The sequence below is a fragment of the Macaca mulatta genome, chromosome 16 (assembly GCF_049350105.2).
Source record: "Macaca mulatta isolate MMU2019108-1 chromosome 16, T2T-MMU8v2.0, whole genome shotgun sequence".
NCBI lineage: Eukaryota > Metazoa > Chordata > Mammalia > Primates > Cercopithecidae > Macaca > Macaca mulatta.
The window spans coordinates 82,255,728-83,372,257 of NC_133421.1; the positions used below are offsets into that span (position 1 = coordinate 82,255,728).

General features: G+C 48.4%; 9 protein-coding genes, 4 long non-coding RNA genes, 1 other non-coding gene and 1 pseudogene across 35 annotated transcripts in view; 6 read left to right on the forward strand and 9 right to left on the reverse strand.

Moving 5' to 3' along the window:
- Positions 1-25,116, reverse strand: part of LOC114673187 (uncharacterized) — a 42,687-nt gene extending 17,571 nt beyond the window's left edge. The window contains exons 1-4 of one of the 2 annotated variants that reach the window (XM_077972625.1): positions 24,921-25,116; positions 23,016-23,119; positions 6,519-6,652; positions 1,644-1,893 (exon numbers count right to left, since the gene is read on the reverse strand). In XM_077972625.1, coding sequence (XP_077828751.1) covers positions 1,664-1,893; positions 6,519-6,652; positions 23,016-23,119; positions 24,921-24,974 — 522 coding nt within the window. In that variant the 5' untranslated portion in view covers positions 24,975-25,116 and the 3' untranslated portion in view covers positions 1,644-1,663. The other variant, XM_077972624.1, reaches the window with a different exon arrangement.
- A 5,204-nt stretch (positions 25,117-30,320) lies between these two features.
- SLC39A11 (solute carrier family 39 member 11) lies at positions 30,321-595,293 on the reverse strand. 4 transcript variants are annotated; one of them, XM_077972623.1, is made up of 10 exons: positions 595,124-595,293; positions 488,511-488,629; positions 484,011-484,049; positions 429,232-429,390; positions 342,388-342,511; positions 231,633-231,803; positions 118,670-118,739; positions 33,558-33,656; positions 33,185-33,343; positions 30,321-32,035 (listed from the first exon to the last, which is right to left on the reverse strand). In XM_077972623.1, the coding sequence occupies exons 2-10, from the start codon at positions 488,616-488,618 to the stop codon at positions 31,957-31,959; spliced, it is 1,008 nt and encodes a 335-aa protein (XP_077828749.1). In that variant the 5' UTR covers positions 488,619-488,629; positions 595,124-595,293; the 3' UTR covers positions 30,321-31,956. The 4 variants fall into 4 exon arrangements, with proteins under 4 accessions (XP_077828749.1, XP_077828748.1, XP_001085226.2 ...); XM_077972622.1 differs by having other exon boundaries at positions 342,367-342,511; XM_001085226.4 differs by lacking the exon at positions 595,124-595,293 and adding an exon at positions 492,434-492,511.
- LOC114673306 (small Cajal body-specific RNA 24) lies at positions 200,789-200,925 on the reverse strand. Its single transcript, XR_003724025.1, has one exon.
- LOC697782 (DNA-directed RNA polymerase III subunit RPC10 pseudogene) lies at positions 563,416-595,248 on the reverse strand (annotated as a pseudogene). The gene is made up of 2 exons (XR_013407156.1): positions 595,124-595,248; positions 563,416-563,886 (listed from the first exon to the last, which is right to left on the reverse strand). The product of XR_013407156.1 is annotated as a DNA-directed RNA polymerase III subunit RPC10 pseudogene (transcript).
- Positions 565,591-572,254, forward strand: SSTR2 (somatostatin receptor 2). Its single transcript, XM_001085574.5, has 2 exons — positions 565,591-565,870; positions 570,141-572,254. The coding sequence occupies exon 2, from the start codon at positions 570,233-570,235 to the stop codon at positions 571,340-571,342; it is 1,110 nt and encodes a 369-aa protein (XP_001085574.3). The 5' UTR covers positions 565,591-565,870; positions 570,141-570,232; the 3' UTR covers positions 571,343-572,254.
- Positions 594,682-632,660, forward strand: COG1 (component of oligomeric golgi complex 1). 2 transcript variants are annotated; one of them, NM_001266362.1, is given in 16 exon segments: positions 594,682-595,012; positions 597,774-598,018; positions 598,167-598,348; positions 598,488-598,658; positions 601,520-601,676; positions 602,217-602,427; positions 602,760-603,551; positions 604,355-604,501; positions 605,003-605,164; positions 606,915-607,042; positions 607,528-607,636; positions 608,086-608,195; positions 608,565-608,640; positions 609,694-611,148; positions 627,321-627,419; positions 632,522-632,660. In NM_001266362.1, coding segments are annotated over 14 exon segments (2,943 nt in total). In that variant the 5' UTR covers positions 594,682-594,697; the 3' UTR covers positions 609,832-611,148; positions 627,321-627,419; positions 632,522-632,660.
- On the reverse strand, positions 604,322-606,050 carry LOC106994124 (uncharacterized). The gene is made up of 2 exons (XR_003723871.2): positions 605,348-606,050; positions 604,322-604,534 (listed from the first exon to the last, which is right to left on the reverse strand). It is a non-coding gene; the product is annotated as an uncharacterized LOC106994124 (long non-coding RNA).
- VCF1 (VCP nuclear cofactor family member 1) lies at positions 608,625-632,825 on the reverse strand. 3 transcript variants are annotated; one of them, NM_001193796.3, is given in 4 exon segments: positions 608,625-611,148; positions 614,208-614,270; positions 627,321-627,420; positions 632,523-632,825. In NM_001193796.3, coding segments are annotated over 4 exon segments (624 nt in total). In that variant the 5' UTR covers positions 632,744-632,825; the 3' UTR covers positions 608,625-610,908.
- Positions 632,803-650,072, forward strand: MTNAP1 (mitochondrial nucleoid associated protein 1). 7 transcript variants are annotated; one of them, XR_013407154.1, is made up of 6 exons: positions 633,137-633,179; positions 633,641-633,746; positions 635,832-637,354; positions 642,900-643,006; positions 643,551-643,658; positions 648,154-650,072. XR_013407154.1 is itself a non-coding variant. In XM_002800584.4 (5 exons), exons 3-5 carry the CDS (start codon positions 635,839-635,841, stop codon positions 648,252-648,254), a joined length of 1,725 nt encoding a protein of 574 aa, XP_002800630.3. In that variant the 5' UTR covers positions 632,803-632,926; positions 633,641-633,746; positions 635,832-635,838; the 3' UTR covers positions 648,255-650,072. The 7 variants fall into 7 exon arrangements, 5 of the variants coding, with proteins under 5 accessions (XP_002800630.3, XP_014975712.3, XP_001087438.4 ...); XR_013407155.1 differs by lacking the exon at positions 648,154-650,072 and adding an exon at positions 645,810-645,984; XM_002800584.4 differs by lacking the exons at positions 633,137-633,179; positions 642,900-643,006 and adding an exon at positions 632,803-632,926.
- CPSF4L (cleavage and polyadenylation specific factor 4 like) lies at positions 642,885-664,145 on the reverse strand. Of its 3 annotated transcripts, XM_028836742.2 has the most exons (7): positions 662,412-664,145; positions 661,635-661,685; positions 658,635-658,787; positions 655,139-655,234; positions 653,839-653,932; positions 645,788-645,855; positions 642,885-643,087 (listed from the first exon to the last, which is right to left on the reverse strand). In XM_028836742.2, exons 1-7 carry the CDS (start codon positions 662,578-662,580, stop codon positions 643,077-643,079), a joined length of 642 nt encoding a protein of 213 aa, XP_028692575.2. In that variant the 5' UTR covers positions 662,581-664,145; the 3' UTR covers positions 642,885-643,076. The 3 variants fall into 3 exon arrangements, with proteins under 3 accessions (XP_028692575.2, XP_028692579.2, XP_077828752.1); XM_028836746.2 differs by lacking the exon at positions 655,139-655,234; XM_077972626.1 differs by lacking the exons at positions 645,788-645,855; positions 655,139-655,234.
- Positions 664,146-680,501: 16,356 nt separating this feature from the next.
- Positions 680,502-709,081, reverse strand: CDC42EP4 (CDC42 effector protein 4). 5 transcript variants are annotated; one of them, XM_015120216.3, is made up of 2 exons: positions 708,976-709,078; positions 680,502-683,407 (listed from the first exon to the last, which is right to left on the reverse strand). In XM_015120216.3, exon 2 carries the CDS (start codon positions 683,332-683,334, stop codon positions 682,264-682,266), a length of 1,071 nt encoding a protein of 356 aa, XP_014975702.2. In that variant the 5' UTR covers positions 683,335-683,407; positions 708,976-709,078; the 3' UTR covers positions 680,502-682,263.
- A 26,827-nt stretch (positions 709,082-735,908) lies between these two features.
- On the reverse strand, positions 735,909-1,050,580 carry SDK2 (sidekick cell adhesion molecule 2). 2 transcript variants are annotated; one of them, XM_015120232.3, is made up of 45 exons: positions 1,049,362-1,050,580; positions 912,771-912,930; positions 878,185-878,291; positions 861,710-861,857; positions 852,720-852,853; positions 845,318-845,429; positions 842,470-842,660; positions 842,246-842,329; positions 839,986-840,180; positions 838,278-838,394; positions 836,116-836,283; positions 835,111-835,213; positions 828,473-828,649; positions 827,946-828,082; positions 826,851-826,998; positions 823,263-823,403; positions 819,744-819,925; positions 818,569-818,684; positions 804,283-804,478; positions 803,997-804,095; positions 803,372-803,563; positions 801,521-801,642; positions 800,706-800,815; positions 800,421-800,571; positions 797,492-797,729; positions 796,546-796,661; positions 795,706-795,895; positions 793,265-793,363; positions 792,091-792,285; positions 789,658-789,859; positions 788,262-788,365; positions 787,661-787,731; positions 785,701-785,836; positions 782,679-782,735; positions 781,233-781,334; positions 780,962-781,077; positions 771,486-771,672; positions 768,343-768,480; positions 764,412-764,573; positions 760,574-760,699; positions 754,815-754,979; positions 753,015-753,155; positions 752,613-752,751; positions 751,004-751,130; positions 735,909-740,502 (listed from the first exon to the last, which is right to left on the reverse strand). In XM_015120232.3, the coding sequence occupies exons 1-45, from the start codon at positions 1,049,423-1,049,425 to the stop codon at positions 740,149-740,151; spliced, it is 6,519 nt and encodes a 2,172-aa protein (XP_014975718.3). In that variant the 5' UTR covers positions 1,049,426-1,050,580; the 3' UTR covers positions 735,909-740,148. The 2 variants fall into 2 exon arrangements, with proteins under 2 accessions (XP_014975718.3, XP_014975719.3); XM_015120233.3 differs by lacking the exon at positions 782,679-782,735.
- LOC144335909 (uncharacterized) lies at positions 792,445-808,412 on the forward strand. The gene is made up of 3 exons (XR_013407157.1): positions 792,445-792,580; positions 807,172-807,281; positions 808,280-808,412. It is a non-coding gene; the product is annotated as an uncharacterized LOC144335909 (long non-coding RNA).
- LOC144335910 (uncharacterized) lies at positions 829,702-831,879 on the forward strand. Its single transcript, XR_013407158.1, has 3 exons — positions 829,702-829,838; positions 829,938-830,046; positions 831,744-831,879. It is a non-coding gene; the product is annotated as an uncharacterized LOC144335910 (long non-coding RNA).
- Positions 918,927-924,007, forward strand: LOC106994126 (uncharacterized). Its single transcript, XR_001440576.3, has 2 exons — positions 918,927-919,034; positions 921,821-924,007. It is a non-coding gene; the product is annotated as an uncharacterized LOC106994126 (long non-coding RNA).
- Positions 1,050,581-1,116,530: the final 65,950 nt, after the last annotated feature.

Sequence of the window (1,116,530 nt, forward strand, 5' to 3'; positions counted from 1 at the left end):
AGCATTCCCTAGTCCCCGTCTGATCATTGAACAGACTTGAGGGGGCGCAGCACCTTTTACCTGGTCTTAGAATTTCGGCCAGCCTTGGCATGTTGGGGGCTTGGGAAGCTGCATTTTGCGTTTTGTTTTATGGCTTACTCTGGACCTCAATTTAATCAAGTCAGTGAGAGTAGGGACAGACCCCAGTCACCACCTCAGGACCATGGCAAAATTTAATGAGCTTTTTCAGGAATTTAAAGTACTCACAGAAGGGCCTTCTGCCAAAATGAAGCATGGCCCAATGAGTGTAGCCCAGCGCAGTGAGGGTGGACAACTTCAAGGCCATTGTTTTTCGGGGGGCTGTGGCAGCTAAGAGTTGCTGGGCCCCGCACAACCCTCAAAGTACTCCCAGGAATGCCACTGGTCTTTCCACAGCTGTCCAGGGGTAGAGAATCCACTGAGGGTCAATGACTCTGTTACAGTCATGCCAGTACCTTAAAGGTTTGTGGTGGGGGGTGCTGTGGAGGAGTTGGGGAGGGATTATATCTGTAGTGTGTGCACGTATGTGATGTGCATGTGCATGTATGTAATGTGTGTGTGGATGTGTGTGATGTGCAATGTTTGTGCATATGTGTGTGCTTGTACCTGTATGTGATGTGTATGCATGGCATGTATGCATATATATAATCTGTGTTTATGTGTGTGCCTGTGTGTATGGCACACCAACTGATCAATGCCAGAACAAGAAGACCAAGGAAGATCCAGAGATAAGACTGTCCTACCTCTGATTGATGGGCATCTTTGAAGAGGTAGGCTAGCATCTAGAGGTTTCAAGAGGAAGCTCTGCAATTTCAATGCTACTCTCTACTACTTCTCTGCTACTTCGGAGCTACGTTACCTTGGGCAAGATGTGTAACTTCTGGAGGACCCAGTTTTTTCATCTCTGTAGGGGGGCAATAAAAGGACCTACCTGTGGGTTTCAGGAATTAGTGAATTCATGGAAAGCACCTAGCACTGGGCACAGAGCAAGCACTCAGATGTTGGCTGTTCCAATTATCACTGCTTTGGGAGACAGTTCTTCCTGGAGTCTAACCTAAGGCTTCCTGCCTCCTTTCCTGCCTCCGGGGGACTCCATTCCCCTGATCACCATCTCTGTGTGAGACAGTCCTCTTGACTTTAGCTGCTTCTCTTTGGGAATGTCAGACGTCAACACTCCAGCTGTCCCCGGTTCATGAAGCCCAGCCAGGAAGGAACCGGGGGAGCAGATCACCAACTCTCAGCCTCACACATGCCTCGGGGACCCCAAATCCTTCTCTGGTGGCCCGGCAGACTGAAAAAGTCTGGCTGGGGTTTTCCCCGCTTCTGCCTGCAGCCAATGCCCGCCGAGGCTTTCCCTCCTAATTCCCCAGATGCCTGACGGCGTTATTGCCACAATAAAGCAATGACAGTCCCCTATCAGCTCTCAATCAGCCTAGCCTGCCCTTCGCAACCGGTTTGTCAGACCGCCCCTCCCTTCCTCGTTGTTAGCTCTCTGCTTGCTTATCTGCTGCTGGAGACAGAAGTCTCTGGTTTAATTGTGGCAAATTAATGATTGAACTCCACAGCCAGCTCCTCCCCAAGTGCACGACAATCCCTCCCATTCAAGGCGCCAAGAAGGAACTCACTGTCATCGCCGAGACCAGAGTCAGCGGGTGAAGGCAGCGACCAGTTCTGGAACCACATTCAGTCCCACACCCAAGCAGCTGAGCAAAGCTCTTCCTCCTCCATGAGGTCTCTCCCAGCCCTTCCGTTCATGACGCCTGGGTGAGACAGGTCCGTGTAGCAACACGGCTGCACTGAAGCTTCCTTTGTAGATCGATCGATGGTGCTGTGCCACATAACTCACCAGCTTACTTCGCCTGGGCATGTGAGCACCTGTGTCCGATGAGAGCAGATACATAATCAGTGTTGAGTTAATGAAGGAGCACAGATGAGTCTCCTCTCCCAACTCAATCAATTGTATTGTATAATGGTGGCTGTGTATTTAATAACATGTAACTCACAGGCACGGTTTCAAGCACTTCCTCCTAATAACTCTACGAGGTAGGTACTGTTGCCATCAACACCTATTTTACAGACGAGGCAACTGAGGCACTGAGAGGTGAAGTTGCATGTGTAAGACTCCAGTGAGTGGGAAACTAGGATTCAGATTCAGCGTCCACACACCTAAGCATCACAGGACACCCCACCCATGAGGATGCTGCCCTTATATAAAATGGTAAAGTGAAAACCTGGAATCTACCACTCAACTGAAGATCTAGAAGATGAATCCATGCCTCTCTCTGACTTTCTTTTTGTTTTTTTGAGACGGAGTCTTGCTCAGTCACCCAGGCTGGAGTGCAGTGGCACCATCTTGGCTCACTGCAAGCTCCGCCTCCCGGGTTCAAGCAATTCTCCTGCCTCAGCCTCCCGAGTAGCTGAGACTACAGGCGCGTGCCACCGTGCCTGGCTTTTTTATTTTTTAGTAGAGATGGGCCAGGCTGGTCTCAAACTCCTGACCTCAGTGCTGGGATTATAGCTGTGAGCCACCACGCCCGGCCTCAGTTGCCCTTCTCTCTTCTCCCCAGAACAACGAACACGCTGAATTTTGTTTATTACTTCCTTTATTTTCACTGTGGTTTTAATATATATTGACATGTCCCCAAATAACATGCTTGGCTTTTTGAACTTCATAAAAATATCTTTATGTTATATGGAGTCTGTAACTTCCCTACCCTGAAGTCATGAACATGTTTTTCTATATTTTCCTGCCTACTCCTCCGATGTTCTCTGTCTACCTCAGTACTCCTAGGTATAACCTAAGCTATTTTAATTTGTATTTAAGGATATGTTCTTTGCCAAATGTTATCGAGTTTACAAAATAGCTCCTCATCCATCTCTTTCAGCACACAATGCCCACTCCTTTCTTTTTCTAACCATCTAGAAGCCTCTACAATGATGGTACCCATGTTTGACAAAGGGTTTCTGGGCACTTCCGGACAGCCTGGGAATGTATTAATAGTTGGGAACTGAGATCAATATGTCTTAGATGTTTCATGGCCTAAGGGACAACGGCACAGCATTGCAATGAGGCTAAGAATGGGCTTTGGAGTCAGGCGTTCCTAGAGTTGAATCCCTTGCGTCAATCAGCTGTTGACATAAGAGTGTTGCAAACAAATGACTTGAACACTCAGTGGCTTCAAACAAGGGACATTTCATCCTGCATTTGCAGTCCTACAAGGCTGACTGTGGTTCTGTGGTCTACAATGGACTCAATGTGCAGCTTAGCGTGAGTATGCCTGTTGACTGAGCTTGGATCCCAAGCTATGGGTTGGTATCAGTTATCTACTGCTGTATAACTACCCCAAAACTTAGTACCTTAAAACAACAATTATGATTTCTTTCTCATGATTCTTTGGGTTGCCTGGGCTGATCTGCTGATGTTGCCTGGGTTCACTCATGTGGGTAGGGTCCAAGACAACCTCACCTGTGCAGCAGTTGGTGCTGGTTACCCACTGGGGCTCTTCCATTCTCTTCCATGTGGCTCCTTCTCAACCAAGCTAGACAGACTTCCTCACAATATGGTGGGCCCAGGGTTCCAAAAGGGTGGGAGGCCAACATGCAAGGTCTCTCAAGGGCTAGGCTCCAGAACCCACACCCTTCACTTCTGCCACATTCTATTGGCCAAAGCAAGTCACAAGGCAGCCCCCAGGTGTGGGATGAGAGAGAAACAGACTCCTGCTCTTGATGACACAAGTGGCAACTTCACACTGTAAAGGCCCATGAGTTGAGGGTGGTGTGATTCCTTAGTTGGTGGATGGCAACGCAGGGAGGTGATGAACACAGCCTAGCACATCCGGGCCCTAGTCAACTCATGTTTTTTTCTCAAGCCAAGACTGAAGGGCCAGTTGTAACCTGGGACACACACTTCTTCAGGTGACCACAGGAGCCCAAATCAAGCCAAACTGTACAAGTACCTGGCAGCTACTACTCCTGGTATGGTTGCTAACATTCCATCAGCCAAAGCACATCACATAGCCAAGGCCAACATCACGGTGCGGGGATAGCAGGGAAGGGTGTGTGTGTATAAAACTAAACAACAATCCAAGCTATCATAGCCCCACTGTAAATTCTCATTCTTAGTTGACCCATCAAATACATGGGTTGTTTTAAGGCAAAGCGACCAATTCATCCCTATTTGCTTGGGACTTTGTTGGATTTAGTACTGAAAGTCTCATATCCCAAGAAACCTCTCAAACCTGTGCAAATGGGATGGTTTATCTTCCCTATTCTGAGGACTAAAGGAGACCCTCCCAATGGCTGCCAGCCAGATATCATCATTATGACTAGCCCCATTCTGTGGAAGAGAAAAGCAACTTTTCAGTGGCCATAGAGACAGTAGGTGGAGTAGCCAATATTCAAACCTGACCCTATTGAAGCAGCTCTCTCTTATCATACATTTCCCATACCTGTTGCCTCCACAGTCCTTCTCATTTGAGGTCTTCCTGGTCTTTATTTTTTTTATATTAAAACAATTTTTTTTTTTTTAAGACTGGGTGTCGATCTGTTACCCAGGCTGGAGTGCAGTGGCGCAATCTCAGCTCACTTGCAACCTCCACCTCTTGGCCTCCAGTGATCCTCCAACTTCAGCCTCCTGACTAGCTGGGACTCCAGGTGTGTTCTACCATGCCTGGCTAATCTTTTGTATTTTTAGTAGAGATGGGGTTTTGCTACGACGCCCAGGCTGGTCTCAAACTCCTGGACTCGAGCAATCTATCCACCTTCGCCTCCCAAAGTGCTGGGATTATAGGCATGAGCCACCATGCCCAGCTCAAAACGAAATGTTTTAATTGGCAAACAATAATTGTACATATTCCTGGGGCCCATGGTGATGTTTCCACACATATAATGTATAGTGATCAGATCAGGGTAATTAGTGTATCCATCATCTTAAACATTGATCATTTCTTTGTGTCAGGAATATTCACTAGCCTTCTAGCTATTTGAAACCATGTATTATGGACATTCTACGGTGCCATAGAAGACTAGAACATATTCCTTCTATCTAGCTGTCATTTTGTATGGATTTCAACAAACCTCTATAAAGGGGAATGAGTTTCTCTCTGTAAAGGGAGAAACCAAGTCCCAGGGACATCTGCCAATGAGGAATATGGAGTACTGGGGCCAGCCTGGAACAGAGGCTAGTCACAGGAAACAGAGGGGCTAACCCATAACCAGGAGGAGGCCCTGAGAGACAGGGAGGAGGATGCCGCCTGGGCTTGGGCTGGGCTTGGCTGAGAATGGCTGAACCTCAGCACTATGCCTCTCCAATCTCCCATGACTTTAAGCTTTGGGAAATGGCCCATGAGGTCTGACCCGCTAGAGTTGGATTTCAATCCTGCCCTGGGCTCTAACTCACTCACTGTGTGACCCGGGGCAAGCTGTTCAACCTCCCTGGGCCTCCATTTCTCTGTTTATGGATGACCTGCCTGTCTTCCCAAGAATCACTGGGAAATGGAGCCTTGGAGTTCCCTAGAGAAAGGAGGTGTTATGGTAGGCTATCTGGCCACCAGAAGGTGAACCCCAAAAGAGTGGCTTGGTAGTTTTTTTCTCAGAGAAATTCCACAAAGAGGAGGCATGTTACAATGGAAGAATATTGGATTTGGAATCAGAATACCAGGTTCCAGTCCTGATTTGCTATTTAAAAGTCACCGATTGTCTCAAAGCTATGGTCTTGCTTGAGTGTGAATCACAATTCTTGCCTTGTACGGGGAGGATCAAATCAGGTAGGAATGCAGCCACATCAGTCACCTGGAAGGAACATAGGCATCCGCAGAGGAGGGCTGAGGTGTGGAGTCTTTGCCCCAACATCAGTTAAGTGGTGAGTGAATTGACTTGAATGAAACTGATGAGGATGGTGGTAACGATGCTCTAAAGCACCCGAGATTTCCCCCGGTTCCCTCAGGGAAGCCCCACTCTGAGACCTGAGACCACCACTCCCAAATCCCTGTCCCAGATTCTTTCCTTTTCCGAGGGCATTTAGAGGACAAGCACCTTCTGATCGGAATGTTTTCCAAATACTCAACATCTGGAAGGAGCTGTTACAAAGGCCCCCTTTGTGCAGCCGGGAAATGGGCTGGCAATAAAACAGGGCCAGACCCCGCCGAGCTGGGAATGGCAGTGGGGAGAGGGTGGGTGAGAGGAGCAGCGCAGAGCAGCCTGGGAGGAGGACCTGTGAGAGCAAGGTCGCTGAGAGGGGTGTCCGGGCAGCATGGGACAATGGAGAGTGGCCATTGCATATCCAGCGCTTTCTATGCGCTTTCTCTATAGTGTCTTATTTATGTAAAAGAAAGTTTCGGCAGTGGTCACAGTGAGGGGGGAAGATGTATCTGAAGCATGGTGGGAAAGATGGGAGAATTCACTCAACAGTGTAACATTTTTCAGGTCTTGACCGAGAAGGCAGAAAAACCTTCCCTGCTGGAGTGTTAAAAGGTGACAATGCCCCCAACCCTGTTTCTAACCTGCATCATTCCTCCACTTCCTTAGAGCCATGTGCTCAGAAAGCAGGTCCAGGTCCCCTTGCAGGAGCCTCCTGTCCCTTTGGTCCAGCAGGTGTCTGTAAGTCTGTGTGCAGGCCCTCGGGGGTTTATGGGACCTATAAGAACAGAAGATGCAGTGCCATGGTTCTTCCCATCTATTCTACCGCAACCAAGCAATGCTCTGCCCTTTCTTGTATGTCCCCTGGCCCCAAAGCAGTCTGAAAACACAAGGGAGTTCTCTTGATGGAAACTTCTTGGGAGACTGCAGGACTGCTATGCAAAAGCCGCTTCCCAAAAGCCAGAAAGCCGTCTGCTGTTTCCTTCCAAAAGTATCTGGAAATCAATTCAGGCAGCTCTTGCAGAATCTCAGAATCTCGGGGCTGGAACGAATCTCAGGAATCCGATTGCAAATGGGCAGTGGATGGACCACCTGCTTGAGACTCCACGAGGGGGCTTGTTAAACATGCAGAGTCCCAGGCTGGGCCCTGGAACCACCTGGTGAGGGGGGATGGGGAGTTGGAACCCAGAAATTTACATTTGTTAAACTCTATGAGTGATTTTTCATTCAAGTGTGAGCAGTATTGATCCAAATCCTGACCCAGCCTCCAGGACAGCAGCACTTGCTAAGGTAAGACACACAGCTGTTTTTTTCCATTCTTAAACTTAAATAAGGCTGCATGCATTTCCCTCAGCATTCAGAAAGGCTTTCCCAACTTTCTTTTTTTATATCTAATCTTAGCTTTCTGATCATCCTCCTGGCATAATTTATTGAGCACAGACTATCTACTGGACGAGTTCATTGCATATTGCCTTTTTACTATTCATGACATCCTTTGAGCCACATACAGTTGGAGGCAGCTGGAGAAGCAGGGGAAAATAAGAAGAAAGGAGGTCGTGGGAAAAGAAGGGAAAGGCAGAGAAGAGGAAGACATTCCCTTATCCCCTGCCTTTGGGAACAATAAACTGACTTCTTGGTGTGTCCTGGTCATTTTTACAACTGGAGCAGATAGAGTGTTATTAAAACTCAGAACTGCCACATTTGTAAAAACTAAATTCTACTTTTGTTTTTCCAGATTTCCCAGGCCATATTACATCTTTCTGACCAGTTGGATGTTATAGGAAGTCAGCTCAGATGCTTCTAGGAAACCTTAAGCTTTTGTGAGAAAAAGAAGGCATGCAGCTGGTACTAGCCTCCCCCTCTTCTCCCAGCATTGGACAGTGCATTCATTTTCTAGGGCTGCCATAACAAATTACCACCCTCTGGTGGCTTAAAGCAACAGGATCTTATTATCTCAGAGTTCTGGAGGCTTAGAAGTTTAAAACCAAGGTGTCGGCGGAGCCATTCTCCCTCCAAAGCCTCTAGGAGAAAATTTTCCTTGCCTCTTCCAGCTCCTGGTGGTTCTTGGCTGATATGGCTTGGCTTTGTCCCCACTCAAATCTCATCTTGAATTATAGCTCCCATAATTCCCACGTGTTGTGAGAGGGACCAAGTGGGAGGTAACTGAATCACAGGAACAGGTTTTTTCTGTGCTGGTCTTGTGATAGTGAATCTGTCTCATGAGATCTGATGGTTTTATAAAGGGGAGTGCCCCTGTACTTGCTCTCCTGCCACTGCCATGTAAGATGTGACTTTGCTCCTCAATCACCTTCTGCCATGACTGTGAGGACTCCCCAGACATGTGGAACTGTGAGTTGTTTCAACTTCTTTCCTTTATAAATTACCCAGTCTCAGGTATATCTTTATTAGCAGTGTTAAGAACAGACTAATACACTGGCATTCCCTGGCTTGTGACAACGTCATTCCAATCTCTGCTTCTGTCTTCATACGGCCTTTTCCTCCCTGTCTTTGTGTGTCCTTCTCTGTCTCTTATTATAAGGACACAATTACTGAAGCTCACTCTAATCCCATATGATCTCATCTCAATCCTTAACTACATCTGAAAAGATTCTATAAGGTCACATTCTGAGGTTCCACGTAGACATGGATTTTGGAGGGGGACAGTATCCAACCCACCCACAGATAGGGACATTGTACTAGTCCATTCTTACGCTGCTATAAGGACATACCTGAGACTGGGTAATTTATAAAGGAAATAGGTTTAATTGATTCATAGTTCTGCAGGGCTGGAAACTTGCGATCACCGCAGAAGGGGAAGCAAACACGTCTTTCTTCACATGGTGGCAGGAGAGAGAAGAATGAGTATGAGCAAAGGGGAAGCCCCTTATAAAACCATCAAATCTCATGAGAACTCACTCACTGTTACGAGAACATCATGGGGGAAACAGCCTCCATGATTCAATTACTTCCTACCAGGTCCCTCCCATGACACGTGGGGATTATGGGAACTACAATTCAAGATGAGACTTGGGTGGGGTCAAGCCAAACCATATCAGACATGATTTACAGGGCCACAGCAGCCTGAGGGGCAGCGTGAGGACAAAAATAAGCTAAGAAAGGAGGCAGAGACATCAAAGGCTACATGTGAAGACTCTGAGCTGAGTCATGAGCTGTCAGGTCTGGAAAGAGTCAGTGCAATAAAAAGCAGCATGGTTCACATTGGCTGTGGAGTCACCCAGACCTGAGTTTAAATTCCAGACCACCGTCACTTTTAAGGGGAAACTCAGAAGAGTTTTCTCATGGCTTTAAACTTATCTAACCTCTTTGAAAACTTTATTTGAGGAATACACAAGATAATGCACTCCATAATTCACTCACACTCCTTGTTCTTTACCTAAGAGCAGCAACTTTGCCTTACTTATTTTTATATCTCCTGCATATGACACATAAGATACAATAATTAATATTTGTGGACCCAGAGTAATCAACCAAATATTTGTTATGTGTCAGTAGCTACTTAAATATTACAAGGCTTCAGTTTCTACCTGTGAAATATAGGGATTTGTTGGGCCTGGGTTACTGGAGTGTTACTGGAATAACAGGTAATTAAAGATCAGGAAGGCTTCCAGTTCAACATGGTAGATGAAGTATGCATGTGTGCCCCCCACTCCAATCTCATATTAAATTGTAATTCCCCAGTGTCGAGGGTGGGGCCTGGTGGGAAGTGATTGAATCATGGGGGTGGATTTCTCATGAATGGTCTAGCACTCTCTCCCTTGGTACTGTCCTCATGATAGTGAGTGAGTTCTCATGAGATCTGGTCGTTTAAGTGCAGCATCCCCCCGACCCGCGCTCTCTTGCTCCTGCTCTGGCCATGTGATGTGACTGCTCCCCTTATCCTTCTGCCACGATTGTAAACTTCCTGAGGCCTCCCCAGAAGCCGAGTAAATGCCAGCATCACACTTCATGTACAGCTTGCAGAACCGTGAGCCAATTAAATCTCTTTTTTTTTTTCTTCATTTTTTTTTTTCTTTTCTTGAGACAGAGTCTCACTCTGTTGCCCAGGCTGGAGTGCAGTGGCACGATCTCGGCTCACTGCAAGTTCTGCCTCCCGGGTTCACGCCATTCTCCTGCCCCAGCCTCCCAAGTAGCTGGGACTACAGGCGCCTGCCATTGCGCCTGGCTAATTTTTTTGTATTTTTAGTAGAGATGGGGTTTCACCGGGTTAGCCAGGATGGTCTTGATCTCCTGACCTCGTGATCCACCCGCCTCGGCCTCCCAAAGTGCTGGGATTACAGGCGTGAGCCACCGCGCCCGGCCCGACTCTTTTCTTTATAAATTACACAATCTCAGATATTTCCTTATAGCAACATTTGAATGGCCTAATACAACATGATTCTTTCCACTCCTTCCCTAGGCCCCTGAAATGATACTAAACAAAATTAAAAGATAAAAAAAGTCAGAAAGACAAAGAGAATGAGAGAAGAGAGGACATGAGAGGGTTTTGAAAGTCAGCAGCTCTCTCTTCCTCGGCGCTGCCTACAGAGGTGGCAGCCGTCTCCTACTCGGCGTCGTGGCCCCCTCAGACCCCTCCTGAAGCCCAGGGTCATCAAAAACAGAACCAAGAAGTTCATTTGGCACCAGTCAGATCCATATGTCAAAATTAAGTGTAAATGGCAGAAACCCAGAGGTACTGACAACAGGGTTCATAGATAGTTCAAGGAGTTAGAAGTGCTGCCAATGTGCAAAAAATCTTACTGTGCTGAGGTGGCTCACAATGTTTCCTCCAAAAATGGCAAAGCCATCATGGAAAGAGCAGCCCAGCTGCTCTCAGAGCCACCAGCCCCAGTGCCAGACTGCACAGCGAGGAACATGAATAGACAGCTCACGTGCGTATCTTATTTGTGTTTAAATAAAACCATAAAAACTGCCTGAAAAAAAAAAAAGAAAAAGAAAAAGAAAAAAGTCAGCAACTGATTTAGCTGATTAAAAAAAGTCGAAGCACAACTGACTACAGAGGAAGAGGCCATGCAAGGTAGCCCACCCACACCTTGACACACCAGGAGGTAAGGAATTGGATGGAGTCACCTGTTGTCTCCCAAGGCAGTGTGTGCAATGGGGCAGGGAACAGCAGGCTTCCTTGAGAGACTGTACCAAGCTACCGGAGCTCCCGGATCCCCAGCACACCCCTGCCCTATGCACCAGGCAATTCCTCCTCTGCCACAACAGGAGACAAAACAGAACCAGGGAGGCTCCAGATGTGGGGACTGCATAGGGCAGGGGCAGCACAAGGACCAGAAGACAGGCGTACTAAAGAAATGTCAACATGCCCCTTCACCTAGTTTGCTCTCCAAATGTTAGAGACCAACTTACAGTCCACCCATGAGCACATGAGCATCGTCTGGATTCCTCTGTGGTAAGATAGATCATCCCAAGAGAAAGCCCTAAAGATAGTGATATTTAAGAGTCTCCAGTGAAAAGTGGAGTCTCTCTCTGGCTAAGTGCCCTACAGCGAGATTTACCAGCTGTCTGGTCCCATCTCCCTCCACCCCTACATCCAGAGCATTCAATGAGGCAAGCATCATCAGGCAGTTGGAGAAAATTCCCAGTAGGAAAGACAGAGACTAAAATAAGAAAATAGTGTGGGGTGGGGTGGGGGTGGGGGGTGGTGGGAGCAGGGGAGGAGAAAGAAACCTGGAGAAAATAGGGAGCAAAAGAAAACAAAAACAAAAATGATGACCTCCTTTCATTATTATCCCTGGATAGATAGAAGAAAGCATTGCATTCAAGAAATAAGAACAGAAGGCCACAAGATGGAATTTTATGGCAACTAGAGCTTTTAAAAATTACTAAGTTTCTCTTATTCCTCACTAAAAGAAACAATAAGACAGAATGATGAAAAAGAAGATCAAACCAGGGATTCCAAGATCCAACAAATAAGAATTCCAAAAGAAGAACAGAGAACAATTGAGGAAAGGAAATTTGAAATAAGAAAGTGAAGATGAGTTTCCATATTGAAATGGATGATCAGGGGCCCAGTTCAATGAATGAAAATAGACCCATACCAAGACCCTGTGTCATGAAATTTCAGCACATTAGACAAAAAATAACCTTCAAAGGAGAGAAGTAGGAGGTGAGGAAAGGAGAGGGAAGGAGAGAGAGAGAAATTTCATATACAAAAGAAAAGGAATCTGAAGAGTACTGAACAATTTAATAGCAACACATAAGATGAGAAGGTAGGCCAGGCGCAGTGGCTCACGCCTGTAATCCCAGCACTTTGGGAGGCCAAGGCGGGCGGATCACGAGGTCAGGAGATCAAGACCATCCTGGCTAACACAGTGAAACCCTGTCTCTACTAAAAACTTCAAAAAATTAGCCGGGTGCAGTGGTGAGTGCTTGTAGTCCCAGCTACTCGGAGGCTGAGGCAGGAGAATGGCATGAACCTGGGAGGTGGAGCTTGCAGTGAGCTGAGATCGTGCCACTGCACTCCAACCTGGGAGACAGAGTGAGATTCCGTCTCAAAAAAAAAAAAAAAAAAAAAAAAAAAGATGAAAAGGTAATGGAGCAATAATATAAAATTTCTAAGATAAAGTGATTTTCCACCTAGACTTCTATAGCAAACAAACTGTCAATCAAGTGTGACAGAAACATTTGAGGATATGCAAGTTCTCAAAAAAATTCCTTCCCCAGAAAGCTATGGAAGGATGTGCTCCATCAGAATGAGGGAGTAAATCAAAAAAAAGGAAGATTTGGGAGAGCCTGGTAGCAGAGTATTTCATTCAGGGATTGCCTAGGGTGGCATAAAACAGATTCGTAAGCAAAGAGACATTTATTGTGCTCAAATACAAAAGTCCAGTGGGAGCAGTCATGATACAACAGTTCCGTGATGTCCTAATGTGCCCAGTGCTGACTGTCTGTCTTGTCTTACCAGAGCTGGTGTACAGATTCCACCCTCATGCTTGCCTCATGGTGCTATGGTGGCTGTCCCATCTCTAGCTTTTCATCTGTATTCCAGGCAGGAAGAAGAATGCAGCAAATGAGAAAAGAATAGCATCTACCTCAGAAAAAACAAAACTTTCTTAGAAAGATTGTCAGCAGCCTACTGCTTTTGTCTCATTGTCCAGAATTGTGCCACGCTCTAGCTGCAATGGGCTGGGAAATATAGTTTTTAGGTTGGTGCATTAGTTTCCTATTGGTGTTGTAATAAAAAACCATGAAGAGTGGTTTAAAACAAAGCAAATGTATTATCTTACAGTTTTGGAGGTCAGAAGTCTGAAGTGGATCTCACTGGGCTAAAATCAAGGTGTCCTTGGCAATGCCAAGTGCTTTTCTGGAGGTTCCGGGGAGAATTTGTTTTTTCATCTCTTCCAGCTTCTAGAGACCATCTATTTTCCTTGACTCATGGCTCCTTCCTCTGTCTTCAAAGCTTACAATGGCCAGTTGAGTCTTTCACACCTTGTATGACTCTGACACTCTTCTGCCATCTTTGTCCATTTACAAGGATACTTGTGATTACATCTGTCCATTGGGAAGATCCTGGGTCACCTCTCCATCTCAAGATCAGCTGGTAAGCAACCTTAATTCCATTTGCAAACTTGAATCCCTTTTGCCATGTAACATAAGACAATCACAGGTTTTGAGGATTAGGACACAGATATCTTTTTTATTTTTATTTTTAATAGAGATGGGGTCTCGCTCTGTCACCCAGGCTGGAATGCAGTAATGCAATCGTAGCTCAGCTGCTGCCTTAAACTCCTGGTCTCAAGCAATCCTCCCACTTTGGCCTCCTAAAGTGCTGCTGGGATTACAAGGATGAAGAATCATATCTGCCCGGGACATAGACATTTTTAGGAGACCCTTATTCTGCCTACTATCTACTATACTGGGCATAGTAGACATAGTTGCAGCATTGTATAAAATCTGGGTCATTTTACTTTTTTTATTTGAGACAAAATCTGGCTCTATTGCCCAGGCTGGAGTGCAGTGGTGCCATCTTGACTCATTGCAACCTCTGCCTTCTGGGCTTGAGACATCCTCCCACCTCAGTCTCCCAAGTAGCTGGGACTACAGGCACCCACCACCAGGCCCCACTAATTTTTGTATTTTTTTGTAGAGATGGGGGTTCGGTGCCCAGGCTAATCTTGAACTTGTGAGTTCAAGCAATCCACCTGTCTTAGCCTCCCAAAATGCTGGGATTATAGGCAATGAGCCACAGCCCCTGATCTGGGTCATTTTATTTAGTGTGAAGGGAAGTGTGAACTTAGGCAGGCACACGTGCTAAGGATTATGGAGTAGAAAGATGGGAGGAGGCAGGGGTCCCCAGTGGTACCACAGAGTCATTTCTCCAAACCCAGACTGAACCTCTGCTGTACTTCAAGTTACACGAGAGAAACCTACCCTTATGTGGTTAAGCCGCTTTAGCGAGGCTTGAGTTCCATGAAGCCCAATGTAAGCCTAAGGAAACTTCCACGTTTTAAGGTAAGAATTCAATAGATAATGTTTAAAACCAAAACAAGGAGAAATTCCAGGACGAGTATGGTATTGGGAAGTAGGAGGTAAATATCAAGAGAAACATCTAAATCAGAATTTAAAGAGGTGCCCCCGGGGAGCAGATTCAGAGTTGGGGACGTAGAGGACAGAGCATGGCTGACTTCCTTCAAAAATGGTTTTCATGCCATTTGACTTACTAAGCTTCATTCATCTGTTATTATGCTGAATGAAAATCAATGTTTAATTCAAAAGTGATGATAATAGTTTGGAGCACCTATAGCAATAAACTAGGAGGTGCAAGAAAATTATCCACCCATGCAATTCCCCCGACTGGGCTGCGTCAGGCTGGAAGGGTCATGAAATGGTTTCTGCAGGGGCCACCATGGAGCACAAAAAGGAGATGACCGCACAGCCTTGGCACAACAGTGGTCCTCATTTACCTTCCCCAGCGAGGGTGCCCAGCATCCTGCCAGCCCTCCTGAGCTACAAAGGACAGGCAGTTGGGGCAGAATCATTTTCTTTCCCTAACAAGATCTCATTTTAGGACCAGAGCTCAGAAGAGCAAACCGAGAAAAGAAAAGTCAGGGGCTGGTTTCAGGGAGAAGAGTGACCACGGGCCATTCCTTGGGCCATGTCTGCTTCTCTAAGCCTGGCCCTGGGGAACAAAACTTAGATCTTGATCATCCAGCATAGCTCTGGCATGCTGAGCGTGTGATACACCTGTCTCCACCGTCAGGCAAATGAGTGGGTTCGCAGGCAGAGGCCTGCCCTGCCAAACAATGCTCCCCTTTGTCCCCGCCCAGGGCTCAGGAGCCACAAGGAAGCCAAATCCATCAGCACTTGTCAGGGCCCTTGATGCACACAATGCAAGTTATGATCCACACTCCCCGGCAAAGCCCCAGGCTTCCAGCAGGCAGCATTAACTGACACGCAATGTGTCAGTCAGCCTTCTAAAAGCCGGGGTGGGGACCCGTGCAAGGGGGCGACTGAGCTCTCATTCCCAGAAGCCAACCAGAGCCAGGAAAGGGGTTGCTGAGACTCCAACACATCATTTTCATAAAAACAACCCCAGGACAGCCTTGCATTAGGAAAAATCATTTCCCGTATTGGGAACGGGCTCTTCTGATGGTGGCTTTAGTAAACACCATGCACACCAGACCTGTGCAGTGCACGCCCTTGGCTCACGTGCCCGACAGCTTACGGGACGGGCCAGGGATGAGGGAGACTGGAAGTATGAATTCCCAAATCAGACGTCGCCTGGAAAGCGTCGCCCCCTCCTTCGTAGCCAGCAAGGTGGCAGGCTTTACAGAAGCTAGGGGATTTTGTGACCAAAAAGAACCTGGAAGAGGCCTCCGTGGAGGCTGCCCATGTTACTGTGTGCAGTTCTTGGTGCATCCTGCAAACCACACTGGTCTGTCCTTTTCTGTTGGGTCACCCCCTCCCTGCCTCCGCCCTCCCACCACGTGACTGCCAGTCACCAGGCCAGGAATATCACAAGTGTCTTCCTCGGGCAAACAGCCGTTCCTCTGCAGGCACCTGGACTGACCCTGGCACTCGACACAGAGGGAGGCGACGGAAGACGAGTGTGTGTTCAAAGTCTGCAGTCCCCTGGGGGGGGTCACTGGCACCATCTGTCTCGGCTACTGGGGCAAGGCAAGTTCAGAGCTACAATTAGTGCTGATTCAGCCATGCTCCCTCAGTCTCATTCCCTAGGCTTCCTCACAAGCCTAGTTATGGGCATGAAATGAGCTAGGGAATGAGTTTTCAGAAAAGCACACATGTTTCCTTAGAAATACAAGATACTTGAGCCAAATAATATCAAGTAAGATTCTGTTGTTTTTGGCCAAAGGTCACTGTTTAACTTAAAGGAAAGCAATAAAATACATGCAATATATAAATTCTATAAATTATAGTTATAGAGTAAATTATAGTAAATTTATACAGTAAATTATAGTTACATAGTAAATTATATAGTGTCACTTTTTTTGGAGTGATAATGGTACTGGAGTCACATAAAAAAGAATGCCATTCCTTCTCAAGATACATACTAACCTGTTTATGAATAAAATGACAAGATGTCTGTTTATTTGTTTTAATTTCTGGGGGAGATGGAGTCTCGTTTTGTCGCCCAGGCTGGAGTACAGTAGCACTATCTCAGCTCACTGCAACCTCTGCCTCCCAGGTTCAAGCGATTATCCTGCCTCAGCCTCCTGAGTAGCTGGGATTACAGGCCTGTGCCACCACACCCGGCTAATTTTTGTATTTTTAGTAGAGAGGGGGTTTCACCATGTTGGCCAGGCTGGTTTTGAACTCCTGACATCAAGTGATCTGCCCGCCTCGGCCTCTCAAAGTGCTGGGATTACAGCTGTGAGCCACCGCACCCAGCCTGTTTGTTTGTTTTTAATAACAAGGAGGAGGAGGCAGGTGAAGAGGGCAGGACTGGCCAAGGGTTGACGGTTATTGGACTATGTGATGGGGACATGAGGGCTCATGACACCATTCTGTTTGCTTGAGCATAGGTTTGAAATTCTCCATGATGTAAGGTTGAACAAAAGCACATTTTAAAGATCAAGACAGAATAAAGAATAAATCAGGAAGTGAACAAACTTATGCATGCCTTGCAAAACAAATGATCAGATCTGGCCTCGCTTTGAAATTATAGTGGCTAGAACAGATTTGGTTTTGCTTTTCGTAACCAGACAGTAAGAAGGTGAGGAGGCTCCTGTGGGTGTCAGACAATAAACCACTCGCTGGTTTTTGGTTCTTGTTTTTGAGATGGGGTCTCACTCTGTTGCCCAGGCTGGCCCTCACCGTTTTATTAGGATTCCAGAGCAAAACCTAGTGACAATTACTCTCAAAATATATCTGCTGTAGTATCAGACATGTCTAACAAAGTTAGTGATCAGACGGGAGGCTGACTATCCCTAAACATAGCTCAGTGTCTCTTGCCTGTAATCCCAGCGCTTTGGGAGGCCGAGGTGGGCGGATTACCTGAGGTCGGGAGTTTGAGACCAGTCTGGCCAACATGGCGAAACCCCGTCTTTACTAAAAACACAAAAATTAGCCAGGCATGGTGGTGCGCACCTGTAGTCTCACCTACTTGGGAGGCTGAGGCAGGAGAATCGCTTGAACCTCAGAGGCTGAGGTTGCTATGAGCCAAAAATCACGCCACTGCACTCCAGCCTGGGTGACAAAGCAAGACTCTGTCTCAAAAAAATAAAAAATAAAAACAAAAGGACAAACTGGTCAGGTATAATGGCTGGCAACAATCTCTTTTAATCACCTGGTACCCTAAGGTAAAGCATCCCCAAAAACTTCAAGGATATTTTTATTACTTTTGTATGCTACTTGAGAGAGCCGTAATTCCATTTTTAGCTGGTGCATTGTTCAAGCTAATGTTATCTACTTAATCTTTTCCTCTGGCTATTTTGGTTCTTAGCAGGTTGTGTTGCTTGAGATTAAGATTAGAGAGGTAATATCAAAACCACCAGTTCAATACCTGAATTGTAACAGACACATCCACCTGCAGAGATGTTCTTTCCTTCTGATTGGCAAGATTGTAACCTACTTCTCAACTGATTTCAGCATCGAACACCCCGGGCTGGCTCAATTCCTTTCTACACCTGCCAAGAAAATCTAAGTGGGTAATGATGGTGACCAATCTACAGGCCATGGGCAACACAGGAAGTCAGTGGGCCCGCAAAAAGCTGGGCACCAGGTGCTACGGGTAATATTCTCAGGGCCCAAAATGGGTGGCACCAGCCTCCCTGACCAGTCAAAGGAGGCAGGAAATGGAAGCTGAGCTCACGGTGGGAGGAAGCTGGGTGTGGGTGATGGTGGCAGCCCTGGGCAGAGAAGGGTGTGTTTCTGAGGGCGCCTTGTGCCCTACCTGTTTGCTGCACCTTTCCAAACCACAAAGCCCTGCCTGCAGCTCCCTGCCAAGGCTGATCACAATCTGCACGCTATCGGCATTGTCATCTCTTATGCAGATGCACACTGAGTTCCCCGAATTCTCAGGACGCACCCCTGAGGAATCTTGCCTTTTCCCTGCGCCATGCCGCTTGCCCATTCAGGCACGTGGCAGCACACCACCACAGGGATGCCCAGGGTGCCAAGCTGCATGCCCGCTACCTCCCCTCCCTCCTGCTTCCTCAGCCCGCCTCTTCTACCTTAACCCTGAGCCTCAGAAGGAGGCTGAACCATCTCCCTGTTTTCATTCTTGTCTTTTGCAGTTGGGAAATGAATCTTCAGTGACAGAGCCCACAGAGGAAGACACCCAAACCTGACCCTCCTTTTAACCTTGCGAGCACTATCACCCAGCCAGATACCACCACTGTTTCCCGAGGACTAAGAGGGATGGCCCTTTGCCTGGTGGAGCTGTGAGGACGATGATGGGAAATGGGCATGCTGGCATTGGAGTTTTTCTGGATTGGAAAAAGAGGATTTTACTTTTCAGCACCTGCCAGCATGATAGGTTTGCCAAGAATTCCACACTAAACAAACACACACTCCTACATCACCCCTCCTCCCAAGCAGGCATAACCCACTGGGGAAGGAAACAGCTTAGGAAGGCGGATGACAGGGGTTCGTGAACCTTGCTAGTTTCCAGGGCACAATCCATTTTAATCTCTACCAGAGGATTTAAAAGTCTATTCTGTCAATATCGCCCTTATTAGTAAAGTTTGGGTCCCAAAGCAAGAAAACTAAGGCTTAATTTTGACTTAGAAGATTGTTGTTGTTGTTTTACTGTAAGTTTTGAATAGGTAGTATGTGTGTGTATTTATACATATACATGAATAACATTTATTCATGTATATGTATAAACAATTAATATATTTTATATTTTAACATATAATACATATTATATAATATACAATATATAATTATAATATATGTAATTATATATAATATAGTATATAAAATATAAATTTATAATGTAATATATAAATATATAATATAAATATAATATATAAACATATAATATAAATATAATATATATAATTATATATTAAAATATATTATATAATTATACATATATTTCAATATATAAAGTATATGTATAATTATATAATTATATATTAAATGTATGATATAATTATAATATATAATTTATATATATTATATATAATATAATATATAATTTATATATATTTATAATTTATATAATTTATATATATTTATATATATTATAATATATAATTTATATATATTATAATTATATATTTTATATAATTATAATTATATTTATATAATTATTATATGATTATATAATATATAATATATAATATATAATTATATATTATAATATATAATATATAATTATATGTATAAAGTATATGTATAATTATATATTTTTAATATAGAAAGTATATATTATATATAATGTATATGTAATGTATATGTACAATTATATATTTTATATTTTTAATATATACATATAATGTATATATGTATAATTATATATTTTTAATATAGAGCATATTTTAATGTATATATAAATTATACACATGTATATACAATGATATGTACACACATACAAATGTATATGTCAGTATTTATGTATATATTTAGATTTGAAAGCCTTGGGGGACATGTAGGTCCATATCCTCTAGTAGACATCGTAGTGGGACCCTGGCTTTTGGTTACTGTTTCCCCCGTGTCTCCTATTCCCTTTCCGTCCCATATTTTCTTGCAAAGAACAAGCAATGACTGAGGCTTTCATAGCCATTGTCACAGAATAGGTCCTGTGGGGAGTTGATTTGTAAAAAGTTCCTGAACCAAAATAAAGGTAGTGACCAAAATGAAGGCATCTCTGCCACCTCTCAATTGGTATCGATGTGGAAACGGTAAGTTGATCTGAAGCTTCTTTGTGCCCAGCCCCACTGTGCTGACGAGAGCAGACAGGGTGGGAGAGAGAAGGGCACACAGAGTGGACCTGCGGATGCCATTCCTCAGGCCCTTGAAGGAACCAAGAGTTGGCTGCAGCCCTGACCCATAGTTCTGGGAGATGGGTCCGTGGTAACCCCTCAGGGAAGAAGAGGGCAAAAAGGCCAGGATTCCCAGGGCTCATCCAGAACAGCCCATCTGTCCAGACGGGTATCCTTGATTCCAGTACCTTCCCTGCTCACACATCTCTTTCATCCATTCATTGTACCACTTTGAAGTGTAGAAATATGTAAAAGAGAGAATAAAATCACATCACTGCATGTAGTTTGCTGTGTCATGCTTACCCTAGTGGATGAAAAAGAGGCCCATGCACCTATGGAAGCCACTCTTGAGCCAACAGACTATGGCAGAAGTGATGGGATGTCATGCCCATGCTTACGCTATATTACATAAGACCCTCACTTGCTAGCTGACTCAGTCGAGGGGCTCTCCTTGCTGGTTTGATCAGTAAGCAGCCATGCTGGGAAAAACCCATGTCCCTAGGAGCTGAAGGAAGCCTCCAGCTGGCAGCCAGCAAGAAGCAGGGTCCCTAGTCCCAAACCTGCCAGAACTGAATACTGCCAGCAACGGGAGTGAGTTTGGGAGCAGATGCCTCCCCACTCGAGCCACTGGAGGAGACTATAGTTAGGCCAACACCTTGATTACAGCTTGTGAGACCCTGAACAGAGGCCCAGTTAAAACTGTGTCCAGATTTCTAACTGAGAGAAACTGAAATACTCACGTGTTGTTTTAATCTGCTGAATTCGTGGTGGTTTGTCACACACAAATAGAAAATGAATACAACGACCATCTCCCACCAAGTTACCAAATATGATCAATGTTCACATGGAAGAAATGTACAGACTCATACATTATCTATTCAAGAGCAGTCCTTTGTTTTTTAACCTGTGTTACAGGCTTGTTAGGAACTGCAAAAATTTACATTTTTTTATTTTTTATATTTTTTTGAGACAGAGTCTTGCTGTGTTGTCCAGGCTGGAGTACTCTGGTGTAATCTTGGCTTATTGCAACCTCTGCCTCCCGGGTTCAAGCGATTCTCCTGCCTCCCACTCTGGCCTCCCAAGCAGCTGGGACTACAGGTGCGCAACACCACACCCGGCTGATTTTTTGTGTTTTTAGTAGAGACGGGGGTTCACCATGTTGGCCAGGCTGGTCAGGAACTCCTGGCTTCATGAGATCCACCCGCCTTGGCCTTCCAAAATGCTGGGATTATAGGCGTGAGCCACCACTCCTGGCCAAAAACTTTACATTTCTATAATTTCACATAATAAGTTCGGTAAGTATTTTCACTGAAACAGCAGAAAGGGAGCTGGTTCTAGCTGAAGACAAACTTTGAACAAGTTTAAATTTTACTAATCTTAAATCAGTTCAGCCGGGCGCGGTGGCTCACGCCTGTAATCCCAGCACTTCGGGAGGCTGAGGTGGGCGGATCACGAGGTCAGGAGATTGAGACCATCCTGGCTAACATGGTGAAACCACGTCTCTACTAAAAATACAAAAAATTAGCCAGGTGTGTTGGCGGGTGCCTGTAGTCCCAGCTACTCGGGAGGCTGAGGCAGGAGAATGGTGTGAACCCGGGAGGCGGAGTTTGCAGTAAGCCGAGATTGCACCACTGCACTCTAGCCTGGATGACAGAGCAAGGCTCTGTCTCAAAAAAAAATCAGTTCACTATTGTTTTCCATGGGACACACTCCAGGGCATGGTGGGGACAAAGGCAGTCTGCAAACTCAAGTGCACATTGAACCCGACCCTAAAAGGCAAAGGTCAGAGAAAGGGTACACCTCCGACCTCCTTCCTGCACAACCACAAAGTAGAACCCAAGATTTGGCTACGGGCCTCCCCTCTTTGCATGTTCCCCAGGCTTGCCCCACGTTTCCACTTTTCCCTGATGCATCCTGGGCTTCTTGGAGGTCATGGTGAGAGACAGGACTAGCTGGATTTCCTAGGCCAACTAAGAATTCCTAAGCCTAGCTGGGGAAGGTGACCACACCCACCTTTAAACACGGGGCTTGTAACTCAGGTCACACCCGACCAATCAGGTAGTAAAGAGGGCTCACTAAAATACAAATTAGGCTAAAAGCAGGGTAAAGAAATAGTCAAATCATATTTCGCCTGAGAGCACAGTGGGAGGGACAATGATCGGGATACAAACCCAGGCATTCGAGCAGGGAGTGGCAACCCCCTTTGGGTCCCCTCCCATTGTATGGGAGCTCTGTTTTCATGCTATTAAATCTTGCAACTGCACACTCTTCTGGTCTGTGTTTCTTACGGTTCGAGCTGAGCTTTCACTTGCTGTCCTCCATTGCTGTTTGCCAGCCGTCTGCTGACTTCTACCCCTCCGGATCTGGCAGGGTGTCCACTATGCTTCTGATCCAGTGAGGCACCCATCGCCACTCCCGTCCGGGCTAGAGGCTCGCCATTGTTCCTGTGTGGCTAAGTGCCCAGGTTCGTCCTAATCAAGCTGAACACTGGTCACTGGGTTCCATGGTTCTCTTCCATGACCCCACGGCTTCTAATAGAGCTATAACACTCACCGCATGGCCCAAGTTTCCATTCCTTGGAATCAGTGAGGCCAAGAACCTCAGGTCAGAGAACAAAAGGCTTGCCACCATCTTGGGAGCTGCCCACCCCATCATGGGAGTGGTTCGCTACCATCTTGGGAGTGGCTCGCCACCATTTTGGGAGCTTTAAGAACAAAGACCCACCTGTAACAATGGCTCTTGTAATCAGTGAAGGGAGATGCCAGCTTGGCCTTAAACCCCAGGGCTGGGTCCTCACCACGTCCAAACAGGCTGGATCTGCTTACTCCCTGCCAGGAGGAGGGAGGCCAGTGAGAAATGTATTATTGTGGTTCATCGTGCACCAGAGAGTGGAGACTATATCAGAAAAGGCCCCGCATGATTTCCAAACTGATCTTTTAATTTGGGGGAGGACCACAGGCGGTGAGGATGCTGGGATACAGGTCCAGAGGTTCACCCTCTGCAACCAATCACACACCTTTCCTTGGGCCCACACAAACCAGTTGCTCCTCTGTTACAGGAAAAGGGTCCTAATCCAGACCCCAGAGAGCGTTCTTGGATCTTGCACAAGAAAGAATTCAAGGCAAGTCCGCAGTGCAAAGTGAAAGCAAGTTTATTAAGAAAGCAAAGGAATAAAAGAATGGCTACTCCACAGAGCAGCCCCGAGGGCTGCTGGTCACCTATTTTTATGGTTATTTCTTGATGATATGCTAAACAAGGGGTGGATTATTCACGCCTTCCATTTTAGACCATATAGGGTAACTTCCTGACGTTGCCATGGCATTTGTAAACTGTCATGGCGCTGGTGGGAGTGTAGCAGTGACAACAACCAGAGGCCACTCTCGTCACTATTTTAGTTTTGGTGGATTTTGGCTGGCTCCTTTACTGCAAACAGTCTTTATGACCTATATTGTGTGCTGACCTCGTATCTCATCCTGTGACTTAGAATGCCTTAACTGTCTGGATATGCAGTCCAGTAAGTTTCAGCCTCGTTTTACCCAGCTCCTATTTAAGATGGAGTTGCTCTTGTTCACATGCCTCTGACACTTCCAGCTCTTCCACTCAGGCACATCTTCCCTGTCTTGGGGCAGAGGGCAGTAGCCCTGAGGATTCTCAAAGGTCCGGGGTCCCCTGAGCAGCTCCATCAGAAGCCCCATCGGGGCTCTCTGACGTCTCTCTGAGGACAGATGATGGCTCCCCAGGACCCTTTCCCTTTTAAGCCGCCGGCAGAGTCCAGGCACTTTCACGGGGTTGAGAGTTAGAAGGTCAGAGCGCGGGAGAGAATCCAGAGGTAGGTTCAGGGTTACTGTTTTGCTCAGCCCTGGATGGCCAGGCCCAGTCCCCAGCATCCTGCTGGAAGACGGACAGCGACGGTTTAGTTCTTCCCAGGGCAGGAGAGAGAAGCACAATTGTGGGCTGGGTTCCTTCTGCCTCTGAACACACCGCCACCCCTTCTCCCCGTTGCTGGGCTGGGGTGTGTGGGAAGATGAAGGAAAAGTGAATTAACTAAATGGGGTTCCTGCAGCGTCTGGGAAGCCTCTAAACCCCCAAGCACCTCAGGCCTCCCTGCCCTGATTCAGAGGTGAGGTTACCTAAAAGCCAAGGAAGTCTGGGCTTCGGGGACCCTCACTCACAGGCCCCCTTCCAAAAAAAGCCCTGCACCTAAGTTTGTGTTGGGACTTCTGTATTATTTTTCCCAAAGGGTGCTCCCCACGTTGGATACACCTCCGGCCCCCAAAATCTGGATCCACCCTGGAAAGGGACAAACTGGGGGCCGCCGACCCACAGACGGCCAGCGGGGAGTCCGACTGGCCTTGGTATCTCCAAGAGAGGTAACAGCGGTCGCCCCTTGCGTCCCTCCCGCTCCGGGGCGCATCGTCCCCTGCGTGCAAAGCCCAGCACCGCCGCGAGTCTCACCTCCGCCCCGCGCAGGTAAACAGCCACCAGCCGCCCGCCGCCCGCCCTGCAGGGCAGCCTGGGGACCTGTTCCCGGCGCCACGCCCGGCGCCCCGGGGAGGTCCAGCCCACAGGCCCCGCCGACTGGGCGCCGCGCCTCGGGAACATGCACCGGCGCAGGCAGCCCGGCCTCACCTGGCCCCAGCGCGGATCCGGATCACACCTGCCTGCTGGGTGATCCGAGGGCATTCGCAGAAGGGGGGGGACAAGACCTGGGAAGGGACGCCTGTGGCTCAGAAAGACCCTCAGGCAGGACCGGGTGGGGGGTGCGCTGATAAAAATTCCTGGAGCTGTATAATTCACATCGCAGATTTGTCCCTTTGCCTCAATCTAAAAGGAATGGGAAAGAACAGCCGCTGGGCTCTCATTTGCTTCCAACTTGCACAGATTCAACCACCAATTATCCGAGAGGAGAGGCGTGCAGGGCGTTGGGCCACGAAACTGAAAGCTACAGGCAAGTCGCGCGGGGGAGGTCGATTTCTGCGTCCCTGCTGCCTCCACGCCCAACGAGAACCCACCCCGCCATTGCGTTCCCGTCCTCACAGATAAAGACAGGATAATAATATCTGCCTCACCGGGGATTCAAGGTAGTGGTGAGAGTGTAAAACCCCCGGTCTGGTAGAGTGAATACCTGAGCAAAGGCCTTCCGGTCCCGTCTTCAGCACAGCACGACGGAAATGTCTTCTGTTATGACCCCAGAGAAGATCCAGACGCTGACACCTGCCCCCACTTCTCTACTTCTCATCATACCAGTCACCTGGAAGAAGGGTCCATTCAAAGCAAAGCCTAGAGCCAATGAGTTGTTTCTGCCATCAAACAGTCCATGAAGCCCAACAGGCAGTCCTGTTTTTTTTTTTTTCTCTTTATTTTGTGACAGAGTCTCACTCTGTCGCCAGGCTGGAGTGCAGTGGCACAATCTCAGCTCACTGCAACCTCCACCTCCTGGGTTCAAGTGATTCTCCTGCCTCAGCCTCCCGAGTAGCTGGGATTACAGGTGCACGTCACCATGCCAGCTAACTTTTGTATTTTTGGTACAAACGGGGTTCCACCATGTTGGACAGGATAGTCTCGATCCCCTGACCTTGTGATCCGCCCACGTCGGCCTCCCAAAGTGCTGGGATTACAGGCTGAGGCAGGAGAATGGTGTGAACCCGGGAGCTTGCAGTGAGCCGAGATCACGCCACTGTACTCCAGCCTGGGCAACAGAGCATGACTCCTTCTCAAAAAAAAAAAAAAAAAAAAAAAAAAAAAAGAAGACACTGGCAAGCTCAAGTCCGAAGTTATCAGCTGAAGGAAGAGACTTAAACCAAGCCAAGGGCTTCCTATGACAGTTCTGAAATATCCTCTTCCCTCTTGAGTCCATATAACTGAGAAAACATAACGGCCAGGCATCGTGGCTCATGCCTGTAATTCTAGCACTTTGGGAGGCAGAGGCAGGCAGATCACTTGAGTCTAGGACTTTGAGACCAGCCTGGCCAACATGGTAAAAGTCCGTCCCTACTAAAAATACAAAAGTTAGCCAGGTATAGTGGCGCATGCCTGTAGTCCCAGCTACTGGGGAGGCTGAGGCACAAGAATTGCTTGAACCTGGGAGGCGGAGGTTGCAGTGAGCTGAGATCGTGCCACTTGCACTCCATCCTGGGTGACAAAACGAGACTCTGTCTCAAAAAGAAAAAAACAACAACAAAAAGAGAAAACCAAAGGTAAAATGTGATCCAGAGGACTGGCCAAATTTCTACACTGGTAAAATCATGGCCTTGCTAAAGAAATTTGGAGTATTGATCAGGAAGGGGTAAGACCCAGAGAACCGAAATGGAGACAAATGAGAGGATTTGGAAAACCTGAAGTTCTCTGAATCACCAATCCTCAAAGAGCCTCCTTTGTCAGTGGAAACCCTCTTCTCCAGTCTTCTGAAGCCCTTCCTAACGACACTACCATTTCTTTGCCTCCTTTGCAGTCTCACTGCAAGAGCAAGCCAGTTCTCCTTATGCATTACCCTCGACTGTCTCCAGAATGGACAGTTAGATCTCAACACTTCAGAATGAAGGAAAATGGCAAGCTCAAACCAGCGAGGATAAGGATTAGAAACCAATGTGATTTCAGATTTTCCTAACTGAAGGTGCTTAATAAATGGGTGGAAGAATATCATTTTACACTGGTCTGATGTTGTTGATATACGTTGCAGAGATTCGGGATTGACTGTGTTGGCATGAGAAGCTGGGAGTAACTTCTGAACTGGACTGACTACTGGACACCAAGTGATTATCCCTAATGTATTACATGTCATTTGCAACCCAAGTTGTCCATCATGTACTGAGTCATCTGACACACTCATAAAATCCCATTACCAACTGGAAATGGCTTATGTGGGAATAGCCCATAACCAGGTACTGAAGGCATAAGTGCATTATATGCATAGGTGGTTCATTCCCTGTGTGCCTCCCCCTCACCCCTTTATCAATCTAACACTGGCCTTAAGGGGGGTTTCCCAAGAGCCAGTGACTAAGAGAGGAAAAACCGCTGAGCCTCATTTACAGATAGCTTCACACCACATGGTCACCTACCTTCTTTTTTTTTTTTTTTTTTTTTTTTTTTTTTTTTTTTTTTGAGACGGAGTCTCACTCTGTCACCGAGGCTAGAGTGCAGTGGCATGATCTCAGCTCACTGCAACCTCCGCCTCCCGGGTTCCAGCAATTCTCCTGCCTCAGTCCCACGCAGCTGGGACTACAGGTGCATGCCACCATGCCCAGCTAATTTTTTGTATTTTTAATAGAGAGGGGTTTCACCGTGTTAGCCAGGATGGTCTCTATCTCCTGACCTCGTGATCCGCCTGCCTCGGCCTCTCAAAGTGCTGGGATTACAGGCGTGAGCCACCGCGCCCGGGGCCCTACCTTCTAAATAGGTGACTGTAATGTTATAGTTCAGTGAGGATAGCAGGTGAGAGGGAGAACCTCCTGGGGAGGAGAATTTGAAGCACATAACTCTGTCCACTTTGCTTGGAAGGAAAGAAAGTTTGATGCAAGAAGCTACACCAACTTCTGAGCAGTGTAGATGGGGGGTTCTGTTCAACTGGTCACAAACTTGAAAGAAGAATGACTGGAGGTTTAATGACAGAGGAGAGGCGCGGGAAGTCATACAAGGCTTCACTTCTCAGAATGGGCCAAATTTGAAAATGTTTGTTTTTTGAGTAAACCATCATCCAAAATACCCATATGGCAAAAGCTAATAATAATTAGTTGAACCAGGCCATCTGCTTATGTGTGATGATTTCTTTTTCCAGGCACATCATTGCTTCCTCAACTGATTCATGAGCAGAAGAGTCCGTGCTGGCAACACACAGGAACTGTGATGGATTCAACCACTTAGGCTTTCCATGATCAGGGCAGACCTGGCCCCTGTGTGCACAGGGTTTATCAGTGACCACCCCTGAACCCCGCAACTGACCAGACTCCAGGGACACCATGGGCCACGTCGTTGCAGACTGATGACTTTGGACCTCTTCCATTACGGAAAGGGCAGTGATTTCTTCTCACTAAAACGGGCTCATGTCTGACTTTGGAATTGACCTCTTGCCTGTAGATCATCATGGCATGCTCTATAAAATTGCTTCTGATCACAGAATTCACTTTACGGTGAAAGAGGGAAAGCAATGGGTGATACCCTCGTCAATGGATCCTGTCACCCAGAAGCAGTCATCTGTATTCAGCTGTGACATGATTTATTGAAGATTTCATTTCAGGACTGAGAGACGATCATACCTAAGGAGACTGAACTATCATCCTTTAAGAGGCCTGTTTGTTCTGAAGTAGGGAACATCACATGGTGCTATTTCTCCCACAGCCAGACTAAACAGGTCTGGAGGAAGGGGAAGTAGGGACGGTGCAACTTCCATCTTACTTAATGGCTCTCACTCTTCAACTTTTTCTTCCACCAATTAGCGATTTTAGTACCCAGGAAAGAAAGGTTGCACCATTGAGGCAGCTGGCCACTGGGGTGGCTCCCTTTGGAAAGGGGATATAAAGTGTTTGTATGAGTAATTGTTCCATTAAAGCAGACATTTTTTAAAAAGGTGAAATTTGGGGAATTAGAGTGAATATAGATGCTGAACAGAAAAAGAGTAATATAGCAATAGTCTGGACACGTGGGCTGGCCACTTAGAATTTCACATGCCATTAGGTAAAAAAAAGTGGGTTGACAAGGCTGGTTGCAGTGCCTAGTCCTGGGAAAATGCTGCTGTACCATGGGGGACAGGCCAGGGTGGCGGCTATGAATGAAACTCAAGCGGTCCTCTCAGGAGCTGCGTCCTCCTCCTCCTCCAAGGGTGGGAGTTAAAGGAAGACTGTTGCCATCATGCATATAGGCAGGGCCACCTTGGTCTCTATGCCCTTAGGAAGGAGGAATAGGGTCATGGCTAGTAGGTCACACCCCAGTCATCTGAGGTACTGGCTGAAGACAGAGCATGGACTTGGAATGGAAACTGGAAGAGGGAAACCTAAACATCATCCAGGATCTCTTCTCTAGGGCAGAAAATGAGAGCTGTAGCCTCTGCTTGTACTTCCTGTGTTGTGTGTAGCCTGAAATATTTTAACTCATTGCCTCTCTTTCCTCTCTCTTTATTCATTTTATTGTATATGGGGTGCACGGTTATGGTTATGTAACTTCAGCTCAAAGATACAGAATAATGCGACGGACTTGTTAACCCACGGAGGAGGGGTATCCATTACTCAGAGACCCTGAGTACAGGAGTTGAAAGACATTGGGGTAACCCTGTTGGAAAGGGATGAAAGAAGTTTATTGTATGAGGAATAGCTATATATTTTAAGCAACAGTTTTTTCTTTAAGTAAAGCTAGAAGAATTGGAGTATATGTTGATATCAAACAGCAAAAGAGTAAGGCTTTAATGAACTTAATAAACCCTTTTTTTTTTTTTTTTCTATTTTGGCTCTGCACCATATGAACTCATTCCCAAATTTGGAAAATCCACTATTATGCGAGTCTTGGGAAGGGGCAAGATCAACTAGTTCACGGGCACAGGATCTAAGCCCTGGCAGCTGGATGTTCTGATCTAGAACTTCGAATGTGGAGCCAGGACACAAAGAATCCAGCTCAGTGGAGTTTGTTCTTGTGGCGGCAGTGGTGGTGGCATCAAGGTACAGCAGTTTCACTGGTGTTGTCCAGGATCTAGGGACCAGCTCTGGGGGCCGTGGCATCTAAACCAAGCTGTTCTCCAGGCATGACTGGGTCATGGCCCCAGACCTGTGGCTTTCTTGGATCCAACCCCTTTTCAAGCCCGATTCTCCGAAACAGCTTGTGAGTTCCCTGATAGCCTTCCATTCATTCCCTTTTCTGTTTAAGTAAGCTGCTGTTGGATGCTGTTGTTGCAACCAGTAATCTGACTAGCCTCTTCCCATCTGAGCTCTTTCCTTCGCCTCTCCTACTGTTGGGTCAGGGAGGTGTTAGTTCCAACTTTAGTTAGCTCTTTTATGATCATCCTTGCCAAGAAGCAGCTTTAAGAAGTACTGAATGCAACACGGGTCATCCACAACATCCCCTTTATTGATATTAATCACAGTTATGAGGTCTTGTCCATCAGTAAGCACAATTTGCATTATGTAGAACTACATACAAAGACATAAAAATAAAACATACATACACCAACCACCACACCAGTTAATCTCAACCAATCAAACCTCTGAATTTGTCTTCAATTTTGATCATCAGTGCTTTGGAAGAACATACATAGACCCAGCCCAAGGTTGGCCTTTGGGGTCTGAGAGCATTCACAGAGCAGGAGATTCAGCCTTGGAAGCAACTGAATGTGTAAACTCTGAGAGCAGACACTGACAATGCAATGCCTGCATACCTGGCTCCTGGGCTGCCTGCCTTCTCAGCAGAGCCCACTCAAAGTCTCACGTGTTCCTCTAACCAATGAGGACGGCAGGCCTTATCTGTGTTTGAAGTGGACAGGTCAGTGTTACCCCTGTTGGAGAAGCTATGTAAGAAGGAGTAGGCTGGCTTTTGGTCTAGTTTGACTCATTCTTTATAGGGACATTTCAGAATGATGAGTTGGCTAAAATTTACTTTAGGGGGGAAATGTAAAATTACCTCTTCTTTTCCCATCCCCTTCTTCCTTTCCCATCCTGAGCCCTCTGGCAAGGCCTGTTGCAGCTCAAGAGGTTCTGGTCAGATTACAAGTTACCAAATGGTCAACAGGGAAGGACCCACTGCAGATTCCAAAAGTCTTTCATTCACTTGAGTTAACTGAAATGGCTCCTTCTTTGAGTAATTGAAGAGTTTGAGTTCTAGCAGTTTGCTGGTGTCTCCAAGTCTCTTAGAAAAATGATGGCTATAAACTTATCAAAATAAATGCCTAAGAAATTTGGAAAGCGCGACAAATGGCCTTGCTCCTGGAATCCATTGACGGCAGAGGCTTCCGATCAAACCCACACTCTGTCTGTCTTCTTTCCACAAGGCTCACTGTGAGTTCACAGTTGTCCTCATCCCCTTTCCTTCAAGAATGTCAATCTTTGCCAAAAAAAAAAAAAAAAAAAAAAAAAAAAAGCCAGACTAGCCAGTTTCCTTCGCTTTGTCTGTGTCTCCCTCCCACGTAGTATCTCCTTGGGGGGAGGTAGAGGAAGGTGTGTTCCTCTCTGGGCTGGCTCAGCCTTGGAAGGTAGCTTGCTATCTTTATGATGCTCCAGTTCCAGCATTCTAGATGGGTAAAGGCTCAGCAGTGATGAAGCAGGAGGGGCGGATGAGAGGTGTGCTGGCCACTGTGCCCTGAGTCACTAGGCCACCAAAATGCTTAGGAGATAGAAGGTAGCTCGCTTCTATAGGTGACCTTGAGGAGTTGGGAGGGAGATAGAAGTTCCCAAAGCAGAGATTTCCCTGATCTGGAGTTCCTTGATAATCCCACTGAAGAGAGAGTCCATTCAGTGGCCAAAACAAAGAATCTGTATTTCCATGCCACCTTAAAATTCCCCATTAAATCAAAAATCTCCCTCAAAGCAAAGTAAAAATGGTTCTATTATAATCAGAGTCAATCAGGATAATGAGATGAAGAAGACAGGAAAATAAGTTTTAATGTGAAGAAAGAGGCTTGTGGTACCATAGAAGCCAACCACTGCTGTTTCCTCGTATGGCCTTTCCTGGGGTCTGAAGCGTCTCAGCCCTAGCCCAGGCCGACGTCCAGTGACATCATCACTACAAATCCCAGGATGGAGGCCCAGGATGCCAGTTTCCCATTACCACTGGAAGAGAAGGACAGGGAGAAAAGTCAGACCTTAATGCTCCCTGAGACCACAGCTAGGCTGAAGGCATCCTCTGCAATGTCCAATTCCAAGAGAAATCACACTACCATTAATAATGGTAACATTTACTGGGGCTTACTATGTGCCAGGCAAACTAATGAACTCATGGAACCCCAAACAGTAACCTCATGAGGTGTCATAATTATCCTCATTTTACTGGTGGGGAAACTGAGTCAAAGAGGAGTCACTTGCCCAAGGTCACCTATGATGGTTCTGTGGTCCATGTGTGAGTGTTAGAGGGGTGATAACTTCTTAAACATATTATTTAATCTGGCCTTGTAAACTAGCCTCAAAATTATTCTTCTATAAAAAACAAAATAGGCTGGGAGCAGTGGCTCAAGTCTGTAATCCCAGCACTTTGAGAGGTCGAGGCAGGCAGATCACCTGAGGTCAGGAGTTTGAGACCAGTCCGGCCAACATGGTGAAACCCTGTCTCTACTAAAAATACAAAAATTAGCTGGGTGTGGTGGTGGTTGCCTGTCGTCCCAGCTACTTGGGAGGCTGAGGCAGGAGAATCATTTGAACCTGGCAGGCAGAGGTTGCAGTGAGCCGAGATCACGCCACTGCACTCCAGCCTGGGTGACAGAGAAAGACTCCGCCTAAGAAAAAAAAAAAAGAAAAAGAAAAGAAAGAAAAACAAAACAAAACAAAACGACAACAAAAAAAAAGAAACAAAGCAAACCCTTACTCCCGCCTCCTGACACCTGGTCTATAGCTAGCCAGTGAAGACATGCATGTATCACCTTGAACGACATTTTAGAGCTCACCTCTCCCCTCATTCCAGCCCCAGAGAATCGAGAGAGAGGATGCGAGAGAATATATAAAAATCATAGTCTACTGAATCAAGGGACAGGGGGCAGGTGCATATGCCACTGCCTGGTGTCACCTCATTTCTTGACCCACCTGCCCTTTGCTTCTTTTCTTTTAGTTTCAGAGAGCACAGTTGAGGAGGGAGTGGGGACGATCTTGAGAAGGCAGAAAGGGGAGGGAATAAGGAAAGGAAAGGCAAATGAAGAAAGAGCATATTCCAAGGGTGGGGTCCCAGCCGGGACTGGGACAGGGACAGACAGGAAGGGAAAGTTCTCCAACCTGATCTGGGCTTCGGGGATGATGTCGTCCATGACCACGTAGACCATGGCACCGGCAGCAAAGGCCAGAGCATAGGGCAGGATGGGCTCAGCCAGCACCACGGCAAAGGCACCAAAGACCCCGGCAAGGGGCTCCACCATGCCGCTCAGCTGCCCGTACCTAAGGAGAGAACAGAGACATTTACCACTGCAGGGGAAGGCAAGCAGATGCTCCACGTGCCCAGGTTGTTGGCGCAACCCTAGCACACGGATGCATGTCATTCTATGTCATATCTGAGCACGGCAGTGCAAAAGCACATCACTGTTTTGTTGAAAGAAGCCCACATGGAGATTGCTGAGGACCTGATATCAGACATGACCTTGCCCTCACTCACCAGAAAGCTCTCCAGGTGGAGAAGCCTGCCCCTCGCAAGGGAAGACTGACAGCCAGGCCCTCGGGGAAATTCTGGATCCCGATTCCAATGGCCAAATTCCTGAAAAACCAAGAAAGCACGTGAAGGCTGTTGTCTGGAACATATGCCCATACAATGGGAGTCCCTGGCCGAGGCCCAGACCTCCTTGGGTGCTAGGAAGCCAGCAGGAGACCTGTGACCTGCAGTAGGAGAGGAAGGAGAAAAGTCAGGACGTGTGTGTAGGTAAAGAGCAGGGGCCACAGGAGGGAGTGACGTGAGCCCTCTACCCATCATGCTGTCCTGGATCCTGGGCAGGTTCTGTCCTTACAGTGCTTTGCTACGGCACAGAATACACTGGCTGGCTCTCGGGGTGCCCTGAGTTCTGCCACATGGCTGTATAACTTTGCACTTTTCATTTTACTTTCTACACCTCTGTTTCTTTTTTCTTTCTTTTTTTTTTTTTTTTGAGATGGAGTCTCACTCTGGAGACTCCAGGCTGGAGTGCAGTGGCATGATCTTGGCTCACTGCAACCTCCACCTCCCGGGTTCAAGTGATTTCCAGCTAGTTTTTGTATTTGTAGTACAGATGGGGTTTTACCATGCCGGCCGGGCTGGTCTCGAACTCCTGACCTCAAGTGATCTTCCTGCCTTGGCCTCCCAAAGTGCTGGGATTATGGGCGTGAGCCACGGCACCCAGCCTACACCTCTGTTTCTTATATTCAATTTGGGGACAACAATATCTACCATAAAGGATTGCTGAGTGACCCAATGACCCAATAATGCCTACCACATCCTAGCATAGAGAGGTGCTCAACACATTTTGGTTTCTGTTCCATTACAGCATGGAAATGGGTATATCACATTTTATCCAGAAGCAACTTCAGAAATGAGACAAGGAAGTGCAGCTGCCGACGCTGATGGTGCCGCAGATCTGGCTCTGGGCTCAGGTTCTCCATGGGCTCTGCAGGTCTGGCACCATCGCTGCATTTCTCTGGGGCCCCAGTGGTGCTCACAGTGATCTTCTCACCTCCTGCCTCTGCAGGACAGTGAGGAGCTGTACCAACAGATGTCTGTCTCTGAGAACCTGCTTTCTGCACAAACCAGGCATTGGAGTGTGAAAGGACGAAGAAGCAAAATGGGATGCGTACAAATGCAATCTGTGACCGCATGCCTGGCCTCAGGGGGCTTAGTATTTAGCCATGGAGACAGCACAGCCATGGACATGAAGAACCCTCATTGTGGATGCTGCAAACTACAGCAAATCAGCCAAAAATCAACTTGCACAGGAAGCAGAGGCATGATCGGAGGGAAATGGGGTCAGTCTGAGTGCCTTAGGAAGGCCCTTTTGCACATGAGACTCTACCCTGGTCGGACAGGTCCAAGGAGCAGCCCTGCCATGAAGGGCCATCTGATCCACAAAGATCTAAAGGGCATGAGAATGCCCTTGGCAAGCAATGCTGGTGTGTGGCCCGAGGGAGTTGTGGGTAGGTTAGACAGAGAAGGGAAACTCCACCATCACTGACTTTCAGGTCAACTGGCTCATGTCCATCCATCTTGCTGCCAACAGGAATCCACCCATTGCTGCAAGGGAGTGTTGTAGACTGGAAGCTGGGCCCCCTGCCTATGGCCTGCCCAGGCTCCCAGGACTGGGACACACTCGTGGCCCTGAAGATCCTGTTGGGCCTGATCCGGCTGTCGCCTGAGTTCTAGCCTCCAGCAAAGAACACCAAGGCGAATCCCCACTTTAGCATCCGACCTCCACTTTGTTTCAGGGCTTGGCCTTCACCCCGTTTTTACCTTTATCCCCCCAACTCCTGCACATGTTTCATCAAGGTTCGTAGTTCCAGATACCTCAGGAAGAAGCAGCCCGCACCTCGAGTCTGCCAGTCAAGTAGACTCTTAGGAACTAAGAGCTGCCCTAACACAGTCTCACACCTGTCACCACTTAGCTCACATGTGGTTCATAGAATTAATGCCCGTCCCATCACTTTTTGACCAGATTACAATGAGCCCCTCAGCATCTACCCATCAGCTTAAAATCTGCCCCCCGTGCGTAACAGCGTTGAGAGTCACTGGCCTAAGCCGACATCAGAGGAGGTGAGGATGAGGAAAGCAGTCCAGCCCACCTCCCTCCCAGGAACCCTGTCCCTACTATCCCAATTCCCAACACAGACTGGGAGCCGAGGACACCTGTGGCCACTACTGAATACATCAGGAGCCTGTAGCCACGGTGCTTACTGTATACAAGATCTGATTTCGAGAGCTCTGGAGGAGATCCGGAGCAACAGAGGACAGGAGTAGCCAAACAGGTGGTATTCAGGGATGCGGATACGTAACAGAAGTGATGGAGAATAGTGAGCACCCCGTGGCAGGGATGGTCCCCCTCGGGTGGGGTGGGGGGAATGAGCCCTGAGCTGATGTAGGAGCCACGGGGCCTAGACTGGCTTGGGTGTGGAAAACTGTGAAGAGGGACAAATGCAGCATCCCCAGGGGGCATCTGAAAAGTGATGGCATCTTAAAAATGATCAGTTCCTTAATTAAGGAAATATTACGGTCTCTTGGGGCTGTCAGAGCCCTTGAAACTGTGTCTCCAACCTGCAGTCAGGACTGTTCATGAAGTGGAGTGGATAGACAAGAAGACACCCAACCACACCAGCCCAGGACATGTCCACAAAAGCTGCGTCACTCAGCGTTTCCCACGAGCCTACCCAAATCCCTGTCCATGTCACCCAAGTCTGTGCTCTCCTTTGACTCCTTAGAGAAGGGCTCAGACATGCTCCAACTTCATCCCTTGATCTAGCGGGCAGCAAACTCTTTCTGTCATGGGCCAGATAGTAAATATTTTAGGTTTTGCAGTCCACTGAGTCTCTGTTGCAACCACTCAACTCTGCCATTGCAGGTGCAAAAGCGGCTACGGACAATATATAAACCATTGAGTATGGCTGTGTTCCAATAAAACTTTATCTATACAAACAAGTGGGGGGCCAGATTTGGCCCATGGGCTGTAGTCTGCTGACCCCTGCCCTGATAGCTCAGTGGCTGCAGAAAGATCTGACAAGATGAAACCACAGACCCTGGGCACTGCAGACCCTATCTCTTCTTACGTTGTCATGGCCATGCATGTGGTAGTTGAAGTTTGGGCTTTGCCGTCTGACTTCTTCTGTCCAAATCCCGGGTCTGTGCTTTGTTAGCTATGCTACTTTCCATTTCTCCAAATGTAGAATTTGAAGAACAATAATACCCACCCTCACTTCACAGCATTGCTGATATGATTACCTGGGATGGTCCCTCTCAAGCCCTTAGCACATGGGAGCTGGTATGCAGCAAGCACCTAATCAATGCCTGTCCTGGGGTGGGGGTGAGTGTTATCACTGAGGTTGCAGTGTGAAATGACAGAGACAGGGACTTAAGGCTTTTCCAAGAACTCATGGGTCCTCTTTCCAAGAGAGACTAAGATTTTCCACCCTGAAGCCAAAACTCATTCCTCTGAAAAGCTCTGCTTCAAAGAGACCTGGGCTTGGCTGTTTTGCTTATGGCTCATCTGGGCTTGAATTCCCACCGGCACTCATTCATTTGATCTTGTTGACACGTCTGTGAGATTTTTACATCACTTGTAAGATTTTGGCGAGAACCACTGTGCAACCTGAAGGCATTTCAGATACTGTGTTCCTGTATACTGGCTGGTCTGTTTGGGTTGTACAGAAACTCCCAGGAGATGTGGACTCTTGCTTCTCCTGGGCTGGCATCCTTCCTCCTATCACCTCCAGATGCCCCTGAGCCCCAGTAGATGCCTGGAGGCCTGGAGGCTGGACGCTTACCTGGACACAGAGCAGGGGAGAGCTGCTGGAAGGGAGTAGGGGGCATTCTGATGAGCCTGGGCTTGACTCCTCTGTTGTGTGCTTTTTTTGAGATGGAGTCTCGCTCTGTCATCTAGGCTGGAGTGCACTGGCACGACCTCAGCTCATTGCAGCCTCCATCTCTGGGGTTCAAGCGATTCTCCTGCTTCAGTCTCCTGAGTAGCTGGGATTATAGGCATGCACCACCACACCCCCCTAAATTTTTTTTGTATTTTTAGTAGAGACAGGGTGTCAGAATGTTGGCCAGGCTGGTTTCAAACTCCTGACCTCAGATGATCCACCTGCCTCAGCCTTGAAAAGTGCCGGGATTACAGGTATGAGCCACGGCACCCGTTTTTTTGTTTTTTTGTTTTTGTTTTTCTTTTCCCTTTTTTTTTTTTTTTTTTTTTTTTGAGATGGAGTCTGGCTGTGTCGTCCAGGCTGGAGTACAGTGGCATGATCTCAGCTCACTGCAACCTCCGCCTCCTGGGTTCAAGTGATTCTCCTGCCTCAGCCTCCCGAGTAGCTGGGATTACAGGCGCCCACCACCACTCCCAGCTAATTTTTGTATTTTTAGTAGAGATGGGGTTTCACCATGTCAGCCAGGCTGCTCTCCAACTCCTGACCTCAGGTGATTTGCTCCACTCGGCCTCCCAAAGTGCAGGATTACAGGTGTGAGTCACCTCACCCGGCCTGCTGCACTTTTAAGTATGGAAAGCTCCATTGGATAATTGAGCCCTGGGGGTCACCTTTGAAGATTTTGTCCTGGGCAGCTGGGGGCAGTTTTACACTTCCCTGAGAAGTGCTTCTAGGAGGTGAGGCCCTGGGCAGGAAGTCAACTGTAGCTTACATATCCTCCACATAGTCTTGATCTGCCCTAGTTCAACAGGAGAGAAGGATTTGGAGAAATTAGACAGGATGAAAAAGGAAATCTAGCTAGAGATGTTTAGGAAAAAGGTGTTATTCTGGTCCCTTGTGTTTACAATGTGTGTGTGTGGGGAAGGGTGGGGCGTAGGGAGTGAGCGGGTGGCCCTGCTTAGCCACCTTGCTGTTCCTCATTTTCTCAGTCCCTAACATGTCTTCCTAGCTAGTCTATGGGGGAGGATGAAAGGGTCAGGAGTTCTCTTCCTCTCCGTGAAAGGTCCTAGGCTCCCCTCTTCTGCTGCTCTGCCAGGGAGGGTGATGGGTGCCGCTTCTGGTATTGGGTACAGGATCAGAGTTAATGGCTTCACTTCTTCCCTCTGGGACCCTGGGCCTAGGACTCGAAAGCTAGCTTTGGAAGACACTGTTGAGCCCTGCTTCAGTTACAGGATACTGACAAGCATGTTCTAACCAGCCCTGGGCAGAAATACGGCCTGTTCGCGCGGCTTCTGCTACCAGTTTCATGTGCAAGCTGACCCTGAGCTCCTACCCCAGAAGTCGGGGGCATGCAAAGGTATTTCTGTTGAGGACAAATTCTTTTTTTTTTTTTTTTTTGAGACGGAGTCTCGCTGTGTCTCCCAGGCTGGAGTGCAGTGGCGTGATCTCGGCTCACTGCAAGCTCCGCCTCCCGGGTTCATGCCATTCTCCCGCCTCAGCCTCCCGAGTAGCTGAGACTACAGGCGCCCGCCACCATGCCCGGCTAGTTTTTTGTATTTTTTAGTAGAGACGGGGTTTCACCGTGTTAGCCAGGATAGTCTCGATCTCCTGACCTCGTGATCCGCCCGCCTCGGCCTCCCAAAGTGCTGGGATTACAGGCTTGAGCCACCGCGCCCGGCCGAGGACAAATTCTTAAGGACAAATTCTTGCCAATGTTTCATAAGCCCCTGCCCCGCCTTCCCAGACAGACCCTCGCAGGGGGGCCCCTTCCCTGCAACTTTGTACATATGTCCTTGCAGCCCTCAAAATGGTTGAGCGAATACAACCAGCTTCCTTGACCTTTTGCAAAGCCTCAAGTGCAAGGTTTCTTTCCAATGAGGAAGGCCAAGGTTTCTGTTTTCTTGGCCCTTGCTGGGCACTTGGTGACTGGCTGTCAGTCCACTGCCATTGCCTGCACCTCATATTCACAGGCAGGCACACGAATGTAGCCACAGAGTGGCAAGCCCAATGTCACTGGCAAGTCAGAGGTGGGGCTCCCCGTCCAAAGTCCTCACCGTGACACAGCGCTGACTACAGTCATCGCCTGGCGGGCTATGGAGAGCCTCCTCCACATCCTGTCTGGGAGCCACCGTCCTGATAAGCAGCACAGAAACCCCATTCTTCCATCCCTGGCAAACCTCGTTACCTCTGCCTTGCCCCAGCCCTGGCACGGGGCTGCCAGCCCAAATAGCTGCCACGCCCTCTGGATCCTGCCAAGCCTTTCTCAGCAGGGCATTGCGTTGCTGGGCAGTCACGGAGTCCCTCCTGACACTCCTGGGCTCCTTTGCTGCCCAGCAGGGACTGGCACCACAGCCTCTCTGCCTTTCCTACCTGTCATGCATAATACTGTTTAATTGGGCTCTCCTCCACACACACACGTATACGCACAGGCCCATCCATGTTCCCTCGCCCCGCTGCATGTTGGGCATCTGTCAGAGGCCCACTGGTGGGGGTGACCCAGTGGAGGGCACAGTCCCTTCCAGCCCTCTCCTCTTCTTCAATCACCTGCATCAGCTCCAGAATGGGATATGAATCCACAGCTCTCAGACCTGAAGACACATGTCAGTTACGGGGAGCACCGGCAAATGCTGATGCCTGGGACCCGCCCTGGAGATCTCGGTTTATTGCTGTGGTGTTGAGCCCCGTGTGTGCAAATTTTAAGAGTGTGCAATGGTGTTGAGAGCCACTGGCCTAAGCAGGTGTCAGAGGAGATGAGAATGAGGATGGAGGCCAAGCCCACCTCCCTCCCAGGAGCCCCTTCCCTGCTATCCCAATTCCCAACACAGTCTGGGAGCCGAGGACACCTGTGGCCACTACTGAATGGATCAGGAGCCTGCAACCGGGGTGCCTACTATATACAAGATCTGATCTGGGGAGCTCTGGAGGAGATCTGGAGCAACCGAGGGCAGCAGTAGCAAAGCAGGTAGTATTTAGGGATATGGATGCGTAACAGAAGTGACGGAGAATAATGAGGACCCCGTGGCAGGGATGGTCTCTCGGTGGTAGGGGGTGAGACCTGAGCTGACTTAGGAGCCATAGGGCCTAGACTGGCTGGGGGGTGGGAAACTGTGAAGAGGAACAAGGGCAACCTCCCAGGGGGAGCTGGGGGCGTGGAGGATGCCCCAGGTTCACCAGCTCCCCTCCTGCAGCCCTGCTGTGCATTCCTGCAAAGCCTCCAGTCTAACTAAACACTCTGCACTGACCATCCTGGGCAGGTGGGGTTGGTGGGCCATTCCCTCCCTCCTTTAAGCTCTGGGAAGGGAAAGCCCAGATGAGAGGTTTCCTTTCCGGGATGGGCCATGAAAATTCAAAGCAGCATTCAAAAGCAACGGGGAAAATACCAACCCATGCCCTTCTGAAGACAGCAAAGCTGCTGTCTTTTGGGTTCTGTCCCCCCCAGCAGTGGCACAAAGATGCCATTACTAGCCTGGGCCACGACACATTAATGGGAAGGAGAGGGAAGTGGAGACGAAGGGCTCTTTTAGAAAAAGAGACTGCAGGCTGTCCCCTGACAAGGTCCCTTGTCCCTTCCGTGACAAGCCAAGTCCCATGGCAACCTGTCACCGGAGCCTGACTGACAGCAACAAGGCAGAGGCCTCTCGAGAAGGGCCAGGAGAGGGCCATCTGTGTGGAGAGTGGGACAGGAGAGGAGAGAGGGAGCGTGGAAAGGGAAGGAGAGGGAGAAGGCGGGCAGGGAGGGTCGACAGGGCAGGGTGTCATTGGGGAGGAGGGGGGCGGATGACTCCTGGGGTTGGACTGTGCCAGCAAGGACAAGAGCAGCCCCGACAGGCCTCTCCCAGGGAGGAACCCAGGGTCTGTCTGCGGGGGCTGCCTCACGAGGCAGGGTTTGCCTCGGAGCGTCCAGAGTTCTCTTTTCCTTAGGAATCAGAATTTGCTAGGAAGGGGCAGAACCAGAGAAGCACCAGGAAGGGGGGTCCCATCCAGCATTGGGGGAATCAGGGTTTATTTTAAAAGTTCATTTCCTATTATATTTTTATTTTTATTTTTTTTAAAACATCGAAGGCCAGGCTTGGTGGCTCACACCTGTAATCCCAGCACTTTGGGAGGCTGAGGCAGGAGGATTGCTTGAGGCCAAGAGTTTGACCAGCCTGGGCAATATAGCAAGACCCTATCTGTATATAATAAATAAAAAGAAAAAAGAAAAAAAAAAGAAAAAAGAAGAACAACGAAGAACAGAATTATCAGGCGTATTTCAAAATCATTCCTGAAAAAAATAAATAAATAGGCCAGGCACGGCGGCTCACGCCTGTAATCCCAACACTTTGGGAGGCAGAGCCAGGCAGATCATGAGGTCAGGAGTTCGAGACCAGCCTGGTCAACACGGTGAAACTCTGTCTTTACTAAAGATACAAAAATTAGCCAGGCATGGTAATGGGTGCCTGTAATCCTAGCTACTAGGGAGGCTGAGGCATGAGAATCACTTGAACCCGGGAGGCAGAGGTTACAGTGAGCCGAGACTGTGCCACCGCACTCTAGCCTGGGCAACAGAGTGAGATTCCACCTCAAAACAAACAAACAAACAAAAAATAAATAAAAATAAACATCAAGGAGGGGCAGAGATGGAAGAGAGAATGGCGAGAAGGAAGACAACAGAAGATCACTTCTCTGACTTTGGGCAGGAGGGAGTAGCAATGCTTTACCTCATTAGAGTGTGCAGGCCAATATGTTAAGAGGTCAGAATTCCCTGAATACAGTGTCCCTTTTGGGACAGGAACTAGTGTGCCCAACCATTCCGGTTCACCAGGGACTCCGGGGTTTCCCAGGATGCAGGACTTTCGGGGCTAAACGTGGGACAGTCCCTGGATAACTGATGTGAGTTGGTCACCCTCAGAAGTACTCACAAACAGGGTAGGTGGCAGGGGCAAGCTAGGGTAAGAATTTTAATTTTCCACAGGGGATATATACAGAATCTTAGAAGCTAAGCAGATGTTTGAAAAAGTAAAAAGCCCCACCTAGCACTTGCAATGGTCTAATGCAAATTTTGACCACTTTTAGCTGGTTGGATCGACTTCCCTCTAGAGAGCCAGCTTCCCTGAAACCCTCACCAGCCCCACTGATGCTGGGTTGGTCCTTGTGGGTGCTGTCTCCAGCCCAGCCCTGAGTGACATCCAGGAGCTGGGCGGGCACGGCAGAAGCAGAAGAGATGGCCTCCCTGCATGGACAGCAGCAGACACTTTGCTTTCTTGGGTAGGGACATAAAGAAGCAATTCAGGCTGCTTAGGAAACCCCCAGAGGTGACCTGCGAGGAAGTGGGGAAGGCCCTGGGCCCGTGCACAAATAATGACTCCTAGAAGATGGAGGGGGCTGGGCCCACAAGGGGTGCCAAGGAGGTGCAGGCGGGGGAAAGGTGCCCATTCGTGGGCTTGGCATCTCCATGGGCTGGATGCAGGGGCAGAGGTGGACAGCCTGAGGTACTTTTCCAGAGGTCTCTCTCATCCCTTGCTCTTCCAACCTGGTAGAGGCTGATGGCTGATGGCCAGGGTCCCATCAGGGTGCTAGGTAAGAAGGGCCTCCCTCCTCCTATCTTCAGAGACCACTAATCCCAGTGGGCAACAGGAAGAAAGGCATCCCCGGCAGGCAGTTGTTTCTGCTTTTTCTTAGAGGCCTGACCCTGATTCGCCCCAGGGGCTGCGTCTCATCTCCTGCATCCTCCTCCTACTCAGTGACCCCCTACCCATCACACATGTTAAAAGTTAGGGCCCTTGGAGGTCGCCTGGCTCAGTGCATGGAATGTTAAGCTTGTTAAGGTAGAAAAAGGAAATGTAGACAAGTTCAATGCCTTTGGAGGCCCTGTGATGTGTAGTGCCAGTCAAACATACCAGTCAAACACATCTGGGTGGGACCCCAGGTGCACAGGTAGGACCCCGTGCAAGCTCCAGATCACTCAGCCTTTCCTTTAACTGAAAAATGGGCGTAGAATTCTCCCCACTGACAGGGCTCTTGTGTGGACGGCAAATGATCACTGTGAAGTGCCAGGCTCATCTCGGAGACCAGAGTGATGCTCTTTAAATAGCAGCCACTGTTAAAACTGCCCGAGGCTGCTGAATGAGGTGGTGATGAGCTGGGCACTGAAGCCTCCTATTCCCCCCAGCCTGGTGACCTCCTAGCCTCACACCAATTTCTTCTACAATAGGTGCGCCTCGGCCTTCTCAATTATATGTCCTCCTGGGCAGAACCATGTCCTGCAGTGGCAACTTGGCCACCTGGGAGCCTCTTCTCAGGAGTCACTCCAGAATCAACCGCTAAGCCCTGGCCATTTGCAAGAGCTCATGCCACATATGAAGAAAGATGTTTGGAAGGGCCCCGTCTTCAAGGAACTTACAATATGATGCAGGGCAAAAGATGTGCCTGCAAATGACTCCAACACAGCACGGGACTTGCTAAAGGCCATAAGAGTAGCACAGAGCATTAGTGGGGAGGATGACTTTGGCAGAGACAGATGATCCAGGAAACCTTGGTGAAGAAAGCAACATCCAAGATGGACTGTGAAGGATGCGGACAATTTTAATAGATAAAGATGGGGAAATGTATTTCATTCAGAAAGAAGGAACAGAGTAAGCAAAGATGTGAGATGATGTGGCGGGGTGAGCCAGGTCTTCCTTTCTCTCCCCTTCTCCAAGTCCAAGCCAACATACAAACAAAAATAAAACATGCATTCAAGCCAAGGCCTCTCTCTCTTACACATGTGTCCTCTGTGACTCTTTTTTTTTTTTCTCGGAGACAGAGACTTGCTCTCTTGCTCAGGTTGAAGTGCAGTGGCGCGATCTCGGCTCACTGCAACCTCTGCCTCCTGGGTTCAAGCGATTCTCCTGCCTCAGCCTCCCAAATAGCTGGGATTACAGGCACCTACCACCATGCCTGGCTAATTATTTTTGTATTTTTAGTAGAGACAGGGTTTCACCATGTTGGCCAGGCTGGTCTCGAACTCCTGACCTTAGGCAATCTGCCTGGCTCGGGCTCCCAAAGTGTTGGGATTACAGGCGTGAGTCACCGCGCCTGGCCCTCTGTGACTCTTTCTTAGCTGAACCTGCTGGATTTTTAGGGAAAATCTGAGTGTTAAACACCCCAGCCATTCCTCAGATGTTTCCCAAGGCCAGAGTGCGAAGTACTGTCCCAGGGGTCCCTATCCCATCTTTGGGAGGCAGATGCCTGGGCTGAGTGAGTTACTCAGGGGCCTTGAATTTCATTTATTAGCCATCTCCACTCAAACCTCTGACTTAAGAATGTCTCAGGCCTTGAGCTTGGGAAATGCTTCCAGCTCATGTCAGCAGCAGCACAGAGCATGTGTCAGGAGCTGTGCACAGCACTGGAGACCCCACTGCAACCTCCTGTGGTTGAAACCAGCTCAAGTCTTTCATTACCGCACCGATCCGAGGCAGCCCGAGGTCCTCTGGCTAGAATAAAAATGACGATAACCACTGCTGTTATTTATTGAGTATTACTATGTGCTGGGCGTGCTTGTAAGCATATTACATGTAACAACATGCCTTGTCCCCTCAACCACCTCATGAGCAGCTTTCACCATTATTCCCATTTTACAGATGGAGAAACTGATGCTCAAGGAGTTAAATAACTGGCCCTGAAGGTTACGGAGCTGGGAGGTGACAGAGCAGGACCTCCTAACTGCTACTGTGTACACACACTGGGTTTTCTGGGCCTCATGCAGACCCATCAAACCACAGGGAGACAGGCGCAGACGCTGCCTGACACCCACTTGACTAGTGAGCTGAGGTTCTGGCCTGTTCTGGTCAACAGGGAGGGCAGGCCAGACTCAGGGGGTTTCGAGCCAGAGACCTCCAGGGTTTAATGGAGTGGAACGTGTCATCCCCAGCAGGATTTCTCAACCTCACCACTACTGACATTTCACACCGTGAGTTCCTTGTGGTGGGGGCCTGGTTCTGTGCACTGTAGGATGCTTAGCCGCATCCTCGGCTCCTATCTACTAGATTCCAGCAGCAACCTCTCAGTTGTGACAACGAAAATGTCTCCAGACATGGCCAAATGTCTCCGGGGAGGGGGAGGGGACCACCCCTGGTTGAGACCCACTGACCTGGAGTAAACAGGTTAGATGAACTTGCTTCCTTAGCAAATAGGTGGACGACAAAAACTGCTCAGACTGAGTGTGGAGAGCACCTAATCTCATGCATCTCGTTTGAGAATTTCTAGCCTCAGTGGAGTGCAGGCTTCTAGGGAACTTAGCTATGGCACGACAGATTTGGGGCTCAGCAACCACCTTTGAGAGCCACCAGGCCTCAGCTCCCTTAGTACAAAGTCAGTGGTCACTCTCAAAGCTCACTGTTGCACAATTCCGGGGGACTCTTCACCTTGTGTTCTCTGAGCATGGCGCCCCCTGGAGTTGTGCAGTGGGACGCTCCTGCTTGAGCGCAGATTGCTGCTCAGCCTGGGGTGTAGCTGTGGGGTTCGAGGTGCATGCCCTCAGGAGAGGTGGTGGAGAGAGTCATGGTTTCTCTGAGAATTGGCGTGCGATGGGACGACAACCTGCTCTCCTTGCTCTCCAGGCTATATTCCCTGGCCGGCTGATTATGAAAGGAGAATGGCATATCCCTGACAAGCCCTGCTTCACCCCGGCATTCGGATCCTCCCATGTGCGATGAGCGTGTGTGTTCTTGCGTGGCAGGCTCTTACATACTGTTTTGATTGTTATCGTCTTGCTGTGAAAGGCCTGATTGTTCAGGCCTGGAGATGACATCACTGGCTTTCCACATGGGCAGCCTGTCGAGGTGTTTGATGAGCCTGCAGGTGAGAAGGGGCTGGGTGCTCCCCGCAGGGCTGCCCGGCCCTACCTGCTCAGAGGAGCTGGCTTAGCACGCAAGGGATCTTCCCCCACCCTCTTGGTGCAGTTCTCGGAACCTTCTTGGTGCAGGCTGGCGAGATGAGATGGCCCATCCAGTCTGCCGCCTTCCTTCAAGGGGGTGAGGAAGCGCCCAAGGAAGTCAGCTGGAAGGCAGGGTGGTGGCTGAGGGTGATTCGGGCCACCACTGTGCACTTCTCCTTGCAGAAGTGTAGAGAAACCACCCAGATTTCTATGGGATCTCTGACTCCCAGAGGAATGCTCTGAAGATCTTCACCTGCTAAGTGTCCCAGCAAAGCAAACCAGTCCTATGCACTGGCCAAGTATGAGGCTGCCTCATACAGTGTGGTGAGCGCACATACCTGAGAGCAATGTGCCTCTGTAGCCATCAAAAGACACACCCTAAACTGGGCACAGTGGTTCGCACCTGTAATCCCAGCAACTTAGGAGATGGGTGGGAGGACTGCCTGAGTCCAGGAGGTTGACGCTGTAGTACTATGAGGGAGCCGCGGCACTCCAGCCTGGGCTGGCCAACAGAGGGAGGCCTTTTTTAAGAAAGAAAAGAAAGGAAAGAAAGGGAGAAAGAAAAGAGGAAAGAAAAAAAGAAAGAAAGAAAGAAAGAAAGAAAGAAAGAAAGAAAGAAAGAAAGAAAGAAAGAAAGAAAGAAAGAAAGAAAGAAAGAAAGAAAAAGAAAGAAAGAAAGAAAGAAAGAGAGGGAGGGAAGGAGGGAGGGAGGGAGTAGGGGAGGGAAAAGAAAAGAAAAGGAAAAGAAAGGAAGGAAAGGAAAAGAAAGAAAAGGAAGGAAGGAGGGAAGAAAGAGAGAAAGAGAGAAAGAAAGAAAGAGAAAGAAAGAAAAAGAGAGAGAGAGGGAGGGAGGGAGGGAAAAGAAAAGAAAAAGGAAAGAAAGGAACAAAAAGAAAAGGAAGGAAGGAGGGAAGAAAGAAGAAAGAACGAAAGAGAAAGAAAAAAGAAAGAAAGGGAAAGAAAGAAAGGAAGGAAGAAAGGAAGGGAAAGAAAGAAAGAAAGAAAGGAAAAGAAAGGGAAAGAAAGAAAAAGGAAGGAAGGAAGAAAGAAAGACACACACATCCTAGGAGTGCTGTTATTCAAGGCAGTGCTATCAATAATAGTCATAAACTGAAACCATGCAAGTGTCCCTCTACAACAGAATGAGTAAAATAAACTCATTTTATTCATCGTGTTCTATTCACACAACGGAATACTGTGTCCCAATGAGAATGAAAGGTTTATACCTCTGTGCAGGTCTGGAGCCATGTCACAGACAAAATTTTGAGTGAAAAAAAATAGACACAAAATAGTAAGTGTTGTTCAGTCCTATTTACACAAAGTCCCCAAACAGACACAACCAAACTATGCCTTCTTAGCTACTAATTTCATGACCACTAGCCCATTAGCAGTTTTGTTTGTTAATTCTCCTTAACGTATTTGAAATTTTAAAAACAACACGTTTCAGCAGAAACCGACAACTCTCTAAAGGTAGGATTTCAGTTCCTAGGGAGGAGTCATACTTTTGGGAAAAGAATATCTTCCCATTACCTTTTTAAAAAGATAGTTTACTGCAGTTGAATCTATGTGCAGGAAAGAGCAGATATGCATGCGTTCTACATGATAAAGTTTCAGAAACTAAACAAACCCATGAAACCCACATCCCGATCAAGAAACAACCTCACCAGCACCCTGAGACCCCCTCAACCCTGGGCTCCTGCTCCTCATGGGCCTCTCCTGAAGGAGAATCACTATCCTCACTTCTAATAGCAGAGCCTAGGTGTGTGTGATTTTGAACTTCGAATAGATAGTTGAGGTAGCAGTGCAGGACCCCAGAAGAGGATTGCCTGGGGGTCTGAATGATGAGGGCCTCAGTCTCATTTCCTGCGGGCCTGGCATGTGGACAGTTTCCTTAGATCATGGGTTTGGACTTCTGTATGGGGTATTTCCTCAGGATACGAAAGTCTGTACTGCGAAGCATCTCTCACTCCAGTTTCTTATTCAGTGCTTCAGCCTCTCCATCTGCAGCAAACACGTTAGGGGAGGAGGTGCAACCAAAACATTTAGTTCTCCAGCTCTCAAAATACTGTTGCAAATCACTAACCATGTGTCCACAATTTTAGTGCTTTCTTCTAAGGAGATTTAAGTGCCTTTATAAACAGTTATTATTTCTTTGACAGAGGAGGTCCATTTTCCATTTTGTAGTTGTAGTAACCAAGGTCTACGAAGGGTAAGCCATGGACTGAAGGACACGGTGTGGTTTCCTGCAGTGAGGGAAATGATGCTGGGCGCCAAGCCCTCTTCCATATTTCAGTGCTCCACGTAAAGCCACGGAAGGCAGGGAGGGAAAGTGGTCAGTGCCAGCTTCGGGGAAGAGGAGACCATAAACCGTGGTGCCATTCTTGGCTACTCTCTGTCACACCTTACATGCAATTTACCAGGGAAACCTGAGGCGGGGATCTACCTTTAGATCTGATGAGAATCCAGCCACTTCTCCCCTCTTCCATGGCTATACTAAGGTGCAAGCCTCCATCATGTCCTTCCTGGGCTACAGTAACAGCCTCCGAATCAGTCTCCCTGCTTGCACCTTTGCCCCCATAAACCCTATTCTCTGCATATTTACTAAGTCTGATTATGCGGCTCCTGTGTCCAAGACACTGCAGTGGCTCCCCACTCCACTCAGGGCCAGGGCCCACATCCCCCGCTGGCCTGCAATGACTTACACGTTCATGCCCTTCGTTCTCTTCTTCTCTTCCGATTTATCTTCTCTCCATTCTCTCTTCTCTCTGTTCTCTTCTCCCTTCGTTCTCTTCTTCTATTCTGATTTCTTCTTCTATTGCTCTCTTCCTAGTTCCAACTACTCCAGCCATCTGATCTCCTCGCTGTTCCTCCAGAATGCCTGCTTACTTCTCAATGAAATCTACTTCTCTAAAACTTTCTTTTTCTTTCTCTCTTCCTTCCTTCCCTTTCTTTCTTCTCTTTCTCTTTTCCTTTTGATAGCATTTATTGTCTCCTAACTCACTATATATAAGGTATTAATTTTTAATGTTTAATGTTTATTATCTGTTCTTTCTCCCATACCTGACCTCACACTCAAAGAAGCTAGGATTCTCTGTTCACCAACCTAACCCAAGCACATAGACAAATGCCAGGTGCATACAGCAACAAAACAGACATGTGTGCAGATGCACATCTAAGAGCTCTAGCAGGTCTGATGTCTGCTCCCAGCTGCGTGTAATCAATCAGCAGGGAGCATGTCACAATTCTCTGGGCCTCGATGTCTTCAGCTGTAAAATAAGGAGGTTAAATTGGGCAACCCGCAAGTTCTTTTCCAGATCCTACGCTTTGTGATTCCTAAACAACGAGGGCATTGTGGGTCCTCTAGATTCCAGGGGTTGGGTTGCTGAGACAGGCCTCCGCCTTTGCCAAAGCTCATTTTCCTGTCCATTTTCCATGCACATCTGGAAAGCCAAAAAGCAAAACCATCGCATTGTGCACATCTGGACAGCATAAACCGATCACTCCAAGAGGAAACTCCAAAACGGCTGCTCAGCAAAATGGCAGTGGAGGCCAAATGAGAAAGGTTGAAAGGCTCCTTTCTTTTCCAACCGCAAAACAATCTTCTGGGCACAATCTTAGGAGCTGAATGCTTTGCTGCTGAATAACATACGCTCTCAATAGCCTTCGACTGCAGTCTCCGTCACTTTGCTCTCTCTGCCTGGCTCCTGGCCAATGCAAAACATACAGAAGGGGACTTTCTCCCGCACTACCCCCTTGTTTAGACGGATCTATACCTTCACTTATCCTTGGGGCATGTGGCCCGAGTTCAAAGCTGAACACCAACACCACCTGCTCCTCCTCCTCTTCCTTAAGGGAAAGTGATTGAACTGCACGCCTAATGCAAACTAAAGGGGGAGCTTTCAGGGCTCGTGAGAAATCCTTGGCTATTTGCATGCAGTTTGAACGTGCTCCCTTCCCTCCGTGGCTGAGAAGAGAAAGCCGCCTGGCAGTATGTAGTCTTGTTGTTTGACAACCAGCTTGGGCTTCCAAAACAAACAGGAATGATTATTCCTATTCCTTTGCAACTGATATGAGTTTCAGGGGCATTGAATGTAAGCAGTGCAGGGAGGGGGAGAGGCATGTCCTGAAATGTGGGATGCTTTCCATTTGCACCTTCAGAGCTGATAATGTCCAGGGCTCGCTGGGGAGGACACTTTGGAGCACAGGACAGTTTGAGCGGCAATAGGGAGCCTTTGAGTCAATGTCTTGTGAATAGCAGGGGATGCTTGCAAGGGGAGAATAAAGGTGAATGGAGATCTTGGGGTTAGGGTCATTCTCTGGACCTCCCTGAAGGGTGTAGGTGAAGAGACAGGAGCAAGATGCAGGAAGTTAACAGCCCTGAAGTCTAGCCCTGGACCCTCACCCTCAAACAGCGGCATCTCCGTATGACTCAGGACGCTCTATGAGGTGAAACCCCTGCTGTTACCCTGAAGCCTAACCATATGGAAAGCACATGGCCTGCTGACTCTGGGTGCAGGGGGGCCTTGAGAAAACCAGGCGAGAAGCTGGCAAGAAAACGAACAAAAGAGAAATCTTTTCCTTCCTCATGCCGTGTATTTTTGGACTTGCTTTCTAGCTAGCCAGGGACTCAGCGCTTTGCCATTGGGAAACAACTGTGTTTTCTTGGCTTCCCAGTATGGATGGCCGAGGGTGAGTGCAGGGTGCGTGGCCAGAACGCCAGTGCCAGTCGGGTGGGTGGGGCATCATTGGCTGGGAGGCTCAGCGCCTGCTGCTTTGCATATGCTACCAATGCTATGAAGATGGTGGGCAAAGCAAGGGCCCTCACCAGAACCACTTCTTCCAGGAATGCCTGGTGCAGACTGCAGAGGCGCCAGGCCAACAGCAACCATGGCAGGAACACCAGCACTGCTTACTAAGCCCTTGCCCTGCACCAGGCCAAATGCTAAGCACTATTCATGCATCTTCTCATTTTTCTCTGGCATTTGCTCTATGCAGAAAATATGATCAACCCATTTTAGAGATGAAGCAACTGAGGCTTACAGAAGTTAAGTACTCTCTTCCAAGTTCACCAGCCTGTAAGCAGCCCAGCTGAAATTTCAGTTCAGGTCTGCTGACTCCAGAACTCAAGGGCTTCCCCTGTGTGGCCATGCTGCCTCCCACACTTCTGCAGAAACAGGGCAGAGTGAGGGTGGATCTTGCTGTAATCTTGGTTTAGGGTAGCCTGCGATTGTTAACAATACTTCATATCATGAAATCATGTATTGCCAACTTTCCACTGTGGGGCGGAATCTGACACAGACAATGTGAAAGATTTCTATAAATATTAATGCTGTTTGCTATACATGTTGTTATTATTGATTTGGGGGAATGTGAAACACTTCTATAAAAAAGAATTGGAGTTATTCAAGAAGGGAAACTTGGCCGGGCACAGTGGCTCACACCTGTAATCCAGCACTTTGGGAGGCTGAGGTGGGCGGATCACTTGAGGTTAGGAAAGACTTCAAGATCAGCCTGGCTAACATAGTAAAACACTGTCTCTACTAAAAATACAAAAACTAGCCAGGCATGGTGGCATGGGCCTGTAATCCCACCTACTTGGGAGGCTGAGGCAGGAGAATTGCTTGAACCTGGGAGGAGGAGGCTGCAGTGAGCCGAGATCGCGCCATTGCAATCCAGCCTGGGCAATGAAGCAAGACTCTGTCTTAAAAAAAAAAAAAAGAGATAAATTTGTATAGACAAGTGTCACTTCCTCCTCACCCCTTGTTCCCCACCCCTACTCCCTCCTTTCCTCCATTGCCACATACACTCTGTAGGTAATCTGTCTTCTTAGGTCCTGTTTTATCCTTCCAAGTATCTTTTGCACAAGTAAGTGGATATGTGTGTATTTTCTTATATCTCCTTCTTTTTTACATCAGTGACAGTATACTATAGATACTCGTTTGTATTTTGCTTTTTTCATTTAATAGTATATCCTGAAAATCCCTCTAAATGAGTTCACAGAGATCTTCCCACTCTTGTTGATGGCTATATGCTAATCCACGGTGTGGCTATCCTATAGCTTACTCCTCCACTCTCCCACTTATGAGCATTTAGGTTGCCTCCAATATTTTGCACTTACAATGTTGTAATGAATAACCTTGTGTGTCTATGTAGCTTCATATTCTTGGAGGTGTATCTTTAGGGTAGATTCTTAGGAGTGGGTTTGCTGGATCAAAAGGGAAATGCATATGTACTTTTGTTAGATATTGCCGAATTTCTCTCCAGAAGGGTTGTACCAATTTGCATGCCCACCAGCAAGGTACCAGACAGCCATTTCTCCATAGCCTCATCACAGAGTATACTGTCATATTTTTACATTTTCCCCACTGATAAGTCAAAAATGGTATCCCAGAGTTGTTATAATTAGCGTTTTTGTAATGGGGAGGTGAGTTTCAACGTTTTTCTCATCTGCTTGAGGACTATTTTTAAAACCTGTTTTGGTGCATTGTCTGGTCACATCTTTCCCCCGATTTTTCTATCAAAATGTCCTTACTCTTAAAAGATGCAGCTGAAATATACATAGATGGGAAGGATCCTGAAGTGTCAAATCGTTCATTGGAAAAAAAGTGTGTGTGTGTGTGTGTGTGTGTGTGTGTGTGTGTGTGTGTGTGTGAGAGAGAGAGAGAGAGAGAGAGAGAGAGAGAGAGAGAGAGAGAGTTTATCCATCTATCTGAGAGAAAAACTGCCCCCAACTTCCATACGCAAAAAGAGCTAGTTGTCAACAGGCTACTATGTTCCCTTCCATAGTGCTATAGTCTAATGTGTGTGTGCCCCCAAATTTCATATTGTGAAACCTAATCACGATTGTGATGGTATTAGGAGCTGGGGCCTTTGGGAGGTCACTAGATCATGAGGGCTCTACCTTCATGGATGAGATCAGTGCCTGTATAAAAGAAACCCCAGTGAGCCAGCTAGTTCTTCCCACTATGTGAGCACACAGCAGGGAAAACCATTTACGAACCAGCAAGTGGGTCCTCACAGGCACTGAATCTGCTGAGACCTTGTTCTTGGACTTACCAGCCTCCAGAACTGTCAGAAATAAATTTCTGTTGTGTGTAAGCTACCCAGTTTATGGTATTTTGTTTTGGCAGCCCAAATGGACTAAGACATGTAGCAACAGTCAACATAATCTCCCAACCTCCCCTTCCTTTGCCTTTGTGGCTTCCCTATGACAAGATACTCTTGAAAGACCTTAGCTGCCAACAGCCCTAGGAGTCCCAGCAAACTGGCTGAGAACTTGGGTCTCTAGTCGTTGCTCTGTGAGTGCTGTCAGGGTGTGATGGCCAGCGTCAGATGTCCCAATTTTGTGTGTGTGTGTGTGTGTGTGTGTGTGTGTGTGTGTGAGATGGTGTTTCATTCTTGTTGCCCAGGCAGGAGTGCTATAGTGCAATCTTGGCTCACTGCAACCTCTGCCTCCTGGGTTCAAGTGATTCTCCTGCGCCAGCCTCCCAAGTAGCTAGGATTACAAGCATGTGCCACCATGCCCGGCTAATTTTGTATTTTTAGTAGAGACGGGGTTTCACCATGCTGGTCAGGCTGGTCTCAAACTCCTGAGCTCAGGTGATCCGCCTGCCTCAGCCTCCCAAAGTGCTGGGATGACAGGCGTGAGCCACCGCGCCTGGCCCAGATGTCCCAATTTACTTGAGGATCCTGCCCAGCCAAAGTCCTAAAGGAGGGTTACCAGCCCTTGTCACTCTCCTTCAACTCACAGTGTTTCACACACACACACACACACACACAATCACTTTCTTTTTTTTTCAAATTTGTTTTCAACAAAATGGCAATATTGCTATAAAGAAACACCTGCCTTATTTGCCCAAAACAGGAAATAATTATAAAAGCAAACATGTCGAAAGCAAAATAGAAACAGAGGGCTGGTTGTGATGGAAATCTACACACTGGGGGATGTCCAGGGAGGGACCCCAGCCCCTTGATACCTTCTGAAGTAAAAATCCCAGAAGGCTGCCTTCAATAGAAATCTTACGTAATTTTTTTTGGAGGCAGACGTAGAGAGGGCGGTTCCAAGAGCAAATGGGATCTGTAACCCCGATGATCACAACATTTCAATATGGTACCTGGGAAGCAGATGACATTAGCACATCGAAAGAGCTGGTACACAGTAGATGCTCAATAAATGCTGCTGCTAGGCTTCTTATCATCGTCATCATGATGAGCAGCAGCGTGCAGAAAAGAGTAAACACAGCAGGCATGAGACTACTGTCCTTAGAAACGTCTGCTTGCAAAGTTGGCCCTTAGCCAGTGCCTGGGAACTGGAATGGTAAACAGTTCCCTACACAGATATAAAACATTCCCTAAATAAGAAGAGAGGCGGCCAGGCGCGGTGGCTCAAGCCTGTAATCCCAGCACTTTGGGAGGCCGAGGCGGGTGGATCACGAGGTCAGGAGTTCGAGACTATCCTGGCTAACATGGTGAAACCCCGTCTCTACTAAAAATACAAAAAACTAGCCGGGCGTGGTGGCGGGCACCTGTAGTCTCAGCTACTTGGGAGGCTGAGGCGGGAGAATGGCGTGAACCCGGGAGGCGGAGCTTGCAGTGAGCCGAGATCACGCCACTGCACTCCAGCCTGGGAGACACAGCGAGACTCCGTCTCAAAAAAAAAAAAAAATAAAATAGGAAGAGAGGCTCACTGTGCCTAAACTGTTTGTGCAAATAATATTGTTGATGCCAAATGCTCGCTTTACTTCTGGGAGTCTGGACTTTTGGTATATGTTAGACAGAGGGTGCCTATGTGACCAGCACCCTCAATAAAATCTCAGGCACTGATTGTCGAATGAGCTTCTCTGGTCGATAGTACTGTGCGTGTGCCGACTCACCTCACTGTTGGAGGAGTGAAGCCTATCTGGTGTACCTCCTCTGGAAGAAGATTCTTAGAAACTTGTGCTGGTGTCTTCTGGACTTTGCCCTGGGCGCCTTTTTTCTTTGCTGATTTTGCTTTGTAGCTTCACACTAGAATGAATTTCTCAGCTGTGAGTATGACTATGTGCTGAGTCTTGTGAGTCCTTGTAAAATCACCAAACCTGGGTGTCTTGGGTAGCTGCTGCACAAGTTGCAGCAGCAGTGGCTGATGGTGGTGTCAGGTGGCTGGACCTAAGGGAAGCCTCTCACAGAACCCATCACATCCTAGCACTGTGGATATAAAGCAGCCAGCATTCCTGACCCTAGTGGGGTGGGAGTTGCGGGGCTAGGAGTTGCAAGAGGCTAAGTATATAAAATTCAGGGCCAAAGTTGACAGTGGGAACACAGGGACCAGCGACAGAGGTACATGAGAGGCCATGGTCAACACCAGCCGGACCCTGCTACATCATAGCAGATGCTGCAAGGAGAAAGGATAACATCTGGTCAGATGTCACTCCTTTCGGGTCAGGAGATGGGATATTCTGAGAACCCAGATCTCCTTTAGGAAAAAAGAGAAGAGGGAGGGAGAATCTCAAATTGAATGCATCTGTAACCTGAACTGAGCAAATTTAAAGCCAGAAGTGACGCGGCCATCTTTAAATGGCATGTTTTTAACATCGGGGCAAATGAGGGTTTGTGAATGAGGTTCACCAAGAGCAGTGGTTCTCAAACCCGAGTGTGCATCTGAATCACCCGGAGGGTTTGTTAAAGCACAGACGGCGCGACCCTCCCCGGCAGGTGTAGCATCCAGGAAGACTTTGGGTATTGGGAAAATGAAGCTAGAAAGACTCCCTTGATTTCAGAACAGTCTTTAGTCCTCCTCCCTAGAGAATTACTAGAACACAGCAGAGTAGAGTGCCAGGAATTGCAAGCAGGCCAGAAATTGCAAGTAGAGAACTGCAAGTAAAGAAAATGTGGTACATTTACACAATGCAGGAGGGAGCGAGAGAAAGCTACCGATGGCCTTTCCCCTGATACTCAAGGTCATCTTGGAAACAACATTGCCACCTACAAGCCCATCCAGTGCTCCTGTGTTCTCCTCTTAGTTTGAATACCAAACTTAACCTGGCAGAAGTGCCCTCTCCCTTGAGGATCTCAGAAGATGGTCAAATGCATTCGTCAACTAACATCCCACAAACAGAAGCAGAGGGTCCACGTTTCAATGGCATTTTTGGCATACGAAAAATTTATAACTTTTCTGAGCTCACGGCAGTTTCCCATAAAGGGCTGCCATAAATAGCAGCTTGGATGCCCGTTCCGCTCACAAAAGCCCATTTAACTCAAGCATGCACAGTTTATAAGCATTTAAGTACTTTGTGGGTTATGTAAAGCTTGTGGGGGAGTTCAGGAACTGAATCACCATTTACAACGTGTTTTTTCTTCCCCACTGTGGGAAAATACCTTCCCTGTGAACAGTGAGAAGCGAACAGGAGGGTACTAAAGAAATGTGTAGGAGATGGAAATGTGGAGGCTGGAGGGATGTTCACCTTGCTTTGAAACTCTAAGAACGTGACCAGGCACAGTGGCTCAGACCTGTAATCCTAGCACTTTGGGAGGCCAAGGCAGGCAGATCATGAGGTCAGGAGTTTAAGACTAGCCTGGCCAACATGGTGAAACTCTGTCTCTACTAAAAATACAAAAATTAGCCCAGCATGGTGGCATGCGCCTGTAATCCCAGCCACTCAGGAGGCTGAGGCAGGAGAATTGCTTGAACCCAGGAGGCAAAGGTTGTAGTGAGCCGAGATTGTGCCACTGCACTCCAGCCTGGACAAAAAAAAAAAAAAAGAGAGAGAGAGAGAGAAACTCCAAGAGCATGCCTCATGCCCTTAGGGTAATGATCATGAAGCAGTTTAGGGATTCATCAATTCACAAATGATTTCTGAGCTCCAGATCTCTCAGAGACGACATCCAGGGTGCAACTAAGAACAGTGCTTGAGGCTGTTCACAAGAGACAAGATAGGAAGTCAACTTGTGTCCATCAAGAGAAAAATGGATAAAGAAAATGTGGTACATTTACATAATGGAATACTATTCAGCCATAAAAAGAGATCATGTCATCTGCAGCAACATGGATGGAACTGGGGGCCATTATGTTAAGTGCAACAGGCCAGGCACAGAAAGACAATGTTTGCACATTCTCACTCATAGGGGCGAGCTACAAAAGTTGATCTCATGCCAGTAGAGTAGAATGGTGGCTACCAGACGCTGGGGAGGGAAGAGAGGAGGAGAGTGATCAAGAGGTTGGTTAAGGGATACAGTAAGAATACAGTAAGATGGATCACATTCTAGTATTTGATAGTATAGTAGGGAAATTATAGTTAACAGTAATTTATTGTATGCTTCAAAACAGTTAGAAGAGAAGAACTGTAATGTTCCCAATACAAAGTAAAGTTAAATGTTTGCTGTGATGGATATCACAGTTATTCTGATTTGATCATTACACAATGTCTACAGGTATGCTAAAAATATAGACAACAATTACCTATCAATTAAAAATAAAAGAATAGTGCTTGAATCCCTGTCCTCTGGTTGCTCAGCGTCTGAGATGCGCAGACACAGAGAAAGGCACTAACCCCCCAGGGAACCCGTTCTGCAGGAGGAGGGCAGCAGCTATTGGAACTTGAATGGAGACAGCTGCGCCCACCTGAGGCTTCTTCAAGGGCTCCTGGAGGAAGCTGGCCAGGTAAGGAGTTGAAGACCACTGGAAGCAAAGGGGCCAACGTGTGTAGAGATATGTTGCAGGAGGTATTGATCTTGATTGGGCTGGGAAGCAGGTGAAGGATGGCCTGGTGGGAGGTGGGCTTAGAGGACACATTAAGGATTTGTTAAAGAATTGTGGTAAAATTGGCCAGGTGCAGTGGCTCATGCCTGTATTCCCAGCTGGGGTGGGAAGATCACGAGGCCAAGAGATCAAGACCATCCTGGCCAACATGGTGAAACCCTGTCTCTACTAAAAATACGAAAATTAGCTGGGCGTGGTGGCGCACGCCTGTAGTCCCAGTTACTCGGGAGGCTGAGGCAGAAAAATCACTTGAACCCGGGAGGCAGAGGTTGCAGTGAGCCAAGATCACGCTGCTGCACTCCAATCTGGGCAACAGAGTGAGACTCTATCTCAAAAAAAAAAAAATTGTGGTAAAATTAATATAACATAGAACTCAGCATTTTAACAATTTATGAGGTATACATTTCAGTGGTGTTTAGCGTATATTCACAGTGTCGTGCAACCATCACCACAATCTAGTTCCAGAACATTTTTGTCACCCAAAAGCAAATGCTATGCCCATTAGTGGTCACTCCCCACCCCTACTGCCCTCAGCTCCTGGCAACCATGACTCTGCTTCCATCTCTATGGATCTGCCCACTCAGAACAGCACATGAATGATATGATTTGGCTGTGTCTCCACCCAAATCTCATCTCGAATTGTAGCCCCCATAATTCCAATATGTCATCGGAGGGACCTGGTGGGAAGTAACTGAATCATGGGGGCGGGTCTTTCCCATGCTGTTCTCACGATAGTGAGTAAGTCTCATGAGATCCGGTGGTTTTATAAAGGGCAGTTCCCCCACGCACACCCTCTTGCTGCTGCCATGTAAGACGTGACTTTGCTCCTCATTCACCTTCCGCCAAGACTGTGAGGCCTCCCCAGTCACGTGGAACTGTGAGTCCATTAAACCTCTTTCCTCTATAAATTACCCAATGTTGGGTATGTCTATATTAGTAGTGTGAGGACAGACTAATACAATAAATAAAACCACACAGCATGTGGCCTTCCGTGTTGGCTGTTTCCACTTGGCATAATGTTTCAAGGTTCATCCATATTGAATCATGTATTAGCACTTCGTTCCTTTTCACAGCTGAACCACAATCCACTGTATGGGTATGTCTCATTTTGCTTATCCATTCATCCACTGATGGACATTTGGGTTGTTTCCACTCTCTGGCTATTGTAAATAATGCTGCTGTGAACAGTGGTGTACATATTTTTGGTTTCTTTTTGTTTGGTTTTTTGAGACGGAGTCTCAAAAAGCGATTTTCCTGCCTCAGCTTCACGAGTAGCTGGGATTACAGGCACACAACACCACGCCCAGGTAATTTTTTGGGGTTTCACCATGTTGACCAGTCTGGTCTTGGACTCCCGACCTCAGGTGACCTGCCAACCTCGGCCTCCCAAAGTGCTGGGATTACAGGTGTGAGCCACATCACCTGGCCTACATGTTTTTGTTTGAATGCCTGTTTTCAGTGATGTTGGGCCTACTCTGAGGAGTGGAACTGCTGAGTCACAGGCTAAGGATTCCATCCTTAGGAGCATCATAGGAGCAGCTAGAGGCCATGTAAGTGAGGAGCTGCATGATTAGAACTGCGTTTCTAAGCATTGGCCATAGCTGCTGTGGGTGGAAAATTGGAGGGAGGCAGGAGTGGCCAGAGGTGACGTTAGTCCAGGCGAGAGACCAGTGGAGGGTGGTGGCAGGGGGAAGGAGAGAAGTCACGAATTCCATTCTCCTCATCTCTTTTGCTCCTGCTCTTCTCCCTATCACAGCCGCAGATATCTAGCTACAAGCGAGAAAGAACCATTTTCCCTGCAGACATTTTCACATTCTGAAACAACGATGGGTTGAGCAACAACCCTTGAGCAACAGAGGTTTTAGCTGTGCAGGTCCACTTACATGTGGATTTTCTTCTGTCTCTGCAACCCCAGAGACAGCAAGACCAATACCTCCTCTTCCTACTCCTCCACAGCCAATTCAATGTGAAGATGATTCACTTCCACTTATTGACTAGGAAATACATCTTCTCTTCCTTAGGATTTTCTTAATAATATTTTCTTTTTTCTCATTTACTTTATGGTAAGAATACAGCATATAACAGGGGTCCCTGGCCCCTTGGCCACAGACCTGTACTGGCCCATGGTTTGTTAGGAACTGGGGCCGCACAGCAGAAGATGAGCGGCGGGCAAGTGAACAAAGCTTCATCTGCATTGTCATCTGCATTGACAGCTGCTCCCCATCACTCACATTACCGCCTGAACTCCACCTCCCATCAGATCAGCGGCAGCATTCGGCTCTCAGAGGAGCATGAACCCTATCGTGAACCGCACATGCGAGGGATCTAGGCTGTATGTTCCTTATGAGACTCTAATGCCTGATGATCTGTCACTGTCTCCCATCACCCCCAGACGGGACGGCCTAGTTGCAGGAAAACAAGATCCTCTACATTATGGGGAATTGTATAATTATTTCGTTACATATTACAACGTGATAGTAATAAAAATAAAATACACAATAGATGTCATGTGCTTGAATCATCCTGAAACCATCCCTCCCCCCACCCCAGTCCATGGAAAAATTGTCTTCCCACGAAACCGGTCCCTGGTGCCAAAAAGGTTGGAGACTGCTGGTATATAATATGGATACAAAATATGTGTTAATCGACTGTTTATACTATTGGTAAGGCTTCTGGTCAACGGTAGGCTACCAGCAGTTAATTTTTCGGGGAGTCCAAAGTTATACGTGTAATTAACTAAATGGAACTGACTGTGTGGGGAGGGGGCCAGTGACCCTAAGCCCCACATTATCCAAGGGTCAATGTAGTGAGTTGGTAAGCACAGTTGATTGTGGGCAAGACAGGTGGTTTTGAACTTCTTCCCAGCTGGACTATGAGAAACTCACTGACACCCCCAAAAAAACTTTTCATGGTATCTTTTAGCTCCAAGCCCCCATGATTTCTGTGGGAACCTGTCCTGTAACCATTAGCTCTTTGCCTCCAATCATGAGGTGGTTTCCACCCTAAAGGAAGCTGCTGATTCACTTGGAGACTCCACTATCTTCTTATCAGTCCTTTTATTTGTATAACTGTCTGACTTATGAGTCAATCTCTAGGACAGGGTAAAAGTTCCCATCTTCTCCCATCTTGAATAATCTAAGACCTAGAGCATTATCTTGAGGCACCCATTTTGTCAATAAACAAAGAACAAAAATGCCAGCAAACCAAAGAAAAATGGAAACTGTCCACCTGCACCTCTTTTGAGTCCCCCTGCAAACTGGCATCTACAAGAGGAACTGTCACTCGCAGCAGCTTTACTGTCATGTGGCAAGGCATCAGTGGCTTCTGAAGGTGCTGCCTCATGCAGAATGTTTTGGGTGCCCCCTACATTCTAATTTACTATAGGTAACTGTTGGTGAAAGGCCGACTCAGACTTTCCCAAGTAGCTGCTTCTCAGTAGATCCTCTATGGAAGGAAAGAAGGAAGGATGAACAGAAAAATGGATAAAGTATACATTGCATATCGAGGCCCATTGATGGGCAGGATCTTTGTGTGTTCAAGAAACTTGAAGTCCTGTGTGTCTGGAGTCTAGTAAGTGATGGGGAGAGTGAACTTGAACTTTGCTTCAAACACAATGAGCCCCAAGAGGATTCATCTCAGGAACGTGACAAAGGTCAGTTTTCATCATGGGCTTGTACCAGCCCCCCTCATACTTTGTCTTTGGCTTCCCCATGGAAGAAGGAAGGAATAGATCCAATGTCATGATTTGCATGGGTTTTGCTGCCCCATTTCCTTGAGACTAATTTTTTTTCTTCTTTTTTTTGATACAGGGTCTCACCATTTCCTATAGGCTAGAGTGCAGTGGCACAATCACGGCTATCTGCAGCCTCGACATCCTGTGCTCAAGGGATCCTCCCACCTCAACCCCTAGGGTGGCTGGGACTACGTGCACACACCACCACACCTGGCTAATTTTTAAATTCTTTGTAGTGACAGGGGTCTCACTATGTTGCCCAGGCTGGTCTCGAACCCCTAGGCTCAAGTGATCCTCCCGCCTCTGCTTCCCAAAATGCTGGTGTGAGCCACTACCCCTGGCCTGAGGCTGATTCTGGTAGTGGTGAGGTCAACAGGGGATTACACACACAGCACTTGTGCCATAAAAGTGCCAACCAAGAGTCAAAGGGTTTATCTGGTAGAAAACTCTTTAGCTAAAGACAGAGCCAAAAAACCAAAGTGCAGCTCAAAGTCAGAGGTGTTCTTAGACAACAGGTCCCCCGAGAGAGCCGGGAATCCTGGGACTCCATCACTTCCATTTTCCTGGAGAAGTCTAAGCCCCAGGGTTCCTTTGAAGGTCTGGCAGCTTGGGGCTCTTCCCAGGCTGTTTTTGAAAGGGGGGAATTATGCTGCCTGACCCTTTTTCAACACTACCCATCTGACTACTGCTAGTAGAGGGGCTCTTTAAGTCCCAGGGGAAGGGCTATCCAAGTGCTTAGAAGGTTTTGCAATCAAACTTTCAAGGGTAAATATTTGCAGTGACTCACCAGAGAGGTTTCTCTGCTCTCATTCTGGCTCCTGGGGAGCCACAGGGCTCTTTCCCCAGGTCTGTTAGCAGTTTACGATGATTATCCGTAGGCTCCCTGGACAGCTCATGAGTCAAGACACTCGGTTCCTGTAACCCACTCCCTTGCCCGGAGGCACCTGGGCTCACCATACCAGAGGTCAGCAGTACATTTATGGCACCATAGCCTAGCAAAGTCAATGGTACAAGTGTCCAGCTTGTGGCCTGGAGGCTTTGCCTAGGCTCGTGGGACGGGCAGACAATTTACAAGGTAAGTAACACATCATAAAAGTGAGCAGCAAACACTAATGAGCCTACAAGCCAGGACAGAGGACCTTTCTCTCTGACCAGGGAAGCTGACAGAGCCACTGTCCCAGGTTTGGGCAGGCGTGCCCTGCTAGCACCGACCACAATGACCAAGGATAACTCATAGTGCTTTCCTCTAGACCCCAAGCAGCAACTGTAAACCTTGGGAGGCTTTCAAGAGACTCCCCAGATCAAGGGACCCTAACACTGTCCCTAAACTCTATTTGGCAGCTGGTTTTTTCACAGCCACTGCTATCATCCACCCCTATGATGATGACTTTGGTGAGTCTCCCTCCTGCTTCAAGTCACAGATGTGGTCCCCAACTGAGGCTCATTCTGTTTGCAGAAGGGGACTACGGTGTCATCAGAGAGCTGGAGAGTGGAGGGGTGAGCTTCCTCAGAGTGTAGCTAGAAGAGAAAGCATTTTGTCTCTGCATTTATTGATGCTCTGTGTGGGTGCCCAATGGCTTGAAGTTGTCAGCATGTCTGGGCAGACAAGTTTGTCTCAGGCCCCCCGGGGGTTCTGATGACACATTAAGCTCATGGGCCATGTGGCAATCATCCTGCAGAACTTTTGATTCCCTCTGATCCCAGCTGAACCAATTCAGAATGGGCCAGACACAAGATATAAATGGTGCTGAGCAGGGAAATGATCATTGATTCAACTCCATTGAGTGGATTTTCCTTCATTTAGTCGATAACAATTCATTAAGCATTCCTACGTGCCAAGGCCCAAGTTGGGTGCCGGGGACATAGGGGTGAATGAGACAGGGCCCAGGCTCTTACGAAGTTTGGGAGCAGACACGTGATGTGCAAAGAGATAACCCCACGCTGGACACTGCTCCCATGCTAGGAAGGAGGCCACCTTTGGGAGCTGATGGAGAATTTCAGGGGAGGACCTTGTTTAGGAAGGGTGTTTAGAGGCGGACTCTTTGAAGAGGTGCAATTGCAATTGAAACTGAGATCTGAAGAATTAAAGGGGGAGGGGCGGTTGAGGGCAAAAGAACTTTTTGTGCAGAGGAAAGAATAAGAACGAGGCCCATTGATGGGCAGGATCTTTGTGTGTTCAAGAAACTTGAAGTCCTGTGTGTCTGGAGTCTAGTAAGTGATGGGGAGAGTGAACTCGAACTTTGCTTCAAACACAATGAGCCCCAAGAGGATTCATCTCAGGAACGTGACAAAGGTCAGTTTTCATCACGGGCTTGTACCAGGCCTCCCTCATACTTTTTCTTTGGCTTTCCATGCAACACACAGATGCAACATGGTCATCTAGGATTAGGGAATGATATAGGAATACAGGGACATTTTCTGATTTCGAAACAGCCCAATTTCCAACCTCTGCATCAGATCTATCCATAGGTGGGCTGGGCATGGTGGTTCACGCCTATAATCCCAACACTTGGGAGGCTGAGGTGGGAGGATCACTTGAGGTCAGGAGTTCAAGACCAGCCTGGGCAACATGAAACCCTGTCTCTACCAAAAAGACAAAAATCAGCCAGGCGTGGTGGTATGTCCCAGCTCCTCGGGAGGCTGAGGCAGAAGAATTGCTTGAACCCAGGAGATGGAGATTGCAGTGAGCTGAGATCCTACCACTGCACTCCAGCTTGGGTGACTAAGTGAGACTCTGTCAAAGAAAAAAAAAAAAATCTATTGACAGGTGACCTCCTTGACCTTTGACCTCCACCTGCAGGCTTGGTCTTGTCCCTAGGACCAATCTGGACTTATCACAAGGTATACTTAAGGGTTTTCCTCAACCCATAATGTGACACTCAACATCTGTTCTTTGTTGTTCTGCCAACAGTATATCTATCTGCCTTTTTCCTAGACATGGACGAGTCTCTGTCCCCCAGCTCTGTTGCTGGCATGCTTCCAGCCAGATGCTGCGCTTTCCTAGCATTGGAGCCTCATCCCCACTTCCGAGCCATCGTCCAGCGTCGGGAGTCTTGCTATGTGGCCACAGACCTTCCAGAAGCTGACTGGGGTCTGTCTGTACTTTCAAACACTGCCTGATTCGGGATCCCGCTGCTGTCCTGCTCCACCTGTCTCCTTACCCAGCATGACTCTTGGTTGGTTCTTGATAGTGAAGACCCAGGCACCACACCCTGCCTGGGCCCTTCCCTCCAGACCCCCCCTCTGCTTGTCCGGTGGAGCTCCCTCTCAACATCTAAAACTACGTGCTTCTGTCCAGTGAGGGGGTTGAGTCTCAGGGCCAGGCCTCTGCCCGTCTCTTCCCCAACCTGCTGCCGTGCATGCCCAGCTGTGGCCCAATGAGATGCTAACCTCAGCGTGTGCCGCACAGGCAGGAATCAGGGCATGTGTTCAAGTTTATAAGGGGCCTATGAAAAAAGAGACTACCAGCAGATTCCCTATTAAATGGGCTTCCCTTGCAATTAAAGATTTAAATTAGAGCATCTTCTAATCAGGGGCATAATGGGATCACCACAGGTCATTTAATCCATCCCTCCGCCACTTGCCATTAAAGGAAGAACATGCTTGTATCACCTGCCAGGCATCTCCCAGACATGCTACAGAAATATATAGACTCCTAAGAGGCTTCTGAATAGCTGTTTTCCAAATTAATCAGGAGGAGAATTCTTTTCTTCAAATAAAGTCTTTTTTTTTTTTTTTTTTAAATAAGTGTTTTACTTTTGTTGTTGTTGTTGAGACAGGGTCATGCTCTGTCACCCAGGCTGGATTCTGATGGCACAATCACAGCCACTATAACCTCAAACTCCTAGGCTCAAGCCATCTTCCCACCTCAGTCTCCCAAGTAGCTGGGACTACAGGCGTATGCCACCATGCCTGGCTAGTTTTTAAAAACCTTTTTTGTAGACACAGGGTCTTACTACATTGCCCAGGCTGGCAAAGCCTTGGGTAGGAGCATAATTTTTTTTTTTTTTTTTTTTGAGACAGTCTTGCTCTGTTGATCAGGCAGGAGTGCGATGATGCGATCTCGGCTCACTCACTGCAACCTCTGCCTCCTGGCTCCTGCTAAGCCTCACGAGTAGCTGGGACTACAGGCACGTGCCAACACGTCCGGCTAATTTTATGTATTTTTAGTAGAGACGGGGTTTCACCATGTTAGCCAGGATGGTCTCGATCTCCTGACCTCGTGATCCACCCGCCTCAACCTCCCAAAGTGCTGGGATTACAGGCGTGAGCCACCGCACCCAGGCAGGAGCACAATATTGACAACAGATGAGAGCAAAGCTTTGCTCCTCACACCCACCATAAAGCTGTAAAACTCTGTGGGAGGCTGTTTGAAAACCATTGCTGAAAATACAGAGATCCTGAGCCGTGGGGCAAACAGACTCCTGTGAGGAGGAGGCATGGGGTGGGGAAGGTCTATCATGCTCATAGTGTTGAAGCTGACGAAATCCTGGCAGCAGCCGCCTTTGACCAAGCAAGCATATGCCAAGACCCGGCTGGATGCTCTATAGTTTCTATTGTTGAACCTGCAAAATCTTTGCCAAGTAGGTGTAATTATTCCAATTTTTCGCATGCAGAAACTGAGGCTCTGTGATGCTCCGTGACATCTCCAAGGCCACACACCTCCTGGAGAGCCATAATTTGAACCTCGGAGTGCCCCACTGACAGCCAACGACACCACAGGGTCCCTTGGTATGTAAGGATTGCATGACTCCAGTTGAATGACCCAAGTCAGGGACAAACAGGGAAGAACCCAGCAGCTCTGGAGGCCACTTGAGCTGACTGTCGAATGCTCTGGGCTGATTGACTACTGTGAACTTCAGGGAAGACAAGTGTGCTTTGACGCCTCAGAGCTATCCTGGGCCTGTTCAGGCCCGTTTCTGCTCTGAATGAGGAAGCTGTGCTTTGCAGGCACCCGGCAGAACAAGAATAGGGCCTAAGATACCTGAATGAAGGGCACAGAGGAAGTACAAAATACAGTCATTGTTGGAGCCAGAAGCTGGTGCCAGGCTAGGAGGGGGCCCAGTGGCCAAGCATTATGGCAGGTGAGAGATGTGAATGTTTTCCAGCCTCTCTACCTGGAAACTCTGCTGCTGTGTCATGCTGGACAACCCCCTCAGTCCACGCCAGGCCAATTGGCGGCTGCCAGACCATAACATGTGTGCCCACAGCTGCCCTCCACTGGGGACAAATGCCACTTCTGAGAGATCCTCTTCAGGAAGTGGAGGATGTAGTGGCTGCTCCCCATGTGTCCCCCGTGGCTCCCCAAGTTTAACAGGACTTCGGGTGGCAATGGGAGATCTTAGGGCATGAGCACTTCGCAGATACTTTTCACAGTAGCTCTGGTAGTCAAATTACTTCACATAGGGTAAGGGATAGTTCCAGGCAAACTTAATGTAGCAGCAGGATCTCAGGGGAAAGGATGGCTTCCGTGGGCATCAATTGGTCTTTGCAAATCCTTAGAACCAAGTTGCTGTCTCTGATGTAGAGGGGTCCAAGAAGAGGTGAGAAGAGCCAGGTTCCCCCTGGTGGGTAGACTCTGGGGACTCCAGAAATAGGGCCGCAGCTACTCCATCTCTGACTTTGTTCAACAGACGCAAATACCAAGGTGATACGCGACATCTGTCTATTCACACCCTGCAGGCTCTGGGTACCTCTACCCTCCAAGACAACTGGTATTCTGTTTCCCTCCAGACTGCCCAGGGCCCCTCTTGGAGCACGTACCTGAGGTGGGCCAGCCAGTCATCCCTGTCCTGTCTCCTGTGCCATGGACCCCTCCCGAGCCCCTCGCCAATCAAAAATCCAGTACATATTTGGGGTCCTCTGCATAGTGACAGCTTTGTAGGTTGCTGGCCAGATACTCGACTGTACTCAGTTTCATGCTAAAGTGTTAATAAGTGGTTCCAAATGCAGTTGAGAAGATAAAATCTCACCTCCTCTCTCTCTCCCAAGATAGGGAGGAGGATTTGCCTTTTCTAAGAAATTAACCAGCACCTTGAAAGTAATTGTTTGAAAGCTTTCAGCTGGGTCTATGTGTAGCTACAGAGGTCACGGAAGGCCTGATGGGGCACAGTTTTGAAAAGTGGGGAGAAGAGACACAGAATTACCATATAAGTCAGCAATTCCACTCCTGGGTATACACCCTAAAGAACTGGAAATAGAGACTTAAATACGTACTTGCACACACCTGTTCACGTCAGCATTATTCACAATTGCCGAAAGGCAGAAACAACCCAAATGTCCATAAGTCTATGGAGGGTCAACACAACGTGGTGGGCCTGTACGGGAATATCACTCAGCCATGAAAGTGAATGAAGTGTTGATCTATGCCGCAATGCGGATGAACCTCAGAAACAGCCATGCTAAGTGAAAGAAGCCAGACACGAAAGGCCACATATTGTATGATTCCACTGACATGACATGTCCCAAATAGGCAAATCCGTAGCAACGGTAGGTGGATTTGTGGTTGCCAGAGGCTGTGGGGGGAGGGAGAAGGCAGGGTGGCTGCTTACGGGTGTGGACTTTCCTTCTGGGGTGATGAAAACGTTTTGGAAGATAGAGGCGGCAGTTGTACAACATTGAAAGTACTAAATGCCAATAAATGGTTCACTTCCAAACGGCTAAGTTTACATTACGAAAATTTCAAAAGTAGGGGATGTTCAAAGACAGCCCTCTCTCCACCAAGCTCTGTGTGAGGGGATCATACACCCCACTGAGAGGGGGCCTTGCAAGCTGCAGGGAAACCAGGAAACACTGTCCTTCCTTCTTCTGGGGAGCGTGTGTGATTCAGGAGTAACGCGCTGGGGCAAGCGAGGCCTGTCTGTACCCAGGCTGGTGGCGGGGCTCAAGAACCCAGGTGAGACTGTCCCACGGGATAGGGGTACCAAAGCTGCCACAGCAGGACTTCCTGAAACTTTGAAGGCATGTACCTGTGTTGGTGTTGGGATCTGATAGCTGGGAAGAGGGGATGAAACCAAACCTTCTCCCAGGGGAAGTCCTGGTGAGGTTTCCTAAAAGCAAATGGGGAGTCAGAGGATACACATAGGAGAATTCCCCAAGGGGCTTCTGGCTCTCGGAAGAAGGGAGAATACTGAGGAGCTGGGGGTACTCACATGGGGCCCCTTTGGAGGATTAGCTTCTCGGGTACTTTTCCCTTGGAATATGGAAAAGGGAAACTGAAACAGATAAACACATACTTCTACACACATGCGCATGGCAGCATTATTCACATCACCAGAAGGTGGAAACCACCCAAATGTCCATCAGCTTATGAACGGATCAACACGATGAGATGGACATTTAGGACAGTATTTTGTGAACAGTTCTATAACCTCCTTCTTTCTTGCGTTATAATGCCCTTTTGGTTCCCCCAAATCCTTCAGTGACATCAGAGACACCAGAAGCACCCTGTGGTGGTGGGATGGAAGGAGAGAGAGGTGGAGTCTCAGGGAAGGGAGGCCCACCCTACAGACTCCACTCCACCCTCTCTCATAAGACCATCAAGCATTTGTGACGGTCACAGAAGGGCTCCTGGTGTGTCCAAGACCAACAAGACCAGGTCCAGTGCAGGACTGGGAGGGGAGATGAGAACACAGTCCCAAGGAGCAGCAGTCACCTGGAAACTGCTACAGCAGATAAGCCAGACCAGATTTCCCAAATCCGTACAAGGGAGGAAGTGGCCACACTGGGAAGGGGAAAGTCTCAGACGGGCCACACCATTTTATAGCAGGGTTCTCAAGGCCTTAGCTCCAAGGAATGATTCTATACATGGAGTCTATACAGGTGAGGGCAGGCTAGGAGTGGGGGACCACCTGGGAGCTTTCTCCAAACACAGATGCTGACTCTGGGGGTGAGGCCTACTGAACAACCCCGAGGGTGATTCAGAAGTGCAATCCTCACAGAAGAATGTGCAGGGAGAAGAGACTTAGAGTAACCTTGAGCTCACTCCTGACTCAGACAATTCCTAGAGGTGACTTTGGGTGATTTATTCTTTCCTCCAAATTCTCTGCACCTGTTTCTTTCCAAGTCAAGTGTAGACCCGGCCTGACCCTTGGTCCAGCCCCTCTGAGATGTATTATATATTTAAAAAATGGCTAGCCAGTGTAATCACCTGAAAACTAATGGTCCCTTCAGCAGACAGATTCATCTATTCACTTGACAGTTACTTATTGAACACCTACTTTGTGCCAGAAATGTAAGAGCTGAAGGTTTTGTCCTCATTCACTGTTTCCACTAACATTCTGGTGGCTGGATCAAAAGGTATTTTCAGTGAAAAACAGTACACTAAATAATTTCAGCTGTTTGAGATGAATTCCACTAACATGGAAATTGTGAACCTGTGGCATTTTGGAGAATTATTCATAAGTGGAAACTAAATAAAAATACAGCTTGTGCGTGTTCTTGACTCACACTGGAGTCATTCCCATGCGTAGACAACTTTCACTTGGGAATGTTGTCGCTAAAACATTCACAGAACCTTGCATACATAAAGATTTCCGGACCAGATCTTTCTCTGCCAGCTACGACACTGTCCAAATTTGGTCAACAGTGCCAAATAGGAGGTTTAGCACTATATAGGACATGTAACCTCTGTCCTTGGGGAATCCGGAGACAGGAAATGGGACTCACCTGCTGAACCTGGAAGCCTATGCCTGAACAGGGGATTATAATCCCTCCCCCACCCACCTCAAAGTAGTGCTTTTTTTTTGAGGTGGAGTCTCACTCTGTCGCCCAGGCTGGAGTGTAGTGGCGCGATCTTGGTTCACTGCAAGCTCCACCCCCTGGGTTCGTGCCATTCTTCTGCCTCAGCCTCCTGAGTAGCTGGGACTACAGGCGCTGCCACCATGCCCAGCTAATTCTTTGTATTTTTAGTAGAGACAGGGTTTCACTGCATTAGCCAGGATGGTCTCAGTCTCCTGACCTCATGATCCACCCGCCTTGGCCTCCCAAAGTGCTGGGATTACAGGCGTGAGTCACTGCACCCGGCCAAAGTAGTGCATTTTTATTAAACTGTTCAAATCCTAAAGTGATGAGGTGGTGTATTAGTCTGTTTTCACGCTGCTAATAAAGCAGACTGGAAAGAAAGAGAGGTTTCATTGGACTTACAGTTCCACACAGCTGGGGAGGCCTCAGAATCATGGGGGAAGGCAAAAGGCACTTCTTACATGGCGGCGGCAAGAGAAAATGAGGAAGAGGCAAAAGTGGAAACCCCTGATAAACCCATCAGATCTCGTGAGACTAATTCACTATCACAAGAATAGCACAGGAAAGACCAGGTGCTATGATTCAATTACCTCCCCCTGGATCCCTCCCACAACATGTGGGAATTCTGGGAGATACAATTCAGGCTGAGATTTGAATGGGGACACAGCCAAACCCTATCAGATGGGGTGGGGATGAGAACAGAGACGTAAAGAAAGATGTTCACGTATTCACATCAATGTCCATGAGATATCTGTACACACAGGACAACTGGGGGCTGGAAAAAAGAAGGGGCAGAGAGCATGGAGCCGAAACCTCATGGCTGGATCTCAGCGCACCTCATCAAAGCACTCACTCTCATCTGGACAGGGCTCACACCTAACCAGGGTCTGCTTTCTTAGACACGACCTGTTTGCCAAGAAGTGCTAATATTATACACAATTTGGATACACCCTGCACTAAAAGGATATTAAATACTGTCAGCATTCTAGGGGTTTTATCGGATGCCAAATATCTTCTTATAAACCAAACATCTGGATCGATTTGAAATTAAGAGTCCCAAGACAAAAATAGAAGGCAAAGGGGAAAATAATGAATCTCAAATTTGAAGGCAGCCTCCAATCTAGGTCAAAAGGCTGAGCCCTCAGGAAGACATGCCCTTTGGTACCCCCTCCCCTGGGCGCACCCACTCTCCCACTGTCCTCTTGCCCCAGGAAGCTGTGTGAGAACATGCTCCTCAGGTGCCCCCATTTCTCCAAAGCTGCAGGGAACACGAACACTGACCAGCCAGCAAGCTCATGGTCTGGGGAACTTCCTTCCCTCTCTCCTCCCCATCTTTAATCGAAACAGATGTTCAGACTGGCAGTGCTGCCCTCTCTTTAGAATGTTTTAAACAGGCAGCTGCCTCGATGCAGGGTAGGTCTGGGCCAGGAGAGAGCTCAAAAGCCTTTAAACATTATTAAAATGTTTTACTTAAAAATGAGATCAATAAACCGTCCATTCCTTGGGTGGTCACACAGCAGTAAGCATCTTGCTTTCCAAGCACGGCAGATCTTGTGAAAGTCGCGGCACGCTCAGCCGCACAGAATCCAACAGCGCCTGAGACCCACGGCCAAGGAAACAGCTGCCACAAGCAACTTCATGGAGGACAAACGGCCATGCCATTCCTCTGCTCAAAAATATTCCATAGCTCCCCACCGTTTATATCAGAGGTTGGTAAACTCCAGCCGGAGGGCCAACTCTCACCTGTCATGGTTTGTAAATAAGAGTTTTCCTGGAGCCCGGCCACACCCGTCCATGTCCGTATTGTTTATGGCTGCTCTCGGCTACAAGGGCAGAGCTGAGTAGTTGCCACAGAGACCACGTGGCTGGCCAAGCTTGCTGTCTGGCTTTTTTTTTTTTTTTTTTTTGAGACAGTCTCGCTCTGTTGCCCAGGCTAGAGTACAATGGCGCAATCTCGGCTCACTCCAGCCTCTGCCTCCCAGGTTCAAGCGATTCTCCTGCCTCAGCCTCCCAAGTAGCTGGGATTACAGGCTCCCGCCACCACGCCTGGCTAATTTTTTGTATTTTTAGTACAGATGGGGTTTCACTATGTTGGCCAGGCTGGTCTCGAACTCCTGACCTCGTGATCCACCTGCCTTGGTCTCCCAAAGTGCTGGGATTACAGGGGTGAGCCACTGAGCCCAGTCCCCAGCTCTTTATAGAAAAAGATGGTAGACCTGTGGCACCCACCTCCCTGCCCTGACTCTCCCGAGGGGACAGAGTCCTCTCCTTGCTCAGTTTGGGGCTGGACTGAGGGAGTCCCAGAGGAAGAAGAGGAGAAAGATAGAGGAGGTTGTGCTGGGCTTCCCAGCTTGCAGCGTGGCTGGCAGACACAGTCTCGGGGAAGTGGAGCTGGCGGGGGGTGAGGCAGGGTGGCCCGAGGCCTCTCTCCTCCTGGCTCTGCTGAGGATGGGAACTCCTGAGAAGGGGGTCTTACAACATCCACTGTGAGGTTGCCACTGTGCTGTGGAACACATAAATGAAAACCAAAGGTGGTGCTTCATTCTGAGCTCATGTGATTTTCTTACTTATTTAAACTTCAGGAAGGAAAGCTGGAATTGGCTCCTTAGATATCTTCCCGAGCCCTGGTACCCATTGTGGCTTCCTGCTCTGGCTCCCATTTAAGGGACTTTGGAAGAACTGTCTCCTCGGTCTCAGACATCACGATACGCAGACCGCAGTTTCTCACTGCTGTGTGGCTGTCTGCAGGGCAGCTCTGTGGGGCTCCCCTCCATGGCCCTAAACACTGTGGGATTTCTGGTTTTGCAGTGGGGCTGGCTTTGAAATTCCTTTTTGGTCACCTCCAGTGGTTCCACAGCAGGCTAAGGAATGGTGGCCAGAAGATGATAGACAAAACATGAATACGAAGGTGAAGGAACCTTGTGGGCAGGGTGGGGTGGTCCCCTCAGGGTCCGTCTACCACAATCCAAAATAGCATTTTCCCTTTGACAAACCCTGGGCCTCCCGAGAGAAGAGCTGGGGCTGGGGTCTGCTGACTGTCGTCCCAGGCTACCTTGCCTTGCAGATGCTCTTATCCTGGCTCTGTGACCTGGAGGTGCTGGTGGCCTCCATGGACATGCATTATGACATCCATTTCCTCCCTGGGAGAGTCTCTGCCTCTCACTCCATCCTTCTGGACCAAGGCCAGGCAGGTGCTGTGGCCATGGCTGCCCTCAGTTGAGCGTAGATCTTCCCTTGACCCTTCCCTTGTGGTCTCCTCCCTTTAAGAAGCAGCTGGCCCCTTCCTTTCCGCTGGTATGCAGTTCTTTGGTTCTCTTTGGAAATCAAGAGAATGGGGTACACAGAGGCCGTAAATACCAAGAAAGGTGGAAACAGGAAGTCCGCTTTGAGTTACTCTGATCTCATCTCCTAGAGGCCTCTGTCCCTCCCTTGGTTGGGTCCCTGCCTCAGTGTCTCCTCCTCAAACAGAACCCTCTCCACCCCCACTCCTCCCTATCATGTTCTCAGGACTTTTGAGCCATTCCTGGCTTGAGTTTTTCCTCCTGGCACGTACTGTCCACAGCCTGACATGTCCACATGCACCTGCTCATCCAGGGGATAAGCTCCATGGCGGGAGGAGCTGCCTGGGCTGCAGCCCGCTGTATTCTGTGCCTAAAACAGGGCGCTGCACCCCCTGGGTGCTTCCTGGCAAGCCATTATTGCTGAACAATTCTCCCATCCAAGTACTAACTGGGTCTGACCCTGGCTGGCGTCTAAGACCAGATGGGATCAGGCCTATTCAGGGTAATATGACCATAGACTGAAAACTTCTTTCCTCTGGGAGAAACCTCACACAAAAGAGGGTGCCGAGGGTTGCACGGTGGTCCCCAAAAGATAGCCGTGTCCTGGAACCTAAGAATATGATCTTATTTGCAAAAAAGGGTCTTTGTGGGTGTAATTAAGTTCAGGAGGTAGAGATAAGATCATTCTAGATTATCTCGGTGGGCCCTAAATCCAATGACAAGCGTCCTTAGAAGAGACAACCAGAGGAGAGACTCACAGAGGAGAGGAAGAGGAAGGCTGTGTGACGTGAAGGCAAAGGCAGAGACGGGAATGATGTGGCCACTGGCCAAAGGATGCCTGCAGCCACCAGGAGCTGGAAAGCAGCAAGGAAGGGTCCTCCTCCCAGAGCCTGCAGAGAGCGCAGCTATCTACTGGCACCTTGATATCCACATTCTGTCCTTGGGAAGTGTGAGAGAATCCGTTTCTGCTGTTCTAAGCCACCCAGTTTGTGGTAATTTGTTAGGCAGCCACAGGAGACTAATGCAGGGGCAGGCACCACCACACCTGGATGCTGGGCGTGGCGAAACAGACCCCGCTATGGGGCAAAGAGTCTGCAAGGAGAGACAGACAATAATTAAGTGAGGAAAAAAGTGGATGTAATTACAGCTTGCGAAGATCGCGGAAGGAAACAGGTGGGATCGGGAGTCATGGGGCAGGGGGAGGGGAAGGCAGGAGTTGGCATTTCCGCTGTGGTCCAAGGTGGGGATCGGAAAGCGTGGCAGAGCCTGAGTCCGCACCTGGCGCCTCACCCCGGCCTCTGAGTCTATGAATCTACTTGCTCCTTCCCCTGTCCTCCACCCCACGCAAGGGATGATCTTTCTAAGCACAAGTAATAGCAGTTGCCATTTACAAGGTGCCTACCAGGACAGCTGCAAGAGGGGACGTGGCTAATACTAATCCCCATTCTAAGATCAAAGAAGCCAGGTTCAGGGAGGGTATGTGACTCTTCCATGTTTAAACCGAGATCTGATCCCGGAGTCTGTTCCTGTTCCGCTGGGCTTAATGGACTTTCCTCACCATTCCCATCTCGCTCAAAAGCGCCCAGGTGTTGTCTGCTGTCTGACATAGCAGACCCACGCTCCTTAGAGAAGCATTCAGAACCCCCCATCTCTCTGATTTCCTTATAAATTTTCTTCCAATCTACTGCCACACCCCACCAGGGAACTTCCAATGTATCCACACAGACCTATTCACCTCTTTTTAGCACCTTTATGAACCTGCTTTGAATAACTATGTTATAAAGCGTATTATAAATAATATTATACAAAATAATATGATTGTGATATTGTTACTGCCTACCATTTTTTTTTTTTTTTTTTTTTTTTTTTGAGACGGAGTCTCACTCTGTCGCCCAGGCTGGAGTGCAGTGGCCGGATCTCAGCTCACTGCAAGCTCCGCCTCCCGGGTTCACGCCATTCTCCTGCCTCAGCCTCCCCAGTAGCTGGGACTACAGGCGCCCGCCACCTCGCCCGGCTAATTTTTTGTATTTTTTAGTAGAAACGGGGTTTCACCGTGTTAGCCAGCACGGTCTCGATCTCCTGACCTCGGGATCCGCCCGTCTCGGCCTCCCAAAGTGCCGGGACCACAGGCTTGAGCCACCGCGCCCGGCCTGCCTACCATTTTTGAGCCCTGCTATGTGTCCTGCTCTGTGCTAGAGGCTTGGCCTGTATGATCAGCTTGTGGTTACAAGCGCCTCATGAAATACGCTTCAGCAGCTGCATTTTATAGACAGAACTTAGGACCCTGGTCTGAGACTGGTGATTACGTGTCTGGGTGTGACGTGTTCTACTACCTTCTGCCCGTGGTATTCTTGTTTCTTTCTGCTAATAGCCACACCACCAGACGTTTCACTTTCATGGCTTTGCAAAATACTTTTACATATGTCTTATTCTTATTCTTTTCCTTTTTCTTTTTTTTTTTTTCTGAGACAGGATCTCACTTGTCACCCAGGCTGGAGTGCAGCGGTCCGATCACAGCCCTCTGCAACCTTGAACACTAGGGCTCAGGTGATCCTCCCACATCAGCCTCCTGAGTAGTTGGGACTACAAGTGCACGCCACCACTTCCGGCTCATTTTTGTAGAGATGGGGTTTCGCCATGTTGCCCAGGCTGGTCTCGAACTCCTGAACTCAAGTGATCTGCCCACCTTGGCCTCCCAAAGTGCTGGGATTAAAGATGTGAGCCACCAAGCCCCTGGCACATATTTCATTTTATTGCAAAAACTTTCCTGATTATCCCCAGATGAAGGTGTCTATCTTCAATTTGCTCCCAGTAAGATCAGGGACAGAGGATGGCTGGGTGGAGGCTTTGGGAAGAGGCTCTGGCCCACCCAATCTCCCACAATCTCTATCAGTGCCATCACCACCACACCATCTCAACAAAGCCAAAAATCCAAGTGTTCCAAACATTGAGCTCGCTATACCACGGTGCAAATCCCTGGGTTGCTCTGAAGATCAGATCACCAGTGGCAGCTAAGTCCTCCCTCTGAGAAATGCTGAGTCATACTCCCTGGCAGGAACCATGACCTCTGCTCCTTTCTGTCCCCCTCAGAGCAGAACCCCCCACCCCCACCCCCATGATCCCAGGGGCTCCATAAATTCTCTTATGTCTGATTTGATTGATACACTCGCCATTCAGATGGGCTCAGGAAGGATGAGATACCGCACAGCACTCCTGCCAAGGCCCCCTGGCTGTAACCCCAGGGCTGGGCAATTTATGAAGTAGACAGGAGCCACACAAGCTCCGTTATCACAGTAACAGCCTTGTCCAGGAACAATGTTGCCTTTCAAATTGTTTTCCGCCTTGGACAGCAGATTTATAAACTGAACTGGTGGCTAGGAACAGAAGCCCATCAGCAAAGACTAAACGCCCTGTTCTACGCGGGCCTGGTTTAGTATTATCCTGATAAGATAAACACAGATCATAGCTGGCTGGAGGTTGGGTACTTTTCTATATGTGTCTCCAGGTCTACTGTTACTTACAAACAGGCTGAAATTGGGGAGCTGCTTTGCAAGTTAAAGGGAGAAGAAAAAGCCATTTTTCTGGCTCTTTTTCCAGAAAGGAAGTTGAATGAAATTACAAGATGTGAGGTTTGTCTCTAAATAGCTTCTAAACTGATGTGGTTACTCCCCAAAACCGTTTATTGCATGTTCAGTGTGGTAAAGCTGGTTTGCTATTGTTGATAGTTGTTGAAGATGAATAACGCATATATGGGGTTTATTACAGTATTCTCCTACTTTTATGTATGTTTGCAAGTCTCCATAATAAAAACCGGAAAAAAAAAAAAGGCAGTTGGGGGTGAATAAATGCTGTGGCTGTGTGATGAGCATATGGGGTTTTATTATTGTAGTATTCTCCTTTCTGGGTGTTTGCTTAAAATGTGACATGGTTTAAAAAAGAAAAGAAAAAGAAAAGTACTTTGGTGGAACAACAGTGACTTAAAGCCACTTTTATTTATTCATTCAACAAATACTTATTTGCGCCATATATTCTTCTAGCTACTGAGAAAACAGAAGACCCAGCCCTGATGGAACTGGCATTATCCCCACGGTACAAACGTTCCTCCCCCTCCACACCTGCAGGGGCTTTCACAGCAGTGAAACGGTAGCTCTGGGATGTGGAGGTTGGTTCTTTTTTTTTTTTTTTTTTGAGACGGAGTCTTGCTCTGTCCACCAGGCTGGAGTGCAGTGGTGTGATCTCAGCTCACTGCAAGCTCCGCCTCCCGGGTTCACACCATTCTCCTGCCTCAGCCTCCTGAGTAGCTGGGACTATAGGCGCCCGCCACCAAGCCCGGCTAATTTTTGTATTTTTAGTAGAGACGGGGTTTCACCGTGTTAGCCAGGATGGTCTCGATCTCCTGACCTCGTGATCTGCCCACCTCGGCCTCCCAAAGTGCTGGGATTCCAGGCGTGAGCCACCACGCCCGGCCAGAGGTTGGTTCTTTGGGAGGGGACTGAAATCACTCTAGACCATGGGTGTCCCATCTTTGGGCTTCCCTGAACCACACTGGAAGAAAAAGAATTGTCTTGGGCCACACATAAAATACAGTAACACTAAGACAGCTGATGAGCTAAAATTAAAAAATTTTGCAAAGAAATCTCATAATGTTTGAATGAAGTTTATGAATGTGTGTTAGGCTGCATTCGAAGCCATCCTGGGCTGCACGCGACCTGCGGGCCATGGGTCGGACAAACTTGTTGTAGACTTTGCTGGGAGCTAGGGGCAAAGAGGAGCGGCCCTGGCCTGGCCTGGGAATCTATCCAGTCCGTTACTCTTAAGTAGCCTGGAGCAGCTCTGATGGAGGGAGAGGAGCTTCAGGAAGCCCCTGCAATGTGTGCTGGTCTATCCCTTCATTCATTAATAACAGCTGCCTCCTTGTCCCTCCTCTAAGGCTGAAAGGTATTTCTAGAAAGAGTCTAATCCACTCCTTGTCTTGGGGCCGTGCTGTAAACACTTGGGATAGATGCCTGCCTATCCCATATTTAAAGATCTCTGGGGACAGAGCAACCCTGAGACAGAGCTGGCAAGGGCGGCCAGGGTTGTGGATGTTGTCAGCCAGGGACCAGGGGACAAAGCCTTCTGTGTTGCTCTGTGCTATTAACTCCACCACATGTGATTCATCTTACTTGGCAGGGGACAGGTAGCTGAAATCCTGAAATCACTAGCTTTCGGGTTTGCTACCTACATTCACCCCTCTGGAGGCCCTTTGCAGAATCTGGGGTTTGGTAGAAACCCACACCAAAAAAATCAGTCCACGAAAAACCTCAACACGGGAGCTGGCCTGCTCCAGAGCGGTACTTCTGATACCTGACTTACGGCAAGATAGATGAGGGGTTTCTGCAAGAACGGAAGCTCTTGGGAGAAGAAGGTTAAACATGTAATCTTGGTTGATAGTCAGCCTGCCACCGTGCCCCTGGGGTGAAGGGACATGATGCTGCTGGCTTCTTTGGCAGGAGATGGGCAAGGTTTGGGTCAGCATCTTTGTTAAAGTCCATATTTCACATCCTGTGCTTGTTCTATTGCATTCTATCAGGACAAAGAACTTGACTGCAATTTTATTTTTTAATAGTTTTCCATCAACGGCTGGGGTGGAGCGGTCATTTTAAATCTCAGAATCATAAAGTTATTTCTATCTAATCTCTGGGCAGTAAGTATAGCTGCCTCTGAATCACATACAGTTTGAAGGAAACCTAAAATGCCAGGGGGACATTTAACTATTTTTATATATAGCAGCCAACATCTGGATGTGTTCAGTGGTTTCTGTATCTCCAAGTGTATCTCCAAGATACACTGCCAGGAAAGGCGGGGTTGGGGACCGCCAGGGAAGGGACACAGAAGTCAGAATGCACAGCCCTGCCCCCAGGGTCCCCAGGCCTTAATGGAGAAGACAGAACAAGCAATCTGAGGCAGGGGCAAGAAAGGGGCAAGACAGAGGTGGGGCTGTGTATTAGTCCATTTTCACACTGCTCATAAAGACATACCCAAGACTGGGCAATTTATAAAAGAAAGAGATTTAATGGACTCACAGTTCCACATGGCTGGGGAGGCCTCACAATCATGGCAGAAGGTGAAAGGCACATCTTACATGGCGGCAGACAAGAGAAGAGTGACAGCCAAGCGAAACAGGTTTCCCCTTATAAAACTATCAGATCTCCTGAGACGTATTCACTACCATGAGAACAGCATAGGGGAAACCGCCCCCATGGTTCAGTCATCTCCCACTGGGCGCCTCCTACAACATGAGGGAATTAGGGGAGCTACAATTCAAGATGAGATTTGGGTGGGGACATAGCCAAGCCACATCAGGCTGACACACGTGGTATACATGGGCCCTGCAGAACCTGCAGCCTGAAGCTCCACCAAGTTCAGATGGAATGACATGCTTGGGGGCCACATTCACCTTCCATCACATCCCATCCCAGTGGCAGAGCTGGGAAACTTTGGAAGAACTGGTCTCGTTTTGCAGTTCTCACCCAGATGTTTGGCATGGTTTTGGCATTGCCAATAATGCCTTCCAGGAGGTTAAAGACCTGGAATTTTGCCTGAAGAGAGGGAGGTGTGAAAGAAGCTGGTCAAGCCTTGGAAGTGGGGATCTATGGGGGATGAAAACTAGCTGCTCTCTCCACTGAGGAGGGCACACAAGGACGTGGTGTTGAGGGACCATCTCCTTGTGTGGCGATGCTAAGTAGGAAGGCTGTGGGACTAGAAAGAGCTCTCTCAAGAGATAATGAGTGATACACTTTAAAGAACAGAGACCTGGCCAGGCACGGTGGCTCATGCCTGTAATCCCAGCACTTTGGGAGGCCGAGGTGGACAGACATCTGAGGTCAGGAGTTCGAGACCAGCCTAGCCAACATGGTGAAACCCTGTCTCTACTAAAAATACAAAAATTAGCCAGGTGTGGTGGTTGCATGCCTATAGACCCAGCTACTGGGGAGGCTGAAGCACAATAATCGTTTGAACCCAGGAGGCAGAGGTTGCAGGGAGCCAAGGTTGTACCACTGTACTCCAGCCTGGGAGACAGAGGGAGACTCTGTCAGAAAGGGAAGGGGAGGGGAGGGGAGGGGAGGGGAGGGAAAAGGAAAGGAAAGGAAAGGAAAGGAAAGGAAGGAGGGAAGGAAGGAAGGAAGGAAGGAAGGAAGGAAGGAAGGAAGGAAGGAAGGAAGGAAAGGAAAGAAAAAAGAAAAAAAAAAGAACGTAGACACACAGAGTGTGATGGCTCACACCTGTAATCTCACCACTTTGGGAAGCTGAGGTGGAAGGACAGTTTGAGCCCAGAAGTTTGAGACCAGCCTGGGTGGCACAAAGAGACCCCATCTCTACAGAATATTTAAGAATTAGCCAGCTGTGGTAGTGCGTGCCTGGAGTGCCGGCTACTCAGGAGGCTGAGGTGGGAAGATCGCCTGAACCTAGGAGATGGAGGCTGCAGTGAGCTGTGATCACACCACTGCACTCCAGCCTGGGTAACAGAGTTAGACTCTGTCTCCGTAAAACAAAATAAAAAAGAACATAGACATTTCTCAGGGTGGACAGATCACTAACCCCAGATATACCAATCCATGCGCTTTCATAAATTTGCAAGCTAACTCTATCTCCTTGTGTTCTACTGAGTCCGAAGATAGGAAGCTACTGTTTTTTTCTTTAGGCAGCACCAGCACAGTGGCTGGCATACAGTAGGCCTTCAAATGTTTGAAGAATGTGCTGCCTAGGGTGGTGGTCTCAACCAGGGCAATTTGGATCCCTAGGGAATATTGGGCAATGTCTACAGACATTTTTGGTTGTCACAATTATGGGGAAGGCATCTAGTGGGAACAGGCTAATGCACATGGCACCCCCCACCCCCAACCCCACGACAAAGAATTATCCACCAGATGATCAACAGTGCCAAGTTCTAGACACCTACAGTCTTCCTCTCTACCAAATGAGTTATCAAAGGACACAACAGTGCCAAGTTCTAGCAATCGCTTTTAGACAAAAGCAGGAAGGGTCCATGGGAGAATATGGGAATTCCTCTTTTCCAGGGAATTTTAAGAGTGTATTCCGGCAGGTCATGGTGGCTCACAAATGTAATCCCAACACTTTGGGAGGCTGAGGCGGGTGGATCACTTGAGGTCAGGAGTTCGAGACCAGCCTGGCCAACACGGTGAAACCCCGTCTCTACTAAAAACACAAAAATTAGCTAGGTGTGGTGGCGCATGCCTGTAATTCCAGCTACTTGGGAGGCTGAGGCAGGAGAATCGCTTGAAATCTGAAGATGGAGGTTGCAGTGAGCCGAGATCACGCCACTGCACTCCAGCCTGGGTGACAGAGTGAGACTCTATCTCGCCAAAAAAAAAAAAAAAAAAAAAAAAAAAAGAAAAAGAAAAGAAAAGAAAAAAGAAAAAAAAGAATAGATTCCCTCTGTCTTTGTGGGTTTGGGAGTCTGAAAGAAAGAAGACATAAATGGGCTGCCTGCTCTCCTGAGCTCCCTTACCACCCCATCACCAGACACCAGAGCCGTCGGTCGGCGGGTCTTCATCTGTCTGCCTCTTCCTCCCACTTGGGTTTATTTCATGGGCTTTTCCTGAGATATTAGGGGGTTTCCATCAGGAGTGGATCCCTTCCAAACCACAAGGCAATGAAAAGTCCTGCGTGTGGGACTGATGTGCTGGTGTGTATGTGCTTTAGGAGGGAGAAAGACAGCAACATAAACCCTGTGCATCAAAGCCAAATCCCTCTACACTCAAGTTCCAACTTGCAGAAACTTTTACAGCCGAGTAATGATATGCGAAGCTGATGGCCTTTTAATTATAGCAGTTCTGTGTGGGGAGAAATAGGAGAACTATTATAATAAGGAGACACAGTAAGCCAAAGAACACCTTTGAATGGGCATTTTCTTGCTGGGATAAAGGTAACATGGTGGGTCAGAGGGGAGATACCCCACAGGGTTCCAAGCATGTCACCCACATTCTTTGTGTTGACAATATGCCCGTGAAACACACAGTAAGGTTTCCTGTCCCCGCTTTTCTGATGATCTGTTTCTCCATGACCAAACTGAAGTTCAGACAGATTCAGTCCTTAAATCCATTTTGGAAAACTGTTAACATCCATGGCCAACCAAGATCAACTCAGAGTTTTCAGAAACCAAGAACCTGAATGAATATAGGAGAGGTTTAGCTATTTTCTATCTCGGTGTCTCTTTGGGAGAGGCTTAGGACTTAATTTCTTTGTTTGATGATCCCTAAACAGAGGAACCCACCTCATCATAAGAAAAACTATTGGCTGGGTGCTGTGGCTCATGCCTGTAATCCCAGCACTTTGGGAGGCTGAAGCGGGTGAATCCCTTGATGTCAGGAGTTCAAGACCAGCGTGGCCAAGATGGTGAAACCCTGTCTCTACTAAAAATACAAAAATTAGCTGGGCATGGTGGTGTGCGCCTATAGTCTCAGCTACTTGGGAGGCTGAGGCATGACAACCACTTGAACCTGGGAGGTTGCAGTGAGCCACGATCATGCCACTGCACTCTAGCATGGACAATGGAGCAAGACTCTTTCCAAACCAACAACAACAACTACTACTACTATTATTTTTACCAGAGGGTACCTGCTATTTGCCCAAACACTGTATTGAGTATTTTAGACATATTAACTTGCTAATTCATTTAATCTTCTTATGGGAGATAAACTATTATCATCCCTCACTGACAGATGAGGAAACCAAGGTACAGAGATCTCGAGTCACTTGTTCAAGACTATACAGCTAGTAAATCGTGGCACCTTGATTCGGACCTAGGAAGTCTGGCTTCAGGGTTCTTGCTCTAACACGGTGTGAGGTTCTCTTTCTGCAGAACAGCTCCCCAGTTCTCCTGTCATTTAGATTAAAGAAGTCAAAGACACAGCTAGATTCACCAGTCCTTAGGAATAACAGTCAAGATGAGGACATATGTTGACAAATCCCTTTTCTTTGATATACTTTTTAGTGGGTCCTGCGAGGCCCCGAATTTTATGGTAGACTCTGTGCAAAAGTGATACTGTCCCTCAAAAAAGTCAAAGTGCCATCTGTGTGCATTTTATCCAGAAACCAATGGAATCAACCATGAAGGACCAGGGGTATGAAGGTCCCCTCTCATACCTTAGCATGACCTGGCAGTTCCCTGGGGGGTCCTCCTCCCCTCTCAGTCCATGTGGTTCATCTGGGGCTCCAGTCCAAGCTCTAGGGACTAGACTGTGACCCTACTCTGAACAATGGGTGCAACTCCATCTCTCTAGCCACAGCAATTGGTCCAAGGGGGAGTAAGTGGCCCAAGTTGGTCTATTAGGATTCCAAGGGAGCTATTGAGAGGAGACGGTCTATTTTGATTGGACTTGAACCTAGGAGGATATAGGGCTGGAGTCATTAGCAGGAAGCCATCAACACAATTAGAAATGGGGAATAATGCCTATGCTGAAGAGAGCAGAGCTGAGAGAGAAAAATTAAGCAGAGACCTGATGATATAATTTGAGCCTCTGGACCAAACGATGCCTGAAACCAGCATCCCAGACTCTTCAGGTCCGTGAACCAGTAAATTCTCTTTTTGGTTTAGGACAATAGGAATTGTGTTTCTGTGTCTTGCAAATGATATAAATGAAAACTAGAAACATGTCATTAAAGGAGATGCAAAAGTACACTATAATGATACTTTCATAGTGAAGACAGTGGGAAAAAGGCAGTTATCAAGGTCCTGCTCCCTCTCCCCCAACCTTTATCTTAAAGGAGAATGTAAACTTTTGTAGAACATGGGCAATGTGGTTGAATTTACATGTTCCATATCAATAAGTACAGCTGGTTGCAACTATTATCAGTAAATTCATAGAACTGGTTCCTGTGTGAGTTATTCACTTCACCCAACTGCATCAATCCTCTCATCCACAGCCACAACGTACCCTTGACATCAGCTGGCCATTTGTAATGATGGGATCTGGGTGATAGGTTGGATTAAGGGTGGATAGGTTGGCCCATCTCTTCCATCTGAAGGTCAACATCAAAGGTGTGGCACCCTAGCAGACAGAGGGCTACCTAACTCAATGGCAGAGGTTGGATTTTGGAACCAACCATGAAGGACCAAGAGTATGAAGGTCCCTGCTCTTATCTTAATGTGACCCAGCAGTTCCCTGGGGGAACCCTCTTCACCTCTCAGTCAGTCTGGTTCAGCTGGGGCTCCATTCGGAGCTCCAGGGATCAGACTGTGAGTCTACTGTCGACAATGGGTACAATTCCATCTCTTTGTAGTGAATGTGCTACATTCACGACAGCAAAAATCTTTTGCCTAGACCAGCTACTTACTTTATTAATCCTGGATCGAGAGAGTAAAGATCAAGGAAGCACCTTTCTTCCTCCCAGTGATTCTATTCTCTGTACATTTTTTATTCCAAGGCCCCCAGAAAAATTTCAGCTATTTTCTGGTCCCCAAGACACATGACTGCCAGCTCTCTGCCATCCCTGGGAAGTTCAACTGAAGTGTGAGGGACCAACTGGCCAGATGGAGCCTCAGGTGCTTGTGAGCTGCTGGAGCTGGCAAACAGCTGCCTGCTGACACCTTGGGTTTCAGATGTGGGGTGTCATCGTGTTTGTTTTCCTGCTGATTGAATTATTCATGCCTCATTTGTGCACTTCTCTGAAACAATCTCTTCTGGATGCATTTAGAAACTTGAGTCTCTGTGGTGTGTTTGGACTGGTTTCTATTTGACAAGAAGGGGAGTTTGCTTGTCTAAGGCAAAGAAAAATGGGTTGTACACAAGTCACAGTATCTTTGATTTTCTGTCTCATATACTTCTTTAGTTCTCTCCAGGAATCAGGATTCCTGATGGAATGCCTTCACTCCCTTTGGAAGCTCCCAATGGAGCACAGGGGCCAGTCTTGCCAACTCTGTAGTGTTCCTAAAGAATTCTCAATTCTCAAAGAACACTCTGGCAAAGAAAGAATGGGAAACACATTGCAAGCTTAAAGGGCAGTGGCAAAAAATTACTGAGCCTGTTGGTAAACAGACCCAAGGAGACAAGTGAATTTAGCTTGTTCACTCTTGCCTTGCAGACAGAATTTAATACCATCCTGTTTCTGTTTTTCTTCCCCTCATGACCCAAGTTAGAGCTTGCTTAATTTCTGTTTACAATGTAAGTCTCATGGGGAAGAAGGGGGAGAGGTCTGGCCAGAGTGGGGAAAAGGTTCTACCTTCTCAGGGAGAGCTCCCTACAGAAGAGTGGTTCTCATCTGGCCACAGCTACCTGAAGAGCCCGGGTCCCAGCCCAACCCAATTCAATCAGAATCACTGAGCGACAGGGCCTAGGCATCAGCATTTGAAAGTTCTCCACTTGATTCCAATGTGTAGTCAAGGTTTAGAACCACCGCCCTAGGCTGGGTATGGTGGCTCACGCGTGTAATCCCAGCACTTTGGGAGGCCGAGCGGGCGGATCACGAGGTCAGGAGATCGAGACCATCCTGGCTAACACGGTGAAACCCTGTCTCTACTAAAAAAACAAACACAAAAAATTAGCCGGGCGAGGTGGCGGGCGCTTGTAGTCCCAGCTACTTGGGAGGCTGAGGCAGGAGAATGGTTTGAACCTGGGAGGCGGAGTTTGCAGTGAGCCAAGATCGCGCCACTGCACTCCAGCCTGAGAGCAAGATTCCGTCTAAAAAAAACAAAACAAAAACAAAAACCACCGCCCTAGGGCCGGGCTCTATCCAACAGGGCAGCAAGGGGGTTATGTGTGGCCGTTGAGCACCTGAAATATGGTGAATCCAAATTGAGATGTGCTGTAAATGTAAATATACACTGGATTTATGAGAATTAGTATGAAAAAGAAAATGTAAACTATCTTATTAGCAATTTTGTTAGACCAGGCATCATGGCTCACGTGTATAATCCCAGCATTTTGAGAGGCTGAAGCAGGAGGACTGCTTGAGCCCAGGAGTTAGAGACCAACCTGGGCAACATAGGAAGACCCCCACTGCTACAAAAAAATTTTTCTTTAAGTAGATGGGGGTAGGGCCCACACCTGTAATCCCAGCTACTTTGGAGGCTGAAGTTAGAGGATCATATGAGCCCAGGAGTTGGAGGTTGCAGTGAGCTATGATCGTGCCACTGCATTCTACCCTAGATGACAGAGCAAGACAGAAAGAGATCCCGAATAACAGATGTCTCAACAACAACAACGAAAACAAGTTTTGCTGTATTGATTACAACTGAAACAAAGTGGACCTGTCCCAAGTGAGAATATGTATACTTGTATAGGCTGGGACACACTGGTGGTACTGGAGGGCAGACAGGAAAGCAAACAAGGATCACTTAGAGAGGAGAAAGATTGAAGAACTCCTGTGCCATTGAGCAACTATGAACACATTATCATCTCCACATTTATGAGTTGCACAAAGTCCCGATCATTCCCTTTGGCACCCCCACATCCACACAGGTACACATGCTTGTTCTGTTATATTATTGTCAGGGTTCATCTTGTTTCCACCAAAGAGAAAATGGTTAGGAGGGCAAAGGGTATGGCATAGAATAATAATTGCCAAGCAAAAGCCAAAGCTCAACCTTGAAGCCTCTTTTTATCCATTCTTCTCAAGCATGGCAAAAATAGCCTCAAAGGACAATCAGTTTAAATGATAAGGGTTTTATCAATAAGAGGCAAGTCAATAGAATTTAAAGATAAACACATAATCCATTCTAATTTCTGCAGAACAATAAGTACACTATAATAATTTCGTACCAGACACAGTAGTCAATCTGCCTGCCAAGCCCAGTGTATGGGACCAGACTGCTCCACTCCAGTTCTGAGGTTCTCCTAGACTCTGGACATTGGCCACTTGCCCTGTATCCTGCTTGAGCAGACTCAGCAATTCTAATGTGTCAACTTGACTGGGTCAGGAGGTGCCCAGATATTTGATTACATTTTCTGGGTGTTTTTGTGAGGGCTTTTTGATGAGATGAGCATTTTAATTGGTACAGTAGGCCAGACTGCCCTCCTGAATCTAAGTGGGCCTCATCCAAGTAAGCTGAAGACTTGAATAGAACAAAAAGACTGATCCACCACCAAGTAGGAAAAGGAAAAATTTTCTCCAGCAGACTGCCTTTGAACTAGAACCACATCATCAACTCTTCTGGGTCTCAAATCTGCCAGCCCACTGTGTGAATCTGGACTTGCTGGCCCCCCTAACTACAGGAGCAAAATCTTCATAACAAATCTCTTTCTATATATACATATCCTATTGGTTCTGTCTCTCCAGAGAACCTTGACTGGTACAGCATGTCATTCTTGCCTATAGCCTGTTACCTCATCTCCTAACATCAGGGATGGTCTCAGGGACCCCCAAGCCCAGGAAGACCCATGGCCACGGCATTGCTTGTCCATTCTTCTACAATCTCTCTGCCCTTTCCAATGAGAGTCCACTCAGCAGTTCCATTCAGTCTCCTTGAAGATATTCTTCCCAACCCATGACTGAGCATCAAGGTTGACTTGTTTTGAGAAGCTGTAGCTAGCTCAATGATGTGCCTTGGATTTGCTTTCTTGCCTTCCTGTGTTGTTCACTTCCTTTTCACTTTTGCTTCTGCGGCAGCACACCTCCTCACAAGTCATAGTGCCTGAACTTTGCCTTTGGCTCTGTTTTCTGAGAAACCTAGGCAAAGCCTTTTTCTTTTTAAATTCACTTGCCCAATGAGGAAATAGCTGAGCACTTTTTTATTGTCAAGACAGTGTCTCACTATGTTGCTCAGGCTCAAGTGATCCTCCCACCTCAGCCTCCCAAAGTGCTGGGAATACAAGTGCATGTCCCCAGGCCTGGCTTGAGCTCTTTTTTGCTAGATGTGCTCACCAGTGGGCCCAGGTACGGACACCTGCCTCAAGATGATGTGATGTATAGGCTGGTCTTTCACCTATAGCTTGAGGGTCTCTCCCTGAACAGAGATGAGCTGAGCCAAATATCTTCCTTCTCACTTAATTAAACCTTGATAAAGAAAAATGTGTTCAATGGACAATGGCTGTTGGGCAAAGAAATTATGAAGGAAGTATGAGTATGTGTGTGTGTGTGTGTGTGTGTGTGTGTGTGTGTGTGCATGTAAGTGTATGAGAGAGAGAGAGAGCTTTCCAGATTCAATTTCACTTCATGAAGCTCAAGATTTTCTTGCCCCTGTTTCCTATATCCTTTCAATGAATGTCCCTTTCCACTTGAACTAATTTCTGATCAACCTGAACTTAACTATTTTATAAGTAACCTGCTTTTCCTATCTGGATGGTTTTGTGATATTTTTATGTATCTGCAACTCAAAAGTTTTCCCAGGATATGTCACATTGCAATTTTCTTTTCATTAAATTCAACTAAAATGTGGTTGAGTTCTTTTGAGCTGCATCCTCAGATTATTTTCCCCTCAGGTTCCAGAAGTTTCATTTTCAATTATAACTTTGATTGTTGCTCCTGTTCAAATTGATCTGGTTGCTCTTTGGGGAACGTGCAGAAGGTCTCTGGGTCATCTGTTCTGCCAACCACACCTATTGCTTCCTCTGTCTCTCTTAATTTCCCTCTTCATCCTTTGCTTACAGGGAGAATATATCATTTTTCTTTCATACAGCTAGCATGCTTTTCTACAATGCCAGTGCTGTTCTTATCTCCTGCCAGTGACTTTCTACTCTGGCACCACGATTTCAGTTCCCCTGTGGTTCTCAGTTTTTTAATCCACCCACCTTTGTTTTCACCTTGATTTGTTTTCTTTGAATCATATCCTGTTATTCTTTCATCTCTGCTTTGGCTTGAATGTATATGTCCCTCCAAAATTCATATGTTGAAACTAAAGACCCAGTGCAGTAGTGTTAAGAGGTGGGGCCTTTGGGGAAGTGATTAAGTCATGAGGGCTCCACCTTCATGCATGGGATTAGTGCTCTTATAAAAGAGGCTGAAGGGAACACCCAAGTCTTTTCTGCCCTGGGGTCCCCCTTGCCATATGAGGACACAACCAGGTGCCATTTATGGAGCAGAGAGCAAGCCCTTCACCAAACACAGAATCTTCTGGTGCCTTGATCTTGGACTTTCCAGCCTCTAGAACTGTGAGAAATAAATTTCAACTATTCATAAATTACCTTATTTTGTTGTAGCAGCATGAATGAACTAAGATAATCTCCACCTTATAAGTCTTATAAATTGTTGATTTTATTTCCAAGAAACCACATAGTGTCTTCCTAGATTATTTCAGTTGAATGAGAATTTGATTTTTCTTCATCCAACTCCACCACTGGTTTTAAAATTAGGGGAAATTCTGCCCAGATGTTGCTGTCTTTATTTTTAGCATTGTTGAGCAAGTTTTCATCATTTTAATGTCTTCACACAGGGCTTCTAGCAAGATGCTATTTTAAACCAAATGGCTCAAAGTGATGCTCCTAGAATACAATTCCAATCACATCCTCCCTCCCCCTTTTAAAGCCCTTTAGTGTCTGCTTTGCTCTTGAGACAGAATTACACAACCCTCATACAGTATGCAAGGCCTCTGATGATGTGGGTCCTGCCTACCTTTGCAGCCTCACCCTTTCCTCCTTCCCCACCTGCCTGCCTAATTCTTATGCAATCCTCAGGACTCAGCGTGGTTGCCTAAGGCAGGCTCTACTCATTATTCCCTTATCCATTTCTCAATAAGAAAAGAATCCCTGATCCTTGGCTGGACACATGGGTTGCATGGTATAAAGACAGCCTCGTTGCAGCTAGCTGAGATCATGTAACTAAGTTTCTGGTCAAAAAAATGTGGAGGGGAAAAGATGGGTGTAACTTCTGGAAGTTGGTAGGTAGGCAGGTAAGTCCAGGGCGGGAAACCAAGGTCAAGACCCCGGAGATGAGGGGCAATGGAAGTCAGTGCCAATAAGGAAGGATGGATTAGCAGCTCAAGATTCAAGCAGACAAGACAGTCCTAAGAGTCCAGGTACAGGGGAAGGAAAACAGGAAGAAGCACGTTTGAGCAGGCAAGACATGGCATTGAAGCCTGGGGTGATAAGGTCCTTAAAGGGAAGAAGTGTACTTCTTCTTTACTCCCTCTGCCTCCATTCCACTATTTGGGATGCGGAAATAATGGTTGAGTACCACTTTGGACCAAGGAGCTAGAGATGGTAAAGTAGAAATCTAGACACAATCTAAGTCACAGATGACCATGGTGTCATGCTACTTAACTCTAGGTGAGAGAGAAATCAACTTCTTATTTATACCATTATAAATTTAGATTCTGTTACAAAGAGCAAATGCATATTCTAAATACTACAGAACTGGCACTGTAAGTGGAGTACTGCAAGTAACAAGACCTAACCGTGGGGCAATAGCTTCCCGGAAGCCCTTGAGTGCAGGCGGTGGGGACAGAGGAACATTCAGGCTGCAAAGCTGGAGATTCCCATCAGGTTGAGCAACACCGTGAGTGACATCTCCCCTGGCTGCCCCTCGATGGTCACAGCTCTGGGGAGAAATGGTAGGAAAAATTCAGATGCGTGGCCTGTGCTCAATTTTAGAAAATTCCAATGAAAGACATGAACAGCCAGAAGTAGAAAGGAATAGACTTGTGCAAGAAAGGAAGCTTTCTCCGTCTCCTGCTTTCTAAACGGATGGGAAGGCCCTTAAATTGAGAAGATGCTGCTGTACCTTGAACAGAAGCAGTTAAAATGAAGGCTGCAAAGCACAGGGTTTAGTAAGGGATTAGACTGATGTCCTGTCCTACGAGGTCTGCTGGCAGAGGTGGGACAAAGAGTGCTGCCTCCCCATGCAAGCACATTCGTTTCAGGAGCCTCAAAGTTGTTGCCATTAAGTTGAGAGGGAGCAGATGGGCTGAGCCAGAAACCTATAGAGAAAGGACTGGGGTGTTCAAGAAGGCAGACAGACAGGGAACAGGCTCCAAAGACATGTGAAATATGTGGACTTCTTCTACCTGTTGTCATCTGCCTGTGGCAGGGCCTGCCTGCCTATCTGAGCTGGCCTGCCAGGGGTAACTCAGCCAACCTCGCTGGGCAGCGTAAGGTCTTTACCAAATGCTAGAGGCCAGTTCTCACTCCATCTTGAAATACCAAAGACAAAATAATAACAAAGGTCAACCCTTCCTTCATTTTTTTGAAAGCTTCTACTGAGTTTCAGTTAATAGAGTTTTTGTGTTTTAATAGAAGGTGATCTAAAAGGCAATATGGAGAGAACATTTGCAGGATGTCTTGGATCCAGCTAAAATTTTGGATGGCCTTACCAGAAAGTAGTGTTTGTGAGTTTTGATGTTTGAATTTTCAGTGTGCTTTGAAAGGTTTCCAGTGCTTCGCCAGGTGACATGAGGAACTTTCCACAAAGCTTGAAGGTGACCCTCCCCTGGAAAGCTGCGGTACTTCCTTGCTTCTCCACCCACAAAGACCCTTACTCAAAGGATACACGTTCATGTATTTTACTAGACCACAGAGTGAAACATTTTTTTAAAAAATGTTTACCTTGAAAAATCTATATTGTGGGTCAGAGTGGAGTATGATCAGTAGCAGGGTGAGACAGGCCAAGGAATCCAGATCCACAATAGGGACAGATAAGACATGACACAGCGGCACAGGGAGAGGTGAAGTCAGTCGGTGTCAGGAAGGCAGGTAAGTCCAGGGCGGGAAACCAAGGTCAAGACCCTGGAGATGAGGGGGCGATGGAAGTCAGTGCCAATAAGGAAGGATGGATTAGCAGCTCAAGATTCAAGCAGACAAGACAGTCCTAAGAGTCCAGGTACAGGGGAAGGAAAACAGGAAGAAGCACGTTCGAGCAGGCAAGACATGGCATTGAAGCCTGAGGTGATAAGACTTAGCCCGTGGAGTTTGTGGTGGAGACTTCTGGATCCACAGACCAGGTTTGTAACGGAGTGAGAATCTAGGCTGAAAGATTAGGAGCCACAGTCCTAAAGCCTGAGTCAGAAACTGGGTAACGAGGTGGGAACCAAGCACAGGTGAGCGGCAGCATCTCCCTGTTTCTCCATCCACAAAGATCACTGGTGACCTTGATAGTGGGCTTGCATCTTACAAAGCAGCAGCTTCTCCTGCACTCCCAGCCAGGGCGCAGACGGGAGACTTTCCAGGGGGAGGCAGCAGCCCCACACCACTGTCCTAGACAAAGTGGGGGTCATGAACCACACTACCCTTAATACAGATTAGTGATTGCCAGGTCAACAGAGGGAGGCCCAAAGGGTTCTCATACATTGCCCTTAACTCAGTCATCAAACTCCTCTTCCTCCTCCTCCTCCTCCTCTGGATCCCAATCTCTGTGAAAAGTATTAATAGCCAACTAGCTGTACCCATAAAAAAACTGGGACGGGTTTCTAGCTATTCTCAACCTCAATATCGAATTGGACCCCAAGTCCAGTTGATTTTATTATACTTATGAAATGGTGAAACCAAATCCTTCCCCTGCAATGTTCTTCCATCACCTCCCTGCCATCATCTGAGGGTGATAATAACAGCTATAACTTCTTTCATTCCAGGGCTGTGCTAGATGCTTTGCAAGTGCCCTCTCACTGAATCCCCCAACACTGTGATCCGGGAGTCATTCATAGGCCCATTATACAGATTTTAAAAAAGCAAACTGAGGCCCAGAGAAGTTAAATGACATTTCAAAGCTCACCCAGCTGGTAAATAATAATGTCAGGGACCTCAAATTTAGATCTACAGTCCACCACAAAGGTGTGCATAGATATTAGGTTGGCTGCAAAAGTGTGGTTTTTGGCCAGGTGTGGTGGCTCAGGCTGGGTACTGTTGCTCACGCCTGTAATCCCAGCACTTTGGGAGGCTGAGGCAGGTGGATGACCTGAGGTCAGGAGTTCAAGACCAGCCTGGCCAACATGGCGAAACCCTATCTCTACTAAAAACACAAAACTTAGCTGGGTGTAGTGGCGCGCACCTGTACTCCCAGCTAGTTGGGAGGCTGAGGCGGAAGGATAGCTTGAACCTGGGAGGTGGAGGTTGCAGTGAGCTGAGATCATGCCACTGCACTCCAGCCTGGGTAACAGAGTAAGACTCTGTCTCAAAAAAACAATAATAATAATAATACTAATTGCGGGTTTTGCCAATGAAAGTAATGGCCAAAACCACAATTTTGCTTTGCACCAGCCTAATACTGTTCAATAATGGGCTACCAAAAAAGGAAGGAAGCAGGTAAGAAGCACAGCAGCCAAGTCTGCAACCCTGCTGCTGACAGTGTCAACATCCACCTCCTGCTGAGTGCTTGCTATGCAACCAGCACCACCCAAGGGCTTTCCTTCCACTTTCATTTACCCCTTCAGGAAATCCCATTTACAGATGAGGAAACTGAGCCTTAACAAGGACAAAGAGCTTGAGTGTGCACACCGTGTCTGTGTTGGGCCTCCTTGGTAAAGACCAGAGACCACCACCTTTTTGTGATTATGGGGCTGTCCCCAAACCTTTCAGGAAGGTGGATGACACAGTCTGCAGCTGTTCACCTCCTGCGGACTGCCTGGTTTCAGATGTGGGTTCGTGGAGCGTTTCACCTGCCTTGCTGAAGAAGGAACGTGGCCGTACTTGTGAGGTTAACAGTGAGAGGTTCATTTGGTTAAACAGCAATTGCTGGGAAAGCATGGAATCACGGATCTTTACATGTACACATTCTAAACCACTTCACCTCACATCCTGCATCCACGTAGCCCTTTCATGCTCACAATATTTCCTCTCGTGATTTCTACTCTCTCTCACTCAGGGCCAGCTCCACGGGTGTGTGACCAGTGCAGCATCCCAGGGTCTGCACTCAAGAGGAGGTCAGGATTGGCTGCATGCATTCCATGCACCCAGCCACGAAAGGGGCCCCGGGAGCCCGCGAGAGGCTCGCTCCTCCAGGAAGTACCCCTTTGCCCAAGGGCACAGTGTTAAATGGCAGATAAGATGTGCCATGACTAAGTTCTTCAAAAGCTTAAAAATCAAAGTACCATAGGATTTAGCAATGCCGCCTTCTGGTCATATACCCCAAAGAACTTCAAGTGGTCTTGAAGAGATATTGGTACATTCATGTTCACAAGCAGCATTATTCACAAGAGCTAAAAGGTGAAACAGCCCAAGTGTTCATGGGCAGATGAATGGACAAACAAAATGGGGCATCTGTGCAACAGAATATTGTTCAGCCTTCGAAGGAAGGAAATTATGACCCATGTAACAACATCATGACCCCTGAGGACATGATGCTAAGTGAAATAGGCCGGACACAAAAGGACAAACACTGTGTGATGCCACTTATGAGGTCCCTAGAAGAGTCACATTCATAGAGACAGAAAGAGAATGGCAGCTGCCAGGGGCTGGGGGAAGATAGGGAACGGGGAATTAGTGTTTAATGATTAATGTATACATAACATACAATGTACCATCTTTTTTTTTTTTTTTTTGAGACGGAGTCTTGCTCTGTCACCCAGGCTGGAGTGCAGTGGCGCAATCTCAGCTCACAGCAACGTCCACCTCCCGAGTTCACGCCATCCTCCTGCCTCAGCCTCCCGAGTAGCTGGGACCACAGGTGCCCACCACCACGCCCGGCTAATTTTTTGTATTTTTAACAGAGATGGAGTTTCACTGTGCTAGCCAGGATGATCTCGATCTCCTGACCTCGCGATCCACCCACCTCGGCCTCCCAAAGTGTTAGGATTACAGACGTGAGCCACTGCGCCTGGCCCATTTTTATTTTTTATTTTGGGGGGAGTCTCACTCTGTCACCCAGGCTGGAGTACAGTGCTGTGATCTTGGCTCCCTGCAGCCTCCGCCTCCCGGGTTCAAACGATTCTCATGCCTCAGCCTCCTGAGTAGCTGGGATTACAGGCATGTGCCACCACACCCGACTACTCTTTGTATTTTTAGTAGAGACGGGGTTTTACCATGTTGGCCAGGTCAGCCTTGAACTCTTGACTTCAAGTGATCCACCCGCCTTGGCCTCCCAAAGTGTTGGTATTACAGATGTGAGCCACCATGCCTGGCCAAAATGTACCATCTTGATCATTTTTTTAAGTGCACAGGCAGGTAATGGTGAGTGTGAAAAAATACCTAACCCCCACCCTCGTTCTCCTCACACCCTCCCTGACCCGCCCCAAAAAGGCTCAAGGGAGCCCCAGGGTTCCCAACCTGCAGGCATGAGGTCATGCAAGCAGGGTGTTGGGCGGAGGCCCCTCGCAGATGGCAGGGTAGGGCCCCCAGCATTCAGTTCTGGACAGACTGAAAACCTGACGACCTATCTGATGGAATTACACGGAAGAAAGGAAATTCGTCTTTTAAGAACAAGCGGGAGGCGGATGACTGAAGTCCCAAAGAATGCTGTGGTTGAACCTTTTTTTTTTCGTTGTTCGTTTTCTGGCACAATCTGTCTCTGTGACTGAGCTGAGTGCCGTCTTTCCCGTGACAAAGGCCTCTTTCTTACGACAGTTTAATAGCTCCAATACGGGGGACAGCCCTGACTCTCCCATGGGCCAGCGTCTGAAGGCGGCCACAGAAAAAAGGAGAGAAAGCCGCCGCTCTTCTCCAAGTTGGTCCAGACTGAACTGAGAGAGGCTTAAGGAAAACAAAACAAAACCAAACAAAATCGGAAACTTTAACCCACTCCTGAAATAAAAAATAGAAGTTACCAAAGGGATGGGGAACACAGATGCAGAGGCACAGAGAGTGGCCCCAGAGCCGGGTGTGGTGGCTCATGCCTGTAATCCCAGTACATTGGGAGACCGAGGCGGGCAGATCACTTGAGGCCAGGAGTTTGAGACCAGCCTGGCCGACATGGTAAAACCCCATCTCTACTAAAAATACAAAAATTAGCTGGGTGTGGTGGCGGGCGCCTGTAATCCCAGCTACTCGGGAGGCTGAGGCATGAAAATTGCTTGAACCCAGGGGGTGGAGGTTGCAGTGAGCTGAGATGGTGGCACTGCACTCCAGCCTGGGCAACAGAGAGAGACCCTGTCTCAAAATAAATAAATAAATCTGTGTATAAAAAATTTTTTTTTTAATTTAAAAAGAGGGGGAAAAAAGTGGCCTTGGGGCTTTGTGTCCACTGTGAGAGGAAGTGGAGAAAGCTAAGAGAGGACCTCAGGGACAGAGAAGACGCCGATCGAGGTGGGGAGACTCGATGCCCTGGTTTCTTAACAGCTGCCGTGATGAAGTACTACAGGGAATTATTCTCACAGCCCTGGAGGCCAGAAGTCCAAAATCAAGGTGTCCACAGGCCTACGTTCCCCCGAAGGCTCTAGGTAGGGGAGGATCCTCCCTCGGCTCTTCCAGCTTCTGGTGGCCCTGGCACTCGGTGGCATTCCCCAGCTTCCAGACACAGGACTCTAGTCTCTGCCTCCACTGTCACAAGGCCATCTTCCCTCCACGTGTCCCTGTGTGGCCACGGGGCACTGTCCTCTCTGCGTGCGTCTTCCCTCCTTGTTTTACAAGGGTAGCCAGTCGTATTGGACTTAGGCCCACCCTAATTCAGCACGAGCTGATCTGAACATCTGCAAAGACCCTACCACCAAATAAGGTTACAGTCAGAGGTCCTGGGGATTAGGACTTCCATAACTTTCTGGGGTGCATGACTTCAGCATCGCTCCTTATTCTGGAACTTAAAGCACAGGTCACACTTGCTCTGTAGCTCTCCCCTGCAGTGACCCTGCATGTCGGCTGTCCACGAGGTGAGGCTGGAGAAGTGAGTCATAACTCACCTCAGTACCACCTGTCTGGAGTTTTCCTTTCTTTCTCCCTTCCCTGGTATCTCGCTGTCATGAGGCACCACCAAGGGTTGTCTCTCTTACCAAAGTAACACTCATCTGGAGTAAGGCTCAAAACCATCTTTCACAGAAACATTTGCTTCCAGTTAACATTGAATACAAAATCTCGATCTGTCCCTCACTGTGGATTCTTTACCTAGGCTTGCATTTCCTAATGAGCCAAATGAGATGTGATTTTAAAGAAGCATCTGGCTGGGGGCAGTGGCTCATGCCTGTAATCTCAGCATTTGGGGAGGCTGAGGCGGACCAATCTTTTGAGGTCAGGAGTTTGAGATCAGCCTGGCCAACACGGTGAAACCCCGTCTCTACTAAAAATAGAAAGAAAAAAAAATTAGCTGGCCATGGTGGCAGTCGCCTGTAATCCCAGCTACTCATGAGGCTGAGGCAGAAGAATCGCTTGAACCTGGGAGGTGGAGGTGGCAGTGAGCCGAGATCATGCCACTGCACTCCAGCCTGGGCAACAGAGTGAGACCCCATCTCAGGGGGAAAAAAAAAAGTGTCTGACAAATTGGAATTACTATAGTCAATGTTCAAAGGATTCATCATAGGAGATTAGACATTTTTCACAACTGAGTTGACCCCATTTCTCACATGACTTTGGGGGAGAGTTTTAAGCCCTTGGGGTCACAGGCAGGTACATCACTTAACAGCAGCGTGATAGTTAAGAGCACGGGCTCTGGAGCTGGGCACCTGGGTTCAAATCCTAGAGGAGTCAAATTCATAGGGACAGAAAGTAGAATGGCAGCTGCTCCTCACTTGCTGTGTGCTCTTGGACACAGCCTGCTTCTGTAAAATGGGATGACAGTTCCAGCTTTCTTGATTGTTCCATGATTGCTAGAGGCTGGCAGAGGTTTATTCGTAGGTTTCTGAATCAGATGGAAGCAAGTCTTGAACTCCTGGCCTCACGTGATCCTCCTGCCTCAGCCTCCCAAGTAGCCGAGATTACAAGCATGAGCCACCATGCCTGGCTAGACAGAAGTCAGTCAAATCCTGAATGTGCCAGGTGCAGTGGCTCATGCCTATAATCCTAGCACTTTGGGAGGCTGAGGCAGGCAGATCACCTGAGCTCAGGAGTTGAAGACAGGCTTTGGCAACATGGCAAAAACCCGAATCTACTAAAAATACAAATTAAAAAAAAAAAAATAGCCGGGTGTGATGGTGCACGCCTGTAGTCCCAGCTATTTGGGAGGCCGAGGCATGAGAATCACTTGCACCTGGGAGGGGGAGGTTGCAGTGGGCCAAGATCACGCCACTGCACTCCAGCCTGGGCAACAGAGACTCTGTCTCAAAAAAAGCAATCCTGAATCTGCCTCTTACCAGAAGAATGACCTCTGGGCGCTTCCTCTGCCTCCCATGTCCATACTGGGATGGCAGTGAGGACTGAGCAACGCAGGTAAACAGAACCAAGTGCCACATGTCCCCGCGAGCGCCACACAGGCACCAGTGCTCCTGAGCTGCCTTAGTGTACCAAGCAGAATGTTTTAAAATGAAGACCCCGCCCCCCAGAACTAAACCACACCCACAGCTCCCTCTGTAGTGGCCTGACCTTCCTCAGCGGGCTGCCCTGGAAGACAGAATTCCTTTCTTCCCTAAGTCGCTTGTAACAAGCTGTTGGGGAGGATGGACAGGGAAGCAGCGGGAACGGAGAAGAGAAAAGAAGCGTGCGTCATCTCCAGTGTCCGGGAAAGCCTCAAGGAAACCACACTGCCATTTTCAGAGAGCTTGGCGGGGCCCTCCCTCCCCCGAGGCTGCTCCAGACTAACAGAGTGTACGTTGTGCAGAGATAGCTTCCTGTGCCAAGATGTCCAATCCCTGTCGCCAGGGACTTGGGTGGGGGTGGCTGGGGGCAGTGGCGGAGGAGGAAGGGGCCGCAGCATAAAGGCCGCTTGTGCTGCTCATGGAGGAGACACTGCTGCCCGGCGGATGGGGGAGGGGGCAGCACTGTCATCTCCCTTCTTGCTCTGAGAAGGTGACTTGTGTGGTTACATGGAAGGGGCCTCCAGATGAGTCCAGGAAACTGTGGAGCAAAAAGGAAGCAGCTCGTGTGCTTGTGTGGTCTGGAGGGGCCGACCCTTATGAAATCATCTGAAGGATTCCAGGGAGGCCATCACCACCCCTAGCGTAGAGCTGACCACACATTGCCTGGTTCTGGGTCCCATGTAGAGCATAAAAGAGGTGACCCAGGCTCTGCTCCCAGGGAGGACACAGGAGAGAGAAAAACACCACACAACGAAGGCTGAGGACATGGGCCAGGCAGTACCAGGGCCAGGGCTCATGAGCGTGCAGAGTCCATGCTGTGACAAGATGACGAAGTCAGCCTGGAGGGGCCTCGGGGGAAAGACAGTGAAGGATGTGAAGGCCCCATATCCAGCACGCAGCCCTAGCAACAGGACTAAAAGCAATGGGAGGGCAGAACAGCCAGGCACACTCAGAGACCCCGCTCCTGGACCTGAGCCCCGAGGCTTGAGTGTCAGCTCCCTGCAGACAGTGGAAGCTACTTCTGAGACAGTTCTTCTCCTGGGTGGGCAGGGAGTGGGGAGCGCTTGTCCTGGAACCTGAGTGGAAACAGAAACGGGCTGGCCATCTAGCTGTAGGATGTGTCATGGCTGTGCCAGGAAGCAAGAACAGTAGCTTCACACAGACAGCGCTACCCTCTGCCAGGCTCTACTCAGGATGCTTTTCCTAGAGAAACTCGGTTCATGGCCAGAACAATCCACTGAGGTAGATACTGTTATTCTCATTTTGCAGATTAGGAAACTGAGGCATGTAAGAAAAGCAATGCATCAAGGTCATAGACCCAGTTGATGAAAGAGCCAGGATTTGAACCCAGGGAGTCAAGCCCCAGAATCCATGGTCTTAAATAGCGTCAATACTTCCTACTTCATCTCCCCAACACATACAATGAGGTATGAGGGGGTCTGCAGTAAGTTAAACTCAATAGGAAGCAAGGCCCACCCACTCCCCCAGGCTCTCCCACTTAGCTTCTCCTCCTGCCTGGCCAGGTCGCCTCATAGCCTAGAACGCCCCAAAAGAGGTAGGCTCTGGGGTCAGAGACTAGGCACAGACTTGACTGCTGACCCCTCGCCCTTTTTGTTGTTGTTGTTGTTAATTTTTGAGACAAAGTCTTGCTCTGTCACCCAGGCTGAAGCGCAGTGGCGTGATCTCGGCTCACTGCAGCCTCCGCCTGCTGGGTTCAAGCGATTCTCCTGCCTCAGCCTCCTGAGTAGCTGGGATTACAGACGCGTGCCACCATGTCCGACTAATTTTTGTTTTTTTACTAGAGACAGGGTTTCCCCATGTTGGCCAGGGTGGTCTCGAACTCCTGACCTCAGATGATCTGCCTGCCTCAGCTTCCTAAAGTGTTGAGATTACAGGCAAGAACCACCACATCCGGTCTTGACTGCTGCCCTTACTAGCTATGGGGCTGTGGACAAGGTGCCTCTCAGTGCCTCAATTTTCTGGGTCTGTAAAATGGGGCTCCTCTTGGGTCCATGTGTGATGATTCAAGAGAATGAAGGAAAAAGACAGCACAGGACAGCCGGGCGCGGTGGCTCAAGCCTGTAATCCCAGCACTTTGGGAGGCTGAGACGGGCGGATCACAAGGTCAGGAGATCGAGACCATCCTGGCTAACATGGTGAAACCCCGTCTCTACTAAAAAATACAAAAAACTAGCCGGGCAAGGTGGCGGGCGCCTGTGGTCCCAGCTACTCCAGAGGCTGAGGCAGGAGAATGGCGTAAACCCGGGAGGCGGAGCTTGCAGTGAGCTGAGATCCCGCCACTGCACTCCAGCCTGGGCGACAGAGCCAGACTCAGTCTCAAAAAAAAAAAAAAAAGACAGCACAGGACTGGGCACACAGCAAGCACTCAGCAGAGCTCCCCTACATAACACTGGTCATTACTGTGATTCGAGGACCAAGATGCAGGATATGGTCCCAAGAAAGGCCCTTGTCATGATGATGCTTCTGTGTTTGAGAAACAGAACTTTAAAGTTTAAAATTGGCCAGGGGTGTAGCTGATGCCTGTAATCGCAGCACTTTGGGAGGCTGAGGTGGGTGGATCACCTGAGTTCAGGAGTTCGAGACCAGCCTGGCTAACATGGCGAAACCCCATCTCTACTAAAAATACAAAAATTAGCTGGGTGTGGTGATGCATACCTGTAATCCCAGCTACTTAGGAGACTGAGGCAGGAGAATCGCTTGAACCTGGGAGGCAGAGGCTGCAGTGAGCAGAGATGGCGCCACTACACTCCAGCCTGGGCAACAGAGTGAGCCTCCATCACAAAAAAAATAAAAATAAAAATAAATAAATAAATTAATTAATTAATTTAAAAAAAGGCCGGGCGTGGTGGCTCACACTTGTAATCCCAGCACTTTGGGAGGCCAAGGCGGGCAGATCACGAGGTCAGGAGATCAAGACCATCCTGGCTAATGGGGTGAAACCCCATCTCTACTAAAAATACAAAAACTTAGCTGGGCGTGGTGGCGGGCACCTGTAGCCCCAGCTACTCGGGAGGCTGAGGCAGGAGAATGGCGTGAATCTGGGAGGCGGAGCTTGCAGTGAGCCGAGAACGCGCCACTGCACTCCAGCTGGGCGACAGAGCGAGACTCCGTCTCAAACAAACAAACAAAAAAAGTATACCCTGTAACTCAGCTGTGCATTAAAAAAATTATCTTTTTCCCTTTTCCCTCGGATATTATTCTGTCCCAGGGCCCCCATTTCCATGAAGTAGCCAAAGAAAAAAAAAATTGGTCAATCCAAAGAAATTCAGTATCTTCCAGTATCAATTTCTTTTCCATGCTAATGATTCTCTTTTTGGGTAACACTTAGGAATTCAAGAATGAAGATCCCTCCTAGGGCTGTGACTTCCTTCTCTCAAAAAGACTCCCCTTCCCTCCTTGCCCTCCTCTCCTCGGTGGCTTCTGCACACAGGCAAAGACGACGGAAGCAGAAGTCAAGGGAATACGTTTTAAAAATACACCATCCAACTTTGAGAAATTAGATTTTCAACAGACGAGAACAGTAGCAGAATAAATTGCAGAGTCCAGATCATCTTGTTGCATTGCCCAATGGAGTTCAAACGGATTAATTGGTATCAAGAGCACAATTACAAACCAGGTATTATCATGCAAGGTTTTCATATTGTTTTATGGAATTTGAACCGGGGTGGGGTGCAGGAGAGAAGAAGTAAGGTTTTTGGAAGGTCGTTGGTCTTTCTATCTGGAAGGCAGAAAGGACTTTGTTTTATCCTGACTTCATGAACTAATTTTTGGTGGTAAATAACACTTTTTTTTTTTTTTTTTGAGACAGACTCTCACTCTGTTGCCCAGGTTGGAGTGCAATGGTGCGATCTCAGCTCACCGCAACCTCCGCCTCCTGGGTTCAAGTGATTCTCCTGCCTCAGCCTCCCGAATAGCTAGGATTGCAGGTGCCCGCCACCACACCTGGCTAATGTTTGTATTTTTTAGTAGAAACAGGGTTTTACCATGTTTGCCAAGCTGGTCTCGATCTCCCGTCCTTAAGAGATCCGCCAGCCTTGACCTCCCAAAGTGCCAGGATTACAGGCATGAGCCACTGCACCCGGCTGCACTTTCTAGAAGGGTGATCTCTCATAAAAGAATTCACTGACCATGGCAGTCTATGATCGCATCTTTCCTTCAATGCCTTCACTTTGAAAAATATAAAAGGTGGCCGTCCTTTGTCACTCTTTACATATTTGGGGGATGTCTTCATTGTCCAACAAAGCCCAACAGTCTCATAGCCATGGATACAATCTGCCTCTTTCACATGATGGACGTAGAAACTGAGGCACACACAGTGAGGGCCAAGTGCTCAGTCAGGTTGTCTGGTGCTTGTCAGGCGAAGTCCCAGATGCTTCATGGAGAGATGTCACCAGGAGGACAGAGTGCTGAAATGAGCACAAGTCTTAATATCTCTCCCGGGATTTTCTTTGTCTTTGTAGGAGTGAGAGAGAGAGAGAGAGAGAGAGAGAGAGAGAGTGTGTGTGTGTGTGTGTGTGTGTGTGTGGCCTAGCTGTCAGGAGGTCTGGATTACAGAATTTCTCCATCCTTCAAAGGAAAACCATCTTTCAGAGTAAGTAGTAGCAGGAAGAGATGGATGACAGTGACTGGATTTGTAACACCAGTGAGGCCAACCCCAAACACACACAACCATCACCCTACACGTGGATTGTCTGTGCCAGGAGAAGAAAGTACAGGCATGAAGAGTGCTAACTTCAGAACACCCCAAGATCAACTAGATTTTTCTAGTTGGAGGACAGAGTGCTGAAATGAGCACGAGTCTTAATACCACTCCTGGGATTTTCTTTTTCTTTGTAGGAGTGTAAGAGAGAGAGAGAGTGTGCATTTGTGTGTGTGTGTGTTTGCAGCCTAGCTGTCAGGAGGTCTGGATTAGAGAATTTCTCCATCCTTCAAAAGAAAACCATCTTTCAGAGTAAGTAGTAGCAGGAAGAGATGGATGACAATAACTGGATTTGTAACACCAGTGAGGCCAACCCCAAACACACACAACCATCACCCTACACGTGGACTGTCTGTGCTAGGAGAAGAAAGTACAGGCGTGAGGAGTGCTAACTTCAGAACACCCCAAGATCAACTAGGTTTTTCTAGTTGGAGGACAGAGTGCTGAAATGAGCACGAGTCTTAATACCACTCCTGGGATTTTCTTTTTCTTTGTAGGACTGTGAGAGAGAGAGAGAGAGAGAGAGAGAGAGAGAGTGTATGTATGTATGTATGTATGTATGTATGTATGTGTGTGTGTGTGTGTATGTGTGTGTGTTTGCAGCCTAGCTGTCAGGAGGTCTGGATTAGAGAATTTCTCCATCCTTCAAAAGAAAACCATCTTTCAGAGTAAGTAGTAGCAGGAAGAGACGGATTACAGTAACTGGATTTGTAACACCAGTGAGGCCAACCCCAAAAACACACAACCATCACCCTACACGTGGACTGTCTGTGCTAGGAGAAGAAGGTACAGGTGTGAAGAGTGCTAACTTCAGAACACCCCAAGATCAACTAGATTTTTCTTTTTGCCATTGTTGAAGTGATACATTTACTTTTCAAATGACTTCTGTTGAATAATGTTATATGTTCCATCAGTCCTGGCGAGTGAAGACAGTGGGTCATAAAAGTCTGCCAGACACAGATGAAGCCAAACTAAGATGGAACCTTGTGGACAATCTCAGGTTAGCAGGTATTCAGATCATTCACTCATCTGTCCATCTGTTTATCCATTCAACCCAGAGATTCACAAGCATCAGGCTCCATGATGGAATATTTTATAAGCAAATGGCTATTAAGTTCTTGATTCTCCTCCACACGTTCTGGAAAATCACCAGGTTTCCAGGTAACAATGGGATTGTATTTGTCAGCACAGAGCTGGAGATGTGGAGAACGAAGTCTCCAAGGGGTAGCTCTTCTCTCCTGGTAGGATTAGTCAAAAAAAAAATTTTAGATGTGCAACTATGGGGAGATCAGTGGTGCTAACACAGGAACACACATCTTACTGGCAAAACACTGTCTTTTTTTTTTTTTTTCTCTGTAAAACGTTGCTCTTATTTGGGAGCTTGAAAAGCATTATTATAAAAAGCCATGGGAAGGGAGAAAGGGAGAGGAAAGAGAGGGGCAGAGGGAGATAAGAATTACCCAGGTTTGGACAGGGACTCTGGTGATGAGGCCCAAGACGATTCATTTCTCCCTGTTCGCTTCCCAGCCTTCAATCCCATCTGGCTCCTTTAATTTGAGTTTTCTATTGCAATGCACAAAACAGATAGTTTTCCAAAAGCTTGCTCAAAAGCTTCAAGGTGGTCCAAGAATGGGAGGGGCACTTCTTGAAGTTCAAATGGGACAAGAGAAAAAATATCAAGAAAGCGGTGCGGGGAGTGAGCCTCAGAGGGGAAGCTGAGACAATGAGGAAAGCAGACCTTCTGAGACATCCTGGAAGTTCCCTCCACCCTCTGAAATGGAAACATGACCAGCTACAGACAGATCAGCTCTTAGAGGGGAGGAAAGAGCCTCAGGGTTCAGGAACCAGGAGCTCTGACTTCAGTCATCCCTGATGACCTCCTTTTCCACCCTGAGACTTCAGTTTCTTCACTTACAACATTAGAGACTTGGGTTAGATCAGGGGTTTTCTGCCAAGTGCACAGGGGGAACTTTGGGGGAAAGGGTGGTATCTATTCCATGCAGAGTGTGCACCTAGGAACTTGTTCCAAAAGCTTCAACTGCTAAAAAAAAAAAAAAGTACTTAAGAGGCAAGACAATCTTTCAAAATCACGTTCAGCCCACCAATCCTACGAATTCAAGCTTGTTTTCCCAGTTGCAATGGATGAAATAACTATCCTAAGTTACCTTTCTTCAAAAGGATTAATCCTGTGCTCAGTGAATCTCTGTGGATTGAAGGGACGGATGGATGGGGACAGACTGATAAACGACTTGATGGCAAATGACATAAGATGGTGAGAACCTGTTTGATCCTGGTCTGGCTTTGCCCATGCATCCAGTGGACCTCGTTGGCCTGGCTCACTTTCTTCACTTCCCAGAATGCATGCAATAAATAACATTACGTTTTTTAAGTCACTAGAAAAGTGAATGTCACCCTGTCCCCTTGAAATGGCAAAAAGAAACACTGAACTGATTTTTTGGGTGTTTGGAAGTGAGGACATTTTGCATCTCTATGCTCCTCTGCTAGGGTAGACCATCAAAGGCTCGGAGTAGCTTCTCACACTTTAATTGGCCCATTTCACATTTCTACCCCTCTACATAGGGTCACATAAAAGCTCTACTTTTATTTCCGACATGGGAAAATAAGACAATAAGGAGCTTTATAAGTGCCAAATTCAATGGGGGGTGAAACATCAGGGTACAACAGCCAGAATATAAGGATGTTACTATTTTGAAAAACGTCCCAAGCGAAGTTGGACATGTCCAAAGTTACATGTAACTTACATATATGGTCCTTAGCCTTTTGCAGGTACACCCTCTGTACAAGCCGAACATGGATCCGGAGAGCTACACACTCGTCTCAGCTGCCTTTCCTGGTCAAACTTTTTCCTTCTGGTGCTGTCTAGCGACCTATGACGCCAAGCTACCGTGTGGTGGCGCTGTCTGTCCACTGCTGCCCGCCGGCACTTTCCAAGACCACTGTGGCTTTGTAATTTAAGGTGAGGCTATGCAGTGTGGGAGGATGAGCCAGGAAAATTGAAGAGAAGGAGCTGCCAATAGATCACTCTAGAATTCCAGACAGGGTAGTGTGATAGGTTCAAGAGAAGAGCTTGCCTGCATGAAATAAAATTGAGAGCACCCTGTGCGACTGCAGATAAAGAATAGAACAGGATAGTGCTGAAGTGACTGAAGGGTGGGAGGGGCATTTCTCTGCTGTGAAAGGGTGGGAACAGTGGGATCAAGGTGTCAACGTATTTTCTCCCGAGGCACCTTACTGTCCTCAGGCTGGGGCTCCACTTCTCAGGCTAAAGGCTACTCTCCAGGGAGACCAGGCTGGGAATGCTGAGACCCAAGTTGCTAGGCAGGGAGGAGGTCAAGATCAGCAACTGTGAGGAAGGAAGGGTCTCCCTGGGATGCTCCACGAGTCTGGGAGACTGAGTGCTGCCCGGGGCAGGTCTAGGCATTGCGAGAGCAGCTGCGTGGAGGCTTGGAGGGAGCCAGTGAAGGCAGCTTGCTTGTTCAAAGATGTTAGAGTGAACTATAATTAAAATGTTTCCATGTGAGTTCCCTGAGACTCCTCCCTGCCACAACAATGAACTCTCCTTTGTAACTTCTCTACGTGTAACCTGCAAGCATGCTTTCAGTAACCTGCAGGATGCACACCCAGAGTCTCAGCTACTTGGGAGGCTGAGGAGGGAGGATTATTTGAGCCCAGGAGGTCAAGGCTGCAGCAAGCTATGATTGTGCCACGGCACTGCAGCCTGAGCAACAGAGCAAGATCCTGTCTACACACACACACACACACACACACACACACACACACGCAATCTACTGGAGCAAAACTAGAGTGGCTGCTTGGACAGGCAGACACACATGTAATATGTTTACACATAAAGACATGCTCATCTACTGGCTAATGTTTTTTTTTTGTTTTTTTTTTGAGACGGAGTCTCGCTCTGCTGCCCAGGCTGGAGTGCAGTGGCCGGATCTCTGCTCACTGCAAGCTCCGCCTCCCGGGTTCATGCCATTCTCCTGCCTCAGCCTCCCGAGTAGTTGGGACTACAGGCGCCCGCCACCGCGCCCGGCTAGTTTTTTGTATTTTTTAGTAGAGACGGGGTTTCACCGTGTTAACCAGGATGGTCTCGATCTCCTGACCTCGTGATCCGCCCGTCTCGGCCTCCCAAAGTGCTGGGATTACAGGCTTGAGCCACCGCGCCCGGCCTACTGGCTAATGTTGATGAATGACCAGGAAAATATGTCAATTGCCATTTTTCTTTCTAAATAAAGGGTTGTTTTGTTAACGAATGGCTGCTGTCTTAAATAACTGTTAATATCTCAACATATATATTTATAAGCCGGGGAAAGGATTTATCTGACTTATGATCTTTACTCTTTGATCGGAGAGGCAAACATATATCTTAAAATTGGTTTTGATGCCTCCATGTGTAATTGAATGAGCTATGTTACGTCCAAATGTAGACTAATCAACCATGCATCCTTTACCAAGTGTCTGGGTGCTGATTAGCATTAGCTGGTCTGGTCGTATCTTGGGGATGTGTTTTGTGGACTATTCACGGCACACTAAAGTTCGCAGCCAGCCTCCTCTGCTGTGCACAGCCTGCTCTGGGATGGCCGCTGCACCTGTAGGTCAAGGCGGGTCCATGGACTACAAACGTCTCTTGACACGTGCTTAGTCAAAGCTTAAAACAGGAAGTGGTATGTGAAGCTGAGTGTTTAAGTATAGACAGCCTTGCTTTCCCTGCTGGTTTGAATGATGCCTGCCACTGAGTTAAGTGGGAGCTGAGGGTGTATCTCCTCTCCAGAGAACACGTTCTTCGAAGTGACGATACTTCAGAAAGGAAAACCACTTAAGCATGCAATTCCCCAAATGCATATGGTCTGAAGAATTCCTTTGTGGTTGAAGCAGAAAGAAACTGCTATGGGACCAGAACAGAAAGAAGCAAGCTGGGGCCAGGCACACTGGCTCACACCTGTAATCCCAGCACTTTGGGAGGCCGAGGCGGGTGGATCACGAGGTCAGGAGATCGAGACCATCCTGGCTAACACGGTGAAACCCCGTCTCTACTAAAAATACAAAAAATTAGCCAGGCATGGTGGCGGGCGCCTGTAGTCCCAGCTACTTGGGAGGCAGAGGCAGGAGAATGGTGTGAACCCAGGAGGCAGAGCTTGCAGTGAGCTGAGATCGTGCCACTACACTCCAGCCTGGGGGACACAGTGAGACTCCGTCTCAAAAAAAGAAAAAGAAAGAAGCAAGCTGTGTTTCCCTCGAACTACAGGCCTCCCTCTGCTGGCTGAGAGTCTTCCTAATTCAGGAGACAATGACGTCTGAATGAATACCTTGGTGCAAGCTGACATGGCCAGGTAGGGAGGTGGACAGAGGTGAAGGAGCTGGGCAGGTCTCCAGGAAGCTGAGGAAGTAACAGCCTCTGTACACCAGATGGCAGCAGCCACACACACACATGATAGGCGAGGTGCCTGCCTGTCTTCCCAGGTCAGAAACCCCTTACCTGGGAACTGAAGACAGCCTTCTCGGAATAGTTCCTTTTCTCGTGGGTGGCTATGATGCCATAGGCAATATCTACATGAAGCCTCTTGCTTCACTAAACAGGGCACAAGCAGGAGGTCATAAGAAAGACAGTTGGCCTCAAGAGTATTGAATGATGAATCTGGGCTAAAAACAGGAATTGTGTCCACTAAATTAGGGGTCTACACGCTTTCTGAAAAGGGTCAGATAGCCAGGCACGGTGGCTCACGCCTGTAATCCCAGCACTTTGGGAGGCTGAGGCAGGCAGATCACTTGAGCTTAGGAGTTCGAGCCCAGCCTGGACAAAGTCAATCTCTACCAAAAAAATACAAAAATTAGCCGGGTGTGGTGGCATGTGCCTGTCGTCCCAGCTGCTTGGGAGGGAGGCTGAGGTGGGAGGATCACTTGAGCCCAGGCCCAGGGGGTCGAGGGTGCAGTGAGCCATGATTTGCACCACTGCACTACAGCCTGGGTGACAGAGTGAGACAACGTCTCAAAAAAAGAAAGAAAAGAAAAGAGAAGAGAAAAAAGGAGAGGGGAGGTCAGATAGTAAATATTTTCAGCTTTGCAGATAGTAAGTATTTCCAGCTTTTCAGCCTTAAGATTTCTCTGGCCATTATGCAGATCGGCCACTGTAGCACATATGGAACCACAGACAATATGGAAACAAATGGGTGTGTCTGTGCTCCAATAAAGCCTCCTTTCCAGAAACGGGTGTTGGGCCAAATTTGGCCCACAGACCATAGTTTGCCAACCCCTCCACTAAAGGAGTCAAAAACGATCCGGTTTAGTTAGCTTGGTGCACATGTACCCTGGGCCTGTACTGGGTAGCGCTTTCCCCAGTCTATGTAAATGCAGTCCTGCTCCCCTCTCAGTCCACTCCACAGCATGAGATCAACCTACATTTCCTTGTCACCTGGACTCAAATTCTCCCTTCTCCCTTCCACGCAACAACAAAATCAGCTGGCAAATGCTGTCTGTGGGTTCTGTACATAACAGCTCTTCCTGGGATCAGTCCTTATTCTCACGGTCATCACAACATCCGGTATCTTCTTCATTGCTGCTAAGACACACAGCAGTGGGGGGGGGGATGTTCTGTAAATATTCTTTTTCAATTGCTGCATTCTTCATACTGGCCTATCTCCCCCACCCGCTCTCCCAAATTATTTCATCTTAGCCAGACGCATGTTTGAGTTACCTCTTGGGTGATGTCTTTTGTTTGTATCAGAACCCACCACAGATGCCAATTTTTTGCTGAGTAATGCACCTGTTTTTTCCTGCCTCAATCCAATGCTTTATTCATTCATTTATTTATTTATTTATTTATTTATTTATTTATTTATTTTGAGGCACAGTCTCTCTATTGCCCAGGCTGGAGCGCAGTGGCACGATCATGGCTTACTACAGCCTCAACCTCCCTAGGCTCAAGTGGTCCTCCCACCTCAGGCTCCAGAGTACCTGGGACTACAGGTGCATGCCATCCCCCCTGGCTAATTTTTTTGTATTTTTTTGTAGAGACAGGGTTTCACCATGTTGCCCAGGCTGGTCTTGAACTCCTGGGCTCAAGCAACCCGCCTATCTCAGCCTCCCAAAGTGCTGGGATTATAGGGATGAGCCACTGTAACCAGCCAATCCAATCCTTTAGACATACCTTCTCTAAAGCACCAGCGAATTCTATCTCGGTCATATCGGTTTGTCCACCAGCCCTGAAAGAACCTTGGCACCTACCTTGGCATTTGCTCAAAGTACTACCTGCCCTTATCATCCCCTCATCCACGCAGACCACCCCTACGCTCCTGATGAAATGTAGCCCACTCTATGAAGAGCCCTTGAGAGGAGCGAAACGCTTGCCTGTCTTCTGCTGGTTTCTCGGTCTGGCTTGGATCAAGCCCTGTGGAGTTTGGACTGTGTTAATCTTATGCTGTCTATGGGCTTAACCGCCCACTAATAAATTACTATGGGTATCTTTTCTGCTATTGACTTTCAATTACATCACATTGAAGTCAAGACAATGTGGTCTGAATGGTATTGATGTTGGGGTATGTATTCTGACTCTCTCTGTGGCACAGCACTCTAATCCATTTTACAAACCCTCTTGTGGCTTGAAATGAAAGTAAGCTTTCTAATGGCTGGGCTGGAGTTTATATATGTCCACTGTATGCATTTTGTTAACTTAATATCTGCGTCATCTACAAGTATCAGACAGGGACATTAAAATCCCCCACCATGATTGTGTTTCTCCTTGCAATTCTGATGATTTTTCCTTTAAACAGTTCGAGGCTTATGCTGCTAGGTGCCTACAAACGCAGCATCATGACATCATCCTGGTACATTACTTCCCCTTTCCTTAAGTACTGACCTTTAGCCCTTATCTGGCTTTCTGCCTTCAGGTCTGCTTTGTCTAAGACAAAAAAGGTAATACCCGCTTTCTTTTGATTAGCATTTGCCTTGTATCTTTCTTCCTTTCTTTTCAACTTTATCAGGTAGTATTTTAGGTGTGCCACTTGCTAATCACTTAGAACTGAAAATTTAAAAAGCAAAACCTCTTTGAAGAGATGAATTCCACCATCTGATGGCTGAATTATTTCACTTTGGTTTTCCATCTCTCTTCCCAGTGTTTATTCGTTCATGCATTCTCACTTCCCTCCTCCATCCTATACCTCTCTCTCTCATTAGTAATTGTCCTTTTAGATTCACTAGCATATTTGTTTTTTGAGACAAGGTCTTGCTCTGTCACCCAGGCTGCAGTGCAGTGGTACAATCACAGCTCACTGTAGCCTTGACCTCTCAGGCTCAAGTGATCCTCTTGCCTCAGCCCCCTGAGTAGCTGGGACCACAGGTGCACACCATGATGCCTCGCTGATTTTTTCATTTTTTATAGAGATGGGGTCTCCCTATGTGGCCCTGGCTGGCCTTGATTTCTGGGACACAAGCGATCCTCCTGCGTCAGCCTCCCAAAGTGTTAGAATTACAGGTGTGAGCCACCACGCCAGACCTAGCATAATTTACTAATGTCTTCTTTTCCCTTTTGCCCTGATGTACCTTCTAGGCATATCCTGTAACAATGGGTAATAAGTAGTAGACTTGGCAGTCTGTATTTGTGCTCAGTAAAAAATTCAACTTGGCAATAGACAAGGGGTAGGCAAACTCAACCCAAAGGCCCACCACCTATTTCTGTAAATAAACTTGGATTGGGGCACAGCCACGCCCATTTCTTCTTCTTCTTTTTTTTCTTTTTTTCTTTTTTTGAGACAGAGTTTCACTCTTGTCCCCAGGCTGGAGTGCAACAGCACGATCTTGTCTCACCGCAAACACCACCTCCTGGGTTCAAGCAATTCTGCCTCAGTCTCCCAAGTAATTAGAACTATAGGTGTGTGCCACCACACCTGGTGAATTTTTTGTATTTTTAGTAAAGACAGGTTTTCACTCTGTTAGTCGGGCTGGTCTTGAACTCCTGACCTCAGGTGATCTGCCCGCCTCGGCCTCCCAGTGCTGGGATTACAGGCGTGAGCCACTGTGCCTGGCAAGCCACACCCATTTCTTTACGTATTATTTAGGGCTACCTTGGCACTTCCACGACAGTCAGTCAAGTAGTTGTGACAGAGATCATATGGCCCACAGGCCATCTGGAACTTTAAGAGAAAGTTTGGCAGCTTCTACTCTAGAACGGCAGCTACTTTTTCTTGGCACTTTGAAGACAGCATTCGCTTGTCTTCAATTAGAGCTCAGGAATCTTCTGTGAGTTGAACTGTCGTTTCTGTGTAGAGAATCTGTCTCCGCCTCTGGTATCTCCAGATTCTGTCGCAGTCCCTGGTGGATACGGTCTGGGTCTGCGTCTCCACCCAAATCGCATGTGGAATTGTAATCCCCAATGCTGGGGGTAGGACGTGGTGGGAGGTGATTTGATCATGGGGGCGGCTTTCCTCCTTGGTGTCTTTTGTAAAACTATTGTATTATTATAAATCTATCCCTTATTAAGCATTAAACAGTGCTTTCATTTGTGCAGCCTTATGCAGTTTTTTTTTTAAATTTTAAATAAACCTTTCATTTTAGATTAGCTTTAGGTCTACAGAAAAGCTCAAAGATAGTACAGACAGTTCCTGTATACCCTGCCCTCAGTTTCCCCTATCGTTAGCATCTCACTTTGGATGGAACATTTGTTGCAACTAAGGAACCCATATTGGTGCATTCCTTTGTTTGCTTGCTCGTCTGAGACGCAGACTTGCTCTGTTGTCCAGGCTGGAATGCAATGGCGTGATCTTGGCACACTGCAACCTCTGCCTCCAGGTTCAAGAGATTCTCCTGCCTCAGCCTCCTGAGTAAGCTGGTGCCCACCACCATGCCTGGCTAGTTTTTTGTATTTTTAGTAGAGATGGGGTTTCACCATGTTGGTCAGCCTGGTCTCAAACTCCTGATCTCAGGTGATCCACCCGCCTCGGCCTCCCAAAGGGCTGAGATTACAGGTCCTTTTCTTTTCTTTTTTTGAGACAGAGTCTCGCTCTGTTGCCCAGGCTGGCGGCCAGTGGTGAGATCTCAGCTCACTGTAACCTCTGCCTCCCGAGTTCAAGCGCTCCTGCCTCAGCCTCCTAAGTAGCTGGGATCAAAGGCACCCACTACCACACCCAGCTAATTTGTGTACTTTTAGTAGGGATGGGGTTTCAGAAGTATGTAGGCCAGGCTGGTCTTGAATTCCTGACCTCAAGGGATCTGCCTGCCTCAGCCTTTCAAAGTGCTGGGATTATAGGTGTGAGCCACCGCACCTGGCCATGTGCATTACTTTTAACTACACTACACAGTGTACTCAGATTTCACTAGTTCTTCCCTAATGTCTCTTTTCTGTACAAAGATCCCATCTTACATTTAGTCTCCTTCATCTACTCTGGACGGTTTTTTAGACTTCCCTTGTTTTGGGACCATCCTGGCAGTTTTGAGGAGGGCTGGTCAGGTATTTTGTGCCTCATTTCGGGTCTGTCTGATGCATTTCTCCTGTAGTTTTCTTATTTCTAGTTTTGTGAGCGCTATCTTTCCTGCGCAGCATGTTTCCCTATGTGGTTTGCTTCTATTTTATTTTCTATTTGAGAGTAAGTGTAACTGTACTTGAGTCCTCTTCCTTGCCCCAGGCATCTGCTGTGGCTGGTTAGTGGAAGAGTTAGGGCTTTGTGTAGGTGAGGACTTTATGTTTGTTCCTGCTAGAGCCTAAAATATTTCTATTATCCTAGGCCAGTATTTATGTTCTTTATTTGAGGTTTCTGGTACAAGACACAGTGCAAAGGTTTGTACCGTACACCCTCGTGTGATGCAGGTCTAGGGTTTTCCTATCCTGCACATCGTTTACTATGCCTTATACCCTGTCTCTCTGTCCAAGATTCTGGAGAGAGGACAAGCTGCACAGGCAAGTTCCTGGACCAGTGGGTGGAGTTTTATAGCCCCTTTTACAGAAAGCAATACCTGTAAGTCCTGGCCTTTAGGCTTGGCTGTTTCAGTTCCATGATATCCAAGGGCAAGGCCACGGCTCCATCTGCTCCATGGGCATGAGGTCTAACCCTCAGTCCTTTGAACCTCTATAAGGATCTGAAACCACCTTCCATGGTGCCTTTGATTTTTCCCTTTATTTCTAGCATCTGGCATTTCTTTCTCCTTAGTTCTTGGCTGTGTAGTAAAAACCATGTTTACTTGTGTGTGTGTTTGCAGTGGGACATCCACGTCAGCTGAGCTCACCACGTTACTGGAAGTACTAGTGACAAATGTTCAGCTTTTTGGAAGATTTCTGTCATACGAATTGTGTTTTCTGCAGTGACTAGCATAATGTGGGACACATACCAGTACTCACTAAAGAACGGATGCATGAATGAATGAGCGGAGACCAGGACTGCTCAGAAGATAGCTAAGCATTTGCAGCCTCAGTGGAGGCTGAACTGGTTGAGTCTGGGAGATTCTGGGCAGGCAGGGGCTGGTACACAGTCCCTCTGCCTGGCACTCTGTGTCACAGTGGTCCTGGCCTCATGTGGCTTTATTCAATGCTGAGGACTACATGATTTTACCAATGGCTCATCCAACAGGGTGGTCTGTTCACTCTACTTTCATCGTCTTACAGTGTCAGTACCTTTTCTTTTCCTTCTTGAAAGAGGGAACTGGCCGGGCGCAGTGGCTCATGCCTGTAATTCCAGCACTTTGCTGAGGCAGGCAGATCACGAAGTTAGGAGATCGAGACCATCCTGGCTAACACAGTGAAACCCCGTCTCTACTAAAAATGCAAAAAAAATTAGCTGGGCGTGATGGCGGGCGCCTGTAGTCCTAGCTACTCGGGAGGCTGAGGCAGGAGAATGGCGTGAACCCGGGAGGCGGAGCTTGCAGTGAGCTGAGATTGCACCACCGCACTCCAGCCTGGGCGACAGAGCAAGACTCCGTCTCAAAAAAAAAAGACGGAACCGAGAGTGTGGGTGGATTTAGTGCAATCGATCAAGCCAAAGTCTCATCCTGGATTGCAGGTGGTAATCTAAGGCAAGATACTGCCTTGGTGTATGAACACCATAGCAGCCTGTTTCTGCAGGGCTGGCTTCTCTGGACTCTACACACAAGCACAGATGCTGGTTTGAAAGCCCCAGCATTATGAGACAACTGGAAGCTGCAGCCCTTGACGTCCTTGTATCAACAGGCACAACACTGGCCCCAACCTGTTATTGGTTGAGCAATTCTACAGCCTTGCAGGGAGGCAGGCTCTGCCTGTCCAGGCTATACTTCAGCACGCACCTTTCCCTCGTGGCTACTCAAGTGGAAAGTCCTTACTCTCCACTACACTCTAGTCCCTATCCTCCTATGAAATCCTATGTGTAGTGTGAACTAAAGGCAGAGAAAGCTAACAAGCCTTGGCCTGGGGGCTGTTCTACATCTTGCCACCCAAGAAGAAGAGGGCAGACATTTAGGAAGGAGGGAATCACAAACTCGATGTGTTTTTCAAAGTGGGGAGAATGGGCTGAAGGGTCTGCTTGAGGGAATGTTCTTCCCCCATTGCTTCTCTCCAGCCTGCATTGCAGGGCCCCCCGCCCTCATTACTCTGTGGACACAGTGGCGATGACAGCAGAGCTCCGTCATTACTGCCCCGCAGGCCGTGATGATAACGGGTCAGGAGTGGGGGCATATAGACCCTCCAGTGATGCTTGTATAGCAGAGGGTCTCGTGAGGCTGAAGACACTGAGGCCCGCTGCACTGACTCCACCCCAGTTAGAGGATCTGGTTGAGGGCTTTTATAACTCAGAGAGAATCTGTTTGGTCCAGGGAAGGGAGGAGCTGAGTTGGAAATATTTTTGCTCCACTTTCTTCCGAAATACTTACAAAGATTGGCAGAAAGTGCAGGTGATAGAACAGAGGAACATTGGAGTTGACATGATGATGTCGCGGGGGACGTGGTGCCACCAGACAGAGAGCCTGGCCTGTGAGTTCCATGCCTGGGGCACAGCTGTCACTTGCTGGGCACAGATCTTCTGCAGCCTGTGTGGTTTCCTGTGCTCCGGGAGGACCTGGCCTTTGAATGTTTATAAGGTCAGACCCTCTGGGCTCTTCGGCCCCGTGGATATTGCTTGACTCTGAAGTCTCTTGTGGTCTAGTGGAGTCAGGATCAAAACTGCTGTGCCAGGGCCAGAAGAGCTACATGCCCCCACCCCAGGCCCCGCGCTTAGAAGAGCAGTCTGCAGGATGTGACGAGTCATTATTAGCCCTTGTTTTGGGTGACATTTCTTCCATTCTAAAGGCTCTGCCCTCGTCTACCATCTCATGTGATTTTCACCATGGGCATTATTTTAATGAATGACTTGGGAGTCTGAGAGGCAGGAATATGAAGTTGAGAACACGAAACGTTTTGCCCTAGAACATTCTTGTCCATGCACATATTTGAGGCTTCATGGAGCAGGCACGCCTCTTAACATACAGCCTTAGAATTCAGTGACCAGCAATGACTACATGTAACACACAGGGGCTCCACTTCAGCTGGGGAAATAGATGCAAGGAAGTGGTCTGAACATAGTCCTCAGGGTGCATAAACAGGCCCCATGCAGGCTTGGTAACCGGGGAAGGATGGAAAAGGGGTTATGTGAGAAATTCGTTTTTGACAGTCACGATCAACGGGTGCAGGAGGGAGTGCTATTTCCTGGGGGGAGTCAGGGAGAATATTTTGGGACTGCATCAGTCTGAAGACAGTGAATGAGCTACAGGAGTGATAAACCAGTCGCCCCTGAGTCACTGCACTGAGTTATGTTTTAAAATAATTGTGAATTCAACTACCTTTAGATAGTGCGCATGCTGTTTAAAGTTTGCCTCAGTCCTCATGGTTCCCAACTGTCTTCAGCTGACTGTCTCCACCCATTTTGATGATCTTTTAGTCCCCTGAAGCCACTTGAGTTTGCTGCCTTCAGATAGAAGGTTCCATCCTGCAGAGTGTGGCATTTATGGCTTTGTGGGTCTGGGTGGACCATAGAGACCTCACCTGCACCACGTCTAGAGAACGGCATGTGATCCCAAGGCTGTGACCTTACCCACGCCCTGTTTATTTCCAGGCAGGTAGAAGAGCAAAGAATGTACAAGGCCCGGTGCTCGAGTATGGAAGGTGAGGGAAAATGTGACATTGAGAGTGACGGCAAGGTTGGCTCGGTCAGTGGGGTACAGCAGTGACAGGGAATCCTGGAGGAAGGGCAGGTTCTACATGACAACAGATGGAGAAATATAAGAACACGTATTCAGGACAAAAGACTCGGCTGGAGCTCGACTTGGGTATCACCAGCAAACACATGGAAAATAAAGTCACAAGAATGGAGAAGGTTGTCCAGGGATGGCGCGTTCAGTGAAAAGGAAGGATGTTCTAGATATAGGTCCCCGGGAACATCACCTCTTAAGAACAGGCCATAGGATGAGAAGCCCACCACCAAAGGGACTTTCCAGGAGCAGGTGGAAAGAGAGAGGGAAACCAGGAGAGCCCAGCGTCAAGAAAGACAAAGGGAGGGCTTCGAAAAGGAAAGGCCTGAAGAGTGTCAGTGGCTGCCTTTGTTTTTTGTCATCAGTCTTCACACCTTTGAAGTGCTTAGAGTACAGCTTGCGATTCTGTCCATGTTTTGTTTTCAAAATGATCATCACCCACTTAATAGCTCATTTGAAAGACTCCTTTCTCAGGGATGGCCTTCACCGGACCCCATGCGGCCTCCATCAGTGGGGCTGGGGTGCTGAATGATAATGCACAGACAGCCCACCCAGGTGACACGCACACCCGGAGCACCCCTGGGTGCAGAACCATGCTCTGGGGTACCAGGGTGCTGGCTTACCTGGCACTCTCAAAGGTAGCAGATGCCGTCTTTTCTATAGCCCCGAATCCAACTCCAACAGCGAGACCCTCTGAAATAGACGTAAGAAAAACAAGAGGGGTTAGGAATATTTCCCAATAAGGAACATCACCATCACTGTCACCGTGTCAAGTAGGACTGCATGAGGCTGCCAGTCACAGGAAATCATACTAACAGCAGCTTAAACCCAGGGAAACTAAGGCATGGGGTCCAAATGGCTGCTGCCTGCAACCTAGGAATGATTTTTGTATTTTTTAAGTAACTGAAAAAACAAAGACTACTTCATGACACATGAAAATTATATAAAATTTGGCCAGGCACGGTGGCTCATGCCTGTAATGCCACCACTCTGGGAGGCCGAGGCAGGCAGATCACCTGAGGTCAGGAGTTCGAGACCAGCCTGGTCAACATGGTGAAATCCCATCTCTACTAAAAATACGAAAGTTAGCAGGGCATGGTGGTGCACGCCTGTAATCTCAGCTACTCGAGAGGCTGAGGCAGGAGAATCACTTGAACACAGGAGGCAGAGGTTGCAGGAAGCCAAGAGTGTGCCACTGCCCTCCAGTCTGGGTAACAAAGTGAGACTCTGTCTCAAAAAAAAAAAAAAAAAAAGAAAAAGAAAAAAGAAAATTATATAAAATTCAAATTTGAGTGTCTGTAAATGAAGTTGTATTGGCACACAGCCATGCTTATTGGCTGACGAATTGTTTATGGCTGGTTTCATGTATATTAGCACAGTGGAGTAGTTGGGACAGAAACCGTATGGCCTGAAACCCAAAATATTTACTATCTGGACTTTTCATAACCCCTGGCCTAAACACACAGGGCTTTATTTATTAGCTCATGCAACAGAAAGTCCAAGGTTGATACGGCAGCCCGATGATGTCACTGTAGACACAAGCGTCTTTTGTTTTCGTTTTTTTTTTTCTTCATCCTCACCACTAGGTCCTCATAGTTGCAAAGTGACTGTGCTACTTCCAGGCATCTCAACTACATCCTAGGCAAGAAGAAAGTAGAAAGGTAGAAACCTTTCTTTATCAAGTCTTTGGCTCATTACTCTGGAATGAACGCCTTTCCCGGCATCCCTCATACCTCTTTGGCCAGAACAGGAGCAAATGCCCATCCCTGGTTCCATCACAGCCTCAGGCCCCAAATCCTGAGACTCCGGGACTGATTGAGGCCAGTCTCCATCCCTCTCTGGGGCCGGGAAAGAGCCTACCCTGCCCATGCTCCCTGAAATCAAGGGAGCCGCCATCCGAATAAACTGGGGTCTTGTCAGCAGGAAAGGAGGAGGGGTGGCACGATCACCACCACCAGCATGCATTTTTATTTTTATTTATTTTTATTTTTTATTGAGACAGAGTCTTGCTCTGTCGCCCAGGCTGGAGTGCGGTGGTGCCATCTCGGCTCACTGCAAGCTCCGCCTCCCGAGTTCATGTCATTCTCCTGCCTCAGCCTCCTGAGTAGCTGAGACTGCAGGTGCCCACCACCACGCCCAGCTAATGTTTTATATTTTTAGTAGAGACGGGCTTTCACCGTGTTAGCCAGGATGGTCTCGATCTCCCGACCTTGTGTTCCGCTTGCCTCAGCCTCCCAAAGTGCTGGGATTACAGGCATGAGCCACTGTGCCCACCCAAGCATACATTTTTATACGAATGCTCTTTGAAGAACATTCCAGCTTTCAAAGGAACCACCCTCAAACGGTGCAGACAGATGCGGTCTACACTGAGGGGGTGGCTAGAGTCGAGCTTGCAGCATTGGGCTAGACGAGATGGGTTTTCAGGTCCTTTCCTGTGGTTCACGGGCTTGCCAAGTTCACCAGCCACTCGCCTAGGGATCAGATGTGGGAGGATGACGCTGGTCTGCGTGTATCTGATGGAGTAGTGAGGGTCATGGAAGGAAATGGACCTGACCCAGTGGCCGTGGACCAAAGGGGTGGAAGCACAGCGTCAGGGCGCTTCTGACATCTGTGAAGAGGGCAATGATTCCCGTCGATCCAAACACGAAGGAGAACTACTGAATTACCACCACTGTTCAGCAGCAAGGCCAAGGGCTTTGCGGGGGTCAAATTAGAACTTTTTTTTTAAGAAGAGGGAAGATATAAAAATCTACTGAGTGAGAGGAACTGATTTTCTCCCTTTAACAGCTCTGAGGCTGAAGGTGGTTGGCTGGAGTCAGCACTACCAGGGCAACCAGACTTGAAAATCGATATGCATTTTTAAAAATTATTTTTTAGTTACAATTGACAACCTTGAACAATGCAGGGATTAGGGGCACCAATCCCCTGCACAGTCGAAAACCCACATGTAACTTTTGACTCCCCCAGAAACGTTCCTAACAGTCTAATACCGACCAAAAGCCTTACCAAGAACATAAAGTCAATTGACACATATTTTGTGTGCTATATATATTATATATGGTATTCTTACAAGAAAGTAAGCTAGATAACACTTCTTATATTCTTACAGTAAAGCAAGCTACATAGAAGTTCTTAATGTTAAGAAAATCATAAGGAAGAGAAAATACATTTCCAGTGCTGTACTGTATTTATCAAGACCATATGTTTACACTGTCTGTTCATAAAGAGGCGTTGTCTGTCTGAAACGGCAGGCACCCACAGCTGCAGACCTCAAACTATGGTACATATGAAGCAAGTTAATTTTTTCTTGTAATGTCATGACTTTTCTTTGCTTCTTGGGAGCACCTCCAGTATCTCTAATGGCACTCAGTATGGGTCCTGTGGTGTTATTCAAGGTTTACGGTATTGCACTAAACATGATGAAAAATACGTCAGAACTGAGAGAGATCACTTTTTACGGTAACATGCAATTCACTGCAGAGGTGAACTGCTCACGAGGAGATGCTTAGTGTCACAAGGCCTTTTTTATTTTTTTTGAACTTGAGACGGAGTTTCACTCTTGTTGCCCAGACTGGAGTGCAATGGTGCGATCTCGGCTCACCACAACCTCTGCCTCCCGTGTTCAAGTGATTCTCCTGCATCAGCCTCCCGAGTAGCTGGGATTATAGGCATGTGTCACCATGCCCAGCTAATTTTACATTTTTAGTAGAGACAGGGTTTCTCCATGTTGGTCAGGCTGGTCTCGAACTCCTGACCTCAGGTGATCCGCCCGCCTCGGCCTCCCAAAGTGTTGGGATTACAGGCGTGAGCCACCAAGCCGAGCCCGACAAGGCCTTTTACGCAGACACCTGCAGCACCTGAGCCCACTGCAACAGCAACAGGAGGTGGCTACAAAATGGTTGCAGTAGTACAGTGGGCTGTAGTTAATTCTATGTAGTTATGACTTAATATTACATCATGTTTTAAATGTTTTAATTTTTTAAAAAGTTTTTCATAGAGATGGTCTCACTAAGTTGTCCAGGCTGATCTTGAACTCCTAGCCTCAAGGGATCCTCCTGCCTCAGCCTCTCAAAGTGCTGAGATTAGAGGCTTAACACTGCATCTTTATGTTTGCTTATATTTCTCTTCATTGCGAGTGGCACCATATATGACCTGTGTTGAAGGGTATAATTTTTGATAAATTTTAACTTTTTATAATAGATTTATGTATTTTTACAGTAATCAATGATAGACTAGACTAGTATCGACACATACATTTCACTGTAGGTATAAGGCGTATAGTCCAGTGTCTAGCATAGAAAGGGCCACCAGTGCCCCATTTCCCAAGGCAAAGAATCACAGAGAGATTAGGATCTTGAAGACAAGGCCTAATTTGCAGCCTTCAGGCCTAATGTGGAACACTATCATTTGCATTAAAATGGCTAATTCAAACATAGCTTGGGACTGTCACCTCCAGTCCACAGATCAGAGAGGGAAGGTGATGGGAGCTGGTCTGAGAGACACAGGTAGGTTCTGAGTCCGAGGCCCAGGGTGTAGGTCCTTCATCACTCCATGAGTAGATACGATGAAAGCCACTACTCAAGTATCAGAAAGGGGTGTGGATCCATGTTCAATATTTTAAGGTTCGCCTGATGGATGTGACACCATCCAAAAGAGGTAGGCAAGAAGGAGTACCCAGCCGGGCGCGGTGGCTCCCGTGCCTGTAATCCCAGCATTTTAGGAGGCTGAGGTGGGCGAATTGCTTGAGATCAGGAGCTCAAGACCAGCCTGGCCAACATGGTGAAACCTCGTCTCTACTAAAAATACAAAACAATACCTGGGCGTGCTGGCTCACGCCTTTAATCCCAGCTACTAGGGAGGCTGAGGCAGGAGAATCGCTTGAACTCGGGAGGCAGAGGTTGCAGTGAGCCGAGATGGCGCCACTGCACTCCAGTCTGGGTGACGGTGTGAGACTCCATCTCAAAAAAAAGAGTATCCTAGGTGAGGTGCCTGACGTTGGCGAGAGCTGAATTTCAGGGCAGGCTGCGATGGGTATGCCTAAGGGTTTCTGACATCCTTTCCATTAGGGAGGAGGCAGCCTTGCTTGTGCAGGCCGAGTCGTGGGAGCTGCCCGTGTCCATGGTCACGAGAATATGAACTTCGAGAACATGTGACCTGCTGCCACCTGGCCACTGTCCTGCCTTTGAGGAGTCCAGTATTTACAAGCCTGCTATTCTCAACCTTGTTTTGCACTCACACACCTGAGACCATCCATCGGTAACGGTGGGTCTGCAAGGCACAGATCTTCACCAGGGACCCTTGGGGAGAAATCAAGGGAACTACTTCCTGACACTAGACAGGCATATCCCTCCCTTGGAGAAAATTCACTTTCTAAAACCATAAACAACAGCTGGTTGACTCTTTTGTTAAAAATTTTCTTCTAATTAGTCATTTTAATGCAAATAATAGTGCATGCTAATTAGCAAAACAATCGCTTCGAGTAGTTTAGCTCGGAGTTCAGCAGCCTCAGCTCGATGACTTATATAAATGCTCACAACAGCTTTGGGAGGTTGGGGAAGGGAGCACCCAGTGAGCAGATGAGGAAAAGGGCCTGCCCTAGGTGACCCAGCTGGGGAGGCTAGAGCTGGGTCGTGATCCACAGTCTCTCATTCTATTCCCCACCCCCAAGTGTCCTCTGCTGCCCAGTTTGCTCACAGCTTTCCTCCAGCTATGACATGGCCCCACGGGTAGTGAACACTGGCATCTGAGTCTCCGTACCCTGAAGAGGTTTGGAGCAAAGGGAATGCATTTTCCCTCCGGCCCATCCTGGACCTCGGGCCAGGCCAGTAGCAGGGACAAAAGTTCACAAATGAGCATTCCGTGATGGTTTGCAGATAAGCACATCTTTCCTCTCAGTTCTCCAGTGGCCCTGGCGGGAGGGAACCACAGCTCCACGCTGCCTTAGGAGGCTTCAGTCCACTTTCCCCCCGGATCTAGAAAGTGAAACAGGAAGAAGAGGTCCTGGGGAAACACGGTGTATTTGTTACCACGTCTGGAAACAGAGGTGAGCCCTGAGAGTCAAGCTCATGAGAAGGCAGGACATGTTAGTTATGTATGCAGAAAGAACACCACAACGAGAATTCAGGCCGACACTGAAGATCAACAGACGGTAGAAAGAACTCACTGGGTGGAAAAGGAAAGGAGGAAAAATGCCCACTGGTGCTCACGCCCTGGTGTCCCACCCCGAGTGCAAACAGAAGAAACCCAACTCATACTGTGAATAAGTTCTTGCCCCTTTACAAAGCTATTGCCATTAGCTCAGGGAAACTGAACTGCCAAGCCTGGGTTAGGAAGTCCGACTGAAGGCAGGGTGAGGCAGAGTCTGGAGGACAAACTTGAACATAAGCACCAAAGCGGAAGCAGCTCACTCCAACCTCCGCCTGGGGCTGGAAGGCGGCTGTGCCTGCCTCTCTCCACCTCCCCGTTGCCCTTGCAACTCCATCCCTCCATGCCCTCCTCTGTGGAAAACAGTAACAAAAACGGTTGAGATAAACCTGGGCTCAAATCTTAGTATATTATTTAAGGTACTTGCAAAAGTGAAAGGGGAATAACACTGCTTTGCTTACAGGATGGTTGTGTTCAATGAAATGTACCTGGCCGAGCGCGGTGGCTCACGCCTGTAATCCCAGCACTTTGGGAGGCCGAGGAGGGCGGATCACGAGGTCAGGAGATCGAGACCACCCTGGCTAACATGGTGAAACTCCATCTCTACTAAAAATACAAAAAATTAGCCGGGCGTGGTGGCGGGTGCCTGTAGTCCCAGCTACTCGGGAGGCTGAGGCAGGAGAATGGCGTGAACCCGGGAGGCGGAGCTTGCAGTGAGCAGAGATCACGCCACTGCACTTCAGCCCGGGCGACAGAGCGAGACTCCATCTCAAAAAAAATAATGAAAAAAAAAAAAACGAAATGTACCTGACAGGCCTGTTCAGGGTTCCTCACTATTGACATCTGGTTGTGGGGGACTATTCTGGCCACTGTAGGGCGTTTTGCAGCATCCCTGGCCTCTACCCACTAGACGCCAGGAGCACCTCCTGTCCCAGTTATAACAAAGATGTCTTCAGAGATTGCCAAATGTTACTTTTCTTCTCTCCCGATGAGGGACACTTACAGAAAACAAAAAAAAAATTAAACTATTATATTAATAGAACACGGTTAGAGTTTAAGTCAGTGGTAGGAAAGCAAACAATGAAAAGTGTTTTCTCTTTCAATGGACCTATAAGCAGCTCTTAGTTTTAAGGGCATGGGGTGGAGTTTGCATTCTTCTCGCCCAGTTCTGGAGGCTGAGAAGTCTGAGATCAAGGTGCCCGCAGAGTTGGTGTCTGGTGAGGGCCAGCGTCCTGGTTCACAGATGGGGGGTTCCTTGCTGTGTCTTCATATGATGGGAAGGGTGAGGGGGCCTCTCTCTCGGGCCTCTTTTATATGGGCATTAATGCCACTCACGAGGGCTCCAACCTCAAGACCTAATCACCTCCCCAGAGTCTCGCTCCCTGACACCATCGCATTGGTGGTTAGAATCTCAGCATACGCATCTTTTCTTTTCTTTTTCTTTCTTTCTTCTTTTTTTGAGACACAGTCTTGCTCAGTCACCCAGGCTGGAGTACAGTGGCACAATCTCAGCTCACTGCAACCTCCACCTCCCCGGTTCAAGCGATTCTCCTGCCTCAACCTCCTGAGTAGCACCTGGCCTCACACATTTTTAAGAAACACAAATATTCAGACCATAGCACCTGACATTTATGGGCGTTGGTAATGAGTGGATGGGAGGGGACACCTGTACAGGGTAGCTTGAGAAGTACAATTACCTTGGTTCGGCAGAGCCCGCTGCTGGGACAGAAATGGCCCACTCAGAGATGCTATGGGGACATTCTTCTCTTCCTGCCAGACTATGCTCCCTGGGATGTTGGCCCAGCTCAGATCATCTCAGCATGAGAGGGGCTTCTAAACAGGATACAGCTGTTTCAGGGTGGTCAGACCAGGGGTAGGAAGTAGAGGGCTGTCATTCCCCTTGTTCTGGACTTGACCCAGACCTCACGGCAGCTCATGAACACACTCCTCTTGGGTGGCTTTCTCACGGGAGATTCCTCCTGGGCTCACAGCTAACTAAACGCGCAATCTTTCCCTGTATGCTGTTGTGAAGCCACCGTTCTCCATCCTGTGCCTGTACCATTCATTCTTTGTCTCTTAGGGCATTATGTGGATGTCACTAAACCTCTTTGTTCCACGCCATTTGTTCTCCAGCTGGGCCTCTGGTTTAAGCACTCATAGTATCAGTTCCAGAAGTTATAGCCAGAAGAAGCCTAGAAAATGTCAATGCAAAGGCCACACACGAAATAAGGGGTGATGCCACGACTTTTCCTCCTTGATTTAAAAAAGTGTTTAAATTAAGATAAGCAGATAAGAGCCTGTGGAGGCTTAATAAATATTATACACAGCCACCACCACCACCACTACTACCACCAACAAACCCCAAGGGTGGAGAAATGACAAGTTATGGGATGGCTTATTCATTTCCATCTCCCCTAAAGACAGAGTAAGAGAAAAATGACTTAAATTACAGCTAGATGGATTTAGGCAAGAGGCAAAAATTTGCTGGAGAGAGGAGGGCTTTGAAACATATGATAAAGAAGCTGAAGGAAGGTCAAGGGTATCCTTCTCTGCATGAGGAGTGCCCTCTGAAGCTGGGAGCTACTCCTCAGTCAGGGATGACTGGGATGAGGAGAGAAGGTGGGTTAGGAAGAACAGGGCAGGTAGCCTCATAACATCCCTCAGGCCAGGTGACACTTCACCAGTAAATACGGACTCAGCTCTAGAAGCAAGGCTGAACATCCACATGTACATTCTCAGGTCCCAAAAGGCACTCATTAAAAGCCAGAAAAATAACCACGTTGAGGGGCCAGGTGTGGTGGCTCACTCCTGTAATCCCAGCAATTTGGGAGGCCGAGGCAGGAAGATCTCTTGAGCCCAGTTCAAGACCAGCCTAGGCAACATAGCAAGACCCCATCTCTACAAAAAAATTAAAAAATTGGCTGGGCACGGTGGCTCATGCCTATAATCCCAGCACTTTGGGAGGCCGAGGCGGGTGGATCACAAGGTCAGGAGATCGAGACCATGGTGAAACCCCATCTCTATTAAAAATACAAAAAGTTAGCCAGGTGTGGTGGCGGGGGCCTGTAGTCCCAGCTACTCGGGAGGCTGAGGCAGGAGAATAGTGTGAACCCGGGAGGTGGAGCTTGCAGTGAGCCGAGATCACACCACTGCACTCCAGCCTGAGCAACAGAGTGAGACTCCATCTCAAAAAAAAAAAAAAAAAAAAAAAAAAAAAAAAAAAAATTAGCTGGGTATGGTGGTGTGTACCTGTAGTCCCAGCTACTAGGGAGGATGCAATGGGAGTATCACTTGAGGCCAAGAGTTTGAGATCAGCCAGGACAACATAGTGAGACCCTATATCTACCACACACACAAAAATTGGCTGGGTGTGGTGGCATGAACCTGTAGTACTAGCTACTCAGGAGGCTGAGGAGAGAGGATCGTTTGAGCCCAGGAAGTCAAGGCTGCAGTGAGCTATGATCACACTACTGCACTTCAGTCTGGGTGACAGAGCGAGACCCTGTCTCTAATTTAATAAACAAAACTAAAAACAAAATATGTTGAAACATCTATTGCTGGAGTGGACAATGGGGGCCTTGAGGACAGGGCGTGCCCACCTCCAGCTGCATCAGGAGCCTCTGAGGTGCTAGACAAGCTCAGATTTATTGAATGTTTCCTTTGAGACAGAGCCTCACTCTGTCACCCAGGCTGGAGTGGAGTGGTGCGATCTCAGTTCACTGCAACTTCCACCTCCCAAGTAGCTGGGACTACAGGTGCACACCACTGCACCTGGCTAATTTTTGTATTTTTAGTAGAGACGGGGTTTCGTCAGGTTGGCCAGACTGGTCTTGAACTCCTGACCTCAGGTGATCTGCCCACCTCGGCCTCCCAAAGTGCTGGAATTACAGGCGCGAGCCACCGCCCTGGCCAAGGACGAGCTCAGCTTTGATTCCCCGTCTGTCCCAACCTGTCTGGTAACTGTCACTAAACTGTGAGAGGACAACACACCAGGGAAGGGAGCAATGTCACATTAACACTGCAGCAGGGATTTCTCAGTCACAGTCTATCAGGAGAGCCGATGCGCAGGCTTAGACACACCACGGGGCAGGGCTGCTGTCTTCATTCTCACTCTGAGCCCCAAAACTTAGCTGAGCCTTCTGGGGAGACTGGCTGGCTGGCAATGTGCTGATAACCCTGCCTGGCCTGTCTTTGGTTGCAAAAGTCTGGCAGGAAGCAAAATCAAGAAGGCAGGAACTCTGATCGTATTACACAATTATTAAACCAAATGTTGGTAGAACCAGCCAGGTATTATCACCAAGGAATCCCTGTGGAGTCTGTTAGAGGCTGTATAAAGGATGGAAATTTACCAACTTATTTTCTTGAAAAAGTAGTTTGATGCAGTTTTCTAGAGTGGATTACTAATCCTGCTATTTATATTAGAAGAAGATACACGTGGGGAAAGATGAAAAATAGAGGTGTTCTAGAAACGTTGACTTTAAATCAAATTTTTATCAATAAGGCCGGGTGCAGTGGCTCACGCCTGTAACCCCAGCACTTTGGGAGGCCAAGACAGGTGGATCACCTGAGGTCAGGAGTTCAAGACTAGCCTGGCCAACATGGGGAAACCTCGTCTCTCCTGAAAATACAAAAATTAGCTAGGCGTGGTGGCGGGAGCCTGTAGTCCCAGTTAATCGGGAGGCTTAAGCAGGAGAATCGCTTGAACACAGGAGGCAGAGGTTGCAGTGAGCCGAGATCGTGCCACTGCACTCCAGCCTGGGCAACAGAGGGCGGCTCCATCTCAAAAAAAAAAAAAAATTGTTATCAATAAAGTCATATCCTACTGTTTATGAAGCAATATTGACAATTGAAGATACTCTAACATGAATCCCCCTTGTAACTAAAATAATTACTTCCTAATTAATGTTGACAAGTGTGCTTTTTCAGCATCTCCAACTGTTTCACATTGGGATCCCCCGAAACAGTGAGAGACCCAGAAAATGCTATTCTCCAGTCATGGCTGCCGACTTAGAATTAAGCCTGACTCCAGCAGACTGCGGAGACACAGGCAGCGCCGCGTTTGTATGACTGAAGACAGACAGCCACATCTTCAAACAACAGGTGAAGGCATCTTGTTAAACATCCACATCTCGGAGTCAATTTCAATTTGCTTTAGTTCTCAATAACCAGACAAAGATCAGATCTCTGTGTTCCCTCAGAGAAAAAGGGAGAGAATGCCTAGGCTGGCATGGAAGACTCCGAGCTGTTCCAACCAACGAGCTCCGTGTCACGCCCAGATGCACGCCTCTAGCCAACTTCCCCTGACCTTGCACCACGGTCGTCCACACCTGGGTTTGTCCTGAATCTGAAGAAGTATCTCTGCAGACTCAAGGACAGACCAGGTGTAGGAGAGGGACCAGAAAAGGCACCACGGTCTACTCTCCCAGCCTCTTTCTGCCAAGCTGAGCATACTCTGTTGTTGGGTTTCGTTTATTTATTTAATGAGTAATTGCTCATAACCAAGGGAGTTGTTAGTTTTGAGGTCAAGGGACTGAGCAGAAGCAAAAAGGCAGGTCAGGTAGCTTCTGACTCAGTGGGCGGACCTGCTGTCAGAAGAGCTGCCATCTTGGAAGTCACAAAAACTCAAGATACCCCCTGCCTTGCCCAACAGGGAATGATCATGAAATCCCTGTGCCCTCTGAGTGGGGAGTGCTGCTGTCTGTTGCTCCCAAAGACTCTGTTCCACCAGTGAAGCTGTGGTGTAGAAAAGCTTGCAACCCTGTAGCAAAGTTCCTTGACTCCAAAGTCAGAGCCTCCTCAATCACCCGGCCACTGGGTTTCTTCCCTCCACGTCCAAAGTCCACGGCAGGCAGGGAAGTGTCTGGATCTGACAGATTCACCGTATGCAAGTGAACGGGGTTATGTTCTGGGGAACCTTGTATGTTCACAACAAATTCCTCTGGGAGGCTTAGAAAGCAGGGACAACCCAAGAAGCTCTGTCAATGTGAGGACACAGGACAGTGGGAGCATGAGGCAATGAGTAGTGTGGTCAGAAGGGAATTATTTTTCCTAAGACAAGCCTATCATGTGATAAGTGGGCAGCAGAGGTGGGCAGGCTCTCTGGTCCCCTTGGGAAACTGGGGCTGCAGATGGAGGCTTTGCTAAGTGCCACCCCACCCTAGTCAGTGGGAGCAGTCCCCAGCCCCACACCTGCACACTGAAGGCAGGAGGTCCCTAAGCACTGGTCACAGGGATCTTTCTGCCTGATCCTAGGAAAATACTGCCTCTGAGGTGGCTGGACCATTCTAAGAGAAAGAGGGGAAAGCATGTCTGAAAGCACCTCTATGACTCCAGACTCAGATTCGTAAGACACTAGATGGAAGTCGTACCAGGAACTCAGCCACACATCCCTCCCGGCTGGGAAGACCTGCAGCTGAGAGCACACGCACAAAGAGACACAGGCTCCACTGGCCCAGCCTCTCACCTGGCTCATGAAAAGATCAATGCCGGGAGTTCTCCACAAAGAGACTGGGAATTCCTGGGGCAAGGCACAAGCCAGATGGTCGGGGAATCAGGTGTAACTCTGCAGTGGAGGGGGGTGGCGTCCATTCTGTGCCGCTTGGGAGCCAAGAGAGTCACTCTGGGGATTATCCCACAAGAAGGTCTCACATCCCCAGGAGGAGGATGGCCACTGATCCCTGCTATTCCTCCCCTGATTTCACATGAACGGGTAGTGCAGTCTGGTTCCCAGGTCGGACCCGACTGCCTTGTCAAAGGGAAAGGCAGCCTAGGGCCAGATGCCTCGGAACCACAACGACATCGCCTGTGATTGGAGCCTCACCCCACCCCACAGGCCGTACATGGGCATCAGAACCACAACAACGACATCGCCTGTGATTGGAGCCTCACCCCACCCCACAGGCCGTACATGGGCATCAGAACCACAACAACGACATCGCCTGTGATTGGAGCCTCACCCCAACCCACAGGCCGTACATGGGCATCGTGAACTCCGCACACGCTTGACTGTGGAATAGCTCTGGATGTGGGGTGGGGGGTGGGGAGGACTTATTTACGTTTTTGTAATTTGTATGTTCTTGAGGGCCTCAAAACCTGGAGGAAAGGAATTTTTTTTTTTTTAATTCCCTTCGAGGACTTCTGAACAAAATTAGACTCTGGCAATTCCTTCAGGATGATAAATAACCTAAGATACAGGTTCATTTATCACTCCCCATATGTGATTCCCACCAAAGGATTTCTAAAAGCCAGGCAAGAAAAAGATTCTGAAGTCTCAGATCACTAGTGTGTTTTACCACATGGAGGGCAGGCATCACACCACAGCGTATGTATCCAAGGGAGGGAGGGGCATGTTTTCAAGCAGCAGTATTTCAATCGTTAATGGAGGAAAAAAAATAACTGCCTCACACATCCCAGTTCAGCAATTGCCAGGTTTCAGGTGTCAGACGGCAGACTGTCGGCACCTTGGGGTGGGCCCTGTGTGGTCACGGCCTTATTGGTCATGCCAAGATGATGTCTGAGAAATTGGCATTATGGCTTAGCTCAAAGAGAAGGCTGGAGGCTGTGCATGGTGGCTCACGCCTATAATCCCAGAACTTTGGGAGGCTGAGGTGGGAGGATCACCTGAGGTCAGGAGTTCGAGACCAGTCTGGCCGACATGGCAAAAACCCCGCCTCTACTAAAAATACAAAAATGAGACAGGCGTGGTGGTGGGCGCCTGTAATCCCAGCTACTTGGGAGGCTAAGGAATGAGAATCACTTGAGCCCAGAAGGTAGAGGTTGCAGTGAGCCAAGATCATGCCACTGTACTCCAGCCTAGGTGACAGAGTGAGACTCTGTCTCAAAACAAAAAAGTGAGTGTACAATATTGGAGTGCTAACATATGATTCTCTTTAATATCAGGTTGCTATATGAAGGTAAGGAAAAACAGTCCTAAGGCTTCAAACTCTTCCCATTTGAAGAAGACGGTTGTAAGAATCGTGGCCCCTATCCTCTCGTCGTCTAGGTTTTAATTAGGTTCTTTCCGTCCTTCCTCCCTTTCTTATTACCATTTTTAATTGTGATAAAATATGAATTAATAACATGTAATTGAGCATCTTCCTCATTTTTAAGTGTACATTCAGTGGCATTAAGTGCAATCACAGTGTTGTACAGCCATCACCACCACCCATCTCCAGAGCTCTTTTTTTTTTTTTTTTTTTGAGACAGAATCTTGCTCTGTCGCCCATGCTGGAGTGCAATGGCATGATGTCAGCTCACTGCAATCTTTGCCTCCTGGGTTCAAGCGATTCTTGTGCCTCAGCGACCCCAGTAGCTGGGAGTACAGTCTGCATCACTACGCCTGGCTAATTTTGTATTTTTGGTAGAGACAGGGTTTTGTTATGTTGGCCAGGTTGGTCTCGAACTCCTGGTCTCAAGTGATCTGCCTGCCTTGGCCTCCCAGAGTGCTGGGATTACAGGTATGAGACACTGCACCTGACTCCAGAGCTCTTTACATCTTGCATAATTGCAACTATCTACCCACTGAACGCGGATCCCCATTCCTCCTCCTCCCTCCCACAGCCCCTGGCAAACATCCTTCTACTTCCTGCTTCTGTGGCGCTGACTCCTCAGGTGTCTCATGGAAAAAGACTCACAGCATCTGTAATGCCCTCTTTCTTAGGTCATATTATCCCCTTGTGTCCCTTCTTCATTTTGTCAGGGGGCCTCCTTAACCTCCTACGGGATGTGTGGGTGATCAACTTCTGAACCCTTACCTAGAAAAGAAAATTTTTGATTTTTCTCTGTGACTTTATAGCTTGACTTGAAAATGCTATATTCCAAATTACCTCTCCTTAATATCTTTTTTTTCTTTCTTTCTTAAAACAGTCTTGCTCTGTCACCCAGAGCAAGGCTCACTGCGGCCTCTGCCTCCCGGGTTCTAGCAATTCTCCTGCCTCAGCCTCCCGGGTAGCTGGGATTACAGGCACGCACCACCACACCTGGCTAATTTTGTATTTTCAGTAGAGATGGGGTTTCACCGTGTTGGCCAGGCTGGTCTCGAACTCCTGACCTCAAGTGATCTGCCTGTCTCGGCCTCCCAAAGTGCTAGAATTACAGGCATGAGCCACCATGCCCGGGCCTTAATATCTTTTTTCTTTTTATTTGTTTTTAAGACAGGGTTTCACTCTATTGCCTTAGCTGGTCTCTAACTCCTGGGCTCAAGTGATCCTTCCACCCTGGTCTCCCAAAGTGCTGGGATTACAGGCATGAGCTATGGTGCTTGGTCTGCTCAATGTCTTGAGGGTATTGTTCCATCATCTTCCAGTATCTGATGCTGCTGCTGAAAAGTCTGATGCTAATTTCATTCTCATTTCCTTCTATTTAAGAAGACTTTGCTCTCTGGAAGTTAGTGGTGTTGTCGTTTTGATTTTTGAGACAGGTCTCACTCTGTGGCCTGGGCTGGAGTGCAGTGGTGCCATCATGGCTCACTGGAGCTTTGACCTCCTGGGCCCGACCAATCTTCCCACCTCAGCCTCTTGAGCAGCTGGGACCACAGATGCATGCCACCATGCTCAGCTAATTTATTTTTAGTTTTTGTAAAGACCATGTCTCCCTATGTTGCCCAGGCTGGTCTTGAACTCCTGGACTCAAGTGACCCTCCAACCTCGGTCTCCCAAAGTGCTGGGATTACAGCCATGAGCCACTGCTTGTTTTCAGAGTTTTGAGATTCATCAAGCTATGTCTGAGTGGGGTCTTTTCTCCGTCCCCAGTATTCAGCATTAGGTAGGTCCTTTAAATCTACAAGGTTGTGCTTTTTTTCAGCTCAGGAAAAATTTTCCTGCATGCCTGCCCTCATACCTTACATCTTTGACTTTGTATCTGGGAACTGGAGAACTGTTTCCTACTTAACCTTCCAGATAACCAGTTTGGCCATTTATTCAGAATGTTCTAATGAATATATCCATTTAACTTTCTAAAAGAATTCTGGCAATTATATGACATGATTAATTTTCAAGAACTCTTTCTTATTCTCTGATTATTCATTTTTATCACAGTCGGTTCTTGTTTTATGAGCATAATAAATATGCTCTTGAATCTCCAGCTGAACATACCACTTTGAATTTTTATATTCTTCTGTCTCCTGGGCTCTCAGGGTAGGTTGTCCTACTTACTTCAGTCCCTTTTTTTCATTCTCTGGGTTTTTCTCAGGTGTCTTGGGATCTGTTACCTTCAGAGCACATCCAGGGAGGCGGGCTGACGTTGACGACAGTTGGAAAGGGCATTCTCTAGGATTGTATAAGTCTGTTTCCCTAACAGGCCTCCCTGACAGCTCTGAAATTTCATTTCAAAGTATTTCTTTAAAGAACTATAAGTAGAACTACCATTGGATCCAGCAATCTCACTACTGGATATCTACCAAGAGGAAAAAAAAAAAAAAAAAAAAAAAAAAAGAACTTGCACACACATTTATAGCAGCACAATTCACAATCGCAAAAATGTGGAACCAGCCCAAATGCCCATCAATCGAGTGGATAAACTGTGATATGTATATATGTATATATGTATGTATATATATGTGTGTGTATATATACACACATATATATACACACACGCATATATACATACACACACACACACACAGAGTAGAATACTACTCAGCCATAAAAAGGAATGAATTAATGGCATTTGCAGCAACCTGGATGGGATTGGAGACTACTATTCTAAGTGAAGTAACTCAGGAATGGAAAACCAAACATCATATGTTCTCACTCATAAGCGGGAGCTAAGCTATGAGGATGCAAAGGCATAAGAACGATACAGTGGACTTTGGGGACTTAGGAAAGGGTAGGAAGGGGGTGAGGGATAAAAGACTAAAAATTGGGTTCAGTGTGTTCTGCTCGGGTAGTGGGTGCCCAAAAAGCTCACAAATCACCCCTAAAGAACTTACTCATGTAACCAAACACCGTCGCTTCCCCAAAAACCTATGGAAATTAAAAAAAAAATTAATTGAAAGCTAAAAAAGATTATACCTTCAACTTAGCGTTGGGCTACAGAGAATGAAGAAGTATGAAAGACTACAGGGAAAGAATGTGGGAATCATAAAGGTAGGTGCTGTGGGTGTTTAGATTCCACCACTATAGCACTGGAATGATGGGGCAGTGGATTCCTTATGTGGCTCCCTCCTAAGCAGAAACACCAGAGGTGCTGGGCAGCAGGGAGGGTGACACATGCCAGGAGCAAGTGGCAGGAAGTACAGAGCCAACCTTGGGAGCAGACCAATGCTCACACATGCAGGGTGCAGTGATGGCGCAGAGAAAAGGAGTGCGTGCAGGTGTGGTTTCAGACATGTGCAGGAATACAGTGATGGTGTGAGCAAAAGGGAGTGTACACATGTGAGTGTGCCCGTGTGAGTGTGCATGCACATACACAAATTCCCACACAAGCATCCATAGAAAGAGACTTGGAGATGGCCTTCTAAACACACAAAAACAAAAGTCTAAATCAGTCTCATCAGTCCTGAAACACCAGACCATCCTTCCACGAAACCCGCCTTTTTGTATCCACCTTTTGTATCTAGAGGCAAAGGCCATATAGCAATGAAGGCAGTAAGGTGGAGCAAGTTAGAGCTAAGTCTGTCAGGAGTGAGAAATAGTGCCTTTAAAACCCACAAACAAAAGCAGGAAACGCCAATGTCAGGGGAGTTGGGAGGATGACCATGGGTCTCCATAGACACCGGCAACAGGTCAATGACAGCTGACAATCAAGGTACCACCCAGCAAGGGTGCAGGCAAGATGATCTCATAAATCAGTGCGAAACACTTGGTAAATTTAAAGTCGGGAGCAAATGCCAAATATAGATAAAATATTCAACTCAGGCGGCAAGGTGCTCTAAGCCCACAGGCCTTCTTTTAATTAATGTCAGATTGGATCCAAGACATTCCCAGGATAGATGGGCAGGCAGGTGCTCAGAGAATCCTGCCCTGTGGGACTGGCCTCCTCCCTGACAAGCTTCACCACCAGGCCCCAAAATTCAGGACACAGGATGCTTCTCTCCTCAGCTGCCACCACGTGGAATCTGCTCTCCCCGCCGCTAGGTGCAACCCTGTGATTCCTGGGAGGGAGATGCCAAGTCGAACTGGGGTAGCTCTGGAGAGTCAGGAGCTAAGAGTTGGCTGATAGTGGAGGGGAATGAGCCAGACAAAGGTTGACGCTGTTCCAATCCCAATATGGGTCAACGTTTGAAAATGGAGGTTAGCACCTCACACCCATGAGGATGGCTACTCCTGAGAAATCAAAAACATAACAAGTGTTGGCAACGATGTGGAGACACTGGAACCCTTGAGCACTGTTGCTAGGAATGAAAAATGGCACAGCCAGTGTGGAAAACAGTTTGGTGGCTCCTCAAAAAATTAAAAATAGAATTACCATATGGCGATAGCAGTTATGACGTCCCTGAGGTTCTGTTTTCTGTCTCTGCCAAATATTTCTGTTATGGGAAGTCCTGATTCACAAGGAGGTGGCAATTCTACTTCTGGATACACACCTCAAAGCACTGAAAGCAGGGTCTCAAAGACATACTTGCCTACCTATGTTTACAGCAGCACTATTCACAGTAGCTCAAACCTGGAAGTAACCCAAGTGTCTGTGGATGGATGAACAGGTAAGCGAAATGTGGTATACCCACACAATGGAATATTATACTGCCTTAAAAAGGAAGGAAATGCTGACACATGCTATAACATGTCTGAACCTTGAGAATATTATGCTAAGTGAAATAAGCCAATCACAAAAAGAAGAATACTATCTGATTCCACTTACCTGAAGTACTTAGTCAAATTCATAAAGGCAGAAGAGTAGAATGGTGGTGACCAGAAGCTGGGGGAAGAGAGGCATGTGGATACTGTTTAATGGGTACGGAGTTTCCATTTTACAAGATGGAAAGAATTCTGGAGGTGGATGGTGGTGATGGTTGCACAACATTATAAATGTATTTAATACTCCGAAACCACAGCCTTACAAATGGTTGAGATGGTAATTTTGTTATGAGTATTTTACCACAATTAAAACATTTGGGGAGAAAAAAACTAAAATGAAGGCTAAGGTTTAAAAGTGGTTCAATGGCCAGGCGCAGTGGCTCACGCATGTAATCTCAGCACTTTGGGAGGCTGAGGCGGGCAGATCACGAGGTCAGGAGTTTGAGAGCGGCCCGGCCGACATGGTGAAACCCCGTCTCTATTGAAAAAACAAAAACAAACAAACAAAAAAACACACAAAAATTAGCTGGGCATGGTGGCAGGCGCCTGTAATCCCAGCTACTCAGGAGGCTGAGGCAGGAGAATCGCTTGAAACCAGAAGGCAGAGGTTGCAGTGAGCCGAGATCATGCCACTGCACTCCAGCCTGGGTGACAGAGCAAAACTCCATCTCAATAAATAAGTAAGTAAATAAATAAATTAAATAAATAAATAAATAAACAAACAAAAGAAAAAGAAAACAGTGGTTCAAGGTTCAAGGCCTGAAGTGGGAGGTCCCACTAAACTCTCAGGGATAAGACCAGGTAAGACCCGATTCAAGCGAAGACAGGAATCACATGAGCCAGGACATGAATTTGACTCAATGACCCTGAAGATGGCAGCCCCCTAGTATGCTGTGATGAGTTGGTTGAGTTTCTCCTTCAGAGCTGCTCCCAGTTATTTCCTGGTGCTGGGGAAGGTGGGCGCTGAATCTCCCCCATCCTCTCCTAGAGCATCACTGTTGAGTAAGGATGGTCCAGGGGCTGGGGCTGCTTACGGTTGAGAGGACAGTCTGGGTCGTGGGATGGCTTTTTGTCCCCCAGGGCAATCGAACCTGCCTTATGCCACCGTTAGTGGCAGGTACCCCCACCATGGGGCCTTTGCCCATGCCATCACTCTATTCTCTGTCTGGCATATATATGTATTTTTTAATCCCTTCCTGCCTACTTTTCTTCCCCTGGTCACTGGCTCCTCATGCTTCGTTTCTCAGTCTGGAAGTCCTCTCCTCCAGGCAGCCATCGCTGGCTCCCTAGTCTAGGTTAGGATTTCTGTCAGATATTCTCACCTTACTGTATGTTTACTGTGTGTGTCCCCACCATGCTGTGCCCTGGATCTAGACCAGGCCCGGGGACCTAGGAGGTGCTCAGTTAGCATTTTTTTTTTTTTTTTTTTTTTGAGATAGAGTCTTACTCTGTCACCCAGGCTGGAGTGCAGTGGCATGATTTCGGCTCACTGCAACCTCCACCTCCTGGGTTCAACTGATTCTCCTGCCTCAGCCTCCCCAGTGGCTGGTACAGCAGGTGTGCACCACCATGCCTGGCTAATTTTTGTATTTTTAGTAGAGGCGGGGTGTTGCCATGTTGGCCAGGCTGGTCTGGAACTCCTGACCTCAGGTGATCCACTCGCCTCAGCCTCCCAAAGTGCTGGGATTATAAGCATGAGCCACCGCGCCCAGCCTTCAGTTAGTATTTATTGAATAAGTAAAGTTAATCGTGGATTGGATCAATCAGTCAATCAAAGATAATGATTATAAGAAAGGTCTGGAAGACATGGTCAAGAAGGAGTTTAATAAAAATGTGACAAGACAATACTTGGTTACTTTTTTTTCTTTTTTGAGACAGAGTCTCGCTCTGTCGCCCAGGATGGAGTGCAGTGGCCGGATCTCAGCTCACTGCAAGCTCCGCCTCCCGGGTTCACACCATTCTCCTGCCTCAGCCTCTCAAGTAGCTGGGACTACAGGCGCCCGCCACCTCACCCGGCTAGTTTTTTGTATTTTTTTTAGTAGAGACGGGGTTTCACCGTGTTAGCCAGGATGGTCTTGATCTCCTGACCTCGTGATCCGCCCGTCTCAGCTTCCCAAAGTGCTGGGATTACAGGCTTGAGCCACCGCGCCCGGCCAATACTTGGTTACTTTAATTGCAATCTCTAGCTACATGTGGCATGCACTGGCAGTTCCCCTATTCAATCAACATTCCCTCCCCTTTCTAACAGAATTCTCATTTTGTTCAGCATTGAAATGTGGCTGGCTAAAAATATTCAGTTCCCCCATCTTTCTTGTGGCAGGAGGTAGCCCACTGTCATGGTTCAGGCCAGTGATACCGCAGTTAAAGGTTTCCTGGAAAGTGTTTGCTTCCCTAATACAGACTCCAACCCATCCTGAAGAAAGGTTAAAAAAGGGAGATCCTTTTCTTTTTCTTGCCTGGAACACATGTGGGATGCTTGGAACCATGAACTACTGGGAAGGACAGGAGATAAAAAAAATCCCAAAGGCTTCTGCACTTGGTCACTTGAGCAGCCCAGAACTGACAGCCACCCGGACTTCACACTGTGTGAGACACGGAAATCCCCACCTGCGTAAGCCACAGCTGCCCAGATCGGTTGATACTTGCAGCGAGAGTGTTCCTAACCTGTATACGCCAACCAGAACATTTTACACAGGACTGAAATGACCCATGGATGACAGCAATGATAAATAATCTTGGAGACAGCCTGGCTAACGTGGCAAAACCCTGTCTCTACTAAACCCACAAAAATTAGCTGGGCGTGGTGCATGCCTGTAATCCCAGCTACCCAGGAGGCTGAGGCAGGAGAATCACTTGAACCCGGGAGGCGGAGGTTGCAGTGAGCCGAGATTGCACCACTGCACTCCAGCCTGGGTGACAGAGTGAGATTTCATCTAATGATAATAATAAATAATCTTGGAAGAAATTACAGAAAATAATACAGATACCAGATAGCAGAAAATGGCTGGATTTTCAATATGCAGAAAAGATGATGGACTATATAAACCAAATAAATTGTTTTTTTGTGGAGCCAAAAAAAAAAATCAAGGAGAGGTCACTAAAAGTCTGGCTCATGAATTTCTAAAACAGACAAATAAGCCAAGGAACAGAAGTGGTGATCCAGAGAAAGCAGGGTGGATTCATTAATAATAACTCACTTCAAACTAACTACAAAATTCTTTTGATTGAATTTTAACTAGTAGAGCAGGAGAATACAAAGGATTCTTAAAAATCATGTGTCTGGATTTCCTTAAAGCTTTTGATTCTCATGACAGGATGTGAAAAAGCTCTTTAAAAGCAGCAATGTCATGGTTCAGCTAACTGAATTCATAACTGGTTGAGTGGCTACTCAGTGGGTATAAATCAATGAATTTATGCAATCTTAGGAGGAGATAAGCCAAATGCTTGGCCTTTGCTATTGTCCATTCCATCTTCACATCAACACCTCTAGAGGAGACACAAAATAAAAAATTCATGAGAAAGTACAAAGCTGAAAACAAAGGTAATATACTTGATATAAACAAGACACAGAATTCTCAAAGGGTGGAAAATGAGCTAAAACATTTAGCTTAGATCTAGTATTCAAGAAAAATGTAAGATTCTGAAAGTAGGTATAAAGAACTAACCAAGAGAAGAGAGGTGGGCAGCTCTGGGCTCCAAACAAGAAAGTGCTCTCTCATAATTAGTTATCTGGTTAGTTACCTGTGTGGAGCCACCAGCCTTGTGATACCCAGAGAAGTATTGCACATGCAGATGTCCAAATGTCTTTGGTCATGGAATCCTGTTTGTTTGTTTTTTCTTCACAGGTCTCATGATATATAGATTTTGTGGAGCTTATTTTTTTGACACAGGGTCTCACTCTGTCACCAAAGCTGGAGTGCAGTGGTGCAATCTCAGCTCATGGCAACCTCTGCCTCACAAGTTCAAGTGATTCTCGTGCCTCAGCCTCCCGAGTAGCTGGGATTACAGGCGCATGCCACCATGCCTGGCTAATTTTTGTATTTTTTTAGTAGAGAAGGGGTTTCACCATGTTGGTCAGGCTAGTCTCGAACTCCTGGCCTCAGGCAATCCACCCACCTTGGCCTCCCAAAGTGCTGGGGCTACAGGCATAAGCCACCATGCCCAGCATTGTGGAGCATATTTTAGCACAGGCTATTTAGAAAAGACATCCAGGAAAACCATCTGCTTCCTGTAGAGAGCCAGTATGAGCCATCTGAGCCTTTTGCTCCCTTCTGTTGATGAGGCTGGACCCTGGGCTCTGAAACACAGAGGTGGTGTTGGTTTCCATGTGGGACACTGAACAATCCCACGGCCACTGAGCCAAGCCAATCTCCAACCCACACCACCTACACACCCCATGTCCTACCCTCAGGAATGCTGAGAACATGTGGGTGACTCAGCACAGACCTCCCCTAACACTGGGAAACCATTTAAAGGACACCTTGGTGTATCAATGGGGTTGACATGGTAAACACAGAAGGCATTCTTTTCATTTTTATTAAGAACAGATATTCCTGACCAAGGAAGTCAGCCACCCCACAGCCATCTCAGAACCAGCTCGGCAGGCAACTCAAATCACTGTTCTCCATGGAAGGCTGTGTACTCATGCCACCTCTAATGTCACCGGGTTACTGCCTGATCTGCCTTCCAGCCACCCCACTGGGCAACGCTTGGAGTGAAATCCTCTGGCCAAGGCAGCTGCGCAACTTCCTATTTGCCTGTTCTTTCTGCTAGAATCCCCTTTTGGGCCCTACTGCCCCTTTAACCCCACAGCCAATCAACCAACAGCCATTTCATCACCTGTTCCCCAGGACTCTGACCGCATCTATGGAACAATGTAAACAGTAGAGTGCATGACCCAGCTAAATTTAGCAAAATAAAACATGTTAGTCAAATTCCACCCCAGGCCTTCCAATTTGTGTTTTGTTTTGTTTTGAGATGGAGTCTCGCTCTGATGCCCAGACTGAAGTGCAGTGGCACGATCTCGGTTCACTGCAGCCTCCGCCTCCTGGGTTCAAGCGATCTTCCTGCCTAAGCCTCCCGAGTAGCTGGGACTACAGGCTCCCACCACCATGCGCAGCTAATTTTTGTATATTTAGTAGAGATGGAGTTTCACCATGTTGGCAAAGCTGGTCTCAAACTCCTGACCTCAGGTGATCCGTCCGCGTTGGTCTCCCAAAGTGCTGGGATGACAAGCGTGAGCCACACGACCAGCCCAGGCCTCCCAGTTTTTAAGCAAGAGCTCAAACAAAATGCCAAACATCAGCAGTAATGAAAGGGGAAGGTGATGTCTTTTGAGCACTTGTTATTTTTTAGCTATTTTATTTCACATTTTCAAACATAATCCTTCCAGCCACCACGGGGTGGAGATACAATCAATGTCTGCATTTGAAAGATAAGAAAGCTTGATCCCTGAGAGGCTAAGCAACCTGGGTCACACAATGTTTTGAACCGTGTCTGTCAAGCCCTAACTTTTTGCTTTTTTCACTTGTCTAAGATCAAGTGTGGGTTTGGCCCAGGTGTCCCATCACTGTTCATCCCCCGAGAAAGAGATTTCTATTTCTGGGCCAGTTGCAATGTCCTAATGAGCAATATGCAATGCTCAGATCAACAGGCATCAAAGAGCAAAGAGAAAGTGAGAGAAAGGCATACAGGGTCATGTTATTCCCAAAAAGAGAATGAAAGAATACAGGGAATCTACTGCTGATCAGGGACCAGAGCTCCATTCTGGGGTCAATTATGAGCAGAGAGGGACAGCAAGTATAGACAGAGTTTTAGGCGAGTCTAGAGTGCACGACAGATAATGAGTTGGTGAAGCCTGACCTTCTGATAAGGACCCAGGAGTCTGGATGTGCTGCTGTCAGTGTCAGAGGCGTTCGAACCAGAGCAACTCCATCTTGAATAGGGGCTGGGTAAAATGAGGCTGAGACCTACTGGGCTGCACTCCCAGAAGGTTAAGGCATTCTAAGACACAGGATGAGACAGGAGGTTGGCACAAGATACAGGTCATAAAGGCCTTGCTGACAAAACAGGTTGCAGTAAAGAAGCCAGTCAAAACCCACCAAAACCAAGATGGTGAGGAGAGTGACCTCTGGTCGTCCTCACTGCTTATTATACGCTAATTATAATGCATTAGCATGCTAAGAGACACTCCCAGCAGCACCATGACAGTTTACAAATGCCATGGCAACACCAGGAAGTTACCCTGGTGTTATATATGGTCTAAAAAGCAGAGGAACCCTCAGCTCTGGGAATTGCCCACCCCTCTCGTGGAAAATTCATGAATAATCCACCCCTTGTTTAGCATATAATCAAGAAGTAACCATAAAAATGGTCAACCAGCAGCCCTCGGGGCTGCTCTGCCTGTGGAGTAGCCATTCTTTTATTCCTTTACTTTCTTATTACATTTGCTTTCACTTGACTCTACGGACTCGCCCTGAATTCTTTCTTGCACAAGATCTAAGAACCCTCTCTTGAGGTCTGGATCAGGACCCCTTTCCGGTAATATCAGGGTCCCGCCATGGGATTATTGTGTACCTCCTTAACCTTGTTTCCTCAGACCCATGGCAGACCTTCCCATTCTATTCCTACACAAACAGAACTCTTTCTCAGCTCCAGGCAGACAAGCAGAATGCCCAGGCAGTCCCACTCTCACCCCTGTCTGTGCTTATTCATGTTCATTACTGCTTGCTGTGACTCTCCTTTTGAGACCCACCTGGACTGTTTGGGATGAGGAAATAGGCCTTGATGTCCAGCACGTGAACACTGGTCCTTTTTGGAGTTCTCTCTCTAAATTGTGGTTTTCAAATGGCTGCCATGGGGTGGAGGCAGAGAGAACTATGCCTGAAGCTTCAAGGAGATAATTTCCTGAAGACTGCCTGCCCACAACCTTATAGCACATCAGACTCTCCCAGGACAGGAGAAGCTCCCAATGGGATTTAGATTCTCATCCACGAACCCTCCACGTTCCTCCCCTTCTCCCTCTTTGCCTCCAAAACGAAACCAACGTTCTAGAGATCAAAATTGAGCTCCATGGAACATCAGTAACATTTAAAAGAGTTCCACAGTTAAATATTAGGTTAAACCATACAAAATTGCTGCTGTTTAACCATTTTTTAAAAACTGCAAAACAGGAATTTCCTATGAGTTTTAGAAATCCTAAATACTCTGCAAGACTCAGAACTGACATCACATTTTATAGGTTTGAAGAATTCCCTGCAGCAAAGAAACCTGTATAATTTTGTTTTCCTAATGTATCTGACAACGGAACCCTTTTATTAGATGACACCTGTTAACATCTTACAGAACCTGTATTTTATATTTTAGAAAATACTGCCTGAAAGAATTCAAAATAAGTAAGAGCTGTTCACAAACTCATCCTCCCCCATCTCTTAACTATATCTGAATAAAATAAAATTCACCCATCCAGGTAGGTTACCCATTTATTCCATCCACAAGTACTTATTGAGCACCTCCTCTGTACCAGGCATTTGCTTAGAATTGGGGACAACTGAAACCCAAGTGTTCTGACAAAGGAAACAGGGCCCTTTAAGATGGAGTGACCAGCTTCACTTGAAGAAGCCAGAAAGGGCTTCATGGAAACACTGAGTTTTGACCTGAGGCTTAAAGGAATTTTCCAGCACAGTAAGCTAACGGTCAGTGCCTACTCCATCCAGACGAACCCAGCTCACCTGCTCACATCCAGTTCCATTTTCAGCACCTACCTCCCAGGATCTCTGTCTCTATGGCTTCCACGGTCTCTGCTTGACTTGTCTTCTCCTGAGCACCCGAATAAAGCGTGGTTTATCCAACTGCTTTTGGATCTGGTGCCTGATTTCCTGTGGGCTGGTGCTATTTTGCCATGCACTCTGAAGTTAGAGTCCAGCGGGAAGGCCCAGGGTCACTAACCACAGGCCTCTTTCATGCAAGTCTTCCCAGCCTGTCTCTCCTTAGGCCTCACTCCGTATCTGGCTCAGGAAGTTCCCTGTGGCCAAGGGAGGAGCTATCATGGTAGACCTTTGGGGAGGTGGGAGATAGCCTGGGGGCTCAGGGAGCTGTGTGCTGCTCTGTCCCTTCGATTTCAAATCCTGGGCCTTCCTAGCGGTTCAGCTGTGGTGGGGACAAGGCAAAGTTGTTCTGTGCTTGGCAAGGGCTCAGGGGTATTAATACAGCTTGATGTTTCCCCACCCCTAATTTCCCTTGGCTCACCCAGAATAATAACTGAAGTGGTTCCCCATGGTGGGTAATTATAGGATTGGTTAGAGGCACTGGGTCCTTAGGGAGATGACAGTTTTCCTCCTACAGTTCCAGGCTTTGTGTACCCCTTCAGTGACCCTCTTTCTGACTCATGCAACAAGAAAAACCTACATGGCATAGTCAATGAGACAGCCCAATTATGGCTGTGGCTGCACAGGGTGAGGGCTGGGGCAGACTGAAACTCAGACACACCACAGGCCATGTTACTGAAGTCCTGTGCTCCGAGCTCAGGAGGTTAGGTGATTCTATACCTTATGGAAGCTATATGATACATCTGCAATTTGCAGCCCAGCAACAGGAGAGAAAAATGAGTATCGATGCTGGTGGGCAGTTTAGGCACAACATTTCCAAAAACCAACCACAAAGAGTCATCCGTCCAGTGACGGCGGAGTCAGACCATTCGGAAACCGCCTTTGCAAGTCATCTAACCAACCTCCATTTTTCCTACAACCTCCAAACTGCCCTTAGTCATTCTTGGGCTTGGGCCAAGGTAACTTTGGGAGTTAGTTTATAGTGTAAATGATAATAGCTCTTCCCCCAAACCGAAATGCCTTGGTAAAGCTAATGAAGGACCATCAAATTGGGAGGATGATAGGAGCCTGAATTCTGCCAAGTGTAGACATAAAATTATTACCGGATATCTTTCCAGAGGTCAAAAGATATGCGACTTCCCCAATTTCTCCGGCAGATAACCTAAGATTGGCCTTTTGAGGTGTCTTTTCTGGTTTTGACATTTATTTCCTCATGACTCAATCGGTTCTGAAGCCCCCACCTAGCAGCAGACTCAGCATGCAAGGACCATTATCCACACCCCAATGACTGCATTCACAACCAATGAGCAGCACCCATTCCCTTGCCTGTCAAACTATCCTTGAAAAACTCTAGCCTCCGAATTATTGGAAAGGCTGAATTAAGGAATAATGAAAACTTCAGCCTTCCGTTCCACCGGCTCTGCATGAATTAAACTCTTTCTCAATCGTAATTCCCTCATCTTGATAAATTGGCTTTATCTGGGCAGCAGGCAAAATGAACCCATTGGTTCATCGATGGCTAAAAGTCTGCCTGGGGGTACTCTCCTTCAGCATGCAGAGAACTGGTTCAGGGAGCTGGGCTGGACAGTGCTGGGCACTTTCCTTTCAAAGAAAATCACCAGCAATATTCCCCTGCAGCCACAACTTTTTAAAATCAGGTCAATGGTGAGGTGGCTATTTTTCAAGCTGGTAACAACATGTTTTGTCAGTTTCATCTTTGTGTTCTAATGTGGCCCTAAAGAGAGATATCTTTTCCCCCTATTCAGAAAGGACCGTCTGACTTATAACTTGGCCCAATGCTGGCTGCAAGATAATGGGAAATTTTACAACAACCTCAAGAGCCCAGACAGCTCTCAGCATGGCCAGGCTCCTCCAGGGGCCAGATGAGTAATAATCTACAGTCAGCAGATAGAGCTGGGGCAGGAGTCGCTGAGCTGCTAGCAGCTCCTGTTGGCAAAAGTGGTCACAGGAGCTTATGGTGGAATGTGGGATGTGAATTTCAGAGTAAGAATGATGCCAAGGATCATTCATCAGCTGAATGTCTGTCCCTCTATGAATCACTCATTGCCGCAGGTTCCCAGCTGTAGACCAGGGAGGGTGACAATGACACCTACCCCACAAGGTGGTGGTGAGGATGGAGTGAGATGGTACAGGGGAGAGGTTTCCCCAATCACACAGCACTGTGTGATGCTGGCTGTCACTGTCATCCCTTGTTAAGTTGCGCTACGGGTGGAAAGACAATTAGTCTGAAAGAAACCATCACCCAAAGGGGTATATACTTAGAAGAGGGATTGCTGGGTCAACAGGACCTTTAAAAACATAGATCTCAGCACCTCTCTTCTCTGCTTAAAACCTTCCAGTGGTTTTCCTATACTAAGCAGGAAGTTAAAGTGTTCACACCACCTCAAGGCCTTGTACCATCTGGCCCTGCCTATCCTTCTCCTGGCTTGTAGCCACCTGGACTTTCCAAATAGTCCTTCTCCCTCCAGCCTCAGGGCCCTTCTTATCACTGCTTCTTCTGCTAGTGGCTCTTTCACTCTCCTTGCTGCCTGCGTAGCTAACATCTACTTGTCTCTCAGATCGCAGTTTTCAATGTAACTTACTCAGAGAAACCTTTCCTGGCCTCTAAACTGGGTCAGATACTCTACTTGTTATTTGCTTTCCACCCTCTTTTACTAGTGACAGAGCAGGTGCATTGCCATTTTAGATAAGCACCAACATTTTTTAAAGTTCACCTTGACCAGAAGCTGCCTAAATTCAAAGGGCATCAGCCTAATGGCGAAGGTCGGCATGACCATAAACCACAAATAACATCTCTGACCAGAGACATTCTAGCCCCGAGATAACCTCCCCTCCAGCTGGAGAGATGTCACTCTCAAGATAACCTCCCCTCTGACCAGAGACACTCCAACCCTACTTCTCCCCCACACAGAAATATTCCAAGCCTGTAATAAGCTCTCTCACCAATAAATATTCTTTGTCTGTAAGTGAGAGGGCTCCTGACCGAAATCGGCCAGAAGCCCCTCTCAGGTTTATTCTCCAAAATAAACCTTTGACTGTTATGCTGCTTTTTGTGTTTCTTTCCTCATTCTTTAACTCTTACAACTAGTCCTTCATTACTGTTGGAAATGCACGTTTATTGTAGTATTTTGTTTTGCTGATTTTCTCAGTATTTACTCAGCACCTACAGGGGGCCAGAGATCATTCTAGGTGCTAGAAAGACAGCATTCAGAGAACTGGTCCCAGAAGTTCCAGGGAGCTGGGCTGGACAGTGCTGGGTACCTTCTTTCAAAGGAAAAGGTGAGGGCTGTACAGGGTGAGGGCTGGGGCAGACTGCAATAAGTAAAGCAGAGCCTGCCCTTTAGGAGCCTATTTGCTTGTATGGGAGACAGAGTAGACAAAATCAATGGAGACAGAATTTAATGTCAGGTGGTACTAAGTGCCATGAAGAAAAATACTGCAGAGCTGGAAGACAGCTCCACAGAGAGCAACCTTCCATGAGCTGGTCAGCAGAGCTTCACGCAGGAGGTGACTGGGTAGAGCCTGTGTCATGCCCACTAGACTGTGAGCTGTGGTTAAGGAATGCCTGTGTATGTTCCCTTCATAACCTTACAAATCTCCAGCACCAAGTGAATGCTTAGCACACAAAGGGATAAATGGGCAGATGAAACGACCTTGCCTTCAAGGATCCCAGTGATCATGCTGTAACCGCCCAGGGGTTACAAAGAAAGACCTGCTGTACAAAGAAAGACCAAAGCATTGGAGTAAGAAAGAGTTTAATAGACACGAGGCTGGCCACACCACGTGGGAGACAGAGTTAGTACTCAAATCAATCTCAACCAAGCTCCCAGGTTAGGGGTTTTTTTCAAAGGCAGTTTGGGTGAAGGGGTGGGGGTGGCTAGTCTTGCAGCTGATTGGTTGGGGCAGAGATGAAATCACAGAGAGTCGAGTCTGTCCTCTTAAGCTGAGTTGCTCCCTGGTGGGGGCCACAGGAGCCATCAGGTCCAGGTGGAGCCATGGGTTTCAGACATGCAAAAAACCTGAAAAGATATCTCAAAGGGCCAATCTACAACAGTGGTGTTATCTGCAGGAATGGCTGGCAACCTATGTATACACTTTAGCAGAATTCAGATTCTTCTTCCCCAGCCTGATGGCCTTTCAATAGCCTCACAAGGCAGTTGAGTTTTGGAGAAGGGCTATTATCATTTAAACCGTAACCTAAATGTCTTCTGAAGTTAGCTCAGGCCAAAAGCCCAGGAATAGTTAAGGAAAAGGCAAGATAGTGATGTGGATTAGATCAGATCTCTTTCACTGCCATAATTTTCTCATTGTTATCATTTTTGCAAAGGCAGTTTCAATAGCACAGGGCACCAGGCAGCCTTGAAGAGCCCCAGAGGCAGAAGGTAGCCTCCCAAAAGCTGACCCAAGCAACCATCCCATGAGGGACTGTGTGTACAACTGAGGCAGGAACTGAGACCTGCTTTCTCCACCTCTCCTACCACTGGACCCGGCAACTCCACCCTCTGGGCCCCACATTATTTCATTAAGGCTGGCATATGGCACAGTCCTTGCTGTGGTTGAATCTAGCCAAGTCTCCAAGAGATAACCAGGTGCGAATGAGCAAGGTTACTTCTTGGTTTCTATTTATTTATTTACTTTGATTATTATTATTTTTTGAGACAGAGTCTCGCTCTGTCACCCAGGCCAGAGTGCAGTGGTGTGATCTCAGCTCACTGCAACCTCTGCCTCCTAGGTTCCAGCGATTCTCCTGCCTCAGCCTCCTGAGTTGCTGGGACTACAGGCACGCCGCCACGCCCAGCTAATTTTTTGTATTTTTAGTAGAGATGGGGTTTCACTGTGTTAGCCAGGATGGTCTCGATCTCCTGACCTCATGATCCACCCACTTCGGCCTCCCAAAGTGCTGGGATTACAGGCGTGAGCCACTGCACCCAGCCAACTTCTTGGCTTTTAGATCACATTTAACAAACGACTTCCCCTTCTTTGCTCATCACCCTGTCACAATGGCCTGGAGTTCACTCTCTTAGCCAGTGGCTCCATCTGACTCAAGAAAATGCCTTAATCCTAGCTGGGGTGATCCCAGAGTCCATGACAGTCAACAGCTCTTTGCCCTTCCACAGTACTCATCTTTCTTTCCAATGCGTCACTCATACACAGTGTTGTCACTCATCTACCAAGTGGAGGTTAACAAGCTTTAAAAACCCATGCATTACATACAACAGAACATTATTCAACCTTAAAAAGGAAGGAAATTCTGAAACATGCTACAACATGGATGAACCTTGTGAAAGGAAACGATCTTGGGCCCCCAAATCATTAAGGAAAACTCAAGCTGGAAACTGCTTAAGGCAAACCTGCCTCCCAATCTATTCAAAGTTACCCCTCTGCTCACTGAGATACATCATCTTTTTTTTTTTTTTTTTGAGCTGGAGTCTCGCTCTGTTGCCAGGCCGGAGTGGAGTGGCCCGATGTCGGCTCACCGCAACCTCTGCCTCCTGGGTTCAAGTGATCCTCCTGTCTCAGCCTCCCGAGTAGCTGGGACTACAGGTGCATGCCACCACACCCAGCTAATTTTTGTAGTTTTAGTAGAGACAGGGTTTCACCATGTTGGCCAGGATGGTCTCAATCTCTTGACCTTGTGGTCTGCCCGCCTCGGCCTCCCAAAGTGCTGGGATTACAGATGTGAGCCACTGATCCTGGCCAATAGAGGCATATCTGATTGCCTCCTTTGGAAAGGTCAATCAGAAACTCAAAAGAATGCAACTGTTTGTATCTCACCTATTTGTGACCTGGAAGCTTCCCCTGGCTTCCAGTCTCCCTGCCTTTGCTTCAAGTTGTCCCGCCTCTCCAGACTGAACCAATGTACCTCCTACATATACTGATTGGTGTCTCATGTCTCCCCAAAATGTATAAAACCAAACTGTGCCCTGACCACCTTGAGCATGTCATCAGGACCTCCTGAGGCTGTGTCACGGGCATGTCCTCAACCTTGGGAAAATAAACTTTCTAAATTAACTGAGACCTGTCTCAGAGTTTCTGTGTTCATAACCTTGAGGACATTATGCTAAGTGAAACGAGCCAGACACAAAAGGACAAATACTGTATTATCCACTTATGTGAGGCTCCTAGAGTAGTCAATTCATAAGACAGGAAGTAGAATGGTGGTTGCTAGGGGGCTAAGAAGGTGGAAATTAAGTTAGTGTCTCATGGAGACAGAGTTTCAGTTTGGGAAGATAAAAAAGTTCTGGAGGGCCGGGCGCGGTGACTCATGCCTGTAATCCCAGTACTTTGGGAGGCCAACGCAGGCGGATCACCTGAGGTCGGGAGTTCGAGAACAGCCTGATCAGCATGGTGAAACCCCATCTCTACAAAAAATACAAAAAAATTAGCCTGGCGTGGTGGCAGGCGCCTGTAATCCCAGCTCCTTGGGAGGATGAGGCACAAGAATTGCTTGAACCTGGGAGGCAGAGGTGGCAGCGAGCCGAGATCTCGCCACTGCATTCCAGCCTAGGCGACAGAACAAGACTCGGTCTCAAAAAAAAAAAAAAAAAAAAGTTCTAAAGCCAGATAGTGATGATGGTTGTAGGCCCATTGCAGTGGGATGTGGCACTCCTTTTAGAGGACATTTTTGGCTCATGGACCTCCCTTCAGCCTGACCTAATGTTCTTAGAACGGTGCTGTGATTGGCGGCTCTTCCTCCCAGGCCTCCTTTCTTCCCCCTCTCCTTTCATGGGTGTCAGGCCTGCATAAGTCTGCCGGCTCCTGCTCCTTCCCCTTGGTCCTTTTCAGGTCTTTCTCCCAGTCAATCTCATCTCATGCAGGTCTAATCCCTTCTTGGAATCTGCTTCTCAGAGGACCTGGGCTGATAACATCACCACATTGGCCAAAAGAACAACATGCCCAGTAAATGGACTGCAAAGCAACAAGCACGTTTAGAACCAGCACTATGCATTTGGAAGCACAGCGACAAATACCTTCGAATTTGTCAGGGCTTACAGTTGACAGCCCACATTAGTCATTCAATACATGTGTAATAAGCTCCTGCTGATGGTGAACACATGTGCACCCTGCACTTCTGAGGCAGGCAGGCAGGCATTCTCATCCACATTCTGCACATGAGTAAACTGTAGGAGGTTATTCTAGTATACAGTTTGGTTATAATGAATCTTAATGATGTTAAAAAGTAATAGGCAACATCATTTAGCATTTACGACATGTCAGGTACCATTCTATAGTTTTTTTATGTGTGTGTTGCTCATTTAAAAAAAAATCCTGGCCAGGTGCAGTGGCTCAAGCCTGTAATCCTAGCACTTTGGGAGGCTGAGGCAGGCAGATCACTTGAGGTCAGGTGCTCAAGACCAGCCTGGCCAACATGGCAAAACCCCATCTCTACTAAAAATACCAAACTAGCTGCGAGTGGCGGCAATGCCTGTAATCCCAGCTACTTGGGTGGCTGAGGTTGCAGTGAGCCGAGATCATGCCACTGCACTCCAGGCTGAGCTGGGCAACAGAGTGAGACCCTGTCTAAAAAAAAAAAAATCCTTAGCCCCGTATTTTAGGGAATGATGAGGAATCATAAGCAGAGGTGTGCCCTGAGAGTTACTTGGTGCGCTGTGTTCTACAGGAGCTGACCCAGAGGAGGAAATGGGGGGTTGTAGCACACCTGGCCCTCCAGGCTCACCTTGCAGGAGGAGAACCTGCAGCTGAGAAGTTCCATGGTTGGATGGATTATCGTTAAAGTTTCCTGAGGTCATCGCTGGTTACACAGCAGGGAGAAGACAGGACAACGGGTAATAAAGTGCACAGGCTCAGATTCCTAATAAAACAAGACTGTGTGGTAATGTGCTCATCAGCCACGCTGAGGCCAACTGCAATTGAGAATTTATAAGAAAAATCGATGTGTGATTTACAGAGAAACGATTTTTATCTTTTAGATGTCAAACAATCAAGGAAAATGCAATGTCTCACATCATGCTGATTTCAAAAATAATGCAACATGGACGCAGCTGGAAACCATCATTCTCAGCAAACTATCGCAAGAACAGAAAACCAAACACCGCATGTTCTCACTCATAGGTGGGAACTGAACAATGAGATCACTTGGACTCGGGAAGGGGAACATCACACACTGAGGCCTGTCATGGAGAGGGGGGAGGGGGGAGGGATTGCACTGGGAGTTATACCTGATGTAAATGACGAGTTGATGGGTGCTGACGAGTTGATGGGTACAGCACACCAACATGGCACAAGTATACATATGTAACAAACCTGCACGTTATGCACATGTACCCTAGAACTTAAAGTATAATAATAATAAAAAAAAAGATTAAAAAAATAAATACTTCTCATATCATTAAAAAAAAGAAAGAAAGAAATGGAGATGGTGTTAAAGACTTGGGGTGGGGCAGGAGGGGCAAAGCACAGAGCATGCCCTCCCTCTTCTCTCCAAGAGGGGAGCCTCTTTCCACCACCCACCCTCCTTTTACTGTAGGGGGTGCGGCTTTCTTCCTTCTCAACCTGTCACTTCTGCTGCCTCCCTTCCATCACTGAAATAACAAATCCAGACACTCCTCATTCTTCTGACCTGGTGATATCCTTGGGGCTCTCCCTCCTTCCCGGAGTCCTTCCCCGGCCTGGACAACAGGAGGGGCTGGCCCAACAATCCTCTGCTACAGGACTAATCTTCAGGAAGGCTGAGCAATGCTCTCCACCCCAGGAAGGGCAGTCTTTGGGATTCCCACCTTCACACTACAATTGTGACTTCTTCTTCATACCTGAGCATTCTGTGCCACTGCTGGCACGTCCAACCTGCTCAAGGCCTTTGAGACTCTCCAGCCCACCAGTAACTCCAAGCTTAGCATAGTGGCGCACATCTGCACCCTTTATTTATCTTGATGTTCTAGATGCATGACTCCCTTTCCTCTACCAAGTCACTAAACTACTTGGAGTTGGGGCCCATGGGCCTGCCTTGGGCATCTTCTATCTGTCCGTTCATCTGGAAGCCACATAGTGAGTGCTCAGGCCCATGAGCAGAATAACTGACCCCACTCAAGAAAATGCTGCCTGTCTCCCACCTGGCAGGAAGGAGTCAGCCAAGGGGAGGGACAGAAAGAGAAGGTAAGTGTGGAGGAGATGCAGACTTCCTGTGGGCGGGTTCCTGTTGCATTGCTACACACCTGCTACCCAGCTAAGAGCCTGGCTCACACACAGCAGGTGTGTGATAAATAAATGCTGAACAAATAAAGAAATGAATGAGTGAAATGAATAGAAGGAAGGATCCAAAGATTAGAGAAGGGAAAGATGAAAGGGAGAAATCACAGGCTGAGCGCGGTGGCTCACACCTATAATCCCAGCACTTTGGGAGGCTGAGGCACGTGGATCACCTGAGGTCAGGAGCTCGAGATCAGCCTGGCCAACATGGTGAAACGCCGTCTCTACTAAAAAAATACAAAAATTAGCTGGGCATGGTGGCGGGTGCCCGTAATCCCAGCTACTTGGGAGGCTAAGGCAGGAGAATCACTTGAAGCCAGGAGGTGGAGGTTGCAGTGAACTGAGATCATGCCACTGCACTCTAGCTTGGGCAACAAGAGCGAAACTCTGTCTCAAAAGAAAAGAAAAGAAAAGAAAAAGAAATGCATAGATATTCTTTGATCTGGAAGAGTTGGTTAGACATGCTATGCCTTGACACAACTGAATTGTCCTGAAATTCACTTGCAGAGAGGCATGGTTTAGCCATAGCCTGGCTCACCACTCTGAAATGTATCTTCTATAGACAGGGGTGATACGGTCTGGCTGTGTCCCCACCCAAATCTCATCTTGCACTGTAGCTCCCATAGTTCCCACGTGTTATGGGAACGACCTGGTGGAAGATAATTGAGTCATGGGGGTGGTTTCCCCCATCCTGTTCTCATGGTAGTGAATAAGTCTCACGAGAGCTGATGGTTTTATAAGGGGAAACCCCTTTTTGTTGGTTCTCATTCTTCTCCTTACTGCCACCATGTAAGACGTGTCTTTCACCTTCCACCACGATTGTGAGGCCTCCCCAGCCACATGGAACTGTGAGTCCATTAAACCTCTTCTACTCAGTCTCAGGTGTGTCTTTATCAGCAGCATGAAAACAAACTAATATGGGGGGACCATCTTACACACACATACACACACACACACAGTATATACAGGATGTCAGTGTCATTACAGTACTTCCAAAAGCACAGGTTGGCATCAGGCTGACTACAACTCTTGACCACTTCTATGACCATTAAAATACAACATAAATAACTTGACCTTCACTGACCTGTGGACCTAGAAAAAAAAATATTCAGGCTTAGCCACGGACAAGGAGGAACAGGGGCTGAGGCGTGAAACCCCAACCGTCTGCAGAGTTCCTGAACCGGTGGGAGCAGCCTGTCCCACAGATGAGCCTGGACTGGGAAGCATCTACGTTTCCTCTGACACCAAAGAGCAAGACATGGCATTAACAAAGCCAGACGTGCTAATGGGGGCAACTTTGAGGCCAAAGCTGCTTGGGCTTCCAACTAACTGCTCTGGGCCTCTGTGTCTCTGTTTGCAAAATGGCATTGAATCGCTCCTGATTTCTCTAGATAAGTAGCTGTGCTTACATTGGTGATGTGGTCCATGGAAATGTACATGGATAATGGTGTGCTGGTCTAACAGACAGCCAGAGCCAGAAGCAGGGAGGAAGGCAGGAAGCAGACAGGCTCATGGCCCTTGTAGGGACTCAAGGTGTCTCTAATGGGACAGTGACCACCAAACTCTCTATCTTCTGGCTGCACTGATTTATGTCTTGCTCCTGAGAAATTAATGGCTTGGGAGGGTTTGTGGCAGCTCACCTTGCCTCCCTAGAAGGGCTTAGTGACAACTTTGGGGAATAAAAGCACTAGTTTCCAAGCAACCAAATAACAGGTCTTCAGTTACAAACCCGCGCTTTATTTTACAAAACAGTAGCTCCAGAGCTGTATCTAATTAAATTGGCCAAGGCCCTGGATAACCTGAGCCCAACAGGACCCTGCTAACACCATTTTTCACCAAATAAAGGTAAACAGACTCGTCTGCAGTCATGACTGGAGGGGGACTCTGATCTTGCATTAATTGGGCATGTCAGTTGGGCCTTAAGAATTCAATCAGCCAGGCAGTGACCCAATCTACTGCTGACAAATGGGCCCCATTTGCTATTCCAAAAAATGGAAAAACTTGTTGGAAAAGGAAACAGTGGCTTCTAGTTTGAGCACCTCTCATCTGTTGGGATCTAGCTGTACACATTTGCCATTTTGCTAGATTGCTTTACTCTTCTTTCTAAGTCAAGGTCAGGGATACACCCCCTTCAGTCTAGGATGACTTGGAGCTCAGAGAATACCAGCTCCTTATTCTCTTCTCCCTGGCTTCATCTTCTGATTCATGGCTGTCTAACTTTCAGGCACCCATTGTCAAGGGAATCATGGTGTCTGGCTACAAAGGGAAAAAAAAAAAAAAACGCTCGTGGCACGCGCTTCACCAGCAGGAACTCTCTGATTTGGTGGGCTGGCTAATGTTGTGAGCACCCGTTCCCCCAACACCTGGCCCTTTTCTTGTTTTTCTTGCTTTCAGCAGCTCCATTTCTAGCCCCAAGACCTCCCACTGTGATGCTCAGCTAAACTATCACCTTATTCTCTTTAACAGTATCTGTGGTCCCAAGCCTAGAGCACCACTAAGGACCCCCAACTCCCTTGCATCCCAGTTTCCAGGCTGCTGAGATACCCCACTGGCCACTGGCCTGGGGTCCAGCCTTCGGGCTGGCAGCTGCATCTGCATCATCTGTGACCCTCCTCAAAACACACACCTGGATTCAGAGAAACACAATAGGGACAGGGATGTTGTATTATTTATAACAAGTAGGACGGGTTGATTCTAGCGCTGCCTCCTGGAGGCACTGGGGAGTCAGATGCAGGGCACAACCAGACAAGGTGACTGAACTGCAAGGTAGAAAGTAGACAGCTGAGCTAACAAATGGTGCAACTCAATGAGAAGATCTACACCCTCTCCTAAAGGATTGCATCCTGTGAGACAATCTTGGGGGCACTGTAGCAACCAGATTACTCAGGGGCAGCTGCAGAAAGCCAGGCTACAAGGTACCAGCTAATCTCCATGGGTGACTCTCAAGCTTCAACACACAAGAATCACCCAAGGCTATGCTCAAGGCCGGCCTCTGCCATAAGATACATTTTCTGTTCTACCTGGAAGGACCAACCAGATTCCCTTCTCTGGGGTCCAGTGATCGAAGAACCTGCCACAGAGCTGGGCTGGAAATCAGGGATAAGATTTTAGCTCTTACTCTTCTGCTGCTGAGAACTTGGCCCTGGCCTGCTTCGTATCTGCACGTATTTCTGAACGATTGCAGATACTCACAGAGAACTACCCCACCAGCTCCTCTTCAGGTCCCTCTGCAGCCCTGAGTTATTTACGAAAACCTGTTTTCCAAGCGGATCCCATAGAGCCTGCCACATGTTCCCTCTCCCTGGATCAGGCTGGTCCAGGAAGAACTGGGGAATACAGATGGGCAGACCCCCTGCTTGGGGGAGATGCAATTACAAACAGCAGGCCTGGGACTCTGCTTGCAAGTGCCAGATGGCGGAGTGGAGGTGCCACCCTAGAAGTCTGCTCTGTGCTCACCCCAGACAGACATTTAAGATTCTGCAGGGACTCGCAGGTCGTTGCCTCCATTCTTTCCCCATCCCATGACAGCACTCAATGCTTCCCAAATATAAACCATCCAGGATCATGCAGGGCAAGCACTGAACAAAATCAGAAGACAGGCTGTTGGGAATCCAGCTACTAGACAGAGGAAGAGAGAGACTAGCGCTTACTTGGACATTTCCAGCGGCATTATATACCCGTGGTCTGGTCTGATTTCATCCTCATAACAGCATTCCAAGGATGTTATCCACTCCATTTTACGGGGAGAAAAATAGTGGTTTGGAGAGCTGAAGTCATCTGCCAAAAGTAGCAGCTGGTCGACGGCAAATCGAATCCCCGCCCCTCACCAAGTCCCCACCTTCCTTAACCAGAGCAGTCATTGAGGGCCCTGGCTTTGAAGCTGACTTTTGCAGTTTGTGGCTAAATGACCTCTCTCAACTTCACTTTTTTCATCTCATAAGAGGGAGCCATCTGATCTGTCTATGTTCCTGGGGGGGCCGTGAGGATTGGCTGAGGTCAACAGTGGGCCTGCACTGTTATCACTGGGACCTGGGACAGAGCCTGAACAAACGCATTTACACTCAGGCTTCGGTGTTTAATAAGATTTGAAACAACAAAACAAACCCCTATGGAACTATGTGCCTTTTAATAGGGGACAAAGCTCTAAACCAAAAAGGGGGCGTTACGGTCATGGCTTCATGTCTCATTTAGCTTGCCAGGTCAAAGGGGACTGGGGCAGGAAGGGAGTATCCTACTTAATAGAAATCCTTCTCAGAAAATTGTAAATTATGCCAGGGAATAGTATACTGGGCTGAATAGTGTCCCCCCAAAATCCATGTCTACTAGAACCTCAGAACGTGACCTTATTTGGAAATAAGGTCTTTACAGATGTAAGTAGTCAAGATGAGGTCATGCTGGATTAGGGTGGGTTCTCAATCCAATGACGAGTGTCCCTATAAAAAGATAAAACAGAAACACAGAGATATACAAATACAGACGGACAGATGGGAGAAGGACATGGGTAGATGGAGGCGGCATGGGAACGATGCGTCTACAAGCCAAGTAACACCAAGAATTATTGGCAACTGTAGGAAACTAGGAGAGGCAAAGAAAGGTCCTCCCTAGAGCCTTCAGGAGAAGCATGACCCCATGGACACCTTGACTTCAGGCTTCTAGATTATTCCTAATCTGTGAGAGAATAAATTTCTGTTGCAATTTAAGTCATGCAGTTTGTGGTACTTTGTTATAGCAGCCCCAAGAAATGAGCAAACACAGTAATGAAAGATTCTGAGACAGGCACTATGCTTTACGTACACTGTATGTATGTATATATGTACGTACGTACGTATGTATGTATGTATTTAAGACAGAGTCTTGCTCTGTTGTCCAGGCTGGAGTGCAGTGGCACAATGTCAGCTCACTGCAACCTCCGCCTGCCAAGCTCAAGTGATCCTTCTGTCTGTAGCTGGGATTACAGGTGCCCGCCACCATGCCTGGCTAATTTTTCTATTTTTAGTGGAGGTGGGGTTTCACCATATTGGCCAGGCTGGTCTCGAACTCCCGGCCTCAGGTGATCCACCCGCCTCGGCCTCCCAAAGTGCTGGGATTACAGGTGTGAGTCACTACGCCTGGCCCATTGTCTCATTTATCCCACGGGAGAAATAGTATTAGAACCATCGTTTCACAGAGAAGACCACAGAGGCTCAGCTCTGCAGAGGCAGCAGCAGGATTCATGCTCTGATCAGGAGGCCCCGGTCTCAGCCTCCAGACCACACTGCCATGCAGGGCTACCTCTGCCCTCTCCTGTTCGGCCGGCACAATCAGTGCACCTCAGGGGAGCCAGCTAAAGTTGAGTGGCTTTTTCCTACTGTGAAGGGTTCGCCCTTAAGCACTGATATTCTCCTTCATTTTCAAAGAAGTTGTTTTTAAAGGCAATACTCATTTTCCTGCTTCCTTAATTTAATTTCTGTAGTGATGACTCAGAAGCATTTCAGAAACATTAATTACTGTGTGACAACACGAAACGATGATGGCCCGAGACATCTTGGGCTAGGAGGGGATGTCAGGCCTCTCATTAGAGCCACCACCAGCTGCTCTGTCCACGGTAGTGGCGTCTCTATGGATGACATATGGTCATTGATTTTATGTCTGATTCACTGTCATCACGGCGTCTGCTTTGCTATCTCCCAGTTGTCTCCGTGCTGAGCAAGACCTTTTCCCTTCCACATTACATTTGGTTTTTCTCCCCTAATCTAATAAAGGTTGGGGAAGTAGATAACCAAATTTCTCAGAATTGGGCAGAGACTCTGAATAAATAGTATTCTGGACCGTGAGGAGTCCTTTCATGGATCCAGCCCATGTGCTACAGGGCATTGAGTTTTCTGGTTTCTCTTTTCCCCTACTTTCCTGTTAACCCAGTTGCATTCACAACACAAGAGCTTTTACCATCCCGCCCTGATCCTGCTGAACCTAATGAACACCCATTTTCTGGGGCAAGGAATACGTTGGATGAGGCTCCAGCAGAAGAAACAGATTTTTGTTTAGTGTCCATCCATGTTTTCTCCAGTTGGCAGGATAGCCTTCAAAGGGCATCTGGGGCTGGACGCGGTGGCTCATGCCGGTAATCCTAGTACTTTGGGAGGCTGAAGCCGGCAGATCACTTGAGGTCAGGAATTCGAGACCAGCCTGGCCAACATGGTGAAACTCTGTCTCTACTAAAAAATACAAAAATGAGCTGGATGTGGTGGCACATGACTGTCATCCCGGCTGCTTGGGAGGCTGAGGCAGGAGAATCACTTGAACCCGGGAGGCAGAGGTTGCAGTGAGCCGAGATTGGGCCATTGCACTGCAGCCTGGGTGACAGAGTGAGACTCTGTCTTTAATTTAAATTACTTTAAATTTAAAATTTTAATTTTTAATTTATAAGGTCTTTAATTAAAAAATAAATAAAATAAAATAAAATAATAAACAACATTGGGGGGGCTGGCTTTAGGGGACCTCCCAGACATCCTGGGACATGAGAGGTGTAGGATAAATCCTTTCCTGGCTTCTGCTTCCCCAGCACAAGTGCTGTTCATCTGACTGTGCTAACCCATCGCTCTCTTTGTTACAGCTGCTGGGGCGAGGGAATGCTATCAACAACCTCCACCTTCACCCACTCAACATTTTCATGGCAGCATCTCAAGTTGACGGGGAAATTCATACCTTCTGGTCTCTATTCTCACCTAGCTCGCTTCTGCTGCAACTTGTGATCCCCAGACTTCTCAGCTGTGCCTATATCTGTGGAGAGGAACATCTGAATCCAGAACTGCCTTTAGACTGGGGCCACCAGGCTTGCTCTTAGGCCTGCCCTTATGAGGGCTCCTTTCTTGGTCTCTTCTGGCAACTCCCTTTTCAATAGGCAAGGAGTCTGTGGGGCCCATGAGGAACCCCTACCTGTAATCCATACCCCCTTCTACTCCCAAGGTCTTGGCATCCGGGGATTCTTTTCCCAATGACTGGAGGCTCCATACAAGGCCTGTGTGGACCCCATAACTGTTGGTCAAGCGTTGACCATCCCCTTGGTCAGTGTACTCAAGGATCACCAAGTGGCCAATGCAAAGATGAGCTAAACCCTGCTGTTTCTATTCCAACTCAGGCACTTTGTGGACTAAGCATGCTGGGAAAAGAACATGATTAAGAGCTCCAAGTGGGTCAGCACTGTCCAGAGAAAGCAGTGAGGAGAAACCGAGCTAGCTGAAGGGCAAGGCCTTCTCTGAAAATACCTCCCAAGGGAGAGCTGGTATAAACACCCTGGCCTCTCTTCTTGGTTTGGGGGCTGATTTTCATGTCTCTGGGCTGATCATAACTACATCCTGGGGAAATACATCCTTCCTGAGGGGCCCAGAAGCACTCGTCAATGTCAATGTTGATTTCGGAGCTGACAGTCGGGATGAAAGAGGCAGTAATCAATTTGAGGGTATTAATTCCATGTCTGCTACATGTGCCGCACAGTGCTAGGGGCCCTGAAGATGGGGGGTGGGGGCACAGCTGTGTATCTGCTTTGTTATCTTGAACTTGCTCTGTGTCAGAGCAATTCTGGGACTTGACAAGTTCATCGTTCCATGTAGACCATAACTGCCCTTTCACTTTGCTCTCCACTCTCTATTAGGTCAACATTCATTTTCTTTTCTTTAAAACATTTCCCAAATCATGCTGGGCACGGTGGCTCATGCTTGTAATCCCAGCACTTTGAGAGGCCAGGGCAGGCAGATCACCTGAGGTCGGGAGTTTGAGACCAGCCTGACCAACATGGAGAAACCCCGTCCCTACTAAAAATACAAAATTAGCCGGGTGTGGTGGCACATGCCTGTAATCCCAGCTACTTAGGCGGCTGAGGCAGGAGAATCGCTTGAATCCGGGAGGCAGAGGTTGCGGTGAGCCGAGATCACGCCATTGTACTCCAGCCTGGGCAACAAGAGTGAAACTCCGTCTCAAAAATAAATAAATAAATAAATAAATAAATAATTCCCAAATCAGCATATTTCTTTTTTTTTTTTTTTTTTTTTTTTTTTGAGACAGAGTCTTGCTCTGTCGCCCAGGCTGGGGTGCAGTGGCCGGATCTCAGCTCACTGCAAGCTCCGCCTCCCGGGTTTAGACCATTCTCCTGCCTCAGCCTCCCGAGTAGCTGGGACTACAGGCACCTGCCACCTCGCCCGGCTAGTTTTTTGTATTTTTTAGTAGAGACGGGGTTTCACCGTGTTAGCCAGGATGGTCTCGATCTCCCGACCTCGTGATCCGCCCGTCTCGGCCTCCCAAAGTGCTGGGATTACAGGCTTGAGCCACCGCGCCCGGCCATCAGCATATTTCTTTACAGACCACACTCATCATCTCAGCCTGAGCTCTAATCCCCAAACTGTCTGGCACCATCAGTCTCTCTCCTCTTTCCTGGGCTTCACTTATTTTACCATCACCAAAGTGAACATTTTAAAATAAAGTCGTATTTATAAGTTCCATGAGAAAACCTGGGAAACTCAATAGGTGTTTCTCATGGTCACGGTGCCCCATGAATCGACGATCGTCTCAAACTCTCCTTCTGCTCTGTTCCTTCCATGTTAAGAAAACTGGCTTCGGAGAACTCCTCCGAGGAACTTTGGGGAGACAGATAATTTCTTTTACTAAAACCTGTCCTTCACTTCCATCTCTTTGGAAATGCTTTGACATTTCCATCATTTTGTCTTATTTTGTTTCTTTTCTTTTCTTTTTTTTTTTTTTGAGACGGAGTCTCACTCCGTCGCCCAGGCTGGAGTCAGTGGTGCGATCTCGGCTCACTGCAAGCTCTGCCTCCCAGGTTCACGCCATTCTCCTGCCTCAGCCTCCCGAGTAGCTGGGACTACAGGCGCCCGCCACCGCGCCCGGCTAGTTTTTATATTTTTAATAGAGATGGGGTTTCACCATGTTAGCCAGGTCTTGATCTTCTGACCTCATGATCTGCCCGCCTCGGCCTCCCAAAGTGTTGGGATTACAGGAGTGAGCCACTGTACCCGGCCCTTATTTTGTTTCTAATACAAGCTTGTGTTGGGGTAAGGAAGGGCAGAGGAATGGCTATTACTAACATTCTTGAAAAAGAGCGGATGCAAGACACTTTAGTTTTTAAAAAAGACTCTCGGTACATTTCATCCTGAGAAAATACTTCACTTTCCATCCATCACCACCCCCCCAAAAAAATTCTATTTATAAAAGGACTCCTCTGCACTGCAGTGGGTTGAACAGTACTTCCCTGCTTCCTGCATATATATATATTTTTATATATATATTTTCAAGTCCCAATCCCCTATACCTGTGAATATGACCTTGTTTGGAAAAGGGCTCCTGGCAGATATAACTAAGGTAAGGATCTTGAGGAGAGATCATCCTGGATCAGGATGGACCTTAAATCCAATGATGAGTCCTTCTAAGAAGAAAAGAAGAGGAAGCAGACGTAGAGACACCCAGAGGAGAAGACAATCTGAGGGCAGAGGCAGAGACTGGAGTGATGCAGCCACGAGCCAAGGAATGCCAAGGCTTGCCGCAGCCCCCAGAAGCTGGGAGGGGGCATGGAAAGGATTCTCCCTCCACTGAGAGTCTCCAGGAGGAACCAGCCCTGCAGACACCTTGCTGTGGGGTCTTTCAACTTCAGAACTGTGAGACGATGCATCTCTGCTGTTTTAAGCCTCCCAGTTTGTAGTACTGTGTTACAGGAGCTGCGGGAAACTGATTCACTGGCCAAGTCCCTTGGTACACACTTTCGAGGGACAGACTCTGAAGTCTGAGACCAGCCTGGCTAACAGGGCAAAATCCTGTCACTACTGAAAATACAAAAATTAGCCGGGTGTGGTGGTGCATGCTTATAATCCAGGCTACTTGGGAGGCTGAGGCTGGAGAACTGTTTGAACCGGGAGATGGAGGTTGTTATGAGCTGAGGTCGCATCCCTGCACTCCAGTCTGGGCGACACAGCCAGACTCCATCTCAAAAAAAAAAAAAAAAAAAAAAAAAAAAAAACAGAAAGAAAGCAAGCAGACTGGGCACAGTGGCTCATGCCTGTAATCTCAGCACTTTGGGAGGCCAAGGCGGGTGGATCACCTGAGGTCAGGAGTTTGAGACCAGCCTGGCCTCAAACATGGCAAAACCTCATCTCTACTAAAAATACAAAAATTAGTCGGGCAAGGTGGTGCACACTTGTAATCCTAGCTACTTGGGAGGCTGAGGCAGGAGACTTGCTTGAACCCGGGAGGCGGAGGTTGCAGTGAGCCATGATCACGCTACTGCACTCCAGCCTGGGTGACAGCATAAGACTTGTCTCAACAACAACAACAACAACAACAACAACAAAAAGAAAAGCGAAGCAGATTCTCACCAGAAAGCAGATGATTCTCATCAGAAAGCAGATTCTCACCAGACACTGAATCTGAACCTGCTGGTACCTTGACCTTGGAGTTTCCAGCCTCTAGAACTGTGAGAAATAAATGTCTACTGTCTAGAAGCCACCCAATATACTGTACTTTGTTATAGCCGCTGAAACAGACTGAGACAACCAGGCAGAGAGCAGAGCCAGGGCTGTGCTGGAAAAGGCCTCCCATGGTTGTGGTCATGCCCGCCCCTTCCTATCACCAGCCAGGACCTCCCTTCTGAGGCCTAAGGCTGACATATCAGGTTTAAGAGCTGGACACCTTCCCCCAGAGGAAGCAACAGGAAGCTCCGAGTCAACATATCCCTCCCAGAAGGCCTCGTCTTTTCTCTCAGGCTCTGTCCTTCTCACATGCGTTCTGTCTCTCCTGAAGGCAACACCGTGTGGTCAGAGCCAGAAAAGGGGACCGTTTTTCATTATCTCGTCTCTCCTATCTCCCATACCAATCGGCTGCCAAGTTTAGTTCCCTGTGCGTTGAATCGACCTCAGACAGATATCCCTAATATCACTACCCTGTAAGACACTGGGTCAGTCTGTCCCCTAAATCCATTCTCTCCTCCTTCCCTAGTAAGAGAGTTTTAGTGGACACAGACCTGGCAAGGCAGAGGCTTTATTCCAGCCCCCCTTACAGCTGGAGTAAGGCATGTAAACTTACAAGATGCAAATACGGGCCAGGTGCGGTGGCTCATGCCTGTAATCCCAGCACTTTGGGAGGCTGAGGTCAGGCGACTGAGACCCTCCTGGTCAACATGGTGAAACCCCGTCTCTACTAAAAATACAAAAATTATCAGGGTGTGGTGGTGCGTGCCTGTAATCCCAGCTACTCAGGAGGCTGAGGCTGGAGAAGTGCTTGAACCAGGGAGTCAGAGGTTGCAGTGAGCCAAGATTGTACCACTCACTCCAGCCTGGCGACAGAGCAAGACTCTGTCTCAAAAAAAAAAAAAAAAGAAAAGAAAAGAAACGAAAGATGCAAATACACCTCTATCTTACATAGGGGTATATTATGGCTGCTTAACCAGTACCCTGCATAACATGGGCACTGATGTACACTTGCTTGGATGGTTGCAACAGCCTCCCAGCTAGCCTCTGTACCTCTACTTTATCTCTTTGAAATCTGCATCTGAGCAGTTTAAATTGTATGTTTGGCTGACATCCACAGCTACACATAGAGATCCTATGGAACTGAACATGACCTGGCCCTCCCGTCCTACCTCCTATCACACTGTCCCTCAGCAAGCTCAAACTGCCTTACCCTGGCAGGACAGGCATTTAAGAGGTATAATGAAGGGGGTCTGAGTATCAGGGAGATATTATACAGGAGAGAAAAGAGATCAAGGACAACACGTTTCTTTCTCAGGGAAATGAGCTGCCTTCATACTAATGGAAATTGAGATTACAGCAAATAATGCAGGTTCAAAGTCTGAACATGCTGAGTTTGGAGCCTGTAGAACATTCAGATGAATGTACCTCAGCCAGATGGCTGGAGGGCAGCAAGCGAAATGACCCAGAACAGAGGAGAGAAGCTTGAATCACAGCTATTGATCCAGAAGTTATCAGCGTATGGATGGTGTGAAGCCATGGGGGCAGGTAAGAACGCCCAGGATGAGAAAACAGGTCTAGAGGAAAACCATAGATCAAATCTACGTCAGCTTCTAAATGCAGGCAGGAGTCTGACCGGCAAAGGTGAGGGAGCAGGAATAGTCAGAGTTAACAGGTGCCCACGTCACAATGGATGGATTGAAGAATTAAGAGGAACTGAGAAAGCTGACACTTCCAAGGAGCTGGGGGGTCTCCATCTCCATGCCCCCTAGCATGCCCTCAGCCGGGAATTTTCAGGAGCCAGGGCAGCCAGCCCCAAGGGCATGGCTGCCCCATGGTCATAGGGTGGGGTGAAAAGTAGAAGCAGAGTGGAGAGGGAACTGGAGGATGTGGGGGTAACTGTGGGTAGGGGTACAAGCAAAGAAAGTATGAATGAAGCCTTGAAAGGACTTGGAAAGGCCTGGCACGGTGGCTCACGCCTGTAATCCCAGCACTTTGGGAGGATGAGACAGGAAGTTCACTTGAAGGTCAGGAGTTCGAGACCAGCCTGGCCAACATGGTGAAACCCCGTCTCCACTAAAAATATAAAAATTAGCTGGATGTGGTGGTGCATGCCTGTAATCCCAGTTACTCCGGAGGCTGAAGCAGGAGAATCACTTGAACCCGGGAGGCAGAGGTTGCAGTGAGTGGAGATGGCGCCGCTATACGCCAGCCCCGGCAACAGAGAGAGACTCTGTCTCTAAAACAAAAAAAAACGGGGGGGGGGGGGTGGGCTAGCCGTTTGGAAGATAACACAGAGCAAAGATGTCTAAGAAGACAGGGGGTTTGTCACCAGAATGTCAACGTAGGCAGCATTACTGCAGGGAGCATTTTCTAGAGCCTCAAACTGCTTTGGAAAACTTTGGTGATATAGTTTGGATATTTGACCCTGCTCAAATCTCATGTTGAATTGTAATGCCCAGTGCTGGAGGTGGGCCCTGGCAGGAGGTGTCTGGATCCTGGGGGTGGATTCCTAATGGCTTGGTGCTGTGGTGACAGTGAGTTCTCACGAGAGCTAGCTGTTTAAAAGTGTGTGGAACCTCCCCTCCCCTCTTTCTCACTCTTGCTTTTGCCATGTGATATGCCTGCTCCCCCTTCACCTTCTGCCATGATTATAAACTTCCTGAGACCCCCCAGAGGCTGAGCAGATATCAGCACCATGTTTCCTGTAAAGCCTGCAGAACTGTGGGTCAACTAAACCTCTTTTTTTTTTTTTTTTTTTTTGAGATGGAATCTTGCTCTGTCACCCAGGCTGGAGTGGAGGGGCGCAATCTTGGCTGACTGCAACCTCCGCCTCCCGGGTTCAAGCGATTCTCCTGCCTCAGCCTCCCTAGTAGCTGGGATTACAGGTGCGCGCCACCGCGCCTGGCTAATTTTTGTATTTTTAGTAGAGACGGGGTTTCACCATATTGGTCAGGCTGGTCTTGAACTCTTGACCTCATGATCCGCCCGCATCAGCCTCCCAAAGTGCCGGGATTACAGGCCTAAACCTCTTTTCTTCATAAATTACCCAGTCTCAGGTATTTCTTTATAGCAATCCAAGAACAGCCTGATACATTTGGAGATGAAAAGAAGCAAGGAAATAGGATGAGGTCTTGAAGGGAAATTACCATTAAGGAGGTTTTCTCTCCTCTCTCATTCCTTCCTCTTCCTTCTCTCCCAATCTCTCTCTCCTCCACGGCTAGATGTTTGTAGGCTGAAGGGAAGAACCTGGAGAAACAGTCGAGAGAATGACGAAACTTCAAAGAGAGAGAGGGAAGAAGATATTGAGGAAAGGTGGTGAGGGAGCTCAGGAGCACGTGGAGGCACTAGCCCTGCAGGCTCCTCATTCCGAAGGGGAGAGAAGGCTGAAAGATGGTTCATGACGTCACTTGAGCTCAAAGGCAGACAGCGGAGAGTGGAGATGCTTCTACCAGATGCCCTCAAAGCTTTCAGAGAAGCCAGGGCACTATCATCAGAGAGGATGTAGGAAGGGAAGGTGGAAGGGCTTTAGTGGTGGCTTCAAATGGCCGCCACCAGGAGGGTGGAAAAGAGCTCAGGAGAAACAATGAGGGAAATGCTGGATACATTGTTTTCTTTATTCCACCTGTTTTTCTCATCCTGCCCATTGGATTTGCAGAGCTTGAAGAGTAAGTTAAGTATGTATCTCAATCCTCCTGGTCTTTCTTGTCACTCAGAGATGCTAAATGCATTTCACATACAGGTATGCAAAAATACCTCAGACCAGGAAAATATGTTAGCTTGGCTAGAAACGATCATGTATGCTTTAAAAAAAATTAAATGTGATTGGCCAAAGCCCACTCTTCAGGCTGCTGAGTATTCATTTTCTTCACCTTGACAGATGAAATTCCCTCCTCGACATCTATGGATCACAATGGGCCAAATTATCAGAAACCAACAGGGAGGCTAGCGACACCTTTACAGTGCAGCAAGCATATGCTAAGGCCTTATGGCATAACCTCGGGCTTTAGCAATTGACTGCATGGGAAACCAGGAGTCAGGGCCTGGGCACCCAGCTGGAATCTGATGGAATCAGCACCCTCCCCATCCACAAACATATGGAAAGCTTCTGTGAAGAATTTGAGTGTGCCAGAATAGTTGATGGGGAAGTTCTATTCTTAGTTAATACTGTAACTACAGATGTCTTCGATGCTGGCACTTCTAGACAATTAACCCACGGCCTATGCCAACACAATTTTACACTTATCTTCCTGTCTTACTGTAAACAACCCAATTTCAAAGGCAAATGTGCTATATACCCTCCCACAGACATGTCTTATTTTATACGCCCCATCTTGCCTTTCCATCAAGATAGGAAAGTAGTCCTAGATACCAAAATAAGCCCCCCTTGCCATGCCCCCAAATGTTCAGCTTGTGACAAAAGCAGAAGATCTCCGGATGGCTGATGGATCCTGGGGTGTTTTTCTGGACCGAAGGACACTCAGGCTATTTCTCAATGACAGGAAGTTCACACAGCAGCTTCTAGATCTGTCTTAGACTTCTTGCTTCTGTATGGGCAGGAAGTGGGATGCACATCTAGATGGGTAATGAGATTAAGGGATTCCTGGAATGTCCTGGGGACAGTGATATGTGAGAGATGCTGAGAACTGGGGTCCTATAGGTAGACTCTAGGCAGAGAGGCCATCCCATATCTTAATTTTTTTTTTTTTTTTTTTTGAGATGGAGTTTCACTTTTGTCACCCAGGCTGGAGCGCAATGGCATGATCTTGGCTCATTGCAACCTCTGCCTCCTGGGTTCAAATGATTCTCCTGCCTCAGCCTCCCAGGTAGCTGGGATTACAGGCGCCCGCAGACACACCCAGATAATTTTTGTATTTTTAATAGAGACGGGGTTTCACCATGTTGGTCAGCCTCCCCGACCTCCTGACCTCAGGTGATTCGCCCGCCTCAGCCTCCCAAAGTGCTGGGATTACAGGTGTGAGCCACCATGCCCGGCCGCAATCCCATATCTTTAAGATGCCGTACAGTAGACCTGATATCAGCTTATTCGGATGAATGCATCTTAAGAGGCTCTGAAATAGTATGCCACCAGCCTTTACCATTTGTCACTTTCACTGCCATAACCCATGGCTTTCAAGGGAATTTTCCTCTCTTAAATTACTGGGTTCTACAGTTGTTCCTCCCTCTCTTCCACTTTTTCTTTCTAACTATTCAGTCCATCATATACTCTGCCAACAAATGTCTATAGAATCTTGGAGGTAAACATCATTTTTAAGGTAGCAAAAACCAAGTACACAGAAAATCTGACTTTGTCTAGCTAAACTCACCTTTGTAGCCACATTTCTGCTGACCCCAAAGCCTCATCCTGATACATTCTGTTTCCTCCTGGGATGCACACTCACCCCAGCTGGCTCTCCCCGTCCTTCCCTGGGCTCCCTTACTGGGATTATCCAGTTATTTTGAGCTCTCATAGCACCAAGGCCCTCTCTGTTGTAGGTAGATTTATCAGGGTTAAAGATTTGCATTTACTTGTATAACTCTTTCACGAATGTCCTTCTCCTCACTGGACTGTAAATCCCCAAGAAGGCAGAGCCAACGTGTTTTGTTAACCACTGATGCTCAAATGAGCTTCGATGCTGGCACTTCCAGACAATTAACCCACGGCCTATGCCAACAAAATTCTACACTTATCTTCCTGTCTTACTGTAAACAACCCAATTTCAAAGGTAAATGTGCTATATACCCTCCCACATACATGTCTTATTTTATACACCCCATTGAATCCTCAACACTTCAAGCAGGCACAGTTCAAGTAACCTTTTATTGATTAATCATTGCTTCCCAGAATTTAATAAGTCAGGTAATTTCATCCCCTGGGTCCTAAGCCAATCCTTTCCCCACTGGTTAGGCCCAGGTATTTACTCCGTACATCCTGGACCCCCCAGAAATTTCTTCATCTGGCCTCTCTGCTATGCATCCATGCTCGATCCAGCTCTCCCAACAGCCCTCTGCCACTACCTGTCCCAGCTGGGTTCAACCTTTCCCCTTGTTTCCATGCATTATGTTTTCTCTAATGATCTCGCTCATCTGAGAATGATGTGACATTAGCATCTAGAAGGTCCCTAAAGATTAAGCTGTGTTTAATCATTTCTTAGATAGAGAATAGGGAAACAAAGGTCAAGGGAGTTGGCCCATGTCACACAACCAGGCAGCAGTCCCAGGCTGGACTTTCTTTCAATCTTCCAACTGTCCTTGCTGTATTGCTTCCTCAAAACTCACCTTTTGGTTAGGCATGATCAATAACTTGTCTCCAGAAAAGGGATTATAAGAATAATACACATATTAATTTTGGGAGGCAGGAGGGCCCCTCGGTACAATGGCCAAACACCGGGGCTCCATCCAAAAACTGATGGAGATGACATGAGCCAATGGTACACATTTAAGAGGTGACGCTCTCCCAACTAAACATAAGTCCTGGACAATACCAGAGGCAGAGGTGTCCCAACCCCAAAGGCTGGGATCAGATGCTGTGTATTAAGACTGGTCAGTGGGGAGTATGAGGCATGGCTGGAGTAAAATAAGATGACTATCAGAAACCACGTAACTGAAGCGTGACCACAGGTGACATGTATTGTGACAAGGCCAGTGGTTTCATTATAGCATATTTTCTTTTGTCTGCATGAATGTTATGTTATGACCCTCATTTGAGCATCCAATTCTTAGAGGTCGGCCTTCATTTTTCTTCCAGTCACCAGAGGGGACAAAGGCTTTTTTGTTTGTTTGTTTGTTTGTTTTAAGACGGAGTCTCACTCTGTCACCCAGGCTGGAGTGCAGTGGTGCAGCCTTGGCTCACTGCAACCTTTGCCTCCCTGGTTCAAGCGATTCCTCTGCGTCAACCTCCAGAGTAGCTGTGACTATAGGCGTGCGCCACTGTGCCCAGCTAATTTTTGTATTTTTAGTACAGGCGGGGTTTCAACATGTTGGCCAGGTTGGTCTCAAACTCCTGACCTCATGATCTGTCCTCCTAGGCCTCCCAAAGACTCTGACTGCAGTGTAGTATTTACCCTGTGGCCAAACAATCTCGATATATTTGTTAACTTAGCACATGCACTGTGACGTGGTGTCACGGAGAACAACAATGGAGGCCACCTCAAAATTCAAGTCAAAGAAGTACTTGTTAGGGCAAAGGGCACAAGAAATGAAGGATGGTTTTGTAATTGGCTGTGAAAGCAGGTTAACTGTCACCCAGGTAAGAACCATCCCTGGGAACAGGCCTAAAACTCGGAAGATAATAGCCATAGCTCTGGTTCCACCCTTCAGTTCACATCAGCAAACACTTATTGGTCACCCACTGTGCAGGGCAGACTGATATTTGGAAACATAGAACAACAACTTGATTAAAGGCCACACTTCCTCTGAAGCCTCTGAATTAGTTATAAGAAAGAACCTTTTCATTATAAGGGTTATTTATTATATAGAACCTCATTCCCTGGGGTGGATGAAATCCAGGCATCAATATCCAGGCCGAGAGTCAGGCCTTACTGAAGAATGGGGAAAGATCTGTGGGTATGTATGGGCCTCCTGCCGTCTGAATGAATAATTCAGGAACATGGCCAAATTTCACCTTCCGTGTCTGGTCTGGCAAACGTGGAGATGCTTGGGCAGGGAATTTAACTGGGTTTTTCTGACTTCTTCTGGAGTGCCAAAGATTGAGCTGAGGGAAATCAGGGATGCCAGAATCCTATGAAAGCTCAAATCCATTCACCTCCCCCCGCAAAATTCAAAGACATAAAGTAGCAGCACTGCATGCAAGGGAGCTACTTATCTGCTGCCACCTTATAGGGGAGCTGAGGATAACAAGCCAAGTGGGCAGATTATCCATTTATTTTTGTCTTCCAAAAGTCTAGGGGGCATCATTTAGTGTCCAATTTCCTGTGTCCCCAGGAGAGCACACTGGTGCATCCCCCCAGCCAGGCTAGGGGGTCATCCCAGGGGGTTTCTGGCTGTGAGAAAGAATTCATCCCGGTTGCCCACGAACAAACATGTGAAATACAAACCATGTGACCTGGATAAACAGAATACGGTGAGGAATTAGGCAGTGCTGGTCTGGAACAACAGAACTGCACCCTCCTGGAATACAAAGACACCAGATGGTGGTTTTCTCTGGCCAGGATATTCTTCACGCCATGGACAGACCTGAAGCTGCTTCTCCAAGGAATGAGAAGATAAGACAATCCATCTTTCTTTTTTTTTTTTTTTTTTTTTTGAGACGGAGTCTCACGTTGTTGCCCAGGCTAGAGTGCAGTGGCGCGATCTCGGCTCACTGCAAGCTCCGCCTCCCGGGTTCCCGCCATTCTCCTGCCTCAGCCTCCTGAGTAGCTGGGACTACAGGCGCCCGCCACCGCGCCCGGCTAATTTTTTGTATTTTTAGTAGAGACGGGGTTTCACTGTGGTCTCGATCTCCTGACCTTGTGATCCGCCCGCCTCGGCCTCCCAAAGTGCTGGGATTACAGGCTTGAGCCACCGCGCCCGGCCTGACAATCCATCTTTCAACAAAAACAATAATTTCTCTCTTTTTTTTTTTTTTTTTGAGACAGAGCCTTGCTTTATCTCCCAGGATGGAGTGCAGTGGTGGGATCTTGGCTTACTGCAACCTCTGCCTCCTGGGTTCAAGCGATTCTCCTGCCTCAGCCTCCATGAGTAGCTGGGATTACAGGCATGTGCCACCACACCCAGCTAATTTTTGTATTTTTTAGTAGAGACGGGGTTTCACCATGTTGGCCAGGCTGGTCTCGAACTCTTGACCTCAAGTGATCTGCTGCCTTGGCCTCCGAAAGTGCTGGGATTACAGGTGTGAGCCACCATGCCCAGCCAAAAACAATGAATTTCTTGAATTTGTATGACAATTACACGCACAGTTAGTGGGACCCTGAGCAGAAGGAAGAAGGAAAGCTTCAAGGCAAATGATGAGACCAATCCATGTGGTAACGTAGCCATGTTGAGGACAAATCCCCAGCTCCCTCACCTGCAGATTTACACGAATCCAGTGGTTCTCAAAGTGGAGTCCTCAGACCAACAGCATTGGCATTGCCTAGGGACTTAGAAATACTAATTCTCAGGTCCCATTTCAGACCTACTAAATTAGACATTCTCGGGGTGGGACACAGCAAAGCTCTCCAGGTGATTCTGAAGCATGTTAAGTTTGAGAACTTGGCTGGGTGCAGTGGCTCATGCCTGGATTCCCAGCACTTTGGGAGGCCAAAGTGGGCGGATCGCTTGAGGTTGGGAGTTTGAGACTAGCCTGGCTAACATGGTGAAACCCTGTCTCCACAAAAATACAAAAATTAGCCAAGCGTGGTGGTACATACCATTTCCCAGCTACTCGGGAGGCTGAGGCAGGAGAATCGCTTGAACCTCGGCAGCAGAGATTGCAGTGAGCTGAGATGGTGTCATTGCACTCCAGACTAGGTGACAGAGACAAACTCCATCTCAAAACAAACAAAGAAAAAAGTTTGAGAGCCACTGCACTAAGACAAAAATAGCAAATTACAATGGCAAATGCTTCCACAGTGCTTCCTGTGTGTAGGCACTATTTTAAGTCTTTATAGACATTATTTCATTCAATGCTCATGGCAAACCTGTGATATAGGTACTGATATAGTGTGGCTCTGTGTCCCCACCCAAATCTCATCTTGAATTGTAATCCAAATTGTAATGCCCATGTGTTGAGGGAGGGAGCTCATGAGAGATGATTAGATCACGGGGACAGTCCCCCCATGCTGTTCTCATGATAGCAAGTGAGTTCTCACAAGATCTGATGGTTTTTATAAGGGGCTTTTCCCCCTTTTGCTAGGCACTTCTCTCTCCTGCTGCCATGTGAAGAAGGATGTGTTGGCTTCCCCTTCTGCCAGGATTGTAAGTTTCCTGAGGCCTCCCCAGCCCTGCGGATCTGTGAGTCAATTAAACCTCTTTCCTCTATAAATTACCCAATCTTGGGCAGTTCTTTATAGTAGCATGAGAATGGACTAACACAGGTAGTATGATAACTTCTCATTTCTCAGAGAAGAAAATCGAGGCACAGAGGGTTAGGTCATTTTCACAAGTTGTTCTGACCCCCTTTAGTCACTACAGTGGTGAGGGAAGGATCCCCCACCTTAAATAGTATGAAAATAGTGTGACATAGCTGAACATATGACAAGCAACGCTGCACGGACTAGTGACATAACTCAGAAGATGAGAACATCGCAGGCTATGTGGGGCCACTCAAAGGTTGCACACAGTGAATTAGAAGGGGCTGTGCAAGGCAGGTTCTGCAGTGACAAAAGGATGAGGTGACCCTTGGTTCCCGTGGGAGGATGTGACTGGCTTGTCTGAAGAATTCTGCTGGTGGGCAGGGAGGTAGAACCCAGAAAGTTAAGGACTGGGCTGGGTGCAGTTGGTCTGGCTGATGCAGAACTACCTAGGTGGGGAGCCTTTTCTACTGGGTGGGAAGAAATCTAGCCAGAGCCAGGGAACTCACAGCTAAGTCTTTGAGGTTTTATGAGGCTCAAAGGTGTCAAGGAAGCACACGAAATGTCAGTCCTTAAAAAGTATGAGAGAGAAGGTGATAGAGCCAGCATTTGAACCCAAGCTCCTGTGCTCCAGGGTCCATGCTCTAGTTTTAAGACACAATTCTATCCCGTCTCCCACTGTCTTTAATCAAGGCACACTGCACACTTCTGTAAGAATTGCCATGATCCCTCCTGGGTCAATATGCACCTGGAAAAGCAGCAGGCCAGGTCACGGAGGCTGTGGGAGGTTAAGGTCAGAGGTCTTCCTCTACCGACTTAAATGCTCCTTTATATGGCGGTTGCATCTCATCTTCACCAGCACCTCCACACACCCCAGTGGAAATTAATAAGGACACAAACACTGCCCAGTGTGCAGAGCACGCACAAACAAATCCATTCACTAGCAAATGGCACTGACTCTTTTTTCAGAGACTGTGTTAGGACCAGACACACAAAGATAACATCAAAACAAGGCTCAGGATGCTCCCCACTGCAGGTGGGGTGGGGGCTAGGGACAAAAATACAAACAGAGCATTTCGGGCAAATTACAAAAGGCTTTATATTCATTTCCAAGGTGTTTGGACTGCATCCTGGAAGCTCTGGTGAGTCGACAGAGGCCTGTAAGTCAGGGAGTGAGGAGCAGATTTGCCATTTTAGGAAGGTAATTCTGGGGGACAGTGTGGGAAAAGCTAGAATGAGGATGGGCTTATGGCAAAGCACCAGACAAAGGCTACTGTACAGCCTGAGACAGAAAAGCAAGATGATCAAAGAAGAAATGCAGGGTCACAGATCCCCATGGTGCCACTAAACAAGGGTGACAGAAGGTTTTGGCTGACACATCTTAAGTCCTGTAGTTGGGAAAACATTCTCCAGTTAGCCACAGACCCCACCCCTCCCTGTTGTCTTTTATTGGCCGACTTGCTGTGTTTACATGAATTTCCTGGTACCCTGAGGTGTTTATGTTTGAAAGGCAGAGCTTTTCTTTCTTTCATACAATGTATAACACGTGATGGCAGATACGATTATGTGGAATAGAGAGACAGGGAGGAAAAGGATTAAGGGTGCTAGATTTCTAGACTTTAAGAGGAAAATGCCTCTTTTTTTATTATTTTAAAATAAAGATGGGGGCCGAGTGTGGTGGCTCACGCCTGTAATCCCAGCACTTTGGGAGGCTGAGACAGGTGGATCACGAGGTCAGGAGATCGAGACCATCCTGGCTAACACGGTGAAACCCTGTCTCTACTAAAAATACAAAAAATTAGCCAGGGCATGGTGGCAGGTGCCTGTAGTCTCAGCTACTCGTGAGGGTGAGGCAGGAGAATGGCATGAACCTGGGAGGCAGAGCTTGCAGTGAGCCGAGATCGCGCCACTACACTCCAGCCTGGGTGACAGGGCAAGACTCTGTCTCAATAAAATAAAATAAAAAATAAAAAAGTAGAGGTGGGGTCCCGCTGTGTTACCCAGGCTGGTCTCAAACTCCTGGCTTCAAGCAGTACTCCTGTCTCAGTCTCCCAAAGTGCTGGGATTACAGGCGTGAGCTGCCACACCCATTCTGGAAAACGCCTCTTGATGTGCACCTCGCTCTACCTGAATTAATGGAATACAGCGCCCAGAAAGGAAATGAACAACAATGATGAACAAATTCTGCTTCTCTGAGATTAACGGGGGTGTACCTTGGCAGTTGCAGAACCTGACTCCTGTATCCTTTCTCCCCCTTCACAGCAAGGCTGGGTTACAAAAGACACAGCTGATACCACACCGGCCAGTACACAGAGAAGGACAAACTGTCTTCAGGCTGAAAGAAAGCTTGAGGGACCCACAGTCCTACCTCTAACTGTAATAACAGCCTTCAAAATCTAGGTCATTGTTAGCATCAGACTGTGCCTGAGGTTTGTGGCATTCTCCTGAGAGAAGCTTTACCCATCCTGAGAAAATGAGATTTTACACCTTGGAGCTGATGGGAACACCTGGGAACAGTCACTGTACACAGCTCACGATGGGCCCCAGCACCTGCTCTCACCTAGAAAGGAAATTCAGAAGCTCCACATGGTCCGTGAGTACAAATCACCCATCGTAAGAAACGAGCTCGCTAGAGAAAAGGCAGCAAAGCCTTGGAGAACACAGCAGAGGCAACCAGCCCCCACCAAGCCAGCGAGCATGGTGAGGACTCACACTGACTCCATAATCCTTCTGTTGGGTCCCAGGCAATCATTTTTCTAATTGAGAAAAGTTGATGATATTGTTTCCCTGACTGAAGCCTTCGTTTCATTTCATCACTCTTAAGATGAAGTGCAAAGTGCTTATCATGATCCCCAAGGTCCCAGTGTCCTGTCCTCTGCCTACATCCCCAGCTGTGTCCAAGCCACTCCCTGATCCCTCCTTCTCTACACTCAAGCTGTCCAGTCCTCCCTTCTTTTCCTGCATCTCATCAGCACCTTCCTGGTGCAGGGCTTTGTGTGTGCCGTGCCCTTGGCCTGGCACACTCGCTTCCCTCTTCCCATCTCTTCACCTGGCCAATTTCTTCTCTTCCTTCAGGTCTCAGGGTGAATTTCATTTCCTCCAGCAAGTGCCTCCTCTCCACCCCTCTGAATTAGTTATATATTGCTGAGTGACAAGGCATCCAACATTTAGCAGCTGAAAACAACACACATTGACTATCTCATACTGTTTCTGTGGGTCAGGGACGGGGAAAGAAAGGCACAAGACCTGTCAACATCCACAACATTAGCATCCACAATGGATACGAGGGATGAATGCCACCAGAATTCTAAGGGGAGAGAACCTCCGACTGTGAAAGAGCATTCTATCCACAGTCAAGTTATCAGCCCAAAATGAAGTTACAATAATGACATTTTCAGGTAAGCAGAGTATCAAAGAATTTATCTCCCTCATGCCCTGTATTAACAATCTACTGCTGTATAACATCTTCCCTGCAAATTTGGTGGCTCATACCAATAATCCTGTATGGTCTCAGTCTCTGAGGCTCAGAATCCAGGAGGGGCTTAGCTGGGTGGTCCTCGCCTGGAGTTTCTCATGAGGCTACAGTCATGACAGTAGTCTGGGCTGCAGTCATCAGAAGGCTCGAGTGGGGCTGGAGGATCCACTTCTGAGCTCACTTGTGTGGTGCTGGCTTGGAGTTCCAGTCCTTTGCCTTAAAGACACAGGGCTGCTGATAACATGGCAGCTGGTTTCCCACAAAGCAAGGCATCAGAGAGAGAGAGAGAGAGAGAGAGAGAGAGAGAGAGAGAGCAAGAGAGCAAGAGAGAGCAAGAGAGTGATAGCACAACAGAGCAACCAAAATGGAGGCCACAGAGACTTCACTTGACCTCAACTCTAAGGTCGCACACCATCACTTTTGCTTTTTCCTATTTGTTACAAGTGAACCACTGAGAAGTCTAGCACACACAGGAGAAGGAGAATTAGGCTCTATTTCTTGAAGGGAGGATATTAAGGGATTTCTGGACATATTATAAAACCACCCCATCCTCCCAATAGAAGAGTTCAAAATTCCCTGCAAGGTGGCTCAGTGGTCATAGCACACCATGCCTTGGCTTCTTACTATTTGTCACAGTTGCAATTAACCAATTATGTGCATAATCTGCAGGGTACTATCAGTCTCTCTTTCTAAAGCCAAGGTTTCAGGAAGGCAAGGACTATTATAAGCTATATCCCTGGTGAAGAGCACATCATTTGGTATGGAACAGGGGCTGAAGAGATATTTATTGGATGACTAATGACAAATGAAAGAGGAAAGAATATTGGGGGGAAAGAAATAGTATATAGAAAATGACTATAACAAAGAGGTCAAAACTGCAACAATTTTTATACAGTGCAATGCTAAGATCATGAAATACGTATTCACAGCAGCACGCCAACCAGCCTCCATTTGCTAGGACTGCAGCTCACATACTCTGAGTTATGAGGATGAAGCCCTGGGTGCAGCCTTAGGCAGCAGGAAACTCCTTAGACTGGCTCAGCAGGCCACTGATAAAACAGAAAACCTATTTTCCAATACATGAGACAGAAGAGCTGGGAAGTCACATTTCCTTTATCAAAGTGAGGCTTCCCTCATCGTCCTCTTGGTAGCGACAGGCTTCGAATCCACACACTCCCATCGACAGCACCCACGCAAGCCAGCCAGTAGGTCTGCCCTGCCTTCTGCTGGTGAGGTCACTCTACATGCATGAGAAGGAGGGCTTTTTGCTGCCCTCCTATTCCCGAGACCACTACTACAGATTCTTGGAAATACACCCTCCCTGTGGAGCTGGGCTTCCAGGATCAACCACACAGCAGTCTGAGCTTGGCCCCTGCAGGCACAGCCAGGTGAGGAGAAGAGCAGGTGGCAAAGGAGAACAGAGGGAAAAGGGAAGACAGGATCATGAGCGGAAAGCACGTTTCAACAGGCAGCTGAGAAAATGAGACGCAGGCCCTGGAGGGGACACACTGTGCCCACAGCAAACCACACACACAAATCCAGCAGCATCACCACCTAAAACTCAGTGCTGACTTAGCACTGACCACATGCTGATACTGTAAAGTGCTAAGTATGCAAGAAGACGTGACAACCCAGTCATGATTTTCCAAGATACCTGTGGGCATAACACACAGACAAAACGATGACCGAGAATGTAATACAAGGTGGCAGGTGCCAAAGAAGTGATGTGTACAGCATGTGTCAGAAAGGACCTGCCCCTAGGATAGGGCCATCCATGAACTTTCCTGAGGGAGTCAGAGTTTGAACTTCATGATTCCTGCAACAGTGCTGTAGCTTGAAAGGGCCTGTGTGTGAGCAGCGTGTATCTCACACATTGTTCCATGTTCAATGTGCCTAATACAAAACAAGAATTTACCTACAAGGGGTTTATCATCTTGCTGAGGATGTAAGACTCGTGCACAAATACCTGCCACCCAAAGCAGCTCAAGAGGCTATGCTAGTGTTAATAATAATAAATAATAGTAGCCATGTCCCTGAGGAATGCCATCCCATCTGGTTGGCATAGTGAAAAATCAACTACTACTGCTGGAGGCAATATGGAGCCTCTGCAGGGCTCAGTGTCCACATCTGTGAAATGGGGTTGTAGGAACACTGACTAAGGAATAAAATAACTTCTGGCAGGTAAAACGCACTTGAGTGTCTCTCCTTCCTCCTCCTTCCATCTTCCATCAAGATGATCAGGTAAGAAGAAGGTAGCATTAGGTAAGGGCACCACATCTGGCCCTGCATCCTGTTTCTGAACACTGGACCTAATGCTCTTAAATCCTAAGACAAGAAGAATTACTATATAGTTAATTCATTTATTTTTTCAAGATAATTTATTGAGCATGATTTATCCACCAAGCAATGGGCCAAGCATTGAGGATAAAATATGAAAACTCAATCTAGGGGAATAAGGGCACTTGACATGCCCTGCCTGGTCTAATACCCCACTAACTCACGGGACGCACACCATCGTGGCCCGGCTCTACAGAAGACGGAGCTGAAGCTTAGGGATATCAAGTGTCCAATCTAAGTTTGCAGGTGGCACAGCCAGAACCTGGACCCAGGTCCTTTATTCTGACGTGCTCATAACCACTTCCTAATGCTACCTCTGGAGGGCGCTTCGTACTGGGGTGCACCGACCCATGAGGCTGAGGCTGAAGGGGAAGCCTAGAAGAAGCAGTTTGCATCTAGCATCTGGCAGCCTAGGAGTATATTTTCTATCACCCAGGGAGGCTATGTCTTGCTCTTGGTTTCTCTCTCATGCACTCATGGGAGTGACGAGAAAAGGAGAAAGGACAGACGTGACCACAGACTTAGGGAGTGCAAATGTTGGAAGGAGAGGACTGGAATGGTGCTGAGCCTTCCCATTTGGGCATGGGGAGATGGGTGTATCACTAAGAGAAGTAGGGTTACTGGTGGGGAGGAGAGAAGGCAACTTAGGTTATGTGTGTTGAGTGTTGGGGGAGGGGGTCACTGGATACCTTCAGTAAAATCATTTTCTTTAAATGGCAGGGGACTAGAGGTTGTGGGTAAACTAAGGAAGGAGAGAGGCAGAGGCCGATGGCTCAAAAGGCAGCAGGGTGGGGCATTCGCAAATAGACAATTGAGAGGGAGAAAACAGAGTTCAAGGAAAGGGAAAATGTTCCACGTCAGTTCTGTTAGTGAGATGGACTGCTTAGAATTTAAAGGTAATGAAAAAGGTAGAAAAGTGAGGTACCATAATCATTAGTATATTTCTATCATGTCATTCAAATATACTTAAAACTAATGTGCCATGCAATGGAATATTTATTGGCAACAAAAAGGGATGAAGTACTGATACATGCTACAATACAGGCACGCCTTGATAACACTGGGCTAACTGGAAGAAGCCAGACACAAAAGCCCACAGAGGACATGATTTTATTTATATAAAATGTCCAGAAGAGGCAGATCTAGAGAGACAGAAAGTAGATTAGTGGCTGCCTAGGCCGTAAGAGGGAATGGGGTTGGGGGATGCTGGCTAAGGGGTGCAGGATTTGCTTTGGAGGCAATGAAATATTCTTCTTTTCTTTTTTTTTGAGACGGAGTCTCATTCTGTCATCCATGCTGGAGTGCAGGGGCACGATCTCGGCTCACTGCAACCTCTGCCTCCTGGGTTCAAGCAACTCTCCTGCCTCAGCCTCCTGAGTATTCGGGACTATGGGCATGTGCCATGACGCCTGGCTAACTTTTGTATTTTTTGTTTTAGTAGAGCCAGGGTTTCATCAGGTTGGCCAGGCTGGTCTTGAATTCCTGACCTCAAGTGATCTGCCCGCCTCGGCCACCCAAATTTCTGGGATTACAGGCGTGAGCCACTGTACCCAGCCAGGCAATGAATTATTCTTAAATTGACTGTGGTGATGGCTGCACAATTTTACATATATTAAAAGTCATAGAATTGTACATTGTAAATGGTTGAATTGTATGGTATGTGAATTAAATCAACAACGCTGTTTAAAAATTTACTATGTATATTGTCTTCAGGATGGCATTTTAAAAAAGAAAAATTTACTATGTGTATCTATGAGTAACAAGTGATCTTTTGGGGTGATAAAAGCTCTATAATTGGATTATGGAAATATCTGCACAACTATAAATTTACTAAAAATCATAAAATTGTACATAAAAACTGGTAGATTTTATGGTATGTCAATTATGCCTCAATAAAGTTGTTTAAAACAATAAAAAGAATGTTTAAACTTTATGACAAAGATAAAACACTCTATAATAGGGATGCAGTACATTTAGACTAAAACAACTCAAAAATATACCAAGTCACCTGTCAAATGAGAGTAACAGTTCTGTAGAATCGCTGTGAGGATGGCACGAGGTAAGATATCCCCTGGCCTACAGAAGGTTCGATGCGGTGCAGCTCTGATTAAGGGAACAAATCCCACCATCTCTGAATCTGGCTTGCCTGTGTGATATCTCCAGGATACGGCAAAGTCTGGGTGGGATGTGCACCCAGACACGTTTCTTGGCAATGAAATATCCCACAGCCCAGGAAGGAGGTAAGGGCACATTGATTCCACTTTCTGTGGCCCAAGAGAAGTCCTGCAGGTCCTAGGGATGAACCTTGTCTTGAAAATCATATGGGTGGCCAGACATGGGGGTTCACACCTGTAATCCCAACACTTTGGGAGGCTGAGGCAGGTGGATCACCTAAGGTCAGGAGTTTGAGACCAGCCTGACCAACGTGGTGAAACCCCATCTCTACTAAAAACACAAAAATTAGCTGGGCATGGTGGCAGGCGCCTGTAATCCCAGCTACTTGGGAGGCTGAGGCAGGAGAATCCCTTGAATCCAGGAGGCAGAGGTTGCAGTGAGCCGAGATTGTACCATTGCACTCCAGCCTGGACCACAAGAGTGAAACTCCATCTCAAAAAAAAAGAAAAAAGAAAAAAGAAAAAAGAAAAGAAAATCACACAGGTTAATTTGAGTGGGGAAGGGAAGGGAGGGAATGCAATACTAAGGGAGGAATGTGTATGGGGCGTGGTGGGGAATAGGGGCTGGAAAAGCCATATGTAGTTGCTGGGCACTAGAGAGCCACTCACTGTAAACCAGCAGGTCTTTGTAGGTGCCCTCGAGGAAGCCAGAAGACAAAAAGAGGCTGTCCCTATGTCAGCTGGCTGTATTTGCAGAGCCCAGGGAATGTGTCAGAAGTATGGAAAGTCCCCGTCACAGACAACTGGGAGCCACCCTCAGGCTGGAAACGTCCATGGAGCCCCTCTAACTGCTGGGGACAAGCTGGCTAGCTAGCCTGTCCTATTGGACCTTCAAGGGCAAGCATGCAGCCTTGTGATTCTTGGCCCTGTTAAAGCCACCGCCCTTTCTATCAAACAAAAACAGAATGTCCTGCTTTCTTGTTTGTAGAATACAAAGGCGGGATTTGGTTTCCCAAATAGAAGGTTAAATCTCAATCCTCAGTGCACTGCTTTAAACCCCATGGATGTGCACCTCTGAGGCATCTGGGCTCCCCTCGCTTCCTGCCCTTGCTGTGAGACTCCATTGCAGTCCCATCCCTCTGGTGCTGCCAGGAGATGCTTACCGACTGCTGGGCCCGTGGTGCTGCCATAGGGCCACACACTTCATCCAGCCTGCAGCCAGCCAGGGGCTTGGTAAATGACCCCAACGGCAGACTCTGTCGGCTGTGTCCCTGTCTCTACATAAACAACTCACAAACACAAACCTTTCCCAGAATCTGTACCACCTGCTTTAGGCATGAAATGCCATACTCAGGAGGTACAAAGGAGTTGCCCAAACAGGTTACTCTGGGGAAAGTGGGGGAAGGCTGTGTGGACCATTGAGCTCTATGTAGTTATAGTGTGCCTCCTCCCTCATGGTGTGAAGGACTTAAAGCCCCCAAAGAGACGCTCCTTCCAGGGTTCTCCTCTCAACCACTTGAAAATAGTCCCACTGAGAGATGACTCCGCTCCAGCCAGGTTCTCAGCTCCTGGAAGGCAGATCACATTTGCTTTCTCTGACTTGCATCTCACATGTGGCACAGAGAAGACCCCCTTGATCCGTATTCGGCAGAATAAAGGACTAATCTCCCTTCATCCCCTACGCCTAACTCTCCCTCGATGGCCTTGAAGGGAAGCAGGTACATCCAAGTGAGGGTAGAATTCAGGTATCCTTGCTTTCAGGTCAGATGCTTTCCTACTAGCCCTCATCAGTCATATTCCATTCTTACCAACTTTCCACACAAGACAAACTCTTACACATGAATACCTTATAGAAGATTAAATCTCAATCCTCAGTGCACTGCTTTAAACCCCATGGATGTGCACTTCTGAGGCATCTGGGCTCCCCTCACTCAGATTTGTAAAGTGGGCACATTAGGGTAAACTAAATAATCTCCTGGCTAGCTGGGCGCAGTGGCTCAAGCCTGTAATCCCAGCACTTTGGGAGGCCGAGACGGGCGGATCACGAGGTCAGGAGATCGAGACCATTCTGGCTAACACGGTGAAACCCCGTCTCTACTAAAAATACAAAAAACTAGCCGGGCAAGGTGGCGGGCGCCTGTAATCCCAGCTACTCGGGAGGCTGAGGCAGGAGAATGGCATAAACTTGGGAGGCGGAGCTTGCAGTGAGCTGAGATCCGGCCACTGCACTGCAGCCTGGGCAACAGAGCCAGACTCCGTCTCAAAAAAAAAAAAAAAAAAAAATCTCCCGGCTGCACGTGGTGACTCACGCCTGTAATCCCAGCACTCTGGGAGGCTGAGGCGGGCGGATCACGAGGTCAGGGGATCAAGACCATCCTGGCTAACATGGTGAAACCCGTCTCTACTAAAAATACAAAAATTAGCCAGGTGTGGTGGCAGGCACCTATTTAATCCCACTAGGGAGGCTGAGGCAGGAGAATCACTTGAACTGGGGAGGCGGAGGTTGCAGTGAGCCAAGATCACACCACTGCACTCCAGCCTGGCAACAGAGCAACACTCCGTCTCACAAATAATAATAATAATCATCATCATCATCATCATTATCATCATCACCCAAGTCCCCTTCATCACTGAACATGACTATTCTATGACACATGGATGAAAAATTGTAAGGATGAATAAATACCAAGTCTGTTCTTATACCTCCCTCCTGTGTGTGTAAATATTTTGGTACTATTTAAAGAGGCACGTGGGTTGGTGGGGGTGGGGGCTCTGGATCTCTACCTTCTTCTTTTGGTGTTAGCATCCTGCTTTTCCTTGAGAAACCCCCAACCTCCATCCTATGTAGTCCTGATGGAATTGTTGAACAAGCCTCCAGCCTCCCACCTCCAGGCAGAAGGAACAGTAACTCAAGCTTGCCTACTCTCAACAACTGCCCCTGCCTGGAAGGCATCCCAGGGCTCTCGGGAGGCTAAGCGTGAGGGAGATTGATGGGTGAACCTGGGTGGCAGGAGTCACCACTTGTTCATTCAGCAGACTCTGCACTTAGCATGTGGAACTGGCCACCTACAGTGCCCGATCTTCTGTGGCCAGATGTGCTGTCAAGGCAGATTTATACTCAGCAGTGCGGGAGGCCTGGTGGCGCTCCTTCCCACCCTGGATCACTGAGACACAGCCTCAAGTTTCTGCTTCCTTCCGTCCATGGGCTTGGATTTGTATATTATCTAATCAATTCTCATCAGGAATGTCAGACCAGCTGTGAGGTCCTCCTGAGTGCAAACAGTGACAGCCAGGAGATGTGGCTCAGAGTCAATTTTTTCTTTTTCTTTTTCATTTTTTTTTGAGATGGAGTCTTGCTCTGTTACCCAGGCTGGAGTATACTGGGGCGATCCTGGCTCACGGCAACCTCCGCCTCCCGGGTTCAAGCGATTATCCTGCCTCAGTCTCCTGAGTACCTGGGACTATTTTTTTTTTTTTTTGAGACGGAGTCTCGCTCTGTCACCCAGGCTGGAGTGCAGTGGCCGGATCTCAGCTCACTGCAAGCTCCGCCTCCCAGGTTTACGCCATTCTCCTGCCTCAGCCTCCCGAGTAGCTGGGACTACAGGCGCCCACCACCTCGCCCAGCTAGTTTTTTGTATTTTTTAGTAGAGACGGGGTTTCACCGTGTTAGCCAGGATGGTCTCGATCTCCTGACCTCGTGATCCGCCTGTCTTGGCCTCCCAAAGTGCTGGGATTACAGGCTTGGGCCACCGCGCCCGGACTTTTTTTTTGTATTGTAGTAGAGATGGGATTTTGCCAGGTTGACCAGGCTGGTCTCAAACTCCTGACCTCAAGCGATCCTCCTGCCTTGGCCTCCTAAAATTACTGGGATTACAGGTGTGAGCCACCGCACCTGGTCGCTTAGAGTTAATTTGCAACCAACCTGCCTTTAAAGCTGGGAAACGAAGAGAGACCTGTTCCAGTTCTAATTAGAGATCCTTTTGGACTAGTGAAGGCAGAAGGGTGTTTACAGGATCTCGTTATCTTCTTTCTTGGCTTATCCTGGCCGCCCCCTCAGCCCCTACTTTTCCTAGCCAATCTTCAACTGCTTCCTAAGGAAGGGTACAAGTCTGAAAACATCTTTAGTCTATGAGTCATCATTGAGTGAATGTGAGTATAGAAAATTCTAGGTTTAATACTATTTTTCCTCAGAACTTTGAAAGCTTGAAATTTGGGAACTTAAAAGCCTTGTTGTATTGCTGGAGAGACATTTGAAGCACTTCTGCCAAACTACTTCCCCCCTTCTGGAAGCTCTAAGGATGGTGTTCGAAAATTTCATGCTGATACATCTTGGCAACAGTACTTTTTTAATATAGCAGGCTGGCACTCAGAGGGCCATTCCAGTCTTGAAAATTCAGGTACTTCAGTTTGGGAAAGTTTTTATTGTTACCACTTTTGCACTTTTTTATGAGACCGAGTCCCTCTCTGTCGCCCAGACTGGAGTGGAGTGGCATGATCTCGGCTCACAGCAACCTCCACCTCCCAGGTTCAAGTGATTCTCCTGGCTCAGCCTCCTGAGTAGCTGTGATTACAGGCACCCAACACCATGCCAGGCTAATTTCTGTATTTTTAGTAGAGACGAGGTTGTGCCATGTTGGCCAGGCTGGTCTCGAACTCCTGACCTCAGGTGATCCGCCCACCTTGGCCTCCCAAAGTGCTGGGATTACAGGGGTGAGCCACTGTGCCCAGTCTCACTTTTGTGCTTTTTAAGCTCCATTTTCTCTTTCTTTCTGGAATGCCGACCAGTCAGCAGTAGATCCTATTGGATTCATATTCTCAGTTCCTTACCTTCTTTTCTCACATTTTGCATCTACATGTCTTTTATTCTATTTTTAAGAGATTTCCTCAACTTCATCTTTTCATCCTACTGTTTTATTCTAGCTATCTTGTTTTTGATTTCCAAGAGCTCCTTCTTAATCTGATTGTGCCTTTTCATTATTGATAGCATCCTCTTCTTCTCCCTCTGAGGATATTCATCATTTTCATTGTTGCTTTTGTTTTATGTTTCCTTGTGATCTCTGCATTGTTTCTGTTATCTCCAAATTAGTTTTTTGGTCTTTATCTTTCATAACGAAGGCATGCCTCAAAAGTCAAAGGAATTAGAGCTATCCAATTGTGGCATAATACAAAACATATTTTGTCTTTGTGTCTGGCGGCACAGAGCTTCCCAAACTCCTGGAATTAACTAAGGAATAGGAGTATCTTTGTTTATTCACAATGAGCCCCGTTTGTTCACACCTGAGTTTATGCTAATAAGGTGCCTTAAGGGGGCCCCCTAGATAGTCTCAGGGTGGGCTGGTCACCAGAAAGACTAAGTGATTAGAAGGCTAGAACTATCGACCCCACCCACTGACCTCCTGGAGGGGACTGGAAGGAGACTGGATATTAAGCCGTCTAAAAACTCAACAAGAAGACCTGATGAGTTTCCAGGTTGGTGAACACACAGAGGTGCTTGGAAGGGCAGTGTGCCTGAAGAGGAAATGGAAGTTCTGTGCCTCTTTCCCTATAACGGCCCAATGCATCTCTTCCATCTGGCTGTTCCTGAGTTGTATCCTTTTATGATAAACTGGTAATTTTGCAAGTAGATGGTTTTCCTGAGTTCTGTGAGCCATTCCAACAAATAACTGAACCCGACGAGGGTCGTGGGAAACCCTGATGTACAGCCAGATGGTCAGAAGCCTAGTTGACAACCTAGACTGGTGTTTAGCATGTGAAGTAGGGGATCTGAGCCCTTAACCTGTGGGATCTGACATGATTTCCAGGTGGACACTGTCAGAATTGAGTTAAATTGTAGGGCACCAAATTGGTGCTCTCAGAAAACTGGAGAATTGGTTGTTGTAGGAAAAAAAATACCCACATCTTTGCTGGCCATAAGTTCTGTGTGTGAGTGGAGGGAAAACAGGAGTTTCTCCTACTCACTGGTCATATTTAATTGAAAAGTATTAAGAAATGGACCAGAAGTTCATATGCATAGAAGGGGCCTGTTGGGTGGTGAACTACCATCTAGGGGGACTGGGCCTCAAGTCATCTTTTTGGTAGGTGGACCTCCAAATATCAATGTTTTGAAAATGCCTTTGCAAAGAATATAACAGCAAGAGAAGCTTGACATGGCAGACTCCATCTTGGCTTCTAGCCCCACAGGTGGGCTGCCCTCACTCATTCTTGGGTGTACGCAAGGAATTTAGTTTATAGTTTAACTTTAAAGCAAGGATGATAATAGTCCCTCCCTAAAACTGATCCCCTTCCTGTTCAGGGACTGAAACTGGCTCCGTAAGACTAAGTGGAGGCCACAAGATTAGGATTATGGGAGGGGCCTGAATTCTGCTAAAATGTCTTTTTTTTTTTTTTTCCTTTTTGTGGAGAACGGGGTCTCACTATATTACCCAGGCAGGTCTCGAACTCCTGGGCTCAAGCTATCCTCCCGCCTCTGCCTCCCTGAGAGCTGGGATTACAGGCGTGAGCCACCGCGCCCGGCTATTCTGCTAAAATGTAGGTATAGCCAAATGACAGCCAGCGAATGTCCACTAGCTTGTTTTTCTATAATCCCTTACTGCTCAGGAGTCGTGTGGCCAGAGGTCACAAGATTTGTGATTTCTGCAATTGCTCCTATAGATAACACTATACATCACTATTGTAGAACCTAAGATTGGTCTTTTGAGATGTTTTTCAGACTTTTTGCATTCTGGCAACTGACGGACCCCTCTGGACCTGTGATTCACAAGTCATCCCGTCTGTGGCTCCCACCCAGAGTCGGATGCAGCACATGAGGACTCTTTTCCGTACCTCTATGATTTCATCCCCAACCAATCAGCAGCACGCATTCCCAAGCCCCCTGCCCACCAAAGTATCCATAAAAACCCTAGCCTTTGAGTTCTCAGGGAGGCTGATTTGAGTAATCAACTGTCCTCTCTTTCCACTTGGCTGGTCTTGTGTTAATTAAACTCTTTCTCTACAGAAACAACATTATCTCAGTGGACTGGGTTTATCTGTGCAGTGGGTGAGAAGAACCTGTTGGGTGATTACAGTTTGGAGATTATTTCTCTAAGATCCTACAGCAAAGTCCAGCAATCTTTTCCTCTCTTCCCTGGAGGATATACTCTTGGTTTCACTATTTCCAATTTCAGCTTAGATCATCTTCTTTCTTTCTGCCCACTCAGGCCCACCTTCTCCTGGGATTCACTTTCTCCAGATACCTCTCTTGGTTCATTTATCTGGATAACAAACTTTTCTCCTGCCATGGTACAGCAGCGGCAATTGCTACTTGGGAGGCTGAGGCAGGAGAATCGCTTGAACCCAGGAGGCAGAGGTTGCAATGAGCCAAGATTGTGCCACTGCACTACAGCCTGGGTGAAAGAGTGAGACTCTGTCTCAAAAGCAAACAAACAAAGAAAATGAAGAAAACACTAGTAATAATAATACTTGAATACCTTAAGAAAATACCTTTCTCCAATTCTCAAATAGTACTGGTTAACCTATTAAAGCTAAACACATGCCTATCCTATGACCCATCAATTCTACCCCTAGGTACATATACAAGAAAAATGAGTGTGTGTCCATCAAAACACAAATACAAAACACTCATTGTGGTTTTCCTCCTAATAGCCCAAACTGGAAACAACCAAGCATCCATTCACAGAAGAATGGACAAACAGTAGCATATAAATACAACAGAATACTACATAGTAAAAAACATGTAATCAACTATTGCAATGCACACAGATGAATGTCACAGATGTCACATTATGCAAAAGAAGCTGGCTACAGAACAGAATGTGCAGTACGATTCCATTTAAATGATATTCCAGAGCAGGTAGAACCTATCTATGGTAAAAAGAATTAGAATACTAATTATCTCTTAGAGGAAATTACTGCTTAGGAAGAGCTATCAGGAAGGCTTCTGAGTTGCTAGCGTGTTTTGTATCATGATCTCAATAGTGGTTATATGGGTATATACATATGTAAAATTTTTTTTTTTTTTTTTAAAGATGGAGTCTCACTCTGTTGCCCAGGCTGGAGTGCAGTGGCATGATCTTGGCTCGCTACAATCTCTACCTCACAGTTTCAAGTGATTCTCCTGCCTCAGCCTCCTGAGTAGCTGGGATTACAGGTGCACACCACTACATCCAGCTAATTTTTGTGTTTTTAGTAGAGACAGAGTTTCACCATGTTGGCCACGGCTTGGTTTGAAACCAGCCAGGTCTTGACCTCAGGTGATCTGCCTGCCTTGGCCTCCCAAAGTGCTGGGATTACAGGCATGAGCCGCCATGCCTGGCCAGTAAAAATTCTTTAAGTTATATATTTAAGATTTGTGTTACTGTATATATGTTAAAACTTGATTTGAATAAAAGCAAAAAAAGGAAAAAAAACCCACAAAACATTGTTTAGACAGCTATAACCAAATACCTGAGCAGCTTATAAACAACAATTGTTTGTTTCTCACAGTTCTTGAGGCTGGGAAATCCAAAATCATGGCACCAGCAGATTCACTGTCTGGGAGGGTCCATTTTCTGAGCGGCAGACTGCCGACTTCTTGCTGTACCCTCACATGGTAGAAAGGGTCAGGCAATTATATGGGGCCTTTCTTTTAAGGGCACTAATCCAGTCTCTAGGGCCCCACCATTATGACCTAATTACCTCCTGATAGTCCCACCTCCTAACCATCACATTGGAAACTGGGTATTTTGGGGGCACAAACATTCAGGCCATGGTAATCACTGATTATAATTTTAAAGTTTTGTGGAAAAATATTTTTCTGGGGTAAAAATACTACCTAATCAGAAATCCACCTGGATCTCAGAAGGTATCTTTGCCTGTCAGCGATGCAGTAACTGAGACACTATACCTAAAATGCATAGCTTAGTCCTCCTTTCTCTCCCGGTTCTGCTATGAGTGGTGTGATCTTTGAGGAGTCACACTTTCTGTGAGCTTCAATTTCCTCTTACAACAAAGAGGTGAACTGTATTATCTTTCAGGTTCATCCAAATTCTAAAATTCTTTGTCCACTTGGGAAACGTTTGTTGGTTTTGTTTTTTATTTAACAAAAATATTCTCTTTCCTCCCTTTCAACCAGACACATGATTTCTTTGCTCTTAATCCTCCCACTACTGACCAGATGGTAAGAAGACCACATCACCTGTCTTTTATACTCAACTAGCTCACTGCAATGAATATAACAGATGCTATTAGATGAGAATGTAACTTTGCCATAAAAAGAGTGAATCTAAAGCAAAGCCTTATATTTATAAAGTGATGAAATTGCATCCACAATAAAAATTCTATCAGCAAAGCTGTGTAACAATACAAGGCTTTGGAGAGAGTTATTTCTACCAACCAACTTAGTAAATCACTAAATAAACTGTCTTTTTGTCTTCCCCCAAAAAACTTGGCCTTAGTATAAACGATATTATATTTCCTTTGGCCAGAAAAATAAGAAAAAATAAAATACTATTATGTTTGGAGAGAAAGCTGCTCCCCAATGTCATGTTAGTGTAACCAGAGATCCTTTCAGAGGGAAGACAAGCATCTGGGCAGCCAACCTGATGGGCTGGCAAACTTTGTCCTTTAGTAGATTTTCTCCCAGGGTCAGGTTTAAGAATCATCACTGCTGTATCCTAGACATTTTGGTTTCTATGTGAAATCAGAGCAACAATAAAAATTAAGGTACATTTGAATTATTTAGAATCTAGAGTCTAGGGTTGGACACAATGTATAGCAAAGATGTCTAAGCAATTTAATTGCATCATTCAGATTGCAAAAGAAATGGTTAGCCACACAAGAAGATAATATGCCTTTAAGCAACTTAAAAGTAATTCTTGGCCGGGCGCGGGGACTCAAGCCTGTAATCCCAGCACTTTGGGAGGCCGAGACGGGCGGATCATGAGGTCAGGAGATCGAGACCATCCTGGCTAACATGGTGAAACCCCGTCTCTACTAAAAAATACAAAAAACTAGCCAGGCGAGGTGGCGGGTGCCTGTAGTCCCAGCTACTCGGGAGGCTGAGGCAGGAGAATGGCAGGAACCCGGGAGGCGGAGCTTGCAGTGAGCTGAGATCCGGCCACTGCACTCCAGCCTGGGCGACAGAGCGAGACTCCGTCCCCCCCCCAAAAAAAAAAGTAATTCTTGATGAGCAAGGCAGAATGGAATAGCAATGCAGCCTCATATCACAGTCAAAACATCTGCTTCTGGTCCCATCTCTGCTATTACCCAGCCTTGGACAAGACATCCAGTTTCTTGATTTAAAAAGTGCACATATTACGGTAAACTGAATAATTTCCAAAGTCATCTTTTTTTTTTTTTTTTTTTTTTTTTTTTTGAGACAGAGTCTCGCTTAGTCGCCCAGGCTGGAGTGCAGTGGCGCGATCTCGGATCACTGCAAGCTCCGCCTTCCGGGTTCACGCCATTCTCCTGCCTCAGCCTCCCGAGTAGCTGGGACTACAGGCGCCCGCCGCCTCGCCCGGCTAATTTTTTGCATTTTTAGTAGAGACGGGGTTTCACAGTGTTAGCCAGGATGGTCTCGATCTCCTGACCTTGTGATCCGCCCGCCTCGGCCTCCCAAAGTGCTGGGATTACAGGCATGAGCCACCGCGCCCGGCCTCCAAAGTCATCTTTTTACGGTGAACTTTAACATTCTATGATACATGGATGAAAACTACAATGACAAATAAATAGCAAATTTGTTCTTGTAAGTCCCTCTTGTGTGTAAATATCTCGACGTTATTTAAGAAGGCATTGTGCTTGGGGAGACTTAGTTTTCATACGCTCAGCATCCTTACTGCTTCTTTTAGTGATAGCATCCCACTTTTCTTTGAGAAATTCCCTACCTCCATCCTATGCAGCCCAATGGGACTTTGAACAAGCTCCTCCCCAACCCCTACTGTTGGCCTCTACAACCTGACCTGGATTCTCCCAATCCGATTTTCTCTTCCAAAATTGAAAGCTGAGCTGAATGACACAGGGGCAGAAAATGGTTGTTCCTGAGTCAAGTTCTGACATGAGCTCTTTGAAAAGACTGCCCATAGCTCCCATCTATTATTATTATTATTATGTTTATTTATTTTAATTTTTTTGAGACAGAGTCTTGCACTGTCACCCAGGCTGGAGTGCAGTGCCACGATCTCAGCTCACTGCAAGCTCCGCCTCCTGGGTTCACACCATTCTCCTGCCTCAGCCTCCCAAGCAGCTGGGACTACAGGTGCCCGCCACCATGCCCGGCTAATTTTCTTTTTTTCTTTTTTTTTTTTGTATTTTTAGTAGAGATGGGCTTTCACTGTGTTAGCCAGGATGGTCTCAATCTCCTGACCTCGTGATCCGCCTGCCTCAGCCTCCCAAAGTGCTGGGATTATAGGCTTGAGCCACTGCGCCCGGCCAGCTCCCATCTATTATTGCAGGTTTTGGGATGCCTTGCTGTTGGTCTTTCAAAGACTAGCTTTTCCTTAGATTCTTTGAGTTACTCCTTATACTTTTGAAAAATTTCTTCATATGCTTTAGCTGGCCAGAGATGACATCTGTTGCTCACAACCAACGAACCCTAATGGATGGAGAATTCTTTTCTGGTCCCCATTGTCAGACTTTAATTTGTATTTTTAAGTAATAAAACCGAATTTGTTTAAAGTGCTCTAAAAGTTTCGATATTTTTGTCTAATTAAGACATCCATTTTCTCTAATTAGAATAAGCAGAGCTACTGCACATTCTAAAGCATAATATTAATGTCCTGCTACCTTAGACTGTACTTGATTAACCTGGTAAAACAGCATGGTTCTTTATAAAGCTGAGCCTGAACTAAGGGCAAATGCATTCATGGCTCAGACCCTGGAACTAGTTCTCTCCTCCTCTGTAATCATGGATGTCATCAGAATGCTGTGGAACCCTTGGCAGCATCCAATCTACCAAGTGTTCTCCGGAGAGAAAAGCAGAAGTTGATCACTCTGCCTCTCAGCCAAAAGCCCATCATAGCACTGCCAGGGGCACTTCTGCCAGGAAAGCAATGAGCTTTTTAGCAGGTGGTCAAAAAGTATGCCAGGAGCTAAGACTTCAAATGTTACCCTCAAAAGAGTAAAATGCCTTTGGTTAAGGCAGAATGGGGCAGAGGGAAGCTGCAAAGAAGGACCTACATATCCCACTAGTGAGGGCTAAAGTCTACCTCCAAAAGAGTGCTTTTGTGAAGCAACATTTAAAACGTGACACTGACAGTGCTACTTATGGATGGGTTAGGAGGCCATGAGAGCAACTTCTTGAGAGAGCTGAGCAAGACATATAATGGGGCTTATCTGGTCTCAGAACTGTTGCTGAGAAAAATTGCTGACATTACCCTCTCGTTCTACATTCTAGAACAACACGGCATGTCTAATACAGTAGCCACATGTGGCTTTTTACGCTTAAATTAGTTAAACAAGATTACACACTAGTTCCTCAGTCATAGCAGCCATGTTTCTTTTTTTTTTTTTTTTTGAGACGGAGTCTCGCTCTGTTGCCCAGGCTGGAGTGCAGTGGCCGGATCTCAGCTCACTGCAAGCTCCGCCTCCCGGGTTTACGCCATTCTCCTGCCTCAGCCTCCCAAGTAGCTGGGACTACAGGCGCCCGCCACCTCGCCCGGCTAGTTTTTTTGTATTTTTTAGTAGAGACGGGGTTTCACTGTGTTAGCCAGGATGGTCTCGATCTCCTGACCTCGTGATCCGCCCGTCTCGGCCTCCCAAAGTGCTGGGATTACAGGTTTGAGCCACCGCGCCCGGCCTATCAGCCATCTTTCAAGTGCTCAAAAGCCCCAGGGATTCATGGCTACCATACTGGCCCAGGCAGATATTGAGTATTTCCATCACTGCAGAAAGTTCTACAGGACAGTGTGGCTCTATTGAGAAGTACTTGACCCTCTTGCAGAACTGGATAAGGAGTAGTTCCTCCCAAATGGTGCCCCCCGCCCTCAATGGTCCCATGGAAGGCAGAGAGACAAGAAGGACGACCACAACAAGAATGGCCCGGGAGAGTTGTCAGAGCTCACCCTGAGGATGGAGGAGTTTCTCTATACTCAGGCCAAATGAGGGCCACTGCAAGAGACATGCTTGCAGAGTTTGGCATGCTCCTCTGGAGAACTGGTCTCTGAACACATCATGGAATAGTCCCAAGGTGAGAAGGTGCCTGAGAGAACTCCAGTGGCCATCAGAGAAGAGGGGGCTGCCCTGGAAGCAGCCTGCATTTCCAGAGGCAAAGAGCCAAGGTGACATTTTGGAAGGTGACTAGATACAAACAAGCTATAAAGGTTCACCCCTGAGAGATCAGCCTGCAAGGACAAACTGATTCTAATAGAATCTGTGCAGAGAGGATCAGCTGGGGCTGGGGGGATCCCAAGAGGTCATCCACAGTGTACCCTGCCCATCCCTGTGTATATTTCCATGAAGAGGCTCTAAAGAGCCCTCACAATTAGGACCCCAGGAGAACAACGGTCCACACTTGAGAATCTGCTACTTCAAGGACACCAACACTGTAACCTTTAGGGAAGGCCTTTTGTCACTCACCACCCAAACATATTCCTTCACTTCTTTCTTCCTTCAATCCTAAGGAATTGGCAAGGCAAGCAGGGTAGGGGGTAAAAAAAACAAGGGAGGGGCAACCACCCACATCTTGCACACTGCAGGCTGCCAAGGCTAAAGCAGCCCAGGAGCTATTGGCAGAAGGAAAGAATGCTCTACTCAAGGAGATGCTGAAGTTCTATTAAGACTGGTCCATTGGGATTGCATATGACAGTGAATCTGCTCATCAATACCTAAAACTTACAGGAAAATGTAGCTATCTGTCCATGGAATCACCCAGGGGCAGGGAAGGGAGAGCCAACAAAACAGGTTAGGAAGACACTGATGTGAGAAAATCAAGCTGTTATGATTTCACCCTACAGACTTGGAAAGCTCCAGAAAGAAGGCACGACAGGCCCAGGCGCAGTGGCTCATGCCTGTAATCTCAGCACTTTGGGAGGCCGAGGTGGGTAGATCACGAGGTCAGGGGTTCGAGACCAGCTTGTCCAACATGGAGAAACCCCATCTCTACTAAAAATACAAAATTAGCCGGGCGTGGTGGCACATGCCTGTAATCCCAGCTACTCGGGAGGCTGAGGCAGGAGAATTGCTTGAACCTGGGAGGAGGAGATTACAGTGAGCCGAGATCGTGCCACTGCACTCCAGCCTGGGTGACAGAGCAAGACTGTCTCAAAATAAATAAATAAAAAAGAATGCATGAGAAAAGTGCCACCCAGGTAGGGCAATGGGGCGCAAAAACAGGTGAAGGGGCAATGACAAAAGCACATGAACAATGAAGTGGGTGTCCTGCGGCTTTTGAGATGTAGATGATGAACCATAGGAATGTCATGCAGCAGGGACAACGAGCTACAGTTTACACAGAGGAAATGGAGGCTCAGAGAAAATGTAACTTGCCTAAAAACACTAGTGGGTGGCCCACCATACACCACTTCTGAAGGAAGTAGTTTTGAACGGGGGTCCCCTCCCAAGAGGTCGTTTGGGCATCACTGGTTCTGATACACTGTAATCGACCACCCACTGTGTGGGGCAGAGGCTGCTGTCAACTTCCCATATCCATTCTGTCCCTTTCGTTAATAAAACAGCACTGCACTAGAAATTTCTAGAAGACAAAGCAACGGTTTGAAGTTATCCTCCTTGGTACTACTCTCTGAAGGAAGAATTGATGGCTGCAGCTCCAAGGGCAATCTTGAACTATAAGGTAACCTTAAAGATCAAAGTGATCTGGAAAACTGAAAAAGACTTATGTCCGGCTAGGCGCGGTGGCTCACGCCCGTAATCCCAGCACTTTGGGAGGCTGAGGTGGGTTGATCACCTGAGGTCAGGAGTTCGAGACCAGCCTGGCCGACGTGGTGAAAATCCATCTCTACTAAAAATACAAAAGTTAGCCGGTCATAGTAGCAGGCGCCTGTAATCCCAGCTACTCGGGAGGCTGAGACAGGAGAGTCACTTGAACCCAGGAGGTGGAGGTTGCAATGAGCCAAGATCGTGCCACTGCACTCCAGCCTGGGCAACAAGAGCAAAACTCTGTCTCAAAAAAAAAAAAAAAAAAAAAAGATTTACATCCTAGGGCCAGGTGTGGTGGCTCACACCCATAATCCCAGCACTTTGGAGGCCAAGGCAGGCAGATCACTTGAGGTCAGGAGTTTGAGACCAGTCTGGCCAACGTGGCTAAACCCTGCCTCTACTGAAAATACAAAAATTAGCCAGATGTGGTGGCGGGCACCTGTAGTCCCAGCTACTTGGGAGGCTGAGGCAGGAGAATCGCTTGAAACTGGGAGGTGGAGGTTGCAGTGAGCCGAGATTGGGCCACTGCCCTCCAGCCTGAGCAACAGAGTAAAACTGTGTCTCAAAAAAAGACTGATGTCCCTAAAAGTGTTTTGTTGTTGTTGTACCTGTGCTGGAATGCCTGTCTCTAGCTTTCCTTTAAATGAGAAAAGATACCATTGTTTTAGATGTTCTGTACATGCAGCCAATCCCTTATCCTAACTCAGAAGCCAGAATCCATTATGGAGAGTTGAACTTGGTCTTCAAAGTCCTATGTGCTTCATTCTAAATCATCTATCCTTATTTCTGTAGGCTGAGGAAAGTTCCTGAAGGTAGTTGCCCAGTTGGAGAGTGTCCTTTCAGCTCCATGACTATATTCTTCAGACGGGACTTGAACTCAGGAATCCCTACATGTTGGGGAGAACAGGATGCTGTCACAGCAATCAACTTCCAGACACAGCTTTGATCATTGGTGAATCAGAGAGTTTTGCTGTTGTTGTTTTTCTAATTTCTTTGCTGTTTCTTTTGCTCTTTCTTCCCACTCCCATTCCCCTGCCAGGGAAAAAAAAAATTAGCCAGGCAAGAGTACATCCAATTCCCTTTCTTAATTAGAAGCAAAACATTTGGAAAGCTGTGGCACAACTGCTTGACGAACATTTGCAAGTTATCTCCAAGCACAAAGCCAACATATTAAGGAAAGCAACAGGGGTCACAGAACACATTCCAGGCTAACGGAGAAGGTGATCCAGATTTGCAGAGGTGTCTGTCAACCACGGCTGGAGGCTCCTAATCCCCTCACTCAGAGCTGGCCATGCATAGAGAAAGGCTCATGTGAAACAAAATAAACCCAAATTCTCCCAGGTGTCCACAGCCCACCTATGAAATCTATCATCCCAAACTAACACTGCAGAGCACCTAATGGGTTTTAAGGAAGCATTCAAATAAATAATCATTTCCTGGTATTGGAGATTGGATTTCATACACCACAGCCCAGACCCAAGCTTAATGGGAGACAGATGAAGAACAGAGTTCTTTTTCCAAAAGTAAAATTGACTTCTAATCCACTAATACATATGCAAATAGTTTCTTCCGGACTCTGTGATCTGGGAAAGAAAGTAGCCAGCTTGATCATAATTATTTTCTGACTTCCAGAGTGCTTGATATTAGATGTAGTAATGGTTGGCTATGGCAAATCCTAGGGACTCTTTCCCTAGAAAGTGTTAAATAAGAACAGGTTGTGTCTGAGTCCATTTGTGTTGATATAAAGGAATATCCAAGGCTGAGTAACTTATAAAGAAAATATATTTATTTGGCCAATGGTTCTGAAGCCTGTACAAGAAGCATGGTGTCAACATGTGCTTCTGATGAGGGCCTCGGGAAGCTTCCACTCATGATGGAAGGCAAAGGGGAACTGGCATGTGCAGAGGTCAATGGCAAGAGAGGAAGCATGAGAGAGGAAGGAAGGAAGGAAGGAAGGAAGGAAGGAAGGAAGGAAGGAAGGAAGGAAGGAAGGAAGGAAGGAAGGAAGGAAAGAAGGAAGGAAGAAAGGGAGGGAGGGAGGGAGGGAGGGAGGGAGGGAGGGAGAGAGGGAAAGGAGGAGGAGGAGGAGGAAGAGGAGGAGGTGGTGGTGGTGTAAGGTCTTTTCAACAACTAATTCTTGCTGGAACTAAGAGTGAGAACTTGCTCCCAGGAGAATGGCACCAAGGCATTCATGAGGGATCCATCCTCATGACCCAAACACCTCCCACCAGGCCCTAGCTCCAACAGTGAAATTTGGGAATCAAACTTCAATGAGATTTGGCAAGGCCAAACAACCCACATCCAAACCATAGCAGGTACACCCATGGGAAGTGCTCAATGGATGATGGCTATAACAACATTACTAACTCCCAAGACGAACCAAGTATTTCATCTTTACACAGTTCTAATTGTAAAAAATGTATTCCTTAGACTGTGTTAGCATCTGTTTCCCTGTACCTTCCACTCCTGAGTCCTATTTCCAGCCTGGCAGTAAACATAGGATAAACCCAAAGTCTTGTCCCCATGGTGCTCTGTATTATTCCATTCTCATGCAGCTAATAAAGACATATCCAAGACTGGCTAATTTATTTTAAAAAGAGGTTTAATTGACACACAGTTTCACGCAGCGGGGGAGGTCTCAGGAAACTTACAATCACGGCAGAAGGTAAAAAAACATGTCCTGCTTCATATGGTGGCAGGAGGGAGACATGCCGAGCAAATAGGGAAAAGTCCCATATAAAACTATCAGATCTCATGAGAACTCACATACTATTATGAGAACAGCAGAATGAAGGTAATTGCCCCCATGATTCAACTGTCTCCCACCGAGTCCCTCCCATGACACGTGAGGATTATGGGAACTACAGTTCAAGATGAGATTTGGGTGGTGACACAGCCGAACTATATCAGTGGTCCTTCCAAGACATAAAGCAGTTTATATCACCTGTGTCTTCTTTTGTCCAGCCTGAAAGGTTCAATCATCTTGACCTAAAAGGTCAAGCCACTGCTCCCATGGCTTAATTTCCACTCCAGTCTGCCAAGATTCTTGTCTGAAAGCCCCAGGGTGTGGCAGTCTCTTCTATCTTGTAGCCCCTGGGATACCTGGGAGATATCTGAAGAGTGCACTCCTCCAGGTGTGGACAAGCACCTGCAGATGAAGTAGCTTGTTCCAAAAGGAATGGCTTCACAAGGATGGCTTAGACTTGCAAGCTACCTCGCACCTTGCAGAGGAGGTAGGAGGTAAACAGTGACTATTTCTTGAATCAATATATGACTGAAAGATTAAGCCTATTGATTTAAAACCCACACTCTTTTTCCCACGTCTGAATATACTTTTATCATTTCTTTGGGGGACCTCATTTCTGGACTCTACTTAGGTCCCTATTTCTACTCATTTCATCTTGTTTGAGCTAACAGGAATTCTAGTCTGTTGAGATCCTTTGATTTAGTGACTCAATCATTCCAGAAATGACCTGTCCCTCCCAGGCTCATATCAACTACAGATTGTCATCTGACCAGTATACTCCTCTGAACAACGAATTAGATTATATTTGGCTTATAATCACATTACAAGTTTTTTTTTAATGTCAGTAGTAGAATGATCCATCCTTTTTATTTGTAAAGTGTGAACAGAAAGCTACTACATTCTACATGACTTTATGACATTTACAAAGAGTTATCTTCACCTTGAGAAGAAACTGGATAAAAATAAATGTCTGCCCTATTATAAGGTGTTTTTTTTTTTTTTTTAAAGCAGGTAAAATATCCTCTGCCTAGTCTTCTCTGGATGGAGAGTGTCATAAATTGTATTGTCTCTCCTCCAAATTAATATGTGGATGTCCCAACTCACACTAACTCAGAATTTGAGCTTATTTGGAAATTGGGTGGTTTGCAGATACAATTAGCTCAGTTAGAATGAGATCATAATGGAGTAGGGTGGGCCCCTAATCCAATATTAAAAGTATCCTTATAAAAACGGGAAATTTGAACACAGACTCAGACATACATAAAGAGACGACGACGTCAAGAGACAGAGGGAGAAGAAGCCATCTGCAAACCAAGGAGACAGTCCTGGAACAGATCCTTCCCTCAGAGCCCTCAGAAGGAACCAGCCCTGTGGCCACCTTGATTTGAGACTCCTGGCCTCCAGAACTGTGTGAGAATCAACTTCTGTTCTTTGGGCCACCCAGTTTGTGGCCATTTGTTCCAAAAGTCCTAAGAAATATGAAAGGAAATGGGGCAGATGGCCAATCCCACCTCTCTGCTCAGCAGGGAACCATGCAGACTCCTTCTCTATTTCAGGCAGGAACACTCGCTAAGAGCGAGTGAAGGTGAGCCACTCTCTGCAAAGTCCCTCTTGGATTTTGAGCATCTAGAAGCCCAAAGAACAGCCTATGACAATAACAACCATATGAACAATTCAACAGTACACTGAATGCATTTTAGGCTTTTCCAATGGCCTCTTGGTAGATCCCAACCCATCTTGGGAAGTAGGTGGCACCGAAGTTATTATTTCTGTTTTGCAGAGGAAAAATTATACTCAAATCAGAAACTGGCGCAAGGAAATGAAGCTAGACAGTGGTCAGCTCCAAAGGAGAGCCCAGAGACAATGACTTCCTCTCTGTGTTAACAGGCTCACACCACACGTGCTCCTCTATGCTGTGCTGTCCTCAAACTCAAGCCCGTAAATTCACGCTAGGCCCTGTGTTCCCTTTGGGTCTCTCTCTACACATTCTTAAGGGGGCAGGACTCTAGGGAAGGCAGGTGAGACATCAGTACAGGTACACAGGCTTCATTCGGATTGACAACGAGCATGTCAAAGCCAGAAAACAACAGACTTCTGTGACCTCCCTCAGTTTACACTAAGAAGGAAGGTCATTGACAATTGTCTTGGGTGATGTGACCTATGGACAATCATAATAAAAGTCATATGACTGCCCGCTAGAAAAAGTAGGTATGGGAGAAATTGCCCATGGAAAATGATCTTTGACTATTTTCTCCTCCGGATGTTGAAGCTGTCTTCCAAATAACTGAATTTTGTTGTACTCCCACGGTCACTTGGAACCCTGGTTTAAGTTCTTGGGATGACCCATCCTCATGAATACGTTTGTAGCTGTCTTAAGCAAAGTGAAACAAGAGCATCTTTAAGGCCTTCCCAGTCCCTCCCTAATTTTCGTTGTGCCTCTCCTCTCTCCTTTGCTGAGCCTTTGCAGCTCAGGGCACCCTCACAACCTCCCTTCAACAGAAGCACCCTCTCTCTCCTGCAACCGTGGATCTCTTACGTGGCACATCCTACACTGGGATTGCAGAGCTCAGCAAGACTCTGCCCCCAAAGAGCCCATGCTCTTGTCAGGGAAAAGTCATTATGGAACAGGGTTGGGGGTACAGTGCTGGGGGAGCCAGAGTGCTGGGGACGCAAGGAAAGGCGAACGATGGACGCTATGCAGGCATGGAGTGGGATGACAGATGTTCCCCATAAAGATGCCCTGGAGCTGGGTGCTAATGGGCAGGCAGAAGCCGGCCAGGTGAAAAGAATGGGGCAGAAACCGGGGGACAGAGGAGAAAAGGGAGGAGGGACATGTGGGTTGGGTGGGGCTGCCTCCCGGGCAAGTCAGAGCACAGGGTCCCCCCTGAGCACTTCCTGGGTTACTAGGGTGACAGTAGGTGAATGACAGAATAGCAGGATCTTGGAGGGGAGGAGGAAGACTTTAGGACATTTACAAAGAGTTATCTTCATGTTGATAAGAAACTGGATAAAAATAAATGTCTGCTGTATTATAAGGTGTTTTTGTTTTGTTTTGTTTCTATAAAGCAGGTAAAATATCCTCTGCCTAGTCTTCCCTGGATGGAGGGTGTTGCAGATTGAACTGTCTCTCCTCCAAATATGTGGATGTCCCAACTCCCAATAACTCAGAATGTGAGCTTTTTGGAAATTGGCTGGTTTGCAGGTATAATTAGTTATGTTAGAATGAAATCATCATGGAGTAGGGTGGGTTCCTAATCCAGTATTACCAATGTCCTTATAAAAAGGGAAATTTGGGCCAGGCACAGTGGCTCATGCCTGTAATCTCAGCACCTTGGGAGGCTGAGGAGGGTGGATCACCTGAGGGCAGGAGTTCGAGACCAGCTTGGTCAACATGGTGAAACTCCATCTCTATTAAAAATACAAAAAAAAATTAGCTGGGCGTGGTGACACACACCTGTAGTCCCAGCTACTCAGGAGTCTGAAGCATAAGACTCGATTGAACTCAGGAGGCGGAGGTTGCAGTGAGCTAAGATCGTACCACTGCACTCCAGCCTGGGTGACAGAGTGAGACTCCATCTCAAAAAAAAAAAAAAGAAAAAGAAATGGAATGGGAGGATTTGAACAGATTTTTTGTGGAAAAAAAAATCTGAAAAGACATACATACAGCACAGTGTTAGAGGTCAAAACAATATAATGTATAGGGATATCCATGTTTTAGCTAAGGACAACTCAGAAGAATGGATTTAAAAGATCAAGTTCAACTGAAGAAGGACAGTCCTGGTGATGTTTCCACCTGAGAAACTCAGTATCTCCCTCAGACGGAGGCAAAAGGGACTCCGAGGCCAGGCCTCACAGATGGGCCCCTTCTCACGAGGCAAGGATCACAGGCTATGGGATGTGACCACACTCTGGATACCCAGCACTCTGGAATTCTCCATCCAGAGTAGTAGAATTCCCACTCCACTGACAGGGCCTGCATAGGCCTCTTCCCTGCGTCCACCCACTCCCCTGTGGGGAACCAAGGCATTGGTGTACACTGAGGGTCCAAGCAGGTCCACCTTCTGGCAAGCAGGTCCCCTGATGTGCAAGTTGCAGCTGGAGACAGGAAGAGAATGAGACTGGCTGGGGCCATTTCTCCCTGGGCCGCCACATCCAACAAAACTCCAGGGAGGCTGAAAATTTGAACCTGGTTTCCCAGGTCCCTATGAAGATGTCTTTGTCAGAACAGGAGACAATATGAAAAAGAATACTCATACATGTACTACATATTATATGCACACATACTACACACATACTATACACACATTCCTCTCTTTCTATGTGTGTGTGTATATATATATATTTATAGATCTATCTATCTAAATGCAATCTGTTAATTTGATTAATGACTTAAAATTTTTTAGACATATGTCATGGAAGACTCCATTTGTACTTAGGCTCCCGGCTCTGCAAATATTAGGGGCGGGTCCGGAGGGCTTATGCCTTTAGCTTCATGTGGCCAGTGCACAACAACTGAAATAGGGGTCAGTTCTCAGAGTAACTTGTTTCCTGGAAACTGTTCCTCACCACACTCTATGCCCCTGGTCAGGCATCCTCACCAGGGAGAAAAGGGTGATTCGAGGTTGAAACAGGGAAAGGGGACAGGAGACAAAGGAAATAAGGGGCAAACATTTCCAACCCTAAACTTTTTTTTTTTTTTTGCTCTGTCACCCAGGCTGGAGTGCAGTGGTGCGATCACAGCTCACTGCAGCTCCAACCTCCTGGGCTCAAGAAATCCTCTCACCTCAGCCTCCCAAGTAGCTGGGACCACAGGCACACACCACCATGCCCAGCTAATTTTTTTATTTTTTGTTGAGGCAAGGTCTTGCCCTGTTTTTGTAGAGGCAAGGTCTGTTGCCCTGGCTGGTCTCCAACTCCTGAGCTCAAGCAATCCTCTTACCTTAGCCTCCCAAAGTGCTGGGAGTATAGGCATGAGCCACTGTGCCTGGTCCTAAACTTTCACATGCCTGAAACACATACAAAGGAAAAGCTGGAGAAAGGCAGGAAGAGGTGAGTCCAAAAGCATGAACTCAGTGCCCTAAGGCGAAATGGAAGAAAAAATCAACAAATACCATGAAAACTCTCTCTGTGGAAGAAAACTACCTTCATTGCAATCAGGGTTAAAGAGAAGTCCTTCTAGGTCACCCAACTTTAACCTTGAGGCATAAGTCTTCTTAATCTCATCTCTCTCACCCAGAGTGCCAAGAGCCAGATTTTAGGGTAAATATCCAGGTAGCAGGCTCTGAAGTAAACTGTCTCAGTAGCCTGTTTCTTCCATCTCCTTCAGTGGGTTTTCCAGACATTGGTTCTGTGCATCAGTCTCTCTAAACTCATCTGGCAACAGCAGCCAGGCACAAACCCTGCAGTCTTTAAAGTGGCACAAATTCACAGACCGAGAGATGTTCCCACGCTGCATATGTTCCTAAAACAACCCCATCCAAGCCATCCATCCACCCGCCTCCCTCTGAGCTACAAAGTAGTTTCATGAGCTCCATTTCAGTTCTGAGAGAACCAATACCTTATATCACTACTCAGAGTCATTGGCTGGAGAACAGACATCTTTTCTTTCCCATTAAACATTGCTCAGTAATCCCAAATGGGGGGCACTGCAGAGCTGAAGCTTAGAGGTGAATGGTAAATTCTAATAAGAAAGTGTAGAAACATTCAGGATCATTAATGCTGCATTAGCTCCACTTCTTGCCACACTGGCACTATGTTTTGTCTTTCTGGACTGACCACTGATAATTTTCTAGCACTTTGAAAAATACAGTGCTGTTCCTTGCAGCTAAATGGAAACCTGCAGAGAGCAACCAAATGGAGGTCCTTGAACTTGGTAATGAATAGATGGGATTCTAGGTAAGAAAGAAAGAGGAGAGAAAAACACCAAGTCTCCATATTCAGAAAATTTTTTTCAATGCCAAAGTTGCATTCAATTTAAAATAAAAGCACCAAAGAAACACAAAATTCCCTTTTATACATAAGCCAGTGGTATGGTTTGGATGTGGGACCCCAACCAAATCTCAAGTCAAACTATAATACCCATTGTTGGAGGAGGGGCCTGGTGGGAGGTGACTGGATCACAGAGTGGACTTGCCCCTTGCTGTTGTCATGATAGTGAACATGTTCTCATGAAATGTGGTTAAGTGTGATGCACCTTCCCCTTCACTCCTTCACTCTCTCTCTCTCCTGCTCCATCACGTGAAGACATGCCTACTTCCCCTTTTGCCCTCTGCCGTGACTGAAGGTTTCCTGAGGCCTCCCCAGCCATCCTACCTATACAGCCTGCAGAACTGTGAGCCAATTAAATCTCTTTTCTTTATAATTACCCAGTCTCAGGTAGTTCTTTATAGTAATGTGAGAATGAACTAATACAGTAAATTGGTACTGAGAGTGGGGACATTGCTATAAAGATACCTGAAAATGTGGACGTGACCTTGGAACTGTGTAACAGGCAGAGGCTGGAACAGTTTGGAGGGCTCAAAGGAAGACAGGAAGATGAGGGAGAGCTGGGCACTTCCTAGAGACTTTTTAAATTGTTGTGACCAAAATGCTTATAGTGATATGGACAATGAAGTCCAGGCTGAAGTGGTCTTAGATGGAGGAACTTTGTGGGAACTGGAGTAAAGGTCACTTGCTATACCTGAGCAAAGAGACTGGTGACATTGGGCCCCTGCTCTAGTGACCTGTGGAACTGTGAACTTGAGAGTGATAAATTAGGGTATCTGGCAGAAGAAATTTCTAAGCAGCAAGGCATTAAAGATGTGGCCTGGCTGCTTCCAACAGCATATGGTCATATGTGTGAGCAAAACAATGATCTGAAACTAGAACTTATATTTAAAAGGGAAGCAGAGCATAAAAGTTTAGAAATTTTGCAGCCTGACCACGCAGTAGAAAAGAGAAACCCATTTTCTAGTGAAAAAATTCAAGCCAGCTGCAGACATATGCATAAGTAAAGAGGGGCTGAATGTTAATAGCCAAGACAATACGGAAAATGCCTCAGAGGCATTTCAGAGACCTTTGTGGAAGCCCCTTCCATCATAGGCCTGGACGCCTAGGAGGGAAGAATGGTTTTGCAGGCCAGACTCAGGGCCCTGTTGCCCTGCACAACATTGGGACACTGCTCCCTGCATCCCAGTCACTCCAGCTCCAGGTATGGCTAAAAGGGCCCCAGATACATCTCAGGACACTACTCCAGAGGGTGCAAGCCATAAGCCTTGGTGGCTTCCCTGTGGTAGTAAGCTTGTGGGTGTTCAGAAGGCAAAAGTTGAAGCTTGGGAGCCTCAACCTAGATTCCAGAGGATGCATGGAAATGCCTGGATGTCCAGGCAGAAGTCTGCTGTAGGGGTGGAGCCCTAATGGAGACCCTCAACTAGGGCAGCACAGAGGACAGTGTGGGGTTTGAGCCCCCACACAGAGTTCCCACTAGGGCACTGCCTAGTTGACCTGTGAGAAGAAGGCCACTGTCCTTCCAATCCCAGAATGGTAGATCCACTGAAAACTTGTACCATGTGCCTGGAAAGCCATAGGCACTCAACATGAGCCTGGAAAAGCAACCATGAGGCTGTACCCTGCAGAGCCAAAGGGGTGGAGATGTCCAAGGCCTTGGGAGTCCACCCCTTTGCATCAGTGTAGCCTGGATGTGAGGCATGGAGTTAGAGATTATTTTGGAGCTTTAAGATTTAATGACTGCCCTGCTGGGTTTTGGATCTGTCCCTTTGTTTTGGCTGATTTCTCCCTTTTGGAATGGGAATATTTAACTAATGACTGTACCACCACTGTATCTTAGAAGTAACTGACGGGGTTTGAATTTACAGGCTCATAGGTGGAAGTGACTTGCCTTGTCTCAGATGAGATTTTGTACTATGGACTTTCAAGTTAAAGTTGGAATGAGTTAAGACTTTGGGGACTGTTGGGAAGGCATGATTGTATTTTGAAATGTGAGAAGGACATGAGATTTGGGAGGGGTCAGGGATGGAATGATATGGTTTGGATTTGTATTCCCACCCAAACCTCATGTCAAACTGTAATCCCCAATGTTGGAGGAGGGGCCTGGTAGGAGGTGACTGGCTTATGATGGTGGACTTCCCCCTTGCTGTTATCATGATAGTGAATATGTTCTCATGAGATCTACTTGTTTAAAAGTGTGTAGCATCTCCCCCTTCACTCTCTTTTTCCTTCTCCAGGCATATAAGATGTGCCTCCTTCCTCTTCACCTTCTGCCATGATTTTAAGTTTTCTGAGGGTTCCTCAGCCATGATTCCTGTATAGCCTGTGGAACTGTAAGCCAATTAAACCTCTTTTCCTTATAAATCACCCAGTCTCAGGTAGTTCTTATAGCAGGTAGTTCTTTATAGCAATGTGAGAATGGACTAATACAGTAGAATTTCCTTTAGGGAAGGGTTTGTTAAAATCTGATTCTTTCTAATTTAATTGGAACTACACTTTCTTTCAGAACAAGGGAGACCCTTTAGAAAAGGGTTAAAATTAGGAGTCCATAGATTCAGGCAGTTTATAAACTTCCTGAAATTTTATATAATGTATCATAATTATGTGTATCATAGGAATTTAGAGAAAGAATCCTTAAGCTTGATTGGATATACATGGCAATTGTAATCCCCAAAGTAAGAACTGCTATTGTGGACACTTAAAACAAGATGTGATAAACATGTGAAAATTGCTCACTGCTATTCGTCATCAGGGAAATGCAAATCAAAACCACAAAGAACTACCACTTACAACCACTAGGATGGCTATAATAAGAAATGCAGATAATAACAAGTGTTGGTGAAGACGTGGAGAAACAGAACCCTCCTACAATGCTGATAGGAATGAAAAATGGCACATCACTTTGGAAAACAGTCTCACATTTCCTCAAAAGGGCAAATATGGAGTTACCAAATGATCCAGCAATTCCACTCCTAAGTTTAGACCCAAGATAAATGAAAATGCAGTTATACAAAAACTTGTATATGAAAGTACAGAGCAGCACTATTCATAATAGTCCAACAGTGGATACAACCCAAATGCTCATTAACCGATGAATGATGAACAAAATGTGGCATAGACACATAATGGAATATTATTTGACAACAAAAAGAAATGAAGTGCTGATATACAGATGAATCTTAAAAACACTACGCTAATTAAAAGCAGTCAGATACAACAGGCCACGTACTGTATGATTTCATTTATACGAAATGTTCGGAATAGCCAAATTCATATGGAAAAAAGTAGATGAGTGGCTGCCTAGGGTTTGTGGGGGAGGAGCTGGGGGGAAATGGAGGATAACTGCTAATGGGTAGGAGTTTCTTTTGGGGTAATGAAAATGTTCCAAAATTTATGGTGGTGGTTTCACAATTTTGTGAATATTCTAAAAATCATTAAATTGCACATTTCAAATGGGTGAATTGTAAGCTATGTGAGTTATATTTCGATAAAGCTGTTATTAAAAGAAAAGAGTATATGAGCCTATTCTCCATCTAAGTGGCCCATTCCTCTACCCCAGGTCAGGGGATATTGGGAAGGCTTTGGGAAGGGACCAACAGGGGTGCATGGAAAACATGAGTTTGATCTGAAAGAAAAATGCTATTGCCTTCAGCCATCTCATTCTCACCCTCGGATACAGATCCCTCAACCAGGGAAGGCACAACTGTCTTTAAATGCACTGAAGAGGAGGTTCCCATGGAGACTGGGGAAGTTAGCATAAGACTATCTTCCATGATGATGAGGAAAGATTATGGAATACACTGTAGCACAGGCACTCGCAGACAGACCCCTGGCCAGGTTACTGTGGGACAGGTGCCCAAGTCCATAGAAGAGAGAACTGTAATAAAGCAAGAGGGAAATAGAGTTTCTTTTCCAATTAGGAAGACCCAAGGCAACACTGCTTTGAGGCTTCACGTGGGCAAGGAAGACACACTGGGCAGTGATACATGGATTTCTGCTAGCTGCTAAAGTGGCCCCATCCACTCAGGTCTCTGATAGTGGTCCTCTGGCCACAACTGTGCAAAAATAAAATAATACATACTGTGGTAGGAAATTAATGACCTCCTAAAATGTCTATGTCCTAATCTCGAGAATCTGAATATGCTATGTGGCATGGCAGGGAAAACTGAGGTTGCAGAAGGCATTAAAGGGGCTAACCAGCAGACCTTGAGATGGGATTATCCTGGATTATCTGGAGGAGTCCACTGTAATCATACGGGTCCTTAAAATGAAAAGCAAAGTAGGAGAGTTCGCAATACAGTAATGCAATGTGAGTAAGACTCAACTGGTCATTGCAGGGGAAAAGGAGGCCATGAGCCAGGAAATGCAGGTAGCCATGGGAAGTTGGAAAAGGCAAAGAAATGGATTCTCTCCTAGAGTTTCCAGAAAGCAATGCAGTCCTGCTGACACCTTGACCTTCACTTTGGGCTACTGACCTCTAGAACTACAAGATAATACATCTGTGTTGTTTTAAGCCACTAAGTTTGTGGTCATTTGTTACAGCAGCAAAAGGAGACTCGTACACATCCTTGAACTCATTCTTTTGTCATTCAGTCCACAGTGACGTGAGCTGCAGAGTATCTTGGGAGGATTTTCTATTAGGGATCTGTAGGTTCTATGATGTTTCAGCTCCAAAGTCCTTTAATATATCACCTGTGATTCTCTGGCTGTGATAGACACTGTTTCCCATTTTATAGCCTATAATAAACGTGAGGATTGGGACTGGACTATGGTCTCGTCCCTTCTGTTAGAATATCAGGCAGTTGGCCCTAATACTGGAGAATTAATGGACTCAGTAGGAGTGAAATGGAGACATAGAGAGGAGCACTTGTCTCAAGCACACGGCTATTACGTGGAGAAGCCACTGGGATTTGAACCTAGTTCAGTAGACCCCAGAGCCTGTGTGCTTAACTAATGACCCTACAAAGACTATTCCAGCCCAGTGAGCTGAGTTCCTGTTTGAGAGGAGTCTCCGCAGCCTGAGTCGCGGTTTTCTCCCCCATAGGCCATGGGTCCCCCCGGAGAGGTGGACATGCTGCAAGGAGGAGAATGTGCGCCCCGTTTCCAGGACAACACATGGCCCCACTCTGGTCCAGGTGCTGCTGGAGCAGGACCTGCACTGTCGCTGCTCTCTGACACCAGCTCCACTGTCTCCTCCAAAGGCTCCCACCCTGGTGGGCTCTGCACCCACAGATTTGATGCAACTCACAGGAGTCAAGCATCAGAGAGTAGTGAGTGGGGGTTGCGTATGGGGAGATTAAAGACACTTGCAATTTTCTTTCTCGTGTAAGATGAAGACTGGCGTGAAAGCAAATTTCTATTTTCAAAAGTTAGGTTTGGTGACAGAGTGTAGAGCAGATGGATGAGGAGAGAAGGAAGCAACAGAAAATGGGCCTCAGCCGGGTGCGGCGGCTCACACCTATAATCCTAGCACTTTGAGAGGCTGAGGTTGGAGGATCACTTGAGCACAGGTGTTTCAGACCAGCATGGGCAACATGGCGAAACCCTGTCTCCACACAAAAAAATAAATGAAATGGTTTTCCGGGGACACCTGTGGTCCCAGCTACTCAGGAGGCGGAGGCAGCAGGAGGATCACTTGGGTCCAGGAGGTGGAGGTTGCAGTGAGCCGTGATTGCCTCACTACACAGAGTGAGACTCTGTCTCAAAAGAAAGGCCCCCTCACAAAGCAGTGGGGCTGGAAAAGGAAGACAGGAAATAGAGGTGGGTGAGATGGGAGCTGGTGATCAATGGGATTCGGTGACCAACTGGCTATGGAGAATCAGGGACAGGGAAGAGCTAAGACAACTACGGGGCTTCCAGCTCAAGGGTAGCTGGGCAGAAGGTCAGGACTTTAACCTAGAGAGAGGCAGAGGGAGAGGGAGGATGCTGAGAAGAAAACAAACATGCCGAATTAGGGCAGACACGCTCAGGGTGCCAACCAAAGTACATGTCTGGGCTTCCGGACAGATCCGGGTCCCTCTTCTCTTCCCCCTTTCCATCCATTAAAATCCCTTGTCTCTTCTACTGTCTAATCCACCCATCCTCGTGGGCCCCCATGGCACTCACACCCCTATCCAGTTAAAGTCCCCTCCTCTCTGCTCCTGACGCAGTTTTTTCCACATCACTAGTGTAGCAGCCTTGTTCCCTTCAAAGGTGTGTTTTGAGCCCACCATTCAGCTGAAACGCCCCTGGACTCAGTAAAGGAACAGAACTGAGTGTGTTCAGGGAGGTGACCCAGGGGAGCAGGGGATCTGTGCAGAGTCAGGGAATGGGGAAGAGAAACAGGTCAGAGGGCTTCAGAAAACCTGTGATGCAACTCATGATGGATGTACAGACAGGAAGGAGAGAGGAGACAGACTAACAGAAGGTATGAGGCCACGGAGGCTACGAGGAAACGCACACATGCACACACATGCGCACGCACACACACATGTGCACACACATGCACATGTATGCACACACGTGTGCACACACATGTGCACAAACATGCATACACACACAGAGACATGTGTGATCCCTCAAGCTCCCAGCAGGCTTCCAGCATCAGGAGCTAAAACTGCTACCACTGATCAACGAAAAACTTAAACTCCCCGCTGGGGGGAGCATTTCGAGTACCATTCCTGGATATCGCCCCCTCCAATTCTTCTGTCCACTGATACGCTAGCATAGAGCAGATGTGATCATCTGAAGCTTCAACAAAGAATCCCTCGAGGATGACTTGTAAAGGATTTTTTTTTTTTTTTTTTGCTGAATCAGGAACACCAGAATCAAGAGGAAGGTAGCCATGCAAAACTCAACACCGTTTGTCAACGTGGCTACTATCTCGGCTCTGTCTTGGATAACACATCAATTTGGTAAAAACATACACAGAAAAGAAAAAACTTTCTTCCAACTGTCAGAGCAAAAATCCTTTACTCTTCTGTCCAGCAACCTGAACAAAAACAAGGGAATTTGTGGCTTGGTTTCCTTGACAACATTATCTTCACTCCAGGCACCATCCCCTGTCTCTAAGCAACAGCGCATACTTTGGAACTACCAGGAGGCAAAACCCAGTGCTTATCCTGAGTCTTTTAGGACTAAACAAATCAGGGCAGAGCAACTGGTCCCTCGCAAGGTAGAGCCCAAGGAGCCCATGGGAAGGTATGTGGCCCCAAAAATCTTCATCAAACCCCACGCACACCCTGGCACTCCTCTGATTTCCTTATTGCCTGAAATTCCACCTCTCCACACTCGACCCATTGGCTTATTCCCCTGTCCGCTCCATGGGGACACTGACTCAGTCCATCAGGTGACTTCTCCCACATCCCCACTCCCAGCAGGAAAGCCCTACGTAGCTCTAGTGTGAAGACTCAAGACCAGGGCACAGAGAAGGAAATCTAGAATGTCACTGGGACTTAGTGATTTTTGTAAAAAAAAAAAAAAACAAACAAACAAACAAAAATGAGGAACCTGGAGAAAAGTGTTTGATTAAAAGAGAATGAGGGAAAATGCCTGTATTGCTATGTTGACATTTAAGAAGACTGTTTGCACCTGCAAACAGGATTCAGAGTTTTTTTTTTTTTTTTTCTCCCATTAGCATGCCCCAACCTCTTCCCTAACATCTCTGAGACAGAAAGAATGTCTGAGAATATGGAGAAAAGAAATAAACGAACCAACTATCTGGGAATGACAGCTCTGAACTTTAATCAGAGGGAGAGAAGAGAGCTGATAAGTGCGAGGCTCTGCAGCTGAAAGGAAATGGAATTTGGAAGTAGAAGGAGCTGACAAATAGTGCTTATAACTGCTGCATCCAATAATCAGGATAACTGCAATTTATCTGGTACCTTTATTTCTCAAGCAGGCTCGTGTCCATGACCTTATTTTATCCTCATATCACCTGTGAAGCATAGGGTGGAGCTGGAATTATTTATCTCTTGGTGAAGCCAGTGATATCACAACATGGAGAAGTCGTTCTTACAATCACCTAGTTGGTGATTTTCAAAATAAGATAGGAACTATAGATTCTGACTCCCAATGCTTACTTACCATTGATTATGGAAAATGTGGATGGTCTAAACTGCTACAGTAAAAATGTGATTTCCAAAACTTTATTTCACCCATGAGCTTTGAGATCATTTCTAATTAAATGTTTTCAGTAGCCCATCCACAAAACAGATCAGTTTCAGATTCTTCTCCTTGTTCATTCGCTCTTAAAGAGAATTATTAAGAAGAAGCACCTGAATTCATTTTTGAGCCCTCATTTGATTTCCATTTATAATCTCTGTGTTGTCAAAGCTGCGGAAGCAAGTCTCCAGGGCTGACAGTAGAGCTTAAGCCACGCAGATGGGCTGCAAAGATTAATTCTCAGACTTAAAGATGCCGCTAGAACTATGAAAAATAAGTAGTAATAGTAGTAGTAGGAAGAAAAGGAGGAGAAGGAGGTTGGAGAATAGGGGAAGTTACCATGCTCTAGTAAACTGCAAGATGTTGGCGTATGACAAACATTGGTACAAGATTCAAGACAAAATGAAATGGGATCAAGCGTATAATCCCTGCGGCTACTAACTACTGCATGAGTAGTAGACAAAGCAGCAATTAGGATGAGACCTGAATGAGGACCTAGTGCTGCCCCTCAGGGCAGGTAACACCCAAAACAGCCATAGGCTTGTCTATTCTCCAAAGAGCTGAACCACTGAAGAAATGGTGGTCTGAAATGGCCTGGAAATCTAGGTGTTATTGGGAGCTTGGATTCATCACAAGCCCCCCTACAGGCTTCACACACATTGATTTTGCAGACTTCTACCCCCTTGAATATTCTGTGGAGAACAACCTATTTTTTTCTCTCCTCTCCCAAACCCCCATGCTGAGCTCATCGCCTCTGAATTTATCTCCACATCAAGGAGAAGATGACAGCCAAAAGCAATACAATTTGTTTAATTCAAGTCATGACACATCTATGCCAAATGGAGAACTCAGCTGGCAATTACCACCCTGAAAAGTGGGACAAACAACAGAGCAAGGAATAGACCTAGAAGTACATTTAGGTGTCATTTCGCCCACTGTATTTAATCAGAGAAAGAAAAAAGAAAATGGAATTCTGATTTCAGAATCCAACCCTTGGTTAATGGTTTTTTGCAGAAAACTAGTAACATTTTAATTATTTTCAACTCCATACCATAACAGCTATCAAGGGAATGGAGACAAAACAAACAGGGACTTATTAAATCCATAATTAATATGCATTAAAATTCACATATATGAATATGAATAAGCTGGGACCATTATAAGGTAGGCAACGCAAACGTGAACAATTAATTAAACCTGTTATTGGCTGGGGCTTTGGGGAAAATGGGGCCACCTCAACAGAGGAGGGAGACTCATCAGCACATGAGTTGGTTCCTTGGTGGTCCATCCTGCTTGCAATGGAGCCAGGTATTGTAAGAAACCAAACTCTTAGAAAAACTACAATTTTCTTTACAGTGAAGCAAAAATAAATCAAGCCCTTGTCAATCAAGACCTTAATCGAGACCACTGTCAAGCTATAACTAGATTACTTTATTCCCTCTCACCTGGTCTCCAGTCTCCATTATCATCAAACAAAAACACTTTTCAGGCAGTGTATCTGGATTAGAAATAGTCTGTGGCCAGGAAACAAAATGAAGAAAACTGGCAACACAGGAATGAAATCACTTGTGGTGATTCATTAATAACCCTCCTCTTTTGAAATGGACGAAAGTGCAGTACAACAATAGGTTATAACATGGAAGAAGAATTCAGATATTCAGATATTCAGACCTTGAGAATGCACTCCATCCTTATCACAAAGCAGCAAATGAAATGCTGTGTTTCCTGGCAGACAAAGAATAAAAAAATGTCTACACAATCAACGTCTGTCATTCCCACAGAAAGGCAAAGCTTTTCCAGGCAGTGTATTCTAAAAGTTTTATCTAGGGGCATTGGGGGATGAACAGGACAATGACTCTAGCAGAAAGTTGACAATAAAGGCTCCGGTGATTTTCATCTGACGGTTAACATCCTTTCTTTCAAATCTGAGTTAAGTCACAGGAGGCTGTTCTGTGAGAGGGGCTAAGCTGACACAGACCAATGATGCCGGCTTGGGCTGGGGTGAGAAGAGGGTGTCTACTGGCAGATAATACATAAGACCACAGGAAAGGATGATGAGCTAGTACTTTAGCCCTTGTGCAGCTCCTTCCATCCCTTGACATCAGACATCACGATGCTCTCAAGCCTGCTACACAAGTCCCAGCACAACTCGCAACCCACTTCAGTACCCCACTCAGGAAATAAGAAAAAACTCAGAACCAACAGGAGCAAGAGAATGGTATCACAGGATGACTCTGCAGCATCCTTTATTTATCAGAAACAATGCAAAAAGGCTGACATTCAAATTATTTTATTCACAATATATTTAGGACATACCCCATCTCAGCTGACTGAGAACAGCTCTCTTACACTCTAACTCCTCCCAAGGCAAGCCTGGGCAGACACTACACAATCAACAATTTGTGAAGTTACTTTTTTTGCTAAGGGTCTAGTGCGGTGTTACCCAGAACTTCCTGTGATCATGGAAGCGTTCTACGTCTTGTGTTGTCGAACACAGTAGCCACTAGATACAAGTATTTGACATGTGGCTAAGTCACGCTAAGGAGCTAAAGTCTGCATTATATTCCAGTTTAACTCATTTAAATTTAGAGAACTGCAGGTGGCCAGGGACTATGGAATTGGACAGAGCAAGTCTAAAAGATCTTAATAGGCTGGGCACGGTGCCTCATGCCTATAATCCCAGCTCTTTGGGAAGCTGAGGCGGGTGGATCACCTGAAGTCATGAGTTTGAGACCAGCCTGGCAAACATGGTGAAACCCTATCTCTACTAAAAATATGAAAATTAGCTGGGCATGGTGACACAGTCCTGTAATTCCAGCTATTGAGGAGGCTAAGGCAGGAGAATCGCTTGAACCTGGGAGGCAGAGGTTACAGTGAGCTGAGATTGTGCCACTGCACTCCAGCCTGGGCCACAGAGTGAGACTCCATCTCCAAAAACAAAACAATAAAATAAAATCAAAGATTGTATTAAACCATGTTCTAGCCAATACCTGGTCAAGGGAGAAAGACAACTGAAAGTTACTGGAAACTTTGATTCCTAATACAAAAATGTATTCAAGTTCTCTTGCTTTAGTTTTCTCTTTAATTTACATAATAGGTAGGAGGATGGCATAATACAATCAACGTGGAAATGAGTCTTGATTTTAACCCTAATCCTGGCGCAGCATTAGACTTTGACTCTGGCTGTAGCTTCCTTGATCTGAAGGTCAGAAAGTAGGGCTCAGGCATCTGCGTGTCTGTTGCCTGTGCAGGAGATGACAGAACATCTAAAAGTTTCCCTGCCGCTTTTATTTGGGATCACGGAGGATTCCCAGAGTTGCGATTTTGCCCTCTGGGCACTGGTGCCAACTCTCATGCTCAAATCCAACAGCGTCATTCAGAAGTGTGCCACCGGCTTCTGCTTCAGTGCACACCAGGAACATGGTATGTTGAGCAAAATGTCATCCCATGTAGAAGCCTGTGCTAATTATAATGTCAGGCTTCCCACTGAGATACTGATAATTAAAGGAGAATATTACAATGTTTTCAAACTCCAGCAGTAAATGAGAAGCATCTTCAAATGTAACCTGTTGGAGACGAAAATCAAATCCATCTGAGACGTCCCCATTTAAGACCTCCACAACCAGAACCAGACAATTCTTGAGGATCAAAGCAAGGTGAAGGCAAAGCAAGTGGGTGGTACAGCTCAGGGGAAGAGGAGGAGGTGGAGGGGAATTAATGTTTTCCAGGTCCTGCTGTGTTCTAGGAACCATAATACTCTTTATTTTTTTTATTGAGACAAGTCTGGTTCTGTCACCTAGGCTGGAGGGCAGTGGCACAAGCACGTCTCACTGCAGCCTCTACCTACTGGGCTCAAGCTATTCTCCTGCCTCAGCCTCCTGAGTAGCTGGGACTACAGGCGTGTGCCACCACGCCCAGCTAATTTTTGTATTTTTTGTAGAGACGGGTTCTGCCATGTTGCCCAGGCTGGTCTCAAACTCCTGGGTTCCAGTGATCTGTCTGCCTCTGCCTCCCAATGATACTCTGAATAGCAGATAACACAGTGGGTGGCCCTGCTTGTTGCTACTGCTGTCATCTCAATAATGAACTGCCAAGTAGCTCTTATCTGCATTTTACAGCTGGGAAAGCTAAGACTCCCATGATCTCACCTAAGGTTACAAACCTACCTAGTAAAGCATTTGGTGGCTCCAGGATCCAAGTCTTGGCCTTTCTGCTCTAAAGGTTGTGCTTGTCCTATCCCTGTGGGCGACCATCTGCCTGGGTCCTGAAGCATCGGTGGTGGTGACGGGTGTGCGGGGGCCTCACAGGCATTCATTTTACATGTCTCCTAGAGTGCCCACAGTGGTGGGCCCTGAGGACAGAGGAGGCTTCCTGCCCAGGTTTCCCTGCCCAAGTCTCCTTGCTGAACTGAGCCCAATGCATCTGGAGTGAGAATCACGCCAACATGGTGCTGCAGACATTAACATTTAATGTGGCAAGCTTAAAAACAGCAAGAAGCATTTCCTGAACTTCTCTGTAACTGTCTCTGAAAAACAGTGTGATCCACGGGAAGACAAGAAACACAGGCCTCACCAGAGCCAGACGCAACATACAGAGACAGCGTGGGATTCAAGCTGTACCCATTACTGCTTGTGTGGCCTCAGCTTTATTTTTTTATTTTTTATTTTTGAGACAGGGTCTTGCTCTGTTACCCAGGCTGGAGTGCAGCAGCACAATCTCAGCTTTCTGCAGCCTCCACATCCCAGGCTCAAGCGATTCTCCTGCCTCAGCCTCCCGAGTAGCTGTGCCAGCAATCACACACCACCATACCCGGCTAATTTTTGTATTTTTTTTGTGGAGACGGGGTTTCCCCACATTGCCCAGGCTGGTCTTCAAATCCCAGGTTCAAGCAATCCACCCGCTTCAGCCTCCCAAAGTGCTGAAATTACAGGTGTGAGCCACCACGCCCAGCCTTGGGCTTGATCTTCAAACTTTCTAGGTCTCAGTTTCTAAAATGTAAAACAGGGATGCAAGTATCTAAATCATGTATGTGATGCACTTTATACAGTGTCTGGAACTTTGAAAGGCCCCCGTAAGTGGCAGCCTTTAGTATTATCGGTATATTTTATTACGGTCAATGACGCGTGCCTTTTGTGTGGCATTCTGCTTCCTCATTAACTGAGCCTGGGTCGCTGGCGACTGAGAAGACCCTTCAGTTTCCAGAAGCAGATCAATGTGAAGTAGAAGCTGTTGCATCGTGGTTTCTCCTGGAAAGGTCTGTATCTAATAGTAGAATTTTCTGCTCAGTCTTTACCCCAGGAAAATGACAAATCAATATGTTCTTTCTCATGGCCAGTAGCTCCTTCTTGCAAGTCGGGGCCCTGGTCTCACTGTGCTGCCCCTCCAAGCCACCCCGGCGGCACGGGGAGACTGTACTAGGGCAAGCTGAAGGTCCAGGCTCACATCACCAATGTCAGCAGCAGCAGCCTCCCCGGCCACCTGCAGCTGTCCGCTGACTTTTCAGCACCCCAGTAGGTCCTCCATATTCCACACAAAATCAAAATCCAACTGCAACTGACACTTTGTTGGAAAGCAGGGCTCAAAAAATAACTTTATTTTTTTCCTATCTGTCTACTGACTTGGAAGAAAATTCACTAGATTAAAAAAAATGTATTATAAAAATGTATATTGCTCAAAAAAAAAAAAAAAGCAGGGCTCATAGACACCCCCAAGCAAGTGCCATGGTAGGTGGGGCAGAGGCTACTCCTCTGTCTCAAAGGACTCTGCTGGAGTATGGAATGAATGGGAAGGAGCTTAACGGAAAGAACTAGCTTCAAAGAGTTCAAAGGTTTCCATATGACCCAGCAATTCTACTCCAAGGTATGTACCCAGGAGAACATAGGTCCATACAAAGACATAAACACACATAGCAGCATTACTCACAACACCCGAAAAAGTAAAAACAACTCAAATGTCCATCAATTGATGAAAGGGTAAACAAAACATGGTGTATCCATAGAATAGAAGATTATCTGGCCATAAAAAGAAAGACTTGCTGATACATGCTACAACATCAATGAAACTTGGAAGCATCATGCCAAGTGAAAGAAACCAGACACGAAAACATATATATTACATGATACCATTTAAATGAAAGTCAGTCCTGGTGAGTGAAATTATAGAGACAAAGTGGATTAGTGCAGGGGCTGGAGCAAGGGGGGAATGGGAAGTGAGTGCTAATGAGCATTCCGGTTTTTTTTTTCTCAGAGGCACTGTTCAAAGAGCGTGGGGTTTCTTTACAGGGTGATGACAGTGTTTTGGAATAGTGGTAGGTTGGGTATGGTGGCTTACACCTATAATCTCGGCACTGTGGGAGGCTGAAGCAGGAGGTTCTCTTGAGGCCAGGAGTTCAAAGCCACCCTGGCCAGCACAGCAACACCCTGTCTCTACTGAAAGCACAAAATTAAAATTAAAAATTAAAAAGATAGTGATGGTGGTTGCACAAACTTTTGGGTATACTAAAACCATTGAATTGTGAAATTTATTTTTCTTTTTTTGTTTTTTGAGACAAAGTCTTGCTCTGTCATCTTGGCTAGAGTGCAGTGGCACAGCCACAGCTCACTGAAGCCTCGACCTCCAGGGTTCAAGCAATCCTCCCAGGTAGCTGGGACCACAAGCATGCACCACCATACCTGGCTAGTTTTTAAATTTTTTGTAGAGATGGGGGTCTCGTCATGTTGCCCAGGATGGTCTCCAACTTCTGGGCTGAAGCGATCTGCCCACCTCAGTCTCCCAAAGTGCTGGGATTACAGGCGTGAGCCACTGTGCCTGGCCTTGAATTGTGAACTTTAAAAGGGTGAATTTTATGGTATGCGAATTATATCTCATTCTTTTTAAAAAAGATAACAAGGACTGTTTCCTCAGGGTGGAAGTGTAATTGGCAGACCTCCTAATTACCAGCGAGCTTGGGGATGAGAAAATGCCACACAATAAAGTTGCTTGAGAAAGAGAGAGACTGAGCGACAGATCATGTGTGAGATGGAGTAGGGTCAGTAACCATTTAAATACGACATTGACCTTGAGAAAAAAGAATGTCAGTTATAATCACAAGCCACAAATGTCTGTCACTGTGAATTGGCTCATCACGAAGAACTGAAGGATAACATGGAGTTAAGACAGCAGTGGAGGCAGGCAAGGGAAAGGGACCCATGAGATATGGACAGCAGCACTTCCCCCAATTCCCTGCCATCCCCACTGCACACGTATAAGCTAAGTAAATATTACGTCATCTTTCACTAACACCCTAAAACTCTCATTTGATGAAGGACCAGGGGAATAAGTTGCTGAATGGGCTCATTAAGACTGAGGAATTCTTCAGAGGCTCAAACACAGACAGCCAGTGATGGGAAATGAGGACGACACAGCTGACAGCCCATGGGAGTCCCAGGGTGAGACTAAGACTCCATAAGAGCCAGGCTTAGACTTATAAAGGAATGCTGGCTGCTGAAGACATTTCAGAACTCAAGCTAAGAATCTCTGGTCTGCATTCAGAAGATACCTTTGGTCTCTGTGGTTGGCCAAATACTGACTCCAAATATATCCAGGTCCTCATTCCTGGAACCTGTGAATGTTACCTTTCATGATAAAGGAGATTTTTCAGATGTGATTACCCTGGATGATCTGGGTGGGCCCTAAATGCAACCACAAGAATCTTTATAAAAAGGCAGAGGGAGATTTGGCACGGAAGAGAAACCAATGATCACAGAGGTACTGATTGGAGTGATGTGGCCACAAGCTAAGGAACGCCGGCAGCCTGCAGAAGCTGGAAGAGGCAGGAATGGATTATCCCCTAGAGTCCCTAGCAAGAACACGGCCCTGCTAACCCCTTGACTTTATCACAGTGAAACTGATGTCAGACTTCTGGCCTCCAGAACTGCAGGAGAATAAATCTGGATTGTTTTAAGCCACTAAGTTTGTGGTAATTGGTTACATCAGCCATAGGAAACCAAGGCAGTCCTTCATTCTGCTTCTAACCTGTCTAAATACTAAGACAACCCCAGTAAGATGATCTCTGGCATAAAGGAATAACATCTCTCTACTTCTATGCATGTGTTGAGGGTTGGCATGTTGAGGTGGTTAGGTGATGGTAACTCCTTGATGAACTGAGCCTGATGCATCTGGAGTGAGAACCACGCCAACGTGGTGCTGCAGACATTAACGTTTAATATGGCAAGCTTAAAAAAAGCAAGAATTTCACCTTTCCAAAAAAGCATTTTTATCTGATTGCAAGTCACAAATATTTACTACAGGAAAGCTTAGTTATAAATCTCACAAAAACAGGAAGAAAATAAAAATCATCTGCAATCCTATCACCCAGGAATAACCAACCACTGTGAACATTTTCATGTCTAAATTTGTGTTCTTGTTACCTGAAACAAAAAATCACTTTGGATTCAAATCTCAAGCATTTCTTTGAAAGCCATTATCAGGAGCTGGCAATGAGGACAGGCCACATGACCAAAACCAACTGTCGGGCTGTTCTAGTGACACAAACACTGGTCCCCAGGACTCTATGTCATAGCGACAACCAGCAAAACAAACTTGGTTCTTGACACTATTGACAGGAAAATAAAAAGCATGCAATTCATCTGCCCTCTTCTTCTGTGGAACTTTATAAATAACTTCAAATACGAAAGAGAGCAAGAGTCTGCCAATGTATCATCAGGACCCACATGAGTCAATGTCCTCCCTTGGCCCACCTGGACAATGTAGAAAGAAAATTAGGCAGCTGGGCGCGGTGGCTCACGCCTGTAATCCCAGCAGTTAGGGAGGCCAAGGCGGGCGGATCACCTGAGGTCAGGAGTTCGAGACCAGCCTGGCCAACATGGCAAAAACCCTGTCTCTACTAAAAGTACAAAAATCAGCCAGGCATGGTGTCGGGCGCCTGTAATCCCAGCTACTCAGGAGGCTGAGACAGGAGAAGCTTGAACCCAGGAGGCGGAGGTTGCAGTGGGCCAAGATCGCGTCACTGCACTCCACCCTGGGCGACAAGAGCGAGACTCCGTCTCAAAAAGAAAGAAAATTAGGAACACCTAACTCTCAAACAGCCCCTCCTCTCTTAGAATGGAGGCCAGGTATCCAAAGTACCAGTTCTTCTATGTGCTCAACTATGTAATTCATATTGAATATATCAAAGCTTCGGTATGTGTTATAACATTGGGTCCCCCAAAAAGAAAGCAGTATAGAACTTCTTGCAAGAAGCTCTGTCTATTAGGGGCAAATACACATGTTTAAATACAGGTAATTGCAGCCATCAAGAGTCGAATGAATAAAGAAAATATGGTACATACCCACAATGGCGTATTATTCAGCCATATAAATGAATGAGATCCTGTCATTTGCAACAACATGGATGGAACTGGAGGTTATTATGTTAAGTGAACTAAGCTAGGCACAGAAAGACAAACTTCTTATGTTCTCACGTATTTGTGGGAGCTAATAATTAAAACAATTGAACTCATGGAAATAGAGAGTAGAAGGATGGTTAACAGAGGCTGGGAAGGGCAGTCAGGGAGTGGGTGGGGAAGATAGAGATGGTTAATAGTGTACAAAAAAAAAAATAGATGAATCAGACCTAGTAGTTGATAGCACAACAGGGTTACTATAGTCAATAATGTAATAACTGTACATTTTAAAATAACTAAGGGTATAACTGGATTGTTGGTAACACAGAGGATAAATACTTTAGTTGATGGGTTATCATTACATACCTCTATCAAAATATTTCATGCAGGCCAGGCGAGGTGGTGCACACCTGTAATCCTAGCACTTTGGGAGGCTAAGGCAGGAGAATCTATTGAGCCCAGGAGTTCGAGACTAGCCTAGGCAACATGGCAAAACCCTGTCTCTACAAAAAATACAAAAAAAAAAAAAATTAGCTGGGTGTGGTGGCATGCACCTGTAGTCCCAGCTACTCAGGAGGCTGAGGTAGGAGGATCAACTGAGCCCAGAAGGTTGAGGCTGCAGTGAGCCATGATCACACCACTGCACTCCAGCCTGAGTGACAGAGTGAGATCCTGTCTCAAAAAACTATGTGTGTGTGCATGCACGCACATATATTTCATGTGCCCCATAAATCTATACACCTGCTATGTTACTGACAAAAATTAAAAATAAATAAATAAATAAAACAAACAGGTAATTGTAAGAGTGATAACTATTGTACAGAATATAAAGGATACAGCAAGGCATCACAAAGGAAGGAGTGATTAACTTTGTTAAATAAATGTAATTAATAATTACTATTTCTATGATTCTTCACAGAATCATCCAATGCTAAAGCTAGAAGGAGCCATAATGATAATTTACCAAAACCCCCTAAAATTTCAAATGAATGAGTGTTTGAATGAGATAACCCCTAGAATCCTTTAAGCTTCCAATTTAACTTTCTCCCATACAAAACAATGGTGTAGTTCACTGTTGAGATCATAAGCTACTCATGATAAGAGATTAGTAGGGACTCAATTGCTAGGTGATTTTTAATTCCATTCGAAAACAGAAGGGCCAGGAATCTTTGGAAGGCTCAGAGCCCTTCAATCTGTATGATACTGCATGAAAAGCACCTCAAGAGATAGTATGCTCAAAAGGCTGCAATCATGGGTTGGTTTTCTAGAAAACATTTTTGTTTCCTCGGGGTGGCCTTCTCCAGCAGATGCAAACGCCCTAGACCACCCCGACAGATGCACCCAAGCAGAGGCCAGGGAAGTAGCTTAGAAGAAGGCGGGTGCGTCTGAACTCTGTTTAAGGAGGCGTCTGCCTGTTAGTGTTGTTTTTACTGCACCTGCCAGCATCTGCTGGCCTCCCTCAGTCATTACCATTTCTTCCTAAGGCATTTAATTTGCACAAGTATACTTTTCTTTGTCCTCTAAAGGGGAGGGGTCCTTTTTTTTTTTTTTTTTTTTTTTTTTTTTGAGATGGAATCTTGCTCTGTCTCCAGGCTGGAATGCAGTGGCACAATCTTGACTCACTGCAACCTCTGTCTCCTGGGTTCAAGCAATTCTCCTGCCTCAGCCTCCTGAGTAGCTGGGATTACAGGCACGTGCCACCACACCCAACTAACTTTTGTATTTTTAGTAGAGATGGGGTTTCACCACATTGGCCAGGATGGTCTTGATCTCCCGACCTCGTGATCTGTCCACCTCGGCCTCCCAAAGTGCTGGGATTACAGGCCGGGAGCCACTGCACCCGGCCTGGGGAGGGGTTCTTTCCTGTTCTAGGGTTGTGAATAGACTCCATAAAGTCTAAACACCCAGAATTGTCTGCAAAATATTGTGTGTGGCTGTGGTCTCAAGGTTTATGTCTCCCCAAAATTCGTATTTTGAAACCTAATCCCCAACGGTATTGGAATTAGGATAGTGGGGACTTGGGGAATGGATGGTATTAGGAGGTGGGGACTCAGGGAAGTGATTAGGTCGTGAGATGGAGCCCTTATGAATGGGATCAACAACCTTATGAAAACAGACTCCAGAGAGTGCCCTCTTTCCACCATGTGAGGATACGAGAAGACAGTTATCCACAACCCGGAGAAGGGCCCTCACCAGAACCTGACCATTACCATGCTGGCAGCCCGATCTCAGGCTTCCAGCTCCCAGAACTGGGAGAAATAAATTTCTGTAGTTTCTAACCTACCCATTCTATGGCATTTTGTAATGGCAGCTTGAACAGACTAAGACATGTGTACAACATTCTCTTGTGAGATGGTGCATAACTCATCAGATTCACAGGACAACTGTGAACCACAGAAGCTTAAGAAGTATTTGACCTTGCACATGTGTATTAAATATTAACCCAAGAGCCCCAGACGTGTGCATATGCCTACGGGTGTGTCCTTACACCCCGGATATCTCGGGGAGATAGGCTACTATTAACAAGCCTTCCATTTTCCTTCCACATTTAAAAAAAAAATTTTTTAAACAAAATGTCATCCTCAGGACATACAAAACTGAAATAGCAAAGACAAAATACTTCAAAAAAAAAAAAAAATCAATTCTCCATTTAGTCATTGTGAAAAGTCTGTCTTAAAAACCCAGAGTCTCAGGGAATCTCAAAGCTCTAGTTAAATTTTTAATACGCTATAAAGGATAGTGTTAAAGAAGAGACCTTTTCAAAGGTAAGCTGGCTCCAAACAGGCTCTTAAAATGGTCCTCATCAAAGACATGAAGCTGCTTGACAGTAATGGTGAGGGAGTTCACTTCTCATTAGACAGGAGTAGGAGCTGGAGACTCGAGGAATGAGCCACAGTGGGTCTTTGAAGACACATCTATTTGTAGTTAGACCCTTGGTGGCCTCATCCAGTGTCAGGGATTTAAGGAACATTCATGTGCCAAGGGGCCAGGCGCAGTGGCTCACGCCTGTAATCCCAGCACTGTGGGAGGCCAAGGCAGGTGGATCACTTGAGACCAGGAGTTCAAGACCAGCCTGGCCAATATGGTGAAACCCCGCCTCAACTAAAAATACAAAAAGTAGCCGGTTGTCGTGGCACGTGCCTGTAGTCCTAACCAGTCGAGGGGCTCAGGCAGAAGAACCTCTTGAACACAGGAGGCGGAGGTTGCAGTGAGTCGAAATTGTACCACTGCACTCCAGCCTGGGCGTCAGAACAGACTGTCTCAAAAACAAAAAACAAAAAAACAAAAACCATTCATGTGCCAATGATTCACAAATCTATAACTCTTAGCTAGACTTTGCAATCCAACTCCAAACTCCATCCATCCAGCTGCCTAGTCAGTATCTCCATTTGAATGTCTAATGGCAATCAAACCTCAAGATCAAAAAACGAATTCTTGATAGTCCCCCTAAAGCTCCTCCAGCTGCAGCCTTCCTCGTCTCAGTTGATGGCAATTCCATCCTTGCAGCTGGGCAGCCCTGAAACCTCCAGGTCTCCCCTGGCTCCTCGCTTTCTCTCACATCCCACATCCGATCCATCGGCAAATCCCATTGCCTCCACCTTCAATCAGGACCCTGGAAGGGATCCCTTCTCATCACTTCCAGCACTACCACCTTCATCTGTACCACTGTCATCTTTGATCTGGATTCTGCAGTGGCCTCCACACAGGCCTCCCTGCTTCCATCCTTACCCCTCCTAAGTCCCATCTCAATTCAACACCTAAAGAGAAACCAACTTTCAAAGCTCAAGTCAAGTCATACGCACCCTCTTCAAAACCCTGCAATGGCTCATCACACACAGAGCAAACACAAACATTTTTATGCCTCCAAGTTCCATCTAAAGGCGGAGCTGACATCCCTGCCCTCACCTTGTATTTCTCTCCCTGCTGCTCACCCTGCTGTGGACTCTTGGCTACTCCTTGTGGGCGCTAGACATGCTCCTGCCTCAGGGCCTTTGCACTGGCTATTCCCTCTGCCTAAAACACTCACTCTTTACCAGAGATCTGCACGACTGACTCAAATGCAAGGCCATCTCAAGGAGCCCCTCCCTACCTACTCTATTTAAAATGACAATTTCTTCCTTTAACACTGTACCATCTCTTCTCCCCTGAACTTTTTCTTTTTTTTAATCACTAACCACCTTCTAACACAATATAAAATTCATTTATTCTGATGATGTTCATCAACTATCTCACCTTGCTATAATATTGGTTATAGAAGGCCAGAGATCTTGGCCTGTTTTAGTACTGATATAACCCAAGTACATGGAATACAATACTCAAATATAATAAATAAAATACAAGACTGGGAAAGAAATGTCCCTTCAAACCTCTCCATCCAGGCAAGCCAGCTGTCCTCCAATTTACTGAAACCAGTGACTATTAACACCATGCTTCTGGTGAAATCTAACTCAGTTGAGATTCCTAGAAGGCACTCAATCCTCATTTCAATTTATTTTTTATTTTATTATTTTTTTGAGACAGAGTCTTGCTCTGTCACCCAGGCTGGAGTGCAGTGGTGCAATCTCAGCTCACTGCAACCTCTACCTGCTGGGTTCAAGTGATTCTCCTGCCTCAGCTTCCCGAGTAGCTGGGATCACAGGCATGCGCCACCACTCCCAGCTAATTTTTGTATTTTTAGTAGAGACGGGGTTTCGCCATGTTGGCCAGGCTGGTCACAAACTCCTGGCCTCAAGTGATCTGCCTACCTTGGCCTCCCAAAGTGCTGGGATTACAGGCATGAGCCACTGTGCCCGGCCTCAATCCTTCTTTCAAAAGATACTTTTGCATCACCATAAAAGTGACAAAGGCTGAACTTAGAAACTCGAAAGACACAGAAGAGGGTCTCCTGTCAAGGAAGAAGTAAGATTTTAATTTATGCTCATTTAGGATCAAGAAATATTGCTGTCATTCCACACATCTGCCTACTGTTTCTGGCTTTATTCCAAGTTGTCACTGTAGTCAACAAACATTTGAGAAAGTAAACTCTGAACCAGCCTGGCCTTCTATCGAAATGAGGCAGGAAATGATTCCAGCTGAGCATAATGAATCACCCAAGTACAGTGGCAGGTGTGGTAGAGAAAAGGGTCCATTAGAGGGAAGTTGGGTACTCAGTCCATTGCTATAAAGTCTGGACCTGAGACTACATTTTTGTTCTTCAGAGAAATAGTCATCATAATTTACACCTCAGTGTAGTTACCTTATTTAACACTAAACCCACTGGGCAGATCTTTACTCTTGCTCAGTTGGTTAAAGAAGGGGTCATAAATGGCAGAAAGACAGCTACTATTATGAATGAAAAACAAGTAACCTTTCCTCTCTAACTATTAGCACTTAACAGGCTAAAAGTGGCCGTCACGGCTCTTAAGCAGTCCTCTGCAGGGGACCAAGGGGTCTTCCAATGAGCTCTTTAAGATACTGGGTGTGCGTGAGCAGGGTCTTCCACCAAGGCTAACCCACTTTGGGCATCTCTGTGCAGTGAGTTCCATAGAAGACCCCATCGTTATCTCAAGGCATACTGAGTACCGAGATCTAGAAAACCAACAGGGTCCGATGCTGTGGCTCACACCCATAATTCCAGCACTTTGAGAGGCTGAGGTGGGCTAATCACTTGAGGCCGGGAGTTCAAGACCAGCCTGGCCAACATGGTGAAACCCCATCTCTTCGAAAAATACAAAAATTAGCTGGGCATGATGGCACACATCTTTAATCCCAGCTACTTGGGAGGCCGGGACAGGAGAATCGCTTGAACTGGGAAGCGGAGATTATAGTGAGCTGAGATCGCACCACTGCACTCCAGCCTGGGCAACAGAGCGAGGCTCTGTCTCATTAAAAAATAAATAAATAAATAAATAAATAAATAAATAAATAAATAAAAATAAAAATTGGAAAACTAACTAAAAAAAGTTTGTTCATCACTAAAAGACAAGGGTCAAGAGGGGAATGAGGGAGACACATATACTGATGAAAATATTGGGAAAACGGGCCTTCCTATGATCATATGGTACAAATGCCTAAGGTTACAATAGAAATAACAGAGGAATGTGCTTCTTATCTAGAGAAATATCTGAGCTTAAAAAGTAATTAAACACATAGTGCTTTAGGCAGATTTAATATATACTAGAATATATAATATATATTAGAATTTTCACTCTTTAAAGATGACCAAAAAAAGAGTCTTCATTGTGCAAGCAAAACAACATCAAGTTATACAGAGGAATAGACTCAGTGTGGCCGTGCTTTTTGCTTCTGCAATACTAAAGCCAGAAGACAATGGGTCAACATCTGCAGAAGGTTTGAAGAGAAAAAAATGTCATGACTAGAAAATGTCTGCCCAGCCAAGTTCTTGCTTGTGTATTAGAGTAACAGATTGACACCATGAACTCTGCAAGGACTCAGAAAATGTACCACCCAAGGATGTTCCCTGGGGAAGATTATTGCTCAAGCTTGAGTTCCCAAACAACAAAAGGTGAATCGGCATGTTTAAGATCTCGAGATCAAGGAAATCATGGCTGAGGAGGCAGCAGGAGTATCACTGATGCCAACAATGGCTCCCATTTTTCAAGTGCTCATATGTCCCAAGCACTGTACTGAAAGTTGTGTGTACCTTTAGCATCTCATTTAATTCTCAGAATAAGCCACTTGTGGCATTATCCCCATTTCTTAGATGAGAACACCAACGTTCAGGGAGTTCAAGCAATTTGTCAAGATAACCTCGTTAGGAAGTGAGAGAGTTGGAATTTCAAAATGCATCTCAAATTGCTCAGGTTCCCTCAATTTATTTATTTTTAAAAATATCTATCATTTCCTATGCTTAATCATGTTTTCTAGTTGCTCTAAAAGAAGCATTCATTATTTCTGAAATAAGGCATTAATATGTCCTTTGTTTCCAATTAAAATACATCTAAAGACATAAAACAGGCCAGCGTGGTAGCTCACGCCTGTAGTCCCAGCACTTTGCAGGGCCGAGGCAGGTGGATGACCTGAGGTCAGGAGTTCAAGACCAGCCTGGCCAGCATGGTGAAGCCCCATCTCTACTAAAAATACAAAAAATTAGCCGGGCATGGTGGTGTACACCTGTAATCCCAGCTACTCGAGAGGCTGGGGCAGGAGAATCGCTTGAACCCAAGAGGCAGAGGTTGCAGTGAGCCAAGATTGCTCCACTGCACTCCAGCCTGGGGGACAGAGCAAGACTCTGTCTTTAAAAAAAAAAAAAAAAAAAGACATAAAAGAAATTACTCTAAAATGCTAAATAGGAAAGGATTGGTAAGAACATTGCAGAAAGATGCCTACATAAAGAAGGCAGGTAAGGCAATTATCACTGCCAAATTATACGGAACTCAATAGAGTTCACCCTTGAACAATGAAGACGTCAGGAACGCTGATTCCTGTGCAGCAGAAAATCTGCATAGAGTTTTTGGCTTCCCCAGAACTTAACTATGAATAACCTGCTGTTGACCAGAAGTCTTACCAATAACATTGTCAATTAATACATATTTTGTATGTTATATGTATTATAAACTGTACTCTTACAATATAGCAATCTCAAGAAAAAAATGTTATTAAGGAATTCATAAGAAAGATAACATATATTTACTATTCATTAAGTGGAAGGGAGTCATCATAAAGGTCTCATCCTCCTCATCTTCACACTGAGTCGGCTGAGGAAGAGGAGAAAGAGGAGAGGTTGGTGTTCCTCTCTCAGGGGGGCAGAGGTGGAAGAAAATCTGAGTGTAAGTGAACTCACGTAGTTCAGATCTGTGTTGTTCAAAGGTCAACTATATTTTCAAATAGCATTAAGCAGAACCAGAGATATCCAGTATTTATAAAAGACACCCTCCACAGCAATCATGTAACAGTTATGAATTTATGCTCCAAATAACCTGGTAACTCATATGTCAAAAAAGGAAGTAAAAGTTGTTTAAATGAACTGGAATGGGAAGTTTTCACATATGATGATCAAGCTCTGATGATCAAAAAATAAAGTCAAGAAGGATTTGTACTGCCACCTTCACTCCCCTCCAAGAAGGACCCATGTCACAACTGCCCATTCCCCTTTTCCAGCCAGACAATTGTGCTGACAAATGACTTTACCTTCAGGCAGTGGCTGGCGCGCTCACGGACAAGACCTCACCTGGAACGTTGTGTATAGTGATGGCCAAGATGAGCAGCGCGATCCTCCTCCAGCTGCTGCCACTGGGCTGTGCCAGGTTCCCTCGAGAAGGCACGGGGACAGCAGGACCCTCTGGAAGGCCAGTGGCTGCCGCTTTCTTTCTCTGATACGCCTCACCATTTTCACTCTTGTCTGAGCAAAAAAAAAAAAAAAAAAAAGAGAAAGAGAGATGGGGAAAGAGAGCGCTTTGAACATGGGCACATTAACTCTCCAGCAAGCTACAGCAGGAAGAAGCTTCTACCCCCGAACTTCCTGTAGGCTATGCAAGGTTCTGTGTGTTCTCTCATTCACTCAGGCATCCATTCATTCAGCGAACAATTCGTTGACTAGGCCGAGTATGGTGGCTCACTCCTGAAATCCCAACACTTTAGGAGGCTGAGGCAGGCAGATGGCTTGAGCCCAGGAGTTCGAGACCAGCCTGGGCAACATGGCGTGATCCCATCTCTACAAAAAATAAAAATAAAGAATTAGCTGGGCATGGTGGTATGCACCTGTAGTCCCAGCTACTTGGGAGGCTGAGATGGGAGGATGGCTTGAGCCCCGAAAGTTGAGGCTGCAGCGAGTTGTGATCGCACCATTGCACCCCAGCCTGGGTGACAGAGTAAGACCCTGTTTCAAAAAAGAAAAAGAAAAAGAAAAAAAAAAAATCACTGAATAGGCATTGAGCGCCCAATGCATAGGTACCAAGAAGGATAAAAAAGATGAAGATGTGGTATCCTAGCAATGCCTGTTTAAGACAAGCAATGTTGAGTCACGATTAGAAACACAGATTCCAGAACCATGCTGCCTGCTTCCCTTCCTGACTCAGCCACTGGTCAGCTGTGTAGCGCCAAACAAGTTATTTCACCTCCCTGTGCTGTGGCTTCCTGATTCGTAAAACTAGAATAATAGGATTACCTATGTCATAAGGGTTTTGTGAGGATTAAATGTAACAATGTCTGAAAGTGCTTAGAATGTACTAAGTACTGATTGTATCGATGGTTATTGTTACTATCATGTTCCCTCTCCCATGGCCCTGCAGAATTACATAATATGTGACCCTGCTCTCCTGGTCATACTGATTTATAGGAACCAATTCAGATGCCTGGTTCAGCCAATCAGAATCCCTCCCCAGGGAGACTTGGCGACTCCAACGTGCAAGCTGAATCTGAAAAATCACATGATGTGCGCGCAGCTCTGCCACAGCGGAATGAGGGAAGCGGCTGGAGAGACAATCAGAAAGAATCAGATATACATCAACAAGCAGAGATGGGAAACCAGGCAGCCCGAGGGAAGGAGAGAGAAGGGCAGAACTGCAGCCCACGTGCCATAGACATTCATAGGCCACCCATAGCACCCAGCCCTTGGGTTTCCTGAGCAAACCCTCCTTTTAAAAATGCCTTTACAAATTGGCTTATATTGGAAGAATGTCATTCTTACAACCAGCTTGTCCTAAATATCCATGGTCCCCTGGGCTATTTGTTTATTCATAATAGAGGCAAATTGCGTGGATCTGAAATTGCGAGGACAAGAGTGGGAGAGAGCATCCAGCCTTCAGTTCACAGCATGGGATGGATTTGTGGGGAAGCCTTTCTAGAGGAAATGGGTCTTGAGTGAATCTTAAACATGCGATGGCACAGAGAGAAAGAAGGGTCCCTCTATTGGGAGAGAAAATAACCCAGCAAACATAACTCACACGTCTGTTAAATTAAATAAGCAGGAGACTATTGGTCTGAGGCTGTACTTTGAGTTGCTTCATAGTGAACTACAGCCTAACTTAGTATGTATACAAATGAAAATCTCATTAGGAGTATATATTTTTTGTAATAGGATAGCTAGATCTCAGCCAATCACAAGCAGCCGAGCTTCAACCAATCACAGGTAGCCAAACTTCAGCCAACCACAGGCAGCCAACTGATTAGACTATGTCCAAATAAGGTAAATGCCTAACTGTAACCAATTAAGCTATTTCTATACTTTATTTCCTGCTGGAACTTCAAAAAAGGCAGAGCTCTCTGAATGTCTTCTAGTTTTGAATGCTGCCTAATTCATGAAGCCTTTAATGCTTAAATAAATTTAAAAAACATTAAAAGAAAAAACTTCTTTTGAAAATCATTTTGTGGCCGGGCGCAGTGGCTCACACCTGTAATCCCAGCACTTTGGGAGGCCGAGGCGGGCAGATCACAAGGTCAGGAGATCGAGGCCATCCTGGCTAACACAGCGAAACCCTGCCTCTACTAAAAATACAAAAAATTAGCCGGGCGTGGTGGTGGGTGCCTGTAGTCCCAGCTACTCCGACAGCTGAGTAGTGTGAACCTGGTAGGCGGAGCTTGCAGCGAGCCGAGATCGGGCCACTGGACTCCAGCCTGGGCAACAGAGCAAGACTCCGTCTCAAAAAAAAAAAAAAGAAAAAGAAAAAAGAAAAGAAAAGAAAAAAAGAAAATCATTTTGTATTTATTTACTCAAATCATACAAGTACAGATTGGAAAGTAAGAAAGTACAAGGCAAGTAGACGCACTCCTCCCCAGCTCCCAATCATTTCTCTCTTATTAACAGCTGGATCTCAGTTCCATTAGGAAAAGCGAGGTCTTTGATCCTCCACAATGAAAGGATGCCAGTCCTCCATTGGTCAGTAGCCCTGACTCACAACACCAGCCTGTGGAGAATTCAGCTGTCTCAATTGGATAGCAACTCCTCCCAGACAGTGTTTACACGAGGCGAAGCTCCACACTCATTGTGTGGTATCCACATGTGTATGCATGTATGTGTGTGTGTGCATGTGTGTATGTGTATGTGCGTGTGGGTGCATACAACTGCTACTCAGTGACATCCTGAGATATTAGATCTCCTTTGTGTATGTATGCATTTATCTAGTAAGACGTTCTCAGTCTGAGGTTCTTGAATCCATAAAGACCCAACAATTATTTCAAAAGTGTGTATTTTTTGCTGGATTGTAACTTTCGCTGTACTTTCAAAGGCGGTTGCTGATCCCAAATGGTGCACACAAGCGGGGAGGGGTGTTCATACATTTCGAGTAGACAATATGTAGATGACTCAGGCTGCACATGCTGGTCGAGAAATTGAACTAAACATCTGGGATTTCAAGCTCACAGACACTAAAGACATGAGCAAAGCAGTCCCCGAGAGCTGTCCATGAACTAACCTGGGTCATGGTGGAGGGTCCTCAGCTTTCTCCTAGGTCAGTCAGCAAAGATTCCTGATTTCCTGTGTCTGGTCTGAACACACAGGCCTGTGCTAGATGCTCTCCAGTGAGAGTTGATAGAGGCCAAAAGAAAAATCTCTTCTCTTGGAGACTTTTGATTGATTGATTGACTGATTGAGCAGGGTCTCACTCTGTTGCCCAGGCTGGAGTGCAGTGGTACAATCTCAGCTTACTTCAGCCTCCACCTCCCAGGCTCAAGCAATCCTCCCACCTTGGCCTCCTGAGTAGCTAGAACTACAGGTGCACGCCACCATGCCCAGCTAACCTCTGTATTTTTTTTTTTTTTTTTTTGAGACAGAGTCTGGCTCTGTCACCCACGCTGGAGCACAGTGGTGCGATCTCGGCTCACTGCAAGCTCCGCCTCCCAGGTTCCGCCATTCTCCTGCCTCAGCCTCCCAAGTAGCTGGGACTACAGGTGCCCGCCACCCCGCCCGGATAATTTTTTGCATTTTTAGTAGAGACGGGATTTCATCATGGTCTCGATCTCCTGACCTCGTGATTCACCCGTGTCAGCCTCCCAAAGTGCTGGGATTACAGGCATGAGCCACCGCGCCCAGCCTTCTGTATTTTTTTTTTTTCAGTAGAGATGGGGTTTTGCCCCATTGACCATTCTGGTCTCAAATTCCTGGACTCAAGCAATCCACCTGCCTTGGCTTCCGAAAGTGCTAGGATTACAGGCATGAGCCACTGCACCTGGCCCCTTGGGGATTTTATAATTTAAGAGAGGGTAGACAGGGAAGACACACATAAATTCCCTCCAATCTAAGGGGCAAAACACACACTGTAACAATCACCAACGGTTGCACTTGTTTTTGTCAATGTCACAAAAGGATCCTACTCTCAATCTCCTCCAGATGCTACACAGAGAACAACAGACCTCAAAGGCACCACGAGCAAATTCTAGCGCTATGCTTGTGTTTCATAGGAACATCAAGGAGCATAAAGAGTTCTTCCTCAAAATTAAAACGCACGCCTGGCCCCGGGCTTCCAGTGTGTGAAAACTGACGTCAATGCCTTCCCTAGTAGGAAACAGGAGGGTGGAAATGCCTCACGTCCTTGTGAAAGTTAAATAAGCCACCATTTGGTGACAGCCACTAATGAGTCTGCAACAAGGAAGATTAGTCCAAATAAATCATTACAGAGTATGATGCATCATGAGCAATGAATTTTCTTGCCTCTCCTGGTAAGGCTAGTTCAACCATCACACCCATCAAGTAAAATGCTAGCGCGTGGGAAAAGGATGATCCGTTAGCGGAGGCAATTGCCAAGCACACTGTGGGATGTGAGGGTGTGCCAGAGTGACAAGAACCTCGTGAGGTTTCTTGAAATGGGAAAGGTTTGGGCACTTTTGAAGTGGGATTTGGGAAGGAGGAATAGAAGGGGGACTATTTCATTTAGGGATGAAATAGCCAATGTCAAACGCAGAAGCAAAACAACATCAGAGACACTGGTTCACAGGTAATATTGGGAACTTATCTTCAATGAGTCCTCAATCCTTACAAAAGCCCCATGAAATAGAGATTAATCCCCTTTAACGAATGAGTAAATTGAAGAACAGAGAGGCAGAGTAACTGGTCCCAGGTCACACAGCCAGTCTGCAGTGGACTCAGGAGTTGACTCAGCATCTTGGCCTCCAGAAGCCCCTCTTTTAACTAGGGCCTCATGGTTGACTGCGGATGAAGGGGGTGGGAGGAGCAAAGGCTGAACTGCTCATGGCTTACCAAAAAAGGTAGTGGGAGCAGTTGCTGCAGTGAGAAAGAGTCTGGTGAGCTCTCATTGCCTGTGACCAGAGTGGGGAAAGACTCAGAGGAAATCTCGTATCTATAATCATTCTTACTTGCAGACAAACCTGAAACATTTTGTAATAGTAGTATTTCTTTTTTTTTCTTTTTTTTTTTTTTTGAGACGGAGTCTTGCTCTGTCGCCCGGGCTGGAGTGCAGTGGCCGGATCTCAGCTCACTGCAAGCTCCGCCTCCCAGGTTTACACCATTCTCCTGCCTCAGCCTCCCGTGTAGCTGGGACTACAGGTGCCCGCCACCTCGCCCAGCTAGTTTTTTGTATTTTTTAGTAGAGACGGGGTTTCACCGTGTTAGCCAGGATGGTCTCGATCTCCTGACCTCGTGATCGCCCGTCTCAGCCTCCCAAAGTGCTGGGATTACAGGCTTGAGCCACCACGCCCAGCCAATAGTAGTATTTCTTAACCCATTAGACCAACTATTTCTAAGCATAAAGTAGCTGCAAGCAGAAAATATTTACCCATGCTAAACCCGCAGCATGGGCTTATACTTCTTTTGGGAAGGAGAATGAAAAGATTCTTTGTTGTTAGGAAAAAAAGTTGCCCATCATTACAATTTTATTTTTTAATTTGTAATTAAGCATCTAAGAATTCACACAAAGAAAGGACCCACTGCCGGGGCTCAGCCTCTCATCCTTCCCACTCCATCTTTCCTGGAAAGGAACCACAGTGCTACATGTAAGGGTGAGGATGACAATGAAACAGACAGAAAAGTCCCAGGCTCACTTTTCCCACAGAATCACCAGGTGACATTTTCTGATGCATCCGCTTCCCTGATTTCCTCTTCCCCAAAACAGAGGACATGATTATGGTCACAAAACACCATAGGATGGAGAAAAGCAGACACAGGTCTTACAGGCACAAGCCCAGGGGCCATGAGCAAACCCTGCTGCCCAGGTAAGCCTCTGCCCTTCGAGGTCTGGCTTCCTCCCTGCAGAGCAGAAATCTCTGAAGTCCTCTAGTGAATGACCCCAAACCATCTTGGATCAGCAACCACCTTTGAAAGTACAGCGAAGGTTACAATCCAGCAAAAACTACACAGACCATTTTGAAATAATTGTTGGGTCCTTATGGATTCAAGAACCTCAGACTGAGAACATCTTGCTAGATAAATGCCAAGTTAACCTCCGTTTTCATAGCCCATGGGCCCAATCACACCAGCAACACAGAATGTACATGGTCCCTGAGATGGTGTAACCGGCTAAATCTAATGGACCCAGTGATGGAATCGCAGGCCTCCGATGAATACGGCAATGCTAATTAACAGAGCACTCGCCAAGAGAGAGCTTTCACAACATTCCCACGATATCATTGGAGATGATTTGGCTGGATCAGCACAAATGGCAAATCGTCATTTGTTAAGTGCAGAAAGCATCAAATCCCTGGAAAAACTCTTTCTAAACCCCTGTTACAAAACAAAATGAAGAGTGGCCGGCAACATATATTCACTAAGTAACATGTATACACAAACAAAACCAAAGGCCAATCAAAAGCAGAACAGAAGGGGATCAACTTATATTGTCCCTGCCTTCTTGTTTCCCAAAGAATCAGTATAGTTTCAGGTAACACAAATTATTATTTACATTCTCACATCATTGGACTTTTCAGCTATTTCTAGACTCTTTTTCTTATAAATATCATTGTAAAACTTTTAATTATACAAACAATTAGAATTTGGACAAAGTTCCCAGAAGTTCAACTGCTGATCAAAGGGCCATGATACAATTGCCTAATAAATCTCTAGGAAGGCTGTGTCACTTACCCACGAACAGTGTGCAATTTCCATTATGCCACTTCTTAGCCCTGGTATTTCTCATTTTGAAATAAATGTATTTATTTATGGGGGAAATGACATTTCGCTTAATGTGTATTTCTTTGACTACAACAAGTGAGGTGGAACATTTTTCAGAGTTTCAGGCATATTTCTTTCCTCTTTTGTAAGATGCCCACTGTCCAATTGAGGCCTCTTTAAATAACAGTAATATGATTAGCTAATTCTTTACAGACACCGGTATTTTCCTGTGATCCATTTAGGTTTGTCAGTAAGACCTAGCTGAGAGTAACAGGTATTAATACATCAGACAGACGTATCCACTTGACCAAGTTGGAGTTTTAGCCTCAAATTTTAAAATTCCTTTTTGAGATTCCTCAAGACGTTATAAGGCCTTTAAAAATATATATATCTTACCTGCTTTTCTTAAGGAACTATATAGTATGGTCCTGAAAGCTAATTTTCTCAGGTAATTGTCTCTTTCAATATTAAAACTTTTTTTTTTTTTAAAGATAGATTCTCACTCTGTCACCCAGGCTGGAATGCAGTGGCGCAATCTTAGTTCACCGTAACCTCTGCCTCCCAGGTTCAAGCAATTCTCCTGCTTCGGCCTCCAGAGTAGCTGGGACTACAGACACGCACCACCACACCCGACTAATTTTTGTATTTTTAGTAGAGATGGGGTTTCACCATGTTGGCCAGGCTGGTCTCGGACTCCTGACCTCAGGTGATCCACCTGCCTCGGCCTCCCAAAGTGCTGGGATTACAGGCATGAGACACCACATTCGTTTTTTTTTTAAAAAAAAACAAAAACAAAAAAAACAACTTTTATTTTAGGTTCAGGGCTACATGTGCAGGTTTGTTCTATAGGTGAACTAATGTCACGGGGGTTTGTTGTACAGATTATTTTGTCACCTAGGTACTAAGCCTAGTACCCAATAGTTACTTTCTCTGATCCTCTCCCTCCTCCCACCCTCCACCCTCAAGCAGGCCCCAGTGTTTGTTGTTCCCTTCTTTGTGTCCACAAGTTCTCATCATCTAACTTCCACTTGTAAGTGAGAACAACTGGCATTTGGTTTTCTGTTCCTGTGTTAGTTTGCTAAGGATAATAGCCTCGAACTCCATCTGTGTTCCCACAAAAGACATGATCTCATTCTTTTTTTATGGCTGCATAGTATTCCATGGTTTATAAATACCACATTTTCTTTATCCAACCTGTCACTGATGGGCATTTAGGTTGATTCCATGTCTTTGCTATTGTGAATAGTGCTGCAATGAACGTTGATGTGCATGTGTCTTTACGGTGGAATGCTTTCTATTCCTTTGTGTATAAACCCAGTAACGGGATTGCTGGGTTGAATGGTAGTTCTGTTTTTAGCACTTTGAGGAACTGCCACACTGCTTTCCATGATGGTTGAACTAATTTACACTTCCACCAACAGTGTATATATTCCTTTTTTCTGCAACCTCATCAGCATCTGTTATTCTTTGACTTTTTAATAATAGCCATTCTGACTGGTGTGAGATGGTATCTCATTGTGGTTTTGATTTGCATGTCTCTAATGATCAGTGGTGTTGGTATTTTTTTTCATATGCTTGTTGGCCACATCTATGTCTTCTTTCGAAAAGTGTCCATGTCCTCTGCTCACTCTTTAATGGGGTTGTTTCTTTCCTGTAATGTGTTTAAGTTCCTTATAGATGGTGGATATTATACCTGTCAAATGCATAGTTTGCAAAAATTTTCTCCCATTCTGTAGGTTGTCTGTTTACTCTGTTGATAGTTTCTTTTGCTGTGTAGAAGCTCTTAAGCTTAACTAGATCCCATATGTCAATTTTTGCTTTTGTTGCAATTGCTTTTGGGATCTTTATCATGAAATCTTTCCCTGTTCCTAGGTCCAGAATGGTATTTCCTAGGATGTCTACCAGGGTTTTTTATAGTTTTGGGTTTTAGATTTAAGTCTTGAATCCTTCTTGAGTTGATTTTTGTATATGATGTAAGGAAGGGATCCAGTTTAATTTCTATATATATGGCTAGCCAGTTATGTAAGCACTATTTATTGAATAGGAAGTCCTTTCCCAATTGCTTATTTTTGTCAGCTTTGTCGAAGATCAGATGGTTGTAGATGTTCAGCCTTATATCTGGGCTTTCCATTCTGTTCCATTAGTCTATGTGTTTGTTTTTATACCAGTACCATGCTGTTTTGGTTACTGTAGTCCTATAGTATAGTTTGAAGTTGAGTAATGTGATGTCTTCAGCTTTGTTCTTTTTGCTTAGGATTGCCTTGGCTATTTGGGCTCCTTTTTGGTTTCATATGAATTTTAAAATAGTTTTTTTCTAGTCTGTGAAGAATGTCATTGGTAGTTTGATAGGAATAGCATTGAATCTATAAATTGCTTTGCGGCAGTATGGGCATTTTAATAATATTCATTCTTCCTATCCACAAGCATGGAATGTTTTTCCATTTGTTTGTATCATCTCTGATTTCTTTGAGCAGTGTTTTGTAATTCTCCTTGTAGAGATCCTTCACCTCCCTGGTTAGCTGTATTCCTAGGTATTATATTCCTTTGGGGTCAATTGTAAATGGTATTGCATTCCTCGTTTGGTTCTCGGCTTGGCTGGCTATTGTTGGCATATAGAAATGCTAGTGATTTTTGTACAGTGATTTTGTATACTGACACTTTGCATATTCTGACACTTTGCTGAAGTTGTTTATCAGCTAAAGAAGCTTTTAGGCCAAGACTATAGAGTTTTCTAGATATAGAATCATGCCATCTGCAAACAGGAATAGTTTGATTTCCTGTCTTCCTATTTGGATGCCCTGTATTTCTTTCTCTTGCCTGATTGCTCAGACCAGGACTTCCATTACTATGCTGAATAGGAGTGGTGAGAGAGGGCAGTCTTGCCTTGTGCCGGTTTCCAAGGGAATAGCTTCCAGCTTTTCCCCTTTGTTTTTTTTTTTTTTTTTGAGACGGAGTCTCGCTCCGTCGCCCAGGCTGGAGTGCGGTGGCCGGATCTCAGCTCACTGCAAGCTCCGCCTCCCGGGTTTACACCATTCTCCTGCCTCAGCCTAGCTTTTCCCCTTTCAGTATGAGAAACATCACTCTTTTCAAAAGAAGATGATGTACAAGAGCTTCTCTAGTCTTCTTTCCCCCATAGCACGGGAATTCTTGTAAACAACACAGGAGTTTTGTAATCAGGGCACACAAGTACAAAGCATCTACTGTGGACAGGCTCCTTGCTAGGGTTGCCAGATTTAGCAAGTAAAGACAGGATGCCCAGTTATGTTTAAATTTTAGATAAAACCAAAATTGTTTTAGTGTAAGTATGTCCCACATGGGATCTACTTGTGCTACAAGGTATATTCATTGTTTATTTGAAGTTCAAATTTAGCAAGGTAACCTGCATTTGAATTGACTCTACCTGAGCCCCTGAGGGGCTCAAGGGGTGCTTCATCTCTTGGAGATGCAGATCCCACTTGGGAACCTAGGCAGGGACAAGGGAGACCAGGACTTCCTGCTCCACAGACCCAATTCAAGGCCCAAGTTCTATGCAGTTGGGCAAGCTGACTGCACTCTACCCTGAGAGCAGCCACACACTCATGTCCATGTAAAATCTATGCAGGATGTACGACATGGGCCATGTGCAGCACAGGGCAGGAGAAGATTCCACTGGAGACCAAGAAAACTTCATAGAAAGATAACTAAAATATTTATTATGAGCCAAGGCAGGCGGATCACAAGGTCAGGAGATCGAGACCATCCTGGCTAATACGGTGAAACCCTGTCTCTACTAAAACTACAAAAAATTAGCTGGGCATGGTGGCACACGCCTAGAGTCCCAGCTTCTCGGGAGGCTGAGGCAGGAGAATCGCTTGAACCCCAGAGGCAGAGGTTGCAGTGAGCCGAGATCATGCCACTGCACTCCAGCCTGGGTGATAGAGCGAGACTCCCTCTCAAAAATAAAATATATATATATATATATATATATAAAATGTTTAGTTCCTAACCTTTAGGCAGACAAGCATCTGAAGTTTAGGTGATGTGATCACAAACTTATTTATATGCTTTTTAACTATAATAGATATTTCCATTTATCACGCTGATAATCACAAGCCACGTGATTACCAGAAGGTCAAACACTGCCTGTGTAAGGAGGCTGACTCTGTTGTAGTCAGTACATGTTTTCCCAGGCATGGAACGTCATCTACGTCTTACCACTGATGCTTATGAATAAGCAATTGCTTAGTGACAACACAGATACAAATAGATCTGCATAATTGGTGAAAATTAAATGCACATCAGAAGAGAAACTGGGTTCACTGTTTGCTAAAGGTATCTCATCCATGAAGCAGACCACCCACTACAGTGTTCCTTGTTCCAAGTATCTAAGTAAGATAATTTCTACTCTTAGGTGACAGAGCCAAAATGTCCAATAATATTAAAAGTCCACCTACCAGGTGAGCTCTTCTACTTCATAAGGGTACAAACTACCATTTCATGAGCATGAGCTCACTCCCGATTAATTAATTTTGGTCTAAAAACAAATCCCACATGGGCTCCAGAGCCACCTCTCCACTTCTCAGCCTGCCCTGAACTCGCACGGTCAGTGCAAATGCCCCGTGGGGGGGAGGCCATTATAGCTTCCGCAGGGTCCACCAGCAAAGGACATTTACTTTAAAAAAAAAAAAAAAAAAAAAAGTCCCAGCATGCTTACTGGAGAAAGCACATTTTGGAGAACATCAATACTTACAAGAGCTTTGCAGTGGACTCCCAAACTCCCCAAGGTAGCCCCTTGCTCAACTTACATGGTTGTCAATTACCAGGTCAAGGAGGAGGTGGACAAGAGAATAGTACCTACTTCAGGGCTCATGTTCAACTGATAATATTAACTTAATTGTCACATGGCTCACTTTGCCCTTGAGGTACTGCTGCTCCGTCATCTTCTCCAGTTCTAAGAATAACGGCGAACAGCCTTGACTGTTGCATCTCAAAGTGTTGGGTGAAGACCACCTGGCGTCATGTCATAGTGGTAGCTCCCAAAACGCCGACTCCTGGACCCACCCTGAAGCTACTAGAGTCTTTTGGAGACAGACTCAGGAATCTGCATTGTTCAAGCCATATCCTTCCCAATCCACACTCAACCCATGATGATTCTAATACAAACCACATTTTGAACATCAATGTTTCAGACTGCCCAACTACAAGTTAGTCCAGGTACCTCCTCCGAACCTAAATAGACTTCAGTCCAACTATTACTGTCAGGTGTCTCAGGGTAATGAACAGGGATACACTTGATTCTTAGTTATATTATTTATACCTGGGCACCGAAGGATACATGTGCTTCTGTTTCAAAGATACAGAGGGGACGGGGACAGCAAAGGAATGTTAAGACTACAAGGTGGAAAGGAATTGAATTGCCCTGATAGAAACCATTTTCTTATATCAAATAAAAATCTTTTCTCTCTCTCTCTCTCTCTTTTTTTTTTTTTAAAGAGAATATAGGTTATCACAAGTGAGATAGACAAGCAAATGCAACCACAGCAGAGGAGGTGACAGAAAAAGAAATTCCCCCAAACCAAGGAATTCTTGCATCTTCCCCAAGGCTCTGCCTCAAACACATCTCTCTAGTTATATATAATTTCCCACTTCCTCTCTTGTCCTAGGAGTTGGTGGCCAGAAATCAAAACATGACAATATCCACGAAAACTGTTAGTTGCTACAATCGAGATAGTATACACATTGCCAGTATTTGCAAATAGTATTCTGTTCTGTAAATTACACTAAAAATGAGAATCTTTCATCAAAGGTCACATAAGTGAAGGGAAGATGTGGAACTAAAATGGCTTAAATCGCACTAAAATTCCATAGACATTTCTTGATGTCTGGGTTTTCTGGCTTTTCAGGATATAAAAAACTGGTGCCAAACACAGGATCATCACTGCAGAGGACAACGGAAAAAGAGAAAGACGAGCACATGCCTGGAAATGTAGGTTTTGCTTCTTGTCTTTATTACAAGAAGGCCAGGAAGGCTGAGGTTTTACCTGGGCGAGTTTAGCAGCTACTCATTCATCACAAGGGTCCTGAGGAACTCAAGGGGCACTTGCCCTCTTGGAGCTGCAGATTCCAGAACCCAGGCAGGGACAAGGCAGACCAGGACTTCTTGCTCTACAGACAAAATGCCACGACAACAGCCTTGGGGCAGCGCCTCTGTCCCTGGTGCTGGACATCAAATGCCTCAGCTTCAGTTGTTGACACAATGCTGGCCCCCTGCTGGCAGCCCCATCTGTTATTAAGTCACTCTGACTGGCCAAGCCAAGGTCACCTGTAGCTGCAAGAGGACCCAAGAAAGGGAATGTCTGAATTCCAACTTTGGTGGGGTTTTTTTTTGGTGTGTATTTTGTTTTGTTTTGTTTTTGTTTTTTGTTTTGTTTTGTTTTGTTTTTTGAGACAGTCTCACTATGTTACCCAGGCTGGAGTGCAGTAATCTTGGCTCACAGCAACCTCTGCCTCCCGGGTTCAAATGATTCTCCTGCCTTAGCCTCCTGAGTAGCTGGGATGACAGGTGCGCACCACCACGCCTGGCTAATTTTTGTGTTTTTAGTAGAGACGGGGTTTTGGCATGTTGGCCAGGCTGGTCTCAAACTCCTGACCTCAGATGATACACCCACCTTGGCCTCCTAAAGTGCTGAGATTACAAGTGTGAGCCACCACACCCAGCCTGAAATCCAACTTCTATCCTGAAAGGCAGGTCTGCCTTCTACCAAGACCCACGAGGTGGGGAGAAGAGATTCCCCCACACAGCCACAGGATATGGTGCTCAGCAGCCAGAGGAGGAAAAGGGAAGGGAGAAGGAAGGGAGGAGCAGGGGAAAGGCTACCCTTGGGAAGCCTCATTCATGTCCTTCGCCATTTATTCCTTCAGTATTCTAGACTCCATCAAATTTACCCCAGCTCTTCCTCTGCCTTTAGAAAGACACAGATGAATGGAATCCACTGCATAGAATCCATGGGCCAATTCTATCTCCAGTTTTCTGTGTGAACCCCTAGCAATGGTTGCAACCCCTAAAGGTCTTAGCTGCTTCCATCCGTAAAGGAGCCAAATTAGACTTCAAGGCCCTTTCTAGCATAAGCACTCTCCCTTTTCAGGGCAGCAACAGCCTCTGACTCAGCTCGCCTAAATGACCACTCATCCCCTGTGAGTTGGAGAGAACAGCTATTTCCAGTGCCAGTGCTTCCAGAATTCTGTTCCAGCCCAAGAAATTCCCCAAGATGAGCTTCAGGGACAGCACATTCCAACTGCTCACAGAATAAGAATGTCCACTAAATGAGGAGCAAATGCATTTGCCCAGAAGAACTGGTGTCTCACTGTGCCCGAAATTTCCTCTTAAGGTTTATTAAAATATTTTGTTAATACAGAAATTCCCATACATTGGAGAAAATTTAGAAAATAAGCACAATAAAGGACTAAAAATCATTCATCAGCCAGAGGTGACAACCTTAAAAAAATTCTTAATCTTGACCAGGTGCGGTGGCTCATATCTGTAATCCCAGCACTTTGGGAGGCCAAGGCGGGTGGATCACCTGAGGTCGGGAGTTTGACACCAGCCTGACCAACATGGTGAAACCCTGTCTCTACTGAAAATACAAAATGAGCCATGTGTGGTGGCGGGCACCTGCCATCCCAGCTACTCGGGAGGCTGAGGCAGGAGAATCACTTGAACCTGGGAGGCAGAGGTTGCAGTAAGCTGAGATCACGCCATTGCACTCCAGCCTGGGCAACAAGAGCAAAACTCCATCTCAAAAAAAACCTTAATATTTTTATATTTATACTGAATATGCCCACATAGAGATGAACACATATACATCCATACACATACACATTTTTTCAGCTGAATTTTGAAGCATAATTTTCCATAGCATTAAAACATGAACATATTGCATATCATTAAATATTCTCCTGTATCAGTGGTTCTCAACCACATTTCCTTTACCTATTAGAGGTCAAGATGGGCAAAGCGTAGAATTTCAGTAGTCAAACAGAGAACTAAGAATATGTACTCAAGGTTTGTTTTTGTTTGTTTTGTTTTCTGTTTTTCTGTTAGAAAAAAAGATGTGGTTGGGCATAGTGGCTCACACTTGTAATCCCAGTACTTTGGGAGGCCTAGGCGGGCAGATCACTAGGTCAGGAGTTCAAGACCAGCCTGGCCAACGTGGCGAAACTCCATCTCTACCAAAAATGCAAAAATTGGCCAGGTGTGGTAACGCATGCCTGTAATCCCAGCTACTTGGAAGGCTGAGGCAGGGGAATCATTTGAACCTGGGAGGTGGAGATTGCAGTGAACCGAGATTGCACCACTATACCCCAGCCTGGGCAACTCCGTCTCAAAAAAAAGACCAAAAAAACCAGGTGTGTGCGTTGTTCAAATTACTTCAAAGTCGGGCACATCTAGTTATGTTCCAGGCCTCTAGTAAGCTTTGGTGCTTAGGATAATAAAAGTGAGCGGGACAGGAATTATAAATCACCACTTAAAAAATTGGCAGAATGTTAGTTGAACTTCAAAGGGCCAATGCATCCTACTCTGAGACATCTGTGGTATAAATGTTATCTTCATGAGTGGTCTCTGATTATTTCTTCAAGCTCAACTTAAATAATATAGCAGCTGAAATAATATAGCAGAAAGAACACGGGTATGAAGTGGGAAGCTATCTTTAAGCAGCCTGATTTTCCATCATATTTTACCATTTTCAAGTACATTATTTATCTATCATCTGCTGCTAGGCCCACCACCTCTCATGTCCATAAACTGCATGAAGAAGCACCTGGGCCTGTGTTGCTCACAACCACAGCTACAGTATCTACACAGTGCCTGGCACATAGCAGGATACTGTAATTCATTGGAAATGAATTAGGAAAACCAACGGATATTCTTTTCTGAAAAAAAAAAGTCCAGGCACACCCACACAGAACATTTTGCACATCTTTAAAGAGCTCATGAAGTTCTTTAAGGCTAAGAACCTCACTCCACAATATCCTATCTTATTGATCGACCAATATTTATTTACCCAAAGGCCTGTTTTACAAACATAGAGATCAAGGGCTGGCAAACTCTCTTGGTAAGGGTCCAGATAGGAAATACGTTAGATTTTGTGGGTCAGTTTTGTTGCAACTACTCAACTCTGCCATTGTCACCCAAAGCAGCCTCAAACAATGTGTCAATGAGTTGGTATGTCTGTATTCCAATAAAACTTTATTTATTAACACAAAATCAGGCAGCAAGCCAGATGTGGTCTGCAAATTATACTTTGCTGATCCCGGATATAGACTAATAAAAGCAGGACTTTTAAGATCCTTTAAGACTCAGATCTTTTGGTGATCAATGATCCACAGAGAATTAATCTAGAGCCTTTCTGTTTCCCGAAGAACTGAATTGCCTAGGCCCACCCAAGGACCAGCCTTCCACATGGAGGATCAGAGACAACCCTTTTCTGGAGGAGAGAGTGAAGGTCAAGGTCATTACGAAATATACTCTGTCACAGACAACCCTCAGTGGACAGATGCACCTGTATTCTTTAAGGGAGAAAATAATCCCTGTGTTAGTGTTATCTACAAGCCTAGGAAAGTGAAGCCATATCAAGGCTCAGAGGACCATTCACAGATTGGGTGGGGCTCATTTGTAATCAGCACGAACTCTTAAAGAGTAATTAGCAAATCGTTGAGATGCACATAATTTACACATTATGTAAATGCGGCTAAATGATTTTCTCGAAAAGTTTGTTTTCTTAATCAGCTAACTATTTCCCCAACAATATTTTCATGCTATTAATCCACTCAAGAAACAACTCAGCACAAAGGTAAACTTCCCACAGTTAAGAAAAAAATAAAAAATTTAAAAAAAAAAACTACAAGAAGGGGGTCCCAACTAAAGAAGAATGACAATTCTCTGAACCTGGGTTTTCTCCATGAAAAACAACACAATCACCCGGGCACAGTGGTTCACGCCTGTAATCCCAGCACTTTGGGAGGCTGAGGCCGGCGGATCACGAGGTCAGGAGACTGAGACCATCCTGGCTAACATGGTGAAACCTTGTCTCTACTAAAAATACAAAAAATTAGCTGGGCATGGTGGCGGGCGCCTGTAGTCCCAGCTGCTTGGGAGGCTGAAGCAGGAGAATAGTGTGAACCCGGGAGGCGGAGCTTGCAGTGAGCGGAGACCGCGCACCTGCACTCTGGCCTGGGTGACAGAGCGAGACTCCAAAAAAGGAAGGAAGGAAGGAAGGGAGGAAGGGAGGAAAGGAGGGAGGGAGGGAGGGAGGGAGGGAGGGAGGAAGGAAGGAAGGAAGGAAGGAAGGAAGGAAGGAAGGAAGGAAGGAAGGAAGGAAGGAAGGAAGGAAGGAAGGAAGGGAGGAAGGGAGGGAGGAAGGGAGGAAGGGAGGAAAGGAGGGAGGGAGGGAGGGAAGGAGGAAGGGAGGGAGGGAGGGAGGGAGGGACGGAGGGAGGGAGGAAGGAAGGAAGGAAGGAAGGAAGGAAGGAAGGAAGGAAGGAAGGAAGGAAGGAAGGAAGGAAGGAAGGGAGGGAGGAAGGGAGAACACAAGCCAAATGGGATCGTGGCAAACTTTTGCCAGAGTTTGAGTTGAGGGTGGGTAGTGAAGCATGGAAAGAAAAACACAGGCAGCACTACGACAGAGTAGTCCTGCACAATAGTGGGTGCTCCTGGCAGATCATGCTTGCATCTTGCTAGTTTGCTAGTCTTGCCACCATCTTCCCGTTCACAGGATCAGCAAAAGTGATTCAGACATGGGATCCACCATTTTCCTCACCAGGAGTACCAGGGTAGAAAGCCACAATGGCTGTGAGTCCCAGAAGTTTCCCCTTACTCATCTCTTCTGAACGTTCATTCTGTGTGTGTATGTGTGTGAGACAGAATATACACATGTATGTGCCCACATGCAGATTAAAAGTTGGGCACAGTTTATGAGTCTGTCATTTTCTCCAGTTCCTCTTCTGGTGATTGGCAATCAAATCAAAGGATGGTGGGTGCAGGCAAGTGGGGGCACAGGTGGGGACAGCCTAAGTTACTGGCATGCTGGCCAAAGGCATCCAGTCCTCCCAGCAGGCACAGATCAGGGAAACAAGCAAAAAACCCATAGCAGGCTTGCTGCACGTTCCACTTTTCTTACTTCTTCAGGCTTTTCTCTTTTCCTTCTTCTCTGAGGTATTGACAAGGAGGACTATCAGCGTCATTGCAAAGAAAGCAGGAACAATGATTCTGGGGGACTGAGAACCTGGGCCACCTGCATTCACTCACTGTAAAGCAGCGGTTTCTCTGCCCATACATGTTCATGCACCAGGGCGACCATTTCCTGGTTATGCATCTTTGGGGATGCTCATTGATACCCTCTGTGCCTCAGTTTACACACTTGCCAAACGAGGGTGACAGTATCACCCACTCTACAGGATTGTGGTGGAGAGTGGGTAAGAGTAGGTATAGGACCCATCTAGCACATTACACGTACAACACAAACCACATTCTGTAGTTTCTACCACGAACTAGCATTGCACTTAAAAAAAGATAACAGAAAGAGTAATGGCATCTAGTACACCTAATCCATTTTAACTTAAATCCAAAAGGGCAAGAGGCCCACGGTGGAGGAGAAAAAAAATTAGATTATGATAAGATTTGGTGCAGAATTTTCAAATACCATCAAATGCCAATTCTCCATGTCAGCAGAGTGGAAGCGTGCCTTGGCGATAATAGCAACACTTTTTACAATTCCACGTTCATGCTGACATTTTCAACTTTCAGAAAGGATCACCTACTGCTCAAGATGATAGAGACTTTCCATCGATAAAAGGAGGGGGCTGGTACCCTTCAAGATAGTCTATACTGCTTTGGAATATGAAGCCACTTTGTCTTTTTTATTTTTAAACACTGGATGCACTCCTCTAATGTCGTTTACTTAGGCTAACACTGATACCAGTTTGCACTTCCTAAAAAATGCTGCAGCCAGGAAGATGGGAATAAAGTAGGTTACTAGCATCTTAAAGCATGCTGGCTGGCTGGTTATCCGGAGTAGACTATGCTTGATAGACAGATTGACAGATAGACAGATGGATAAGATATATACCGACAGATACATGCATAAATACATGCACCATCTATATATAACACATTATACGTATAAAATATATATTGCATATATATAGGATATATATACACACACACATTGGAGATATATATATATACACACACATATTGGAGATATATATATATATCTCCAATGCTATTTCATTAAGCCATTATATTTCTATTTTCAGGCTGATTTTTGTTCAAAAATTGTATATATACATGACTTTTAGAAATTCACCTGAGACACTGAAACTTAATGAAATAGCATGAGAAAGCTAATTGCCAGGAAGAGAAAGCTAATTGCCAGGAAGAGCAAGCGCCACTCTGTGGTCTGTGGATTTGTCCATAAGAAATGAATGATAAGAAAGGAAATGGTCAGGAGGAAAATTGGTTCCTGAAAAAAACCAAAAACCAGAACCATGAATCAACTCAAATGCAGCTCCCAGCAAGGGAAATACATCTCCTTCTCTGCCATTTTTTTATTGAGTCAGGGGCCATTGCATGTTCAAAAGATGGCTGTCTTCTTTTAATGAATCCAATCAGTGCTGTGCCAAGATGCCCAAGAGACTTAAGGTTCAACACAGACTCCCAGCGCAGGGAGGCTAAATTCTTGAAGCCTCTGCTTTCTGAGATGGAAGTGTTGGATCAGAAGGGAGGCTGGCAGGCAAAGGCTGACCTGGGGTTACGTGGAGCTAACACAGCCAAGAAAAAAATTGGTTCTTAGACAGGAGGAATAAAATAAATTAGAAATCAAACAGCGCGGGACTTAGTGAAATCAATATGGGGACAAAGGAGGCTGCCCTGATGTTCAAGAATGGACCCTGCTTGGTGAACCTTAAGAATTAATGGGGCAGAGCAGAAACGTTTGCCAGGCTGGGAGCATCCTGTCCCATCCTGTTCCTACTTAGACGGGGACCACAGGGACACACGAAGAATGGCTTAGTTCCTAATGGAAAACAAATGCCATTCAGCACAGGTTTCGAGAAGGAGCAAGGTGGCTGCTAAGAGCTTTGTACTCTTTTCATTTCAGCTGCGGGCAGACATGTCTTGCTGAAAAATGAAGGCTTGAGAAATACAGATTTTCCTAGTGTTCAGATAAGTACTGTCCACTAAGGTTAAAAAAAAAAAAAAAGGGGGGGAGGGAGGGGGCACAGGGCTGGAAGATGAAGAGGCAGTTATCCTCAACTCACCCTGTGGCTCCTATTATACAAAGAGAGGTGGGAAGCTGAGGTCACATGTGCATGCGGGGGGCAGACGGTGAGTAGCTGTATGGTAGAAGACTGGAACTGAGCCCAGCCCGAGTTAAGGATCTTTTAGAGTGGTTCTCGAACTTGAGCATGCAAACAAACAAACAAAAGGACAACAAGAAAACCCCACAAAAGAACTTGGGGAGCTTGAGCAAAGTGCAGATTCTGGGACTCCACGGTAGACCCAGGCAGGGCTTAGAAGTCTCCAGGTCTGATTGCTACTCCAAGTAACATAATTCAGAGCAGGAAGATAGATCCAGGGGAAAACACAAAGGAAACCCATTAAAAATAAACTCCCAAGCTGGGCTCCCAAGAGCCCGGACCTCTTGCTAACTGTTTAGTGGGGATCTTCACTTGGGCATTATACTCTCATTTTATGCACCTTGTCCCAAACGGAGCAAATTACCTTTTGCCAAGAACATGTTCCTCTTCTTGCAATCTCTTTTAGGATGACAGATTCCACAATCTCCCCCATTTACCAAGCCAGGGGCAACACAAGAGCAAGTGGCAGCATATGCTACTCACTCTGACCAACTCTGTTCTGGGAGGACCCAAGGGAAATCCAAGGAGGGACTCAGACCCTAGACATTGGGAGAGTGAGTGTGGAATAACCTGTGATGGTTCTGCTCATAAGGCTCCCAAATCCAGTCCAAACTATGTGAGCAGGAACCCAACAAACCACCCAGACACAGCCGCCTGTCATGTTTTCTTGAAGTTATTAGAGTATACCCCATAAACCACCTCAAGAGGCAAGTTCTGACCTCCTTTCTGATACCTGTCCCTTATTTTGCCACTGCAGCCCGGAGTCTGCAGAGAGTCAGGTCCTGGCTCAGCCGGGCTTGCAGAATAGCCCATGCCAGAGGCAGGTGGTGGGCGCGTGGGTTGCCATGGCAACCCAGAAGCAACCAGGGATGAGGAAGAAGGTGCTTTACTTAATTGAAATCCAGGCAACGTCTTAACACAAAGCTCAAGGAAGTTAATGCTCAATTAGATTTTCTCCTGCCTCCTTTTCCCCCTTTCCACTCACGTCACCAAATGACTTTAACCATCCCTCTCTGCCACCAAAACAGAAAAACAGGGGAAAACCCATAAAACATCTCTAAAGTTGAGTCACTGTATAAGCCACTGAGACGGAACCCTCTCCTCACACCATACTCAAGCACAAAGCAACCTAAGACCCCTAGGTTCTCTCTGTTAGTTGCCAATCCATCTCAAAAGAAATTGTCTGTCCAACGGATTCTTAAAACAGCATTGGCTTTGCCAACACCACCTCACCAGGGCCACCTTTTCTCACACTATGAATACAAATTACCTGGGGATTAAAAATGCATATTCCTTGCCTTTGCATGTATGGATAAAATGCAGATTCCCTGGCCTCATCCACCAGAGAGTTGGTTTAGGCAAATCAGACACAGAATATAAGCATCTGCTGTTTTGTTTTTTTTTTTTTTCTAGCACCCCGGGGAATTCTGATCATGACTACAGCCAGATCCACCCTATGAGAAATGCGGACCAACAGATTTGGGCTTGACCTGTAGATCTGTCCTTCACAGGACAGGCTGAGCCCAGCTAAAGGTGGACATCTAATGGCCTCACCAAATAAGCCATGGCTGTGAAAGGGTTAAACGGAGTTCCCTGTTACAGCAGTGGTGAGTCCCCTAACAATTCTGAACACCATACAGACACATAGAAAACCTGTCCTGGGGTCCATCCTAGCCACTGCTTCTCCATGTTGCAAGGTGGAACAGGAAAATAAACATGCTCATAATCCAAAAATATCTGCTGATGAATTCACCACTTATAAAATTAGTCCTCCCACTCAAAAATTCCCTCCCTGCCTAAGAGCCCGACAGAAGTCCTAACCCGCTGCTCACTGTCAGTCTGGGTGATTGTGAACATTTGTTTGTATTTTCATTTTACTGTGGAATTTATGGAAATGTCAAGTTACAAGTCTTGAGAAAGATACAAGAAGCTCCAGGACATGATGCAGAAGAAAGGCTGTTCCCTGGCCGAGCCCAGAACACGAAGGACCCAGCTAGGGAGTAAAGATAAAAGCATGGCTGTTCTGCCATCTATCTGATTCCAGCAAGATGCAGGATAAAGATAAGCCAAAATCTCCCTCTACAAACACCTAGAAATGATGGGTGAGATGAACAACAACCACCAAAAAAAATGTTTTAAATGTAGATACAAGCTTGCAACAAAGGAAGGAAATCATTAATGATGAGAAACTAGAAAGTAGAGCCTTAAACACCAAAACCAGTTCAGAAGTTGCCTTGGGGTGAATATGGGTCCCAGGAACAGGGGCCTGGGTGTTACTGTCCATTCGGAGGTAAAGGAGAGGCCCTGGAACACACACACCAGGGGGTGAAATTTTACAAACGCAAGATTCATAAAATTCTGCCCCTATGCAGATAGGTGAAACAGAGGGAAAAACTATGCAGCAACGCAGAAAGACAAAAAAGATGCTCATATGTTTCTGTGCGGTCTCTGAAGAAAACAACTGCTCAAAACAACAACAATAACAACTTTGGGCCTACACCTTGCAAAGGTCAGGGTATGAGTTTCTCCTTTCTACATTGGCTAGAAAAACCCCAACATAAACATCAACATAAAAGCTGGTTCCAGGATAACAAGACTCTCAAAGGATGTTACAGAAACAAATGCGAACCTACTCTAAAAAAATGTGCTCCCATGATCCAGGACCCTGAAGACCTTCAAGGAAAAATGCAGCCACCAGAGAAGGACTGATGCTAAAAAGCTGAAAGGTCTAAGAGAAAGCAGCACTCTATGCATGAGAGTCAGCAGGCACCACAGACAGACAGAAACAGAATCTTTGTGTAGTAGCTCTATTTTAAAATAATATAAAACAGCCTAACCTTATTCAAGACTTAAAAGAAGAAATTAAAACCAAAATAACCACATATAACAAAGAAAAAACAGACAAATCCACTTGAACAACTACGAAATAAAAACTATAGTCATTTCTATTGAAAACTCAGCAGACAAATTAGATAGTTGGATATTGGCTCAATGACTAACCAATGAGCTGGAGAATAAATCTAAATCAGAGAGAGGAAGAGATGGACAATATCAAGAACAGTTTAAAGCAGGAATCCCCAATACCTGGGTCATGAACCAGTACTGGTCCATGGCCTATTAGGAACCAGGCTATACAGCAGGGGGTGAGCAGTGGGTGAGCAATTGAAGCTTCATCTGTATTGACAGCCACTCTCCGTCGTTCGCATTACCACCTGAGCTCCACCTCCTGGCAGATCAGCGGCGGCATCAGATTCTCATAGGAGCAGGAACCCTATTGTGAACTGCACGTGTGAGGGATCTAGGCTGCATGCTCCTTATAAGAATCTAATGCCTGATGATCTGTCACTGTTGCGCATTACCCACAGATGGGACCGTCTAGTTGCAGGAAAACAAGTTGGGGGCTCCCACTGATTCTATGTTATGGTGAGTTATATAAATATTTCATTATTTATTACAGTGCAATAATAATAGAAATAAAGTACACAATAAATGTAATGTGTGTGAATCATCCCGAAACAATTCCCCCCAACTCCCAGGTCTCTGAAAAATTTGTTTTTCACGAGACAAGTGTTCACTTTAAAGGAGTATGCCAAATCTTAAGCAAAACAATACATAGACACACATACAAACACACACACAATCACATCATATTGAAACTGAAAACCACCAAAGACAAATGAAAAAAATGTATACACAACCAGAGAGAAAGACAAAAACTTGAAATGAAGCTGCTGCTGCGTGCATTTTTGTAATGGTTATGGAGAATGCAATGCAAAGCATGAATCTTCAGATGGATGAATGCCATCTAACTAGAATAATAAGTGCCAAAGGAAATGGACATTTCTATTAACCTAGATATTTAAATGCAATTTGATTTTTCTTTCAAAAGTCAGAGCTAAATAAAGAGTTTATTTAGCTAACTAACTAAATCCCATCACAGATCCTAAAACCCCCCATAGATTCCAAGTGAAGAGATATTATAAGAGAGATCGAAGGCAATCAATTTCTCTTTCCCAAAGAGTGTGACACAAGAAGCAATGGTGAGCAAAGATATTAGCAAAAATGTTGGAAAATGGAAGCAACCATTGCTTGTAAAATACAAACGAACAAAAACAATAACAATACTAGCAACTCATTTGGGAGGTATCAAACAAAGGTAGGGAGGAGGGGAGAGATGCAGATTAATTTTAAACATCATTATTAGGTTAACTAGGCATGTTTAAAGAAAGTAAAAGGAAGCCGGGAGTGGTGGCTCACAGCTGTAATCCCAGCACTTTAGGAGGCCAAGGAAGGCAGCTCATGTGAGGTCAGGAGCTCAAGGCCAGCCTGGCCAACATGGTGAAACCCTGTCTCTACTAAAAATACAAAAATTACCCGGGCATGGTGGCGTGCACCTGTAATCCCAGCTACTCGGGAGGCTGAGGCAGGAGAATTGCTTGAACCCAGGAGGCAGAGATTGCAGTGAGCTGAGATCGTGCCACTGCACTCTAGCCTGGGTGACCGCCATGAGCCTCCATCTCGATAAATAAATAAATAAATAAATAAATAAATAAATAAATAAAGGAAAGGGAGACACAGACAAGAAACTGAACTGAAAATTTCCAAATTAGTAAAAGGTAAGGGGGAAAAAAGAGGAAGATAAAAATCAATCCATCCACTAAAGTACAAAAAAAAGGAAAAAGAAAATGCATGGTGAATAAAACATGAGGAAGGAGTATAAATCTTGAGCCAGGCCATACCCACATGCAAGAAAGGGCTGTTCCTCAAGACAGCCCCTAGTGTGCTGAAGGAAGTGCACACACACACACACACACACACACACACCCCTATGCACAAACACACTAGACCTAGATGGTATCAATAGTGTTTAAAAAAATTAACTGAAACACCATTAGGCTGAAACGACCCTAGTGCCTTGGGATCCTACATAAGCAAACCAAAACCCAACTCACTGTAAACGGTAAAACAAAATTGAAGCTCAGCCAATCAGAAACTGCCAACTAACCGCTAACTAGAGGTTTTCCACTTTAACCAATCAGATATTTTCTTAGTCTTGCTTCCTGGAACACCATATAGAAGTTTTCCTACTCACGCAACCTGGGCCAAGCCCTGATCACTTGTGGTTTGGTACTGGCCAATTCATGAGTCGCTGTCTGCTCAAATAAACTCTTGAAAGTTTTGATGTGCCTAAATTTAACTTTTAACATTGGTAAAGACCATCATGTTATAGAGGAACAAATAATCCCCATTCCATGCTAACTATCCCAGAGAATAAACAGAAAAATAAGGAAGAGAGAAAGAAAAATAAGTAAAACTCCTCAGCTCTGCATGACCTGGATGAGGTTGGTATAATCTTAACCTTGATATTCAAACCAGAGGGAAATAATAATAAAAGCAATAATATTCAAACCAGAGGAATATAACATAAGAAATAAGTTTTCGGCCATGCTAACTTAAGAACATAAATACAAACTGCTAGGAATAAAAAGAATAGTATCTATCAAAATATATCTATCAAAAATCTTTAGTAAGGCTGGGCACAGTGGCTCACACGTATAATCCTAGCACTTTGAGAGGCCAAGGCAGAAGGATGGCTTGAGACCAGTAGTTCAAGACCAGCCTCAGCAATATAGTGAGACCCTGTCTCTACAAAAAAAAAAAAAAAGAAAAAGAAAATAATAAATTTAAAAAAAGAAAAGAAAAGATTAGCCAGGTGGGGTGGCACATGCCACAGGCCCAGCTACTTGGGAGGCTGAGGTGGGAGGATAGTTTGAGCCCAGAAGGTCAAGGCTGCAGTGAGCCATAATCACACCACTGCACTGCAACCTGGGTGACAGAATGAAACCCTGTCCCAAAAACAAAACAAAACAAAACAAACTTCAATAAGTATCATAGTAATGGTAAAAATGTAGAAAGATTCTCTTGAGAGTTCCACAGGTAGACAGAATTCTAAAGATGGCACCCAACATTTGCCCCTCTCCCTGCCTAGAGTACACACTTTGCATAATCCCCATGGATAGGATGAATTTCACTGCTGTGATTAGGTTCAGCTGCCTTTCAGATAGGGAGGTTAGCCAGGTAGGCCTGACCTAATCCCATGAGGTCTTTAAAAGAGAGAGCTTTCTCCAGCTGATCTCCGAAAGGAAGTCAGAGGTTCTTCCGGGGATAAGGCTCAGGCATGGGCCTTTGAAATGGGCATCCTCTAATAAATGAGCCCCCCAGGTTGTCCTTCCTAAGTGGCACAAGTGAAAGTAACAAGAAGACCAGAGAACATCTGCTGACTGAGGAGGCCCTAGCCTTTGACAAGGTGTCCATCTGGAAGCATCTGGGACAGAGTCAGCTTCTCAAACATTGTTATGCATGTTAAATACAGAACCATGGCCTCCTTCCCCAGAGAATCTGGTACTACGAATAAGTGCAAAATGCGTTTTTATTTATTTATTTATTTATTTATTTATTTTTTTATTTTTTATTTTTTTGAGACAGTCTCGCTCTGTGGCCCAGGCTGGAGTGCAGTGGCCGGATCTCAGCTCACTGCAAGCTCCGCCTCCCGGGTTTACGTCATTCTCCTGCCTCAGCCTCCCGAGTAGCTGGGACTACAGGCGCCCGCCACCTCGCCCGGCTAGTTTTTTGTATTTTTTAGTAGAGACGGGGTTTCACCGGATTAGCCAAGATGGTCTCGATCTCCTGACCTTGTGATCCGCCCGTCTCAGCCTCCCAAAGTGCTGGGATTACAGGCTTGAGCCACCGCGCCCGGCCTATTTTTATTTTTAAGATGGAGTTTAGCTCTTGTTGCCTAGGCTGGAGTGCCATGGTGCAGTCTTGGCTCACTGCAACCTCTGCCTCCCAGGTTCAGGCAATCCTCCTGCCTCAGCCTCCCAAGCAGCTAGGATTACAGGCACCCACCACCATGCCCAGCAAATTTTTGTATTTTTAGTAGAGGCCATGTTGACCAGGCTGATCTCGAACTCCTGACCTCAGGTGATCTGCCTACCTCGGCCTCCCAAAGTGCTGGGATTACAGACGTAAACCACCACGCCCGGTGGGTGAATTTTTAAAAATTGATTTTCATAATACAAAAAGCACATAAAGAAAAGAAAATGGTATGTAATCCCAATGCCCGGATAATCCCTGCTGACATTTGAAAGCACAGAAGTAACACATGTTCGTGTTTAAAATGCAAATGAACAGAAAAGGTTGAAATAAAAACCAGAACTGTCTTTCTCCCATCCCCAAGAATTTCTTCCCACAAATAACTGATCACAGATTCTAATGTATTCTTCCAGAAAATAATATAATACCAGGGCATATGTCCTTCTCAACATTTCTACCTCAAAGGATTTAGATTGTATCCAGTTTTGTAGCTTGCTTTTTTTTTCTTTTTCTTTTTTTTTTTTTTTTAGCATAACCTGTAAATTTTTCTACATCTGCATTTTAAAAAACTACCTCGTTCATTTAACTAGGCTTAAGGCAGGGAAGGAATCCCATTTTTAATCAGTGCTTAAGATGAGTCTAACGTGCGAGGTCAGCAGACCATGCTGAGAAACCCTGACCTGAGACAGGTGTATGCATGTGGAAGTCTTTCTGGTTTCTGTGTCAATCCATGCTAAGGTCTTGGGAATGTCCTCTTCCTCTCCCTAACAAGCAGAGGCCCAGATTACCTCTGAACATCCCGGATTTAGGTACTGCTGTCCCAATACAAATGGAGAAATATTCCTCTCCAGACTGTGTTTATCCACCTGCAAGGGTCTCATGATAACTGCCAGGGGTCAGGTAGCATGAGACAGGAAAATGATTCCTGGCTTCACCGCTGAAAATGGGTGCCCTGCGGCAATGCATCTTCACTAGACTCCCAAATCGCCACTCATCCACTTTCAATCTTCGGTCATTGCCCAAGCAAAGCAAGCAGCCAAGACCTGGTGTTGGTCTCACATAGCCCCAGATGCTCTCCAGATGCAGAGACCCCTCTCCCCATTCCTCTACTGGCCACGCTCTCCTGCAGATTTGTGACCAACTGGTAAGTAGCTCTAAGATAATGTTGCTCCAGATTCGCCTGAGGCATCCTTTTGCAGTCTTACTTATCTTTTAACTGGAAAAGGTTTGCCTGCTAATGAGCCTATGTTATCCTTCATCTAATTATCTCTGGCAATCCCCTCTTCCCTGGCTGCCGCGATGTTGAGGGCCATCAGTCAGAGATTGCAGGTGGAAAGGTATGATACTGTGACAGAATAAGAATTACACATTTTGGTCTTCATCTTGATTCCTGACACAGAGCTCTTAACATTCTTGTACATTTCCTAAGTGACAGGAACAATAAAGGAGAGTTTTTTGGTATTCATAACAAGCCCTTTTCTCAGTGTTTTGTTTTGTTGTTTTTTTTGTTGTTGTTGTTTTTCGGAAACAGTCTCTCTCTGTCACCCTGGCTGGAGTGCAGTGGCGCGATCCAGGCTCACTGCATCTTCTGCCTCCCAGGTTCAAGTGATTCTCCCGCCTCAGCCTCCCGAGTAGCTGGGACTACAACGCCCAGCTAATTTTTTTTGTATCTTAGTAGAGACAGGGTTTTACTATATGCCCAGGCTGGTCTTGAACTCCTAGGCTCAGGCAATCCACCCGCCTCAGCCTCCCAAAGTGCTAGGATTACAGGCATGAGCCACTGCACCTGGCCCATAACAAGCCCCTTTCAATCACACCTGAGTTTATGTGTATGCGGTGCCTTTTGGAAAGCCCTTAAGGATGGGGGCGCTGTTCGTCAGGGGAAACAATCATGAGATTAGAGGGTTGGATTTGGGCCCCACACCCAGACCTGGCCTCTGGGGAGGAGGAGAGGGCCTGCAGGTTGAGTTGATCACCACTGGCCAATGAGTTAATCCATCATGCCTGCATAATGACCCCTCCATAAAACCCCACAAGGATGGGGTTCAAAGTTTCCTGGCTGGACATGTGGGGTGCTGGAAGGGTGGCATGTGCCCCATCCTCCAGGCCTTGTCCTGTGTGTTTCTTCTACCTGGCTGTTCCTGAGTTGGGTCCTTTTATTATAAACGGATGACCTGTAGTAAATTGTTTTCCTGAGTCCTGTAAACCATCCTAGCAAATGATCAAACTTGAGGACGGGGTTGTGGGGACCTCTGATTTACCCTCCAGTTGGATGGGTGACGGCCTGGATCTGAAATTGTTGTTTGAAGTGGGGGCAGTCTTGTGGGATGTGGCCCTTCATCTGTGGGACCTGATGCTGTCTCCACATACACAGTGTCAGAATGGAATTGAATTGTAGGACACTCAGCTGGTGTCCTTACAGAACTGGAGAATTGCTTGGTATGGAACACTGCACACATTTGGTCACAGAAATGTTCTGTGTTGAGTGACAGTATAGAGAGAAGGCATTGATTTTTCCTGTACAAGAGGGAAAGAGAGTAATGTCTATGATGGCGTCTGCTCCTGTCCCAGTGCCTGGGGAAGGTAGGTGATTCCAACCCAGCAAAGTTGCAGGAGTGGAGGGAGTTGGAAGCCAAGACCCACATCCCTGGATTTACAGACCCTCTGGGGTACGTCCCCAGCTTGCCACCCACAGCCCATCCACATCCTCACACATGAGAAAACCTAGGATACAGCTGAGCTCCACTCTGATCCCCAGTGGGGTTGGAAGGTCATCATGACCAGACAGGTACAAGCCACCCAACTCTGCCAGATTCTCAGATTCGACAGACAGGTACAACCCCCCCAACTGTGCCAGATTCCCAGATTTGACAAATGGGTACAACCCACCCAACTCTGCCAGATTCTCAGACTCAACTGGTCTCTTGAAATAAGGATGCAGCAACGTGGGGGCAGTGGAGTAGATCCTAACTGGCAATGGCATCGAGAAGCTGATGAAACTGCCTTTGCAAAAATACGACAGTGATAGAAATTTGACATAGCTGACTCCATCTTGCTTCTAACCTCATAAGCTCTCATCCCTGGACATAGGCCAAGCTAGCCACAGGAGGAAGTTAGTTTATAGCGTAACTTTAAAACAAAGATGATAATAGTCCCTTGCCAAAACCAACCACCCCCTCTGCTGTGGGGACTGAAACTGTCTTTGTAAAACTAACCAATTGGCCACCGGGTTAGAATTATGGTTCAGGACGCATGTAGCTGGAGGTCACAAGATCTATAACCTCTCCAGTTGCTCCTATTGATAACATTGCTATTGTAAAACCTAAGAATGATGTTTGAGGTGTTTTTCAGACCTTGCATTCTGATGGACCAGCTGGCACCACCTGGACAGGAAACCTATACCAAGAAACTGACTCAGCTGGGTCCTGTGACCTCTGACCAGAAATTGACTAAGCACAAGAAGATAGCTTCAACCCTCTGTGATTTCATCCCTGAGCCAACCAATCACCTTATCCATTCCCTAGCCCTCTGCCTGCTAAACTATCCTTGAAAAACTGTAGCCTCCAAATATGTGAGGAGGAGAAGGATTTAAGAAACATCTCCCATCCTTCCACTTGGCTGGCCCTATAATTATTATTATTATTAGTTATTTTTGAGATGGAGTCTTGCTCTGTGGCCCAGACTGGAGTGCAGTGGCATGATCTTGGCTCACTGCAAGCTCCGCTTCCCAGGTTCACGCCATTCTCCTGCCTCACCCTCCCAAGTAGCTGTGACTACAGGTGCCTGCCACCACGCCCGGCTAATTTTTTTGTATTTTCAGTAGAGATGGGATTTCACCGTGTTAGCCAGGATGGTCTCAATCTCCTGACCTCGTGATCTGCCTGCTTCGGCCTCTCAAAGTGCTGGGATTACAGGCGTGAGCCACCATGCCTGGCCGGCTGGCCCTATAGTTATTAAACTCTTTCTCTTCTGCAACTCTTGCCATTCAGTGTTTGGCTTTTCTAGGCAGCAGGCAAGAAGAACCCATCAGTCAACTGCACTAAGAAAGCAGGTTTCAGAATGAAGAGAGCTGATGGAAAACAGAAAGAAGAGACCCAAAGAGGGAGGCAAAGGAGAATACATGAACACATGCCCTCAATTTCCCACCCCCTGATTCTAGCACCCCATGAGACCCAACTTAGCACACTGCCCTTGGATTGTTTCCTTGGAAAATATTCTGCCTTCCTCCTTTAGCTGTTCTGAACTGCGTTTCTCTCCCTGAAATGGTTTGGCTCTGTGTCCCCCTCAAATCTCACTTTGCATTGTAATAATCCCCATGTGTCAAGGGTGGGACCAGGTGGAGATAACTGAATCACGGGGGAAGTTTCCCCCAGGCTATTCTCATGATTACTTCTCACAAGATCTGATGGTTTTATAAGGCGCTCCCCCACCTTGCTTGGCTCTCATTCTCTCTTGTGCTGTCTGTGAAGAGATGCCTTCCACCATGACTGTAAGTTTCCTGAGGCCTCCCCAGTTACGCTGAACTGTGAGGCCATTAAACCTGTTTCCTTTACAAACTACCCAGTCTTGGGTATGTCTTTACTATCAGCGTGAGAACGGACTAATATACTCCCTTCCAACCACAGGCACCCTTCCCTTGATGAAGACAAAACCACAGTTGCAATAAAGTCTTAATGGTTGACAGTATAATAGGAGACGAGGTAGGAAATAATCACTTAAATGTTTGCCGAGGGAAAGTAATCACCTGGGACTGGTGAGCATAAATGATTTTTGCTCCAAAGCAAAGAGAAAAATCCAGAGTCCACTCTGGGTTTCCTGCCCGATGTGGAACTGTTTCTGTTCCTTCTCTCCCACCCCAGACAAACAGTTCCGTCTCATGATTTTGTGGGAAAGCTCCATCCTCAGCAAGGATGGATGCTCTGTGGACAAGCAGCTGAGGTGTCCATCTGCAAGGCTGTCTTAGGGATGCAGAGCAGAGCTGAGACCAGGAGGGAGGGGAAACCCCCGCTGCTGGTAATTCAAGGTCCTATAATCTTCTCCCATTTTGCAGATGAACAGCCTGGTATAGGAGCCTGAAGTTATCGGTCCAGAAAGAAAATGCAGGTTCCTGTCTCCTATCACCTTCAAAACCTTGCTTCCAAAGAAATCATCAGGGAACACCCTGAGAAGAAAGAGTGACCCCTGGAAAATGAGCAGAAGTTTCCCTGATGGAGAGGACAAAGTGATAGCAATTTGGGGTTTTGTCTGTATTGGCCATAGCCAGCAAGAGCCCCATTCCCCTGTCCCTCTCCAAGAAGAAAGCATAGCCAGGGCCTCCAACCCAACTGTGGGAAAAGGAAATAAGACAAAGATTGTAGAGTTTGGGACACAGTCATTCCTAGTTCTGTCCCCATGAAAACAGGGTGGAATAAGTTTTATACCCAAAATGAAGCTAAAGAGTATTACAGTGGCTGCAGATTGAATAAACTGGGGAGAAGGAGGGAGAGACCAGAACCAAAAACACTCAGATGGGCAAATATATCTCAAACACAGCACAAGAGAAACACAGGGAGTAAATCACAGCAAAGAGAGAAAAAGAGGAGACAGGGTTATTTTGGGAAGAAAAAAACTGGTACAATTAGACGCAGAAATAACATTTTCGAAGGGGAGGAAGTCACAAGGAATGTAAGGAAGTGAGTTGTGTACATTATTTTAAATCCTGTTCACATTAACACTGTAAATATTCCAGGTCATTCATCATTATTGAATTTGCCAGCAAGGCTACAGGGTAAAACTTCAGCCCAAAGTTTAATTATACGCAGGCAGAGTGGAGCATTTTTCATGCCCCCAAGAACTGCCAATGGAGAAAGATGAAGCTTTCATAATGGCCAGGGTGACAGCCACCTTTCTGAATACAGCTGTCACCTACCTAAGGACTTCCTAGGAGGCCAGCAGGATTCTGGAATCCCCTGAGGTTGTCCAGCTAATTTGCAAAGTGAGACAGAGTTTTATGGAAAAGCTATTCAAACCCAGTGATGCCAAATGCTCCAGCAATCTGTCCACCCTTCCCTTCCTCATCTCCCACAAAGGCACACATGGCTGTGCATGTTTATGCGTGTGTCTGTCATCCTACATTCATGTGGCTCTGGTTGATTTCCTGGTTTGCATGTATTTACTTATTAATGATGATCTAATTTGGAGTCATTGTTTCTTTTCTAACGTGTTTTTTTCTTTTTCCTTAGAGCACTTTCAATGCTTACTGTGTTAGACCCTCCTTCTGAGGAAGGAGGTGGGACTTGATTCCAAAGGTGGGACTCAGTTACTGGACCAAACTGAGGACTAGCTAAAACAGGGGCAGGGTGAAAGCAGCTTTCCATTAGATATGTCCACCAGTGTGCCGTATCAGTTTACCACCGCCATGGCAACATCCTGGAGCTACCACCCCTTTCCATGGCGATGGCCCAATGACCCAAAAGCTGCCACCCTTTTCCTAAGATTTTCTGTATATAGTGCCCCTTAGTCTAAATGTAATTAAAAGTAGGTTATAAATATAACTGAAAAACTTCCCTGAGCTGCTACTCTCAGCACACTGCCTATAGGGTAGCCCTGCTCTGTGGGGCCAGTCGTGGGAGTGTCAAAGTTAAACCTGGAATGTTTCCTTCTTGTGGTCTTGGGACATCACCATGCTCTGCCATGCCCAAGAGCCTCCAGATCACTGGGTGGAAATAAAAATTGGATTATGGTGGTCAAATAAAAAAAAATAAAGAGCTATTGTAGAATACTTATGGGAGAAATGGGCAGTGGCCAAATGCTTCATATCCCCTGGCCCCAAAGCCAAAGTCAAGTACAAAGAAGCCAAGGAAGCATGTTGTTAAGTTCCAAAAGTTTGTCTCTGCTTGTTAGAACATAGTGCTAGCAAGGCCACAATCACAGGAACTTATGAAACTGGCCCAATTGTTGCATGAAACTGATATTTATGGTTTCTTTTGAATAAACACAGAAATTGACCCTCCCAGACTTAAAACCTGAGAAAGTTACATTCATCTTATCTGAGTTCCTTTCTCAAGAAACCAACCACCAGGCCTCCTAGATAGTATCAAGGAACTGAAACTTACCAATCACTGCATCTGGACAATGAAACCCCTCACCTGTCATGATTGCCTCACTGACCATGTGCTTCCTACTGACGAGCTCCTCTACCCCTCCCTAATTCATGTTTCCCCACACATGGTTACATTTCTTCCCTGCTATATAAACCCCCTAATTTTAGTCAGTTGAAGAGAAGGATTTGAGACTGACCTCCTATCTCCTCAGCTGCAGCACCTGATTAAGGCCTTTCCTGGCAATACCTGCTGTTTCAGTGATTGGCTTTCTGTACAGCAAGCAGCAGGACCTAGACCAAACCCCTGGTGTTTCAGTAACACTTAGAGCCTATAGAAACCATTCCAATTTCCCTGTGTCCACAACCACAAAATAAGCTCCCAGGCCCTAGCCAGGCACCCAGCAAATGCAGGTCCTTGGCTATAAGGTAAGCTAAGAAAAAATGCATAATGTAGGTTAGTGTCCCACTGGGTTAGATAAAATCCTAAGTAAACATCATCTTATCAAAAGAGCCAAAAGAATCATCGTCTCTATAAAGAAAGGCAGCAACACACACATACACTCCCTTTTCTTTAGATCATTGTAAGCCTCAAGTTATAAAAAATGCTGGTGTGTCAGGGGTGTGCTTTGGAGAGAAAATGCCAGAAAGGGCTTTGTGATCAATCGTTCATGCCTTTCTAATATAACTGCCTTTCTCTCTCACCTTTTCTTTGCTTCGAGAACACTCATGACACTGGGTCTCTGAATAGTAATTCACAAGGCAAAATTATTGGCGGCTTTATATTACAACCCATTTTCCTGACTCCTTTGAAGAGTGGGCAATTAGAACCTCAAACACAATTTTTTCACTCTGGCCCGTGCCAGGTTAAAATGGGCAAAAGTGGGGGGAAATGACCCGAACCTTTCTTTTGCAGTCAGTTCATGATGCTTGATTGAAACCTACCAATTACTTTTCCCCAAATTATTCATAAGAGGTATTCAAGGTGGAAGAAAAATCTAAAGCTAGGAGAGACAGAGAAATTGCAGGTAATTTTCCCAGTGAAAGGGCTTTCTGTAGCTGCCTGATTCTGATGTCCCTATTAGGAGCTGGCTGAACATGATCCATGGTCTCATGACAGATTTGGAGAGACCCAGGACAGCATGCTTTATTCTGGTGCTTTGGTGGGCTCACACTTCCAGATCCAGAGCAAGTGATGGCACTGGCCTTCATTTCATTTTTAAAATGGCACAAGGGGATCTCTCCTTTCCAGAACCAGGGCAGTCCCTAGAGGCATCTTGACTTTGTCAGCCTACACTATCACCTGCTGCTACCATCATGGAAAGGGTATCTCGATGTTTCACTTCTCTTGGGGATTTCCAGAAAAAGACAGTCCATTAGAGTATTGTCTTCATGTATTTTAGGAAAATAAACAAGGTCCCCAGCCCCGGGGGCCTTCTTGCTGTGAACATACCAAGCTTGTTCCAACCACTGGGCTTCTGTTCCTGTTTTTCTCTCTTGGCCTGGTATTGTCTTCCTCTAGACAGTCTCATCATGATGGCTTTTGGCCAACATCCTTCAGACCTTACTCATGTGCCATCTTCTCAGTCAACAATCTCAATATCCCATTTAAAACATCAACATCCCCTACACCCCCTTTCCTGCTCTACTTTTCTCCATACCTGTACTATATATAGGAATAAAACCCCAAAACATGTTTCCCTACTCTCATACAAAAATCAACACAGAATACTTCTATGACTTCTGGTCACCAAAATGTATGGGGATTTCTCCCCACCAACATGGAGTGGGGGTAATTCAATTCAATCCTGACACTATCTACCGGGAGGTAGCATCAGATCCCACAGGCGAAGGCTCTGTCCCAAAAGACTTCCCATACCTCAGGTCAATTGCAAGTAGTGGGTTGTCACCTATGCTTCTGACTGATCCACTATAAATTGGGGTTCCCACTAGACCTTCCCTGGGTTCGATTAATTTACTAGGATGGCTCACAGAACACAAGGAAACACTTCACTTATGTTCACCATTTATTACAAAGAATATTTTAAAGGATACAGATGAACAGCCAAATGGAAGCAATGCATAGGGAGGTTATACGGGAAGGGGACATGGAGCTTCCATGCTCTTTCCAGGCACACCTCCCTCCAGGAACCTCCAAGTGTTCAGCTATCAGGAACTCAACCAAACCTTGCCCTTGGGTTTTTTATGGAGACTTCATGATTTAAGCCTGAATCGTTAAATCATTGGCCCAGAGGTCAGGAGGTGAGATTGAAAGTCCCAACCTTCTAATCATGCTCTGGTCTTTCCCTTCACCAGCCTCCATCCTGAAGCTATCTAGGGGCTCCCAGCCACCAGCCATTTCGTTTCCATACAAAAGATAATCTTATCACTCATACAAAAGATTCTCTTATCACTCCAGAGATTCCATGGGTTTTAGGAACTATATGCTAGAATGCTGGAGGAAAACCAAATATGTATTTCACAATATCACAGTATCACTCGCTGCTATCTAGTTTCTCCATGCTCTTTTTACTTCATTATGATTTCTGCTGCCCAAAGCTAACACGAGCTCTGTGAGGACTGGGGTTTTGTCTATTTTTGCCTTAGTGTTACTAAAACCACCCTCACAGGGTGAACAAGAATGACAAACCAGGCTTTAGACAGGATTATAATTAGGCATGACCAGGGTGTCCTGGTGCACTTCAACTCACTTCCCTGTAGCTGCTAACTGAGAGACAGGTAGCATGCTGACCACCTGCTCCCCCGTTGTTCCTATAGATAAACCTCTCACCCTTGACCTTTTTATGCAAGAATTGCTTCAGGAATTCAGCAATTCCAGTGAAAATGGCAAATGCCAACTGGTCTGAAGATCCCTGCCAAGGAACTGACTCAGCACAACAATGTGGCTTCTTCATCTCCCTGTCCCATAACTTCATCCTTCACTTTTTGACCAATCAGTGACCCCCACACTTTACCCCATTATTTGTCCAGACTCCTTAAAAACCCCATCCTCAAACCTCTTGGGGAGGCTGATTTGAGGTTTCCTCCCATCTTCTCATTCAGCTGCCCTGAGATGATTAAAATCTTTCTCTGCTGCAACTCCTGCTGTTTCAGTGTGTTGGTCTGTTACTGCACAACGGGTCATCCTAAGAGCATCCTAAGAGCTCCCTACTCCTCACACACTGCCTGGCACATAGCAGGGGCTCCATCATCTGTCATCCATCATCCGTCATGATGTGGGGAATGACAGAGGACAGCAAAGTATGCCCCACTCTTCATGGGGTGTACGAAGAAGAAAAGAATGTGGTGCTGGGCACAGTGGCTCATGCCTGTAATCCCAACACTTTGGGAGGTTGAAGTAGATGGATTGCTTGAGCCCAGGAGTCTGAGACCAGCCTGGGCAACATAGTGAAACCCTGTCTCTACCCCCTCCCATGCAAAAAATAAAAAAGTGTTGGGCATGATAGTGCATGCTTGTGGTCCCAGTTACTCGGGAGACTGATGTGCGAGGATCCCTTGAGCTCTGAGAGGCAGAGGTTGCAATGAGCTGAGATCTCTCAACTGCACTCCAGCCCTGTATCAAAAAACGGAAAAGAAAAGAAAAGAACTTGGTATTGCAGGGAGGAGACAAGTAAATGCATGGGAAAAATTGGGAGAGGGACTCCCTCTTGGTTCTTAAAACAGAGACACCCAAGTTCAGATAGGTGGCGTTTTTAACTGAACTTGTGAATCCTGAAAACAATTCTTCGCAGGCATGGAACCCAATGAGCTCTCAGGGCTGCCTAGGATTTTTGTCAGCCTGAATCTCCCAGCATTCCTGATCTCCAGGCATTGGTGGCATTTGGGATAAGGGACGCTGGCAGGAGCTGCAGAGTTCCTGCTAAGTTCCAGCCACACTGCCCACAAGGAGGCACAATTTCATCTGCAGTTTTTTACAGAGGACTTGGACCACTAAGCCCAGCCCTGCTAGAGCTCTTGACCCAATCTGTCGCCCCCACACTTAGATGATCAGTAGATTTTTGATAAGGGTACCAAAACAATTCAATGGGGAAAGGAAAATCTTGATCTCTCACCCTCACACCACACACACAAGTTAATTCAAGATGTCTCACAGAGCTAAATGTGAGGCTAAAACTATACAGCATCTAGAAGAAAACATACAACAATCTCTTCACAACTTGAGAGCAGGCAAAGATTTCTTAGTCAAAACACAAAAGGAACAACTTGATAAATTAAGCTTTATCAAGATTAAAAGTTTTCCTCATCAAAAGACACCATTAAACGGTGGCCGGGCACAGTGTATCATGCCTGTAATCCCAGCACTTTGGGAGGCCAAGGTGGGTGGATCACGAGGTCAGGAGATCGAGATCATCCTGGCCAAAACAGTAAAACCCCACCTCTACTAAAAACACAAAAACTAGCCAGGCGTGGCGGCACACACCTGTAGTCCCAGCTACTGAGACAGGAGTCTGAGACAGGAGAATCGCTTGAACCTGGAAGGCGGAGGTTGCAGTAAGCCAAGATCACACCACTGCACTCCAGTCTGGTGACCAGTCTGGTGGCAGAGCAAGACTGTCTCAAAAAAAAAAAAAAAAAAAATGAAATGGGAAGACACAGATTGGTTTTAAAAAAAATTCATGGCCAGGTGCAATGACTCATGCCTGTAACCTCAGCACTTTGGGAGGCTGAGGAGGGCGGATCACTTGAGGTCAGGAGTTTGAGACCAGCCTGGCCTATCTCTACTAAAAATATAAACATTAGCTGGCAGTGGTGGTGCATGCCTGTAGTCCTAGCTACCTGGGAGGCTGAGGCAGGAGAATCGCTTGAACCCAGGAGGCAGAGGTTGCAGTGAGCCGAGATCATGCCACTGCACTCCAGCCTGGGCAACAGAGCAAGACTCCGTCTCAAAACAAACAAACAAACAAACAAACAAAAATTCTCAATACATATATCCGACACAGGACTTGTATCCAGAATATATCAAGAATATCTACAAATCAATAAGACAAACGACCTACTAAAAAAGGGGAAAAGACTTGGACAGACAGTAGATATATACAAATGGCCAATAAGAACAACTAAATGTGCTGAACATCTCAGTCCTCAGGAAAATACAAACGAAAACTACAAGATACCATTTTTTACACGCTGCAATATACAATGGCTAACATGAACAAGACTGGCAACACCCAATGTTGGCAAGGATGTGAAACAAATGGAACGCTCACACGCTGCTGGTAGAAGTGTCAAATGGCACAAACACTTTGGAAGACTGTTTGGCAGTTTCTTATAAAATATAAGAATCCTGCATCTGAGGATTCAGCAATTCTACTCTAAGGTATTTTCTAAAAACAAGTGAAAACATATGTTCCCCCCAAAACCTTATAAACAAATGTCCACAGCAGCTTTATTCTTAAATAGTCCTACGCTAGGCATGCAAGAACGCAGTAGGGCTACGTGATCAATCCACTCATCCAGGGAGTGGTTCAACAGAGCCTGATGAACAGAGAAACCTTCATAGCAGAAGCCGTGGTCACCAATGAGTGCATTTCTACAGGGCTAAACAGGCAGACGAAGACACAAATATTATGAATCCCGAGCGAACAGAATGAATACCAATACATAATCTGGAGCTGGAGGAAAGGGGGCAGGAAAAAGTGTATTTTTGCAGGGAGGACTCATTCCATAACACAGTTGACCCTCGGACAACACGGGTCTTAACTGTGGGTGGGAGGTCCACTTACACATGGATTTTCTTCTGCATCTACCATCCCTGAGATAGCAAGAGCAGCCCCTTCTCCTCCTCAGCCTACTCAATGAGAAGATGGGCCAGGAGTGGTGGCTCACGCCTGTAATCCTAACACTTATGGAGGCCGAGGCCAGCAGATCACCTGAGGTCAGGAGTTTGAGACCGGCCTGGCCAGTATAGTAAAACCCCGTCTCTTACTAAAAATACAAAAATTAGCTAGGCGTGGTGACACGCACCTGTAATCCCAGCTACTCAGGAGGCTGAGGCAGGAGAATCGCTTGGATCCGAGAGGGAGAGGTTGCAGTGAGCCAAGACGGCGCCACTGCACTCTAGCCTAAGCAACAGAGCGAGACTCTGTCTCAAACAAAACAAAACAAAGCAAAAAAAAGAAAGCAAGTTCTTTATCTAGTTTAAAAAAAAAAATTGGCCAGGCGCAGTGGCTCACGCCCGTAATCCCAGCACTTTGGAAGGTTGAGGCGGGCAGATCATGAGGTCAGGAGATCGAGACCATCCTGGCTAACACGATGAAACTCCGTCTCTACTAAAAATACAAAAATTAGCCGGGCATGGTGGCAGGCACCTGTAGTCCCAGCTACTCCGGAGGCTGAGGCAGGAGAATGGTGTGAACCCAGGAAGGCAGAGCCTGCAGTGAGCCAAGATCCGCCATTGCACTCCAGCCTGGGCGACAGAGTGAGACTCTGTCTCAAAACAAACAAACAAACAAACAAGATTGACCCTCTCTCTCTTTTTGAGATAGACCCAAAATGGCAGGATATTCTCTGAATTCAAAGACTGAACTTAAAGAACCCCACAGGGCTTCATCTGTAGATCTTGTACCAGGAGACCCTGAGGGCAGCAGTGCTGTCACCTGATGCCTTCATACGCCTAGAGAAATGGGATACATTTTAGCTTAATGAGCTGCTGCTTCCAACAGTTTTATGTAGATAAATGAGAGAATGACTCACAGATCTTGATTTTTTCCAAAAACTGGCTCCTAAACAGTGCATGAGGCTATCATGATGGTTCGATTGCTTGATCACAAGAATATTCCTCCAAAGCCCATGGAAATAATACTGACTTGAGAGTTGCAAACAAACCGGGATATAGCATCAGTGGAATTTCAAGGTAATATAAGGTTGCAGGGTTGGGGTGAGGGATATCTCTGCTGTTCTTCCTGACTTTAGTGATTCTTTTTTTTTTTTTTTTGAGACAGAGTCTCGCTCTGTCACTCAGGCTGGAGTGGAATGGTGCAATCTCGGCTCACTGCAAGCTCCGCCTCCCGGGTTCACGCCGTTCTCCTGCCTCAGTCTCCTGCGTAGCTGGGACTAGAGGCGCCTGCTACCATGCCCAGCTAATATTTTGTATTTTTAGTAGAGGCAGGGTTTCATCGTGTTAGCCAGGATGGTCTTGATCTCCTGACCTCGTGATCTTCCCGCCTCGGCCTCCCAAAGTGCTGGGATTACAGGTGTGGGCCACTGCGCCCGGCCTACTGATTCTTATTACTTCTTACTTCAAACCCTCTCTGCAATCGTTAATCCTCCATTCCCCTCTGCAAACAGGGTTACAGTCATTTCTACTCTTCTTGAATAATGAATTTGTTCTAAACATTCTTAGCATCTTAAGTGGTCTGTACTGCTGCTCCTTAAATTTCTATTTGGAAGATAAATGGAGAACGCTAAATGTCAGCGTCTAAGTGGTTCTTTCATCTATCATAGCAAGAAGTGATGGTCCTGGGATTTAACAAAGAAGAAATTCCTATTTCATGTATCAAGGGTTTCTGCTTTGGTTTTGGGTCTGTTAGTCTGACTCTTTGAAGCCTGGGAGCTGTTCCTATCTCTAAAATGGATCTTGAAAAGACGGGGACTAGTTTTTCATGACCCTGTGGGAGATCTGAGATTGGAGGAGAGCTCCTAAGAAATATTAACTCTAATGAAACCATCCAATAGTGGCATCACTACTTCTGTGTTTACACCCTTGGTTCTGTCCATGTGGTTAATTGAGGCACTAAAGTAGCAAGTAATGCTTGACTTTTGCTATGGAGGTCAAAGACATCTTAAGAAAGGCTGCCTGAACCAACTTAAAAGGTCGAGGATTCTCTAGACAGAGGGAATATTCATGATTAATAGGCAAGAAAATGTTTTTGAAATGAGGCATTCTTTACGGAACCACAAGTAGCCCCCTGTGACTGGAATGCAGGGTGTGTAGGGGGAAAACTTTGAAAAGATGGAGTTACAAAGACAGGCATGGGACAGATAATATAAGCTTTTCAGGTCATGTTAAGGACTTTGGGCTGTATCCTACAACTGCTGGGATTTTGAACCTCTAAATAGAAAAATTACCATGTTGACTCTGCAATTTTAGAAAGTTCACATTCATAGCAGTATGATGCTGCACTAGAGATAAAAAGTACATTAATCCTGAAATCCAATGGCATATGCTTTGGAGCCTTCAATGCAACCAGCATAAAGGTAAATTGGATATTTCTAGAATGATATTCACCACTAAGGATCAGTATTACGGAGAGAGATTCATTAAGAACATGTATGACGTTCTCTCTTCACTTTCAAAATGTCAAAGATGACATCTGCCTCAACGCCAAACCTATTATTTGAAGATAAAACATACATATCACATACATTTCACATAATGAAAATGCAGGGTGTAGTACTAGGGCTATCATTCCAATCAGTCTGGTATACGTTAATTGAAATCATAGGGCCCTCTGACTATGTGATTATAACCTCATCTTCACCAATCTGTGTTCCATAAAATTTCTGTGAGATAAAAACAGATGAGAAAAACTGATTTCCATAAACAAGAATGTTTAGAAGCTTCTGTTTACAGCAAAGATGTAGCAACAGAGACTGGGTTTACCCTCCCACCTAAAACAACACAGACAGAATATGCATACAGAAATAACCATTTCAAGGCAGTGGGTGACAGGCAATAAGAGACAGTGCTCTCTGAGAGACAGAAAACAAATGAGGTAAGCCCTGTGATTGTCCCAGCTTGCTGCCTTCAGACAGTTTCCAGGTTGCAGAGCAAGGACAGGGGCATCAGGTGGAGCCCAGCAGACTTCCTGAGTGGAGGGGACAGAGCTGAAGGTCAGGGAGAGCAAGGCAGTCAGGGTATACAAGACAAAGTCAGAGAGGACAGTATTGCACAGAGAGAGAGAAAGCCAGTTATGCAGAGGGCACCCCTCAAGGATCCAACAGAGTACTTAGTGCACACATGGGGGAAATCTCCCTGAGGTTGGAGGAAAACAGTTTGAAAGGATTCGAGGAAACAGGTGCAAGAACAGTGCCTATTCCTACCAGTCTGACATTGGTTAGAGGACCCAGAAGGGTCCTGCTTAAGTAGAGGGGATTAATCCGCCATAGACTCACCACAGCTGAAACTCCACCTAATCAATCTCAAAAGCAACCCAATGGGATCAAATTATTTCTAAGTAACTTAACTGTGTTGCAGAACAACACATAGTGAGAAGAAGCAATCAAAACCAACTCAGAACTGACAGATGTGAGAACTGGAAGACAGCATCGTGAAAGCAATTATTACAACGGCATTCCCCATGTTCAAAATATTAGATACAGGAGTTACAAAAACGAATCACATTGATGCCCTAGATATAAAAAAGGACACTCTGATATTTTAAAAGCGCACTAGAAAGTATGAATGGAAAACTATATATTGCAGAAGAAATGATCAGAGGACTTGAAAACACAGCAATAGACACTATCCCAAGTGAAACACAGAGAAAATAATTTTAAAAAATGAACAAAGCATCAGTGACTTGTGGGACAACTTCAAGCAGCTTAATGCATATGTATATGGAGTCAGAACAGTAGAAAACATATTTGAAAGAATGGCCAAATGTTTCCAAATATGATGGAACTATTAAACTCACAGATCCATGATGCTGAATAAACCCTAAGCACAGGAAACAGGAAACTTACCCAAGGTGCACCATAATCAAATTGTTTGAAGCCAGTGATCAAGAGAAAATACTAAAAGTAGCCAGAGACAGAATAGATACATTCCATCCATACATACATTCCTTATGTACACAGGAAGAGAAATAAGGACTACAGCATATGAAAAGATGTTCAACATCATTAGTCATTGGGGAAATGTAAATTAAAACTAAATGGCTGTGGCTCATGCCTGTAATCTCAGGGCTTTGGAAGGCTGAGGCAGGAGGATTGTTTGAGGCCAGAAGTTCAAGAGTGTCCTGGGCAACATAGCAAGATCTCAACTCTACATAAAATAAAAAATTAGCTGGATGTGGTGGTGCCCACCTGAAGTCCCAGCTACTTGGAAGGTTAAGGTGGGAAGATGGCCTGAGCCTGGGAGGTTGAGGGTGCAGTAAGCTGTGATTGTGCTACCGCACTCAGCCTGGGCAACAGAGTGAAATTCTGTCTCAAAAAAAAAAAAAACTAGCCAGGTATGGTGGTGCATGCCTGTAGTCCCACCTACTCGCAAGGCTAAGGCGAGCAGATGGCTTGAGCTTGGGAGTTTCAGGCTGCAGTGAGCTATGATCACACCCCTGCTCTCCAGCCTAGGTGACAGAGGAAGACCCTGTCTCTTAAATAACAAAACAAACAAACAAAAACCATACACATACATAGAAGGAAATACCATTATACACCCATTAAGATAATTTTTCTTTCTTTTTTTGAGACAGAGTTTCACTCTGTCTCACCCAGGCTAAAGTGCAGTGGCACAATCTCGGCTCACTGCAGCCTCTACCTCCTGGGTTCAAGTAATTCTCCTGTCTCAGCCTCACGAGTAGCTGGGTCTACAGGTATGTGTCACCACACCGGTTCATTTTGTATTTTTAGTAGAGACGGGGTTTCACCACGTTGGCCAGGCTGGTCTTGAACTCCTGACCTCAGGTGATCCATCCGCCTCAGCCTCCCAAAGTGCTGAGATTACAGGCGTGAGCCTCTGCACCTGGCCAAAGATAGAATTATAAAGACTGACCATACTAAGTGTTGGGGAGGATATGGAAGAGATGGAACTCTCAGATGCTGCTAGTAGCAATATAAAATGGCAAAAGCACTTCGGAAGACAGTCTGGTAGTTACTTAAAAAGTTAAGACATACACCCACCATGTGGTCCATTTCACTCCTTGGTATTTATCCCGAAAAATGACATATGTCCACACAAAGACTTGTACACAAATATTTATTGCAGCTTTATTTGTAATACCCTCAAACTGAAAACAACCAAAATGTCTGTTCAGCAAGTGAATGGATAAACCAATTTGGTATATCCATACAACAAAATACAGCTTAGCAACAACAAAAAAATTAATTTGATTGTGCTGATGGTTTCCCAGGTATGCACATATGTCAAAATTTATCAAAACTGTACCATTTAAATGTGTGCACTTTTTGTACGTCAATCATACCTCAGTAAAACTATTTAAAATGTTTGAAAAATTCTGGGTTAAATAATTTTAAGTAAGTTTCTTTTCTACAGGATTTCCAGAGCCTCTAAATGTTAAATGGGTATTATTACTCTGCCAAAAGAGAATATGATATATGTCATTTCCCAAACTTATTCTTCCACGGAGCCTTTTAAAATTTTTTATTTCTTTTTTACTAAGCATTTCAGAGAGGTGGCATCCTATGGAACACGTTAGAAAATATGACAAAATCTGTTCTTGATTTGGAAATTTCTAAGTGGCAAATGACAAGAAGACACCTGTAAATTGTCTTCAAAACAAGAGAGTTCCTCATTTTATAAAATCTGCTCTAATACATGTGAAAACATCCCAGTTGCCTGAATAAATGTGTGTGTTTGCCTCACAGGCTGCAGAATTTCTTTAGCTTTTCTTCGGCAGCCACAGATTGGGCTTGTTTCCTTTCTTCAGTTTCTACTAAATATGAAGGTGCTGGCTAGGATTTATTGGTCTGTTTTATTTCTCCATCCCATGACATCTGCTATAAGTGGTTGTTACTGTTAATAATACTACTACTAAATTACTTGAGCACTCCAGAATATGACATTCTGGGGAACCAATTAAAACAGATGCTCTTTCGGCCAGCAGGCGTGGTGGCTCATGCCTGTAATCCCAGCACTTTGGAAGGCCGAGGTGGGTGGATCACCTGAGGTCAGGAGTTCAAGACCAGCCTGGCCAACATGTTGAAACCTCATCTCTACTAAAAATACAAAAAATTTTAGCCAGGCATGGTGGTGCATGCCTGTAGTCCCAGCTACTTGGGAGGCTGAGCCAGAAGAATCGCTTGAACCCAAGATGTGGAGGTTGCAGTGAGCCAAGATCGTGCCACTATACTCCAGCCTAGATATCGGAGTGTACATACTCCTACATCTAAAAAAACAAAAAAAAATGCTCTTTCAACTTACTTTAGGAGACACACCACACGCATGCACAATCCAAGACACGGAGAAGAGAAATGCTCAGAAAATCCAAGTACGATGATGAGGAAGCTTTTTCTGAACTCAGCAACTATCACAGGACACTGTTAACTTCCCGCTCTCTGCAGATTTTCGTTGACTACTTCAGGACCGACTCCGAGAGTTGCAGCCCTACACAGATTGTCTTTAAACCACAGAACTCAGCTGGCCTGCTCTGCTACTTTATTCATTCAAGCCACTCTATGCAACTGTTTGACCTAGTAGTCTTGAGTTTCATCTGGAGCTCTAATCACTGGCAAGGGAAGTAACACCTGACTTCAGCAGTATTGGGTCAACTGCTTTTCTCAATTGAACTCTCACAACACGCTTGAGCAAGAGAATGCTTTTGTTTGTTTGTTTGGTTTGTTTTTCTGAGATGGAGTCTCACTCTAGCTTCCGGGCTGGAGTGCAATGGCGCCATCTCATCCCACTGCAACCTCTGTCTCGCAGGTTCAAGCGATTCTCCTACCTCAGCCTCCCCAGTAGCTGGGATTACAGGCGTGTGCCATGACACCTGGCTAATTTTTGTATTTTTATTTTTATTTTTATTTTATTTTATTTATTTATTTATTTATTTTTTTTTTTTGAGACGGAGTCTCGCTCTGTCGCCCAGGCTGGAGTGCAGTGGCGCGATCTCGGCTCACTGCAAGCTCCGCCTCCCGGGTTCACGCCATTCTCCTGCCTCAGCCTCCCGAGTAGCTGGGACTACAGGCGCCCGCCACCGCGCCCGGCTAATTTTTTGTATTTTTAGTAGAGACGGGGTTTCACCGTGGTCTCGATCTCCTGACCTTGTGATCCGCCCGCCTCGGCCTCCCAAAGTGCTGGGATTACAGGCGTGAGCCACCGCGCCCGGCTTTTGTATTTTTAGTAGAGATGGGGTTTCATCGTGTTAGCCAGGCTGGTCTCGAATTCCTGGCCTCAAATGATCCGCCCACCTCGGCCTCCCAGTGTGCTTGGATTACAGGCTGAGCCACCATGCCAGGCTGAGAAAATGCTTTCAAGTGGAATTATCACGAGGGTTCATCACGCAGTCCTGCATCCTTAAGGCGTACTGGCTTAACATAAGCATGGGCACATGTGAGTGGAAAGTGCATAAAACACGGCCAAGTCCGTATTCTATGCAGAGCAGGCCTCCTACTGTTAACACATGTGCACTGGAGTCTACCTACCCTCGCAGGCCTGGATGTTACTATAGCTCTGTTTTCTCAGTATGTTTCCTGTTCAGATCCTCTGTAACCACAGATGGCTGCTGCCAAAAACCTGGATGAAATTCACAGAGATGACCCAGTGCGGCGCCATCTTTACGACTGAACCAATTGAGGTACCTTCTGGGTAGTATTTACATGGCGCAAAACATGCTCAAGCATCGCCAATACTGAAGCTTTCAAGGTTTCATGGCGGCAGAAGCTAGCCAGTTAATTACAGGGAATCTGGGAAGGCAAGTTCTAGTCTCTGTTCTCCCGGTGGATTGTGACTGATTCAGGGGGAGGTGACTACAATTTCTGAGGCTTGACTGATAAACGACCGAGGAATCCCATTCATTGGTAAGGGAGAAACAGTCAATAAAAATGTGTTCTTGCCTCATCAAAAAAACTTGGTCCAGTGAAACGCCATGAAGATGGCCATTATACACACCCCCATCCCTCCTTATTGTGGAGGGAAGGGGATGCAATCTATATAATATCATAGTTTGAAAACTGAAGTTGGGCCCAAGTAGGGACTGGTCTTTAATCCAATTCTGCCCATAGAAAGGAGAATCTGGGCTGGGTGCAGTAGCTCAAGCCTGTAATCCTAGCACTTTGGGAGGCTGAGACAGGTGGACTGCTTGAGCTCAGGAGTTCGAGACCAGCCTGGACAACATGGCAAAACCCTGTCTCTACAAAAAATACAAAAATTAGCCAGGCATAGTGGCGTGCACTTGTGGTCCCAGCTACTTGGAAGGCTGAAGTGGGAGGATTTCTTGAGCTGAGAGGTCAAAGCTGCAGTGAGCTGTGACTGCACCAGCCTGGGTGACAGAGTTAGGCTCTGCCTCTCTAAAAAAAAAAAAAAAAAAAAAAAAAAGAATGCTTATAAAGGACCACAGTGCCCCTAGGCCTGCTAGGCTGCCCACAGCTTGGCTCACAAAAGCAGCATGTCACTATGGATGGCCTCAAGCCATGTTGGTCTTTGCCCTGTTGCCCAGCCACTTGCAGGAGCAGTGCACTATTCTAAATTTCATTTCAGACAATGAATCCTCAGAACGTTCATCCCTTCCATTCTGTCCTTTATCTACTGCAGTGCAAGGCTGTGGCTCAGAAAGTCTTTAGTTTGGAAGATATCTAGCCCCATTAAAACTGCAGCAATTATGACTACCTGGAGGTGAATAATCTCCTCTTGGCTTTATTTAATGTGCAATACAAAGGAACAGTCACCCCATTAAATTTACCTGTGCTGTGTCTCACTTTGGATTTTTCAGGTAGTAATTGGTTCTAAACTATCATGTTCAGTATCTTAATGACCAGACTATATTGCTATGGTGAGACAGACTGGCAGGAAAGCTCTGGGATCTATCTTGAACATTAGAGTTTAATAAAAAGGAAGGCATGAGATAAACTGAAAAATATAAAATAGGAAATCACTGAGGCAGCATTCTGCATTCTTGAATAGAAAGACTGGAAACCTTAAAGCTACTAAGTCTTTTCAAATGGACAGCTCTAATGTAATTCCACTTAAAATCACAACAGAATTTTAAACCTGGACAAGGGGACTCTAAAGCTCATCTGAACAAAGAAAATGCATAATGAGAAGAACTCATCATTACATATACAATAGTAATAATTAAATGAGTCTTTCTTGCAGTAGGATACTTAACTTTCTTCAGATTTATCATCACCTTCAAAGGCCTGTTTTGACAAAGGGGCTAGAGCACTTGAATGATTTGTGTTTATGTTTGTAGAGTACCATCAAAACACAGTAATTCTTATCTACTTGTGTCAAGGACTTCTGATGATACTTGGAGGTTATCAAAATGGAAGATTTCCTGTGGACTAGGATTTGGATTCTAAAATCAGCTTATCGGTTTTCCCTGCAGCTCCAGACAGCTACTCCTCAGTTTCTGCCTCCTCTCTATACTCGAATTAAACAGCTTGCTATGAAGCTTGGAACGTCAATGCTTTCTGCATACTCAACTCCAGTTTCACATTTTTGCATATCAAGCATTGGTTCTGTGCAGCTGTGAGTCTATTCCAAAGCCAGCAATAATTTGATTAGTAATTTTTTACAACTCTCTAATCCTGTAGGCTACGGGCTCACCTCTTGCAATCACCTAGTTCCCACCTAGACCCATCCTGCATTCACTGAAGATTCCAGCAGCATTATTCAGGTGCCACTACTCATGCAGATAAGTATGATCTGCCTCAGCTCCAGTGAACCTGTCCTGCACACCATCTCAACCAACTAATCCCAAGGGCACTTCTTACAACAGATCTACCTCTAAAATCTCAATGGCAGGCGTTCCAGGTGTTGAACCACCTGCCTGCTATACTTATTTCCAGCTCCTTCCTTGTGAGTGCTGGATCCAGTTCTTCTTTGGTACCGCTGGCACCTCTGTGCCATTGGCCCAGCCACTTTTTACTTTAACCTCCCACCTATGTCCACTCTTACCCCCTCATCAGGCAGTGGCCCTCGCTAGAGCCACCCTCTAGCAAATACCTACACATATGCCTACTTAATGCCAACTCTCCATCTATTCTGCACTTGTCTCAAAGAGTTGAATGTAATTGGAGAGAAACCTACTGCCATGATGCATCTCCACCATTCTACTGAGACTGCTCTTGTCAGGGTCACCACTGGTGCCCATGTGGCCCAATCCGGTGCTCCCATCTCAGATCTCATCTTGCTCATCCTCTCAGCATTTCTTTCACATGTCTAGTAAGTTCCCCTCTTTTTGAACATCCCTTGTTTGGCTTCCAAGAAACCTTTCTCCCTCAGAATTCCTGTATCCTCACTGGCCACACCTCCGCTCAGTTCCCTCTGCTGGATTCTGTTCCACTTCCCGGTTTCTAAATGGAGGACCCTGGTGCTCGGTCCTCAGTGCTCTTCGCTCTCCTGCCTACACACACTCCCCTAGGCCATCTCAACCCACCTCATGACTTTCATCATTCCCAAACTTACATATCCCACCCCAGTGTCTTCCATGAACTCCAAAGTCATGAATCCATCCACATACTTGACATTACCACTTGAGTATTCAGAGGCATCTCAGACACAGAACTTTTGTGCTTCCAACCCAAACTTGTTTTTCTCCAGCCATTCCCTGTAAATCACTCAATTCCAAAGCCTAAGAATCCTCCTCCTCCTTTCTCCTTCTCTTATAGTCCTTACCTATCGGCAAATCCCATCAGCTCAACATTCAACTCCGCCACTCTTCTGCAGCTTAAGCTATCCTCCCCCACTATAAACGCATCCTCCAAACTGCTGATATGGATTCCACCCTTGTCCATCAGCTCCCAGAACCTCTTCTCCACATAGCCACCCAAACAATACTTTAGAGCTTGGGTCAGCTCATGGAGCTCCCCTGAATAAAGCCTCCTGATGGCTTCCTGTCATACTCAAATTGAAATCTGAAAAGTCCTAGTAGTCACTGCCCACTGGGACACTTGCTAGACACCAGCCTCTTGACTGTCCCTCACATACACCAAACACCTACAAGCTCCAGGGCCTTCTCACGGATGCTCCCTATGACCCAGATGCTCGTCTCTGACTGGAGTGCTCCCTCCTAGGGTGCTCCCTCTGACCAGGATACTCTCTTCACAGACACTCTTGGCATTTTCTCTTTCACATTTTTCAGGTCTTTTCTCAAAACCCACCTTCTCAGAGGGGTCTTCCCTGACTGCCTGATCTAAAGAAACAGCCCAGTCACACTTTCATCCCAGCACCCTGCTTTTCTTTTTCCCTGTAGAGCCAGATAACATTACATTATATATCTTTGTCTATTATCTCTCTCCTCCACTGGGCTATAAAGTCCTGTGAGGGCAGGAGCTTTGTCTTTTTGGGTACACTGATGTCATCCCAGAGTTCAGGATAGCACGAAACACCCACCATCAGGGGAGGGAGTGAATGAATAAATGGATCAGTTAATGAATGAATGAATGGATCAACTAGCCATCAACTTCAGTGGAAAGCTGGACCCCTGGAAAAGGCTACCTCCTCCAGTCTGTATCAGGAAGGGGCTATGCAACAGGGCAGAGAAAGTGCATCGAAACTCTGTTTTCAAGCCAATGGGCTCAACCACACTAAGGAAACAGCCGCAAAGACGAGGAGCACTTCTCCCGAGGGCTCTGTCTTCTTCCTCTTTCATCTGCATCATCTTTCTTTAGCCTGTGTATGCAGTAGGTGGCTTTGAAAGGCAGAGAAAAATGTCAGAATGCAACACTGCACAGTTCTTACTGCTTTCAACAGTTTCCCATCTTCCGTCATGACGAGAACAGTCGCTGCCACAGCTATAATTTTCTGTTTAGGTAACATCTTATTTGCATGCTGAAACCATGTCCTTTTTCCTATTACTGATGTAAAAGATTGCTTATTTCTAATTAGATTGCAGGCACTCAGGAAATTCAAAGAGCAGAAAATATGTCAGGAACAATTTACAAATTGTGGCTATTTGTGTACATGCTTGCCTGGACTCCAGCAAATTTAGAAACGAAAAAGAAATTGCTTATTAAAAGTGCCATCTCTCCTCAGCAGATCTCTGCTTCTATTTGTTCTCCCAGTCCTAACTAAATACAAACCTAAACCCTACGTGTGAATGTGCTTGTGAAAAAAAGTACTTTTCCCCATCTCTCAACTGTTTTCAGTGGGAATTTAGAAGTGAAATTTTCCCCACGGCTCCCATCCTGCCTTGGAAACTCTATTTCTCTCACACTCAAGTCATTATTTCTAAAAACAAAACAACAAAAAGAAACACACATTTTTCTGTTTTTGTGAACTGAGATGTCTCAAGAGCTAGAAAATTCTTCCCAGAGTTGTATGAGTCAGGACTGGATAATTATTCCACGGATATTAGGACGAAGATATCGTGCATGAGGTGGAGAACCTTTATACTCAAAATAAAACCCTGAGTCTAAACTTATTTTGTTCCACATTTAAAGCTCGATTAAATTATAAGAAGCCTAAAGATCTAAAATATGCCTTCTATTTCTTTGTATCTTGCCACAGTGCTGAGGAAAGAACAAACATACAGAACTTTCAATGGATTAATTTTCAATCCAGGAACCTTCACAGATCTGAACAAAGCCACTCAAAAGAGCCCAAACACATGGCTCTACCTGTTCCCAACAGATGGGGTTAGTGGTTGATTGTCAACAGTTGCCTGCATTTATCTCCCAAAAGGCCTTCTAGAACCTCTTCCCTAACCTAAATAGAGATGCTTCTAAACATTTTATAAGGCATAATCTTTTCAGAGTCCCATGCAACAATATCATTTCACCTACTCGATCAGCTCTAAGCTTATTTCATCCAAGGTAAGTGTTGAAGCCGGGTGTCGTGGTTCACAACTGTAATTGCAGCACTTTGAGGTAGGAGGATCACTTGAGGCCAGGAGTTCAAGATCAGCCTGGGCAACATAGCAAGACTCCATCTCTATAAGAAATGAAAAAATTAGCCAGGCATGGTAACGTGCACCTGTAGTCTCAGCTACCTGGGAGGCTGAGGAGAGAGGATGGCTTAAGACCACGAGTTTGAGGCTGCAGTGAGCTATGATTGTGGCAGTACACTCCAGCTTGTATGACACAGCAAGACCCTGTCGAAGGGAAGGGAAGGGAAGGGAAGGGAGGGGAGGGGAGGGGAGGGGAGGGGAGGGGAGGGGAGGGGAGGGGGAGGGGAGGGAAGGGAAGGGAAGGGGGAAAGAAAGGAAAGGAAAGGAAAGGAAAGGAAAGGAAAGGAAAGGAAAGGAAAGGAAGGGTAGAGTAGGAGTAACTAGGTACAGTTGCAGAGACATGGTGTACAGAGGTCAAACATATTCATAAAGAGACCTCAGAGTCAAGCAAAATTCTATTGCCCAAGTAAACTCTGACTCTCAATACAGGGCAAATCTCTATTTGCCCATTTGAAAAGGGAGACTCGACCAATGTGAATTTATAAACGTTTAGAGTTGCAGATATGGGTATCAAATATCTATTAGCCATACTGAAATCATTAATTTAGTTACGGATGTGTATTTAAAATAAAATATTATATAAAATATATTACATGGCCAGACGCAGTGGCTCATGCCCGTAATCCCAGCACTTTGGGAGGCCAAGGCAGGTGGATCACCTGAGGTCAGGAGTTTGACACCAGCCTAGCCAACATGGTGAAACCCCATCCCCACTAAAAATACAAAAATTAACTGGGCATGGTGGTGGGCACCTGTAATTCCAGCTACTCAGGAGGCTGAGACAGGAGAATTGCTTGAACCTGGGAGGTGGAGGTTGCAGTGAGCTGAGATCATGCCACTGCACTCCAGCCTGGACGACAGAGGGAGACTCCATCTCAAATAATAATAACAATAATCATACATTAAATAACAAATACTGCTTTTACACATTCTCACATTTCACAAAAAAATTTGATTCAATCTCTGCTTCTTTGATGCTAGTGTTGTTGCATTCATAAGAGATGCTTCTTGACTTACCAATTTTCAACAGCACATAATTTTTACTTCCATCTAAATTAAGATTTGGCTGTTTCATAATCTGCATGATATTGTCACTCGTAATTTTATCCTGAGCCACAAAGACTCACTTTCATGGCAATAGTTTTTCATTTTGTTTGGATTCATCCTATAGGAGTATTAGTGATTTGTACTAGGAAACCACATGCTGTACTGTGTAGCATGGCTTGAGTATCGTGTAAGGAACAATGGATTCTGACCCAGTGAAGGGCTGGAAGCAAGAAAATGCACGGAGTTAGGTGGGTGAGAGATGGCACAAAACCAGAGGCACGGCAGTGTGCGGGTGGCTCACAACTGTAATCCCAGCACTTTGGGAGGCCGAGGCGGGCAGATCATTGAGATCAGTAGTTCAAAACTAGCCTGGCCAACATGGTGAAACCCAGTCTCCACTAAAAATACAAAAAAATTGGCTGGGCATGGTGGCAGGTGCTTGTAATCCCAGCTACTCGGGAGGCTGAGGCAGGAGAATCGCTTGAACCCAGGAGGTGGAGGTTACAGTGAGCCGAGATCACACCACTGCACTCCAGCCTGAGTGACAGAGCGAGACTCCGTCTCAAAAAAAAAAAAAAAAAAAAAAAAAAAAAACTAAACAAACAAACAAAAAAACACCAGAGGCAGAGGAATGCAAAAGGAGGCTGCTGGTACAGTCCCAGCAAGTTATAACTAGGGATTCAACTAGAACAGTCATAGAAGGAAGGGATTCAAGAAATATTTATGAAGCAAAATCAGCAGGGCTTGGTAACTAAGTGGATTTGGGGGATTAGAGAAAAGGAAGAGAGAGAAATGATGCTGAGGTTCCTGGCTTGAGTGGCTGAGTAGATTTGGTTCCATTAAATTCTTCTGGGTATGAGTAATACAGGAGACAGAGAAAGCTGAACTTGGAGAAAAAAGCTATCAGGTAATGTATTCTGTTTCAGACCCACTGAATACAAGTGGCTGTTGGACAGATAAGTAAAGCTATCTGGCAAGAGCAGGGGGATTTGATTCTCACGTTTAGGAAAGAAAGCTTGGCTGGAGAATCAATTTGGGAGCCTGAGCCCCTAAATTCTAAGTAGAACTGTGAGTCTGGGTGAGATTCCAAGAAAGAATGCCAGGAAAAAGCGGACTGCTGATGAAATACAGGGGGACAGGAAACTAATGTAATGGATAGGCAAAGAAAGCGAAGCCCAAAGGGGGACTGGTAAGATGTCACCAGAAACGAAGGACGAGAATGGTTAACCACTGCAAATGTACTGAGAATTTCAGCAAAATCATGAGTCATGATTTTCCGCTGGATTTGATGTTTAGTGGGTCGCCGATCAGGAGGGAGTGGAAAGTGAAGAAATGCAAACAGTTCCCGTGTACCTCTATTTTCCAAAGCTTTGTTGAAAATGTAAGAAAAGAAAATGGGTATCAGGTAGAGGGGGGTGGCAGGGCTGAGGGAAGACTTTTCCAGATAAAAGACATATGAGGCCGGGTGCAGTGGCTCACACCTGTAATCCCAGCACTTTGGGAGGCCAAGGTGGGTGGATCACCTGAGGTCAGGAGTTCAAGACCAGCCTGACCAACATGGCGAAACCCCGTCTCTACTACAAATACAAAATTAGCCGGCCGTGGTGGCACATGACTGTAATCCCAGCTCCTCAGGAGGCTGAGGCACGAGAATCGCTTGAACCCGGGAGGTGATTTGGACTCTTGCTCTCCTGCCTGGATTCCCCCGCCCAACCTTCTCCACCCTCCCCCCGCCCCAAAAAAAGAGAAAATAAACACTTGGAAGAACCTGAAGAAAATTCCTCAGATCACCCTGCTTCCCAGCTGCCTTACAACCTCCCACCCTCGTAGCCTCCCACTTGCTGCTCCTCAGTCTGGAAGATTCTATCCTCACTCTCTTCCCTCAGTTCATGATTCAAGTCCCTGCTCAATGCCTTTTTTGAACATCCTATCAAAAACATTCCCTGGTCACTCTCTCTCCGGCCATTACCTTGCTTTTACTTTCCTCTTTGGTTTTAAACCTACTTGGCATTATTAAACATATAGATATAGATATATATTAACACACACAGATACATATATATAAGTGCATATATAATATATAACCAATAGAAATGATTTTCTTACTAGTGTCACATTTTAATTTTTATTATTTTAAAATTTAAAAAACTCTCCTCCACTAACCATGAGCCTGGGGCATTACTGTTCTGTGCTATGCACTTTTGCAGCCTCAGGGCCTAGCACAGTGTCCAGCATACAGTAGGTGCTCAATAAAGATGTGCCGAATGAATGCTATGAAGTGCCAATGTAGAGATAAGACTATTTTTCCCCCCCAAGGACTGCACAAGATGAAATGAACTTCCCTAGCAATATAAGGGAAAACATTAATAATTTCTTTTCTAATTATAAAAAGTTATTAAAGGCCGGACGCAGTGGCTCACGCCTGTAATCTGGGAGGCCGAGGTGGGCAGATCATCTAAAGTCAGGAGTTCAAGACCAGCCAGGCCAACATGGTGAAACCCTGTCTCTACTAAAAATAAAAAAATTAGTCAGGCGTGGTGGTGCATACTTGTAATCCCAGCTATTCGAGAGTCTGAGGTAGGAGAATTGCTTGAACTCAGGAGGCGGAGGATACAGTGAGCTGAGATCGCACCACTGCACTGCAGCCTGGGCAACAGAGTGAGACTCCATCTCAAAAAAACAAAAACAAAAAACAAAAGGCAAAATTTATTAGAGCCCAGAATAGATGTCAAAGAAAAACACAGAATCTCCTCTTGAGCATCTTAGAAAAAAAAAAAAGATAATTACCTTTCTGGGGTAGAAAAAGAATAAAGTGAAATAGATTAAATAATATTGTATAGATTGTTCCAAATTGAAGAGTCTATTTCCCCACTGATTTGAGGTTATTTTTTGCCTGTCTTTTCTAAATGAGCAGGAGACTAAATTGAATCTCTTGGTTCCAGGGCTAAAAGATGCTATAAATTTCTGTCGATTCTAGGTGAGATAACACAACGCAGAAACAATTGATCCACAATCCATCCAGTAAGCTGGATAATACATGATTTCTGAAGTTGTTTAGAAAGAGAGCGGTGAGACACTGTTCAGATTTGACGGTCATTTCCCGCATAACTCCTTCCTCCAACTGACTTGTTGGATCCAAAAGACAAACTGGAGAGAGTGAGGGAAAGGAATGAATGTAGCTCGTCACTCATTGCCAGCATCGATGTATTTTCCAGGGTAGGTTCTCCAACAGGCAATTATGTTAAATCAATCATCAGGAAATGAGGTCTTCGTAATGATAGCTATGACTTTGATTTCAAATACGGTGCCAATCAGAATGAGGGCTTTTGTTCCCTTGTCAAAAGGATCATTCATACTAAGTTCTAACTAAACAATACCCCCTACCCATTTCCCCCAAAAAGAAGAGAAAAGAAAAAGGAAAATGAAGCCCAATACTATCGAATGAAAACATATGGACCAGAGGCCAGGGGCAGTGGTTCATGCCTGTAATCCCAGCACTTTGGGAGGCTGAGGCAGGCAGATTATGAGGTCAAGAGTTCGAGACCAGCCTGGCCAAAATGGTGAAACCCTGTCTCTGCTAAAAATACAAAAATTAGCCAGGCATGGTGGTGCGTGCCTATAATCCCAGCTACTTGGGAGGCTGAGGCAGGAGAATTGTTTGAACCCAGGGGGTGGAGGTTGCAGTGACCCAAGATTGCACTGCTGCACTCCAGCCTGGGCGACACAGCAAGACTCCATCTCAGGGTAAAAAAAAAAAAAAAACCACAGACCACAGAAGCTCAATATAACAGTAAGTTCCTTAGGTACCTACACTGTACAATTTGTTCTTTAAATCTCATTCCTGCTAAATCACCTGAGAATCCTATGTTAGAAAACCTATGCTCTTTCCAAGTCTGCAGGCCAAATTTAGGGTTTTAAAAAAATGGGGGGTTGGGGAGGGCCTTAATTTGCTATCAAAACCCAAAACACACAACAACAGAAAAATAAAGGTTAGAACAAGTTTAAAAGAAGATCTGGTTGTAGACCATGATAATGTCACTATTCTAATAGGGTCCTAGGAAGAAGAGGCCTAAAGACACCAAGGAGGCTGGATAAGTCCCATTGTTGGAGAGAAAGTGAGTGAGTTCTCTTAGGCTACTAAGGCGCTTACCACCCCAATAAAAATACTGTTTTCCTTTTAGATATTTCCTCGATGTCTGCCATATACCAGGCACTGTTTGTACCAGGTGCTAGGGATATACTGACAGGTGCTATATGGCATCTGAACTTGAAGAACCAAGCTGTGAGTATGATCAGTATGTAAACTGATAAAGTACAATGCAAAATAACCAATGCTCATGATAAATAGATGGGAAAAAATTACAGAGGGGGCCGGGCATGGTGGCTCACACCTGTAATCCCAGGACTCTGGGAGGCTAAAGTGGGTGAATCACTTGAGGTCAGGAGTTCAAGACCAGCCTGACCAACATTGTGAAACCCCCGTCTCTACTAAAAACACAAACGTCAGCTGTGTGTGGTGGCACATGTCTGTAATTCCAGCTACTCTGTAGTCTGAGGCACGAGAATTGCTTGAGCCCAGGAGGCAGAGGTTGCAGTGAGCCAAGATCGTACCACTGCACTCCAGCCTGGGCAACAGAGTGAGACTCTGTCTCAAAAAAAAAAAAAAAAGAAAGAAAGAAAAAGCCAGGCGCGGTGGCTCCTGCCTGTAATTGCAGCACTTTGGGAGGCTGAGGTGGGCAGATCACAAGGTCAGGAGATCGAGATCATCCTGGCTAACATGGTGAAACCCCATCTCTACTAAAAAAAAAAAAAAAAAATACAAAAAATTAGGCAAGTGTGGTGGCGCACGCCTGTATTTCCAGCTACTCGGGAGGCTGAGGCAGGAGAATCAATTGAACCCGCGAGGCAGAGGTTGCAGTGAGCTGAGATCATGCCACTGCACTACAGCCTGAGTGACAGAGCGAGAATCTGTCTCGGAAAAAAAAAAAAAAGAGTCAGAAACATTTAAGCTAAGTATTGAATAAGACCTGGGAGGCTGCCAGGCAATGGAAGAAACACCTCCAGTGGAGTGGCCAGTTTCAGCGTGGGCCTGGAGAGATGGTGCTGTGGAAGATGCATCCAGGGGTGGGGGGCTGAAGGTGGGTTGGGAAGCCACCTTTCTATGTGATCCTATAAGCAGCAGGAACTGACCAGGGTAGTGCTGTGAAGGTGGGGCAGCATTCATCCTCCTCTCCACTGTTTCCTCAGAATCTAATGCAGAGACTGATTTGCTTCACTGATTAACTTAAAACAGAAGAATGTTTCTTTGGCTATTTCAAGATAGATATTGCTAGTCACACTGGTGGGTGCTAGTTGCACTGATAGGGATGAGATGGGATGTGACAGAACAGGCAGGGGGCAGGGAAGGCTGGGAGGCAGTGGGGGTGGTGCGACGGGAGAAGCCAGCTTGGAAAATCATTCCTGAGATGTCAGTGCACAGGAAGAAGAAAACAGCCCTATCCTGCTTCGAAAACCCAATAAATGGCCAGGTGTGGTGGCTCACACCTGTAATCCCAGCAATTTGGGAGGCCAAGGCAGGCGGATCACCTGAGGTCAAGAGTTTGAGACCAGCCTGGCCAACATGGTGAAACCTCGTCTCTACTGAAAAAAAATCAGCTGGGCGTGCGGGTGTGTGCCTGTAATCACAGCTACTTGGGAGGCTGAGGCAGGAGAATTGCTTGAACCCGGGAGGCGGAGGTTGCAGTGAGCTGAGATAGTGCCATTGCACTCCAGCCTGGGCAACAGGAGCAAACACTCTGTCTCAAAAAAAATAAATAAATAAATAAAAAATAAATAAATAAATAAATAAAATTAAAAACCCAATAAATGGAATGAAGACCCTTCTAAACAGGTTGTTTATATCAAGAAGAGCCTCTGCCACCCTTACCCTAAGAGGAAGCAAACATCTGAGCTGCCAGTTCTCCACCATCCACAGTGACTTCTCTATCTCTATTTTCCTCTTTTTCCAATTTCAATTTTCTATTCTTTAAGTTCAAGGAAAGAAAATTCCATTACTTTCGGCAAAACCCTAGTTGAGAATATTCGATAAACTCCTTCTCCATGAAGAATAGTTGGAAAGGGGTATTTTATTTAACCAAATACTGTAGTTAAATGAAAACTGCTAATACTGATCATACACAAATGGCCAATTTTGAAAGAATTACTGCTTAATAAAGTACACGTAATCTCAAGGCCCTATTAAAGATTATTTTGAATCTTTTTTTTTTTGGTGTGCATATGTATGATTCAGTATCTCAAACTCAATAGTCTTCAGGGAATTTAAGTTATTTTATGTTACTATGAAAACAGCATTCTGGTTATGTGATTTTTTTTAATAGATAGGATTTTTACAACAAATTTTCAAAAGTGTATAATGTAATCTAAAACCAAAAGGAGAACATTTGGGGATTGTTCACATTAATCCTTTTTTTTTTTTTTTTTTTGAGACAGTCTTGCTCTGTCACCCAGGCTGGAGTCCAATGGTGCAATCTTGGCTCACTGCAACCTCCGCCTCCCAGGTTCAAGCGATTCTCGTGCCTCAACCTCCCAAGTAACTGGGATTACAGACGCCTGCCACCACCCCCAGTAAGTTTTGTATTTTTAACTAGAGACGGGGTTTCACCATGTTGGCCGGGCTGGTCTTGAACTCCTGACCTCAAGCGATCTGCCCACCTCGGCCTCTGAAAGTGCTGGGATTACCAGCATGAGCCACCGCACCCGGCCTACATTAATCCTTTATTCACTCAGTAAACATTTGTTAGTACTGTGCTCCAACAGCTTCCTGAAACATGAGGAAAGACCAAGACTGTTCTTCCTTGAAGAGTTCACAGAGGGGGACGCGCATCTATTTTTAATCATATTTATAACACATTTGTTCACTGTAACAACAGAAGTAGGAGGAGAAACACAGATGAGAAAATGCTCAGTTCTGCCTGTTCCAGGGAGTGCGGGAAAGGGATGTGGGAAATGACGCTTCAGAAAAGTCCTCACGGCCAGGCACGGTGGCTCACACCTGTCATCCCAGCACCTAGGGAGGCCGAGGCGGGCGGATCACCTGAGGTCTCAGGAGTTCAAGACCAGCCCAGCCAACATGGTGAAACCCCGTCTCTACTAAAACTACAAAAATTAGCTGGGTGTGGTGGTGGGCACCTGTAATCCCAGCTACCTGGGAGGCTGAGGCAGGAGAATCACATGAATCCGGGAAGTGGAGTTTGCAGTGAGCCAAGATCGTGCCACTGCACTCCAGCCTGGGTGACACAGTGAGACTCTGTCTAAAAAAAATAAATAAATAAATAAAACCAAAAAACAAACAAACAAAAAAAAACAGAAAAGTCCTCAAGGGTGAGTTGGAGCACTCCAACAACATACATTTAGAAAGGACTAGGAAGCATGGAAACCAACTTGGGAGCTCCCACGGTAATTCATGGGAGAGATGATGAAGGCTTACATTGAAAGGGCCTTCAATGGGGACAGACAGTGACCTGCTGGACATCGGAGGTGGGAAAAGGAAGCCATCTGCACTGTGCTGTCTAATATGAGAACCACAAGCCACATGCAGCCATCTAATATAACCTCATTAAAACTCAATAAAATTGAAATGAACTCAGTTGCACTAGCCCCACTTCGAGGGCCTGATAGCCACGGGAAGCTAGCGGCATCCGTACTGGATGGTACAAACAGAACTTTTCTATTACCACAGAAACTTCTACTGTACAGAAGAGCCAAGTGTTTGGGGCTTGAGATAAATAGTTGAACGTTGGTACCCCTAATTCAGAAGAAATGCCAGAGAGGCAATGGGTTTAGGAGGAGCTGACGTGTTGAGTTTGGGACGTGCTGAGGTTGAAGAAAGTCTAGTATCCTGGTGATGTCAACAGGCTGACCCAGAGTTGGGAGTCAGTGCTATACAGAGGGTAAAGAATCTGGCAGAGAAAAGATTACCCAAGAGAAGAGGGGTGGAGGGTGAAACCGGAAGAAAGGGGTAAAAGCAACAGGTACAGGACGACTGGGGGAACAGGATCCACAGAAGCATAGGAGAGTCTGCAAAATCCCAGTCAGAGAGAAACAGGAACACAGTGGTACCGGTAAAGCCCAGGACGAAGAGAAGGGGGAAGAGCCAAGCGAATTGAATGCAGCAGGACCTAATAAGGCACCAAAAAGTATCTGGTGCATCTGGCAATTTGGGGGCCACCTTAGTAAGACCAGTTCCAGTGGACGGATGGTGGAAAGATGCCTGCGCACATAGCAAGGTGGAAGGAAATGCTTGTTTTTCAACTGGCTGCCCCCAAAAAGACATAAGGATACACTGGGAGTTCCTCCAGGGGCTGGAGCATCCAAGCTCATGAGCAACACAGAGAACTGATCAGGACACTTCAGGCCTCCCGGCCTATCCACTCAGCTATACCACTGCTACTGGGGAGAAAATGTATTGTTGACCATGTTAGCACTTTAGAACAGTCCCCAGCTGGTCCCCAAAGGAGGGAAGGCATGAATTTCTGGGCTTCTCCCCTGAACAGGACCAGACCCAAGAATCTTAGTGAAACAAACAGTGAAAACCTTCTGCTGTGACATAGAGGCAAGGATTCTGATTTCACTGAAAACTCTTCAGCTTGTCAGAGAAAAAAAGACACACACACAGTCATATACACGTGCAAGCACATGCATATATGCACAGTGCATACATGGGCATGCACACATATATGCATGCACACACATGTATACATGCACATTGTGTATATACACTCACATAGACACTCATATATTCATTCATTATGCAAAATGTACACACATGTGCACATACATGCACATACATAACACCACCCTGGTTCTCCTTTCTTTTCTGCGGCAGCAGAACCAGGTCAAGAACCCATGTCTCCTGACTTCAGACCCCTCACTGTTTCCCCTGCAGCAGCTGCTCAGGGAGGCGACTGCCAAGAGGAAGCAGATGCTCTTGCTGGAGCAGGAGGTGACCCTTCAGGGATTATGCAAGACTCAACCTGAAGTGGGTGCCGAGTGTTCAGAACTGTTTAAGTAAAAGCCACTTGACTGACCCCCATCAGCCCAAGTAATTGGGCTGCACTCTCCTAAGCTTTATGCAGGAACGCCAGTGGCTCTTAATCAACCCAAATAGGAACAAAAGAAAATGTGATGACTTTCAGAGGTGGACATTAGCTGTGCCGTGCTACAGAGTGCCTGGGGATAGGTCCTGCCCGGGTCTCCAGGCTTGGTAAAAGGGCAGCTCCATTTCCCCAGCAGCACCCCCCACCCCAAGCCCCTGCTCTATCCCACCTTTCCCCTCCCCTGCCACCACTCTTGCTGCAGTGGAAATAGAGGGTGAGAAAAAAGGCCCTATGGAGTCCACCGCCCAAACCCAAGCTACAGACTGAAGCCCACTTTAACTTCCCCATCCTGAAACCAACAATCATCATTATTTACATTGGTTTTTTTTTACCCTCCGAAGTCTCATTTTCTTTGTGTTTCATCATAATTTGAGGAGAGGACGAAGGAATCTTATGGAGAGGCAAGGGTCTGATAGACTTGATGACCTCTCTCATTTCCCCTCATTACTTTAATACCACAATCCTTCTTCAGCCACATTCGCCACTTATAAAGTGCTATTCTCATCATCAGGATTACAGCGACAGGCAAACCAACGAACTGGGGAAAGGAGACAGCAACAAGGAAAAACTCATGTAGCAGAATGCTGAGGGAGAGAAAGACAGCAGGGGCCAGGCATGGTGGCTCACGCCTGTAATCCCAGCACTTTGGGAGGCTGAAGTGGGCGGATCACTTGAGGTCAGGAGTTCGAGACGAGCCTGGCCAACATGGTGAAACCCCGTCTCTCCTAAAAATACAAAAGTTAGCCGGGCGTGGTGGCAGGTGCGTGTAATCCCAGTTACCTGGGAGGCTGAGGCAGGAGGTAAAGGTTGCAGTGAGCTGAGATCACACCACTGTACTCCAGCCTGGGCAACAGAGCCAGACTCTGTCTCAATAAAGAAAGAAAAGAAACGAAAAGACAAAAGAAAAAAGAAAAGAAAAGAAAAGAAAAGAAAAGAAAAGAAAAGAAAGAAGGAAGGAAGGAAGGAAGGAAGGAAGGAAGGGAGGGAGGGAGGGAGGAAGGAAGGAAGGAGGAAGGAAAGAAAAGAAAGAAAGAAAGAAAGAAAGAAAGAAAGAAAGAAAGAAAGAAAGAAAGAAAGAAAGAAAGAAAGAAAGAAAGGAAGGAAGGAAGGAAGGAAGGAAGGAAGGAAAAAAGAAAGGAAGGAAGGGAGGAAGGAAGGAAGGAAGGGAGGAAGGAAGGAAGGAGGAAAGAAAGAAAAGAAAGAAAGAAAGAAAGAAAGAAAGAAAGAAAGAAAGAAAGAAAGAAAGAAAAGAAAGAAAGAAAGAAAGAAAGAAAGAAAGAAAGAAAGAAAGAAAGAAAGAAAGAAAAGAAAGAAAGAAAGAAAGAAAGGGAGGGAGGGAGGGAGGGAGGGAGGGAGGGAGGAAAGAAAGAAAGAAAGAAAGAAAGAAAGAAAGAAAGAAAGAAAGGAAGGAAGGAAGGAAGGAAGGAAGGAAGGAAGAAAAAGAAAGAAAGAAAGAAAGAAAGAAAGAAAGAAAGAAAGAAAGAAAGAAAGAAAGAAAGAAAGAAAAAAAGGAAGGAAGGAAGGAAGGAAGGAGGAAGGAAAGAAAAGAAAGAAAGAAAGAAAGAAAGAAAGAAAGAAAGAAAGAAAGAAAGAAAGAAAGAAAGAAAGAAAAAAGAAAGGAAGGAAGGAAGGAAGGAAGGAAGGAAGGAAGGAAGGAAGGACGGACAGACAGCAGGGCAAGGAGATGGAGAGTGGCCTTTGGGAGAAGGAGACATACCATTTAAGCAAGGATGTCAACAAAGGAGGAACAAGCCGTGGGGATACCTGGAGGGAAGGAAGGGTAGACATAAGGTTCTGATTATGAGGATGTATGAAGACCTTCAAGGAGGCCAGTGAGGAAGAGAAACAGTAATGAAGGAGGCGGGCCAGGGGTGACAGTAAATGAGGCCAGAGGGGCAGCCAGGACCCTGATCCTGGAAGTCTATAGTTAGGTCCTTGGACTTGGCTCTGACACCATCTGATTTGCACTTCTACAGTCACTCTGACTGCTGGGTGGAGACCTCACTACAACAGGGAAAGAGTGGGGACAAAGGGGTTTGTGAGGGGGCAGGCGCGGCCCTCCAGGGCAGAGAAAATAGCGGTAAGTAACTAGGAACAATTAATGGGTGAGCACCTCATCAGCATCTGCGGTTATTAATGTAACAACAACAAACAACGGCATCCGTGCTGCAGGTGTCTCCGAGTCACTGTGCTGGGAAAGCAGACACTAATCACGGAATGGCAGCAGTTACAGAGTTCAGCGTCTCACAAGCGACAGCACAGTGAGGGCCCTTGTTTTTAGCATCTTCCTTTTCTTAAACAAAATCCAAGCTTCAAATGGTCACCTGCATGCCTGTGCCTATTAGAGGGAAAAAAACAAACAAGAAAAAAACAAACAAACACGATGCTGTCCTCCAGAAGGATGATGCTGCAGGAGGTCGCAATGCTGAGGAAATCCATCAGATTTTCAGCAATGCTGATGAACTGAAAAACTGGGTCCAAGTGAAGTCAGAGAGAAATATTTCTCCTAGTAGACTGATGAAAACGAATGCCGAAAGGCAATGAGGTGCTCTCGGCAGCTGGAATTCCAATGCAGGGGCCTGAACTGCGGGAGCTGGACCACATGGGAAATGACGGACATCTCCACTCCAAGAAAAGGGCTTTGCTCATTGACCCCCAGGCCCCTGCTGAGGTGAAGGCCCACTGCATCCTGGAGATAGTCAGTGTGTGGCTCAGCATTAAATCCTAAGACAAACAGCGTTAAATTCCGTGGGTTGTGGGCAGAAGGCAGGGACTGGCGACAGAGCCCTGCCCTCTTGAGCTCTGAGCAAAGATACAAAATCAGGTGTGTCCTGTCTCTGAACATAAGAACTGGAGATATGGGTATGGTACAGATAAAAACACCCACCCAGATGAGAGGGCCGGGAAGGCAGACCAAGGAGAGAGGCTCAGGTCTGGACTGCCACTGGATATTTGTGTGACGACTTCACCACTGTCTTCCCCGCCAGACTGCAAGTTCTAGGAAGGCAGGGCCACGTCTGCCAGTGCACACCAGTATTAAATATATTCCCAGCAGACAGCACAATGCCTAACACCCATTAAGCTTTTGCATAAACACCAGCGGCAGTGAGTTGAATAGGGTCCCCTCCAAGATTCTGAATTCTGCTCATCAACACTCCTAAGACTTTTCACAGGGCTGGTTATGGGAACAGATGCTGGTGGCTCACCCAACATATGTTGGCACTGTGCTGCATGCATAGAACCCTGAGATAAAGACACAGCTAGGGCCTCCTTGGGGAGCAGGAAACAGGGTTATTGTAGAGGTCATAAAAATAAGGCCATCTTGGATTGGGGTGGGCCTCAAAGCCAGTAATGGTGTCCTTGTAAGAAGAGAGGCCGGGCACAGTAGCTCATGCCTGGAATCTCAGCACTTTGAAAGATCGAGGCGGGTGGATCACCTGAAGTCGAGAGTTCAAGACCAGCCTGGCCAACACGGTGAACCCCCGTCTCTACTAAAAATACTAAATTAGCCAGGCGTGGTGGCACATGCCTGTAATCCCAGCTACTCCGGAGCCTGAGGCAGGATAATCGCTTAAACCTGGGAGGTAGAGTATGCAGTGATCTGAGATCGCATTGTACTCCAGCCTGGGCAATAAGAGTGAAACTCCATCTCATACACAGAGGCCAGGTGACATCAGAAGCAGAAGCATCACTGGAGTGATGCGGCTACAAGCCAAGGAATGCTAAAAATAGCTGGGAGCCACCAGACACTAGGAAGAGGCAAGTAAGGATTCTCTGCTTGAGCCTTCAGAGGGAGCATGGGTGGCCCTACCGACACCCTGATTTCAGACTGATGGTCTCCCTAACTGAGAAAATAAATCTCTATGGTTTTAAGTCTTCCAAGTTTGTAGTAATTTGTTAGCAGCAAACTACTCCACAGGAAATGAATGCAGTTGCTAAGCAAAGAATAAATGAATAAACAAATGAACAAAGAGAAGGCTGGTTCATACAAGCATGCCAAGAGCGAGTATCTATAGATAGAATAACCGGACATACTTTGAAAATCAGCAAGGGAAACAATAGGCTTAACATGCAGCTGGTGGAGGTAAACCAGGTGTACAATTAGCTTAACAACCATTTTCTTCCAGTGGGCACCCCTTTGCTCAGGAGGAACACTCAGTCCCAAGGCCTTTTCCCAGCAGTGATCCCCTCACCCATTATAGAGCCATTACAGGGTGGGTCTTGCCTTACAAATAGGGAAAACTCAGAATTATTTTGGTTTATTTTCTTCTGAGTCAAAGATGATAAATTGTAGTTAGAAAAAAATGTCATTAAGAAATTCCACAGAAATAGGCCGGGCTCGGTAGCTCACGTCTGTAATCCCAGCACTTTGGGAGGCCAAGGTAAGTGGATCACCTGAGGTCAGGAGTTGAGACCAGCCTGACCAACATGATGAAACCCCATCTCTACTAAAAATACAAAAAATTAGCTGGGCGTGGTGGCGGGAACCTGTAAGCCCAGCTACTTGGGAAACTGAAGCAGGAGAATCGCTTGAACCTCGGAGGCAGAGGTTGCAGTGATCCAAGATCAGGCCACTGCACTCCAGCCTGGGCAACAGAGCAAGACACTGTCTCAAAAAAAAAAAAAAAAAAAAAAAAAAGAAATTCCATCAAAATAAACAAGAAAGGGCCAAAGGAAAAACAAGTTCTTCTTGGATGGATCTTCGACAACAAAAGGCGGTTGCAGCCCCTCATGCTGGGTCTCTCTGAGCTACAACTCCGTCTATAATACTTGCTAGTTTCTAAGACACCCCTATTCAGACATTAGAAAAATAATCAAAGTTGCTCATGCTCTGTAATGACCCCTTGCAATAGCTCCAGCCACTGTGACTCTCTCAAAGGTTTCTTTACTGGACTGTGGCTGTAGAGGCCCCAGCCAGCCCTATAGCACAGAGGGGCAGTCAAGCCCCCAGGTAATGAGCAGACACAAGGTCTCACAGCCCATGAGCACCAGGTCATTTATCTTCCTATTTTTGTTCATTAAATTTGAAGGGGAAGGCGGAGAGAGAAGATAATGGAGGAAACCAATGTGAATTTTTCAAAGTAATTGGGCTTGATTGGTCTTTTTATTTGTCTAGGAAGGTCTGTCTGCCTAGAGGATTGGGAGACAAAATATCCCGAGGTCTCAATAACCAGCCTCCTCCCAGAACCGGAAAACTCGGCTGCCCTCGCCCTAAAACCATGCCGCACCTCCCTCTCACCCCTGCTATATGCATAACAGGAGCCAATGAGCTCCTGGGCAGGAAAAATACTCTGCACCCTCTGCTAAAACTCTAACAGTGCTGATCGCTCACTCCACATAGGCCAGGCACTGTGCTGTGTATATGGGACCCCAAGATGAAAACACAGCTAGGGCTTCCCTCCTCAGTAGTCATTACTGCTAGGGAGAGGAAGATGACACAGAAGGTGCAGTGACAGAGGACACTCCCTCAAAAGAGGTGAGCCCAAGCCGGGCGTGGTGGCACACACCCGCAGTCCCAGCTACTCGGGAGGCTGAGGAAGGAGGAACACGTGAGGCCAGGAGTTGGAGACCAGCCTGAACAACACAGTGAGACTCTGTCTCTTAAAAAAAAAAAAAAATGAGCCCAGTGTTGGAAGCCTGGAGATGATGTTCCAGGAATAAAGGGAAAGGGCATTTCAGGCAAGGGAACCCAACACATTCAGTCTCCATTGAACTTTCCCCATACAGTGTCCAGAATAAGGAAGAGCGGTCACAGACATCCTTTGGTGGTGACAAAGCAAATCCTATCAGCTTCACTCTGGTCCTCACGGCAAGAGTCTATCTGTCACCCAGAGACAGTCACTCTGAGCAGGTGCAGGGCCGCTCTGAGGAATCTGGTGAAGGGAGGACTCGCCTCGCAGCAACAAGGAAGATCCCAGAGCACCCCAGGCCTTTGCCACTGAAGGAGTCCTGAGATGGCCTGAGGAACCCTCTGGGCTCTAACTGGGCCTCAGTTTCTTTCTTTCATTCTCAGGTGGCACTGATGGGCCAAGGGATGCAGGATCTCAGAGTGAGAATTATTTCATAGGCATGAAAAGCCTTGTGATATAAGTAATTCTCTCACAAATGTGGACCCTGAAGGTGGGCAAGAGGGCATGGCTGCATTACAGAACCTTTCCCCCTCCTGGAAAAGCTTACCAGTCCCATCAGCCAGGATTTCATTACTCAAGAAAGGACAGCACAGACCACGATTCCCCGGGAGAATGAGTATGACTAGGGAATACCAGTACAAAAATACCAGTGCTTTGTGGCTGGATTGATTCTGTTTCTGTTTCATTCATTCATTCATTTATTTTTATTTTTTTAAGATAGCGTCTAGGCCAGGCGCAGTGGCTCACACCTGTAATCCCAGCACTTTGGGAGTCCGAGGCCGGCAGATAACCTCAAGTCAGGAGTTCCAGACCCACCTGGCCAACATGGTAAAACCCCGTCTCTACTAAATACACAAAAAATTAGCCAGGTGTGGTGGCACATGCCTGTAATCCCAGCACTTTGGGAGGCTGAGGCAGAAGAACTGCTTGAACCTGGGAGACAGAGGCTGCAGTAAGCTGAGATTGCACCACTGCACTCCAGCCTGGGTGACAGAGGAAGACTCTGTCTCAAAAAAAAAAAGAAGAAGAAGAAGAAGACAGGGGTCTCTCTTGGTCACCCAGGTTGGAGTGCAGTGGCACAATCTCAGCTCACTGCAGCCTTAACCTTGTGGGTTTTACCCAACATCAAGTGTCAACCCTGACCCCTGCAACTGCCATTCTTGGCATGAACAAGAACTCCACTCTTTTTTTTTTATTTTTCAGGTGGAGTCTCACTCTGTTGCCCAGGCTACAGTGCAGTGGTGCGATCTCAGCTCACTGCAAGCTCCGCCTCCCGGGTTCATGCCATTCTCCTGCCTCAGCCTCCTAAGTAGCTGGGACTACCGGCACCCGCCACGACGCCCAGCTAACTTTTTGTATTTTTAGTAGAGACGGGGTTTCACCACGTCAGCCAGGATGGTCTTGATCTTCTGACTTCCTGATCCCCCCGCCTCGGCCTCCCAAAGTGCTGGGATTACAAGCGTGAGCCACTGTGACCGGCCGAAGAGGACCAACTCTTGATGCTCTTTTAGGTTCACAACAAGCTAGAGTAGAGCAAAAGGGCCAGAATGAGGAGTCTGGTTAGACAACACCTAAAAAGTTCCTACAAGTCGCATGGGAGACATCCAAGGGGGTCCACGATGGCAAAGGAAAGCAGATGAGAAACTGGCTGCGGTCAGGTGACCAGACCCCATTCAGGAGTCCACGGGAGAAAAGAAGGAAGTCAGCCAGAGGTCTGAGCCACAAATGGCCAGGAAGTCAGGCCAAGGAGTCTAAAATAGTCAGGATTGAGGGACGTGGGCACCGCGGGTGAGAAGGACACCTGTGCCTTTACAGGCAGCATTTCCTCCTGGGCTTCCCTCCTACCCAAAACCAGAATGGGGCTCCAGGCTTGGCTAGGTCTATGTACACAGTTGGAAAAAGTGGACAAGTGGCACAGAGCTGGGGAAGTGGATGCAGGCAGCTCCTGGCCCAGCAGCTGGAATGATGCCGCCGCCAAGGGTATCTCAGCTGGCCTGCTGTGCTGCGGGAGATACACACTGAACCCTCCTGACTCCAGCTGATGACAGAAGGCAACTCATCTGAAACAGACCTTGTTTAATGAAACAGGGTTTTAATGGACAATCAGCATAACATCCACGGGCAGAATTTCCTCAAACAAATCCCATTAAAGGCCCAAAATCAAAAGCCACTAAGGTTTCAGATAATGCTTCCCCTGGACAGCAAACCTTATAGATCACTACGATGTGTCTTATCTTCCACCCGCTTACACTCGCTTGGAAACCTGCCTTGTTAAAGTGTATGAGTACATGGAGACCACCCTTCAAGTCACAAATCCTCCCAGCAATGCCCCTGGGCCAGCTCTTGCGCCGGAGATCAGGGCTGCCTAATCAAAGCACCTGTTCCTGCCTGGAAGGCTCTGACAGCCAATTCCACTAAAGCATAAGGTACTGACCATCCAAGAAGAAGGAAGATGAGCTGATTAAAGTCCCACAATCACCAGAGGAGAGAAGTGGGAAGAGAGAGCTGGCATTTAGGAGGCAGTGAGATACTTCGCATGTTCTCAGGCAGCAAGTCCCTCCTGCTCATCTCTCTTCCTATCCTGCTGGGGAGCACAAGGAAAATGCTGTCAGAAATGAGTGAGTCAGGCGCTGGGCTCAGCGGCTCACAACTGTAACCTCTGCACTTTGGGAGGCCGAGGCGGGTGCATCATTTGAGTTCAGGAGTTCGAGACCAGCCTGGCCAACATGATGAAACCCTGTCTCTACTAAAAATACAAAAATTAGCCAGGCACAGTGGCACGTGCCTGTAATCCCAGCTACTCGGGAGGCTGAGACATGAGAATTGCTTGAACCCCTGAGGTGGAGGTTGCAGTGAGCCGAGATCACGCCACGGCACTCCAGCCTGGGGGACAGAGCGAGACTCCATCTCAAACACACAAATAAAAAGAAATGAGTGAGTCAGGAAGATGGCATGAGACCTCCTGCCCACGTGGAGCCGACAGAACTGAAGTGGGAACCTGAAAGATCTTCCTGCCTCAGGAAAGTTCTGAAATAGCCATCCTTTCTCCCTTTCCTCCCCAGAAACAACAAACAGAGCCAACTGCTCCTTACCCCAGCCCACCTCCATCCCACTCCACTCAGGTGCTCCAGTTCTGTTCCCCTGAAATGGGTCCAGGCAGAACTTCCTACGGTGGATAAAGCCACAAACCACGTGACACATGGAACCCACAGAACTCTGCAGGGAACAGTCTGCACCCATGTCCCACGCCAGAGACTGAGGCATACAGCACGGGGCAGTCACCAAAGCGGGGCGTAGGGGAGACGTGGAAGGAAGAGACAGGTCATTCCTAGACATGGGAAGGGGTAGAGTGTGTTGAGGTCAGTGGTGGCAGGGCACAGGCGTGGCAGCACAGAGGAGAGGAGATAAATCGTTTATTTACAGCTTGGCTCTTGTCTTCTCATGGCAGCACTTGAAGCCTTCTATGACGTGGGCCTTAGTTCCTCTTTCTCCCTGAATGTCCCTTTATCCTGCATGTGCCACAGGTGAGACATCAGGCTATGTTCTGGCATCCAGGGCCCATCCCTTCAGTGGCTGTCCTCATTGAAACCCAAGGCTTCCTTAGCCAGTGTCCAGGCCAGGTGCTCGCTGCCTCCTGGGATATTAACCAGCCAACCTAACAAATCCACAGGTGTGAATGGGATGAGCCTGGGGGCCTCCACTGTTTCTCAGATAAAGAATATTTTATCAGTATTCTTTTGGTGGCAGGGAGCAATCCTGGGAGAGAGATTCTGGGGGTAGGTAAAGTCTTACAGCCTCCTTCAAATCACTGTTGCAACCTGCTAGCCACACACACAGGACCAGGCTGGCCAATTCGGGGCCAAAACAACACAGCTGCATCTGACCAAGACACTATGTGATTCATGATGGGACACTACCGTGCCATCTCTGCCAAGGGCGGGAGAGTTGTCCAGAGACCCTCGGCTTGCCAGGCTGGTTCTCCATGAAAACAGGTCATGCAGGCCATCAAGGTGGATGGGTCTCTTTAGGATTCTGAGGCAGCGTCCACAGCCCATGAGTCGGTAAGAGAGGAGATGGGCATGCTATGGGGGTGATGATAGGTGCATGCCAAATACCAGAGGGCAAAGGACCCCAGCATGGTGGCATTATATGGGTGAGGTCTTTACCCCAAGCTGCCAGGGTGGCAAATCCCAATTGGATGGGTAGAGATTACCTTTATCTGCCCCACACTGACCCATGACTGTATCTCCCCAGCCAAACAAGGATGCTGGCCAGAGAAGGTTCCAGATCTTACACTATGACCAGGGATGTTTCCATTCCCTCCAAGGCATGGGAGCCAAGCCTGGTCATCTCACAGGATATAAAGATTAACCAACAACATCCACATTCAAATGGAACTCCAAAGCTAAACAGAGGTATCTCAAAACCATACCTCTCAGACAATAGAAATAATCTCAAAGAACCATTTCCTAAGAGCAGGTTGCCTCGGAGTGCATTCTGGAAAAATCTTTTGGTTTTATTTTGTTTTTTGGGAGTCAGGGTCTTGTTCTGTCACCCAGGCTGGAGTGCAGTGGGGCAGTCATGGCTCACTGCGGCCTCAACCTCCTGGGCTCAAGCTATCCTCCCACCTTGGCCTCCCGAAGTGTTGGGATTACAGGCATCAGCCATTGCACCCCACCCATTCTGGAAAATTCTAACTGGTCCAGTAGGTATGAAGAATGCTATTCTGGGGAGAGTCACATTGTCTGTTAGCAAATTAACCTTAGAGGGGTCTTGCACTTCAGAAACACAATGACTTGAATCCCATTTTCCAAGCTAACTTGACTACTCATTATTAGCACCCATCAGAAGGGTCTCCATGCAACACGCTCTGGGGAAAGCAAATTGGAAAATTACAAAGGAAGAACCGGCCCAGGGGTTCTTAAGGTGGGCTTCAGACATTCAGGAACTGTCCAAAATCCTAAGGAAAAAAAGACCTGTCTATTTGTGTACTTTTGTTAGGGAAGAGGATCCTCAGCTTCCACAGGTTCCCAGGAGGGCTGTATCTGCCAAGGTGAAGAATCATTGATTTATGTCAAAGTCCTCACTCACCAATCAGGAAACAGAGGCTCACAGAGCCAGTTTGCTTATCTCTCTCTTTTTTTTTTTTTTTTTGAGACGGAGTCTCGCTCTGTCACCCAGGCTGGAGTGCAGTGGCGCGATCTTGGCTCACTGCAAGCTCCAACCCCGGGGTTCACGCCATTCTCCTGCCTCAGCCTCCCGAGTAGCTGGGACTACAGGCACCTGCCACTATGCCCAGTTAATTTTTTTGTGTATTTTTTTAGTAGAGACAGGGTTTCACCATGTTAGCCTGGATGGTCTTGATCTCCTGACCTTGTGATCTGCCCGCCTCGGCCTCCCAAAGTGCTGGGATCATAGGCATGAGCCATCGTGCCCGGCCTGCTCAACTTTCTATAGCAGTTACAGCAGGAGGTTGGACTGGAACCCAGATCTCCTCATTTCTATCACAACATTTTTAAAAATAAAACTTATTTTTAGTCATAAGTTATTTGCCAAAGTTGATATTAGAGAGGAAGCAGGGAGCGGGGAAGGGCTGAGAAACTACCTGTTGGGTACCATGCTCCCTATCTGGGTGCTGGGGTCATTCACACCCCTCAGTGAGTATCACATGATACACTCATATAACAAACATGCATATGCACCTCCTGAATCTAAACTAAACGTTGAAATTATTTTTTAAAAAAAAGAAAAAGAAACCGGGTGCGGTGGCTCAAACTTTTTGAGGTCAGAAGTTTGAGACCAGCCTGGCCAACACTGTGAAACTCCATCTCTACTAAAAATACAAAAATTAGCCAGGCGTGGTGGTGGCATGTGCCTGTAATCCCAGGTATTCAGGAGGCTGAGGCATGAGAATTGCTTAAACCTGGGAGACGGAGGTTGCAGTGAGCAGAGATCATGCCACTGCACTCCATCCTGGGCAACAGAGCAAGATGCTGTCTCAAAAAAAAAAAAACAAAAACCAAAAACAAAAAAACAAGGCTTGGCATAGTGGCTCATGGTTGTAATCCCAATACTTTGGGAGGCCAAGGCAAGCAGATCACTTCAGACCAGGAGTTCAAGACCATCCTGGCCAACATGGTGAAATCCCATCTCTACTAAAAATATAAAAAAATTAGCCGGGCATGATGGCGGGCCCCTATAATCCCAGCGACTCTGGAGGCTGAGGCAGGAGAGTCACTTGAATCCAGAAGGCAGAGGTTGCAGTGAGCCAAGATCACGCCACTGCACTCCAGCCTGGGCAACACAGCAAGACTCCATTTCAAAGAAAAACAAAGAGTGTTCTTTGCATCAGAACAACACCAACCACTTTGCCTAGAACCTCCGTGGGACTTCTACTCACAAGTCAACACAGGCTCTTTTTTCTTGCTTAATACATATTAAAACCCACTTATAAAACAAGTAACAGAGAAATCACACCTTTATAAACAGAGCTTCCCTGTACACACAAAATAAAATAATATCGCTGCCTCTACCACACAGCTTCAGAGATGAACCAGTTTTTTAAACCTTTACGCAAAAACGTTCTCTTTTGACACACCTCGTGCTCTCCCTCACACCTGCATCTCTGGAGTTTGCTGGGTCCTGTCTGGAGTGCCCTCACCCTCCTGACCTCCCTTTTCCCATCAGCCTCCTTGTTCCCCTTCCACTCGCCCAGGCAACCTTCTGTCCTTCCCAAGAAAGGCGGTCTGATTCTGATTCTTCTGTGAAGACCACCCTGAGCACATCAAACACAACCAAACTCCACCTCGACCATTCTGAGCCCAGGCCGGAGTACAATGGTGTGATCTCAGCTCCCTGCAAGCTCTGCCTCCTGGGTTCAAGCAATTCTACCACCTCAGCCTCCCGAGTAGCTGGGATTACAGGCACACACCACCATGCCCGGTTAATTGTTGTATTTTTAGCAGAGACGGGGTTTCACCATGTTGGCCAGGCTGGTCCTGAACTTCCGACCTCAGGTGATCTGCCCGCCTTGGCCTCCCAAAGTGCTGGGATTACAGGCGTGAGCCACCGCAGCCTGGCCCAGTTTGGAAATTTCTAACACGCAGTTGAAAACGCAGAGCTGGTGCTCAAGAAGGCATTCTGAGCGACGTGATGGGATTTGGGATGCAAAAGCACACTCCTGGTGGGCATTGGTGCTGCAGGCATGGAAGATGTTACCCAAGGAGCGTGCCAACACCAAGGAAAAGGAGGAGGTTTGAAGAGAGCCAGACCTGAGTTTAACCTCTGATTTTTCTAGCTAATAAATGAGCAGCTAAGGAAGCCTCTGTGAGCCCCAGTCGCCTCGTCTCTAGCCAGTCCAACCCTATGATATGGACCCTGCAGGAGCCTGGAGAGCTGGAACTTCACCATGTCTACAGAGGACCTAGTGCAGTCCCCCGCAAGCAGGAAGCCACACACAGAAGACCTCAAAGCAACAGGGGAATCTGGAGAAGGTGGTGCCCAAAGTCAGAAGAGAAAGTGGCTATTAACACTGTTTACATTCCTAAGGCAGTATCTTTTATTTACTTATTTATTTTTTAAGAGATGGGGGTCTTGCTCTGCTACCCAGGCTGGAGTGCAGTGGCATGATCACGGCTTACTGAAGCCCTGAATTCCTGGGCTCAAGTGATTTTCCCACCTCAGCCTCCCAAATAGCTGGGACTACAGGAGACTGCCACCACACCCAGCTCAAGGTCATTACAGGTGCAAGGCAGGATCCTTAACGGGGGCAACTTCAGTAGGCTGACGGAGGACAACCTGAGGGCACCGGGGTGAGGAGGAAACATTGGGCCAAAAGCATTGGCCAGAGGAGAGCATCTCACTTGGTCCTGCCTGTGCCAAGGACAAGCTGACATGGAGAAGGCAGAAGATGGAATCAAGATGTCAGCAATTGGCATGATCTTACACCCCAGCCCTACTTGCTCATCTCCTTGCCCAGATCCTGAGCTGTGTCCACCTTCTCTGACCTTCTCCGACCTTCTCCCCATCCCTCTTGCTCCACTGGCAATTGGCTCAAGAGTGTTGACTCGTGAGACAGCTGACCCCCAAGAGCTTCCCCGAGATGTGGTGTCAGGATGGTAGCAAAACATATAGCATTTCTGCTTTTTTTATCTTCTTGGATATTAAAGTAGGAATAAAGCCATCCTGATGTTTCCAGCAATTTCTAAAAAGTCCTGATTTATACTTTCAATGCCAAATGTCCAGGATATAATATGCCATATTATATACTGGCATAGACTAGAGAAAGTTAGATAAGAGGTAAGAGGGCAGCAGGAAAGAATTTGGAGGGTGTAGGGGCAAAAAAAAAAAAAAAAAATCCTTTTTTTTTTTTTTTTAATGGGAAGCCTTAGGTATCTTTACAAGCTGAATGAAAGAAGTTGACACAGCAGACACTGTCACAAGTTGAACAAAGGATGAAGCTAATCATGGAGGCAAGCTCCCTGGAGAGACAGGGACAGGATCAAGAATGAGCTGGAGAAATTAATCCTGGAGAAAGGGAGGGACCTGACTTCCTTGAAGGCAGGCAGGCAGGAAGTAAAGAGGAAGGAAAAGTCAAGATACATTTTTGGCAAGGGGGCAAGAAGTGGATGGAGTCTCCTCCTGGGATGCCCAGTTTGCTCAGTGAAATAAGAGATGACATCATCTGTTGAGAAGGAACGGCCTAAAGGATAAGGATGAAGTAGGGGGCGGGGGGAGAGAGGTAGAGATTTGGACTAATCACCATGGGAAACAAATGAGAGCACAGCGGGGTGTATGTTAGAGGTCTGAGGACTCGCCCAAGGCTCCTCTGAGGTCGGGGACCATGAACTTGACATGAAGACCCTCTGTAGCATGGTAGAGTTATCTGCTAGTTCTCCAGAAATCAAGATACTTCTTTTATCAGAGAACCAGGGTATCCGATAGACTCTGGTTTCTCAGTCTGCATGCAACAGAATAATCTTCTGTTCTATATTCTTCAAACATCTCCAGTTCCCAATGACAACGGTAATTTTTAAATGTCACAACTTCTGAATATCAGCATCAGAAAGTTAAAATATGCAGTTGCTGAAGAAAAAGAAATCCACATACAGTTGGCCCTCTGAGTCGGAACCCACAGATTCAACCTACCATGGATTTAAAATAATTGAAAAAAAAAAAAAAAAGCCAGGCGCGGTGACGCGCGGTGGCTCACGGCTGTAATCCCAGCACTTTGGGAGGCGGAGGCAGGCAGATCACGAGGTCAAGAGATCAAGACCATCCTGGCTAATACGGTGAAACCCCGTCTCTACTAAACATACAAAAAATTACCCGGGTGTGATGGCAAGCGCATGTAGTCCCAGCTACTCGGGAGGCTGAAGCAGGAGAATGGCATGAACCCAGGAGGCAGAGCTTGCAGTGAGCCGAGATCATGCCACTGCACTCCAGCCTGGGCGACAGAGCGAGACTCCATCTTGGGGAAGAAAAAAAAAGAAAAAAAAATACAAAACAACATTACAATAACAAAAATTACACAAATAAACAATATAACTACTTATATAGCAGTGATATAGTATTAGGTATGATAAGTAATCTAGAGTTGACTGAAAGAATATGGGAGGATGTGCATATAGGTTATATGTAAATACATGCCATTTTATCTCAAGAACCGGTGCATATGGAGATTTCAGTATCCACAGGGTCCTGGAACCAATTCCGCATGGGTACTGAGGAACAATTGTATAAAACATTGAATAGGCCGGGGCACGGTGGCTCACGTCTGTATTCCCAGCACTTTGGGAGGGGTGGGCGGATCACCTGAGGTCAGGAGTTCAAGACAAGGCTGGCCAACATGGCTACTACAAATACAAAAATTAGCCAGACGTGGTGGCAGGCTCCTGTAATCCTGGTTACTCGGAAGGCTGAGGCAGGAGAATCACCTGAACTTGGGAGGCGGAGGTTGCAGTGAGCCGAGATCGCACCACTGCACTCCAGTCTGGGCAACAGAGCCAGACTCTGTCTCATAAATGAATAAATAAATAAATATGAATATCTGTGCCTTTTGTTTGTGATGGTTTTTGGTTTTGATTTTGGTTTTTGCCAATTAAGTCATTCCCCTGTTTCTGCTTAGTGGCACAGGCTGGGGTCACTTGTTTTTCATTGGGAAAAAATGGATTTTCTTTTTATTCATGGATGTTTGCTATCCTGACCTGAGCCTCCCGGGTATCTCAGTTGTACCCAACCTTGAGAACCTGTTGTCATCCCCACCTCATGTATTAATCATGTTACAGACCCAGGGGCAGACTGCCTGTCCCAGGGCTAGGTAACTCCACAAGACAGGAAACAGCTTATTCTGAAGATACCTCTCCGATGCTAGCCAAGCACCTCCTTATCAAATGCTCACACCGGGACACTATTTCTCTTGCCCACCATCAACCCAGGCCCAGGTACCAGTCAACCAGGGACACTCCTCTAGCCCACCAGAATTATTCAAACTAGCTCATTTGAATGCTTTACCTAATCGTTACCCTGCCCTGCCTCGCTTTTCCTGAGAAAATCCCAAGAAAGGCTCTGGTCTCAGCTTTCTCCTCACTCTTCTGTTTCCTGGTGCTTTCATGTGGCCTGTGTGGCATGGCGTGGGCATAGCATGGTATGGCAGTGTGCCCCCTTCTCTTGGGAAATGCAACTAAATACATCCTCACCTCCACAAAATAGAATCATGTGGATACAAATGAGACATCCCACTCCCATGCCAACCGCGCTGGCCTTTCTCCAGCCTTTCTCCAGCCTTTCCCCTGCTACCTGCCATCGGGTGTTTAGCTCATATGCTAGCACCTTGGGAATCCTGGCAGTGGGCGAAAGCTGGGCCAGTCTGACAATAACCACAACCCCGGGGCCCAGATGGTCCCACGCCTCATCAGCCTGGAGCAGCTCACACCCAGTAGCTTCTACATTCACACCTTTGTGACTGCTATGAAGTGAAATGTCCCGGAATCCATTTTTTCAAAAGTCTGCTAAGTAGACATTTTTAGGGAACCTTCGCTTTCTTTTTGTGTAAATATAAGCCAGCCACCTACACCCACAGAACCATATGCCAAAGTCTGGTGCTATCTACTGAAACACACATCCACACGTCTGGCCGTGCCCAGTAATACTCAAGTACACAAAGGGGATCTGGCCTTTTGTTTTTCAAGAAGGGATTGTGTGTGGAGCTGCTCTATCTTTTGGAACAAAGAGACCTTCTGCTCAATTAATGAGCAAATGCTCGAGTTCACTGCATTTGGGCACTCCATTAATCTCAGTAGTACATTCATCTCCAAGACACGACGTTGTGAGCTGCCCTCGCAGCAGCGAAATGCGCACACACAGGCACATTACACATGCACACACATACACCTGTACACACAAACACGCAAACTTGAAATCTTCTGTCAAGAGGGAAAAAAAGAGACCTTAAACCACTATTTGATCACGTTAAGCATAAATGGAACCATACATCCCTAACTCTTGCCACACTGGCTCAGGCAGGCTCTTACAGGGTCCCTCCTATGAGCACAGCTGGGAGTCCTCAGGGCCAGCCCCAGGAGTTCATCGAAGTCCACTGCACGCAGTTCCTTCCATGTCTGTTATGGTCCTCCTCTGAATGGGAGGCAGCCACACCCAGCTGTTACCACGGCAGCAGCTGGGCACTGCTGCCACTTTTCCAGGATGTCACTGTAGGACCACCAGGACTACATCCTCCTTCTGTTTCACAAACCTTCTCTCCGCTTCCCCCACCTACCCAACCACCCTACCCTTAGTATTTGGGCAGGAACCCAACAGTCAAAACTGAACCAGTGGCCAAGTTCAAAGGATACATCCCGGCCTTCCTCTGGCCACTGAAGCCACCTTCCTGGATCCAGATAGACCCGATTCCTCTTTACCAGGCAAGGACTCTCCCAAAAGCCTCCCCCACCTCCCTCCACGCCTCAATTCATGGCAAGCCCACCCAACTGATTGACCAAACACGCCCAGACAGGGCTGAATCCCTCTAGCCGACTCGAGCTCAAGCTAGGAATACCCACATGCTCCACACACATAGGGAGACTTTAATTAAGGCTGTGATGCAATTGATACACTTCTGAAAACATTTGCAAATTAAAAGGAAGTTGGAAAGGGTAAGAGAACGGAAGGGACCAGTACAAATGTCCTGATTTACTGTGGGCTGACCACTCTATCTTCAGTGACCAGATAGGAAGTGGTCCAACCCCTGGTAAAAGGACATCCAAAGGGGGAAGAATAAGTCCACATTCCACTGAGATGCCAATGCCGGTTCATAACAAACACAGCTGTTTCCCATCACCTGCCAACTCAAGATGCACACACGTGGTTAAGACACGCTCTTCTCCACTTCAAGGGTTGGCCCCTCAAATCATTCTGCTTTCCCAGCATTTGCTGAGCATCTGTCAGGCGCCAAGCACTGTGTCTGGGCTGTGGATCCAAAGGCAAGGAAGGTTGGATCCCTGCTCTCTGGGATTTATCTCACAGCAAAATGCTTCTACCTAAATGGAGTTGGGAGGAAACTGCAAGTTGGGGAAGATGACTAGAGGGAAGAAGTGAGGGGGAATTTGGGAACACCTGGAGCACGTGAGGGACAAAGAGCATGACCACTTCTCAACAGAGCAGCTAACAGTGGAGATGAACACAGCCAGCAAGCAGCATGCAGGACACTGAAATGTCTAGAAATGGAAAAAGATGGACAAGAGGAGGGAGGAGACATTCCAAGAAAAAATTTCATTTGCCTAACAATTTAACTAGGGCCCTTGTGGCATGTGGGCATCATGGAAATCCACTGGCTGCTCTTTATTGGGCTGGGTACAAAATAAAAGTGTGCAGGAACCACTGTGATGTAAATATCTAACATGCTAAGTGTCCAACTGAGTTATCATCAGTAGGCTGAGATTAATGAGTGAAGGAGCTGTGTTGTTTTCTCCAGAGACATTCTTGAGCTGATCCATCCGAACAGACCCCATCTCCTCTGTGACCACCACCTACCTACAGCAGGAAGGTTTCTGATGAGCATGAGGGCTTAGGTGCTATAGGTGGCCAAGGAACAGAATGAAACTAATGGGATCCACAGACTTCAGTGGATCAGCCAAGGAACAGAATGAAACTAATGGGATCCACTCATCAGCGCTGCTACCTGCCAGGGCAGAACAAAAAGACCAAGGTGCAACCTAACAAGCTGAACTTACAAGATTCTTGGGCCACCTGGTGCTTATTATTTCTCCTCTACAGGACTCAGTGTCCTTACCTGTAACGTAAGGGCACTGACCCTGCTGGGTGCGGTGTCTCACGCCTGTAATCCCAGCACTTTGGGAGGCCGAGGCAGGTGGATCGCCTGAGGTCAGGAGTTCAAGACCAGCCAGGCCAACATGGTGAAACCCTGTCTCTACCAAAAATATATAAATAAGCCAGGCGAGGCGGTGCATGCCTGTAATCCGAACTACTCAGGAGGCTGAGGCAGGAAAATTGCTTGAACCTCGGAGGTGGAGGTTGCAGTGACCCAAGATCGCACCACCACACTCCAGCCTGGAAAACAAGAGTGAAACTCTGTCTCCAAAAAAAAAAAAAAAAAAAGAGCACTCAACTAGACGATGATTTCCAAGGTCCACTTAAACTCCTAATGTCCCTGATTCATACCTTGCATGCACCCAGTCTCAGCCAGAGCTCTGGCGTGAGACAGTGCTCTCAGGAAATGTTGGGAGGAAAGTGAGTCTATGACAACTGGCATCAGAAGAAGGGTAAAATGAAGGAAATGTCCCTCTCAGCTAGCCCCAGCTTTCCCAAACCTCTGCCTTTGGTTTGTGCTAAACAGATGGCAAATAACTGTTATCAAGCACACTTTTATAATCCAGCAACAGTCAGCCTGCCGAGCACCTCGAACTCAAAGGAAGAAGGGCACCCGGCCAGCCATATAAATCACGCTTAAGGCCAGGCACGGTGGCTCACTCCTGTAATCCCAGCACTTTGGGGGTCGAGGTGGGCAGATCACTTGAGGTCAGGAGTTTGAGACCAGCCTGGCCAACATGGTAAAACCCGTCTCTACTAAAAGTACAAAATTATCTTGGTGTGGTGGTATGTACCTATAATCCCAACTACTCAGGAGGCTGAGGCAGGAGAACTGCTTGAACAGGGGAGGCTAAGGTTGCAGTGAGCCAAGACCGCACTACTGCACTCCAGCCTGGGTGACCCAGCGAGACTCTGTCTCAAAAACTAAACTAAAATAAAAATAAATCATGCTCGAATTCATGCCTCCAAATCTGGTTTAATAACATCTGCCACTCCACACGATTCATTCTAGAGCACAGTTATCCATTTCTCAATTTGCCACAGCATGCTCTTGAACAGTTGGGGCCGAGAAGAGTGTGCTGAAAGACAGTCTCCGCCCACTCTTGCTGATAAAAATAATAACAAAGCTATAGAATAGGAAATGGGTAAGTCATTTGGGGAAAGAAAAAAAAAAACAGAAATAACCAAGCAAACCACTTTACTGTGATCATAAAGATGAAGAAAGAGACAGGGAAGAGAAAGGGAGAGAACTTGGACCACAGCAACAACGGTGAATAGCGTGGAGGGGCTTTTGATGATACCTAGCAGGCGGGGAGCTGAGAAGTCGATCTCCTTCCCAGAAGTAAAGAGAAGGTGAGGAATTGAAAACCCAACGGAAGAGAAGCCAGAGCCCTCTGCCTGTGATGACCCCATGTAGGGTGGAGGCAGAGCTGCCAGGGTGGTCGGGCAGCACAGCCACCACAGCTGCATCTCTGATGCTCTGGTTAACCCCAGCGCCCTGCTGGGACCACAGGCTCTGGCTGGAATTCACTTTCAGAGAGTCTGGTGGACAAGTACAAATGTGGTCACTATGAATTTCAAGGACTTCTTCGAATGCCTCTATTACTGCAGAAATTCATTGTCCTGAACGATGTTTGAGAGCAATGGACCCGCCAGCTAGAGCTTGGGTTGCTTTCTATTTTGGGAGAAATTGCAGTTTCAATAGATTTGGCTGGTATGGCCGTTTCCACAAGGGCTCCTCTTTTTGTGCTTTCGCTAAACATTTAATAAATTTATGATTTCTCTGTCCACCAAACACGGCCAGAACCACTTTAGACATAAGTGGAAATACAACAGGGGGATAAAGGAAAATGTTCTCCCTGCTACAATCTATCCCAACACAACAGCCAGGGTGATCCTCTTTAAACTGAAGTCAGATCATGTTCAAACGGGAAGCCTCGGCACAAAAACTAGGATCTTACTAGGACTTCTGAAGGCTTATGCAAGCTGGCTACCATTTTATTTACCCCCTTCCTCTCCTACCATTCTCTCCTCGGGTAACCCCTCTTTCTGGCTCTTCTTGAACATGCCAGCTCTGCCCTCACCTCCAGGCAGTGTCACCTGCTGTGCCTTCTACCTGGAATACTCTTCTCCCCAAATATCTGCCTGATTTGGTCCTTCACCTGCTTCAAGTCCTTATAGAAATGCTACCTTCTCAGGTGTTCCCTAACCATGCTCTCTAAATTTACAACACTTACATCCCATACACACATGCACACTTCCCACCCCCTCTACAACACTAACACCCCATACACACACACACACACACACACACACTTCCAACCCCCTCTACAACTACACCCCATACACACACGCACACCTCCAACCCCCTTACAACATGTACACCCCTACGCACACACATACTTCCCATCCCCTTATAATACCTACACCCCATACACACACACACACTTCCCACCCCTTCTACAACTACACCCCATACACACACGTACACTTCCTACCCCCCATCTGCTGTTTCTTTCTCCTTAGCAGTCAACACCATCTAACACATTATGTATTTTGCTCATTTAGAACTCATTCTCTGTCTCCTCTATGAGAGGGGACTTCTATTTCTTGTTCTTATTCTCGGGTTTGGTTGGTTGGTTGGTTGGTTGATAGGCTGGCTACTACAGTAATGTGCAGTGCCTAGAATGTGCCAGGAAGCACTTAAGAATTTGGTAACTGCATGAAACGAATGAAAAAGTAAGAACACAAGCCAAGCATCCTGCTCCTTCTCACTGCCTGGCTTAACAAACCACAGGACTATGCTTCACGAGAACCTATTGCTGATGCTGACTTAGGGTCAGGATTTGGAGAGTGTGACACTGAACGTGAGAGTTCTTCTATGGGGGGATGAACTGGTGATACTGAATCAGAAGACAGTGAGGGCAAGGAAAGTGAACGGGACTAGTAGGGTGAACACTTGTCAAAGAAAGACTATTGTATTTCCTAAAAAATGAAAACAGTTACAACTTAAAACATGCCTCAGTGAGCAGATCAGAGTGGAGACGAGAAAAAGAAAAATAAAAGCAAAGAATAATTATAGTATGAAGAATGCATGACATCTGCGCCTTCTCCCAAGAGACTGGGCCAAAGGAAGAGCCCGAGGACATTCTATGAAATGCTGAAATCATATGCAGAATTTTGCAGGAATATGCATATTGCTGGAATGAAGATCCATAACTTTCACCAGCTTCTCAAAATAACCCTTGATCAAAATGGTAGAGGAATGCTAACTTATACAAGAAAGTCCTCTGTAATTCCTTTTATTTCCACTTATACCCATTTATTAAGTGCCTATTACCATATCTCACCAAAATCTAAGACATCAACAATTCCAAGACACAGCCTTATTTTCTGCAGCATGTCAATTCCACTATGACATGCCATTGAATGTAAGGCAAATACTAATTTCAGAGATGCTAAAAATGCAAAACAATGTGAGGCTTAGAAGCTACAAATCACAGTATATGTCAAGCTCTGTTGCTAGTCCCGTTACATATGTTATCTGAGTCCTAGTGTGAAAAATGTTATTATTCAATTATAATTACAAATGAAGACATAGCCAGAATTCCAAGATGAGTTCAAACCTAGGTCTGTCTGAAAGCCCCCACACCAGCACACCACCTCCCAGCAAAGATATGGCTCCCACATCTGCAGACCTTATAACCAAGTGCAGGACAAGAACCTCTAAACAATCTAGCTACAGACAGGTAATGAGAGTTGGGTATCAAATGATTGCAGAAGGAAGCACCCAGCTTGTATCTGGAGCAATCCTTCAAACAAACTTCCAAATGCCCCGAGGAGAGTTTCACATTTATTATGCTAAGGAGCCTCTGCTCTTTCATCTACTTTATAGCTCTCTCTCTCACTTCAATAAACAATGACTTAAGTGGAATTTAATGATCCAGAACATATAGTGCTCTGTGCTGAGAGGAGAACTTAGGAACAAAAGGTGCATGATTCCTTGTCAATGTTAAAACACATCCCTATTATCAAAGGGTTGACGAAAGCACGTCCCGGAAGGTTGGGGTGAGATGTGTGCATAAGCACATGTGTGTACACGCTACAGGGTGAGAAGAAAGAGGCCTTGAGGAGCAAAAACAACCATTTCACTTGATGTCTTCATAAACAGGATATGCTGTCACTTCCCTAAGGAGCTTTTAAGGAGCTCAATGAGTAGAACTACTGCCAGGAGAGAACCAGAAAGAAATCACTCCAAGAAAACACTAAACCCTGGTCGGGCATGGTGGCTCATGCCTATTATCCCAGCACTTTGGGTGGCTGAGGTGGCCAGATTACTTGAGGTCAGGAGTTTGAGACCAGCTTGGCCAACATTGCGAGACCCCATCTCTACTAAAACTACAAAAATTAGCCAGGTGTGTTGGCACACACCTGTAGTCCCAGCTACTTGGGAGGCTGAGGCACAAGAATTGCTTGAACCCAGGAGGCCGAAGTGGCAGTGAGCCAAGATCGTGCCACTGCACTCCAGCCTGGGTGACAGAGCGGGACTCCATCTCAAAAAAAGAAAAGAAAAGAAAAGAAAAGAAAAGAAAAGAAAAGAAAAGAAAAGACTAAACCCTCTCCCCCGACTCTCCCCAATTTTGCTTTGCACGGTGATTTGGGTGTGATTTTATCTCATTAGTCAGCTCTTTCCTGTCATTTTCTATCTAACACTGAACAAGCCCAGTGGTAGACTGTAATCGCTGTTTACAATTACTCAATCCTCCCCTTTGCTGTAAGAATTACACATCCCTGCACAATGTCATACACTGTGTGGGGCTATGGACCACCCTGCCCTATGATCAGGGTTGGACACGTGAGTTGCATGGGCCAATAGGACCCAGTGGATGTGAAGCTCGCTACATCCAAGCAGGAGTTTCAAGAAGTATCATGAACAGGTATGGCCCATGTGGGCTGGCCGTGAGTCTCAGAATTACAATGCATATGAAGCAGAACCATAGCCTGCAGCCTGCATATACAAAGAGCCACTGAGATGCGGGGGTGCAGGCTGCTCCACCAAAGCTGATAACACAAAAAAAGTAGTATCAGAAGTGGGATATGCCATAACAGATAAAATATGAGGCATAAGCTTTGGAGCTGGGCAGTGAAAGGTATGGAAGTGTCACTACAGGATTGAGAAATATTGACCCCTCTTATACAGCAGTAACACATTTGGTAACACTGCCCCTGTGATCACTTCGAAGGCAGGTGTTGCAATGAATCAACGTATAGCTCTAGGTCACAAGGTCGCAAAACAGAACATTGCTAGTGGGATTTGGTTACTATTAGGTGCATTTGACAAAGTACTACAATAAAGAGATGAGCTCAGAAAAGAGTTAGCTGGTTTTGCAATAGGATTGAGGTGGGAAAAAAAGAAAATTAGGAAATTTGGGACTTAACAATTACAAGATACAATGATTTCTCATCTCCTATAAATAAAGAAAAAAAAATAGGCCAGATGCAGTGGCTCACACCTATCATCCCAACACTTTGGGAGGCTGAGGCGGCCTGATCTTTTGAGCCCAGGAGGTCGAGACCAGCCTAAACAATATGGCGAAGCCTTGTCTCTACAACAAATTTTAAAAAATTAGTCAGGCACAGTGGCACGTGCCTATAATCCCAGCTACTAGGGAAGCTGAGGTGGGAGGATCACTTGAGCCTGGGCTGCGAAGGCCGCAGTGAGCTGAGATGGCACCACTGCACTCCAGCATGGGTAACACAGTGAGACCCCGTCTCAAAAACAAAAAAAAAATTTTTTTTAAGGAAAGATGATTAAGACCTACCCTCAGGACACAGACAAAACTAAGGGCACATTAAATCTCTAAATGAATTAAGACATCCGCACCTTGCCCTACCCTAACCCTAGTAAATCCTTTTAGTTGAGCAAAATTGCTACAGGAAAAGTGATTAGTGGCATGGTCTCACAGAAACCTGATAAGCTCACAGTGGCCTGTAATTAAATGCAGGAGGAGAGATATGTCTGGTAAATAGTTACCTCAAAAGAGGTGTGGGTGTGGCTACTGGCCCAGGGAGTAACTAAAATCAAATAGAAATAAAAATTGATCATTGTTTAGCATGAATGACATCCCCAAAAGAGACACCAGCCTGGTCTAAAAGAGACTGTGACCGTAGGGGACTTAAAACAACTTTTGGTGCCCCAAATTTCCATAGGCAGGAAGTAGCCTGAGAAAGCTGCCAAGTGCCCAGTAAAGGTATATTCTCTAATACTTCTCCAGGTGTGTTCAAAGAGGATGATCAAAAAGGAAAAATCTCCCAGAGGGAGAAGTCAAGAGCCATAGAGAGGCTGGGTGCGGTGGCTCATGCCTGTAATCCCAGCACCCTGGGAGGCCGAGGTAGGCGGTTCACAAGGTCAGGAGTTCGAGACCAGCCTGGCCAATATGGTGAAACTCCGTCTCTACTAAAAATACAAAAATTAGCCAGGTGTGACAGTGTGTGCCTGTAGTCCCAGCTGCTCGGGAGGCTGAGGCAGGAGAATCGCTTGAACCCGGGAGTTGGAGGTTGCAGTGAGTCAAGATTATGCCACTGCACTCCAGCCTGGGTGACAGAGCGAGACTCCATCTCAAAAAAACAAAAAAAAAAACAACAACAACAAAAAGCCACAGAGAACAATGGATTTGAGAGCTTCCCATTCGAGGAGCATTCCCTATCCCAGGGCAGGTGAGCCTCTCACGTTGTCCAGTGGAATTTCACGATGGCCATATGGCTGCCCTTCTTTCTCTTTCAAAATACAAATGCTCACTGGGGTTGGCCTGTTCATGTTCTTCCACGATGGACATGTGGACCAGGTCACTTGTTTTGGTTCACAGCTCTCTAGATCAATAGCAACTAAATCCAGACCTGCTGATAGAATCTCATGAGATCCTGAAATTCACACCTGATTCCATGATTACATGAGAATTTTTAGGTATCTTCCATGAGTCAGAAATGAATTTATGTTGTATATAAATATACATAGTGATATATAAGACGATTATTTATGACCAGGAGGGAAGACTGTAGCAGACTGTATTATACAGTCGTCCCTTGGTATCCATAGGGATATCCCCTCCCTCCCACAGATACCAAGATCTGCTGATCAAGTCCCTTGAGCCACCTCTTCATACCTGTGTGTTCCTCCCCACCGACGCAGAAGGCCTACTCTATTCACAGTTATTCACGTCTCCCTTCCCTTAGTGGATGTTTATGTCCCTGCCTGGAATTGCAGTGCCTCCCTATTGGCCAAGCGTACTTCCCTGCACAACGTCAGATTTTGCCATATGATTTGTTAAGCAACAGAATGTGAATGGATGCGAACACTCCACATCCAAGCAGAATTCTTCAAGGACATCACGAGTTTCCACCAACTCTCTAATTCCCCCCCTCCACCATGACATGGCACATGGCCGTCGGCACTGCTGTTTCAGCCTGGAACCCAGAAGGAGAAAGCAATGCAACAGAGATACAGCCAACCTGCAGCCTGCATGTTATTTGGAGGCAAAATAAACCTTCATGATGGTAAATCACTGAGATTTGAGGTTGCCTTGCTGTGAGGCAAAGCTGACTTAAATAGCCTGTTCCACCCAGACAAATGAAGTCCAATGCTTAAACTCCTAGAAGTACACGATCTAACGCAAGGAATATGCCTGGGGTCCCATGTGAGCCCTCAGGCTTTTAAGTCCTCATCTTTCCTGGGAAGGAGACGTAGAGCTCAACTGGTTCCATATAAATGCTTCTTCAACGTTTGAGTAAATTCCATCATCTTTGTGAGTCATCTAACAGTGAAAGTTAGTAACAACGAAATTTAAAAAATCAAATCATAATCTCCTTTTAACCAGCCATGCTTCGAAAGACAAATATATAGAGAGTGAGTTTGTTCTCATCTCTCTTCTCACTGCATTCTTACTGTAGCCTCTCACCTAACCTTATTGGCTCCAGAGACCAAAAGAAAGTCAGCTAAAGCCACAAAGGCCAAATGTACATGAGAAAATGTCCGAAAATGCAGCATCAGGGATCGTGTTTGCCTTGTGAAGTCCTTTTTGCCCCTCAGGGAAAAATGACTGGAGGCTCCTCTGACTTTGGACTAATTGCTCTGAATGTTTTGGGGGAAGAAATTTGTTCTGGGGATGTTGTGTTGCGAAAAGGATGTCCATCCAGAAAAATGTAAGCTTGCCTTTGTTTTTAAACTTGATGGTAAATCAGCCCTGAGAAGCCTTCTAAGAGACCTTCATAAGTCTTTTGAATAATGCCATCATTCCAAGTTGACCCTTTCCAGGGAGCCCAATCTCGTTTGCCAGATGAGTTCTGCCGTGTTTGTTCACGTATCAGCTTTCTGATGTTTTAACCGGTTGTTATCTTTGACCCCAAAAAGGGATTCCTGAGCACCTCAGCATGGCAGTCCCACGAATTTCAGAAACACTGATACTGCTTTAAAACAAAAAACTCCTGGTGATTATAAGGCTTACCTGGAGTATCTCAAATATTTTATTAAAGAGAACGTTCAAAGACAAGGACCAGCAGGAATGCCAATTCCATGTTGTAATCACGCTTCCCCACCCACAAACATGTTATTAGTGTATGCTTCCAGTGCACATCTACCCTTCATTTTCCTATAGGATTTCAGGAAAAAAAGAGCACAGGGCTCAGAAGGTCTGTGAAATCAATAGATGAGTTTATCTCTTACGTGAAAAAGTAATCAGTTCTCTTGAGAAGGAATACACACACACACATACACACACACACCACACCCCCCCCACACACACCCCCCACACACACACCACACACCACACACACACACACCACACACACACATACACACACACCACACACACACATACACACACACAACACACACACTACACACACACAACACACACACTACACACACAACACACACACACACACCACACACACACATACCACACACACACCACACACACACACCACACACACACACATACACACACATACCACACACACACACCACACACACCACACACACACATACACACACACAACACACACACTACACACACACTACACACACACTACACACACACAACACACACACTACACACACACTACACACACACAACACACACACACATACACACACACAACACACACACTACACACACACAACACACACACAACACACACACTACACATACACACACCACACACACACACCACACACACACCACACACACACATACCACACACACACCACACACACACACCACACACACACACCACACACACACGACACACACAGGAAATATCCATGAAAAGGGAACATTTGTAGTGTCATCCTGAGCCATATACCACACTCCAAAGTACATGTGTTAATAAAGGAAGAAACCATCTCATTGTCAATGAGGCTGAATTTGATGTGCTCAAGTCATACTCATTACTCCAGAAAAATAATAAAATTCCCACAAAGAGGAGGATCCCAGGCCCAATGATTGGGTTCTTTTCTAGACAACTGTAACCACCCTCTGGAGACGATAAAAGAAACCAAGTATCAAAATAGCAGGATGACTATTTGTAATTACTGTGTAATTGTTGGTTTTACATGTCTGTCTCTTCCTGGGCTTAGTGAAGGCAGAGACCAAGTTCACTAATCAGATTCAGCCAAGAAGAGTGTTGGCTCCATGAAGTATGAATGAACAAACGAACTAACGAAAAAAAGAACATGAAAGTTCTGTACTAAAGAAAGAGGAAAGAAAATCATGAATCCTGGTGGCACCAAGCCTGATTCTATCCCACCTGCCAGCAAACAAGAAAACACAAGAACCATCGGGAATTCCTCATTTAGTCCAAGCTCTGAGAAGAGAAAATAATTCCAAAATGTCATATTAGAAGGTAAGGAAGACATGAGAATTTGAAGGGAAGAAAACACAGCAGTGGGTGGGAAAAAGTGGAGACTGAAATCTTACAACCAGGAAGTGTGGGCTGTGGTTTTGAAGGGGAAAAAAAAAATTGAATTTCCAGGTTCCCAGGGCCCTGATAGTTGATTCTCTCCCTCGCTCTCCTGCTTTGAGTCTGTGCCAATAGAATCTCACAGCCTGAACCTCCCTGGCCGTACCTCAAGCATTAGCACAAGATTGAAAAGGCTTCTAGATAGAGGTGATACAAACAAAGGGAAGTGCGTGCCTCTGGGAACCGAGCCAGAGTTCATCACCAAGGATCTTTGCCCCCTGGCAGAACCACAGGTAGGCTTCATTCATTTCACTCAGTCAACAGACATGCCCTGACCACCTGCTGCGTGCCAGGCACTGCACTGGGCCAGTCCAGAAGCACTAGGAAGTCGAATGTTAAATGCCTGTGAACCCACATAGGTGGGCTTTGCTGGGGAGAGTCTCCAGCAGCAGTCTGTAGCCAGGGGTGATGGCCGGGCACAGAGCGAACCCACAGAGCCTCCCAGTGCACACGGCAAAGGTACCCCTTCCTCTACACAGACCCAGCCTGGCCCCAGGCTGTCTACTCCACAGCAGAATCTCACTGGAATTCAAACTCTTTGGGTCCAGTGTCCTTGTGAGAGACCCATCCTGCCCTACCCTATCTGCTCCCTGTGGACAGCCCTCTAGCGACCCATGCACACATTGACGAGGGGGTACTGCAGGCACTTGGGGGCTGCGGACCAGCAGTGCTAAGCGTGCTGCAATATACGAGACATGGCTACCCCAAAAAGAACTGGCCCGCCCCGAATGCCAATAACCCAAGAGTGTGTGGTTTCTATCAGGTGCGCAGGTAGTCTCCTTTCCACAAAACAGTCAAGGTCAGTGTGCTAAGGATGACAGGCCAGGGGTCATCATGGTGAGAGCCCAAAATAAGGAAGGAGTGAGCAGTCACTTCAGGGAGTCTAGATAGACATCACTGCAACCTTGGAAGATCTGCCACCCAATTGTTAGCCAACAATTCCATTTAATTAAAAAATTCCCAAACATTGAAACTTCACATTTTAAGATTAAGGCTGCATCTTTTTTTTCTTAGAGGGAGAAAAATAGGAATCAAGGCCCTTTGATAGTCACAGCAGATGACTCCCTTCCCCTCCAGACCTCTCCAGTGGTGCCCTGGGGGTCTGGCTGCCCTTGGAAATTGTGGACTTAACTTTTGGTAAGCACTCTATAGTATAAAGAAAAGAACTGCCCATTGGTTCAAAGAAGACACTGAGCTGAGAAAATCGGACACATCGCTGTGTTTAATGTATGGTACTGAAGAGTTTCCTCCAGGGAGAGACAATGTGTGTGTCTGCCTCAACATACCCAGGGAAAAGCAACACTGAAATGTCCCTGACTTTGCAAGGATATTAAGTGGGAATCCAAAGTGGAGGCAGGAAAAACAGAGCTTCTGCAGGTAGCCCTTTCCTAGAAATCTCCTGACTTTTCAAATACAGGTTCTGAGTTGAAATGTCCTGTTCTGCAGGTTGAAATATATGATCAAAACCTGCTTTGTGCAGCCCTCTGCATACAGTATTTTAGACAAGCTTCTGGAGCCCCATTACTCCCTAACGGCAGGCCAGCAGAGACGCCGGGACAGCTCATTGGTGCTGGGAGAGCCGTTTCAATTACATTCCAGTTGAGGCCCTTCCTGTTCCCTTGCTTTGCTGTTAAACGTTCCACCTGCAAATGCTTTCCTCCGCTGGTCCAGTCCTGTAAATTGGCTGAGCTACAGGGGCTGCTTAATCCCATAACTAGCAAAGGCGGGCTCTGAAGTCTTGGTCAAATAGGATCCTGTCAGATAGCAGTAGAGAGTCTCTACCTTCATCTTACTGTTCCTGTCCAGCCTCAGACAGGTCTATGGCAGCAAAGGGAAGAGCAGCATCATTAAGAATCCTCAAGTTGAGCAGGACTGGAACATAAGGTCCTGAGGAAAAGAAAATTAAGATGGCAAATCTTCTCTATTCCCTGGCTGAGACAAACAGAAGAAGCAACTACAGTTTGACACTAAGTGGTTAATAACTCTAATCCAGCAGGCTGGATGAAGGGCTGAAGGGCTGTCACAGAGGCACTGAGAAGGGTGACGTCAAGGAGAAGCTTGTGCTCCATAATAAATCTCATGGAAGCGTCTAGACTGGGGTCGCTTCCATCCTGACTGTATGGTGGGGCCCTAACAGACCAGTGTCTGAGTTTATTTAACACCGTAGGCTCATGGGCTTCCACTGTGCAAAGCCAACCTAAACCAAGCCTAGAGGAGAACTTCACCCAGATCTCATTTTCCAAAGAGAGGGAAGGACCCCAGGTGGAATCTACCCACACAGGTCTCCATACAGAGAAAGAAGACAGGGCCCCAGAAGAGCTCTTCCAACTCCTAGTACCAACCACCCAGGAAATGCTGCACTGGGGCTGCACATAGCAGCCTTGGGCCCAAGACAGCCTGAGAGAATTCTCCAAGGAGCTGCTCATGCTTAGAAGTGAGAGAGAGACTGGGGGACTTCACTCCAGCCTCGGATAGAATGGAAGACGGGCAGATCACCTGAAATAAAAGACAGAGAGGAGTGCAGGCCAAAAAAAGAGGTACAGAGAGAGCTGCAAAGGAGTGAGGGAGAGAGACCAAGAGAAACGGAGGGAGCAAGAAAAAAGACAAGATGAGATGAAACCAAACAGGAAGAGATGCCTTGTTAACCAAGTCGAGAAGTACTGGTGGCCTGCAGAAAAGAGAGGAAAAGGTTACCATGGCAACACCTTGCAGAAAGCGTAGGCTGTGTAGCTGAGTGAGCCCAGCGAAGACAGCCACAGCTGCCGATGGCCTCACCTGCTGCTGCATCTGTCCACCTGTGGGACTGTGCCTCGACGGCTATGCCCAAGCTCCCACTCCCCATCTCCAAGATCTCAGCCCAGAACCCACTCTCTGTTCATCGGCTGCCCCAGACTTTAGTGTGACATGATCCCTTCCCAAATGCGTCAGATAGACAGAGGAAAGCTGGGGAGCCATGGGCTCAGCTGCACGGCCCCCTCCCCAGGTGTCCTTGTTCTTGGCTCAAGGCTGAGGAATCTTGGAGCGTGACGAGAGTCTTAGCACGTTACTTGACCCAAACTTTCACACTGCACAACAAGCCTCTCTATAACTTCCCTGACCACTGGTCACCACAACTCTGCTCGAATCCTTTCACTGACAGGGAGCTCAGCCCACTGCATGACTCAAATGCTTACGACTTCAGCTTTCATCCTCTGATCTAAGATCTTGCTCTATCAACTCAGTAGAGGCAAGGGGGAAGATGAACAAAGTCCACTGTGACTAGTGAGCCATCAGCCATGCTCCTACCATATGCTGCGACTCAACCCCCAACCCCACGCCCTGCTCTCGCGACAGACATGCACATCTTCTACACCTCTCACTGCAATTCTCTATAATTTATCACATCGATTTTATAGTATATTTTTCCTTAACCTCACATTTGTGCCTATTTCTCTCGGGATTTATCTTTCCTCTTCTACCTGAGGAACAACCTGTTCTATTATTATTATTATTATTATTATTATTATTATGATACATTAAGTTCTGGGTTACATTTGCAGAACGTGCAGTTTTGTTACATGGGTATACACGTGCCATGGTGGTTTGCTGCACCCATCCACCCGTCACCTACATTAGGTATTTCTCCTAATGTTATCCCTCCCCTAGCCACCACCCCCCGCAGGCCCCAGTGTGTGATGTTCCCCTCCCTGTTTCCCTGTTTCCTGTTCCAAAGAAACAACCTGTTCTTTTGGCATGGATTCCTCCATATCCCTGATTCAGAGAGTGTTCGGACCCAAATGTGCTCAATGACTCAATGAGAATCCACACCTGAACCCAAACCTTCTCCAAAGTTTTTAATATGGGCATCAAAATCTCCACGATCTGGGCCAAAAACTTCCTACACATCCAGGCTCCATGAGCTCTTCGGCTATTTTTACTGTTGTCCAGGCAGAATAACAACTAACATTCATTGAGAGCACACAATACACTAGGCACTATTCTAAGCATTTCACATGTATTCACTTAGCCTATCTTCCCCAAAACTCCAACGTCTAGCAGCCGCTAAGGAGTCGAGTCAGAATTCAAACCCAGTAAGTCTGACTCCAGAACCTGTTCTCTGAACTCCAAATCTATACCATTTCTATATTGTGACATCTTTCGTGTCACTGGTGGCTTTTCAAATATGCACACCTTTCATCTACCGAAAACCTACAGATAACATCATACTCAGTATGAAACACTCAATGATTTTCCCCTAACATCAGAAATAAGACAAGACTGCTCTTACTCCTCCCTTCAACATTACACTACAAGTCTTAGCCAGTGCAATCAGGTAAGAAAATGAAATTAATAGTATACAGATTGAAAGGAGGACATACAACTGTCACTATGCACAGACATGACATAGAAAATTCCAAGGAATCTACCAAAAAATTCTTAGAACCAATGAATGAGTTTAGTGAGGTTGGAGGATACAGGGCTAGCACAGACAAAGTCAATTATATTTCTATATACTAGCAATGAGCAATTAGAAATTTAAAATACAGTATCATTTACAATAGTACCATAAAATACTTAGAGGTATAAATCTAACTAAACGTGTACAGCATGTACAATGAAGACCACAAAACACTGATAAAGGAAATCAAAGACGACTTTGGAGAATATACCATGTTCATAAAATGGAAAACTCTATATTTATTAAGAAGTCAATTTTCTCCATATTGGTTTATGGATTCAGTGCAACCCCAGTCAAAACCCCACTGGGATTTGTTTTTTTGAGATGGAGTCTTGCTTTGTCGCCCAAGCTAGAGTGCAGTGGTTCGATCTCTGCTCACTGCAACCTCCGCCTCCCGGGTTCAAGCAATTATCTAGCCTCAGTCTCCTAAGTAGCTGGGATTACAGGCGTGCACCACCACACCCGGCTAAGTTTTGTATTTTTAGTAAAGATGGGGTTTCACCATGTTGACCAGGATGGTCTTGAACCCCTGACCTCAAGCAATCCACCTGCCTCGGCCTCCCAAAGTGCTGGGATTACAGGTGTGAGCCACGGTGCCTGGTGCCATTAGGATTTTTTTGTAGATATTGGCAAGCTGATTCTAAAATGTGAAAGGAGAAAGGATAGGCACAAAAACCAATGAATCAGAATGAAGAGTCCAAAAACAGAATCAAACAAATATGGCTGATGAACTTTTTACAAAAGCAAAAAGAAAACACAGTCTTTTCAATAAATGCTGCTGGGAAAATTTAACATCCATATGAAAAAAACTCAACCTTGAACTCTACCTGACACCATATTTTTTAAAAACCTCAAATAGATAGTAGACTTAAATGTAAAATGTAAAACTTTTAGAAAAAAAAACATGGGAGAAAACCTTTGCAAACTTGGGTTATGCAAAAAAAATCTTAGATACAGCACCAAAAGCACAATTCATAAAACAAAAAAAAAAAAGAAAAACTGATAAATTGACAGTTCATCAGAATTAAAAACTTTCGATCTCCAAAGGCACTGTTGAGTAAGGGAAAGACAAGCCAGGGACTGAGAAAAAGAAATGCAAATCACATATCTGACAAAGGTCCTCCATGAAGAATACAGAAAAAGAACTCTAGGGGCCAGGCGCAGTGGCTTACACCTGAAATTCCAACACATTGGGAGGTTAAGGCAGGTGGATCACCCGAGGTCAGGGGTTCGAGACCAGCCTGACCAATATGGTGAAACCCCTGTCTCTATAAGAAATACAAAAATTAGCCAGGCATGGTGGCGTGTGCCTGTAGTCCCAGCTACTCGGGAGGCTGAGGCAGGAGAATTGCTTGAACCCGAGAGGTGGAGGCTGCTGTGAGCCAAGATTACACCACTGCACTCCAGCCTAGGCGACAGAGCAACACTCCATCTCAAAAAAAAAAAAAAAAAAAAAAACAAAAAAAAAAACTTCTCAAAACTCTCAAAACTCTACCATAATTAAACAAATGGATTAAAAAATAAGCAAAAGATTTTGACACCAAAGAAGATGTACAGATGGCAAGTGAGCATATGAAAAGATGCTCAACATCATTAGTCATTAGGGAAATACAAATGAAAGTCACGAGACCACTACTACACTCATTAGAACGGCTCCAATTTTCAAAACAAAACAAAACAAAAACCTGACGAGGCCAAGGGCTAGTGAGGATGCAGAGCAACTACAACTCTGCTGGGGCTGAAGAATAACATATCCACTTTAGAAAATGGTTTGGAGGCTTCCTATCACATGACCCAGCCATCTCACTCCCAGGTATTTACCCAGGAGAAATGTAAACATATGTTTACATAAAAGCCTGTATGCAAATATTGATAGATGTTGCATTCATAATTGCTGAAAAACCAGGAAACAACACAAATGTCCTTCAACTGGTGAAAGTAAACAAATTGTGGTGTATCCACACGATGGAATACTACTCAGCCTTAAAAAGGAACACACTATCGATACTTGCAACATAATGAAGTACTCTGAAATGCATGATGCCAAGTGAGATGACATTCTGGAAGAGGCAAAAACGTAGGGGCAGAGAACAGCTCAGAAGTTGCCAGAGGTTAAACAAAAGGGAAACAGGGATGGGTTGGGGGTAGGGTTTGACTACAAGGGGCCAAGAGGCAGCTCAAGGGAATTTGGGGAGGTGATGGAACTTTCCTATGGTGATGCTTACACAAATCTGTGCATTTCTTAAAAATTCATGGAACTGTACACTCCAAAAGAATGAGCTTTAAAATACAGTAATTTTAAAAAAATAAATTTTAAAAAATATTTATGCCCTTCATCACCTGAACAATTCTTGAAATAGCCACAAAGGCTGGGCATGGTGGCTCACACCTGTAATCCCAGCATTTTGGGAGGCCAAGGCAGGTGGATTGTTTGAACTAAGGAGTTTGAGACCAGCCTGGCCAACATGGCGAAACCCCGTCTCTACTAAAAAATACAAAAATCAGCCAGGCATGGTGGTACTAGCCTGTAATCCCAGCTACACAGGGGACTGAGGCACAAAAATCATTTGAACCCAGGAGACAGAGGTTGTGATGGGCCGAGATCACACCACTGCATTCCACCCTGGGCGACAGAGCAAGACGCTGTCTCCAAAACAAACAAACAAAAAAGAAATGGCCATGAAGCTTGGACTGTCACAATTTGTATATCATAGGGTTTTTGAGACAAAGTTGCACATTTTCCAAGATGATCCCAATGTGGTGTGTGGCTTATTACTAACGAACTAATGAATCCTGGCATCCTTGTTTTGGAGAGACCACAAGGTATAGCTACAGGTTTTGGCAGTATCTCATTTGAAAAAAAGGAAAAAAAAAAAAAAAAGAAAAAAGAAAAAAAAAAAAATTGCCCCTGGCAATTACCCTGGGAACAAACAGGAGATCCTAGGAAAGGCAATGGAAATTTGGAAGGCAAGTCTTGGCCTGGGCCTCACTTTCTTTATCCAAGGTGGTGGAGATGGCCTCTCTCTGGGGCAGGCAGGTCTGAAGACCTGAGAAAAACCAGACCTTGAACTCTACCTCTAAAGATGTGGAACTAAGTAAGAACCCAGCCCTGAAGCCAGACAGGGACTCTCCCTGGAAAACAGCAGTCCCCAGCCTTTTTGGCACCAGGGAGTCATTTTGTGGAAGATAATTTTTCTACAGATAGGAGGTGAGGGGTAGGGGATGGTTTCAGGATGAAACTGCTCCATCTCCGATCATCAGGCATTAGATTCTCATAAGGAGGGCGCAACCTAGATACCTCGTGTGTGTAGTTCACTACAGGGTTCGTGCTCCTGTGAGAATCTAATGCTGCTGTTGATCCGGCCAGACTCAGAGCTCAGACAGTAATGCTCACTTGCTCACCACTCACCTCCCGCTGCATAGCCCAGTTCCTAACAGGCCACAAACCCATACAGGTTTGCTGCCCAGGGGTGGGGACCCCTGCTGTAGAGGGTCCTAAGAGGTCAGCAAGCGCCAGTGGGCTCTAAGGGCTGCCTTTGCCATGGCCAACTGATATCCTATTCTCTTTGTTATTTACTATATTTACTCATCCTCATGCCTTAAATAAAATCTCACTGGCAGTCGGGCACTTTGGTTCACGCCTGTAATCCCAGCACTTTGGGAGGCTGAGGCGGGTGGATCGCCTGAGGTCAGGAGTTCAAGACCAGCCTGACCAACACGGTGAAACCACCCCCCTCCCTGGTCTCTACTAAAAAAACACAAAAATTAGCCGGGCATGGTGGTGCGCGCCTGTAATCCAGGCTACTTCGGAGACTGAGGCAGGAGAATCGCTTGAACCTGGGAGGCGGAAGTTGCAGTGAGCCAAGATCGCGCCAGTGCACTCCAGCCTGGGCAACAGAGCAAGAGTCTGTCTAAATAAATAAATAAAAATCTCACTGGCCAGCTGGCCTCAGAAGGGCTGTAAGGCAGTAAAGGCATGCTTTGCACTACAGAGGAGTTAGGAGAGCTGACCCACTAAGGCCAGCATGGTGCTGGGACCCACTTACATGATTATTAGTGGTTTATGCAGCTTTCATGCTGAACCATACAAAATGGCCCATATTTGTTTCCCCAGGAGATCCAAATCGCCTTAAAGGCACGTGTCTCCTGGTTTTATGTGTACAACAGGGTCTTCCCTATGGGAAAGGGCACAACCAACTCACTAAGATTGAGTTGAGCAAACCTCACCAAGGTCTGCTAAGGGTCAGTGTGGAGAAACCGCTAGGTGAGCCTGGTGTCCTGGGGAAAAGAGCAGAGACCTTCTGGCTCACCACATCTAAGAGCTGTAAGAGACCATCTCATGCACTTCCGGCCCCTGCCACCCTCCCGGAATGCCTCTGCCTCCCAGCAAGCTCAGGGTGAGTTTGTGTAATCAAGAAGGTGGCAGTCAGAGAGAGTGAGTTCTGTTTCAGAGACCTAAGCTGGGAGTTGCTGGCAAATCCCTGAACGTCCAGCTCCAAAATGTCATGACCCTCAAAATCATATTTCAACTCTGAAAATCATGTTTCCTTGAGACAACTGACTTCGTTTTCAGACATGCAGAGCTATTTTCTTTCTCTGGACCCAGGAGGGAAAATACACCAGAGAGATGAACGCAGATCAGAATGCTAGAATACATGCAACCCAGAGAGGAGACGGAGGGTTGAACAGGAAAAAGCAAACTCAGGTCGAGTGGAGCATATCACTGACTCCTTTCTTTAGGGAAGAGTTGCATGGGCCCCATCCCAAAGGTTAGGGCTGTTCTGTACTTCACACAGGTTCAAAGCCCAGTTCCACATCTTCCTCCTAACCCTTTCCTTCTCGAAGGCTGACTATTCCAGTAACTGCTGTCAATTTCCTCCCAGCTTCACAGGCTCAAATCCAGCCTTCTGTTCCTTATTAGGCACTTTTAGTAACGGGCAAGAGGTTGACAAGGGAGTGAATAAATGGAAAGGACTCTTAAAGATCTCAAAGTGCTCAAAACCAACGTGCCACCCTGTTGCGTCCCCAGAAGGAGCTTCTGCAAAAATAACTTCTGCAAAACAGAGTAAAAGAATAATATGAAAAGCGCCCAGGCTGTGTGACTTCAGACATAGACTCTTAAATCTTCGACTAATAAAAGCCTGGCAGGAATATCCTCATGAAGGCTGGTGCTACCCAAGCCACTCGTCCGTTCTGTTTCCCTAAAGCACATTAAAAACACATTTTCCAGTTTAATAGACTTACGAGCTGAAATGAATGTGTCAGAACGCTTATAAATATGATAGAACCTGCTAACCAAGCAAATGTTAAATTTTGCATAAGGAGACTGTATCCCTAACTCCTCAGTAGACAATGAATATTTCAAACGAAGCACCCGGCAGCTGCTCTAAGGGCTCCAGATGAATTAAGTGGGCTTTTATTACTGCCAGGAGTCGTCCTCTTGCTTCCTCTCATTTTATCCATCTTCCTCCTTTGTACAAGACAAACATGGCCCTTCAGACGAACCAAGTTCCTGAAGTCTGGTCATGGAGCGATCAGAGTATGGGGTTGGTCAAAGTACAGTGTTGAATATTGTCCCCCGCCAAAATTCATGTCCAGCCAGAACCTCAGAATATGACCTTACCTAGGCAGGGCACGGTGGCTCACGTCTATAATCCCAGCACTTTGGGAGGCCGAGGCGGGTGGATCACCTGAGGTCACGAGTTTGAAACCAGCCTGGCCAACATGGTGAAACCCCATCTCTACTAAAAATACAAAAATTAGCTGGGCGTGGTGGCGTACACTTGTTTCCAGCTACTCCAGAGGCGGAGGCGGGAGAATCGCTTGAACCCGGGAGGCAGAGGTTGCAGTGAGCTGAGATCGCGCCACTGCCCTCCAGCCTGGTGACAGAGTGAGGTACTGTCTCAAAAAAAAAAAAAAAAGAATATGACCTTACCTAGAAATTGGGTATTTGCAGATGTGGTTACTTAAGAAGCTGTCATGCAGGATTAAGTGAGACCTAAATCCAATGACCGGTGTTTTTATGAGACAAAGGATAGGGAGTTTTGGACACAGACACACTTCACAGACACACACAGATACGAAGGCCATATCACAACGTGGGCAGAGATTGAACTGATGCAGCTACAAGCCAAGAAATGCTGAGAGCCAAAAGAAGTTACAGAATTTCTCTAGAATTTTCAGTGAGAGTGTGGCTCTGCTGATACTTTGATTTCAGACTTCCGGCCTCCAAAACTGTAAAGGAATATATTTCTGCTGTTTTAAGCTACTCTGTATAGTACAAGATAATCATCTCTTCTCTGAAGGGACCAGAGTGTTTCAGATTTTTCAGATTTTGGAATATGTGCATGATTTTACCAGCATTATTTACCAGTTAAGCATCCCAAATCTGAAAATCTGAAATCCGAAATGTTTCAATGAGCATCATGTCAGCACTCAAAAGATTTTGGATTTGGGAGCACTTCAGATCTTGGATTTTCGGATTTGAGATGCTCAATTTGTACTTCATTGACAGCAACAGGAAACTTACACAGTCAGGAGAGAACTTCTACACATTCAGATGTGTATTGCAATTATTTCCCCAAAAGTTACCTAAGCCAACCGTTTCAGGTGACAGTGGAAGCGGTCATCCCTTTAACAGTGCCATCCCTTTAACTTCATGATAGCATAGATGTACACCTGCCACCAGTCTTAAAAGATGAGACTTAGAGCCATCTGACTTATTATTATTATTTTTTTTTTGAGACGGAGTTTCGCTCTTATCACCCAGGCTGGAGTACAATGGCACGGTCTTGGCTCACTGCAACCTCTATCTCCCAGGTTCAAGCGATTCTCCTGCCTCAGCCTCCCATGTAGCTGGGATTACAGGCATATGCCAACACACCTGGCTAATGTTTGTATGTTTAGTAGAGATGGGTTTTCACCATGTTACCGAGGCTGATCTCAAACTCCTGACCTCATGATCCACCCGTCTCGGCCTCCCAAACTGCTGGGAACACAGGAGTGAGCCACCGCGCCCGGCCCTGACTTTCTTTCTCGCTACTCTCTTTGAGTAACGTTTCAACTTCATTCTACTATTTTTTTATCCTGCATATTCTGCGTTCCCAGCCCATGCAGGTATGAGGCTAATGTAAGGAGGCAGCCATGCAGGGAGAGAATCTACAAAACAGAAACAAAGAGAACTCCTTTCTCCTGCCACCTGGAATTCCTTGAAGCTGAGTACTATCCACGGAAGACAACTTCTCAAAAAATTGTTCAGCGTGGTTATGGCCTGAATCATGTTCCCCCGCCTTCAAATTTCTATGTTGAAGTCCTAACGCCCCGTACCTAAGCATGTAACTGTAAGGGAGATAGGATCTTTAATAGGTTAATAAGGTTAAAATGAGGTCATTAGAGTGGGTCCTAATCCAATATGACTGGTGTCCTTATAAGAAAAGGAGATCGGGACACCGACAGGCACAGAGGAAAGACCGCACTTTGGGAGGCCCAGGTGGGTGGATAGCTTGAGCCCTGGAGTTCAAGACCAGCCTGGGCAATATGGCAAAATGCCATCTCTACAAAAAATACAAAAATCAGCCAGGCACGGTGGCGCGCTCCTGTAGTCCCAACTACCCAGGGGGCTGAGGTGAGAGGATAGCTTGAGCCTAGGAGGTTGAGGTTACAGTGAGCCATGATCGCACCACTGCACTCCAGCCCGGGTGAGACAGTGAGACCTTGTCTCGATAAAAAGACAGACCAGTGAAGCCACAGGGAGATGACGGCCATCTACCAGCCAAGGAGAAAGGCCTCAGAAGAAACCGACCAATCTTGCCAACTATTAGGCTTGGACTTCCAGCCTCCAGAACTGTGAGAAAAATAAGTTTCTGCAGTTTAAGCCACCGGTTTGTTGTATTTTGGCTACGGCAGCCCTAGCAAACACACACAAGTGCCAAATTGCCTCTAGCCTCAAGTCACATGAAAGTTTGCTCTGAAATTACTGCCTGGCTTAGAAAATCAGGACTGTGTTTTTTTTTAAAAGGCAGAAGCAGATAAAGTGCTATCTGAGTGCTCCATATTAGGCCAAATAGAACCCTCTTCAGAAGCAGAAGACTCTAGAAATTGTACCCACCCTGATAACGTTCCCACGAGCTAGGACACTAACAGTCTCATGCCGTCTGCACAGAGCCCTGTCCAACAAGGTATTTCTGCATTGTTTATTTTATTTAATGTCCAGATGCGAAAAACCTCCTGGCAGTTATTATTATTGAGCCCTTTGCCCTCCTGCAAAATATTTTTGTGCAGCACATTTTAACTGCTGGTTTGCTTCATTCTCACTATTTATTTATTTGCGTATTTATTTATTTATTTATTGAGACAGAGTCTCACTCTGTTGCCCGGGCTGGAGTGCAGTGGCACCATCTCAGCTCACTGTAGCCTCTGCCTCCTGGGATTGAGTGATTCTCCTCCTACCTCAGCCTCCCAAGTAGCTGGGATTACAGGCATGTGCCACCATGCCCAGCTAATTTTTTTTTTTTTTTAAGTAGAGACAGGGGTTTCACCATGTTGGCCAGGCTGGTCTCAAACTCCTGACCTCAGGTGATCCACCCGCCTCAGCCTCCCAAAGTGCTGGGATTACAGGTGCATTCTCACACTTTAAATGAAGAAACCCAGGTTACAGGCCCAGAAAGGAGGTAGCAGCCAGGGCCTGCCTATTTTTCAGTTCCTAGATAACTCTTCTCAATTGGGCCAAGACAAGATTTTAAACTCTCCCCTAACCAAACAGGTACAGGGGAAAAAAATAAATTTAAAAAACTCTAATTGCCAAAACTACATGCCAAGAAATTATATCTTCATGAACTACTGTGAAAATATTCTTTCATTTTTAAAGATCTTAGCAATAAAAAGTCAAAATTAATAACATCTCAGAGACTTCCCTAAACACATTATTTTGGAAACCTAGTTATAAACACTCAGAGTTTTTCCTAGGAGTGACACCTCACTCTCAATCAAATTTAAGATCACTAAATTTGACTGGAAATATCAGTGACAAAAGGAACACGTCCTTCAGGAAGACACGGAAAGTTAGAAGATACAGAAAAAGAAAGGTAATAGGAACCATTAAGCTTTTTAAATAAGTCCTCTTTGCTTCCCTAGGCTTAGGCTACTCCAAGCAGTTTTAGTGCCAAGGAAAATCGGGAGTGGAACGTATGTGGCTGAGCTTATAGCGAGAACCAGCTGCTTCAGAGAAGACATTGCATCCCACACAGCCTGGCAACCCTCCCTAAGCCTCAATCGTTATGTCTAAAAATGCAATCCTCCAGAGGCCAGCCAGTGTGAAAACCCACCTATTGGGTTCACTGCTGAACTACAGAAACCGTTCCCAGTCAACAGACAAACTCATAAGCAGTAGTAAAACATGAAGTCAATGGCCAATACCTCCCTGTTCTTTAGTTCATCAAATCTTTTTCCAGAGGCACCTAAGGGAGGATGTTTAACAGGGAAAATGAGAGAAAGGGATGATGCCAAATACAAGATTAAAAGAGGACACTGAGACACCTGGAGAAGAGAGAGTGTCTTGAGGAGGAAGACAGGGATCAAAGAGCACCTGAACTCCATCGTGTTCCCGAACAGGACAAGCCCTGGGGTTGCTGATCTGGGGATGGGCACTTGGGAAGCTTAAGCTAGAAAGGAAAATCATCTCCTGCAAGACCATGTCCACAGGAAGAGTGCCATGCAGCAAATCAGACGCAGAACCAATAAGGAATTCAAGATTTTAGAGTAGAAAACAAAGACACTTAGCTAATGGCTGGCGACAGCAGTTCTATCATCTATAATCCACTTGACATCAGCTTGGCATCAGTTTCATTTTGCAAAACATGGCTTCAATAATTGCATCAGATCTGCAAGGCTCTGTAGGTAGAATTCGTATTGCCAAGTGAATTTTCCTATAAGAATAGGACATTAAGAGAAAAATCTGTTTCTTACCTGAGTGTTGTACGGCTTACGCTTCCCTGACTCGAGTACCCATTCACTTTTTCCCCCAACACTTCGGAAAGATTTACAGAAAATGCACAGATGGCACCTCACAACTGAATAATCTCCTAAAGTAAATCCACCTCTTGCTCTACCAGAAAATAATGCCTTCTCCTGGTCTTTCCACAGACACACAAAATGATAGGCAATTCCTGTATGCTAATAGACCAATGAAATGCACCAATAATGATAGTGATGACAAAGTTCACTAGTGAAGAATATCTATAACTGCATCAGACCAATCTGGTTCAACTTTTATGTCACAAAGCTGTAAGCTGCTTTTCAGTTGCCATGGACCCTCAGGTCATGTAACCTCAGCATGCCCAGATGAACCAAGTGTAAAACCGCAGGGGGAACCTAAGTGCTGGGACAGAGGAGTGGGACTAAATTAAGAAGCGGACACCACATGACCAGATCCAGGATCCAATCAGATTGAACTCTGGCATCACCCCATGGCAGGATCCAATCAGATAATGCCTCCTAACATCACCTCATTGCAAGATCCAATCAGATCACACCTCATTACTTATGTTTATAAAACCCAACCCAACTCCTAGCTGAGGGAGAGAGATTTGGGCATTCCCTCCTGTCTCCCTGCCAGTTGACTTGACTCCCAATAAAGCTGTTCTTCTTTCAAAAGCCAGTGCCATGGTATTGGCCTCTGTGTGCGTCGGGCAGCAAGCCCATTGATGTTTGGTAACATTTCAACTTCCTCCCCCAGAACATACTGCATATTTAAATGAGGCAATTAACAATTAGTAAGAGAATCAACTGATTCACTTTTAACTACCTTCTCTTTAGCCTACATAGGATGCTACGAAGAAAAGAAAAAAAGCTCAACTTGACAGCTGAGTGGGGACAACTGAGACAGAGAAGCCCAAGATCTTGAACAACACTGGGGGTATGGAGCCATCTGGGGTGTGATGAAATATAACCTATAGTCCCCTTGCCTTTCAAACACACACACACATACACACACACATATACACACACACACACACACACACATTGCATAAAATGTCAAGAGGCTCGTGAGCCCTTTGGTACTCATGCATGGAGCCCAGATATAAAGAACTCCTGGCCTGATTTCTAGAATTTACTCAACAATATAACTGTCCACACAGATGTAGATAATAAAATGCTCTATGCCACATTCTTTGTAATAGCAAAGCATCAGAATTAACCTCATGGGCATCCAGAGGGGGCTAATTAGGTAGCATCATGGCCAACAACAAGAATGGGATGGATCTATGAGAGCCACAGGAGACAAATACCCTAGGGTGCAAAAACACAATACAGAACAATGGGTCAGGTGTGATTATATAAACATAATAATTCTGAAAGGATGCACAAGAAACGAGAAACGATGCTTGTGTCTGAGATGGGGGGACTGGACCATAAGGGATTTGAAGGTGGAAGGAAAATTACTTTTAACCCATGTCATTATATTTTTAATTAAAAGAAAGCTAACTGGAGATGGATGGATGGATGGATGGATGAACGGACGGGAGAGAGAATGAAAGAAAGAGAGACTGATAGATTTAAAGGAACTTCTTCTGGTCTACCTAAGTCCCAAAATATCCCCAGCCTTGAGAATAGCTGATATCAGAAAACATTGCACACTAAGACATAAATGGGAAAGTATCTCATAAATGCTTTTCCCAGCTCAGGCTGCCGTCACTGCTGCCGCTCCTCAGAGCAGCTGAACTCCTCTCCCAGAGTGTGGCCTTTCTAGCTCTTCCTCTGGCCGAACCAATTATGGGGCATTACAACAGCAGCACCAATATTATGTTTTAAAGGCTAATGTTATTCACTAAATACCCATTAAACCAATCTCCTTGCTCCATTTACAGCAAGCTTAAGGGCAAATCCAGATGGTACAAATAATGCATATTCAGGCTCCATCTGCATGAAGCCAGTCATCAAATAGCCATTATCAGTGTTGGAGTCCTCAGCTGCCTGACACCCACAGGTGTGTCCAAGTGAGAAGAACAGCAACCTTTCAAGAGATGGCTGGGAGATCATCTCTGTGCTTCCCCAAGAGCCTGCATATGCCTTTGTAGCTGAACAGCTAGCAACGGTTACAAGGGTTGCTTGGTAACCTGGTAACAGGCTGTGCCTAGTGCCTAGTGTTCTGGAGCAGGGGACAGGATTACATCTCCCTCCCACACACCTCACTCCCCCACCATATAACTCTGGGTTGGCCAAGACCCAGGAGTCCCCAGAGGCTGTTCTGCAGAGCCAACTCCCCTGACCCTGTCCCTGGCTGTGGCTCCACTGGAAAATGTCCATCCAAGGGTTTGCCAATTTTTACCTTTTTTTATTGACAGGCACTGAATTCACTGCACCACCTTCCCCCGACCCCACCAGCCCATGGCCCTGAAGATAAAAATATCGGATAAAGTCTGGCCAACTTTTATATCCTAAAGAAGGCTCAGAATCAGGATTGTAAGGTCTTCAAAGGGGCACCCAGGAGCCCAGCGCAGTCGTGTTAGTGAAAATAGACAGAAAAGGCCTGTGGCCTTGTGTTCAGGACTCAGCATGAAAAATGACAAGTTTTACTTGAATACAGTGCTCTACTGTGTCACCAGACAGTCCTTGACTATGTTCCAGTAAAAAGAGAAGATGACACCTAAGGCGTTCTGATGAGTAAAAGTGACAAGTGTGATTGGAGGCAGGAGGAAGATTTGTCGTTCTAACCCTCTATCATTCAAGCTCACATTGGATGAAATTTTTGCTTCCTGGTTCCATCCCACATAGGAAGTTGTGAGAGGCAGTGAGGATTAACCCAAGTGGAGAAGACATTTGAGTTCTCCATGAATAATTCATGCAGGACATAATCTGAACACAGATATCGGAGCCCTGGTTGCAGCATAGCTGTAACTTTTGTACATTTGCTCTCCCTAAGGGCTAGAGATCATCTTAGCATAGAGATGGCAAAAAGATCCAATTAAAATGCCAGCACGGAAATGGGAAAGGACTGTTCTCCCTGTAATCACTCCTGTGAACGCAGTGACCGGTCACCAATTTGTTTTTCCTTAATTCACTCAGGAGAGCGCTCCACATAAGTGAGGAGGGGCCCATTCTCCACAGCATCTTGGCGTGGTTTTCGTCCCCAGGGTCTTGCAGGATTAAATGAGGGAACTTCTTACATAAATCCAAAGGGGAAAAAAAGGCATCCAACTCTCCTCATGCTCCTTGGCCCTTAAACTAGCCAAGTGCCCTTAGTAAACAATGAGGGGCAAGAAGGAGAGGGTCTGACCGTGAGGTTGGAAAACAATCTATTGCATTCCTTCTTCAACGACTTCTCAAAGGGCAACAGTCCACTCTGCCTCTCTCCCGACTGAGCTTCAGTAATTGCTATCTGATTCCTCTTGAGGGACGCGTTCCCTCTAACTCTGAGAAAAGGCATGACTATGCTCTCAGCATCTTTAGCTTTTCTGGCTCCAAATTGAATCAGTGAGATAAACATCCACAGTTGGCCGGGTGCGGTGGCTCATGCCTGTAATTCCAGCACTTCGGGAAGCCAAGGCGGCCAGATCTCCTGAAGTCAGGAGTTCAAGACCAGCCTGGCCAAATTGGTAAAACAGCATCTCTACTAAAAGTACAAAAAATTAGCCATGCGTGGACCTGTAGTCCCAGCTACTTGGGAAGTGGAGGCAGGAGAATCCCTTGAACCTGAAAGGTGGAGGTTGCAGTGAGCCGAGATCGCGCCACTGCACTCCAACCTGAGCGACAGAGCAAGACTCCCTCTCGAAAAAGAAAAAAAAAAAAATCCACAGCAGTCTCCCCGGGTAAATCAAAAAGATGTAAATTACAACACAAATGAAAAGGAGTATTCAGAGTTCAAGCCCCATCCCCATCATCACAGGTGACCCCTCTGTCCACCTGTGCAAGTTGAAAACATGATCAAAAGGTACCGTTACCTCCTGTAGACTAAGCATGTGGTTTGGACAACAAATGAGAAATGAAGGTTCTGGGCCAGATGCCAGTTTAGCTCCAGGCAGTCGTAGGGTGAGTGATTCAGAGGGACAGGACAGTGCCTGGCATTTCTCTCACTATTCATCCTACCACCAGCCCCCACGTCCATATTGCCTGACTCAGCTCAGCGTCTGCAGCAAAGAGCTTGCCTGAAAGAAGCCCAGCTCTACCTATCCGGATGGAAAGTTCACTCTCAGGGAAGAGCAGCGCGGGACCCTCAGGATCAGACTTCTTCTTCATCAACGTAGCGCCGAAGTTCAGGGCCAGGGCCGTCTGGGGGTCTTCTGCTGCACCCTGAAACAAGAAGCGGTCACATCACTATAGCACCACTACTATGTGAATTCCCCACATGCTCCTGGCTCACGGGCACCGAGGCAACTTGCCGATCTCTACCAAGACCACCACAGCTGAGCCAGTCCTCCGGCCAACCCAGTGGCCAGGCCAAGCTGTGTCTTCGGGAAGATGACAAACTTTCTAGGTATAGGACTTCAGTGGTTACAAAAAAAGAAAAAACAACACGATCTAAAAAGTCAGTGCTGATCCTAAAAATGGGGAAAATATACACCAGGAAAGACGGGGGCTCAAACACCAAAACCCCACTGCAAGCATCACTGCCGCACACACACAAAACCCCACTGCAAGCGTCGTCACCGCCAGGCAAATGAGCAAAGAAGTTGGTTCCTGATCTATCAAAAGAAGTCCGTGTGGCAGGTTCACATGAATGGCAGCCTCAGTAGAGGAACCACGGTCAACTTACTTAGGAATTCACCATCTCCACATCTTCACGTGTCTTATGAGATCAAAAGAGGAGATCCAAACAAAAGCATCTCAAAGGGCCGGGCGCGGCGGCTCATGCCTGTAATCCCAGCACTTTGGGAGGCCGAGGCGGGTGGATCACGAGGTGGGGAGATCGAGACCATCCTGGCTAACGTGGTGAAATCCCGTCTCTACTAAAAATACAAAAAATTAGCCGGGCGAGGTGGCGGGCGCCTGTAGTCCCAGCTACTCGGAGGCTGAGGCAGGAGAATGGCGTGAACCCGGGAGGCGGAGCTTGCAGTGAGCCGAGATCGCGCCACTGCACTCCAGCCTGGGCGACAGAGCGAGACTCCGTCTCAAAAAAAAAAAAAAAAAAAAAAAAAAAAACATCTCAAAGGAAGGAAGCAGTGCGAGTTGCAGAGAATGCACACATATTTAGAGTGAATCCAGAGGACCGTAAAACAATCATGTCATTCTTCTGCTTTATCCTAACTAGTTAAGCACTGATCAGTTTGATCGTTTCTCATTAACCAGGCAAAATCATCCACTTGATCCTCACATTAATTTGACAAATATTAATTAACTGCCAACTCTGTGGCTATTTAGTGAACGAGACACAATCTCTTCTGAAGCTTGTGTTCTGCTTAGGAGTAAATAAATGAACCCATAATGGGGTGGTAAGCTTCTCTTCCAAAGGCATCTTCTGGAAGCCCCAAGCCCGCTGACCACTCACAGATGCACAGGATCTCAACAGGAACAACGAGGCAGAGGACAGACTCAACCAACTACACAAGCACCTCCACTTTCACCCAAACGCCTCAAAGCTAAGGGAAGGGAGGCAGAATCATCTCAATCGGCAAAAACTAGTAGATATTTCTTGAAAACTAGGTGTCTCTGTCCGTTCAGGCTGCCATAAAATAAAATATTATCAACTGGGCAGCTTGTTTTTTTTTTTTCTGTTTTTGACAGAGTTTTACTCTGTCACCCAGGCTGGAGTGCAGTGGTGCGATCTCAGCTCACAGCAACCTCCGCCCCACCGTGTTCAAGCGATTCTCCTGCATCAGCCTCCTGAGTAGCTGGGGTTACAGGTGCTCACCACCACTCCCGGCTAATTTTTGTGTTTTTAGTGGAGATAGGGTTTCACCATGTTGGCCGGGCTAGTCTCGAACTCCTGACCTCAAGTGATCCACCTGCCTCGACCTCCCAAAGTGCTGGGATTACAGGCGTGAGCCACTGATCCCAGCCAGCTTTTAAACAACAGAAATGTACCACAGTTACTGGAGGCAGGAAATTCCAATCAAGGTACCAGCAGAGTCAGTGACTGGTGAGAGCCTGCTTCTTGCTTCACGACGGCACAGGCTAACTATGGAAGGGGCAACGGGTCTCTTTCACGCGTCTTTTATTACGGCATTAATCCCACACATGAGGGTTCTATCCCCTTAATCCAATGATCACCCAAAGGTCCCGCCTCCTAATACAATCACTGTAGCGGTTAGGATTTCAACATAGGCATCCTGAGGGGACGCAAACGTTTTCAGGCCACAGCACCAAGCAAAAATAGGTCCAAACAAACAGAAGTTTTCATTTAAAATATGTGTCTCTGATACAGGAGAGGAGAGAGCTTATAATCTAATCACATAAATGCATCCATTTATTTAAAAAAAATACTAAAACAATTTTCTTGGATTAGTTCCTTTCATGAAGGAATCTCACAAAAGGGATACCAGGCTGCTGTGACTGACACACACACACACACACACACACACACACACATCTTTTTTCATTGTCATGATCAGAGTTAAGAAAGAGAACCTAATGATTCAGAACTTTTATTTCATTATCCGCTTCCAACCAAATGTTGAAAATGAACACACAAGCCCTTCCTCCCATCTGTTCTCATTTGTCTAGACATCACTATTGTCATCATTTATTTGTGATGTCCTCTATGAACGTCCTTTAAGGTGCCAACACCCCCATTTAACTTTGTTTAAACGAAAGCCCCAAAAAAGCCTCCTGCCCCTCTTTGAGCTACCCTTGTACAAGTTTTCAGGCCCCTTTGGGTATCCACCTCTTCTGTCACATAGAGGCAGCTGCCCTGCAGTATCACGGTCAAGGTAGACCTACAGATGGCCAGAATCCTGGGAACAGAGAGGCTTTGGGAAGGCCAGTCTCTGCCTCTTCAGAAACCCCCCTCCCTAACCCTGCTGACACCTGGTGTCTGTGTGATATGCCACAGGCCATGGAGTCACAGCTCTGTTTGTTTATATGCTTTAGTTATTTCTAATTCTACATCTCCTGCTGACATCCGAGGAATCATTGCAGCAATAAAAGATATGCTTCACTATAGTATGTCAGCTGATTTTCCTTCCTTTGTCTTCTTTCTTTTTATAATGTGATTGATGCGTAACTGGGGGAAGGAATAGAAGGAGAACCATTTCATTACAGCAGAAATGCCACGGCATTAATACGCTTTAAGCTGCAACTGTGTATTTGATTGAAGCCCGTCTGGTAAGGTGCAGCTTGCAGAGACCCTGGTTTTCATTTAGAACATTTGTTTTCGATTATGTGATTTTTGTTCCCTGCAACCCAGAGGACATTGAGCACTGGGCATTTTGGAATGTCATAACTGGGGGGCTGAGGATGCTGCTGGTATCTCTAGTGGGTAGAGACCATGGATGCTATGAAACATCCAACAATGCATAGGACAGCCCCCACAACAGAGAATGAGCCAGGGCCAGGCACAGTGGCTCATGCCTATAATCCCAGCACTTCTGGAGGCCAAGGCAGGAGGATCACTTGAGCCCAGGAGTTCGAGACCAGCCTGGGCAACATAGTGAGGCCCCATTTCTTAAAAAAAAAAAAAAAATTAGCTAGGTATGATGGCACATGCCTGTAGTCCCAAGCTACCTGGGAGGCTGCAGCAGGAGGACTGCTTAAGCCCAGGAAGGCGAGGCTGCAGTGGGCCAAGACTGCGCTACTGCACTCCAGACTGGGCAACACAGAGTGACCCTGTCGGAAAAAAAAAAAAAAAAAAAGCCAGCAAAACGTCTACAGTGCTGAGCTTAAGATACCTGCTTTAGAAATAATTCGGATGATCAATCAGGACGCCACAGCTCCCTGTAATGCTGGAAACTCACATACCCTCTTTTTACTGTAAAGAGAAGACTTTTGCTAGTTTCTCTAGGAAGACTCCCTGCCCACCTTCATGCATTCCATAAATTTCTATTAAGCGTCAACTCTGTATCAGAGCTGCTTTGGGTACTGGCAATTCAAAAAAGCCATGTCTCCTATCCTCAGGAATCCTACATTCTCCTCCAAGAGACAGATAATAAACCCATCATAATAAACTAAAAAATAAGAGCTCCAGGTAGTGATAATGCCAAAAGAAAAATAAGCCATATCTGTAATTGACAGCCATCCTAGAACATTGCCTGGCACAAACCAGAACCCAGCCCATAAAATACAGGCTGGGTTCTGGTTTGTGCCAGGCAATGTTCCAAGCATTTTACATGTACTAGCCCATTATTAACTGTAAAGATGGAGCGTTCCTTTAGGGAAGATGCTGAGAGAGGTCTTTGTGGGAAGATGGTATTTGTTCTTCCCTTATTTTCAGGTCTTTGCCCAAACACTGACTCCCTCTTCCCCTCCAACTCTTTTCGCCTTTCTATCAATCTTTGCCCTGTGGGTTGCAGTGTTTTAGGGGCAGGGAGAAGGGCACTAAGAAAATCCCATCCTAACTTCACTTAGAAGCTGCCCTTTTAAAAGCTAGACAGAGATCCAGTGTCTCCACCTGTACCCCCTCCCACCTGTACCCCCTCCTTCCCCGATGTGCTCCATCCAACATTTAGCCTTCAGAACAACCAGGGTCAGCTATGCGGCGTGGGAGCCGCAGAGAGTATCTCCGGAGTAACGCCAAGGACAGCTCCTTCGCTATCTCCACACCTGGCAACACCTCCACACGCCTCTGATCCCAGGCACTGGCCTCCCAGGGCTCTTTTTAGACACCTTTCCAGGATTCTCAACACTCCCCCAGCTCTCAATTATTGATAGGGAAGAGGAATACATCCCTCTGAATTTCAAAAAACAGCGTGGAGGGAGATGCCAAGCTCTGCTTTGCTAGCTTTATCATCGTGTCCCTGGTGTGGGGGGAGACTCAGAAGTCCCACTGTGGCAAAGTGGCTCCCAACCTGCTGGGCTGACACGCCATCGCCTCCCCCCACCCCCCCATGCAGCCCCATCTGCTCACTGGGCATGGGGACTGCAGGCGGGGGGAACTGGAGCTCTTTACCAGGAAGCCTTAAATAAATACAGCCTTGGCCTGTGCAGGAGGAACCACGGTCCTCAGGGAGAAATTCCTTCTCTACGTCCCTCTCTTCTTTACTTGATACTGTTCTTTACATTTCTGGTTTGGTTTGGTTTGATTTGGTTTTCATCTCTGCAATGCCTTTCTATCCACGTTACCTCACTCAATCCTTGTAGCCCCGCAAGGTTGGCAAAGTGCAAGCGTGATCCTTCTTAGGGCAAACACGTGACCATTGCAAGCTGTTCTTGACTTTCCACAGCAGCCCCGACAGTCTGCTCTGCTGCCCATCAGAGGGTCAGTGAGTCACTCTTTCCGGTCTCCACAACACACAGTGCTTCAGGGAGGCCTCCAGGGCTTTGAATAGTTCAAGTGTGCTATGTCACCTTGCAGCTCCCAAATGTCAAGTGTCAAATACGAGGGCTCTTTCTCCAGCTGCAAGGTCACCCCCTCTTCTTCTCCACTGTTTCCTCTCCTGAGTCCCTTTCCCTGTCCTTCTTCCCGCATCCCCATCCACTCCAAATCCAGCTCAGTACCGAAAGCAGGGCGTGGGCCAATGGTGGCACAAGGTACCACCCACCCACCACCCAGGACTACGGAACTTGAGACTCCCGTCCTCTTAGGATGGAATTATTATCATAATGATTCTTCTTCTTGGTGTGGGGCCAATCCCTGGCTCAGAAAAAACAGCACAACTTCCACCCACTTTGGAAAGGCCATGCAGAAAGGCAGGAGCTGGAGAAGAAGGATAGCACTTTCCAGAAAAAAAAAAAAAAAAAGAGAGGAAGTAGAGAGAAAGGAAAAGAAAGATGATGAAATAATGTGAAGGAGGAGAGGCGGGCAGGAGGTAGGGAAGCAGCCCTGCAATATGCCTTACATTAAACAAAAAAGGCTTCACAAAACAATACATACATCTCCTTCGAGAAATAAAATCCTGGGGCTGTGCAGTGTCGCCTGCTGTCCCAGGCAGGAGAGCAACTGCTGGTGGCTGATGGCTCCAGATTCCCCCAAAAGAAACAAGTCACCTGAGAAACAGGCCACAGCATCACTGAAGGGACACAGCTGTCTGCATATTAAGTCTACCAGGGTGAACTAAGGCCCCCCTCTGCAAAGCACATTGGGTGTCCTAGCACTACAGACCCTGCAGCCTTCAAAACTTGCTGCAAGCGGCTTGGTGCATCTGCTCCAAGTCCCAGGACCAACCTTCAGTAGGTCTTAAGTCCCATCACCTCCTCTCTGGCTCTTCCTCTCTGGGGTGAGTCATTGCTACTAACAACTGTATCCGAGGATGGCAAAGCAGAGCAACGTGTGATGCTTGCCAGCATCTGGGAGGCAAACCTGACCTCCGCCAAACCCGCACACACCCTCTATCACATGGATTCAGGATCAGGGAGCTCTGCTCATTTTTTTTCTGAAGCTTCATTCAACAAGGGCTGTGATGGCCCTGTACTTCGCTGGCCCATGGAGGGCAGTCTCTTCATTTTTTGAAATTCTGCATTTGTTATTTTTATTTTTGAGAGACGGAGTCTCACTCTGTTGCCCAGGCTAGAGTGCAGTGGTGTGATCTTGGCTCACTGCAACCTCTGCCTCCCTAATTAAAGTGATTCTCCTGTCTCAGCCTCCCAGGTAGCTGGGATTACAGGTACCCACCACCATGCCTGACTAATATTTGTATTCTTAGTAGAGACGGGGTTTCACCATGTTAGCCAGGCTGGTCTCAAACTCCTGACCTCAACTGATCTGAGGGAGGCAGTCTCTTTAATTGAAGCTTGTCAACAAGTCAGAGCTCCCTGAGGAAGGGCCAGGGGCAAGGTCAGGGGATTAACTGGTGCCCCCTGCCAGCCACAGCTACATGGAGGCCAAGAGTTACACGCCAGTGGAGAAGGGTACAGGGATCTCAAGAGGAACCACCCTAGGGACTCGGGACATGTGGCTGCCAGGGAAGGGGCTGGTGGGTGGCCTGCCTGGGGCCCAGCATAGGCGCTGCCTCCTCCCATTCCCCAGCCTCTGCCTCCTGCCATCCTCACTTCACCCCAGACACACAAGGCAACATTCAATAATTGATGCTGTTTTTATTACTGAGAAGTTGCCATAATAATGACACTCGTAACACAATCTTTTAAATTATTCCACATAATGGAAAAAAAATTAAATGTCGCCCCTGATCAACAGTCAGAATATGGATGGTGCTTACATAACAGATGACCTTCTCTCCTTGGGAGCCCGGCAGTAGACGGCTGCCCAGGGCCAGGCTGGCTCCCGGTGATGAGCAGCAGCTAAGAAGCAAACAGGGACACGGAGTGGCACAGACACTGGGGCAGAGGGTACAGTCCTGCCTCGGGTATCAGGCAGGTCACTGTTGTCTTCTTTGCCCTGGTTAACCTATATATTCAGGGATCACGGGTCACAGTCAGAATCCCTAAAGACGAGGAGGATCACAGCTTAAGTACTTGGGCCCTCCTGGTTTTTTAATGCAATTCTTGCCTTGTCCAAAGCACTAGGATTATACCTCTAACTCGGCTTCAGTTCATTCCTCTTACAGCAATAATGCTACATCCAATCAGTGGACAGCAAGGCAGGTTTTCAAGCTTTGAATTATTCTATACTCGAGGTTTTTAAATCTTGGCCAAAGAAGCCTGAGCTCCCTCCTCCAGGAAGCCTTCCTAGATTTACCCAACCTAGTATGGATCAAATGCACTCCCTTCCATTCTCCCCTGGCACCTGAATGAATAGGCTTTAACTTTTCAGTTCTCTCTCTTTTTTTTTTTTTTTTTTGAGACAGTCTTGTTCTGTCGCCCAAGATGGAGTGTAGTGGTGCAATCTCGGCTCACTGCAACCTCTGTCTCACAGGTTCAGGCAATTCTCCTGCCTCAGCCTCTCGAGTAGTTGAGACTACAAGTGTGCAACACCATGTCTGGCTAATTTTTTTTTTTTTTAAAGTAGAGATGAGGTTTCACCATGTTGGCCAGGCTGGCCTAACACTCCTGACCTCAAGTGATCCATTCTCCGCAGCCTCCCAAAGTGCTGGGATTACAGGTGTGAGCCACTGCATCCAGCTAACTTTTCAGTTTTCTTAACTATCGCAAAGCCATGAGGCTCAAAATGGCAGCTGTGTCTCACAGCCCTACTGTCAGCGCCCAGCACATGGTCTGTGTTCAATAATTCAACTAATTTACCTGAATGAACTAAATGACAGAGGCTCCAAAATAAGTGCAAAACGTTGCATAATACAGAACATACCAATCTAGGGTAACCACAAGTGGTTAGGCCCTGAGAAAAGAGAGGATTGGTGCAGAGAGGGGAAGAAAAGGCTTAAAAGAATTAAAGATGTTCTAGCTAATGCCAAAAAGCGTGAGGTTCCATCCACCCCTGCTGTCTATCCTCTTGATGATTAAGATAATCAATATCAGCCCTGCGACCACATGAGGATGGGTAGATATCTATCCTGTGACTCTCCACTGAAAGCTTCCATCTCCATCCCCCTTTCTGGCAGAAATAAGAGTGGGACAGCCTAGCTCATTCCCTTTTAAGGTAAGATCTTTCCACCCTGAAGCCCATGATCCCTCCAACGCCATATCTTCCAGCTTCCTCCCCATCTCCTTCATGACCTTACCATGAAGCTTCACTAATGGTGGAAGTTAATTACGAACTTCTAGCTATATTTAAGCTACATAAGTACGCCATTACTCAAACTATCTTGTAAGAGACAAAACCTTTTCCAAGTCCCGATGCCAAAGTTCTATTCATAATCAAGCGTATTTACCCACATAAAAACAGATTTTAAAGCATTACACAGCTCTGCAGACATACAGTTCTATGAGAATCTGCAGAGAGCCCTCCAGTAGCCATTCCAGGTAATCAGCCCTGAGCTTGTATTCCAAAGAGCTAGGGCTCCTACTAGCACAGCTGACAGAGAGATAGGGCTTGGCAGAGTTTTCCAAAGTATTATGCTTTTTCTTTTAGCTCAAAAATATCATTGTCCTTAAAACAGTAATAGAAATCTGAAGGAACACAAGTAACTGAAGTATAACGAAGTATTTCTTTTCTAATCCTCGATGATGATCCAACACTCTTAATCTAATCCTAGACTTAGTCCTAGAGTTTATTAAAATGCACCCATATAATCCACTCTGAGCTTTTTCTGGCTTCTCAACAGACTAAGAACCTCCAGCTGGTGTTTCTCAATAAAGTTTTTCTGACCTATGTTATCCATTAGGAGGATATTAGATGCCTTCAAAAATCCATCAAGGCCGGGCGCGGTGGCTCAAGCCTGTAATCCCAGCACTTTGGGAGGCCGAGGCGGGTGGATCACGAGGTCAGGAGATCGAGACTATCCTGGCTAACATGGTGAAACCCCGTCTCTACTAAAAATACAAAAAACTAGCCGGGCGTGGTGGCAGGCGCCTGTAGTCTCAGCTACTTGGGAGGCTGAGGCGGGAGAATAGCGTGAACCCGGGAGGCGGAGCTTGCAGTGAGCCGAGATCACGCCACTGCACTCCAGCCTGGGAGACACAGCGAGACTCCCTCTCAAAAAAAAAAAAAAAAAAAAAAAAAAATCCATCAAAAGCTACAATTTCTCTTTCCTAAAAATGTGTATGTATCATGCAACTATTGCTAGGTAGCAAAATACTCCAAACCTTGGTGGTTTAAAAAAACTGCCAGTTATTATTGTTCTGTGGTCAACTGGGCATGGCTGCTCACCCACCTGGGCTCACTGGTGCATCGGAGGTCAGCTGGTGGCTCATCCAGGGGCTGGGTGGTCTAAGATGGCACATGCACCTGGCAGCCAGCAGGCAGTTGGCCAGGAGTGGACTGGAAAACACTGATTCTTCTTGGTGGGGCCTGTCATCTTCCAGCAGACTAGATGGAGCTCATTCGTAGGCTAACCTCAGCACCCAATGCTAAGTGCTTTTCAAGTCTCTGCATCACAGAGGCCAAAGCATCATCCCACTGGCCAAATCAAGTCAATGAGTATCCACATTGAAGGGGTGGATGACTCAATGGTACTTTTTGTTGGGAGGACCTGCAATGTCACATTGTCAGGTCTGGATGCCGACGGGGGAAATTTGTGACTGTTTTGCCATTTATTGCAGTACATATGCACAAACATATAAAATGTTGTGTGTAATATGAGGAACCCCAGGAATTCCCTGTAGCTGTCCATGGATCCAGACTAGAAACAATTGCTTCAGCTTAAACCCACACACTCAATCTCAATCATCTAAAATAGGGTTTCTCCAATGGGGACCCAAAGATACATTCTTAGAGGTCTGAAAGTTTTATACAGACTTTTTTAAATTTCAGCCAGGCGCCGTGCCTCATGCCTGTAATCCCAGCACTTTGGGAGGCCAAGGCGGATAGATCGCCTCAGGTCAGAAGTTCGAGAACAGTCTGGCCAACAAGGAAAAAACCCCATCTCTACTAAAAACATAAAAGTTAGCCAGGCATGGTAGTGCACACCTGTAGTTCCAGCTACTTGGGAGGCTGAGGCAGGAGAATCGCTTGAACCCAGGAGACAGAGGTTGCAGTGAGCCAAGATGGTGCCACAGCACTCCAGCCTGGGCAACAAAGCAAGACCCTGTCTCAAAAAAAACAAAAAAATTAGCCAGGCATGGTGTCTTGCACCTATAACCCCAGCTACTCTGGAGGCTAAGGCAGGAGAATTGCTTGAACCCAGTGGGGTGCAGAGGTTGCAGCGAGCTGAGATTACACCACTTCACTCCAGCCTGGGCGAAAGAGCAAAACTCCGTCCCAACAACAACAATAACAACAAAAATAGACACATAGACCAATGGAACAGAATAGAAAACCCAGAAATAAACCCAAATACTTAAAGCCAACTGGTCTTCAACAAAGCCAACAAAAACATAAAGTGGGGAAAGGACACCCTTTTCAACAAATGGTGCTGGGATAATTGGCTAACCACATATAGGAGAATGAAACTAGATCCTCATCTCCCACCTTATACAAAAAACAAATCAAGATGGATTAAGCACTTAAATCTAAGATGTGAAACTATACAAATTTTAGAAGATAAAATTGGAAAAACTCTTCCAGACATTGGTTTAGGCAAGGATTTCAAGACCAAGAACCCAAAAGCAAATGCAATAAAAAATGAAGATAAATAGCTGGGACTTAAAGAGTTTTTGCATGGCAAAAGGAACAGTCAGCAGAGTAAAGAGACAACCCACAGAGTGGGAGAAAATCTTCACAATCTATACATCTGACAAAGGACCAATACCCAGAATCTACAATGAACTCAAATCAGTAAGAAAAAAAACAAACAATCCCATCAAAAAGTGAGCTAAGGACATGAATGGACAATTCTCAAAAGAAGATGGCCCGGCACAGTGGCTCACACCTGCAACCCCAGCACTTTGGGAGGCCAAGGCAGGCATATCACCTGAGATCAGGAATTCGAGACCAGCCTGGCCAACATGGCGAAACTTCGTCTCTACTAAAAACACAAAAATTAGAAGGGCATGGTGGCATGCACCTGTAATCTCAGCTACTCAGGAGGCTGAGGCACAAGAATTGCTTGAACCTGGGAGGCGGAGGTTGCAGTGAGCCGAGATTGTGCCGCTGCACTCCAGCCTGGACAGAGCGAGACTCTGTCTTAAAAAAAAAAAGAAAGAAAGAAAGAAAAAGAAGATATACAAATGGCCAACAAACATATGAAAAAAGGCTCAGCATCACCAATGATCAGGAAAATGCAAATCAAAACCACAATGCAATAGCACCTGAATCCTGCAAGAATGACCATAATAAAAATAAAATAAAAGAACAGTAGATGTTTGCACAGATGTGGTGATCAGAGAACACTTCTACAATGCTGCTGGAAATGCAAACTAGTACAACCACTATGGAAAATAGTGTGGGGATTCCTTAAAGAATTAAAAGTACAACTACCATTGGATCCAGCAATCCCACTACTGGGTATCTACCCAGAGGAAAAGGCGTCATCACATGAAAAAGATACTTGCACATGCGTGTTTGTAGCAGCACAATTTACAGCTGCAAATGTCCATGAATCAATGAGTGGACAAAGAAACTGTGGTGTGTATATATATATATATATATACGATCGAATACTACTCAGTCATAAGAAGGATTGAATTAACAGCATTTGCAGTGATCTGGATGAGATTGGTGACTATTACTCTAAGTGAAGTAACTCAAGAATGGAAAACCAAACATCGTATGTTCTCACTGATATGTGGGAGCTAAGCTATGAGGACACAAAGGCATAAGGATGATACAATGGACTTTGGGAACTTGGGGGGAAGGGTGGCAGAAGAAGGAGGGATAAAAGACTACAAACAGGGTGCAGTGTATACTGCTCAGGTGATGGGTGCACCAAAGTCTCACAAACCACCACTAAAGAACTTACTCATGTAACCAAATACCAGCTGTACACCAATAACCTACGGAAATTTTTTTAAATATATACTAATATTGAGAATCTAACAATGATTCTTCTAAGTTCAAAAATAACAAAAACTATTTAAGTCACCACTCTCTGTGCCTCCAGTGGTTTAAGTAGGAGCCAAGAGTCCATGCATGCCTCTGTACACGGACAAAATCTCCTTAATGCCTCATTCTGTCTTAAACCACAATTTCCCAGAGTTCCCTGCTTCGTGAGATGCTCCAAACGAAAGATTCTGCAGACAAACATGTTTGGTGAGGTCTATTTCATAAGCAGATAAAGATTCTGAGAAATCCCGCAGTAAAGAACAAGGTTTTGTTTAATCCTATATTTCCCATACTTATTTGGCCACATATAAAGCCTATTCATACTCGGCAGATGATTTTTTAGGGAACAGTGTTCAATGCAACTCTATTCTGTATTCAATGAGCAGAATACTCAGCAAAATATTTCTCCTCACACAGGAGCATGATCATATTTATCCAGGGGAAAAGGCACTGGAACCCTTGGCCTCAAAATGTCTATCACTTTCACAAATAAATGTCTGTGTTTACCATCCTTAAAAAATGATTCAGTAGCATTTATCATAGAAAGATGGATAAATAGATAAAAATGATTCAGTAGCATTTATCATAGAAAGATGGATAAACAGATAAAAATGATTCAGTAGCATTTATCATAGATAGATGAATGGATAGGTAGCCTCTTATATAGATAGGTAGGTAGGTAGGTAGGTAGGTAGATAGACAGACAGACAGATACATAGCCTCTTGTAGTCATAGCGGCTAGAGATTATAAAAACCATAAGGTAATTATTCTATAAAACCCAGCCCTCAGGCTGGATATGGTGGTTCACACCTGTAATCCCAGCACTTTGGGAGGCTGAGGCAGGAGAATCCCTTGACTCCAGGAGTTTGAGACCAACCTGAACAACATGGTGAGACCCCGTCTCTACAAAAATAAAATAAAGAATTAAATTAAATTAAAAAGCGGGTATAGTGGCACATATCTGTGGTCCCAGCTACTAGGGAAGCAGGAGGATCACTTGGGCCCAACAGCTCAAGGCTGCAGTGAGCCATGATCGCACCACTGTCCTCCTGCCAAGCAACATAGTGAGACTCTGTCTCAAAAAAACAAACAAACAACAAAAAGCCCTTCCTTTTTCTTTACCACAATTTATAAAAATAAAAATAAGTACACCAGCCCTTCTATTACCAATCCTGGAAAAGGGATCTTTATCTCAGCACTGCTGAGGAAAAAAGGTTAAAGTATGGCTTATCAACATTTTTCATAGCTCTGGCAACCATAAAATGATTTTTCCTGACCCCAGGAACAAGAGCGAGAGAGTGTGTGCACAGAAGAGCCAGCATGAAAGAGCAAGCCGAAGACAGTCACAAGCCACCGGAGTGGACTGATGGCTTGGGAGGCCTGTTCTCATCACCTTCTGGTGAGGACTCCCAGTATTAGGACAATGGATAAGGCTGGAAAGACATATGCTTGATATTCTCACATTTTTGCTTAGAAATTTTTGCTTAGAAAAGCAATCATTAAAAGTCAGGAAACAACAGATGCTGGAGAGGATATGGAGAAATAGGAATGCTTTTACACTGTTGGTGGGAGTGTAAATTAGTTCAACCATTGTGGAAGACAGTGTGGTGATTTCTCAAGGATCTAGAGCCAGAAATACCATTTGATCCAGCTATCCCATTACTGGGTATATATCCAAAGGATTATAAATCAATCTGCTATAAAGACACATGCACACGTATGTTTATTGTAGCACTGTTCGCAATAGTAAAGACTCAGAACCAACCCAAATCAATGATAGACTGGATAAAGAAAATGTGGCACATATACACCATGGAATACTATGCAGCCATAAAAAATGATGATTTCAGTTCCTTTGCAGGGACTGGGATGAAGCTGGAAACCATCATTCTCAGCAAACTAACACAAGAACAGAAAACCAAATACTGCATGTTCTCACTTATAAGTGTAAGTTGAACAATGAGAACACATGGACACAGGGAGGGGAACGTCACACACTGAGGCCTGTCGGGGGGTGGAGCTAGGGAAGGAATAGCATTAGGAGAAATACCTAATGTAGATGACAGGTTGATGCTGCAGCAAACCACCATGGCACGTGTATATCTACGCAACAAACCTGCACATTCTGCACATGTATCCCAGAACTTAAAGTACAATTAAAAAAAAAGAAAGAAAGAAATATGCTTGGTATTAACCCCAAAGTGATAGAAAACAACTCTGCACAAACCCTCTGGTCTGAATACGCTGAGATTTATGCCTTCTCCTGTGACTGTATTTGTTCCTCAATATCTTGCAGTGATGGAAACAGACAGGTAGCATCCCAGGGGCTGAGCCATGTCCCCGGCCACCAAAGTTTGCACGTCCTAACTCCCACAACCTCAGAATGTAGCTGTATTTGGAGACAGTGTCTTCAAAGAGGTAATTAAGTTAAAATGAGGTCACTGGGGGCCCTAATCCAATATGACCAGTGTCCTTATAAGGAGGAGAAATAAGGAGGCTGAGGTGGGAAAATCGATTGAGCCTGTGAAGTGGAGGCTGCAGTGAGCTGTGATTGAGCCAATACACTCCAGCCTGGGTGACAGGGCGAGACCCTGTCTCAGCAAGAAAAGTGCCGGGCAGGGGGTAGGATTTAAACACAGAGACACAGATAGACGGAAGATGGTGAAGACACAAGGAGAAGATGGCCGTCTACAAGCCAGAGAGGCCTGGCCCAGATCCCTCCCTCCGAAACCTCTAAAGGAGCCCACGCTGCTGGCACCTTGATTTCAGACTTCCAGCCTCCAGAACTGAGACAATAAATGTCTGCTGTTTAAGCCACCCAGTCTATGGTACTTTGTTACGACAGTCCCAGCAAACTAAAACAGTTGCCATTTTACATGGGTAGAAACTAAGTCACAGAAGCTAATAAGTTACTTCACTTCACACCATCAGTCAGAGGTACAAGCAGGATTTGGACCCAGAACTTCTGATTTCAAATCCCACCACTTCTCTGGCCCCATGCTGCTCCCAGTGGTCAACCAGCAATGAACTGCAACAATTGAGGCTTCAAGAAGTGACACCCTAATGATGGACACAAGGGGTGTGTGTGCACATGTGCGCACACCAGGTGCTAGGTTATGAGCCACTGCATTCAGCGGAGGAGACTGTTTGACATTTCAGGGCAATCGGGGCTCCTCTTGGTGTGGCCTGTCTCTGTGGTCCCAGCACAATCCCAGAAAATGGAACCATGAATCCCAACCTCTTCTCATCCTATACATGACTGCCCATGCAAACCTCACTTCCCTGGTGCAGAGAGATGGAAAGTAAACCAAGATTCTGTGGGGCGATGTCTCAACTTAAACCCGACCTCCACGCTGCAAGAGAAAAACTGGCAAATGCACTGTTGTTAAAGATGGCCTCCAGTGAAAAACATGACAGAGTTTGGTCCTCAGCAGGGACAGAGATGCCCTCTGGAGGCATTAAACCTCTAACCACCCATCAAGGAAATCAGCATCGAGTGACTCAAAGACAAGCATTAGCTACACGACACCAGGAGAGAAAGATCAGCCTTAAAAAAAGTCAAGAGGGCTGGGCACCGTGGCTCACGCCTGTAATCCCAGCACTTTGAGAGGCCGATGCGTGCGGATCACGAGGTCAGGAGATCAAGACCATCCTGGGCAACATGGTGAAACCCCGTCTCTACTAAAATACAAAAACTTAGCTGGGCATGGTGGCGGGTGCCTGTAGTCCCAGCCACTTGGGAGGCTGAGGCAGGAGAATAGCTTGAACCTGGGAGGCGGAGGTTGCAGTGAGCTGAGATCGTGCCACCACACTCCAGCCTGGCGACAAGAGTGAGAGTCTGTCTCAAAAAAAAAAAAAAAAAATCAAGAGAGCTTCAGCGTTCACGTCCTAAACCATGTCAAGCAAAACATGATGTTGCTGGCCCAAAGGATGGGAAGCCTTGGCCAGGTGCAGTAGCTCACACCTATCAGCCAAGTACTTTGGCAGGCTGAGGCAGAAGGATTGCTTGAGCCCAGGAGTTTGAGATCACCTGGGCAACATAGCAAGACTCTGTCTCTACAAAAAAAAAAAAATAATAATTAAAAATAAGGGCTGGGAGCAAAAATAAATAAATAAATAAATAAGGGCCAGGCGCGGTAGCTCACACCTGTAATCCCAGCACTTTGGGAGGCCAAGGCGGGTGGATTGCTTGAGCCCATAAGTTTGAGACCAGCCTGAACAACATGGCAAAACTCTGTCTCTACAAAAAATACAAAAATTAGCTGGATGTGGCCGGGCGCGGTGGCTCAAGCCTGTAATCCCAGCACTTTGGGAGGCCGAGACGGGCGGATCACGAGGTCGGGAGATCGAGACCATCCTGGCTAACACGGTGAAACCCCGTCTCTACTAAAAAAATACAAAAAACTAGCCGGGCGAGGTGGCGGGCGCCTGTAGTCCCAGCTACTCGGGAGGCTGTGGCAGGAGAATGGCGTGAACCCGGGAGGCGGAGCTTGCAGTGAGCTGAGATCCGGCCACTGCACTCCAGCCTGGGTGACAGAGCGAGACTCCATCTAAAAAAAAAAAAAAAAAAAATTAGCTGGATGTGGTGGTGTGCACCTGTAGTCCCAGCTACTCAGGAGAATGTGTTGGGAGGATCATTTGAGCCCAGGAGGCATGCAGTGAGCTAAGATTGTGCCACTGTACTCCAGCCTGGTGACAGAGCGAGACTCTGTCTCTCAATAAATAAATAAGCCGGGCACAGTGGCATGTACCTGTAGTTCAGCTGAGGCCAGGCTGAACCCAGGAGTTGTGACTGTGTTACTGCACTCCAGTGTGGGCAACAGAGTGAGACCCTGTCTCTAAAAATAATTAAATAGGTAAATAAACAAATAAATAAATAAAATATTTTAAAAGGATGGGGAGCTGGGAGCAGGGCACTGGTGGAGCACTAGTATATGAGGAGGCCCGCATGCCACTGGAACTCCCCACCTCACCCTCAACCCCTCAGCCTTTGGCCACTCCTCACAGCCTGCAGCCTTCTCAGCAGTATCCAGTCCCCCATGGGGCCTTGAGCACCAGGGTCTGAAACCTCAAACTGTTTCTGAAAATAGCATTTGTGTCTCCTGATAATTGCTACCTCCAAAGCTGGTACAGCTTCCTAAAAGGGATGTGGACCAGGGTATTCTGTCCAAACCAAGCCCACCGGAATAGGTGGAATTGGGTGCAACCATCAGTGATGCCAAGGAGAGTGGGGACAGTAGGGGAGAGGTAAAGTGGTGAGTGGGGAAGTCCCTGCACATTTTTATGCTAAAGAAATAGTGTGCAACACGTATGTTTACTGCGGCACTATTCACAATAGCAAAGACTTGGAACCAACCCAAATGTCCATCAGTGATAGACTGGATTAAGAAAATGTGGCACATATACACCATGGAATACTGTGCAGCCATAAAAAAGGATGAGTTCATGTCCTTTGCAGTGACACGGATGAAGCTGGAAACCATCATTCTCAGCAAACTATCACAAGGACAGAAAGCCAAACACCGCATGTTCTCACTCATAGGTGGGAATTGAACAATGAGACCACTTGGACACAGGGCGGGGAACGTCACACACCGGGGCCTATCAGGGGGTGGGAGGCTGGGGGAGGGATAACATTAGGAGAAATACCTAATGTAAATGATGAATTGATGGGTGCAGCAAACCAACAGGGCACATGTATACCTATGTTTCAAACCTGCACGTTGTGCACACGTACCCTAGATCTTAAAGTATAATAAAAAAGAAAGAAAGAAAGAAAGAAAGAAAGAAAGAAAGAAAGAAAGAAAGAAAGAAAGAAAGAAAGAAAAGAAAAGAAAGAAAGAAAGAGTGTGCAAATGGCACCTGAATTACTTCAAAAGAAAAGATGTGGCTTTGAAGAACATGTTCAATGTTTCTTTAACGTGGCTTTATACACAGCATCACTCAGCTTGGAGCAGAATTCATTATTAAACGTATTTGGGCTTGATGAGAACTTGACAGCTGAGAAGGCATGGAAGCAGCTTGCTTCTAAAGGAAACGTTTCTCTGCTTCCTGCTGTGAGTACATAAGAGACTGGCATCTTCCCTTCTCTCTCTTTTCTAAGCCTAAATTCCAAAGCAAATAACCAAATTGAGACATACACCATGCCTGGATAAGATTGCCCTTGCTGCATAAGGAATTATCACAAATCCAGAGGCCTCAAACAACACTCCATTCTCACCACTGTTTCCATGGGCCAGAGTCCAGGGACAGGTGCAGCTGGGTCCTCTGCTCAGAGTCCCACAGGCTGAAATCAAGACGGTGGCTAGGGCTGTGATCTCTTCTGACGCTCAGGGTCCTCTTCCAAGCATATTGGCTGTTGTAAGAATTAAGTTTCTTGCAACTAAGAAGGACCGAGGTCCCTATTTTCTTACTGGCTTCAGGCTGGTGACACCTCTCTGCTCCTAGAGGCTTCCCTTAGGTTTGGGGGATTTTTTGCTAATTTTTTTTTTCTGAGATGGAGTCTTGCTGTGTTGCCCAGGCTGGAGTACAGTGGCCCAACCTTGGCTCACTGCAACCTCTGCCTCCAGAGTTCATGCAATTCTCCTGTCTCAGCTTCCCAAGTAGCTGGGACGACAGGCACACACCACCACACCTGGCTAATTTTTGTATTTTTAGTAGAGATGGGGTTTCATCATATTGGTGAGACTGGTCTCGAACTCCTGACCTCAGGTGATCCACCCACCTCGGCCTCTCAAAGTGCTGGGATTACAGGCATGAGTCATCGCGCCCGGCCAGCCTTTAGGTGCTTGATACGTGTCCGCCTCCACGGGGAGTCAGCTCCATAAAGAGCTGGCTATATGACTACAAGCTAGCACAGCTGTTAGCTTCTGCAAGACCAACAGGAGACTTCTCTCTCACTTCAAGTCCCTCTGACCTCAAGGAAGGCCCAGTCTCTCTTTTAAGAGCTCATCTCACTATGCCAGGCCCACCCAGGATAATCTCCCTTTCCCTGGACTCAAAGTCAACTGATTGATAACTTGATCAGTAACTTAATGGGAGTTAAATCCCATCACAGGGAGGGGCTTCTAGGGCACCCACACTATGGGGTATAATTCTTAAGGGCCGTCTCAGATCTCCACCCACCACACACATGCCTGTCATAGAAAAAACTCTCTCCCTGACATTTCTAGCACGTTGACATTTCTAGGGTCTCGATGTTCCCTTAGGACACTCATTCTGGAGCCATGTGTTATGAATAAGATGTAGCACTCCACCAATTTTTTGATGGCACAAACTTATAATCAAAGCTCCAAACTCACAGAACGAATCCCATTTCTTCTGATACATCAATAAATGACAACAAGGAATTATAATCGAGGTTCTGCCAGGCAGAGGCTTCAGCTCAGCCATCTGGGGAAGATATCTGCGTTGGCCTCAAGGCCAAGAAAACCATTAGGCACAGGAGATACGATGCCCAGCAGCCCACCTTTAGAGATCCACGAACATGTTTTCATTTCTTCTCAAATCAGAAGAAAAAATAACTACATAATAATGAATCCAGCCTAGATGATATTCATCCTTATACCAACACAGCTGCAAAATACAACTTTTAGTCTTTTTTTTGTGGAGAAAGGAGCCACAAAAGCTGCTAGGACCCCCAAAAGTACAAAGGTGGTTCTGCTAGTGGTGCCCCGCTGAGGTACACACACGAGTTCTCCTCCTACGACGCAAGCGCCGTGGCTATTCCAAAAGGCACCTGAGCCAGTCTCAGAAAGAGACTTTAGTGAAGACTCTGATCCTCCAGTGCTGACCTCTGGGCTAAGCAACAAATGAAGATCGTTTCCAGGCTACTGCAGGACAGAATTAATATGCTAATTTGCTTAATGAGAACAAATTAACCTAAAGTTACAAACACGGGGCTAATGAGGCCACACGTGGTCCCTGGATGAGCTGAGTAGTTTTGGAACCGTGGTTACCTTGGCCCCCTGGTCAGCCACATAACAGCTGTAAGCTGACGGCCTCCAGGGGGATGTAAGGGTATAAATGAAGCAATTAAAATCCTCCTCAAATGCCAGAAAACAGACATAAAACTATTACCAGCAATATCAATAGGATTCTCGTCCTGTTTAAAAGCAAAGGAAGAAGGAAAAGGAAGAAATTGAAGTAAAAGACTGTAAATTGGGAATGGGCATGACACTCAAGGTTCTGAGGTAAGTACTAGTGTGAGATACTTGGCCATGAGTATGAAACTGGGTACAGAAATGCCAACAAGAGCTGGAGGAAATAAGGGATTAGAAAAACGCTGAGATAGATAAAAGTGTGCATGATCCCTGGTTTCTGGCGTTGCAACCTTTTTTTGACTTTACAATGGTGCCAAAGTGATATGCATTCAATAGAAACTGCACTTCGAATACCTACACGACCATTCTGCTTCTCACTTTCGGTACAATATTCCATAAGTTTCATGAGGCATTCAACACTTTATTATAAACTAGGCTTTGTGTTAGATGGCTTTGCCCAACTGCAGGCTAATGTAGGTGTTCTGAGCACGTTTAAGGTAGCTGGGCTAAGCTCAGCAGGTTCAGTGTATTAAATGCATTTTTGACTTACAGTATTTTCAACTATGATAGGTTTATTGAGATGTAATCCCACTGTAAGTCAAGGAGTATCTCCAAAAGGAAGAGGGTGAGGCTTAATGTGTGGAAAAGATACCAGGATGGAAGACCAGAAAATCATGCAGGGAGATGCAAGGTGCCACACCATGCCAGGAGCTGAGAAACCCAAACACAGAGGAAGTTCTGCTGCTAAGATACCTGAACTTGTCACTTCAATTTCTTGTTCACAAAACTAGGGAATTCAGACTGAATAGTCCCTGAGGCCTGTTCTATACCAAACCATCCATAAACCTACAAATTTCTAGAAAAATAGATATCAACTCCCATTCCATGGAAGAGACAATGGCTCCGACCACTCCCCATAACTTTCCAAGCCCACTGGCATAAGACGTAGCACACCTTGAGGAAAAGAGCCCTTGGCTGCAAGGCAGGTCTTCATTCTGCTGAACCAGGGAGACAGGCCCAGCTGAGAGCAACGCAGCCCCTCAAACCCCACAGGGCATCCAAGGGAGGCGCAGGCTGGCACCCCTGCTGGCCTGGGTAGTGCTGCCTTTCTCAGTTACAGGTTCCCTGTGCAAACATCACATCCAGTGGGTTCCAGAGAGGAAGAACTCCCAGCAAAGGCGAAGGTTTAAACGCAGGAAACTGTGGCATCCACGCAAGCCGGCCCAGGCTCTTTCAGGTGGCAGCATTCCTCCTACGAAGATTATCTGCTGAGAATTAGTAGCTCCCCCACAGAGGGAGGCTTAGCACGTATACTCAGGTGAAAGATAGGAATGTTCTGGAAGTGACAGTAGTTTCAGAAACTAACGGATCTGCTAGAGCAGAGGTCCCCAACCCCAAGTCACAAACTGGGCTGCACACCAGGAGGTGAGCAGCAGGTGGTTGAGGAAAGGAAGCTTCATGTGTATTTATAGCCACTCCCCATTGCTGGAATTACTGCCTGAGCTCCACCTCCTGTCAGATCAGCAGCGGCATTAGATTCTCATAGGAGCGTGAGCCCTATTGTGAACTGCGCATGCAAAGGAGCTAGGTTGCACGTTCCTTATGAGAATCTAATGCCTGATGATCTGTCACTGTCTCTCATCACCCCTAGACAGGACCATCTAGTTGCAGGAAAATGAGCTCAGGGCTCCCACTGATTCTGCATTATGGTGAGTTATACAATCATTTCATTGTAGATTACAATGTAATAATAATAGAAATAAAGGGCACAGTAAGTGTAATATGCTTGAATCATCCCACAACCATCCATCCCCCAGTCCACAGAAAAACTGCCTTCCATGAAACTGGTCCCTGGTGCCAAAAAGGCTGGGGACCACTGTGCTACAGTGAGATATTATACCTTTTTATTATTAAAAAAAACACTCTCATGAGAAGAAAATGCTATATAAGCATACTGAGAGAGAGAGAGAGAGAGAGAGAGAGAGTGAGAGAGTGTGTGTGTGTTTTCCTTTTATCTGGAAGACCAGCTCCTAAGCATATCCGGGGAGGCCTCCTAAAACTGGCCTCCACACCAGAGTGCCCACCCAGGAAGCAGGTAAAAGACGGTGGCATGTCCGCAGGTCCCTGGAGGATTGGGCTAACTTAAGCTAGGAAAATCACAAGCATCTCTTCCCAAGCAGAAAAATAATCTGTGACAAAAAGCTCCAACAGCCAGAGGAGAGAGTGCTTTGCAAGAAACACAAACCCATCAGAGGCAAAAGGTACCGATTGCTTTTCTCTGACATGTACCCTCAGATGGAGCAAAGAACAAAGCATTCTCACTGTGCACCTTCAGAGTGGATGCTCCAGGCCAGCAAATCAGCCTGGGATTAATGTTAAGAGCCGCTGGAAAGCTCATCACTGCCAGGACATGTGGAATCAACTAGGGAGGTTAATAACTGTGGCCCAGCCCCTTAACTGCAGAGCTAATGAAAGCACTTTTCTCTCTGCAGTCTCAGTTCTTTTCCACCCTCAGTTGTTACAATTGTCTACACGTGGGGAACTAATAGCATTCACCATCCCCTCTCCTCCCCTCCAGCCTCCCCCCTCCCCCTCCCCCTCCCCCTCCCCCTCCCGGCAGCATCAGCCCCCATCCAACCTGTAACATCATCCTGCAACCCGGCCTGGGAGCAACAAGGAGATAAGATTGTGTTCCCTTGTGGGCCTGGAAAGCAATGTTTGGTTTTGGTTTTAGGAGCCGATGCATGTCCAGAAAATTAGCTGTTGCCCAAGAAACCCCATGAGCTAAGCGGGAAAGCAGGAAGGGAAGATATCAGTTCTAGAATTTAAAGGGAAGGCATCTGTGAAGGTAAATATGGAGAGCCCAAGGCTCAGTCCAGAGAAGAGAGAAGAGTTTGCCCAGGTTCCACCAGTGCCGAGGCCAACTCACAGCAGAGTAGCTGCATGATGATCTCTCTCTCTCTTTTCTTTTTTTCTCCATTCCTAAGACCAGGACAGTTGTATGGAGGGAACTCGTTGGGAATCTGAAGGGCTACAGGTCATGCATAAGGTCACATAGAAGGCAGTAACTAATGGTCTTTCAGTTTCCCCAGCCCAGTCAGACCACTGCCCCTCTGCTTCTGCCCAAGGTGGGAACTAGCCTGATGTGCAGGTGGTGGACGGAGCGACAAGGGACAGAGTGACCACAGAGGCCTCGCTCTTCACACACACCTGTGCGTTTGGTCAGACTCCTCCCCGACCGCCCATAAGCACCTACAGGCTACAGAACTCTACACAAAGAGTTACAGGCTACAGAACTCTACACAAAGAGTTACAGGCTACAGAACTCTACACAAAGAGTTACAGGCTACAGAACTCTACACAAAGGACAGAGGAAAAAAGTGTGGTGTTGACTCCTATGTAAGAAAAATGCAGGCACCACAGAATTCGCAAAGAGCAAGACATGCTCCTTCTCGGCCAAGGAAGGTTCTACACACGTGCAGAGGACACAATCCCTGGGCCTCCCAAAGAGTTCACTGAAAGGAAAGAATTTCTTTTACTCTTTTTTTCTTTTGGCTGATTTTCCAAGCCAATGTCATTGTGCCCTGCCCCCACACCGTCCCTGCTTGAGTGGGAGATTAGAGTCCACGGTCCTCTGGCTCCCCCATCTCTGATGCACACGCTCGGATCTACCACGGGAAGCCAGTGCCACCAAAGGATGGGCCACGATGTCCCATGTTCTGGGGGCACAGAGCTCTCCGTGGCTTTTCCCATGTGTGGGACACATACCCTCAACGTAAGGAGCCACGCTGCCCTCGGGGAACATACTGCAGGAAGGCCATGGGGTTTGACATTTTCACTGGAGCTTAAACATGATGGCCCTGGCCTGGGGTAAGGATGGGAAAACCAGCTGGTTCCAGGGAGAACCAAACAAAGCCATCTTCAGGGGCAGCAGCTAGACACCGAGTGCCCACCAGAGGACTTTCCAGGCAGGGCTGTAACGTGTGGAGGGAGGGCAGGGTCTTACAGAAGAGGACAGCCAGATTCAGGGGAGAGAGGACAGAGGGAAAAGGGGGCGGGACCAACAGAAGATAGACAGGATCCATTTCAATTCTCCACTAAAACAAGCCTCTAGGGATAAAAACTAAGGCATCTCCAGAGTTCAAAACCACTTCTGTGTCACGCCTTATGGACAACAACCAGGAACCTTGAGATGCCAACAATATGCCACTCATGTTCCCTCTTGTTCCCTCCTCTCTCGCATCCTCTTCCCCTGACTCCCTTCCCCTTCTCCCCTTTTCCCCATCTTTCTCTCTCACTCACACACCTCTACATTTCCTCTACATTATGTATATAAATTTTCAAAACGTATGTATATAAATACACAGCAGACAATCCAGAAGGAAACACACCCAACTCATCTCCCTGGTTACTAGGGAAACGGATGGAAACACTAAAATAGATGGGTGGCATTGAGCAGGCTGGTTTTCTCTTCAATATTTAAAAAAAAAATTATGACACAGGCCACAATGTGGGGGGTTCATCCCAGAATATAATGTCCTCTAAAATATTCGGCCCAAGCCTGTCAGGCCAGCCCCTGGCACAGAGATTCCTCCTCCTAAAATGAAATCTTCCTGCAGTGATGCTGGTGTGGGGACCAGTGCCCAGAGAAACAGAGACCAATGGTAGTCCCGGCACCAGCTCCACATACCTGAGCAAGAGGCTTCCCAGCATCCATGGAGCACTTACCTTTTGTTCCAAAAAAAAATGTTAATAGTCCCCAAACCATTTCGACTTTCATCTTTCAACTGTTAAAAGGCCAGTCTTTCCAAAATAAGTCTGGAAAAAATCATCAATAAGCAGGCCACGGTCATTTGGTGGAGTTAGAGAAAAGATATCAGCAGAGTCTGCACACACTCTCTGCCTCCCTCCAGAAATAAATTCGTTTTTTTGCTCTGAACTGGGAACCAGGTTCCTAGCTTCGAACTTTCTGCTTCTCGTGGTCACAACTTTTCACACCTTCACATTTGCAATACTATTTATGTGAGCCGGGAAGCAAGAGCTTAGTACAAGTAACAAGCCCTCAGACGCAGCAGCGCTCCACAAGCAGCCACATCACACCAACACGGGTTTCCCTTTTATGTCTGAAACAAAGAGAATTCTGAGCAAATGTGTTGCTGAATTGCCAGAGAGGCAGGGAAGCAAAGCTGCTAGTAAGAGAAAATATATAATAAGGCCCATCAGCTTAAAGCTCACACACACACAAAATCAAGCTTTTGACATCTTGCTGGGGGTAAACTCACTGATGAGAATTAAGTCAGCTGTAATGTACCAGGATTTGCCCAGAAGACGGACATTTTTATTTTTAAAAAGTGGCTGGAGGATTGGCTAAGAAAATGGCAATCCAGGAGTGCCCAGGTCAAAGGGTCAGTGGATCCTGGGGTCACCTTGGGTTTCTAACAGCCCCCCAAGGGGGTGAGAAGAAGCCTCCCTACCAAAAGCAAAGTGGAGAAACAGTGGAAAATTCATTTCTCCTTAGACAGCTCCTTCGAGCTGGCCACACGGGCCCTGTGTCCTCAGAGCCTGGCTCATGGGCTCCCTGCCTTGTCTTCCCCTTGCATGGCACCTCCGCTTGGTGTCTGGGGCCCTAGGTGTCCCCACCACTCCTCCAGTGTCCACAAACAGGCTGATCGCAGCAGCACCTTCGTTATGCGGCCGGATGTTACATCGGAGAGGCTGACTGTCCTGCCTCCGAATCACCCAGACCTCTCGTTTCTGGAATTCCCTGCTTTTTGATCAGTCTCTGCTGACCACAGGAGTGACACAGAAGGAAGACGATAAAATGCAAATAACCACTCACTTACTATGACCATCTCTGATGACAGATTTGGGAATGGTTGAGAACTTGAACTAAAATGAGATTTCTGGTAGCCGGTTACCTCTAGAATCTGCTTACAGAAATAATCATGGTTTGTATGCACCATTGCTCACCCCCTACACACACACACACACACACACACACACACACACACACACACATACACTCTCTCTCTCATTTTCTCCCTGTCTCTCTCTGTCTCTCTCTCTTTCTGAAAAATCAGTTTATTTCTCAGGTGCCAAGAAAGCAGCTCTGGGCGCACTGCTCAGCTTCCCCTCCCACAGGAAATGGCACAGCGCCCCGATTTTAATGAACATCTCAGCCCTTTATTTCCAAAACCCTCTGGACTGGGAATGCATTTTCTCCCATTTCCCATCCAGATGGAGAGCAAACATAAAATCCACATGAGAGAGACTGCCATCAGCACTTGCGATCAACAGCATTTCTAGGAAGCTCGACTCCCGCGTGAGCAGAGCACCAATGTGAAGGCGGGTCTCAGCAGCTCCTGGCTGTCCCAGCTGGGGCGGGGCCGCCCCCTAGGAGGACTACCGAACTGTATCCCTTGTTACTAGCATATGCACCCAGGATGCCACCTCCACACTCTACCTGTACAAATGGGCTTACAACACCAAAACTGGTTTGTAGTGTGTTTAAAAAGGAGAAGACGGCCAGGCACGGTGGCTTAAACCTGTAATCCCAGCACTTTGGGAGGCCGAGACAGGCGAATCACGAGGTCAGGAGATCGAGACCATCCTGGCTAAGCTGGTGAAACCCCGTCTCTACTAAAAAATACAAAAAACTAGCCGGGCGAGGTGGCGGGTGCCTGTAGTCCCAGCTACTCGGGAGGCTGAGGCAGGAGAATGGCGTGAACCCGGGAGGCGGAGCTTGCAGTGAGCTGAGATCCGGCCACTGCACTCCAGTCTGGGCGACAGAGCGAGACTCCATCTCGAAAAAAAGGAGAAGACACGGGGGCTAGAGGGGGTGCAGGATTCCAAATGAGCCACTGGGGAGACAAGGTTTTATCTACAAAGCACCTACGGTTTGCAGACTCAAGTTCTGCTTACAACCTGTTGGGACCCGAACTTCTCTCTAGAAGGAGAATAAAGACAGTGTGTGTGAAGTTTAGCAGGACACCTAGCATGTAATAAGCCCTCAATTAATATGAACTGTGATCATCATCAGAATCATTATTATTAAACCAAATACTATCCTGGAACTATCTTAGCAGTGGAAGGAACAGGGAAGGAGAAAGAAAAACGGTCTCAATGTCGCTGTAACAAAATCACAGCCACTCAAATCTAAATAAGTGTATAAAAGCATATCCCACAGAATAGAAAAGGACACTTTACAGTTACTGGTGTTACCGCTTTCTCTCTTCCCCATGGATGACAGCCATCGCGGCCCATCATGTCCGGAGAGCCAAGGGTGCAAATCAGTGGGTAGGAGGTGAGATGAAGTGTTCAGAGCCCAGCTGGGTGAGGGCATTGCAATACAGATCACTGCCCCACCCTTCCATTTCATAGATGTGTTCTGTGGTCTCCCGATCCAATCGTAAACCTAATATTTACCCAGTGAAAGCGGTATTTGTGTGCGTTGCCATCTAAAATCCAATAAGTATGGAGACAGAAAAGAGGCTGTCTGCTTATGAGGCATGAGGGCAAACACAGCGAGCTCTTTAAAGAACCATTGAGCTAATCAATACCCTCTCCCATTTCCATTCAAGGGCCCTGGGCCAATGGAGACTTAATAATTATTTTCCATCATTACAACCCTCCGAGAAGCTTACAAAGAAAAGGTCACTGTGTCTAAGTTTGTTCTTCTCTATTTGCCAAACACAGATTATTTCCTAGGGTTCATGAGGATCTCTTCCCAGACTGTAGCAACCAAAGACAGCCCTCACTAGACCTCTTGGAGCCGGCTTTAGAAACAGGATATTGCTCTGCCCGTGGAAGTCACTGTGGTCATCACATTTAGTTATCTGGCCGCCTGCCCTGACCTTCCCTGCCAAGGTCAAGTTATGGCCAAAACTCCTGTTGGATGTTCTTTTTAATTTGTCCAGGTCTCAAAAATAAATACCAAACTCTGTGGTAGGTCAGGCAGGAAGGAAAAGGATGCTGTGGGTTGCTGGACACCATGACTAGCTCCTTCAACTGAGCTCCTGGGACAGCGACCACACAGGCTTCAGCTGAGCCTTTGTGCCCACATGGACACCACGACGCCCACCACGAATACCCCAAGCTGCCTTCTGCTTGTCCTTTTCTTAGGAAATGTGAACAAACAAGAACATAGAAACATTATGGAAACCATCTTTTCCTTGCACAAAAGTTGGCTCAAATAACTAGTTAAGATGAGGTTTGACTAGAAGAAAGAGAAAACCCTACTGCAGTGACTTACACAGGAAAGGTTGATTTGTCTGGGTCAGCAGAAGGACGAGGGTTAGCCGTCCAGCGGGTACAGTGGCCCCAGCACTGCCAGGGGGGCACCAGGCTACTCTGTCATCTGAGTGATGGCTGCTGCCCCCCAGGGGCCACCCTGCTGTTCCCAGGAGAAGGAAGGGCAAATGGAAGACGAGAAGGGATGGCCGGGCGCGGTGGCTCACGCCTGTAATCTCAGCACTTTGGGAGGCCGAGGCAGGTGGATCACGAGGTCAGGAGATCGAGACCATCCTGGCCAACACAGTGAAACCCTGTCTCTACTAAAAATACAAAAAATTAGCCAAGCGTGGTGGCGGGCGCCTGTAGTCCCAGCTACTCAGGAGGCTGAGGCAGGAGAACGCCATGAACCTAGGAGGCGGAGCTTGCAGTGAGCCAAGATCGTGTCACTACACTCCAGCCTGGGCTACAGAGCGAGACTCTGTCTTAAAAAAAAAAAAAAAAAAGAGGAGAAGGCGCAGTGGCTGACACCTGTAATCCTCACTATCTGGGAGGCCAAGGCAGGTGGATCACCTAAGGTCAGGAGTTTGAGACCAGCCTGGCCAACATGGTGAAACCCTGTCCCTACTAAATACAATAAAATTAGCTGGGTGTGGTGGTGCATGCCTATAATCCCAGCTACTTGGGAGGCTGAGGTAGAAGAATTACTTGAACCCTGGAAGCAGAGGTTTCAGTGAACCAAGATTGTGCCATTGCACTCCAGCCTGGGCAACAAAAGTGAAAACTTCATCTCAAAAAATAAAATACATTAAATAAATTAACTAAATTTTAAAAATAAAGAGGTATTAGAGAGCTGCCTCGCCCCTTCCACCATGTGAGGACACAGCGAGAAGGTGCCCTCTATGAACCAGAAAGTGAGCTCTTCACAGACACAAATCTGCTGGTGCCTTGACTTCGGACTTCCCAGCCTCCAGATTTGTGAGAAATAAATGTCTGTTGTGTATAAGCTACCCACTTTATACTATTTTGTTATAGCAGCCCAAATGGACTAAGACAGTAGGGTATCAGTTTGGCTGCTGTAACAAGGATAGAAAGTGAACAACGACTAAAGTATGATAGACCGTTATTTCTTAGCCAGTATTATTTCTTAGGTAAAAGTCCTGGTAGTGAGTCTGCAGCAGGTATGGTGTACAGGGCAAGTATCAAGAAGGACTGAGGTTTCGAGAAAACGAGAATGAAAATGGCAAACAGGCCGGGCGCGGTGGCTCACACCTGTAATCCCAGCACTTTGGGAGGCTGGGGCAGGCGGATCACGAGGTCAGGAGATCAAGACTATCCTGGCTAACACGGTGAAACCCCGTCTCTACTAAAACTACAAAAAATTAGCCAGGCAGGCGTGGTGGCGCGCACCTGTAGTCCCAGCTACTCAGGAGGCTGAGGCAGGAGAATCACTTGAACCCGGGAGGCGGAGGTTGCGGTGAGCCAAGATTGTACCACTGCACTCCAGCCTGAGCGACAGAGCGAGACTGTCTCAAAAAAAAAAAAAATAAAAATAAAGGCAAATAATGTCTTAGTATTCTTATAAAAATTAATTAGTATTTGAATTTTTAAATTATTATCATTCTTTTAACCTCTCAGCTCCCTTGAAAGGATCTTGAGGAACCTCTAGGGGGTCCCCCAAACACACTTTGAGAACTACCACTTTAAGATCACACCTCTTTAATAAATAAACCAAAGGATAAAGACATTGCAAATAACAACTCAGTGCCTAGGTCTCACACTCACCCTCCATTCCAATTTTCCACTTAAAAAGAAAAAGAGTAATAACTGACATGTTAGAGAAAATATGAGTCATCAATGGGCAACAACCACTGCTGGGAAAACAACACCGAGGGGAAAAATCCTCATTTGCAGAAAGGCACAGAAATGTCTCTGTTGGCTGGGCGCGGTGGGTCACGCCTGTAATCCCAACACTTTGGGAGGCCGAGGCGGGCGGATCACAAGGTCAGGAGATCGAGACCATCCTGGCCAACATGGTGAAACCCCGTCTCTACTAAAAGTACAAAAATTAGCCTGGTGTGGTGGCATGTGCCTACAATCCCAGCTACTCAGGAGGCTGAGGCAGGAGAATCACCTGAACCCAGAAGGCGGAGGTTGGAGTGAGCTGAGATCACACCACTGCACTCCAGTCTGGGCGACAGAGCAAGACTCTGTCTCAAAAAAAAAAAAAAGAAAAGAAAAGAAAAAAAGACACGTCTCTGTTAGGTCTCAGGATTATACATTGCAACCAACCCCGAGGCCAGGTGTGGTGGGCAGAATTTCTAACATGGTACCCCCAAAGATGTTTTGCCCTCATCCCCAGAACCTGTGACTGTGACACGCCATCAGGACCATGCTGTGGTGTGTTGTGAGACACAGCTTGCCTCAGGATGAGGAGATCACCCAGCTGGGCCTGACCTAGTCCCAGAGGCCCTGAAAAGCAGAAAGCTATCTCCGGTCAAGGCAGAAAGGGAAGTCAGAGAGATTCGAAAGTGAGAAAGTGCCTGAACCGCGGCTGGCTGAAGAAGCAGGGGGCCACGTGGGAAGGAATGTGGACGGCCTCAAGAAGTGGAGACAGGCCCTGGCTAAGAGCCAGAAAGGACATGGGGCCTCACTCCCGCAGCCCTGCTGTATCCTGCCAGCAGAGAGGAGTTTGCAAGGGGACTCCGGAATCCAGATGGGAACACGACCGGCTGACCCACCCACGTCCTCCCAGCCCTCTGACCTACGGAGCTTTGAGCTAACAAAGGGTGCTGTTTAAAGCTGCTACACTTACAATCATTTGTACACAGCAAGAGGAAACTAAAATACCTGGGCAGGGAAAGGGGTGTGTCCCCGGGCCCTGGTTCATGCAGACAAAACCTGTCTCGGGTATCACTGAGGCAAGGGGAGAACGCCCCCACGCCCTGGTGAGATACACCAGGGACAAGTTCAGATGAACCACCTGAAAAAGCATCAGAGAAAGTGAAAAAGCAAAGAGCAGAGAGAGGGACTCGGGACACGTGGGAAAGAATCACGAGGTGCTAGCACCTTCCATAAAACACACAAACGAAGAGCTGGAACAGAAACACCCCCACACAGCAACAGTGAGTTTGGGGAAATGGTAGCGATATTATCCAAAGGGTAACAGCTCCCTAAGTGAATGACTGCTTCCTATTCAATAAAGCAGTAAAGTACCGAGGCGGCCTGGAGAGCACCGACAGCCACCAGATGCCTGGGAGAGCGAAGATGCCCAGGAGACCGACTGCATCGGCGCCTGTTCTCAGGAGCCTCTCCCACCCACAAAGCCGCAGGAATAGCAACCAGCAGTGAGTCACTGGGTCACCAGAGAAAAACTAGCAAAATGTCAGTCCCCAAGTAAGCTTCTCTATCATTGGATTCCTAGCCAGGGTGGTCGCTGAGAATCTTCCAGGCCGTCCTCCAGCCTGAGGATGCAGGGAGAAGTACAGGGAGATTATAGCGAGAATCTGGGCTATCATCTGGGCCCCATTTGTAAACCCCAGACCATAGCCCTCTTCCCTGCCCCTAGGCGTTCCCTGCCTTCCTCTTCCTTTTCCTTCCTTCCTCTTTTCCTTCTTTCCTCCCCTGCTCCCTCCCTCCCTTCATCAGATATTTACCGAGCGTTTTTCCACGTGCGTCACTGTGCTAGGTGTTGGCGACACAGCCAAGAACAAGCCTAACGAGTCCCTGTCCTCGGAACCTACATTACGGTGGGGAAACCGATGATAAAGAAGTAAAAAATATATAAACAAACAAACTGGATAAGGAAGGTTGCTGACAAGTTCTAGGAAGGAAATAAACAGAGAAAGCCATGTACATTGCAGGGGGTCAGGGAGGAGCCTGGGAGGAGATATTTGCACTGAGGCAGCCATGCACAAAGCTTCAGGAACTGTGTTTCAGAGAAAAGGAAGAGCAGATGCAAAGGCCAGGAGGTGGGACAGGGCTTGGGGAGCTTCTAAGAAGGGGGTGGGGAGACTGGGGGAAGCATGGAAGTGGAGGTGAGGGATTAGGGGCTCCAGTCAGGGTTCAGGCACAGTAATGTCTTAGGCTGGGGTGGAAAGGAGTGGATGGGATGCGTCCACAAGACCTTTTGGGAAAGGTGCCAACAGCACTTGTTCATGAGAAAGAAAGGAAACGACAAATCGTCTCTGTTATCATCAAATGCTTATGGCACGCCAACTCTGGTAAGGCCCTGCCTTCAGCCCTGGGATACGAAGAGGGATGAGGCCTGGGTCTTGCTTTCAGTGAGGTGACTCACAATTTTACAAAGATAAAAAAGAAGGCACTAGATCTGCGGCTGATATGGTTAGGTTTTGTGCCTCCACCCAAATCTCATCTTGAATTGTAATCTCTGTAATCCCCATGTGTCAAGGGAGAGACAGGGTGGAGGCAACTGAATCATGGGGGCGGTTTCCCCCATGCTGTTCTCGTGATAATGAGTGAGTTCTCAGAGATCTAATGGTTTTATAAGGGGTTCCTCCCCCTTCACTTGGCACTTCTCCTTCCTTCCGCCTTGTGAAGAAGGTACTTTTCCCCCTTCACCTTCCGCCATTATTGTAACTTTCCTGAGGCCTCCCCAGCCATGCAAAGCTGTGAGTCAATTAAACCTCTTTCCTTTACAGATTACCCAGTCTCAGGCAATTCTTTACAGCAGTCTGAAAACAGACGAATGCAGGGGCTATGTAAGTGACATGGGTAATTCTCACTCCAGGAACGCTGAGAGAGGAACCTGGACTCCGAGAGCACATCTGATCCAGTACTGTCTGTCTTCACCTGGTCTTGAGAAGCAGAGCAGAGCCAAGCAAGTATTAGGAAACGGAAGGGGATGAGAGACGGATAAAGACATTCCCAAACAAAGTTGGTGAAAGTGTAAATCAGTACGAGCTCAGGAGAGGGCAACTTGAGAATTTCTAGAAAAGGGAAAATTTGGGTCCCAATATGTGAAGCGCCATAGCAAATCGAGCCAGTTCAGGCCCCTGCCTTGTCCCTACCCAGCTGAGCTGCAAGGAGGCTGCTCTGCAGAGCTCACACTAACCTGCCTCCCTCCAACACAGAGCCCCCAAACAAATCTTGCCTATAACAGATACCATGCTGGAAAACCAAGACCTCAGATGATGCAGCTGGCAGTCTCAAACCAACGCTACTACCCAAGGTAAGTGGAAGCAAAGCAGCACACCCTCCTCCCATAACCTGCTCCCCAAAGCAGCAAGCTCGCCTCCCATGACTTGCTCCCCAAAGCAGCGCACCCCCTTCCCATGACCTTCTCCCCAGAATGGCACATCCTCCTCCCACGACCTGCTGCTGGATCCACTGATTCCTACACCAGCTCTCCAGCTGGGACAGCTGCCCAGCCAGCCTCCTCTGTTAAGACCATGACATTCGATTTGCATCTATAACTCCCACCAACAATAGCTGGACCCAGCTACTTATTTGTGAACATATTACTATATACGTACAAATCTCAAAGAACGATTAACAAAAAAACGTATTTTGTTTGGTGGCTCAAGACAAAATTAGTGGTGGCTCAAGACAAAATCAATAGCTTTTCTATGCAAAAGCAACGGCCTGATGGAATAGGTCATGAACTAGAAGACCCCATTTGTAATAGTCATAAAAGGAAACGAAATACCCAGGAATACACTCAACCCGAAACATGGAAAGTCCTTATGAAGGAAGCTTAAAACGCTACTGGGAGATGCAATGAGTAGCCTGGATAGAAGGAGTGGTGAGCTTTGTTCTTAGGTAGAAACGCTCATCATCATAAACCTGTCATTTCTGCCTACGTTAATGTAGAAACTTGAAACAAAGCTTGTAAAAAATACCGAGAAGATATTCTTGAAACTAGCAAGTTGATGCTAAGGTTCGCCTGGGAAAATATGCTATAAGAATAACCAAGAAACTTTTGAAAAGGAAAGTAATACAAGTAATACAGAAGATGAACAGATGATAAGACATAAAGCTCCAGTAACTAAAACAGAATAGTACCTGCAGAGGCAGAGCTGAACAGATTAAAGCAGCACCATATAATAAAAACAGAATGTGAGGCTGGGCGCGGTGGCTCACGCCTGTAATCCCAACACTTTGGGAGGCCGAGGCGGGTGATCAAGAGGTCAGGAGTTCAAGACCAGCCTGGCCAAGATGGTGAAACCCCGTCTCTACTAAAAATACAAAAATTAGCCGGGCGTGATGGCGGGCACCTGTAATCCCAGCTACTTGGGAGGCTGAGGCAGAGAATTACTTGAACCTGGAAGGCAGAGGTTGCAGTGAGCCGAGATTGTGCCACTGCATTCCAGCCTGGGCGACAGAGGGCGACTCCATCTCAAAAAAAATAAATAAATAAAAATAGAATGTGAGCCACAAATATAATTTTAAATTTTCTGGTAGGCACAGGCAACAAGGGGGAAACAGGTGAAATTAATTGTAATAATATATTTTACTTTATCCAAGTATGTCCAAAATACTTTCACTTCAATAATGTAAGCAATATAAAAATTGGTAATGAGATATTTTATACATATATATTTTTAGTAAGTCTTCAAAATTCACTGTATATTTTTTATTTATAGCCCATCTTAGTCTGGACTAGTCACATTTCAAGCACTCAATACACACATATGGCTGGCTAACCGGCTAGTGTATTATTCACCTTAGGACTAAAAAAATCAAAAAACAAATATGTAAATACATCCTCTGATTTAGTAAATTTTATAGCTGGCATTTACATCAACGGAGAAAAGATGGATTATTCAACAAATGGTATCAAGACTTCTGAGAGCCATCTGGAAATACATACATTTTAATGTCTATCTCACTTCTTATACCAAAATAGATTATTTTAATCCCTATCTCACTTTGTATACCAAAAGAGATTCTGGATGAATTAAATATTTAAATGCAAAAAAAAGGAAACTAAGTCATAGAAAAAAATAGGTATTTTTAATCCTCTTGGAATGAGGAAGGCTTTACTAAGTATGAATCAAAAAAGACTAAGTTCAAAGAGGTACAAATTAAATAAAAATCTACATGGTGAAAAGCACCATAAACAAACTCATAAGTGACCAACTGAGAAAACAATTATAATAATATGACAGATAATTTTCTGAATATATAAGGAGCTCCAAAATGATGAGTTAGGAAAGACCAACCATGGAACAGAAAAGTAAGAGAAAGACACAGACACTTCACAGAAAGGGAAATATAAACAGCTTTGAAACACGTGGAAAGATGCTGAGCTGTCTAATAAGACAAAGGCATGGGCCAGGCGCAGTGGCGCACATCTGTAATCCCAGCCACTTGGGAGGCCAAGGCAAGAGGACTGCTTGAGGCCAGGAGTTTGAGACCAGCCTGGGCAGCATGGTGAGACTCCATCTCTAAACATTAAAAATAAATAAATAAATAAATCTCTATGAAATACCATTTTTTACATATTCCTATTAACAAAAAATCAAAAATGTTGCTAAAACCCTATAGGGATGGGGTATGGATAACGACATTCTCAAACATTGCTGGTAAAAGTATAAATCAATAGAAGCTCAAGGAAAGGCAACTTGAGAATTTCTGTAAAAGAGAAAATTCACAAATATCCACTGTATAATCCCACTTTTAGAAATGTAGTTTTATAGATATGTTCACATGGACTCAAAAGCAGATGGTAGCTACTTTCTCATCTGATGTGGTCCAAACTGGTCATTAGTAGGTTAATTTTAAACGTGGAAAATGGGAAGACTCTCCCCCAAGAAGTAATTTTAATTTCAAGCAAATAAATGTGCACTCACTTGCAAATCTTATGATGTAAATCAGAGGCCTTTTTAGTCCATAAAGGTCAGCTGATAAAAGTTCTGTTTCATCTATTTTGCAAAAACCTTGTTCATAATGCTTCATTTACAATCTTCAGATTTTGTTTCTTTAAAGTGGTAGAAGGACTTAAAGACACCTGGGCAGAAATTTGGAAACAGAATCTCCATTTTTCTAATTTGCTGCCAAGTCTTTTTTTATTTTTTTAAACAGCTGTCTCTACTATGCCTTATTTGACAGAAATTTGGTGATTCAACGTTAGCAAATCTCTTCAAATCTGAACTTTCACCAAAATTGCATAACATTTGATTAAATCAAATGATGGCAGCAAGTGCAGCTAAAATAAATAGTTGGATGAATGAACAACTGACTCAGGTTGCACTGACGATGGGGCTGCAGGTATTTGGAGTATAATGGGCAGCAGAAACACAGAGCATCTATTATCCACACCTCTCCATCCAGGCAAGGTCAACTCAGAGACCTTGGCTATTTAATACCCACCAGGATATTCACTGCTTCACTGTTCGTAAGAGTGAAGGACATGGAAACACTCAAAATGTCCCTCAACAGGGAACTGATTAGATAACTCCCAGTACCTCCGTTTGATGGAATAATACCCAGGGTGTTTTGGGTTTTTTTTTTTTTTTTGGTTTGGTTTCTGTTTTTGTTTTTTTTTTTTCTTGAGTCCAAGTCTCACTCTGTAGCCCAGGCTGTGGTGCAGTGCCACGATCTCAGCTCACTGCAGCCTCCACCTCCCAGGTTCAAGTGATTCTCCTGTCTCAGCCTCCTGAGAAGCTAGGATTCAGGCATCTGCCACCACAACCAGCTAATTTTGTATTTTTAGTGGAGACGGGGTTTCACCATGTCGGCCAGGCTGGTCTCGAGCTCCTGACCTCAGGTGATCCACCCGCCTCGGCCTCCCAAAGTGCTGGGATTACAGGCGTGAGCCACTGCACCAGGCCTGTTGTTTTGTTTTGTTTTATTTTAAATAAAGCAACACATATGGATGTGCTAACATGGAACTCCTCTGTTCAAGATGTAGTGAAATGAGGATATGGAACAGACTGATATATTTACACTTACATGCTTAGGGAGACAGAAGGCACTTCAGGAAAAATACAGAAAACAATCTGGTTACAAGTGGTCACCTCTGAGGAAATAAAATAAGTAACCAGAAGACAGGTGAGAGAGACTTTGCACCACAGACCCCTTTCTACCTTTTGAGTGATGGGCTGTGGGCAGACAATTTTCTCTTTCAAATCAGAGCCAGGCTCTTCATCCAGACTCCATAAAGATGCCCAATGGTGAGAATGAAGTCAGAAGAAAAGAGGGGGTGCTGAGAGCTGGTTATTTACAAAGGAAAAGGGAACCCTGGGATCTGCCCTCACCATCTGGGCCAGGCCCCAAGGGGAATGGGGAATCTGTAATATCCCCAGCTGGATTTGGGAATCTAAGGGCAGGGGCCCTCTAGACCTCCTTCCTGAGTGCTGTTCAGGGTGGTGGCAAGCTCCAGAGAAGTGCCAGCAGAGGGGTAACCAGGCAGAGAGGACCCAGGTAGCCTCAGGTTTCTCATGGCTCAGAGTGGGGCTGGAATCGTGGAGTGATTCTGGGAGCCTCAGAGCCACAATGAAATACAGAAATAGGCGGCAGGCCCATCAAATTGCCACCATCAGCAGCAAAAAAAAAAAAAACCCAGTTCTTGCCCCTATTCTTCCCCCATGAAGCAGAATGGCCTTGGGAAGCTGCTTGTAGCACCGCATTGCACAGAGCATGAGCAGAACAAACTCAGCCAACCCAGGATGGGCACAGAGGTAGCCATGAGACCTGAAGAGGCTTGGTCAAACCCGGCCCACAGCCTGTTTTTGTAAATAAAGTTTTATTGGAACCCAGACATTTAAAAAAAAAAAAAAAGAAAAGAAAAGAAAATTCAAGAAATAAGATTCCTTTCCTTTGGGTGTTGTGGGGTACATGTAAGGCCCAGGCACACTGAATCCACAGGCTTCCCAGGAGTTCGAGTTTGATTCAGGAAGGCAGCTGTTCTCCAAGTGGGGTCCCCAAGGCCAGCAGCATCAGCAACACCCAGGAACTTGTTAGCAATGCAAGTTATCAGGCCTCATTCCAGGCCTCTAGTGGGCCCAGCAACCTGTGTTTCTGCAAGACCTCCAGGGGATTCTCATGCACTCTCAAGTCTAAGAATCGCTGCGTGAAGCAGTGCCTTTTATAGGCGCTGAGAAAGGTGAAGTCCCACCGCATCTGGTTACCACTCCTGTGTGCCACAAAGTATTTTATCAGGCTCTGAGTCATCTGACGTTTCCTGCTGGAAGCAGAATGTTAAATGAATAAGGAGGAAGCCCATTTGTTTATCTGAAACGTAACAATATCCCAAATCTATTTCATTTACTTCTAAAGCTAATGATTCTGCAATCCAATAACTTCCAGAGAATTGCACACAGCGGCAATAACCCTCTTATGGAATCAATTTTCTCTGGTTAGGAACAAAGAATTCTCCCCTCCAAAAGTCCTGCATTGATTAGTTCATCAGAGCACACTAGGAGGCCCCCCTGGGCTAGAGGCAGGGCAAACACATCAAGTTGTCCAGGGCCACACCGTCCCAGAAGTGTGCACACTCCGCGTGGTTGACGCCACTCCACAAGGCACCAGGTACGAGGCAATGATCTACTCACACTAAAGTGGCCTGGGAGGGAGATCCAGGGGGAGGGGACAGAAAGAGCTAGCTGAGTGAGGGCCACGCAGACAGTACCCACAGAAGGAGGAACATGTCACCGAGTCGCTCTCTGAATTTTTGCCCACATCTTTGCTGACGGGGCTAGCCAGCTATATCTGACCCTATCAGGTATTACTCACTTGTGACATTTATTTCCATGCAAACCATGTTTATTTTCATGGGGCCTGCCTTTTTTTTTTTTTTTTTTTTTTTCTTTTGAAACAGAGTCTCACTCTGTCACCCAGGCTGCAACCTCCACCTCCCGGGTTCAAGCGATTCTCCTGCCTCAGCCTCCCGAGTAGCTAGGACTACAGGCATGCACCACAACACTAAGCTAGTTTTGGTATTTTTAGTAGAGACGCGTTTCGCCCTGTTGGCCAGGCTGGTCTCGAACTCCTGACCTCAGGTGATCCGCCTGCCTCGAATTCCCAAAGTGCTGGGATTACAGGCGTGAGCCACCGCATCTGGCCAGGCCTAACTTTTTATTATTGTTTTTTATTTATTAATCTTCCTGTGATCGATGCCCTATCTCGTGTGATGTATTGAACTGTTTTCCTGCAAAAGATGCTATCTATAAGTGTGACCTTTTTTGCAAACAGGGTCTTTGTAAATGATCGAGTTAAGGTCATTAGGGTAGGTCCCAATTCAATATGATTTTTCCTTATAAAAAGGAGAAATTTGGACACAGAGACATGCACACAAGGAAAATACTATGGGAAGACTGGGGTTATGCTACTAGAAGCCAAGGAACCACCAAAAGCTAGGAGAAGGGCTTGAAGCTCATCCTTCCCCAGAGCCTTCAGGAGGCACATGGCCCTGCTGACATCCTAAGGTCAGACTTTTAAAACTAGTTTCCAGAAAATTCTAACCTCTAGAACTGAGACAATAAATGTCTGTTGTTTAAGCCATTCAAATTGTGATATATTGTTCCCACAGCCCTAGGAAACCAGTTCACTCCCCAGTAAGACTCCAGGGTCCCCCAAAGGCCGGAGGGCATGTGGAGCTAACTCTGAAAGCCAGGACGTCCCGGTCACAACACAACCACTAGGGGGAGATGTTGAGGTGATGCAAATCACGGCTGGGGAGTTGGACAAACTGGTGGTTCCCAAGCCTGGCCATGCATCCAAAGCCCCAGTGAAGCTTTATACAAATACGGACGTCTAAGCCCCACCCAAAGCCTCCTAAATCAGAACATCAGAAAGTCGAATGTGACGCACCACCTGCCAGGCACTGGCCCACAGACCCTCCAAGGACCCTTCCAACTGTGAGGTCCCATTACTGTCACACTGCGGCACCCTCCGCCCCCAGCTAGCCCAGGGAGGCTCCACGGATCAGGAGCATCAGCCACCTTGAGAGCGTGGGAGACACACAGAGTCTCTGGCCCCAACCCAGACCTGCCAAATCATCATCTGCATTTTAACAGGATCCCCGGGTGAACCGTGCCCACATTCAGGTGTGAGGAGCACTTGTAGACTGGATATAAGACATAATCACAGGCCGGGTACGGTGACTCACGCCTGTAATCCCAGCACTTTGGGAGGCTGAGGCAGGCAGATTACTTGAGGTCAGGAGTTCAAGACCAGCCTCGCCAACATGGTGAAACCCTGTCTCTAGTAAAAACACAAAAATTGGCCAGGCATGGTGGCACCAGCCTGTAATCCCAGCTACTAGAGACTAAGGCAGGAGAATCGCTTGAACCCAAGAGGTGGAGGTTGAAGTGAGCCAAGGTCCACTGTACTCTAGCCTGAGCCACAGAACAAGACTCTGTCTCAAAATAAATAAATAAATAAATAAATAGATAGATATATAGATAGATAGATAGATAGATAGATAGATAGATAGATAGATATTTTTTAAAAATTTTTAAAAGACAATCATAACCTGGCCAGGTGCACTGGCTCACCTGTAATCCCAGCACTTTGGGAGGCCGAGGTAGGTAGGTCACCTGAGATCGGGAGTTCAAGACCAGCCTCGCCAACATGGTGAAACCCCGTCTCTAGTATAAATATAAAAATTGGCCAGGCATGGTGGCACCAGCCTGTAATCCTAGCTACTAAGGCAGGAGAATCACCTGAACCAAGGAGGTGGAGGTTGAAGTGAGCCAAGGTCCACTGTACTCCAGCCTGGGCCATAGAACGAGACTCCACCTCAAAATAAATAGATAGATAGATAGATAGATAGATAGATAGATAGATAGATAGATAGATAATTTTTAAAATTTTTTAAAAAGACAATCATAACCTGGCCAGGCGCAGTGGCTCACGCCTGTAATCCCAGCACTTTGGGAGGCCGAGGCAGGTAGGTCACCTGAGATCAGAAGTTCGAGACCATCTGGGCCAACATGGTAAATGAAACCCCATCTCTACTAAAAATACAAAAGTTAGCCGGGCATGGTGGCAGGTGCCTGTAATCCCAGTTACTTGGGAGGCTGAGGCAGGAGAATCGTGTGAACCTAGGAGGCGGAGGTTGCACTGAGCTGAGATTGCACTCCAGCCTGGGTGACAGAGTAAGACTCCGACTTAAAAAAAAAAATAAAAATCATAATCATATGAGGAAAGAATAAATAAATTAGAATGATTTGAGAGGCAGCACTGAATTGCTGCCAACAGCGTGGGCACTGCAGTCGGACTCCTTCATATCACGGCTCTGGGCCTCAATCTTTGATCTGTAAAATGGGGAGGGAGCAGGACCTGCCTCATCAGGGTGTATGGACTGAGGGAGTTAACATACAAGCAGGGTTTAGAACAGCACCTAGTGCACACTAAGCACTCAAAAATGCTATCTGGGCCGGGCACAGTGGCTCACACCTGTAATCCCAGCACTTTGGGAGGCCGAGGAGGGCAGATCACTTGAGGTCTGGAGTTTAGATCAGCCTGGCCAACATGGGAAACCCCGTCTCTACTAAAAATACAACAAATGAAAGTAAAAAAATTAGCCAGGCGTGGTGGCGGGCACCTGTAGTCCAGCTACTCAGAAGGCTGAGGCAGAAGAATTGCTTGAACCTGGGAGGCAGAGGTTGCAGTGAGCTGAGATTGCACCACTGCACTCCAGCCTGTGCGACAGAGCAAGACTCCATCCCCAAAAAAAAAAAAAAAAGAAAGAAAAGAAAAAAAAGAAAAGTTATCTGGCCCAGAGAAAACTAAGGGATGAACTGGTTACTGTCTTCAACTACAATGACTAGTTTTTTATGCCAGAAGGAAAAGAATAAAAACCACAGGGTATTACCCAATAAACCACGAAGCTCTGTCACATAGTATGGATGTGTGTCCCCTCCAAATCTCATGTTGAAATATGATTCCCCAGTCCTGGAGGAGGGCCCGGTAGGAGGGCTTTGCGTCATGAGGGTGGATCCCTCATGAATAGCTTGGTGCCCTCCCCACAATAATATGTGAGTTCTCACTGTATTGGTTCAGGAAAGCACTGGTTGTCTGAAAGATCCTGCTAGTTCTTTTGCTCCTTTGCTTGCCATGTCACACATCTGTTCCCCCTTCACCCTCTGCCATGATTGGAAGCTTCCTGAGGCCCTTCCCAGAAGCAGAGGTTGGCACTATGCTTCTTGTACAGTCTGCAGAACTGAGAGCCAAATAAACCTCTTTTCTTCTTAAATTACCCAGCCTCAGGTACTCCTTTATGGCAACACTTAATGGACCAACACACTCCACAAGGACCTGAAGTTTGTCTCTTATTAGGTAATCACCAAATGTACTTGTGTAAAGCGTATCCAGTTTGAGTGAATGGGGCACTTAGCATAAGTTCCCCGGCTTTGTGACAGAAATAAGACAGAATGAACAATTAATCCCACAATCCACTAAAGAAATCAATAAGAGGTACCATGGCAAATTCAACAATGTTAAAATATGTTCTCCATTCCCCAAAAAGGGGACTGAATGGGCTATTAGGGGAACACATGGCTTGCACTATAATTCCTTAGCAATCTCTGGAAAATAAGAAGTTTTTTTTCTTCTTGCTTAACGACAAAGTCCTGAGTCAGAATATCCCTTCCTCTTCCACACCAAGTCCTTCTCCACTCCAAAAATCATGACACTTACAGAGAAAGGTGAAGCCCCAAAGGTTGTTTTGGGAACAATCTCCCTCATCCACTCACCCATCCAAAAATGACACCTCTTTGAAAAAACACAAACAGCAGGTGGGGGCTGTTTCTTCCCATGTTCTCGTCCTGCATCGTAAAAGAGCAAAGCCTGCTTTCCATTATTACTCTTGGCATGAATGGTTTAAAAAGAGCATCTATAAACCAGAAAAGAGAGCCACGTAAAAGCCAGCTCTCTTTTTTTTTTATTTTTGTGAGTACATGGTAGGTCCATATACTGATAGGGTCCATGAGATGTATTGATACAGCCAGGCAATGTGAAATAAGCACATCATGGACAATGGGGTGTCCATCCCCTCAAGCTTTTACTCTTTGAGTTACCAACAATCCAATTACACTCTTTATTTTAAAATGTACAGTTAGGCTGGGCACAGTGGCTCACACCTGTAATCCCAACACTTTGGGAGGCCAAGGCAGGCAGATCACCTGAGGCGAGGAGTTCAAAACCAGTCTGGCCAACATGGTGAAATTCCACCTCTGCTAAAACACACACACACACACACACACACACAAATTGGCCCGGCGCGGTGGTACGCACCTCTAATCCCAGGTACTTGGGAGGCTGAGGCATGAGAACTGCTTGAACCTGAGAGGCAGAGGTTGCAGTCAGATAAGAGCACACCACTGCACTCCAGTCTGGGTGACAGAGCGAGACCTTGTCTCAAACAAAACAAAAAATGTACAATTAAATTATTATTGACTATAGTCACCCTATTGTGCTATCAAATAGTAGGTTTTATTCATTCTTATTCTTATTTAACTTTTTTTTTTTACTTTTCCATGTTGCAAATCTGAAACTCTACCTTTTAAACAATAACTCCCCTTTTCTCAGTGCCCTCAGCCCTTGACAAACACAGTTCTACTTCCTGTTTCTACGAATTGTGTTATTTATTTATTTATTTATTTATGTTTGAGACGGGGTCTCACTCTGTCACCCTGTCTGGAGTGCAGTGGCGCAATCTTGGTTCACTGCAACCTCCGCCTCCCAGGTTCCAGTGATCCTCCCACCTCAGCCTCCTGCGTAGCTGGGACTACAGGCGCAAGCCACCACACCCAGCCAATTTTTATATTTTTAGTAGAGACAGGTTTGCGCTTTTTAAGATTACAATATGCAGGCAGGGCATGGTGGCTCACGCCTGTCATCTCAGCACTTTGGGAAGCCGAGGAGGGCAGATCACTTGAGGTCAGGAGTTCAAGATGAGCCTGGCCACCGTCGTAAGACCTCATCTTCATCTCTACCAAAAAGATGAGAAAGTTCTAGAAATATGCTTCACAACCATGTGAATGTATTTAACACTACTGAACTGTGCATTTAAAAATGGTTATGATGGTAAATTTTCTACTATGTGTCTTTTACCACAATAAAAATAAAGCAACAACACAGAAAACAATTGTCCATCCTTAGTCAATGCCAGAAGCTGGAGTCCCACAGCACAGCCAGATCTTGGCTGTGTTTCACAGAGTTCTCCTGACTCTAGAATCATCTTTCCTTTAATTGTTTAATCCTTTTATTTGCAATGAAATGATTTTACCAAGATTTTACCAAGATAACAGTACAAGTTTCTCTTACATTTCTTGGAGCTACTATCATCCCTTATAACACAACAGTGAGGGTATAAATATTCCATTATGTCAAATCATTTTGTTTATACCAGCCCAGGATATGTCTTAAAGACGTAGATTACCTTTAAATGATCTAGTCTTGTATCTGTTTTTGCCTTCTAATAGAATTTTTAAAGGGCATCCACTGTTCTGAGAAATTATCATTGTATTTGGGAAGCATGTTAATTTATAATGACAATTCTGTCATGCACCCTCACTTTCCGTAGTTTGTCAAGCTGGCTTTGAGTAAAGACTGTTTTTCTTATTCCACTGCTTCAAGATGTGGATTTTTGCATTTGTTAAGAGAAGGTGATACACTCTCATCTTGAAAATGAAACAGGTCATTACACAAAGTCTCCACCAGTATTTGAGCCCTGGTATACCCCTCTTCCAGTGATGGGCTTCACATACAGAAATTACAAAACTTATTTAGGGACATAACTATCACCTAGGAGAAAATGACTGCTCTCGTAAGAGGCTCTTCGGTAAATTTCTTTTGTCTTCCTCATTTCAGTAATTTATTCTTTCGATGAGACGTCATCCTAAATTACACAGCCTAAAAATGGATAATGCTGCACATAGTATCAGACTATTCGCAGATGATGCTGTCAGTGGCTTACCCATCTCATTACATGAAAGGCGTAACATCAAAAATATTCCATCTCAAAAGCAAGCATTAGGCTCCTAAGTTAATTAAACAAAAATTGGTGACATGCACTACCCTTAGGTCCTGCTTGGTCTTACAGTTAGAATGCTGACATTCAAACTGAGGCAGAGTCTTGATGGCTGCTACAGAAAAATTATTCCAACCAGTTACAAACCTAAGACTGCCGGGTTCAGACAGCTTGATCCTAGTCACTACAAAATGACCAAGAAAGCAGAAAATAAATGAATAAATACAAAATGACCAAGAAGGAAAAAACCCCAGGAAGGATTCAAGTATAATAGTGTGATATATTAAAGAAAGGCATTTCCTTTTCATATCAGGATTTTCTCTCTCTCTCTCTCTCTCTCTCTCTCTCTCTCTCTCTTTTTAAGATGGAATCTTGCTCTGTTGCCCAGGCTGGAGCGCAGTGGTATGATCTCGACTCACTGAAACCTCAGCTTCCCAGGTTCAAGCGATTCTCCTGCCTCAGCCTTCAGCCTCCCAAGTAGCTGGAACTACAGGTGCATGCCACCAGGCCCAGCTAATTTTTTTTTTTTTTTTTTGTATTTTTAATAGAGACGGGGTTTCACCATGTTGGCCAGGCTGGTCTGGAACTCCTGACCTCAAGTGATGCACCCACCTCAGTCTCCCAAAGTGCTGGGATTACAGGCGTGAGGAACCGTGCCCAGCCCATATCAAGATTTTCTAATAATTCTCCCTGATCAACACACACATGTACACTAAAATCTTATTTTATATATATATATATATATATAACCCAGAGACTAAAGTTTTTATATATATATATATAACCCTTTGAGGGTTTTTAAAATATATATATATTTTATATATGTATAAATATTTATATATATATATATATATATAACCCAGAGACTAAAGTGTGTATGTATGTGTATATATATATATATATATATATATATATATATATATATATAAAACCCAGAGACTAAAGTTTAGGGTGCTTAAGTTAATGACTGTCACAGCCAGGGACCATTACTGTTATACAAGGTACAGAAGAAATATTTTGGTAACGATTACATGAGACAAAGTCTACTGATCTACTGTCAAATACAATTTTTTTTTTCTTTACTTTGAGGTCATTTAGTCAGTAGTTTTTAAGACTCCTTCTTAAGGTAATCTTTCAGAAATGTAGAAGAGTACAGAGAATAACAAGATGTAAGTCCACGTACCTACCACCTAGATTTAATAAAGGTTAACCTGTTACCATATTTGATTCAGATTTTTTAAATAAACTATTACAGAAAGAATTGCAGCTCTTCTCTCTCCACATCAATTAGAGGTACTCAATATCTGAAAAATTCCATGAGTATGCTTTATAGGGATATTATTACACTTTTAATATCATGCTAATATATTTTTATATGTCTACAAAAAATACACACTATTATTTTATATAACTTCAAATTTTAGTTAAATAGTATTTTACTGTATGTAGCATTCTGCAACTTACTTTTTTATTTTTTTTTATTTATTATTATATTTTGAGATGGAGACTTGCTGTGTCACCCAGACTGGGGTGCAGTGGCGTGATCTCGGCTCCCCACAACTTCCACCTCCCGGGTTGAAGCGATTCTCCTGTCTCAGCCTCTCAAATAGCTGGGATTACAGGCACGTGCCACCACACCCGGCTAATTTTTGTATTTTTATTAGAGACGAGGTTTCACTATGTTGGCCAGGCTGGTCTTGAACTCCTGATCTCAGGTTATCCACCCGCCTTGGCCTCCCAAAGTGCTGGGATTACAGGTGTGAGCCACTGTGCCCGGCCATGCAAGTTACTTTTTTAAATGGCTACTTAGCATGCTATCCTAATGAATTTACCACAATTTAATTATTCATTCTTCTATTGACTGATAATGTATTTTTTTCCAATTTTTCACCATTACAAGAAAGGCTGCAATGAACATTCTGATGCAGGGTTCCCTGTGTACATTTGCAAGAATGCTTGGAGAACATGTATCTAAAACTGAAATTGCTTGGTCATGGGATATGTTACATCTTCAGTTTTACCAGATATTAACAAATTACTCACCAAGATGGTTGTATCAAGTTGCACTCCCACCAATAGTGCATGAGAGTTCCTATTTGTCAAAAATCTCTTTGTCAATACTGAATATTGTCAAACCTTTTTTCATTTTTTTGGTCAAATACAAAAGTGAGGATTTAAATTGCTGAGGCCAGGAGTGGTGGCTCAGGCCTGTAATCCCAGAACATTGGGAGGCTGAGGCAGATGGATCACCTGAGGTCAGGAGTTCCAGACCAGCCTGGCCAACATGGTAAAACCCCATCTGTACTAAAAATACAAACATTAGCCAAGCATGGTGGCAGACACTTGTAATCCCAGCTTTACTTGGGAGGCTGAGGCAGGAGAATTGCTTGAACCCAGGAGGTGGAGGTGGCAGTGAGCCGAGATCGCGCCATTGCACTCCAGCCAGGGTGACAAGAGTGAAACTCCATCTCAAAAAAAAAAAAAAGAAAAAGAAAATAATTTAAATTGCATCCCCTTAATTACCAGTGATACTGGGCATCTTTTCATGCATTTATTGGTTCTTTAGGGCTCCTTCCTCATAAATTCCTAACCAAATAGTTCATTCAATTTTTTTACTGTGTATGGTTTGCCCCTTTTCATTGATTTGTGGGAGACCTTTATATATTCTGGACACCAATACTTCATCAATTGTATGTATTGCAAATCTCTTCTCACAAGCATTGGCTTTGATTTAACTCCATAGGGCCTTTTGTCACAAAGAAGTTTGTTTTTCTTAATGTCACAAATTGCTTTATTTTATCATTAGTTGGCTACTCATTAAAATCACCTGGAGAGCTTTTAAAAAATAGTAATGCTAAAAAGATAAGTTATAGTGTTAGAAAGCAGATCAGTGGTTACCTGGGTTCAGATTGGCACATGAGGGGTGTATTAGTCTGTTCTCATGCTGCTAATAAAGACATACCCGAGACTGGGTAATTTATATAGAAAAAGAGGTTTAATGGACTCACAGTTCCACATGGCTGGGGAGGCCGCACAACCATGGCGGAAGGCGAAAGGTACATCTTACGTGGCAGCAGACAAGAGAGAACTTGTGCAGGGAAACTCCCTCTTACATGCCATCACATCTTGTGAGACTTATTCACTATCAGGAGAACAGCACAGGAAACACCCGCCCCCATGATTCAATTCTCTCCCGCTAAGTCCCGCCTAGGACATGTGGGAATTGTGGGAGCTACAATTCAAGGTGAGATTTGGGTGGGTGGGAGACACAGCCGCACCATATCGGGGGTGCTGACTTAGAAGGGGCAGCAGGCACCAGGGAATTTCAAGGGTAGGAAAAAACCTTAAATTTGATTATTGTAAAGATTACACAGGTGTATACATTTGTCAAAACACACCAAAATATAAGCTTCAAATGGGAGCCTTTTATGTAAATTATACCTCAATACAGTTGATTTGAAAAATACAGATGCCTGGGCTCTACCACATACAATTTTAGTCAGCATCTCTAGGAGTTGAAACCCAGAATCTGTATTTGTTTTAAGTGCCCACAGATGATTAAAATGTGCAGCCAGGGCTGAGAACCACTGTCCTAAATATTGTTTAAGCATTGCTAACTTCACCTGGGAACATTTTTGCAAAGGGTATATGGTAGAATCTAATTTTGGAGGCGATTCCATTGGATCGACACTTATTGACTAATCAATCCTTTCCCCACTGAATTATAATGGCAATTCTGCCATGTTCCATACACCAAGTTTCTATATATTCATGAGACTTGCCAATCTTCCTCATTGATTCTGTACAGTTATGGGACAATGCCACATGGTTATAATTACCAACATGTTCTGCTGTTTGCAAGGTCAAATCCTTTCTCTTCCTCCTCCCTCTCTTACTCTCCTTCAAAAATTGCCTTGCCTATTCTTGGTCCTGTATTTTTCCATATGAACTACATGCTTAGCTTCACAAGTTTCACCCAAGTTTCTCCCATTACAGTCATGAACTGCTGCACCTGGCCTGGTTTCTACTTTTCTTCATAAAAATTCTGCAATATTTCATTTGCTTCATATACAGTAGCCAAAACCTAGAAGCAATTCAAATGTCCACCAACAATAAGATGAATAAATAAGTATATTTATATGGTGGAGTACTGTGTAACAGCCAAAAGGAATTAACAAGAACTATAGACAATGATGTGGATACATTTTATTTCTATAACATTTAATGAAAGAAGCAAAACACATAATAATACATATATAGAATGTTTTCATTTACATACAATTGAAATACTAAATTATGTTGTTTAGGGATGTACACATAAGTGGTGAAACTATAAAAAAAGAGTTAATTATAAAATTCAGAATAGTGGTGACTTAACAGCAAGTAGAGAGGGGGATTGATCAAGAAGAGGGCCGGGCACAGTGGCTCACACCTCTAATCCCAGCACTTTGGGAGGCCAAGGAGGGCAGATCACGAGGTTAGGAGATCGAGACCATCCTGGCTAACACAGTGAAACCCCGTCTCAACTAAAAACACAAAAAATTAGTCAGGCATGGTGGCGGGCGCCTGTAGTCCTAGCTACTCAGGAGGCTGAGGTAGGAGAATGGCGTGAACCCCCGGGAGGCGGAGCTTGCAGTGAGCAGAGATCATGCCACTGCACTCCAGCCTGGGCGACAGAGTGAGACTCCATCTCAAAAAAGAAAGAAAGAAAGAAAGAAGAGAACACATGGGGAGTTAGGGGGGCTTTTGTTTCTTGGCTTGGGGGTGGTTACAAAGATATTTGCTTTAGAATTATTCATTACGTTTGTTGTATAAAGTTTTTCTATGTGTATCATATTTCACAATAAAGTGAAAAAGGGCTTTTAATTAGAAATCTGAGCTCTGTGGAAAGCAGTGGTACTCCACGAACAGGATCCAGCCTACTTTAAGTAGAAGGTTCTCTCTAGTTACGAGCTGGAGATATGGCCTGACCTGCTCTGTGCATCATTTAACTCTAAATCATCTCTTTAGAAAGAACAAACATTCCATGAGACTTTCAAATCAAATGCCCTATACAGCCTGGGTTCTTGATGCTTTTAGCTTCTCCATGCTTTGAATATACTCTATGTTGGGGGTGGCGGAGGGGGTCATTTGGGCTAATTTAACATATTACCAGCCAAAGCATGGTGCTAGTTTCCACCTGGATACAGAGGTGAGTTAGATAATGAACCCTGACTATTACACTCCTCAAGCCAAAAATAATCAATCTCCCACATCCAATTGGTTAGCAAGTCTAGCTGTTTCTTTTGAACATCTTTTTTTAGATCTACCCCCAATTTTCTTCCTTAAGTGCCACCCTAATCCCCACCCTCCTGCCTTCCCACCTAGCCTACTGTAGTAGTCGGAGTCTAGTCCAGCACCCTCCACACTGCCCTCCTTCACCCCAGAGCCACCTTTCTAAAATGCAGATCTGAAGATGTCACTCCGTCGCCCCAAATCCCTCAGTCCCACCACTGCCTATAGGATAAAATCGAAACTCTTTGTGTAACATGCCAGGCTCCTCCTGATACAGCCCTGCCTGGTGTCTTGGCCCCATCTCTTACTGCAGCTGCACCCTCCGTGGCCACTTGAACGTTTGGCCTCAGCTTTTACCTCTATCTGCATCCACATTCTTCCCGTGGCCTTGTCATGGGAATAGTATATTTTCCTACTGTATTGGTTTTCTAGGGCTGCCAGAAGTAATTACCACAAACTGGGTGGTTTCAAAGGACACACATTTATCGACTCAAGAGTTCTGGAGGCTAAACGTGGGAATCAAGGTATCGGCAGGGCCATTTTCTCTCCAAAGGCTTGAAGGAAGAATCCTTCTTGTCTCTTCCAGCCATTGGTGGTTCTCAGCAACCCTCAACGCTCCTTGGCTTGTGGCAGCGTTACTCCCATCTCGGCCTCCATCTTCGCATGGCCATCTCCTTTGTGTCTTTGCTTCCCTTGTCTCCTCTCTTTTTAGAAGGACATGAGTCATATTGGACTTACAGCCCACCCTACTCTAGTGTGACCTCATCTTAACTAATTACATCTGCAAAGACCCTTTTTCCAAGTAAAGTCACGTTCTGAGGTTCCAAATAACACACATTTTGGGAGACACTACTCAACCTGGTACATCCACCCCTCGATGCTGGCTTCTACCACGTGACTTGCTTAGCCAGTGGTAGGTGGATGGAAGTAGCCATGGATCGGTTCTGTGCCTAGGTCTTAGGAAGCCTTGTTACTGCTCTTCCTTTTGTGCCTCTGCCCCTGTCATGAGAAAAACACTCCCTGGTCCAAGGCACATGGCAGACACTTGGGGCAGAGCCACCCTCCCCACCACCATCTGCAGTCTTGCAGCTTCATGTAGTCAAGAGCAGCTGACCCTCAGCTGATCCACAGATGCATGAGAAAGCTCTATTATCAATAGAGTTGGTCTAGCCAATTCACAGACACCTGGAAAATCAATCCTTCTTGTTGTATACCACTGAGATTTTGGGGTTGTCAGGCAACAATAGTTAACGAATATATACACTTTGTGCCACCGCAACAATGAACGCGTCGGCCTGCTGCAGTGTCTCTTTAACATATAGGGCAGCTCCCTCTTTTTTTGAGATGGAGTCTCGCTCTGTCACCCAGGCTGGAGTGCAGTGGCATGATCTCAGCTCACTGCAACCTCCGCCTCCCAGGTTCAAGCGATTCTCTTGCCTCAGGCTCCCGAGTAGCTGGGATTACAGGTGGCCACCACCACGCCCGGCTAATTTTATATTTTTAGTAGAGATGGAGTTGTACCGTGTTGGCCAGGCTGGTCTTGAACTCCTGATCTCAAGTGATCCTCTGCCTCAGCCTTCCAAAGTGCTGGGATTATAGGCCTGAGCCACCACACCCGGCCAGGGTAGCCCCCTCTTATCCATGGTTTTGCTTACCACATTCCGAAACTACCCAGTCAAGTGTGGTCCAAAAATATTAAATGGAAAATTCCAGAAATAATTCATAGGTGTTAAATTGTGCACTGTTCTGAGTAGCATGATGAAATCTCACTCTGTCCTGCGCAGAATGTGAATTATTCCTTTGTCCAGAGTATCTGCATTGTCTACGCTAGCCATCCATTAGTCACTTAGTAATCCTCTTGGTTATCAGGTCAACTGTCACAGCATCACGGTGCTTTTGTGGAAATAACTCTCAATTTACTCAGTAACGGCCCCAAGCCCAAGAGTAGTGATGCTGGGAATTTGAATATGTCATAGAGAAGCCATAAAGTGCTTCCTTTAGATGAAAAGGTAAAAGTTCTTGACTTAAGAAGAAAATCATATGCTGAAGTTGCAAAGACCTACACAAATCTGTTATCCAGACCCATCCATGGACAATAGGTCTGACGTGACATAAGCACGGCCCTACCTCCTATCCTCACCAAAAGGGGGATGGTGGCTCCTTTCTCAAGGCCTAGCATCTCAAAATACATCCTGTTAGAAAAAAAAGATCATAGGTTCTTAGCACAACACTAATATCTCTTTCTGGAGCTTTGAATTATCCAAATTACATTCTTCACTTTTTAACTGTCTCTCATTCTCTCACTGCCATCCATGAAGAAGGAAAATAAATTCATGCCAGTTTTGCTGTTGCACCACGGGGTATGTAACTGCTAAGATGAAAAGGGCGTTAAATTTATGAGCAGAAGACATGAACAGAAATGTGTTTTGACTGACAGCCCTCAGGTTCGATACTATCCAGGATTTGAGGCATCCACTGGGGGTCTTGGAAAGTATCCCCCATGGATAAGGACCACCATCTTCCTGTTAGTGAGGATAGGATGTAGGGCCGTGTAACATCACAAGGACCACTGTACTGTTCCTTTTCCTGAAATGCATGCCCCACCACATCTGCCTGACAAATCCCAACTTACTCTTTAAGTCCAAAGTCATGCACCAACTCCAGGCAGCCTTTCATGACTCTCCCAAGTAGACTGAGTCACTGTTATTCATGCTCCCATCCTATGCTCACCTCCATTACAGACAGTAATTACCGCTCTGTGATTGCTTGTTTATATAATTACAAGGCTTTTGATCCCTGATACAAGCAAAATGTCTGGCACCAAAAGTTGGCACTAAATGAGTCACAGAAAACAAAGACGTGATAGGAATGGGGCAGTAAGTGGTAATGAGGAAAAGGGAAGAAGACTCTCAGCCTAGAAGGGAAGACTGCAAAAGTCTGAAAAAGTCTCTCAAGTCCAGACTCATATCTCTATGTGGTTTGGACACATGCAGCTGCTTTGGGGTACATCTTGCGGCATGAAACTCATCCAATCACCGAATCACAGAACTGAACTGGGGGGTCACCGCTGAAACAACTCAGTCAAGGTGCAAGGAAAGCCAGACAGCATAGGAGTCCCGTTCTGAGAGGTGGAAGGGAGATGGCAGCATTTTTCACAGCCACAGAGATGGGGTTAGATGAGAAAAGCAACAATTTTAAAGCAGCTGTTGGGAAGAACTCTCTGACTTTAATGTGGTGAGAGTGAAGCACACACCAAGAGTGGTTTTAGAGTCTCACTGAGCAGAACAATGACAAGGACAAGGACGATGACAATGAAGATGATGATGATTCCAAGAAGGCAATAGGTCTGACGTGACGTAAGCATGGCCCTACATTCTACCTTCATCAAAAGGGGGATGGTGGCTTCTTTCTCAAGGCCTAGCATCTCAAAATACATCCTTGTTAGGAAAAAAGATCATAGGTTCTTAGCACAACACTAATATCTCTTGCTGGAGCTTTCAATTATCCAAATTACATTCTTCACTTTTTAACTGTCTCTCATTCTCTCACTGCCATCCTCAAACATTTACTTCTCTCCCCAGCCATCTCTTTGTCTGGAATGCAATAATATTTGATCCTTCCACTCTGCAAGCCTGCTGGAAAATTAATTAAAAACCAGACTGGGCTCAAAGAGGCCCTTTCAGCCCAGGAATCTCACAGGGCTTAGCACTCTGCAGGGAAAGATCCCCTCCAGGTTGCTAATCATTAGCCAACCTGCTGAACACGCTGGAGCCTAAACCATCAAAGGGTTCTCATCACCAAGGGTTTATTGAGCCTTCTATCTGGAGATAATTTCATGCACGTGTTTTGAGTGCTCTCCAAGGAGTAGTCCCTAGCAGTTTTTAGCGTATTGGGGATTGCAGACTCCTCTGAGGAGCCACGGAAGGTTACGGGTCCATTTTGCGCTGTGGTGAACACTGACTGCCTAGGGCTACAGATGGTTTTCTTTTCTTTTAGCTCTCCTGTATCTGTTTTTTGTTTTGTTTTGTTTTTTTGAGACGAAGTTTCACTCTTGTTGCCCAGGCTGGAGTGCAGTGGTGCGATCTCAGCTCACTGCAACCTCTGCCTCCCAGGTTCAAGCGATTCTCCTGCCTCAGTCTCCCGAGTAGCTGGGATTACAGGCATGCACCACCATGCCCGGCTAAGTTTTGTATTTTTAGTAGAGATGGGGTTTCGCCATGTTAGCCTGGCTGGTCTCGAACTCCTGACCTCAGGTGATCCACCCGCCTCAGCCTCCCAAAGAGCTGGGATTACAGGCGTGAGCCACCGCACCTGGCCGGTGTCCTGTATCTGAACCCCTTTCTGTGTCTAGGGAATTGCCCACTTTATGAGACTTGGTAAAGGACAAAGACCTCTTCCAGTAACAGGAGCTGAAAATGCTAGACACTCTTTCCTGGCATTGTCAAAGGCAGGGCACAGCCAGATGACCGAGCTCTGCCTACCAGAAGCACCGATAGTCAGACTATCTCAGGGGGCAGCAAAATCAGCTGAGGGATCCATTTCTCCCCCTCCTCCTCCCCTCCCCCCCATTCCCCTCTTCTCCTTCTCCCTCTCATCTCTCCTTTTCCAAACCCTCTCTCTCTGCCTCCTCCTTCTCTCCCTCTCTCAATCCCTCTCCCTCTCCTCTCATCTCTCCTTTTCCCCCTCTATCTCTGCCTTCTCTCTCTCTCTCTCTCAATCCCTCTCCCTCTCCTCTCATCTCTCCTCTCCCCTCTCTCTCTGCTCTCTGCCTCCTCCTCCTCCTCTTCCTCCTCCTCCTTCTTCTTCTCTCTCTCTCTCTCTCTCTCTCTCTCTCTCTGATGGTGGCTGACACAAAAGTGGCAGCAATTGCATCCAACTTATGTTCCTGACAAGGATGTTGGCACAAGGCACATAGGTCTCTGGTGCTGCATGGCTAGTAGCAGTCTGCTCAGCAGAACAGCTCAGCGACTTGGTTTTGGGTATTATTCTTGGAAGCTGAGCTTTGAACGTGGTTCTCCTTCCCTCCTCCCCCATCAACATTCTGGGAGCTACTTGGTATCCTTTAATAAGCTCCATTCCTGTCATTCATCAGCCAGGGTCAGTCTCTGTTGCTTGCAACCCAGAACCCTAAAGAACACACTCATTTTCATGTATCATATCACAAGGCCAGAGGCCAACTGAAGGTGTTTAAAATCGTACACTGACTCTCAGCCCAAACATACCTTCCTATATCTCCGTGATATTAGGGCTGAGGCTTTGAAACTACATTTTTGCTTTGCCAGTTGTTCTTGTTAGGCTCTGCAAGTGAAGGATATTAGAAGAAAACTTTAGTGCTTGAAAAGGGACATGTTCCTTCCTGTCTGCTGATGATTGTTGTGAGCTTTACCCCAGAAATGCTTCTTCACTGTGGCAGCTGCAGTTCATTCTTACAGTATCTGCTGCATCCAGTTTGAACTTTTTCCAACATTTGCAGAACTGTCTTCATTGTGCGCTAGCCTAAGTCACCATCACCAGTCTGGCCCCTCCTCATGGACATTTGAGTTTCAGCTCTGAGGTGCCCTTCTCTAAGTTTCTAAGTTTTACTAATTCCAACTTCTTTCTCTATTTCCTCATCCCTAGCAGTGGTAGCTGCTTTCTGTAGTTGCTGGCAACAAAGCTGCTGCCACTTTTGTGTCAGCCAACATCAGAGAGAGAGAGAGAGACAGAGAGAGAGAGAGAGAGAGAGAGAGGAGGAGGAGGAGGAGGAGGAGGAGGCGGCGGCGGCAGAGAGCAGAGAGAGAGGGGAGAAGAGAGATGAGAGGAGAGGGAGAGGGATTGACAGAGAAAGAGTTCTCTTTTTACCCTAGCTAACAATTTTATTTCAGTTAGTTAGTCATCTGTTGTGTTAAATTCTCTCCGTTCAAATAACTGGTGTGCTTTCTATCTGGAACTAGAACCTGACTGATAGATATCAGCCTTAAGAAAAAGTTGTATGAGTATCCCGTTTGCAACCAGAGAAAACAGAAACAGAGAAATAGGAAGGAAGAAGAGTTTTCAGCCAAGTCAAGATACAAGGTCTCAGACTCAGAGGCCACGGAATGAGTTCAAGCTACACAAGTCCAGCAAGCAAGGTTATGCGTACACCTGAGTGATTTCTGCAACGTGAGGAGGCAAGAGAAAGACCAGATATACTACTCAGAGCCCACAGGTCCCCTGCACCACGTCCTGCAGAGAGGCTGTACTAGGGCAATGGAAAGTATCAGAGACAGAACAGGTTTGGGAAAAAATAAATAAATAAGTTTTCTGAGCATGGGGTGTGGGAAGCAGGAAATAGACTATCAGGCTTAGAAAAGAATAGTGAAAAACACCTAAAACCTTCTGCTTGTTTGCCACAGTTGAAATAACAACAGCATCATTACTAATAGTTATGGAGCTCTTAGGATGTTCCAGGCCTTGAGCTAAGCATATCTGCATGGATTGCCACAGTCGTCAATTCCAAGATGCATTCTATTGTAAGACATACCATTACTTGAGGTATCACTAAGAAAGAAAAATATGCTGTCAATTAAACAATGACCCGCCATGGCCTGTAAGATCCATCCCAATTGTAAAGATAGGAAAATATGAAAAAAAAATGCTTCTTACAATCAATGGAACAGGGCAGCTCACTCAATCCTTATAACAAGTCCTATGAAGTAGGTACTGGGGCTTAAAGGGGCAGAGGCTGAGTGACTAGTTCGAAGTCCTACAGTCAGCAAGTGGCAGAGCGTGTATCTGATCTCAGTTGCTGGGATGCCAGAGCCTGTGCTACTGGTAACTCTAGTGCCTCTTAAACCATTTAGAAGTCAGGGATCAAACTCTTACTTAACGTGTGCAAATGTTACTGATCTATTCTGAGCTTTTAGATGACCAAAAGGTATTAGCCATGAGCACGGAGTTGGTCAGACAGAGTCAGAGAAAGGGCTCTTACTACCAAATTTCCTTCAATGGCACAGAGCAGAGAGCAATGCCAGCTCCCCTGCAAGGCAAGAGGAACAGGCACACTGCAGGGAGAACTAAAGATGCAAACTGTGTGAGTTTCCTGCAGCTGCTATAACAAGTTACCACAAATGCAATGGCTTCAAACAACAGAAATTCATTCTCTCATAATTCTGAAGGCCAGATATGCAAAATCAGTATCTCTGGACTGAAATCAATGTGTCAGCAGGGCCACGCTCCCTCTGGAGGCTCTAGGGAAGAATCTGTTCCTCGCCTCCTGACTCAGGGTTTTATCCCTCCAATTCAGCCTCTATGGTCACATTGCCTCCTCCTCTTCTGTTCAAATCCCCCTCTGCCTCCCTCTTGATAAAGGAACCTTAAAGATTGCATTTAGGGCCCACCCTGGAGATAATCCAGCATTACCTCCCCATCTCCAGATCCTTAACTTAATCGCATCTGTAAATGTGCTTCTTTCATATAAGGTAACATCATAGACTCCAGAGATGAGGACCTGAGTATCTCTGAGGGCCCTTATTCAAGTGATCACACAGACCAAAGGTGGAACCCGCTGCTGGGGCTTCCCAAGCCCAGACACCTAAGCAAATATACGCAGGTTGTTGAAATTTGAAAAGTTTGATATTTCAATTTTTCCAAACTTGCAGTGGAAGAGAAACTTTACTCCCAAATATGTGGAAATGTACAGATCACCCCAGCTTGATAGGTCTGGAATCATTACAACAGAAATTGAGTTGTGTGTGCTAATGCTACAAAGGACTGATATGACAAATGACTTTGGGCAGGTCTGATTGGATATTGGGGGCAGAGTCCTGGGTAGAGACTGATGGAAAACTAGAAAACTCACAAAGGCACTGGTGGGCAGTAAACAGAAAAAGGATGAGACTGGCACCTGTTTGAGAGAGGAGGCAGACAAGACCCCGGGTTAGGGTGAGACTGGGACCTGTTTGAGAGAGGAGGCAGACAAGACCCCGGGTTAGGGTGAGACTGGCACCTGTTTGAGAGAGGAGGCAGACAAGACCCCAGGTTAGGGTGAGACTGGTGCCTGTTTAAGAGGGCAGGCAGACAAGACCCCGGGCTGGACACTGAGAGGGCAGAGACAGCAATCTGAGTCTACATGAGAAAAGGGGAAGGGAACTTCACAGAGGTGTGCTGGCGTGAGTCCTGGGCAGGACAATGACTGAGCCAGGGGTGAGGTGGCCACATTGGTCGAGGGCAGTATCGACCAATGCAAGGGACAAAGAAGACCTGAGTCACCAAGATCCAGGATAATCACTACAGATTTCACAACTCTCTTAGCTTGGCTGCCACTATAAAATGCCACAGGCCAGGTGCAGTGGCTCACGCCTGTAATCCCAGCACTTTGGGAGGCTGAGGTGGGTGGATCACCCGAGGTCGGGAGTTCGAGACCAGCGTGGCCAACATGGTGAAACCCTGTCTCTACTAAAAATACAAAAATTAGCGGGGCATGGTAGCACATGCCTGTAATCCCAGCTACTATGGAGGCTGAGGCAGGAGAATCCCTTGAACCCAGGAGGCAGAGGTTGCAGTAAGCCAAGATCGTACCACCGCACTCCAGCCTGGGCAACAGAGAAAGATTCCATCTTATTTAAAAAAAAAAAAAAAAAAGCCACAGACTACAGGGCTTATGCAATGTTTATTTCTCATAGTTCTGGAGGCTGGAAGTCTGACATCAGGGTGCCAGCATCACCAGGTTCTGACATGGCCTCGCTCCTCGGCTCGCAGAGGGCTGTCTTCTCACTGTGTCCTCACATGGTGGAGTAAGAAAGACAGCGAGCTCTCTGGTGTCTCTTCTTAAAAGGACACTAATCCCATAGGAGGGCCCCATCCTCATGATGTCATCTAAACCTAATTACCTCCCAAAGGTTCCCATCACACCCGGAGTTGGGGCTTCAACATATGAATGTGGAGGGTTTACAATTCTGGCCCTAGCAGTAACCTAGGTATCTTGCCAGGCTGGCACTCCACTAGCAACTTGCTCAGTGGGTAAAGTAAGTCTCATTATTTGAAGTTAAAGCATAAGATACCTGGAGGTTTCTACTTCACCTGGTCAAGTCATTTGATCTTTTTTTTTTTTTTTTTTTTTTTTTTTTGAGACGGAGTCTTGCTCTGTCACCCAGGCTGGAGTGCAGTGGCCGGATCTCAGCTCACTGCAAGCTCCGCCTCCCGGGTTTACGCCATTCTCCTGCCTCAGCCTCCCGAGTAGCTGGGACTACAGGCGCCCGCCACCTCGCCCGGCTAGTTTTTTTGTATTTTTTAGTAGAGATGGGGTTTCACCGTGTTAGCCGGGATGGTCTCTCGATCTCCTGACCTCGTGATCCGCCCGTCTCGGCCTCCCAAAGTGCTGGGATTACAGGCTTGAGCCACCGCGCCCGGCCGTCATTTGATATTTAACTGTTGCTTTCAACAATCTCTCTGAAAGAAAGAGGCCACAGGCGATGGGGCAAAGATGGACTATGGTCCTAGGGCACAATGTCATGGGCAGAGCTTTCTGGCCCATTCCCTTGGGAACCTTGGAAGGCAAGGGGCCATCTGTTCATGGAATACCCAAACAGTCCACGAGAGGCAGGACCAGCAGACACTGCAATGTGAACCCCACGAAGATCACAGCACACAAACACACCAACCTAACCCCCCAACACATACACACATGCCATGTTTTGTTTGTTTGTTTGTTTTAAACAGAGTCTCGCTCCTTCCCCCAGGCTGGAGTGAGATCCCCCAGGCTGGTGTGATCTCAGCTCACTGCAACCTCTACCTCCCAGGTTCAAGCGATTCTCCTGTCTCAGCCTCCCGAGTAGCTGGGATTGCAGGTGTGCACCACCACACCCAACTAATTTTTGTATTTTTGGGTAGAGAAGAGGTTTCACTGTATTGGCCAGGCTGGTCTCAAGCTCCTGACCTCAGACAATCCGCCAACCTCTGCCTCGCAAAGTGCTAGGATTACAGGCATGAGCCATCATGCCCGGCCCACACACACAATGTTTTGTTAAGCCTGAACCCACAACTTGTGCAAATAAGAAACAGGACCAAAAAGTTATCCCCAGGAGCTTCCACAGTTCCTGATATAAGGGAACTAACACACATTGAATACCTACTGCATGCCTGACTGTGTGTCTGATACTGTCTGCGTGTTATTTCATTGAACCCCTCATGGCCACCCTCTCACAATTAATATGGAGGCTGCTCAAGTGTCTCTATGGTGCAGGGTGCCAGTCAGGATGGGCTGGGTTCTGCTGCAACAACAAAACACCCTCCTGTTCCATACGCAGGGGCTCTGCCCACTCCAGCCACCTAGGGACCTGCTGACACAGGCTCCATGTCAACACGTGGGTCTGTGATCACCACCTGAGTGACCTGGTCTTGTTACTTAGTGAGATGGGGCCTTCTTCATCTGTTCTCAGGCAAATATTTGAGCCTCAGTTTCCTCGTCTGTAAAATAAAATTACCGGCCAGGCACGGTGGCTTACGCCTGTAATCCCAGCACTTTGGGAGGCCAAGGCGGGCAGACCACTTGAGGTCAGGAGATCGAGACCAGCCTGGCCAACATGGTGAACCCACATCTTTACTAAAAATACAAAAAAAAAATTACTCGGGGGTGGTGGCGCGGGTCCGTAGTCCCAGCTACTCAGGAGGCTAAGGCAGAGGAATCACTTGAACCCAGGAGGCAGAGGCTGCAGTGAACCGAGATCGCGCTGCTGCACTCCAACCTCGGCAACAGAGCAAGACTCCAACACAAGAAATAAATAAAAATAAAATAATAATAATAATTAAATAAAATTATCAGTAGCACCTACCTCACAAGACAGTGCCTACAAAAAGCGTGGCGCTGTGCCTGAGACAGGACACACACTCCATGACTGTGAGTGATTGTCACATGTCCCATACAGAAAAAAAAGCTCAGAAAATACTCAGACAGCCAGTATTCCAACACATGGATAAGGGTGGCATCCATGTGATGAGATTCAAAGTGGATTTTCCTTACCTGCTGGAGTTTCTATTCTCTACATTTCTTCTTAAAATGAGCATACATAATTTTCATCATCAGGAAAAAGGGCAACATATAAATACATCCAACATGAGAACACAAAACAAAGTTTTAAAAGAACTGGCCTTAAAGAATCTTCTAGATCAGGGGTTTATAAACGATGGACTGTGGGCCAAATCCAGCCAGTTTTGTACAGCCCATGAGCTAAGGATGTGTTTTACATTTTTAAAGGGTCTTGGAGAAGGGAAATGAAGGGGAAGGGAAAAGAGGGTGGGGAGGGGAGAGACAGCAACAGAGGCTGTGTGAGGCTACAAAGCCTAGAATATTTACTATCTGACCTTTTACAGAAAAAGTGTGATCACCCTGCTTTAGTTCACCCGACCACCTGAATCTTCAGACAGTAAGTACCCAAAGTCTTGGGTGCTTTACTTAGAATTCAGTTTGTAAACACACACACACACACACACACACACACACACACACACACACACATGCACCCCTACAAAAATTATCAGGAACACAAAGACCCTTGATATAAAATCATGTAGATACAATTACCTGTCATCGTGCCACAGACAGTACATGACTGAGTCTCCTTTCCACCCAACCATTCACACATTTAGGAAGCGTTTATTGCGGTGGGAGTTGTTAGGGGAGAGATTAAGGGGGCCTCAGCATCTAGCATGTCCCAGGCACTGTTCTAAACCTCGAGAATTCAATGATGAATAAAGCTCCAGGCCGAACACTCACTCCTTCCTGCAGCAAATCAGTTTCAGGGCCCCTCCGTGTCAGGCTCTGTGCCAGGCACCAGGGATGCAGAGGCAAACAAGAACGATGACGCCACTGCCCAAGGAGCCTACAGCCCATCAGTGACGCGGGCAGCTAAGCAACCACGAAGCGCGGCACTCAGTCAACGGGCCACAGAGAGATTCAAAACCAAGACACAGGGCCCGGCACGGCGGCTCACGCCTGTAATCTCAGAACTTTGGGAGGCTGAGGCGAGTGGGTCATGAGGTCAGGAGTTCAAGACCAGCCCTGTCAACATGGTGAAACCCATCTCTACTAAAATCACAAAAATTAGCCGGGCGTGGTAGCAGGTGCCTGTAATCCCAGACACTCAGGAGTCTGAGGCAGGAGAATCACTTGAAACCGGAAGGCGGAGGTTGCAGTGAGCCAAGATTTCACCACTGCACTCCAGCCTGGTCAGCAAGAGTGAAACTCTGTCTCAAAAAAAAGCAAGACACAGCCAGACAGCCTCAGGTCAACGCCATCATCATTGACTAATGACAATGGCCAAAACCTGAAAGGGAAGGACTTGGCCTGGTGAAGGCAAAAAGAGGAAAGTGGTTCCTGACAGAGGGAGAACACGAGAAAAGGCTCAGAAAGAGAAACAGCGTGATGTGTGCTGAGAACCAGCTGCAGGAGCTGGTGGGTGGTTTGGGTGGTGGAGGACTGGCCTGAGCCCAAGCTAAGGAGGGAGGGAGGGGCCAGGAGGAGAACGGTGAAGTAAGTCCAAGCTAAAGGGAAAAAGAGGAAAAAGGCCTGGACTTGATGGGAAGATAGCAAAGGATTTTGGGCATGGAATGACATGGTCAGAAACATTTGTGGTTAGGTCAGGAGCAGTGGTTCACACCTGTAATCCCAGCATGTTGGGAGGCCAAGCCAGGTAGATCACCTGAGTTTGGGAGTTCAAGACCAGCCTGACAAACATGGTGAAACACCGTCTCAACCAAAAATACAAAAATTAGCGGTGTGGTGGCATGAGCCTGTAGTCCCAGCTACTCAGGAGGCTGACACAGGAGAATCACTTGAACCCAGGGGGTGGAGGTTGCAGCAAGCCAAGATCAGAACATTGCACTCCAGCCTGGATGACACAGCGAGACTCAGTCTCAAAAAAAAAAAGAAAAAGAAAAAGAAATATTTGTTGTTGGGTGTTTGTTTTTTTCTTTCTTTATTTTTTTTTTTTTTGGAGATGGGGTCTTACTAAATTGTCCAGGCTAGCCTCAAACTCCTTGCTTTAAGCAATCCTCCAGCCTCACAGCCTCCCTAATAGCTGGGACTACAGGCACCTGTCACTGCACCCAGCAGAAACATATTTTTAATAAGATTATTCTGGCTATTTCCTCTGTAGCCTTGCAGAGTGAAGGCACTTAAAATGAAAGCTAGCCTGAGGCTCTACCCAAAACAACCACACTGCCCTGACCAGGCCGCTCCCTCTGCTCCTGCCAGCTGCCCAAGTGTCCCTCCAGCTCCTCCCATTCAGAGCTGAGCTTCACACATGTAGCTCCAGCAAGCTGTGGGCCAGATAAGCCTGGCTGCCGACCAGGTTCAACCTAATCAGGGGTTCCTGATTACACGGACACCAGGATATAGACCCAAAAGAACTGAAAACAGTGTTCAAACAAATCCTCGGTCACCCATCTTACTAGTAGTACTATTCACAACAGCCAAAAGGGAGAACCAGCCCAAATGTCCAGCAATGGATGAATGGAACACAGTATGGCATGCACACACACAATGGAATATTCTTCATCCTTAAAAAGCAATAACGTTCTTGGCTAGGCACAGTGGCTCACGCCTGTAATCCCAGCACTTTGGGAGGCTGAAGTGGAAGGATCGCTTGGACCCAGGAGTTCAAGACCAGCCTGGGCAACATAGTGAGACCCCGTCACTAAAAAAAAAAAAAAAAAAAAAAGCCAAGCGTGGCAGCACATGCCTGTAGTCCCAGCTACTCAGGAGGCTGAGGCAGGTGGATCACTTGAGTCTCAGGCCCTTAAGGCTGCAGTGAGCTGCCACTGAGATGCTGCACTCTAGCCTGGGTGACCTGAATGAAGTTTGATACATGCTACAGTATGGAGCAACCTTGAAAACACAATGCTAAATGAAAGAAATCAGACCCAAAAGGTCACATATTATAGGATTCCAGTAATATGAAATGTCCAGAATGGGTAAATCCACAAAAACAAAGTGGATTAGTGTTTGCCAGGAGGCAGAGAATAAGCAAAGAATGGGGAGATGGAGAGTGATGGCTTAATAGGCATGGGGTTTCCTTGGGGGGTGATGAAAATGTGTGGAATTTAGATAGCAGTGCTGGTTGCAGAAAATTATGAATGCACTAAATGTCACTGAAGTGTTCCGTTTAAAGTGGTTAATTTTATGTTATGTGAATTTCATCTCAATACATTTTTTTTATACTTTAAGTTCTAGGGTACATGTGCACAACGTGCAAGTTTGTTACATATGTATACATGTGCCATGTTGGTGTGCTGCACCCATTAACTCGTCATTTACATTAGGTATAACTCCTAATGCTATCCCTCCCCCCTCCCCCCTCCCCCCACCCCACGACAGGCCCCAGCGTGTGATGCTCCTCACTCTCTGTCCAAGTGTTCTCACTGAATACAACAACTTTTTTAAGGAGCCCAGGAGACAAGTGGGTTCTGGAGCCCTCTCCACTCCAAGGCGTCAGTACTCTTCCCCCAGATGTTACAGCTTCCCAGACTCCTGCTGTGCTGCTACCTGCCTTTCTGGACTGACTGTGGTTCTCTGACTAGAGGGAGCATCTAAGTCCCCTGGAGATCTAGTTCAAAATGCAGGTGCCTGGGCCTCACCCCAAGAGCTTCTGAGGCACAGAGTCTGGGGTGGGGTCCCGGTACCTGCATTTCGTTAGGTGATTCTGGTGCGGTCCAAAGTCTGCAATCAATACAACCAGACCCTTTCCCCCTTTTCATCTTCAGACTGCTCCTTAATCAACTGCAGGAAAATTCTTCTTTCCCTCTTTTCTTAGTCTTTTGCACTAGGAGAAGACTTGGGCTTCAAAAAGAAACAGGAAGATACTTGAATTATGGAGAATGAACCAAAACCCAGTAACTAAACAAAAATGAGTTATAGGTAGCCTTCAATCAAAGGTCACTAATCTTGGCTGAACGTCAGAGTCCTTATGGGAACGTTTTTAAAAGTACCTAGGCCGTACCATGGACACCATCAGTCAGAACCTCCAGAGGGAGGTCTAGATGTTAATATTTTTTCTAAAGCAACACAGGCAACTTCCCTGCTCTCCACCTCACCCTTTACTCAAAGGTCGTTCGAAAAATGCTTGTTGTAAATGGCAGTATGAGTCTCTAGCTTCTTAGACAAACATAATTATGAAAGTAAATAAGGCATGAAAAATCACATGACACAGGCAAATTCCAGATTAAGCTTTTCTTTTTGTCTCCTGCATGTTTAATGATCTGTGCTTCATGTTTGTAGGGCCAAAAAAGCGGTCAATTGCAAAGGGCATGGATCTGCTTCCAAAAAGTAACTCACATGTGTAAAGCACTTTCAACTTCGATGCCGTAAGGAGGAGTTTTCGTAACAATGATCTCCTCTGATCTTCTCAACATCCCCGATTATTCTTTCATTGATTCATTCATCAAATACCTCCTGAGGACCTACTCTGTGTCGGGCGCTGTGCTAGTGTACAGGACACTGCAGAGACATGAGCAGATCTGTCCGTACCCTTGTCCCCGCCTTCAGGCTCCCGGTCCACAGGCACACAGGTGATGACAGTCCAGGAAGGGAAGGGCCAGGACGAGGAAAGTACAAAATGAAACCAAGATATGGGGCAAATCTGGAAAGCCTTGTGGGGAAGAAATGCACAAGCTGCACCCCAAAGGGTAAGGAAGAGAGTCTGGCAAAACACTGCAGGGGCGGTGCCCCAGGCAGAGCTGGCACAAAGGCGGGGGGAGACAAGAAGGAAATCCAAAGGTATGGCAAAAGATCAGCAGGGAGGAAGCAGGCTGCAGAGGGCAGTTAGGGCCAGATTAGAAGGACTCTGGTAAGCACTCTATGGAAATAGAACTGTAAATGGAAGGCAGAGGAGCCCTTGACGGGGTTTCAGCTGGAAACATGATCAGACTCACAACCTGCGCGGGATACTCGGACTTGTGGAAAATAATCTGGAGCGGGGAGATGAAGGTACCCTGAAGAGAGAGGTCACCAGGGCACAAAGACAAAAGATCATGGGGACAAAAAAAGTAGAAAGAATGAATAAGACCTACTATATGATAGCACAACAGGGTGACTATAGTCAAAATAATTTAATTGTACTTTTGATTTTCTTAGTTTTTTTTTTGTTTGTTTGTTTTTGTTTTTTTTGAGATGGAGTTTCACTCTTATTGCCCAGGCTGGAGTGATCTTGGCTCACTGCAAGTTTTGCCTCCTGGGTTCAAGCAATTCTCCTGCCTCAGCCTCTAAAGTAGCTGGAACTACAGGCACCTGCCACCATGCCCAGCTAGTTTTTATATTTTTGGTAGAGATGGGGTTTCATAATGTTGGCCAGGCTGGTCTCGAACTCCTGACCTCAGGCGATCCACATGCCTTGGCCTCCCAAAGTGATGGGATTACAGGTGTGAGCCACCGCGCCCAGCCCCAGTTGTACATTTTTAAATAACTGAAAGATGGCCAGGTGCGGTGGTTCACACCTATAATCCCAGCTCCTTGGGAGCCGAGGTATGTGGATAACCTGAAGGCAAGAGTTTGAGACCAGCCTGGCCAACATGGTGAAACCCCATCTCTACCAAAAATATAAAAACTAGCCAGACGGGGTGGCGGGCGCCTGTAGTCCCAGCTACTGGGGAGTCTGAGACAGAAGAATTGCTTGAACCCGGGAAGCAGAGGTTGCAGTGTGCCAAGATTATGCCACTGCACTCCATCCTGTGACAGAGCGAGACTCTGTCTCAAAAATAAAATAAAATAACTCAAAGAATATAATTGGATTATTTGTAACATAAAGGACAAATGCTTGAGGGGATAGATACCCCATTTTCCATGATGTGATCATTATACTTTACATGACTATATCAAAACATTTAATGTACCCCATATATACCTACTATGCATCCACAAAAATTAAAAAGTTTTTTAAACAAAGGATCAGCTGAAGAAGTATTTAAATCAGGGAGCAGCAAACTATTTCTGCAAAGGGTCAGATAGTATTTTTTTTTTTCTTTTTTAACTTTTATCTTAGAATGGGGGGTACGTGTGCAGGTTTGTTACAAAGGTATATTGTGTGATGCTAACGTTAGGAGTAGGATTGAACCTGTCACCCAGGTAGTGAGCACAGTACCCAATAGGTAGTTCTGCAGCCCCTGTCCCCCTTCTCTCCCCTCTCCAGTAGTCCCCAGTGACTACTGTTCCCATCCTTATGACCATGTGTACCCAATGTTTGTTTATTTATGTATATATGCATTTATTTGTTTATTTATTTATTTATTTAGAGACACAGTCTCACTCTGTAACCCAGGCTGGAGTGCAGTAGCACAATCTTGGCTCACTGCAGTCTCCACCTCCCAGGTTCAAGCGATTCTCCTGTCTCAGCCTCTGGAGTAGCTGAGACTGCAGGTGCGAGCCACCAGGCCTGACTCATTTTTATATTTTTAGTAGAGACGGGATTTTACCATGTTGGCCAGGCTGGTCTCGAACTCATGACCTCAGGTGATCCACCTGCCTCGGCCTCCCAAAATGCTGGGATTACAGGCGTGAAACCACCGTGCCTGGCCCTTATTTTATTTTTTTGAGACAGTCTTGCTGTCACCCAGGCTGGAGTGCAGTGCGCGATCTCAGCTCACTGCAATTTCCACCTACTGGGTTCAAGCAATTCTCCTGCCTCAGCCTCCTGAGTAGCTGGGACTAGAGGCGTGCACCATCATACCTAGCTAATTTTTATATCTTTAGTAGAGATGCGGTTTCACCATATTGATCAGGCTGGTCTCGAACTCCTGACCTCAGGTGATCCACCCACCTCAGCCTCCCAAAGTGTGGGGATTACAGGCGTGAGCCTCCGCACTCGGCCCCAGTATTTAGCTTCCACTTATAAGTGAGAACATGCGGTACTTGGTTTTCTGTTTTTGTGTTCAATCACAAACATCGCAGCTACTCGGTTCTGCTGCTGTGTCGCAAAAGCAGCTGCAGAGGATTCCACAGTTCATAAATGAACGGGTGCCGCTGACTTGGCCCTCAGGCTGTACTTTGCCAGCCCTCCCTCTAAAGCACGCTTGTTCAACCCATGGCCCATGGGCAGCAGGTGGCCCAGGACGGCTTTGAATGTGATGCAATATATATTCATAAACTTTCTTAAAACATTATGAGATTTTGTGATTTTGTTGTTGTTGTTATTTAGCTCATCAGCTATCGTTAGTATTTGTTCATGTATTTTATGTGGCCCAAGGAAGCCAAAAGATTGGACGCACTTGCTTTAAAGGATCACATCCACACAGTTTTGGGGCCGATGAGGGGATAATGAAAGGAGACAGCAGGGCATCAGAGGAGACAGGAGGAGAGCAGGCATTGTCACCAATGACTCATAAATCAGGAATCTAAAATGCAGAGAGGCCCAGCGATTTGATGGAGGGCAGTCACACCCAAGCCTCAATGTAAATTCTCTTAGCAGTGCCCCCTGCTGTGCCTTGGCAATCGTAAATAAATCAGATGTGAACCCACCACACACCCTCACATATCTGAGTTGCTTACTTTGGCCACCCCAGCCGTCAACCCGTTCCCTTAACCCATCCTCTGCAGAGTCCACTCCGTCTCGTATAAACACAGAACGCATCCAAATCAACTTTGTGCCTCCTGGGGCCTCAGCCTCCTGCTGAGGAAGAGTCTAACGCTACCCCGTCCTGAAGTCCTTTCAGTTTATAATGAGATGATCAGTTGACCTCGACCCAGCATGTCTGGGGAGGAACATGTTGCTGGGAACATTCAGTTCTCACTCCCTATCCTGGTGCAATTAACCCATCAGATCTGTCCTGTTAGAAATCAATCAGCTGAGTAACTATCAAAAACTAGATAGGGACACAGTGCCTCATGCCTGTAATCCCAGCACTTTGAGAGGCCAAGGCGGAAGAACTGCTTGAGCCCAGGAGCTCAAGACCAACCTGGGCAATGTAACAAGACCCTGTCTCTACAAAAAATGATAAAGAATCAGTCGCTTGTGGTAACATGAGCTGTATTCTGGCTATTCAAGAGACTGAAACAAGAGGATCGTGTGAGCCTAGAAGTTCAAGGCTGCAGTGAACTGTGATCGTGCCACTGCACTCCAGTTTGGATGACAAAGTGAGATCCTTTCTCAAAAAACCATGCGGATGGGCAGATAAAAGCAGACTGGAGCCCACGTTGCTCCACCAAGTCCCAGAGGGCCAGCTTTTGAGGCCCTTGTCTTTGCTCCTAGTGTCATCTGACCCTATGGCTGCATGTTTCTCTTGCCTCTGGATTGGACATAAGCCCCTGGCCAGCCTTCAGCAGTTTCCTATCTCATGTATTCGTGTGCGACATCTTCCCCTCCTGTTCAGGGCTTTCCCAATGCTGTCTCTGTAACTCCAACCTCCGTCCCTCCCCTGAGCCACTGGTTCATACTCCCAACTTCCTAGAGCCATCTCAACTCAGGTACCTCGCTGTCAACCTGAACTCAACACATGCACAGTCTATCAGTCAGTGCTTGTTGAATTCATGTTTCTCCAATTAACTGTATTCCCTTCCAAGCCCATCTATCCCTCCCAAATACTGAGTTTCCATCCTATTCTGGCATGGCCTCAAAGCCACTGAAGTCTGAAACCTTGGTATTGCCCTGTACTGTTTTTTCTTCCTCCATATATCCACTCATCTGATCTTCTGCACGGCTCCTTCTTCTAAATGTCTCTCCAACATGCCTTCCTTTCCATTTTCATCATCTCGGGCCCTCCCTGCCTTTGGGAATATTGCATTCATCTCTAGTTAGTCCCTGGGCCTTTGGTTTCTCACTCTTCCAAATTATTCTATTATCTGGTGCCAGATTAATCTACAAAAACACCACTGGATAATGTCACAACCTATGCAAAAATCCCAAATTTCTCTCTGATCCCAAGCTCAAGGAATAACACCTCACATTAGCATATATCGTTTATAATTTGGAATATTTCAATATACCCTGTATGCCATCCGATTCTCCCCCATAACTTGTCCTTAACAAATTGCCACGTGGAACAGCACTTCTACAACAAGGAGGAGATTATTTTTATTTTTAATATTTTTTTGAGACAGGGTCTTGCTCTGTCACCCAGGCTGGAGTACAGTGGTGGGATCTCAGCTCACTGCAACCTCCAACACCAGGTTCAAGCAATTCTCGTGCCTCGGCCTCCCAAGTAGCTGGGATTACAGATGCACACCACCATGCCCAGCTAATTTTTGTATTTTGACTAGAGATGGGTTTTCACCATATTGGCCAGGCTGGTCTTGAACTGCTGACCTCAGGTGATCTGCCTGCTTTGGCCTTCCAAAGTACTGGGATTACAGGTGTGAGCCACCACACCCAGCCAGGAAGGAGATGAGAGCAAAATGAAAAGAATGAGGAATGACGGTGCTTTCCCATCTTAGAATATGACATCATTAACTAAGGTCAACAGAGTCCAAAGAGGAGAATATAGCCATTTTGGACAGCTGGGCGCTGTCCAGCTCTAACACCAAGATGCTTTCAGACCTTGGGAAGGTGGTAACTTCTCCAGGTCTCAGTTTTACTATCTGAATCATGGCTTAATAGTCACTATTCTGCCTATATGCTTTCCTGAAGGAAAAATACAGTACTAGATATGACAATATGTCCAGTTTTAGCATGAACACTGTTGTAAAAATCCCCTATATCATGTTTCTCACAGGGAGGTCCATGGATTATCTACATCAGAATCTCCTAGACACTTGATAAAAGTAAAGATTTCTGGGTTCCACTCCAGTTCTCCTAAATGAGACTCTCAGGGTGAAGAAGCATCAGAAAGTTGATTTTTTTTTTTTTTTTGAGACAAAGTCTCGCTCTGTTGCCCACACTAGAGTGCAGTGACATGATCTCGGCTCACTGCCACCTCCCCCTCCCAAGTTCAAGTGATTCTCCTGCCTCAGCCTCCCGAGTAGCTGGGATGACAGATACACACCACCACATTCTGCTAAGTTTTGTATTTTTAGCAAAGACAGGGTTTCTTCATGTTGACCAGACTGGTCTTGAACTCCTGATCTCAGGTGATCTACCTGCCTCAGCCTCCCAAAGTGCTGGTATTATAGGCGTGAGCCACCACACCTGGCCAGAAAGTTGTATTTTAAAAAGCAAATCACTCCGATGCACACAAAAGCTTCAGGATACAAAATCTCCCAGAAAGCACCTAATTGCATTGTTACAAAGAAGTGATTTGCTAAATGTAAGCAGTCCCCCTGAAGTGGAGAAGAGTTAAGGCAGCTGTGGCAATATTTCAGAACCAATGAACCAAAGTTGAATCTAGACGCCTTCCCACGAGGGTCAGCCTTCAGTTGATTCCCTGAATCAGCCAGTGTCCTGGCTCTCTGTGTGTAGGGTTTTCATCCACTTATGCTGATTCTGCCATCTGAAGCAACACTCCATTACATATTACGACCAAGAGACTCTAGCTCCTCACTTGTGCACCTGCTAATTAAAAGAAATGCCAGTGGCCTGAATGCAGCAAAGATTCTAGAAGCAGGTATCAGTCAACTTCTGCAAGGAGAAGTATAGAAACTTTTGCTCAGAAACACATGTAGCTTCTTCTTAAAATGATCTTACAAGTTAAATCGCCTTCATTTAGAAGGCAAAGTGGATTGGAGGGCAGAGAAAAATGAGGGGAAAAAACAAGGCCAAAAACACCCGCAAAGAATCTGGAGCAAGTGTTTCCAATTAATTCCATTGTGCCTTCCTATTTTAGTCTTGGTGGAGTAATAAGTAAAATACTATGAAGCTAAGTAAAATACATAAAGCAACTATTTTCAGGGACTAGACAATAGACTATGCAGGGCTGTGATCCTTGCAAGAAGGAAAACATGCAAAGGGTGCTCCACATTCACCTGAACACTGGGGGCAGGGAGGGACTTTCCAAACTGTAGCATAAAGAAATGCAGCAGTATGCAGAAAAAGATTGAAATTCAGGACTGCTGGTGAGGCCTGGTGGCTCACATCTGGAATCCCAGCACTCTGGGAATCTGAGGCGGGTGGATTATCTGAGGTTAGGAGTTCGAGACCAGCCTGGGCATCATGGTGAAACCCCCGTCTCTACTGAAGATACAAAATTAGCTGGGCGTGGTGGTACACGCCCGTAATCCCAGCTACTTGGGAGGCTGAGGAGGGAGAATCACTTGAACCTGGGAGGCGGAGGTTGCGGTGAGCCGAGATTAAGCCACTGCACTCCAGCCTGGGCAATACACACTTCGTCTCAAAAATAAAATAAAATAAAATAAAATAAAATTCAGGACTGCTGACACAGCTGTAATTTGCAGAGTAGGATACCACAGAGGAGGACACTGCACAAAGAAGAAATCTCAGAAATATGCAAAGGGGTATCCATGAGTTGCTGACTAAATACTAAGCTATGCATGTGCAAAAGAAAATGCTATGAGGCCTGGAAGAGAGAATTCTTTCTAAGGGACTGTGAGATGAATGGAGATTCCAGAGGTCATATGGTGCTAGAAGATAAAATTCTAACTAGTCTCAGCAAGGAAATCTCACTGTACACCCCAGTCATTCAGTTGAGACCCTAAAGATCCTCTTTGAGGGCAGAGCTATTCTAGGCCTCGAGTAAAAGCTACTCTATATCCATCCTAGCAAAGCTGAAAACCAAGCCTTTATAGGATCAAGTGGAACCACCAGTGAATTATCTGCCTGTCAGAATAAAATCCATCACTCTTTAAGATGACTAAATCTAGTCTCTTAACAACAGACCACTGACAATGTCCAATACACAATTAAAAATTACTAGACATTTGGCCATGTGCAGTGGCTCAAGCTTGTAATCCAGGCACTTTGCGAGACCAAGGTGGGAACATTACCTGAGGTGAGGAGTTCGAGACCAGCCTGGCCAACATGGAAAAACCCTATCTCTACTAAATTACAAAAATTATCCAGGCATGATGGCGGGCTCCTATAATCCCAGTTACTCAGAAGGCTAAGGCAGGAGAATCACTTGAACCTAGGAGTCAGAGGTTGAAGTGAGCTAAGATCACACCGTTGCACTTCAGCCTGGGCGACAGAGCAAGACTCCATCTCAAAAAATAACAATAAAATAAAAATAAAATAAATCAATCTATAGACCCAAGAAGCACAATTAACCACAAAAATAGGGCTACTGTAGTCCTCGGATAAACGGTATCCATCCCAACAAAGCCTAAAACCAAGACTTGGGAGTCTCAAGCATATTAACTGTCTGCCATGACAACACTCAAACTTCTTTAAGAAAAGACAACAAAATAGAGATTCTCAACAACACAGGAATTACCATGTCCAGCATACAATAAAAAAATTACTAGACGAGAAGAAACAAGAAAATGTTACTAATCACTGGGAGGAAAAAAAATCAAGAAAGATAAACATAAATAAAACCACACAAAGGCATATCAGAGTCAAAATGCTAAAAACTAATGATAAAGTCTTAGGAGCAGCCAGAGAAAAAGTCACATTACATATAGGAGAAAAAATGCTGACTTCTCATCAGAAACAACACAAGCCAGAGGACCGTAGAATCTCATCTTCAAAGTCCTCAAAGCAAAAAACCGTTAACCTAGAATTCTATATCCAGTGAAAATATTCTTTAAATAATGAAGGCAAAATTAAAATGTATTCAGATAAATAAAAGCTAACAGAATTTGTCACTAGCAGGCCTAAGCTATAATGAATATTAAAAGCAGTTCTCCAGATGGAAGAAAAATAATGTTAGATAAAAATATGGGTCTACTGATGACTAGCACTGAAAATGGTACATATATGGAAAAGTCAAGGCTGAGAAAATATAAAGAAATGTATTCACACAAATAAAAGCTAAGAGAATTTGTCACTAGCAGGCCTAAGCTATAATGAATATTAAAAGTAGTTCTCCAGATGGAAAAAAAATAATACTAGATAAAAATATGGGTCTATTGAGGACTGTCACTGAAAAGCACTGAAAATGGTAAATATATGGAAAACTCAAGGCTGAGAAAATATAAAGACTTTTTTTCATTTAAAAATTTCTTTTAAAGACAACTGATTGTTAAAGCAGATACAGCAACGTACTAAAGATTTATGCCATATGAAGAAATAAAATGTATGAAAAAATAATACAATGAACCAAAGAGGGATAAATAGACGTATAGTGCTATAAGGCTCTTACATCACACATGAAGTGTTAATTCAAGATAGACTATGATAAGACAATTACAAGGTAGACTATGATGGACCATTACAATATTAATTCAAGGTAGACTACAATAAGTTAAGGAAACTATAATCTCTACAGCAACCTGCAAACATAACACAAAGAGATACATCTTTAAATCTAGTAAAGAAACTAAAACGGAATACTGAAAACTATTTTATTAACCCAAAGAAGGGCAGGAAAGAAGGTACCAAAGACCAAAATAAAACAGACGGGATAAATAGAAAATAAATGGTAAGATGGTAGGCATGGACCCAATCACATCAGTAATTATATCAAATATAAATTGACTGAACATTCCAATTAAGAGACTGAGATCCTTGGAGTAGATGAAAAAGTAAAACCCAAGTTTATGTTGTTTATCAAATATAAAGACTCAGGTAAAGGCACAGAAATGGAAAAAGATATACCAAGCAAACACTAATAAAATGAAACTGGGGTAGCTATATTAATATCAGAACAAAGTAAACTTCAGGACGAAAAGTATTATGCCTTAATTTCACTGAGAATAAAAGTGAAGAATCACACTCCTTTTCCTTCTATCTAGAAAGGTGTTCATTTAGAGTTATGTTTGGAAAATTTTCACCACATTCAAAGCCCTTTATGTCCTGAAGACGATGGGACAGAATGTCCTCTCATTCTTTATATCAGGTGTTACAAACTGAGTATCTGTGTCCCCTCAAAAAAAATCCAATTGTTGGAGCACTAGCCCCCAATGTGATGGGAAGCTTTTGAAGCTAATTAGGGTTAGATGAGGTCATGAGGATGGGACCCTCATAATAGGATTAGCATCCTTGTAAGAAGAGACATCAGAGAGCTCGCCCTCTCTCATTCTCTCTACCATGTGAGGACACAACAAGAAGGTGGCCATCTGCAAGACAGAAAGAGAGCCCTCACCAGGAACCAAATCTGCCAGCACCTTGATATTTTTCTGTTCTTTAAGCCAGACTTGGGTATTTTGTTATGGCAGCCCAAGCCAATTAAGATAGCCGGAACCCACTTAGCTGGTGTCTGCCTTAACTTTTACATGGAGCAGTATTTCTAAAGGAAACCAAATGACATCTGAAAAGAACTTCTGCTTCAGCCATGCTGTTCATGACCTCCCCAGGGGTCCATGTGGGAGAGAACAATGCTCTTGGGTTTCTGGGGGGTTCTTTTTGGGGTTTTTTTTGTTGTTTGTTTTTTGTTTTTGAGATGGAGTCTTGCTCTATCGCCCAGCCTGGAGTCAGTGGTGCGATCTCGGCTTACTGCAACCTCTGCCTCCCGGGTTCAAGAGATTCTCCTGCCCCAGCCTCCCGAGTAGCTGGGGCTACAGGTGCATGACACCACACCTGGCTAATTTTTGTACTTTTAGTAGAGACAGGGTTTTACCATACTGGCCAGGCTGGTCTTGAACTCCTGACCTTGTGATCTGCCTGCCTTGGCCTCCCAAAGTGCTGAGATTACAGGCATGAGCCACCATGCCCAGCCATGAGAGAACAATGCTTTTGTTCTTCCGATGCTTTTAACAGGACTCCTTCCCTCCCATGAATTGGCCAAACTACATCTCCATTCCCAAACTTCACTTCTCATTACTTCCCTGACACCAGCCGGAACTGTTTATCTAACTGTCCTAGAACTTTGGTTCCCGAGCCTGGGGACCTGCATCAACACTAACAGCACCACAATCAATCCCAGAGGAGACGGACCACACAGGCATGACCAGGACCTGCTCTATGGAGCACCCAGCTAGAGGTATGGCTATAAGCAAGACAGACACGGACCCAGCCACCTTTGCCAAGAAGAAAGGATCCAGTGAAGATCAGATGCACACTCAGTTCCTTTACTCTTTTTTTTTTTTTTTTAAGACATAGTCTCGCTCTGTCACCCAGGCTGGAGTGCAGTGGTGCAATCTTGGCTCACTACAACCTCAGCCTCCTGGGTTCAAGTGATTCTCGTGCCTCAGCCCTACCCAAGTAGCTGGGATTACAAGCAGGCACCACTGTGTCCAGCTAATTTTTGTATTTTTAGTGCAGATGGGGTTTCACCATGTTGGCCAGGCTGGTCATGAATTCCTGCCCACCTCTGCCTCCCAAAGTGCTGGGATTACCAGCGTGAGCAACTGCGCCCAGCCTCTTTCCACTTTCATACTCATAATCATCTTTGCCACCCTCGGCTATTGACTGGTTCAATAGACTTCCACGGTGGCTTCTGGGCATTTTTCATAAACATGTGGCCAGGCTCAAGAGACAGCAAGAAGGGACAGGTATCCAGTTACAACTTGATGGCCTAACAAATGAAAAGGTGTTCTACGTATGGAGAAGGAAATCTAAGTCCTAGAAGGTTCCAACCAAGCCTGTCTGTACTCAAGAATCCCCACCACTCTTAGACCAAGAACAAGAACCATTCCATGTTTGAGGAGTTCTCCTTAGCAAGCCAGCCTACGCAGTGCATGTGTGCGTACGTGTGCGTGTTCATGCCGGAACCACGGGGTCCTCCAGGAATAGATATCAACAACAGAGGTGGGTTTCTGAACCCTGGTCAAAAGCTAGAGAGCAGGCATAGTTGAAATGCTCTGTGCCACTGACTGCAAAGCCACAGATACTTTTCCTGCAGCCTCAATGAGCAAGGACTGTGTACACAGCTAACACACACGGGCATACGAATGCATAGAACAGTATATTCACCAGCTGCCCTAGAAAACCAAGAGAGCAATATGGCAAGAAAGAGGGAATTCATGGCATGCATTCCCAAGGCCTAAATGCACACTTGCAGGCATCCACAGAATGCTCAAAACTGCTGTCTTATCTAAGAATCAGCCAGCAGGCCAAGTGCGGTGGCTCATGCCTGTAATCCAGCACTTTGAGGGGCCAAGGCAGGCGAATCACCTGAGGTCAGGAGTTCGAGATCAGCCTGGCCAACATGGCGAAACCTGGTCTCTACTAAAAATACAAAAACTAGCCAGGCATGGTGGTGCACACCTATAATACCAGCTACTCAGGAGGCTGACACAGGAGAATCGCTTGAACCTGGGAGGCGAAGGCTGCAGTGAGCCGAGACTACGCCATTGCACTCCAGTCTGGAAGACAAGAGCAAAACTCCATCTCAAAAAAAAATAAAAGAATCAGCAAGCCCATCATACTAGGAAATTGCCTCCATCCCCTTTTTAGCCCCTCTGCATGCCAACAGGACCCAAAACAACATCTGAGCATCTTCCTAAAAGTCACGGGAAGCTGTGGAAAGCCTCTAAAGGCAGAAGAAACAACGCTAATCACAGCTTCCAGTTGCACCTGGGAATACATTTGGGACCCAGGAGAGCCTGAATGCCAGTTCTCTCCAACCTTCACACTCTGAAAGGCCTTCAGCTTCAGTGTGTCAATAGCCACCCTGTGCATTAAATTATCCTGTCTCTTTCATAAAAAAAAACAAAAAAAAAAAAAAAAAAACTCAGTTTTCTTTTACCAGTGAACCCTTCTGAACAATAAGCTTTCACAACACTCCCTGAGTCCAGAATCATCAGGCATTGCTTCCATTACTGCAGGCTCACGGGTTTCCTCCCTCAGAAACTGAAGTATTAATTGGCACTGTGTATTTCTTAGCCTGCCGTGCCCCTCAGGGCATAGCCAGCCAGCCAGCCCACTGTTCCAGTGTGAGGGAAGTGGCCTCTGGTCCAGAACACTCAGTGCTCCACTAATAGCTGAGCTCCCGCCACTCCACCGTCTTTCAATCTCAGTGCCTTTAAAAAAAAAAAGAACAGAAAAAAGAAAAAAAAGGTGTTGTCATGGGCTGAATTGTGCCCCCCAAAATCCATGTGTCGAAGCTCTAACCCCCTATACTTTAGAATGTGACTGTATTTAGAGATAGGGCCAGTAGAAAATCACTGCTTTAAACTGAAGGTGGGCCAGGTGCCATGGCTAATGCCTGTAATCCCAACACTTTGGGAGTCCAAGGTGGGAGGACTGCTTGAGCCCGAGAGTTGAAAATGTGTCCAATCAAAATGGTGCTGTTTGGGTGGGACTTGGTCCAATGTGACTGGTGTCTTCATGGAAAGAGGAAAGCTGGACACATGAAGAAACACCAGGGATGTGAGCACAGAGGCAAGACTGTGTGAGGACACGCAGGAAAGGCAGTCATCTGCAAGCCAAGGGGAGAGGCCTCAGAAGAAACCAACCCTGCCGACACCTTGGCCTTGGACTTCCAGCCTCCAGAGCTGTGACAAAATAAATTTCTATTGTTTAAGCCAACCCTATATGTGGTATTTTGCTATGGCAGCCCCAGCGAAATAATACAGATGTATAGATAATGAAGCAAAAGGTTCGACTGCCACCTTCTTTGTCCTGGGGTTTCCCAATCCACCCTATCTGCCAGCCTCTTCGGATGGCACAATTGTGTCCCCACACTGGAAGGATCTGCTATTGCCACAGAGGCTCTCAACAGCCAGGCAGAAATTTCAACCGTAGCTCAACCCCAGGATGCAGCCTACAGCGTGAAGTAGAGTTACCCATCTGGAGCCTCAACAAAGTATAAGAAAGCACAATCCTAAAACTGGGGCAGAGGGCCACTGTTCAGTGTCCCTACGAAACGAGTCAGGCTTACTTGACAATATCAGGCTTACTGTAGAGACTCTCAGGTGGCTGCTGCTGAAGTTTGTCCTTTTTGTTTTCTGTGAGATATTATTTTCATTTCTCCTTTTTAATTCCCTCTCTAAGATACTCTTTCATGAACTAGAATCAGAATGCTAAAGATGAAGGAGATCTACGAAGGAGAAATAAATACATGCAAACACGCCTCTGGGAGGAAAACTGCCTCTTGGAACATCTGTCACTTCTAAGACAGTTGTCACATTTGGTCTCTCAATAGCAGCTCCAGCCAGCCAAATACTGATACCAGTAAAAGTTGTGTACATTTTTTTTTTCTTTTTGAGGCAAAGTCTTGCTATGCCGCCCAGGCTGGGTGCAGCGGCGTGATCTTGGCTCGCTGAAGCCTCCGCCTCTTAGGTTCAAGGGATTCTCCTGCCTTAGCCTCCTGAGTACCTGGGATTGCAGACACACAACACCACGTCCAGTTATTTTTATTTTTTATTTTTTGTATTTTTTTTGTATTTTTGTATTTTTGGTAGAGACAGGGTTTCGCCATGTTGGCCAGGCTGGTCTCGAACTCCTGATCTCAACTGATCCACCCACCTCGGCCTCCCAAAATGCTGAGATTACAGGCATGAGCTACCACGCTTGGCCAAAACTGGGTGCATATTTAAAGTACACGCGCACGCTGTTCATTTAAGCTTCACTAGAGGCATCTTCTTTGCCATCACAATGAGAACTAAAATAAACTGAACGTGGTTGAGGACTCAGATAAATTAAGGCAGGAGCTGAGAAGAGGGTGATTGATCCCTGCTTGCTAGCCTCCCCCGCCCTCCTGGAGCCCGTCTGGGCAGGACTGTTGGCCAAGTCCACGTCGAGGAGACAGGCTTAGGGTCACAGGCACCTATTACCTACTTGGGCAGCCTCCTCAAGATGTCGAATACCAAGAGAGGGAGAGGAGGGGGAGGGGAGCACACATTTCCCAGGAAAAAGTCTGCCAAGATGCAAACCAAGCTGCGAAAAGCAAGCAGCAACAACACAGACAGTATGTTGCCATTTGTTTTTCAGAAAACATGAAACAAAATTCCATTTCCAGATGTACATGCAAACATATGTAAAAGCACAGAGAAGTCTAACTACTCAACCACGGAGAGATGGCTGAGCAAATGAACTGGATGACAAAATGCTGCATAGGTATTAAAATACCATCGATAAAACTCATTTCAAATTTTAAAATAACACAAAGAGAATGCACAGACTGATTCCAACTGTGTAAAAATGTATGCTTGCACATATACAAGAAAAGAAGATCGAAATGGAGGCAGGGTTCCTACTGCTATAAAGTCGATTTAAAGTATTCTCAAACAATACAAGCAAATTGGAAAAGTATTTATATTTCAATCATTAAAAAACATAGTATCATTGGTTTTCTTTAAGAAAGGAAAAGGGGCTGGGCGTGGTGGCTCAAGCCTGTAATTCCAGCATTTTGGGAGGCTGAGGCAGGCATCCGCCTGCCTGAGGTCAGGAGTTTGAGACCAGCCTCGCCAACATGCTGAAACGCTGTCTCCACTAAAAATACAAAAATTAGCCAGGTGTGGTGGCAGGTGCCTATAATCCCAGCTACTCAAGAAGCTCAGGCAGGAGAATAATTTGAACCCAGGAGGTGGAGGTCCCAGTGAGCCAAGATCGAGCAACTGCACTCCAGCCTGGGCCACAGAGGGAGATCCACCTCGGAAGAGAGAGAGAAAAGGGGAGGGGAGGGGAGGGGAGGGGAGGGGAGGGGAGGAGAGGGGAGGGGAGGAGAGGAGAAGAGAAAAGAGAGAAGAGACAAGAGAGGAGAGGAGAGAGAAGAGAGAAGAGGGGAGAGAAGAGAGAAGAGAAGAGGAGAGAAGAGGACAGGAGAGAAAAGGAGAGAAGAGAAGAGGAAGGGAAAAGCCGGCCATGGTGGCTCACACTTGTAACACCAGCACTTTGAGAGCCTGAGGCAAGTAAATTACCTGAGTCAGGAGTTTGAGACCAGCCATGGTGAAACCCCATCTCTACTAAAAATACAAAACTAGCCAGGCATGGTTGTGTATGCCTGTAATCCCAGATACTTGGGAGGCTGAGGCAGGAGAATCGCTTGAACCCAGGAGGCAGAGGTTGCAGTGAGTGGGATCGCACCATTGCACTCCAGCCTGGACAACAAGAGAGAAACTACGTCTCGAGAGAAAGAAAGAAAGACGGACGGACGGACGGACGGACGGAAGGAAGGAAGGAAGGAAGGAAGGAAAGAAAGAAAAGGAAGGGAAACACTAGGATGATACCCGCTAAACTGGTAACAATGTTTAACTGGTTGATCTGAGGGAAAGATAAAAGTAGGAGAAGCGTTTTCACATAAAATTTCTACAAAACTGTTTTAGAATGAGATTTTTGTATTGTATTGATGTGACACTAACATGACTAAAAAGAAAGAACTGATCTTAGGGACATACACACGACCCTCCTCCCCACCCTACCCATCAACCCACCAGGAGAAAAATCACTGTTTTAAACTGAAGGCTGGCCAGGTGTGGTAGCTCACACCTATAATCCCAACACTTAGAGAGGGAGGCCAAAGTAGGAGGATTGCATCAGCTCAGGAGTTCAAGACTAGCCTGGGCAACACAGGGAGACCCCTGTGTCTACCAAAAAATTAAAAATTAGTCGGGCATGGTAGCACACGCCTGTGGTTCCAGCTATTCAGGAAGCTGAGGTAGAAAGATCACTTGATCCTGGGAGGTCAAGGCTACAGTAAGCCGCGATCATGCCACCGCACTCCAGCCTGGGCAACAGAGCAAGACCCTGTCTCAAATAATAACAATAATAAACTGAAGATGACAGTTTCCCACATACTGCTATCCCTTAACTTCACATAGAAGCACAACTGCAAAATTAGAAACATGTCAGTGTCTCCAAACAGCTGTTCAATGTCCAGTCTGTTTCTGTCTAGAACCATCCTAAGGGGAGCATGGGCTCCGGTTGGTCCTGAAAGCATTTTCCATCATCTGACCCCTCAACAGCCTCTTCCCAGGCCCAGCAGGCTGCATCTTCCTTGCCCACCCCCTTTTTTTCTCCCCTTTCATTAAGACGCCATTTGGCAAAGTCTCTGTAAATCCCTGTCAGTTCATTTCCCATTAACAGTTACCACAGAACTTCTCTACTTTATTCCCAGATAAATAATTGAAAATAAACACCCAGTTTGGAGAGGAACTTGATGCATCTGAAGTTAACAAAGCCACAATGGCTTCGAACCTGACAGGCTCTTCTGAGTAATGCCCTTTCCGTGAGCAATATTTTGCTTTGCCTCCGACAGGGGGACAAATAAATCTGAAAGGCCGAAGGAACAGAAACGGAGTTAAAGAACACAGTCATGTGTTAACGATTCCCTTCCCACCAACCCAAGAGTGTGAAACCCTTCATGTCCCAAACACATAACCAGGGTTGGTGGCTCTGATGCTCCCAGGCACTGGGGCCTGTGCTTGAATGGTCACAGGCAAGGGTCAAATCAGGGCACTGCCGCAGAATCCCTCAAGCCACATCGCTGCCCTTTCCAGACTTCTCCATCTCCTTATTTCTCCAGGTAAAATAACACAGACACTGACCCACTTCCTGTCACCCCAACAAACTCCAAGCAGACATGTCCCCGGGGGACAGAAAGGAGACCCTGAGGTTTTCTGCAGACAGGCCCCCTACATCCTGGGGCCTGTCGCAAAGGGTGAGAGCCCCTTGGTCGGAATCCCAGCCAAAGCCTTTTGCTCTGCCTTCATTCTGCTCCTGGGGCCATCTGCTGAATGGTGGGGCTCCATCATCAGGGGAACGAATCGGGAACTGAAATGATCTGGGGCCGAATTTACCCACAAAACTTCCCACAGCCTCAAAAGCCACTGGTTCATAGATCCCAAAGAGAGCAAACATCCTGAACACAAATTCTAACCCCGCTCCTCCCCTGTTAGACTCCAAACCCTGTGGGTACTCAGTCGACGTTGGCCAAACGCAAGGACTCAAGATCAAAACCCATTAACTCCGACTCCACAGAGCATCTTCAATAGATCCAAGCTGCTGCCCTTTTCAGGTTTGGGGAGCAAATTAATAGTGAAACCAAAGGAAACCTTTGGCCAGCCTCAGAGTGAAGGTCAACAGACTGTTTCCAAGCACAACTCTTTCGACAACATTTGTATTCACGGACTGTAGCAATCATAAGTAATTCTCATCCATGTATGAGACCTTCTAAGACAAATTCCCCCTCTCACATCGACAGCAAGAATTCATTTCTTTTTAAATCTCCTAGAACAGATGTTTACTGTCAGGCTGATCTTTCTGCCAAGTAGTGAGGTTCTGGGCATTTGCGGTGATGATCTCCCTTTTTGAGCTCTTGCAACCCCTCCCCAGACATTCAACAGCTGCTCCCAAACCATTCCTGATTCTATCTAGGGCTTCTCTGGGATCTCCTCCATATTCAAAGCATATATTAGAACAAATATGAACCAAAAGATTCAAAAACAAAATACTGCTGCAGCCGGGCACGGTGGCTCATGCCTGTAATCCCAGCACTTTGGGAGGCTGAGGCGGGAGGATCACTTGAGGTCAGGAGTTCAAGACCAGCCTGGCCAACATGGTGAAACCCCATCTCGACTAAAAATACAAAAATTAGCCGGGTGTGGTGGCAGGCCCCTGTAATCCCAGCTACTCGGGATTACAACCTGGGAGGTGGAGGTTGCAGTGAGCCGAGATGGTGTCACTGAACTCTGGCCGGGTCACAGAACAAGACTCTGTCTCAAAAAAAAAAAAAAAAAAAAAAAAGATTGAGTGGCCGTGTCTGTCTCTGTCCCCTGGACAGTTGGCTTCCTTACTGCCGACTATGTCTGTGTGGTAGTGGCTTCCAGCGGCCCTCAATGCCGGCTGCCATATTCTGATCTCAAGGCCACCCTGGTTTTGTGTGAACTTGTTGTTGGAGTATATTCTGCTTGCCCTGGCAAGTGACCAGTGGCTTTAACCCCTGAGCAGCAGGCAAAGATCTGGCTCAGCAGCTCTGCACGGCCCCTGCTGGATCCCATTCTGCTCTCCTCTCATGCACCCAACTGGGCTTCCAAGACAGCCTCTTGGAAAGGACTCTGCAATCCTGGTGGGTCTTGCTATGTTACTGGGGAGCGGGGGTGGTGGGGTGGTATCAGAAGTATTTGGTCAGCTGTCTGAATGTAGGGGTTTTCTCTGGGCAGTGTAAACAGTCATTGGCTAATTTGTACTATGCAGCAGTATTTTTTTGTTTTTTGAGACGGAGTCTCACTCTGTCATCCAGGCTGGAGTACAATGGTGTGATCTTGGCTCACTGCAACCTCCGCCTCCTGGGTTCAAGTGATTCTCGTGCCTCAGCCTCCCGAGTGGCTGGGATTACAGGCGTGCACCACCACACCCGGCTAATTTTTGTATTTTTAGTAGAGATGGGGTTTCACCGTGTTGCCCAGGCTGGTCTCAAACTCCTGACCTCAGGTGATCTGCCCACCTCAGACTCCCAAAGTGTTGGGATTACAGGTGTGAGCCACCGCATCCAGCCATGCCACTCAATCTTTTAACGACAAAAAAATGACACATGGTCTTTAAGACAGTGGTCCCCAACCTTTTTGGCACCAAGGACTGGTTTTGTGGAAGACAGTTTTTCCACGGACTGGGGTCGGGGTGGGGGGTTTGGGATGAAACCGTTCCACCTCAGATCATCAGCCATTCGTTAGATTCTCTTAAGGAACACACAGCTGGATCCCTCACACGCGCAGCTCGCGGCAGGGTTTGCGCTCCGTTGAGAATCGAACGCCACCGCTGATCTGACAGGAGGCGGAACTCAGAAGATAAAGGTCACTTGGCAGCTGGCTGCTCGCCTGCTATGCAGCCCAGTTCCTAACCAGCCATAGACCAGTACTGGTCCTCGGTCTGGGGGCTGGGGACCTCTGCTTTAAGACAGTATCACAGCCGTCCAACATCACATTCAGCTGTCTGATCCAAAGAACAGTTCTTCCATAACACAAGGAATCCATTTGTCATTAGCCTAGGATCCAGAGGCGTAGCTCCTACGAATTGTTATAGTTACAGAATCACCCATCGTTCCTTCTCTTTCTCCACTTGGGAACTTAAGGAGAAAAGAAAACGGGAAGGCAGGATAGAGAACTTCAACCTTCCTACCTCCCGGGGTACATGACCGCTGACTCCAGTGAGTCTAACTTAATCCTGTCTCACCGTGATCCAGCAGGAGAAATGGACTTTGACCCATTTCTCTCCATAGAGTTCTCCCTGCACCATTTCCCTTTCTAGGGAAGCAGAGAATTCAGGCACCAGTTTGGGGGTGCTTCTGCCATCTCTAGAACTTGTCGGGCCCAGTGTCTGGTAAGGCTGTCTCATGCTGTTATGATCTTGGACCCTTTTCCTTTACTGACAGCGGTGCACGCAGATGACAGGGCTTTAGCCAATGGCTTGCGGTTCCCATTGCCTGAGCTGGCCCCAGCTCTCTCAGCTCGGCAATCACAGCCACGCGCCAGGCTGTGGTTCACACGGTGCTTCTCCATGAGCAAATACATGCTCGTTCCCAAACCCAACTGTCCAGCCCTATGCCAGTAAAAAAGCCTGAAATCTCTGGCTTATCCCCAATTCCAGTGCATTTTTACATGTTTTAAATTTTACTATGCAGTCCCTTGGGGGAGTTATTCTCAAATTAAAGGATGGAAAACTAGAGCTCAGGATATACAATCAGCAAACGGCAGGTGGTAGCTCCAGCCCAGACCCCTGCTGCACAGACCCCCGCCTCACCCTCCTGTCAGTCCTCATGATGTGATCCATTGTCGAAGGCCTAATGCTACAGGTTGAGAGGTGGGGGTGGGGTATCATCTCCCTGATGATGTCATACTCAAAATAAGAGCCAGCACCATAGTGATGGTTCTAGGTCCTACCCTGCACCCAGTTCTAGGTCCTCTCATACATACAGTGCCACTCAGCACATCAGCTGTACTCTATAGTTTTAATGAAATGTGACATTCAAAATCTGAACTTACTAAAATGTAAATAAGGGGGTAATTACCAAGACGTTATTTTAAGAAAGAAATCACCAGTCAGTTCCTCTAATGCCTTGCTCTCTGTTTAAATACCGGTGGCTACTTAATGGAGACATTAACGGAATGTCAGGTTTGATCAGAAATAAATCCATTGCACAGAGCTGGCTGTATCCTGATACGACAGCTAAAAGTAGCGTGGTACTCACCAGGTAAGGCATCAGGAGGTCCGCCAAGTAGACAAAAGCTGCTCCAAGGGTGAAGCCAACAGCCACAGGGAAGAAGGCAAAGGCACCGAAGCCCCCAGAGGATGTGGCCATCTCAACTGCTGGGGCCAGGAGAGACCAATAGGAAGCTGCCAACATGACCTACAGAAACCACAACAAGAGATAAACATTAAAGCAACTGCAGAAGGCCTTCCAGGCAGGACCTCAGTTGCTCTCTGTGGCCCAGACTGACCCCTACAATTTCACATGAGTTAGGTCTTTCATCCCAGGTTGGAAGGTACTATCATAAACCAAAAAGTCATCCCCAGAATTCCCGGAGCTTACTATGGCAAGAACTCAATTTGGGGTAGGATAGAGTTGACCTTGGGAGGATGCAGTCCAGTTCGCCATCATCTAGCCTATAATTCAGTGGTTCTCAACCAGCAATGGTTTTGCCCTCCACAGGACATCTGGCGATGACTAGAGACATTTTTAGCTGGGAGGAAGATAGGGGCAGGTAAACATTCTACAATGCACAGCATACCCCTAACAACAAAGAATTACCTGGCCCCGAATGTCAGTGATAATGCTGTTGAAAATTCCTATTCCTTTTTTTTTTTTTTTTCCCTGTGGTGAAGCCTTACTCTGTCTCCCAGGCTGGAGTGCAGTGGCATGATCTTGGCTCACTACAACCTCCGCCTCCCGGGTTCAAGTGATTTTCCTGCCTCAGCCTCCCGAGTAGCTGGGATTATAGGTGTATGCCACCACGCCCAGCTAATTTTTCAGTATTTTTTTAGAGATGGGGTTTTGCCATGTTGGCCAGGCTGGTCTCAAACTCTTGATCTCAGGTGACCCACCCACCTCGGCCTCCCAAAGTGCTGAGATTAAAGGTGTGAGCCACCACGCCTAGCCCCAAAAATCCTATTTTAATTAAATTCTTCCAAGACAAATTGCTCACTACTTCATGAGTTCCACTGCATTGTAACACAGGTCTGATTATTACAAAGTTCCTTCTTATGTTGAGCTGAAATCTGTCTCCTTTCCACTTTTACCTTTCAGCTGTGGTTTTGCTCCCTAGAACACCAAAAACTGTGTCCTTCCTGTGTGACCCGTGACAGCCTCTGAAATATCTGAAGATAACCAGCAAGTCAACGTCATATTGGTCTCATCAATTATCTTATCTCTAAAAAGGAAGAAGGGAACTAATATTTATTGATCACTTGGTATTTCCAAGGGCCAAGATTTACATTTGATAACTTACCTTGTCATCACAACCACCCCGGAGGCAGATGATGTTTTCTATTGCAATTTGTAGATAAAGACATTGGATCTTGGAATAGTAAGGTAATTTGCTCAAGGTCCTACAGGTCAGTGGTCCCCGATCCTTTGGGCACCAGGGGCCAGTTTCGTGGAAGACCATTTTTCCACGGACCAGGCAGTGGTTTGGGGATGAAACGGTTCCACCTCAGATCACTGGGCATTAGAGTCTCATAAGGAGCTCATAACCTAGATCTGTGGCATGTACAGTTCACAACAGGGTTCATGTTATGAGAATCTAATGTCGCCACTGGTCTGACAGAAGGCGGAGTTCACGCGGTAATCCTCACTCACTCGTCTGCTGCTCACCTGCAGTTTGGCCTGGTTCCTAACAGGCCATGGATCAGCACTGGTCCATGGCCCAGAGGTTAGGGACCCCTACTATAGGCAGTAAGTAGCAGATCTGAGGAAATGACCAAGCAGGACCATAACCAACTCAATGAGAGGATAAACATGAAAGAGAAGAAAAAAAATTAGGCTGGTCTGAAATCTCAGCAAAGCCAATTTGATAAAAGGTTCTCCAGTGGACAAGCTGGTATGGTGATGCATGAATGTAGTCCTAGCTACTAGGGAGCCTTGAGCCCAGGAGTTCAAGGCCCAGCCTCGGCAACATCGCGAGACTCTTGTCTCTTAAAAATAAGAAGCTCTCCAGCACTGACCAAATTAAATACTCATCCATAGCTGTTTACTCTTATAGATGCTATGACATCTTTTGGCTAGAGTACACCCACTACCCATCGTAACTATACGGCAGTCATTGCCGACACAGAAAATGTTGAATGGGTTTCTAAAAATTACTTAATTATGCCTTGCCTTAAAAAATCAAATGCATCACCCATCTTCAAATTAGCATTCAGAGTGACAGAATCAGGTATTATAATAGCAACAATAAAGAACAAATGTATGCATAAATCCATAAATTCCCTTCTTCCAGCTGTCAATCACACACAGTCACTTGCTCGGGGCCAAATTCTCCCAGTAAAAGTCTAAGTGCCACCCATGGAAACCTGCAACAGCCTCCAAAACTCTAAGAATGAAAATGCCTCCACTAAACAGGATGGGCGCTGTGGCTGATCAGTTCAACCCCATGAGCCGGGCTGTCCATAAAGACCATCAAAGGAAACGTGAGGGCTCCTCCTCCCCGCTACCGCCTAATCCACCCCTTTTCCAGACTTTGTCTTCCTAGCTTTAGAATCCAACAACCCTCAGTAGCTGCCCTGCATGGTCAACTCCCCACCAAAGAGGACCTGCAACAAGGCACAGAGTTGGAAAGGTACCACTTCCTCTTCTTCTTATTTTTTGAAAAGGAGTCTCTGTCGCCCAGGATGAAGCACAGTGGCACAATCTCAGCTCACGGCAACCTCCGCCTCCCAGGTTCAAACGATTCTCCTGCCTCAGCCTCCCAAGTAGCTGGGATTATAGGCGTGCGCCAGCACACCTGGCTAATTTTTGTATTTTTAGTAGAAACAGGGTTTTGCCATGTTGGCCAGGCTGGTCTCGAACTTCTGACCTCAAGTGATCTGCCTACCTTGGCCTCCCAAAGTGCTGGAATTACAGGCGTGAGCCACTGCTCCTGGGCCAATTCTTTTTTTTAAACCTGACCTGTGCAGCAACTTCTCTGGTTCTCCCATACAGTCCCACCTTCGACAACTCTAAAACCATATGGCCCAGGTAAGCCCACTCTTCTCACCCTCTAAATCTTCCCCACACTCCATCCTGTGATGAGGAAACCTAATATTGCTGTCAGTATCACTCGAGAGAACTCCCCAACCTCTGCTCTCATCTCCTTTTCAGCCCCGGATCCAACCTCTTCTGTCCACATTCCCTTCCCTCCCTCTGCATCACTGAGTACCAACCTTTTTTCTGCCCTTATACACAAGAAACACACAATGCACAAGCTATTCAAGGAGCAGGAGCAGAAGAGAAGTGTCTCTCAAGGGAGGGTGTGCTGGAATTTGGGATGCTTGCAATGCAAAAGCATCCCAGCTGATTCAGGTGGGTCCCCTCCTTGAGAATCACTGTCCTTTCTCTTTCCAGTCAAATTCAGGATCCAGCTGGATTTCCTTCAATTCTTTTCCTCGCAAGCCTCCCTGCCTCACACACAAACTGGAAAACCACCAAAGAACAATTGGGAAATTGAATAGGGTTGCCTGTCTAAAATGAAAAAAGCACCCAAAGCAAAATTCTTTGTTGTTTGTTGTTTGTTTTTGTTTTTGTTTTGAGACAGAGTCTCGCTCTGTCACCCAGGCTGGAGTACAGTGGCGTGACCTGAAACCTCCATCTCCGCCTCCTGGGTACAAGAGATTCTCGTGCCTCAGCTTCCCAAGGAGCTGGGATTACAGGTGTGCACCATCACGCCCAGCTAATTTTTGTATTTTTAGTAGAGATAGGGTTTCACCATGTTGGCCAGGCTGGCTTTGAACTCCTGGCCTCAAGTGATGCCCACCTCAGCCTCCCAAAGTGCTAGGATTATGGGTGTGAGCCACCGCGCCCAGCTGAAAAGTTATTTAAAGGGCGAGTGTGGTAGAAAAGATGATTGTGTCCTAATGCCTAAACCTGTGAATATTTCACATTACAAGTAAAAAGGACTCTGTACATGGGATTAAATTAAGGACCTGGAGATGAGGAGAGGATCCTGGCTTATTTGAGTAGGGCCAGTGTAACCACAGGATCCTTACGAAGGAGTGAGAAGGGTCAGAGTCACGAGGTCAGGAGTTTGAGACCAGCCTGACCAACATGGTGAAATCCTGTCTCTATTAAAAATACAAAAATTAGCCGGGCATTGTGGCAGGCACCTGTAATCCCAGCTACTCAGGAGGCTGAGGCAGGAGAATCACTTGAACCCAGGAGGCAGAGGTTGCAGTGAGCCAAGATCACACCATTGCACTCCAGCCTGGGTGATAGAGCGATACTCCATCGCAAAAAAAAAAAAAAAAAAAAAAGAAGGGTCAGAATCAGAGAGAAAATGTGATAACAAAAGCAGAGGCTGTAGTCAGAAAGAGATTGGAAGATGCCATGCTGCTGGCTTGAGGATGAAGAAAAGGCCATCTGCTAGGGAAGGGAGGTGGCCCCAAGATGCCGAGAAGGCAGGGGAGCAGCTTCTCCTCCAAATCCTCCAGGAGGATTTGCTGCCACCTTGACTCTGTCGCAGTTAAAATCACCGGGGACTTCAGACCTCCAGTGCTGTAAGATAATAAATTTGCACTGTTTTAAGCCACTGCATTCATGGTAGTTTGTTACATCAGCAATAGAAAATTAATACAGGCATATGTGACTTTTCTTCAACTTTATTTTTTAGAGCACTTTTAGACTGATAGCAAAATTGAGTGGAAAGTACCAAGAATCCTGACATATGCCTGCCCGTCCCCACTACACAAAACTATGCCCACTATCAACATCACATCACAGTGGTACATTTGATACAACAGATGAACCCACACTGATGCGGCACTAATACCCAAGGGCCATCTTTGTTTTGTTTTGTTTTTTGTTTTTGTTTGTTTGTTTTGAGACAGGGTCACCCAGGCTGGAGTGCAGTGGCGTAATCTCGGCTCACTGCACCCTCTGCCTCCCGGGTTCAAGTAATTCTCATGCCTCAGCCTCCCAAGTACCTGGGATTACAGGTGCCCGCATGACACCCAGCTCATTTTTGTCCTTTTAGTAGAGATGGGATTTCACCATATTGGTCAGGTTGGTCTTAAACTCCTGACCTCAAGTGACACACCTGCCTCGGTCTCACAAAGTGCTAGGATTACAGGCGTGAGCCACCACGCCCAGCTGGTCCGTAGTTTCCATTAGGGTCCACTCTTGGTGCTATGCATTCCATGGATTTTGACACATATATAATATCATGTATCCATCTTTACAGTATCATATATTTCACTGCCCTAAAAAGCCCCTGTGCTCCAACTATTCATCCCTCCTTCCCCGCTAGTCCCTGGAAATCCCCTTTTCACTGTCTCTGTAGTTTTGCCTTTTCCAGAATGTCATATAGTTGAAACCACACAGCGTGGAACCTTTTCAGATTGGCTTCTTTCACTTGGTAACGTGCATTTAAGATTCCTCCGTGTCTTCTCATGACTTGATAAAGCATTTCTTTTTAGCACTGGATAATATTCTATTGTCTGGATGTACCACAGTTTATCTGCTCACCTATGGAAGGACTTTTTGGTTGCTTCTGAGTTGTGTCAATTATGAATAAAGCAGCTATAAACACCCGTGTGCAGGTATTGGCGTGGACTGGAAGTTTTCCATTCATTTCGGTAAATAAGTGCCAAGGAGTGGAATTGTCGGATCCTGTGATAAGCATCACTTTTTAAATAATCCCCCAACACAGGTGGTGAGGTGAACTCTCAACATCAGCAATGCTCCTTTATATGTCAGGCATTTTTACACCTGGGTGTAGTGACATATGAACTAGCTGGTGCAGAAATAGAAAGCAGGGTATCTGAATACCTCTCAATTACCCCTAAGAAGCAGGGTCTGGGAGGGGCAGACCACAGAGGAGAAGGTGCTGAGCACCGGGCCCAAGACTTCGGGGCATACTCTTGCCAGCCAGTGCCTTTATAGCCCCGGATGGTAGAAAGCAAAAGTCCTGCTGCAGCTGTGACCCCCCCCCCGTAAAGGCAAACAAGTGGGCTAACAGGGCCATCCCTGAAGACACAAGGTATAATCCTAAGAAGCTGATGGCTGGCACCTTCCATTTCCTCACCTTTGTCTACAAAAGGAATCCATAATCAGCTTCAGCATACATGGCAGGGGCCTCGCTGTACCCTCAAAGTCTTTTTTGCCTCTTTATTCCTGAAATGAAAATGAAAAGCCCACCCAATCGAATGAACGCAGGGGCAAGGTTTGGGTGGGGCCCATCCTCCAAGTTAAATGTGGCTAAGACCAAAGCAGCCCAATTTCTTTTGCTAAATAATGAAAGAAGCTCAAGGATGAGTATTTCAACAGTAAAAGAAAATCCTGGCAGGGCGCAGTGGCTCACGCCTGTAAGCCTGTAAGTACTTTGGGAGGCCAAGGCAGACGGATCACCTGAGGTTAGGAGTTCAATACCAGTCTGGTCAATGTGGTGAAACTCTGTCTCTACTAAAAAACACAAAAATTAGCCAGGCATGGTGGCACACGCCTGTAATCCCAGCTACTCGGGAGGCTGAGACATGAGAATCACTTCAACCCGGGAGGTGGAGGTTGCAGTGAGCTGAGATCACACCATGGCACTCCAGCCTGGATGACAGAACAAGAGACTATCTCAAAACACACACACACACACACACACACACACATACACACACACACACTCCTGCAAAAGGGCTGAGGAGGAAATAAAAAAAAAAAACACACACACAAGAGAAGGGATTGAAAGTATAACTTCAGTCTTTAGCTGGTTTGGTAGGTCTACCACAGGGCTCAGAAGTCTTCATGTTGAACAAAGTGATTCCCAGGCAAGGTGACATTTAAGAAGCTGAGTATAGGCCAGGCGTGGTGGCTCACGCCTGTAATCCCAGCACTTTGGGAAGCCTAGGAAGGCGGATCACCTGAGGTCAGGAGTTCAAGACCAGCCTGACCAACATGATGAAACCCTGTCTCTACCAAAAATACAAAAAAAAAAAAAAAAGCCAGGCATGGTGGTGGGTGCCTGTAATCCCAGCTCTTTGGGAGGCTGAGGCAGGAGAATCACTTGAACCCGGGAAGTAGAGGTTGCAGTGAGCTGGGATTGAGCCACTGCACTCTAGCCTGGGCGACAGAGCAAAACTCTGAAAAAAAAGAAAGAGAAAGAGAGGAAGCGAGAAAGAGAGGAAGGAAGGAAAGGAATGAAAGGAGGAAGGAAAGAAAGGAAAGGAAAGGAAAGGGGAAAAGGAAAGGAAAGGGGAAAAGGAAAGAAGAAAGAAAAGAAAGAGAGAGAGAAAGAAAGAAACAAAGAGAAAGAAAGAAAAAGAAAGAAAGAAAGAAAGAGAGAGAGAGAGAAAGAAAGAAGGGAGGGAGGGAGGGAGGGAGGGGGAGGGGGAGGGAGAGAAGAGAAGGAAGGACAGGAGTTGAGGTTGAGACTGGCCTACCCAACTATTAGGGACCCCCCCATTTGCATTACAGCCCCCGGTTGTTGCTGAACTCTTCTGCTCCCTCACCTTGGCCTGAGCAGCTCCATCTGTGACAACACCAAAATGCCAAGACCCATCTGCCGTGTCCTTTCTTCCAAACACCCTCAACTCTTTGCCCAAGTCCATATTTATTACGGGAAAATGCAAGACTTAGAATCAAGTCCGAGTTTGAATGTTGGCTCAGCTACTTACTGGTTAGGTAGCCCCCGTCAAATAACCTAAGCTCTCTTCTGCAGCTCAGTGTTGTCACCTGAAAATAGTACATTTCACAGGGTTGTCCTAAGAATCCTGAGAGTCAATGCAAATACCACCCCAATCCGGTTCCCAGCAGGAAACATGCAACGGGTCAGTGCTGTTTTGGATTCATCCCTCTCCCCATGTGCCTTCTGCAGGCATCCTCTCTTCCTCCTCCTATCTTGCCCTACACCCCACTTCTAAGGTGGCTCTTTTCCATCACACCAGATCCATCACTTGTGTCCATAACTCCCAGGATGTCGCACATGCCCAGGAGAGGGCTATGCCTTAAGCATCTCTGTACCTGGCATCCCCATCAGAGTAGTCCTGGACAGGGTGACTGTTCAACATTTGTTGCCTAAATGCATTCTCCGTCATCCTCGCTAATGAAGGGGAGCAACAGGGGTGGAGAAATCAGAACACATGATCAGGAAGTGATTCAACACCCATTTTTTGGTCTAATGCCTGATTTTTAGAGTAATTTTTAGCTTCCAAATTAAGTATTATATAGACTCATACTCAAATGCCTTCAGTCCTTTCACAAACATGGGGTGAGTAATTGTTTAAAATAATTGAGATTTTCATGGGTGTGGAAAGGTGTCAACGTAGAATTTTCGAAGTTTCACAGATAATCTACTCAAGAGTCTACTGATAGAATCACAGACTCACTTAAGAGTCAAATGGGACTTTAGGAGACCACGTAATTTAAAAACCTCACTTAACAGAAGAAAAGGCTGACAGCAAAGAGAGCCAGTGGCTTCCCAAAGCCCCAGAGCAAGCTGGTCCATCCCAAGTTGACTGTGCCACCCTCTACCCCTACTTGATGATTCAGAGTAAAGACCAGGTTCAAGTTACCGCCTCCCCCATTATCAGGGAAGGAATCCCAAAGCCAAAGTCCAAGATGAATCAGCATCAGCAATAACTGAATGCAATCGATCCCATAGCATTCCCCAATAGTGTGATAGAAACTACTCCAAGAAAACCCAGCACTAGAAAATTTTTGGCCACTAATGAACAGGGCTAATAATCCTGTTAAATACTTGCTTCACGAAGATAAATCAAACCTCACAAATTTAAACCCATTAATATCCCATGATTGCCTTAGAAGTAGGTAGAGAAACAAGCAATTTTGTAAGTCACGCTATAATCCCTTCCCAGCAGCATAGCTAAAGTTGGGGATTTCAAAACAAAATGTACAGATGTTATACTTTTGGTCTATGTCTCTGAATAAAAGGTATGCCTTCCTCTACTAGAAATTATACTTTAAAATAGGAACAGTGTAAAAGCAGTGTGTATCCTGATTGGCATCTGAGAGCAGAAGAAGGACATTGGTGGGGAAACTGGTGATATCCAACTAAAGTCTGGAGTTTAGGGAATAGTAACAAACAAATGTTAATTCTTAGCTTTGACAAACGTGTCAAGACTATCATGTAAGATTTTCACATTGGGGGAAACTGGATGAAGGGCACTATTCAGAAATTCGCTGTACTATTTTTGCAATATTTCTGAAAATCTAAAATACCCAAAATAAAGAGCTTATTAACAGTTAATGATTATAACATGCCCAGGCACGGTGGCTCATGCCTGAAATCCCAGCACTTTGGGAGGCTGAGGCAGGCAGATCACTTGAGGTCAAGAGTTTGCCACCAGCCTGGTCAATATGGTGAAACCCCATCTCTACTAAATATACAAAAATTAGCCAGGTATGGTGATGCATGCCTATAGTCCCAGCTGCTCGGAAGGCTGAGGTGGAAGAATCACTTGAACCCAGGAGGCAGAGGTTGCAGTGAGACAAAATCACACCACTGTACTCCAGCCTGGGCAACAGAGTCAGACTCCATCTCAAAAATAAAAATAAACAGTATTCACAGCATCACTTAGTATAGCAAATCAGAGAATAATTCCCCTCTAAATCTAATTTTCCTACACTAATGTGAAATTCCTAGTCCACTTTGGAATATCACACAATGTACATTGTAGGGCTTCTAGTTAAACATGGCCAGTGGAATACAAGCTCCCAAATTCTCACTAGAGTAAAGGTATGGGGATATGAAGGATTCAAAGGCCAAAGGCAGAAGGAAAGGAAGAGGACATGGCAGCCACATTTTGGAAGCTTGAAGAGAGGAGCAGGTAATCCCTGATGGATGCTCGTGAAGCTTGAAGAGAGGAGCAGGTAATCCCTGACGGATGCTCGTGAAGGCTGCCACCTCGGGCTGGAGAAAGAGACTAGAAGGAAGGTGCTTCACCCCACAGAGCCCCAGAATAGCCCCGGAGCCTTTGACAATGAGAGTGCAGACGGGCCTAAAAGAGACCTGGCGGAGGCTTGGGTAAGAAGCAAGTAAAACCCAGATTACTCCTGGACCCCAGGAAGCCAGGCAACTGTCCCACCACACATTGCAGGACCCCCAGGCCAGTTAAGGGTGAGGATATCATGCTGAAAACAGGAGAAAAAGTGATAGTTTATGTGCTGGAATAGGGGCACCCAGCATCTTCCCACATTTTCACCCTGATCTCACAATGAAAATCCAATGGGAGTACAGAATCCTATGTACAAAATCTCAATTTTCAGAAATGTTTCTGCATGACAACCTTAACAACCATAGCCTTAACAGCAGAAGGCTGAAAGGGACTGGAGAAAATATTTAAAATCACCAGGTATTTACAAACTCTTCTTCGGAGTCCCTGAGAACAAAATCCCTATTTCCCTTCTGTAGTTCTCAAAACCTAGAAAGGCTCATAATCCGATCCCTTTTCTCAAAATATCATGCAAACTGCCCCAGGGATCTGTACTTTATAATGCTATTAATTTCCCTCTGGTATCAGCGATACCAGCCCAGAATAATTTTTAAAAAAAAATCAGTTTAACACCCAGCCCACATTAGGCAAACCTTTCCATTTCTGTGTAAGTGCTCATTCTGAAACCATTTCTTTTTTTTTTTTTTTTTTTTTTTTTTTTTGAGACGGAGTCTCGCTCTGTTGCCCAGGCTGGAGTGCAGTGGCTGGATCTCAGCTCACTGCAAGCTCCACACCCGGGTTCACGCCATTCTCCTGGCTCAGCCTCCCGAGTAGCTGGGACTACAGGCGCCCGCCACCTCGCCCGGCTAGTTTTTTGTATTTTTTAGTAGAGACGGGGTTTCACCGTGTTAGCCAGGATGGTCTCGATCTCCTGACCTCGTGATCCGCCTGTCTCGGCCTCCCAAAGTGCTGGGATTACAGGCTTCAGCCACCGCGCCCGGCCCTGAAACCATTTCAGCTCTGGCAATAGAAATGAATTTGTGAAGAGTTCCTTAAGGGATACATCAGAATATTCCAGCATGATGGGTGCAGTTGAGCATTTCCTTTATTATAGTAGTGACAGTTTAAATACTGAAAAAAAATCCAAGCCACACAACAAAATTTTTCTCGCAAGAAATAGGGGAAAGAAAATTATTGCACATAGCTCACTTACAGTGCACTGAATGTATCAACTCTTCACAACTCTAAAAAGGCACACAGAGGTAGGACAGGAAGACACAGTTCAAAAGAACAGCACCCAACTCAGTGCCTGCTACGAAGTAGGTCCTCCTTCATGTTTGTTGAACCAGAGGAACATGGACTCTAACCTCAAGGAGGCTACTGTATACCTAAGGAGGACACACAGACTTGCAATCCATGTAAGTCAGAGCAATAATCAGACAGAGGCTGGGCACGGTGGCTCACGCCTGTAATCCCAGCACTTTGGGAAGCTGAGGCAGGCAAATCACCTGAGGTCAGGAGTTCGAGACCAGTGTGGCCAACATGGTAAAACCCTATCTCTACTAAAAATACAAAATGTAGCCGGGTGTGGTGGTGGGCACCTGTAATCCCAGCTACTTGAGAGGCTGAGGCAGTAAGAATTGCTTGAACCTGGGAGGTGGAGGTTGCAGTGAGCCAAGAACACGCCATTGCACTCTGGCCTGGGCAACAAGAGTGAAAAATCTATCTCAAAATGAATAATAATAATAATAATAATTACTCAGAAAGTACAGAAGCCAAGTGGTGTCTCTAAGTTCTGTCTCCAAATCAGATATAAAATTAACAGTTAAAAGTCAATCAGCAAGTCCCTAAGCAGAGACTGTTACACGGCCAATACTGTGCCAGACCCCAGGGGTTGCAGGAGAGGAAGAAAGAGCCAGTGTGGATCTGGGCCCTGCCTTCAGGAGCTAGCTGGCTCTGCACCATAATAAGAGAGGCTACAGAAGACACAGGACAGGATAAATTAAGGGAATCTGCAGTCATGCCAAGAAAGGGGATATCAATGTTGTTTCGAAATTTAAAAAGCAGAACATCAAAGAACAGGGAGGGGCTCTGGAAGGCTGGACACAATCTGGAAAGGAAATGAGGACGGGACCTTTCTAGCTGGGAAGTGTAGAGTGGGCGGAGTCTGGAAGCAAGTATACAGAAGCTTATGTTGTGGTGTCTGCAAGGCTAAAGAAGGCAGGGAGGAGTTTACAACCAGACATTTGGGTATAATTATGCAACCAGGCAGAATGGTTTGGCCTTCACACAAGGGGTGGCTTGTTTCCAACTCTGGTTGTACTGCAAAATCAACCTGGAGTTTTCAAGCTACAGACACCAGCTCCCCTCCACAACCTACAGAAGGAGATTCGCCAGGGCAGGGGCATGGACACTGTGTTTTAAAGCGTCACACGTGATGCTGCAGCAGCTTAGCCAGCTTGGAGCGGGTCAGCATCAAGCACCCACTGTCTTTGGCAGGGTAACGGAGGCATTTTGGAAGGGTAACCTGGCATCAGCAAGCAGAATTTATTTAACTGGGGAGATGGGACACCAACATCCAGCTGTTGGGCTCCGGACATAATCCAGATGTGACAGGGCAGGAGACCAGAGAGCAGACAGAGAAGCTCGGAAGAAGGAAGGAATCTGCATGTAACCCTCCAGAATGAGGCCACCCATGTCTGTTCAATATCAAGTCAGTCAATCAGAAACCCATGACGAGCGGCCGCATGAATTTTGCATTGAGTCAGCCTTAAATGTGGCATGTCAGTTATTAATCATGACTCAGTATGAATCAAATCCATATGGGGGCTATATCTGTACCTAATTTGCTTTTATCAAGAAGCCTTCATAATATACCAGCTTCACATAATTTTACAGAATTAAACCCAACAGCTCAAAATTATAATCAATTACCTTCAGCTTCAATTACAGTTATTAATCAACGTAGATGGGCTTGAATGACCTGACTCTTCTTAGCTACAGCTACCCAGTGATAATGATGGGCAGGAGCTTGGCTTACAATCTCCAAACTAGGAAAAAGTACTTTTGCTTAAATAAGGAAAAAAAAAAATCTACCATATGACCCAGTCATTCTTCCCCTTGTTCCTCAAGAGAAAGGAAAACGTACGTCCACACAAAGACTTACACAAGACCGTTCACAGAAGCTTTATTCACAGCAGCCCTAAATTGGAAGTAACCCAAATGTCCATCAGCAGGAGAATGAATAAACACATTGTAGTATATTTATGAAATGAAATACTCCTTAGCAATAAAAGGGAACAAACTGCTATCATGCCAACATTGGATGAATCTCAAAATCATTACACTGAGTGAAGGAAGACAAACAACAAAAAATATATAGATACTATACGACTGCATTTAAGCACAAGGATACGCAAAACGACTCTATGGCTAGAAGTCATTAACTGGTGGCTGGGAGGGAGCCTGACTTAGGGACTAGGAGCTCTTTCTGGGATGTCAGAAATGTTCTCTATCTCAGCTGGACATGGTGGCTCATGCCTGTAATTCTAGCACTTCGGGAGGCCAAGGCAGGTGGACCACTTGAGGCCAGGAGTTCAAGATCAGCCTGGCCAACGTGGTAAAACCTCATCTCTACAAAAAATACAAAAATTAGCCAGGATGCTGGTGGGGACCTGTAATCCCAGCTACTCAGGAGGCTGAGGCACGAGAATCACTTGAACCCGGGAGGCAGAGGTTGCAGTGAGTCAAAATCATGCCACTGCACTCCAGCCTGGGCGACAAAGCGAGACTCTATCTCGAAAAAAAAAAAAAGGAAGAAAAGAAACGTTCTCTATCTCATTTTGGGTAGTGGTTATACATATATATGCCATCATCCAAACTCATTGGGCTGAGACTTTAAGCCCTGGGCATATGAGTGTATATACATTAGACCTGGTTTTTAAGTTTCAAAAAGGCTACCTGCTCCCCAGATTCTGATGAGCCACATTTACTCCATGGACAGCACGTTGGGTATCCAGGTTCTAGGGTCTATCCTAAAATGATCTCTCTGGGGATAGCCTTGGGTCATCCAGTACAGTCAGTAAGTACCTGACAAGGCCTAGGCCCATCCTCAAACGCTAAGTACCAGCATGGAAGTCATACCCAAAGGGACTTCCCGGCATCCATTCTCAGTGACCGTAGGTCCCCCAGGTGAAGTCCTAGACAGTAATAAGTTCCATAAAGCAAGGACAACCATCGAAGACATACCTGGGCTTCAAGATTATTGACCAGTCACCTAATTCTATCTCCAGTGCCATGAAAACAGAGGAAAAAAAAAAAAAAAAAAAAGCCACAATGCCCAGTCCTGCTCCAAATCTAAGCTCCTGTTTTACTTTTTTTTCCAAGTACAACTCAGCTCAGCCAACATTTACGAAGCAACTGCCATGAGTGAGATGCCCAGCTGGACTGCAGCTCCCACTGGCAATGATCTCAGCTACACCTAATGTTAAGATTGCTGTGCTCCAGTCTAATAACGCTTAGGCTTTTTTGTTTGAGTTCAGTGTTCCTCTTCTACAAACCCATTACTCTGAATAATAGACATGGCAAGTATACTAATTACTTTGGTCCTTTCAAGGCAGATCCAGACCAGCCAGATGAGAGAGAGTCCCAGAATCCTTCAGCTTGCCAAAATTGTTAACTCCATACAGACTTAAAAAACAATAAAAACAGGGTGATGTGGGACATCCTTATTAAACCTTTTCACCAGCTGGTCATCAAGAGAGTGAGAACACATTGCCCCAAGCTGCCTCCCGTGGCACTCAGCCACCGAGCCATCAGCGCTCTCTCAGCTCGGGCCTGTTGATGGACACCGCACCAGCTGGTCAAGCCTCCCCATCCCCAACACCGCCACTCACTCACGCTGATCCAATCTGTCCCAGATCTGGCTGCTAAGAAAGCAGTCCCTGCCCATTTTTGAAGAAGAGAAGACTCAGCAGTCTGGCTCCACGGATAGAAAACTCAAAGATCTATAAGAGGGAGCTTCTCCCACTTCGCTCATCTCCCTCAAGATGGAGATGACAAACCACCCACCTGCCAGCTTCATGCCTCTCTCTTGGCTCGAATGAGCCATGAGGCTTGGGGGCAGATCTTCAAGGTCAAGGGAGAGGAAAGATGCTCCCCCTCGTTCTAAATAATATTACATTTCATTCCACCACTCGTGAAAACACAGGTTCTGAAAGTGTATTCTGTCCTAACTCACCAGAGGGACACAGAAGTCTCCCGGGGTATGGTGGCCATGATTCCTGGGAGATGCAAGGCAGGAGGTAAGGAGCAATAGGGCAGAATCCCAAAGGAGAACTGGATGTCCTACGAAAAAGCCCCCTCCTAGGACTGCCCGATGTAGCAAATAAAATAACAGGATGAACAGTTACATGATAACTTCACATAAAGAATAAATACTTTTTTTAGTATAAGCATGTCCCTAAATATTGCATGTTTTTCCTGGCAATACCTCCTCCACCAGTAATTATCGTCCTCTCTCTCTCTCTCTGTCTCTCTCTCTCTCTGTCTCTCTGTCTCTCTGTCTGTCTCTCTTTGTCTCTGTCTCTGTCTCTCTGACTCTCTCTGTCTCTGTCTGTCTCTCTCTGTCTCTCTTTCTCTCTCTAAGAAAGGTAATACAGGCCTAGCATGGTGACTCACACCTGTAATCCCAGCACTTTGGGAGGCCGAAGTGGGCAGATCCCTTGAGGTCAGGAGTTCAAGACTAGCCTGGGCAACATGGGGAAACCCCGTCTCCACTAAAAAGACAAAAGTTAGCCGGGCGTGGTGGCGCATGTCCATAGTCCCAGCTACTTGGGAGGCTGAAGTGGGGGCATCGCTTGAGCCCAGGAGGTTGAGGCTGCAGTGAGCTGTAGTCTCACCACTGCACTCCAGCCTGAGCCACAGTGAGACCCAGTCTCAAAAAAAACAAAAATAAAAAATGAAAAAAAGGAAAGATAATGTAGCCTAGTGTAAAAACGAACCACCTTTTTTCAGTCAGACTACCTGGATTCAGATCCAAGCTCCACCATTTACCAGCTGGGGGAAGTTGGGTAAGAGATTAACCTCTCTGAAGCTACTATTTATTCCTATGTAAAATGAAGATAATAATAGAAATAGTAACACTCATAAATAAAATAACATTTACATAAAGAGAAACTTTCTTAATCCTCCTAACACTAAGAGTTAAGAGGATTACTGGATATTACTGTTTTTTTTTTTTTTTTGAGACGGAGTCTGGCTCTGTTGCCCAGGCTGGAGTGCAGTGGCCGGATCTCAGCTCACTGCAAGCCCCGCCTCCCGGGTTCACGTCATTCTCCTGCCTCAGCCTCCGGAGTAGCTGGGAGTACAGGCGCCCGCCACCTCGCCCGGCTAATTTTTTTTGTATTTTAGTAGAGACGGGGTTTCACCGTGTTAGCCAGGATGGTCTCGATCTCCTGACCTCGTGATCCGCCCGTCTCGGCCTCCCAAAGTGCTGGGATTACAGGCTTGAGCCACCGCGCCCGGCCGGATATTACTGTTATTCCTGTTTCTCATATGGGGAAACAGAGGCTGGAGAGGTTAAATAATTGAACAAGGTCACAGCGCTAGTAAGCAGCAAGAGCCAAGACTCAGGCCCAGCCAGTGTGGCACTTAAAAAAAAAAAAAAATAGGCTGGGCAAGTTCGCTCACGTCTGTAATTCCAGTATTTTGGGAGGCCAACATGGGTGGATCACTTGAGGTCAGGATTTCAAGATCAGCCTGGCCAACATGGTGAAACCCCGTCTCTACTAAAAATACAAAACTTAGCAGGGCGTGGCGGCACATGCCCGTAATCCCAGCTACTCAGGAGGCTGGGGCACAAGAATCACTTGAACCGGGGAGGCGGTGGTTGCAATGAGGCAAGATCACGCCACTGCGCTCCAGCCTGGGCAACAGAGCAAGACTCCATCTCAAAAAAATATATATATATATCTCATGTATAGTTACCCTGTGCCAACCTTTACATTTAGATTCTTTTTTTAATTTCAGCTTTTACTTTGGATAAGAAGGTACAGGTACAACTTTGTTACATGGATATACTGCACCCAGGTAGTGACCACAGTACCCAATAGGTACTTTTTCAAGCCACATCCCCCTCCTTCTCTCCCCTCCTTAGAGTCCTCAGTGTTTCTTTTTCCCATCTTTATGTCCATGTGTGCTCAATGCTTAGCTCCCACTTATAAGTGAGAACAGGCAGTGTTTGGTTTTGTTTCTGTGTTAATTCGCTTAGGATAATGGCCTCCAGTTCCATCCATTTGCTAAAAAGTACATGATCTCATTCTTTCTTATGACTGCAGAGTATTCCATGGTGCACGTGTACCACATTTTCTCCATCCAGTCCACCACTGATGGGCACCTAAGTTGATTGCATGTCTTTGCTATTGTGAATAATGCTGTCATGAACACGTGAGTGCCTGTGTCTTTTTAATGTAACGATCTATTTTCATTTGGGTATACACCCAGTAATGGGATTGCTGGGTCCAATGGTAGCTCTGTTTTAAGCTCTTTGAGAAATTGCCAAACTGCTTCCCACAGTGGCTGAATTAATTTGATCCCTGCTTGTGACTATAACACCAACCTACCTCCTGAGGTGGAGCTTATCTCCTAGGGTGGTGGTATGGATTAAATGAGATTATGCATGCCAAATTCTCAGCACAAAGACTGGCCCACAAGCAGATACTACATATGTTTATTATGTCTCTATTTTTACTATTATTGCAGCCAATGACTTGAGAAAACGGGTTGAATCAAACCCCTGTGATCTAAATGCTAGAGTTCCTGGGGAATTTAAACCCAATTTATCATCCTGAACATGGTAGATACAGGTGTCTGTGAATAGATAATAACGCAGATATGCTGCGTCACCAGATGGACACACACACACAACAAATGACAAAGGGAAGTCATTCCCAGCAGCCCAGGGGTCCCTCGGCGATGCTCTAAGTTTCAATCCAATTCAATACTATGTATAAGTGGGATGTTATTTGTACACAGGTCTGTATACAGAGAACCGTGCCACCCAACTATGAGAGTGAGTCAGTAAGGAGGTGGGATTCCAGACAGCCAGGACCTCAAAGTTTCAAGTAGGGCAGGATCTGGCAGAGGACGTACCGTAAGGCCAAATGTGCTACAGTACTCCAGGAGGGTCCAGAGAGGGACTGGGGGCAGGGCCTTCAACTAGATGCATCAAGGCAAGATTGCACAGAGTGCTATGCGAAAGGATGCAGAAAAGGTTGAGAAGCAGGTTGGGGCTGGGACCGGGAGCAGCTGGGCAGGCACGCCTTCCGGGATGGGAGCAGCTGGGCAGGCACGCCTTCCGGGATGGGAGCAGCTGGGCAGGCACGCCTTCCGGGATGGGAGCAGCTGGGCAGGCACGCCTTTCGGGATGGGAGCAGCTGGGTGGACACGCATTCCAGGAGTAGCAGGGCAGGTTTAGGGAACAGAAGATGTCAAGGCAGGGCACAGGTATGTGTGAACATGTTCTGGGAGGAAGCCTGGAAAGGGGATGGAAATATGCCAAGGAGGGTCAGGAACCCTGTGCCAAGATGCTTAGACCTTATTCAGTAAGAACAAAGGAACCACGGAAAACTTCGAGGTAGGGGTTGTTAAAGAATCTCAAATATGATTTAGGAAGATGATGCTGAGGGCAGCATTAGTAAATTCAGCAATATTTTTCAAGTGCCTACTCTCTGCCAGGCACTAGGGATTGTGATGAACAAGACAGGTAAATTCCCTGCCTGAGAGGAGCTTACACTCCAGTAAGAGCAGACTGGCCATAAACAAGAAAGCAAACAGACAAGAAACTCAGAGAACGAGGAATGACATGAAGGAAATGAAATGATGTCCCAGGCACGGTGGCTCACGCCTGTAATCCCAGCACTTCAGCAGGCTGAGGCAGGCAGATCGCTTGAGGCCAGGACTTTGAGACCAGCTTGGCCAACATGGTGAAACCCCACCTCTACTAAAAATACAAAAATTAGTCGGGCGTGGTGGCACATGCTACTCAGGAGGCTGAGGCACGAGAATCATTTGAACCTGGGAGAAAGAGACTGCAGTGCGCTGAGATCGCGCCACTGCACTCTAGCCTGGGAGACAGAGCAATACTCCATCTCAAAAAACCAACCAACCAAACAAACAAACAAACATGTCCTGGGGTGGAAAGTGACAGTGTGGAGCCATTTGACTTGGGTAGTCAGGGAAGGCTTCTCTGAGGAGGTGATATCTGAGCTGAGCCCTGAATGATGAGAAGGAGCCATACACAATTCTAAATAGAAGGCATATCAAATTCTTAAGGTCAGAACGAGTTTGGTCTGTTTGTGGCAAAAAGAGAAAAGCAAAGACAGACAGACCTTGGCAGAAGCAGAATGACCAAAGCAGGAAGGGTTACCAGCGGAGAGCAGAGAGAGTCCTCATGGGCCATGGGGGAGTTAGGATCTTATAGGAGCAGGGAGCAATGTGGACTGACTTACTTTTTTTTTTTTGAGACATAGTTTCACTCTGTCACCCAGGCTGGAGTACAGTGGCTCAATCTCAGTTCACTGCAACCTCTGCCTGCCGAGTTCAAGTGATTCTCATGCCTCAGCCTTCCAAGTAGCTGGGACTGCAGGCACACGCCACCACACCCAGCTATTTTTTGTAATTTTTAGTAGAGACGGGGTTTCACCATGTTGGCCAGGCTGGTCTTGAACTCCTGACCTCAAGTGATCCGCCCACCTCGGCCTCCCAAAGTGCTGGGATTACAGCCGTGAGCCACTGCGCCTCGCCTGACTTGCATTTTTAAAGCTCTCTTCTGGGGATGGGGGTGGTGAAAGGGAAGGGATGGGGTGGGCAAGAGCAGAGAGACCAGTAGAGGCCCCTTCAGGGGCATGGACCAGGTGTCATCAGTGCAGGTGAGGAAAGATGATCCAATTCGGGATGTATTTTGGAGGGAGGGATTACATGGCTTGTCAATGAAATGAATAAGGCAAGATCCAGTAAAAGAGAACGTATTGGTTTCCTGGAGCTGCTATGACAAAAGACTGCAAACTGGGTGGCTGAGAACAACAGAAATTCATTCTCTCACAGTTCTGGAAGTTAGATACGCAAAAATCAAGGTGTCAGCTGGGCCACGCTCCCTCTAAAGGCTCTCAGGAAGAAAGCTTCCCCGCCTCTAGTAGCTGCCAGAAGCCATCGGTGTCCTTGGCTTGTGGATACATCACTCCAGTCACCCGGCCATCCTCACCTGTGTGTTCGGCTGTGTCCCTCTTCTTATAAGGACACCAGTCCTAATGTGGTATGACCTCATCTTAACTTGATTAAATTTCCAGGGCAGTAACTTGTTTATATCCACAAAGACCCCATTTCCAAGCCCTACACAGACCTGCGAAGGTCACATTCACAGGTTCTGTGTAGACAGGAATTTGCAGGGTGAGGACATTTTCTGACCTAAGGCAGACAAGAATCAAGACGACTCAGGTCTGGGGACTGTGCAACTTGGTAGAAGGTGGCAGCCTTGACTGAGAAGAGACACAGTGAAGGAGGACAGTTTAGGAGGTGAGGATGGAAAAGGAAGTAAGGGGGAGCCATCAAGAGTTCAGACCAGTTGCCGTGGTTCAGGCCTGTAATCCTGGCACTTTGGGAGGCCGAGGCAGGTGGATCACCTGAGGTCAGGAGTTCGAGACCAGCCTAGCCAAAATGATGAAACCCCGTGTCTACTAAAAATACAAAAATTAGCCAGGTGTGGTGGCATGTGCCTGTAATCCCAACTACTCAAGAGGCTGAGGCAGGAGAATTGCGTGAACCTGGAAGGTGGAGGTTGCAGTGAGTTGACATAGCACCAGTGCACTGCAGCCTGGGTGTGCGGTGAGTGAGACTCCACCAAAAAAAAAAAAAAAAAAAAGAGTTCTGTGCTGAACCTGCCAGGTGTGAGGCGTCCATCCCAGCCAGCCAGCTGGAGATCGGGAAGAGAGGGAATGGCTGATGCTATAGGCAGGGACAATGGTGAAGCGGCTACAATGACAACAGTGACTTGAGGTAGGGTGGGAGCCGCTGCAGTGCATGAGAGGAGAACCGCTGGAGGCATCAGAGGTATAGTCACACATGGGTGGTACGCTTGGAGCAAACTGAATATAGGATAGGGGACAAAGGGAAGCTCAACTTTTTTTTTTTTTTTTTTTGCAACAGAGTCTCACTCTGTCACCCACGCTGGAGTGCAGGGGCACAAGCGCAATCTTGGCTCACTACATCCTCTGCCTCCCGGGTTCAAGCAATTCTCCTGAATCGGCCTCCTGAGTAGCTGGGACTATAGGCGTATGCCACCACGCACAGCTAATTTTTGTATTTTCAGTAGAGACGGGGTTTCACCATGGTGGCCAGGATGGTCTCGAACTCCTGACCTCAGGCGATCTGCCCGCCTCGGCCTCCCAAAGTGCTGGGATTACAGGTGTGAGCCACTGTACCCAGCCAGCTCAAGATTTTAAAAGGCTAACTTCAAAAGTCTCTGGTGAAAATAATAATGTAAAAATAAAAACTGGCAAAAGGCAACTCATCACAAAGCGAAATGCCAGAGGGAGTCGGGTACAGTGGCTCACGCTTGTAATCTCAGCACTTTGGGAGGCCGAGGTGGGCGAATCACTAGAGGACAGGAGTTTGAGACCAGCCTGGACAACATAGCAAAACCCCATCTCTACTAAAAATACAAAAAATTAGTCAGGCGTGGTGGTGAGCATCTGTGGTCCCAGCTACTCAGGAGGCTGAGACCAAAGAATTGCTTGAACCCAGGAGGTGGAGGCTGCAGTCAGCTGAGATCTCACCACTGTACTCCAGCCTGGGTGACAAAGCAAGACTCCATCTCAAAAGCAAAAAGCAAAAAGTTTGTTGGTGCCAGAGGGAATGTTGAACCTCACCTGCAATCGAAGAAAAATCAAAGAAAATGTATCATCAGGCTTAGGGCACTGATTCAGACCCGTGTCACCTCTACGGGCCTCAGTTTTGCCAGCTGTAAAATTGGAATAACCATCCCCAGTTCCATCAAGTAGTTGTGAAAACGAAATGAGCTCATCTGGGTTCTAGGCACTCAACATGTTAGCTCTTCCTAACACAAGGTGCCCCGTTTTTTACAGAGCTACAGGGTGTTAAGTGCAAGCCCCCCAGTGTTGGCGACAGAGACCAAATCAACCACAGGAAAAAAAAAAAAAAGAAAGCCTCTGAGAGAGAATCTGGAGAATCCAGGTGGACAACATTTATAACAAGAAAAACCTCTCATTACTATCAGAGAGAGAAGGATGCATAAAATAAACCCATAAAGAAAGACAGGATACTAGAGGGAGAAAAAAAAAAACGAAGACTAAGAGAGTTTTGAAAACCTAAAACTGTGAAAACGACCGAAAACATTTTGCTCTTTTTATGGAATCAACGAAATTTTCCACCACGCAGAACAAAGCAGCAAACAGATGATAAAATAAAGAGCAAAAAGAGAGGAGAGTGAGAGATTAAGTCCAGGAAGGCCAGTAGTCAACTAATAAGACTAATAAAGAGAGGACAGAGGACCAGCCAGGGGAACAATTAAAGGCATATAAAATAACATTTACCAGAACTCAGGGACACTGGCTTCCAAATTGAGAAACTGCAGAACACATTTATTTAGAAATGTGGGAGAAAATGTCTCAAAAAGCAGACAAAAGTGGTTACTTCTGGAAAAGAGGGCAGGACCATGGAAGGTGGGGTAGAGAATTACTGGTTTTATTCTCCCCCAGGCTGGAGTACAGTGGCACAATCTTTGCTCACGGCAACCTCCGCCTCCCGGGTTCAAGCAATTCTCCTGCCTCTGCCTCCCGAGTAGCTGGAATTACAGGAGCGTGCCACCATGCCTGGCTAATTCTTGCATTTTTAGTAGAGACAAGATTTCACCATGTTAGCCAGGCTGGTCTCAAACTCCTGACCTCAGGTGATCCTCCCACTTCGACCTCCCAAAGTGCTGGGACTACAGGCGTGAGCCACTGCACCCGGCCAACATAATGTTTAAAAACATGTTCTTTCACTTCATGTATTCTCATCTTTTTCTTGTTATGTTGGTGGTTACATATTACTCCATCATATGAGCTGAGATGAGCTCACTCCAGTGAGACGGAGGCCACAGTGAGCCAGGATCGCACCACCACATTCCAGCCTGGGCAACAGAGCGTGACCCCATCTCAAACAACAACAACAACAAAAAAAAAAAACATTACGTATGGTATAAGCCCATTTGATTTTCATGGTTTTTTTTCATTATATATGAACAAAAAATGATAGAAGATTGATACTACTGAGAAGAAAGTTTACAGGAGTCTGTATGGAGAAGTTAATCAACTAGGGATAAAAAAAAAAAAAAGGTACGTAGTAACACTGAAGGCCACATACTGGAGGAAAACTGATACCCACAGTCACTGACTTACATCAAACCCAAACGCCTCATGTGTCTCCCACCCATTTTACATGAATAGTCAATAACATGTATTGATGAGCATTTGCTATGTGTTGATTACTCTGCTAAATGCTTGAAATATACTTACTCATTTCATCTGCACAACAATCCTATACAGGAGACAGTACAATCATCTCCATTTTACAAATGGGGAAACTCAGGCTTACAAAGTCTAGCTAACTAGCCCAAGCTCCCACAACTAGTCATCAGAGAAACCAGGATCATATCCAGCAAGGTGACCCCAGGATTCTTTATAATGCCAGAATACATGTCCACTAATAAAAAGGGCTCCAGCCAATGGTGCCGACTGCCCCCTGCCCTGAGCTCACCCCACGCAGCTGATGGTTCAAGACATTTCCTGGCATGACTGCATCCTGAGATGTTCATCATAATTAAAATGTGGGGAAATTTTCAAACTGCTTCAGAGATGTAATGAGTTTACATTCCATTAGTTTCTTCCTTCATTGGGAGAATCAGAAAGACTGATTTCCGTATAGACTCAGCAGGGAGAGTTTCTTGCTGGCTATTTTGAGATTTCATTCTGATGTTCCAGTAATATAAATCAGCACACATGGGGGGCCTGGAAAAATCAAGCTGAGCTGAGAGGCAGCCAACCACAAAGAAAATCTCTAACGCAGGCCAGGTGCAGTAGCTCACGCCTGTAATCCCAGCATTTTGGGAGGCCGAGGCAGGTGGACCATGCGGTTCCGGAGATCAAGACCAGACTGACCACATGGTGAAACCCCCTCTCTACTAAAAATACAAAAATTAGCCGGATGTGGTAGCTCACGCCTGTAGTCCAGCTACTCAGGAGGCTGAGGCAGCAGAATCGCTTGAACCCGGGAGGCGGAGGTTGCAGTGAGATGAGATCACGTCACTGCACTCCAGGCTGGGCGACAGAGGGAGACTCTATCTCAAAAAAAAAAAAAAAAAAAAAAACCTCTAACGCACACACCATGTTTATTCAATATTCACTTTAAAAATATTTTTGGATGCCAACTATGTTCTAGTCCCTGTAATAGGGACCAGGGCTCAGCAGTGCAAGAGACAGCCTCTGCCCTCAAGGTGTTTCTAGTTTGGGGAGAGAAGAAGACGAGTAAACAATTAGAATCCAGAGACAGTGGGAGGTCCAGGCGGGTGGATCACTTGAGGTCAAGAGGTTGAGACCGGCATGGTCAACATGGTGAAACCCCATCTCTACTAAAAATACAAAAATCAGCCGGGTATGGTGGCATGTGCCTATAATCCCAACTACTCAGGAGGCTGAGGCAAGCGAATTGCTTGAACCTGAGAGGCACAGATTGCAGTGAGCTAAGATCGCGCCACTGCACTCCAGCCTGGGTGACAGAGCAAGATTCCGTCTCAAACAAACAAAAAAAAAGACTCTAGAGACAAGTGCTGGGGAGAGCTGCAGATGCTTATCAAGGGGTTTATCCAACCCATCTTGGAGGGGGCTCAGAAATTAAGAAGCAGCCGGGCCCGGTGGCTCAAGCCTGTAATCCCAGCACTTTGGGAGGCCAAGACGGGCGGATCACGAGGTCAGGAGATCGAGACCATCCTGGCTAACCCGGTGAAACCACGTCTCTACTAAAAAATACAAAAAACTAGCCGGGCAACGTGGCGGGTGCCTGTAGTCCCAGCTACTCGGGAGGCTGAGGCGGGAGAACGGCGTGAACCCGGGAGGCGGAGCTTGCAGTGAGTTGAGATCTAGCCACTGCACTCCAGCCTGGGCGACAGAGCGAGACTCCGTCTCAAAAAAAAAAAAAAAAAAGAAAGAAATTAAGAAGCAAAAGAATCTCCTTAAGGAGCAAACACTCGATGACAAGGATCTGGAAGGGATCAAGGTCCAGAAGAGAAGGGCAGAGCAAGCGAACCCCAAGGGCTTTCGGAGCCAGGTCCATAACGAGGCCACGTGCTGGAGCAAATGACAAGCAAACTCTCCCTTCACCAGCTGTCAACAATTTACCTCCCAATCCAACCTGCATGATGCCAGGAGCATCCCCATCCCAAGCCAGTTGGATGCTGGCTGTCTCTGGAAGAGAAGGGCTCTTCTGGGGAGTCAAGGGGGGATATGAAATGAATTCCCACTGGAGTGCTCCACATTTATTTATGCATGACATTGGGGTGGGGCAGAGGAAAGTTCATGCAAATATTTGGACACATTAAGGCTCTCAAAGGAAGCACAGGTCCACAGGAGGTAGGGCCTGTTTATGCCTGAGGAGGCCTGCACACTTGAGTCTCACCTGGCAACTGCAACCAGGCCTGGGACGTAGACTAACTGAAAGCCTAGCTTAGGAGTACACTTTTTTTTTTTTTAAGCCAGGGTCTCACTCTGTTGCCCAGGCTGGAGTGCAGTGGTATAATCACAGCTCACTGCAGCCTCAACCTCCTGGGCTCAAGCAATCCTCTCACCTCACCCTCCCAATTAGCTAGGACTACCGGCACATTGTCACCATGCCTGGATAATCTGTGTATGTAGAAATGAGGGAAGGTGAGTGTGGGGGTGGGGGGCAGAAGCGGAGGGAAGTGGAGACCTCCCCACGTTGCCCAGGTTGGTCTTGAACTCCTGGGCTCAAACGATTCTCCTGCCTCAACCTCTCAAAGTGCTTGGATTAGTGAGCCACCAAATATTAATCAATCATAGTAGCTGAGCAGCAGTCAACTATAGGCAGCCAGCTGGTTCAAATAAGGCAAAACACCGGGCTGTAACCAATGAAGCTGTCCCCGTGCAGCCCTTCCGTTTTCTGTCCCTAAATGTCCTCTGACCACGTTGTAGCCCTGGGCTTCTTTGAAGCCATTCTGGTTCTGTAGGCTGCCTGATTTTTGAATCAAAAATAAAGGTCAATTAAGGTCTTCAAATTTGCTGTAATTGTCTTTCTGATACTTTTGGTGCCCACTATGGGGCACAGAGGACACTGCTGGCAACTCTCAAGGCCCCTGGAGGACACAGGAAAGGCACCACTGGCCCCGTGAGGTCCCGTCTTCCCAACAGAGCCCCGAGGGTGGTGGAGCGCCTTTCAGATTGGAGTCTGCTTTTTTCTTTTTTTTTTTTTTTTGAGATGGAGTCTCGCTCTGTCACCCAGGCTGGAGTGCAGTGGCATGATCTTGGCTCCATGTAACCTCTACCTCCCTGGTTCAGGCAATTCTCCTGCCTCAGCCTCCCGAGTAGCTGGGACTACAGGCACCATCCACCATGCCTAGCTAATTTTTGTATTTTTAGTGGAGACAGGGTTTCCCCATGTTGGCCAGGCTGGTCTCGAACTCCTGACCTCAAATGATCCACCTGCCTTGGCCTCCCAAAGTGCTGAGATTACAGGCATGAGCCACTGCACCTGGCTGGACTCTGCTCTTTTTACATTGAGCCCCTGATCTTTTTTTGGTTTTTGCATTCAGGATTAGTTTGTGCTGGATGAGAGCACGTGAGCTTCTGGGATCTGTGGTGGCTAGTGAGTCACTGGCAAAAGTCAAAGTCATGACAAAGACAGGACTGAGTCCTGTAGGGAGGCCTCAGGTGCCTGCCTGGATCAGACAAGCTGGCTTGGATCTAGTAGGTGAGGAAGGTGACGAGAAGACAGGGAGTCGTGGGTTTACCTGGATTCAAGGGGTCTCCGTGAATCTATCCTCCTATCTACTCCTTTATCTGGAACTCCTGCCAATTTCATGTACAAGAACTATGAACCCAGAACCTGTGCTTTTCTACAGAAATGAGAGAACCTTACCAAGAAGATTTAGAGTTATGGTGGCCACAGTGGGGAAGTTTTCACCTATATATAATTTTTATTTGTGAGGCACATTAGGAAAGGAAGAATCAAAATCCCTCAAAAAACAATGAGATGCATTTTTTTTTTCTTTTCCTGAGACACAGTCTCGCTCTGTCACCAAGACTGGAGTGCAGTGGTATGATTTCAACTCACTGCAACCTCTGCTTCCTGAGCTTAATTGATCCTCCCTGCCTCAGCCTCCTGAGTAGCTGGGACTACAGGCACCTGCAACCATGCCCAGTTAATTTTTTGTGGGATATATATCTATATCTATATCCATATATATATATCCATATATCTATATCTATATAGATATATCTATATCCATATATAGATATAGATATAGACTTTTTTTTTTTTTTTAAAGATGGGGTTTCGCCATCTTGCCTAGGCTGGGCTCGAACTCCCAGGCTCAAGCCATCCGCCCGCCTCGGCCTCCCAAAGTGCTGGGGTTACAGCATGGGCTACTGCACCTGGCCAGGATGCATTTTTAACTGGTTTGCAGAGGCATCTAAATGATTAAATGAATCAAACATTGCCTCTTTCATTTTATGTTATTTATTTTTTATTATTATTATTTTTTTTTTTTTAATGGAGTCTCACTCTGTCGCCCAGGCTGGAGTGCAGTGGTGCGATCTCGGCTCAATGCAAGCTCCGCCTCCCGGGTTCACACCATTCTCCTGCCTCAGCCTCCCGAGTAGCTGGGACTACAGGCGCCCACCACCGTGCCCAGCTAATTTTTTGAATTTTTAGTAGAGACAGGGTTTCACCGTGTTGGCCAGGATGATCTCGACCTCCTGACCTCGTGATCCACCCGCCTCGGCCTCCCAAAGTGCTGGGATTACAGGCGTGAGCCACTGCGCCCGGCCTAAACGTTGCCTCTTTTAATCTTTTAATAGACTCTTTATAAAAGGCAAATAGAAGGCTTAAGTGACTCATTGATGAGAAAAAATATTTTATGTTGACTGACAATTCTAACCGCACCTTTTCTCTTTCTATCCTCCTCTGCCTAGTGTGAATTTACTTTTTCTTAGTTACCTTCCAATCTTAAAAACAGAAACAAATAAAAATTACTTATAAAAGTTAAGCTCTCAGATCAATGGGGTCTGCTTCTTTAGCCACTTTTATGGTTCGGTGAAAATCTTAAATTCAGACCTGTTCATTAATGGGTTTCCACCTGAACTCAGTAATCTAGTTAGAAAACGAAGGCTGAGGCCAGCCACGGTGGCTCACGCCTGTAATCCTACCAATTTGGGAGGCTGAGGCGGGCAGATCACTTAAGGTCAGGAGGACGAGACCAGCCTGGCCAACATGGTGAAACCCCATCTCCACAAAAATACAAAAATTAGCCAGGCACATTGGTAGGCGCCTGTAGTCCCAGCTACTCGGGAGGCTGAGGCACAAGAATCGCTTGAACCCCAGAGATGGAGGTTGCAGTGAGCCAAGATCGTGCCACTGCACTCCAGCCTGGGCGACACAGCAAGACTCTATCTCCAAAAAAGAAAAAAGAAAGCACAGGCTGGCTTGGGAAGCTGCCTATCTAGTTATTTTGTCTGAGACTCTCTCTCTCTCCCTCTTTTTTTTTTGTAAAAGAAATTTACTTCTGTGGGAAAAGTCTCCACTTGTGGGGGTGTCTCCCTCTTTGCACCCTAAATCACTAGAAACTTTCAAAATGGAGAAGGTCAAGACTCAACTCTGTTTAACAGACCTTGCCTTTCACCATTTTGTCTTCACCAGGCTTGCATGTTTGTTTGTCTTGGCAAATAATAGTATTTAGGCCTGAAATCTGGTTATCAGGCTAGCTGACAATCCCTGGGGGCAATCATGAATAATCGAAGTGTCCTCTGATTCAACCCCCTCGCTGGAATGAGAACAGTCGGGGGATAAAGAAAATATCCCCAGAGTAAATATGGAAAAGATAGACAGGTCCTTGGAAGAACAGATAATGGGCCAGCTGGGGTGGCCTTCCGAGCTCCTCTCCTGTGATAGGAGTTCATCTTGGCCGGGCGCAGTGGCTCACATCTGTAACCCCAGCACTTTTGCAGGCCCAGATGGGCAGATCACCTGAGGTCAGGAATTTGAGACCAGCCTAGCCAACATGGCGAAACCCCCTCTCTACTAAAAATACAAAAATTAGCCAGGCGTGGTGGCAGGAGCCCGTAATATCAGCTACTAGGGAGAAAGAGGCAAGAGAATTGCTTGAACCTGGGAGGTGGAGGGTGCACTGAGCCGAGATCGCACCACTGCACTCCAGCCTGGGCGACACGGCGAAACTCCATCTCAAAAAATAAAGTTAATCTTCAGAAGAATGACACAACTGAGTTCCTTTTGTAGGATCTGTCTTTTGGCAGATGAAAGACAACTCAGGAGCCTTGCCCTGTATTTTGCCGTCAACTCAAAGTAATTAATATGCCAAAAATGTGACTACCACAGCAACATATTTTGGGGTGGCACTTCCTGAATGCTTTCAATGGCTAGTTTTGTTTAGTGAGCAATTAAATAATAACTGTTAAAAAACGAATGAATTAGGTGGATATGGACCGCACAAAAGTTTATAAATGAATTTGTCATTGTTTCAAAAATCTTTTGCAGCAATTTGGAATTTTAAAGTAATAGATATTTATAAAATGTCTGAGTCATTTCTTAGTTAAAATACTAGAACATTAACTGCTAAACATAAGTTTCAAGTATAACTACTTTGGCATCTTGGTTTTGTACAATATAGAGAAGCTGAATATATTTGGGTTTGCTCATAAACATGAAAACATTGTTCCAGGAGGAAGCACATATTTCTAGAAATTACAAATGTATATTCATGAAATGTTAGTATATAACAGTTTAAAATTGTTTTACTTCCTATGTTTTCACTAGAAATTAAGGTTAGTAACAGTTTAAAATTCTAATCAATATAAGCTAATTAAAACTGGAAATAAGCCCAGGCACAGTGGCTCACGCCTATAATCCCAGCACTTTAGGAGGCGGAGGCAGGCAGATCACCTGAGGTCAGGAGTTTGAGACCAGCCTGGCCAACATGGTGAAACCCTATCTCCACTAAAAATACAAAAATTAGCCAGGCGTGGTGGTGGCCGCCTGTACTCCCAGCTACTCAGGAGGCTGAGACAGGAGAATCACGTGACCCTGGGAAGCTGAGGTTACAGTGAGCTGAGATCGCGCCATTGCACTCCAGCCTGGGTGACAAGACTGAAACTGTCTCAAAAAACAAAACAAAACAAACAAAAAAAACCTGAAAATAATATGGGAAACAACTCCATATGCAAGGGAAAAAAAGATGTGTTTTTGGTAAGTGAAGTTATAAGGTATGAAATATATGTCTTTGTTAAGGAAAAAAAGAGAGTAATTTTCACCCTAATATAGAATGACAGGTTGCCCCAAAATGAGAAAGAGGGAAGATATAGATAGGATAAATAAATTACTGATGGAATATAAGAAGGTTGTAGGTTTGTGGACGGCGAATCATGTGAAAGAAATTTTATTGTGATCAGCAGGGTGCGGTGGCTCACACCTGTAATCCCAGGACTTTGGGAGGCCGAGGCAGGTGGATCAGCTGAGGTCAGGAGTTCAAGACCAGCCTGGCCAACATGGTGAAACCTGTCTGTACTAAAAATACAAAAATTGATCAAGCATGGTGGTGGGTGCTCGTAATCCCAGCTACTTGGGAGGCTGAGGCAGGAGAATCGCTTGTACCCGGGAGGTAGAAGTTGCAGTAAGCCGAGATCACACCATTGCACTCCAGCCTGGGTGACAAGAGTGAAACTCTGTCTCAAAACAAAAAGAAAAGAAAAGAAAACAAAGTTTAAAAAAAAAAAAAAGTTGGGGGGTTTCTTTACCTTTTAGGAAACTGGCAAAGGAAATGAAGACTCTGCGTTCTACCAAAATAACTTTTTGTCCTTCACGTTGTCTTTATCAGGTTTTTGATAACTATGGAAAACTATTAAAGAGCTAAGGTTTTTCCTCCAAATATGTTGCTTTCTATATTCACCTTTGAAGTCTATATCACTCCAGTAAAATTAATGACTATTATTTCATAGTGACTTGTGATCCCATTTTGATGAAATGTTTTAAACCTTTGATATTAAACCAAAGTCAAACTCTAAATTTAGTCTTTCTGATCAAGAATTAACTTCGGGATTCTCTAGCTGGGCCCCGAGAAAGCCACAAAGGATGTATCTCTCACCTTGTAAAGGGAAGATATTACATTAATTAGGCTTATTTGGTATACTGAATTATATGGCAAGTACTGTCAAAAAATAAGTAATGCTGAACTTTCTTTGAGTTTTACTCATATTTTCTAGAAAATTGTTTAAAATGGTCGGGCACGGTAGCTCACGTCTGTAATCCCAGCACTTTGGGAGGCCGAGGCGGGCAGATCACAAGGTCAGGAGATCGAGACCACCCTGGCTAACACGGTGAAACCCCATCTCCACTAAAAATACAAAAAATTAGCCGGGCGCAGTGGTGGGCACCTGTAGTCCCAGCTACTCGGGAGGCTGAGGCAGGAAAACCATTTCAACCCAGGAGGCAGAGGTTGCAGTGAGCTGAGATTGTACCACTGCACTCCAGCCTGGGCAACAGAGCAAGACTCCATCTCAAGGAAAAAAAAAAAATTCTCAGAACTCGTATGAAGAAACTCAGTGGTTCATGAAACTGTTAACCAACCATCAAAAGGACAAGAATTAATTAAATACTAAAGAAATGTTTTGGCAGATTTCCATGCTAAGTCAGTTGGTTGTGAAATTGTTAAGATACAGAAGCTGAATGAACTCCCTAAGATTTATCCAAGTCAAATCACCATGATGACCTATTCATTGGACAGGGTTATGCATCTTAATTGGAGAAATAAAACTTGTACTTGAAAGGATATAAATTCAACATTAAGCGTAGACTCACGGAGGGCTTAGACAACTACTTTGTCTTTTCTGAGTCCTTAAAGCTTCCATTATTAAAAGTTCTATGCAGGTTGGGCAAGTGGCTCATGCCTATAATCCCAGCACTTTGGGAGGCCGAGGCAAGTGGATTGCTTGTGCTCAGGAGTTCAAGACCAGCCTACGCAACATGGTGAAACCCTATCTCTACAAAAAAATACGAAAATTAGCCGGGTGTAGTGGCCCACACCTGTGGTCCCAGCTACTCAGGAGGCTGAGGTAGGAGGATCACTTGAGCCCAAGAGGTCAATGCTGCAGTGACCTCGTGTGATCACGTCACTGCACTCCAGCCTGGGTGACAAACTGAAACCCTGTCTCCAAAAAAAAAAAAAAAAAAAAATCCTGTGTTCCATGACTCTTCATACTGTAGACAAAATGAAACAAATTATGGAAAAATAATGGTGTGGAGACTGTTCTAGAATTACTGGGATGGTTTGTAACCAATGCTTAGTTTGTCAAATTCATAATCTTGGAAAGACAATCAAAACTTCAGATGAGGCCGGGCACAGGAGCTCACACCTGTAATCCCAGCACTTTGGGAGGCCTAGCCAGGCAGATCACATGAGCTCACAAGTTCGAGATCAGCCTAGGCAACATAGCAAAAACCTATCTCTAAAAAAAAATACAAAAATTGGGTGTGGTGGCGCACGCCTGTAGTCCCAGCTACTTGGGAGGCCAAGGTAGGAGGATGGCTTCCACCTGGGAGGCAGAGGAGGTTACAGTAAGCCAAGACTGTGCCACTGCACTCTAGCCTGGGTGCTAGTGCCAGACCTTGTCTCAAAAAAAAAAAAAAACTTTAGATGATACACTTCTGCTACCTGATAGGCCATTTGAACATCTACAGAGGGATTTCATTCAATTGCCACCTTCAATAGGATATCAGTATGTTCTTGCAATAGTTTGCATGTTTCCTGGTTGGATAGAAACTTTCCCATGTAGAAAGGCTAATGCTGTGACAGTAGCTAGGAAGTTATTACAAAATTTATTTCCTTTATGGCAGTGGTCCCCAACATTTTGGCGCCAGGGACGGGTTTCATGGGAGACCATTTTTCCATGGATTGCGGGTAGGGGATGGTTCTGGGATGACACTGTTCCACCTCAAATCATCGGGCATTAGAGTCTCATAAGGAACCGCAACCTAGATCCCTCACGCGTGCAGTTCACAATAGGAGTTGTGCTCCTGTGAGAATCGAATTCTGCTGCTGATCTAACAGGAGGAATTCAGGAGGTAATGAGAGCAATGGGGAGTGGCTGCAAATACAGATGAAGCTTTGGCCACTCGCCTGCCACTCACTCCTGCTGTGTGGCCCAGTTCCTAACAGGCCACAGACCAGTAAGTCTTGGGAGCTTGCTGGGGGTTGGGGACCCCTGCTTGAGAGGACATCCCTGTCAAAATTTCTACTGACAGAGGAATCCATTTGGACAAATTATAAAAGAGTTAAAATGTTATGAGCACAAGGTACTAGCATTGTCTCTATCACCCTCACTGAGTCTTTCGGAAAGATAAAAATGACAAAAGGCATTTTTAAAAATGAAATTGGCAAAGGTAACTGAATCAGTTGGATTAGCTTGGCCAAAGGTACTACCATTAGCTTTAATGGCAATCAGATCCACTCTCACTGGGATAGATTGACCCCTTATGAAATAATTACTGGAAGGCCTACGCTGCTAATAGAACCTCATGTATCTTTGACTCTTATAAACTCTAATGTGATTAAATGCTGCAAGACTTTAACAAATTATGTCAAAATGTATTTTCACAGGGTAAAAGAAGCTTTTCAAGGCCAAGTGCGGTGGCGCATGCCTGTAATCCCAGCTACTACTCTAAAGGCTGAGGCAGGAAAATCACTTGAACCCAGGAGGCAGAGGTTGCAGTGAGCCGAGATCGCACCACTGCACTCCAGCCTGGGCGACAGAGCACAGTTCCATCTCAAAAAATAATAATAATAATAAATAAATAAATAAAACTTATGGCCACAAGATTATTACAAGAGTCAGATGAGGTAACGGATGAGAAAGTGCTTTGAAAACTATAAAGCAGTAAACCAGTGTCACATAATAATACTTGGGGTTCCTGAGTCCATAAGATGCAAGTGTTCGCTGCCATCAGCCCATGGATACTCCCCACCAACAGAAATCTTCATGCATAATTACAAAGTGTTCAGCAAATTCACATCTGTAATCTATTTAAAGTTTATGCACAGGCAATGACTGTGTGTCCCTACCTCCATCTCAAATACAATACTAATCCGTTTTCCCCTTGTTTATGTATTTAAGAGGTATCTATTTTTTCCACCCTCCTGGAAAACTAACTCATTTAGCTCCAGGGTTGTCTTGGTTGATTTCTCTACAAGAAGACCAGAGCTTCAGAAATTGAGAGACGTTTCCAAAGAAATGCTATAGCAAAAAAAGGAAATAAAAAAAAAAAAAAAGAAAGAAAACCTATGCATAGGTTGGTGTGAAGCCTCCCCTTCACCTGTGTGTCAGACACACAATTCTCACCATCGGGCCTGATGGTTCTATTTGGTTTGGTGGTCAGTGAGTCTGCAGAAACCAAGCACTGTGGCTCACGGCCCTGAGCCAAAGTCAGATGTGGGATTAAAAGCCAGGGCACAGTGGCAGCAAAGATCAGCTTCCACCAACAAGCTATTTAAAAAGTTTGTCTCCCTGGCATTTTGTTCTTTCTTTTCTCTGGAGGGCACAGAAGCATTAAACAATCATGACTGAATTTATCCTCCCACCATTTGCACACATTGGGAGGGAAAGGATTTCAGTCTCTGTGGAGCCTTGAGATCCCTGGAGGTTAAAGGACTTGTGGCTAATCATGGGGACTGTAAGCAGCTCAGCTAGAAATACAACCTAGGGCTCCAGACTCCCCATCTGTGCTGAAACACTCTCTTTATTACTGTGTAGGATGCAATTCTGCTTCCTGGCTTCAGCTGCCCGGAGAGGAGGTCCCCCCGTCTAAGGAAAGCAGCAGTATTGCAAAGGTGCTCACAGGGACTCCTAAGGTCGTATTCCTTAGGGTGGAAGCTACCAGGGAAGGGAAGTGGAATGAGGCCAAGAAAACCCCTTGATCCATCCAGCAGCCAATCCTGTAGCCGGCAAACCTCTCCAGGCCCTGGGAAAAGCAGAGAGCGAGGATTCTCAGCCCATAATGTCAGTTCCTCTGGTCTCCATGCTTCTCTTCTCACCACACTTGGCAGAAGGGGGATGGGGGGTTGGTTCAATGAGAGGGGGAAAAAACATAGTTTGGCACTGTATCCCCCTACTCTGCCCCATACCCCTGCCTGAGGAACACCAAGACAGGGCTTCCCCTTTCTCCCTCCTGCTCTCGGTCAGTGTCTTTATATCTATAAATTAAATTTATAAAATGAGATAGAGTCTCCTCAGCAAAGAGGGAAAGATATTGATTCTTGATTGTGGAAGAGAATTATTGGATCCTTAAAAAAAGAAAAAAAAGAAGAGGCCGGGCTCAGTGGCTCACGTCTGTAATCCCAGCATTTTGGGAGGCTGAGGCTGGCAGATCACTTGAGGTCAGGAGTTTGAGACCAGCCTGGCCAACATGGTGAAACCTCATCTCTACTAAAAACACAAAAATTAGCTGGGCGTGGTGGCAGGTGCCTGTGATCCCAGCTACTCAGGAGGCTGAGGCAGGAGAATCACTTGAACCCGGGAGGCAGAGGTTGCAGTCAGCCAAGATCATACCACTGCACTCCAGCCTGGGCAATAGAGTGAGACTCCAGCTCAAAAAATAAAATAAAAATAAAAAGATAAAGGTAATACAGGAGCAGGTTAACAAAACCAAGTCATGCTGAAGTTTAGAATATAAAAAAGTTATCTCTCCCCTGCCTCTTCCAATTCCACAGCCTGGGCATACCTGTTCTCAGAAGGTATGGAATCCTTCCCCCAAGCAAAAAGATTCTGAAGATATTAAGTTACTGTCAGCCACAGAATGTCACCTCACCCAATAGCTAATTCTTGCTTCCAGAACAACACAGCCCTTGGACTGAGAGTTTAGCTGAAATCCTTTCCTCTCAGCAGATCCAGAACACCTATGACTGATCTGGGCCCACAAAGGTTTTACCTCTCCGCTGCTTACAAACAGAGAACGCATTAGGCTTAACTGGGGCTTCAGATTTTTTCCCATTCCCAAGCATGGCCATGACATTTTGTAGGCTCCACCTACTGAGAACTAGAGACTAGAGAAACAGACTGTCCGGTTTCCACCTTCACCTTCTTGGAGCTCTTCCACTGCCATGTAAAGAAGCCTGGGCTACACTACTGAACCATGAGCAACCACATGGATAGGCCAGGAAAAAGGCAACAAACACCAAGGCCCCAGACCTGAGCGAGGCCCTTGTACTCTCCAGTCTAGTGGAACTGCCAAATGACTGCAGCCTCAAGACTGACCCCAGGCAAGACCAGCAGAAGAACCACCCAGCTGAGCCCAGCCAACCTAGAACCACGAGAAATAAATTGTTGTTGTCTTAAGCTACTAAGTTTTGAGATGTTTTCTAACCATACTCCATGTTTACTGTATGTTAACTACCCAACATCCATTACACCTACTTTGGCAAAAACACCTTAATTTGCTTTGGAGGAATCACTTTTCCCTCCTGTATTCATCCTTATTATCTTTGTTATTTACTCTAATGGTGGGAGGAGGGAGGACACGACACACGGCCCAGGCTTGGCCATGAATACACTACATCCCCTGACAATATACATTAGTATTCAGGGATGAGCACACATCCTGCGCAAGTTTCATGGGCCAGGAGTAACTGGCCTGTCATGGGAAACAGCCTGAAAGTGGAGCCACACAGGGAAAAGCAGGACCAGGAGATGGAGAAAAACCAGGTGCTGGTGACATCCTTTGATCCACAGAGTCTAGCAGTGCCCTGACACTAGTTCTACTCCTGGATTTTTTTTTTTTTTTTTTTGAGATGGAGTCTCGCTCTGCCACCCAGGCTGGAGTGCAGTGGCATGATCTCGGCTCACTGCAAGCTCCACCTCCTGGGTTCATGCCATTCTCCTGCCTCAGCCTCCCGAGTAGCTGGGACTACAGGTGCCTGCCACCATGCCCGGCTAATTTTTGTATTTTTAGTAAAGACAGGGTTTCACTGTGTTAGCCAGGATGGTCTCGATCTCCTGACCTCATGATCTACCTGCCTCAGCCTCCCAAAGTGCTGGGATTACAGGTGTGAGCCACCACACCCGGCCTACTCCTAGATATTTCAACTGCATAGACCAATACATTTTATTTCTTCTTTATGCCAGATTGAGTTAGGTTTTCTATCATTCATGATCACAAAAGTCCTAGCTAATACAAATAGACTAAGGGACTTCTTTTTATTGTATACCCTTTGTACTACTACTTGAATTTCTTACCAAGTTCGTGTATTACTTCTTCCTTTCAAATGAAACTAAAGAAAGAAATAACTCATTTTAAAAGCAACATACAAAATATACACTGAGAACGTAAATCAATAACAGAATTAGAGCTAAAAGTTCTCTCTGCACTAGCCACAAGAGTGCTGAGTGCCTGCTCCAGTTTCCATTCTGTCCTCTCTTTCAGTAACAGAATATCAACATTTAGCTGGGCAAACTACTGCATAGCTAAAAGAACATGTGTCCCAGCATTCCTTGCAGCTACATTAGGTCATATGAATAAGTTCTGGCCAACGAAATGTAAGTGGACCTGCTGTGCAGGACTTTCAGGGACTCTACCTCCCTCCTGCCACTTTGCAGCATGGAAGACAGATGTGATGACTTGAGCTCCAGCAACTACCTTGGGCCAGAAAGACAAAGGCTGCCCTCCTGGGCAAAGCAGTGAGCAAAAAAGGAGTCTAGATCCCTGCTGACTCCATGAACTCCATTTTCCCAGCCATGGTCTCCAGATTTTTTCTACAGAAGAGGGGTCTTTCTTGTTTGAGCCACTATTTTGCAGGTCTCAGTTACTCTCAGTCAAATCTAATCCTCATAGATATGGATCACCAAAAGCAGAGAAGCAGGAAACATCACTACCAGTACAACTAGTTGTAGGTGTCTAGGTTGCCATGGAGACCACCCCAACACATGCAGATTCCAAAGTACAAACTCACTCAAACGAGACAGACTTGATGTAAGCCTAAGAGACCCCCAGCCTCCTCATTTCTGGTAGAGTCCCCATCAGTCCAACAGGCAGAGCAGTGATGCCAAACTCTTTAACAGCCCCAGGGGAGTTGGCCCCAGACACACAGTTCCTGTCATAAGCTTGAACAGCTTTGCTTGACTACTTTCACAATCAAAGGACTGCCAAGTCCTCTAGGTTCTCCAGCAGGACTATCTCTCACACTTCCCATCTCCTATGCCTCTGTCCAAAGTCAAAGCCTCATTATTACCTTTCACCTAAATTCAAGAACCTCCATCCTGTTTCTCAACTGCCAGCCTCCCCCTGTGCACACCCATGGCCAGTCTATCTACTACCAACAGAATGTATTTCTTGAAAGCACAGCTCTGATCAGGTCCCCTTCTCAAAAACCTCTCCAGGAACTCCCCCATCAATCTAGAGAACAGAGCACAACTCCTTTCTAAGGAACTATAAGTTGATCATGTATGGGCCCCAACCTACCTCTCTGGCATCACCTCCCAACCAAACAAATAACTATGCTGCCAACAGCCCTGTATTTTCCACTCTTATGCTTCCAATTTTCTGTTCCCTCTGCCTATAATGCATTTCCTTCTCCTACCCTCTCTTCCCCACTCCCATTCTTACTTGTCAAAACTCAACCTATCCCTCCCACCCAAGCTCATCCATGAAGAAGTCCTAATTCCCCAACTAGATGTAACCTCCCTGTCACTTGAGTTTCCAGCACCTTTTTTTCATTACCTTCTTAACAAACACAAGCTGACCTGCCTCATAATGACAGGCAAATGTGACTTTTCTCCCCAGCTGACCTTGAGTTCCTTGCAAGGAGAGATTGTATCTTGCTTCTTTGCGTGCTCTCCCACAATGCCTTACACATAGTAAGTGCTCACTAAATGACTGAGGGCTTGGCCTGAAGACAGTTCTCTCCCTGCTCCCACGTTCTGAGCAGCTGTTCTCCAAAGAAAGAAACAAATGGTTATTCTGCAAACAGAACACGTTTGGGCCAACTCTAAAATTACACAGGCCCTTGACAAAGCTTTGATTACTGGCTCTTCTCCCCTTTTATGCGCAAGCCACTGCTAAAAAGCAGTAATATGCAATCCAACTGCAGCCTCTCCACAAAGCACTTGTGTTAATAATCTGTGCATGGGTTTCGTCTTGACATGCAAGGGCTAAAGGACAAAACTGAACTAATATTAACTTTGATCCTTTGCACTCAGGGTATCTTTCAAAAGAATTGACACTCAGTAAGTGGTTTTTCATGTGATTGGTACTAAGATGCATAAGAAAAATGATGTCAGCTACTCCCTATTATTTAAATTGCAGCAGAAGACATTTAGATCAGATAAGTTTCCAACAAGCTAGCTAAACACTCAATTAGGTTACCAAAAAAAAGTATAAAGTCTTGCTTCACAAATGTCTTTGGGAACAATCTACTCCTACCATCTGTCTGGATTCGATGAAGTATTGTCCCGTCTGATGGCAGAGGGCTGCCTGAGATGACTCCCACAAGTCTCTGCCAGCCTGAGATTTTTCAGACATAGTGTGTGATCCAACAGGCACTGTGCATCAAGAGAGAATTCAAACTCAAGCTCAAACTTTTCAAGCAGGAAAGATCCTGCCTGCCATCTTTCTTTTATGAGAGCCAAGGAGCCAGGCCCAGAGGACAGGCCTGAGTTCCCAGTTGGAGGCTGACCAGTATCGCATGACCAACTGGAAAATGAACCTGAAAGTATGACAACTGCCCCCAACTCAGGCTGGTATCAAGATCAACCGGTCTTGAGAACCAAGACTAATGACAAGTATGAGCCTTCTATAGACAGGGCTGCAGCTACACACCAGAGGTGACAGCCTCCTCCCAGGCTTCTGTCATCCAAGCTCCAGGGCCCCATCCTTTATGTCCAGAGCTCTTCTGACTGTGACCTGAACCCTAAGCATTAGCTCAGTTGAATTCTTAGCCTCAAAGTTACATGGAACCTTTGAAGGGAGTCTGCTTTTTCCAAACACCAGGTCATCCTTCATTAAATCGCAGTCCCAATTAGAACAGGGGTTCCCAGTGTTGGCTGCATGTCACAGTCACCTGGTGATATGGTTTGGCTGTGTCCCCACCCAAACCTCATCTTGGACTGTAGCTCCCACAATTCCCATGTGTTGTAGGAGGGACCTGGTGGGAGGTAATTAAATCATGGGGGCAGGCCTTTCCCATGCTCTTCTCATGATAGTGAATAAGTCTCATGAGATCTTATGATTTTATAAAGGAGAGTTTCCCTACACAAGCTCTCTTCTCTTGTCTGCTGCCATGTCAGATGTGCCTTTCACCTTCTGCCATGATTGTGAGGCCACTCCCAGGCACGTGGAACTGTAAGTCCATTAAACCTCTTTTGTAAATTGCCCAGTCTTCTGTATGTCTTTATCTGCAGCACGAAAATGAACTAATACACCTGGGGAGCTCTAAAAATTACTGGTGCCTTATCCTAGGGTCCCTCCATCCCCCAACCTCAGAGATTCTGTGGTAGTTAATCCAGGGTATGTTCAGGGCATTGGGGTTTTTTAAAACTCTCCAGGTGATTCTAACGTGCAGCCAGGGTGGAGAACCAATGCAACGGAATGAAGAGAACTTCCCCAAACCCAGAGAACTCCTTGGAAGTGAACCACCAAGGACATGAGGCCAAGTTAGCTGACTCTGCTAGACTACAGGTGATAGTGACCGTTGCAAATTTGAGTGTTGCTTGAGCTAGCTTTCCCTCACAATCTCAAATGGCACACTTCTGGCTTGGCTATCTGTCTTGAAATAGTTTCCTTTGTGACAAGAAGAATGGAGCAAAAGGGCCCAGATAACTCACCATGCTTCACTCACAAAGCCAGCCCCTGAAGATTCTTTGAAGGCAAAGGTTGAGCAAAGGAAGAGTTGCTGCAGCACTGAGCTCCTAAATGAAGAGCAAGCCTTGTTTGGGAGGGTCCACCACAAAGTGGTGACGTTGTGACCCCCTGGCACCCAGTTGGGAACACCAGACATTCCAGGGAGCATTCTTCCAGCACAGTGGTCCTGATGGTTCTTGCTCAGGCAGTTCACTGCCACCAGACCTCAGAAAACCGTGTCATAAACACTGCACCAGGGGCCAGCAAACTTCTTCTCTACAGGGCCAGATAGTACATATTTTAGGCTTTGGGGCCACAGAGTCCTGTAGAAGCTATTCAACTCTACCATTGTAGTCCAAAAGCAATTACATGCAATATTTCCACAAATAGGCATGGCTGTGTTCCAACAAATCTTTATTTACAAAAACAGGCAGCAGGCTGAATTTAAGGCACCCGTGTACTTTGCCTGTCTCTCCACTAAAACACAACTTCCTTACACACAGAGGCCATCTCCCATCACTTCTTCAAACCCCTGGCACTCGGTACAGTGACTGCAATAGAGCAAGTTCTCAATAAATGCTAAACAAACAAAAGAATGAATGAATTAAAAATGAGCCGATTGCCCTAAAGGAATATCTATTAAACATCTACCTGTTCCTATAGAGAAACTAACAAGAGTTACTGCAACTTCAGATCACTTACCCCTGACTATTTAAACTGAATCTCTAGGTCCTTCTGCCCATCACTCACATATAGTCACTCCCGCCATCTCCTTCATAGGAACAGGGAAGGATGCCCCCAAACAAAGCGGAAGATCCTCCCAGGGAGAACGCTGTGGACCTATCAATACAGAGGCCCAGGCCTGCAGGGAAAAGCAGAAGGGTAGGAGGGGAGGCAGGGGTGCCAGCCACTCACTCACGCAGTCAGAGTATGAACGTGGGAGGAAAGGGGAAGGGGATGGGGACAGACAGGGACTGTTTGCAGGGCTCCGAGCAGGCCTCAGGGCCACACCAACCCAGATGCTCAATAGGACAACAGCATACACGTGGGCTCATGCGTCAAGACAAAAGCTGTTACTTCCCATCACGGCACAGAGAAGGTGATGTGTATCACTTCCTCCCCCACACTGTGGATAATGACATTGGAAATCTGAAGCATGAAACTGAAGAGAAAAAATACAAAAATAATAATCATCATCTGTCTCCTTCCTGAGTGTTTTGCTTCCCTTTCTTCTTCCTTCCTTCCCCACTTTGTGCCACCCCCTCTTCTTGAAGCAAGACTTCGTCTTCCTCCCAGCGGAATCGGGAGTCAGGGAGCCTCAAGCCCACAAAAACCACTAGTGTTTGGGGGCTGGGAGTGCCAGGCCAACAGTCAGGCTTGTCTCTCAAAATATGTTCAGGGCCTCCTGCCCGTGCCTCACGTGGTTTGAGAATGTTCACCTTTGCCAATGCACAGCGGTTTTCTCATTGGAAACTGACCATCAGAGGTCTTTAAAAATAAAATGCTGGCTGGGCGCATGCCTGTAATCCCAGCACTTTGGGAGGCTGAGGTGGGAGGATCACTTGTGGTCAGGAATTCAAGACCAGCCTGGTCAACATGGTGAAACTCCATCTCTACTAAAAATACAAAAATTAGCTGGATGTGGTGGCAGGCGCCTGTAAGCCCAGCTACTCGGGAGGCCAAGGCACAAGAATCTCTTGAACCCAGGAGGCGGAGGTTGCAGTGAGCCAAGATTGTGCCTCTGCACTCCAGCCTGGGTGACAGAGTGGGACTCCACCCCAAAAATAAAACAAAATAAAATGCCAACTCCTCATCACATAAAACCTAAGGGTCCCAATGCCCCGATTATGAGAGTGTGGAGTGCCAGTGTCTTGTAGCATTGCTATGCAGGAAGCAACACGTCAGCAGGCAGTGGGTGCCCATAGCACCTGTGCCATGGACCCGGCAACCACGCTGTGAATAATGGTTAGAGAGGGACCCTCCCCCATGTCCTCTTCAGGCACCAGGCCACACTGGGCTTGTCAAATGGGGCGTGTGGGGCAGGTAGCTCAAGGTCCTACACCATCTCACCTCTTTGTTGAGTGCCCACCCAAAATGCAGCCATAGCCCTAAGATAGACAAAAGTCACCTCCCTTGTTATTGTATACCAGTGCAGAACAAGCAAACCTGCAAAGAATAGAACCTTGGAGGCCCTGGGGCTCCCCAACTCCCTAAACCCTTAAAAAGCAAATTTAAGAGAGGAGTTGCACTCTAGACAACTGTCCCAAAACTTCCAAGATCAGGCCTAGGAAGTCAGGCCTGAGTGATGCTGGGGATGGATCTGCTCTTGGTCCAAGCACTCTTTGGCTCTCTCCTTTATCCCTGGAGGTCACCATCCCAGGGAGGTCATCTCAGGGTCTTTCATTTCTCCCAGCCTCCTGAAAACCACAGCTCAGAGTGACAGCAACGATCTTTGCAGGAGCCTCCTCAGAGCCCATGAGCCCATTCCTTGCAGATGGTCTTGTGCTGCTTTGGTTGTGGCCCAGCCGATCTCAGTGTGGTCCAAGACACCTCACATCCCAATTCCATAAAAAATCTCCAAGAAAACATATCAGGCTTCCCTACCTCTCAGGCAGTAAGATGCAAAAAAAAAAAAAAAAAAAAAAAGGTAACAGTAATTATTAATTTATCAATCCAGGATCTATAGAGTCAACAGTATAAAAGCTAGCATTTCCAAAGACCCAATTCAATGACTGCTCCCTCCCCTGGACTTTCCCTCAATCATATTTACTCTAGAATAAACCTTTCCAGGGCCCTCGCTGAAATATCCCTGACTTCATGCTACAATTATTACCCTCCACGCCCACCGCCCCAAGACAGAGTCTTGCTCTGTCACCCAGGCTAGAGTGCAGTGGTGCAATCTCGGCTCACTGTAACCTCCGCCTCCCGGGCTCAAGTGATTCTTCTGCCTTAGCCTCCCTAGTAGCTGTGATTACAGGTACCTACCACCACGCCCAGCTAATGTTTGTATTTTTAGTAGAGACGGAGTTTTGCCATGTTGGCCAGGCTGGTCTCGAACTCCTGACCTCAGGTGATCCACCCACCTTGGCCTCTCAAAGTGCTGGGATTATAGGCGTGAGCCACTGTGCCCGGCCTCAGATCCAGGATGTGAACCCATAGTCTGACTGTAGAATTTCCACTCTTACACCACAGTGCCTCTGAGCTGATGTCTGGTCCAGCTGCCTTTGTTTACAGACAAGAAACAAGTCTGGGGAGAGTAAATGTCTTATTTAGAATTGAAAATTGCTAGATAATGGCAGAGGTAGGATGAAACCCAGATAAGGTGTCAGGGGCTGCCAGTGTTTGGCAGAGTGACCTTGGGCAAGCTCATTGGTCTTCCTGGACCTCAGTTGACTCTGCTGAGAAATGAGGACATTGGAACGGAAGGTTCATGAAGAGCACGTTGTTTCTGCATATTTAAAGGGATGAATTGCAGCACAGGTTAGCAAACATCTTTTCATTGTAAGGTAATTGTGAAGTGTTTCAGTTAGATTTTAGTTCACCTACTTAGGGATATGATTCATTGGTAAAATTAAGTATGCAGTTGAATATCATTTTCATGTGAATGAGAAGGCAGTCATTGTCCCAAAAGACATCTGGATGAATTTGGAGTGGCTGAAACATCGGGGATCACCATTTTAATTTTCTTTGCTGTGGATCTGCTGTGTCTCTTTGGCAAGGCTTGAACCAACTAGGAATCTCTACATCAATGCCTGTTCTATCAAGGAAGAAGCACTCATATGGAATAATAGGATCATGAAGCTGCAGAAGAAAAAGACAGTCTACCAATCAAGAAACTTACTTCTAGGCATGAAAAGGCAATTTAATATCTATGATTTTATCCCATAGGGAGCAGGTTTCTCATAAAAGACATGATTTTATTAAGGAGGCTTTGGCCAAGTCCGCTTCTGTGCAGCAAGTATTGAATAATGTTTTTTCCAAATAACTGGCTCACTGTTGGAAGTTAATGATGCTCTCCAGTGATGGCCTTTGAGTCTGGAGGCATGATAGTGACCAGCTGTTCTCCATTTCCAAAGAGAGCTGGATGGAAAGAAATTGACTTAAATTGTAGCATGGCCGGGCACGGTGGCTCACGCCTATAATCCCAGCACTTTGGGAGGCCAAGGTGGGTGGATCACGAGGTCAGGAGTTCGAGACCAGCCTGGCCAATATGGTGAAACCCTGTCTCTACTAAAAATATAAAAAATTAGCCAGGCATGGTGGTGGACGCATTTAATCCCAGCTACTCGGGAGGCTAAGGCAGAAGAATCACTTGAGCCCGGGAGGCGGAGGTTGCATGCAGCTGAGATCACGCCACTGTACTCTAGCCTGGCTAGGTAGAAAAAAAAAAAAAAAAATCCCGGATCTGCTCACCATGTGATACTGAACAATTTATTTAAACTCACTGATCCTGTAAAGTGGGGAGGAATAATAGTAACTGGTATATACCTCAAAGAGTCATTATTATAAAATTAAATTAGATGATCTAGGTAGAGTGTTTAGCAGAACACCTTGTACACAGTAAGGACTCAATAAATATTAGGTATTCTAATCACCTAAAATCTTTTCCAGCCTTGAAGTTGTATCACTCTAGGATCCTGAGAGGGAATAATGACGTTTTTAATGGTAACCATTCTCCCTATTAAGTTCATGCCTCAGGCAAAAAAAAAAAAAAAAAAAAAAATATCAAGGCTAGACACAGGTACTGATGAGAGAAAGACAATGATTACTAGAGACTTGGAGAGTAATTGAAGGAGTCAGGAGAAAAACAGGCAAATAAATTCCAAGATGAGACATTAAGAAGAAATGATTAACACTTCCAGGGCCCTGCTAATGAGAAAAAACAACCTGCAAAATAGATTTTTGCTAAGCGTATTTAAAATACACTTGTCCTTTGTTCCTGGAATCTCTTATAGAAACACCTATTTTGGTGAACAATTATATATATATAGTATAAATATGTCACTGCAGCATTATATCACAGATGTATTGCAATGTACGCACAACACACACATAAATGTATACAAACCAACTGTAACACCATGCTACAGTGCTGTGTAGACGTCTGTGCAAGGTACAACGGGACCCCGGTCAACTGTCTTGTAGCCAGTTTTGTCTTTTTCAAGACACATATTCAAAGCATCTCAGAACTGGGTTGAGGGAGCAAAGCCTTTATGGTATTATGCACTACGGCACATTTCACTGACCTGACACTATGTGTGCATAATACAATTTCTCCAAGGATACAGACTCAGGATTGACAGTAGTGACCTATGAGAAGGAAGGGGAAGAGGCGAGGGGACTTTCTTCCTTTTTTTATTACATCTGAATTCTTCCACATTCTATTCTCTGACTAGAGATGATACAACAAATTCTCTAGACCCGGGTTTCTCAGCCTTGGCGTGACTGGCACTTGGGGTTGGAGAGTCCTTTGTGGCTGTGATGCATCATGTCCTGTGTGTCGCAGGATGTTAAGTAGCATCCCTGGCCTCTACCCACTAGATACCAACGTGGCAAATGTGCTAAATGCCACCTGGAGGGCAACATGGCCGTCAGTTAAGAGCCACTGCCCCAGCCAATGAGTTGGCCTTATTAAATATAATTTATTCCACGATAAGCGCAAGCCACTGTGACTGCCCAGGCCACCCGGGCTATACTGCCTTTCCCTAGTTCAGGGAAACATGTATGAGAATCCACTTTGAGTTGTTAAAATCCCCTGGGTTTGAGTCCCAACTGTCTCCCACATGATGTTCTGACATTTCCCTATGCCTCTGGGAACCCACCAGGAGTTTCTTTGTGCAACTACCTCATATTCAAGGACAATGTTTGTTGTTGCTGTTTTGGGACTGAATTTCACTCCTGTTGTCCACGCTGGAGTGCAATGGCACGATCTTGGCTCACTGCAGCCTCCCCCTCCCAGGCTCAAGGGATTCTCCTGCCTTAGCCTCTCAACTAGCTGAGATTATAGGCGCATGCCACCATGTCTGGCTAATTTTTGGTTTTGTTTTGTTTTGTTTTTTTGATAGAGACAGGGTTTCTCCATGTTGTCCAGACTGGTCTCAAACTCCCGAGCTTGAACCCGGGAGGTGGAGGTTGCAGTGAGCCGAGATCGCACCATTGCACTGCAGCCTAGGCAACAGAGTGAGACTCCATCTCAAAAAAAAAAAAAAAAAAAAAAAGACTAATGAAACAGTTTTATTTAAACAAATCTATCTACCTACCTATCTACCTACCTCCCTACTTACCTAACTACCCGTCTACCTACCTGTCTGTCTGTCTATCTATATCTGATCTATCTGCATATTTCTATGCCTAAAATGGTATCTTCTGCAACTACTTAAACTGGAGACAAAAACATTTTAAATGTCAACTTACAAATGAGTGATGGGGCACTTCATTTTTCAAACTAAGTGATCTGCCTTCCTCTGCCTCTCAAAGTGCTGGGATTATGGGCGTGAGATACCGCGTCTGGCTCAAGGACAATTTTAGAAAAGTAAATAATTTCTTTCTGATAAATACAGACACATAATCTTTAGAGTATCTTTCTTTCTACTGACTACTTTAAAAGTCAGAAGTACAACTATCTGAGCTCCTCATTCGTGATAATACACTGGCCTTGTGATTTCTTTTTAAGGAAATTACATCTTAAGTGTTCACGTTTTCACGCTCCCAAATTCATTCTTCATGTCCTGAAAACTTCGTACACCCTATCTGGTTTTTTTGGTTTGTTTCCTTTTTTGTTTTATTTTAGTTTTTGCCTTTTGCTATGTGAATCTTACAATAGCTTCTGATCTAAAAGAGTAACCTAGAACAAGATTCCAAAATGCCTGATTAATAGCTGAAGACAGCAAAAAACACAGTTCTTCAAACTTTGTTTCACTGTACCCCCATAAGAATTTTGAAAAACAGCCAGGAACGGTGGCTCACTCAAGCCCGTAATCCCAGCATTTTGGGAGGCCAACGTGGGCAAATCACAAGGTCAGGGGTTCAAGACCAGCCTGGCAAACATGGGGAAACCCCATCTCTACTAAAAATACAAAAATTAGCCGGCTGTGGTGGCATGCACCTGTAATCCCAGCTACTTGGAAGGCTGAAGCAGTAGAATCACTTCAACTCAGGAAGCGGAGGTTGCAGTGAGCCGAGACCACGCCATTGCACTCCAGCCTGGGTAACAGAGCAAGCAAGACTCCATCTGGGGAAAAAAAAAAAAAGAGTTCTGAAAAACTAAGTGCCCCATCACTCATTTGTAAGTTGACATTTAAAATGTTTTTGTCTCCAGTTTAAGGAGTTGCAGAAGATACCATCTTAGGCATAGAAATATGCAGATAGATCAGATATAGACAGACAGACAGACAGGTAGGCAGACGGGTAGTTAGGTAAGTAGGGAGGTAGGTAGATAGGTAGGTAGATAGATTTGTTTAAATAAAACTGTTTCATTCGTCTTTTTTTTTTTTTGAGACGGAGTCTCACTCTGTTGCCTAGGCTGCAGTGCAATGGCGCGATCTCGGCTTACGGCAACCTCCACCTCCCGGGTTCAAGCGATTCTCCTGCTTCAGCCTCCCGAGTAGCTGGGATTACAGGTGCCCACCACCATGCCTGGCTAATTTTTGTTTTTTGTCTTTTTTTAGTAGAGACAGGGATTTGCCATGTTGGCCAGGCTGGTCTGAAGCTCCTGACCACTCGCCTCAGCCTCCCAAAGTGATGGGATTACAGGTGTGAGCCACCAGCCCAGCCTATCTCATCAGTCTTTTAAGTGAATCCTGCAGGACCTAAATAGAGACCTAAATAATTCCCCATGATGGGAATTATTCCCATCATTATCCACTTAAAAACAGAATACATAAACAAGCCTATGCTTCTTTGTTTGATGCACTTTTGTTTTCATGTTACATTTTACACACACACACACACACACACACACAAATGTACCATAAGCTAACTCTTTTTCAAAAGCCAAAAAATTTACATCATTGCTTTTTCTGCTTGACTTGTATTTCAATTCTATTTCACCACAGAATATATCCAAAAGCAACTTATATTTATACTAGAAAATCTATTATTGATTTTTTTTTTTTTTTTGAGATAGAGTCTCTCTATTGCCCAGGCTGGAGTGCAAGGGTGCAGTCTCGGCTCACTGCAACCTCCGCCTCCCCGGTTCAAGCAATTCTCCTGCCTCAGCTTCCCAAGTAGCTGGGATTAGAGGCATGCGCCACCATGCCCAGCTAATTTTGTATTTTTAGTAGAGATGGGGTTTCACTATGTCGGTCACACTGGTCTCAAACTTCTGACCTCAGGTGATCCACCCACCTCGGCCTCCCAAAGTGCTAGGATTACAGGCATGAGCCACCGCACCCAGCCATATTATTGATTTCTTTATCACACTTCCCTGCCATATAAATATCTGCATACATTTTAGATTAAAACCCTCAGTAAAATCAGCAAAGAAGGGACATATCTTAAGGTAATAAATGTCATCCAGGACAAACCCACAACCAACATTATACTGAAAGGAGAAAAGTTGAAAGCATTCCCCCTGAGAACTGGAACAAGACAAGGATGCCCACTTTCACCACTTCTATTCAACGTAGTACTAGAAGTCCCAGCCACAGCAATCAGACAAGAGAAAGAAAGAAAGGGCATCCAAATCGGTAAAGAGGAAGTCAAACATCACTGTTTGCCAACGATACAATCGTATACCTAGAAAACCCTGAAGACTCATCCAAAAAGCTTCTAGAACTGATACATAAATTCAGCAAAGTTTCAGGATACAAAATTAATGTATACATATCAGTAGCTCTGCTTTACACCAACAGCAATAAAGCTGAGAATCAAAGCAAAAACTCAACCCCTTTTACAATAGCTGCAAAATAATAATACTACTACTTAGGAATATACCTAATCAAGGAGGTGACAAACCTCTACAAGGACTGCCGAAAGAAGTTATAAATGACACAAACACATGGAAACACCTCCCATGCACACGGATGGGTAGAATCAATATTGTAAAAATGACCACATTGCCAAAAGCAATCTACAAATTCAATGCAATTCCCATCAAAATACCACCATCGTTCTTCACAGAACTAGAAAAAATCATCCTAAAATTCATATGGAACCAAAAAAAGAGCCCACATTGCCAAAGCAAGACTAAGCAAACAGAACAAATCTGGAGGCATCACACTACCCAACTTGAAACTATACTTTAAGACTACAGTCACCAAAACAGCATGGTACTGCTATAAAAAGGCATGTAGACCAATGGAACAGAATAGAGAACCCAGAAATAAAGGCAAATACTTACAGCCAACTGATCTTCTACAAAGCAAATAAAAACAGAAAGTGGAGAAAGGACATCCTATTTAACAAATGGTGCTGGGATAATTGGAAAGCCACATATAGAAGAATGAAACTGGATCTTCATCTTTCACCTTATACAAAAATCAACTTAAGATAGATCAAAGACTTAAATGTAAGACTTGAAACCATAAAAATTCTGGAAGATAACGTTGGAAAAACCCTTCTAGGCATTGACTTAGGCAAAGATTTCATGACCAAGAACCCAAAAGCAAATGCAACAAAAACAGTGATAAATAGATAAGACTTATAAACTAAAAAGCTTCTGTAGGCCAGGCACAGTGGCTCATGCCTGTGGTCCCAGCACCTTGGGAGGCTGAGGCAGGCAGATCATTTGAGGTCCAGAGTTCAAAACCAGACTGGCCAACATGGTGAAACTCCATCTCTACTGAAAATACAAAAATTAGCCAGGCATGGTGGTGGGCATCTATAATCCCAGCTACTTGGGAGGTTGATGCAGGAGAATCGTTTGAATCTTTGTGACAGAGAATGCAGTGAGCTGAGATCGCGCCACCACCCTCCAGCCTGGGTGACAGAGTGAGGCTCCATCTCAAAAAATAATAAAATAAATAAATAAATAAATAATAAAAAGCTTCTTCACAGCAAAAGAAATAATCAGCAAACAGGCAACCCACAGAGTGTGAGAAAACCTCTGCAATCCATACATCTGACAAAGGACCAATACCCAGAATCTACAAGGAACTCAAACAAATCAGCAAGAAAAAAACAAACAATTCCATCAACAAGTGGGCTAAGGACATGAATGGACAATTCTCAAATGAAAATATACAAATAGCCAACAAACATAAGATAAAACGCTCAACATCACTAATGATCAGGGAAACGCAAATCAAAACCACAATGCAACGCCACCTGACTCTTGCAAGAATGGCCATCATCAAAAAATCAAAAAATAATAGATGTTGGCATGGATGTGGTGAAAAGGGAACATTTTTACACAGCTAGTGGGAATATAAACTAACACAACCACTATGGAAAACAGTATGGAAGTTCCTTAAAGAACTAAAAATAGATCTACCATTGGATCCAGCAATCCCACTACTAGGTATCTACTCAGAGGAAAAGAAGTCATTATACGAAAAAGATACTTGTACACACATGTTTAGAGCAACACAATTTACAACTGCAAAAATATGGAACCAGCCCAAAGGCCCACCAATCAAGGAGTGGATAAAGAAAATGTGATATATATATATATATATATATGTGTGTGTGTGTGTATGTGTATATATATGTGTGTATATATGTATCTTATATACATGGCCCGATCTATATATATATATCATGGACTACTACTCAGCCATAAAAAGGAATGAAATAATGGTATTCGCAGCAATCTGGATGGAATTGGAGACCATTATTCTACATGAAGTAACTCAGGAATGGAAAACCAAACATCGCATGTCTTCACTCATAAGCAGGAGCTAAGCTAGGCATAAGAATGATACAACGGACTTTGGGGACTGGTGGAAAGGGTCAGAGGGTGGGGGTGAGCAATAAAAGACTACCTATTAGGTACAGTGTACATTGCTTGGGTGCACAAAAATCTCAGAAATTACCACTAAAGAACTTATCCTTTTAACCAAACTTCACCTGTTTCCCCCAAAACCTACTGAAATTTTTTTAAAAAAAAGGCACAAATAAATAAATATTTACATTTTAATTTAATTTTTTAAATTTTCCTCTGAGCCTAGGGCTCTAAATGCTTAAATAACAATTTCCTGGATGTAATAATGATAACTATTAGTGATAGGAAACAGATTCATAAGAATAAATATATAATAAACCATTTTATAATTATTAAACATTACAAAGCAAAATGTTATTTGAAATGTATATGTTAGTGAATGGGGCTTTCTTCTTGTTTTTTCAATTCATTCATCTATATGAGGAGAGTTATTAAGTAGTCATTACTAGAATAAGATAGTTCGTCAATTTTATTTTTATTTTTATTTGGTTTTTTGCTTTTTTGTTTTTTCTTTTTCATAACATAAGCAAAGAGAAAATGTGTTCATATAAATGAGAGGATAGGGGAAAAAAAGAGATATTGTGTTATAATACTGGCATTCTGTTCTTTGTACTCTTTTCAAGTTTCAGGCCCAAAATCCCAGGGTAGTCCATCATGGAAAATTACTTTCAAGGACCTCTCTGCAGACAATTTGATTAGCTCCACCTTCAAAGGACAGGACAGCATCAGAACTGCTAAAGGAATTGTGGGCCAGGCATGGTGGCTCACACCTGTAATCCCAGCACTTTGGGAGGCTGAGTCAGGTAGACCACCTAAGGTCAGGAGTTCAAGACCAGCCTGGCCAACATGGCAAAACCCCATCTCTACTAAAAATACAAAACAAATTAGCCAGGCGCAGTGGCGCACACCTGTAATCCCAGTTACTTGGGAGCCTGCAGCAGAAGAATTGCTTGAACTTGAGAGGCGGAGGTTGCAGTGAGCCAAGATCCAGCCACTGTACTCCAGCCTGGACAACAGAGGGAGATGCCACCTCAAAAACAAACAAACAAAAAAAATGGACTTGTTCCCAGTGATTAGAGATAGGGCCCTTCACTTTCTCCACGCCAGCACCAACATTCCAAGGGGACCTCCATGTCTGCCTGAAGACCATGCCACCCAGAGACAAGGTCATAAGGCAAGAGCCTCTTTCTTGTGTAAGGTGGAAAAGGGAAGCTGTGCCAAGGAAGGAAGGAAAGGAGGGCTGGCCTCCCCGGCATTCTTAGGCACAGCAGTTATAGGGAAGAGAACACATGGAAGCTGAGGACCTAGAAACTAATTTTCTCAACACTCTCTGTGCATCTGTGTGTGGCTCGGAAAGGATGGCGTTTTTGACAGAACAATGGCTCCAGTCTAACAGCTACCGACTCAGATGGCCTCTGGCAGGCTCCACCTCCAGGCTAGTTTTTCCAGATCGCAGGGCTATAAAAACTGAGGAAAGAAACCAAACCCTGATCGACTAAAAGGGAAACCCACATATTACATGCCTTTTGATATGGGTGATACATCTGCAATACACAGCACTATGACATCTTCATGCCTTAAAAATGGAATCTGAACTAATCAAGACTCCAGGTCTAACTCCCAGCTTACAGGAAATACAGGGGACTGAGGAACAAGTTAGACAGCACCACAAGGAAGTAATCAGCCAACATTCTAGAGACAAATGACCCAGTTTCTCCAACAAATTACTAGCATGAAAAAAAAAAAAAAAAAAAAAAAAAAAAACGAACTGTTAAAAAATTAAAGAGACTTAAAAGATATAACAAACAAATGCAATGTAAAAACCTTGTTTGGACCCCAATTATAACAAAACAATATTAGATGACACCTTTAGAAAGATGGAGAAAATCTGAATATGGACTGGATGTTAGATCACAAAAAGGAATTATTAATTTGGTAGGTATAATGGCCATGTGATTATGTTTATTTTTAAAAAGTCATTCAGTTAGACATGTGTGTTGAATTTACAGGTGGAATTACATGATGTCTGGGATTTGCTTTTACAAAATATTCTAACCTCCCAAGAAGGTTGGGGGAGGACAGGTGAATTGAGATTAGCAAAATGTCAATAATGATCGCAGTTGGAAGATGGGTATCAGGGATGCATCACAGGCTTCTATCCACAATTTTTACATATTTAACAATGTCTATAATATCCTGGGTTCCATAACTCAAACCTGTAATCCCAACACTTTTGGAGCCCTAGGCAGGTGGATCACTTGAGCCCAGGAGTTCAAGACCAGCCTGGGCAACGTGGTGAAACCCTATCTCTGCAAAAACTCAAAAACTCAGCCAGGCATGGTGGCACATGCCTGCGGTCCCAGCTACTCAGGAGGCTGAGTTGGGAGGATCACCTGAGCCCAGAGAGGTTGAAGGTGCAGTGAACCATGATTGTGCCACTGTACTATAGCCTGGGTGACAGGGTAAAACTGTCTCAAAAAAAAAAAAAAACAAAAAGCCTATAAAAAAGATCCTTTAAGGGAGAAGGGGAGGAAAAACGTATATTTAGTTAGAGCCAACTATGTATTAGTCTAGGCCTGTGCTAGGCCCTTACCAAATATGATCTTGTTTTCCTAGTCCTGAGGCAGCTGTCAAATAAACCTCATTTGCTGTCTAAAGAGAAACGGGCATTTGATAAGCTGGGAGATAAATATGGCAGGTGATTAGAGGGAGGCGTTAGTGCCTGAGGAACACAGAGATGCATCTAGGTCGCAAGGGGAGGGACTGAAGACAACCCTTGGCAGACAAATGTCAGAATCAGTATGCCTCAATTTCCATTTCTCCTACTACATGCTACTTACCCCTGCAGCAAAGCCAAGGCTTCCATCTAAGATCCGCCTCTGAAAATCAAAACAAGATGTTTCAGTTTCCAAGAGTCAATAAGATGATGTTTCCTGGGACAAGAAGAAACCATAAGGCCCAAAAGAGCCACACAAATAAAGACTGGCCCACTCCTGAGCTCGTGAGCTCCTGAGTTTATACAATGGGCCAAGAACCAGGGGAAAAGCTTTTGGTTAACTTTCCATCCACCCCATAGCCAATCAGAAGTGTTCTTTCAAGTGGTGCTTGGCTTGCCTTGGCCCTTGTGTTGTCTCTTACTCAGCTTTCCCTGTGAATTACGTTTGTAAACCTTTAGTAAGTAGCCAGTATAAACCTTTAGTAAGTAGTCGTCATACAAGGGTTGGTGACGAGCAGAGGAGCAGGTGAAACAATCAAAACCCTCACACAGGCCGGGCACAGTGTTCACGCCTGTAATCCCAGCACTTTGGGAGGCCGAGGCAGGCAGATCACCTGAGGTCAGGAGTTCAAGACCAGCCTGACCAACATGATGAAACCCCGTCTCTACTAAAAATACAAAAACTTAGGCTGAGCGCAGGGGTTCACGCCTATAATCCCAGCACTTTGCGAGGCCGAGGCAGGCAGATCACCTGAGGTCAGGAGTTCAAGACCAGCCTGACCAACATGATGAAACCCTGTCTCTACTAAAACTACAAATATTAGGCTAGGCGCAAGGGTTCGTGCCTATAATCCCAGCACTTTGCGAGGCGAAAGCAGACAGATCACCTGAGGTCAGGAGTCTGAGACCAGTGTGGCCAACATGGTGAAACTCCATCTCTACTAAAAATACAAAAATTAGGCATGGTAATGCGTGCCCGTAATCCCAGCTACTTGGGAGGCTGAGGCAGGAGAATCGCTTGAACTCGGGAGGCAGATGTTTCAGTGAGCCAAGATCATGCCACTGCACTCTAGCCTAGGCAACAAGAGGAAAACTCCATCTCAAAAAAAAAAAAAAAACCGTCACACAATGGGGTGCAAACGGGTACCACCATTTTGGCAAACTATTTGGCAGCACGAATGAGAGGTGAACACTATGCATGCCACTCCTGAGTAATTCCGTAACAGGAATGCACTTGTATTCAACAAACCCATGAAGAAAAATGTTCGGCAGTGCTATTTGTAAGAGCCCAAAACTAGAAACTACCCAAATTCTCACCAACAGTAGGATGGATATGTTAATTAGGATATATTCATACAACAGGTACCATATGGCAATGGGAACACACATACTACAGTTATATATATACATATATCTTACAAACACAGGGACATTAAAGAAACTGGAAAACAAGTAGGGTAAAATCAGCCAGATGCAGTACATACTATATGATTACTCCATCTAAATAAAGCACAGAAACAGGGAAAATAGGCCGGGCGCGGTGGCTCAAGCCTGTAATCCCAGCACTTTGGGAGGCCGAGACGGGTGGATCACGAGGTCAGGAGATCGAGACCATCCTGGCTAACACGGTGAAACCCCGTCTCTACTAAAAAATACAAAAAAACTAGCCGGGCGAGGTGGCGGGCGCCTGTAGTACCAGCTACTCGGGAGGCTGAGGCAGGAGAATGGCGTGAACCCGGGAGGCGGAGCTTGCAGTGAGCTGAGATCCGGCCACTACACTCCAGCCTGGGCGACAGAGCGAGACTCCGTCTCAAAAAAAAAAAAAAAGAAACAGGGAAAATATCCGTGCTGCCAGAGATCAGAAAGGAGATGATCCTTGGAGTAGAGGTTGGGGATGGTAGGATCGGAAAGGAGACTGAAGGCTCCTGATTGGAAGGGGCTGTGAGGTGAGGAGCTGGTACTGTTTTGTTTCTTGATCTGGGCTCTAGTTTCACGAGCATTTGTGGAAAGTCATCAAACTGCACACTTATATTAGGTTGGTGCAAACCTAATAAATGTACCAGTCTAATAAAATGTGCATTTTTCCAAATGCATCATATTTCAATAAAGGTTTTTTTTTTTTGCTATCTAGCCATAGATGAATGGATAGACAAAATATGGTATGTACATACAATGGAATAGTCTTCAGCCTTAAAAACGAAAGAAATTCTGGCACATGCTATAACATGGATGAGCTCTAAGGACATTCTTTGAAGTGAAAGAAGCCGTGTGGTGTACAGAACTTTTCACCTTACAAAACTGAAACCCCGTCTCTACTAAAAATACAAAAATTAGCTGGGCATGGTGCCACACACCTGTAGGCACAGCTACTTGGGAGGCTGAGGTGGGAGGCTCACTTGAACCCAGGAGGCGGAGGCTGCAGTGAGCTGAGATCATGCCACTGAACTCCAGCCAGGGCAACAGGGCAAGACTATGACTCAAAAAAAAAAAAAAAAAACAGCCTGGACAGATAGGGTTACCAGTGAAACCCCATCTTTACTAAAACTACAAAAAAAAATGAGCAGGGCATGGTGGTACACGCCTGTAATCCCAGCTACTCAGGAGGCTGAGGCAGGAGAATCACTTGAACCTGGAAGGCAGAGACCAAGTGAACCAAAATCACGCCACTGTACTCCAGATTGGGAGGCAGAGCAAGACTCTGTCAAAAAATAAAATAGGCCGGGCGCGGCGGCTCACGCCTGTAATCCCAGCACTTTGGGAGGCCGAGGCAGGCAGATCACCAGGTCAGGAGATCGAGACCATCCTGGCTAACACCGTGAAACCCTGTCTCTACTAAAAAATACAAAAAATTAGCCAGGCGTGGTGGCGGGCGCCTGTAGTCCCAGCTACACAGGAGGCTGAGGCAGGAGAATGGCGTGAACCCGGGAGGCGGAGCTTGCAGTGAGCCAAGATGGCGCCACTGCACTCCAGCCTGGGCGACAGAGCGAGACTCCGTCTCAAAAAAAAAATAAAATAAAAATAAAATAAAATAACCCTGAAACTCTGTACTCATTCAATAATAACTTACTTCTGCCCTCCCCTGCAGCCCCTGGCAATCACCATTCTACAATGTGTCTCTATGCATTTGACTCATCTTGGCATCTTATATACCTAGGTTCTAGATAACCTGTGTTTTTGGATTGTGTGTTTTCTGATTTCCAATCTCCAACCCATCAGCTCCCGGGGCCGATGCGGTGCGGCAAGGGAGGTGGGGATTTTATTGTCCAAATCAAGGCCTGCTGTACTGGTCTCTAACACAAGAGCGCCTGACTTGCGAACTTCCTGAAGGTGTGTTCATTTCCAAATCTCCCTCACAACATGTTGAATTAGATCTTAAGTCACTTATTCATTTGCCATTCCTACAATGTTTCAGGCTACCCAGGTGAACGATGCAGGCATTGTGCATTCATCAAGATACCCATGGATGGCTCCAGGGCTACCGGACTGAGGGTGATCTGGGCTGGGGAAGAGAATGCAATTTCAGGCATATGAGGTGAGTGTGGGTTGTGCAGAGGTGTGGGGAGGGTACATGGATATGTGTGCAAGTATGGGTGTGTGGGACTATAGGTAGAGTGTGTAGAAGGGGTGTAAGGATGGGGATGTGGGAGGAGGGAGAGATGTGGGGGATATAGGCATGCATAGGTTGTGGGGGCATGACAGTGAGTGAGAGCACTGGGGCTTGTGAGTGGGATACACGGAAGATGTAGGGGAGAGGGGTAAGGGTCTGCAGGGGGCCTGGATGGTGGGGGGAGCGGCTATATTCATCCCAAGAGGAAATGAAACAACCTGGACATGGGTTAAAAGAGAAAGGGAACAGATGCCCCTTCTTCTTCCAAGGTCTTTCCAACAATCCCACCCAACTCAAGGTCACAGGGGAGGACAGTTACACCTGAAATCTAATGCTCTTCTTTGGTCATGCATAGTACCACTTGCTCCAGGCCTACAAGAAATTACATGGCAGGCCAGGTGCTGTGGCTCACGCCTGTAATCCCAGCACTTTGGGAGGCCGAGGTGGGCGGATCATCTGAGGTCAGGAGTTTGAGACCAGTGGTGAAATCCCACCTCTACTAAAAATACAAAAATTAGTCGGGCATGGTGGCGCATGCCTGTAATCCCAGCTACTCGGGAGGCTGAGGCAGGAGAATCATTTAAACCTGGGAGGCGGAGGTTGCAGAGAGCTTAGATCCTGCCACTGCACTCCAGGCTGGGCAACAGAGCAAGATTCTGTCTCAAAAAAAAGAAAAAGAAAAAGAAAAAAGAAATCACATGGCAGGTAGAAATGAGGCAGCAGACTAACGAAGCCTCAGTAGCTGGGCTTTTCTCACTTCCCATTCCCTTCAACTCAGGCTGTCGAGGGTCAGGAGGGGAGATGATGGTACATGAAGGCATCTACAGCAAGCAGCCATCTGTTCTCCCGGCCTGGCAGGGAGAAGGCGAGAAAATAAGAAGACAGCGAACAAACCCCAGCACACAATGCCTGGGAGTGTGGCCAGGGGCACTGAAAAAGTCTACAAACCTGCTGGGATGGTGCCCCTTTACCAAGGGGCTCCCCACCAACATTCAGAACCGAAGCAAGGCAACTCACCTGTCCACTAGAGAATACGAACACGAGAGCTGCCCCAGCTGCCGTCATCCCCCAGGTGAAGAAGGTCCCCAGCAAGGCCTGGAACACAGAGCTGTGGCCTTGGAGCATGCTGGATACAGCTGTGCAAGAGGAGCGAGAGCGTCAGCCGCCGGTGGTCCCTTTCAGTGACAGGCGCACATTCTGACACGTCCTAACCCCCTGTGCGGGAGCTGGCCTCCCTCCGGCTTGACAGTATGCACCCTTCCACCACACCATCCCAGTGTCCCTCAGCCACCCAGCACACAGGTCAGGCTTCTCTATCCAGGTCCCTCAGGAATTGGAAATCGTCTTAATCTGAAAGAAGGCATGGGGAGACGCCGGGGAGATGCCAGGGGAACCCATAAAAAGGCTGCAACATTGAGAGGTAGTTTCAAAAAGAAGCACAAAGAATGTGGTTTGTTCCAGGGGAAGGGGGCATAGGAGGGTCTGATGCAGCCTCCCCCACACAATCTGCCTCTTCTACCATCTCTTGCCCACCATCTGCGCCCAGCCTCCTCCAAAGACAGGTGACTAGTGCAGGTGATGTCAACACGCTTCCAATCTAAATCCCCGTCATACCTGCAATGGTGCACCTGCCCAGCCAAAGGGTAAACTCCACCAACCAACCTTTGATTCTCCCCACCCCCAACTCTCCAATCCCATTCTCCATCATGCCTGCATGAGCACCAAACTCCAGCTCAACTGGATTATTTACGGCACCTTCCACAAGCCCCAGACAATCCTGCGTCCGAGTGCCTGTTCATTCAGTTCCCTCCTGGAATACCTTCCTTGCACATTTCCAGCCATCCGAACCCGGAGCATCCTCTGCAGCCCACCTAATGCCCAACTTCACAACGAAGGCTTTTCTGGCCTTCCCCAGCCCTGTCCCAGCATGCAGCTTTGGTCCTTTCTCAGCGTGGCTTTGCCTCCATCTTTTACAGCCTTAGTTGCTTGAGGACGGGGATGGTGCTTTTACATATTTGGCCACCCTGCAAAATAGGGCTTTGTAACCCCTGAAAAATATGTGCTGGATGGAAAAGGGCCAGCTTACCTGCACAGGACAAGCAAACGGACCCAGGAATGGAATGTCCCCTGGTCAACTCAGCACCCTGCTGCTAAAGCTGGTTACACCACCGCCCACCAAGGAAGGAAGGGAAGTACCATTCCCTCTCATTTCAGTCCAGAGAACCTCCTCCAGACTTCAACATACTTAAAATTCTGGATCTGAGATGACAATCAGATCTCTCCCTGTGGAAAGTTACAAGGCAGAGAAACCTATTTGTTGAAAAGCCCTGTGTTCCGGTACACAAACGCTGGGCTCAGGGCCTCATCTCAAAGCCTCATTCATCTCCCTGATGGTCGGCCAGCACCCAGAGGGCTGGCTGGACACGACCACAGTGGGCTCAGCCCTGCCAGTCCCCAGTGCTCTGTGAGGAGCCAGCAGCCCTGAACCTGCAGATCAAGAGCTGAAGACGCTGCCTCGACTGACCCTGGAAGGAAACCACGGCAGAGTGTGGATGGAGCCCTTATGCCAAGCGGCTCAGCAACACACCCAGGCTCAAACCTAGGAAGGGCTATGGGTCCAGGTGAGCCCAGGTGAGCCCTGGCTCAGCCCCTGTGCCAGAAACCCTGAGATAAATAGCAGATACGGAATCAGACTCTAATTCCCATACTCTAAACGAACTGCACCAATTGTGAAAACTGTGAGCACGCTAATTAAAGAAAAAAAAATCCTTTTTAAAAGGCTACCCTTTACATCCGTCATCTTGCTCAGCCACCCTAAAAAGAGGGGTTAGTCTTTGTTTTTAAACCAAGCCATCTGGACCATTACACCAATCATCTATTCTGAGTTGCTGTGGATAAAATTTCAAACAGCATTTACAAAGAACAGCACAAAGTGATCATCCTCTCAGTACTTATCATCCAAGACAGGGCATAACAAAAACACCTTTCTTTCCTGTATTTCAATGTGCCTCTTGACAGCTACAGAAGAGAGCAAACAATTTACATTTGCCAACAGGCCAAAGTCAACGTGGATCTTGCGGGCTGGTGAACAGAACAGAGGGAGCTCATGGGTGTTCCTGGCGGTTACTGGGATAGGGAAACACTCGTCTAAGCCTGTCCCCATGTACACCTGAGCACCCTGCTGAGTAAGAAAAAGGGACACAGAGGGGAGACCAAGTCCACCATGCTTTCCATCCCAATAGGAGCAGCACGGATCATGAGCAATGCAAGCCCAGTGCCCCTCGGAGAAGTGTCTTCTCTATTAGCTGTTTTAAATCCTTGCTACTCCAAAGGGGGTCAGAGAACCAGCAGCGCTGGTCTGGGCTGGGAGCTAGTTAGGAACGCGGAAACTCAGGTCCCACCCAAGAGTTTCTGAATCAGGGTCTGCATTTTGTGGAATTCCATGGGGGATTCTTATGCACATTAAACTGTGGAAAGCAAAAGATTAAAACTGGTAAAACTTGGTCAGGCACAGTGGCTAACACCTGTAATCCCAGCACCTTGGGAGGCCAAGGCAGGCAGATCACCTGAGGTCAGGAGTTTGAGACCAGCCTGGCCAACATGGTGAAACCCCATCTCTACTAAAAACACAAAAATTAGTCGGGCATGGTGGCAGGTGCCTGTAGTCCCAGCTACTCAGGAGGCTGAGGCAGGAGAATTGCTTCAACCCAGGAGGCAGAGGTTGCGGTGAGCCGAGATGGCGCCACTGCACTACAGCCCGGGTGACTGAGCAAGGCTCTGTCTCAAAAAAATAAAAAACAAATAAATAAATAAATCTGGTAAAACTTCTACAATACCAAGAGCTTAGAAAATGAGTTCTCCTGCCCCGTGTGGGATTGACAAGACCAAAGCAGAGTCCCAAAAGAACAGAAAAGTTTTCTGCAGAGTCTCAAGAGAAGAAGAAGTTTCTGGCAGAGTCCCAAGAGAACAAAAAGTCTTCTCTAACCGGCAGACCAGTAACGACTTTAGGGCACAGCATCTCCAGCACAGCTTACACAACGGGGCTCAGACTTCCTCACGATGGGGATATTAATTCCATCAACCTTGATTCGTTAGCGGCAGGGAGAATCATTCTCTGCCCGTTCCAACTTTTAAAATGCCAACAGCCTGTACATTTGTACACATCGGCCACAGCAGCACGTGGGCATTTCCGGTTGATTGATACAGGTTTGTTTTATTTATTTCCTTTCTCCACCTTTTAAACTTGTTGTTCCGCTTCCAAGAGTCAGTTCAAGAGGCTGGTGAAGTTGCAGAAGTGGGAACAGCACTAGGGCTGCTGGGCCTTAGTGGAGCTGCACACACATGCCCTAACTCCACGAGGGGGAATCCAGCAGAAGGATTCAGGTTTGGGCGGAGAGGACTGTGGAAAAGTTCTCTAATGCCTCGCTACTCAAAGCGTGGTCCGCGGAACACCCAACCTGGGAATAGGTTAGCAATGCACACAGTCACGCCCCACCCAGACCTGCTGCAAGTTAACCAGATTCCCAGTCAAGTTCAAGAGGTCCAGCTAACAGCCAGAGCAAGTGGGAGGGGCCTGGGAGCAGCTGGAATTGTAGCTGCCTCTGCTCCCAGGAATCCCGGGTCCCGCCACACACCCCTAGGAAGCGATGAACGAAGAGGATCTTGGGTGAGGACTGTAAAAGGCAGGCATGTCATTGCCTTCCAGATCACCCTGGAGAGGGACATAGCGGGGGTCCGGGGTCTTCCTTCCCGCCCCCCCCCCACCCTCCCACCCCACCCCGCCACCTGCCAAAGCCTCCAAACCCCTCCTCTCTCCAGACGCACCCCCTTCCAAGCTCCAGGTGGCTGCCCTTCCAAGTCCCACACACTTGTCCTAATGGCACCCGACCCCGGGCCTCAAGCCCAACCAAAGGCACCGAAGGAGAGAAAAGCCAACTCACTAGGGTGCCCTCTCCAGCCCCCACTGCACTTCCATCAGCCCCCGCTGCCGCTCGCTCGCCGGCTCCACTCCCGCAGTCACTTCCTGCTTCCCTCCCGCACACGTGGCCCTCCCGCCTCCGGGCCCCGCCCCCTCGGCCGCAACTGGCAACTCCCGCCTGAAGAATAGATTCTCTGGTTCACAGCCGTCTGCAGGCTCAGGAACAGATCTGGGCGGGCAGAACAGAGTCCTGAGGCCAAGCGCCCAGCAGTCTGCGAGGGACTGCAGCCCTAGGGGAAGCTACAAACACCCAAGGAAAGAGCCCTTTGTAACACCCCTAATGTTACTTACGCTTTTATACCTTTGGCAGCCAGGTGCATGCCACTGGGAGCGCAGCAGAGCAGGATGTGCTGTGTGTGTGTGGCGGGGGAGGCTGGGGGCAGGTAACGTGATGGCATCGGCATCATTCTCCAGTCAATGAGCCTCAAAAGAATCACTGGAGGGAGTCAAATACAGAATGCCAGCACTCCCAGAGGCTCTGGTTCCGTCATTCTGGGTGGGACTGGCATTTTAGGATGTTTTTGTTTTTGCTTTTGTTTTTTTTGAGATGGAGTCTTGCTCTTTTGCCCAGGCTGGAATGCAGTGACCCAGTCTCGGGTCACTGCAGCCTCTGCCTCCTATGTTCAAGCTATTCTCCTGCTTCAGCCTCCCGAATAGCTGGGACCACAGGTGCATGCTGCCAAGCCCCACTAATTTTTTTTTTTTTTTTTTTTTTTAGTAGAGACAGGGTTTCACCACGTTGCCCAGGCTGGTCTCGAACTCCTGACCTCAAGTGATCCACTTGCCTGGACCTCCCAAAGTGCTGGGTTATAGGCATGAGCCACTGCGCCTGGCCTGAGATTTTGTTTTGAGCTAGGAGTTGCTGATGCTGCTGTCCTGGGACCACCCTTTGAAAAGCACTGCCCTAGGTCAAAGGCTTTGATCCGCAGGACTTCTGTGAAAAGATCAGAGGATAGGATTGGCTAGATTTAGCCAAAAACAAAACAAAACAAAACAAAATAAATACATACATACCTACATGCATACATACAAGATGCCTGGGCCGGGCACAGTGGCTCACGCCTGTAATCCTAGCACTTTGGGAGGACGAGGAGAGTGGATCACGAGGTCAGGAGATCGAGAACATCCTGGTTAACATGGTGAAACCCTGTCTCTACTAAAAATACAAAAAATTAGCCAGGGGTGGTGGCGGGCACCTGTAGTCCCAGCTACTCGGGAAGCTGAGGCAGGAGAATGGCGTGAACCCAAGAGGCCGAGCTTGCAGTGAGCCAAGATCACGCCACTGCACTCCAGCCTGGGAGACAGAGCGAGACGCCATCTCAAAAAAATGAAAAAGAGATGCCTGATTAAATTTGAATTTCAGATAAATAACAAGTCATTTATTACTATAAGTATGCCCTGGGCAATGTTTGGGACATACTTATGCTACAGGCATATTTGTTGTTGATCTGAAATTCAAACCCAGCTGAGTGTCCTGTGTTTTATCAGAGCATGACCTGAGCAGAAAAACTACCTGTGGTATCAATCAATGGTGATAGCCCAAAGGGTCCAATAACAGGCCTCTTTTTTCCAGCAGAACTAGGTTGTTCACACTGATGGTCGCACCATATACCATGCACTCTGTGGGGAAGAGAAGACAGCCTGGCCACTGAAGGGTGGTCTTTGCCCTTAAAAGACCCCCAACTCGTAGGGGTCAAATCAGCCATTGGAATTCCACATAACAGAGTATGACAGGCACACAGAGACGCAACACCCACATGGCATGGCCCATCGACTCATCTTCCAAAATGTCATAGCTCTTTCCTGCATGCTGCAATGGCCATAAAGTGATACGATATCTTAGATTCACTTCAAAATATGATGGAAGAGAGAAGTGGATGGAGTAGAGATTAAACAAAATTGGCCATGAATTAACCATTCTTAGGCTGGGCGCGGTGGCTCACACCTGTAATCCCAGCACTTTGGGGGGACAAGGTGGGCAGATTGTTTGAGCCCAAGAGTTCGAGACCGGTCTGGGCAACAAAGCAAGACCTCGTTGCTACAAAAAGTTAAAAAAAAAAAAGTAGCTGGGCACAGTGGCAGGTGGTAGCTGGGCCTGTAGTCCCAGCTATTAGGGAGGCTGAGCAGGGAGGATTGCTTGAGCCCAGGAGTTTGAGGCTGCAGTGAGCTGTAATGGTGCCACTGCACTCCAGTGAAAGACCGCCGAGACGGGCGGATCACGAGGTCAGGAGATCGAGACCATCCTGGCTAACCCGATGAAACCCCGTCTCTACTAAAAATTACAAAAAATAACTAGCCGGGCGAGGTGGCGGGCGCCTGTAGTCCCAGCTACTTGGGAGGCTGAGGCAGGAGAATGGCGTAAACCCAGGAGGCGGAGCTTGCAGTGAGCTGAGATTCGGCCACTGCACTCTAGCCTGGGCGACAGAGTGATACTCCGTCTCAAAAAAATAAAAACTAAAAAATAAAAATAAAAAAGTAACCATTGTTGAACTCGGGGAACAGGCACATAGAGGTTCATTAAATGTTTCTGTTTCTACTTTTGTGCATGCTTAAATTTTTTTTTTTTTTTTTTTTTTTTTTTAAGATGGAGTCTCGCTCTGTCACCCAGCCTGGAGTGCAGTAGTGCAATCTCGGCTCACTGCACCCCCACCTCCCAGGTTCAAGTGATTTTCCTGCCTCAGCCGGCCTCCCAAGTTCTCAAGTAGCTGGGACTACAGGTGCATGCCACCACGTCCAGCTAATATTTTGTATTTTTAGTAGAGACGGGGTTTTGCCACATTGGCCAGGCTGGTCTTGAACTCCTGAGCTCAAGCAATCCCCCACCTCAGCCTCCCCAAATGCTAGGATTACAGGAGTGAGACGCTACACCAGGCTGCTTAAATTCTTTACACTGAAAAATAAACAGAAATGTTTACAACGATCCACAAAGTGCCTCTCCTGCCCAATCCTTTCTCTCCTTTCTCACTACTGCTGTGAGGATTCAGCCTCCCCATCCCTCATCTAGGTCATGGGAGTCACCTCCTTCCACTCCACCCTGTCTAGTCTGTTCCATGTACCACCGCCAAGATCAGCCTGCCTAAAGCACAGCACGTCACTCTCCTACTCAAAAAGCTCCAGTAGCTTCCCAGTGCCTTTGGCATAAAGTTCAAATGCTTCAGCCTGGAATTCGAGGTTTCCCGTGGTATGATTCCAACTAAACGTTCTCAATTCTGTCTCCCAGGGTTCTCCTCCCTGTGCCCTCTGGCCGAGCCAGGCTGGACAGCTCGCTGTCCTCCACACAGCCTTCCCTCCCTACCACTCATATCTCCCCTATACCATTTCTACTGAACTGCCCTTCGCCTCCCGAATCTAAGCCCCACCATCCTGCAAGACCCAGGTTTAATGCATTCTCCTCCGGCACCCCATCTGACCTCATCTCCCACCTGTCCCAGCCCTGGTTACAAATCGAGTCTCTATCCTCTAAGGTCCCACAGAACTCCATCTGAATTCTAAGGCACTTGTCTTCTTCTATCTTCTACTGTAGGATCTAACTTCACTGCTATATTCGGCACACAAACCCAGGATTGGAATCAAGCTCATTACTGAGCTCCTTCCCCTCATCCCAGCCAGCCTAGCACCTCATATTATAGCATGTCCTCAGAAGACGTTTGCATGCAAAGCATAGGTAAACTTGATGTGGGGAAGGAAAAGTGGGGAACCTACTAACAGTTGTTGAATGCCTGGCCTGGGCCACTTTATCTTTACCTCCTCCTCTTATGTAAAACTCACAATTCTGAGGGAAAGGTATTATTGTCCCCATTCTACAGATAAGGAAATTGAGGCTCAGGAAAGCTGTGGAGTAACGCGAGGTCCATGGGGCAGTGTGGGACACCAAACCCAGCTGACTCCTGAGATGGTGCCCTTCCTGCATGGGGCATTCGGGGCTCACAGGATAAGACCCAGAGCCACTTTGATCAGCATTTCTGCATCTCACTTTCTTTAAATCACACCAAGCCCATAAGCAGGAGGGGCAATAACCCCCATGAAACAAATCTTACCATTTCCCCATCTTTCTCGATAAACCCCCACACACATGCCCACTCCGGAAACATGCAAACTGCCCCTTTCACACACTCCCTTACAGTCAAAAGTGCCAGAGTGTTGGCCAGAAAAAAATGTTTCCTGGGCCTCACATCCGTAATCCCAAAACTTTGAGAGGCCGAGGCGGGTGGATCACCTGAGGTCAGGAGTTGGAGATCAGCCTGCCCAATCTGGTAAAACGCCATCTCTACTAAAAGTACAAAAATTAGCTGGCCATGGTGGTGGGCACCTGTAAGCCCAGCTACTCGGGATGCTGAGGCAGGAGAATCGCTTGAACCCGGGAGGCGAGGTTGCAGTGAGCCAAGATCACGCCACTGCATTCCAGCCTGGGTGACAAGAGCAAAACTCCATCTCAAAAAAAGAAAAAAAAGAAAATGTTTCCTGAAAGCTAAATACACTGACTCTGACCTCCACCCCACCCACAGTCCATTCCTATTCTCTCCCATGGGACCTAAGGTGGCCTGACGCCCCCAGGACAAAGGGATGGGATATGCAAGAACAGACCAGAATAGCGGCTCCAGAAGCAGTGGCAGGGGGATTTGCAGGCAGTGAAGGCTGCTTCCCACGTGTCAAAGGGCCCTAAGACTGATGCCAATCATCAACAAAGGAACCGCAAGGCAACAAGATGGTGGACGGCCCTTTCCAGAGGAATCACTGTGGTTTGATCTGGCTAAATGCCCTCCTGGCATCTCCTTCTGGAAGACTGTTGGGGGCAAGCAGGGGGATCATGGGCTGCAGCTTTGCAGAAAGAATGGAGATGGGCATAAAGTTGTCCAGCCCAATGAGCCCTGGATCTCATCCTCTCTCATTCTCTCTCTCTCTCTCTCTCTCTCTCTCTCTGAGTTGATTGCTAGCTTCACAATCTGACCACATAGGAGAAAGCCCAGCTTGGCATGTGGGTTCTCAGGGACACATTTCCCAACCTCTCTTGAAACCACCATTGCAAAACTGTAACAGAGGCCGGGGGTGGTGGCTTACACATGTAATCCCAGCACTTTGGGAGGCCAAGGCAGGCAGATCACTTGAGGTCAGGAGTTTGAGACCAGCCTGGCCAACATGGCGAAACCCCATCTCTACTAAAAATACAAAAATTAGCCAGGCGTGGTGGAAGACACCTGTAGTCCCAACAACTGGGGAGGCTGAGGCAGGAGAATCATGTGAACCTCAGAGCCAAGATTGCGCCACTGCACTCCAGCCTGGGGAACAGAGCTAGACTCTGTCTCAAAAAAAAAAAAAAAAAAAAAAAAAGAAAAGAAAAAGAAAAAATATAACTGTAATGGCAACAGTGAAAGAGATTTGACCTAACAAGCTCAATCTTGCTCTAACCTCCAAGCTGTCCTTGTTCATTCTAGACATAGTGTGAACTACCTTTAGGAGGAATTTATAGTTTATAGTTTAAAACAAAGATGATAACAACCCTTTCCCAAAACAAACCTCTTTCTTGCCTGGGGATTAGACCGCCTTCGTAGAACTAACAAATTAGTCACAAGATTAGAAATTATGGCCGGGCGCGGTGGCTCAAGCCTGTAATCCCAGCACTTTGGGAGGCCGAGACGGGCGGATCACGAGGTCAGGAGATCGAGACCATCCTGGCTAACACGGTGAAACCCCGTCTCTACTAAAAAATACAAAAAACTAGCCGGGCGCGGTTGTGGGCGCCTGTAGTCCCAGCTACTCGGGAGGCTGAGGCAGGAGAATGGCGTAAACCCGGGAGGCGGAGCTTGCAGTGAGCCGAGATCGCGCCACTGCACTCCAGCCTGGGTGACAGAGCCAGACTCCATCTCAAAAAAAAAAAAGAAATTATGACTAGGCAGAGTGACTCACACCTGTAATCCCAGCACTTTGGGAAGCCAAGGCGGGCAGATAACCTGAGGTCAGGAGTTCAAGACCAACCTGGCCTACACGGTGAAACCCTGTTTCTACTAAAAATACAAAAATTAGCCAGATGTGATGGCTCACACCTGTAATCCCAGCTACTCAGGAGGCTGAGACACGAGAATCGCTTGAACCCAGGAAGTGGACACTGCAGTGAGCCGAGATCATACCACTGCACTCCAGCCTGAACAACAGAGTGAGACTCCACCTCAAAAAAAAAAAAAAGAGAAAGAAGAAATTATGGTTTAGGAGTCATGCAGCTAGAGGCTACAAGATTCTGACCCTCCCTCAAATGCTTCTGAGATCAGTGCTTGAGATATTTTGCAGACCCTGCACCCGATGGATCAGCTGGCACCACCCAGATCAATCAACTGGCTTCTCTGATCTTGTGGCCCCTACTTAGGAACTGACTCCACACAAGAGGACAGCTTCAACTCCCTATGATTTCATCTCCAAACCAACAAATCAGCACTCTCAACTCAATGGCCTTCCCCATTCACCAAATTATCCTTAAAAACTCTGATCGTGGCCGGGCACGGTGGCTCGCACCTGTAATCCCAGCACTTTGGGAGGCTGAGGTGGGCAGATCACCTGAGGTCAGGAGTTAGAGACCAGCCTGGCCAACATGGCAAAAACCCATCTCTACTAAAAATACAAAAATTAGCCAGGGGTGGTGGCGTGTGCCTGTAGTCCCAGCTACTCGGAGCCTGAGGCAGGAGAATCGCTTGAACCCAGGAGGCGGAGGTTACAGTGAGCCAAGAGCGCACCACTACACTCCAGACTTCATCTCAAAAAACAAACAAACAAACAAACAAAAACCCTCTGATCCCCGAATGCTCTGGGAGACTGATTTGAGTAACAATAAAACCGCAGTGGCAGGGTGCTTTGCAGGCAACGACTGCTTCCCATGCATTAAGGGATCCTGACTGATGGGGATTATCGGCAAAGGAACTGCAGGACAACGAGATGGTGGATAGACCGGAGCAATCGCTGTAGTTTGATCTGGCTAATTGCCATGCTGGCACCTCCTCCTGGAAGACGGCAGTGGGACAGAGCAGGGCACAGCCTGCTCTGCATGAATTACTCTTTCTCTATTGCAATTCCCCTGTCTTCATAAATCGGCTCTGTCTAGGCAGTGGGCAAGGTGAACCCATTGGGCAGTTATACTCTCGGCTTCATTCTCCTCATCCTGAGTCTGACAATAAATAACATAGTGATCTCTCCAGGTTACTGTGACCTGGAGTGATGCCTCCAACACCCTGCCTAGCACATGTCCAGGCTTCCTTGAACGATGATTACCCATCAGCCCTCTTCCTCCTTCACTTATTCATTCTTCGTGGACTCAGCAGACCTTTCCTCAGCACCTATCCTGTGTCATGCACTTTGCTGGAGCCGGGTACAGGGCAGCCAACTCAACAGATGCGGCTCTGCTTCGTCCACCCTCGCTTGCCTGCCATTTCTTCCCCTGTGCTGGAGGCCGACCACAGAACACAGCGTGAGGACGGAGCCTCTGAGCCTGGGGCAGCCTGTTCCTTCCTTCCGCAGAGTGTAGATAATAAACCCAGCGGGAACTGGCTCTCAGATCTGCAGATGGGATCCTAACAGTGACAATAATAGGCAGTTTACAGACATGCTCTAGAAATGTAAGGGATTTCCTATTGTTGTTTATTCAGGGGATTTTTAAAATTACCCTCCACCCATCTATCCAGAATTCATCCCCTTCCCTCCACCTCCACTGCTGCCACCTGTGCTCAAACAACTCTGCTTCATCATCCTGCCCTGACCACCTGATAGATGTTCCTGATTCCGCCCCCCGCCCCCCGGCCCCATACCCTCCAAACAGTCCCCGCTCTTCACAGCAGCCAAAGTGATGTTTTAAAGACAAAAAAATGCAGACTGGGCATGGTGGCTCACACCTGTAATCCCAGCACTTTCGGAGGCAAAAGTGGGCGGATCCCTTGAGATCAGGAGTTCGAGATCAGCCTCACCAACATGGTGAAACCCCATCTCTACTAAAAATACAAAAATTAGCCGGGCGTGGTGGCACATGCCTGTAGTCTCAGCTACTCAGGAGGCTGAGGCAGGAGAATCCCTTGAACCTGGGAGGCGGAGGTTGCAGTGAGTCAAGATTGTGCCACTGCACTCTAGCCCAGGCAACAGACGGTGACTCTGTCTCCAGCAAACAAAAAAAAGGACAAAAATACATTCATGCCAGTCTACTATGGCAAACTCTCTGAGAGCTCCACACTGCCCTTGATGTTCCCAAGGCTGGTGGCCTTGGGAACACCAGAATCACTCCAAACCCCTTCCTCACCCTGCTTCATCCTGGCTGATCTGCCTTCTCCTAGAACACCAAGCACACTCCTGCCTCAGGGCCTTTGCACTTCCTGCACCCTTTGCCTGTCTCCCAAATTTTCATCTGTCTGGGTCCTCTGTTATTTGGATCTCAGCTCCCATGTCACCCTTTCCAAGAGGCCTTCCTGGAATATCCAATCTAATGTAGATCATCCAAGCCGTTCTTTATTTTCTTCCTGGCACATCTTGATGTCTGGCAATCCTGTTTGTTTGTTTGGTCCCCCCAAATGCAAGCTCCATGAGAGCACTACCATGTCTGCCTTTTGCATTACTGTATCCCCAGTGCATGGTACACAGTAGCCGTTCAAGATTTATTTAAAGAGTAAGTCGATCTGACACATAAGTCTTATCTTTTTTTTCTTTTTAGACAGAGGCTCGATCTGTCACCCAGGCTGGAGTACAGTGGCACAAGCTCGGCTCACTGCAGCCTCCGTCTCCCAGGTTCAAGTGATTCTCCTGCCTCAGCCTCCTGAGGAGCTGGGATTACAGGCGCCCAACAGCATAAGTTTTGAATTTTTAGTAGAGATGGGGTTTCACCAGGTTGACCAGGCTGGTCTTGAACTCCTGGACTCAAGCGAGCTGCCCACCTTGGCCTCCCAAAGTGCTGGAATTACAGGCGTGAGCCACTGTGCCCGGCCTCTGAACAGGAAGTTCTAACCAGCCTCTTATGTAAGCACCATCCAGGGCAGCCAATAGCCACTTGGCACCACTTTTCTGAGCCTAGTACAAGGAAATGCTGCCTAGAGGCTTGAAGGAGAAACCACGTCACCAATCCAGTCCCTCCTTACCTTTGTCTAATGTTTGAATCCAAACCTGCACCACACATGCTCAAGGGAGGCACAACAGTAAAGCTTTCACTGACTTTATGCACATCTATTGTTGGGAGCAACGTTTCTGGTTTTGTGATAGGTTTTTTCCATTTTGTTTTTTGTTTTTGTTTCTTGTTTTTTTGTTTTATTGTGTGTGTGTGTGTGTGTGTGTGTGTGTGTGTGTGTGTGTTTGTTGTTTTTTTTTTTTTTTGAGGTGGAGTCTCACTCTGTCACCCAGGCTGGAGGGCAGTGGCGCAATCTCCGCTTACTGCAACCTCCACCTCCTGAGTTCAAGCAATTCTCCTGCCTCAGTCTACCAAGTAGCTGGGATTACAGATGCACGCCACCACGCCCAGCTCATTTTTGTATTTTTAGTAGAGACAGGGTTTCGCCATGTTGGCCAGATCGGTCTTGAACTCCTGACCTCAGGTGATCCACCCACCTCGGCCTCGCAAAGGGTGGGATTACAGGCGTGAGCCACCGCACCTGGACTTGTGACACGTATTCAAAATGCAAAACCAAGCTTTCTTGACTGCCAGCGTAATAAGATATCCAATTATTAGACAAAAAAAAAAAAACCCCACCACTGACAGAATATTAAATCATCTCTGTCTCTGAGATGATAATCGGCATAAATCAGTCTTTCTCATTTTTCTAAATTTGTTGCTTCAAACATCTCTTCTGGCATCTCATAGTAAGCAATTCTGTGGAGGCCATTTTGATAGGCTTACGAAGGGAAATTGCTGAAGAATTAAGTTCTATTTTGAGCCTATTCGTTCACAATTGCATGGATCATGTAAATGACCTGTTCATTCAGTCACTCAGCAAATGTTCACCACACACTCACTGTGCCAGAGGCACGTCTGGGTCACTGGGTACACACCAGGAGACGAGGCAGACGCAACCATGGCTTCATAAAGCTTCCAGTCTAGAAGCTTCGGGCATTGGATCAATTCCGCATTATAAACTAAGGCTTATTATCAAAGCTATTATATTGTTAAACTGCCTCTTTCCTTTTCTTATTCCTCATAATACAGCCATGCCTTCCACTGCTGGAAGCCAGTGAGTCACTCTAGCTAGTGAGGACAAATCAACAGGAGAGAAGAACTGGTCACGCGTTTCAGCACAGCCAGGCCCAGCGCCTTCACGTGCAAGTGGGTTGCTGGGAGCGGAGAGTGTTCCCGATGGGGAGGAGACCGGTTACATATCAATGTAAACTCTGCTGATAAATTGTCAAAAGAGATCTCAGAAGAAAAGGACCCAAATCTAAAGTCTGGGTATTTGTGATTTCTTTCTCATTCTAAAGTAATACTCATTTTCCTACCTACATTTCTTACTTTTTCTTAAAGAAGACCTTCAAAATTGTATAAGTTTCAGAATCCACAAAACCTGGATGTGTCCTGGGTGAATGTTTAGAGATTTAAGCAGGAAAACAACTTCCTCTGCTGGACAGAACCATACCCCCTCCCTTCCCCTAAAGACGTCCATGTCCTAATCCCTGAAACCTGTGAAAATGTCACCTTACAGGGCAAAAGCATCTTTGCTGATGTGACTCAGCATCTTGAGATAGGAGATCATCCTAGATTATCTGGGCGGGCCCACATAATCAGTCACAAGGGTCCTTATAAGGAGAAAGAGGGCCGGGCGAGGTGGCTTAAGTGCTGTAATCCCCGCACTTTGGGAGGCTAAGGCCAGTGGATCACTTGAGGCCAGGAGTTTGGGACCAGCCTGGGCAACATGCTGAACCCTGCCTCTACTAAAAATACAAAAAAATTAGCCGGGCATGGTAGCATGCACCTGTAGTGCTAGCTGCTTGGGAGGCTGAGGCATGAGAATCGCTTGAACCTGGGAGGCAGAGATTGCAGGGAGGCAGAGATTGCGTGAGCCAAGATCGCACCACTGCACTCCAGCCTGGGCAACACAGCGAGACTCTATCTCAAAAAAAAAAAAAAAGAAAAGAAAAAGAAAAAAAAAGAGACAAAGAGGGAGGCAGCAGAGTCAGACTAAGAGGAGGTGATTCAATGACAAGGGAAACAGGTAGGAGAGATGCAGTCAAGAGCCAAGGAATGTGGGCTGGACAAGACAAAGAAGTGGGCTCTGTCCTAAGGCCTCCAGAAGGAGTGCAGCCTTGGGACATCTCGATGTGTAGGACTTCTGACCTCCAGAACTATACAAGATAATAAATTTGTATTGTTTCAAGCTACCACGTTTGGGATCAGTTGTTCCAGCCGCCATGAAAAACGCGCTTCCTTTTGGCTGGAAGCATCTCATCTCACAGACACCTTCTCCGGTGAAGTTGTGAACCACCGGGGTCCATACTGGGTCCTCATTCACTGTCATGACTAGGTAGGACCAGCTATATAATTTGCAGGACCTGGTGCAAAAGGAAAATGGGAAGCCCTGGTTCAAAAAGTAGGGGAAAATGCCATTAAAGGATCTAGAATATAATGTCTTTTCCTTTCTTCCATATCCCTCCCCTGGCAATGTGGAGACTCTATTGTTTCGTTGAACTTTGCTTACAAAACACAAGTTCAAAGATAAAATTATCAGCAATCTCAAGACATGACAGCAGAGCATTAAACAAGCCCAGTTGCTTCTGCACATGAGGCCCCGTGTGACTGCACAAGCCACAGGCTCATGAAGCGCATCACATCCCTGGGCTGATGTGGCAGGCCCAGAATGAAGGCCACAATGTCAAAATGGGAAAATCAGCCAGGGTTGATTATTCAGAAAAAAAAAAAAAAAACATCACAGAGAGGTTCAGAAGTAGAAGTTTCCGTATGGAGGGAAAGCAAAATGCAAAACATACAATACCCACAGCCAGAGTGGGAAGCTCTGATCTAAGCCAGTCCAGGGAAGGAAGCAGCAGAAACTCCAGGTGTCTGGGAGTAGGGGTTGGACATCCTGTGGGGGAAGCCTGGGATTTGGGAAGGAGAAATTTCAATTCCCAGTGGAATGAGAAGCTAGGTGAGAAAGAAGGCAAGACCATCTTCTCAGCAATCAGAAACTAGCGGACAAGTATCTGAAGTCTCTAAGCTCTCGGGTGTGAGGAACGGTTAAAATGCTTTTTAAATGGGATGGCTATGGTAGCTCATGCCTGTATTCCCAGAGCTTTGAGAGGTCGAGATGGGAGGATTGCTTGAGGCCAGGAGCTCAAGATCAGCCTGGGCAAAATAGTGAGATCCCACATCTACCAAAATTTTAAAAATTAGCCTAGTATGATGGTGCACACCTGCAGTCCAAGCTACTTGAGCGGCTGAGGTGGGAGGATCACTTGAACCCAAAAGATAGAGGCTGGGAGTTCGAGACCAGGCTGACCAACATGAAGAAAACCCATCTCTACTAGAAATACAAAATTAGCCGGGGGTGGTGGTGCATGCCTGTAATCCCAGTTACTCCGGAGGCTGAGGCAGGAGAATCACTTGAACCCAGGAGGCGGAGGTTGTCTTGAGCCAAGTTTGCGCCATCGTGAGCCAAGTTTGCGCCATTGCACTCCAGCCTGGGCAACAAGAGCGAAACTCAAAAAAAAGAAAAAAAAAGATAGAGGCTGCAGTGAGCTATGATCACATCTCTGCACTCCAGCCTAGGCAGTAGAGTGAAACCTTGTCTTAAAAATTAATTAATTAATTTTTTTTTTTTTTTTTTTTGAGATGGAGTCTCACTCCGTCGCCCAGGCTGTAGCGCAGTGGCACAATCTCGGCGCACTGCAACCTCCACCTCCCAGGTTCAAGCAATTCTCCTGCCTCAGCCTCCCAAGTAGCTGGGACTACAGGTGCCCGCCACCACGCCCAGCTAATTTTTGTATTTTTGATAGAGACGAGGTCTCATCATGTTGCCCAGGCTGGTCTCAAACTCCTGACCTTAAGTGATCTGCCCGCTTCAACCTCCCAAAGTGCTGGGATTACAGGTGTGAACCACTACATCCAGCTAAATAAATTTAATTTTTAAAAAAAGAATTAAAAAAATAGATATTGGCTCAAAAGGTAAAACAACTGTAGAAATCTAAACGTACATAGATATTGGCTCAAAAGGAAAAAAAACTGTAGAAATCTAAACATAACACTTTGTTGTTGTTGTTGTTGTTGTTGTTGTTGTTGAGACGGAGTCTCACTCTGTCGCCCAGGCTGGAGTGCAGTGGGGGGTTCTCAGCTCACTGCAAGCTCCGCCTCCCAGATTTACGCCATTCTCCTGCCTCAGCCTCCCAAGTAGCTGGGACTACAGGCACCCGCCACCTCACCCGGCTAGTTTTTTGTATTTTTTTAGTAGAGACGGGGTTTCACTGTGTTAGCCAGGATGGTCTCGATCTCCTGACCTCATGATCCGCCCGTCTCGGCCTCCCAAAGTGCTGGGATTACAGGCTTGAGCCACCACACCCGGCCTAAACGTAATATTTAACTAAATGTCTATAAAACCTTTTAAGTGTTGACTTTGGTATTCATAAAAAATTTAATTACATTCTCATCATTGGTTGCTGGGTCATTAAAAAGAGAAAGAAAAAAATTTAATTACATTCAAAAAGCAGTCTAAGGCTTAGCTTTTCTGACTTCAAGAGAATTCCTAAGTATACACAATGATGGCCAAGAAATTGCAGTCAATCGTAAATCAAATATGCTTAGGGGCCAAATACTTTCAAAAGCAAAATTATAAAAATCTTTCTGATTCTTGTATAAGGAATAAAAGCACTTAATGTGTGATGTGGGAGCATTTTAACATGATTGTTGCAATATAGGATGAGTCCTCAAAAAGTGAGAGTTCTTTAGAGGTCTACACAGATCCCAAAAGGCCCCAGGGAATGGGGAAGGAACCGGATTCCAAGAAACTTAATTCCTCTCTCAGAGTGGGAGCAGAAACAAATCTCATCCCATGTGAATTCGCTGAGGCTCACAGAGGGCTGATGATAGGGTCAGGGAAAGAGGTGGGTGAGCCTTCCCAGTGAGGAGGGTGGTCTCTTGCTGTTACCATCACCCCAGGGGATGAGACCAGCAAGCCAGGAGCCTTCAGAGGTGGGGTGATGGGAAGGAGAACTCCTGGAAAAGAGTGAAGAGCACCTCCCATAGATGCAGAGAACAAGGTGCGAGCTGGTCCCTCAACTGCCCACAGTCAAGAGAGGCCCCGGGGTTCTCCAGACCCCATCAGACAGCTCTGGATGGGAACAAGGCTGGAGCTAGAAATGTATGGCTGCTATGCCAGGTCGCTTGAGAAGTCCTGCATAGGAGTTGAATAGGGGCCCCAAAAAGAGACATTCAAATCCCAGTCCCTGTCTGTGAATGTAACGTTGCATTCATTAAAAGCCTTTGCAGAGGTAATTAAAAATCTTGAGATGGGGCCCGGTGTGGTGGCTCATGCCTGTAATCCCAGCACTTTGGGAGGCCGAAGGGGACGGATCACTTGAGGCCAGGAGTTCAAGACCAGCCCGGCCAACATGGTGAAACCCCATCTCTACCAAAAATACAAAAGTCTGCCGGGCATGATGGCTGGTGCCTATAGTCCCAGGTACTCAGGAGACTGAGGCAGAAGAATCGCTTGAATCCGGGAGGCGGAGATTGCAGTGAGTCAAGATTGCGCCACTGCACTCCAGCCTGGGTGACAGATCGAGACTCAGTCTCAAAAAAATAAAAAATAATTTAAAAAATAAAAAATAAAAAATCTCAATATGGGATCATCCTGGATTAACCAGGTAAATTGTAAATTCAATGACATATGTGCTTGTAAGAGACCAAAGGAGAGAAATCAGGGACACAGAGAAGAAGAGAAGGCCATTGCAACACAGAAATAGAGATTGGAGGCCGGACGTGGTGGCTCACGCCTGTAATCCCAGCACTTTGGGAGGCCGAGGCGGTGGATCATGAGGTCAGGAGATCGAGACCATCCTAGCTAACATGGTGAAACCCCGTCTCTACTAAAAATACAAAAAATTAGCCGAGTGTGGCAGCGGGCGCCTGTAGTACCAGCTACTCAGGAGGCTGAGGTAGGAGAATGGCATGAACCCGGGAGGCAGAGCTTGCAGTGAACCAAGATCAGGCCACTGCACTCCAACCTGGGCGACAGAGTGAGACACTATCTCAGAAAAAAAAAAAAAAAGAAATGGGATTGGAGTGAAGCAGCCACAAGCAAAGGAAAGCTGGGAGCCACCAGAAGCCAGAAGAGGCAAGTATCCTCCCCCGGAGCCTTCAGAGAGACCGTGACCCTGACAATACCTTGATTTTAGACTTCTGGACTCTAGAGCTGTAAGAGAATAAATTTCTGTAGCTTTGAGCCGCCCAGTTTGTGGTCTTTTGTAGTATTGTGCGTGTGTGTGTGTGTGTGTGTTGTTTTTGTTGTTGTTATTTTTTAAGACTGAGTCTCTCTCTGTCACCCAGCCTGGAGTGTAGTGGTGCAATCTTGGCTCACTGCAACCTCTACCTCCTGGGTTCAAGTGATCCTATAATACCAGCACTTTGGGAGGACAAGGCAGGCGAATCACTTGAGGTCAGGAGTTCCAGGCCATCTTACCCCAACATGGTGGTCTCTACTAAAAATACAAAAATTAGCTGGGTGTGGCGGCGGGTGCCTGTAATCCCAGTTACTCTGGAGACTGAGGCAGGAAGATGGCTTGAACCCAGGAGGCAGAGTGAGCAAACATCTCGCCACTGCACTCCAGCCTGGGTGACAGAGAGAGACCCTGTCTCAAAAGAAGCAAACAAACAAACAAACAATAGTAAAATATCTCTTAGCTGAGAAGCCTTCTCAGAAGCCTGAGTTCTTGCTCAGCAAAACCTTCGTTTGGGTCTGTGGGTTTGTCAACAACAGCACTCGTGTGGGCATTCAGGGAGGCATTCGTCACTTAAGCCGTGGATGCCCTCAGACTCTAGGACCTGCCGGCTTCTTCCCTAGGGCAGCAGCGGCAGCAGCGGCAGCAGCAGCAGTGACAGAAAGCCACAAAGGCAGAAGCACACAGGTATGTGACAAGCAACCAGGGCATGGCAGTTTAAGCCCAGATTTTGACAGTAACTCGCTGGGCAACCTTCTCCTCTCTGGTTGTGAAAAATAGAAGAGTTGGACCAGGGACGCTCCAAGGTCCCTTTCTCAGCTAAAGGCTCTGAAGTTTCTGATTTATTGCCTCAGTGAAGCAGTGCCAGATCCCAGACTGGAAGGGTACAGCTGTGAATCTAGAACCAAGGCCTCATCCAATTTAAGGTATTCTGTTGTATACTTAATTTTAAATCCAGGCCAGGCACGATGGCTCACGCCTGTAATCCCAGCACTTTGGGAGGCCGAGGAGGGCAGATCACTGGAGGTCAGGAGTTCGAGACCAGCCTGGCCAACATGGTGAAAGCCTGTCTCTACCAAAAATACAAAAATTAGCCCCGTGTGGTGGCAGGCACCTGCGGTCCCAGCTACTAGGGAGGCTGAGGAAGGAGAATTGTTTGAACCCGGGAGGCAGAGGTTGCTGGGAGGCAGAGGCTGCAGTGAGCCAAGATCGCGTCACTGCACTCCAGCCAGGGTGACAGAGTGAGACTCTGTTCCAAAATAAATAAATAAACATTTAAATACAAACAAACAAAAACCACCTCCTTGTGCTAATGGGGACTATCTCAACCTCACAGACATACAGCCAGAGCTCCTAATTCAGCTTCCAGTCTTGTGATTGTGCACCAGTTTGCAGTGGGCTTGTTATGGGTTTGGTTGTGTACCCCCAACCCAAAATTTGTATGATGAAGTCCTAACCCCTAGTCCCTCTGACTGTGATTATTTGGAGAGGGGATCTTTACAGAGGTAATCCAATTAAGGTGAGGTCGTTAGGGTGGGCCCTAATCCAGTATGACTGGTTTCCTTTAAAAAAGATGAAATTTGGGGCCGGGCACGGTGGCTCACGCCTGTAATCCCAGCACTTTGGGAGGCTGAGGCGGGCAGATCTTAAGGTCAGGAGATCGAGACCATCTTGGCTAACAGTGAAACCACATCTCTACTAAAAATACAAAAAATTAGCCGGGCGAGGTGGCGGGCGCCTGTAGTCCCAGCTACTGGAGAGGCTGAGGCAGGAGAATGGCGGGAACCCGGGAGGCGGAGCTTGCAGTGAGCCGAGATCCGGCCACTGCACTCCAGCCTGGGCGACAGAGCAAGATTCTGTCTCAGAAAAAAAAAAAAAAAAGATAAAATTCGAAATTTGGACACAGATATGCATTAAGAGAAGACAATATGAAGAGACAGAGAAAGAAAATGGCCATCTACTAGCCAAGAAGAAAAGCTAGGCATGGTAGCTATGTCTGTAATCCCAGCACTTTAGGAGGCTGAGGTGGGAGGATCTTCGAGCCCAGGACTTCAAGACCAGCCTGAGCAATATAGCAAGACCCCATCTCTACTTAAAAAAAAAAAAATCAAAAAAATTAGCTGGATGTAGTGGTGCACTCAGGAGGCCGAGGTAGGAGGATCACTTTAGCCTCAGGAGAAGGAGGCTGTAGTGAGCCACAATTGTGCCACTGCACTCCAGCCTGGGTGACAGAGTAAGACCCTATTAAAAAAAAAAAAAAAAAAAAAAGAGAAGCCTGGACACGTCCTTCCCTCACAGTCCTCAGAAGGAAACAAGCCACATGACACCTTGGTTTCCGACTTCTGGCCTCCTGAATCACAAGAGAGACAACAAATGTCCGCTGTCTAAGTCACCTTGCGTGTAGCACTTTGCTAAGGCAACCTTAGCAAACTAATCTGATGCTAAAAGTCACTGTCACTTCCACCGGGGAATTTAGAGCTGGGAAGAACCTCCAAGGGCATCTGGTCCAAGCCCCTCACTTCACAGATGGAAGCACCCAGATCTCCTCTTGGCCCCATTCTCCCATGTTCCACACATTGATGAGCCCCTAATCACCCTAGGCTGCCAGATTTGAGTCATAGCTTTGCAGCTCAACCGCGAAAATGATTATTATAAGCAAAACTACAGGGAAACAAGTCAGAATACCAAAGCCAATAAAAATGCTTCAGGGACGGGCCGGGCGCGGTAGCTCACGCCTGTAATCCCAGCACTTTGGGAGGCCGAGGCGGGCGGATCACGACGTCAGGAGATTGAGACCATCTTGGCTAACACGGTGAAACCCCGTCTCTACTAAAAATACAAAAAATTAGCCGGGCGTGGTGGTGGGCGCCTGTAGTCCCAGCTACTCCAGAGCCTGAGGCAGGAGAATGGTGTGAACCCGGGAGGCAGAGGTTACAGTGAGCCGAGATCACGCCACTGCGCTCCAGCCTGGGCGACAGAGCGAGACTCTGTCTCAAAAAAAAAAAAAAATGCTTCAAGGACTTCCCAGGTGCATCCTCTGACAAACAACTGAAGTTCCCTGCCCAGGTCTTGACACATCGAGAGAGAGAGTTGTGAATACTATAGCCATTTCATGGTGAGATTTCTGCAATTATTTTAAAATAATATGTCACTGAGACTTTACACAGACTCACACTGGTCTTTTACCTAAAGTCATCCTAATCAGCAAGGCTTCACAGTCTTGCCACATACTCAGGAAACCTCAATCGGACCCTGTAACATACAATAACGCACACAGAAAGTCAAAGCCTCACACATTAAAGGCACTCAAAAAATCATTTGTCTAATTAAATGATGGCACCCTACAAATTGCCCTGTGCCCTCTACTCCCACTAGAGTAGGGTGGATGTTGACCCATCAATACGATTTCCCAGGAACTTGCTTAATAAAACTATTCAAAATATAAGGGGAAAAAAGATACTGATCATCTTAACACTCAATAAAGGTTAAACTACAGAGCGTGAGTGCAATGGACTCTTTTTTTTTTTTTTATACTTTAAGTTCTAGGGTACATGTGCACAACATGCAGGTTTGTTAATATGTATACATGTGCCATGTTGGTGTGCTGTACTCATTTGTGCAATGGACTTTTATGCCATTTGCTAAACGATAAACATCATAGAACTATAGGAAATATTTATGATATCAAGCTTGTGAAAAAAGCAGTATACAAAAATATATGCCACATGATCCTTGCAATGGTTTAAAAAAAAGGTAATATGCAAATCACAGAAGACCGGCAGGGAATTCCTAATAATTTAAAGTAGTTGGGGCATTGGGTGATAAGAGCGTAGGTTTTCCCCCTCTTTCTGTAATGTTACCTTCCTTTTATAATTTAAGTATATTTTAATAAGGTATAAAAAAAGGTTGAATACAGAAAGTAAGGCTCATTGAGCTTAAACAATAAGACCTAAAGTCAAAACACAGTCACAAAACCCAGGGCTCCTAATTTTTAACACACGACTCTCAAACAATAAGATAAACTCTGTGTTTATATCCACAGCCACCTAACTCTTTGGAAAGCCAGTTTATATCCACATCCAACTCTTTGGAAAGCCAGTTTCCATTGAAGGTTTCCACGGTTTGTTTTAATCCATCATTTCCCAAGAATTTTCCTCACCTCATTAGCTCTTCAACAGGCCAGCTGCAGAATGAGGTTGTCTCCATGTGATGAGAACCAAAGGCCTAAGGAAGCTCCCTCCTTTCCTCCCTCCCACCCTTCTTCCCACAAGCACAGGGTCCTCCTCCGAGCCCCTGGGGTCTGCCTTCACCACCAGGCCAGCCTCTCACTCTGCGATTCATGTCTCTTCCCTATCAGTTTCACAGACAGATGGTTGACGAGGCCTGGGCTTTGACAGAACATCTGAGCCGTGCGGGGCCTACAGACCCATGGACTCTCACCACCCGCCAGCGACTCTGCCCCTCTGCCTTCCTAAATGCTACCTGGATGCTTCCAGGAAACCACAGGTTCAGGGCAAAGTGTCTAAGCCAAGGGCCCCTTTTTCCCTCCCTCCAGCCCCAGAAAAGGGTAGAAAGTGGGACTTCCCACAGGGGCCCTGACATGTACCCAAAGCTGCCATCAGGGAGCCACCTGGCACTTGGACATTAGAATGTTGTCTCCCAAGGTGCCTGCTTCTGAGGTTGAGAAGGCTACACTGAGTTCTTCCAGAACTTTCCATAGCCATAGTGGGCAAGCACCTTCTAGTCCATTTTAATACCAAATTCATTCTGTATTAATTTTAACAAGCACTGATGTTGCTTTTAACAAGCACCTAGCATGTAAGCCAGCTATTATTCTTGCTCTAACTCGACTGCTGTGGTTTTAATATGCCCTCCAAAACTCATGTTGTAACTCAATCCCCAATGTACCAGAATTGAGAGGTGGGGCCTTTAAAAGTTGATTGGGGCTGGGCATGGTGGCTCATGCCTATAATCTCAACACTTTGGGAGGTCAAGGCAGAAGGATTACTTGAGCCCAGGAATTTGAAACCAGTCTGGGCAACATGGCAAAACCCTGTGTCTACAAAAAATACAAAAATTTGCCAGGCGTGATGACATGTGCCTGTAGTCCCAGCTACCTGGGAGGCTGAGATGGGAGGATGGCTTAAGCCTGGGAGGTTGAGGCTGCAGGGAGCCAAGGTCATGCCACTGCATGCCAGCCTGGGCACCGAATGAGACCCTATCTCAAAAAAAGAAAAAAGTTGACTGGATCATAAGGGATTCATAGATTAATGGGTTATCATGGGAGGGGAACTGGTGACTTTACGAGAAGAGGAAGAGAGATTCGAGCTAGCACACCCAGCCCCTAGCCATGTAATAACCTGCACCACTTTGGGATTCTGCAGAGTCCCCACCAGCAAGAAGGCCCTCACCAGATGCAGCCCCTTGACCTTTGTGTTCTTAGCCTCCATAACTATAAGGAATAAATTCATTTTCTTTATAAATTATTCAGTTTCTGCTACTCTGTTATAAGCAACAGTAAACAAACTAATACAGCCCCCTACAAAAAAATGGTTTGAAAGAGTTTAGTCAAGCAAACTATATTAGCAAATAATTCATTCTTTTCCCCATCTTATATTTATCAAAAACACACTGATATTGCTACCAATCAGAGCTTCAGATCAGTGTGAAATACCAGGACTCCAAAACTGAGAGGCTGTCACTCCAGCCAAAAGCAAAGAAACTGAATTATCATTTGCGTTTGCTTCATTCAGCATTTAGAAATATTAATAATTGATTGACATGATACCAGCCGCCCCGTCAAACTTGGGAACCCAAAGTTGGAAGTCACTGCTGCAGGGGGTAAAGAATAAATGATACATACTGTCCTTGGCTTTGAGAAACAAGGAAAACAATAATGTCAGTATGTCCTTGCAAAACAGTTAACTACACAAGCAGCTCGCAATCCTTGCCCATTGCTGTTCTAACATATATACTGATATGGTTTGGCGGTGTGTCCCCACTGAAATCTCATGTCAAATCGTAATCCCCACATGTTGATGGAGGAGCCTGGTGGAAAGTCATTGGATCAAGGGGGAGGCTTTCTCCCTTGCCATTCTCATGAGATCTGGTTGGTTGACGGAATATAGCACCTCCCACTTCAGTCTCTCTCCCGCTGCCATGTGAAGAAGGTGCTTGCTTCCCCTTTGCCTACTGCCATGATTGTAAGTTTCCTGAGGCCTCCCGGTCATGCTTCCTGTTAAGCCTGTGGAATTGTGAATCAATTAAACCTCTTTTCTTCATAAATTACCCCGTTTCAGGTAGTGCTTTATAGCAGTGTGAGAACAAACTAATACATATACCAATTAGGTTTCTCAGCCCTAAAGAGGAATACAATGTACATATATTATCCCTCTGGTGAACAGCGAAGACACTTAATACGCATTTGTCAAATAAACGAACGGCGACCCACTTTTTTCAAAGCCAATTAATTTTTACAGGGCACACTCTTAGGCAAGACTTCTGGTACATGATCTCACAACAACATCAAAGTCCAAAATTAATCAAGAAAGTAAGTGGAGCTGCTGTTCTAGGAGGCTGGAGAGATGTTGGGTGATTAGGCTGGCAGGAGACCTGGTGGGTGCTCAACCTGAGATGATCTCCTCTCCCTAATGTTTATTCATTCTCTTCTCTTGAAGAGGCTTCCCATCTTTGAGCCTTTGCTGGGCAGGATTGTGGTTATTGTGCTGAAATAGTGAGGGGGACTGGCGGAGTGAGGGCAAGATCCTTACAGGAAGTGAAGGATGTGGGTAGGCTGAAAGGAAAGGTTACAGGACATCCTTGATGGGGAGACTGGTTTAAACAATGGCGCAGAGGTAGAAATTAACCAGGAGTGAAAAAAGAAAAATAAGAAAAAAAACAAGCAAAAGAAATTAACCAGGAGTGGACCAGGCATGGTGGCTCACACCTGTAATCCTAGTGCTTTGGGAGGCTGAGATGGGCAGATTGCCTGAGCTCAGGAGGTCAAGACCAGTCTGAGCAACATGGTGAAACCCCATCTCTACTAAAAATATAAAAAATTAGCTGGACGTGGTGGCATGTGCCTGTAATCTCAGCTACTGGGGAGGCTGAGACACAATAATTGCTAGAACCCAGGAGGTGGAGGTTGCAGTGAGCTGAGATCATTCCACTTTTCTCCAGCCTGGGCGACAGAGCAAGACTGTCTCCAAAACAAGGAAAAAGGAATTAACCAGGAGTGTTTGGCCAACCACACGGGAACTGGCCAAGCCATGTAGAAAGGAGTTTTAGATGGTATGCCTACTGATTCCACTCTAATTCATCTGCAAATCCATATCCACACAGACCCTATGGACCTAACATTGTAGCCCTTAATTATATAAAATCTTGAAACTTTTTAAAAAAATGATTTATATATATTTTTCACCCTTGAGAGAGTATCAGTTACCTAAGAGTTAAAAATATCTCTTACTTTTTTCTACTCATTACAAAACTTATTCCCTTAAGGACAAAAACCTCAGGAACTATATTAGTCTGAAAATAATGAAAGTTTTAGGGTAGGGGCGTGGCCTGCTCAAAGGAGGGGTTGGGGAAGAATCTGGACACAGTGGGCAACAGGGATGGGGCAAGAAAAGATTGGAGCTGAGGCCGGGCACTGTGGCTCATACCTGCAATCCAGCACTTTGGGAGGCCGAGGGCAGGTGGATCACCTGAGGTCAGGAGTTCCAGACCAGACTGATCAATATGGTGAAACCCTGTCTCTACTGAAAATATAAAAATTAGCCAGGCGTGGTGACATGTGCCTGTAATCCCAGCTACTTGGGAGGCTGAGACAGAAGAATTGCTTGAACCCGGGAGTTGGAGGTTGCAGTGAGCCGAGATCATGCCATTGCACTCCAGCCTGGATGACAGAGCGAGACTCCGTCTCAAAAAAAAAAAAAAAAGACTGGAGTTGAGAAATCTGTTGGTGGAGAACGGGAATCACAGGTGGAAGACAAGAAACACTACCCTCCTGGTGATAGAAAATATGCCCCAATGTTAGGCAGTGGAGTACGTAACATCATACCTGTTTTCATTCCCAGAATAGGAGAGAAATTTACCGTAACTGAGTAAATCAAACATCTTTGCATTTCTACTGCACCGGGTCTCAGAGCCTTTCTTGTGAAAAGAAGCTCACTAGGTCCAATCTTACCTGGCCACCTGGGGATACTGTGGGGCTTGATAGGGTAATCATCCGTTCTGGTTTACTCAGGACTGAGGGGTTTCCAGGGATGTGGGACTTTTGGTGTTAACCGGAACAGTTCTGGGCAAACAAAACAAAAATGAGGTGGTCACTCTACACCACACTGTACATGAAAGAAAGCCAAAGGTCAGTTTACTACCTTGCTACTCAATGTGTAGTCCCTGGGCTTGCAAGGTAGGCACCACCCAGGAGCCTGTTAAAGATGCAAAATCTAACAGGGTGTGATGGCTCATACTTTTAATCCCAGCACTTTGGGAGGCTGAGGTGAAAGGACGGCTTGAGCCTGGGAGGTGGAGGTTTCAGTGAGCTGTGATCACATCACTGCGTTCCAGCCTGGGCGACAGAGCAAGACCCGACCCTGTCTCAAAAAAGAAAAAAAAAGATGTAGAATCTTGGCTGGGTGTAGTGGCTCGCGTGCATAATCCCAGCACTTTGGGAGGCCAAGGTGGGTGGATCACTTGAGGTCAGGATTTCGAGACTGGTCTGGCCAACATGGTGAAACCTCATCTCTACTAACATACAAAAATTAGCCAGGTGTGGTGGCAGGAGCCTGTCACCCCAGCTACTCAGGAGGCTGAGGCAGGAGAATTGTTTGAACCTGGGGGGTAGAGGTTGCAGTGAGCCAAAATTGTGTCACTGCACTCCAGTCTGGGCAACAGAGTGAGACTCTGTCTCACCAAAAAAAAAAAAATGTAGAATCTCAAATCTCAAGCTCCACCTTGACCTGATGAATGAGAACCCGCATTTCAACCTGATTCCTGGGAAATTCCTGTGCCCATCAGGTGTGAGAAACATAGGGTTATTAGATAAAATTTGTTCCTTCAGCATCCATGAGTCTGTGCATGTGCTATTTTATTTTTACTGTTTCAATATCAGAAGAAAGCGTCCAAAATTGGTGCCAAGTGAATTATAGCTTTTTATGACCATTTACAACACCACACTGCAAGAAGCCTAAAGAGTCATTTTATTTCCTCTCTTCATTCTCTTCTCCAGATTTCAAGAAACAGAATGCAGCAGTCCAGAACATTTTGAATCTAGTGGTTGCTTTGCTTACTAGGCCGGGATTTCTCAACCTCAGCGCCACTGGCATTCTGCACTGGCACATTCCTTGCTGTGGGGCTGTCCTGCGCACGGTGGGATGTTTAACAGCATCCCTGGCCTCTGCCTACTAGATGCACCTGTTATTGCACCTCCTCCCCGTTGTGACAGCCAAGAATGTCTCCAGACATTGCCCGATGTCTCCTAAGGGGCCAAACAGCCCCCAGTCAAGAACCATTGGCTTAGACAAAGAAGACATGCTCATGGAAACAAGAGCCAAAAGGAGACATGAGGGAGCTTGTGCTTGCCAGGAGTTTGTTAAAGTCTTGAAAGCCATGGTTGGCATGGCACAGTGGCTCATGTCTGTACTCCCAGCACTTTGGGAGGCCAAGGAGGGAGGATCACTTGAGCCCAGGAGTTTGAAACCAGTCTGGGCAACATAGGAAAACCCTGTTTCTACATAAAATTAGAAAATTAGCCGGGCGTGGTGGCATACACGTGTAGTCTCAGCTACTCAAGAGGCTGAGGCAGGAGAATCGCTTGATCCCTGCAGGTGGAGGCTGCAATGAGCTGAGGTCACACCACTGCACTCCAGCTTGGGTGACAGAGCGAGGCCCTGTCTAAAAGAAAGAAAGAAAAAAAAGCCTTGAAAACAAGGCCACACTGATACCCAACAGGCTTCTAGAGAGAACCAGCTGGGTGACCTGCGGGCCCACCCCATGTCGAAGGGGAAGCTGTCTGCCAGTGACACTAATGAATACAAGCAGTCCCCAGCTGCCAGGGCTCACGCCATCTGCCCCACCACTTACAGCTGCTCTTTATTATTTCAGCCACAGAGTGCAAGAAAGACCTTTTGCCTTTTTGCTAGTGTGCCATGCTGAACAACAGCAGAGGTTTCCTAGCAGCATTGTTAAAAATGAAAAAAAAAAAAAAAAAAAAGACTGGGTAGTTAACATTAGAATCACCAGAGTGAACCATCTGGCTCGGTCCCCCACCATCGTCACATGAGGCAGAAGGCCATACCAGACGGGACACTTGCAGCACTGGTCCCTGCTGTGAGCAGGTACTGTTTAGTGTCTGGGTAGCCCCAGGAGGCTTATGGACTGAGAAACCGCTCCCATCTCTGCCTCCAGGCTGGCCTAGGCCACACCCTTCCTCAAGTCATGTAACTAGTTGACATAACACATTGACAAAAACTACTGCATTTGTCAATTTTAAGATGCACTTTCTCCTCCCTGCTCCCACCCCCAGTTCAGCATCTTGGAAATCTGGATTCATCTTACAGTAACAGTACAATGGCCATCAGGCAGGTGTAAGGTGGGACACAGCCATCAGGGCCTGACGACGCGTCAATGTCAAAATCACCTGCAAAAAACTCTCAGGATGGTCCAGAAGGTTTGGAGGCAAATCCAAGGGGGAGTACTCTTTTGGCCCATAAAAGACTGATGGTCATGGAGAACAGGCAAGGAGGCAGGGAATCGGATATCTTCAGAAACATTCCTGAAGGCGCAGAGTGGGCCAACCCTATCCTGCATCAGTACTACTCAGAGTATGGTGCCTGGACCAGCAACATCAGCATCACCTGGCAGCTGGCAGGAAATAAATGCACGTTCTCGAGCTCCATGCCAGACCTACTGAGTCAGAATCTCCGGGAGTGGGCTGGGCGTGGTGGCTCACGCCTGTAATCCCAGCACTTCGAGAGGCCAAGGCAGGCGGATCACTTGAGGTCAGGAGTTCAAGACCAGCCTGGCCAAAATGGTGAAACCCTGTCTCTACAAAAATTAGCCAGGTATGATGGCGGGTGCCTGTAATCCCAGCTACTCGGGAGGCTGAGGCGGGAGAATTGCTTGAACCCGAGAGGCGGAGGCTGCAGTGAGCCAAGAGCACACTACTGCACTCCAGCCTGGGCAACAGAACAAGACTCCGTCTGAGAAAGGGAGAGAGAGAGAGTGAGAGAAAGAGAGAGAAAGAGAAAGAGGGAAAGAGAGAAAGAAAGAAAGAGAGAAAATCTCTGGGACTGGGGTCCAGCAACCTGTGTCTCAAGCCCTCCGGGATGTTTGGGTGTAGGCTCGAGATGAGAAGTGTTGCTCTACATATTTGACTTAAATTGACAAACCTGGCTTAAATCGATATTAGCAACAATAATTAGCAACACTGACCTTTACTTCTTTTAAGGAATCTTTTAAGACATGCTACATCACCGATACTCTAGACAAAGACGATAATATATGAAAAAAGTACTATCTCAAGTACTCTGACTTGAAAAGTGATTGAGAAGCATCAGACTCAAATATGAGAAAGTTTTAACAAGCGATTCCTCTTCCAATTAATGTTACTATATTTCCTTTATATGCATGTAAAATGTATACTTATATGTATGCATAGATGTATAGTTTTCTTTATGAGTATGCACAGTACATAATAAAACTAAGTCTAAAAAGTTCTTTTTTTTTTTTTTTTTTTTTGAGATAGTGATTCACTCTGCTACCCAGGCTGGAGTGCAGCGGCGTGATCTTGGCTCACTGCAACCTCCACCTCCCGGGTTCAAGCGATTCTTCTGCCTCGGCCTCCTGAGTAGCCAGGATTACAGGCACCCACCACCACGCCTGGCTAATTTTTGCAGAGACGGGGTTTCATCATGTTGGCCAGGCTAGTCTCAAACTCCTGACCTCCAATGATCCACTTGCCTCGGCCTCCCAAGGTGCTGGGATCACAGGTGTAAGTCACCACATCTGGCCATAAAAGAGCTCTTTCAGTAAGTAAAAATTAAATATTGTAAGTGTAAGCAAGTATTAGAGTTTTGAACCATACACTTTTCTTTTTCTTTCTTGATGGTTCAAAAAATAATACTGCATCCTTGGGTTGCAGAGTCTTAGGCTCCACAAAGTGTGGAATTCTACTGTGTAACTTTGCCTCGCCTAACCTAACTCTTTAATGATACAGTTTAAACCTTCTCAACAAGGCCACATTGCAGCTCTCTTCTACATGATAGTGTGTTCTGTGCTCAAAGATCATGAATTGGCCTTTTTTCAGCTTTATTTTCCCCCACTTGGCTCTTCCTCTGACCCCTACAGTAGGTAGTCCCATTTCCTGATGCTCTCATCGTTGTGGCTTCTTTCTGCATTCTCTCCAACTAACTGATGCTCCTCTCCAATCATAGCATGTCTAAAATAAAATATGGGATAAGCGGCTGGGCTAAGTTTGACATCTGGATCACAGCTGTGCACTGCTGGAACAGGGTAGCTTCCACCCATGACAATGAACGGACGCAGAGCATCTGTCAGGGCCTGGGAATCAGAAACCAGCCTCTCTGTTGTACTTAGGACCCCAGGGTACTTTTTTATTTTTACTTTCTGAGACAGAGTCTCGCTCTTTTGCCCAGGCTGGAGAGCAGTGGTGCAATCTTGGCTCACTGCAACCCTGCCTCCCAGGTTCAAGCAATTCTCCTGCCTCAGCCACCCGAGTAGCTGGAACTACAGGCACACACCACCAAGCCCGGCTAATTTCTTTTTGTATTTTTTTTAGAGACAGGGTTTTGCCATGTTGGCCAGGCTGGTCTCGAACTCCTGGCCTCAAGCAATCCACCCTCCTCAGCCTCCAAAAGTGCTGAGATTATAGGCATTGAGCCACTGGCCCTCCAGCGTTCTTAAGTCATGAAAACAAAGAAAGTGATAAGACATCCACATGATAAGCAGCCCCAATTCTGCCTGTTGGTCAGATCTCTTTCTCTTCTTGTATGCCTTCTTAGGGCCTGAGCTCTGACCTTGCTTCGTGATCTTACAGGAATTGACTAGACACTAAAACAATTGCTTTGCAGCAAGATAGAGCCAATCTAGAGGGAATCAAGACATGAGTCTGGTGGTTGACATCACGCAAGTTTATGGAGGGAGCTTTGTGTTTCACAGAGAGCAACCGTGGCTGAGCCTGCCAGCCTGGCTTCCTGAAGCCAGCGCCAGCCTGGAAGGAGAGACCGCCCCTTCTCCCTCTTTGGGCATCAGATAATCAGAAGGTCTTGCTGCCACGATGAACTTCAGGAACTCGAGGATCAATAAGACGGTGGCCCCTGCACAACGCGGTTGCTTTTAAACAGACGTGATCATTAAACATTCACTGAATGAAGGAGTCGTGGATAAGGATGTGGATCTTGGGATCAGCATGTGAAAACAACTTGTAGAGATTTCATTGATTTGTTTTCAATGGTAGGGGACCAGGGAGAGGGGCTGTGGTGGTTGTTCGGTCTATCTGTCTTCCCTATGAGCATGCCAGCTCCAGAGTAGGAAGACAATGGTGATGTCGTTCAGCCTGGCATATCCAGCACCTAAAGAAATAAATCCAGAGTAGGCACTCAATAAATAAATTTGCCAGCTTCACCAGTGAATTTGTTGGTTCAAAGACCTCCTTCTCCCTTAGACCAGAGAGTCTCCAATGGCTAGGCTGGCGATAGGGGTGGAAAGGACAGGGGAGAGGTTTCAAGACCATTTATTTATTTATTTATTTATTTATTTTTATTTTTATTTTTTTGGAGACAGGGTCTCACTCTGCTGCCTAGGCTAGAGTGCAGTGGTGTGCTCATGGCTCACTGCAGCCTCCACCTCATGGGCTTAGTCAATCCTCTCACTTCAGCCTCCCTAGTAACTGGGACTACAGGCATGCACCACCACACCCGGCTAATTTTTGTATTTTTTGTAGAGACAGGGTTTCATCATGTTGCCCAGGTTGGTGAAACTCCTGGGCTCAGGAAATCCACTGGCCTCAGCCTCCTAAAGTGCTGGGAATACAGGCGTGAGCCACCATGCCTGACCCATCTCAAGACCTTTAAAAAACTACATATCATAGCTAATGTTTTACCATGCACAAAGCCATGTTTGTGCACAAATGTGTAAAGTGCACAAAGCCTGAATAACAGGCCTGGGAACACGTGGGGGCAGGAGGCCACAAATCCCTTAAATGTCAAGGAAGAGGCACAGCAGAGCCTCAGTTTCTCTGAGTCCAAGGCTGAACCACAACATCCCCCACGACATCACCCACGGGTGGAAACACCACCGCTTTCCAGACCCAACCTGTGGCAGGGACTCTTCTGCCCATCAATTAAAATGTGGTGTCTCTTTCCAGAGAATTGCTACCCGGTAGCTTCAGCTTTGCCTCTGAGGCCTCATCAATCCTTTCCCTCTTAGGTAAAAATAGCATTCAGGTCCTCTCCGCAACCCTTCTCTCCTTGCACCTAAAAATCTGTTTTTCCAACCGTTCTTCCTTTGACCAAGCCCAGGCCCTCACCACCCACTAGCTCTCCTCTCTCAGCTCTCCACTTGCAATACGCCCTCACAGAGTGTGCTGAGGCTTGAGTGCCCTGACAAGAACGTGAAGCCTTGGGCCTCCCTGCTTCTTGTGGGCACAATGGCTCTGTCTACACACAGGGTTCATTCTTCTCACTTTGTGCCTCATCCTCCTTCTCCAGTTTGGAAAATACCAAAAAGAAGAAAGGAGAAAGAAAAGTCACCCATAACCCACCATTCTCTCCCTCCCTCCCTCCCTTCCTTCCTTCCTTCCTTCCTTTCCTCCCTCCCTTCTTCCTTTCTTCCTTTCTTCCTTCCTTCCTTTATGAGGGATATAAGGTAAAAAGTAGACCTGGTATGATGGCTCATGCCTGTAATCCCAGCACTTTGGGAGACCAATGCAGGAGGATTGCTTGAGTTCAGGAGTTCGAGACCAACCTGGGCAATATAGTGAGACCCCTGTCTCTACAAAAAAAAAGTTTAAAAAACTAGCCAAGCATGGTGGCATGTGCCTGCAGTCCCAGCTACTTGGGAGGCTGAGGCAGGAGGATCACTTGAGCCCAGGAGGTGGAGGCTGCAGTGAGCAGAGATCACACAACTGCACTCCAGGCTAGGCAACAGAGCAAGATCCTGTCTCAAAAAAATTAAATTAAATTAAAATGAAGTAAAATCATCCTCCTTCTATCTTCACCAACAGAAGTAACCACTGCAAACAGCTTGGATATTTCCTTCTAAAATGTTTTACTGTCATATGCAAACATATATAGATACAGATATATACACACATATATACACATACATATACACACAAGTTTATATCTATATAAATACACCCAAATGTATGTACACATATGTACATATAACTTCTAATTATTTAATGTGACATGTATTTCTGTATATTTACTTATATAAGTATAAATTTATAAGTATAGATAAAATTATGTGAGCTACAATTACATTAATTACATAATTACTAAATTATACTATCATATTTTATCACATATATCTTACTCTGGAACTTGTCTTTTTCACTTTAGTGGCATATCATAGATACTTTCCCAGGAGGCTTCACACCACTCTCCCTCTTCCTTCTTTATCGTGTCTGCGGTGCTCCACTGTGGCCTCGGCTGTGTTAAAATTGGCCAGTCCCCTCCCGTAGGACTTTGAGGATGTTTTTAATCTTCTGCATTGTCTGATGCTCTAACGATTCTTTTTTTCTTTTAATTTTTTTTTGAGATGGAGTCTTGCTCTGTTGCCCAGGCTGGAGTGCAGTGGCATGATCTCAGTTCACTGCAGCCTTTGCCTCCCAGGCCCAAGCAATCCTCCTGCCTCAGCCTCCCAAGTAGCTGGGATTACAGGCACCTGCCACCACGCTCGGCTAATTTTTGGGGTTTTTGTTGTTGTTGTTGTTTTGAGAAGGAGTCTCACTCTGTCGCCCAGGCTGGAGTGCAGCGGCGCGATCTCGGCTTACTGCAAGCTCTGCCTCCCAGGTTCACGCTATTCTCCTGCCTCAGCCTCCCAAGTAGCTGGGACTACAGGCGCCCACCACCACGCCTGGCTAATTTTTCTGTATTTTTAGTAGAGACAGGGTTTCACTGTGTTAGCCAGGATGGTCTTGATCTCCTGACCTCATGATCCACCTGCCTCGGCCTCCCAAAGTGCTGGGATTACAGGCGTGAGCCACTGTGCCCGGCCAATTTTTGTATTTTTAGTAGAGACAGGGTTTCACCATGTTGGCCAGGCTGGTCTTGAACTCCTAACCGCAAGTGATTCACCCGCCTCCGCCTCCCAAAATGCTGGGATTACAGATGTGAGCCATTGTGCCTGGCTAATTTTTTTTTTTTTTTTCAATAGAGATGAGATCTCTTTTCGTTGCCCAGGCTGGTCTCAAACTCCTGGGCTCAAGCGATCCTCTCACCTCGGCCTCCCAGAGTGCTGGGATTATAGGTATGAGCCACAGAGCCCAGCCTCTAACGACTATTCTTAGGCACCTATCTTTTAGCACCAAGGAAGGTATTTCTACAGGACCCATTCCAAGAAGTGCAAGCGGGGCCATAGGGTGTGTGCATGTTTCATTTTGATAGATATTGTCAAATTACACTCCTGAAAGCGTTCTCCAAATTTCACTTCCATTACCAATGACTTGGAATTCTTTTTTTCCCCCTAAATCTGATAGGTAATAAACAGCACCTCACTGGTATCTTCCCCCAGTGTTTGAGGCCTTTCTGTGTGCTAATGCCCAGCCGTATCCTCAGAGAGGCAGGTTGAACAGCGGTTCAGCACAGGAGCCCTGCTGTCCGACGGCCAGGATTCCAACATGCTTCTGCCTGTTATTAACTAGTACCTCTATTTCATCTATAAAATGGGCAAACTCACAATGCCGATGTCATGTATGAAGGTTACGTGTAAAGCACTTAGCACAGAACCACCTTTGCCCCATTCTAAACGTAAGCAAGCCCCTGGAACTCTGCATTCTCTACAGAACCCACCTCTCTCTCAACCCTCCCGACCACCAATTTCACTTCTGTGTCCTCCACTCCTCTTTGCCTTCTCTCTTCAATTTGCAGGGCCTTTTGCTTTCCTCCTTATTCCTTTTGATCCTCCTGACCACACTCTTTTTTCCTCACCATGGCAACCCACTGCACATACCCTTCCCTCTGTTGTAACCCACACCTCACTGGGCTCTTGCCCCCGGGGGCAGCTCTCGAGTCCACCTAGCTTGCCCAAGCATTATGGTGAATTCCTTGCTAAAATCTCCACTTGCCATCCTCATGACATTCACCCCATCTACCTGCCACCTAAGCCAGCAGAGAAAATAAATGATAGAACTCACGCGGAGCATCTTCTTTGCACTCCAGTATTTCCTCTCAAGTGCAGACAAACTATCTACTGTGCACTCTATTCTAGGAACATGCCCCAGGACTGGCAGTAAATTAACAAGTCTTGGTTTGAAGTGTTTTCCCTCTTTACTATTTGGAAAATACAAAGGCAAGCTCCCCTGATCTTTTGCTATAATTTCCCTTCCTTATGTTCTTCCAAAATACTGCTCAACAAATCTACGCTTTCTTCTACTGGTCTTTAGGCTTCTGATTTATCTGGGACGGGAGCACCGTTATTCAGCAATGCTGGCCAAAGCTTGTATTACTCCTTGGTGATTTTTGGAAATGACTTAATCCCATCTCTGGGCCTCCACAGCTTAGCCTGCACTTCAATAAATAAAGATGTGCAATGAGATTTGGACCTGTTGGCATCCAATTGCTAACCTCCATCCCCAAATCCAAAGCTGAGAACCAAAAGGCAAGACAATTAGTCCTGGAACAGGCTCTGCTGGCCAGCAGGAGAGGTCAGCAGTGGCATTGAGCAGTACCAAAGCTGCTTTATGATAATTTTTCCACTGGGTACAGTGACCTTTCATTCCATGTTTATTTGGAAATGACCTTTAAGCAGCAATCATCCAAAATTAAATGCTCCAAAGGAATAAATTAGATAATGCAGATGTTCCCCAGTGGTCAGTTAAGGAATAGAGTGGAAAATAAAAGCAGCTCTGCCCGGGGATGCCACGGGCTAGTCTGTCCATCAGACTAGTAAGTGAATACAGAGTTATCCCAACCTCTGTCAATCAGAAAATTGAGAACCTGAAGCCAGAGTGACCTAGACATGATTGTTTTCAAAATTGAACCCAAACTAGCTAATATTTCACTTCTTGATTCTGCTTAGAGCACAGGAAACTGAGTTACTTGGATGTCCAAGATTTACCATCTCAGGGAGAAACAATCTCCAAGATTTGGGTTCAGTGGCAACTTGGCAAGCTCCACGTGCTCCATCCCAGCCTCATTCCAATGGAATACATCATTGATTTGTGCTAACTGACTCATTATGAGCATCCACCACACACTGGGCTCTTTGCTAAGTGCTGGAGAAAATTCAACCCCTCAAGGTCAAAGACAGAGGCAGGCAACTGAGCTTCAGGGCCCGCAGGAGGCACGGCCCTCTCCACTGTGGGTACGTCTCATTTCTGTTCTCATTTTCTACTCTGCAGGCTCTGTTCTTTTTTCCCCACTCAATATCCATTTATCCATTTTCCTCTTTCTTGCTTGTATTTAATTTGACCAGTGATGGCACTCCCTGGTAGCACCAATGGGTGATGCTTGGAGATTAACAAATCATTCTTCCTAAAGTAGAAAGCATCTGAACCCAAACAGAACTTCAGCACCAAGGCCTTCGGCCTCCTCTGCCACCTGCTCAGTGAATCTTTTTTTTTTTTTTTGAGACAGAGTCTCGCTCTGTCACCGAGGCTGGAGTGCCATGGCGCGATCTTGGCTCATTCCTGGGTTCACACCATTCTCCTGCCTCAGCCTCCCGAGTAGCTGGGACTACAGGTGCCTGCCACCACGCCCAGCTAATTTTTTATATTTTTAGTAGAGACGGGGTTTCACCGTATTAGCCAGGATGGTCTTGATCTCCTGACCTCGTGATCCGCCCACCTCAGCCTCCCAAAGTGATGGGATTACAGGAGTGAGCCACCACACCCGGCCAGCTCAGTGAATCTTAGAATCACTTGGATCCCAATCCCAGGGCAAGGATCTCTTTGAGAGGATATCCAAAGAGATAGTGTGATTTCCTCCAGCAAAAGCAGTTTCCACAACCTCCCCTTGTCACTTCTACTGGCCCATAACACCTATCACTGCTCCCAAAGCAAAGGCTACCACACCAAAGGCCTTACATTGGGCTAGGCATGATGGCTCACGTCTGTAATCCCAGCACTTCAAGAGGCTGAGGCAGGGGGATCACCTGAGGTCAGGAGTTTGAGACCAAACTGACCAACATGGCGAAACCCTGTCTCTACTAAAAATATAAATGTTAGCCAGGCGTGGTGGCGGGCACCTGTAATCCCAGCTACTTGGGAGGCTGAGGCAGGAGAATCGCTTGAACCTGGGAGGTGGAGGTTGCAGTGAGCCAAAAACATGCCACTGCACTCCAGCCTGGGCAACAGAGTGAGACTCCGACTCAAAAAACAAAAAAAAAAAGGCCTTACATGGGGCAGATATGAAGTCAGAGCCCAACCCCTGCTGTCGAGGACAGCCTGATTCCACCTCCAGCTCCCTTAGGAACAGCAGTGGGAAGGCAGGGCCTCAGGAGACAACCTCTGGAGGCCCAGCCCGGCATGGAAGGGGATGGAAGTGAAACTATAACATGTGCAGTGGTGGGAACACTGCCTGGAAATCCCAAACCCAGTTCAGATTTGAAGCTTCACTAACTCACAGAGCCAAGTCACGTCACCCTCTTCTTCTTACAATGGATGGAACCCGAGTGAGTCCTAAGCTGCAAAAAATCTGTGATCCTAGTATCCCCCAAAATTGAAAACAGAGACTCAAACAAATCCTTGTACATAAAGGTTCATGCCAGTACTATTCACAACAAGCACAAGGTAGAAGCAACCCAAATGCCCATCAACTGCTGAATGGATGCACACAATGGAATCTATCCATACAATAGAATATTTTTATTCAGCCACGAAAAGACATGAAATGCTGATCCATGCCGCAACGCAGATGAACCTCCAGAACATTATGCTCAGTGAAAGAAGCCAGACACAAAACGCCACACATTGTATGATTCCATTTGTAAGAAACAGCCAGAATAGGTAACTCTGTAGAAAGAGAAAGCAGATTTGGCTGGGCGCAGTAGCTCAATCCTGTAATCCCAGCATTTTGGGAGGCCAGCCCAGCCAACATGGTGAAACCCCGTCTCTGCAAAAATACAAAAATTAGCTGGGCATGATGGTGGGTGCCTGTAATCCCAGCTACTCGGAAGGCTGAGGCGGAAGAATCGCTTGAACCCAGGAGGTGGAGGTTGCAGTGAGCCGAGATCATGGCATTGTTCTCCTGCCTGGGCGACAGAGCAAGACTCTGTCTCAAAAAAAAAAAAGAGAGAGAGAAAGCAGATTGGTAGCTGTCAGGGGCTGCCAGAGTGGGGAATAGGTAATGACTGTTTCATGGGTATAGGGTTTTAATTTGGAGTGACTAAAATTTTTTTGGAAAGTCATAGAAGTGATACTGTAACAGGATGAACTGCAGATGAAACTCCTCAGACACGGAGTTAAAGAAGGAAGGGGTTTTTTTTTTTTTTTTTTTTTTTTTTTTTTTTGAGACGGAGTCTCGCTCTGTTGCCCAGGCTGGAGTGCAGTGGCGCGATCTCGGCTCACTGCAAGCTCCGCCTCCCGGGTTCACGCCATTCTCCTGCCTCAGCCTCCCGAGTAGCTGGGACTACAGGCGCCCACAACCGCGCCCGGCTAATTTTTTGTATTTTTAGTAGAGACGGGGTTTCACCGTGGTCTCGATCTCCTGACCTTGTGATCCGCCCACCTCGGCCTCCCAAGAAGGAAGGGGTTTATTCGGCCAGAGGCATCGGCAAGACTCCTGTCTCAAGAGCTGAGCTCCCCAAGTGAGCAATTCCTGTCCCTTTTAAGGGCTCACAACTCTAAGGGGGTGCATTTGAGAGGGTCGTGATCGATTGAGCAAGTAGGGGATACGTGACGGGGGGATGCATGCACTGGTAATTTGATCAGAACAAAACAGGACAGGATTTTCACAGTGCATTCCTATACAATGTCTGTAATCTACAGATAACAGAACCAATCAGGTCAGGGGTCGATCTTTAACTACCAGGCCCAGGGTGTGGCGCCGGGCTGTCTGCTTGTGGATTTCATTTCTGCCTTTTAGTTTTTACTTTTTCTTTCTTTGGAGGCAGGAATTGGGCATAAGACAATATAAGGGGTGGTCTCCTCCCTTATTCCTTGTAGAACATTGCAAATATACTAAATGCCACTGAATTGTTCAATTAAAATGGTTGATTTTACGTTATGTGAATTTCACCTTAATTTTTGTCTTTTTTTTTTTTTTTCCTTTTTGTGGAGAATGGGGTCTCGCTATATTGCCCAGGCAAGTCTCAAATTCCTGGGCTCAAGCTATCCTCCTGCCTCTACCTCCCTAAAAGCTGGGATTACAAGCATGAGCCACTGCGCCCAGCCTCACCTTAATTTATTATTATTGATTTATGAATTTATTTTAGACACAAGGTCTGGCTCCGTCACCCAGGCTAGAATGCAGTGGTGCAACCAAAGCTCATTGCAGCCTTAACTCCTGGACTCAAGGTTATGGGCATGAGCCACAGACCCTGCCCCCTTACTTCATTTTTTTTTTTTTGTAAGTCTGGTGAGTAGGCTTGCAATAACTGGCTCCAGTTGGGTTTCTGCAGAAGCCTGACCTGGGAAGGGTCATAAGAAGGGCCAGTCCCTCTATTTCTTTTTTTTTTTTTTTTTTGAGACGGAGTCTCGCTCTGTCACCCGGGCTGGAGTGCAGTGGCCAGATCTCAGCTCACTGCAAGCTCCGCCCCCCGGGTTTACGCCATTCTCCTGCCTCAGCCTCCCGAGTAGTTGGGACTACAGGCGTCCGCCACCTCGCCCGGCTAGTTTTTTTGTATTTTTTTAGTGGAGACGGGGTTTCACCGGATTAGCCAGGATGGTCTGGATCTCCTGACCTCGTGATCCACCCGTCTCGGCCTCCCAAAGTGCTGGGATTACAGGCTTGAGCCACCGCGCCCGGCCCAGTCCCTCTATTTCTATTCCGGAACCCCTGGCACCACTTTTTTCCCCCAAACATAGCTAAATTAAACTCTTTTCTATTTCTCTAGCAGAATGATGTGTCTATTTGTTTACTATCTCCCCAAAAAAGACTAACTCCAAGAGGGCAGTGATTTGTCTGGTTCAGTGTAACTCTCCACTGTCTAGCCATGGGTGAGCACTCAATAAATATTTGTGAAAGAATAAGTGAATGAAACTATGCAGATGATCCTGTTTACATTTTTTTTTTCCTTTTTTAAAAACAATAAACGCTATACATGTGTTGGTGGGGATGCGAAATGATGTAGCTGCTATGGAAAACTAGATGGAGGTTTCTCAAAAAATTAAAAATAGAATTGCCATATGATCCAGCAATCCCACTTCTGGATATATACCCAAAAGAATTGAAAACAGGATCTCGAAGAGATATTTGCACACCTTTGTTCGTTGCAGCGTTATTCACAATAGCCAAGAGGTAGAAGCAACTAGATGTCCATCCCTGGATGAATGAATGGACAAAGAAAATGTGGTCTGCACTTACAATGGCATCTTAACCTTAAAAAGGAGGAAAATCTATCTTATGCTACACCATGGAAAAACCTTGAGAACATTATGTGAAGTGCAATAAGCCAGTCACAGAAGAACAAATACCACATGATGTTCCGCTTATATCGAGGCATCTAAAGCAGTCAAATTTGTAGAAACAAAGTAGAATGGTGGTTGCTAGGGGCTGGGGAAGAGGGGGAAAAGGGGAGTTATTTAATGGATCTAGAGTTTCAGTTTCATAGTACAAAACATCCCAGAGATCTTTTGCACACGATGTGCATATAGTTACCATTATTGTGCTACATACTCAAAAATAGTTACGATGGTAAATTCCACATTATGTGTTTTTACAATTTTATGAAGCTACAGACACACGTATACATGAATGTATAATTACACATCTTTAATTTTTTTGTGTCCATAAATAAGCTTGTGAGAGGGTAGCTGAACTGAACCCGTGAGAGCTCTGCTGCCTGGTTTTGAGTAGGGACTATCCTGGTGGGTGAGGCTTTGGACAGCAATGTCCTAGAGGAGCGCTGGGCTTCATATCCTGTCTCCAGGCACCCATCAGCACAGATTGGAAAAGCTTATACGGCTAGATGGAGTTGCAGGGGGACCATCCGAATAGGCTCATGAAACAAGAGTCGTTAACAAGAAAAGTCAGCTCAAGTGGTCTTTGCCAAGAACTGGCTGTACAAAACTCAGTCCAGAAAATGTCAACCTTAATTACAAAGCGGGTCTCTCCCAGAAGGCAGTGCTCCCCCGCCCCGACCCCAGGAACTGGGTTGGAGCCATGGGGCGGGGGGGCGGGGTGGGTGCTAACCTGCATGGTTGAAACTTTTTTTTTAAATGAAAGCAAGTTTATTAAGAAAGTAAAGGAATAAAGAATGGCTACTCCATAGGCAGTGCAGCCTGAAACTTTCAAAGGAAGGGAGAAAGAAGGAGTGAACTGGGCCTTCCTAAATGCTAGTGCAAGATTTGGTATACTACAACTCACAAGCCAAGTCTGGTTACTGCCTGTTTTTATAAATAAAGTTTTATTGGGGCTGGGCACTGTGGCTCACTCCTGTAATCCCAGCACTTTGGGAGGCCGAGGCGGACAGATCACTAGAGATCAGGAGTTTGAGACCAGCCTGGTCAACATGGGGAAACCCCATCTCTACTAAAAATATAAAAATTAGCCAGGCATGGTGGCGGACATCTGTAATCCCAGCTACCAGGGAGACTGAGGCAGGAGAATTGCTTGAACCTGGGAGGCAGAGATTGTAGTGAGCCAAGACTGCACCACTGCACTCTAGCCTGAGTGACAGAGTGAGACTCAGTCTCAAAAACAGAAAAAAAAAAAAAAAAAAAGTTTTATTGGAACATCGCTACGGTCCATCATTGATGCATTGATGTCTCATCTATGGCTGTTTTTTCTACAATAGGAGAGCTGCGTAGTTGTGACAGAAGCTGTATGGCCCGCAAAGCAGAAGATATTTACTCTCTGACCATTTACAAAAGAAGTTTGCCAACCCCCCGATCTAGGGAAAGCAAACGGTGTCCTGTGTAGGGAAGGGCATAATGCTTCACTCCTTATTCAAGGGCCAGTAAATCCCCCGTTCCCTTTTGTTTTCTCCTGCTGTCCTGCATCCGAGCACATTCAATTCCCAATTGTGTATGAAGTGGCTCGGAAAATCCCCAGCTGTGGTTAATGCACAAGCATTTATAATTGGTTTCAGATGCTAATAGGAATCATCTATCTCTCTCTACTTCCCCCAGCAGATTTACCTTGTTAATCACGTGTGACTTAGGCTGATGTCAAGATGCATCTGCACTCCCAGAGCACCCGCTACGCCCACCAGCTGCAAAGCGGAAAGGCAGGGGTGAATACAGAAGTGATCTAAATTGGGGGGGGAGCACACCAAAAAAAAAAAAAAAACGGGTGGCATTACCCTGTGAGGAAGCACAGGGACCAGCCAAAGCTGCAATGCAAATAAGAAACAAGGGTTGTCTCTAGAACGGTTACTCTTAAACTGCTCTACCATTTTCACAGCCTCCCTCTGTCCATCATGGCAGCTCCTGGGGTTGTTGCTTGCAGAGCTGTGTAGCCTGCTGATAGCATTGTGGTCAGTGGGCAGACCAGGGGAGGACTCTATAGAATTCCCCAGCTGGTGCATGGGAGGGGTTGAAACTAACTCTCCATCCAAAGACTCTAAAGATGGGTAGGGTTGATCTGCCTCTCAGGAGATACTGAAGACTACTTATGGGTTGTGGGACATGGCCTTAGAATTTAGGAAGTTTACAAACAAGGCAGAGAAACCACAGAACATCAAATACTACTACAAGAGATAATCAAAGAAAGAGAGAGAAAAATGATTGGGCTCAGTAGCTCAGGCCTATAATCCCAGCACTTTGGGAAGCTGAGGTAGATGAATAGCTTCAGCCCAGGAGTTCAAGACTAGTCTGGGCAACATGGCAAGATCCTGTTTCTACTAAAAATACAAAAATTAGCCAGGCATGGTGGCACACACCTGTAGTCCCAGATACTTGGGAAGTTGAGGTGGGAAGATTAACTTGAGCCCAGGAGATCAAGGTTGCAGTGAGCTGTGATCACACTACTGCACTCCAGCATGGGTGACAGAGCAAGACCCTATCTCAAAAAAAAAAAAAAAAAAAAAGAGAGAGAGAGAGAAAGAGGGTAAATAGAAGACCTGTGCCAATGCAGTCAACAAGAAATTGTCAACTAAGTCACCTCAAACCTTTTATAGAACAAAAGAAGGTGTAAGTATTTCTTTCTCATAAGAGCCAAGAAAGAAACACAGACACATACAATGAATTCAGAGGTAGGGGAGATGGCTCCAGCCCGAGTGGCCCCAGAGGGCTTTTTAGAGAAGAAGCAAGCACATGGCCCTGATCTCAGGGTGAGCAAGACACCTCCTGCGGCCACTTAAGATGGTCAGCGTCCATCAACCCTGTCATAGGTTCCAAAGCACCCCTGTCAGAAGTTGTTCTGCATGGACCCTCCAGCCTCTTCTCCATCAGAGCTTTCCAGGCCAAAGAGTAGGAGCAGCAGCCATAGAACCAGTTAATGAGCTCTGAGCCTCCTCCAGGCCCAGCTCTTTACGGGGGGGGGGGGGTTTGGTTAATCCTCAAATAACCCCATAGTGTAAGTTTAACCCCTATTCCTAGAACAATACCCAACATATAACAAGCTCTCTGGAAATCAGTATTTGTTTATTCATTAACTATATTTTTATTATGTTAAATAACTCCCCATCTGTAAGATGGGGAAGGGGTAGAATTGCTAGATTTAGCAAACAAACAAACAAAAAAAACAGGACACTTAATTAAATTTAAATTTCAGATCAATAACAATGTTTTAGTATAAGATCGGAACACTGGGTATCCTATATTTTACTTAGTAACCCTAGGAAGCAGTAGGGTGAGGAGCTGCAGCTCAAAGAGCTTTTGAATTTGCCTGAGGTCATCATGGCTAGGAAACACCAAAAACAAATTCAAGCCCTGGTAGTGAAGCTCTAGAGCAAGTTTGATGGGCCTCTACACTCTCCCAGGCTGCTTTTCCCTTCTTGCCACTCCCATAGCCCTTTGACTACATCATTATAAACACATTTAACACATTGCAAGGAGGTAGTTGACAGTGTACATGTTGGTTTCCTCCCTTAGAAGATAAACTCTAATTCTCTGTAACTGCTTGGGATGAAGGCAGCTCATTGTCTTTATGAATCCACTCTCTTCATCATCCTCCATTAAAGACACTCCAGTTCTTAGCTGGGCACATGGCTACTGGGATAAAGACTATTTTCCAGCATCCCTTGTAGCGACGCATGATCATGTGATTAAGCGCTAACCAGGAAGTATCCTAAAAGGAGGAAGTATGCCCTTCTCTGCTTCCTCTTTCCTGCTGGCTGGGATATGGCATAATGGCTGCTGCTATAGTAGCCCCTCTTGGACCATAAGGGACCTTGGGGGTGAAAGCAACCCCCACTAGAGCAATAAAACAGGAGAATCCTGGGTCACTAACAGTATTTAACACAATATCAGCCCTGGACTACTTGTAGGCTTTTTTCTAACTTAAGCCACCGTTATTTGGGGCTTTCTACTACTTGGAGTTGAATGTAATTATAAGTTATGCATGGCCTCAGCACCTAGAGTAGCCTGAAAGGGATGCAGGGAAGGTTTGCTGAAAGGATACCATTTCATACATGAACAGTATCCTGCATTCCAGATTCTGGCCCAAAAACTCCCACCTCTCCCTAACCTCATATAAAATCTCAATTAAAATACATGGCTAGAAACCTCACAAAATCCTTGACCTAAATACATCTGTATGTATGTGCTTTGATACTTCTGTGTGGAAGGGGAAGATGGCTGGAAAAAGTATTTTCTTTCTCTTAGGTATCCCCCAGACACAGATTTCAACAGTGGTGCAAGGCTGACCAAAGAGTTATTAATGATATGCTATTGGACTAAATGAGCTAGAATCGCAGCAACATGGAAAATCAAGACTTCCTGCTATTATGTAAATGTACTGCCATTTGGGAAAATAACTCAGTATGAGATTCATTATAAGTAATGTTTTCATCCCAACCTTCATGGTCTTTGGAAACTTCAATATATGACCCAATTTATTAACTAAAACAAGATCCCTCTCCAATCCTTTTAAATGACTTCTATAAATTTTTAAGCTTAGATCATCCATGCAAATATCTTACATTATTAGTTATGCAAATATCTTGTATTATTTTTAAAAGCCTCAAGCTTCTGAAAAACTCTCTTAATCCTGGATACGTTTCCTGATCCTATAATCATTTTATAGTATAAAGACACTACTGGGGCTGGGGGCAGTGGCTCATGCCTGTAATCCCAACACTTTGGGAGGCCAAGGCAGGTGAATCACTTGAAGTCAGGAATTCGCCACCAGCCTGGCCAACATGGTGAAACCTAGACTCTACTAAAAATATAAAAAGTATCCAGGCATGGTGGCAGGCACCTGTAGTCCCAGCTACTTGGGAGGCTGAGGCAGGAGAATTGCTTGAACCCAGGAGGCGGAGGTGGCAGTGAACCGAGATTGTGCCACTGCACTCCAGCTTGGGCAACAAAGCGAGACTGTCAAAAAACAAACAAACAAACAAAAACAAAGACACTATTGGATTAAAGGTATACATAGTAAATATATGGAAATCAATGGTAATGTGTACATCCATCCGAAATTTTACTTGCATTTAATAAAAACTATGACTTACTGAAATGGAAATATAATTTATTAAATGGTTGAGTCAGTTGCAGAATTCTCAGGAGGAACAGAACCACCACTTAGCAGTAAATAGTCAGGTGCAATCCCATAATTGCACCATAGAACTAACCCAGTGAGGACAGTGGTGTTGCAACTCTGAGAGTATCAGTGCTGCAGGCTGCATCACCAGCACTGAGACCCCTCGATACTGTTTCCAGAATCATTGCCATGTGTCTTCCGGATTTGGACACAACCGCTGCTTCTGCCACCCTCACAAAAACGCATTGTTATTTTTTTGGAGATGGAGTCTCGCTCCGTCACCCAGGCTAGAGTGCAATGGCACGATCTCGGCTCACTGGAACCTCTGCCTCCTGGCTTCAAGCTATTCTCCTGCCTCAGCCTCCTGGGTACCTGGGATTACAGGCGCCCGCCACCACACCTGGCTAATTTTTGTATTTTTAGTAGAGACAAGGTTTTTCCATGTTGTCCAGGCGTCTCAAACTCCTGACCTCAGGTGATCTGCCCTCCTCAGTCTCCTAAAGTGCTACGATTACAGGCATGAGCCACTGCACCTGGCCCAGGAATAGATTCCTTGTGGTCGCTGCTTCTTTCTGTCACCAGCTTCTCATCCAAAGCCATGTGCAGGTGCATGTGATTTGCATTTCTAAGCTCATGCATCCCAGCCCAGTTGCAAAGGAGGCTGGGAAGTCTGATACCTGGTTATTCCAGAGGTGAGCTCTATCTCGTAAGATGGGAAATTCCCCATAAGATGATTCATATGGTGGGCAACCAAAAAAGACAAATATCCACTACAATGCAACTTGACTGTCGTTTTGTCAGGATGGCAATGTGATCCAAACTACTGCCCCTGTGTTTTCCCTAAGGATTCCTAATTCCCAAACTCCCTGAACTGGCTTTATTAACACTTTATTTTTTCCACAATTTGAGTTTCCTCTAGTTTGTGGGTTTTCCTTCTCTTTTTTTTTTTTTTCTTGATATGGAGTCCCACTCTGTCGCTCAGGCTGGAGTGCAGTGGCACAATTTTGGCTCACTGCAACCTCTACCTACCGAGTTCAAGCCATTCTCCTGCCTTGGCCTCCTGAGTAGCTGGGATTACAGGTGCCCGCCACCATGCCCAGCTAATCTTTGTATTTTTAGTAGAGATGGGGTTTTGCCATGTTGGCCAAGCTGGTCTTAAACTCCTGACCTCAGGTGATCTGCCCACCTTGGCGTCCCAAAGTGCTGGGATTACAGGCATGAGCCACTGCACCTGGCACCTTCAAACTTATTTCCAATTAATTATTTCCAGCTCCGTCTACAGAATAGGGACAAATTAAAAACAACCTTAATGTCCACCAATTTGTTAAAACAAATTAGGGACACTTACAAAGTCATTTGTATATCAAACATAAGATATAAATACTACCTGGTTATTGTAACGACTTCGAAAATTTAAAAAATTAGTGAGGCATTGCCAAAACAGTAAAGGAAGAATAATTGATTTAAAGCGAGTTGGCAATTATTTTTAAACTATCCCCATCTCCTCATCTGCTCAAAATTTAGATTCTTGTATTTTATTGTTTTTTCCCTACTGTTGTATATTTTTGGTTTTTTTCCTATTGCAAAAGCAATGTGCGCATGTACAGATAGCAAGATGAATATAAAAATGTCTTGAATCTCACCACCCAGCGACAAGTAGCCTTATCTCCAGGACAGTAGCTTTGAGCATAGGCTTTAGGGTTCAACTGCCACATCTGGGTAGGGCGTGGTGGCTCACACCTCTAATCCCAGCACTTTGGGAGGCCAAGGCAGGCAGATCACCTGAGGTCAGGAATTCAGCCCCAAAATATATAACAGTAGGGAGAAAACATTAAAATACAAGAATCTAAATTTTAAGATGAGGAGATGGCAATAGTTTAAAAAAATATTCCAACTCACTTTAAATCTATCATTCCTGCTTTACTGTTTTGGCAATGCCTCACTAATTTTTAAGATTTGCAGAGTTGTTACAATAACCGGGTACATATTTACATCTCACACTTGGTATACAAATTACTTTGTAACATAGTGAAGACTTGTCTCTACCAAAATTACAAAAATTAGTTGGGCGTGGTAGCACAGGCCTATAGTCCCAGTACTTGGGAGGCTGAGGCAGGAGAATCGCTTGAACCCGGGAGGCGGAAGTTGCAGTGAGCCAAGATTGTGCCACTGCACTTCAGCCTGGACAACAAAGTGAGACTCCAGCTCAAAAAAATAAAAAATAAAAACCAAAAATGCCACATCTAAACCCTCATGACCTTAGAACAATTCCCCCATCTCTCTTCCTTCAGTTTTTCCATTTATGAAAAGGGGATGTTAATGTCCCTTCGTAAGGTTATTGTACAGACTGAATGAAATAAGGCCGATCGAGCCCTTAGCATACCTGGTGCACAGTGAGCTTCCAGAAACACTAGCTGTTATTTCAGATCCTGTCCTTGCATTGGTCTAGTTATTTTCACAAAAATGGTACATTTCATCAAACCTCTATTACTGGACATCAAGGTGGTCTCCAAATGTAATAATTACTAACAGCCCAGAGTGATAATTATTTGCAAAAAAAAAAAAATTATCAGAAATTTTAAGATAGGGAAGCATTATTTAAAAACAACAGGCTGGGCGTGGTGGCTCATGCCTGTAATCCCAGCACTTTGGGAGGCCGAGGTGGGTGGATCCACAAGGTTAGGAGTTCGAGACCAGCCTGACCAACAGGGTGAAACCTTGTCTCTACTAAAAATACAAACATTAGCCGGGTGTGGTGGTGGTGCATGCCTGTAATCCCAGCTACTCAGGAGGCTGAGGCAGGAGAATGGCGTAAACCCGAGAGGCGAAGGTTGCGGTGAGCTGAGATAGTGCCACTGCACTCCAGTCTGAGTGACAGAGCGAGACTCCGTCTCAAAAAAAAAAAAAAAAAAAAAAAACTTCTAAAAGTCAAAAATCCTTTTTGAAATCCTTGTGAAATTGCCCCCACCTATTGATTGAAAGGTGCACCACATATAACACGCATACATACACAGTGCTGGAGGAAAATAATTGTCTCAATCAAAGTACTTTTGACCACGTGCCCTGTGATCAGTCCCCGGAGTGGTGTCACATTGTCTCTGATTTGACTCGCAGCCTGCTGGACAGAGACACAGCTTTACAAGGAGCTTAACGGTTGAAGTCAGATCTGTGGGAAACTCGTCCAGTGTTGCCTGGCAATACTGCTGTCAGGGGGGCAGTCCCTTTGGGTCCTGCAGTTACCTGCTGGCCAGACACCAGCCCAGTGCTAGCAAATGCTAACAGCAGCCCGCACAGATGTACCACAGGGGATGACCCAACAGCGGGTGTGGGCGAGGGTGCCACAAACGAATCACTGACTGGAGATGCAAACCTCAGCCCAGCAGCTGCCACATCTGGGCTGGGCACAGTGACTCACGCCTGTAATCCCGGCACTTTGGGAGGCCGAGGCAGGTAGAGCACCTGAGGTCAGGAGTTCAAGACCGGCTTGGCAAAACCCCATCTCTACCAAAAATACAAAAATCAGCTGGGCGTGGTAACATATGACTGTAGTCCCAGCTACTCTTGAGGCTGAGGCAGGAAAATCGCTTGAACCTGGGAGGCGGAAGTTGCAGTGAGCCAAGATTGTGCCATTGCACTTCAGCCTGGGCAACAGAGCGAGACTCCACATGGCAATAGAGCAAAGCATGGTTGACTGGAAGGCTCTTGCTTGCTGTCCGTACCCGTTGAAGACCACTGTCATCTCAAAGTGGAGGTAGGAGGAGAATGAAAAATAACGAAGTTCTGGAAGCTCATGTTTATGTCTGAATTTCTCTCCCCTCCTCTCTTTGGCTCCCTTTCCAGCCTAGGGCACATTTTCTTAGTGACAGCTGGTCAGGAGGATGAAGTTGACATGGCGCCAGGACCATCTGTTGGCCACCTCCCCACAATGCACTATTCTCCTCTTCTTGGACCACGCCCTCCTCCAGAAGCACCTCTGGACTCTCAGAGCCCTGGGGTCTTGTCCTGCTTCAACTCTGCTTCCTGGAACCCTAGTTCTCCTTTCAGGTAGTATTGGAGTCCATCCATTAGCCTGGAAGTAATTACATTCCCTCTTCTGGGATAACCTTGACTCTCTCTCTTTGCACTCCTTCAGTGACTGGGAAAAGTAGGCGGTAGCATAGGAAAAGAGCTCCTCAGAGAGCATAGACCTTAAGTGTCCTTGCCATTAAACACAAAAGGTAGGCTGGACATGGTGACTCACGCCTGTAATCCCAGCACTTTGGGAGGCTGAGGCAGGCGGATCACTTGAGGTCAGGAGTTTGAGACCAGCCTGGCCAACATGGTGAAACCCCATCTCTACTAAAAATACAAAAATTAGCTGGGTGTGGTGGTGGGCACCTGTAATCCCAGCTACTCAGGAGGCTGAGGCAGGAGAATTGCTTGAACCCGGGAGGTGGAGGTTGCAGTGAGCCGAGATTGCACCACTGTACTCCAGCCTGGGCTACAGAGTGAGACTTAGTCTCAAACAAACATAAACAAACAAAAACTAAAAGGTAACTCTATGAGGTGACGAACGTGTTCATTAAGTTGATTGTAGTAATCATTTCACAATGTATGCAAAAAGCAAATCATCACATTATACACCTTAAATATATACAAGTTATCGCCGGGCACGGTGGCTCAAGCCTGTAATCCCAGCACTTTGGGAGGCTGAGACGGGCGGATCACGAGGTCAGGAGATCGAGACCATCCTGGCTAACACGGTGAAACCCCGTCTCTACTAAAAAAATACAAAAAACTAGCCGGGCGAGGTGGCGGGCGCCTGTAGTCCCTGCTACTCGGGAGGCTGAGGCAGGAGAACGACGTAGACCCGGGAGGCGGAGCTTGCAGTGAGCTGAGATCCGGCCACTGCACTCCAGCCTGGGCGACAGAGCGAGACTCCGTCTCAAAAAAAAAAAAAAAAAAAAAAATATATATATATATATACACACACACACACACACACACACACGAGTTTTATTTGTTAATGACACTTCAATAAAGCTTAGAGAAAAAAAGAACTGGGAATTCACAAAGTGACTCCAATGATGCGTTAATCAGCTGTGAGAACTTAAGGAGGTTGCTGACCTCTCCACAGTGGAGGTGGGAAGTTATTCCTCCCGGGAAGAGAGCTTTCTGTGTTCTCTGAGGATTAAATGAGACTCTGCCCCCTGAGTACTATCATCAGGCCAGGCGCAGAGAAGGCATACGGGAAATATCTGCATCCCTTCCTCCTTCACCCAATCTCCGCACACTTCAGAGTTGAGAATCTGCAAAGAGCTCGTTCTGCCAGGTAGGACGGTGAAATATATGACTTCAAATGCTACTTTAGAATATGCCTTTGCCTACAATGTTGAGAAAGCAAAGAAGGGCTGCTCGCATTTTACAACATTTAAGCCACCCTGCACAGCTTCCTGCCGCCCTGTCACTGCTTAATTAAACAGAAGTGGCCACACATCCAAATTCTTTAGAGGCAAACCCTTTCAACAGCTGCTGCTGCTTTGATCACTCCTGGGATAACTTTGAAGAATGCTCTGTCAAAGGGAGCAATTTGCTGGGAAGAGCAGCCCCTGTACTTCCATACTGGCAGGTTTTTATTACAAACTGCATTTGCATGGAAACAGGATTTGTTCTTGGTTCCAAAGCAGGTCAGGTTTATTATCGCCAAATACATCCATTACTCTCCCTAGTCATTACACGTGACATTGGCAACATGGGGAATGGGGGCAGTGCCAGCCTCTGAGGGTTTAAGGAGAGATTGGATACAGATTGCCTGTGGACTTCAGGACATCTCTACAAGGGGAGGAGAGGGAGAAAGGGGAATAATCTCCATAGGGCTGTTTCTATTTTTTTTTTTTTTTTGAGATGGAGTGTTGCTCTGTCACCCAGGCTGGAGTGCAGTGGCACGATCTTGGCTCACTGCATCCTCCACCTCCCTGGTTCAAGCAATTCTCATGTGGGATTATAGGCGCGTGCCATCATGCCTGGCTAATTTTGTATTTTTAGTAGAGACGGGTTCACCATGTTGGACAGGCTGGTCTCAAACTCCTGACCTCAAGTGATCCCCCTGCCTCAGCCTCCCAAAGTGCTGGGATTACAAGCGTGAGCCACCACAGCCTGCCTTTTCTGTGTTTTTCAAGTGATCTTTCTTGAGCATGCAATTATTTTGTAATGAAAAAAAATTTTTTTTGTTTTGTTTTTAAAAGAAGAGATGTGTTCCTAAGAGCATGGTCACCAAGGAAGTAGGTTCAGGTTGGGAGTGGGCGCTGGGAAGAAGGCGACAAGCAAGACTTCTTTTGAAATGTATGAGTGGCGGCCGGGTGCAGAGGCTCATGCCTCCATCAGGAGATTGAGACCATCCTGGCTAACACGGTGAAACCCTGTTTCTGCTAAAAATACAAAAAATTAGCCGGGTGTGGTGGCGGGCACCTGTAGTACCCAGCTACTCAGGAGGCTGAGGCAGGAGAATGGCGAGAACCTGAGAGGCGGAGCTTGTAGTGAGCCGAGATCGCACCCTTGCACTCCAACCTGGGCGACAGAGCAAGACTCCATCTTAAGAAAAAAAAAGTCTGAGTGGCAAGACCCAGGGCTAGTTCTTCCCACCACTCCCAGAAAAAAAATGGCCAAGAGCCTCAGGCTCCTCCTGGGGTGCTGCTATGGACTAAATGTAATCCCCCAAGTTCATATGTTGAAGCCCTAATTCTCAATGTGATGGTATTAGGACATGGGGACTTGGGGAAGTGATTAGATGGGCATGAAACCCTCATGAATGGGATTAGTGCCCATAGAAGAGGAGACACAAGAGAGATCTTGCTATATCCTCACATGGAAAACAGATCATCTCTCCACCATGTGAGGATACAGCAAGAAGGTGTCTGTCTGCAAACCAGGAAGTGGGCCCTTTCCAGACATTAGATTTTGGGCTTCTCAGACTCCAAAACTGTGAGAAAAAATGTTTGTTGTTTAAGCTGTCCAGTCTATGATATGCTGTTGCAGCAGTCTGAGCTAATTCAGACAGGAAGGAAGAAAATGGAAAAAAGGAACAGGGCAGGATGAGGACTGGGTCCTACCCACTAACAGGAAGTGATCCGATCATGGCTCATCTATTCCGGCTCTTGTTGCCTGCTGCATACCAAAAACTAAACTGACCTTGAAGAAAATGCCTGGGCATTCTGTTTAAATGCAGATTCCTGGGCCCTCCTGATTCACTGAGTTACAAAGTATGGGGTTTGGATCAATTTTTCAGGCCATGCTTGCAAGGGTAATGTTTGAGGACCAGCAGAGAGGTAAAAAAAGACAAGGAAACAAACAATGATGAGGGATCTGTGAGCAAACTGAGCAGACTGTATAAAAGACTGGGGCCGTTTCTGTCTTTTACAGGAAGACTTTGCTGAGAACTGGAGTGGGTGTGGAGATTGTATGCTTTAGGGACAGACAGACCTGGCTCTGCCACTTACTAACAGATAACTTTGAGCAAAGCAATAGCCTATTTGAGCCTTGGTTCCTTAACTGTAAGCTGGAGATTCTAAAACTCACCTTGCAGAATGCTTCTGAAGAGTATATGAATATAACTCTGTGGCATTTATACTCATAACCCAGGTATTAATGTTCTAAGCCCTTGGCAGTGCATTATTCAGTCTTTTCCTAGGATTGATCTTCCCCAGAATGTTCTGGGAATGGGGGTAGAATTGAGCAAGGTCACTTTACCTCCTGCGATCTTCACAGGTTGGGGGGTTGCCATATATTTGGTCAGAGCTGTCCCCTGGAGCATCCTCTGCTCCTGCTGTGTCTTCTCCTCCAAGGACCCCTGTCATTCAACTGCCCACAGTTCACTACCACCTGCTGATGACTGTCTCTGGACCCTAGACTTCTGGCCTAGCTCCTGCAGGCCACCTGGCTCTATTGTGATTCCCCATTCCTGGTCAGCAACTTTGCTTGACCTGCTGTTCTGTGGTGAGGACCACAGAAGGGATGTTGTAAGCTAGGAATGTGATTCTCCCCCTCATACTATAACCCTCTTTTTCCCAGAGCACACAGATACCTTAAGGAAGATGGATTAGTCTGTCCTCATGCTATTAATAAAGACATACCCAAGACTGAGTAATTTATAAAGGAAAAGAGGTTTAATGGATTCACAGTTCCACATGACTGGGGAGGCCTCACAATTATGGTGATAGACAAAGGGGGAGCAAAGGCATGTCTTACATGGCAGCAGACAAGAAAGCACGTGCAGGAGAACTGTGCTTTATGAAACCATTAGATCTCATGAGACTCGTTCACTATTGTGGGAATAGCACGAGAAAATCCCGTCCCCTTGATTCAATTACTTCCCACTGGGTCCCTCCCACGACACATGGGGATTGTGGGAGCTACAATTCAAGATGAGATTTGGGTGGGGACACAGCCAAGCCATATCAGAAGGCAAGAGTGGAGGGTGTCACACGAATTAGACATGACCAGGTATGCTGAACTCTTGTTGTCCCTGGGACCTAGTACCCATTGACTTTCGTGGCCCCTGCTCAGGTTCCATGGACCATATTTTATCTCCCCCTTGTCCAGCCTTTTCTTGGACCCCCAAGGCCTTCCGTGCAATCTGAGTAGATGGGCTTGCTAACTTTCATAGAATGCTCTGGGATGTGGGCATAAATACTCTGCCATGTTCTTTGGTTTGCACGAAGCTCGGGAGCTCTATAGGTAAGAACGCAAACCCTGTCTACAACTAAAGTTCAGAAGTGTTTGGGCCTGTCTGTTGAAAGGGTGGAGAAGTGGGATAGGAACAGACTGTGACAGACCTTACATATCACATAAAGATGTTTGGCCTCTCTTCTGTACGTAACTGAGTTGGGCAAGACCTTTGGCAGGTCTATGTTTTGCTGGTAATATAACCAGCCGACGTCTCCATTCCCAACCCAAGCCCCATGCTGTTCAGCATTGCTAGAGAAAATCTTATAACCTTGTATACCGGTGATGGCCCCCAAGTTCACACTCTCCAACCAGTTCTGGGCTCCAGATATTAGGCAGTAATCTCAGGTGTTCACTGCTTCCTCATTTCCCTCAAGTTTGGGAGAACTCTCCTAACTCTCCAAGCCCTTAGCTCCTCTTCTATTGCTCCCCAGAGAAGATAGAAGAAATTAGTAAGTAAATAAGCTGATTCTCAAGATGCATATGGAAAGGCAAAGGAACTAGAGTAGCCAGTCTCAAACAAAAAAAAAAGGAACAGAAATTTATACTCCCATAGTTCTGGAGGCCAAAAGTCCGAAATTAAGGTGTCAGCAGGTCTCACTCCCTCTAAAGGCTCTGGGCCTGACTCTTGTTGCCTCCAATGTTGCAGCAGTCCTTGGCATTCCTCGGCTTGTAGCAGCATCATTCCAATATCTGCCTCTGTCAGCCATGGCTGTCTCCCTGTGTGTCTGTTCCTGTGTCTCTGTTTTCTTTTCTTATACAGATACCATACCAGTTATACTGGATTAGGATCTACCCTAATAACCTCATTTAACTCATGAGAGACTGAATATGCAGAGACAATGGCCAGATCATATATAAAAATCAAATTCTGACCCCATAACCTACAGCCCGTCCAGGAAGCCAACCCATTATCTGTAGCAAACAGTCCAGGATGTAAAACTACTTCCTGTAGCAACCAGTCCAGGTAGCTAAACAATAATCGTTGTTTTGTTTCGATTTGATTTGCAACTGACAGCTTCCTTAAGTATTGCCCCCATTTCCAACTTAGGACCAATCAGAGAAAGCCAGACATACTCCCCTAACCAACCATATAGAACGCAGTCAGCCTGCTCCTGGTCGTCCTGCCTTCAGCTTCCCCATTACCACTGTCTCCATTCAGGGCAAAACGAGGGCCTTCCCCATGTTCCATTATGAAGCTTTCCCACTCCTCTGCCTGCTTTTGAGTCTCTGCCTAATGCAAATGATGGTGGTTGACTCCCTTGCTATAGTAAGCTCTGAACAAATAGCCTTTGCTTGTTCTCATTTAGGTACTCTTCATTTATTTCCACACTTGATTACATCTGCAAAATCCCTATTTTCTTTCTTCTTCTTCTTCTTTTTTTTTTTTTTTTTTTTGAGACAGTCTTGTTCTGTCACCCAGGCTGGAGTGCAGTGGGTGAGATCCCGGCTCACTGCAACATCTGCCTCCCAGGTTCAAACAATTCTTCTGCCTCAGTCTCCCAAATAGCTGCAATTACAGTCATCCGCCACCACACCTGGCTAATTTTTTTAAATTTTTTAGTAGAGATGGGGTTTCACCATGTTAAGCTGGTCTTGAACTCCTGACTTCAAGCAATCCAACCGCCTCAGCCTCCCAAAGTGCTGGGATTACAGGCATGAGCCACCATGCCCGGCCTAAACCCCTATTTTCAGATAAGATCACATTCACAGGAACTAGCAGTTGGAACTTCAAAATATCTTTTTGTGGGATGCAATGCAACCCACAACAGCACCTAAGGCCCTTGCCCTGTCCTTCCCTCTCCCGTGTTCTGTTTCCTTCCACAAGAAGCTACCTTCTATGTCCCCAGATTTAGCATATGACATCAAACCCATTTGCTTGTCTCCTCCACTGGATATTGTATATTGCTCAGTGGGAGCGGCGTCTTACTGGCCTTGAATCCAGTGTGGGATTCAAGGTTGGCCTGCCTCCAGCTTCCCCATTACAACCGTCTCCATTCAGGGCAAAACGAGGGCCTTCCCCATGTTCCACTATGAAGCTTTCCCACTGCTCTGCTTGCTTTTGAGTCTCTGCCCAATGCAAATGATGGTGGCTGACTCCCTTGCCACCATCCTTGCATGCCCAATATGCCCAATAGGCATGCAACGGTGTCTCAGAGAGATTCGTGGTTAAACTGCACAGCCAAGTACACCCTTCTTGCTTTGTCCACCTGAAAAATTATTTCTCATCCTTTCAGATCTGGCTCCAGGGTGAGCCCTAGAGTCATCTCCTGACACCCACTCCCAGGCTGGAGCAGGAGTCCCCCAACATTTTTCGGTATACCTATGTCTAACTTCCTTACGGAGCAGTGTGTTTTCCCAAGGCTGGGGTTGCATTTTTCATCTCCCTATTCCCAGCAAGAAATACAGGGTCTGGAACTGAGTAAATGCCCAGTAAAGAATTTGTTGTATGGATGGTCCTGAGACAGAAAGAGCTCTCAGATCCTTCCTGCTCCTTCCATATGCACCCTGTACACACCCACATCCACCGCCATACCCACCTCCTGCCAATGCCTGCGGTCACTCCCTATTGTATGAGCGTCTCCAAACACAATGCAAGGGAAGCCCCACTTGCGCTCTCTCTGTCTCTCTCTCTGTCATTGTGTGTGTGTGCGTGTGTGTGTGTGTGTGTATGTAACATTTACCACCTTTTAGAAACCACTTTCAACCATATGCTTTCGTCTAACTAACCATTGCTGTTTCCCTCCTTTTCTCAGCTAAGCTCCTGGAAAGAACTGCCTCCACTTGCCATCTCTACCACCTCTCATCCAAGCCGCTTTCCTCCTCAACATGCTGCCATCCGCCTTCTGCCCACGCCACTTTGCCAGGCCCCAATGACTTCCTGGATGTTCAATCTAACATTTACTTTTCAGTTCTCCTCTTCTATAACCTTACTTCCTTAATGACCCTACCTGTGAGACCCTCTCTCCTCTTGCCAGGCAGGCTTTCCTTCCTGCTACTTTCTCTTTCTCTCTCTGTCTCTCTCTCTCTCTCTCTATGTGTGTGTGTGAGAGAGACATTTTTTTTCCCTGAGACGGAGTCTTGCTCTGTCGTCGAGGTTGGAGTGCAGTGGCATGATCTCAGCTCACTGCAACTTCTGCCTCCTTGGTTCAAGCGATTCTCCTGCCTCAGCCTCCTGAGTAGTTGGGATTACAGGCGCCCGCCACCACGTGGTACTAATTTTTGTATTTTTAGTAGAGACAGGGTTTCGCCATGTTGGCCAGGCTGGTCTCGAACTCCTGACCTCATGATCCACCCGCCTAGGCCTCCTGACATCTTTTAAAAGTCGGCATTCCCCATCCTCTCTTCTTCTCACCCTTACATTCTTTCTGGGTGATCTCCTTTACTCTCTCACTTCCACCTATCACCCATAGATTATAACTCCCAGACTTGGCCAGGTGCAGTGGCTCATGCTTATAATCCCAACACTTTGGGAGGCTGAGGTGGAAGGATTGCTCAAGCCCAGGAGTTCGAGACCAGCCTGGGCAACATAGCAAAACCCTAGCTCTACAAAAAATACAAAAACTGGCCAGACGTGATGGTGCACACCTGTAGTCCCAGCTGCTCGGGAGGCTGAAGTGGGAGGATCACCTGAGCCTGGGAAGGTTGAGGCTTGAGTGAGCTGTGATCACACCACTGCACTCTAGCCTAGGGAAGATCCTGTTTCAAAACAACAGCAGCAACAAACTTAATGTCCCAAACTTAAATGTCTATTAAATGTCTAGCTCAGTTTTTTTCTCCCAAGCTATCTCAACTGATAGATCAAACTATTTTCTAGCCATCCTATGGGCATCCTATGGGCATAATAATCTCAGCAGTACCCAAACAGAATTCACCCTCTCTGCCCATGAGGTGTGTGCTCCTCCCCTTTATTCCTCTTGGTGAACAGTACCACTCCCATCCAGTCACCAAAGCCAGAAATCCAGGAATCCCCATCTCCCTACTGTACCCCCACCCTCTTGTTCCCTAAATCTAATAAGCCATTAGGTTTCCAGGTTCTTCCCTCTCAAACCCTTCAGAATCACTTAAGGTCAGGAGTTCAAGACCAACCTGGCCAACATGGTGAAACCCCGTCTCTACTAAACATACAAAAATTAGCCAGGCATGGTGGTGTGTGCCTGTAATCCCAGCTACTCGGGAGGCTGAGGCAGGAGAATCACTTGGACCTGGGAGGCAGAGGTTACAGTGAACCAAGATCATGCCACTGCACTCCAGCCTGAGTGACAGAGCGAGACTCCATCTCAAAAAAAGAAAAAAAGAAATACAATTGTTGAAATAAAAAATTCAATAGAATGGTTAGAAATGAAATATCACCCAGAAAGTCAAAAATGACAAAGAGATGAAACATAGAGAAAAGCCAAGGGAATCGGGGAACTGGTCTGAGTAATAGAAATGCCAGGAAGAGAGACCAATGACAACAGAAGTGGAATAATTAAAAACATTAATGTGACAACATCTTTTAAAAATAAGAGACATACGTTTCCAGATTAACGGGGCTCACTGAATGCAAACCACAGAAATGATACAAGAAAAAAGCTATTCACACCAAAGCATATAGCCTGATGAAATTTCACAACACCTGTAATGAAGAGAAGCTTTTAAAAGTTTTTGGGAAAAGACATTGGACATACCCACATCAACGCTGTAAACCAGGATACAATGGATAAATATATTTAAAACTCTGAGGGAAGAGGATTTCCAATGATTGAACAGAATTCTATATACAGTTAAACCATCAGTCAGAAGTGTGGGGACAATAAAGACATTTTAACATAAGCACAGTGTCAAAAAAATTACCTTTGTCATATCTATTTCTGTGTAACAAGTCACATCAGATTTTGGTGGTTTAAAAAGTGGACATTCACTATCTCCTATTTTCTATGAGAAAGAAATTTGAGAGTGGCTTAGGGGGCAGTGGCTTCGCTGGGTGGTTTGGGCTAAGGGTTTGTCATGAGGGAGTGTATTAGTCTGTTTTCACACTGCTGATAAAGATATACTTGAGACTAGGTGACTTATAAAGAAAAAGAGGTTTAATGGACTCACAGTTCCATGTGGCTGGGGAAGCCTCACAATCACGGCCAAAGGTGAAAGGCAGGTCTTACGTGACAGCAGGCAAGAGTGAACGAGAACCAAGTGAAAGGGGAAACCCCTTATGAAACACTCAGATCTGGGGCCGGGCGCGGTGGCTCACACGTACAATCTCCCAGCACTTTGGGAGGCCAAGGCGGGCGGATCACGAGGTCAGGAAATCAAGACCATCCTGGCTGACACGGTGAAACCCCGTCTCTACTAAAACTACAAAAAATTAGCCGGTCGTGGTTGCCGGCACCTGTAGTCCCAGCTACTAGGGAGGCTGAGGCCGGAGAATGGCGTGAACCCAGGAGGCGGAGCTTGCACTGAGCCGAGCTCGCGCCACTGCACTGCAGCTGGGCAACAGAGCGAGACTCCATCTCAAAAACAAAAAACCAACAAACAAAAAAAACCGTCAGATCTCGTGAGACTTATTCACTACCATGATAACAGTATGGGGAAAACCCACCGGATCCCTCCCACATGTGGAAATTATGGGAGCTACAATGCAAGATGAGATTTGGATGGGGACACAGCCCAACCCTATCAGGGAGCAATTAAGGAATCAGCCAAAGCTGCAGTCATCTGAGGCTTGACTGAGGCTGAAGAATCGACCTCTAAGCTCATTCCTGTGGTTGTTGGCTGGAGGCTCTACCTTCCCATCCCATAGGACTGCTCAAGACAGGGCTCACGACCTTTCCTCAAAAGGAGAGTGGGGAAGACAGGAGAGGGTAGGTGAGAGGAAGGGAAGACAGGGGAGGGAGGAGAGAGGAGGAGAGGTGGAGACAGGTGAGAGCCTCCAAGATAAAAGGCACAATGCTTTTCACATCCCAATCTCTGAAGTGATGTACCATCATCCATCATATTCATTGGTCATACAAATCAATCCTGGTACAATGTGAGAGGGGCCGTGCAGGCTGTGAATACCAGATGATGGGGTTTATTAGGGCTCATCTTGGAGGCTGGCTACCACATACCCTTTCTCAAGAAACTCCTGGAGGTGATGCTCCACCAAAACAAAGGAGTAAGCCAGACAGAGCAAGAGAGAGCAAACAGAAGAGGAACACTGGGAAGCAAGAAAGAAATCCTCAGGGTAAGGGTGAAGAGAAGTCCTGAGATGAGAGCTGTGCAGCAGACTTCAAGAACAATTGGTCTAGATTGAGCAGAAGGACAACACTCTCCAGGAAGAATGGCTCCAAGCCATAAACGAAATCAATGTGTTGAATAAAGTTAGAGAAGATTTTTGACTCTGCAGAATATAGGAATGAATCATTAATAGGTACATAAAAAAGCAAGTAAAAAAAAATATGGGGACAGGCTATGGTGGCTCACGCCTGTAATCACAGTATTTTGGGAGGCCGAGGCGGGCAGATCATTTGAGGTCAGGAGTTACAGACCAGCCTGACCAACATGGTGAAACCCTGTCTCTACTGAAAATACAAAAATTAGCTGGGCGTGGTGGTGCACGCCTGTAATCCCAGCTACTCGGGAAGCTAAGGCAGGAGAATCACTTGAACTCAGGAAACAGAGGTTGCAGTGAACCGAGATCACACCACTGCACTCCAGCCTGGTGACAGAATGAGACTCTGATTACAAAGAGGTAATCATTAACTTCAGGGAAAACAAAAGACTCTACAAGAAAAAAAGAAGCCAGCAAATCATAGTGCTTGGTTCAGCTGTAAATAATATTTACATTGTTGTAGTAATGAAAACATTGACTACTGACTTGACAAAAACCATGGTAACTGATATGGTTTGGCTGTGCCCCCACCCAAAATCTCATCTTGATTTATAACCCCCATAACTGAACCATGGGGGCAGTTTCCCCTATGCTATTCTCATGAGAGTGAGTTCTCAAGAGATCTTATGGTTTTATATGTGTCTGGCATTTCCCCTGCTGACACTCATCCTCCTGTCACCCTGTAAAGAGGTGCCTTCTGCCATGATTGTAAGTTTCCTGAGGCCTCCCCAGCCATGCAGAACTGAGTTAATTAAACCTATTTTCTTGAAAAATTTCCCAGTCTCCGGGATTTCTTCATAGCAACGTGAGAATGAACTAACACAGTAACTATATTGGGAGGAAAGGGAATAGGGAAGTTCATCATATAGGTGGTGAGTTGGGGCTCTTTCACAGGAAGCCAATAGAGTCCGAAACAGAAAAATCAATAAATAGAAGTGTAACTGTGCCATTTAGAAAACATAGAGGTAAATTCAGTAACAGAAGAAACAAAACAAAGAAGTGAAAGTTTTTGTCCTTAGGGAATGTATCAGAAGTGGAGAAGGAGGGACCAGGAGTCTGCTGGGTTTTTGTCTGTTTGTTTGTTATTGAGACAGAGTCTCACTCTGTCGCCAGGCTGGAGTGCAGTGGGGCCATCTTGGCTCAGTGCTACCTCCGTCTCCCAGTTCAAGCGATTCTCCCGCTTCGGTCTCCCAAGTAGCTGGGACTACAGGCGTGCACAACCATCCCCAGCTAATTTTTTTGTACTTTTAGTAGAGTTGGGGTTTTACCATGTTGGCCAGGATGGTCTCCATCTCCTGACCTTGTGATCTGCCTGCCTCGGCCTCCCAAAGTGCTGGGATTACAGGCGTGAGGCACCGTGCCCAGACGTAGTCTGCTGTTTTTCTTTAGAAGTCTAATCCTACCATTTGGCTTGCTAAAATAAAATAAAATTTAAAATAAAAAGATTTTACTGGTCAAATCCTTCTACTGGTTTGCACTAAAGATGAGCATATATTATCCGCATATATTTTACTATCTGGACCTCAAATTATAGAGTTATATAATTTTAGAAGAAATTAACCAAGATGAGTTATTTGAGCTCACTAGGCAGCGTCTATCTACTCAGGGGTACAGAGCTACTCTCCCTCCCACCCAACCAAATAAATGCATCAGACTGGGCACGGTGGCTCACCCCTAAATTCCAGCACTTTGGGAGGCCGAGGCAGGAGGATCACCTGAGGTCAGAAGTTCGAGACCAACCTGACCAATATGGTGAAACCCTGACTCTTCCAAAAATATAAAAATTAGCCAGGTGTGGTATCACATGTCTGTAATCCCAGCTACTCAGGAGGCTGAAGCAGGAGTATCACTTGAACCTGGGAGGCGGAGGTTGCAGTGAGCCAAGATTGCACCACTGCACTCCAGCCTGGGTGACAGAGTAAGACTGCATCTAAAAAAAAAAAAAAAAAAAAATGCATTAAATGTTCATTAAGTCATGCGGCATTAATTGCTTTATGATGAACTGCCAGTTTTGTGACAAGATACCGAAAACAGGGACAAAACCAGTTTCAGACACGACAACCCTTTATAGCATCTCTCCTAAATAGAATATAAGACGCCATGAAAAAAATAGTGGATTTCTGAAAGGCCTGTGAAGGGTAGGAGGACATCAAAAGCAACTACTATCCTGCATGATTTCTGAACACTTGCAAAGGATTTCAGGCCTGGGGTAGGCTTCTGAGTTCCCTTGCCCTGAGAGGACACAGTCAGAAGTTGGACTGCATAGGCCAGGCGCAGTGGCTCACACCTGTAATCCCAGCACTTTGGGAGGCCGAGGCGGGCAGACTGCTTGAGGTCAGGAGTTCGAGACTAGCCTGGCCAATGTGGTGAAACTCTTGTCTCTACTAAAAATACAAAAAATTAGCTGGGGTGGTGGTACATGCCTGTAGTCCTAGCTACTGAGGAGGCTGAGGCAGGAGAATCACTTGAACCCCAGAAGGCAGAGGTTGCAGTGACTTAAGATTGTGCCACTGTACTCCAGCCTAGGCAACAGAGTAAGACTCTATCTCAGAAAAAAAAAAAAAGTTGGACTGCAGGACTTAGAAACCAATTTTTCTCCCCTTTTCTCTTGTACATTCTTCATGTTTAGAATAGATGGATGAAAGTGTGTATACCTGTGTAGGAGGATTATATACAGACGTGCTCTTCAGAGACATAACATTGTCAGTTGCCCATTTTGTGCTTTTGATTTGTTTATTTTTGCCAATAACATCAAAACTATACATCAAAGTGAGTACTTGGCATTCCTAAATAGTCCAACAGCACTAAAAAGTTCTTGTCTTGGAAAAGCACATATGCATTTAATATCACCACTGCCAATTCATTTCTGGAACTTGTCCTTAAAAATTCACTTTGGAGCTGAAATCAGAATGTTTAGAATAGACTCACTGGTGTCAAGTCTTCATTTTGCGGGGATGGGAGATAGGATTTTTAGAACCAGTCATATTCTGGTAAGTTGTTTAAAATTTTTATATGCTATGTATACATGGAAAAGTTATGTTAAAAATTGTTTAAGTTCTGGCTGGGCGCGGTAGCTCATGCCTGTAATCCCAGCACTTTGGGAGGCCGAGGTGGGGAGATCACTTAAGGTTGGAAGTTCAAGACCAGCCTGGTCAGCATGGTGAAACTCCATCTCTACTCTAAAAATACAAAAATTAGCCGGGCGTGGTGGTGGGTGCGTGTAATTCCAGCTACTCGGGAGGCTGAGGCAGGAGAACTGCTTGAACCCGGGAGGCGGAGCTTGCAGTGAGGCCAGATCGCGCCACTGCACTCCAGCCTGGGCGACAGAGCGAGACTTCGTCTCAAAAAAAAAAAAAAAAAATTGTTTAAGTTCTGTTTAAACGGACTTATTATTGAAGGAGCACTAAAGTGAGTGCTTCTGTAGGATCACACTGTGAGGCCAAGCCTCATCTTCCCAGACACCTGCTCTGTCAGGTCATGTTAGGATCCGACAACGTCCTTACCCGTCTCTAACGGGAGTGAGGGCACCTCCTAAGTCTTGAATCTGATGATTCAAAAGAGTCCAGTGTTTCCAACAGGCTGGAAACAAAGCCTAGAATTGTCATGCTTTGCAACCCCAAGTAAAAGGGGCTTGCCAGGGAGAAAGACTGAGTGTCTGAAGTGGTATGGAGAAATTAGGTTTTAGCGGCAGACACAGGGACAATCTGTCAGATCTGGCTGCTGGAGAGTGAGGTAGGAGAGAGCCGGGGAGGGGGAGGAGGAGCAGCCGTTTGTTGGCTGTGAGGGCAGAGGAGACACATGAATGACTCCGGGGCGGGGGCGGGGGCGGGGGCGGGGCTCCCACTCCGCCTCACCAGGCCAGCCATCTGCTCTGGGGCCTCAGGCAGGCGGGTACCATGAAGCTTGGGGACTGGCAGCCCAACCAGCAAGCAAAGCCAACAGGCTGGTTCCCTTACAAGGGAGCAAGAAGCAGCCAGCAGGGAAGTCTTACTTTTGGAAAGTGGCCAGGTCCCATCACGAGGGCCTCACCTGGCTGAACAAAGTCCCTCCTGGCCCTGCGACTGGAACCCATTCCAATGCCCGTGGGCTCTGTGGAGTCACCTCCTGTGTCAAAGAAGGAAAACTCACCCTTTCAGCCTTACAGAAACGTTTGTAGCACTCAGCAAAAGCATCAGTTGCGGCTTTAGCCTGCAGTCTCCAAACAGGCACTAAGTGCCACCCCGCCACCCCCAGACAGCTTTTCAAGACCCTTTTCCAAATCCACTTGTCTTTGCAGAATCCACTCCCTTTGCAGAACTGACATCTGCCCTCAATAACTTCTCACCTGGGCCTCTAGCAATCTCATGCCTGCCTCTTCCCAAGAAGGACACTGTGATCTCGGATAGAGGAGATTATCTTTGTCAGTGAGGCCAGAGTGAGGAAAGCCACCATGAAAAGGGGAGACAGAAAACGCCAGAATCTGGGTTCCAAGGCACTGCCATCATCCTGATTCTAACAGGGCAGCATCGCATCCCCAGATTGGCAGGAGGATGGCGGGGGGGGAGTGAGAAAAGAGAAAAGAAAGGCCTTGGGGTGGACATTTGGGCCCCATCCTGCAAGGCCCGGTGCCCAAGCTCGCAGAGGCCGCCCAGCAGGTGAGTTCTATGCGCTCACCCCACCACGGGGCCAGCTAAGGAACTGCAACCTCTTTGGAAACGTAATTGAACTATATCAGCTGCAGTGGCTGGATTCACTCCTGGTGTTTGCTTCTTCGGAGGGGCAGAGGCCCTTCAGCAGCAGAAATTCCTGGCTCAGAGAGAGAGAGAGAGAGAGAAACAGGCTCTGTGATAAGAGATGGGACGCCGCTCAGCATGAAGACCCACCCACCCCCACCTCCTGTCAACGCTGTGCCAACATCTCCACTTGGAAATCCTCTCTTCTGGGTCTGCACCTCCCCAAAGCCCTATTAAATGTTAAATATTCTGTGTCCTGTTAGGGAGGAGCTACCGTTTGAGCCGCTAGCACAAGGAGAATAGGACAACGAGAATTTCCAGGGCAAGGAGGAGCTATCCGTGGAGACAGGACAGTGTGTGAGCCTCACCCAGGTACCCGGTTGCTGAACACATGGGAACACAGACCCCAGTAGGGAAAAGGCCAGTGTGGTCAACTTTGGCCATGATTAAATCAGATTCTGACCTTCGTTGCTGTCATTACAACGAGGACCCTAATTACTGGTTCTGGCCCATTTGTGAAGTTGCTGCCCCTTCACAAGCTGTGAAACACGCATTCTACAGGAACCAGTGCATCTTGCCAAAGGGAAGTAAGGTGAGGTGTCTACCCTGCTATCGCACTAGGAGAGGAGAGGTAATTGAAGGGGATTTTCCTTATGAGAGAGAAAACTCTGGTTCCATCTGCTCATGGAACAGAGACTCCCAGGCCCCACGGCGCACAAACCCTGCTCAGAGCGCCCTCTGCCCAGATAGCAGGGTTCCCAGGGTGACCAGTGCAGCGTGAGCCCACAGTCTCCTCCCTGGGGGAGGAGAGCTCCTGAGTTGCCTGTGGCCTGACCCGAGACAGTCTTTCCTGCTTCCTGACCTAAAGTTCCTCCACATCTGAAACGAGACAGTTTAACTCTCAGTGGTTCTCAGCTCTAGCTCACATGAAAGTCAACTGGGGAGCTTGAAAACATTACCTGGGCCCCATGCCAAAAATTAAATGAGAATTGCTAAGGACGGAGCCGGGGCACCCTTAGTTTTAAAACTCCCCAGGTAATTTTCCTGGGGAGTTTTAAAAATTGTCTTGAAGCCCTGACAGGTGCTCTCAGAGGGGAGTTCTGCTGCTGTGAGTCTATAAATCTCCCCCCAGATCTTCCCCCCAGCAGCAGCTCCTCTTCTGGGGAAGAGGCTGCCCTTCTGATTCAGCTAATAAGGCAATTCAGCATTTGGCGGGGGGTGGGGGCGGAGGGAGTCACACAGCAGGAGGGCACCAGGCACTTCTTGTCACTTGGGTCACTCTGGAAGGGAGAAGAAAAAGATTCTTTTAGGAGGCCTGGATGATTGTCAGAGCCTCAGAGAACTTGGAAACAATCCAGAACTCATCCACAGAGACATTCTGAGGATGGGAGAGTAACTGCCTGGAGAAGGGCTTAAAACAATTGTGGGCCGGGCGTGGTGGCTCACACCTGTAATCCCAGCACTTTGGAGGTTCGAGGCGGGAGTCAGGGGGATCATGCGAGCCCATGAGTTCAAGACCATCCTGGGCAACATAGTGAGACCCTGTCTGTAAAAAAAAAAAAATACTAATTAAAAAATTCGCCAGGCGTGCTGGTGCATGCCCATAGTCCTAGCTACTCGGCAGGCTGAGGTGAGAGGATCACTTGAGCACAGGAGGTCAAGGCTGCAGTGAGCGGTGATCAATCCACTGAACTTCAGCTTAGGCAACAGAACGAGACTGTCTCAAAGAACAACAACAAACAATTGCGGCTATCGATCAGGGGAAGGGATTGTCTCTCTTGTATTGTAATCAGCCTCTAAGAACGATTAAGGAAGGTGGGAGTCCCATTTGCCAATGGATTGTTGCTCTGCATAATTATGTTCAGGATTTGGGAGTTAAATTGTCACTGCTATCTGTGTGACCTTGGGCAGAGTACTTAACCTCTCTGTGCCTTGCTTACTTCATTCACAAAAGGGGGGATTCATAATGCTGACAGTGCTTCATAGGATTACAGTGAGGATTAAATGAGTTAACAGAAAGCATCTAGCACAGTGCTTGGCATACAGTAAGCACAGAATAGGTGTTGAAAATTACTCAGGGAAATACAGGGGAAATTACTCACAGGGAATCCATGGCTAAATAAGTTGGGAAGCACTGGCTTCAAGATCAACAGGTGTCTTTACTGCAAGATTTCTCAAAATACCAATGTTACTACTGGTAAAGTCATGTGCCACAAAGGTTGAGAGAATTAAATGAGATGAAAGATGTGTGAAACACTCAGTGCGCCCCGCACATAATGGATATAATAAGCCTGTGAGGCCGGGCGTGGTGGCTCACACCTGTAATCCCAGTACTTTGGGAGGCTGAGGCCAGCGGATCACTTGAGCTCAGGAATTCAAGACCAACCTGGGCAACATGGCAAAACCCTATCTCTATAAAAAATACAAACATTAGCTGGGCGTAGTCTCAGTGACTTGGGAGGCTGAGATGGGAGAACGGCTCAAGCCTGGGCTTCAGCTCTCACTGCACTGCTGCCTGAGAGACACAGTGAGACCCTATCTCAAAATATATATATATATATTTATGAATGTGAATCTTCAGGACATGGGGTGAATGTGCAGTTGTGCACCATTTCCCAGAGTTGCCTGTGCTCTTTTTTGTTTTCTTTTTTTCCTCGAGAGACAGAGTCTCACTCTGTTGCCCAGGCTGGAGTGTGGTGGTGCAATCTCGGCACACTGCAACCTCCGCCTCCCAGGTTCAAGTGATTCTCGTGCCTCAGCCACCCAAGTAGCTGGAATTACAGGTGCACACCACCATGCCCGGCTATTTTTTGTATTTTTAGTAGAGACAGGGGTCTCACCATGTTGGTCAAGCTAGTCTCGAACTCCTGGGCTCAAGGGATCCACCTGCCTTGGCCTCTCAAAGTACTGGGATTACAGGTGTGAGTCACCACGCTCAGCTGATTTTTCTACACAGCATCTAGCTCTGAGAATTAATGGTCCGGGAAGCACACTCTGGGAAAAGTCACAACAGGAGACAGCCTCAAGTTTTCTAACTCTGTCACCACGGCACTGAAAAAGAGGAGCTGAGCCAGGTAAGAGCAGCAGGGACGTGGTTATCAGGAAAAATGTTCTGGTGCCAGAGAAGTGCTGGGACAGACAGTGGGGGAGCTGGGGACTCCTCTCCTCCAGCTTTCACACCCCGTGTGGGTGGGGTCCCTGTGGAAGGAGGCATGAGTCCGCGATTCATTTGACTCTTGACTTTGCCACTCCCTTGCTGGTGGCCTTGGGCAAGTCACCTGTCCTCTCTGAGCCTGGTATCTTTACTTCGATAATGATGGGATGTAGGCTGTAAACCTGAGAATGTCTAAGGACCCTTCTGGCTCCAGGATGTTATGTCTATATGCATTTCTGCCAAAAAGGGGGAGAGAAGAAAAAAAGGAATCCTATCTAGAGCACAGCGTCTTCTAACCACCATTCCTGATTCTAGACTTGTTTGGCGGTGGTTTCCAAAGAGCTTCTAATGCCTACTGGCCAATGTATTCCCTGAGGGTCGAGGTTGCTAATAGAGAAAAATGGTGACACGCCATGCCAGACTCAGAGCTGTTGAGGGCTAGGGAGAGAGAGGAAGAAAGATCCTCATTTGAATTTTGTGTATTTGAAGAGACTATTAAATCAACTATGCCAAATAACCCCCCCACCTCCCTTTTTTTTTTTTTTTTTTTTTGAAACAGGGTCTTGCTCTGTCACCCAGGCGGGAGTGTAGTGGCATGATCTTGGCTCACTGCAGCCTCCACCTCTTGAGCTCAGGAGATCCCCCCATGTCAGCCCCTCAAGTAGCTGGAACTACAGGTGTGCACCACCATGCTTGGCTAATTTTTTTTTTTTTTTTTTTTGGAGAGATGAGGTCTCACTATATTGCCCAGGATGGTCTCAAACTCCTGGACTCAAGTGATCCTCCTTCTGCAGCCTCCCAAAATGCTGGGATTACAGGCATGAGTCACTGTGCCCAGCCCTTAAATTTTCAAACAGCGATATGGTGACTATATTCTCTATTTTCCAAACTAAACATCAGGACCCATGGTATCAGAAAGGCTTTTACGTGCTGACATTTCCATTTTCATAAAATGCGGATGGTTTGTGGGGGACAAGGGAAAGAACAGCTAAAAACAAGAGTGTCCCAGGAAGTCAAGGTACTATGATCACCATGCGGAGTATCTTCTCCCCACCCCCTCAAACCACAGGATATCTGATGTTCTCCACGGCAGGAGCATTGCCCTTTTCTCATCAATAGAAATGGTAAACCTCTGACATTCCCATAAAGATGATAAAAACCACACTAGATACTCAGATTGGTATCTAACACTCCCAAACACTTCCAATCCTCCCCTCAGGGCTCTGTTGCTTTCCTCCAGGCTTAATTGCAATACTTACTTTCACTAAATTGATTGCAGAGTAACAATTTCCCCCATTTAATTTATTAAGCCACTCAGAGACATAATGACCTGTTTGGGAATTGTGTCTTCCCTGTGGAGCTCCTAGACTATGAACTTCTCTTGGCAAGAGTGAACCGAGCAGCCCCTCCCCATGGAAAGGGCTGGACACTGGCCTGGCCCTTTGTCCTCCTCCTTTTCTTAATTTCCTGCCACCTATTGTCTCTCTGATAACTGCTGACAGAGGGAAGGGTGCTATTTAATTGCTTTAAAGATATCAAACAAGCCAGTTGGAAGGTTATCTCCTCTCCAACCCCTCTGTTTTTCTGGCTCAAGGTTTTGTTACTTAGTTACTAACCAAGCTGCAGAGGAAGAAGAGGCAGCCCAATGTGGATTACAGCTCAGACTTCATTCAGCAGATGGAGGGCAAAGTCAAAAAAGCGTGGGGGAGCCAAAGGCAGAATAGGAACTTGAGGTTGGCCCCTGAGTGCAGGTGGCAGCCCAAACAGCTCCTTGGAGGCCTTCAGAGGTGGGGAGAGAAGAGAGAGGCATACATTTTCTGGGAAAAATCAACAATCATCCGAGATGACACATTTCTGCTGTCAAGGTCAATGTTGTTCGGAGTCCACTCAGTCAGCTGCAGTAAGACAGGTGCGCCTAACGTGGGTGCATCAGTGCTTTCTCCAGGCTGGGCCTGCCCTATCTGATAAGGAGGGGAAGGCTTGACAAGGAAAGTACATGGAGGCGGATATTGCTTTATTTGGTCATCCACATTAAAGAGCATACAGGGCTACATGTGGTGGCTCACACCTGTAATCCCAGCACTTTGGGATTATTCAGCCTATTCAGGAGGCTGAGGTGGGTGATTACCTGAAGTCAGGAGTTCAAGACCAGCCTGGCCAACATGGTGAAACCCCGTCTTTACTAAAATTACAAAAATTAGCCAGGCATGGTGGCACCTGCCTGGAGTCCCAGCTACTCGGGAGGCTGAGGCAGCAGAATCACTTGAGCTTGGGAGGCAGAGATTGCTGTGAGCCGACATCACGCCACTGCACTCCAGCTTGGACAACAGAGTGAGACTCTGTCTCAAAAATATAAAAATTAGGCCTGGCGTGGTGGCTCACACCTGTAATCCCAGCACTTTGGGAGCCCGAGGTGGGTGAATCACTTGAGGTCAGGAGTTTGAGACCAGCCTGGGCAACATGGTGAAAACCAGTCTCTGCTAAAAATACAAAACTTAGCAGGGCATGGTGGCGCACACCTGTAATCCCAGCTACTCGGGACACTAAGGCACGAGAATCGCTTGATCCTAGGACGTGGAGGCGCAGTGAGCTGAGATCACACCACTGCACTCCAGACCGGGCAACAGAGTGAGAACCTGTCTCTAAATAAATAAATAAATAAATAAGAGCATACAGAGAGCCACCAACAACTCACCCAAGTTGCCTAGAAGGGTGAGGGTTATTTGGTTGAACCTCCAGAAGCCATCTGTTTTTGCTAGCAGTACTCATATTAAAATTAAAAATAAAGGCCGGGCGCGGTGGCTCAAGCCTGTAATCCCAGCACTTTGGGAGGCCGAGGTGGGCGGATCACAAGGTCAGGAGATCGAGACCACAGTGAAACCCCGTCTCTACTAAAAATACAAAAAATTAGCCGGGCACGGTGGCGGGCACCTGTAGTCCCAGCTACTCAGGAGGCTGAGGCAGGAGAATGGCGTGAACCCAGGAGGCGGAGCTTGCAGTGAGCCGAGATCGCGCCACTGCACTCCAGCCTGGGCAACAGCGTGAGACTCCGTCTCAAAAAAAAAAAAAAAAAAAAAAAAAAAAGTGCATTGCTTCATCAAAGTCGCCTTTGAGTTGGGGGCATGTTGAGAGCCAGTGTTTCATTTCTTGCATGGGTAAGAAAACAGTGTTTTTTCATTTTGTTTTGTTTTGTTGAGACAGGGTTTCACTCTGTCACCCAGGTTGGAGTGAGTGGCCTGATCACGACTTGCTGCAGCCTCCACCTCGCTGGGTTCAAGCTCTGCCTCCCAGGTTCACGCCATTCTCCTACCACAGCCTCCTGAACAGCTGGGACTACAGGCACACACCACCATGACCAGTTAATTTTTTAATGTTTTGTTTTTGTAGAGACTGGGTTTTGCCATGCTGCCCAGGCCTGTCTCAAACTCCTACAAAAATTAGCCAGGCATGGTGCCCACCTTGGCCTCCCAAAGTGCTGGGATTACAGCCAGTCATTATTATTGTTTTTTTAGACTTTCCATTTTAATGAAATATTCAGAATAAAATTTGAATAAAGGAAGTAATAAATTAAACAAATTTACAATTAACAGTTAAATATTTAGGAACATTTAATGTACTAAGTTGTGCAAACAGTACAAATATTTAAGAGTGTTGATTGGGGTAAGGCAATGTCAACTGCCAATAAATGTAAAAGATGAAAGAACAGGGCTGGGCACAGTGGCTCACACCTGTAATCCCAGCACTTTGGGAGGCTGAGGCGGGTGGATCACCTGAGGTCAGGAGTTTGAGACCAGCCTGGCCAGCATGGCAAAACCCTGTTTCTACTAAAAATATAAAAAATTAACCAGGCGTGATGGTGGGCACCTGTAATCCCAGCTACTTGGGAAGCTGAGGCAGGAGAATCGCTTGAACCCGGGAGGCGGAGGCTGCGGTGAGCCGAGATCACGCCTCTACACTCCAGCCTGGGCAACAAGAGCAAAACTCCATCTCAAAAAAAAAAAGACGTCTGGCATGGTGGCTCACGCCTGTAATCCTAGCACTTTGGGAGGCAGAGGCGGGCGAATCATGAGATCAGGAGATCGAGGCCATCCTGGCTAACACGGTGAAACCCTATCTCTACTAAAACTACAAAAAATTAGCCAGGTGTGGTGGCGGGTGCCTGTAGCCCCAGCTACTCGGGAGGCTGAGGCAGGAGAATGGCGTGAACCTGGGAGGCAGAGCTTGCAGTAAGCCGAGATCGTGCCACTGCACTCCAGCCTGGGTGGCAGAGCAAGACTCCATCAAAAAAAAAAAAAAAAAAAGAAGGAAGGAAGGAAGGAAAGAAGGAAGGAAGGAAGGAAGGAAGGGGAAAGAAAGAGAAAAGAAAGAAAAGGAAGGAAGGGGAAAGAAAGAGAGAGAAAAGAAAGAAAAGAAAGGAAGGAAGGAAGGAGAAAGAGAGAGAAAAAGAAAGAAAGAAAGAAAGAAAGAAAGAAAGAAAGAAAGAAAGAAAGAAAGAAAGAAAGAAAGAAAGAAAGAAAGAAAGAGGGAGGGAGGGAGGGAGGGAGGGATGGAACTTCAAACAGAGCATACTTAGTTACGGGTGTCCTCCCTACACAGAAACACTCCCTGGACATCAATGATTTCATCCGCTGTGACTGGCAGATAGGCCACATTTCCTGACACCCTGACTCTTCACCTCAAAAGGGTTAGCTTTCCACCACACCAGCAAAGACCCTCAGGACACACGATTCATACCCCCAGCTGACCATCTACCCTGAGGTAAGCAGACGCTCAGGCAGCTGGGCTGTCCTTGCCCTAATCCCTGCAGTGGTGTCCACACTGAGCCCTGCAGCACTGGTAGAAGGTGGTCTTTGGCTCATCTGCAGAACGGATCTGAAGCTACATGCAGTAAGCACAAGAAGGTTCTCCTTTAGGACATGACTCTGCAGTAGAGTCAACATCCTCCCAGGCAGCTGCTCTCCCAAGTCCATCATCCACTTCTTTCAGCTTTGAGTACTTCCGATTTGTTACCTTGTGGGTGACGTTGTGCACACAGGGCCACGTGTTGCAGGCGAAGCGGTGGCAGCGCTGTCCCTCCTCCACGATCAGCCCGTCCCTGCAGCCAGGGTAGAACAGCAGCATCATCTCGGACTCTGCTGCCTCCAGTTATTATTTTTTTAATGAAACATAAATTTGGTATTAACCGTTTGAAAACTTTTAAAAGATAACATGGTACAAAAGGAAGGAATTTGAGGGCAGAGTGGACACTTCCTGGCTCTTCCTTCTTTTCCTAGAAACCAGTCAGGTTACTGGTTTTAAACTGGAGGTGGCAACAGGCATTGCAGCAACTGTGTGACCAGAGGATGGCGAGTTCCTCTGAGTGCAATTCCACGATGCCCTCCTGATATTATTATTACCTCTCTGCCTCTCCCTCTTCTCACTAATGGCAAGCAGACACAGTCCTCTTCTTGTAAGCTACCCACCCCAGCCCTTCCAATTGCATGCACATGTCTAAAAGAGATGCTGGATCCCGGACTGACTCCTGGAACTTAAGGCAATTGCAGCTCAATTTCCATCTTGCCCTGAGCTCCAGGATGCCAAGAGTTAAGCCCTATCATGAAGCAAAAACGCTTAACCTGTCACGCCCCCACATGCGGGTCCCCTCTCTTCCCGCTCCCCGGCCTCTCAGAGAGAGATGGAAACCCCTGATCCCCATCTTACAGTGGGTACCCCAAGATACGGTTTGGTCCAGATAGAAGAGAGCAGCTGGCTGCTGCCGTAGCTGGTGGTTCCTTTCCCATGTCACTCATCTATTTCTAGGGCTCACCGCACCTGCCACACAGCTTCTGGACTTTTACTTTTCCCTGGTGAATTCTAAATCAAATAATAGGATGGACAAATCAAGGCAGCTTAGCTCACAGAGAAAGCTACTTGGGGTTTGCTTTCTGTTTTCACATCCTCTAAAACTGTACTGAGGATGGTGTGTGTGTGCGTGTGTGTACGTATGTACTTGGAGGAGGGTGAGGAAGGGGAGGCTGCAGGATTGATTATGACTTATTAAACTATTGGAAAAGAGGCTGAATCATCACAGTCAAAAAGAAATAGCTGCCACTCCATGTGATGTAACTCCCACTTCTTGCCTGTTCCCCTTTGCTCCCTCACAGCATGTAGGAGGGACTGTGCTGGGTCAGACCAGCAGGTGCTGACTGACGTGGCTACAGCAAGGGGACCACCTGTATGGCCGCTGCACCTCCAAGCTGTGGGACGCAGGGACAGCTGGGACCAGTCGACCTCCACTGACCCTCTGATGGCTCCTAGGAGTGAATCTTGGACTCCAGGTGTGGGTTTACATGCCCTGCGCTCATTGGGAACTGCATGGAGAAGCGCTGTCCCCTGAGCGCTTTTTCTCCCTATCCTTAGCCTGACCCTGCGCCCTGCGCCCTGCGCCCGGGGCTGGCCCACGGTAAACACAGTTTTGCTAACTTGTTTGGCTAAGAAAATCACAGAGGTCCCGGTGTAAATCTGGGTCACCCCGGCCTCCACTCCAGCTGCCTAGAATATGCTGGGTGGAAGGGAATCGATTCTGTGAAATCAGAGGGAAAATATTGCTTGTCCTTGCCATGAGTCTTGAAGAGAACGAAAACGCTTAACCTTTCACGCCCTGCATGCGGGTCCCCTCTCTTCCCGCTCCCCGGCTGTCTGTAAGCTCTGCCCGCAGCCACCTGCAGGCGTTTCAGTCGGTCTCATACTTGTCCTTCTACAGGACCCAGGAGGAGGGGTTGGGGGAGGGCGGAGCGAAGCCGCCGTGACGTAGCGGGAGGGGGGCGTGGGGAAATGTGCCGAGGGGCCCGGGCTGGCTGGGCCAGTCCAAGCGGCGCAGCCACCCGTGCGCGCGCGCTCGCAAGACCACCCGCGCCCAGAGCCCCAGTCTGAGGCTTGGCGCCGGGGGGTTTGCGGGCGAGGCGAGCTCTCTACGGGCGAGGGGCTAGTGGGAGCCGGCACAAGAGGGTCGAGGAGCCAGAAACACCAAACGTTCGGCGCCGGGCGCTAGCCAAGCTGCTGCGCGCCGCGGCGCCCAGCTGGCTCGGGGACAGCCGCTGGGTGTCGGAGACCGGAGTTAGCGGATTGCAGCGGAAGAGCAAAGGTGAGGAATGGTGTGTGTGTGTGTGTGTGTGTGTGTGTGTGTGTGTGTGTGTGTGTGTGAGAGAGACAGAGATGGAGGGAGCGAGAAGCGCACTTGGGCACCTGTGTGCATCTGCACTGATGGTGGTGTGCCCATCCGAGTGCCTGAGTGTAGGTCCCGGGACGTGATTCTCCGCTCTTGTGCTTTCTGGGGCGATTGTAGTAGGAATGAACGACAGCGGGTACCCCTGCCTGAGTTAAGGGGGCTGTGGGTAGAGTGTGCTGGAACGGACGTGTCCTCACAGCCTCATGCCCGTGTGCGTGGCGTGTGCCCTTTAGCCCGAGATTTCAGGTGGTAGCTGCGAAGGATGACAACTTCTCTCCCAGCGCCCTGCAAAAGAGACCCGGCGCGAGAGGAGCGAGGCCGTGAGGTGCTAGCTGGGGCTCCTGCGGGAGCGCACCAGAGGCAGGCGGCGGGCGCAGAGCGGAGAAAGGGAGGCTTCTCTCCTGTTCTTTTCCTCCCCCAGCCGGGGAGATAGACGCTGAACGATCTAGGATCCGTCCCCGTCCCCCACCTCGGGACAGAAAGGACAGTTTGTCTAGGTTTGGAAAGACCAAAGCATTGCATAGCCCGTGCCCGAAAGCCGCTGGCCAAGTCCCCAAGCGACTGTCTTCTGCGCCCCAATGTCTCTGTCCTCAGCGCCCCACCCCACCCCCGGCACCCATGCTCTGCGTTTAGAGACTGGGCGTGCTGGCGCTACAATCTTCACTCTTCCCTCGTCTTCCTGGAAATGGCACGGAGTTCTTTGGGAAACCCTTGCTCTGAGGATCAGCGAGTTGGATGGCCAGGAGGACTTTCTGTGCCAGCCGGGAGCATCGGCTCCGCGGTCCTGACAGTCGCCCCTCCATTTCTCAACCTCATATGCCAGCACCGCCCCGGCTTTTCCCAGGCGCTCACGCGCCGCGGTGGCCCACAGGGGCTTTTATCACCCTGCTAGTGGGGGCTCTCGCTCCAGCGGCGCAGAGGCCAAGCCGGGTTCTGAAGGCCCCAAGGGAGGCGGGGGTGGGAAGTGAATGCGGAAAGATGATGGGGAGAGGAGAAACTGAAGCTGAGCAGGATTTAGGACCTCCCCTGATGTCCGGTCGCCATCCCAACACTCATTTTTTGGGCTGGTAACCACAGCCCCTACGTAAAAGGGAGGCGGGGGTGCAGGTGCGTGAGACCATTCTTACCCTCCTCTCCACAGAGCCTGGACTTGGTTCAGAGGAAACCAACCACTAGCCATTTCCAGCATCTAACAATTATTGGGCTGGAAAAACAAAGAATGCAGAAAACCAAACTTCCTTGTACATTTAATTTAACCACAATTCAACAAGAATTGGCTGCCTGGCATTGGAATATTCTTTCTCTGAAACAAAAAGGAAACAGAAATCTCTAGAAGACCTTAAGCGGCTGACTTCTTTGTTAAATAAATCTCCCCATGATTTAAGTTCATTTCTTGCTTAGAGGAGGCTTCCCACTCTCAACCCGCTCCCCAGCCTCCCACCTCCACCACCTTCACCAAGTCTCTGAACCCTGTCTGTTGCTACCATTAAGCAATTCTGTCTTGTTGAGTGAAACCCCAGTTAAAATGACCAAGTTAAGGCTGGAAAGCAACACTCAACCCTCCCTCATACTCCCTGCACCATCATCGTTCCTGGCCCAAAAGCTCTTAGACAGGGGCTCTGCCGGCCCAGGGGGACTCCGGGTTACCTGGACATTGGAGTGTGACCATTCATGTTATATAGATGGGCCCCTGGAAATCCCCATGATAAGGTACACTCTAATTGCAGGCAGCTTGAATAGGATTCTGGCTCTGAAGAATTAATCCAACTGACAAGATGGTTAGAAATGACAATGAAACTACCCAAGTTAATCCAGGGATACTAACCACAGTTTCTGTACAGCTTCTGTTTTAATTGCTGCCAGTCTATGGTTTTTTACCCAATACAGACATGAAATTCCAGATCCCCCAAATACTTCACAAAATGGTCAGCCACAAAGCCCAGATCTCACTCCACAGACAGTTGTGTGGTAGGGAAATGAGCACAGAAGGAACCAGCAAGGCACCTGGCAGTTCAGAATGGATCAGAGGCAAAGGTGAGCAAGGATCCTCAAGTACTTGTTGCTGGCCAAGTCTCCTTTAACTCATCTGAAGTCTTTCCAGGGATTAAGGAGTAATCTTCCATCTACACCCAGGCACCAGGAAAAGTACCTAGCTCAGGGGAAATGTGTCAGCCGAGTGAATTATTCCCGCTCTGCTGAACATAACACCCTTTGAACATCTCGCCTCTTCCTAGATTGGCCTCTTTGCTGTCCTCCTGCCTCACTCTTCATACACCCAAGACCCAGCTCAAACATTTCTCTTTGGAAGCCTCCTCTGAGTCCCCCAGGAAAAGAAGGCATTCTTAAGTCGGTCATTTATCTCTCATGCAATTCCCACCCTATATGAGCTGACTGCTGACTTCCTTTCCTATCTCCCCTTTTAAATTATCACCTTCTAGAGGGCACTAGCCAAGTTTGTTTTTTGTTTTTTGTTTTTTGTTTTTTTTTTTTTTTTGAGACAGAGTCTCGCTCTGTCGCCCAGGCTGGAGTGCAGTGGCGCCATCTCGGCTCATTGCAAGCTCCGCCTCTCGGGTTCACGCCATTCTCCTGCCTCAGCCCCCGAGTAGCTGGGACTACAGGCACCCGCTACCATGCCCGGCTAATTTTTTGTATTTTTTAGTAGAGACGGGGTTTCACCGTGTTAGCCAGGATGGTCTCAATCTCCTGATCTCGTGATCCACCTGCCTCGGCCTCCCAAAGTGCTGGGATTACAGGCGTGAGCCACCGCGCCGGGTCAGTTTGTTCATTTCTACATCCCTGCTGTCAGCACAAAGAAGCCTCCTCCCCATCCTAACCCCATGATATTTTTTGAATGGCTGTATATCAATCATTTAACTATGGGATGAACTATCGTTTTAGATCTTAAGCCAAGCCAATAGTGTTCCAATTATTTTCTCAGCAAGGAAGTAACACAGGAGTCAGTTGCTTCAAACCAAAGCCCAGTTATCAGCTGTTCAGTCTCTCGGCCACTGAGGAGCAGAGGGGATGCCTTGAGACGTGCAAAAGACTTGGGGCCAGGTGGCCTGTGTTCACATCCCAGCTGCACCAGTTATGTTCAAGAGAATGGGAGTGAGCTCTTTAAACTGTCTAAGCCTCAGTTTCAACATCTCTAAAATGGGGGTAATTATCCCTACCACCTAGGACAGTTGGGGAGATCAAGGGAATCGTGGGTGTGAATGAATTCTATCAGTGCCGGAAGCCTTCTGCTTACTTCTATGAAAGAGCTTGTGTCCCACACCTGCTTCCCGTTTTTGTCCTTAATTAGAAAATGGCAGGCAAATTCTCTGGGGTGTTACAGCACTTGGGAGCAGCATCCCCTTAGGGACTTTGGGAAAGAGCTCTTGAGGAAGTCAAGCATTAGGTACTGGAAAACAAAAATAGAAGAAAAACAAAAAATAAACTGAAGCCTACATTTAAAAAATGAAAGCAAACCAGACTTTTATTTTTAATACTGAAGACTATAAATTGGTTCACCATGCAAGTAGATTTCAATACATCAGAGATAATGAGATGGTAGAGGAAAACATGGGGGCAAAACAACACTTACGAGGTTCCCATTATGAGCCCAACGCAATGCTCGGCGTTTTCACATACATTCCATCATTTAACCTTCATGACACCCCCATGTGAACAAATAAGAGTCAGAACCATTAAGGACCAGGCATGCGGTCACACGGGCTCAGCAGTGGAACCCGGTTTGTTCTACCTCTAGAGTCTGGGTTTTTTCCACTATGGCATTTTCAGAACGGAAAGACTCCAAGGCGGTCAGCACAGACTTCCTGGTAGGGAAGAGGCCAGGAATGTCAGTGTCAGACCCTTCTGAGGTCAGGCGCTGAACTTCTGCAAGCTCGGCCCTTCTGCAGTTTAGCTCAGTCAACTTCGTAGGGGTCAAAGGATGTGCTTTTCGAAGCCACAGCCCTCCCCAACATGTGCGTCAGCAGATGATGGCTGAACTCAAACCCTTCCCTAGTATTGGAAAAACTACTCAAAAACTGATGAGAAACTCTAGAGCTTAATGTTGATGCGGAAAGAGAATACATTTTTCAATGTAAGAGTATGTCTGAGAGGGTAAACCAGAAATGTGTAAATTTGGTGAGAGTTTAAACAGCTCGTGACCGACGGGCCAATCTTCCTTTTTTCCTTCCAGATGTCACACTGGATCCTTGGCCTCCAGGGTCCATTAAGGTGAGAATAAGCTCTCTGGACTGACTGGACCTAGCCTAAGACGGAAAAGCAGCCATGGACATGGTGGATAAGCCACTCAATGGAAGCCACACATGGCTATCCATTCCATTTGACCTGAATGGCTCTGTGGTGTCAACCAACACCTCAAACCAGACAGAGCCATACTATGACCTGACGAGCAATGCAGTCCTCACATTCATCTATTTTGTGGTCTGCATCATTGGGTTGTGTGGCAACACACTTGTCATTTACGTCATCCTCCGCTATGCCAAGATGAAGACCATCACCAACATTTACATCCTCAACCTGGCCATCGCAGATGAGCTCTTCATGTTGGGTCTGCCTTTCTTGGCTATGCAGGTGGCTCTGGTCCACTGGCCCTTTGGCAAGGCCATCTGCCGGGTGGTCATGACTGTGGATGGCATCAATCAGTTCACCAGCATCTTCTGCTTGACGGTGATGAGCATCGACCGATACCTGGCTGTGGTCCACCCTATCAAGTCGGCCAAGTGGAGGAGACCCCGGACGGCCAAGATGATCACCATGGCTGTGTGGGGAGTCTCTCTGCTAGTCATCTTGCCCATCATGATATATGCTGGGCTCCGGAGCAACCAGTGGGGGAGAAGCAGCTGCACCATCAACTGGCCAGGTGAATCTGGGGCTTGGTACACAGGGTTCATCATCTACACTTTCATCCTGGGGTTCCTGGTACCCCTCACCATCATTTGTCTTTGCTACCTGTTCATTATCATCAAGGTGAAGTCCTCTGGAATCCGAGTGGGCTCCTCCAAGAGGAAGAAGTCTGAGAAGAAGGTCACCCGAATGGTGTCCATCGTGGTGGCTGTCTTCATCTTCTGCTGGCTTCCCTTCTACATATTCAACGTTTCTTCCGTCTCCATGGCCATCAGTCCCACCCCAGCCCTTAAAGGCATGTTTGACTTTGTGGTGGTCCTCACCTATGCTAACAGCTGTGCCAACCCTATCCTATACGCCTTCTTGTCTGACAACTTCAAGAAGAGCTTCCAGAACGTCCTCTGCTTGGTCAAGGTGAGCGGCACAGATGACGGGGAGCGGAGTGACAGTAAGCAGGACAAATCCCGGCTGAATGAGACCACGGAGACCCAGAGGACCCTCCTCAATGGAGACCTCCAAACCAGTATCTGAACTGCTTGTAGGGTGGGAAAAAACCAAGCCATGCTCTGTCTACTGGCAATGGGCTCCCTACCCGCACCCGCTTCCTTCCTCCCACCCCTCACACCTGGCTTCTAGAATAGAGGATTGCTCAGCATGAGTCCAATTCAGAGAACAGTGTTTGAGTCAGCTTGTCTGATTGAATGATAATGTGCTAAATTGATTACCTCCCCCTTAAAGCGAACATTGAAATGCAGGTAGGCAATTCAAAGTCTGGAGAAGGGGGATCATGCCTGGCTATCATCTTTAGAAACAACAAAAATAGAAAAAAAAAGTATCTGTGTGTTTGTGTATTTAAAACTCAATATGTAATCTTGTGTTTTTATATTTATCCTTGTATATTCCTATTTATTCTCTGTATAGGCATTACCTACGTTCCCGTGTTCACATACACAAGTATCTAATTCCAGTGTGCATAGTGTAGATGGACATTTGCCACAATACAGTGTCCGCAGAAATGGACTTATCATGAAGTCAGTAAAGTCCAAGCTTCAGGGTCTCTCTTGCACGGGCCTTTCCAAGGCCCAGGAGGGACCTGGGCAGTATGTTCACGTGGTCATATGTTTTTGTAAAAAATTGTGAAAGTAAGATATTTTGTATTGTTTTTCTTAAAGAGGACCCTCCTATAAGCTTCAAACCTCAAAAACTTCCAGCGTCTGCCCTTGCGGATTTGCTTCATTAATTTCAGGCAAGTTAGGTCAATGTAAGAAGGGAAAGGGAGAAGATATTTGAAGAACCAGAACATAAATTCATATGTTTCCACTTCTCAGATATAATCAGAGAATTCTTCATTTGCCCAAAAGGACTCAAGTGGTTGTGGTCATCCGTCATTGTATTTATCAAGACAAAGCCAACTTTGTTATAAGATTGCATTGTTTTTCTTTTCAGATTGCTTTAGTTTTTCTTAGGGAGCCATGAGTGGGGAGAATCACTAACATGAAAGGCAAAAGATGGACTATGATTCCTGTGGAGAAACAATTTTCTTCTCTCCATCGTGAAAATAAGTGAATAAGAGTGAAGCAAAATTACACCTTTATGAGAAACCATAAAATTGTTTTTATTTTTCAGGCCAGAGATAGCTTCCTAATGAAAGAAAATGGAAATGTAATTCAACGACGCCTCAAAGGGGATTCTAGAGGACTTCATACAAAGCTGGGCATTAAGAAAACCACAATGCATGGCCGGGCGCGGTGGCTCACACCTGTAATCCCAGCACTTTGGGAGGCCAAGGTGGGTGGATCACCTGAGGTCAGGAGTTCGAGACCAGCCTGGCCAACATGGTGAAACGCCGTCTCTACTAAAAATACATAAATTAGCCGGGCAAAGTGGCATGTGGCTGTAATCCCAGCTGCTTGGGAGGCTGAGGCAGGAGAATCACTTGAACCTGGGAGGTGGAGGTTGCAGTGAGCTGAGATTGTGCCACTGCACTCCAGCCTGGGGAACAAGAGAAAACTCAGTCTCAAAAAACAAAAAAAAAAAACCCACAATGCATACTAAAGACCAGAGGACACTGTTCATAAAACAAAAGCACCCTTTCCCGCCAATGAATATGCAGCATGCGGGGGGTGTGGTCTGAGTTTTGGTAGGGCTCCACTACTCGGAAATACTGCTGTGCCGCCTTCCCTGCTAACTGTATACGCAGTAACTGTCATATATTTAATTCCATGGACTCTCTGAGCCGCTCTGCAAGGACTATTGTAGACAGGCACTTCACACCATAAAGTGGCATTTTTTTTGTTCCCGAAACTGACATTTACAAGCGATAAGAAAAGAGATAATGTCCATTTCATTGACTGATCATTTTCCAGAGTACGAAGAAATACACACCTGGGTGTCTGCAAGGATGTCATCATCTTTGGGTTTTGTCTGAGAGCATCACTCAGCATCTCACACATAGATTTTACCGTATTTTTAAATGAGCTTTCCTCTTCTGGCTCCCTAAGCAAGCGCTGTTGGCCAGTGGGAGTGACTAAGTGCTCCACCTGTGGGTGTCCTTAATGTGCTGCTTTTTCTGTGTAATTCACACCACCTCATTCCCAAAAGTACTTCCTGTAGCTCAGAAAAATGTGTTCAATAAGATTTTGGATAGATAAATCCATACAAAAATAAAAAGAGGTACAGTTATAAAACAAGACTATAGAAAAAGTTGTTGCAGAAATTGCATGCAGTAAAATCCCACACCATTAGCAAAAGTAAGGTCAACTGCAAGTTCAGCTCAGGGCTTCCTAGCAGCCATGTTTAGCAAAGTGTGACTTTTTTTTTTTTTTTTTTTAACAAAAACAAGCAAAGATTTGGAAGAAAATGCTTTAGACCTAACTTTACAATTATTATAACATAAGATGTTCCAGGGTCCTTGAATAAATGCTGAGTTTTAGGGAAATGATTCCAAGGGACCAAGAATTGGTAGAAATAAATTCAAGGCAGAGAAGACTAACTCTACAGGCCAGGCATGATGGCTTATGCCTGTAATCCCAGCACTTTGGGAGGCCGAGGTGGGTGGATTGCCTGAGATCAAGAGTTCAAGACCAGCCTGGCCAACACAGTGAAACCCTGTCTCTATTAAAAATACAAAAAATTAGCCACGCGTGGTGGTGGGCGCCTGTAATCCCAGCTACTCGGGAGGCTGAGGCAGGAGACTGACTTGAACCCGGGAGGTGGAGGTTGCAGTGAGCCGAGATCGTGCCATTGCACTCCAGCCTGAGCAACAAGAGCGAAACTTCATCTCAAAAACAAAACAAAAACAAAACCACGAATTCTATAGTACTCATGACTCTGCAACCAGAGAAACTACCTGTAGGGAGGCCAGAGTCCAAAGCAGCCACCTGGAACTTGAAAATGAAATGCAGACCCAGGCGTCTGTGGGTCGTCATCAGCAGGATGACCATTCTAAGGCTAACAGACAGGCTTTTAAATCTGATGCTATAATTCCATTCAAATACACAGTTAGGTTTCTACCATAGGGAAAGCTATTCTCCACTTTCTGAAATATCTGTTTCAAAGATAACTTGCTCTCCGGTTTTCTTTTATCTAAAAGAGAGAAGCAACATGCTAATTTAAAGGTTAACATCATTTTAATTCAAAAATTTCAGTCTCCATTCCATATTTAATGATGAAGACAAATCTGCTGGGTGCTGGGAGGGAATAGAAAGTAATGCACTCCATTGATTTCAGAGTATCTAATCACTTGGGTTATGCAAGCTGCTACTTACCTGCCATTAGCATGGGTAGTTAAGTGCTGATTAAACCTAAGTGAACTCAGTGAAAAAGATATTGGGAAAGATAATATGATATTGCGGTCTATGTTGAATGTTAGCTTGCGTGTCAGTAACAGAGTTGGGTAATATTGGACGTGTAGATGAAACTTTAGCAGGGTTGGGCACAGTGCTCACGCCTGTAATCCCAGCACTTTAGGAAGCCAAGGCAGGCGGATCACCTGAGGTCAGGAGTTCAAGACCAGCCTGGCCAACATGATGAAACCCCGTCTCTACTAAAAATACAAAAAAAAAAAATTAGCTGGGTGTGGTGGCGTGCACCTGTAATCCCAGCTACCCAGGAGGCTGAGGCAGGAGAATCGCTTGAACCCGGGAGGTGGAGGTTGCAGTGAGCCAAGATCGTGCCACTGTACTTCAGCCTGGGTGACAGAGCAAGACTCCATCTCAAAAAAAAAAAAAAAGAAAAAGAAACTTAAGTGGGGTTCATATCATAGCGTGGCACAATCTAGAAGGCAGAGGGACACTGGAGAATAAAATGGCATGCAGAGAGGAACATGCAGGCTGGTGGATGGGGCTTCTAGACCTGGCAGTGAACTGGAGTCTATTTGCTTACACAAATTCTTTCCATAATGGAATACAAGTGTTTCTTGCCAAAGCTTGCAGTCCTAGCTGCCCTAGATGAGGAGCACCGTGCTGGAAAAGTGCACAGGCTGATCACAGAGACAGGTAGGGAGCAAAGGACTGTCAAAATACATGTTCCGGGCTGGGCACAGTGGCTCACACCTGTGATCCCAGCACTTTGGGAGGCCGAGGCAGGGGAATCACTTGAGCCCAGGATTTTGAGACTAGCCTGGGCAATATGGTGAGACCCTGTCTCTTTAAAAAAAAAAAAAAAAAGAAAGAAAGAAAGAAAAAAAGTCTCATATTCCTGATCAGCTCTGAATGTGACTATTCAATGAAGACAGTAAAGTTACAGTGGAAGGCACACATGACCTTTGGCCTTGCTAAAGAACAGTGGCTGAAGGTCTAGCAAACATAATGCTCATCTTAGGTTACCTGTTGATTTAAAAACAACAAAAAAACCCCATAAAAATAGTAAAATAGGCCGGGCGCGGTGGCTCAAGCCTGTAATCCCAGAACTTTGGGAGGCCGAGATGGGCGGATCACGAGGTCAGGAGATCGAGACCATCCTGGCTAACACGGTGAAACCCCGTCTCTACTAAAAAATACAAAAAAAAAAACTAGCCGGGCGCGGTGGCGGGCGCCTGTAGTCCCAGCTACTCCGGAGGCTGAGGCAGGAGAATGGCGTGAACCCGGGAGGCGGAGCTTGCAGTGAGCTGAGATCCGGCCACTGCACTCCAGCCTGGGCGGCAGAGCGAGACTCCGTCTCAAAAAAAAAAAAAAAAAAAAAAAGTAAAATATAAAAACAAATTAATGTTTTATAAACCCTGGGGAAAATAATTTCAGCAAAGTACAAAAATTTAAAGCATTCCTTTCTTTAATTTTGTAATTCTTTACTGTAGAACAGCTCAAAATATCAGTTCTGTTTCAAGTAACAGAATTGCTAACTGAGCAGGGAAATGTAATTTGGATTGTAAAATTCTTGCTTTAATAAAAATTCCTTAAACAGTTAAAAAAAAAAAAAAAAAAGGAGAAAGAAAGAAAGGTGGCAAGAGAAGTATCAAAAGTTTCCATAGATGGTTGGGAAGATATGATTAGTGTTTCCAAAACGTGTATCATTCTAAGAATCCCAATAGCTGGCAAGCCAAGCAGTGGAACTTAAAGTCATGACAATCAATCACTTGTCTCATCCACGTTTTTGCCAAATTCAAAAACACCAAATTTCCCATCAAACATTCTGTCAGAGTAAACCTTTACCTAAGTTCTTGTTTTGCTTTTAACATGTGAATTTCTGGGAACATTCTCATGGGCAGGCTCTAATTTTTTTTTTTTTTTTTTTTGAGACAGAGTTTCACTTTTTCACCTAGGCTGGAGTGCAGTGGCACGATCTTGGCTCACTGCAACCTCCGCCTCCTGGGTTCAAGTGATTCTCCTGCCTCAGCCTCCCAAGGAGCAGGGATTACAGGCATGCGCCACCACACCCAGCTAATTTTTGTATTTTTAGTGGAGATGGGGTTTTGCCATGTTGGCCAGGCAGGTCTCAAACTCTTGACCTCAGGTGATCCGCCTGCCTCAGTGTCCCAAAGTGCTGGGATTACAGGCATGAGCCACCACGCTCGGCCAATTTTTCATCATCTCTCCCTTTCCTGGCATTATTGAAGGGACAGGCTGGGTTGGGGGGGGCGGCACAGGGAAAGAACACCTCTTTGCTTAGATATTGGTGTCTAGTGGGGATACTAAGTTCATTTCCTGATCCTGCTAGGCCTGGAAGCAGGAAAGAAATGTCCTGGTTAGAGATAAAACCGTCCTGTCCTTTTAGAGAAGCCTGTTAAAGAATATGATGCAAAGCCACCTTCAACGAAATCTGAAATGACACCCCACAGCCTTGTCCACTCCAATTACTCAGTGAGAGGGCCTCCAGTTGCTTAAGCCATAGAGAAGGCCCCTTTGCAGTGGGAGTCACTGAAGACAGAAAGGGAAGCCCAGGATGAACCCAGTCCTAAGGGCTGCTGGGGGCCACCAAATAAGACTGTTGTAGCCCTGGACACAGAGGGAGACAAAGAATACATTGCCAAGGACCCTGAAGGAAATCTGCTAGTCTCAAGAGAGGAAGACTCACGACCAGCTCTCTGGGACTACCTGTCAACTCAGCAGGTGCAGCCAGGGAAGAGCCATGCTGCTTCTGCCCTCCCAGTGGGCTAGCCTATCAGTCCTGGAAGGGTTCCTGTCCCCACGTAAGGGGATATGTACATTGCTGAGTACGCTGATATCTTTTTCATGGGTATGATTTTTTTTTTTTTTTTTTGAGACAGAGTCTTGCTTTGTTGCCCAGGCTGGAGTGCAGTGGCCGGATCTCGGCTCACTGCAAGCTCCGCCTCCCGGGTTCACGCCATCTCCTGCCTCAGCCTCCCGAGTAGCTGGGACTACAGGCGCCCGCCACCTCCCCGGCTAGTTTTTTTGTACTTTTTAGTAGAGACGGGGTTTCACCGTGTTCGCCAGGATGGTCTCGATCTCCTGACCTCGTGGTCCGCCCGTCTCGGCCTCCCAAAGTGCTGGGATTACAGGCTTGAGCCACCGCGCCCGGCCATGGGTATGATTTTTTAACAAGAAAGCTAAATGGTTCTCGTGTAACATAACTGGTATAGTTTGGCTGTGTCCCCACCAAAATTTCATCTTGAACTGCAGCTCCCATAATCCCCATGTGTCGTGGGAGGGACCCAGTGGGAGGTAACTGAATCATGGGAGCAGTTACCTCCATGCTGTTCTCGTGATAGCGAGTGAGTTCTCACGAGATCCGATGGTTTTATAAGGGGCTTTCCCCCCTCCTTCACTCTGCACTTCTCCTTGCTGCCGTCATGTGAAGAAGGACATGTTTGCTTCCTCCTTCTGCCATGATTGTAAGTTTCCTGAGGCCTCCCCAGCCATGTTGAACTTTGAGTTAATTAAACCTGTTTCCTTTATAAATTACCCAGTCTCAGGTATGTCTTTATTAGCAGCGTGAGAACGGACTAATGCAATAACCAAGGCTTGGTGGCTTTCTTAACATTAACCAGCATCCCACTTCTCAGGAGACATGGATGGTGTTCTAAGGCTCTCAAGTTCTCAACTTGTACCTTCACTCTAGTTTATGCTCCCAAGCATATGCACACATAAACACATACGTAATGTACATGCATATAGGTGGTATGACAGAACACACATGTGATGCTTCACATGTATGATGCCCTCCTTTTGTCCACTGTCCTGCTCCAGCCCATTTCCATGGCTCAGTCTACATCTGCTCATCTTGTTTGCTTAAGTACCATGCATGTGAAAGACATGCTCACGTGTGCATATTCATGCACATACATGTGAGGCACACATGTGATGCATATGTGCACTTGGGAGGTATGTGTGTGACATATGTGTACACACAGTATACATCCTATATTGCCTCGGCAAGACCTCAATGCAGAGATTCTCCAGTAGCTTTAAACAGAGGGTGATAAGTATAATTTGACTAACTTATCTCAAATCTAGGCATATGTAGTCTTTTTTTTTTTTTGAGACAGAATTTCGCTTTTTTTGCCCAGGCTGGAATGCAGTGGCGTGATATTGGCTCACTGCAACCTCCACCTCCCAGGTTCAAGTGATTCACCTGTCTCAGCCTCCCGAGTAAGTGGGATTACAGGCATGTGCCATCACGCCTGGCTAATTTTTTTGTATTTTTAGTACAGATGAGGTTTCACTATGATGGCCAGGCTGGTCTCGAACTCCTGACCCCAAGTGATCCACCCACCTCAGCCTTCCAAAGTGCTGGGATTACAGGCATGAGCCACCCCACCTGGGGGTCACCAAATAAGACCAAATAAGGCCACCAGTTAGTCATTTTTTCTAGACTGCTGCTACAATAGGGAGGAGGGCACTGTGCATAAACTAATTTTTTACCCAGAGAATTCTGTGCTAGATCACAGACTGCATGCCTAGCATGCCTAGCCCCGGCCAGCTGTCCCTGCCTCAATTCAACAACAACAACAACAAAGAATTGGCAAGAGGGTGTGATGGTTTCCTACAAATCACCCCCACCAGTCCATCAGCATAAAGCACTTGTACTGCTAACAGCAACGTTTTTGCATTAAAAAAAGATGTAATTTCTTCACAGAAAAATCACTGAAAATAATTCTTAAATTGAGTCTCATCAATGACAGCATCTTAACAGACATTTCTTCCCCCTGGCCCTCCCGACCATGCTTCTTAAACAAATCCAAGGCTGAACCCTAAGGGGAAGCTGTGATACTCTGCCACTGAGAAAATGAATGACTGCTCTCTTCCTTGCCCGTGAGCGTACCTCTGCAAAAGAGTCTCTTAAACAGAAAAGAAACCCTCCCCTTGTCCATGGTCCTGCTTGTTTATTTCCATGGCTTGGGATATCTACCTTGGCTCATATTGTTTGCTTAAGTATCAGCCAGTGTGTGATGGAGAGTGTTGTTATATCTTTCTTTGAGCAACAGAAGTCTGATCTCCAGGGTTCATTCTCAAGATTAATTAAAGCTAGCCTAGTCTCAGCTGTGCTGTCAGCCCAGCCTGCTAGACACTCACAGAGCAAAGGCTTGGGTGGAAGGAAGACTTACGTTGTTTGCCTTCAGCTTAAGCACTTTTTGGCAGATGAAAATCCTGTCCTAAATAGCTCTTCCAAATTCCCAGGTGGTTGGGCTCGGGAGATGACAGACCACAGCTGTTCCACTTTTCTTCTCTGCACCTTCATGTGACCATCTATCTCCAAGGGTTTGCAAGCTCAAAGGTAGCAGAACATGCAACTTCAGCCATACCATGTGGCCTCCTCGAAGGTCTGTCTTTGCAGCCCAGGAAACCTATTGCTTCTTGGTTTTAAATGTAACCTTTCTAGTCCAGCTGAGCCGACGCAAAATCTGGTTGGCTACCAGCAATATGGTTCTGGGATGTTGGGCACACATGGAAATGGGTATTCAGATGGTTTGGGATTTTGAGGGCTTCCTTCCTGCCTTCAGGGCCAATAAAGTAATTTTTTTTTTTTTTTTTTTTTTTTGAGACGGAGTCTCCCTCTGTTGCCCAGGCTGGAGTACAGGGGCGTGATCTCGGCTCACTGCAGCCTCTGCCTCCTGGGTTCATGCAATTTTCGTGTCTCAGCCTCCCCAGTAGCTGGGATTACAGGAATGTGCCACCACACCCAGCTAATTTTTGTATTTTAGTAGAGACGGGGTTTCACCACGTTGGTCAGGCTGGTCTTGAACTCCTGACCTCAAGTGATCCACCTGCCTCGGCCTTAAAATCCCTTTTTAAAGAGGCATTTGAGAATCCCACATTATCTCCTTTAAACAACTCGAAAGGGACACTTCATTTTCATAAAATGCTGTTGGGAAGCAATTTCGAAGGAGTCAACAAAGGCATTTCATCCCAGGGTGGATGGAGCAGAGCCGGGTCTCATTCTTTATCTCCATCTCTCCTTCCTTTTGGTCTTGCCTGCCCTTTGACAGAAGCAATTTAATATGTAGCTGAGCAGGAGAAAACGGCTCCTAGTTGGAACAGCCAGCTAAGACAGGGTTCCCATTAACTTGGAGGGGTCAACCAGCCAGCTTAGCCAGCTCACTGAGGTCCCCTACGCACACTCTGATTGCCAATAAAAAGTAGCAACAGACAATTCAAGGAGAAAGACCCAGGAAAGTCTCCACTGGAGAGTCCAACATCCTGAGAGCCATCTCATCAATAAAGAGCAGGGCTTGGAGTACGGGGAGCTGATGTTTAGAACTCGTTAAAAGCTAGTATAATCTGAACAGCGCATTGTTCCTGAATCCTTCCTACTCCTGATTTCATAGCTAATCTGTCCATCACTCTCTAGCTGTCACTCACCCATAAACAACAGCAGATCTTTATAAACAGTAGATCAATCATGATCAAAGGAAACTGAACACTCTTTCCACACGGCTCCCACACACCCCTCACCCCCGCTCTGTCCTTTTGGGTGGTGCTGACAAACTGAGATCACCCCAGTCTTTGAAGACTAAATGGAGACAAGGAAGCTCGGGACATCCAGGAAAAGCCTTCAACAGCTCTGACTGCAAAAACAGTTTCAATTATGTGATGTGATTGATGGTTTTAACATGTCAATAATAGGTGCGCACACGGTCCACAGGTAGAATTTTTATTATTATTATTATTTATTTTTCGAGACAGACTCTCGCTCTGTCATCCAGACTAGAGTGCAATGGTACGATCTCGGCTCACTGCAACCTCCACCTCCCGGGTTCAAGCAATTCTCCTGCCTCAGCCTCCCCAGTAGCTGGGATTACAGGCACGTGCCACCATGCCTGGCTAATTTTTATATTTTTAGTAGAGATGGGTTTTCGCCGTGTTGGCCAGGCTGGTCTCGAATTCCTAACGTCAAGTGATCTGTCCACCTCAGCCTCCCAAAGTGCTGGGATTACAGGCATGAGTCGCTGTGCTTATTATTATTACTATTATTATGGTATTTTGAATGTGATTATTCTTACTAATATGTCATCTCTGCATGTCCAGTATTTCAATAAAATAGTTAAAACTGTTTTTGCTTTCTAATGAGACTTTGTGACTGTGTGTGTTTCTCTGTCAGATGAATTTACCTCCGTATTTGCTGTTAAAAGTGATTGTATAATCCTAACCCTACAAAACAAGCGGCAAATGTTTCTTTTTAGTGACTTACTTTTTAAAAAATTTACAAGTGTACCATTTTATAGCTATCTTCACACAAAATCACATTCTCAATGAAAGAGACTCAGATCGAAGTTTGTTCATTAGGCCAGCTACGTGAACTCACCCCTATCCCCACCTGCCTCTGAAAAACATCCCACATGTTCATGAAAGACGACCAGAGTCCTAAGTGACATAACCTACACTTTCCAAGCTTCCTAAAGCCCTGAACTAGAAATAGGCTTTAAAATTTAACAATTTGTTTTAAAACTCTAAGCCCGCCGGGTGTGGTGGCTCATGCCTGTAATCCCAGCACTTTGAGAGGCCGAGGCAGGCGGATCACAAGGTCAGGAGATTGAGACCATCCTGGCTAACACGGTGAAACCCCATCTCTACTGAAAATAGAAAAAAACTAGCCGGGCGAGGTGGCAGCACCTGTAGTCCCAAGTACTCGGGAGGCTGAGGCAGGAGAATGGCGTGAACCCGGGAGGCGGAACTTGCAGTGAGCCGAGATGGCGCCACTGCACTCCAGCCTGGGCGACAGAGCGAGACTCCGTCTCACCAAACAAACAAACAAAACAAAAAAAACTCTAAGCCCAACGAAAAGCCTATAAAGTCTTTTCTAGATGTTACCAAGGTCTTTGCAATCATTTGTCTGAGAGCAAAAGAAAAAAACAAAAGAAAAACCTTGAAAATTGGCAACTACTGGTGAATCCCATTTTGTCCACAGACTGGTTTTTTGTTGTTTTTTTTTTAAAGACGGTGTCTTGCTCTGTTGCCCAGGTTGGAGTGCAGTGGCATGATCTCGGTTCACTGCAACCTTCGTCTCCTGGGTTCAAGTGATTCTCCTGCCTCAGCCTCCCAAGTAGCTGGGATTACAGGCACCTGCTACCAAGCCCGGATGATTTTTTGTATTTTTAGTAGAGACGGGGTTTTGCCATGTTGGCCAGGCTGGTCTCGAACTCAATCTTGACCTAGGTGATCCACCCGCCTCAGCTTCTCAAAGTGCTAGGATTACAGGTGTGAGCCACCACACCCAGCCACAGAGACTAATTTTTAATGGCCCCATCCGATTTCTTCCAGATTTTGTAGCCTAGTTTAAACAGAATGTCTGCTTAAGTCATCGTCAAGCAGATGACAAAGGGGTGCCCTAAAAATGCCATAAAGACACACCAGGTCTCAGTGACAGCAAAGCTGACTATAGAGAAATGCCAAGAGTTTAGAAATTAGGCCCCCAAAACCAACTTGTTACCATCTTCTCATCTTTCTTTCACTCAAATCCAAAACATAACGAATTTCCAGTTGCTTAAATTAGATACTAAAATCAGAAAAAAATTAGCTGATTTGTAGCTATGATCACTATGTACCAAGCCCTGTTCTAAGCACTTAATATGCATCATCTCATTCAATTCCCATAAGAGCTCTCTGAATGAAGTAGGTGCTACTTTTATTCCCATTATACAGATGAGCAAACTGAGGTGTGGCACGCTTGAGTCACTTGCCCAGAAGCTGCACTCTTAACCACTTCTCCACATGGCATGACCACCTACAGAAAGTGTGAGCTTGAGCAAGTGCCTGACCTTCCAGAGACCAGTCTTCCTCATTTGCAAAACAGGGATAACGCCAAGTACCTCAAGGAATTCTGTTAAGATCAGAGAAAGAGGCCGGGCGCGGTGGCTCAAGCCTGTAATCCCAGCACTTTGGGAGGCCGAGACGGGCGGATCACGAGGTCAGGAGATCGAGACCATCCTGGCTAACAAGGTGAAACCCCGTCTCTACTAAAAAATACAAAAAAATTAGCCGGGCGAGGTGGCGGGCGCCTGTAGTCCCAGCTACTCGGGAGGCTGAGGCAGGAGAATGGCCTGAACCCGGGAGGCGGAGCTTGCAGTGAGCTGAGATCCGGCCACTGCACGCCAACCTGGGCGACAGAGCAAGACTCCATCTCAAAAAAAAAAAAAAAAAAAAAAGATCAGAGAAAGAAAATATTGAAGACAATTTGTCACATTATCAGACATAGAGAGGTACCCAGTACATATTAGCGTCCCCTCACCTTTAATCAGAGCAAAAGAAGACCAGAAATGTTTTGGTTGTTAAACAGCTGATCATTTTCCAAAATTGCTAATATTAAACCACGGCTTCTAATCCTGCCATCGGTAGAAAGCTCGACCAGCGCTAACAAAATCAGCCATGTGACGCAAGATGAAAGCAAATCGGAGTGCAGAAAAGTAAATGCAATTAGCTGGCTACCTGATAAGGTGGTACACGCTGCACCAGGAGTGTGCCTTTCTGGCTAGAGGACTTTACTCCTCTCTTAACCCGAATTAAATGGTCTCTACCACACGGGACCAGGAATAAACTTCCACCTCCCTAAACAGAGCTTCATCTTGCCAAAGCATTCTGGAAACTCAGCAGCTCGTGGTATGTTACAAACCGCTGAGCCCTTTTCCTCCTCCCTCCAGTGTGGGACCACGGTTGGCCCGGGGCTTGGCTCACCAGAGAGAGAGGAGCGTGCAGCGAATCCTGGGTTTATCACCATCTGCACGGCTCCAGGGTCCAGCTGGAGACAGATGGCACACTCGCAAGGGTTTAACTGAAATGAATGGAATGAAGGAGCTACATACAGAGGTGGGGGCAGGCGCAAAAGAACCACCAAGAGACGGATGAGGTGCCTGGAGACTGGGCACGGGACTAAGGGAATAAAAAGGCTTAAAAGGGACAGAAGCCTTCTCTAACGCCATAAGGAACATTCAAAAGTCCAGACTTCGCATTGTTTGAGGGGGAGGGGAAGGGCTGATGATAGTCATAAATATAAATATGAATGAATTCAGCATTTCTGAAACTAGACTAAATCAATCTGGTCATTTTCTTTCTCTCATTTAAGAATTGTAGGGTAATGCATAGTTGGAATATTTACAGGTTTGTTTTTTTTTTTAGCATATCAGGAAGTTACCTTGTTACAAAGCTAAATTTTTATTCAGGCACTCAATGAATATTGAGTGTCTACTGTGTGCCAGAGATTGTTTTAGAAGCTGAGAATTTAGTAAGAAAGACAAAAGATAGAGCAGAAGACAAGTACAATGGTGCACGCCTGTAGTCCCACCTACTTGTGAGGCTGTTGGGAGGATCCCTTGAGCCAGGAGTTCGAGATCAACCTGGGAAACATAGCAAGACCTTGTCTCTAAATAAATAAATAAATAAAAGACAGACCAGGTCTCTGCTCCTTGTTGTGAAAGAGACACTCGACAAACACACGTAAATAGATGATGTAATTTCAATACCGCATCAAATGCTATAATGAAAATGCATAAGCAGGCCAGGCACAGTGGGTGGCTCACGCCTGTAATTCCAACACTTTGGGAGAACGAGGTGGGCGGATCACCTGAGGTCAGGAGTTCGAGACCAGCCTGGCCAACATGGTTAAACCTGTCTCTACTAAAAATAACAAAAATTAGCTGGGTGTGGTGGCGCATGCCTGTAATCACAGCTACTTGGGAGGCTGAGGTGGAAGAATCACTTGAACCCAGGAGGCGGAGGTTGCAGTGAGCCGATACGGTGCCACTGTACTCTAGTCTAGGCAGCACCGCTGCACTCTAGCCTAGGCGACAAGCGTGAAATGCCCTCTCAAAACAAAAAAGTAAAAGAAAATGCATAAGTGGCAAAGAGTGGGGGTTAAAGGCCTGGGTTCAAGAGTCACACAGCTGGTTTATATCTCAACTCTGCTACTTCCTCAATGATTTGGGGCAAATTACATAACCCCTCCCTTGGCCCCAGTTTCCTCCTCAGTGAAGTGGAGATAACAACAGGATCTGAAGCAGGCATGGTGACTCATTCCTGTAATCCCAGCACTTTAGGAAGTTGAGGCGGGAAGGCTGCTTGAGCCCAAGAGTTTGAAACCAGCTAGGCAACATAGCAAGACCCTGTCTCTCCAAAAAAATAGCCAGGCATGATGGCACGCACTTGTGGTCCCAGCTACTCAGCAGGCTAAGGTGGGAGAATCACTCGAGCCCAAGGGGTCGAGGCTAGAGTGAGCTGTGATGGCACCACTACAGTCCAGCCTGGGCAACAGAGCAAGACCCTATCTCAAGAGAAAAAAAAAGGACACAGGATCAAGACAGTTCACATTCAAGTTTCATAAGAGTGGTAACAGTGGCTGACATGTATTGAGCTGTTGATAAACACCAGCTTTTAATTTAGATGGGTGGTTCAGGCAGGCTTCTTGGAGGAGGTGACAGACATATGAAGATCTGCAGAAGAAACAGCAAAAGCAACGGCTTTAGGAAGGAGGGAGCCAAAGCTTGTTTATGAAGCAGCAAGAAAACCAAGGAGGCCAGAGTAGAGTGAGGGAGGAGGAGAGTGGGGTCAAGCAGGGGGTCAGGCCACGCAGGGACTTGAAGGTCTTTGATGGGAGTTTGCATCTGGCCAAGAGGGATGGGCAGCCGGGGGGGGTTTAAGTAAAGGATACACAAAACCTGGTTTCCACTTTTAAAAGTGGGCTTTGTGGCAAGGAACATGAACTAAAAGGGGTCAAAAGTAGAGGCTGGGTATGGTGGCTCACGCCAATAATCCCAGCAGTTTGGGAGGCCAAGGCAGAAGGATCATTTGAGGCCAGAAGTTCAATACCAGCCTGGGCAACATAGTGAAACCCCATCTCTATAAAAAAATTCAAAAATTAGGCCAGATGCACTGGCTCATGCCTGTAATCTCAGCACTTTGGGAGGCCGAGGAGGGCAGATCACCTGAGCTCGGGAGTTCAAGACCAGCCTAGGAAATATGGCAAAACCCCATCTCTACCCAAAACACAAAAATTAGCCAGGCATGGTGGCACATGCTTGTGGCCCCACGTACTCGGAAGGCTGAGGTGGGAGGATTGCTTGAGCCTGGAGGTAGAGGTTGCAGTGAGCTGAGATCATGCCACTGCACTCCATCCTGGGTGACAAAGTGAGACTCCCCTCTCAAAAAAAGAAAGAAAGAAAGAAAAAGAAAAAAAAATTAAAAATTAGCCAGTGGTGGTGGCACACACCTGTTGTCCCAGCTACTCAGGAGGTTTAGGTGGGAGGATCGCTTGAGCCTGGAAAGTCAAGGCTGCAGGCAGCTGTGATTGCAACACTGCACTCCAGTCTGGGTAACAGAGCAAGATCCTGTCTCAAGAAAAAAAAAAAAGAAGGCCGGGCGCGGTGGCTCAAGCCTGTAATCCCAGCACTTTGGGAGGCTGAGACGGGCAGATCACGAGGTCAGGAGATCGAGACCATCCTGGCTAACACAGTGAAACCCCGTCTCTACTAAAAATACAAAAAACTTAGCCGGGCGAGGTGGCAGGCGCCTGTAGTCTCAGCTACTCGGGAGGCTGAGGCAGGAGAATGGCGTAAACCCGGGAGGCGGAGCTTGCGGTGAGCTGAGATCCGGCCACTGCACTCCAGCCTGGGTGACAGAGCGAGACTCCGTCTCAAAAAAAAAAAAAAGAAAAAGAAAAAGAAAAAGGGCCAGGCATGGTAGCTCACGCCTGTAATCCCAGCACTTTGGGAGGCTGAGGTAGGCGGATCACTTGAGGCCAGGAATTCGAGGCCAGCCTGGCCAACATGGTGAAACCCTGTCTCTACTAAAAATACAAAAATTAGCTGGGTGTGGTAGTGCATGCCTGTAATCCCAGCTACTTGAGAAACTGAGGCAGGAGAATCACTTGAACCCGGGAGGCGGAGGTTGCAGTGAGCCAAGATCATGCCACTGCACTCCAGCCTGGGCAACAGAGGGAGACTCCGCCTCCAAAAAAAAAAAAAAAAAGTAAAGAAAAGAAAGAAAGGATGAGGAACTGGTAACCTGGACAGTGGAGATGGAAGAAGAGCAGGGGTCACCAAACCACGGTCCAAGAGCCAAAATGGGCCCTTTGCCTGTTTTAGTAAATACAGTTGGTCCTTGAACAACAGGCGTTTAAACTGCACGGGTCCACTTTTTTTCTGATTTTTTTCAACCAAACACTGATTGGAAATAGAGAATTTGTGGGATGCAAAACCTGTGTATATGGAAGGTTCACTTTTCATACTCACAGGTTTCACAGGTTGACTGCAGGCCTTGAGTATGCATGAATTTGGAGATATGCAGGGGTCCTGGATCCAATCCCCCTCGGATACTGTGGGATGCCTATAAAGTCTTACTGTACACAGCCATACCCATCTGCTGATGTGCTGCCTGTTGCTGCTTTGGGGCTACGATGGCCTTGCTGAATTGTGTTGACAGAGACCGCAAGGTTGGCCGGGTGCAGTGGTTCATGCCTGTAATCCCAGCACTTTGGGAGGCTGAGATGGGCGGATCACTTGAGGTCAGGAGTTTGAGACCAGCCTGGCCAACATGGTGAAACTCCATCTTTACCCCCAAAATAAAAAAAGACAAGGACCACAGGGTCTGCACAGTCCACTTACTATCTGGCTCTTTATAGCAAAAGCTCATCCATCTCTGTTTTGGAGGAAGAGCCTATAGGGCTTGTGAAACCACTGGGTGTGGAGAGTGAGACAGAGATGGAAGACTTCCCGAGTTTGAGCCATGAATAGCTGGGCTGTGCCATTTCTTGAGATAGGAATGACTTGGAGTGAGGGCCTAGGAGGGCCACTAAGAAGAGAGTTGTTATTCTGGATGTGTTAAGTTTGAGATGTCTCTTAGACATCCAAGTGGAGTTTCTTTTCTTTTTTGGAGACAAGAGTCTCACTCTGTCACCCAGGCTGGAGTGCAGTGGCGCCATCTTGGCTCACCGCAACCTCTGCCTCCTGGGTTCAAGCAATTCTCCTGCCTCAGTCTCCCGAGCTGGGACTACAGGTGCCCACCACCATGCCTGGTTAATTTTTGTATTTTTTTAATAGACACGGGGTTTCACTATGTTGGCCAGGCTGGTCTCAAACTCCTGGCCTCAGGAGATCCTTTGGGAGGCTTTGGCCTCCCAAAGTGCTGGGATTACAGGCATGAGCCACCATCACTGGTCCCAAGTGGAGTTTCTAAGGAGGCAGGAGCACAGGGGCTGGAGGAACAAATGTAGGAGTTTCTGCAAACATGCCCGCCTGGCTGTTTGTTGAAGGCAGAGTCTCAGGTATCTGCAAACAGTGAAGTCAAATAACCACCCCTTCTACCACAAATGTCACCTCCAGCAGACACAGGCTGATAAACACTGCCATAAAGATAAGATGTCAAGACAACTACATTAGGGCTCTCTTGATCCCATTGGCATCTCAGCCAAGAGCAAACACCAAATGTCCGAATCCCACTGAGCAATAGTGTGGAATTCAACCTCCTGCCCTGCCCCAGATGTTACTTTTATTGACAGTATATCCCTTACTACATCAAATTTCCCTGTCTTTCCTCCCCTGTTTGTTAATTTGTGATCAATTTCCAATTTCCTCTCCTTTCCTTTTTTCTTCTTCTCGCTTTCTCCCTTTCCATTTCTCCTAGCTTAGCTAGTTAAATTTCTTGTTTTCATTTTCCTAGGTAATTTTGTCTCTCCCATTTATTCTCTCTTCTCCAGGTATCCCCAGCTTCTATTCCCTCCTAGGTTTATCAGAGAATGCCCCTTCGTCCAACATCATCAGGCCACAGGCACAAGATTTAGCAGGTTCACTCTTCAGAGTCTATATGGACGTGCCAAAAACACAGCCACCTTACATCAAAGAGGAGGTACTGGAAGAAGGGTTGAGGTGGATGTGAGACGAGATGGGTGAGAATTGTCTTACTGGTTTTATTATTTCAATCATTAGACAACTGATGGCGAAAGGCCCTTGTGCCTTTTCCAATGCATCCTTTGTGTAGACACTGTGATTACATAACATATACGCTTGGCATATTTTGCAAATATTTATTGAATCATTTGATTTGACAGCCAAGATCTATGGGACCCATGCTCCCAGATGCTAGATCACAGATTGCATAAGGAAAGAACATGTGGTGTCTACAAAATCTGCAGTGTTAAAACTCTCCACTTTGGACATTATCCTGGCTTGCTTTCTATATTTCTCTTAAAAATAAAGAGAGCTGGGTACAGTGGCTCACACCTGTAATCCCAGCACTTTGGGACGCTGAGGCAGGCGGATCACTACGTCAGGAGATCGAGACCATCCTGGCTAACACGGTGAAACCCCGTCTCTACTAAAAATACAAAAAAACTAGCCGGGCGTGGTGGTGGGCGCCTGTAGTCCCAGCTACTCAGGAGGCTGAGGCCGGAGAATGGCGTAAACCCGGGAGGCGGAGCTTGCAGTGAGCTGAGATCCGGCCACTGCACTCCAGCCTGGGCAACAGAGCCAGACTCAGTCTCAAAGAAAAAATAAAAAAATAAAGAGAGCTGGGTACAGTGGCTCACACCTGTAATCCCAGCACTTTGGGAGGCTGAGGCAGGAAGATAACTTGAGGCCAAGAGTTCAAGACCAGCCTGGACAACACAGTGAGACCCCATCTCTACAAAAAATTTAGAAATTAGCTGGATGTAGCAGTGCATTCCTATGGTCCTAGCTACTCCAGAGGCTGAGGTGGGAGGACCGCTTGGGCCTAGGAGGTCAAGGCTGCAGTGAGCTGTGATCATGCTACCGTACTCGTCTTAAATAAATAAATAGCAGGAGAAATCTGACTGCTCAATGTTCTGAATGAGATAAGAGTGTACCAATGGGGACTGGGCGCTGCGGCTCACGCCTGTAATACCAACACTTTGGGAGGCTGAGGCAGGCAGATCACCTGAGGTCAGGAGTTTGAGACCAGCCTGGCCAAAATGGTAAAACCCTGTCACTACTAAAAATACAAAAAAATTAGCCAGATGTGGTAGTGCACGCCAGTAGTCCCAGATACTCGGGAGGATGAGGCACAAGAATCGCTTGAGCTCGGGATGAGAAGGCTGCAGTGAGCTGAGGTCATGCCAATGTTCTCCAGCCTGGGTGACAGAGTGAGACTCCGTCTCAAAAAGAAAAAAAAAAAAAAAAAAAGTGTGCCGATGGGTCTACAGAAACGAAAATGTCAGAATATATCCGCTGTGTTGAAAGACAGCCCTCCACCATGTAGATGCTTGGCTACCAGGCATGGCCACCCCATGTGTCATCTGCCCCTGAATCACTGGATAGCCACTCCAGCTTGGGTGCCCAAACCGACTGCAGAGACCCACCCATAGGCAGAGATCAGGAAGCAGTATGGGTACCAACCGAATGGTGCCCAGAAGTGTTTGAGCCGTCTGTCTCTTCATATTCTGAAATTTTCTCTGAAGCCAATAATGTGACAATGTAGAAAGATCAAGGACTTCCAGAGCCAGGGGATCTGAAGACAGGCACCTGTGTGATCTCGGGCAGGTTGCTTGACCCTAAAGGTCATCACACAACACACGTGTACTCATCCCTAAACCAGAACTAAACTACAGCAATAAGGCGAAAAGGCGCCTCTTTCACTCAGGCACCTCTTCATACCCTGAGAAAAAAGGCTCTAGGTTCTCATCTCTGTCTTGCTGTCCCCAGCACAGTGCCTCGTCTGGCTGTGGAAGCTGAGTTCTTTGCCCCCGATCCGTGGTTTGGATGGTCCCAGTGGACATGCGGAAGCCAGAGGAAGGGGGTGGTGCTGTCCCAGGAGGCACAGGACAAGGAAAGGAGCCATGGAGAGGAAAAAGGTAAAGACACATTTCCTCCACGAGCAGGAGCTTTTCCAGTGACCAGGCAGTCAGGTGACAGCTTCTGGCAGTGCTCAGTTCTACAGGCAGAGGAACAACAGCGGCATCTTCAGGCCAGTCAGATGAACTTGGCCAGGGAAATACAGAGGAAAGGCAGGGAACACCCTGATTTCAAAACACACACTGGACTGGGTGCGGTAGCTCACACCTGTAACATCAGGGCTTTGGGAGGCTGAGGTGGGAGGATCCCTTGAGCCCAGGAATTCGAGACCAGCCTGGGCAACACAGTAAGGCCCTGTCTTTACACAAAAATTAAAAAATTAGCCGGTCATGGTGATGTACACCTGTAATCCCAGCTACTAGGGAGGCAGAGGTGGGAGGATCGCTTGAGCCCAAGAGGTGGAAGCTTCAGTAAGCCGTGACTGCACCTGCACCTGCACTCCAGCCTGGGCAACAGTGAGACCCTGTCTCAAAACACACACACACACACTGCAGAGCTGAAAGCTGGCCAGTATGTCTTTTCTCTACCTGAGCCTACAGGTATTGTGCACAAGCACAAGAGCCATCCCATACAAAGCCCCGGGCCCCCACACTATCCCTGATATGTTGACATTTCTCCCCTTGCTGTAGGAAAAGCTTCAACCGAACTCCTATGGAGCTGGAACCTCAGTGCAGTGTATATCAGTTAGGGCTAGGGCAAACCAGGGAAACCGATTTTACCTTTCAAAGAAACAAAATTGATCAGTAAAACATTGGACAGCTCATAGAATCTCTGGGAAAGATGGGGAGGCAGGCTCAGGGGACAGGCAGGCAGGCAGGAAGGGAAACAGAACATTTAGAACTCAGCCGAGCACACTACAGGGTGATTCTGCCAAGGACATCATTGTGGGTGCCCACGGCTGCCCCAGCACCACCACCAACATTAGCAGCTGGGAGTTGCACCTGGGTTCACTGCCCTTGCTGTCCTTAGGGAGTGGATGTTGCTGGTGATACCTGTGCCACCACCAAAATGCAATCGCCCCTATCGCCTGCGATTTTCTGTGTGTGTGTGTGTGAGACAGGGTCTCCTTCTGTTGCCTAGGCTGGAATGCATGGCCCAATCATGGCTCACTGCTGCAGACCTCCACAGGCTCAAGTGATCCTCTTGCCAAGTGGCTGGGACTACAGGCCTACAGGCCCACACCACTACACCCTGCTAATTTTTTCTTTTTTTTGAGACAGAGTCTCCCTCTGTCGCTCAGGCTAGAGTGCAGTAGCTTGATCTAGGCTCACTGCAACCTCTGTCTCCCAAATTCAAGTGATTCTCCTGCCTCAGTCTCTCATCTGCTGCCTCAGCCTCCCGAGTAGCTGGGATTACAGCTGTGTGCCACCACGCCCGGCTAATTTTTGTATTTTTAGTAGAGACAGAGTTTCACCATATTGGCCAGGCTGGTGTCGAACTCCTGATTTAAAGTGATCCGCCTGCCTTGGCCTCCCAAAGTGCTGGGATTACAGGCATGAGCCACCTGGTGCGCGGCCCTTTTTTTTTTTTTTTGTATTTTTTTGAAAAGACGGGGTTTGGCCATGTTGCCCAGGCTGGTCTTGAACTCCTGGGCTCAAGGGATCCACAGGCCTTGGGCTCCCAAAGTGCTGGGATTACAGGCGTGAGCCGCCGCACCCAGCGGTCACCTGCTTAACATCACTAACTCTTCGCCCAAGTCCTAGGCACTTGTGCCTGATGTGCCAGTTCCAGGCCGCAGGCTTGCACCGTAGCTATAAAGAGTCCCAGAAAAAAGATCTTGCTAGACAGCGATGAATTCCCCAAACACAGAAAGGAGATACTGCGGATGCTCATCAGCCGAATACCAGTGAGTGTCCCTTGCAGAATGGGATTAGAGACTGCAAACTGCAGGCCCGCCAACAGAGGGTGCTCTGTGGGAAATTACGTGAAAATGTAGAAAAGAGCGCGAGCCAGGAATTTAAAAATCGAGGTCCAAATACTGACTGGGTCACCTATTAGCTACGTAATTTGGGCAGGCAAACAAGCTTTTCTGTTTTTCTTTTCCTTCATAAATAGACTAGGAATATGATTCCTACCTACCTGGCATGGCGGATGTGCCCAGAAAATAAGATAATCTCGTGGACAGGCTTTGAAAACTGCACTTTTACTGAGTAAAACCCTTTGCCTCTCCGGGCCCCCGTTTCCCCATCTGCAAAGTGAGAATGATACTCCCTATGCTGCAAGGCTCTTGCGGGGTAAACTCGAATATTATAAACGCACCATTTATTTGCAGATTGAAACTCTGTGCGTCCGGAGGTGGCGGGTGGGAGAGGGAACGAGCAGGGATGCACGCGAGGCCCGGAGTTGCTGGGGCCTCAGCCTGGCCGCTGCGCACATTTCATCGTTTTGTCGACACTGGTGTAGGTGAAATCTTCCAAAATAAATAAATAAATAAATAAATAAGAAGGGTCTGGGACTTAGCAGAAACAAGCCACAATCTCCAGATTCTACTATTCCTGGGCCACGTGAGGAGCGCCCACCCGTCGGGCGCTGCGTTCCCCAGGGAGTCCCGGCCTTTCGCGCCCGGCCCGCCGTCCTCCTCCGTGGCCACCAAGGTCAGGCTCTCGCAGGGAAAACGTCTTCAGGGGCTAAACGTCGATTTTAAACGAAATGGAAAACCCCCAACACGAATCAACAGCAGAGGAAAAGCAGACGCCAAACAAGGGCTCAGAACCCCTTCAGGGGCGGCGAGATAGCGCTTCCCCCGGAACAGCGAGGGGCGCGGATGTCCCTCTTCCTAAAACTGCACGCGGAGTACGATCCGAGACCGAGCGGCTGCGAGCGCGCCCGAGTCTGCTCGCGGGCGCCAGGCGCGTGAAGAGCAGCGGCTGCGGCTGCGCCAATGCCGTCAGTCCGCGGGGCCGGATCCCGACCCTTAACTCCACAGAGGAGCTCTGCTCCTAAGGGAAACGAAAGACCTCAGGCCCAGGAAAGCAGCCAAGCTGGCGACCTCACCTCTCTGGCGACCTCACCTCCCCTCCAGCTTCCTTTAAGAAAACCCCGCGCAGGCCCGGCCCCACCCCTCGTCTGCCCCGCCCCGCCCCCTCGGGAAGCAAACATGGCCCCCGGCGGGGCGGAAGCGCTTCCGCCCCCAACCAAGATGGCGGCGGGGGCGGGACTAAAAAGGAGTAAGTGGCTCGCCGGGGGCTGACGAGTGCACCATGGCGGCCGCTGCCACCTCACCCGCGCTGAAGCGGCTGGATCTGCGCGACCCTGCGGCTCTTTTCGAGACGCATGGAGCGGAGGAGATCCGCGGGCTGGAGCGTCAGGTTCGGGCCGAGATCGAGCACAAGAAGGAGGAGCTGCGGCAGATGGTGGGCGAACGGTACCGCGACCTGATCGAGGCGGCCGACACCATCGGCCAGATGCGCCGCTGCGCCGTGGGGCTGGTGGACGCCGTGAAAGCCACGGACCAGTACTGCGCCCGCCTCCGCCAGGCCGGCTCGGCCGCACCCCGGCCACCGCGGGCCCCGCAGGTCAGTCCCCGTGTCCCCACCCTGCGGCCCCGCAGGCGGGTCCCGGAGCCCCTGGCCTTGCAGGTCAACCCCGCCCCCCGCCGGTCAGTTCCAGACCCCGCGAGTCCTCACCTTCCTTAGCCAGGAGGAGCTTACCCGCCCCTCACCCTTTAGGCCCCCGTCAGGGGACAATGCCAACCTTCCTTGCACAGATGCGGCTGCTGATCCGTTCTGGAAATGCCATTCAACAGTTTCTTCAGGCGCTTTCCCCCGATTCCGGGCCTTGATTCCCACGCCTCACTGGGCTCCTTTCAATTTCAGCGGAAAACGCCAGGGGTCTCTGTCTTGACGGTTCAGCTCTCCCCTATATAACATGTCCTAACATTGTTTTTCTCAGATTTCTCCCCTGTGTTGACACCTGCCTTCCAAGTCATTTCTTCCTCTTCCCAACCTTCCACTTATCCCCCCACAAAAGTAACTTCCACAGTCCCAAATAGCTCTTCCACCCTTTGGGAGTTGTTGAGGGTAGTACCAACCGTCAAGCCCTTACCTTTACGTATGTATGTGACTGGGTCTCCCAAAGTGCTGGGATTACAGTTACGAGCCACCACACCCGGCCCTTACCTTTTAATAGCTGAACATTTTCATTTTAAGAATTAAGGCTTTTTTCATTCAGGTAATCCTTATCCCGTGTTCTTACCCGCAAACGCTATTGATCAGATACGATGAGGAAGGATGGGAGGTAAACAAACACCTCCTCATATTGGAACTGCCGCTTGCATTCCTGAAGACTATTTATTTATTTATTTATTTATTTATTTTTGAGACAGTCTCTCTCTGTCGCCCAGGCTGGAGTGCAGTGGTGCGATCTCAGCTCACTGCAACCTCTGCTTTCTGGGTTCAAGCGACTCTCCTGCCTCAGCCACCAGCGTAGCTGGGATTACAGGCACCTGCCACCACGCCTGACTAATTGTTGTATTTTCAGTAGAGACGGGGTTTCACTGTGTTGGCCAGGCTGGTCTCCAACACCTGACCTCATATGATCCACCTGCCTCGGCCTCCCACAGTGCTGGGATTACAGGCGCGAGAGCCACCGCACCCGGCCCCTTAAAGAATATAGACCTAGCAATGAACGAAGTGAAAGGGCATGGAAGGTGAAAAAGGTAAACGGGGAAGTTGTTTTTAACAACCTGGGAGAACTTACTGGGACATAGAAGAAGAAATTGAAAAGTACAGTCCCAAAATAATTGTGTGTATTTACCCTAGGAGTTCTGAAGGAAGTCAGTTTAGACTTGGGTCATTCTTAGTAAGGAGGGACCTTAAGGGCATGATGAGATTTGGAATTTAGGTTTCTTAGTCCATTTGTGCTGCTATAACAAAATACCTGAGATTGGGCAATTTATAATACAAGTATATTTTTTGCAGTTCTGGGTCTAAGATCAAGGCACTGGCCTTTGATGTCTGGTGAGGGCCTTCTTGCTGCATCCTCATGTGGGGGAAGGTAGAAGAGCCTAAAAGTTGCCTCCAGCCCTTTTATGAGGCACTAATCCATTTGCTGTGGTTTGGATTTGTGTCCCGCCCACATCTCATGTTGAATTATAATCCCCAGTGTTGGAGGTGGGGCCTGGTAGGAGGTGGTTGGATCATGGGGAGGGATTTCCCTCTTTGGTCCTGTCTCATGATAGAGTTCTCATGAGATCTAGTTGCTTGACAGTGTATGGCACATCCTCCCACCTTCTTCCTGCTCGGGCCACATAAGACGTGCCTGCTTTCCCTTCTGCCATGATCATAAGTTTCCTTAGGCCTCCCTAGCCGTGCTTCCTGTACAGCCTGTGGAACCGAGGGCCAACTAAACTCCTTTTCTTTATAAATTACCCAGTCTTGGGTTCCTTCCTCCCTCCCTTCCTCCTTTCCTTCCTTCCTTCCTTTGACAGAGTCTCGCTCTGTTGCCCAGGCTGGGGTGCAATTGCGCATTCTCGGCTCAACTGCAGCCTCTGCCTCCCAGGTTCAAGCAATTCTCCTGCCTCAGCTTCCCAAGTAGCTGGGATTACAGGTGTGCACCACTATACCCAGCTAATTTTTGTATTTTTAGTGGAGACAGGGTTTCACCATGTTGGCCAGGCTGGTCTCAAACTCCTAACCTCAAGTGGTCTGCCCACCTCGGCCTCCCAAAGTGCTGGGATTACAGGCGTGAGCCACCACGCCTGGCCTCAGGTATTTCTTTATAGCAGTGTGAGAATGGACTAATACGCTGTTCATGAGGGGGTTGAGGGAGAGAAAATCCTGAAGTAAGGATAGACTGAGATGAGTAGAGGCCTAAAGACTGAACCAGATGGTGGCTTGGTGCAGTCAGTACCTTCCTTGGTGAAGAGGAACAGTCAGCAAAGAAGACCATGGTGCCCCCCAAAAAACAGAAGAAAAAGTAGGAAGGCTGAACATCAGAAAAGGATGGAGAAAGCTCACATGAGAAGTAGTCCACAGGGCTTCATGCCATCGAAGCATCAAGAGGATCACTGATAACCAGATGGTGAGATGAAAGTTTACCTCTCCATGGGGCTGAGCGGAAATGCATCCGTGTGTAGGAAAAACTATGGGATCTTACAACACTCCTGACTCCGGCAACTCTTCTACACTGGGCTTTGATGACTTGCTGAGTTGCACTGAATCCAGCTTAATAGAAGTTTTGTATCCTTAAATACCCCCAGATTTCTTCCCAAGCCTACAGAACACTGAGATTGTTTTTGTTCGTTCTTCTGGTTTAGTTCTGTGCCTTCCCCTGCAGCCACAGCAGCCATCCCAGGAGAAGTTCTACAGCATGGCTGCCCAGATCAAGCTACTCTTAGAAATTCCTGAGAAGATCTGGAGCTCGATGGAAGCCTCTCAGTATCTCCATGCCACACAGCTCTACCTGCTGTGCTGCCACCTTCACAACCTGCTCCAGCTGGATTCTTCTAGTTCCCGATACAGTCCCATCCTCTCCCGGTTTCCTATACTCATCCGGCAGGTGGCAGCTGCCAGCCACTTCCGGTAAGTGGATCCAGCGTAAAGAGCTTCTCTGGTGGTGGCCAAGATTCACACTACAGGTTTATGGAGTTTGTCTTCTTTCCTGATGTACCAAAGCTCTTTACCCAAGATGGGAAAAATATCCTGGTGACCTTTGTCATCATTTTTTTAGGTCAACTATTCTGCATGAAAGCAAGATGTTGCTCAAATGCCAAGCCGTGTCTGACCAAGCTGTGGCCGAGGCCCTGTGCTCTATAATGCTCTTAGAAGAGAGTTCTCCTCGCCAAGCCCTCACAGACTTCCTGCTGGCCAGAAAGGCAACTATTCAGAAACTTCTCAACCAGCCACACCATGGTGGGTGTGGCTTCTGGCCAACATTTGGTCCTTAAACATGGGATGGAGAAGGGTGAGCTTCGGGAGACTGAAGCCTCCAGAGCATCCTCTGTCTTTCGCTTTGGGAAAGGTAATCAAAGAGGATGGTTTTTTCTTTTAGGTGCTGGTATCAAGGCTCAGATTTGCTCATTAGTGGAGTTGCTGGCCACCACTCTGAAGCAAGCTCATGCCCTTTTCTACACTTTGCCAGAAGGACTGCTGCCAGATCCGGCCCTGCCGTGTGGCTTGCTCTTCTCTACTCTGGAGACCATCACAGGCCAGCATCCTGCCGGTGAGCTCTTAGCCAAGCTTTTTAAATTCTGGTTCACTCAACTGATAATTTGCTCAGCATCTACCGTGTGCCAGCCACCATGCTAGGCTCTGGGGATGGAGCGGTGAACTGGACAAATAGAGACCCTTCCTTCATCGAGGCCACAATTGAGTGGTAGAAGCAGGTGTCAGACTCACAAATATGTGAATATCCATTTAGCGTCAATATTGGTCATTGCTAGAAAGACTAAGTACAAGTTGCCTTGGGAACATTGAATGGAAGGAACTCACCAAGGTCAGAGAAGGCTTCCCTGGAGAAGCCTTTAACCTGAAAGCTGAAGGTTGAGTGGAAGTCACTTAGGTGAAAAGGGCAAGGAACAGGCTTCCAGCAAAGGGAAGAGGATGTGCAAAGATCCTGAGGCGAGGAGAAACTATAAGACAGCCAGTGAGACTGAGAGGTACTGGGTGAGGGGGAGAGCTGTTTGAGCAGAGACTGGAGGTGGGGCCAGGGGCCGGATAATGCCCAGCCTTGTGAGTGAGGCTAGGGCGTTTAGACTTTATCCAAAGAACAATGGAAGCCTCCTGGGACCTTCCAGGCTTGGTGTGGACCCTATGTTTTGTTTTTTGTTTTTTTAGACGGAGTCTCGCTCTGTCACCCGGGCTGGAGTGCAGTGGCCGGATCTCAGCTCACTGCAAGCTCCGCCTCCCGGGTTTATGCCATTCTCCTGCCTCAGCCTCCCGAGTAGCTGGGACTACAGGCGCCCGCCACCTCGCCCGGCTAGTTTTTTTGTATTTTTTAGTAGAGACGGGGTTTCACCATGTTAGCCAGGATGGTCTCGATGTCCTGACCTTGTGATCCGCTCGTCTCGGCCTCCCAAAGTGCTGGGATTACAGGCTTGAGCCACCGTGCCAGGCCTATACTTTTATTTGGTAGCATTTATCTCAACTGAAATGAAATAAATGCCTTTGGCTTTTAGATGGCAATAGATCCCCTTGGGGCTAGAACGGATGCCGAGAGCTCACTTAGGAGGCTGTTGCCACGATCCAGGTGTCAGCCGCTGGAGCTTGGGTTATGAAGGAACAGTAGAGACGAAGCTAATTGCACAGCTCGGACATCTGTGTAGGAGGAGAGGATGTGGTGACAGATTGGCTATAAGGATGTGAGAAGGGAGGTGACCAAGTTAAGTAGAAAAGGAGCTGGTTGGAAGCGGCTGATGACGGGTTCACTTTGCAATGGCCCATTGCTGTGGCTTACATCTATTATCCCAGCACTTTAGAAGCCTAGGTAGTCCAGGAGTTTGAAATCAGCCTGGGCAGCATAGTGAGACCCCATCTCTACAAAAGATAAGCATTTGCTGGGTGTGCTGGCATGCCCTTGTGGTCCCAGCTATTTGGGAGGCTGAGGCAGAAGGATCGTTTGAGCCAGGGAGGTTGAGACTGAAGTGAGCAGTGACTGTACCACTGCATTGCTGCCTGGGTGACAGAGCGAGAACCTGTCTTAAAAAAAGAGGAAAGAGAGAAAATGTTGCATTGGCGATGCCTGGGGCCTTGGAATGGGACTGTGAAGTGGGCAGGTGCCTGAGAGTCCAGAACAGATCGCTGGGAGGTCTGGTTGGAGACACACTGTTGTGCATCTGCATGTGGCTGTTATTTCAAGCCGTGGGAATGGATGACGTCATCAGTAAGCGATGACAGAGGACTCTGCCTTATGGAACTCCAGAAATCCAAGGTCAAATGGAGGTGTCAGCAAAATTGACAAAGGAGATACAGCCAAAGGTAGAAAGGAAACAGAAGAGTGTGGTGGTGGCCAAGTGGCTGTTTCCAGAGAGAGGTGCTTATTGTCGCCTCATCTTAGCTCACTTTATCTTTCACCTCCACCTCCTTATGCTTCACTTTCCCTCTACGTGCTTACATCTAGTACCTCATCCCACTCAGGAAGGGTGGGTACTGGCTGACTTGTCGTGGCTTTAGAAAGCAGTACAAGGGGCCTTGGGAGGGCCCTGGGTTTCAAACTCCGGAGGGTTCCTTATACTCAGAACACAGTGAATGAGGCCTCCCAGAGTTGCACAGTGCAGGCCTGTCCCCTTCTTGACGGGTCACCTCTGAAGACCTATGAATGACTCAGTTAATCAGAATAAGCAGTCATCAATTCTTTCCTTCCATCTTTAAGGGAGGTAGGAGGATTGAGAGGAAAGGGAAGCCATTACCTTTTACTTTTTTGACAACTTAAGTTCTACTTTGAAAACCCCCAGAAACAAAACAAAACAAAACAAAACCCAGGACTGCACAGCACTCATTTCTTCTTTCTACTCTTGATCCCTGTTTTTCTTCCTCCTGATCTTTGCCATTCTTCTCAACCAACAGAATGACCAGAGTTGTGGGGTGGCTGCCACACTCCCTGATGGGACCTCACACGTGTCCTGTACTTTCTCTTTCCTTGTATTTCAGAAGTCCAGCTTGACCTTCCACAGGAAAACTTGATGAGTTTTGGAAATTCCTTCTAAGTCCATCTTTTATTTATTTATTTTTTTGGAGATAGGGTCTCGTTTTGTTGTCCAGGCTGGAGTGTAGTGGCACGATCATGGGTCACTGCAGCCTCGACCTCCTGGGCTCAAGTGATCCTCCTACCTCAGCCTCCCAAGTAGCTGGAACTACAGGTGTGCACCATGACGCCTGGCTAATTTTGTTTCCTTTTTGTAGAGGTGAGGTTTCACTGTGTTGCCCAGGCTGGTCTTGAATTCCTGGGCTCAAGCACTCCACCTGCCTCAGCCTCCCAAAGTGCTAGGATTATAGGCATGAGCCACTGTGCCCGACCTAACTCCCTGTTTTAATGTGCACTTCAAAGGGTGGCCTAGATGGCTTCTCACTTGGCCTTCTCTTTAGGAAAGGGCACTGGTGTCCTGCAGGAAGAGATGAAACTCTGCAGCTGGTTTAAACACCTGCCGGCATCCATCGTCGAGTTCCAGCCAACACTCCGAACTCTCGCACATCCCATCAGCCAGGAATACCTGAAAGACACACTGCAGAAATGGATCCACATGTAAGTAGCCAGAAAGAGCTTCCCTGCCGCTGGTAGGAACCACCCATGCAGCCTTGTGCGGGGCATTACGAGGGTCAGCAAGGCATGTGCAGAAAGCCTGTCCTGAATGGCGTGCTGCCCATCAGCCACTTACTCTGTGGCCCATTGCCACCTTTGAGGTCATTCAGCACCCACCAGGGGAGAACCAAGAAGGAGTTTGTCTTTCAAAAGGTTATGTGGGAGTTTTAAATTCTCTTTATGTGAAAGTTCTGCAACTCCTGTTTTTACTTAATGCATTGGTTTTTTAAGCCATTCCACAGGGTCCAGACTTCCTTATATCCTCGGGGAAGCAAGGGTAGGTCTGGTGCGGGCAACAGACTGCATGCCCCACCCCAGCCAAAAGGCTCTGTGTTGCTACAGATCTCTCAGTCCTGAGACACATAGATATTTATCTACTGGAACTCAGCTAAGAGACTGTCAAATGGGATTCTGAGGTTTTTCTTAATAAAGATGTGAACACCATGCCTCTGATGGAGCCCAAAGAAAATGATTCTGTTGCAGGTGTAACGAAGACATTAAAAATGGGGTCACCAACCTGCTCATGTACGTGAAGAGCATGAAGGGCCTCGCGGGAATCCGGGACGCTATGTGGGAGTTACTCACCAATGAGTCCGCCAATCACAGCTGGGATGTGCTGTGTCGGCGGCTTCTGGAGAAGCCGCTTTTGTTCTGGGAAGATATGATGCAGCAACTGTTCCTTGACCGATTACAGGTGAGCTGGACAGTCACATGGTCTACCTGTTTTATGGCCAATCCTAGTGGTATTTTGACAGTCTTGCGAGACTTCCATCACTTCCCAAGTATATTCTTTTCCTGCTTAGTAACAGATACAGAGTCTAGAGCTGAAAATACACCAGGCCTCTGTCACTTGGTCGGGAATGGGCCCATGTTCATCAACAATGGTTTTATTCTCTGCCAACACCATGCCATCTTTCTGAAGATAGTGAACCTTCTGAATGCTAGGATAAATTACCATTTGGTACTCTTGTTTTGAAGCGTCCTTAAAGGAACTGTGATTAGAACTCTTCTCTCATTCTCTTTTAGACTCTGACAAAGGAAGGCTTTGACTCTATCTCCAGTAGCTCCAAGGAGCTCCTGGTTTCAGCTTTGCAGGAACTTGAAAGTAGCACCAGCAACTCCCCTTCAAATAAGCACATCCACTTTGAGTACAACATGTCGCTCTTCCTCTGGTCCGAGAGTCCTAATGACCTGCCTTCCGACGCGGCCTGGGTCAGCGTGGCAAACCGGGGTCAGTTTGCCAGTAGCGGCCTCTCCATGAAAGCACAAGCCATTAGCCCTTGTGTACAGAACTTCTGTTCTGCCCTGGATTCTAAGCTGAAGGTTAAACTAGATGACCTCCTGGCTTACCTCCCCTCTGATGACTCGTCACTGCCCAAGGACGTTTCTCCCACACAGGCCAAGAGCTCTGCTTTTGACAGATACGCAGACGCAGGGACTGTGCAGGAGATGCTGCGGACTCAGTCCGTGGCATGCATCAAGCACATCGTGGACTGCATCCGGGCAGAGCTGCAGAGCATTGAAGAAGGTGTGCAAGGGCAACAGGATGCCCTCAACAGTGCTACGCTGCACTCAGTTCTTTTCATGGCCAGACTCTGCCAGTCCCTGGGAGAGCTGTGCCCCCATCTGAAGCAGTGCATCCTAGGAAAATCAGAGAGCTCAGAGAAACCAGCAAGGGAGTTTCGGGCTCTGAGAAAACAGGGAAAGGTGAAAACTCAGGAAATCATTCCTACACAGGCCAAGTGGCAAGAGGTTAAAGAAGTACTCCTCCAGCAGAGCGTGATGGGCTACCGGGTCTGGAGCACTGCAGTTGTGAAAGTGAGTGATGTAACTTCTTCTTACCCCTGTCTTGTCTCACTTTTGTCATATTCCAGTCTTGCCAACCTCAATCAGCTCCTTCAGTAGTAAAGGCAAAACATTTCTTATTTCATACAGTTATTTTATCTCTGCCAGAAAGTTCAGTAAAAACTTTTTCATTCATTTTTAGCTTAGATTCTGTAGACAGAAAAGCAGCATTTTTTCCTTGCATCAGATGAGAATGAAAGACTTTCTGCCTGTATTTCCTCTCTTTAACCTAAATATCATATTCCCAGTAGTCTCCACTTGTACCTTAAGAGGTGGTATTTGGGCCAGGCATGGTGGCTCACACCTGTAATCCTAGCACTTTGGGAGGCTGAGATGGGTGGATTGTGTGAACCCAGGAATTCAAGACCAGCTTGGGCAACATGATGAAACCCCCTCTCTACAAAAAGTACAGAAATTATTCTGGTGTGGTAGTGCATGCCTATAGTCCCAGTTACTTGGGAAGCTGAGGCAGGAGCATTGCCTGAGCCCAGGAGGTCGAGGCTGCAGTGAGCCGTGATTGCGCCACTGCAGTCAGCCTGGGAGAAGAGCAAGACCCTGTCTCAAAAAAAAAGAAGTGGTATATGACATTTATAGGGTAGTTAGCAACAAAATTCCCAGGGCTGATATCATTGATAATTAGCCAAAAGAGGACTGATACCATCACTGTTCCTACAACTTCAGCAGCTTGCGCTGTTCTCAGGATTACGCAGACTGTTTTAAAGAAACTCTACAGAGGATCTGAGTGGCTTGTATGGATATTTGCCTTTTATTACCAGGTTTTGATTCATGGATTCACCCAGTCATTACTTCTAGATGATGCTGGCTCAGTCCTGGCCACAGCCACCAGCTGGGATGAGCTAGAAATTCAGGAGGAGGCAGAGTCTGGCAGCAGCGTCACATCCAAGATCCGACTCCCTGCACAGGTGAGCAGGTCCCATCCCAGCAGGCACCATGGGCTGAAAAAGGGAATATAACTGCTCCATGGAAAAGAAGAAAAGATTTTAGAAAATCATTCAACATACAACTTCTGAGGAATAGCTGAAAATAACATCTGTAACTTTCTACTATGGGGGCATAGTAGATGTAGGGCTAAGTAAATGGCAGACTGTTCAAGAAGTCAGTTAACCATCCTTTCCTTTTGTAGCATAGGCTCTGTGCTAATTAGAGAACCACTTACTTGCCGTGAAATCAGCAGCATAAAACACAGGCACCTCTGCTAGATCAGCCTCAGACCGCAGAGGGGGTAACAGCAAATTGCACTTAACCAGGGGCCTTGTGTCTGCTCAACAGTCTGCCTGTAAGAAGCGTTGCTGAGAGGGGCCAAAGTCCTGGCAAACAGGCCTTGTAAGATTAAGTGGGTTCACTTTCATGGTGTGTCATTTAATTGTTGCAGTTGGCAATGTGACATTTCTTTGTTCTTTTAGCCATCCTGGTATGTACAGTCCTTCCTGTTTAGTTTATGCCAGGAAGTTAATCGGGTTGGAGGCCACGCCTTGCCAAAGGTGACATTACAGGAGATGCTGAAAAGCTGTATGGTTCAAGTAGTAGCTGCCTATGAGAAACTTTCTGAAGAAAAACAGAGTAAGGTAGGTGTCTGAATGTTTGCCCATTAAAAACACAAAGTAAACGAAACAAAACCTTAGTTTTGTCTTGGGTTTGAGCAATTCACATCAAAGACTCAAACTGTTAAGGATCACCCAGCCCAGGCATCGGGTCCTGTAAAAATGCTCTATCTTAGGAGTGGCACCCAGCGCTGTGAGTTTACTTACACCCATTCTGAAGAGTCGAGCAGATCTTCGCTAAGAAGGCAGCTCAGCACAGATGGAAAGACCAAGACCCAGAACTTTGGGAGGCTGAGGTGGGAGGATGGCTTTAGCTTGGGAGTTCGAGGCTGCAGTGAGCTATGATCGCACCACTGCACTCCAGCCTGGGCGATGAAGCAAGACCCTGTCTCTTAAAAAGACAAAACAAAAAAATCAAAAAAACAATGAAAAGGATCAGAGCTTCAAAATAAAAGACCTGGCTTCCAAACTCAGTGCTGCCACTTGTTCACTGGCGGCTCCAGGCAAATCATTAACCTCTGTTTCCTCAGGACCAAATGTGATCCTGTAGATAAGCTGCTCAGTGGTTTCCTCACTTGTAAAAGGCAGACAGCCCCCCCTCCCCGTCCCAGCCATAGCACACCTACCTCAGGGGTGACTGGGTAGTTAGAGAACGGTTGCCTGCCACACGGTGTGACACACAGAGGTGCTCGCTTACGGGGAGTTCTTGTCTCCCAACCGTTCACACCACTTTCACTGTCTAGGAAGCGTTCTGCCCTTGGTGTATAATCCCATTTCATTTGTAACTTTTTTTTTTTTTTTCTTTTTTGAGACAAAATCTCACTCTGTCACCCAGGCTGCAATACAGGGGCGCCATCTCGGCTCACTGCAACCTCATCCTCCCAGGCTCAGGAGATTCTCCCACCTCAGCCTCCCAAATAGTTGGGACCACAAGGCATGCGCCAGCACACCTAATTTTTGCATTTTTTGTAGAGACAGGTTTTGCGATTTTGCCCAGGCTGGTCTCAAACTCCTGGGTGCAAGCAAATCTCTCGTTTCAGCCTCCCAAAGTGCTGGGACAATGGGCAGGAGCCACCGCGCCTGGCCAGTAACGTTTTTTAAGAAGGAGCATGTCAGGCGCAGTGACTGACACCTGTAATCCCAGTACTTTGGGAGGCCAAGGCAGACAGATCACTTGAGGCCAGTAGTTCGAGACGAGCCTGGCCAACATGGTGAAACCCCATCTCTACTAAAAATACAAAAATTAGCTGGGCGTGGTGGCATACATCTGTAGTTCCAGCTACTCACGAGGCTGAGGCAGGAGAATCGCTTGAACCTGGGAGGCGGAGGGTGCAATGAGCCCAGACTGTGCCACTGCACTCCAGCCTGGGCAACAGGGCGAGAGTCCATCTCAAAAAAAAAAAAAGAAAGAAAAGTCCCAAGAAGGAACAAATCCTGATTTTGGAAAGAATTCAGTAAGTCTTCTCTAATGAGCTTCTTCAAAATACTTTTCCTTCATGCAAGGAGCCTTTTTTTTTTCCTTTAGAACAACCATTTACAGCATGAGGCCTTTTTTAAGGGCCATTTCTCTTCCCTGCTGTTAGGTTTTTAATTTTAAGATCAAGTTTCTAACATAACTTGTTTTGTTGTTGTGAGATTAAACTGACCATATGAGTATTAAAACCATCTGCTTCTGAATAGCAAGCTGAAACTCAACCAAAACATGAAGCTGTTTATTACGCTCACATACCAAGTCCTCTCTCTTCATGGGTGGGGACCGGGAATTCATTTGCAGAAAGAAGGTGCATTTCCAGTCACCCAGAACCGGGCGCTGCAGCTGCTTTATGATCTGCGTTACCTCAACATTGTTCTGACAGCCAAGGCTGACGAGGTGAAGAGTGGCCGGAGCAAGCCAGACTCCAGGTGTCGTATCCTCTACTGAGCTATGTCAAGGCAGTCTCTTCCAAAAGCAGATAGTCCCTTTGCTGGGAAGCCACCAGAGTCAGCCTGTTATACAGCACATTCATTGTGTTTGTTTTGAACAGTCAGTGCTCATATTACCAGCAAGTTAAATAATGGCCGCCTGCTGGATAAATGCCATGGTCAAGTGAAATAGGTGGACTGTCCTTCGCCTCTCTTCTGAGTCAGCCTAGCAGCTGCTGAGTATCATTCGAGCACTTAGTGCTCTTCTTATAGACAGAAGAGGGGGAAGGGGTGGGCTTCACTTAGACATGATGTCAGGTTGAAACTCTTGAGGGTGACTTAAGCACTATCATCAGTGACAAATGTACTAAGCCAACAACCACGTAGAATAAAATCCAACTCCAAGATTTCTACAGCAGTAGGATATTATGATGGTTTTTGATCCTAAAAAATGTGGACAGTAATGATCCTAATCCTTTTCTCAGAATTGAGAAAGTGACTGACCACCTGGAAGCCCTCATTGATCCATTTGACCTGGACGTTTTCACACCACACCTTAACAGCAACCTTCATCGCCTGGTGCAGCGAACTTCTGTGAGTCAAATCAAAAACATGCTCAGTGCGAACCAAGTGCCACAGGCTGAAATTACAAAATTAACCTGCTCCAGCACATAATACTCCAGGATGCAGCGTAGGGAGGGGGATAAGACACAAATAGCCGAGTGTAGTTATGAGAGCTGAAAGAGGATTAGATAAAATCTCACACACTGAGGCAACCAAGATTTGGCCCCTTTAGTTATAAATAAGGATTATTACAGTTTTATCCAGGCCCCAGAAACAGGAATAAAAAACGCCCTGCCTCTCAGATTCTGACCTGTGGGCAGTGATAAAAAGTAATCATGAAGCATTAACGCACTCAGAACATTCCCCAAAATGATGCTTAGAAATACGATAGTGATCAGTGACTTTTTTTTTTTTTGCCTGCCTTTTACCTGCACAATGAAACCTCTGCATTTTATTGAGCTCCACTTCTTGTCTGCCAGGTTCTTTTTGGATTGGTGACTGGTACAGAGAATCAGCTCGCCCCCCGGAGCAGTACGTTCAACTCCCAAGAACCCCATAACATCCTGCCACTAGCATCCAGTCAGATCAGGTAAAGGCTGCTAAGAGGCTTCTGCTGGGCACTTTGGGAGGCGGAGGTGGGCGGATCACGAGGTCAGGAGATTGAGACCATCCTGGCTAACACAGTGAAACCCCATCTCTACTAAAAATACAAAAAATTAGCCGGACGTGGTGGCGGGCGCCTGTAGTCCCAGCCATTCAGGAGCCTGAGGCAGGAGAATGGCGTGAACCCGGGAGGCGGAGCTTGCAGTGAGCCGAGATCGTGCCACTGCACTCCAGCCTGGGCGACTGAGCGAGTCTCCGTCTCAAAAAAAAATAAATAAAAAAAAAATAAAGAGGCCTCTGCTGGGCCCCAGAACTGCCTGTTTGTGCTACTAAATTCTTTCCTCTTGTTTTGGAGGTTTGGACTTCTCCCACTGAGCATGACAAGCACGCGAAAGGCTAAATCAACCAGAAACGTCGAAACAAAAGCCCAGGTTGGTGCCAAGAGCAAAAGGCTCATCCGCGGATGGGTCCCCACCTCCCACCGAGGCACCCAATGATCAGCGCCCTTTTAAATAACTGATAAAGAACTGAATGACACAATGCACTAATGCTGCTTTTAATGGCGGCGCAATAGAGAAGTACAAGGTTTTACTAGCTTGAGCTACTAGAAGGTGTAAGAGATGCCCACTGACACTACCAAGTAGCCTCTTAATAGAAATGTAGAAAATATACAGGACAGGATGGAGATGATCTCTTGAATTTAGTAGGGTGAAAGAGTTAACTGCCAACCCGGCACTATCATTGTACTTGTTTGGAAAAAATCTGTTTTGTTCTGATGATGATGGTTTTATCTTCCCTTTTAGTTGGGTGGGAAATAATAGAAAATTTGTTTCCCCAAAAGTTTGACATTTTCTTGTTAATACACGTTTCGTTTCAGTAGGATGCCAACTGTTAAGCCTGCAGGAGTCCACCTGGGTATTTCTGAATTGTGCTATGTGCACGTGTGTTTGAAAGCTCAGCTTGTCTTCTTACAGCATCGAGTTGTTTGCTTTATTGTTAGACACAGTATTAGCAGTGTATCCTTTCCGTATTCCCTACCATCGAACCCATTAAGATCTAAAATCCTCATCAAGTATCTGGCTTTAAAAGTTGGGAGATGGTAGTTAAAAAAAAAAAAGCTCTTGCAAAAACCATCCAGTCCCTAAGCATGGGCTATGCTGCAGCCTCTTCCAGAACAGTTTCCACTGCAGTGATCTTTCAGTTCTGCCCACATTATGTTAGCAGGCTGTGGAGAGAGGTGCCTGTGTCTACCCTTTTCCCAGGACAGTCCTCATTTCCAAATTCTAGTTTTGTCACAAAGGCTCATGCTGTTCCCTGTGTCCTCTTCAAATCTGGACCGACAGCAGAGTCTTCTGACTAGAGCCATCGTGCTTCTCAGCTCCGCTGTGTGTGCCGTGTGGACTCTGAGTGGCGTCGTGCGGAGGGCGAGTGGGCAGGAGGGCTCAGGTCAACTCTAAGGCACTTTTCTCTACATCCAATGGCAGGTTGTCCCCCCGGCACACTCCACAGCTGGTGACCCGACAGTTCCTGGCTCCTTGTTCAGACAGCTCGTCAGCGAAGAAGACAACACGTCTGCACCTTCATTATTCAAACTGGGCTGGCTCTCTAGTATGACTAAGTAACATGGCAACACGTCTGTCTCTCCCTAAATAAATACTACCACATTATTTCTTCTAAAGATGCCTCTGCTCATCTGATTCTCAGCCACACCAATCTTTGCAGTTTCACTGATGGAATGTGGCCCCCTAGTTACTGTTGGGGGTTACTTTAAGCATCAGGTTAATCCTTGTCCCATAATTTCACAATACTTGTTGCTTTAGACATCAGTTCAGGTAGCTTACATTTTATTAGCATTCAACAACGCCTTAATTGTTGACACTGCAAGGTGGAATTGTCAGTGAGATCGTATAAGCTGCTGACTGACCAAGTTTGTAGAACAAAAAGTCATTACATATTACTTCACTTGCAGAACTGTGCCATGTTTCCTACTGAAGTCTGAGGTGCAGACTCTGGAGGAATAGTGACACAGAAGTTATCTGGGTATACAGGAATCTAAAAGACGTTCTCCCTGGAAATACAAATATATAACAAAGAGTAGAGACTATTATTAGGGAGGGTGCTTCACTGACAGTCTGAATTGGATCTGATTATTCTCCTGTTACACAGGAGAGAGTACTTTCAATAGAACATCTACATACTGAGAGGTAGTATGGCAGTTAATTTCAGTGCAAGACTGAATCAAGCTTCCTATATTTTGGAAAAAAACTTATGTTTTTTCATGGAAACTAGATACTCTTTACTAGTTTATTGAATAAAAAAAATTGAAGATCCCGCATTTTTAAAAGGCTCTTTACATCAAGTAGAGTTTCTAGTTGACAGATTTGGAAATCAGTCTGAATGGGACATACTATGGATTCAACACACAGAATGAGTTTTCCTCAAACCACTACCTTGACATAGATTTGATGCCCTCCCTCAAAAGAATCCTATAAAAAATTGCTTCAAAGCCCCTTTGAAATTGCAATAGTGCAGCAAAACCACAAGTAAACAACTGCCTGTTAACCTGTTATTTCAAATATAGACTGAAAAGCCAACAGGCATTTTTCGTGTGCAATTTTTCTTTTAAAACAAGTTGTAAGTTGAAATATCAAATCTGCACAGCGCTGTCCCTTCACAGAAGGCAAGAAACTGCCGGCACATCATGTCAGAGGCCGCCCTCGGTGCTGTAGGCTGTGGAAGTGGGCCTCCCTCAGGGTCTGGTTGATGTGGAAGTAGAGGCCTTGGCACAGCGCAGACTGCTCGGGCACGGGCTGAGGCGTGTTAGGGCTGGATCCAGCCATGGTCTGGCTCAAGCTGCCTTCCGGCCCACTGGCCCTGTCCGGGCTGTTGATGCTGCTGCTGCTGCTGCTGCTGCTCCCACCACTGTCACTGCCTGAAGACTGGAAGAAGAAACAGGGTCACAATCAGGCTGTTTTGTTTAAGAGCTTTACTGTGGTTTCATGTACAGTGCTCTATTAAGAGTACCTTTCCAGTTCAGCTTGAGGATGAAGACATACACTGGGCTTTGGAATTTATAAAGTATGCTCTCCTAAGACGCCTCTCCTCACGGCCACCCTGTCAGGCTGAGCAGGATTTACTGTCCCTAATACACAGATCTAGGAGGATGGGTCCAGGTTCAAGCACGGGCCCTAACTCCAAATCCTGTCAACTATATCCTAATTCTTTTTTTTTTTTTTTTTTTTGAGATGGAGTCTCGCTGTGTCTCCCAGGCTGGAGTGCAGTGGCATGATCTCGGCTCACTGCAAGCTCTGCCTCCCGGGTTCACGCCATTCTCCCGCCTCAGCCTCCCAAGTAGCTGAGACTACAGGCGCCCACCACCACGCCCGGCTAGTTTTATCCTAATTCTTTTACACATATTCTCTACCTGCTTTTCCCATTCATTCAATTATTTCCAACCAAAGAAGAAAGTTCTCAGCCTCCAAGAGAATGTATCAGTCATTGGGACGGGGTATAAAAAGTGACAAATAAGATGGCTTCTGGGCACAAGTGAGGATAAAAACTAAAAGCTTATGCCAATTTTGTGATCATCATGGACACAAAATGGTATTCTGTAACTGCAGGACAGACCCTGAAAGGACTTAATAGACTTCTAGTCAAGTTATCTTATGTTGGCATTATTGCAGTTCATATGTACGTGTGTGTACATGAGCGTGCCTAATTTTTTCTTTCATGTAACTAATATGACTTGGTGTTTTGGTCATCTTGGAGAGGCTACTCAGAGATCCCTGATAAGAGTCACTTTCATTCTGCAGTCCATGTTTTAAAAAAAAAGTCACTTTCAGAAATTTCTGCCTTCCACCACTAGGACTCTCAAAGGGGAGGGTGACATGAAGGACCCATTTCAGAATTACAGTATTTTACAATTTATTTTATCTTTTTTGGAGACAAGGTCTCACTCTGTCACACAGGCTGGAGTGCAGTGGATCAAGCTCACTGTAGCCTCAATCTCCTGGGCTCGAGCAATTGTTCCACCTCAGCCCCCTGAGTAGCTCGTACTACATATGTACGTCGCCATGCCCAGTAAATTTTTTTTTTTTTTAGCAGAGACAAGATCTCGCTCAGGCAGCTCAGGCTGCTCTCCAACTCCTGAGTTCAAGCAATCCTCCTGCCTTGGCCTCCCAAAGTGCTGAGATTACAGGCATGAGCCACCATGCCCAGCCTTATTTTACAATTTTACTGTTGCATTTCTAATAAATGACAACCCTGATAACTCAATTGGCAGTACCTTTCTGTATTTACAACTCAATACAATATTGTATTCAGCACATGAGAAAGAATTCTAGTAATGAATATCTAGTATATAATTTTTTTTAACTTAGCCCTTTAATACATCCAAACTTATACTCCCTTAGGCAAAGACATTGGTTCTGAAATAGCTGGTTACAACTAGGTAAAGTCTACACATAAGAAAAAAAAAGACTGGAGGCTGGGTGCAGTGCCTCACACTTGTAATCACAGCACTTAGGGAAGCTGAGGCAGGTGGATTGCTTGAGTGCAGGACTTCGAGACCTGGCCAACATGGCAAAACCCCCATCTCCACGAAAAATACAAAAAGATTGGCTGGGTGCAGTGGCTCATGCTTGAGGTCAGGAGTTTAAGACCAGCCTGGCCAACACGGAGAAACCCCATCTCTATTAAAAATACAAAAATTAGCCGGGCATGGTGGAGGGCACCTGTAATTCCAGCTATGAGGGAGGCCAAGGCAGGAGAATCACTTGAACCTGGGAGGCAGAGGTTGCAGTGAGCCGAGATTGTGCCATTGCACTCCAGCCTGGGCAACAAGAGTGAGACTTTGTCTCAAAAAAAAAAAAAAAAAAAAGGCCGGGTGCAGTGGCTCATGCTTGTAAACCCAGCACTTTGGGAGGCCGAGGCGGGCAGATCACGAGGTCAGGAGATCGAGGCCATCCTGGCCAACATGGTGAAACCCCGTCTTCACTAAAAATACAAAAATTAGCTGGACATGGTAGTGTGCGCCTGTGGTCCCAGCTACTAGGAAGGCTGAGGCAGGAGAATTGCTTGAACCCGGGAGGCAGAGGTTGCAGTGAGCCGAGATCATGTCACTGCACCCCAGCCTAGCAACAGAGCGAGACTTCATCTCACAAACAATACAAAACACACAAAAATAAGAAAACAAAAAAGTTATCTGGGTGTGGTGGCTCGCGCCTATAGTCCCAACTACTCAGGAAGCTGAGGTGGGAGAATAACTTGAGCCTGGGAGGTCGAGGTGGCAGTGAACCAAGATTGTGCCACTGCACTGCAGCGTAGGCAATCAGAATGAGACTGTCTCAAAAAATATAAACAAAGACTGGAAAGAAAGAATGAAATCACAGTAGTTATGTTAGAACAGAAAGATTATAGCTGCTTGGTTTTTTCTACACTTTAACTTCTTTGCAATGTGGTTATTATTTATTTTTATTATAAAAATGTATAAATTAAATAAAATGCTGTTTACAAATACATATTTTAAAGTGATTTTTAAAATCCTAGTTCTATCCCTTTTTTGACCAAAAATTACATCCAATAATATGCGTATAGATAACTTATCCAAAACAATGAAAACAAGCAATGTTCACAAAGCTGCCATCATTAACAAGACTGAAACCAAGACTTGTGATGGTGCCGAGGCCACTGGAGCTATGGCCACATACCCCATTGCCTATAGGTAGCAGGAGACAACCCCTCTTTCTAGAATAAAAAAAATAAAAAATAAAAACCTCATGAAAGGATGATAATGGGCTGGGCTGATGAAGTCAGATAGCAGGATTTGCAGCAGCTGCAACTGTATTTACATAGAGGCTTAAGAAGTCAAAGTCAAAAACACAAATTGTATTCTACAAAGGCCTCCCCTAACCTAGCATAACAACATAGAATGGCCACTTGCGCCTTGCGAATCACGAATATTTAACAAACAGGTAACTACACTCAATAAGAAACCCACCACGCAGAACGCTTTGTTTCCTCTTAGTCTGTTTTCTTTACTGTTTCTCAATACAGGTACTGTCTGAAAATCAAGGCAAGAACTACAATCAGTTTCTAGTAAGTCAAGTTTTCATCTCAAATTATATCTATGTCATACTATAATAGCACAAGGGTGATGCTACTCTGAGAAAAGGCAAAAGTTCTTTAAATAGATTAGGGAAGATGTCTGTACATAACTTTTTTTTTTCAGGGTTAGGTAGATTTGCAATTTCTAGTGCATTTAAAAAATCGTGGCCGGGCGCGGTGCTTCATGCCTGTAATGCCAGCATTTTGGGAGGCTGAGGCAGGCAGATCACGAGGTCAAGAGATTGAGACCATCCTGGCCAACATGGTGAAACCCCGTCTCTACTAAAAATACAAAAATTAGCTGGGCGTGGTGGTGCGCGCCTGTAGTCCCAGCTGCTTGGGAGGCTGAGGGAGGAGAATCACTTGAACCCGGGAGGAAGAGGTTGCAGTGAGCCAAGATCATGCCACTGCACTCCAGCCTGGCAACAGAGCAAGACTCTGTCTCAAAAAAAAAAAAAAAAAAAAAAAAGGGTTTACTGAGCCTTATTTATAATGGCTAAAAACTGGAATGACCTAAATGTCCAATAAATAATTAGTTTAATTATATTACATCCATTATATACATATATAATGAAATTCTATTCAGCCATTAGCAATGGTCATAGAGATGTACATACTCTAACATCAAAGTCTTTAGCATCATTTTTTACATCATTTCAGTTCATACTAAACAGTGTATATAGTATATCAGTTGATTCTTAAAATGTTTTTCTCAAATGTATAATACATATATTTGTATACACCAAAAATCTGGAAGGATATATATGACAAAATATTTAGGATTTGGATCTTCTATTTTATTTTAAAATTTATTTTCTAAAGTATCTACCAAAAATCATTTGAGGAAGAAACTGATCATGAGGAAGTAGCTAAAGAATGCTACCATGGCCGGGTGCGGTGGCTCAAGCCTATAATCCCAGCACTTTGGGAGGCCGAGACGGGTGGATCACGAGGTCAGGAGATCGAGACCATCCTGGCTAACACGGTGAAACTCCGTCTCTACTAAAAAATACAAAAAATTAGCCGGGCGTGGTGGCAGGCACCTGTAGTCCCAGCTACTCGGGAGGCTGAGGCAGGAGATTGTCGTGAACCTGGGAGGCAGAGCTTGCAGTGAGCTGAGATCCGGCCACTGCACTCCAGCCTGGACGACAGAGCGAGACTCCATCTCAAAAAAAAAAAAAAGAAAGCTACCATGGCCGGGTGTGGTGGCTCACGCCTGGAATCCCAACACTTTGGGAGGCCAAGGAGGGCGGCTCACGAGGTCAGGAGATTGAGATCATCCTGGCTAACACGGTGAAACCCTGTCTCTACTAAAAATACAAAAATTAGCCAGGCGTGGTGGCGGGCGCCTGTAGTCCCAGCTACTTGGGAGGCTGAGGCAGGAGAAGGGTGTGAAACCAGGAGGCGGAGCTTGGAGTGAGCTGAGATTGTGCCACTGCATTCCAGCCTGGGTGACAGAGGAAGACTCTGTCTCAAAAAAAAAAAAAAAAAAAGAATGCCACCATGGGCCAGGCATGGTGGCTCACGCCTGTAATCCCAGCATTTCAGGACGCCAAGGCAGGCATACCACTTGAGGCCAGGAGTTCGAGACCAGCCTGGCCGACATGGCGAAACCCCGTCTCTACAAAAAATTTAAAAATTAGCTCGGCGTGGTGTCGCATCCCTGTAGTCCCAGCTACTCAACAGGCTGAGGCAGGAGAATTGCTTGAACCTGGGAGGCAGAGGTTACACTGAGCTAAGAAGGCACCACTGCACTCCAGCCCGGGTGACAGAGTGATACTCTGTCTCAAAAAAAAAAAAAAAAAAAAAGAATGCTACTACGAAACCAAGTAAGGTCTTCAATTACATTTAACTTCAAAATGGAGACTGAAAAGTATTGATATTGCCAATATGATTTTGAGAAGATTGTTTCACCTTAACTACCTCTAAACTTCTAAAGCTGCTTCAGTTGTATTCACTTGCATTGAGCAGGCCAACAATAGTTTTAAACTATGCTTTGGTTTCTATTTTCTGACAATTCAGATCAGTTTTCTCACTACTGGGGAGGCTTAGGGAGTGTCACACAATCTATAGATGGACCAGGATTTTTCAAATTGAAAGTGAAACCAGCATAAAATTGGTGGGTTACAACCAGCATTAAAAAAAAAAAAAAAAAAAAGGAAAACAAAGTGTGCGACATAAGGATATTGTTCTGTGAAGTTTTCTTTCAATTATTCACAAATATATTTGGTATGTACTGGGTTACAAAATAAAGCATTTCTATGGAACAGGGTCAAAAAAAATTTTTTAAGTTACTGTAGTTGATCTTAACACTGTCAGACAACAAAGTCATCTGCTTTATGGGATAAAGGAAAGACCATTCTTCACTTCTAACCCAAAAGGCATAAAACTAAATTCGAAGTCTGTATCAGTGCCTTAAGATATATACAGAAGTAAAGCATTTTTGTCTCCTAAAGTAAAAATCTTGAAATAGGAAAAAATCCTATTTCCCTCACTTAGTTGAAGCTTTTTAATATCAGATTGCTTGAGGGCAAAAGCCACTACTTGATACATGGCTTTGGAAATGGAAATTGCTATCTTGGTAGAGAAGTGTTTACCTTGTCACATCTGTTCTCGAAAAGACAGCAAATTCTTTTACCAAAAGAGACACAAGGGTCCAAAGACTTTGGGACTGAGAAGGACCATCAAATAGGAATCCCACTCTCATGATCCTGATGCCTTACAGACTCATCAAACAGTTTAACCAAATCAACGGTTACAAAGCTCATTTTCTTTTCTCTGAATTGTCCATTTAGGCGTAGTGCTGACATGACATGTGACCAGGCTGTTTTCATGACAAATCTGTATTGGCAATCCAAAGAGAAAAAAGCTGTGCGTGATCTGTGAAATGAAAACCCCTTGCAGGTCTATGAACACAATCAAGGTAAATTTATGAAGGCTCTGGCCAAGAATCTCTCTAAACAGTATACAAAGAGTCCTGTTTTGAAGATCTGTGTGAAAAAGGATTCTAGGTTAGTTTTGGCAATAATAAAATCTACCATCGGGCCGGGCACAGTGGCTCACGCCTGTAATCCCAGTACTTTGGGAGGCCGAGGTGGGTGGATCACGAGGTCAGGAGACCAAGACCACGGTGAAACCCCGTCTCTAAGAAAAATACAAAAAATTAGCCGGGCATGGTGGCGAGGGCCTGTAGTCCCAGCTACTTGGGAGGCTGAGGCAGGAGAATGGCGTGAACCCAGGATGCGGAGTTTGCAGTGAGCCCAGACTGCGCCACTGCATTCCAGCCTGGGCAACAGAGGGAGACTCCGTCTCAAAAAAAAAAAAAAAAAAAATCTACCATAGTATCCTTGTAACTGCAGACATCTGGGTAAGACCCAGAAGAGAACTGCCATGATACAATATTTTGGAATTACCTATGGGCTTTTTATTTCATTTTTTGAAAAAGAGTCTTGCTCCGTCACTCAGGCTGGAGCAGTGGCATGATTACAACTCACTCAAGCCTTGACCTCCCACGCTCAAACGATCCTCCCACCTCAGCCTCTTGAGTAGCTGGGACTACAGGTGCATGCCACCATGCCAAGTTATTTTTTGTAGAGACGGGATCTCACTCTGTTGCCCAGGCTGGTCTTGAACTCCTGGGCTCAAGATATCCTCCTGCCTCAGCCCCCTAAAGTGCTAGGATTATAAGTGTAAGCCACTGCACCTGGCCACTAGGGACTTTTTAAAGCGTAAACGCCAGGGCCTCACCTCAGCACCATGCTGGCAAAAGGAGGGCGCAGCTTGTTCTCACATCCAACCACTGGGCAAAGAAATGTTTGTGTGCCTCCTATGTACAAGTCATTCCAGTAGGGCTGCTGAAACATTCAGTAAATATTTACTGAGCTGAATCAAGAAAGTGGTGGCACCATATCCATTGGTAACAACCGTTCACAGCTACTGTGGTGATGAGAATCCAGCAATGGATGCTGACTGAGTACTAGGAAAGGCTCCTTACCATGAATAGTGTCTCAGCTGGGCCCAGGAGGATGAGGAAGAATTTTCATAGGCAGGGTACGACCAATGGGAACAAAAGCAATCTCAGAAAAGCAAGGTGTGGTGTGGGTAGGCCCTTGGCAGGAGTGAGTGAGAGGGAAACTGCGCAAGAGGTGATGGCTAGATTATCAAGAGCCATGAGGGCTGCAGGAACATGTGGGTCCTGAGCATGTAAGACTGGCTCAGGTCTATACTTATGAGTGGGGATCCTAGGAACCTGTGGGTGATGAATGAGGTCAGGGGTCTGAGAGCAAAGCCCTACTAGGAACTTTCATAATACAGCAAGCAGGAAGGCACGCCCAGGAGGACTGTGGAAATGGCAAGGAAGGATAACACGCCCCACCCCCGAGGGGGAAGGAAAGAACTCCGGAAGGAGAGGAAGAAGATACAGGGGACTCGGAGCATCAGGACAGTGCTGGGCAGACAGCAGGTGTTCGGGAACTGTTTGCTGAATGGAAAGACCATTGGTGAGCCTGGCAAAAAGTTTGAACGGAGTCAAGGAGGAAGCCAGGATCCAGAGAGGAAGGGAGGGAAGGCTGATGAGAAAGTCCCAGCAGTGGCTGCAGGCAACTGAAGGTGTCTGTCGTGAAGGGAGAGGGAGAAGGCACACAGGAAGCTGAGGGGAAAACAAGGCAGAGAGGAGGTGAGTGGGGAAAAGAGCCCACTAGCAGGCCAGGGAAAGAAAGAGTGGGTAAAAGGAATCTGAAGAGATGAAAAGAAGGGAGAAATACTAGAAAAAGCTTTCAGGAGTCTTGAGAGAATATAGAGCAAACAGGCAGAAGGACATACTACTCTCTTTGGCAGAAGGGCTAGATACAACGAAACTGTGAAGCAGAGGACGGGGAAGTTGAAGTTCATTTTCTTAGTCCAAACGGCTCAAATGATACATCAAAGGGCACAGAAGCCCTGGTCTCTCAGCCAGGCCTGCCTTTAATTTTAATTTTCCACTGTACAAAGTCAGTTTAAGAGACAACTCATTTACACCCACGGCAGTAACTAAACAACTCCCAACACTATTTCTACTAATAACCTTAAGAAAGCACCCCCACCCCAGGCAGAAATATTAATCACTAAGCCATTCTGCTTCATAAGAAGAGAGCTATGTGTATATTATCTAGAACCAAATGCTTTCTCTTCTTAATTTGAAAAGCAGGGCTGGGTGCAGTAGCTCATGCCTGTAATCTCAATACTTTGGGAGGCCAAGGCAGGTGGATCACTTGAGGTCAGGAGTTGGAGACCAGCCTGGCCAACAAGGTGAAACCTCATCTCTACTAAAAATACAAACAACAACAAAAAAATTAGCCAGCTATAATGGCAAGCATCTGTAATCCCAGCTACTCGGGAGGCTGAGGCAGAAGAATCGCCTGAACCTGGGAGGCAGAGGTTGTGGTGAGCTGAGATAGCGCCACTGCACTCCAGCCTGGGCAACAAGAGCAAAACTCCGTCTCAAAAAAAAAAAAAAAAAACAACGAAACTGCTTGGGGTAGCTTAGTATGCTGTGAGCTGATGTATTTACAAACATATCAAGGATTTAAACTGTAAGCAAAGTAAATGTATACTATAAATTAGACTAACAGCACTGTTCCTTCCTTTTGAATGGATCTTTTCAGAAATTAATCTCAGGCCAGGCATGGTGGCTCATGCCTATAATCCTAGCACTTTGGAAGGACGAGGCAGGTGGATCGCGTAAGTCCAGGAGTTCGAGATCACCCTAGGCAACATGGTGAAAACCTGTCTCTACAAAAACAATATAAAAATAAGCTGGGCATGGCGGTGCGCGCCTGTAGTCCCAGTTACTCAGGAGGCTGAGGTGGGAGGATCACCTGAGCCTGAGGTGGTCAAGGCTGCAGTGAACCATGATCATACCACCACACTCTAGCCTGGGAGACAGAGTGAGACCCTGTCTCCAAAGAAAGAAAGAAAAAAAAAAAACTTAATTTCAGAGTTAATTTGCTACAGGGTTCTAAACACACAACCCTAACAGTTCCACTGAAAACAGTCGACCAAATCAGTCTCTTAGAACGTATTAATACTACTACTCTAAGATGGATTAAAGATGAGAAGGGGCAAGAATGAAGAGCTTAAAATAACATTTTAAAAAATTCTTCTAAATACTCCTATTGTCATACGAATTCACATTATTTTTTTAAAAATCACCTAACACTCAGCAATTCTTATCAGTTAAAACAAATGAATTTATAGATTCCTAATTTTATGATACATGGATCCCCTGGTTCCATGTGTTTCTCACATTTCTGCATTCCCACTAAGAATTCCCTTAGGATTTTAATATTAACATCAAAAAGTTTGCTTTCTAGTAGAGACAAGAAAGGGGCTGAAACTGTCCTAGGTAAGCCACTTCTGTTTTTTGTTTTTTGTTTTCAGAGACGGAGACTCGCTATGTCACCCAGGCTGGAGTGCGGTGGTGCGATCTCATCTCACTGCAACCTCCACCTCCCAGGTTCATGTGATTCTCCCGCCTAGGCCTAGGCCTAGGCCTCCTGAGTAACTGGGACTACAGGCGTGCACCACCAGGCCCGGCTAATTTTTGTATTGTTAGTAGAGACGGGGTTTTGCCATGTTGACCACACTGGTGTCGAACTCCTGGCCTCAGGTGATCCACCTGCCTCCGCCTCCCCAAGTGCTGGGATTATACATGGCCCAGCAGCCACTTCTTTTTTATCTCCACATTTTTTCACTCTCTATCTGACTTTACTTCACACTGGTCTAAAAAATCAAAATGATCTTATTAAGCTAAGTTAAAGGTATTAAAAAAAATTGAGGTCTTTGTACTTTTAAAAGGTATTGCTTTTTTTTTTTTTAATTTAGGTGGTTTTTTTGAGACGGAGTCTTGCTCTGTCGCCCAGGCTGGAGTGCAGTGGGGCAATCTTGGCTTACTGCAACCTCCACCTGCCAGGTCCAAGCAGTTCTCCCGCCTCAGCCTCCTGAGTAGCTGGGATTACAGGTATGCGCCACCACGCCCAGTTAATTTTTGTATTTTTAGTAGAGACGGGGTTTCACCATGTTGGTCAGGCTGGTCTCGAACTCCTGACCTCATGATCTGCCCGCGTCAGCCTCCCAAAGAGCTGGGATTACAGGCATGAGCCACCGCACCCAGTCAAATTTAGATTTTAATTTCTTCCCTCCCAAGGATGAGAAGGTATTGCTTTTATTTACTCAAGTAGAAGCACTTTTTATAAGGCATATACCTAGGTAACAGAAACCAGATTTACATAGAAATTTCTAGTGTAATTTGTAGATAAAAATATTAAAACTGAAAGTAAAGAACATTACTCCTTCTACAGGTAAATAATAGAATTCAATCTAAAAAGACCAGACCCTAAAAAAAAATTTAAGTTAAATCTAAGTAGTTTTTACCCATCCAAATAGTTGTCCAAGATCAGGACTTGATAGAAAGACAAAAATTGATATAATCACTTCTTGCTCACTGAAGAGAAAACTGAGCCTGAGATAGATGTTAACTAACATGATTCATCCAAAGTGGCTTTACACAAAACAAAACATTAGGCTGGGCATGGTGGCTCATGCCTGTAATGCTAGTACTTTGGAAGGCCAAGGTGGAAGGATTGCTCAAGCCCAGGAGTTCAAGATCAGCCTGGACAACATGAGGGGATCCCCATTGCCACAAAAGAAATTTTAAAACTAGCCAGCTGTGATGGCGCACACCTGTAGTTCCAGATATTTGGGAGGCTGAGCAGGGAGGAGTGCTTAAGCCCATGAGTTCACAGCTTCTGTGAGCCATGACAGCACCACTGCACTCCTGCCTAGGCAATTGAGCAAGACCCTGTCTCCAAAAAAAAAAAAAAAAAAAAAGAAAGAAAAAAATTAAATTAGCAAATACTTCAACTTAAAAAGAGTATTCTAAGGCTTGTAAGTCATTAAGTCCAAGTTACTGGAGTTAAAATTCAAAGTCTTCAATTCAAGCACCAATCAGAGATTTGGAAAAAAACACAAGACCTCAACTTATTATTTATTTATTTATTTTTGCTTTTCTTCTTGCTAGAAATCTAAAATTGTTTTATAGCTAAGATCATATCATGGCATGTACTTGAAAAAAACATCTTCTAGATAAAAAGAGAAGGAACACTGTTCTTCTCTGTTCCTGATTCAAAAGAAGATTAGGGCTGGGCGTGGCGGCTCACGCCTATAATCCCAGCACTTTGGGAGGCTGAGGCGGGTGGATCACCTGAGGTCAGGAGTTTGAGACCAGCCTAGCCAATATGGCGAAACCCCATCTCTACTAAAAACACAAAAATTAGCTGGGCGAGCTGGCGGGTGTCTGTAATCCCAGCTACTCAGGAGGCTGAAGCAAGAGAATCACTTGAACCTGGGAGGTAGAGGCTGCAGTGAGCCAAGATCACGTCACTGCACTCCAGCCTGGGTGACAGAGTGACACTCTGTCTCAAAAAAAAAAAGAGAAGACTAGGTCCTAGCTGCTCCTGGATATATTTAGCAAAGTCTCACAGAACCTCTGCTCTATCTTCTGAGAGCACACGTGGTCAGGAGCCAACAGCCCGACAACCACGCCCTGGGGTTCCGCTCCTTCTCTGCCTCTTACTAGCTGTGTTCTTTGGACAAGTGACTATCTTTCTGTGTGCCAATTTTTCCATCTGAAAAGTAGAGATAATAATACCTACTAAAATAGGCCAGGCGTGGTGGCTCACGCCTAGAATCCCAGCACTTTGGAAGGTCGAGGCAGGTAGATTACCTGAGGTCAGGAATTCAAGACCAGCCTGACCAACATGGAGAAACCCCATCTCTACTAAAAATACAAAACTAGCAGGGTGTGGTGGCACTTGCCTATAATCCCAGCTACTAGGGAGGCTGAGGCAGGAGAGTCGTTTGAACCTGGGACACGGAGGTTGCGTTGAGTCGAGATTGCGCCACTGCACTCCAGCCTGGGCAACAAGAGTGAAACTCCCTCTCAAAAAACAATAAACAATAAAAAAATAAAATGGGAGAAAGAAGCCATTTACGCGCACATTAACTTTTGCACACATCAAGTTTCTCTCTACATAACTAATCCGGCAAATCAGTTCACATTCTTTAGCTTTATAGCATCTAGGAAAGATGAGGCAGATACTATCTCCATTGTACAGATAATTGTGATTTACTTGTGGCACAATTTAATGGTTTAACATAAATAAAACACCTCACATATTTCCCAGTAGTTGCCATTATTATTGTATTTAAGAGAAAAGGTTAACTTTTAGAAATGAATTGTAAGTAACTTTTAAACCTCTCTTAGAATTAAAAAAAAAAATTCCTCACAAAGTTCAAGTTATAAGAAAAAGAATTATTAATCAGCCAGGTTAACAAAAAAAAGGAGAAGAAAGAGAATTCTGGCCGGGCCCAGTGGAGGAGGGTAAGAGGCCAGGAGTTCAAGACCAGCCTGGGCAACATAGAGAGACCCTGTCTCTACAAAAAATTTTAAAAATTGCATGCGGGCCGGGCGCAGTGGCTCAAGCCTGTAATCCCAGCACTTTGGGAGGCCGAGACGGGTGGATCACAAGGTCAGGAGATCGAGATCATCCTGGCTAACACGGTGAAACCCCGTCTCTACTAAAAAAAAAATACAAAAAACTAGCCGGGTGTGGTGGCAGGCACCTGTAGTCCCGGCTACTCGGGAGGCTGAGGCAGGAGAATGGCGTAAACCCGGGAGGCGGAGCTCACAGTAAGCTGAGATCCGGCCACTGCACTCCAGCCTGGGCGGCAGAGCGAGACTCCATCTCAAAAAAAAAAAAAAAAAAAAAATTAGCCAGGTTTGGTGGCACACGCCTATAGTCCCAGGACCTCAGGAGGCTGAGGTGGGAGGATCATTTGAGCCCAGGAGGTTGAGGCTGCAGTGAACCATGATCATTCCAGGGCACTCAGCTTGGGCAACAGAGGGAGACCCTGTCAGAAAGAAAAGAAAGAAAGGGAGGAAGGAAAGGAGGGAGAGAAGAAGGAAGGGAGGGAGAAAGGAAGAGAGGAAGGAGGGGAAGGGAAGAAAGAGGAGGAAAGGGGAGGGGAGGGGAAGGGAGGGGAGCAAGAGGGAGGGAAGGAAGGGAATTCTAGCCAGGCATGGTGGCTCAAGTCTGTAATCCCAGCATTCTGGGAAGGCTGAGGTGGGAGGATCGCTTGAGCCCAGAAGTTCATGACCAGCCTGGGCTATATAGTGAGACATCGTCTCTACAAAAAAAAAAAAAAAAAAAAAAAAAAAAAACCTTAAAAAAATTAATCCAGCGTGGTAGCATGTGCCTGTAGTTCCAGCTACTTGGGAGGCTGAGGTAGGAGTGCTGCTTGAGCCTGGGAGGTAGAGGTTGCGGTGAACTCAGATCACGCCACTGCACTCCAGCCTGGGTGACAGAGCTTATTCATTCAGGGAAAACATAGGAAATGGTTTCTCTCACATAACTTAGTTTCAAGGAAACTGATCTCATGGCCCTACCTCAGAATTAAAAGAAAACATTTTCATTAGTAATGTTATTAATAAAATATTTTATTGTCTAAACTATTAATATAATTAAAAATGAATTGTTTTATTTTCCCTTTTATACACAATCATCAAAAAGCAGCCAAATGTCCCTAAACTTGATTTTTTGCTGCTACAAACATAATCATTTATTCTAGTAGTGAAAACTTAATTATTTGGGGCTTAACTTTCCATTTTAAAAGATTTTCCCTCTGCCTTTTCCTTCTCTGGCTCTCCCATCATTCACTTGTCCTTGTTACTTGTTAATACTACCACCAGGAAGCACAGTGCAACGCAATACAGCACAGGACAGGACCACACAGCACAGCACAGCACAGGACAACACAGGATAGGACAGGACAGCATAGCACAGCACAGCACAGCATAGGATAGGATAGGACAGGACAGGACAGGACAGCACAGCAGGCTATTCTGGTCAATGTTCAATAAGCAAGGCTGAAACTAATGGTTGTAACACCCCATTAGGTGATCTACCAGTGAGTTCAGGCAGAAACTACCAGTAATTACTTTAAATGATAAGAAAGACAATCTAGTCCTTCCTTCAGATAATGATTATGGAGTGGCTCAACAACTGAATTTCTTGGACAAGTAAGGACAAGCTAGAGAACCCAGGAGGTTGAGTAACAAGACATTGTTTTCTTCTGTGAGACCAATGCGTAGATTTTAGAAAGAGAGTAAAGGTCATTTTGTACCAAAAAAAAAACAAATAAAAAAATAAAAAACAACACTACAATATCTGCCTTACTTAAGAGATCAAAAATGTTAATTATTTAAAAAGGATGACAGTTTCTTTCTTTTTTTAACCAAGAGATAAAAGCAAGAAAAAGATGGCAATTGCTACTGCTATTCTCAGGCTTCAAAACTGGCAGATACAGGGAAAAACATGTTAATACAGAGAGTCAGACCTACCATACCCTTGACTGAAATGAACATCATATAGCAGGACTTACATACAGACACAAGTAAGTAAGGAAATACTGATGCCAACACCATGAAAGTAATCTTTGCATATTCTTTTAATGAACAGTCTTACAATTCAAAAGAATGGAAACTCAATTACTATTACAGGGTTTTATCATTAGATAGTCATGGTAGCCTCTAATCTTGTTTTCTTTCATCCCTGAGATTCCCCAACTATTACATTAAACAAAGCTCAATTACCTTTCTGATAATTATAATTTATATATATATATGTGTATATATATATGTGGGTGTGTATATATATATATTTTTTTTTTCTGAAACAGAGTCTTGCTCTGTCACCCAGGCTGGAGTAAACTGGAGCAATCTTGGCTCACTGCAACCTCCGCCTCCTGGGTTCAAGCGATTCTCCTGCCTCAGCCTCCCGAGTAGCTGGGATTACAGGTGCGCACCAACACATCCAGCTAATTTTTTGTATTTTTAGTAGAGACAGCATTTCACCATGTGGCCAGGTCGGTCTCAAACTCCTGACCTTGTGATCTGCCCGCCTCGGCCTACCAAAGGGCTGGGATTACAGGTGTAAGCCACCGCGCTCGGCCAGGAAAATATTAAAGGAGGAAAAACAGCTATAGAAACTCAGGTCTCCACACAGAAGGATTCTATTCTGTACTTGTTCACTGTCTCTGAATGAATGTTACCTCCATGAAAGTTCCCAATTTTTCCCCCTTGGGGGAGTTACTTTGAATTGCTGGCAAAGACAGACTGGATATAGGTCAAATCTTATTATCAGGAATTAATTAAGTACAAATTATTTGGGTGTGGAAGAATTCTACTGTGAGTTACGCTAGGGCTCTTTGTTGTTGAGGCTTTTCTCTTAGTGTGACAACCGTTAAGGGTCAAACTCTCTAGGTGCATAACTTAATAGCAGCATTACTTTACATTGGTTCCCTTTCACCAGCATAGAGCAGCCTTCCAATTGCACAGAAAATTGATCCTCAGTCTGCATACTGAAGCACTCTTTCAGGAAATCAAAACTTGTAAAAAAGTTCAAGAACACCCAACTCCCCTTCCCTCTCACCACAGGAGCTCTTTTCAGAACAAAATAATGAAAAGTAAAAACACTGAAAAATGGGATTTTGCATACACATACCTTACATATTTTACATGCTTAACGTTTCTCTTAAAAGGCATTTGAATTGAAGCAACAAAATATGTTTATCTTAAAGACAATTCATGGTTTATAAACTACCAGAAAAGAAGTTGGCTGCTGAAATACAAAACAGGGAGTTCAAACATAGGCTTTCAAAGAGCCACAAAATTCCTAACAAATACAAATCAGTGTGTGCATGTATGACTATGTGCAGATATGTACTGTTTTGCTGGGGAGAGAGTACACAGTTTCCTCAAAGAGGTTCTGATTTGGAAAAAGAAAGGTTAAACCACTGTAATCAAGTAAGGTCATTTAAAACTATTCTTTAAGTAAATTTAATTACACAGCAGATACTGGGTTATTTCACTGAAGCAGTGAAAACAAGACTATGTGGCCACACGTCCTACCTCTGTGTCCCAGGAATCCTGAAGGACAGGGTTTCTGCTACTCCTTTTGGTCTGGGGGGGAAGATGGTTGTCTTCTTCGTTGCCATTCCTTCTCCTTTTCCTGAAATTAAATCACAAGGAGAAAAAAAAAAAATCAAAACAACTGATGTTTTGGACACTTGAATTGCAAACCATAACAACATATAAATTTGCCCTCTCGCCTGAGAAAACATAATTCACCATATGATATCCCGATAGGTTATTGGTTGGAAGTATACCATCACGGGACACTAAGCGCAAAAATACAAGGTAGCAGCAGGAAGGTCAAGCTTAAATTAGTAAAACTCATTTCTAAAAAGAAACTTAACAATTTTAAATGTCTGTTGGGACTAAAACAAGAACAGGAAGAGGTTAATGACTAAGCTTTCAACCTAATTAAGGTTTTCTTCTTTCTACACTCCCTGAAATTACAATTCCAAGTTACCTAATTGTACTCCCTTCCATATGACAACATTTGAAATGAGAGTGGCTGCCTTTGCCTATTTGCCCTGAAAACCCTTATAAAGGTACCTCTTGGTCGCATTAACCTGATTATTCTGGCAACACTAGCTGGTATTATGATATAACAATTACTTCACTAGATTGTTACCATGAGATTATAGCATAAGCTGCTTAAAATTTCCAGGTTTAAAGAAAAATCACACATCTTTCTTAGGCAAGTGTTCTCAGATGTGCAAGAAAGACCAAATTTGTATGTACTCTATTTAAGAATTATGTGCTGTCAAAACGATTTCTGAACCCGTTAGAAAACAGAAATAAATTAAAGGAGGTAAAATTTTAAGTCAAATTGCCCGGAACTGTACTGTCCAATATGGTAGCCACCAGCCACATACGGTTATTTACATTTAAATTAACTAAAATTAACCATCCAGTTTCTAGGTCACAGCAGCCCTGTTTCTAGTGCTCAGTGGCCACATGTAGCTAGTGGCTACTGCACTGACCAGCACAGATAAAGGACATTCCCGTCACTGCAGAACGTTCTCCCAGCAGCACAGGCTAGAGGTCTGTATGTACATGGCAGCAGCACCTATTAAAAAACCCTTAAAGTTTCAGCTTTCTATAGATGAGAGACAAAAGGCTGGTGTGGACACACAGCTTTTGGAAAGCAGGTACAATTGGAGGATATAGTGTCTTCTATATAATTATACACTTTCTATAAGAGTAGCGTGGCTTACAGTGGCAGGCCTTTAATCCTACAGGTTTTGAGTTGAGGTCTCAATACTGGAGAAAATAAATGATCACCCTGAGCTCAATTCTCCGTACTCTGCAACATTCTGAATAGGTCTAACTTTAATAATGAGTATGGATCCTAGTTTAAGTTTGGAATAATAAAGAGTGTGTGGTTCTGATAAAGCTTCAACCATCCTGCACTGGGCTATGTAATTTACCTCATTCTAAGACATCATTTCTGCTCCCTACCTTTCTCTTAGGAGATCAGATCTTAGCTGCACATTACTCTGAAGTAGATGGAGGTTAAAAAAAAAAAGATGAATACCAGGTTTTAATAATCACTAAACAGATGTGCTTTTATCATAAATTTGAATCAAGAAACTGCTAATTTCATCCTAATATGATCAGAGAATTTGCGTGGGAGTGTTCTGCAGAGGCAAAGCAACGTCCGCTGGGAGGCCAGTTGACACCCAAAGAGAAACTCATCGAATAAGTAGCAGCTGCTGGTCCTCACACACTCATTTTATCAGCGTGCCAACAGCTGATTGGGCTTTGGGCTGCTGAGTCACTCTAACCAAACTTATGAGCCTGATCAAAATTTGCTATCTCCTCATTTATAATGGGGGATAGATCTTTCCAGGGACAAGACTATGAAGGTCAAGGAGGTTGCATGGCAGAGGAAGTGTAAGAACAAAAAAAAGATGAGACTGTTTTGTGGATTTCAACTAATCTCCGGGACAGTCACATGAAATATCCCTGCCTCATAAATCACTTGATCTCGCAAAGTACCAGAATAATCTCTTTGGCCTGTTGGTGGCCTTCTCCTTTGGATGGTACCAGATTAAGAAAGAGTTCTACCTGTTCTTTATTTGCCTTTTTCTAGGCTCTTAGCAGATCTCATCCTTGAAACATTCTGCTTTCGATAATGATGTTAACAACTGGCAAGATTACAGCTTCATGCTCATCCCTATCGGTTCAATCAATCAGATTACAGTTTTTGGCATTAATGCCACAGACCAGGTTATAATTTTAGCAGGTACCCCTATAACTGATTATATTCTCCCCTAACCATCTAGGTGCAGATTACCAGTTAGCATCTGCTACTTCTAACGATGGCTGATTCCATCACATTGCATCATTTCATTTCTCTCCAACCTTCCTGTCATCTCCTAGAGACTGGGCATAGAAATAATCTTAAGAGTATGAGCTGGGGCCGGGCGCGGTGGCTCACGCCTGTAATCCCAGCACTTTGGGAGGCCGAGGCGGGCGGATCACAAGGTCAGGAGATTGAGACCACGGTGAAACCCCGTCTCTACTAAAAATTACAAAAAATTAGCCGGGCGCGGTTGTGGGCGCCTGTAGTCCCAGCTACTCGGGAGGCTGAGGCAGGAGAATGGCGTGAACTTGGGAGGCGGAGCTTGCAGTGAGCCGAGATCGCGCCACTGCACTCCAGCCTGGGCTGGGCGACAGAGCGAGACTCCGTCTCAAAAAAAAAAAAAAAAAGAGTATGAGCTGGGCACAGTGACCGACACCTGTAATCCCAGCACTTTGGGAGGCCGAGGCAGGCAGATCACTTGAGGTCAGGAGTTCGAAACCAGCCTGGCCCACATGGTGAAACCCGTCTCTACTAAAAATACAAAACAGCAGGGCGTGGTGGCTCGTGCCTGTAATCCCAGCTACTTGGGAGGCTGAGGCAGGAGAACTGCTTCAACCCAGGAGGTGGAGGTTGCAGTGAGCCGAGGTTGCACCACTGCACTCCAGCCTCGCCAACACAGCAAGACTCCGTCTCAAAACAAACAAACAAAAACAGTATGGAAACTAGTGGTTTTCAAACTTTATTTTTAAAAGTGACAGAACTCTTTCTTTCTTACTGTAGAAAAATACTCTCTATATAAGAGATAAAGGATTTGTTGAAGCAGGGACTCCCAGTCTGGTGAGGTGGCTCACATTTGTAATCCCAGCACTTTGGGAGGCCAAGATGGGTGGATTCCTTGAGCCCAGGAGTTCAAGACCAGCCTGGGCAGTATGGTGAAACCCCATCTCTACCAAAAATACAAAGGTTAGCTGGGTGTGATAGCTCACATCTGTGGTCCAGTTACTCAGGAGGCTGACATGGGAGCATTACCTGAGCCTGGGAGGTTGAGGCTGCAGTGAGGCATGACGGGGCCACTGCACTCCAGCCTGGTCGACAGAGTGAGACTCTGTCAATCAATCAATCAGTCAATCAATCAACCAATCAATCAATAAGCAGGGACTCCCTCACCACACACCCACCTCTCTGCGGCTATCCAATCTATTGTGTGACAGCCTGAAAAACCATCTTTTTTTTTTTTTTTTTGAGATGAAGTTTCGCTTTTGTTGCCCAGGTTGGAGTGCAATGATCTCGGCTCACCGCAACCTCCGCCTTCCGGGTTCAAGCGATTCCGCCTTAGCCTCCCAAGTAACTGGGATTAAGGCGCCCGCTAACAGGCCCGACTAATTTTTTTGAATTTTTAGTAGAGACGGAGTTTCACCATGTTGGCCAGGGTGATCTCGAACTCCTGACCTCAGGTGATCCACCGGCCTCGGCCTCCCAAAGTGCTGGGATCACAGGCCTGAGCCACCGCGCCCAGCCGAAAAACCACCATCTTAGACCGTCCTAGAGCTGGCAGAGCTGGCCCATCATACTCCATTAAACACTGGCAAGAAAAGCCTGTCCAAATCAAATAACTTATTTAAAACATGTTGAGATTATTTGTGTACTTGATAAAAGGAATCTACTACCAGTATAAATGCATTCAGATTAGTTGTGTACAGTCGAATTTTTATTTGTAGGAAATATTTCGATTTTTCTTCAGATATGTGAGACACCCCAAGAGAATATCGTAAGTATAAACTGGGTTTGGGGAAGAATAACATGGCAGTCGGGTCAGTATCTAAAGCTATATCTAAAGCTCTTGTTCCTAATTCCGATAGCATGTCTGTAATTGGGCCCCCAATTTCAAATTTAGTCCACTCTTCTTTTCTATACAACGAGAGGCTTTATGCTCCACTTGCTACATGACCCAAATCAATAATCCCATGCAGCAGCTTGGGGAACCCGAGGTTTCCACCATGGGACCAAATAAACTCAGGATACTTCTGAGAACTTCAATCCCGTGAAATAACTATTTCAGAGAAGGATCCTTGTGGAAAGACCGGAACATGAAGAGCATTCTGAGGTAACCCTTCCCAACTTTCTCCTCCACACATTCTTGCAGAGGAAATTAAGAGGGAGAAAAAAATTAAGAAATCCCAACTTAGTCGGGACTCTAGGAGTACATGTCAAGCATAGAACTCCTAATTTAAGGGCCAGGCTCCCTTGGGAAGGTAGCGAGTGCATCGCGACAAAATCCTACCTCCCGCCTTCGGAATCAAACGGCCCCGCATCCAAACAGTTTAGAATCCAGCTTGTTCTTAATGCTACAGTCAAGAGAGGATCCATAACCCGCCTTGGTCATCTGCCCTTCTGTGTTCACAACCGTTCATAGCACAAGTTCTTCGGTCTAACCTAATCTTTCCCTGCTGCGGGGTTAAGCCCAACCTTTCTTTCTGACCTTGGGGAGCCGGCAGCTCCCCGCCCGGTGCCCTCACAAAAGCCTGAGGGGGCCCCCTCTCCAAGATGAGACGTTTCTCCCATCCCCCCACCCTCCTAAATTTAGGACAGGGAAGCTTTAGGGCCACTGTCTCTCTTCCGGGACCGATCACACTTCGTTCCAAATAGGAAACGATAGGGGAGTAAAAAGATGGAGGGGCGGGAGACCTGGACCCCGGAGAGTCACCTTCCAGCTACCCACAGGAACCAAGCATCCGATCACTCGCGCATCCCTCTCCCCTACTCCCCCGGCCCTCAGTGGACCCCACAGGGAGCCCCGCCGGGTCCACACTTGCTCCGACCCCCATTTCGCGCGCCCCCTCGGCTCCATCTCCCAAATCCTCAGGCGACGAGTGGAAAGGGGGTCCCTTCCCTCTCACCTGGGACGGAGGCGCTCGCTCATGGCAGCTGGCGGAGGGAAGCTACGCTGCGCCGCTCCGCGAGAAGAGGGAACAGAGGGGGTTGTGTTTCGGCGGCCGCCACGCCCACCCCCTCGGGCCTTAGCTCTCGCAGCCGCTCGGGTGGACGCAGCCGGTGGCGAGTACCCCTCAGTCGGACCCGTACCACCGCTACTTCCGGCGTCTGCTCCGCGCCCCCCCATGTCGCTGCCGCCGTGGTACCGCCCTCTCGCGGCTGCGCAGTGGCACGATCCCAACCGCGCCGACCGGTAACCCCGCCCACGGGAAGAGGCGGGCTCGGAGGGGGAGGAGCGACTAGGAGCTTCTGGGAGAAAGGACCTCCCCTGGGGTGGCGGAAGCACTCGCCTGTTCACAGCCAACGGAGGGTACGGTATGAAAGTCAAGCCAGGTTTCAAATAAACTCAATTATGTCATAATAATATCATACAAGTATTTGAGTTGAATCCGTGTGAGGTAACATTTTTAAAAATAGGCGGACCTATCCGGCAGTGGTGCAGACAGCCTGACGCGGTTTCCTGGCCGGGGGTTGGGCAGGCGCTTGGGGGGCTTCCCTGGGGGGGCTTCCCGCCGAGGCCGCCTGGGCTTTCGGGTCTTCCGAGGTGAGGACGGTCCTGTGAGGTGAGCTTCCAAGGGCGGGGTTGTGTTCCGCGACCCACGTTCTAGGTCTGGGGAAGACTGTCCTGAGCGGAGAGGGGAGGGAATCGGGTGCCGGCGGAGGGTCTTCCTGGAACCGCAGGAGGAACCCCTCGGTGGGGCTGCGGGAACGCCGGTGCCTGACCCAGAATCTGCCAGGCCGACCCCATCCACTTCGCTGGCAGAATCAGAACAGCTTTCAGGGAAAGGAAGGGTGCGGGGAGGTGGGCAGGCTGGTAACGCGGCCGGAGGAGGGAAAGGTGGCTGAGGAGCGCCGGAGGTGAGGGCGAGGATTAGTGGAACTGTTGAGGTCCTCCTTGAGCCCAGAGGCTTGGGAGGTCTTAACTCTCTGCTTTCCGGAACCTGTTTGTTTTTGATTCAGTACCGTGCCGCATTTACTCACTGCGCGTGCTGCCAAGTCACCTGTCTCATCGTGTCTTACACAGGCTGACATTCACGTTTCATTCTGCCACACTCGGGAACGGTGATCGGGGAAGAATGGGGATCCGGGAGAAGCACCCGCAAAACTAGCATCCTCCTAGAGGAGCTCGAGTAAGTAAACAGCCACATATAGACGTTACCCTGGGAATGTACCGAGATGTTTCAAGTAGGATTGAGTGTGAGGTGGAGTGGAGGCAGAAACGTCTAGCAGGTGTCATGCCCTTTCTAACGTTATTAGCCGAAGGTCCATGGACTGGCTTCATTTGTGTGTATTTTTGTAAATAAACAGTCTGTGGCTTTCATCCTGTTAGTGTGTACCTCCAAACAAAGAAAGACTGATGGCTCACGCCTGTAATCCCAGCAAGCCGGGCGCGGTGGCTCACGCCTGTAATCCCAGCACTTTGGGAGACCGAGGCGGGTAGATCACCTGAGGTCAGGAGTTCGAGACCAGCCTGGCCAACATGGTGAAACCCCGTCTCTACTAAAAATACTAAAATTAGCTGGGCGTGGTGGCCCAGGCCCGTAATCCCAGTAATCCTAGCCACTGGGGAGGCTGAGGTTGCAGTGAGCCGAGATCGTGCCACTGCACTCCAGCTTGAGTGACAGAGCGAGACTCCATCTCAAAAAAAAAAGACCGAACAACAACAAAGTAAGAATGATTACTGTAATCTGTTGGCAGAAAACAGTTTTGTTTTGAATGACTTCGTACAGGATAAGGTGAGTTGGTTGCTTTAATGAATGGGTTGGTCAAAATTGTGTCTGTTTTGTGAATGGTTTCAGTCACCTTTTTTAATCTCGTTGGTGGTCAGAGATATTACCAGTTGTAGTACTGAATAATATTTAATCATTTATATCTAAAGAATTAGTGAGCAAATATTGTATGCCAGGCTCAGTGCTAGCTGTGTGCAGGATAGATAGGTTTCTTGCCCTCTGGAACTTTATAGAAAGAACAAGAGATGTAGAAAGGAAATAACTTTCAACTAAACATTGGAATTAAACATTTTCTTTTCTGGACTCTAAAGAGTAACAGGTACAAATATACATGGTATAAATGTTTTTTAAAATTTTTTACATGGTATATATTTAACAAAGATGTCAAACTAATTTGCCAGTAATCTGTTGTACTAGAAACTATTAGTAGGCCAGGCGTGGTGGCTCACACCTGTAATCCCAGTACTTTGGGAAGCCAGGGCGGGCGGATCACAAAGTCAGGACATCAAGACCATCCTGGCCAACATGGTGAAACCCCGTCTCTACTAAAAATACAAAAATTAGCTGGGCGTAGTGGCGTGTGCCTATAGTCCCAGCTACTCGGGAGGCTGAGGCAGGACAATCACTTGAACCCGGGAAATGGAGGTTTCAGTGAGCCAAGACTGCACTCCAGCTTGGTGACAGAGTGAGACTCCATCTCAAATATAGGTGAAAAATAGGACTGTGTTCTTACCATGTATATATTTGTACATTATACATACATTTTGTGTATATCCGTGTGTGTGTATATATATGCATATTACTAACTAAATGTTAGTAGAGCTTCATTTCTCATTCTTAGATTGTGGGAATTCTAATATTTTCTAATATTTTCTTCTTGCACCCTAATGGATATTCCATATATCACTTTGGAAACCTGTGCTGTAATCAGTAACCTTTGGCCGGGTGCAGGCGTGGTAGCTCACGCGTGTAATCCCAGCACTTTAGGAGGCCGAGGCGGGTGGATTGCCAGAGCTCAGGAGTTCAAGACCAGTCTGGGCAACACGGACACAGTGAAACCCCGTCTTTACTAAAATACAAAAAATTAGCCAGGCGTGGTAGCATGCCCCTGTAGTCCCAACTACTTGGGAGGCTGAGATAAGAGAATTGCTTGATGCTGGGAGGCAGAGTTTGCAGTGAGCAGATATTGTGCCACTGCACTCCAGTCTGGGTGACAGAACGAGACTCTGTCTCCAAAATAAATAAATAAATAACCTTTGGTTCCTGGCCTAAGTTTTTTATTCTTTACCATTCTGTCCTTGAATAACATGTTTATGGGTTTTTAAACAATTTTTTATCCTCATGTAATGACTAGTTGACTTGCTGTAACCTTAAGTAGCAAACATCTAGCTTGTTCCAAATGAATTTAAAAGATACAACACATAAGTAAAATATTGATGTTTACAAACTATGTGCTTCTCATAATCTCACATTTACATTTTTCAGGAATAGGATGAGTGATAATCCACCCAGAATGGAAGTGTGTCCTTATTGTAAGAAGCCATTTAAACGATTAAAATCTCACTTGCCATACTGTAAGATGATAGGATCAACCATACCTACTGATCAAAAAGTTCATCAGTCCAAGCCAGCTACACTCCCACGTGCTAAAAAAATGAAAGGGCCAATCAAAGATTTAATTAAAGCTAAAGGGAAAGAGTTAGAGACAGAGAATGAAGAAAGAAATTCTAAGTTGATGATGGACAAACCAGAACAGACAGTGAAGACCTTTCCACTACCAGCTGTTGGTTTGGAAAGAGCAACTACTACAAAGGCAGATAAAGACATCAAGAATCCAACCCAACCGTCCTTCAAAATGTTAAAAAATACTAAGCCAAAGACTACTTTCCAAGAAGAAACCAAGGCTCAGTTTTATGCATCAGAGAAAACCTCTCCTAAAAGAGAACTTGCCAAAGATTTGTCTAAATTCGGAGAAAGTCAACGTAATCCTTCAGAAGCTGGAGCGTCTTTACTGGTTGGCTCAATAGAACCTTCTTTGTCAAATCAAGATAGAAAATATTCCTCAACTGTACCTAATGATGTACAAACTACCTCTGGTGATCTGAAATTGGACAAAATTGATCCCCAAAGACAGGAACTTCTAGTAAAATTACTAGACGTGCCTACTGGTGATTGTCATATTTCTCCAAAGAATGTCAGTGATGAGGTTAAAAGGGTAAGAATATCATTATTAAGCAATGAGAGAGATTCCAAAGGCAGGGATCACCTCTCAGGAGTCCCTACTGATGTTACAGTTACTGAGACTCCAGAAAAGAACACAGAATCACTCATTTTAAGCCTTAAAATGAGCTCATTGGGTAAAATCCAAGTCACGGAGAAACAAGAGAAAGGACTTACTCTTGGAGTAGAGACGTGTGGGAGCAAAGGAAATGCAGAGAAAAGTGTGTCTGCAACAGAAAAGCAGGAACGGACTGTCATGAGCCATAGCTGTGAGAACTTCAACACCAATGATTCAGTCACAGAAAAGAAGTCTCAAGGAGAAGGACCACATTTAAGTTTGTTCATTCCAAGGGAGACAACTTACGAGTTTCATTCTGTATCGCAGTCAAGTAGTCAAAGTCTTGCTTCTCTAGCTACAAAATTTCTTCCAGAAGAGAAAGCAGAAGCCTGGAATCATAATCGTGTCCCTGATGTAAAGGCATTAACGGAGAGTCCCGAGGAACAGGTGTCTCTGGAGCCCAAATCTGATAGTCCGTTCCAAGCATCACACACTAGGTGCCAGAGTCCTTTATGTTCAGCCCAGCATCACACTCCTCAGAGCCCCTTCACCAATCATGCTGCAGCTGCTGGCAGGAAGACCCTTCTCAGCTGTGTGGGACTGGAGTGGTTTCCAGAGCTCTATCCTGGTTACCTTGGACTAGGGGTGTTGCCAGGGAAGCCTCAGCGTTGGAATGCAGTGGCCCAGAAGCCACAACTTACGACTCCCCAGGGGGAAAGACTCTCACAAGGTAAGCAAGCTTATTTTCACTTGCCATCTGTCCCATCCAAAATGCTTTCTCTGCCTTTTGAATGTATAAGGGTCAAGATACCAACATTTTCAGTCATTCAGTTTATTTTCACCTAGGCATGCCAGTAGACTGCACATAAAGTTGCCCTGAAAGAGGCTGGGTGCAGTGGTTCACACCTGTAATCTAAGCACTTTGGGAGGCAGAGGCCAAGGCAGGTGGATCACTTGATTTCAGGAGTCGAGACCAGCCTGGGCAACATGGGAAAACCCCATCTCTACTAAGAATACAAAAAATTTGCTGGGTGTGGTGGCGCACCTGTAGTCTCAGCTATTTGAGAGGCTAAAGTGGGAGGATCACCTGAGCCCTGGAAGTCAGGGCTGCAATGAGCCAGGTATGGGCCACTTCACTGCAGCCTGGGCGACGGGAGTGAGACCCTGTCTCAAAAAAAAAAAAAAAAAAAAAAATTGTCCTGAAAACATTACTTCTTGCTTCAGGGTCAGTAGTGGTGGTTTATCCCTCTCTTTTCCTCTCCCCTAAGAGTTGAAGATTACACTAGGGCAGGCTGGCTATAATGAAAGCAGTTGAGTTTCTGCATTGAGAAGAGGCATGTCCGGTAGAAACTGGATGGGTAAACAGACTCGAGAAAAACATAAAGACTTCAAAATTCAGCTAGATAGAATAAGCACTGTGTTGAGAATCCAGTCAGGACCAGGTTGTACAAGAAATAGGTTCTAAGTTTACAGGACAAGAAATGGGTTCTAGGTTTCAGGCAAATGCAACATCTAGGAATTTAGAGTAGCAAAGTAGGATGCAGGTGGTAGGACACAGGTAAAACTAGCCAGGTAAGAAGGGCAAGCAAGGCAGGTAAGTGGAAGTGGAGGCTCAGGAAATGAACAGTGACGATCAAGGACCAGAAATAGAGGATGTGGCCAAAAACAAAAAAATGTAGGCCACAAAGGCTAGGACCCAAGAGTAAAACCAGTGATTGAGCCTGGAAACAGGAGAGATGAGGTAAGAAGGACTTGGGGCGAAAGGCTGAACATTGAAACTCACCTTGATTATGAATCAAACTCTTCAGAAGCTTCCTAGAGGCTCCTTGCTGATGGCTGGAATAGGTTAACAGGAGGGAAGACCAAGGCCCAAGGAGCCAGGAAGTTCCTGACAGTCATTTGAAATATCTTTGCTTTTCTCTGTTGAATCTCATCTTTAGTTATTAGACCACCTCTCTAGTTAAAATACATAACATTTCTGAAGTTTTTCTAGGGGCAGGGTTATTGTAAAGTAGCATACCTCTCTTGTGTAGTGGTCATTGGTGCTTTCATGCTTGTTTTGACAGGAGACCTGTAACAACTCAGAACAGGTTTGCAAGAGAAAAACTGATATTATCTGTTCCTAAAGGGAAATTGTTTTCTCCTCTGGTAGATTTTGCAAATGATGTCATATTCACTAAACCTCTATTTGCCTGGTCTCGAAATGGATGTGTACTAAGAACAGAACATTGGCCGGGCATGGTGGCTCAAGCCTGTAATCCCAGCACTTTGGGAGGCCGAGACAGGTGGATCACAAGGTCAGGAGATCGAGACCATCCTGGCTAATACGGTGAAACCCCGTCTCTACTAAAAAATACAAAAAATTAGCCGGGTGTGGTGGCGGGCACCTGTAGTCCCAGCTACTCGGGAGGCTGAGGTTGGAGAATGGCGTAAACCCGGGAGGCGGAGCTTGCAGTGAGCTGAGATCCGGCCACTGCACTCCAGCCTGGGCGACAGAGCGAGACTCCGTCTCAAAAAAAAAAAAAAGAACAGAACATTGCTAGCCCAAAGCTACATTTTCTTTAACTACCTTCTATAAACAGGCCTAACGTCTACATTTTTTTTGTACAAAGTTGTAGTCACAAAGTCAAGCCCCTTCTCCGTAATAAACACATTTAATTATATTAACATTTGTGTTGCTATGTGGTTTTCAGAGTGCCTCTATCTGTATTTTTATTCTGGCCACACAACTCTGAGAGGTGGGCAGAGTGAATTTATCCCTATTTTGTAGATGATGCAACGGGTACAGAGAGAATAAGTGATTTGTCCAACTTTGTGTTGCCAATAAATAGTAGAGCTGCAAGGAGCACCTAGTTTCCTGAGGCCTAGTTTAATCCTTTCCACTAAATCATGTTGTAGAAAATACACCGTAACTAAAACCACGTTTGTTGTAGTGCCATTCTTTTCTGTGTAGGGGTTTTTGTATTTTGGTTTGTTTTTTGAGACGGAGTTTTGCTCTTGTTGCCCAGGCTGGAGTGCAATGGCGCAATCTCTGCTTACCTCTGCCTCCTGGGTTCAAGCGATTCTCCTGCCTCAGCCTCCCAAGTAGCTGGGACTACAGGTATGCGCCACCACACCCGGCTAATTTTGTATTTTTAGTAGAGGTGGGGTTTCTCCATGTTGGTCAGGCTGGTCTCGAACTTGTGACCTCAGGTGATCTGCCCACCTCAACCTCCCAAAGTGCTGGGATTACAGGCGTGAACCACTATGCCCAGCCTTCTGTGTGTTTTTCAATTGCAAATGCACACACTCCCCCCATGATAAATCTCTCTAGCAAGCTGAAGGACTTGTGTATTTTCTGTACTATATTTTATAGTGCTTAGGAATGTCCCTGATGCATACTTTTCATTTTAGAGGAAAAAAAGGGAGGGACCTGACGCTTATCTGTGTTGACTATGACTATCATTATGCTAGATACATTATCTCATTTAACCCTCTTAACAGCTCGGAGGTGACACCACTGTCGCACCTTCTTATTCCTCATAAGGAATCTGAGCATCAGACATCTTTTTTTTTTTTTTTTTTTTGAGATGGAGTCTTGCTCTGTCTCCCAGGCTGGAGTGCAATGGTGCGATCATGGCTCACTGCAACCTCCGCCTCCCAGGTTCAAGCGATTCTCCTGCCTCAGCCTCCCCAATAGCTGGGATTACAGGCGCCTGCCACCGCGCCCAGCTAATTTTTTTTTTTTTTTGTACTTCTTAGTAGAGACGGGGTTTCGCCATGTTGGCCAGCCTGGTCTCGAACGCCTGACCTCAGGTAATCTGCCCGCCTCGGCTTCCCAAAGTGCTGGGATTGCAGGCGTGAGCTACCGTGCCTGACCTGAGCTTCAGACATCTTAAGTGACTTGCCCATGTTCATGCAGTAAGTGACAGAATCAGGATTCAAATCCAGGTTCGTCTGACTCTACTAACTATCCCAAACAGTGAACCTGAAGTAGAGCTTAAAGACCACAGGTAGAAGAGTCAGGTGAACCTGGAGGTATTAATTACTAACTATCCCAAACAGTAAACCTCAAGTAGAGTTTAAAGACCACAGAGAGAAGTCAATACCTTGTTTGATATGTTATTAATACATTTCGCCGTTAGGTCCCAAGAACACAGTAATAAGGTATAGTAACTTGAAACATTAAATTACCCAGGTTATGAGATAGGATATAGAAGGGAAAATAGAATTTTTTCTTCAGTAACAAGTTCCTTCCAAACAGTGGTGAAAAACTATCTTAATCCCTTTTATTGCTTATAGTCTGTAACTAATAAATGCTGTGCTTAGTTTGGTACTTCTGTATCAGACGGTAAATAAGCTGTAATCATCATAGGGCCTCTACTTCCATTATAAATTGAAAAACTATTGAAGTTGGATCCAGGATCAATGTTCAGACTTTGATTACCACCAAACGAACAGAAGATACCAGAAGAGAGAGACCCTAGGATCAGGTCAAGCCCTGATCCCTCCACTAGCCAAGGATTTCAAGGCCACATCAATTTATAGGGGTTAAAAGGTGGTGCCATTGGCTCCTCAAAAAGCTTTGTAATTTCACCAGGCAATGGCTGTCTCCAGTGACTGCAAATTAGAGTTTTATTGAAATCTTTGCATAAGAGAATGGGCTATACCTTTTCTCGCTCAGGCAAGACCTTTGATAGGTCATGTGCCCTTCTCAGGAAGCCAGTTCATTCCTTTGATACTTAAAGGCAGGGCCAGTGAGCTAACAGTTACTGAATTAACTGCAGGTCAGGCCAGTAGGCTCACCGGACTGGAGAAAGCAGGGCAAGGCCAGGGAACCACATGGTTCTGACACTGCTGCATGGTTGCAATTTTCAGGAAGTTGGCTCTTTGCACCATTTTCCTCAAATTTTTTCCAAGATGAATGGGGTTTTTTTAAGAGACTAACCTTCACCTTGCAAGAGAATTATCTTCTGTGCAATTTCTTGGAAGCCAGCATGATTCTTTTCATTGCTCTTTAATGATCATTTGGATATTTTTACATCCACAGCAACTTTTACCACACCTGCTAAACCTGTTATCGGTGTTTAATTTATTCTTTATCCTGATGAACCAAACCAAGACCAGAGAACCATCAGTAGTAGAGATTACCTGTCATAAAACACGGAGAAAACCAGGTGCAGGAGAAATGTGATTAAGGAGCATAAGCCCTCTTTTTTTTTTTTTTGAGATGGAGTCTTGCTTTGTCGCCCAGGCTGGAATGCAGTGGCGCGATCTCGGCTCACTGCAAGCTCTGCCTCCCGGGTTCACACCATTCTCCTGCCTCAGCCTCCTGAGTAGCTGGGACAACAGGCACCCACCACCATGCCCGGCTAATTTTTTCTATTTTTTAGTAGAGATGGGTTTTTACTGTGTTAGCCAGAATGGTCTCAATCTCGTGACCTCGTGATCCACCTGCCTCGGCTTCCCGAAATGCTGGGATTACAGTTGTGAGCCACTGCGCCCAGCCTGCATAAGCCGTCTTTTCTGGTTCTGCTTAAGTTATTCACATACTGAACGTAAATAGGAAATGTTTCCTGGCCAATAATAGTAATAGGGTAATAGAACAGGCACGTTGACTGTGGACAAGTCACAGTCATAATAGGAGAAAGTCATGCTTTTGGCCGATATGTTTAGCAGATGATAGAAGATGTAAAAGAGGCCAGGTGTAGTGGTTCATGCCTATAATCCCAGCACTTTGGGAGGCTGGGGCAGGCAGATCACATAAGGTCGGGAGTTCAAGACCAGCCTGGCCAACATGGCGAAACCCCATGTCTACTAAAAATAACAAAAATTAGCCTGGCGTGATGGCGTGTGCCTGTAATCTCAGTGCTCAGGAGGCTGAGGCAGGAGAATCACTTGAACTCAGGAGGTGGAGGTTGCGGTGAGCCGAGATCATGCCACTGCACTCCTGGGTGACAGGAGCAAGACTCTGTCTCAAAAACAAACAAAAAGATGTTGTAAGACTCACTTCATGAAGCACATGCCCATCAATCACCTGGCCAGGGTACTCAGCAGACCAAAACCAAGTAGAGGTCCTGATTTGCAGGGGTCCCTTGGCCTTTTGAAAAACGTTTTTTCAACCTGTAATTGATTTGACTTTCAACACGTAGCTGCAGTTCAATGCAGAAATGTTTAATTCACCTGTTTAGAATATGCTTTTCCTGAGGCTTAGCCCTGGATCCTTCGGCACTGGATGTTGGGGAAGGGGGTACGTTTCGGTAAACAATGACAGTGACTTCTGTTTGGAACCATAGTTTCTTTGTTGGAAAGAGCTCAACTCATATAAGGAGTTTGGAACCCCCTACCGGACTTACAACCTCCAACTTCTCTCTAATGAGGCTCTTGGGAGCTGTACAAAAAGGTGAGGCTGGAGTTTGACTGTTGCGTTCTGTTGCTGGTTCCGGGCATTTGGAAAAGTTTCTCTTAGGCTGTTATAGCAAGGCTAAAGAGGAGAGGAAACAAAATGTTAAAATGTCTGTTGTCTTCCTAGTTTTCCACTTGTCTGTTTTCATTTTGGAGTTTGACATAATTGAAAGCACCAAAGCTAATAACTACCATTTATTCAACAGCTTGTATTTTTTAATACCTACCTCCAACTTTCCCTGGCCCATATTGATTTTGCCTCCTCCCAAAGCCAGAAAGACTCTAAACCTCAAGTTAACCAGTTGTATTAGTCTCCTCCCACTAAAGATTTTAACCACGCACCCAAAACAAGAGTAACAAAATTTGAATCTAGTCAAGTTAAGGGTATTTGATGTTAGTTAGCCTTTATGTGTTTAAAATATGTGCGTGTAAATCTCTGAATTACAGTTCCATCACTCATGCTAACTGGGAAAACTTGAATGACCCGCGGATACTGGCCCTAGTTTCAGTCACTGTAACAAGCCGTATTTCCTTTTGAACAGGCTGGATCAGGTGCAACACCACCATAAGGAAGAGTGGAGTCGGTGGCATCACGATGCTCTTCACAGGGTACTTCGTCCTGTGTTGTAGCTGGAGTTTCAGACGTCTGAGTAAGCCTTTCTATATTTCTAGCCTAAATAACAGGTCCCATTCCGTTATGTGGACCTCGAAGGGATTCTCTGAATTGCTTTTTTTTTTTTTTTTATTTTAACAGCTTTACAGTATCTGACATGCCCTGCTGAATGAGCTATTGCCTGAGGTTTCTGGGGTTTTTTATTTTTTTATTTTTGAGATGCAGTTTCGCTCTTGTTGCCCAGGCTGGGGTACAATGGCATGATCTCGGCTCACCGCAACCTCCGCCTCCTGGGTTCAAGTGATTCTCCTGCCTCAGCCTCTCGAGTAGCTGGAATTGCAGGCATGGGCCACCATACCCGGCTAATTTTGTATTTTTAGTAGAGATGGGGTTTCTCCATGTTGGTCAGGCTGGTCTCAAACTCCTGACCTCAGGTGATCTGCCCACCTCGGCCTCCCAAAGTGCTGAGATTACAGGCGTGAGCCACTGCGCCTGACGGGCTCTGGGGTTTTATTAGAGGCTTGGTTGTAATGGCCTGTATAAGATTTGACTAGAATTCACATAATTGTCCTTGCCCTCCATTTCATTTTTTTTTTTTTTTTTTGAGATGGAGTCTTGCTCTGTCACCCAGGCTAGAGTGCAGTGGCACAATCTTGGCTCACTGCAACCTCCGCCTCCCGAATAGCTGGAACTACAGGTGTATGTCACCAGCCTGGCTAACTTCGTATTTTTAGTAGAGACAGGGTTTTCACCATATTGGCCAGGCTGGTCTTGAACTCCTAACCCCTGGTGATCCACTTTTCTTGGCCTCCCAAAGTGCTGGGATTACAGACATGAGCCACTGCACTCAGCCTTTCTAGCTTTTTTTCCTTCCCTGCCAAAAGGTCAGATACCTAAGAACTGTTTCCTTGCTCCAGTGGAAGGTGCTTTTCCTCGGTGCCTAAGAGCACGTTTTTGGCATTGAAACCAAACACTTTTATACCACAAAAGAAAGGAGGAGGAATAGAATACAGCTGTCACTTACCAATGTGTCTAAGTCTTATTGCTATCTCAGTTAATCTACTTTGAACACTTAAAAACCAAAGTGCCATTCTCCAAGTTTCAGCTTGCACTGTCTTACCCACAAGGAAAATACTTTACTTTCATTTCTCTTAATTCAAGATATCTTTCTTCATTTTCAAAGTATTGTATTATAAAAATATATCCTTATAGTTAAAAAGACATGATGGGTATCAAAAATACAGTATGTTTGTATAATTAAATTTTTGTGCTGGTTTTGTACAATCAAAAACCAGTATTTTTGGGCCGGGTGCAGTGCCTCATGCCTGTAATCCCAGCACTTTGGGAGGCCGAGGCCAGCAGATCTGGGGTCATGAGTTCAAGACCAGCTTGCCCAACGTGGTGAAACCCTGTCTCTACTAAAAATACAAAAATGAGCTGGGCCTGATGGCGGGCGCCTGTAGTCCCAGCTACTTGGGAGGCTGAGGCAGGAGAATTGCTAGAACCCAGGAGGCAGAGGTTGCAGTGAGCCGAGATTACGCCATTGCACTCCAGCCTGGGCGACCAGCGAAACTGCATCTCAAAAAACAAAACAAAACAAAACCACCAGTATTTTTGTACAATAAAAAAAAAAAGCCCACTTTCAGATGAAAACCTCAGGTATAAAAGTACAAGATAACGATGAACTCTGAAGGCCAACATAATTCACACACTAGACTTCTTTTTTAAAAAAATCACAATTGGATGCTAATTGGGATGTGTTTGATGAAATCGGTGCCTAGCGAGTAGCGGGTAGGTCCGACAGCAGGAACAGGGCAGCAGCACACTCCTGCATGCTGGCTGGAATGGCCTCGCCGCCATCTCTTGTGTCAGACACCTGGCCATGCGTGGGGGAAAGCAGTGCCTTTCTGATCGTCCTGCATAAATGGAGAGGCCCAAAACCAAGAGTCATTTCTCCCACAGAGAAAAGGGCTTTTTCTTAAAGTTTTACCAGTCTGAAAGGGATTGTTTGATAACTAACATTAGTGAACAGAGACTGAAGAAAGTGAAACAAACTCATTGTGCTTAATACTCTATTTCTAAACTTATAAAACAAAAATATAACAGAATGATCTATAGAGGCAAGAGATAGCAACAGTCATTGGAAGTGGCCTCTTGGATCCTTACATTTGTCTCTGTTTATCCAAAGAGCTGCAGCGCTGGCGTAAGTGGTGTTGACCTGGACATCACTTATTCTGGAACAGCAAAGAGCATACGGTGGAGACGACTGCAATACATACTTAACAATTTAAAAATGTGTAATATGTGGGACAGGGAGAGGGAGTCAAAAAAAAAATAAAGAATAAAATTATTGGAATCTAAAATAATGATACAGGAAGTAAATTTATTAACGTAGACAGATCTGGTTCTGTCTGGATGTTCTTGGCTTGCTGTCAAGAACAACTGAGAATTAGAGAAAAACTAGTTTTGTTTAATCATAAAGTTATAATTCAAGGAGATGTGAAGATGACAAAGTTCATCATTAAAATTAAAAAGTTATTTCTCAGTAAAAACCTAGTATCTCATTACCATTCATCTATATGAGATACCAGACTACTACCTATATGTTGATACAGGAGAGTATCTGAATTGGCAGAAAATAAGCCCACATCAGGCCCTTCCCCTTAGGGTCTCTGGGGCCCTTGACCAGATCTTGATAGGTGCGAGAAACACAGGAGCTAAGGATGGGCATTCGAGTTGCAGGTAAGCCTCCGCAAAAAACCTTACAAATATTTTTAAGATGATTTTTAAAATAGCACACTATAATGTTAAATCACATTTTATACATCTTAATTGAGTATAATAGTGACCAGGTGGCTAACTTATCATCTCTTCCTGGAAACTTTTCAGAATCCCACCCCTATCCCTTTCTCAAGAGTTTCTGTGTATTACTGCGAAATTCCTCTCAATTTGTTAGGATTGTTTTTGGCTGGTGGATTTTCTGTGTTTCTTCATCTCATCAAACTATTCAGCGTCTGATTTTTTTACTTCCGCTTTGGCCCATAGAGAGTAACTTGGATACTTACAGGTAGAAAAAGCTTTGAGGAAATTTAGGCAGCATCAATGGATAAGTGTTTCCCCAACCTCCTTTCTAACATAGAGGGTTAGTTGTATATCACACACATACACCCCTCTGCCTCAGCTTTGCTTGCGGTATCCTCATCCCAAAATACATGAGGTCAGTTCCTCTTATGTCCCAGCTCTTTTAAAACTACAGGAATGCCGGGTGCAGTGGCTCACGCTTGTAATCCCAGCACTTTGGGAGGCCAAGGCGGGTGGATCATGAGATCAAGAGTTCAGGATCAGCCTGTGCAACATGGTGAAACCCATCTCTTTTTTTTTTTTTTTTGAGACGGAGTCTTGCTCTGTCACCCAGGCTGGAGTGCAGTGGCCGGATCTCAGCTCACTGCAAGCTCCGCCTCCCAGGTTTACGCCATTCTCCTGCCTCAGCCTCCCGAGTAGCTGGGACTACAGGCGCCCGCCACCGCGCCCGGCTAGTTTTTTGTATTTTTAGTAGAGACGGGGTTTCACCGTGTTAGCCAGGATGGTCTCGATCTCCTGACCTCGTGATCCGCCCGTCTCGGCCTCCCAAAGTGCTGGGATTACAGGCTTGAGCCACCGCGCCCGGCCGTGAAACCCATCTCTACAGAAAAACGTAAAAAGTCGCCAAGCTCAGTGGCACATGCCTGTAGTCCCAGCTGCTCAGGAGGCTGAGGCGAGAGAATCCCTTGAGCCCCGGAGGCAGAGGCTGCAGTCAGCTGAGATTATGCCATTGCATTCCAGCCTGGGTGATGGAAGTGTCTCAAAAATCCCAAAAAACCTACAGGAAAGCCACAGCTAGCATATGTTGACTTGTACGTTGTTTCTCTCTCTTCTCAAAGCTGGAATGCTGGGGCTACTTTTTACCTACCTTTTCTATTCCCAGTCCCCTGCTCTTTTCCATCCCTAATGGGAGTAATTTAATTATGCAACAAATTCTCATAGTTAAGGTATTCGGCAATATATCCCTGTATCCTAGAATTCTCTGTAAGGAAAAAAGTTGTGGTTGAGGGAAAGAGTTCTACATTCAGTTATTTTAGTTTAATATTACTAAGAACTTCATTGGAGCCCAGAACAATCTTCCCTGCCGAAAGCTTCGTGCCCATTCTCTGTGAGTGCTCTTTAGGAGAGATGCTTAATGATTCTCTCCACACCTCCCCCTGCATGCTTACTCAAGACCAGGAACTCTTGAGGTGAGAAGGTAGATGAGAATGACCTTCAATAATATCCTCTTTCCCAGTCCCCCAGTTCCCTCGAGCAGGGGCAGCAGACCACCGTGACCCAGAGACCAAAGCCGCCCACTGCCTTGTTTTTGTACATAGTCAAAACAAGCCCTGCTCATTTGGTTAGGTGCTGTCCACGGCTGTTTCACGTGACAACAGCAAAGTCGAGTAGTTGCGACAGAAACCATATGCCCTGAAAAGCTGAAAATATTTACTATCTGGCCTTTACAGAAAAATTGTGCCGACCCCTGCCCTGGAAGAGAACAGTACCTCCGTGTGTTGGTGTGGCGAAGACGACTGGAGATTGCCGCTCTAAAACATGTTTGGATTAGGAAGCACATTTAAGTAGGAGAAGCCTGTTGTGACTTGTCTCTAGTGCCTTCATGCCCTGTGTTGCCCACTGAATTGCCCCGTAACACCTAAGTGTAGTGGTAGCATAAAGGGATAGCTTGTCACCCCTCAAGGTTATCAGGAACATTTGTATCACTGCTATAAATGAAGTAGTATCACTTGTCATAATCAGAATGCTAAAACATAATGAAAAAGTTTAACTTAGTCACAGTAAATATTTTATATCCCTGAAAATAAGTTCCTTAAAGAGAATAGAACTATTTAATGATCCATCAGTCCTAAAAGGAGATCTGCCTTGTATTGCCAAGTTTAAGGCAAAGGTGAGATCCTGTATTAATAAGAAGACGGCTTTTTTGGTTGACATTGTTAAGTACTAAGAATTGTAACTCACATATAGTAGGAAACAAAAAAAAACTCCCCGCTGACTTCCTTGAATTAGGTACTGAGAATCCACAAATAAAGTAGTGTGGGTAACTTTCAAGAAGCCATTGGAAAGTCTCCACATTCTGGAATTACTTGTAAATGTCTACAGAGTAATGGAAGGAAAGGCTTCCTTATCTGCTCATTGCTGCCATCTGGGTTGGGAAAATAAGTGAAGATGTTTCATCAAGTCCTTCAAGAATCTCTTATTAATGTTCAGAATAGTTTAAGAGCATTGTTGAGTTAAACCGATAGCTGATTGATTATTTTCTGAGATTTAGATCTAAACAAACTCAGCATGATCAGGAAGCACCCCTCACAGCTCCAGGGTGCAATACTGATGTCAACTTGTCTTGTGAGGATACATTTTTCGCTCATATATGTAAAATTGCTATAAGTTCATTTGCACAGCCAGTTCCAATCATGTATGTGGTCACCAGATTAAAAGCTTCATCCAGAAAGACAAGACTCTTCAGAACAAATAGCGGACAAGTCCACGCTTCAGGTGTGAGATGGAGTAACTACTCATCTCTTCACAGAGCCAAGGAAAAACGCTCTAACATGATTTACCATTTTAAACAGCCTTATAAATTTTGTCTCTTAAAATCATGCTCCAGGCTGGGCGTGGTGGCTCATGCCTGTAAATTCCAGCACTTTGGGAGGCCGAGGCGGGCGGATCACTTGAGGTCAGGAGTTCAAGACCAGCCTGGCCAACATGATGAAACCCTGTCTCTACTAAAAATACAAAAATTGGCCAGCTATGGTGGCAGGTGCCTGTAATCCAAGCTACTCGGGAGGCTGAGGCAGGAGAATGGCCTAAACCCAGGAGGCAGAAGTTTCTGAGCCAAGAGCATGCCACTGCACTCCAACCTGGGCAACAGAGCCAGACTCTGTCTCAAAAAAAAGTAAATAAAATAAAATCATGCTCCAGAAGGAGAGGGGGTAAAAGTCGTGTTCTGCCCAGTCTGTGGCATTGGTGAGAGCCCCACTAGGTAAGAAGCAATGCTTAGATCTTGCTTCCAGGCAGCAGCTTGAATTCCCAAATCTTCCTGCAAGGTGCATACAAATGGAGCATGAGAATCCATACACATAATCCGTATTCACCTTCCCATCCATCCTGCAGAAGAGGCATGGTGACACCCAGGCTACTCTCCATGCTTGAGAGGACGTATTAGAAGATACTGTTACTAAAAGTTGAAAATACTCAGGGGCATGCTTGAACACCCCGGTTGTAACTCACACGTGGTCTGTATAAGTGGACTAACCTCAGGGCGGCCTCGTTTAATCCTGAATAATAATATCTGAAAGACTGAGTTTACTTGGGAACGTGTAGTTTTTCTAATGCACATTAAAATTTATTTTAGCTGTTAAAAAGAAAATCATTTTATTATCAGCAGACTCCTTTATGCTTTATGGGGCATCTACATACTACTACCGCCACTCTTCATAATAAAAATATTTGTAAAATATAAAAAATACTCCCCTGAGCTGATCATCTGCCTCTTCTAGAGCCTCACCTGTGAAATGGGTGGGTGTGTCCCTGAGTAAGTTATCCAGTTTACTGGGGCCTCCTTTGTACTGTAATTTGGGGATAATTATTCCTACTTTGTAGACATTTAGTGAGATTAGAAGTCTTATGTGTGTTAACTCCAGCAACATCTGTGACGGTAGGAACTCATTGACAGCAGCTGTTCTAAAGCCTGTAGTATGTGCCATCATACTACATACAAATTCCAACCTTGAACGGAGGAAGAGAGGCCCTACTACAATCCACACACAGATCCAGCCAGCATCTGGGGCTTGCTTTGTGCCGAGTGCCGTGCAAGGTTTTTTGCATGTGTTTTCTCCTTTTAGATTCAAACAGTCCTGTGACAAAGGTGCTATCCTGCTCATTTTCAAAAAAGAAAACGGGCTTGAGGTAGAGTGATTTGCCTACGTAACTCTGTGCTGTTCATCACATAGCAGCCCCATTGGTTTGAACTGGCATTCAACCCCCCCAAAACCTGACTTCTGGGCTCCATTCTTTTAGACTGCCCTAACTGGGGACTCCAGCTCCAGGCAGGCCAGGCACTTGTCTCTTCACCAAGGTGGGGGTCTAGTTCTTCCTGACACATCACATTGCACTTCTCCATTTCTCCAAAAGGCTCAGCACAGCTGCTACCTCTCCTGTCCCAGTGGATTAAGTTGCCTTGGTATTGGCCTTTCATTATGGCATTACAAGATAGCAATACTGTTGAATGTTACATGTCACTACCTTACCTCCCCAGGATAAGCCTATTTTGTACCATCTACTCCATAATACTCCACACATAAGGCACAGAATATATTCTTAGATTTAAATAAGCCATACAGGGAAGCAGCTGTCATGCTAAAGAAAACCATTTGAGTTAATTGCCAGTTAGTAGCAGCAGCTGAGGCCACATGCAGAGGAATTGCCACATGCAACCCGGAACTGTTGGTAGGAGCTGAGCAAAGTATAATGATCGTAGATTTCCCATAGACTCGAACTTTTGGTTTTTATGTACATTTTGCTCCCGTTTTATGGATAACTCATTCCTGCCAATCTGCCTCCAATCCTGTTGTATTTTTAGTAGCTCGTTCACTTACAGGATCAAAAGAAAGAAACCTGCATGCCACAGGCTACTTTTGCACCTCACTCATACCCTGCTTAGGATGACAGCAGGCTCACTGTGGAACTTGGAAAACACAATCCCATTGAGCATCTTCTCCTGACCATGGGTTAGTTTGTAATAACTCCTACCAGTTGAGTCTTACTGTACTTACTGGCATAATGGCCTGGTCTTTGACACAAAAACAGAAAAAGTGAATGGCATGACTTTTTGTAAATTCAGATTTCTAAAGATGTCTAGGGAACCATAGGAGATGGTTAGCCACCTTTGTGAGGAATTGGATGGATTCTGCTTGTTAGTGAAGCTTATTTCAGGCATTGAAGCCCAGCATTACAATCACAGAGAACAAGGCTCTAGATATTGCAAGGCACATAAAAGCAACTGTACAAAAAAGTCAAGGGTTCTGCCTCTCTTACCTGTCATCCCGATAAAACTATTCTCTTGCAGAATGGAGACTGCAAAGCTCAGGACAGTTTAGAAGCTATCAGAATGAAGGTATGATCAAACATGATTTTTTTTTCTTCCCGATAAACCAGAAGATAGCAGAAAAAAGAACCAGGTGCTACATTCCCTCCCTTAACCATACTCTGCCCTCCTGCCAAAAAAGAATCTCAAGGATGTTATGTACAAGTAACTGAAGAGTAGTAGGCAACAAAGCGGGAAATGACTATTCCTTTTGAAGGAACAGTCTTGTCCAACAGGAGATGCCAACAGAATGGTTTACAGTATCCTCTCATTCTCTCCTAATTCACTCTCCCATCTGGTGCAGAAAAGGAGTCATTCTCCAGCTCCCTGATCATTCCTTGCCCTCCCAGCTCTCAGCCCAGCACTAGCCCAGCCCTTTGGGTTCCTTTGCCCACCCTGTGGCACAGGTCCTGCCCTTGACCCCTGATCCCCAGGCAGGAGAGCAGGCACTCTGTTGGGGATGGGGGAAAGCTTCCAAGCTTCCACAGCAGAAATAGGAGGTGCTGAATCCCAGGGCTGGTTGACAAGCTGCAGATAAAGTGAAGCTGTGAGGAAACACATACTGCAGATAGTCCCTCTGTGCAGATACTACAACTTCACAGAGGGCCGGGGTGCTGGCCGTGCGTTTAGGGTGAAACCAAGGTTCAAGATGCCTTCAGTTCCAGTTTTAAGTGCCAAAAGCATACCTTTCAATGAAAATTAGGCTTTCATTGTAAATGGGCTTGTAAATTCCCCACAGTCCCACAGATTGCCTCCCACCTTCTTTCAATGTCCACTCAGAACCAGCAGGGACTGCCTTCCTCCCAGGCCATCACCCACCCGGCGTCCAGTGCTCAGAGTCCCCAGTAGCTGTCAGTAGCTGCCCCAGTGTTGGCGCTGTCTGGCCTCTGTGATACTTAAACAGGTGTCCGACATTCAGTCACCTAGACCAGGGGTCAGAAAGCTTTTTCTATAGAACACCAAACAGTACATATTTTATACTCTGCAGGCCATTGGGTTTCTGTTGCAGCCACTGGACTCTGCCATTGTAAGCACCGGAACAGCCATGGCCCTGTTCCAACAAAACCCTTTATGAGCGCTGGAATTAATTTCACATGTCACAAAATATTTTGATTTTCCTCCCACTTTTTACAAACCATTCTTAGCCCTTCACCTGTACAAAGAAAGGCAGCAGGCTGCGCTTGGCCCACAGGCTGTAGTTTGCCAACCCCTGACATAGGCGCTCATCAACACTTGGTGTCTATTGAGAGTGTGTATCTCTCCATAGGGACTGGGCCCAGTTCTCAATCCGGGCCAGCCCTGATTCCAAAAACCACGCATGCTACCCAGTTAGCAGAAGGAAAGCCTCGGGCTGCTCAACAGAGAAGTCCTACCCTACCCACAGCAGAGATCCTAGAAGTTGGAGAGGAGTCTGGGAGGAACAACCACACATACGCGCCCTGCATGCATGATGACTGCCTTTCAAAGGAGAGTGAGGGTTTGCTTGGAGCCATGCAGTGCTGCTGGGTGAGCTTCCCTGGGGAGCAGAAAGGAGTGAGAATAAAGGGACGAGGCACGATGGCACGTGCCTGCCTGCACTCACCTTCGTGTAACTCGGGTTGAATAAAAGATTCATCTTGGGACTAAGGAAAGTGGAGAGAGACGATTACAGCCCAGCTCTTGCCCTCCCATCTTCTGCTCATTAACATGCTCTGCGCCAGCCTGCTGCAGAGTTCATATTTCAGAACCCTGTAGGGAAGGTGCCCTCCCTTAGCCAGGGCGTGAGGGAGAATTACGGAGGACTGCGGAGAAATGGGCGTTAAGTGTCTCTACTCTTAGAACAGTTTGTGAAAAGATCGACACCCATCCCCAGCATGAGTACACATTAAGAGGATGGGTTCGAGTTCTGAGATCGCCAGGGTCAGGCAGCGGTGCCAGGAAAATACTGGGGCAGATGCTTGCCAGACGCTTCATTTTCCACCATGGACCAGCAAAGGTATGGAAAGATCTAGAACTAGAAGGCCAGGCCCAGCACTCTGATGGGAGTTGGTAACTGAAAGATCGTACTTACTGAGAAAATCGGCACTTGGGTCCCTCGGGGCAGAAGCCAACTAAATAGTTGAGACACATTATTCTGGGGACATGGCGGTATTTACACAGAGGACCTGCTGGGCAAAGAGAAAGTGATGAGAAGGATCCGTTTCAGCAAGAGGGGAAAACACATGAAAAAGTTCCCTGGGAAGGGTGTGGATGGTTATCGGGGCTTCACTTAATACGGGTGGATAAATCTTCCCGTCCTTTCCATACCACCCTAAAGTACCCACTTCTAGCCATGAGACAGGGGTGGCGAAAGGGAACCTTGGAATGTGCTGGAGCAGGTGTCAGCTGGCAAGTCCTGATATCGAGTTGGAAGTGTCACTGACATGCTGTGTCCTGGAGGACTTGCGTGGATATGAACCATACTTTGTTGTCTGTTATTTGTTTAGGTATGGGACGTATAGCTGAGGAAAAGCTGACCTGGCTGGGCGGGGTGGCTCACACCTGTAATCCCAGCACTTTGGGAGGCCAAGGTGGGTGGATCACTTCAGCCCAGGAGTTTGAGACCAGCCTGGGCAACATGGCGAGACTCTGTCTCTACTAAAAATACAAAGATTAGCTGGGCGTGGTGACGCACACCTGTAATCCCAGCTACTTGGGAGACTGAGGCAGGAGAATTGCTTGAACCTGGGAGGCAGAGGTTGCAATGAGCCAAGATCGCACCACTGCACTCCAGCCTGGGTGAAAGAAAAGGAAAAGCTAAACCCACAATCCTACTGATCTTCTCAGCAGCCCTCACCCCCGCCCAGATCCCTAAAACCAATAGCACTAAGAAGTCAGTAAGAAAAACCTATCTGAAGACACAGGAGAGGGAGAAACTCTGTTGCTTAGGGCATGGGAACCCTGCTGGGGGAAGCTGCCTCTTAAATTTGACTGACAGCAATGGGAAAGGTAGGACATGCTTAAGCAACACTCAGGATCCCCCAGGTGGGTAAGTGGAATGCAGAAGAGAACGCATATGAACTAAGCGTTTCCTGTGGGCCTCACCCTGTGTCAAGAGCTTCCTGTGGATCAGTAACTTGGAGAAGGGCATGCAGCTGATACATGCTGAAGGTAGGATTTGAACCCAAGTCAGTCTGCCCCAAGAAGCCTGTTATGGCCCCACACCAGGCTGTGTTTTGTGTGTCACGGCAGAGCTGGAGAACTACAGAAAGGCCTTCTGTTGGGGTTCCAGCAAGGCACAGACTCATCGGGACAATGGCCCCTCCCCTGCTGAGAGCCCCCACACCCTGATCCCCACAACCCCTAGGGCTCCCTGGCTTCCAAGGCCTCACCGTCCTTGCAGAAACCTTGGTCATACCAAGGACAGTCCTGGGACTTGAAAGCTGGCTTCACATGGAGGAAGGGACACTCCTTGTTGCTGCAGTCACCTGAAAATCCCAGCACTCTTTGTAGAAGCAGTTTCTCTTTGTGGTCACTTCTGTGTCCCCAAACCAGATTGACCTTGCCCCTCACATACACAGAAGACACTGGCCTTTATTCTGGGAGTCACCAGCTTTTTGAAGACGGCGAGTATGTCTAATCCCTTCTGCAGTCTAAAGAGGGTGCATCCAAGTCTTATTTGTTAAGCAGGGCATGGTCGGAATATATGCCTCTGGAAGAGTAAGAGTGGGGGCAGGACCCCAAATGGAAAAGGAGGCATTGGAACTGAAGGCAGTTGGAGGCTAGCAGGAACAAGGAGAGCCAAGAAGACCTGCGACATTAAGTGGAGATAGTTCTATGTTGCTGTAACTGAAGCCCCCTCTTCATCTCTACTACAAAACCCATGCTGCCTGCAGAGCCTAGGGAGGCTGTTCCCCTTGGTGGAAATGCAAAGAAAAGCAGAGCCCTGCTCAAGTTGGCACAGGTATGAAAAGAAACACTGTGCAGAGTGGATACCTGCAGTTATACTAAGCCTGTGTCATCATCTCTCTGTGGATTAGACCAAGTCTCCGGTTTAGTTTATTTCCTATAATGAGCCAGCTCAGTGGGCCCGGGCTACCCAGGTGCTACTACTACTACTATTATTATTATTATTATTATTATTATTATTTTGAGATAGGGTTTTACTCTGTCGCCCAGGCTGGAGTGCAATGGTGCGATCTTGGCTCACTGCAACCTCTGCCTCCCGGGTTCAAGCGATTCTCCCAACTCAGCCTCCCGAATAGCTGGGAATACAGGTGTGCACCACCACACCTGGCTAATTTTTATATTTTTAGTAGAGACGGGGTTTTACCATATTGGCCAGTCTGGTCTCAAACTCCTGACGTCAGGTGACCTCAGGATCACCACCTCGGCCTCCCAAAGTGCTAGGATTACAGGCATGAGCCACTGTTCCTGGCCTAGGGGTACTTTCCTTCAGGCAAAACCTTGCTCTGTAGAGGCCTAGCGTATAAAATAGATCTTCTTGGAGCAATTTGAAAATCAGTGGAATATATGCAGTGACGCTCCTTCAGCTCTGAAAAGCACGGACTTGTAGATAAGGAGGATGAAGTTGGAAAGATTCATGAGTTCTCAACTTGAATGAAGCGAAAGTGGGATGAATCTTCCCCCATGCTTCCTTCAGAGCTGTCTTCCTAAGACAAATTAAGAGGGCTCTTAATTTTCTCTGTCTCAGAGAAAAAAAAAAAAAGAGAGAGTACCCCCGATTCCTAAGAGTTTAAAACCACCATTCTTTCCCAGCCCCTTCATTTCACAGAGAATGCTAGGGCTCAGAGACGGGAAAAGGCCACATCCATTTCATTCAGCTTCCTCACATTCATGAAGGGTTCATTTGCTCATTGTCAGTGTACAGCACTGGGCAGAATGCTGACTCTGCGCTTGAGCTTTCTAATGAATCAAAGTGACATCACCCACTAGGTGATGCTAGCCGGCATTTGACGGATGGAGATAACAAGAAGTCATCTACGCTGGTTGCCGTTCTGCTGGGCGCACGTCGCTGCATTCCTGGCCTGGCCAGCAGGTGGCAGCAGCACCTCAGCCTTCAGTCCGCCTTTCAGAGACCGGGGGGTACTGGGCTGAAGACCTCAGACAGCAGGCGCTTCCAGTGACTCTTTCCCACTCCCACACCTCCCCAACAACACCAATTACACTGATCATCACTTTGATATTCGAAAGCCATATGCGTTCATTTACTGTAAGAACCGTAGATTATATCTTGTAATCATGGGCTTACAAGTCTGTCCCCTACTAATTGGAGTTATCTGGGGGCCGAGGGGGACCTGGTCCTGTTCCTGTATCCATGCCCAGGAGCACCTGATCAAGGCTATTGAAGGAATAACTAAGTAGGTGGCATTTTATTACTAAAGTCACAGAATGTTAGGCAGTGACCAAGGGGAGCTTGGATAAACATTGTCCTTTCAGGGCAGACCTGGGGGCAGCTCTCAGGAACTGCCATGCCTTCGCCTTCCAGGAGCAGGCAGGAAATGGAATATTAGCCTGGGAGGGGCTCTGACTGGCCTAGGTGATGCTTTGCCTCCTTCTCAGGTACCCAGGACCCTCCCATTGGCACTAACGAGGAGTAGCCACTTGGGAGGCCCTGAAGCTGGCTCCAGCCACATTTGGAAGCCAAGCCTCCCGAGTCAGGGGCGTCTAGGGGATTCTGCCAGCTCTCTCCTTGCAGGTCACTCTTTTTGGAATACAGTTTGAAAACCACGGAACTAGATCATCCTTCCAGCTCCGAAAAGCTCTGAGCCGTAGAACTGTATTGTGAAGGGTGACACCTGAAGCACATTCACAAATTCCTTTCTTAGATAAGTGGGAAAGTGGCTGCAGCTGCCCCATAAACAGTCCCTTGATTAAAAGGTCAAAGGAGGCCGGGTGCGGTGGCTCACGCGGATAATCCCAGCACTTTGGGAGGCCGAGGCAGGTGAATCACCTGAGGTCAGGAGTTCAAGACCAGCCTGGTCAACATGGCAAAACCCAGTCTCTACTAAAAATACAAAACTTAGCCGGGCATGGTGGTGGTGGGTACCTGTAGTTCCAGCTACTCAGGAGGCTGAGGCAGGAGAATCGCTTGAACCTGGGAGGTGGAGTTTGCAGTGAGCCAAGATCACACCACTGCACTGTAGCCTGGGGGACAGAGTGAGACCCTGTCTCAAAAAAAAGATAGATAGATAGATAGATAGATAGATAGATAGATAGATAGATAGATAAAATAAAAGGACAAAGGATGCCTTGAAGCCAGAGGGAGGCAAGATGCTGGTTGAGGCTTGACCATACAAGATGATTTTAGGTGCCAGACTTCTGAACCTCATGGATTTATGTTCACAGTTACCTTTGATTTCCAACAAGTGATGCTAGTTCTCCATTCATGGAAACAATGCAAAGTTTCTTCTAAAGTAAGAGTTAAAATAGCAGGACCGCTGGAAGAGCAGACAGTGGCACAGGGGCTTTGAGGGTACAGCAGGCATCGTGAATGTGGCTCTGAAGGCCTGATGTTCAGGAAGTTCTAGCCGGGGCCTGAGAGATGGCTCACTGAGACATTTCCAAATAGCCAGGCTGGGTGTGTGATGAACCAGGACTGGGGAGAGCAACAATGCCCTCTTCCCTTTTGGGGGTAACTGGTAAGCACCTTGATCCTGGGGGCAGTAAAGGGCAGGGACTTCAGGGTGTACTACTGCTTGTCTGGGGGTTTGGAGAACAGGCACCCGAGGCTCAGACAGGTCTCTCCGGCCTAGGGACATGTTCAGCCTCCTCTGCGCGGCCCCCTCCTCTAGAAACCTTCTTCCCATTTCACAGCCCACACTGCCACCCTCCACGGTGAGGCGCCGAGCCAGGAGGAGGCCTTACCAAACTTGGAGTAGAAGTAGCACTCGGGCATCCTGGTGATGTCATACTGGTGCAGGAACTTGCAGTGGTCACCCTTCTTGCACAGCCCCCGGAGCCAGTGCTTACACACCACCATCTTCTCCCCTCGGTCATGTCGGAAGGGGCAGAGTTTCCCTGGAGATGCCAGAGCACCTGGCTGGGAGGCCTCTCATCCACAACCTGGGCCCGGCTCAGCCCTCCCGGCGATTCCCCAGGAGGGTACCCGACTCAGTCCCCAGCGACTCTCCCCTTATCCCTTCACCTGGACCCTGTAGGGGCAAGAACTGGGGGCCGAGGCAGCATGAAGGGCAAGCTCTTCTTTTTGAGACAGAGTCTCGCTCTGTTGCCCACGCTAGAGTACAATGGCGTGGTCTCAGCTCACTGCAACCTCCACCTCCCGGGTTCAAGTGATCCTCCTGCCTCAGCCTCCCAAGTAGCTAGGATTACAGGTGCCCACCACCACACCTGGCTATTTTTTTTAATTTTTAGTAGAGACAGGGTTTCACCGTGTTGGCCAGGCTGGTCTCAAACTCCTGATCTCAGGTGATCCATCTGCCTCAGCCTCCCAAAGTGCTGGGATTATAGGCATGAGCCACTGTGCCTGGCCAGGGCAAGCTCTTCTTAATGCACAGCTGTTTCCGCTACCACACCTTTGCCCATCCTTCCCGTCTAACTGGCGTGTCATGCCCTTCTCCAGGGAAGCACCTGGGCTCAGAACAGCTGCCTCCTTTTCATTCCCACAGTGCTTAACAGCCCCTCTCATCCTGCCAGGGAGCAGGGCCAGGCTTTCCAGCCCGGAATCCCCACACCCAGCCCAGCCCCTGGCACATAGTAAGTGCTCAGTTAGGGCACGTTGAATTCCCATCTTCAAAAACACCAAATGTTATGCTTCCCGATTCCAGAGACCTAACAGGGTGACAGAAGAGCCAACTTTGTAATGATTTATAAGTAATATTCCATGGAAATGTTACATAACTGTTTTATCATCATCACTCAAGTCTGCATTGCTATTAGCAGGAAGGACACCCAGTTCCTAAGTTTCTTTCTCTTTATATTCATTCATTCATTCATTCATTCATTCATTCATTCATTTTGAGACAGGATCTTACTCTGTTGCCCAGGCTGGAATGCAATGGCACAGTCATGGCTCACTGTAGCCTCAAACTCCTAGACTCAGGCAGTTCTCCCATCTCAGCCTCCCGAGTAGCTGGAACTACAGGCATGCACCACCACACTGAGCTAATTTTTTTTATTTTTTGTAGAGACGGGGCTTTGCCATGTCCCAGGCTAGCAGTTCCTGAGTTTCTAAGCAGGTCCAGCCTCATGCCTGGCCAGTTCTCTGACATAATTTGGGGTGTAGGGGAGGTGTTATTTCCATTTTTCCTTTTTAAAAAAAATTTTTTTTTATGTTTTGTAGAGATGGGGTCTCGCTATGTTGCCCAGGCTGGTCTTGAGTGATCCTCCAGCCTCTGCCTCTCAAAGTGCTGGGATTACAAGTATGAGCCAACTCTCCTGGCCAAGGTGCTCTTTTTAAATAACCCCTACCCTCCACTGCTGGCCATTGAATTGCTTGGTTCTGACCTTCCACCACAATAGCTTTCTTTCTTTGCAAAAGGGTATTGCTCGGAACCGCTGATCTAGGGACTGGATGGGCTGAGCTGAGGAGACGCCACGCAGCCCACATTTGAGCCTGCAGGGTCCTGGGTGCACAAGCCCTTGGGTGACCAGTGATCTCATTTCCCTTCTCCCTGCATGGTCCAGGGCTGGCTCCAAGACAAACAAGGCAGGTGGGCGACCCTGGTCCCAGGTCCTCCTTGCCCAGTCCCCTCCAGCCCCCCAGCTTCCAGGGACAGAGTCATTTGGATCAGAAAGCATGTCCTAAACTCTCACACCAGGAAGCTTTCTTAACCCAAATGTATAGGCAAGCAAGACTGGGAAACCCTAACATTGGAAGCCAGTTTGTGTGTGTGTGTTTTTTTTATTTTGGGCAGTTGTGTATTTCTGTGGGAAGAGCCTCTACGTGAGCCAAGAGCCAGAAGAAAAGTTGAAAACTCTTGTATTTGAGTCAGGCCTTCCCAGAATGGCTGCATTTGGGGAGAGGGGCCTAGGAAGAGGGCACTGACCCAAAGTCAGGGCAGGAGAGAAGTGGAGGATGCTTTTTGACAGCATTTAAAAGACGGTGGCTAGTGCTACCTCAGAGCACAGGGAATGGATGAGACAATTGACCAGTTTCCAAACTGAGTCAGGGCATGGGACTGGGGAAGAAGGAGGCCTCCTGTCTAGCTAGGAAGAAAACAAGAAAAACATCAAGAAGCTGGAGCCTCCTGGGAATGCACAGGCCAAAGCTCAGACACATGCCCATCCCAGCAAGGCAGAAAGAAAGAAAAATCCCTTACCAGGCAGCCTGATTACCCTGATGCGAACTGCAAACTACGAAGACTGCTGCTGAGGTGGGGAAATCTTAGGGGAGCGGCAGGCTGCTCGGTGGATCCACCCACTTACCCTTTGTCTACCTGTAAGTCTAAAATTCTGCTCCATGGCTGGGCATGGTGGCTCATGCCTGTAATCCCAGCACTTTGGGAGGCCCAGGCAGGTGGATCACCTGAGGTCAGGAGTTTGAGACCAGTCCGGCCAACATGGCAAAACCCCATCTCTACTAAAAATACAAAAATTAGCCGGGCTTGGTGGTGGGCGCCTGTAGTTCCAGCTACTCGGGAGGCTGAGGCAGGAGAATCGCTGGAACCCGGGAGGCGGAGGTTGCAGTGAGTCGAGATCACACCACTGCACTCCAGCCTGGGTGACAGAGCGAGACTCCATCTAAAAATAAATAAAATAAAAATAAAATTCCGTTCCATCCCAATTTTCCCTTCCCAGGTGCAAATTTGACACCCTGTCCCAGGCCAGGCAGAGCCCCTGCTGGGTGTAGCTCAGACAGACCCTACACTCACCCGGTTCGGAGCCCAGGCCTGCCCAGTAACTCACCTTTCTCACAGAGCCCTTTAGCGAAGAAGTTGCACACAGCTGAGGCCGACTCTGGAAGAAGAAAAGGGAACGGAGAAGGTAGCTTCCCCAGAGGCTGCAGCTGTCCCAGGAGCCTCCACCTCCTATTGGCATGTCCCACCTAGACTTCCCCCAGGCTCTGGCCTGTGGGCCCTCAAATCTGGGCCCTGTAGAGGTTAACCTTCAGAGCCAGCCAGCAGACCTCAACCCTTAATCCCCCAACTCTGAAACAGAGGAGCTCGAGGTGCTCAAGGCTGGCCCAGGAGCTCGGGAGGCCAGTGTGGCTTCTCTCAATTCATCGTCTCTCTGTGCCTCTCTCAGTGTGGAAAATGGGTGGCCCCGAAGCCACAGGAGAGAGAGACAGAGAAGGGGCCGTTGCATCAGGGAGTTGAGCAGAGAGACCTGTAGAGAAGGTAGGGGGAGGGAGGCCAGGTGCGGTGGCTCACACCTGTAATTGCAGCACTTTGGGAGGCCAAGGCGGGTGGATCACGAGGCCAGGAGATAGAGACCACCCTGGCTAACACGGTGAAACCCCGCCTGTGGTAAAAATACAAAAACTAGCCAGGCGTGTGGCGGGCGCCTGTAGTCCCAGCTACTCGGGAGGCTGAGGTAGGAGAATGGCGTGAACCCGGAGGTGGAGCTTGCAGTGAGCCAAGATGGCGCCACTGCATTCCAGCCTGGGCGACAAAGCGAGACTCCACCTCAAAAAAAAGAAAGCGGGGGAGGTAGGGGAGGGATCGTGGCCCCATCCTCACTCACTGTCCATGCCCGGGAAAGGCAGGAGCCCAGTGCCCTTCTGCATCTCGACATCCTCCTCGAAGGCGAAGGTGAACCGCTCCAGCCCCGCAATGACCTCTTGCATCTTCCATCTCCGGCTGGGGCTGCGGAAGCTGCGGGAACCCAGGCAGGTGGGCCCGATATAGCTCATCAGAGGCCCTTAAGGGGCCAGCGCCCAATGCCTCACCCCAGGGTGCCAGAGGCCAGGTGACTGCAGGCGACTCTCCAGCCTGGGCTGTGTAAGAGTGGGGCCCAGCTGCCTCACCCCGCCCACCCAGTGCAGGGGCAGACACCCCAGGGCCCCTCGCCCCCACACTGTACACAAGGCCCACTCGGGTAGGGAGGGATTCGCAGAGCCCCACAAACTGCTTATCTCTGCATGTTACCAAACACAAACGTGGCGTGCACGCAGACATTACCAAACCTGGGCTCATACTTTGTCCATGAAGACACCGCCACAGGTTAGCAAAGCGTTGCACAAACCAACCGCAGCCAGGCTGTTATTCTGCCAGAGCTGGGGGTGGTGGGGATGTGCAGAGGGAGGGAGCCGTCCCACCTCCCTGCTTCTTCCCATCAGGGAAGGGGTCTCCCTCTGGGACCCCTGACCCCGTTTTCTGGCCTGAGTGACAAGCCCAGAGTGAGCTATTCACGGGAGACAGGGAAAAGGAATGAAGAGCAGAGGAATCGGAAACAGTTGGATGAATGGCGCTTTGTTTACCTCGCACACAATCGCCAGCTTGGCTGGAGGGCGGAACCGACCCAAGGCCAGGGCGGCCTCCCAGCCAGGATTCCACAGGGCCACCCAGTGCCACCCCACCCCTGAGAAAGTGCTTTATAAATGAAATCTCTATGCAAATGTTGTTTTATTATTATTACACCACCCCTGCCTGCAGGGCTGGGGACATCTGAAAATGCTTTCAAACGAGCATGTTAAGGCTCTAATTAGACCAGGCTCCCCCCTCCCCCTGCTCTTGGCCCCAAACTGGCCTTGCCTCTAACTAGAGCTGCTGTTCTCAGTCACATTGGCCTTTGATGCCCGTAGAACCAGAACCCAAACGCCCTCCTTTCTGGGTGCCCAGACCCAGCGGGGAGAGGTGGGCAGCCTGCAGGCTCTCATCTGGGCCAACATGAATGAGCCTGCTGGCTGTTGTTCCCCATGGCTGTCACTCCTAGATCTGTTCTTTTGAACTCCAGATCAGAAAATAAAATAGCTGGAGAGATAGACGCCTGGAGCCGAGGCAGGACTGGGAGGAGCAGGGACAAGATCCAAGAGTTTCCAGAAGCTCAAGCCTCTGACTGCATCCTGGGACAGGCAGAGGGACCCAGCTCCAGGGCTGCTAGAGGGTGGGGCTGAGGGGGTCCCTGGGGTAGAAACCCTGGTTCTCTTGGCCTTAGTTGTGTGTGTTGATTAGTCCTCCCAAGAATGCATTCATCTGTCAACACAGGCTCATTAGAGGCTCACAGTAGCCTGGCAGCGCATGCAGGACTGATGAGGGCATCAAAGCCCAGGGAGGGCACGTGGTTTGGGAGGTGATACAGATGCGGTTCAAATCTGGGTCTCTTGATGATTTTCTTCCCTAAACATCCCTGAGCATCTATGCACTAGGGTCACATCCCTACCCTCAGAGATGACCCTGTCAAGGAGGGGACATTAGCCATTCACACAATAATGAGATGGAGGCACAAGGGACCCAGCAGGGCAGGAAGGGGTGGCAGGGAGCACTCTTAACGGAGAGTCATGATGATGGGGAGAGCATGTTCTGGAAGAAGGCCAGCAATATGAAGGTTGGGGCATGGAGCAATGTGCAGACTGAGGAAGCGCTCAAGGGTTTGGTTTGGCAGAAGTGGGGGTAAAGAGGGGGAATGGGGGCAATGAGGCTGAAGAGCTGAGAAGGGACCCAACTCTGGGAGGCCTGCTGGGGCCAGCTTTTTGGGGGAGTGATCGTGAAGGTAGCAGAGCCACCGCAGGGCTCTGAGAACTGTACATGGCTCTCTGAGGGATGGTCAGGGGAAGACTGGACGGGGGCTGCTTAGAGGATGCATTTTTTTCTTTCTTTTTTTTTTTTTTTTGAGACAGAGTCTTGTTCTATTGCCCAGGCTGGAGTGCAATGGCATGATCCTGGCTCACTGCAACCTCTGCCTCCCGGGTTCAAGCAATTCTCCTGCCTCAGCCTCCCGAGTAGCTGAGATTATAGCTCCACACCACCACACCCAGCTAATTTTTGTACTTTTAGTAGAGACAGGGTTTCGCCATATTGGCCAGGCTGGTCTCGAACTCCTGACCTCAGGTGATCTGCCTGCCTCATCCTCCCAAAGTGCTGGGATTACAGGAATGAGCCACTGCGCCCAGCCTGGCATGAGAGCCCTGGGGATACAGCCCAAAGATCTTTCTGCTACTCTGGTGGCCTGCAAGAGTTAATTGATGAGGGATGAACATGAAGGAGACTCTTGGCTAAGACTCCTCCCTCCATCACCCCAGCTTCTCTCCTCCTCCACCAGGGCTTCCCATCCCACCTCTAGGTGCCTGGCCAGCAGAGGTGTGTGGTGGGTGTCACATGGATGAAATCCCTTCTCCTAGTGGGTCATCATTAGTTTGGCACACAAACAACGGGGCTTGCATTCATAGTTTTTGCTTATTCAAAATACCTTCTGCAGTAAATCGAACTGGCTACCCAAAAAGTCTAGGTCCAGGCCAGGTGCAGTGGCTCACACCTGTAATCCCAGCATTTTCAGAGGCCAAGGTGGGAGGACTGCTTGAGCCCAGGAGTGCAAGACCAGCATGGGCAACAAAGCAGGACTCCCATCTCTATAAAAAATTAAAAAATTATTAAGTGGGCATGGTGGTGCATGCCTGTAGTTCCAGTTACTTGGGAGGCTGAGGCAGGAGGATTACTTGAGTCCAGGAGGTTGAGGCTGCAGTGAGCCATGATTGCACCACTGCACTCCAGCCTGGGTGACAGCAAGACCCTTTTTTCAAAGAAAAAAAAAAAAAAAGGCCGGGCTTGTTGGCTCACTCATGTCTGTAATCCCAAGAACTTCGGGAGGCCAAGGTGGGTGGATCAGCTGAGGTCAGGAGTTCAATACCAGCCTGGCCAACATGGTGAAAACCTGTCCCTATTAAAAATACAAAAAATTGACTGGGCACAGTGGCTCATGCCTGTAATCCCAGCACTTTGGGAAGCCAAGGTGGGCGGATCATCTGAGGTTGTGAGTTCGAGACCAGCCTGATCAACATGGAGAAACCTGGTCTCTATTAAAAATACAAAATTAGCCAGGCATGATGGTGCACACCTGTAATCCCAGCTACTTGGGAGGCTGAGGCAGGAGAATTGCTGGAACCCCGGGAAGTAGAGGTTGAGGTGAGCCGAGATCACACCCGGCTAATTGTATATTTTTGGTAGAAATGGGGTTTCTCCATGTTGGCCAGGCTGGTCTCGAACTCCCGACCTCAGGTGATCCACCTGCCTTGGCCTCCCAAAGTGCTGGGATTACAGGCATGAGCCACTGTGCCTGGCCAACCTCACCCCTTTTACAGATGAGCAAACAGACACCCAGAGAAGCTGACTGATTTTTTTTTTTTTTTTTTTTTTTTTTTTTTTGAGACGGAGTCTGGCTCTGTCGCCCAGGCTGGAGTGCAGTGGCTGGATCTCGGCTCACTGCAAGCTCCGCCTCCCGGGTTTACGCCATTCTCCTGCCTCAGCTTCCCGAGTAGCTGGGACTACAGGCGCCCGCCACCTCACCCGGCTAGTTTTTTGTATTTTTTAGTAGAGACGGGGTTTCACCGTGTTAGCCAGGATGGTCTCGATCTCCTGACCTCGTGATCCGCCCGTCTCGGCCTCCCAAAATGCTGGGATTACAGGCTTGAGCCACTGCGCCCGGCATAGCTGACTGATTGTTAAGCTTCGCTGAGGCCAGGCGGAGCTGCCCCACCTCATGGCTCTTGAAGTGAACTGGTGTCCCCACTGTACAACAACAAGAAGCAGTGCCCCAGCCCTGGGATGTCCCCTCTGAAACCTCACAAGCCCCTCTTCTGTGCCCTGGAGCTTATCCCTAGCCCTTGTGTTTTTGTTTATTAATTGATTCATGGTGCTAAGTGGACACTCAAATCGCTGTAAAAACAGAAGCGTGAATTTTTAATCACCATCATTATGAGGCTGTCATTTAGCTCCGGCTGCAAATTTCCTGAATTGTCATCATCCAGCTCCTTCCCCTTTATTAATGCTCTGCTCTGAAAAGCGGGGGTGGAGGTGGGGGGAGCTTTGGAATTCTCTGGCTGCAGGGCCTGGCAAGGTCATCATGCCCGTGCCCCTGGCCTGGGATCAATGGCAGCCAGTGCTTAGCTGGGCAGATCATGGCCATGCCTACCTTTCTTTTATCTGGAATACCTGCCTTCCTCTCCACTGAGCGCCCTGCCTTTATGGCGACAGTGCAGACAGGGGCGTCAGGCAGGCCAGGGTTCAAATCCAGCCTTTGTCAGTTACCAGTCTATTTCCTGGGTCAGGCATTTAATCGCCTCTCTAAATCCCAGATTCTGCATCAGTAAAATGGGATCAATGCACACTATGTCCCCGGAGGACTAAGGATCAGTGAAAGTACACGTGGGTGCCTGACACAGGGGTGGTTTTTGTTGTTGTTGTTTTATTTTTGAGACAGAGTCTCGCTCTGTTGCGCAGGTTGGAGTACAGTGGCGAAATCTCGGCTCACTGCAACCTCTGCCTCCCGCGTTCAAGTGATTCTCCTGCTTCAGCCTCCCAAGTAGCTGGGATTACAGGCGATTGCCACCATGCCTGGCTACTTTTTTTATTTTTAGTAGAGACAGTTTCACCATGTTGGCCAGGCTGGTCTCGAACTCCTGACCTCAAGTGATCTGCCCACCTCAGCCTCCCAAAGTGCTGGGATTAAAGGCGTGAGCCACCACACTTGGACCTATCCCTTCTTAAAATGCATTATTCCTAAGGGCCCCTGGTAAAAGATGCCATGGGGGAAGGGGTCCCATGATGGTTCAGGTGCTGCTGGGGGATACTGTCAGATCCAGCAGTGAAGGCCTGGCAGCCAAATAGCCACGGGGTTGGGAGGGGCTGGAGGTCAGAAAGGGGTGCCCCTCACCCACTGCTGCTCAGTCCCAGGGACAATGAGCCAGTGTGCCCTGCTCTCTCCACCGCCCTTTGTGCCCCAAGAATGCCACTTGGAGGGGACAGCTGTTGGCTTCACAGTGGCCACTTGAAGTGCAGGGCAGGGAGGCCCTGCAGCCAGGACGGTCCTGCTCTGTCATTGTGCAGGAACTTGGTCTCTAGGAGTCCGTCAGTTCTAGCACCTGCACCCAGGGAAAAGCATCTACTTCCCCTTGGGGCTTGGAAATAGCCACAGGACTAATGAACCACCCACACTTCTCATTCAAGGCTCCTCTCATTCTCACGGCAAACTTCCGCTGCTCTACCCATTTTATAGGTAAGGAAACCAAGGCCCAGAAGCAAAACCACTGCCTAAGCTTATACAGCCAGTAGATGTGGGAATGGGGGCCTAGAATCCAACCTTTGCTACCAGTTACTAGGACTTAATTGGTTTAGGTTCACTGTTTACATTGTATTCTCTCTAATTCCCACAAAACCTTGAAAAGAGAGCTATTATTATTTCTCTTCTACAACTGAAAAAAGCTGAGGCTAAAGGCTTAGATGTGCTTCCTAAAGGCCACAAGCTCAGTCCGCATGGCCCCAAAGCCAGCTCCTTCCAGCCTACCAAGCTAAGCGTGGGAGACAGCTCCTTCTCCCCGGGCTGGGAAGACCACCCAGACCCCTGAGGCCCAAGACAGCTACTGAGAGTTTGTCCCTATGAGTAGGTAAGATGCAGATTCTACTTTTGGTCCAAACATCAAGGAAATAGGACATTTTGGGCTCAGGGAGTCAGCCCGGGTCAAAGTGGTGTGCGGATAGTATTCCCTGTCCACTGTTACCACGATGTGTCTTCACTTGGTCTTCAGGTCATCCTCTGCCTGCCTAGGGTTCTGTGCCCAGAGCCTCTCCAGGCTGAGCAGAGGCTGCCCAAAGTCTCCGTCTCCCTGAGCTCAGAGGGAAACTCCACAGGCTTCAGCCCCTGCCCCCCATGCCCTGTGAGAAAGGAGCCAGTCACCTGCAGCTGCAGGCCCTGTGTGTTGGCAAAACTGAATGGGCAGAGGTGGCAGGTGGGGCAGCTTGGGTCACACTCCGGTCTTCTCCTACTTAACCACAGTCCTCCAGCTTCCCATGTCTGGCTCTTACCCTCCCCTCTCTGGGGAGCTATTCACTCACTCACTCACTCACTCATTCACTTTCTCATTCACTCACTTATTCACTCACTCATTCACTCATTTATTCACTCACTCACTTACTGATTCACTCACTCACTCACTCATTCATTCACCCATTCACTCATTCACTCACTCATTCACTTACTCATTCACTCACTCATTCACTCACTCAGTCACTCATTCACTCGCTCACTCACTCACTCACTCAGTCACTCACTCACTCAGTCACTCATTCACTCGCTCACTCACTCAGTCACTCACTCATTCACTCATTTATTCACTCACTTATTCACTCACTCACTCACTCATTCACTCATTCACTCACTCAAAAGTATTTTTTAACGGCTGCTGTCTCTGGAAGACACAGAACAAACAAGACACAGCCACTTGCCTAGGAGATTGCACTCGGTAGAATAATGTGCTCCCATCCAAAGAAGCCCACATCCTAATTTCCAGAAACTGTGGATGTGTTACCTTACCAGGCAAAAGGGACCTTGCTGATGCAATTAAGTTAAGAATCTTGAGATGGGAGGATTATTCTGGATTATCTTGGACCCAACAGCACCACAAGGATCCTTATGAGAAGGAGGCAGGAGGGTCAGAGGAAGGGAGAGACACAGAGGAAAACAGAGAGAGATGTGAAGATGCTGCACTGCTGGCTTTGAAGCCGGAGGAAGGGGCCATGAGTCAAGGAATGCAGGTGGCCTCTAGAAGTGGAAAAGACAGATTCTCCCCTTGAACTTGCAGAAGGAACACAGACCTACCCACACCTTGATTTTAGCTCAGTGAAAGCCATCTGGGTCTTCTGACCTTTAAAAATGTGAGATATTACATTTGCGGGCCAGGCATGGTGGCTCACACCTATAATCCTAGGACTTTGGGAGGCTGAGGAGGATGGATTGCTTGAGCTCAGGAGTTTGAGACCAGCCTGTGCAACATAGTGAGACCCCATCTCTCCAAAAATCAGCTGGACGTGATGGCCTGCACCTGTAGTCCCAGCCACTCAAGAGGCTGAGATGAGAGGTAGGCTTGGGCCCAGGAGATGGAGGTCACAGTGAGCTAAGATTGTACCACTGCACTCCAGCCTGGGCAACAGAGCCAGACTCTGTCTCAAAAAAAAAAAAGTGCTGTTTTAAGCTACCAGAATTGTGGCAATTTGTGTTTTCTATTTGTTTGTTTTGTTTTGAGACAGCGTTTCACTCTGTCGCCAGGGCTGGAGTGCAGTGGCACCATCTCAGCTCATTGCAACCTCCACCTCCTGGATTCAAGCGATTGTTGCACTTCAGCCACCCGAGTAGCTGGGATGACAGGCATGCACCACCACACCTGGCTAATTTTTGTATTGTTTTTTAGTAGAGACGGGATCTTTCCATGTTGGCCAGGCTGTTCTTGAATTCCTGACCTCAAGTGATCTGCCCACTTCAGCCTCCCAAAAGGCTGGGATTCCAGGCATGAGCCACTGTACCCGGCCAATTTGTGGTAATTTGTTACAGCAACAATAAAGAAACTAGTATAGAGAGTAACGTAACCAATAAGCAGGCAGTGACATCAGAAGGCACTGGCAGAGCTGCTACAAGGCTGCTGAGCTCTCACTTAGGTGTTGCAGGAAGGCTTCTGGGAGGAAGTGAAACAAAGGCATAGACAGGTAGAGTCTTGTCAAGGCAGAAGGGGGACAATGGTTCCAGACGCCGCCAGGCATTTAGAAAATCACTTCTGGTTCTTGTAGGACCAGATCTGGCACGCTGGCTGCTGGGGGAGGCTCGAGGGACTGGGAGGTCCTGGCTTGGGAAGGGCCTCAAACCCGAGGCCTTGAGGAGTCCCTGAAGAGCCCACTTTATGATGTTGGTGAAATTTGCTTTTTTTTTTTTTTTTTTGAGACAGAGACAGAGTCAGAGTCTCGCTCTGTCGCTCAGGCTGGAGCGCAGTGGCGTGATCTTGGCTCACTGCAAGCTCCGCCTTCCAGTTTCATGCCATTCTCCTGCCTCAGCCTCCCAAGTAGCTGGGACTACAGGCACCCACCACCACGCCTGGCTAATTTTTTTTTTTTTTTTTTTTTTGTATTTTTAGTAGAGACAGGGTTTCACCGTGTTAGACAAGATGGTCTTGATCTCCTGACCTCGTGATCCATCCGCTTCGGCCTCCCAAAGTGCTGGGATTACAGGCGTGAGCCACCGCGCTCGGCTGCACTGAAATTTGCATTTTTATTTTATTTTTTATTTTTGAGATGGAGTCTCTCTGTCTTCCAGGCTGGAGTGCAGTGATGCAGTATTGCTCACCACAACCTCCACCTCCTGTATTCAATCAATTCTCCTGCCTCAGCCTCCCGAGTAGCTGGAATTATGGGTGTGTTCTACCATGCCCAGCTAATTTTTGTATTTTTAGCAGAGATGAGGTTTCACCATGTTGGCCAGCTGGTCTCAAACTCCTGACCTCAAGTGATCCTCTCGCCTCAGCCTCCCAAAGGGCTGGGATTACAAAGGTCTGGAATTACTCCAGCACAGTGAGCCACTGCGCTGGTCGAGATTTGCATTTTAGAAAGAGCCCTCTGGCTGCAAAGTCCTGGGGCCACTCTCTGGAGAAGGCATGAAAGAAGGACATCTGGCAGCCCAAGTGCCAGAATCTAGAATTGGCTGAAAAGCAGCTCCAGGCGGGGCACGGTGGCTTACACCTGTAATCCCAGCAGTTTGGGAGGCCGAGGCTGGTGGATCACTTGAGGTTAGGAGTTTGTGACCAGCCTGGCCTACATGGTGAAACCCCATCTCTACTAAAAATAAAAAAACGAGCCAGGTGTCGTGTGTTAGCAGGCGCCTGTAATCCCAGCTACTCGGGAGGCTGAGGCAGGAGAATCACTGGAACCTGGGAGGTGGGGGTTGCCATGAGCCAAGATCATACCATTGTACTCCAGCCTGGGCCAGAGCGAGACTCCGTCTCAAAAACAAACAAACAAAAAAAAAAAAAGAAAGAAAGAAGTGGTCGGGTACGATGGCTCATGCCTGTAATCCCAGCACTTTGGGAGGCCAAGGCAGGCAGATCACCTGAGGTCAGGAGTTCAAGAACAGCCTGACAAACATGGTGAAACCCCGTCTCTACTAAAAATACAAAAATGAGCCAGGCATGGTGGCACATGCCTGGAATCCTAGCTACTCGGGAGGCCGAGGCAGGAGAATCGGTCGAACCCGGGAGGTGGAGGTTGTAGTGAGCTGAGATTGAGCCATTGTACTCCAGACAAGGCAACAAGAGCAAAACTCCTTCTCCAAAAAAAAAAAAAAAGAAAAGAAACGAAAAGAAAAAAAAAAAGGAAAGCAGCTCCAAGAAAAGAGGTGTCCTTCCCCCCAGTCCTGCTTTATTCTGTACTTTGTAAAACAGGAAAAATGCAGAAGGTCAAGATGAACCACAATTATCAACAAAGTTTTAATATTTATTCCTATGCCCTGACGGACGGTCCTGTATTCCCCTGGGAACGCATGACCCCCTACCCCCATGTGGAGGAGGGGAGAGGGAAGTTGCTATAGGGCAGGGCAGGGCAGGGACCCACCTGCTGACTGTGGACACTGTATTGGATTAATTCTCCCAGCCGTGACCCAGGGTGCTCACTTTGATGGATGATGGGTCCAAGGTCACAAGTTTGATCTGTCTCTGGGTCAATTGACTCTGGAAGAAAGACTCTATTTTCATCACCACAGACTGCCCTCTGGTCTGTTATCGCTAAATAATTCTTGGGTCACGAGGCGGACAGAGTACGATGGAAAAACTCTCCAGGCCCCAACTATCGACAAGGAGTCAATTGTACCCACGGTGTGTACAAAGCCCGGTGAGTGTGGGCAGCGGGAGTGGGAGGCAGAGCGTGGCCCCCACTCACTCCCCACCTGGATAAACTGCCCTGACCCTGGAGGGGGTGCTGGAGGGAGACTCAGCAGAGCATGGCAGACCAAGGCCCCCCCACCACCAACATCCTGACCTTCCCTCCTGTCGGGGGCTCGTCGGACTCCGTGCTGTCTTTGCTGTCTCCTCTTGGTGAGGCTTTGGATTCCATGTTCTCACCTGACGGCTCCTCTCCTGGAGGTGTTCTCTGCAGACGAGGAGACAGTTGCTCCTTGTCTTAGTCAGCTCGGGCTGCTGTAATAAAATACTGTACACAGTGATTTAAGCAACAGACATTTGGCTGGGCGAGGTGGCTCACACCTATAATCCCAGCACTTTGGGAGACTGGGGCAGGTGGATCACCTGAGATCGGGAGTTGGAGACCAGCCCGGCCAACATGGCGAAACCCCATCTCTACTAAAAATGCAAAAATTAGCCGGGCATATTGTCACATGTCTGTAATCCCAGCTACTTGGGAGGCCGAGGCAGGAGAATCACTTGAACCCAGGAGGTGGAGGTTGCAGTGAGCTGAGATGTTGCCATTGCATTCCAGCCTTGGCAACAGAGCGAAACTCCAAAAAAAAAAAAAAAAAAAAAAGGAATGACCCTTATTTCTCTTAGTTCTAGGAAGTCCAAGATCAAGGTGTCCTTACAAGGCGAGGAGAGACTGAACGCTGGCCTCATTCTCTTCTTACAAAGACACTGATTCCATCATGGGGTCTCCACCCTCAGGACCTCACCTAAACCTAATCACTTCCAAAGACCTCCAACTCCTAACACCATCACACTGGGATTAAGGCTTCCATGTGTGAGTTTTGAGAGGACACAAACATTTGGTCCATAACACTCGCTTCACAACAGCTTGCCATTTCCATTTGAATCAGCCTTCGTGTATCTGAGATCAAACTCAAACTCCCCCAAATCCATTCTTCCCTCAGTCTTTCTGCTCAGAAAGAGTGAAACTGCCCAGATGCTCAGGCCAAAAGCTAGGTGAATCTTTGATTCTCTAAACATGCTTGTCCCCGCCCTTCACCGCCCGGACTCCTCATCCTCTGAGTCTGATTTAAATGCCACTTCTTCAGGGAGCACCTATCCCCCATGACCTTTGAGGTTGCAGCGAGTCAAGATCATTCTACTATACTCCAGCCTGGGCGACAGAGCCAGACTCTGTCTCAAAAAAACAAAACAAAACAAAAACAACCAAAACCCCCCAAAAATTAGTCAGGTGTGGTGGCACACACCTGTGTTCCCAGCTACTTGGGAGGCTGAGGCAGGGGAATTGCTTGAGCCTCGGAGGTGGAGGATGCAGTGAGCTGAGATTGTACCACTGCACTCCAGCCTGGGTGATACAGCGGACTCTATCTCAAAAAACACAAAAAAGAAAAAATTAACTGGGCATGGTGGCATGCCTGTAGTTGGAGCTACTCAGAGACTGAGGCAGGAGGCTTCCTCAAGCCCAGGAGTTTGAGGCTACAGTGAGTGAGCTATGATAGTGCCACTGCACTCCAGCTTGAGTGACAGAACAAGACTGTCTCTAAAACAAAAAAGACTGTTGTTGACGGTGTTGCTTGGGACACCACTCCTCATCCCTTCAAAGGTCCTGTGAGAATTCCTCTCAGACTTAAGTATCAGAAATAGCTGAGCTGCTTCTAGGTTTTTTTGTTTTGTTTTGTTTTGTTTTTTAATTGAATCAGAATCTTGCTCTGTTGCCCAGGCTGGAGTGCAGTGGCACAATCTCGGCTCAGTGCAACCTCCATCTCCCGGGCTTAGGCGACTCCCCTGCTTCAGTCTCCCGAGTAGCTGGGACTACAGGTGCCTGCCACCACGCCCAGCTAATTTTAAGCAGAGTTTCACCATGTTGACCAGGCTGGTCTCGAACTCCTGGCCTCGTGTGATCCACCCGCCTTGGCCTCCCAAAGTGCTGGGATTACAGGCATGAGCCACTGCGACCGGCCGGGGTTGGTTTTAATCTTGTGGACTTTGTGAGTCTCAAAACTGGCAGATTTCCCTCTTTGCTTTGACTGATAGGAAGCTCAGAATCCTGTTTGCAGTCCACCTTTGAGAATTGTGGAGGCCTAGCCAAAGAACATTTCTGTGTCCTACCCTCTTGGTTCATTGTACCATGTGTTCCAGTGTTGTTTTCTCTCTGATCTATTTTTATCCTATTGTATTTTATGAATTTTTGTAAGCTGCCTCTAATCCTTTTTGGAAGAAAGCAGGGCAGAAAAAGAAAACAAGATTCATCAGAACCCTGTGGCCTTGACAAATATTTTTTAACATGCCAAGTGTCATTTAGGGTTGGATTCTGGCCAGGGAAGGCAGCTATCCCTGGCTCCTCCTATCTCTCCTGGGAGTCTCTGTGGAGAACAGCAGCTCAGTAGGTTAGAGCAACAGGTTTTAGAGGCAGAGCCAGCATCCATCTGCCTGCAAGCACCACTCCCTCCCCTCCCACCAAAATATTCTTCCCAGTCTCCCATCTGTCTGTTGGCAGGAAGCCATGGGGCCTAGAAGAGATCGGAAAGGGGAAGAATAAAGATAAGCTCTCCCATTTTCATTCCTAACTTTTATTTCTGGCATCTTAAATCAGGGCCCTCAGGGCTCAGGGCAAGATTGTGCACATGTTAAGTGTTGCAGGTGAAGGGCGGCCAGGAAGGGCACCTGCCCCAGTGTGGAGGGAGTGGGGGCCTTGGGGAGTCTGTCATAGGAGGATCAAGGGGAGTCAGGCAGGGGTGGGGAGTGCCACACACACCTGGAAAGGCCCACCCCTCCATCTCACCCTGCCTTCAGGGATCTTCCAGCCACCCCTGCAGCTATACCACGCCCAGCTCTGCACGCAGTCTGCTGCTTACGCCACCCCTCAACCTGTCCCTCACCTCCCAGGCCACAGCACCCAGGCCAGCCCGGAGAATTCCACCTGCTTTGCTCCACTCGCGGGACTCTGGCCAATCTCTTGTCCTCCCAGCATGCCTTCCTATCTCTAAAATGAGCAGGGGCCAGGCGCGGTGGCTCATGCCTGTAATCTCAGCACTTCGGGAGGCCGAGGCGGGCGGATCACTTGAGGTCAGGAGTTGGAGACAAGTCTAGTTAACATGGTGAAAACCCGTATCTACTAAAAATACAAAAATTAGCCGGGTGTGGTGGCAGGCACCTGAAGTCCCACCTACTCGGGAGGCTGAGGCAGGAGAATCGCTTGAACCTGAAAGGGAGAGGTTGCAGTGGGCCCAGATCATGCCACTGCATTCCAGCCTGGGTGACAGAGCAAGACTCCGTCTGAAAAAAATAAAATAAATAAATAAAGTAAAATAAAATGAGCAGGGAGAGGAAACCAGATCCTAAACTTTGAGGATCCTGAGACTCCTTTGGTCTACTTTCTTCTGGGAATGTGGTGCCACCTTGGTGGAGACAGAAGGGTGTGGCTGGGCATGTGTAACTCTGGGGTCAAAGGTGGACATCATGCAGGAGTAGCCTGGATGCCGGCAGGAGCACAGGCCTGAGGCTGCAGGCTTGAGAGGCAAGGGATCCAACCCAGAGCCCTGGTCCTGCCCAGCAGAGCCAGAGGCTGGGCAGAGCAACCCTGGGAAGGGAAGGGCCTTGGCTGCCTGGTGGGCGGGGCTGACCTCTGGGAACCAGCAGCTGCTGCTGAAGGGGCCTGGAGCAGCCAGTGCCTCCCCTGACACTTCCCTTGGGCACACAGCCCCGTGGGAGATGGGCACGGCCCACTCTGCGAGGCTGATAGCTGGGCCTCTGTGCTGCTTGGCCCAGCCAGGCCACCATCCCCACCTTGTCATTCCCCGACCAGCTCCTCCATTTCCTAGACCTGTGGGGTAAGCCGGTTCTTTCACCTTTAGCTGCTTCCCCTGTAAAATGGGGGTGATATGAATTGCATGGACCTCACGGAGTTGTTATGAGAATGAACTGAGGCCAATGCAAAGAACAATGCCTACCATATGGCGGTCATAGCTGCTAAGACGTATGGCCCTTATCACAGCGGTGCAGAGTGGCATGTGTCCAATAAACAGGCGCACAGCCCTATCCACGTGGGGGACGTGGAGGGAGATGCTCTGGACCCGCTGGGGCAGGTGGTAGGGCTGGTGCCAGGACACCATCGGGCCAGAAGGCTTTGGGTCCCATCCCATTTTGGAAAATGGTGGCTGAGATCTGCATTTAAATGACCAAATTACTACCCAGAAGTAGTTCCTCTTTCCTTCTTTAGAAAGAAGGGCTCGGCCGGGCGCGGTGGCTCAAGCCTGTAATCCCAGCACTTTGGGAGGCCGAGACGGGTGGATCACGAGGTCAGGAGATTGAGACCATCCTGGCTAACACGGTGAAACCCCATCTCTACTAAAAATACAAAAAACTAGCCGGGCGAGGTGGCGGGCGCCTGTAGTCCCAGCTACTCAGGAGGCTGAGGCAGGAGAATGGCGTAAACCCGGGAGGTGGAGCTTGCAGTGAGCCGAGATCGGGCCACTGCACTCCAGCCTGGGCGACAGAGCAAGACTCCGTACTCCGTCTCAAAAAAAAAAAAAAAAAAAAAAAAAAGAAAGAAGGGCTCACAGAACATCTTTAAGGCAAGAAGTGCGCTGCAGGGCCCTGGGTTTCTCAGGTGAACCTCAGAGACCAACGGGGAAAGAGTAAGGATCCCCCAGATTCAACCCCACCCAGGGAAGCTCGGGCTCAGCCCCCACAGAGGTTCAAAGTATGACCTCATTTGAGGCCAGGTGTGGTGGCTCATGTCAGTAATCCCAGAGCTTTGGGAGGAGGCCAAGGTGGGAGGATTGCTTGAAGCTAGGATTTTGAGACCAGTCCGGGCAACATAAGACTTCATCTCATAAATAAATATATAAATGAATAATCAATCAATTATAAAAGGCCGGGCGTGGTGGCTCACGCCTGTAATCCCAGCACTTTGGGAGGCCAAGGCGGGTAGACTACCTGGTCAAGAGTTCAAGATCAGCCTGGCCAACATGATGAAACCCCGTATCTACTAAAATTACAAAAAAAAAAAAATTAGCTGGGTGTGGTGGTATGCACCTGTAATCCCAGCTACCCAGGAGGCTGAGGCAGGAGAATCGCTTGAACCCGGGAAGTGGAGGCTGCAGTGAGCCAAGATCACACCACTGCACTCCAGCCTGGGTGACAGAGCAAGATTCCATTCTCAAAAAAAAAAAAAAAAAAAAAAAAAAAAAAAAAAAAAATCAATTAAAATAGCATGACCTCATTGCAAACAAAGCTTCTGGTAAAAAGCTGAAAACAACTGAGCTACTGCCTAATTTTAAAGATGGAGAAACTGAAGCCAATTGGAGCGAGAAAATAACTGGCCCAAGGCTGCCCAGCAAATCTTTTATAAGAAATTTATTTATTGGCTGGGCGCAGTGGCTCACGGCTGTAATCCCAGCACTTTTGGAGGCTGAGGCGGGTGGATCATGAGGTCAGGCGTTCAAGACCAGCCTGGCCAAGATAGTGAAACCCCGTCTCTACTAAAAATACAAAAAATTAGCTGGGCCTGGTGGTGGGTACCTATAATCCCAGCTACTTGGGAGGCTGAGGCAGGAGAATTGCTTGAACCTGGGAGACGGAGGTTGCAGTGAGCTGAGCTCACGCCACTGCACTCCAGCCTGGGCGACAGAGTGAGACTCCGTCTCGAAAAAAAAAAAAAATTATTTTTTGGTAGAGATGCTGTCTCGCTGTTACCCAAGTTGATCTCAAATTCTTGGCCTAAACGGATCCTCCTGCCTCAGCCTCCCAAAGTGCTAGGATTACAGGTGTGAGCCACCACGCCTGGCTCCTAGCAAATCTTGACTGAGCTCTGTGGCTTGGCTGGTTCTGCATGCTCATCTCCTCCTTGTCTCCTGGGTCCACTGAAACCCCAGCCAGAAGGTATGTTCCTTAAAGCTGTGAATCAAGCCAGGTCCCTGGGTCTTCTTGAATGCTCAGAGCTTTTCCAACAACAGTCAAGAAACAGATTCTGGGGCTTGGGGTGGCTGGCTTCTCCAGGCCCTTTAAGAGTCCCTGGTTAGTCGGTGTAGGTACAGTAATTTCTCTCTTGGGAGGTTGCACGGTGTCTGGGAGGCACAGCCCCTCCTCATCTGCCTGGGCCTCTCGCCTGAACAGTACCTTCTCTCCCCAGTCATCCCTGAGCTAGACTGTAGCCCCTAGGGACCTGTCTCCCAATGGGCCTCAGCTCTCCTCCGTCTCTCTTCTTCCCTTGGGGCAGCCAGAAGTCCCTGCTCATAACTCCCACATGAACGAGCCTGTCTAGGGACAGAGGGAGGGACCTGACTTTTTTTTTTTTTTTTTTGAGACGGAGTCTCGCTCTGCCGCCCAGGCTGGAGTGCAGTGGCCGGATCTCAGCTCACTGCAAGCTCCGCCTCCCGGGTTCACGCCATTCTCCTGCCTCAGCCTCCCGAGTAGTTGGGACTACAGGCGCCTGCCACCGCGCCCGGCTAGTTTTTTGTATTTTTTAGTAGAGACGGGGTTTCACCGTTTTAGCCAGGATGGTTTCGATCTCCTGACCTCGTGATCCACCCGTCTCGGCCTCCCAAAGTGCTGGGATTACAGGCTTGAGCCACCGCGCCGGGCCGGGACCTGACTTTTAATTATGCCTCTAATTGCTTCCCAGGGAGCTGATGAGTGGGGAACTCACATTTCTCTGTGGATGCTCAGGGGAGAGGACAGGGTTTCCACCAGGAACTTAGCCACATTGAGATCCCCAAGATTTCCCCAGATTTCCTGAGAGCAAGCGGGGGCTTCGGCAAGCAGTGACGCAGCCCTGCGCAGACTGGGGCTCCCTTCTGAAGCTGCCCAGAAAGAGGGAAACATGGTTCAAGGGAAGGAGGTGGTTGGGCAGGGGCAGGGCAGTGGGTTAAGGGGCCACTGGACCCTCACCCCCTGACTTCGTATCCCAAGGCTTTGATGTGCCCAGGAGTGGTGGGGGTGAGAAGGGCAAGAGTTCTGAATGAATTCTGGGTGTTAGAGAAAGCGGCCACGAGGCTTATCTGGTCACCTTTCTCCATCTGGAAAATGAGGATGTGGTGCTTCTATTTCCCTGAGAAGTGAGGTTGAACTGAGGACCTGCCACCTGTAAGCTGATTTGCTAGGCTTAATGGTAAAAGGGGAAAGAGGAGGTGGCAGCCCCGCTCCCAGGCAGGCCAGCCACTTTCTGGTGGTGACAGTCCCGTGCACCAGGACACCCGGGGGCTGGGGAGAACACAGTTGCTCTCATCCTAATCACAATGGTATAAAAAGCCCATGACGATCACCACGGTGGCTCACGCCTGTAATTCCAGCATTTTGGGAAGCCAAGGCGGGCGGATCACTTGAGGTCAGGAGTTTGAGGCCAACCTGGCAAACACGGTGAAACCCTGTCTCTACTAAAAATACAAAAATTAGCTGGGCATAGTGGCACACAACTGTAATCCTAGCTACTCGGGAGCCTGAGGCAGGAGAATCGTTTGTACCTAGGAGACGGAGGTTGCAGTGAGCTGAGATCGCGCCCCTGCACTCCAGCCTGGGCGACCAGAGCGAGACTCCATCACAAAAACACCAAAAAACCAATAACCAAAAAAAAAAAAAAAAAAACACCACCCCCCACCCCCCACAAAAAAAAGCCCGTCACTGTTTCTGTGCCCCAGCCCTCTAAGAGTGGCAGGATACCCATTTTACACAGCAGGAGACGGAGGCACAGGACAGCTAAGTGACCAAGTGCCAAGGGCCTCCAAGAGATGGCAGCTGGGGACACCTGAGTCCCCAAACTCTGAAGGGGCCTGCCCAGGCAGACAGCATCACAGGAAGGGCGGGTCCTCACAGACTGAGAGACAGAAGCCACCTCAGGCCCCCATGGACAGCCCCAGGACCTGGGTCCAGACCCCACCCCCTTCCTGAAAGAGCCTTCCCAAAAAGCAGAGACGGACACCAGGCACCAGGCATGCTTTGGGGCTTTTTTTTTTTTTTTTTAATGTTTCCTCATTGTTTTGACAATATCATGAAAAAATTCAGTTAAGAATCTGGAACTGGCCTGGATAGGATTCGAGGGCAGCTGGCGGGGGCTGGCACAGCCCCCGCGGTTCCTCCCCTACCGTGGGACCTAAGCTATTAGAAACAGGAGCACCAACAGGGCACCGAACCAGGAACTAAGTTAGTGTCTTGAGTCAGGCAAGAGAGGAGAGGCCAGGCCAGAGTCGCCGTGGGGACGCCCCTGGTTGTGGTTGGTTCTGTCTCTCCCCGTCCCCACACCGGCTACATGGAGACAGGGAGGTGGGTCAGGCTGTTCCCAGGACAGAAAAATAACTGACGGTCAACCTCGGGGCTCACACCCGAGCTTCTGCTCAATTCCCTCGGGGAGAGTTACAGGACTCAGAGAGAAACTTGAATTTCAGAAAAACAAATCATTTTTTTGCATAAGTGTTCCAAATATTGCGTGGAACATATTAATGCTAGAACATTATCTTTTGTTTACCTGAAATTTGCATTTAACTCAGCACTCTGTTTTGGTTTTGCTAAATCTGGCAACCCTGGCCTCAAAAGTCGTTGGGGGGAGGCCTGAGAAAGGAAGAGGAAGTAGTCAGTACTGAGGGTGTTGAGGGGAGGGAGAGAATAACTCAGTCAAAAAAAAAGCTTCCCCCCATAGGAATGATATATTATTTTAAAAATAATAATTCTCCAAAAATGTTCTACACTGGCCTTCCTCAGATGTTGATAGCTATGGGGGGTGGGTAGGGAAAACACACACCAGACACCCACCCCGTGTCGTTCTAAATAACGTTGGGAAGCACTAAAGTTGAGCTGGTGTCTTTGCCACGGCTGTCCCCAGACTCCAGTCTGCTAATTGCCACTGTGAATTTCGAAGAGGTTTAGTATAAAGGTTTTCTAAAAGGATTGATTCTCCTTCTGAGGCAGACCTATTAACACCATCCTGATATTGCTCTATAAGGATTTATACATAATAATAAAGAACACACAAGCCCCTAGGGACTGAGTGAGTGCCCTAGCCCTGTTCCTAGTGTCATCCTGGAAGGGTCCCTTCTTGCAATTCACGAAGTGTGGGGGCTTTCCTTCCATTTCCCATCCTGCTCTTCTTCCCCTGGAAAGGGCTGCGTTTAGTGCACGTGCTCATGGCTGGTCCCCTGGTCCAGCTCAGCTCCAAGGCGCTCCAGATTTCCAGGGCAGGAGCTGGGGTGGAGCAGGGAGGGGCTGAGAGGCAAGACCATCTCCGTCCTGCCGCAGCTGCTTCCCCAGCAGCCACCGCTGGGCACAGCAGAAACACCAGCAGAGAAAAGGGGAGTCGAGTGTCCTTAGCCCTGGAGCTGAGGCTGCCTCCGGGCTGACCCGCTGGCTGCACGTGGCAGGAACTCGGGTTGGCATCTGGCATCCATTTGAGGCCACGGTGGAGGAAAGGGAGGCCAAGAGAGGAAAACCGATTCCTGCTGTGAGAACACAGCCCTTGTCCCACGCTGCCTGAGTGCAGGGAGCATGATGAAGTCAGGCAGCCAGTCAGCACCCATGCCAGCCCCCCACGTCCTCCAAATGCCCGAGGGCCAGGCCAGTGTCCCTCATCTACAAGGTCCAGGGTCCGTGGTTTGAAGCAAGGGTCCTGGCTGCCCCTGCGCCACGCCACAAGGTCAAAGGTCATAGTGGGGTAGGGGCAGGGAGAAGATGCAGACAAGAGCTCCGGGTGGCCACCCACTGTCTGCCTCACACGCGGATCTCATCCTCCTCCTCCTCGTCCATGAAGGAGAACTCCTTGTCCGGCTGTCTCGAGACAGCAGCCCGGGCCCTGTCTGGTCCCCGGAAGGCAGGGCTGCGCTCCTCCAGGACGCCCGAGGTGCAGCTGGAGAGGGAGCTGCTGTCTCGTGTGGTGTGGCTGCCCATGCTGCGGGCCGAGCCGGGGCTGGGGGCCGCTGCTGCCCACCCCTCGTCCTCCAGAGCATGGGAGGGGAGGGAGGGCAAGTCTGGGCCGGCCTTGCCTTCCTGCCTCGCCAGGGGAGGGGCCGCCACAGCGTATGGGGGAGCCTGGGTGATGGTGCCAGTGGCGCCCTCATCGCCATGGTAACCACCCTCCTCCTCCTCGGGGTCCCACTCCTCCTTGTCCATGATGCTGAGGACGTCACCCAGCATGGAGGGCCCCAGGTCGATGTGGAAGGACATGATGGACTCCGCATGCTTCAGCCCATAGGTGGCCTTGGGCATGACAGGCAGATCTGCCAGATCCCCAAAGGCCTGCTCGTCGAGGAGGGGGTCAGGGGAATGGGGACCCGTGGCCCCATTCCGACGGGGCACGGCCTCCTCCATGCCTGCCTCCTCGTCGCCACCCTCCCCGCCATTGGCCTTCTTCACGGGGCTGGATGACAGACTCTTGGGCAGCTTACTGGTACCCTTCTCCGCGGCCTCCTTCTCATTGAGCTGGGGCAGGGACATGGCATTCTTGACAAAGAGGGCCGAGTCCCGCAGGGATCCCAGCATGTCGCGCTGCTCCCGCTCCCCCCTGGTCACTGACTGTGACCGCTTGCTGCCCCGGAACTTCCTGGACAGGAGACTGCGTTTGGAAGATGAAGAGGAGGCCTGTTCGTCCAAGGACTCGCCGTCAGGCTCGCCAGCCTTGCTGTTGAGGAAGGAGGTGTCCCCAAAGGCATCTCCGGCCCGGCCAACGTGCATGGTGTGGCGGAAGTCGCCCAGTGGGGCGCTGATCATTTCGGCCGTGAGGTCCACTCGGGAACGGCGCTTGGAGTGCACCGAGCTGGACACCAGTTGCTTGAGGATCGGCATCTTGCTGGACGGGTGGGGAGGTGGGCCCTCCCGAGGTAGCCGGCAGGTCTGGGGTCAGATCTGAAGTCCAAGTCTAGTGGGCAGAGGGGGACGCAATGAAGAGATCATAAGGCTGCAAGCAGAGAACGGGAGGCAAAGGATTAATGTGGGGCTGGTTACACAGCACAAACGCCTATTTGCCAGGGGACTGTCATTTAAACCCCAGTGCTCCTACCAAAGTGAAATGCTGTGAAATAAGCCAGCAATCAAATGGTATAGCCCTGCCTGTTTCTTCATCCGCAGGCATTCAGAGAACAGGAGTGATTTTGCAAATCTGGTGAGAGTTCCAGTAGCCTCAGACACACTTTCCCTGAAACTTGAGAGAGAGAGAACCTTTCTTGTAAAAGACAATGCCTCCCCTGCCCTGCAAGCCAGGACGCTGCCAGAGCAAACACGACCACGTTTAAGGACACGAAGGTAAATCCAGCAATTCTGGGCAGCAAGCCAGGGAAGAGATGGAGTCTATGAAGTGGCTCCTATGAACAGTCAGCCTGGAGATGTGCTGTAAGTGCCTCCTGCTGTCTAACCTCGACCCCTGTGGAGTTAGTGGACACCCCACCGAGTCCTGGTCCTCAGAGAGAGAATAGAACAGACAGGATGGGCCCAGGGAGACAGGCTGACCACAGAGAGACCTCCACCTGCGTGGGTGGCACAATCCTCTTTCTGAATCAGAATTGGGGTGGGGCTGCTGGGACCCACAGAACCAGCTCCCCAGCCTTTCAGCCTTCTCTTGGGATCCCATAGATGAGGATCCTGCCTGTGACATCTCCACTGTGGGGCCCCAGGCTCTTTGCTGAGGGTCTACCTTCTGGTGTCTCGGGGAGATCAAGATTGGGGAACTTCCAGTTTCTTTCATCATTAGGGGAGTGGGAGGCAGGGACTAGACCCTAAATGACTTGGTGAACCCAGGATCTGCAGACTGATTCCTAGGTGATGCACCAGAAATCCAAAAAAACAGCAGAGGTAGAGCCCAGGAGCCCGGAGGCACCACTCTCACAGCTCCTGGCAAGGGCCAAGTTGAAGTTCAGCACTGGGGCCAAACCAGCCCCTCTCTCCCCTAGAGGGACTTGCCCCAAATACTAAGCCCAGCAGAGCTAGGCAGGATGGGGAGAGATGAGTGCTGGGATTTAACAAAGTATGGTGGGTGAGAGGTGTTGCTTGGACACCAGGTACCTGCCTCTCTCCCAGTCCAGCCAGCAGCACAGTTCTGAGAGGCACCCCCAGTCCAGAGCCACTCTTTCCACTGCAAAACTCAGACGGCGGGTGCTTCCTCCGCATGCCTGCCACTGCACCACACGAGCCCACCACACCAGCCCACCACACCCCACCTGGCCCCTGACATCAGCCTAACAGGTCTCCCTGTTTGTCTCCCTCCTGTCCATCCTTCACCTCTCGGCTCAAACAAAACCCATCCACATGAGGCCCTACCCAGTGCACACCCCTTGATCCAATGACCAGTCTCCACCTCGCTCCTCAGTGTCCCCTACTTTTGTACCCTGCTCTATCCCCTGAGCTGGAGTGGATACAAACAGTTCCCTGATGCAACCCCTGCCACACCCAGCATCCTTCAGGGCTCAGCTGGGACACATCACTGCTCCCAGGAAACCTTTAGCCACCACCTGCCCCCTACGGCACTTTGGGAGCCGTCCCCTCTCCCAGCAGACACCGGCTACATCCTTCTACCCCTGCTGGCTGGACTCTCATCTTCCCACTGCAGTACGAGCTTCCAGGGTGGTGTTTTTTTTTTTTCTTTTCTTTTCTTTGAGACGGAGTCTCGCCCTGTCCCCCAGGCTCGAGTGTAATGGCGCCATCTCGGCTCACTGCAACTTCTGCCTCCCGGGTTCTAGCGATTCTCTTGCCTCAGCCTCCCGAGTAGCTGGGATTTACAGGTGCCCACCACCACCACGTCCAGCTAATTTTTTTGGTAATTTTAGTAGATAGGGAGTTTCACCATGCTGGTCAGGCTGGTCTCAAGCTCCCGACCTCAGGTGATCCACCTGCCTTGGCCTCCCAAAGTGCTGGGATCAGCGTGAGCCACTGCGCCCGGTCCATCCAGAGGGTTTTAACGGATCTGTTTGCCACCAAGTCCGGTCTAGCAGGGTGTGCCACACGGTTGGCCTCCAAGCACCCACTGGAAGTCCAGCACCTCCCTCCTGTCCTCCCCCCTTCTGCCCACAGCCTGGCTCCAGGGCTCCCAGCCTGACCTCTCTGCGTCCTCATCCGCTTCCCTGTTCTCTCAAGCCTCTGCTGCCCAGCCTCATGGCTTCCCCCACCAGCAATGTCCCCCCTCCCAATGCCCAGGCCATACTGCTTATCATTCCAGCAAACACAAAGTTCTCTCAGGCAGGGAGGGAGAGCTAGGCACCTGGCAGACTTGCCACACAGTGTCGTGGGCGAGGACGTCAGGAATGCCTTGAAATGATGCTCTACTCTTGGTCATAGGCCAGCTCTCTCTCCTCCCCACCCTTAGGAAAGTGACCTTCCCCTAACTCTAACCTGGATTGTCTCTGGGCCCCACCCTCCTGCTCTACCTCAGCCTCGAAACAATTAGACATTGAACCGCTAGACCAAGGGTCAGCAAACACTTTTTGCAAAGGGCCAGAGAGTAAATATTCTCGGCCTTGTGGCTGATAGGGTTTTGGTCACAGCTACTCAACTCTGTCTTCTTAGTATAAAAGTAGCCGTTGGCCAGGCACGGTGGGCCACAACTCTAATCCCAGCACTTTGGGAGGCTATGGCAGGAGGATCAGTTGAGCCCAGGAGTTCCAGACCAGCCTGGGCAACACAGTGAGACCCCATCTCTACACAAAATTAAAAAAAGAAAGGAGCCGTAGCAACATGTAAACAAGTAGGCATGGCTGCATTCCAAAAACATTTTATTTACAGAGAACTTCTGGGTTGGTGAGCAGATCAAGGTGCCGGGAAGGTGACGTGTGCCCTGCCCGCCCCACCCCACCACCTGACCCCATGCATCCTCATGCAGCTCTTCCGTTTGGCTGTTCCTGAGTTGTATCCTTTGTAATAAACCAGTAAAAGAAAAAACCACCAAAAAGCCTCATCTTTATTTGCAAAAGCAAATGCAGGCTGGGTTTGGGCTGTGGACTGTAGTTTGCTGACCCCTGAACATCATATATGACCCTCCTGGCCAGCCATGGGCTCCTAGGCAAAACTCTGAAGGAAACAGGAAGGAAATGAGGGAGGGAGGGAGGGAGAAGAAAAGAGAAGAAAGGAAAAGAAAAGAAAAAGAAAGAGAAGGTAGAGTCTGCCTCAGTCACGTTGGGCATCGAAGGAAAAAAGGCCAGGCTTCAAACGAACTCTTGTTCCTGGCAAATCCTTTAGGCTTCTACTGCCACCAGCACAGGCACCAGTCAGGAACGGAGAAGACCCCTATCTTCCACCTGCCTGCCCCCCAGCTCCTGGCTCTATGCACAGCATCCAGGAATCTCAAATAACTGGAGGGGATATTCAGTGCAGCGCTTTCACTTTATGGATGAGGAAACGGGTTTATTGAAGGAAAGTGATTTGTCCAAGTTTTTAGCCCAAAGGAAGAGAGCTGGGCTAGAAACTGGGTCTTTGAGTCCAGAGCTCTCTCCACCCCCACTCCAGGCCCTCCTCCAGCTCTGGCGGCAGCATTGCTGGTCAGTGACCACCGGCCACTGAGTGCTCCTCCCCACTGCTGGCTGGCAGGGTGCAGAGAAGGGGGTCCCAACTGCTACTTCAGGAAGGTTCTTGTGTAACCCTAGAGCAGATTCCACACTGTGGATATTCAAGCCAGCTAATTTCTCACTGGGAGGTGGGACTGCCCCGTGCACTGTAGATCATTCAGCAGCGTCTCTGGTCTCTGCCCACTAGATGCCAGTAGCATTCATTCCACAGTCACAACAAGCAAAACTGTCTCAAGATGCCCTGGGAGGCAAAACTGCCCCAGTTGAGAAACAGCAGCCTTGAGTGAGAACACACAGGTGAAGACAGAGCAGGTATGCTCACCAGGTAAACAACAAAGACAGAGAAGCAGGGAGGGGCGCGGATGGTCAGAACTGGGTGGGAACACGGTGGCATGAGCCTCCAGAGCTACGTAAGGGTTTCAACACCACAGCGGGAATCCCCAGACCCTGTGAGTGATGTCAGGTCCTGTGGTTTCCCGACCTTATACGCTCATTAGAGAGGAAAGAAAGGAAAACCACAGACCCGTCTCCCCAGGACTCGCCAGAGAAGCTGCAGGTCACTGTGGCTGCCCAAAAGGGACCAAATATCCTGGCCATCATGGCCACAGGGGAGGGCAGCTCCCCGCATCCCATTAGCCACACCCCAGAGCACATCCTTGCAGGTAGAACTATAGAGGTAGGTCAGAGGGGACAGCAGGGAAACTCAGCTGAAATCACGGCCATCCTGGGCTAGCCCTGGGGTCCCCAGGATCCTGTTCAACCCCACACCCCAGAAAGACAGGGACAGGTCTACCCAGTGCTGTCTGCTGCCATGGTCTCGCTTCCTGCGGTGGTGGGAACGAGACTTGGTGGCTTGTAGAAAGCCATCTTCAATACCCAGCAAGGAAGGGTCCTGAGAGAGTTAGGGCCTGAGAGTAGAGGGAGTCACGCATCCATCCCACTGCCCCAGCGAGGAGGGGGCTGCAGTGCCTGGCAGTCCACGCTGGGGATGAGGCCTAGGTGTCTGGAGCTCAGACTAGACAGGCCACGTAGCAGGACTAAGGGTCAGCAAGAGCTTGGTTTCACCAGCCTTGAGTGATCTTGAATCACTCTGAGCTTCTAACAGAGAATTTGGAGGTGAGCAGCTGGATCATGGAGTTTAAGAGAAAGCAGGTGGTGGGAGTCCTGCCAGAGGCCTGGGCCGGTCCTGGGGGCAGCTATGGTTTGGGAGGCCACAGGGCATTGTGGCTTTGGGAAGGGTCTTCAGAAGCACCGTGACTCAGCTCTAGGGAAGTAGCTAAAATAGGCTGCCCAATGTGGGGCAGGCACTCCCCATAGCCTGCCTTGGGCGGGCCACCCCCACCCCCACCCCACCCCACCCCACCCCACCCCCACCCCCACCCCACCCCACCCCCACCCCCACCCCACCCCACCCCAGAAAACACATCCCACTTTCTTGGCAGGGCAAGGGAAAATGGATCACAACTCACAGCCCTTCCTAGCTCTCCTGAGCCTCTGGAGGAACAGACTCCTCTACCCTCAGCCCACTGACCATGGAACCTTCCTTTAAGGTGGGACTGACGAGCCCTCCCCAGAAGGTCAGGCCCCTGCTTGGGTCTACACCAACCACACCTTTAGTTCAGCCCTGTTCCTGAGACTACAGAAGACCACCCTTGCCTGGGCCCCTCGCCTATCCTCCCTGGCCCTCCCAGCTTGGACAGACCAGCAGACCCAGGGCAGAAGGACAGACGGGACCAACACTTCTCACTCCAAGTGACCGGGCAGTGGCCTGTCCCTGGCATCTTGGCTTGAGGCAGGCGCCAGACCTGAGCTCTCATGGGGCAGCTAGGCAGGCCTCGCTCTCTGAAGCTGCCCTGCGGTTGACCCCAGTATACAGGGTACACAACATGCCTGAACGCCCACCACCGCCGCCGCCTCCACCACTGCTGCTGGGCAGCATGCCCTCTGCAGGGCCTTCCCCTAGCTGTTCTAACCAACCACCCGATGCCAGGTCCAGGCAATGTGGCCGGATAGCAGAGGGCTTTTAGTGAACGATGACTTTAGTTGTGACCTGGATCGGCTACAAGAGGCTTTGTTCCGTTACTCATCATCCATTCACTCACTTCATGACTTCCTGCAGACCCACCGATATTCACACTCTTCTAGGCCCTGGAGATAGAGCAGTCCGTTTTCCCAGGGCGCATGTGTAGTGCGAGTATGGGGCGTGGGGTTGGGGAATGGAGGTGTAAATCTGTAAATAAAACGGTATCTCGTATTCCTTAGTATAACGAGGGAAAGGGGATGGTGTGAGTGGGTGTGGGAGTCAGGGGGTCTGGGAGAGGCCCCTCTGAGGAAGGAGCATCATGAGTTGAGAACCAAATGATGAGAAGGAACCAGCCAGGTCAGAAGCGACCCAGGCAGAGGGAACGACGCATGCAAACGCTGGAGTGTAGGAACAGGCTTGCAGCATTTACAGAACAGAATAAAAATCCATGCAGCCGGGGTCCAGGTTACATAGAGCCCTCCCTACCAGGCCACATAAAGAGTTTTCTTTTGTTTTCAGTTTTTATTACAGGCACCCGCCATCAGGTCCGGTTAATTTTTGAATTTTTTGGAGAGACCAGGTTTCACCATGTTGGACAGGCTGGTCTTGAACTCCTGACTTCAGGTGATCTGCCCGCCTCGGCCTCCGAAAGTGCTGGGATTACAGGTGTGAGCCACTGCTCCCGGCCAATTTTTTTGTATTTTTACTAGAGATGGGGTTTCACTATGTCGGCCAGGCTAGTCTTGAACTCCTGGCCTCAAGCAATCCACCCACCTTGGCCTCCCAAAGTTCTGGCATTACAGGCATAAGCCATTGCACTTAGCCCAGGTAAGGAGTTTGGAGGTCATTATAGGTGTACAAGGAAACCGGTGGCTGTTTGTAAGCAGGCGAGTGATTCAATCTGTGTATCTGGAAGCTCCCGGAGGTCCTGGCATTGGAGGAATGAAGGAGCGGAGCTGGAATTCATCCAGGAGGCTGTTGCAGAAATGCAGGTCAAAGAGGATGGAGACCAGGATGTGGGTTTGGCGAAGGGGGACACAGTGGGAGACATTTAGGCCATGTTTTGGAGGTAGAGACACACGGGATTACAGAGGGCCCAGACCAGGGAGGAGAGAAAAGACAGGATCAAATGGGACTCCAGGTCTTCCAGGGGCAGCCTCTGGTCCTGGCCATCCTTTCCCAGGTCTTGCCTGGCGGGCCATGGCCCCTTCTCACAGGAGGGGCTGACATCCAATCCCTAGGCGGAACTTCGCTTTGCCGAAACAAGGAGGCGTTCCGCAACACAAGGCTTGTCAGATGGAACAACACCCTGGAAGGGTTGTGTAAGAGGCTCACTGGGACACAGGCCACGACTCTAAGAGGTGAGGAACTCTGGCTTTTGTCATCAGAGAAAAATCCAGTACTTTCTGGAACACTCGCCAGCCTTATCCTGCAAAGACAGGAAAGTGCAGGGAAGGCGGAGACTGTTTCATTCAAACCGTGGCAGGGCTGAGGGCAGCCAAGTGAATGGGCAAGAACGGCGACTTCTTAGATACACGTGGTTACATGTTCCAGGCAGCACTTCAACGCCGACTGTGTTGTGATTTCAGCTGACTTTAGTACTCTTGGGGATCTTTCAACTCCTTCATGTGCCATGCTCAAAAGCCCTTGCGTCTGGAAGTGTGCTACGTGCGCAAGGAGGTTAAGGCTCACTGCTGTAATATTCTGAGCCTGACTAGCCACAATCAAAAACCAAAAACAAGGCCAGGTACAGTGGCTCACACCTGTAATTCCAGCACTTTGGGAGGCTGAGGTGGGTGGATCACCTGTGGTCAGGAGTTCAAGACCAGCCTGGCCAACATGGTGAAACCCCATCTCTACTAAAAATACAAAAATTAGCCAGGCGTGGTGGTGGGCACCTGTAGTCCCAGCTACTCAGGAGGCTGAGGCAGAGAGAATAGCTTGAACCTGGGAGGTAGAGGTTGCAGTGAGCTGAGATTACGCCACTGCATTCCAGCCTGGGTGACAGAGCAAGACTCTGTCTCAAAAAAACAAACAAAGAAACAAACAAACCCAGGAAGGGAACATGAAATGTCGCCATTATGACTCCTGTACCATTTATGTATCTGTGTCAAATATCTCCTTAAAATACCTGGGTGTAGTGGGATCATACTTTCAAGATGGAAAGACCAAATTAAGGGACTTGCCCTAGGTCATGGATTGAAGCCAGGGTTTAATTCCCACCCCAGGGCTCCATCCACTTAAATAGCAATGTACTATCAAAAGTAGGGGGCATCACAGGAAAAACACTGAATATGTAATTTGTATATACACATATATATCTACACACACATATATTTTTATAGGTTATATTCACATCTATTGTCATTCCATGTATTAATTACTAAGTTTTAGTTTAGACACACACACACACACACACACACACACACACACGCATGCACAAGTTTTGGTGTGTTCTTTCTAAATCCCAGTGGATTTTTTTTTTTTTTCTTTTTTTTGAGACAGAGTTTCGCTCTTGTTGCCCATGCTGGAATGCAGTGGTGCAATCTCGGCTCACTGCACCTCCACCTCCCGGATTCAAGTAATTCTCCTGCCTCAGCCTCCCGAGTAGCTGGGATTACACATACCCGCTACCACACGCGGCTAATTTTTGTATTTTTTTAAGTAGAGATGGGGTTCCACCATGTTGGCCAGGTTGGTCTCGAACTCCTGACCTCAGGTGATCCATCTATCTGGGCCTCCCAAAGTGCTGGGATTACAGGCGTGAACCACCATGCCTGTCCCCAGTGGATTTTCTTAGGTACTCCTGGGGGTGCTAAAATGCAGCACTCACTGTGTCACATGACTCCCACTGAGATTCAGAGATGGCAGACATCTGGCAGAGGATCCAACCCAGTGGTCTTGATTAGGCTGTTGGGGCCAGGAGAGGTGACTTGCCAAAGGCCACAGAACTCACAAGGAGCCGGTTGGTGCTGGAGCCCAAGTCTCTTGACTCCCACCCCAAAGCTCTTCCCTAGATAACACCTAGATGGGCTCACTGCCAGGCACCAGGGCAACTTTCTGATGTTTGCTACCATCTTGCCCAAATTAAGAGCTGGGAAAGAGAAGAGGGAAGGACCTTCCTCCCACTGAGCAATTGGCACTAGGTGCCACCAGGCAGGGAGAATATTACAAAACTCGGATCCAAGAGCTGCTCAGAGTCAAAATCGTCCCAGGGTGGGGTGGTCTTGTGGTACCGGAAACTCTGGCAAAATTTCTTGAAATAATGGCTTTAAAATAAATGATGGTTCTGGCCGGATGTGGTGGCGCATGCCTGTAATGCCAGCACTTTGGGAGGCCGAGGTGGGTGGATCACCTGAGGTCAGGAGTTTGAGACCAGCCTGGCCAACATGGTGAAACCCCATCTCAACTAATAATACAAAAAAATTAGCCAGGCATGGTGGTGGGTGCCTGTAATCCCAGCTACTAGGGAGGCTGAGGCAGGAGAACTGCTTGAACCTGGGAGGTGGAGGTTGCAGTGCATCGAGATCGCGCCACTGCACTCCAGCCCGGGCAACAAGAGTGAAACTCCATCTCCAAAAAAAAAAAAAAAAACCCAAAAAACAAAAAGAATGATGGTTTTAAAATGAATATGATTCAAAGTTTCCTCAAATAATGGCTTTAAAATGAATGTGATTTAAATGAATATGATTTACCTCCTAGAACTTAACCCTGTGGAACTATGTCAAAGGAGAAAAAAGTCACGCACATATTTGTTGAAGCCTTATTCATAATAGCGAAAGACTGGAGACAGGCCAGGCACAGTGGCTCACACCTGTAATCCCAGCACTTTAGGAGGCCAAGGCGGGTGGATCACGAGGTCAGGAGTTTGAGACCAGCCTGACCAACATGGTGAAACCCTGTCTCTACTAAAAAAAAAAAAAAAAAATTGGCTGGGCATGGTGGTGCACACCTGTAATCCCAGCTACTCAGGAGGCTGAGGCAGGAGAATGGCTTGAACCCGGGAAGCAGAGGTTGCAGTGCACCGAGATCACACCATTGCACTCCAGCCTGGGAGACAGAGAGAGACTCCATCTCAAAAAAAAAAAAAAAAAAAAAAAGAAAGAAAGAAAAAAAAGAAAGAAAGACTGGAGACAGCCTAATGCCCAGTGATAGAGGAATGGCTAAGAAAGCTGGAAGCCATTAACTCAGAGCACCATTCAGCAGTCACGGAAATTGAGAACTATGAAGACCATAGACAACATGGACCAAATGTTTACCAAATGGCATTAAATGGAAGCGCAAACAAAAGGCAGAACAGAGGCCGAGGCGAAGGTCAGGAGTGCAGGACCACCCTGGCCAACACGTTGAAACCCCGTCTCTACTATTAAAACAGTACACAAGGCCGGGCGCGGTGGCTCACGCCTGTAATCCCAGCACTTTGGAAGGTTAGGCAGGCGGATCACCTGAGATCAGGAGTTCGAGACCAGCCTGGCCAACACGGTGAAACCCCATCTCTACTAAAAATACAAAAATTAGTCGGGTGTGGTGGCAGGCGCCTGTAATCCCAGTCACTCAGGAGGTGGAGGCAGGAGAATTGCTTGAACCTGGGAGGCGGAGGTTGCAGTGAGCCGAGGTGGCACCATTGCACTCCAGCCTGGGGGACAAGAGCGAGACTTCGTCTCAAAAACAAAGAAACAAAAAAACCCCACAAATTAGCCAAGTGTTGTGGCACGTGCCTGTAATACCAGCTACATGGGAGGCTGAGGCGGGAGAATCTCTTGAACCTGAGAGGCGGAGGTTGCAGTGAGCTGAGATCACGCCACGGCACTCCAGCCTGGGCAATAGAGTGAGACTCTTGTCTCAAAAAAATAAATAAAAATTAAAAATAAATAGAAAAAAAGGCAGAACATATACTTGTTTATGCATAGTGGTTACAACTCTACACAAATATGCATCTGTGAATAAAGACTAAAAGGGCACACAGGAGAAATTAAGAAGTTATGTTAGCCTTGAGAGGAAAACAGGCTTCTTTTTCTTTATTTTTATGTATATATGTGTGTATGTATGTATGTATGTATTTTCGAGACAGAGTTTTGCTCTATCGCCCAGGCTGGAGTGTAGTGGCACCATCTCGGCTCACTGCAACCTCCAACCCCTAGGTTCAAGCGATTCTCCCGCCTCAGTCTCCCAAGTAGGTGGGATTACAGGTGCACACGCCACAACAGCCGGTTAATTTTTGTATTTTCAGTAGAGACAGGGTTTCCTCATGTTGACCAGGCTGGTCTTGAACTCCTGATCTCAAGCAATCCACCCGCCTTGGCCTCCCCAAGTGCTGGGATTACAGGTGTGAGCCACCGCACCAGGCCTTTTTCTTTTTCTTTTCTTTTCTTTTTTAAAAACCGACAACAAAAACCCACAGTATCAAAGGTTTAAAGAAAAGGCATTCATTTCAAAACCAGCTCAAGACTATCTGGTTCTCTGGATTTGGCAGCTGCATCACAGCATAAGATGCCAACTGGGGACTAAGTGAGAACCGGTCTCCATCCATACTCTGCCTGTCTTGTGTCAAAATCTCCCACTGATGTCTGTTCTCTCTCTTCCTCCCTGAAAATCTCCCCAAGCCAGACATGTTTATTAGGTCCTTGTTTTATTCTAAGTTGCCTGGGAGGAAGAAGCGGGCAAGCTTTAATAACCTGACATCAGGGGACACAAGGAGATCGGGACCCTCTCAAAAAACAGAACTCACTCTCCAACAGCTGCTTCCTGATGCTTAAGCCTCCCCAGCTGAGCAGGAGACGAGTGATAAGGATCACTCCCACCCCACCGGAGATCGGCCTGTTTCCAGTGACACTGAAGCTCCAAGCTGGAGGCCAGCCTCCCACATAACAGTGGGATCCTCTCAGAGATATCCTGTGCAGGATGAGGTTTTACTTCTGCTTCTACAGCCCTAGCTTGGCTAGACTGTCACTGCAAGGGAGCCGAGAAAATAAGAAGGGGTCACATGAGGGCAACCAGCACCCAGGGGCTCCAGCCACCACTGACCGCCAAGCTGTGTGGAGAATTAGATCATCCCTGGGGGTAGATCTCACATGAGGGCAACCAGCACCCAGGGGCTCCAGCCACCACTGACTGCCAAGCTGTGTGCAGAATGAGATCATTCCTGGGGGTAGCTCTCTAATGGGGAAGGCACTAAAGTGAGTCTTAGCTCCAAGAGTCAGAGGAACAGGCTCCCTAATCCCCTCCTACCCTGTCCCTCCAGTACACCTCCTCACTCTCCAGTTCTCATTCACCAGGGTCTGCCGCGTGCCAAGCATTGTACTGAGGACAACATACATTTATGTCCTTGAAACTCAAAGGAAACTTGCAAGGAGGCTGCCCTGATTGCCCCTATTTTAAAGAAAGAGAAACGGAGAGTCAGACAGAGTGAATTATTTTACTCTCACATCTCACAGCTTTATTTATTTATTTTTTGTTGTTGTTGAGATACGGCATTGCTGTCACCCAGGCTGGAGTGTAGTGGTGCTATCACGGCTCACTGCAGCCTCAACTTCCTGGGCTCAAGTGATCCTCCCTGGCCTGTCTCCCAAGTAGCTGGGGCTACAGGTGGGCACCACCATGCCTGGCTTATTAAAAATAAATAAGTAAATTTATATATATACACACACACACACACACACACACATATATATATATATATATATTTTTTTTTTTTTTAGTAGAGATGGCGTCTCACTATGTTGCCCAGGCTAGTCTTGAACTCCTAGCTTCGAGTGATCTTCCTGCTTCAGCCTCCCAAAGTGTGGGATTACAAGCATGAGCCATTGCGCCCCACACCCAGCCTCTCACATTTTTTTTTTTGAGACGGAGTCTCACTCTAGCCCAGGCTGGAGTACAGTGGCCGGATCTCAGCTCACTGCAAGCTCCGCCTCCCAGGTTTACGCCATTCTCCTGCCTCAGCCTCCCGAGTAGTTGGGACTACAGGCGCCTGCCACCTCGCCCGGCTAGTTTTTTGTATTTTTTAGTAGAGACGGGGTTTCACCGTGTTAGCCAGGATGGTCTCGATCTCCTGACCTCGTGATCCACCCGTCTCGGCCTCCCAAAGTGCTGGGATTACAGGCTTGAGCCACCGCGCCCGGCATGCCTCTCACAACTTCTAAGTGGTGACTTGAGCCCATTTCTGGCAGACCTTGGAGCATGTGATTTTCCATATAAGGTGATGCAGCCCGGCCTATGCAGGTGTCTGCAGCTGAGGATGTGCACGTGGAGCAGGGTGGGATAGGAAGGGTCTGCAAGCCGGTTAATCTAAGACTCTTGGAGCTAAGACTCATGTTACTGCCTCCCTCATTAAAGCTCTCTCCCCAGGCATGGCTGCATTTGAAACCTCCTCAAAGGAGATTTTCTTTACCCAGAAGCCCATTCCCACTTCAGGCTCTCAGGAACCTCCCAGTGTTCTGGTGTTCTGGGAGGTGAGGGGTGGGGAGGATCATCCTGAAGCACAAGCCAGGCGCTGCTGGCACAGTCAGGAGTAGATCAGCATAAGGCCTCGCTTCTAGTGTGTTCCTGTCTGCTCTGTCCAAACTCCATCTTGTGTTCCTTGGTTATTCCAGCTCCCAGGAAGAAAAACCAGAACCGTGACCCAACACCACTTGCCGCACCCTCACTGCCCCACGTGCCAATCCATGCCAGGCTCGTTGATGCAAACATGCCACTGCACAGCCACCTGGGGCAGATCCCACTTCCTGGAGATGAACATCCTCTACTTTGGTGGCCCCTTCCTGGAAGGAAGACAAAGGGGCAAGGTCCCAGATTTCATGACATGTCTTCCCCCCACTACCCCCAGCCTCCAAGCTACAAGACGGTGCCTATTCCCCAGGTATCCCTACCGGGTGTGGGGGAGGGAGGGAGGAGTCTACTGGGAAGGGGGGTCAATCAGGGAGAGCAGGGATCATAGAGTGACCTGGACAAGGAATAAAGCAATAGGGCACACCAGAACCTCCCAGCTACTTCCACTTTCTGCCATCTCTCTATGGGTTAATAATAATTGACCCTCCACTGTCCACCTGCCACATGTGTGGCTTCTGAGCACTTGAAATGTGGCCAGTATGGAATAATAAACACTGGAGATTGGGAGATCAGGAGGGTGGGAACCCAGTGAGGGATGAGAAGTTGCTTAATGGGTACAATGTACACGATTGGGTGAAGGTTACACTACAAGTCCAGACTTCACACTACACAATATATCCACGTAACAAAACGATACTTGCCCTCCTTATATTTGTAGAAATAAAAATAAATACATAAAAGTAAAAAATAGGCTGGGCACGGTGGCTCACGCCTGTAATCCCAGCACTTTGCGAGGCTGAGTCAGGCAGATCAGCTGAGGTCAGCAGTTCAAAATCAGACTGGCCAACATGGTGAAACCCCATCTCTATTAAAATACAAAATTTGGCCAGGCATGGTGGTTCACACCTGTAATCCCAGCACTTTGGGAGGCCGAGGCAGGTGGATCACGAGGTCAGGAAATCGAGACCATCCTGGCTAACACCGTGAAACCCCGTCTCTACTAAAAATACAAAAAATTAGCTGGGCATGGTGGCGGGCGCCTGTAGTCCCAGCTACTCAGGAGGCTGAGGCGGGAGAATGGTGTGAACCTGGGAGGCGGAGCTTACAGTGAGCCAAGATCGCACCACTGCACTCCAGCCTGGGCGACAGAGCGAGACTCCGTTTCCAAAATAAAAAAAAAAAAAATAGGCTGAGCGCAGTGGCTTACGCCTGTAATCCCAGCACTTTGGGAGGCTGAGTCAGGCAGATCACCTGAGGTCAGGAGTTCGAAACCAGATTGGCCAACATGGTGAAACCCCGTCTCTATTAAAATACAAAATTAGCCAGGCATGGTGGCATGCACCTGTAATCCCAGCTACTTGGGAGGCTGAGGCAGGAGAACTGCTTGAACCTGGGAGGCGGAGTTTGCAGTGAGCCGAGATCACGCCATTGCACTCCAGCCTGGGCAAAAAAGAGTGAAACTCCGTCTCAAAAGAATTAAAAAAAAAAAAAAAAAAAAATCTGGCAAGTCCAAATGGATACGTGCTCAAGTGGAAAATGCACACTGGACTTCTAAGATTTAGTATAAAAAAAGAGGATGTAGGCCAGGCGCGGTGGCTCAAGCCTGTAATCCCAGCACTTTGGGAGGCCGAGACGGGCGGATCACGAGGTCAGGAGTTCGAGACCATCCTGGCTAACACGGTGAAACCCCGTCTCTACTAAAAAATACAAAAAAAAAACTAGCCGGGCGAGGTGGCGGGCGCCTGTAGTCCCGGCTACTCGGGAGGCTGAGGCAGGAGAATGGCGTAAAAACCCGGGAGGCAGAGCTTGCAGTGAGCTGAGATCCGGCCACTGCACTCCAGCCTGGGCGACACAGCGAGACTCCGTCTCAAAAAAAAAAAAAAAAAAAAAAAAAAGAGGATGTATAAAATATCTCATTAACATTTTTATACCGATGATATGTTAAAATGATATTTTGAATATAGTGAGTCAAAATGTACCATCTATTTCCTCTTACTTGTTAAAATGTAACTATTAGGCCGTGCGCGGTGGCTCAAGCCTGTAATCCCAGCACTTTGGGAGGCCGAGACGGGTGGATCACGAGGTCAGGAGATCGAGACCATCCTGGCTAACACGGTGAAACCCCGTCTCTACTAAAAAATACAAAAAACTAGCCGGGCGAGGTGGCGGGCACCTGTAGTCCCAGCTACTCAGGATGCTGAGGCAGGAGAATGGCGTGAACCCAGGAGGCGGAGCTTGCAGTGAGCGGAGATCCGGCCACTGCACTCCAGCCTGGGTGACAGAGCGAGACTCCGTCTCAAAAAAAAAAAAAAAAGGTAACTATTAAACTATAAATTATGTATGGCACTTGCCTAAGACTTCTGTTAGAGAGCAATAATTTAGACATTTTCCCCCTTATTACACAAGCAGCATGTTCCTTGTAGATGGATAAATAAAACCAACCATTGTTCACAGCTGGGTCAAAATATTTACATGTTAACAATTTATGCTACATTGTTTTAAATTAAATCTTAATATCTAATTTTTACATCCAATCAGGCACTGAATGGCTAGGTTGTTTCCATTTTCAGTTGAAACTCTGTAAGGTCTTTTCAGGCAATTATGTGCATATCCTTAACTATTTCTAAATGATACATCCTTGTGAGTCTGCCCCCAGGCTGGAGTGCAGTGGTGTTATCTCAGCTCACTGCAACCTTCCACTCCTGGGTTCAAGCAATTCTTGTACCTCAGCCTCCCAAGTAGCAGGGACTACAGGCACGTGCCAACAATGCCCATTTTTTTTTTTTTTTTTTTGAGGCTGAGTCTGTGTTGCCCAGGCTGGAGTGCAGTGGTATGGTCTCAGCTCACTGCAACCTCTGCCTCCCGGGTTCAAGTGATTCTTGTGCCTCAGCATCCAGGCGTGCGCTGCCATGCCCAGCTAATTTTTGTATTTTTAGTAGAGACAGGGTTTCACCATGTTGGTCAGGCTGGTCTTAAACCCTTGACCTCAGGTGATCCACCTGCCTCAGCCTCCCAAAGTGCTGGGATTACAGGCGTGAGCCTACAGAGGTGAGCCACCATGCCCTGCCTGCCTGGCTAATTTTTGTATTTTTAGTAGAGATAGGGTTTCACTGTGTTGGCCAGGCTGGTCTGGAACTCCTGACCTCAGGTGATCCACCTGCCTCGGCCTCCCAAAGTGCTAGGGTTATAAGTGTGAGCCACTGCACTCGGCCGGGAAGCTACCTTCCCCCCCCGCCAATATATTTAATGGCCACCCCACCAAGCTTATACTACCTTACATGCTCTCATCAATTATATCAATTATATGATTATCTTTTCAGCTTTGGAAGTAGATAAGCTCATCATCTGCAACTAATAATAATTTTGCCTCTTCCATTCCTCATTATCTTGTTATATTTGTTACATTGCCAATATAAGGTTGAATAATACCACTGACATGAAACATCTCTGTTTCTGGCATTTACAGTGATACCCTAAACCTCTGGCATCTAATCCAGCAGCCACAAGCCACATAAGGCTACTGAGTACTTAACATGTGGCTACTGTGATTAAGGAGCTGAATTTTTAATTTAATTTTTTTGATACAGGGTCTCGCTCTGTTAACCAGGCTCGAGTCCAGTGGCACAATCACAGCTCATTGTAACCTCAACCTCCTAGGCTCAAGCAATCCTTCTATCTCAGTCCTGAGTAGCTGGGACTACAGGTGTGCACCACTATGTTGCCCAGGCAAGTTTTAAAATTCCTGTCCTCAAGTGTAATCCCAAAGTTCTGGGATTACAGATGTGAGCCACCACACGTGGCCAGAATTTTAAATTTTAATTATTTTACATTTAAAAATTGATAATTGGCCAGGCACTGTGGCTCACGCCTATAATCCCAGCACTTTGGGAGGCCGAGGCGGATGGATCACCTGAGGTCGGGAGTTCGAGACCAACTTGACCAACATGGAGAAACCCTGTCTCTACTAAAAATACAAAATTAGCTGGGTGTGGTGGCGCATGCTTGTAATCCTAGTTACTCGGGACGCTGAAGGCAGGAGAATGGCTTGAACCCAGGAAGCAGAGGTTGCGGTGAGCTGAGATCGTACCATTGCACTCCAGCCTGGGCAACAAGAGTGAAACTCTGTCTCAAAAACAATCAAACAAAAACTGATAATTGGCCGGGCACAGTGGCTCACACCTGTAATCCCAGCACTTTGGGAGGCCGAGACGGGCGGATCACGAGGTCAGGAGATCGAGACCATCCTGGCTAACACAGTGAAACCCGTCTCTACTAAAAAATACAAAAAACTAGCCGGGCGAGGTGGCAGGCGCCTGTAGTCCCAGCTACTCGGGAGGCTGAGGCAGGAGAATGGCGTAGACCCGGGAGGTGGAGCTTGCAGTGAGCTGAGATCCGGCCACTGCACTCCAGCCTGGGCGACAGAGCGAGACTCCGTCTCCAAAAAAAAAAAAAAAAGAAAGCATAAAGTTCCATGTGTGACTAATGTCACATTCTTATTGACAACACCGTCCTAGGGCTAGTCCCATTGATCATCCTGCTCACTGTGATTTAAATATCACACAAGTATTCTCCACCACCTTAAGGAATTCACAATTCTTACAGTTTATGGGAAAATGATGCCAATAACTCACTCAGCCAAGCTGAGTTATGGGAAAACACACTACGGCTTAAAATAATTTACCCTTTAATTGCTGGAAGATATAGCATAAGGAGTCTAGTCTAGTTTAAATGGTGACTCATTATCAAGAACATTCTGGAATAACATCTCCCCAGGTGGATCCCAACAGATAGCAAGACTGTGTGCTGAGGAACCCACTCTGGGAAAAACTATTCTAGACCCTGCCTAACAAGGGGTAGACCCCTCCCCAGACTCTGCAGTAACTATTCCTGGGCCATACGTCATGGAGGAAATACAAGAAAGAACTAAGATCTGTTGAGCTTTTTACTCTGCACCAGGCATTGTGTTGGACGATTTATTTTGATTAAACTGTCTCTTTTCTTCTTCTTCTTCTTTTTTTTTTTTTTTTTTCTTCTGAGAGAGGGTCTTGCTTTGTCCTTCAGGCTGGACTACAGTGTAGTGGTGCAATCAAGGCTCACTGTAACTTCAAACTTCTGGGCTCAAGCCATCCTCCTACCTCTGCTTCCCAAAGTGCTGGGATGATAGGCACGAGCCACCACAGCCTGCCTTTCTTTAAACTTTGTAGTCATACACGGTCCTAGGCATTGGAAAGACTTTATCTCATGTATTCTTCCCAACAATCCCACGGAGTTGTCATTACCATCTCCAGCTCGCAGATAAGAGCACTGAGACTTAGAAGGGCACATGGTTTACTCAAGTCACACACAGTTGCTAAGGACAGAGAGATACAAGAATCCAGATGTGCTGGACTCTGGGTTTTTTCCACTCCACCATAAGGAACATCAGCAGAGGGGGCAGCGAGGGGGACAGTGGATCATAAGCGTCCCTGGGGCTCAGGCCTGGGAGGGCTGCTGAAGGCTCTGGATGCATGAGTACACACAGCACACAAAGTTTTGCACACAATTTCAGGTTAACATCTCCTGAGTCTGAGCACCTCATTCCCCACCACTCCAGGGAACGTATAGATTAATCCTGGGAAATACAGACCACAGCCCAGCACCCCAGGTCCATCCAGGGGAGCCCTCTGCTCCTTGTGGGCTGGGAACCGGCCGCCCTGCTTGTCTCCTTCATCTTCGTTCCTGCACCCACCTCATCCTTATCCTCATCCTCATCCCAGAACCGCAGGCTTCAGACCAGGGGGGAAGCAGGTCAGCAGGAGGTGAAGGGGAAACCTTCCCTCACCTCCTGGGAATTAGAACAGCACAGAGAGGGGAAGAAAAAGGAGCCAAGACCTGGGAGTGACCGGAAGCAACGACGGAGGAGTCAAGACGATGAGGAGCCACTGACTCAAGGACATCCGGCAACTTCACTTGATTACAGGGCCCTTCCTGGAAACGCGTGCTTCCCGGAGCCACCACCTGACGCCAGCCACCAGCAGAGGGACGATCTGGGCCAGGCAGGATGGATGCCTGGTGGGAGGCCCCACTGCCCTCACACAGGCTGGGCCCTCCTCTGGGAGTGGTGCTACTACTGGGCAGCAGGGTGCCTCCCTTCTGCTCAGGATCGCAGAAGAAAGTGCCGCGCTTGAAATCAGATCTGCCAGGCCTCGTTTGGTTTCACTTTGCCTCTCCTAAGAGCCGGGTGCTCAGCTAAGAAGTGGGAATTTCACGGCCACCTGGGGGTCTCCAGAGGGAGACTGGCAGATCTAAACTCCCTCCAGAGTAGGCAGGCGAAATCTTGCATCTTGGCCCTGCCGGAACTTGGGGACAAAGAGCCCCACTCCCTAGGTCACAAGCTGGCCTCAGTTTCCTCATTAGCTCTCAGAGCAACTGATAACATTTCGTACCTCCCAAGTGCTGTGCTAGGGTGAGCACAATTCCACGTGTGCTATAAAGATGATGCTGTCACACCCAGTGACACTCCAGCCACTGTCACTTCCCAAACTTCACAGAGAACACCCACCTGAGAGCACCTAATTCAAAAGTCTGTTCAGTGAAATGGGCTGAGACAATGGGTTGACCCTTTTCAAAGTCCTGGGGGTTCCCAGGATTATCTGATGCAGGGGGAAGGGTCCCCCGAGCTGCTGAAGACCAGGTACAGATTCTGCCCTCCTTCTGTAGTCTCGGCCAGCAGTGGGGGGCAGGAAACCCTCCGATCTGGTTTCTTTCCTGATCTGAGTTCCCTCATCCCATCACTTTTCAACCTTTAGTGATGCCAGAGAGAGGAGCCTGGCTCTTCTCAGACAAGATGGTGAGGTGGAGGTGGCAAAAGAGAAGCTCCTCCATTCCTTCCTAGGATAAGGGTAAAAGACAACTCAGGAATTTGCAGGACCCCGGGTGCTACTAGCAACAAATAATGCACAGGTCAGGCACCACGGCTCACGCCTGAAATCTCAGCACATTGGGAGGCAGAGGCAGAAGCGGGAGGATTGCTTGCGCCCGGGAGCTTGAGACAAGCCTGAGCAGCACAGTGAGACCCTGTCTCTAAACAACAACAACAACAACAACAAATTTAAATTAGCCAGGCAGGGTGGCACACATCTGTAGTCTCAGCTACTCAAGGCTGAGGTGGGAGGATCTCTTGAGTCCAGGAATTTGAGGCTGTAGTGAGCTGTGATCACACCACTGCACTCCGGCCTGGCCAACAGAGCAAAAAGCCTGCTCAAAACAAAAAATAATGCACAGAACTTCAACATGATCAACCCCCAATAAAATATAATCTGATCCTTTGAACCTAACCAGATTCTCCTTAGAGGTATCCACAAATTGTACTGCAAGCCTCTAGGCTCTGTTTGGGCTCTCTTGGGCTCTCTACTCCTTGTACCATTTGACAAAGCCTTAAACCCAATTCCAGGACTTGAGGGGAACAGTTCCCTTTCTGATGCTTCAGGGTTGGAGGCAACAGTGTAAGGAAAGAAGAAGGGTTGCACTGAGTGAGGACTCGAGGTAGAGAGGAAGGACAGGCAGGGAAGAGAAGCTGGCACACAGAACCTGGCTTCGGTGGCACACCTGGAGAGATTCAAAGCTGGGGTCTCCAGACCAAGGTCAGTGACTACCAGAACTGCAGGGGTCGGGCAAAAGGAGAACCCGGAGTCTCATCCTGCGAGGTTGGAGGCTGCCCCAGACAACCTCTGCTACTGTGATGGCCAAGGCAGAAGATGGTGGCTGAAGCAGTTCTGGCTGAGCACAGACATCCAGGGATCCTTCATGCCTGGCACTGTAGTTTTTCCAGATGCCTTCAGCTCCATCTTTGGGGTGAAGGGGAAATACTAGGTGTACAGAGCAGTTTCTTACAGGTGGGTTAAGAATGGTAAGCCTTCATTAATGACCACACCCTAAACTGTGCTCACCTGAACCCCAAAAGAAAGACCCTTCCTCAGCTTGAGTGGAGGCTGACTGGAGATGGCCAGTTCCCCTGTTCCTGGCAAGGGAGGGCTTTGGATGCCAGCATTGCCATCCTGGCACAGAGCCCAGAGCTGCAAGTTGGCAGTGCCTGGGGGAGACTCCAGTGTTAAGTTAGTTGGAAGGAAGCCCAAGTCTCCTCAAGGTGGCGTATTTTAAGCTGGAGCTTTAGGGGCACAGTGAGCGGGAATATGGGAAAGTAATGTCTGAATTTCTCTCTTTTTTTTTTTTTGACAGAGTCTCACTCTATCACCCAGGTTGGAGTGCAGGACACAATCTCAGCTCACTGCAACCTCTACCTCCTGGGTTCAAGCGATTCTTGTGTCTCAGCTTCCCCAGTAGCTGGGATTACAGGTGCCCACCACCACGCCCGGCTAATTTTTGTATTTTTAGTAGAGACAGGGCTTCACCATATTGGCTAGGCTGATCTCGAACTCCTGACCTCAAGTGATCTGCCCGTGTTGGCCTCCCAAAGTGCTGAGATTACAGGCATGAGCCACTGTGCCTGGCCCTAATGTCTGAATTTCCTTCCCAATGCACCGCAAGCAAAAAGGGCTGGGTCCAGTGCCACATGCGGGCTCCTTCCAGCACTACCATCCAGTTCTCTGCCGAGAGAGGGCAGACATGGGTTTGGCCTTCCTGGAGAACCCCAGAAGCACTGGCTGGAGTTGGCCTTCAGGACACTCTGCCGGATGACCCCTCAAAGTGTCCCCAGCTCCAGAATTTGGTTATTTTCCTCACGGTCGAGAAAAATCCTCCAGTACATAGGTCAGAAGACCTACGCAGAGCTCAGGTCAGCTCTGTTTCCAGGGCAAGATTGCTCAACCCTTCTCCCTCCGCCCACAGGCCTTATCTCTGGCATCAACCCAGCTCCCCATTCCTCCAAGGGATGGACTCCTCCCTCCTCCAACAGGGACAAACTCCTCTGAGTCTCCAGAACCAGAATGAGAACACAGAAGGCTGGACTTACTGCCACCCAAGCGCAACTCTGGCCACTCTGGCTTCTGACTTCTTCACTTCGAACCCAATCCAAACATGGGGGCGTGGGATGGGGAAGAGTGAAAGGGAAAGGCCAACATCAAACACTTTTCGGCCACACCTGCGCACAGACAGTCCTGGCCACAGAAATCAATCAGTCATTCCAAAGGGGTAGAAGGGGTTGGAAGCCCTGGGCCACTGCCAACCCAAGGCCCTTCTGGAAAAGCTCCGGACTTGTAAAGAAGGGTTGGCCAGGGCTGGGTGCAGTGGCTTACACCTACGCCTGTAATCCCAGCACTTTGGGAGGCCAAGGTGGGTGGATTGCCTGAGCTCAGGAGTCTGCGACCAGACTGGGCAACACGGTGAAATCCCATTTTTACTAAAACACACACAAAAAAATTAGCCAGGCGTGGTGGCATGCACCTATAGTCCCAGCTACTGGGGAGGCTGAGGCAGGAGAATTGCTTGAACCCGGGAGGTGGAGGATGCAGTGAGCCGAGATTGTGCCACTGCACTGCAGCCTGGGTGACAGAGCAAGACTCTGTCTCAGAAAAAAAAAAAAAAAAAAAAAAAAGGGCTGGCCAGATGCAGTGCCTCATACCTGTATGCCCAGCACTTCAAAAGGCCAAGGTCCGGGAAGATCCCTTGAGCTCAGGAGTTCAAGACCAGCCTGGGCAACATGGTGAAACTCCACCTCTACAAAAAAATACAAAAAATAGCTGGGCGTGGTGGTGGGCGCCAGTAGTGCCAGCTACTGGGGAGGCTGAAGTGGGAGGATCACTTGAGCCCAGGAGGATCACTTGAGCCCAAGGATGCAGTGAGCCTTGACGATGACGCTGCACTGCAACCTGGGCGACAGAGCAAGACCTGGTCTCAAAAACATTAATAAATAAAATAAAAATTATTTTTAAAATGAAAAGAATGCTGTAAGATTCCTCTCCCAGGTCAACACTCATTCCCGTGACCTTTATACATGAGACCACTCCTTTGCTTGTGGCTCCTTGGTCTCCGGTCCTGTGAGGCACTGTCTGGTTCCAGAGGCACCAGCACAGTGGAGGCAGGGTATAGAGGATAGGGACAAGCACGGTGGGTGGCCAAGGGTAAGAGAGAAACGAGGGGGAAAAAAGAAGAGGAATGTAAAAAGAGAGAGGCAGAAACCCCAAGAAATGGAAGAATCGTTCATAGTACAGGCCTAGGCTGTACCGCAGAGCAGGAGCAAACTGCCCTCAGTGGCAGGGACCCTAGGACTTCAGGGAGATTTCAGAGGGGAGGCGCTGAGACTCACCCCAGAACCACCACCCATAGGATCACAGTGGCCCCCTCCTAGTCCCTGCAGGGGTCTACCAGGATGCCTGGGAATCTACTTGGGATCTCCCCAAATTCACTGAACTCCCCCCCTTGTGGGAAGGAGCAGCTGTCTTCAAGGAGTGGAGAGGCAAAGTCCAAGTTCAGAGGAGATAAACCACCCCACTAATCAGTCAGTCACACGGGCAGCTCACACAGGGTAGTTGGTGAGAGCAGGAACCGGCAGGGCACCCCCGCATTCAGCAGGCTCTGGCTTCCCAGCAGAGATAGAGCCTCAGGAGATCCTGGTGGATGCCCCATTATTGCTCCAGGAGCCCCTGGGGCTGCCAGGGGTTCTCTCAGGGCCTGGCTCAGTCCCAGCCAACTCCCGATTTCTGGGAGAAATCCGCAGCTCAGCAATCCCTTCCTTTGTGGCCTGTTCTTTGTTCTCTTAAAATTCAGTCCATCCTGCTGGTGGTCCCTCCTCCACCCTAGCCTCAGAAGGGGGCGGGGGCTGCGGGAGTTATTGGAAACCCAGACTGCCAAAGAAGTTGCCTTGCAGGAGGCCCCTGTCACCGGCCCCTCATTGTTTACACTCGCTGGATGGGACCTTTCTCTGGTCCAGATGGCTGCTGGTTTCGGACGAGAGATTTTCCCTCCAGCACACGGGCCCCTCCGGGGAGAGCAGGGGGCTTCGCAGCGAAGGGGCTCCCGAGGACTCCACCCGGATCCAGCTGCTCAGCTATCTGGGCAAACAGTGGGCACCGGGCACCCAGTAAGAGATGTGGGAGCTGGTCAGATTGCAAGGGGTGGGAGTCGTGGAGAGAGAGAAGTTCCAGAGGCAGCAAGAAAAGAAAAGGCATTGTATTTCCCCTCCATTCTCCCAGGGAGAAAAAGAAAACTTCCAAAGCCCAGGCCGCAGTCACTGGGAAAACACAGGCAACCTGGTTTGAGTTAGCAGAGAGCACCCCTCCCCCAGTCCCTCTCGCTCGCTCGCTCGCTCTCTTGCTCTCACACACACACACACACACACGCACTTCAGTCCTCTCCCAGGAAGCCGGCTCAGCCTCAGCCCCGGCTCCCGCCCAGCTCTCCAGCCCTCCTGGCCTGGGCACTCACCGACTGACCGGATCCCCGCGGGCAGGACGGCTCCTAGGGGACGTGCCGGAGGGAGGGGGCAGTTTTGTAACCCCGGCTGGGGGCGCTCCGGGGAGGGGGCGGGGCCAGGGACGGCCGTTCCGCGCGCACCCGCCCCAAGCGGGCGATTAAATCATTAACCAACCGCTCCCGCCAGCGACCCCGCGGAGCGCGCTGAGCTCTGGGTGCACCGGCCCCGTGCGCAGCAGCCTCTCGGGCTCCAAAGGGACAGGCGGCTCGACTGCTCTCCCCCTGCACCCCGCCGGGAGGCGCCTCGACCTCCCGGGCTTCCGAGGGAGCGGGCGGGGCGGGATCCTGGCGGGGAAGGGAAGGGTTCGCGGGGCGGGAGTGGGGGAACGGGGAAGCATTTGTTCCTTTGGCCATTCCCTTCCAGACAGCTCCTTCCCGCTGGCTCCCCGGCCGCGTGACATTGGGTGGCGTGTGCTGCAGTGTGTGTACGAGAGCGAGATGTGTACACGCCTCTGCTCAGGCGGAGAATTCGGTTCTTATTCATGGAGAACTCCGGGCGCACACACGCCCCCCTCGCGGAGATCGCGGGCCGCGCGCCGCCGATTGCTGCCCTCCTGCCCACACCGACACACACCCCATTCCTGGGAAGGGGGAGGCCCTTTAAAACCAGCCCCCAACCCGCCCAGCGGCGCCCTCGGCCAAGCCCAAGAGTTCCAGCGTAGAAAGGAAATCGAGTCCCGGCGACGCTGCGCCCGGCTCCCTGCCACCCCCTCCTCCGCACATCCCGCTCTGCCAGGACACTGGGTGCGCGTCTCCGGGTCCCAGTCACCGCGGCGGGTGCGGAGAGAAGCGCGAGCGCCGAGAAGTGGGGACTCCGCGCCCCTCTCCCCGCGCCGCGGCCTCGCATCCCTAGCTTGGATCCTCTCTGCCCCACAGGGGGGCTCGAGCCCCCCCAAGCCCACCCTGAGCACCCAGCGCGAAGGCGGCTACCACAGCCAGAGGCGGGTACCCGTCGCCTACCTCGGTCCCCGGGGACCCGAGCGCCGACCCAGCTGCGCTGTCTCCTCTGTGGGCTCCGCGCGGCGGCGGGGGTAGCGGCCCCTGTCAGCGCCGGCGTTTGTTTCCCTCTGGCTCTCGGGCTTTCAGGGCTGGGAGCCGCCAGGACACTCCCCTTCCAGGCTCCGCCCGCGCCCTCCCCGAGCACCCCTCCGCGCTGATGTCACGGCGCCGCCGCAGCCAATGGCCGTCGGGAACCTCTGCCCGGCTGCTCGGCCTCCTAGGTTCAAACCGAAAGCCTGAGACTTTCCCAACTCCATATGGGGCAGCCTGGGCCAGCCCGGCTTCCGGGAGACACCCCGGCCCAGCCTGCGCTCCGGCCGCGAACCCCCACAGGGGCCCCCAGGGCCAGGGGCGCGGCTCCCTCCGGGGGCCTGGCGCGAGGCTCTCTTAAGGCTCTTCCCCATTCGAGCCAGGACAGGAAACCAAGAACTCCAGCCCAGGTGGCGTCCCTCGTTCTTGCTCCCTCCCGGACCTGCTAACCACCTGGCTCCAGTACTGTTGGGAGTTGGGGGCAGGAGGGCTGACGCCACCAGCTTTGTGGGTGCCATCCCAGACTCTCGCTGGAAACGAGGGAGCAAGGAGGAGCCGGCCAGCCCCGAGGCCAGGCCTGAACTGGGCGTCAGCAGGGTTTCTACAGGGTGACAGCCCTTGAGCTCCCCGCATCCCCAAGTCTGTGCCTTTGCCTCCTAAGTATCAGCTGAGGCTAAATTTGCTCCAGGTGAACGTCAAGGAGATCAACTCCTGAGTCCCAGAGCCTGAATCCAACTCCCAGGCCTTGGACTCCATTCTTTTTAGAGGAATAGTTTCAGTTGAAATGATCATTATCAAGGTACAATGCCAGCTGCGAAGTAGTCAACTAAAAGAAAGTGGACAAGGTGCAAAGTGAAAAGTTCCCTTGCCTCTAGCTAAACCCCAACCTCGGTTTTTAAAGGAAGTGAGGGTGGAGGCCCCAGACTTTCCCTACGGCTTCAAGGTCACTAAGCCCTCAGGGACATTCTGCTTTCTGGGGACTGCACATTTCCGTTTCCCTCTGCAGTGCGACAGCAACCAGCTTTTGAGATCTGATGGTCTGACCACTCCATCCTGCTGTGAAAATTAAATTCTGGGCTGGACACAGTGGCTCATGCCTGTAATCCTAGCATTTTGGGAGGCCAAGGCAAGTGCATCACTTGAGGTCGGGAGTTTGAGACCAGCCTGGCCAACATGGTGAAACCCTATCTCTACTAAAAATACAAAAATTAGCAGGGCGTGGTGGTGGACGCCTGTAATCCCAGCTACTCGGGAGGCTGAAGCAGGAGAATCGCTTGAACCCGGGAGGCGGAGGTTACAGTGAGCCGAGATTGTGCTATTGCACTCTAGCCTGGGTGACAGAGGGAGACTCCATCTCTAAAAAGAAAAAAAGAAAAAAGAAAGGAAAATCAAATTCTGAACTGGACATCTGGAGGAAAGGTAGGGTTCGGAGCCACTTGGGAGGCAGACACAATGTGGATTCGAACCCTGGCGGGGTTATCATGGGTGTAAACCAAAAAGTGACTAAAGCAGGTCTCAATCAAACAGAGATTTAGTTAGCCAAGGTTGAGGATCCACCTGGGAAAAATCACCTTTTTTCCAAAAAGGGTTTCGGGAATTTCCATATTTAAAAGAGAAAAAGCAAACAGGAAAGGAAAAGAAGAGGGAGGGAGGAAAGACATTGAGGTTACAAGCACGTGAAACTCTGATTTAGCATCTGTAAATCTACATTTTATATGAAAAGGAATAGAAGAAAAAGTCAATGATGCATTGTCTCCTGCTCAGTATGTCTATAAGGAGCAAAGGAAATTAGGCTATGACACAGGTTTGTGAAACTGCAGCTGTCTGGAAACAAAAGGAAAGCAGTTTTTGTGGTTTCCAAGCTTAACTTAACTTCCCCACCTCCTTCTTGGTTTTTTTTGTTTTTTGTTTTTTGTTTTTTTTTTTTTTTGGAGACAGGGTCTCGCTCTGTCGCCCAGGCTGGAGTGCAGTGCTACAATCATAGCTCACTATAGCCTTGACCTCCTGGGCTCAAGCGATCCTCCCACCTCACCTTCCTGAGTAGCTGAGACTACAGGCGTGTGCCACCACACCCAGCTACATATTTTGTACTTTTCTTTTGTAGAGATAGGGTTTCGTCATGTTGCCCAGGCTGGTCTCAAACTCCTGAGCTCAAGCAATCCACCCACCTCAACCTCCGAAAATGCTGGGATTAAACTTTCCCTTTGACACAGTGAATCTGGGGTCCCTAGATTCTATTCTCTTTCACATGGGGAAGTCACTGATTCCCACCTCTGACCCTTGGCTAGCCTGGCTCTCCTTATGTGTCAAAAGAGCGCAGGACCCCTTTACTAACCTCGTCTGGAGGGTGTAAAGAGGAATGAGATATCAGGCCTGAAAGCGCTTTATGACTAGAAAGCAACCAGAGTCGAGTTGATTGCTGTCATCATGACCTGGAACCAAAGTTGTCCTCAAAAGAAGTAGGAGCTGCAACAGGACTGTGGGCGAGGCTGGCTAGAGAGAGGCTTGGAGATACCTCTGGTTTGGAATTCTAGCTCTGCCATTTATGAGCTGACAAGTTATCCACCAGCTTCCCCATCTGTAAAGTGAGAGCAGCAATCTTTACCTTCCCTTATTGGGGTGAATATTAAAAGAGATCACCTAGGTTGGGTGCAGTGGCTCATACCTGTAATCCCACTGCTTTGGGAGGCTGAGGCCAGAGGATCGCTTGAGCCCAGGAGTTCAAGAGAAACCTGGGCAACATGGTGAAACCCCATCTCTACAAAAATATACAAAAATCAGCCAGGTGTGGTGGTGCATGCCTGTAGTCCCAGCTATTCAGGAGGCTAAGGTGACAGAATCCACTTGAGCCTGGAGGTTGAGGCTACAGTAAGCCAAGATCATGCCATTGCACTCTAGCCTGGGCGACAGAGGGAGACCCTGTCTCAAAAAACAAACAAACAAACAAACAAACAAACAAAGGCACCTGGCCATTTGCTGGGCATATGCAGGCTCTCAGCAGGTCCCCTTCTACCACACTGCTTCCGGGTGGAAAGTTCTCCCTGGTTGCTGGCATTCCAGGAACTGTTTCTTCTGAAATCACAGTTTAAGTTAAACACAAAAACAAAAAAACGTTTCTTATTTTCTCTGAGACATCTCCCTCTCCCCATCTCTTTCCTTCCATTTTTTTTTTTTTTTTTTTTTGAGACGGAGTCTCACTCTGTGGCCCAGGCTGGAGTGCAGTGGCTGGATCTCGGCTCACTGCAAGCTCCGCCTCCCGGGTTTACGGCATTCTCCTGCCTCGGCCTCCCGAGTAGCTGGGACTACAGGCACCCGCCACCTCGCCTGGCTAGTTTTTTGTATTTTTTTAGTAGAGACAGGGTTTCACCGTGTTAGCCAGGATGGTCTCGATCTCCTGACCTCGTGATCCACCCGTCTCAGCCTCCCAAAGTGCTGGGATTACAGGCTTGAGCCACCGCGCCCGGCCTTTCCTTCCATTTTAAATACATTATTTTGGTTTTCTTTCTTTTTTCTTTTTCTTTTCTTTTTTTTTGAGATGGAGTCTCGCTCTGTTGCCCAGGCTGGAGTGCAGTGGCGCAATCTCTTGGCTCACTGCAAACTCTGCCTCCCGGGTTCACGCCATTCTCCTGCCTCAGCCTCCCGAGTAGCTGGGACTACAGGCACCCGCCACCATGCCCGGCTAATTTTTTTGTATTTTTAGTAGAGACGGGGTTTCACCGTGTTAGCCACGATGGTCTCGATCTCCTGACCTCGTGATCCACCCGCTTCAGCCTCCCAAAGTGCTGGGATTACAGGCGTGAGCCACCAGGCCTGGCCATTTTTTGTTTGTTTGTTTGGTTTTCTTAGGACTAGCTGTTAGTAATCTGTTTTCCTTTTTGTGAGCTTTTAGCTTTGGCTTTCCCAATTATCGTCCATATCAATTAAGTACACCTCCAGGTGTGGTCCCTTTGTAATTCTGCTCCTTATCCAAATTCAGGCTCCTTCCACAAACATTTAACAACAGTGGAGGCTTGCCTTTGGGGACAAAGACAAAGAAGCCCAGTCTCTGCCCTCAGGATGCCTAGAGTAGAAACAAGCAGCTTCAAGAAGGGGCTCAGTAGATGCTTCTAGACTGCATCCTAGCCCTCTGGGGGAAGACATGATTAGAAGAAAGCGCTCATTTTCTTTGACGGTGGGAATCCCAGACTTGTGGATTTCTCTCCGAAGTATCCACGGAAGCTAAGTTTTGCTCCAACCCTTTAGGCTAGAGCTGTCTATGAGTAACCAGAGGAAATTAACAAAATAAAAAATCTGAGGCTTGAATACATACCTACTTGAAATTTCTGGCAAGCTCTAAGCCCCTGACTTTGGAGAGGGATTTGAGGTCTTAACTGCACCCTTGGTGCAACTTGACCTATAAGCCTTTAGGCCTAGGCGTGTGTCTCTGCCTGTCTGGGGCCGCTGGAGCCTGCCTCTGGGACTTGGGCATGCATGATCCTTGCAGCTTCATGGACCTGCCCCTCTCTAATATCCACCCCCACCTCCCAACACAGATTAGGTAGATGCAAAAGTTATTGCGGTGTTTGCCATTACTTTCAATGGCAAAAACCACAATTACTTTTTTGCACCAACATACTACATCCCAGTGTTTGTTAACATTGAGTTCTGGGCATTTTAGTTCACGTTATTTTGTCCCAACTCTGTGAGGTTAATTAGTCCTCTTTCCTTACGGAGGGGTTGGAAGCTCCACTCATTCCAGTCTGGTGTTTGTCCTAGAGTGATCTCAGCTCACTGCAGCCTCTGCCTCCCAGGTTCAAGTGATTCTCCTGCCTCAGCCTCCTGAGTAGCTGGGATTAGAGGTGCCCACCGCCAATTAGTCAATTCCTGGCTTTTTTTTTTTTTTTTTTTTAAATGTAAGGACGGGTTTCACCATGTTGGCCAGGCTGATCTTGAACTCACGATTTCAAGTGATCTTCCCTCCTCGGCCTCCCAAAGGGCTGGGATTATAGGTGTGAGCCACCGTGCCGAGCTTTCATGTCTATTTTGAGCCCCCCTTCCCCTACTGAGGTGAGACAAGATGGTCCTGGACTGAACCTCAAGGTGCCACCAGGGCTTGATGTCAGCACAGTTTGGGTGGAGCCTTGGTGATCCAGGTCAGGAGCCCATCAGCTGGAGTGGCCTGGCGCTGGGCTGTTCACTCCTATGCTTGCTGGAGAGAGGCTCTTTCACGCCTTGCTTCCCCGTTCTTGGGAACCACCTGGAGCCCTTTCATGGGGCTGGGGCAACCTACTGAGCAGCTGGGAAAATCCTGAAGATACCAAACTACTGGCAGAGTGCCTGGGGCTCCAGACAGGACTCCCCCACCACAGTGGGGAAAAGTACCTGCATCTGGGGGCTGTTTCTGTCCCAGGTTTCAGGTGCATAACCCTGATTTTCTGAGGGAGTTAACACACATCAGGGGGCTGGGGCAGCCAGTGCATGCCTAGAGAGTAAAGCAATAGGATTCCCCCTTGGCCCCCTTGGGGACAGCGTGGTGTTCAGTTCATGTTTGAACCTCCAGCGTGAGTTGGCACACAGTGCATTTGCTAGACAAATGAATGAGCAGAGTTCACAGCCCACATCCCTCCCTTCTTCCATTTGCAACCCTAGCCTCGACGAAGCTCTGCGTGGTCACTTTTTCCCTGAAATGAGCTGTAGTGGCCCACAGGGTCACACATCCTCCCAGAACAGCAGCTCCTGAGAGTTCACAGCGCACATGGACTCGGGGGTGAGGGAGGCCACTGTGTCTCAGAGGTCCCCTGGCTCAGAGAGACGCTGTTCACAAGGCTGGGGGCTCTCTGGAGGCAGGAGGTGAAAACAGGACTGAACTAGGCTCAAAGAAGGGATGAGGTGTGTGAAGGAGCAGTAGCAGAGCGGAGAGATCATGAAATTTACAGGAAATGAGTCCAGATGTGGGGCTTAGAACACCTGGGTTGTACATATTGTGTGACCTTGGAGGAGTCGTCTTATCGCTTTGAGTCACACCTGTAAGGGGGGCACGGTAATCGTTCAGGCCATAGGAGGCTGTCAGAAGAATGGAAGGCGATAAGGCGTGTGATCTTGCTTCCTGAAAAGTCTAAAGGAAGGCCCTAGCTACTATTAGGTTGTTACTAAGTTGAGCTTTAGGGTTCTGGATACTGTGGCTCCCTCTTTCCCTCTGCAGGGAAAAGACAGACAGCCAGGCCTCCCCACACCCCACTCAGGAATCTGTCACTGTGCATTGTCAGGTAATTAACAGACCACTCCTGACCACTGAGCTGGGACATTTCCAAGAAAGCAGGAGATGACATTAAATTTCTTGTTCATCCAGGAGGGAGAAAAGAGTAGGCAAGAAAGATACAGGAAAAGCTCTGGGCTGCTGAGAAAATGAGCAGAGAAGTCAACCAAAGGCAGTAAAACCTGCAAGCAGGGGCCCTGGAACGAGTGTTTCCTGTGATCCCTGGATTTCTGAAGCCCAGAGCTTCACCCACTGTGACCCCCGGCAAAAATAGGGGAGCCCAGCCACGCCTCTGAGCAGAGGATTCCACCTGGTGCTCCAAGGGCCTGAGAGTCCAGGTGAGAAACACAGGCCCTGGGGCCAGATGATCCTGGGTTTGAATCTAAATTGTCACTGTGAACTGAGAAGTCCCTTGAGCTTCCCCAGGGCTTGGTCTCATTTGCACAATGGAGACTACATGAGAACGCACTCATGCTAATGGCGTGGGGTTGGTGGCAATGCAGGTCAGAACTCAGCCCCAAGTTAGGACCACACCAAGGTGTCACTACTTGGATGCTGGCTGGTCTCAAAGTTAAAAGGACCTGAGTTTGGGAGGCTGAGGCAGGTGGATCACTTGAGGTCAGGAGTGGGCGGGCGCCTGTAATCCCAGGTACTAGGGAAGCTGAGGCAGGAGAATTGCTTGAACCTGGGAGGCGGAAGTTACAGTGAGACAAGATCACGTCACTGCACTCCAGCCTGGGTGACAGAGTGAGACCCTATCTCTGAAAAAATAAATAAATAAACAAATAGGACCGAAGTTAGACTTTCTGGAGCAAGCTTCGTTCTGACATTCATCCTTGCCACAGAATGGGGCCATCCCTGTTAGTGTTTCCGAGAACTGAGCTAACAGAAAACAAAAATTAACAGCATTATCTGTAAGAAGCAGCTCTGGGCTTCTGAGAAAGGACTCAGGCTCTGGCGGGCTCACCCAGAGGGGCCCCCCTTATGTCATTGTCTCTGGGGAAGGGTGGGCGGGGACCCAGCTCTGCTGGAGAACAGCCGGTGATAGCCAGAAGCCCTCAAGGTCTCTAGAGGGATGGAAAGAAAAGAGACTAGGTGAAGGAAAGCACTTCTGTTTGTATCCGGAAAAGGCCTCTCTCCTGAGAGCCCAGCTCAGTGGCAAATGGGACTTAAATAAGGACCACTTAGAAAAGGCAGGGCGACTTCTAGAGTACGTTACTTACCGAGTACGTTACTGTATGTAAGGATTTCTGCATCTCAAATCTACAAAGTAGTTGCCGTTATGATTACCACCGCAGATAAAAAACAGAAAAGGCCAGATGCACTGGCTCATGCCTGTAATCCCAGCACTTTGGGAGGCCAAGGCAGGCAGATCACCTGAGGTCAGGAGTTCGAGACCAGCCTGGCCAACATAGTGAAACCCCGTCTTTACTAAAAATACAAACATCAGCCAGGTGTGGTGGCACATGCCTATAATCCCAGGTACCTGGGAGGTTGAGGCAGGAGAATCACTTGAACCCGGGAGGTGGAGGTTGCAGTGAGCCAAGATTGCACCACTGCACTTCAGCCTGGGCGTCAGCGAGACTCTATCTCAAAAACAAACAAACAAACAAAACAAACAGAAAAGACTGAGTAATCTGCTCAGGATTATGCAGCTCGTGAGGCCAGATCTTGGGTTGGAAACACGTAGATGGTCAGGCTCCAGCCACAGAACCATGAGATGGTAGGAAAGGAAGATTCCAGCTGAAACAGAAATGATCCCGTTACTATACTGAGCCATGGTGGGCAAGAGGAGGTTGCTAGGGGAGACTGGCATGATCTTCACCAAGCAGACAGGCTTCTGTGTGCCCAGGAGGAGTTTACATTGTTTCAAAGAGAACAGACTCATCCTGCCTGAAGGCACCTCTTAGCAAGCCATAGTAGTGTCTCAAATCACCACCTGCCCCGCTCGCCCTTTGCTCCCTGCTCAAGCCCACATCTAAACCAAAGGCCCCGACTAAATCCCTTCCTAGAGCTCAGCACATGGCCCAGGGGTGAGGATTACTAGAGCTGATGGCATCACTCAGCATTCTCTCCATCCCAATGTGATGTGACACCTCTGCCCAGATGTTCCCAGTGCTTAAAGGAGCAGCCCCCTCAAATCAGGAGGTTCTGGTGTCTGTTCCTTTTGTTGGGGGCACTCCCACCTCCTTCCTTCTCTTTTTACTGAGCCCCCCAAATCCCAGACCCTTGGGTAAACTTCTGATGCCTCTATACTTCTATTTGACCCTAGGGTCTCCCTGCATTTTCCCAGCCATGCTGGGCACAGAAAAGGAGATTCTTCTGGAAGAAAATGGGCTTTAAGATACATGTGAGATAGGGCCAGCTCTACTATAATTTACAAACATCATAATTAAATTTTCTTTTACTATCATCAAAAAAACCCAAAAACTAGCCAGGCATGGTGGCACGCGCCTATAGTCCCAGCTACTGGGGAGGCTAAGGCAGGAGAATCGCTTGAACCTGGGAGGTGGAGGTTCCAGTGAGCCAAGATAGCACCACTGTACTCCAGCCTGGGCGACAGAGCAAGACTCTGTCTCAAAAAAAAAAAAAAAAAAAAAAAAAAAAAAAAAGAATGAGCGAGAAGGGAGAAGGGCCTGGCATCTCTGTGTCCCTTCTTGTGGGGAGAGTGAAGAAGAGGTATATGTGAACTGGTTGGAACTGTCAAAGCTTATCATTGTGGCTATGGAGTTTGTTTTCTCCAGCTTTCAGTTTCCTGAGTGTTGGCATGTGTATGTGTGTGTGTGTGTGCACGTGTGTGTGTGTCCTTTGGTCCTGGGAAGCCTTTGAGTCATAACAATAACTCATCCTAGCCTGATGTCAAGGCTAATTTATACTTCCTAGCCTGATGGCTCGATGCTGCAGGGCACGAGTTTTCTCCACTCTCCAACCCCTCTGTTACTTCCACAAGCCTTTTGCTCTCCAGAAAGCAATTGTATTTGAAAGCAAAAGACATGTTAGGTCAGCTAGGAATGAGGAGCCAGGGAGCGCATCGCCCTGGGCCCGGACCCCAGCCCGTGACTGGCAGTGTTTCTGAGTAGCCAGTGAAATCCCGGCTGAGTTGTGGCCTGGGAGTCCTCCAGCAAAGCAAAACTTGGCTCATTCAAGGTCACCAAGAGGCAACAAGGACAGAGAGAAAGGGTGAGGAGGCTCAGGAGCCTTGTAATCAAATCCATAATAAACGAATTACATGCATGAAAATGTGTGGAAGAGAATGTTTCTCTCTTTTGTATGAGCAAAGAATTTGGCTAACTTAAGGAGAATGATTTAGTGTTAGGGATCACCTAAGCCACTTAGTTTTCAGAACAGAAAATAAAATCCAAATAAGTCAAGTGAAGGCCAGGCACGGTGGCTCACGCCTGTAATTCTAGCACTTTGGGAGGCCAAGGCAGGAGGATCGCTTGAGTCCAGGAGTTTGAGACCAGCCTGGGCAACACAGTAAGACCTCGTCTGTACAAGCAATAATAATAATTATTAGCCAAGCGTGGTGGCGCATGTCTGTGGTCTCAGCTACTGAAGAGGCTGAGATGAAGCATGAGATGTATGAGCCCAGGCAATCGAGGCTGCTGTGAGCCATGATTGTGCCAGTGCACTCCAGCCTGGGCAACAGAGCAAGACTCTGTCTCAAAAAAAGAGACAAGTCAAGTGACTTATTCAAGGGCACACAGCCAGCTACTAGCAGAATCTGGTATAAGAGACATGAACTCCCCTAACCGAGGGCCGGTGATTCTGCTACATGAGTGGTTTTCAAATGTTTATTTTTGTAAGCAGCGCGTTCCTTCACTCTCCTTCCCCTGCCACCTTGCAAATGAAACATGATATAAAACAGATCAAGGTGGTCCCGCTGTGTGGTGAAGTGGGGTGAGGGTTCCAGAACCCCAATTGCGTTGCCTTTTTCGATGCAGTTCTTGGGGTACCTCTGTGAGGTCCTAAGCCTTCATGAAACTGAAAACTGCAGCACTAACCCTAACAAGAATAAGCCCTTGGGCTGGGCGCGGTGGCTCACGCCTGTAATCCCAGCACTTTGGGAGGCCGAGGCGGGCGGATCACAAGGTCAGGAGATCGAGACCATCCTGGCTAACACGGTGAAACCCTGTCTCTACTAAAAATACAAAAAATTAGCCGGGCGTGGTGGTGCGCGCCTGTAGTCCCAGCTACTCGGAGGCTGAGGCAGGAGAATGGCATGAACCCGGGAGGCGGAGTTTGCAGTGAGCCGAGATCGCACCACCGCACTCCAGCCTGGGTGACAAAGCAAGACTCCGTCTCAAAAAAAAAAAAAAACAAAAAAAACAAGAATAAGCCCTCAATACGGTTTCCATACGACCTAGGTATTATTCTGAATTTTATATGTAGTAGCTTCTTTGCTTTCCAGAAACCCTGTGAAACCCCCACACCAGTGGGGTTGCAGGAGTTGTAAGCTCTGCAGAGGTCCCTCCTCCACACGTGTGTCCTGACAAACAACATCTCTTGGAGGCTAAGCACAGTGGCTCACGCCTGTAATCCCAGCACTTTGGGAGGCCAAGGTGGGCAGATCACCTGAGGTCAGGAGTTCAGCCTGGCCAACATGGTGAAACGCCATCTCTACTAAAAATACAAAAATTAGCTGGGCGTGGTGGCACGTGCCTGTAGTCCCAGCTACTTGGGAGGCCGAGGTGGGAGAATCACTTGAACTTGGTGGCAGAAATTGCAGTGAGCTGAGATCACGCCACTGCACTCCAGCCTGGGTGACAGAGTATAAGACTCTGTCTCCAAAAAAAAAAAAAAAAAAAAAAAAAAAAAAAAAAAAATCTCTTGACATCTGGGCTCTTGAAATGGAATCTTTGCTAGTAGAGGGTGACTTTCGTTCAGATACCCTGTCGCATAATCCTGCCCTTGAAGCTTACCTCATCTCCTCCCCATTCCTTTCCCGTTTTTTTAATTCACCACCACCCTTGATGTGGCTCCAGGTTGGGCAGCTTTTAGCCTCGAGGGAGCCATAGGCAGACTTGCTGGTCTTCTCCAAAGGCAAACCAGTTGCCTCCTCTTAACTTGATCACAGGCAGCCTAAAGCTGTATTCTGTCTGGCATCCACAATTACTGCCAAATAAACTCTTCCCCAAGCAACCACTTTATTATGCCTCTGGAGTCTATGAATCTCAGGAATTTGGACGGCACACAGAATGGCTTGTTTCTGCTCCTGATGCAAGGGGTCTCAGCTGGGCAGACTCAAATATGAGCGGGGACTCAGTGGCTAGGGGCTAGAACCTTCTGGGTCATCTTCACTCACATATCTGGTGGCTGGTGCCAGCTGTCAGCTGCGATTTCAGCTGGGCTGTCGGCCAGAATACCTGCCTAGATCTCTCTACATGGGGTAGTTTAGGCTTCCTAACAAGATGGCAGCCAAGTGCTAAACTCCAGAGTCCCAAGAGAACCGGGAAACTATCACTTTTATTTATTTATTTATTTTGAGATGGAGTTTTGCTCTTGTCACCCAGGCTAGAGTGCAATGGCTCGATCTTGGCTCATTGCAACCTCTGCCTCCTGGGTTTGAGTGATTGTCCTGCCTCAGCCTCCTGAGTAGCTGGGATTACAGGTGCCCGCCACCACGCCTGGCTAATTTTTTTTTTTTTTTTTTTTTTTGCATTTTTGGTAGAGACGGGGTTTCATCATTTTGGCCGGGCGGGTCTGGTACTCCTGACCTCAAGTGATCCACCCACTCGGGCCTCCCAAAATGCTGGGATTACAGGCCTGAGCCACCACGCCCGCCCAGGACTTCCACATCTTTTGAGGGGAAACTATTCAACCCATAATCATGACCTAGCCTTGAACGTCACCTTGAAAGTGGCATCACCTCTGCTGTGTCACCAGTGCGTCCCCCCAGAGTCGAGGGGAGGGAGCGTGGACCCCCTCTTGATGGGAAGTGTGTCTGGGGCATGTAAGGTGGGAGATACTGTTGCAGTCATTTTTAGAAGACGCAATCTGCCAAGACAGTGTTTAAAAAACATTTATTTTTAGTTGCTAGTATTTAAGCATAAGGGGAATTTACATAAAACTTGATTTCTGGTTCTTAAAAAAAATCAGAAGAACCCAACAGCGTTGGGCTCTGATTTCTCCATGGCAGCAGCCAGTGAGAGCTGCCCCGCTTTAGAAGGCAAGGCCCTCCAGCTGACCCATTTCCTGGGTACCCCCTTCTGAGGCCCCACCATGTCAGCTGCCATTGCTCACCATGTGGAGCTGTGACTTCCCTTGCACGCAGCCTGCTTCTCTAGCATCAGTACTTGCTGTCTGCTCTCCGGGCAACTGAGGGGGCCCCCTTGCCCCCCACCCCCAGGCTGTGCCGAGTAAGATCCCTGGGCAACTGAGGGTGCTCCCTGCTCCCCCTACCCTCTGCCCCTCTGCCCCAGGTTGTGCAGAGGGAGCTCCTTGGGGTGGAACCCCAGGAACTTCATCCAGGGTGAAATCATAGTGCCATGACCTTAACAACCCACCCTGCTACCCTGAGAACCAACAGAAGGCAACAGACGTGAGCCGGGCCCCTGATTCACAGCCCCAGTGTCTGCGGGACTGGTCCGGGCAGGAGGACGAGGCTGGACAAGCATAGGCAGTTAGCTGATTGCAGGGGGAAGGACAAGGTGGGGGTGGGGAAGCTGCCTGGAAAACTGCAAACAGATGTGGTCATCATAGCTACCCTCGCGGGGCCCACCAGTGCCGCCTCCTTCTGCCCCTCCCCCACGGGCGGGCCTCCTTCCAATAAATGACGTCCGGGCTACTTCTGAGGTGGCTTCCCTGACCTTCCGCCCTTCCCATCCACATGTATCTTCTAGAACCTTCCCAGATCTTCCCTGTGACTGGCCAAATCCCTTTACCGCAAATGCCACAGAAGTAAACAACACCAAGTTTGCCAAGGCAGTTTCTGTCGTCTTAGGAGCCGCCAACTGGAGCAATAATTTTCTCCGCGGAAGAGTCTGTGGAACAGAAGCAGCCAGAGAAGGGTCCTTGCTGTGCCGGGTCTTCTGTAGGAGTGTGGGCAGATCCCATCACCCAAAAAGCAGAACCCTCTTCAAGCCTGGATTGGGAGAGTCCCCAGGCATTAGGGATGTCCTTGGAGACCCTAGCTCTGTTACCTCCCACAGTTACTTAGCATCTCTGTATTCCCTGCTCCTGCCTTTGTAAGGTTAAGTGATTGAACTTATGCAAAGTGCTGTGCAAAGCGTTTAACACTTGCATGCATCTTTGATGAAGTTCCCTTTCCTCTGTTGGGTCCTAGTAGAGTTTGGCCAATGTAGAGTTTGGCCTAGTAGAGTTTGCCCTTTGCACTCCCAGAGTAGCGTGAGGGTGAAGTGAGCCCAGGCACCAGGATAGAAGCCCGCCCTGCTTCCCCACGTACCAGGTACTGTGCCAGGCCAAGAAAGCAGCATGTCCTTCTTTCTCCCTCTGCGCCCCACCCCCCAATGCACCAGTGCTCCCCAGAGCCCCGACCTGTACCCAGAGCCAGATACAGATGACAGGGGAGAGGCCCTGGAGTTCCGGTCCCGGCATCTGTGATTAATATTTTGCAGGTTGATGGCTAGTGAGCAGTATTCCTGACCTCGGGGAATGACTGGCTCTTAGTGAGGGGTGGAAACAATTTAAAAGTGGGGTGGGGGGCTGGGAAGAAATAGGAAAACAAGTATCCCATAGTTGCCAATTGAACCCAGGGCTGGCTGGTGCTTTTCTACAGAAATCTAAGAGCTGGGGGAGGGAGCAGGGAGGAAGAGGAGGGGAGTAGAGGGGAGGCGTAAGGTCCCAGAGGGGCCGTCCTGGGGTCCCACTAGTCTGGGAGTTTACTGAACCTAAACTCCCAAAGAGAAAAGATGCACATTGGAGCTCCCAAGAGAGCTACTCATTTGTTCTCTACAGCTGCTGTAATCAATGACCACAAACTGGGCGGCTTAAGCCAACAGAAATGTCCTCTCTCACAGTTATGAGGCTAGAAGTCCAAAATCAAGTTATCAGTAGGGCTGTGCTCCCCCTGAAGGCTTAGGGGAGAATTCTTCCTAGGCCCTTCCCGTTTCTGAGGGTTCCAGGCAGTCCCTGGCATTTCTTAGCTTGTTGCTTCATCACTCCAAGCGCTGCCTGTGTCCTCACATGCCTTTCTCCTCTGTGTGTGTGTCTGTGTCGTCTCTCTCTCTTTTTTCTGCAACTTGGATTTTGCATTCATGGGGTACATGTGCAGGTTTGTTGCCTGGGTATACTGCGTGATGCTGAGGTTTGGGGTGTGACTGATCTCGTCACCCAGATAGTGGGCATAGTGGGCATAGGACCCAATAGGGAATTTTTCAGCCCATGTCCTCTCCCTCTCCTTTTTTTTTTTGGGGGGGGGGGTTGTGTGTGTGTACGCGCTTTATTTTTTTGTGGTGGAGTCTCGCTCTGTCGCCCAGGCTGGAGTGCAGTGGCACAATCTTGGCTCATTGCAACTTCCACCTCCCAGGTTCAAGTGATTCTCCTGCCTCAGGCTTCCGAGTAGCTGGGATTACAGGCGCCCGCCACCACGGCTGGTAAACTTTTGTATTTTTAGTAGAGACAGGGTTTCACCATGTTGGCCGGGCTGGTCTTGAACACCTGACCTCAAGCAATCTGCCTGCCTCGGCCTCCCAGAATGCTGGGATTACAGGCGTGAGCCACTGTGCCTGGCTTTTTATTTTTTATTTTTATTTATTTTTATTTTTTTTGAGACAGGGTCTCTGTCACCCAAACTGGAGTGCAGTGACACAATTTTGGCTCACTGCAACCTCTGCCACCCAGGTTCAAGCGATCCTCTTGCCTCAGCCTCCCAAGTAGCTGGGACTACAGGCACATGCCACCATGCCTGGCTAATTTTTGTATATTTGGTAGAGATGGGGTTTTGCCCTGTTGGCCAGGCTGGTCTCAAACTTCTGGGCTCAGGTGATCCACCCGCCGCAGCCTCCTGATGTGCTGGGATTACAGGTGTGGGCCACCGCGCCTGGCTTTCTTCTTCTTTTTTCTGTTTTTGTTTTTTTTTTTGTAGCGATAAAGTCTCACTATGTTGCCCAGGCTTGTCTGGAACTCGTGGGCTCAAGCAATCCTCCCACCTCGGCCTCCTAAATTACAGGGGTGAGTCACCGCGCCTGGCCATCCTCTCTTCTTTTTCTTTCTTTCTTTTTTTTTTTTTTTTTGAGATGGAGTCTCGCTCTGTCACCCAGGCTGGAGTGCAGTGGCGTGATCTCGTCTCACTGCAAGCTCCGCCTCCCGGGTTCATGCCCTTCTCCTGCCTCAGCCTCCTGAGTAGCTGGGACTACAGGTGCCCGCAACCACGCCCTGATAATTTTGTTTTTGTATGTTTACTAGAGACGGTGTTTCACCATGTTAGCCAGGATGGTCTCGATCTCCTGACCTCGTGATTCACCCGCATTGGCCTCCCAAAGTGCTGGGATTACAGGTGTGAGCCGCCACGCCCGGCCTCTCTCTTCTTTTTCATAAGGACACAAATCATTGGATTTAGGGCCAGTCTAATCCAATATGATGTCATCTTAATTAATTACATCTGCAGAGAAACTACTTGCAAATAAGGTCACGTTTTGAGGTTCCTGGTGGATGTGATTTTTGGGGAGACAACATTTAGCCTACTGTACTGCCTTTGATAATCTTATCTGGGAGTCACACCAGAACCCCACATAGGTTCTAGCAAGTGTGGACTTGACACAAACTACTTTAGACCAGGGTTCTGCAAACTTCTGACCCCATCTGTTTCTGTATGGCCCATGAGCTAAGAATGATTGTTACATGTTTAAATGATTCAGAAAAAAATAAAACCCAGAATGATATTTTGTTACATGTGAAAATTATATACAATTCAAATTTCAGAGTCTTTAAATAAAATTGGATTGGAACACGGCCACGCACATATGTTTGTGCATCCTCTGTAGCTGCTTCTGTACTACGACAGAGACTCTGTGGCCTACAGAGCCCTTTAGGGAAAATGTTTGCTGAGGCCAGGCGCAGTGGCTCACCCCTGTAATCCCAGCACTTGGGGAGGCTGAGGCAGGCAGATTACCTGATGTCAGGAGTTAGAGACCAGCCTGGCCAACATGGTGAAACCCTGCCTCTACTAAAAATACAAAAATTAGCCGGGCGTGGTGTTGCATGCCTGTAATTCCAGCTACTCGGGAGGCTGAGGCAGGAGAATCACTTTAATCCAGGAGGCGGAAATTGCAGTGAGCCGAGATCATGCCACTGCACTCCAGCCTGGGCGACAGAGTGAGACTGTGTCTCAAAAAAAAAAAAAAAGTTTGTTGACCCCAGGGACATTTTTTCTTTAAGAGACAAGATCTTGCTCCGTGCCCCGGCTGAAGTGCAGTGACGCAACCATAGCCCATTGCAGCCTTGACCTCCTGGACTCAAGTGATCCTCTTGCCTCAGCCTCCTGAGTAGCTGGGACTATAGGTGCATGCCACCACACCCAGCTAAAGGACAATGTTGTTTGGAAGCAATCAATGTTTCCTGCCTCATCTGTGGCCCACCCAGAGTTGGGATGTCTCCCCTAGTTTTCTCCTTCAGGTCAAGCAGCGTCTTAACCCTGGGTGAAAGCTGCTTCGTGGTTAAAAGAGGGGGCACAATGAAGCCAGGCAGCCGGAGTTCAAATTCTGGCTCTGACAATTCCATGGCAGGTCCCTTCACCTCTCCACTTAGGGCATCTTTTTTTTGTTTTTTTTTTTTTTGAGACAGAGTCTCACTCTGTCACCCAGGTTGGAGTGCAATGGCTCGATCTGGGCTCCCTGCAACGTCTGCTTCCCAGGTTCAAGTGATTCTCTTGCCTCAGCCTTCTGAGTTGCTGGGATTATAGGCACGTGCCACCACGCCTGGCTAATTTTGTATTTTTAATAGAGACGGGGTTTCTCAATCTTGGTCAGGCTGGTCTCAAACTCCTGACCTCAGGTGATCTGCCTTCCTCTGCCTCCCAAAGTGCTAGGATTATAGGCGTGAGCTGCCATGCCCAGCCCCCCCGCCCGCCCCGTCAAAGACTTCTTACCTTATACAACACACTAGAAAACCCCACCCATTCTGGTGGAAGCTGTCACAAACCTCTTTGGATCCAATTTCACTCACTCTTCATGGGCGTTGAGAAAAGAGTGTATGAGATGTGCATATGATGGGCCCTGGGTATAAGAGGGGAAGTGGTAATGGGGACAGCAGCACCAGAAGGCACAGGGAAGCACTGCTGTGGGCCTGTTGGTCCCATTGGCCCCTCCTAGCCATACCCCACCTGGCTGTGCACCCCACTGGGAGGCTGCCCCATATGGAAGGCATCTCAGTACCTTCCAAATTCTCATTTGGTTTGGAACATAAGAAGCCCAGGCAGTTGGCAGGCTGAGGCGGGAGGATTGCTTGAGCCCAGGACCAGCCTGGGCAACATGGTGAGTTCCCATCTTTACCAAAAACAAACAAACAAACAAACAAACAAAACAGAAAGAAAGAAATTAGCTAGGTATGGTGGTGCATGCCTATATTTGGGAGGCTGAGGCAGGAGGATGGCTTGAGCTCAGGAGTTCGAGGCTGCAGTGAGCCATGATCACGCCACTGCACTCCAGCCTGGGTGATAGAGCAAGACCCTGTCTCAAAAAAAAAGAAAAAAAAAAAAAGCCAGGCACTGTGGCTCACACTTTGGGAGGCTGAGGCAGGAAGAGAGCTTGAGCCCAGGAGTTCGAGACCACCCTGGGCAACATAGCAAGAACTTCTATTTTAAAAGAAAGTTAAAAAAAAAAAATTAAAATAATAAATAAATAAATACATAAATAAATAAAAAGTCCAGGAGAATGGAAGATGGCAGGAAAGTGAGGTTGGGAGCTATGGATCCCCTAGCACCCTCCCTGCCTCTGTTTGGCGTCTCTGTCCCGTGCCAGCCATCCCTGTCGGCAGGTTCCAGTGACTTCTCCCTGCATTTGCCAGCCAGGCCTGGGGTGGTGATGACCCCAGCTCTCACTACCCCTGGGTCCTTACCCACAATCTGGTGAATGGTCTCTTCCTGAAACTCCTGAAATGGGCCTGTGTTGAGTATGCCATTGCTTTCCAGCTTGACCGATAGACTCCAAAAGGCCGGTTCAGCTTTCCCTCTGGAGTCCCCCTATTTCTAAGATTCAGAAGTTATCTGCTGACATTGGCCACGTGTGGTGGCTCATGCTTGTAATCCCAGCACTTTGGGAGGCTGAGGTGGGCAGATTGCTTGAGTCCAGGAGTTTGAGACCAACCTGGGCAATATGATGAAACACTGTCTCTACAGGAAATACAAAAATTAGCCAGTCGTAGTGGCATGTGCCTGTAGTCCCAGCTACTGGGGAGGCTGAGGTGGGAGAATTGCTTGAATCCAGAAGGCGGAGGTTGCAGGGAGCCAAGATCGCACTACTACACTCTAGCCAGGGCAACATAGCCAGACCCTGTCTCAAAAAAAATTAAATTAAATTACAGAAGTGATTCATTGGCATGCTTTCTAGCTAGGAAGAGAGTCCTGAGGCAGGGTAGAACAAGACTTGTTAAGGAAGTAGAAGTCAGGAATGACCGAGGTGGAATTTTGCCTCAAGCTAGGAACTCCTGAACGATCCCACGTAAATGTCATTTTATCCATGAACAATAGTGATAATCCCTTACATGTGTGGAGCATTGTCTGGCTTACAAATCCAAGTTCATACACAATCTCCGTTCTAACACCCACACTGTTTTCTGTGAGGGATGCAGAGTGGTGATCAGCACCGCCTATTTTCTGGAAGGAGAAACTGAGGCTCTGAAAGGTTTGCAGGAACCTCCACATAGGGTTCAGGGTTGGGACTTGAACCTGGTGACCGATTCAGCAAACAAAAATAGAGGATACTGGCTGGGCATGGTGGCTCATGCCTTTAATCCCAGCACTTTGGGAGGCCAAGGCGGGTGGATTACGAGGTCAGGAGTTCGAGACCAGCCTGCACAACATGGTGAAACCCTGTCTCTACTAAAAATACCAAAATTAGCCAGGTGTGGTGGTGCACACCTGTAATCCCAGCTACTCTGGAGGCTGAGACAGGAGAATTGCTTGAACCCAGAAGGTGCAGGTTGCAGTGAGTCGAGATTGCGCCATTGCACTCCAGCCTGGGCGACAGAGCAAGACTCTGTCTTGAGAAAAAAGAAAAAAAAAAAATAGAGGATACCTGGTTATATGTGAGTTTCAGATAAACAACAAATAATGTTTTTGGTTAAGGATGCCCCATGGTTTGTATTTTATCCAGTAATTTGAACTGAAGCCCAGGTTTCTGACGTTCAAGACTTGTTTTCTGCCACATCAACTATGCTGACCAGTAAGATTCCTGAAGACAGCCTCTCACCAGTGCAATTTCTCCTAAATTTCTACCAAATGCCAGAAGCGATTGATCAGTCTTGGGAAGTGGGAGAGGGGATGGGGGTGGGGGAGATCCTGTGGAAGGAGTGTATTTTCTGCTTTCTTAGCCCTGTTAGCAAGACCCCCTCCTTCAGAAAAGTCAGGGCAGTTTTTCCTCCAGACAATTAATTAGTGAATGTGTCCCAGAGCCCTTTGTAGGGAAAACTGGCTTGGGGACAGCACAGACCAGCAAGAGGCAGAACACAGGGATTGAGAAAGCACTAGGGGGATAAGCCTCGCTCTGAATTCAGCATCATAATATCCCATCCTGGCTGTGCCAAGGCTGAGCAGAAGTTACGCTAAAAGAAAATTGACGGCTGAGCACAGTGGCTCATGCCTGTAATCCCAGCGCTTTGGGAGGCCAAGGCAGGTGGATCACCTGAGGTCAGGAGTTCGAGACCAACCTGTCCAACATGGGGAAACCCCGACTCTACTAAAAATACAAAAAAAAAAAAAAAAAAAAAGCCAAGAATGGTGGTGTGCACTTGTAATCCCAGCTACTTGGGGGCTAAGGCATGAGAATCACGTGAGCCCAGGAAGAAGAGGCTGCAGTAAGCCAAGATCACACCACTGTACTCTAATCTGGGCCACAGAGTGAAACTGTGTCTCAAAAAAAGAAAGAAAGAAAGAAAGAAAGAAAGAAAGAAAGAAAGAAAGAAAATGAACTCACTGGCTGTTGCATGCCACCTCCAAGTCCCAAATCACAATTTGTATCCAGGACACGGTCCCTGTAGCTCCCCAGGCCTTCAGCATAGCAGACCTATGGCCCACCTGTTGGGGGGCCTGGACGCTGGGCCAGCAGCCCACCCAGGAAACAAAAGGAGCAGCGCTGGTGGTTTGGAGCTTGCCTTTCCATGTGTTGGAAAGAAATGGGGATGCCGCTGGAGGCGACCCTTCTGGAGGTCGCCTCTGTCTAAGAGGTTACTTCCCTGCACTTCTCTTCATGAATCAGATGCCAGAGAAGGCGGAAATGACCCCCATTCCACAGATGGAGTAGCGAGGCTGGTAGAGGTTGAACTCAAGTTCAAGTGGAGGCTGGAATTAGTGAGAATCCAGGTCTGCCAAGCCCATGCTAGTTTCGTTAGCCCAGGTAACCCAAAGTGCTCTATTCCATTTAGCGATTCTGGGAGCTTTGTTTCCCTATTTTCATTTATTTATTTTTGATACAGAGTCTTACTCTGTCACCCAGGCTGGAGTGCAGTGGCGTGATCTCGGCTCACTGCAACCTCTGCCTCCTGGGCTCAAGCAATTCTCCTGCCTCAGCCTCCCAAGTAGCTGGGATTACAGGCGCACACCACCATGGCTGGTTAACTTTTGCATTTTTAGTAGAGACGGGGTTTCACCATGTTGGCCAGACTGGTCTCGAACTCCTGACCTCAGGTGATCTGCCTGCTTCGGCCTCCCAAAGTGCTGGGATTACGGGCATGAGCCACTACACCTGGCCTCTGGGAGCTTTAAGAAGAGGGCCTCCGCTAAGTTCTGAGAGGCCTCCTGAGTTTTTTCCAGGTAAGGTTACCTTCTCTCAGGGGAGAGTAGTGCTGTGCACACTCCGAGCCAGCATGGTGTCTCACAGTCTTCTTGGTTTTCTTTCTTTTTTTTTCTGAGACTGAGTTTTGCTCTTGTCGCCCAGGCTGGAGTGCCATGGCGAGATCTCGGCTCACTGCAACCTCCGCCTCCCAGGTTCAAGCGGTTCTCCTGCCTCAGCCCCCTGAGTAGCTGGGATTACAGGCACCTGCCACCAGGCCTAGCTAACTTTTTTTTTCTTTTTTTTTTTTTGAGACGGAGTCTCGCTCTGTCGCCCAGGCTGGAGTGCAGTGGCCGGATCTCAGCTCACTGCAAGCTCCGCCTCCCAGGTTTATGCCATTCTCCTGCCTCAGCCTCCCGAGTAGCTGGGACTACAGGCGCCCGCCACCTCGCCCGGCTAGTTTTTTGTATTTTTTTAAGTAGAGACGGGGTTTCACCGTGTTAGCCAGGATGGTCTCGATCTCCTGACCTCGTGATCCACCCGTCTCAGCCTCCCAAAGTGCTGGGATTACAGGCTTGAGCCACCACGCCCGGCCTTTTTTTTTTTTTTTTTTTTTTTTTTTTTTTTTTGAGACAGTCTCCCTCTGTTGCCCAGGCTGGAGTACAGTGGTCGGATCTCGGCTCACTGCAAGCTCCGCCTCCTGGGCTCACACCATTCTCCTGCCTCAGCCTCCTGAGTAGCTGGGACTACAGCATCCGCCACCACGCCCAGCTAATTTTTTGTATTTTTAGTAGAGACGGGGTTTCACCATGTTAGCCAGGATGGTCTCAATCTCCTGACCTCATGATCCACCCGCCTCGGCCTCCCAAAGTGCTGGGATTACAAGCGTTAGCTAACGTGCCCAGCCAACTTTTTTTGTATTTTTAGTAGAGACAGGTTTTCACCATGTTGGCCAGGCTGGTCTACAAACTCCTGACCTCAGGTGATCCACTCACCTCGGCCTCCCGAAGTGCTGAGATTACAGGCATAAGCCACCGTGCCTAGCCTCTCCTTGGTTTTCTTTTTTTTTTTTTTTTTTTTTTTTGAGACAGAGTCTCGCTCTGTCACCCAGGCTGGAGTGCAGTGGCCGGATCTCAGCTCACTACAAGCTCTGCCTCCCAGGTTTACGCCATTCTCCTGCCTCAGCCTCCCAAATAGCTGGGACTACAGGCGCCCGCCACCTCGCCCGGCTAGTTTTTTGTATTTTTAGTAGAGACGGGGTTTCACCGTGTTAGCCAGGCTGGTCTCGATCTCCTGACCTCGTGATCCGCCCGTCTCGGCCTCCCAAAGTGCTGGGATTACAGGCTTGAGCCACCGTGCCCGGCCTCTCTCCTTGGTTTTCGAAAGCGCCATTTCACCACCCATCTTCTTAGCAGATTTACCTTACTCTGTGTGTGTCTGTGTGTGTGTGTGTGTATAGTCATTGTTTCTTCCCCCCTACTGTATTTCACTGGTTACAGAGCTGTAGATGGCCAAAGTTCACTGGCCACAATTAGGGAGGGGCCAGCCTAGGATTCAAAATCAATGAGGAGGAAGATTGGAATTAAGGAACCGAACGCTGGCCAAGTGTGGTGGCTCATGCCTGTAATCCTAGCACTTTGGGAGGCAGGGGTGGGTGGATCCCTTGAGCCCAGGAGTTCAAGACCAGTCTGGGCAACATGGTGAAAGCCCATCTCTAGTAAAAATACAAAAAAAAAATCAGCTGGGTGTGGTGGCGTGTGCCTGTGGTCCCAGCTACTCAGGAGGTTGAGGTGGGAGGATCACTTAAGCCAGGATGTTGAGGCTGCAGTGAGCTGAGATTGCACCACTGCCCTCCAGCCTGGGCAACAGAGAGACCCTTGTCTCCAAAAAAAAAAAAAAAAAAAAAAGAAAAAGAAAAAGAAAAAAGGAATTAAAGGACATCATGAGACTTCCGGCAGGTCTAGAACATAAATGCCTTCTGTGCCTGCCACATTTTGGTGTTCAAAGCATTTTCCTCCAAGTCCCATGATTTTATTTGATCTTTATGATAACCTGATTGGTGGTAGATCAGGGGTCACTCACTTCCCCTGAGAAAAGATGCTTTAAGTCTCTCCATTTGCAAGGGACCATTCTAGAATCAGAACCCACTCTTCTGACTCCAGGTCCAGAATGTCTTCCAGGTTATTTTCTTTTTTTTTTTCTTTTCTTTTCTCTCTCTTTCTTTCTTTCTTTCTTTCTTTCTTTCTTTCTTTCTTTCTTTCTTTCTTTCTTTCTTTCTTTCTCTTCCTTCCTTCCTTCCTTCCTTTCTCCCTTCCCTTCCCTTCCCCTCCCCTCCCCTCCCCCCTCCCCTTCCCTTTCTTTTCTTCTCCTTTCTCTTTCTTTCCTTCCTTCCTTCCTTTCTTTCTCTTTCTTCTTTCTTTCTTTCCTTTTCTCTCTCTTTCTTTCTCCTTTTCTTTTCTCTTTCTTTCTTTTTCTTTTCTTTCTCTCTCTCTTTCTTTCTTTCTCTCCTTCTCTCCTTCTCTCTTTCTTTCCTTTCTTTCCTTCCTTCCTTCCTTCCTTTCCTTCCTTCCCTCCCTCCCTCCCTCCCTCCCTCTCTCTCTCTCTCTCTCTCTCTCTCTCTCTCTCTCTCTCTTTCTTTCTTTCTTTCTTTCTTTCTTTCTTTCTTTCTTTCTTTCTTTCTCTTTCTTTCTTTTTCATGGAGTTTCCCTCTTGCTGCCCAGGCTGGAGTGCAATGGTGCAATCTCAGCTCACTGCAACCTCCACCTCCTGGGTTCAAGCAATTCTTGTGCCTCAGCCTCCTAACTGGGATTAACAGGTGCCCACCACCACACCCAGCTAATTTTTTGTATTTTAGTAGAGACGAAGTTTCACCATGTTGCCCAGGTCTTGAACTCCTGGCCTTAGGCAATCTGCCCACCTCGGCCTCCCAAAGTATTAGGATTACAAGCGTGAGCCCCTGCACCTGGCTATGTTATTATCTTTTAACCAAACATCCTCAGAGCAGTGGGTATGGAGTTATGTGTAATGTGGGATTCCAAATGATGTATAAGATCGAAATTATCTGTAGTGAAAATTACCCTTGAAAATCTCTTCATTGACTTGAAAATTGGTCATAAAGTACAGTATACACGATTTGTGCGTGATATGTCCAGAAGCAGTCTTATCTGACCCCCGTTTAGTGAGCTAGCCATACTGACAGATACCCTATATTCCTTTTGCAAAACATGGAGATGTACACAGTAGCCTGAATGCCGAAGGTAGTAGGCTGCTTTCTATCAGGCCAGCATACATCTGCTCCTACTGAATTGAGTTGTATGTTTACAAAGAGTCAATTATCATTGTTTCTGAACTTGTTTATGCCAGTTGTACTTTTTATAGTAATTATATAATTTAATTATATATGATGTAAGTAGATAAAATAAGAGTAGAAAAGGAGAATAACTGTTTCTCTGAAAATTATATTCAATGTTTTGGAAACAGAAAGTTGCAATAACTAAATAAAAGAGTGGGCTAGAGGCCGGGCACAGTGGCTCATGCCTGTAATCCCAGCACTTTGGGAGGCCGAAGTGGGTGGATCACTTGAGGTCAGGAGTTTGAGATCAGCCTGGCCAACATGGTGAAACCCCAGCTCTACTAAAATTATAAAAATTAACCAGGTGTGGTAGCGGGCTCATGCCTGTAATCCCAGCTTTCGGGAGGCCAAGGCAGGAGAATCATTTGAACCAGGGAGGTGGGAGGTTGTAGTGAGCAGAGATTGTACCACTGTACTCCAGCATGGGCCACAGGCCAAGATTCCATCTCAAGAAAAAAAACAAACACCAACAAAACAACTATATATATATCATATATATATGAATATATATGATATATATGAATATGTATGATATATATATGAATATATGATATATATGAAATATATATATGAAATGCCCTGCTCCAGTTGTGTTTTTTTTTTTTTTTTTTGTTTGTTTTTTTTTGTTTTTTGAGACGGAGTCTCGCTCTGTCGCCCAGGCTGGAGTGCAGTGGCGCGATCTCGGCTCACTGCAAGCTCCGCCTCCTGGGTTTACGCCATTCTCCTGCCTCAGCCTCCTGAGTAGCTGGGACTACAGGCGCCCGCCACCGTGCCCGGCTAATTTTTTGTATTTTTAGTAGAGACGGGGTTTCACCATGGTCTCGATCTCCTGACCTTGTGATCCGCCCGCCTCGGCCTCCCAAAGTGCTGGGATTACAGGCGTGAGCCACCGCGCCCGGCTCCAGTTGTGTTTTGATTAGTTGAGCAGCCTCTGTATGAATGTCTGATGTGCATTATGCAATAATGTACACTGTGCAAAGTAAGTGTACTCATTGAGTGGCATTACATGCCCTATTAACATGATTTCCCTACCTGGTACGGTGGCTCATGCCTGTAATCCCAGCATTTTGGAAGGCTGAGGTGGGAGGATTGCTTGATCCCAGACATTCGAGACCAGCCTGGGCAACAGGATGAGACCTCATCTCTACAAAAAATAATTAGCTGGGTGTGGTGGCATGAACCTGTGGTCTCAGCTACTTGGGAGGCTGAGGTGGGAGGATCACTTGAGCCCAGGAGGTTGAGGCTGCAGTGAGCTGTGTTCATGCCTCATGCCACTACACTCCAGCCTGGGTGACAGTGCAAGACTCTGTCTCAAAAAAAGAAAGAAAGAAAGAAAGAAAACAATGTCGGATATGGTGGCTCATGCCTGTAATCCCAACACTTTGGGAGGCCAAGGCAGGTGGATCACCTGAGGTCAGGCGTTCGAGACCAGCCTGACCAACATGGAGAAATCCTGTCACTACTAAAAATACAAAATTAGCCAGGCGTAGTGGCATATGCCTGTAATCCCAGCTACTCCGGAAGGCTGAGGCAGGAGAATCGCTTAAACCCTGGAGGCAGAGGTTGTGGTGAGCCGAGATTGCGCCACTGCACTCCAGCCTGGGCAACAAGCATGAAACTCCATCTTAAAAAAAAAAGAAAAAAGAAAAAGAGAGAAAGAGATTTTCCCTCTGTTTTTCTTGAGTCTATTGAGTCCACATGACTTAAGTAATGTGAGATAAATGTGGTATAACGCAACACCACTGTACTCATAAATTCGGCAATCTAAGCCCTAACTCTAACCCTGGGTAGATTAACTGGGTTAGATCCACCAAACAACATAACGTTTCTCATGGCATTAAGATCACTGGGATGTGGGGTGCTAGCTCCATAAATTAAAATAAAAATGGACAAGGAACTTGCCTTAAAATATCAGAGAGGCAGCGTCATGTCTTGAGAGCCAGAAGGCTTTAGTACAAATCCTGGCTCCACTGCTCCCCAAGGGCAAGCCACTTAAAGTCTCCCTGTCCCAGGTTTCCTCCTCGGGACTGTCACAAGGATTCCATGAGTTAATAAACGTAAAGTGATTAGAACTGTGCCTGGCACAGAGTGAATGCCATAGACATGTTAGCTATGCTATTATGAGTATTATTATTCATTATCATTTGCATATTGCATCAAGTAGATTCTTATTCTAAAAGTTTAAAATAAAAAAAATAGTGCATTTCACTGGAAGGCACAGATGTCCACTCACCTATGAATTAAGAGAGTAGATAAGTCAGACCCTTGACTCTTCTCTGCAAAAGCACAGCATGGCTAAAAATGGCTGTCTGGGGAATGAACTGCTGGGTATGATACTGGGACAGGTGTCCCCGTTCACGTAACAGGAAGGAAAAGAATGTTGCTTCAAAACTCCAAAAAAAAAAGTTTATTTATAAAATACTGACAGTTTGACAGGACACGGGACTTCTCGTGGTATATATTTCAAATCAATCTTTCTTACCTTTCATTTAAAAAATAAACTTGCTAACACGCTATATGACATAGAGATATATATTTTTTTCTTACAGACAGACACCTGCCATAATGAATACTCTCCCCATAATTTTTTGTTATATCTTTTAAATCAAAAAATAAAGATTTGTGTTGATTTTTGTTTCTGGAGTCTAGATGGATGGAGAACGATAACACGTTTAAATGCTTTTGGTTATTCTGATGGAAACAAAGAGAAGGGGGGGTGGTCCCAAGGGGGCACCTGTGCTCAGGTGGTGGTCAGGATTGCCATGTGTGCATGCCCGTGGGTGTCCCTGGAAAGGGCCATACAGAGGCACTGGGGAGCGGGTGGTGGCTGCTCAGATGGTCTCCCCTCTACCTTCCTGCCCACCAGCCCCTCACCCAGGGTAGGCACCTTCAGATGTGCACTCTGGGAAGCTGAGGGAAGCCCCTGCCCAGTCAGAGTGGCACTGTGGTGAGGCTCTGGCACCTTTAGAAGCACTGCCCAGGGAGGTGTGGGCAGCAACAGAAGGCCTCGAGGCAGCGTGCAGCAGGTGGGGCAGTCCCCGCTGTGTCCTTGTTTCCTCTGAATCACGGCAGTGTCAGGTTTGGGGGTGGGAGTTTTGGGGGCTGGGTGGCGAGGGGTGGACAGAAGGAGAGGCAGCCTGGGTTTGCAAGCTCTCTGGAGCCCTAGGAGGATGGTGGTTCTGGAGCCCAGAGCATCTTTTTGGTTTGTCTTGGCAGTGTGGGTGTGGGGCTGACGTCAACTCTGGAGGCGCAGCCAGGAAGGGGAAAGCCCTGGTGTGCCCTGTGTGGGCTCCTGGGTGCAACACTGGGATATTGCTTAGGGCACAGGGAGGCAATGCCAAAGGTGCCAGGTGTGTCCTGGTGTGAACCTGCTTTGGGTGGAGTCCCACAACAGGCAGGGGCCCTGGCATCACTGGCTTAGAAAATCACAGGCCAGGAAGGGTCCCCATTACCATGGGCAGGGCCCACCACCCCTTTCTAACGTGGCCAGGTGTCTGGAGGAGGGTTGGGAGCCTCAGCTGTCCCAGTAGATATGTAAGCAAGGGCAAAGAGATGTGTCCTTAAAAAATCTAGAGTTCCACAGCTGCAGACCTGGGCTTCCAGCTGTGGCTGGGGCTGCAGAGACAATATTCCGGATCGGGGGGTGTCGACTGAGTGTGGGACTTTCACCGCGGGGCCAGCCTGATCTCATGGGCTTGTCTAAATTTGCATGGTGTCCTCGCCCTCTCAGACAATAGATCCCAGTCACGCCCCAAGTGCAAGCAACCCAGGCCACCTGTGCCTCACAGGGGAGAGATGGCTCCAGCCATCAGAGGGAGCTGCAGGAGTCTCTTTGCTGACACACATACAGATGTGTGTTCTGTGCATATTTGTGTGTGCATGTGCGTGAGCACAGGCGTGCATGGGCACCATCCCGCATATACACGTAGGTGTTAGCACGGGTGCGAATGAGCGTGTGGGGAAGGAGGGGGGTGGAATATCTTAGTGCACTAGGTGATTCATTAAAGGCAAAGGAAAATTGGCCTCATGTGTGATATATACACAGACACAATGTTTTTACTCACCCCTGCTTCCTCCCAAATAATCCCTCACTGGGCTGGGCTAAAATAATTCCCTAATGCAAACTGGGAACTTCCTTAAATGGTTAAATGCTCAGCAGAGAGGGAAAAGGATGAAGTTATTTAAAAAAAAAAAGATGAGAGGAAAGAAAAGAAAAGCCGCGCAGCAGGATCACAGGCCAGCAGCTGCAGATGTGCTGTCATGGAGACGCCAGATGCTGCAGAGGGTGGGGGCGGAGGAGGCAGGGGTGGGGCAGGGTGTCCGGCTGACTCCACTGCAGCCCCCAGATGAGTCCAAGGAGGCCCCGAGAGCACCTTACTTCCTGGAGGGGCAAAGCCTCAGCCCTTGGTTCTCCTTCGGGGAAGACTGTGCTTCCCTTCCAAGGCCTCCTCACTGGAGAAATCACTGTTTGGACACTGGAGCTGGGCTGGCCTGTCTGCTGAGCCATCTTCCAGCACCGCCCTGTTCACATTTCCCAGGGGTCAAGTGCTTCCGGAAAAACTCACGGCTGGGTGTGCCCGTTCTTTGAGCCCCAGACCCTGACTTCCCTTCCCAGTCACCATTAGCACAGTGACTGACTAGGGGCTGGTGGGGAGGGGTCCAGGCTCTCTCTTACCTTGGTTTGTTTCCCAAATCTCCTACTCGGGCTTCCTCGAACTCTGCTCACCCACCCCAATAGGGCATCATCTCCTCTTGGGCAGGGCCAGCAGCGCCTGTGCACAGCACACACACACAGAGCCCTGCTCCACGAAGGGGCCCACGCTGAATCGGACAGGCCCCTGCGGGCCATCTGCCACCCATCTCAGCGGTAGGGCAGGTGTTGGGCTGGCCTTACAGGGCTGGCTGAGCTCACAGAGGGCCTTGGACAACCTATGGAGTTAGATAGAAAGGCCTCTCCCTAAATCCTGGCATCCGTAAGATCCGTAAGTACCAGGTGGAGAGGAAGATCCTGGCCACAAGATGTGGCTTTTTTCAGAACACTCCTTGGAGCAGATTGTGTGTGTGTGTGTGTGTGCATGTGTGTGTGTGTGTGTGTAAAGGCTTTCCTTCCCGTCAGCTATTCTTGTCACTTGGTCCCATCTGACCTGCCCCTGCTGGGCGTGCAATTCCAATGCTGGGTCCACTTTGGACTGAGCTTCCTGACCTGCCCCTTCCCCTCCCAGCCCTGGCCAGGCGGAGCCCAGCCTGGAAGCTGTTACTGGAGGTTAGGGTGCTTTTGCCTCTTTGTCTGTAAACTGGGTGCTAGGCAGACTGAGCAAATTCTGGGTGTTCCAGCCTCTGGACCAGGGACTTGGGCCACCCCTCTTGGCTCCTGTGCCTCTGTGCTTAGGAGGCTGCCGGGTGACAGCGAGAGGGACACAGATCTGAAAGTGAATGTGCCGTCTGGCTAGGAGGACCCAAATGAGTTTGTTCTGGAGAGGATCCCTAGACCCTGTTCCTTGCAAGTGCATGGGAGATGTGTGTGTGTGTGTGTGTGTGTGTGTGTGTGTGTGTGTGTGTGTGTGTGTGTGTGTGTGGTGAGGATCTATCCAGTGGAGAGTGACGTGTCTGCCCAGAGGGAGATCCCTCACCTGTGCCCCACTCCCCAGCCTAGGGAAGCTGACTAGTCCTTTAAAGATGGGACAGGTGGAACCTGGATTGGAAGAAAGAGAACAGTCACAGCGTCATTCTTATCTTGCCCACAATGCATTAAACCTAATTATCCCACAGTGCCCAGGCCAGTTGCCTTATTTACACTTCTGCTCCCCAGACTTCACCTTTCCTTGTCCGTGCGCAGGAAAGTCAATTCCAGCACAGGGAGGCAGGGTCAGTTGTGGGGGATTTCTCCTCTACCCTTGGACTCTCTTCCTTGGATTCAAAATTTAAAAAAATATGCAGGAACAAGGAAGGCGTTAAGCAAATTCTCACCCTTTAGGTTTTTTTTTCCCTCTTCCTTTTTCTAAATAAACCAAATGCTTGGTGGAGAAGTTGAGCAGGGGAGGTGGGCAGTAGAGGTTGCCAAGACAAGACAGGGGGTCTGGACAAGGCTGTCCGATGCCTGCCAGACACGGTGATGGTGCATGGAGGGAGAGGGGAAGGAGGAGAAGGGAGACACGGCAGGCGTGGCCTCTGGGATGTCCATCCTTTTTGCAGAGAGCAGTGGCAGTGGGTCCGGGGGTCCCGCAGGGACTGGAAGGGGGCAGCTGGGTGGACATCCAGAAGCTTCTTCCTCAGCCACGCCTGCCTGGCGGCCTCCAGTCCTCAGCCTTCGCTCCCCTCTCTCTCCAGAGGCCCACCCCACTCTGTGTCCACAGCAGTGACACAACCACTTCCTCAGCTCCACGTAATTCCCAAGGGAGCAGTGAACCCCACCATCTCAAAGCCGAAGAGCTGCTGGCCACACACATCCTCTCACGGTTTTCTCCCTCCCTCTGAACGCCGGCTTTGCTGGCCCTGGAATCTCTGGAAAAATAAACTCAGGAGGTGAAAAGTTGACTTGGTTTCTTGGTGTTTTGTGTTCTGGCAGGCGGTGAGAGGAGGGCGAAGGAGGAGTTTGGTGCCTTTTCTCTTTCTTGCTTTTTCCTCTTCCGATGTCAAACAAATGATGAAAATCCTGCTATGGGAGCCCGGGAGCCAGGGGCCAGGCTGCTGGGGGGACGGTAGAGGGTGCTCTGCTGACTTGGGGGATTAGGGGGGTTCTGGGGCGTTGGAGTCCGACTGGCCTTGGGCCGAAAGAGGCTGCCCTGCTGGGTGCTGGTGCTGTTGGTGACGGCGGCGTGGTCCGGCTCACCCGAGTCGCTCTCAGTGTAGCTGTAGGCCTGTGCCCTTGAGATGCCCTTTTGCTGCCGCCGCCACGAGTTGTAGTATGTGGGGTCACTGATGTAGTGGTTGACAAAGGAGTGGGCCTTCTGGTGGTTTGAGTCGACCTCATACTCGCTGTCACTTCCCTGGGAGGACAGAGAATCAGGGCGTGTCAGTGGCCCCGTAGGGATAGGCTATTGTGGTCGGGGCCAGAAGGCACAGGGCATTCTGGTTCAACACTCTGCTCTGCCTTTTTCTTTTCTTTCTTTTTTTTTTTTTTTTTAAATTCTGAGACAGAGTTTTACTCTTGTTGCCGAGGCTGGAGTACAATGGCCCAATCTTGGCTCACTGCAACCTCCACCTCTTGGGTTCAAGTGATTCTCCTGCCTCAGCCTCCTGAATAGGTGGGATTACAGGCGCCTGCCACCATGCTCAGCTAATTTTTTGTATTTTTAGTAAAGATGGGGTTTCTCCATGTTGGCCAGGCTAGTCTCAAACTCCTGACCTCAGGTGATCCACCTGCCTTGGCCTCCCAAAGTGCTGAGAGTACAGGTGTGAGCCACCGCGCCTGGCCTGCTCTGCCTTTTTCAAGACTTGGACTCTGGGCTTCCCAGCTCCCTCGCTGCCAAGGGGGTCTGGTGCCCGTTTGTGCCCGCCTGCTGCTTCCTTCAGAGCACATCCCAGACCGGAAGGGTCTACTATGGGGTTGGCTTAGAGCTGGGAGATACCTGATAGAATCAGAAGACCTGAGTTTTTATTTTCTTTCTTTCTTTTTTTTTTTGGAGACAGAATCTCACTCTGTCACCCAGGCTGGAGTGCACTGGCATGATCTCGGCTCACTCCAACCTCCAACTCGCAGGTTCAAGCAATTCTCCTGCCTCAGCCTCCTGAGTAGCTGGGATGACAGACATGTGCCACCATGCCTGGCTAATTTTTTGTGTATTTAGGGGTTTCACCACATTGGCCAGGCTGGTCTTGAACTCCTGACCTCAAGTGATCCACCTGCCTTACTCTCCCAAAGTACTGGGATTACAGGCATCAGCCACTACGCCTGGCAAGTTTTATTTTCTTTCCTTTTTATTTTTACTTTTATTTATATTTATTTATTTATTTACTTTTTGGGACAGGGTCTCACTCTGTTGCCCAGGCTGGAGTGCAGTGATGCGATCCTAACTCACTGTAGCCTCAACCTCCTGAGCTCAAGCCATCCTCCCACATCAGCCTTCTGAGTAGCCAGGACTATAGGTGCATGACCATGCCCTACTAACTTAAAAAAATTTTCTCTTGTGATGAGATCTCCTTATGTTGCCCAGGCTGGTCTAGAACTCCTGGGCTTAAGTGATCCTCCTGCCTTGGTCTCCCAAAGTGCTGGGATTACAGGCATGAGTCACTTTACTTCACCTTTGTTTTGTTTTGTTTTCTTTTCTTTTTTCTTTTTTGATAGGCAGTTTCGCTCTTGTTGCCCAGGCTGGAGTGCAGTGGCGCAATCTGGGCTCACTGCAACCTCTACCTCCCGGGTTCAAGTGATTCTCCTGCCTCAGCCTTTGGAGTAGTTGAAATTACAGGCACCTGCCACCATGCCCAGCTCATTTTTTCTATTTTTAGTAGAGATGGGGTTTCACCATATTGGCCAGGCTGGTCTTGAACTCCTGACCTCAGGTGATCCACCCGCCTTGGCCTCTCAAAGTGCTGGGATTACAGGCGTGGGCCACCGTGCCCAGCCTAGCTTTGTTTTCAATTGAAGTGAGGTTCACATAACCGAAAGTGAACCATTCTGAAGTCTATGACTCAGTGCATTAGGACCTTCACAATGTTGTGCAACCACCACTTCTATCCAGCCCCGAATCATTTCCATCACCCCAAAGTAAAACCCTGTACCCAGGAAGCAGTCACTCCCCATCTCTGCCCCCACCGGGCACTCCCTATATCCATGCCCCTGGCAACTACTAATCTGTTTTCTGTCTCCAGGGATTAACTTATTTGGGACTTTCATAGAAATGGGATCATATAATATGTGGCCTTTTGTGTCTGGCTTCTCTGACACAGAGCCATGTTTTTGAGGTTCAACCACAACCTACTAAGTTATCATCTTGGTCCAGCTTCTGATTTACTTTGTGACTGGGTACAAAGCCAGAGCCAGATTAAGACCTTTAGAGGCTCCGGGCAGTAAAAAAATGCCTGTGCCTGTCCACGTGTGATCCAACATAAAAACAACACTTGGTTACAAACTAAGCATGAGAAAAATCTAAACAAAAGTTCAGAATTTTCATGTAATTAAAACCTTAACGTTGTTATTATTATTATTATTATTATTTTATTTTTTTTTTTTTGAGACGGAGTCTCGCTGTGTCTCCCAGGCTGGAGTGCAGTGGCGTGATCTCGGCTCACTGCAAGCTCCGCCTCCCGGGTTCACGCCATTCTCCCGCCTCAGCCTCCCAAGTAGCTGAGACTACAGGCGCCCGCCACCACGCCCGGCTAGTTTTTTGTATTTTTAGTAGAGACGGGGTTTCACCATGTTAGCCAGGATAGTCTCGATCTCCTGACCTCGTGATCCACCCGCCTCGGCCTCCCAAAGTGCTTGGATTACAGGCTTGAGCCACCGCGCCCGGCCTATTTTTGAGATGGAGTTTTGCTTTTGTTGTCCGGGCTTGAGTGCAGTGGCATGATCTTGGCTCACCTCAACCTCTGCCTCCGGGGTTCAAGCGATTCTCCTGCTTCAGCCTCCTGAGTAGCTAGGATTACAGGCACACGCCACCACACCTGGCTAATTTTTGTATTTTTAGTAGAGATGGGGTTTCGCCATGTTGGTCAGGCGGGCCTCGAACTCCCAACCTCAGGTGATCTGCCCATCTCGACTTCCCAAAGTTCTGGGATTACAGGCGCAAGCTACCGTGGCTGGCCTGTTTTGTTTGTTTGTTTTTTTAGAGACAGGGGTCTCTCTTTGTTGCCTAGGCTGGTCTCAAACTTGTGGGCCCAAGCTATGTTCCTGCCTCGGCCTCCCAAAGTGTTGGGATTACGGGCATAATTACACTACACCCAACCTGAAGTTTTTTGTTTTTTGTTTTTTTTAAAGATAAAAATATTAAATTATTCCTGACTTTTTTTTCCGACACTTTGATGGCCTAGGCACGGGCTTCATCTATCTACTGGGGACATCAGCCCCAAACAAGAATCCATCTCGGTTGGAAAGTGAAATCTGAATTGTGGAGCTAAAAACATTGTGTACCCGTTCCCCTACCCTGAGCTCCCAGCCATGTTCTGAGAGCTAATAAGACAACAGATGGGTCCACCCTCAGAACTCTCTGGAAGAGAAGCTCCGATTTCAGTGTACAGCACACGCTCCGTGCACTGCAGCTCAGAGGACCCTACCCAGGCCTCCTCAGTCCTCCCCAGTGAATGCCCCTGCCTGGGGGAAGTTAGTGAATCACAGCAACCCAAGTAGAACATAAAACCCAGGTAGCCCAATCCAAACAAGTTTGGGATGGGGAGCTGTGTCCTGCTTTACAGGTAAAGAAAATGGAGTGGGGACTTTTGTCCCAAGGGTCTGGGCTTTGGGAAATGAGATGCACGGCTTGTTCTCAGGAACTCAGAGTCCTTCATAACATGGGGATACATCTCGAGGGACGTAGCTACAACGAACAGAACTATAACGACCCCTGCCACTGGATCAGGCACTCTGCCAGACAGTCCGAAATGCTGACGTGTGTAACTGGATTTAATTTTCACACCTCTGTGCTGTAGCTCCTATGGCTACCTGAGCACCGATGCTGCCTGGGTACTGAGGGGCACATAAAGTACAGGAAGGGTGAGGGTTTTGCTGGGGAAGTGATCCGGCCGGGCTTGAACTCCAATCTGCCTGCTTTTCTAAAGCCCACGCACCTCTTAACTCCTACACTCCTGCCTGGAGACCACAGGATGGGAACAAGAGCTTCCCTACAACCCCCCACCCCGACTCCCAGCAGGAATTAAATACTCCCTAGTCCATCTGCTAATTTATGTTCTCTGGCCCCTCCCCTCCCTCTCCTCACCCCTCTACAACCCCAGCCACTCTCCTTACCACCGCCCCCAGCAGACACTCCCCCGCCAGGACCTCAATCCTCTTGGCAGGCACAGACGGCTGCCCAAGACAATGGAAAGTCCCTGGGCTCGGTCTGCCCCATGACGCAATGCAGCAGAATACAAGCCCCTTTCTGTGCCTACCGTAGCCCAGCTGCTGGCCCAGGAAAACAAAGAGGGGGTATAGGCAGGGCAGGAGACTCCATATGCCCAGCAGGGGCACCTAACGCTAGGCCGAGTGAGGCTGGCCTGGAGCAGCGCGGATCTGTGAGGCAGGAGGCTGGGGGTCTGTCCTGCCCAGGAGCAGTGAGGGTCTGTGAGTGTGGGGGACCAGACAGGGATGTCCCCCAGTTTTCCCTACAGGTTCGGTCTCTCCACCCACTAACTGACTTGAACAGTTGTTAGCATCATCTGCAGGGGTTCTAGAATTTTGGCTAGCCCCAGGCCGCAGCCTTGCAGAGGAGGGAACCCCAGGATGACTGTGGGACCAGTGGAAAAGAATCTCTGCGGAGAGGAGCTTGTGGCATGGGGAAGTTCTGGCCCTTACCAGCAGGCTGTCTCAGCCTCAGTGTCCTTGTCTGTAAAATGGGTAGAGTTCCATAGTTCACAGGGTGAAATGAGCTAACCCAGGAGAGAATGCTGTAAAAGGTATTATCAATGGGGACAGTGAGGGTGGGCCTGGGTGGGAAAAGGAAGAGATGGAGTGAGAAGCCTCAAAGCCCCCCTGGCAGGGATTAGAAGGGGCCAGGAAGCCGGGGAGGCTAACTCAGTGCTCAGGCAGCTGGAATGGGAGAAGAAGGATAGCTGCCCGCTCCCCACTAACCCCCAACTCCAAGAGAGGGGTATGTCTGGACTGGAAGTAAGGTGGGGAGTGGGGTTCTCTGGCCCTCCTAGGGGCCCAGATCCCAAAGCCCACTCATCTAGACCATCCCCGTCCTACCAGCTACTATCTGCCGAATGCTTACTGCTCCCAGGCACTCTATGGGCAGCATCTCGGGGATGGAAGGCACCAGAAGGAAGAGCAGGGAGCCAAACAGAGCTCGCGCTGCGGGAGGGGCCAGGCAGGCCAGAGTCTGGTCTTCCCCTTCCTCCGCTCCGCCCTCCAAAGCCCAAGCAGGAGGGCTTTGCATCAGCGACTGCTGCTCCCGCCTCCATCTCCCTGAACATCTGTTTCTTTTCGGGGTGGGGGTAGGGCGAGAAGAGAAGAAAGCGAGGGGGAAACCAGGGGCTCCTATTGCGGCTTTCAATTCTCACGGGCCTCGGTAATTGAATGCAGCTTCCCAGGGACTGGCCCAGCACAAAGGGGGCCTTTCAGGGGCCGTCCTGCCAGGCCACCAGGCAATCAAGTGACTGCTTCGTCTTCTTGGTCTCTTAATAGCTCCTCAAAGCCACTCAATCAGCAATTACTGGGGTCTGGGGATGGGGAGCACAGACTCCAGGCCTGGTGATGGGAGTGGGGAGGGGGGACCAGAAGGAGGCAGGACCCCGGAGAAAAGAGGAAGCAAAGCAAAGCCCCTTTGATTTTTTGTTCATCTCCAGCCCAAAGGATCTGGCACCAGACTCAGCCTTAGGGAAGGTGTTGAGACCTTGGGGTCAGGCAGGGGACCCTTATCTTGTTGAATCTCATGGAGTCTGGGAGGAATGTGTTGCCCTAGATGACAGAGAAGTCACCCTGTGAAACTCCGTGGGAGACTGGAAGCAGGAGCCCCTCTCTCATCCATGGTCCCAAGGGCTCTGCACTGATTCTAGCCTGAAGCCGGCAGCGCACCTGTGCAGGGTATTCCGCCTGTCCCCTGGATGCCTCTACCTGGGGGGCCAGCCGGGGTCTCTCTGCAGGGGCTGCAGCCTCTGGATTAGAGGTGGGGTAGGGGTGATGTGTCTCCGTGTGTCTCTGAAGAACCTCAGAATTGTGTCCCTGGAGGCACAATTTTGTCGAGGCTCTGGGCTCCCTGTGCTAAGACAGCTGGAAATCTCCCAAGAATGTCCTTTGAAAAATGTCAGCTCAGAAGCAATGTCATATGTGCTACCTGTGCCCTTATAGATAAAGTGACAGCAACGTGTGCCCCTCCCCCTGCAACCAGCTGTCAGAGATGTCTGTGGTTCAGGAGGCTCAAGGGAGGTCACTGGGGTGGGGCTGGAGGCAGTGAAGACCTCCTTCCTTCAATCTCCTCTCCGTGCTGGGCAGCTGCACGAGGCCAGGCTGCGGTAGGCATGACCCTCCAAGCAAGCTGGCTCTAGATTTGAATCCCAGTTGCTTGTACTTCTGAGCTCTGTGACCAAGGGCATACCACTTGACTTCTCTGAGCCTCAGTTTCCCCAGCTGTTAAATGGGGATGGTTTCACTCGTATGGCAGGACAGCTAGATGTTAAATGAGAATATACAAAGCACAGGGCTTGGCACACAGCAGGCGCCCAGAACGTCTCTCCCCGGCCTGGCTCTGCCCTGCAGCGTGTTTCTTGTTTGGCATAAGCTTGGGCTGCCAGGATCTGGGGTGCAGTCAGGCTACGGAGAACCAACGAGGTCTCAGCTGAGCCTATTTGTAGTCAGGCTACGGAGAACCAACGAGGTCTCAGCTGAGCCTATTTGTAGTCAGGCTAAGGAGAACCAACGAGGTCTCAGCTGAGCCTATTTGTAGTCAGGCTAAGGAGAACCAATGAGGTCTCAGCTGAGCCTATTGGACTCATGGCCCAATCTGATGGAAAAGTGGCAAACCCAGGTAAAAGGTCAGAGCCATTCAGTAGAAGGGTGATAGCAGAACACGATCCGGCTCCAGCCAGCTGCAAACCTGCACGCTTCCCTTCTATGCATGACCCAGTCCTGTTCACACGTTGAGGCCCAGCTCAAATAAATGCCACCTCCTTCAGGCAGCCCTCTCTGAGCCTCCGGGGGAAGTGGTCTCCTTCTGGTGCTTTATCTGCCTCTGCACCGCAGGAAAGAAACAGAAGGACTTGGCCGGGTGTGGTGTGGCTCACGCCTGTAATCCCAGCACTTTGGGAGGCCGAGGTGGGCGGATCACCTGAGGTCAGGAGTTCGAGACCAGCCTGGCCAACATGGTGAAACCCCGTCTCTACTAAAAATACAAAAATTAGCTGGGCATGGTGGTAGGCGCCTGTAATCCCAGCGATTCAGGGGGCTGAGGCAGGAGAATCGCTTGAACCCAGGAGGCAGAGGTTGCAGTGAGCTGAGATTACGCCATTGCACTCCAGCCTGGGGGACAAAAGCGAGACGTTGTCTCCAAAAAAAAAAAAAAGAGAGAAAGACTTTTGTTCACCACTTTCTTCCTCAAGTTACTGTGGTTCCATAATGTTTGAATGAGAAATGAAACCGTGGTTATTTATACACATATGGTCTTCCCTAATAAATCATAACATATTATAACACAACATTCATTAGAGTCTGTCTTGCCTACTACTGTAGCCATCATTCCTATATAGCGTCTGATTCTGTTTTGTGGAGTACAGAATAAATAGCTGTTGAGTAAATGCATCAAGGAATGAATGAATGAGCTTCACAGAGAGCAAACCCAGCACTTACTCCTCCCAGGTGCCACACAGAGTCTCACCTGTGCTGGTACGCAGGGCAGATGTCATAGGGAGAATGGGGGGCGGGATGGATTTTGGGCTTGTTGTCAGGGGGTGGGGGCCTTCCCAACTCTCTCTTTTTCATCATCTTTACTTGAAAATGGCCTTAATGCCACCAGTGCCTCCCAGAGGACTCTGAAGCTTAAGTGGTGTCATTCACGAACAAACCTTAGAATCCTTCCTGGCTTCTACTAAACACTTCATAAATGTTTGCTATTATAATTCGGTGCCTAATAAATGGTACAGAAAATATGATTCATGGCTGGGTGTGGTGGCTGACACCTGTGATCCCAGCATTTTGTGAGGCCGAGGTGGGTGGATCACTTGAGGTCAGGAGTTCTAGACCAACCTGACCAACATGGTGAAACCCCCATCTCTACTAAAAATACAAAATGAGCTGGGCACGGTGATACACACGTGTAATCCCAGCTACTTGGGAGGCTGAGGCAGGAGAACTGCTTGAACCCAGGAGGTGGAGGTTGAGGTGAGTTGAGATTGCGCCATCGCACTCCAGCCTAGGCAGCGAGGGCGAAACTTGGTCTCAAAAAAAGAAAAAGAAAAAGAAAAAAAAAAAAAGATTCACTCTGTGTATCTTCTTTTTAAAGTGTGCTTAATTTCATTGCAATGCACTTGAAGGGGCTGTCCATGATATTGCAAAAACTAAAGATCAAGATTAGACAGTGTGTGCCATTGGCTTGGAATTTCTTTTTCATTGCGATTTACTTGTGTGCTAAGTATATACATTTTTTTTTTTTTTCTACCAGACTTGGGCTCTTCTTTTGAAAATGCAGTTGCCATCCAGCTATGCTGCGGTGTTAAAGTTCCATCAAACAGGTCAGGGGCCTTTAAATCTCCAGTCTTTGCATGCATCCTGCCCTCTGCCTGGTGCCCCCTTCTCCTGCACTCTGGGCCCTCTACGGGAGAGCCAGCCCCTCTCTCCTCTAGCCCATCACCCACAGCTGAATTATAGCCTTTCTCACATCGCATCATGTGTGTTTGTTTATAAGTCAAACTGACGCTTTGTTTATTACCATATCACAGGAAAACGACTGGGCAGATTTCCGCCAATTTTGGAGAGTGAGTTTTGGGTGGTCTGACTCAGAATGTAAACCAGGCAGCATATGCAAAACCCACTCGACAAAGACCTGGGGGAAGGGGTGCCCTTGAAAAGAGAGGCAGTCATTTTTCCTGGTGGCTGAAACGGAGGGGCCCTGGCCTGTGCAGCTGCTGATCCTCTGGGATGTACCTTTGCACAAACTGTCACAGGCAGGAGAACGACCAGTGGCATCCCCATCAGCCCCCACTTGAAGGTCGCAATGGTGGGGGCTCCGCATTGCAGACGCTGATGGGTAGCCGAGTTGCTTCTCACCTGGCTGAGTGGCAGCAGCACTGACTTCTTTAGAAGCCTCATAAGGACCACAGTGGGGCCGGGCGCACTGGTTCACGCCTGTAATCCCAGCACTTTGGGATAGTGGGGCTGGGCCCACTGGTTCACGCCTGTAATCCCAGCACTTTGGGAGGCCGAGGCTGGGGAACACTTGAGGTCAAGCATTCGAGACCAGCCTGGCCAACATGGTGAAACCCCATCTCTACTAAAATACAAAAATTAGTCAGGGGTGGTGGCGCATGCCTGTAATCCCAGCTACTCGGGAGGCTGAGGAAGGAGAATTGCTTGAACCCTAGGTAGAGGTCTCAGTGAGCGGAGATTGCACCACTTGCACTCCAGAGCAAGACCCTGTCTTAACAACAAAAAAATCTTATAACTTGGATCACATGGGTTTTGTGCCCCACAATAAGTCCCTGGGTAAGCCATGCTAAGTTGGGGTCTCTGTCCCTGCCAACTTTGAGCCAGGGAGTTAGGTCCAGCCTTCTCGGCTCTGCCAAGTCCATCAGTAACCCTGGAGCTGAACAAAACAGCAGTGAGTGACAGGCCCTGAGCCCACGGGGCCTACCACGTGATCCCAGGCTTCCTGGCACCTCCTGCAAAGCCAGCAGCCCAGCTCCCTGCTGGCACCTCTTCCTTCACTTCCTCTCCCAGGCCTGGGCAGAAAGGTCCAGGGCGTGGGACGCAGTGGCCTTTCGTGGCCTTTCGTGGCCCTTTCCTCAGTAACCACTAGGCTTGGCTGAGGCAGAGAGGGTGGGGGTGGGAAGCTGTCAGGCTGCATGGTTGGAATACACACAGCCCCTCCCCCACAAGCCTGGGACACGGTGTCCCTGCGTGACCCACCTAATGTCTGCCCTCTGAAGCTCGGTGTCTTCCAGAGGCACTGACCCCCCTCTTGATATAAAAGCTGACATTTACAGAATGGTTGCCGTGTGCCTGGCTCTATGCTGAGTTTGTCTGTGTCTAATCTCAGCAGATCCTCCCCATGGCCTCAGGACAGAGCCTATTATCACCCCTGCCTGTTCCACAGATGGGGAACTGAGGCTTAGAAAGGTTACTTGGCACATCCAGGACATCCCAGGTCACGGGCAGCAAAGCCAGGATTCACACTCAGGTCCAAAGCTCCAAAGCTTAATATCTCCCTGGTCTACACTGCGTCTCATCCTCGGGGCTCCAGGACACCCAGCCCTCTGTTTCTGAAGCTTGCTTTGATCCATGAGTAGTGAAGCTGAGCATTTTTCCAGGTCTCTGGCCTGGAATGCAGGGCTGTGTGTCAACCTTCTCCCCAGAGTCTCCCTCTCCACACCTTCAGCATGCTCCCTTGCAGGCCAGACCTAATGAGCAACTGAGCCTGTGGGGCGACCCCTGAAAGTAGAGAGGGCCATGATCTTCGGGGGACCCCCTATGATCAAGGTTCCCGGGACCCCATTAGCACTGGCTGCAAACTTTGAGCAGAACTTGGGAGGGGACAAATGGCCCATATATGACTTCAGGGTGATTTCTTGGGCCCTTTAGTCTTTACTGCCCCATGAAGGAAAGGAAGAAAGCCCATCTACCTTCACCATCCCACTCTGGGAGGCGCTGCTCCCTCCCCTCCGCAGGACACCTGGCCCTCCTGCCCTCACCTGAGAGTCGGAGATTTCTGAGGGCTTCTCGGTCAGGCTGCTGCTCTCTGCAGGGATGAGGTCGTTGTACTTGGTGACATCCTCATCCGAGTAGTGCAGGCTGCCCGGGCTGGGCCTGGGGGGAGACCTAGAGAGAGTGGGGAGTGGGGCTGAGAGGTGCACTCACTCAGAGCAGCCTCCCCTGGCCTAGGGAGACCACAGCGGGGCCTGGGGGGCATGGATCCCCGCCACCCTGTGCTCCTCCTCCTTCCCGGGTCTGCCTTCCAGGGGCCTGGGCCTGGGAGATAGGAACCTGGAGGAGGGCAAAGAGGGAAAAATGGGGTACCAGGCTAATGCTGTCACGGCAACATGCAGGGTGAATGTAGGGGGGATGTCACCGTGGCTGGGTTCAGGACCCCACATCCTGGGGTTGCTTTGGTGCAAATGGGGTTTTTGTGTACACCCAGTGGCTTTGGGGGCACACAGTGGCCTGGATGTGTGTGCACTGTGGGTAGGAGAGGCTGGGAAGGGCAGGCGAAGGTGAGGCCATGTGTGAAATGCCCCCTTGTTACATGTGGCAGGGCCCCGGAGCCAGCCTGGCTGGGCCTGCTGTGGGGGCCTCAAACAGCTCTTTCTTTGGAAGGCTGGATTTGGCAGAGGATAAGAGCTCGGCTTTGGGAGCCCCTCCCTCCATCCTCTAGATGAACACACACGTAGCTTCGTCCCTCTAAGACAGAGACAGAGGGAAGCTTTGTGAGCTCCTGAGTGAGGCTGGACTCCTCCTGACTGCCGCCTCCAGTGAGCTGGGAATGCCAATAGGGCTGAGGCCGGAGACAGGAGCCCTCTGGCCCAGTCTTTCTTGAGCTCAGGGGAACAGAAAACCACCACACATCAGGGGAGGGTCAGGTGGGCCCTAGCAGCTGCTTGTGCCCTTGCAAATGGGCAGCCCAGTGGCCATAAGAAGTAGGGACTAGGAGGGGCTGGGGTTAGAAAGAAGTCGGGAGAAAACAGCAGCTGTACTCACGCCACCAGCCTGGTCCTGTCCTCATGGGCTGCTTTCAGATGCTGCCCTTTGAGGCTGATGGGGATAGGAGGTTGTCCTTTAATAGGTAGAAATAAGGACCGGGGGAGAGGGTTTCCCAGATGGGGAGGAAGACGGTAGGACACAGCGATAATGGGGGTGCTCAGGCGTCCTTCGCTAAGGTGTGTTTGCTCGGTCTGCATTGGCTGGGCCTGTCTTGCCTTTGGGGCAATCGACGATCTCCAGGGCCGTTTCCCTGGCAGTTGGCTCCGAACAGCAGTAGGTTGGTTTGCAACATTTTGCCAGTTATTTGCATTCTGCTGTCACTGTCAGGAACTCTTAGTAGCTACCTCCTTGTAAACTTCTCCCCAGTGCGCCCTCACCCCCAGGTTGTGACTGGGCATGGTAGGGACTGGGACAGGCCCCTTGTTGTCCTGCTGGGGCCTCACCGGTCTTTCTGCTGACCATTCCCAGCCCTGGGGCTTGAATGGTGTTTCCCAGGACAAGGTATGGCCAGGTAAGCACTGCCTGCTCTATGGCCCTCCCCAGCATTCTCCCGACCTGGGCACTGCTGGGCCTGGCCCCCCACCCCCGCAGAGGGCCCAGTACCTGGTGTACAGGCCGTTCTTTCGGCAGAAAGAATTCTTGACGGAGAGCCGCCTGTTGTTGAGTTCCAGGGCAGGGAAGCTGCTTTCATCTAAGCTCATCATCTCGCTGTGGCCTAGGGCTCCAGACTTGGCACTGTTCCCTGAAGTCGGGGAGATTGACACCCTTTGGACTGTGGCCTCCCCTCTCCCATACCACTTCCCACCTGGCTGGGTTATCCCCCCTTTCTCTTGGTAGAGTTGAGACCAACATAAGAGGTTGAGATTGTGTGTAGAAACCCCAGGCTTCCCCACCCACCAGAGCAGAGGTGCTGCCAGGAGAGGGACCTGATCACCCCTGTCCTGGCCAAAAGGGAGATATGTAAAAGTCAAGTCCAGCCAGCACGGCTGGTGCCAGCTTACTCACCCGAGTCTGTCTTCTTGGCGTACTTCTTGCTCTGGCCCCGGATGATGAGCACGAAGACCAGAAGCAGAATGAAGATGAGGCCGACCAGGGCGATGACCACCAAGAACCACCACTCCTCGTAGAAGGGGTTGGCTTTCTGGGCTGGAGCATGGATGGAGTCAGGTATATAGGGTGCTCAGCCCCCTCCTCCCTCCAAATCTCCTGCTCCGGTTGGGACCCTACCAAATGCTCACAATCTATGGGAAGGCAGGGTCTGTGCCCTCTGAATGAGGGAGAACCTCTGTAAGGATAGTTTCACCTCAAGTACCCACTCTGATCAGTCGGTAAAGTGCTCCCTGGAGGGGTGATGTCAGATGAGTTCTGAGGTGGCTACCTGGCTCAACAGGAAAGAGTGCTAAGATTGATTAGTGATGTCTGCCAGGGACATAGGAGGGGAGAGTGGCAGTGGGTTGGCTACTTTTCCTTTTTTTTTCGAGACGGAGTTTCACTCTTGTTTCCCACGCTGCAGTGCAATGGCATGATCTTAGCTCACTGCAACCTCCACCTCCTGGGTTCAAGCAATTTTCCTACCTCAGCCTCCCGAGTAACTGATTACAGGCGCCTGCCACCACATCCGGCTAATTTTTGTATTTTTAGTAGAGACGGGGTTTCACCATGTTGGCCAGGCTGGTCTCGAACTCCTGACCTCAGGTGATCCACCTGCCTCGGCCTCCCACAGTGCTGGGATTACAGACATGAGCCACCATTCCCGGCCCCTTTTCTTTTTTTGTTTTGTGCTTGTCTAGGGGCTATCTTGATAAGCAGACCTCAATCTCATGGGGAAAGGTGCTTCTCTGGCCTGCAGGAGGCTGAAAGAGCTTTTCCTGAGGTTCAGTTTGGAGTGAAATTTTTGCAGGTGACAGAAGGCAGCGGGAACCGGGAGGATGGACACAGGGGTTCTTTAGTAAAAGGTGAAAGATTTACACGATCCAGAGCATGGTGAGAGGGTCTTTAAGATATCTCTTCCAGGAAGCGCTCCCTTCTTTCAAAACCCCTAGACTGTGCTTTCTGCACCCAGCCAGGACTACTCATGCTGTGTGGACAAGGGGTGGGCTCTCTGTTTCAGCCTTGAGGCACTTCTGTCCCAGGATCTGGTTTTACCAATGCGGGTAAAAGATTTCGTTCTCTCAGTGTGGGCAATGTGTGGCACGGGGAGGAGGCTGGGTTCCTTTGAGTTGTGCTTCTGTTTGCGGGAAGGGGCTTTTGTATTCAGAGTGCTTAGCGATAACATTTTGGGTCATGGGTTTAGAGAGCAGAGCCCTTTGTGCGCTCTAAGACATGCCAGACAGGAAGAATGAGGGGAGGAAAACGGGAGGGGTGGTGACCCTGCTGCACCCGGGTACTGCCCAGTCAGGCCTAAGGCCCGCCTGTGTCACTACTGCTCTGCAGCTGCTGACCCTGCCACACTGGGGCTGGAGGTTTCCATGGAAAGACAGTTATGGCCTGGAGCCCCTGAACGTCCTGGGTGATGAGCGCATGGAAGTTTGCATCTTGGGCCCTCTGCTCTGCCCCTACCCGGGGCTTCTGGGGTCCTTAAAAGGGAGCCCCAAGATCAAGGCCCCTAGCGTCCTCTGGCCTTGAGGGCTGACCCAGGCCTGGGCACCAGGACTTGCCTCTTCACAGCCCCAAGGGGACAATGCGTTTTGGTTCCCGCCACATGCTCCTGGTGCCCTGATGCGTCTCCTCCTTCCCCCCTGCCCCGCGTCAGCCTGCAGGCTCTGCTGTGGGGCTCCCCTACTCCCTCAGCCCCCAGGCTGGTACCTGGCACAGACTGGGAGGGGCTGCTGGGGGTGCCGAAGCCGTAGTCGTTGACCGCGATGACCCGGAAGTCATAGCTCACGCCCGGTTTCAGGATGTCCATGCTGAACGTGTAGGAGCTCACCTCCTTGGGGATGTCTTTGATGAGGATGTCCCATAGTCCCTCGTCTGCAGGAGCACAGAGAGGGAGGCCCTGGGAGATGAGGGGGAACCCCAAATCCCGCTCCCAGCCCCGTCCTATGTTCCCTGAGGGCTGGGCCTGTTGGTTCCGTCTTGTTCTACACGGAATCGCAGGCCTTGGTCCTCCCTTGAAGTTTCTGAAAAAGACACCTTTTGGACGAAGCGCGGTGGCTCACGCCTGTAATTCCAGCACTTTGAGAGGCCAAGGCGGGTGGATCACCTGAGGTTAGCAGTTCGAGACCAGCCTGGCCAACATGGCGAAACCTTGTCTCTACTAAAAATACAAAAATTAGCTTGGTGTGGTGGCACAGGCCTGTAATCCCAGCTACTGGGGAGGCTGAGGCAGGGGAATCGCTTGAACCTGGGAGATGGAAGTTGCAGTGAGCTGAGATCACGCCACCACATTCCAGCCTGGGCAACAGAACAAGACTCAGTCTCAGAAAAAAAAAAAAAAAAAAAAAAAAAAGACACCTTTTGGAGCATCTCTTTTATTCTTTTTATTAAAATATCTGTACATTAAAAGATATGTACTGTGCAGAAAGTACTGTCACAACCAATAACAGTACCACCGTCCAGAGAAACAGGCTCAACAAGTTAGCACTTGTGCAGGCAGAACACTACGGATTCTGTCTTCCACATCATTAAAAACGGTTGGAAACATGATTTTAAGTGACTACCTAAGATATTACCATATGGGAATACCCTCTTCTTTACTTAACTAGGCCCTGTTTTTCTAACCCCCTTTCCTAATTCAAAACATACACAGTGGTGGTGGCAGGAGACAAAAGTAAGAGTGTTTTTTTTTTTTTCTTTTTTTTTTTTTGAGACAGAGTTTCGCTCTTGTCGCCCAGGCTGGAGTGCAATGGCATGATCTCGGCTCATCGTAACCTCTGCCTCCCGAGTTCAAGGGATTCTCCAGCCTCAGCCTCCCGAGTCCCCCATGCCTGGCTAATTTTGTATTTTTAGTAGAGATGGGGTTTCTCAATGTTGGTCAGGCTGGTCTCGAACTCTCGACCTCAGGTGACCCATCCGCTTCGGCCTCCCAAAGTGCTGGGATTAAAGGTGTGAGCCGGCCGGGCGCGGTGGCTCAAGCCTGTAATCCCAGCACTTTGGGAGGCCGAGACGGGTGGATCACGAGGTCAGGAGATCGAGACCATCCTGGCTAACATGGTGAAACCCCATCTCTACTAAAAAATACAAAAAACTAGCCGGGCGAGGTGGCGGGCGCCTGTAGTCCCAGCTACTCGGGAGGCTGAGGCAGGAGAATGGCGTGAACCCGGGAGGCGGAGCTTCTGCAACCTCCACCTCCCAGGTTCAAGCTATTTTCCTACCTCAGCCTCCCGGGTAGCTGGGATTACAGGCTTACTCCACCACATCCAGCTAAATTTTGTATTTTTTAGTAGAGACGGGGTTTCATCATGTTGGCCAGGCTGGTCTTGAACTTCTGACTTCAGAAGGCCAAGGCCCGCCTTGGCCTCCCAAAGTGTTAGGATTACAGGTGTGAGCTACCACACTCAGTCTTTTTCGTTTCTTTTAAATAACAGCTGCAGGAAAGATTTGGTTTTAAAAAAATTATTTTGAGACAGGGTCTCACTCTGTTGCAGAGGCTGGAGTGCAGTGGTGTGCTCTCGGCTCACTGCAGCCCCAACCTCCCGGGCTCAAGCGATCCTCCCACCTCAGCCTCTCAAAGTGCTGGGATTACAGGTGTGAGCCACCAGGCTCAGCCAACAGGAAATATTTGGGTTTCCCGAGTGGGTTTAATCAAGTTGCCTGGATCTGGCGAGCTCCTCTTCAGTCACCTTCTTTCTTAGGAGCAGAGAAGAGAAAGAGGGACTGCGGGCACCCCAGGGGTCCCCTGTCTGTTCACCCCGTGTTGGCCTCAGCCACCTCTGTCCTTTGCACCTGAGCTTCCTTCAGATCCCCTTCCGCTCTTTATCCGTGGCTCTCTGGGCCTTGCCCTCGTGGGATAGCATTCACCTTCATGCTGTTTAATCGGAGCGGTGTGGGTGCTGCCTGGGTCAGGGAAGAGGCAAGCCTGTGCCATAGCCCTGGGGCATCCATCATGTTGGTGGGGAGGGCAGGAGGGGCCCTGGCTGCACGCTCTGGGTGGGGCCGATGGGGTCAGCCTGGCCCCGAGAGAGGTGTATCTTCCTGCTGGTGGCAGTGCGGGGCTGATTTGGAAACCAAAGTATCCAAGTCACCTTGGGCCTGGTCAGACCGCTCTTCATGGTAGAAGGACATCAGCGAGGCCCAGCTCGCAGGTCCTCTCTGTCTGGCCTGCTCCAGGCAGGTCGCCCAGTGGCCAATCTCGCCGTTCTGCTTCCGCACCCTCTGGTGGAAGCTGCTCTCCCGCCAGAGGTGTGCCCAGCTCGGGGCCGCCCTTCCCTAGAGATGATGATTTTATTTGTTTTCCTCACCATACTTTCTCACAGACCCAGTCGTGTAAGTTGAGCACTGCAGTAGAGGCGCCTCCATGCTCTGGCGTCCTGTCTGAATTTTGGACCCAGTGGTGGGACCTGATGAGGGGGCTGCCTCGCCACTTCCAGTGTGGATCCTTCCAATTTGGGGAAGGCCATGGGGACCCAGGCTGCATCAGAGGTGTCCTTACAGAAGGCTCCAGGGTTCCAAACCTCAGCCTCATTGTTGGTCTTGTTTTTGAGCCTCTGCCTGCTACGACTCCATCTTTTTTTTTTTTTTTTTTTTGAGACGGAGTCTCGCTCTGTCGCCCAAGCTGGAGTGCAATGACACAATCTTGGCTCACTGCAAGCTCTGCCTTCCATTCAAGAGATTCTCCTACCTCAGCCTCTTGAGTAGCTGGGATTATAGGCACCTGCCACCACGCCTGGCTAACTTATTTATTTATTTATTTGGAGATGGAGTCTCGCTCTGTCACTCAGGCTGGAGTGCTGTGGCACGATCTCGGCTCACTGCAACCTCCGACTTCCGGGTTCAAGCGATTCTCCTGCCTCAGCCTCCCGAGTAGCTCAGATTACAAGCACGTGCCACCACACCCAGCTAATTTTTTTTTATTTTTTTATTTTTAGTAGAGATGGGGTTTCACCATGTTGGCCAGGATGGTCTTGATCTCCTGACCTTGTGATCTTCCTGCCTTGGCCTCCCAAAGTGCTGGGATTACAGGTGTGAGCCACCATGCCTGGCCCATCTTTTCGTTTAATATGTTTCTTTCTCTCTTTCCCCTTTGCTGGCTGTGAAATCCCTCAAGAGCAAGGATCATGACTAATTCATCTTAAGTCTTCCTTAGCCCAGCACCCAGCACAGACACCTTCTCACCATTTGTTGAATAAATAAATGGAAACTTTCTTCCCTGGCCTTTTCATAGCATGAGGTGCCCAGTTTCAGAACTTCATGCCTTGAAATTTTAGTACTAGGGTGCAAATCCATTTTCCTCACATGCCTCTGAATTCTCTCACTCATCTTTGAATGATGTCATAATGATGATGACGGTGACAACAGCTGACACTTACGCCTCTGTCAAGCATCCTGGGTCTACATGCTTTCCTTTTCAAATCCATAGCAATGGCAAGAGGGAGGAACTGCTGTCCCTATTTTACAGATGAGGACACCAAGGCCTGGAGGAAGCTTCACTCATCTTCCCAAAGCCCCGCGCTGTCAGCAGCAGAGCTGGCGTCACTGCCTGGGGCCACCTCATTTCTGGCACCGAACTTCCCTGCTCAATGCAGTCAGGAGTTGGACCTGTGTTTGCTGGATGGGCTGGGATCGTTGAAGCCTCTGCTCCTGCCTTCCAGAAGCTGGGATCTCCTGTCTGCTGTTTAACCCCCTTGTTCCACCCCACACAGGGACAAAGGGTGGGGCTGGGGCAACCAGGCCAGGCCAGAAGCTGCTGGAATGTCACGCTGCGGCTCCAGCCACCAGCCCAGGAGTTGGCTGATGTGCAGGACAGGCTCCTGGGGCTGTAAATCCCTCAGCGAACCCCTCCCTGGGTCTGCAGCGCCTGGCAGCTCCTGGCTTGTAGAAAGAGGGTGTATTTAGTTTATCTTGCCTAGCCCGAAGCACAAGCAATTCAGGGGCAAGTGTAGGACAAGGGCTATGCCATCCTGAGGATGAGAAGGGAAGCACAGAAGAAGGAACGGGGGCATTGAGGGGAGAGATGTTCACCCCATAACAGCAGCCTGCTCTCAAACAGCCTTAGGGACAGGCCACCACGCCCCTTGCCCCCTCTCCTCCCTCCTCCCCTTGCCTGGTTACTGATCCTGTCCTCTGCTCTCTGGCCCTGGCCCTGCTCCAAGTCCTGGTTTCTCACAGGGCCCTGGCTTGGTCCTTACTTTTATGCTCAGGGCTTGATTCCACCAGTGTGGACCAAGTCACAGCCCTCAAACTTGGAACACCAGAGTCTCACGCTGGGCCTCCCAGGAAACACTGGAGAATCAACAGGGCCAGAGTCAGGGGCCAACATTCCATAGCCTGGCACCCCAGCTGGCCAACTTGGGTGGAATAAACAGGTGCAGGCCCTGGTTGGGAGAAGCACGTAGTGGTCTCCTGGCCAATTCAGCAGCCGGCACCAGAGGGCCAGGCAGGGACCATCTGGAGTGGGGAGAAAGCCAGCCCTGCGTGCATCCTCTGGTCACGCAGCAGATCTGAGCAGCTAGATGTATTCGCTACATGCAACTGCGATTCTTAGCATGTGATTAAGGCAGGAGCGGTGCTAGTGGCTTCCAGGAACTACTGGAATTATTAACTCTTTGCTATTGGGATGATTAGTGCCTAGCTACCTCAAAGTATTAACAATTTGTCACTGGGATGTTTCCATATTCCCCATCAGAAGTATTAGCTACCGAGATGCCTGGTGACGTCCCATTATGATTGTCATTTGCTATTTGGGCTAGAGCAACAAAGCCTTGTTTTCCTTCTCAATTTTAATCACCTAATCGTGGATCCATGGGATACAGAGAACAGGCCTCCTGTTCTTGCTGACTCTGGCACCTCTGATTAACTTGGAAACCTAGCAACGCAGGGAGCTGGCAGTGGCTGCGAGCTCCTGCGAGTAAGCAGAGCCCAGCAAGCGGGTGTCAGGATGGGTGAAACTGGAGCAGTGGAGAGCAGCCCCCTGGAGTGACTTATCTGTCACTCATCTGATGGCTTTGGAAGTTCTTGTGATTCAATTTCAGGCTTGACAGGAGAGGCTGGTACGATTACAGCAGCCACCGAGACAGCCATGATGGCAGAGACAGGGCTTTGAGAGGCAGCTGGGGTCTTCTTAGTTAGGGGGCACCCATCAGTGGGGTCGTGTGGAGGATTCGGTGTGTGAGCCACGTGTGCCACGTGCTCGGGCTTCTGGCTTCCTGAGCAATCCTCAACCCAAGCTGGTCCTCAGCTAGCACTAAGAGCCATTCTCTGGGGGCCTCCTGGGGGTTACTTAGCCAGGAGTCCAGCTCTAGGAGCACCCCACCTGGTTTCCCACTCCTCAACAGGGCCAGGTGACTTCACCTGTAGCACAGGCGCCTTCTCAGGCGGACGACAGACGCACGTGCCCCAGGTGGAGGGACCCGGGAAGGAGGGAGACAGTGAGCCGTGGGGTCTCAGCCCAGCAGGGCGGGGCGCACCTGAAGGCCTGGCCTCGATGACGTAGCGGGTGATGGGCCCTTTGCCTGGGTCTCCGCTGGACCAGTGGATGGCGATGGCGGAGCTGTACCGCACGATGATGGGCACGCCAGGCGGTCCTGGGGCACCTGCAGACAGCACACAGAGGCAAGGGATGTAGAGAACCCAGAACAGCCACCCAGCCCATCACCCTGGGCTCGAGGAGGAGCGCTGGGTGACAAAACCAACCCTGGACAGAGAGCCGCCAGGAAGCCCTGCAAATGTCGAGGCCTGAGAGTGCCTCTCAGGCTGGGCCTGCCAGGATGGACTGTTGTCCCCTCTAGGCCACCTCTTTGCTCCACACTCCAAATCCCAGGGCAGAAAACAAATGGAATGGTCCAGAAAGGTCCCCAGAGTACAGTCAGGAGACCTGGGTTCCAGCCCAGAACGTGTTAGATGGGTGATTTTGATCAATTCACATAGCCTTCTAGTACCTCAGTTTCCACCCCTGTAAGGGCCTTTTGGAAGGTAAGGCTTGAAGGCTGTGTCCTGGATCAGGGGCAGGAAGCAGGGGGGCGGAATAGAGGTGGGTGCGATGATGGCAGAGTGGGCCCATGAGAGGAGGGGGCTGGTCAGAATGGGGCTGAAGAGTCCACAATTTCTCCCTCCTAGTAAGTGATATGATGTCCGCCCTCCCTCCTGAAATCCCCCAACCTCAACTGCATTTGCTATCAGGTTAGACAAAGGGAGAGGGGGTTCATGCCCCAGGAGGCCTTGCAGCCTCTGCTGCTAGGAGGAGGGAGGAAGGACCGGGCCCCTTGCAACTCTCCTGGCATGAAGGTACGTCAGGAGCAGGCTGGGATGTGGGCCAGTCAGGGAGCCGGCCCTAGGAGCTGGAGCAGATGAGAGGAAGTGACTTCTGCAGTGAGAGGAGCCAGGTGTCTGTCTACAAGGGGCGCTGAGCCCCTTCTCTTGGGGGTGCCCATCCAGAATCCTGATCCCACATACTGTCACCTCCAATCCTGTTCCCCATCAAAGGTGGGGCTCTGTACCCCCAGAGCTGGGCACACAGTAGGTGCTTCCTCTGTGCTTAGGGGATGAGGGAGGGAACCAGTGCATGAGTGGGTGGCCACCTGGTTTGTTGGTGAGGGGGGTCTCTGTGGATGCCTGCCAGGAAGAGAGCAGAGTCTAGCCTCACACTGATGCTCCCCCAGGGCCCTGGAGAGCCAGCAAGCCAGACAGGAGGCCAGGGACCCGCTCACACAGCCTGGCAGCCCCGCCCAGCCCCTATGCCCACTCCATTGCTCACACAGCCTGGCAGCCCCGCCCAACCCCTATGCCCACTCCATCGCTCACATAGCCTGGCAGCCCCACCCGGCCCCTATGCCCACTCCATCGCTCACATAGCCTGGCAGCCCCGCCCGGCCCCTATGCCCACCCCACGGCCTTAGAGGGCACCATTTCCTTCCTTCCCTAAGGAGCAGGCTTCCGCAGCCGAAGGGCAGAGTCAGGTGGGATGGACACGCCTGAGAGAGTGTGGTAGGGCAGGCAGCCCCTAGGACCCTGTACTCTTATCCCGCACAGGACAGTGCTCAGGCCTGAGGATGGAGCCCGTACGTTCTCTGGGGCCAGGAGCTTCCAGCGAGTCCAACCACTGCCTGGCTGCATGTTCCCCCACTGCAGACCCCGCCTTGCACCCACACCATGTGGGGAGGATGGCTTCTTTATTTCTTTTTTTGAGACATGTTCTCACTCTGTTGCCCAGGCTGGAGTGCAGTGGCACGATCACAGCTCACTGCAGCCTCCACCTCCTGGGCTCAAACGATCCTCCCACCACAGCCTCCTGAGTAGCTGGGACTTCACGTATTCACCGGCACGCCTGGATAATTTTGTTTTTGTAGAGAGGGGGTTTGCTGTGCTGCCCAGGCTGGTCTTGAACTCCTGGGCTCAGGCAATCCACCTGCCTTGACCCCCCAAAATGCTGGGATTACAGGCGTGAAGCACTGTGCCCTGCTGGTTCTGTCTTTCTCAGAGTGCCCTCCACTACCTTCTCTGTACCCTCTGCCCTTTCTCTCCTTCCACCTCCCCACCTCCCACCTGGGACACTTCAAGCCTCAGGATAGAATAACCTGTCCTTCGCACAGGCCTCTCCTGTCCCCAGGCCACTGCCAACGCTTGGTCCTCAGTTGCCTGCCAGCTCTCTCTCCTACTTGTTTCCCAGGAAGCTGGCTCCGGTGAGAGGCAGTGTGGGGCGGAGCTGGGGGTAGATGAAGGACAGCGGCTGGGTGGCTCCTGGGCCCTCCTGCAGGCTTTGTCCTGAGTTTGCCCTAGAGCCCAGGGCTTCTTTGCAGAACCAGACTGTGGGGAATAGAAAGTGACTGGCCAGAAAGAAAAAGTGAAGCGTAGCCAGCCTGAGCCATTAGGGTAAGACGGCCTGTAGGGCAGGTGACAGACCAGAACGGGCTGGCCTCCCAGGCCTGGCTCCCCTCCTCAGTCAGGCTAATCAGGCCCCTGGGGAGGGGACGCCTTCGCCACTCCTGGCTGAAAGGGCAGGCAGAGGAGGAGATGGGATTTTAGGGGAAGTCCGGGATGGGCTGTACCCCTTCTTAGGGAGGGAGGCAGCAGAGTGGCCTGGGAGGTGGCTTTTGTGTTCAGGACAGGACAGTCCACACTGATCGGTAACAGGGACTTTGGAGGGCTAAACCTTGACCATGGCAAATGCCTTGGGGGAGGAGGGGTGGGAGGGAAAGGGAGGTGAAGAGGACATTTAAAGGAGACGATTGGGTGCGGTGGCTCATGCCTGTAATCCCAGCACTTTAGGAGACTGAGGCAGGTGGATCACTTGAGGTCAGGAGTTGGAGACCAGCCTGGCCAAACCCGGTCCCTACTGAAAATACAAAAATTAGCTGGTCGTGGTGGAAATCACCTGTAATCCCAGCTACTTGGGAGGCTGAAGATTGAGAATTGCTTGAACCTGGGAGGTGGAGGTTGCAGTGAGCCAAGATTGCACCACTACACTCCAGCCTGGATGACAGAGTGAGACTCTGTCTCAAAACAAACAAACAAAAACACCAAAACAACAACAACAGAACAATACAGAAGATGAAGGAAGACTTCCTGGGGTGGGAGGGGGTGGTGCGGTAGGGGGACAGTTACACACAAAAGGGCATTCTGCGGAGGGGTTGGGTGGTGAGGTGGGGGAGGCAGGGCCCTGGCTGTGAATAGGTGACCTGCTCCATCTGGTGTTTCTCAAGGTGCCACTTTGTCACAGCCTCCAGGGGCTTTTGTGTAAGTGCAGATTGCCAGGTCCCATCTCAGCCCCAGGAAATCAACCCCTCCAAGCATCCACCCTGGGAATGTGCGTTTTAGTGTGCCCTGCTCTGAGAACCGCTGCCTGGAGGGTAGGGGTGGTTCAGGGGCGTGGGAAGATGGCTCTGGCTGGGTGAAAGGTAGGGGCACCTGCCAGGCTGCATCCTTCCAGGACGGAAGTGAAGGAGGCCGCGCAATTAGTGGGGAGAGAAAAAACGGAGCAGGCGCAGTGGCCAGGCCAGGCCTGTGGGCTGGGCCTAAGTGGGAGGGGAGGGGGGCCAGGCCTGTGCACTGGGCCTAAGTGGGAGAGGAGGGGGAGCTGCTTCAGGGTTTGTGGCTTGAGGAACCCAAGGACACTGATGCCATTAATCAAAGTGCGGAATCCAGGAGGAGGGAGCGGAGGGAGTGGTCACTGGGCACCAGGGGAAAGCGTGAGCTCTGTCCTCCGCTCTGTTTCCAGGGTCCAGCACAGCTCTTAACACCGGGGGCCCCTTCCGACTGAGGGGGCTGAACCGCTGTGTGGAGGACATGCCTGGCCAATTGCTCTCCTACCTTCTCCGGGGCCTGTGGTGACGTTAGCTTCGATCTCCGGCCCGTAGGTGAAGGTCTTGGCTCTGATGCGGAACCTGTAGGTCACCCCCTCCGCCAGGTCCTTCACCTTCAGCCACAGGGGGCTGTTCCCCTTCACGTCCACTGTCACGATCTTGCTGACGCCTGTGGGAGGCACAAGTGGGGACTGCAGGGGCCACCAGGCGTAGGGCCCACTGAGGGCACTGGAGGACATGGGGAAGAAGCAGCGGCCGTGGCCTGGGCCCCGGGACCCTGGGAAGGGGCCTCACTCCTTGAGGTTAGGCTGAAACACTCCCCCAGCCCATACAGCCACATTGCCCATGCTGTGTTTCTCAGAGCACGGCCCTGCCTGCTGTTCTCAGGGAGAAGGGCTCCGTGGCTCAGTAAGTTCGAGAAAAGCCACTACTGTCTGTGTCTACTGAGTAGCCACAGGGTCCATCAGCATCTAAAGAAAAGAGACCGCTCGCCATCCTGTTTAATGTAATCTCTGCAGCCCAGATACGTTCCATCTCCATTTTTATTCCCTTATGCAGCATCCCATGGGACTAGAATCATATATTTGTTCAGGAAGTGTTTCCATAAAAATACCAAAAGCCCAGAGTTGGGGGGACACACTTTTGACCAGGTCCTCCACCTGAGCCCCGCTCCAGCTCCACCTCTGGGGTTCAGCCAGGAGCTCATATGGCCCTCCATCACCTATATCTGCCACGATTTTTTATTTTTTTTAAAAGACAAGGTCTTGTTCTGTTGCTCAGGCACAATCATGATTCACTATAGCCTTGACCTCCTGGGTTCAAGCCATTCTGCCACTTTCAGCCTTCCAAGTAGCTGAGACTGTAGGTGTGTACCATCATGCCCGGCTAATTTTTAAATTTTTGTAGAGACAGGGTCTCATTATGTTGCCCAGGCTGGTCCCGAACTCTTGGCCTCGAGTGATCCTCCCATCTTGGCCTCTCAAAGTGCCGGGATTATAGGCGTGAACCACTGTGCCCAGTCCACCAAGCTTTTCAGGGCAAAAGTGAGGATGCCTCAGCACCCCAAATCACAGCAACTAGAGGGGAGGCTTGGGCCAGCTTTCAGGAGGTGGGGGTCTGCTCTGTGCTTCACGAATCCAAACACTCCTGACTGCCGGCCTCCCTGGGAGCCGGGACTCGCGTCATTTCCCATGTCCCTCAGGCACACCAGTCATCAGTGAGACAGGCCTTGCAACCAGGAGGCTGGGCTCAGACCCAGTGATGGCGCTGGCCCTGGCATGTCCTTTAACCTGGCTTCAGTTTGTTCTGCCGAGTGAGGGTGTCCACAGCATCTTAGCAGGGATGTTATGAGCTTTTAAGTAAAATAACAGAGCATGTAGGTGCCTGACCTATTTATTGACTAAGTGGATTATTAATATTATTATTTTGAGGTGGATTTTCACTCTTGTTGTCCAGGCTGGAGTGCAATGGTGTGATCTCAGCTCACTGCAACCTCCGCCTCCTGGGTTCAAGCGATTCTCCTGCCTCAGCCTCCTGAGTAGGCATCCACCACCATGCCCAGCTAATTTTGTACTTTTAATAGAGACAGGATTTTGCCATATTGGTCAGGTTGGTCTCGAACTCCTGACCTCAGATGATCCACCCCCTTTGGCCTCCCGAAGTGCTGGGATTACAGGTATGAGCCACCGCGCCTGGCCACTAAGTGGATTATTGAATGATGGAACAAAGTAGGCTCAGAGGGGCTTCCTGAAAGAATGAAATGGCCGGGCGCGGTGGCTCAAGCCTGTAATCCCAGCACTTTGGGAGGCCGAGACGGGCGGATCATGAGGTCAGGAGATCGAGACCATCCTGGCTAACACAGTGAAACCCCGTCTCTACTAAAATACAAAAAAAAAAACTAGCCGGGCGAGGTGGCAGGCGCCTGTAGTCCCAGCTACTCGGGAGGCTGAGGCAGGAGAATGGCGTGAACCCGGGAGGCGGAGCTTGCAGTGAGCTGAGATCCGGCCACTGCACTCCAGCCTGGGCGACAGAGCGAGACTCCGTCTCAAAAAAAAAAAAAAAAAAAAATTAAAAAAAAAAAAGAAAGAATGAAATGACCCCGGGACCAGGAACAGGGACTCTGGCTACTTGTTCCTTGACAATTCTGCACAAAGCCCTCATCTGCCTGGGCCTTGGTTTTCCCTACAGGACAGTGGGGGCTGCTGGGCTCTTGTGAGGCTGGTTTGCTGCTGACCTGAACCCAGGATGAACTGGGGTGTGGACACTGGGCTGGCCAGGTGGGGCCTCGTCTTGCTGCACTTATTAACTGGGCTATTCTGGGAAGATGGGAATGTGTAGGGCCGTGGAGTTGAGCCACACTGTCCAGATCCCACCAGACTGTGGACCTGGAAGGCAAAGAGCTCACATTGGTCAAGTTGAGAGGGTCCTGGACAGGCCAGGTTGAGGCCCCTGTGAAGAGGGCTTGTGCTGGCCCCCTGTACATTGTCTCGGGGACTGCTGTCCTCTGCCCCACTCTGGCACCCGACTGGATCTCCTGCCGGGCCCGGCTGCCCCCTGGTGTTCTAACACACAGCTCCCCTTTGCAGAATGAGCTGCTGGCACCCAGGTGGGGCAGGGAAGACTGAGGGCCATTGTTCCCTTGGCTGACCCAGAACTGCTGGTCCCAGGGCTCCGCCCCTTGTTCTTGCCAGGCTCAGTGATTGGAGGGGGTGAGAGTGAGAGGTGTGGCTCCAGGGGTCAGCCACACCCCCAGCACCTGGCTGGGACTAGTCCCAGGCAGTGAGGAGTGCAGTTTCCTTCCTACCTAAATCCCGTCCTCATAGGCTGTTCGTTGGTAACAAAATGGCAGGGATTTCTAGGCATGTTACCAGGGATAGAAAGCTGGCAGGTGCCAGATGCCCACTGTCAGGGGCTGCGCAGACCAGCCTAGGAGCCCAGAAATGGGGCATGGTCCCAGCTGGGGCCCGGAGGAAGGGGTTGGAAGACCATTCAGAGGAACAGGGTTAAGGACAAGAGCAAGGTCATTTGCAGAGCAGGGCTCTTGATCTGGGGTCCACAGATGGCAGTGGGGGGTGCAGGGACCTCCCTGGTCTTGTGCATCTTCCTGGGGAGAGGCTCTGAAGCTTTGGTCAGATTCTCATTAGATTCTCAAAGGGGTTCCTGACTCCCACAAAAGCTAAAGAAGGACTAACACACAGTAAAGCTGGGAACCCTAAGGTTTGGGAAAGGGCAAAGTAGGACCCTCAGGGGCTCCCCTCTTCTTTTCTTTTTCTTTTTTTTTCTTTTCTTTTTTCTTTCTCTCTCTTTTTTTTTTGAGATGGAATCTAGCTCTGTCACCCAGGCTGGAGTGCAGTGGCGTGATCTCGGCTCACTGCAACCTCTGCCTCCCGAGTTCAAGCGATTCTCCTGCCTCAGCCTCCTAAGTAGCTGAGACTACAGGCGCCCACCACCACCAAAATTAGCCCAGCTAAGTTTGTAGTTTCAGTAAAGACAGGGTTTCACCATGTTGGCCAGGTTGGTCTTGGAACTCCTGACCTCAGGTGATCCACCTGCCTCTGCCTCCCAAAGTGCTGGCATTACAGGCGTGAGCCACTGCCCCTGGCTGCCCCCTTTCTTTATGGTCTCAACAGAGCCCTGTCCACTCAGGTTTCCCTTCCTTTCCTCCCTGTTTCCATCGACCAAAGGGGGAAGAATATATTTAACGATTCTCTGCCTGGAAGTTAGGAGACCTGGATCTCTCCTCCAACTCTGCCCTCAACTTGCTGTTGTTTTACCTTGGAAATACCCTTTCCCTTGTCTGGGACTCAGTTTCTGTGTTTATAAGATGGGGAGATGCTCACTGAACCTCACTCATGTGTAGTGGCTGCGATGGGTGCTGATACGAGAGCGAGCTTTTGCAAAGTGAGGGGCTGGGGAGCCATGCTGGGGTATCCACTTACCATCCACGGGGCTGCAGGGCTCGTACACCAGCCGATAGCCCTCCAGGATGCCATTGGGGAACTGTGGGGCTTCCCAGGACACGTTCACCGAGGTTGTGGTCAGCTCACTGAACTTGACGGAGCTGGGAGCACTGGGGGCTGCGGGAGACAGCAAAGCATTTTTGTTTCCTTCTTCTGTGGAAGTTCAAAGCCCTGGGTGCAGCTCCAAGGAGCTAGCGGGAGTGTTGGGTCTGAGCCCGGGAGGAACAAGAGTGTGGGGCTCATCAGAAAGGGCGGGCAGGAGGGGTCACTGGAGGTCACCAGGCCCCCTTCCTCTCCTCTCTCAACTTTCCAGTATCGGAGTCCTAAGAACTGGGAAGAAAGAGAACTCGATTTTCCCCTCAAGTTGCAGAATTCAGGCTTCTCCCTGCTAAGTGGCTCTGAGCCTGGGCTATGAGTGTGGGACAAGCTGTCACACCCCCAGGGTCATCATGGGACAAGGCCATTTCCTGACTTTGTGGGGTTCATCTTTTGGCTTCCATGGAGGAGAAGGTAGGGGGTGTCTGGGCCTCAGAACATTCGGTGGGTGCTAAACAAAGAAGATGCCAGAACCACAGCAGACGGAGATGGCTTTCCTCTCCTCCTGGGGCTCCAGGGCTTGTCACCGAGGCCCCACACAGTCAGGGGGAGCCACGCCAAGGACAGTCAGACCCTCTGGGAAAAATGTTTTCTTGGACTGAGAACCCTGTGGCAACCCCGAAAACATGGGGCGGGGGCTTCCCTGAAGGGGAGGACAGAGGAAGGGCAGGAAGCGTCCCAATCTGCGGCATCCCCAGCTGGCCTGGGGAGGATGACCAGGCTATTATTGTCCAGTGCTGCCTCCCCACCAAGCCGGAGCTAATCCAGACCCGCTTCCGGCTCCAGCCCCGGGAGGCAGAGTCAGCGAGTGTCTTTGAAGGAGGGAGGTGAGCTCAGGGGGCCCTTCCTGCCTGCTCTGTGCTACAGGGACGTGGGACAGAACATGTTGTCCTGCTGCCACAGTGACGGAAGCCTTGGGTTCCCTGGGGTTCGCATCCGGCAGACGACACTGACAAGAGAGTGGCTGGGACAGGAGGCGGACGGACAGACTCGTACATTCAGTGGCTCATGCTCATCCTGGCCACCGTCAGACCCTGGGGGAGGTGGAGGGAAAGGGTTCCCTGGAGCCAGGGCTTGTCCCCAAAGAGGGTCATAATGAAGAACTGATGCCACAGGTGTGCTCTCTGTAGCTCTTTAAAAGCCACATGTCACTGACAGCATAGGAAGCAGCAGGGTGAACAAGATACTCAAGGGAGGCCGGGGCAAAAGGCCAGTATTCCAGACCACCAGGACAGAACGCTTGGTCCTCTCAGAAATCCTCGGTTCCAGCCTTTGCTCCCCCAGTGACCAGCTGGGCAACCCTGGACAAATAGCATAACTTCCTGGGCGACCCTGGCTCATCGTGAAATGAGGGTGCCGCCTGCCCTGCCTGTCCACGGGGCTTCTGGGAGGGTTAAGTGTGACAGTGCCTGACTACCAGGCTTGCTCTGCACACAGGCAGCAGGATTCTCACCAGCGCCCTCTCCTCTGCACCTGCCACCCTTCAGCCTCCTGATCTCCCCTCCCTGCCTCAACTCTCTCCCCTCTGCCAGGCCATCTTCTGCACAGCAGTCGGGGCACTTTTCTCTAAATGTAAACCAGACCCTGTTGCTCAACTATTCAAGCCTTCCCATGGCTTCCCAGTGTACTTTTAAATTTTTTTATTTTTTTAGACAGATTCTTGCCCTGTCACCCAGGCTGGAGTGCAGTGGTGCAATCTCAGCTCACTGCAACCTCCACCTTCCAGGTTCAAACGATCCTCCTGTCTCAGCCTCCTGAGTAGCTGGGATTGGAGAGAGGTGCACCACCACACCCAGCTCATTTTTGTATTTTTTTAGTACAGATAGAGTTTCGTCATGTTGGCCAGGCTGGTCTCGAACTCCTGACCTCAAATGATCCACCCAGCTTGGCCTCCCAAAGTGCTGGGATTACAGGTGTGAGACACCACGTGTGGTCCATTGTACTTATAATTAATCCCAATCGCAATTCCCCACCCCGAGTTCTCACCCCATTTTCCTGCAAGCCACCTGGCTTTCTCTATGTTCCCTGGTTCTTCTCCAGCCTCCAGTCCTTAGCACCTGCTGTTCCCTCTGCCTGGAACCCCCAACACCCTCTGCCACCTCCTGAGCATCCCATGGCATGCCTCTTGTCTTTTTTTTTTCTTTTTTTCTTTTTTTGCTCTGTCACCCAGGCTAGAGTGCAGCAGTGGCACAATCTCAGCTCACTGCAACCTCCACCTCTCAGGTTCAAGCAATTCTCTTGCCTCAGCCTCTTGAGTAGATGGGATTACAGGCACGTGCCACCACGCCTAGATAATTTTTTATATTTTTAGTAGAGATGGGGTTTCACCATGTTGGCCAGGCTGGTCTCAAATTCCCGTCCTCAGGTGATACACCCGCCTTGGCCTCCCAAAGTGCTGGGATTACAGGCGTGAGCCACCATGCCCGGCCCCTGCTGGCCTCTGCTCATTCAAATCTCACCTTCTCAGGGAGGCCTTTGTGGGTGAACCTATCCAAAGCCATCCACCCACTCCTGCCCCACTCTTAGGTCACCTGTGCTGACCCCCGTCTGCATTTACGTCATCAACTTGCTTATAATCTGTGCCCCGCACTAGGGCAGGGACCTTGTTGGTCTCACCATTGTGTCCCTAGCATCTAGCATGGCACAGGCTCATAAGACACTCAGTATTTGTGGAACGAACAAAGCCAGAGAGACAGAGGGAAGGCAGGTGGGAAGAAGGCAGGGAGCAGAAGTAAGCTGGCTGGGAGGGGCTGGGGTGCTGACTGTCCCTCTGCAAGGTGGGGCAAAGGATGGGGAGGACAGGGATGAGATGTGGGGGTTTCTCAAGGCTTTATGGGGACAGCCTCTCTTTCCTGAGCTTGGGCTCTCCCACTCGGGAGGGCGTCTCCGGGGACCTGGGTACCATGCCCAGATCCTCGGGGGGATAAGGCAGCTGCCTCCACGCCTGCCAAGAGCCCAGATGCCGGGTGGGTCCTCTTGCAACCCCCTGTGGCCGACCTACCCCCCGTCAAGGCCCCCTCTCCCACCTGCTTGCTGGGTCTGGCCTTGGGTAGGGGTGCTCCGAGGCCCATCCCCAGCGGCGTTGAAGGCGGCCACGCTGACCATGTAGGCCGTGTAACCCGTCAAGTTCTTGAGCTTCACACTGTTCTCAGCCAGGAAAAGCGTCTTCACTCGCTCCGTGAGGTTCCCCCGCTGGGCTTCCCAGAAATAAATCTGTGGAAACAGAAGGAAGTGGGAGTGAGGGGGACAGGGGCGACGAGCGTCCCTCCTGTCCCTGCTGACCTGTAGTCTACGAGACACCTTTATTGCTGTGAGTCACCTAGGAAACAGCAGAGAAGTCTTTCAGAGGCCGGGCGCGGTGGCTCATGCCTGTAATCCCAGCACTTTAGGAGGCCGAGGTAGGTGGATCACTTGAGGTCAGCAGTTCAAGACCAGCCTGGCCAACATGGTGAATCCCCATTTTTACTAAAAATACAAAAAAATTTGCCAGGCATGGTGGCAGGTGCCTGTAGTCCTGGCTACTCTGGAGGCTGAGGCAGGAGAATCGCCTGAACCTGGGAGGTGGAGGTTGCAGTGAGCCAAGATCATGCCATTGCACTTCAGCCTGGGTGACAGAGCAAGACTCCATCTCAAAAAAAAAAAAAAAAAAGTCTTTAAGAACAGTTTTAGAAACCTTTCCAGAACCTTCCTTTCCACAGCCAAGACCCTGGTCTCTGCCAGACAGTAAACTCCAGGGCATGGTCCCCAGGTGTCTGTGGTTTCCCGCCATGCCTGGAGGATTTCGCGTAGCACTGGCACGTCAGCACTCAGTACAGTTCCTGGAGGAATAAAGCAAATCCGTCCTACGGGAGGCTGAGCTGGGGGGATAAGGCAGTGTGGAGTCTATCCGGACAGAGCGTGGTGCAAGTGCTGGTGGCCTCATGTCACCTGGGAGCTGGTGAGGGATGCAGAGTCTCAGGGCCACCCTGGGCCCACTGCATCAGCAGCTGCTGGTTAACAGGAACGAGGCCCGCTGCAGAGGAAGCCTCAGCCAAGACGGCGGGCAGCGGGAGGCTGAATCCCAGCTGCACCGTTGACAGCAGCGGGACCTGCCCAGGTGACTTTCCGGAGCTGCAGTTTTGTCGTACGTTCAGTGAGGTTAAGGACACGTACTTCCTGGGGTCCACGTGAGGGGTGCAGGTTCTAAGGGTTTCACCCAGGTACTTGGCCAGTTTCCTAAGGCACCCCATGGCTGTAGAAGGTTTTAGGCCAGGAACACAACAGATGCCCCATGGTGTTTTCTTTTTCCTTCTGTTTTTTGAGACGGTCTCACACTGTCGCCCAGGCTGGAGTGCAGTGGCGCGATCTCAGCCCACTGCAAGCTCCGCCTCCCGGGTTCATGACATACTCCTGCCTCAGCCTCTGCTGGGACCCAGGCGCCCGCCACCATGCCCGGCTAATTTTTTGTATTTTTAGTAGAGATGGGGTTTCCCCACATTAGCCAGGATGGTCTCGATCTCCTGACCTCATGATCCGCCACCTTGGCCTCCCAAAGTGCTGGGATTACAGGTGTGAGCCACCGAGTCTGGCCATTGTTTTCAATCACTTCCTATGTAGCACGGGTTAACACTTCTGCTAGTTCCAGGACAGGCCATCCAGGGAGCGACCAGTCGGGCCCAGCCCACATGCAGCATTGGAGGTCATTTGGCACCCCCTGCTGGCCAATGAGGTTTCTGCATGTCACCGGCTTTTCAATTTCTTGTTTCCGTGGAAGAAGCCCATAAAGTGAGAAAGAGCTAATAATAGTGTCCATACTGGCATCTATGGGTGGCAGTTAGGACATCTTGTTACCATGAAATCCTTGCTTTTCTCCAATACCTCTCCCCCTTTATTATTTATTTGAGGCAGGCCTCACTCTGTTGCCCAGGCTGGAGTGCAGTGGCACGATCACAGCTCACTGCAGCCTTGACCTCCTGGGCTCAAGCCATCCTCCCACCTCAGCCTTCTGAGTAGCTAGGACTACAGGTGAGCACCACCACACCCAGCTAAGTTTTCAATTTTTTGTAGAGACGGGGTCTTGCCTTGTTTCCCAGGCTGGTCTTGAACTCCTGGGCTCAGGCAATCCAACCACCTTGGCTTCCCAAAGTGCTGAGATTACAGGTGTGAGCCACTATGCCCAGCCCTCTCTCCTATATTATTTTATTTTATTTCGAGACAGGGTCTCACTTTGTCACCCAGACTGGGGTGCAGTGGCATGATCTTGGCTCATTGTAACCTTGACCTCCAGGTTCAAGCCATCCTCTCGCCTCAGCCCCCCAGGTAGCTCTGACTACATACAGGTGCTACCACACCCAGCTCTTTCTTTTGTAGAGATGGGGATTTCTTTTGTAGAAATTTCTTTTTTAGAAAGGAGGAGAGGGCAGGTTGCAGTGGCTCACACCTGTAATCCTAATACTTGGGAAGCTGAGGCAGGGGAGTCGCCTGAGCCCATGAGTTCAAGGCCAGGCTGGGCAACATTGCAAGACTCCTGTCTCTACTAAAAATACAAAAATTAGCCAGGAGTATTGGTGTGCACCTGCAGTCCCAGTGACTTGGCAGGCTGAGGCAGGAGGATCGCTTGAACCTGGGAGGTGAAGGTTGCAGTGAGCTGAGATCACACCACTGCACTCCAGCCCAGGCAACAGAGCAAGACTCCATCTCTAAAATAAAATAAAATAATAAAAATAAATAAAAAGCAGATTCTTCTCATATGGGTAGATGAATGAAAGCTGAGGCAGTCATTTATGAAATCATTCATTCACTCGTGCATTCATAGTAATGGGGGTACAACGGTTAACAAAGTTCCTGTTGGATTTGGAAAGGTCATGGCTGATGCTAAAAGTCTGCCATTATCAGCACACAGATGATCTGCCGTGAGTGCACACTAGGAGAATGAACGGATTCTCTTAGGTAGAGAAGAGGGTCGTGGATTGATTCCTGGGGGCCTCCAGCATTCAGAGCATTCAGTGGTTGGTGGGGAGGAACAGCTAGCGAGGGAAGCCGAGGAAAGCAAGTATTTTAAGAGGAAGGAGAGATCCACGTGTCAAACACAACTGCTGAGTCAGGCGGGATAAGCCTGCTGTTTGACTTAATATGAGCACCACAGGAATTATGGGCAACTTTGGCAGGAAGAGCTTCGGTGGGGTGGCGGGGACGGGAACCTACTTGGAGCAGGTTCAAGGGAGAATGAAAGCAGAGGAATTGGAGGTAGTGAATACGGAAGATTCTTTTGAGGAATTCTGCTGTAAAGGGGCCAAATAAATGGGTGACAACTGGAAGAAAATGTGAGGTCATGCCAGGCACGGTGGCTCACACCTGTAATCCCAGCACTTTGGAAGGCCGTGGCAGGTGGATCACCTGAGGTCAGGAGTTTGAGACCCGCCTGGCCAACGTGGCGAAACTCCATCTCTACTAAAAATACAAAAATTAGCTGGGCATGGTGGCAGGTGCCGGTAATCCCAGCTACTCAGGAGGCCGAGGCAGAAGAATCGCTTGAACCAGGGAGGTGGAGGCTGCAGTGAGCTGAGATAGTGCCACTGCACTCCAGCCTGGGCAACAGAGTGAGACTCAGTCAAAAAAAAAAAAAAAAAAAAAAAAAAAAGTGAGGTCAGGAAAAGCCATGAAAAGAGGAAACATATCTCAGAATGCTTTTCTGCCCTGCCCGTGGGAGCTATCCACTGGGGAGGTGGAGGAGAGGAAGGGCCAATGGCTGTGGTCATGCTCTTGGGTGAGGAGTGGGTCAGGGCCTAGAACTCAGGGACAGCTGTCTTCACAAACCAGGCACTCCGGCAGGTGCGTCTTGTTTGTGAGTGCTGCATTCTGCAGAGCTTTGTTAGCTGATGATTCATAGTGAGAGGGACTGACACTTGTGCAAAGGACATAAAGGGACTGAGCCCAGATCCTGGTCCCCACGGGGCACACTGCTGAGCTGCAGTGCACACTGATGAGTCTGCCAGAATGCAGGCTCCAGAGGGCGGGCATCTCGGTCCATGTGGCTCCCTTGGGACCCAAACACCTAGAATCATGGCTGGCACATCCATGGTGCTCAATCAGTATCTGCCGGAGGAATAAATGCCTTATGTGGACAGGGGCAGGCATGGGAGTGCACCATTATAATCACGAACTTGCCATTTACTGTGCCCAATTCCCTGCCCTTTCTTTACTTTTTTCAGCTTTATTGAGGTATAATTGACAACATCTGTATATAGCCAGGTGTGGTGGTGGGTGCCTGTAATCCCAGCTATTTGGGAGGCTGAGGAAGGAGAATCCCTTCAGCCTAGGAAGTGGAGGTTGCAGTGAGTGGAGATTGCGCCACTGCACTCCAGCCTGGGTGACAGAGTGAGACTGTCTCAAAAACAAACAAACAAAACAAAACAAAACAAAAAACCCTAAAACTTTATGCATTTAAGGTATATACAACATGGTGTTTTGATATACATATGCATTATGAAATGATTACCACAATCAAGCTAATTAACATGTTCATCATCTTCTTGTGGTAAGAACCTTCTGAGCAAATTTCAAGTGTACAATACAGTATCATTAACTATCATCACCATGTTATACATTAGATCTAGATCATATTCATCCTGCCTCACTGAAATGCTGTATCCTGTGACCGTCTCCCTATATCCCTCACTCCCTCAGCCCCTGGTAACCACCGCTCTACTCTGTTTCTATGAGTTTGATTGTTTTAGATTCTGCATATACGCGAGGTCATGCAGTATTTGTCTTTCTGTGCTTGGTTCATTTCATTTGGTGTAATATCCTGCAGGTTCATCCGTGTTGTTGCAAACAGCAGGATTTCCTTCAAGACTGGATGGTATTCCACTGTGTATAAACCACATTTTCTTCATTCATTCACCCATTCACAGACATTTAGGCTATTTCCACATCTTGGCTACTGTGAGTGATGCTGAAATTAACATGGGCCTGCAGATAGCTCTTCAAGAGCCTCATTTCAATTCCTTTGGATAAATACCCAGTAGTGGGATTGCTGGATCATTGGAGTTCTATTTTTAATTTTCTGCAGAACCTCCATACCATTATCCATAATGACTGTACTGATTTACACTCCCACCAACAGTTGTGCAAAGGTTCCCTTTTCCCCATACCCTCACCACCACTTATAGCTAGACTTTTTGATAACAGCCATCCTTGCAGGTGTGATGGGATATCTCACTGTGGTTTTGGTTTGCATTTCCCTGAGGCTGAGCGATGTTCAACACCTTCCCAGATACCTGTTGACCATTTATATATCTTCTTCTTCTTCTTTTTTTTTTGAAATAGAGTCTTGCTCCGTCACCCAGGCTAGAGTGCAGTGGCATGAAATTGGCTCACTGCAACCTCCACTTCCTGGGTTCAAGCGATTCTCTTGCCTCAGCCAGGTGCCTGCCACCACGGCCGGCAAGTTTTTGTATTTTTAGTAGAGACAGGGTTTCACTATGTTGGCCAGGCTGGTCTCCAACTACTGGTCTCAGGTCATCTGCCCACCTTGAGCTCTCAAAGTGCTGGGATTACAGGTGTGAGCCACCGTGCCCAGCCTATGTATCTTCTTTTGAGAAATGTTCATTCGGGTCCTTTGCCCCATTTTCTTTCCCTTTAGGTGGATGAGTTCCTTCCATATTTTGGCTATTAACCCCTGGTCATATGTATGGTTTGCAAATATTTTCTCCCATTCCAGAGGTTCTCCCTCCTTCTGGAAGCATGTTCTTCCCATGAGCTCTGAGACATCATTCCGTTTTTGGTTTCAGGGCTCAATCTGTAGACTTCTCTTGTTCTCTATCTTCCTTGTCTAATCTCTGGCTTTCAGTACCATCTACATGCTGAGGACTCCATAATTCACATCTCTGGTTTGATCCTTCTCTCTTGAACTCCAGACATACATCTCTGACTCTGTTCTGTCTTCCCTTGAATGTCCAACAGACGTCTCAAACCAAACACATCTGGAACCAGACTCCAGATCTCCCCAGCCTCCTCCTTCACCAGCTTTGTCTTTTCCTGCTCCATCATCCTACGGACCCTGGGGCTGTCCTTGTTGCCTCCCTTTTATCCCACTCCATGTTCAATTTGTCAGTAAATTTTTTTTTGTTTGTTTGTTTTGGAGACGGAGTCTTGCTGTGTTGCCCAGGCTGGAATACGGTGGTGTGATCTTGGTGCACTGCAACCTCTACCTTCTGGGTTCAAGTGATTCTCTTGCCTCAGCCTCCTCAGTAGCTGGAATTATAGGCATGTGCTACCATACCCAGGTAATTTTTGCATTTTTAGTAGAGATGGGGTTTGGTCATGTTGGCCAGGCGGGGTGTGAGCCACCACGCCCAGCCTGATTTGTTAGCAAATTCTACCAGCTCTGATGTTAGGACTAACCGAGTGCTGCCACTTCTCACCCGGCTCTCACCTGATCTGAGCCCCCTTCATGGCCCACCTGGATGGTTCAGATGCCTCCCCACGGCTTCTGGGCTTTCCCCATTTCAGACTACGCTCACCGCAGCAGCCAGCGGGACCCTCTACAGGTCCCAGTCCTCCACTCAGAGGACTTCACTCAGAGTGAAAGCCAAAGCCCCGAAGGGCCCCAGGTGCTCCAGCCCCGGCTTTCTCGTGTCCCATCGTGCTCCCTGGAACTCACTCTGGGGACACACCAGGCTCTCTGTACACCCCAAGTACCTGACTACCCTGAGACCTTTGCTCTTCTTTCCTCTCTTTCTGGATCTATGTGATTTGGGCCCTGTTCTCCTTCAGGTTTTTGCTCAAATATCACCTTCTCATTAAGTCCTTTCCTAACAACCCTTTTGTTTTTTTAGACAGAGTCTTAATCTAGGCTGGAGTGCAGTGGTGCAATGATGGCTCACTGCACCCTCACTCGGCTGGGCTCAGGCACTCCTCCCTCCTCCCTCCCCGGTGGCTGGGACTACAGGCATGCGCCACCACACCCGGCTAATTCTGTTGTTGTAGTCTGTTTTCTTTTCATAGAGACAGGCTTTTACCATGTTGCCCAGGCTGGTCTTGGACTCCTAGAGTCAAGCAATCCACCCACCTCAGCCTTCCAAAGTGCCAGGATTACAGTTGTGAGCCACTGAGCCCAGTCCTTAACAACCCATTTAAAATTTCAAACCCTGGCTGGGCACAGTGGCTCATGCCTGTAATCCCAGCAATTTGGGAGGCCAAGGGCAGATCACCTGAGGTCAGGAGTTTGAGACCAGCCTGGCCAACATGGCGAAACCCTGTCTCTACTAAAAATACAAAAATTAGCTGGGCGTGGTGGCGGGCGCCTGTAATCCCAGTTACTCAGGAAGCTGAGGTGGGAGAATCGCTTGAACCTGGGAGGCAGAGGTTGCAGCGAGCCAAGATTGTACCACTGCACTTCAACCTGGGCGACAGAGCAAGACTCCATCTCAGGAAAAAAAAAAAAAAAGAAATAAATAAAATAAAGTAAAATAAAATAAAACAAAACAAAATTTCAGGCCGGGTGCGGTGGCTCACTCCTGTAATCCCGGCACTTTGGGAGGCCGAGGTGGGCGGATCACGAAGTCAAGAGATCGAGACCATCCTGGTCAACATGGTGAAACCCCATCTCTACTAAAAATACAAAAATTAGCTGGGCATGGTGGCAGGCGCCTGTAATCCCAGATACTTGGGAGACTGAGGCAGGAGAATCACTTGAACCTGGTAGGTGGAGGTTGCAGCGAGCTGAGATTGCGCCACTGCACTCCAGCCTGGGGACAGAGCAAGACTCCGTCCAAAAAAAAAAAAAAAAAAAAGAGAAAAAAAATTCAAACCTCCCCATGGATCTGGCTCTCCCCTAACCTGCTTCATTTACCACCACCTGGCGGTATTATTTCCTTTGTCCATTGTTGGTCTTCTCTCTCTAATGTCTAAGCTCACATTGTCCCTGCTCACTGTGTTATTCCCAGCTCTGAGAACAATGCTGGGCACACAGTAACTGCTCAATAAACACATGTCATTGACCAACTGAAAGACTGGAGCTCTCAGAACGTGCATGAATGTGCCTGCCACGCACCAGTTGTGTGCAGTCTGACTGGAGTGCAGTATCAGCTTTGCTGTGCTTGTTGGTTGATGAAGTTAATGCATCACTGATGTTCGCGAATGTTGATGTCAGTACGTTGGTTATCACATGTCCAGGAGGTAGCATTTTCTCCATTCCTTTCCACAGTTTCCGCTCAGGTACGGGTTATGTTTTCTGGAGCGCGTAGACCTCTGCTGTATTATCTATGGTGTTGTGCACCCACACATTTTCCTGGGTCTGTATATTAACTTCCAAGCCTCAACAGTCTGGTGGCTGCCAAACTGCTGTTGGTGCTGCCTTGGCCCCTTTCTTTTCCCGTGGGAGGCATATGCCAGGGGGGCAATGTTTAGTTTTCCCAGCTGGTGCTCCTGGGCAATGCCATGAGGGGTGTCATTCTTCTTTAGGGCTTCCTTGGCAACATGCCTTTCCTCCTTTCTTCCTCCTCCTTCACCCCAGATGCAATGAGACTCCTATGCTGGATTTTGTCCTAAATCGGGGCTACCTGTATTAATGAGCTGTGTGACCTGGGTAAGCTCTTTCCCTTTGCTGACACTCCTCCCACCTGTGGGATGAGGTGCCTCGCGTCTCTCCTACTCCCCACTTAGGCCATGGCACTGGGGCTCTTCTCTGGAGTAACAACCAGCTGCCAAGAATGAGAGTCGACTGGACACTGGTGCAGGAGGCAGACACAGCTAAGGGTTATGTGTTCTAGCTGTTCTAACCAGGCAGACACATTCCTTCTAATTTCTGGAGACGGAGTCTCACTCTTGTTGCCCAGGCTGGTGTGCAGTGGCATGGTCTTGGCTCACTGCAACCTCTGCTTCCCGGGTTCAAGCGATTCTCCTGCCTCAACCTCCCAAATAGCTGGGATTACAGGCACCCGCCACCTTGCCCGGCTAATTTTTGTATCTTTAGTAGAGACGGGGTTTCACCATGTTGGCCAGGCTGGTCTCGAACTCCTGACCTCAGGTGATCTGGCCGCTTCGGCCTCCCAAAGTGCTGGGATTAAAGGTGTGAGCCACCGTGCCTGGCCTAGAAATTTTTAAACAGTGATTTCCAAATACTAGGCAGTGATGCTTTCTTTGCTAACTGGCTATCTGATTAATATCAATATTGTAATTACGGGGCCAAAAGCCCCTTGGAGGGGTCTTAAGTTATGTATGGGGCTGGGGGTTGGTGGGGAGGGATGTGTGTGCTGCTCAGAGATGGTATGAGCCGAGGGATGGCTAGAGTTTTTGCACCTAAGCTCAGCCTGCCGTCAGGACGCTGGAGGGGATGGATGTGGTTCAGCTTCAGGTGTACAATATTTCTGCGAAGGGTCCAAATAGCCAAGGCGGCAGGAGCTGGCTGGATGAATGGAGGGCCTGGGGACCTGCATGCCTCCCACATATGACTTACTCCCCAGCCCCCGACCTGGCCCCTCGTCCATGCACCTCTTTGCTCTGCCCGAGGGCACCCTACCTTGTACCCCTGGATGTCTCCATTATGGCTGTCCAGCGGAGGTGGCTCCCAAGTCACGTCCAGCTGTGTGGCCGTGGCGCCGTGGACGACCACGTTACGAGGTGCTGCTGTGGGCACTGGAGGGCGTGCAGGGTAGGCAGTGAGCATGCGAGTAAACCTGGGAGGGTAGGAGGGCTGGGCGGGATGGGGAGCCCAGATTCTGCCTCTTCCAGCTGAACTGGGTGGGGCTGGGAAAGGCATGCTGGGGCCAGACAGGGTGTTCGCTGCTCACCTGCCTCCCCGACAAAGACCTCCTGCGGGGTGCTGGAGGGCCCCTCGCCCACAGCGTTGTACACGCTCATCCGTATCTCGTACCGCCTGTGCTTGTTCAGGTCTATGGGGGAGAGTGGGGGAGGGGAAGCACACTGAGGTCACTGTCCCCGCAGGGAAGGTGCCCCCCAGGGAGGGTGGAGGCTGCCGGGGGAGGAATGAGGCACCCCCGCCATTCTAGTCCCCTCTGTGAAGGTGCAGGAAGAAGGAGGTGAGAGGCGGGGCCCCCAGGGGATGCTCCGTGCCAATCTGGACATAGGGCCATGCTGGTTGGCCTCCTGGCCTAGGGTGACCGTACATTTTATTTTTCAACTGGACACTTTTGAGACTGAAAAGCACTATGAATATTTACACTGGGACAACCAGTGTAAACCAAAACTGTCCTGGGCATGCCTGGCCATAGCTTCTCCCGCTACCCCCAGCGTGTCCTCTTTCCCCACCGTGACAGATGCCCAGAGTCCCCATCCACCAACTCTTTGCACAGCAGGGCTTAGCTCCAGGGGGGAGGGGCACATTGGATGCGAATTCTGGAGTAAGAAACCTGATGTTTCTGCCAAGTTTGAGGTGCTTGGCTGAGAACGCCTGGCAGAACTTGGGAATGGGATGCAGCTGCAAGAAACGGATGCAGTCACAGTCTCCTGTGGCTGAAAGTTTCTCCCACCCTCTCCACTCTTCTCTCTGGGTTCCCTGCCCCCGCTCCCTTCGCCTGAGTGGAGTCTACCCTTCAGCAGGGCTGTGAGAGGGGTGTCACCCTTGCCTAGCTGTTTATGCAGCCTGTGTTGGCCACTGGTTGACGGAGGAAGGAGGAAGGGAATTTAGCCTTAAATTAGTGCTATTTTCTCCTGAGCATGAAACCCTCTTGCCTGAGACCCTGGGTCTCAGGAAGAACCATGGCTGGGGCTTTAGAGAAAGATCAAGGGCTGGGGCGTGCAAGCAGAAGGAACATGCCTAGTGCATGGGAGGATGACGGACGCAGGTGACTAAAACTGCTGTCACCTCCCTCCGGGTGCGGGGCCAGACTGTAAGACCCAGTTGGGCCGAGAAGTGCCTTCAATGCGACTAGATGGGGCAGCAGCCACGTGGACACCTGCCCACCTACCCAGCAGCGTCCAACAGCTCCTGCTGCGGCCCCGCTGTCACTGTCCCTCCACCCAGCGGAGCATGGGGTTACACACTTCCCTTTTCCAGCCCACACCGGACAGAGGGCAGGCTTGAAGGAGACTTTCCCTGGCATCGGCCTACTTTTCCACGTGTTTAGGGTTATCACTTGTGTTCAGGGCAGTCCCGTTCCTTAAGCCCCCTGGGGTGGGCACACTTCCTCAGCTGTGATCAGGTCTCTCGAGGCCCCACTCCCAGTCCCCGTGGGAGGCCTGGGCCCGCAATGAAGCCGCCATGCAAGGAGACTTACTGTCCAGCTCGTACTGGGTGAGGCTGGGCCGGCTCAGGTTCCGCATGGAGTACATGGCTATGGGGTGGGGGTGCCGGGGCGGGGCGCAGAGGGAGACAGCAGACAGAGGAGGTTAGTGCCCACACATCCCCACCCACAAAGAAACCCCGGCCAGGCGGGGCTGACGGTGTGAACAGACAGAAAGAATGTTTCCAGATTTCCAGTGCTGAGTTACAGGCCAGGATAACAGTGCAGTGGTGGCAGGGGAAGGTGGAGGCTCCCTGGACAGTCTGCCTCCACCCTCCACCCTGGTGTGCCCCGGCCCAAGGTGATGTGAGCCCCTTGTAGCCCAGCATCTCTAGGGACATCTCTGGGGGACCCTCTCACCCCCAACTGTCTTCCTTGTTTCAGGGCAGAGTTCCTGGAAACAGCATGAAATACTGGAGTCGTTAATTTCCTCATATGAACCACAAACAATTTTACTACTAGGAAATATGACTGTATTATACACAGGCAATATAAAATCACAACCACAAGCACATGTGGGCAAAAAAAAAAAAAAAAAAAAAAAAAGAAAAGAGAAAAGAAAAAATGTCCACCAAAAAGGCATGCTGTCAGATCAGCTACTTCAGTTTTTGTATTAATATTTCTTTGCTACATGCTCAATCATTTTGTTGTCTGCTAACTCACTAGAAGACAGGCACAAAAGGCTTGGGAGAACCAAGGGAGGAAATGTGAAAATGAAGAGGCTGAGCTGGGCACAGTGGCTCATGCCTGTAATCTCAGCACTTTGGGAAGCCACGGTGGGTGGATCACCTGAGGTCAGGAGTTCGAGACCGGCCTGGCCAACATGGTGAAACCTGGTCTCTAATAAAAATATAAAAATTAGCCAGGCATAGTGGTGCATGCCTGTAGTTCCAGCTACTTGGGAGGCTGGGGCAGGAGAATCGCTTGAACCTGGGAGGCAGAGGTTGCAGTGAGTCGAGATCATGCCACTGTACTCTAGCCTAGGCGACAGAGCAATACTCTTGTCTCAAAAAAAAAAAAAAAAAAAAAAAAAAAAAAAAAAAAAAGAAAGAAAAAAATGCTGGGCACAGTGACTCACACCTGTAATCCCAGCACTTCGGAAGGTCAAGGCAGGTGGATCACCTGAAGTCAGGAGTTCGAGACCAGCCTGGCTAACATGGTGAAACCCTGTTTCTACTAAAACTATAAAAAATCAGCTGGGTGTGATAGTGTGTGCCTTTAATCCTAGCTACTCAGGAGGCCTAAGCCAGGAGAATCGCTTGAACCTGGGAGGTGGAGGTTACAGTGAGCTGAGATTGTGCCATTGCACTCCAACTTAGGCAACAAGACTGAAACTCTGTCTCAAAAAAAAAAAAAAAAAAAAAAAAAAGAAGAGGCTCTTAAACTGCCCCCTTCTCCTGCTAGTCTGTTGGGGTGAGTGTCCCACACCCACCTGAGTACCCAGTCCTCTGGGGTACCCCTGCCTGCTGCTCTCTTCTATGCATCAGTCATGGAGTCCCAGGTAGGTGGATAGAAGATATTCAGGGAAGGAGGCTCTTTATAAAAATCTCTAGTGGTCTGAGTCCAAATGTTAGGTGAACACAAGCACTTCAGACCCAAACAAGCCAAAGGTGTAGATGAACATCAGCTTTGAGCCACTGGGAAAACCTCAGTTTTTTCTTTCATTATGTACCAAGGTGTTCTAATTATTGTTGCTATCTGCTGTGCTGTAAAATATTTTATTGGTTGCACCACTTTGCAGCATCTTGTCTAAAGCTCTTAACTGTCATAAATGCACCTAACTGTCTGCCAATGTGGAATACTAAATAATTATTATGTGAGTGACTGATTTACTTTGAAAAACCAAAAAACAGGCCAGGCACGGTGGCTTGCACCTATAATCCCAGCACTTTGGGAGGCCAAAGCGGGCAGGTCACTTAAGGTCAGGAGTTCAAGACCAGCCTGGCCAACATGGTGAAACCCTATCTCTACTAAAAAAATAAAAATAAAAATAAAAAATTAGCTGGGCATGGTGGCGCACACCTGTAGTCCCAGCTACTTGGGAGGCTGAGGCACAAGAATCACTCGAACCCAGGAAGTGGAGGTTGCAGTGAGCTGAGATTGCACCACTACACTCCAGCCTGGGCAACAGAGCAAGACACCGTCTAAAAAAAACCCACCAAAAAAAAAAACCCCCAAAAAACCTGGTGTCCTGGAGCATCTGCACCCATCATGTATCATCTCCCAGACTGGCCTCGGTCCACCTGGAGCCTGAGCCTCGGTTCCAACCTCGTGCTCTCTTGCTATGTGACTGCAACAGCCTCCAGCTAGGTGCTTGTCTCTGGCTCCCCATCCTCCCACCATGGCTAAGCCATCATCCTCATGCCACCAAAGTGGCTCCTAACACAAAAGTCCAAACACATCTTTCCCTTGCTGTGATCTGGGCATCGGCCCTCCCTGACATTTCCACCTGAACTCCCTGCTTTCTTTCCTTCACTCCAGGGGGCAGGCTGGGTCCCCAGGACAGGCAGGGCAGTGACTTCCCCCAGGAAAAAGAGGGGGCCAGGACTACTGCTTTTGGGGTGTGACCAGGTGAGGCTTCTGGTCCCTCAAGGGCAGGGTGCTCCTTCTCATGCACCAGGTTGTCCCTCTTTGTCCTGGTTAACTTGGCATCATCCTTCTGTGTTAGCACCAGTGCTGGTGCCAGGGAAGGCTTGCCCGGCCCTGGCTTTAGGCCCTCTTAGAATGTTTCCTTCCCAGCTCGCCTGGCTCCTCCTCCAGCCTGCAACTCCAAGAGGGCGGGGACCTTGCCTGTCTGGATCATCGGTGTGCCCCACAGTGTCTCAGGGCCCATAGAAGGTGCTCAGTCAATATTCAGTAAATGAATGAATGGGATGGGAGGAAGGAGAGGCACAGACAGGGGAGGGAGGCAGGGTTTCAGGTTAGAGTGGTTCCAGGAAGCTGAGAGCTCCAGAGCGGGAAGGTGAGGGTGACCACCCCATCCCACCCATTCCCCCGGCTCCCAAGTGTCACTCACAGGTAAGCTCGGCCCATGTGGCGCCTGGGTTGTTGATGCCTCGAAGCGTGAAACCCCTCAGTCCTTCATAGAGCAGCTCCCGGTATCGGATCCGGAAGCCCAGGAGGATGCCATTGATCTTGTCCTCTGCTGGCGGCTGCAGGGAAGGGAATAGAGGATGAGGAGGGGACCTGGACCACCACCCACCCCGCCCCACGCTCTCTCGTCATGCCTTCTGCAGCCACAGAGCAGGGACTGTGTTTTAACCAGGAAAATAAATCAAGATAATATTGAGCATTTTAAATTTACAAAGCACTTCTGATGAGGCCATTTCATCCCTGCAGCATTCCCTGGAAGGAAGGAAGGGCAGGAATCCGTAATCGCCTTTTACCAAAGCAGGAAACTAAGGCTCAGAGATGTAAAGGAACTTTCCCAAGATCACACAGCATCACTGGGGCCTGGAGCACACAGCTGTTTTCCTAGAGCCGCTCCTTCTTCAGTTCCTTTGTCTTCAAGGGCTGCCTTCACCCGGTCACCAGCCTTCCCAGACCTGCTGGTCCCTGCCTGGATAATACTTCCTGGTGTTTCCTACAAGCTGAGCCCTCTCCTACTCTTAGTATAAGTAAGGGTGAGTGCACCCCTCACCCCTTCATCAAGTTCTCCTTTGCTTCCTCTCCTGTCTACAGCTCAGCTGGAGAACAGGCTTCGGGAGAAGGTGGAAACTACTTCTTAATGATACTGCTTATAAAGAACGGGCTGACCAGCCTGGCCAACATGGTGAAACCCCATCTCTACTAAAAATATAAAAATTAGCTGGGGGTGGTGGCACATGCCTGTAGTCCTGCTTGGAAGGCTGAGGAAAAAGAATGGCGTGAAGCTGGGAGGCGGAGCTTGCAGTGAGGCGAGATCGGGCCACTGTACTCCAGCCTGGGCAACAGAGCAAGACTCTGTCTCAAAACAAAACAAAAACCCCCAAAAACCAAAAACCTGCTGAAACAACTCAGCCTTTGTTAGCTCCTTAATGGCTTCCCCGGCTGCCACGGGCACCTCCCTGCCCCCTCCGCCATGTTGCTCCAGCCTCGTCCTGGTCACAGATGCACTAAGTAATGTTCATCTAAGGGAGCGTCCTCTCCTTGAGGCTGTGTCTCAGGCTGTGGGGCGGCGGGGGGGTCCTCCTGGCTTTGTCTTCAAGGGCTTTCCCTTTGTGGGGAGGCAAATGGCTGAAGGGGAGTGCCTGCCCCTTTGATCTGGAGAAGTGGTGACAGGAGTTCAGTGCTTTGAACTTTTAGTAGAGATGGGATTTTGCCAGGGGTCCCTCTCATGTGGGTGACCTGCTGAGCCAAGGCAGACTTCAGAGGGCACAGGAGGGCCCCGCAGGGCAGGACCCCTGAGCAGCCTGGTCTCTGAGGTTGGCCTGGTCTTCCCCAGGCCATGACAGAGCAGGCAGTGCCAGTGAAGAGTGGGCATCTGGAAGGGGTATGGATGAAGGGGGGCATTTCCTCTCTACTTGCACAGTGATAGTGACGGGCATAGGTCTCTATGAGGAATCCCTTCACTGACCAGTGGGGCTTCATGGGGACTCTGGGGGCCCCGACAGCACCAAACACTTTCCAGTCCGAGGACTCAGCAGGCCTGAGGCTAATACACCTGGCCCTGCCACTCACGGGCTGTGTGACCTGGGGCCATTCGGGTCCCCTCCCTGAGTCTCAGTGGTCGTCTGCAGAAGGGGATGACAGCACCTGCCTGATGTGACTATCTGGAGAGTGTAATGAGGTGTGTTGTGTGAGTGTGTATGTGTGGGCACGCGGTATATAGACTGTTCTATCGCATGCACACGCCTGGATTTCTCATGGCTTCCCAGGTGCTCTGGGGGCAGAGAACCTGGGGGCTCCATGCAGCCCTGGTGGGGACTGCTGGCTTTCCAGTCCCAGAGCAGAGCTCGTCTGGGTCTTCATGGAGCTTCCTGCCTGCTGGGCCGTACCTGCCATCGGATTAGCACGGAGGTGGTGGTGTGGGGCGTCACTGAGAGGATGGTGGGTGCTTCATCGGGGGCTGTGGAGAGAAGCAGACAGGTGGGTTTTGGGGGCCACAGCTTCAAGCCCCCCAGGAACCCACTGGGGCCAGATTCTGCTAATACTGGACTAGGGGCAGGTCCAGCTTGCATCACCCTCCATGCCTGCTGGCCCGACTGCTGCAGAATAAAGGGCTGGTGTAAAGGGGAGGGAGGCAGGGGCTGTGAACTGACCCAGCCCAAACCCAAGGGTCCCAGAGCCCCCTCCACTCTGCTCCTCGGAGCCACAGGCCGCTTCTGCTGCTGCTGGGAACTCCCGTCCCGCTCACTGGCCGCTTGTGGGACACGAGGAAGGAATGCGCCACAGGCCAGGCTGGGCCTGGGAGCCTGAGCCCTTGGCAAAGGTGTCTCTGGTCCAAGCCTCCCTGAGACCCTACCCCGGGAGCTGAAGGCCCAGTGGATCCCATGCCCCTCTCATCTTTGGAGGCCACCTCCTCCCAGAAGAGAATGCGCCGTGCCCGGGAGGTAGCCAGTGGGCTGACAGAGAGACTGCTGGGGAAGGGGTACTGACCGGCCTGCAGGGTGGTCAGCGACTCCGACTCCTCGCTAAACTCGCTGTCGCCAATGTCGTTGGTCGCCTTCACTCGGAACTTGTAGGACGTGAAGGGCTTCAGCCTGTGGGGGGAAATCAGGGCCAATAAGCCAAGGTGCTCCTTAAAGGCCTCGCCCCCAGGCCCCCACCAGGGAGTCTCCGTGATCCGCCCCTGCTCGGGAAAGGGCGTGGGGTGCCAGCCCACTACACAGAGGGCACACCGAAGCTCAGAAAGGAGCTTTGCTACAAAGAGGACAAATTGGGACCTGGCCCCAGGAGTCCCAAGCACCTAGACCAGGTCCTCCAGACCATGCCAGCTTGGAGTGCCTTTAGCCCCAGTTGTAAGCCATAGGTTCCCGGGAAGAAAATGCCTGCAGCTTCTCCACCTCGGAGAACCATGCAGCCACAAAAGCACCAATGCCTCCACGCGGAACAAACTCCTCCGCTGCCCCACAAACTGCCATCTCTTTCTTTTTTTTTTTTTTGTTTGAGATGGAGTCTTTTTTGTTGTTGTTGTTGTTGAGACAGTCTCACTCTGTTGCCCAGGCTGGAGTGCAGTGGTGCGATCTTGGCTCACTGCAACCTCCGCCTCCCGGGTTCAAGCGATTCTCGTGCCTCAGCCTCCCGAGTAGCTGGGATAACAGGCACGTGCCACCACACCCAGCTAAGTTTTCTATTTTGCTAGAGACAGGGTTTCACCATGTTGGCCAGGCTGGTTTCAAACTCCTGACCTCAAGTGATCCTCCTGCCTCAGCCTCCCGAAGTGCTGGGATTCCAGGCATGAGCCACCGTGCCCAGCCTCTCTTTCAAATGTAGTAAATTAGGGAAGAGCTGAGGTTCTCAAGAGTTAAGCAGTACTTCATCTCTATAAGCCTTACTTCCTCTCGGAGTAAATGTCTCTCTTTTAGATTTATAGGGGGTGGGAGAGGCGGGGAAGAAAGTATTGCTCAAAACTCCCAGTCACATCAACTGGAATATAAAAAATACAACCCACTCAGAATTAAATTGAAGCTAGAATTTCGGAGTGACACTCCACTCCCCTATTAAAGCTGGAGAGGAAGATGCCACCCGGCTGGAAGAATCACTAATGAACGATGACAGGCACTTCGCTAAAGGGGGACTTCTAGGCTTCAGAAATTGATAATTAAGAGGCAACCTAACAGGGTTCTGGAGAGAACAGAGTGAAGGAGAGCAGGATAGAGCTAATTCGGGAGGGTGAGAGTGGACGCGGAGGCCACCTGGGTGGTGCATGCCAGGAGGAGAGCTGGGGGCAGGCTGGAGGTGTTTCCAGAAGGCCCCCTACCCAGTGGAGGAGCGCCGCTGGTCCTGGTGGGGAGAGGGGAGGCGGGGATGCTGGCATGGATCCGGGCCTCACCTGTCCACAATGAAGCTGGAGGCGTTGTGGCTCACGGAGGCCGAGTGCAGTGTCCACCTGCCACTGGGCAGCTCGCGGGTCTGGATGGTGTAGTAGCGCACAGGGGAGAGCCCGTCGCTCCCCGGCTCCCAGGACAGCAGCACGCTGCGTGCTCTCACATCCTCCTGCTGCACCACGGGCCTGCTGGGGGGCTGCGGGCGGTCTGGAGGTGGCAGAGGGGGAGGAGCAGATGAGTGGGCCAGGCCGTAGTGGAGGGAGCTGGACTTTCTCCAGGGAGGAAAGGAGGTGATCTGGGCTCATGCCCGGCGTCCCTTTCCCAGCCCAATTCTGTGCACGCAGGATCCTTGCAAGTTCTCACACCTGGGTACAGCCAGCACCTCTCTCCGGGTCAGAGGTCCACCCTCAGACTCCCAGAGCCCTAGGATCTGGGAACTTACAGCTCCTCAGCGCAGCCCTAAGCAAGGACTGACGGTGAGGAGGGACAAACACCCACCCAGCTCCTTTGCTCCTGCCTGAAACGAGGCCGAGCCCGGCCCTGCGCTGTCCCCGATTGAGCAGGATGAGGCCGTTTCCCTACGAGGGAGGGACGAGGGACGCTGATTCATTCCAGGCCCGAGCTTGGCTTCCTTCTCTCGCCAGCCTCACTGCCCCGCCCCTCCTGCAGGGCTTCTCACACCTCAGCAGTACTGGAATTCGGAACAGATGCCTCTGTGGTGGGGGCTTCCTGTGCACTGCAGGATGCTCAGCAGTGTCCCTGGCCTCCACCTGCTTGATGCCAGTAGCACTCCCACACCGTGACAACCAAAATGTCTCCAGACATGTCCAATGTCCCCTGGGGCCAAAGTAGTCCCCAGTTGAGAAGCACTATACAAATGGATTTTCCTGAGTACATTTTCTTCTTCCTTCCCTCCCTTCCTGCTTCCTTCCTTTCTTCCCTCCCTCTCTCTCTTTTCTTCCTTTCCTTTCCTCTTTCTCCCTCTCTCTTTTCTCCCTCCCTCCCTTCTTCCCTCCCTTCTTTCTCCCTTCCTTCCTTCTTTCCGCCTCCCCTCCCCTCCCCTTCCCTGCCCTCCTCTCCCCTTCCCTGCCCTCCCTTCCCTTCCCATCTTTCTCCCTTCCCTTCCCTTCCCCTTCTCCTCCCCCTTCCCCTTTCCCTCCTTCCTTTTTCTTTCTTTATTTAAAACACAGACAGGGTCTGTATCTGTTGCCCAGGCTGGAGTGCATTGGCACGATCATAGCTCACTGCAGCCTCAAACTCCTTGATCCAAGCAATCCTTCTACCTCGGCCTCTTGAATGGCTGGGACTACAGATGTACACCACCACACCTGGCTAATATTTCTTTTTTTTTGAGATGGAGTCTCACTCTGTAGCCCAGGCTGGAGTGCAGTGGTATGATCTTGGCTCACTGCAACCTCCGCCTCCCAGGTTCAAGTGATTCTCTTGCCTCAGCCTCCCAAGTAGCTGGGGTTACCGATGTGCGCCACCACGCCCAGCTAATTTTTGTATTTTTAGTAGGGACGAGGTTTCACCATGTTGGCCAGGCTGGTCTTGAACTCCCGACCTCAGATGATCCACCTGCCTTGGCCTCCCAAAGTGCTGGGATTATAGGTGTGAGCCACCATGCCTGGCCTATGGTTAATATTTCTATGTTCTGTAGAGATGGGGTCTCACTATGTGGTCCAGGTTGAGAGGATTTTCTAATGTCCCTTTCAGGCCAGTCAAGTCCAAGGCTTGCTTTTGGGGAGCCCAAGGTCAGGCAAGGTGCCAGCTCAGGGCAGCAGTGCAGCGGCAGCTGGAGCTCCAGGCTGCAGCACTGATCCCGCGCCCATCTGTCGTGACAAGGCCAGGGCTGTGAGCGGGGAGGGGAGAGGGAAGATGGTCACTAACCCTCCCTTAACTAATTAATTAATTAAATTAGACAGAGTCTTGTTCTGTCACCCAGGCTGGAATGCAGGGGTGCGATCTTGGCTCACGGCAATCTCCGTCTCCTGGGTTCAAGTGATTCTCATGTCTCAGCTTCCTGAGTAGCTGGGATTACAGTTGTGCACCACCACGCCTGGCTAATTTTTGTATTTTTAGTAGAGACGAGGTTTCGCCATGTCAGCCAGGCAGGTCTCAAACTCCTGATCTCAAGTGATCCACCTGCCTTGGCCTCCCCAAGTGCTGGGATTACAGGCATGAGCCACTGAGCCTGGCCACACACTTTCCCTTTAGGAAACCAGACCAGAGCAGGGTCCTTGGGAGTGAACTTGCAGCCCATCTCTGGGAGTCTACTAGACCGCTCGCTGACTTTGACTTCAGAGATTGGGGCCCACCTTCCATTCTCACCCAGGGCACTGCTGCTCATACCAGCCATCCACTAGGAGCAGCTCAGAGCACTGGCTGGCACCCCTCAGCTGCCCCCCAGGCCTCCCCTGGCCCCTGTGGGCAGTCACCTCTCTTCTCGGTGGTCACCACCAAGGCCTCGGCGGCATCTCCCCAGCCCTTGCGGGTCTGGGCCGTGATGCGGAACAGGTAGACAGACTCTGGCTTGAGACCCGTAGCTGTGTACTGCCGGGCGCTGGGTGCCAGCACCTCCACGGTGGCAGTGTTGGCCGTGGTGGTGTTGAGCCGGTGTGTGATCTGATAAGCTGTGGGAAGGAAGCACATGGCTATTATGGCAAGCAAGGCAAGCTGCCCCTAGGGTCCCGGGAAGGGTTGTTCCATCCAAAGCCACAGCTGTGTCTGCTATGGCCACCGTGCTGTGGTCACTTTGGCTGTGGTCTGTCTGCCTGAGGCCTCTGGGTCACTCTCTGGTCTTCAGCTGCCACCTGGGGAGGGTGGACTGTGGGTGGCATGGAGAGGCACTCTATACACAGTGTCTGTGACCCCCATAACAGCCCCAAGAGAAGAAACTGAGGCCCGGGGAGGTCAGATCACCTGCTGGTAAGTGACAGAGCTGGAATCCCAGCCCAGGTCTTTCTGGGCTAACGCATTTGCCCTTCCTGCCTCCACTCTGTCTTGGGGATGTGGCATTGCTCTAGGGCAGGTGGTGCGTGAGGTCGGGACTGAGACCCTGGAATAGGCGCAGGTAGTCCAAGCCCCCATTTTAAAGGTGAGGGGACTCAGGCTGCAGAGGGGAGTAGACTTGCTCAAGTTCACGCAGCTGCCGACCGGAACCCTGCGTGTGTGTGTTGGGGGAGCCCTGGGTGTGTGTATTGGGGGAACCCTGAATGTGAGATGAAGCTTCCCATCTGTAGCCTCTCTCCCCTGCGCCTTGGGACTCTTTTTCCGGCTGTGTTCAGCCGGCCAGCGTGCCCTCACTTGGCCATGCTAAGGAACAGCGTCCGAGGTTTACCAGATGGCTGGCAGGCTGGGGGCCTGGGGACATTTGGAGACACAAAGCCAACCCATGACTTTTAGGGGACTTGGACTCTGATCTTGCCCTCCAGAAGATAATCTGACACCCTGGAACTTCTAACAGGACTAACACTCAGATCCCATTCGAGAGGGGATGTGGAAGCTCTCTGGACCTACTCTTCCCTCTAGCCAGTAACAAAGTGGCCTCCTCTACAGCTCATGCCTCCTCCTCCTTCCTGCAGCCGGGGCATGGGAAGGGCAAAGGCTTACCAAGAATGATGCCATTGGGGGCAGCAGGGGGCTGCCAGATCAGCCGCACCGACGTGGTCCGCACCTCTGGGAACAGGATGCCCATGGGTGGTCCTGGGACTGGAGGGGCAAAGGAGAAGAGGCCAACCGGTGAGGCTGCTGCTCAGCTGGGGATGAGCCCAGCTCGGGGAGAGCAGCCTGGCGGGGTGGAGGGGGAAGGGGCCGCCCAGCTCAGTGAATTTCTGTGGAGTGCTGCCCTGTGCCTGACACTGTGTTAGGAGCCAGGGGCAAGAACATGGAACCAAGGGGGCTTTCTGCCCTCAAAATAGGCGTCATTTGGCAGGGACCTGAAGCTCCAGCCTCCTCTGCTCATTGTATACACGCCCAAGAACCGGGCTACCCTCAGAGCTGGGCGCGTGGGCCCTGGATGGATGTGTCTGTGCTTCAGAAGGTCCTGTTCTGACTTCCTTCCACCTATGGGGTGAAGTGTCCGTGGGGTAATGGGAAATGGACACCCCCAGCCTGCACCACTCCTCTCTCTAGACCTTGCTCTGGCATCCTGGGACCCTGGAATTCCCTGCCTGGAGAGCCTAAGCATGCTTCCAGGGGCTGCATGGACCTGGTCCCCACATCCACCCCCCTGAGGGTAGGCTATGCACCCCTGCCTCCAGGGAGGGCCAAGGAGTAGCTATTTTGCAGGTGTGGAGATGAAGATTGAATGGAGTGAGTCAAAGGAGAGGGTGAGGAGAGAACGGGGCAGGGGATCGGCGGGGGTAGCTGGGGAGGGGACACGCTTCCTGTGTTGCCGCATTCCAGCACAGAATGACAAGATGTCTTAGATTTCCAAACCTTTTTTTTTTTTTTTGAGACCCAGTCTCGCTCTGTCGCCCAGGCTGGAGCGCGGTGGCGTGATCTCGGCTCACTGCAACCTCTGCCTCCCAGGTTCAAGCGATTCTCCTGCCTCAGCCTCCCAGTAGCTGGGACTACAGGCGTGTGCCACCATAGCTGGCTAATTTTTGTATTTTTGGTAGAGACGGGGTTTTACCATGTTGGCCAGGCTGGTCTCGAACTCCTGACCTCAAGTGGTCTGCCTGCCTCGGCTGCCTAAAGTGCTAGGATTATAGGCGTGAGTCACCACGCCCAGCCTGAGATTTCTAAACTTGAACCTGGCCTTCCAGATCATTATAAGGGTATATCTGTCAAGGCAGGAGGATAGAACATATTTAATTTACCAGTTCATTAGCTTGATGAATAATGTTAGCATATGCAAACATATGGTATTTGGGCTTCCTTCTGCACTCTGGTCTGGCTCCTGCAAATGTCTGTGGGGGGCAGTAGGTGGGAGTGTGTGCGGGGAGATGGGAGGGGGCAAGGGATGCATCGGTCAGCTTCTGATGGGGAGTTTTGCTACAGGGATGAACGCCTGCAGCCCGCTGGTGACATTCTTTTGCAAACAGGACCAGGAGGTTCATGTGTCCAGGAAAAATACTTTCATTTTCACAGACCTTTACTCAAAGTGAACCTGCTCTAGTTGAAAAACAAAGTAAAACTGGCTGGGTGCAGTGGCTCATACCTAAAATTCCAGCATGTTGAGAGGCTGAGGTGGGCGGATCGCCTGAGGTCAGGAGTTCGAGACCAGCCTGGCCAACATGATGAAACCCCAGCTCTACTAAAAATACAATTAGCTGGGCATGGTGGCCAGCGCCTGTAATCCTAGCTGCTCAGGAGGCTGAGGCAAGAGAATGGTTTGAACCTGGGAGGCGGAGGTTGTAGTGGGCCAAGATCGCACCACTGCACTCCAGCCTGGGTGACACAGTGATACTCTACCAAAAAAAAAAAAAAAAAGTAAATGAAAACTGGGGCGGCCGGGCGCAGTGGCTCAAGCCTGTAATCCCAGCACTTTGGGAGGCCGAGACGGGTGGATCACGAGGTCAGGAGATCGAGACCATCCTGGCAAACACGGTGAAACCCCGTCTCTACTAAAAAAAACACAAAAAACTAGCCAGGTGAGTTGGCGGGCGCCTGTAATCCCAGTTACTCGGGAGGCTGAGGCAGGAGAATGGCGTAAACCCAGGAGGCGGAGCTTGCAGTGAGCTGAGATCCGGCCACTGCACTCCAGCCCGGGCAACAGCGCGAGACTCCGTCTCAAAAAAAAAAAAAAAAAAAAAAAAAAAAAAAAAGAAAACTGGGGCAAGTCCCTATTCCATACACTTGTTTTGCAGAGAGACCAAGAGACTAAATCAGATGTCAAACTGCCTCCGCATTGTCCTCAGGGATACATAGGCTGTAATTAGCACCCGCTGCAGTGGGGCTGGTGGCTCCGAGTGATCCATCCCTACAGGAGGCCTGAGGCCACGGCTCCCCGTGGGGCAGAGCCTGACCCCAGAAGGGCAAGGCCAGATGGGCAGGAGGAAGGGCGGCTCCTCCCAGCCTCCCCCAAGCTCTCTGGGATTTGGACTCACCATCGTCCAGCGTCCGCTCCAGGATGGGAGGGTGGCTGGGGCTGCCGTCCCCGATGCGTGTGAAGGCCAGCACCTGGACTTCATAGAGCACATATTTGCCCAAGCCGGTGAGCTGGGCACTGCGAGACGAGTTGCCTTCCACCAGCCAGATTCGGGGCTGGGCGTCCGAGTCCTTCTCCTTATATATCACCTGTCAGGGCCCAGCACAGGGTGAGGGCCTCGGGCCTGCGTCTCACCCATCCACACTTTTCATAAGTCTCATCCCCAGGAAGGGGGTGGGTAGACTTGGGCTCTTTGGAGTGACTTGGCCCCCAGGGTCAGGGGTAACTGCAAAGCTAGTGTACCCAGAGGGCTGGGGACACAAAGATGGACTCAGTCATAGAGCAAGAAGGCTCCTGAGAGGGCATGCAGGTGGGAAGACAGCCCTAGACATGGGGCGTGACTTATGCAAGGTCACACAGCTAGCAGCTCTGTGTCACACATCTCCCAACTTCCAGACCAGGGCTGGACCATGTGACTAGGCACAACTTTAAAAGGGATTCTAAAAGATAATGAAAATCAAAACTGGGTCCATCAGAGTCGAGGGAGGCTGGGGGCATCCAGCGTGGCCTCCCAAGAGAGGAGGAGCAGCCCGAGGACCTGGGTTCTCTCTGGGTGCCTCCCCACCCACAAGGGATGACTTGTGGTTGCCATGGTGACCATTGGCTAGGACGCCAGGCAGATCCCCAGTATCTACTCTAGGAGGCAGAGACCCAGAGGGTGATAAGAACATGGTTCCTTGGATGGAGAGGCTGGAGGGGCCAGTGTAGGGACCCCACTTCCTGGGATCCTGGGACTCACCTTATAGCCCAGCACAAGCCCGTTGCGATCAGCTTCGGGGACCTCGCTCCAGCGCACCAGCATGCTGCTGGAGGTGGTGGCCAGTGCAGACACGTTGGTGGGGCCAGAAGAGGGGACTGTGGGTGAAAAGGAGTGGAGAGAAGGTACTCAGGACCCAGTGTTGACTGTGCAAGGGACATGGACCAGGACAGGGGGCCAAGGGAGGGGCCAGTTCAATGTTGCCTCTCTATGGAAGAATCGTGGCATACATGGTCCCCAAACTGCAAACGATCCCACCAAGACAGCCTTTGGTTTTGGAATGCTGCAGACACTGTTTCTGGTTTCAGATGAGCCTCCCCACAGGATTCTCTGCTCAGGTTAGGATTAGATGAGCTTGCGTTTCCTGCTAGCACAGCAGAGAGGGTGGGCAGAGGGACCAGGGTGGCCCAGGAGAGCTGTCTGTCATTTAAAGGGTGCCAGGAAAAAGCCACAGAGCAGTGAACCACGTGTGGATGGATGAGGGTTGCCTGAATGCTGGGCTCACATTCTGTGGGTCACCCCTGGGCAGGCCCCCAGGAGCTTCCGGTAGTGATTCTGGAACGTTCTGAGAGCTAACCCTTTCCCCAATCCCTCCACTGTGGTCTTTCAGGCACCACTGGGTTTCAGGGTTAAAGCTGAGGGCAGGGGAGTGGGCAGTTTGAATGGTGGAGCCTACTTAGCTGTCCTCCAGAGGCAGGGACACCCCCGTCCCCCTTGGGAATATGGGAATAGCAGGCACAGTTGCAGGGAAGTGGCAGGTGCTGGGAGATGTGGCAACATCATTGTGACATTGAGCATAAGCAGAAGAAATGAGCTCAGCCTGTGTTTGAACAACAGCTTCAGCCTGCCACGCCCTTGGATGGCCCTGAGGGCACAGAGAGCAAGGAGGGGAGAGGCAGCAGGGTGGCTGGGTGTAAGGGGTTGGTACCTGACTCCCGGGTCCTGCCCACCACCGTCTGGCTCCAGGGCCCGCTCCCGATGGCATTGAAGGCCTGGACCTGGACGCGGTACTCCGTCCACTCCTCCAAGTCCTCAATGGTGTACTCCCGCTCCACGCGGTCCTGCACCACGTGGCTCAGCGTCTTGCCGTGCCCATCTGACCGGCTGTACTTGATCTTGTAGCCCACGGACTCAGGGTTCCCATTGTATTCCATCTCCGGGAGAGGCTGCAGTGGGGCAGGGGGAGCAAAGATGCTATGAGCCAGGCCCCCCACTGTGCAGGGAAGAACTGCCCTGGTACCCTCTCCTCCAGGGAGCCTTCAGGGCTATCCATCCCACTGTCACCCAGTCAGTGTCCACATGAGGCTCTCTCACCCGAGTGTGGCTTATGTTGTGTGACTGTGTTTCTGATGGGCTCTTATCTTCCTGCAGGGAGGATAGAGAAGCGGCATCCTTTACTGTGCATGTGACAAATCTGTTACCCTGCCAAGGGAGCCAGGAGCCACAAAGGCCGTCTGTCCGACACGCTGATAGCACCGCCACCTTTCGCTCTGCTGTCTCTGCTGCTTACCTCTGTCACTCAGGCGCCAGCACACACTTAATTGCCTATCACACCTGGTCTCAGCTCATGCCTGCCTTTGGAGGAGTGAGCATGGGCAGAGAGCAGGATGAATGGGGTACCTGCTGGTCAGGAAGTCCTTCTGTCCAGCAAACTTCAGTCTCTCCTGCTGCATTTTCAGCCTCCTTTTTTTCTTTTTCTTTTTCCTTTTCTTTTTGTTTTTTAAGACAGGGTCTGGCTCTGTCTCTCAGGCTGGAGTGCCATGGTGCCATCTCAGCTCACTGCAACCTCTACCTCCTGGGCTCAAGCGATCCTCTTGCCTCAGCCTCCTGAGTAGCTGGGACTATAGGCATGTGTCACCATGCCTGCTAAGTTTTGTAGAGACAAGGTTTTGCCATGTTGCCAAGGTTGGTCTCAAACTCCCGAACTCAAGCCATTTGCTCACCTCGGCCTCCCAAAGTGCTGGGATTACAAGCCACTATACCCAACCAGCCTCCTCCTTCTTGTTTGAGTCTCACAGAAAATAAAAGTCAGGTTTCTTTGTTGGGCCTTAGGACTACGCTGATGGGGCTGTGGTCACCAGCTTAAGGTTGTGTGGATGACCATGGGCAGTGCTGGTGAGAGTGGAGGCGTGCACACAGGGAGGGGAGCCCAGGGCCCGGCCTCCACTCCTCGGAAGGGCACAGAGCTGGGGTGGGGGCATCTCCAGCCCTCACCTCCCCCAATTCTGCTTCCCCAGGGGCTCTGGAGGGCCCTTGGTCCACAAGCTCATCCCAGGCTGACCCACTTTACCCCACTCCTCACCTTCGGCCCCAACCTCCCCTGCTTACTACACGCTTCCTCCCTCCTGCAGACACTTAGTGAAGCCAACCAAAGACCATTAAGATAGGAATCGATGGGCTCGGGAGCCAGAGATGGGGCTTACGTGCACATTCCTTTACCTGCTGAGGAAAGGTAATGGACCACGCACCATTAAGCACGGGCCTGAGTGGTGTCTGGGGCCCTGTGCCACGCAGCAACTGCCTTTCTATTCCCCCATGCAGTCCCTGCCCTCAGCATCAGACTCTAACCTTTTAGTAGCTGCAAACCTTAAAGTGAGACTGAGGAAGGAAGCAGGGAGCCAGCCTGGGGTGAGGATGCCTGGAAGCAAAGGGGCAGGAGGTGGGCATGGTCACACTGTGCACGGGGCACTGAGCTGGGCTGAGACAGCTCTGCAGCTCTGCTCAGGTGCCAGCCACTCTGGGAAGGGAACTGCAATTAATAACTAATATTTAGTGAGGACTGACGGTGCCAAGTGCTTTCATGGCTGTTAGCATCAAGCTGTCCACACACAGGAACGGCAGTAATGACTTCACAGTGTGGTATGTTTGCAAGTTGTGTTTTGCACAACGAGTAAGATCTTACATGGAAACAAAGGGTTTGTGTGGTCAGACGGGCCTGGGGAAGTGGGGTCAAGAGGGCTCCTGCTATGCTAGTGTTCCCGGATTCTCTACGGAGCTGTGGTATGCAGTGCTGATCCCCTCATTTATTTGTCTAAGAATTCTTGTTTGCTCCAAGCGCCTCCTGGGGTTGCTGCTCTGTGGGACGTGTGCTGGGAAACGATGTTCCAGAGGACCTGGCGGGGAGAAATGGCCTTTCCTGTTCTCCAGAGGATGAGACGGCAGTGTGCCCAATGGTTAGGGCTGTGGACTTGCGGGTACAGATTCCCTGGGACCTCAGCCCTGCTGTTCATGAAAGCACGTGGGAGGATGTGGGAGGCCTTGGGCAAGTTATCTGACCTCTCTTCTGCCCCAGTTTCCTCATCTGCAAAATGGGGACCAGGATCACTGCTGTCACAGGCTTGTTGTCAGAGTAGCACCTGGTAGGAGAGGAAGCCTCGGCATGTTACTGTCACTACCTCGTGCAGGATGGCCCAGGGTCATGACCCTCAACACATAGCCCTGATCTGGGGCACACTCTCTGAATGCCACAGTGGCACCTGAATCCCAGACTTGCCGCTTGGAGCTGTGTGGCTTTGGGCAAGTTCTTAACCTCTCTGAGCCTCAGTTTTCTCAGCTGTAAATTGAGATGATCATGTGTCCCTTGTAAGATTACTGGGAGGATCAAATGGGATGAAAATTTTAAAACGCTTGCCATTTGGCGATGCTCAGTAAACAGTATCTTTTAGCTCCTTCCTCTCATTGGCGGGGGGTATTTGTTCATTTGGCTAAGATGTTGATTATCAGGCATCTCGCCAGGTAAGTAAAGAAAAGAGAAAGAGAAGAGAAAGGAGCCATAGGAATTCCAGTGCTCACCTTCTGGGAGGCAATGACCGGAAGCTCATGGAGAGGTCCCACCCCTGCCCCCCAGGGAGCCTTACCATCCAGCGCAGCCACAAGCTGGTCTCACTGGCCGTGCGCAGAGACACGTTGGCTGGGGCCATGTCAGGGGGTGCCTGCAGGGTCTGGATCTTTCTAGAAGGCTGACTGGGGGGGCTGGTGCCCACGATGTTCACCTGGCGCATGCGGAAGCTGGGGCGGTGAGAGATGAGAAAGATGGTAAGGGCAGGACCCCAGCTCTCAACCCTGTCCTGGTCTGGGCCACAGCCCCTCCCCCCCACCCCCATCCTGGGGCTGCTGCCCTCTCCCCAGGCCGGTCTTGTTACCTGTAGTAGGTGAAGGGGTTGAGGTCGGGCACCTCCATGGAGCGGGCATCGGGCTCGTTGGAGAGCTGGTGGATCAGCAACCACTCCTCTCCCTCCCCGACCACGCCTACCTGGAAAAGGGCAAGACCTTAGGCCTGTCTAGCCTACAGGGTTCACACAGGGTGCTCTAAGCCCCAGTACAAGCCCTGCCAGGGAAGAACTTGGTTCAGATCCCGGGGCTCATCTGGAGGGCACCAAATGGGGCTACCATCTTTCCAGGCCCCTAAACACGACTGCAAGTGTGACTCAGCCCTCCTGCCTTACAATCTCTCAGGATGCTTGTGATCAACATATTCCTGGGCCCGTCAGAATTCTTGGAGCACTGCCCAGGAATCTGTGCGTTTAACAAGCAGCCCAGGTGATTCTCCTAAACATCCCGGGGCACTTCCAGAGACCCAGGCTGCCCCTCAAACCAGCTAAATCAGAATCAGAGTGTCTGTGGGTGGGACGCAGGTGTGGGCACTTCTGAACGCTCCCCTGATGATTCCAGGGTACAGCCAAGGCAGATATTTTTATCTTCCAGCACCTGGGTATTTTTCTAGGCACCCCCAGACCCAGGAGGGGACTGTAATGTGTGTGTTTTTCCATGTACACAGGTGAGGGGCAGGGGGAGCTGGAGACAATATTGGGAAGTGTGAGCATTTGGGGTATAATGTGCCATTGAGAGTTGCATGTGAAAATTCACAGAGGCTGAAACACACATAAGATTTTTGCACTCTTAAGAGCACGGGGGTGCCCTGGCGGGGGCTGCTGCCCAGGCCCCAGGCCTGCCCTACCTGGGCTTCCACCAGCCAGCGGGAGATGGAGGTTTTCCCATCGTAGCCAGGCCTGAACTGCAAGGTCACGGAGCGGGGGCCAATGTTGGAAATGCCCAGGTTGGTGGGGGGCCCTGGGAGTTCTGGAAAAGGAGAACAGGGTGGGGAAGGAGATCTGGCGAGAATAGCCCTCCATGTCAAATGCGACTTTTGGGCATGGAGAGGGCTGTGTGTCACGCTTTTCCTGGAAATGTCCGAGGAGAAGCACAGCCACGGCCTCATTCCACCCACAGTCTTTGTTTCCGCGTCTTACGGAGAACCATGTTCGTGCCAGGAGGCTGAGACAGAATTGCGGGCCAAGGGAGATCTCCCAGGGCTGAGAGGGGGCTCAGGGCCAGGAAACAGGGGCTGGGATGCCTCCTTCTTCCTGGCAGTTCTGGATGTGAGTGAGGGGCTCATAAGGAAGCTGAAAGCTGCATTCAAACCAAGCCGGGCTGAGAAAGAAACCAAACAGGACCAATCCTCCCTCCGTCCGCACAGATCTCCTGCACCCTCCTAAGCCTAATGACAGCTCAGGAAGGTGACAGGATGGATGGGGACAGGGGGAAGCTTATTTTCTGGCCAGGAACCCTGGGGCTCTTGGAGCTCAGGAAGACAGAAAGAGCACAGATTCTGGAGTCAGAATGAGTCTAAATCTAACTCCACTACTTACAGGCTGTGTGTCTTTGCACAAGTTATCCACCTCTCTGTGCCCCCATGTCCTCCTTGGTAACGAAGATGGTAATAACAACACCTCCCTCAGGGTTGTTGTGAGGATTAAATGAGTCAATGTGTGCAAAGCTTCTAACACCATGCCCTGTGAGCGCTACATACGTATTTGCCAGCATGGCTGTATTTATCACTGGGGGTTGACTGAGGCTCAGGCAGCCCAGTCATCTACACAGCAGGTGGAGAGATGCTGGCAGGTCATACAAGCACTGCCTGCCTGATCTGGATGGGACCACATGGTTATTCAGTCCAAATTCCCATATATACAGATGGGGAAACTGAGGCACAGAGGGGACCCGGAACTTGCTCAACGTTGTAGGGCTTGGCAGAAGCAGAGCTGGGAGTGGACCTGGGCTTGCTCTCTGTGCCAGGCCTAGGAGTATTCCCACCGTGCTCTGCCACCTCCCAACCAACACTTCCACACGATGGAATCCAAAGTGGACTCTGGGCGGCAGCGGGAATTTTTCCCCCGAATCACAGATGCCATTGCCTGGTGTGGAATCTTGTGAGAAATGGGTGAAGGGAGGGGCTGGTGGGGAAATGAGACAAGGTAAGGGGCCTCTGCTTTTCTCCGAGCTGTGGGAAGACACAGCAGGGGGCCAGGGGAGCCCCTGTCCAGAGACCTGGGATCCCGGGGATTCAGCCTGTTCTGAGAGGACCCAGACCCACACAGCACAAGGGAAGGGGAGAGCCCGTGGGAAGAACGCTGGTATTCCTGAAAGACAAGAGGACTCTTTGTTTTTTTTTTTGGAGACATGATCTGGCCCTGTCACCCAGGCTGGAGTGTGGTGGTGTGATCTCGGCTCACTGCAACCTCCACCTCCTGGGTTCAAGTGATTCTCCATCCTCAGCCTCCCAATGAACTGGGATTACAAGCATGCACCACCACACCTGGCTAATTTTTGTATTTTTAGTAGAGAGAGGGTTTCACCATGTTGGCCAGGCTGGTCTCGAACTCCTGACCTCAAGTGATCCACCTGCCTCGGTCTCTCAAGGTGCTGGGATTACAGGCGTGAGCCACCACGCCGAGCCAATAAGGGGCCTCTGGAATGGGATGCTGCTCAGGAGAATTCCAAGAGTCCTGCACTGAGAGTGGGCACTTACCTGGGGGCACCCCAGAGGAGATGGTGGAGGCGGACACTTGGCCCTGGCCCTTCGAGGTCATGGCGGCCACCTCGATGGTGTAGGTGGTAAGTGCGGTGAGGCCCGTGACACGGTACTCCAGGGTCACGTTGGGCAGGTAGTGGGTCACACGGGTGTTGGTTCGGTTGTACTCCTCCCAGGAGATCCGGTACCCTGGGGAGAGCCCCCGTGTTGGCATGAGCTTGGCTGTGATCACGAGTTGGCCTGACCCACTTCTCCCTTCTCCACTAGGCTGGCAATTAGATCTACATTGGGAGCAATGGGGCCAAGGGAGGTGGGAGCTGCTGGTGTCATGCCCTGGGTCTCAGGTATAGCCTCAGTGGGATGCCAGCACTTCAGGGAACTGCAGGGGACATAATGAGTCATCATGGCAGCCACTGAGATCTGTGGCTGAAGGTGTGGGGCTGGGGACTCTGGGATGCGTAATCAAGTGGAGGTGCTGAGAGCCTCTTGTGAATGGTTTCTAAGAAAGCGTGGGTTGGCTTCAAGGGTTTGGGTGAAAAGTAGCTCGAAGGCAGGGGATGGACCAGCTCTGACCTTTCTAGCCCTGTCCTACCCTCTAGTTCAGAAACACTGCGGTGCCTACCTGTGAGGATGCCGTTTTTCTCTCCCGGCTCTTGCCAGCTGACCTTCAGCGACGTGTCCAGAATCTCACTGAAGCTCAGGTGTCCCACGGGCCCAGGCACTGCACCCCAAAAGGACCCCCACCCCCCAAGGCCAGTTAGAGCTAGAGAGAGACTACCATCTGTGAGACAGCCTGCGGTAATCTGGGGGTACCTCAGCCTGTGAGATAAGCCCGGGCTGCCCTTCTGCCTGGGGCACCCAGCCTGGCCTTGGGTGGGGCAGAGAGAGCAGGGCTGGGGGGTGCCTACCATCCTCATGGGTGCGCACCAGCTGCGGGGCGCTGCGTGGCCCATCCCCGGGGGTGGTGAAACACAGCACCGAGGTGAAGTACTCGGTGAACTTCTTCAGGCCAGACACGAAGCCCACGTGGATGCTGTCTTGAAAGTTAGGCCGGGCGGTCACCATGGTAACCTCCTCTTCCTGCTCCGGCTCCCAGGCGATCAGCTGCAGAGAGGCCAGCAAGTCACACAGGGCAGCAGGAAGGTTCCAGAGGAGGCCAAGCACTCTCCCACAGGCTGGGCCAATCAACAGATGGTGTCCAGGGACTGGAGTCCCTGTGGTGTCTCCTCCGAGGGAAGGGACAGGCAGTGCAGGGAAACCACGGGGCACTGGAATTCACTTTGGGGCACTTCTCCGCTTCTTGAGCCACTGACTTTATGCAAAGCACCGTGCTGGGTACTTCCCAGGGGCCGCCTCTCACTGAATTCTCACAGAGACTGAGAGGGTGGCATTTCACCAGGAACAGCTGCATAATTTGCAGGCTCAGTGCAAAATGAAAGTTTTGCCCCTTGTTCAAAAATCACTAAGAATTTTAAGATGATAGCAGCAGAGCATTTAACTAAGTGTGGGGTCTTTTCAAACATGGGGCCCTGGACGACTGCACAGGCGGCATATCCACGAAGCCGGCCCTGTATTCCTTTTGTGAGATGGGGTCCAGGCTGGAGTACAGTGGCATGATCACAGCTCACTGCAGGCTCAACCTCCTGGGCTCAAGAAATCCTCCCACCTCAGCCTCCCAAAGTGCTGGGATTATAGGCATGAGCCGCGATGCTCGGTCCAGCCCCATATTTTATTTTATTTTAATTTATTTATTTATAATTTATTTATTTATTTATGACAGAGTCTTCTTACTTTGTCGCCCAGGCTGGAGTGCAATGGCATGATCTAGGCTCACTGCAACCTCTGCCTCCTGGGTTCAAGCAATTCTCCTGTCTCAGCCTCCTGAGTAGATGGGATTGCAGACACGCACCACCATGTCCAGCTAATTTTTGTATTTTTAGTAGAGATGGGGTTTCACCATGTTGGCCAGGCTGGTCTCAAACTCCCAGCCTCAAGTGATCCACCCGCCTTGGCCTCCCAAAGTGCTGGGATTACAGGCGTGAGCCACTGTGCCCAACCCAACCCTATATTTTACAGATGAGGAAACTGAGGATCAAAGAGGCTCACACAGGTAGGGGGAAGCTGGTTCTGGGATTCCAAGCCCCGAGCTCCTACATCTTGCCCCAGGTGAGCTGGGGCAGCTTCGTCTTTGGAGTTCTCCAAGGGTACTTCCTACAGAGCTGGGAACTTCAGTTTGTGGGTAACCATTATCCTCTTACACTCCTTCTAAGTTGGGATTTCCATCTTAAATATCAAGCAGAGGTGGGGCATCAGCAGGAAAGTCCTATGTGGAAATCCCTCAAGTTCTTGCTAATCTCCCCTCTGCAGATTGTACCCGGCCCCCGCTCCCTCCCGCTTCTCTCGCTTCCTGCTCTCACCTCACGCTCCTGTTTCTGGGCCCTTCATCTGTCTCCAATAATGACAGCTGGTTTCAGAGATTTCCTCATTTATTTGAAGTTGATTAAATAGCAATTAATGGTGAAAAGCAACACTTGATGAGTTTTAATAAGCACGGGTATTTATAGATATAAAACAATACCACGCCAACGTCTCCCGATTAACTCGTGCCTATAACAATGCTTAATCTTCTCCTTTTCATGGCCGTGTATTTATAAAGGATGTTTTGAAATTTAATTGGTATTGTGAAAAGATAGCCTATAGCAAGTTAATTAGACACTAATTAGACCCTCAAAATACTAAACAGAAATACTAAGTGGCATTTAATAAGTATGTTAAATATCCTCCGTATTTCGATTATCTTGTTTCATAGCAATTATGTTGCCGAACTTCTTTTGAGTAGATTAAGAAACAAGTTTAATGTTTTAATTTAATTTAATTAATGTAAATTCAAATTAATTATGCTGTTAGAATTAATTGTGTGGTGTGTTCCCTAGCAAGTATAAAATCTGGGTAAATATTATTTTATTGGGCTTAGGCCAATTATAATCTCTACCATTTTTTTAAATAAAGAGAAAAGGGTGTCTTTACAGATGCCTTAAAACAGTATCACCAGGCCTTACCCACAAAAATGACCCAGAGGAAGCACACAGGGTAATGGAAGTGTGGTTTGTGGAGTCACGCTGTTGACTTCATTTTCCTACAGCTTGATGCCTGGATCCAGGATGGCAGCAGGGCCACGGGTTCCTGTGGTTGTTTCAAAATATTTACTCTGAGCCGGGCGTGGCGGCTAACACCTGTAATCCCAGCACTTTGGGAGGCTGAGGCAGGTGGATCACAAGGTCAGGAGATCGAGACCATCCTGGCTAACACGGTGAAACCCTGTCTCTACTAAAAACTGCAAAAAAATTAGCTGGGTGTGGTGTTGTGCGCCTGTAGTCCCAGCTACTCAGGAGGCTGAGGCAGAAGAATGGTGTGAACCCGGGAGGTGGAGCTTGCAGTGAGCCGAGATCACACCATTGTTCTCCAGCCTGGGCGACAGAGTGAGACTGTCTCAAAAAAAAAAAAAATTTACTCTGGGATGTGAGCCACTTGTCCTTCTCCAGCTGCATGTGAAAAGGAGGAGGCTTGGCGATAGGAGGCCTCCCCACCTCAGGTCCAGGGAGAGAAAGAGTAAAATTCCCTTTTGTGTCCTTCATTGCCCTAAAGAGGTTGGGCTCTGGGCAGCTGTGGGATGGAACCTTAGTGCTCAGCTCAACACACAACAGGGCTTCCACCTGTTGAACTCTTACTATGTGCCTGGCCTTATTTAATCATCACAATGAGGAGCAGATGGAAATCATTGTCCTATGCTGTTACAGAAAAGGAAACTGAGGTTCAGGAAGGTTAAGGAGCTGGCACGTGGACCTACAAAGAGCTGGCTCAATTTGTGGACCCTGAGACCTTTCCTGATGACTTCTGTCTCTCAAAGGTACGCAGAGGTGTTGAGATGAATGTTCTTTAGGACGACTCTGTGCCTTCTCCTTGTTAGTCAGTTTCAGCGTTGATTTACCCTACTAGGTCCTTAGTCTCAGGTTCTAAGCAGACGGGGCTCCCCTGAGAAGGCTCGGGTGTGTTCTGGGGAATGAGCAGTACACCTGGGTTCCTGGGACATGCAATTCCCTTAGAGAGCAGAGGCCCAGGGAGGCAAGCCTTGTCACTGAGCAGCGGTGCTGCTGATGGAGGGTGTGGGAGGAGGGCAGCCTTGCAGCTGGCACACTTGAACCTGAACCCAGCTCTGTGACTTAATGTGGGACTCAGGGAAAGTCACTTGACCACTCTGAGCCTCAGGCTATTCTAGGGGATAGAAACAGCTGCCTTGCTGGGTTTCAGGGAGGAGCAGGTGAAATGTCTCCTGTCCCTGGTGGAGGCAGTCCTGAATAGGGTTGAAGGTGTGGGATGGTATATATGGCATCTAGCTACTAAAGTTAGAAAATAAAAGTCAGGCTGGGCGCTGTGGCTCATGCCTGTAATCCCAGCACTTTGGGAGGCCAAGGCGGGTGGATCACCTGAGGTCAGGAATTTGAGACCAGCCTGGCCAACATGGTGAAACCCTGTCTCTACTAATAATACAAAAATCAGCCAGGGGTGGTGGCACATGCCTGTAATCCCAGCACTTTGGGTGGCCAAGGCGGGTGGATCACCTGAGGTCAGGCGTTTGAGACCAGCCTGGCCAACATGGCGAAACCCTGTCTCTACTAATAATACAAAAATTAGCCGGGGGTGGTGGCACATGCCTGTAATCCCAGCTACTTGGGAGGCTGAGGCAGGAGAATTGCTTGAACCTGGGAGGCAGAGGTTGCAGTGAGCCGAGATGGCACCATTGCACTCCAGCCTGGGCGACTGAGTAAGACTCTGCCGCAAAAAAAAAAAAAAAAAAAAAAGAGAGAGATCCTCTCTCTCTGTCTCTCTCCCTCTACCCTTTTGCAGATGCACAGACTTCCAGAAAACAACCTGGAAGGCGATGTAAGAAAGCACCGACAGCGGCCACCTGGAGTGAGGAGGGTTTTGGAGTTGGCCACAGTACAGCCAGGCAGGGTGGGAGACTGGGATGGAGGCCTTCCACTATCTGTTTACTATTTTTTACTTTTTTGGTTTTTTGAATCACGTATTTTAGGTTTAAAAATTAAAACATTAAGGCCAGGCACAGTGGCTCACGCCTGTAATCCCAATGCTTTGGGAGGCCGAGGTGGGCAGATCACGAGGTCAGGAGATCGAGACCATCCTGGCTAACACGGTGAAACCTCATCTCTACTAAAATTACAAAAAATTAGCCAGGCGAGGTGGCGGGCGCCTGTAGTCCCAGCTACTCAGGAGGCTGAGGCAGGAGAATGGCGTGAACCCGGGAGGCGGAGCTTGCAGTGAGCCGAGATTGCGCCCCTGCACTCCAGCCTGGGCGACAGAGCGAGACTCCATCTCAAAAAAAATAAAATAAAATAAAATAAAATAAAATATTAAAATATTAAAAAATAAATTGAATGAACGGTATTTGGCAATAGTAGCAAAATTATTTACACATTTTCCCTTTGACTCAACGATCTCATTTCTAGGAATCTAGTCCAAAGTTATACTGCGAAAACAAAAGAAGAAGCCGGGCGCGGTGCCTCACGCCTGTAATCCCAGCACTTTGGGAGGCTGAGGTGGGTGGATCGCCTGAGGTCAGGAGTTTGAGGCCAGCCTGGCCAACAGGGTGAAACCCCGTCTCTACTAAAAATGCAAAAAATTAGCCAGGCGTGGTGGTGGGTGCCTGTAATCCTAGCTACTTGGGAGGCTGAGGCAGGAGAATTGCTTGAACATGGGAGGTGGAGGTTGCAGTGAGCTGAGATCACACAACTATATTCCAGCCTGGGCAACAAGAGTGAAACTCCATCTCAGAAAAAAAAAAAAAAAAAAAAAAAGATATATGCACAAAGTCATTCACTGCAGAAAGGGTAGTTATAGTAAAAGACTAGAAACAACCAAAATGTCATCACTTGGGGGCTGCTTGATTAAACTATGGGAGATCCATATGGTAGCAGAGGATACAGGTGTCAAAAGGAACAAGGGATGTATCTCTATACTTTTATGGAGTGACCTCCAAAATATATTCTAAATAATGATAATAATAAAGGGACTGGGCGCAGTAGCTCACACCTGTAATCCCAGCACTTTGGGAGGCCGAGGTGGGCGAATCACGAGGTCAGGAGTTCAAGACCATCCTGGCTAATATGTGAAACCTCGTCTCTACTAAAAATACAAAAATTAGCCGGGTGTGGTGGCGGGCGCCTGTAATCTCAGCTACTCTGGAGGCTGAGGCAGGAGAATTGCTTGAAACTGGAAGGCAGAGGTTGCAGTGAGCCAAGATTGCACTACTGTACTCCGGCAAAAGAACAAAACTCCATCTCAAAAAAAAAAAAAACAAAAAAACCAAAAAAACAAACTATCTCTCTCTCTCTCTATATATATATAGATAGATCGATCAATCGATCAAGAATGTGGAAAGTACATTGCCACTTATCTGAGAAGGAGAGCACACACATTTATGTAGGCTTGTACAGCAAATCCTTGATATTCATGTGGGATTGGTTCCAGGACCCCCCACAGATACCAAAACCCACAGCTGCTCAAGTCCCTGATATAAAATGGTGTAGTATTTGCATGTAACCTACATACCTCCTCTTATATACCTTAAATCACCTTTAGATTATTATAATACCTAACACAATGTAAATGCTATGTAAATAGTTGTTATACTGTATTGTTTGGGGGGAATAATGACAAAAAAGTCTGTACATGTTTAGTACAGATGCAATTTTTTTCTGAATATTTTCAGAACCATACGAGATTGGCTGAATCCACAGATGTGGAATCCATGGCTACTATATTTTTTGTTTGTTTTTTGAGATGGAGTCTTGCTCTGTTGCCCAGGCTAGAGTGCAGTGGCGAGATCTTGGCTCACTGCAATCTCTGCCTCCCCGGTTCAAACGATTCTCCTGCCTCAGCCTCCTGAATAGCTGGGATTACAGGCACCTGCCACCATGCCCAGCTAATTTTTTCTTTTTATTGTATTTTTAATGGAGATGGGATTTCACCATGTTGACCATGCTGGTCTTGAACTCCTGATCTCAAATGATCTGCCCGCCTCGGCGTCCCAAAGTGCTGGAATTACAGGCATGAGCCACCGCACCTGGCCTGTACTCATTTATATTAAAAAAAAAATGGAAGAAAAAACCAAACCAAGAAAACAGAAAGCAATCAGACTTATGGGGTGTGAGAGGACAAGGATTGAAGCTGATTTTCTCTGAATTTGCTTTGTAGATTTGACTTTATTATGTAAATATTCAACGTAATTATGGAACAAAATTAAATTAAAAAATCAATCCCTAAAAATCAAAACCACAATGAAGCAAATGAACCTAATAGAGTATTGAGCTGTGGCAAAATTACAGAGAGAAATGACTTCAGAAGACTTAGCAGTGCGATGTGAAGTCCATCCCTAGAGGGATATACCTTAGGAACAAGAAGAACGGCAATAATCGGAAACTATGTTGAGTAATCAGAGTGTGGATATGACTATTCTGAAACTGTTGTGTATGTTTGTGGGGATAATGTAGGTGGGTAAAATGCTGGTATTATAGGAACTGGATTTTCAGTATGGACAAAAGAGATATAGACAAAAGACCAATGAGATTATTAGTCTGTTATCATGAAATGGAATTGAAAGTGTGAGTATCTATAGTATCTTAAAAAATAAAGTATTGTTTAGCTAGCCGTTAACAGGGCCTAGAAACAACAACCATTTCTGGAATAAATGCACTGCAAGTGCTGAAACTGTGATCTACAACTATCATTTCTCTCTAAAAGCAACAAGAGCCCCTTGAAGAAATGGCCGGTGCCTGGCACAGTGAGGGGAATGTATATATAATAGTTTGGAACACCTTGTTATACCAAATTGCAAGGAAGCCATCAGAGACTACTGGGGCCACATCAAGAGGGCTCACCGTCAAGTTGAAGAGGTCAATGATGGGTCCATTTGTACCACTGAATTGGCAGTACCCAGTACCATTCAAGAAGCATAATCATGGTAATAGATTGAAATATGTCAGATTTGTATTAAAAAAAATCCTTAGTTATCTAATAGTACTACCAAACCCAAAACAAAACAGAAAGATGTCCCCCTCCAACCCAAGCTCATCTATTACCTGAGAAGACAATAAGGAATCCATTTATTATTTATTTTTTCTGTTTTTTAGAAACAGAGATGGGGGGGAGTCTCACTATATTGCCTTGGCTGGTCTTGAACTCCTGGCCTCAAGCAAGTCTCTGCCTCAGCCTCCCAAAGTGTTGGGATTACAGGTGTGATACACCACGCCCAGCCAGAACCAATTCATTATATGAAAAATTGGTAAATAAGGGAAAAGAATTGAACACTTACCCTGCTTTTCCTAGATAAACTGAAACTTCAGGTAGCCAAAAAGTTGATAAAGGGAAAATTCTTGTTTTTTGAAAGCATTTCAGTTACTAAGTCAAGAAGAAATTATAATATTTGCCTATCCCCATATTATAACCCTTATTGAAATGATAGCTCATAGATGACTGTCAGTGGCTGACCTCACAGAGACAGCCGGACTTTGTGCCTTCTGATCAAAATACATAATGCCATCTAGGAAGTAAAATATTTCTTTTCTTCTCGTTTTTTTTTTGAGACAGTCTCGCTCTGTCGCCCAGGCTGGAGTGCAATGGTGTGATCTCTGTTCACTGCAACCCCTGCCTCCCAGGTTCAGGCAATTCTTCTGCCTCAGCCTCCTGAGTAGCTGAGATTACAGGTATGTACCACTACACCTGGCTAATTTTTTTTTTTTTTTTGAGACGGAGTCTCACTCTGTTGCCCAGGCTGGGGTACAGTAGCACGATCTCAGCTCACTGCAAGCTCCGCCCCCTGGGTTCATGCCATTCTCCTGCCTCAGCCTCCCGAGTTGCTGGGACTACAGGCGCCTGCCACCGCGCCTGGCTAATTTTTTTTTGTATTTTTAGTAGAGACGGGGTTTCACCATGTTAGCCAGGATGGTCTCAATCTCCTGACCTCATGATCCACCCACCTCGGCCTCCCAAAGTGCTGGAATTACAGGCGTGAGCTATCACACCCAGAAGTAAAATATTTCGCATAACAAAAAATCAAACCTGAATCAGATTAACCTCTAGCTTTAAGTTTCAATTCACTGTAACTATAGTGTTTAGAGGAATGCATTGAATGACCCCACAGGGATGCAATCAGCGAAATCCAGACAGTGGAAAATTCTGTTGGACAAATGACTAAATTTCTTCCCAAATAAATTACAATAAAGAGAGAGGGAGAGAGAAAGAAAGAATCTGTAGATCAACTGAGACCTAAAAAAACCCCTCAAGTGACTGCAGTTGTGTGAACTTCATTTAGATCCTGAAGCAAATAAAACCACGAGTAACAGAAATTATGCGGCAATCAAGGGAATTTGAAGGCTGACTGGATATCTGATGATATTACAGGGCCTGCTGATATTTTTAGCCATCATAATGATAATGTGGTTACTGTGGTTTTGTTTTAAATAGAGACCTCATCTATACTATTTCTTTCCAGAAACATTCATGGATGAACTGATACAATGCCTGGGATTTGCTTCAAAATGTTCCAGGGGAGAGGCAGAGGGTCAGGGCAGAGATGGAACATACCTGGCTGTGAGTTGGGCGTTGTTAAAGCTGGGAATGGGGCTATAGGCGTTCACTGCAGTCTTTTTTTTTTTTTTTTTTTTTTTGAGACAGAGTCTCGCTCTGTCGCCCAGGCTGGAGTGCAGTGGCCGGATCTCAGCTCACTGCAAGCTCTGCCTCCCGGGTTTATGCCATTCTCCTGCCTCAGCCTCCCGAGTAGCTGGGACTACAGGCGCCCGCCACCTCGCCCAGCTAGCTTTCTGTATTTTTTAGTAGAGACGGGGTTTCACCGTGTTAGCCAGGATGGTCTCGATCTCCTGACCTTGTGATCCGCCCGCCTTGGCCTCCCAAAGTGCTGGGATTACAGGCTTGAGCCACTGCGCCTGGCCTCACTGCAGTCTTTCCTCTATTTGGGTGGATGTTCAAAAATTTTCACAATTAAAACGGGGGCAGCTGGGTACGGTGGCTCATGTCTGTAATCCCAGCACTCTGGGAGGCCAAGGTGGGTGGATCATTTGAGGTCAGGAGTTCAAGACCAGCCTGGCCAACGTGGTGAAACCCTGTGTCTACTGAAAATACAAAAATTATCCAGGCATGGTGGCGTATGCCTGTAGTCCCAGCTACTCGGGAGGCTGAAGTAAGAGAATCGCTTGAGCCCAGGAGGCAGAGGTTGTAGTGAGCCAAGACTGCGCCACTGCACTCCAACCTGGGTGACAGAGCAAGACTCTGTCTTAAAAAAATAAATAAATAAATAACTGAGTGTGGTGGTACATGCCTGTAATCCCAGCTACTCGGGAGGCTGAGGCACAAGAATCGCTTGAACCCAGGAGGCAGAGGTTGTGGTGAGCTGAGATGATGTCATCACGTTCCAGCCTGGGCAACAAGAGCGAAACTCCATCTCAAAAAAAAATAAAATAAAATAAATAAAGAAAGAAGAAAACCAAAAGGGGAAAAATATTCATTCTCACTGGAGGTATACAAGGGACAAACACTGCTTTTTTCTCCTTGTGATATGCTGAAGGCTAAAGAAGCAGAGGAAAAATAATACCTGTTTTTATTCATTGGTATTGAAAATGTTATCTACAATTAAAAATAACACATTCTCTCTCTTTCTGTCTTTCTGTCTCTGTCTTTCTTTTTTTGACACAGGGTCTCGCTCTGTCACTCGGGCTGGAGTGCAATGGCGTGGTTTCACCTCACTGCAGCCTTGAATCCTGGTCTCAAACAATCCTCCCATCTTAGCCTCCTGAGTAGCTGTGATCACAGGCACTCAATACCATACCTGACTAACTTTTTGTGTGTGTAAAGATGGGGTCTTGCCATGTTGCCCAGGCTGGTCTCAAACTCCTGGGCTCAAGGGATCCCCCTGCCTTGGCCTCCCAAAGTTTTGGGATTACAGGCGTGAGCCACGGTGCCCAGCCCGATATTTTCTTTTTAATGTAAGGAAAAGTGAAGGCTCCGGTTTGAATCTGAGCTTTGCATTGACCTTGTCACTGTGTTTGACCTTGAACAAGGAACTTCCCTCTGGTGCCTCAGTTTCTTCCTCTGTAAAATGGTGTGATGATAATATTCCTTTTTTTTTTTTTTTTTCTTGAGACGGAGTCTAGCTCTGTCTCCCAGGCTGGAGCGCAGTGTCATGATCTCAGCTCACTGCAACCTCTGCCTCTTGGGTTCAAGCGATTCTCCTGCCTCAGTCTCCTATGTCTGCAGCTGGGATTAGAGATGTCTGCCATCACACCTGGCTAATTTTTGTACTTTCAGTAGAGACGAGGTTTCACCATATTGGCAGACTGTTTTCAAACTCCTGACCCCAAGTGATCTGCCTGCCTCAGCCTCCCAAAATGCTAGGATTCCAGGTGTGAGCCACGCGCCCGGCCGATAATGCTGCTTCTTAGAGTCCCTGTGCTGCTTGCAAGAAAGATAAATGTGAGCGCAGCATTTAGTGTACTGCCTGGCCCAGAGAAAGTGCCCCATAAGTGTGAGCCCTTCTTATTGCTCCACCAATTCCTGTGCTCAAAACATCTGGGCAATTCACTCCCGCTGACCTTTATCGAGTAGCTACTGAGGGCTGGGCACTGACTGGACCTGGGAATTCAGTGGCCTCTGCCGCCTCCTCTTGCTCCGGGTCACCACGGGCCACTGCCCTAGTTGTGCTGGCCTTCCTGGCCCTCGGGGGAGCTGTTTGCCTTAAAAGTTTGTAGCTCAGCTCTCCCATATGTAGAATAAAACTCGTGCTTAGAATTGGCAGCAAGAAGTTAATTGTTCCCAGTTCAGCTCCTCCGCTCTTCAGCAATGCCGGCCTCTCCTTCCTTCCCCTGCCTCTCCCCAGGGTCCCAATTAGGAGAGTTTTCCAGCAGTGAGTGCTCCAAGCATTCAGCTGCTGCCCCCTGCCCTGCGAAGCTCTGCTCGGCCTTGGGTTCACTGCCTTCCCGGGACCGAGAGGCCCAAGGCCAGAGCGAAGCTGGGTCAGATCCAGTTCTGGACCATCCCTCCTTTGTTTGCTTGCAACACTAGCAGAAATTCCTCTTCATGATTTCATCCCAGTCCCTTCTTGTCCAGCCTCCCCCACCTTGGAGGAAGAACCGCTAAGGCAGCGAGTCCTAGAATTAATCTCAGTTGCGGCAAGCACGATGCAGAGGGCTGCGGGAACCTTCGGGATGTGTCAGCGGTCACCTCGAGGTCATGTGTTCCCTGGGCTGAAGCTCAGGGCCTGCAGTGCTCTCCTCTTCACAGCTGGTCTCCCCTCAAATGCTCTGCCTCCTCTCCCACATCTGGAGGGAGTGGAAGGCATCCTTCCATCTGCTCCACATTGCTGGGGGCAGGTCCTACCCCTTTAAAACATAGTGTGGCTCCCCCACGCTGTGCTGTGTCTTCAGTCCTTCATGGGGAGGACAGGCACAGGGCCTACGTGGAATGACACGAGAGAACCAGGCCTGGGCTCTGAGGTCTGTATTCCAGGATGGGATGACTGAGAGGTCCTGACTTTTAGCACAGTTAGAAGGAGAGCAAATGTACTACTACTACTATTACTACTGCTATTTTTTTTTGTTTTTTTGTTTGTTTGTCAGAGTCTCGCTGGAGTGCAGTGGCACAATCTCAGCTCATCGCAACCTCTGCCTCCCAGGTTCAAGTAATTACCCTGCCTCACAGTCTCCTGAATAGCTGGGACTACAGGCACGCGCCACCATGCCCAGTTAATTTTTGTATATATATGTATTTTTTTTTTTTTTAGTAGAGATGGGATTTCACCATGTTGGCCAGGCTGGTCTTGAATTCCCAACCTCAGGTAATCCACCTGCCTTGGACTCCCAAAGTGCTAGGATTATAGGCATGAGCCACCACGCCTGGTCTACTGCTATTATTACTATTATTATTTGTTATGGGCTGAGTTGTGTCTGCAAAATCTGCATGTTTAAATTCTAATCCCCAGCACCCCAAAATCTGACTGTATTTGGAGACAGAATTGTTAAAGAGGTAGTTAAATGAGGTCCTTAGTGTGGGCCCTAATCCAGTGTGACTGACTGGGGTCCCTATAAGAAGAGGACATTTACGCCAGACTCGGTGGCTCATGCCCGTAATCCCAGCACTCTGGGAGGCTGAGGCGGGTGAATTACTTGAGGTTGGGAGTCTGGGACCAGCCTGTCCAACATAGCGAAACCCCATCTCTATTAAAAATACAAAAAAAAATTAGCTGGACATGGTGGCGCATGCCTGTAGTCCCAGCTACTCGGGAGGCCAAGGCAAGAGAATTGCTTGAACCTGGGAGGCGGAGGTTGCAGTGAGCCAATATCTCTTTGGACACAGACACAGAGTGAAGACAGACACCTAGAAGTCAAGGAGAGAGGCCTCAGAGGAAACCAACCCTGCCCACACCGTAATCTCGTACTCCTACCCCCCAGAACCGTGCAAAAGTAAATTTCTGTCGTTTAAGCCAGGGTTCCCCAATCTCCCACTGACCACCAGGTACCAGTCTGTGGTCTGTTGGGAACCAGTCTGCACAGCAGGAAGTGAGCAGCAGGCAAGAAAGTGAAGCTTCATCTGTACTTACAGCTGCTCCCCAGTGCTCACATTACCACCTAAACTCCACCTCCCGTCAGTGGCAGCATTCGATTCTCATAGGAGCGTGAACCCTACTGTGAACTGCGGATGTGAGGGATCTAGGCTGCGTACTCCTTATGAGAATCTAATGCCTAATGATCTGTCACTGTCTCCTATCACCCCCAGATGGGACCATCTAGTGGTGGGAAAACAAGCTCAGGGCTCCCACGGATTCTACATTGTGGTGAGTTGTACAGTTATTTCATTATATATTACAATGTGATAGTAATAGAAATAAAGTTCACAATAATGTCATGTGCTTGAATCATCCCGAAACCATCCCTCCCCCCTCCCCAGTCCGTGGAAAAATTGTCTTCCATGAAACTGGTCCCTGGTGCCAAAAAGGTTGAGGACTGTTGCTTTAAGCAATCCAGTCTGTGGTACTTGGTTACAGCAGCCCAAATGCATTTCTACGACTACTAAAATCACTTTCCGAGTGCTTATCATGTGTTTGTCATTGTGCTGAACAAATTAGAAATATTATCTCACTTAATCCTCACACAACTCCAAGGAGCGGATATTATTATCATCTTCATTTGCAAATGAGAAAACTGAGTTTATTTTAGTTATTCAGCCGTGCGAGCAGTGCACAGAGTAGCTGCTCAATAAATATTGATCGAAGGACGGAAGCTGAGACATGTTAAAGAACACGTGCAGGTCGCCAGCAAGAGGCAGAGCTGGGACTTTAACCCAAGTCTGTCTGAGTCCTAATCCTGTGCCCTTAACCACACACTACCTGGAGTCGAGCGCAGCCTGGGGATATGTTCGAGCGTGAAGCCCACAAGAGCCCTGGTAAGAAGTGAATGGTGGATTTTTCTCATGGGGCCATGGCTACACCAGGTGTTTCTTTTTCTTTATTTTTTTCTCTCTTTTTTTTTTGAGATGGAGTTTCGTTCTGTTGCCCGGGCTGGAGTACAATGGCTGCAATCTTGGCTCACTGCAATCTCTGCCTCCCAGATTCAAGTGATTCTCCTGCCTCAGCCTCCCGAGTAGCTGGGATTACAGGCGCCCCTGCCACCACGCCCAACTAATTTTTGTATTTTTAGTAGAGATGGAGTTTCACCATGTTGGCCAGGCTGGTCTTGAACTCCTGACCTCAGGTGAGCTGCCTGCCTCGGCCTCCCAAAGTGCTGGGATTACAGACGTGAGCCACTGTGCCTGGCCCCTACACCAGGTGTTTCTGAGCCTGAAATAACCTCGGTTTTGTGTGTAACCCAGTCTCGCTGGGAAGGACCGCGGCACTGAGTGTCAGTCAGGGCAGTGTCTCCACTTCCTATGGCCCGCATGTAGCCTTGTGGAAGGCCTGGAGCTCTTTTCCTCTAATGTGTGTCCCTAGCTTGACTCGAGCCAACGACTTCAGAAACAGAAGGGGAATTTCCTCTTGCCCACTCTGTCCCCTCTCCCAACCTCCCCCAGAAGACCTTAGGGCCTCCTCTTGGGTGAGGAGGGGCTGCATGTACCTTGTAGCCCTGGTTGATGCCATTGATGAACTGGGGGCTGGGGGCGTTCCAGGTGAAGCGGATGGTCGTGGAATTGGTGGCTTCTGCGTGCACATTGCCCGGAGGGACTGTGGGAACTAGAGGAGATGAGAGAACAGGGTGGGGTGGAGGGGGCCCAGTCAGTCTCTCTTGCTCAGTTCAGTAGAGAAAATGCAGGGGTGGGGGCTATAGCCTCTGCCTTGCACCCCCCTACTCCACCCCCACTCCTCCTTCGCTGTGTAGACTTAAGAGGCCTTCACAGTCTCTGTGGATTAGTTTGCGTTTAATAAAACTTGCCTGACCCACCTCACAGGGTACTGGTAAATAAAAGGGGTGCGGATGAAAAATGCTCTGGCCTGGCTTTCAGGTGGAATGCTAAAATTAAGCTGTTTCATGATCTACTGAACATGAAATTCACAGAAGGTCCTTGTATGCCTGGAGCCTCTGCCCTTCACCATGTCCAAGCCAGCCTCCTCTTCCTCTTCCCCTCAGTCCTCCCACCCTGTGGGGTAGCTTGGCCTGGGGTGGTGATTCCAGTCCCAGAGTGCAATAGCGGGGGCCTGGTGAGAACAGGCCACACAGCCAAGGCTCTCAGGCCTGGACAGGCACAGTACCCAACAGGCGTGGGACTGGTAGATGGGGAAGCACCTGATCCTCTGAGGCCATAGTCTCTTTTCATTTCCTTTCACTTTTTTTTTTTTTTTTTTTTGAGACAGAGTCTCACTTTGTCACCTAGGCTGAAGCGCAGTGGCATGATCTCAGCTCTTTGCAGCCTTAACTTCCCCAGGCTCAAGCAATCCTCCCGCCTCAGCCTCCCAAGTAGCTGGGACCACAGGCATGTACCACCACACCCAGCTAGTTCTGCTCATTTTTTGTAGAGACAGGGTCTCACTATGTTGGCTAGGTTAGCCTCAAACTCCTGGACCCAAGCGATCCACCTGCCACAGCCTCCTGAGTAGCTGTGCCACCACAGCATGTAGCATGCCACCACACCCAGCTAATTGTTTTCACTTTTGGTAGTGACGGAGTCTCCCTATGTTGCCCAGGCTGGTTTAAAACTCCTGGGCTTGAGCAGTCCTCCCGTCTTGACCTCTCAAAGTGCTAGGATTAAACACATGAGCCACTGCGTCTGGTCTGAGGCCACAGTCTCTACCTACCTCCCTGCAGCGTCCACTCGGTGACTTTACTGCTGTAGACGCCCAGCCCAGCGCTGTTGTAAGCAGCCACCTCGATCTCATAGTTGGTCCAAATGATGAGGTCCTCCAGCAGCAGGTTGTTTACATCAGCATCCGTGATGTTCTTAAACTGGTACCCCACGGGCAGCCCGGCCAGGCAGTACCTGAGGGGAAGAGGCGAGGCACAGTGGAGTCAAAGTCAGCTTGCTTGGCCTCATGCCCAGGAAATTGTCTGGAGCAGTGCCGTCCAATAGGACTTCCGGTGGTGGCGGAAGTGCTCTGCATCTGTGCTGTCCGACAGGGTGCCTGCCAGCACATGCAGCTGCTGAGCACTTGAAATGTGGTTAGTGCAACCGAGGAAATGAATTCAATTTTTTTTTTTTTTTTTTGAGACGGAGTCTTGTTCTGTCACCCAGGCTGGAGTGCAGTGGCGTGATCTCGGCTCACTGCAACCTCTGCCTCCCAGATTCAAGTAATTCTCCTGCCTCAGCCTCCCGAGTAGCTGGGATTACAGGCATGTGCCACCACATCTGCTAATTTTTGTATTTTTAGTAGAGACGGGGTTTCACCATGTTGGCCAGGATGGTCCCAAACTCCTGACCTCAGGTGATCTGCCTACCAAAGTGCTGGGGTTACAGGCCTGAGCCCTGGCCTGAATTAGAATTTGATTTAGTTTTGCTTATAGTTGACCCTTGAACAACACAGGTTGGAACTGTGCAGGTTCATATATACACAGAGTTTGTTGTTGTTGTTGTTGTTGTTGTTTTTTGAGATGGAATCTCGTTCTGTCACCCAGGCTGGAGTGCTATGGCACGATCTTGGCTCACTGCAACCTCCATCTACTGGGTTCAAGCAATTCTCCTGCCTCAGCCTCCCGAGTAGCTGGGACTACAGGCATGCACTCCCATGCCTGGCTTATTTTTTGTATTTTTAGTAGAGACGGGGTTTCATCATGCTGGCCAGGCTAGTCTCAAACTCCTGACCTCATGATCCACTCATCTTGGCCTCCCAAAGAGCTGGGATTACAGGTGTCAGCCACCATGCCCAGCTACACAAAGTTTTAAAAATAAACATATCAGAAAAAGTTTTAGAGATTTGTGACAATTTGAAAAAACTCGCAGATGAACCACATAGCCTAGAAATATTGAAAAAATTAAGAAAAAGTTATATCATAAATGCATAAAAATATATGTGTTAATCGACTGTTTTGTTATAGGTGTGGCTTCTGGCCAGTAGTAGGCTATTAGTATTTAAGTTTTTGGGGAGTCAAAAATTATATGTGGATTGGGCTGGGCATGGGGGCTCGTGCCTATAATCCCAGCATTTTGGGAGGCCCAGGCGGGTGGATCACTCAAGGTCAGGAGTCCGAGACCAGCCTGACCAAAAAGGTGAAATCCTGTCTCTACTAAAAATAAAAAATTAACCAGATGTGGTGGCCCACACCTGTAGTCCCAGCTACTCGGGAGGCTGAGGCAGGAGGATCACTTGAGCCCAGGAGGTGGAGGTTGCAGTGAGCTGAGATTACGCCACTGCACTCCAGCGGGTGACAGTGAGACTCCATCTCAAAAAAAAAAAGATAAAAGAAAAAAGAAAAAATTAGCCAGGCGTGATAGTGGGCAACTCTAATCCCAGCTACTCGGGAGGCTGAGGTAGAAGAATTGCTTGAAACTGGGAGGCAGAGGTTGCATGCAGTGAGCTGAGATTGAGCCACTGCACACCAGCCTGGGCAATGGAGTGAGACCCTGTCTCAAAAAAAAAAAAAAAATTATACATGGATTATCAACTGTGTGGGGGTCAGTACCCCTAGCCCCCACATTGTTCAAGGGTCGACTGTAGTTTACGTAGCCAGAGCTGACTAATCGTTACCTTACTGGGTAGCAGAGGTCTAGGAGATGTGTCTGGACTATTCTTTTTGAGGGGGGAGGATTGCTAATTAGGGGCACTGAGAGGTCACAGGGCAGATCTCACAGGTCTCAGCCTTTGAGGGGTCATGGACAGGACAGCTGTCCCTGAAGCCTGGGCTCAGTTTCTTTCCCTCTCTAGGATACAGGCTCCCTCTTCTGACAGTTACTTGCCCAGGTGGATGAAATACCCGGGCTACCTACTTGACTCATTTCTACCTCCACTGGCAAAAAGAACTCACGGCACTAAAGAAGTGAATGTGTCCAAGCAAATTCTGGGGGTCAGACACAAAGGATGGATCACTCATTTGAGAAACACAGTGCATATATAATTCAGCATCTAATTATTGGAAAATTAAGGACCTCAAAAGCATGCCAATGCATTACAATGCCCTAAAACACTGCTTCTCTAAACCTCAAGATGCATCAAAGTCATCTAGATGACTTTTTTTTTTTTTTTTTTTTAAGATAGAGTCTCACTGTGTTGCCCAGGCTGGAGTGCAGTGGCGCAATCTCGGCTCACTGCAACCTCCGCCTCCTGGGTTCAAGTGATTCTCCTGCCTCAGCCTCCTGACTAGCTGGGACTACAGGCGTGTGCCACCACGCCCAACTAATTTTTGCATTTTTAGTAGAGACGGGGTTTCACCATGTTGGCCAGGATGGTCTCAATCTCCTGACCCTGTGATCCACCCACCTTGGCCTCCCAAAATGCCAGGATTACAGGCGTGAGCCACCGTGCCCGGCCTGGAAGACTTTTTTAAAAGCAAAGTTTTGTGAGCCTCTCCTTAAAGTTTCTGGTTTGGTAGGTCTTGGAGAAACTTGATAATTTGCATTTCTGACCAGTTCTCAGGTGACGCTGATGCTATGGGTGCTGGGACCACACTTTGAGAACCACTGCCCTTCAGGATTAGTGGAAAACCCACGACAAAATTAACCAATACGGAGCAGTTAAGCCACTGTGAGGGTGTGTACGTGCAGGAATGAGATACACGAAGTTGCGTAGCATTTTGCAGCCAAAATCTAGAATATCAATGAGAGTTCTCAGTAACCTCAAATAACTTATGAATTTGAACTTATGAATGCCACATTTTAGTGACCCTTAATGACTCTCATTTAGGTTAAGTCCCTCAGTCAAATGCAAAGATAAGGGTCCGTATAACTGGGCTTCATTTCCAGTAATAACCAAAGAAAGAACTTTCACTTTTCCATCAATTCTTCGGCCAGCTGGTAGCTGGTTTCTCCACTCACGGGTCAAGAGAATTCTGGCCTGTGATGGAATATTCGCGGCTTCCCAGAGGGTTGCCCCTCGGATAGTTACTTCCTTCTTCTCTTGTCTCCTTGTAGGCCTGTTCCTATGTCAGCCCATACAGACTCCCCTCTCAAGCATTCCTGCTGGTGTCCAGGGGTCTTGCTGCTGGAAGTTCTGCTAGGTGTCTAACCTAAATCCTTCCTATCATTGTGTAGGCACTTCCTGTTGCCTGGTCCTTGCTAGATGGCAAAGGGCCTGCCATAAATTTGCACTGTTTTCCAGTCCACTCCTGATCTTCCCCCATGCCTTTCCCCTTGGGACTGGGCTCCTGTCCCCAGGGTGGACACCCACCTGATGATGTAGCCCTTGAGAATCCCGTTCTGGTGGCTCTCAGGAGGCGGCTGCCACTGGATCATGATGGACTGGTTGGTTCGACCGCTGGCAATGACGTTCTGTGGAGGGGCCGTGGGGGGCTCCTCGGGGAGGGAGACCCTGGATCACAAAACACCAATGCTCTTAGTTTTGGGGTCAAACACAGGAGTTTAATGGGATATGAGGAGGCTGAACCCTGGCCTGCTCTGACACTGGATAATTCTGTACAACTGCTGTGTGCATTTGGGCAAGTCACCTAACCTGAGACATATATATATGTTTGTCTTTTAAAAACTGTAAGGCCAGATGCTGTGGCTCATGCCTGTAATCCCAGCACTTTGGGAGGCTGAGGCAAGAGGATCACTTGAGGGCCAGAGTTCAAGACCAGCCGGGGCAACATGGCAAGACACTGTCTCTACCAAAAAAAAAAAAAAAAAAATCCAGCGTGGTGACTTGCACCTATAAGCCTAAATACCTGGGAGGTTGAGGTGGGAGGATGGCTTGAGCCCAGGAGGTTGAGGCTGCAGTGAGCTGTGTTTGTATCGCTGCACTCCAGCCTGGTAACAGAAAGAACTAATGTACATGTTTTTGGTGCTGTTGAGGGGTGTAAGTTTCAGTTTCCTATTTGTCAAAGAAGCTGCTGTTGGGGCTGATGAGGTCATGAGTGTCCAAGCATTCTAGAAGCAGAAGTGTTGGTCACATCCCAGTGACCAGCTGCTGGTATACTTTAACTAGGCCTCCTCTGCTAGTCAGCTGAGCCCCGGGCGGAAGCAGGGCAGGCATGGCATATGGGGGTGAGAGCCAAGGGCACCCACTCTGCTTCCGGAGCCAAGCACGACAGCATGTCTTTCTCCGGCATTGCTGGGGGACGCTGTGTTCTGCCTAAGTGTACTTTTCACATCACGGACACGTGTCCATTCCAAACAAAAGTCAATTGTTTTTGATCGATGTCTTTCCCTTTTTGTTTATGTTTTTGCTTTTTGATGGATGGCTTTCCTAAGCATGCCGCTCGCTCCCATGTTTTATTTGAGACAGTTTTGCTATTTCGCCGAGGTTGGAGTGCAGTGGCATGATCTCAGCTCACTGCAACCTCCGCCTCCCGAGTACAAGCGATTCTACTTCCTCAGCCTCGAGGGTAGCTGGGATTATAGGTGCCTGCCACCAAGCCTGGCTAATTTTTTTTTTTTTTTTTTGAGTCGGAGTCTCACTCTGTCGCCCAGGCTGGATAGAGTGCAGAGGGGTGATCTCAGCTCACTGCAAGCTCCGCCTCCTGGGTTCACGCCATTCTCCTGCCTCAGCCTCTGGAGTAGCTGGGACTACAGGTGCCCATCACCACGCCTGGCTAATTTTTTTTTTTTGTATTTTTAGTAGAGACGGTGTTTCACTGTATTAACCAGGATGGTCTCAATCTCCTGACCTCGTGATCCGCCCGCTTTGGCCTCCCAAAGTGCTGGGATTACAGGCGTGAGCCACTGCGAGGCCTAGCTAATTTTTATATTTTTAGTAGAGACGGGGTTTCGCCATGTTGGCCAGGCTGGTTTCAAACTCCTGACCTTAGATGATCCACCTGCCTCAGCCTCCCAAAGTGCTGGGATTACAGGCATGAGCCACCATGCCTGGTCTGCTCCCATGTTTTTATAGAGGCTGGGGTAAGAGTGATTTGGCCTTTTTCTTTTTTGTTTTTGAGACAGGGTTTCACGCTTGTCTCCTAGGCTGGAGTGCGGTGGCACGATCTCAGCTCACTGCAAACTCTGCCTCCTGGGTTCCAGCGATTCTCCTGCCTCAGCCTCCTGAGTAGCTGGGATTACAAGCACGTGCTGCCACGCCCAGCTAATTTTTGTATTTTGAGATGGGGTTTTACCATGTTGGCCAGGCTGGTCTCGAACTCCTGACCTCAAGTGATCCGCCCCCACTTGGCCTCCCAAAGTGCTAGGATTACAAGTGTGAGGATTTAGCCTTTTCCTTGGTGACTCAGGGCCGTTAGCATGAAGGCACATGAGGAAGGTGAATCAGTGTGATGTGGTACAGCCGCAGGGAAGGAGAAACTGCAGGGTAGCTGCAGCTTTCAGCCTCTCTGTTGTTGGGATTTTGTATCTCCAGATGGGCTGGGGATGTGTCTGTTCATTCCCCTCTCCAGTGGTCCAAACATGGCATGGCACACAGTAGCTGCTCAGTAAACAGTGAATATGTAAATCCTCCTGTAACCGCTCTCCACATGGGCTGCCACTTGCTACTGCTCCCTCCTGTGAGAGTGTCTTGACGCCAGTGGTGCTATCCTAGTACAAGCCAGAGAGCCGAAGCTTATTGCAACTGTGGCAAAACGACCAGGATTGATTTAAGCCCCAGGCATCTTTTAAAGAGCCAAGTGCACAGCTTTGCACATGTGATTTGTATCATGGTTGTTCTGACCTCTCCCTTGACATCTTTCTTGCTAGAAGTGGCTGCTTGTTCTACAGAGCTGGAGAGGATAGAATTCTCCTTCTACACAGATGGGTATCACTGTGTGATTTTTTTTTTTTTTGAGACGGAGTCTTGCTCTGTCGCCCAGGCTGGAGTGCAGTGGCAGGATCTCAGCTCACTGCAAGCTCCGCCTCCCGGGTTTACACCATTCTCCTGCCTCAGCCTCCCGTGTAGCTGGGACTACAGGTGCCGCCACCATGCCCGGCTAGTTTTTTGTATTTTTTTAGTAGAGACAGGGTTTCACCATGTTAGCCAGGATGGTCTCGATCTCCTGACCTCGTGATCCGCCTGCCTCAGCCCCCCAAAGTGCTGGGATTACAGGCTTGAACCACTGCGCCCGGCCTGTGTGATATTTTTATATGAAGTACCTGCTGTTTTTACTCAATTTCCTTCTGTTTTTTTGAGACAGAGTCTTGCTCTGTCACCCAGGCTGGATCTCGGCTCACTGCAACCTCTGCCTCCCAGATTCAAGCGATTCTCATGCCTCAGCCTCCCAAGTAGCTGGGATTACAGGTGCCCACCACCACGCCCAGATAATTTTCATATTTTCAGTAGAGACGTGGTTTTGCTGTGTTGGCCAGGCTGGTTTCGAACTCCTGACCTTAGGTGATCTGCCTGCCTCAGCCTCCTGACGTGCTGGGATTTCAGGCGTGAGCCACCACGCCCAGCAATTTCCATCATTTTAAAAAAGCTTTGTGGGAACCCTAGCAGGGCCTGGCGTCGTGCAACATGTGGCTATGGAGATCTGTGTAGATACTGTATCTCTCTGGAATTTTGCATCCATTTAACGACCAGAGTAGGATAGTAGCCCATGCAGATGTGGAACGGAAGAAAGTGAGCCTTTGAGCTTGCACAGCTCCCAGTAACCGGGATGACTACATTTGGCTGGTGCTCACCGCGTTCCCCAGCGCCGTACTCACATCACCCCATTTAACCCTTGCAACATCCTGGCGAGGTGCTCACCAGGATTGCACTCTCTTTCTACAGAGGAGGAAGACTAGAGAGGGCCAAGAGAAGCTGAGCCAGAATCTGCCACATGGGTTTCGGCTGCAGCCCCTCCCTGTTGGAGTCTCGGTGACGCCCCTGTAGAGCGCCCGCTGCCCTCACCTCTCGGTGTCTTTGCTGAACTGTCCTTTCCCCACGTCGTTGACGGCACAAAGACGGAACTGGTAGGAGCGTGCAGGAACCAGGCCCTTGACTGTCACTGAGGTAGCTTTGGGGTCCACACTGGCCAGGAGTATAGTCCAGGGGGCATCTGCAGGGACAGTGAGTGGGGCAGAAGTGGGCATCTTGGGTGGGATGGGGCGTGCTTCTTACTCCCCACTCCCAGCAGGGTCCAGCCTCATTGGGGCTGGCAAGAGACAGCCTCCCCAGCTTGGTCCAGGAGTGGCCCGCCATGCCATTTTTCTAGGTCCCATTAGCTCACACGACCCTGGGGGAGGAGAGGATGGGGGGTGCCGGAGCAAAGTAAGGGCTCATGGGAACTGAGATGCCTTCGTCTCCCCCACTACCCCCCACAAATTGATAAGCTCTAGGCAAGCTGTGTTTAAAATGCCATTCAGGCTGGGTATGGTGGCTCACATCTGTAATCCCAGCACTTTGGGAGGCTGAGGTGGGCAGATCACCTGAGGTCAGGAGTTTGAGACCAGCCTGACCAACACGATGAAACCCCATCTCTACTAAAAATACAAAATTAGCTGGGCATGACGATGTATGCCTGTAATCCCAACTACTTGGGAGGCTGAGACAGGAGAATCACCTGAACCTGGGAGGCGGAGGTTGCAGGGAGCTGAGATGGCACCATTGCACTCCAGCCTGGGTGACAAGTGTGAAACTCCATCTCAAAAATAAATAAATAAATACAAATAAATAAAATGCAATTCAAATGAGGCCTGCTAATTTGACTTGGGGAATACATACATAAATAAACAAATAATAAATACTGGCCATTTTCTTTGCAGCTTCTGCTGTGCCAGGCCCTGAGTTAAGCACCTCTTGTGCATCATCTCTTTCAACTGTAACAGGGCCTGACAGGCAGATGCCTGTGTTTTCTTCAGAGATGGGGAAGCTGAGGCTGCCAGAGGGAGGACTCCGCTCAAAGGCCCGGAACTAGGAAGCAGGAGAGCTGGGACCCCAGCCCAGGGCTGACTCCTAAGTCCAAGCTTGGGCAGGGGGTGCTGGAGGTGACCACAGGAACCTTACTGTTCTCCGACATCTCCAGGACGTAGCGGAGCAGGGGGCTGTTGCCGTCAAAGGGCTTGGTCCACGTCAGGTTGATGGCTCGTCTTTCCACGGTGCTGAGAGTGGCCACTGGGTGCTCAGGTGCGTGGGGCAGTTGCCTGGAGGAGAGAGACACATGGTCAGGCATCCCTGTGTGGTCCGCAGGCAGGTGACAGGGGCACTGTAGACACAGGTTGTATGCGCCTTGTGCTTCCGTGATTGCTCATGCTCAGACATAAAATGTGGCCTTCGGGCCATCTACCTGGAGATTTTTCTCTCTGGAATCAGAGCCCTCCGGCTAAAGCCATCCTCATATACCCCAGTTCTTGACAGGGGTCGTAACTGAAAGAAAGGTCTGGAAGGATGCTGGGGGTGTGTCCTGAGCAAAGCTGAACAGTTCATGTCACGTGTGGCCTGGGGATCTGACCAAAGGGACTTGGCTGGCTCTGAGCCTCCCAGTTGCCGTTGCCTGGACCTCCTCTGCCCGGGCCTGGGAGGGCTGCCCTTACCTGACTCGCAGGTGGGCACTGCGAGAGTCGTTGCCCCCCGCTGAGATCACCCGGCAGGTGTACGTGCCGATGTCTCCCGACCACGTCTGTGAGATGTGCAGGGAGCCGTTTCTGTCCAGGCGGATACGGGGATTGCTCTCCACGCCCAGGGTGGCCCCGTCCTTCTCCCAGATGTACCTAAGAGTAAGAAGAACCCGTAAGTACAGAGGGAGAGGAAGGTGCCTCGGGAGTGGGCTCAGCCTGAAGCTTGTCCCGAGAAAATAGCTCCAAAGCTGGGCAGAGGACCATTGCAGGCAACAGCCAGGCAGGACACTGGGATGGGGAAGCAGGACTGTTGAAGGCCAGGCAGCCTGGAAGCCCATCGTTCCTGCGGGGAGGGTGCTGTGTCCGGGAGAGTGAACACAGTCAGTCATTATCAGTCTTTATACCTTCAGTTCAGGTCGGTCAAAGCGTTGTTGCTTCTGGCCAGAAGCGACTGCAAAACACCCAGTGAAAGGTATTCTTCTGAAGAGGTTAAAAGATTACAGCTGGAAAAAGGAATTCAAGTTTCCGCGTAGACTACATTTTGGAATTAGTTTTACGAGGGGAATCATGATATCAATGCATCAGTGTGACAAATTGACTTTAGTGTCCAAAAAATCACTTTAGCTTCGGTCAGTCAATACAAACGGGGCTTGAGAAATTACACACGCACCAGTGCCTGACAATAAAAAAAATCTTCTCTGGATTTGTTCTTGAGGAAATAGAACCATTATCATTGTCATCCACATGCAGGGAGTGCCAGCCCTGGGGGGCAGGATGCCATGCAGTGACCCCAGGGAAGGTTGGCCTTGGTTCTCAGCAGAAGTGTGAGGAACCTGGTGGTGGCTGAGGTGCCTTGCAAATAGCCCCGGTCAACTGGGGTACAGGGTGGGGGCCTGAGCTGCTGGCTCCCAGGACTATCTGGGTTTACGGAATGTCAGATAACTACGGAGAATGAATGTATAATATTTTTAACCTAAGTTTCAAAAGCTGAAACAGGCTGGGTGTGGTGGCTCACACAGGTAATCCCAGCACTTTGGGAGGCCAAGGTGGGTGGATCACCTGAGGTCAGGAGTTTGAGACCGGTCTGGCCAACATGGCAAAACCCTGTCTCTACTAAAAATACAGAAATTTGCCGGGCGTGGTGGCCACTGCTTGTAATCGCAGCTACTCTTGAGACTGAGGCACGAGAATCACCTGAACCCAGGAAGTGGAGGTTCCAGGGAGCTGAGATGGTGCCACTGAACTCCAGCCTGGGCGACACAGCAAAACTCCGTCTCAAAAAAACCAAAAAAAGCCCCCACAAAAAACAGAAGCAGAACTAACAGAAAAGTAAAAAGTACAGGTAAGAAAGAAAAAAAGAAAGGAAAAGAAAAAGAAAACTCAAAAGTTTTCCGATAATGGGGAACCACGATTAACATTTGAGTGCGTGCCTATCTTCCAGACCCTCCTTCCCTGCCCGGACAGGCAGTGCACGGCAGCGCTGCTACACTCAGGAGTCAGACTCTCAGGCCAAAGGCTGGCTTTGCTACTTTCCAGCTTTGTGATTTTGGGTGAGCTCATTTATTAATGAATTTATTTATTTTAGACAGAGTCTGGCTCTGTCGCCCAGGCTGGAGTGCCGTGGTGCAGTCTTGACTCACTGCAACATCCACCTCCCAGGCTCAAGTGATTTTCGTGCCTCAGCCTCCCAAGTTGCTAGGACTACAGGCAAGCACTACCACGCCCAGCGAATTTTTGTATTTTTAGTAGAGATGGGGTTTCACCTTGTTGGCCAGGCTGGACTCTAACTCCTGACCTCAAGTGATCCACCTGCCTCAGCCTCCCAAAGTGCTGGGATTACAGGCGTGAGCCACTGTGCCTGGCCTTGGGTGAGTTTATTTAACCTTACTGGGCCTCAGTTTCCTCACCTGTAATATGAGGAAACTAACACCACCGACCTCACTGCACTGCTGTGAGGATTGTACGAGCTGATATAAAATAGAGTAGTGCCTGAACCATGGCAAGCGGTCAGTAAAAGTTAGCCATCGTTATACATTTTAAATGATACAGTATATTTACATGAATGGTATATAGCAATCTATTCAGCCATCCTGTTTTTATTTTTTATTTTCTTTTATTCTTTTTGAGACACAGTCTCAGTCTGTCACCCAGGCTGGAGTACAGTGGCATGATCTTGGCTCACTGCAACCTCCGCCTCCTGGGTTCAAGTGATTCTCCTGCCTCAGCCTCCTTGGTAGCTGTGATTAAAGGCCTGTGCCACCACGCTGGGCTAAGTTTTTTTTTTATTTTTATTTTTAGTAGAGACGGGGTTTCTCCATGTTGGCCGGGCTGGCCTCCAACTCCTGACCTCAAGTGACCCACCCACCTCAGCCTCCCAAAGTGCTGGGATTACAGGCTTGAGCCACAATGCTTGGCCAGTCATCCTGTTTTTAAAGCTGCTTTTTGACTCAATAAAAATATCATAAACTCTTTTTGATGTGACATTTCCACACCATGATTTTTTATTGGATGCACAATGTTTCAGTACAGCTGCTTTGTAATTTAGCCGATCCCATAATGTTGGACATCCAGTTTAGCTCCTTGTTTTCCAATATTATAGTTAAAGCTGTGGTCCTTACGGCAAAATGTTTACAACCGTTCCAAATCACTTCCTCAAGGACAAATTCTCAGCAGTGAAATTGTTGAGTTAATTTTTAAGGCTTATACCTATTTACAAATCAACAACAGTAATCACCTTCAAATTCATCTCTTTATTTAGAAAGGACTTGCCAGCAGCACTCACAGGATGGGCAGAATTTTACTTAAATGCAAATTCAGTTGCAGAGAGTAATTCCCATGTAGGAAATAGCCTATGGCAAACACACATTCTTTGCTTCAGAATGTGGTGCTTTAGGAAGCAGAGATCATTGCCGGTGAAGTATTTGTGCCAAAACAACTGAACGTGAATCTAATTAGCAGTTACTGCAATCAAATTAGAAATACAGGGGATAGAAAAACAGGTTCACAACACTGTGAGAAAGCAGCCAGGCAAATCCAGGATGTTGAATATTCCATAGCAAGATCAACAAACTGTGGCCTGCTGCCTGTTTGTGTAAATAAAGTTTTATTAGAACACAGACATGCCCATCTGTTTATGTAGTGCCTGTTTATATATGGCTGCTTTAGCACTATAAACAGAGTTGAGTAGTCATGACAAGACCATATGGCTCTCGTAAAGCCTAAATGTTTACTTTTTGGTCCTTTACAGCAAAGATTGCTGACCTCTGTCTTCTAGAACCTGGTTTCCCCAACAAATCAATTATGTGAAAACAAAACAAAACAAAAAGACAAAAATAAAAAAGAAGACTTTTCAACAAATGGTGCTGGAAAACCTTGACATCCACATGCAAAAAAAAAGAAAAAAGAAAAAAGAAAAAAGTCTAGACACAGATCTTACACCCTTCACAAAAATTAACTCAAATTGGATCCCAGACCTAAATGTGAAATGCAAAGCTATAAAACTCCTAGAAGATAATACAGGGGAACATCTAGATGACCTTGGGTTTGACAATGACTTTTAAAATACGACACCCAAAGCACCATCCATGAAGGAAAGAACAGATAAGCTGGATTTCATTAAATTAAACTTTGCTGCTCTTCGATAGACACTTTCAAGAGAATAAAAAGAGAAGCCACACACTAGAAGAAAATATTTGTAAACGATATCTCTTTTTTTTTTTTTGAGACGGAGTCTCGCTCTGTCGCCCAGGCTGGAGTGCAGTGGCACGATCTCCGCTCACTGCAAGCTCCGCCTCCTGGCTTCAAGCCATTCTCCTGCCTCAGCCTCCCAAGTAGCTGGGACTACAGGTGCCCACAACCATGCTCAGCTAATTTTTTTTTTTTCTTTTTAGTAGAGATGGGGTTTCACCGTGTTAGCCAGGATGGTCTCGATCTCCTGACCTCGTGATCAGCCCGCCTCGGCCTCCCAAAGTGTTGGGATTATAGGCGTGAGCCACTGCGCCCAGCCTGTAAACGATATCTCTGATAAAGCACTGCTATCCAAAATCTACAAAGAACTCTTAAAACTGGGCAATAAGAAAACAATCTGATTAAAAAATAGTCATTGATAGATGCCTCACCAAAGAAGGTACACAGAAGATTAATAAGCAAATGAAAAGATGTTGTACATCATATGTCATTAGGAAAACGCAAATTAAAACAACAATGAGATATCACTGCACAGCTATTAGAATGGTCAAAATCCAGCTGGGCGTGGTGGCTCATGCCTGTAATCCTAGCACATTGGGAGGCTGAGCTAATTTTCTTTTGTATTTTTAGTAGAGACGGGGTTTCACCATGTTGGCCAGGATGGTCTCGATCTCCTGACCTCGTGATCCACCCACCTCGGCCTCCCAAAGTGCTGGGATTACAGGTGTGAGCCATGGCGCCTGGCCAGAAGTGTTTTTTTTTCTAGAACTGTTTTGGAGGTTTTCATGCTGGAAACCTGCACCTGCCCAGGCCCTTACCCCTGCACCTGCTCAGGTCGTCACCCCTGCACCTGGTTCTGCTCTGAGGACGCGTCACTCAGGGTTCAGCGGCACCACTTCAGTCTGATGTGGTTGTTGAGATCCTTTCTATTAGGTTGGTGCAAAAGTAATTGCAGTTTTGACCATTCCTTTCAAAGGCAAAAACCGCAGTTACGTTTGCACCCACCTAATAGTCTGCTTAGGGAACTCTGCTGTGTTTTGCAGATAGAACAGGGTTTTTAATCCTGGTGACACATTAGAATCACCTGGGGAGCTTTTTTAAACTTGCTGAGGTCTGGGTCCCATTCCATCCCCAAGACCTACCTCAAGACGGAGGGCAGAAGGGATGCCCCCGTTCCCCCAGTCCAAGGAAGACAGACTGGGGTTGGAGCTGCTGGGGTGGCCTTGGGCATAGACGTTGCCAATTTTGGGGGGGGACAAAGGGATGATTCTGCTCCCCACCCCCCATCTTGAAAAGATGGTCCTAGATGATTAATTCAATTTAAGGTGAGGACCCCCCTTCAGTAACCTGGAACAGGGATTTCTGTCCTGTAGGTCACTGGAAGGGCCTAGGGTGGGTCTGCAGGTTACTTGGCAAGAGGCCCCCGAATCCCATTATGCATCAGTAATTGTCTAGAAAATGAATACAATGTATGTCTTTCTCAAATATAAGTTGACACTTTTATAAATAAGTCATCTTTATAAAGATGACATTTTTATAAATAAAATCTGATTTAAAGTGTACTGAATTTCAGAATTTCCCTATTAATGAATGCTAAAAGTATAGCTACTACATAATGAATGGGCCCGAGATGCACAGCAGTATTCTATGTGGGTTCTCTCCCAGGACCTTTTTTACAGTTGGTATGTTAATTTTTTAAGAAAAGTCTATTAAACCCAGAAATAAGCATATTCTGGAATCTCTGTCAACAATCTTCTAACTATTAATACATCTACGTAAATTTTTGCATTTGTGCTAGTGTCACGTGATGACTGTCTTAAGTGGTCAACACTTAATGAGGTGTTTCTCAAACTGGGGCCGCCGATATGTTCTCTGAGAATCGGCGTTGGCCAAAGGCCCCGAGCCCCTTGTATCAACCTGGGCTCCCGGAGTCTCTTTTGGTGTGGCTGTACAGACTGTCATAGGCCCAGAGACCACCAGATGGCGCCCCAGGACGCAGCTGCCTCCGGCATGAGGAGGAGGAGGCCATTTCTCCTAGTGCAGGAGCTCCGGCCCCTTCCAGCCTCGATGCCAGTTGCTTTGACAGTGATATTGCTCATAAAATAGAGAAGCAACACGCAAGGAATATTTATTTCTAAGGAAGCAGTTGCATTTCCCTCAGCATTCTGGAGCTCAAGGAAGAGAAGGCAGGGACGATTTCCTCCTGGTTTGAGCTTCCAAAGCCTTGGGGGTGGGGGTAGGGTTTGGTTCGGGTGCTTGGGAGAGGTCCCAGCTTTTATACCTTTCTTGGCTGCCTCCTCCCAGCCCTTTTAGTGGCTTCCACAGCGGGACTGAGTTACCTGGAGGTCAAGTCCTTTGCCAAGGTCCCGGCTTGGCCGTGGCAGATGGTGGGGTGACCTCGGTTTGGATGTCAGTTTCCCTCATGTTGTTCTCTTGCAGGTTCCCCCCAGGGGTCATCTTCTGCCCCACCCCTATAGCTGATCCCATATCCACCTGCCCAGACCCCTCTGCTGCCCATTCAGAGGCCAGAGGGCCAAAGACTTGGGGTAGGCTGGGGGACACTAGCGGTGGTGTCCAGGGCCAGAGACAGCAACTCCCTGCCATCCATGCTCACCAACCCACAAGCCTCTTCCTTTCCCTTCCCTCACCCCCTCTCCCATTCCTCTTACTTCATCTTTCTGCACCCCTTCCTCTTTACCTCCCGCCTTGGAAACTGGCTTAACTCAATTCAGGGTAGCTCAGCTCCCAGGTATTTATTTCATATCCCCTACCTCTCAGCCCTGCACTCAGCTCTGGAAATGCCACTGCCCAGGAGAAGGCATGGCTGTGCAGCTCTTACCTCCCTGGTGTGGACACTCGCCCAGCTACAAGCTATTGCCAGAGGCTCCCCCTCCCCTCTTGCCTGGAGTCAACAGCAGAGCCAGTACCTGACCGTCACTCGGGGGTCGTGGCTCACTCCGCACACCATGGAGGCCTGGGTGCCCTTGATGACACTCTGGTCCTGCGGGGGCTTGGTGATGCGGGTCCGAGCTGAAAGACACAGCAGACACAGCGTGGTGAGAAGGGGTGTGGGGGCCGTGTGGCTGGACTCCGGGTGGATGAAGGGAGACTAGGTGCCATACGGAAGTCCCCAGATGGTTAAAAAGAACAGTGAGCTCCCTGGTACTTTAATTCTCGGAAGCCACATCATAGTGGGGGCTCATTAAATTCTGCCCTCACAAACCATGTATGGGATGGAGAGATCAAACTCTAAGGACGATCAGGGCCCTATTTTCAGCATATCAGTGGTCCAGCCAGAGTAAAAATAGGGATTTCTGATTTCCAGTCTAGTGCTTCACACACTAGGACCCCGGGGCTCAGCCCAGACAAGTGGCCCACAGGCATCCTGGGTGTGGATCCGAAGTTGGAAGTGGCCTGAGAAGCTCTCTTACAGCAGGGGTCCGCTAACTACAGGCTGGGGGCCAAATCCGGCAGGTGGCCTTTTGGCTAAATACACCCTTACTGGAACACAGCCACGCCCATTGGATGACGTATTGTCTGTGGCTGCTTTCTAGATAAAACGGAAGCTAGTTGAGTTGTTGTGACAGAGACCGTCTGGCCCACAAAGCTTACAATATTTATGATCTGGCCCTTTCTTGAAAAAATTTGCCAATTTCTGCCCTAAAATGTATGAAGACAACTCTCCTATAACCTCAGTGTTCTCTCAAGTCGGCCAAGCATAGCATCACTGGCAGAAGCTTTCTAGTCCCTGGCCTCTGAATCACTTTGTCACTGTCCCTCTGATGAGAAGGGCCCTGACTGGGACAGGCACTGGGGGTGGAGACACTGGTGGTGTGAGCCTGTGCCCCACAGCTGTCCTGAGTCCTCAGCACCTACAGAGATGCACACACACACACACCAATGTTTAAAGCCCTGTGGCTCTGCACACTCACCCCAAACGACTAGGTCTGCTGAGGCCTCGTCGACCCCCCGAGAGTTGGTGGCCAGGCAGGTGTAGGTCCCGGCATCGGAGATATGTGTGGGGCTGATGAGAAGGCTGCCCGACTCCAGGGGCGTAAATCGAGGCAGCTGCACGGAGCCACTGGCCAAGATGCGCTCCCCTGAGGGCAAAACAGGGTGGGGGTCAGCCTATAGCCCCCGAGGGCACACCCTGCCCCTCTCCTGCTGTTCCAGAGCAGTGTGGTCTCCTTGCAGGTCCCTGGCTCTGGAAATGCTGGAAGGAATGAGGACAGATGGCGGTGGGGCTGGGGTAGGGGCTGAGAGACCTGGAGAGCTTTCTGGCTTAGGGACAGACATGAGGGCACAGGGTCTCAGAGCAGGCAGCCTAGAGCCCAGGTCCCCTGATGCTCCTGTGCCCGCCACACCACATGCCCTTCACCAGAGAAGGGGGCACAGTTTCCTGATGACGGTGAGCAGCAGCCCAGCACAGCCCTCAGAGGCAGCTGGCACCTGGGTAGGGGGGCTGGGAGGGGGGACAGCTCTGACAAGGTGACGACGGGCGTCCTGCGGCAGGATGCTTCTGGAGAGAGTCACCTTCAAGGGAGTGAAGGGAAGTGACGGGAGCTGCCTGGAGTGGGGGTGGGGTAGAGAGGGACACGGTGTCCCCCAGCAGCAGCTCTGGTCAGGACAGACCTCCTTCTGCAGGGGGACTGAGGGAGCCTGGGGTCCAGCCTGGGAGAGTCCTGGCCAGAGAAAGAGGGGCAGGAAGAGAGAGTGCAAGTACACCTGCAGGAGTGAGCCTGGGAATGCAGGTCTTTGTGACTATGTCTATTTTAAAGAAACGCCCCTCTCTGTATGGAGGGGAATCTCCATGCGTGCAGCCGGGGGTCGTGTGTCCGTTTGTATCTGCGTGCAGGCACAGTGAACTGAGCGTGCTGGGTGGGTGTGCTTATTTCCATGTGTAAGCACGTGCCTAGCTGTGCCCCTATTTTCCCCATAAATGTTTATTGAGTGCCTACCATGTGCCAGACTCTGTTCTAGGTCCTGGGAGATGGCAGTGGACAAAACCGACACCCCTGACTTTGCGGGGAGACGGGCCATGAGCGAGGTGAATAAGCCGATGATCGAGTGTGTGAGAAGGAGGGGAGTGAAGGAGGCAGGGCTGGAGGGGAGGGCTGGGGGCTGGGGCAGGGTGAGTCCTTGGAGGAGGCACCTCTGAGCTGGGGCTTGCTGGTGTGAAGGAGCAACTGTGTTTGTACGTGTGTGTGCACATGTGTATGTACGTGTATGCATGTGTGTGTGCATGTGTGTGTGCATGGGGAGAGTTGTGAAGGTGAGTGTGCATGCACAGAGACGAAGAGGAAGTACACAGGGCAGATGGACTTAACGGAGGTGGCTTGGGCTCTGCTGGCCCCGCCGTCTGGAGCCCTCTGAGCTGCCCGGGGTAGGAGACTGGCAGCAGCCACCACCAGAATAATATTCATCATCAAGCACCTGTTGTTTCCTGGGCTTCCCAGCCTCCCAGGCACAATGTGAGCCCCTCACGTGTACGCTATAGTCTAGTCTTCACATTACCCTGGGGTATATATATAGTACTGTCACCAGTTTACAGATGGGGAACCTGAGGCTCAGAGTGAGTAGCTCACCAAGCTGGCAGGTCTTGGAAGATGAAGAGCTGGACCTTGAGCCTGGCAAGGCTGGGATGTGAGGGATGCTCTTTTTTGTTTTTTTTTTTTTTTTTTGAGATGGAGTCTTGCTCTCTCTCCCAAGCTGGAGTGCAATGGCACAATCTCGGCTCACTGCAACCTCTGCCTCCTGGGTTCAAGCGATTCTCCTATCTCAGCCCCGCTGAGTAGCTGGGATTACAGGCACCTGCCACCATGCCCGGCTAATTTTGGTATTTTTAGTAGAGATGAGGTTTCACCACTTTGGGCCAGGCTGGTCTTGAATTCCTGACCTCAGGGTGAGCTGCCCACCTCGGCCTCCCAAGGTGCTGGGTTTACAGGCATGAGCCACCACACCTGGCCGAGAGATGCTCTCTTGGGCTGTACAGCGTACGACCTTCACAAGTGTACATGGGGAACCCATCCTGGCAGGCTCCAGAGCCTAGTTCTGGCTGTCACACAGCCACACTCTGAAGGTCTGTCCCATCTACCTTTCTGCCAAGTGATAGCTGGTCGGGGAGCCCCCGAGGTCTCACATGCCAGCACCACTGACATGCCGTCAATCACCGTGCTGTCCAGGGGGCCTCTGGTGATGTTAGGGGCGATGCCTGCAAACAGAGAATTGGGGCCTTTTAGCCACACCCTGGGATTGGCCCCCCAAGTCAGAGGTCCAGGGGCCTCCAAGCCCACCGAGGGCCAGGCCCTCATCCTCTGCCTCCCATGGTCAGGGGCCTCCACTAGGAAGGATGTGGGCATCTTGATGGGGCCCCAGTGTTGGGAGGAAGCCCAGAGGGGCCATGAGGACTCCCCTATGTCACCTGCCCTGTGGAAGGACCCAGGTGACACCAGTCCCTACCCTGCTTGGATTCTCAGGCCTGCATTTGGGGGAAACTGAAGACCCCAGAAGGCAGTTCACATCCTCCCTGACAAGGTTATTGGGGTTCACAAGCCAAAAGTGAAAGGAAGGCTCTGGCTTCTTAAAAGAAAAACAGCCACAGTCAAGAGGGGGACTTGGCCACTTTCTAAGTGGCCCTGCCCCAGGACCTCCATTTGGCTGTGGCCACTGTTTAGGGTTGGAGCAGCCTCCTGGTTCTGCGCTCCCCTTGCTTCATCCCAGCACTCAAGGAAGGAGCTCGCCAGACACAGGAACAGAGCTAAGTTCACCTGTACTTGGAAGTCAGAAGCAAGACAGCAGCCCCTTGGTAGCCACCTTTGGGGCACACCCAAAAGCTCTCTGCCCCACAGCTGCCCTGTCTGGGGCCTCTGTGGGTCTGGGTGATGAACACTATGGAGCTCAAAGAGACCCCTGAACATCCCCGTGTTTCCTGAGGAGCCCACCAGTACTTTGCACTTACACAGACCTTTGAGCTTACGGGCCACTCACAGTATCATCTGCTTTTTTTTGAGACAGGGTCTCACTCTGTCACACAGGCTGGAGTGCAGTGGTGACATCTTGGCTCACTGCAACCTCTGCCTCCTAGACTTGAGTGGTCCTCCCACTTCAGCATCCCAAGTAGCTGAGAGTACAGGTGTATGCCACCGTGCCTGGCTAATTTTTTGCATTTTTGGTAGACGAGGTTTCGCTGTGTTCCTCAGGCTGGTCTCAAACTCCTGGGCTCAAGTGATCCACCCCGCTTGACCTCCCAAAGTCCTGGGATTACAGGTGTGAGCCACTGCACCCGGCCCACAGTATCACCTTTGACTGCTAAAACAGCTCCGGGAAGTGGCCAGGGCAACTATGACAACCCGACAGAGACTCCAAGGGCAGAAAGGGATTTGCAAGCAGGAGAACTAAGAGAAAAGCACCAGTTTTCTTCTTTGGAAACATGAGCAGGTCCTCTGGAATGGGGTCACTTCAGCTCTGCCTGGGAACCCAGGGGCAGTTGAAATGCCAGAGCTGGTACCCATGGTTGGTTTCATAGCTCCTTTTCTCAAAAAGCCGTGAACCCAACCTGGGCCCCAGGACACTGGAGAGAACTTCTAGGGACTGGAGATTTCCTCCAGGGCTCTGGACTCGGGGCTGCAGAGGCAGCAGGGGTAACTGGCTGTGCCCCAGGCTGCTGGGCAGCAGGCAGCCTTGGGGATCCTCTCTGCATCACGGAGCATGCTGTGCTCAAGAGCCCCCTGAGAAGACCTTGGAGGAAAGCCGTGTACTGGGAAGAGGGGCTCACGGGCAGGACAAGGGAAGGCCCGACTTACTGGTGACAGCCAGGTAGGTGGAAGTTTGCACCTCGCCGGCTGCATTGCGGGCGAAGCACTGGAACATGCCGGTGTCATCGGGCACCAGGCCGCTGATCTGCAGGCCCCCGTCGCTGCGCTGCCGGAAGCGGGCCAGCTTCTCCACCTCCACCACGGCCGCATCTTTGTACCAGGTGATGGAGGGCGGCGGCACACCTGTGGGCAAGACGTGGACCCACTCTCAACCTGCCTCCTGCCTCCTCTCCGCCTAGGAGGGGTGCTTGGGCGGAGGCCAGGCCTGGAAATCTGCGAGGGGGTCCCTGGTGAATCTTGGTGTCTAGAACCTTCTCAGAGGTGCCACTTTGGGTCTAGGGAGAGGAGGAAGATGCTCTTAGAGTGACAATTCTCAAAGTCTTTGGGATAGAGTAAAGATCCTGGGATCAGTTTAGCATGGAAACGCTGGATTGGACAAACTAATTTATTTATTTTATTTTTTATTTCTATCTGTGTAGAGATGGGGTCTTGCTAGGTTGCCTAGGTTGGTCTAGAACTCTTGGTTTCAAGCATTCCTCCCACCTCAGCCTCCCAAAGTGCTGGAATGACAGGTGTGAGCTGCTGCACCTGGCCCAATTTCTTATTTTTTATTGCAATACTTAGCAGACACACGTGTGCTCTGGGAACCTCCAAGTGGGGATACTTTCCCAAACGCATGGCGCCCTGTGTTGAAGAACATGTAGAGGGTCCAGTGTTCCCTGGGGGGCACCTGGAAGCCCCCCATACCGGCTTTGCACATGGAGGTGAAAGGAGGCTCCTCTCCCCACTCTCAGCCTGGCACGTTTTCAGAAGTTTCCCCAGCCAGGCTGGGCGCCGTGGCTCATGCCTGTAATCCCAGCACTTTGGGAGGCTGAGGCGGGTGGATCACCTGAGCTCAGGAGTTCGAGACCAACCTGACCAACATGGTGAAACCCTGTCTCTATTAAAAATACAAAAATTAGCCTGGTGTGCTGGTGCATGCCTGTAATCCCAGCTACTCAGGAGGCTGCCTCCTTGTACCTGGGAGGCAGAGGTTGCAGTGAGCCAAGATCGTGCCACTCCATTCCAGCCTGGGCGACAGAGCGAGACTCCATCTCAAAAAAGAAAACAAAAAGACTTCCCCCAGAAGAGCTGGCCACACCCTGTCCCAAGGAGCACCCCACGGCCCTGTCTCCACTAAGCTTATTTGCCTTCCCTTCCCGGCACCCTCCAATCCTGACAGCCTGTGATGCTGCATTTCATCCAATCCACCATGCGCTCTCTTTCCCACGTCACGTCTCCGCGATCAGGAGGTGTCTTATAATCGACAGCATGTCATAATTTAATTGGCTGCCTTTTTTCTTTCTTAGTAGTCCATAAAATAATGGGGCATCTTACAACCCATGGCATTTTAGATGAGATTAAATAAGGTATCTTTATTTGTTTATCGGCTTGCCCATCTCCCTCCCGAGAATGTTATGTTCTACAGGAGCAGGGATCTGGCTGTTTGGTTTATTCTGTATCTCCCCACTCCTGAGGACACTATCGGCACATGGTAAGTCCTCAAAATATATTTGCTGCCTGAATGGATGGATCTTTGCCTTCCCCTTGTGGAGTCTCAGAAGGGAAGTCATTACTCATCCCCTCCAGTGCAATCCTCGCTCCTGCAGAGCCACATTTTGCCCCTTTGCTCAGCGTGTCCCACTGTGCACGCTCTTCTCTCTTTATCATCCCGGATTTCACCCTGGCTGCGGGCTCTTTTGGTGGAACTGAATCAGAAGGAAGGATGATGAGGAAGGGGAAAGTAGAAATTCTCCAGGAACTCTTTCAAGGGGGGTTAAATAGGAATAGCAGAGGGAGCTGGCAGAGGAGATGGAGCAAAATGGCCCAGGAAACAGGCCAAGTTTATAAGACACATCTCAGGTGAGATGCGCCCGGGTGCTGCTAGTTCTGGCATTACGGTAATTTGTCATTGTCTACAGCTCTCAAATTATGGGCAATTTGGGTCTGTCACCTGTCCTGAAATTACGGTAAGTTGGGTTCATTTGTAACCCTCAAGTTATGGTACTGTAAAGGTTGATTTCCAGCCTGAGATTATGGTAATTTGGCCTGTTTGTTTCCTGGGGTGCCTGCTCAGCCAGCCAGACAGACGCTCTGCTTAGTGACATGGTCTGGAGAAGAAGCTGGAATTTAGAAATGTCCATGACAAGGACGAGAGAGGCTGAAGATCTGGGGTCTTTGTCCCCCTCCATCGGTGCCACCTCATTACCTTTGGCCCGACAGGGGATGTCCACCACTTTCTCCATCTCTGCAGTGATGTGTCTTTCTGGCTCCTTGACAAACTGAGGCGGTTCTGTAGGAGGAAGGACCAGGGGAGGGGATCAGAGCCATGCTTCCTTTGATCCAGCCACTGTGGAGGTCACCCTTAAGGAGGCCCCTCCCCGTGCTGCCCCTACTCCTCAGGGGAGCCCTAGCAGCCCCGCCCTGTCTCACCCAGCACCGAGAGGTAGGCGCCCCGGACCACAGAGGGGACGCTGCTGCTGCGCAGGACAGCCTCGCACTCGTAGTAGCCAGCGTCGCTGCCAGTGGGGTTGGGGATGGTGAGCCGGCGGTTGTGGTCACTGATGCCGCCTGACAGCAACATCCCGTCCTTCTTCCAAATTATATGCAGCTTGATCAGGGGCCTGCAGAGGGCAAGGGAAGGCCAGTGTTCAGCCATGAGGACTCCCGGAGGCCTGAGAGGCAGGGCAGGGGGTGGTAAGGAGTGTGGGCTTGGGAGCCCGGGCTGCCTGGGTTTGCCACCTTCCTGCCACTTTGTAGATGCAAGATCTTGGGCAAATTCCTACTGGGCTCTGGGTCTCAGTTTCCTCTTCTGTAAAGTGGGCGCATCTGTGCCTACTCAGGGGGTTGTAGCCAAGGTGAATGCATTAGTGCCAGTGAAGTGCTTGGAACAGGGCCTGCTGATGGACTTGGAACTCAGAGCTTGGTGGCTCAGGCAAAGCAGGAAAGCAGCCTGGCCTGCAGCTCTTTCTTCTGGTCTTCCCTGTGTGCTGTGCCCCACCCAACCACAGATCAGTGACATGGAGGAGATGAGGATGAGAGCAAGTGACAGACAGCAACATGAAACACCCAGAGTTTGAAAAGGGGAAATAAGGGCAGACAAGACAGACAGACAGACAGACAGAGAAACCCACCCTCCAACTGCAAGAGAAGAGCAAGGGTGTGATTCTGGCCTGGCTTTCCACCATCACCAGCCCCTGCACCCCCTGCACCCCCAAGACTTGGTCTGTCCAGGCAACTCCTGTTTAGCGCCTGGTGGGTCACTGAGGATGGATCTTCCAAAGTAGGGCCCTGCTAGTGCCACGGGGGTATTCAGAGGCGCACCGTGGAAAAGGAGTTCTGTGGCCGCATACGTCTGGGAAACAGTGACTTGAGTGACAGTAGCCCGAGTGATGCTGGGCAGGTTCTTCATTGAGGGTCTTCTCAGGGCTTTCACTGCGCAGTTGCACCCTGGCAGCCTTGCCCATGTCCTGGGGTTTGGATATGTTTCCCCTCCAAGTCTCATGGGGAAATGTGATCCACAATGCTTGGTGTCACGCACTTGGTGATGGAGTGAGTTCTTACTCTATTAGTTCATGTGAGAGCTGGTTGTTTAAAGGAGCCTAGCTCCTCCTCCCCTCTCTCTTGTTCCCTCTCTTGCCATAAGACACGGTGGCTCCCCTTTCTCCTTCCGCCGTGACTGGAAGCTTCCTGAGGCCTCCCAGAAGCAGATGCCTGTGCCATGCTTCTTGTACAGCCTGCAGAGCCATGAGTCAAATAAACCTCTTTTCTTTGTAAATTACTGTGTCTCAGGTATTCCTTTATAGCACAGCAAACAGGCTAATACACCATGCTTGTGAGAAACTTGGGACTGGAGGAGGATACTTTTAGAAATGCTGCCAAAAATAATAACAACAACGAAAAAGGCTGGACATGGTGGCTCGCATCTGTAATTCCAGCACTTTGAGAGGCTGAGGCAGGAGGATCACTTGAGCCTGGGAGTTTGAGAACAGCCTGGGCAACATAGTGAGACCCTGTCTTAAAAAAAAATGCTGCTACAGGACACACTGTCCCTCTCCAGGAAGCTTCAGGTCAAGGGGACCTCGGGGGGATCATCTGTGTAACCCCCCCACCCATCTCATTGGTTTAACTTCATAGTGCACTTAGGAAGGGTCAGGTCAGGCTGGGTTAGTGCGCTGCCTATGCGCATTCCGCTGGGGTTGATGCTTAGATCATTCCCATTTTACAGATGTGGAGACGGAGGCCCAGAGCACAGCAGTGAATACAGGCCTGGGGGGAGGGGGCAGTGCATTTCAACTCAGCTATCATCCAGCTCGGTGACGTTGGGCAGTCCGCTTGCCCTCTTTGGGCTCTTAAGTGGTGACACCTATGCCATACGGTTGTTTTGGGAGAAAGGAGGTCTTGTGGGAAGGTGCTTAGCATGGCGCAGAGCATGGAAGGCACTTAGCTGCACATCATGAGGCTCAGGGGTTACATAATTGTTTCCTGTGTGGGTGAGGTGAGGGCCGCCCATGGCTGGGAAGGGCCCCGGTGGTTCCTAACCCCCAATCTGCCCTCCTACAAAGCCCGTACTCTTTTTTTTTTTTTTCTTGAGACGGAGTTTCGCTCTTGTTGCCTAGGCTGGAGTGCAATGGTGCAATCTCGGCTCACTGCAACCTCTGCCTCCTGGGTTCAAGTGATTCTCCTACCTCAGCCTCCTGAGTAGCTGGGATTACAGGCATGTGCCACCATACCCGGCCAATTTGGTATTTTTAGTAGAGACAGGGTTTCTCCATGTTGGTCAGGCTGGTCTTGAACTCCCAACCTCAGGTGATCCTCCCGCTTTGGCCTCCCAAAGTGCTGGGATTACAGGTATGAGCCATCGCGCCCAAAGCCGTACTCTTAACCACCATGTGAACTGTTTCCCATGCACACTTCCCTCCTGCACATCCCTGCATGCAAGCGGGCTCTGCTTTGAGAGGCCACCTGCTCCCTCTGGGCTCCTCCAAGGGTTAGAAGTGAGTCCACCCTCCCTCCGGTCCCGTATGTCCCAGGCTGCCGTCCCCTTCCCTGTAACTTCCATCCAGGGACTGGTTTTCTCTTCTTGGGCTGCAGAGAACGAGCCGACGCTGGTTGCACACAGCAACCCTCTGACAACAGCCAGCGGGTCTCCCTGCATCCCTCCTCCTCCGTCCTGGATCCTCAGGTGATGTGGCTTCTGGCTGCTCTCCCTGGAGCCCGAAGTTTGGGAGCAGCAGCTGGAGTTAAGAGGCGCAGGAGTGAGGGAAGAGGCACTACCCACCTGGCATTGGCCACACACTCCAAGGTAACCTCCGAGGTCCCGGCCACCACGCTGGTGTTTTTAGGTGGGATGATGATGGTGGGTGCGATGGGGTCTGCAGGCCCCCCTACATCTGGGGAGAGACCAGATGTTAGCTGGGGGCAGAGGTTGGAAATCCTAACCCTGCCTGGCCTCATTAGAGGCTGACACCCTGGGAGGCCTTTGTCCTCACCGAGCGGAGGAGGTGGCCATGGGGGCAGCCCCAGAGCAGACCTCCAGACACTGACCCCAGGGACTACCTGATCCCTCCTCTTCCTCTGTTGATGAGCCACCACACCAGGGTCCAAGGAGAGACTTTGCTGACCTTGACAGCCTTCCCCCCCGCTCCTGTAAAGCAGCCACACCCCCTCTCCCCACCACCACCCTGTCCTATTCCATTCCCTTCAAATCCTTCCCTCCGCCTGGGTTGACCTTGTTGGTTTAGTTCTGCATTGTCCACTTCCTCCACCAGAATGCAAACTCTCTGTACTAGGTCAAACAGAGTCACCCGCCCCCTCTCCCCACACACCTCCCGCCGATTCATGCCCACCCAGCACCTGTAAATGTGACCTTATTTGGATATAGGATCATTACAGGTATAATTAGTTAAGGTGAGGGCATATTGGATCAGAGTGGACTCAAGATCCAATATGACTGGCGTCCTTGTAAGAAGAGGGAAATTGAGACACAGATGCACAGGCCAGAAGCCTCTGTGAAGACAGAGGCAGAGTTGAGGGATGTGGCCACAAGCCAAGGAATGCCAAGCATTGCTGGCCACCGCTGGAAGCCAGGAAGAGGCAAGAAATGAGACTCCCCTAGAATCTTTGGAGAAGTATAGCCCTGCCGACACCTTGATTTTCAGACTTCAGGCCTCCAGAACTGTGAGAGGCTCAATTTCTGTTGTGAGCTGCTCAGCTGGTAGTACTTTGTTGTGCAGGCCGTAAGAGACTAAAATTCTCCATCACCAGGAACCTCATGGGTCTTTCCTGTGGACTGAGCTGTGTCCCCCACACATTCATATGTAAAGCCTTAACCCCCAATGTTATGGCATTTGGAGGGGTCCCTTGGGAGGTGATTAGGCTTAGATGAGGCCACGAGGGCCGGGCCTCATGAGGGCCAATGAGGGTCCCAAGGAAAAAGAAAAATATTCTCTTGACATATTGTCAACTTTTGCTTAGAAAAGCATCTAATACTTTAATTCTCCCATTGAATGAAATTAAAGAGTTAAGGATGAAACTCTTAGAAAGCAGGTTTCCAGGTACTTGTTAGGTGTGAATATTTCCATATTTCAGATTCATGTCCTTGTAAGAGGAGAAAGAGGCCAGAGCTGGCTCTCTTTCCGCCATGGGAGGACACCGCTGGAAGGCAGACATCTGCAAGCTGAGAAGAGAAGCCGACCGTGCTGGCTTCCCAGTCTGGGACTTCCAGCCTCCAGGATGGTGGGAGCCAGAACGTCTGCTTTGTAAGCCTCCAGCTGCAGTGCTTTGTTACAGCACCATGAGCTGACTCATGCAGTCTTTTTTTTTTTTTTTTGAAACGGAGTCTAGCTCTGTTGCCCAGGCTGGAGTGCAGTGGTGCAATCTTGGCTCCCCACAACCTCTGCCTCCCAGGTTCAAGCCATTCTCCTGCCTCAGCCTCCCAAGTAGCTGGGACTATATGCGCCACCACCACGCCCGGCTAATTTTTGTATCTTTATTAGAGACAGGGTTACACTATGTTGGCCAGGCTGGTCTCGAACACCTGACCTCAGGTGATCCAGCTGCCTCAGCCTCCCAAAGTGTTGGGACTACAGGCGTGAGCCACCACGCCAGGTCATGCGGTCTTGACAACCACCACTCCTCCAGCAGGAAGAAGCATGCCTGGCACACAGTAAGTGCTCAAATACGTGTGTGAAGTGAACAAATGAATGGAACTCGAGTTACCATCGTCCACTTCCCAGGGTCGATGATTGAAATGAAAAAGAACTTCCCATAAGTGGGTTTTATTGGAAAAAAAACACAAAAAAAGAGAAACACTCCAAACTCTTCTAATAGAGGTGGTAGCATTTTCTTTTTTTTCATTTTGAGTATTTTTAAAAGTAGAAGGCTGGGTGTGGTGGCTCACGCCTGTAATCCCAGCACTTTGGGAGGCCGAGGCGGGCGGATCACGAAGTCAGAAGATCGAGATCATACTGGCTAACAAGGTGAAACCCTGTCTCTACTAAAAAATAGACAAAAATTAGCCAGGCGTGGTGGTGGGCACCTGTAGTCACAGCTACTCGGGAGGCTGAGGCAGGAGAATGGCGTGAACCTGGGAAGTGGAGCTTGTAGTGAGCTGAGATCGCGCCACTGTACTCCAGCCTGGGTGACAGAGTGAGACTCCATCTCCAAAAAACAAAACAGAAAACAAACAAGCAAAAAACACATAATAAAAACAAAACAAAAAAAGTAGAGGCCAAGTTTTTATCTTGGTGGGTCAGTGTAGGCCCGATATTGGCAGAAACTCCAATATTCTGTGTATGCCTGATCCATGGCTCCTGAAAATACAGCCTCTGAGGACTTTTTCTCCACAACAAATCTATCCAGTTGGCCCCTTTCCAGAAGGTTCTGGAGGTAGTAGGCCACAATGACACACCAGGCCCCGGTGTGACAGTCACAGGCCATTCTTTATGGGGTCGGGGGAGGGTGCCCAGTGGCTCCACTGCCACTCTGGGCCACCTTGTCAGCCCTGGGCAGGTTTTCCTTCCTTGACTCCAGGCCTTGCTAGAAAAGGCCCAGGAAGAATGGGAATAAAATGTAAAAAATAAAGTAAAATGAAGGGGGAAAGAAAGGAAGCATATAAAGCAAAATAATTGCAACAATATAAAAGCCTCATGTAGGTGCCATAAAGAGCGATCGGATTGAAAGCTGCTGATATAGCTGAATCCATAAAAGTGTGCTCTAAGTTGTTTATTACATGCGGGGGCGCGCAGGTACCATGGTTCAGATTAATGGGGCACAAGTAGGAGACAGACAGTTAGAGCCCAAGCCAGAGCGCTGCGCGGCACAGCCAAGTAAACAGGGAGCCCTCGAGGAAGGCGAGTTCTGAGTTTAAAAATATGAGGGCTGCCCCAGGGCTCGGAGCTGGCTCGTTGGCTCTGGAAGGAATGGAGGAGAGATGGCCACGTGCTCAGGCCCAGGTGGCAGCCTGCAGGGCTCGACGGGGGCTGAGGTGGCCAGTGATGCTGGCACAGGGAGAAAGGGTCCCAGGAGTGAGGAAGGCCTGGGCTCAAAGCCTAGCTCTGCCCCTGGGTGTCCTGGTGACTTCATCCTACTGAGTTTCAGACTTCTCAGGGGCGAAATGGGATGAAAGTCACTACCTCTCAAGGTTGTGTGAATTCAGGCCCCAGCTCAACAATTCTTTCCTGGGTGAATGCTTGACACGTGCCAGGCTGTGTTGCAGGCACCGGAGATTCCCCACCAAGTGAGATGGCCAGGGTCTGTCCTCATGGAGGGCAAGGTCCCAGAGGAAGTCTAATCAACGCTCATGGGGTTAATGAATGAAAGAGCATGTGATGGTTGCCAGGAAGGGGGCAGCTGGGCTGGTCTGGGGTGAGTGCAGAGTGCCTGGCACACAGTAGGTGCTCAATAAATGACAGCCTCCCCTCCTGGAGATTTGCCTGCCTGTGCAGGGAAGACCTCTCCCCACCAGCCCTAGTCCAAGCGATAGACTCAGAGGCTATGGAGACGTGGGAGTCACAGGTTCGGGGACGCACGTTAAGCCCTGCAGGGTGCTGGGCAAGGCTTCGGGCATTTCATGGGGTGGCTTCCTGGGAGACAGGGGGAGTTGAGTGGGTCTGAGAGAAGCAGATTTACTGTAAATGAAGGTCATCCCAGCACAAGTGGGTTATTGGGGTAAATGGGGCCCCAAAAGTCAAACCATGAAAATCACAGGCGAGCCCAAGCAAAGAGGAGGGGTGTCTTCCCGGTGAGCTCCTGCCATAGAGCGGGCCCTGGGGTGGGAGGAAGTGTTGGGGGCTCCCCACATGGGAGGCCACGCTGGATCTCACTGCCCCAGACGCTTTGCGTAACAGCCACAAGGGACATCTAACGTGATCCATTCTCCCCGAATCACCTAATGGAATCCTCCCATTTTTGCCATAGGCACCAATTTACAGATGGGGAAACTGAGGCTCTGAGACCATGTGACCCACCTGGGCCACCTTTTTTTTTTTTTTTTTGAGACCGAGTTTCGCTCTTGTTGCCCAGGCTAGAGTATAATGGCACGATCTTGGCTCCCCGCAACCTCTGCTTCCCGGGTTCAAGCGACTCTCCTGCCTCAGCCTCCTGAGTAGCTAAGATTATAGGCACGTGCCACTATGCCCGGCTAATTTTTTTGTATTTTTAGTAGAGACGGGGTTTCTCCATGTTGGTCAGGCTGGTCTTGAACTCCTGACCTCAGGTGATCCACCTGCCTTGGCCTCCCAAAGTGTTGGGATTACAGGCATGAGTCACTGCGCCTGGCCCTGGACCACCTCATTTAATCCGCCCAACTTTGCCATAGGCACCACTTTACAGATGGGAAAACTGAGGCTCAGGGACCATGGGACTCGCCTGGGCCACAGGTTGGTGAGCGGTGGGGCAGGGGTATGAGCTTCTCCCCTCTCCTGGACAGGCTTCTGGGATGCCTGTTCTCCAGCTGCCCAGGAACCAGGGTATCCAGGCCCTGTGACCTGAGCAACCCAATGTGGGGGCCACAAGCCACACGTGCCTATGAGCTCCTGCAATGTGGATGGTGCCCCTTTGACCTAATGTGATTTAATTTAAACTAATTTACATTTAATTAAGAACGGATCCCCAATTCAGTTATTAGAACACTTTTAAGCATGTGTGGAACAACTTAGGCATACGACTCTACTTTTCAGCTATAAATTTTGTGAAATCTAAATACAGATCACGTATTTCGGATGAAAATTTCACATCCAGATTGAGATGTGATATAAGCGTAAAATACACAAGGATTTCAAAGACTTAGTATGCAAAAAACCAATGGAAGATATCCCATTAATATTCTTTACATTGATTGTATGTTAAAAAGATAACATCTTGTTATGTTGGGTTAAATAAAATAGAGTAATAAAATGAATGTCAACGATTTCTTTTTACTTGGTAAAAAACGGGGCTACTGGAAAATTTAAAATTTCGCATGTGGTTCACATTCTATTTCCTTTCGGCAGTGTAGCACTGATCCCCGGGTATCCACCCAAGCATGAGGTTTTCAGGAGCTGTGACAGTCTGGATGAGGTCACCAGGGTTATCCTGAGCAGGGGGCAACTTCTGGGGTCACCGGACTTGCGCTTTCCTTCTCTGGTTCTGAAGAGCATAGGGTCCCTATAAAGAGGTTCAGAAAGGGAGTCCAGAAGGGATGGAGGAAGCGGCGCAGAGGGGAGAGCAGAGGGAGGGGTGAGACCCAGGAGAGAAATGAAGGGAGCTGGCGCTGGTGGTGGGCGAAGCGGCAATTGCTCCTCACAAATTGGTTGGCAGGCAGGCAGGCTGGGGATTTGTGTCACGGAGAGGAAGAGGGTTTTCAAGTGCAGTCACTTGTGGGAAGAGAAATTAGCTAAAAATCAGCTGATTCTGCTCTGAATTCAGGATAAATCAGCGTGTGACGGCAGGAGGCCAAGAGGCAGTGGGGTGGGAGGAGCAGGCGACTGGGCAGGGCTTGGGTGGGTACAGGGGGTAAGAGAGGGGCCCTGCCTATCTCCCTGGGGCCAGCTGGAGGGTCGGGTGGTTTGGGATGGAGCAGAGAGCGAATAACCCCAAAGTGAGCCAGGAAGAGTAGCCTAGTTTAACACCTGTGAGGAGGAGCTGGGTACCGGAGGAAGGGAACAAAGAGGAAGGCCCTGACTCTGTCTCAGGGTAAAATGAGTCACCCAGGAGGATGCCTGGCTTTGACCTGGACCACGAACCACTCCGGTGTCTTTGACATTGTTTCTTACCAAATGATGGGATTCCATGAGACTCCAGGGAATCTGATCACTAGAAAATGCGTGGGGAGAAGCATCTCTCTTTGATGACTAAATTCCCTTCTCCTATAGAAACAGCAGCCCCAGGGTTTGGGCTGGGACCCAGGCTGCTGGGACTTGACTGAGACCCTGGCTTGATGTTAGAGGTTACACCCTCAACCCTGATGGTCAGTCTCCAGATATACTTGCGACCCTGATGGGTCAGTCTCCAGAATGAAACTCTCCTCCCCACATTCAGATTTCCTTCTAGGCAGACTGGATGCTGAGTAGGGGAAGGAGATCCCTGAGATAATGGGAAGTGGTTCCTGCTGAAGTTTGAAAGGCCCTGGAATGGGGATGGCAAGGCCTGGAAATGTCCTGGGCCCTCTGGACACTGACAGCAGAGGCTAGGATCAGAATAAGAGCACAGAAAGGCCCCAGGCTGGTCCGTACCCTCATCTTGCCACTGGTGGGCAAGTACCATCATGACCAAGGATGATAAAAGAGGCTTGCTTTGAGAGCAGGAGTTGTACAGATGTGGAGGGAGTTGAACATCTGCCTCCTCCAGCTTGTGTGATGGCTCAGCTGCTGCTGCTGCAGGAAGCTCTGGCCTTGCCCCACATACTCTGGGATTTGGGCCTGGGTTGCTCCTGGGCTGTCCTTCTCTGTCTTGGGAACAGAGTATAGAGGGAAGGGCTAGTCCAGTAGGGAGAACTAGGCCAGAAAGAACATCCCAGCATCTTGTCCCTCCCAAGAAAACTGGCTTCAGTCTTGGCTGGACAAGCGTTTCTTTGCCAAAGCACACCGAGGGAGTCATGCTTTTATGTGTGTCTCACTGTGTGGTGAGTTCTAGAGAGGGCTTTGTCCCTTTCGCCCAGGGAGCTGGAGGTGTCTGACGCTGGAGGTGTTTTAGGTGGGTGCCTGGGCAGAGGGCCTGTGTTCCCATCAGCAGGGACCACCTGGCTCCTAATATAGACAGCACTTTTTATGTGACAGCCAACTAGAGGCAGTTAGTATATTTCTGTAAAAACAAGCTTCAACCCTGCAATCACCCGCATGCCCTCCTGGTCGCATCTGAGTCCCGATAGTGGTTGCAACTCACACACGCACACACTCTTCCTCTGCCCCACTCCTCCCTGGGTCCCTGGTAGCCCTGCTAACAGTCGAGCTAAGCATCCTCTCTACCGATGCAGGATCTCAGGCATGTCATGGGAACGGGCTCCAGCATTCAGCTGCTCCCTTTCTGCCCGGGCACCCCTGGCTCTGCTGTGTCTCCTCCTCCTTGGGAAGGCTCCCCTGGCTGTCCCCCAGCTTCCCTGGCCCCCTCCTCTGCCACTCCATCTTCTCAATGATCCCCTGGAGCACCATTGCCAAGATTTAATGACCCACTGCGCGATCGGTCCCGGCCCTGCGCGTACTTACTCTCCACGGCGAGCGTGATGGGCTGGCTGGTCTTGTTATCCCCATTCTTGTCGTTAACAGCCTGCACGTAGTAGCGACCTGCGTCAGGGGCCACCGTTGACAGGATGACAAGGGTGTTCTCCAGCGTGATGGCTCTGGGAAGAGGAAAAAGATTCCTCTGACAGGGGCCTGAGGGGCTCCGAACCTCCAGGGAGTGGGAGCGGAAACCCAAAGGGGGCAGCCTGACTGTACCTCCCAGTCCCCAGCCTCCCAGAGCCCCTCCTGCCACCCCTCTCCCCAGCCTCTTACCGCCTACATCCCACCACGTTTAGTTTGCAGAGAATTCTAAACACGGTGCTGACGCTGTCAACCAGACCCAGACACAGCACGTTCATGTCCAGACACCGAGACCACCCAAAGGAAGCTTCCCTGGCCCCTACCGCAAGCTTGGGCGAGGGGCTTCCAGGTATCCCCTTGGAATTTTGCCCTTTCCCAGGTCACAGCCTCCACGGCTGTGTGTGGTTACTTCTGCATCATGAGTGTCCAGACACTGAAGAAATATTCTCAGCATGGATTAGTGAATGTCGATGAATGAATAAGTAAATGACAAATGAATGCTAATGAATTTAGAAATGCAGGGCCATTCCAGAATCCAAGCCTTAACCCTAATCCTAAATCTGTTCAGGACTGATGTACTCAAAGGCTACAGGTCGCCTGGTAACATCAACTTCTGGAAGTCCTGTCTCCCTCCAGTTCCCTTTCTGGGTATCAGTTTCTACCTCATTTTGTTTGTTTGTTTGTTTTGAGACAGAGTCTCGATCTGTTGCTGAGGCTAGAGTGCAGTGGTATGATCTCACTGCAGCCTCTGCCTCCCGGGTTCAAGCGATTCTCCTGCTTCAGCCTCCCGAGTAGCTAGGACTACAGGTGCATGCCACTACCCCTGGCTAATTTTTTGTATTTTTAGTAGAGACAGGGTTTTACCATGTTAGCCAGGATGGTCTCAATCTCCTGACCTTGTGATCTGCCCGCCTCGGACTCCCAAAGTGCTAGGATTACAGGCGTGAGCCACTGTGCCCAGTCTTTTTTTTTTTTTTTTTTTTTTTTTTTGAGACAGAGCTTTGCTCTTATCACCCAGGCTGGAGTGCAATGGTACGATCTTGGCTCACTGCAACCTCTGCCTCCATGGTTCAAGTGATCCTCCTGCCTCAGCCTCCTGAGTAGCTGGGATTACAAGTGCATGCCACCACACCCGACTAATTCTTGTATTTTTAGTAGGGACAGGGTTTTGCCATGTTGGCCAGGCTGGTCTCAAACTCCTGACCTCAGGTGATCTGCCCACCTTGGCCTCTCAAAGTATTGGGATGACAGGTGTGAGCCATTGTACCTGACTGGAGTTTCTACCTCTTTGAAGCTCATAACCAAGAGTGGGACTAGGTGGGCTGGTTAGGAGGGAAAAGGAGGCTGCTGTGCTTTGGGGTGCAGCAATGGGCTGTTTACCTCAGCCATTTTCCCTTGCTGGGATCCCATCATGCAGCCCCTTCTCAGGCCAGGTCTTCAGGCAGGGAAAAGGGGCTTGTCTGAGCAGGAAGCTGGAGACTTCATGGAATGTGGGTGCATGGAGCCAGGAGCGCCACCCACACCAGCTCTGCTTCCCTCCACCCATTCTCCCAATGACAAACAAAGCCATTAGTTTGTCAAGTATATCTCTGGATTTTAATGTGATGGGCCTGAGACAGCTGTTAAACATCCTTAATGTTAGTTTAACAAGGACAAATCCAGTTGAATTCTTTTCAAATTTTCCCATTAGGTGAATGTTACAGAGTTTTAAACAGGCTTTCAAATAAATATCCCCACTAATGCTTCTCCAGCCCAGCTCTCTCCCAGCCTGGCTGTGCTGGTTTTCAACCCCCTCTCTCCTGGTTCTGGTGCTTCACATGCGGAGAATCACACCCTTGGCGCAGCTCAGGGAAGCAGGAAGCCAAGCCCTCCTTCCCCCAATTCCTGGGTACCCTTCCCTTATGATGCCCCTCTTTTTTTTTTTTTTTTTTTTTTTTTCTGGAGAGCTCTTGGCCGGACGCAGTGGCTCACTCCTATAATTCCAGCATTTTGGGAGGCTAAAGCAGGTGGATCACCTGAAGTCGGGGGTTCGAGACCATCCTGACCAACATCGAGAAACACCATCTCTACTAAACATACAAAAATAGCCGGGTGTGGTGGTGCAGGCCTGTAATCCCAGCTACTCGGGAGGCTGAGGCAGGAAAATCACTTGAACCTGGGAGGCGGAGGTTGCAGTAAGCCGAGATTGCACCACTGCACTCCAGCCTGGGCAACAAGAGCAAAACTCCATCTCAAAACAAAACAGATAAACAAACAAAAAACAAAAACAAAAAGGAGGAGAGTTCTTTTAACCTCCAGCTAATGAGGCAATAGGAGGTGGGGCCAGAGCCAGGCAAAAATATTTCAAAAGCTTAAAATAAGACAGGGATAGTGGTCATTTTCCCACCTGGGAGTTTCCCGCCGGGACTTGTCGTTAGGTGCAGCATGTGAGGGTGGTTGAGAGTTGGAGGAAGGGCGCTCCCCGTGCAGGGCTCTGGCTGGGGCCGGGGTAAGCTCTAGAATGGAGCTGTGGCCCTAGCCTCTAAAGGGCATGGTCTCGAGGCCCAGCAAGGAGGGCAGCTTCCTCCTTCTTGGGCCTCAGTTTCCTCCTCTGTGCAAGGGTGGAAGCAGGTATTCTGTAGGATTTCTTCCAGCCCAGAGGTTGAGGGATTCTGATTCCTGTTACTGCTTCTGTTCTTTCCTCATTAGGCCCAACATAGCCCTGCAGTCCACCACCTGTCCCTTCCCACCCCGCAGACTGGCACACGGCCAGCTTCAGGGCTTAGAGGATTCCAAGTACCACACGCTGGGACCAGCAGGCCCAGCTCCCCCAACCACGCCACATCCATGACTACCATAGAAGCAGCTTCAAGGAAGCCTCTAGTGGCCACACTGGGCACAGCTTGGCCCACATTCCAGTTCACCCACCTGTCTTAGGACCCTTTTGGTCTCTAAGAAGGCTCCCACCTCCGAATTCATCTCTTTCTTGATCAGGAAGTCTCCTTCGGCTGCATTTTGTCTATATCACGATCAAGCTTTCTGGGTCAGTGGTTCTCAACCAGGGTTGACTTTGCCCTCCAGGGATGACAATGTCTGGACAACTTTTGGTTGCCAACTCTGGGAGTGCCACTAACAACTAGGGGTCAAGGCCGGGGATGTTGTTAAGCATGCGTCCTGTGGTGCACGAGAAGGCCCACACAGGGAAGAGTGATTGGGTCCCAGATGTCAAGAGCGCCATGCCTGACAGTCTGTCCTAGGTAGAGTGCATATTAAGATGGCAGACATGGCTGCTGCTCACCTCAGTCTCAGGCTTCCCTTCTGTCATGGACTACAGTGGCTGGGAAGCCAGAGACAGGCTTTGCATCTCTGCGTGCATCCAGGTGTGGCAGTGAGGTTGAACTAGTGGGATATGGAGGAAGGGATGTGCACCGCTGCTGAGCTTGCACCATGAGCACCCCCTGTGTGATCCTCATGTCCGCACCCTTTCTCTCTGGCAGAGCAGGACAACTAGGAAGGCTGTGTGCTGATGATGGCAAAACTCCTGTCAGCAGGGCTCCTGAAAGACTGTGTGGAAGACACCATGCCTCTCATCATGGTAGGACTTTAAATGGGGCTGGGCACAGTGGGATTACTATCTGTAATCCCAGCACTTTGGGAGGCGGAGACAGGTGGATCGTCTGAGGTCAGGAGTTCAAGACCAGCCTGATCAATATGGTAAAACCCTGTATCTACTAAAAATACAAAATTAGCCGGGTGTGGTGGTGCATGCCTGTAATCCCAGCTACTGGAGGCTGAGGCAGGAGAATCGCTTGAACCCAGGAGGCAGAGGTTGCAGTGAGCTGAGATCGCACCATTGCACTCCAGCCTGGGCATCAAGAGCGAAACTCCATCTCAAAACAAAAACATGAACAAAAACAACAACAATACATGGGCAAGAAATCAACTTCTATGGTGTGAAGTCACTGAGATTTTGGGCTCTGCTTTAACTAGTGCCCGGAGGGAAGCACCCTGGACTGGGACCCCCAGGGCCTGAGTTGAAGACTTTTTTTTTTTTTTTCTTTTTTGAGACGGAGTCTCGCTCTGTCACCCAGGCTGGAGTGCAGTGGCGTGATCTCGGCTCACTGCAAGCTCCACTTCCCAGGTTCACGCCATTCTCCTGCCTCAGCTTCCCGAGTAGTTGGGACTACAGGCGCCCACCACCATGCCCGGCTAATTTTTGTATTTTTAGTAGAGACGGGGTTTCACTGTGTCAGCCAGGATGGTCTTGATCTTCTGACCTCATGATCCGCCCGCCTTGACCTCCCAAAGTGCTGGGATTACAGGCTTGAGCCACCGCGCCCGGCCACTGAGCTCAAGTCTTAAACACAGAGTGGAGCAGGAGGCAGAGGAACCTTTGACTTGCTCCCTCTGAGACCCCCAGAAGGCAGTGAAGGAAGATCCCTGGGCTTGTGGCTCTCTCCAGAATGTCCATCTCATGGATAGACATTCCTGGGATGATGCTGTATTGTACTGTACTGGGTGCTCTCCCTGGCACCCAGGAGGGCTTCCAACTGCAGCACTGCACCCCAGAGGCAACCCAGACAGAAAGAAGCTGCAGGAAGAATTCTTGGGGGACACAGACTGCAGAACTCAACTCTTGGGCAGGGGCTGGATTCTATTTTTCAGCCACATCCCCTGGTTTCAATGTACTAGGCTTTTGCTATGGCTCTGATTGGCCCAGCCCTGCCCTCCCTTCCACTCACTGCTCCTATTAATTCAGGCCCTTTTTCTCAGCTCCCTGTGGCCCCCATTGATAATTTAATTATGAATGAAATAAATTATCCTAGAATGTGTCCAAAGCCCCCAGCATGCATCTTTATGAGGAATCGTGTCTCCTTTTCAACAATGAGCACCAGGGCATGGGCGAGGTGATGCTAATCCTTGCTCCTGCCCCACCAGTGAGAGCAGCTCTCTGTAGATAGCAGCACCTTCTGTATCCTGCACACCCCTCCGGCAGATAGCACTCATTAGATATGTATCTCTGACACACAGACACCAGGGAATTTGCTGCCAGGGACCCTTTCTGCTCACTTATGAATATTAATTTGCTGTAATTGCCAGGATAAAACCACCACAGTGTTCTATCATGTAGTTGGTAGGAACACTGCAGTGGCGTGCAGGGGCTGGGGGGTGTGTGTGACCAGGGAGGCGTGCATGTGTGTGTAGGCCAGGGTGTTCCATCCTGGTGCCACAGGGTTGTGGGAATTAAAAGAGGATGAGGACAGAGGCTGGGAATGAGAAAAGGAGGTGGAGAGGTGTTAGGAAAGGGATGACAGGAGTAGGCTGTAGAAAGGGTTTCATCCACCACAACAAATTTAATAGGAAAGTGCCAGCACACACCTCACACAGCCATGGCAGACATTGCTAATCAATCATGATATTCATTCTAACAAGTCGAGATAGGACCTACCTCAGAATCCTCAACACAGTGTTCCAGGCAGCCACTACCAACTGACTGGCTTGCAATAGGCCATGGGAAATAACCTCAGAAAGGGAGCTGGGGTGGGGCTGGGACTTGCCTACTTGTCCCAAAACCTGTGTGGAGAGCATTCCCTTTCCACAGCATAATCTCAGCATCCATGCTAAGAAACACCCATGCTAAGAACCATTCTCTGCTGGTTTTATTGAACATAAGTTAGGTCTAAGAGGATGGTCTTGATCTTCTGACCTCATGATCCGCCTGCCTTGACCTCCCAAAGTGCTGGGATTACAGGCTTGAGCCACCGCGCCCGGCCACTGAGCTCAAGTCTTAAACACAGAGTGGAGCAGGAGGCAGAGAAAGCTTTGACTTGCCCCCTCTGAGACCCCCAGCAGGCAGTGAAGGAAGGTCCCTGGGCTTGTGGCTCTCTCCAGAATGTCCATCTTGTGGATAGACATGGACACGAGAGGACAGGGGGACACACTCTGATTCATGCAGCATGCGTCCCCCTATTAATCTGGGGTGCCACTCCAATTCTTCACCCTGCTGTGTATCCACACTCTTTGTCCCGTGACTTTGCAGCTTCCGTCGCTCAAGAAACAGAATCTATTTTCCTACATCTTGATTCTGAGGTCTGCCATGTTCTTGCTTTGGCCCATGAAATGTTAGCAGAAGCTGGAAAAGTGTTTGTTCCTGCTTCTTCCCCTGCTCCTCTGCAATTGCCAGGAAAACGTGCTAGGGCTGGCAGGCAGGAGAATGCATTGTGCCGCACAGTCAAGTCACCCCAGTCACCCAGACAAGTCAGCTAGTCCCAGACAAGTGAGAAAGCCCAGCCAAGACCAGAAAAACTACCCAGCCAAGCCCAGCCTAAATCACCAGCCTGTAGACTCACAAGAAAAAGAAATGTGTATTGTGTATTGCTGTAAGCCACTGAGCTGGTTTTTTTTTTTTTCTTTTTTTTTTTTTTGGAGATGGAGTCTCACTCTTGTCACCTAGGTTCAAGTGCAGTGGTGCAATCTTGGCTCACTGCAGCCTCTGCCTCCCAGGTTCAAGCGATTCTCCTGTCTCAGCCTCCTGAGTAGCTGGGACTATAGGTATGTGCCACCATGCCTAATTTTGTGTTTTTAGTAGAGTTGGGATTTTGCCAGGTTGGCCAGGCTGGTCTTGAACTCCTGACCTCATGTGATCTGCCTGGCTTGACCTCTCAAAGTGCTGAGATTACAGGCATGAGCCATTGTGCCTGGCCCACTGAACTATTTTGTTACACAGCATATTTGTGGCTGTGGATAGCTGATATACACTAGCATGGTGGTTCTTAACCCTGGCTTCACATTAGAACCACCTGGGGAGCTTTTAAAAATTCTGATGTTCAAATTCCATCCCATTTCAATTAAGTCAGAGAGTCTTAGGATAGAGCCCAAGGATCAGCACACAGTCATGCACAGCATAACGTTTCAGTCAAAAACAGACCACATACATGATGCTGGTTCCATCAGATTATAAAGAAACTGCCTTATACAGGTATAAAAATCTTTTATACCATATTTTTATGGTACCTTTCCTATATTTAGATATGTTTAGATACACAAATACCATTGTGTTCCAATTGCCTACAGTACAGTAACATGCTGTACAGGTGTATAGCTTAGGAGCAACGGACTACACCATACATCCTGGGTGTGTAGTAGGCTGCACCATCTAGGTGTGTGTTCACACAACGATGAAACTGCCAAATGACACATTTCTCAGACTGTATCTCTGTCATTAAGTGACACATGACTGTATCCCCAAACTCCCAAATGATTTCAACAGGTAGCTAGGTTGAGATACTCCCCAGGGCTTGTTCCCCACAAATACAATCTTTTCCTGGAGTCTGTAGGCCTGTTTTCAGGCACTTTTCACATAATACAAGAATTAAAGAATCTGACTCTGGAGTTGGCAGGGCCGGACGCAGCTCCACCACTTACCAGCTGTGTGAGATCTGGCAAAGTAGTTAAACTTTTGGGAACTTCACTTGACTGTCTGTAAAATGGGGAGAAACCTAGCATCTCACCGGGTTGTTGTGAGGGTCATTCATTCAACAATGCCTCCTTTCTGCAGGTGCTCTGGGGACAGGAAGGAGAATGAGATTGAGAGCATCTTCTTCCTCACAGAGTGTGGCTGTCCGGGAGGAGAGGGGATGTGTGTGGTGTGCTTAGCTCAGTCCCCAGGACATAGCAGCCATTCAGTAAATGGCAGCTGCTATTATGATGATGGTGATATTGCCATTACTATTATTACTTGAGATGGAGTCTGGTTCTGTCTGGAGGCTGGAGGCTGGAGTGCAGTGGCCCGATCTCGGCTCACTGCAACCTCTGACTCCTAGGTTCAAGTGATTCTCCTGCCTCAGCCTCCCAAGAAGCTGGGATTACAGGCGTCCACCACAATGGCCAGCTAATTTTTGTATTTTTAGTAGAGACAGGGTTTTGCTATGTTGCTCAGGCTGGTCTCAACTCCTGACCTCAAGTGATCGGTCCACCTCAGCCTCCCAAAGTGCTGGGATTACAGGCGTGAGCCACTGCGACCGGCCTATGATGGTGATACTATTATTATTGTTATTGTCACTATGCTTCCTTCCCCCAACTAGACTTAATGTTCTCCAAAGACAGGAACTGTCCATCTATGCCTCCACTCTCTACAGAGACCAGGAAAGGCTCAGTCCTGTGTACACGCAGCCTGAGTAGATGAGAAGGTGGTCTTCTGGAGGGAGGGGAGAGCTGGAGTGGGAAAGAGGAAAGCCCCAGCTGATTCCAGACCTGGGGGTGGGCTCAGCAGGGCGGGGAGACGGGTGTATCTCGGGAGGAAATGCTTTGTTGCTCGCCTTCTGCGGAGGTGTGGGGTGCTGGCTCCATGGCTCCTGCCCACAGGCTGGGCTGCCCCAGCCAATCCCAGGGGCACACAGAGACGGCCTTGTGAACACTGAGAGGCCTGTGTGTTTCTCTCCCTGGGACTTCCCCGGCCACACCTCCACCTCGCAGCCAAGACACACACAGCCCTCATGCACCAGTAAACACCCTGCCAACGGACACGCCCAGGGCCGCCCGGCTGCCCAGGGGACACCAGCCTCTCCAACAGCCCCTGGCGCCACCGGCCTGCGTCCTGGGCCTGTAACCGCGGTGATCGCGCCTTCGTACGTGCCTGTTTGGGTTTCTTAAGTGCTCTGAAAAGCAGATTTATTCTCCAGCTGACGGTGAAGGCAACGCCCTGGGATTCCCCAGGAAGGCGACTGAGCGTGGGTTTCATGGTCCCAAGTCCTTGCATGTACATCCCAAGAAAGCCCCTGGGAGGTCCCCTACCTGGCTGTGTCCCACAAGAGCTGAAAGGAGCTTCTCTGCATTCAGGAGAGACTTTGTCCCCAAACCTCCTCTCCTCCCCCAGGTCCCCCTCCCCTCCCGTCCCCCCAGAGTGGTGCACTCACATGCGGCTGCTGGGCGGGATCTTGCGGCCGTCCCGGAACCAGGTCACCTGTGGCCGGGGGAAGCTGGCGATGCGCGGGGCATGGATGACAGCGGCTTCTCCGTGGGAGACGCTCTGGTGCTTCTCGCCCTCCTCAAAGCTCCCCATGTCTGCAGCCAGGACAACGGCAGTAGGATCAGGGGCGGGAGGTCAGCCTCAGGGACTGCCCAGCTCCCAGGTTGGGAGTGGTGGCCACGGACGGAAAATTTGGGGCAGACAGGATGACCACAGGGAAGGGGGACACCTTGCTCGGGTCACCCCATTCTCTATCTCACCACTAGCACCCTGCCCTATGCTACTATCTCTGTTCATATCCCTATCTCCTTCAATCAGCCAGTTCATCCCACCACCCTGAGAGGTTGGTCATCATTTCACACGTTTTACAATGGAAAAAACTGCTCAAATGGGCTCAGAGAGGTTAGTTAACTTGTCTAAGGTCACCCAACTAGGAAGAGACAGAGTCAGAATTTGAACTCAGACCTTAAACCCTGGAGTGAGGCTATGTAGCCCCTCCTCCCCTGCCCTACAGTGTGGCCTTCAGCGCGGCGGGGGTTCCTGTGTGAGGTGAAGGGCAGGTTTCCGTGCCCTTTCAGGGAGAGAAGGGTGGGCATGCTGAGAGAATGGGGTCTTAGATGCTTGCAAATGGGTGCAGACAGCATTTCTCTCCTGCGCCTTGGGTGTGTAGTGTGTAGTGTGTGAGTTTGTGTGTATGTGTGAACATAAACACCATATTGCTCTTTTAAAACGTGCCACCCCCTTGGCAGATAAGGAGGGGAACATTCATCCTGGCTCTGTCAGCCAGGAGGTAAGCAGAGAGCAGAGCAGACACCGGCAGGAAACTCTTCAGCCAGCCTGCCTGCCTGCCGGGGTGGGACAAGGGGGTAGGGAGACTAATTCCAACACGGAGGCTTGGAGATAGGGTTTGGGAAGGGGTATTTGTGTCTCTACCACACCCCTGAAAATTAATGGACATCCTCGTTACTTCGAGTGTGGCCCATGGGCAGGTGCCTAGGCACCACACCTGGGCACCTGTCAGAAGTGTAGAGTCTCAGACCCCCCAAGATCTGCTGGATCAGAAGCAGCATTTTAGCGAGACGCTTGGCAAGTGTGTCCATGTTCAACTGCAAGAAGCATATTATTTGTCTCAAACTTGACTGTGTGTCGGAACCACCTGTAGAATTAAAAAATGCTGATGGGAGCCTCACCCCCAAAGCTATCATTACATCTTTCCCTCCCTCCCTCCCTCCCTCCCCCCCTTCCTTCCTTCCTCCCTCCCTTCCTTCCTTCCTTCTCTCTTTCTTCCTTTTTCTTTTTCTTTCTTTCTTCCTTCCCTCCTTCCTTCCTTCCTTCCTTCCGTCTGTCTTCCATCTATCCTTCTTTCTTTCTTTCCTTCTTTTTTTTTTTTTTTTTTTTTGATAGAATCTCACTCTGTCACCTAGGCTGCAATCAGCCAAGTGCGGTGGTGCAATCTCGGCTCACTGCAACCTCTGCCTCCCAGGTTCAAGTAATCCTCCTGTCTCAGCCTCCTGAGTAGCTGGGATTACAGGCACCCGCCACCATGCCCAGCTAATTTTTGTATTTTTAGTAGAGATGGGGTTTCACTGTGTTGGCCAGGCTGGTCTTGAGCTTCTGACCTAAAGTGATCTGCCCACCTTGGCCTCCCAAAGTATTGGGATTACAGGCGTGAGCCACCGCGCCCGGCCTGCATCACCCGAAGCCATCACTAGGATGTGCCTCAATCTGTGCACAGAATTCCTACATGCAGAAAGATTTCACACTGCTGACTTACAGGCCTTTGTTTCCCCATTGCCCAGCGGACCCCTCCCTAACCAAGGGGGCCGCATCCTAAGCCGCCCGGTCCCCTCCTACTGCATTGGGTGTTATTTCTCAACTCCTCTAAGACCACTGACTCTTCTTCCTCTCCTTCTACCAGGAGTTCTCCCACCGGGCTGCACCTTAGAATCCTTGAGGGACCTTTAATATTCCCAGAGGTGAGAATCTTTTGGGGTGTGTCGGCTGACCTCAGTATTTGTTTATTATTATTTTGGAGACAGGGTCTCGCTCTATCGTTCAGGCTGGAGTACAGTGGAGTGATCATGGCTCACTGCAGCCTCGACCTCTAGGGCTCAAGCAATCCTCCTGCCTCAGCCTCCTGAGTAGCTGGGACTACAAGTGTGTACCACCATGCCTGGATAATTTTATCTTTAATAGAAATGAGGTCTTGCTATGTTGCCTAGGCTGGTCTGGAGCTCCCAAAGTGTTGGGATTATAGGGGTGAGCCACTGTGCCCAGAGCAGACCTGAGTATTTCTAAAGCAGCTCAGGTAGTTCCAACATGAGCTAAGGCTGAGTTGGGTGGGTCTCAGAATCTCCTGAGACTTGGCAAACTCACAAAAGTGTTCACCACTCTCCTTCCCTCCCAGGCATCCCCCAGGGCACAGAAAGGCCCTGCTTCAACCCATCTGGCTCTCTGAGTACCTGATTCACTCTGATTCACTCTCTTGGTTTGCAGATTCTGCTGCACAATTGTTTGAGAATGCGGGCCTACAAGTTCATTTTCCAAAGCCCTAGTCTTGATTCTCTTTCCAGCCACGCTGGCCCCTTGGCGGCTTCACCTGGCCTAATGGTTTGACCACAGTCTTCCTGCAAATGACACTTGTGCCTTCTGCCCTGATCGCTGAGATCCAATTTCCAACAGTCTATTGGGCATTTCTCCAAGGAGAGCCCTCCGTCACCTCCTTGCCAAGCTCTCCTTGCATCCTAAGTTCTGTTAAAATCTCCCTTCGGCTGGGCATGGTGGCTCGCGCCTGTAATCCCAGCACTTTGGGAGGCTGAGGCAGGCAGATCATGAGGTCAGGAGTTCGAGACAACCCTGGCCAACATGGTGAAACCCCGTCTCTACTAATAATACAAAAAGTAGCCGAGCGTGGTGGCACATGCCTGTAATCCCAGCTACTCGGGAGGCTGAGGTAGGAGAATCCCTTGAACCCGGGAGGCGGAGGTTGCAGTGAGCAGTGAGCCGAGATCTGGCCATTGCACTCCAGCCTGGTGCAACAAGAGCGAAATTCCATCTCAGAGAAAACAAAAATTAAAGCAAAAAAACTCCCCTCATGCCCTGCAAACCCAATTACCTAAGCTCAAACCTCTGGAGACTTTGGTGGTGCTTTCCTTTCCTGCCCCCGCCAAGCCTTTCGACTCCTCCCCTGGGACATTACTGTAATTTACCAAGGGCCTTCTGGTTCCTCCAGCCTTGTCAATGGGCTGGCCCTTACTCCAGCTGCACAGACCCTGGGCATGCCTCCCACCTCCAGATTCCCTCCTGTCCATCTTACACACTGTTCTTGATTAGTTTTTCTTGGAGCCTCTGGGAACTCCTCACTGCCCTGGGAAAGTCTAAATTCCCTGGCCTTGACTCAAGGTTCTTCCCTAATCTGACCCCAGACAACCTTTCTTGCCTTCATGCCCATACCATGTCCTGCCACCTCCCACCCCACGGCCTGTATTTTGGCTAGGCCACTGCCTGGAATGCCACCAGAGCAAGCCAAGAGTCACCAAGGCACCATGATTCTACAGTATCCTGGAAGGATGTAGTCAATTAAGTGTTTCAAAAGATCAAATCTGCTGTTGGCTTCCTTGTTCTACACTTGGTAGGCAGTGTGTGTAATGGTAATGGCTTTGGAGTTTTTATACCTGACTTCAAATCCTAGTTCTGTTGTTCTGTTACTCATTAGCCATGATGCTGGGTAAATTTCTTTCTTTTTCTTTCTTTTTTTTTTTTCTGTAGAGATAGTCTCGCTATGTTGCCCAGGCTGGTCATGAACTCCTGGTGTCAAACTCTCACCTCAGTCTCCCAAAGCTTTGGGATTACAGGCATAAGCCACTGTGCCCAGCCAGGGCAAAACTTTTGACTTCATCAAGCCTTAATTTCCTCTTCTATAAAATGGAGTTAAGAAGGGCTCCCTCCTCATAGGTTGTGTTATTTCATGAGATGATATGTGTATGTCAGGCTGTGTCTCTCCAAGGATGGCTGCATCAATATTGCTACTATTCACATGCTCTTTTTACAAGTGATGGACATTCCTCTCTCTGACAGATGGGGCGTAGGTCCCTTCCCCTTGAATCTAGGGAGCCTGTGACTATTTGACCAGTAGAATGTGCAGGAAGTGATGCCATGTGACTTTTAAGACTAGGTCATTGAAAGGATACAGCTGCCACCTGGCTCTCACTCTTCATACTCGCCCTTAGAATCCAGCCACCATGTTGTGAGGAAGCTCAATCTAGCTGAAGCAGACGTGGGAGCAGCCCACATAGAGAGGAACTGAGGTCCCCAGATGACAGCCAGCATCAACGCTGGACATGTGAACAAACAGGTGTGCCCTGAGAGGACTTCAGCCCCAGCCTTCAGCCCCAGACTGAGCCCCAGCTGAGGCCTGTCATCCCAGCATACAGTCAAGCTGCCCTTGCTATTCTCTGTCCAGATTCTAGAGTCACAGGATCTGTGAACATGATAAATGATTGCAGTATACCTTTATGTTTTGGGGTAATTTGTTACATAGCCATAGAAACTAGAAGAGTAGAGAAAAATGTTAAAAAATTGTGTCTAATATTTGTAGTGTTAAAATATTGGAAGCCTACACATTTTTCACAGTTTAGTTTAAACATCACCTCCTCAATGAGGTTTACCCAAAACCATTCAAATAGAATTCAAAAACAGAGCGGTTGAGCACTTACCCTACCCCGAACTTCTTTCTAGGTAGATTTCCCATGCATTATCTCATTTAATCCTTACAATAACATGACAAGCTCAATTTAAACAAATATACATTTTTAGTTGTTTATTAATTTCCATTACTTGGCTCTGTCTATAAAAAAATTACATCAATGAATCACATTGATTTCAGTTCTTAAAATAATTTTATCTACTTAAAAAACTTTTCACAGAACTCAGAAGATGTATTTGAACAATTTAAAGCAATTTTATGGTAATAGTGTTTCTTTCTCCTCTCTAGTTTTATTAGCTCCATTTTGCCAGTGAGGAAATGAAGGCTCATGGAGATCGAGTGGCTTATGCAGCTGTGAGCACTGAGGGCCAGGCCCAGTCCATGTTCACCCTGGCCCTCCCCATGTTGTCCCTCCCTGCCTCCTTCCTGAGTTGCATCCTGCATTGCAATCCTGCATACACATTCTTTATCTCTTTCTTTTTTTTTTTTTTTTTTTTTTTTTTTTTTAAGACGGAGTCTCACTCTGTCGCCCGGGCTGGAGTGCAGTGGCCGGACCTCAGCTCACTGCAAGCTCCGCCTCCCGGGTTCCCGCCATTCTCCTGCCTCAGCCTCCCGAGTAGCTGGGACCACAGGTGCCCGCCACCTCGCCCGGCTAGTTTTTTGTATTTTTAGTAGAGATGGGGTTTCACCGTATTAGCCAGGATGGTCTCGATCTCCTGACCTCGTGATCCGCCCGTCTCGGCCTCCCAAAGTGCTGGGATTACAGGCTTGAGCCACCGCGCCCGGCCCTTTATCTCTTTCTATACATGCTAGGCCTTGAGAGGCAGTCACATTCAGAAGCAAATCCCGACAAGACATCTGGGCCTGTGCCCTGCACACAGTACTTTCTAAATTCACTCAATGCCGGCATTCACCACTTCCCTATGGATCCCCTACTGTGGGCCAGGTAGGCTCTGGGGTGGGCACTGAAGAAAGACCTAATGCCTGCCCTCTTGGAGCTTCCAGTCTGGTCAGGGAGAAAGTAATAAGTGAATCAACCCACAAGCAAACGTTTGGTGATGTCCATGACAACTGTTGAAAAGGATGGAATGAGGTTCTTCATGAGAGGAATAGCAGGAGGAACTACTTCAGACTGGGAGATAGGCGAGGCTTTTGTTAAGCTGAGTAGGTATTCCCTAGGGGTGTACATGGGAATGAGAGGGGAAGTGTGTGATGGCTCAGAGGTAGGAGAGAAGGGATTCACAGAGGAAATAAAAGAAGGCCAGTGGGGCAGTGCCATGGATTTGTTCAGTGGATGGATGGATGTTTGGATGGATGGATGGAGGGGTAGAAGGTTGTATGGGTGAATGGGTGAATGGAGGAAAGAATGGAAGAATAGACGGAGGGATGGGTGGATGAATGGAGGAAGGGCAGAGGAATGGATGGTTGTATGTACATTTGTATAGTAGTATGGCTATTGTATGTATATATGCTTACATGTGTGTCTGTATATTTGGATGGTGGGATGGATGGTGTGTTTGCATGTATGCATGTACGTTTATATGGTGGGATGGATGGTTGTATGTAGCTATGTTTGTATGTACATGTTTGTATGATGGGATGGATGGTTGTATGTTTACATATATGCATGTATTATTGGTGGGATGGTTACATATGCATGCATGTTTACATGCATGCATGCACATGCTGTGGGATAATGGTTGCATGTATGTTTGTATGTATGCATGCATATTTGTGATAGATGGTTGCTTATGTGCATATTTACATGAATGTGGGCATGTATGGTGGGATGGATGGTTTATACATGATTGCATGCATGCATGTTTGGTGGGATGTATAGTTGTATGTATGTTTACATATATGTGTACATGTATAGTGGGATGGTTATGTATGTACAAGTGTCTATGGTGGGAGAGATGGTTGTATGTATGTACATTTACACGTATGTATGTTTGTACGGTGGGATGCATGGTTGTGTGTTTATGTGCATGTGTGCATATGCAGTGGAATGTATGTATGCATGTACATATGTTTTATGGTGGAATAGATGGTTGTATGCATGTATGTTTACATGTATGAATATATTTATGGTGGGATGTCCATATATGGATGCATTTGGTGGGATGGTTTATATATATGCATGTTTACACATATGCATGCATGCTTACATGTATGATGCATGTGTGGTGGGATGGTTTTATATGTTTGTATGCATGCATGTTTGTATGGTGAGATGGGTGGTTGTGTGTATGCATGTTTACATATATATGCCTATATCATGGGACAAATGTATGTACATGTTTGCATGCATGCATGTATGTATGTGTGGTGGAAGGATGGTTGTATGTATGCATGTACATAAGTTTGTATGGTGAGGTGGATGGAAGCAGGCAGGGCACAGCTGGCCTTGGTCCAGGTTCTGCAGTTGCACCTTTCCTCCACCTCTCCACTCCAACATCTTCCCACCTCACTGTGGTTCTCAGACTCCACGGCCCCCACAGTCTTTCCATTGTAGTTTGTCCAATGTGCTTCTTGGATCTGCCCAGGGAGCTCCTTGTTGAGCAGGCCATGGGTGAATGTATCCATACATACATATGTGTGTGTGTATGCCCCACCCACACAGCCGTGTATGCACTGAACCACAGCAGCAAGAGGCTGCTAAGAGGGGGTCGGTTCAGCCAGACAGTGCAGGGGTGCAGGCTAGAGGCAAGAAGGGAGGGTGGAGACAATGATGGTGATGACGGAGGCTGAGGCCCCAGGATCCCCTGGGAAAACTCATTCACACTAAGGCAAAAACAGTTAAGGGCTTGCCACACTGACTCCCCGAGGTACCTGCTTGCTAATGTGCCGTGTTATGCCCTGCAGGGCTGATCCAACATTCTCAAGAAATTCCCCCAAGAGCAAAGAAGTGCAGGCCTGGGGCACAGTAGAAGGTGCTAAAAATTATTCTGATGTCTTTGTCATATCTTAAAAGGCCTTGTAAAGTGTGCATTCCACTTCAGAATATATTTCCTGCTTTTATGTGTTTATTTTAAAAACATTTTAAAATCATGAAATATGTCATGCATACAAAAGAGCAAATATAATTATATGTATAGTTTAAAGAAGAATAAAATAAACACTCCTACACCTACCTCCCAGCTGAAGGCCTAGAACACTAACAATACCTTTCCCCTACCCCGGATCTCCTCCGCTCCCCCACACCAGGTGATTTTTCTCCTGAATATTGAGGCCATGCGGCTTTGCTTTCCTTTCACGTTTCCTTTCCTAGTGCAACCTTAAACAATTTGTGGTCAGTGTAGTCTGTTTTTAAACATTTTACACCTGGGATTATTCTGTATGTAGTCTTCTGTGATTTGCACTTTTGTGCAACATTTTTTCTGGAGGGGCTCCATCCTGGTCCTTGCCCTTCATTGAGTCATTTTCATGGCTGGATGGAATTCCATGGATCACACTTGGTTTGCTTTTGGTGCTTTGCTTGTCCTGCCAAGAGCAGTCTCACAAAGGCTAAGAGAATCTCTAAGCTCTGCACCTAGAAATGGAATTGTGGGTTGTGGCGTTATACACACATTCATTTTACTAACAACGTTTGCATAAACTCCAATTGGTATCAATTTACCAACTTGACACCAGCAGCCATGTGAGTTTCCACCAACACTTGGCATTGTTAGACTCTGGTTTCTGCCAACCTGGTGGGCACGGAATGGTACTTTGTTGTGGTTTCATGTGTTGTTTATCATGGAAACAAAGCTGCTCACTTCAGATCACTTCATGCCTCTGCCCCCAGTCACCCATGACTTCTCTCTCATTCTGAGTAGCATCGTGATATGGTTTGGATTTGTGTCCCCACCCAAATCTCACCTTGAATTGTAATAATCCCCATGTGTCAAGGGTAGGACCAGGCAGAGATAATTGGACCATGGGAGTGGTTCCCCCATACCGTTCTCGTGATAGTGAGTTCTCACGAGATCTGATGATGAGTGGAAATTCCCCTGCATAAGCCCTCTTGCCTGCCGCTATGTAAGACGTGACGTTGCTCCTCATTCACCATGATGACGAGGCCTCTCTAGACATATGGAACTGTGAGTCAATTAAACCTCTTTCCTTATAAATTACCTAGTCTTGGGCATGTCTTTATTAGCAGCTTGAGAGCAGACTAATACACATCCAAAGCACTGACCACAGCTTAGAATGCTGGGATCTGTCCCCAAGGTGTCACCTTCCAGCCTTACTGTCTTCCACTTTCTGCTTCCCCACTCCACTTCAACTACCTGGCCTCAGACATCCACATCTGCCTCAGGGCCTTTGCACCTGCTGTTCTGACCTGGAATGATCTCCTCCTCTGTCTGCATGGTTCATGCCCCACAACCTTCCTTTGAGACTCTATTCCATGTCACCCTCTCCCAATGGCCATCGTCTACCATCATATCAAATAAGACCCACGTCCCATCCTCTGAACCTCTCGCCCAGCTTCATCTCTCCTTAGAACACTTTAGTTTTTGTCATGGACCTTATCTATAACCTATATATTATATATTCACCTTGTAACTTTTGTTTCTCTTGCTACTTTCTTCGAGAGATGTGTGTCTTGGGTTTGTCTCTCATTATGTCCCCACTGCCTGGAACAGTGCTTGGCATATGGGGGTGTGCAGCAATGATAATTGTCTCCTGAGTGATTTGAATACTCAGGTAACATGAGTGCTCCAGAAAGACATGATGATGTTATCAGGAACTGTCACCTGGCCCCTAAGCATCCTGCATTCAACACCCACACTTCAGATTGAAAATGAAGAGAAACAGGCATACGGGTGGCATTTTAGGATTACCCCTAGCCCACGTGACAGCAGGCTTGTTCCCCTCCAATTGTCTTTTGCAGGAGTGGCTGCCAAGCCGCCTGGTAGGAAGGAAGCTGGCCAGCCTCCCAGGATGGGGCAGGCGCTCTGCCCTGCTGTGGGTGGGTGCGTGCGTGGGTTTGGTGCTGGAGTGGATGGTTTCAAGTCTGAGCCCCACAGATGAGGGCTGGGGAAAGGGATCAGGAGGTCTCGCCCAGGTGAGAAGAACACAGAGATGCCCTCAGGACCCGGATGTGGTGAAACGCTGGCTCAAGGGCCTCTGTCGCCTCTGGAAGGCTCTCCCAACCCTCTCAACCATTCATCCCACATGCTGAATGCAGGAAATTTATGGTGACTAAAAAATACAATGAAGAGACTCCGGGTGGGGACAGGAAGGGGCTGGGGAGGGGGGAAGATGTTTTATTGACTTCCCCTTAATTGCTGTAATTAAAAACATGTAAAGAATCCTTTTTTAACGACTTTGCCATTATCATTAGTTGTTAGCACAGCTGCCTTATTAATTTCTCATTAGAACCCAATTCACAGTCCTCTTTGGGAAGGGGGCTGGGTGCCAGAGGTCGTCCAGCCTGGCTCCATGATCTGGCTCCGTGATCGGAGAACTGGCTGCTTAGGGCCCCAGGAGAAGTCCTTGTCACCCCAGGAGGCATGAACAGCCAAGGAGGGAGGGGCATTTGGGAGAAGTGACCATACCCCGCCCCCTCTCAGAACTGTGTGCCATCTGCGTGTGTGTAAGGAGACAGACGGATAGGCAGACAGGCAGCTGCAGCAGGCCTGAAGCGCAGAATCCCGGGAGGGCCTCAGGACTGGGGTAGGGAGATGGGACTAAAGTGCTGAGGGTGAAAGATTTAAGGAGGCACCCACTCTTGGGGTCATGCAAGTATGGGGTGAGCACTTGAGAATGAGCACCTCCTTAAATTGGGCACCCTCAGGGCCTGGTTTGCCCCAGCCTAGTCCAGCCCTGGAGAGCAGGGGTAGAGAGGGTGGCTAGGCGTGTATCTACTTAGGTAGACAGATTCAAGAAGGTTGTTTCTTCCAGGACACCTTTCCCGTCTGACCTAAAGTCTATTTCTCCCTGAGTGCCGTCCAGTCTGGGAACCCGTCGCAATGGTTTGTGTGCGTTGATTCGTTAATCCTTTCAACCACTCACGTAAGTAGGTACTCATAGTGGCATCCTTTTTTACACAATGAAAACCAACGGCACAGAGAAGTAACTTGCCTAAGGTCACTTGTGGGAGGTGAGTCGGGATTTAAACCCAGGGCTCACAGCTGGGGCCATGGCTACACCCTGCCAGGCAGAAGATGGTAGAGGGTGGAACTGCCAGCTGTGGAATGGGAACTGTGGGGTATTCTGCAACCTCTCTGAGCCCCAGTTTGCCCCTCTTTTGTTCCTCAAACGATTTGCCCTCTAACCTCTCAGACCTGTCTTGGGAGCCCACAGAAGAAAGACATTTACACAATGGCACAGCAGGATGGGTTGTTCTAGAAGCTCCGAGGAAGCCCCCTTAGGCTCTGTATCAGGATGAGGCAGCTCTGGGCTTCTTTGGGGGACAATTCTCTCCAGGCTGGGCCCCATGGGTCATGACCCTGAAGGTCACTTTAACCTTATTAACATCAGAACTGAAATGGATCTCATTTTACAGATAGGAAAACTGAGGCCCAGAGAGCGGAAGGGAGGTGCCCAAAGTTCCAAGCTCGTCAGTGCCTTGGTTGGGGCTAGAATCCAAGCTTTCGGACCTCCATCCCCACGACATGCCGTTATTTCAGGCACAAGGGCCGTGCCCAACACACAGAAGAACGCTGGAGCTCTGTGTAGGTACTTTGCATCTACTCACCCTGCCGAGAGCAAGGGAAACGATGTGGCTGGTAAAGCCTACCCCACTCTACCCACTGGCGTTAGACATTCATCCTAGGTGGGAGACCGCGTGCGTTTGCAGAGCCATTTGGACATGGATTATTACAGCCCAGGGCTGTCCCTGATTCTGTCTGAACTCTGACCCCAGCAGCTCACCCTCACCCTCCTCCCACACACCCAATTTTGATTTTTCTCTTCTTGTCCTCAAGCAGCTGAGTGGGGGGCTGTTTTGGAATCAACCAGTCATGGGTTCAAATCCAGGTTTTTCCTAACTGTGTGACGTAGACAAGGTGTGTCACCCGGCTGAGCCTCGGTTTCCTCATCTGCAACATGGAGATGGGGACTTGTACTCCGCAGACTGGGACGAGAACCACTGTGCCCTTCCCAGCACAGTGACCCTCAGGACGAGCACTGTTGTGAGTGAGAATGGTTTTGCCAAGTGCTGTGTTTCCCTAGGCCCAGAATCCCAGGGAAGTGGGGCTGGGACAGAGCCTTCAGCTTCTACAGCTAGAGAGGGCGGCCCCTCTGGGATGAGGCCAGTGTGTCCAGCAAGGGCCTGCAAGGGAGACATGTGCTTCTCTCCTTCCCGTCCTGGCTGGGTGAAACCTTCCTCAGCTCGTCAGGAACTGCGTTCCTCTCAAGGGCCAGAAGGACTTTCTAGGGCTTCTATAACTTCCTGGCTTTAGGGCCCAAAGGGCTGTGGACTGTGGTTCCCACTTTACAACATTACGGAGGAAACAGCTTCACACCTGCAAAGCCGTGTGCAGTGGCGGAGGCGGCTTCCCAACGCTGGTTTCAGGGAGCTGCAGCTGGTGGACAGCGGGAGGCTAACCTGCGTCTCTCCCTCTGCTCCCCGTTCAGCCACTCCAAGGTGTCCCATTCCTGTGCCAGGAACCTTACCCACATGTGCACAGCTTGGCAGCACAGCATGGCCCTGGTGGAACTCAGTGACATTCACGGTCTTAACCATGTCTGGGGGCACCTGGAGCTCTGGGGCTTTGAGGGGGCTGCCGGAACAGGGCAGGAATCCCACTGAGGTAGTGGAGGGGGCAGGGCCTGGCTGGCAGGATGGCACCAGGGAAGGTGCTGCATTTTGCTGGGACAGCATTTGCTGAAGGCTATTCTGCTCTGTGGCGGCTTCTCTACTTCCTTAAAGTGATAATATAGATTATTAACTGCAGCAGTCGCTCCCACTGACTCAGGGTGCACCGTGTGGGAGCTGGCTAGGCGCTTTGGCACATATGAGCTCAATAAATCCTTCCAATGAGCCTAGGAGGTTGATATCAGTAATACATTTTATAGATGAAGAACCTGAGCTGGGGTGAGGCTCAGAGAGGTCCAGCCACTTCCCTGGGGTCACACAGCAATCCAGGACAGAGCAAGGATGTGAATGTGATCTGTCTGACTCCAAAGTCCACCCTTTTTATTTATTTTATTTTATTTATTTATTTTTGAGATGGAGTCTCATTCTGCCACCCAGGCTGGAGTGCAGTGGTACAATCTCAGTTCACTGCAACCTCTACCTCCCAGGTTCAAGCAATTCTCCTGCCTCAGCCTCCTAAGTAACTGGGACTACAGGCACATGCCAGCATACCCAGCTAATTTTTTGTTTTTTTGTTTTTGTTTTTTGGTATTTTTAGTAGAAACGGGGTTTCACCATGTTAGCCAGGATGGTCTCAATCTCCTGACCTTGTGATTTGCCTGCCTCGGCCTCCCAAAGTCCTAGGATTACAGGCGTGAGCCACTGTGCCTGGCCTTATTTTTATTTTTTATTTTTGAAATGGAGTCTCCCTCTTTCACCCAGGCTGGAGTGCAGTGGTGTGATCTTGGCTCACGGCAACCTCTCCCTTCTGGGTTCATGCGATTCTCCTGCTTCAGCCTCCTGAGTAGCCGGGATTACAGGCACACGCCACCATGCCCGGCTAATTTTTGTATTCTTAGTAGAGACGGGGTTTCGCCATTTTGGCCAGGCTGGTCTCGAACTCCTGACCTTGTGATTCGCCTGCCTTGGCCTCCCAAAGTGCCGGGATTACAGGTGTGAGCCACCGCACCTGGCCAGTCCACTCTTTTTATTAAGCCAAACTGCCTGTCATGGTGATGAGCCTCCAGCCTGCCAACACTGTAAGGCACTACCTGCAAAGCCCTTTCCCTGTCGCCCTGGAGCTCAGCAACTCCCTGGATCTCAGAAGCTCCCTCTTGAGTGAGGTCCCCATATGTCACTGCCACTGAGGGTCATCACTGCCAGCATCACCCAGTGTGGTCCAGGGCCCTTTGAACCTGCAGTGTGGGGAAGGGGAAGCTCAGGGTACCCCCATCCCCAGGGTCTGTGCCTGGGCAGAAGTGTCAGGCAGGTGTCAGGGTGTCAGGCAGCACAAGTCCCCTTCCATCTGCTTCTCATGGCCTGGAAGTGCCCAGAGGGCAGGGCCCAGGTCTGTCTGAGCCCTTCTCTGCAGCACTCACGAAATGCCAGGACCTTTGCCTGTGATCAGTGCTCCCTGCTTGCTCACCCTGCAGATGGGCCTGGTCACACCCGTCTCCCAGTGTGAAGGCAGAAGGACACCTGTGGGTCCAGGGGAAGGGACCACACATGTGTCTGGCCTGGTGTGGAGGGAGTTCCCCCCACACTGGGTTTGTGCGTATGTGGGAAGGAGTTTGCGTAAGGAGGGGGGTCAAGGAGCTGAGTCTGGGCTCAGGGATTCCTATCACAGCCAAGGAAAGAAGCATTTCAGCCACAGAAACCCTGACCTCCCTTCCTTTCTCTCTTTGATTGGCAGAGCCAACCCCGGGGAGGCTGTGTCATTTCATCTCAGGGGCTCTCAACTCCAGAACGTTTCTACTGTCTCCTATGAGCCAAGGGCTTGGAACTTACCGCCTACCCCCACCCCACGGCCTGGACTAAATGGCATCCTGGATGGCATCTGCAACTGTGCGCGCACACACACGCACAGGTTCTGGCCCACACACAGGTAAACCAAGAGGCAGGTTACTCCAGACACGCACATCTGCACAGATAACCAATACGTGTACGTGCACACACTTGCACATACTCGAATGCACACACATGGATACATGCAATGCAAGGGTATACATTTGCACCCACTCACACTCATGCTTACAACACACATGTTCTCTCAAATACACAGGTGAGAGGCAGACTGGCAACAGAAACATATACCCAAGCACCCATGCATGCATGCAAACACACACACACACACAAATATCCTTGTGCACACACCTGCACATATACACACTCATTCTTTCCCAGACACATGTGAACAAAAAGGCCAACCAACGCGGACACAGACATTTGCACAATACCCATGCATACACATTGGCACACACTCATGCACACACACATGCAGTCTCTGGAGCCTCAGCCACAGCTTCTCCCTGCCCCCTGGACTCTCAGCACTGACTAAGCGAAGCTCCCAGAGAGCCCTCCAGCCGGCTGACAGCTGCCTGAGATCCGTCACTTTAATTCAGGGCTTTTGCTGCTCCTTGGAGTAAGCTGAGTTGCCGTTAGTGCTGATTTATGGGGACAATCCATCCTCCACTTTTGATTACGGTTGTTTTCCGTAATTATCATAAACACTCTTTGCCTCACTTGAGATTTTCTTTTAGATTTCTCTCCTGCACTTCTCTTTAAGTAGCAAGCTCTCTCCTGTGCTAATTTAGAAGCATGCCCCCATGTGCTCCAGATGAGAGGGTACCTTAAAAAAAATTCAGGCCTCTCTAAGGATTGCCACCCTCTCATGTCCCACAGTACCAATTCTCCTCCTAGGAAAACCCAGAATGAAACAGCCCATAATGAGCCTCATTTCTAGAAGACAGCAGATATTTGAGGAAGCGGGGACAGGGCTGGGAAGGGGACACTGGGTCCTGGGGGAAGAGTGTTGGTTGGTGCTCTAGGACCCTGGCCCCTGAGATGCCCTGGGGTTCTTCTGAAGCTGTCTTCCCTTCCTTATAGGAGGGAGATCCTCTAGAATTGGCAGCACTGGGGAGAAGGCCATTATGCACAAAGGCTTGGTGAGGGCCTCCTACTTCACTCTCTGCCCCCCAGCCTTTCTGTGAACCCTGATTCATTCCTCACTCTCCCCTTCCTCTTGGAGTTTCAGCACTCACCATGAGGCACCTCCCAGCACCCCTGGAAGATCACAGGGACTCCCAGGCTGTTATCGCGCCAGGATTGAGCAAGTTGGAGGATGGAAAATAAAAGTCATACTGGGCATGGTGGCTCACACCTGTAATCCCAGCACTTTGGGAGGCTGAGGTGGGCAGATCACTTGAGGTCAGGAGTTGGAGACCAGCCTGGCCAACATGGTGAAATCCTATCTCTACCAAAAATACAAAAAATTAGCTGACTGTGGTGGCACATGCCTGTAATCCCATCTACTTGGGAGGCTGAAGCAGAAGAATCGCTTGAACGTGGAAGCGGAGGTTGCAGTGAGCCAAGATTGCACCACTGCACTCCAGTCTGGATGACAGAGCGAGACTCCATCTCGAAACAAAAACAAAAACAAAACAAAAGTCATGGAGGCCCTGGGAAGTCTGCTGAGAAGAGGGTTGTAGCTGGAGAGGCTCAGAGTGGCCATTCTGAAGATGCCCCTTCCCAGGTGTGAGGTGGACGACAGAGGAGACACTTGAAGCAGGTGCAAGGCCCTTTTTTGAAACACAAATCAGCTGGTACCATTTAAAGGACACAGACGCAGCCACCCTTGTCTAAAATGAATGAAAAGCACCAGGGAGCTCTTGGCTCTCAGGACATGTTGTGGGGTCACCAGGGTCAGCAGATTTGCATGATACTTACAGTTGCATGACCTTGGAGAGGGCCTGCTACCTCTCTGGGCCTTGGTTCTACCAACCGTAAAATGAGGTCGCTGGCTGGAAGGGGCACTGTGGGCACTCTGGGTATTGATGACCATGATGGGATCTGGCTCTGCCCAGGATGTGGCTGGTGGGTGCCACCCTGGCAGCACAGCTCCCCCCTGCCCCCGGGTCCCCATTGTACTCACAGGCCACCTGGACCTCGGTTTGCCGCTGCAGCAGGGCGCCCATTCGGTTCCGCACGATGCAGCGGTAGAAGCCAGCGTGGGTGCGGTCCAGGCTGGTGATCATGTATCTACGGACAGATGAGACAGCCAGTGAGCAAGTCAGGCAGCTGCAGGGGTACAGAGGTCAGACTGGGCTCAGAGGTCAGAGGTTGCCAGGTCACACTCTTTTGGAATAAGAGTACCAGGGAACTCTTGACTCTCTGGCCATGTCATAGGATCACACAAAGGTCTTTATCAATACATAGGAGCGTTCCTCCTAAAGCCAATGAGGCCTTTACTCAGTCGCCTGGGAATTAGCCTGCACTTCTCCAAGCACAGAAGGTGCTGCACCCAAATCCTTGACCCTGATCTTAGGGCTGTGTCAGCTCTATTGGAAGCAGCTTCTCTCCCTCACCTGTGACTCACATGACTGACAAAGGTGGGGGTATTTTTTTTTTTTTTTTTGTCCTTGCACAGGACTGTGCTATAAATATTAGTTGAAATGGATGGAGGTGACAGAGACAGGGAAATTTACATGTTTTCCCAAATGCTCAGTATCATTCCTTCCTTAAAATTACAGACAGCCCCTGATATGGTTTGGCTCTGTGTCCCCACCCAAATCTCATCTTGTAGCTTCCATAATTCCCAAGTGTTGTGGGAGGAACCTGGTGGGAGATAATTGAATCATGGGAGTGGGTCTTTCCATGTTGTTCTCCTGATAGTGAATAAGTCTCATGATCTGATGGTTTTATGAGGGGGAGCTTCCCCGCACAAGTCCTCTCTCTTTGCCTGCTGCCATCCATGTAAGATGTGACTTGCTCCTCCTTGCCTTCTGCCACGATTGTAAGGGCTCCCCAGCCACATGGAACTGTGAGTCCATTAAACTCTTTCTTTTGTAAATTGCCCAGTCTCAGGTATGTCTTTATCAGCAGCATGAAAACGGACTAATAATATAGCTCCACTGCTGCTTTTGGGCTGGCAGGGTTGGGCAGAGCCTTCTGAACAAGACAGGCCAGTGTTCTGTGGGCTCTGGGGACAGGATGTGGGACTCCAGGCTGGCCCCTTGAAAGCCCGCTCCAGAAACACTTGTTACCCACAGAGCAGCAGACTCTGGCACTGGCGGGCAGGCAGTTGGGAGCAGATGTATGTGCACTCACCTGGCTGAGAGGCAAGGAGGAGGCAGGTCAGTGAGAGGAGCTTCTGACAGTGGGACAGGAGTGCATGGAGGGGACTGGGGACCAGGGGCTAGTTCCCCTGGTTCACCCTTGGTGGTCACCTTTACCATCCCTAGGCAATGGTCTCACAGGACCCTCAGAGGAAGAAGGAATGTCCTAGGATGTCTCTCCCCAATTCGTGGGTATTCTAGGGTTTGCCCAGCTGACGTGGTGGACAAGTTCCTTGACGCTTGCCTCTAGGGTATCTCTAGGTGTGCCAACCCTGGGATGCAGCAGCCTTATTCCCAGGAGATGCCAGTTTTGTTTTATTAATAGATGAGATCTGGCTAGGGCCTGTCATCATCATCATCTTCCCAAGAATGAAACAACCACCACCCCTTCCGGAGCACCATCTCTGCATCAGACACTGTATTAAGTACTTATCATACATTTCTTCATTTCACACAGCAGTTCCCAGCCTATTGAATATCATGAACCAGTGACACTTAAAAAAGTGAGACCAACATGAGACGGTGAACTTCTTGCTTTGCCAAGATTATTAAAACAAACCAACCAGAAGGCAAACAGACAAATAATCAGGCAACAACAACAAAAACATTTAAAAAGGGATAATATTAAAAAGTGCCAGGAAGAGAAAAATCAACAGAAATGGTTAGCATTTAGTTTAAAAAGGACATTTCTGAGATGACAAAAACCCCTCATCTCAGCATAAAGTCATTTAAAAAACTTTTTTCCTCCTTTATATTAAAAAAAGCTTTTTAAAAAAAGAGATGGGGGTTTTCTGTGTTTCTCAGGCTGATCTTGAATTCCTGGGCTCAAGTGAGCCTCCCCCCTCTGCCTCCCAAAGTGCTAGGATTACAAGCGTGAGCTACCGCACCCAGCCAATTTTTAACAGATTTTTAAACTTAAATTTTACACAAAGCCCACTACCCTAGCCTGACTTTTATGAGGGCAGTTGCAAACTGTCATCGGTCAGCATGTGAGAGCCTATGACTTAATCTCCACACTAACCCTAATAGCACCTTCCTTCTAGAGGTGGAGAAGTTGAGGCTCAGAAATACCTTGTCAGTAACCTGTAAGTTTCACACACTGTAAGAGGCAAAGTCCCACGGAGCCTTTCCGACTCCAAGCCTGGCTGTGAAGCTGAGGTCACATCCCAAGGGCCCCACCCTCCATCCTGGGTCCGTGCAGGCCTGACTCACAACTGGCCGTGTGCCAAGTTCGCTCCGGCTCTGCAGCATTTTCCAGAACCTTCTGGCTGTCCAAGCCCCTTATCTCTGCCAGCGGCTGCAGCTCTTATCTGTCTCTTGCTACTGTGCGCAGTGTGATGGCGGGGAGACAACAGTGCCCAAGCTCTGGCAAATCTCTCTTCCTCCTTTCACCTCATTTTCAAATCCACCCTCAGCCCTCTCTCCTGCTTGCTTCCCATCTCTCCTGAGGTGAGGGGAGGCCACTGTGGGGGAACCGTCTGGGTCTCTAAAGTGATGGGGTGACCCTAGAGGGGAGATGGAAGAAGAGATGGGCTGGAGAAGCTCTCTGCCTTTGGAAATGGAATCAGATGTTATTAAAAAGCACCAGAGAGAGGAAGAGAAAAAGAAATGGCTGATAAACTCATGAAAAGATGCTTGACTTCCTTCATAGTGAAAGAAATTCAAATCAAGACGACAAGACCATGTTTGCCTAACAGATCGTCCAAGATTTTCAGGTGTGGTCAAACCCAGGGTTGGCAGGAGTGGGGAGGAGGGGAAGGTACACCCACAGGACTGTTGGTGGTACTGGAAACTGGCCCAGCCTTTGGGAAAAAGTCTATGAAAATTAGAATATGCCAGCTCTTTGACTCATAGGTTGTGCTCCTGGGAGCTGGCCTTTTATTTATTTATTTCTATTTTTTTGAGACAAAGTCTCACTCTTTTGCCCAGGCTGAAGTGCAGTGGCATGATCTTGGCTCACTGCAGCCTCCACCGACCAGCTTCAAGCAATTCTCCTGCCTCAGCCTCCCTAGTAGCTGGGATTATAGGCACCTGCCACCACACCTGGCTAATTTTTGTATTTTTAGTAGAGATGGGGTTTTACCATGTTGGCCAGGCTGGTCTCGAACTCCTGACCTCAGGTGATCCACCCACCTCCGCCTCTCAAAGTGTTGGGATTACAGGCGTGAGCCACCACTCCCAGCCCGGGGAGCTGGCCTTTTAGATGCACTAGCAACTATGTGACAAAAAAAAATATGTGCAAGGATGTTCACTGTAGCATTTGCTTGCCATTGCAGAGACAAACAAACAAAAGCTGGAAGCAAACTAAATGTCCATCAAAATGGAATTGGATCAATAAATGATGCGGCAGCCACAGAATGAACACATGTATGAGAGGAGGTAGGAAGGTGTCCAAGACATACAGAGGATGGAAAGAAAGAGCTGGGGAGGAGGGGAAGGTTTGTGAATAAAAGCACGCGATAGCAAGATGCTAAACAATCTCATAGTTGACTGTTAGGGACAAGAATGATAATATATTCTTATCAGTTGCTGTTCATTATACAGGCTACCAAACCCTTAATGTTTGACATCATACACACTGGTCTAATAAAAATCCCTGCACTTTGGGAGGCGGAGATGGGCAGATCACTTGGAGTTCAAGACCAGCATGGCCAGCATGGCGAAACCCCGTTTCTACTAAATATACAAAAATTAGCCAGGTGTGGTGGTGAACACCTGTAGTCCCAGCTATTTGGGATGTTGAGGCAGGAGAATCGCTTGAACCCAGGAGGCGGAGGTTGCAGTGAGCTGAGATTGCACCACTGCACTCCAGCCTGGGCGACAACGACTCCATCTGAAAATAATAATAACAATAATAATAATTTAAGTTTGCTGCAAAAATGCAAGAGAAAGTATAGAAAAGTGTGACGACATGATGCTATTTGCTATAAGGCCATTTGGGTAAATTGAAATAGTATATATATATATATATATAGAAATATATATATATATAGAAATATATATATATATATATTTCTGAGTATGTGTGTATACCAATACACAAGCACAAACACACACACTTATAACTACACAAACACACTGGGATAGGCATAAAATTTTTTCAAGATGGATACTCCAGAATGTGTTCTCTCTCTTTTGGGAGAGTTATCCGGGATGGGGGGGGGAATCTTCTATTTTTTGATTTTATGTCTTTCTATGCCATCAGACTTTTCTTTATCGTATGCATATATTGCTTTTATTTTAAAAATAAAATAAAAAGATGCACGTTGTGCACATAATTTAAGCATACATTATAAAAAAGGCGCCAGGGGCTCATTGGATCTGGATTTGTTTGCTGATGTCAGTGAAGCGTGGTGAAATTTAAACTTTAATAAAAGCCTATTTCTTTTTTATTTTATTATTTTTATTTTTTAGAGACAGGGTCTCATTTTGTCACCCAGGCTGCAGTGCAATGGCGAGATCCTAGCTCACTGTAACTTCAAACTCGTGGGCTTAAGCGATCCTACTGCCTCAGCCTTTCAAGTATCAAGGACTATGTCTATTTGCTTCAGCCAGGAATCCCCAGGTCCCAGTTACGGCCTAATTAGGGCCACAAGGAAGGCCCATGGGCTGCTGGCCCCTCCCCTCCCCCAGGCTGCTCTCTGTCCCCCTCTGCGGTTGAGGGCAGGTACTCCCTGCCCCAGCAGTGCGGGTGCAGCCTCTCTCCCACTCCTCCGCCTCCGTCTCTTTGGGCTGTCTCTTTAGTGCTCCCTGCCTGGGAGACCTATTTCTGGCTTGTAGGCAACATTATTTAAAGTAACAGTTCCGCCCACTGCCTTTCCTACCAGGGAAACCCACTTCACTCCACCCAAATTGCAGCTCTCGTCTCCCTGCCTCCCAGGCGGGTGGAAGAGGCATTTGGCCAGCTTCTCGGTTTGCGAGTCCAGCGCACTGTAAGCATCTCCGATAATGACAGTAACAGCACTCATTATCCCCATCGCGTTCCCTCCTGGGCCACCAAGACACACTCAGCCCACAGCTCTGCCTGCCCCACTCACCCGTAGCTGCCAACCCAGCAAGAAACTGGCTGAGTCCAGCCCCATCCAGGTCACCCGGGGGGCGGGGGATGAATGAAATGGCTCCTGGAGGAGCAGCAGGGCCGGAGCTGAAGGGTCCACACCCGGTCCACTCAAAAGGAAGTGCAGCGTTGGAGAAGGCACCAGGATTTCCACATCAGGGGGACTTACACTTGACTTTCACTTCTGTTCTTTCTTAGATGTATGGCCCAGGCAAGTTATGGGACCTTGCAAGCCTCAGTTTCCCTATCTGTAAAATGGGAATAATGATGGCCAACTTTGATGTGAGCATCCAGAGAGGCCGTGGATACAAATGCCTGCACAAATGCTTGCCAAGTGAGGGGGTAAATGTAAGAGCCATTGGAGGGGAGGCTCAGAGAGGAGGATTAAGAGGGTGAGGCAGGGTCTTCCCCCTAGTGTGGGGATCCTCTAGGGGCTTCAGCCAAGCACTAGGGGAGCATGGAGTCCCCTGCCGGGCACATTCCTCGGCTTCTGACCCCCAACCTCCCAGTCACCTCCATGTGCCTCCTTGAGGTGGAAGAGCAGGAATCTGTCTCCTCCAGGGATGAGGAACAGTGACTGTGGCTGGGGGACCTGCAACCTCACTTTCTATTCAACGAGGAAGAGCTGCAGGGGTGTGGCCTCTGGGAGCTAGTGCACACCTGGATTCACCCAGCCCTAGGTCCTTTCAAAGGACCGCTCTTTATTTACTTATTATAGGAAATATATTCACAATTCAAAATTCAAAGAAAAGAAAAAGCACACAGCAAAACAGCTCTCCCACCCTTGTCCCCCAGCTGCCCTGTCATCCTGATCCCCAACACACACAGGTAGGAAATGACTGTCATTAGTTTCCTATCTTTTCAGAACTTTTTTATGCAAATGCAAGCAAATACGCATTTAGAATCCCTCCCCATTATAAACAGGAGACATGGCTCCTGTACGCACTGTTCTGCTCCTTGCTTTGTGCAAGTGACAATGTATCAAAAATCTTGCCATAGCTGTGCAAGGAGCTTCCTCGGGCTTTTTGACAGCTGCAGAGTATTGAGGAATCTTCTGGGTGGAGGAAGATTTGCTTTCTCCCAGTTCAGTGGTCAAAAGGAGCAGGCGGTGGAGAGAGCACCTCAGGGGCTGGGCTTGGGGCTGGGGGCAGAAAGAGGGCAGTGAAGGAAGATACGCCAAGAATCCACACCCGTTCTCCTCATCCCCATCGCAGATTGTCCTGATTTTAATCTGGCAGGACCCTGTGGCTCAGTCCACTCTTCGAAGATGAAGAGATGAGCTCAGGGTGGAGGGTGCAAGACAATAGTGGGAGGAAGAACCAGGACAGATAATTGGATTTTTAGAGACAAGAGAGGAGCAGGGGGGAAGATAACTGCCTAACAAATGTGGCATCTTCTCCAGCACACAAGGAAACACACGATGCCCTTTTTGGTTCGAGTCCTTGAGTGTCACAGTTGATATTTAAAATGATTCTTACTCGTATTAAATAAGATATTTCAATTCCACGAAGCTGTCAGGAGCTGATGCGGACACCAGAAATAATAGGCACACTCTCCTTGTATTGTCCTCGTTAATAAATCAGACGCCTGGAGATGCACGCGGTGATGCTCCCGTGGAGGAAGGGGGTGTGTGTGAGTGCACATGTGCACACTTGTGCACATACATGGAGCACACTTATGCATACCCACCCACGGTACAATGCACATTCATGCATGCCGTGCTACGCACATACATGCAAACTCATGCAATCCACCTCCCTGCAAACTCATACATGACTGTGCACACACATGTTCAGACAACGCCTCCTCTCCTCAAGTGAACTGTGCTCAGGTAGAGAAGGCAGGTGGGTCACCATGTCCACAGGGGGTCAGGGGACCCTGTGTGCCTCCTGCCTGCAGGTGTCACCCCAGATGTCTGCGGCCAACACAAGTTCCAGGGACAGCAGTGAGCCACGGAGCTTGAGAACCCAGATATCCTTCCCTCTCCCCATGGACTTTTGGGCAGCAGGCAGGACAGGCAGCAAGTGCTGAGCGTGTGCATGTCCGTGTGTGTGTGTGTGTGTGTGTTTGGTGTGTGTCCTCAGACACCTGTGAGCACACACTGGGGAAGGAAGACTTAGGTAGTACTCGAGGACCTGGCCACTGGACTGTGGCCTTCTAAAAAAGGACTGACTCTATGTTTGTGGGTTTGCTTTAGCAAAGTTTCTTCAGGAAATCAGGCAAAACTCTGTCCAGGGTGATCAAAAGGGCAAATGACATGTACCAGGTAATAAATAAGAACAATATACCCTTATACAATTAACCTAATAACTATTATTATTATAATAAATGTCACTGTTCTAAGGACTTTATATTTTTTAATCACCTTGCTGTAATTTTATTTTATTTTTTAAGGTTTTATTTTTATTTATTTATTTTTGAGACAGAGTCTTGCTCCGTCGCCCAGGCTGGAGTGCAGTGGCGCAATCTTGGCTCACTGCAACCTCCGTCTCCTGGGTTCAAGCGATTCTCCTGCCTCAGCCTCCCAAGTAGCTGGGATTATAGGCACCTGCCACCATGCCTGGCTAATTTTTAGTATTTTTAGTAAAGACAGGGTTTTTCCATGTTGGCCAGGCTGATCTTGAATTCCTGACCTCAGGTGATCCAGCTCCCTTGGCCTTCCAAAGGGCTGGGATTACAAGCTTGAGCCACTGTACCTGACCTAAGTTTTATTTATCATCACCCAGGTATTAAGCCTAGTACCCAATAGTTATTTTTTTTCTGCTCCTCTCCCTCTAGGACTTTAACGTATCCCCTCATCTGATCCTCACAATACTGCAGAGGCAGTGCTACTATAAACCTCGGTTCACAGATGAGAAAAATGGGGCCCAGAGAGATAAAGTAACTTACCCCAGGCCACACAGCTAAGTACTTAGAATGCTAGGACAGTCTAGCACATTGACAGCATGAACCTCAAGGGGATATGGGGTCTCTCATTCCTGGGGTATGAAGAGGGCAGTTTGGCTGTCTACCGCCTCCTGCTTCACTCAGAGGCAGAGGTATTTCCGGGCAGGGCCTAAACTTTGATCTGGGCCATGTTTATCAAAAATTGTTGCTAAGTGCTGGCCACTGGAGGCCCAGGAAGAAGGAGCTGGATGGCTTGGGCAGCCCCTTTAGTGGGTCTTTTGACTGTGGAAGGAGAGGCTCAGGCATGGAAGGGGTTGAGGCAAACAGAGCTCAACTGTTCGGTATGATCAAGTGGCTGTAATGTTGAATTTCCCTTCTGGTAGCCGCCCTAAGGATCTGCTGGGGGTGAGTGGGGGTGAAAATGAGAGAGAGAGAGAGAGAGAGAGAGAGAGTGCGAGAGTGAGTCAGAGAGACAGAGAGATCTAGGGAGAAAGAGAGAGACAGGGAGGCTGAGATGGAGAGACACACACACAGAGAAACAGAGTCAGAGAAAGAGACAAAGAGAGACAGGGGACAGAGACAGAGAGGTAACACCCTCTCACCGTGTAGGACTCGGCCAGAGGCCGGGTAGTGGCAGCAGGCTGGCTGCGGAGGGTGATGTCAGCTGCACCCCGCGGTGAGGACTGGCAGGACACCTCAGGAACAGCAATGTCTGTTTTTCTATTTTAAGCGGTTTCCGTCCTGGGCTGTAATTCCCCTCCCACATCTTCGGTGAGAGTCGGTGACAGGCACAGCGTGTTCTGTGGATGGTGCTTGGTGAAGGATGCTGTGCTCTTGGCTGGGGGGCTAGGGGGCTGCCATTTGAAGGGGAGGCAGCGGCCTCAGGAGGGGAAGGGTTGGGGGAAGATCCAGAATCGGTTCTGGAACAGGCACTGGGAGAGGACAGGCAAGTCCAGGCGAGCTGAGCATGGGGTTCCAGAATCCTTGGAAGGCAGGGGAGGGTCCTGGACTTGTGCCCTCCCAGAGGACAGACACTGGGATAGGGAAGGATTCTGTGTCCCTCGGAGGAGGGCAGACTCGGGCACAGTGTGTTCCCCCTGCCTTCTAGGGAACCACAGGGTGGAGGGGGGGACGCGCAGCGGACAGAACAGGGAGGAAACTCTGACTCTGACATGACAGTTAATTTTAGGTGTCAACTTGACTGGGCTGAGGGACGCCTGCCCAGACAGCTGGTAAAGGATGGTCTGGGTGTGTCTGTGAGGGTGTTTCTAGAAGAGATCAGTATTTGGATCAGCAGATGGAGTAAAGAAGAGCGAGACAGGGAGACAGAGACAGAGAAAGAGAGAGACAAAAACACAGGGGACAGAGACAGAGCGATGAAAACCCTCTCCCGTCGCAGGACGTAGCCGGAGCCCTCACCAACGCGGGAGGGAGCCATCCAATCCACTGAGGGCTTGGATGGCACAAAAAGGCGGAGGAAGGTGGAATGTGCTGTCTTGGGAGGAGACGCCCATCTTCTCCTGCCCTTGGACGTGGGTCTCCTGGTTCCTGGCCTTCAGACTCTAGGATTTACACCCATGGGCTCTTGGTTTCCAGGTCTTTGGGCCCAGACTGAATTACAGCACAGGCTTTCTTGGGTCTCCGGCTTGCAGGCGGCAGTTCGTGTTCTTGGCCGGCCTCCACAACCATATGGGCCAAGTCCCATAATGAACCTAATGCATCTGTCTCTCTCCCATTGGTTCTGCTTCTCTGCAGAACCCCGACTAATACACTGACCATAGAATACGGGAGATAGGCCGGGTGTGGTGGCTCATGCCTGTAATCCCAGCACTTTGGGAGGCTGAGGCAGGAGGATCACCTGCGGTCAGGAATTCAAGACCAGCCTGGCCAACATGGTGAAATCCCATCTCTACTATAAATACAAAAATTAGTGAGGCATGGTGGCATGTGCCTGGAAGCCTACCTGTTCAAGGGGCTGAGGCGGGATAATCTCTTGAACCAGACAGGTGGAGATTGCAGTGAGCCAAGATCACGTCGCTGTACTCTGGCCTGCGTGACAGAGCAAGACTCCATCTCAAAAACGGAAGAAGAAGAAGGAAGGGCCGGGCGCGGTGGCTCAAGCCTGTAATCCCAGCACTTTGGGAGGCCGAGACGGGTGGATCACGAGGTCAGGAGATCGAGACTATCCTGGCTAACACGGTGAAACCCCGTCTCTACTAAAAAAAATACAAAAAACAAGCCGGGCGAGGTGGCGGGCACCTGTAGTCCCAGCTACTCGGGAGGCTGAGGCAGGAGAATGGCGTGAACCCGGGAGGCGGAGCTTGCAGTGAGCTGAGATCCGGCCACTGCACTCCAGCCTGGGTGACAGAGCGAGACTCCGTCTCAAAAAAAAAAAAAAAAAAAAAAAAAAAAAGAAGAAGGAAGAAGGAAGAAGGAAGAAGAAGGAAGAAGGAGGAAGAAGAAGGAAGAAGAAGGAAGAAGGAAGAAGAAGAAGAAGAAGAAGAAGAGGGGGAGGGGGAGGGGGAGGGGGGAGGGGAAGGGGAAGGGGAAGGGGAAGGGGAAGGGGAAGAAGGTCTTTCTCCTATTGGTTCTGGTTCCTTGTAGGGCTGAGCAGGGCTGGATACAGATGTGCTTGAAAGCGGTGTTCAGCTGAGGCACAGCCTGAGGCTTGCACAAGCACCTGCTGCTGGGTGGTTTGTTTCATAAGGGGAGATGTCTCAGGGCCTGCCTGCCACCACCGAGCCTCCTCCGCTTTGCCAGAAAAGCTCGTGAGGCTCTGATTGATCCCCTGGCGCTGTGGTCAATGAGAGGATGGCGGTGTTATCGAGCTGGGGGCTGCTATCACGGTGACAGCCCTGGCTTGCGGTGGCTGGGGGAAGGCGTCTGTTGGCCTTGGGACCTTCTGGGTCAATTAACTGCTCTCAATGCACAAGGATAAGGACTTCATTAAACTGTGATCCATCAGCCCAGTGGTCCCCACAGAGGTCTGACTGGATGAGAAAGCAGAGGAGAAAGCTGAGGGAGCCAGTGAGGTGAGATGAGGGCAGGACAGGGCTGGGAGCCCAAGACGGCTACTCCTCCTGCGTGGACGGGACTCCTATTGCTTGAGAAAATAAACAGGGATCCCTTCCTGAATAACAACCACAATAGCAGCATTGGGTTGTGAGTCAAACACTTGACACACACTATCTGGTTCATTTCCAGGTCAACCGCAGGGGAAGGGACTCCTCTTCCCATTTTACAGCCAGGGGACCTGGGCTCAGAGAGGTTGAGCACGTGGCCTGAAGTCACCCAGCTAGGAGGCAGCAAAGTGAGATTCCCTTTCAGGCCTGTGTGACCCCATCCATGTTCCTGCCCTATACCTGCCCTCCTGACCTGTCCTGGGGCCCTCAGGACTGCTCTGGGGTAGGTCTTCTCTGCTTGTTTTTGCTTCATACTCCAGAAAGAAATTCCTCTGGGGAGCCGCCCAGACCTTGCTGTGATGCAGGAGCTGCGTCTGAGTTCACGTGGGAGGGAACCACTGCATAGATGGGAGGATCGTAGGGAGACCCTTGGACAACTCTGCACCATGAACAGCAACACAGGACAGAACTTTTTTTTTTTTTGAGATGGAGTCTCATCCCGTTGCTCAGGAGTCTCATCCCGTTGCTCATGATCTTGGCTCACTGCAGCCTCCACCTCCCTGGTTCAAGCAATTCTCCTGCCTCAGCCTCCTGAGTAGCTGGGACTACAGACACATGTGCCACCACACCTGGCTAATCTTTGTGTGTGTGTGTGTGTGTGTATGTATTTTTTGTTTTTTAGTAGAGTTGGGGTTTCACCATGTTGGCCAGGCTGGTCTCGAACTCCTGGCCTCAAGTGATCCATCTGCCTCAGCCTCCCAAAGTGCTGGGATTACAGGCATGAGCCACTGCACCTAGCCAGACAGAATGTTTTATTACTAGGAGCAGAAAGGAATGAAAAACTGCAGAAGACAAGCCCTGTCCAGAGTATAAGGAGTTAAAACTCAGGTTTCAATTTAAATGGCTGGGAAAAAAGAAATGCTGAGATTTGGGGGAGGCGGTGTGGTTATTTTATATATTTTTTAAGAAACAAGAAAACAGAAAAGCAAAATGAGAGGAGCATCTCCTCTCACCTGGATTACAATTGTGCTTTAGAATTTCCTCACCGCTCCCTGCTCCTCCGGCTCGCGGGGGGAGAGCTTCGCCACCCAGCTCCCTCTCCCGGGGTTGGGGAGGACTCCTTTGTCCCAGGCTCCTGGCACTGGGCTGAAATTCTTTGTGATTCTTTTCATGCCAAGGTGGATCAGAAAGAAACCAAATTAAAACAAACTGATAAAGAGGCTGCATGGAAACCAGGCTTTAGGGAACCAAGGGGCTGGGGCTCCGTGGCCCAATCATGGTGGGCAGCCAGAGCAGCCCCATGGATCCGCTTCTCCAGGCTCACTCCAGTCTCCCAGGTGTGCAGGGGAGACTCAACGGCTTCTCAAACTGGGAGAAGCAGCCTCCTAATAAGACCTGCTGAATGCACAGTGGTGCTGGCTGAGGAGCCTCTTCCCTCACAGTGAAGGGGTTCCCTGATGTGAGAGGCCTCACTTGTTTGGGGGAAGCAGGACACTGGGGCCTCCAGGGGCATATTCGTTTCTCAGGGCTGCTGTAACAAAGCACGATGGCCTGGGTGCCTTAAAACAACAGAAATTTCTTCTCCCACAGCCCTAGCTGCCAGGTGTCTGAGTCAAGCTCAGCAGCACCATGTCCCCCATGAAGGCTCCCAGAGAGAATCCTTCCTGCTTCCTTCGGCTCTGGGGGCCCCAGGTGTTCCTTGGCTTGCAGTCACATCACTCCAATCTCTGCCTCTGCCTTCACTTAGTGTTCTCTTCTCTGGGTTTCTCTCCTCCCTCACTTTTCTTTCTTAATAGAGATGGGATCTCGCTATGTTTTCCAGGCTGGTCTTGAACTCCTCGGCTCAAATGATCCTCTTTTTTTGGCCTCCCAAAGTGCCGTGATTATAGCCATGAGCCATTGTGCCTGGCCTCTCCTGTCTTCTTAAAAGGACCCCATCATATTGGATTTGGGGACTACCTAGTCTAGTATGACCTCACCTGAACTAATTAGCTCTGCAATGACCTTATTTACAAATAAGGTCACACTCTGAGGCACTAGGGGTTAGGACATCAACATATATTTTTGAAGGAGACACAATTCAACCCATAACAGCTGAGGCTTACTCTGTGGGGTGACTTAGAGATGGGTGGGACTTGGGAGGGCGTGCATGTGGGGAGAGGTGGGGGCTGGGCCTCTCTATCTCCTTCCTGAGGGCAGGAAGGCTCAGGTAAGTGCAGGTGCTGATGGAGGCTGAGGGGGCGAGGGAAGGAGGAGATGCTGTCCGGTGCAGATCCTGAGGGGAAGGCAAGGATGGTTGAAGAGTGCCAGGCATGATAAGTAGATGTCAGAGACAGAGATTCCTGAGACATTGACTGTGGTGTTAGCCAGAGAAAAAGCCTGGCTGGGATAATGGGGAGGCTGGACTTCATGGCTGGGCCAGTCCCCACCGGGCCTTGTGGGCTGGGCTGAGGAGTTTGGGCCTTTTCCTGAGGATAGTGGAAATATGTTGAGGGTATTAACCATGGCTATAAAACAGCTTAGCAAACTACAGTCACGGGTCAAATCTACAGCCACAGCCTCTACAATAGGTGTACCAGGAAGAAAGAGTTCACACATTTTTAGCAAAATGTAACAATATCAAGAGTAATGTTAATGTCAGATGAAAATTATATGATATTCAAATTTCTGCATCCATAAATAGTTTTACTGGGACACAGCCATGTGCATTTGTGGATGCAGCATCTGCAGCTGCTCTCCTGCTGAACAGGCAGAGTTGAAGGTTGCCATAAACTGTGTGGCCTGTGAACCCTCAAACATTCACTGTCTGTCCTGGACCAGAAAATACTTGCCAACCCCTGGTGCAAAATAGGCAGGTTTACATGTGTACAAAGGTCACTCTGACTGCAGACTGGAGAGGGAACTGGAGTTGGTCAAGGCTAAAGGGTTGGAAGCCAATTCAGTCTTTGCCATAGACTGGGGAGAGGTGATGGGGATGACTGTGTACAATGGTGCTGGGGGGCCAGGGGACATGGAAAGGTGTCACTGGTGCTAGCATGAGGGGGCACCTGATGGCCTGGGGTGGGTGGCGGTTTCAGTGGGCACAGCTGGCGAGGAGAGGAGGGGTCTGGACAGGTGGAGAATGCAAAGTTGTGTGCTAAAAAGAGGAGGTGGTTCCTGGCAAGAAAGGGAATGTGGGGCAGAGGGAGGTCTGTAGGAGGGACTTTGGTTTTTAAAGATGTAAGACTTGAGCACGTTAAACATTGGGGGTGGGGAACAGTTAGGAGAAGTAGAGGCTGAGAGCAGTGACTCATACCTGTAATCTCATCACTTTGGGAAGCCAAGGCAGGGGGAGGGCTCGAGTCCTGGAGTTTGAGACCAGCCTGGGCAACACAGCAAGAACCCATCTCTACCAAAAAACAAAACAATTAGCCAGGCGTAGTGGCATGTGCTTGTAGTCCCAGCTACTTGGGAGGCTGAGGAAGGAGGATTGCTTGAGACCAGGAGTTGGAGGCTGCAGTAAGCTATGATTGCATCACTGTACTCCAGCCTGGGTGACAGAGTGAGACTCTGCCTCTAAAAAAAAAAGGAGAGGCAGAAAGAGAGGACAAGTGATGGAGCCAGCAGCCAGCTCCTGAGGGTCTGGGGTCCTGTACCCAGTGGAGTGTGGTCCCTGGCAGAAGGAGAGGCCTGGTGGGGCAGTTAACTGAGGCAGGGTGGCAGGAAGTGGGAGAAATGAATTCCTTACAATTCTCCTACTTCCTCGGGGAAGGGAGCAGTGAAGGGAGGGGCGGTGGGCTGGCTGTTCAAAACAGCAGCTGTGGAGGATGAGTAAGCTGACTGGGGAAACTGCGGGAAGGCGCAGGCGAGGGCAGTAGCTTGACTTTGGTTTTTTTGCTGTTTTTTTTTTTTTTTTTTTTTTTTTTGAGACGGACTCTCACTCTGTTGCCCAGGCTGGAGTGCAATGCCACGATCTCAGCTCACTGCAACCTTTGCCTCCCAGATTCAAGCGATTCTCATGCCTCAGCCTCCCGAGTAGCTGGGACTACAGGCATGCACCACCATGCCCGGCTAATTTTTGTATTTTTAGTAGAGATGGGGTTTCACCATGTTGGCCAGGCTGGTCTCGAACTCCTGACCTCAGGTGATCCACCTGCTTTGGCCTCCCAAAGTGCTGGGATTACAGGTGTGAGCCACTGCGCCCGGCCAGTACCTTGACTTTGTACAGGTGCTGTCTACACAGGTGGCTGGCTTGCTTCAGCAGGGCTCAGTAGCCTTATGGAAGGAGTAAGGTGGGTTGAAAGCTGGGCTGACCCAAGGCTGGGGCTCTTCCAGGAAGCTGTGACAGATGGACCCCAATGCCAGGGGGCTGAAGACACTGGCAAGAGGGAGGTTGAGATGGTGATGATGGGGTCCACTGGCTGGGGAAGCAGGTTCAGCCAGCAGGGAACTGACAGATGGGGCGGGAGGGCCAGGGCAAGAGGTGGAAGGCGTTCCACAGCCCTCCTGCTCACAGCGAGGTGTGGGCACCAGCCACAGGCGCGCCACCTGGGAGTGGGTCAGAAATGCAGAATCTTAGGCCCCACCCTAGACCTGCTGATCAGAATATTCATTTACGGTGTTCCCAGGGTAAGTCCTTGCACACAAACTCGACGATGCTCTGTGATGAGATGGAGACACAGGTATGAGGGAGATGGGTGGTCAGAATCAAGGCTTCAAATGGGAAACGGGCCTAGGTGATGACAGAGGTCAGGGTGCTGCCTCATCAGTCCTCAGTTTCCCCATCTGCGAGATGACTTTGATCACAGTCTGTGAAAAGGCTGATCATAGCCTCAAAGACTCACAGTCTTTAAGAACCTTGGCTGTGGCTTCAGACAACCCTTTACTCTGGTCCCAGTTCTATCACTCACTGAGCACGTGACCCCAGACAAGGGATGGAACCTCATGATACCTCAGACACTCCATCTGTATAACGGGCAAAATAAGAATGGCTGTCTTTTTTTTTTTTTTTTTTTTGAGATGGAGCCTCGCTCTGTCGCCCAGGCTGGAGTGCAGTGGCGCGATCTTGGCTCACTGCAAGCTCCGCCTCCCGGGTTCACGCCATTCTCCTGCCTCAGCCTCCCCAGTAGCTGGGACTACAGGCGCCTGCTACCTCGCCTGGCTAATTTTTGTATTTTCAGTAGAGACAGGATTTCACCGTGTTAGCCAGGATGGTCTTGATCTCCTGACCTCATGATTCACCCGCCCCAGCCTCCCAAAATGCTGGGATTATAGGCGTGAGCCACTGTGTGCGGCCAAGATGGCTGTCTTATAGAAAATACAAGTTCAGGCAGCTCGCTGTAAGGCTTGTTTTCAAACACACATTTGTTCCACTGAGATTGATATATTAGAGAACGATATGAGCATCTGTGGATTTTGCATTTGCTATGCACAGTTTTGTCTGCAAGAAGCAGGAGTCAGTACAGAAAACGGCACCCAGCTGAGGTGGGATGCACAGTTGTGCACAAAGTGTACATGGCTCTGGGGTCCTCAGCTCACTGCAAATGTTACTCACCCACACCTGGTGTTACAATTTTTTTTTTTTTAAATTTCTGACAACCTTCCTTCTACCACTTCATAGTAACTCATAAGCTGCACCCCTTCTGACACCCACTTCCGCAAGCAGACTGGAAGCCTTTTCCAAGGCAAAGTGTCATAAGTATTATAGTAGTTATTATGCATTTCTTAACCGCTTAATATGTGTAAAATTGTGCAATCGTCTTCATTAAGTTCCTTTCTTTTTTAATGTGTCGCTAACGAAGTTTTTGCATGTTGCTGCCCCCACTCCATTTCCCCCATAAGCCCTTTGGTTTTTACTGCACAGTTTGGCATAGCATGGTGATTTCTACAAACGTATCCATCACACAGTAGCAGAACTGATGGCAAAGTGCTTAGCACGGCGCTTGACATTTGGTAAGCAGTCACAAAATGTGTCCTTATGCAGTTTCCCACTGTTATGAATCATTCTACCCATACTGGAGTGCCTACAACGAGCCAGACACTGTGTTAGGCTCTGGAAATTAGCAGTAACAATGACAACAACGAGAGTAATAGCAATACCCTTGTCTCCATGTACTGCGGTACCAGCAGTTGCTTGCGTTTAGATGAAAACGTTACTGTTGCTGCCACGCTCTGCTTAGAAACGCACTGTTCCCCAGCTCTACTTGGAGTCCATTCATTTCCTGTTCCTACCCACCAAGACAATAGTGGTCACTTCCCTGGAGGCGAGAGGGAAGGAGTTAAATACGAGGCCTTTCAGCATCTCCAAATCCCAGGGACCTTAAGGGAATGAAGACTTGGTCATCTTTGGGGAGGAATGACTTTGTCAAGCTAATTAATACTAAGGTTGGAGGGGGGTAAGGGGATTGGAAGCATTAACTCGGAGCGGGGGTCCAGGTAGGGAATAGGTGAGTTGTGATGGCATGAACCCTGCCAAGCACCACCCAGATGGCCAGAGCTTCCTGTTCTGCTGAGTCCTGCCCTCTGGGCTTCACCAGGCTCTGGGTTTCCTGAGACCAGATGTTCTGGGATTACTGGATGTTGATAAGGCTGGAGGATGAGCCACAGTCTCCAAGTCATTCCCTATAACATGCTTGGTAGGTCAAGGGATGCTGGAAAGAGGCCGCCCTGTCTGCCCGCAGTGTCTGCTGTTGGCAGCCCTGCCTGAAGGTCTGCATTGACCCTCTGTATCTGTGGCAAGGCTTCAGGTGTGGCTGAGGCTCTCCGCTCTGGGATCTATATCTATACTTATGCCCTCCGCTATATCATCAATGTCTACTTCAACCTAGGTAGAGTAGCCGACTTTAATTTGGCCAACAAAAAAGTGAAACAACAAAAGCAAAAAAATCTGTCATGCAGATTTTCTTTTCTTTCTTAAAAAGGACATTTTTAACATCAAAAGAGGACAAAACACACAGAATTTTATGCAAAGAGTGGATTTAGCACTATGAGAACCTGCCACGTAGCCCTGGTTTCGACTAGTTCACAGCAGACTTCTTACAACGCCACCCCGTCCTTCCTCTGCTACTCAGCACCAGAGCTTGAGACCTGTGCCCTCTCTCAGAGCCTCCCTGCTCTCTGGGGTTGCGTCCTGACTTTTTCGGTGGCCTGTCTTGACTTCCCGAGCAAGGCTGCAAGCTCCGCCTGTTCTTGGAATGCCCCTGGTACCTGACACTTTATCTAAACTCACAGTGGGTGATCAAGAAGCCGGGGCAGGCGTGCTGCCTGCAGGGCTGGAGGGCACCCCGCTAAAGCACAGCACAAAGGCGTCCCATGTCAAACCACTCGGCTTTGCTCTGCCCAAGGAGCTCTGCTCTAAGGGATGGCAGGCACAGGTGGAGAAGGAGGGAGGGTTTTTGATTGTGTATTTTACTTGCTGTGTGACGTTAGGCAAGCTGCCTAATCTCTCTGTGCCTCTATTTCCTCATCTATAAAATAGGGGTAGTAACAATAGGTACTAATATGGGCCAGGCAGTGTTTTATTTTGTTGTTGTTGTTGTTTTGAGATAGGTTTTTTTTTGGTCACCCGGGCTGGAGTGCAGTGGGGTGATCTCAGCTCACTGCAGCCTCGACCTCCAAGTGATTCCCCCCAAGTAGCTGGGGCTACAGGCATGCACCATCACACCTGGCTAATTTTTGTATTATTACTATTATTATTTTTAAGAGACAGGGTTTTGCCATGTTGCCCAGGCTGGTCTCGAACCCCTGGGCTCAAGTGATCCACCCGCCTTGGCCTCCTAACATGCTAGGATTACAGGCATGAATCACCACACCTGGCCCCAGGCAGTGTTTGAAGCATTTCACATGTGATAATGCATTTACTCCTTATTAACCACCCTACGAGGTTAGAATTAATAATATCCAAATGTGGCAGATAAAAAAGATCAGGAAACCAAGGAACAAAGATGTTAAGGAACTTGCCCCAGTTCAGATGGCCAGTAGTTGGCAGAGCCCCAGTGGGCTTCTAGATGTTGTGCTCTTAACCACCCTACTATAGCCCCTACCTGAATGTCCAGTGTGAGGATTAAATGAGATAATGCATGTAGTGTGCTTAGGACACGGGCTGGCATAAAGCTTATAGTAAGCAATCTTTATGAGTTAGCTGTTGCTGTTATTGTTAATGTTATTATTACTCCTTCATCTGTCCTTGCTCTCAGCACCCTCTAACAACGCCCTGACACGGGCCCAATATATACTTATCTAGGACAAGCCCTGGCCCAGCAAAGCAGCCTGGGGACCTTCAGTCCCAGGTGTCAGAAGCTGTGACCCTGGCTGCTAGGAGCCTTATGCCCTGAAGCCAACTCCTCTCTCTGTCCTTCTGTTTTTTGGCTTTCTCTTCTTCTTTCTTTCTTTCTTTTTTTTTTTGAGACAGGGTCTTCCTGTCACCCAGGCTGGAGTGCAGTGGCACAATCATGGCTCACTGCAGCCTTTACTGCCTGGGCTCAAGCAATCCTCCCACCTCAACCTCCCAAGGAGCTGGGACTACAGGCGCGCACCACTATGCCCAGCTAACTTTTTTATTTTTAGTAGAAACAAGGTCTCACTATGTTGCACAAGTCTCCGTGCTTGCAAGTGTGAGCCACTGCGCCTGGCCCCTCTCTCTGCCTCTCTCAACATCTGCTCAGATCACAGGCAGCAGGTCCCAGACTCAATCCTACCAGCTCTGAGCTTTCTGCTCTTTGTCCTGCATGACTCAGTTCCAATCCTTGTCCATTCTCTCTGGGTTTTCCAAAGTCACCCTTGTGGGTGCCTTCAGAGATACCAAGTGGGAGAATTGGACCAGAACCGTGCTAATGAAGCCCTGGGGACCCACCTGCGAGCTGCTATCTGGAAAAGGCGATCGGTGTAGGCTTTGGGGTAACGGCCAGATCTGAGAGGAGGCCAGAAGGGGACTAAGAAGCATGGCTCTGATACTTTACAGCGACCCCCATCAGGATGTGGAGTCCATTTCCCCACTCCCGAAATCTGGGCCGGCTTCATGACTTGCTTTCACTGACAGAATGTGGTCCTTACAGCTTCTACATTCACCCTCTAGGATCATGGCCCCAACACCATGGTGGCCCACGATGCCACCAAGGAGGAGAAACCACGTGGAGAAAGAGATCCCGCACTCAGCTGTCCCTACCAAGCCCAGCCCAAGCTGACTGCCAGATGGGCACAACTTCATGGCGAGCCCAGGAGAGACCAGGCGGAAGAATAATCCTGGTTGTTCCAGCCGAGTGCTGAGTTGGTTTCCTAAGCAGCAGTAGGTAGCTGACCAGAGTAGCTATCTGTGCCCCGGCCGGCACGCTCCTGCAGGCAGGACCTCACTCTGCACTCCGGGGGCCCGTGGTGTTTGAGTGCCCCAGTGGCCGGAGCCTGTGGATGTGCTGTGGGTTGGCCTCCAGGGACTGTGCCCCATCTCCCCTGGGGAGACTGTCTCTCTTAGTCACTAGTCTTCATTCTGCAGAGAGAACGACCTGTTCCTTCTCCAGCTGTGAGCCCACCAGTGTCTGGAACCCCCTACCTATGCATTCTGTTCATCTTGAGCCTCAGAACACACCAGCATCTCTCAGCCCCCAGGGGCTGCCGGTTAGAGCCAACACCCCTATTTTCCACCCCCTCCCAGGAGGAGTCTCTGACACCCCAGGGCCCTTGGGCGACCCTGGGAGAAGACTGGACTGGGGAGTCAGAAACCCCAGCTCCCCTCTGCCAAGTGGGCCACTGCAGAGATTCCTCTTCAAGGGGATGAAGACACAGGGGAGAGTTACCTGCACCCTCCCACACTGAGGAATCCTATGAATGGGCCCAAGGGAGAGCTCCGGCGGGGAGGGGGAGTCAGGCGCCACGGCAGCCCCCAGGAAGCAGGGGTCATTACCAACTCCCCAGGCGTCTGTCTAGACCGTTTGCCTGCCTGAACGCATAACTGAGTCAAGATCTAATTAGTTTCTGTGTCCTGGCTGAGAGCCAAGGCCGGGCGGGCGCAGGAGGACCTGGGAGCAGGTGGAAAGCAGGAGACTCTCACGGTAAGCGGGTCTCCAGCCTTTTTCAGTGTGCGGAAAAAGAAGGAACTCTCATTTCCATGCACTGAACTACCCCAGATAAAAAACATCTGTGCCTCCGATGGAGACCACCCCTCCCCTCCGCAAGGACTGTGGGCCACACACGGCCTGCGCCCATGTCTGTGCACCAGTTACCCGGGATTCAGGCCAAATTCAAATATGTCAATCTCATGTGATGAATGATCAAACCCTTCCTAATTTGCATGTTAAATTTCCTTGTGGTGGAAATAAATAGCCTCAGTTCATCAGAGAAGAGCTTTCCTTGGGAGCCTTTCATTAAAGGCGGCGGCGAGCGCTTCATTTGCATGTTCTGTGCGGCACATTGGGGAGTCTGGGCGGATGTGGCCAGCGGCGCCCCAGGGCTGCTGGGATGGGCCATGGAAAATGCATCCGTTGCTGGGAAGTGGGAGGAGATGACAGGAAGAAATGAGGGTGTGGCTGTGTGTGCGCACCTGTGCGTTCCAGACTGTTCCGTGCAGAGGAGGCGGTGGCAGGTCCACATCCCTAGCTCCTGCCTAATTTGCAGTGTGATCCGGGCCTTGTCACTTTACCTCTCTGGGACTCAGTTTCTGTATCTATAAAATGGGAAGCATTAAGTGTTTTGTATTAAGCAAAAGCAAAGCAATAGGTGTTTTGTATCCTCACAGCCCTCCTTGTGAGAAGTAAATGCATTAACACTAATGAAGGCACATTGTGCACGGCTGTGTGTGGGGTCATGCTCTGTGGACCATGGATGGAGGTGCAGAGCTGTGCATGGGCACACAGGGTGCCTTTGAGAGACAGCAGCACCTCCCTGCCTGCCCCAGCTTCAGAGAGCTCCACAGCTTCATAGAAAGGTCCTCCCCGTCCCACCTACAGCTCTCTGTGGGTGGTGACGCCCTTGTGTGATCCTGCAATCAAACAAGGACATTGAGGGAACTGGGCAAACATCCCGTCAGAAGAGAGAGGTGAGGACAGAACCTGTGACCTGGGGTGCCAGGCCTGGCAATGTTCCCATCCCTGACACGGTGAGTCCCTCTCCTGTTCCCAGGTGCCCAGCCTGACCAGGGAAATGACACTGAGTGAAACTGATGTTGGCGCCTTTGCCTCTGATCACGCCAGGATGCTGAGGAGCTGGGGAGCCCAGTGAGATCCAAGCGGCACGGAGACTCAGGGGGCCTGGGTCTGAATTCTTATTCTGATATGAACTCATGCCGTGTCCCCAAGAAGTCATTTTCACTCAGGGCCACCATGTCCCCGCTGTAAGACAGGGCTTGTCCCAGATGCCAGCTGAGGTGTTCCGTGGCTGCGTGACTCTCTCATAGCTCCTATCTCCCCTGCCTGCCCCCTGCACCAGTGCCCTCAGCCCAGATCCAGCGAGGCCACACCCACCATCCATCTCCAGCTTCCTCGGGAATGGGGGACTCATTTTCTCCCCAAGCCAGGACCTGTTAACGGAGACTGTGAGGAAACGGGTTGCTATGGAAACCAAGCCAGCCACGGTTTGAGAGACTTTTGCATGTTTTTTCCGCCTTTCCCCTTACACTTTGAACTTATTAGTCTTAATTGACATAATTATCACAAGGTCGTCAACCTGATGCATGAGGAGCAGCTGTGCCTCTCGCTGCCCAGCACCAGCCCTGACCCTCGGGGATGCTCCCTGCCGCCTCTGTCCCTCCCATCTGCCACTACCCTGGCTTTCCCTGCTACTGACTAGCAAATCCTGAGGCCGCACGCGGGCCCCGCATGTCAGGAAGAACCTGTCCTAAAGCAGGAGGGGGCTCCCAGGCCAGGGTGGGCGGATGGACGGCATGTAGGACCACATGCATCTGTGGGAAGCAGGTCGTAAGGAGCACTACCCCGTGTCCTCTTGCACCAGTATCCTCAACCTCTCGGCCAATGGTTTTAGCAGGACTGATCAGAGGAGGCCGGAGTGAATCACTCTTTCCGAGCCTCTGATTTCTCTGTGCAGTGGAGGTGTTATACCTGCCCCAGGCTGAGGATCCAGCAGACAGCATCAAGGAAGGTGGCCCGTGCAGCAGGAAGCGCCTTCTACTTGAATTGTTATGAGAAAGGGGGCTGGAGGGACCCCCAACAGGGAGCGAAGGGTGGCCAGCCAGCTCTTCATCCCTTCCTTCCACGCCAGGCCCCTGACCCCATGTGCCAGGGCAACTACGCATGGAAGGGCAGCTCGGCTCCAGCTGGGAGAGTCCGGGGGATGCCAGCGCCTCACTCTAGGTCATGGTTCTCAATGGGGCTGCTGTTGCCCCAGGGCACAGGTGGCAGCATCTGAAGACATTTTTGATTGTCACATCCAGAGGGTGTCTATTGGGATCTAGGGGTTATAGATTAGGGCTGCCTCTTAACACCTTACATCACACAGGACAGACCCCCGCTCTCCAACAAAGAAGTTTCCATTCCCCAATGTGAGCAGTGCAGAGGTGGAGAAGCCCTGCTCTAGCTGTTTCTAGCTGGTGCCTTCCTCCCAGGCAGCATAAGGCTGTGGCTTGAGGGTCCTCAAATAGTGGTACCCCTCCCTCACCCTCTGCCCCGCTGTTGGATATTGGAGGCCTGCCCCGTGTGGTATGTGTGTGTGTGTGTGTGTGTGTGTGTGTGTGTGTGTGTGTGCTGTGTGTGCAGATGGGGTCCCTTCAGCCTCCCCACCTTCCCCGATCCTCAGGAGTGGGAGGAGCTGGCCTCAGGTCGGGAGAAGGACAGCCTGCTCCTCCTCCTAGCCCACCTCTCCCATTCCTCCCTGAGGATTATGCCATTTCCAAACTCGTTAACTTTTAATTACTACCTTCCCTCTGCCTGAGTACACTGGCTCCATGCCACTACATCTCTATTAAAATTCAATTTATGCCCATCATAACTAATTCCTGTACTTCAGTTTTCTCACCATCAGCCTTCAATTTTCAGACAAGATGTCCAAGCTCATGGTCGAATTGGAGTAAATCTCCAAAGGGCTGGTAACAGGCAGATAGGATCTACCTTCATTGAGGAAAAGAACCTGGACTTCCCCGGAGGGTGGGAAGGAACCGTGGCCAGGAAGAATGAGGTGGGAGGAGCCTGCCCTGCTGGGTGGAGGAAGGTGGGTGAGCGTCAGCGTCATGCCCTTGGTGGCTCTCAGATCATCCTTTCCATTGATAGAGCCATTTGTGACCAGACACTCTTCTGCACGCTTCATCTTGCATGCCATTCCCAGCCACCCTGGGAGGTAGCTACTGGTCTTATTATTCCCATTTTTCAGATTAGGCAACCGAGGCAGGGATTAAGCAGTCTGCTCAAAGGCACATAGCGAGTCAGGGGCAGGACTGGACATCACAAGGTGGGGGATGCTGGGGCTGGATCTGGGAAGATAAGCAAGGGTTTGCCAAGTAGCAGAGGTGTGCGAGGACGGCAGAGGTGGAGGATGGGGGTGGGCATGGGCATGAGGGCATGAAAGAGCAGAGACCACGGGTGCACAATGCGTTCCGCCCATTACTGAAGAGAGTTAGTGAGAGAGGAGGCTGGAGAGATGGACAGGACTTGGTGATACAGGGTCTTGTACTCCCTCAACCAAAATCCTTTCGAGACTGCCTACTGCCTGCTGGATGTATCTGAGAAGATTCTTCCTGGCATTCCAGGTCCTACCTCTGCCATCTTGGGTCAGCCATGTCTCCCACTTCCTGGGGCAACTGGCTCAACCTGTCATGCCCCTTCCAGTCTCCAATTCTTGATTCCTACTTTCCTGTGAGGATTCCCCTCCACTCCCTGCCCCGACTTGCTCATCCCTCTCTCACTCCTCAACTTGCCCCATCCTCCTCCTCCTGAAGGTCACCAGACTTCCATGTCCCTAAATTGAGCTGGTGATTTATTTATTTATTTATTTATTTATTTATTTATTTATTTTTATTTATGTTTTGAGATGAGGTCTTGCTTTGTCGCCTAGGCTGGAATGCAGTGGTACGATCTTGGCTCATTGCAACCTCTGCCTCCCAGGTTCAAGTGATTCTCCTGCCTCAGCCTCCCAAGTAGCTGGCCTTACAGGCATGAGCCACCATACCTGGCTAAGTTTTGTATTTTTAGTAGAGATGGGGGTTTCACCATATTGACCAGGCTGGTCTTGAACTCCTGACGTCAGGTGATCCACCTGCCTCAGCCTCCCAAAGTGCTGGGATGATAGGCGTGAGCCACCACGCCCAGCCTGAGCTGATGATTTTAGAATCCAGCAGCGGTTGACACAGTTGGTCCTTCCTAAACCAAGAACATACCCTCTTCCCTCCCAAGACACCCCAATCTCCAGGCTTCCCCTCTGCCATCCAGCCTCTAGGTTTTGTTCTGCCGGGCTGGTTTCCAACTCCCTTATATATGGCCTGGTGGGACCACAGAGCCTTTTCCTTGCCCAGCTTCCTGAGCAAAGATTTGAAACATGAGCATCTGATCATGTCCCTTCCCTGGGAAAAACCATTCGAGGGCTCCACATAGCTTTTGGCAGAAAGTGCAAGTGCCTAAGAGAGCAACAAGCCCCCACTTGATCTCGCCCCAGTGTCCTCCTTGGCCACGTGGACCTTCTTTCAGCTCCTCCAGACACAAGGTCCTTGGATGGAGATGCAGGGACCATTCCTGTGGCATCCCCCTGCCCTGGCTACCTCCATTCATTCTCTGGGTCCCAGCTCCCCCAGTGGAATCTGCTTGACCTTACTTTCCCTTGAAAGCGCGCATCAAAACTGGAATCCACCCACACTCGCACTATTATTTACTTCTGTGCGAGTAACACATGGGGGTCAGGATCTTACTGTCTTATTTAGGGCCACATCACCAGCACCCGGTATCTGGTCACAACTGGCACCCATCGTAGTGCCCCAGGGATGCTGGCATCTCCTGCCAGGAGCACCTCCTTCTTTCATGGTTTGTCCACACTGCTGAAGTTCTGTGTCTCCCAGGGGCTGCTCCCAACTCCTCCAGCTCCTTCTCGCCTCTTCCTGCCTCTTCCTGAAACTCCCACGCTCACCTGGCCTCAGTCCCCTGCTGTTGCTCCTCAGCCACGGTACTTAGAGTCCTGTGGGCACCTCTAGCTCCAGTGAGAACAAACATTTCCAAAGGTGGCGGGGCAGGCGGGGCTGGCACTGCCTTTCTGATTGCCCTCCTTGCCTAGCTCTGTGCCGGGCAGGCAGAAGGCCCCCAGTCCTTGCGTGACGAATGAACAAACGCTGGCATCTCCTGCCGTTCCTTCACCAGGCTTGGAAGCAGAAGGCCTGGCACTCGTCTTCAGTCTATGATTTCAGATCTTGGACAAGAAATGAAACCTGAGCCTTTGTGTTCCTCATGTATCAAGATGCCTACCCTGAAGGAGTTGCTGATGTTAAGGAATTCAGAAGAACCGAAGTAAAAGCGGCTGGTGTGGGGCCTGGCATGAGGTAGGTGATCATTTGAGTGTTAGTTCCTAAGAGTTAATGTACTATTTCTCCTCCTGCAGTGGCTTAGAAAGTGCTGCTGCCCTGGGAAAGGACAAGCTCAGTCAGGCGGCACAGAGCAGGGGAGGGACGCAGGCTTGGGGTCCTGAAGATCCTGGGTGAAACCTGACTCTGTACTGGCTGTGTGACCTTGGGTCACACGCTGAACCTCTCTGAGCTGTGACTTCTAGTTAGGAAGCAGAGATAATAATTGCACTAGTCTTCCAGAACTGCTGCCAGTAAGAGCTTGGCTCGGTTCCTGGCACTCACCCCGTGCCACGCAGGTGCTCCCGTGCCCTCTGGGAAGGCCCGCTGGCCTCTGCCTCCCCGTCTCTGCTGCCTGCTCTCTCTTCTAAGGGGAGGCCAGAAAGAGGGCCAAAGAAGCCAGAGACAAAGCCGCTGGCCTGGGGAATTTCTCTTCATCTTCTTATCTGAGGAGTTTCAAAGGCTGCCAGTGGGTCCGCGTGCGTCCCCTGCCTTTGTGTCCCTTGCTGGGGCCGTCACATGTGCGGGGCTTCTCTGTCTCAGATATACTTTCTTCTCCCAGCTGCCAAGCCCATGCAGTTCCCAGACATCACAGCTCTGCCACAGGACCTCAGCATGGCAGGAGGGCTGGGGACCCAGCCTGGGGCCAGCCAGACGCCCACCTGGCTCTCCTGGGCCTCCCCTGCACACATCTGCTCTTCTCCACACGGGCCAGGGATGGGACTCGGCCTCAGCTGGTCTCATACCCTCATGCCTGCCTCTCGGAAGGGGGTCTTGCTTTCGTGGTTCCCGGAGCAGAAGAATGACACACAGTGATGTGCAGCAGGGACAGAAGGAGCCCGATGGGAAACTGTGTGCGCCTTTGCAGAGAAGGCAGCACACTCAGGTCCAACAGCGCTCCCGGATCTGCCACTCACTGTCTGGATAGTCCCAGGCAAGTTCCTGACCCTCTCTGAGCTTCAGGTTCTTCATTTGCAGAATGAGGGTAATGAGATTCACCTGTTGTGAGATGATGGCTGTAAAGAACTTGGCACCCGCGAACCTCCATAAACATTAGTGTGTGCGTGCCCAGTTATGTATGAGAATCTGTGTGTGTGTGTGTGATCTGCCTTGCTCATCTTTTCTTTTTTCTCCTATTCGACTTTAAGTGTGAGAATAATTATGCCAGAAGATGTTACCAAGGTGGGACAAAATCATCTGGTTGATGACATTGCCAGGGCACAGACCCAAGGACAGGTGGCAGGTTCCATTCTTCGTCCATCGTCCCTCCATTCTCCTCCATCCTCCCTCCATCTCCTCCATCCTCCATCCATCCTTCCTCCGTCTCCTCCATCCTCCATCCATCCTCCCTCCACTCTCCTCCATCCTCTGTCCATCCTCCCTCCCTTCTCCTCCATCCTCCGTCCATCCTCCCTCCCTTCTCCTCCATCCTCCGTCCATCCTCCCTCCCTTTTCCTCCATCCTCCATCCATCCTCCCTCCATTCTCCTCTATCCTCTGTCCATCCTCCCTCTATTCTCCATCATCCTTCATCCATCCTCCCTCCGTCTCCTCCATCGTCCATCCATCTTCCCTCCATTCTCCTCCATCCTCTGTCCATCCTCCTTCTGTTCTCCTTCATCCTCCATCCATCCCCCCTCAGTTCTCCTTCATCTTCCTGCATCCTCCCTCTGTTCTCCTCCATCCTCCTTCCATCTCCTCCATCCTCTGTCCATCCTCCCTCCATTCTCCTCCATCCATTCTCCCTCCACTCTCCTCCATCCTCTTTCCATCCTCCCTCCATTCTCCTCCATCCTCCATCCATCCTCCATCCATCCTCCTTCTGTTCTCCTCCATCCCCCCTCCATTCTCCTCCATCCTCTGTCCATCCTCCCTCTGTTCTCCTCCATCCTCTTTCCATCCTCCCTCAGTTCTCCATCCGCTGTCCATCCTCCCTCCATCCTTTGTCCATCCTCCCTCCATCTCCTACATCCTCCATCTATCCTCCCTCCGTTCTCCTCCATCCTCCCTCTGTCCTCCTCCGTCTCCATCCTCTGTCCTGTCATTTCTCCAGCCAGGGGGGTTGTCTCCAGCCATGCTGCCCTTGCTGGTGAAATGGATGTAAACTGAAGCTGAATGGATTCAACCTGGGAGATGGCTCCTGGAGAGGAGGGAGCTGAGAATAGTCAGATGAGAGAGGCTCCAGCACTAACACAAGAGGGCCTGACCTCTATGGCTTTTATGTGAGTTGCACACACACCTTCCTGCTGTACTCAGACAGGCTTGGGACTAACTGACTGTTAACCTGCAAACAAGACTGTATGGGAATCATACACACACAAACACATACATGCATGTGCGTACACACACACACACACACACACACACACACACATTGTAGCAGACACATTAGACTCCGTACATTAGACTCTATATATCCAAATAAGTTTTGTGTTCTTCCTCCCCCCACCACCTGTCCCCAGCACACGCCCCAGGAATCACTTTGGGAAGCTGCGTGCCTGTTCCAGGGGAGGGGTAGGTTGTGGGGCCAGTGTCCACATCTTGAGGAGGGTCTCCCATGCAGTATCCTCCTGCTCACATGAGAGAAAGGATCTCATTTCTTTAGAGTCAGATTTTGCTTTGTTTCCTTGCTGTGCTCCCAGCTCTTAGAGCCGCCTCATTTCTTAAACTGGGAATTCAAGGCTAGTTTCAAAATGGATCAAGATTTGTCACCAACAAGCGGCTCTCACAGCTCTTGTCTAAAAGGAGTTCTGCGCAGGTGTACAGAGCCCCAGGTGGCCACTCAGAGGAGACAAGCTACCTACACACGTGATTTTCTGGGGGGGTTTGTTATCAGATCTGTCCCATGATCTTGTCGAAGACAGACACCTTGAATAGTCCTAACAGGTATCATTCAGGTCACATCTATTGCACCAGGGTGGGCTTGACCTATAGAATCCCAGGTATTCCTTACAATAATTCTCTGATGTAGGCATTACTGTGCCTGATTCCAAGGAGAGAAAACAAAATCAGGGTGGCTAACCACTTCTGCCTCAGGTGACAGAACTAGCAGGGACAGGGTCATATTCATGCAGGCCTGACTTCAACATCTATGTTCTTTTCACTCTGACCCCAATGATGGATGTGGACCCACATATTTGTGCCACAGTCACACGTACTCAGAAGGGTACACAGTACTTCATGTAGCACATGTACACACACACACACACACACACACACACACACACACACACACACACAAACCCAGACCCATTTGGCTACAGAACCCACCAAGAATAAGACTTTCAGAGATTGAACATGAATGTAAACTTTCCTCCCTTTGGAAACATCGTTAAATTTATGGCAGCACTTCTAATCTTATTTTCTCTCAGCTTGCTGAGTAAATTTAGCCATTTTCCTGCCTGAAAATTGGATATTATCATCTTACTCAGAGCCTGGGGTTTGTAAAATATGGGGAAGTCCTCAGTATCCAGCAGTGGTTGGACAGCCGTGGGCTATGAAGCTGGACAGGCTCCTATGGAATGCAGTTTTCAGTATGCATTTATTTAAAAGGTGAACCTGGAACATTTTGTTGAGCCCAGAACAAGGAAATGTTCAGAATCTAATGGGGATATGTTCAAAGAACCCATGCTCCAGCTTGAAGGAGCTCCATCGGCCAAATTTAGGTTGAGTATGGAAATGAACAATGACATGGGTGGATTAAAGCACATTGAATAAAAAAACATAATGCATGAGTTTATACTGATGCTAAATTACTTTAAAGGGGGTCAGAAAAGAAAGCTGTTTACAAACGAATGCCACCTAATATAAGTAAAAGGAATACAAGAATATCTCCTTATCACAACCACCATAGCAATAACTGATTCGGGTAAGACTCATCAATGGATACTAAACCACTGGGTAGGAGGATCCTGGGAAGGAGATTATTCACATAGTCCCAAGTTATCACTCTATAGGCCACTCATCAACAACAAAGTGAAGAAGATACGTCAACCTTTTGACAATGGAGAAATCTGGTGGACATCACCTTGACCAGTTCACCAAACCTAACATCACCAATAATGGGGCAAATTGTCATCAGGCGCCTTCTCCTGTGGAGCATCAAGGACACATACCTACAAATATGGTTCCCAAAAGGCTTAACAAGAGTTGAATCATGAGGATATAACTGGACAAACCCACACTGAGAGAAATTCTGCAAAGCTGGCTGGACTCTCAGAAGTGCCAAAGCCATGTAAGGTAAGAAAGAAACAATAAGGAATAGTTCTAGATTTAAGGTGTATCAAGACTCATGGCAACTAAAGGCCACGTGTGGTCTCCAATTAGGTCCAGCACTGAACAAGAACCACAATCATGGCCATGAAGGACACTGGGATAAAGGTACGTCTATCGGAACAAATGGAAAAACTTGAATATAGGCTGCGTTTTAGATAGCGGTATTGTATCAGTGTTAAATTTCCCAACTGTGAAAATTGTGTCATGTGTGGTTCTTCAGGCAAATGCCTTGCTCTTAGGAAATATTACTTACGAATGAAGTGACAGGATGTCTACAGCAAATCCTTAAATAGCTCAGCAGAAAAGGTACATGTGTATATGTGTGTAGGGAGACAGTAAGAGAGCGCACATGAGCGAAATGTTAGCAATCGTGATGGCACCCGTATGAAGGTGTTTACAGTACTAACGATTTTACTAAGATTTGAAAAAAAATCAAGATTAAAAGAAAGAAGAAAAAAGCACCTGCTATGAGCCAGGGACACAAGTGGCTTCTATCTATCCACCACCCTTTTCCATTCTTGTGTTAACAACTTTCACCCTTCTTCCCTATCACATGGCTGTAGTGTGGGGGCTGCCAATCCTGGTGTCTCAAGCTCTGGAGTAGACATATGATGCCAGCCTGGCCAAGCAGCGTGCTCCATGATGTTGCCCACCACGACTGGTCAGGGATGGTCTGAGCTGGGCCAATCAGAATCCTTCCCTGGGACTTTCTAAGTGAAACTTCCAGAGAAGTTCTTTCTACTCAGAAATCAGGCAGCTATAGCCTGTGAGCCCTGAACTTCTCAGTGTCACTCATGACTTAATGAAGTATGAACCCAGAGGTGGGCACAGCTGAGTGACTTGGAGGGAAGAGGGCCTGGCCGTATCAAACTCTTGGTTCTAAGTCCTGAGGTGGAAGCTCTGACTTCAGTTCTGTGGTGCACTTGTGGTCTCCTCTGTAAATAATGAGAAGGCAAAAAAGGTGTTAGGGGATACGTAAGGCCATACTTTGTGGACAGTCACAAAGGACAGAGGAGATGGAGCTCTGTATGTGTGTGCGTGTGTGAGAAAGAGAGAGAGAGGGTGGGGGGGACAAAGGGGGAGAGAGAGAGGGAGAAAGAGAGAGAGAGAGAGATTAAGAACACATGCATTATCAGGACAGGTTTTCTAAAAGAGAAGGAATTTGAGCTGGGCCTTGCAGGAGAAAGAAGTTTCCAAAAAGGGGAAATAATCCCGTGGAGGGGAGAGGACAGTTTGGACAAAGTCCAAGAAGAGGGAGTTTGTAGGGAACCGTCCTGAGACCTGTGGTGGCCTGATCTGGTGGGAGTGGCAGGAGGTGAGACTATGCCATCAGGAGCAGATCAGGAAGAGTTCTAAGGCCCTTCTAAGGAGTGCAGACCTTGCTTCCGGGGCAGGCACAGCAAGTTTTTAATTGAAGGAAAATCCTGATCAGACCTGCATTCAGGCACAGCATTGCCCCCAGGCCACCAGAGCCAACACTCTTGGGGGTGAGGAGGCAAAGGAATGAGTTTCCCAAGTGCACACTCATCTATTTCCCCTGAATAACTTCCACCCAACATAGCTATACAATGGAGTATCTGCATTCTCCCTATTGCTTTGTTTTCTAGAATTTGCAGAGCACAGTTAGCAGAACGATTGCTTAGGATACGCATTAAGGAAGCAATTGCAACAATCCTTCTTCAATGAGAGGCAGTGTGGTGGATGGTAAAAAAATTCCCACTCTGCTGTCAGACAATTTAGGTTTGAAGACCAGCTCAACCATCTGACTTTAGGTGATTTCTTTAACTTCTCTGAGCCTCAGTGTGTTTATCTGCAAAATGGGGGAAATAACTGAAACTACTCATAGGATTGTGGACAGGATTAAATGAGATAATCCCAGAGGGACATCATAATGTCTGCCATATAATACATTCTTTTTCATTGTCTATGATGGCTATCATCATTGTCGTCATCATCATCATTATGACCATCATCATCAATAGCAGGACCTCATCATCATCATCACCACCGATAGCTGGACCCTGTCCACTCCTTGAATGCCTGCAGGGATGAGAGCTGTTTTCAAAGGCAGCCCATTCCATCTGGTCCTTCCACTGAGCTGGAACCTGCTTCTGTGTACCACCCACCCTTGCATCCTATCAGTGCCAGGGCCCCAGAAGAGTGGCTCTGAACCAGATAAGGAACCAACTCTCCTCCTCCCCTCCTCCTGGATCCTGCCTCCAGCTCCCTGCCGGAAGAATTCAGGGGCAGGCTAGGCCCAGCACCACTTGCACGCACGGTATGCCATCCCATGCTCTTGGTAACCCACTTGCGTGTGTCCAGCGTCTAAGAAGATGCGGGGGCTCTTCACAGAGACGGTCACAACTTCCTGGGGGTGCTAGGTGGTGGCCAGGAGAGGCTCTGACCCCCAACTGAAAGCCACAGCAGGGACTGCTCAGGGAGACCCTTCTGGTCTCCTTGTAGCTTCCTGGAGACCCGGAGGCCCAGAGTGGCCAGCCCTGCAGAACCTCTTGCTTGCCCATCCAGCTCTCCCCTCTGCAGGAGGGATGGGGGTGCCCTGTCCTGGGCTTTCTTTTGCCAATGTGGCCACACTACACCAGCCTGTGCAGTCCAGGGTTAAGGCAGAAAGACTGGGGTGAGGAGTCACTCCAAACTCTGGCCTCCGCACTCCCTAAAGGAAAGGATGGTTCGCCAGAAGGACAGATCGAGCAATTATACCCCCTCCCCTTATTTGCATTCCTGTCCCCCGTGGCAGATTTGTATCAACATCACCAGGGCAAGACAATCTTGTTTCCCCAACACAACTGATTATGCACATCAGGCCCTGGGATTAATCACCAGCCACAGGGTTGGAGCCAATAAAACAGGCAGAGATGGGAGGATAAGAGCAGAAAGGAGGGAGTGCCTGCCCCAGTCTGTGGCTGTGAGGAAAGGCTGGAGGCCAGGGTGGCCTGGGCGAGGGGCTGCTTCCCTGCTGGCAGCAAATCCACTCTTACTGAGACCCTGTTCTCTGTCCCGGCTCTTCTTTCTCCCCTCCTGGCAGTGTCCCAGCAGGGAAAGGCCAGTCAGGCCCAAGAGCTCCATTGCATGGGCACAGATAGGAAGTGAAGATAAGCCCAAGAGGCCCTGGGAGGGCCATCTCTGTGTCCCACCGGAATTGCCCACAGATAGAAGATGTCCCCTCCTTCACTGATCCCAGGTTGCTGCAGACTCCACCCCTCCATTGGACCCAGGCCCCTCAACAAGAGTCCCCTGGACATGGCAGGGTTCGAGAGAGTGAGGAGGGGGCCGCAGTTACAGCCACAGCCACAGCTGCTGTTAGTGAGTCCCTGTGCCCAACGCCACCTCTGCTCCTATGCACCGTGGTTCAGACCATCCTGCCCGGCAGCGCCCCTGGTCCGCAACCCAGCCATCCTCTGCAGGGATCAGTAGGGTGGAGCCATCTCACCTCGGGGCAGGGCTGCCTTTGCCACTCACTTCCAGAACTCCAGGCTCCCAGGAGCCCCGGGCCCCACACAGTCACACACACCCCCTCCCCACCACGCCCTCTTCAAGGCAGGGCAGTGGCCCTGGCAGCCAGGAGGAAGGGCGGGGAGGCGCAGTTTACCTGTATTCCAGGGAGAACTTGGTCAGCTCCCTGCTGTTGTGCAGCCACTTGAACTCCAGCGGCCAGCTGCCCTCGGCCATGCATGTAAGCACCAGGCGGTTTCCTTCCAGGTGCACCTGTGTCCGTACAGGCTCCGTCTTGAAATACGGGGACACGTCATCTGCAGAAACAGGGAGACAAAGTCGTCAGTGGTCACCTGCTCGCCCATGTGACCTGGTCGTTTAGTATCCTAAGGCCCCTAGGCAGATGGAGCAGGTGCAGCCAGGTAATCTGCCCAAGGTCCCGTGGCTGGGAGGGACGTGAACCTGGGTCAGTCTGACTCCAAGGCTTGGCGGAGTCCCCGACATCTGCCAACCAGAGCCCTGCCTCCTTCCTCCCCAGACCACGCTGGGCTATTGCTCTGCTGCCAGCCCACACTCCAGCACCTTCTATCACTTCCCTCCCAGCATGCACATCCACTCCATCCGCTCTGCTCGTGGGTTGTCCCTCCAGGGCAGGAGGCAAGGGGGCACTTTCTGTGGCTCAGCCAAAGGGAATATAAGTGTCACAAGGAGAATACGGAGGTGGGTTGACATAAGTCATAGGGGGTCCTGCTCCCCAAGGCTGGGGGAAGCCCTCAAAGGCATCAATCACAGAGTCCATCCAGCAGGGTCCCGTGACCACTGGCTGCCTGCACCTTCCGTCCTGGGCCCTGGGCCAGACTGCCTCTACCTCCCCATTCACTCCAGGATGGCTGCCTGCTTGCCCAGGTGGTGGGTGAGGGGCAGAATAGCTGCTTCCCCCTCTCTGCAGTCACCCTCATCCTCTGAGCTGACTCAGCCCCGCAGACTTCCCTGCCCCACCACAGTTCTCTCGACAGAGACAGTGAACTTCGCCCCGGACTCCACAAGACTGCTCAGCTGGCTGTTCCGGATGGAAATGGGGCCTCTGCCCTTCTGGCCAGTGCAGGAGAGGGTGGACGTAAGTGTACACAAGGGAACTGATGGAACAATGGGGCAGACGGAGGAAAGGGGAGGGGCTCTAATCCATCATGGAGATACCTGCCTTTTTGTGGATAGGGTGGGGCCGGGAGGCAGGAGCCAGCATCTGGTAACAATATCCACAAAGATGACAGCACCTGCTACGTTCCAGGCTGTTCTAGGGGCTCTACCATATGCTCGTCTTATCTTCACAGCAACCTCATGACTAGACAGGATTACAATCTACATTTTGGAGAGGGGACACCAAGGCCTCGAGAGGTTAGAAACCTGCCCAAGGTCACACAACTGGGCGGGAGGTGCTCAGTCCCGCAGACAGCTTCAGAGCTGGAGCAACACCTCCCTCCGTGAAGCCAGAACCAGGGCCAGAGGAGAGGACAGATATCAGGGAAGAACCTGCAGATGCCCAGAGCTTGTGCCAATGAGCCTTGCATTTGACCGATTCGAGGGAGTGGGTTCTAGAAAGCACCACTCAACAGCTCACCTAGTGAGCACCTACTACGTGCCAAGGGCTTGAGGCAGCAGCTGGCGGGGAGTCCAGGCTTGCCAGCCCAACTCCATGCATCTTCCGGTGTGACCACACTGTGCCCAGAGGGGTGGGATGTAATTAAAGCTGCACAGGCTGCTGTTGTCAGGGCAGGCCCTGGGCACCCCGACCTTCAGACCAGTGGTGGGGGGGTCTGTCATCTACAGACCTGTCTATGTTCACTCTACCACTTCCCAGCGGCGTGCGGTGGACAAGCGTTCATTTTTCTGAGTCTCTATTTCTCCATCAGTGGACACAGGAAAAGAAATAGCTACCTTCATGTCTAAGGATGGAAGGAAACAGTGATGGTGAAAATGCTGGCTCCATGCTTGGCCCAGAGTAGATGTTCTGTCAATATTCCTTCCTTCCTGAACCCTAAAGTACAGTGTCCCCTCCAGGGAAGGGGCTCCACCACCCTCAGTGCTGGCTGATGCCCTAGGCCCATCTTGGTCAGACAGTTAACTTTCCCCTGTGAGCCTGGAGGGTGGAAAATACCAGACAGCTTTCTTTTGGTTTAAGAAATGGAACAAACCAGGCTGGCCATGGTGGCTCATGCCTGTAAGCCCAGTGCTTTGGGAGGCCGAGGTGGGAGGATCGCTTGAGGCCAGTTCAATACCAGCTTGGGTGACATGGTGAGACTCCCTCTTTACCAAAAAAAAAAAAAAAGAAGGAAAGCTGGGAGGCTGAGGTGGGTGGATTGCCTGAGCTCAGGAGTAACACGGTGCCTGGGCAATACGGTGAAATCCCATCTTTACTAAAATACAAAAGAAATTAGCTGGGCATGGTGGCGAGCACCTATACACCTATAGTTCCAGCTACTTGGGAGGCTGAGGCAGGAGAATGGCGTGAACCCAGGAGGCGGAGGTTGCAGTGAGCCGAGATTGCACCACTGCACTCCAGCCTGGGCAACAGAGTGAGACTCCATCTCTACAAAAAAAAAAAAAAAGGAAAGAAAGAAAGAAAAAGTAAAAGAAATGGAACAAACCAACAAAAGAAGAGGAAGGGGCTAGGCAGGGGGCAGTTTATAGCTGGAAGGGAGCAGACCCAGGTGATAGCAGGCTGTGGCTGGGTACAGCGGGCTTTCTCCTGCACCCCAGGCTGGAGCATAAGGAAGGCCCGGAGCCTGGGACCTGGGGCTATCCTCTGACCATCAGATGTGCCCAGTACTGGACGTCCTGGTCTTTGGTCAGGTTGAGCCCTTGTTTCCAGGCCTCACTGGGTTCAGGTAGAGATTCACAACTTAACAGAAGCCATCATGTACATGTGGGGCCCCAGTCAGCTGGCCCTGCTGCACAGCACCCCCACACCTTGCACCCCCCAGGCCCGAGGGCTCAGTCTTATTAATATGTAATCTGCGGTGGGTTGGGAGGCTTTTCCTTCAACTCCCAGCCTGGCTGCTACTAACCCTTACTGTGGGGACCACCAGAGGGCAAACCTGAGGGTGGCCTCAGGGTGGCTCAGAGTGCAGGTGCTGGCAGGAGGCTGCCTTCAACTGCTCCCTCTAGGTTTGTCTGACTGCTGATGTTTCATTTTTTTTTTTTTAAGAGACAGGGTGTCGCTCTGTCGCCCAGGCCGCAGTGCAATGGCATGATCTTGGCTCACTGCAGCCTCAACCTCTGTGGCTCAGGTGATCCCTCTACCTCAGCCTCCTGAGTAGCTGAGATCACAGGCATGCACCAGCAGTTAACTTTTGTATTTTTAGTAGAGATACAGTTTCGCCATGCTGGCCAGGCTGGTCTCGAACTCCTGACCTCAAATGATCCACCTGCCTTGGCCTCCCAAATGGCTGGGATTACAGGCGTGAGCCACCATGCCTGGCTTGCTAATGTTTCAATCACGCATCTCTCCCTGCTCATTCATGCACATCTTTCCATTGCTCTTAACAAGCGTCAGGTGAATGCAGCATCTTAAAAACAGTTGAGAAGATTGCTTCTTTCTGAGTGTGGACTTGGAGGTGTGACTACCACTGCTGGTCCCTGCCAGGGGCGCTTGTGCCTCCAGGGTCTTTGGCCACCTCTGGTCAGGTGGTGAGGAGGTTGGAGAGGCTGGTGGGCACCCATTTGCCAAGGAAAAAGACCCACTGCCCGCTGCCCTCCTGGCAGCAGCCAGCTCTGCTCTCAGCTTAACAAATGGGCACATTCTTACTTCAAAGGCGCATTCATATTCTCCAGTAGCTTTCAAGAGCCCTTTGAATCGCGCTTTTAAAAACCCTCTGTTCATTGCTGTCATCACTCGTTTGTTTTAAAACAATAACGATCCAGCCCCTGGGTGATTAAATCCCTTCCATGTGGGGCTGACTCAGAGCCAGAACAGTCAGAAGGGCTGGGCAGTGTGTGTGTCTGCATGCACACATGTGCATATGTGTGAGCACACACACACTGCGCCCAGACGCCCTCGCCTCTGTAAACCTGCTCACTGGGCAATTTCCTCCCAGGTCTGCATTTGCCAGTTCATTCTTCAAGCGCTCCCGGGGGTGCCAGCCTGCAGCAGAATGACTTTTGCTTGGATGGGTTGATTCCAGAGGCTGCTGGAGATAATGACTCTGGGGAGGAAGAGAGGAAAAGGGAGGCCTTTCCCTGAGAATCTGCTGGGTACCAGGCCACCCTGGGCTGGGGGCCCCACATTCTCCGCCTCCTGTTGTCCTTACAAGGCTCCTCTCCCCAAGCTCCTGTGGGGGAGTCACCCCCTCCCGAAAGACCCTCTGCCCTCTGGATACAGGGATCCTTGGAGGGACGCCCTACCTAGGACTCAGAGCAGTGACAGCTGATTTTCCTCCAGGACCTGCCTTGTCTGAAAGCAAGAGATGGCAGGAGGCTGGCAGGGTGTGTGCTGTAGGAAGAATGACAGACTGAGGGGAAGATGCTGCTGGGATAACAGAACGTGTGGATGTGTCTATGTGTGCACATGTATGTGTGTGTGTGTGCGCAGGTGTGTCTGCATGTATGTCCATGTGTGGACGTTCACATATCTGTGAATGTCAATGTGTGTGTCAGTGCACATCTGTGTGTGCAAGCCTGTGTGTTCAAGTATGTGTGTCTGTGGTCTATTTCTGTGTGCACATATTTGTGTGTGTGTGTATGCATTTATGTGCAGGGATGGATTTCTGTGCTGTGAATGCTCAGGAGGGTAACACAAATCAGTGACCTTGGGAAAGTCACTTAACCTCTTTGTACCTCATTTTCCTTAGCTATAAATTGGGGATATGTTTGCTTTGAAGATTAAATACATTAATAAATATATAGCACTTAGAACTGAATCTGGCATCTGCTAGGAGGGGTGGCTATTAATACTATTGATCATATATAAAGATGGACAGATTAGCCCAGAGAGAAGAGCTCATATCCTGTTGGCAGCTGCCAGTGGCTCCCCTAGCCTTAGCACTAGGATGGTACAGTATACAACCTATGCAACTGTATGCAACAGCCCTTTTAGCCACTCTCCCTGTGGAAAAAAGGATAATTGAGAAGGAAGGAGGATTGTGGATAGAAAGAATCAACGTTATAAAGATGTCATTCTCTTAAACTTTTCACTTCAAACACACACACACACACACGAAGGAATTTTTTTTAAGTAGACAAAGTGATTCTAAAGTTCACATAAAAACAACAACCGTGAAAGAATAGCCAAACAAATTCTGAAAAAGTATAGCAAACAGAGGAAACCAGCATAGACATTTAACTACATTACAAAGCTGCAATAATTAAAACAGTGCCTTCTTATAAAATAGACTGATGAAGAAATTGTCTGGGAGTCTAGAAATAGACCCAAATACATATGAGGAAATTTAATGTATGATGAAAGTAGAATTTCAAATCAGTGGGTAACAGACCAATTATTCAATAAATGGTTTTGAAACAGCTAGGGAACCATTTGGGGAAAAAAATAAAGTTGAATCTCTTTCTGGCACTTTTACCTCAAAATAAATGCTAGAAAGATCAATGTTTTAAACATAAAAAATGAAATTCTAAAAGACCTAGAAAAAAGATCAGAGATTTAAAAATATACAGTCTTGGCAAAGCAAAGTACTTGCCAAGTACTTTCTAAGTACTATGCAAGCTCCAAAAGGTCATAAAACAGATTGATACCTTCAACTACACAGAAATTCTGCCTGGAAAAAAGAAAAAACCTCATAAACAAAAAGAAGTGACAAATGACAAACTGGGGAAAGATATTTGCAACTCTTATCATGGGCAAAGAGCTAATTTTCCTGATATAGAAAAGTTCCCACAAATCAATAAGAAAAAGATTAACAAACCAATAGAAAAATGGGCAAAGGATATGAAGTTCGCAGAAAAGAATTACAAATGCCCCTGGAACTCACACAAAGATGCTCAGCCTCATGATAAGAGAAAGGAAAACTAAAATTCAATAAGATACCATTTTTTCCCCATCACATCGGCCAAGATGTAAAAGTGTGATATTCTGGGCTGGTGAATTTGTAGAGCAACAGGCACCCTCGCAGACAGCTTTGCGGGACTGTAGCTTGGTACGCCCTCTACGGAGAGCAATTTGGCAATGCTATCAAAGCTAAAAATGCACACAGCCTCCAATTCGCCAACTCTTCAAGGAATTCACCCTCCGCAGACTCACTTGTGCATGTGTGAAATGACAGCACTTCAGAGTCTCTTGGTTTGTAATAGCAAAAGCTTGGAAATGGCCTGAATGCCTATCAAGAGGGCACTGGTTAAAGAAACGATTGTCCCTCCAAACAACAGAATTCTGTGCAGCAGACGGCGTCTGAGCGATCTTTGAGAACTACTGGTAGATGACAAAAACGAGAGTAGGGCGGATAAGCTCAGGCATGGAATAGGGTGGATAATCTGCTACCGTTTACATAGAAGCTTTTCTTCTTCAAGTATAAAAATCAATTTGCTTGTATTGGCACAGGCTTTTTCTAGTGGCTCCATGAAAAACGGACCCCAGTGACACTTGAGGGAGATCTGGGTGCCCAGGGACTTGGGTTGGGGGACTAGCTTTTCACTCTATACCTTTGTGTAACATTTATATTGTGGACCACGGGTATGAATTACTTATCTATGATCAGATACATATGTGCATATGTGTATGTAAGTGTGCAGGGTGGGCCGTTCACAGGGTGATCCCATTGATGACAGGGAAGAGGACAGACCCTCTGTGTGTCATTTAGGCATGTCACATGGCTCAGGGGTCCCGGACCACCAGAGCCTGAGCTGCTTAAATGAAGAGCTGGCCTTCAGAGGCCAGCAAGAGGCCTCAGCCTGGGGCTTCCTTGTAATTTCCCATAACAGGTCAAGGGGCGCTGATTGCCATCTTCCCTTGATATTTGCACTAAATACCCCCATTGTGCTCCCTAGGCTCCAGGCTAAATGGCCCCATACAGAAGCCAATCTCAACTTCAACTTTTCCCCTCCTCTGCAAAATAATGTCATCCTTCTCTGGAGTCCCCAGGCTGTGTCCATCTCACTGTTCAGGGGATTTGACTTCCCAGCCAGCCCAGCCCTGGGAACTGCACCTCCCATGGAGCCATTCTGCTGGGAATGGGTCAGTGGGTGGAGGAAGCGGGTGATGGCTTCTACCGGCCACCTGATTGGCCAAGTGATGTCCATCTGCCCTCCAGAACAAGCCGCAGGGAGTACCAAGCCTGGACGCACTCCCTTCCCAGCTCTGAAACATGCAGAAACCTCTTTCTTTTTGCGGCTTCTTCTCAGGCCTGGAATAAGGGCTCAGTCATCATGAGCTTCCCTGGAGTGCTTGGGAACAGGGTGGGAGCTGGGATTTCTACACTCGCAAACATTTTCCCCACCATCTCCTAGTCTTGGCCCCACTGCCATGTCCTGGATTGATTACCACGGCCTCCTAATGGGTGCCAGGGGTAGAAACCTGTGGTCCTTACCCTTGGCGGGCCACAGACCTGAGCAGGACAAACCCTGGGTCAGAGGGAACAGGGGCTCAGGGTGGGCTCCTCACTTTTCTCCAAACTTCTAGTCTTGCTGCTGCCTTTATTCCATACTAGCCATGGAACTTTCTATCCACGAAGCACTTTATGTCCATCATCTCAGTTAAGAGGCCTGAGTTCATCTCAAGGAAACCACTATCATTGTCCCCATTTTACACAGGAGAAAACCGACGCTCAGAAAGGTTCTGTAATTGGACTCTGCCACATTGACATAAACCCAGATCTGGCAGGTTCCAGAGCTCTGGATCTTTCTACCATTAGCATAAGACTTCCCAAAGCTGTCTCACCCTTCATACCCCAACCTGTAGCACCAGGGGTGGTGAGCGGGACGCGGAACATTCAAGGAGGGTGGTGGCCTCTCTCAGGGAACTGGTTTCCACTCCACAAGCAGAGGCCATGCAGCATTCCTACTCCAGCCTGCGATGTCACGGCCCCAGAGCCAGATCCTGGGGTGAGGGCGAGACAGGCGGCCCAGCTGGGAATGAGTCCTGGAAATTAGCTAGAAGGATAAGGTCGCAGAATATCCCAGGAGAGACTGGTCTGCCCAGAGGGTGAGGGTTTCAGATGGATGAGCTAAGAAAGTGCGGGGAGAGAAGCTTGGGAATGGAGGTCAAATAGCACAGAAGACGAATGCAGACAGGCGTGGGAGCCGAGTAAAATGAGGCAGAGGCCAGAGCCTTGGAGGCTTCTTGGGAAGAAGGGGCTAAGCTGGGGGAGCCCACCCCGCAGCCCTGCTCCCAAGGAACCACCTTTTCAAGAATCTGGCTTGAAGATCCCAGTGGGAGAAGATAAATTGGGTTTACATCCCATTTCCATGCTAACTAAAGTTTGACCTCATGCAGATTCACCTCCTGGGCCTTACCTGTCGCATCAGTGAAACAGATGGAAACCCCTGCCCCCGAGGCTGCAGGAGGATCAAATGAGCTAATGTGTGTGAGGTTGGAGCCACCGTGCTTGAAGCCTCCGGGGTGCCCCTTTCTGCCACACAAACCATTGGGGGTGGTCACACAGGGAGGAGATGGGGAAAGAGGGGCAGGGCTGTTACGATCATCCCAGCTGCTGTTTCCTTCTTCTCAGAACCATCCCCCCTAAGCAGCCCACAGTCTCTTGAAGGTCTTACATCTGAGGCTTCCAAATTCAGCCCCCTCAAGGCCATTCCAAGCTGGCTCAAAAATTGGGTCTTGCCTGGGATGGCTCATAAGGTTTTGAGCAGGGTCAGGACCGGTAGAGACAGCTGGAGCCTGGGGAGGGGTTGCAAACGCCCGCATGGACTGGTCCCACAACGTTGGTCAAACCCAGGTGGGAGACGGTACTGGACAGAGTGCTGAGGGCCCAGGAGGAGGCTGCTGTGGTCCTGTCCAGCCCCTGCCCTCCAGAAGAAATGTCTGCACGCCATACGCCGCAGCAGGCGGGGCAGGGACTCTCTAGCTGCCTATAAAGGCTGCAGGGCCCAGGGCTCCCTTCCCTCTCCCAGCCCCATGCCTGGCAAGGCCTCCTGCTCCTGCCTCCCCAGCCAGGGCCCCACGGCACCCTAGTCCCCTTCCCTTGGATTCCCTCCTCCTCCCTTCTCCCACAAATGAGATGCTAATTTATGCCCCTCCCTGTCTCCTAGCAGATGCCTGGCCCAGCTCTGGCCCCGGTGCCGCCTGCATGCCAAGTGCTTCATTAGCCAGGAAAGAAGACTCTTGCCCTCCTTCGTCTAATCCTCGCCAGTGACCTTCAGGAGCCAGGCACCTTCTGACGTCGGGGGCCTGGGACGGTGCAATCATCAATTACGCCGCGGCCTCCGCAGCTGTTCCCGAATGGATTTCTTGCTCAGAGAAGCGTGTTCGAAAAGCATCTAATGGAACGGCTCATCAATTTGTTTGAATACACATCTAATCTGATTAGGGGGGCACTGGCCACCAGGGCAGCTAGTACAACTGAGCCTTGACATGGCCTCAGGGAATCGTAAGTGGGATGGCGGGGCCAGCCTGGGGAAGGAGGGTTGTGTGCCCTGGGCCTGCCCCCGAGCCCTCCTTGAGCTCAGCCCATGGTACGTTCAGCCAAAAAAGTCACAGAGAAAAGCAGAACACGTCACACAGATGCCAGGAGAGCTGGGCCCGTGCCTCCTGTTTTTCTATAGCCCTGGCACTGGGCACAGAGCCTGGGACAAAGAAGATGCTTGGGAAATATGTGGCGAATGAATGACAATAAGACCCAACATGGAAGCCAAGGGATGTTAATAAAGTCATCTCCGGGACAAGACTAGGTGATACCTGTATTGGGTTGAATATGTCTCCCCCAAATTCATGTCCTTCCCAGAACCTCAGAATGTGACCTGATTTGGAAATCGAGTCTTTGGAGATGTAGTTTGTTAAGATGAGGTCACGCTGGAGTAGGATGGGCCTTCCGTGACTGGTATCTTTGTAGGAGGAGAAGAAACCTAGGGACAGAGACTCACAAGGAGAAGACAGGAGCCAAGTAAGGGACTGAAGGAGCCAAGAGGCAGGGACTGAAGCGATGCATCTACTAGCCAGAGAACACCAAGGACTGCCGGGAGCCACCAGGTAGGCCTAGGACGGGGGCGGGACGGAGCCTCCCGTTGAGCCTGCAGAAGGAGCATACTCCTGTCACCTTGATTTCAGACTTCTGGCCTCCAGAACTGTGAGAGAATAGATTTCTGTTGTTTAAAGCCACCCAGCTTATAGTACTTTGTCATGGCAGCCCCAGGAAACTCACACGATGCCTACAGGAAGCTTTGTCCATCATTCCACAGAAGGCAGCCTGGCAGAGAACCTGAAGGGAGCCCGAGCCCTGCCTCGCTGGACGTAGCTGGTCCTTCCCAGACACACCACGTGCGCCTTGCCCCAGGGCCTTTGCTAGTGCCGCTCTCTTCCCTGGGGAGCCCTTTCTTTCCTTCTTTACCAGGGAAACGTCGGTGTTCAATCCATGTTAGTTCCTGTCCAGCACCCCTTCAAAGCTGTAACGCTTCTCCAGATGTCCTCCTTGGACTCCTGAGATCGCCTCCCTCCCAGCATGCTTGGTGATTCCCATGCTACGTCCCCCACTGCTGGGCACACTGGGGCTCCCTCATCTCCCTAGCCCCAGAGCCTGGCAATGGCCTGGCATACAGAAGAGCCCAGATCCATGATAAAGTAGGCAAGCGAACTTGCTGTGGACCAGCAGGTTCCCTCCCCTCTTGGGAGCAGACCAGACTGGAGATCACAAAGTTCCCTTCCAGCCCTGACATTATAAGAGCCGAGTAGCTCTCTGGGGGATGACCTTACTGGGCCCTGGAATGGGACCACCTGGGTTCAAACCCAGTGGACTCTGCCACCCACAAGCTGTGTGTCCCTGGGCATCACTCTGTAATTCTGCTGCACCTCTCCTAAAAAACAGCGATAGCAGTGTCTACCTCACAGGCCTATGGAAAGGGGTAAGGGCTTCGACCAGTGCCTGGTACAGAGAAAGAGCCCTTGAAAAGGAAGCTGTTATTATTTCTCATCTTGGCTTGGTGTAGCCTCTGCAAGCCCATCTCATAGCCGGGGCCTCCTGTTTGAACCACACAGGTAAACAGGGCCAAAGCACCTCCAAGCTTGCATGGAAAAAAAGATGGTTTTCATTTCCAATAGGGTTATTTTGCAATTAACAGAGGGGAAGGGAGCTCTTTCTTACATTTCCCTTGGAGGGTTCAGAGATTAAACTTATACCATTGATTAGAATGTTTTGGCCTCACGGTTCTATTATCATTTTAGTGTGTTCAGATTCATTTGCGCTATAAAAGCGGTGATAATAAAATGTTCACAAACTCCTGGAATTCCTCCCAAGCCTGATGGTGCTACGTGGACCACAATCCTCTTCCCCTCAGTGACCCCGAGGCAGGACAGCATGCTTGGAGCAATTCTCCAATTTTACAGCTGAGACTTGAGACCTCCTAGAAATTGATCAATGGCCTGGCCGGCCTGGGTGGCTTCATGAGACTTGGCTCTGCCTCACCTCTGTCACTCTTCTCACAGGTGACTTTCTCCACCATGCAGGTACCACTCTTCTGCCCATCCCCTAAGTCTGTGGACTCTGGTGACAGAGAGCCACTGGCTTCCCACAGGTCCGCAGGAGCCCAGAGCAAGGACTTATAGGACCAGGGATGCTTCCCAGAACCCACAGCCCGGGGGTCTCCAATGTCTACCTCCTTGGTCAATGATGGTGCCACCAGATGCAGGGCACAGAAGGCTGTGCCATGAGGAAGGGACCAGCACCCCAGAGATCTGGCTGGCATGCTTCCCAGGGGCAGCCGCTGCTCCTCCTCTTGCCCACCCTTGGAGAAGGGCCATCATCTAAAAGGAGGGAGAGATGGAGGTGGGGGGAAGATGGGAGTTAGGGGTGGTGACTCTGACTTAACACCAGCCTTGGTTTCTCAATATTGAATGAAGAGGGCTGAGCTGGACAGCGGGTGTCCTTAGGGGCTTGACCTCACCACCCCCAGATGGGGCCTTTCTGCCCAGTTTCAGGGGCTTCTCCTCAATTTCCTGGCTTCAGCTCAAGGCTGCTCAGCCCAGGGACAAGAAAGAAAGGTGGGTATTTTTTAAAGGCCGACTCCACACTGAGCTCCTCATGTTTATCCATTTAATTCTCCCAGCTTCCTTAGGGGAGTGCTGTGAGGACTCCCCTTTTATTTCTCTCATCAGAAGCTCAGAGGAGAGAGGTACCCAGTCACATGTGTGTCAGTGGCTGAGCTGGGTTTTGAACCCACAGCTGCCTGCCTCCATGCAAGTCCTCTGACTTCCCCTCCATCCAGGCTGTGTTTGGAGCCCAGGAACGGATTCCGAAGCTGGGCCCCGCAAGGAAGGAAAACAAAGCGCGAGTCGCTCTCCGCACGGAGGCTGAGAGATGGAGCCCCCGCTGAAGAAGAACACACATTCATCAGGCTGGTGACCCCGGTGTACCGGTGCTTTGTGGCGTGTAACAAAGACTGCCGAGCAGAAAATTGGAGTTCAATTTGCTGTCCATCCTGTGCGCAGTGCTCAGCCCATTCTAGTCCCTGGCAGGCACCTCTGTGTTTTATCATAAATAATAACACCACGCAGCTCTATGGCCCTTTCCGCAGTTACAGTCCCCGAGCAATTTACAAGCCAGATTATACACAGAAGCCTGCACATGCCAGCCGGCCGGCACATACCACACACATGCGGCCTCCTCCCCAGTCACTCCCAGGGGCCCACGGCCACCCTGGTGTCACCCACCTGGGGCTGCACCCAATCGGGAGGGAAGCAGGCCCTCGTCCACCCCTGGATGCTGGGCTCTGCTCCTGCCCCGGTCACCTTCCTTATCCCTTTTACTGGCTCTCATGGTTGGCAGAGAACCCATGAGGTCTGGTGGCCCTCTGCCCCTTGCTGGGCCAAGGTTAAGGCCACTGCCCCTCTCTTTCCTTCCATTTTAGAAGGAGCTTCTGGACCCCCTCCCTTCTGATCAGCAGTGGCCTTTTGTCTCTATCACAGGGAGCCCCGTCTCTCCTCAGAACTTACTGGTGTGGTGGGGGACACAAAAGCAGCAACAGAGACCCACAAGTTCAACCTCTCACTTCACAGATGAGACCCCCGGGGCCCAGAGGGGTGCAGCAGCTCCCCTGGGGACTCTGCATCAGCTGCTGAGCTGAGACCAAAGCTCAGGACCGCCAGCGTCCAGTCCACTACACAGCGGAGCCCTGTGGAGGGAGGTCCACAAAAGTCTAGGGCAGACTGGGCGGCTCCCTCTGAGCATCTAGAAACTTCCCCAGAGACAGGAGCTTCAGGCAGGGCCTGGAGGGGCTCCAGCCGCAGCTCCTTCCTCCTCTTGCCATCAAGCTAAGTAAGAGGTCAACTATTGTATGATGCCATTTATACGAGATATCCAGAGTAGGAAGATCCATAGAGACAGGGCTCAGATTGGTGACTGGCAGGTGGTTGGGAGAAAGGGGAATGGAGAGTGACTGTTAGCGGGTACAGGTTTCCTTCTGGGGTGATGAAACTGCTCTGGAACTCAGTGGCGGTTGTACATCATTGTGAATGTAGTAAGTGCCACTGAATAACTCACTGTAGCCTTGCCCTCCCAGGCTCAAGTGAGCCTCCCACTTCAGCCTCCTGAGTAGCTGGAACCACAGGCGCGTGCCACCACGCTCGGCTAATTTTTTGTATTTTTAGTAAAGATGAGGTTTCAACATGTTGCCCAGGCTGGTCTCGAACTCTTAGACTCAAGCAATCTACCCACCTTGGCCTCCCAAAGTGCTGGGATTAAGGCATGAGTCCAGTCTTAAAATGGCTAATTTTGTGTCATGCAAATCTTACCTTCAGCAAAAAAAATAAAAAAACATACAATGGTTGCCAGGTGGTGCGTACCCTCCTACTTCCCCTCCTGTCCCTGTCAGCCCCATGCAGTCCTTGGGAAGAAGACTGTAAAGCAACTCCAGGTGCTGCGCTCCTTCCTGTGCTAAGCCATCATCTGGCTCCTGCCTTCCTGCCTCCCGCCCTTGCCCTGCCTGTACTCAGGAGCTTCTCGCATGTGTGGGCTCAGGCGCTGGGTCTCCTCTGGGTTCTAGAGGGTGGGGATGCGTTTCCAGTCACTCTCAAGTTTGCAGGCCATTTGCAATGGCAGACAGCCTTGGCTTTGCTAGTGGATGGGAGTTGCGGGGGGCGGGGATGAGCCCCACCTCCGCATTTACAGACTGCTTGAGACAGAGTCAACACCTGTTTTCTGAGCCACAGTCTCCTGGTGTGCACCAGGGAGTCCTGTGACACCTCCCTTGCTGGGTTTTGTTAGGATTCAATGCCATAGAACCGGAGAAGAACCCGGGGGACACCATGCCTGGCTGAGGGCTTGGCATACAGAGATCACACGAACCAGGCAGGTGCCAGGCCTCATGCTGGTGCGTCCAGTGTATTTTCTTATTTGCACCACACAGCAATGCTGTGCACTCAGAACTATTCACAGCCTCACTTTACAGAGGACGGCACTGAGGCTTGAAGAGTTGAGTGACTCCCAAGGTTACATAATGGAAGGTTCATTTTCTTGCTCCTTCCACAAGCCCAGTGTCATCAAAGACCAACCCAGAGTGTGCAACTCTGAGCGCCCCAGAGAGAGAAGGCAGGCCTTAGCTCTGGTGGAGTTCCAGGGTGGCTGGATGGGCTGCCCCAAAGGCAGGGAGGAGTGACGCTGTGCCGACCCATGCCCCAGGCTGCAGCCACCTCTGCTGCCCACCTCATCCTGGCCTGGCTGCCTTTGCTCATGTGCTGGCGGCAGGTGGCATTCCCAGACAACAGCCTGGCCCGCCTGCTTGGGGAAGCAGAGGAGTCTGCTGAAGGGGGGCCGTTGGTGGTGGGGAGGGACAGGAGGCAGGCCCCCACATTCCAGGGGACTGTATTCATTATCCTTGCCTGGGAACCAGCCGGGGTTCTCTGCCGCCTCTGCTCTTCTGCTCTGAAAACGCATAGCCCATCTGTGGTACAGGAAAGGTAGCTAAACCGACATCTGCCGGAGAAGGTGATGGTATCTGGACTCTGCTACCATCTCCTGATGGTTATCCACCCAGGGAGGTCAGCAGCTCCCCTTGCTTCTCTTGCTCAATGTCATGTCCCCAGATCTAATCAGCACCACCCCACCCACCCCCGCTCCTCTCTGGAGGAACCTGGGGCCAGCAGCTGATACCAGGCAAGAGGAGAGAGACAGAAACAAGAGGAGAGAGACAGAAACACAAGGAAATTCACACTAATGAGAGAGCAGGCTGGGCTCACCCTGAGCATCTCCGTGGTGCCCAGGTTCACATTCAAATGGAGTTTGTGTCTCTGTCTCTGGTCCCCAGCTCCTCTTGCAGGTGGGATGAGGGGGAAGAGGCAGCTGAGGCTGGACATCAGGGAAAGCCCTGGGCTGGAGGCCAGGCCCTGTCCCGGCTGTGGCTGCCGCAGCTTCTTAGCTTCTCTAGTGGGAAGCATCGTGGAGCTCATCTAGCCTAACCTCTCTTTCTGGCAGATGGGAAAACCGACGTAGAAGAGACCGAGGGAGGATCAGAGCTAGATTTTCTGATACCACGTCACTCTGTCTTACTTGATAGCTCTTGGCCTCATTTTTTCCATCTGTTAAATGGGTATGAAGGTTTCACAGTCATCCACTGTCCCCTTCCAAGTCTAGGCTCTGCAATTGGGCCTTTTTGAGGATGTCTGGTTATGCCAGGAGAGCCTCTTTTCCCTGAGAGAGACCAAGCTTCTTGCTGGGGGAAGGGCTGGTGCTGCTGAATGCTCTTCATGGATATCTGCTCTACCCCATATTCAGGGCTGAATTTGTTGAAGTCCTAACCCTGGATACCCATGATTGTGGTCTTATTTATTATAGAAGTGGTTTTTGCAGACGTAATCAAGTTAAGATGAGGTCATGAGACAGGCCTCTAATCCCACATGACTGATGAAACAGACACACAGGAGAAGATGGCCACGTGAAGACAGATGAAGATGGGAGCAATGTAGGTGCCAGGACGGGAACGCCAGCACGGCTAGCAGCCCCAGAAACCAGAAGAGGCAAGGATGGGACTTCCCTTACAGACTGCAGAGGGAGCGTGGCCCTGCTGGCACTTTGATTTCAGCCTACTGGCCTCCACAACCGTGGGACAAGAAATTTCTGTTGTCTGAAGCCACCCAGTTATAGCACTTTGTTATAGCAGCAAATGGAACCACCCCCTCAGCTGCACCCCCCATATAACAGGCCAGCACTGCGTGGAGCCCCTGTCTGTATGCAGGTGTCCCAGACGCTGTCCTAGCAGAAGTGAGCCCCCTCTTGTATGCTCACATGTCCATCACGACAGCCCTAAACTTCTTGGAGCCTTGCTGGACCTGGTACACCTTGGTCATTTCTGTACCGTCAGTCCTTAATCTGGTGTCTTCCACAGAATAGGAGCTCAGTGGACATTGAGCAAGGGAATGAATGAAAGGGATTTTCTCGTCTCCAGGCTCTGTGATCATCCCTTACCTGCCCCTGCATCCCGCTGACCTATCACTTCTCATTCCTACTGGCCACTTCTCCATGTTCGGGCCTCCATTTGCCCTCCCTGGCCCCAGAACCACGTCATGACAGCTGCTCTGCAGTTGGGCCTGAGCTCAGCTAATGGTGACTGACGACATTCTGCGCAGCAGGGACCCTCGGGCAGCAGGATTGGCATGTTGGCGGGAGACACGGTGTGATTGATAGCCCTATGTGTTGATAGGTCCTTTCCAACCCCTTCCCCAGAGGCTGGCGCTTTCTGGGAAGGAGACCAACATGGCCCCCCTCCTCCGCCATTCACCCTTCTTTTTCTGTTGCCTCCCCTCTTTCCTGGAACTAAAACTCCTGCTTTTCCCCTGGTTGGCTGTGGATAAAGGGATGTTTAGTGTTCTCAGGCTCAGGCAGAGAATGAGGGGCTCCTTAGATTCCCCTTTTTCCTGCCAGGACACCCCCATCCAGACAGAGTGATGTGAGAGTCACATACCTACTGTGCCCTCTTCCCTCTAGCATGACTGGAACAAGGGCCTCCTTCCCAGAGCCTCTGTCTGCGGTCACGAGGGCCAGGCACCCCTGTGCTCTCTGCGTGTGATCCCTGAGCCCAGGTAGCACGACTGTCCCATTGCACAGATGAGAACACCGACGCTCAAAGACATGAAGTGACTTCGCCCAGGTTACACACATGGTCAGTGTAGACCCTGGGATTGGAATGCCAAGTCTCCATCTCCAAAGCCCACGTTCCTTCCACTGCAATGCATGAAGTGGGTTGGAAAGGCAATGGAGCCATCACTGGGTGCTCCCTCCTCGACCACGCAGAGGACTCACGCAGGAGCAAGGGTTCCATCTCCCCTCTGAGCACATCGTTCCCATGGACATGGGCTGCCGGGGATTGCCCGGGAAAGGCCAAACCATCACATGCATCCCATGGGTGAGGCCGTAGACGGCTGTCCAAGACCCACCTTCCTAGGCCTGTGTGGCCCTGGGCAGCCAGGCTACTTCTTTGGGCCTCGTTCCCTTTAGGGCATGATGAAGCTCGTCTCTGCCCACCCCTCCCCAGGGCACCAAGGAGTAAGCGAGAGCTGGCCTTTGAGGCAAGAAGCCCGGAGAACCATGGGTCTTGTCCCCAGCTGTGTGAGACCCCAAGACAGGCTCTCCACGGGGAACTGACACAGGGAGAGGGAGGGCCCCAGAAGCAGCCCTCGAGGGGGAGAAGGCCAGGAGCGTCCTAGGAGATCTTTGCTCACTCTAGCCAGGCCAGGGGCATACCGGGCAGGAGAGCAGGCTGGGAGCTAGGGTTTGGCAACGGACAAAGCCAGCATGGGAAAGGGAGAGTTTACAGGAAGGCGACAAGTTACCAGAAAGGACAATAAATTAATATAATAGGGCTGCTTGGCTGGTGACAGGGAATAAAACACATGGTCCAAAAGAGCCCCATGTGAGATTGTCAACAGGATGAATGAGAAGGGAAGAGGGAAACCGGGGAAAGAATGGGAACTGGAGGCTCACCGAGCAGCCTGTGGGAGGTGGCGAGGTGGCTGTCCTCACTGCACCACTACCTCCTCTGCCTCTTCTCAGATCAATGTTGGGACCAGAGCCTTCTCTCCAAACGGCCCCGCAGGATCCCATCCCCATCCTAGAACTCATTCCCTCCCTTTTGCACTGGCTCCCCCATCCCCACCTACCCAAGAAGGATGCCCCTACCTTGCCCTCTAGATTTTGGTGCCCTTGACTCCCATCCCAAGCAAATACCCTCGGCTCCTAGCCATAATGCAGAATATGCATTTCAACCATTCATTCGTTCACTCAAAGGTCAATTCATTCATTCAGCAAATGCTTTCTGAGCACCTACTATGTGCCAGGAGATGTCAGAGGGAGCAAGAAGGAAACCTCTGCCTCAAGGACCTCCCAGGCCCACAGGGGAGATGGATGAGCTGCTTGGCAGTGGGACAAGTGCACGACAGAGCGAAGCACTTGATACATCAGGCTGCTGCGGAGGCACAGCTTACAGGGCCGTAATGGCCCTGGGGAAGGTGTCTCCAATGAGTATCCTAAATGGCACGAGCCAGGCGGGGCAGTCGGGAACACTCACAGGCAGACGGTGTCATTTGTGAAAAGCCAGGATGCGTGCAAGGAGTGGTGGCTTCTGGGAACTTTAGCTATTTCAGCACGATGGGGCTGGAGGGTGCGGGGCTGGGGGCTGCAAGGTGGAAGGAGATGTGGCCGGCCAGCACAGGGGCTGCAAGAGCAGGCCTAGGTGAGATGAACTCTGATCCAAGCCCTGGCTTTGCAAATTAGGACCTGCATGACCTTGGGCCAGTCAGGTAACTTCTTTGATCTGGTTCCTCTTTGAGGAGAAGAGAAGGGGGCGGGAATAATACATTAATATCTGCTTCAGAGGAGAAAATGCAGATGTATCTCTCAGCTTGGCTTCTGGGTTTTGAATGAATCAATGAATGAATGGTGAGGATCAGAGTCCTAGGCTTATAAATTACGTCTAGGTGCTTGGATGTCATCTGTGGGCGGTGGGGAGGCACTGGAGATTTTGAGCGTGTGTATGTGTACGTGTGTGTGTGTGTGTGCATATGTGTGTATGTGTGTCCTGAGGGCTTGTTTGGGTGGCAGGATCAGCCCAAGGCCCCATAAACCCACTTATGTCTCCATCTCCAGCCTTTCTTAGAGGAGAGTCACGTGCAATGTGGGAAAGATGAAGTTGAGGATGGTCCTGAATGATCTTTGATGAGTATGCAATGAAGGACCCTCAATTCCTCAACACAGAGGATCTCAAAGTCATGACCCGTCTTGTCAACCTTTCCTGCTCAGTGAACACCAGTTACAGGCCAGGCCCTGGCAACACAAAGAGGTGCAGACATGGCCCTGCCCGGAGGCCTTCGCAAGCTGGCCTGAGAGATAGGATTCACACTGTGAAGGATGACTAATGGTGTGAGGCATCACTGGGCATGGGGTCACTATGGATACAGGAGCCAGGCGGATGGGCACTTGGGCATGAGTGGGGCCACTGAGGATTGATGGGGCAGTCAGGGGAGCTCCAGGGAGGAAGGGGACCCTGTGAGTCATTTGCTCACTGACCAATCCAGTGGCACTGGACTATCACTCTGTGCAGGGGGAAGGGAGCAGGATGATGTAGTCTTTGAGTTCATGGAGCTTAGCATCTACCAAGAAATGCAATGTTAAGCAGGGACTACAAGAGTAGAGGAAGGGGTGTGGATGGTGTGCAGGTGGTGATGGGAATGCATAATGCAAAGGAGAAACCTCTCGAAAAGGTCACCCTTATGGCAGACAGAAGCCAGGCAGAGGGAACAGCAGGGTAGGGAGTTTGGAGGGAAAGACAGCTTGGCCCATTCACGTCTGGCTCAGAACTGGAGGGGGGCCCTTGTGGTTGGAGTCGTAATGGCAAGAAGAGGAAAGGAAGAGGGAACAGGAGAAGAATGCGTGGGACCTGCACTGGCCTCATCAGTGAGCCACATCCAGGCTCCAGGGCTTTATCCTAATGCCAGTAAGAAGGCCCTGAAATGACATTGGCAGCCTGGCAGTTTTCTGCACCCCTCCTGGCAGTGCAGAGGAGTGTGGATGGAAGGAGGTAGGAGTGCAGGCTGAGAGTCTAGTTTGGAGGCTGCTGTTGTAAGACTCCAGGGCAGAGACGATCTCCCGGGGAGAAATACCTCCTTTGGTGGACTTCGTTTTCTTCTCTGTCCCATGGGGAAACTGTTCCCTGTCCAGAAGAAAAATGATGCTGAGGGGAGAGGAGGTGGCTTTTTCGCTCGGACTCTGGTGCTGACGATGGGGGTGGTGAGAAGAATGGGGATTGTGGAGCTGTTTCAGAGGTGGAATCAACAAAATCTGTGTTAGATTGGAGGGCGTGGGGTGTCTGAGGGAGAGGGCAGTGTCAGCAGTGAGGGCGAGGTGACCGAGATGGAAACACCGCAGCTGCTCTGGGGAGAAGATGCCAGGTCCAGTTTCGGGCATGTTGTGGCCAGCTGGTTATCCAGGTGGAATGTTCAGGTGCTAGCCAGGCCTGGACCCCAGAGAAGGGGTGTGGAGCCATCAGTTAGCACTTACAGGGGAACTGGAACTGCACACGTTTCAAAATTCCCAGAGAGAAAGGGGTGAGTGAAGAGGCAGTCTTTGCTGGGTCCATCTCCAAAGTCTCCCCAGCTTCTTTTCCCGTCCCGGGTTCCTCAGCCCCATTCCTAGTCTGTGCAGGTGCAGTGAAAAAGAAGCAATGTGTATGAAGAGCTTGCAATGTGCCAGGTTGTCCCAGGTGATGCACCAAATCCACATGACAGTCCTTCAAGGTCACTACCACTTCTCCAACAGATGGGGAAGCAGCGACGCAGTGAGGCTGAGGATCAGCCCACGGTCACCCGGGAGTGAGCAGCAGAGGGATTCACACTTGGGGCCGGTCAAGTCCTTGGTTGGGGCCGGTCAAGTCCTTGGCTGGGGCCAGTCAAGTCCTTGGTTGAGCCCGGTCAAGTGCTTGGTTGGGGCTGGTCAAGTCCTTGGCTCCAGCTCTCGTCCCAAGGTGACCTACTGCCTCACTAAGCCCCAGGTGAACAGGGAGGGCTGCTTGCTCCCTGTTCTCCACTGTTTTCTCCCAAGCCAGGGACTGAGGCCTTCCACTCCTCCATCTATCTCCTGCTCTCTGTTGACTCTCTGACACTGCAGGGTCGCCATCCAGTACAGCAGATCAATCTCTCTATGGCTCATCTGCTCCCACTGCATTTATCCCCTGATGGTCGAAGCTTTTATTTCCGGGTGAGAGGAGCATCCCCTGGCCATCCCCAGGCACAGATAACTTATGGACCAATCAATACACCCATTAACCTTTGGACCATGGCACCGACACAGGTGCAAGGAGCCGGGGGAGCAGGCCTCGCCCCTGCACCTCTGCCATCCTTGAGGTCCCTGAGCTCTGCGCAGCTTCTACAGCTCCTTCTGGGGGCTCTCACGGGGTCTTCTCATTGTTGCCCCCTCTTCTGTCTTTCTTGAGCTCTCTTATACCATTTTGGCTACCTGAGCCTTCTGTAAATACCTCCTTTAGGGACTTATCTTTCTTTTCTGTCATATGGGGAAACTATTTCCCTGTCCAGAAGAAAGATGATTCTGGGGAGAGGGGCGGTGGTTTCGTTTGTAATGAGCGAAAAGCATGCATGAGTGGGAACCGGGAAGTCCTACAGTCAGTACCAAGGATGGGGGCGGCTGAGGGAGGACCAGGCTGGAAAACAGAGATTTCACTTGGGTCTGCCTCTACCACTGGGGGCTGGGAGACTTTGGAAAGGCCACCTTACACCTCTGTGCCTCAGTTTTCTCATCTGAAAATGGAGGTAGCATCGTCAGTATGAAGAGTGGAATGATTATGAAACAAGGCAGGCTAGGATGCTGCCTTGTTAACAAACCATGGCCAAATTAGGTCAGGGCACTGGGTGGAGTAGGGTTCCCCAAAATTCATTTCCACTTGGAATCTCAGAGTGGGACCTTAATTTGGAAATAGAGACTTTGCAGGTGTAATTCTTCCTGTTAAGATGAGGCCATCCTAGATCAGAATGAGCCTTAAATCCAATGGCTAGTGCCCTTACAAGACGACCAGGTGAAGCCACAGACACATGCGGGGAAGACAGCCATGGGAAGATGAAGGCAGAGATTGCAGCGATGTATCCACAAGTCAAAGAGCACCAAGGGCTGCCGGCAAACACCAAAAGCTAGAGACAGAGATGGAACAAGTTCTCCCTCAGTGCCTCCAGAAGGAACCCACTTGGCTGACACCTTTACTTTGGATTTCTGTGCTCCAGAACTCTGAGATGATATGTTACCTGAGTCACCCAGTTTGTGGTATTTGTTATGGCAGCCACAGGAAACACATAGAGTTGGTAATGAGGTAGTGGGAGAGATTTCCTTAACACAGGACCCATTCCTGCCGCCCAAGTGGGGTGGAGTGAAATTCTCTATGGACATGCGCAGGGTGGAGGGAAGGGGGGAAAACCCTTCCACATCTTGCATTCCAGTCGAACCTTTACCTGAAGACGGGGGCAGCTAGCTTCTTTATGCTTTGCTCTAGCTTCTTGTCTCCTCTCTGGCATCCGTTTATGATAGTCCCCGCCTGCATTAGTCCATTTTCACACTGCTATAAAGATACTGCCTAAGACCGGGTAATTTATAAAGGAAAGAGATTTCATTGACTCACAGTTCTGCATGGCTGGGGAGGCTGTGGGAAACTTACAATCATGGCAGAAGGCGAAGGGGGAAGCAAGGCCCATCTTACAAGGCAGCAGGAGAGAGAGAGTGCAGGGGAAACTACCAAACACTTATAAAATCATCCATCAGCTCTCATGAGAATTCACTCACTATTGTGAGAACAGCATGGTGGAAACCACCGCCATGATCCAATCACCTTCCACAAGGTCCCTCCCTTGACACTTGGGGATTACAATTCAAGATGAGATTTGAGTGGAGACACAGAGCCACACCCTATTGCCTCCCTAGGATCCGTGGAACACCAAGGATCCTATATACTGCGGTAGGGGCTGTAGGCCCCTGGCACGGGTGGAGCTTGTACTGCTGGTTGGGTGGGAGTGATGATGTCCAAATGGCACTACCACATGCATCCCTTTCACCTGGTCCTATGGGTCTCACTTCCCATTAGCATTCTCCAACCTTCTCCCCATGATGGTCTTAACAAATGTCATGGCACCATGTTAATTTTCAGAAGGGAACCATTTTGAGCATCTGTTAGTGGGAACCACCATGCCCCTTGTGGCCCCAGTAGAGCATCTAGCTACAAACCCATAGGAAAAGGGGACCCCGTCTGTGTTCTCTGGCAAGGCTCATAAGACCCTCCCCAATCACCAGCCCCAGGGAGGCTTGAGGGACCTCTCTGGGGTGTCTGACTATGCCAGTCACTTACTTCCTGACTCTCTAACCCTGGTTTCCATCACCTTCTCCTAGTCTTCCTCCTTTTCCCGCCCTTCCTTCCCTGCCTTCCTTCTGCAGTTCTGAAATGTTTGATGTTTCCAGCTTTCTGCTCTGATCTTCCTCACTCCCACCCTCATCCCTTGGATAATTCAGCTGCTTTTCTTTTCTGCTTTTAGCTATGGCCTGGATGTGAATGCCTCCCAGATCTTTAACCCTGATTCCTTGCCTGTATAAGTCAACTGTATTTTGATGACCTCCAACATGCTCAAAAGTTTAAAATATCCAAAGCTGAGCTCTGGTCTCTGCAAGCTTGTAGCTGTCCCGTAATTTTCTAATATAGTTAGCGGTCTTGTTTGCACAGTCGTCCAAGCCAGAAATAATGGTGCCATCCTTGGATTCTTCCCTGCCCTTCTCCCACCTCTGACCACCCACACACCCCCAGGTCCTGTGAGCCCAGCTGTCCCAGTTGTGGTGCATAACACGGCGTCTGGTCCACCGTCGGCATTCAATAAATATTTTCTGAACTAACAAATTAGTCCTGCTGGGTTTACCTGCTAAGTATTCCTTAAACTGGCAGGCCACCCCTGCCCCATCTCTGATCCAGATTCCATCTGCCAGGCCCTTACCGCCTCCCAGCTGCCAGTCATTAGCCCAATCTACTTAATTAAAGGGATTTCTAACCATGTGCTTCCTGTTCAAATTCCTTCAATGGCACCCCATTGCATACAGGATAAAATACTTCTCAATGAGGAACATGTAGTTCTTTTTGTCACTGAACCAGAGACATGGTGGAAATTCTGGAAATACTGATTCCATGGAAGGTCTTAACAACTTGTGGTTTCCTCACAAACCACACACCCTTTCCCCTGGGCCTTCACTCCTGTCAATCCACTGCCTGATGCCTGTGGCCTGTGCCCACCCACCGGCTTCTCCTGGACACTGCCAGTCAGCCACAGAGTGGCTGAGGTGCCCCTCCCTATCGGTGCCTTCTAATCTCCATCATGGTGCATTACAATGATCTCTATGCATTCGTCTCTCTCTAGAGACCAGATGTTCTCAAGGGGGGTGATTCTGAACTCCTGCCTCCAGCTCCCAGGGGACCCCTGGCGATGTCTGGAGATGTTTTTGGTCGTCACAACTGGAGGGAGGGGGATGTTATTAGCATCTAGTGGGTAGAGGCCAGGCTAAATGTCCTACGATGGACAGGACAACCAAGAACGATCCAGCACAGAATGTCAACCATGCTGAGGCTGAGAAGCCATGGGCTAGACAGGAGCGAGGTCCATGTCTGTCCATTCCCACCTCCAGGGCCTTGCCTTGAGCCTGCCACACAGTAGGCCCTCATTGTGTGTCTGCTGAGTGAACATCCCCACAGCCCACCCCAGGCCTAGAGTGAAATCGGATCACTTCTTCTCCAAACAGGAGGGCTGGGCTATGAAGAAAGGGTACGGGTTGCCTCCCAGGCCTGAGTCAGGAGGCAGGGGAGGAGGCCATGGAGAGTACTGTCCTTCAGAGAGGAGCCACTTCCTCCAGGAGCCCGGGCGGATGCGACCAATTTAGCTAACAAGTTGCCAGGGCTGTGATGACGTTGCCAGACAATGAAATTGCCCTTCTTATCAACATGGACTGCCAGACTGATGAGACAAACAAGCCTGTTAATTAGGCCTGTAATGGCAGCCGCAAAGGGTACAGCATTTCCAAGGAAACGGGGGGCTGGAGGCTCTCTCTTGTCCCACCAGAGATGGGGCATGCAGTGGGGCTTAGCTGCATTCTAGAGAGGAAGGCAGGCTCATCTCACCGTGGCCATGGCCCCACGAGGCCTGGGCCCGAGAGGGTGGTTAGCGTGTCTGCCTTCAGTCACAGGCTTCCCAGGGACAGGGCACAGTGCAGTTAACTCTGTTGTGGCCCTCGGTGTAGCGATTTGCCCAGACAGGCACTTAATAAAGGTATTCAATAAAGATGAGTATAAACATCAAAGGGTCCCTCTCCTCTTTCAGGTTCCATCTTTCTCTCTCTTCCTCTCCAGCCGTTCCTCAGACGCCCACCTTGTTCTTGTCTTTCTCAGAGCCTCTCTGTCCAGCCCTCTGTGTAACCCTCATGACCCTACGGGACACAGGCATAGCAGCGCTCCATCAAGCAAGACCCGGAGAGGTCTCCTCATCGGTATCCCCTTTGGCTGGTACGTGTTGGTGGGATGTGCCAGTCACTGCCTCCCGACCCCATTCCTCAGCATCCCTGGTCCTGCAGCCAAGGACACAGGTAGGCATGCAGCCAGGCCACACTCTGGGGCCCCGGGGCCGACTGGCACGGTGGCTTGGCCTGGATTCAGAGGCAGGTTGCCGAGCCTGGAGGAATGACATCCCCAGAGCAGGCGGGCACATTCCCTGGCAGTCTGTCTGGTCATTGGGCAGTGGCCAACCACACAGGTTTGTGTCCCAGCAAGAGTGCAAACAGTCTGGGACACCCCACGTCCCTGGACACAGGCCCTGAGGCCCTCTAGGGGAACACCTAACTCCAGATCATCACTACTTCCCACCATCATTTCCCTGGCACAGGGAGGTCCTCTCCACCTCCAAGACTCAGGTTCCCAAACGCTCTGTGCTGCCACTTGGACCACACCCAGCTACAGATGTGCCAGCAAGCCTCCCAGAAAGGACCCTCCCCCACCCCCTACCCCCCAGACAAATTGGGGAACCCACTTGGGCATCACCAGCACCTTTCTTGCAGCCTTCTCTGTCTTCGCCAGGCTCCCTGTCACCAGCAGGCCCCCTCAGCCTGCCCTCCAGCTCCTTCAAGGAAGTGCCTCTTTGAGACTCTGCCCCCAAAGAAGGGTCATTATTGCTAATGCCTTTTCTCCCCCATCTGTTGTGATTGTTTACACTCCACTTGCTAATTAGAGACTAATTAGCTGGTGCTGAAATTCATCACTTTCCAAACACAATGCGGCAGCAGGAAAAGCACAGTGATGCCGGCAACATCTGCACCTCTGCTTGCAGCCAAGACGCCATTCTGCTCCGCCTGCTCCCCCTCCTCCTCCTTCCCCGCCTCCTCCCCTCCTCTTCCTCCTCCTCCTCCCTACCCTAGGGGCTTCCAGTAAGCCCCTAGAAGCCTGGGGATGTCTGCACTTTTATTCAGCAACCACAGGACAGTGCAGTGCGGTGGCTGGTAGGAGAGACTCAGTCCATCCTTGCTGAAGGAATGAATGCTTGTGTATGAATGAATGAGGATCAACGAGCAGATGCAAGAGTGGGTCTGCTGCTGGGGAAAGGGGAGTGGAATTAAATAGCTGGTAGGCAGCGAGACACAGCTGTCCACAATTCGGAGGAGGGTGGCACGGGGCAAGGCAGGGACCAGGAAAAAAGCATTCCTGGGACAGAGAGGCAGCGCTAAAGAGGTGACGCCGGCAGACGCCTGAGCTCTGCGAGGCCTGGGGGGTATGGAGTGGAGGGTGCAGGGACAGCATGGGGGGGTGGTGGGAGAAAAGACAGACAGGAAGGAGAAGGAGAAGTCAAGTCACAAAAGGAAGGGGCAGGAAGACGCACAGAGGCAGAGCGTGAGACCGGCAGGGCAGCAGGGAAGGCCGGTGGAGGGGAGCCAGAGGTCTTGGAGTCCTGGCGCTGGCTGGCTCTGGTGAGGAGGTGTGACTGCATCCTGGGATTGAAACCATCCATTTGCATGACAGCCGAGAGTGGCGCAGGCCTAGGCCCTGATCTTTCTTCCTCTCATTTAGGGGAAAGCGGCTGCTATTACCCAAACTCCCCTTCTTCTCAGTAGGCTGCAGGCAGTGGGCCAGGCTCCCTGGACTCCTTTGCATCTTCTAGGGCTCCCTGTGCGGATACTCTGTGATTGGCCGATCTGCGCGCTGCTGGGTCTAACGAACCCAGGAGGAGGGAGGCAGCCTGAGACTCCAAGGGGCAGATGGGGTCTCTAGCCCAGGCCTCAGTGCACAGTTTGAGGAGGAGTCCCCAGGACATCCTGGAATCTGGAGGAGAAAGAGTGGAACCTCTTCCCTGCCCATCTCACAGTGACATCCCAGAGGACACCGCCAATCCCCTACAGCCCTGACCAGGAAACCGAAGGTGGCCTCGACGCCAAGCCTCATCCGTGTGTGACGACAGCACGGGGCTGCCCTCTCTTGTGCATGGGTTGCGTACATTTCCTGTCCCACCTTCCTTGAGAGCAGGATTATGGGAGTCACAGCCACGCAGGTTGCAATCCCCGCTCTGCCGCTTTCTGCTGCTTTCTGCCGCTTTCTGCTGCTTTCTGCTGCGCGGCTTAGAATGCGCTGCATAACTTCTCTGAGCTCATCTGTAAAATGGGGATGTCCGCCCTCCCTCCTGGCGTTGCTGACAGGACAAATGACATGATGGCTTCATCTTAGGCACGGTGCCCGGTACTGGTGTGCACTTGCTGGGCGAATGGTGGGTTGGGGCACTCTGCAGTCCGGCTGCCTCCTGGGGAACACAGACTGTTTCCTTCCTCCCCTGTCTTGCTTCACAGGCAACACATGTGTGCTCACACGTGTGCTGGTGAACACTTAACATCCTGTTCCCCAGGAAAAATAAAAAAGCCCGGATTGCCCACCATTGCCAATTTCCCTGGTGTAAATGCTCCAGCCATGGCTGATTTGAAGCTATCAGTGGGACATCACGGGCCACAGACTGGGAAGAGAGGTGCACAGTGAGCACCGGCTCTGGCACACCATTGCCTGCCCATCACCAAAGGAAGGGTGTGGAGCAGAAATCTCTCTATCTATGGACGTGGCTGGCAGGGGGCTGATTAGGAACCTGGGTGGGGCCAATCAAGTTCCTGGCACACAAAGCTGCTTGGATCAGAATGATCACTGTTCATGTGGGGAGAAGGCAGGGGGCGGCTGGGGTGATGGATGCCCTCCATAAGGACCACGCCCACCCTGACACTTTTCCTCTTCTGATTTCACAGATCTTGGAAACTCTTACCTGGTTCCACCTGCTTTGCCTACACTAGCAAGCAAATCCCAATTTCCCCGCCCTGCAGTTCATGGACCAGAGCACAGCTGGGCTATATCAGCATCTCCCAGAGGGCTTGTTAGACCACAGAGGTGCAGGGCCCCACCCACGGCCTCTAATATAGCAGGTCTGGGTGGGGCCTGAGATTTGCATTTCTAGCAAGTTCTCAGGTGATGCTGCTGCCTCACAGGCCACCCTTTGAGAACCACTGGCCTAGCGGGAGGGCTGGGTCAGCAAGCAGGTCACTGGGATCCAGACAGCTGCAGGCTGTGCTGTTGTGGAGGATTCGGTGTTGGGAGTTCAGAGGCTCTTTTCATGCCCCAGAAGAAGCTATGACTTACTTCCTTGTTGGTGTTCCACCCCAACCCCTCTCCAGCCTCCTTCCGAGGCTTCCACTGAACCCCCCACCTCTCTGCCCTCTAACACCCTCCAAGCGTCCAGGCTGGGTGACCTGGGCACCTCCCGCCTCTCTTTGTACCAGGGCTAAGTGTGCAGATGTCTTTTCAGGCAGGGGAAGAGCTGACCAGGGGGGCCACACAGAGACAGCTGGGGCTGCTGGCTATTGTCCTAGAGGCAGCAGAACACGCTGCCCCCACGCCAGCGAGGGGCGCCGCAGAATCACTCATTGCTTTCCTTCTCCAAGGCTCCATGTGCAAGCAATGCACAACTAGTTTCTGCCTCACATCCCCTGGCCATGCTGGGGGCAGGTGACAAGGGTCCACTGGGGACTTCTTTTAAGTTGGGGGGGCTACAAAAGTGGCTCCAGAGGGCAAAGGAGACTGCAGCCCCGCTTCCTTCCCTCCTCTGCCTTCCTGCTGATATTCTAATCTCGGCCTCCTGAGTAACTAATCCCCCTAATGGGATCAACATGTCTGTCCCTGCACTTTATTTACATAATGGGACAGGGAGGCCTCCCTCTAAACAGGTTGGAGGGCCGCTGGGTGGAGGGGCAGGAGTGAGATCTGGGGTGCAGGAGCATTAGCTCACCCTGAGGCTTTGGGGACTGTGAGGATGGATCTTAGCATGGTGCTGGTCAGAGGCGACGGCTCAGGATCACGACGCATGTGCACGCATGTGCGTGTGTGCGCGCGCATCATGTGTGACTGGGCCCTCGGTTAATACTCAGCCGCAGATATTAATCCCTTTTTATGCAAAGAGACGATGGATTGTGAGCCCTGAGATATCAAACTTGAAATTCAGCCAAACTCCTGCCCTGCTCCCCTTGCCCCTGCCAAATGGCCACGTCTGTTAACGAGGGAGATAAACGGAGAGGCCATCAAAGCAGATTTCCAATCTGTCGATTTCGCTTTGGGGCCTTCAGAACTCGATGGTTCACCTCCCGCTTCTGCCCCGACTCCAGCCTCCTCTGCCTTCGATTCCCACTTTGTTCCCCAGCCCCCATGCTTTTATCTCCCAAAGTTGGATCTATTGACCCAGCTCATAAGGGCTCCTTTCATCGGGCTCCAGATCTGCTAATGGAGAGGCAGGCGGAGGGGCGGAAGGGATGGAGAAGTGGGTTCTGCAGCCTGGAGCGTGGGGGCTGGGGAGAGGGGGAGGTTTGGGGGGATGAGCAGGTTGCCAAAGCAGACTGAAGCCTGTGTGGGTGGGGATGTGCCCAGCCTGGGATGGAGGAGGAGGCAGAAATCAACTCAGGGAGGGAGAATTGCACCTAAGCAGGGGGAAGGAAGGCCCTTCTCAATGTGCCGATCCGATGGTGCATCTCCTGCTGCATTGACTCAGTTTCCCCACTTCAAATTCACTTTGCTCTTCTATTGTCTTGCCAGGAAGCACCCTGAACTCATCCTTATGAGTGAAAATAAAAAATGACACCAGGGGAAGAATAACAAAACAGTTTCCCCATTCACAAACCCCCCAATAGCTAAAAGAAAACGGGATGAAGAGTGCGGAGGGGTCGCCTGTGCACTGACCTGACCTGGCACACAGTCCCCACTGATCTCTTCAGAATGGGTGGTTTTATTTCCATTCTGCAGATGGTAAGAGTGTAGATAGGTAACTTACAGCTGGCGCCTGGGAGACAGACTTCTGACTCCAGGAATGGCGGTTTTCATTGCGCTTGGCCTGGCAGGAAAGGTTCAGTGAATATTTGTAGTAATAGCACAGACTCAGAAGCCAGACAGACTGACCTCCAGTAGGTGCCACAATTGTGCTGATTTTATCGACAGGGAAACTGAGGCACAGAAAGGTCAAGCAGCTTCCCAAAGCCACCCAGATACAAATCAGCTGGCCAGTCTGCTGGCTCCTGAGTCTGTACTCCAGCCGCTCCACCAGGCTCCGATTTCTTCTTTGTTTTCGACTCCCCTTACCAGCTCCCCCGGGCCCCCACCCATCTCTCCGTCTCCTTTTAAATGCATCACTTCGGGTCTTCTGCCAGAAACTCACCATGTGATGCTGGGGCCTCGGAGCCCTAATCCAGGACTCTGGCTTTAAAATGTGCAAAGATAGCTCTTTCAATAAATACAAAAATAAGTAAAATAAACGGACACAGGTGACATTTGAAAAGACGAACGGATGAGCAAACTACCTCGTGGCCTCCAAATGAACAGAATCAAACAGGTTCTCGCCTACACCCAGGCCACCCAGGGCCACACTGGGGATTCAGGGAGGGCAGCTCCGGAGAAACACTGTGATTCCTCTGGAAGCACCCAACTCTACCACGATCAGAGGAGAGGAGAGGAAGAGGACAGGAAATCACATTAGCGGGTGCCCAGTGTATACCACAGCCATTTCTTCTCAGCCTTAAGAGGCTAGGAGTCCCACCTTGGCCTCAGTGTCAGCACTTTCTAGATGGGGCACTGACCAGTTAGCAGCAGAGTGGGCCTAGAAGCCAGGCCTTTGGACTCCCTTGCCCTGGGCCCAGGAGGTCACCCATTGCTGCTCTAACCTTCAGGGCACTTAGTTTCTGAACCACCAGGTGCCCTTCTGATCTCCTTTGTAGACCCTGGAAGCGTTCTCTAGAACATAGTGAGCCTCTATGAGGAAGGGGGCAGGTGACCTCAGGAGAAGGCTGGAGAAAGAACAGGTGGAGTGGCCTTACCACGGTGCCCTGCCTCAGTTCCTTAGAAGCCCCCATCCCCAAAGAGAAGAGGAACCAGGGTATGTCCCGCACCCCAAATCTCCCAAGGAACTAAGGAGAAGCTTTGGGGATATTTCCTTGTCGCGTGAAATGTGTTTGGCCATCACTCCCTGAAGAGGCTGAGCAGACCCCTTAAAGAGAAAGAACAACCGTTAACGGGGACAGCCAGAAATCATTCATCTGTCATCAAAGGGAAGTGAAGTCTGTGAGGGAGGCAGTCCGGGAGCGCCGGGGCAGGGTCAGCGGGAAGGGAAAGATTAAACACCCAGCCATACATCAGCCCTGCTCAGCTCAGCACAGCCAGGAGTGGGCAGAGGCCAGCAGAAGAGGGCGGGCCAGATGGGGACGCTGATGGGGAGAGGCGAGAGGGAGCTAGGGGGTGGTGGGGGGCGAAAGCACAGCTAGGGTTCAGATCCAAGGATCCTTTGGTGAAAGCAAGTGACACAGCATCGGAGTCACATACGAAACGTTTTGCTTGGGTGGCAGCAAGAGCCTTGTTGTGGGTGGAACTGAGTCCCACCAGAGGATACAGTGAAGCCCTCAGCCCTGGGACCTGTGAATGTGACCTTCTTTGAAAATAGTCTTTGCAGAGGTAACCAAGTTGAGATGTCATCACGAAGATGGCCCCAATACAATTTAACTGGTGTCCTGAGAAGAAGAATGTGGGCAGAGACACACGGGGGGAATGCCATGTGATGACAGAGGCGGAGACGGGGTCATGTGGCTGAGCCGTGGTACCCAGGATGGGCGGTCCCCAGCGGAGATGGGGTCATGTGGCTAAGCCGGGGTACCCAGGGGGCGGCCCTCAGTGGAGACGGGGTCATGCGGCTGTGAGCCGGGGTACCCAGGATGGGCGGCCCCCACCGGAAGCTGGAAGAGGTGGGGAAGGATTCTGCTCAGAGCCTCCGAGGGAGCAGGGCCCTGCTGACACCCCGAGGTCACACGTCCCACCCTCAGCAAGGCAATAGAATCTATTTCGGTGGTTCTAAGCCACTGAGCATGTGACTTTGTTACTGCAAATCCCAGGAGTGGATTCCATCCCTGACTTCATTCTCCAATAACACTGGAACTTTACACACACACAGTCCCCAATACAATAAACGTATTTCTTTGTGTCTAACGTCAACGCTTCCTGCTGTCGCAATGAGACTACTGTAGCTTCAGCAGGGTCTTTCATCACCCCTGTGATTCTCCTAACGGAATACGGGACTAGGTATGATATTTGCTATTAAACCCATAACATAATATATATCATATACCCATTTTATAACTGAGGATAACGTTTATTTATTTATTGCTCCCACTTAAGCAAAACGCTTTGTGCATGACCCTGGTGCTATGTCACTTGCTTTCACCAAAAGGTCCTTGGGCCTCTTCCCATTTGATAAATGAGGAAACTGAGGCTAGCTAGGAGGGTAACTGGGAGGACAACCATCAGTTGGTAGGAAAGTCTCACATTTGGGCATCCATGCCAGTGACCTGTCCTCTGCCACTCCCCTCGTGGGCTGTGGTTAATCTACCGCTAAGTCAGGCCCTACCTGGGAGGCAGGTGAGCACTTGACAGAGATAACTGGGTGGTCCGGAGTCTTCCCTGGGGCAGGGGCTGGGGCCAAGCCTGCCCTGTAGTTGTGGCTACACCGTACACCCCAGCCTCCCCTATAGCACTCACCGGCAAATGTGGTCTCGGCCATCAAGCTGCCAATGGGCAGCTGCTAGGCCCCCTGAGAGTGGATGTCTGCCCAGCCCCCAACATGGGGCACCCCTCCCATGCTCCTGGCCAAAGTGGTATGAGCACCCTCAGAGCAGCTGTGAGGACAGCTCTGGCTGGGGAGAGGCAGCTGGGCCCCAGGGGGCTGGGGCACCAGCAAAAGGAGGTGCCCTGGGGTCTGCAGGGGATGGGCTGCAGTGTGTGGAAACAGCTGCCTGCTAGGAGGTCTCCACCCTTCTAAAAGGTAGACCAGGCCAGAGCCAGGCTCTCCCTGCTGGTGGAGCGGATGTGGGGCATGGCTCATCCCCAAGCCGCAGATGACATCAGAAGGACCAAGGCCAGCTTGGACAGCACACTTAGCACACAGGTGCCTCGCTGGGTACTCCATCCCATCCCCTCTCGACATCCTCACCTCTGTCTTAGCAGGACAATACCGCACCACCCCCATTTCACAGACAAGGACCCTGAGATGTGTAGAGAGGTGAGTGCCCATGGTCCACTTCATGACGACGTCAAGGCCAGAGCTCGCTCCACCGTCCCTCCATCTCTCCCTGCTGGCTCTCCATTTCTTGTGGCATGTTTACCTTCCTGATTTCGCCTGCTTTTGTTTGGTTTGATGTGAAAATGAATTTGCCCAGAATGCATAGCGGCAGAAGGAAGGGGGCTCAGGGCGGAGTTGTGCTGAGTGACAGGAATGTGCGGACGTTGAATTAAAAGCAGCTTGGCACAAACAGAATCCAGCTACAGAATATTCGAAATGTATTTAGAGCCCAGTGGGAGATCCTAGTCAATCGGGCTCGTGGTTTGGTGGTAACCACCTAGGCTGGGATGCAAGTCCAGGCCTGTTCTTGCCTATGTGCCCTGAGGACAGCCCCGAACCTCTCTGAGCCTCAGCTTCTTCTGCTGATAAACAGTGACAATGGCATCTCTTTTACAGAAGCATCGCGACAAGGATTAAATAAAGCAGCGTCTGTGAAGTGCGTGTTGCCAACTGCCAAGTGTCATACAATGGTGAGGTTGTATTTTTGGATTCTCTGCTTCTAGGGATGTCTAAAGTACCTGGGACTGGCCCATCCCATCACAGTGCACGCAGTGTGCTGGCCCCAAGTCCCTCTCTGGGGGCTGTGTCTCTCTGTCTGACCCTCCACGCTTTCCACCCCTGGTGCCTTCTGAGGTGGGTTCCCATCGACCAGCACGGCTGGGAGAACAAAGCTGAGGTTGTGACTTGCCTGACAGCAGCAGGGGCAGCTCCCGGTGGGGATGGCTGCTCCTGCAATGGAGGGGGTGCTACAAGAGAGGGCAGGGGTCGTCCCATCTGTATGTGCCTGCAGCAGCCCTGACTTGGCCTCCTGGGCGCCCGCTTGGTGGAGGGGGCTGGTGAAACAGCTTAGCAGGAATGAGAGAAACCTGCAACAAGCAAACTCCAGCCAGGATCCGGGGGCATCGCGGGGCCCTCAATGAGCAGCCGGGGCCCGGGGGGCAGCATGGGGCCCTCAGTGAACAGCCGGGGCCCGGGGGGCATTGCGAGGCCCTCAGTGAACAGGTGGGACCCAGTGGGCATTGCGAGGCCCTCGGTGAACAGCCGGGGCCCGGGGGGCATTGCGGGACCCTCAGTGAACAGGTGGGGCCTGGCGGGCAGCACGGGGCCCTCAGTGAGCAGTGCGCTGCTGGGCAGGCTGGGCCTCTGTCCCCTCAACAAGGAGGGGTGGAGGCAGGGCAGGATTATGAGGCAGCAAGGGGAGAGCAAGGCCCCAGGAGAAGGGTCAGCCATGGAGAGGTAGCAGTGGAGGGGTCTTGGGATTCGGGGCCTCTGGCAGGGCCAGGCTGGGACCCGAGGACACTTGGTCTCCCTCCCTGGGCCTGCAACAGGCCTGAAACTCATGCCATTTGGTGGCCCTCTTTAAGAACACAAAATATCAAATATAAAATTAGGTGCTAAAGTCCAGAAAGGGCAGGAGATGCCCAGAAATGACTGCAGCCCCACAAGCACCCGGAAGTGAGGACATTTATAAGACACCCTTCCCCAGGCCCTGGAGTGCGTGACTGGGATCCGGGGAGATTGGTGTGAGTCCTGGGATGGGGGCCGGTCACAAGTTCTAGGCCCACGCCACCTCTGCAGCAGAGGCAGGTCCCCTCCAGGGCGCAGCTTCCTCATCTGCAAGAGAGGGGATGGGAGAGGGGAATCCGAAGGTCTTTCCCAGCTGTCATTTGTTCATTGCTTCTGGGATTTTACGAATAGGGATGAGTGACCAGCAGCCTTCCATTGACTGGGGACACTCAGCTCCCTGCCCTTTCATCCAGGATGTGGGGACTCCAGAAGGGCTGGGAAGGGGAGGAGGAGGAGAGGCTGGAGTGGGATGGCCTGCCCTCCCTAGGGTTGACGCAGTAATGGTGCCTGCACCCTCACAGGTGTGGTGTGTGTGGGGCTGTCCTTCCGATGTCCTCAAAGAAGGCACACCAGGGCAGATGCCATGCTACTCACATCCCCTGGGAAAGGATTCCCCACCCCGAGGACAGGTGTGTGACACAGCCCATCCCTATTCTTCCATATGCAGAAGCAGAGTCTACGTAAGCGACAGCCCAATGATCGCTTCCTCCTCCCACTAGACAAAGAACCACTCTTCAGAGGAAAATATCACCTTCCCCAGACTCTTCCGGCAATCGACACTGGAGTTATTCATACAAGGGATGTGGCTGGGCAAGTGTACCTTGATGTAGATGTGGCCACGAGTCCGAGCCCGAGAAGAGCTACTGGCCCAGGTTGGTGCATGGGCACTGCCCTTGGGGAACGGGGCAGGCCAGCCTCCCACCTTCTTCCAGAGTCCAACCTGACCAGCTTCCCGCTAGGAGAGGCACAAGGGCCAGGCTTGCCTCCGGGAACCCCAAGGTGCAGGCGGAAAGGCAGCCTCCATCCCTGGGTGATGCCGCTCTGCAAGTGTGAACTGAGTGCCTCCTGGGTGAGGCCGCCCATGGGTCCCAGACACTCATCACAGGGAGAAGGCAGACACTCAGAGAGAGATGCAAGTGCTCTTAAACTGCAGGCAGAGGGACGCTAGGGGACACCAGGAGAGCTCCACGGAGGAAGTCACCCTTCAGCATGGTCTTGAAGATGAGTGGAAAGGCGGTAACATGAGCACAGTGTGTTTGGGACACAGGAGATAGTTTCATGTGGCCAAAGGTCAGGGCACCTGGAGGCAAGGAGACGCTAAAGGTTTATCCCATAATGACGGTCCCCTGTATGTACAGAGGCTTTCCACATCCTTTGTCTTCGATGGACTCATTTAAACTCCCACAACAAACTGTGAAGCTGGCCTAGCCCTGTCATCCTCAGGTTGCAGCTTCAGTGACTTCCTTCAGGAAACCTTCCTTGACTCCCCAGTGGATGGACTGAGGTCTGCCATGTTGTTCTCATAGTTCCTCCTCTTCACAGCATCATCACTGCCATTCCCTTGCCTGTCTCCCCACTCGCGCTGAGCTCTGTGAGGACAGGGACTTGCCTGGCACATTGATCATTGTGTCACTGTCAAAGTCTGCAATGGGATCTGGCAGAAAGAAGGTTCTCCACTTATTGGATGGATGAGTGGATGGATGGATGGATGGAAAGAAGGAAAGACAGATGGATGGATGAACAGATGGATGGATGAATATGTGTATGTATGCACATGTGTATGGATGGACAGAATGGATACATGGACAGATGGATAATGGATAGATGGATGGACAGTGGATGGAGGGTTGAATTACCTAGCAGTCCCAGAATCAAGTCACATCATGTCAAAATCATGCCAAGAATCACCTCAGAAAGCATCTAACTTAACCTCTTCATTTCACAGGGAGGAAACCGATCAGGGAGGGGAAATGGCTTCCATGACACTTTTGAGGGGAAGCAGGGAGCAGCTGGGGTCAGAGTTCGGGAGTGCAACGCCCATGCCAGGACCTGCTCTTCATCCAGGCTGCTGGGGCAGCAGGTCCTTCACTGTCGGGAGTGAATTACAGATCTCAGGTCACTGGGACCTTCATTCCCTGGACCTGTCTTCTGCAGAGACAGGCCTCCCAAGCACACCCCCTTGTCAAGGCTCCTTCCTTGGGCCTCCACTCCTTCCTTGGGCCTCCACTCCTTCTTCCTTGGGCCCCCACTCTGTCTTCCTTGAGCCTCCACTCCTTCCTTGGGCCCCCACTCCTTCTTCCTTGGGCCCCCTCCTGTTGCATTTTAAAGATTTTCATAGTATGTGGTTTCGCCTAATAAAGCATTCTCAACACACACACACACACACACACACACACACACACACACACACACACACAGTGGAGTCCCAAGGAGGAAGGCCACCTTGGGGGCCATGGCCTCTGTATCTTGTTGGGGTTTCCCTCCCCTGGAAATCCCTTCCTTTAGAGAATGAACGGCAGGGAGCTCGTCCCTGCTGGACTCATTCGACCCCACCGGGTTTCTTCCCCAGCTGCCCAGCCTGCTGTCCTGCCCCTGACTCACCCCTACTGTATGTGGGTCGGGTCCCACGGCAGGAGGGGGACCCTGTGGAGAGTGATTGTGTCGCCACCTCAGTGAGACTTTCCTCCTAAATGAACGCACCCACACACGAGCTACTTGAGAGACACTGGTGGTAGGGGTTAGAGATGAGGGGGTTGAGGGGAAAGGTGCAAGAAGAAGGGCCAGGGAAGGGAGAGAAGGGGTGCATTTGAGCTACACATGCCCTGCTGAAAGCAAAGGGACCAGAAACAGAGGAGTCCCCACCTCCACCCACCACAGCCTGGGGCCTCAGAAGGCAGATCACATACGTCACACTAGGAGATTGGGGGACAGCACTGCCATTTCCAGCTGCTCCTCCAACCAGATTAAAGCCAATTAATGGAAGTCCCCACTGGGCTGGATGATGCAACCATCAGCTACTCTCAGGAGGGTGTCCTAGAGCTGCAAAGCTGCCCTGGGATGCCCAGCCTGTCTGTCCAGGACTAGTTCTGGTCTCATTCTTCCACCAACCTCACAGTGTGCCTGGGGGCTGGGAGAGGGTCTCTCAGGCAGCTGGGGCCAATTCCTCCTCTGCTTCTTAGGATTGGGTTGGGTCAGACAAGTTGGGAGGTGGCCAGGGTATGGAGCAGTTAGGCTGTAGAGCAAGGACGCTTGTGCAACCTAGGACTCAGATGAGGCCAATCCCTACATAGACTCAGACCCCAGGGCTCAAAAGATGGGACTAGGGAGGGGTTGGGGAAAAGACACCAGAAGGGCTTTTCAGGAAAGTATTGGGGGAAGAAGTGCTGTCAGGGGCAGGGGATGAGGAGAGACAGAGAGAGAGATGGGAAGCCTGGACCCTCCCCAGCTGCCCCCTCCGCCTTTCTCCCTCCCCGAAGGCAGGCGGAGGCAGAGCTCAGACCTGCCTCTCTCCTGTGCAGGCGGAGCAGGAAAGAATCAATTAGTTCATTAGCTGACACGTCTGTGAACATGGCTCCTGGGACTGGACGGGCCTGGCGGCCAGTCGTGGTTTAATGGGCACTTTCGCTCTGAAATGACACCTGGGCCAGCTGCTTCTGCTACAGCACGGGGCTCGCTTAAAGAGGACGGAGCTGCAAGGCAGGGCAGAGAAAGCAGGAGACAGTGGAACAGCCTCGGCCAGAGAAGGGAAGGGCCCCCACCCCAGGTCACCAGGCAGGCCACACTGCAGCCCACTCACCACACAGGCCACACTGCATCCTCTCTGGCTGATCAGAGGGAGCAAGGTGTCTGGGCAAGGTCCCTCTCAGGCCTGCCTGGGGCCATGGCCTGGCCTGGGCAGCAGGTGTGGCCCCCTGGCATGGTGGTGGGGAGACCTCGCTTCCTGTCTCTGGGTCTTGGGGCCTTGTGGGTCTGTGGAGTGACCTGGCCAGGTGACCCAAAGTCCCTTTCAGTTCTGACATGGCAAGATCTATGATCTGGTAGGGAAGGTACATTTCAGAATAAGCGGACTGATTTTTCAAATGCCCAACCACTCGAGTTATCAGGGTCTTGAGAACAGCACAGCTCAGAGAGGTGCAGGGATGGTGTAGACAGGTGCAGAGCTGGGATGCAAACTCAGATTCCCTGGGACCCCCAGTCTGCACTCTTAGCCACGTCCTTGTGCTGTCCTGCCGCCACACTGGGAAAGCTGACTTGACTCTGGAGCCAGGCACTGATCCAGGTGCTTCCCTCCCTCCCCTGCATGCATCCCCCTGAGTCAGGCTGGTTGGTCCTAGCCTGCCCTATCTAGGGCATCTGGTCTGGCTTTAGCCAAGTCTCCTCTTTTGGACACAGCTGCAAGTGATAGAGTCAGTGTCTCACAGAGTCCACTCCCTCGAGACCTAGGCAAGTTGCAAGGTTCTAAGCCACGCCCCCTCTGCAGGGCAGGCAGGTCTCTAGGGCTCAACTTCCTCACCTGCAATCAGGGGATGAGAGAGGGGAGCCTAAAGGTCCTTCCATGCTGTCATTTGTTTATTGCTTCTGTGATTTTATGAATAGGGATGAGTGACCTGCAGCCCTTGATTTACTGAAGACACGGAGGCTTTGGGCTTGGATTGGGTAAAAGGCTCTGACGCTAGACCAACCGTTGTGCCCAGGGACAGGACGAACCCCTCTGTGCTGCATGTACGTTGCCAGCTCCAACAGGGCTGGTCTGCAGCAAGGGAACCACCCAAGAGTGCAGATGGGGAGATGGGGACAGTGGAGACTCAGCAAGTCCTGTGTCCCATTCCCCACCTCCCAACGGGGCCTGTCTGTACCACCCCAGACAGGGCAGAGACACCACGAAGATGTTCAGAAGGTCTCCCATGTTCTCCTTCATGCTCTTGGTCAGAAGGGAGGGAAGGCAAAGGAAAAAGCCGGTTTTGAGCAGTTCAGGGGGCCCGGGGCTGTGCTGGATGCTTTTTAGATTTTTGATCTCATTTGATCAGATCTGCTGAAGTGTTCTTCATGGCTGTGTTAGTCCATTCTCACAATGCTATAAAGAACTACCTGAGACTGGGTAATGTACAAAGTGAAGAGGTTTAATTGACTCCCAGTTCTGCAGGTTTCCTAGGAAGCATGGCTGGGAGGCCTCAGGAAACTTACAATCATGGCAGAATGCAAAGGGAAAGAGGCAAGCATGTCTTACCATGGTGGGGCAGGAGAGAGAGAGATGGGGAAGTGCCACACACTTTTAAATCTTCAGATCTCCTGAGAACTCACGAGAACAGCGTGATCCAATCACCTCCCACCAGGCCCCCCACCTTTAACATGGGGGGATTACAATTCCAAATGAGATTTAAGTGAGGACACAGAGCCAAACCTTATCAATGGCCCAATTTACAGATTGAGGAAACTGAGGCTGAGAGGTTAAGTCACACACTAATGTCACGGGGCTAGGAAGTGGCAGTGGTGGCATTCAATCTTGGGATGTATGCCCTTTTTGCTGCCCCACAGCTGCTTCCCTGCTGCTCTCTAAGCTCCCCCTGCAGCTTCCTGGCCACAGGATGATTACTCCTCCTGGGGCAGGGGACAGACAATCCTGATCCCATTTGTGGGACATAGAAACCGATGCCAAGGTCTAACTGGCACAGAAGCTGGGAGTGCTGGGCTCCCTCTGCAGACCAAGCTTGCTGCGGTTCCCACTGTGCCCTGCTCCCAAGAGGCCCTGGATAGCCTGTCTCCTCCCTGGGGAGGAAATGTCCTTGGACACTGCCCAGTCCTTGCACACTGTCTGGGGGAAGTGGAGGGGGAGGAAATCAGGCTTCTCTCTCACCAACCAGGCTCTGCATGGTGGGGACCTTGGGCCTGTACACTTAAGCTTGCTGCTATCCCAAGGAGGGCAGCTGGAAGGTGGCTTCCCTGGAGCCCAGCCCAGCCTCCTTCTGGCCCCAGTTACTCTCTCAGATACCCCAAGATGCGTCATCCACGCCAGCCGCTGAAGCTGTCAGCTCTCCTTCTCAGCACCACTCAGAGTCTCAATGACGACCCCGGCTGCCTCCTGAAGAGACACGTCAAGGACTCCTGTCCAAATGATGCCATCAGCCTTCCTGTTGTTGGCTGAGGTGCTGGGCACCGGCAGCCCCCACCCTGGCCCTGTCGCTGGCTGATAAAGGAACAATTTTCCTGCAGAAGGAAAAACCCAGCAAGCAGCAATTTTCATTTGTGAGAAAGCTTTTAGGCAGGCAGAGAAGCCGGAGTGAGGAGCAGGGAGGAGTAGGAGAGAGGAGTGGGAAGAGAAGAGGCAATTGCCTCCTCCTGGCAGCCCGCCTTGATTGTGGAGCAGCTGCCAACCACCTGGGCTGCTCACTGTTGAAGAAAGCTTCCCATCACTTCCTCAAGACTCAAAGCTCTGCAAGTACTCTTTGCCCTTTAGCTTGTACTTGATTAATTCATTTTCAGTTAAGAGATGTGATCCCTCATCCATTCACCCAAAAACCCTTCCTGGAGCACCTGGCATGTGCTGGGAATTGCAAACAAAGATTCAGCCCTTGCCCTCAAGTTGCTCATAGACCAAAGGAAGAGGAAGGCTTGGTAAGGTGTCATGCTATGGGGGAAGAAGGTGGGGCTGGATGGGTCAGGGAAGGCTTCCTGGAAGAGGGAGTGTCTAAGTCAAGCCCTGAAGGACGGATGGGAGTCAGTGAAGCAGAGATGGGGGCAAGTTTTAGGGGAGGTGAACACACAAGCAGCAACTCGGTCAGAGAGAATGCGGCAGGTCCCATCAGCCACAGTGTGTGGGAGAGGGGATGGTGGGCAGAGACAAGGAGAGGGGTGAGGGGGGGTTCAAGATGTGAGCAAGGTGACATGATGAGAGGCACTGAAGGGTTTCGGCAGCAACAGATCAGATTTCTGTATCAGAAAGATCACTCTGGCTGCAACGTAGTGGGGAAGGCCAAGTAGGACCTGGTCATAACCAGGTAGAGGGGTGGTGGTGACCAGAATCTGGAATGAGACCGTCGGTGAGGGCCGCCGGGGGTGCAGAGAGGCAGATGCATGCAAGACACTAATGCACCCCTCCAGTTGCTCTGCACTGTGTCCTGGGGACGCCGAGCCCTGGGCTTCTCCCTCTGGCTGCACCAGCCAGGCCCCCTCCCTACCTGCCCCTTTCCTGCGTGGCTTGTCTTGGGCTCTTTCCTGATCTAGTGCTCCTGACGGTTTCCAGGTCAGGTTGAGCTGGCCTGGCTTGGAAATATGCTTGATGGAGTTCTGAGCCCGCTGCAGCAGGCGGCCAGGGGTCAGGGAGGTGGCAGACTGCAGGGGCAGGAGCCACTGGTTCTCCCCGGCCTCCCAGCAACTCTGCTCTAGGGTTTACGGCTCTGAAATATATGCTGCTAATGCTACATCCCCAGGAAGGGACCCCTAACCTGCTAGCCTTTTGTCCCACTGGGAAAATAGCTCAATTACTGCCAAAATGAGATGCTGTCCTAGTGTGGATGAATTAGCACCAAAAGGATAATTAGAATGGGCTGGACATGAGCAGCCACTTGTTTGGAAAGGTGGAGGGCCGCAGCACAGAGACCCTGGGTGGTGGGGCAGTCAGGGTGGTGGTGGAAGGGCAGCAGGGACCCGAGGAAGCCACAGAGCTTTTGACCCTCTCCCATTCCCCCACCCCTACCCTGCAGCTTCCTGCCACACGTCCCTTTCTGGGATGTTAAGGAGGTTGGCATAGAGTCAGAGTCCAATCAAGAAAGCAGAAACTACTGGCTATACTCGCACAGAAGGAATTTGCTACAGGGAACTGATTGCAGGTGATAGTCAGCTGAGAAGCCCAGCAGGAGACAGTGAGGTAACCCAGAGATTGGTGACACAAGAGGCCTCTACATCCCTAGGCTGGAGGGGTCCAGGAGGAAGTGAGGTTGTTAGGAGCCCAGGGCAAGTCACCCATCCACAGGGAGCTGGAGTCATGGGCCAAACGCAGCTGCTTCAAGGAAGCCAGTGGAGGCAGAAGGGAAGGGAGAGACCCCACCTTCTCTCTCCCTCCCACCTCCTGTCTCCTGCCCGTGCCTCCCACTGGCCAAACCTAACCTGAAGCCAGCTGACCTGGGAGCCTGGGAAGCCGGGAAGCCGGGAAGACAGCCACCTGTGGTACAGGACAGAGCAGAGGCAGGACAAGGAAAGGACCTGAGAGGTCACAGCCCAGGAAGGACACAGTGGGTTGATGTGGTAGCCTGAAGCCACAAAGCACGCAAGCCGGGGACTCGATGTGCACCCTGCCTTCCCTCCCACACCGTTGGGCGATGGCGGCCAACTCCCCACCAGCTCCTGGTGCCTTAGTGATAAATGCCCACACCGTCCCACCCCAGCCCGATTCATCAAGCTCCCCGTGGCAGGTTGCATGGCCAGAGACCTTGCCCACCAGGAGCTTAATCTCCCAGACAAAGAACAGAAACTCAGCCTGGACCAGAGACATATAACATACTGCGGGGAGTCACTGACGGTCTAAGTGAGCCCAGGAGCCTCGCAGCTCCTGCCAGGAATGGGGAGGGAGCAGAGCGGCTGAGGCCTTCGGTTTTCTCCCTCCTTCCATCTCTGGTGTCAGGGGTGACTTGGAAAGGAAGCCCAAGTTTCTCTAGGCCATTCTCCCACCTTTTCCTCAACCTAACCCCTCCTGGACCAAGCAGGCTCTAATACAGCTGTTCCTTTCTCCTTCCCTCCCTTCCTTCCTTAACATGGATTAAAAGCCTCCAACACACTGTTTGCTATGGAAGCTGTGGACGCCACAGCGAGCAAGACAGGCGTGGTCCCTGCCCTCACGGTGCTTACACACGCAGAGCTTCTGCAACCTTGCCTAGTTGTCCCCCTAAGGGCAGGGGGCCCTTCAGACCACCCCACCCCGCTGCTTTCCAAACTCAGCTTCCAGCAGGAAGCTGAGACCCAGGAGCTCTGGATAACAAGTCCAGGCTTCACTTCCCTCTCCAACTCCTTTTGAGTAAAGAGAGGGTCAGCGAGGGGCGGGCACTAGATTCAGGGGGCTGTGATTGGCTGCCACCAGACTGATAGATGGGTGAAGAGACCAACCAAGACTGTGAGACAGCCAGGGTGGCAAGGCAACCTAGAGTCAGGCAGATGCCGCTGCAGTCCCCACCCCTGCCCCCACCCCTCGGCCAGCATGTCCCCCCTGTCTGGGGCCCAGCTCTAAATCTCTTTGACATAAAATATTGTCGGAGAGCCGCAGCACAGAGAGATTAAAAAACAATAAAGAGAAAGCGAAACTCTCGTCTATAATTACCAGCCTCTAGCCGGCAGCAGCAGAAACGCACTAAAATTTTAATAGGAACCACTGCATTTAATTTAACGACACATTTTTTCAATTACCAGAATAATTGTTTTATTCATAAAATGAGTTTCAATAAAGAGGGTAATTTTCCTTTGTTTTTATTATTCATTTGTGCAACATATTTGAGATAGAACTCCCTCATGTTAAGGCAGCTTGGCAAGGACTCATGACATCTGTGTCATGCATTGAAACTGGAGTGGCGCAGGGGACCCTCCTGAGGAGGGGGTGGCCGTCCACATTGCCGGCTGATGGCCGGGTAGCCAACGGTCGAGGCGCAGGTCTGAGTGTACTGAGCCGGAGCACAGAACCTCTGTCCCCCAGGGAGTCTTGCCAAATGCCCCACAGTCCACTTCCCGGGCTCATTCGAGCTCTCTCGCTTGCATCCTCCACTCACACTTGCCGAGCTCCCCATGCCATCGGGGATTAGAAGTGCATCCTCTCTGCACTGATGGAGGCAACCAGGAGCTCAGCTCTTCCAAGCAAATAAATAAATAAAAATAAAATCCTGCTAAACTCTAACACAAAGCTCAGGATGGCTTGGAGGAGTAAAGAAAAGCAGGCAGAGAAAATATGCCAAGGAGACAGCCTGTTGCTAGAGAATTGGAAGCAGACTGTATTTAGGGATGTGGGACTTTTATCTCTGCCTTCCCAACATCGAATGAGATCATTATAATGACCAACATTTATCAGGTACCCATCATGTGCCACTTAGATTAGCTTCTCGGCACTCGAGAATTACGTGCTAGCATCACACCCGCTTGAGCTATGAGAAACTGAGGCATAAACGGGTTAAGTAACTTGGCAGGACACAGGGGAACAGGATTCGAGCCCGGCCAGGCTGACTGCAGAGCTTGAGGACGGTGCTACTACCCTGCCAATGGGCCCCACTGTAGGCTGCTTCCCAGACAGAGTTCCCTTAGCGACTTCATCTTTGAACCAACTCATTTGCACTTCTCGCTCTGGCTTCGTTTACACTGCACTCTAAGCCCTCTCCTTGGCAAGCTCTCAACTCAAGAGCCCTCGCCCTGAGCCTCTGGCTGGTGCTCAGAGATGGATGGACTGTTTGGAGAGGAGCTGTCGAGAAGAGGCTCAGACCCGTTTGGGTTCTGGGTTCCTCGAGCATCCTAATCCCAACCCTTTGGGATTGGCTGCAGCTCCCAGGCAGGGCAGACGGCTGCAGCATCGTGCTGCTTCTCTGGAAGGATGAATGCAAAGGTAGAGGCTTATGTGGGGGCTGGGAGGGAAGGACCAGAGGGAGCTCTTGGCCCCACTCTGGGCATGGAGGTGGCCTTGAGCATGGAAGCACCTTCTGGAGTGTGTGTTTGTTCTGAACATCATCAGAGGCAGAGATGGGGCAGGACAGGCCACAGCGGGCCAGTGGTGGGAGCCTGAGGCTGCCTCCAGTAGGGAAACTGATATTGATAGACCATTCTCACTGTCAAGGGCTTCGAGCCAGGACTTACTGCCTGTTTAATACCAGGGTCCCCACAGTGACCCTGGAAGGTGGACGTTATTATTCCCTTGGTAAAGATGAGGAAACTGAGGCCTCAAGAGATCAAACAAGTCCTGCCCAAAGTCACTGAGCCAGTGAGCAGCCCAGTGGCAAGTCACCCCCAAGCCCTGCCAGCTGCACCTATCCCTATGATGGCGTTTCCTGCAGGGAGCTGCCCTCCCAGAAGCCAGGATAGCACAAGGAAGGACAGGAGGGGACAGAGAGGTCTGAGACCCAGGGTCACCCCTGAGCCACTACCTGGCCACAACCTCTATCCCACCTGCAACCTTCTTCCTCTGGTCTATACCTCCTCCAGGTGAAGAGCGCCACCCCCAAACCCCCACCCTTGCTATAGCACAGCCTTCATCCAGAGATGCCAGTCACCCCCTTCCTGAGGAGGTGTCAGCAGAGGGGGCATGACCAGCTCCAGCCTGAGCCTCAGATTCCTCTCAGCCTTTTGGGGTGTTGCCAATGCTGGGAGGATAATATGGGATGCAGGAGTGCTGGTTTCCCTCCTCCTTCCCTAGGTATAAATCTGGCCTGCAGAAGGCCTCTTCGAGGGGAGATACCTGGTGGCCCCAACACATTCCCCTGAAGCCCTGGCTTCTTCCCACTGGGGAGAGGACAGGAGCATGGAGGGAGGGTTACTAGGGGAGCTGGGGCCCTGCGGCTCACAGGGAGGGGGGTTTTATGTCCTCCAGGTGGAGCTGGGACCACCTATTCCTAACCCTGGAGCAGACCCCTTGTCCTCATCAACCCACGGTCTCTGCCCCCTTTCAGGTCTTCTGCTTCTTCCAGGGGGCCCCCTGACGGGACAGGGGGCAAGTCATCCTCCCCTTTGGAAGCCCAGTGCTTTGTGCAATGCCAGGCACACAGGAGCAGCTCATCAATCTACTACGTAAAGGCACCTAGATGAAGCAGAACCACATCCACACTGTTATGGGCCAAACTGCATTCCCCCAAAATTCATCTGTTGAAGCCCTAAGCCACGGTACCTCAGAATGCAACTAAATTTGGAGATAGGACCTTTACAGAGGTAACTAAGATTAAATGAAGCCATTGGGGTGGGCCCTAATCCCATGTGGCTGATGTCCTTATAAGCAGAGGAGGTGAGGGCACAGGCTCATATGGAAGAAGACCATGTAAAGACACGGGAAAAGACAGCCATCTACATGCCAAGGACAGAGCCTTCTCTCATGGCCCTTGGAAGAAAACAACTCTAATAACACCTTGATCTTGGACTTCTGGTCTCTAGAACTGTGAGAAAATGAATTCCCATCATTTCAGCCAGCCAGTCTGGTATTTGTTACAGCAACTGTAGGAAACTAATACACACTTCTGTGCAAATCTCTTTCCTTCCCTGGATGCATCCTCCTCTATCTCTGCAAGTGTGAGCTCTGTCCGTCAAGTCCTGGTTCAAAGTCCACCTTCTCCAGGAAGCCGGTTGTGCTCTGGAGCTCTTGGGCATCCTGTTTTTAGAGTATTGATTTATACTTATTCATGGGTTGTTCTGTAAATGTTACAAAGTCAATTGAATATGGGTTTTATTGCAGGATCAAAACTCTGTGAGTTTCCTCCTGCCAGGACCTGAGTCTCTTCCATCTTCAGGAACCCTTGAGGTGCTCTGAGCTCAGGCAGGGCCTTGGTGCCCAGACTGGCTGGGGACCAGGCTGGGAGGAAGGAGGACAGGGAAGCTTTGTTCTGGGTTGGCCCTCTGACAGTGCCAATCCCCATCTCCAGCCTTGGTGAACCCTAGAGCTTGCATTGTCTAGCTGCATATGCAGCCCCGAGCTGGGCTACAGATACTTGGTCTTGCCCTGGGAGGCTATGCATTGAGCAGAGGAGATGATGGTGAGCAGAGGAGATGATGGTGACCAGAGACAGCAGGAGTAACAGGAGTGCTCTCTATACAGATGAGCCAGCAAGGGCCTCATGGAGGGCTTGAGTCTGGAACTGGCCTTGAAGGCTGGCAGGACTTGGACTGGTTGAGGGCAGGGGGAGCTCATCCCCAGTGGGGAGAACAGCTCATGCAAAGGTGTGGCGTGTGAATGGGAGTCTTCCTGGCCCAGAGGAGGCGCCGTTGGGAGTGGTGCACTGGACCTTGGACTCCATGCAGCTCATCCTCGTCTCTAGGTACTGAGGATGCTGAGGCCCAGGAGAGGAAGGGGTTGGCCCAAGGTTGCTCACTGTGCTCAGGCCTCTCTGCCCCTGGGCCTCAGAGGGGACTTGGAGGTCATTATTCCAGTCCCTGCCATCAGGCAAGAATGGTGGATTAGCCTGAATCCCTCATCATCTCCCTCTCTGCCTCAATGTCCCGGAGCTCAACTGGGAAGATGAGGAAGGGTCCGGGTGGGGGCAGAGGAGGTGCGGGGCTGCCAGGCGCCAAGATCATATAAGCAGCAGATGTCGGCGGATTAGCAGCTCTGCTTCCCAAAGCTGCCTGAGCCACTTAATATTCTGCAGAGGGGATCACTTCTCTTTCATAAAAAGCAAACATGGGACTGAAATGCTGCAGACTCCAAACACCTGGGGAGGTTTGGTGGCTTGAAGCCTTGCACCTCGGAAAAGGGGTCCTGGGAAAGACACAGAGGGTCAGGAGGGACCAGGGAGTCAGCCTTCCTTGCTGGTCAGAAGCAGTGGATGGTCCCTGCAGGGAGAGAGGCAGTGGATGCACAGAGGGGCCTGAGCTTCTGGGGTTTCCAGGGAAAGGCAGGGGCTTTGGGAGACACAGGGGCATCGTCCACAGGGCTTGGGCTTGGGGTGGACAGTCGGCAAAGTGATGGCACTCAGTGGAAGTCACTGCCAGGAATCGACACATGCAGGGACCATTCCTCTCCCTCTTAATGACCCTAGACATCAGGGATGGAGGCACAGCCACTGAGGCGGATCACCAAGATGGGAAGCGGCAGGTTCTTTCCAAACAAACAGATCAACAGAGCAAAACAGCAAACAGCTTTAGTTAAACACAAATAATTCCAAGAAGCCGGTGGCAAGCTTTTACCTTAGGTGTTTGGGTTTTGTTGCTGTTGTTGTTGTTTTTTAATAAAGGAAGATGACTTTCTTTGATTAGACAGAGCTCACTTTATCCAGATGGGAAATAAATACAATGGTTCTCTCTTGGCTTCCTCTGAAGAGCCAGGTATGTCTGGGCAGCCCATCCGGGTGATGATCATTGGACATGAGGCTGGGTATGGTCAGATGTTTATGTACCGTGAGTCACTTTCGGTAGAGGCATTCACATTTGACCTACACATGATTCTTCTTTTAAGCACACATTTTAGGAAAAATATTTGCTGAATCCTTACACGGCTGTTGCTAATGCTGTTATTGTATGGTTGTCACCATTTTCACCCCTTTGGGAACCTGTTTCCAGTTTTGAAAGGACTTCAGTAGGGGTCAATAACTCAGCTTGCCTGGGTGGAAGTCTAGCCCGGCAGCTGTCAGCACAAATTCTGGAGCCAGATCACCTGGATTCACATCTGAGCTCTGCCCTCTATTGCCTGTGAGGGGATTTTCTAAGCCTCAGTTTTCTCATCTATAAAATGGGGATGATGATGATCATAGAAACTCTCTCATAGGGCCTTTCTGAGGATTGTATGAGTTAAACCACACAAGGAAATTAGCACCAGATTGACAGTATGGGGCTATGATTGTTGAGACTGGAAACAAACCTTAGCAAATTTCATTCTTCTAAGCTAGGCAAAGGCCACACAGCAGCTAGAAAGTGCAGACACTGGGGTTGGCCTGATGTGGGTTTGAATTCTCCAGAATATTCTGGCTGTATGAAACTGAGCAAATCAATTTCTCTGGGCTTTGACCTCCTTGTCTATACAATGGGAATAATGAGAACTCATTCCTCATAAGAAGGAAGTTTCAACTGAAGCTCATGGAATGACACAGTTCACAGCGCCTGCTCAACAAGTGGTGGCTGGTCCTGGTGAACGAGCCCGACCTCGCCAAGGCTTAGCTCAAAGGCTTTGCAGGAGCTGCTGCACCTTGAGACTTTTTTTTTTTTTTTGTGAGACAGGGTCTTGCTCTGTCACCTAGGCTACAGTGCAGAGGTACGATCTTGGCTCACTGCAGCCTCCACCTCCTGGGTTCAAGCAATTCTCCCGCCTCAGCCTCCCGAGTAGCTGGGATTACAGGTGTGCACCACCACACCTGGCTAATTTTTGTATTTTTATTAGAGATGGAGTTTCACCATGTTGACCAGGCTGGTCTTGAACATCTGCCCTCAAGTGGTCCGCCTACCTCAGCTTCCCAAAGTGCTAGGATTACAGGCATGAGCTGCTGTGCCCAGCCAGATAAAATATTATAATATTTCCTCTCTTCTTCTCCTCCTCCTCCTCCTCTTTCTCTCTCTCTCTTTCTCTCTTACTTTCTTTCCCTGCCTCCTAATCTCCCTCTTTTCTTTCCTTCCTTGTTTTGGGGTTGCAGGTCCTCTTTCAATAGAGGGTAGAGAGAGCCCAAAGTGTCAAAGCCCTGCCATTCTAATTTCCTTTCCCATTAACAGGAGTTCCTTGAACTCTGCGAGTCCAAATTTCCTGCCCTCAGTAAGGTCTGCCTGCAGCCTGTACCACGTAGTGATATGATGGGCACCTCTGGACTCAGCAGTAGAAATGGCAGCCAGTGGCATTGACCTGGATTCACTCATCCTCTCTCTCAGCCTCTCCCCAGGACTCCCTGGACGACCAAGTCCAACTCTCTCATTCCAGGACCCTCCTCTCCCTGTTGCTCTATCCCCCTTTGTCCTGCCCCATCCCCAACACCATGGGCTGGGAGCCTTGGGGGCACTTAGCAGCCTGAGCTGCCACCTGGGAGTGAAGCGCCTTCTGCTGAGGGAGGAGGGGTGCAGGTCTGCTCTAAAGGGGCATCCCCAAAGTTCTGCCAGTAGATTGATAGGGAGTAAAGACTCTGACCCCACAGCCTCACTGAGCACGTGTCAGAGGAGCTCGCGAATCTGAAAAGGTGTGGCTGTGATTAGCTCTGCATAAGGTTCTACCAGATTTCCTGTGGAACCTTCCAGAATTTCTCCATTAATGACAACGACCATGCCCAGGTAGAGATGGAAAGAGACTCAGATGCCTTATTCTGCAATTAACTTCAGTTAGGAAGGGAGGGAGGGAGGGGAGAGGGAGAAAGAAAGGAAGGGAGGGAGGAAAGGAGGGAGGAAGGAAGGGAGAAAAGAAGGGAGGGGGGAACAGAATAACGTTCAAGCACTTTTTCATGGCACTTTAAAATGTTCAAGCACTTTTGCATTGACTGTATCTCCTTTTATCATCCAGCCTGTGAAGTTCACAGCTTGGCATTATTAGGCAGTGGACTATGGAGGACCCACACAGAGCCAGGTTCAAATCCAGCTTCATTAGACAGATGAAGAAACCAAGGCCCGATGAGATGGAGTGCCTTTCCCACCTCACATGTCAAGTCAGTGCCCAAGTTAACAGAACTTCAGGGCCCCTGCACCAAGCCATGTGTCTCTCCTACAAGATCCTCGAGGATGGGCTCTCAGTTGGGATCTCGACCCTTCCCCCAGATAGGAGCTCTTTGCCCGGCTTCCGGAATTGTGGGCCACCAGTCCTCCAGAATGAGAGGTGCTCTCACCCACTGCAGTAGCGGCCTGGAGAGAAAGCGCCTGCCTCCCTGGCTCTGTTTGCAGCCTGGCTCCCAGGACGTGGCCTCATTTCAAAGACTAAAAAGTTACCTGAGAAACAAACAAAAGTTAGCTGAGATGGGAAAACACCCATGGGAAGGACAGAATGCACCTTCTCCTCCCCTTTTCTCCCTACTCTATGGGGAGAAAGAAAAACCTAAATGCTGCTTTCAACTGGATGCTCCTGCCTGCACCGGGGCCCCGCAAGCAACACCCAGGTCCTGAAAGTATTTGTTCCAGTCAACGGGGCAGAGTGACCCACGAGGGAGAGAGCGCGCCTGCCGAGTTCACACTTCCTGCCTGCCTCTGGGAAAACTATTCAACCTCTCTGAGCCTTAGGTTTCCTCGCTGGTAGAGGATGGTGATACATGCGCCATGGAGTGGCAACGAGGATTAAATGGGATAATGTACGCAAGATAGTTGGCAAGAAGCAAGGAGCTGATAAATGGAATAGATGATATAATATAACAATTACATTGTAATGTGTATTATAATTCTTTTTGCGGGCTCTTGAGAATGAGAACTTTCTGCCAGGTGGAGAATGAGAGGGGCAGATGGGAAGAACACCGAGATAAGAGCAGTAAGCCTTGAGCAGGACGGTGTGGGGGCAAGCTCTGTCCATTCGCCACTCCCCGCTCTGCTCCCTGCCTCCCCGCCCATGCCACACATGTCATCATACTGTGGCTGCTCTCCAGCCTCCGAAGGGCCTCCCCACAGCCAGGTCTGCAGCCTGAACAGGATGGGACAGGTAAGGTTGGCCCTTCCCCCTTTCTTTTCTTCCCTACTTCCCTGTCCTGCTAGAGGTAAGTGCCCCTAATGCCTGTGCTGCAGAATCATAATACCACAAGAACCTTGCCAAGATAGGACGAGAGAAAGAGAGGGTCTGAGACAACTCAAAGCCTTTAGTCCCTGGCCTGATCCCCCAAGGGCTGGGCACCAGCTGGTTGTCATGGTCTCACTAAGCATTTCTTCTGTATCTTTAGTTTGCTGGGCTCAGTGGCAGTCACCCCCGGGAGGGACGGCATGAAGGGCTGGGGGTTCCTCTGGGCCATCACACCACAAGAAGCAGGTCTATGCCTCAAGGGTCCTGTCTTGGCCCTGCTGAGACCAGGCAGTGAACTATGGAGGACGTGCACACAGAGCCAGGTTCAAATTTAGCTGAGGGCAAACTGCCTAACCTCTTACAGCCTCAGTTTCCTCACTAAAAGGATGCAGTCACTCCTAGTGCCACCAAAAAACCACAATAAATGACAGACAAGGTGTTGTTAGAAAGACTGAATAATCAGAAACATTCGTGGAAATGACAGCAGGGCTGCAGGGCTGGAGCCCGGCTGGAGGCGGCTCTGCAGTGGCTCCGCCTCGCATTAACCCTTTCTTGTTTGTTTGTTGTTTGTTTTTGAGACGGAGCCTTGCTCTCTCGCCCAGGCTGGAGTGTAGTGGTACATCTTGGCTTACTGCAACCTCCACCTCCCAGATTCAAGCAATTCTCTGTCTCAGCCTCCTGAGTAGCTGGGATTACAGGCGTGTGCCACCACGCCCGTCTAATTTTTGTATTTTTAGTAGAAACAGGGTTTCACCATGTTGGCCAGGCTGGTCTCGAACTCCCGACCTCAAGTGATCTGCCTGCCTTGGCCTCCCAAAGTTCTGGGATTACAGGCATGAGCCACCTCGCCTGGCCTCATTAACCCTTTAGGTGTGGAACATGGAACATTCCAGAGATGTCAGGACAGCAGTTGTTTACCAACTGTGTAAATACAGAACTTCAAAATCCAAGCACCCACATGTTGATGGGGAGTCCTCGGGACCACACGCCCCACTTACAGGGCTACTGTGAGGGTTGGTCAGATCATGGCGCCACTGGCGCCCACCCCGGCCCCATCCTGATTCAGGAACACACAGGCTCCTTGACCAGTGGGTGGCGTCTGGGCCAGCAAGGACCTGTGGCAGGAGACAGGATCCTCTTTGAGGTCAGGAAGCCGGGCGTGTGGGGTGTGCCACTGGGCCAGGCATGTCCCTGCTCATCCCACCCAGACCAGGCACAGCAAAATCAGGCTCCCTTCCTCCCCCCATTACCCACAGGTACAGGAAAGAGAGACCCAGCCTTGCTCCTGGTCACTCCGTCCAAGCTTTTGGGGACCTGGCCAGTGCTCCACTCCAGACCCCACAACTTGGCATTTCTAGCTGTGCCCGAGATGGGGCCAAGGGAGGAGACAAGGGAGCTATTTTGGGTCTGGAAAGAGCTGTGGTGGGTGTGAAAGGGAGACAATTACAGGGTTGGTAGGGCCGAGTGCCTTCCACCCACACCACCCACCCGACCTGCGGTCAGCCCTCAGCCTGGCGTCAGCAGATGATGACGAGACCTAGGGGGAAGTGGGAGGTGGAGAGGAGAGTCTCCAAAACGGGGTGGGGTAGGGAGAGAAGATATCAGCACAGAGCCATCTGGGAGGACCCCAGATGGTGACGTGGTTGCAGAGTCGTGGCCAAGAAGCCATGGTTCCTGGGCTGCCATGGAGAAGGAACAGTCAGCTGCCTTCTTCAGGCCATACTGTGTGGTTGTTGTCCTGGGCCCTAGAAGGCATAACATAGGGTCATTTTGGGAACACTGGGGATCACTGTGTCACGCGCCACCTTCTTCCTGTACATAGCTCAAGGCTGGCCTCCAGTGGCCTCCAATGGCCACAAGCCTAGACCCGTAACAAGTAGGGTGGCCTGAGAGTGGGGAGCACTGTGCAGACCCCTGCACTGGCCTTCCCTGAATTGAGTCTCTACTCTCAAAGACTCTGTTCCAGGGCTGGGTGAAGGGAGGCGAATGAGGGACTGTGTGCAACATTTAAAGGAGGGGCAACCAAAAATCCTAGTCATCAAGATAAGTAACATTGTAGGCCAGGTGCAGTGGCTCACACCTGTAATCCCAGCACTTTGGGAGGCCAGGGCAGGTGGATGACCTGAGGTCAGGAGTTGGAGACCAGCCTGAGCAACATGGTGAAATTCGGAGTTCGAGACCAGCCTGATCAACATGATGAAACTCCATCTCTACTAAAAATACAAAAATTAGCTGGGTGTAGTGGTGGGTGCCTGTAATCCCAGTTGCTTGGGAGGCTGAGGCAGGAGAATTGCATGAACCCAGGAGGCAGAGTTTGCAGTGATCTTGCCACTGCACTCCAGCCTGGGCAACAGAGCGAAGCTCTGTCTCAACAAAAAAAGACAAATAACATCTTAATAGAATATTTCAAAGGATCCAAATCAAAGCAAAAAATTTAACATGAACACCACCAAAACGTTACGAAAAGACATGCTCCATTGGGGCTGCGACAGCCTCCAAGGTACCGGGATGGTTCCCGTCTTTATTGGACGTTTTGATATTTTGTTCCTTGTGGAATTTTTGCATTAATTTGCATTTTTAAAATATTACATTCAAATACTATGTGTTTGATTATTGAATTTTGGGAGCACCCCCTCTAAGATTTTGTGCTTGGTCTTGCATCTGTTCTGTTTTTAGATCCAGTTAACTTCCCTGTTCCTCCCACCTCCCTCCAGGAGTTAGACCAGGTGAAAACACAAGAGAACAACAGCTACGTGGGATCTGGGGGAACATGAGGCCAGACGCTTCCCAAAGGAGAGAGAGAGAGACAGGAGAGGTGGGGAGAAGAAGGCAGGTGCGGGAGGGGGCTGGGAGGTGGTTCTGAGGGTCTGTCCAGGCTGCCGGACAAGGATGAGGACGGGGAGATGAGGATGAGACCTAGGGCTGGGACTGTCAGAAAGAGTGGGGAAAAGGGAGAGAGAAGCTGAGTGCAGAGAAAGGAGTAAGAAATAAAAATCACCACCGAGGCATTCTCTGCGGAAGGCGCCACGGGCTGCTGGAAATGCCATGTCTGCGTTTTGTAAGCTTTACTAAGACGCGCTAACTCATTTCATCCTGGCAGCAGCCCTTTGAGGCAGGTATACCTCTTTCCCCATTTGATGATGGGTACATTGAGGCACACAGAGCACCAAGGCTGTAGGGCTATGCTGAAGCTGGAATACCAGCCCAGGCAGTCTGACTCAGACCTGGGCACTCATCCTCGGAAGGGAGGAGGAAGGCAGGGGAGGGGAAAGACAGCTCCACTTCCGATACCGCCCCACTGCCTGCCACCCCACCCTGGTCCTCAGGCCATTGCTGGTGAGGAGGCTTGGACAGGCACCACCACAGGGGAGACTCATGGCCTCCAGCAAGGCTGGGATAAGATGAAGTGAGTCACCGTCAACTTCTCTTCAAACCAGAAATATCCTCCCCCAGAAGTATCAGGCAAATCTAATTTTTATAAATCACATTGTAGCTCAAATATCTTAGGGAACTCACAACTTACAAACATTTCTGGCTGGGTGCAGTGACTTACACCTGTAATCTCAACACTTTGGGAGGTGGGGGCAGGAGAATCGCTTGAGGCCAGGAGTTCAAGGCCAGCCTGGGCAACACAGTGAGACCCCATCTCTATAAAAAATAAGATAAAAAATTAGCTGGGTGTGGTGGCACACAGCTGTAGTCCCAGCTACTCAGAAGGCTGAATGTGGCAGGCTTGCGTGAGCCCAGGAGTTTGAGGCTGCAGTGAGCTATGATCAGGCCACTGCCCTCCAATTTGGGAGACAGAATGAGACTCTGTCCCTTAAAAAATAAAATCTTTGTGCCCTTTTGTAACCATTCCCTAATATATCTATCTCTCAGTTTGAGATTCCATGAGCAACTTTGTAGTATAACAGGGCTCTGAAAGGGTCTATTTTAGGTATACATATTTTGGGGGCAGGGTTGAGATTAATGAAATCCCATTTCAAATGGCCTAGGTGAGTCTTCTTTTTTCTCCCACTGATTTTTTTCTTTCTTTCTTTCTTTTTTTTTTTTTGAGACAGGGTCTCCCTCTGTCATCCAGGCTGGAATGCAATGGCACCATGATGGCTTACCGCAGCCTTAACATTCCCAGTTCAAGTCATCCTCCCTCCTTAGACTCCCGAGTAGCATGTGCCACCATGCTCAGCTAATTTTTTATATTTTTTGTAGAGACAGGGCTTTGCCATGTTCCCCAGGCTGGCCTCAAACTCCTGGGCTCAAGCGATCCACCCACCTTGTTTCACCCACCAGGCCTCCCAAAGTGGTCGAACTACAGGTCTGAGCCACTGTGCCCAGCTCCCAGTCAATCTTTTTGAAAACTTCTTTTGTATTCCTCTTGCTTTATGTTTTTCTGTAAACTCACACTTCAATTTCTTGGATTTACTTAGAGCTGTTCAATACGGTAACCACTAGCCACATGTAGCTATTTAAGTTAATTAAAATTAAATAAAATTAAAAACTCAGTTTCTCAGTGGCACCAGCCACATATGGCTAATGACTACCATGTTGGGCAGCACAGACCACAGAATGCTTCTATCACCGCAGAAAGTTCTACTGGACACTACTGGCTTAGAGTATAAAGTCCACTCGAGTCCATTTCTGCTTAAAGTGAGGCAGGTCTGTATTCTCTCCTGCATCTGAGCCCCTGGGCTGTGTCGTCATCTGAACAACTGATTTAACTAATTCCACTGGATGTATGTGACCCAGAGAGGTGCTTGATGTCCTTCCCTGCTCCCTCCCCATGACATTAAAACTAAACAGCTGGGGCTGGGCGTGGTGGCTCACGCCTGTAATCCCAGCACTTTGGAAGGCCGAGACAGGTGGATCCCTTGAGGACAGGAGTTCGAGACCAGCCTGGCCAACAGGGTGAAACCCTGTCTCTACTAAAAATACAAAAATTAGCTGGGCATGGTGGCACGTGCCTGTAGTTCCATCTACTCAGGAGACTGAGGCATGAGAATCGCTTGAACCCAGGAGGCAGAGGTTGCAGTGGGCCGAGATTGCGCCACTGCACTCCAGCTTGGGGGACAGAGTAAGACTCTGTCTGAAAAAAAAAAAAAAAAAACCAAAACAAAAGACTAAACAGCTGGGCTTTGGGCATCTGGTAAGGGTGGAGTGGCTACTGTTAGGTCAACCCTTTCCCCAGATAGCAATAAACAACTGCCTGAGGCATTGGAGAACAACCAAAAGCAGGCCGACACTAGAGGGAAGTCAATGCTTAGAAGACAGAAATGGCACTGGGTGAACTTCCCATATTTATGGGTATTTGTTTGAGGTCAGGCTCTAGCTCCCGCCAAGTGGGGTGGCTAAATCCAGATAGAAAATCCACAGTCTTACTGGCTTAAACAACTAGAAGACAGAGTTTGGGGCAACTGCAGCAGTTGGAAATTGAGGGCGGGAATCCCAGAAAGAGGAGAGCCAGAGGGAGGAGACCTAATTGTATAAATTCTACCCACACTTTAGGCTGATCTCTGAAATATGCATGCATGGGGCCAGTCCCAAGCAGCCCAGCAAAGGCTAGAGGGACTGAACAGAGATTTCTGCTATTGCCAACCACAGGGGACAGCAAGTTTGGAGTTTGAGTGCAGTGAAGTTACCTGTTTGCTAAAAAATATGTAATTCATGACATCCAGGATACACTCCAAAATTTCTAGGCACATGAAGACACAGGAAAATGTGATCCCTACACAATAGAAATGGCAATCAATACAGATTGTTTTAAAACAGCTATTATAACTATGCTCAAGGACATAAAGAAAAATGTAGTCATAATGAATGAACAAATAGAAAATATTAGTAGGAAAATAAAAAGCATAAAAAAGAACCAAATAAAAATTCTAGATCTCTAATATGATTCAGGTATTTATCCCCTCCAAATCTCATGTGGAAATGCGATCTCCAGTGTCAGAGGTGGAGTCTGGCGGGTGGTGTTTGGGTAAGGGGGATCCCTCATGAATGGCTCGGTGCCCTTCCCATGGTAGTGAGTTCTTGTTCTGTCAGAGAGTTGGTTGTTTTTTGTTATTGTTGTTGTTTTGTTTTTTTGAGATGGAGTTTCACTCTATCACCAGGCCAGAGTGCAATGGCGTGATCCCAGCTCACTGCAACCTCTGCCTCCTGGGTTCAAGTGATTCTCCTGCCTCAGCCTCCTGAGTAGCTGGGACTACAGGTGTGCGCCACCATGCCCAGCTAATTTTTGTATTTTAAGTAGGGACAGGGTTTACACCATGTTGGCCAGGGTGGTCTCAATCTCCTGACCTCGTGATCCACACCCCTCAGCCTCCCAAAGTGCTGGGATTACAGGCATGAGTCACTGTACCTGGCCAAGAGCTGGTTGTTTAAAGGAGTCTGGCACCTCCTGCCTTCTAACTTGCCCCTTCTTTCTCCATCTGACACATCTGCTCTCCCTTCACCTTCTGGCATGAATGGAAGCTTCCTGAGGCCTCACCAGAAACAGGTGCCAACACTATGCTTCTTGTACAGCCTCCAGAACCATAAGCCAAATAAAATTCTTTTCTATATATATATATATTACCCAGCCTCAGGTATTCCTTTACAGCAATGCAAACAGACTAGTACAGAAAATTGATACTGAGAGTGGGGTGTTGCTATAAAGATACCTGAAAATGTTGAAACAGCTTTGAAATTAGGTAACGAACAAAGGTTGAAAGAGTTCGGTGGACTCAATAAAAGACAAAAACATGACAAAGTTTAGAACTTCTTAGCGGCTAGTTAAATGGTTGGAACCGAAGTGCTGATAGAAATATAGGTAGCAAAGGCCAGGCTGATGAGGTTTCAGAGGAAAGCAAAACATTTATTAAAAATCGGAGTAAAGATCACCCTGGTTATGCCTTCATAAAAATCTGGGTTACATTGTGTCTATGGCTTAGGGCTTTATGAAAGACTCCACTTACAAGTAATAACCCAAGATCCCTGGCAAAAGAAATTTCTAAACAACAAAGCACTCAAAATGTGGCCTGGGTGCTTCTAACTTCCTACGACTAGATATGAGAACAAAAAAATGACTTAAATTTAACACTTATAATTAAAAAAAAAAAGCAGAGTGTAAAAACTTAGAAAATTTACAGCTTGGCTACGAGGTAGAGAACAAAAGCGCCTTTCAGGTGAGAAATCCAAAGCACCTGTAAAATAACCACCTGCTAGAGAAATCTACAAGACTAAAGGGGATTCAAGCATGAATAGCAAAGACACTGGAAAAAAGGCCTGGAAGACATTTTGAAGACCTAGAAGACATTTTCCCATTTCTTTGGGAAAATCCCTTCCATGACAGGCCCAGAAGCCTAAAAAATGGTTTTAGGGGCCAGGCCTGGACCCCTGCTGCCCTTTGCAGCCCTAGGAGACTGCTCCCTGCATCCCTGGCTGCCTCAGCTCCAGCCAGGGCTCAAGGAACCCCAGGGACCACTCAGGCCTCCACGTCAGAGGGCATAAGCCATAGGCCTTGGCAGCTTCCACATGGTGTGAAGCCTACAGGCACACAGAATACAAAACTGAAGAAGGCTCAGCAGCTTCCTTCTAGATTTCAGAAGATGTATGAAAAAACCTGGGTGCCCAGACAAGGCCTGCCACAGGGGCGGAACCCCCACAGAGGGCCTCTGCTAGGGCAGTGTCAAGCAAAAACGTGGGCTTGAAGCTCCCACAGGGTCCTCACAGGGACACCGCCTAGTAGAGCTGTGGAAATGGGACCACCAGCCTCCAGACCTCAGCATGTTACAGCCACCAACAGCTTATAACCTCAACATGAAAAGCCACAGACACCAGACTCCAACCCGTTATAAACAGCCAGGGGGGCTGCATCCTACAAAGCCAGAGGGGTGGAGCTGCCCAGGCCTTGGGAGCCCACCCCTCACGCCAGTGTGCCCAGGATGTGGGACATGGAGTCAAGAGAGATTATTTTAGAGCTTTAAGGTTTCACGTCTGCCCTGCTGGGTTTCGGACTTGGGTAGGGTCTGTCGTTTCTTTCTTTTGGCTGATTTCTCCCTTTTGAAATGAAAATGTTTACCTCACGCCTGTACCACCATTGTATCTTGAAAGTAAATCATTTGGTTTTGCTTTTACACATTCATACATTTAAAACAACTTGCCTTGAGTCTCAAATGAGACTTTAGGCTTTTTGAGTTGATACTCAAATGAGTTTAGACCTTCGAGGACTATTGGAAAAAATAACTATATTTTACAATGTAAAAATGACATGAAATTTAGGGTGCTGGAAGTGGAATGATATTGTTTAGATGTGTATCCCCTTCAAATCTCCTGTGGAAATGGGATCCTCAATGTTAGAGGTGGTGCCTGGGGGAGGCGTTTGGGTTGGGAGGCAGATCCCTTGGTGCCCTTCCCATGGTAATGGGTGAATTCTCGCTCTGTTAGTTCACAAGAGAGCTGGTTGTTTAAAGGAGGCTGGCACCTTCTCCCTTCTCTCTTGCACCCTCTACCTCTCTTTTTCTCTATGTGACATGCCTGCTTCCTCTTTTCTTTCTGCCAATGAGTGGAAGCTTCTTGAGCCCCTCGCTAGAAACAGATGCTAGCGCCATGCTTCCTGTACAGCCTACAGAACCGTAAGCCAAATATACCTCTCTTCTTTATATGTTATCCAGCCTCAAGTATTCCTTTATAACAATGAAAAATGGAGTAATACCATCTGAATACAAGATCTGAAATTAAAAATTTATTAGATAGATTTAACAGCAGGTTTAAGAGAACAGAAAAGTCAATGAATGTGAAGATAGATCAATAAAAAATACCCAATCTAAAGGCAGAAAAGAAGACTTTAAAAAAAAGCCCAGAGCCTCAGACTGGAAATGAAGGTCTAACATACATTATACATGAAGTCTAGGAAGAGTCAAGAGTGAATGAAGGCATAAAAAGTAGTTGAAAGAATGAGGGCTGAAAATTCCCCAAATTTGGAGAAAGACAAATTGGAGATTCAAGAGGCTCAATGAACCCCAAGCAGGATAAATACAAGGAGAAAAGAGTCATTAACAGGCGACTTCAGAAGGAAGGATGCTTTATCTTCAAACAGCTGGACAGCAGGGCCCACCTCTCTCCGGGCTTCACGTACTTTTGTGATACATCACATGACAGTATTACCATCATCTCCCTAAAAAGTGGACACGGGGCAAAAGCTGAAAAAGCACCTATTATGTGCTAATGGCCTTTGTGTATATTTTTTAAATTTACACTCACAGTAACCACAAGAACCAGGAACTCCTGTCTCCAAGTTGTTTTGCTTATTATTATTTTTTTTTTTTTTGAGGCGGAGTCTCGCTCTGTAGCCCGGGCTGGAGTGCAGTGGCCGGATCTCAGCTCACTGCAAGCTCCGCCTCCCAGGTTTATGCCATTCTCCTGCCTCAGCCTCCCGAGTAGCTGGGACTACAGGCGCCCGCCACCTCGCCTGGCTAGTTTTTTGTATTTTTTAGTAGAGACGGGGTTTCACGGTGTTCGCCAGGATGGTCTCGATCTCCTGACCTCGTGATCCACCCGTCTCGGCCTCCCAAAGTGCTGGGATTACAGGCTTGAGCCACCGCGCCCGGCCTATTATTAATTTTTTTAAAACCAAAATCAGCACTAAGGCTCAGAGATGTTGAGTAACTCACCTAAGATCACACAGCTAGTGGTAAGAGGTAGAGCTGGGGTTGAAAGCCTAGTTCCAAAGCCCATGTTCATTCGTTCTTTCTTCTCTTCTCTTCTCTTTTCTTTCTTTTGAGATGGAGTCTCACTCTGTTACCCAGGCTGGAGTGCAATGGCGTAATCTCAGCTCACTGCAACCTCCACCTCCTAGGTTCAAGTGATTCTCCTGCCTCAGCCTCCTGAGTAGCTGGGATTACAGGCGTGCCACCACACCCAGCTAATTTTTGTATTTTTTGTAGAGACGGGGTTTCACCATGTTGGCCAGGCTGGTCTCGAACTCCCGACCAGCCCGGCCAACATGATCCGCCCACCTGGGCCTCCCAAAGTGCTGGGATTACATGCTGATCCCCATGTTATTTTGTATTCGTGCCTATTAACCCTTGCAGCACATTGGAATCACATGGTGAGGGATGGGGGTGGGGAGGGCTTTCAAAAACAATCCCCACCCCCAACGAATTAAGTCAGAATTAGGGCTGCGTCCAGGCATTGGAGTTTTTTTTTTTTTTTCAGCCCCTGTGTGATTTTAAGGTGTGATGTGGATTGAAAGCCACTGTTGTACACTATGCTGCACTCTGGGAAAGATCAGAGGAGAAAAGAAAACTGGGTCAATCCTACTCACATTGGTAGGTGGGCGGTGAGAACCTCCGCCAAGGTCCTCGGAACCGAGCTCCGAGCTTTGATCTGTAAGCCTGTACCCTTCCTCCCTTGTCTTTTCCTGATCTCTAGGGCTACACGGCTGTCACCACTCTCAGCTCCAGAAGATATGGGGGTGATAAAAGCGGCCCAGGAGCCTCTCTGCAGCAGGTCCTGAGTTACGGGAGGCCACAGCCGTGGACACGGGACACTTACTCTGGGTGAAGGATGAGGAACAGGACCTCAGCGCTCTAACTCTTTCAGGCTTTGCCTGGGGAAGGAAGAGAGTCAGGCAGCCCCATGACTCTCCCCAGAGCCCCTCGGGACGGCCCCGCGGTCTTGGGGAGAGACTGGGACTGCTGAGCTCCGTGGACACAGGGCGACCATCCCAGGGGCCCAGCCTTGCTCCCTCCCCTCCCTGTTTACTCCCCTGCCTCCTAAGTGCAACCTGGCCTCAACATGGCCTACATTTCCTACCACCCCCTGCACCGGGTCCAGAAACCACACAACCCATAGGTTCTGTGAGCTCCTGGCTCTGTTTTCTCAAATCCCAGCACAGAGCAGATGCTTGATAAAGAGCTTCCAGGTGCATGTGAGGGTGGGTGAGGCGGCTCCCACTGCTGGCTGGGTGAGTAGCTGGCGTTGCTTTGCCATTTGCCACTAGATTAACCCAAAAATCAAAAAGAAGGGGACCCACCCAGCACCTCTCTTGTGATGATGGCTGATGATGGTGACGTTGCTACCTTCCACTGAGCACTGACTACCCACGAGGCAGTGAACACCACCATCAGCTCACCGCCATCTCACAACCACCCACAAAGGGCGCAGCTTTAACTCTCTTTTACAGATGTTCGGAAGGCTGAGGCTCAGAGAAGATCAAGTCCTTGCCCGTGGCAGAACTAATCAAAGCCAGGTCAGTCTTTAACACCGGAGCCCTTTGGAGGGGTCCTCTTCTACCCGTTCGTATGTTCTTCCTGCCCCTCACTGGACTGAATTTAGCCCGAAATGGTCCTCCCAGGCCTGCAGGGACATGGCTGACCTCACATGCTCTGTGCCCCCTTTAGGGTCTCTGCTCCCGTACTCTGCCTCAGCTCACAGCCTGGGGTCAAGGGTGACTATTGTGAGCCCTGGTCTGGTCCTGAGCAGCCGCTGGGACCTTCCCAATGCTTGGGTGAAACTCTCCAGAGAATGTACTCTGGGCCAGCAGGAGTTTGCTGGGCAATGGAAGTGGGTGCAGGAGGTGCGCGGGTCTTTTTTTTTTTTTTTTTTGAGGTTGAGTCTTGATCTGTCACTGAGGCTGAAGTGCAGTGGTGCGATCTCGGCTCACTGTAATCTCTGCCTCCCAGGTTCAAGCAATTCTCTTGCCTCAGCTTCCCGAGTAGTTGGGATTATAGGCATGAGCCACTGTGCCCGTCTTGGGTCTCTCTTTGTGTCAAGGCAATGATGAGGCTAAGGAGGGTGACAGAGGAGCCCCCGAACTCCAGGCGTGGTGTGGACCCAACCACCAGCTTCCTGTTTCACTGATGCACCAGGGCGAAGACACTCATATCCAGTACTAGCAACCCCACAGCCAGTAGATAGTCAAGTTCCCTGCCCTTCCCAATGCCCACAGGCCACTCTGGGTCACTCAGGGAGCTCAGTGGCCCACCCAGGCCCAACCCTGAGCCCATCGATCTGGGTCCCGGGGGGAGCATGTGGGAGTCCAGCCCGGTGGCCCCCCAGGCGCTCTGAGCAGCCTGTGCCTAATGACCGCAGAAAGCCATTACGGCTCACTTAGCTGTAAACAGCTCTCCACAGCACTCATTAGGGCCGAGGAGCTCAGAGAGCTCTCCTCCTCGGGTGTGGGGCGTGTGCACAGCGGGGGCTACGCCTTCTTACTGGAAACACTGCTTTCCACCCGGCCTGTCTTCCAGGAAAGGTGAGCCCGGCTGGGGCCCGGCCAGCGCCCTGCCCTCCCCTGTCCTCTCTGACCGGGGTCTGACCCTCCACAGGGCTCTCTCCTCCCTGGGCATTTCCCAGCCTGCAAGGGTCCAGGGACAGGACAGGCAGAGCCCCAGCTGCCCCCTTGACAATACATGCCAGGCTTTCCATGGCCAACCTGATGGCCCATGGGGAAGGAGGAGCACCCGCGGGGCCAGCTCCCTGGGTGGGCCAGCACCCTGGACATGCCGGGCCAGGCGGGTGCCCACAGAGACTCCCCTCCTCCCTATGGTGGAGATGTGCCGACTGTGGCTGGGAAAGATGGACAGTTCTGGGGCCTAAACTGCAGGTGAGCAAGACCTGGACATTCAGTGCAGGCGTTGTCTTCTACCAAATCAGAGCTGTCCAAATGGTTTTAGATTCGGTCCTCACAAAATCCTGCTGAGGGTCTCAAGAGAGAAAACAGAGGTAAGGGTGATTGTCCTCATCTAAATGGGGGTGAGGGTGGGGTCCACAGCCTATCTGTTTTGCTCTTTCCCTCACTCCCCACCTTGTCCTATCCCCTACCTGCTGTGAGGGCTCAGTTACCCCTGTAGAATTCTGGGATCTGCAGACAACAGTTTAGTAACCACTGGCCTGCACCACGCACTGTTTTCTCTGCCTGCAGCGCTCCAACCCCTCTTCCTGGCCAGCTCCCATCCACCCCCACATGCTGATGGCACCCTGTCCCCAGCCCCGCCCTCCCTTCCTCTCATGCCAGCCTCCCTCTTATCACCCAGTTCTTTTCCTTCTAAAATACCCTACATTTTCCAATGATATTTCTATTTGTGTAATTATTTGCGTATTGCCTTCCTGACTATTCCCTGAGCTCTGTAGGGAGAAAGACCGTGTCTGTTTTTGTCTCATCTCCAGCATGAGCCCAGTGCTAGGCACACAGCAGGCAGTCCATAGAGACTGAATGACTGACTGACTGACTGAATGAATGAACGAATGATCTAAGCATATGATGCTCAGCTTGCTGGAGAAGCAGCATCAACATCTTCCTATCATTGACCCCTTCTGTGTCCTCAGCCCTCATGACCGATGTGTCTTCCATCTACCCCTCCACCCCAATCTGGTCAGTATCTACTTGCCCTTTATCTTTCATCTGAGATACTTCCCCCCAGGGAGCCTCCTAGCACCGTCAAACACCCAGCATGCTCACTTGTAATAGTGCCTTGTTATCTCTTTCTCCCTGGACCAGGAGGCAGAGGACAAGTGTCTAGTGTCAACACATGCCAAGGTGTCCAGTGCAGGTGTGCCACGTGAATGAACAGGTGACTGCCCCATGGCCTTGCTACTATGGGGGAACACCACCTCCTTGGAGGCTGATGACCTGGTCATATAGGATGAGGCCTCTCCATCCTCCACTTCCTCACAATCAGCATCCCCAGACACCTTCCCAATGTCTGAGCAAAACTCTGCAGAGAACACACTCTGGGCCAGCAGGCGGTCGTTGGGCAATGGAAGTGGGTGTATGAGGTGGCTCGGGTCTCCCTTTGGGTTGAGGCAATGATGAGTCTAAGGAGGGTGAGTGAGGAGCCTCAGAGCTCCGGACATGGTGGGCTGGGGGCCGAACCAACACTTCCTGCCTCACTGCTGCACCAGGGTAAGGACACTGGTACCCAGCACTAGCAAGCCCACAGCCAGTAGATAGGTCACTCTGCACCCCCTTCCCAACCCAGTTCCCCAGAGGCTTCTCCATCTCAGGAATGGTCATCTCTACCCTTCACCCAGCTGCTGGGACCCCAAACCTTGGAGTCGCCATTCAGTCCATCAGCTCGGCACATCCTGCTTGCTGTACCTGCCAAATGCACCTTGAATCTAACTGCTGCTCACCACCCATGTTGCCATCACCCTGGCCAGCACCACCACCAGCTCTGGCCTGGACCACAGCCTCCTCCCAGGTATGCCTGCTCCCCTCCGCTCCCTGAACCTTAGCCCCACATGGCAGCCAGAGGGATTGATTTAATGCATAAATTGGATCACGCCACTACCTGGCTCAAAGCCTCCAGTGACTGCCACTCACACCCAGTCAAATCCAGAGTCCACACTGCAATCTGCAAAGGCCTGTGTGGATGGGCCTCTGGCTCTCCTGTGCTCCAGCTTCCTCTCCACACGTGCCCAACCCTGACCTTTATCCGGGCCTTGCTCTCAGGGGTCCTGGGCTCCTCTGTCTCTGCCCCCTTCCAAATGTCACCTCCCCGACCATGAGGACCACCACAGTGGCACTCCCCAGACCTGCTGGCTTCTTCCTGGTCTTCACGGGCCCTTTCCCTTCCTGACACTAAGGCTCACATCTATGTGCTTCCTCATTCTCTGCCCGACCCTCAGGAATGGAAGCTCTGTCCACATCTATGCACTTCCTCACTGTCTGCCCGACCCTCAGGAACGGAAGCTCCATGAAGGCAAGGACTTTTTTCTGTGTTGTTTTGCTCCTGTCCCTTCAGCCCCTAGAACATCACCTAATACATCAATAAATATTTATTATATGAATATTTATGTAATATCTATTAATTTAGGGGTAGGTGTAACAAATATTTGTTACATGAATGGATACTTTTAAACCCATTATTGATTAATCGGTCAGTTCCCCTTGGTTAAATTTGTTTATAAAAGAACACCAGATCCAACCCTGATCACAGCTGCCATCACATGCATGCACACGTGTACGTGCACACAAGCACACATGCACACTCACACGCCTAGCTGATCAGCCTTATTAGTTTTTTCTCTCCCTTTTCCCAGTAGCTGCAACTTCAGGAGATCACCCCGTGTGTGAGTGAAGGTGATGGGTGTGGATCTTTCCCTCAAGGCCAGCCCTCCCCACCAGGCTCAGCTATCAGCCAGGAGACAAGGTCCTCCATGAACACAGCATCACCTCTACCTCCCCTTTGGAACCAGTGCAAGCTCTAAATGCCCTGCCCTTGCTTCCCTCCTAAACATGTAATGCCACGCTGGCCTTCCCCACCTCTCTAGACACTTTCTACCACCCTGGCTTGTGCTAGAAGATCAGATGTTCATGGTAATAATGACCCAAGTACAACTTAACCAGGAGGGTGAGTCCTGAGCCTTGAGAAGTATGAGTTTCTGGTGGAAACCCAATGGAACACCCTAGAGGGTGCTGGGTTTGAAGGCTATACCAACAGACCAAGAGTTCAAGTCCTGCACCTTAGTAGAGGCCAGCCCTAGGACTTGGGGAAGCCACTTGTCCTCTCCACTCAAGGTTTCAGTGACTGGTTAGCTAATGGACTGCTTGTATAGTCTCAGACAATTAACCTTCCTTGAGACCCGTTAGTGGGAGGCTGGGCTCTACCTGGGTTTGGGAATCTGGAAGATGGGCATATCCCCTGGGAATCAAATAGTCCTGGCTCTGCCGCTTCCCCCTGGGGTGATCCCGGGCAGGCTGCTGAAGCTCCCTGGGCTCCAGGCTCCTCAATGGGGTGAATGACGCCTTCATCGGGAAGATCAAAGCCACTGCTGAGTTCTAACTTGACCTGGGCCATCCTGTGACAACTCTTATAGTCGAAGAAACCCTGGGTTCTCCCTCATGGACTCCAAATCTGCCCCAATCACTCCAGGGCTCTCAGAAGAAGCCACTCTGCACCAGCACTTCATTCATTCACTCGTTCATTCACCAAGTTTCCAGAACGCTTGCCAGTTCCAGGCATCACGTGAGGTTGTGAAAAGTGGCGTAGCGATGCAGACGAGAGCTTGGATTCTGAGGCAGACTCATTTGGGGCTGAAGCACTATCTCTTGCTAGCCATGACCTGGGGGCAAAACACATAATCTCTCTGTGCCAGTCTATACTGTATCTGCAGAATAGAGCAGTCATCACAGTTATCTCACCAGGTGGTGATCAGGATTAAACGAGTTAATATGTGTAAAGCATGTAGGATTGTGTCTGGCACTTGGCAAGTATGATATGATTGTTGTCTTTGTAATTATGGAATTAAAGTTGAATAGACAATCTCTGCGCTCAAGGAGCTCAGCCTAGCGTGGGAGACAGAGCATACACAGACAACGGCAACGCAGCAGCGCTAGGGCTAGGAGAGGAAGACGAACAAAAGCTGGGGCTGTGGATTCTCATCAAGGGGCAGGGCCTGCTCTTGAGGGGCTCACAGTCTCAAGGGGGAGAAGAGGTATAAATAGGGAGAGCAAAGTCAACCAAAATTCCACAGCGTCTGCAGCCCACCGCATGCAGCACTGAGCTGGGGGCTGTGGGGGATGACTTCAGCCAAAGACACGCCTGTGGTGGGATGAGGAAGTTTGCACCAAGGACAGAAGCAGGGCAACTAGGTTCCCATTGAACAGGACCAAAAGGCAGCCAAATTCTCAAGGCAAAAGGAGCTGCCTGGGATGCCTGGGAGGAAGGTGAGTGTGGAAAAGTTAAGATGATGAAATCATGAGGATGGGTGTCTCAAGGAAAGGAAGGGAAAGGCATCCTAAAGAAGGGGAGGGATGTCCCATGGATAAGAAAAGCATCCCAAGGATGAGAAAGAGCATGCCAAGGATGGGAAAGGTGTCCAAGGAAGGGAAAGGCATCCCAAGGATGAGAAGGTCATCCCAAAAATGGGAAGGGCGTCCCAAGGATGAGAGGGGCATCCAAGGATGGGAAGGGCATCCCAAGGAAGGGAAGGGCATCACAAGGATAAGAAGGGCATCCCAAGGATGGGAAGGGCATCACAAGGATGAGAGGGGTGTCCCAAGGATGGGAAGGGCCTCATAAGGATATGAAGGGCATGTCATTCTAAGCAGAAAAATGGCAGAAGCAAAGAGGCATGGATAGAGAGGAAAGGCCTTTGAGGGAGAGTGAGCCGGGAAGGCTTGCTGGACACAGGTGGAGTTCCATGACAGAGGGTGAGACATCCAAGGGACAGCTGGCTAGAACAAATTCTCATCACTGTGCAACATCATGGCCTAAGAAAATGCAACTCAATGTATTGCAAATACAAAATTGGTGCATTTAAAAGGATCCTCATGATCACAGGTGTAGCACACTCCCCCAGAGAGGCCGGGGGTTGCCAGTACCTATAGGTCTTCTTCACCCAGTAGGACTTGGCCGAGCTATTGTTGACAGTGAATTTTTACAGCCACTGCTATAAAACCTTCAGCCTTAACTACCTTGCTCTGCTATGGCTGGCAACCCCAGGGTACCACTAATGCTGCCCTATTAGCATCCCAAGCATTCTGTGCAACTGTGAGAACAAGCCCTGATTACCAAGGCCCCAAGGATGCCATGGGAATTGCCAAGGATACACTGTGGCCTCTGAACAGCAGAGGCTTCGGAGCATGGGAGCGGCCCTGCTGCCATCTCCCAGGTCCCATGGCAGCCTCACCTGCAGTCCCTTCCAGGAAGCACGTCCCCTACGGGAGGGTCCAGGCTAGAGAAAGGACACGGACTGGATGTGGAGGTGTAGATCCCAAAGAGCCTTGGAATGACTGTCCTGGAAGCAGATCCTTGGACCTGAAATCCAGGTCCAGAGATGGACACAGAAGATTTGAAGGAATTTCATCCACAGGCACTGTTAGCCAAGGTTTAGGAACCCATAAAGAGACCCGTAAAGTCTTCAGTTGAATTTATACAAAAAAAAAACAAAAAAAAAAAAACAAAAAACAACTCAAGTGGAATCCACTGGCACCAAAGTTCCAGGACTAATCCCAGTTATTCATTTTCTTATTTACTCAACAAACAAATAATAAGCATCCACCCCATCACAGGCACTGGGCTGGGTCCCAGGGATACACGGGCAGAAAGCGGACAGCCCCTGCACCCAAGAAGCCATAAATTCAGCGGGGGAGAGAGGGTCCCCAGCTGGCGTGGAGAGTGGAGGGCGATGGTCCTACCCTTCAGAGCTCCGGCCAGAGGACTGTTTATCACAGGTCAGTTTCCTCCAGGAGATCAAGATGTCCTTCATTTTTACCAGTGCTGGAGTCAGTTCTCCCTGAGAGAGGCAGGTGATGTGGGGGAGGGAGGAGACCATCTCTACCTGGGTGTGAATCCTGTTCCTCCCTTACGAGCCTGATGACACTGGGTAAACCCTTGACTTTCTTATGCCCCAGTTTTCTCATGTGTAAAATAGCAATGATGACTGTCTGTGGTCAGCAGAATGACACCTCCATAGAAGTCCGTGCCCTGATCCCTGGAACCTGTGAATACGTTCTGTTACATGGCAAAGATGGAATTAAGGTTGCTAATCAGATGATTTAAGATAGGGAGACTATCCTGAATTCTGAGTGGGACCAGTGTAACACGAGGGTCCTGAAATGCAGAAGAGGAAGGCAGAAGGGGAGTGAGTGTCAGAGCGACGTGGCAGGAGTGCAGCCAGCTTCTAAAAACTGCAAACGGCAAGAAGATGGGTTCTCCTGCAGGGTCTTGAGCCCTATGGACTTTTTTTTTTTTTTCTCTCTCTGAGACGGACTCTCGCTCTGTCGCCCAGGCTGGAGTGCAATGGTGCGATCTTGGCTGATTCAAGCAATTCCCCTGCCTCAACCTCCCAAGTAGCTGGGATTACAGGCACACACCACCATGCCTGATTAATTTTTGTGTGTGTGTATTTTTAGTAGAGATGGGGTTTCACCATGTTGGACAGACTGGTCTTGAACTCGTGACATCACGCAATCTGCCTGCCTCGGCCTCCCAAAGTGCTGGGATTATAGGCATGAGCCACCACACCCAGCCTGGACATCTTGATTTTAGCCCAGTGAGGCCCGTTTTGGACCTCTTACCTCCCAAACTGTAAGATAACAAATTTGTGTTGTTTTGAGCCACCACATTTGGGGTCATTTTGTTACAGCGTCCCAGAAGCTCACACACCACAGTGGTCCCTACCTCCTAGGGTTGTGGCAATTAATGACTCAGCGACATACAGCAAACAGAGGAGTGTGATTATTTGGGGAGCTGGGAGGACATGGCTCTGCAGACCAGGTCTGCGATGGGGGCTCCTACTGGAGACAGCACGAAGGTCCCGGAGCCCTTGGCACAGGAGACACCCAGGTCAAAGGGTCAGGGGCAGGGATTGGGGTTGCGCCAACAGTGTGAGAGGCTGAGTTAGCTGGAGCACCTCAGGCAGGGAAGGTGGACTCAGCTTATCCATCCAACCATTCACGCCAGCCCAACCTGAGGCACAGTCTAGGCCGACCCCACTTCCCATTTGAAGCCTCGTCCCGGGGTTGTCATTGTCACAGGCTGCCTGAGCCTGAGCCCTCATTTCTCTCTCTGCCCAGTGTCTCTTAGGCACCCCAAGGTCACCCTGTCCCAGACCAAGTTCCCTGCCACGTCACCATCTCAGGCTTCCTCTCCGGTGTGGTCTCCTTCTGGAACGGGCAACCCCCCCATCGGCCGGGTCAGGGACCCAGGAGCCATCCTCACCCCTTTCTTCCCCTCAGCATCCTCACCGGTTCCTCCTGGGCCCTGCCAGTTCTAGCTCTTTCCTCTGGTGTTCTTCCATGTCTCTCCGTCCCTATTGCTGCACATCTGGCCTGAGCTCCCGCCACCTCTGCCTGCTCCTTCAAGAGCCTCTCATTCATCCTCCGCAGCCTCCCCAGGCTCTTCTCACCACCACAGTCACAGATCCAAGTGACCATCTCAAGATTAAATCCTACCAGGCTCTGGGAATAGAGACCATGTTTCTTATCAGGGCCCGAGGGGTCAGGCCCCTGCTGTCCTCTGCAACTTTACGGGGCACTGCTTTCCAGAATCTTCCACATGCTCTTGCTTATTACACAGCCCTTTGGCAGCACCCTGCATCCTCTCGCTCAGGCTTCTTGCACAGTGCTCCTCCCTGAAGAGTCTCCCCCCACCCTCACTGACTGAGCTCACAGTGCTTCCTCAGGAAGCTATGATGGGCTGAATTGCCCTACCCACCCCAGAATCCAGATGTTGAAGCCCTAACCCCTGCACCTCAGCATGCAGCAGTGTTTGGCGATAGGGTCTTTGCAGAGGTCACTGAGGTAAAATGAGGTCAGTAGGATGGGCCCTAATCCAATATGACTGATGTCTTTATAAGACGAGATTAGAGGCTGGACACAGTAGCTCACACCTGTAATCCCAGCACTTTGGGAGGCCAAGGCAGGTGGATCACCTGAGTTTGGGAGTTCAAGACCAGCCTGGCCAACATGGTGAAACCCTGTCTCTACTAAAAATACAAAAATTAGCCAGGGGTTGGTGAAGGGCACCTGTAATCCCAGTTACTTGGGAGGCTGAGGCACAAGAACTGCTTGGACCTGGGAGGTGGAGGTTGCAGTGAACTGAGATCACACTGCCGCACTCCAGCCTGGGGGACAATAACGAAACCCTGTCTCAAAAAAAAGAGATTAGGATGCAGACACGCAGAGGGAAGATGATGTGAAGATGGCCATCTATGACCAAAGAGAGAGGCCTCAGAAGAAAGCAACCTGCAGACACCTTGGTCTTGGACTTCCAGCCTCCAGGACTGTGGAACAATACATTTCTGTTATGGCCATCCTAGCAAATGGAAACAGATAACTTCCCTGCCCCCTCACCTGCAGTGGGTTCTCCTTCCTGTTAGACACTCCCGCCTGCCTCATTCCTCTCCGTCTTGGCACGTACTGATGTGTAATTACACAGCCTCTGCCAGGCTGCAAAGCCCCCTCTTTTTCTGCAGATCCTATGAGGACATGGTTTGCTTTCCAGGCCAAAATCTGTTATATCCACTCCCTGGTGTTAGCACCCCTCTTCCGTGGGGCCCCCAGCTCTGTACTGTACCCTGAGTAGGGGCACTGTGGGCTGTTGCCCCCTCGCGGGGACAGCCTTCCTGACCAGCACTGGCTTCTCTGGAACACCGGGGCTCACGCTGACCCAGGGCCAGCTTCGTGAGCATGAGATCCCTTGTGGTAACACAGGGCCCCGAGCTCAGAGGGACCCATGCTTGGTTTAATGTTTTGCCATTGCTGTCTTGAAATTCTTAATTCCTTCATCTTTGAACTTGTGCTTTGTAAATGAAGTGGAACAATGGCACATATGTGTGAGCGGAGGAGCTACACAAAGAAGGAAAAAGTTTAGTATTTTAGTACAGGCTGAGTATCCTGCATCTAAAAGGCCTGGGACCAAAGTGTTTTGGATTTGAGATCTTTTCAGATTTTGAAATATTTGCCTTATATATTTACCACTGAACATCCCAAATAGGAAAATCCAAAATCTGAAGATTTTGAGCACCGACATGACATTCAAAGGAAATGCTCATTGGAGCATTTTGAATTTTTATCTGAGACAGGGTCTTGCTGTCTCATCCAGGCTGGAGTGCAGTGGTGTGAATACTGCTCACTGCAGCCTCGAACTCCTGGGCTCAAGTGTGTCCCAGCCTCCCGAGTCACTGGGACCACAGATGCATGCTGCCACGCCCAGCTAAATTTTTTTTTTTTTTTTTTTAAAGAGATAGGGGCTCATCATGTTGCCCAGGTGGGTCTCAAACTCCTGGGCTCAAGTGATCCACCCACCTTGGCCTCCCCAAAGTGCTGGGATTACCAGTGTGAGCCACTGCGCCCAGCACTTTTTGAATTTTGGATTTTCAGATTTGGGGTGCTCAATTTGTATCTTTAACAGCACTTTTGCTGGCCTTTCAAACACAGACTCCCCATGTTCACTTTACACTGGGCCCTGCAAACTAGGTAGCCAGTCCCATGCCCAAAGTAGAAAATGCTCCAGGCCCCAGGTCAGCTTCAGGCCCCAGGTCAGCTCCCCTTAAACTGGTCCTAAGGCTACTCTCTTCCTCATTTGTTTCTTGGGCCTTCCACAGGGAACTCTGCACCCACGCTCACATATCATCTTTGTTCTGGCCCGCAGAGAATGTGGGTCTGGGGTCCACACGCCAGCCCCGCCTGCCCCTGCTCGGCTGTGATAAGCGCGCCTTCGAGGCACTCTTCTAGGCCGTGACAGCAATGGGCTCTGAGCTGCGACCTCTCTCCGCAGGACTGACAGCTGTTCATCAGTTGGTGCTCCCGGGACCAGCTGCCGCCCACCCCTGCGTCTTTGTCCAAGGCAGGAGGCAACACCCTCGGAATGCCAGCCTTGCCCAGGGCTTTCCTTAAAGGACACCTCGAGGGAGCAGCCCCTCTTCTGCTGACGCAGGGCCTATCTCAGACAGCCCAGGTCACCCCAGCGCAATGAGCCCCAAATAGGCCAGGAGTGGGGGATGGTGTTGTTTGTGGGAGGGGGCAGCCAGCCATTGGCAGAGCCACTTGAGGGTGGTGTGGCCTATTAAGGAGGGACTCACAGCCCACGCTATCCCTCAGGGGTCAGGGCAGGAGCCCTCGTGAGAACTCCGTCTGGAGCCTGGCCTCTCTCCTGAGTCTTTCTGCCCCACCCAGGGTGAGATTTGGGACTGGGATGCGATAGGGTGTGGACAGTCCCTCCTGTGTCTTACTTGGTGCCCCACTTTGGGCTGAGCAGGGGGCAGTGTCTGATCTACAGCAGGAAAAGAAGAGACAAGGTAGGGAGTAGGGTGCACACTGCACAGGCCCGAGCATTTGGGGGTGCACATCACGCAGGCATCAGCATTTGGGGGCGCACACTGTGCAGACACGAGCATTTTGCCTTTTTCTTCATGCTGGCAACAGCTGGTGCTGAATTTCAGAGCCTGTGGCTGTGACAATTATCAAAATGTTTACTATGTGTCACTATTAATAATGCAGAAGCCCCGCTAGCCTCCCAGTCAGAAAGAGAGAGAGTGACAGCTGAGGGGCCAGGCTCCCGGAACGCTCCTGCTTGCTGCCCATTCACCCTTGACCCTGCCGGGCAGCCTGGATGTAGGGAGAGGCTGTGTCCTGAACTGTGCCTTCATCTGCTCCTCTTAGCCAGCACCCCCAGAAGGGAACAGAACCCCTTCCCCTCCTGGGTGCCCCCCTTCAGCCCTTCAGATATAGGGTCTAGATCTGTCCACCCAAGAAGCCTTCTGGAAGACTCCATGCTCCCCCACAGCATTGCACTGTCACCTCTGTGTGCCGAAGCATGGTGGTCAGGAGGACTCATGTCTCGTCAGCCTCCCCGCCATGCCCCTCTGTGTGAGCTCTTTGGGTCTGAGATGTTCTTCCCCACTAGCTTCCTTTCCATCCCTCTAACGTGCCCTCCCGCCTGCCCCAAGGCCTTTACACAGCCTGCCTCCTCTCCCAGTACACTCACCCTCTGCCTCTTTGCATACTAACTCCTACACATCCTTTAGGGGTCAGTTGAAATGTCACCTCCTTTGGGAAGCCCTCCTGGACCGCTCAACTAGGTCACTGATCCCCTGTTCAGTATTTTCACAGAATCCTTGCCTTATGGGACCAATCACTGTAGTACTGAAAGTTTTTAATCGAATGTCTGTCTCTCCCTCTAGCCTGCATGCTCCCTGACAGCAGACCGTGGTTTCTTGCCCACTGCTATCTTAGCATACAGCAGTTAATAAATATCCATGGGATGAAGGCGTGAATGCCAGGAGCAAGCCCTGACTCCTGCAGACTCTAACCTGCCATTTTCTCTCCCACTCGGGTGAGCACTTTGGGCTGCTGGGCGTCTGCTACGAAGGTGGAATTCTCCCTTCTGGAACAGTCCCTGCATCTCGTGATGCATCCCATCCCTATTCTAAGGCAGGGCCAGCTCCCCACAAAATAAAGAGGAAGGAGGGCTCTCAACAACCGCCTCTCACCCACCGAGCCACTGCCCCCCAAACCTCAAGGAGTAGGATGAAAAGTGAGAAGGGCCACCCTGTGCGGTGTGCCCTGGCTGTGATGACAGTCCCCGGCCCTCACCCTGTTCACAAACCGGCGAACGCTTGGGCTTGTGTGGACGCTGCCCGGAGGGAAGATGCAGGGCCAAGAGTGCCCACTCCCCATTCCGTCTGGGGTTCGGCCTCAGGGTGAGCACACAGGTGGTGGGCTGGGGGCAGGGAGAGTGCCAGGCTGCCTGCCCCCAGGATCAAAGGCCCTGAGCGCCAGATGAAGCGTCCAGGGGCTGAAATTTTACTCCTGGCTCTGCCACTGACTTACAGAGTGAGCAGGGCAGGGGGTGGTAGTGACTTCTGAGCCTCAGTTTCCTCAACTGTCAAATCCACCAGGGATCAGTGTCCATCGACATGCAGATTTTGACTTCCGATGATAGGACCCTGGCCACGGAGCCCACCTGGAACGACTTCATTAGCAGAGGAAACTTGGGGTTGTGGGATGTCGGCTCTTGGCAGGAAAGGGCTGCAGCCCCTCGAAGCTCACCGGGCCTTCTCTAGCAGTGTGGACGGAGAGGGGACAGCGTGCCTCCAGCTCCCTGCCCAGTGGGCACCCAGGCAGGCAAAATACCTCCCAGCTGTGTCCCTCACACTGGCCAACTGAGAGAGCTGGGCAGTTGGCCTGGCCACCGGGACCCCGCCTGCCCTGCACACCTTCTCCCGGTGCCAGGACGGAGTGGCCGGCAGGCCCTAGCATGGGGCTGGGAGTCAGGGTCTCACAGGGCCGGCTGGGGCTACAGGGGTGGGAATGACGGCCCCACCCAGCACCAGCTTTACCAAGGAGGTTGTTGCTCTCGGTAGGAAAGGGCTGGGTGAGGGTCACCCTCTCAGTGCTTTCCAGACCTGAGCGCCCTGATGCCCAGGTATAGGATGTCTCCCTTCTCCCCAAAGAGGGAAACAGTCGGCTCTGAGCGGGGAACTGTGCCTCCTCTGCCTTGCCCTCCTCTTTGACTGTATGAGGCTTTGGAGAGAGTCAGCCCCTAGCAAGTACCCAGGAGCACCTTCTGTGACCAGTGCCGGATCAAAGGCCCTGAGCTCCAGATGAAGAGTCCAGGGGCTGAGACTGTATTCCTGGCTCTGCCACTGACTTACAGAGTGAGCTTGGGCAGAGGGGGATCGTGACTTCTGAGCCTGAGTTTCCTCAGCTGTCAAATGGGAGGGTCAGGCTCCACATCTTAATGGGGTCTCCCAACTCTGCTTCCTCCTGTGTCCTTGCGGGGTTCCCCTGCCTCTCCTGCCACCACATCCCCGGCCCTCGGGTCTCTATAGGAGAAGAGGAGAGAGTGATTTAGAAGAGGAAAACTCAAAGGTTGAAGCCCAGTGATTTGTTACAGGTGATGGATGCTGATGGCCGTTCATCTGTGGTTGCTGCTGATTAGAAATCGGTCTCCAGTGGAAGATTAAAGGCTGGGGGCGGAGGAGGGTCCACACGCTGCTCAGGGCTTGGTCCTGCTCTCTGCCATGGGGAAGTCAGGGAGCAGTACCCAACCTCACTGAGGCTGCTCAGACACCCAGCAGGGAAAGTAGTGCTGATCCTGTTGGGGATGTGAGGAATTGAAGCTCAGAGAGGTTAAGTAACTTACCCAGGGTCACACAGCTGGAGGCAGAGCCGGGATTTGAACCCAGAACTGTCTGATTCAGCATGCACTCTCTTTCTCCTATGCCATGCGCTTCTGGTAGTGGGTGGCAGAGTCTAGGGCGATGGGAAGTCCAGAGCCTATGCAAGGCCAGGCTTTCCCCTGCCATGGAGCGGTGTGCCACCGTACAACACAGGGGCCTCAGTTTTACTCTCTCTTGTGAGCAGGAATCCCCCGGAGGGGGGTGTTAAAACATAGACTCCTGAGCCTGCCCCAGATACTGTGTTTGGGCTGGTCCTGAGTAGGTGCTGCGGGTCTGTGGACCACACTCTGAGTAGCACCTACTAACTAGCAAGTCTCTTGGGTTCCTTTTGGTAAAAATCCCCCATCTCCATGGCCAGGCGGGGAAATACTGGCTAAATCCCTGTGGTGTTCCTGTCCTCACCACTCCCCACCCTCCCTCAGGCCTGACTACCCCCTACACTCAGCAGCCACACACCTTTGAGTGCAGGGGGGGCCCAACCCCACACTGTGAATGCAGCTCTCTGTGTGAGCCGACAGAGGGTGGTAGTGACCAGAAGGGACTTAGAAGCCAGCACTGCGATTTGAAAATGAGCTTTTCCACTTCCTGTGTGACCCTGGGAAAGTTACTAGACCCCTCTGAGCTCCAATTTCCACGTCTCTAACATAAAGACTGCAACAACATATAGAATTGAATGTTGTTAAATGCACACACCAAGTGCATCCATATATATGTGTGTCCTAGGAAATATATATATATGATATACTCGGAAAGGGACAAGAAATGGACAGTTGGAACTTCAGTGGGAAGTGAAGATCCTTTGGGGATGTATGCATTCTTACTGCATGCTTGTGTTATTCTTCCAAAAATGTTCTACCAGCCTCATGGGCTATTGGAGAGCTAATGCAGGTGATCCCTACAAAGGGTGGCACGTAAGGCCTGGCGTATAGCAAGCACTGGATAGGGTGTTAGCTCTCCTCCTCTTCCTCCTCCCTACCATGCCTCTCCTGCTGGCTAGCTCTCCCTGCCCTCCTGCCATTCTCCTGGATGGCACTGCCTCCCTCCCTCCTGTTGCTCTTTATTTATTTATATTCTCTTCAAAAGGAAAGGGTGTGTGTGGCTGGATCAATTCATCCATGTCACTCACTTGGCTCCACTCACCTCCTCCTTCCGCCCCTCTTCCCCTCGCAGAGACCAAGAGCGTAAATTCCTTCTGGCTATTAATTAAAAGCAGCCTCTCCCTTCGCGCCAGTGTACGCGCCATAAATTAATAGCGGTCTTCTTAATCAAATCTTATCTCCTCCTCGAGCCATAAACACATGGAGCTCAAGTTGGTATCTCTGTGCACCCAGCCGTGAAATTTAATTTCTGATGCTTCGGTGGACTGCAGGGGGTGGGTGGGTGGTCTTGTGTTGGGGGCCACCCCAACTTGAGTCCCAGAACCAGACCCCTGGTCGACCAGCTGGGTTGACTGAACCACCTCCCATGACGTCCGCAGGCAAAGCATGTGTGACTCTTTAAACCTGAAGGTTCAGCAGTTAAATTGCATGATTATAATCAGTGGCATTCTAATGACTTCCAGAGATTTTATCTCATCCGATTCTCATGCAAGCTCTATGAGGAATAGGTTGGGAGTATCAGCCCCATTTTAGAGACGGAAAAACTAAGTCTAACATGTTCTTCAGAGTCAGATCTGAATGGAATTCCTGTTCTGCCACTTTCTAGCTGCCACTCTGACCCTCAGTTTCCTCATCTGTCCAAGGGGAAAGAGGACGCCTCTTGCAGCTTTGAGGTGTGAATGGGATTAACTGTCCTATGTAAAGGGCTCAGTATGGTGCCTGGCCTGTGGCTGCTGCACAGGGTAGAGATTTTCCACTAAGTGACCTGCCCAAGACTATCCACCCAGCTACAAATCGGCAGAGTCTGGGCCACAGGCTTCAACTCAAATTCTACGCCCTTGGAATTCCATCTCCAGGCTCTAGAGCCTGAGGTCCCCAGGTTAGGTCCCTTAGGCAAAATCGGCTCAGCCTGACCCCTCCTTCTGGCCTGTCAAATGCCCACCCCAAGTACGTGTCCATAAGCCACGGGCCCGAGGTGGAGTCAGGAGCCCGGACAGAGGACACAACTGCCAGCCTCGCTCCAGCTGCCAAGTAATTTTGAGCCATTACCAACTGGGGCACCCTCTGGCATGCCTCTCTTCCTGGGTCACTCCAGCATCACCACCCTACTTAGCAGCTGAGAGTCTCCAGCAATTTCCCTTTGGCCACAGGGTGCCTCGGGCCATCTCTGCACATTACCTGTGTTACTGGGGGCATGACTCATGTCATCCTGGTGCAGGTTCATTCATAAATGAGACGGGACTCCGAGGTCACTCCTAGAGCTGCTTTGCCCATTCAGAGCCGAGCCCCGCAGCCTCTCCTGACTCTTCCAGCCCCGGGGAACATTCGCTTTCCTATCTGAGACCCAGCGCTCCGGCAAACAGCTCTCTTTGTGCCCATCAAACCCTCAGGCCCGCTTCTCTGGATCTGGCTCACTGCATTTCCCTGAACTGGCCTCTTCCTTCCTGGCCACACAAGTACTTTTAAAGTCTTCTCATTGCTTTGTGAGTCTGTTTTTGTTTTTCTGTAAAATCTTCAAGTCTGTTTATAATTCTTCACATCCTCAGGGAAGCATCTAAGAAACTCCCTGTCCTGTTAGCTGCTCTTGGCATCCCATTAGCCACTCACTTCACCATCTCTAAAGCCCACCACGTTCACAAGACTCTAGCCCAGTGGTTTTCAAAGCGAGGGGAGGAGGCAGTCCCAGGAACAGCTGAAGCAGCAGTAACTGGAAGTTTGTAAGAAATGCAAATTCTGGCCTGGCGCAGTGGCTCACGCCTATAATCTCAGCACTCTGGGAGGCCGAGTCTGGTGGATCACCTGAGGTCAGGAGTTTGGGACCAGTCTAACCAACATGGAGAAACCCTGTCTCTACTAAAAATGCAAATGTAGCCGGGCCTGGGGGTGCATGCCTGTAATCTCAGCTACTCGGGAGGCGAAGGCAAGAGAATCACTTGAACCCAGGAGGTGGAGGTTGCAGTGAGCCAATATCGTACCACTGCAATCGTGCCACTGCACTCCAGCCCAGGCAACAAGAGTGAAACTCCATCTCCAAAAAAAAAAAAAAAAAAAAGACAGAAAGAAATGCAAATTCTGGGCCCTGTCTCAGGCCTGATGAATCAGAAATTCTCGGGGTGGAGCTCAGCAGTTTGTGATTGAGCAAGTATCCCAGGTGATTCTGATGCACGGTGAAGTTTGAGAACCAGTGCTCTAGGCTGGTGGTTCTCATTAGGGCCAACACAACTTTGCCCCCCAGGGGACATCTGACAATGTCTGGAGGCATTTTTGGTCATCACAACTGGCATCTAGTGGGGGGAGGCCAGGGAGGCTGTGAAACATCCCGCAGTGCTCAGGACGGCCTCCCCTCTGCTAAGAACGATCTGGCCCAAAGTGTCAGCAGTGCGGAGACTGGGAAGTCTCGCTGTGCCTAGGGCCGGGACGGCACAGTTCCAGGGCCGATGCATAAGCACAGAAGCTCTGGGTGACAACAGGGCAGGCGTGGGGCACACTCCTCTACATGGCACAGGTGCCATACGCACTTCATTCCTGATGGCTCACTTTACACAAGGCGCCAGACACCTGAAGCACAGAGAAGCCACTTATCCGTGATCTCACAGCTGGTGAGCAGCAGGGCAGGGTTAGGGCCCCAGAGCAACTGAAGCCAGAGCCGGGGTCCTCCCTGTGATGCCACGCACTTGACCTTGCATAGAGAGAGGCTTGGTTGTTACTAAATGATCTGTTCGAGCAAGAAAGACAAACTGCAGGCGTTGCAGTCCCTGACTCTGTCACTCTAGTTAGTGCCTACTGTATGCTCCTCTCTAAGAAGGCCAATTATTCTACTGTGTGCTGGTGTAGTCCCAGGATGCAAGAAATTCACACTCCCAGCTCACAGCGATTAATGCGTGTGAGTGCAGGTGCACACACAAACACACAACCCTGAAGGGCAAGGAGATGTCTCCTCTGGTCCCTCCCAAGGTGCACAATTGTGTAGGCGCTCAAAGCATTTGGAGAAATAGAATGGGACTGAGGGTGACCCTGGTGGGGAGCTGGGCGTTGAGGTGTGGGGCAGATTTGCAGAGCCGGGAAGAGAGACCAGAAAAACACAGGCAAGGGACATGGCCTTGGAGTTGGACAGATGTAGCTCTGAATCCTGCTCCACCATTTCCAGCAGCATGAAGCTTGGCCAAGCTGCTTACTCCACAAAGCCTCCATTTCCCAATCGGCAAAACGGGACCTTGCCACTGGCCCCACAGCCTTAGGCAAGATAAAAGGGGAAGCTCATAGACAAGCACTCGGCATCCCTCTGTCCTACGTCAGCATTAGCTGGCCCTGAACCAAGGATAATGCTGGTCTGGTCACCGCAGGCTGGAACCCAGAGTGGGGTGTGCAGTCGGACAAGGCAGACAAAGGAGCAATAAGCCTCATCCCCAGGCAGCAGGAGGCAAGCACACATTTGGTTTTGAGCATCCCCGCAGAGCCACTGCAGATTAGCAGGTGTTACAGAGGTGCTAAGTGCCATTAGCACCTAATTACGCCTTTGTCCTTGCTGTAATCAGGTGAACAGAAAAAGGACTGAAAAGGGGAAAGCCTTAAAGAGAGAGCAAGCAGCTGTCAGGCAGGAATCTCTTCCAAGGTGTCCACTCCTCTCCAGAATGTGGCCTCCTTCCCATGGCCAGCGGGCCTGGGGCCATCCAGGTGGCCAGAAAGGATACAGCCGGTTACAGACTCTTACATGCCGCCTCTTAAACTCACACGGAATCCAAGTCTTGGATCAACAGGAAACAGGGAGCTAATGAGGGCCTTTGAGAAGGGGGAGGCAATTGATGAAAGAGGACATTTAGCAAGACGAGAATTGGACAGCCATCTGCAGGATGGATGGAAAGGTACGGCTGGACCAGAGGGGTCGGTTCGGAATCTGTTACTATAATCCAGGCGTGTGCTAATGCAGAGGAGTACCAGGAACACATGAGACTTGACAGGACCTGACAACCAACACCTCCTTCCCCGGCATTTGCTTCCCCTGTCGGAGATGATGCTGGAAAGCTCTAATGTCCCACAAGAAGTACAGCAGCGACTTGAAGCTGGCTTTGCTCGTTGCCAAGACCCACACCATCTGCTGTGCGGCACCATTGCTCTGCCCCGTCTGGCTCAAGGCTGCTCCTTCAGACCCTGGCCTAGTAGTCTTCAACAGGGCACACCTGGGGAAAATACAGGGTAGCGACTCTAAGTCTTCAACACACCCTGAGAATGACCCTGGGTGGCAGACGCACCTGATTCTGTGTTCTGAGGTAGGGAATCTGGGCATGGCCAACCCGGAGATTCATTCCTTGTCTATGAGAAACATCTGAGCCCCGGGCCCATCCAGAACATGGGCTGTGTATGGAACCGAGGCCCTGAGTTTTGGGTTAACTGAGGGTTGCCAGGTAGAGGTTAAGGGGAGGGTGTTAAGTGGCCATGCTATGTAAACTGCTACGCTTTTTGCAAGCGGTTGCTGTTTTCCTGCTCAGCCTGCCACCACTGGACTGTAGGAAGGTGGACATCGTATCCAGCTAGCTGCCATTGAACTGTTTATTTGTTTATGTTTATTTATTTTGGGGACAGAGTTTCGCTCTTGTCGCCCAAGCTGGAGTACAGTCGCGTGATCTCGGCTTGCTGCAATCTCTGCCTCCCAGGTTCAAGTGATTCTCCTGCCTCAGCCTCCTGAGTAGCTGGGACTATAGGTGCCTGCCACTAAGCCTGGCTAATTTTTGTACTTTTAGTAGAGACGGGGTTTCACCATGTTGGCCAGGCTGGTCTTGAACTCCTGACCTCTGGTGATCCACCCGCCTTCGCCTCCCAAAGTTTGGATTACAGGTGTGAGCCACTGTGCCTGGTCTGAACTGTTTCTATATGTAAGGCACTTCTCCTGTCCAGCCCGCTGCCACTGGACTCTCTCCCCTGGATGTAAGCCCCTAATAAAACCCTATGTCTCTTTGGCTGGCGCTGGGTCTCTTCTTCGACTTCTTGAACCTGGTGCCTTCCCTATTGAGGTTCATAGGGGTTCAGCACAGCACCTGCCCTGAGCTCTCTGCTCCCCCAGCCACCAGCACACTCCTCCGGGACGCCACGGTGGGGTTGCCAGATTTAGCAAAAACACAAACACAAGATGCTCGGTTATATCTGAACTTCCCTTCAGACCAAGGCTGTTAGAATTGGGGTTTACAACAGTGCAAACCTGTAGGATGTGTAGGATACTCTTGCAAATTGGGGAAGGCTGATGCTAAAAGATGAAGCAATGTTTATCTGAGATCCAAATTTACTTGGGTATCCTGTCTCTTACCTGGCACCCTATCTACTTGGAGATGCAGGTTCACAAGAACTAGGACATGACACGGTGAAAGGTACGAGAGGACACCTGGTCCCCATCCAGCACCCCCGACTCATGCGGGCACATGACAGAGCTTTGTGGAGATGGCTTAGCTGTGGCATGGGGCGATACCGGAGGGCAGCCATCGCGCGGCTGTCAGGAAGCCTCCTTGTCTTCGAAGAGCATCAAGCACTAAAAAGGTAAGAGTGGCCAGGTCTGGAGTGCAGCGGAGACTCAACGAGAGATAAAAGGCTGCCAAGAGCACACGCAGCCTCTCTGGGGACACAGGGTACGTGCTATGAATGCACCTTGCGGTTTCTCACCCACATGAGGAGGGAGTTGATCTCCGTGGCCTGCTTCAGCTCAAAAACCTCATGCTGATCCCAGGCTTCCAGCCTTGATCTGTCAATAAGGATGAATGCGGGGAATTGCACCTTGTCTACCAGTACCCCTTGCACCACAGAAAAAGGAAGGAAGGTAAATCCACAACTGGAAGAAAGCATCATGGGCTGCAGGCCACAGCCATGCCTCCACAGGCCTGGCACTGTCCACTTCTTGGAATGATCTAGGCCTCTCGGCCCCCATCATGCCAAAATTAGAGGCTGGCTCCATGTGGCTGCACTGCACCTGCCAGCAGGGTTATACCTGTATGATCAGAAATATGTAAGAGCAGGTTTGATTGGAATAATAAAAATTAAAATGATCAAAATGGAGTCGGAACCCAGCCAAAGAGGGAGTGTGGGAGGGAAAGAGTCTGCAGCTTTTTATTTTTTAAGCAGGCCAACTACATGGAGGTGGGGATGACCTCTTCCCCATCCCCCCGGCAGCGCCTCCAGCCATCTGTCCCCGCCAGCTCCTGGCCTGGTTAGCTGGCTTCCAGAAATGTGATTGTCTGGAGTCTAACCGGGGCACGCCAGGAGCTGTCACCCTGAGTCAAGCCTGGGGCAGGAAGACAGGAAGAGAGGGCCAGGGAGGCACGAGGACAGGGACCTTGGCGGCTGGCTGAGGATGCTCAGATGGCAGGGGAAGACGGAACGGTCAGGCACACCCTGGCGGCTCCCCATTTCTGGAATGAGGACAGGAATGGAGGTCCAGGGAGGGCCTATTGTAACCACCATGTGCAACACCAAGAGCTTTGGGGAATCTACGGAATCAGAGAGTCATAGACACGTGGCCTGGCCACATGCCCGTCTCCCAAGCATATTTCAGGGTTTAACCTCAGCTCACCCCAGTAATGCTGTTTGCAGCACATGGGGGTGTCTGTAGCTCGGCGGTCACAGGATCACCCCAGAGTGGCGTGGGAAGTACACTTGGAGTTCAGCCGGTCCGGCCTGCTCATTCCCCACTCGAGGCCCAGGGAGGGTTTGTTGGGGAGGGGTGGTTCCTAAGCTTACAGCACAACTGCCCTCCCTCCTCCTCCTCTCCACCCCAGCTCCTGTTCTAGGTCTTCCCTCGACAGGCTGGGTACCCCACCCCACCCTCTGCCTACGTCTGTGCCACTGGGGGCTGTGTTCAGTGTGGATGTGGGGCTCTGTGGTCCTTCTGTCATCCCTGGATCCAGACTGACTCCTGGGGGCCCAGACACCTCTGTAATTCCAGTTGCCGGGCTACTGTGAATCCCCAAATGTTTGTGGGGAGCAGAGAATGAAGGAGACTCAGCACCCACTCCCCACCCTATCCTGGCTACAAGAGCATCCTTTCTCCTCATTGCGCAGGAAACCCCGACCCAAAGGAACAGAGATGGGGTGTGGGGGGCTTCCCCCAGAGACCATGAGGCATGTGCTCTGGGCCCTGGGGTAACCTGGACAGCATTTGCCTCTGAGGGACCAGGAGTGGCGCAGGACAATAGACCCAGAGGCAGAACCCCCAGCTTGGAAGGGCCAGAGCCCCCCAGGGAAGGAGCAGATGGCACCTCAAGCTGAACCCCTTCTCTGCAGTGCCCCTCGCAACACGTGCCACTCACATGATGTTTACTGATCAGATTCGGGGTTTCTGACATGCAGTAATCGGATCACGGAAGGTGTTAACTGGATTAGGCAGAAGGCTTCCAGGAGACACCAGCTGAAAGTGGCTATTAAATAACACAGAGGCCTGGGCACATGACCAGGGCTGGTTTCTCACCCCACTCCTTCTCCTTCCCTCCCAGGCGGCAGGGCTCAGGGGACCCTGCTTCCTCAGCCCTCTTCTTCTTTCGTCCCTGGCTCCTCACTTACCCTCCCGGGCGGTACCTCACTGTCCGTCCTTCTTTGAGCACTGACCATGTGGCCGAGTTTGTGTTGGACAATTTGGTTGCATTATCTCCTTTAATCCCCACAGGGAATTGACAAGATAGGTTTCAACATCCCCATGTAACAGAAGGGAAAACAGAGGCTTGGAGGTTCAGAAAACGACGCCACAACTCACAGCAATAAATACGCCTGGAATTCCAATCCAGATTTATCTAATATTGTTTCCAACTCAAACACTGTTTCCCCAAACCTGGTCAGGTCAGGCCTCCCAACCTCTGGGAGCCAGCAGGTGGTCCACTCTGGCCAGCCTCTGAGGCTAAGTGTTGGACAGTGGAAAGGCGGCATTGAGGGGGATTCGTGGGCTGTAGTGGGAGGTCAGCCACGGGACAGCTCCCTTGACCCTTGACCCCCTCAGGCTGGGGTGCTGGCCTTCCCCAAGGCAGCAGCTGAGGGCCTGAGTCTCACGTCCTCAGGCTGCTCGAGATCAGATGGTCTCAAGCCCTTCTCCTGAGTATAAAGATGCCCTTCCCTCCCCCAGTGCTGCTCCCTAAGACCCTAGAGGCAAGAACTTGGCTGCTCCCCTGGAAAGTGGTGGTGGTGAGGGTGAGTAAATGGGAAGACAGGGAGGTGGGGAGAGAGAGCGTCTCTGGCCTCCAAGGCCCAGAGACATGGCTGTGTGGGAGGCTGGTGCTGCGTGGGGTCTCTTGGAGGCACAAGAGCCTCCTTCCTCGGGCCCTGGCACATACCAACATTGTGCCCAGGCGTCCTTGGAACACCCCCTCAGTCTGGAGCCATAGGGCAAGAGAGCCTCACAGCAAATGGCATTCATCACCTGTGGCCACACTGACTCTATTTCTCTGTCCCCCCCGCCCCATGCAGGGCTGTGCTCTCCCTTTCCCTTTCCTCCATCCTCCTCCTCCTCCTCCCCTTCACCCACACTCAAATTCTCACTCACACCCCTTTTGTGGCTCATGGCTTCACTTATTCAGCAAGTGCCTACCCAATGCCCACTTATTTCAGGCACCGTGCTAGGAGCTACAGGTGCAGAGGTAGCAACAACAGAAACAGGCCGGGGCCTTGGAGGGGACCCAGCCTCGGGTCATCAGAGGAAACTCTGTCTCCTCCTCGCTTGGACTGGCCAGCGGCACAGGCTGCCTCCTAGGGAGGCGAGGAGTCACCAGAAAGGCAGCCTGGGGCCCAGGCCAGGCCCAGATGGCCCCAGCTGTTCGCCATAGCCCCAGGGCAGGCAGGAAGCTGGGGTGCAGGGAGTAGCTGCTGACCCACTGGGAACCAGTGTGCAGTTTGGAGGGGGGCCTGGTGGGGGCAGCGTCAGTTCAAGGCTGGCATCCACTCCCCACCAGCAGGCCCTGGCAAGGGCCTATCCTCCCCAGAAGGCTTGGAGGCAGCCGGGAGGGCTGAGAGGGACCAGGGGAGCTGGGAGCACAGGCTCCATCCTGTGAGGCTCTCTGCTGCCTAGAACTAGCCATCGAGCAGCCCGAGGGCGTGGCAGACATGGCTTAGGCGGCCTGATGGGGAAGCCCTTGACACAGGATTACAGAAGTCAGAGGTCTCAGTCTTAGGGGGATACATTGAGGCCTCGGCACTCCCAGTCTTACGTCCCAGGCAGACGGTCCTCACCTACCCCCTCTGCCTGCCCCAACACGCTTGGCCTGTCCTGGGCAGGGATGCACACACGGCATGGGGAGTCCCAGCTGCAGGTGGTAGAAGCCTGGAGACCTGGGTCCTGGGTGGCTCTGGGACAGAACCACTGGGCAATCTGGGGTGGTAGAAGTAGTGGAGAGGGACCTGCAGGGTGAATGTGGAGGCAGTGGCGATCTCTATGAGAGAAGGCAGCCTGGCATATGGGGCAGTGATCAGGGCAAGGTGTCAACACACCTGGGTCCCCACTCCAACTGGGGACCTGGAGGAAGCCTCCTCCCCTCCCTAGAGAGGGGCATGCCACGATATGAAAGTTGGCCGGAGTTCTAGTCAACCTCTGTGACCCTCAGTTTCCTCATCTGCGCAATGGGTTTGCATGAATGTACGAAAGCAACTATCACAGTGCATTTTACTCGTCAATATATTTCTGCATATGCATGTTCATGCATTCTCTCTGGCCTCCCTGTCCCAGCATCCTGGCCTTTGAAAGGGGGCGCTGGCTCATGATGTATCTGTTTCCTGCAGTGACATGTCCCAGGAACCCATGGCCAACCCCCTTCCCAGTAATCTCTGATGTTCCCCTCACCCCCAGAAGGGAGATGAGGAGGGGCAGAAACAGGGGACACAGGACAGGGTGGCTGGTTCCAGCCTTGCCGACCCTCCCCGACCCTCTGATCTTGTGGCCTCTCCAGCTCTCATCCTCCCTCCATGGGCTCCAGATGACAAGTCCCTGGTGATAGCTCCCTGCCATGGCTGGCAGCGTCTGAGCAAAGGAGGGAGATGAAGCTGGCTTGGAATGGGAGGTACTAACCTTGTCTTTGGAGCTGCCCGCTTGCCTCGCTCCACCCCTAGCCCAGGATGCACAGGCAGAACCCCGGCCATTTCCATTCTGGGGACTCTGGTCGGGAGTCTGGGGCCCTAGGAATCATCTCCTCACTTCAGTCTGAACCTGCTCCATGTCCAGGGACCGGACCAGTGCACCCGGACTCACCTCACCTGAATCATCCCTGTGCGCATGCCTGTCAACAGCCGAGTTGTTCCCAAGCTCATCTGTCTTTCTCTTGTCCTTTAACACGTATTCTCCTAGCGGGTTTTGAATATTTTCATTCTCCTTCACCTCACTGGGGCCTTGGAGGGTGGAGACTCTCCCTGGTGCTGGCTACCCAGCATCCCACTACTGACACAGATGGGGAGCTGAGATGAGAGGATGCAATCAGATTTCTGGAAGCTGGGCACAAGAGACCTGTGACCAAGTCTCAGCCCTGCCAGGTACGACCCTCTGACCATAGGCAAATTATTTAACTTCTGTGATCTCAGTTCTGTAAAGCAGGGGACTCTCCCGTGATATGTTGCTTATAGAACTCTATGATGATGGACGTAGCTGTCTGGAATAGTGCCTGGGCTTGTGGGAGGCACAAAATCAACAGAACTAGGGACGTTACCATCCTGCCTCTCCTCCTGGCTCTCAGGGCTCATGGAACGACAGCCTTCTGCCGATCCCGCCCCCAGCCCACCGCTATCCTTATAGATATGTATTCATAGGAGTTTTCACCGCGTGCTTCTGGACTTTTGTTTTTTTGAGACGGAGTCTCGCTCTATTGCCCAGGCTGGAGTGCAGTGGTGCGATCTCGGCTCACTGCAAGCTCCACCTCCTGGGTTCTCGCCATTCTCCTGCCTCAGCCTCCCGAATAGCTGAGACTACAGGCACCCACCACCATGCCCAGGTAACTTTTTTTAGTAGAGACGGGGTTTCACTGTGTTAGCCAGGATGGTCTTGATCTCCTGACCTTGTGATCCGCCTGCCTCGGCCTCCCAAAGTGCTGGGATTACAGGCGTGAGCCACGGCGCCCGGCCTATTTCATTTTTATGATACCCCTACAAGGTGAAATACTCTCTTTCTAGTTCTACAGATGGGAAAAATGAAGCTCAGAGGGTTTGGGTCACTACTCTGAAGTTACATAGCCAGTTGGTGTCCGAGTTGTTCTCAGGTACCCCAAACCTAGAACTTTTCCATCCTATCTCCCCAGGGGGAGGGTGCTAGGATCCCGTGCCTCAACCCCAGTTAACACCCACCCTCCCACCATTCGCCACTGCCATGACTTTGGAGCCACCTAAGCATATACAGGTGACAGGAGTAGGCCGGACCCATAGGCAGTTTGCTGAGGTTGGGAGATTGGGTGGGGGGCGTGAGTTCCTACACCCTAACCCCCTGTCCTCCTGGCTCAGGTCCCTGGGTCATTGACCAATGGCACCTGTGCAGGCCCGTGCAGGGCAGCTCAGATGGCACAGGCCTCCCTGACAGCCAGCTGGCTGAGGCAGCCCCATGCATCAGCCAGTTTTAATTGTTTACTCTCCAGTCTTGTTTATGACTCGATAAAATCCATAACACGGACAGTGCCTGTCTCCCCTGGTTTCCCCTCCACCCGGCTCTCATTCCCTGGGGATGCAGCTCTGCTCTTTATAGAAACCACTTGCTAAACTACGCCCACTTGAAGCCCATCACTGTCAGTAAATGACCCTCCAGGAGAGGAAGCTGCCCAGTAAGTGTGAGGCAGTGGGAATGACGTGGATCGCTGGCCTTTTTCTTTACAGAGGCTCAAAATGGTCCCACTGGGAGCAGCCTATCCCCCTCCAGGGACCGTCCCAAGCTCTATACCTATGTCCCCTGCAGCAGGGGAAGGTGGGAGGGGCGCTGGACAGGTGGTGAGAGATGTGGTCTGGCCGGGGCCTGGCACCTGTGAGCTCGAAGGCCTCGTGTAAGTCACAGCACCTCTCTGGCCTTCCGTTTCCATTTACACAATAAAATGAATGGATCAGGCACCAAGCGCCAGCTTGCTTCGATTTTTCTTCAAGTAGTGGAACCCTTTCTTTAAGTAAAATTTTAGACAGGTCCCCAACAGATGAGAGAGCTGAAGAGACTTTTCTGGGTAAGGAGCAAGTGGAAAATGTAGCAGCCATCTAGAAAGAGTTACCCCTTTTTTCACTTTTCCAACTGAAGTCTATGAGCTTCCAGAAGGCCAAGACTGGATGTTTTTCATTGTTATGTCCTATGCAATGGGCCTGGCCCAGTGATGTGTCTCTTGTAGTGCTTAGTACATTTGTACAGAAGAAGGAAGGTAAGTAGGGAGGTAGGAGGGAGGGAGAAAAGAAAGGAGAGAGGGTGCTGAGCGCAGTGGCTCATGCCTGTAATCCCAGCACTTTGGGAGGCTGAGGTGGGTGGATCACTTGAGGTGAGGAGTTTGAGACCAGCCTGGCCAACATGGCGAAACCCCGTCTCTACCAAAAATACAAAAATTAGCCAGCCATGGTGGCGGGCACCTGCAATCCCAGCTACTTGGGAGGCTGAGGCAGGAGAATCACTTGAACCCAGGAGGTGGAGGCTGCAGTGAGCTGAGATGGCGGCACTGCACTCCAGCCTGGGTGACAGTGAGATTCCATCTCAACAAAAATAAATAAATAAAATAAAATAAATAAAAATAAAGGGGAGGGGGAAAAGAGGAGGAGAGAGGGAGCAAGGAAGGAGGGAGGAAAGGTGGAGGAAGAAAGGATGAAGGAGAAGGGAGGGAGGGGAACACACATTAAGCCAGTTTCTTTTTTCTCTCACTTCAAGCATAGCTCAAAATCCATTCCACCACCCTAAGCCCTTCCTCTCCGTCCTGAGACTCAAGCTAAAAGCAGAGGCTGTGCCACAGCCCTTCCAGACCCAGCCTGTTCCCCACTTGCAGGGAGCTCAGCCAGTGGTCTCCGACACAGGGGCCCAGGCTCCTGAGCTGTGATGGGGGGTCCTTCAGTGAAGGTAGGTGCCAAGCCCTGTCTGCCAACACAGTCATTATGTCTCACACACCTACGGTTATTTGTCAAAGTATGTGACTCCTGTTGTGATTAATAAGCTAGAAAATCGTTTAAAAATGATACTGAACCCATAGCAGCCCCTCGTCATTATGTTTTCTCAAACAGTGGTTGCTAAATAAACAACCACAAGCACATGGAGATCCCTGAGTTTCCTGGGGAAAGGGGTCCTTGTGCTGGACAGAAGGGGACCTGGTTCCAGGTGGCCTGAGCCCGGGGCAGACCCCCATCCTTCCCTGGCCATTGCAGGTCCCGCCACATCCTCGGTCCTGTCCAGCAGCACTGGGTTTCCCTCCAGGAGCCCATGGATGGCAGCCGTGTGCTGGGCCAGAGGCCACATCTGGAATTCATTCTCTTCATTAAATTGGTGGCTGTTTCCCAAGCTCTGGCTCCCTTGATCCTCCCAAAGCCCTGTTCGTGCTGCTAACAAGGACAGTAATTTGTTCATTAAAAAAGGGATGCCTGGGCCGGGCGCGGTGGCTCAAGCTTGTAATCCCAGCACTTTGGGAGGCCGAGACGGGCGGATCACAAGGTCAGGAGATCGAGACCATCCTGGCTAACACGGTGAAACCCCGTCTCTACTAAAAAAATACAAAAACCTAGCCGGGCGAGGTGGCGGGCGTCTGTAGTCCCAGCTACTCGGGAGGCTGAGGCAGGAGAATGGCGTGAACCCGGGAGGCGGAGCTTGCAGTGAGCTGAGATCAGGCCACTGCACTCCAGTCTGGGCGACAAAGCGAGACTCTGTCTGAACGAAAAAAAAAAAAAAAAAAAAAAAAAGGGATGCCTTCCCAACAAGCCTCCCTGGCTTCTGCCTCCCCTGGGGGAGGCGGGGTGGGGAGAGGGCGATAGCAGTCCTTTGTCCCAGGATCAGAGCTGTCCCACCGTGGGGGACACCCAGGATCTCTCTGGGACAGAGCCTCACCTGCTCTGGTCACTCAGCCCCTAGCTCCCCAAGTGACTCTGATGGTGCCAGCAGACAGTGTGGGGAGAGGCTGACAGGAGCCCCTGCCAGCTCCTCTCCTGCTCTGCGACAGGGTGCTGTGGCCATCCAGTCGATGCGGACAACTTGATCTGGCATCAAGTCCCTGAGCAAACCACAGCCCATCAAGAGGCATTTATTGCTGTGAAAACAAATAGTCCCCCTCCCCAGTGCCTGGTCCGTCCTATCTCTACTCCCCACCGGATACCCTTTCCCTGTCCTTGGAGCAGCTCAGACGGACTAATCCAGAGCTGCTCACTCCTCTGCATTCCAATCTCTGCTCGGGCTGGTCTGGGTCCACCAGGGAACAGCAGGCAGGATGCCAGAGTCTGAGGGGCAGGACTCTGTGCATAGGAACCCACCCAAGAGAGGCCTCAGGGCCTTTGGTGCCTTTATGAATGATCTTTTCATTTTATTATTATTATTTTTTTTGAGATGGCGTCTCACTCTGTTGCCCAGGCTGGAGTGCAGTGGCACGATCTCAGCCCACTGCAACCTCTGCCTCCCAGGTTCAAACAATTCTCCTGTGTCAGCCTCCCGAGTAGCTGGGACTATAGGCATGCACCACCACGCCTGGCTAATTTTTGTATTTTTAGTAGAGATGGGGTTTCACCATATTGGCCAGGCTGGTTTCAAACTCCTGACCTCAGGTGATCCACCCGCCTTGGCCCCCCAAAGTGCTGGGATTACACGTGTGAGCCACCGTGCCTGGCTTTATGAATGATCTATGTAAGCACATGGTCCATTTAAGCACATGGAGGCTTTGAGGTGGCATGCTGGGCGGAATAGAGTCCCCCCAAATTCATGTCCACCCAGAACCTCACAATGTGGCCTAATTTGGAAATAAGGTTGTTGCATATGTTCTGAATTACAGTGGGCTCTAGTCTGATATGCTGTCCTTCTGTGAAGAGGGAAATTTAGAAACAGGCACATGCACAGAGAGAAGACGGGATGAAGCACAGAGACATAGGGATAGGGCTGAGGGACAACGGAGGCAGAGACTGGAGTGAGACATCTCTCAGCTAAGGAATGTGGAGAATCACTAGCAGTGCTCAGAGCTAGGAGATGGTCCTGGGACAAGCTCTCCCGGAGCCTCCAGAAGGAACCAACCCTGCCGACACCTTGATTTTGGACATCCAGACTCCAGAACTGTTTTTTTTTTTTTCTTTCTTTTTTGAGACAGAGTCCTGCTTTTTCGCCCAGGCTGGAGTGCAATGGTACCATCTCGGCTCGCTGCAACCTCTGCTTCCTGGGTTCAAGTGATTCTCCCACCTCAGGCTCCCGAGTAGCTGCGATTACAGGCACCCACCACCATGCCCGGCTAATTTTTATATTTTTAGTAGAGATGGGATTTTGCCATGTTAGCCAGGCTAGTCTCGTACTCCTCACCTCAAGTGATCCGCCTGCCTTGGCCTCCCAAAGTGCTGGGATTACAGGATTGAGCAACTGCGCCCGGCCCAGAACTGTGTTTTAAGTCACCCAGTTTGTAGTGCTTTGTTGTGACAGCCACAGGAAACCAATACAGGTGGGTAGGCGAGTTGGGCACGTTTGGGAAACTGAGGCCCAGAAGTTGGAGTGCTTCACTCCAAGGTCACAAAAACAAGGCAGTGACACAACTGAAGCTGGAGCTGAGATCCCCACTCCCACTCCACGAATCCTCTGTGAGGCCCAGAGACTGAGCGGCAGCCCAGACATGCATGCCGCAGCCACGTTGTTAGGAAGAAAGCGAGGGCTGCGAGGCCTGAGCAGAGCAAGGACAGGGAGCCTCTTCCTCCACGGCATCCCCAGCTGCACGCACAGACTTGTAACAGGGCCTTGGCAACCGTGCAGCATCTCTGACTCAGTATCTAGGATTCTCTCATTCTTAGCAGAGTGCCGGCTGCCTGGCAGACACTAATAAATGAATACATGGATGGAAGCAAAAAAAAAAAAAAAAAATAGTCTAAGTTCTTTTTTTTTTTTTTTTTTTTTTTAATGAAGTTCCTTTGCAGGATCCTCCTTTTTCAATGCCAGATGGAAATAAAGTTGGATGACACTTTTCCCACTCTCAGTCTCTTAAATCCCAAGAAACCCACACAAGGAATTCTATGTTCAGGTCTGGGCACTGTCCTTAAGGAAGGATGTTGATTTAAAGCAGGGTTTCTCAACGCTGGCGCTATTTTTTTTTTTTTTTTTGAGATGGAGCTTCACTGTGTCGCCCAGGCTGCAGTGCAGTGGTGTGATCTCAGCTCACGGCAACCTCCGCCTCCCAGGTCCAAGTGATTCTCGTGCCTCAGCCTCCCAAGTAGCTGACATTACAGGTGCCCGCCACCACGCCTGGCTAATTTTTGTATTTTAGTGCAGATGGGGTTTCACCATATTGGTCAGGCTGGTCTCAAACTCCTGACCTCAAGTGATCTGCTCACCTCGGCCTCCCAAAGTGCTGGGATTACAGGCGTGAGCCACTGCGCCCGGCCAACCTTGGCACTATTGATGGCTTGGGTGGGATCATTCTTTGGTGGAGGATGACCTGAGACACTCAGCACCCTCCCAGGTTGTGACAACCAAAAGCGTCTGCAGACATTGTCACATGTCCCCTGGAGGGCAATGTCATTCCCCGCTGAGACCACCTTGTGCTGGCCATAGGGTTGCAAAGGTGAAGAGTCCCCAGGCCCTGGCCTCAGAGACCTTCCTACTTGGTGGAGAGTGAGGGGTTAGCAGAACAGTGTATCTATTCTGGAAGTGACCATTGCTGCCTGGCCATGCAGGCAGAGGCCGGTCCCCCACGCTACAGAGAGACTCCTGGGCCGAAGCGAGAGGATTCATACTGACCGCCAATGTCCCTTCCCCTAGAAGATTCGAAAATGCTCTGGGCACCTATCACACTGAGAAGTTGGAGAGATGACTATTTTCTCCCCTGAAATGCAGCTAGCCTGGGTCCTGAGGCAATGCACACCCAGGGGAGCCTGGGATGCTACATCAGGCCGGACGGGCTTCCCGGTGTGCAGGGAGCTTGGGCCCCTGTAGCTCCCACCCTCAACTCAGAATCCATAAACATGGCAGCAGCCACTTAGCTTCCTAGTTCTGTGCCAGGAACTTTTCAGACATTATCCAGTTATTGCTTCTCCTTAAAGCTGCGCTACTAGAGAAGACGTATTAGCCTCGCTTTAAAGATGACACCAAGGCTTAGAGAGGTTAAGAAAGTTGCCAGGGGTCACACAGCTTGCGCGTGGCAAAGTTGGGCCTCCAACCTAGGCCCGTCTGGCTCCTTCTACAACATAGGTCCTGGCACGTCTGGGAACCTCTAAGGATGTGCCCAACCTGGGCCACTTCCTGGGAACAGAGGTCAGCAGGCACAATGAGTGTCCTCTTAACAGAGCCCTGGAGAAGAGGTGTCATAAACAGGAGGATGGGGAGAGAGGGGGAAGTGTAGAACCCACCAATGTCCGCTGGCAGGAGGACAATGCCTGTCTCAGAACCCAGGGCCAAATGGGCAGCAGATCCCCCGGAGACTGCCACACAGAGGGAACGCCCGCACCGGGCAGCGCCAGCGTCAGCCTCCCTGGCCGGGAGAGTGTTTATTTCCAGGGCGAGGCTGGGAGTGGTTTCCAGGTGGGGGTCTGGAAACAACGCGCTCACACACACTCTCTTGAGCGAACAGAGCCCCATTCAGCCAGTCCAGCAGAGCGGACCCGCAAAGCTAACGGCCTGCATTCCGGGCAGGGTGGAAAAGGCAATTCAGAGAGGAACGGCCAGTTGAAGCCAGCCCATCCATCACTCCCTTGTCCTTTGCATCGTCTCCCAGGAGGACAAAACAAACTCGGGGCATGGGGAAGGGACCTGGCACTTGGGATACCCCCAGTTTGCCAGGGAAGTCACCAGCCCACAAAATACGGCATTGCAACCACACGTGACACTTTACATCCCCAAAGACCAGTGGGCAGCTGGCTTAAAGGAACAAACAGTTGCTCTGGGATCTCTACTGCGACTTCCTGTGCCTTGCCCTGCTGAGCCCTGGGACTGGAGGCAGGGGGACAGCCAGGAGGCTGCTGGAACAGTCCAGGAGACCTTGGTGACTCAGAGTGAGACATGCGGGGCTGAGGGGTGTGGAGAGAGAAGGGAGAGCATTAGGGTTTCAGGCCTAAGCTACTGTGCCAGGTGGGCCTCACAACAGGCATGTGGGTATAGAAATGAGGAGGCTCAGCTTGGGCGGTGGGGCTAAGGGAAGAACTGGAAGACCATGCCAAGGTCTAGGAGGTCTGGGGCTCATCACAGCCACTGCAGCAGGCATTGTGGGCAAGGATGCCATCAGCACAGTGATGGCAACTAAAGCCACGCGGGAGGGGGTTGGGGAACACTGGCACATAAGCATATTGACTGGATCACTGCAGGAGAGGAAGCCCCCAGTGGTCCTGGAAGGAGCGTTAGAGAGGCAACCCCAGAAGGCTGCAGCGTTCCTGAAAGCTGAGAAGAAAGGAGAGGCCACCAATGGGCAAGACCAACTATGGGCAAGGGGGCAAGGCCATAAGAGGGTCCCTCTGGTTTACCAACATGGAGATCGCAGGCAACTTTGACCACGAAGCTTCAAAAGAGGGGTGAGGCCTGGGGTGATGTGGGTGGGCAATGAGGTGGGGGAAGAGTGATGGCCCCTTCAAGAGGTGAGTGAAGGAAAAATGTAGGCAAGAGGCCAGAGCAGTCAAGAGAAATTGCTAAGGTTCGAGGGATGTAGCAGGTCAGGCTGAGGGGAAGGACTTGGCAGAGAGGATGAAGGTCCAGGTGAGGGGACGGGAACCAGGCTCAGGTGGAGGTCCGGCCTTGACCACAGGAAATGGGTATGGAGAAGAAAGCACAGGGGGTGGAAGAAGGCTTGCTAGAAGGCTGGAATCCTGGAGGTTCTCAATTGAGGGGTTCTCCACGTCTTGGAGAAGGCAGTTGGGGCCTTCAGCTAAGGAGAGGAGGGAGTGGAGACGGTGGCAGAGATGGCAATAATGACCCATAACTCCTGTGTCAGATTTTCCTGCTCTCCTTTCCTGAGTCAGCCCAGCATCACCTCCTCCAGGAAGGCCTCCTTGTTACCCAATCCTGGACAAATCCCCTGTCACTCCTCCAAATTCAGGCAATACCCTGGCATGCCTCCATGCAATGACCTTGGCACTGGGATGACCTGTCTGGGTTCCTCACTAACTCCGACCATGTGCCAACAGATTGGATGCACGTGTACAACACCAGCCCTTTGCGGCACACTCAGCATGTAATAGGTGCTCAAAACGCTTGCTGAGTGACTGGCAGATCGGGAGTCCCTTCTCTGGACTTAGCCTCCTGCTCTTCACCAAGCCCAGGAAAGCTGACACCCCGTTTCCCTGACAGCCCAGCAAGACCACAGAAAACCGTGGAGTTTGCTTTTTTTCTTTCTGTGTTTTAAGGAAAATAAGAAGAAGAAGAAGGAAAAAAAAAAAACCACTCATACCAAACAAACAAAATGAGATGGCCTTGTTGGCGTGCTGATGGGATCTCATTAGCAGAGATGGGGCTGTGTTGGTTTTCTTTTGCAAAGATCCTGTTTATTTTGTGGGGTGCTTGGAGAGGCATGCCATGCTTGTTGCTTATTATTACTTTTCGCTTCACATCTTGACTAGCACGACGGACTCATAATGAAAAGAGGCTGACGTTCTCAGGGGCAGCAGCAGGAGCCCAGAAGCTGGTGAGAGGTAGCTCCCCGGGGAAGCTGGGCGGGGCAGGGCCACCCTCCGGGAAAGATGGATAGGCAGGGGCTCTGAGTGGTCTGCTGAGGCCCTCTTCTGAGGTGGGGCAGGGCAGGTACTTATGGGTGCAGGGACTGGTGAGTAAATGCTGGAAGGGGCTTTTAGGGGGTAAGAAAACACCACCAGCTGCCACCTCCTCAGAGCCTGGTACGGGCTGGGTCCTCTGCTATTTTACCCGCACCATCTGTAACCCTTACGACAGCCACGAAGGCGGGCTCACCGTTTCTGCTCCGCAGATGAGGCGCAATGAGTTGTCATAAATCGACCAACGTGCTGTGGCCAGTGAGTGGTGAAATTAGGTTCAAACCCAGGTTTGGTTTCCTGCAGAGCCTGTTTTCTTTTGGAAAGTCACGATCGACTCCGTCCATGGAGAAAAAGCCCATCCATGCAGAATCCAGATTTTCAGTTCCGAGAATGGAGAGGGGGAAGGGAGCAGGCTCTATTAGTCACAGAAACTAACATTCTCCATTCTGGGAGCGGCGACACAGTGGGTGAGAAGGGGTGCAGATCGGGCGGGGGGAAAGGTTCCCATGGCGTGCTGAGTGGAGCGGCGCAGTCGATGACTGGACAGAAGGGCGGTTGTCCAGGCTTCCAAGATGGAAAAGCACTGGAACGGCCCAATAGCCAACGCTTCTTGAGGGTCTCCAACATTCAAGCTAGACCATGAGGCTGGACAGGCAAGGGAGACGGTCCCTTTCTCCTCATTCATTCCAACCCCTTTCATGAGAGGCCTCTGTCCCACACTCCCTGGGGGAAATGTGTCCTTGAGAAGAGGCAACTACTCATTCAGGTGCCAAGTAAGTGGTGTGGACAACAAGTGGTCAAGAGGACTTCACAGGATCCTCCAGATCTCTAAGGAGGAAGAGAGTTGTCCTCCCCACCACCACAGCCTTGATGAGAAGAGGCCCCAGCAGGCCCTGAGACGTCCACTCTGATTAGCCGGTGCGATTGGTACGCATCTTAACTAGGACCTGGCCTGAGAGCAGGGAGAGGCCCATATCCACTCATTTCTTCATTCAAGTGTGTGTGTGTGTTCAGCACCTATCATGTACCAGGCCTGATCTGGGCATTTGGGATCCACTGGGGGACCCGTAAGACAAAGATTGCTGCCCCTGGGGAGCTCAGGAAAAAAAGCAAAACACTGAGCCAGGGAAGGGGTCTCAGGTGGGAGAGCAGGTGTTGGGAGTAGGTTATGGTGTTCAGTGTGGGAGGTGGGCCAGACCCCACTGAGGAGGTGACACGGAGCCAAGGAGTCACCTGGGGCACAGCGTTGAGGGCAGCCAGATCTGTGCACCCCAAGGTTTTCCAGGTGGGGTTGCAGGGCAGGCTTGGGAGACAGAACAGAGGCCACATGGCTAGAAAGCAACAGAGAAACGGATCTCAGGGACCTCCTAAGCTTCTGTAGAAAAGGATTTTTACTCTGAGGGTTTTACGCTGCAGTCTTTCGAGCAGAGGAGAGGACACATGCTCTGACTTCTGTGTGGGGTGTGTGTGTGTGTGTGTGTGTTTGGTTGTTGTTAATATTTTATTTTAGAACAGCTTCAGATGACAGTTCAGTTATAAAGATAGAACAAAGAGTGTCCACACACCCCATCACCCAGTTCCCCTTTTTGTTAACATCTTGCACACTACGGTACGTTTGTCAAACCAAGGAAAGAACATGGGTCCACGACCACCAACTGCACCCCACAGTACACTTGGATTTCCCTTGTCTTTCCCTAATGTCCCTTTCTGTTCCCGGATCCCATCCTGAATCCCACATTACGTTTTGTCATCACATCTCCTTAGGCCCCTCTGGACTGTGACAGTTTCTCAGACATGCCTGGTGTCGGACGACCTCAACACTCTTGAGGGGTGCTGGTCGGGTCCTTTGTAGACTGTCCCTCGCTTTTTCTCTGATGCGATTCTCATGGTTAGACTGAGCTTGTGGGTTTTGGGGAGGACGATCATGGAGGTAAAGAGCCCTTCTCATGCCATCACATCAGGGTGCCTGCTGGCAACATGCCTCATCACTGACTATGTTAACCTTGATCGCCTGGGGAGAGAGGGTTTGCTGCCACTTTCTCCACTGCAAAATTCCTTTTAACATTTCCCTTTGAGAGGGAGTTTTGCCCTTGTCGCCCAGGCTGGTGTGCAATGGTGCGATCCCGGCTCACTACAACCTCCACCTCCTGAGTTCAAGCGATTCTCCTGCCTCAGCCTCCTGATTAGCTGGGATTACTGGCACCTGCCACCATGCCCAGATAATTTTTGTATTTTTAGTAGAGACAGGGTTTTACCATGTTGGCCAGGCTGGTCTCGAACTCCTGACCTAAGGTGATCCAGCCTCGGCCAACCAAAGTGCTGGGATTACACGTGTGAGCCACTGCACCAGGCCTAAAATTTCCCTTTTTGTATTGTACTCTCAGGAAGCAACTGCACTCACAGCAGCCCACACTCAAGGGAAGGGAGATCATGCCTATTTTTAAAGGCTCACTGTGGCTACTGTCTATTGTGAGGAGGTGACTGTAGCAGCTCAGGACAAAGACGATGGTGGCTGGCACTGTGTCGCAGCAGAGAACGACAATGAGAAGCAACTGAACTCTACATACATGAATGAAATATCTTGCGTTAATCAGATTCTTCTATTGGCTTAGATGTGGGGTATAAGAGAAAGAGTCAAGGGGAGCCTTGAGGTTTAGGTTGCAGATCACAGCATCTTGGCACTGACCTCAGTAAAGCCTGGGAAGGCTGCTGGAGGAAAGCCTTTTCGGGGAAGATCAGGAGTTTGCAAGACCTTGGGTGTGTTCGGTTGGGATGACTTGGTCATCAAAGTGAATGCAGTGTTGGAGAGATAAGCCTGGAGTGTGAGAGATGGGTCTGGGCTGGAGGGAATACACATGGGTATTGCAGGCAGAGGTTGGATGAGATCACCAAGGGGTGGGTACTCATGGAAAGGAGGAGAGAGCACAGAACCCAGTCCAGAATGCCCTGACATCAGAGGCTGGACCAGGAGGAGGAGCCAGCGAGAAAGGCACCAAACTGAGAGCCAGCCCAGAGAAGACCACGATGAACCCGGTCCCAGGGCTGAGAACCAGCCCCAGCAGAGCAGCTTCAGTGGAAGCCCGACTGGGTTTAAGACAGAAAGGGAAGAGATGAATTAGAGACAGGAGTGTTAACAACTTTTTCATGACATTTTGCTGCAAAGGGAGCAAAGACATGCGGTGGAAGCTGACAGCGAAAACGGTTCAAGAGAAGGTTTGTTTTTCAAGATGGGAAAAATCACAAAGCATTTCTCTGCTAATGGGAATGACCTTCAAGGGAGGCAACAGGTGCCCCCTCTTACCTATGTGCAGTTTACAACAGTTCCCCGGGGTCTCTCCAAATTCCAAAGGGGCCAAAGCAGAGGGAGGAGGGAGGGAACTGCTGGGGCCAAAGTGGGAAGGAGAGGTTGCATGAGAACCTCCAGGAAACCTCAAGAGCCCCCAGGGCCCAGGGAGACAGCATCCCTTCTGGCCGTGTTCCTCTCATTCCAGCAACCAACAGGCAGCTGTCAGGAGACAAAAACAGCTCACTAGAGCAAGGGCTGGGACTGGTGGTGGGTGCAGAGCTCAGCCAGGCAGCTGCACGGGAAACAGGTGTCCTGCTGAACAAGATGGAAGCAGGGTCCCCCACAAATGCTTGTGCAGCCCATCAGCCCTGCAGAGACATGGGGAAGACACCCCGTCTTTCTCCTCCACATCCCTGGGGAGATGACACTGGTCTCGGGGAGGCACTAAAAGCCTAAGATGCTTTGGACTCATTGCTCTCCAGGGATCCCCAGTCAGAGGGGCTGAAGCTCCCTGAAGGTATACCCTAAAAGCTGTGTGCCCACGTACAGGCACGTGGCTGGGGAGGACACCTGCAGTTTCATCGGCTCTTCGGATGGGTCTATGTCCTCAGGAGAGGTGTGGAGGCCCAGGCAGTCACTTACGGTACCCCGAAATGTACCCTTACCCCTGCTCCAAGCTCAAAAGCTGCTTGCCCCATGCCAGACACTGCAGAAAGGGGGAAAATCAATCAACTGGCCATTTTGTTCTCAGCAGGAATTTTGGCCCAGCACGCATTCCAAGCGGCTGCAAATCCCAGTGGCAGCATGCATGACGCTCGATATCTGGGTCACTCACTGGGAATCTGACTCACAGGACTGCTTCACTGTAGCCACGAGACGGCCAGGAGAGCCCATGGCCTTGCTAATTTCCCCCACAGCAGCCACGAGGGAGGCGGGGAGTGTGTACGTGTGTGTGTTTTTGTGTGCAACTGGTGTGTGTTTTTGTGTGTGCACGTGTTGTGTGTAAGGCATGTGTGTAAATAGTGTGTGTGTGTGTTAGGTATGTCCAGGAAGGATGGAGAGGGTGTGTGAGCATATGTATCTGTATACATGTGTTCATGTATATATCTGTGCATTTGGTATGTGTACAAGTGGAGGGGTGTGTGTGTGTGTGTGTGTGTGTGTGTGTATGTGTGTATGTATATAAGAGACAGAGAGAGAGAGAGATGGGGGGTCAGGCAGGAGTATGGAGATCCATAGATGATGGGGGCATGTGCCCCCCACCTCCCAATTCTCCCAATTCTCAGAATGAACATGAGGATCTGTCAGAAATGTTATAGAATGTTCCGAAGGATGTGAAGTCAGCTACAGGTCTCAATACTGTATTTTCTGCACAGTCTGAAACTGCATTTTGCTAGAAATCCAAGTAATTGAGCCCTAGGTCATGCTGCGATTTTGCAAGAGGCCAGGGGCTCCGAGGGGTTGTGGTGCTGCGCAGGCTCACACAGCTCTGAGGGTCATAGACTTCTGGTTCTCTCCCAGGACGGGGATTTAGAATCTCACTTTCTCTCCTTTTGTCCCGCTCTCCCTCTCTCTGTCTCCGCCCCCACTGCTGATGGACAAAGACCCCTCACCCAAGTTCAGCCACTGGCTCTGTCCTCTCCTTTCCTGGCGCTGGGACTGAGGCACAAGCCGGACTGTGACCCTGATTCCCCTGAACCTCCCTCTGGCCAGAACCACCCCCTCGGAAGGCCCAACCCACCCTGGCACCTGGCACTTTCCTCAGAGAACCACGATGAAGCCAGCGTCCTCTCTCTGGAAGGGTCAGGGACTGCTCTGGCCAGTGTGGAGCACACCCCAGGGCCCCCCAGAGGCCTCCAGGAGGCCAGGCTATGGCATAGTGAGGCTGGGTACATGCTTCCCTAGTCCCCCTGCGGCCTCTGCTCCCATGGTAAGTGGAATGAGCACGGCCTCACCGAGGCCTGAGTTTGAGCCTGTGACCTGCAGAGGCTTTCCCAGCCTCAGTTTCCCCACATGGACAGTCACGCTGCTTCCCAGCAAGGGTCTGCACATAGTTAGGGTGCAGTGAGAGGGTCCCTTGCCCCCACCCCAACTCTGTAAGGCCCACCCACTCCACGCCCCTCCTGTTGGGACCCACGTCCTTGCCAGCTTTGCAGCGGGCAGTCCAGCCCAGCTTCTGCCCAGCCCCTGTCCCTGCAGCCAACCCGGAGGGAGGCACCACCAGAGCCCAGGGTCACATGAAACTATCTCCTCTCTCTGGGCTTGGACAGAAACTGATGCCCATCTCTGCGTGGGGAAGAGGAGAAGCAGGACCCCAACACGTGCTGCTGGTCACGGAGACTGTAAATACCACAGACACTTTCCCTGTCTCAGGAGGGAGCCCACATTACCCGTCAGCCGCCAGGGAAGTCTCCCCACAGTACAGTTGTGAATTAAACATGCGGCCTAATGAGTTGATTTTATTAGTTTGCAAACGCATTGAGAACTCGTTATCAAAATAAACAGCAATTCCTTTCACCCCCGCTGCAGCCTCTTCAAGCGAGGAAAGATAAACGCAAGCACACCATGGTGGTGACCCAGCTGCACCTCGGCTGCAGGCCGGCCCCACGTGGTCCCCATCCTCACCGGGTCCCTGTGACCCAGCTGCACCTGGGCTGCAGGCCGGTCCCGCACGGTCCCCCACCCTCACTGGGTCCCTGTGGTTCTGCTGTGGTGATGGTGGAAGAGGAGGCCAAGGGAAAGGAGTTCTGTAGCCAACAAGCCCAGGGTGGCAGCCTGAGGGTCCTGGCTTCCCCAGCCTGACCCCTTCAGGACTTCGGGGCATTGGCAAAATGAGAAGCCCAGAGAGCCAAATAATAATAATAGTAGGCCAGGCAAGGTGGCTCACACTCTGTAATCCCAGCATTTTGGGAAGCCGAGGCGGGCAGATCACAAGGTCAGGAGTTCGAGAACAGCCTGACCAACATGGTAAAACCCCCTCTCTACTAAAAATACAAAAATTAGCTGGGCGTGGTGGCACACACGTGTAATCCCAGCTACTCAGGAGGCTGAGGCAGGAGAATCACTTGAACCCAGGAGGCAGAGGTTGCAGTGAGCCAAGATCACACCATTGTACTCCAGCCTTGGTGACAGAGTGAGACTGTCTCAAAAAATAATAATAATAGCAATAGTAATAATAGCAGCCTACTAGATGCTTATTATACACCAGGCTCTGTGCGACATGCTGTCTGATCTGCCACCAACCCTGTGGGGTGGGAAACACGATCCCATTTTATTGAACACACCAAGGCCTGCTCAAGTTGATGCTGGAGGAATGGGGAGCACAAAGTGGCAAGAGAGATTTTTCATTTCAGGAGACTTTCTCCTGCAGTGTTAAGGGAGGCCCAGGTTAGAGACAGCAAGACTAGTTTTCCCTGAAAAAGATTTCCATAATCCTGTGGCTGGGCAGGGGGCAGGAAGATGGACAAGCTGACCTTTGGAGGAGCCAAGGGGCCCTCCATGACTCCAAGCCCCGTCTCCCTGGAGACGCCAATGAGCAGCCGGCTCACTTCCCTCCCTCCTGCTCTGCTCTCCCCACCCCCGCCCTCCAGGTCCCCCTGGCCCCAGGCCCCTGGAGAGAGATGGTTCCAGGCTGGCGGAATTAGCCTCGAAGCCAGCAGGACAGGCACCGTATTGTCACGCTCTGCCATCCGTGCTCTCTCTGGAAAGGATGTTCTAATCCCATTTCATCCGCTTTCCATGGCTGTCAGCTGTTTGCAGGCATTTGGGAGGCAGGTTTCTGAAATCAGAGCCACTGTGAGGCCCCACCCCCACCCCAACCCCTCCCCCTACATATGCTCATCCATCAGTCTTGCTGGCCGGACCCCTTTGTTGGCCGGCCAACCCCCATCCAGTGGCACGTTGGGCCTCACGCCCCTCCCAGCTGCCCCACCTTGCCTTCTATTTTGGGTCCACAGCAGGGCAGGCCTGGGATGCCTCAGCCAAGCCCCCTGCGATGAGGAGGAGGGGGACGGGGAAGCGGGGGCAATGGAGAGGGGCCTCTTAGATTCCACAGGGAAAGAATTAGCCAAGTGTCAGCTACTTTCTGCAAATGAGGGGAGAGAGAAGGAGGTCCTTTGACCAGTCAAAGGACCAGCGTTCCTTAATTCCATTTATCTTCCACAGTGCAGCCAGGGAGATCTAGCTATTAAAACAAAAAGCAAAAGAAAACACCACTGCTCCTCACCCCTTTGGAGCATGAGATCCGGACAACAGAGTCCGGTTTTCCCAGACTGGCCCACTGGGCCTCCCTGGCGGCCCCTGCCCTTCCCCAGCCCTCGCTCCCTCTCCCTCCCCTCCCACTGCTGTGCTTCATACTCAGCTGCTTCTCATTTCCCAGGCATGCCAGGGCCCTCGCAGCCTCTAGGCCTTTGCTCTGGCCGCTCACTCACTTAGCCTGGAAAGCACCCCCCCACCTTCCGTGGCAGGCCTGGCTCTTGCCTGGCTTCACATTTCGGCACAGGAAGGGGTCTCGCTCTTCCAGAAAGCTCCTCAAACCCGAGAGGATGGACCACGTTTCCTGCTCTGCCTCTGCCTCGGTTTCCTAAAGGACTTGATGACACGTCTTTCTCAGCCCTTGATGTAAACATCACATGGGATTTACCTGCTTATACTCTTGTCTCCCCCTAGATGACTGTGAGTCAGGCTAGACTGGAGGTCGGGGAAACATGTCCTGGGCATGTCTGAAAGACACTGTATGTCGGGTACACAGCGACACAAAGATGGGAACATAAGACACTGGGGGACAAGGATTGAAGAGGAGGGAGGGAGGGGGACAAGGATTGAAAAACTACCTATCAGGTACCGTGTTCCCTTTATGGGTGACGGCATCGTTAAAAGCCCAAACCTCAGCACCACACAATATATCCAGGTAACAAACCTGCACGTGTGCGCCCTGAATTGAAGATTTAAAAAAAGAAAGAAAGATAGTTTGTAAAGGCCAGTCCTAAATTGATGTTTGAATCATGCCTGACACAGAAGAAAGTGCTCAGTAAGGATCAGGATCAGCCATCTCTAGGTTATTATTTTTCTTGTTGTCCTTGTTTTTATTTTTCAACTCTTTGAACCGTGCCTGACACACAATGAGTACACACTTGATGTTACAACTGTTGACTCAAGAGTGTGAGATTGTATTTCAGAGTCTTAGATAGATCTACCAAGAAGATAACCTCAAACATCACTGACTTTAACATTCTGCTGTCATTGATGATGCATTTGAGGCCCCAGAAGTAAAGTAACTTGTCAGAGGCCCCTGAATTGGTCACTGGGAGAGCTGAGTCTAGAACCGGGCCCCCTGATGTCCCAACAATGTATGAGCCTCTGCCCCGATGCCCTCCTCACCATAAGCCCTAGTCCCAGTGGAGCTATATGCTCCTGAGCTGCAAAGCAAGTCTCTTTATAGGTTTCTCTGCAGAATCCAGGTGTTTGCATAACACTTAGAGAACATCAGGGATAAGACAGGTCCAGCGTGTCTGTGCAGCTCACCGAAAAGAAGAGAGACACAGACCTTCTCCCCAAGCTCCATCCTTTCCTCCATCCCCAGTCCTGTTCCTGTCCACCACACGTGACTCCAGGGTCTGATGGTGGTTGCAGTGGAAGTTGTTCTGGAATAAAACTCTCAGCTAGGTGATGCCCAAGGTGAGGATGTGGGAAGACAGAGTGGTGCACAAGCTAGTCTGACAGCCCATTGGAGGCCACGTTTTTAAACTAGAGTCATGTGAAATAAGCAACACGCACACACAAATATACATGTGCACAAATATATACGCACATAAACATACACACAAATACACATACACACGTGCACACAATAACATACAACACACAACCACATGTGCATTCACACATACATATATGTACACACAGTCACATACAGATATACACAAATACACATGCACATGAGTAGATACACATACCTACACATGCACATGAACACGCAACACAAATACACACACACACGCATGCATGTGTACACATATGCATATACATATGTGAACACACAAACATACACGTACACATACATACATACTTCTTCCCTCTGCATCTGAGCTTGACGGTGTGCATGAAGTAGACCCATGATCCAGTTTGTGGAATCGGTACCTCCTCTTCCCCAGAATGTCAGGAAGTGACCAGAAAGGCAAGCCACTTGGATGCTACCTTGCAAACTGACCTCAGGGCACTGTCAACCTTGTGCTCTGCAGCCTCAGGCATCCCGGTGCTGCTTGCCTTCCCCACCCTCTCCCTTCCTGTCCTGAGCTGGACAAACTTCCACCCCCTGCTCCCCATCCCAATAGCCTTCCCAACCCCAGCGCAGCGTCCCACACACACATGCAGGCTCAGGAAGGAGCAAAAAACAAGAGGGAAAGAGGCAGGCAATGGTGATTTCCTTTCACTTGGGCAGGCTGACCATGGTCTCGAGGACCACTGTCGCAATGCTTAGGCCTGAGCATGCATTTGTCTTTGTTTGGTTTGTTGCTTTGGTGTGTTTCGTTCTCCTGGCTGAATTACCACATGGCAGCAGATCCTTTTTCTGGAGTAATGGAACCTTAGTCCCGAGTGTTTGGGGCTGAGAAAATGAACGTTCCACGATGCTATAATCGAAGGAAGATAAGAAACTAACTAGTCCAGCTAGTTTTTGCAGAATGCTGTGAGAGTTACAGGACAGGAAGCCACTTTCCTCCTGGGCCCAGCCCTTAAAGAGGTGCCTGAGAGGTGGGGGAGGTGCTCTCGGAGCTGCAGGCACCACACTGTGCCCATTCCCACCATGGGATGCCCGGGGAAGGGGTCCGATTCCAGGGCTCAGGGACAGAGAAGCCCCTTCTGAAGTGGGGACAGCTGAGAATGCAGAGGGGAGATGAAGTGGGCGAACAGACAGCTCTCCTAAGGAGAGTGGAGGTCTAGAAAAGGTGCTGGGATGAGAGGGCAGGTTTTCACAGGCCCACGCGTGTCATGTGGGAGGCCCGCCACACATGTTTATTGAATGAATGAGGGAAGGAATGAAAGGCCATAGCTGTGAGCACACTTGTGGGCAGGGGTGGGTGAGAGAGCTGACCTCGCACTGAGCAAAGCTGGTGAAGGGACACAGAGGGGAGGGGAGAGGGCTCTCGCAGAGGGGAGGGGAGAGGACTCCAGGGGGTTCTTAGGAGGCAAAGAGTCAATGCTTCTCTTTCTAGGATGGTTTGAATGCAGTTTTGCTCTAAGGCAAGGAAATGAACCCAGAGACCCCCGCAGGCCCTTCTGGCTCCCGGCTCTGATTTTTAATTCCAGCCAAGGTGGGGAGGAGGGTCACAGGCGACAAGACCCTCAGAACTTGTCCTCCTGGCTGCAGAGATCTCTCTCTGTCCAGCATACCTGGTCGACAGGCTTTGGGGGAGCTTACGATGGGGGCGTCCCGGCTATTTGCATTCTCCTGCGTGATTTACCAACCCCCTGCCAATACGACTCCATCTCCTGGTGAATTAACTTGCTCTCCTGAACTCATAAATAATTAGTGAGTCTGTCCCTGATGCCACTTAACAATTTGTGTTTTCAAAGCACTTTATGCCCATTAACTAAAGAATTCCCAATTCACCTCCAGAAAAACAGGACATCATAAGAGGGAGCCTGAAAAGGCCTCTGGAAGTCATCTCATCCATCCCCCGGCCTCTGGGATATGGTAAAACTAAAACAAAACAAAACATCCAACAACCCTGTTTTGAGAACACATCAAGATCTAAACGCCTTAAAACACAACAGAACAAAGAAAAACAAGCTGTCACGAGGGCGAGCTGCTGTCTGACGAGTTAACCACTAGACTGAAACCACCAGGCCAAGGAGCCAGGGAGGTCCCGTGGAGTGTGATGGGCCAGGGAGGGAAGCCTGTTAAAGGGGGAGAGGTGGTTAATTTAATCCAAAGCAAATGCAAGAGACCTTGAACCAATAAATAGGTTTCGTTACCTGCAGGTAGGGAAATGGTAATTTGCTAACCAAAACCCATTCATTAGCCTGTAAATGACACAGCTCTGATACCTAGGAGTGTCCCTCTTAATTAGACCCCATACCTTTGCCCAGCCACATTTTAAGTTTTGCTTCTGGCTTGGGGCAGAAATGGCCGTCCATGCCAACTGGCCTCTCCGCATGGAGAGGGAGAGCTCAATGTGTCTGTGGATTCATTTATAGTCGTCAAAACAAGATTCTCCAGGGAGGCAGTAGTTGGCCAAGCCCAAGGGCTATGGAGCCAGAAGGATTCAAGGAAGCATCACTCCTTTGCCCTTTTAGAATCATGACCTCTTAATTATTCAATGAGGAACTATTAAAAACCTACTGCATGCCCAGGACAGTGCTGAGAAATGAGAGAGGAAAAAGGAGTCTCCATTTCTGCCCCATGAACAGGAAGGGTGTTTCCCTTTGGAATTTAGAGTCCACGTGGTACCCAAGAATGGCACGGGGGAATCAGGCAAGCAGAGGCCAAGCAAGACTCTTCTACAGGGAAGGTACTTGGACAGACAACTTCCTATTCCCGCATCACCCCTGCCATCCTCATGGCCAAGGAAAGCAATGCCAGGAATAAAGGGGATGGACAGGTGGAGGGTCTGTGTCTGACACGGCAGAGCAAATGCCTACCAGAGCACCAAACTCACAGTTAACAACTATCAACCCTGTACAGAACACCAAAAAAGCAACTATTAGGGTTGCGCGTGGTGGCTCATGCCTGTAATCCCAGCACTTTGGGAGGCCAAGGTGGGTGGATCACTTGAGGTCAGGAGTTCAAGACCAGTCTGACCAACATGGTAAAACCTCGCCTCTACTAAAAATACAAAAATTAGCTGGGCTTGGTGGCGTGTACCTGTAATTCCAGCTACCCGGGAGGCTGAGACATGAGGATTGCTTGAACCCGTGAGCTGGAGGTTGCAATGAGCTGAGATTGTGCCACTGCACTACAGCCTGGGCAACAGAGTGAGACCCTGTCTCAGAAAAAAAAAATGTAAATCCTAGGAGGCCCTGGGGAGGGAACCAAAGTGGGCAGACACCAGAGAGAACTGGCTGCTTGGAAGAAATGGATGGCACAACGTGAGTTTCCTGCCTTTTATAGCAAAACTTGAGGGCAGGCTGAAGTCAGCACAGCACAGACAGCTAAACCTCCAACAGAACAAAGCAGCAGAAATCAAAACAGGGTGGTACTATCATAATGACAGATATAGAGACCAGTGGAACAGAACAGAGAGTCTATGTGCATCTATGGCCAACTGATTTTTGACAAAGTTGTCAAGAAACTCAATGGGGAAAAAAATAGTTCTCTTCAACAAATGGAGCTTGGATAATGGGATAACCACATGCAAAAGAATGAAGTTGAACCCCTACTTCACATCATATACAAAAATGAACTCAAAATGGATCAACAACCAAAATAGAAGAGCTGAACCATAAAACTCTTAGAAGAAAACATGGGGTTAAATCTTAAAAACTTTGGATTTTGCAATGGATTCTTAGATATGATGACAAAAGAAAAAATTGTAAGGTGGATTTCATCAAAATTAAAATCTTTTGTGTATCAAAGGGTATGATCAGGAAAGTGAAAAGACAATCTATAGAATGAAAGAAAATACTTGCAAATCATACATCTGACAAGGGTCTAGTATCCAGAATACATAATGAAATCTTACAACTGAACAACAATAATAACAAAACATAATTAAAAATTAGACAGGCTAGATGTGGTGGCTGGCTCATGCCAATAATCTCAGCACTTTGGGACACTGAGGCAGGCAGTTTGCTTGAGCCCAGGAGTTCAAGACCAGCGTGGGCAACATGATGAAACCCTGTCTCTACAAAACGTACAAAAATTAGCTGGGCATGGTGGCATGTACCCATAGTCCCAGCTACGCGGGGGTCTGAGGCGGGAGGATTGCTTAAGCCCAAGGGATTGAGGCTGCAGTGAACTGTATGTGTACCACTGCACTCCATCCTAGGCAACAAAGTGAGATCCTGTCTCAAAAAAAAAAGACAGACTTGAATAGAAAATTCTCCAGAATTCTCCATGGCCAACAAGCGCATGAAAAGATGATCAGCACAATTAATCATCAGGGAAATACAAATCAAAACCCCCATAAGGGACCACTTCACACCCACCAGGTCAACTATAGTTAAACAAATGAAAAATAACAAGTGTTGGTGTGAATAAATCGAAACCTTTGTACATTGCTGGTGAGAATGTAAAATGGTTCAGTAACTGTGGAAAATAGTTTGTTGGTTCCTCAAAAAGTTAAACATAGAATTACCACGTGATTCAATATATAGACCCAAAAGAACTGAGAACAAGGTCTCAAACAAACACATGGACACACCTATTCATGCACTGTGAACAACAGCCAAAAGGTGGAAACAGCACAAATATCCATTAACAAGTGAACGTGGCATACACGTGCAATGGAATAGTAATTAGCAATGAAAAAGGAATGAAGCACTGCTACAAACTTCAACACGGATGGACCTTGAAAATATTATGCTTAATGAAAGAAGCCAGATATAAAAGGTTACATATTGTATGACTCCATTTATGTGAAACATCCAGGATAGGTAAATCCATAGATACAGATTGTGGATGGGTTGTTTCCGGGGGCTGGAAAGGAGTGGGGAGCAACTGCTTAATGGGTAAGGGGTTTCCTTTTGGGGTGATAAAATGTCTTAAAACTAGATAGAGGTGGTGGTTGCACAATATTGTGAATGTACTCAATGCTACTGAATTATTCATTTTATAATGGTTAATTTTATGTCATGTGAATTTCGCCTCAATTACAACATAAGAAAAACCTCCAAGAGAAAACTCACAGTCTAGAATTCAGGGCAACCACGGGCACCAGAAAGTGTGGGTGAATCCTGGAAAGTGGAGAGACAGTGAGGGGAACTCCAAATTCTGTGTATAGATGCTACCTAAATCTCTGGCTGACCCCTGAACTATGTCTACTCAGGGCAGACTGCAAGTAACCCAGCTGAGGACAAATGTGAAAACACAATCTATACAATGTCTTTATAGAACTGAGATTTGAGCTACTGCCCCAAGGGAGAGTTTGCAGTTTTAATCAATTATGTTAGTTCCCCCTAAAACAAAAGGTAAAATCAATACTTGTTGAAGAAATGTAATAGAATCTAGATTCTCTCTGACTTATTGCAATGCCTGATATATTCAAAATTATTCTACATACAAAGAACATGCAACCCATTCTCAAGATAAAACATAATCAAGACTGACCCTGAAATGACGAGATGATGAAATTAGCAGACATGAACTTTAAAGCTGCTAATATATTTCATGCAATAAATGACAATGTGCTCATTTAGCAAATACTAATCTTTGGAAAGCTAGAAGTTATATATGTATAAATATAACTTTTTTCATACATTATATATATATACATATACACATATATAATGTATGAAAATTTTAGAACTGAAAAATAAAATCTATCAGATTTAAAAATTCACTGGATGGGCTTAACCAAAAAATGGAGACAATAAAGGAAATAATGAACTTAAATCTATATCTATAGAAATTACTCAATCTGAAGAACAGAGAGTAAGAAGATTGAAAAAAGTGAACAGGGACAATATAAAAACATCTAACATAGGTGTTAGTGAAGCTCAAGAAGGAAAGAAAAAATGTGGCTAAAAGTCTGAAGAAATAATGGTTCCCAAATTTGGTGAAGGACATGTATTTACAGATTCAAGATGGTCAGTGAACTCTAAGCAGGATAACCAAAGAAAACCACGTCCTAGACTCATCATAGTCAAATTTCTGAAAACCGAAGATAAAGAAAGTGGGGACAGAGGATATTGCATCCAGTTCTCAGCTGCCCGTTGTGTGTTTCAACAATGAGACAATCGGTATAGACCTGGACACCAACCCATGTGTCCACTAGAGTCAGCTTCCTACTGTAGTGTATGAGCTGAGCTCCAATTGCCCAAACTTCAGAAGGCTTTGCCCAGGCTCATTCCTGCCCAGCCACGGGCTGTAAGTCCTTTTCTCTCTGTTCAACAGAAAGGTCAGGCCGGGCGCGGTGGCTCACGCCTGTAATCTCAGCACTTTGGGAGGCCGAGGTGGGCGGATCACAAGGTCAGGAGATCGAGACCACGGTGAAACCCCGTCTCTACTAAAAAAAAATACAAAAAATTAGCCGGGCGCGGTTGTGGGCGCCTGTAGTCCCAGCTACTCGGGAGGCTGAGGCAGGAGAATGGCGTGAACCCGGGAGGCGGAGCTTGCAGTGAGCCGAGATCGCGCCACTGCACTCCAGCCTGGGCGACAGAGCGAGACTCCGTCTCAAAAAAAAAAAAAAAAAAAAAAAAAAAAGAAAGGTCAACCAAAGGGAGAAAATAACCTTTTATCTCTGGGTTGCCAGAAAGCAACAGAGTGGAAAGGGGACCCAGGGCCTTCCCTCATGTCCCCGTTATCTGCATGTGCAGATTTCAGCTGATTCCCCAAGCCCGATGCAGAGGTCTGTCCTCCCTCTTGAACTGCAATGTAACGCTTCTGGATTCCAGAAATGAGGGCTGTTTTCGTGGCTGGGACAAGTTTTCTTGGCTCAGGGAGGAAAGTAATAGTTCCCAGTCTTTTTCCTCCTCTTCCCCACAATTCAGTGTTTGAGGAGGGAGGGAGGCAAAGCGTGCTGCGGCTGGTGCAGAGGTGGAAATCCACCCACTGCCTCACTTGGAGTGATTTGCAAAGGGTACGTAGAGACACTTAGGGAAAGTAAGGAGAGGTGCTCCTTTCTTCCTGTGCCTCACCCCCTCCTCCCATGGGACAAGGGCCTCAGAAGGACCACGGGGGAAGCAGCTTCCTCAGTGGATTTCCTAGATCTATCATGGCCCAAGAGCAACACTCAGATGCCCAATGCCTGCATGGGCATGATTGGGGCTGGTTCTGGTTTTCATCTTTTGGGGCCCTGAACTCCAAAGCCTTCATCTTGGAATTCAAGGGCCTTGACCATCTGCTCATTTCCTTGTCATTCCTCGGAGAGGTAGCAGGGGCCCAACCCTCCCCTTCCCTCATCCTGCACGTGGCTAATGCTCCCATCTGTAGGCCTCGGCCAGCCCTTGCTGTACCCTCTGCCTGGAATCATCCTCCTGAGCCTGCATCCCTACGTTCCAGCGACTAAGCATCTTTATGTCCCTAGTTCAAATGTCCCATCTTCCTTAAAGTCCTTTCTGATACCCCCATGAGGAAGGTATTTCTTCCCCATTGGGTCATTGCTTTCTATTTCGTTTTGATGTATTCAATATTTATGTAATGCTATAGACAACTATCCGTCAGAAGCTCTTCTAAGAGCTTTTACAAATAATTGGGTAATCCTCACCACAACCTCATGAAGTGAGGACTATCATCCTCCATTTACAGATAGGGAAACTGAGGCTCAGACAGGCTGAGTCACTTGTCTAGGGTCATCACAGACGCAGTCTGGCTCTGGGGTTCCCCCTCTCTGTTCTCTATTGCTCTATAAACTGCTTGAAACTTCATCAATTGGTTAAGTAGAGGAATAGAAAAACCCGGCACTCTGCCAAGAACCCTGGGGGGAAGGAAGGAGTGAGGGGGAGTTCCAGAGCTTGAGTAGCACAAGCCCAATTGGACAAGACTGAGGAAATAAGACCGTACTCTAACCCAGTTCAGTGTCTCTCTGCTCTGCAAAAGCAGGGATAGGGTGGGGAGAGCTCAGATTGGCTTCTCTCTGGTTGCCTTAGCTGCCCCCTGATCTCACCTGATGCGGGGACTCTGACCCCGTTTTGGTCAGCTCCACCGCACCCCCCCCGCCCCAGATCCCGACTCTCTCTGCTTCTTCACGCCTGTGGGCCCAGGCTGGGCTGCTCCGTGCACTTCCCGGATGCGAAACAGATCCACACTGCACAGGGAATTGCCCTTCAATAAGTGATGAGTTCCCCCAAGAGCTCTCCTGTGCTTTCCCCACCCCCAGAGAATTTTCTGTTTTGTTTACTTAAGGGGGTGATTCCTTTTCATGTTCTCCTTCCTGTATCAAAGACAGCACCGCGGACAGACCATTAACAAAGCAGGCCTCCGGATTGTTTTTCCAGGAGGAGGACTGGGCAGGGCCGCTCGGCCTGCTGGGCCTCCTCAACCTCCAGGCTCCCTCCCAGGTCCCCCTCACTGCTGGCTGGAGCAGGAGCAGGGAGGAGGACTTCCCTCTGAGCGCAGAAAATTGGGATTCAAAATAGACCAGTGTTGGGGTGCCAACAGCTTCTCCATACATACTCCAGGGAAACTGATAGAACTGACAGTTCATATTTTGGGCTGGGCGTGGTGGCTCACACTTGTAATCCTAGCACTTTGGGAGGCCGAGGCAGGCAGATTGCATCAACTCAGGAGTTCAAGACCAGCCTAGGAAACATGGCAAAACCCTGTCTCTACTAAAAATACCAAACAATTAGCTGGCGTGGTAGTATGCCTGTAGTCCCAGCTACTTGGAAGGCTGAGGCATGAAAATCTCCTGAACCCAGGAGTGGCAGATGGCAGAGGTTGCAGTGAGCCAAGATTGTGCCATTGCACTCTAGCGAGACTCTGTCTCCAAAAAAAGAAGAGAACTGATCACTCCTATTTTTTAGGAGAATAGAGACCCTCCTAAAATCGATCTTAAAATAGCAACAGCAGCAAATGAACTCTAGTGCTTCCCAGAATTTAATGTGCATGCCGCACCTGGGGAATCTTAAAATGCAGATTCTGATTCATCCGGTCTGGGGTGAGGCCTGAGTTTCTACATGTTTAGCAACCAGTTGAGTGGTGCTGATGCTGCCGGCATAAGCACCATTCTCAGCCACTCAAGGAACTGGTGCATCCGAAAGCCCTGAACTAACCTGGCTTCACGAGGGGAAGATGCAACAATAATAAGGGTGGCCATGGTGATGCTGTTACTAGGAGGAGTGGTTATTGAGCAGTTACTCTGCACCAGGCGCTCCATGCCACTGTGGTACAACGGAAGGAAAATCTATCCAGCCTTGCAGGATTTTCCTAATCTCTCTCCAAGAGTCAACAGGGAAGGAGGAAACTGAATATAAGAGGATTAACATTTTCTTTGCAATATGTCTCACTGCCCCATTTGATAGACGAAGTAACTGAGGCTGGAAGAGCTTCGGTAGCTTGCCGAGGTCCTGTAACTCACAAGCAGCAGGGCCAGGATTCCAGCCAAGGTGTGCTCTGGCTTTCAAGACCGTGGTAATTTGAACACAGCCTCTCATGAGACGGGGAGCCAGAGGCAGAGAGCGCAGCGCATACCAGGCAGGACCAGACAAGCAGGCACCAGGGCGCGAGGCGGAATTCCACATCCTGCCTGTGACACCCAAGACAGTCTCCTACGCAAAACCGGGGAACTTCATGGAGAAGTTTCTAGGCCTGCTCACCATTTTTCCACCTCACCCTGGCTGTACTCCTGGAGCCTGAGAGAAGAGGGTCCCCTGGCCTTGTCAGCCCCATGAGAGGGGGCAGCAGGAGAACAGGGTCCTAGGTGGTGGCCTCTCTGCTTTACAGAGCAGGAAACTGAGGCCTGGAGAGGGGAGGGGAACACCTGAAGGTCTCACCAGTGGGCAGGGCAGGCTTCTTGGGCTTACGACCTGGGCAGTCACCCTGGGCCCCACACCTAGAAGGGCACCACCCTTGGTGGAATACTTCTCTGCCACCATCTTGAAATTCTTATTAATTTTTTTAACTCCTTCCTTCCTTCCTTCCTTCCTTCCTTCCTTCCTTCCTTCCTTCCTTCCTTCCTTCCTTCCTTCCTTCCCTTCCTTCCCTCCCTCCCTCCCTCCTTCCTTCCTTCCTCCCTCTCTTCCTCCCTCTCTTCCTCTCTTTCTCTTTTTTTTTTGAGACAGAGCCTCACTCTGTTGTCTAGGCTGGAGTACAGTGGTGCAATCTTGGCTCACTGCAACCTCTGCCTCCCAGACTCAAGCGATTCTCCTGCCTCAGCCTCCTGAGTAGCTGGGATTACAGGCGCACGCCACCACACCTGGCTAATTTTTGTATTTTTAGTAGAGACAGGATTTCATCTTGTTGGCCAGGCTGGTCTTGAACTCCTGACCTCAGGTGATCCGCCCACCTCAGCCTCCCAAAGTGCTGGGATTACAGACATGAATCACTGCGCCGTACAGCATTTTCATTTTGTACCAGACCCTGCAAAAGATGCCGCCGGTCCTGCCAGTGGGTTACAGAACATGTCAGGGCCGTACGCCCTTTCAGAGCCGCTCCTGGAGGCCAGGACCTGAGCACTGCGCGAGACAGAGCCGTCTCCAGGCAGGCTGCTGCAAGCCCACGCTTCCAGGCAGCGGGCGCCTGGCGGATTGGGAAACAAAACGAAACTTAGGAAGAGGCCAGGAGTGAGGAAGGACCTTCTGAGGGGGCGAGAAATGTCCCAGAATTGTGCCTGGGCGAGCTGGGGAACAGATCCCAAGTCCTCCTCTCCTGTCTGTAGTGACAGACGAATGAGTTGGCCGGGGCTGGGGAGGGGGAGGACAAGGGCCAGCTGTCTTCAGGGCCCTGACCTCTCCAAGGAAACCTCCACCCCCACCACACCCAAACCCCGAGCGCTGGGCAAATGCATGGCGCCCAGCTGTGCCAGCCTGTCCCAGGGGCTCTGGGGAATTTGAGCCAAGTCCTTCACTTTGATTTTGGGTTTGCCAAAGGAGAAGGAAAAGGCAAAGTGGATTGGATTCAGAAGCTCCAGCCTGGCCTGCAAGTTCCAGTTCAGAGAATAGGCCTCCCTCCAGCTCCCCAACCCCCACCACTGGTTACTCAGGCCTGGGGGAGACCGAAGCCAGATATGCATTCCTCTGGGCCACTGTCCTGTGCCCAGAAGACAGGTGCTGGCATCAGACAGGGCTGAGGAAGGAATGTTGGGATGGAGGCAGGACAGAAGAGAGACTTCATCAGCCCAGCACATTCTAGAAAGGCAACGATGGAATGGGAGGGTTCTCTGGAGACCTGGGGACGGGCCCAGGGTTGTCTGAGCCCAAGGGGCTGGTCTTTGGTGTGGACCCCAGAGGGTTTCCTGATTTATCCATGAGCTTGGACCTGCTGTGCTGAGGACGGAGAGGCAGTGTTCAGTCTCTTTGGGTGGCCTCTTCACCCTGTGGCCCCTTCTCTATTTCGGCCTGCCCAGGGGACCCAATGAACAGAACCCAACACTAGCCGGGGGGTATAAAATCCAAAAAGAACCTTCGCAATCTCGCACAACTGGTGAACACTGCCAGCATGAGCATCTTGTATTTTTTGAACCAACTCTACCAGCCCATTTTCTAGTTGCTAGGATGGTCACATCCAGATTCATGGGGGTCGTTGAGAGGATTCAATGTGTTAATACGTGTGAGGCACTTAGAACACAGACTGGCAACGGGATAGGCTTTATATAAATGGCGGTTATTACCATATTTCCTCTAAATGCACATTGTTTTCATTTTCGCATCTCTGGAGTCAGAATGTATTTTGTGGATTAAATGGCAGCATTTTTTTTTTCTTTCTTGGCGGCACATAAAATAACATGTCTTATAATTGATATGTCTTAGGTTCAGTCAAATATGGGATGAAAAGGAACACTGTATTCTTAAGACTGCATCTTTCAGCGATGCCTCCTTCCACGTGAGTTCCCCCATCCACGTGGAAACAGGCACAGAGACCCCAGGGAGCTGGGGAAGGGCATGAGGGATGAGCACACAGTCCTCGGCCAAGGCTGTCCAGGTTGGCTGAGTCCTAGGCAGACAGGTCAGGAGCATGGTGGGCAGTGGGTGGGACAGGCCCCTAACAGAGCCCCTCGGGCTCACACAGTAAAGCCAGTGTTGAGTCAGTCACGTTCCCAAATTGTACATCTGACAATCTTCCCACCAACCCTCAAGTGTGAGGATGTTTTGTTTGTTTAAAACCCACACTTGGCCGGGCGCGGTGGCTCCCGCCTGTAATCCCAGCACTTTGGGAGGCTGAGATGGGCGGATCACAAGGTCAGGAGATTGAGACCATCCTGGCTAACATGATGAAACCCCGTCTCTACTAAAAATACAAAAAAAAAAAATTAGCCGGACATGGTGGCGGATGCATGTAGTCCCAGCTACTCGGGAGGCTGAGGTAGGAGAATGGCGTGAACCCGGGAGACGGAGCTTGCAGTGAGCCGAGATCACGCCACTCCACTCCAGCCTGGGTGACAGAGCAAGACTCTGTTTAAAAAAAAGAAAACCAAAAACCAAAACACCAAAAAACCCACATTTAACAGATGAGGAAACTGAGGCTAGGGAAAGGTTAAGTCATCTGGCCAAGGTCATTTAGCCAAGCAGTGGCAGAACCAGGCCAAGTTACAGACCAGCCTGAGAATGTGGCCTGCTCAGGAGCACAGAGAGGAGACAGGGGGGCCAGGATGCCACCGGGCACACACTGTGGCTGAGAATACAGGCTCTTCGCCCCGTGCCTGAGTCCGTTCCTGAATCTAACACTCACGAGCCATGCTACTCTGGGGAAGCTGCTGGGCTCTCTGTGCTGGTTTCCTGGTCCATATGATGGGAAAATATGCTTCCTCCTAGAGGCCTGAGAGGACTGGAGGGGCAGATCCACAGACAGGATCTAGAATAACATCGCACCTGCAAAGGCTCAGCCACTGTGAGCTCTTATGATGCCCTGAGTTCTGGGGAACCACAAAAGCTCCTGATCCAGGAGCTGAGCTGCAGGCTCCCCTAATCCCGCTCATGGGCCCTGAGTGTCTGGGGCTGGTGTGGCATAGGACAGCTGAACTGACCACCTGGGAGGGGCCCAGAGAGCTACACCCCTAAACCAACAGCCAGTTCTGGGATCAGGAGAGCCAGGGAAGTGGCCATCTGTGCTGCTCACGGGGCAGCCCAAGGCTGGTCACTCCTCCTCCCTGAATCCCAGCCCTGCAGAGGATATTCAAAAACCCACCGCACTCCAGAGAGGTGCTGGGGCACACGGGAGGAAGTATGGCCCCCTTCCAAAGCCACGCCCCAGAGACAGGCTCTTCAGCCACCCCCTCCCACCCCTGGCAAAGGCTGGTGGCTACCCAGATGTGGATCTGGGGTGTCTGTGCCCAGACCCCCCTGGACGTGAGCTGGAGAAGGCAGATCACGGCTCCAGCTGTTCTGAAGCTCTCCCCTCCCAATTCTGCTGATTCCTACATGGGGGATGGTGCCAAGGAGGGTCTAGACAACTCAGTCCTGCCAGAGACTGGTCAACAACTGCAGTGGGTGGAGCCTGCGGAGGGGGCAGGGAAGCCAGGCTCCTGAGCTCCCACCTCACTTGCCTTTCTTGTTCTTGCACAACCTCCTCTATAAAGTGAGGGGGCCCTTTGTAACCTGACCTTAGTCATTCTCCTTGTTCCCTACCGTTTTAGCTCAGATACCGGCCCTTAGGGAGGCTCCAGGATCCGGAGCCAAAGGAGGGTGCTGGGAAGAAAGACCACAAGCCCCAGACGCATCTGCCCATCCCACATGTGCTTAGATGATTCACTGTGGTTTAAGCTGCTGTTTCCCTCCTGACGCTTGCATAGCTTCTATGAGATGGTTGCTACCCAGGAATGCAAGTGACCCTGAGTGTAAGTACCTGAGGGCAGAAGCCACTCAGGGTGTGGCCAGGTACAATTTGGCCTTAGCGATTAGATACCACCAAGGTGCGTATTTGCTACCTATAATTGCTGCTTGGTAGCAGTAAAGATGAAAATGAAGACCCCAGCAATTCCTAGGGAAGACGGGACCCCTCCCATCCTACAAGACTCAGCTTCTATGTCATCTCCTCCTCTGGGGCAGCATCTCAGGTCATCCCTCTGGACTCCCAAATCACCTGGTTCCTCCCTGCAATGAACGCTTTTCACACAGTCCTATAGGACCAACCACAGGCTTGCTGCCTTCACTTGACCATGAGCGATTTGAGGGCAGGGACCTGCCTTAGACTGGGCTGGATCCTGGGCCCCGGACTTGGTACACAGGTGGTGCTTAATAAGTGCATGAGGCGCAAAAGAGGTTCATGGTTTTGGTTATCCATTGACTCGTGGGGGTTACTCTGGAGCTTCTAGCAAAAGCTTCTTCTCTCAGGAAGGAGGGCTCTGGGCTGGATTGTCTTTTCTTTCTTTTAAGGCAGGACAGGAGGGCCAAGAGCTTCCTGAAGGAAGAAGAGATGAACGAGTGCTGGTAACACCCCCCCACCTGGTGCAAGGCCATCGCCACATTCAAGTTCATGTGTTAACCGAGCTTGACTGTAGCCCTCTGCAGCTGCAGCAGCCGACTCGGAGTCCCCGGGCAGAAGTGACTCAGCTCAGTCACCACCATGACACCTTGACTCAGGCCTGAGGGGATACACCTTCTCTTCAAACCTCTATGCCAGGCCTTCTCCAAGTGGGCTCCCTGGACCAGCAGCAGTGGCAGTGTCACCTGGGAACTGTCAGAAATGCAAATTCCCAGGCCCCCCTCCTGGACCCACTGCTTCAGAAGCTCTGGGAATGCGGCCCAGGAATATGCATTCTAACAGGTCCCCGAGTGGCTTCTAATGGGGCTCAAGTGTGAGACCCACTACTCTAGGCCACCCCCTCATCAAGGCCACCCTTGATGGAAGCATCAAGAGGCAGGTGACACCTGGGCTCCCAGAATGTGGCTCCTGATACCCCAGATGGAAGGGCACCCCCTCATCTCTCCTATCCTGCCCTCCTCCCTCCTCAACCCCCAGGTTCCCCCAAGGCCTGGCACTATGAGGGGCCTAAGTGTCCTTCCTCTCTTCTCTGCCAGCGTCTAGGAGGCATGGCTGTGCCTCAGTTTGGACTCGGCCTGGGCTCTAAGGACCCAGGGCCCCTCAAGCTCTTTCTCAGCAGAGGCCTAATCCCTACACCCTGAAGCCGGACATTCCAAGTTCCTGGAGACACAATAAGTCCTAACATTCCAGGGGAGGTGGCAGGCCTGGGGGCACGGACAATGGGTCTTGTGTTCCTCCCCACGCCTTCCTGCTTCAAACCGGGGCTCTGCAAGGGAGGCTGAGCCTTCAAAAGCACCACTGTCCACCCCACTGGTCCTGCCTGCCTTTGCCCAAGGCCTAGGCTGAGGCTGGCAGCCCCTTAGCACACTGCCCCTCCCTGGGGCAGAACGGTGTTCCTTCTGCTTGGTGGTTTCCAGCACCTCCTATGTTCTTCATCCACCAGGGCCTGCGGAGGAAGGGGTTAAATGCCAACACCTCCCTTCTCTGTCTTCGTGGGGTTCTGGGACAGAGGAGCACGGGCAGTGGACAGAGCTCTCCAGCCACCTCAAGCCACAGCCGGAAGCGCCTCCTCTCTGGGGCTGATTTCTCTTCATTAGTGCAATCACATCAACACTGACAGCCGCGTATTTATTACTGTTCCGACGACAACCATTTTTCACCCAGTGATGCGCGGGCGGATAATGAGCTTGGAGCCGAGCTAATGAGGAACTCCCCTCGGCCCTCCTTGGCAGCCCGGGCCCCACGACGGTCTGCCGGCCAACCCGCTCTCTGCCTGTAGACACTACACCGGGGCACAGAGAGGGACTCCAAATGGGGAAGTCAAGGGTCACCAGGCTGAGCCAGCCAGAGCCGTCCAAAGCCAACACTGCCCGTGGGGAGGAGACTTCGGGGTTGACTGAGCAATCGGGTCTGAGCACCGGGCACCGTCTCAGGGCAGAAGCCCCTCTTCCAATCTGGGTTCTGAGTCCTCGAGCCAGGGCAGCCAGAGACCAACATCAGGGATGGGCAGGCAGGCTGCGGGCCAGGAACCCCAGGGGACTGGGTGAGCAGACGCAGGCGGGATGCCGGCCAGAAACCCTGGTGGGGGGCTGGGTGGATGCTTTGGGAGGAGATGCTTGAACCTAATCAAGAACATTTCCTTAGTGTTGCATGTGGAGGGCAAGGTGCTTGCAGCTGCATGGGGCACCAGCCACACACAGTAAGGACCTACTTTGCAAGGGGCTGGTCTTCTGGGAGCCTCAGCTCTTCTGGAAGGTACCCACACATCTAAATGAAAAAGGCCCCTGGGCGGTGGACATAGTGACCCCAGAGCCCAAACCTCTGACTAAGAGAGTCTTCAGGCCCTCAACTAGTCTCCAAATAAGACCCCACTGCTGGTGTTGATTGGCTTGCCTGGTCCAAATGAAGAGGGGGAGGTGGGAAGGCCCAGGGAGAAGCCAGGAGACAGGTCCTCTAATAGTTTGGAGCAGACTGGGTGAAGCTGAAGAAGAATCCAGAATACCACCCAATCACCCAAGCGGCAGGGTCCCCTAGGGAGGGGCAACAGTCGTATCCTCACTCCCACCACCCTTGAAGGCATGGCCATAGGCCAGCCATAGCAGATAGGCAGTGTGATGGTTAATACTGAGTGTCAACTTGATTGGATTGAAGGATGCAAAGTATGGTTCCTGGGTGTGTCTACGAGGGTGTCGCCAAAGGAGAATAACATTTATGTCGGTGGATTGGCAGAGGCAAACCCACCCTCCGTCTGGGTGGGCACCATCTAATCAGCTGCCAGCATGGCTAGAATAAAGCAGGAAGAGGAATGTGGAAGCACTTGACTTGCTGAGTCTTCTGGCCTCCCATCTTTCTCCCGTGCCGGAGGCTTCCTGCCCTTGAACATCGGACTCCAAGTTCTTCAGCTTTTGGACTCTCAGACCTACACCAGAGATTTTCCAGGGGCTCTCAGACCTTTAGCCACAGACTGAAGGCTGCACAAAAACTTTTGAGGTTTTGGGACTTGGACTGGCCTCCTTGCTCCTCAGCTTGCGGATGGCTTATTGTGGGACTTCACTTTCTGACAGTGTAAGCCAATACTCTTAATAAAGTCCCCTTCGTATATACATTTGTCCAGTTAGTTTTGTCCCTCTAGAGAACCCTGACTAATACAGGTAGTGACTCAACTATGTTTGAGGTCCAACTGCTTTGGAAAACAGCACAGAAAATTTTAAACACAAACAGCTTAAATATCTACATGTAAAGCATCTTAGAATCTTACAGATGAGGTGACTCATTCAAGTCTTTCAAGACTAGATTCTGACATATATTCTAGGGGGTCCAGGAAGCCATGGGGACAACAAACCACATCTTCAGCAGCATTGACCGGCTTTCACATATCTTTTGTGTGTTGGGATAGAATTCAGATAGACCATGGAGTAGAATGCACATATTCACACATTTTAAAACTAAAATAGGCTGGGTGTGGGGGCTCACACCTGGACCACAGCACTTTCAGAGGCAGTGGCAGGAGGATCACATGAGGTCAGGAATTCGAGATCAGACTAGGCAACAGAGCAAGACCCTGTACCTACAAAAAATCAAATGATTAGCTGGGCATGGTAGTGCACACCTGTGGTCCCAGCTACTTAGAAGGCTGATGTGGGAGGATCGCTTGAACCCAGGAGGTTGAGGCCGCAGTCAGCTCTTATAACGTCACTGCCCTCCAACCTGGGTGATGGAGACTGACATCTCAAAAAATATAAAATTAAATATAAAATAAAATTTAGAAATATATAAGGAAAAGGTCATGGGATAGTAGGTAGTTTCAGGCTGCACAGCCGGATACCCCAGGGCACGTGTCCACCCTCCTTACCATGAATGGAACATCATGGTAGAGTTTGGAAATGTTGCATTTACCTTCTGCCTTTTTCCAATGAGGACACCTCTGGCCACAGAGGCTAAAAGGCCTGGCCCAAAAGGACCCAATGAGACTCTTCCGTTGTGGCCTCTGAGGCCCACGCAGAGTCATGAACTTGTTATCATCTCTCTCTCACTTCACTATGACCTCCCTAGCACTCTTAAAAGAGTTAAGTGCGTTAATTCAAGAAATAATTTACATCTAATACCTCAGTTCTTGTGGATGAAGGGTTATTATCTAAACTCAAGGAGTTCATAATTAAAGAAATCAGTTACACACGGATATTAAAAGATAATTCAGAATCAACAAGGCCAAAGTGCCCAGCGAGACATGTAGACTGGAACAACTGGGAGGAGGAGTCCCAACCGGGGGTCAGGGATGGCTTCACACTAGCCTTTTTGGGGTCAGTGGAGAGGAGAACAGGGGTTCGAAAGGGGAGAAAGGAAGGTGCTAATGGGCTGGCAGGGTGGGGAGGGCAGCGTGAGCTTGGTGGAAGGCTGGTGTTGGGACAGGAGGAGGCGAGATTGCAGTGGCGCGTAGGGCCAGATTGTGGAGAGTCTGCCATTGAGGCCACAGCTGTGGGGAAGCTACCAGAGTTCTGAGAGCGAGGGCGTGACATCACAGGTCTCAGCATCCAGAGCCTATCACTAAGACCCTGTGGTCATCAAGAGGGGGCTCCAAGTGTCCTTACGGAGAGGAGAGGCCATCCCAGGCTGCTCTCTGTGTCCTCCTCCTGTGCCCACCCAAGCTAAAGAGAAGCCTGTGGTCAAATGAGCCTATCCTGGGTCCACCGGCCCACAGCAGCATGACAAACAGTTCCTGAATGTGTGTATCTTGGCCAGATCTAAGGCAATGGCCTGGGAGGCAGCTGACCTGCATTCATCATCTCTTTCTTACGAGTCAAGCGACCTCGGCAAGTTACTTAATATTTCTGAACTTCCATGCTAACGATGTTAATAGCATTAATACTTTCTGGCCAGCCTCCTTCATAGACTGGGGATGAAGAGCAAATGGGATGTGTATGAAAGCTACCCACCTACATTTCAGATTTTATGGGAGGATCCAATAAATACATTCACCTTAAGGCTGAACAGCTGATAATAGCTTAATAGGTGGGCTCTCTCTGCCATATTTGCATCTTAAGCTGGAGACAGAGAACGTCTTCACCAAATCAATAAATCCCTAATAGCAGAAGTTTAGATGCCACTGGCATGTCTGTGAAAGAGAAAAGAACAAAAGCTGTTGGAGCAGGGGCACCTGTCAAACTGCAGGCCCCAAACGGACCTTGCTTCCAAGATAAAGATACTAAGGACAATGACATGACAAACACTTGTTCAGTATTTATGATACACAGAGCACTGTATCCTAAGAGCTTAGCATAGCTCGCTAAACCCTGTCACAACCCAACTGTTATTCCCATTTTACAGATGAAGAAACTGAGGCACAGACTCATCCAAGGTCACCCACTCAAATCAACGACAGGTAGGATTTGAGCCCAGGGAGTCACCTGCATTTCAGGTTTCTATTTTTTTGAGACAGAGTCTCACTCTGTCCCCCAGGCTGGAGTGCAGTGGCACCATCTTAGCTCACGGCAACCTTCGCCTCCCAGGTTCAAGCAATTCTCCTGCCTCAGCCTCTCGAGTAGCTGGGATTACAGGCACGCGCCACCACGCCCAGCTCATTTTTGTATTTCGTATTTTTAGATGGGGTTTCCCCATGTTGGCCAGGCTGGTCTCGAACTCCTGTCCTCAAGTGATCCACCCGCCTCTGTCTCCCAAAGTGCTGGGATTACAGGTGTGAACCACCGCGCCCTGCCCATTTCAGGTTTCTTAGTGCTCTATGCTGTCCCGCCTGGGCCCCTGCTGCCACTTTCTGCACTGGCTCTCACAGTTCGAAGCAGCAAATGAATCATCGGCTCCAGATTCATAATTAACTCACATTATGTGGTGACAGCCCAGTTGTTCAGGTGCCCAGTGATATTTTGGACCTTTACTCAGATTCTGGGCCTCCCAGATCTGTACCTCCAGGGAGGGGAAAATTTCCAGAGTCCTGGCTTTACCAGGCCCTTGAGAGTCACTGGTGTCCGCCCCAGACGCCGAATTCCCTGAATGAGCCTCGTTATGGCAAATAATATTTCCTTCCGTTAGGACTGTCACATCATCAAAATTTCATCACCCCTCTGGGTCACTAATAGCTTCCTACATGGCATCAAACTTTAATTGCCTTTCTTCCCCTCATCCTCCCCACCCTCACACCCCGTTCAATTTAGAAGGCACTTGTGTGGCTCAGTTACTGGCAAGCCAGTTCTGCATGCCGCAAGTGACCTTAAGGGAACTCCTCAAATAGCTCTGGGGCATCCCAACCCCAGAGAGAGATGGAGACGCGGAGGAGAATAGAAGACCTTCAACATTCTGCCAAGTTAAGGCCCAGTGAAGACACAGCCAGGGTGGTGGCAAGAGCCAGGAGGATCAGGAGGAGGAGGAAAAGGAAGAGGAGGAGGAGTTCCAAGGCCTCTTTCCAAACTCTACCACCCTCCCTGGACCAGCCCGTCTTCAAACAGCACAATTGTCTGGGCATCTCCCTGGAGAATGGCTGTCTCTCCTTGGGAAGACAGTGACATATGCCGTGGAAGCCAAAGGCAGCCTGGAGCAGTGGAAAGAGGACAGATGTTGGGACCAGAGAGGCCTGGGTTCAAATCCTGACTCCTCAACTTCCCTGCTAGAGGGCCCTGGGTGGTTAATCTCTCAGCCTCACTTTATCCACATCAGAGTGATAGGAAGGACTGAGGCAGATGATAGTTGTAATGCACCTTGCCATGTCTGACAAGCAGAACTGTGCACCAAACGTGAGCTCAGGATGGAAGACAAAAAGATTCTAAACTGGGAAAGAAGCAAAAGAAAATGGGGTAAGCCAAGCGCAGTGGCTCATGCCTGTAATCCCAGCACTTTGGGAGACCGAGGTGGGTGAGTCTCTTGAGGTCAGGAGTTTGAGACCAGCCTGGCCAATGTGGTGAAACCCCATGCCTACTAAAAATGCAAAAAATTAGTCAGGCATGGTGGCATGTGCCTGTAATCCTAGCTACTTGGGAGGCTGAGGCAGGAGAATCACTTGAACCTGGGAGGTGGAGGTTGCAGTGAGCTAAGATTGCACTATCGCACTCCAGCTCCAGCCTAGGTGACAAGGCAAGAGTCTGTCTCAAAAAAAAAAAAAAAAAGGTGAGATGCGGAAGATATGGGTGAAATATACAGCAAAGATACCGAGAAGAAAACACATCTTTTTTTTTTTTTTTTTTTTTTGAGACGGAGTCTCGCTCTGTCGCCCAAGCTGGAGTGCAGTGGCGCTATCCTGGCTCACTGCAAGCTCCGCCTCCCGGGTTCACGCCATTCTCCTGCCTCAGCCTCCCGAGTAGCTGGAACTACAGGCGCCCGCCACCGCGCCCGGCTCATTTTTTGTATTTTTAGTAGAGACGGGGTTTCACCATGGTCTCGATCTCCTGACCTTGTGATCCGCCCGCCTCGGCCTCCCAAAGTGCTGGGATTACAGGCGTGAGCCACCGCACCCAGCCTAAGAAAACACATCTTAATGCAATCTGAGATCCTATCTTAAGGCCATTTGGAGGGCAAGCACAGAAGTACAAATATAGTTACAGTCATTTATTAAACAAGTACTTATGATATGTCGGGCTCCATTCTCAGTGCTCTATGTGTATTATCTCATTTAAGCCTTGGAAGGTTTTTCTCCTTGTTTTACAGACAAAGAAATAGAGGTTGAGAATGTTAAGTGACTTAACCCAGAGTGCCACAGACAGCAGATGACAGAGCCTGAAGCCAGGTCAGCCCAATTCTGAGGCACTGATCCTATACATACCACTTCTTAATGGCTTCAGGGGGAATAAAATAAGCCTCCAAACAAGGAAGTAATAACACAGACTGGGGTTCTGCTTTAGGAATGTGTAAGGTAAAAACGTCTTGTGTAAAGTAACCCTCTGTATGAAAGGCCGAGACCACAATGTCTTCTCTGTGGTTATGCAGGAACACTAGGCATTGCCAGTGCATGAGATCCGGTTGTCTTTTCCCAGCACATGAAAGCCTGCACTTCCCAGCTCCCTTGCCATTGGGTGGGACCATGTGATCCATTCTAATGAATGGGCTACAATCAGAAGAAACACAGGCTAAATAATAATTATTGAGACAGAGTTTGCTCTGTCGCCCAGGCTGGAGCGCGGTAGTGTGATCTCAGCTCACTGCAGCCTCTGCCTCCCAGGTTCAAGCAATTCTCCTGCCTCAGCCTCCTAAGTAGCTGGGATTACAAGCATGTGCCAACATACCTGGTTAATTTTTGTATTTTTAGTAGAGACAGGGTTTTGCCATGTTGGCCAAGCTGGTCTCAAACTCCTGACCTCAGGTGATCCGCCTGCCTCGGCCTCCCAAAGTGCTGGGATTACAGGCGTGAGCCACCGCGCCTGGCTGGGAATATAAGTGTTGATGCAAGATCTTCCTCTCCCTTTTCCTCTGGAGCATTAATCAAGGACCTTGTGTATTTCAAATGGTGCATCCATGTATGGAAGGCATTACCCGCTAAACCTTCTACCCCTCCTCTCAATTTCCTTCACACCATAAAGTTGGAGTTCAGCTAATGGGGCTTCAGCAGAGATCCAAGGGCTGCGCAACCCAGAGGCCAGGCCTGCTAGAGGCAGATTGATCTGTCGGGCCAGAGTCAGGAAGAGCTGGGAAAATGGCCAGAAAATCTGAGCAGGGGCTCCTGTCTCAATGGCAACACTACCCAATTCCATGGATGCATCCACGGGAGCTGCTGGAGGGCAGGGCCCCCACTCTTGAGGTGCCTGGCTGCTCAGTGCACTGAGGGCTACATGGCATGGGGTGTGCTGGATGTACAGAGACCAGAGGCATTTCACAAGTCAGTGAGCTCTGGAGATGGGGCGAGAAGCTTGGGAGGAAGCTGGAGGAGCTGGTAGGGGCCAGATGACCACGGGCTGTATGCCTCCAGTAAGCATTCATTCATTCATTCATTCATTCTTCATATTATGCTGACTCCTTCTATGTGCCAGGCGCTGCCCGAGCAGCTAGAAATATACCAATGAATGAAACAAAGCTCTTGCTCTCCAGAGAGACCAATAATAAACAAACAAGTCAATATATGTCAGCTGGAGCTGAGTGCAATGGAGAAAATGATGCAGAGTGAGGGGGTGGGTGCTCCGAGATGGATAAGAGACATTAGGAGGAAGTCCTGGAGGAAACAAGGGTGAACTTTGTAGACATCTGGGCGGTGTAGGCACCAATGATGGAAAGGCAGGAACTTCAAGTGCCATGTTAGAGGCCTGGTGAGTTCCAGGAACAACAGGCCGTCAGTGTGGGGACAGGAGTGAGTGCAGGGGGACTGAAGAGGTGAGGTGGGACGGGAGGTTCATGTCTAGGGAGCAGAGGGGCAGTGATCAGGACATCTGCCTGGCCTGTGATGGACACATTATAAGAACTTAACATTTACAAAGGGCATTTTCAAAGTGATCTGGACAATCTCATTTGATTATCCAAGACTATAAGGTAGATGCAATCTTTTCTTTTCTAAAAAAAAAAAAATGAGACAGGGTCTCACTCTGTTGTGTAGGCTGGAGTACAGTGGCGTGATCTCAGCTCACTGCAACCTCCGCCTCCCAGTTTCCAGAAATTCTCCTGCCTCAGCCTCCTGAGTAGCTTGGACTACAGGCTCCCACCACCATGACTGGCTAATTTTTGTATTTGTAATAGAGACGGGGTTTCCCCATGTTGGCCAGGCTAGTCTCGAACTCCTGACCTCAAGTGATCTGCCGGCCTCGGCCTCCCAAAGTGCTGAGATTACAGGCATGAGCCACTGCGCCCGGCCAGTAGATACAACTATTTTTAACCTCACTCATTCTACAGATGAGAAAACTGGCTCAGCTCAGCATTGCCCAATGATGGAGGCAGGATTCAAAGAGGCAGAAGCCACACTGGGAGCCATTCACCACGTCTGCAGGAGAAGGGCCTCCCCAGGGCTTCCTGGGCTCAGCAAGAGGCTTTTTGATCCAGACACTGGGCCCAGGGAATCTGAAGGGACAAGCCCTGCTGTCCCCTCTCTCCCTTCCCCCTGGGATGCTGAGCATCCCTGCTCAACGCTGCTCATTGGCTCTGTCTCCTGCCCAGCACATGGACACAGGGGTGGGACACCTAGGGGAGGGGGCACCCAGGCTGTCTCGGCAACCAGCTTGTTTTCCTTTCCATTACAGGCAGTGGGCCGCAGCCGCCAGTTGCTGCTGGCCCATTTGTTGCTATTGGCATCCCAAGGCCCCAAATTATGATGACTAATTCCCACCGCTTTAGGCAGCTCCAGGGCTGTCTGCGGCAACATGCTCCAGGGGGAGCGGGGTAGAAACCCCGCAGGGATCACACCCGACATCAATTCCAACTCAGCCTCCTGCCTCCCAGAGGGGCTGGGAGTCGGGAAGGACAGGGAGGGGGCTCCAGCCAATCAGAGGACCCCTTCAACCACAGCCTGATCCTAGGAAAACCAGCTATAAGGAGACCAATGTCTTCATCAGCATAAAACATAACTAACAACCAGCTTGTGTTGAGCAGTGGTGAGTTCTCCATCTTCAAGGGTATGTAAGCAGAGACCAGATGGCCTTGTGGGCAGAGGACAGTCCTAGATGACTTTTTGTGTGTCTTCAAGTCAAATGCAATGACTCCCATTAGTCCTTTGGATGGACGACAAGCCCATTCTCCCCTCCTTGTTAGCTTACGGCCCGACTGTGTGTCCTGTGGTACAAAGTCAAATGCGGACCAATATGCAAGTTAACACTTCATTTTAAAGTCAGCCATTCAGGCACTGTTTAAACAGAGAATCGCTGTAAAGAATTTGGCCTCCTTCCCAGCCTCCTTTCCCTTGTAGAACAAGGTTCCTGGCCCCTATGCTGGCCTTCCAGTAGAGGACAGGAGGGAGAGGCAGTTGATAAATATTTGCCGAACAAATGCATGAAGCGAGGGCGGAGTGTGTGTGGGGGGGCTCGGGGGTGGGATTTGCCAGGCAGGTGTCAGGCTGCCAGCAGGATGTAGCCTCTGGGTGCCGGTCCTGACTCTGTTCCTCCCAGACGGGCCATTTTCTGCAACCAGTGGAAGCACCAAGCTATATTCCTCATCTAACCACTGCCAGAATGTTCCGGACTCCCCAGCTGAAGCCAAGGGGTGCAAAGGGTGGGGAAAGAGGGGCACAGGAGAGCAGGGACACCCCCATTCCACTCGTGAGTGGGGCTTTTGACAGCTGAGCCCCAGGCAAGCACGACACTCGGCCTCCTGGTAATTAGCAAAAGGCCCTGATCAATAAGTTATTTTTTGCTGTCAGTAATTAATAATTACAGCTTAGCCACACCATGTAATTAAACTTTCATCCCGCTCCCTCGTGTACTGTTGGCTTTTATTGTGATTAGCTCCCAGCACTAAACTTTCTCCCTTTGGAGCCTTTCAGGAGCCTCTAGAGCTGGGGGTTCCAGTCCCCTTTCAGGGTTTTCCCCACTGCCTTGTTCACTCGGCTCAGATTCCCTTCCTTCTGTTCTTCCCCCAGGCATGATTCTCTTGAAAGAAACTTCTGGACCAACTGGCTCGGCTGCTCCTGCCCTCCCCCCAACCTCTCAGGCTGGCCAAGATGACCTCCAGCAGTAATCAAGCTTCCAAGCACATGGGAAATCTCTCGAGGCTCTTGTTAAAAGACTTCCAGGCTCACCCAGACCTTTCCAATCAGTGTCTGGGAGTAGAGCCCACGAATCTGCTTTGCTATGACTCCCTAGGAGCTAAGTGCTTGAGGGCCACTCTTTGAGACACAGTGATGTGGCCATGGAAGGAATTTAAAGAAACCTCCTGGGTAAGGAAAAATAATTCAAGGTCGTATTGGTGCGTGGCAGGATGCCATTCTTCATGGACTCCTAGCTTAGTGTTAAAACCATCATAACAACAATAATAATTGCCATGTATTAAGTACCTTGTATGTACCAGGCACCAGCTGGGGCCCTGTCCCTGGAATACCTTGAATTCTCCTAGCAATTCTATAAGGCAAGAGCTATTATTGCCAGTGTACAGATGAGGAAACTGAGGCTCTTAGTGGCTAAGAGCCTTGCAGAAGGCCTGTCTGCAGCGAAGTGGCAAAGCCAGATCATGAGAGCCCGTTCTTTCTGCTGCTCTTTCTACAACCTCACTGCACTTTGCTTGGGAAATGAGTTTGAATCATGTGACCCATTGGGCATAGGGACAATGGTCAAATGTTAGCTTTCAGTATACCCAGGTGATGTCGTTCAGGTCCAGCACCTAAAAAAAAACAACCAAGCTCAGATGAAATCTGGTGACAGTGGTCGATGTGAAGTTTGTCTCAAGGGAGGAACAATTGTTTGGTCCCTTGTTCTGTGCCATGCCTGGAGAATCAGGCTTGTGGGCTCAGAAATGACAGTGCTAGTGGCTTCAGCTACCCCCGAAGGATTAATGTCATGGTCTGAGACTGAAAGAAACTCACTCTCTAGCCCCAAAGCAAATAAGAAAGGACCCCATGCCCTAATCCCACCCCCTCCAACACCCAAACCCAGCACTGCCAAGCCTAGGACTGCGTTCCCACAATCCTCTGCAAGGCTTGTCACGGGGGACACACATGGCAGGAGGGGGTTCGATGCTGGAAGACACTCTGGGAACCAGAGAACACGAGCGGAGCAGCAGGAGACCTGGGCAGCCTGACACACAAAAAGCAGCAAACAAGAAAAGCAGACAGAAAGTGAATCAATCACAGAGACTTTCTCTGCTTCTGACAGGGGAGCCCCTCCCGCAGGAGGCGCAGGGACACGGGCCACCTGGCCTTAACTTTAGCAGGAGGGGTGGGATCTCAGCCTCAAGTGGATGGCACAGGTGTGGAGATGCAGCAGGAAAGGACACATGAAGACCCCAAAGCAAGGGCCATCAGGTGCCTTGGGGACTCCATAAGGGCCTGGTCCTAGATGAGACACGAATTGGCGAGCCACCTGCCCAGGGAAATCATACCATTGTTGAAAAGTCTACAGAGCAATGAAGTTAGAAGGGTCCAGACAGATGCTGGCATCCCCTCCCTCCACGCCGCTCAGGCTTTTGGCTAGTAACACTGGTTATTGCAGAGCACAACTGTGAGGCTGCTCCAGGATGAAGGACAAGCCATTCCTATTTTGCCAGCATCAGGGTCCTTCTGGGACCCAGCAAAGAGGGGGCCCAGACAAGAAGCCTCCATGCAGCCGGTCCTGGCTTGAAGGAGAGGGGCTCAGAACTCACCTGGTTCCACACCTGCCTCTGCCCCCAGATCACAGAGTGGCCTTGAGCAAGTCACTTAATGCCATTTGGCCTCAGTTTCCCTATCTGTTAAACGGCTACTAAAATAAGGTGACCTCTGAGGTCCTCGCTTGTTCAAAGATTTTATGATCATAAAAATAATAACTTTTATTACCCTACATTTATAGAGCACATTACAAAATTTCTAAGTGCTTTTACGTAAATTACCTCGTAAAATCCTCCCCTCAGCCCTGTGAGTGAGAACTGATTATTTTCATCTCTTTGATCTTGGTTCTCTGGATTGCCTGATGCTGGGCGCACGGGGTCCCTTCTTCCCAGAAGGTTTGGAGATCCAAGAGGCGGCGTGGGGAGTGGGTTGCAGGCCCCACAGTCTGGCCCCCTAGGGTGGGTCTGGCCCCCTCCTGAACCTGCGAGAGTGAAGGCCTAGCCCTGCGAGTCCTAGAGCTCAGTCCAGGCTTTGTCTCCCTCCGCCCCCAGCAGGCGCCGCTCGGACACCGCTGACACCACTGTCTGGATCGGCGAACCCCAGAGGCGAGGAACCGCCGGTGCAGCCGCCCTTCACCGCGGGGACCTGCCCGAGGACCAGGGGGACGTCTGGGCATCCACCCTTAGGAAGCGGGCAGCGCAGATCACACCTCGGATCCTTCGTAGCACTCCCAACCCCAAAGCCACTAGCCCTTCTCCACCGCGAGGCTGCTCCCGGCAGCCACAGGTCACAGCAGCGAGTGGCTGCACAGACGATCGAGCGAACAGCGGAGGCTGAAGGCAGGGGCGGGGATGCGGGGTGCGGGTGGACGGGTGGGAGGGGAGGCCTCAGACCCTCCCTGTGCACCACCCCACGGTGAGTCCGCGGCTGCACCCGCGACCTCGGCTCCAGGCTGGCGCAGCGAAGCACTCCCAGCCCCAGCGGCCGGCCGGGCAGCCGGGGCGGGCTCCCGTACGTGGCCAAGCTGGGCAATTGCTCTTTCGGGGCGAGCAATCCGGCACCCAGCGCCCGATCGCACTCCTTCCCAGCGCCCGCCCACGCCACTCCCTCGCCCCGGGGAGGCCATCGCCTGCCCGGCAGGGGCCCTGCCCTTCCCCGCAGACACCGAGCAGGCCACCAGGAGCTCGGTCTGGGAAGCTCAGTGTAGCCGAGCCTGGAGCCCGGCACGGAATGTCGCTCCCCTCCCAAGCTGGCGCAGGGCAGCCACAGCAGACGGGGGGAGGGGAGCGCCCCTCCCACCTCACCTTGGGCTCTTCTCTGCTTCCCCAGGTCTTCCCCACCTTCCCCCACTCGGAAGCCACAAGTCTCGGAGAGACTGCCCCACCCCCAAAAGAGCCCCCAAAACTCGGGAGATGGGGTGTCTTGAAACTCCCTGGAGAGGCGCTACCACGGCTAAGCCGGGTGTCCTGGAGGCCACCGTGAGGCCGGCGAGCTCCCGCCGCCCCTCCCCCGCCCACTCTCCCAGCCCCCTCCCCGTCCCCACGTGGGGGTCCCTCCTTACCTTGGGCTCTGGCCGCGCGGATCTGATGCAGAGTCAGCAGCGTCCAGATCAAAAACCCCCACATGGTGACCAGCCTGGAGGGGGGTCCTCGGGGTCTCCCTTCCCTCCGCCCTGTTTTATAATCCTGGTGGGGTCCGGTACCCCGTGACTTCGTCCCGGGAGACAGTCAGTCTACGCGGCTCTGTGCCCCCGGCGTAATATGCCCGAGAGGGGCAGCGCTGGCCACCCCAACCCTTCCTCCTCTTCTGTACTAGTCCGAGTCCGGCAGCGCGCCCGGAAGGCGAGGGGCGAGCAGGGAGAAAGAGGCCAAGCCGCCCTCTCGGACTAGGGCGCCTCTCTGCCTTAGCACCTCAACTCCGACTTCTCCCAAGCAGGGCGGCCTCTGCGATCCGGCCGGATCGCCGGCTGAGCTCAGGAATAAATGGACAACTTCAGGAAACTTCCTCCGGTGGCCACGTTGCCCGCCCCCCGCCCCCTCCCCGCCCCCTGGTTGGGTTCTCCCGGCCGACACAGTCACCGCCGTTCCAGGCGCCTGGCCCCCAGGACCCGGCCAGAGCCCAGCGCAGCGGCAGACGCGGGTGCGGGGGTTCTTTTAGGGGCGCCGGTTTCGGGGGGCGCGGTGAGCATAGCGGTCCGAATCTCCCTGGAGCTGAAGTTTTCTTCTCTCTAACTTTGCAGGCAGCATCTGGCGGGGCCGAGCCACCCCCCTCTGGGCTCCACCGCCCTCGCGCCGAATCCGGAGACTCCGGGTCTCCTCCGGGGGCGTCGGGGCCGGGCGCGCCCTCGGCTCAGCGCCCAGCCGGCTAGCAAACTTTGCGGGTCCCGGAGCCGGGCGCGCAGCCCTGAGCGCTCATGTCCGCGCCAGCCGCGGGGCGCCGGGGGCGGGTGCTGGGCTCCGCGACGCGGGCTGTCGCCGGCTCCCGGGCGCGGAGCCTCCTGCTGGCCCCAGGATGGAGACCGGCGGCTCTGCCCTCCGCCGCGCCCCGGCCGGAGCTCTCGGGGAGACGCACCGAGAGCCCGGCGGGCAGCCCCGGCTCCGGGGACGCGGCGCCCCCTCGGACGCCCGGCGATAGCCGACCTCCCGGGCCGGAGGAGCAGCGGCCGCGCCAGCGCCTCGGCCGCCGCTGCCGCTCGCCGAGCCCGCCGCCCTCCGCTTCCCGGGCTCGGCGTCCAGAGAGCCGCTCCTGCCTGCGCCGAGCGGGAGCTGCGGGGGCAGCGTGAGCCGGGGACGAGCGCGGCGGAGGCGGAGACGCGGAGAGGGGGGCCGAGCGCTACCCCGTGGCCGCGACTGGAGAGCAGCCTGCGCGCCGGGAGGGGCGGCGGCGGCGGCGGCGGCCCCGAGCCAGGCCCGGGAGCGAGCCCCGCAGAAATATAATCCAACTGCGCGGCCGCGGGCGCCCAGCGGCTCTGGGACCCGCCGGGGGGCAGCAGTGCCAACCTCCTGCCTTGCCGGGAGAGATGCGCGCGAGCCCCTCCGCTCTCTGCCCAGCCTTTCCTTCCGGCCTCGCTCGCACCCCTCTCTCAAAGGCCTCACAGGACTCCCAGAGTCTCCTATAGCCAGGAGCCCCCAGCCCGCTTCCGGACATGGAGTGATTGGTTGGGGGGCGGCGGTTGATTCCAGTTTCTCCTTCCCAAGTCAGGCTCTCCAAGGTCTGGAAATGCTCAGGGCGGAGAGGGAGACGTCGGGAGGCCTGGGACCTGCAGAAGCCTGAGAAAGTGAAGTTGGTGCCAAGGAGCGTTGTTTCTTCTTTTTCCCTTCGGAGCCCGGCTTGTAAAGAGTAGAAGAACGGGACATTGGTGGAGGAATTCAAACAAGAGAGCCCGGAGGCGTCCTCTGCTGTGGCCCAGAGCTAGCGCGTACTCCAAGAAGCTCAGTTGGGGCTCACCGGCTTCCGTTAAAATTTCCTGGGCGCTAGGAAAATTTAAGGTGCCTTCGCCTTGGTGGAGTCCTTTCCCTGCTAACAAAATTATTAAAAATAATATTTTGCAACTGCGTTGGCATAAAGAAAAGTATATTAATATTGTATATTAAAACATGTTCTTCAACCTAAAGCTTTACTTATTTTTTCTGATTTTAAAAGAAATGAAAACATTTTCATGGGCCCCCAAAAGGCTATGGTCCCTGGCACTGGGCCTGCGGTGCTTAACGGAGAGGTCGACCCTGCGTGTCTGATCTTACAGGAAATAGCTAGTGAGACACTCCACCTTTTGCCACGGTGCTTCTCTGTACTCTCTCTCTGTGGTCCTGCTTAGTCTGGCCCTCCACCGCTGCCTAGCCTTTCTGCTCATTGACGTCTAGGACTGTCACTCACTGATTGCCAACTCTTTCCCGGGCTCACTCCCACCCCAAGGACACCTCTTCTGATTGCTGTGGAATAGGCATAGCCACCGCAAATACACTGTTACTTATACTCCTTTCACCTGCTTTGGAAGAAGAACCATGAGCATTTATTAAAAATGTCTGAGAAACTAGCTTGCCTTCCCTACAGCCTTTCAATCACCTAATTCAAACAACATTTCCCCCTGGCAACCTGCTCCATCCCCAGCTGAAGCCCCTCTGGCTGACTGATTTGTAAATGGGAGGGCTTCGGGGGCAGGCAGCCTAGATGTGACCAGCTCTCCTTCCCCTTGGTGGCCATGCCACTCCCACCTGCTTAATGATGCCCAGATGTGACAGTACACAGCCCCTACATGCTCTGAATGTCCCCAGCTGCGAGCTCAGGCTCTTCCCAGTCTGTCAGGAAGAGCTCTGGTCTTTAGGGTGCTGTTACACCGTTCGCTCACAGAGGGGGCCTGAGAGCCGTATTTGCGGGGAACCTCTCCTTCTCTCTCTTAGGCCAGATAGCAGAAAGGGCCGCATCTCTGTTTACATCACAGAGGGTAGGAGTTTGTGTGGACACAAAAGTCTGAAACCTGGGTGGATTCCACCCTGATCATGCCCAATTTCCAGAAGGCCAGCAGCCAGGAATGTGAGCTCCACGTGCCTAGGGCCTCGAACAGCATCCTTCCCTTATTAAGAGGAGACCTCTTGCACAACCTTTTGGAGCCCTACAAACCTTCTGCTGAGAGTTTAATCCCTAACACGTGGGACGGGGGCCCGCCAAAGACTGGCGTGAGGAAGATTTCCTTTTCTTTGTTGGAAGTCTCCAGGCATGCCTGCGAGTCAGAGAGGAAAGGAGGCCACTCCACCTGCAACTCCTACAGCAAATTTCTGTCTCCATCCGTCTAGGATGAAGAAGAAGATTTGAGCTCGTTTTGGCCTCAACCCATACACATACACACACAGGAAGGAACTCTCTGATTTCGCTTCTTGCCAGAGTTTTGCTGGCCCAGGAGAAGGCTGAGCTGGGAGTCTGCCACTTTGAGAGGGGCTCGTTACTGGGAAAGTCACTTGCAGACACCATGAGCTCATTCTTGCCACCAGCGGTATAATTAGAGGTTGCATTGGTGCAGTTACAGTGGGCGCCACGTCAGGAGGGCTGCGAGGATTTCCCAGGCTCTACGCTGTTTCCTTGCTGCAAGCCTGCCCCTTCCCGTTGGGGCCCACGCAGACAGCTCACCCGGAACACTCGGGATGGAACCTGGGTCTTCCTCATCTATATCCCATTTCCCTCATCCCCAGGGTCCGCACCTTGTTGAAGACCCTCCTCTCCATACCTTTGGCTCTGTAAGTTTGAGGGGAGGGGGCGGAAGCAGAGAGCATCACAACACATTTCCAAAAAGAAGGAAAAGCCCAGATCGTTCTGCTCTGTCCCCTTCTCCCTTCCAAGTGGATGTGATTTTCAAATGTTACCCTTCTAGGAAAACACTCACTGAACCCCATATAGGGCCCTTTTCCTAGCCTTTCATCCCACACATAGTCAACGAAAGGGCATCCCTGCAGAATCCTGTGAGGGAGGCTTCGGAGTGGGAGGAGCATTACCCCCATGTCCCAGCCAAGGAGCACGAAGGCGAAACCCAGGACAGTCAGATGCAGCTGCTCAGCCACAGAAGGCCAAGATCCCCCTTGGTCTGCTGTCCCTCCACATCAAACTCCATTTCCCACACAGAAACCAAAGGCTGGGCAGGGACAGCGTCAGCTTTTCAATATGGTTATTGTCTTTTTTTTTTTTTTTTTTCCATTTTCAATCTCAAATGTAACAGCAGCTAGAACAGAGTGTGCAATTGCAGGGTGATTGTATCCTCTGGCAGCCCCAGATATGTGTCGGGGACTGGCAGGGACCAGCCAGGAGGCAGTGACAGTAATACTGGGGAGGCAGTGGCATGTGCTTTTGCTCCCTCCCCAGACCCCGTACCCACTCCCTCATCCCAAGTTCTCTGCTTCCCAAGTAGCTGGGGGCTGCCCTCAGCCAAGAAATGCACTCTGGTGGCGATTTTGCCCGGGGAAAAGAAGACGGAAGGAGTGAGCGCAAGGGTTGGACACAACTCAGTGTAGAAGAAAAATGAGTGAGGCCAGAAGAGGAGGCAGAGTGGAGGTGGCCTTTAAACTATGGGGCTGCAGAGCAAAATCACTCATTCGTGCTTCCCAACTATGCCCTTCCCAGCGTCTCATTCCTCAGAGTGAGGCTGCTCTCAGGGTTGCTGTAGGTGGGGCTGGGCCAGGGCCCCCCAGAGTAGAGACTTCCAGCAAAGCCATCTATACTACCTGCAGGGAACTGAGATACCGCACTGCCTTGAAACAAGGACTTCCAGTAAATACCTCATGGCATTCATTTTTCACTTTTGTTCTGTGTTGAAGATGGAGAAAGGAAAGTAGTGGAAGAGGTAGAAGTGGTTTATTCATCTCAATCGGAGAGAGAGAAGCCCTGAGTCCCTGTCTCAGCTCCAGCTGACATAACAAAATACCATAGACTGGGCAGTGTAAGCAACAGGCATTTTGGTTTGTCAACTTTTTGTTTTTATTCTGGAAAACATTTTCAGCATGCATACTAGTAGAGTGTCTAGCATAGAATTCTGCTGTTCAGTATGATAACCACCAGCCGTGTGTGAGGCAGAGCACTTCCAATGGGGCTACTGACACACGTTAAAATGATTATAGTTCGGAACTATTAAGTTAAATAAAGATAATTTTAAAAATGGATTTGCCTATTTCTTTTTACCTTGTAAAATGTGACTACTGGCAAATTTGAAATGACATATATGGTTCGCATGACATATTTTTGGACAGTGTTGGCGTAGACCCCCCTACTTATCTATGCCCACTTCAATAGTCATCAGCTTGTGGCTCTTCTTGTTTCATTTACACTCTATGCACTTAATTTTTTGTTTCTGATTTGATGCCATCTTTATCGATGTACAGAGCTAAATTTTGTTGACAACAGGCATTTATTTCTCACAGTTCTGAAGATTGGGAAGACCAAGATCAAGGTGCTGGCTGATTCAGTTCTTGGTGAAGGCTCCTGTCTTCCTGGTTTGTAGACAGCCACCTTCTTGCTGTGTGCTGTGTCTGCACAAGGCAGAGAGAGAGAGAGAGAGAGAGAGAGAGAGAGAGAGAGAGAGCAAGAGAGATAGAGGAGGAGAGAGGGAGAATCGGGGTAGAGAATGAAAGAGAGAAAGAGTGTCTCTTTCTCTTCTTACAAGGACACTAATCTCATCATGCAGCCCTGTCCTTTTTTTTTTTTTTTTTTTTTTTTTTTTTTTTTTTTTGCAGTCCTGTCCTTAAAGCCTCATCTAAACCTAATCACCTCCCAAAGGTCCCACCCCCTAATACAATCACATTGAGGATTAGGGTTTCAACATTGGAATTTGGGAGTAGACACAATCCTAATCCAGGCTCCATCCCCACCCTCAATTACGCACTAAAATTTGCTTTCATTCCCTTATGAGAATGGGCCTAAATGCTCAATGCATGTCTGTGGCTGTGTTGGGCTAGGGGAAGCCTGTATCTTAAGTTTCTCTGTGCCAAGGTCAAAACCACTGTGGGGTCTCCTGGCTTTCAAGTCCTGGGATTTGATTGACTGGGCATAGACCTAAACAGATTGAGGTTCCAACTTCCATGCTCCTCCCTGCTTGTACCCGCCAGTTCTCCAGGAAAAGAGGAAAAGAGACATGGAGAAATGGAAGAGAATATCCCCAAACCACCAATACTGGTGCAGAAATGCTCACTAGCTTGCTGATTGGGAACCAGATGCAAGCCGGAGAGAATAGACGTTAAGAGACCACAGGAGACAGTATTTTTAAACAATAAAACTGCTAAATGTAGGCTAGGCTTGAGAAGGACATGAGTGCATGAGAAATGGGAATCCTCTCTCTCTGGGCCATTTTCAGCCATTCTGAGCCACGGGCCATGGGGAGGTGAGGGTGTGTGCCCAGCCAAGTCTGGTGGAAGCCCAGCGCAATTGCCAGACAGGAGAGGGCGCTATAAACATGCTGCTGGAAGACTCAGGAAGGAGGAGGTTGGTGGGGTCAGAATGCATACTTTGTGGTAGTTTCAGAAGCAAAAACAGCACCCATTTTACTCATGAATGTCTTTAATGTGTCTACTATAAGATACGTAAACATCATGGAGAAGTCTGCCTCTGGGTGGCTGGGACATTGATCTTTGAATTGGACAAAGATTTAGAATCATTTAGGGCCATTCAAAATCACAGAGTGATAAACTCTAACTTGAACAATATTTATTTAATCTGCTTAGTACAAGAGCAAGCTAGTGGATTTGCCTCTCAGAGTCTACACAGCCAAATATCACAACTTACAGGGTGAGTGCCTTTGATTGGGCATGTTCCTGGCTAGCCTCCCGGACCTCCTTGCCTGTTTGTAGCCACACCTGCCTCTAGGCGTTGCTCTTGGAGATCCCTGTGCCTGAAATGCCCTCCCTCCAAATGTCCCCACCTTTGCTGCATTGGTGTTTAGAAGATACCCGGCCAGTGAGACCTCCTTGTCAATTGCTTTGAAAAGGCAATCCCACTCATGCATGATGGCCAAAATAGTCAACATTGGAAAAGCAGAGGTACTGACAAATCACAGAAGCTGCTGCCTGATTCCCTCCACCAGCATGCCCTGCTGTGTGTCAGCCCTGCCAACTCACCAACGTGCATGTGCACTCACTGCAGTGTGCACATACACACGTTCTCCCTACTTCCCCTTTCTTACTTTTTTCCCTTTAGCTATCTTACCACTATCTGATATACCATAGATTTTACTTGTTTATTTATTGCCTACCTTCCCCTGCTAGAATACAAGCAGCTTGAAGGCAAGAACTTTTATTTATTTGTCTCTGTGCATTTAATCAAAATCAGACCAAGCGATAATATTTGTTCAATGTAATCAAAACAATGAGAGAAAATATACAAGGAGTGTGAACAGCCTTTCAGTTTCATTACTGTGTCTTTACTTCAGTTGACCTTGCAAATTAAGCTATTTACACCTCAAATGTGTGTTTTCTGATATTTGGATTTACAGCAAACACTCACTAATCCCTAAAAATTAACCCAGTGTTTGACAAATGTCAGCAACATATACAGTCGCATACATTAAATTAATTTCTAAGAAGTAAGGCTTTGCAGAGCCAAATAAGTTGAAAGGCAGTGTGAGTTTTAGGCCTGAGGCCACTTCTCATCAGCTATGCACAATATACACATTCTAAGTTAGGCTATGAATGAGTTAGGGCTGCTTACTTGGTTTCTGAAAACGATGTTTCTTTTTATAAAAGTTTACACTACAGAATCCTTCAAAGCCAGTGCATATAAAATAAGATTCCAGTTACATTTTAGGATCAAAGCCTACCCATACTAGGATAAGATGGAAGCATTTTTTAGGAGGCAAAATGCAAGATTGAATGAGTGCCAGAACACAGCCTCAGAGAGATCTGAGTTCAAATTCCTGCCTTACAGGTACTAGCAGAGGATACTGCCTTACACGCCTGTAATCCCAGCACTTCGGGAGGCCGAGGTAGGCAGATCACCTGAGGTCAGGAGTTCAAGACCAGCCTGGCCAACATGATGAAACTCCGTCTCTACTAAAAATACAAAATTAGCTGGGCATGCTGGCATGTGCCTGTAATTCCAGCTACTCGGGAGGCTGAGGCAGGAGAATCACTTGAACCCGGGAGCCCAAAGTTGCGATGAGCTGACATTATGCCATTGCACTCCAGCATGGGTGACAGACTGAGACTCCATCTCAAAAAACAAAGCAAAAAAACCCCTCCTCATTTCTGAGGAGATGGATACAAGCACCTGCCTTATAATGCTGTGAAGATTAAATGGGATGACACAGAGAGTCTGGCAACTAATAAGGATTCAATGATATTAGCCATTAAGATTAAAAAATCATTCCTCAATGGTTGCTTAGATTTATGAACAATTCTGCTTACTGTACTCCTAGAGATAATAGAACAATATTTCTAGAGATAATGGAAGTAGAATTTACTCTAGAGCAGGGATTGATAGATATCGTATATGGGTCAAATCTGGCTCACCAGTTGTTTTTGTAAATAAAGTTTTATTGGAACACACCCATGTCCATTCATTTGTATATTGCCTGTGATTATTCTTGCAGTTACTTGTGTGCTATGACAGCAGAGTTGAGTAGTTGTGACAGAGACTTTATGGCCTGCAAGTTTTAACTATTAACTACGTAGCCCTTTAGAGAAAAAGTTTGCTGACCCTTGCTTTAGCAGCAAACGAAGACAAGTTATTCCACACATTTTTTAGATCTGGATTCTGAGATTATACACCTGCCTAGGTCTGCTCTCACCATTGTCTTGTAGGTAAAAGTATCTGTCAGTCCTTCCACACTTGCCTGAAGCCATCAGGGCAGCAGCTCAGTGATGTGAGGTTATCTTAGCTTCCCTGCACCTGTTATCTGGCTAAAAACCATACTTAGCAAGAATCTATACAGTGTAAAGAAGTGGGGCAGAGAACAAACATGCTCTGCCTTGGGTGCAGAAACATTACCCTGGCTTGCTGATATCACTTTCTTAGCCCCAGGGCCCTGTAGCCTGCAGGTCCCCTCTCTCTGCTTTTGCAGACTTCTCTGGATGTCGTCCTTCCTGCTTTGCTCTGCCCCACCTCCTCCTCTTCCTCTGCCTTTGCTGCCACGGGCTCATGGCCTCTTTAAGTTTCTCACCCCTTTATGTATAAGCTCCTGGCTTAGATCTGCCTGGACTGGGTCTGCCCATAGCCAGTTAAGCCCTGCCAGCCAATGCTTACATAAAAACAATGAGGACATTTAGTTGAGAACACTGAGGTTGGGGCCCTTTCCTTTCCTTTTACTCCTCTTAAATACCCCAAATGGGACTAAATCTCCATAAATCCTACGAACTCAAAGAGTTGAGGGGCTCCCTGGAAACCCTGGTTTCCCTCCCCCTGATTGTACTGAAGCATTTTATCTAAGGCTGTTCTCTCCTTGCTATCCTAGTCCAAGTCCTTATAGCCACCCACCTCACTCTCATGCCAATCAATCTCCCTAAACCTATTTTTCACTGCCTCCTTTGAAGCCTGTTCCATCAAGGGCGTGCATTTCTTTACACTAAAATACTTTCCTTGCCTCTTGCTTTCGCCTCCCTGTCTTAAAGGTGAAATGGCATGACCTACTCCCCCATTCCTAAGTGACGGTACCTCATTTTACCTCTATATTATTCAACTGTTGACTTCTAGATATAGTCAGAAAATTAGACCTGTATACCTAGACTACATCACTTTTACTGCCTTGCTTTTCCTGAATTTCAGATTGCCATTATGCCAGTCAATTCATTGAAAGATGATATGAGAAATAGCCCCAAGAAGCAGAAGACATGAGATTCTTGTTCAATAAGTTGTGCTTTACACCAGTATCCTTCTGTTGGAGTGATAGTTTGGCTGGGTATATAAAATCCTAGCTTCAAAATAATCTTCTCTCAGGATACAGTAGACATTTGAGGCCCCTGCATTTCTGATGAAACCCAAGATGTCAGTTTTATACTTATAGCTTTGAGGACAACCTGTTTGTTTTCTCTAGAGGGAACTCATGCTTCTCATTCTGATATTTCACCAGGTTGTATTTCTGTGTTGGCTTTTTTTCATTCATCCTGCTTAGTGGGCTCTTTCACTCTAGGTTGGGACATGAGCCTTCATTCTCCTCAAGGAAACTTCCTTCTGTTGAGTTTTTGGTCATTTTCTCACCTCCATATTCTCTGTTCCCACTTTCTAGGACTCTCAGCAGCTGGATATTGTCCATGCAGACCAACAGCATGGGCATCGCCTGGGAACGTGTTGCAGATGCACTCTCAGGCTTCACTCTAGACCTGCTGAGTCAGGATTTGTTTTATGAGAAGATCCCTAGATGATGTGCATGCACATGTCATTTTAAGAAGTGCTGCTTTAATTCACTGTCACCTTAGATTTGGTTAATATGAGGGTGACTTGTTAGAAGAGCCCTCACTTCTTACCACGTCTGTCCCTGAACTCAACCTCTCACATCTTCCCAGGATTAGAAATCAGGGATGAGAAACCTTCTAACTCCCAAGGGATCCTTCTCCTCTCTGTATCAGATCCCCTCTGGCGTGTTCAGTCTTTTTCTTTCTACAACTCTTTTCATACCATCTTTAAATAGAAGCAGGTATTTCCCAACCTGAAAAAGTTTCACTTGACCCCTTTGACTCTTCCAGTTCCCTTCCAATTTCTCAATTGGCTTTTCCTGCCAAATTTCTTGAATTCATGCAAAACAGACTCTACTTTTGTTTCTTTGCACAGCCCCTTCCTTCACCCCTGGAAACCTGGCTTTTGACTCCCTGCTCTAAAAAAAACTTTTTCAAAAGGCCTTAACTCAGCCTTTATTCTCAGGTCCTCTTGGCAGCATTGACTACGGCTGGCCAATGTGACCTTCTGAAACGTACTCTGCCCTTGACTTTCATGACACCTTGGTGTTGCCTTATCCCACTGAAGAAAGCATAAGAATGCCCTCCTCTGGGATGACCTCCCTCTCCTGCCCTTCCCTAAGTGCTCAGCCCAATCTGGCCACTTCAGAGAGACTTTTCCTAAGGGTTGCATTCCACATTGATCCACGGACTCCATTCAATGTTCTCCTTTTGACACACACACACAGAGACAAGACGAAGTATATAATAATGTAATTATTGGCCAGACACAGTGGCTCACTCCTGTAATCCCAGTACTTTGGGAGGCTGAGGTAGATGCATCACTAAGGTCAGGAGTTTGAGACCAGCTTGGCCAACCTGGTGAAACCCTGGCTCTACTAAAAAAAATACAAAAATTAGCTGGGTGTGGTAATGCATGCCTGTAGTCCCAGCTACTTGGGAGGCTAAGACAGGAGAATCACTTGAACCCAGAAGGCAGAGGTTGCAGTGAGCTGAGATCACACCACTGCACTCCATCCTGGGCGACAGAGAATCTGTTTAAAATAATAATAATAATAATAATAATAATAATAATAATAATAATGTAATTATTGCAATGCCCTTTCCATCTCACCAACCAAATTAAAGCTGCCAAGGGCAAGGACAGAGTCTGTGCTATTATGAATGATTGCTTTGTCTGTTCCCATGGCCCCAGGACGGCTAGACAACGGGCTGCACCGTCACGAAAAGGAATATCATTTCTTCGTCACGAAAAGGAATATCATTTCTTCATCTTCACAAAGATACTGGCAACCCACAAAGCCATGTGCCTGGGGGCTACATCTTCCCCAAGGGGACGTGGGATGTTTTCTTCCAATTCATCCAAAGGTGCTGTATGGACTTGCTGTGCCCCTGGAATAGTCTCGTACCTCTTCTATGCCCTTTCGGGTATTTGTCCCAGGTTGGGGGCATCTTGTCAGCGCAATTGCCTCAGTGTCTGGAAAAGTCATTCTTCTCCTTTCATACTCATGATGTGAGAACATTTCAGAGGTGACTGCTCGGGGCTAGGGTGTAGAGGCATCTCGTGGGTATCTAGAAGGCAAAACTCACCCCTCAAACCGGATTGAAGTCCCTGGCTGCCCACAGACGACAGTTTGTGGCCCTTTCAGAAAACTGAGTGGCTGCTTTGTGTCCCCGCCTACAGCCTGGGCCTCCTTGTCCAGGGCGTGGAAGGAGGAGAGGCAGAAGAGGCTGGGGGGAAGGCAGGTACCTCTTTCATCACTCATCTGAGCAAGCGCATAGAATCAAAGAGAAATCCTCAAAGCTGAGCGCTCCCTCTGCCCTTCTCCCACCCATCCCCATCACTGCTTGCCCAGGAGTCTCCAGCTCAGTAACAGCAGTTCCACTTTCCTGATGCTCCAGCCAGGCCCTAAGGGCCCTCCCTGGCATCTCCCTATCTCATCCTCCATATTCTGTCCATCATAAAGTCTATGCTTCCACCTGTGAAATAGACCCAACGTTCTATTTTGCCACTATCCTGATCCAGCCTCATCAATCCCTGCCTGGGCCTCCTAGCTCTCTGCTTCCATTTCTCCAGCCCACAAGTCCATTCTAGGCAGGGCAGAACAATGGTCTTTTTTCTTTTTTTTCCAGACACAGTCTTACTCTGTTATGCAGGTTGGAGTGCAGTGGTATGATCTCGGCTCACTGCAGCCTCCGCCTCCCTGGTTCAAGAGATTCTCTTGTCTCAGCCTCCTGAGTAGCTGAGATTACAGGTGCATGCCACTACACCCAGCTAATTTTTGTAATTTTAGTAGAGACAGAGTTTTGCCATGTTGGCCAGGCTGGTTTTGAACTCCTGACCTCAAGTGATCTGCCTGCCTCGGCCTCCCAAAGTGCTGGGATTGCAGATGTGAACCACTGCACCCAGCCTACAATAGTCTTTTAAAAGTTAATCACATAATGGGATTCCCCTGCTTAAAACTCTTTAATATTTGATGTTATTATGAAATTATTATTCTTTAAGGTATGATCTTGTATTTTGGTTATTCCCCCTCCCCCCGAAAGGGAGTCCTTCTCATTTAGAGAAGGACTCTAAATGATATTTATATAAGAAATGATGTGGACCGGGCAAGGTGGCTCATGCCTGTAATCCCAGCACTTTTGGGAGGCCAAGGTGGGCGGATTACCTGAGGTCAGGAGTTCGAGACCAGCCTGGTCAACATGGTGAAACTCCATCTCTACTGAAAAATATGAAAATTAGCCGGGCATGGTGGCGGGCACCTGTAATCCCAGCTACTCAGGAGGCTGAGGCAGGGAGAATTACTTGAACGCCGGAGGCAGAGGTGGCAGTGAGCCAAGATTGCATCACTGCACTCCAGCCTGGGCAACAGAGCGAGCCTCTGTCTCAAAAACCAAACAAACCAACCAACAAACAAAAGATGTATTGGATTTTCTTCAAAATAACACCAGGTGGGTCAGGGCAGTAAGAAATTGGTCATGTTGAAATGAGTACAGAGGGCTTCACTGGACTACTCTACGTTTGCATGTTTGAAAAATTTTATAATGAAAAAGTTTAAAAAAATGGCAAAGATTCTGCATTTCTCATATGACTAAGGCAAACAAACATCCTTACTGTGGCTGCCAGTTCCTGCCGGAGGCTGCCCTGCCGGCACCTCTGGCTTTATCTCTTGCTCTTCCCACCTGACTTCCGAGGCTCCACCATGCAGCCGTCTCTGTGGGCTCCTTTCCATTCCCACCGATGCCAGGCTCCGACCTGCCTGGGGGCATCTCCTCTGTCATCCCCAAGGTGTGGGGCAAAGCCTCCTTTCTCCAATTTGGCTCCTTCCTGCTAACCTCAGGTTTCAACTTAAAATCAGTCTTTCAGAAATGCCCTTTCCAATGCCCTGATTTAAATGTAACTAAAGTTTACTTTCTCACTGCACCCTTTAATTTTTCATTTTTGTGCTTACCACAATTTTGGTTTGTGTTCCCCGTGAGGGAAGTTCCACCAGGGCAAAGTTCACGGCTATTTTGTTCACTGGTGCATATGTCAAGCCCAGCACAGTGTTGCAAATGAAGTGAGATGGCAGCCACACCCTTGGTCCCCCTCTGAGGAAATTGCCCTAAGCAGTTAAAACAATAATTAAAATGAAAAAAAAAAAAAAAAAAAAAGGGACGAGGAATGCAAGAAACCGTGGATCCACTCTGCCAGATCAACAAATGTTAAGCATCTTTTCTTTCCCCCTTTTTTTTTTTTTTGTTTGTTTTGAGATGGCGTCTTGCTCTATTACCAGGCTGGATTGCAATGGCGCGATCTCAGCTCACTGCAACCTCCACCTCAGGTTCAAGCTATTCTCCTGCCTCAGCCTCCTGAGTAGCTGGGATTACAGGCATGTGCCACCATGCCCGAATAGTTTTTGTGTTTTTAGTATAGATGGAGTTTTGCCATGTTGGTCTGGCTGGTCTTGAACTCCTGACCTCAGGTGATTCGCCCGCCTCGGCCTCCCAAAGTGCTGGGATTACACACCTGAGCCACTGTGCCTGGCCCCTTTTCATATTTTTTTGATGATCATTCTCTCTTTCATTAAGGAATATAACTTTAGAGGAAACATAGTCTTCTGTGCTTTCCTCCCTAGACCCATCCTCTTTCCTTCCCCCTAAGTAACTACTGTCATGAGTTTGGTGTGTTTTCAGTTCATATTTTTAATATTTTTATAACAAACGTGCGTATCCATAAACAATATATGGTATGGTTTTACGTGCTTTTAAAGAATATGTAAATGGCATTCTGTGCTACATAATGTTGTACAACTAATGTTTTCCACTCAGTGTTGTCATATATATGTGTGGATGCATATATATTATAAATTAGTTCATCCATTGTAACTGTTATATTGCAATCCACTGTAGGAATACACCGCAATTGATTTATTCATCCCCTTAATGAGGTACATCTGGCTTATCTCCAGTTTTATCTCCGACAAAAAGGCTGGAAAGAATGTACTTGAATGTGCGTCCCCTCTGTTCGTGTCTCTCTGACCCATTAAACTGGCCAAAGCAAATGAGAGGGAACCGGCCAGGTGGCGAGGCAATAGGACTTTTCATATGCTGCTGATGGTGGGAGTGACAATTGACATAATCGTTTTGGAGAGCAATTTGGCAGTATCTAGTTAAGGTGAAAATGCTCAACCCTGTGATCCAGCAATTCTACCTCTGTCATAAATCCTTGTCACCAAAGGTAAATTACGTATTTATTTTCTACTCAACGGAAAGCATAAAATATATAACATTCCTTTATGACTTCAAGTTTATAATGCAGTTTTACCTGTATTACCTAATTTGACATTCACAAGCCTAGAAGTAGTGTCAGCCCCTTGTTATAAACATGGGTACTGAGGCCAAAGATAAGGTCACAGAACTGTAGTTTGGTGCTGGGCTCAAATCCGAGTCGTTTGACTTTTTGTCCAGGGCCTTTTCCATGACCGTGGGCTGCCTTGCCGTGTTTTCATGCTGCAAAGAACATCAACGAGCTCTGGGCACTTTGGTGTAGATGCTGCTAGGACCTCGACCAGATACACGGTCCTTGGCGGGAGCTTGTGCCCGTCCCCCGGGGGCTGTAAATGTTGGTGGCTGACGGGTCACAGCTGCCTTTCCTCAGAGAATTGCCCATGGCCACTAGAGTGGCCTCAGCTGGAGGTGCCTGGAAACTTCCCTCAGCCCTGCATGGCAGGGGGTGCCTTAGCCAATGACGGACTGATGCAGGTGTACAAGGCTGGACTTATTGTCTCAACGGGGGATGACTTTGTGGTACCATTCATGCTCCGGAGCTCACTATGGGCTGCGGCAGGATGTCCGCAGAGCACGCATCTTTGCCTTGCTGCTTCTCCTGCCTTATTCTGTGTTCCTCGTGTCCTCCCGTCTTCCTCCTGGGGGCATTCCTTTAAGAACTCTCCTGCACCAGAATTCTCATCTCAGGCTCTGCTCTGAGGGCGATGGTTCTTTATCTTTCTCATGGATAAGAATCACCATCCAGGTGTGGTGGCTCACACCTGTAATCCCAGCACTTTGGGAGGCCGAGGTGGGAGAACTGCTTGAGCCCAGGAATTTGAGGCAAGCCTGGGCAACATAGGGAGAGCTTCTTTCTACAAAAAATAAAACAAAGAAAATTTCCAGGCATGGTGGCATGTGTCTGTCGTCCCTGCTACTTTGGGGGTTAAGGCGGGAGGATCACTTGAGACTGGGACGTCAAGGCTGCAGTGACCCATGCTTGGGCAACTGCACTCCAGTCTGGACAACAGAGCAAGACCCTGTCTCATAAAAGAAAGAAAAGAAACACCAATAGGGTTTGTTAAAGCACACATTGCTGGGCTTCCCCTCCGCTGCCTGTTTCTGTGGATCTACGAAAGGGCCCATAATTTGCATTTCCAGCAAGTTGATGCTGATGATGCTCGTCCAGGGACCACACTTTGAGAACCACTGTTCTAAGGACCCTGACAGAAGACAGTTGGTGCCAGGAGAAGCAAATCCTAAGAATGGGAGTCTGGAATGGGATAACCTGCTGGCAATGAGAAACTCCACATTGGTGATAGAGGGAGAAATGATAGTTCTTGGCATGTGGTAGCAATACAATTTCTGTGACAGCTTACAGTTGGAAGGGGATGTACTGGCTTTTGCAGTATTTCTGGCATTGGAGCATTATAGCAGAGACAGTAATTATGAGGATTATGGAATTGACAGGCTGTTTCTGAGAGACACTGGTGCAGCAAAGAAAGAAATGGTGGGCCCAAGTTTATTAATCACCAATTCAGAGCAAAGTGTGAAAGTCAGAGGATCTCTTTGGCAGTGAGGTCCTTATCTCCTGGAGCTGTACGATGGTGCCAAAGTGATACTCATTCATTAGAAACCGTGCTTTCAGTGCCCATGCAACCATTCTGTTTTTCTCTTTCAGTGCAGTATTCAACACATTACATGAGATATTACATACTTCATTATAAAATAGGCTTTGTGTTGATGATTTTGCCTCACTGTAGGCTAACATCAGTGTTCTGAGCACATTTAAGGTAGGCTAGGGGTGTTTGGTAGATTAGGTGCAATAAACGCATTTCCTACTTACAGTATTTTCAACCTAAGATTGAAGCGTACAGATTTATCAAGATGTAGCCCCATCATAAGGTGAGGAACATCGGTACACTTAAAAGTAATTTGGGCCAGGCACGGTGGCTCACACCTGTAATCCTAGCACTTTGGAAGGCCGAGGCGGGAAGATCACGAGGTCAGGAGATCGAGAGCATCCTGGCTAACATGGTGAAACCCCATTTCTACTAAAAATACAAAAAATTAGCCAGGTGTGGTAGCACACGCCTGTAGTCCCAGCTACTCGGGAAGCTGAGGCGGGAGAATCGCTTGAACCTGGGAGGCGGAGGTTGCACCCAGTCTCCTGCTTCAGCAAGTGGAAGTCTCATACCCTCCTCACCAGGGCAGACTATAAACCAGACACAGAAAGACAAGCACTGTATGATTTCATGGACACGTGGGATCTAAAAAAAATGATCTCATAGAAACCAAGAGTAGTCAAGTGGTTACTGCGGACTGGGGCTGGGGTTGGGTAGGGAAGAATGCAGAGAACGGAGATGTTGATCAAAGGGTACAGTTTTGTTTATATTAGAGACATAAGTTTTAGTGATCAATTCCACTGCATGATAACCACAGTTAATTATATGTATCTGTTTTTGTTCTTTATTCTGGTCATTTGATCTGATTGTCTATTTCTGCATCATAGCTATGTTATCTTAACAAGTACCTGTATAGTATGTTTTGCTGCCTACTAGGGCAAGACCTTATTCATTGTACTTCTTTTTCAAAAATTTGTCAGCCGTTTTTGGGCATTGCTTTTTTCCATATGGATTTTAGAATCAGCTCATCAAGTTAAAAATCTCTTGTCTGAATTTTAATTGTGGCCATATTACATTTATATATTAATATAAAGAGAATTAATGTACTTTCAAACTTGAGCCTTCCCCAATGGAATATTATCATCTAAGTTTTTTTTTTGTGCTCTTCTGTGAAGTTTTATACATTTTTTTCCCATATACTTTATTAGGTTTGTCTGAGTATTTTATAGTTTCTGTTGCAATTGTGAATAGCAACTATTTTTCTATTAGATTTTCTAATTGGTTATTGCTGGTGAATAGAAAAGCTATTGGATTTTGTATGGTGACTTTAAATGTAAGTTAACTTGATTTGTTCTAATAGCCTTGTGATTAATTCTCCTGTATTGTCTAGGCTGATAATCATATTGTGTGCAAGTAGCAACAGTTTGGTCTCTCCTTTACCAATATTTGACCTCGTTTAGTTTCATTTTTTTAGTGCATTGGCCTATGCCTGCACTCTAATGTTAAATGGTAGAGGTGATAGTGTTTAAACTTTTATTGAAACTGCTTTTAGTGGGAATGATTTTAATATGTGACTATTAAGAATGATATTTGTGATTACCTTGCTATAGTATGAAGGAAGGTTCACCAGGTTGAAAAATTTTTCTTCTATCCTGTCAGTCTTTTATTATTGAGATGGTTCAATGTCAGTAAGCAATTCAATGGAAATAGGAGAGGTTTGCCTAAGAGACCAGCTGATAAGCTCAAACCTCTGTCTTAGTCTTCTTGTGCTGCTATGACAAAATATCTGAGATTGGATAATTTATAAGAAACATAAATTTATTTCTTATAGTTCTGGAGGTTGGGAAGTCCAAGACCAAGCTGCTGGCATTGGCATCTGCTTCCAAGATGGCACCTTGTTGCTGTGTCCTTACCAGTGGTGGAAGTCAGAAGACCAAGAGAATGTTCTCTTCATCTTCGAGTCATTTTCTAAAAGGCTAATCCCATTCATGAAAATGGATCCCTTATGACTCGATCGCCTCCCCAAAGTCACAGCTGTTTATTATACTGTGGCATTGGGGATTCAGTTTCAATATGAATTTTGCAGGGGACACCATCATTTAAATCATAACACCTTCCCTCCCAGTGGCCATCTGAGCCTTCAAATGAGGCTGGTTACAAAGCTGATTCATTCTTCCTCCTGAGAACAGGGGGAAAAATGACTGTCCACCCACAGCCTTTCCTTCTGCAAAGGAAACCTCTTCATAACTGCCAAGGTTTTGTTTTTAGTGAGAAAATGTGTTGGATTTTATCAAATTTCTCTTTAATACCCATTGAAATGATCAGAATGCTTATTTCCTTGATTTGTTAATGTAAAAATTTATATTAATACATTTCCCAATGTCAAACCAACCTTCAATTCCTAAAATAAATTAAACCAGAGTATAATGTATTATTCTTCTAATACACTAAAGACTTTGATTTTATGTATATATACATTCAGAGACAGTCTCTTGCTCTGTCTCCCAGGCTGGAGTGCGGTGGCATAATCATAGTTCACTGCAGCCTCGCACTCCTGGGTCCAAGTGATCCTCCTGCTTTGGCCTCCCAAAGTGCAGAGATTATAGGTGTGAGCCACCATGCCTGGCCTTTCACCTCTAATTTTTATTAATGAGGTTGGCTTTTAGGTGTTTGCTTGCTTCTTTATGCCATTCTGGGTTTGATACTGGGTCATGGTATTTCATAGAATTAATGTGAAACATGTTCATTTCCTATGCTCCTGAATAGTTTCTGTATCATGGGAAAAAACTCTTCCTTGAAGGTTTAATAGAACTTATTCATGAACTCCCTACAGTCATGACCTTGAGCCATAGTCCTGTTTGCCATCAGCTTCATTCCCTGCCTTTGCCCTGCTTTGCTTTGTATCTCAGAGAACTGCATTTTCATGCTTGTTTACCCTCAGGCTTCCAGGTGGGTTGGCCAATGGGAGGCACTGGCTCAAAAATGGAGGAAAAAAAATGGGGAAAAGTAAAGACATTCCCTTCCTGTCCTCCAGCCCCCACTCTAGATAGCTGACAGCACCTGCATCCCTTTTGTGGCTCCAGTCACTGTTCTCAGCCCCTGCCTCAACGGGCCCAGTTCCCACTGAACTGGCCTCTGATATAAGGGCCTCCTCCCTTTGTTCTTACAGCTTTCTACTGTTGCTAAGTAACCCTAATGGGTTTCTCAGCTCTGTGATCACCTATGTAACCAATTCCTGTATTAAACTCCCCTGGTTTGAAATACCTAGCATGATTTCTACATTCTGACTGGTTCTTGATTCATTAAGACCTTGATTTGATACCTCTCCTTTAATCGATTTTGATCATTTACTTTTTCTTAAGGAGTCATCTATTTCTTGCTGAGTTTAAAATTTGTTAGAATAAAGTTGTATATATTATCTTACAATTTTAAGAATCACCTTTACTTTAGTAGTTATGTTCTCATTTCTGTTTCTTAAGTTGCTTATTTGTATGTGAATGTGTGTTTCATGATCAAAATTGTCAGACATTTGTTTACTTTATTAGTACTTTGCTGGGGACTTTACATAAATCCTTTTCTAAGCTTTACATCAACTTCACAAAGAAGGTTTATATTATCAGAAAAGGGCAGCAGAAAATTACTCCTTTACTTGCCCGAGACCATATGCCTACTAAATTGCAAAACTGAAACTAGAACTCAGATCTGTCTGAATTCAAAACTCATACTCTCCTCAGTTCTTCAGACAGCCTGAACACTCTGGGTGAGATTAAAAGGATCATCATAAATAGGCTTGACATTTTCTACAAAGAACATGAATTTCTTTTGTAATTGGAAAAGAAGTTAATTAAGCTTAAACAAATAATTATAAAAAAATAGCCTTGAGAGGAGAGGAAATGTCACAGCACTGCAACTTAGCCCTTTGAAATCTTTGTGAAAGGCAGGCATATGTAACCAGGTAGCCAGCTATATCAGCGAATCCTACTCGACCCTGGGTTTAGTAGTTGGTTGAACCCTGGGTCTCCCCTTCCTCACCAGGTTACTTCCTCTCTGGAAGCAGAAGTTTCCCCAAAAGGTGAAGGTCATGTTAATTACCCCAAAGGTGCTTCTCCTGACACTGTTCACTAAAGTATGCCACCTTGCCTTACCCATCATGGCGCATATGGTTTGGAAATTCACTCTGTTCTTTGTCCAGGTAGACATTGAGGGCCCAAGGTGCTGAGGTTCTCTGTGGAGAACAGGCTGATCCCTACGGGCAGTGTAGGTTGCTCATTCTCCTTGACTGGGGCAACCAAAGAAGGATCATTTTCTATTCCTACTTCCTCTCCAGTCCTGAGCTCAGATTCTGATGGCAGAAGAGCCCTGAAACCTCCTAAAATAGCCTCCCGCTGGAGAGAGGTAATGCAATGCACACCACAGTATGCATATTGATTTCTATTTTTGGTTCTTATCAAGATTTATTTTTCATCCCTTCAGGTAATGGTGACCTTGGACTCACCGCCTTCCATGTTTGCAGCCTGGGTCAATGAATCTTGGTATTGACCTCAGGGGCCATCAATAGCTGCTTATTGTTGAGATATTTCAATGTCAATAAGTGGCCCCATGGAAGTGGGAGGGGGGCTGCCCAGCAAACCCAGCAGCTAAAAAACCAATCCCTTTTCTCCCAGTTGTCATCTTGGCACAGAAGGGGCTGGTTCTAAAATTGATTAACTTTCCTGCAGGGAGTGGAAAAACAAACTCCCAAACATAGCCTGAACCCTGCAAAGGTAACTTTCTCAGAATTACTATCCATTATTATGAAAAGAGAGAAACACCCATGTGTGTTCTGTCTCTGTCTTCCCTCCCTCTCTCTCCCGCGTCTCCCTTCTCCCTGCCTTTCCTACCCTCCCCACTCCCCGCTGCCCCGTGTCACATTCAATCCTATAGGAACATCCACAAGACTTTGGAAAGAGATGCCTGGTTACTGGAACAGCTGATAATCCACCCAGGCTTCCCTGATTGAAGATCAGGCAGGTTGATCTAGTAAAAAGAGCTTGCATTGTGGCATCAGACACTCCTAGGAGCAAATCCTGGAGTGTTATGGCCGACATGTGTTTTCTTCTGTACTGTGGGCATACTACCTACCTCGATGTGAAGACTGGAGATGCTGTCTGTATGTGACCGGCACCTAGTAGGTGTTTCATAAATCCCAGTTCATGCTTTATTATTATGATACTTGCCAAGTTGAGAGGTCAGGACTCTCCACGTGTAGTTTCTGCTCTCACTCCCTCACATTCTCTGCCTTATTCACTTATTCCTGCTTCCCACTGATAAGAAGATGGAAAAAAAAAAGTGGACATGTGGCTGTGGTGAAATCCTCTTGGTATGGTTTGCGTGTATGACCTCACCCAACTCTCACGAGAAATTGTAATTCCCAGTGTTGGAGGAGAATCCTGATGGGAAGTGAATGGATCCTGGGAACAGGCTTCCTTCTTGCTGTTCTCGTGATAGTGAGTTATCTGGTTGTTTAAAAGTAGCACCCTCCCCTTCACTCTCTTCTTCCTGTTCTGGCCCTGGAAGATGTACCAGTTTCCACTTTCCTTCTGCTATGATTGTAAGTCTCCTGAGGTCTCCCCAGCCATGCCTCCTGTATAGCCTGCAGAAATGTGTGTCAATTAAACCTCTTTTCTCCATAAATTACCCAGATTCAGGTAATTCTTTAGAGCAACATGAGAACAGACTAATATCTCTCTCTTATTATCAAACTATGTTTATCTGTCTTAACTGGCTATGCTTTCAGCAATTAGCCCACTTATTCATCCACCTTGGTGTGCTTGGCCTGGCTGCATGAGGGCACAGCTGATCTTGGGCACAGTTCTTCAGGCCCAGGGCAGGGGCAGGGGCAGGGGCAGGTGCTGTCTGTGGCCTCTTCTGGGCAGCATTGTTTTGACTTCCTTCTGTGTGAGTATTGTGGCTCTCTCTTCCCATCTGCTTTCTCTCTCTTCCTTTCTTTCTCCCTGGTCACCTCTAAGCTCCCAGCAGCCCTGGTGATGAATCTCGCTCACCTCTCCTCTCCCTCGGCTGTGGCCTGTCCAGGGTGGCTTGGACTGAGTGAAACTTTGGAGATGATGTAGAAGGAGGAGAAGAAGATGAATACCCTACTGTGCCTTGACTCTGCCTTTCGGCCAGAGTGGTGACTTTTCCCAGTGATAATGGAGAGATGCTCACACAGAGGTGGGTAGAAGATGCCAGGAAAGAGAAGAAACCTGGTGCTCACACATTGCAAATAGGATTTCACTGAGTGCTCAAAATAATCCTGAGTGGTAGGCATTAGTATACCCATTTAACAGATAAGAAAACAGAGGCTCAGATAGTTTAAGAGCTGAGATTGGAACTCAGTCTGTCTGACTCTAGTCTCATGCATAATTGAACATTTGTGTTGGAAAGAAGGATTCTGGGGACGGAGGAGAGATATGAGGACTTTCAAGCATCTGATTTGGTTAAAGAGTTGTAATAGATGCCCTTGATGCCCTTATCCTGTCCTGGATCTGAAATTCTAAGAATAGAAACAGAGAGCACCAAACTTGCTCGAGACTATTTCCTGGCACAGTAGCTCAGTCCTCAAAGCCCTGTTTCCTGTCAGGGGTAGATTTCACAAACCATGGGCCAGCTTTGGGCAGATTTCCAAATCCTCTGCCTAGTGCCACCTCTGGACACTGGCTGTTGGTGCCAAAAATGTAACTTCAAAGCAAACACCCCAAACTTAGAATAAACAGGCTGAATTATAAATTTGCAAATGCAAATCAACAGTTGTCCACACACTCACTCCCCTCCCAACAAAGCAGAAAGTAAAAGGCCATGTGAACAGGCAGAAACTATGTCTAATAGTGATGAAGCTTCAGGACTGAGGCAGGAGTTTGCTCTTTTATTTATTTATTCTTGAATGCCACAAACATGTATTGCACACTTACCACGTGTCAGACAGGGCATGGGGACCTGAGCACAAAAGATGGAAATGCATATGTTAATTGTTGAGTAAACACATTTTGGTTTAGTGATTAGTGTATTCTGTGGATAATGTATGCACGTGTGTGTGTGCATTTGGGTGCATGTGTATATACGTATATAATTTATTAACTACAAGGTTTTTGCTGTCAAGGAACTCAAAGTTCAACAGAGAAGACAGACATGAAAACAATTGTGATATTTTGAGAAAAATAGCTTTAACGTAGGCAGCATCAAATAACAGAAGAGACTAGTATAAGAAGTGCCCAAAGCTGTGGGGAAATTGGGAAAGACTTCAAGGAGGAAAATGTGGAGGCTGAGTGAGCATCTTCCAGATAGACAAGATGCACAGGAGCTGCCCGGACAGAAGGAACATACACTCATTTAATCGTTGCTTATTAGAACATATGCTTCTGGTTAGAATGGATTTTTGCTATCAGTTAGGATGCAGAAAATTACGAAAGACCATCACTTAAATTTTCTTTCCCCCAAACAAAAACAAGCTACATAATTTACAAAATCACATCTTTTAAAATCCATCAGAGAGCTGAGGCCATAAATTTGCAAGTCCTTCCTAGGACAGAAGAGACTCATGACTTGAGGATGGTGAGAGGAGGGGTAAACCCAGCATAGATAGGGGTTCAAAGAAACAAGCCAAACTATAACCAACTTTTTTTTTTTTCTTTTTTTTTTTTTGAGACGGAGTCTTACTCTGTCACTCAGGCTGGAGTGCAGTGGCACGAACTTGGCTCACTGCAACCTCCGCCTGCCGGGTTCAAGCGATTCTCCTGCCTCAGTCTCCTGAGTAGCTGAGACTACAGGTGTGTGCCACCACATCTGGCTAACTTTTTGTATATTTTAGTAAAGATGGGGTTTCACCGTGTTAGCCAGGATGGTCTTGATCTCCTGACCTCATGATCTGCCTGCCTCAGCCTCCCAAAGTGTAATCAACTTTTAATAGTCGTGTGGAGGCTGACATGACAGATTTGTAGCCTGTGGAGCCCAGTCACAACTCCCACCGTTTCCTCCTAATGTATGACAGTGGTGGAGGCAAATCAGGAGAGCTGAGATATGTCCTTGGTGTGTTCCAGGATGTCACCAAGGGCAAGGCAGCAGCCAGCAAGAGGACATGGGCAGAGAGGTGGAATGAAGAGACATCACCCCAGAGGGAAAGCCAGGGGTGAAGCTAGAGAGCAGAAGAACTCAGTGGACCCAAAAACCAAAGCAGAGAGTGATCAACTGTGGTTCAAAAGGCTTGTTGGCATTCAGATCCCAAATCCTGCTGCAGGGATCCAACCCTCAAAACATTTGAAGTCCATGGTGAACTGGCTGTCACTAGAGCTGAGACTCAACTCAACTCAGCCACAGAATAAGTTGACTCAGCCTCTCACTTCAGTGAGTAATTATACTTTAGACTATATTATTATATATGTATTATATATATTATATAATATATGATATATAGATTGTTAAGTAATGTATATATACTATATGCATATTATATAGTGTATATATACTATATAGTAGAAATTATATAGCATTTATTTTTATTATATAGTATATATACTTCTTACTGCCTATTTTCTACTTCCTTCTGTGTGAGTATGGTGGCTTTCTATTCTATTCTATCATATTATTTCTATTATAGAATATAATATTAATAGAAATAATATGATAGAATAGAATAGAAAGAATGTTTCTATTCTATTCTATAATAGAAATAATATTATATAGTATGTGGTATACTATATATAATATAGACTCTATTATTAATACTTTAAACTCTCCTGTTCATCTTTACACAATGTCTGAAATATAATTACAAATTACAAAGCACTTGTTGAAGCAAGAAAAGGTGACCTATAATCAAAAGAGAAAAAAGTCACTAAAGCAGATCCATGGATATTCGAGAGGTTGCGATGAACCAACAAAGCAATTAAAATAACAATTTTAGATGTTTTAATGGATTCAGTTTGAGACGTGAACAACATACGTGAACAGATGGGGAATCTCAGCATCAAACTGTTGAAAAACCCAAATGGTTATTCTAAAACAGAAAACTACTGTATCATAAATAAAGAATTCACTGAATGGGCTTAATAGCTGTCTGGACACCATAGCAGAAAAGACTGGTGAACTTTAAGTTGGGCCAGAAGAAGCCACCTGACTAAGAACATGACAACAAACTAACAGACCATCTGGGCCCTGGGGAAAATATCAATATGACCTAATGTGCATGTAACTGGAGCCCCAGAAGAAGAGGAGAGAAAATGCAGTGAAGAAATATTTGAGCAGATAATAGTCAAGAATATGCAAGGGCTGGGTGTAGTGGCTCATGCCTGTATTCCCAGCACTTTGGGAGGCCAAGGTGGGTGGATCATTTGAGGCCAGGAGTTCGAGACCAGCCTGGCCAACTTGGCAAAACCCCATCTCTTCCAAAAAACACACAAAAAATTAGCCAGGTACGGTGGTGCGCACCTGTAGTCTCAACTACTCGGGAGGTTGAGGTGGTAGAATCACTTAACTCCTGGAGGCAGAGGTTGCAGTGAGCCAAGATCGCACCACTACACTCCAGCCTGGGTGACAGAGAGACTTTATCTCAAAAAAATAAATAAATAAAAATAATAATAATATCTGAAAATTGGTTAAGGACATTTACTTACAGATCCAAGAGGTTTAGTAATCTCTAATCAGTGTAAAATGTACAAAACCAAACCCACCCATATTGTAATCAAACTGTTGAAAACCTAAAGAGAAAGAAAAATTTTAAAGCCACCAACTAAAATTATATTTTAAGGGGAATAAGAATGAGAATGATGAGTGACTCCTCACACACAAAAAAATTAGAGGCCAGAAGACAATGAATGACATCTTTAAAGTGTGAAAAATAAAAACTGAATTTTCAAAAACTGAATTTTTCAATCTAGAATTTTACGCCCAGTGAAAACATTCTTCCAAAGCAGAGGTGAAACAGAAATGTTTTCAGATGACAAAAGCTGAGAAAATTTTCTCCTGCAGAGCTGGATTACAAAAAATGCTAAAAGAAGTTTTTCAGGGTAGAACGGAAATAATACCAGATGGGAAGAAATGAAGAGTACCAAAAAGTGTAAGCCTGAGGATATTAAAAATTGTATTTATGTGTTATGTAAATATATTTCTAAATGTCTATAGAAGACTATTGTCAAAAGTACAAATTATAATAATATATTGTGGGGTTTTACCTTATGTAGAAGTAAAATATATAGCAGTGAGGGCACATTACGCAGTGGTAAGAGTTTTACGTTGTTTGTAAAATAGTGCAACTTTATTTGAAGACAAACTGCGTTAAGCTGAAGATGCATATTGTACCCTAGAGTAACCATGAAGTATTAACACAGAGATATTACTGAAAAAAATCGATAGAAGAGATAAAATAGAATTCTGAAAAATAATCCAAAAAGATGGCAGGGAGTGGAGAATGGGGGAACAAAAAATAGGACAATGAGAAAGCAAATAGTGAAAGTAGACTTAAATTCAACCATATCAGTAATTTTTAAAACTATAAATGGACCTAATTCTCAAATTAAAAGACAGAAATTATCAGAATGGGTAAAAGCAAGGTCTGACTATATGCTATTTCTAAGAAGCACAGTTTATTATTATTTTTTATTTCAATAGCTTTTGGGGGTACAAGCAGTTTTTTGTTATATAGATAAATTATATAGGCCAGGCACAGTGGCTCACACCTGTAATCCCAGCACTTTGGGAGGCTGAGGTGGGTGGATCATGAGGTCAGGAGTTCGAGACCAGCCTAGCCAACATGGTGAAACCCCGTCTCTACTAAAAATACAAAAATTAGCTGGGCATGGTGGCGGATAGCTGTAATCCCAGCTGCTTGGGAGGCTGAGGCAGGAGAATCATTTGAACCCAGGAGGCAGAGGTTGCAGTGAGCTGAGATTGTGCCATTGCACTCTAGCCTGGGCGACAGGACAAGACTCCGTCTCAAAAAAAAAAAAAAAAAAAAAGATTATGTAGTGTTAAAATTTGAGATTTTAGAGCACTCGTCACCCAAGCGGTATACATTGTACCTAATGTGTCATCTTTTAAAATCCCTGTTCCCCCTTCCACCATTCCCCTTCTGTGTCTCTCATGCCCATTATACAACTCATAGGCCTTCATGTACTCATAGCTTAGTTCCCACTTATAAGTAAGGACATATAGTTTTTGATTTTCTGCTCCTGTGTTACTCACTTAGAATAATGGCATCCAGCTCCATCAGAGTTGCTGCAAAATAAATTATTTCTATCCTTTTAAAGGCTGAGTAATACTCCATGGTGTATATATACCATACTTTCTTTATCCACTCATTAGTGGATGGGCACTTAGGTTGGTTCCACATCTTTGCAATCACGAATTGTGCTGCAAAAACATACATGTGCAAGTGTCTTTTTCATATAATGACTTCATTTCCTTTAGGTAGATACCCGGTAGTGGGATTGCTGGATCCAATGATAGGTCTATTTTTAGTTCTTTAAGGAACGTCCACACTGTTTTCCATAGAGGTTGTACTGATTTACATTCGCACCAGCAGTGTATATACGCGTTCCCTTTTCCCCAAATCCATGCCAACATCCATTGTTTTTTCACTTTTTAATAATGGCCATTTTTGCAGGAGTAAAGTGGTATCTCCTTGTGGTTTTAGCTTGGATTTCCCTGATGACTAGTGATGTTGAGCATTTTTCCATATGTTTGTTGGCCATTTGTATATCTTAAGAAACATACTTTAATATAAAATCATGAACAAGTTGAAAATAGTAAGAGATATTCCAATACAAACGCCAAGTATCAGAAAGCTGTTGTGCCTAGAGATTATCAAAGAAGGCCAGGTGTGGTGACTTACTCCTGTAATCCCAGCATTTTGGGAGGCTGAGGTGGGCTAATCACTTGAGGTCAGGAGTTCGAGACCAGCCCGGCCAACGTGGCAAAACCCCATCTCTACTAAAACTACAAAAATTAGTCAAGCCTGGTGGTACACACCTGTAATCCCAGCTACTTGGGAGGCCATGGCAGGAGAGTCGCTTGAACCCTGGAGGAGAAGGTTGCAGTGAGCTGAGATCACGCCATTGCACTCCACCTTGGGAGACTCCATCTGAAAAAAAAAAAGAGAGAGAGAGATTATCAAAGTAGACTTCCAAATGAGCAGTATTAGCAGGATTTCATAACCTTACATTTCATATTAATAAGGGTGACTTTGTCAAAACAATCTAAGAGCCTTAAACCTGTGTGTACCTAATTACAGAACTTAAAAATATGTGCAGCAGAAATGGACAGAAATAAAGAGAGAAATAGACAAATACACAATCACAGTTGAAGATTTTAGTGCCCCTTAATCATTCATTGCCATAACAAATAGGCGAAACATCAATAAAGGCTACGTAAGGCTTAAACGATGTCATTGAACAACTTGATATAGTTGATGTTTATAGAATACAGCTACACTCAACAATTATAGAATGCCCATGCTTTTCAAATGTATGTGTATATTCACCGAGACTGACCATGTGCTGGATCAAGAAAAAAAGTCTCAAAGATTAAAAAAAAGAAATATCACAAATTGTATTCGCTAAGTATTACATAATTAAATCATAAATCCATAACAAAATTCTAGAAGAATCTGCAAATACTTGGAAATTAAACAATATGTTTTGAAAGAAACCATTGGTCAGAGAAAAAAAGTAATTAGGGCATGTTTTATTTATTATTTTTCTTTTAATTTTTTATTTATACATAATAGATGTACACATTTTCAGGGTACATGTGATAATTTAATGCATTCATTTATCTTGTAAACATTAAATCAGTGTCATTGGGGTATCTATCACCTTAAATATTTGTCTTTTCTTTATGCTAGAAACATTAGAATTATTCTCTTTTAGCTATTTTGAAATATATAATTGATTATTGTAAACTATATTTACCCTGCTGATCTAACAAACACTAGACATTACTTCTTTTATCAAACTATGTATTTGTACCCATGAATCAATCCTTTCATACCACATCCCTTTCCTTACCAACCTCTGGGATATCTGAAGAATCATATCAATTATAGAAATTTATTAGATTCAATCTACTCTCTACCTTCATGAGATCTAACTTTTAGCTCCCACATATGAGTGAGAATGTGCAATATTTGTCTTTCTGTGTTTGGCTTATTTCATTTGACATAATGATCCTATTTCCATCCATGTTGCTGCAAATGATGGAGATTCATTCTTTCTAATGACTGAATAATATTCCACTGTGTATATATACATTTAAAAAATCTATTCATCCCTTGATGGGCACTTAGGTTGATTCCAAATTTTGGCTAATTATGAATAGTACAGCAATAAACATGGGAGTGCAGAATCTCCTTGATACATTGATTTTCTTTCTTTCAAATTCCAGTAGCAGAATTACTGGATCATATGGTATTTCTATTTTTTGTTTTTTTGTGGCACCTCCATACAGTTTTCCATTGTTATGCTAATTTGCGTTCTCACCAACAGTGTATGAGCATTCCCCTTTCTCCTCACCATTACCAGCATTGTTACTTCCCATATTTTTTATAAAAGCCATTTTATTTTATTTTTTATTTATTGTATTTTTTTTTGTTGTTGAGACGGAGTCTCGCTCTGTCGCCCAGGCTGGAGTGCAGTGGCCAGATCTCAGCTCACTGCAAGCTCCGCCTCCCGGGTTTACACCATTCTCCTGCCTCAGCCTCCCAAGTAGCTGGGACTACAGGCGCCCGCCACCTCACCCGGCTAGTTTTTTTGCATTTTTTTAGTAGAGACGGGGTTTCACTGTGTTAGCCAGGATGGTCTCGATCTCCTGACCTCGTGATCCGCCCGTCTCGGCCTCCCAAATAAAAGCCATTTTAAAAGAGATGAGAAGATATCTTGTGGTAGTTTTGATTTGCATTTCTCTGATGATTAGTGATGTTGAACATTTTTTTTTTTCATATACCTGTTGGCCATCTGTATGTCTTTTTTTTTTTTTTTTTTTTTTTGAGAAATGTCAGATTTTTTGCCCATTTTTAAATCGAATTCTTCGGTGTTTTTTTCTTTTTCTTTTCTTTTCCCCATTGAGTTATTTGAGTTCCTAACATATTATGGTTATTAATCTCTTGTCAGATGGATAGTTCGAAGGTTTTTTCTACTCTGTGTGTTCTCTCTTCACTTTGTTAATTGTTTCCTTTGCTGTGCAGAAGCTTTTTTAGCTTGATGTAATCCCTAGAAAATACTTTAAATTGAAAGTAAATAAAAACACAATATATCAAAAGTTGTGAAATGAAGCTATTTGAGTGTTCTAAGGGAAATTTACAGCTTTAAATGCTCATAATAGGAAGAAAGGTTTAAAATCTACCTCAGGAAGCTAGGAAAAATGCAAATTAAACCCAAACTACAAGGATGGAAATAATAAAAACAAAATCAGAAATCCGTGAAACAGACAATGGAAAAGCGACAGATAAAATCAATAAGGATGACCAAGAAAAAAAAGAAATGCTATTCAGCAAGAAAAAGAAACAAATTGCAGATACACACCACAACATGAATTAATCTCAAAAGCACTATGTGAAGTGAAAGAAGCTGCCAGTCACAAAAGAACAAATAGGAATCGATTCAACTTATATGAAGTTCAAGAACAGGCAGCACTAATCTCATGGTGGTAGATAACAGAGCAGTGATTGCCTGGTGGTAGGACATTGATGGGAAAGGAATACAAGGGAACTTTCTGCTGTGGTGGAAATATTCTGCATATCTTGATTTGGGTGAAAGTTGATGAAAACATTCTATATTTCTTCATTTGGGTGATGGTAATGTGGGTGTAAATATTTGTCAAAATTCACTGAATGATACAGTTAAGATCTATGCAGTTAAGATCTATGCATTTTGTTGTATGTAAAATATACCTCATCTCTCTCATGGGAAAGAAACCTAAAGTCCTGAAAGCTGAGTAGAAATTAGCCTTAGGTGAAGGGAAGAAGAGCATTCTAGGCAGAGGGAACCATGTTTGGGATGCTCATGAGGTGGGTAAGGTCTTAGCGTACTCCAAGAATAGAGAAGAACCAGATGCGTTTGGAGGATGAGGAGAAAGGAGGGCAGCAGATGGGCTAGTGTGTAGGATGGGTGGGACTTGGTCTTGCTAAATCTTATGGGCCAGGTAAAAAAAAGAAAACGTGATCAGATGCAAGGAAGAATGGATGAGAGACAGCAAGAGGAGAGAAGGGTGAGACCTGTTAGGAAGCTACTACACTCATCTAGGCAAGATCTGGTTGGGGATTGGGCTAGGCAGGGTGGGTGGAAATGGACAGGGTATCTTATTCATGGCCCTTTTGACAGTACAGTCATATTTTGGTGAAATGTGTTTTGCAACCAGGTAGAGAAATGAGAGCATCTTTGTAAGCTGGGGATCCATACTCATTGTTGTGAGAAGAAGTAGGGATGTAGCTGGTGGTGAGGCCAGGCAGAAGGGCAGGGCAATCCTGCCAATCACTCAATGGAGCCTTTTTGTGTTAATTGCCTCTTGCTCCATAACAAACTACCCCAAAATTGAGTGACTTAAAAGAACAACCATTTTAGTAGCTCGTGATTTTGTCATCTGGATTGGGCTCAGCTGGGTGATTATTCCGCCAATGTTGCTGGTGGTCTTCAGTGTACTGGGCTCAGCTGGGAGTGCTGGCTTGGCTGGGCCTTTCTCTCTTTCCACGGCCTCCATGTTCTTTTCTACATGGTCTCTTTAGCAGGATAGCTAGATCTTTTACATGATGACTCAGGGCTCCCAAGAGCACAAAGCAGAAGCTGTAGGCTTTCTTAAGGCTTAGGGGGGTGCTGCCACATTGTATTGGTACTGTGTTGATTGTACGTATTGTATTGTATTGTACTAGTTAAAGCGCATCACAAGGCTAACTCAGATTCAAGGGGAGGGGACCACAACAAGGTCATTAATGTACAGATTATTACAGCCACTTAAGGAGCCATGTGACCTTCGACAAATTATTCAACCTCTCCAAGCCTCAATTTTCTTATCTTGGAAATGGGAATAATCCTAGCACTTATTTCATAGTGTCCTTGTTCAGATTAGATAAAGTAACATGTACAAAGAGTGTGGCAGAGTGTCTGGCCTAGGGTAACGATGGTCATCATTAGTGCATTGCTGCTCCTGCTGTCACTGCAGAGATGTGTGTTTATGGAGCCCCTACACTGTGCAGGCCCTGCCCTGGCCTTACTCTTCTGAAGGAAAGTCTGCCCCCACTTAGTGCCGGGAGCAGGCGGCTGCCTGAGAAGAACTCTCACGTGTCTGGTGTCTCTTGCTGTCTGCCAGCATCCACTGCCCAGTGAGAAAGGCCCATTAGTCCTTGCAATGCCAGGCAGGGAGCCAGCCAGGCTCCGCCCTCCTCCTTTCTCTCCCATCCTCTTGTTTTCTTTTTGTTAATTAAATATGGGTCAGCTATTTACACGAATGTTGACTGTTGCCATGCCAACCCAGAGAGCATCGTGGAGGGACAGTGGCCTTTTCCTGCTTCCAGCCTCCACCTCAGGTCTCTGTCCCTTGTGCCTGGGCTTCTCTCTCTGTTTCTCCGTCCATCTGTCTGTCTCTGTGTCTCTCTTTTTCATCAGTCCCCACAGGATGCTCTTCTATGTTTCCTGCCAATTGGCCCCTGTGGGGCCTACCTTCCAGGCAGGTCTTAAAGTCCTATCGCCTCCCAACCTTTTCTTAATGTTAGAGGGTCCCTTAGATTTCCTGTCTACCATCCCCATATGTTTAGTACCTATCAGCTGATAAAATGCATAACAATGAAAAGTTACTATGAATTCACTAATGCTTTTAAATGAAAGCATTTTTTTCATCCTAGCCAGAATAAGGGATACTGCGGCATATATCTGAGAGACATGTCATTGATTCTGATTTCAGGCACTATTTGGCAGCCTTTGTGGATTCGGAGCCTGCTGCCCTGCCCCCTACTCTTTGCTGTAATTATGGGATGCCCAAGAGGCTCTGTTTACTGGTCAGCACCTTGTATTAACCCCTGCCGCTCAAAGCAAGATCCACAGACCCCATTGTTAGCATCTCCTGGGAGCCTGTTAGAAATGCAGAATCTTGGTACCTACTTCAGACCTACTGATCAGAATCTATATCTTAACAAGTTCTCCTGGTGATTCTTGTGCACATTAAAATTTCAGAAGGCTGGCTTAGTAGAGACAGCTGGGGTCACCTACTGTCAGTCAATCAACTAGTAGTTGCTGAGTGCAGAGGCTTTGGAATCGGCAACCTGGGTGTGAATCCCAGCTCTTCTGTGTGGCACATATGGGGGAGATTCCTCCAAGCATTGGGCCCTGGGGTGGGTGCCAGAAATATGATACAGGGAAAACCAGGCGTGGATCCTGTTCTCTGGGCATCTACCGCCTAGTGGGGGAGACATGTGCTAATGGATGTGAAACTGTAAGGCTCTGAAAGAAGTAAACACAGATCCATTCATTCACTCCATTCGTTTAACAGGTGTTCATTGGGTACCTACTCCATGCCGGATACTGCTGGGCATAGGAGATATGAGAGCATATACAATAGAACTTGGCCTACCCTGGGAAGTCAGGGAGGGCTTTCCTGAGGAAGTGACGCTTGAGTAGAGAGTGAAGGATGCACTGGAGTTCACTGAAAGAGGATGGAGTGGGGGTTGCAGAAGGTTTTATCACTGAAAGTGTCAAACTGCTGAAAAGACTAGTGTTTTGAGCCTGAGAAATCCCCACCAAGAGGTCACTGTTGACGCCCGTGGGAGCTTTTTTTTGGGAGTGATTGGACTGAAGCCAGGTTGGATGGTTAGAGGCGTGTGAGTGGGAGGTGAGGAAAAAGAAAGGGTAGGCAAAGTCATCCCTTTGAAGCAGTTTGCCTGAGAGGGAGGCGGGGAGAAGGCAGATAGCTGGTATGGGCACAGGGGTGGGTTTTCTTTGATTTATTCTTTGTAGCTAGGGAAGCTGCTTTTGATGAGCTATGTAACCTTGTGTTTTGCTTATCATCTCTGAGGCCAGTTTCTTCTGTGTCTCTGTATAATGCAAATAATAGACACAAAATAAAAACCAAACCCACTGAAAATTAATGATGTTGGAATTCCTCTTAGAAAGTGAAGAGCTCCTGTTTGGAGGAATGCCCTGATTAGAACTGCTTGCGGGTTAAAGAGGAGGCCTCAGAGGCTCTGGGTGTGGGCAGAACTGATTTGCTGAGCCCCAGGAAGGAAAGTGGCAGCAGCTGGAAAGAGAAGGAAGCAGAGAGGGATGGGCAGTGGCAAATCATCAGGAGACCAAAACCTCTGGGACTGATGAGAAAGGCGGCCACTCCCAGCCTTCCCCAGTCCTCCGGCAACCTTCTCTGCTCACAAACCCCTTGGTTCAAGTAGATATTTTTTTGTAGAGGCCCTTGAGAACCTGCAGATTTCCATGACCGATCTGATGAGAATCAATTAGACTGAGGCAACCCAAGAGGGGCAGGACCCAGGCACAGGGAGCGGTGTGCAAAAGGAAGCCCCAGGAGTTCTCAGCAATCACAGATAGGGCTGTTTGAATGACAGGGATAGAGAAACCAAGGGTCTGGTTTATCCAGTTCTTCAATGGGCATGGAGACCACTGCTAACATTGGATTAGATGCTATGCAGAGGCACTGCCCTGCAAAGCTATTTTGTGGGAAATGACGTAAAACAACTTTGTTACCTTCATTCATGTCACTAGATTAACAATTACATATTAGGCACCTGCTGGGTGCATTATGCACTGTTGTGGGCATCACAGTTGCAACATTGAATGAAATAGACTTGAATCCTTACCCTCCTGGAGCTTACATTGTAGAGGAGGGAGTCATACATTAAGCAAATGAAAATACATAGTATATTACATGATGATAGGAGCTAGGGAGAAAAATAGAAAAGATTTGTTTATAGTTTCATGAAGGAAGAGGGACAGAGAGTGCCAGAGCTGGATGTGTATGTCGGGGAGAGGGAGGTTCATTTAAATACTGTGGTCAGGGAAGGCCTCAGTGTAGGGTGATCTCTGATCAGCTCTGAAGAAGGTGAGAAGTGAGCCCTGGGGACATTTGAAGGAAGACCATTCCAGATGGAGGGAATTTGGCAAAGGGCTTTCCATTGAGCTGGGAAGATGAGACTTACACAAACATCACCAACCTGGCCTTCACTGTCCATATTTCTATCACAGTTACCATAGAAATATGGACAGTGAAGTCCAGGCTGATGAACGACAGGCTCATTTCAGATGGAAATGGGGAATTCATTGGGAACTGGAGCAAACGTCATGCAGTTACACCTTAGTGAAAAACATAGCCATGTTGTGTCCATGCCCTAGACATCTGTGGAAGTTTGAACTTGAGAGTGATGGCCTAGGGTATCTGATAGAAGAAATTTCTAAGCAGCAAATTGTTCAAGAAGTGGTTTGGCTGCTTCTAACAACCTATGCTCAGATGTGGGAGCAAAGAAATGACTTAAAGTTGTATTTTATATTTAAAAGGGAAGCAGAGCATAAAAGTTTGGAAAATTTGCCGCCTAGTCATATGGCAAAGAAAGAGAAAGTTTTTTGGGGAGATGAATTCAAGAAGGCTGTGGAGCAACTACTTGCTAGAGATATTTGCATAATGAAAAGGGAGCCAGGTGCTAATATCCAAGACAATGGGAAAAAGGCCTTGAAGGCATTTCAGAGACCTTTGGGGTAGCCTCTCCCATCACAGGCCCAGAACCCTAGGAGGGAAGAGTGGTTCTGTGAGTCAGGGCTAGGGCTCTACTGCCTTACAGGCCCCTGGGATACTACTCCCTGCATCCTGGCTGCTCTGGCTCCAGCTGTTGCTCTAAAGGGCCAAGATATAGCTCAAGCCACTGCCCTGGAGAATGCAAACCATAAACCTTGGCAATTTCCACGTGGTGTTAAGCCTGCAGGTGCACAGAGTAAAAGAGTTGCGGCTTGGCAGCCTCTGCTTACATTTCAGAGGATGTATGGAAAAAAAGCCTGCTATAGGGGTGGAGCCCTCACAGAGAACTTCTACTAGGGCAGTGCCAAGGGGTAATGTGAGGTGGAAGCCCCCATACAGAGTCTCCAATGGGGCACTGCCTAGTGAAACTGTGAGAAGTGGTCTATATCTTCCAGACCTGAGAATGGTAGATCCACCAGCAGCTTATACCCTGTGCCTGGAAAAGCCACAGGCACTCAACCCCAGCCCATGAGAACAGCCATGGGTGGCTGTACCTTGCAAAGCCACAGGGGTGGAGCTGCTCAAGGCCTTAAAAGCCCACCCCTTGCACCAGTGTGCCCCAGATGTGGGACATGGAGTCAAAGGAGATTATTTTGGAGCTTTAAGATTTAATGACTGTTCTGCTGAGTTTTGAACTTGCATGGGGCCTGTAGCCCCTTTCTTTTAGCCAATTTCTCACTTTTGGAATGGGAATATTTACCCAATGCCTATATCCCCATTGTACCTTGGAAGTAAATAACTTGCCTTTGATTTTATAGGCTCACAGGTGGAAGGGACTTTCCTCATCTCAGATGAGACTTTGGACTTTCAACATGAGATTTGGGAGGGACCAGGGGCAAAATGATATAGTTTGGATCCATGGCCCCTCTTACCAAATCTCACATTGAATTGTAATTCCCAGTGTGGGAGGTGGAGCCTGACGGGAGGTGTTTGGATCATGGAGGTGGATCCCTTATGGCTTGGTGCTGTCTTCATGATTGTGAGTTCTCGTGAGATCTAGTCATTTAAAAGCGTGTGGCATCTCCCTCTTAATTATCTCTCCCTCACTCCTTCTTTCACCACATGATGTGCCTGCTCCCCCTTTGCCTTCCACCATGAGTGTAAGCTTCCTTAGCCCTCCTTAGAAGCCAAGCAAATGCCAGCACCATGTTTCCTATAAAGCCTGCAGAACTGTGAGCCAATTATACCTTTCTTCCTTATAAATTGCCCATTTTCAGGTATTTCATTATAGCAATGTGAGAATGGCCTAATACAGGTATAATATATGACTTGAATGGCAGCTCATCCTCTTGACAGCACAAACAGCACCTCCTCTGAGAAGCCTTCTCTGACTTCCCTCTTTCCACCAAGACCTGCGGGCCCCTTCCTCTGGGCACCTCTGTACCTTGTATCCACCACTATCAGTGCTTGTCTCACTGTGCTGTATTCTTTATTTTTACATGTGTCTACTCCAGGAGGCTGTGTGCTTGGGGCTTGGTTAGTCCATATATTTGCTATTCCATACCCAGCACAGGGCTGACACTTAGAAGGAGAGCATGGCTAGAGGTGGGCAGGGAGTGGAAGGCAGGTTGAAGAGAGGATTTGAGGCCTGATTGGAGCTGGAGTTAAGGAAAGTAAATCTGGAAGTGCTAGATAAGATGGTTTTCAGAAGGAGAACTGGGCAGGAAATCAACTAGCAATGATGCTAACAGACACATCAATGGGGATGGTGGGAGGAGGTTTGCCCTAGTCATGAGAAGGGAGAATGAGGAAGAAAGGAGAGGCAGGAGAGACTTCAAGGAGAACTTGCTCCTTAACCACAGAGTGTGGAGGAGAGGGTATCATTGATGATGACCCAAGCTTGGATGCTTGGAGAAAAGAGAATGAGGATCGCACCACCTTACACGCACTACATGGTTTATCTCACTGATCCCCTCTCTATATGATTGTTTTCATTTTACTCTCTGGAGAGTGACTCTTAAATGATGTTCCTGACATTGGAATTTTAATAATAACATTAATGTAACAGGGCAGTCCAATGGCTATGAATTCACATTAGTCTCAATTCTGGGTGCCTTTAGTGGAACCTAGAAATTTGTATACGAACAGTCAGTAATGATAAGACACCTGCTGAACAGACCACTGCTGTTATAATCTAAAGCTGGATTAATAGGAGCTATGAAATAATAATAATAATGATGAGCCTACATTGCCAGAGTACATTAAAATCAGAGTAATTAGTTAATTTGAAATAACAATACCCATTAAGATCATTAAGAACACCTTAACTCAATTTAGTATCCCAGCCGTAAGCTTCTCAAAGGTTTTCTCAGGAATCATCTAATTCAGATTCGGAATAAGATGAGCCTCCCTATTCCTTTCCTTCATTTGACGAGCATTTATTGAGCACCTACTAGATGCCACACTCTCAGCCGGGACTGGGATAGAAAGAGGAACAGGACAGAGCCCTGTCCTTGGGGAGCTTGTTCTTTAGGGAAACAGATGGTGCTGGGAATGGTCAGTGATCACTCAGGGTGGCTGGGGAGTCCCGAGGACCACAGAGGAGGGGAGGTCAGTGTGTCCTAGGGTGAGGGAACCCACAGCCCAGAGAGGCTGAACAAAAGCATAGCTAACATTCATCAGTGTTGCCTGGAATGATGACTGTGAAGATGTGCTAAAATGACCCTGAAAACCAAGCTTGTCAACCTGTGTTTGCCATGAAGCAGGAAATTCAGAGGTATATTTGCTGGTAGGGAGGACGGAGCCACAGTTCTGGACCCTTCTCTCTCATTACACTCACCACGTCAAAGCTCCAGAAGTTGGGTTCAGAGCCTGGACCTCCCTCTTTGTGAATAAAAAGATACGAAGACCTTTGAGGAGACCCCATTCTCTAGAGTGCCTGTTGAGGGAGTGCTGGATTGACATGTGCAACCCCTCCCTGCTGGGGTCTGATTAACCAATTTGCTCCTGGGTCTGTTTTTCAGATGTGCAGCCGCCTCCCGCTAGCAGGCTTGAGAAGTGAGGGTAGCAGGTTCTAGGTTCAGGGAAGAGCCAGTGCAAAAACCCTGCGGTTGTAAAGGGTTTCCATGTTCCAAAGCTGTTGGAGATCAGTGCTGCTGAACTCTGACAAGGTAGAGGTTGGTCCAAAAGAGGCCTGTGGGAAGAGTGTGGACCCCGTTCTAAGAGCAATGGGAAGGCACTGAAGGATTTCCAGGGGGGTGATGACATGACATCTTATTTACATTTTCACAAATAGTCCCTCTTGTCCCTGAGTGAGGCTGGATTGGAGGTCAGTCTCCAGACCCCTGCTTTCCAATGAGACTTTCTGAGATGATGGAAGTGTTTACATCTGCAGCGTCCAATGCGGCAGCCCCTGTAGGGTATATGAACCTAACAGCAATAACTTAAGCATTTTCTTAGAATGACACTGTGAGGTAGCACATCTAAATGTGTGTCCCGAGCCTGGGAATCTGGCGTGGCCAACTTGAACATTTATTCTTTATCTGTGAGGAACAGCTGAGCTCCCAGCTTGTCCTGTGGAACATGGGCTCTACAGGAGATTGAGGCTCTGAGTTTTGGGATAAATGAAGGTGCCAGGTGGAGGTCATTTTGGGGAGGGTGTTAAGGGAAATGCTGTAGAGACTGTGTGCTCTTTGCAGGCAGTTGGGGTTTTCCTGGCCAGCCCGCCGCCACTATACTGTAGGGAAGGTGGATGTGTTGTCAGTCTGTTGCTACTGAACTCTCTCCCCTGTATGTAAACCTCTAATAATACTCCATGTCTTGTTTGCTGGCTCTGGGTCTCCTCTTTTGCCTCTTGAACCTGGTGCCTTCCCTACGGAGGTTAACAGGGGTTTGGCACAACGGCCCCTCATTCCCAGTGGCTGTGGAACAGCTGAAGTGGGGCTCGTGTGACTGGGGCTGAGTTCAGCTAGCTGATTTAAATACCCCCATGTGGCTAGCGGCTGTCCTGTCGACCCAACTCCAGACCTTCCTCTGGGAGTGCGGAGGGCTGGAGGTTTCCCCAAAATCCTGGTTGCCACGCCCACCCTTGTCCTTACCTCTAGGGTCATGAGGATGCATTCTGAGAAGCAGGATGGCTGGGTCAAAGAGGAGGAAAGCTTTTAGGATTTCTGTGTTCCTATTTTCAAAGTACTCTCCGGAAAAGGTGCACACAGGTACTCTGTCACTGTGGCGACTGTGAGGGAGAGCCACTGCCCGTATCCTCGACTTGGGAATGACCTTTTCTTCTCTTGCCTTCTCCAGCTTGAGGGGCGGGGGTGGCTGATCAAGCAGCTGACTTCATACTAGTCTTGGTGGCTCCTTCTGACCTCCCCACTGATGACCCTCCCTGGGGTATCCATTGCAGCCCATAAGTACTCCCAAACCCATTTTCCAGAATTAAAAAAACGAAACAATCCATGACTCTCTCTCGGATTCCCAGGACACAGATCAGCATTTCCTCCGGGCAGGAGGGGCCTGGGCTCATCCCAGGCCACGTGGGAGGAGCGAGCTTGCAGTTCCTCCTTCTTTCTCGGTTCCACCCACGTGATGCGTGGAGCGCCTCTGCATGATTTCTCAATTAACAACCCCAATCCTCTGGATTACCGTTTCTCATTTGCCGGGATTATTAGCAGTGAAAATACTAACAATCATGATAAATATTGGCTGCAGCCATCCACGCTGCCCCGAGCCCCGGCTGTCCCACTCAGTGTAATTAAAAAGCGAGCCAACTGGGTAAATAAAAAGCCCAGATGGCCCCTCTGGCCTCAGAGAGGACACGGGAGGATCACGGACCCCAAATAGGCCGTTAATGCCATGCCAGAGCCACCAGCAAATATGGAGCAAAACAAATGAAGCTCAACTGCAAAGGGAGAAGCCTCATAAATCTTGCCCAAAGTTGCTTTCACTTGGGGCCCGAGGCTGTAATTGGAGGGTTGATGACGGTAGCAGCTCCCTCTCTGCCTTTGCTCTGAGCACTGGGTCCTGAGTTCCCCCCATGCAGGCAGACACCACAGACACCTCTCATTTCCCATTTGTGACCCAACCCTGACCTGTCCTTTGAGGCCCTTGGGACAGCCTTACCCTTTCTTCCTTCCGAGCCCCCGGCTGCATGCTTTCCATTCCACCTTCAGAAGTTCCTCCACCGTCGTCAGCCTGATCTGCCCCTCCCCTTGCACCAGTCTGTTCATGGCCATGGTACCCCCAGCTTCCCCCTTCTCCTACAGCCTTCCCTGTCTCCCCTCTCCTACGCCCCTTCCTTTCTGCGAAGCTGTTCTCCGAAGTCACTGACTCCCAGCAGCCTTTCCTCATACAGCCCACCCTTTGCAGACTATTTCTTCACATGGGGCCTCTCTGGGGTCTTGGAGGAGTTGAATGCACCCTGAGCTCTGCCCTTGAATGACTCATGTGACCCTGGGCAACTCAAGGCCCCTCTCTGGCCCTCAATGACCCCATCTGCAGAAGGGTGGCTTTTTCGGAAGAGTGTTTTGAGGATTAAACAAGATACTCCAAACAAAGAGGCCTACACAGAGGTGGCACGTAGGAGGCATAGGAGGTGTTTAACTAAAGTTAGTTGAATGACTCTCTTACCCCACACCTTTTCACAGTTAGGGGCTCAGTTTGCATGGAACATCTGGTTCATATTGCAGTGGGTATATTCTTTGTTCTTTAACTGTGTCTTCCCATTAGACTGAGGTGATCACTGCTTCTGTTTGTCCTTCCTTACAATAGCTGATACAGGGGTCCATGTGCTGGGGCTGCCAAATTCGTGACGCAAAAAGATGAGATGGTGAATTATTAGGATGCATCTTCTTTCTCTTTCTCCCTGGGAAACTGTCTAGCCACACTCGCAGCTGGCTGGGACTCCTGGAGAGTTATTTACAAGGCTGGCTACGAGGGCTCTATGTCACTTGCTTCTGGTCTTCAGGCCTGATATTCGGGCAGCACTGTTTCCCCCCAGCTCTGGAGAGAATAAAAATAATTTGGCTTCCAAAGCCCTACAGTGTGAGCTGCTTCCATCCGCCCCAATCCCCACCACACACACAGTTACCCGGAGGGCAGGGTTCCCTTACATCTTGTTCTATTCCATCTGCCTCTTGCAGTTGAGTTTGGGGTCTTCTAACCTTGCCGAAGAAAGTGGAATACAATCTAGATTTCCAACAATGGGGAGTTTGTTAAATAAATTACAGTGCCATATGTGCATTTATGATATATTTTCAATGCAAAAAAAGCAGGTTGCAAAACAGTATGTGAAGTAAGAACCTATTTTGGTGAGAAAAAAATTTCCCAACTATAGATGTATGGGCCAAAAATTGTCTGGAAGAATGACTGTACACCAAAATGTTAGCAATAGTTTTTCTGCTTTTTAAAAAAATTTGTTTCCTGAGTAGTGGGCTAACAAAGATTTTGACTTCTTTCTTTGTGCGTATCTGTAATTTTCTGATTTGTTTACAATGAATTGTATCTCTCCTGTGTCGACTAAACAAACAAAGAAAGAAAAGCACCACCAGGCTCTCCCAGGCCTTGTTTGCATACATTTGCATGCTGTCTGATCAAATGCCATCCATCAAAGCTCTATTTCATCAGCCTTCAAGAATTGTGGAGGCCGGGCTTGCCTTCACTGTTCTTGGTTATGAGGCCATGATGGGCAGTCCCCCAGCCCTCCTTAGGAGGACCCCAGCATACCCTGTCTGAGAGCCGAGCCCAGCCTACCTACCTCGCCCCCTCAACAAATCTCTATCTAGCATCCCAGTCTCCTGTGAGGCTACAATGGTGACACCAGCCCAGAGGCAACAACAGCTCAGTTGTCACATTTCCAACCTCGAAGGCGTCTTGATTCCACTCGGTTGGCAGCATTTTCATGTTATTCTCAGTGCTTTGACCTTAAGTGGCTGCTTTTCCTCTCTTTCTCTTTTCCTTGTATTTCACCTCTCCTCCTCCTCTCCTCTCTCCTGACTGTGATTGTCTGAGCCAGGCATCTGAGCTGTCTCGAGCTTGCCTCCTATTTTTGTACCTTGCGAAACCGGGGGATACAAAGGGCCGTGAGTACCGCGCCGCTCTCAGTCCTGCGACGAGGCGTCTGTCTCCTTGCTTTGGCTGGGGCCGGATTGCATCTTGAAAACAGCAGCAAAGCATATGCCAGGGGAAGATCATGCTTGCTAATTGGTGCAAGTTTTGTCTGACTCTTCATCAACGGAAATACAATAGATCCAGGAGCACACGCACACACCCGCCCCTCCCAAAAGGAACGAAAGTCTGCTCAGACGATCCTGTCAGAATCACGTGCCCTTAGACCAAATGAGCAAGGTATATCTCTTGTACCTGATGACATTTGATGGGATGAAAACCTCTACTTCCGGGATGTCCCTTGATCATGTGATCCCTAACTCATCTGTTCCAGCGTTCTATGACAACGATCCCTAACTCATCTGTTCCAGCGTTCTATGACAACGATCCCTAACTCATCTGTTCCAGCGTTCTATGACAACGATCCCTAACTCATCTGTTCCAGCGTTCTATGACAACGATCCCTAACTCATCTGTTCCAGCGTTCTATGACAACGATCCCTAACTCATCTGTTCCAGCGTTCTATGACAACGATCCCTAACTCATCTGTTCCAGCGTTCTATGACAACGATCCCTAACTCATCTGTTCCAGCGTTCTATGACAACGATCCCTAACTCATCTGTTCCAGCGTTCTATGACAACGATCCCTAACTCATCTGTTCCAGTGTTCTATGACAACCACCATCACCAAGTGACAATTTGTGGAACACTGGTTATGTGCCTGAAGAATGTAGCCACATTCAATCCCAACACTTATTAGTTGAATAACCAACTGGTATTGTGTGCATAAAGCACTCAAAACAGTGTCTGACGTGCAATAAAAGTTCATGATTTAATCATCCTGACAAGCCTGGAAGGTGTGTACTACGGGGTGGCCATGGTGTTTGGAACAGAGATGATGATCTTACCAACCATTGTAATATCAATGGTCTCTTTATTGTATATTTACCTCTGCTTCCAGGCCTAGTGATCACTCTGCATTTTATCCCCATCCCCCCACGGGGGATACAAAGATTTAGGCACAGTCATTGCTTGCGTTAGGCAGCTAGTGAGGGGTGGGAGGTAAAATTTGCAGTCTTCTCTGTTTGATTCCAAAGCCCATTGGAAGTTCCCCTCTTGCATATCTTCCTCTTGCAGTTTAATTCTATTATGTCCTTCGTGGAGGATCATCTACAAGAGTGTCCTTCGTGAGTGACATACACTGAATGTGTGTCCTCCCAACATTCCTGTGTTGAAACCTAATCCCCAGTGTGACCGTACTTGAAGGCAGTGCCTTTGGGAAGTGGTTAGGTCATGAGTGTGGAGCCTCATGAATGAGATGAGTGTTGTTACAAAAGAGACCCCAAAGACAGACCTCCCTCATCCCGTTTACTATGTGATGACACAGCAAGAAGGCATCAGCTATGAACTAGGAAGTGGTCCTCACCAGACACCGACTCTGCCAGCTCCTTAACCTTGGACATCCCAGCCTCCAGAATTGTGAGCAATAGATTTCTGCTGTTTATAAGTCACTCGGTTTTTTTTTTTTTTTTTTTTTGAGACGGAGTCTCGCTCTGCCACCCAGGCTGGAGTGCAGTGGCCGGATCTCAGCTCACTGCAAGCTCCGCCTCCCAGGTTTACGCCATTCTCCTGCCTCAGCCTCCCGAGTAGCTGGGACTACAGGCGCCCGCCACCTCGCCTGGCTAGTTTTTTGTATTTTTTAGTAGAGACGGGGTTTCACCATGTTAGCCAGGATGGTCTCGATCTCCCGACCTCGTGATCCGCCCGTCTCGGCCTCCCAAAGTGCTGGGATTACAGGCTTGAGCCACCGCGCCCGGCCAGTCACTCGGTTTATGGCATTTTGTTACAGATGCATGAATGGACTAAGATGGTGAGTTTGGGGCTGGTTCTCCTTTCACCTCCTAGGGCCCTGCTTCCCGCCTGTCCTAGGAAGGGAGCAGGCATAAAGCTTACCTCTTTTCTAGTGCTCAGGGTTCCAGGGAAGTCCATGAGGTGGTGGGAAGAGGGAGCTGTGGTGTTTGGGGGAGGAAAGCTAAGGACAAAGGTGAGGGGTGGGGTTTCTAAGCTCCAGGCTGCCAGCTTCATCGGTGGCCTGCTCACCTCCGCCCAGGGACTGGAGCAGTGGGCCCAGCTGCCCTCTCTCACCACATGGAGTTTGTGGAAAGAAGAACACTACAGAGCCCACCTGGCAGAGATTTCACCTGCGTCTCGGTGAGTGTTTGATGCCAGAGCTGCTTGCTGGGCTTGATGGGAGCCCTGAGGGGCAGGACTTTGTCTTCTTCATGTCTTGTTCAGTGACTGCTGTGCTGCCAGACCTGGCTCCAGATGCATGAGGCCAGCTGGTCTCCACTGGTCTCTCCTGCCTCTAATCACACACCAGCCATGCACATCCAACCATACATACACCCATGCATATACAACCACACATACATGCATGTTTATAGAACCAGATGTACCTGCAACAAAACATGCATGCACACACAACCACACGCATGTGTGTACATATAATAACACATGCACACACACCCCTCTGGCACATGAATGTACACACAACCACACATGCACATGGAGGAGGAGGGTTGGGAGGACTCTGCTACCCCAGTGCTGGACTTTCAGGCCCCACTCTGCCCAGACATGCCCAGTCCCTGGTGCCAGCCGGGGAGAGAGCCCTGAGGGGAAGAGAGGCTGGCAGACTTGAAGTCCTCATGTTCTGTGGCTGCCCTGCCTTGTGCAAGTGTCCACAGCCCAGCCCACACCTTTCCTTCCTGGTTTCTCTCCATCTGTGAGACCTGCTAGCCAGTGCCTGGAGGGTTGGTCTGCATGGAGTGAAGGTGATGTGTTGGCTGAGTTTTGATGACACGTGGGGCAGATAATATCTGTGGTGCAGTGCACATCCTGGAGCTCTCCAAGGGGCCAGGCTGAGGCTACACTTCCCCCAAACCATCTTTGCCTAACTTCCCTCCTGCCCTAGCCCACTTCCCTCTTTCCCTTACAAATTTCTCCTAATGTCATTCCCTTCATAAACCACATGCCCAGGAATCCCTCTGTCAGACTCTGCTTCCAGGAAACCTGTCCTGGGATGGTGTCCCATAGACCCTGGAGCTCACATCATAGGGCCACCAGTGGTTAGAGTATAACTAAGCTCCTAAGACCTGCTCTCAACTCTCTGGGGGAGCTTCAAGTCTTGGGGTTCTCTAGCATGACCCTCATCTTCCCACCTCCCACAATTGCATGCATGCACACACACCCATGATACACTCATGCATACACAACCACACAACCACATGCATACATGCACACACAACCATATATCATTTATGCACATATAACTACACATACACCTATGCATACACTACTGCACATACATGCATGTATATAGAATCAGGCAGGCATGTACCTACAACCAAGAACATGCATACACACACAACCACACACACATGCACACACACCCATGATTCACTCATGCATATGCACTATACCTGTGTGCACACACAAGCACATGCATACATGTAAGCACAACCATACAAACATGCATGCACACACAATCACACACCAGCCATGCATGTCCAACCACACATACACCCATGCATACACAACCACATATACATGCATGTATATAGAACCAGATGTGCATACAACAAAACATGCATGCACACACAACCACATGCATGTGTGTACATATAACACATGCACACACACCTCTGACACATTAATGTACACACAACCACACGTGCATACATATACAAACACATGTAAGTGCACACTACCACACACATGCATGCATACACAACCATGATACACTCATGCATATGCAACCACACGTGTGCACACACAACCACATGCATATATGTACACACAACCATATACATGTGCATGCACACACAACCACATAGCCCTGCACATACAACCACACCTACATCCATGTATACACAACCACACATACACGCATGTATATAGAACCAGATGTACATACAACCAAACACATACATGCACACACAAACACACACATGTGTACATAAAATAACACATATGCACACACCTCCAACACTTGCATGTACACACAACCACACACACATGAATATACAAACACATGCATGCACACACAACCAGACACATGCATGCACACACACCACATATATACACAACTATACATTTGTTCATGCACACACCACACACTGGGCTTGGGGGTTCTTTGGCATGACGTCTCCCCTCCCTGAGGCTCCTCTGGCTCTCTGGAATTTGAGAGGTGAGAGAGTTGATTACCAACAGTTAGCCTTCCCTCAAGGCCAAGGTCATGCTGAAGGCTCAGCATTTCCACTCTCCCCTTCATTTTTCCTTTCCGGGGAGAAGGATGGTCTCCCAGGAAGCCTCTAAGGTTGCAAATTGATTTCTTGATTTCCACATGCAGTTTGCTTCCAATTGAAGGCATTAAAAAATGCAATCCTTCTTTCATTGATCCTCGTCAAACAGTGCGGCGGCTGGAATAAAGGGTCAGGGGTTGCAGGGGATTCCCCAGTGTCCTCCTGTGCCCAGAGAGAAATCCGGCTTCAGAGGAACCCATCTCCTTGTTAGTTTTAAAGATGTATAACCTGTTTTGTTTCTTGGTTTGTTTTTCCTCCTTTTGCGGCAAACAGTACATAGGAGGGCTTAAAACTGCTGTCTTCATGTGGAAATTCCCCTTGCCAGAAGTGTCTAGGTCCACTCATTATGAATAACTCATTAACTAAACATTATGCCCCTGTCTTGAAACTGAGAGACAGACCCCACTAAACAGCCTGGGTTCCGCCCCTTACCAGCATCACCCAAATGATGGGAAGTTATCTTCGCCCCACACTCCATCTGCAGATTGCCTGTAGAGATCTAAACCCCAGACCCTGTTTTCCCTGCACAGGATAGCAGGGAAAACAGTGCTACCCTGTGCAGGGAAAGCAGTTGTGTTCCTTCACTGGCATGGGTTGGGTGGCCTCTTACTGGCATGGGGAACTGGAGGGTGATGGGGTAAGGACAGCCAGTAGGAGACTCACATCTTTGGCCTGTGAGGCCCCTAGTGCTGTCCTTGGCCATGGTCACTCTCCAAAGTGTGTCTCAGCACCTGCCTGGCTCTTTCCTCGTGAACCTTGTCCCTGTTTGTCCCAGCAGGTGCTCTGAGCCTTGCTGTCCCAGCCAGCTTGTCCTTGGCACCACTCCAATCTTGCCATGCTCCCTTTGCATAACCACTATTGTTCCTACCCTCCTCTTTTTTAGGAAAAAAGAAAAGCTACTCCAGCTTCTGGAAAGAAGAGACACAACCCCACACGTTTTAATTTTTTTTCCTCTGCTTTCATTTCTGTCCCCAGTTGTGGGTGCTCTCCAGTTCTCAGGTGTTATGGAATGAATTATGTCCTCTCAAAATTCGTTTCGAATAGGGGTTGAAGTCCTCGCCCCCAAAGACCTGAGAATGTGATTCTATTTTAAGGATAAGGTCTTTAAAGGGGTGATTAGGTTAAAATGAGGATATTGGGGGCCTTAATGGAATCTGACTTGTATCCTTATAAGAAGAGGACATTTGGACACACGATGAGACACCAGGGACCCGCATGCACAGATGAAAGACCGTGTGGGAAGGCAGTCACTTGCAAGCCAACAAGAGAGGCCTCCAAAGAAACTGACCCTATTGACATCCACATCTTGGATGTCCAGGCTCTAGAATGATGGCAAAATAACTGTCTGTTGTTCCAGCCTCCCAGGCTGTGGTCTTTTGTTATGGCAGCCCTGGAAACTGGGTGAAAAAGCCATTTTTTTTTCGCCAAACCACATTAGCCAGTAGGGATGAGTGGACAGTAGGGTGCTGGTTGGGACAGTGTCATATCCCAGCTGTACTGCTCATCACAGTGTAGCCTTGTTTACTATGCCTCAGTTTACTCTATGCCTCAGTTTACTCATCTCTAAAATATAATGATGACAATACTCACCTCACAGGGTGCTTATGAGGACGCAGATTCTCAGAAAGAATCTAGAACAATCCCCAGCACCAAGGCAGCCCCCTCCCCCAAGTATGAGCTGATACCAGTGGATTTTGAAAGTTCGAGCTAGAAGGCTGTGCAGCCATGCCCTTCCCCTCCTGGACCACTCCTCTCTCAGGCTGAGCCTCTATGAAGGTCAATGACTACCTCCTCTCACATCTGAGAAGCAGAGAATTGAGAGCCTCCCAGTGCTGGTGGAATCTGGGCTGGGTTTGCACATGGACCCCTGCACCTGGCCCGCCCACGCCAGGGAATCCCTCGGCGGACCTCTGTGCTGCAAGATGGGCACACTATCTGTCTCCCACTTTGAACGGTGAGCCATGCTGTCCCCAAGAGGAAGGGCAAACACACTTGGCAGGGACCTCCACATACAGAAGTAAGAGATCCAGCTTTGGAACCACAGACCTGGCCTTTCAGTCTCCTTCCACCATTTACCAGTCATGTTACCTTCACCTTGTCATTCAATCTCTCCGAACTGCAGTATCTTCATCTATAAGTGAACAGTGATACTATGTACCTCATAACATTATAGTAAGGATGTAATAATATTTTAAGTACCTAATAATAGTAAATGCTATAAGAGCTACTTATTAAATGCTATAAAGAAGGTAAGATGTATACCAGAAAGGAGAGCATGTTATTTAGAGATACAGGCATCCCTTGAAGGTGTTGCAGGTTTGGTTCCAGATCACTGCAATAAGGCGAATATTACAATAAAGCAAGTCACATAAATATATTGGTTTCCCAGTGCATATATTATAAAAGTTACATTTACACTATAATGCAATCTATTAAGTGTGCAATAACATTATGTCTCAAAAACATACATACCTTAATTTAACAATATGTGATTTACAAAAAATGCTAATGACCATTTGAACTTCAGCAAATAATCTTTCTGCTGGTGGAGGGTCTTGCCTTGATGTTAATGGTGGCTGACTGATCAGAGTGGTGGTTGTTGAAAGTTGCTGAATGGCTGTGGCAATTTCTTAAAATAAGACAGCAATGAAATTTGCTGTTGGACTTTTCCTTTCATGAAAGATTTCTCTGCAGTATATGATACTGTTTGATGGCATTTTACCCATAGTAGAAATTTTTTTTCAAAGTTGGAGTCTAATTCCAAATCATCTCAAATTCTGCTGCTGTTTTATCAACTAAGTTTATGTAATATTGTAAATTCTTTGTTGTCATTTCAACGAGGCTTGCGGCATCTTCACCAGGCATAGATTCCACCTCAAGAAGCCACTTTCTTTGCTCGTCCATAAGAAGCAGCTCCTCCTCTATTCAAATTTGACCATGAAACTGCAGCAATCGAGTCACATCTTCAGGCTCCACTTCTAATCCTAGTTCTCTTGCTATTTCCACCCACCCGCAGTGACTTCCTCCACTGAAGTCTTGAACTCCTTGAAGTTATCCACGAGGGTTGAAGTCAACTTCTTCCAAACTCCTGTTCATGTTGATAGTCTTACTTCCTCCCAGAAATCATGAATGTTCTTAATGGCATCTATTAATACAATGATAAAAAAAAAATCCTTTCCAGAAGGTTTTCAATGAACTCTGCCCATATCCATCAGAAGATCTCCCATGATCAATGGCACCTACAGCCTCACAAAATGTATTTTTTTCAATAATAAGACCTAAACATCAAAATTGCTCCTTGGTCCATGGGCTGTAGAATGGATGTTGTGTTAGCAGTCATGAAGCAACATGAATCTCCTTGTACATCTCCATCAGCACTCTTGGGTAACAGGTGCATTACCAATGAGTACTACTATTTTGAAAATAATATTTTTTTCTAAGCAATGGGTCTCAACAGTGGGCTTAAAATATTCAGTAATCTATACTATAAACAGATGTGCTGTCATCCAGGCTTTCTTATTTTATTTGTGAAACACAGGAAGAGGGGATTTAACACAATTCTTAGAAGCCCTAGAATTTTCAGAATGACACATGAGCATTGGCTTCAACTTAAAATCACCAGCTGCATCCGCTTCTAACAAGAGAGTCAGCCATCCTTTGAAGCTTTGAAGTCAGGCACTGACTTCTCCTCTCTAGCTATGAAAGGCCTGGACGGCATCTTCTTCCAATAGAAGGCTGTTCTGTCTACCTTGCAAGTCTGTTGTTTAGTGCAGCCACCTTCATCAGTTGGGCAGCTAGATCTTCCAGATAATTTGCTGCCGCTTCCCCATCAGCACTTGCTGCTTCACCTTGCACTTTTGCAATGGAGGTTATGGAGAAGGCTTTTTTTTTTTTTTAGATGGAGTCTTGCTCTGTCACCCAGACTGGAGTGCAGTGGTATGATCTTGGCTCACTGCAACCTCCGCCTCCTGATTTCAAGCCATTCTCCTGCCTCAGCCTTCTGAGTAGCTGGGATTACAGGCGTGCACCACCATGCCTGGCTACATTTTTTTTTTTTTTTTTGTATTTTTAGTAGAGACAGGGGTTTCACCATGTTGGTCAGGCTGGTCTTGAACTCCTGACCTTGTGATCCGCCCACCTCATCCTCCCAAAGTGCTGTGATTACAGGCGTGAGTCACTGTGCTCAGCCGGCTTTTTTTCTTCCTTAAACCTCATGAACCAACCTCCGCTAGCTTCCAACTTTTCTTCTACCGCTTCCTTGCCTCTCTCAGCCTCTATAAAATTGAGGAGAGTCAAGGTCTTGCTCTGGATTAGGCTTTGGCTTAAGGGAATATTGTGGCTGGTTTGATCTTCCATCCAGACCACAAAAACTTTCTTCATATCAGCAATAAGGCTGTTTCGCTTTCTTATCATTCTTGTGTTCACTGGAGTAGCACTTTCAATTTTCTTCAAGAACTTTTCCTTTGCATTTGCAGGTTGGCTAACTATTTGCACAAGAGTCCTAGCTTTTGGCTGATCTCAGCTTTCAACATGCCTTTCTCACTAAGCTTAATCATTTCTAGCTGTTGATTTAAAGGTGGGGGGAAGTACGACTCTTCCTTTCACTCAAACACTTGGAGGCCGTTGTAGGGTTATTAATTGGTCTCATTTCGATATTGCTGTGTCTCAGAAAATAGGGAGGCCCAAGGAGAGAGAGAGAGAGAGAGAGAGAGAGAGAGAGAGAGAGAGAGAGAGACAGAGGAAGGGCAGGCTGGTGGAGCAGTCAGAACGCACACAGCATTTATAGATTAAGTTCTTTGTCTTATCTTGGTGACAGCACATCTGTTTGTGATGTCCCAAAACAATTACAATGTTTTGTGATCACTGATCACAGATCACCATAGCTGATATAATAATAATAATCTCTATTTTTTTTTTTTGAGACAGAGTTTCACTCTGTCACCCAGGCTGGAGTGCAGTGGTGCAATCTCGGCTCATTGCAACATCTGCCTCCCAGGTTCAAGCGATTCTCTTGCCTCAGCCTCCCAAGTAGCTGGGTTTACGGGCATGTGACACCACGCCTGGCTAATTTTTGTATTTTTAGTAGACATGGGGTTTCACCATGTTGGCCAGGCTGGTCTTGAACTCCCGACCTCAAGTGATCCATCCGCCCGCCTCGGCCTCCCAAAGTGCTGCGACTGTAGGCATGAGCCACTGCACCCGGTCTGATGTAATAATAATAATGAAAAAGTTTGAAACATTGTTAGAACTACCAAAATGCAACAAGAGACACAAAGTGAGCATATGCTATTGAAAAGTGGTGCCGAGAGATGTGCTTGAGGCAGAGTTGCCACAAACCTTCGATTTGTAAAAAACGCAGTTATCTGCAAGGCTCTATCAAGTAAAGCACAATGAAATGAGGTGTACCTGTATCCCCTTCTCCAGACTGGGGACCTTTTTAAAGAATAACACTCAGCTATTGACACTCCTGAATATTCCTGCCTGTTGGGAGTCCCAAGGAACCACGGCTGAGTTCCACTCTGGTTAATGGATTCAGGGTGGTTTTCTGTAAATGATCGTTTGGTACAATGCCAGGGCTGATGGACTCAGGAGCTGGGCGGGGGGCAGGTCGCTAACAGTTAGGGGCACAGAGGCACGTGGGTCCTTCCGGTGCAAGCCTGTAGTGTTCCCAACCCATCTGACCAGCAGGCTCTGTGGACTCACTGTGCCTTGCGCTCCTGGTCAATCGAGTACTGTGCTTGCCGGAGGCCTGGCCGGGGGAGGGGCTGTGCCAGCCGGGCTGAGCAGTGAGGCTGGCTGGAGCTGTCCCTGCTGGCCACACCATGGCTAATGGTGCCAGGGTGTCTGGAAGCACTTGGGATGACGATGCAGGCCTGGAAGAGGCAGGTCTCCCTCTCTCCAGGTGAGGTGCTGCCTGGACTGGACTGCGATTTGAGATTCCTGCGTGTGCTCCAACCTGTCATGAGAACCAGGAAGGGCAATTACCAAGTTGACTGAAGTTTTATTAACCTGCCACCCACCAAGGGGAGTAAATCAAAGACGTCCACGCTATTGAATCATCGGCTTTAGGAACATAGATGTCGTCTCTGCCCCGAGTGCCCCTGGCTGCATGGCACAGCATAAAACACGGCGCCTCTCTCCTGTGACGGGCACAAAATCAGGACGCTTCAATAATTCAAGTCTAGCTCTTTTGGACTTTCAAAGGTGCTGTGTGCCCGACTGGCATGTTGTTGTAGTTTAGTTTTTTTTTAACAGCAGATTTGTTTTCCTCTTTTTGTTTTCCTATGACTGATATTAAATGAGGTTCTCTTTCTGAGTTCATGCCTACAAATGGACAAGGAATTGTACCAGAATGTGTTGGGTAGGGAGGGCAGAAGAGCCTCCTCTTTTCTTACTTCTCTCTCTTCCTTCCTTCCTTCCTCCCTCCCTTCCCCCTTCCCTCTCTCCTTTTTTCCCTCCTACCTCCTCCCTTCTTCCTTCCTTCCTTGCTCTCTCATTTTCTTTCTTCCTTCCTTTCTCCTTCTTTCTCTTTCCCTCCTTCCCTTCTTCTTTCCTTCCATCCTTCCACTCTCTCCCTTCCTCTCTATCCCTTCCTTCCTTTCTCTCCCTTCTTTCCTCTCTCTCCCTTCCTTCCTCTCTTTCTCCCTTCCTTCCTCTCTTTCTTCCTTCCTTCCTCCCTTTTTCCCTCCCTCCCTCCCTCCCTCCGTCCCTCCCTCCCTCCCTCCCTTCCTTCCTTCCTTCCTTCCTTCCTTCCCTCCTTCCTACTTTTTCTCCCTGATTCTATGTTCCTGTGTATATTTATTCATCTATCCATCTACCTACTTATTTATCCAATAGTTATTGAATTTTTGTACTGGGTACTAGGGATTCAATGCAAGAAGTAAGGATAGCATTCTTCCTGCTGTGTAGCAGATTGCATTTACCAAACATGACTGCAAAAATATTTCCCATCCCACATACACTTTGCAAAGTGGTCTTGCCACTCTCGCATCAAGGGAGGTGTCTGTGGCCTCCTGGAATCTGAGCCTGCCTTAGTGACTTGTTTATGACTAGCAGAAGGCAGCTGAAGTCATGTGATGCTGTGTGACTTCCAAAGTCAGATTAGAAGAAGCCGTGAAGCTCAATTTGGGGGCTGTGAGAAATTTGAGTACCTGAGACTGCCATGCTGGGGAGGTCACATGTATGTCCTCTGGTCACCTGGGCTCCTGGCTGACAGCAATGACTTCCAGGCCAGTAAGTGCGCCATCTTGGAAGTCGTGCCTTCAGATGACCACAGCCTGGCTGACATCTGACTGCAACTGTGTAGGAGATCCAAGTGCCCAGTTGAGCCTTTCGCAAATCCCTGCCCCACAAAATCATGAGCAAAATACAATGGTTGCTTTAAACCATTGAGCATGGGGGTCATTTGCTACACAGCAATGGGTGACTGGTCCACACTCTCAAAGAATGTCTGGTCGAGGTGGGAAGATAGATATTAAACTCTCCTGCATAAAATTGTACTCAAAGTCATAGCAACATTGAAGAGCGCTGTAGAACTAGGAGAGTGCCCTGGTCCAGAGAGGTTGGGAAGGGTGTCCTGAGGAAGGGGTAATGATTGAGATCTGAAGGAAAAAGAGAAATTTCACAGGAGGTGAGAGGAAGAGTATTCTGGCACGAGCAAAGGTCCTGGGGCAGGAAGGAGATGCTGAAAGAAGGCCAGCAAAGTTGCAGAGTGGGGAGCAAGGAGAGGCCAGAGAGGGACATGGGGCCCAGACCCTGCAGGGCCACCCGTGCATGCCATGCTGAGGATCTGGGCATTCGTAAGAAGAGTAATGGAAGTAGTAGTTGTGGGTGTCAGGGGCTCTGGTTAATGAGCCTGGGAGCACTTGCCTGGAAATGGCACTCGAAGGGGAAATGGTGTAGGTGAAAACCAATACCCGATAGGACCAAGGTTCTGGCGGGGGCTGCTTTCCTGCTGCGGGTCCAAAGTGCTTCTCTTTCCTAGGAAAGGCCACAACTTCAAATTGAATTGCACGACCTTGGGTGGGTCATTTCACCTCTCTGGGGACTGGACTTGTATGGATGATTTATAGGTTCTTTCAAATCCCATGAATCAAAGAATCAATCTTCAATGACTTTCCCATCATGAACAAAGCACTCGCTAAAACTTACATAAATAGATTAAATGGGCCAATGACACGAGATTAGATTTAATATGAATCGTTATCATAATGTGCTGTCTACAGCGCTATGCCTTTTCCCCCGAATGCCAGGCTTATTTTAATGGCAACACAGGGTTAGGAAAGGCAGCCACTGAGCAAATATCCCCTGGCTCCCTGGGGAAAGTCTGCCTGTGTCAAACTGCAGCGGAGAAACAAATGTTACATACGTGACCACGGCCTGGACGTGGAGCTAAGTCCCTGCCTGGCAGGCACTCATCCCCAGATGCAGACAGTGCCCGGTCAGCTAAGCTGACTCACCAGGAAAGGAGTGCACTCCAGACACCAGTCTCCAGCATTCCCTTAAGACGTGAACTCCGCACGATTGAAAATGCAGAAACCAATGATGCTCACAGGTTTGGGGTCAGTTACTCTCCCCGGGACCTTGGACCAGTTATTTTACCTCTCCAAGCAGAACTTTCCTCTAAACTGAAGATTAAAATGGCCACCTACCTACCTTCAAGGGTGATGCAGAGACGAAATGAAATAATTCCTGTAAGTTGGGCATATCCTATTCACCTGGCACCTAGTATGTGCTGCATAAATGTTGACTATTATTATTCCAGTCAATTCTTCAGTGCTGTTCTTGAATAATTGAAACTACACACAGTTAAGATGACAAATGTCAAACCCAGAAATACCAAGGGCCTGCTGTATGAATGTATGCTCAAATTGACTGTTTAGAAAACAGAGAGTAGGTTTGGCTCGTCTCGGTAATCCCTTTTGCTGTTTGTATACGTTCCCTAGTTAAAAATAAAAACCAAAATAAAATCGTAAGTAATGTGAAGGAGGGGTGCTCCAGCCCAGTGGGTCCAAATGGTATTTGAAGCCACTCAGAATAACCGGCAGGGCTCTGTTCCTGTTCTGGGATGCATGCTGTGGGCTTGCTCTTGAGTGGGTACACAGGCACACGCGCGCGCGTACACACACACACTCTCACACACACACACTCACACACACTCACACACACTCTCACACACACACACACTCACACACCCATTGCTGAAAGTGTGCCCAGAAAATTAATTCTCGTTTCCTTGATACAGTCCTGTTCTGCTTTCCAAGACGAAAAACAAATCACCTCCCACAGCAGCCGCCTCACTCCCATCTGATGAGGGCAAGAGGCAAGGCAAGGCAAGGAGGAAGCAGAAAGGAGGGACGGAGACAGCAAGGGGTCCTCAGATCTCCACCCGTGCTCCTGAGCCCCTCTCCGGCCAGGGCTGGGGACTGTGTGCCTTCAGAGCAGGCAAAATAAAATGGTTGCATCTTGGATCCACCTAGACAGTAAATTTTTTGAGTCCCTATAAGCTAAAATCAATATTGGCACAACTGTGTGTCATTAAAAACTAAATGAACATGACAAAACCAAACTGCTGCCTATTAAACAAATGAGTTTTCTCTCCGCACAGGCACAGCGGGTTATTAAATTCTTTATTACAGGAACATCACCGTTTGAAGGGGGTAAAAATACGTCTTTATGAGTCATCTGTATGTGTGTAGCAACATGGCCTTCCTGTGCTCGTCCTCGAGGGCACTCAGGAGCCGCCGACCTTCTCCTCCCACAGGAAGATGAGGTTCCTCTGAGCTCTCTATCAGCAGAGGTGGAGAGAGAGGGTTCCATGACACCTGGCGTTCACTCACTTGTTATGGATCCATCCAATCATTACTTTATTAATTCATCAATAAATATTTATTGAACATCTACTATGAGTCAGGCATTCTGCTGGGTCCTGGGATCGTCCATTTGAGCCAAGATACTTGGAACCGCATGTCAGAAGAACCAGCTGCCAGTAGCCTAAACGACAAGGATATTTATTTTCTCCCCTAACAAGCCTGGAGTCAAAGTGGTTCCAGAGCTGATGTAATGATCCAGTGACTTTATCATAGACTCAGATTCTTTCATCTTTATAAAGCTCTGCCATTCTCAGTGTGACACTTGTTTCCTCACGGTTGCAAAAGGGTTGCCATTGCTCCAAACATCTTGACGGCACACAGTCATATCCAATGGCCATTCTGTCCCTACATTTCATTGTATCTGGAAATAAAATCTATTACAAAAGCCCTGAAAAGTTTCTCCTCACATGCCATTGGCCCAAGGTGGTGCATATGCTCTGTGTCTCCCTCGTCATAAGGGAGGCTGGAAATGCGTTGTTCATAGGCTCCCTCTACCTCTTGACAAAGCTTTCTCTTTCTATTTTATGGGCATTTGTGATTCTCTTGGAGCCTCACCTCCCAGCGCCCCCAAACCTGCTTGCTGTCTCTTGGCATTCTCCGAGTTCCTGGCAGTGCTGGTGTTCTGGCTACTTCCCCAGATCTCCTCTCACCCTCCTCCTCCTCTCTCTGTGCTCCAAGGGACAGAATTTCTTTCTTTCCTTCCTTTCCTTCCTTTCTTTCCTTCCTTTCCTTCCTTTCCTTCCTTCCTTTCCTTCCTTTCCTTTCTTTCTTTCCTTCTTTCTTTCCTTCCTTCTTTCTTTCTCTTTCTCTTTCTTTCTTTCTTTCTTTCTTTCTTTCTTTCTTTCTTTCTTTCTTTCTTTCTTTCTTTCTTTCTTTCTTTCTTTCTTTCTCTCTCTCTCTCTTTCTTTCTTTCTTTCTTTCTTTCTTTCTTTCTTTCTTTCTTTCTTTCTTTCTTTCCTTCTTTCTTTCTTTCTTTCTTTCTTCCCCTCTCTCTCTTTCTCTCTTTCTTTCTTTCTTTTTCTTCTTTGAAATGGAGTCTTGCTCTGTCACCCAGGATGGAGTGGTACAGTGGTGCCATCTCGGCTCACCACAACCTCCACCTCCCAGGTTCAAGCAATTCTCCTGCCTGAGCCTCCCTAGTAGCTGGGGTTATAAGTGCCCGCCATCACATCTAGCTAATTTGTTTGTATTTTTAGTAGAGATGGTGTTTCATCATGTTGGTCAGCTGGTCTCGAATTCCTGACCTCAGGTAATCCACCTGCCTCAGCCTCCCTAAGTGCTGGGATTACAGGCATGAGCCACCGTGGCTGGACAGCTGACTTTCATAGATGTTCGAGCAGCTGCTTTGCCTTCTGGCTTCAGCTGGGGTAGAGCAGTGGGACGCATGACTGGAGATCAGAAGGCAAGAGGAGAGAGAGCTGGGGTCATGGTTTCCCTAGGTCCCTCCTTGCAGGTACTGGGGTTGTCCATGCCCCTCTGCCTAAGCTGTCCCCTTCTGCAGCTGTTCTTGCCGAGATTCTGGTACCTGCTCCCATCCGTTGCTGTTCATACTTGGAACCCTGGGTTGCTACACCATCCCTGCAGGGCTCCCCCTGCACTCAGCTCTCCCCACCCACCTATCTGTGCCTGCCCTCTGCTTCTCACCAGCACTGGCTGCTAACACAGCCCATTGCCTTTCACCAGGTTCTCTGCCTGTCCCCTTGGATTCAAACATCATCTGACTGGCTATTTTGTTCTCAACTCCAGCTTTGCTCCTGGAAAAGTGTCCCCATCAGTTTTGTGCTATGTAGCTACGGGCCAGCCCTGGCCCTCTGCTGTGTGCTCCACCATTGTCCCAGATCCCAGCCCAGGTACGTGTCCTGGCTCCTACTTGCCCAGATGAGCATACATTGATCTGATACTAACTGGAGACTCTTCTGTCCTTAGAGGATGGAGGAAGGAATTGAACGAGTGGAGGAAGAAAACAAATAAGTGCAAAGATGGAAGGGCGGAGGAGACGGATGGGACTCTCTCTGAATAGCCCCAGCCTCCCTCTGGAGAAAGCGGACAGTGCCAGTGTCCTGGCCAGCCTTGGTGCCCACTGGGCTTTCTCATTTGCCCTGGGAGATGACACGTCTTCTCTGCTTCAGCTCGGGGTTACTTCCTGATTTCAGCCAGGTCCGAGAAGCAGGGATTCACGACTTAGCACATTTGCTTCTGTTGTTGCTCTTAATTTTCACAGTAGTCAAGCAGAGTAGACATTATGGTCTCCATTTTACCGTTGAGGAAACTGAGGCACAGACGTTAAGCATCTTGTCCAAGGTCATGTGTTATTCCTATCAGGGCTTGGACCAGAATCCTATCTCCTGACCTCAGATTCCAGGTTTTTTCCCTGATGCTGTAGTTCCTAGTTTCTGCTCTGAATAGACTTGGGTTCTGTATGCTGAACTGAGGAATTTGCTCTACACGTTAATGGGATAATGACTGTATTTCCTCAATTTGCAGATAGAATCCATTCGTACATATAATTTCTTTGATTATTCTGTTGTTCTCCAAATTTTTGCAGTCTTTTAGCACTTACCGTCCTATCATCGATACCTGAATCTCATATAAAATGGGATGTGATTTAGCACGGCATCACACAGTTAACTCCAGGACCTCAATAGCTCTCAGTGTGTTCTGCACAGATTAGGATGCACTTGCCCCCTGCTTTAGGCCCAGATTCAAGATTTGAGAACCACTTTTCCATGATTTTTTCAGTCCAGAAAGGCTAATCTAGACATTTTAAATTCTAACATGACTAAACGGCAGTGCCTTCAGAAGCTCTGTGTTCATGCAGACTCCAGATGTGGGTCTGTCCCGGCCTCTCGGGGGAGAGAACTAGGCTCTGTGAGTTATGCCTTCAACAGGCACGGGAGTGGGGACTGTTGACTGCTTGCCGGTAATTTACATACCCTGACCCAGACTTGTCCCTCCAGCAGAAGAAAAGAAGCTGATTCCAACCTGTCTTGGGTTTGGCTCTCCTTAGAATGTCAAAAGTGTATGAAAGAGGCTGAGCTTGCCTCATCTCCCCCGCCTGTGTTAAGTGGTGATCACGATGGCATTAGAGATGATCACATCATATTATTTAAACATGATTTTAAATAGCCGTAACAATGGCCAAGCTCCATCTGCAGACGTTGACCACTGCCCAGCAAAGGGCAGTTGGTTGGCTTACACGATGAGAGCATTGCTGGCACGCAGCCTTGTCCGTCATCCTTGCTTGCTGGAACTCAGCAGCGAGTCTCTCTGAAGGTGACACAGGCTTTGGTGGGTGGGGTGTGGAGGACGGCCTGCTGCACCGCTGGAGGTGGGGCGGAGAGGAGCCCGTTACCAGGGAAGTTTAGGGGCATATGGAAGCAGTGACCCCTTCTGGCCAACCGAGGAATGACATAAATTTGCTAGCAAGGGATGACAGGTGGAGAGATGAACGGCCAGGAAGGTCATGGGGGGAAGAACGGACTAATGAGAATATCTATGATGACTCCTCTCTTCAGTTATTCCCTAAGCAACTGTGTCATCCTATGCCAGTCATCAGAGGGAGGCAGCATAAACATGTGTGTCCAGGGAGGATGTGAGCATGACAATGAACCTTGGCCACTCTCATCTGGAAAGGGCTAGAAGGGAATGGGGTAGTGAGGACCAGCTGTGGAAACCTCAGGGACAATGGGACACGCATCTGAGAATTTTGGAGGTGGCCGATGCTCCTGGTACTGTGAGGCTTGGGGTGCTGGAGGTCAGCAGCCACCCTTCCTCGAGCTGTCTGCCAGGGATTCCTGGAAACAGTTTCCACCACCTTTGAAGAGGTGGGCCATCCTGGAGGCTGGTGTGAAACAGAGTCCTCTCCCTGTTCTGTCCTACAGTGGGACAGAACAGACTCAGGCTCAGCTCTTCTCAGTTGCTGACCTGCTCTGTGGTCAAAGACGGTAGCCCCTCCCAGCTCGGATGTGCTCCCCTGCAAAGCAAAGCAAAGCAAAGCAAAGCAAAGCAAAGCAAAGCATGTAGCCCTGCCCAGCTTAGATGTGCTCCCCTGCAAAGTGGGCAGGGTATAGGCTTTATGGAGAAGACCCGTTGATATTATGGTTTCCAAAGGGCCTGACAGTAGGTGCTCATTATGACTCCCTTGCTAGTCCCGTAGGCCGGTCATTTCAGAGTGTTCTTCAAGCCCCCCATGCCTCCCTGCCTTTGCACACACCATTCCTTCTTCTTGGACAACCTCTCTGTTCCTGGCCCATCTGGTCCACCTGGTCTACTTGGGCACATTCAACTTATTCTTCAGGGCTTGATTCAAGACCTTCCTGGATTGCTGCCCTGATGCCCAGGCAGAGTTAACCACTTCCTCATCTATGCTCCTCTAACGTTGTAGCTATACCAAGTACACTGTGGTACTTACTTATTTGCATAATAACATCATTGCATTCTAAAAATGACAGCAGCTATGAATTGTTGGGCACTTTCTGTCTGCCAGGCACTGAATGGTGAGCGTGCTATGGATGATGTCATTTCAGTCTCACAGTAGTCAGTGAAGGAGGTGCAATTATTATCCTGTTTAAGGATATACTAAAAGGAGGTCTTGGAGAGGATAGGTCACTCACCCAGCATCACACAGCTGCAGTGGTCCTCCACAAAAGGGCTTGATTTGGGGCATTTGCCAATTTCCATAGTGTAAATATTCCAAGGATGATAATTTTAAACTACTGATGCTTTGATGATGGGCTTGTAATATTCCTGAAAATTTAGCCATAGGCTCTCATGAGCTGGTATGAACCGGCATGAACTGGTTGCAACGTGTCACTGTGACAGCTCTCTCCATCTCCAGGAACTACAGCTGCTCAGGAGCAGGGACTAGATTTTAATAACTCATGACCCCCAGTGCCCTGCACAGTGACTGGAGCTTAGTAGCTGCTAAGTTAATGCTGGTGACACGAGATGGATTTCAGAGCATAGAGGGCAGGGGCAGAGGCTGCCTGGATGAGCACCCCAACAGGACAATGCCTTTCTCCTCCTCTGAGTGGATATTGTCTGACAGACTCACATTTCAAACTTAGCGCAGGTGCAGTGGATTGTCAGGGGTAGCAGAGGCCTCTGGGCTGGGAACAGATGCCACATCTGGGCATCTGACTGGTGAAGCTTGTGGAGAGTGGGAAACCAGGAGAGGTTCAGCCTCCAGCCTCAGGTCCTGGCTCCCGCCATCCTTCCAGGGCCTGATTCTCCCGGGACAAGTAGAGGGGCTGCTGCATGCCAGGCTGTCATCCTGGTCAGGCCAGGTCAAAACCAAGGCAGGGTCCTCTTTGAATGTATGTGTTTGTGTGTGTGTGCACATGCGGGGGTTGGAGGAGCACGTGGGAAAACTGTGTGAGTGTGTGTGTGTGTGTGAATGAGAAACTTTTATCTCCACAATAATAAGGGTGTGAGATTCTCTTTTATCTGGCTGAGGCCAGAACAAGGCACTCATAGTTAGCCATAGAGACACTAACTAGAGTGTTAATGCATGCCTGAACAGGGCCAGAACCAGGAGGGGAGTGCCAGGAGAAGGGACATCCAGAGGTCACTCATGTACCCATAATGGGCAGTCTGTACACAAGGGGTCTGGAGCAGTGAGAAGATGAACCTGCCAAGGCCCAGAACTGTTCCTGGAGCCAGGTGAGAAATGCTGGGTCAGTGAACGTCAGCATTGGCTGCAACAGCAATTCCGAAACTCAAGTGCTCATCAATGTCAGCGAGGGTAACCTGCACAGTCTCACAGGTCCACCCAAACGCAGAAAGACCCTGCACTCAGAAAGACCCCCACACTCAGCGAGACCCCCACACTCAGAGAGACCCCCACACTCAGCGAGACCCCCACACTCAGAGAGACCCCACACTCAGAAAGACCCCCACACTCAGAGAGACCCCCACACTCAGAAAGACCCCCACACTCAGAAAGACCATTACACTCAGAAAGACCTCCACACTCAGCGAGACCCCCACACTCAGAGAGATCCCCACACTCAGAGAGACCCCACACTCAGAAAGACCCCCACACTCAGAGAGACCGTTACACTCAGCGAGACCCCCACACTCAGCGAGACCCCCACACTCAGAAAGACCCCCACACTCAGCGAGATCCCCACACTCAGAAAGACCCCCACACTCAGCGAGACCCCCACACTCAGAAAGACCCCCACACTCAGAGAGACCCCCACACTCAGAGAGAACCCCACACTCAGAAAGACACTCGTGCTCAGAAAGACCCCCACATTCAGAGGGACCCCCACACTCAGAGAGATCCCCACACTCAGAGAGACCCCCACACTCAGAAAGACCCCACACACAGAAGGCTTTAGTGGTCTGCTGTTGCCGTCCTGAGATTCTTAATATTTTTTGAATAAGGGGCGCCACGTTTTCATTTTGTCCTGGTCCCCACAAAGGACACAGCTGGCCCTCCCTGAGGTGCTTGTGAAAACCCACATTGCTGGGTCCCTCCCCAAGAATTTCTGACTCAGAAGTTCCCAGGTAAGAATTTTGAGAATCCTCAGAGCCAGTGGAATGGGGTAGCACCGGAGGATCCCAGCAGAGGGAAGGCTCGTCCAGACGAGCTCTGTGGCCTGGTCAGAGCTGCTGCTGCTTCCGAGTCAGAAGTCAAGAGGGTGCAAGGGGCCAGCTCAGCTCAAACCTTTATTTCTGAAAGGGCCAGAAAGCCCAAAGGCCAGCGCTGGCTTTCAATGCATGGGAAGGAATTGAGGGTGAAGGTTTGAGAACGGACACACACAACCCGAAAGAGCAGATCTCAGGAGGTGTAGGCAAATCTGGGGTGGAAAACGGAGTCTGAAATTGGCTGCTGGGTGGGCATGGTGGCTCACAACTGCAATCCCAGTGCTTTGGGAGGTGGAGGAGGGAGGATTGTTTGAGTCTAGGAGTTTGAGGCTGCAGTGAACTATGATGGCATCACTGCCCTCCAGCCTGGGGACAGAGCAAGACCCTGTCTCGAGAAAAATATTAGGACTATAAATCAAGGGAAACTGAGTCACATGAAGCAGTGTACCTGCACCTGCCCCATTCGTTCAGGAGCGAGTTGTTCAATGAGGGCTACTTGCACTCTAGAGAAAGGTTAACGCGCTGTCTGTTGGATGCACTGGGCCAGCAGAATGGTGAGTGGAAGGTTTTAAGCTCCCAGGACATAAGATGGTGGAAGGCTGGAGTATCCCATAACCCTAATGGTAGGCCAGAGTCTTCCGCCTCGAGGAGGTTGTGGGACTATTTTTAACATGTTTTCCACTACAAAATGAGTTCTCAGTGGTCTGTGTTGGAGGCTGAATCCCGCTATTTAAGAACTGTTTCTTCTGTTTAAAGGAGGGCGTTCTTAACTGGAGATTACAGACCTCTTGAGAGTCAACGGATGTGCTCCAGAAGGTCCATGTGCCCTGCGGGAATTGTTTGTGAAATTTAGTGTGTGTTATAGACACATATTTTTTCCTGGGGAGAGGATCTGCAGCTTTCAGATTCTCAAAGGGTTCTGTGACCCCCTCACAAAAGGATTTATTGAAATGGTTTGTCTGAAAAGGGGATTATTCAGGAAATAGTGTCAGACTAACTGGCCAACCCTTCGAAAAAAAATAATAAAGCAGGATCCTCACCTAACTCCTTATACCCAAATACATCCCCGATGGGTCAAGGATTAACATATTAAAGAAAAATGAAGCAATAAAAGTTCCGGAAGACATTTGGGTAAATATAGTTACAATGTTGGAGTTGGAAACCAGTTTCCAAAGTGGGAAACGAAAACCAGAAACCACACAGGAAAAGAATGATCAATCTAGTTCAGAAAAATGAAAGCATCAATGTGGGTAAAATCAAGACAAAAGACTATTGAGGTCAAAAGACAAGGGGTGAACAGGAAGTCATATTTATAGCACCAATAATAGATGAGAAGTCAATTTATTAAGTTACGAAGCATTTAGGTAACCTGTAAGAAAAAAATTAAAATAACTAAATATAAAGATGTACCTACAATGTGGGTAGGCAGTGAACACTGAAAGAAAGAGAGCCAATGAAAAGATTAAAGAAATGTGAATGGATGCCAAAAATTGTATTACCATTTTTTAACCTCACAGATTGGCCAAAATTTATATTGACAGTGTTTTATTATATGGATGTTTTATATTTCATTTAGTCTTGCATTTGCTATTTGGATTGCATCTGATTCTCAGGTATTAGAAACAATGTTGTCAAGAACAATTTTGTAGTTAAATCCATCATAATTTACTTAAATGCTTGAAGGATCACTAACATTTAGCATCACATAGCTGATCTTGTCCCTTCCAAACGGATCAGAGTATCCAGGCTGGAGCCACAGTCATCGCACAGTGTTGTAGCCCTCCTGGGAATGGTAGCCCTGGATGTCGAGATGGAAAATGTGGTAAATTATATTCAGTGAGTGTCCATTATGTGCAAAGCGTGTGCTGGGTACTTTTGAAAAATTTTATTTTATTTAAGACAGAGTCTCACTTTGTCACCCAGGGCGGAGTGCAGTGGCATGATCTCGGCTCACTGCAACCTCCACCTCCCAGATTCAAGCGATTCTCATGCCTCAGCCTCCCGAGTAGCTAGAATTACAGGCATGCGCCACCACGCCTGGCTAATTTTCTTGTATTTTTAGAAGAGACGGGGTTTTACCGTGTCGGCCAAGCTGATCTCGAACTTCTGATCTCAAGTGATCTGCCCGCCTCCACCTCCCAGAGTGCTGGGATTACAGGAATGAACAACTGCTCCTGGCCCGGTACTTTTGAATATATTAGCCATCTCACTTCACAACAAGAAGAAATCAAGCCAGCATTTTTTCCCCATTGTACAGATGCAAAAACAAGATCAGAAAGGTTTAGTAATTTCCCCCAGACTGCACAGTGAGGTAAGACGCAGGCCACTCTGGCCGAAAGCCGGTGTTCTTCTCGCCTCGCCAGCCGTCTGCTGAGAGCAGCAGCAGGTAGTTGGTGTTGTACTTCTGGAGGGTGGGGAGACTAGGAGGGAAGAAAGTCACTGCCAGGGAGGCGGAAGGACCCCCAAAGACAATTTTGTCCCTATTTACAATTTTCCCAAAGGTTGTCCCTGTCCCCTGGGTGCCCTGATGTGTTTTCTTCAAGGGAACATTCTGTGTGGGAGGCTCAGAGGTTGTCTCTGCGAGTTTGTACAAGGAATGGATGATAAATAGCAGTGGGCCTTGCTCTACCTCCCTGTGCCTTGTGACTTTTTAGGTGCATTTAGATGGGCCACCCAGGTTGACTCGAAGCTTTCAATACCCATGTGTGCATGCAAGCTTTCATAGAGCTCAGCGACGGAAAAGATGTTTCTCCATTCCCTCTGGTCCCAGGCAATTCAAAACCTTTCTCATCTGATTGCTCTTCTTAACCCTTCTAATTGCTGTTACTTTGCTGTTCTTCCCCCGCTAAGCCAGCCAACTCATCGTCCCTACCTTCATACTC

Bases quoted from the DNA above. Each gene is read 5' to 3' on its own strand.
- COG1 (XM_015120211.3), top strand. From the start codon at position 597,807: ATGGCTGCCCAGATCAAGCTACTCTTAGAAATTCCTGAGAAGATCTGG. The intron at 603,552-604,354 runs GTGAGTGATGTA...TTTTATTACCAG, and splicing joins GGAGCACTGCAGTTGTGAAA to GTTTTGATTCATGGATTCAC. The intron at 608,641-609,693 runs GTTGGTGCCAAG...ATCCAATGGCAG, and splicing joins ACGTCGAAACAAAAGCCCAG to GTTGTCCCCCCGGCACACTC.
- SSTR2 (XM_001085574.5), top strand. From the start codon at position 570,233: ATGGACATGGTGGATAAGCCACTCAATGGAAGCCACACATGGCTATCC.
- SDK2 (XM_015120232.3), bottom strand. From the start codon at position 1,049,425: ATGTGGGGGTTTTTGATCTGGACGCTGCTGACTCTGCATCAGATCCGC. The intron at 797,730-800,420 runs GTAAGGCTCCCT...GCCCCACTGCAG, and splicing joins GCTTGTGGCTGCGCTGGATG to CCTCTCCCGGAGATGGAATA. The intron at 793,364-795,705 runs GTGAGTCCAAAT...TTGCCCCTCCAG, and splicing joins GGAGCGGACGCTGGACGATG to TCCCAGGACCACCCATGGGC.
- SLC39A11 (XM_077972622.1), bottom strand. From the start codon at position 488,618: ATGCTCCAAGGCCACAGCTCTGTGTTCCAGGCCTTGCTGGGGACCTTC. The intron at 484,050-488,510 runs GTGAGTTGCCTT...TTTGATTTTCAG, and splicing joins TCGTATTCTCTAGTGGACAG to AGGCGGATCTTAGATGGAAG. The intron at 342,512-429,231 runs GTGAGTACCACG...TTCTTGTTTCAG, and splicing joins ACCTCCTGATGCCTTACCTG to GGTGCAGCAGAAGACCCCCA.
- CDC42EP4 (XM_015120216.3), bottom strand. From the start codon at position 683,334: ATGCCGATCCTCAAGCAACTGGTGTCCAGCTCGGTGCACTCCAAGCGC.
- CPSF4L (XM_028836742.2), bottom strand. From the start codon at position 662,580: ATGAGCTATATCGGGCCCACCTGCCTGGGTTCCCGCAGCTTCCGCAGC. The intron at 661,686-662,411 runs GTGAGTGAGGAT...TTCTTCTTCCAG, and splicing joins GCCTTTCCCGGGCATGGACA to AGTCGGCCTCAGCTGTGTGC. The intron at 653,933-655,138 runs GTGAGGCCTTGG...TTTGCCCAGCAG, and splicing joins CCAAGGTTTCTGCAAGGACG to GTCCTCTGTGTAAATACCGC.
- MTNAP1 (XM_002800584.4), top strand. From the start codon at position 635,839: ATGAGTGATAATCCACCCAGAATGGAAGTGTGTCCTTATTGTAAGAAG. The intron at 637,355-643,550 runs GTAAGCAAGCTT...CCTTTTGAACAG, and splicing joins GGGGGAAAGACTCTCACAAG to GCTGGATCAGGTGCAACACC. The intron at 643,659-648,153 runs GTAAGCCTTTCT...TGGCCTTTACAG, and splicing joins CTGGAGTTTCAGACGTCTGA to AAAAATTGTGCCGACCCCTG.
- VCF1 (XM_001087084.5), bottom strand. From the start codon at position 632,743: ATGGGGGGGCGCGGAGCAGACGCCGGAAGTAGCGGTGGTACGGGTCCG. The intron at 627,421-632,522 runs GTGAGAGGGAAG...ATTTAATTTCAG, and splicing joins AGCGAGCGCCTCCGTCCCAG to GAAAAGGAGAAGGAATGGCA. The intron at 611,149-627,320 runs GTAGGACGTGTG...TTCTTCTTCCAG, and splicing joins AGGATTCCTGGGACACAGAG to TCTTCAGGCAGTGACAGTGG.